The sequence below is a fragment of the Triturus cristatus genome, chromosome 4_1, assembly GCF_964204655.1.
Source record: "Triturus cristatus chromosome 4_1, aTriCri1.1, whole genome shotgun sequence".
NCBI lineage: Eukaryota > Metazoa > Chordata > Amphibia > Caudata > Salamandridae > Triturus > Triturus cristatus.
This window is the reverse complement of record NC_140585.1, coordinates 657,338,810-658,492,242: the sequence shown is the minus strand read 5'-3', so window position 1 is coordinate 658,492,242 and position 1,153,433 is coordinate 657,338,810. Positions and strand designations below refer to the sequence as shown.

General features: G+C 46.0%; 4 protein-coding genes across 13 annotated transcripts; 1 reads left to right on the top strand and 3 right to left on the bottom strand.

The window, feature by feature from the left end:
* Window positions 1-66,772: 66,772 nt before the first annotated feature.
* On the bottom strand, window positions 66,773-72,145 carry LOC146855349 (uncharacterized). Its single transcript, XM_085651122.1, has 3 exons — window positions 71,341-72,145; window positions 68,517-68,654; window positions 66,773-68,244 (listed from the first exon to the last, which is right to left on the bottom strand). The coding sequence occupies exons 1-3, from the start codon at window positions 72,143-72,145 to the stop codon at window positions 66,773-66,775; spliced, it is 2,415 nt and encodes an 804-aa protein (XP_085507248.1).
* A 1,245-nt stretch (window positions 72,146-73,390) lies between these two features.
* Window positions 73,391-76,114, bottom strand: LOC146855348 (uncharacterized). Its single transcript, XM_085651121.1, has 2 exons — window positions 76,013-76,114; window positions 73,391-75,896 (listed from the first exon to the last, which is right to left on the bottom strand). Exon 2 carries the CDS (start codon window positions 74,489-74,491, stop codon window positions 73,391-73,393), a length of 1,101 nt encoding a protein of 366 aa, XP_085507247.1. The 5' UTR covers window positions 74,492-75,896; window positions 76,013-76,114.
* Window positions 76,115-321,514: 245,400 nt separating this feature from the next.
* Window positions 321,515-533,307, bottom strand: ZCRB1 (zinc finger CCHC-type and RNA binding motif containing 1). 4 transcript variants are annotated; one of them, XM_085653066.1, is made up of 11 exons: window positions 532,957-533,095; window positions 493,587-493,696; window positions 493,019-493,060; window positions 491,757-491,847; window positions 443,523-443,613; window positions 442,507-442,535; window positions 424,322-424,433; window positions 424,126-424,233; window positions 400,686-400,795; window positions 326,019-326,094; window positions 321,515-322,322 (listed from the first exon to the last, which is right to left on the bottom strand). In XM_085653066.1, the coding sequence occupies exons 4-11, from the start codon at window positions 491,795-491,797 to the stop codon at window positions 322,191-322,193; spliced, it is 699 nt and encodes a 232-aa protein (XP_085509192.1). In that variant the 5' UTR covers window positions 491,798-491,847; window positions 493,019-493,060; window positions 493,587-493,696; window positions 532,957-533,095; the 3' UTR covers window positions 321,515-322,190. The 4 variants fall into 4 exon arrangements, with proteins under 4 accessions (XP_085509192.1, XP_085509194.1, XP_085509196.1 ...); XM_085653068.1 differs by lacking the exon at window positions 491,757-491,847 and having other exon boundaries at window positions 532,957-533,296; XM_085653070.1 differs by lacking the exon at window positions 491,757-491,847 and having other exon boundaries at window positions 493,033-493,060; window positions 532,957-533,277.
* A 56-nt stretch (window positions 533,308-533,363) lies between these two features.
* PPHLN1 (periphilin 1) lies at window positions 533,364-1,111,850 on the top strand. Of its 7 annotated transcripts, none has more exons than XM_085653060.1 (11): window positions 533,364-533,492; window positions 558,056-558,148; window positions 586,299-586,401; window positions 620,602-620,696; window positions 648,293-648,460; window positions 747,270-747,331; window positions 818,813-819,021; window positions 886,578-886,657; window positions 927,830-927,967; window positions 941,679-941,816; window positions 1,110,537-1,111,850. In XM_085653060.1, the coding sequence occupies exons 3-11, from the start codon at window positions 586,341-586,343 to the stop codon at window positions 1,110,729-1,110,731; spliced, it is 1,146 nt and encodes a 381-aa protein (XP_085509186.1). In that variant the 5' UTR covers window positions 533,364-533,492; window positions 558,056-558,148; window positions 586,299-586,340; the 3' UTR covers window positions 1,110,732-1,111,850. The 7 variants fall into 7 exon arrangements, with proteins under 7 accessions (XP_085509186.1, XP_085509185.1, XP_085509184.1 ...); XM_085653059.1 differs by having other exon boundaries at window positions 586,299-586,419; window positions 927,830-927,958; XM_085653058.1 differs by having other exon boundaries at window positions 586,299-586,419.
* Window positions 1,111,851-1,153,433: the final 41,583 nt, after the last annotated feature.

Sequence of the window (1,153,433 nt, the reverse complement as noted above, 5' to 3'; positions counted from 1 at the left end):
CGTACTTATGGGGGCTGAGGGGGGGTTCGGCACGTACTTACGGGGGCTGGGGGGGGTTCGGCGCGTACTTACGGGGGCTGGGGGGGGTACGGCGCGTATGCAGGCTCATGTCTCCATGGTTGCTATGGGAGTTCGGTCCGTACGGTGCTTTTTCCATACGGTTGTAACATCGGACGCACGGGACGGATCGTACTTGCGCGCTCAGACTTCACTTTTCACATTTGTACGTAAAATCGTCCGGGGATGTGTCGGACACTTTTTCCGACCCGAGGACGTGTGGGGAAATTTTCCCAATGCGATTCGTATGGACTTTTTCCCATACAAATCGTACTTGGCACTTTGTACGCTACTTGTACGATTTTTACGGTAAAAAGACCGGATACGAATCGTACGGGGAAAATGTTTCCAGGATCCGAATTGGCACCTGTATGTCTCTAACGGTGGTAGGTCTTGGCCATTCTTTAACAGCCAGTATTATTTGCTCTGATATTTCCTGGCCTGTGGGGGGCAATATAACTTCCAGGAACTCTACCTTATTCACGTGAAACTGACATTTACTGAGTTTACAGTACAGTCCGTTCAGATGAAGTGCCTCAAACACCTGGCAAACATGTGTGTAATGGTCCTTGACTGTGGAAGAGTAAATCAGGATATCGTCAATATATGCCACCACAAACCTGTCCAGAAACTCGCGCAGCACCTCGTTCACAAAATATTGAAATGCTGCGGGGGCGTTGCAAAGGCCGAAGGGCATTACTGTGTACTCGTACAGCCCGTACCTAGTACTGGAGGCGGTCTTCCAATCATCGCCCTCCCTTACGCGTGCCAAGTGGTAAGCCCCTTTTAGGTCTAATCTTGTGTAGATGGTGGCTGTTTTAACCTGTTCAAGAAGAACAGGTATTGGGGTAAAGGATATCTGTTCTTTATGGTGATGTTGTTTAATGCTCTAAAGTCTATGCAGGCTCTTTTCTCGCCATTTGCTTTTGGTGTAAAGAAAAGTGGAGAGGCCGCAGGTGACATCGTGGGGTGTATAATCCCGTACTCCAGATACTTACCGAGGTATCCTCTCAGATGAGTGTTTTCTGGTTCAGTCAAGGCATACAATTTCCCACAAGGAATTACTGCACCCAGTAATAGTTCAATCTGACAGTCATAATGCCTATGAGGGGGTAAGGTGTGTGCTTGCTTCTCACAGAATACATCTTGGTAGTCATTGTACCAAGCGGATAGTGTAATGTCTGTTGCCACAGCTGTTGCAATACTATGTATCGTAATCAGACTTGCCACTGGATTCACCGCTTTGGAAAAACAATGTTCCTTACACCATGAATTACTAAAGTCCACCGTTTTGTCTTCCCAATTGACAGCGGGGTTATGCAACACCAGCCAAGGAAGAACCAGAATGACACCATACTGTGGAGCCTGAATGATATTAAATCCCAACCATTCCGTATGTCCTTCCCCACAACACATTTCTAAACTATCTGTCTGGAATCTTAAAGGACCCGTACTCAATTCCATCCCATCAACTGTCAATACTTCTTCAGGGTTATCTTTGGCAGTTAAACCAAGACACAGTCTTTTAGCTACAAGACGGTCCATAATGAGCCCTGTGGCACCAGAATCGAGCATGGCGTCCATGCTCTGCCATCCTTTCTTGGTCATTAAACGGATTGGTAAAACATTTTTTTCAGAGGACAGACCTGCTTTTGGTTTAATAGAAGGGATGTTCACACCACCCAAAGATCTCCCTTCTGGTATCCTTGAGTTTGTTCTTTTTTCGTGATACTGTCTGTGCTAGCCACTTGCGGTTTCTTGAACCCTGTATTGGTTCGTGGTTTAGCTAAGCACTCCTTAACAAAACGATTCTTCTTTACCACAATACATGCAGAGGCCATTTCCTCTTCTTGTCTCTCTCTCTGCTTGGGTTAGTGGGGCTCGCACCGCACCATATGTTCGACAGGAGACCCAGATGACCCCCCTACACCTCTGTTTTTGTCAAACCGAGTGGGCGGTTATTCATCTCTCTTCCTATCCCTCCTTCGTTCCCCATACAGTAGTCCAACCGTAATTTGAAGTTGATAAGATTGATACAGGTAGACGGCTGGGGATCAATTTGGCCTAAGACATCCTTCATCTAACCTTTTAGTCCTTGATAAAACAAGGCGGCCCTTTTTTCTTCAGGCCACTGTGTTTCTGCCACTAATCGTTGGAATGCATTAATGTATACTACAAGATCCTTGTTACCCTGCTTGAGTTCCAACAATTCTCTATCAGCCAAGAAAGAAGCTGCTCTACAATCGAACACTGTCTCAAATTCCTTCCTGAACTCATCCCAGTCATACAACAGGGGGTCATCTCAGCGTACAAAGGGTACAGCCCACTGAGCCGCATCCCCAGTTAGGTATGAAATCATAAAGGCTACCCTAGCCTGGTTAGTGGGAAAGGCCTTGGGTCTACAGGACAAATGCAACAATATCTGGGTCATAAAGACCTGCACTTCGGAGGCTTCTCCATGGAAACGTTCAGGAGCAGCCAAGGGTATAGGTGTGGGTACTTCCACGGTAAGTGGTGGGTGGAATGAGGGACTCCCAAACTGCCATGGGCCCCCTTCTGTGCTTCGTCATGGCTGGGCATCAAATGGGTTTCTCTGAAGCCTGTCTACTGTGTCTTGTAAGGCAGCTGTCTCCGCCTTAGAGGCAGCGATTTCATAATAGGTCTGATAACGTCTCACACACAGCTTCCCTCTCTGCTCATTGTCTAATGCTATGGGACCATATCTCCCCTTAGATCTGTGTAATCTTTCCTCATCAGTCCAATCTACTGGACTATCTTCTGTATCTCGTGTTTCAGTTAGTTTTCTATATCTATCTTCCACCTGATCTATAAACTTCTTCTCTGTATCTGACAATAAACAGGTCAAATTATGCCGATGAGCATAAGCCGTATCCAGTTCCAAAGACAGTAGGAAATACTTCCGGAGTCTGTCTTCTGACTTATTAAAATCGTACTTATTCAAATGCTTGTAAGCTGGAACTTCAGGAAGTACTGCATCGTAATTGGAAAAGAAATACTCAAACTAAGCAACAAACTACAAGAAATTCCATACGTCAGTGGATGATGATGGTATCTGATACCCTCGTCCACTGAGGAAGGTAACTGCATGCACACGTAACAGTCCTTTGCATCCATCGCATCCACATATTCATATAGCAGCTTTGCATACGCATTAAGCTTAAAATCACTTCTAGACAAATCTATGTGAAATCTACGACTCTCTTCGATTAGTAAAGCTCCTTTAGCTCCTATAGTGACCTCCTTTTGGCTAGAAGTGGTAGGCGTAGGTGTTCCCTGTACCTTCTCTTTCTGCTCATGTGAAACGATATATGAGGCTGCAACTATTGTGATTATAGAACCCAACACCAACCCTTTAAGTGTACCTATTACTAATTTAGACCTACAATGAGTATTTCCAGCATCCATGATTCGGCAAAGTTCTCAAAGTTCTTGGTTTCAGCAGCAATAATTAAGAGTCTCTTTCTCCTCTGGGTGTCACTTGCTAACCAGTTCGAACGATACTTCAAGAGCTGAAAATCCCCTTGCAACTTTCAGTTCCTTATTTACACAGTCCACAAAAAGACTTCCCTAGCCCTCTTTCGTCGTCTTGACGGAAAACCCCTAAATTTCTTCTTCTTCCACTCGGGCCTAGGTTATCTTCTTCATAAACTTTTATATGCAACAAAGTTCACCTTCAGTCCAAAATAAGATCAGCTCCCAGAATCTCTAAAAAACGCTGCAAAAGTTCAAGACGAAGCAGCACTAATTCCTGATGCGGTGGTACATAACCAAAAGTTGGAAAAACCAGCGTCTCCAGAATTAGTTCACGGATTCTGCTTAGAAGTGGTGGATTCGGAATAGTGAGGGTCAGTATTCCTTCGATCTCCACTCCCGGAACCAACAGTAGCACATCCACTTTCAGGTTCGGAAAATCGGTGACCAGCGTCAAAGACTTCAGCCTCCCCGAGCTCACCACTCCTGGCATCAGTCACAGCGTATGTCCACTCTGGTGAGGCGTACCTTTGACACAGCGCTCTTGTTCTCCTGGATCTTCTCAGACCACCTCGAGCTTGCTCTTCATCACTCTGTTCAGATTCAGACATTTCAGACACTGGGGCAAGATCTCTTTCAGGTGCAAACCTCAGGTTCAGCCGTCTCTGGCTCACGGGCCAAACCTCTTCTGCTTCTGTGGCACTTCTGCTCTCCCTCCGAGTACCCTGTGCACTACTTCCTTCTTCGGCTGAATTTGACTCTACTCGACCCACAGCAATACTTTCTCCGTCCGAGTCAAATTCGGGGCTTTGATTGACACAACCCCTTTCAGCTCGATCCAGTGCACAACCAACTGCGTCAGCAACCCTCACAGCTTGGCTTGCCCTCTCAGATGGCCCTGCCACCTCAGCTGGATTTTCATTCACGAGAGGGGCTGTATCTTCCAAGGGTGCTGTAACTCTGCGGGTATGGGAGGCATGCACCCAGTTCGGCAACCCTCCACACTTCACTGCCGTGTTTCGTGACCAGTATTACCTGGTACGGGCCACGCCAACAAACAGCCAGGCAACTCTTCCTCACGTGTTTGCGAACAAGCACCCAATTTCCCGGGCACAGGTCATGGCACAGGTCACTTGCGGCTGGAACAGTTGCTGCTTGTACCTGCTGGGACACAGAACGGACTACGTCAGCCAGTCCCTTACAGTAGTCGAGAATGAAGTCATCAGTGATGCTAATCAGAGTGGTAGCAGGTATCGCTGGTAATTGCATTGCCCTCCCCATCAGGATCTCGTGAGGTGACACCCCGTTCTCCTATCGGGGACACTACGAAGGCTCATGAGGACCAAGGGCAGTGCATCAGGACATTTCAGGGATGTCGAAGAACACACTTCTGCCATCCGTGCTTTCAAAGTCCCATTAACTTGCTCCACAATCCCAGAAGCCTCTGGTCGGTAGCTGCAAAGTAATCTCTGATCCACATTCAAGGCGGCACAGAGCAATTTCATGATCTCACTGTGGAAGTGCGTCCCTCTGTCCGACTCCAAAGAGGTCAGAAAACCGAACCTAGGGATAAGTTTCCTCAACAACAACTTAGCTACAGTGAGTGTGTCACACCTACGTGTTGGGTAATCCTCTACCCACCTTCAAAAGACACACACCACAACTAGGATGTACCTCAACCCATTACACTTCGGCATTTCATTGAAATCCAACTGCATTCTATTGAAAGGCCCTCCTGACCTCCCAATGTGACTCAAAGTTACAGCAGTTTTCTTTCCTGCATTCATCCGTTGACATGTAACACACCTCCGACATACAGCTTCAGCAACCGCACAAAACTTTGGATTGAACCATGTCTGTCTGAACACTCGCACCATTGCCTCTCTGCCAAGATGTACTGCACCATGTATCAACCTTGCCATTGGGCTCAACAGACTCTCCGGTAGCACAGCTTGACCATCACTCGAAACCCACACATCCACGTCTCCATTCTCGCATCCTGATCTTATCCAGCCATCTCGTTCTTGATCAGTAACCTCATCCTGCAATCGTTTTAGTTCCTCCCAAGTATCGGCCATGGCTAACATCATGCTGAGCTCGGTTCTTTCTTGGCTTTCTCCAGTGTACCCTCTGTAAATATGCATCCTTGTTCTGCACAAAAACGGGCAACATCATCTGCATAATTATTTCCCAGTGAAACAAAGTCACTCCCTTTACTGTGAGCAGAACATTTGACAACCGCAATTTCCTTGGGACATTGTAGTGCTTCCAACAATTGTCTCACATATTCCCCATTTCTGATGGGCGAACCTGAAGATGTCATGAATCCTCTCTGTGACCATAACTGTCCGAAGTCATGAACCACACCAAACCCGTACTGACTGTCAGTGTAAATTGTTATCCGGATCTGATCAGCAGCCAAACAGGCACGGGTCAAAGTAATGATTTCAGCTACCTGTGCAGAGTGTACTCCCTCTAAACAAGCAGCTTCAACCACTCCTGTAATAGTACATACAGCAAATGCTGCTCTTAATCGACCAATATCGTCTCTTAAACATGAACCGTCCACAAAGAAAATTTCATCAGGGTCAGGGAGCGGTTCATCAACAATGTCTGGCAACAATGTCTGGTCTCGGTTTGGTGCATAGTTCAGTCACATCAAGACAATTGTGATCCTCACAATCTTCACCATCTGCATTTGGAATAGGCATCAATGTTGCGGGATTCAAAACAGAACACCTCTTCAAAGTCACATTTTCTGCAGCAAGTATAACTTGCTCATAGCGTGTTAATCTGTTGTTCGTGAGGTGCTGTGTTTTGGTCCTTGTCATCAACAGTTCAACAGAGTGTGGCACATAAACTGTAAGCGGCTGTCCCATTACAATACTCTCACACCTTTCAATGCTGACACCTGTTGCAGCAACGGATTTAAGACATCCGGGCAACGCAGAAGCTACTGGATCTAAAGTAGCTGAAAAGTAGGCAACTGGTCTATGGGCACCTCCATGATTCTGAGTCAGAACTGACAATACACAACCTTCTCTCTCGCAACAGAACAACGTGAAAGCTTTGTTGTAATCAGGCATTCCCAAAGCGGGAGCGCAACACATGGCTTCTTTCAGCCTTAAAAATGACATCAAACAGTCATTGTCCCATGGTACCGGATCACTCACATCTTTGTGCGTCAGCCGTTGTAAAGGCTTTGCTTCAAAGGAGAAGTTGGGAATCCATTGGCGGCAGTAGCCAACCATTCCCAAGAACATTCTGACTTCTCTCTGTGTGGTAGGCACAGGCATGTTCATAATGGCCTCAATGCGATCTGGTAACACCTTTCTCTTGCCCTTCTCAATTCTGTGACCCAAATACTGCACTTCACTCAGACAGTACTGCAATTTATTTGGGGAAACCTTGTGTCCATTCTCTGCCAAATGATTCAGTAAAGCAATGGTATCAATTCTGCAAGCGTCTTCTGTTTCTGAGGCAATGAGCAAGTCATCAATGTATTGCACCAGAACGGAGTTCAGTGGCAACACAAGACTCTCAAGATTCTTCTTTAAAATCTGATTAAAGATCGATGGACTCTCTGTGTACCCCTGGGGATGCGACACCACGTTAACACATGGTTTTCTAGCCGTAAAGCAAAAAGAAATTGGCTTTCCTCATGGAGTGGGATCGAGAAGAATGCCTGACACAGATCAATCACTGTAAACCACTCAGCTTCACATGGAATCTGAAACAGGATCACAGATGGATTCGGTACCACCGGACAGCATGGATCAACTATCATGTTGACCTTTCGCAGGTCCTGCACGATCCTGAATTTCCCACTCGGTTTCTGTAGTCCCATGATAGGTGAATTACATGGGCTACCCATGATCTCTTTCAGAATTCCCTGCTTGATCATAGATTCGATTACAGGTTTGATCTCTGCAATAGTCTCAGGTGACAAATTGTACTGGGGCATCCTAGGGAATTCTACGTTCGGCTTGACCTGAATCTTCACTGGCTCTACACCTTTGATCAACCCATTCTCCTCTCCAGTGAAGTCCAACACCTCGGGTGACACAGAATCCCTCAAGTCAAGTGGAAGTTCCTCCACGGTCAGTGCTGGGTACATTTCTATACACAAGTGCTGATTTGAAACCTTGAAGGTCGCATCATCATCCTTTGTCTGTACTTCAACTCCCTTCGGTGTACAATAGATGGTGCAATTCAGTTTGCACAACAGATCTCTTCCTAACAGGCAAACTGGACTCGAATCACACACCATGAACTGATGTCGATCCTGGAAAGTTCCTATTCTCACAGGAATTGGCTCTGTCAAGGGACTGGTCATTCTCTTTTTTGCTACACCAACAACCTGGATTGATTGTCCCAAGAGGGGAAGGTTAGGGACTACTGCTGATCTCACAGTAGACCGGGTAGCACCAGTATCAACCAAAAAGGTGGTAGGGTGACCATCAACATCTGCTTCTACAAATGGTCCCTTCTGGTCTACCTCCAAGACTTCCTCCCCTCTCAGGCACCGTCATGCCAACGGGTCTGGACTGGATTCCTCATACCCTTCGAACAAGGGCATCTGTTGATAAGTCCGAATTCCCTGCTGGACACATTGAATTCTAGGTAGCTGGGGAACTTGTACCTGTGGACTAAAAGTCCCCCCTTTCACCGACCTTGGTCTAGTCACTGTAGTAACTGCTTCAGGTACAGGTACCTGAGCTATCTCCACTTCTTGCTGCACTTGATTTATTGGGTTCAAGGGACACTCGCGTTTCCAATGCCCAATCTGGTGACAAAGATGACACGCAGTGGTCTTGTTCAATGTCGCCACATCCAGTCTTAGGATCAACTGGCTTTGGTCTTCCCTGACCTTGGACATTCTGATTTCCTCCTTGGTTATTTCCCTGCCTCCTTCCTAACATCCCTCCACTAGGCTGAGCTTGAGCCGTTTGCATATGAACAAGCATCAGTTTGTCCTTCAACTTCCTGTGCTTTGATTCTATCTCATCACTGCAGTATCTGGCATACCGCAAGATCTCATCCACCGGCTTATTCTGCCAGAAGATCAGATGTTGCTGTATCATGAGACTAACCTCTGGTCTCAACCACAACACAAACTTCGAAACAAACTGTTCCATGTCTTTTGTATCTAAGGCATCTAATCCGCTGTACTGCTTGAGGGCCTGCAAGAGGCGTTCATAGTACTCGTGCACTGTCTCTTTTGGTTCTTGGACTGTCCGATCTATCTTAACCCAATCAATATCCTGAGGTGAAATTTTCCATTTTAACCACGTAATCACTTGCTCAAACTTCTTCATAACTATGGGTGACGGACCATTCGAAATAGGATCTCTTTTGGGCTCTGAAGTCGGCCATTCAACAGCAATTTTACATGCAGACCATAAATCGCCTGGAACCACAATGTCAAACAACGTGTTCAAATCAATCCATAACACCTTTGAGATCTTAACAAAACGATCAACCTGCTTGTACCACTCGACTGGCTTCTCCCTCAAGCGAAGGAAATCGTTCGTGAATGCAGCCAAATCACCCCTACTCCAAGGCACATGCATGTACCCTCCATTTTGTACCTCTCGTAAAGGGAAATTTCCTACATCTACCATCCCTCCACCTGGAGGTGGCGTCTCTCCTACCATCTTTTTAGAACTCTTCTTCTTGGACCACCTTTCTTCCCATTTATCAAGCATGATCCATGCACGCAATGCTATAATCAAATCTTTGATATGGGTCCTCAATCCCATGACCCTTTTCTCTTCCAGTTCTTGGTCGCTATACTGCAATCTATGGTTTCCCTGTAGTGACTTCGTTTTGGACAGATCCACCTCATACTTTTTGGCCAACTCTGACAATTTCTCATGTGCAGTTCTTGCTTTGCGAGTCACATCCTTTGCTACAAAAAGTAACTAATCTTGTTCATACATGTATATCCTTTCGAGAGGCAAATTTCCACTTATTATTTCATCTACTTCTGCTTTCAACCTTCCTACATCTAACATCCTCCCTTTCAGGGCGCCCTTCAATATTTCTTGACAAGCTGCCCCATTCCGTTCGTCATACTCGTAGTACTGTTCTCGAGGTCTATTCTCTTCTGTCATATTCCTAGAGACTGGTTGGTTTCCTGAATTACCATGCTCCTTACTCTCTACGGTTCTCTCACACTGATTCCTTACAGGGGGTGCCCATATCCTCAAATCTGATTTTGACTCGGCCAAAGACCTTGGTCTTACTGATCTCGCATCCACCTGTCCCCTAGAGGAGTCTGCGGTGGTTGGCAATGGCGTACTCCATTCTATAGGTTTTGGGGTCTGCTCCATTCCACTCACGGATCCATTTCCCTCAACCACACTCCTTGATCCTGCAGCTGACTGTGCTAGACTACCAACTCTCTCTTGATCTGGATCGTAAACTGAAATATTGGGTCCAATGGTAACCGGTACCTTTAAAGCGTCCAGTAACCTCACACCTCTCCCAACCTCTGTACTCGCTACAGACTGATTTTGCATGTCCTCAGTTCCTGTCGAGATTTTTCCTACTACTCTCACCTCTGACCGAGTCTGTAATCCACTAGTCTCTTCTGCTTGAGCCGGCTTCCCTTCATAGGAATCTGGATTGAATGGGGGTGGTCTCTCGGACACAAACCTCTCTACTAGGCTGTCATCTGTATCACTGTCATCCTCATCTACACTCTTTGTTTAAGCACTGTCTGTTTTCTCTAGTAGTGGGTACAATCTATCTCCCTCTATCGTTTCTACTCTCCACCTCTTCTCTAACGCATCCCACCTCGCATCCTGGAATGCCCTAATTGACTTCTTCACCCTTTCTTGACTTCGATCTCTTTTCCTGTCAGACGCTGCTCTGACCCATGCATGCAATACCTCAAACTGAGTTGGTCTCGGCAGAGGTCGCAACGAAGACATTACAGATTTCAACTGATACAACACTTCCAACCTGAAAGTACCATATCGTGGAAAAGTCAGTTCTCCCTCGCCATGAGTCATTTTATGCCAATTTTCAAGCCAAATTATACTATGCAGTCCCACATTCCTTGCCATATAATGCACCGGAGTATCCTCAGGAGGAGCTTCTTCTCCCCCTCGAGTAACCACATGTTCATCACCTCTACATAATTCTCGGAAAATCTTAAAACATTTCATGATGAACAAGTTTTGATCGCGCACAAATGCTTTCGTTCACTTCCTGATGTCAATCCACCAATGGCAGCGCGACTCACACCAACCGACCTATCGCAGCGTGACACCTTCTGACGTCACACTTCCTCCACTCGCAGCAGTTCCCCTCCTTCACAATTCACGTCTCACCCTTGCATTCGTCCCATTCACACTCTGAAGTAATTATCTGTCACTTCTCTGACTGCTTCTGACAGTCTCTCGAAATTGTGGACCTCAACCCTGGCAACTGTCTGTCCGCGACACGACTGGACAATCGCCTCAGCTGATAGGCTTCAAACACTCAATGTTACACATAAAACAACCCACGACCAGCATCGCTTACTCACGCACTCACACATTCGCCTCCCCCTATCTCGGTCTGGGTAATCGATGACGTCTCACGATCCCCTTACAATGGTCAACAAAATCTACCTTGGGTGTCTTCTACACCACAACTTCTCAGACTACTCGTCGAGTCTAAGAATCCCCGGGCAGCGCGCGCTCACAGCCTGATCTCATAATCACTCAACTCTCATACTAACTGCGCAAGACATCACACAATCAAATCAACACCGCAATCTACAAAACATAACGCCCTATTCATACTCACTCCTCCACGAACTGCTGCTTTCCGCCGCACCGCTACTCTCCATCAATCTCCATCAATTGCCGTTGTCTGTCGCTCACCATCCGATGGGTCACCATTATTCGACTTCTATGGGCCTCTAGAATCTCTTATCTTGATCTAGATCTCCCCTCACTATCAGAGATAACCATCCTACTCTGCTACCAACTGATGCAGCCGGATTCTTGTCTACCTTACCATCACCAAGAATCCTCTCAGGTCGCCAGGATCTTTTTATCTGCTAAATAGTGTGGAGGGGAGGAAATTAAATTCTTATTACATAATCAACAGAATCAAATCTCAGTTCAAAAAGACCACTGACTCCGAATCTAAATTTTTTCAGGATTTTATTATAATCAAGAATAACTGCACATACAAACACCTCAATACAATGTGAAGGAAATAAATGGGCACCAATACAAAAGATAACCTACGCAGGAGTCTCATTCGACTCAGAATAAGAAGAATAATCAATTCCAATAACATCAGAAATGCGATAATTAGTCCAGTCTCTACATTAGAAGTCATTAGCCTAAAAGAAAAAGCAGTAAGTCTATCCCTACTCTACCTCTAAGGTGGCATCCCTACTTAGCATTTTCCTTCTCAGGCAAGAGAATAAAAAGGTGTCAGAAGTGAAGACTTCCTTAGAAGTACACTCACTTAGTCAAAGCTTGCTCTATGATGCTCCTTCTAGCTTCCCATCTAAACCTCAACTGCTCAACCCTCGGGGCACTGTCCCTAATACAAAATCCCAAAAACATAGAACATGCCCTTCAGCACACCTCTTCAGCCAGGTCTTCTTCCAGTACTTTTCCAGTGACACCATCTCTGCTGAAAGTATCATCCTTAAATTCCGGTGTACTCCCATATTGGGTTCTCGTAACATCCTAACTGCTAAAACAAAGACCTCGTCTCTCTAACAAGCTAAATGTCCTTGCACCGGCAACAGAAACATGAGAACGAGAAACTTTTCACTTCTCTAAGATTTTCCATCATCCTGAAACCCAAAGCCTTTACCAAGGGAAATCATTTTCGGCCTACAACAATTAGCTAACATAAGAAATGAACAGGCCTTTCTTTTTAAACATATATGCAAACAGGCCTTTACACTGTTAAACACACTACTAAAATCACACTAGAAGCATTAGTTTCATTACTCTTTATACGTGAGTAAGCAGACTACACGTGCAACTTTAATATGGTGCACGTTTAAACCTAATACATTGCATTACATGAACACCAAACGTTATGCATTAGCTAAAATACATTTGCAGTGAACTACGACATTACTCTTCATGGAAAGCATGGTTACATTTCTAATCACACTTATGTTAAACAAACTCTAGTGATACATTTCTAAGTCACACCTAAATACTACTTCGATTAATATGTGGGTGCGGACTAACAGTGAATATGATGCACCCCAACACATTTCAGAATAACGTGTCACTCTATCAACAGCACTAGACACAACAGGCCCTCCCTCCGCTGTCCGCATCACGCAAGCAAAACAATTGAGGTCTTGGTCCGAGTCATTGGGTCTCTGTGATGTGTGGCGCATGTGGCACCCATGGGCCACCCACTTTACTCACACCTCCACAGCCCACCACACGCAGGCACGCATAGACATGATCTTTCTCCCTGCCGCTGACTGCTCAACAGTTGTAGACACTCGTGTCCTAGCCAGGGGAATTTCAGACCACTCCCCGGTGCTCCTCAGTACAGGGACTCCTCCCCCCACAGCCCGCCAAACGTGGAAGATGAATGCATGGTTCCTCCAAGACAAATATTTCAAGAAGACGGTAGGGAAGGAGCTCAAACAATATTTCCTCACCAACGAGGGCTTCGTATCCTCCCCGGGGACCCTATGGGAGGCTGGGAAGGCAACCATTCGGGGCTTCGCGAAGGGGCAACTCAAGAAGCAAAGGCAAGAGCAACATCGAGAAATCACCACGAAAGAAGCGCAGGAGCTTCATTTGGAACAATCCCCTTCCCTGCTCGACGCCGGCGCCCAAAGCCGACAACTAGCCCTTATCTGGTCCGAAATTAGACAACTATCTCTAGATGCGGCCAAGCTCCTATGGAGGTCCTCGGTGACAGGAATTTATGGCTAGGGGGACAAAATGGCACGATTTTACACAGGCTGGCCACGTTTCCCAGAGCGAACCGTATAATCCCGGAAGTGGCGGACGACCAGGGAACGGTACGCAACGCCCTTTCAGCGATGGCACACGTGTTTGCTAGCTACTATCGGCACTTGTATGCTGCACAAACATCCGAATCATCGCTCCGTGGTCTCCTCGGAAGGGGTCGCGTCAGTCTCCCCCGGTTGGAGACGGCAGCCCAGAAAGACCTGGACCTCCCCATCTCTAGGAAAAAAATTGAGGTAGCCATTTCTCTTACGTCCCCGGGTAAGACTCCGGGACCATATGGTCTTCCCCAAGAATACTACGCGGCTTACCGCGACACACTATTGCCCCACTTGGCTGGCCTTTTTCAGGAGGCCCTTGATCAGGGCTCCTTCCCGCCGGAGACAGACATTGCCACTATTGTGGTCCTTCCGAAATCCCAATCCCCCTCAAATCATTGCGCAGATTACCGGCCCAAATCCCTCCTCAATACAGAGATCAAACTTTATGCCACCATCCTGGCTCAATGGCTAAAGCCGCACCTGCCCACGTTGATCCACCCGGACCAATGTGGCTTTATGCCTGCACGCGCGACCCGTCATTGCCTCTGGAGGGTGAAATTGGCTCTGGCCCACTGACACGTACTCACCCCCTTATTTGGCCCTCCTCCTTATAGATTTCGAAAAAGCTTTTGATTCGGTGGACTGGGCATATCTCCAAGACGTGTTGACGGAGATGGGATTCGGGCCCCAGTTCCGGGCTTTGGTCCGGGTGCTGTATGCGCAGCCACGGACACGTGTGCTAGTGAACGGCATCCTGTCCGAGGCCTTTCCCATTGCTAGGGGCACGCGGCAGGGTTATCCCATTTCACCCCTGTTGTTTGCTCTGGCAATGGAACCCCTGGGGGCCCTGGTGCGGGCTGACGTCCTTGTTAAAGGATGGGAGTGGCCAAACGCCGACACGGACAAGATCGCGCTTTATGCCGATGACGTCCTGCTCTTTCTGGCCGAGACGCTTCCTTGGGACCGCACTGTCTTCGGTTGTTGCAGGCTTTTGGGCAAGCGTCAGGTCTTAAGCTGAAACCCGGGAAATCAGTACTGGTCCCACTTCACCTGTCAAGGGACTGTTACGATTGGCAGTCCAATATTCTGATCCGACACAATTCCTTTAAATATCTGGGAATATGGATTACCCTGCTCCCGGTACTGGGCTGGTCCCTCAATGTGACCCCACTGGTCAAAAAGGCCAAAGAAGACCTTCAGAAATGGAAGACACTGCCCTTGAACCCTCTAGGCCGGGTCGCCTTGTTTAAAATGCTGATCCTCCCTAGGTTCCTCTACGTCCTCCAGATCACCCCGTTCTGTTTCCCCGGATCCTGGTTTAAGGAGTTGGACGACTTACTAATCTGATTTTTATGGGGCGGCGGGATGCCGCTTCTGGCTCTCTCCACATGCAGGATTCCTTCCTTTGACGGGGGCATGAGCATGACGCACCTGTACCTCTACTATATTGCCACACGTTTGCAGGTGGTCCATGATTGGTTCAACGGGGGATGGTCTGACCCGACCTACCGGCTGGAGTTGTGTGAACTGGGATTTTCTAAAGTACAAGCCATATTGTACGGGGGACCTGTCCCGATCCAGCAGCTAGACGTGACGCGGTTGGTATTCCTGGCTCGGCGGGCATCACTGCGCCATACCGTCATGACCGGCAAATTGACCCAATGCACCCCCTCCTGGCATGGGGCTTGGCTCCGGGAGGTGAGTGGTCTGCCCGGGTCCAGAACCTTGGACCTCATAGGCATAACACAGCTTGGGGATGTCTGGGCGGGGGGCCACATGCTTTCCTTTCAAGATATATGCAACCGTTATTCCCTACACCCATCCCAACTCTACAAATATTTACAGTTAAGACACGCCCTTCACACACACATCACATATGACACTCAGCTCCCGGAATACAGCCCCACGGAGGCCCAGACGTTATTGGGGGAATTGGGCAGGGGGGGCATTTCCCGTATATACCTCACCTTAATTAACAATACTCCCACCTCCTTGGACAAACTGAAGGACCAATGGACAGACTGGGTGGGGCCCCTGGACGAAGTGGACTGGCGCGATGTGCTCATGGCGCCCAAAACAATTACCGCCTCCGCCAAATTTAGACTAATCCAATTATACTATTTGCACACCGCTTACCTCACTCCGGTACGCCTTCACCGAGCGGGTCTACTCTCTGACACGTCTTGCGCTAGGTGCGGCCAGGCCTTAGCAGATTTTGTCCCCGGCTGGCAAATTTTTGGGGAGCCATTGAAGAGGAACTTACGGAGGTCTTGGGGTGGACAGTTACTCACAATCCATGGCACTCACTACTGGGGATAACAGATGGGCTAGACGGGTCTCGGAACGATAAGACCTTCTTTAACACAGCTATGATAGTTGCCAAGCACGACATAGCGGCAGCATGGATTTGTCCCGATCCACCAGCTCTGGGAAAGTGGTGCAAGGGAGTGGACTGGTGCGCGATACAAGAGAAAGCTCTATACGCGGCATGCGGATGCCCCATGAAATACCGGAGGGTGTGGGTTAAATGGATGGGCGCTGTCGAAGAAAGCGAATGATACTCTAACTCTATCTGTGGTTGTACGCCCCACGGGGTTCAGAACCGGGGTCATATGGACTTTGATGATGTAACTGAATATCTACTATCCGTGATTTTGCTGATTTGTGTGTGTGTGTTGAAATTCAATAAAAATTTGGATATAAAAAAAAATAGCCCAGTGATGGAGAAACCAAATGTCATTGCATTTTAGACAAAGAGCACATCCACTTTAGAACTGATCAGCAGTGGTAAAGTGCCCGGAGTCCTAAAACCAGTCAAAAACAGAGGGGGAGGGCAAAAAGTCGGGGGATTATCCTACAAAAAGGCCCATTTCCAACACAAAAGAAAAAGCACTGACTGTACAATCATTTATTGAGTGATAATATTGTGTGTCAGCGAATGGTGATTACTAGTGCACACCACCTCCTCTTTGTATGCTTTCGACTACTCTGCTTCGCTACCCTGAGAGAGTCAAGTGCTACAATTGGGTGCTTGGTTCCCAGTAAGGAGAATTGTGGACCTATTACTTGTGCAGGCCACACAACTAATAACGCAATTTCCTACAACTTTATTCTCTTGTGAGGTATTTGAGTGCCTGATCCCTCCAGAGAAATTTGGTGACAGTCAGAACTTTCAGCAGATGTACCAGTTTTTGACACTAACTTTCTTCTTTGTAATGATTTCATAGTAATGTCTAGATTATAATGTAGCTACATATAACATGGGATGGCCTTAAACCAGTAAGAGCAATCAACATGAACAAGATAAAGTGGTTCACCTGGTATATTTTAATGTATACATTTGTGAATCAGCAAGGTTGTACTGAAAGCACTCATTAAATGCAAAATACACTTCTCCCAACGTTTGGGATGGAATTTTACTGAGGGTATATTAAGTCCCTTAGAAAGAGTGACATAGTTATACAAAGACAAATAGAAAAAATTAACAACAAACATACAGGTTAACGTGCACAGTGTCCCAGTAAAGAGACATTACATCGAAGTAAAAAGCATCACTAAACGAGAACAATTTCAAATATGGAACTCCAAAACACACATTTAAATTAATTCTGAAGAAGCAATTCATCAATTCATTGCAATTCAATTAGTGTGTTTTGTTGTCCATGATGTTTTGGACTCTTTCTGAAATATATGTCCTCTTCAGGGCTGTACGATATACAGGACCTGCAAGAAGAATAGTAAAATATTTTCAATAGACACTCTGGGTATTCGAAGGGTAAAGTGTATAAGAAAGGATATAAAAGGGGTAGAAAGGGGGGAGGCCAGGAAAACAGGGTAGTTTATTCCTGAAAACTTTCTGATGGTAATTATCATATTAATTATTAATTGCGAGCACAGACAACAGGATCGTTTGTTCCTAAAAACTTTCTGATTGCTTTAATTATTAATTGTGAAATTATAAGTATTACATTTAATAAGAGAGAAATTTTAAAAAGACTGAAAAAAGACTCAGAAAAACTAGAAAATGGCACTTATTAGAATATGTAAAGGGCATTTTTCCAAGCAATGCACAAAATGAGTTACACGGTGACATACAGCCATTATGAGCGGTCTAAGGAAGAAGGGGCCAGAACTGGCAGGTACTCCTAAGGGAGCGGCAACAAAAAGAGGGGAATTTTGCCCTAGTGTTGAACTAACCATTAGTAACATAAGGTTGATTAATTTCTCCATTCTTCCATGGAGTTGAGTCCTAAAAGAATGGAGCTGCATCTGTCTATCCATTGGCACAGCAGTTGCTGGAGAATGTAGATTTTCATCAGCTTTGATGGACAGAAAATCTGGATTTTATTAAAGACACGGAGGCTAATATTACTGCAATCTTCCTTTATTGCGCCACCCACAGCAGCACCTTTAAAGAACATAGAACATAACAAGAGTTCTAAGAATGTAACAAAGGATCAGAATCTCCATCCATCTTCCTTCTTTTTTGTGCACTGCAACATAAGTCTTAATAACATCAGCTGATAATTAAGATGAAAAATATCCACTTTAGCAGGAATCCATCTTCCTGTCTCACTGTTGACCACGACCTGCAAAATAACGGACAACAATTATCAAACAAGGGAAGGGAAAAAAGGGTGGGATAATATTAGCCTCTGTGTCTTTAATAAAATCCAGATTTTCTGTCCATCAAAGCTGATGAAAATCTATCTTTTTTGACAAGACCGGAGGTTAAGATTATTGCAAGTTCAAAGCTTCTCTAACAAACAAGAAGATGCATTAATCACAGGTTTAAAATAAAACTTCCTAAAGACAGAGTAATTTGACCAATCTGCACATCTCAAAATATCAGACAGAGCACCACCCAACATAAATGCTTTCGAGGCTGAAGCACATCTCACAGACTGTGCACCAAACCTGCACCAGCATTCTTCATCACTTCTTTAACCCATCTTGCAAGAGTAGGGCTAGAAACGGCCTTGTGTGGTTTCTTAAAAGATATTAGAAGTTGGTTCTCATTTAAAGAACGAATACTAGATGTTCTTCTTTCATGCTCTTTCAAACAACGTACAACACATAAACATTCATGTTCATCAAAATAAGGATAAAAAATTGTTTCTGAATTCGTTTTAGTTCTTCTTCACAGGTAGAAACATACACCTTCTGGATTAAAAATCCTAGAACAGACATCCAATGCTTTCACGTCAGAAACTCTTCTAAAAGACAGTAGACATTACAACATTGTCAAATTTCCACTTAAGACTCTTAAATCCAAGTTACAGTTGTTACCTAAGTTCTCCAAATATGATAACACTTTTGACACATCCCAAACAGACGAATATCTGTCCACAGAGGGTTTAGAAACTCTCACACTTCTCATCAGTCTTTTCACCAAGACATTTTGTCCCACTGATAGTCCATTAAACAGTTCATGACCAGCAGCAATGGCTGATCTATGTAGATTGATAGTACGGTAAGCCAAACCAGAAGTAAACAAGGTTGTTAAATAATTGACTACACTGACTACATCCACTGAAATGGGATCAAAATCCCTCTCAACACACCAGCATAACCATTTCTTCCATGCCAGTCTATACATTTTCCTGGTTCCTGGAGCCCAGGATTCTCTAATAAGATTTGAAGCTTCCTGCGAAAGTCCATGGACTTCCCATACTCGCCTGAAATTCTCCATGCCATCAGTCTCAACTGATCCGATAACACCAGATGGTGACGTTCCCCCAGCGGACCTGACAAGATAACTTGTAACAATGGAAGTGAGATTGGAAAAGCTATCGACATTTCTAGGAGGAAAGGGTACCACACCTGAGACTTCCAAAGCAGAGTTATCAAGACTATCGTTTCCCTCCATTTCCGAACCAACAAGGTTACTCGCGTAATCATAACAAAAGGAGGGAAAGCATAGGGATGAAGGCCTCTCACCACTGACCTGTTGAGACTCCAATCGCTGGAGTCCTTGTAATTCCTTGAGCACCAATCTGCTTCCACATTCCTCAAACCTGGGATGTGTTCCGCTTGAACTAGGATGTCCTGACTCAAACAATAATCCCAAAAGACTCTTGCTAGATCTGCCAGATCCTTAGACCTCGGTCCCCCTAATTTTTTCACATATTTCACAGCAGTTACATTGTCCATTCTCAAGAGGACCGAACACTTTGCCCTGTCCTTTGAGAAGCTCATTATCGCAAAAGACCCCGCAAGTAATGCCAGGCAATTTATATGCATTTCCTTTTATTCCATAGTCCATATTCTCCCTTTTGAAATCGCACCACAGCGTGCTCCCCAGCCTGTTAAACTCGCATCTGATTCTATAATCAATTCCGGATTTACTCCGAAAATAGCTTTCCCATTCCATGCCTCCATATTTCTTAGCCACCAATGCAATTCTAACTTCGCATCCTCTGAAAGTGTAATTTCCTCTGAATACTTCAAACCACACCTTAAGTGACTGCTCTTCAATCTCTGAAGAGCACGATAATTCAAAGGCCCTGGAAAAATAGCTAGAATTCTCAAAGAGATCACATCCAACAACAAAATCCTTCCAATTTCCTTCCTTATCTTCTTTATTTTGTCCATAGGCAATCTCAATTGCCCCTGAATAGTGTTTATCAAGAACCCCAAGAACTGAGTCTCTTGACTTGGAATCAAGCAGGACTTTTCCCTGTTTACAACAAAACCAAGATTCTGCAAAAGATCTATTGCCAACCTCGTATGCTCTTCTACTCTTGATTTCTCTTGATCCATAATTAAAATATAGTCCAGACAAATGATTACACGGATTCCTCTTTCTCTCAAAAAGGCAACAACTGGACGGAGCATTTTGGTGAAACACCACGGGGCGGAGGATAACCCGAAAGGTAGACCGACAAACTTCTACAACCTCCCTCCCCATCTGAACCTTAGAAACCTCTGGTGTTCTTTGCAATTGGGATAGTTAAATAAGCATCTTTCGAGTCCAGACGAGTCATCCAGTCTCCTAACTGTAACACGTCTCTCAACATATGCATTCCCTCCATTTTGAAATGGTGGTATTCCACCCAATCGTTTAAATTCCTCAGATTTATGACAGGTCTCATACCTTTCTCTTCTTTTCTACCAGAAAGATATTGCTCACAAAACCCACAGTCTCGTCCAACTCTTCCACAATCACACCTTTGCCTAGAAGCTCTTTTACCTCGGTATCCACTAGTTTTGTTAACATTGAGTCAAATCTTATGAGAATCGGGTATTTTTCTTGAAACGGTTCCTCTATGAAATCTATACGATACCCCATAACTGTCTGAAGAACCCACGGGTCCTTTGAAATCGCACACCAATTACGACCACTTCTTAGTTGCTATCTCCTTCCAGCTCTCCGAGTCTATAACTAGAACCATCCTCAAGGCCACTCTTAGACGTTGCTGGCACAAACTTAATATAGAAGATCTGTTTCACACTCTGGCATCCTCTCCCCCTATCCTAGACACCGATCCTGAGCAAGCGTATAAATCATTCTGTGACTGGATATTACATGCCCTAGACACCTTGATTCCTGCCAAATGGTCTTAGGGTCGCTGTTCGAATTCAAATCCCTGGTACAACGACTCTTTGGCAGCCTTGTGTAGCATTTGTAAGAAGCTAGAACGGGCCTGGAGAAGGGTATACGACCTTGGGGCTAAAAAGCTGTACCAGGATGCGATTAAACGTTACCACAAGGCCATACATCTGGAGCGAACGGCCTACCTCACTAACGAGATTAAGTCCAGTAAAAATCCTGTAAAAAGCATTTTTAAAATAATCAACGACTTTAAAACCAGGAAAGATCCTACTACTCCGTGGATCACATCTGAGCAGCAATGTGAGGATCTGGCCACTTTCTTTGTTCAGAAAGCATTTTTAAAATAATCAACGACTTTAAAACCAGGAAAGATCCAACTACTCCGTGGATCACATCTGAGCAGCAATGTGAGGATCTGGCCACTTTCTTTGTTCAGAAAGTTGAAGCCATCTATAACTCCTTTTCTATCTGCCCTATGGACCCCAGGGCTCCATCAGATCCTCGGCCCACTAATACCCTGGCAGCCATTCCTCCTATCTCCCGGGATGACTTTCTTACTCCGAGCAAGAAGGTCAAATCAGGTTCCCCTACAGATCCCATGAGGCCTGCCCAATTCAGAGATGCCCTACCTGTTCTAATCACGCCTTTACGTCAGATCATCAATGCCTCCTTCACCATGGCGTTGGTGCCCCCGTCATGGAAACAAGCAAGGGTGGTGCCCTTGCTGAAAAAACCATCACTGGATCCTACTAAACCGGAAACTTTTCGACCCATATCTCTCCTGCCCTGGGTCGCTAAAATTGCAGAGGCCCACATCAATAACATTCTCCCGGGCTATCTGAACAACACCGGTGCCTTGGACCGCTCCCAGAATGGTTTCCATCCGGGTCATAGCACCGAGACCGCGCTCTTAGCAGTGAGTGAACATCTACGGATCATCCTGGATGAGGGACAAACTGCGGCCCTAATATTGCTCAACCTTAGCGCTGCATTTGACACGGTCCCCCATCAGATCCTTCTGCGTCGCCTAGAGGCGGCAGGGGTGATGCGTCCGGCCCTGGAGTGGTTTTGTTCCTTTCTATCTGACAGATCATTCCAGGTTTCGCCCCCCCCTTCCTCTCACATGCTCATGTCATCAAGCAGGGGGTTCCCCAGGCTCGGCATTAAGCCGTGTGCTGTTCAACCTCTATGTTCAACGCGTGGCGGCGGTGGCAAGGGATTATGGCTTGACCATGATCTCGTACGTCGATGATACGCAGCTGGTGGTGGCCCTCTCTGATGACCATATTCGGGGCGCCGCGCAATTTTGGGGCGGCTTAGCGGCGGTCGCGCACTGGATGACCACCAACTGCCTTCAACTTAATGCCAACAAGTCAGAAGTACTGTTGGTGGGGAGAGATAATGGGCTCTGGAGCAAGCATTGGTGGCCGGCGTCTTTGGGCAGTGCCCCCACCCCTAAGTCGGCAGTAAAAAATCTAGGGGTCTGGTTTGACTCTACTCTTGGGTTTCAGGAGTATACCAAGAAGATCGCTGGTACCTGCTTTGGTCTCCTCCGGGGCTTGAGGCCCTTGTTGGGCTTCTTCGATCCACCTACCCGTCAGTTGATAGTCCAGGCGACTATTCTGTCCAGACTAGACTATGCTAACTCACTTATGTTAGACACCAACAAGGTGGAAGTCACTCGCCTTTTGCGAGTCCAGAACGCAGCAGCCCGAGTCCTGTTGAGGCTCCCCAGAACTTGCTCTGCGACGGGTACCTTGCAGCGCCTACACTGGCTACCCATGCCTCAAAGGATCGAATTCAAAGCATTATGCCTGACCTTCAAAACCTTAAAGCTGTCTTCCCCCGAGATTCTGTCTAATCTGTTGGTCCCCTATGTACCCACACGCCAGTTACGCTCTGCTGAGCAATTCCTGTCAACGGTCCCCCGGGTGAAACGCCTCAGAGCGGGGGGCCGCTCGTTTCAGTACCTTGCCGCTAAACTATGGAACTCCCTTCCTGTCCAGATTTGTCGGCTAGATTGTCTGGTGGCCTTCCGTAAGGCTATCAAAACCTTTCTATCTCCTACGGTCTAGCTCTAGCTCTCTACTGACACTGCTGCAAGCGCCAGGACGCCTCTTCACTGAGGTAGCTGCGCGCTATACAAAATTACCTAACATAACATAACATCAAATTGAGCAAGTCAGTCGTCCAACTTTATACGGGTAACAGAAGGGTCTTGACTTACCTGTGCCTCTTGACCTCCTATTTCCTCTTGTGTTGCCCCTCTGTCTTTGAGGGTAGATATTTCCGGGTTGATAGCCACCCTGTGTCTGGTATTAATAGCCTCTAAACACTCTTGAAAAAGAGGCCCTTGTGATTCCTTGACCTCGGCCGGGGAAACAACCTCTATTTCGCCCGGCCCCACCAAAAACACGACAATCGAAGACCCTTTTAATTTCTCTCTGTGATTTCTGCAGCAAGCTAAAAGCCCCGACATATTTGGACATTTCCTTTATGCGTGTCTCACCAAACAGCATTCCATTGGCCTCCAAGCCACCTTCGTTATTGGGCAGTTCGGCCAACTTCGGATCAATCTTGAGAAGGATACTCTACCTTCGTTCTACCCAGAGGGCTGTGTTTGCATTGCCCAGAAAACAAATTCCTCTTTGTATCCACTCTCTCAGTTCTTCGACATCCAGATCCTTCTTTCCCAAATAGGCCTCCTCGGCCATGTCAAATAATTTTGTGAGTGGACTTGTGAGGTCCAACAGTCTATCCTGGCACATTCGTAAACCTTTATCTAAACCTTTTCTAGGATCTTTTCCTCCTTTCCCAATAAAAGCTATAATTTTAGCATCCAGGTCTGGTGTAATTCTAATCTTTTTTGCCAGGATAGATCGTGGACAGTCAGAGCGTAATCTTAATCTCACATCCTTTGGGATCTGTTTTCTCAACCACAGTTCCACGGACTGTGCCACATGTGGAGCCGGGCTCCATTCAGGTGAGAGAGGGTGTTTAAGCATCATAGGGTCAAACATGGATTGAACTAGAGGGTCCACAACACCACTAAGGCTATCCCCTTTGCTAGTAACCAAAGTGTCCCTATCCTTATCCTTTTCCACAATTTCCACATCTGAGTCAAAATCAGATGAACAGTTTAGCTCTATTTCTGCACTGCCAGATGACTCATCAGAGAGTACAGAAGAATGTCTTATTTTATTCCTATAATCTGTGCTTATCAGACCTCTCTCTAGGTCCCCATGTGTGTCCTCGACACTACCTTGTTTCGTATGTTTACGAAAAACCACATCTGCATGCGCAGCTTTAGATCTTTTATTTTTGAAACCAGTCTCATCTAAATTTTCCCTTTTCCTGCGCAGGAGCTTCACCTGCAGACCAAAAACGCTCCTCTTGTGATGTTGCCACCCCTGTTTTAACATCGTCACCTTGATGAGCTGCCATTTTATGTCATCCCCACTGTGATTGTGCTCCAAAAAAATTGTTATAAGGGAGGCGTTGGCAACTTTGCATTTCATTCTGCTCCTATGTTGATCAATGCGTTTCTTGACTTGTTGAGTGTTTGTTCTATGGAAATCAAATCACAGGGACACCATATACAGTACACAACATTAGATAAATTACAGTTTGAAAAGAATTTAAAGTCCCACTGTAATAGGCCTTGTACAAATTATTTGCATTTACTGTACATTTACACACAATGCAATTTGTGCCATGAAAGTGGCCCACTACTGCGATTAGGTCCCAAGTGGCCTCTAAAGTACCTTTTCCGTAGGAGTTGTTTTGTGCCTGTCTTGACTAGGTAGTAATTTAAGTTTTTGCCTCTTCAGAACAAGAGAAATGTTATTAGTTTACAGGACTGACCACTGTTTTTTGATAGTTTTAACCACCTGCTTTGCGTGGGCCGAAAAGGAAGCATCTCAGGCAATCTTATTCAGGTAATTTTTGTTTTTTTCTTGTAGGATTGGCTCCCTTGGGGAGAATCAGGCTTGTTTCATTGCTGTCTTAATAAGCCACCTCAGGTAACCCCTTTCAAGTAGCTTGGTCATTAGAATATTGGCTTAATGAAAATAGTCTATTTTCTTACTACAATCACGCCTGAGTCTTAGAAAATGTCCTTAGGATAGGCCAGCTCTGGGATGAAAGTTTTAGTATTTTAGGAAAGGATTTCTTTCTGTGGGTTTTCTATAAAACCCTTGTTAGAAATGGGGGTCTCTAGTTGGCAATGGTTTGCACCATTGTCCAAGTAGGGACCCTTCTTCCTAGTCAGGATAAGGGGGCAACACTTCTAAAAGAACCCCTGCTCACCCCCTTGCTAGCTTGGCACAATCAGACAGGCTTAGCTCAGAGTTTAAAGCATTTGTGCACACATACAGTAAGTAATACAGTGAAAACACTACAAATGGACACAACACCAGTTTAGAAAAATACATAATCTTTATCTAAACCAAACAAGAGCAAAATACGACAACAATCCACAAAACAGTCATCAAAATGAACTTCTTAGAAGGTAAAACAGTTATGTCCATAGCAAACTATAAATGCGACACTTTTAACACAAAGTACCTTGGATGCGTCGGTTTCTTCAGCGGCACAATGGCGATGCGTGGGAATTTTTCCTGCACTGCAATGATGCGTCTGAAACAGGTGCGGATGCGTCGTGCTTCTCGTAGTTGGTTCTCTTTTCCAGATCCCAACAGCAGGACCAACCCCCAGAGGCCTGGAACAGCAACAGAAACCTCTTGGCATGTCAGAACTCCCAGCAAGGAAGTTCAGGGGACCTGGGGGGAAGTCTTTGTGACCCTGAGACTTCAGAACAGGAGGCAAGCTCTACTTAAAGCCCTTGTAGATCTTCCTAAAGAGGGGGACACAGCACACAGCAAAGTCATTGTCCTTTCTTTGGCAGAAACAGCCACTGCAGGCCAACCCCAGACAGCACACAGCAAAGGGGCAGTACTTCTCCTTCAGTTTCTCCAGCTCTTCTCCTTGGCAAAGGTTCCTCTTGAATTCCAGAAATGATCTAAAAGTCTGGGGCCTCAGCTCAATTTTTTATAGCAGAAATTCCTTTGTTCTCTGGTGGCAGAGAAGCTCCTTGCCCAGCCAAAACCAGCTCTGTCCTTTCTGGTTCAGCTGTCCGGTAAGAGGTGGAGACAGCATTGTCCAAGGCAGACCAGACCAATTCAGGTGTGAAAGAAATCTCCCCCAACTCAGAATGCAGCCCAGGTCTATTCAGTCCAGCCATGACCCTGGATAGGCAGAACACACCTCACCCGCCCCCCCCAAGTGGCTGTCTGAACAGAATGCACGTCCCCAGCCCCTGTCACTCCAAAGCCAGACAGTCAATACACAAACCTCGCAGAGGCACTCCGGATGGCTAAACAAGAAAAAAAGAATACACTCTACAAAAGTGGTATTTTCAAACACAGAATGTAAAAATCGTCCTTACTAAAAGATGCATCTTTATTTTCTGAGTTCAGGCACACTAAACTTTACCTTCCTATCTTGTCCCCATGGGAAGTTATATTTATAAGATGTTATAAATAAACTCCCATTCTATCCTATGGGACATATATGCTTTCAGTAGTGAAACTCGAAATTCACTGTACTTCACTATCAGGACAAATATTACACACATCACAACATGTCCTATCTTTCCCAAACACTGCACCCTGTACACATGGGTACCTTGGGCCTACCTTAGGGGTCACTCACGTGTAAGAATAGGGAAGGTTAGGGCCAGGCAAGTGGGTGCACTTGCCAGGTCGACATGGTAGTAGAGACTGCGCACAGACACTGCAGTGGCAGGTCTGAGACCCCCCCTTTTTTCTTTCTTTTTAAAATTGGTTCTTGTGTGTTTTTTTTCTTTTCCTGCTCACACATACAAGGCTATTCACCCCAGTGAGGGCAAAAGGGAACCAAGTGATGGAAATCCTCCTTAGATAATGGGTGACATAGAAAAGGGAACTCATAAGGTGGGGGAGAAGTCTTGTAAGCCAAAGTAGGAGTGAGGGCATAGATGTGCATTGGTGATGGGATCACAAGTCGAGAGAAATTCACAGGTTGAGAGATAGGGATTATAACCCTGCTTCCAGAAATACTTGGTGTATTCATTTTCATAAACACTTACCTGGGCATTCTGCTGTTTTAAGAGTTGTGTCGGTGGCACAATCGAGCTGGATTTAAGAAGGAAGAGAAGAGAGTACTGAAGAGTATGTTACCAAACAAAAAGACCATATTCAGAGTGTGGGACCTTACCTGATGGAAAGCTTACTTTTTGTGATGGTTCTCAGTTTACCAGTCTTCTGATAACCAGGGCTGTCATATTTGACTCAGGCGTAATAGTTAAAAGCAATCAAACTGGAACCTCCTAAGCCTTATTTCCAACCATTCCTCCACAGGGTAAACCTCGTGTTAGGCTGGGCAGTATTTAGATACTCTATTAATTCCGTCATTGACACCTCAGTACCCTCCCAGATCCTAAGAAAATCATCAATATACCTCTTCCAACAATGTATATGTGGCTTCAAAGGATTGTTAGTATTAAGGACAAATTGCAGTTCAAAATGGTCCACAAAGAGGTTCACCAAGTTGGGAGCAAAAATAGCTCCTATTGAGGTGCCCTTGTACTGCTGCTAATACTACCCATTAAATGAGAAATCATTTTTACCAAGGCAATGTTTAGAAGTTGCATTATAGAGTATGTCGGACCTGTACAGGGTGTGGCCTAGTTTCCAAGACCTCGTCAAAAATTGTCATGCTCTCTCTCTCTTAAGAATTTTGCTGTATAAGGACTCTAAGTCTAGAATCACCAAGAAATCTTTAAGTGGATCTAACTCCAAACCCTCTATGAGGTTGACCATGTGGGTGCTGTCACAGACATAAGTGTGGATTAAAGGGACAACGTCCTTGATGAAATGGTTTATAAATTCTCCCAGGTATTAAAGGACATACCCACACCAGAAAGTATAGGTCTCCCAGGTGGAATCTGCATATCTTTATGAATTTCAGGGAATGTATAGAGAACCAGGGTCATGGGACATTTTTTGTTAAGGTACTCAAATTCTTGTGGTGTAAGAAAAACCCTCTTCCCTAGCTGCTGTAGTCAATTTAAGGGTGGATTCTGTGATATCAAGTAAGGGATTGTCTCCAAATGTGGTTTACTATTCCCGAATGTTCAGTTGCCTGTGGACTTCTTTGTCATAGTTATACCGGTCTTAGGTCACAATCCCACCACCCTTGTCTGCGGGTTTAATCACAATATCTGTATTGTTTTTCAGGGTATTCATGGCTTTTCTTTCTTCAAGTTTTACATTGTATTGGGTAGAGTACCTTCATCTCCTCATCAGGGATTGATCTTTCTAAACTCTAATCTCAAAAGTAATAAAGTCAGGTGGCATGGAATTGTTATGAGGAATAAAAGTAGAAGAAGGTGTAAGGTTCGTAGCAAGTGATGCTGATGGGTTTCATAAGTGGAAAAGAAAGCTTTGAGTCATAGTCTACAGAAGAGCTTTCGAATTTCTGTTTAAAGTTGAAAGAACTCTGTATTTTTAGTTATTACATAAGAGAGTCCCCTGTTGAGGATTTCTACCTCAGGTAAATCATATGTGGAAAGATTAAAGATAAGTATAGTTTTAGTGTTCATGGTCCTTCCTGGCCCCAGCTGTAATACTTCCTCCTGATTTGTCTGTCTACTGGGTGCTGGAACTGGGCCCTCTTCTTGCCTCTCTGTCCCCGGCTAATAAATGTTGTCCTGAGGGGTCTGTGCCTGCATTTGAGCCTTCCTGTGGGCGGAGTTGTCAGAACCCACATATGATTCTGAGATGGTCACTCTTTTGTTATTTTTAAACCTTCTCCAAGTCTGATATTGGAAATAGAAAGCTTCAGTGAAGTAAGGGTATGTTTTCTCTTTGCTATAGTTTTTAATATCACTCAAAATGTGTCAGCTGTCTTTTTGATTTCATATGTATTGAACTCATTAATGTTTTTATTTAGTTTTTCTATTCCTATTTTAACCTTAGAGTCTGGGTATGTTTCAAGTAATAGCTTCTCTAGTTCAGCTATTTCTTCCAACTCTTTCTTACTGTGCTCCAAGGCCGTCTCTATACCCTGCACCATCGAGTGATTGCAACCACTTGCCTAGAGCAAGTGGTTGCAATGTAGCTAATTCCACCTCCAATTTTTTTTTTCTCCTCTGAAAATACCTAGGACATTACGGACTTGTAGGCGAAGAGGATTACTTCCAGCGTTTAAATACTCTGTGAGCATTCATGCATGTATTTGAATTCTAACATGCTTTTTTTGCATTTCTGTAATTTCTCTAAAATCATCCGTTTAGAATCTTTGCTGGGCATCTTATGAGTGGGAAGAAGAGAGATGCTTTTGTTATAAATCCTTCTGTATAAGTCAGGGCCTCTCTGTCCAACATACTCAGAGCAGAAGACAAAATGTAGTGAGGGATATCAAATAAGAGAGGCCAGTAGTACAGATCATTGGAATACATAAAGTAATAACTCACTCTATAGGGTGACAGGGTATAGTACCCCTTAAAGTTCTTTACACCACACTTTATTAGATACATGTAACAAGGGCTGCACTTAAACGAGTAAGACCCTGGGCAATGAACATGATTCACCCTTTGACTATCCAGTGTCTAGTAAAAAAATGTTTACTATTCTTCTCCCAGGTTCCTTATTTTTATAGTCCCGAAGAGAACTCCATATTTCAAAAAGAGTTAGAAACATGGTCAACAACACAAAACACTAATTTATTTGCAAAGAATTGATTAATTACTACTACAGAATTAATTCAAATGTGTGTCGTAAATTACAAGGGTATAATATCATTCAATCAATCCAACCGTATTTGTAGAGCAAAAAACTGTCACCCTTAGGGGTATCTGGACGATGTGTCTCTGTCGAAGAGCCAGGTCTTGAGTCTCTTTCTGAAGTCTGCCAGCCAGGGGGTCTGTATGGTGCAGTAGGGTAAGGTAATTCCAGGTCTTGGCAGAGATGAAGGGGAAGGAGCGGCTGCCGCTGCGGCTGTGACAGTTATGGGAGTGTGCGCAAGGGTGAGTGAGAAGGAATGCAGGTGTCTGGTGGGTTGGCGGAAGTTCAGTCAATGGTTGAGGTAGTCAGGTCTTAGGTCATGGAGGGCTTTGTAGGCATGCGTGAGGATCTTGAACTGCCATCTTTTCTGGATGAGGAGCCACTGGATGTCTCTCAGCTGGAGGGTGGCTGGTGATGAGGGCCTAGGTGATGGTCTTTCTGGGGTTTGTTGGAATCCATCTGAAGATTCTGCGGAGCATGCAAAGTGTGTGGAAGCAGGAAGAGGCGACTGCATTAACTTGTTGTTTCATGGTCAGTTGGCTGTCGAGGATAATGCCGAGAATGCATGAGTGGTCGGTTGGTGTGGATCCGAGTTTGCAGGCCACCAGCTGTGGTCCCATGTAGAGGTGTTCTTCCCAAAGATCAGCACTTCGGTTTTGTTGGAGTTGAGTTGGAGGCAGTTGTCTCTCATTCATGTGGCTACGTTGGTCATACCGTTGCGGAAGTTGGTTTTGGCATTGGAGGGTTCCTGGGTGACCAAGAGGATCAGTTGAGTGTCACCTATGTAGTAGATTATGCTGAGTCTGTGGTATCTGACAACATCTGTGAGGGGGGTTATGTAGGCGTCGAACAGGGTAGGGCTGGGGATGATCCTTGTGGTATGCCACATATGATGTCTTTGGGTGCAGAGGTGAAGGGAGGCAGTTGGATGCTCTGTGTGCATCCTGTGAGAAAGGAGGCGATCCACTTGAGGGTGTTTTGCTGTATGCCTATGTTGTGGAGTGAGAGACTGTTGAATGCCGCAGAGAGGTCGAGGAGGATCAGGGCCACGATTTCTCCACGGTCGAGGAGTATTCTGATGTCATCAGTGGAAGCAATCAGCGCGGGCTTAGTGCTATGGTTCGCACAGAATCCTGATTTAGAGGCATCCAGTAGGTGGCTTTGTTCCAGGAATTCGGTGAGCTGCTGGTTGATGGCTTTCTCAAGATCTTTGGCCGGGTAGAGGATCAGGGAGATCAGGTGATAATTGTTGTGATCGTTGAGGTCAGCAGAGACTTTCTTTAGGAGGGGTCTGACATTTGCGTGTTTTCATCTGTCCAGGAAGGTTGCTGTGGAGATGGAGGTGTTGAGGATGCTGGTAAATGCATTTCGATAGGGTTCGGTGTGAGGTTGTAGAGTTGGTGGGCGCCCCGGATTGGATGAAGGACATGATGCCTCAGGTGATGAGGGCTGTGAGTGGGGACCAGGTGGTGAATGTTTGGCTGGTGTTCGCTGGCTGGTTGAGGTCGTCGGGGATGAGGGTGGTGGCTTGGATGTTAAAATTGTTGTAGATGTTAGTGATCTTGCTGTGGAAGTAGTTTGAGAGGGTGTCACAGATTTCTTTGGAGGGGTCGATGCTTTCTTGGCTTCTTTGATGTGCCAGTGATAGTTGCTGAAGGCTGTTTTGTGAGCTGCTCTGTCGGCGGGTTCTTGCTGGCGCGCCATTGTTTCTCCAGTTGGTGACAGTTGCGCTTGGAGGTTGTGAGTTCTGGGGTGTAACAGCTGGCATGTTTGGGGCTCTTGTTGGATTTTGTAGGTTTCAATGGGGTGACTCTGTTGGCGCTGTCGGTGATCCAGGTGGCAAAGTTCTAGCTGGCCTGGTTGAGGTCTGTTGAGGTTTCGGGTTGGGAGGTGGTGAGGGCCTGAGCCCTCTAATTGACTTGTTGTCTAATAGACAACATTCTGTTAAAATTAAATAATCGTTTTTTAGGTCACTGTGCAAGTTAGTATGGGTCATTATATTTTAGGACTCTTGACTAGAGGTTAAGCTAGCAAACATATTTTTCCTCTGTAACAATTAATTGCGTCACAGTGGTTCTCTAAAACAATTTCATTCATTCATTCATTTAATCTTTATTTCGGTCGACTTGACCATAAAAGAATACATTATACAACATTTTTAAAAAAGAACGAAGGATACAGTAATAGTTTCCAGGTGGTTGACCAGAATATAAAACAGTCATTTGGTTAGTAAAAACTTAATACATTTAGTACGACTGTGCCACATTGCCGTTAAAAATTTTGAGACTGCAAACACAGTTGGAGCAGAGAGGTCACTTTTTAAAATCCTGTATGCCGGAAGGTAAGTCCTGAAGCCCAGGTTTTTGAGGAGTGGGACCAGCCAGTACTGTCTTGCTCTTCTATATGCCGGGCAGAAAAATATTATATGCAAGTCACACTCCCTCGGATGCGCACAAGCTGGACATTGTGATGAGTTCTCAGAGTTTGACCAACAAGCGGTGTGCGCTTTAAGAGGAAGGGTGCTGTACCTCCATTGCATGAAGAGCTTCCTGGTAAGCGGGGGGCCTATATTATCATACACCAGCTCTTGGCAATATAGGACTTTGGACTCCAAGAATTTGCCTGTGAGGGAACACTCCTGTATATTTTTGAATTGAAGACATAAACGGTGTTCGTAATAGACTTTGGCTAAAGATTTCCTTGAGACTCTGGGACATGTGATTTCCGGGTGAGACCATAAGTTCTGCCTTCCTAGTGCCTCACAGGTTTGTTTAATGTGCCTGAGCCAGGGAAGTCGTGCAGGGTTACAGAGCTTGAGGATTTCCTGAAGTTCAGATCTATAATCGGTTAATTCCGGTGTAGACCATAGCCTTCGCCAATACAATAGGGGTTTGAGGCATAGTTCTTCTGAAATTGGTCTAAGGCCTAGATCAAGTCTCAAAGGTAGGAGGGGGGTGCTGAGGGGGAGAGCTGTTAGCTGTCTAAGGAAGTTATTCTCAGTTACCTGGATGGTCTGAGTGACAGTGTGTCCCCATATTTCAGCCCCATAGGTCACTGCCCCTTTTGCCTGTGATTTGTATATTTGTATGCGAGGGGAAAATGGTTGGTAAGTCAAACCTCGGGACATCCTTGCCAATCCTCCTATCATTTGAGATAATTTCAGGTTCGCCCTAGTGCGATGGGTGTCCCAGGACAAAGATTGATTTAATGTTATCCCCAGGTACTCGAATGTGCAGACCCTCTCTAGCCTGGAGGGCCCGAGCGTGGGATTGGGGCGAGTGGTTGATGGGGGGTTGAAGATCATGAACTTAGTTTTTGCCGCATTGATCTCCAACCCCCGAGATGCACAAAAGAGTACAAACCCATCAAGAATCCGCTGAATGCCCATGGGAGACTTGGAGAGCAATAGGGTATCATCCGCAAAGAGAATAGCGGGTACCCTCGTGCCTCCAAGCCTCGGAGCGTCAGTGTCTTTCAACGCATTCAAATGGCTAATCACCCCGTTGACAAAGAGGCAGAAAAGAGTCGGTGCGAGCACACAACCCTGTCTAACCCCCCTGTCAACGGGGAAGCGGGCCGTTAGGGCGCCCCCTCTCCCACACCTCACCCTTGCATAGTTTCCCCGGTGTAGTCTTCTCAGGATGACTAGGATGTCAGTTGGAATGCCCAGATCATCAAGAACAGTCCACAATTTTTCCCTAGGCACTAAGTCGAATGCGGCGCGTAAATCGACAAAGACCGTATATAGGGTGCCGCCCTCTAGTAATACGGTCTTCCAGTGAATAAGATTTAAACGAAAAATCTGGTCAATGGTCGAAACTTTCTTTCTGAAACCAGCCTGGTATGTGCTCATGATGTTGGAGTCCTCAATCCAGTCCTGCAAATGGTTAAGGATGAGTCTGCCGAAAAGTTTCTGGGAAACATCAATGAGACTAATCGGTCTATAGTTGGCTGGGAGCAGAGGAGAGCCCTTTTTAAAAATTGGGACAATCTCTGCGCCCAGCCAAGTATCTGGCAGTTCCATACCCTTCAGAATGGAATTAAATAAAAACATGAAGTAAGGTGCCCAGACTTCAGGTTCTTGCTTGAAAAGGTCGCCTGGCAATCCATCCAAACCTGGCGCCTTTCCTGTAGCAAGGGCCATAATAGCTACTCTAACTTCTTTTAGGGAAAAGGAAAAGCCCGGAGTAGTGGTGACTTCCGTGGAGACGGTGTCGGCCCCTGTCCCCACGGGGGACGTGTATAGAGACTGGAAGTGGTCTCGCCAAGTCTCAGCAGAAATGTTCGGTTCAATCGCAGAGACCAATTCTTCTGTGCCAGTGTTTACACAACGCCAAAAATTCCTGGAATCACCTACTGCCAGAAATTTCGATAATTTCTCCCATTTATCTTGTTCCCATTCCAGTTTTGCATTCTTAGTTAGTGATTTATAGGCTGCTCTTTTCTCCCTGATTCCTGTCCGGTCCTGGCCTGTCTTAAGTGCGGACAGAAGGTCACTCTTCGCCTTCCTGCAGGCTGAGTTATACCAGGAGGGAACTGGAGTAGGAAGGGCCCTTTTGGGTTTGCCAGTAAGAATTTCTGATGTAGAAATAATAAGATCTGCATGTAACTGCCAGAAGTTATTGAATAATCCCGGAGTACTTGAATGCAGAATCAGAGTTTGAACCTTCTCCAGGAACGGAACGAGTAGGGCGTATAAGTTTGGTATCATCCCTTCTTTAGCTACTAGATTCTCCCATTTTATTCTACGTCTGTTAGTAGAAAGGAGTAATCCCGGGTCGGATGAATCCCAATTGTTCTCCCTTGGTTCTAGGCCAGAATGATGTAACTCGAGCTGCAAAGCATTATGATCACTATCAGCTCTTTGGAGTACCCGAAAGTCACTTATTTGCGACCAAAGGGCTAATGGGACCAGAATGTAGTCCAGTCTCGATGTTTTACCCTCTCTATGGTAAGTGCAGTTTGAGGGAATGTCTGATGGTAGCCTTCCATTGCAGGCCCTCAACCCATGCTTGAGAGTAAGAGAAGTGATTTGTACCGCCAGGGGGGACCACGCTTTTGGTGCTGGAAGGTGGAACAATTTCTATCCATTTATGGAAGGGAGCTAAATGAGAAGCTCTTACTGCACCAACAGCAAAATCTTATGGGACGTCAGGTTTCTGTGGACAAGCATAGAATAAACAAGACTTATTGGGTACAAAGTTTGTCTGTAAACTATTACATTTGCACTACTCTAACCTCATGTAGGAAAACACAATTAGTATTTGGTTTAAAAGCACAAAGTCTGTGCTGAAATGCTTTTCGGCACATGTAATGTCTTTTACCAAACAGAGTTCAACTTACTGTAGGTCATTATTTATCGAGACATTTAGAAGTATAATAACAAATGTAATTCCTCAAATATTCCATAAAATTAAAATTAAAAGTGCACCTTAGGAGTGTGGAACTTTTGTGTGACAATTATGACTTTAGTTATATTTTTTTATTGCCTGGTCCTCATTTTCTGCAGAATGTAAAGGTAGCAAGTTTAGAGTGGGTCAGAACGTTCTATAAAAACCGCTTATGATATTTTATATTGCTTATTCTGCCTTTCTTGGTTTCACTGCATACCTATTCTGTAAATCGTCAGGGACGTCACACTTATAATAGCAAACATTGACAAAGCTAATAGGTCTCATCTACACAAGATGTTGGCTTTGTCCATGTTTTTAGTCATGCCGTGCTGTGCAGCATGGTTGAAAGTTTTCTTAAAGGTTCTATGATGCAGCTAGTGCTGGAGGTGTCAAAGAGTTTTTTTTTTTTTTATTGCTGGCGGGAGCCAACACTGAGGAACGGAAGGCATGTGGGGGTGGGGTCCAAGACGGACAATGGAGGGTGTGGCGAAAAAGTGCTATGATGCTTCCAGTGCTGCCTGTGTCATAGCGTGGCAACACAGACAACGAATGTAGGGCGGGTGGCAGAGGCCACAGAGACAACAGAGGGAGGATAGGTGGCAGGGGCAAGTCTGACAATGGAGGAGAGACAACTAGGTGGGGGGAGCGTGCAACACGGACAGTGGGGGGAAAGTTGGTCCAGGGGTCAATCCGGACAGCGGAAGAAGGGTAGGTGTGGGGGTAACATGCAGAATGGAGAAAGAGTGGGTGAGAGGAAATAGAGATAACAGAGGGACCGTAGGTGGAAGGTAATAATGGAGGGACAGCAGGTAGGGGCAACACGACAGACAGTGGAGAGTCGTGAACCGGAGGGAAATGGAGTGGAGAGAAGTGCACGACGGAGACAGCTGATAATGCATGCTAGTAGAGTACTAAAACACAAAAAAGTAGTTCTTGAAAAATGAGCAGTGGAAGGAATCAAGTAATGTGTCCATACTCCCGAGGAGGGACAAACACAAAAAGAGGAAGGAAGCCTATGGTTGTTAACCAATAACAACTACGCAAAGGAGAGAGACAACGAAGCCAAGTAATGGTAAGTAGTGGGCTGCCTCAAAGCCCACTGTTAGAAAACAACATGTCTTGCAAGAGGCAGCGTGTCTCTTACCAAATATTCACTCGACAAATATGTTCATTAAGAATCAATGAGATTCTCCACATTGCTTAGCTGTGGTGTTTTTATGTTTTTCTAAAATTGCCATTAATAGTTACATTATTTATCAAAATTCCACTGACTTACATGATGCATCATCGGGTAACCTTTATAGTTTGTGTAGCCAACACGTTTCATCCTTGGCTTATAGCTAGGGCCATTGGAATTTTGTGATTCTGCACCTGTGGAATTGTCCACATAATTATGGATCCGTTGCATTTGCCACGTAAACTGGTACAAATGAGGTGAAACCTTTTCCCAGACAGTGCTAATATGTGTAACAAGCGTTAGTAAATGCATTAGGTTTAGCCTATCTGATTAGTAATATATATATATGTTTTTAAATTTAGCTTAGTGAGCAGTTGTGCAATATAATTTAAAGGAACTTCGTAAAAAGTGTTATGACTTGTTTTTTGAGAAAGGCAAATAATCGAAGGTAGAACTGTGTGCATTTCTTTGCAGGGAAGAGCGCTGGTTATCAATGGTGCAGCATGAGCAGTTTCACCGGGGCCCATGAGCAAAAGGGACTTCTTATACCCCTTTAGTGGACAATGAAAGGAGAGGGTGGGTTACAGCATTTGCCACGTCAAGGAACAGTAATTCGGGGAATAATTAAATGATGGAAACTCAAACACAAAAAAGAGCGTTGACAGGAGATTACAGTTTATGAGGTGGTCAGATGCATCAATGAAGAAAGGGTTTGTGGAGGACAACGCATGTCAGAGCACTCGGGGACGTGCGTGAGTCATCTTGAAAATAATCACATGGAACAGGAGACAACTGTGCAGTAATTTGGGAGGAAAAAGATGTAAGTAATGCTCTTCAATAAATCATCGGCAGAGAGCGTACAAAGGTGTAAGTTACAAAGAAGAGAACACAAGCAGAAAAAATGGGAAACTGCTAAGTGGCTGCATGTCTTGTGTGACATAATGCATTTCTGGCAGGCTTCATTTTTCTTGATCGTTAAGAGTGCCCCATGGCGCTGGTGGCCCCGACTTGAATGCACTTTCTTGTCTTAAGTCACAAATGTACAAAGCAGTTAAGAGCCTGGAAGCCACTATGCAGCCCGGCAAACAGTTCACTCACACAGAGATTACACTGGCCAGCATGCTTGAGCTGCCTGCACACTGAAGGGCCTGCGGATGCTTGCCACATCTGCTGTCAAACAAAAACAAGCATTGAAAGTGCAATAGGTCTCGCCTTTTATTAAGTTAAAGCCATTTGCTTTGCTATACAATAGCATTAGCAAAGCAAATGGTTTTAACGTAATCAAAGGCGAGACCTTTTGTAAATTTGATACTTGTATAGCGCACTACTCACCCGCAAGGGTCTCAAGGCGCTTGTACGAATACCGCTGTGGAACCCATCCTGGCTTTCCCTGTGAGGCGTCCACTCCTGGGCACCCCCAAGGTGGAGGCCAGGCATCCTTAGCGTTGTGGGGGCCGTTGTGGAGATTAAGCAAGCTATTGCCCAGAGTTGCAGAGTGGGACTCCATGATTGGAATGGCACCGATGCGAGAATTATCAGGTCCGTGGAATTTTTGAGCCCAAGACCCGCCATGGCAGGGAATTGAACCCTGGTCCCGGGATAGACCTCTGCATCAGGGTCTGCCGCTCTAATCATTGAGCCACACTTCTCCATTTTCAATGCTTGTTTTATCTTATGCCATTGATTAAACGTGAAAATTGTTTTCACTAGTAGAAATTGATAATAACCAAATGGCATATACGATGAGATAGAAATTATTACTGGCACTTTTGGGGGTGTGGAACTGTTCTGGTCGGTTTTGTGGTTGGCAGGTGATCCCCTCACTGCATTACCACCGGGTTTTTGTCCATGGCTTTCATTTTGTACTCTGTAGTCGCCTGGTGCTCTGGTCCAAGTGAGTCGATGGAATTAAACTAAGACTAAAACTCCCAGAGTGCATTGTGTTAATTGAAAGCCCAGCACTGGAAAGGTGAGGCCTCTACCAGCATGCACTCATGATCTGATCACAGTAAGTGTTGAGAGTTATACCTTAGCGATAGGAGACGAGGGAGGCCCTGAAGGAATGAATGGATGGATGGTCCTGGAAGCACAAGAGATTAAAACGGGCCGATGAATTACAACCCTCTAAATCGCTGATAGACCTTGGCATGAGACAGCAGGCGGAGATTTATCAGCAGGATGCACCTTCTTGAATTATAGCTTCCTTCATCAGTCCTGCAGAGGGCAAAAGGTCAAATGGCTCTTGTTTCTCTCCCTTCCTGCGCTACTAAACAACTTTCTTCACGTTATGGTGGGTGGTTTCCACGTCTTTTTGTTTTTTTAATTACTCGCAATGTCATTGTTTTCTTCCTGGAATGCGTTTGTTTTACCAACTTGGGCTTCTGTTTTCTTCTCTGCTAAAAATTGTGCACACCTGCCCACAACCTAGCCTTGTGCTAACTGTGATATGCCCTGCATGTATTTATTTATGTGTTTTTGTGCAATTGTATATAGAGTGGACATTTCCCAAAGGTGCCAGAGCGCTTTACTATAAAACAATGATGGTTACATTGTTGAGTATCTGTTCACTTTGAACGAACCGCGCTTTGCATTCTGGGTTTTGTAGTTCTAGGTTTCTGTTGTTACCTCTAGCGGTGTGAGAAGTTGTGTTGAAGGGGTAAGCGGTCGAGGTAGGTGAAACGTCTCAGTGCTGAAGCCTGTTGTTAAACATTTTGGACCTGACAATCGTGTGGATGTGACTTAACAGCTAGAGCGGCCAACTTTGAAGTTGGCGAACTGGGTTCGAGATTGGTGTTGGCGCAAACATCCTGTGATTCTGGGCAAATCAATTAATCTCCCCGTGCCTAAACAAACGAATGTGTCCTGCAACTGGTGCTCATGTAAAGCGCCCTGATGCCTTTGGGTCGAGTTCACGCTATATAATAGGAAAATTGCAAAAAAATAAACTCGCAAACATTTTTCGGCGAGAAGTTGTCTTCCTTCAGAACTTGGCGTGGTTTACTCCGGGGTAGACTCTCTACAAAAGCGTTCATTTCACATAATGGAGACTCCGACGGCATTATATGCTTTGTAGCCCGATTCTGTATTCTGGGAAAGAGTGGGTTCCGTGCCTTACCATGTATTCCTGTGGAGCACTTTTTTTCCAATTAGAGGCAGTTACAAAAGGTACATGGTCTGGCATGAGTGGCACCTACCATCTCTAGTGAATATGGCTATTTTTTTTAAAGTAAGCGTCTTATGCCTTATCTTCTTTGGAAAAGCGTCGCACTTCAGATCCCTCCTTGACTCCAAAAATAGACCCAAAAAACTATTCGATCTCATCACGAACCCAAACTCCTCTCCCCCTACAAAGAAAGCAGCTGAATTCGCTATATTCTTTGACGAAAAAGTGAAATCACTTGTGGATCAGGTCATTCATCCTACCCCTACAGAAGAGCGCAAATCCTTAACCATTTGGCAGAACTTTGACCCCATCTCTGAAGATGCCCTCCTCAAATGCATCCTCGAAACAAAGCCCTCCAACCAATCTCTTAACTTCATCCCTAGTGCCATTGCCATTGACGTCTATACCCATTCTCTTTCCTATTGGACCACTCTGGTCAACCTCTCCCTCTGTCAAGGCTCCCTTCCTGTTTCCTTCAAAACTGGGCAAGTCACCCTTCTGCTTAAAAAACCAACCTCAACAACTTCCGCCCCATCACTAACCTACCTTTTCTTGTGAAAATCACAGAAAGATGTGTAGCGAAACAACTCTCTCGTCATATCAAGGACAATGATCTTCTTGACAATTTCCAGTCCGGCTTCATTCAAAACTGCAGCACTGAAACAGCCCTGCTGCAAGTGATTGATGACGCGCTGCGGATACTCGATTTGGGGGAGTCTTTTCTTCTAATTCTCCTTGACCTTTCTGCAGCCTTTGACACTGTCAATCACAACACTCTCCTTAACACTCTTCAACAGTGAATGGTCATGGAGGGCACTGTGCTTAAATGGTTTGCCTCTTTCTTCTCTGATAGATCCCAAATGATCAAAATAGCGAACAGTCTTTCATCTCCTTTGGCGGTCGGTCAAGGTGTTCCTCAAGGCTCTATACTTGCACCCACATTGTTCAATCTTTATTTAGAACCATTGGGAAATCTCCTTAGTAAATCGGGGATCCACTATCATCTCTATGCGGACGACACTCAAATCTACCTTAAGGTGGCCTCCACTCACGATCTCTCCATCCTAAGCTCTACTCTCGACTCCATTCAAAACTGGATGTTAACTCATCAACTGATTCTGAATCCCTCCAAAACTGAATTCCTCCTCCTCTCCTCCTCACTTTCTCCTCCCCCGGTTCAATCATGGATGGATCAGATGAATCTACTTAACAATAAACCCATCAATGTCGACAGCGCAAAATCCCTTGGTGTCATACTCAACAAAAAACTCAATCTACTCTCCCACATCAATTCCATTGCAAAGCCTGCTCGATACCAACTGTGCCTTCTTTGGGGGATTCGCCGCTTCTTCCCGGAGCAAGACCTTAAAACCCTGGTCCAATCGCTGGTTTTCTCCAGATTGGACTACTGCAATTCTTTTCTTACTGGCCTCCCCAAATCCCACCTGCCCCCCTTAAGTCTGTTCTCTATTCAGCAGCTCGTTTCATATATGGGGCCAAAAGAAGCTACCACATCACACCCATTTTACCCACCCTGCGTTGGGTTCCCATCGAGGCAAGATCTATCTACAAGACTGCCTGTATCACCCAAAAAGCCTTGCACTCCTCCTCCCCTCACTACCTGGTGAATAAACTGAAACTCTCTGGAGGCTCTAGACCATCACTTAATGCAGAAAATGTATTGCTTGAACCTCCCACTTTCAAGAAGGAAAGATCGATGGCCCAATCCTTTTCAGGCAATGCGGTGAGAATCTGGAACTCACTTTCGCCTCCGCTCCGGACCACCACCTCTTCCCAGGCCTTCAAAACTGACCTCAAAGTTCTCCTCCTTCAAAGACACTTTCAAATTTAATTCACGCCCTCTCTATTATCTGAAGGAAGTCCTTCGATTATAGGAAATTCTGTTCTCCATGCCTATAGAAGTGCCTTCCCAGTGTGTTCTTGTGGCTTGAGTATCTGCCATTTAGTGCAGTATTATACCTCTACTTGTACTTTGTATTCTTTTGTAACATGCACACATGTCACCTTTCCTTTTGTAACGTATCGTTTGCTACCTCTTATATTTTGTTTGCTTTCGATACATGCACAACTGCCACCATTGCCTCATGTAACGTAACGTTTGTTTTTGTGTTTTGAGTGTCTTCCATTTATTGCAGTATTATACCTCTACTTGTACTTTGTACGGTTTTGTAACATGCACACATGTCACTTTTTAGGTCGAGGACTACCGGTCTGCCGAAGGCAGAACCGGAAGTCGAGATTTAATGTTTCCTAGAGTGGCTCCTTAGCCCGCCTCTCTTTTTGCCTCTCATCCATTGGCTGGCTTCCTAAACGGAGGCCAGGCATTGGAGGAGAGAGCCGTCCCTCCAAATAGGCTCCGTCTTTTTCAGATTCGGGGGCGTGTTCTTGCTGTTCTTTCTACTTTTTAGCCACGCCCTTTCTCAGGCGTGTTTTTCTCTCCTCCAGCCAATGGCAAGAGGAGAGAAAAAGAAACACGCCCCCGAATCTGAAACGGCCGCTGCCTTTCTCCGAGGCATTTCTTCTTCGCTCGAGAAAGGCGGTGGTGTTCATGGCGTCCTCTCCCCCTAGCTAGGACAGTAGCACCTGCGTTTTACCGGTTTATTAAGTCCTCTCATGTTGAGCGTACAAAACTTTAAGTGGCTTGACCTGCTTTAGGAGTAACCAGGTAGGTGTTTGTTATGTGATGCAGCCTCATGTCGAGCCTGAAGTTATCGCTAAATTGTATGGAGCTCTCCTACAAATCCCTGCCTGTTTTCCGTTGTGTGGCAGGCGACATCTGCCTCCAGCGCGAGGCGCTTCAGCTTACAGCGAGCGAGTGATAAGGCGTAACATAACGTCAAGTCGGGCCCGCCTTGAAAAACGGGGGCTGTGATACGACACAGCACCACCATCCGAGTGTAGGTTGCCCAGCGTGGTTACATGCAGTTTGCACACTAAAATAAACTGTGCGCAGTGTCGAAATGGGATGCCTGTCAAATGAAAGGTCTTTGGGTCCGTGTATGAAAGTAGGTTCTCCAAAGAGTGCATGAACTTTCGGCCAGCGCCTCCCTTTCCGAGAGATTGTCCTGCGTACCCCGCCGCAGACCGCAGTGCGATGTTATTATCTGGGAACAGACCCGCCGGGCAGAGAACTGCGCCGTCCACGAACTCCGGCTTTGCTTGTGTCTGCGCTGTTCTTGGCTCGTCGTGTGTTTTCCTTCATGTTTCGGTGCTGCTGCTTTCACCGTTTCAGAAGTGATAGCTACGAACTCCAGTCCCCCTATAGAGTAATGTACCTAGCTGCAAGCGAGAGCAGGGGTGATGAGCAATAAAACAATGCTCGGACAATCGATATATATTCAGCGAAGGCTGCTGCAGAAATTCGGTAGTCATGAGAGCTATGCGTTCTTTCTTTTTACAAACTCCCTCCTCAGAGAAATTAGCAGCAGGGAAAAGTTGGATAGTACATTTTATTTCTTCTGGCTTACTTTAGTCACAGGCAGGCTCTGTTTTACACTAGGTTACGGGGTAAGGCACCAGTTGCAACGATCGGTGCGTATCCAGGACTTGTTGGGTGGAAGACGGTGACTGTGGTGTTAAATGCATTTGCAGGAGTGACCTGCGTGGGCTTTCATCTCATGTTTAGCTCTTACAATAACACAGCAGGTTAATGTTCCTGCTTCACAGCATCGCCTATAAATGTCGGTTACAGATGTGTTTTATGTAAGACAGCTGAGCTCAGTGGGTTAATGTCTTTGTTGCATAGATTCGTATGGTACGTGCAGGCAGTGCAGGAAGTGAGGGGGTCAAGCTAGATCAGGGAACCAGCAGCTGTTATGGAGCCTGCTCTGGTTCTGCTGGCCTGATGGAGTATGCTGAATTTGCCAACACCGGGATGCATTCTAGATGTGCTTGTAGCATGGTATGCTTTCCGTAGAGAGCAGCAGCCTGCCGGTGACGAGGCGTCTCTCCCACTTTCACTTACAACTGGGTCCAAACGCACAGGCCTCACTTAAAGAGCCACCAGTCTCACTTGTGTTCCAGTATCGTCCTGGCTGGAAGCGATCTTGATCGTAGCATCTAAATGCCAATGCAATGGAGGGAAACAAAGGCTCTTAGGTTATCACTTCATAAATTCTTAAAAGAAACTGTGATTTGGAGACATGTTTTTGACTTTGTGTGTAAGAGATATGCATTCACTGTAAGAATATCGGATATATCTGTCTGTATGAATACCAAAACAAATAACAAGTTAAATGCACTAATTTATGTTTAATTTAATTCTTTAATACCTCTCATCCCAATATGGGGCATCTGAGCACTTTAGAGCATACGCATACATTAGAAAGAGACAATAAATCATACAAGTGTGCAAATCAATGTTTTGTTAAAGCCCTGTTTTGCTCCAGACTGAAACACACGCCATGCCACCATCTGTGCGGCATTAGCTTTGCTGCTTCGCCCGCTGCCAGGGTGACTGGCTGCGCGCGCTGCCACGTAAATCTCCACAGAAGTGGGGCTGCCCCGCCCGTAATCCACAGCTGAAAGGACGCGAACGAGGCTCTGTGAAAAGGCCGTGCAACGAGTCTCTGTCAATCAGCCCGGGTCTATTTTCTGTCCCTGCCTGAATCTGACCCTGCAACATCGACGCCCTAATTGTTCGCGCCTCGGCAGGTTTGAGGCGCTATGTAAACGCACTTACAAAAGCCATGCAGCCCACCACCACCTTAGGCACGCCCCCGCCCACACGGGAGCACCCCCACTGTATCCCTAGCGACCCCTACCAATTTACCTCACAGTGAGCTGCTAATGACCGCCCACTGTCCCTACTGGGAAATAATCGGCGCCATCTGGATATAAACAAAGCCCGGACCCCCTGGAAAAGGGGCTTTGACATTCAAGAGATGCCCCATCCCGGAAGGGCATCTTCGCACATTCCAACACAATGCCCCGGTCTTGCTGAGTCCTCGCCGGGGTTATTCTGAAAACCGAGGCGTGTGTTGAATGAGTCTGTGCCAGTCTACCCAAAGTACTACAGAATGGGCACATTTTGCCAATACAACAAACATGCAAATCCTAGCGCTTCATTATGAACATGGGGCGTCTTTAAAATCGGTACTTGTGTACCACGAGTCCCACCGCGTGGGTAAAGTTAACAATATACCACTCTCATCACATTACACCGGAGCAGCGAGGTGCATGTATGCAGCCCACGTAAATACCACAAGTGCACACTTTCAAACAAAATGACAAATAAATACTCCATATGGCATTCAAATGGAAAATTAAGATTTGCGAAAGTAACTGTTACAGTTTACAAGAAATATTCATTATATCACAAAAACGACATTTTGACTAAAAATTGAGCTGTGGTCAGTTTGCGTCAGTCATACTAACAAGTGATGCGCCGTCGACACAGTTTATATCAGTGTTTAACAAGACTGAGCACTGAGGGTGTAGTGTCCCCGTGACCATTACAGAGGGGCTTTCCCTAATGGTTACAGTTTCCATAAACTCCTCTAGCGCGTGAAACCTAAGAACTGACGTGCACGTTGTGCAGTTATCAGAGTAGTTTAAGTGCGGACGAGCGGCGCGTCTATGTCCAGTGTGTGTGAACCAGCAGTCAATGCCCGCTTGAGTCGGTTTCAGGCAATACCTAATTTCTGATGTTGAATATGAATTTTGAGCTGAGTTCAGGCCCCGCATGCGTTACAGACAGTACTGAGAAAGCTACTAATCTCGTCGCCACAATGTCCCCCTGAGGACTGAGCTCTGTTGACACAACTGTCTATCTCCCTCCTCAAAGGGGCACGGAGTGCGCAGTTTCCTCAGTCGGACCGCGCCTTCGTGCCGGATGCGGATATCGAGGCTTGCCCCCTGACTGAGCGGGGTTCACAGTGTTGTTATTGTAGTCAGTGTGTCAGTGGTCCTAGTGCAAGGAAGGACATGCCTCCCCGGCTGCTGTTTGAAGTGTGAAATACAATAATATTCAAGGCTCAGTGTGTCCCTGGTGCCACTGCACCTGCTGCACCAATGGAAGCTTCACCCCTGGGGGTCCTTTGCAGGGACGCCTGAGTGAAGTCTGTGAGGTTACAGTAAATGGCGGCAGATAGGACTTGCTTGCTCGCACGAAGATCACGGCTTGGGAGGGAACTCTGCCTTCTTTGGCCTGCAAGGCAGACAGCCCTGGGCAAGTTTTTGGGGCACAAGCTCTTCTTGTCAGTGGTTATTGGTCAATGCTTCTTGTGAAATACAGGACTCGATTATTTGCAGTCAGCCTCGCATAATGCACGGGGGTAACTTCTTCAGGAAGATTGGGGGGGAGGGGTATATACGTCAGATTTCCCAACAATCACGCAGGTTAAAATACATTATATGCACTCTCTCTCTATCTCACTACCTCACTCTCTATCACTACATCACTATCTATTTCTATCTCACTCTCACTACCTCACTATATCACAACACACTCTCTCAAAACTTCACTACATCACTCTCTCACTACCTCGCAACTTCACTCTCTCTTTCTAACTCACTAATTCACTCTCTCTATCTCACTACCTCACTCTCTCTCTCAAATACACTAAGTCACTTACACTCACTCTTTCACTACCTCACTACATCACTATCTGTTTCTATCTTAATACCTCACAACATCCCTCACTACCTCACTCTCTCTTTCCTTACCTCAATCTTTCTCACAACATCACTCACTGTTTTTATCTCACTACATCAGAAAATACCTCACTCACTAACTCACTCTTTCACTACCTCACTCTCTACCTCACTCTCTCTCACTACCTCACTCTCTATTTCAATACCTCACTCTCTATCTGCCTACCTCACTCTCTCTCTGCTAATGCAATAGGTATCACATATGCAAAAAAAAAAAACTAATGCCAATAGAAATGACAATGCCATTTATTTAGGGATACAAAAATGATAAAAAAATAATGAGCAATACCAATAGCTCTACCTATAATATTGCCGAGACCATTGCATTGTAAATGCTTGTTTCCTTTTGTAACGTATCGTTTGCTACCTCTTGTATTTTGTTGGCTCTTGATACTTGCACAATTGTCACTATTGCCTCATGTAACGTAACGTTTGCTATTGTAACATGCTCACTTGTAAATTTTCTCCTCATGTATCTGTACTGTTCCTATTGTGAAGCGCTCTGACACCTTCGGGTAAACTCCGCGCTATATAAAAACGCATAAAATAAATAAATAAATAAATAAATGCCTCACCTCAGCTGTGGAAAGCGCTACATATATAGGAGCGCATTATTGAAGGCTTGGAGCGAGGCGAGATCGTGTGCTGCGAATGAACGCGCTCGCTTGGTGTCGTCCGTATGATGTCACCGCACCCCGTACAGGCCCTTTTGACAAGTGAGAGTTCTTTGTCCTGAGGGGTGGGGTCTGGGAGGTCTTGAGGCTTCCCTCTGGAGTCTCTGGGGTAGGGGAGGGAAGCTATTCCAGCTGCTGCTGCACACACTGTCCCTCCCTTTTGTCCTCAGGCCTTGAAAGGAGATAGCAGTCTTGACACTGCAACAGATGCTTGTGTAACCACTTGGCGCTCTGCATGAAAGGGTTCATGAATTCATGCAAGTATGAGGCCTCGGCTTCAGACAGAGGGGGCAAGGAAGGGAAGGGTGGGTGCAGGGGGTCCGCAATCTGCACTGTATGCATAATTGACTGTGGAATTGTGGAAACCTTCAGGCATAGTGAGACTACTGGGGCGATGTGTCACTTCTACATCACAACTGTCAGTAATCACGTCACGGGTCCCTCACGGCAGCGTTCATAGCCTGCAAAATGGATTAAATAAAAGCACGGCGCATGCTCAACTGAAACGGAAGGAAATCGATCAAACAAGTAAATGTGTGGGTGGTGGGAGGACGTAATGGGGAGATAAAGTGATTTCTGAAATATAATTAAAAATAAGTACCTCGGCATGCAGGGGAGGAGGACGGTGATTTGCCGAGAATCACACTATGTTGAGCTGGCAGAGACTCCAACTTTGTTCCCCAGCTTCCAAATCGGCTGCTTTAGCCGTACGCTACATCAAGTCACTGTGATGCATTGAGCAGCACACTGCAACAGATGCTTGTGTAACCACTTGGCGCTCTGCATGAAAGGGTTCATGAAGTCATGCAAGTATGAGGCCTCGGCTTCAGACAGAGGGAGCAAGGGAGGGAAGGGTAGGTGCAGGGGGTCCGCAATCAGCACTGTATGCATAATTGACTGTGGAATTGTGAAAACCTTCTGGCACAGTGAGACTACTGGGGCGTTGTGTCACTTCTACATCACAACTGTCAGTAATCTCGTCACAGGTCTCTCACGGCAGAGTTCTTAGACTGCAAAATGGATTAAATAAAAGCACGGCGCATGCTCAACTGAAACGGAAGGAAATCGATCAAACAAGTAAATGTGTGGGTGGTGGGAGGACGGAACGGGGAGATAAAGTGATTTCCGAAATATAATTAAAAACAAGCATTGGCGAAGCCGAAAGATCCTGCCTGTGCAAGATCTATTGGCTTTGCCTTTGTCAATGTTATTTCAGCCATGTTGTACAGCAGCGTGGATGCTGTGCAATCTGGCTGAAAGGGGACAAAAAAAGAAGTGCCATCATGCAGTGAGCATTGCCACGCTACACTGCATTCGTGCTACTGTACGACATGGCTTAAAATAAATAAATAAAATCAAAAAAAGAAACACAAACACTGAAAGTACACTCAACAAGAAATCACAATGCACGGAGAGCAGAGTGCGGGCGGGGGAGTGAAAATTTACGGAGTGCGGGTGGGGGGGATGCGTGCGACTCCGATAGAAAGAGACAAAACGTAAGAAACGGCCTCGCAAAATGAGGACATATCTTTTGTGACCCTTGTAAACATTAAATGAACAAGAGGTCGCTGCTGGCGCTCTCGGGCTAGTTACGTGTTGTAAGAAAACAAGTGGTACCAGGGTCTGCTCCACGAAGCGGGTCTTAATGTAAAGTAAGCGCGCCTCTTCGCACCATGTGCAATGGGACAATGTAAAGAAAAGAGTGCGTATTGTCTTTTAAAGGACAGTGTGTGCAGCCGCCAGTAAAAGATCAAATCCCGGTGGGGGAGCCAAAAGCAGACAGGGTGGCAACCCTCAGTGTAATGATTGCCTCCGGTGCAATCATTCCACTGTGTTTTGGATCATCCGTGACTCAGAACGACGCGCACCAATCAAAATTGGAGGCGGAGCCGCGACACGACTTCTGGAATCGTATCGATTCCAAGGAGTCCTCATATGACGAGAGCAGCGCATGCGCTGCTTTCGCCAGGCCGAGACCTAAAAAGCAAAGGGTTCAAACTCGAGTACGGGTAACCAATAAATGCTACAGAGGTTCGGTTAGGATGCACTATTCAGCAAATTAACTGCATCTCACTTTTGTCGCAATGACACGTGATGGTGTATGCTCCTTTGGAATAACAAGTGCTCCCCATTCCCTTTTGACACAAGTTCTTCAAAAAGCAGCAACAGAATCATTTGTCACGTAGCCTCCCCTTCAGTGTTGAATTTGATAGAGCGCCATGAGTTTCTGAAAATTGTAGGGGTGCATCATAATCACGCTTAGTCTGCACCCATATATACTCTTGTGTTGTATTCACAAATGATCATTAGAAATGTAAACGTAACAATGAACACTGTGAGAGTAATATAATTTGTGTTAGTCGGAAGAGTAAAATTACATTTAAATGTAATTGCCTATTGCAAAATGCCTAATGGATTAATTCATGTGTAATGTAATGCATTCGATTTAAACGTGCACAATATTAAAGTCTGCACGGGTAGGAATATTTACTTCTATATTGAATGTAAGGAAATATAGTGCTTACAGATGCAACGTTTGTTAATGTGTATAGTTCTTTATGTATAGAGGGCTAAACGAATGTCAATGTTTTGCTATGTAGGGCCTACTTGTATTGAATTGAAAAGGCATTTCTAGAGCGCATGGCTACCCGGAGGCATCCCAGCGCTACATGTGTTCCTTATGTTAGCTGAATTGTGCAGGCCGAAGTATACTTTCCTTGGGAAGGCTGTCATTTGGAGGTAGTCAGTGAATTTCATGAGCAGGGAAAGATTTTCTGTTCACATGCTTCTGTTGCAGGTGCAAGGACACCGTTCTCGTCAGCTAAGACTAACCCTTTGTTCTAGGAGTTAGGTATGGAGGAGAGTTGCTACAAGTGTCTCCAGGAATGCAGATAATGAGGAGCCAATACTTTCGGTGCTGAAGGAGCCTGGGACCCAAGGAAGTTTCAACTGTTGCTGGACGAGATACAGGTTTGAGTGGAAATTTACCTTCAGGAGGTGTCTAGCCAGAAGAGGTGTTACGGAGGCGTGTCCTCCATGTTGTACATTTTGTGTATTAAGGACAGTGCCCCGAGGGATGAGCAGCAGACAAGAGGCAGATAAGGGTAGATGGAGTAAAGAGCCGTTAGAGGGTAGAAGGAAAATATCGATACTGAGGAAGGAAACTAAGAGATGACCAGTAGCTTTGGCTTTTGACTTTTCCAACGTGAGTGTACGTCTTAGGAAGTCTTCACGCACAGACACCTTTTCTTGATTCATTGGAAGATGCTAAGTAGGGATGTCACCTTAGAGGTAGGGTAGGGACAGACTAATCAATTTCTTTGTAGGTATCCATGAAGACTGATTTAGATTTTGGAGCAGTTATCTTTTGTCTGATGTTTTTAGAGTTCCTTATTCTTTTTATGCTTCATTGAATTAGGTTGTTGCATAGATTACATTTTGTATTAGTGCCCATGTACTTTCTTACCTCATCATGAGGTGGTTGTATGTTCAGTTATTTTTGGCTTTGTAATAAATCTTCTAAACCTTAACTCAGAGTTAGTGATTCTTCAGCATAGGAATTGATTAGTTTATTGTTTTGATTTGAATGATTTGGTTTTCTCCCCTTTACACTTCACAGCAGATAAAAAGGTCCAGTCGACCGAGGATTCTTAAGAGTGGCAAGAGATGGTAAGATAAGATAAGAATCCGGCGTTATCAGTTGGTAGCAGAGGGTGGTTATCTCTGTAGTAAGGGGAGAAGTAGAGAAAGGTAGCTATTAACCCCATAGAGCCCAAATGATGGTGATCCAGTGGATCGTGAGCGGAGGACGATGCCATTGATGGAAGCCGGCGGAGAGTAACGGTGCAGCACAGGCAGCAGGTCGTGGGAGAGTGAGTATGAACAGGGTTGTGTGTCTGTTAGATTGCGGTGTTTTGTTGATTGTGTGATGTCTTGCGGAGTTGGTGTGAGAGTCGAGTGATTGTGGTTTCGGACTGTGAGCGCGTGCGGTCCATGAAACTTGATTTTGATATCCCGGGATAAGAGATTGTGGTGTAGAAGACGCCCAGAGTTGAAATTGTCCGACCAGTGATTGTGGGAGTCATGAGACGTTGTTAACTGACCCACCAGTGATAGGGAAATGTGTGTGTGAGTGCATGAGTAACGCTAGTCGTGGATTGCTGAATATGGAACATCAAGTGTTTGGATCCTATCGATTAAGTACATGACTGTCCTGCCATTCGTGGGCAGATAGTCTGAGGCAGTTGTCCGGTCGTTTCGTGGACAGACGATTGCCGGAGTTGAGTTCGACAATTGTATGAGACTGTCTGGTTGTTGGTGAACAGGCAGTCAGAGAAGTGACTGTTCGGTCGGTTGGTGGACAAACAGTTATTTCATTGTATGAAAGAGACGCGTGAGTGTGCGAGAGATGAATTGTAAAGGAGGGGAACTGCTGCATGCGGAGGTAGAGTGATGTCAGAGGGTGCCGCGCTGCGATAGGTCGGTTGGTGTAAAGCCACGCTGGTATTGGTGGATTGACATCAGGAAGTAGAACAAAACGCCATGTGTAAAAGAAGTTTATTTAAGTTGACTTCACCATGAAATGTTTTAAAGTTTTACGAGACATGTGTAGGGGAGATAGAAGTAGAGTAGTGGGAAAGATCTCAACAGGAACAGAAGGGATGAGAACACAGACACCAGCAAGTGCTGAGGCTAACGGAATTGCAAGGTTACCAGAGGCTCTTACAGTGCCGGTTACCATTGGACCCATAGTGTTAGTTTATGATCCGGAACAGGCGAGGAATGGAAGTTTGGTGCAGTCAGCAGTAGGAGAAGGGAATGGCATGGTGAGTTGAGTAGCTCACCTTCCGAGACCCATAGAATCGAGTATGCCATTGCCAGCCACTGCAGACTCCTCTAGAGGACAGGTGGATGTGAGACCGGTGAGACCAAAGTCCTTGGCCAAGTCAAGATCAGATATGAGAATGTGGGAGCCACCAGTAGAAACCAGTGTGATAAAATGGCAGGAGATTGGGATCGAGGGGATTCAGGAGGTCGACCAGTCCTTAGGGAAGTTGTAGAAAAGAACCGATACAGAGATCAGAGCAGTGAGAATGAAGAGTCGAGTAGCGCATCTAGTCGAGGGACCCTGAAGGTTGCTATAAGAGAAAAGTTGTTGGACGTGGTGAGATTGAAAGCTAAAGTAGATGAGATAGTTAGTGGGAACCTGCCTTTGGAAAGGGTGGAACTTTATGAGCCAGATGAGTTATTGTTTGTAGCGAAGGATGTGACTCGCAAGGCAAGGTTAGAAAATGAGAACCTGACTGGACTGGCAAAAAGGTATGAGGTGGATCTGTCCAAAACGAAAATATTACAGGGAAGCCACAGGTTGCAGTACAGTGATCAGGAATTGGAAGAGAAGAAGGTCATAGGGTTGAAAACTCACATTTGAGAATTGATTATAGGGATACGCGCATGGAGCATGCTTGATAAGTGGGAGGAAAGATGGTACAAAAAGACATCAGCTGAGACCGCACACGGACGTGGCGGCCAGTACCTGATCCCAGCACTACTCCGGCCCTTGGATTTATTCCGCGCACCAAGTTCATCTCCACCAGGGTATCTGGACCGGGACCCACACAGTGGATCGTGGTTCCGACCATGCTCCCCGCTTCTCCATTTCTCAACCGAAGCCCAACTGAATAGTGCTTCTTGCTCTGACTACGTGCTGACTGCGCCCATACTGCGCCCCTTTCGAGATTCAGGCGACTATACATGCTGGTTCCCTGACCTCACGGCGGGCTCACTTACCAGCCCTTGGCGAATTCTCCCCTCGACCTACAGCACCCCACAATCCGGAAACGCGGTCCTGAAGATGACCCTGAGTAAATAGCATTGAAACGACATTGACTGATCCATCAGCGCAACTCAAGGCGCACATTCCACTTTGGTTCATAAAAAGTTTAATATCTTGTGCGACCATTCTTATTGAACCATTTGTCCTTGTACATTTATATATAATTGTTCATCACTTTGAGACCTTGCGCCCTCCGCTGTTTTTGTCTCTTGTCACTTGCGCCGTCACTTATTATATCACAAGCACAACGTGCACCAAGTTCTCTTGGGTTGCCTTCGCAATTTATGCTTACAGTGCTGATATAACTGTCTTGTATAAACTGTTTTCAAATATATGATGCTATGAGCACTTTTGTAAAACGACCAAAAGTCTCCCTCCTTCTTCCTTCTTTGTGATGTTGTGTGCATACAAATGTATCTGTCTTTCTCATTGAATCCGGCTGCGACATTGTTGTTATTTTTTCGGTCGAAAAAGAAAAGCACTAAAAGAAGCGTAGGAGAGACGCCGCCTCCAGGAGGGGGAATGATAGGAGTGGAGAATTAGCCTTTACGAGAAGTACAGAACCGAGGGTATGTAGTGGAGACGGAGTTCCATGTACACACATTGCTATGTTAGCATAAGCGTCTTATTTGTAAAACGCCATCTTGCCACTTTTGCTGCTTTTGCACACGACACTGCAGGTAGCTGTTATTATAAGAAAAACTGCTTGCTTGTTTTTTCTTCACATGAGAACGGTCTGTTCACATCCCTAGGTCTTATGATTGAGACGCCTTAGTAGTGCCTATATTAGCCACAATACACTCACTCTTGTTTCCGGATAGCGGGAGTGACGGTTTTAGCCTACCTAAATAGTTAATATATAGGTTCTATCAAGCTTGACAATTAAAAAGGTTTTCATTTTATACCCTTTTTGTGCTACTGTTCATATAGATTGTTTTTCTTCTCTGTGTCCTTATGGCTGAAGTTGCTATTGCAGCGCACAGTCGCACACCTCTCCGGCGTCATTTGACGCAGTTCGGGGTGCCTGACGATGGGATGTCTATTATCTTTGTAGTGAGTGCCGATGCATCACATCCCTATGAGCTGTTTTACTCTTGGGTTACTTTGCCGGCGGTGAATGCGGACGATGGTACGTTTCACTCATACACTCCTAGGACGCAGGAAATTCCAATTTCCGCTTGGCAGCATCGTATTTGGTTCAATGGCGCCCTCCCCCACACGATTACACCGGTTTGTTTGGGTCCCTTGTCCATTCCAGGGGCCACTTGCCCAGTATTGGCCGGGTTTACACCACATCCACGTTATTTGCAAGCCACGGTGGATGAGTTACGTCAACTCCATACCGCCCTGATTACGGTACATCGGGCTTTAGTGCAATACGTTTCACGCAATGTCCAGGTAGGGGCACCTGTCGTTGCGGGGCAACCAGCTGGCCCGGCCGGGATTACTATTAGTCCCGTCATGGTTAATTCGGTAATGGGCAAGCGCCCTCAAAGTAAGGACGATATGCCTTATTGGCTTGCTGAGAAATTTGACCAGCTGGAAGCAGTTTTTCCGTATTCTACTCCTGTGGAAAAACACAGGATTCTCACCATTAGTTTGCAGAAAGGCTTAGTCCCAGAGGTAGCCGATTGTGATAACTGGGGTAAAGTATTTGCAGCAGTGGCATAAAAATGTTTGTTCTGGACCTTGATGGTCTAGACATGGCGGTGTCAGCCTCACCCTTTGACGTAGATGATCACTGTGCTGTATCAGAGAATCTACAAGAGACCAGAGACAGTCTTGCAAAGCAACACTTGCCCTCCACAACTGATGCTGCACTCCAGATTCCAGTAGTTGGCTGGGTACCTCAAGTTGGTGACCTGGTCCGTGAGAAGGTGGAGAACAAGAAGGAGTTCGGCCCCTCTCATCGTGCTCCAGTACCAGTGCTTGGCGTGCAGGGTACGAGAACAGTCATTTTACCTCCACTTCCTGGTCGCAAGGATAACAGGTACATCTCCATTGACAATGTCAAACTACAGCGAGTGGCCGATTCTTCTTAGTATGACTCCAGCGGTCTCTTGTCCAGCAATGCTGAGAAATTCTGTTTTGGCTCCGGCAACTACCACCAGGCCTGACATTGCCATCGAGAGGCATACAGTTACTAATCCTTTATTGCCACCACCGGCTGGTGGTCCACCTGAAGATACTGAGTATACTTGTCCCACAGATGTGTCATTGCCTGGTTTACAATCAACAGCAGTTGACCAGTCACGTTTTTCATTTGACACTAACTCTATGACTTCCGATGCCCCATCGAAAATTTCTATTTTTGCTGCTTGGTTTAAAAGACATTTTTTGATTCCCCCTTGGACTTACATTTGGCTGGTGCTCATGACTATTTTTTTGTTTATGTCCATTGGGTTTGTGTTCGTATTTTTTTGTCTAGTCAAAGGACACTATCTCACCGAGAAATCAACAATTAGATTAATTGATGGAACTTTGGTACCCCACTCCTCGTTCCACATCATGAAGAGGGACCAGACTTTTGTGAATATTACTGCCTGGTCTGTGTTGGATGGGATTGTATGGGATGCTGTTAAATTTCAAATTCATGGTCCCATGGAAGTGATTAATGTCCCTAATGTACTTTGTGTTTCTATGGGGGATGTTGTTAAACAAAACATCCGTTCTGACGATTGGGATGTCCAAGCCGTAGAGGCTCTTTTTTTTAATTTGAAATATTATGCTGCTTTTGATGCTGAAGATTTGTATTTAGACACTGCTAATTATGGGGAGTTGTTTTGCTACCAACACTATGGCAATCATTTCCTGCATATAGCGAATACATTTAGAAATGTTGTCAATTACACGCAATGGGAACATTGCCCAGCGCCCATTGAAGGAAGCTCCAAAACTTCAGTGAACAAATTTACTTATTTTACTGGTTTCAGTGTATCTGACCCTGAGGCCTTTTATTTTAAAATGACTGCTGAGTCAGCTTCCAAAGATAGGCTGACCCACACTAAATTATTATATTCCAAGTCCTTCATGAATGAATTCGCAATAGGGGGCTATGAGCTGTGGAAATATACCATTGATCTTAAATCTGTTTGGGGCTCTAAGGCGTGGCAGGTACAAGGTACAGAAGCTCTGCATCGTGCTTGCCTTATCCCAAACCACATTTTGTTTTTGAATTCTACCATTTTTCAAACCACCTACTTTGGATTGGCTACTTCTAAAAAGATTAACTCCTCCTCTATTCCTGATCTGGGCGCTTATCCAAAATGGGATCATCACACAGATCTGTACCTTGATGTGTTGCAGTCACATATCACTAATACATCCTTCAACATTCCCAAAATAGATCCTGAAGGATGGTTGATATGGCAGAAGAGCTCAGATTCCTGTCAACATCGTTTTCTGGGTCTCTACCCTGGCTACACACAGGTTAGAATGGACCCGCGATTTGAATCTTCCCATTCTGTTACGGCCTATTCTGTCGGAAAGTTACGTCAGAAATGGCTGCAATACTCCACCTTGGCAGCTGTTAAACTTCATTTATCAAAATTAAATGACAAAGTAGATTTGAATGATTTTGTTAAGGGTCCAGTGGGTGGCAGATCCAAAAGATTGGTGTATGCTATTTATAACGAAGTTGGGAAATTATCTCAAATTGAAGCTGCCTCCAGGTTAAGAGCTATTGATCAAGCAAATTTGGAAAAAGTGCTAGCTGTCATTGATAATAGCATTAACACCCTTTCTTCCAGAATTTATACATTAGATAATATTGTTTCATCTGTTGTGGATATTGTACAGGATGATATGTCTCTTTTATACCATGTTCAAAATCAATTGCGTTCTATTATGCAGTTTGCATGGACTTTGCAAACATTGAAAGCTGGGAAAGTTCCCTGGGACCACATGAATACATCATCTTTATTTCTACCTTTTAATCTGACTGTGAAGCAACAATTCATGTCCATGAAAGATGCAACATACTCATTACTGCATATTGAAAAGGTAGAACCTTTACCTTTCTCTGTTGCCGAATCAAACTCAGCTGTGTGGCTTATCCATGGTCTAATCACCTTGCCGTTTCCATTGTTTAAGTTCAGTTCACGTATGAAACATGATGCCCTAGGCAGATATGAACCATTGGGTACTGCTTTCCTGCATGAAGTTTGGTCACTCCCATTTACATACAGGTGCATGAGAGAGGGTAAAGAAGTTTATTTGAAAGGAGAAGAATGCACTTCCACGCCTGATCACTCAGTAGTCTGTAGGCACATACAATTGCATGGTGCCTGCAACGTTCAGGCACCAAATTTAGCTTGCATTCTGAAGGGAAATCCTGTGCCAGCAATTACAACCACTTTTACATTGTTAGCTAATGGTAGCTACGGGATGCTAGTGGGAATTCCGTACATTGTAACTGTCTCACAACGCGTAGTATGCTGTAAAAATGTCCTTTTCCCGCCCCCCCATTGGAAGACTGGATGTATCCATCTGGCCTTCCATCCCAACCTTGAAAGCAGAGTTCAACAAGATGAGTAGAATAAGGGCTCTATTGTCTCAAAAAGAAGTCGCACTGACTTCCTCCCGTGAAACATTTGTCCTTCACGTGGCAAACACCCGCACTGAGGTGCATGCGCTTTTAAATACTGATCTCCCCCTTCATTTCGTTGCTCTGATTCATACTATATTCAATTCCTCGTCAACAACTGGCTTAGCGCATTTTTTCAAAGTTGTGGGCTCCGGCCTAATGACCTCCTTCCAAACAATATTTGGTGTGATACCGGCATTTTTTCATTCTATTTTTTCCAGCGTCTTCGGCGGGCTTCCGTTAGTTCACGCCCTCACGGCTGGTGTGCTCCTGTTGGTCTGCTTACTGCGCAATGGCTGCATGATATGTGTCACATGACAGCCTGCCCCAGCTGCTTCAACTGCGTAACCGGATGCTTGAATACTATGGAACATTACCACTGGCCACTTTAAGCGTAGCCTATGGATTGTCCTTCCGGTTCTCCTACTTTACTTGCGTGCAACCTGTTTTCCATTGCCTAGATTGTCCATTCGAATGGGCTCTGGATTTGTGTCTGTCGAACTCGGCGTCTCCTGCCCCAGATTATGATCGACTAATGAGTCCCTTAGTGGCTCAAGAGTTGGACTGTTCTGGCATCGGGATTATGGCCTGTGGAGCGGCACATGGAGTCCTTGGGAATTGGGATATATATACGGCAGCATATGACTTCTTGGCGAGAAGTTATCTTGAAGAACACACAAGTTGTCCTCTGATTGTGCTAGAGGCTCCAGTTATCGAAGAACATGTATGTTCATTTACTTTGCTAGACTGGATGGCGGAATCTTTTACAGAACATTATAATGACTTCCTCTTGGAGTCTGTTGCTACTTATTGTGCTTACACGTTGATGGATTGACTTGGGAGTTGTCCTTCTTCCAATAGTCCAACCCCAAATTTTTAAATCTTTTCCATTTTTTACTCCACACTAGGCTCTGTCGCGCCTTTGCGAGATGTTATATATCTTTTTCCTTTTTCTAACGGGTTTTTCGAACTGTCACTACCAATTATATGGATGGGCAATGCATGAACTTGGTTCTGTCTCTGTCGAACTTGAACTCTGTATTCCTACTTTGCTTCCCTACTTGTTCGTGGTCCGATCAAGGGAGGGTTTAGTGGAGAGGGAGTTCCATGTACACACATTGCTATGTTAGCATAAGCGTCTTAGATGTAAAACACCATCTTGCCACTTTTGCTGCTTTTGCACACGACACTGCAGGTAGCTGTTATTATAAGAAAAACTGCTTGCTTGCTTTTTCTTCACATGAGAACGGTCTGTTGTTCACATCCCTAGACGTGCACCGCGCCCTTAGTCTGAACACTGTGTGCAGAAGCCATCAAGGTCAAATAACAATGTATACTTTTGAATTCATGTTGATCGGCCCACGCTCTAGCCATAACACGCACACAGCTGCAAATATCTGAAACTCGGGTGCCTTTAATATTGCATTTGCATGCATGATTCAGACACTTTTCTGAGAAGACCTTTTCCAGACACAGAGCAGAGCTGATCCTGTGATGTGATTCACCTAAGCTGAAATTTACGGTATGGGGTTCCCCATTCAAACCTAGAGACCTTCTATTAGTCTCATAAATCTAGCTTACTAGCGAAGGGAGGGTGGCTATTTTCCACTGTCATTTGTAATATGATTTCTCCCTTAATTTTCTATGGTATTGTAACAATGCTGATGGTTTTGTTTTTAATCATTTGCCTGCTTATGTTAGCCAAAGTACTGCTCCTTAGGGCACATAGTTAAAAATAAACATTTTAAACTTTACCGTGTCTCTGATTACTCTTGTTGTGGACTGATATGAGAATAATAACGAAAAGGTGTTTCTGATTCGCACCATTCCTGAGAGTACTCTAAGTCGCTTGTTCTTGGTTGTCTAATTATTGGTAGCTTCGAGATGATACGGAGAATGAATGAGACACTGATGCTAGTCGGATAGGGGTTCTGGGTACTGAGGTGACTTTTTGGTACACCGCAATCCACTGAGGTCCTGGTTTCCTGCGCATAGTTCTGTGCATGAGCAGAATCCCTGCAACAGGTATGTGCCTTGGAGTAGAGGTGAGTAGTATAGGTTGTATACTACTCGTCACCATGTATTTTTTGACAGGTGGCCACGCCCCTTTGACCACGCCCCTTTGGTCCGTGTGTCTATATTGGACGCGTTCCAAGTCTGATTTTAATCGGGGTTTTAATCGGTCCTTATAACGTATTGATAAGATTATAGCATTTTATTGTTTTATAGGTCGTTATTTTGTGAATCATGGCTTATAAAATGATACGGCGATGAAATAAAAAATAAAAATAAAAAAATAAAAAAAAAATAAAAAGCGTATAAAACGATAAGTTAGGATTTGTGAATCAAGGCTTATAAAATGATACGGCGATGAAATCATAAAGCGTGTAAAACAACCAGGCATGCCCGGGCATGTCTTGCTTTAGGCATGTTTATGGGGGACTCAGTACGTATAAATCGACCAGGCATGCCCGGGCATGTCTTGCTTTAGGCGTGTTTATGGGGGCTCAGTAATCGGATATATGGGGTGCAGCTACGAATTAAAATGATATTTTATACATTTCCCATCATCACATTATTGAAAAGAATAATAACGCGTTTTAGAACAAATTGCTTTTATTAAATGTAAAATGAAAGCTCGGAGAAGTTTTATTTTGGGTCAATATTTACAATTTAATTGAAACCATTTTTTACATAACAGAAAATCACATTTTATGTAATTACAGTTTCATTATATGGAATTACATATACTGACAGCATTTAGTGACAATAGAAAAAAAAAAAGAAAATCAAGCTTATAGTTGAATAATGAGGTAGAGGTAGTTATCAAATATAATATGCACCATTGCATATAAATCACAGTATCAACAGCACACATAAAATCTGCGGAAGTTACATTAAAAAAAGGAATCACAGCATATTTTTGGTACCCGGTAATAATCACAGATAGCTATAAAACATTTGTAAAGTATAGAAAACACATAGTCAAGCTTATAGTTGAATAGTGAGGTAGCGGTAGTTCTCAAATACATTATAAACCAAGACATATGAATCACAGTATCAACAGCAGACATCAAATATGCGGAAGTTACATAAATTTTTTAAAAGAGGAATCACAGCTTATCGTTGTTAACTTATAATAATCACGGATAGCGATAATACATATATAAATATAGAATTCACATATTTAAGCTTATAGTTGAATAATGAGGTAGCCGTAGTTAGCAAATACATTATGCACCTTGGCATATAAATCACAGTATCAACACTGAAAACAAAATGATGTACATAAAAATCAAGAAACCATAGCGTATTAACATCAACCAGTAATACGCAGTATGGCCACCGGGCATAAAATTATACAAAAACTATATGTTGTGATACAGATGAGGTATTTACATAAAAAAATATTTAGTTACCCAGTAAAAAGCATAGGTCTCTATTATAAGTCACGGGTGCTAAACAGACAACCATGGCAATCTCGCGAAGTGTTTTCTTTTTTTTGGCGGGAGTGCTCGGCCGTGTGTTGTTACGGGTTCGTGAGCATTGTCAGCGGTATCACGGAGGGCAAGCGTCGGTGCTCTTCGAGGGGTCAGTGAAAATGGTGATGCGGGGGGAGAAGGGATAACAAATGGTGCAACGGCGTTGTTCTTTAAATCTTCTAAGTGGATACGATGACCACCATTTCCTAGCACCGATGTCGGAATGTTCAGTTCTGCTAGGCTCTGCATGAAGGCATCCCAACCGACAGGCGCTTTATTATTTGCAAAAGAGTGTGTTTGGGTGGCGCCTCTGATCAAATCATGCAGGTTTGAACCACGTATAACATTACCTTTATAAAGAAGTTCCCCCTTATCATTCCAGAAAGCGATGTCTTTATTTTGATGAATTTTATTAAGAAGTAATTCTGCTTTCTTTTTGTGCCGGGGGTTAACGTTGTCAAGGATTTCATTAACTAGATTAAAGGCGTGTGATTCTGGCTCTCTGACCGGTGAAACGGGTGGCTCTTGACTTTCAGGCATGAATAAAGTCAGGCCCTCTTTTTCCATTTTACCATGATGGACAAAGTTCAGATACTTTTGAAGGATAGCGGTATAAAGCTTAGCTTTCTCGTGCACCGGTAAATCACTACGATGAAGAATTTCGCGCATCTCAGCGTCCAACAGATCCGTGGCTGATTTTCTAATGTCGGTATCGGCGCTTGGGGGACTCCGCATTCTGTCTAGCTGATGTTTAGGAACGAGATACATTTTTTCAATGTGAGCCATCACCGGCGGCGCAGCAGGCCCGAGAGAAGCGGGATAGCAATGCCTAGCAGCGATCCTATGAAGCCCCCAGACTGCTTGACAAGACTTTTTTTTGTTTTAATAGAGATCCTCTTATTGCTCAGTTTTTTAACAAGATTACTTTTCTTTTTAAGCACTCGGATCTGTTGAGGACTCAAAGGGACATTGCCCTTCAAGGTATTTAGGGCTATCTCCGATATCGCTGCTACTAAATCGTCAGACGCGGAGCATAGAAGAGCTTTCCTTTGTTGTGGGGATGATGAAACCAACAGTCTTAAAAGAGCTAGATTGCGCGCTATCCGGCTGGACATGGTCATGAGTGTGTTGGAGCTCTAAACTGGAGCGCTGCTTTTTATTTATCTTCTTTTTATAGCCGGGTAGGACTTTTTTAGAGTATAAGCAACAGGAAGATCCGGTGGGAAAAGCCCGGTCCTTAATCTGTAATCCTCCGGCGTGCCGGCGTTTAAATCTACAAAAAGATACCCATAGGGGCTCTGAGTGGCGTCCTCAAAGGCTTCTAGAAAGAAACTAGAGCGACCCGGGTACATCTGTCTGGCTAGAGTCGTTATTTGAAGCTTGTCTCGGGGGTTTTTGAAAAGCACCATGTACTTGGTGTTCAGAGCGATGGTTCGTGAGCTCTTACCTTGGCAGAAGACGTTTTGCACAATGTATAAAATGCTAAGATTACGATGGTGAACATACTGAGTAAAAGCTTTTTCAATTTCACCGCTGTCACAAGCAGAGGCCATTAGATCATCTACAATTAACATATTAACACTAGAGGGTGGAAATAAAATGTCATCATTTAAGGCGGCGGGGAGCCCCTCGACAAATTTGAGGTGTGGAAGCTTTAGCGCGAGTTCTTGATAGAGCCGCTGCCAACAGGAATAGGCCCACACTACGTTGGTGGGTGGCTGGGTCAGCATTTGATGCGCATTTTCCAAAAGTTTTTTTACAAAGTAACTTTTACCAGAATTGGAAGGACCTGCGAGGATGCATGAGAACGGATGTTGCAATCTAATATCCATACTTTAAACAACCTCTAATAAACTATACACACCAAAAGCGGAAAGTCCTTTTTCTCGCTAGCCCCGTGTTTACACAGAGGCTGCATAACTCTTAAAAGCCGTAGGGCAGGGTTTTATAGTCCTCTTTAAGAACGCGCTTATCATATACAACCCTCAACGTTTTGCGAAGCGGGCGTGTCTCAATATCCCAACGTTTTTTAATTCTCACAATGCAGGGGTGCTGCACTACTAAGCTTTCATCTTCTGGAACACATTCACCTCTTTCGGCGTGCTTGGCATATTGAGTGACCAGCTCTTTTAAGTTTTGAAAATTTACTTTTTCGCGGTTCTGAACATTGAGGGTGATCCCCTTCACCTTCAAGCAGATTTTACCGCCTGATAAGCGGTAACCGTAGGTTTTGGGGCCGGCTGAAACAAACTCTGTGATGTGTTCATCGGGAGGTGTTTCGCTAGTGAGTTCCCCCAGATAGTCACCCACCGGAGGGTTAACATCGCCCTTTTTGCTCACAAAAATCACAGAGTCTGTGTCGTGGTAAAGACAGCGGTCTTGAAGCAACTCCAGGAGCTTGTACAACTCCAATCTAGCATAAGCGGTGGTGAAACTGGCAATAAATATGTTAGCGTTGCATGAAGGCGGGTAATGTTCTTTGGTATACCGCCAACACACACAAGCGGTATCATCATCTATGAACTCGCAAGATGACACCTCGCAGTAGGAAGTAAAAAAGTACTGATCAAATTCATCCGGCTCTGTCACTAGAGTAGTTTCTGAGCGGTCTTCTCTCTGCCCCAGTTTTCCCCATAGAGAGTTGAGAAACAGTTTAGCAATCTGTCTTTTAGTGGGGTTCACATGGATTTTATTAGAGCGCAATCGAATACCCTCTTTCTGAAAATATTCCCTCCGGTACTTCTGTTTCTCGGCATTATCACTACACCACTGGGGGTAACCCGAAGCTTCTTGCTTGTCTCTAAGGTGCAAGTTGATGTAGTCGGTAAACAGATCACTAGAAACATTTTCAAAATGCCATATCTCATAAATGCGATCTATCACATAGCCTTTTTTCAGAGCTACATTCACTTCTACAGTGCACCAGGTGCCGGTCAGAGCACGTTCGTCATCAGAGTGATCACACCGGAAGGTCTGTCTGGCTTCTGTGCAGGAGCGGCACAGGGTAAATAATAGTTTTCCCTCGAATCTGTAAGGAAGCACCGGGAAAAAAAGTCCTCTAGGCGGACGAATTCTACATCTGATTAGACCGAAATACATTTGAGGGGCTCCAAAATCTTTATAAAGGATCTTAGGATGTCCCACAGGGTAGACTTTTGTCTTGTTAACAAAGGGGTATAAGCTGGTAAAATCATAGTAAAAAATCTTTTCATCACCAGAGGCCTTTCGATAAAGAGTAACGGCGTTGGTTCGTCCTCCGTAGAGAGAATCACGCGGTTTCAAGGGCTCGGGTAAGTCACGATCCTTGATAAAAGTCTGCAGATCTAGATTACATGTTAACTGCTCACGCCACGCGTGTTCCCAAATACTTCTGACGTTGAAGCCGCGTCTTTTTAAAAACTCCTGTTTAATAGTTGTGCGGTTAAGCAACTGACCATATGTACAACCGGTCATCTTATTAAAATCGTTTCCGGCGTAACAAATTGGACAGCCGTGAAAAAAGCAACCATTAAATTCAAAGGCAGTAGGGACCCCGTCAATATTGGCATAACCATCTAAAAAATAGGACCCAATTTTAAGCTCCCCGCCCCTCAAAGCGTGACGGATGGTGATTCTTTCACTGTATTCCAAATACATCAACCATTGAATAGCGGGTGTTGAGAATCTCTTTTGCTGTCTGTGATAATTATCACGAGGTAGCAACGCTAATGTGTAAGGTTTTAAAAAACAAAATCTGAACATCGCCAAGCAGACTGAAGCTAAAGTGATGTACTGAAAGGGGTCGATGAAGTCAACATAGGCATACTCATTGGCCTGACCCGGGTTCACCAAGATTTGCTTGCTAGACATGGCAATGACGCCTTCTCTAAAGCGGATACACGCCTCTCTTAAAATGTTCACATCTTGTTGGCAGTAATGAGACAGCTCCTTCTGGAAATCAAACTCCCGATCTTTGTTCGATTCATACCAGGACACAAATTCTGTTTTCTCAGAGGGTGACATATAGTTTACACCGTAAAATTCTGCTGAGGGCATAGCACCAACGTATTTTTGGTTCTGCAAAGTGTTAAAGTAATGCGGGAAATACCCTTTAGACTCTTGGAAACCCATTGCCTGTGGAAGTTTACTGAGTTTCATGGGCAAAAAGTTTATAGAGTCTATAAACCTGATATTGAGTACTTTGGTTGTAACGCACATGAGCTTTCCTCCCTGAGTGATCAGTGACATTGCCACCTTTTCAAGCACTAGAGCTTTCACTACAAAATAACAGTCATATCCTTTAGAGAAATGTGCGAGAAAACTATAGTTTTGAAATCGGGGTGTAATGAATGTGTTGATAAAATCATTGACGCATGTAGGACCTGAAAACTCCCAAGTAGGCTCACCATTAATATGTCTGGCAAAAATATAATTTGGCTCGTGAATGATATTTTCCTGACGGCACTCCATATCGTAGAATATATAATCATTTGTTTTGGTCGGCGGTTTGAGTCTGCTCATAAAGCAGAGATGTGAATCAAATGAAAACACCCGGGCTTTACAGACACCGCATTCAAGGCCTTCGCATTCATGACTTTCGGGGCCGTAGAGACCGCACGAATCACACAACTTTTTGCTGAGACAGCTCACCTCCCCCGCCACGGCTAAAGCACGATGACGCTCTAAACACTCCGAAGAACGACAAAACAGTCGACACCGCGGACACCTTTGGAGATCGTTGGCGATGTCATGGCAATCGTTCGTAACGCACGCTTTGCAGAAGTCTGCGCACGAGTGATTGTATTTGTGGGTATAGGCCGAATGGCAATATTCGCAGTAATACCTAGCGCCGAGGAATTTTTTTATATCTTTCACACCGTAAAAATGGCTTTCATGTAAAAGAACAAACAGAATTTTAGATTTGTTGGCGGTACCGCTGGTGAAATAACGCCAACCGCCTTCGTGATATAATACTTTAATCGTCACACCCAAGTAATTTTCAAATGCTTCTATGTCTTGCAAAGAGACGTCCGTATCTGGGGGGATGTTTAGGGCATCGTGCATTAACAGTGCCTGCTCTGTCAACGTTCTATCCGTAGATTGACCGTGAGCCAATAACCCTGCCAAACACCCCGCCAGGCACAAATTTCCAGCTGTGTTGTTCAAATCAATCAACCATCGACGTTTCTTTTGAATGATCTTAGTAAACAATACAGAATTTAGAGCCCGTCTGGCACCGCCGCCCCTACTTTTTATCACAGTCACAACAAGTGTTAAACTTTGTGACCCCAGAATCTCTGCATTGCTATTCATCATGTCAACAATTTTGTTTAAGAAATCTGAGGCATCTAGGTCGTGATGCGGTAGCCTGCGAGTGTAAAAAGAGTTAGCCAGACCACCGCCGCTCAGGCGAATTTGTACATAATCGTTGGGGCCTATGTCTGGGGCCATTTGGTCCAGCAGCAGTTGGATAGAGTTAATAACCGCTTCTAGGGCCAGTCTAATAGAATCTATGAGATGAAGATTGACAAAACGAAATTCTTCATAAAATTCTATAGCTCTAAATTTTTTGATAACTCTTTGATATTGTCGCACGCTTTCTAAAAACACCGGCGCAGGGTTGTTACTGATGCTAGAATTATCGCAAGCGACAGCCGTTCTCTGAGGTGTTTGCTCTAACTGCGTGGGGCTCGGTGGTAAATACCCATTGTTGCTTTGAATATTACGGCGTATATTTCTCAAATGGTTTTTGGCTCTTTTTAGGTTTTTGGCTAACCGATTTCTGACTACTTTAGCGGCTAACCATTTCTCTTTACGTTTGGCGACTGTAGTTTCAGACCTTCTCGGCGACCTATGCTCTTTGGGGGTCATTATCAGTTTCCCGAGTCGAGACTCAAGGAATCAAGGTTGGCTTGGGCATCTGCTAAAATAGATGCGAGCGAAGTCTGAGTATTTTGGATCACGTCCTCTACTGCTAGTTTGACATCTGTTATGCCGCCGATATGTCCGGAAGCTTCCTGTACACGTAGAACATTAAAAACGGATGAACTGACGGGTGCAGAGTTCAAGCCTAATCCTTCTAGGGTATTTATTAGGGGAAAAATGGCGTAAATTGCCTGAAGTACAGCCGCGTCGCTGGGGAGTGAAGCTTTAACAGCAGCAGCAGCAGCCCCACTGCGGGGGTCAAGTGGTGTCTTTATCTCAACGTTAAGTGATTTTTTGACACTTAGGACGTCATCTATGGCGCGTGAGGAGACGGAGGACTCTAGCTGATTTTGAGCAGTTACTAAAGCAGCTGAAAGTGATTTCTCTAAATTTTGCTGTATAAGTACGATGCCTGCTTTGATGCGTTCAATGGCTTGTATCTGAGCTACTGTATCACGATTACTTAAAGCAAAAATAATAGCTTCGCAGAGAGGTGCTGTGTTCAGAGTGCTTCCCCTAAGGTTTGTTATTAAAGGTAAAATATCGTGGAATGCTGATGTTGCTGCGGTAATGTTTAGGGGTGGTGTGGGGTTATGTCTAGGAGCTTGTAGCGCCGCGGCGGACGCCCCGTTTGCTGCAGCACTGTGGACAATTTCAGTCTTTAAATTATGGTGAATAGCACCTGGTGCGACCCTTACTGGGGGGATGGTGATGGCTGGTCCTCCTCCTATTGTAACATCTGTGTGACACCCCCCTTGTGAGCGTGGGTTCTTGGAGCATTCGCTGTGTACAGCTGGTCCTGCTTTTGATCTGTTTTGTTGAACGGGTACATTCGCGTTTTCCCCCCAACAGTCATCATCGTCAAGCAGCGAAATTATTTCTTGTTCATCGGGGGGAATAATGGCGTTTGCTGGTTGCGCATGCAAGTTCTTTGATGGTTGAGAGTGAGACTTGGGGGTAGGAGTAGGTGGGGGGTGCACTAATACCGGAGTATCGCTGCAAGGGTGCGTTGTGACACCTAGAATCTGTTCTGAATTTCGGCTGGGGAGAACGCAACCAGGGGTAGGCGTGTTTGAATTCGAAACCTGGAAGGTCTGTAGAGTAGCAGAATTGTTATCATTAGCATTCGCTTTCCTATTGCGCTTTTGATCACCCTTTTCTTTACAGCCAGAGTGTCTCTTTCTCAAACCGCCACCATTTACAGACACCGGTGGAAACTCATGCAATGCAGGCCCCCCAACAGTACTCCCCCCAAAACCACCCTGCAATGTTTGTGGTGGCCCTCGCCGCCTCGCTTCTTTACGCTTCTGACCTTTGCTTTTCAGATCGTCAGGCGGCAACCTTGAACTCCTTTGTACAACCGGTTGTTGTGTATTTGATTGCTGCACGTGTTGGATGGAGATTGCATCATCAGTTTTATCTAAGTAAGAGCAAAAAACACAATTTTAATTCAAGCAATGAACAGTCGGAAGAGTCCTCAATAGTCATCAGTGCTACAACTAGACTGAGAGTGGCAGCGCAAGCTCGCTGGTGGCAGCACACACACACAAACACACACACACACACACACACACACACAAGCACACACACACACACACACACACACACTCACACACACACGCACAAGCACGCGCACATCAGCATGGTCTATGATAGAACATACTACCAGTAGAAAAGAGAATTAATTCTTACCAGCATGCGCGCTGAAGCCGCAAATTTGACTGGCTGCGATAGGATTAGGGCCTTCAAGCGCAGTGTCGAATAAAAGTGCGTCTGCCGCCTCGGCCACTTCCTGCGAAGACAAAAATGCAAACAGCTGTAACACATTTCCTATATCGGTTTAAATTAAATTACTTGAAAGCACCGCTATACGTATTTACAAGCTCATGCAAACAAAAGCACACACACACACACACACACACACACACACACACACACACACACACACACACACACGACCGCAGAAATAGACCCAGACCTTAGTTGTCAAATTATTTGCTTTTCAAGCCGCAGCTCAACCCCGGCTCGCTGGCCCCAGGCTATATAGTGACATTATTTAAGACCTCGGGCGCTATTAAATCATGATCTGTAAAGCAAGGAGGCGGACTAGTCCTTGACTTAAAAACACGGATCAATGAGCAGATAGTCTTTGAGGTAAGAGCATGTGCAAAATCTAAACACGCCGAGTATCATGTCATATTTCCTATTGCTTAAAATGCCAGCTGTTGTAACATTACTAAAAACCTTTTGACAGAGGAGCGAAAGACTTAATTAGAACCACATGCTAGAACATTTCAGACGGGGTCCGGCAAAAAAACCAAACACACACACACACACACACACACACACACACACACACACACGCTTTTTTTTTTTATGCATCTTTCACGGTTCCTGACTAGCAGTTACAGTTAATTCAAAACACCCCGAGTTTCACCTAATTTTATCTATTGCTTAAAACCTTTTGACAGAGGAGCGCAAGACTTAATTAGAACCACATGTTAGAACATTGCCCGGGACTTCGGTCTAATACGTCTTAGTTTGACAGTCTGAGCCGGATAAAAGCTTACATCCCTGATAAAAAAGCATTTAACCTTTGAGAGATGACGCTAATAGAAGCGCAACTTCAAAAAGAGCTAGAGGATTATATAAAAAACATAAAACAATCTTCTTACCAACAATTCTTGCTCCTCAGACATGTTCATAAATGGAAACGGTGCTCAGTCATCAGGTGGTGAAATCTTTCAGGGGCTTCAGCTTTTCAAGCGACCGATGTGGTGGGAGAATGAAGGTGTCACCAGCGCCGTTGGTTGGAGCGTCGTAGCTTTCCTGAGAGCTCCAGCCTGAATGTTCTTGCAGACCTCACGTTTTATACCCAAAACCCGACAGTTTCCCGCCACAATTCACAACGGTACAATCCACTAAGCATTTCAGGTTGAATATAAACAGCTGCGCGTTAACGTGGCAGCTAGTTGCTGAAAAAAAGTCAGACTGCCAAGTAAAGTTAGGCCCCCCTTTTTTTTTTATTCATATTTTTTGCAAACCTCGACCGGACACTAGGCACCATATGCGTACAATAACCTGTCTAAGCATTTCAGGATGAATATAACAGCTGTGCATTAACGTGGCAGCTAGGTGCTGAAAAAAAGTCAGACCGCCACGTAAAGTTAGGCCCCCTTTTTTTTTTATTCATTCATTTTTTTTTGCAAACCTCGACCGGACACTAGGCACCATATGCGTACAATAGCCTGTCTAAGCATTTCAGGATGAATATAACAGCTGTGCATTAACGTGGCAGCTAGGTGCTGAAAAAAGTCAGACCGACACGTAAAGTTAAGGGCTTTTTTCATGCAATTTATTTAGATACATTTTATATCACAGAGTAAAAATGTTCGGTACAAATATGATTTTAAAAGTCCAATGAGAGCGTAAAATAGACCTTGTGGATGTCTGCTAGTTATCATAAACACTGTAAACATGCATATTATCAGTGAATGAAATACAATTTTGCATCGGTCTGTTATTTACACGGCCTCTTTTCAATCTGCGTAATTGCCTCAACACAAACCTTGTTACTAGAGCATCATTTGCCTTCAAATCAGCTGAATACATTTTTAAAATGCTTTCAAAGTCTACACCACGGCATCTATGAAATAAATAAAACAAACAATGTGCCCCGCAGGTAAATGATACATCATCCTGAATCTGGTTTTCATGAAATGTTATTAGGCCTGAAGTGTTTCTTTTTAAAAATTGCCATATGGTATTGGGGTACAGATAACTGTTTGGTGGCACGCCATAGGAGTCAAAAAACTCAGAGTCCTTTTCCGTTAGAAATATTGCTAACCAGTGTCGACCCCTTTGATCTTTACCGTCTGTATTAACTATTAAATGAAGCGGTCGCTGGCGATTACCCAGATACATTGGTAGAGTGTCAGCTGCGAATACACCTAAAAATGAATGTTTTGCCGTCTCGTCTTTGGCGAGAAAACGTTCCAGTTGCCACGTATTCATCACATATAGTCGATTAGCACCTCTCGCCTATGGTTAATCTGTATAACATTCTGAAAGACAGCGTAAATCAGAAGGTTTATAGTAGACGGTAGAGCGGCGCTAAAACGGAGCTCCAGACGTACATTGCCTGATTTTTGTATCGAAAAATGGCCGCCACCCACGTCGTTGTCAGGGCATAGATCGAAAGCCAGCATAGAATAGCCTTTCGAATACTCTACACGATCCACAAAGAAGGGTCGGTCTGATGCGTACTTCCCAGCAACTTGCAGCACACCCAAATATTCTCTAGCCACACCCCCAGTTCCAAATGACGGCGTGTATGGTTTTGCCGGTATAGCTTGGCCGTCTACGGAGAGGCTGCTGTGAGATATATTATAATGCTTGAAATTAAAGGGGTTTCTGCCATATTCACCGCTAAATGCTGCGTTATCGACCAGCGCTACTATTACAGTTCTTGGCAAAAATCCGAAAAAAATATTCTCAGTATTCGATAGTAGCGCACCGGCTGGGATGCTGAACACTTTGAGCTCCACTCTTTCGATGGGGTACTTGGCATTACTGGTTAACAGAGTCTCGGCGTGAGCTAAACGCACCACCGGGCTCACTTTGACACGTTTCACAAATAGTGACGCCGCTAAGATATGCACTTTGTAATTTTCTGCGTCGCCGCTCATTAAGCAAAAAGTGTCTTTATTTCGAATCAGTTTAATCTTCACATCTAGACCGTTAAGCATTAATTTGTCTTGGAAAAATAAATCGCAGTGTAATTGCCCAATCAGTTCCACTTTACGACTTCGGGCTGTAAAGCTAGCTCTGCTCTTAAATCCCGCGTTAGCACCGGTTAAAGTCGTGTCCTCGTGCTCTCCAGCGGTGTCTCTGTAGAAGAGACCTGCAGAAAGTTGGCGTTTTAAAGTGGGGTCCCCATAATTAAGTACCGTTTCGAGATAAGCCCTGTATGGATACGTGTTGTTTGACTGGCTGATGAGCCGGTCGCCGAGGCTCACATCCAGTTGGTTAAAAAGTGAGGCTATGGGGTATGGAGAAAACGCCACTCGGGCTGCGGCGTCCAAATCGGATCCGTCTGCGTTAGTAATTTTGCACGACAGATAAATCAGGGTAGCTGAAAGGTCCAGGTAGTCATCCGACCGAGCTATGAAGAACTCTAAGGGGGCTGTGTCTGACAGGGCTGAAAGTGGCGGTACTTCGACATATAGAGAACTTTCAATGCTGGTTTGCGTTGGTGGTACTTGGAATAGGTCCAACTCTGACTTTGTGCATTCCTGGGAACCGCAAGGGACGGAGGCCATGGTCCGATTTAAAATATGTTGCCCTTAGAGACTCGTTTTTTTCCGTGTCTTCTCCGGGTCTTAAGCGAACTCTTTTGAGCCGGTCGCCGGCGCTTCACAACGCTTTGAAGGAACGCGGGCGGCCCCCTTAGTGATACACCCCTTTTTCTCTTCCTTCCTCTTTCGAGATAGATTAAACCTGAGCCTTCTTGACCCGTTTTGGTAAACTTTTTCATCACCGCCCCCGAAACGTGCCCTGCGACGTCTCGGGCAATATTTGCTGCAGCGGTTTTCACGTGCGGTTTTACCAACTGGAACCCTCTTCTTAAAAGCGGTACTGCTTTTCTGAAAAGGCTTCTGAATATACCGCCAACACCCGCCCCGTACATAATAGGTGCCCCGTGGAACCCCGGGAGGCCTGAGCCGGCTTGTGCTCTATAGTAATCCCTATAGAGCGACGCGTCGCCGTAATTTTCAGGTAAAATCATTATTCTAGTACACTTCACCACGTCGCGGCCTGAAATGAAGCTTCGCTATGACTTTACCCACTTTAAATCTTATATTAGTGTTCAAATCGTCCTTCAGTTCCAAAGTTATTGTGTGAAAATGTTTTTTGCTGATCGGTACATAATCTCTTTTGGTGTAAATGATGTTTATCATGCTATTATTCTTGCCTGTGATTTCCACGCACCGGAGGAGAGGCACGTAGCTATCCCCCACTCTCTGATGCTCTATCACGTCGCAGTATACAAACATCATATAAAATCCGCCGTGTACATCCGTGTAGGCTTTCCCCGCTGATGAAGAGTGGTGAACGTTAGGCGTCAGCCCCAACACTCTCCCCAGTTTTTCACGCACCAAAATACCGTAGTCTTGAGCATTCCTCAACTGCACTTTTCGAAGTCGTGGTTCATACGTTAATCTAAGGTCAACAAGTTCCGATATGTTACCAATGGATTTATTCATTACTTCTACAATGTCTCGTATGTTGTCATAGTGCCCCGGCGGGAAAGAAAGTTCGTGGGCGCTTTCCTTCTTGCGTACCACCGTAAATCTAACATCCTCTGTTTCAAAAGTGTCCCACGTGTGCGGGTACTGAATTTCTGTTAGGGCCACCTCCCAATCTCCTTGTAGATGAATAGGTTTTGCTAGTTTCACCGTAAAATTTGAAATTTTGTTATTAGGGAAAGTGTCCAAAGACGCGTTACTCGGGAGCGTCAGATAAAAAGGTCCGACCTCCATGGCGCTTCCGCGGTACCTAAATGCCTATATCCGCTGTTGTAGACTTTGTATATCCTTTAATTCACTCTCAGAGACCCAACTATTAAATTTATCAGGCCACCCCCGCCATTTAACTAGGCACTGTCTTTGTGCCCCGTGCCCCTTCTTTGCCAAAACGTTCTCAATACGGTACACACGATCTTGATCCTGTTTTATTTTTTGCAGCTCTTCTTTGTAAAAACACCCTTCGACCTCCTCCCCAGCATAGTCTTTTAAGTTAAAAACTGTAACGCCTGAATGCTTGGAAATCTTGTCTATCACAAAGATCTCATCTGTAAAAGTCTGCTCATACCCCTTTTGAAATACCCCCTTGCATCTAGATACCCTAACATGATCACCTTTTTTGAGAGTGTTTTTTGAAACAGGGTTGTTGGTGAACACGGACCCGTACACAGTTCTCCAAATTTTCAACTCATTTTGCGGGGATACTTCTACAGGGGACGTCTTAATGGTTCTATGATAGCTATGATTGTAACTTTCAATAAAATCTTGTAAACGATCTATATAACGAAATGTGTTGTACGCTGTAAAATACCGCCAAATTCGTGCCTTGAGAGTTCTGTTGAATCTTTCTACAATCGCCGCCTTCACTTCGTTGTTTGTAACAAAATGTTTTACACCATACTTGTTCAGCAGAGCTTTTAGCGTCTTGTTTTCAAACTCTTTTCCTCTATCTGTTTGTAACTTTTTAGGAATTCTCCCGCTGCTGAAAATGTAATCAAAGGCTTTTGTGACCGAGCTCCCCGATTTTTCCTTCAGGCCAACGGCGAATGCATACTTTGACAGTACGTCTATCACCGTTAATATAAATTTTACACCATCATTAACCGCGGCATGTTCACGGACGTCTAGAAGGTCCGCTTGCCATTGATGATTTAAGCCGCTGACTATCACACGCCGTCTTTGAAAGCGCTTTCTCGACCCCTTATGTAGCGTGTAGGCATCTTCGCCCGATAACCAGTCGCGTACCTGTGTTCTTTTAACACCGTCGTTGTGGATTTTGCTCTCCTTGTACAAGGCTTCTACACCGCCAAAACTACCAACTTTCGAGGGGTTGTAATAAACTCTTTTGAAAAGCTTCTGCATCGTAGCGCTTCTTGAACTAAAATACCGCAACCCCTACTCCCGCCCCCCTATTCTATTAATTCACTTTTGTTTTATTATTTTTCTTTATCAAATAATCAGAACTAGAAGCCGGTTTATTTTACAATAGTAGATTATTTAATAACACACGAATTAAACAGTGTATGATTTAAACTGGTAATATAGGAATGTACAGCGCTATAAACGATAATAACGATAAAAACATAGATATTTAACACAATGCTCTCAAAAACTCGTGACGTAGAATCAATATTTGGATTTTGCTAGCTATGAACGGTACCAGTCTTCTTACATCCTCCCCACGCCCCTTCAAGAAGGCTCGACAAAACAAATCAGATATTGTATTCATGAAATTGAAAAACTGTTTCTTATTCAGAGTAGTTCCTAGGGTGCAAAATGTCCGCCTGATATAATTGTCGATGCAATCTTCGAGCACGTCGTCAGCGCCCAAGAAGATTTTGCTCTTTTCAATGTCGTAAAAGCCTCTAGGTTTCTGACCCAGTTCTTTTTCAAGCTCTTCGATGATTTCACATCGCTTGTTACGACATAGCGCGGTCGGGCGAAACACTGGTTTGGGGTACGCCATCTTTGCTCTGATCAGAAAATAAAAAGCGTCTTCCAGGCATCTAACGCTCGGTCGCACGCCGATCTCAACCATGTGTCGAAACACACTTTCCTGCAACGGAAAAACACACATACATAATAGTAGCAATCGCGAAGATCATCATGTTTTCATTTACTCTACATTAAGAAATGTCATGTTCCTCGGTTTTAAACTCCTGTAAAGATACTTGATCTTAAAATATCTACGGTAATTCTTCCTTCTCAAATGCTGTTTCATTATCAAGCGTATGTCTTCATCACCCGCTTCATACATACTTTTCACATGCTCTGATGGGGACTGTACTCTCTTAATATACTTTAAAACATTCGCAATCATCTTACTACAATCTTCGGGTACTGACATTTCTTTCAAGCCATAGACCGCCCCCAACGTCGCCATAATCTTATAGGGGTCCAGCTTGTAACATAGTTTCCGTATCAAACTGTCTTCATATTCATCACCCGTCGTGAGACAGTCGTGATGCAACTGACTCGGGTCGTCAATTTTACAACCTTCGCATTCGTCGTACCACCCCGCCTTTAAGCACAATTTTATGATCGCGGCTATCGCTGTCAAAAGTCCGCGATATCGATCCGTGCTCCAACTTTCACCACGACAAAATTGTACAATTGCGTCTAAGCGCTTACAGCTGCAGTTTTTATGCGTTACGGCAAGTTTTTTCTGTCTTGAGCAGCAGAGACATGAAAAACGTAGCGATGGCTGTGTGACTTCCATAGTCGTGCTAGCGGTTTTGTCGCCTGGGGCTCCTCCTCCTCTCTTTTGCTGATAAAAAGAAAAAAGGGGTTTTTCGACCTCAGCCTTCCTCACAACTACACGCCTCATCATCACACTCTTAAACACCCCAGAGGATTTGCCGAAAAATTGCGGTTCGTACTTACTTTTCGTTTTCCAACTTCGCACTTTTCTGTTTCGTTTACAGATTCTTCTCCGGAATCCATCTCTGTACAGTCGCTGGAGTCCTCGGGTTCAGGCTCTTGCAGGTCGATACCCTCGTCATCTTCACTTGGTTCCGCTCTTCCACCGCCGTCTGTAGCATCGGAGGTATTGCTCGCCATTTTAGCAACGCCACCAACCGCCTCTTCGCAGGCTCCGGTCTCGGGCTTTATATTCGGCATAGCCGATGCCTCGACGTCTGTCTCGGGCTTTTTATTCAGCATCGCCGACGACATCTCCGACGTAGTACCCGCAGGCGTTGTTGGCGCGCAATTTTCCTTATCACTATCGTCGAGTTCTGCAGCGTCGTCTGCAGCATTTGCCGCTTCCTTCAGCATCGCTGTTATAGTTTCTCCAAGGGGTCCCGCTTCCACGCTAGAGCAAGACATTCTCAAAGTTGTCTTAAAGCTCGAGCTTTTCTTTGTCGGAAAAAAGCGGGGGTTTCTTAACACACGGTCCTCGGAATGCTGGCTTATATCCTCTGTGAACATACTAGACACGCCCCGCGGTATGCTTGTAGACTCGTATTTCACACTACCCCCACTTCTTAGCAACCCTCCTGCATGCGTGGTCGATTCATACGTTTTTGATTTCATCGCAGTATCATTTTATAAGCCTTGATTCACAAATCCTAACTTATCGTTTTATACGCTTTTTGATTTCATCGCCGTATCATTTTATAAGCCTTGATTCACAAATCCTAACTTATCGTTTTATACGCTTTTTGATTTCATCGCCGTATCATTTTATAAGCCTTGATTCACAAATCCTAACTTATCGTTTTATACGCTTTTTATTTTTTTTTTATTTTTTTATTTTTATTTTTTATTTCATCGCCGTATCATTTTATAAGCCATGATTCACAAAATAACGACCTATAAAACAATAAAATGCTATAATCTTATCAATACGTTATAAGGACCGATTAAAACCCCGATTAAAATCAGACTTGGAACGCGTCCAATATAGACACACGGACCAAAGGGGCGTGGTCAAAGGGGCGTGGCCACCTGTCAAAAAATACATGGTGACGAGTAGTATACAACCTATACTACTGAGGTGATTTAGCAGCATTCACAAATGACTTCCCTCGGCTGAGGGAAAAGCCATTCGAATGGTACAAGCAGGTCGATTGGTTTGTCAAAATCTCAAAGGTGTTTATTATTTATTTATTTTGAAAATTTTATAGAGCGCGAACAAGTTCCTTGCGGATATCAGAGCGCTTTACAGTAAATAAAGTTCTTTATGCATTAATTAAAGGCAAGTTAAAGCACGTATACAAAACATCTTGTAAAAGCAAAGTGGTAAGGTACAGCACAAAAACTATCCCGTTACGTCAGGTAAAAAGGAAGATAGAATGTCTAGATTGTCTAGATGGTCCCTTGTCATAGTAAGGGTAGTAGCGAGGGTACATTTGGTCTCGAAATTTCTTTGGACGTTGCTCAGGTGAATTTGGCCATGAGAATCGATTTTACTTCCTTTTTGAAAGAAGCAGCGGAGGGGTTAAGTCTGGTTTCTGGGGGTAAAGCATTCTAGATTCTGATCGCCATCCCTGAGAAGGTTCGGTTATATGTTTTCTTCTTGTTGAATCTTTGCGGTAATAGGTTTTCCGCACTTCTTGAAGATCTGATTTCACCAGAGATCGTCAGTTTCTGTGCTAGATAGCTGGGTGCTTTGTGATGCATGGCTTTATGCGTCATACACACTATTTTCAAATGAATTCTGGCTTCCAGAGGTAGCCAATTCAAGGATTTTAGGTCCGGGGAGATGTGGGAATTTCTTTTAGAACCAGTGATGAGTCTCGCTACAGTACTGGTTGAAGCTCTGAACGGTGCAGTTGTAGCTTTGGGTAGGCCACAAAGAGAGACACTTCTGTACTCCACTCTAGGGATAACTAGCGCTTGTACTGCTTGCTTGAAGTCATTGATTGGCAGGAAGGGTTTCAGCTTCCTCAGTGTGTTTATCTGGAAATTTGCTCCCTTTGTAGCGTTGCTGCTGTGTTTTTGCATATTGAGGTTACTGTCAAGAGTTATTCCCAGTGATTTCGCTGAGTTCACGATGGTTGGTTGGTTGAACGTTGAGTGCCGTAAGATGTTTTATCCAGTCTTGCATTATGGGGACTTGGGCGGGTGGAGCTATTAGAAGGAATTCGGTTTTTAGGGCATTCACTTTGAGATGGTTTTCTGCCAGTCATATCTGGGTATTCCTAAGCATTGTGTTAAGCAGTTTGATGTCTTCTAAGGTGTGGATCTTAAGGTATAGTTGTGTGTCGTCAGCATACATGTGGTATTGCACGTTAGACGTGTGTAGGATTTCGGTGAGAGGTTCCATGAAAGGGTTAAACAATGTTGGGGATAGTGAGGATCCTTGTGGTACTCCCAACATTACTGGGATGGGTTTGGACAGGGAGTTGTTGACCTTGAATTGTTGTGTCCGATTTTGGAGAAATGAGGTAAACCAGTTTAGCACTGATCCTGATAATCCCATTCTTTGCTTCAGCAGATCTATCAGGTTCTCATGTTTGACCGTATCAAAGGCTGAGGAGAGGTCTAGCAGGATGAGTGGGCAGGATCCATTCTGTAGCGCATCGTCAATTATATGTGTCATGGCTGATTCAGTGCTGTAACCTGCTCGGAAGCCTGATTGGTGTTTGTTAGGAAGGTCAAAGTGGTCAATATGCCTTGTCAGCTGGAGGTGTACACATTTTTCCAAGTTTGGCCAAGGTAGGGATATTGGAAATAGGGCGATAGTTGTTTAGGTCCGTAGGGTCGGCCGTGGGTTTCTTTAGAATGGGTGAGACCTGTCGATCTTTGAGGGTGTCCGGGATGCAACCTTGTTGAAGTGAGCTGTTTATCATCTTAGTCCAGAGAGGCAGAAGCAGTGGAATTAAGTTTTTAACAGCGGGGAGAGGATCGGTGAAGTGATTGGCATGGTTCAGGGCACTAAGTATTTTGCATATGGCTTCTTCAGAGTATGTGAAAAAGGATGACCAATCTGCGTCGTTTTTTTAGGTTAAGCTTTGATGGAATATTGTATGGTGCAATTGGAATTGCTGGGGATGTTTTCTTGTGCGGTCCTGAGTGTAAGGTTAGATCATTGAGGAGGTCATTCTTGATATTGTCTGTCTTCAGAGTGAAGAAGGCAGAAAATTCTTCACAGTTGGGTTGCAGGCACGCTATTTGTTGTTGACGTTGAGGTGTATCCTTAGGTTGGGTTTTGATTAGTTCAAAGAGTTTTTTGGGACGATTTCTTGCTTGGTCTAGTTGGTGGCTGAAGAAGTCTGCTTTAGTGCGCTTGATCTTTCTTTAGTATGCGTTTCTCTTTTTCCTTAGAATCTTGAGGAGGTTAGCGGATGAAGCTGATCTCCAAGTGCGTTCAGAAGATCTGAGAGATCGTCTGTCTTTGTTGAGTATTCCATTGTACCAGGGCTTAGAGTCTTTTATGGAGGCTCTCTTTAGTTGAAGGGGGGCTACCTTATTTATTATTGTGGTCACGGAATTGAGGTAGTGATTGGTAAGATCATGGACTTCGGAAGACCCTGCAGGGGGCAGAAGTAGGTTGTAACTGGACGATGGCAAAATGTTAGGGTTGTTTTTTTTCAGGTCTTTTTCCATACTTTAGGTCTTGTGGATTGAACTGAGTTCAATTTCACTATTTCCTTGATAAAGAAGGCAATGATATGATGGTCTGACCAGTCACAGGGTTGGATCGACTCTAGCTGAACGGAATCCCCTTTAGAGATTATTAAATCCAGGATTGAACCTTTATCGTGTGTAGGGCTGTTGCAGATTTGGGTGAGGTCTAGGTCGTCTAGGAAATTTTTGAGACTATTGACCACTGCATCCTTGTGGTCATCCCAATGGAGATTGAAGACGCCAAGGAATATTTGGGTATTTTGGCGCCGGGTGTTCGTTGATACCATGTCCATGAAGTGTTCGGTGAAGGCGAGGTTGTCACCTGGCGGATGATATATGGTGTGTAAAGAGCATAATGGTTTGCCATTACTGGTGATGTTGAGGCATATGTATTCGAAAGAAGGGAATACAAGTGATATGGATCTGTTTACTGAGATATTGCTACGATGTATACAAGCGATGCCTCCCCCTGTCTTATCAGTGTTGTGGGTCAATCTGAATACATTGTTTGATATTGTTGTGCCGAGTGATCTGTGGGCAGCTTGTAAAATTGCGGTTCATTGGCCAACTTCTGAACCAGACAGGGATTCTGTTACAAATGGCCCTTCACCCATTGTTATGAAAAAGTTTAAACAAGTAATTACATGGTTGAAATCTAAAATCTTGCAACAAGATATTGATTGGGTTAAAATAGATCGAACCATTCAGGAACCGAAAGAATCCGTCCATGAATAAAACAAAAGGCTCCTACAAGCCTCTAAGCAGTATACTGGGCTGGACACGGTAGACCCCAAAGACATGGGACAATTTGTCTCCAAGTTCGTTTTGGGTCTGAGACCGTAAATTAGCTTCATGATCCACCAAATCTGATCTGCTGGCAGAACAAGTCAGTGGACGAAATACTGCGGTATGCCAGGTACTGCAGCGATGAGGTGGATACGAAACACAAGAAACTTAAGGATAAGCTGATGCTAATTCAGATGAAGACCGCTGACAGGGAACTCCAGACGCAGTCGAATGGAGGGACGCTAGGGAGAAGGCAGGGAAACAATCAAGGAGGGAATTAGAATGTGCAGGGTCAAGGGAAAGGGAAACCTATAGACCCCAAGACAGGGATGGATGTGGCAACACTGAAGAAGACCACTGCGTGTCACCTTCGTCACAAGATCGGGCATTGGAAGCGCGAGTGTAGGTTAAATCCAGCTAATCAGGTGCAACAAGAGGCGGAGATAGTGCAGGTACCTGAAGCTGTCAATACTGTAACGAGACCTAGATCTATGCAAGGGGGGACGATGGTCCCACAGGTTCAAGTCCCGCAACTTCCAAGAATTCCACAGGGAAATCGGACGTACCAGCAGATGCCCCTTTTTGATAACTTTGATGAGTTCATCGCAGACCTGTTGAAATGACGGTGCCTGAGGGAGGAAGAAGACTGCACTCTTGGGGCAGTCTTAGAGGTAGACTAGAGGGGACCTTTTGTCGAGGCGGATGTTGACGGTCATCCTACAACCTTTTTGGTTGATACTGGTGCTACCCGTTCTACTGTAAGATCTGCAGTAGTTCCCAACCTACCCGTCTCGGGACAATCAATCCAAGTTGTAGGAGTGGCAAATAAGAAAATGACTAACCCATTGACTGAGCCGATAACTGTGAGAATAGGAACCTTCCGAGATCGACACCAGTTTGTGGTGTCTGACTCAAGTCCAGTCTACTTGCTAGGATGAGATCTTTTGTGTAAGTTGAATTGCACCATTAATTGCACGCCCAAGGGAGCGAAAGTACAGATGATAGATGATGATGCCACTTTTAAGGTTGCGAACCAGCATTTGTGCATAGAGATGTATCCTGTGCTGACAGTGGAAGAGCTTCCACTTGCCTTGAGAGACTCTGTCTCATTGGATGTGTGGGATTTCACGGGAGAAGAGATTGGGTTAATCAAAGCTGTTGAGCCAGTTAAGATCCAGATTAAGCAGAATGCTAAATTTCCAAGAATGCCCCAGTATAATCTGTCACCAGAGACAATAGCAGGGATCAAACCTGTGATTGATTCCATGATTAAGCAGGGAATACTGAAGGAAATAATGGGCAGTTCATACAACTCACCCATTATGGGATTACAGAAACCAAGCAGGAAATTCAGAATCATGTAAGACCTGCGAAAGGTCAACACGATTGTTGTTCCCTGTTGTCCAGTGGTACCGAATCCATCAGTGATACTAATCTAGATTCCATCCCAAGCTGAGTGATTTACTGTGATTTACCTGTGCCGAGCATTCTTTTCGATACCTCTCCATGAGGAAAGCCAATTTTTGTTTGGTTTCCGGCTGGAAAACCATGCTTTAACGTGGTGTCGTATCCCTCAAGGGTATACTGAGAGTCCATCAAACTTTAATCGGATCGTGAAAAATAATCTTGAGAGCCTTGTGTTGCCCCAGAACTCTGTTCTTGTGCAATATATTGACGACCTCTTTATTGCGTCAGAAACTGAAAACGCTTGCAGGATTGACACGATTGCCCTACTGAATCATTTGGCAGAGAATGGACACAAGGTGTCCCCAAACAAGTTGCAGTACTGTGTGAGTGAAGTACAGTACTTGGGTCATCGAATTGAGAAAGGAAAGAGGAAGGTGTCACCAGATCGGATTGAGGCGATCATGAACATGGCTGTACCTACCACACAGAGGGAGGTCAGAATATTCTTGGGAATGGTCAGATATTGTCGCCAATGGATTCCCAATTTCTCGCTGAAGGCGAAGCCTTTACAGAGATTGACTCACAAGGATGTAAGTGATCCGGTACCATGGGACGATGATTGTCTGATTTAATTCTTGGAGTTGAGAGAGGGCATGTGTTGTGCTCCGACTCTGGGAATGCCTGATTACAACACATCCTTTTCATTGTTCTGTTGTGAGAGAGAAAGTTGTGCATTGTCAGTCCTGACTCAGAATCATGGAAGTGTCTGTAGACCAGTTGCCTACTTTTCAGCTGCTTTAGATCCAGTAGCTTCAGCATTGCCCGGATGTCTCAAATCCGTTGCTGCAACCGGTGTCAGCATTGAGAGATGTGAAAGCATCGTCATGGGTCACCGTTTGATTGTGTACGTTCCTCATTCTGTTGAACTATTGATGACGAGGACTAAAACACAGCTTCCAACAAACAATAGACTCACACGCTACGAGCAAGTTATACTTGCCGCGGAAAATGTGACTCTGAAAAGGTGTTATGTTTTAAATCCTGCTACACTTATGCCTTTGCCAAATGCAGATGATGAAGATTGTGAGGACCATGACTGTCTCGATGTGACTGAACTTTGCACCAAACCGAGACCTGACATTGTTGATGAACCTCTGCCGGACCCTGATGAAATTTTCTTTGTCGATGGTTCATGCTTAAGAGACAATGTTGGTCAGTTGAGAGCAGCGTTTGCTGTATGTACCATCACGGGAGTGGTCAATGCCGCCTGTCTAGAAGGAGTATACTCTGCACAAGCGGCCAAAATTATTGCTTTGACTCGCACCTGTTTGGCAGCCAATCAGATCCAAATCACCATCTACACTGATAGCCAGTATGGGTTTGGTGTGGTTCATGACTTTGGACAGCTATGGTCTCAGAGGTGTTACAAGACATCATCTGGTTCACCTATCAGGTTTGGGGGAAATGTGCGACAACTGTTGGAGGCTTTGCAATGTCCTAAGGAAATTGCCGTTGTGAAATGTGCAGTACATGGGAGGGGAACCGACTTAGTTTCTCTCGGCAATAGGTATGCCGTCGAAGTTGCACGTTGTATCTTTACTGGAGATTACACAGGAGAGAGCCAAGAAAGAACCAAGCTCAACATGATGTCAGCCATGGCAGACACTTGGGATGAACTGTAGCGCCTGCATGAAGAGGTTTCAGAGCAGCAAATGGAAGTATGGGTCAAATCAGGTTGTGAGAAGAGGGACATTGACATTTGGGTTTCAAGTGATGGTCGAACAGTGTTACCAGATGATTTATTGAGCCCGATGGCGAGGCTGATTCATTGTGCTGTGCATCTTGGGAGGAATGCGATGGTGCGAGTGTTCAGAAAGACGGGGTATAACCCAAGGTTACAGACGGTTGCTGAGGCACTGTGTCAGAGATGTGTTACTTGTCAACAGATGGATGCTGGAAAGATCACTGTAGTTACGCTGAGTCACATTGGGAGGTCGGGGGGGGCCTTTCAATAGAATGCAGTTAAACTTTTATTGAGATGCCTAAGTGCAAAGGATTGAGGTACATTCTAGTGGTGGTGTGTTTTTTCTCACGGTGGGTGGAAGCTTACCCAACACGAAGGTGTGACACCCCCACAGTGGCAAAGCTGCTACTGAGGAAGTTGATTCCTAGATTTGGTTTTCCAACCTCATTGGAGTCGGATAGGGGGACGCACTTCCACAGCGAGATCATGAAGTTGCTTTGTGCCGCCCTAAATGTTTATCAGAGACTCCATTGTAGCTATCGACCGGAGGCTTCTGGGATAGTGGAGCAGATAAATGGAACTTTAGAGGCACGGATGGCAAAAGTGTGTTCGTCTACATCTCTGAAATGGCCTGATGCATTGCCTTTGGTGTTGATGAGTATTCGCAGTGTCCCAGATAGAAGAACTGGCCTTTCCCCGCATGAGATTTTGATGGGGAGGGCAATGTGATTGCCAGCAGTACTGTCCACAGCTTTGATAAACATCACTGATGACTTAATCCTTGACTACTGCAAAGGACTAGCTGATGTGGTCCGTTCTGTGTCTCAGCAGCTGCAGGCTGCCGCTGTTCCAGCTTCAAGTGACCTATGCCACGACCTGTGCCCGGGAGATTGGGTACTTGTCCGTAAACGCGTGAGGAAGAGCTGCCTCGATGCCCGGTGGCGAGGCCCTTCTTAGGTGATACTGGTAACGAACACAGCAGTGATTGCCAAACTGGGTACATGCTTCCAACACTCGCAGAGTTTCAGCACCCTTGGAAGAAACAGCTCCTCTCACAAATGAAAATCCAGCTGTGGCAGAAGGGCCACGAGAGAGGACAAGTCAAGCTGTGAGAGTTGCTGGCGAAGCTGGTTGCTCACCAGACCAGGCTGAGGAGTGTCACGCTGTCCATAACCCAGATATCGACTTGGAGGAAGAAAGTGACATTGAGAGTGGCAAAGAGTGAGATTCAGCGGAAGGAAGTGGTACGCAGAGTGACCGAGAAGAAAGCAGAAAAGCCAGACATGCAGAAGAAGCCTGGTCTGGGAGACAGAGAAGGCTGAATTTGAGACTGGCTCCCGAGAGAAATCTTGCTCCTGTGTCTGAGGTCTCTGAATTAGAAGAGAGTGAAGAAGAACAAGCGCAAAGTCTGAGAAGATCAAATAGGAAGAGAGTGCCTTGCCAGAGATACGCTGCCCCGGAGTGGACTTACGCAGTAACTGATGCCGCGAGTAGTGAGTTCCGGGAGGTTGAGGTCCGTGAAAGTGATCAGCAGGAGTCCTCGAATGAAAATTGACGTGGAACTGCTAGTTCCAGGACTTGAGATCGAAGGTGTGTTGACCATCACGGTTCCAGAACCTCCAGTTTTGAGTAAAGTGCGAATCCCTATCTTGTACAGATTGGTCTTTCGATCGTTTGGATTTGAACTGCCACCACACCAAATGGTAGATGTTCGTCTTGAAATTTTGCATCATGTTTTAGCTGCAATTGGATCTGAACTTATCGGGGATTGTGAATGAACTGTGTTTTGTAAAAAAGTGCTTAGAAGAAGATAACCTAGGCCCGAGAGGAAGAAGAAGACATTTATGGACTTTCCGTAGAAGAAGAAAGAGGGTTAAGGAAGTCTTTTTTGGACTGTATAAATAAGGAACTAAAAGTACTGTAAAGGGAATTTCCAGCACTTCCGGAGCGGTTTTCGAACTGGTTTGAACAGAAATTTGTGGTGGAGAAAGAGACTCTAAGTGTTCGTTGCTGAACTCAAAACCTGACAACGAAAATGGAGGCTGGAAACCAGAATCGTATGTCCAAATGTATGATAGGTACACTCATAGGAGGAGTGATAGCTTCAATAGTTGTAGTTATTATAGTGTCAGTTGCTATTCCACATGAGGTAGGAGTCATAGAGGTGAAGTGAACACCTACTCCCAGTACTTCAACCAAGGGTATCATTGGAGCTGAAAAGGCTTTGCTAGATCAAGATAGTTGTAGATTGCATGTAGGTTTGTCTAGAGGTGGTTATAAGCTTAATGTGTATGCCAAGCTGCTATATGAGTATGTGGAGGGGATGGATGCGAACGATTGTTATGTGTGTATGCAGCTGCCAGACTCAGTGGACGAGGGGATTAAATATCACCATCTTCCACTGACGTATGGGATTTCATGTAGTTTGTTGCTTAGTATGTTCTATGGGAGAGGCCATTATGAGTATTTATTTTCGAATTGCGATGCAGTGCTTTCAGAGGTACCAGCTCACAAGCACCTGAACAAGTATGATTATTACAAGCAGGAAGATAGGATTGGGAAGTATTTCATACCGACATCAACGTTAGATACAGCGTATGCACATAGACACACCTTAACTTGTTCAATAACTGAGGTAGAGAAGAAATTTGTAGACCAAGTAGAAGATAGATATAGACAGCTAACACAAACATGTGATACTGGGGAAAGTCCAGTAGATTGGATTGAGGAGGAGAGATCTCACAGAGCAAAGGGGAGTTATGGCCCTATAGCATTGGACCTAGTACAGAAAGGGAAGCTGTGTGTGAAACGTGTACAGACCTACTATGATAAGGTCTATGTGGGACAAAGTACGTCTGATCATGTCTTCACTATGGAAGCATCCGCAAAGGACTTTCTGAAGGGTTCGGTGCAGGTGGTGCCAACAGTATATTATGTTTGTGGAAAGAATGCTTATGTGAGACTGCCTGCGTATTGGTATGGAACTTGTTATCTGGGAATTATTTTTCCCAAGATATATCACCAGAAGAATTAGAGCTTTTGGAAGATGGAAAGCCCTCTAGAATGAGAAGAGGTGTGAGTGCAGGAGCAGTGATTGGAGATATATTTGGAGCAGTGATACCAAGTCTGGGAGTGATTCTGAATGATGTGAAGATTAGGAGATTGGCGACTGTTGTTGATGAGTTGTCAATGAATACAGCTAAGTCGTTGATACTTGTGGATGGAGAGATGTTGTCGATAAGGACGGTGGTGATGCAGAACCGTCTTGCTTTAGATGTCTTATTAGCAGAAGAGGGCGGAGTCTGTAAAATGTTGAAGGTTCAAGAGTGCTTAGTTATATACCAGACAACAGCAAAGATCTGAAGAAGTATATAAGGAACACCACTGTGATCCATCATGAGATCCAGGATCTGACTGAAGAGGGTGCTTGGGAAGAAGTTGAAAAAGGATTTGGCAGTGTGGGAAATTGGTTTGCAAACTTGGGAAAAGGTATTCTTGGTTATAATCTGAAGACTATCATTATCATTGTATTTTGCGTGGTTTGCTTGTGGGGATTTGCTAGAGCTTATCAGTGGTACAAAGCGAATCAAGTTGAAAGATCCCTTATGGAGCAAGAGATAAGGATGGCTAGACTGCAGGACAGTCACTACCAGAATATCAAGAATCTAGAGAAGTTCCGACAGGAAAGAATGGCTACAAGCTCTGTTTAGGTCGGTTCTTTCTCCAAGGAATTGTGATATTGGTGATGACACTATTCATCAAAGGGGGGAACTGATAGAGCGCCATGAGTTTCTGAAAATTGTAGGGGTGCATTATAATCACACATAGTTCGCACCCATATATACTCTTGTGTTGTATTAACAAATGATCATTGGAAATGTAAACATAACAATGAACACTGTGAGAGTAATGTAATTTGTGTTAGTCGGAAGAGTAAAATGACCTTTAAATGTAATTGCCTATTGCAAAATGCCTAACAAAATAATTCATGTGTAATGTAGTGCATTAGATTTAAACGTGCTCGATATTAAAGTCTGCACCGGTAGGAATATTTACATCTATGTTGAATGTAGGGAAATATAGTGCTTATAGATGCAACGTTTATTAATGTGTGTAGTTCTTTATGTATAGAGGCCTAAACGAATATCCATGTTTTGCTATGAAAGGCCTACTTTTGTTCCTTATATTAGCTGAATTGTGCAGGCCGAAGTATACTTTCCTTTGGGAAGGCACTCGTTTGGAGGTATTTAGCGAATTTCATGAGCAGGGAAAGATTTTCGGTTATCATGCTTCTGTTGCAGGTGCAAGGACACCGTTCTTGTTAGCTAAGACTAACCCTTTGTTTTAAGGAGTTAGGTATGGAGGGTATGGAGGAGAGTTGCTACAAGTGTCTCCAGGAATGCAGATAATGAGGAGCCGATACTTTCGGTGCTAAAAGAGCCTGGGACCCAAGGACGTTTCAACTGTTGCTGGACGAGATACAGGTTTTAGTAGAAATTTACCTTTATGAGGTGTCCAGCCAGAAGAGGTGTTACGGAGGCGTGTCCTCCATGTTGTGCATTTTGTATTAGGGACAGTGCCCCGAGGGATGAGCAGCAGAGAAGAGGCAGATGAGGGTAGATGGAGTAGAGATCCGTTAGAGGGTAGAAGGAAAAGATCGATAATGAGGAAGGAAACTAAGAGATGAAGAAGTAGCTTTGGCTTTTGACTTTTCCATCATGAGTGTACTTCTTAGGAAGTCTTCACGCGCAGACACCTTTTCTTGATTCATTGGAAGTTGCTAAGTAGGGATGTCACCTTAGAGGTAGGGTAGGGACAGACTAATCAATTTCTTTGTAGGTATCCATGAAGACTGATTTAGATATTGGAGCAGTTATGTTTTGTCTGATGTTTTTAGAGTTCCTTATTCTTTTTATGCTTCATCGAATTAGGTTGCTGCGTAGATTAAATTTTGTATTAATGCCCATGTACTTTCTTAACCTCGTCATGAGGTGCTTTTATGTTCAGTTATTTTTGGCTTTGGAATAAATCCCCTAAACCTTAACTCAGAGTTAGTGATTCTTCAGCGTCGGAATTGATTCGTTTATTGGTTTGATTTGAATGATTTGGTTTTCTCCCCTTTACACTTTACAGCATATAAAAAGGTCCATTCGGCCGAGGATTCTTAAGAGTGGTAAGAGATGGTAAGATAAGATATGAATCCAGCGTTATCAATTTACTGTACGGCGAAATCTGCCTGTTTGTTATCATAGGCTATTGCATGGCTACAGGAGCCGGTATCTGGAACGTTCAGTACACTCCATCAACTCACATTCCAAAACACGTAGCTACCCCGCCTACTCACTACTCCTGCTGGAGCGGGGGCAGGGTTACAAATGAACAAGCGACTGATGCAAACATAGCAGCCATTTTCAAAGGGACAGATTACGATATAGCGGAACTTTTGAAGATTCTTAACTATAAACACCATAAATAGTTTTATTAAATGTTAATTTAACAAAGATAATGCATGAATTGTTCGTACTAAAGAAAGTAGGTTATTTCTTTACAGTTATAAAAATAAAACAAGGTGTTTGTAAGCTGAAATATTAATAGTGATGTAACACTTCATGCTGTGACGAAATCGTAGTTTCGCTTTTCAACTAATTAAGACTCCGAACAGAACTGCACACTAAATGCATGCAGTCCGGCAAAGTAAATGTTATGCAGCTTTAACCAAAAGAAAAAGAGTTCAAACCACCAACGCGAATGGGAATGAGTAGTTAGGCTGTGGGAAACTGATAAGAGAGACACAGAAGGGAGAACAGGCTACAACCAATAGAAACTCAGGAAAGCAAACTGGCAAGCATATGGACCATTAAGAAATGAAGGTGGGATGTAAGTCCCTTTTAAGATATATTAAAAACAATAGATTTCGCAAGCACAGCGCAAGTGGTGAGAGCTGGCAAACCCTAACAAGCATTTGCAATGCAATAGGTCTCGCATTTGCAAGAGTCTGAGCTATTGTCATTGTAAATGACAGTGCCTTTTATTTAGGTTTTGAAAACCTGCAAGCGGTGCCTATACACACACTTTGTACTTATAATCATTGCTTACGAGAAGTAAGGCTGGCAGTAGAAGAGGCGCAGTTACTGCCCGCCTTGCTTCTCGTAAGCAACAACTATAAGTACAAAGTGTTTAGGCACCGCTTGCAGGTTTTCAAAACATAAATAAAAGGCACTGTCATTTACAATGCCAATAGCTCAAACTCTCTCATATGCGAGACCTATTGCATTGCAAATACTTGTTTCATTACATGTTTCATGCTAAAGGAGAAGCCAGTGGGACATGCTTTAATGACATAAACTGCATTTTGGCCATGCAATGCAAGTAAACAACTTTTGCAAATGCCTGTGTATATTACTTATGTTGGAACATTAGAGCCAGATATTTTGGCTTTGCCCATGCTTATTTTTTGTTGCAAATGAAGCACGGAAGCCTGGGAGGGATTAGCCAAACTCGAAAGTATGTGCAGGTTGGGCCATAATGAAAATGCATCTCTGTGCAGGGTCTGTTGCAACTTTAAATGTTTAAACTTTTTAATAGATGCCTTAGCTTAGACATTGTTCATTTGTCAGTATCTGCGGAATTTCGTAATTAGATGCCACATGAATTCTGATTCTATAGATCTACCTTCCGATTAATTAACATTTTTAAGTTGCTAGTCACTCAATAATTAATCATATAATCATGGTTCATGTTTTTAAAACATTAAATAATATGTATAAATAAAAGTATTAATGTTTAGCATAGTAGGGTGGTGGGGGTGTCTCCCCGCTAATCTGAGAGGCCTGTCTTCGCTGCCGTAATTGTTTTGTGTTTATGGTGTCATGGTGGTTGGCACAAGCGTGCCTCTTCTCCTTGCAAAGTGTCATTGCTGCCAGTGTATTTCTGCTGTAGGTCTGGAGACGAGCCCGTCTCCGAGATCACTGTACGAACTTGCTACTCCAAGAAGTTTTGTGTCTGTTCATGGTGTGTGTCTGCTAGTTTATTTTGTGTCCGAGTATGATTTTGGGTGCGTGTTTGTGACGGTTTAGAGTTTTGAGTGTTTGATGGGTGTCTGTTTGATGTGTTTGATCTGTGTGTGTGTTTGTGATGTGTGTGTTTGTGATGTGTGTGATATGTGTATGTGTGTTTGGTGTGTGTGTGTGTGTGTTTGATCTGTGTGTGGGTTTGTGATGTGTGTGATATGTGTATGAGTGTGATGTGTGTGTGTGATGTGTTTTTGGTGTGTGTGTTTAATGAGGGGTGTCGGTGCTTGTGTGGAAGTGCCAGTGTTTGGGACAGCTGCTCTTTTGCTGGGGCGTTACAGGGGCAGAGTCGGGGCAGGAGTAGGCTTGACTGTCCTTCAGAGAATGGCGTTAAGCAAGGAACGCCGGGCTCAAGGAGTTGGTTTTACCCTAGTTTATTTATGTAAACATGAGAGGGGGAGGGGATGTGGTCCGTCGGCTGCGCTGCCGACTTTGGTGCAGGAAACCAGGATTCGAGCCTCAGGGTCGCGTCCACATCCTGTGATTCTGGGCAAATCACTTAATCTCCCTGTGCCTGAATATGTCTGTAAATACGGTGCTCGTGTACAGCGCTCCAATACCTTCGGGTCGAGTTCGCGCTATATCAAAGATGCAGAAAAAAAAAAAAACAAGTCAACAAACGGTCGGGAGAAAAGAGCGCTGTTTAAACAAAACGCGAACTGATGGAAAGTTCAACAAGCTGAGAACAGCTGTCTGCAGGGCTGCTTATCACTCTTTGGCAGTGCGAGGGACTCGCCTTTCAACAGCTGGTTGCGTTACATGATAGGAAACAGACAAAGAGATTGTACATGGATTACAGAGCAACCTCTGCTAAACAAGCGCACGCGCCTTGGACTGCAGCGGGAGAGAGAGGCGGTGGGGTGCACCCGTGAGTGGTGTGCACACGCTCCGATTAGGAGCCGGGCAGCAAGCAACACCATAAAACTATTCATACCAGTTATAAATTGTTTCTTCAAGAACTGTCTCTGCAAAAAGCTAGGTCTAAATCAAAACCAGTAAAAACATTTGATAAAACCCTGGACACATCACTGTTAAAGTGTATTTCAACATAAAAAATATTAAACTGCTTTGGGGCCACAATGAGGTTTGAGCTGCTGTGCCCTAGAATATCTAAATCTAATAGAGCGACAACACTCAGAATACGGTTTATTTGATTGTAGAGGTAAAATAAACAGCCATTGACGAAGCCAACACATCTGGCTTGCACTGTGTGACGAGATCAGCGCACTAACCAGAGGAGAACAGCTGAGAAAGGAGGACGCGTGTGACAGGAGGCAATAGACTGCAATAAAGTGAAAGCAAATTTGTGCGCGCGCTTGGCGGGGGAGCGCATTCCAAGCGGCGGAGCGGACCCTTTGAAGTACGATGCCAAACGGATTGCATGGCGGCACGATGCACGTGATTGTGCGTGTGCTCGCCATGCAATCCGCTTTTGGGAGCACTTTTGGGAGCCCCTTACTAGAGTCTCGCATTGCGATTGCTATCGCAATAGCTAGGCGAGACCTAAAAATGCCAAAATATCAAGTAATACTATCAAAATGTGTCTGCACTGTGTCACATAATTTGCCTTTTCTTTGTGAATAGGCTAGTAAACACTGCAGCTTAATTTTCCTAATTCACCTAATTTTGACTGCTACATAATTCCAATGGCCCTGCGTATTGCATTGGGGATGTGTTTCAAGGCTTTAATTTGATGACAGGTTAATGAGTCATTCTTACTCTGTCTGTATGGGCGCAAAAGTGTGTTCTCAAGGCGCTGCATACGTGAGCAGCATTTGTACACAAGTATAATGATCTTGTAGCTTTGCCTCAGAAGTATCTACTGACCAGTCAGTCATGACGCAAATATATTTGAAGTATCCCTTCGGGTAGAAAAATCTTCGAGTTACTGGCACAACACAAATTCAGAATTCTCACGAGAAAAACCTATCCAAGATTTCACTTGCATGGAAAATACAAAACGATAAGGAATGAAAAAAAAAAATCTTCTTTTATGCCTGCTTCCAGGAGGCACAAGATTTTTGCACAAATCTCTGTCTAAAAATGTTTGTACAAAGAGATTTGTTTCAAAACCCATGGGTGGGTGCATGGGAACGTCCATGTACCACCCATGGACCCCCCCCCACCCCCCCTTGATGCAAAGTAATGCAAAGCAGCGCATAGCCCAACTTTGTGTTTCTTTGGGGAGCTATCCAGTGAAAAGCTTGATTTGCGATGAACAGTAAATCCGAGCACAACAATTTGCAGCGGGTTGGCTGCGCAAAGCGTTAGTAAGTCTGGGGCGGGATCTCTCAGTAGTACTAATCACAATGAAAAGGATGTTGGCTGCAGCAAATAAATGAGATAATACACGTTAGTTTGGGAAATGCACTTCTACAAAAATGACCCAATGCAATGTTTAATTCATGGAACGTGTGTGACAATTAAATGCATGCGCTGTCGACACATTCCTTGTACACCTGACACGTTAATGTACTCATCGGTACAGCCTGAGTGTCTGACTGTCAATTCTTCAGACAGATCTTCGAACGTTTCACTGCACGTTATCTAAAGGATTGTGAAGTACACACAGTAAATAATCAGGCATTTCAACAGGGCCGGACTGGAAACTTAAAACGCCCTGGCAAAAATGTTTAAATTCAGCCCGCATAGGCAGACGTCCTAATGTGCGTTAGAATAAAAGCAACTCTTTCAAGTTGCGGCCGGGATCGGAAATGAGCACCACCATTCCTAGAGGCTGAACCCGGCCTCCAAGTGTCAATACCGGCCTCCTGGTGCTTCAGCCTCCCGGGGAATTGCCCGCTTGCCCGTCCGGCCTTGCATTTCAATTTCCTGAGAGAAAACTGTAGTCACACATTAAAGTGGTAAAAAAAAACTAAAGCCCCACAAAACACAGCTCTGAATAATAGAACTACCCGCCAGCACATCTATGTCCTCATTATGACGTCAGTGGAAGAGGGAGACTCATTTAGTGTGAATGCCTTAAATATATGACATGCGTGTGAATGAATGCAGGGTTGTTTTCAGGTGCGCCGTTTGCAGACATCACAACACCGAATGTCCGTAAAGCATCCGTTGCTTGCATGGCTTATCCAGTGAGGGAGTCGTTGGAAGATCGTATGTTAGACTGCCTCGTGTGTAAAATAAAAGCGTGCCTCGGCGTGCGGCGGGGGTCCATTGCTGTACACGCATAACAAAAACAGCATGGTGTTCTATGTCCATCTCTAAGCTCTCCCGGGCAAAGCAGAACTCGGGGCCAAACGTGCAAAGCCATTTAACGATCGCAAACTGCGATTTGTAAAATTACAGGGCATGCAACCTCTTTTCAAAGACTTTCTCCATTTTGCGAGTCATAAAAGTTGTTCCCGACACGCACAATGGGATTTGAGCTCCATACCACATCACAGTATGGAGGGGCCGCATATGGGGTGTTCCTCCTAATTGCAAGTCGGGATGGTATGTGGTTTGCAAGCGCACTTGTGGCCGCAACCCACTGATCATTTACTGACCCCTGAAAGGAGGTGGTAACTGATTCGCAGAGGGGATGGTAACCCATTAGGACACCTTTCCTTTTGTGAATTCTGTGAGACAGTTCCAAGGGGAAGGGAGCAGGAAGTGGTCCAGGGGGGTCATTGCCTCCTCCTCCTGGTGGATTTCCCAGATGGAAAACTTTAAAAAAAAATTAAAACGGAGCACCGGTTCCTTTAGGAATATAGGACATAAATGTTCCTAGTAAGTCACCACCCCTGTGTATGCAGCCAATCATGGGGTGGAGGGAGCATATTATGATCTGCTGGATGCATATTCATTAGGAAGATCTTTCTACAACCCCCTCTGACTGGGAATTTTGCGATGTGACCTATTAGAAAATAGGTCACATCGCAAAATCAGAGACAGGTCGCAAAAAGTCAGTGTGTAATTTGCAACCACTAGTGATCTGTCTCCTCGTATAGTAGGCCCTTGATTTAATATTAAGCGGTCACAGTATGTATGCTTTTGCAGAATCAGCAATTGTACCATTAAGAGCAAATCTAGCAACAACTGTGTTTCGTGCATGCTTTCCACATAGCTCATTCAAAATACACATTTTTTAATATTATTTTGCAGATTTTATAATTAAAAAACTGCTCAACATTACCCACAGATTATTGATGGATACCCTTTGTTTAGATGCGGTACAGCTTGTTGAGTACCCTTAGCATTTACATTTCTTCCCTCTCCAGCTGCAACCTTTTGGTTGTCAGAAATATTATTAGAACCCCTTTTATACTTCGGCTTCTGGGTCACCCCTTGCATCCCAGTCCTTCAAAAAGAGCATACATGTGCCCATATGGCTCTTGACCTTGCTGTCTGTGTGATACTAAAGAAATACATGTGTAATTTATCATTATTGGGTACTACACCAAACACAATTCTACTTGTTGTTAAGGCAGGATCAGCGAGGGGGCTGTGTATTTTTGAACCCCAGCTGGTATGTCTCTCGCATATCTCAAAGGTGCCAATAGGGAAGTGGGATGGGTTGTTTGATTGATCATTCGTGACATATCTTCAAAGACTGGCAAAACTTGGTGTCAGACACTACTTACGATTCCGCGGGCACGATATGCAAGCTGAGAGTTCCCAACTCCCCCCTAATCACTCACTGTACCCCACTGAGTCAATGCACCAGTAGTAAATCAGGGGAAAAGGGAAGGTCCCTTGCTCACTGAGCCACTGGATTCAAGCTAGCCTGGTTGATGAGGGGTAATACCCTGAAAACGGTCCCAGGATGTTTGTTTGCGGTCCAGGGAGGACCTAGCTTGGCAGTTCGGTCTGGACTGTTCCCTTGACGGGCAGGGCCAAGACTGATTCACATATGGCTGGGTCTAAACTGGGTTGGCATTGTGAGCAAAAGAACAATGGATTTAACCCAGATCTCTTGACTGGGGGTGATTGTTTGATTTGTTCAGCATTCCGTCCATCAGTTGTTTGCGCACCCTCACCCGCATACTTAGCCTGCCCGTGGCTTGGAAGTTTTGACAAATGTATGACTACAAGCACCCCTCCTGTGAAGAGATTATGGAGCACAAAATAAATATTAGTTATATCCTTTTCGAAGCAATATAACCATTAGGTATCGTATTCGCATGAAAAAATTCCACACTCAACATTTTGCACTTGATTACAAATACCTTGGATAAGACTAAATTGGCATTTTTGAAAAGATTGGTAAAGGGATCAATTATTTTTTGGTCCTGACGAAAAGCCTTAGGGGATAGGCTAGAAACATGTAGGCCAGGAGACATACACCCATTATATTGTATTTCTCCATCTCTCCCCCTTTTAACAATACCAGCCACAGGATTGAATAAAGGTTAGGTTCCACGTGGCCAGGTGTTATTTTAGATTCACATTGGTTTCTGACCCTTCCACTCTCACATCATTATATAGCCTCCCTCCCACCAAAGTGCTACCACATCTCCGTCAGTCGTAGCACGCCCTGTCCTGCAGCGGGCATGAAGAACCCGATGATGAAGCATGCCACCAAGGGACCTTTTGGTGGGTGAGTGCTATTTTGAGAAACCCAGTGTTTCCCTTAAATAAGTTTCCTGGAAGGATAGTGAGAACAAAAGTACAGGTGGACTTTCTTTGGTTATGTATATTCAGACAGGAGGTTGAGTCCACAGTAATATTGGGCTCTTCTTCCCCTCATTTGTTTGTTTTAGTGAATACAACTGGTTCATTGGTCCTAGTAAAATTGAGTTTGTCAACATACACTTATCTAGGTCTGACACTAGACAATAAATTAAGTTGGAAGGCCATTTAAACTACTTGCATGATAAAGTGGTAGTAACAACGGGTGCAATGAAGAGATTCTCTCCAAAATACGGAGGGGGAGTGGTGGCCCCACACATGGTGCTAATTCTTAAATAGTTCAGTTCTCATGTGTAGGTCTGTTTGTTGGACACCAGATATAACCAGTAAGGTTGAAACAATGTTTCTAAATTGCATCAGAAAACTGTTTAACCTATGAAACACAACTAAACAGAGCCAACTGAGACTGTAGTTTGGTTTTGTACCTCTCCTGCACCGGCAATAATCAATCATATTTACTATTTTATGGATTGCCATTTAATGAAGGACAAAACCCCAAAGAATTACATTAGGAAGGAGTTGTCCAAGTTTACTATGAGCTCACTGCTTGCAGAACACTCTATCAAGACTAATATGGCTAACCTCCATTTACGGGATTTAGCGGTCATGTGTAAAATGACCAAGACAGCTCGAAAGGCATTATTTAAAAAAGGAAATAAGACTATCTAGTTCCATTCAGGATATGGAGACTAATAGCAAATACAAGAACTCAAGGTATAGTCTGGCAACATAGTCTCCACATCAGCAGCCATACATTAATTTTAATATGGGTACTAAAGAAACAAAACTTTATCTATGCTTCAGACTCTTGTATGTACCCTTTTATGAATTTGGCGGTCAATGGAAAAGACAGCAAAGAGCTGACTGTGCCGGCTATGTCACAGAGGTCCAAAATCCTTCGAACATATTTTCTGTCTCAGTCCTAAACTTTTTGACCTTCGTTTGAGATACTTGAAACCTATTTTTAACAGTGAGGGAATCAGAACAATCAAAGATGCTATGTAATTTGGTTTTTGGGGCTCTATGCCAAAAGGTATTGGTCACATAACAACATTTCTGTCCCAAGCAATAAGAAGATGGGAAATGTAATGTTTTATACACCCGTTTTTGTGTAGTTTTAGAAGGAATGTATTTTGTCTTAAATTGCATATTTTGTATATATTGTATAATTGCGCATTTTATGGAAAATGACTATATATAGTACACACATTTTGTTTTTAAATCAAGACAATAAAGTATTTTATTACTGGCAAAATTACCAACGTTTATTAAACTTGAAAAAAAAATAGTATACATATTATCATGTTAAATATGAATATCAAATAAGTTCTATCTTTATTTTAAATGTAGAAAACAATATTAAAAAGTTAGAGTTAATCATTTAATTAGTATTGTGAATATATTACATTAAATTAATATTGTTTTTCTGAGGTTTTCATAAACAAAATCCAACCTAAAGTAAAAACGAAATATATATTATTATTATTATTATTATTATTATTATTATTATTATTATTATTATTATGTATTAATAATTATTAAAAGTGATGAACCTAATTAATTAAATTGTAATTTAATTATATTTTAGTAAAAATTAATGCTACATAAATTTTTTATTAAAAACGGTTTTGAAAATATTTTGAATTAGAATAATAAATGTGTTTTATTTTTTTATTTTTAGATACTTTTTAACATTGAATTACATGTATTTATATGTTTAATTAGTTTAAATAATGTAATTTGTCTTAACATTATTCCCTACGGGGTTCCATTTTATGCCGCTACCTCCCTTATTTTCTAAGGGAGGGTGTTGTAGTGCCAGTGGTTGGCCATGTGTGATGTTGGATTTATACCAGGTCTAAACAGGAGTGCATATGGGTTATGGGTCATTTTTGGCTATAGTAACTTTGGAAGTGTAGTTTGTAAATAGCAATGGCATTACTCTTTTATGAGTGGGTGTCTCTGTCCCTCCCTAAACTCCACCTTAGCCGTGCTTAATCCTCCCTAAACCTCTCTCGTTTATTAGTATGTATGCACCTTTTTCCAGCCACTCCTCCGATCCCTCCCACATTTACTTCTAAGAGGCCGATTACGATGTCTTAGGAACGGCCTCGTAATCAGCTTTTCGGATTCATTTTCGACTGACCCATTTGGATGGAGTCGGTCGGAAAGGAATCCGAACTGGATTTCTGAATTGCTTCTGATGGGCTCAGAGAGCCCGTCTGCCATTCGGAAAGCCTCCAGTAATCCCAAAGGAGGCTCTTTCCGCCTGGTGGATTACAATGTCGGATTCCGACAGCCTTTCTGTGTCGGCCTTTCCGACACAGAAAGGTTGTTATACGTCGACTTTGGAGGCCGAGGGGGCACCTATGGTGCCCCCCTGTTGATCCCTGCACCCCATGGCAGCCACCTTGAGGTGCCTGCCATGGGGTGCAGGTATGAACTGCACCTCTTCTCTCTACAATGAGAGCATGCATTCCCGTCTTAATGCATGCTCCCATTGTAAAGAATAGGAGTGCGACTGAACAGTGTTTGGTCGCATCCTAATTGCTGGGTTTGGACTGTCGACAGGAGGTTGGTCGGTCCCAGTACCGAATTGATGTTGGATAGACTTAGGTCCGTCCGACATCAAAATCGGGCCCTAAGTAGTAAACTTACATGTGTGAGGATCACCCAATACAAAATATGGGTGGAGATGTACATTTTTAGGTTTGTGAATAACATTTTGTAGAACTTTTGTAGCCCTACTAAACGTACTACAAAATGCTGCTTGTGAATTGTTTCCTCTGTAGTTAAGGATGTGTGCTATGATGGGGCAAGCAGGGCCCAAGAAGGAAGGCAATATGCAAGAAAACAATAAGCTGGTTCCATCATAATCAGGGGCAGCAGGAAGGTCTGTCAAAGAAATCTGTGAGCAGGGTTTTCACAAATTCCTCCATTTTCCCAGCAGCAGTTGATTCCGGAACACCAGGATTATGAAGGTTATTTTGTTGCAAGCATGATTCTAAGTGTTAATTTTTAGCCTTTATCACGTCAAGGACTTTTTCCATAAGAAAACATTTTTATTTTCTTCATTAGGCTTCATCTTTAACGTTAAAATGTTGGTTTTCTGTCATGTCAGAATGAGCTCCTTACGTATCCAGGGGCTTTTTCATCTGGTCAGGTCTTGTGAGGGAGTCGATTTAGCTATAAATAGTTGCAAGGCATTACTGTATACTTAAAAACAGAGACTTAACATTGACATCCTCTTCCCATGCCATTGTGACTGTCATTGACCCAGTAGCTTCCTGTGCCTCGTTGTCCTCCATTGTAGAGTCAGCTCGAAGGAGTGTTTCCCCATTATGAAGGCGAGGCCAGTTACCTCCACTTGCTTGCGTCCTGATGGGTCGTCTCATTAGGAATCAGCCTTCCTCCCAAAAAACTGTACCCAAAAATGACATGGCCTCCTTCCAGCCTCCACTCCCCACACCCAAAATGAAAAAAAAGAACCAGGCCTCTTGCCACCCACCTCCTCCCAGCCCAAAGCCGTGCTCCTCGCTCTCACACTGAGAGAGGAGAGTCAAGATTGCACTGAGAGTGGCTATGTGAGAGCCGCTTGTCAGGGCAGCCTCATTTCTGCTCTTAGTGCAGGTCTGTAAAGATCTGCGCTGATAGGGGGGAAGGTGGTTGGTGCTGACGGGATTTTTAGGGGTAGCCGACCACCAGTAAGTCTGTCCCCTGGGCAGATTGGGAGCGTGGTGCAGTCCAGAGACTGCCACTTTGTGTTGGGCTACATGCATAGGCCAAACATAGCTCAAGATATATTTAAGGAGATAATTTGGGCTCCCTGGCAGGGAGCAATCTGTGTCTCGTTTCTTTCTGTGGTGGCTTAGAGTTTCTTACCCTTTACTGTGCTTTGTAGTTTTAAGGGACTTGTCTTAAGTACAATATCCAGCGATGCTCGTATGACAGAGGTGATGCCATTTCTTCAGGAGACAGGAAGGCTTGACCTCGTGGTAGGAGAGGAGGCAGCGATGGCATCGGCCCGTCCAATTCGGCGGGCATCAGCAGGTGTGTGGGCCGCAATTGTGGCTTGTTCATTGCTGCGGAAGTGGCAGGCAGCGGTGTCCCATGGCAAAAGGGTACGAGAGAAAATTTTGGGTACAATGAACATGTTGGGGCAGACGCAGGGTGCCACCACACCTGTCTTGTCATCTTTCTTGCAGGTTCAGGAGTGGCGCGGAATTCCGGACTTGGTAGAGCATGGTGTGGCTCCTCAGCACCCAAAGGAGAGGAGAGTGCTGAGCCCAGTGTAGTTCACCTGACGTTGTCGGGGGATCCCAACATGCCTGACATAAGAAGGTTCAGGATAACCTTGCTGGTCCCAGCAGCTGATAGGTCTGGGATGGCCTCTGGCGCACGTGAGATGGCATATGGCTGGGTCCAAACTGGAATGGCATGGTGAGCAAAAAACGATGGATTTAGGCCCAGATCTCTGTACTGGGGTGAATGTATGACATTGTTCTGCATTCTGTCCCTCAATTGTTGTTTTAGCATTTGTCACCCCGAGTGGGACGGGTATGCCCAGACGTGGGTCCCGTTCTCTCCATGCCACTGGAGTCAAGCTATCCTGGCTGATGAGGGCTGAAAGCCCGAAAACGGTCCTAGGATGCTTGTTTTCAGTCCAGGGAGGACCTGGCCTGGCAGATCGGGCTGGACTGTTGCCATTGGGCGCAGGGTCATGACTGATTTGCATATGGCTGGGTCCAAACTGGAATGGCATGGTGAGCAAAAAACGATGGATTTAGGCCCAGATCTCTGTACTGGGGTGAATGTACGACATTGTTCGGCATTCTGTCCATCAATTGTTGTTTTTGTATTTGTCACTCCGAGTTGGACGGGTATGCCCAGACGTGGGTCCCGTGCTCTCCATGCCACTGGAGTCAAGCTATCCTGGCTGATGAGGGCTGAAAGCCCGAAAACGGTCCTAGGATGCTTGTTTTCAGTCCAGGGAGGACCTGGCCTGGCAGTTCGGGCTGGACTGTTGCCATTGGGTGCAGGGTCAAGACTGATTTACATATGGCTGGGTCCAAACTGGAATGGCATGGTGAGCAAAAGAACGATGGCTTTAGGCCCATATCTCTGTACTGGGGTGAATGACCGACATTGTTCTGCATTCTGTCCAATTGTTCTTTTTGCACGTGAGATGGTAGGCAGGCGAGTAGCATTGGCAGAGCCGCAGGGACAGGTAATTCAGTCTCCGCGGGCGCCGCACGTCGCACTACAGCTGTAAATTTTGGCTCGGGATATCGGGGCGGGCCCCAAGTTGTGGTGATCTGGAGGACCCACTAGGGCCCACTCTATTGGATTAAGAGGAGGATAGCCTGGAGGAAGGTGAAGTGAGGGATGAGGAGCCGGAGTATGTTGGGGGGTCCACAAATCAAGTGCCCAATGTGTTGCAGTTGTATACGGAGTGACCAAATAGGTTCTGGGAGGAGGAGAGGCCCCTAGAGAGGCAGACTGTAACATCACAGGCACCAAACTTGGCCCAGGTAAGGCCAAGGACACAGCAGGGGCACCAAAGATGATATCCACTGGGGTGGATGTGAGCGGCTTACTGGGAGGGTAGGGGGAAAGGCTGCATAAGGGAAAGTACTTGATGGATGTAGGCGTGGGCACTGAGGAGTGGGACAATGTGATATCATTAGGGAAGTGGCTTCAGTATCCTACTCTTTGGTAGACGTGGCCATGTCACTGGTGATTACGGAAAGCCTGGGGGCAATGATGGCCAATTGTGATGTGATGACAGCTTTTTGGCTGCTTCCAGTGCACCCTGTTGATTTTCTGCTTATGTGCATACAATTAGAAGGAAAGTGGTAGGTGGACAAAGCTTTAGCAATAGGATGCTCCATATCATGCGCTCTGTTTGAGTGCTTCAGCTCATTTTTGCAATGGTTGTTTACATGGCATACAGGCCATCATCTGGTAACTCACTACTTAGATGATATCTTTATCGTGGGGGCACCCGGTTCGGTGGACTGCCAGGCCCTCCTGGCAAGCTTCCAAGAGCTCAAGGGTGACCTAGGGGTGCTTTTAGGGCTGGAAAAACCAGTGGTTCCGCAAACAGAGTTATCCTTCTTGGGCACTGAGATCGATTTGAAACGAATGGAGGCTATGTTGCCCTAGGAGAAAAAAGAGAAGATGCTATCACTGTTAACTGGAGTGTTAGCAAGGGAGAAGATGAAAGTGAGGGAGATTCAGGTCCTGTTTGGTCACCTAAGCTTCGCGTGCAGGGTGATACGGACAGGGAGGACTTTCTGCATGTGACTTGTGCTGGCATTAGCCATTTTTTCACTGCCTCATCACCATGTCAGGCTTTCAGCAGGGGTCAAAGAGGACCATTGAATGTGGTGTTTTTTCTTGTATTCCTTCAGTGGTAGTCCATTGGCGAGGAGAGAGGAAGTGGACTGGGATGTTCAGATCTTTTGGGATGCAGCTGTGGGGCTGGGTTTTGGCCTCTATTGGCAGGGTAGCTTGTGTGCAGAGGCATGGTCAGCACAGTGAAGCAACGGGGCAGCAGCATAGCCTTCTTGAAATTGTTCCCTTTGGTGGTAGCAGTGACATTGTGGGGGACAGAGCTCGCACACAGAAAAGTGCTCTTCGGAGATAACAATATGTCAGTGGTGGAGGCGGTGAACCAACATTCCGCTATGGACATGCAGGTGCTGAAGCTGCGGGTCTTTGTGTTGGGCTGCTTGCACTATGACATTTCTTTCAGGGCACAACACGTGCCTGGTGTGGACAATGATATTGCAGATGCTTTGTCTCATTTACAGTGGGGGGAAATTCCGTTAGTTAACCAAGGACGCCTAACAGAGACCCGACTCCCATACCGGAGAAGTTCTGGTTCGTAGGCAAGGCTAGATGGTACAACTGGTGGTAGGGTCCCTCACAGAGTCGACGCGGATAGCATGTGTTCAGGCATTGAAAGAAAATTCTAGCGTCAGGGGTACAGCGCCGAGAGGAAGGCCATTGGCAGGCAGAAGATGTGATCCAATATATCTAGGACATAATAGATAGGGGTCTATTGTGGGTCACCATTGCTGGGAAGATGGCGGGACTCACTTTTATGGGAAAATTGTTATGGGATATCCTTCATTAGCGGGCGGGTTGGGTCACAGGATAATGGAAGAATGGACACGGGAGCAGGGCTGATGGTCGGGCTGGGAAGCCCTGTCTTGGAATTTACTTTGAAAAGTATTGCATCAGTTGCCGGTATGTGGGGGCGTGTCAGAGTCTTGCTCTTTTTCAACAGTTATGGTGTGGATGCACTTTGGGGCTTTCAGAGTGTTGAAATTGTTGGAGGGAGGGGTACGGGTGGAGTTAGATGGGAGGACATTTCTAAGAAGACAGGTAGATCGGAGATATGTTGTAACCACTACAAAACCGATCAAAGAGCACAGGGAAAGAGCGTTCTAGTACAAGCAGTGGGTTCATCAGACCCCTGTCCAGTGGCATTGGGCGAGCACTGGATAACTTGTTGTGAAGAAGACTGTAGTTTAATGTTTCGGCACAACACTGGAGGAAAGATAACGGCTTATTAGCTGCTAGAAATGCTGAGAAAGGCTTTGGTTCAGCTGGGAGTGAATGCTGTATATTACAGCACGCATTATTTTCCCATTGGCACACCCTTCGGAAGCAGGAAATAGAGTTTGGGGCCGCTGGTCGTTAGAGTGCTACAGGTGCTTCATGCGGGCTCTGGGGGACGAGGAACGTGCGTCTGATACAGCATAGTGAATTGCTTAATGCTTGTTTGATTCTTTCCACGTGAGGTGGTGGGCCCAGTGGCTGAGGAACTGACCATTTGGATCGTGGGCCATTCGTTTATTCAAGTGGGCAGCTATCTAGGCTCACCAGAGGGGTTTGGGGTTGGGGTTTCAATAACCGTCTTTTTCTTGTCATGTGGAAGCGAAAGGGGGGGAATGCTTTGGAGGGACTTATTACAAACATTGAATGGCATGATGAAAGAGGGGAGATGTCTGGATGTGTTGCTATTCACTTCGGGAAGGACGATTTTGTCAAGGAGAAAGGGGTAGTGTTGATGAGGAACATGAAAAAGGACTTGTTGTTGATTAAGGAGAATTGTGAAAGGTGTTATGTTTTTTTAACCGAGTTTGTGCCTCGGCGGACATGGAGAAGAGCATTCAAGCCGGCTGCTATTGATAGGGCTCGGAGGAAATTGAATAGGGAGATGTCACGTTTTTGTAGGGACATCTGTTTTGGTCAGAGTTGCCATTCAGACATTAAATTTAAGGCCACAGAGTTTTTCAGTTGGGATGTGGTGCATCTGTCTCAGGTGGGCATCGACTTATATTTGTTGGAGATCAGAGAAGTGTTGGCTAAGGCTTTGAATGTTAGGCGTTAGGTGCTTGGGTCAGCCACCACACGGGAGAGAGGCGGGCAGAAAAAGGGGGTGTCGGGCATGGAAAGTTTGGCAGGAGTTGGCAGAAGTTTGGTTGGAGTTGCCAGTTGGTGAACCATGTGCAAGGGGAGGGTCGGCAGGTAGTTCAAGGATCAGTTTGGGACATTTGGTTACTTACTGGTTCATAAATGTAGGAGGAATAGAAAGTGTCAGGGCTGACAAACAGTTAATGGAATCACCACTAACCTGTATCTTTACCCAGCAGGGACGATGTGAAGTTATGTTTCCTATTCCCCTTTGGGATACCTCTCAAGAGCATTCATAAAAGCTATCTCGAATAGGTACCTCTCTGGGGAAAAGGGGAATGGGATAAAATTAGAAAATACTGCTGACGCGAAACACATAGCTTCCTTCGCAGCTTCCTTCATAGCGTGGCTAACTCGCTCTGGAAAATGTCCCCCTTAGTGTGTAATATCTGTAGCAGGAAAGAAAAAACAAAAAAGCATTGAGATAGAACCCACAGTGGCACCTCTCTATAAACCAAACCTTTTTTTAAAGAAGCTACTCACTTCCCACACAGGTAGGAGACATTCAAATAATACATCAGACACTCTGCTTGCAATGTGTCTTGCACTGGTATCCTGACTAGTTTCTGAGCATAAAGTAATGAATTAGTTCTGTCAGTATCAGCAAGCCTAGCCTTCATTGTTTTGTTTAGAAATTATGAGGAAGCTTAATATTCCAAGGAAAGTCAAAACATGAATAACAAATCCAACAATAGCACATCTCAGCAAAATTCAACAAAATAAATGTTCAAAGAAAATAAAATAAAGAAAAGGATACTTGACTGCTAGATTTGAATAATAAATACTCCCACTCAAAGTCCTGAAGTCTGAAACAATCCGCTTTTCTCTCGAAGGAAGAGAATTAAGGATACCACAACCTCCCAATGAGAAATGCGAAGTATGCCAGGAGCACCTAAACGCCGGTGACGGTCACGACAATAATGACTCCAGCCCTGGTTGAGTGTTGCCTGCTTGAAAAGGGGGAATGAGAAATCAAGACTACGCAGGAACCCGCTGCAGCCGCTAACAGGTCCTCTGTCCCAAAAGCAATCCAGTCATGGCAATTCTGTGTAAATCCGAATGGCGGCTTCCTGCTGAGATAAATACTGCTACCATTGTCAAAGCGGAACAACGTAGCAGCGAATTCATGGAGAACGCAAATATGCATAGAGTCAAAGTTTGTGAAATAAGGTTTAAATACACGAGCTGGATGCTCGCTCCTGAAAGCACAATCCGATCAGAATCCGGGTGAAATTGTCAAGCACCCTTCTCTTCCGGGACCGATCTAATACAGTCTGTTCACTGATGTCTCATATTTTCTTCTGGCACCCGCCTTCTCAGGATGTCTGGGAATCATAGCTTTTATGTTTCCCCACATTCTTCTCCCATTCATACCATTAAAGAAGAGAGGGAGATTGAAAGGAGGATTGCTTGTTTTCATGCAGATAACCATGACAGAAAGTTGCAAATGTTGAAATGCAAAACAGTTAAATGAGTTAGCTGCAGGGTGGGTGTGTTGGGACGGCGTAGGGATGGGGGTGGGGCCAGGGACTAGTTCACTGGATGTATAGCAAGGTTTTCGTTTTGTAAGTCGGTTTGCCAGGAAACTTTACGATGTGCACCTGTTTCAATAAAGCGACCTTTTTCACACAGCAAGTGGTCAGTCTTCTGTGCTGCGTCCCTCTCTCCCAAGGAGGGTTTGGGGGGCCCAAAATATATCTGAGGGGATAATTTGGGCTCCCTGACACCATTTTTTGTTCAAGTGACTTAGTGGCAGGGAGCAATTTGTATCTCGTTTCCCCACTTTCCCGTCCCTTTAGCTAGGGTTTCCTGGGGTACAATTTTGGTGGTCTTTCTTATAGGAGCTCCATAGTTAAGATAGTTGTGAACGTTGTCTCTTGAAACAGCTGCTTGCAGTTGGATGCAAAGTTTGTCAGGAATTGGCAGAAGTTTGGTTGGCATTGCCAGTTGGTGAACCATGTGTAAGGGGAGGGTAGGCAGGTAGGTAGTTCAAGGTTTAGTTTAGGACATTTGGTTACTTACAGGTTCATACATACAGTCATAGGATGTAAGGGGAACAGAAATTTGCTAATATTAAAATGTAATACAGTTAAATGAGTTAGCTGCAGGGTGAGTATGTTGGGGGCGTAGGGGTAGGGCCAGGGGCTTATTTACTGGCTATATAGTGAGGTTTTACTTTTGTAAGATGGTTTGCCAGGAAAATTTGTGTTGTGCACTTGTTTCAATAAAGCGGCCTTTTTCCCACTCAAGTGGTCACTTTACTGTGCTACGCCCCTCTCTCCCAATCAGCACTGCTCTTGTTATCCTGTATGCCCCACGTCCGTGAAGACCTGTGAGAAGTGCAAAAAGTAATGTGTGGAATCGCCTTTCAACCACCCATGTTCGGGTCTCTGAACACCCACACAGAGCATCAGGCGGAAGGGGAAGGGGAAGCAAGTGCTTCCTCGAGTGAAGACACAACAGTGGTTAACCACTTTGGTTGACCACTGTTGTTTCATCACTCTAGTGTATAAACAGATTCTGATCCAGTTGTCCACGCGCAAGGCTTCCTATCCCAGCCACATCCAACAGTAAAGTTTATAATGCTGCATTGCTGTTTTCTCTTCCAAGGAAAAGCTAAACGCAGTTCTTGCCTTCTGTTGAGTGGGAAACCTGAGTTGAGACAAATTTGAGGCAACCTGTGGTGCGGCGCGGCTGAGCGCAGGAGCAGATGCCTCCTTCTGAAACAAACGCGAGCCAATTATTAAAATCAGTTTTTCCACACGCGGACCGGCCTCCATGCATTGGCTCTTTACATACCCATTGAGCACTTAATATGTAAAAAAGCAATATTCGTTTTGGAAGCCTGTTGCGTTTCTATTTCACAGGGTTTCAGCAGTTTTCGAAAAAGCTCTACATTTCATTTTACCGAGCAGCAGAGGGTCCAGAGTGCACGTGACAACTTATCGTCAAACGTGCAAAATGGAATTATAATTGGAGATGCGCCGCGAGCCGCCTGGTGTGTGATGGCCAAACTCGTCTTTCCCTGACATCAACAAGAGACGAGCAGAACGTCTGAGGATCCTCGTAGGTGTTCGGCCATCTGTCCTCGCTTGGAAAACAAGTGTGCTTAACAAATGTACCAGATGACAATTTCCCCAGTAAACTCGGCATTCGTTTTCTCCAGCACTGTTCAACTGAAAATGTGTATTTTAACGCTGTTTGTTCTTATTTACACATTCTGTTTGACTTGTGTTAAAACGGCAATCACATGAGCTAGCTTCGGCAAGTGGTGAGTGGGCCAAGAAACTGCATGTGTCACCTCCTGTGTACCAAACCAAGGGGCAAGGTGTGCCTACTTTTGTATTAAAAATAAAAAAATAGCTTATTCTTTACTTTAACATACTGCAGATAGAAAGCCAAAGTATTCACTGCCACTGTATTGCCAGACTTCTTGATGAGACCAGTTCAACCTTTAACCTCCATTCATCAATTTAGTAACCACCGAGCAGAGCACTCCGGTGAGCCAGCATTTGAGAGTGCGACCTTCACAGCATAGAAAGAAACAACACATTTAGATCTACTGAGTCTATCCTGGTGTAGGTATAGCCATATGACATTTGTCATCAAGTATTCAGGCTGTCACCCAGAAGCCAGTAGAAACATTTCCTCATGACCCTCACATCGTTTTTTTGCCCACCTGACCCTCTAGACCAGAGGTCTTCATACTTATGTAGGTTGAGCCCCCCCAGCGGAATTTTTTTTAGATGCTGGGCCCCCACACCACCTAACAGAAATTTCGGGAATCTAGTACGCTACACAATTGACCGCCACGCGCATATCATGGGCCATAGCCGGTAAATAATGTTCAACACAATAAGAGTGTTTAGTAAACTGCAGGTTTGTGAGTGGGTGTGGTGAAATGACAGAGGCTTATTACACATCTCAAAACACAATTTTCCAAGATAAAATGTGCGCCAATTGTTTTTATTAGGATGCTTTGTTTTACACATGACATAGATTAATAATAACACCACCAACATAAATGTGACAGGTGTGCCTGAGACGGTCAATCTGTGGATGGAGTTTTGCTACGGCCATCCTCAGGTTCTGCTCCACATCCAGTCTTGAACGGTACTTAATCTTTAATACCGCAAGTGCTGAGAACCCAATCTCACATAAATAGGACGAGCTGAAAGGCAAGAGAGTTTTGATAGCAATTTCTCTCAAAGCTGAATAGTCTGCATACATTTTCAGCCAAAACAGTGACTGTAAGGAAGACAGTGATACAGTGGCGTAGCTAGGGGGGGGGCGGTGGGGGCGGTCTGCCCCAGGCGGCACTATTTCGGGGGCGGACAAAGGCATTCAGATAAGACTCGGCTTGCTTTCGTGGACGGGCAGAGAAGGAATCGGACTCGGGCAATGTCCTCTTCTTTTCTGTGCTGGCAGCTGTCCCCCCATCTCCTCCTATTATTCCCTCGCTTTCTGTCTTCCTCCTCACTTACTGAAAACCGTAACTTGAAGAAACGGTTCACAAACTCTTTCCTTCTTTCATTTAGTTGCTTCCCTGTGAAATGGATCCAAAAAAGAAAAACCCTCGTGCGGGAAATGCCCTTTTTCTGACATTTTTCTATTCCAAAGTGCAGCGGGATGGAGAGAAATAGAAGGTTTTCAATATGAAAAATAAATACATAACTAAATAAAGCAAGACAGAGTGGTTGCAAAGTGGCCAGATTCGTTGTATTCACATCCAAACACATCAGCCTCACTTTACAGACTTTGCAGTGAAGCGCTACTTTTGTTTTGTCGTCTTTCTTTGAACAGCATTGTTGTCCCCAGGTGGGGAAGTGCACCATTCCCGTAGGGACTGCAATACCTGGTTGATGGGTAGATTGGAAAACAAAATGTGTACCATGGCTCTTCTTTATGGATGTGGTCTTTTTAAACCATACTGCTTACGTTTATTAAGGATATAAGCAATGGACATTGAAACGGTTCCCTTCAGGGCCCTGTAGTCATGTCCTTAACTTTTCAGGTAAAACCACTAGCTGATTTCTGAATAGTGAGTGAGAGATCGTTAAGGTAACCATGTTGTTTCTGCTTACATTTCACATGCTTTATTAACCTTGCATTCCCTATGAGTGTTTGCTTTTACTTTTTTTTTTTTTAGGCAGCATATTACTCTTATCAAGTGCATAATTTGAATTGAGCCACATCCAAGTGTTTATAGTGGGCACAATTAGGTTATAGCTGAAGGCAGTGCGAGTTTCTCTCAGTGGGGCAGTATGGTGTTCAGTGGGGGAGAGGATGTGGCACTATGGCCAGAGCTGTCGAATTTGAAACTGGGGAACTGGGTTCAGCCTTCATGACCAGTCCACCAGACCACTCTACTGAGGGAGCATATTCCCACGCTAGACCTTACAAGGCCCTACTAGACCTTAGAAGGCTTGGTGTCTTACCACAAGCAGGTGTACCCTAGTGGTGTCAATTGTGAGTTAACCTTGAAGGCCTGTCCACCACAATCCATACTGAAGTTCATCTCCAGTCTTGCGGGTAGGCCTACGAAGCAGCACACCCTAGAGCAACAGTGATCCAGTCACTGTGACTGTCACTGAGGTCACATGAACCTTGAGCAGGTTAGAGCGGTGCAAACGGTGTGACCGCACTGGGTACCTATTTCAGGTGGGTGCGTAGTGTTTGCAAGTATATTATGGTTTAAAAAAAACTTGCTGCCTCCTTCCTGGCCTCCAGCAATTTTCAGAAACAATAAAAATGTCATGATAACTTCGGTGATTAATGTACATCCTAGAGAGAGATCCGAGTTTTGTCTAGTGGAAGGGTTGACTCCTGGAAAGGTAGCACAGAGGGTTAATGTGCCTGCTGCAAAGAACATGTACCATGCAGATCACAAAGTGCACTGCTTTAATGGGGTGACCATGATGAATGGTCATTTAATGTCAGCTGTAGATGATGGATCCCTGAACAGTGTCATGTATGTGCACGTTTGCATTGTGCTGAGGGAATTACCAGGTAATTGTTCACGCAGCTCTTTGATGGATGTCACATGCGGTTTTTCTGAGTCCCCAGATAGATCATGCAGTCTGTGTGTTCTCTTTTATACTGCCAGTCACCGGTGTATTCAACTGTGTAGCCTTGGACCGTGTCATGTATGTGCATGTAGCTTGCATGATCGAGGTAACTATTAGCGGCGATACTACGCGTCTCTCAGTCCTCTTTCAAGTGCTTGCCGTCCTTTTTCCCCTGCAACCCCCTTCCCCCCCCCCAGGGGCGGCAATCTGAGGGATAGCCCCGGCGCCACAAGCTCTAGCTACGCCTCTGCAGTGATATCAGATTTTTTTAGCACTCCCTAGCTCAGAGCTGGTACACGAGAAACAATTCTTCTCTAGAAATCATTAACAAACGTTTTAGGCAGCATTATAATGGGATAATTGCCCACCAACCAGTTATGGATCCGAAGACAAAGGTGAAAGTCCACAGAGAGGGCGCTGAACGAACACCTAATTGAGAAATTCTTAGTGGTACGATAATAAGTTGCTTGCCTGAAGCAGTGGGGGATTAGGACACGTCGAGCTTATGTTTAAAAAAACAGTAGAAATGATAATAAATGATAATAAATTAATGATGTTGCCCATTTTACTTCAGAACAATGTTGTCTGACAGACTTTGTGGTTGCAGGGACATGTTAAGGATTTTGGGTGCCCTGGGACAAATCTATTTTGGGGCCCCTGTTCAGAACAGGTTTGAGATTATATGATTCACTTTCAGCTCTGCCATATCCTCTTTAGCCAGGCTACTAACGGTGCACAGGCACTTTGGTCGAAATTCTAAAAGTGTTTACATCTAATGTTCAGAGATAGTGATGTGTGTTTTCACTGTTGGATCTAAAATAAACTTCTGTAATAGTTGTTGCATGAAACAAACACATTTCTCTACAAATAGTAATAGACCCTCTCACATCAATCACATTAAAAAGAAATGAAACAAAACGGTATTTACAACAATCTGTTTAGGAATCATGTCAGGCCATCAGGGCAAAACAGAGCTGCCTCTATCAAGGGCCCCCCAAAAAGGCTGGATTGCAGTGCATGTAAATGTGTCCTTTTGTAATTTAGGACGAAAACCTTGATGGGGCATGACATACCCATACTTGTGTACAGGGACGTAACTAGACCCGAACTTCAGGTGGGGGCTAACAGTCCCAGCCAGGGCTGACCTAGCACTGATCCCACATAGTGCAACAGTCTGTTTTGGCGCCCTCTCCTCCATTTCCACTTTCTCCATGAATTCCCTCACTACCACTCACCAACAATGCACCTCATCTCTCTATAGCATCTTTCAGCCAGTGCTGGCACTAGCACTGGTCGCACACGGTGCAACAGTCTTTTTTGAGTGCCCCCACCCCCATTTCCTCCTTCTCCATGAATTCCCTCACTACCACTCACCGACACCGCACCTCATCTCTCTATAGCACCTTTCTGGCAAACATTACATTTTTTTATAGCACTACTCATTGTTTACTCACTCTCAGTTCTTTGATCTGCATGGTACACGTTCTTTGTAGCAGGCACATTAACCCTCTGCGCTGTGTGGGTGGCAGGTGTACCCATGTGAGTGCACGATGAGCCATGCAACAGTAGGGTAAGAGGAGTGACTGCAGGGTGAGTGAGGTGACCATATTAATTTGGGTGCGGATGTAAGTGCAGAGTGGGACGAATTAATGTATCGTTAGTGATGGGCTTATTTGAGTGAGATTCCAGATTGAGCAGTGAGGAGGACAAGTGAGTGAAGTGTCACATGAGTGCAGGTTGAGTAGTGTGCTCGTATGACTGCAGGGTGAGGTACAGGGTGAACAGCGCAAGTGAGTGCAGAGTGATCACTATGAGTGCAGAGTGATCGGTGTGCTCATGTGACCGCAGGGTAAGTGGAGGGAGATTGGTGTAAGTTCAGGGCGAGTGGCATAAGTGCAGCGTGGTCACTGTGAGTGCAGGGTAAGTGTTTGAATGGTGTGAGTGCATGTTGATCAGTGTAAGTGCATTGTGAACGCTGTAAGTGCAGGGTGAGCGTGAAAGTGAAGGGCAAGAATTGTCTGATTTCAGGGTGCATTCCCAGACACTTGAAGTAACTCAGCAGGTTATTGACGGCAGCGTAGGTTTTCAGATATGTTAAACTATTGATATTATGGCATTAACCAGGGATCAGGTTGGAGAAAATAAATGTGCTGATCTTGCAACAAACTTCCAGTCTTATGATTAGGGTTGCCAGCTCATTATTTTGATGTCCGAGGCGGTACAAAAATAAGCAGTCACCTAAAGCTGTATTGTCAGCACTTGTCTGTGCATACTTCGAACAGCACATATGAATAGAATGCCCTTTTAATTGTGTTCTAGGGCTGCCTGAATGATCCATGACTGATAATAAAAGGGAACAAAGACAGAAAAGTCACATTACAAAAGGAATACATGCTTCTTTATTTATAAGCATATTTAATGTCAAGACAAGTAATTTGCAGGCTGTTTAAACAACACATGGTGGGCTGGCATTTTTCTTTTGGCATCTTGAAGCCCTTTTTGCCCTGTGGGGCATTGTGCGCCAGCCTGTGTAATTTTAAAAGAAACTTTGTCTCCTTTCTGCTAAGAGCTAACCCTCCCAGGACGGGGTTAAATTCATAGAGCTGAAATGCTATAGCTGCAGTTGGAGGCAGGATGTCTCCTTGGCTATGAAATCGAATGTGAAGGAACAGGACTGTCTGGTTGTTTGCTTTCGATTTTAGCAGAGGAGATTTCTTGCCTTCCACTGTGGCTGAAGCATTTCAGCTCTACAAATTAACCCCCTCCTGGGACGATTACAAACAACTGTTAGCTCTTAACATGACAAAGCATGGGCCCCATTTAATTCCCCTCCCTCCCCCTCCAACCCTCTGTTGCTGGAGTTCTCCCAAGAAACATTTCCATTTGAAATGGGGGAAGACTTGCAAGGGACTCAGGACAGTAAAAAAACAACAAAGGTAAGATTTCATGGTGGAGTGCGCGCCCCCCCTGAGATGGTGTCGCACCCCCATGGGGGGGCGCGCCCCACAGATTGAAGAATTCTGCTCTAGACAGAGACCAGCCATAGACAAATCAGCCTTGGTCCTATGCAGGGCCAGACAGGCCTTTTGTTCTGCTCTGCATTCCCCCAGTGGATTGGAGTCCTTGGAGGAATAAGTGGTGCGGCTAGCGCCTTTGAAACCCAGGGCGATCCCAGAGTTTGCCACCCAGGGATGGCCGGTGGAGGTGAGAGCGGGGGTTGGGTTTAGCAACACATGACGACGAGCGGGGGGAGAGGACAGACGACCAGCAGGGGGAGGCGACAGATGAGGACAAGGGGGGGAGGCGACATACGCGACGAGGAAGAGAAAACGTACCTTGCGCTCGCCACCGCCCCAAACAAGTTGCCACCCAGTGTGGACCGGCACCCCTTAGCAACGCCACTGGTTTGAATGCTGGGGCCGCTCAGTCCGACTCTGTTCCTGGTGCCTCTGTCACTTTCTCCAGCAACCAGGAATTCATTACAGCAGGCACAGGTGCCTCAAAGGGAGAGAGGGCAAAGGTAGAGAGAAAGCCATCAGAGAGCGAGAAGAGATAAGGAGCAAGAGAGAATAAATAGATGGAAAGAGAGAGGCTGCATGAGAAGACCGAGGAAGTCAGGCTGGTTTGAGCATTTTTTCCAGGGCTGCTTTTGGTTCCAGAGTCCGGCGCTGGTCCTGTGTGTTAATCGTAAATGACTACACATAAGCAATAGCCAAAAAACAAACCATAAGCATAGGATTTCTACTATGGCGTAGCACGATCGTTATTTTACATAAATAGTAGGGTCTACTGTAGCATTTCCTCTTGTAGCATTCTCACATAAAAGAATAAAAAGAGGAAAGAACCCTCTGAGTTAGGGGAAACCTCAGAGCCAGTTATAAAAAAGTGATAAATGGAACTGTTGGAGTGGTATGAAATGAGTAGCAAGAGCATCAAGTCTTGGAATAGGCGAAGCTTTGAGTGGGTCATGCTATGCAGCCCTTTCCTTCAACAATGTTAATATGTAAAAACATCACACTCAGATGATCTGCATGTTTGCTTCATGCCATGCAGTGTTGGCATGTGTAGGAGTTACAAACAAATATATTTAACCATAACCAAGATACAAAGAGTTACATTTGTGCAGTAAGATGCAATCACACTGATTACGACCTGAAGATTGAAATCAAATTTGACCCAGTGCTGCTCAATGAACTGAACATTTCAGACTTTTCACCTTCTGTCTCACCTACTATCATTTCACTGGGCTTTACATTACATTCTTTCCAGCAGCAGTTCCTCAGCTGAGGCGGAGGAGCGTCACTCCACTGCTCTATGAGCAGTTGAAAGAGGAAAACTAAAATGATAGTAAAGCAGTGTTATGTTATGTTATAACAACTTATACAGCGCACAAATACCCATAGGTGTCTCTGCGCTAAGGGCTCCTGAAGGTATGGCCTAGAAGAAAAAATCTATTAATTGGAGAGCCATGTTTTTATTTGTTTCCTAAATGACAATACAGTAGCACTGGCTCTAATCTGAGAAGGAAGAGAGATCCACAGCTTAGCCGTGGCAACTACGAAATGTTTGTCGCCCCAATTGGTTCTGTAGGTTCTTGGGACGACAAGAAGATTAGCACCTGCCGAACGCAGGGATCTGAGTGTACATCTGGAGTGAATTCTTTAGAAATTCTGGCCTGATATTATGAATTGCCTTATAGGCAATGCAGAGTGCTTTGAATTTAGTTGTGCTTCTTATAGGCAGCCTGTGAAGTTGTATAACCACCTTGGAGATCGATTTAAATTTCGGAGCTTACTAAGAACCATTTCCTGTGCATTCATCAATAGACTGTTGCAGTAATCAACTTTGGACATAACCAAAGCAGATATTAACTTTCTCCTGGCATCAATAGGGATGAAAGGAAGCAGTTTCTTCTCCATTTTTAGGGCATAAAAGGATGAGGAAACTACTGCATTATCATGACATTTAAATACAGTTTGTCATCTAGAATGACACCCAGGTTCTTGGCTTTAGTGGCCAGGCTTGGGGGATCCCAATTTATCCGGCCAAAAGCCCGAAGACCACAAAGGAGAATCATTTCCAGAGACCATAACCTCTGTTTTGGACAAATTTAATTTGAGGCAGTGTCTTGACATCCAGGGGTGTGATGGCCAACATGTTATCATGGAAGTTAGCCAAAACGGTGTCCCCGTTCTTATGAACGGAGAGCACTAATTGGGATTCATCTGCATATGACGTGAGAGCTAATCTAAAAGATTTAATCAGTCGGCGATGTCAATGTTGAACAATGTCAGACTTATAGAAGATCCCTACGGTACTCTGCGTGGAAGTGAAAAAAACTGGAGAGTCAAAATTGCCCAGGCTGACTAGCTGGGTACGTTGCGATAAAAAAAGAGGTCAAAAGGGATTTTTCCTTGATCCCAATGCCTAGTGCAGAGACACAGTTGATCAGCAGGCCATGATTAACCGTGTTGGTAATGCTGATGAGTTCAGTAGCACAAGTACGGCCGCTCCTCCTTTGTTTAACACAGACGTAATCTAATCGGTAGCTTTCATGAGTGCGGTCTCTGTAGCCTTTCCTAAAGCTGAATTGTGTTTTATCCAACAGCTTATTTTCATAAATGTATTAGGCCAATTGATCATTCATAATTTTCTCAGCAAGTTTAGCAGGCAACGGGAGACGCGCAATTGGTCAATAATTGTTGGTATCCCCTGGGTCCAAGTTAGGTTTCTTTAGCAGTAGGAGAATAGAGGCCTTTTTCCATTGGGATTAATAGATGCCTGAGCTAAACATAGAGTTGAAAATATTAGCCAGGTTAGTACCTATGAGGTCTGGAATCAGTTTCAGAACAAGGATCAAATGGTGAGCCCGATTTAGCCCTGCTCACCAGATCAGTTATCTGTTCCGCAGTAAATGGCCCAAATTCCCTGAAGGCAAAGCTGTCTAATACATCGCTTTTGAAATCCAGCTGACTCGTAACCTCAACAGAGGCATTAAAATTCGAGTAGATTTGATCCACTTTAGCCTGGAAGCTGAGAGCTGAGGAGTCACAAAAAGCTTAGGATGCTACATTAGCATGGCTGTATTATGGCACTGCCAGTTTAAACACCACCTGAAACTGTTGTTTAGTGGAATCTTATGCTGTTTCTATTTTCCTTGTATAGTAACTATTGGCCAATGCTAGTTTATAAAGAGATTTCTCCTGGCTGACATACTCTAGGCACCAGCGCATCACTTGTTTCCTGCACCGTTGTTTCTCCAGCCTCAGAGCCTCAGAGAACCACTGGGCCGAGGCCGTACTCCTGTTTTTGGAAGCTGTTTTATACGGGACTAATTTAGCTAAAGCGTTTTGAAGCCAGTCCGTATGGTTTGTAGTGGCCAGCTCTGAATCTAGAATAGCTTCTGGCTGAGTATAAGATAAATACTGTTTAAGAAGAGCCTGGTCTATACCACTCCAAGAATTAAACTGTTTAGGGGGTTTGACCTAGTGTATGGGGAAGTGGAGTGCAGAGTACAGATATCGAATAGTTCTGCATAGTGATCAGACCAAGTTAGAGGAAGGACCTCCTTTATCGAGATCTGCTCATTATTTGTGACTAGGCCATCAAGCATGTGTCCGGCCAAATGAGTAGGGCCACGGACTTTTTGATAAAGTCCTATAGAATCTAACTCGGTGTTAAGGGATATAGAGTCCTTGTCATCAGTGGCTTCCAGATGAAAATTAAAATCCCTAAAATGATAAAACTTGATTCACCTGCGGCAGGTTCAAGTAGGTTTTCTACCAATGATAAAAAGTCTCCCCTAGGGCCCGGCAAGCGGTAAAGGAGGATCCCCTTAAAAGATCGATGATTGGAAAGCATTATGTTAAAACCAAGTGGGGACGTGATTTTCAGCTCAACCTACCGGGAACTGCACAGAGGGGTGCTGGTGGCCCCAGGCGCTTCAGTCCAGCTGCCGTGAGGGCAATGGCCAACATCTAAACTTCCCGGTCTTTCCAGCCGTGAGGGGAATGGCGCTTAGAGACAGGGACTACACGTCCCAGCAACCTTTGCCTGGCACCTCCTCCTCACGCTGCGCACCACACCGGGGGGCAGTACTTTAGCGCCCTCAGCCTCCCGCAGCGCGGGACGCGATTTTCCGCTCAAGCTACCGGGAACTGCACAGAGGGGTGCTGGTGGCCCCAAGCGCTTCAGTCCAGCTGCCGTGAGGGCAACGGCCAACATCTAAACTTCCCGGTCTTTCCAGCCGTGAGGGGAACGGCGCTTAGAGACAGGGACTACACGTCCCAGCAACCTTTGCCTGGCGCCTCCTCCTGACGCTGCGCACCACACCGGGAGGCAGTACTTTAGCGCCCTCAGCCTCCCGCAACGTGGAACGCGTGCGGGTGGCGCCTGGGCAAAGCCCAGGCCAAGGGCGGGCCCGTCCTTGCCCATCATCACCAGGAGGAGCCAGGGCAGGGCCACCCCCCTTGTCATCGAATAGCTGGATTGGGCTGTACTCCCCAACGAAACCGAAGGTACTGTGTTATATGTCCCCGATCCCTCTTGGGCAAACCTTATTCCCTCATTTTCTTGCAGCATTTTGGGACGTACTTTGGAAAAACTGGCTTAAAGGATCAATTGCTTTTTGCACTTTGCGGGTAGCATTGAAATATATTTCCCTCGTGTGTTGTACCATTACCAATTTGGCAATAGCATGGGCAAAAGGAAACTAATGGAGGGATCAGGGGTATGCAATGTCTCACAGGGGCGGCAGGGATGGGGAAAAAAGCCAAAAGGTCAAAGAAACGTGTAGTTAACAACTGCGTGATGGCTAGGATAGACACCCATATCCATGAATGTGAAGGTATCTTAGAGAGTAATGCACAACTGCCACCCCACAGTTCTAGCTCATCCTCCACACCCATTATTCCCTCAATGTTTAGTAAACATTTTACGAGTAAAACACCTAAGCTTATTGAAAAAACACCACAAGAACTTCCAAGGGCGCAGATGATAGATTCCTTGGCCAAAGATGCACTTTCCATTCCTACAAACTCGCCATCCAAAATTAGTCCATCAGATCCCTTAATTCATTGTGGAAACAGGTTGTCAGTTTTGGCAGACATCACTGATACCCCGACGCCCCAGATCACTACTCCGTTGCTCCAATCCCAAACTACGAGTAGTGAGGAGACGCATACAATTTCGCAAGGGCTATATCAGCTCGTCGCCTTGCTCAAACTCGATATAGGAGCCATGAGAGTCAAGATCGAAGAACTAGTGGACGTGGTTAAAACTTTGACCACTAGTAATATTCCCCATAAGCAGCCCCTATGCTCTGTGGTAGAAGAGCACCAGTGTTTTCAGCGACCCTTTCCTTCAGTTCTGGTCGACAGAAATCAAACAGACGGCCGACCACTCGCACATCTTTCCACAAAGAAGGACACAGCCTCTATTCCCCCTAACAGCGGACAGTTTAAGATCTTAAATCCCTGTCTCCAGAACTCAGTTCCAGTACAAACTACCGCACATCGCATTACATCTAGAAATGACTCAGCATTAATGCATCCAATGGCCACTAATACATCAAAGGGGATTTACCTCATGCAATTTCCCCATCTAGAAGGGAAAAAAGTTTATTTGGTCAATGTCCCCAAATTAGATACTGTGGCTGGTCATGAAAGCGAGGAGTCTCTAATTAACAAATCAATACACTGGATTCGTCATGTCAGGGGATGTCGCTCCATTATTCGGGAGGACATTGTCAGGGCTAGAAGATGCGTAGTTCGCACACACCCACAGGACCATATTGAGCTTACCCTGACTAGCACCAACTTGGCAGAAAATCTTATTTCACTCGAGTTTCGTACTTGTTCCCCTGACTCATCATTAATACAGAGTAGCCTTATCTTCAGATACATTAAGTGATAAGTATCAGACAAGGGTGACGAGATGCTCTTCATCTTTGTAAGCCAATGACTGAACACTAAATGAGATTTGGGTAGAGCAATTATCACAGGTTCCACCTACGTTCACCGATCAAACCCTGTTAAAAGATCCAAGCCCCCAACAGGCAATAACTACAGCCCCAACTCTAGACTTGTCCCCTTCTCGCCAGTTAAAAGTCATTTCGTGGAATGTTGCTGGTCTTGATAGCAAGCTGTCATTACCCCATTGGAATGACTGGTAGAGGGCCACAATATCTGTGTCTTTCAAGAAACATGGAGCGTGGTCCCTCTATAGAAATTGGGTTATAGCTGCTACCATACACCAGCCACCACCAAAGGGAGGGGTCGCCCTTCGGGAGGGCTGATTATATGGGTCAACATTGCCCTCAACTGTATAATTTCTAGCTGCCACACCTTGAGCCCAGACATCATGAACATCACTATAAAGGGACCAGGAGGGGGGTTAATGCTTGATCTGTTCAATGTCTATATAAGGGGGACAATTGGGGGCAAAACCTCTCCCGCTCTCATGTTGCTTCAACAAGGCTTATCAAATTGTTCACCCCACTCAAGAATAATAGTTGCTGGTGATTTTAACATTACCTTTGAGCCTCTTAGCATAGAAGACATAACAGGGATTGAGGAGGAGGACAACAAATGGGGTGTTCCCTCACTAACTATACCTCCGGTAAAACGATGGACGCCGGTGGCCACTCAACTAAACGCACTTACCTTAGAATACGAGTTAAGGGCTGTGAATGGTAGGACCAGTCTAGATGCCCAGGGAGCCTTTACTTACAACAGAGTAACTTGTCCATCTCGCATAGATTATATCTTAGTAGACATAAGATTTTGGGGGCATGTTCTAGACATGGAGGTGGGTAACACAACCGATAGCGACCACAATCCTCTTTGCTTGTCACTGAGGTTCCTATGGTCAGTCACCAACTTTATACTGTCTGACCGTAGGCACCTTGTGACCAAAGATATTATACCCTCAAACTCGAGAAGAGCTTTGAACTGGCAAAAGATTGCCTTAGAAGAAACAAAAATGGAGGCCATTAGACAAGTTCTTCATAAAAACACAATCGAGTTAAGGGAAGCAATCGCAGCGGGGACTAATCATGCACACAGCATACACGCACGTACCATCGAGCAAATTTCTATCCCCTTCCAAGCACCGAAAGGGCCCATCAAACCTGTCGCACTTACCAGAAGATGTCAAAAGTGGTACACAAAAGAATGTAGACTCAAGAGGAAGGCTTTGGTAACAGCGATCAAAGCCAAGAGTAACTTAGCCATTAAAGTTGCAAGACAGGAATACAGGGAGTCTCAGCATCAAGCAAAGTTGGACTGGGACGAAAACCGATGGCGCGATCTTAAAAATGCCAGCTTAGCAAGGGACACTAGGCTCTTTTGGTCATTGGTCAGACAGACAAACAAGGGAGAGGTAGACCAAATCCCCAATCACATCTTACCCCAGGTTTGGCAAGACCATTTCCATGACCTATATTCCGAGACTAACAACATAAATGTGGAGGGACAATGTGGCCTCCTCCCATTAGGTCTTGGGATAGGCAACGATGACCCATTCATTTTAAAAGAAGTTGAGTTAGCTATAAGTAGGTAGTGCCCGCTAAAGCCCCAGGACCTGATGGGCTCCCTTGTGATTTGTCCCTTGCTGATTGGAGCAATTGGGCTGAATATGTCCTTCTCCTAATTAATTCCATTTCAAGAGGATGCCCAATCCCTGATTCATGGAAGGGTGCGGAGGTAGTCCCAATTTACAAAAAGGGGGGCAGGGAGGACCCTTCCAACTATAGGCCAATCAGTCTCATAGATGCAATGCAGAAGATAGTTGGCAGGGTCATCTTGCAGAGAATCCAATCATGGATTGAGGAGGAGGACATCCTCTCCCAATATCAGGCGGGTTTTCAGGCCAATACAGGAACTGTCGACCAGGTCTTTAGACTTCTTCTGATCCAGCTGATGCCCCGGCCCTGGCAGGCAACAAGGTGCCAACTCTCCTGTTTGCTGATGACACACTGATGATCTCAAACACCCCTGTAGGCCTCCAAAATCTTCTGAACAAGTTCCAACTCTTTTGTAATACTTGGGGATTAATCATAAATACATCCAAAACAACATTCATGACTTTTAATCCCCATAAATCTTTTAGGAACAATATCACTTTAAACAGAACCCATCTCGAGAGAGTTGCTACTTTCGATTATCTTGGTCTATGCCTTTCAGAAAAAGTACAGTGGAAGTTTCATCTTGATAAAATGCTCCTGAACCACAAACGTGCAGTCGGGGCACTGAGAAAAGAACATCGATTATCATTCAGTAGACCTATTGCCCCAGCACTTACTCTGTACGAAGCTAAGGCAGTTAGCTCGGCCCTTTATGGAGCCGAGCTGTGGGGATTTGATAACCTCGAAGAGCTCACCAGATCAGAAAATAAGTTCTTTAGGGATATGATTATGCTACCGCATGGAACACCTTTAACCCCCCTGATATATGATGTGGGCAGGCGCCATACTAAAGATCTGGCCAAACTCCACCCCTTGCTGTATTGGGCAAGCCTCAGGCGTATTCCTGAACTTGCTAACTATGCCGAGGCCTTCACTGAAGTAATGGGGTTGGACATGGGCAAAAGGATAAAATGGATCTCTAACGTCAAGGCGTTGATGATAACCTTGGGTCTTGAGGAGTCATGGGATACTCAATCCCCGCCAAGTAAAACCGAGCTCAAACGCATCTATTGGGACTGGATAGATGCCAGGGACCTCAGTAACCCAAATTCACGAAGATTAACGAAAGAGTTCCTCCAACACAAACCATCTAGAGGTTTTGAACCCTACCTGGACGTAATACAGATCCCTAGGGATAGGGCATTATATACCCAATTTAGATTTTGCTCACTTTCAGTCCTCGAATTCACCGCAAAGTGGCGTCCTTCTAATCAGATTATTACACAATGCCCATCCTGCGGGTTCCCTAAAGAGAGTATCGCAGACTTTATGTTTGCTTGTGCCAATTCGTAAACAACTAGGGACCTTGGACCACCAAGCTGCTCTACATATATTGTAAGAACTGACCCGAGAATTTTATATGTCTGTGGAGTTGCCAAGTTTTTGGGCCGTGCCTGGCTAATTAGGCTTAGGGCTATACGGAGGGCGCCCCAAAATTGACACAGATTATCAAGGAATAGAAAAATTGGGTAGTTGAAACTTGTATTGTTACATTTCGCCCTTGATAATGTATACTAACTGCCATTTGTAGCTATTTTTATTGTCTCAAATTGCATTAATTAAAACGATTCTAAATTTAAATGCACAAAAAAGTTTTAGCTCCTAATAATTGGGAAAAATTATAATGTTATATTTTAGCTATTATGATGTGATGAATTACATTTTATCTCGAAATTGTTTTGTATTGTGACGCTTTTATGATTTTATATCGAAATAAAGCTATTGACTGACTGACTAAAACTAAGTGCCTCGCATACCGTTGAGGGGACCATATCTATTTCTTACCATTAAGGTGTTTCGGTATATGAGAGCCAAACCTCCCCCTCTTTTCTTAGGTCTTTCACATATGTGTACAAAGAATCCGGCAGGGGTGGCAATACAAATGTTTGGACCAGCCCACGTTTCCGTGATAAATAAGAGATCAAGATGATAATTATCCATATTTATGCGCTGGGTTTAAGGGTGCACAAACGTGCTGAAATGACTTAGCATGCTTATTAATGGCACACAGTTTCTTGCTGGTATAGCGAACTAAACATTGCCCCATACCTGGTAAGGGAGGAGCAGGGGTCCTGGCGTTATTATCATTTTATTTTTTCCTACTGCAGTGGCTCATTTGGGGCAGAGCTGGACTCTGTGATGCCAGAGCACTGCAGGGGGAGGAGGGGTGAGTGCACTCTGTAAATGTGCATGATGCTTTGGCCGGTCCTCTCCGGCAGGCCAAAGCGTCATGCACACTTTGCATGTTCTCCACACAGGCTGCATTACAGCCTGGGTGGAGAACATGCCCCGGCCCCAGGCCCTATCTGAGCTCTGAACCACAGCGCTCAGACCAATCATGGCTCATTGCAGCTTTTTGATTGGCTGTGGGGAGCCGGCTGCTTCCTGGTGCCGGACTAAAGGAAGATGAAAAGGACCGGGTAGAGGCGGCAGCTGGTCTGATTCCAAGTGTGTGTTTTTTTTTTCAATTGTTAATTTTTTTTCTTTCCCCCCTCCTTCCCGCCCCACCACTTCCGTCCAGTAGCACTGATTCTTTCCTTTTCATAATCTGCATAAAAAGATACTAAAGTGGCCACCTTCGATCTACAGACACTTCAACATAAACCCGCTCTTGCCACCACCTCACCTCTACACTGCAGCTCAAGCCCTGATGCTGTAAGACTAGCAAAACCTGTTATTGTGAAACTTTGGCAAGTGCAGGTTGTTTTATGCTGCTGGGCTCACACAAATACTCTAAAGGACTACATGCCAAGAGCAGGATTAGAGAAGCAGGAGCAGAGAAGCAGAGGCAGAGCCAAGAGGATTAGGCAAAACATCGGTTGAACTCCTAGGATCAAGCGATGATTTAAATAGTACAATGGTGAAGCACCGCAGAGTGATCCCAGCTTGCTTATAAAGTCCTGCAGTCAAATGATGTAGAAGAACCTGGAATGTTCTAGAACAGTGGTTCCCAAACTTTTGACTCCGCAGGACCCCCATTGTGTCACCACTGGAAGCAGGGGACCCCCAAGCAATTTGTATGATTTAAATTTCAAACATTAAAATAGTAATTTCCAACAAATAAACACACGTGCACACTTTTTGCGACGTCACCATGGCGATAAAGGCTTCACCTTATTTACAAGGCAGCATTAAGCCACATAACATGGCTTAATGCTGCCTTTTAAATAAGGACCCTGTCACGCAATGCTTAGCGTGAAAGGGGTGGGCAGTGGGTGTTGCAGCGGGATTTCCACCGCAACACCCATTGATTTTGACACTGCCCCCTATTTACAAGGGCAGCATAAATAGGAGGCAGCGCCAAAATTAAGACAAGGGAAAACCAGGTCTTAACTTGTCAAAACGAGGAGAAATGCTTTATTTCTCCTCGTTTTTGCTTTTTCCATGTGACTTGCCTTGTACAGCACACATGGAAAAAGCAAAACGCCTTGGATTGTTTATGTTCAGGAAGGTGACCCTTCCTGCATCTAAACAATCTTTTTTAAAAATGTCATTTTGTAACTTCCATGTGTGCTGCATTAAGCAGCACACATAGAAGTGACAAAACGGCATTTCAAGATTGTTTATGTGCAGGACGGGGGACCTGCCTGTACATAAAGAATCTTCACCTGCATGCACATACCCTTGCCATTGTGCAAGGGTGTCTGCATTGGTGCTACACTGCTAAGTGTAGCGCCAGCACTGGGGGAAACGCAGGGCTGCACCATATTTTTGTAAATATGGTGCAGCCCTGCGTTTCTAAAGTGGTGGAGCTTATCGCTAAGCCAAGGAGGCTAAAGACACGCTCTGCCACTTCTGTTGTAAATATCCCCCTTAGTATTTTATATTCAAAGAATTTACAAAAAACAAAACAACTTATTGGGAAGGTTGGTGCTGCAACTCTGTGACTAACTTTTAATTGGTTGGTTTTATTTCGCAGTACGAGGCTCCTGCTCCTGCCAGGGCCAGACTGGAAACCCAAAGCAGCCCTGGCAAATGTTTTCAAACCAGTCGCCATATGGTGCACACCAAGTGCAGTGAGTGAGCCTGACCACTACAAAGGAGACTTTGGGAGGCTCTCCCCCCAAGAAATTTAGGAAACAGTGGTGCATTCTACAACACATTTATCATTATATATTAAATTGTATTAGCTTTTAACGAATAGTAAATGAAGACATTACTATGCACTAGGATACGACAATCTTTGTTGGGGTTCTTCAATGATTCACTTATTATCACCCTTCAACAGTGCCTCTCATCTCTCCATAGCCTCTCCGTCACATGTATTTCATTTGTTTTATAGCATCTCTCATACCATTGTAGGATGTCAGAGCACTTTACATCACACACATATAGAGACAATGAATCACACGTGTAAATCAGTGTATAGAACATTTTACATAAGGCAAATGGTACTACATGGTGTAGGATTCACATGTCATTCATACTGGTAGGCATTTTTAAAGAGTGCTTGGTCTGGAGAAGCACAAACTTGGGATTCAGAACATCACCCAGTGGTTGGCATTGACTTTAACAATAAAAATGTATTTCTGCCCAAAGAAACCTTTTTAGCAGCATCAGGATAATGAAAGACAGGGAAAAAACATAAGTTACTAACTTGTACCATGCAGTTTGCTAGCAGCTCTTTGATGACAGTTTATAGGTCACTGTGCTAGATTTCGGCTGTCACTTATGAACTGTACAGTAACAAAAGAATATCTGTGACAAAAGCAGTAACACACTCACCTATGCACATAAAATACAGTTTTTTAAAATGCATGGTACACGTTCTTTGCAGTAGGTATATTAACCCTCTGTGGTACATTAGATAACTCAAAGCTGCCACTGGACAAAACTCTCATCTCTCCAGCAGGTGCATTAATCACTAGCTTTATTTTGACACTTTTATTGTTGCTGGAAAACAGCTAATTAGACCAGGAACTTTGCAGTGCTTTTAAAACTGCCTCCTGCGGACCCCCTGGGAATGTTTCATGACCCCCTGGGGGTCCGCGGACCACAGTTTGGGAAAGACTGTTCTAGAAGGAGCCAAGTAATCGGACAGGAAGTACTAATCAAATGACCGAGAAACATCTAGAAGGTTCTAGAAAGAAGGAAGTGATCTCACAGGAAGTAGTAGGTGGGAATCTTGGAGTGGAATGCAAGAGGACATAATTGTCCAGTTGAGTCCCAACTGGTAAAGAAAAAGCCAAAGAAAGATGGAAGTATCAGGTCCTAGACTAATTTCTAGCTGCAGCCCATAATACCAGTTTCTGCCACCTCAGTAATCCCAGATAAAAGATAGACCTTTGAAGCAGTGCAAGGGCAGGAGTATAGTGTGTTGCAGCATCCTAGAGCCTTCCTTCACAACTACTTCAAATCATGACAGACTGTCACGTTCTGGACGTATTCCACTCAAAAATATCCTTCATGCCACAGACTAACTTCTTTCATCTACAAGGTAATTTGACCTCATCACACCCTTAATCCTTGTCGGACACTGGCACTAAGTTGGGGCAAGAATAAAGTTCAGATAGGGTGTATCACATATAAGGCCCTGAATCTCAATACGTCATATCCCTCTAATTTTCTAAAGTTATGTGATGGTAACAAGGGCTCAGAATCAGGAACACGGAGACCAAGATTCAAGGTGGCACATGAAATATACAATACTCAACCCTTTACCAAATATTCACATCCTACATTAATTCACAGAAAATGTCTCACAGAGAAGCAGTTAATTTTTTATTTTTTTATTATCAAAAGGTAAAAATATTATCACTCTTTTCTTTAAATTTTCATTATAAATGTATTATACATCACATATAACGAATTCAACATATACAATATTCTTTGAAATTCATCTCATAGAAAGGAGCCCCAATTTAATGGGGAGAGAACCACATAACTTCGGTACATGTCTCCACAAAGAACATCAACAGACAAAAAAACACATGCACAGCATCAATCCTTAGCAGAGGCTGAACAGAGCAACGGACCAAGCAGGTCACACCTCACTTAGTTAGTTAGTTAGTTTAGTGTTTGAAGTTTGTGCACAATTCATCCGGCACGTGTCACTCTTTAGTGCCTCTGTAAACAGATTTCCAAATATGATCAAAGCAAGGAGGTGCACCAAGAAAGCGGATTCAGTCCATTGTAAGTGTTGACGAAAAAAAATGTCTTTATTCGAAAATGCATGCACATTCAATGAACATCCAGCCAACGCGTTTCGTTCCCAAGATATATTCATGGAACTTCATCAGTGCTCTATGTTACAAAGGACTAATAAGCCACGACAAAACGTCTTGAATCTGTTGTCGGTTTATGATAAAGGAAAAGTTCCAGGTCTAAGGTTTGACACAGTGTCTAAACTTCTCATCTGTCGTTTCGTGTTGATTGACAGCATCAATCCTTCGCAGGAGCTGCCACCCTTTAATGTAATTCACAGTTGCTGTACCAGGGGGTAAACTCGAATTGTTTTCCTTCTGGCAATATCTGAATGTGTTTTTAGACGTTACCCATCCCGGAAACACTAACTTTTCTTACACCACAAGTTTTTAGCTCCTGTTGTATGTCATTCAGAACATTTGGTATTTCAGTTTTATATACTCATTTCTCAGCTGTCGTCACCTATTGAGATCACTTTTCATTGATAGAAACAACTCCAGTCTATACCCTTTGCTAATAGTGAAATGCCGCAGTTTGCTATACAAAAAAGGTTTGTCTCTGTTTTTGTTAAATGAGATTAGTATGTATTTTGCTAACTGAGTTAAATACCAATATCTCCATCTTCATCTAATCCAGAAACACGCACTGCCACCTCTAATCTCACTTCGTATCCTGTCGTAGCCATCAGTTCCTTTTTCTCAGCTCAGATGTTTTTTAAATGTTCACACTTCAAGTTGACAGTTGTACACGTTGTTAACTGTGAAGCACCCACACACTTCTCTAGTACCAGATCACTTCACAAAACTGTTAAAGAAATTAATTTCAGAGTTCTTCTCATTTATAAAGTCATAATGACATGCATTCTCTGAGAGCACGACCTTCGTTTTCTGTTATCAGCTCGCTGTATTAGGGTAAGAACATGGAATTTGACCTCTGCATTGCAATAATAAATATGTGAATGTGTGTTTACTGACACACTTTTTTCCAAATGACTAAATAAGCCATACATTCTCATAGGAAACGAAACAAAAGCCTATGGTGTTTACAGGACAGTCAAAACGTAACGAAGAAATCACTTCCAGTAAGTGAAATCATAGGAACACAGAAGCAAGGTTACTGTAAATATGTTAAGGTATAGGAATATGGTATGTATGTGAGTAACATACTAATATTTTGTGTCAGTAAGTAACAGCATGTATGAGGAAAAAGAGGTGAATGCATGAGGAGAAAGAGGCAAATGTTTGAATGAATGGCATAAATAAAAACAGAAGTTGTTACAGATACATAACTGGAAGAAGAAAACCTGCATGAGTTGGATCTTGCATTGAAACATGAGTACATAATATATTTAAATTGGTCAAGAGAGATAGACATCTACACCAGAATTTGGCCACAGCAAAATATCTGTAGCACTTCATCACAAGTGGATTAAGACTGGACTCCGATTGAGCCCTTGGAACGATATGGAAAGTCACCACAATGCCAAAAGCCCAATGATGCCATACCAGTGGCAGAATGTGCACTTTGCAAATGATAATAAGATACAATAAGATAAAATAACTATAGTTCAAATGTGGTCAGAAAAGTAACTCTTAAGTAATTCACCAATATGGTTGAATTTAAAATTTGATGAAATACAATCAAATTATACAGTGGCATGAAGAAGATAATGTGTTAAACAGAAACCACTGAGTCTACAAAATGTCATATAGAAATAATGGGACCTCACACTTTCAGAAATTTACAAGTATGGTGGCCTGGTCCACAAGGACTTTTGTAATGCCATACACACTGTACAATATGATAAACGATTAGGTAAATTGGTGCAAACTAGCCTAGTCGTGGATTTCCTGGTACTGGTCAAGAATATCTGAAGTATGTGGGACAAATGGAATGCATATAGAGGCCATATCTGTACTCCTCCTGTTGTGGATCAAGGCTCAGACGATGAGGCATAAGGGGCATAGATGTATATCCTGAACGTTAATATGTATGTTGATATTGATGAGCTGTTGTCAAACTGACCCCTCCAATATAAGGAATGTACTGGCAGGTCTTCTGTTAAATGCAATAAAATGTTGTTTTTTTAAAAGAATATCTGAAGTAATAAACACTTTTATGTTTATTCAGTCCGATACACTGCTTCCACAGCAGCAAAGTAAAGAGAACAATTTTGAAATTTTTAAAAAACGACCTGAATTATCAGTAGAAATTAAATTAAAAAAATGTAACAACAGATATTTTCTGTATCGGATGAGTTCAGGTGATGTGAAGTTTCCTGAGATATACCTAAAGAATGTTTTATAACTATCATTCTCAAAAAGTTTCTTTGTGCAATTAGTACATTATATGTTATATAATGAGAACATTAGTCTTGTAATGGAATTGCACCCGTTTTTAAATATAAACAAAGTTGTGTACCTCTGGGTCCACATCAGCTTTTAGATAAAATGTCATTCTTTCCAGAAATGTTGTTTTGCAGATTGACAGTGAAGATCATCTCTTAGGGCAATTTTTTAATCTGATCTGTAATGTATCTCAGAGGAATCTGAGCAAGGGAGGCCTTTAACAACACCCCAAGATATTTTTTTTCTCACTTCTCTCCTGGAGGGATAGGGGAGGACGCAAACGGCGGAGAATGTCGCCTTAGGATGAAGAGAGGGTTTCCCAGGGGGTGGGAAGAAGGTGGGAGCACTGGGTGTAGGGAGCAGTGGGAGAAAAATAAAAAAATTGTCCTCATTCGCGCATCTTTTTTAGGGAATGTGTTAGTTGTATATATGCTTGTGGGTTCGAATCAAGATAATTGTGTAAGAATCTAAACTTATGGGATAGAGAATGGATAGATTTAAAATAGGTAACTTTCTGACCTGGAATGTGAATGGGCTAAGATCTAGGAGGAAATTATCTAGAGTTTTGTAAGTTCTTAAGGGAAGTACTGCCCAAATTATACTACTACAGGAAACTCATTTGGAAAACATTGAATGTAGACAATGTTTTCAAAAGTGTAGATGGGTTCAGGAGGTAGTATGCTCGGATCAGAGGGGGAGTACTCGAGGAGTCGCCATTATCATTAAAAGTAATAATGGAATAAGATTACTTAAATATGAAACTGACTGTTCAGGTAGATGGTTGGTGGCGACTCTGGTAATTCAAAATTGGCCTCTGGTATGTGCAGTTTACTATGGACCGAATAATGATGATCCGGAGGCCTTAATTAAGATGGAATCCTGTGTATTAGAGACAACAGTACCTATTGTGGTGGGAGGAGATTTTAATTTAGTTATGGATAAGGGACTAGATAGGACCTCTAAGGTAAACTATATGAATCCACCTAGATCATTTTCCAGGTTAAAGAGCATGATGAAGGATTTTAACTTAATTGATATCTGGCGTATTAAGAAGGGGGATGTTCGGGAGTTTACTTTTTATAGCAAAAAGTATAGACATCACTCTCGAATTGACTTTTTTTTGGTAGCCCAAGAGTTACTTGGGGATGTATTGGAAATTGTACATGTCCCCGCGATAATGTCGGACCATTCAGCTGTTGCCCTCGCATTGAAGATACAGCAAAAGGAAGGGCAAAGAAGATGGATAGTAGAGAGAACCCTTCTCTTAGATGAGGGGATTGTTAATGATTTAAGAGAAAAATCTGAGGTATATTTTCGTACGAATATAGGATCGGTTGGATATCAAATAGTTTGGGATGCCTATAAGGCTTATTTAAGGGGGGTCTTTAGATCTATAATGATATGGAAAAGAAGGAGGGAGAAACGAGATGAGGAATATAAAGTGGAGGAGATAAAGATTAAAGAAAGAGAACTACAGAAGGCTTCAATGGATGACTTAGATATTGTCCCTGCTTTAAGTAAAGAGTTAGAAGGGTTTCAGGCAATTTTTCAAGCATGCATAGATAAAAAAATATCCGATAAATGGAAAGCTAGCAAACTTCGCCACTTTGCATACGGAGAAAAATGTAGCTCCTTATTAGCTTGGAAAACTAAGGCAGATAGAGCTAGAAATACTATTCAAGCACTAATTAGCAAAGCCTCTGGTGAAATATTGTATACCAGTGGGGATATCTGTAAGGAGGCTTGTAGTTTTATGAATGATCTATATAGGGAGGATATTTACCCCGACCAAGAGGATATTACTAAGTGGTTAGAACAAACATCTCTCCCTCAGCCTACTGATGACCAACAGAAACTATTAGAAGGAGAGATTACAGAAGGTGAGATTAGAGTTCAATGTAAGAGAATGGTTAAGGGGAAAGCCGCAGGGCCTGATGGCCTTCCAGTAGAGGTGTTTTTATCTATTATTGACACAATAATCCCAGTTTTAAAAGTCTTGTTTAACCTAATTTACATTAGTGGTGAAAACGCTTCAGTGTCTTGGTCAGAGGCAATAGTGACTTTAATTTTAAAGCCAAATAAGGATCCGAGAACTGTTGACCGACCGATTTCTTTGTTGAACTCGGACTATAAGATTTTTTCCGGGGTTATAGCAGCTCGGGTAGCTAGGTTGATAAAACCGGTCATTCACCCAAATCAAAGAGGTTTTATCCCTGGAAGACAACTAAATGAATTAACTTTCCAGTTGGTAGGGGTAGTAGACATAGCTGAGATGCGGAGGGAGCCACTTACGATAGTAGCGGTTGACGCAGCTAAAGCTTTTGACCAGGTGCATTGGCCTTATATGTGGGATTCCCTATGTAGCTTTGGATTTCCGCGTAATATGGTTACGGCGGTGCAAAAATTGTATCGGGGTCCAAAGGCTAGGGTTTTGGTAAATGGGGTATTGTCTGATTGGTTCTCTATCTCTTGGGGGACAAGGCAAGGTTGTCCCCTGTCTCCGCTTCTTTTTAACTTATATATTGAACCTTTCGCAAATTTGATTAGAGCAGATACTTCCATTCTTCCGTTTAGATCTAAAAATTACGAGGTTAAATTAACCTTGTATGCGGACGACCTATTGTTGTATACAAGAAATCCGCAGTATGCCATTCCAAATTTAATGATGAAGGCAGAGGTATTTGGGCGGGTCTCAGGTTATAAAGTAAACACGGATAAAACGGAGATTATGCAGTGGAATCAGGTTTTACAAAGTGTTGGGGTGAAAACCCAAATACGATATCTAGGGATTTTAATTCCACAAAAGATTGAGGATATAACATTAATTGGAGGAAAACTAGCCAGGAAGTGGCAGGGTTGCTGTTAAAATGGGAAAACCTCCCCCTAAATATATATGGTCGTGTGAACTTAATAAAGATGATCATCCTTCCAAAGATCACATTTCTCTTGAACTCTATCACTTGGTTTTTTAAGAAAGAAGAAATAGCAAAACTTCAAGGTAAAATAGGTAGTTTTAGTTGGGCGTCTAAAGGCTCTAGGATTTCTTGGAAAAAGTTGATTGGAGGTCGGTGGGCTGGCACTTCCTGATTTGCTTGTTTATAGTTATGCTTTTCATTTTAAAAATGTGCGGATGCTGGCCAATAGGATAGACAAGTCACTTATAGGCTCACTCTTTTTTGCTATGTTGGAAGATATTCCGCAGGGCCAACGGTATTTTCTTTTCAAATTTGGAGATCCCAAGTTTTTTAAGAAGATAAGACTAAAGGTTTTGAAGGCCGCCTTGAACACTTGGATGTATGTTAGGAAGGTTTTTAAAGTCTCTTATTTTTCCAGTTATGCTCCAATATGGGATTCCCCCAGTACTCCAGAATGCTTGAGAGATCAGCTTAGTCAGCCTCTGAAATTAGGCGATATCCATTATTGGGCTGATTTCAAGCAGGGTTCAGATTTAATGAGTTGGGGAGATTTGAATTGTCTTTGTAAGGGGCAGCTAACAAGATTCAAGTACTATCAAATAAGTTCCTAGTGGGCTAAACAGGTTTGGGAGGAGGATGATAATGAAACAAAATTTAGTCAGGTGACGAGATTTGGCCAGTGGAAAAAAGAGGTGTCCTCTTGGTACTGGGCCTTTTTGGAAATGGACAAAGAATTAGATATCGAAATTGTGAAGCTTTGGGGTCAGGAATTTGGTGAAGAAGATGTAACTCAATTGTGGCGTATATCCTATGATTATTTACGAACTGTAGTTAAACCAGCATCACTTAAAAGAAATCATCTATTCACCACATATAGAGTATATTGGTCACCTGCAAAGCTAAGTAAGATTACTAGTAATGTATACAATTGCCCTAGATGTATGCTACCATTGGCAGATGATATTCACCTGTTTATGACATGTCCTAATATATCTTCTTATTGGAATTTAGTGTGTGATTTTATCAGGGAAACGATTGGGATACAGATTACAATCTGCCCTCGGTTAATTTTCTTTGGTTTATGTGTGGAGGAAAATGTGCAGATATCTTTGTGTAATGCGAAATTTTTGTTCTTTGTGATTCTTTTGGCCAGACGGGAGATATGTAGGTTATGGAAATCAGGAAATCCACCTTTGTTTAGTGATTGTCTCAGAAATATAATTTATATCAGTGAGTCTGACCTGGCATGTGACCCTATGAGTGAGTCGAGAATATGGGCACCGTTTATAAGATGGAGAAATAAAGAACTGTGAATCCTATGATTAAGCCAAAACCTGCTGACGGTAACATCCTCCTCTTAGTGGCGGTATCATCGGGTAGAGGAGAACTGAGGTGGACGCAGCAGAATGCTTGAGGGATATAACTCTTGATTGGCTCCTGGCTCACCAGTTGGTATCCCTATATAAGACCCTGTGCGATCAGAGTGAACCCTAACAAGAATGTTGGCGGTATGAGGGTCAGAAAAAAAAAAAAAAAAGATGTTTGCAATCTTGGGCTACCTCAAGCATAGCATTTGGGTCCAAGATTTAGGATTGCGCGTGTTTAGTTTTCAAAGTTACAAAAATGTCTACACAGTTCACTTTTGTATTATTAAGTAATTTATTTACTTGTACACAAGAGTCTAATGCAGTGAATTTTCATTGGAGGCCTACCGGAGATAAGTCTAGTAATACAATAACGCCATACCTCATGAATGAGAGATGATAAGAACCTAGCTTCGGAGGAATGCTATTAGTTTCTGATAGTACATGTGGCAAATCTGCTAGGTACATTCAGAAAAGTAGAGGCTTTAAAACCCAGCCCTTCTTGAGCCTTTTTTGATTTTTAATGCTGTGTATTACTTTGTTGGTGTTTCTTATTAAAACTTGTTCCCTGCTGAATGTTATCATGGATGCCAGCATGCTGTATTGCACAGTCTCTATTGCCCTGTGAGTGACAGTATTTTTCTGATCCGATTTCTTTTTTTCTCCTCATTTCATTTACAGTATATTTATAGGAAATATAGCGTTTGTCAAAAGGGGTTATCAACACAAAATTATTGCCTACGAAGGTAATCTGTGAGATTTCACCTAAGAAAACACGTTTGCAGGTTTAACATGGCACATTAAAAATCCATCCTTAAAGGCTTGTTGGCTTTAACCTATGACTTTCATAATAAATAAATGAGGGTTATTCTCTTTTTGGTAACTTTTAAAGATCAGATCAGAACTATGGAATCAGGCACAACTTTTCCTAATAAATCAATCAGGCTCTCAGCCTTTATCATTGGCTAAACACCATAACCAGCTGAGAACTACTGTGTTGAGTAGAAGCTTTTTCACAAGGTAACCATTAGGCACACAGTAATAACATTAAAATATGTATCAAATTGCAATTGTCAAAACCAAATACAGTCCTCTTTAAATGTCCTAATAAGGATTATTACATTGCAAATCCTCTATCTCTGTCACAGGGGGTAACCAACACTAAAACCCTTGCCTACTACAGTAAACTGTGAGATTCTGAATAACAAAATACCTCTGCAGATTGTAATAGAGTAATAACAATCGACTTTTAAATGACTATTGACTTTAACATATTCTTTTCACAATAAATAAGGCCCATTTACATCATGACAACTTTTCCTAAAAATCAGATCTAGTGTATAGCCTTGTTCTTTGGCTTGACCCCATAAACAACAAAGCCCTGTTCTATTGAGAATAAGCTTTCCCACAAGGCAGCCATATAAGAAAATCACCATTAATTGTCTAATTATCTAGAAGTTGTGTAATAGCACCACAGTGGCATTTGTTTGGGTGTCAATTACCAAATGACTGGGCTAGGAGAAGTGACATCACATACCCTTTGAGCTTAGTAACTTTACAGCGTGTGACAACATGTGACCCTTGTCCCTGATTTTTTCCAGGAAGGCATGTCTCACGACTCTAACATCACAATAATTGACATCGCCTAAGTTCCATTATAACTGCATGATTATAACAGCATAACACAGACATAAGTCTATTTTAGATACCACCTATATTATGGTGCTGACTTGAACTTTGAAAGTTCTGGGGCATATTACTTGCTGTGTGTCAAGAATTCCTGTCATACAAGGGAAACACGCCCTTATGTAAACAGGAGAGCTGTTACATAACTCAAGGAAAACACGCCCTTATGTAAACAGGAGAGCTGTTACATAACTCAAGGGAAACACGCCCTTATGTAAACAGGAGAGCTGTTACATAACTCAAGGGAAACACGCCCTTATGTAAACAGGAGAGCTGTTACATAACTCAAGGAAACACGCCCTTATGTAAACAGGAGAGCTGTTACATAACTCAAGGAAAACACGCCCTATAAAGGGAGGAACCGGGAGGTACAACGCTGTCGGATATTGTGTTCACACCGACGTACCTGCTTCGTGAAGAGCAGTGTTCCGGAGTGGTGCTCCAGTAAGGCAAGAACGGAGGTAGGTCGAGTCGTTACTCCCTGGGCCGTGTCTTGCCCCATCGTCACCTGTGAAGGACCCGGAAGCTCTACCGGTCAACCATTGAGCTTCGCTTTTTGACTCGGCTGAGTCCAAGCGCAGTGGCGCTTTTGCTGGTTGGAGTCGTAACTCCCAGCCCGACCAGAGACACAGGGACTGCCAGCTGTAACGCACACCAGGAGGTGTTTGCCGCGTTACAGACTCGGAAGTCCACAGGATCGATCGAGCGGCTGCTCTCGGTTCAGTCTTCTTGCTTGTGATTGGGGTATCGGTGACGCATCACCAGGAGGTGACTCCGCGTCCCGGTGCAGTCTGAGGAAGAGGTTGAGCGGCTGCTCCCTTCAGGTAGAGACCCCGGCTGGGTGTTTCCCTGACTCCTCGATTCTCCCCAACACTCTTCGTGCCCCTCACAGCCTACCGATTGGCATTGTCGGCCATTTCATTTCTGCCCTCTGTTGGCATACGCCGGGACCGGCGTATATGCAGAGGACGGTTAGGACCATCCGTGCTGTGGGCTGGTAACGTACTTAGCCTGGAGGATTCCAGTGACTATAACTTTTGTTTATTCTTTGTATTATATTTGCCTTCATTAAAACAACTAACCCTTCACTAGTGGTTGCGTCCTCATTGTCGTGTCTGTTAAACGATCCTGAGACGTTCAGGGCGTTACAAAATATCCGACCTTAATAACACTAACTGTCTCCCGGTCGATAACAGACATGGCAACACTTGATGATGTGCTGGCTGCTTTAGCGGCCATGCAAGTTGAAGTGGCTGCCTCTAGGCAAGAAACAGCCGATGTAAAAGCCAGACTGGATGCTATCCAATTGGACCCGCTCACGCCCAGCACCTCCCTCACGAATCAGACCCCTGCAGTAGTAGTGGAAATGCCGGTAGCCATCCCCTTGGCGACACCAGAGAGGTACAGTGGGGATCCTAACACAGTGCAGGTATTCCTCACACAAGTGGCGCTACATTTATCGTGCAAACCAAAGGCGTTCCCCACGAGTCAGGCTCGTGTGGCTTTCCTTATATCCTATTTGGCTGGAAACGCGGCACAATGGGCCGTACCTCTGGTGAGCAGGGACGACCCCATCTTATGTGATTGGGGTGCTTTTCGCGAGGAATTCCTGAAGGTATTCGACAGAAGGGCTGACTCGTACACGGCGGACCGTGAAATGCTTGAGTTGAGACAGGGATCCAACGACCTGGTGCAGTATCTCAACGCGTTCCGAAGGCTGGTTGCGGAAACCAAGTGGCCTGTTGCTAAACAGACGGTGCTCTTCCATCAAGGGCTGTGCGATGAGCTCAAGGACGCCGTGGCTCATATTGACCCTCAACCCAAGACATGTGAGGGCCTTATCAACCTGGTATTACGGCTGGAACATAGGCTAAGTGAAAGAAAGGGGGATCATGGGAGAAAAGGAAAATCCCTTCCATCCTATGTGACGGTGGGAAGTCCTGAAACTTCCACCGCATCCAAGGGAGAACCCATGGACATCGGCGCAATACGAGCGAGCCTCACAGCCACGGAGAAAGAGTCACGCCGTAAACAAGGATTGTGCCTATATTGTGGCAAAAAAGGCCACTACGTACGTGAATGCCCTGCCAAACCGAAGACGTCACGTTATCGGGCCAACCGGTCGGTAACAGCCGTGGTGGACATACCAGCGGAAAACTGGAGGACTCCAAGACCAGAGAAGGGGCATCTCGGAGTCACTCATCCATCCCTTCACTTTCCAACTCGGTCACTAAGGGACAACGACACCTGTTTATCACGGTGCACGTGGGAGTGCATGACCAGTGGATACCCGTTGTGGCCATGGTGGATTCAGGGGCCACTGGCATGTTTATGGACCACAACGAGGCATGCAGGCTAGGGCTAGTGCTTCTTCCCAAAGCTGTACCCGAAGACGTCTATGCTGTAGACGGAAGGCGATTGGTGACGGGGCCCATCGGGCAGCACACGGGGGTCCTTCCGATGAGATATGGGTGGAACCATTTGGAACAAATCGATTTTAACATCATCCGAGCGCCCCAATATGGCGTCATATTGGGATTGCCGTGGCTACAGAAACACAACCCCTTTGTGGATTGGCCAACACATCGCATCGAAATGACGTCACCGTATTGCATCCTGCATTGTGGAATAAGAACGGAATCCCTTGACGCAGATGAGAGCGGGAGTCAGACGGTGGCTACAGCGGCAGAAAAAGATGTGGCTCTCCCCCAGGCTTATCACAGTTTTGAGGATGTATTTGATGAGGTGAAGGCAGAAGTGCTACCACCACATAGACAGTTTGACTGCCAGATCGACCTGGTGCCAGGGGCCAGCGTTCCCAGCGGCAGGCTGTATGCCCTGACGGAGCCTGAAAACGTGCATCTCCGGGGGTACCTGGATAAACTCCTCAAGCTAGGATTCATCCGCCCGTCCAAGTCTCCGGCCGCCTCGCCACTCTTCTTCATCCCGAAGGCTAATGGGGAGCTGAGAGCCTGTGTGGACTTTAGGGCATTGAATGCGATAACCATAAAAAATCGGTACCCCTTGCCTCTCATCAGTGTACTTCTGGAACAGGTCAAGAAAGCTCGTATCTACACCAAGTTGGATTTGAAAGGGGCATACCATCTGGTGCGCATGAGGGACGGAGACGAGTGGAAGACCGCCTTTAAGACCAGGTTCGGCCTTTTTGAGTACCTCGTCATGCCGTTCGGTCTGTGCAACGCCCCGGCAGCCTTTCAGTACTTTTTGAATGAGGTATTCAGAGAGGAGTTGGATATCTACGTGGTCGTATATATCGACGACATCCTCATCTATTCGTCCAGTGTGGAGGAGCACGTACACCACGTCAAAGCTGTGCTCCAAAAGCTGAGGGAAAACATGCTGTTTTGTAAACTCAGCAAGTGTGACTTCCACGTCACATCCGTGGAATTCCTCGGAGTGATGCTGAGTCCAGAGGGACAGGAGATGGCAGAACGAAAGATCAAGGCGGTGAAAGAATGGCCTGTGCCCCAAAGCGTGAAGGACGTCCAAAGTTTCATTGGCTTCGCCAACTTTTACAGGCGGTTCATAGATGGATTTTCAGGAGTGGTGGCCCCAATCACACAGCTACTGAGGAAGTCCAAGGAGTTTGTCTGGTCCCCTGAAGCGAACAAAGCCTTTGAGGCCCTGAAAAGCGCCTTTGGTAAGGCGCCGGTGTTGGCTCACCCCGATCCGGATCTCCCCTACGTGGTGGAAGCGGACGCGTCGGATGTGGCGCTGGGGGCTATCTTGTCCCAACGCAACCACGACACAGGGGTGCTTCATCCCGTTGCGTACATGTCCCGCAAACTCAACGACGCCGAACGCAACTACCATATTGCGGAGAAGGAGCTTCTCGCAATCAAGGACGCCTTCACCGAATGGAGGCATTGGTTGATGGGGGCAAGACATGTGGTATCGGTGTACACGGACCATCGGAACCTACAGTTCATGACGGCCACTAGACACCTTTCTCCCAGGCAGCTGCGGTGGATGATCTTCTTTGCGGGGTTCAACTTCCGCATCACATATCGGCCGGGGACGGAAAACCGAAAGGCGGACGCCCTGTCCCGTCAATCTGCAGTTAAGGAACCATTGCCTGCGACCGAGCGTTCCATCATTTCCCCGAGGATGGTATTGGGGGTTATCCAACCGGATACTTTCCTGAGGGGAATAAAGAGAGGGATCAGGTCATTCGCATGGCGGAGGTGGCTCCTCAGTCACAGAGAATGGCAGCTGAAGGACGGGATACCCCTGAAGGGCAGGTACCTATTGATACCCACGCCTAGGCTAAGGAAACAAGCATTCATCTGGTGCCATGACTCTCCATGCGCAGGTCATTTGGGCTTTGAAAAAACGGTGGCTAGCATGGGACGGCATTTCTGGTGGCCAACCATGAGAGTGGATGTCAGGAGGTGGGGACAGGAGTGTCCTACGTGTGCTACCATGAAGGCCGACCATGGCCGAACCCAAGGGCTCTTACATCCACTTCCAACCCCGGATAGACCATGGGATAGCATATCACTGGACTTCGTGGTGGGCCTACCGGTAGACCAGGGGATGACGGCAATACTGGTGGTGGTGGATTACTTGACGAAAATGGGGCACTTCATCCCCTGCAAGAGAGTCCCTACGGCCGGGGAATTGGCGTCACTACTCCTAAAGAATGTGGTACGACTGCATGGATTACCTGGGGTGATCGTGTCGGACCGGGGGTCGCAGTTTACTGCGCAATTCTGGAAGACTTGGTGCACTGCGCTGCATGTTAAGACCGCCCTGTCCACCAGCTACCACCCTCAAACGGACGGCCAAACTGAGCGCCTGAACCAAACGCTCAAACAGTATCTGCGATGTTTTGTGGACCAGGGCAGGGAAGAATGGGTCGACTTGCTATGGGTTGCAGAGATAGCCTATAACAACGCCACTCACAGCTCCACACAGTCATCTCCGTTCTATAGCAACTATGGCCAACATCCCAGGTTCTTGCCATTTCTACATCCGTTCAGAGAGGACAGGATTCCCGCCACAGCGGACAGGGTGGCACACATAAAAGACACATTGATGCGCTCAAGGGCTGTCCTAATAGAGGCCAAGAGAAGATACAAGGCTGCGGCAGATAGGAAGAGAAGGCCCGGGCCACTGTACCGCACTGGAGACTACGTCTGGATATCCACAAGAAACATGAGGTTTCGAAAGAACAGTGTGTTCCATCCCAAGTACATGGGCCCCTATCGAATTACCAAGTGTATGGGTCCCGTGAACGTGAAGGTGTGCTTGCCCCAGTCATTGCGGATACACCCTGTCTTTCATGTATCATTGCTCAAACCAGCACCCTCCAAGCCGTCTGGGACACCTCGGCCGGTATGCGTGGAGTCGGAGGTGGAGTATGAAGTGTCGGGCATACGGGCGTCCAAATGGCGCAGGGGGAAGCTGTGGTACCTGGTTGCGTGGAAAGGCTATGGCCCGGAGGAGCATTCATGGGAACCGGCTGAAGGGGTTCATGCTCCGAGCTTGGTCTCCTTGTTCCATCGGCGTTTTCCTGCCAGCGCTGGACCCGTGGGGAGCCGCTGAGAGGGAGGATGTACTGTCAAGAATTCCTGTCATACAAGGGAAACACGCCCTTATGTAAACAGGAGAGCTGTTACATAACTCAAGGAAAACACGCCCTTATGTAAACAGGAGAGCTGTTACATAACTCAAGGGAAACACGCCCTTATGTAAACAGGAGAGCTGTTACATAACTCAAGGGAAACACGCCCTTATGTAAACAGGAGAGCTGTTACATAACTCAAGGAAACACGCCCTTATGTAAACAGGAGAGCTGTTACATAACTCAAGGAAAACACGCCCTATAAAGGGAGGAACCGGGAGGTACAACGCTGTCGGATATTGTGTTCACACCGACGTACCTGCTTCGTGAAGAGCAGTGTTCCGGAGTGGTGCTCCAGTAAGGCAAGAACGGAGGTAGGTCGAGTCGTTACTCCCTGGGCCGTGTCTTGCCCCATCGTCACCTGTGAAGGACCCGGAAGCTCTACCGGTCAACCATTGAGCTTCGCTTTTTGACTCGGCTGAGTCCAAGCGCAGTGGCGCTTTTGCTGGTTGGAGTCGTAACTCCCAGCCCGACCAGAGACACAGGGACTGCTAGCTGTAACGCACACCAGGAGGTGTTTGCCGCGTTACAGACTCGGAAGTCCACAGGATCGATCGAGCGGCTGCTCTCGGTTCAGTCTTCTTGCTTGTGATTGGGGTATCGGTGACGCATCACCAGGAGGTGACTCCGCGTCCCGGTGCTGTCTGAGGAAGAGGTTGAGCGGCTGCTCCCTTCAGGTAGAGACCCCGGCTGGGTGTTTCCCTGACTCCTCGATTCTCCCCAACACTCTTCGTGCCCCTCACAGCCTACCGATTGGCATTGTCGGCCATTTCATTTCTGCCCTCTGTTGGCATACGCCGGGACCGGCGTATATGCAGAGGACGGTTAGGACCATCCGTGCTGTGGGCTGGTAACGTACTTAGCCTGGAGGATTCCAGTGACTATAACTTTTGTTTATTCTTTGTATTATATTTGCCTTCATTAAAACAACTAACCCTTCACTAGTGGTTGCGTCCTCATTGTCGTGTCTGTTAAACGATCCTGAGACGTTCAGGGCGTTACACTGTGTAATTGTTATGAGCAGGCAAAGTGCATAAGCTAGACCTCTTCAAGTGATTTCTCCCGCACCAAGAAATGTTTTAAAGGAAGGGGGTGAAATAGTGCATCATTTTTTTATTTTTTAGGCGAGTCATTTTTATTGAAGATAAAGAATAGTAAGGCTTACAAAGATACAAGAAAAATGTACCTTATTAACAATATGTATCATTATTAGGAACAGCTGAACCAAGAAAAAATTCTTAACAACATTGGAATATTAGATCAAGGTAGAGAAATAAACATAATGAACAAGAAGAAGCGACATTATACATATTATAAAACATATTACTTTTTTCTTTTTACAGAAAGAAGAGAGAGAAGCACAAAAAAAGAAGAGGGAAAGAGAGAATAGAAATTAAAGAAAGAGGAGAAAGATAATGACTTATTAGGAGAGTAGAGAGTGTAAAGACAGGAAGGTAGTAAAGGTGAGCCAGAGTAGATCAGATTTGATTTTCTGAGATAAAGAAGAAGAAGAAACAGTGGATATTCTATGTTCATCACAAATAAGGTTCCACCAAGTCATGGTAGATAATGCAGAATTGTCTTTTCTACATAATAAAATAATTTTAAAGACAAGAGCAATAAGTAAATCAAATAAAACAGGTTTTGGAGATAAGCTATCAAAATCAGCAGATAAGTTACCAAGAAAAACATTCTGAATAGAAAATGTAATAGTACATGAGAAAATCAATAAGCATTTTGCCCAGATATATTTCCCAAAAAGATTAACTCTAAAACAATAAAAAAGAAGGTGACTCAAAGTACCATCAGATTTAAGACATGACCAACAGGAGGGAGAAACAGATGAGTCAATTTTATGTAAAAAGAAGGGGTAATTACAGCTCTACTCTATATAAAAAATAAAGTTTGAGTTATATTGGCAGCCTCAGATGTTTTAAATAATTTACTCCATAATAAGTGCCATTGATGGATAGACAATGAATGAGATAAATCACTTTCCCATAATAGTTCAGTGGGTGACTTATGTCTAATAGTAAGAGGGGAAGAGAGAGACTTATAAATAAAGGAGGCTTTAGATGTGGAATCAGTGGAAAGATCAAATAGAGGTGTCAAAGGAGTAAACGGAGAAATATCAGGTTTAAAATTATTGTTTAATAAATAGTTCAGAAGTATAGGGATTATTTGATTGTATTGTTGGAGAGAGGAATCAGAAAGGCCATATTTCTCCTGTAATTGTTGAACAGATAAAACAGAATTATGCGAAGTCAAGTGATGGACAAAAAACCAAACCTTTTCTTTCCAATGTTTGAAGTAGAATGATATGTGGCGAAATGTAATACATTTGTTGTAGCAAATAGAAGATGCAAGGAAGGATGTTGAGAATCAGATCCTTGGTTAAAAAGATTATATAGTAGATAGTAAGAGTATTTAAGAATAAGGGGGCAGATTTATGAGCCCCTTGCGCCACTTTTGCGTCACTTTTAACATGGGAAAAGTGACGCAAAAGTGGCGCAAGGGGCTCATAAATCTGCCCGATGGTGTTTTGATATGAAGGTACAATTAGACATAGAAATAACATTCCTAAAAGAAAATTCATTTAACAACGAACGTTCAAAAGCAATCCATTTAGGTATAGGAGCATCATAATAATCTTTAGAAATAGCAACAAATTGACTAATTAAAAAGGCAGTATAATACAACTTAAAATCAGGAAACCTTACACCCCCTTCAGTTTTCGGTCTAATTAGCTTTGATATGGCAATACGAGCATGCCTGTTAATCCAAAGGAAGGTAATACATATGGAATTAATTTGGGAAAAATAATAATTAGGAATTTTAAAGGGTAGCATAGAAAGTAAAAAGAGGATGTGAGTCATCATTTTGATAATATCTAATCTTCCCCACCAAGATTAAAAAAGAGGAGACCAGGAAGATAATAACTTTTGGATGCTGGATTTTAGGACAGTAAAATTATAAGCAAGTGTTTCAGGAATATTAGACGAAAACCACATTCCTAAATTTTTAATCCTTTGGGGACACCAAGTAAAATTTGTCTTATGAAACATATAATGATAACAAGAAGCATTTAGTGGTAGGATTTCAGTTTTGGAAAAATGTAATTTATATCCAGAAACCTTGGAGAAGTAAGTTATCTCTTTCAAAAAAGGGTCAATGGGCGTAGAGGGGTTAGACATATAAATTAAAACATCATCTGCATAAGCAGATAATTTTATTTCTTGGGATTTGACCTTAACTCCAGTTATATCAGTGTTGCATCTGATTCATTCCAGGAAAGGTTCCAAGCATAGGAGAAAAAGTAACGGGTATAAAGGGCAACATTGTCTCGTTCCTCTATGGAGCTTAAAAAAAGGGATGAAAATTACCATTAACAAACACACAGGCACGCCGGAGGCCTGGGGGCCCCATCCTTCGAATCATACTTCCTCGCGGCACAGCTCCAGTGGTTATCCCAGTGGACGGCGGAGCGACATATGGAGGAGACAGTCACGGACGCGGGTAGACTACCACAGCCCGCGATCCGACGTATGCTGTTGCCGGGCTCCAAGCCGATACGCACACATCCGCTTCAGGTCGTCGTAGCCCGCCGATGCATGATGCGGATACACCGCATGTCCAGGGGACGCTCGCTGTATTCCCCCCTGCTCCCTCTGGTGGGGTTCCCGCGACGGAACGGACACTACACCGCGAGGGCCCTCCAGGTGTGGACGGACCACGGCGTCACAGAGATGGAGGCGTTGTTTCAGGAGGGGCAGTTGAGGACATACGCACAGATGGTGGAGTGGTATGACCTCCCCCAGGGACAATTCCTGAGACACAGGCAGCTGCTGGAAAGTAGTTGCCGCTTCTGGAACCCACGCGATGGGGAACCCCCGACGCATCCGGTGTTGCATACAGTGCTGCGCATGGGAGCGGGCAGTCACCTGGTCACCTGGCATTATAAAGCGATTAGGGATTTGGCGGACGTTTCCCTGGACAAACTCCGGGAAACGTGGGAGGACGACGCAGGCTGCGTATTCAATGACGCGGAGTGGCGCAAAGCCCTGGAGTCCCCCAAAAAGGTGTCCAGGAACGCGCGATTTAAAAATATCCAATTCAACATTCTCCACCGGGCGTATCTTACTCCAGACAAACTCCACCGGTTTTACCCTGAAACGCGATTTGACTGTCCCAGATGTCACCTGACAGATGCCGATTTCAAGCATATGTTCTGGGCCTGCCCCTCCATACACCGTTTTTGGGAGGAGGTGTACCACACCGTCTGCGCTACAACTGAAATCCAGGCCGCCGCCACCTGGGAGGAGTGTGCACTGGGGTTGTCCCCGAAGAAGAAAACCGCGAAGGTACAGTGGAAGTTTATGTCCCTAGCCGTGCTCCTCGCGAAGAGAAACATCGCGATGCATTGGAGGGCCCCAGAAGGACCGTCCATACCGGCGTGGGCAGGCGCAGTGCTTAAATGGGGAGCAGCCGAGGAGGAACTGTTAAGGGAGGAGGAGGCGAAGGGCGCCCGTAAACACCCGATATCTATGGAATGGGCGCTCCTCATCCTTTTTAAGCAAAATTACGAGCCGAGGGACGCCCCGGACGTGCCACAGCTCACCCCTCACGCCTCTCCGACATCCCCTGGCCGCCCCAACCTGGCGGAGAGCGCAGACGACTCCGCAGGTAGACAGAGCACCTAGGTGCGAGAGCGAGCGCGGACCCGGCCCCCTGTGTCGCGACAAGCGATGACCGACAGACTCGACCCCCCCCCCCCTCTCCTAAGTAGATCTCAGGATGGATCGCTCGCACTAGCTATCAGTCCTCCCACAATCTGGCACGTGAACCTCGCCCCCGCCAGTCCCGCACTCCCACCCCCCCCCTTCCATTTTTCACCTCCTACTCCCTTCCTTCCCCACCCCTTCTTTTTCCAAGTTTATGGATCCCCCCCCTCCCTAGGGCCCGTTCCAAACCGCCCCGTAGGCGGTAGTTGCCCCGGTTGACGGCTTACACGCCGTGGTCCTAGATACATGACCTGACAGTGAACCTGGGAAAGAAGGGAACGTTGCATACACTACATTGGGGAGGTAGCGCTGACCCCGATAGAGACGGACGCTGGCGACATTACTGTGCAGACATACACGGGGACGGAGCAGAGCGCACTAGGGGGCGACCAGCCTTACCGCTTATAATAGATACCTTCGGCAACTAACGACCTACAGCACCCACTCACTATAGCTCACGCAATGGTTGATGATGATGTAATGTAATGATTGGAACATATATAAGCGCAAGTTTACTGTAATGAAATGCATGCAAAACCCTAATAAAAAAAATTGAAAGAAAAAAAACAAACACACAGGCACGTGGGTCGGTATATAGCAATTTGATTAGAGATATCAAAATAGGACCAAAACCAAACCAATGGAGGGTAGAAAACAAAAACTTCCAATTTATACGATCAAATGCTTTCTCAACATCAAGTGACAGAGCTGCTAATGTAGAGAGATATTTTCCCCCAGGGTAAGAATTTTGGAAAACATTCTGGAATTATCAGATGCAAGTCTACCCTTAATAAACCCCGATTAATCAGGTTTAATAAGAAGGGGGATAATATCATTCAGACGGGAACCTAAAATGTTTGCAAAAACCTTACTTAATTAGTGAAATGGGTCGGTAATTTTTACATAGGGTAGGATTTTTATCGGGTTTAGGAATAATAATAATGAGGACTTCTTAAAAAGATCCACTGGCCTGAGACTTGGACAAAAATTAGGTGTAAAGCTCAAGTAATTTAGGAGCAAAAACAGAGGCAAAGCACAATAAAAGAAAAGTTCAATAGTGAAGCCGTCTGGGCCAGGAGCTTTGTCCTTTTTTAGGGATTTGAGGGCCTCAGTAATTTCTCAAAGGGAGATGTCTTTTTCTAAGGAAGAAAAAGTATCGGGAATGGAAGGAGGGGAGGGGAGTGTTTGAAAAAATGATGCCATATCATCCTCAGTGAAGTCTGTATCCTCAGTATGTAGTTGCTCATAATAAGACGGAAAGGCTTTGGTGATGGTGGGATCTGAGAGCAGCATCTTATTACTATGTTCGCAACGAATGGGACCAATAGTTTTCCTTTCTGATTTAATTTTTAAATAATTGGCTAACAATTTACCAGCTTTATTTTGGCCGCTATGATACTTAGACTTGATTTTTAGGAGGATATTACAAGCATCTGTCGTGACAATTTTGTTCAAAGTAGATTTTGCCTTAGATGACTGTGGGGTCGCGTAAAATGTTTCTGGGATGCCCCAATTAGTTCCAGGACCGTAATTTTATTGTTTAGACCACCGAAGAGGACCCAACCACTAAAGTAAACGATGATCATTAGGATATTGCTATCTTGAAAATGGTTGGATTACATGGGAAAGTGACTGCTCAATCAGGAGATTGCTGTAATACCCGTTTCTCTAGTCGTGCTACTGACAATTGGAATGTACCGAGCCTGATGTATATTAACACCAGATATGCACTGTAATGATATATTCCTGAATGAATAATGTAGTGTCTACCACACTTTGTAATTGCTGTAACGTTGTATTGACAAAATGCCAATAAACAAAGTTTTAAAAAGAAAAAGTACACCATGATGTAGGGGAGGTCCTAAGGGACTGCAGACGATTCCCCCCCCCCATTATGGTATTAGGAAAGGGTACTAAGCAGATGGGGAGGTGGGTAGTTTTAAGTCCGACATGCAGGGAGGCAGGGAGGAGGGAGGGTAGGGGGGGATTGTTAATTGTTTTCTCTGTTTTGCTGTTTGCAGATTCATTAAGGGCAGCGGTTAAACACTTTCATTTATGTACTACACATCTGGCACAATACCGACACATTTCCATTATTATGCTTGCAGAATATGACAGAAACAGCAGTACGGGCTCAGCAGAGACCTGAACCACCACCACCTCCCCTGAAGCCAACTGCCCCCCTACCATTGCTTACATGGAACGTCCACGGGCTGGGCGATAAGCTCAAAAGAGGGCTGGTTTTACAATACTTGAAGCGATACGCACCTGCAGTGGCCCTACTTCAGGAAACACACTTGATGGGCTCATCCTGTAAAGCAGTGTCTCCCAAACTGTGGTCCGCGGACCCCCAGGGGTCCGTGACACATTCCCAGGGGGTCCGCAGGAGGCAGTTTTAAAAGCACTGCAAAGTTCCTGGTCTAATTAGCAGTTTTCGAGCAACAATAAAAGTGTCGAAATAAAGCTAGTGATTAATGCACCTGCTGGAGAGATGAGAGTTTTGTCCAGTGGCAGCTTTGAGTTATCTAATGTACCACAGAGGGTTAATATACCTACTGCAAAGAACGTGTACCATGCATTTTAAAAAAGGGTTTTTATGTGCATAGGTGAGTGTGTTACTGCTTTTGTCACAGATATTCTTTTGTTACTGTACAGTTCATAAGTGACAGCCGAAATCTAGCACAGTGACCTATAAACTGTCATCAAAGAGCTGCTAGCAAACTGCATGGTACAAGTTAGTAACTTATGTTTTTTCCCTGTCTTTCATTATCCTGATGCTGCTAAAAAGGTTTCTTTGGGCGGAAATACATTTTTATTGTTAAAGTCAATGCCAACCACTGGGTGATGTTCTGAATCCCAAGTTTGTGCTTCTCCAGACCAAGCACTCTTTAAAAATGCCTACCAGTATGAATGACATGTGAATCCTACACCTTGTAGTACCCTTTGCCTTATGTAAAATGTTCTATACACTGATTTACACGTGTGATTCATTGTCTCTATATGTGTGTGATGTAAAGTGCTCTGACATCCTACAATGGTATGAGAGATGCTATAAAACAAATGAAATACATGTGACGGAGAGGCTATGGAGAGATGAGAGGCACTATTGAAGGGTGATAATAAGTGAATCATTGAAGAACCCCAACAAAGATTGTCGTATCCTAGTGCATAGTAATGTCTTCATTTACTATTCGTTAAAAGCTAATACAATTTAATATATAATGATAAATGTGTTGTAGAATGCACCACTGTTTCCTAAATTTCTTGGGGGGAGAGCCTCCCAAAGTCTCCTTTGTAGTGGTCAGGCTCATTCACTGCACTTGGTGTGCACCATATGGCGACTGGTTTGAAAACATTTGCCAGGGCTGCTTTGGGTTTCCAGTCTGGCCCTGGCAGGAGCAGGAGCCTCGTACTGCGAAATAAAACCAACCAATTAAAAGTTAGTCACAGAGTTGCAGCACCAACCTTCCCAATAAATTGTTTTGTTTTTTGTAAATTCTTTGAATATAAAATACTAAGGGGGATATTTACAACAGAAGTGGCGGAAAGTGTCTTTAGCCTCCTTTGCTTAGCGATAAGCTCCACCACTTTAGAAACGCAGGGCTGCACCATATTTACAAGAATATGGTGCAGCCCTGCGTTTCCCCCAGTGCTGGCGCTACACTTAGCAGTGTAGCACCAATGCAGACACCCTTGCACAATGGCAAGGGTGTGTGCATGCAGGGGAAGATTCTTTATGTACAGGAAGGTCCCCCGTCCTGCACATAAACAATCTTGAAATGCCGTTTTGTCACTTCTATGTGTGCTGCTTAATCCAGCACACATGGAAGTTACAAAATGACATTTAAAAAAAAAGATTGTTTAGGTGCAGGAAGGGTCACCTTCCTGAACATAAACAATCCAAGGCGTTTTGCTTTTTCCATGTGTGCTGTACAAGGCAAGTCACATGGAAAAAGCAAAAACGAGGAGAAATAAAGCATTTCTCCTCGTTTTGCCAAGTTAAGACCTGGTTTTCCCTTGTCTTAATTTTGGCGCTGCCTCCTATTTATGCTGCCCTTGTAAATAGGGGGCAGTGTCAAAATCAATGGGTGTTGCGGTGGAAATCCCGCTGCAACACCCACTGCCCACCCCTTTCACGCTAAGCATTGCGTGACAGGATCCTTATTTAAAAGGCAGCATTAAGCCATGTTATGTGGCTTAACGCTGCCTTGTAAATAAGGTGAAGCCTTTATTGCCATGGTGACGTCGCAAAATGTGTGCACGTGTGTTTATGTGTTGGGAATTACTATTTTAATGTTTGAAATTTAAATCATACAAATTGCTTGGGGGTCCCCTGCTTCCAGTGGTGACTCCGGAGTCAAAAGTTTGGGAACCACTGCTGTAAAGCTATGGACCGATGGGGATTCCAAATGGTGGTACCCACCGAGTTCTCCTTGGGGTCACGGGGAGTAGGTATTTTAGTGCGGAAGCAATTCCCGCTGATAATTAAACAGACGTGGACGGATGACCAGGGCCGGTTCGTGGCTATCACGTGCCAGTGGGAAGGACGAGCCTTTAATATAGTGACTGTATTTATCCCTCGAGCACTTCACGCGGTATCCCTCCCAGCCCTTAGTGATTTCTTGCTCACCCTTCCAGATGGAGAACTCCTAATTGGGGGGCATTTTAATGCCACAATCTGCGGTATCCTAGACCGACATCCCCCCAAAGTTCAGAGTAATGGGACCTCCCGACTTACGGGATTTCTCGAAGCGCTCGGTCTAATGGATGCTTGGCGCTTCTGCCACCCCTCGACTCGGCAGTTCACCTTTCACTCAGGAGTACATAATAGCCTCTCACGGATAGACTACTTTTTAACGTCAGCGGATAGTTTATGCAATATAGTATTAATTAATACCTTGCCCAGGGGAATCTCGGATCACTCCCCAGTACTGCTAACATATACATACAAGCGTACGACTCGATGTCTCATTTACCCCATATATCCCGGATATCTACACAACCCCACAATTCTCAAAGACATCACTACCACAACACAACACTACTTTCAAGAAAATGTACAATCCGTTTCCTCCCCCAAAAACCCTCTGGGAGTCCTATAAAACAGTTATTTGCGGCCAAGCCATTGCCTCTATTGCAGGTCACAAACTTGAAAAGAAGAAGGAGATGGAGACTATAGAGCTAGAATTGCACCATGCGGAGGAACTCCACACCCAAAACTCGATGAAGGTGTCGGCCCAATCCCTGCGCCTTAAACAACAGGAATATAGGGAATACCTGAAAGAAACGGTTAGGACCAGGTTGCAAGGCACGCAGCATAAAATATATGAGATCGGGGATAAAGCGGGAAAACCTCTGGCCTGGCTCGATAAGAGAGAGCGTGCTACTCGGTGGATTGCGCAACTACGCGTAGAAGATAGCGAATCCATAACTGACCCTCAGATAATAGTAAATAAATTATCCAAACACTTCCAACAGGTATATACACCGACATCCACGACGACAGTTGAGGAAGCGCAGGCTTTCCTTAAAGATATTAACATGCCCAAACTAACACCCGAAGCGGTCCTAACACTCGAAGCTGACCTCACAACGGATGAACTACAATTACCTATAGGGGCCATACAGTCAGGAAAGGCGGTCGGGCCTAACGGCATACCCATCAAACTCAATAAAAAAACAGCTACTGCTATCACTCCATATCTTTTGAATATGTATCTCGCTAGTCTGGAAGCGAAGGAGCTCCCGCAGGATCAACGTATAGCCACCATAGTGACGATTCCTAAACCGGGTAAACCTCCAGAGGAATGTACCTCATACCGCCCAATATCGCTGATTAACGCTGAAGCTAAAATCCTCGCTAAGCTCCTAGCAACTAGATTAACCCCCATCTCACTGCCCTAATACACCCGGACCAATCGGGCTTTATGCCAGGTAGAAATACGGCCTTAATCTGAGACGCCTACATGGTGAGATGGCTTGTATACCCTTCATCCAAGAATCACCCGTCGTCCTCTCATTAGATGCCCGTATGGCGTTTGATATGGTGGAGTGGCCCTTTCTCTTCGTGGTCTTGAAACATTTTGGTTTCGGCCCCAAATTTTGTGCTTGGGTGCACTTATTGTACTTGAAGCCTTTGGCTCACGTAACAGCAAACGGCCACATATCAGAGGATTTCCGCGCTGGGGCGTGGAACATGTCAGGGGTGTCACCTCTCGCCATTACTGCTCGCCCTTGTTCTGGAGCCATTGGCTGCATGGATTAGATGGGAACCGACTATCCGAGGGCTCCATTGGGCGGCTGGCTGGGAGGACCGCATCTCCCTGTATGCCGATGAGGTGTTGTTATATATGGCATCTCCCAGAAGGTCCATCCTTGGGCTCTTAAATATCTGTGACCTGTATGGTCAGCTCTCTGGCTACACCATCAATTGGTCCAAATCGATTATATATGTGCTTCCTGGCCCACCACCGCAACTCCCAAAGGGATGTAATTTACAGATCACAGAAGGAAGTTTTAAATATTTGGGTATCAATGTCACACCAAGGTCGGAGGAATTTATTTAAAAAAATCTCATGCCCCCCCTGGAGCGTCTCAGACGTGATACGGTACATTGGCACTCCCTACCGTTGATATTGTTTGGGACAGCAGCACTTTCCAAAATGATGGCGCTTCCCCGGTTTCTCTATGCCCTGGAGAATACCCCGTTTCCTGTGCCACCAAGTTACTTTAAAACTATAGCGGCGGAAGTCTCTAGTTTACTCTGGCGGAACAAACCGGCACGCATCCCCATGGACAAATTTGTCCGAGGCTGGTATGATGGGGGCATAGTGCTCCCAAGCATACAACTATATTACTGGGCGTCACAGTTGAAAGTAATTATTCAATGGATACATGCCCCCACAAACAGACCCTGCGTTTAAAGCAGACAGATATGGGTTGGGGGGGGCATCATGAGAGCGTTATACACTCAAAAGCGAACTATTCGGACCTACGGCACATACAGTCCAGGTTTGGTACACTGCACTTACAAAACTAGGTTGGAATGGAGTTATCACCTAGCTCACTCCACTTTGGGACGCACAGCAACTGAGAAGACTTTGGAATAGTAAGGGTTTCCCCAGGTGGGATTCTATTGGCATCTCTACGGTGGGTAATTTATGGGTTAAAGGTGAGATGGTTATCTTTGCTTACCTCCAGGAACTCTATGAGCTGGCACCCTCTGAAATATTCAATTACATGCAGATCAAACACGCACTCATGGTGGCTATACCAACTGACACCACACTTTCGGAGGCCTCCCCTTGGAGGATAGGTTGCTGACTGAATACATGGATAAGAAGGCTACCTCTCTCACCTATCGCAAACTTGTTAATAATTTACCTGATCCAATGCAATCTGTACGCATAAAATGGTCTAACGAACTGGGGGACTTAGATGACACAGACTGGCAGGAGGCACTTTCGTCCCCGCGCGAAGTAGCAATACCCTCCTGACTGAGACTGGCACAACTAAAGATATTGCATCGCACATATTACACCAGGCTAACCTTACATAGAATAGGGGGTACCACAAATCCGTTTTGTCTAAGGGAGTGTGGGGAGGAAGGTACGTTCTACCACACCCTATGGCAATGTCCGCGGATAGTGCCTTATTGGGCAGCGGTACTGCAAACTATTTCTCAAGTAGGGGAAGTCTAAATTATACCAGAGCCCAAAAGATGTCTATTGAATATTTGGGAGCCCACTGATCTTAGCCACGCATCACAAGATTGGGCGACCCTTGGGATGATGTTCACCAAACGTAATATAGCCCGATTATGGGGATCACGGTTCTCATCAACGCTCAATGACTAGTGCAAAGACATGGATGGGGCCATGGCGGCAGAGAAGGCAACATATGTACACCGTGGCTGTCCCCAAAATGGGAGAGAATATGGGGAGCATGGAATAAATATAGAGGATCTATTTGTACTTAGCCTCTGACAGCATCCGATGGAGGTTCTAAGTGAGGGGGGTGATGGGGAAATCAGGTGGCATGTAACATTCCATTTTACATTCAATGTACTGACTGCATTACTGATATGCCTATGGCAATGGAAGCTGTGTCAAACGAGTAGCTGCAATTCCTCAATTTGTAACCGCTTTTTATCATGCCCTGTTATTAATAAACAGAATTTTTTAAAAAACTAGATTTAGCCTTAATCAAATCCTGTAAACATGAAGATTTAGTGGTATAATAAGTGTGTTCTAGATTTTTCATACGTTTAAGGGTAAAGAGGTATGGAGCATTCAATGTTTTTTTCTTTTTGGCCGAGTAAGCAATTGTATAAGCTCTAAAAGAAGCTTTAAAAGCATCCCAATTGTTAGGAATAGAGGTATTCTTCCGTTGATTAAATTGAAAGAATTTATTAATAAATGTGGTTGCTTCAGCAATAAAGGTTTAGTCTAATAACAAAGAATTATTGAAGGCCCTGTTTGGGGGAAATGAAGGACATATCCAAGGAAGATAGGACAGGAGCATGGTCAGAGAGAAAAATAGAACCAATCTCAGATGATTGAATGGAGGGAAGTAGGGGTTTGGGAACCACAATATAATCAATATGAGACATAGTATGATGTACATTTGAAAAAACTGTGAATTCACATAAATCAGGATTACAAGTTTTCCACACATCAAAGAATGGACGAGAGGAAATGGCAGCCTGAAATGCTCTGTGAGAATTATCAGGTTTGAATTTGCACTTGGATTTTCTATCAGTAGAGGGATCTAGCAATTCATTAAAATCACCAGAGACAATTATATTAGGGTTTGAAAGTGAAGAAAGTTTCACTTTAATACTATGCCAAAATTACGGGTCAGCCTTAACTGGTCCATAACGATTAAAAAAAGTTATTTGTTTTTGGAATATAATAGCATCAACCAGAACCCCTCGTCCATTCATATTCACAGTGGATAAAATCTGAGTATTCAGAGATTTATGGAACAAAATAGCAACACCACCTTTACGATTAACAGCAGGGGAAAAACAACTTGATTAACCCATTGACGTTTAAGTTTGAGAGATTCAATATCATTACAGTGCATTTCCTGTAAAAAGCAACATGGGAATTAAGTTTAGATAAATGGGAAAGTACCTTTTGATGTTTTACAGGGTGACCAAGACCACGGACATTCCACGAGACAACATTAAACATGTGGCGGTTTGAGGAAGGGAGTATGGAGGTAGGTAAAATGAGCTGTAGAAACAGTAAAGGAGACAAAAAGACACCATTTAACAACCAGTACCACAGAATATAAAGTAAGAATAATAAAATAGCTAAAAGAATGATTTAGAAACACACTCATGTGAGAACAAGAAAGAAAGAAAAAGAAAGAGAAAGTCCAATACAAGATAGGAGGAGAGAGAGGAGAGATAAAAGGAAAGAGAAAAAAAGTAGACAGATCAAGGAAAAAGATCCAGATCTGAAGAGAAACAAGCAACAGGTATGAGAGGAACATGTTAATACCGAGAACAAGATGGCGACAAGAGATAACTATGAGAAAAATAATAAATAGCCTCTTGAAAAAGTGGAGATGTAATGAATAATGAAAGAGAAATGTTGAATGACAAGTACTAAGGAACAAGAATAATTAGTGAACAATATATAAACGAAAAGAAGTAAAGGAACCTTAAAAGAGAAAAGAGAGAGGAAAAAAAGAAAAATATATCAATAGAGATAAAAATAGAACTATATTATATGTTAAACATCAACAAACTGAAAAATAATGTAATCGTTAATCTCCATGTTACGAGACGAAATGCTACTTAGAAAGAGTTTTAGTTTAGTTGGATCATCAAAAGAACGTGAGTTTCCTTCATGTGTAATCTTGAAGAGACAAGAATGAAGAATTCCATATTGAATGTTCAAGTGTCTCATATGGGGGAGAAGAGCTAGGAATTCTTTGTGACGGGCATTCGTTGCATTAGACACATCCTGTGAAATAAAAAGATTATGGCCAGACCAGATAAGACAACATTTAGTTTTAACAGCCTTTAGGACATGCATAAAATCAGTAAATTCCAAAAAGAGCATTATAATGCCATGTGGCTTATTTGAGTTAGGGTAAAGATGACACAACCGATGAGTCCGTTGTATGTTGAGAGACGGTGAGGATTGAAGATCAATGAGGTCCGGAGAAACTTCTTCAAGAAGGATAACATGTCAGAACGTTCAATATTCTCTGGAAGACCATAAATATGAAGATTATTCCTTCGGTTTCAATTTTCAAGGTCTTAGGTGTGGAGTTTGAGTTTATGAATCTCTTGTTCTAACAAAGGTATTTTTGTAGAGATGTCTTGAAGATCTCACACACGATGTTCTAACTCCGACACCTTCCCTTCCATGACAATCCAGCAATCTTATATTTGTTGTAGCTTCTCATTGGTAGCGGACATAAAAGGTTGAAGACCGCGTACCTCATCCAAGATAGAGTCTAAAACAGGATTCTGGGAGGATAAAAAAGGAGAAGGTGGGTCATTTTTCACTCTTTTTGGTTTCGTACCTGAAGACATTAGTTTAGAGGATGCGAGTGAGTCACTGGCCCTCGTGTTGTGTTGAGAAGAACGACAAGCAGGCAATAGAGAAGGACGAATCTGGCCCATACAACGATAAGGAAATAATCAAGTATAATACCGTCTTGATAACCTTGAAGTAATCAGAGAGGCAAAGGCGAAGTATGTTATCCAGTGGAGCATATATAGAATGTCATTAATTGGCAACTCAAATGTAGAAACAGATTATCACTATAGAGAGTCGACAGTTGCCTGCAAAAATGGAGACCAATTCACCAACAGGTCTTGAATAATAGCATAACACCTTTAATGCATGGCAATTGAATAGACGTCAGTCAAGGTTATGAGAATGCAACAAGAGGAAAAACTGTAGAAGTATTTGGTAGGCATTCCACATCTTAAGAAGGCTGAAGGTGATGACAGGATGAAGGAAAGTCACCACTACAGCTTCCAGGAACAAAAATGTGCCCTTAGCAACAAAAAGTAATTCAGGAAACACATGATCAAAGCATAGAGAGGTTAAAGGAGCACCAAACTATGCAAATGTAGCAGAAAAGTAGCAGCCGAAAATTCATAACGCGAGCGAAGTGACTCAAAATGTCCGTAACCGTACTTTAGAGGCAATGAAGCAGCAGGCGAACTCACCGCCGCTTCCCGATGATGAGAGCCGCAACCTGAGACCTCCGAGACCGCTCAGAAGAGGCAAATCATAACAAAATGCTCCACGTCCGCTCGGAGCTCACGTAAGGTCCGCTATGTTGTCCCGGCGCCTAAGCCACGCCCCCAAAATAGTGCATCTTAAAGCACACTTTTCATATAAATTTGCAAAATGCCATAGGTGCTGAAAGCGCACTCATTAAATATTCAAATCGTTTCATGATGTGTCAAGCCAATCAAACCTGACATTCTCATTTGTTTTAAGGAAAAAAAAGGTACTAGTGCCCCAATATTTAAAAAATTACCTCCTTGAATTAATATTTTCACTATACTAATTCACCACTAATCCTTTATGGGTTCTCGCCAAAAAAGGGCTTTGATGCCTCATCAGGGGTAGTAAGCCCTATATAAATGCAATTACAATACAATACAATATATATAATGACACAAAATAGGCTAATCTCAGGATTTTGCAATTTATGCCATCAAATTAGCATTTGTGACCCTTATGTCAAAAATGATATCAGTATGTCAGGGCCAATATTTGTCATGATTGTTACCCTCCCACATTCCAGTTTGTCCAACTTTATGCCAAGAATTACCTCCATTGTACTAGTGCCAGCATTTTGCCACAGGTGTCCACATGCCAAGAATTTCCTTAAGTATGCCAGTATTTGTCCACAGTTGCCCTATGTGTCCTGAATGACCTCCAGTATGCCAGTACTAGTATTTTACTATTGGTGACCTTTATGCCAATAACTAACCCAAGAGTGCAAATGCCAGTATTTTATCACAGTTGTCTGTCATGTTAAGAACTGCTGCAAGTATGCCAGCGCCAGTATTTTGCCTTGGGTGTCTCTATAAGAGCATAATTATCTTCAGCGCACCAGGGTCACCAACAAACCTGCAAGCATCACATCACATTCTTACTTACTCACATATTCTCTCAGCTGGATAAACAAATGATCACAGTTTATTGGAGAGTAAGCACTCTTTCTGTGGAAGCACATTGATTTTTACAAAGCAACAGCTCTACTCAGCTGGAGCCACATCTGTGCGGAACGACAGTCCCACTCTGTAGTACTCCTGAAAGTTCTTTCCTTGATGACATATGGTCTGGCAACAGCTGTGCTGTCAAGGCAGACCTAAAAAGGGAAGTGCATTCGACCTGATGAGAAAATTCCAATTTTCGTTCAACCTACAGATGCTCGACAGCTGTCTCATTTACACTAAAATATTAGTGCAGTGCCTTCCAGTGATTCATAAATTGTGTTGCTCTTGCCCTTCAAAATCACATCTCTTTTGGGAATGTTGGAAGGCTTATCCTAATTACAGTTGGGACGTATTTGTTTGGTGTTCCATGTTCTGATACGGTTGAGTATATATTGTAATGCTATACCCTAATCATTGTGCTTCCTTTTATAGGTCAAAGTCAAAGGTTTGCTAAAGACATCTTGGGGGCATTCTGAAAGCTCATCTAAGAATGCATTCCGCCTGTTGCTTACCATGGGCTTTGTGGTTTGTAACTCACATTTTCTGCCTTTATATTTGCTGGCTTTATTTACTTTAAGCTGTCCAGCTTAAGTTCGTCCCTCCCGTTGTCCAAATCTTGTTTACTGTATTCCTCTACAAACTGGCTTTCTGCAAATAGGCCATAAAATCTTGTTCTTATCTTGTCACATTTGCTGTGCATTCAAAAACAAAGATCACGGAGGAGCCTAGCGCTTGACCAAGATGGCCGCGTGAGCTCTGAGCTCCCGAGACCCTCGCGCCCTCCGTCGACTATCCTGTCTCTAATCCTGTCGGTATGCATGGCATTGTGTGGATGACCTGTCAGGGAGGCGATTGATGCTACCCGCGGTCGGATCGCCCACCGGGAACCGGACTTATGCCTGGCGGAAGATTGCGGCCTATCTCCGAGGGATGCCAGGGGCTAGAGTTGGCAGGATGCCCGACTTCTAGTTGAACAACAACGTCCAGGCGAGGTGTGAACTGTCGGACGGAGGTCCCCGTCCTTTCACTTTCGCTTTCTCTCCCTTTGTCAGCCCTGCCCCTGGAGAGCTCTTGGTGGCTTTATTACCCTATGGACGCTCTGCAGGCTACTCTGGTGGCCCACTGCAGAACTGATCACTCCTGATTCCTTTCAGTGAGAGGGACCCGTCTTATCTGAACCGACCTGCTTGGTATCAACCATGTCGGGCAAAGCAGAGGTGGATCGGCTGAAGGCTAAGTCTACCAGGCGGGGAGCCTATACCCAAGTTAATAGTATGGACCGCTATGCTCTGCAGAAGGGATCACCGAGTGGGTCGAGCCAGTCGCCGGATACCCAGAAGGCGGCCTCGCCTTTGGCCCCGGAGCTCTCACTACAGGATGTCATGGGCGCGCTCGAAGGGATGCAGACTTCGATTGGGAGACAGTTTGATGCCCTGGCGCATAAGGTGGATGCCATCTTGGTGGATGTTAACCTGATCCGTGCGGACTTGGGCAAAACGAATGAACGGGTTAGGACCCTGGACCTCAAGACCACGGGCCTCACCGATGATGTCACGGAACTGCAGATCGAGGTTCGTATGCTGAGGACCGAGAGTGATCTCGCCGCCCGCCGGCTGGAGGACTTTGAGAGCCGGGCCAGGCGCAACAACGTGCGCGTCATCGGGGTCCCGGAGTCCTCGGATGAGGCTTCGGTTGACCTGCTTGTCGAGGACTTGGTGCTTAATCATCTGCAGCCTAAGGGTCTTGGAAAGTTCTTTGCGGTTGAAAGGGCCCATAGAGTGCCGGCTGGGAGGCCCAAGGTGGGTGCCCCACCGAGGCCGATCGTCGCTCGGCTCTTTCATTTTCGAGATCGGGACGCTATCCTGCAAGCATCGAGGGTGACGGGCCCGGTCCCCTTCCAGAACGCGTCGGTGAATTTCTATCCGGACTTCACCCAGCAGGTGCAGAGGCAGAGACAGGGCTTTCTGGGGGTGAAGAGGCGGCTCCGGGAGAGGGATCTGAAATATGCCATGCTCTTCCCTGCCAGACTACGTGTGGTGCACGAAGATCGGACATTCTTCTTTAACTCTCCTGTTATGGCCGATGAATGGCTGGACGCTTTGCCCCGGCGACGGACGGGGGAGGACATTGCCGAGGATGGGGACAGTGGCCGGGATGGGCAGGGCTGATTTTTCGGAGCCGGTCTGACTCGATTTGGCTATATTTGAAGACTTGAATAGAGTGCAGTCAATGCGGAGGGCTGCGGGAGGACGAGGGGTGCTCTTTTCCTCCCTTAGGGTACTTTTTGTAGATTTTGGGTTTTGTAGGGCGACAGGCACACTGCAAGTTGGGGGGGCTTTGTAAGCTGCAGCAGGGGTGCAGGGTGGGGGGAGTTTCTGGGATTTTGGGTTTGTTGTTGGGGGGTTTATTTCTGCAAGGCATGGTGATTCTTTCCAGGACTGTTCCATGGTGGCTCTTCGGGTGTGGGGTGGGCCTCTTTACGTTTGAGGATGGGGGGTAGGGGTTTAAGTGTTATAAGCTGGAATGTTAATGGTTTGGGGGATCGCATTAAGCGTGGGATTGTTTTGCAATTCTTGAAACGGTCAATGCCGGATGTCGCCCTGCTGCAGGAGACGCATCTTATTGGTAATACGTGCTACGCTCTGAATAGGAAGGGTTATAAATTCATAGCACATTCGGGATTCTCCTCTGGGTCCAGGGGTGTGGGCATCCTAGTCAGAGCCTCGCTACCATTTGAGGTGGACTCCACCATTGTTGATGATAGGGGGAGGTTTGTGGCGGTGGCGGGGCGGTGGGAAGGAAGAACTTTGGTTTTAGTTTCGGTTTATGTCCCGCCGGCCCTGCAGGCCTCCACGTTCACAGATCTGGGTAGGCCCTGCTAGATCTCCCGGGGGGTATGCTTGTGGTGGGAGGTGATTTCAACGCTGTTGGCTCCGGCCTGCTGGATAGATACCCGCCCAGAGACACAGGGGGGGCTCAGAAGTGGCTTCCAGACTTCCTAGACACGCTTGGCCTGATAGACTGCTGGAGGCTCCGGCACCCCACACAGAGCCAATATACGTTTCACTCCGGGGCACATGGTAGTCTTTCCAGGATTGATTACCTACTCACTTTGGCTGCGCATGCCTCATTGGTCTCCGAGGCGAGGCACATGGCGCGTGGTATATCTGACCATTCACCAGTGTGGATCCGGCTGGATCTAGGTCGGGAGGGAGGAGGAAGGGTGGCCCCTATCAACCCGTGGTATTTCCGAGAACCCAAGATGCGCAGCGCGCTGGTAAAGAAAGTAGATAATTTTTTCAAGGACAATCAGGGATCCGTGGACTCGGCAGTGTCGCTGTGGGAAGCATTTAAGACCGTGCTCCGAGGGGAAGCCCTCTCCCTAGTAGTAGCTGCCAAGCGGCGGAGAGATGGCGAGGTTCTGCAGGTTGAGGAGGAGATTGCGGCTCTGGAGGGAGTGCTGGAGGAGGAGGTTACAGAGTCCTCACTGCATGAGCTTTGCTTGAAGCAAGCTGAATATAAGGACCTGGTGACGAACGCCGCTAAGACCCTCAGTAGGGAACAGCAGGGCCGTTTGTATGATGTTGGGGACAAGGCAGGGAAACTCCTGGCTTGGCTGGACAAAAAAGAACGGGTCAATAGAGTTGTGCCAGAGTTGACGGGAGAGAGGGGAGAGGCGATTGTGGAACCTGAGAGGATTGTAAAGTGCTTCTCGGACTATTTCTGTAGGGTTTATGCCTCAGTGTCGGATAGGCCGCCCGAGGACTCGTGTGACCTCCTCCGTGATATCGAGTTGCCCTGTCTCTCCGATATAGATAGGGACGATCTAGATGGTGACATAACGGTTGACGAGGTGGCGGGGGCTATCCGCGCGTTAAACTCGGGCAAGGCCTCGGGACCGAACGGTTTGCCGGTCGACCTGTACAAGCTATTATCGGATAGGGTCACCCCCCACCTGCGCGCCATGTTTGTGGAGGCGCGGGGGAGTGGGACCCTCCCGTTGGACCAGCGACTGGCGACGATCGTGGTTATACACAAAGAGGGCAAACCCTGAGATAAGTGCGCCTCATATAGGCCTATCTCACTTCTTAACGCAGAGCCGAAAATTCTGGCTAAAATCCTGGCGACCCGATTGATTAGGGTACTCGGTGACTTGGTCCACCCGGATCAATCCGGCTTCATCCCGCACCGAAACACAGCGTTAAATCTTCGGCGCCTTCATGGTGTAATCGCCAGGGCGGGCACGCTGCGTGAACCAGCTATTGTGGCGTCTCTTGACGCCACGATGGCCTTTGACACGGTGGAATGGTCATATTTGTGGGCCGTGCTGACCAAGTTCGGCTTTGGCCACGGTTTTGTGAGCTGGGTGAGGTTGCTGTATGAGGGGCCACTTGCGAGTTTGGTGGTGAATGGTCGGGCGTCGACTCCGTTTCAGCTTGGGAGGGGTACTCGGCAGGGTTGTCCCCTGTCGCCTTTGTTGTTCGCCCTCGCCCTTGAGCCGCTGGCTGCGTGGATACGTTGGCACCCGGATATACGGGGCCTTAGATGGTCGCCTGACCACGAGGACCGTATTTCGCTCTACGCCGATGATATCCTGCTGTATCTTGCCTCACCCAAGAAATCACTTATAGTGGTCTGCGACGTACTCACATCTTTTGGTAGGAACTCGGGTCTTGTTATCAACTGGAGTAAATCGTATTTGTATGTTCTTAGTGGCGAGGCTCCACCGATCCCTAGAACATGTTCGATACAGGTCGCTCAGCAGGGCTTCGTGTATTTGGGGATTTTTATCTCCATGGACTCTGCTGTGCGCTATGAGAAGAACCTGCTCCCCCCCCTGGCACGCCTGAGGCGGGATGTTGAAGGCTGGCGGAGGCTGCCGCTCTCCCTCGTTGGGCGTGCGGCCCTGTTTAAAATGATGTCTCTTCCCCGCTTCCTCTACGCACTGCAGAATACTTTGGACTGGGTTCCGGCCAAATACTTTCGGGAGGTCGAAGGCCTCCAACGAACGTTGCTTTGGGATGGACGGCCGCGAATAGCTATTGCAAAGTTGACGCTTCCATGGTACGACGGGGGCATTGCGCTCCCAGACATCCGACGGTACTATTGGGCCACCCAGCTGAGCGCGATTAATCATGGGTTTTATGGCCCTGCCCTCAGTCCTGTGTATGCCATGGACAGGTGGTTGCTGCGTGGAGGTAACTACTACAGGGCGTTGTACTCGCGGTCCCTAGACTCGTCCCTCACGGGGCCCACTGGTGTGGCTGTGCGTGTGTGGAAGATGGCAACTGACTCGCTGGGCTGGAAGGATAGGCTCACCCTCGCTACCCCGCTGTTTGAATCGGAGAGACTGGGAAGGCTTTGGCACACAAAAGGGTTTGATAAATGGGACCTGATCGGCATCTCCAGGGTGGGAGATGTGCTGAATAAGGGGAAGGTGAAGTCCTTTGAAGAGTTGCAGAAGGAGTATGAGCTGGGGCCATCCGAGTTTTTCCGCTATATTCAGGTGCGTCACGCCCTCCGATCAGTCCTCATAGAGGGTGAGAAGGTGCCTGAGTCCTCTCCTTTGGAGGACCGGGTCCTTGATGGCCATATGCCCGAGAGCACGATCTCGCTCATCTATAAGAAACTGATCAACGTCCGGGCGGACATGCTTCTGGGGCTGAGGGACCAGTGGACTAGGGATGGCCTTGAGTTGGACGATGAGGATTGGCAGTCGGCTGTTTCCTCTCCTAAGGAGGTCGCGATCCCGTCGCGTCTGAGGCTGGTGCAGCTTAAAATACTGCATCGAGTGTATGTGATGGGGCCAAGGCTGGTTCACATGGGATTCTCGGAGGACGGCCTATGCAGGAGGGGATGTGGTATGGTGGGTACTTTCCTGCATATCATCTGGGAATGTGGTGTCATTACGGAATTCTGGAGGAGAGTCCATGCAGTGATGTGGGAGGTGACGGGCATTGCTATACAGCCGGAAGCGCGGTGTTGCCTCCTGAATGTCTGGGGGCCCACTGACCACGATGAGGCACAGACCCAATGGGTGACTCTGGGTAACATGGTCACTAAGAGAGATATCGCGCGATTGTGGGGCTCCGCGGGGCCCCCCACATTGACCGCGTGGAAAGAAAATATGGACTGGAGTATGTTAAGGGAGAGGACGGTCTATTACGCTAGAGGCCGCCCCCGGAAGTGGCACGCCATCTGGGGGCGGTGGAATCAATACAGGGGGGGAAAATGTCTTGCCCCGGATCTGGATCCTCCCGAGGAACAGCTTTCCTCCTAACCTTCTTTCCAGCTCAGTATGGTTTATGGACTTTTTTGGCCTCTGCTGTCCCCCTTCTTCCTCTTTACACTGTACTGTAACTGGTAGATGAGTGGGGTCCGGCCTCCCCTGGGGGGCTTCACCATGAGCTTTCAGTGTTCTTGCCTTGCTGGGGTTTGTTGTGTGTTTTTGTGTTTACTTAAAATTGAACCTTTGCACTTCTCCTTTCACGGTACTGGGGACGCATCTCTGTTTCTATATATCGATGCTGCCGAACCTCCGGGTTGTCGGCTGAATAGCTGTGTCCTGACTTTTGAAAATAAAGGTTTTTATAAAAAAAAAAAAAAAAAAAAAAAAAACAAAGATCACATCTCAGGCTCTCTTTTCCAAGGGAGCTTGATGTTTACTTTTCTTTCTCTGACTTCAAAGTGAGAGAATTTATGTAACAATCCTGCTGAGTATCCATGTAAGGGCAGAGGGTGTAGGATGTTTTTTTTCTGCCACACAAAAAAATAACTTTGTTGATGTTTCAGAATATATCAGAATTAGCACAAGTGATGCATGTTTTTTTGTAATTCTGACCTGTGGTGGAAACAAATATTTGAATATGATCAAAACTCATAAGTGCATTGGGTGATGTAATTTGCACAGATTATTGTTTTTGTGCATTAAAACCATACTTCGTAGCAAATGGTTATTTCAATTGAAAATGGTTTGTCTGTAATGACAGTGCACTACCACATAATGCATACCCTACACTACTCCACTCCGCTCTATGCCCTTCCACTCTATGCCACGCCACTCCATTCTACGCCACTCCTCTACACTCCACTCTACGACATGCCACTCCACTCTACCCCTCTTCCCTCTAAGACACTCTATGACGCACCACTTGACTCCACGCCACTGTAATCTAATCTAATCCTGTCACTCTACAACACACCACTCCACTATATGCCCCTCCTCTCTACAACACTTACCCAACTCTACTCTGCCCACTCCAATCCACCTATTCCACTCCAATCTATCCACCTCTACTGCATCATTCCCCAGTCTACCCTACCCCACTCCACTTCACTACAATCTACCCCAATCTACTTCACTTAAATCTAGCCCACTGTAGTCCACCCAGTCTATAGCTAATCAATTGGTAGGGAGTAAGAAGGATACGTGATCCAATCACCTTCCAGTTAATAGTTTTTTATCAAAAAAGAGAGTGGATCACTTGAACCTGTTATCCAGGGTTTGGTGGTTATTCGGCCGTTCCTTAAAAAACCCTCATTCACGTTTTTAGGTGGATTGTATGGCAGTATATCTTGGTTCTCCGCCTTGATAACGTGACTGCATCATCATCGGGTTTAGTATTGTGCTACCTCCACCTGGAGGAAAACTACTGGATATTTCAGTAGTGATCAGAGATCAAAATTGGACAAGGTGCTCATGTGTCGTGAATCGGTGAAGATTAAAAAGGATATTTCCTCATGCTACCTAGACTGTAATCTTTATTGTTGCCTGGTGCATGGAAAAAGAATAAAAGTGGGGGAAGTTGTACAGAAAGGGCAGTTAATGTGTCCGCTGTACAATCAGTCCAATGGGTGGGTCGACATGTTTCAGCTCTTTATGTGCCCAGCAGGGTCAGGTGAGCTTTCATCAGGACCAGGGGGTGTTGTATGAAAGAGGGGTATTGCCCACTTTAAAAGTGAGGAGTTCGGAATATTCTTCACTGAACTCCTAGTGAGAGGTTAATACCTGTGGTGGGGAGAAGGGCGAATAACATATGGTCTGTTGGTAAACAATTAATTTCTTTTAAAACAAATTCTTTTTTTTAAATTACCCAAAGTACAGGACGAGAAAGAAGCAACATGGCAATTCTTTATATACAGTAAAGGTGCAAGTGGGATTCGAACAAGCCGCTGGCTACATAGCAAATATAAATGGCAGATCTTTGCAATGATACCTGTATGTGTGTCAAATGATAGGGCTGAGGACTTTTCAGAGGGGTTGCTCTAATTAATAAATTACGCTTTTATACCTAAAATTATGTGTCAGAAATTAATGTTACATCCTAAACGTAAAATTAGACTGCCCATGTTGTCCTTATGTTGAGGATCATTGTGGGACTTGTGAAGGGTGTATTGTTAACTGAAGACTACAAAATTGTGGACTGTGCAGGATACCGTATCACAGAAATTTACTCTGTTAATTAGGTTGGTTTCAATGAGGTAGTGGTGGCTATGATATGTGATGGGTACAGATGTTAATCTCTGGGAGGTCTAGAGCCCATGTATGTTGTAAACATAATAAACATCGATATTGCAACACTCGCATCAATTTTTAGGAATAAATGGCGGCACATTTGAGCTTATTCATTCTTACGTTCACTTAGATTAGTATATGGTATGTAAACACTAGTTTTTCACATAATATTTGTGGCATCCATTGCAGGGCTTTTTAAAAAACTAAACAGTGCCCCTGTTTTATCTGTAGCACGTAATTTATGGTGTCCAGTATGTAAGCTACAGCGTCGTTATCAAGCAGTAAATCGAGCTTCTGGGACTTTGTTAGACACACAGAGAGCAGCGTACAACACTCGCACGTTATAAACATTCATTGCCTGGATAGCCTTCGTACCTTAAGAGCTCCGTTTTAGGGCTTCCAAGGAAGAGTGGCAGCGTGGTCGGGCTGTAAGGGAGGGGTTGGGAGGTCGGAGGGAAGGGGGAACAATGTGAGGGTTAGAGTCAAACAAAAGAAAAGAAATCTCGAGGTAACGTTACGTGTCTCCGTCTTCAGGTTGCCTCCATACCGGGATTTCCGCTCTGCACGACTTGCGCTGACGCTGTGTTCCTGCTTGATGGAGACGGCCCGGACTCGACAGTTTTTATGCGGTATAAAGTGAAGAAAGACTATTGGTTAAGACAGCAGTATTCAGGGCTGTCGGTTTACACGGTCTTTATCAATATAGGCCTCCATAGTCACTATATCATTGGTCTGTAATTCAAAGTGTTGCCAAGATTAAGGATGGCATGTATTGACCATTTACAAATTGAAAATTAAAAATTATAAATTACCACTAAACCATTTTAATAAAAAGCGAGTTTTCAGATGTTGCGTGGACAATGGTAATGCTTCAGAAGGATTTAGTTGGTTTGAGTTAGAAGGTTTATTATTCCTTATAGTGCAAATAAAGATTATAATAGAGATCTTGATGATATGAAAACCTCTTAGGTGTCTTTGTACGGAGCATTATTTCTGGCCATGAAGTAAATAATGTATTTACGATACACTTAACCAGGGGATATCATCGTTCAGAACTGTTATGTTTGTTTTTAAACGGTGTACCCATCTTTGTTCTTGTGTAAAGAGACGTTTCTCAACATTCCGTGACCCTGCCACCATAGACTCTATGACTATCCATTTTAGGTCATCGAGCGTATGTGGGTGATTGATGAAGTGACTACTCATTTTGGTGGTGTGACGTTTACATCTGACGTTGCTTCTGTGTTCACAGATTCGCTGTTTTATCTTGCGACACGTCATACCGATGTATCTCAGATTGCATGGGCAGGTAATCATGTAGATAACATGGGTAGTGTTACAGTTGGTATGTTGTCTCATCTTCCACACCAAGTCAGGTGTCAGTTCAATGGATTTTGTTGTTTCTGTTAAGTGACAGACGGAGCAGTGTCCACACGGGAAATGGCCTACCACTGGTGGCAGGTTCCATAAAGTATTTGTGATTGCATGTGTCTTTTCTTCCAGAGGACGAGTGTGTACTAACATGTCCTTAAAATTCTTAGTTCTCCTGTTTGCGAAGCGTGGTTTAGGCCAATCTAGACTACCTGAGGTTAGGATGCGCCAGTTCTTATTGATTATTTTCTTGATTGTGTTACTGGCTGTGTTATATGTTGTAACACATGTTACTTGATCAGATGATTGTGTTTTGGGTATTACTTCTAACAGGCTCTCTCTGTATTGATTTATTGCTCTCTTTTGGCATTTACTTACAATTTTCGCAGGGTAGTCGCAATTGAGTAGTTTAGTGCGTAAGTCTTCTGCTTGTTCTTTATATTCACTCAGCCTACTGCAGTTCCTTTTCAGGCGCAGGAACTGGCTGTAGGGTAAGTTTTCTCTGAGTGAGCGTGGATGGAAACTGTTAAAAGAGAGAAGGCTGTTCTTGGTCGTTGGTTTGAAGAAAGTTTTTGTTTTGATGGTGTTATTAGTTACGTAGATGTAAAGGTCAAGAAAATCCAGATGGTCTTTGTTTGCATTGATGGTAAACTTTAGACATTGGTCTCGTGTGTTTAGCCAATTGTGAAAATTTCGTAAATCTTCTTCTGTTCCCTCCCAGAACATGATGATGTCGTCTATGTATGTCTTCCAGAAGACGATACTGGTATGGAATGGATTGTTGGTGTTCTGGATGTGTGTCTTTTCGAAATTGCTTACATATAGGCCTGCCACGCTCGGCGCGAAAGTGCTCCCCATGGAAGTACCATGGCACTGTTGGTAAAGGTTGTTGTTATATTCAAAATAATTTTCAGTCAGAGCCATTCTGCAGCATTCTAAGATGAAATGTCTGGGTGTGTGGTATTGCCAGTCGCGTGCAAACAGTAAGTCCTCAAGAGTGTTAAGGGTTTCTTGTTGAGGCAGGCTAGTATAGAGGCTTTCCACATCTAGTGAGACTAAGATCATGGTTTCACTTAGAAACGGTTGGTCTTGTAAGAGGTTAAGTAAATCTCGTGTGTCTTTTAAATAAGTTGGAGTCTGCTGTACCATAGGTCTAAGATACTGGTCTGCAAATTGGGAGAGAGGTTCTAGAAGAGAGCCTATTCCGGATACAATTGGACGCCCAGGTGGTGGGCGTTGATTTTTGTGTACCTTGGGTAGGGAATAGAAATAAGGTATGCGTGGAGAGTCAGTTCTTAAGAATGAAGCCTCATTCTTAGTGATCCAATTGTTTGTCTCTGCTTCCTCTACCATTAGGTTGATAGTTCTTTTTAACCTCGGAGTCGGGTCTTCACTGATAACTTTATAGAATTTTTCGTCAGATAGTAATTTAAGGCACTGGTCGTCGTAGTTGTCTTTGTCCAAGATCACTATGCCTCCACCTTTATCGGCTGGCTTTATGATGATGTCGTGATGTACTCTTAGTTCTTCCAGAGCTTTCTTTTCTTTATTGGAGATGTTTACAAAAGATTTAGTCGTCTTTTTGTCAATTTCATTTATCTCTCTCATGACTGCCTGTTCAAAGGTCTGGATTTCTATTGGCACCTGATGGTTCAAAGGGCAGAATGTGGATTTAGGTCTTAGGGCAGTGTCTCCAAAGTCGGGGTTATTCTCTGTACCTTGAAAAAATGCTTTTAGTTTCAGTGTCCTGCAGAATTGTGCAACTTCACACTGTGATTTGAAGAGGTCCAATGGTGGAGTTGGTACAAAGCCCAGTCCTTTGTTTAGGACGTCTTCCTGATCTTTTGAAAGAGTGATTTTCGACAGATTGAAAATTAGTGGGTCGTGCTGGTACTTGGTTTTTCTTTTGTGGCATTGGCCATACTTCTTGTCAGTATCTGTCTCTCCTGGTCTGTCCAGGTGACATTCCTTCGTCTCCCTCGTTGGTTTGTGCGGCCACTCCCTAAAAAAGTCGGTTGTTGTACAAATTGTCCTATGTAAGGGCCTAGTTGTGGCGGTGCTGTCTGGTATGGATTCATCCAACCTTGGTAGTTTGGAGTGAAGGGATGGAAGAGTGGGGGAGGTTGTTCACCGTAATTAGGGTTGCGCCATGTGTTAGGTCTTCGTCGTTGTTGGCGTCTATTTGGCCCTCTGAATTTTCGTCGTTGCATGTTGTCATCACCACTCCAATCTGAGTTGTTAGAGGAGTTGCCACTGGAGTCATTATCAGTTGGGAGATCTGGTATCTCATAATCATCCTTACTGTAGGGGTGCATTTTTTCCATGGAGAATTTTTTCAAATCCTTACTTAATTTCTGGATTTTACACTGTGTCAGATATTCTCTTGTCTCATTCATATCATGGTTGATTTCTTCCAGTTTTTTCTTGAAGACCGTGATAGATACCATGTTTTTTAGTTTTGCTTCACTCAATTGGATCTTAATTGTGAGTGCCTCTGTTAATCTGGTTGCAGTTTTTATTATCAGGACTAGGTAGTCTCTGGTACATTTCCAGGATATGGCTGACCAGTCTTTTCTGAATGCAAGGTCTTTCAAAAAAATTCTAGGTGCATTATGGACCCATAATCCTCTAGGTTCAGCGTTTCCACGTAAGTATTCAGTCATAATGATGCCATGGATGGCTGTTCTCACTTGTTCCTTTTTGTCCTCGGATAGTTGATCCCAGTCCTCGTTCTGAGCCAGGGTTTGTGTGATTTCACCATCTTGCAGAAGGGATGGAAGGGAAAGAATTGCGTTGATCTCGTCGGTAGAGTAACTTAGTCCTAAGTTCTCTGCCATTTTGCTGTACTGGGTCAAAAGGAGTAACGTTGGTGTTCAGTGTGTACTGTTCGAATTATCCTCAGCAAAATTTTCGGGGCGTCTTCGACAGGGATATGACTCCCACAGCTGCACGCAGCTATGTATATAGCTAATCAATTGGTAGGGAGTAAGAAGGATACGTGATCCAATCACCTTCCAGTTAATAGTTTTTTATCAAAAAAGAGAGTGGATCACTTGAACCTGTTATCCAGGGTTTGGTGGTTATTCGGCCGCCTTGATAACGTGACTGCATCATCATCGGGTTTAGTATTGTGCTACCTCCACCTGGAGGAAAACCACTGGATATTTCAGTAGTGATCAGAGATCAAAATTGGACAAGGTGCTCATGTGTCGTGAATCGGTGAAGATTAAAAAGGATATTTCCTCATGCTACCTAGACTGTAATCTTTATTGTTGCCTGGTGCATGGAAAAAGAATAAAAGTGGGGGAAGTTGTACAGAAAGGGCAGTTAATGTGTCCGCTGTACAATCAGTCCAATGGGTGGGTCGACATGTTTCAGCTCTTTATGTGCCCAGCAGGGTTAGGTGAGCTTTCATCAGGACCAGGGGGTGTTGTATTAAAGAGGGGTATTGCCCACTTTAAAAGTGAGGAGTTCGGAATATTCTTCACTAAACTCCTAGTGAGAGGTTAATACGTGTGGTGGGGAGAAGGGCGAATAACATATGGTCTGTTGGTAAACAATTAATTTCTTTTAAAACAAATTCTTTTTTTTAAATTACCCAAAGTACAGGACGAGAAAGAAGCAACATGGCAATTCTTTATATACAGTAAAGGTGCAAGTGGGATTCGAACAAGCCGCTGGCTACATAGCAAATATAAATGGCAGATCTTTGCAATGATACCTGTATGTGTGTCAAATGATAGGGCTGAGGACTTTTCAGAGGGGTTGCTCTAATTAATAAATTACGCTTTTATACCTAAAATTATGTGTCAGAAATTAATGTTACATCCTAAACGTAAAATTAGACTGCCCATGTTGTCCTTATGTTGAGGATCATTGTGGGACTTGTGAAGGGTGTATTGTTAACTGAAGACTACAAAATTGTGGACTGTGCAGGATACCGTATCACAGAAAATTACTCTGTTAATTAGGTTGGTTTCAATGAGGTAGTGGTAGCTATGATATGTGATGGGTACAGATGTTAATCTCTGGGAGGTCTAGAGCCCATGTATGTTGTAAACATAACAAACATCGATATTGCAACACTCGCGTCAATTTTTAGGAATAAATGGCGGCACATTTGAGCTTATTCATTCTTACGTTCACTTAGATTAGTATATGGTATGTAAACACTAGTTTTTCACATAATATTTGTGGCATCCATTGCAGGGCTTTTTAAAAAACTAAACAGTGCCCCTGTTTTATCTGTAGCACGTAATTTATGGTGTCCAGTATGTAAGCTACAGCGTCGTTATCAAGCAGTAAATCGAGCTTCTGGGACTTTGTTAGACACACAGAGAGCAGCGTACAACACTTGCACGTTATAAACATTCATTGCCTGGATAGCCTTCGTACCTTAAGAGCTCCGTTTTAGGGCTTCCAAGGAAGAGTGGCAGCGTTGTCGGGCTGTAAGGGAGGGGTTGGGAGGTCGGAGGGAAGGGGGAACAAAGTGAGGGTTAGAGTCAAACAAAAGAAAAGAAATCTCGAGGTAACGTTACGTGTCTCCGTCTTCAGGTTGCCTCCATACCGGGATTTCCGCTCTGCACGACTTGTGCTGACGCTGTCTTCCTGCTTGATGGAGACGGCCCGGACTCGAGAGTTTTTATGCGGTATAAAGTGAAGAAAGACTATTGGTTAAGACAGCAGTATTCAGGGCTGTCGGTTTACACGGTCTTTATCAATATAGGCCTCCATAGTCACTATATCATTGGTCTGTAATTCAAAGTGTTGCCAATATTAAGGATGGTATGTATTGACCATTTACAAATTGAAAATTAAAAATTATAAGTTACCACTAAACCATTTTAATAAAAAGCGAGTTTTCAGATGTTGCGTGGACAATGGTAATGCTTCAGAAGGATTTAGTTGGCTTGAGTTAGAAGGTTTATTATTCCTTATAGTGCAAATAAAGATTATAATAGAGATCTTGATGATATGAAAACCTCTTAGGTGTCTTTGTACGGAGCATTATTTCTGGCCATGAAGTAAATAATGTATTTACGATACACTTAACCAGGGGATATCATCGTTCAGACCTGTTATGTTTGTTTTTAAACGGTGTACCCATCTTTGTTCTTGTGTAAAGAGACGTTTCTCAACATTCCGTGACCCTGCCACCATAGACTCTATTACTATCCATTTTAGGTCATCGAGCGTATGTGGGTGATTGATGAAGTGACTACTCATTTTGGTGGTGTGACGTTTACATCTGACGTTGCTTCTGTGTTCACAGATTCGCTGTTTTATCTTGCGACACGTCATACCGATGTATCTCAGATTGCATGGGCAGGTAATCATGTAGATAACATGGGTAGTGTTACAGTTGGTATGTTGTCTCATCTTCCACACCAAGTCAGGTGTCAGTTCAATGGATTTTGTTGTTTCTGTTAAGTGACAGACGGAGCAGTGTCCACACGGGAAATGGCCCACCACTGGTGGCAGGTTCCATTTTTTGTCAAACCATTTTTATTGCAGGACCAAGTACAGCTTACAGCAACCAGGATGCATGTCAATAATGCAGGTTTCCCATCCTCCCCTTAATCATTAATCCGTGTAGTATACACAGCCGTACTGCCCACATCCCAGAGGCCGGGCGGCGTCATATAAAAACATGGCACATTAATCCGAAACTGTCAGGAGCATACTTCCGGTGAAGAACCCCGCTGCCCGCTTTTGATCGCTGTCCCTCTGCTCCCCTAACTACCTACAGAACTTACAACCTACTGTCAGCAAACCTTAAACTTGGAAACTCCCCCTCCACCCACCCCTCCCTAGTGCCCTCCCGATTGCGCCTGGTCAGGAACATATAGCATGTGTGGCGGGTAACAGGAAAAATGGAGTAATCCCTAATTCTGGTGGCAGGTTCCATAAAGTATTTGTGATTGCATGTGTCTTTTCTTCCAGAGGACGAGTGTGTACTAACATGTCCTTAAACTTCTTAGTTCTCCTGTTTGCGAAGCGTGGTTTAGGCCAATCTAGACTACCTGAGGTTAGGATGCGCCAGTTCTTATTGATTATTTTCTTGATTGTGTTACAATCTGTGTTATATGTTGTAACACATGTTACTTGATGAGATGATTGTGTTTAGGGTATTACTTTTAACAGGCTCTCTCTGTGTTGATTTCTTGCTCTCTTTTGGCATTTACTTACAATTTTCGCAGGGTAGTCGCGTTTGAGTAGTTTAGTGCGTAAGTCTTCTGCTTGTTCTTTATATTCACTCAGCTCACTGCAGTTCCTTTTCAGGCGCAGGAACTGGCTGTAGGGTAAGTTTTCTCTGAGAGAAGGCTGTTCTTGGTCGTTGGTTTGAAGAAAGTTTTTGTTTTGATGGTGTTATTAGTTACGTAGATGTAAAGGTCAAGAAAATCCAGATGGTCTTTGTTTGCATTGATGGTAAACTTTAGACATTGGTCTCGTGTGTTTAGCCAATTGTGAAAATTTCGTAAATCTTCTTCTGTTCCCTCCCAGAACATGATGATGTCGTCTATGTATCTCTTCCAGAAGACGATACTGGTATGGAATGGATTGTTGGTGTTCTGGATGTGTGTCTTTTCGAAATTGCTTACATATAGGCCTGCCACGCTCGGCACGAAAGTGCTCCCCATGGAAGTACCATGGCACTGTTGGTAAAGGGTGTTGTTATATTCAAAATAATTTTCAGTCAGAGCCATTCTGCAGCATTCTAAGATGAAATGTCTGGGTGTGTGATGTCGCGTGCAAACAGTAAGTCCTCAAGAGTGTTAAGGGTTTCTTGTTGAGGCAGGCTAGTATAGAGGCTTTCCACATCTAGTGAGACTAAGATCATGGTTTCACTTAGAAACGGTTGGTCTTGTAAGAGGTTAAGTAAATCTCGTGTGTCTTTTAAATAAGTTGGAGTCTGCTGTACCATAGGTCTAAGATACTGGTCTGCAAATTGGGAGAGAGGTTCTAGTAGAGAGCCTATTCCGGATACAATTGGACGCCCAGGTGGTGGGCGTTGATTTTTGTGTACCTTGGGTAGGGAATAGAAATAAGGTATGCGTGGAGAGTCAGTTCTTAAGAATGAAGCCTCATTCTTAGTGATCCAATTTTTTGTCTCTGCTTCCTCTACCATTAGGTTGATAGTTCTTTTTAACCTCGGAGTCGGGTCTTCACTGATAACTTTATAGAATTTTTCGTCAGATAGTAATTTAAGGCACTGGTCGTCGTAGTTGTCTTTGTCCAAGATCACTATGCCTCCACCTTTATCGGCTGGCTTTATGATGATGTCGTGATGTACTCTTAGTTCTTCCAGAGCTTTCTTTTCTTTATTGGAGATGTTTACAAAAGATTTAGTCGTCTTCTTGTCAATTTCATTTATCTCTCTCATGACTGCCTGTTCAAAGGTCTGGATTTCTATTGGCACCTGATGTTTCAAAGGGCAGAATGTGGATTTAGGTCTTAGGGCAGTGTCTCCAAGGTCGGGGTTATTCTCTGTACCTTGAAAAAATGCTTTTAGTTTCAGTGTCCTGCAGAATTGTGCAACTTCACCTGTGACCAGGTCCAATGGTGGAGTTGGTACAAAGCCCAGTCCTTTGTTTAGGACGTCTTCCTGATCTTTTGAAAGAGTGATTTTCGACAGATTGAAAATTAGTGGGTCGTGCTGGTACTTGGTTTTTCTTTTGTGGCATTGGCCATACTTCTTGTCAGTATCTGTCTCTCCTGGTCTGTCCAGGTGACATTCCTTCATCTCCCTCGTTGGTTTGTGCGGCCTCTCCCTAAAAAAGTCGGTTGTTGTACAAATTGTCCCATGTAAGGGCCTAGTTGTGGCGGTGCTGTCTGGTATGGATTCATCCAACCTTAGTAGTTTGGAGTGAAGGGATGGAAGGGTGGGGGAGGTTGTTCACCGTAATTAGGGTTGCGCCATGTGTTAGGTCTTCGTCGTTGTTGGCGTCTATTTGGCCCTCTGAATTTTCGTCGTTGCATGTTGTCATCACCACTCCAATCTGAGTTGTTAGAGGAGTTGCCACTGGAGTCATTATCAGTTGGGAGATCTGGTATCTCATAATCATTCTTACTGTAGGGGTGCATTTTTTCCATGGAGAATTTTTTCAAATCCTTACTTAATTTCTGGATTTTACACTGTGTCAGATATTCTCTTGTCTCATTCATATCATGGTTGATTTCTTCCAGTTTTTTCTTGAAGACCGTGATAGATACCATGTTTTTTAGTTTTGCTTCACTCAATTGGATCTTAATTGTGAGTGCCTCTGTTAATCTGGTTGCAGTTTTTATTATCAGGACTAGGTAGTCTCTGGTACATTTCCAGGATATGGCTGACCAGTCTTTTCTGAATGCAAGGTCTTTCAAAAAAATTCTAGGTGCATTATGGACCCATAGTCCTCTAGGTGCAGCGTTTCCACGTAAGTATTCAGTCATAATGATGCCATGGATGGCTGTTCTCACTTGTTCCTTTTTGTCCTCGGATAGTTGATCCCAGTCCTCGTTCTGAGCCAGGGTTTGTGTGATTTCACCATCTTGCAGAAGGGATGGAAGGGAAAGAATTGCGTTGATCTCGTCGGTAGAGTAACTTAGTCCTAAGTTCTCTGCCATTTTGCTGTACTGGGTCAAAAGGAGTAACGTTGGTGTTCAGTGTGTACTGTTCGAATTATCCTCAGCGAAATTTTCGGGGCGTCTTCGACAGGGATATGACTCCCACAGCTGCACGCTGCTATGTATATAGCTAATCAATTGGTAGGGAGTAAGAAGGATACGTGATCCAATCACCTTCCAGTTAATAGTTTTTTATCAAAAAAGAGAGTGGATCACTTGAACCTGTTATCCAGGGTTTGGTGGTTATTCGGCCGTTCCTTAAAAAACCCTCATTCACGTTTTTAGGTGGATTGTATGGCGGTATATCTTGGTTCTCCGCCTTGATAACGTGACTGCATCATCATCGGGTTTAGTATTGTGCTACCTCCACCTGGAGGAAAACCACTGGATATTTCAGTAGTGATCAGAGATCAAAATTGGACAAGGTGCTCATGTGTCGTGAATCGGTGAAGATTAAAAAGGATATTTCCTCATGCTACCTAGACTGTAATCTTTATTGTTGCCTGGTGCATGGAAAAAGAATAAAAGTGGGGGAAGTTGTACAGAAAGGGCAGTTAATGTGTCCGCTGTACAATCAGTCCAATGGGTGGGTCGACATGTTTCAGCTCTTTATGTGCCCAGCAGGGTTAGGTGAGCTTTCATCAGCACCAGGGGGTGTTGTATTAAAGAGGGGTATTGCCCACTTTAAAAGTGAGGAGTTCGGAATATTCTTCACTGAACTCCTAGTGAGAGGTTAATACCTGTGGTGGGGAGAAGGGCGAATAACATATGGTCTGTTGGTAAACAATTAATTTCTTTTAAAACAAATTCTTTTTTTTAAATTACCCAAAGTACAGGACGAGAAAGAAGCAACATGGCAATTCTTTATATACAGTAAAGGTGCAAGTGGGATTCGAACAAGCCGCTGGCTACATAGCAAATATAAATGGCAGATCTTTGCAATGATACCTGTATGTGTGTCAAATGATAGGGCTGAGGACTTTTCAGAGGGGTTGCTCTAATTAATAAATTACGCTTTTATACCTAAAATTATGTGTCAGAAATTAATGTTACATCCTAAACGTAAAATTAGACTGCCCATGTTGTCCTTATGTTGAGGATCATTGTGGGACTTGTGAAGGGTGTATTGTTAACTGAAGACTACAAAATTGTGGACTGTGCAGGATACCGCATCACAGAAAATTACTCTGTCCACCCAGTCTAGCCCACTCCACTCCAATCCAATCTACCCCACTCCATTCTATCCCACTCCACCCCATCTATTACACTCCAATCAAATCTACCCCACTCTGCTCCAATCTACCCAAGTCTACCCCACTCCACTACAATTTCCCCAATCCAATCTACCCCAATCCAATCCAACCCACTCCACTCCACTCCAAACTCCACTGCAATGTATCCATCTCCTCTCCACTCTAACCTATGCCATCCACTCCAATCTACCCAACTCCACCACATTTGACCCCATTCCAATCCACCACATTCTACCCCACTTCAATCCATCACAAACTACCCCGTTCCAATCTACGCCACTCCACTCTACCCAAATCTACTCCTCCTCTTTACTCCTATCAACTCCACTCAATTACCCTACTCCACTCAAATCTACCTCACCCTACTCTAATCTAACCAATCCCCCACTCTACCCCAATCTACTCTACTCCAGTCTACCCCACCAATCTTTCCCACTCCAATCACCCTTATCTACTTCACTCCAATCTACTCAACTCTAATCTAACCCACACTATTCCTATTTACGACACCAACCCCTCTCTACCCCAACCCACTGCAATCTACCCCGCGACCGTCTAACCCACTCCAATCTAACTCACTCCACTCCAACCTACCCCACTCCACTCCAATTTACTCCACTCCATTCTATCCCAACTCCACTCCAATCTACCCCACTCCAAACTACCTCACTCCAATAATTCCTCTTCAATTTACCCTACTCCAATCTACCCCACTCCATTACAATCTACTTACTCTAAGGCACCCATTCAACCCCACTCCACTCTAATCTACCCCACTACACTACATTCAATTCTACCCCACTCTACTCTTCCCCAATCTATCTCACTCCACTCTAATTTTGACTCTGCTCCAATCCACCCAACTCCACTCTACCCCACACCACTCCAATCCAATCTACCCCACTTCACTCAACCCAAATCTACCTCACTGCAATCCAATCTACCCACTCCAATCCACTCAATCTACCCTACTCCATTCTACCCCAATCTAATACACTCCATTCCACTATACACAATCTACCTAACTCCACTTCACTCCAGTCAAGTCAACCACATGGTACCCACATCTTCCCCACTCTAGTTCAATGTAGCCCACTCCAACCTAATTCAACCCACTCCATCCCACTACAATCTAACCTACTTCAATCTATCCCATTCAATCCGCACCACTCCAATCTACCTCACTTCAATCTACTCCACTACAATCTACCCCACTTTAACCCAATCTAGACCACTCCAATCTACCACCACCCCATCTCAATCTACCCCACAACACCCTATCCAACTCCACTCCAATTCATGCTATTCCAATCTACCCCACTCCACTCCAGTCTACCCAAATCTACCCCTCTCCAAATTTAACCCACTCCTATCTATCTCTCTCTCCAAACTACCACACTTTACTCCAATCTACCTGTAAGTTTGTAGGTCTCTCAGGACCCACACCTGCATTCTGACTACACGAGATAAGACTGAATAGACACTGAATAAAGTAGGTTGGTGGTTTATTGAGGTTATGGACAAGGTCTGGGTATAGTAACTTAGGAGTCCGTATAGGGAAGGGAGGAACAGAAAAACATTAACGATCCAGGACATTAGAGAAGCAACAAAACAGTTCCGGTAGCCACTTCCATAAGTCACTCTTGCGTGAAGGCTTCCAGGCGATTCCTTTATAGTTTGCTCGGTTTGGTTTGGCGTCCCCGGTATGTAAAGAAACAGAAAAGAACAACCTCCCGTCAGTATTTTGACCTTTAGACTCTTAGTGGGTGTGATTGACCCTTCACCATTTTGTCACCACGGTATGTGAGGGTAGGGAGTGTGAGGAGTGGGGTATTCTGACTAGTGCCCTGTTTTACTCGGTCTCCCAGCTTTCACCCTCCCAGTCAGCACTTTGAAATAATTCAGGAAAGACACTGACCTGGAGCCACAGTCCTCCAGGACCGTAGCGTTGGGAGTCTTGGCGTTCTCTCCCTCCGAGGGATGGCTGGACTCTGCAGGGATCTCGGTTGGGGCCTCGCCGCCCGTCGGGGCTTCTTCCCGGTTGTTCCCTTGGGGCTGCTCGGTGTCCGCTGCTGTCTTTGCCGCCGATTCGTACTCCTCCGCTTCTTCGCTCTCTGTCGTCTCCTCACTCGCTGTTCTCTCCTCCTCCGCTTCTTCCCCCTCCTCTCGTCCGCCCGTCTTATCGCGAGCCGAGCGATCCGCCCCCATCTGGAGGACTAGACCGCCACAGTCCCCTCCATGGAACTCGGCTGCCGCCATCTTGAAGGGCACGGAAGCGGCGGCTTCCGAACAGCCCGTATCACACTGCCTTTCTCCTCGGGATGGCCGATCGGGCCATTCAGATACGGGAAATCGGGAGAGATAGTCCGCGTTGCCTTGCAACCTTCCCGGAATGTGTATGGTCTGAAACGAAAAAGGTTGTAGCGCTAAGAACCATCTTAGTATTTTGGCGTTGGTGTCCTTATTCGTGGCTAGCCAGGTTAAGGGAGCATGGTCCGTTAGCAGAAAGAAATGTCTCCCTGATAGATAGTATTGCAGGGACTCTATGGCCCATTTAATGGCTAAACATTCTTTCTCCATGGTTGCATATCGGGTCTCCCTGGGGAACAGTTTCCGACTTAGGAATAACACAGGTTGTAGAAGCCCTTGGGTATTAGGTTGGGATAGTACAGCCCCCACCCCTCTATCCGAGGCGTCTGTTTGTAACACAAAGGGTTTATGGAAGTCTGGACAAGACAAAACAGGTGCGCTACATAGAGCGGTCTTTAGGGTATTGAAACTGTCTTCCTGCCTCTTCCCCCAGTCTATTTTGGCCTTTGGGGTTGTGCGTCTCAGTAGGTCTGTGAGGGGACTCGCCAGTTCGGAGAAATGTGGAATAAATCTTCGATAATAACCCACTAACCCCAAAAAGGCTTGAACGTCTTTCTTGGTGTAAGGGCGGGGAATCTTCTGTATAGCCTCTAGTTTGTTGTGTTGCGGTAGAATCGTACCGTCCCTGATTGTGTAACCCAAATATTCTATTTGGTGTGTCCCAAGTGTGGTTTTCTTGGGATTTAAAGTAAGCCCTGCATGCCTCAGGGTTTTGAAGATATTGTTGAGATGGGTTAAGTGTGTGTCCCAATCGGGACTATATACCACTATGTCATCTAAGTAGGCGACGGCATAGTCCCGATGTGCTTTTAACAGAACGTCCATCAGTCTTTGAAAAGTTGCAGGTGCTCCGTGGAGACCAAACGGCATCACCTTAAACTGATAGAGACCGGATGGAGTTGAAAACGCCGTTTTTTCTTTGGCTGACTTTGTCAAAGGGATCTGCCAATACCCTTTTGTTAAGTCGATGGTGGACATGACTCGTGCTTCGCCTAACCTCTCGACTAGTTCGTCAACCCGGGGCATTGGGTAGTTATCAAACTTGGAGTGTGCGTTCACCTGGCGAAAGTCTATACAGAAACTGAGACTTCCGTCAGGTTTAGGCACCAACACAATGGGTGAACGCCATGGGCTGTGTGAGGGTTCGATAATGTCGGCTTTGAGCATGGACTCTACCTCTGCCTCTACAGCTCCTCTCCTAGCCTGTGGTATCCTATATGGTTTGAGATTCACCACCATTCCTTCCTGAGTGATAATGTCGTGTGCTACTAGTGATGTACGGCCCGGGTTCCCAGAACTTAACCCGGGGTATTGATCCAATAACTCGTGTACTTGCACTCTCTGTTCAGGAGTTAGCCTAGATCCCAACTGGGGTATCTCGTCATTGAACCTCCCCTCGAGTTTCAGACATATATCCAAAGGTTTGTTTATGGTTACTTGGCATACTGACTGTATCCTCTTATCATCCCTGGTAGCGGCCTCCTTCTCCTCCCACTTCTTCAACAGATTTATGTGATATGTCTGTCCTGGGCTATTGGTGTGGGGTACCGCTATTCGATAAGAGACCGGAGTGACTCTCTGGGTCACTGTATACGGTCCTTGCCATGTTGCCAACAGTTTCTTTTCTGAAGAAGGCAACAGAATCAACACTTTATCTCCCACTTTCAACTCTCTCCTTTTGCTGGTGCGGTCATACTGCTCTTTTTGGTTAGCCTGTGCTTTCTCCATGTTTTGATGAACGGTGTCCCACAGATTCGCTAAGGTTTCCTTCAGGGTATTGAGGTACCCTAAAAGAGGTTCCCTTCATCCTCCTCCTCAGTCCACTGCTCTGCTGCCATTTCTAATAACGTGCGAGGAGTACGTCCAAACAGGAGTTCGAAAGGACTGAATCCTGTGGATTTTTGCGCATGTGTTCTGATGGCGAATAAGACCAGAGGCAATTTCCGATCCCAGTCTTTTCCTGTGTCTCCAATCAGCTTCTTCAGGATGGTCTTGATGGTTCGGTTATACCGTTCCACTAGACCATCCGTCTGGGGGTGATACACTGAGGTTCGGATTTGGCGCACCCCTAATAATTTGCAGATTTCTTTCATTAATTTGGCCATAAAAGGAGTTCCCTGGTCTGTTAACAGTTCCAACGGGAAACCTACTCGGGAAAAGAAAGAAATCATAGCCTGAGCTACTGCTATCGTGGTCATACTAGTGAGAGGAATGGCCTCGGGATAACGAGTAGCATAGTCCACCAGGACCAAAATATACTGGTGTCCCCTTGCTGACTTTATGAGTGGCCCTACCAAATCCATACCAACTCTCTGAAAAGGCACGTCAATGATGGGTAAAGGACACAAAGGTACCTTTTTATCTGTAGAAGGATTGATCATTTGGCACTTAGGACAAGTTGCACAGAATCTAGCGGTTTCTTGATATACTCCTGGCCAATAAAATCGTTCTAACAGGTGTTTTAGGGTGTGTTCTTGACCATAGTGACCCCCTCCTGTGTGACTATGAGCTAATTGCAGGGCTTGTTCCCTGAAAGCTATTGGTATCAGCAGCTGTTCATACCTCCGACCTGGACCACCAACGGCCCTATACAGCAGACCATTTTTTACAAAAAAATAAGGGCCTACCTTGTCGGGGTCAGGTTCCTGAACATGCTTCCAGGCTTGTACCAGGGTGCTGTCGTCTTTCTGAGCTGTTCGGAAGCTGCGGGCGGGGGTATTGCTGTCGTCTGGGGAAGAAAGCATACATGAGGATACACTAGAACAGGCTTGTGTGTATTGTTCTTTATTTCTTCTTTTTTCGCTACGGGATTTCTTTTCCCTGTCTTGGGGTCTCATTATGAATTCAGTACAGAACGGGGCCTCTTGTAACCAGTCTATCTCCTCTCCTGACTGCATAAGTCCGGTTAAATACTCATGAAAAAGAGGAAGGTCGGTGCCTAACAAAACTTTTTCTGGAAGTCCCGGTACCATCCCCACCTTTCGCACTTGTGGGTAACCATCTATCTCTAACATTACCTCCGCTAAGGGATAGGCCCTCACATCACCATGGACACAGGACACAAGCACTGTCTCCCCATCACACTCTTTTGCCCCCGGAAGTACTTCTTTGGCTATTACGGTGTGGTGACATCCGGTATCTAGTAAAGCGTCTATTGGTTTCCCATTTATCCTGACCGATTTCTTATACCTCTGTCTAATGCCTCCTGTCATTAACACCTTTCCGCGGGACCATCCCACCTCCATGGGCTCTGCGTGATCTGTGTTCAAGGGGCAATTCCGGGCTATGTGTCCCCACTCAGCACAAAGAAAACATTGGGGCCCCAGATGTGCGGGAGTTGCTTTTGGAGACGGTTTGGGAACTGGCTTTGTTACGGGCAAGGGTCGCCTATCTCCTTCACTGGAGGGTTTGGACAGGGGTTTAAGGGAGGTTAACGGGGCTCTGGCTGTTTGAGCTTTAAAGTCCGGAGACCTATGGTATGCACAAGCTAATTCGATGGCTGTCTGTGAAGTTAGAGCCGGATGCTGTTTCACCCAAGCTCTCGTGTTATAGGGTAGGGCATCCAAGTATTGTTCCAAGAACACTTTCTCCACCACCTCCTCTACAGAGCCAGTACTGGGTTGAAGCCAACGGGTTCCTAAATCTTTGATGCGATAGAACAAAGCTCTGGGATTGTCTCCGGTCGCCCATTTTTCCTTGCGAAATCGTGCTCTGTAATATTCGGTATCACATCCTAGTCGTTCCAAGATGGCTCTCTTAATGTCCTGGTAGGGGGTGACATCCGCGGTGTTGGCCGCCTGGTAGGCTGCCTGTAGTTCGCCTGACAAGAGCGGGGCGATGTACTGACCCCACCTTTCTGGAGGCCAGGCAGCAGTCGTTGCTACTCTTTCAAAGTTCGTAAAGAAATAGTCAGGGTCTTCACCCTCTTGGAACTTTTGTAAGACGCACCCAGGGACGTGGGGATGTACCCGGGTGTTGGCTATCACATCCGTTAGTCTCAGTATGGCGGTGTCTTGCACCTGTTGGTTGTTTGTTAACAGGGCGGCCTGTGCTGTCATAGCCGTCTGAAAAGACTCCCTTTCCTTCTGGGCGTTTTCATTTTGTTGCTCCAGGACTAATTGCAAATGTCTCTGTCCCTCAGCTAACTGGGTGATGATGTCCTGGAGGGTTACGGGTTGTGTCATCTTCAGGCCTCAGATGACGATCCCACTTCTGACACCACTGTAAGTTTGTAGGTCTCTCAGGACCCACACCTGCACTCTGACTACACGAGATAAGACTGAATAGACACTGAATAAAGTAGGTTGGTGGTTTATTGAGGTTATGGACAAGGTCTGGGTATAGTAACTTAGGAGTCCGTATAGGGAAGGGAGGAACAGAAAAACATTAACGATCCAGGACATTAGAGAAGCAACAAAACAGTTCCGGTAGCCACTTCCATAAGTCTCTCTTGCGTGAAGGCTTCCAGGCGATTCCTTTATAGTTTGCTCGGTTTGGTTTGGCGTCCCCGGTATGTAAAGAAACAGAAAAGAACAACCTCCCGTCAGTATTTTGACCTTTAGACTCTTAGTGGGTGTGATTGACCCTTCACCATTTTGTCACCACGGTATGTGAGGGTAGGGAGTGTGAGGAGTGGGGTATTCTGACTAGTGCCCTGTTTTACTCGGTCTCCCAGCTTTCACCCTCCCAGTCAGCACTTTGAAATAATTCAGGAAAGACACTGACCTGGAGCCACAGTCCTCCAGGACCGTAGCGTTGGGAGTCTTGGCATTCTCTCCCTCCGAGGGATGGCTGGACTCTGCAGGGATCTCGGTTGGGGCCTCGCCGCCCGTCGGGGCTTCTTCCCGGTTGTTCCCTTGGGGCTGCTCGGTGTCCGCTGCTGTCTTTGCCGCCGATTCGTACTCCTCCGCTTCTTCGCTCTCTGTCGTCTCCTCACTCGCTGTTCTCTCCTCCTCCGCTTCTTCCCCCTCTTCTCGTCCGCCCGTCTTATCGCGAGCCGAGCGATCCGCCCCCATCTGGAGGACTAGACCGCCACAGTCCCCTCCATGGAACTCGGCTGCCGCCATCTTGAAGGGCACGGAAGCGGCGGCTTCCGAACAGCCCGTATCACACTACCCTACCATAATCCATACAATCTAACCCAGTCCAATCTACCCCACTCCACTCCAATCTACTCTTCTCCACTCCTATCTACCCCACTCTGGCGAACGAATTATGATGCCCAGGAACAAATTCCACACAAAGCCCTTATTAGTGACTACAAATTAGCAATTGGAGGGGACAAATCTAACTTTTGCACCAATAAAATCAATTACACTAACTCAATTCAGAGAGTGAACCCAAAATGGTCGCACACTGCTGACCTACCTGCGTGTTACCCCAAAGAACTGTGGTCCCTGTAGTCAGCGTCAGCGGATACACCTATGCTTGTGTCGTGAGTGCAAGTGTGAATAGCGTGTGCCATCCCTGGACACGTGTTTCGAGGTTGTTGCCTCTCGTCAGCAGGGAGTAGGAAAGAGTGCAGGGTTGCTGTGTAGGCTGCTAAAATCATTATCAGGTATGTACCTCTCGTAGCAATGCAGGTGCGTAACCTAGAGTCGGCGGATACACCTATGCTCAAGAGTGCTGTTTTTAGCAGCTTACACAGCAACCCCACTCTCATTTTCCTACTCCCTGCTGACGAGAGGCAACTACCTCGAAACACGTGTCCAGGGATGGCACACGCCACGCATACTTGCACGCACTCTTGAGCATAGGTGTATCCGCCGACGCTGACCTTCAGGGACCATTTTCATTGGGGGAACACGACTGGTAGGTGTAGCAGTGTGCGACCAATCTGATGTAACTTTATATTCAGGCTCCCTTGAGCCGGTGGAGTCGACGGACTCATAGTTACGCACCTGCGCGCTAAGAGAGGTACTAGACCTGATTATGTTTTTAGCAGCTTACACAGCAACCCCACTCTCATTTTCCTACTCCCTGCTGACGAGAGGCAACTACCTCGAAACACGTGTCCAGGGATGGCACACGCCACGCATACTTGCACGCACTCTTGAGCATAGGTGTATCCGCCGACGCTGACCTTCAGGGACCATTTTCATTGGGGGAACACGACTGGTAGGTGTAGCAGTGTGCGACCAATCTGATGTAACTTTATATTCAGGCTCCCTTGAGCCGGTGGAGTCGACGGACTCATGGTTACGCACCTGCGCGCTAAGAGAGGTACTAGACCTGATTATGTTTTTAGCAGCTTACACAGCAACCCCACTCTCATTTTCCTACTCCCTGCTGACGAGAGGCAACTACCTCGAAACACGTGTCCAGGGATGGCACACGCCACGCATACTTGCACGCACTCTTGAGCATAGGTGTATCCGCCGACGCTGACCTTTAGGGACCATTTTCATTGGGGGAACACGACTGGTAGGTGTAGCAGTGTGCGACCAATCTGATGTAACTTTATATTCAGGCTCCCTTGAGCCGGTGGAGTCGACGGACTCATGGTTACGCACCTGCGCGCTAAGAGAGGTACTAGACCTGATTATGTTTTTAGCAGCTTACACAGCAACCCCACTCTCATTTTCCTACTCCCTGCTGACGAGAGGCAACTACCTCGAAACACGTGTCCAGGGATGGCACACGCCACGCATACTTGCACGCACTCTTGAGCATAGGTGTATCCGCCGACGCTGACCTTCAGGGACCATTTTCATTGGGGGAACACAACTGGTAGGTGTAGCAGTGTGCGACCAATCTGATGTAACTTTATATTCAGGCTCCCTTGAGCCGGTGGAGTCGACGGACTCATGGTTACGCACCTGCGCGCTAAGACAGGTACTAGACCTGATTATGTTTTTAGCAGCTTACACAGCAACCCCACTCTCATTTTCCTACTCCCTGCTGACGAGAGGCAACTACCTCGAAACACGTGTCCAGGGATGGCACACGCCACGCATACTTGCACGCACTCTTGAGCATAGGTGTATCCGCCGACGCTGACCTTCAGGGACCATTTTCATTGGGGGAACACGACTGGTAGGTGCAGCAGTGTGCGACCAATCTGATGTAACTTTATATTCAGGCTCCCTTGAGCCGGTGGAGTCGACGGACTCATGGTTACGCACCTGCGCGCTAAGAGAGGTACTAGACCTGATTATGTTTTTAGCAGCTTACACAGCAACCCCACTCTCATTTTCCTACTCCCTGCTAACGAGAGGCAACTACCTCGAAACACGTGTCCAGGGATGGCACACGCCACGCATACTTGCACGCACTCTTGAGCATAGGTGTATCCGCCGACGCTGACCTTCAGGGACCATTTTCATTGGGGGAACACGACTGGTAGGTGTAGCAGTGTGCGACCAATCTGATGTAACTTTATATTCAGGCTCCCTTGAGCCGGTGGAGTCGACGGACTCATGGTTACGCACCTGCGCGCTAAGAGAGGTACTAGACCTGATTATGTTTTTAGCAGCTTACACAGCAACCCCACTCTCATTCCTACTCCCTGCTGACGAGAGGCAACTACCTCGAAACACGTGTCCAGGGATGGCACACGCCACGCATACTTGCACGCACTCTTGAGCATAGGTGTATCCGCCGACGCTGACCTTCAGGGACCATTTTCATTGGGGGAACACGACTGGTAGGTGTAGCAGTGTGCGACCAATCTGATGTCAATTCAGAGAGTGATTCAAAGTGGTAAATCTCCTGTCCTCACTTGAAGACCCTACCAACTTGGAGGGATCCCAAGAATTCTGTAATAAGTGGGTGTATTTCTTTCAATCAGATTTTCTCACAGTTTATGCAGAATTTGATCAATCTATTTATGATATACAGAATCCCTCACACCTCGATTGACAGGGCAAGCTAAATCTTACAGAAAGCAGAGAGGGAACTACAGAGCACGAAGTATCTCTAGCATCCTTTATGTTAATAACAGAAGAACAAATAAAGTCTCATCTCTATTGGAAGCAGAGAGATGGGATGATAGTTTTGTAAGTTGCTGGGTTCTAGATTAATTTTTTTTGACAAAGGCCTAACTGCAGCTTCTTTCCAAGGATGCAGGTAGCAACCCCAACTAATTGCCTTTCTAATAATTGAAGTCATGGGGCAGCAATTGAGCTGGCAACTAGATGTATAATTTTGGGAGGGCACGGATCTAAAGGGGACCCAGACCCCTGTAATGACACAACATTAAAGATGGGCGCTTGGGATGCAGTCTCACTGACATTTGTAGGGAAAATATTACAGTATGCAAGGTTCTTTTGGCTACTTTTCGTTGCTACAGTTGTTCTATTTGAAAGAATAGTTAAAAAAAAGAAATTATTAAAAAAAGGAAGCATATGTCTTAAAGCATATTTAATGAAAAATCCACACCCCAACTTTAAATCCATTCGAAGAGAAGAGATTTAAAGTTGAGGTGTGGAAAGTTGCAAAATTGGCTGACTTACAGCTTTGTGCATTTTCTAAACATGTCAAGCTTTTTGCAACAATGGTGAAAATGTAAAGGTGCTTCAACTGTTGGATGGTTCAATTACATGTGATCAAAAGCACCATTGAAAACTGGCTAGACTTTAAATAGGCACAGATATTGACATCCAACCGTCATAGATACAGGGCGGTTTTGCTGAACAGCGAAAACCCCAATAACAATGACAATGGAGGTAGTAATTGATGATTCTGAATACATTCAGTTGACGCTTAGTGGAAAGTGTAGATGCCAAAGAGTGCAAATATGAACATTAATACAACTAGGTGAAAAAAGAAAACCCCTACTAAATAAGTAGGAAATAAATTAATAAAAAAACATTGAGAAACAAGGTAATTGGCGCACTCGTTTGTAGCGACGAAGTAACGCATCACAAATGTCGCAAACCCGGTGAAGACCAGCAGGGTTACACAGGTTAATGTCGGTCAATAGAAGACAGCCAAATTCCAGTTATTTTTCATTTGCCTACTGCCTGTTCCTTTTTGCAATTTTTGCCTGCATATTAACTGAAGCACCTACACAAGCAATGAAGGCAAGCTTGGTGTTGCTTCAATGCTGTAGCCTTTCCATAATTTCAGCTTTAATACTTACCTAAAGGGATTTTAATCACCACAGCCTTCTACTCCAGTTCCGATTAGTGAACCAAAAAGTTTTCACCTTCTTCATCACTCATGAATGAGACCACTTGTCAGCAGCTGCCTTTGTTACATTCAATTATCTAATCTATATTTGCCTGGCATACTATTTCTGGGGCAGTAGATGGTTCTTGCAGTCCTGTCAGGAGCTTTACAGAGAGGTGTCCACTTCATTGAACTTGTAACAGCATCATTGCTAAGGCCAACATGACCTAACATGCAAATAAACTGCCATATTTATTTCTCTCCTCATGCTGAAATATGTATCAATTCTTGTGAGTGACTAGTACCTTTACTAGTTGAGTCTATACTTGCCTCTTCACGCTACTCAACGTATTGTTAACACATGGAGGTTTATGGGGGAAACAAACACTTTCAAGCATATTTCTGCTCATTCACTCCCACACCCTGTGTCTCCTGCTTATTTAGATCCTAGTCCTTTTTCTGTATTACTGAACACTATGGATGACTCATAACTTGGGGGCTCATTACGACGGCGTAACGATCGCCACCGTCGGGTCGGCGGTGGCGATCGTTACGCCGTCGTAATGAGAAATTCCCCCGCCATATTGTGATGGCGGTGGGTATCGCGGCGGATGCAAAGTCCTTCTGCCGCTTTTCCGCCGGTGGCAATCGTTACGATTGCCTACCGGGCGGAGCTGGGCCTCTAATATGGTGGTGGTGCCTAGCAGGCACTGCCCGGCATATTAGGATGAGGGTGATTGATAGGCCTTTCCATGGCTGCAATGCTGCCATGGAAAGGCTGGTGGGGATTGGCTTTGGGAGGGGGTCGGGGTGCACTGTGGGGGTACCCATGGTACCCCCTTGAAGTTCCCTGCACCAAGTGGCAGGCACCGCGTGGTGCCTGCCACGTGGTGCAGGGAAATGCTCCGCATGACTTTTTACCATTGCGGACAGTGCTGCAACCAGCAGCACCGTCCGCAATGGTAAAAGGCCAGGATACGCCCGCCAGTATAGTAGGCACATCCTAATTGGGCCGGTGAGACAGCCGCATGTCTGGCGGGCGGTCCCATCACTGTTATGATGGCAGCGGACTGATGTCCGCCCACCATCATAATGATCCCCTAACTACCCAAGCTTTCTCTTCGTCAGTAAATGCATCAAATAGACTGATTTCTGTCACCAAACCTGCATCAAAAATGAGTGGTACCACTGTGCTTTCTTCAAACAAGATTGTTTAAAAAGATCCTCCCTCACCAATTAAGTCTCCTCCACCTATATGTATGGAACTACTCCTAGAGGATATAAGAGCCCCTAAACCATATGTGGAAGAAACAAATAGACGTATTCAAAACCTCGACGATAAATGGTCAACCATTGAAAATGAAGTCACAAAGATGGAGCAGAGAGTGGAATCAATTCAAGCTACTACTCAACATTTTACTCTTCTACATGCAGAGGTTTCTCATCTTAAATAGCACGTGGAAGACCTTGAAAACCAAAATAGATGGAATAACCTCTGTATTTATGGCTTGGTAGATGGTTTGAAAGACTCTGATTCTATTATTTTTTTTTGTCATTTCTTCTAAACGTTCTTGGACTCCCTGAGTCACCTATGCTGAATACCCAAAGAGCTCATTGACTGGGGCATAGTCCACAAGCTTCCTCTTCTTCTCATAAACCAAAAAGTATCATCCTGTATTTTTTGGAATATACTGATCCTGCAGGAGGCTACACTTAAAGGTCGAATAGCTTGGCATGGATATTCCTGTTCTTCTGTTAAGACTCTGCCAAGACTATAGCAGACAGGAGAAATACGTTTTTGGGTAGGCGGCCAGCTCTTTGGTGCCTCAATGCCAGATTTGGACCATTCTATCCTTGTCTTTTTAAAGTAACATAAAAACAAAACTACTATCTATGAAGGCCCTACTTTACTACCAAAATTCTTAGACAATTGCAGAGAAGAAGACATGGAAGTTACACGATTGCCTACTGCTTGACTGTCTTTTTCTTCTGGCTTTACTGAGAATTGTTTTTTAACATGATGCTATATAACTAATTTTTATGTTAATAATATGTTTATCTTGATAACTCTTTTTCTACTTTTTCATCTATGTTAGGTGCTGTTTCCCTGTCTCAACAACATTATCTTTAGTTCGTTTGGATGGTCTACTGTCCTCCCCGATTTGCCCTGGAGTTTAGTCTTGCTGTCTTCCCCATGTGGAGAAAAATGGGCAACCCAAAATATCCTTGAGGACTCGGGCAAAGTAAATGATAGGGTAAGTGTGCCTTCAAGGGGTTTATTTAAGAAACATCTTTTTGATTTATATGCAAATTTTCAATACCAAACAAATGATTTCCTTGTTAATTAATTTCTTTCAACAAATAATTTTTAGTATCTGAATATATTATTTCTTAAGTCTAAATCACAGAAATCATGTGAGATATAAATCATTTATGCAAAAGTGTATAAAAAACTGTATAAAAAAATAGAACAGAAGCGGGTGTATATTGACAAATGTTAATCAAAAGGTGAATTTCTACCCATCTATCTTCTTCACCTGAATTATGGGGCAGGAGATTCATATTGAAATCCTTATTGCAGAGAATAACAACCCCATTCCGTTTCCCTAACCCAGGGAAACAGAAAACTTTTTCCACCCATTGAGGTTTACGTTTCTGAACCTCTGAAGCCAGAACATGTGTTTCTTGTAAGAATACATCTGCTTTTAACCTGGTAAGAGGGTGAATATCTTTTGTCTCTTTATATCAATAATCATGAAATACAAACTACACTTTTGATGAGAAATAAAAAATAGTAAACAAAATGAAAAAACACTTTAAAAAAGGATGGATTCTAGTAAATAGAAATACATGACAGAAGGAGAATGTAAGAGGAAATGATGGAAAAGAAAGGATAGAGACAAAATCCCCCCCAAAAAATAGGACATGCTGAAGAAACAAACATGTATCAAGGGTGATGAAGCCACATGGGGAAGACGATAGGGTAAGTGTGCCTTCAAGGGGTTTATTTAAGAAAATTCTTTTTGATTTATATGCAAATTTTCAAGGCCAAACAAATGATTGCCTTGTTAATTAATTTCTTTCAACAAATAATTTTTAGTATCTGATTATATTATTTCTTAAATCTAAATCACAAAAATCATGTGAGATATAAATCATTTGTGCAACAGTGTATAAAAAAACTGTATAAAACACTAGAACAGAAGCGGGTGTATATTGAAAAAATGTTCACTTTTTATCTTTAAATTAGGGTACTTAAAATACAGACAATGTAACAAGAAGGAAACAGTATACAATTCAATGCCTTCACTGTAACAATTGACAACACTTTCTTCTTGACAGAGATTAAACGGATTACAGAAGATAAAGTGTAGATCGACGTTTCAGTCTCTATTTTTGCATTAATGAGACCATCATCAGGACTGATGTGTATTTTAATTGATGACCCCTATTGTAATGTAGAACAAAAATAATTACCATTTATTCTTACAAAAAATCATACATAAATAAATAAAAATGTTTACATTATATCACCCACATTTCTTGCACAAAAACAAACTTATTTAACTTTGAAAAAACTTTTGTTAATAATTTATAAGTTATTATAATTTTACACAATCACAACATGATCTATATCTGATCATAAGTTAAACAATCTAGACAACTGGTTCCTACAATTTTTCATATATCTGACTTATAGCAATTTCACCTCCTTGTTGTTATTATTGCTAGATCTGCAACTGTTTTTTGAATTAGAGAGGAAAATTATGTATTGTTTCTTGTTTTTTGGTACATAATAAAAGTCATGATTGGACTAAAGGAAGTTCATTTAAACCCTATGTGTCTGACTAGCTTAATCACAGATATCATTGGTGATTTTGTAAATAGTGGAGAATAACTTATCTACTATTGGTGTACCATACTTATTTCAAGTTTCAACATGCTGACATATTAATTCATTGAATGTTATGGCCATCAGCTAGGTTTACCTTTGAATTGATAAATTCCAGTCTATTGGTCTGAATTCTATTATATAAAAAGAAGTGGACAAGTCTATCTTATTGCCTTCTGAGGATTGCAATCATTATATGCTTTATCATTGTATAGAGCATTATTACCTCAATTTAGACGAGAGACACGATTGATGTGTGTCTATTATTTTCTTATATGGTAGACCCAGGATGGATGAGCCTCATGAAGATCAAACCAATTTCAGTACATCTATTATGACAACACCATTGGTCTGTAGAAGTCAGAGATCAAAGAATGGTTTTAACTCACGTACATTTTCCAGTCTTAATAGTGTATTAACTTCATTATCGTTATATTTAAATAAGGTGGAATAGCGCCAAAGGTGTCCCCAAAATTGTAATCACCTTTATATCACGGATCTATATGTAAATATATCTAAACACATATAAGTCCTCCTAATTCCTTTTTCAAACAACATCAATTATATTCTAAAACTCTGTAGAGTAGTTAGAAACATCCATTTAGAAAAATATGTGTTTAGCGAAAGAAGTTCAACTAACTTTACTAAGCACAAACTGCAATCAGTTATAAAAGCAAAAATAATTTACCTTTAATGATACCAAGGGTTAAATTCACTTAGTGGACTGGACTGATTCAGTTTCACAATATTATAAAGAACTTGTATTAACCAGTGCGTCAATCTGTTGAAACAAAAATCAGGCACAGTAGGTTTATGATAAAATAATTCTTGCAAATTATTGTGTAACACTTCTAAATCTAACAGACTTGCGATACCGCGCATTTAGGAGAGATTTAATTAACATATATTTAGTAGCAAGGATGTTAATAAATCTAAATTCAGTAAAGAATGTTATATAACGATAGTAGAGGACAATTTACCTTGTTTAATAAATAAACACTGTATTCCACAGTTAAAACTGGAGCAGTTCAATTCTTCTGCGTTATTTGTTAACTTCCAGTGACCAGCCAGTTGGGTATTACCAATCTATAAAAATAGACATCAAACGTGATGTATTAAAATCAAACGTGATGTATTTAAAACAAGCAATACTTGCTGGATACATTGACACACCTCTACGTGCATTACAGCAAACATCGAGCACGAAGTGTTGAAATAAACAATACGCGCGATGTATAAACAGATACATTGTAGCGTCTCTAAAGTTGTTACAAAAGACCTTTACCTCTGGTACTTCTCTGCGTGTATGGGCTCGAATGCGTTCAGATTGCAAAAGCGATGTAACTGCGCCTATCGGGTTTTTGAACATCGTTTGGAGCGCGAAAGAGGACTAGGTTTTCTCTCTTCGTATTAGTAAAAGAATATAACAACGGTCATCCATATATATAGAATTTAATGCCTGGTTATTTTATTTTGATAAAATCTCTCAATGTCAAACAAATGGATGTTATTTACTAACGAAAGAGTTGTTTTTTTGTATTTATATCGGCATTTGCACCAAGTGGCACAATATTTAACAAGTACACACTTTAACTAGTACTCTTCTATGTATTAAATATTATTGAAATTAACCTCTCTACTTCAAAAAAATAGTTACCACATCGCTCAATATATGCTAACCCAGAGCATTTTTGTCACTTACAAAAAACCATCAATGTAAATATTTTCAAACGAGCATATGTCTAAGTTGACAATCATTACATTTAAACTGAAAGTAATAGCATATAGTACATATGACTCATACTTCAGAACCCTTTTTATATTTTATCAAGATGTTCAAAAGCATAGCTATATAGCTCATTTGCAAATCCAACAGTTTGCAACTTTATTTAACACCAAATATTTAGGACATATTTATTCAACTTGAGAACTCCATAAACAGAAGAAGCAAAGGTCTAGAACTGTTACAATCAATAACTCTTGAATCAGGACAGACAAGCTAAAGCATGCTTAGCTTAGGTTAGCTTTCTGTATTGTTTCTTTTTTTTTGGTACATAATAAAAGTCATGATTGGACTTAAGGAAGTTCATTTAAACCCTATGTGTCTGACTTGCTTAATCACAGATATCATTGGTGATTTTGTAAATAGAGGAGAATAACTTATCTACTATTGGTGTCCCATACTTATTTCAAGTTTCAACATGCTGACATATTAATTAATTGAATGTCTATATACGACGCTCTACACAAAACCTACATCAAGGAATACTCTTTTAAACTATGAGAGTCACCATCCACAAGCCCTAAAAGATGGGTTACCATTTGGACAGTTCCTGCGTTTACGCAGGAATTGCACCTACAAAGATGACTATTTTGCAGAAGCGAGACAGCTTAAAGATAAGCTCAAGGCTCGGGCATACCCTTCTAAATTGCTTAAAAAATCTATGAAGCGTGCCTGGTACAACGATCGCGATGCACTATTATCTGTTAAAGACCATTTGAAAAAATCCAATTTAGTGTGTGTGTCCACATTTGGAACACACACTAATGCCATCAAAAAGATTATTTCCAAACAATGGAATCTTCTAAAGGCGCTCCCAGAATTCATTCAGAAACCAATGTTTTCTTATAAAAGAGGGACCAATCTCCAAGAGCGATTGGTACACGCCTATGAGGACAATATCTCGCAGAATATAGTTGACAATATGAGACAGTTAATGCCTCTAAATGGACATCATAAATGCAGCATGTGTCGGGAATGCAATACAACGTCAACTGTAAAAATGTGTACAATTAATGATGTTACTTTAACTATGAAGTCATTCTCTAATTGCAATACCTCAAATGTGGTATATTGCATACAATGCCCATGCCAATTACATTATATAGCTAAAACGATCTAACCTATAAAAAAAACGCATTCTTCAACACCAATCTCGTATCAGATGTCATAAAGAAAATGTCCCCCTGGTGGATCACTACCAACGCTTAGGCCACACTGAAAATGATATGTGTTGGTGGGTGATTGATGTAATCAAGCCCACAAAAAGACAAGACAATGTTGATAAAACCCTTATGATTAGGGAAGGTAAATTGATATGTCTTGCGGATACTGTAGAACGAGGGCTCAATTCTGCTACAGAATGGCATGCTTTAGCTTGTCTGTCCTGATTCAAGAGTTATTGATTGTAACAGTTCTAGACCTTTGCTTCTTCTTTTTATGGAATTCTCAAGTTGAATAAATATGTCCTAAATATTTGGTGTTAAATAAAGTTGCATACTGTTGGATTTGCAAATGAGCTATATAGCTATGCTTTTGAACATCTTGACAAAATATAAAAAGGTTTCTGAAGTATGAGTCATATGTACTCTATGCTATTTCTTTCAGTTTAAATGTAATGATTGTCAACTTCGAAATATGCTCGTTTGAAAATATTTACGTTGATGGTTTTTTGTAAGTCACAAAAATGCTCTGGGTTAGCATATATTGAGCGATGTGGTAACTATTTTTTTGAAGTAGAGAGGTTAATTTCAATAATATTTAATACATAGAAGAGTACTAGTTAAAGTGTGTACTTGTTAAATATTGTGCCACTTGGTTCAAATGCCGATATAAATACAAAAAAACAACTCTTTCGTTAGTAAATAACATCCATTTGTTTGACAATGAGAGATTTTATCAAAATAAAATAACCAGGCATTAAATTCTATATATATGGATGACCGTTGTTATATTCTTTTACTAATAAGAAATGGCCGCCACTAATACGAAGAGAGAAAACCTAGTCCTCTTTCGCGCTCCAAATGATATTCAAAAACCCGATAGGCGCGGTTACATCGCTTTTGCAATCTGAACGCATTCGAGCCCATACACGCAGAGAAGTACCAGAGGTAAAGGTCTTTTGTAACAACTTTAGAGACGCTACAATGTATCTGTTTATACATCGCGTGTATTGTTTATTTCAGCACTTCGCGCTTGATGTTTGCTGTAATGCACGTAGAGGTTCGTCAATGTATCCAGCAAGCATTGCTTGTTTTAAATACATCACGTTTGATTTTAATACATCACGTTTGATGTCTATTTTTATAGATTGGTAATACCCAACTGGCTGGTCACTAGAAGTTAACAAATAACGCAGAGGAATTGAACTGTTCCAGTTTTAATTGTGGAATACAGTGTTTATTTTTTAATCAAGGTAAATTGTCCTCTACTGTCGTTATATTACATTCTTTACTGAATTTAGATTGATTAACATCCTTGCGACTAAATATATGTTAATTAAATCTCTCCTAAATGTGCGGTATTGCAAGTCTGTTAGATTTAGAAGTGTTACACAATAATTTGCAACAATTATTTTTAATACAAGTTCTTTATAATATTGTGAAACTGAATCAGTCCAGTCCACTAAGTGAATTTAACCCTTGGTATCATTAAAGGTAAATTATTTTTGCTTTTATAATCTTTCTCTAAACACATATTTTTCTAAATTGATGTTTCTAACTACACTACAGAGTTTTAGAATATAATTGATGTTGTTTGAAAAAGAAATTAGGAGGACTTATATGTGTTTAGATATATTTACATAAAGATACGTGATATAAAGGTGATTACACTTTTGTGGACACCTTTGGTGCTATTCCACCTTATTTAAATATAACGATAATGAAGTTAATACACTACTAAGACTGGAAAATGTACGTAAGTTAAAACCATTCTTTGATCTCTGACTTCTACAGACCAATGGTGTTGTCATAACAGGTGTACTGAAATTGGTTTGATCTTCATGAGGCTCATCCATCCTGGGTCTACCATATAAGAAAATAATAGACACACATCAATCGTGTCTCTCGTCTAAATTGAGGTAATAATGCTCTATACAATGATAAAGCATATAATGATTGCAATCCTCAGGCCATAAGATAGACGTGTCCACTTCTTTTTATATAATAGAATTCAGACCAATAGACTGGAATTTATCAATTCAAAGGTAAACCTAGCTGATGGCCATATCATTCAATGAATTAATATGTCAGCATGTTGAAACTTGAAATAAGTATGGGACACCAATAGTAGGTAAGTTATTCTCCACTATTAAGCAAGTCAGACACATAGGGTTTAAATGAACTTCCTTTAGTCCAATCATGACTTTTATTACGTACCAAAAAACAAGAAACAATACATAATTTTCCTCTCTATTTCAAAAAAGAGTTGCAGATCTAGCAATAATAACAACAATGAGGTGAAATTGCTATAAGTCAGATATATGAAAAATTGTAGGAACCAGTTGTCTAGATTGTTTAACTTATGGTCAGATATAGATCATGTTGTGATTGTGTAAAATTATAATAACTTATAAATTATTAACAAAAGTTTTTTCAAAGTTAAATAAGTTTGTTTTTGTGCAAAAAATGTGGGTGATATAATGTAACATTTTGTATTTATTAATTTATGATTTTTGTAAGAATGAATGGTAATTATTTTTGTTCTACATTACAATAGGGGTCATCAATTAAAATACATATCCATCCTGACGATGGTCTCATTAATGCAAAAATAGAGACTGAAACGTCGATCTACACTTTATCTACTGTAATCCGTTTAATCTCTGTCAAGAAGAAAGTGTTGGCAATTGTTACAGTGAAGGCATTGAATTGTATACTGTTTCCTTCTTGTTACATTGTCTGTATTTTAAGTACCCTAATTTAAAGATAAAAAGTGAAAAAAATTCAATATACACCCGCTTCTGTTCTAGTTTTTTATACAGTTTTTTTATACACTTTTGCACAAATGATTTATATCTCACATGATTTTTGTGATTTAGATTTAAGAAATAATATAATCAGATACTAAAAATTATTTGTTGAAAGAAATTAATTAACAAGGCAATCATTTGTTTGGCCTTGAAAATTTGCATATAAATCAAAAATAATTTTCTTAAATAAACCCCTTGAAGGTACACTTACCCTATCGCCTTCCCCATGTGGCTTCATCACCCCTGATATATGTTTGTTTCTTCAGCATGTCCTATTTTTTGGGGGGGATTTTGTCTCCATCCTTTCTTTTCCATCATTTCCTCTTACATTCTCCTTCTGTTATTTATTTCTATTTACTAGAATTCATCCTTTTTTAAAGTGTTTTTTCATTTTGTATACTATTTTTTATTTCTCATCAAAAGTGTAGTTTGTATTTCATGATTATTGATATAAAGAGACAAAAGATATTCACCCTCTTACCAGGTTAAAAGCAGATGTAGTCTTACAAGAAACACATGTTCTGGCTTCAGAGGTTCAGAAACGTAAACCTCAATGGGTGGAAAATGTTTCAATATGAATCTCCTGTCCCATAATTCAGGAGAAGAAGATAGATGGGTAGAAATTCACCTTTTGATTAGCAAAATTTCTATTTCTTTGCTCAACATAGATGCACATACCAAACCTAATAACATGTTTTGGCCTACCATTTCTTCTAAATTGGTGTCTATTTCCACAGCTTATATAATATTTGGGAGGATTGTAATCTGGTTTCTGACCCATACATAGATTGTGTTTCTAAAGCCACTTTTGTCCCATCTATCATGCACCAACAATTCATTACAACCATTGAACAGCGGTCTCTTATTGATACATGGAAATTATGCAATCCATCATTATGTGAATGCACATTTTTCTCTCCCACCTATCTATCCCTACCTAAACTGGATTATTTGTTTGTATCTAATCACTTGCACAACACATTATACATGCACATATTGTTTTTATATTGATCTCCGACCATGCCCTGTTACATTAGATTGAGCTTTACTTCCTATCTACAATGGTACCATAAAATGGCATTTTAATGCATCCTTGTTGTTAGACGCTACTTTTACTTCGAAATTTGAATCATTCTTTACTGACTTCTTTACTCTCAACTCTTCCAACCTCTCTACTCATATTATCTGGGACAAACTCAAAGCTTTGGCCAGCAATTTTATTATCTCCTATGTTTCCAAGAAGAGGAAATTGAATTCTCAAAAAGCATATTAAACATCTGGAAACCCTTTACACCACTACTAATTCTAATATTCATTTGAATAAACAAATTATGGATAAATATCAACAAACAAACAAACTCTCTACAGAAATGCTTCTTCCTAACTTCTTAAAGGGAGCGCTAAATATTTTGGAGGCAAAACAAAGCAGGTAAATCATTGGCTTTGTACCTTAAAATTAAGAAAGAAAGACTTAAGTCGGCCGACATCGTTTCGGTACTGGGAACGACCTACCTCCTGGCGACAGTCCCGACCGACCAATTAGGATGCGACCGAACACTGTTCGGTCGCACTCCTATTCTTTACAAAGGGAGCATGCATTCCGATGGGAATGCATGCTCTCAGTGTATAACGGCGAGGTGCAGTTCATCAGTTTTTGTGCAAGAAGGCACACCTTCTTGCACATAAGCAATCCTCAGAGGCATTTCCCTCTTTCTGCAGCAGAGGAAAAAACGAGGAAAATAAAGATATCTTCCCTTGTTACACCTCACACCTGGGGGGGGGCGTAGCATTTTGACGCATTCCCAGGTCTACCACTAATGTGCCTAAATATGTAAAACTATGGTGTGATTGTTGCACAGCTGAGAAGTGTTTCTTTTTCATCACTTGGTACAGTGAATCCACATTTAAAATTTTATGGTTACTTGGATGTCCGAGAGATGTCTGTATGCGCGTAACACAGATTATTTACAAGCCTGTTATGTTCGATCAAGTATACATGTGTATATAATTGTTCATCATTTATTAAGTATTCAGCTGATCTTTCACAAAGGACCTCATTATAGAAATTTATGTTATAGACATAAAACAGATATTTATTTTCTAACAACAAAAAACTGAATTTCAAAAGAGAAAATAAATATAATTTAAAAAGTACAGTAAAGTGCTTTCATAGATTTAGGTTTATAGTGGATACAAATCACAAAACGTTAATCGGAGGTCTCTGGAGAGTGGATAAGTCAATTATAATACTATTTATTGCTTTTAGCCTCAGATGCCCTAGTGGCAGCTCCCACAATATTCAGTCTTGGTGTTGCCCCTCAAAGAGTTATCTAGATATTAAATTATTCTTATACGATGGTTAGCCCAGTACAGCAGCCCTATGGTGAAATGAAAGGGTAGGTTGGGTAACTTCACATTCATACCAGTGAAATTTAGGATATGTGGAGTCCTCTGCGATAAGGACAATAAAAAACAAACTATCATACCAGGATTGAGACCAGATTATACTTCCCATCAGTACAAAAGACTGTAGGCTGGAACAGTGTGAGTGAAATTTAAGGGAATGTCTCCAAAACTTAAAAAGGTTTATCCAAGGACTCTAGAGATTTCCTGACTAGACATTGCTTCGGAAAGGCTGGTACAGTTTGGGTAGAGACAGCCATTTATGAATCAGGAATGGAAAAGGTCATGCAAGTTGCTGGCTTAAGAACAACATGATTCAAACAGGGCTATTCACAAAGGTAGCTTACACTTGTGAGAAATGTACAAGTAGAATTTGCTCTTACACTTTTGAGTATCTTTACTACTTTTCCTATTCATAAAATTTGTGTGTAACGTTACTCAAAAGTGAAGACTTAAGACATCTCTAACCCCTGAAAAGGGTGGGTGGAGCCAAATTTACAAGTGTAAGTTATACTTCCAAAAAGAAACAGTAGTAAGTAAAGCGCCACACATCGCCAACCACTGATACTACCTAGGATAACAACCTCCTGTAGAAAATACTTGAAACATGGGCTTAAAATAAAACTTCATAGGGAACAATGTTAAATTAACGTATTTAAAATCAATAGTTTTAAATATAAATAGATATAAGTTAATGCTCAAAAAATATAAAAAATAAAGCATTTATATTATTTAATGATAAATATTTTAAGAACCTTTTTTGAATTAAGAAATTCTTTAAACATTACTTTTTATTAAAATATAATTAAACTAATGTTATAATTCATTTTATACATTACTTTTAATAAGTATTAATGCATAGTAAATGCTTACATTATTTTACTTAATGTGGACATTTATTTGTTAATTTAAGCTTCAGAAAAATAATTGTCATTTAATCTATTTAAATTGAAGATTTAATTCAAAATAAAGTTAATAGTGCAGTAGCACTTTTTCTTTTGTTCTACATTTAAAATAAATACATAATATTACTTCACAATACTATCTAACATAAGAATATGTTTACCAATTTATTATGAAGTTTAATACACTTTTTAAATATTCCCTATACTTCACCATAGGGAGAGCTCCACCTCCTACTGGGCATTTAAAAGGAAATATTCAAAAAATTTAGTAAAATGTTTTAACGTTAAGGTGCCGATTCCAATCCTGTAAAACCCGGGTATGATTCGTCGTATGGAGCGTATTCTCCGTACGACTCGTACCCGGGAAATCCACCGTACAATCCAGCAAGTACGATTCGTACAGAAATACCATTTCCGTACGAATCGTACAAAACACCGTACGGCTAAAAAAATACCTACGAGTCTGATCCTGGACAGCGCGTACGCGACGTCCGTACAGAGTCAGGCAGCGTTTTACGGACCAGCAAGTACGAATCGTCCCTACGTCACTCCGCACAGCTATTTTTTTACGGCAGCCAAAAAATGCCGGAAAACTGAGTCCGACGCGAAATCGGAGCCCCGGTACGCGACGGACTGCCATGGACCCCATCCTACGTGTCATCCCGGCCCTCTTAGCCTACGACCTGGTGCACCGAACCCGATGCACACGCCGCAGAAGGTGAGAACAACACCCAGGGGCCAAGGGGGGGGTGAGGGGCAGGAAACATACCCCCTACCGAAATTAAAACCTACAATATTGAGGACATACATTACCTCCAGGGTCTGGTCACTCCGGGGGGCGTGTCCACCAATCCCTGCATCCCGCAACAATGGAAGTGGACATGTATGCGTACCCCTACGGCAACACTACAATAGTGATACGCACCGTACTCACACATCCATAGCGTGGGTACGGTCCGTATCACTATTGTAGTGGGGCTGTAGGAGTACACGTGGTACGGACCGTACACACGCTCTCAGAGCGTGTGTACGTCCCGTATCACTATAGTAGTGGTGCCATAGTGGTACGCGTGGTACGGACCGTACACACACTCTCAGAGCGTGTGTACGGTCCGTATCACTATTGTAGTGGTGCCGTAGGGGTACGCGTGGTACGGACCGTACACACGCTCTCAGAGGGTGTGTACGGCCCGTATCACTATAGTAGGGGTACGCGTGGTACGGCCCGTACACACGCTCTCAGAGCGTGTGTATGGTCCGTATCACTATTGTAGTGGTGCCATAGGGGTACGCGTGGTACGGACCGTACACACGCTCTCAGAGCGTGGGTACGGGCCGTACCACGCGTACTCCTATGGCACCACTACAATAGTGATACGGACCGCACCCACACATACATAGTGTGGGTACGGGCCGTATCACTATTGGATTGGGGCCGTAGGGGTACGGACCGTACAAACCCTATGAATGCGGGTGTACGGTCCGTATCACACTTACCCCTACGGCACCAGTACATTTGGGATACAAGGCATACACACGCCACGAATGTTGGCTTACGGCCTGGTGCAGCATATTACCTTTATATTGGTGTGTGTGTAGGCCCAGGACAGCAGTGTACTGCACCAAGGGGGTGGGTGTGTGGGTGTGTGGCTGCATAGGATTCCCAGCAGTGGACAGACATGTGAGGGGTGGGTGCAGAGGACTCCCAGCAGTGGACAGACATATGTGGGTGGGTGCAGAGGACTCCCAGCAGTGGACAGAGACATGGGGGTGGGTGCATATCACTCCCAGCAGTGGACAGACATGTGAGGGGTGGGTGTAAATGACTACCAGCAGTGGCCTGCAATATGAGGGGTGGGTGCATATCACTCCCAGCAGTGGACAGACATGTGAGGGGTGGGTGCAGAGGACTCCCAGCAGTGGACAGAGACATGGGGGTGGGTGCATATCACTACCAGCAGTGGACAGAGACATGGGGGTGGGTGCATATCACTCCCAGCAGTGGACAGACATGTGAGGGGAGGGTGTCTATGACTCCCAGCAGTGGCCTGCAATATGAGGGGTGGGTGCAGAGGACTCCCAGCAGTGGGCAGAGACATGGGGGTGGGTGCAGAGGACTCCCAGCAGTGGACAGAGACATGGGGGTGGGTGCATATCACTACCAGCAGTGGACAGAGACATGGGGGTGGGTGCATATCACTCCCAGCAGTGGACAGACATGTGAGGGGTGGGTGTATATGACTCCCAGCAGTGGACAGACATATGTGTGTGGGTGCAGAGGACTCCCAGCAGTGGATAGAGACATGGGGGTGGGTGCATATCACTACCAGCAGTGGACAGAGACATGGGGGTGGGTGCATATCACTCCCAGCAGTGGACAGACATGTGAGGGGTGGGTGTATATGACTCCCAGCAGTGGCCTGCAATATGAGGGGTGGGTGCAGCGGACTCCCAGCAGTGGACAGAGACATGGGGGTGGGTGCATATCACTCCCAGCAGTGGACAGACATGTGAGGGATGGGTGTATATGACTCCCAGCAGTGGACAGACATATGTGTGTGGGTGCAGAGGGCTCCCAGCAGTGGACAGAGACATGGGGGTGGGTGCATATCACTACCAGCAGTGGACAGACATGTGAGGGGTGGGTGTATATGACTCCCAGCAGTGGCCTGCAATATGAGGGGTGGGTGCAGAGGACTCCCAGCAGTGGACAGAGACATGGGGGTGGGTGCATATCAACACCAGCAGTGGACAGACATGTGAGGGGTGGCTGCAGAGGACTCCCAGCAGTGGCCTGCAATATGAGGGGTGGGTGAAGAGGACTCCCAGCAGTGGACAGAGACATGGGGGTGGGTGCATATCAACACCAGCAGTGGACAGACATGTGAGCGGTGGCTGCAGAGGACTCCTAGCAGTGGACAGACATATGTGTGTGGGTGCAGAGGACTCCCAGCAGTGGACAGAGACATGGGGGTGGGTGTATATCACTACCAGCAGTGGACAGAGACATGGGGGTGGGTGCATATCACTCCCAGAAGTGGACAGACATGTGAGGGGTGGGTGTATATGACTCCCAGCAGTGGCCTGCAATATGAGGGGTGGGTGCAGAGGACTCCCAGCAGTGGACAGAGACATGGGGGTGGGTGCATATCACTCCCAGCAGTGGACAGACATGTGAGGGGTGGGTGTAAATGACTACCAGCAGTGGCCTGCAATATGAGGGGTGGGTGCATATCACTCCCAGCAGTGGACAGACATGTGAGGGGTGGGTGCAGAGGACTCCCAGCAGTGGACAGAGACATGGGGGTGGGTGCATATCAACACCAGCAGTGGACAGACATGTGAGGGGTGGCTGCAGAGGACTCCCAGCAGTGGACATACATATGTGTGTGGGTGCAGAGGACTCCCAGCAGTGGACAGAGACATGGGGGTGGGTGCATATCACTACCAGCAGTGGACAGAGACATGGGGGTTGGTGCTTATCACTCCCAGCAGTGGACAGACATGTGAGGGGTGGGTGTATATGACTCCCAGCAGTGGCCTGCAATATGAGGGGTACGTGCAGAGGACACCCAGCCGTGGACAGACATATATGGGTGGGTGCAGAGGACTCCCAGCAGTGGACAGAGACATGGGGAGGTGTACATCATTATCAGATGACCACAACTCCATGGGTGTATGTACGCATTCCTAACTTTGGACAATGATGATAGTGCCATAACAACACATCACTGACAGCAGTGTCCCACTCCCAGGAGGATGGATGTCTTTCCCCCACTGCATGACACACCACATGTGGGTGTGAGGACAAATAACACATGCATACCCACCCCTGGCAGATGCAGCACAATACACATACTGAGATCATGCCACAAGACTGTATACTCATGTCAATGCCCACTAAACTAAGAGAGCCAAAGGGAGCACACAATGTCACGCACATCCCAGGACTGATAGGAATGTACAGGTGCTGGGACACCCACCAAGATGTTGCCTCTCATGGAAGGAATAGGGTGGAGTTCCCACAGATACAATGCCCACAATTGTCAGTCAGGTGCCCAAATACCCTGCAGAACAAGTACCAATTGTGTGCTAGGCTGGGATAACACACATGCATAGTGCGGAAAATGGTGAATGTCGCCATTAATCATTACAACATACTCGTAGGTAGGGGCTTCTTCAGCAGGATCACATAGTGTAAGAGTCAAAGAGTGGACCGGTGGAAAAGGAAGATGGCGGACTCGACTCCGCCGCTGAAGGACGCTCCTTAGTGCCTCTCCTCTGGGGGGGTCCTTATCACTCCACACTCGTACTTGCACTTGAATCATGGCAGAAAAATTTGAGGAACCTGGCTGTCTCATACACTTATACCTATCTGAAGGATTGAAATGGACTTAGCTCTTGGGATTTCCTTTCGGCTAAGGGAGGCTTTGTACTTAATCACAGATGTGCCGCATCGTGCAAATCAGCGGTGCAGTCTACGGTAGCCGCTTTGCTAGCTGGAGCCTGGGTCTAAGCGCTGGCCTTGTGCGCTTACCTCTTACACTCGAGCGCCAACAGAACGCCGGCAGTACTAAGTGGCTGCGGAGAAAAGAGGACAAAGAGGACGAAGAACGGTGGAAGCCTGACTCGATAATGGCCCCGCCGTGAAACACTCGGCGCGGATGGGCTGGCCAAACTGAAGGACCCAAAATCACAACTGTCAACAGCGGCTCAGCGGAGGTAATGGACGGCGTGGGAGGTGCTCAACATCTGAGAGCGTGTGTACGGTCCGTACCACGCGTACTCCTACGGCACCACTACTATAGTGATACAGACCGTACACACGCTCTGAGAGCGTGTGTACGGTCTGTACCACGTGCACTCCTACGGCACCACTACTATAGTGATACGGGCCGTACACACGCTCTCAGAGCGTGTGTATGGGGCGTTTCACACACTTACACTGGTGATAGGAGGCGCACACGAAAGGAATGGAGGTCTCTGACTCGCACAAGGCTGTACATCAAGTCATTGTCATTGCAGACTTTCATGTGCAGGGCCTAGGTGTGTCAGGCTGTGATATTGCACATGTTTTCTCATGTAGTTGCACAATTGATGTGTGATGACCTGTGTACACATGTCATGTGTGATGGGGCACTATGTGGCACACTTCCCCTTCACACTTTGCACATGGGTGCCTGTAGTACAAACGTGTCAAGCACAGCATCACTGTCACCACCACCCGCAACTGTCCCCTGATGCCAGGGACAGGGACACTAACAACTGACATTTCACGATCAGCGTGCCCAGATGTGACTATGTCATGTGTGTGTCATGTGTTCCCATGAGCTTGCTGTTAGTGGTCCGTCAACTACATGTGCTGTTGCTGCATCCAACATGTGTCTGTGTGGAGATGGGCATGGCACACATCTACGCACACCATGCCACATGTGGATTCCCATGTAAGCAGGGTCTGTATGCATCGGACATGATATTTGCACATGAGGACATATCTGCGTCGTCTCAATGTCTGTTTTTCTGTTTTCACGTGTACGTGTGCAATGTGTTTGATCTGTACATTTGACATTCCATGTGACCTGTGCGTCTAGCTTGCCGTCAGCTGTCTGTATGAGATGACATCCTTTAAATGCAGCTATGTGGATGTATGTCACTCCTGTGATGTCTCTGGCTGTTCACTCAGACTGGCCCCCAGCTCGTTTCAGAGCATGTCATGGAGACTTGCCAATCAACGGGTGAATCTGGCTTTTCGTAGGAATATCACCAAGCTGGCATACGTGTCCTGGATGTATTGCACAGACCAGACTCTGTATTTAGCTGATGTGTAGTAGCAGTTTGTTATGTGCTCTGTTCATTGACATTGATGTTGTTATGCTCTCAATCTTCGTTATTCAATACAATTTTCTGCAGGGCACCGCCTGTCCCTCGAGCAATGCCAGACTTGGGTGCCATGAGGGAACGTGCCTGCATCCGACGTTACAGGTTCACTCAACAGTTGATTGAGGACTTGACTGACAAGCTAGCACCACACCTCCAACCTTGACACAGGTATCCTACTGCGCTGACCCCCAAGATGAAGGTGATGGCAGCCCTACATTTTTTTGCCACAGGTACGTTTCAATTCACCATAGCTGATGTTGGTGGCATGTCACAGACAATGTTCAGCCGTGTCCTGCGTGATGTTTTGGCAGCCATGTTGCAGCACCTTGATGAATTCATCCATTTTCCTACTCCTGAGGAGTTGACAGGTGTCAAGAGTGATTTCTATGCCCTGGGAGGGATGCCCCATGTCATTGGGTCCATTGATGGGACACATGTGGCTTTGGTACCACCACAGGCACAGGAGGTAGCCTATCGCAACCGTAAACATTACCACTCTCTAAATGCCCTTGTGGTGTGTCTTGCTAACATGCTGATTTCCCATGTCTGTGCACGTTTTCCAGGGTCAGCACACGATGCCTACATCATGAGGCATAGCAGGGTGCCACAAATGATGCTGCGGCTGCACAACGAACGAGCATGTCTTGTTGGTGGGTATACTCTGTTTGTCCTGTGTGTTGCGGTATCTTTGGCTCTTACGGCATCTCCTGACCCACTTAATTACATGATGTTTCCATGTAGGGGACTCTGGCTATCCCAACATGCCATGGCTGATGACACCTCTCCGCAACCCAAGATCAGCTGCAGATCACCGGTACAACAATGCACACGGGCAGACCAGGGGAGTGATTGAGAGGACGTTTGGCCTCCTGAAGAGCCGATTGCGGTGCCTTCACAAGACAGGCGGGTCCCTCCGATATGCACCGGCGAAGGTCTGCAAAATCTTCCTCGTGTGCTGCATGCTGCACAACATGGCAGTGGAGAAGGCAGTGCCACTCATCCTGGAGCAGGATGAGCAGGAACATCCACCTGTGGAGGATGAAGGGCTTGGTCACGAGGCAAGTGAGGAGGAGGAGGAGGAGGATATCCGGAGTCAGCTCATACGCAACTTCTTCTCATAATGGTGAGTCACTGGGTCTGAGTGTGCACGCTTGTAGCCTTGGGTTGCAATGTGTGTGTTCAGCTGACTGTATGCTAAGTGACTTAGATGTGTGTTCTGATGTGTCACTCGAGTGATGATGTCATTCCACACATTTTAGCAGACACTTTCTTTTAAATTACCATGGGGACAACATTGTTCATGTTTAGTAAATGACCATGTATGCGGAGAAAAATCTTTTAGCTGACTTCTTGTGTGTCTGTCATTCCCAGGTTCTTGCGCATGTTGTCTGCTCGTGTCATCGTTGTCCTCCTGCTATTCCTCAGGAGTATTGCAACGTGTGCTGAATCAGTGTTCCATGCACGGACATGGAGAAATGTCATTTTGGGTAAGGATTGCAGCAAGGCATTTTGGGGGTGGTACGTGTTTGGAATGTGTGGGGACAGCTTCTGTGCATGTTGTGTTACCATGCATACATGTCTACTCACCATGGGGCACATAACATGTAGCATGACTCCCATGAATTGATAGTCACCCTTCGTGACAGTCATCTGTAATGGATTTTGGATTCTGATGAAGGCATCAATGTGTGTAAAACTTCCCTCTGAAACATACGGGATGCTACGGGTGGACATAGTGTGGGACATCCCCATAACAGGCTCAATGGGGAATTGCAGCCTCTCCGTGTGCAGCAGGAGGTGTTTGGCTCATCCCCTTAACTTGTGTGCCAGTTCATTTGGATTTACAACATCCGTGTAGTGAAGGGGGTGTCCAGCGTAGGTCCCACATGTTCAGTCAAATGACCTGTGAGTCTGTTCATATTGATGCATTTCCCTTAGTGTGAGTTTGAGTAATAAAGGTGTTCCTCACCCTCAAAGCGCCTCCTCTCTGTCAATGCAGGTCTCTTGCCACTTTGCATGCGTCATCTCTGGCATACTTGTCAAAGATTGTGCATATGAGTGTATGTGTAGTTCGGCAACATGCATGCAGTTCTTCATGGCTAATAATCTCTATTGTGCATGAAATCCATGGTTGTGCATGTATTTTGGCAGGTTGCTCCCCCCCACGGGCCGTCAACGCCTGCTGAGGGTGTGTCTCCTGTGCGCAGCTCGGCCTTCTGTTTCCTGATCCTGTGTCAGTCATCTTTGGTGATTGTTCATCCATTTTCTCTGGGTGAGCCATGAGTAACCTGACACTCCTTCCTTTACGTACGCCTGTTGCAGTTGTCCTTTCTGACATCCTTGTCTTTGTGTGCTACTTTCGGCCTAGTTTCCAGTACATGCCGCCTGCTGCTGCGGCCCCTGCGGCAAGGGCCCACCAAGTTCCCGGATTCTGCAACCCACACGCCTCCAAGATGCTCCTCCCTTCCTCCCTCCACCCATTCATTAGGCTGTCATCAGCTTGTCTGTGCCACTGTTGCGGCCACGCCGTGCCAAAGGCAGGACCATCAGCGCATGCAACGTGCACATTGCACGACCCTCATGTCCTTGCATGACCCACATCACGCAACAGTCTCATGTTGCAGCCACCCTCCAAGCAATGTCCAACCGAAAATCTACCGCCTGCTCTCAGGCATACCCTAAGCGCACACACGACGCCTTCGCATGATGAGTGTGCAGCTCCAACTGCCTACACAGCGCTGCCCCGATTCCAGGCCCTGTCACACCAACCAGGTCATGTCCCTCCTACTCAACACCGGCTCCGTCCAACAGCACGCCATTGGACTCTGTTACCTCCTCAACACAACAGGCCCACACATCACCTTCATGACAGTGACCTGGATAAAAGCATCCTCAGCACACAACTTCTTCATTGCCATCTCAGACAGATACAAGAGCACCCGCAGGGACGGCACTAACAATCCCGGAGGATGAATTGATATCTATTCCCAAGTACGCACTCAGGGTGACAAATCCGGTTTGGCACAAACCCCCTGCAAACCCTCAGAGTAACACTCATCTACAGATCTCCAGGCCTACATCCACAATTACGCAAACCATAAACACGTCCATCTTCACGCACACCCTCACATCCACAGGATACATGTGGCTGTGGGCCAGGAACTTCTGGCTGGATGAGAACCACACCAGCATCCATCATTGGTCCATCCACATTAGCATCCGACAAGCAACACACTGCCACACACCCCGCTACCAATCCCCCAAAGATGCTTGATGTAAGTCAACACAGACGTGCTGTGTGGGACACTGGAACCAACACCACCGCCACACCCTGCAACCTCACACACTGGATCAGAAACTGATCCAACAATCTAGCCACGTTGACTGACTTTCCTGTGACGCACAACAACAATTAAGTCACCTGGGACAAGGCAGACCTACTGGACTCATACACGTCTAGCAGGACTCTTGTGCACAGCTTGCAACACAAATAACCATCAGTGGCCTTACAACCCTGGAAAACGGCACACACAGCCATCACCATATCATCAGCAAGGACAATTTGAGATCCTTCAGATGGGGCTGAGGCAAAAAAACGCACCCCATCAAGGAGCTCATCAGCATTGTGAGTGCACTGACATCAGCTCTCCATCCAAAAGACACCCCACCCTTGCAAGGCTGAGCCAATCCCTTGCAACTTTCTACCACTGCAAGCTCATGGACATACACGCAAGCCTTGGCACACAGAGGCAGAACGCACTATTATTATATGCGGGACCAACCCCCCTCAGGTTTTGGACTTCCATCATCAGGAGATAAGACACCCGGCTCATGTGCAACATCCCCTGGGGATCTCCATCAGGCCCCTTCCCACACAACATTTCAACCACATCATTCCCCATCCTTGTAGACCCCGTCCAGAACGTCATGTATGTATCATTGGAGTTAGCCACATTCCATGGTAGATAGAGGAATGCAGTGACCCAGGCCCTTCTTAGACAACGGACGGCAGGAACGCAGGCTCTCAAGGAACATCACCGTGCTTCCCTAGCCAGCAAATGTCATCAGGAAGACAGTCAACGAGCAACTGACAAACTTCCTCCACGCAAAGAGCTCCAGGCAACCTGCACAAGACCATCTTCCACAGTAATCACCCCACTGCAACCGTCATCATTGCCACCAACACCGACAACTTTGCCCTGCTCAACAATGGTGAGGCCACCCCCTTGACCTCTCCACAGCATTATACACAATGTGCTCACACACTGTCAGCTCACACATCTCCAACACTGGTATCCAGGGGATGGACCAGGATGAAATCACCAAGTAGCTCACCAGCAAGGCCATGGGAGTGGGACTCAACCCTTAAGCATGTAGTACAGTGGCGTCATCTGGCACATGGCCCAGGGCTCATCTCTCAGCGTGTCAATCTTCAATGTGTCCATGACCCCCCTCTCCACCATCACATGCGCACACAACCTCATCATCATCTCGTATGCCATTGACAGCCAGCTGCTCCTCACCCTCACCAAAGACACAGCCATTGCCAGTTCCAACCTTCAAGAAGGCATGAGGTTTGTTGATGAATGGCTGAACATCAGCCACCTGAGGCTGGACTTGGCCAGGACTGAGTTAATCATCTGAGGATTGTCCCCTTACAGCTGGGTCAACTCCTTGTGTCCCACCCGCCAGGGCACTGCACCAGCACCCAGCGGCCACGCACACAAGATGGTGTGCATCATGGACTCGTCGCTCACAATTGCCGTGCAACTCACCAGCATCTGTACCTCATGCTGCAACACCCTCCGCATGATGCACATGATCCACAGATAGATCCACTCCAAGGCAAGACAGACCGTCCCCCAGGTCCACGACACCAGCCGTGTCAACTACAGCCCCACCCTCTACGGAGCAAGAACAGCCAAACTCCCAGAAAACTTGTCCACATCCAGGGTGCATCTGCACACCTCAGCTTCAACATCCCGCGCCCCAGCCACATCACCGTCCACCTGAGATAGCTGCAATGGATCACTGTCTGCTGCAGGATGACCTTCACACTCCTCACCCACACTCAGGAGGCAGTCCACAACCCCAGACCCCAAACCAACCTTGGACGTCTGTCATCCAAGACCCCGTTGGGCCAACTCCGTGCATCCAACCTTGCCCTGGCCACCATTCTTCACATCCATGAACTCCGCATGCAGGAGATAGTTCTCCCACCTGGCCAAACATACATGGGACTCCCTCCCCGGGAACCTCCACATGAGCCATGACCTCTACTCCTTAATGATACTCTTCCAAATTGGTCTGTCCGCACAGTATTGCAAGCCCCCCCTCAGCAGCTTGAGGCCATCACGGGTGAGTATTATGCTCCATGTCTGTATTGGATGATACATTGTGACCCATGTGTGTCCTGTACCGGACTCAGATCCCAGGGTATGGATGGCTGGAGTTAGTTCAACACTCAGGCATAGTTTGACATTTCCCCACACGTATGTTGTGGACTCATGCAAAATGACTGCAATATCTAATTAAAGAAATGTAGTTTTATTCTCGGTGGGGCCGTGTTTTATGGGAAAAAATAGGTGCTATACAGTGTGCCTAGAATCCAAAGTTCACAGGGGGAGATGGGATCCTTGGCATTTGAAGTCATCAGAGTCCAGAACACAGTGTTTGTCATCATTGGTCAGACTGTGACCAGCAAGTCCATGTGGCAGAGAATATCAGTGAATGAGGTGATGCTGTTGCGCATGAAGGCCAGGTGCCAGGCCAGGTGACCTGGGAGATGTGGATGGTCCGCTGCCTCTCACGGTCTTTTCCGTGGACGACCCACCTTCCTTGCGGGACCCTCAGATGCAGGCCTTGACGATGTTTGGGACGCTCCGTCGGTGAATCCTCCTCCTCCTCCTCCCTCCCTGTGGCTGGAGGTGGTCTTCGCCTGGTGGCACAGGGAGCGTTGCCCAGGTTGTCGGCGATCCGACGGAGTGAGCGGCTTATGTCCGTTTGCACCGCCAGGAGCTCAGCCAGTCTTGCCTCCATCCGTCCTTGGTGTTCTTGTTGACTGGAGTGTTGCTCGGCCTGCTGGTTCCTAATCTCTGTGAGGGTCTCCACTACCTGGCTGATGGCCCTGGTGTCACGCCGGTATGCGTCCATGATGTTGCGTATGTGTGACATACCAGTCCCTTCAGCTGGCTGGTCAGGTTCTCGCCTCCACCTGCCTCCACTCCCACCACCCCTGCCCACACGAGCCTGGTCTGCCGTTGTGGGCACATCGGGTCTACGGGACCACTGAGGGATGGCAGTTGCGGGGTTGTCTGCCTCCTCCTGGGTGCCCGGCGAACCTTGTCCCTCCAGGTCCGACTGGCTCAGTTGTTCAGTGCGGGCAGGGCTCCTGGGTGTCTCCTGGGATGTGGCAGGAATGGGGGTGGTGGTTGGCACAGATGTTCCTGAAGCAGGTGCTGCAGGGTCTTGGACACCAGAGGGTCCAGGTGAGTTGGGGTCATTCGCGGAGTGTTGAGAGACGTCGCTGCCAGTGGGCTCAGTTTCCTCCCGAGCCTGGGACTGTGATTCTTCACCCCCATTGTTGGGGGGAGATCCATCAGGTTGCCCTGTGTGTGAGAGAGAGAGACAATGTTAATGCTGTTTCATGCGACATCCATGTTTCATACATATTCAAGTTAGCACAGTTCCTCCAGGTAGTTGTATGTGCCTAGCATTCTCCTCAATGTTCACTTGTGGATGGGTATGTTGCGGAGGACAGATTGATATGTTCTCCTGAGTGTATGACAGGTAGATTTTTGGCTTGGATGCTTCTTTGGCTATGGATTGATCTTGTTGTGTCACATGTCCATTGTGAGAGTGGGTAAATCCATTGCCTGCCCCGGGGGTGTGTGCTTGTGTAAGGGGTGTGTGTGACAGGGCCTGCTGGTGGGTGTAGTGTGATTTGGCAGTGGGTTTCCCAGGTGATGTATCTGTCCCCCCATGGGGCATGCTGCCATGACAGTGAGTGTGAGTTCCTGTCCTAGATATCTGAGCTTGTTGTGTTGGTGTTTGAGTTTGCAGTGGTCACAGGAGGGCCTTGTGCTGCCTACAGCAGGGCCAAGTGTCAGCTACCTTGTCAGTAGTTTGCCAGTCCCTGTGCATTGAGCATGGGTATGTACCTGGGCCATATGGGCTGAGGGCAATGGTGTCTGATTCAGAGTTGAACAATGTGTTTTGTGAGCCCCACCCTCCCAGCATCACGGACATCCAGTCTTGGGTTAGTGCTTCGTGTAGCCTGGGATATGGCATGGCCTTGCTTTGTGAATGGGGCACATGTTAGTGGCATGAGCGTTGTTTTTGAGTGTGGTTGTGTCCGGTGAGGGCTTGGGGGTAGTTGCGTGCATTTTGTGTAGTTGGGGTGTGGATGCCATTCTCCCCATGTTCCATGAGTTGTTTGTGTACTCACCAGGCTCTGGAAGTCCTTGGAGTCCGTGTACTCCCACCGGCGGAAGCAGGGCCATCACCTTCTCCTCCCAGGGACCTCCAGTGATGTTGCTCTGGGCATAGTCCTCGTTCATTTTCGTCTTTACTGCCCTCCGCAGATCGTACCACCTGGCTTGGCATTCATTCCTGGTCCTTCTGATGGGTGCAACAGCATTCACCCTATCGACAATCCTCTGCCACAGGCGTGATTTTCCGGCTATGCTGGTCTGTCTGACCAATGTTCCAAAGAGCTGTGGCTCGACTCTGATGACTTTGTTGACAAGGATGTCCAGCTCCTCCCTTGTGAACTTTGGATTCTTGTCTGTGGGCATGGTGTGGGGTGAGGGTGTGAATGGTTGTGGGTGTGTGGGTGTGAATGTGAAGGTGTGTGTGGGAATGTGAAGAGGGGGTATGTGTGAAGGAGTTTGTGTGAAGGTGTATATGTTAAGGTGTATGGGTGCAGTTGTTGGGGTGTGCTCTGTAGCTGCAGTGAGTCTGTTGCAAAGGCTCATCGTTTGTGTGTGTGGGCCCTTTTTATTGATCCATTTGTGGGTGTGCCTGAGTTTGAAATTTTGGTGGGTGTGTTATAAGAGGTGGTTGTGAGTTTGGGCCTCTGTTTGCCTGTTTGGATGTGCCAGGTCAGTCATTTTGATGTTTTTTCTACTGTAGACATGTTTTGTGGTGTTGTGCGAGTCGAATTGACCCTCCCTGTGCTGTTTTACAGTGTCCTGGTTCAGTACGAGTCGTTTTCGCGTATGTAAGGTGCGTACATACGCGATGTTGTTTACCGTGCTCACATACGCAATGCTGTTGTAAGGTCCGTACATACGCGATGCTGGGGGACAGGGCTGGGGTACGGTGCGTCCAAGTACGGGGCTGGGGTACGGTGCGTCCAAGTACGGGGCTGGGGTACGGTGCGTCCAAGTACGGGGCTGGGGTATGGTGCTGGGGTACGGTGCATACGAGTACGGGGCTGGGGTGCGGTGCGTCCAAGTACGGGGCTGGGGTACGGTGCTGGGGTACGGTGCGTACAAGTACGGGGCTGGGGTACGGTGCGTCCAAATACGGGGCTGGGGTACGGTGCGTCCAAGTACGGGGCTGGGGTACGGTGCTGGGGTACGGTGCGTACAAGTACGGGGCTGGGGTATGGTGCTGGGGTACGGTGCGTCCAAGTACGGGGCTGGGGTACGGTGCGTCCAAGTATGGGGCTGGGGTACGGTGCGTCCAAGTACGGGGCTGGGGTACGGTGCGGACATGGGGGGCGTACGGTGCTGACATATGGGGGTACGGTGCTGACATACGGGGGTAAGTGTGGACATACGCGGGGGGAGGGGGGGCTGTACGACTCGTATCTCGGGCATAAGTTTACCCGGGATACGAGTGGTACAGAGTTCGCTACGTACGGGCCGTTTTACATATGCTTGTGTATTCGTAAGGGCGGTACGGATCGTACTTGTGCGCTCGGACTTCAGTTTTACGATTTGCACGTAAAACTGTCCGGGTACATCTCGTAGACTTTTTCCCGATACGATTCGTATGTATTTTTCACGTACGAATCGTACTTCACCGGTGGGACGGGACTTGTACGATTCGTACGTAAAAATATACGGATACGAGTCGTACGGGAAATTTTTTTACCCGATCGGAATTGGCACCTAAATGTTTACATATTATACTAGCCCAGCTCAGAAATACTGGTATTTTCCCCCTAAAATATAAAGTTGCACTGCAGTTAGCTGTCCCTTCTTGCCATCAGTGTGATCATACAAGGAACGTAAAGCGGAGGGGAGTGAGGGTGCGAGAAGTAAATTATATAACTATAAATAGGAATTGGCGTTTTAGAGCTGGAATGTCCTGGAATATTTTGAACTGACAAGTTTTTGAATATTTGCAGACGTTTTTCCAATCTATTTCTATTCTGGATTTACCCCTAAAAGGGGGAGGAGAATGTTAATTTTGAATGTGGGAATGGGCTTGGAACACTCCCACAACTGGAGTAACCTGGGGGACGGGGTTTCTCTATCAGAAGGAATATGCTACTTACCAGTCTGCATCTGTTCTTGGCATGTAGAGCTGCAGATCTACACACTTTTGCATAAATCGCCATCTGGTGTTGGGCCCGGATGTTTGCAGTTTGTTTTTCCTCTTGGAAAGTCTTTGGAAGTCACGAGGTCGGTGACTCCTCCCTTGGTTCGTATTGCGCATGGCCTTCGGCTCCATCCTCAGATTGTTTTTCGCCAACAGGGAAAGATGGAGCGTAGTAATAACAGTGAAGAGACCCATGTGTGTTGTATCTAAATAAGATAGACTGGAACAGATACAGGTAGCCGGGGAGGCAGGTGGGCGTGTGTAGATCTGCAGCTCTACATGCCAAGAACAGATGCATACTGGTAAGTAGCATATTCCGTTCGAGGCATATGAGCTGCAGATTACACACTTTTGCATAGACTATATAGCAGTTCCCAACCTTAGCGGCGACCACCGGTATCTGTTGCAGTGGTTTGAAATAGTGTTTTTAGTACAGCCTGGCCCACACTAGCTTGTTGCTTGGCTTGCACATCTACACACTAATGTTTAGTGAAAGTGTGCGGTGTTGACCATGTAGCTGCCTTGCAGATATCATGTAATGGGATGTTTCCTAGAAAAGCCATAGAAGCCCCTATCTTTCTTGTAGAGTGGGCTTTAGGGGGAACAGATAGCGTGCGTTTTGCTCTGTGGTAGCAAATCTGTATGTATTTTACAATCCACCTAGCTATCCCTGATTTAGAGATGGGGTTGCCTTTATGAGGTGGAGAGAAAGAGACAAACAGTTGCTTTGTCTTTCTGAAAGGTTGTGTTCTCTGGATATAGTAAAGCAAGGCCCTTTTAACATCTGGTGTGTGTAGAGCCCTTTCTGCAACAGTTTGAGGTTGCGAGAAAAAAACCGGTAAATCTACCGATTGGTTTAGATGAAAGGGTGAGATGACTTTGGGTAGGAATTTTGGGTTGGTACGGAGGACCACCTTGTTCGGGTGCATTTGGAGGTTCTTGTATAGTAAGTGCTTGTATCTCACTGACCCTTCTAAGGGAGGTGATGGCTACAAGGAAAGCTGTTTTCCATGTGAGGAATTGCAGTTCGCATTTATGCAAAGGTTCGAAAGGCGGTCCCATTAGCCTTGGGAGAACTATATTTAAGTTCCACACAGGTGAGGGTGGCACTGTGGGGGGAATTAATCCTTTTAGGCCTTCCATGAAGGCTTTAATGGCAGGTACTCTGAAAAGTGATAGGTGCTGTCTGTTTTGTAGGAAAGCGGCAATTGCTGCGAGGTGTAGCTGAATGGATGTATATGCTAGGTTACACCTTTGTAGATGGAGCAAGTAGCATATGATGTGCTCTATAGATACGTCTAGAGGGTTGATTGTGTTGTTATGGCAATAAACAACAAATCTTTTCCACTTTGCAGCGTAGCAGGCTCTAGTGGTAGGGCGTCTAGCTTCTCTGATGACGTTCATACAGTCAGGGGGAAGGTTAAGGTATCCGAATTCTAGGATCTCAGGAGCCAGATCGCAAGGTTGAGCTGAGCTGGGTCCTGTCTGATCTCTCCATGGTTCTGGGTTAGGAGGCATGGTGAGAGGTGTAACTTTTGGTGTGGCACTACCGAGAGTTCCAGCAGCGTGGTGTACCACGGTTGTCTGGCCCATGTTGGAGCTACTAGAATCAGTGTGAGGGAGTGCTGTTGTAGCTTTCGCACCACTAATGGAATTAGTGGGAGAGGTGGAAAGGCGTACGCAAATTTGCCTGACCAGTTCATCCATATCGCATTGCCTATGGACAATGGGTGTGGGTATCTGGCGGCTAAGCTTGGGCATTTTTTTTGTTTTCGTGGGTGGCGAAGAGGTCTATCTGTGGATGCCCCCACACCTGAAAGAATGGGTGAAGAACCTGTTGTGAAGTTCCCACTCGTGGATCTGCTGCGTCTGTCTGCTGAGCAGATCTGCCATGGTGTTTTGGACTCCTGGGACATGTTGGGCTAGGAGAAAGATTTTGTGTGGAATTGCCCATCTCCATATGCTCTGTGCTAGTTGAGAGAGCTGTGGAGAGTGTGTGCGGCCTTGTTTTTTAATGTAGTACATGGCCGTCATGGTGTCTGTGCGTATAAGGACTGCCTTGCCTAAAATCTGTGTCTGAAAGGATTTTAGGGCTAGAAAGATTGCCAGTAACTCCAGATGGTTGATGTGGAGTAACTTTTGTTGCGGCGTCCATGTGCCTTGCACTGTGAGATGTAGCAGATGAGCTCCCCAGCCGGAGAGCGATGCGTCCGTTGTTAGGATTATTTGTGGAACCGGGTCCAGGAACGGTCGACCTCTGGAAAGATTTATGGTGTTCCACCACTGCAGAGAGCGATGGGTGCGATCGTCTACCAACACCAGATCTGTCAGTTGCCCCTGGGCCTGGTTCCATTGGCGCGCTAAGCACTCTTGGAGTGGACGCATCTGGAGTCTTGCATGAGGCACTATGAAAATGCAAGAGGCCATCATCCCTATCAGTTGCATAAACACTCTTGCTGGGAGGGAGTGTTGAAGTATGAATTTTTGACGCAAAGCCTGAATGCTTGCAATCCTGGCCGGATTGGGGTAGGCTAAGGCTTTTGAGGTGTCTATGGTGGCACCGAGGTATTGCTTTATGTGGGATGGTGTTAGCTGGGACTTTTGGTGGTTCACCGTGAAGCCTAGTTGGTGAAGTAGTTGGATTGTAGTGGCGGTGTGGTGTACACATTGGTCGTAGGACGCGGCTTTTATGAGCCAGTCGTCCAAATATGGGAAGACGTGGATGTGCTGTCTTCTGAGATGTGCCGCCACTACCGCTAGGCACTTGGTGAATAGCCTTGGTGTTGTTGTGACCCCGAATGGGAGCACCTTGAACTGGTAGTGTTGCCTGTCCACTACAAATCTGAGGTACTTTCTGTGGGCATGGTGTACCGGAATGTGAAAGTATGCGTCTTTCAAGTCCAGTGTGGTGAGAAAGTCGTTCTGGGAGAGGAGCGGAAGTACCTGCTGAAGTGTTACCATGTGAAAATGGTCCGAATGTATGTATGTGTTTAGAGGCCGGAGATCTAAGATAGGTCGTAGAGTCTTGTCTCTTTTTGGTATCAGAAAATATAGGGAGTAGACCCCTACATTTTGCTGATCGGGGGGGACCTGTTCTATTGCGTGTTTTTGTAGGAGGGAGATTACCTCCTGTTTAAGTAACATGGAATGTTCTTGTGACATTGGGCATTGCCTGGGTGGAATGTTGGGGGGGGTAGATGTGAGTTCTAGGCAGTACCCTGAACGAATAATTTGGGTCACCCATTTGTCTGATGTGATGGACTCCCAGACGTGAAGGAAATTTTGTAGTCTGCCCCCGACCGGAGTGGGATGGTCTGGAGGGAGCAGGGGAAAGTCATTGGGTAGGCGGTGTGGCAGAGCGGGCGGTATTTGTTTTGCCTCTGCCTTTATTGTTATTGCCTCTATAGCCGCCTCTTTGATAACCCCTTGTGAAGGTAGACTGAGGAGGGGATTTGTAGGACGTGGACGCGCTATCTGAGGAGTAGCCTCTGCCCGTGCCCCGAAAGAAAGAGCAGCGAAAGGAGCGCCTAGGAGGGTGTGACTGTAGGGCTCCCATAGATTTCGCCATATCTGTGTCTTTCTTCATCTTCTCGAGGGCGTCATCTACCTTTGGACCGAATAAATGTTCTTGGTCAAAAGGATGGTTTAATATGGAGGCTTGTACTTCAGGTTTAAAGCCTGAAACTCTCAGCCAAGCATGGTGACGGAGGAGGACACTAGTGTTAATGGCCCTGGAGGCTGTGTCTGCTGCGTCTAAGGCACAGCGTGTAGAGGTATTAGTTATGGTCTTACCCTCTTGAATTAATTCATTGGCCCTATTTTTGTATTTTTCTGGGAGATGGTGGATGATGGTTTCTAGTTCATCATAATGCGCTCTGTCGTATCTGGCCAATAGCGCTTGAGTGTTGGCGATACTCCATATATTGGCTGCCTGTGACGCAGTGCGTTTTCCTGACGCGTCCAGGAGTTTTGACTCTTTGTCAGGCGGTGGTGCTTCGCCTGACGCCTGGGAATTTGATCTCTTCCTTGCAGTGGATACCACTAGGGAATCCAGTGGCGCTGGCCCTTTTATGTATGCAGGATCTGTGGGGGCAGCTTTATACTTTTTCTCTATGCGTGGGTTTAGGACCCTAGCCCTGACTGGGTCTTTAAAAACCTCTGGCGCATGTTTTATTACCCCTTTGAGCATAGGTAGTATAGCAGTAGACCTATGTGCAGTATCAAAAGTGTCTAGGAGGAACTCTTCCTCTACTGGGTCGGTGTGTAGCTCTACCCCGTGATAATGTGCCGCCCTCTGAAGTAGGTGGTGAAAACCTAATGAGTCTTCTGGTGGAGATGGCCTGGATGGATAAACGTCATCTTGTGGGACATCTGGAATGTCTGGATTATTATAATCATCCCATGGGTCTGGAGATCCTGTAGGGGTAGGGTCTTGTGGCACATCTGCTGGGTCGTAGTATGGGTCCCCCTGATCATCATGGTCTGGAGACGGGGTCGGAGAGCGATGAGGCAGAGGTGGAGGGGTGGGGGTGGAGAGGGTGGAGGAGGTGGGGAAGGCACTCTGAAAGGGGAGGTAGCAAAGTCCTTCCTCTTTGGAGGTGGAGCTGGTGTGTCCAAATGTCTCTTTTTAGAAGACAGTGCCAAATGTCCAGTTTTTGGATCCTTGGTAAGTGTCTTTTGCAAAGGATCCAGTGTAAATAGTTCTTGCGACACTGGTTGTTCGGTCGGCGCCAAAGTTTTCGGGGCCGATGGCTTTTTAGGCTTGTCTGTGCCGTGCTTTTTGGAACCTCCGATTTCTTGGTTGGTGCCGAGACAGGCTTCGGACCGGGAGTGTCGGTGCGAGGGCCTTATGATGTTTGGTCGGTACCGAGAGGCTGGGTTTCGACACCGAGGGCTTTGGTGTGGAGCTCGGTGTCGAGGTAGAGGCCGATCTCTTCTTCGGTGCAGAAGGGTGTTTTTCGGCACCGCTGGCAGGCTGGCTCGAGCCCGAGCCGCCGGAAGGCTTATTAGGCTTCTTCACCGGGCCCAAAGGTGGGGTGTTCGAAGCAGCGTCTTTGGTCTTGCCTAGGCCCGGAGGCGAAGGCGTGACCGAAGCCTTTTTGGGTGTCGGCGCGGGTGTGGGAGGGGGTATTTTACTCACGACCCTCTGCGCCGGGGTGATGTCCTCCACATCCGAGTCGTCTGCTTCGGAAGCACTCTTGCTGGGAGGGAGTGTTGAAGTATGAATTTTTGACGCAAAGCCTGAATGCTTGCAATCCTGGCCGGATTGGGGTAGGCTAAGGCTTTTGAGGTGTCTATGGTGGCACCGAGGTATTGCTTTATGTGGGATGGTGTTAGCTGGGACTTTTGGTGGTTCACCGTGAAGCCTAGTTGGTGAAGTAGTTGGATTGTAGTGGCGGTGTGGTGTACACATTGGTCGTAGGACGCGGCTTTTATGAGCCAGTCGTCCAAATATGGGAAGACGTGGATGTGCTGTCTTCTGAGATGTGCCGCCACTACCGCTAGGCACTTGGTGAATAGCCTTGGTGTTGTTGTGACCCCGAATGGGAGCACCTTGAACTGGTAGTGTTGCCTGTCCACTACAAATCTGAGGTACTTTCTGTGGGCATGGTGTACCGGAATGTGGAAGTATGCGTCTTTCAAGTCCAGTGTGGTGAGAAAGTCATTCTGGGAGAGGAGCGGAAGTACCTGCTGAAGTGTTACCATGTGAAAATGGTCCGAATGTATGTATGTGTTTAGAGGCCGGAGATCTAAGATAGGTCGTAGAGTCTTGTCTCTTTTTGGTATCAGAAAATATAGGGAGTAGACCCCTACATTTTGCTGATCGGGGGGGACCTGTTCTATTGCGTGTTTTTGTAGGAGGGAGATTACCTCCTGTTTAAGTAACATGGAATGTTCTTGTGACATTGGGCATTGCCTGGGTGGAATGTTGGGGGGGGGTAGATGTGAGTTCTAGGCAGTACCCTGAACGAATAATTTGGGTCACCCATTTGTCTGATGTGATGGACTCCCAGACGTGAAGGAAATTTTGTAGTCTGCCCCCGACCGGAGTGGGATGGTCTGGAGGGAGCAGGGGAAAGTCATTGGGTAGGCGGTGTGGCAGAGCGGGCGGTATTTGTTTTGCCTCTGCCTTTATTGTTATTGCCTCTATAGCCGCCTCTTTGATAACCCCTTGTGAAGGTAGACTGAGGAGGGGATTTGTAGGACGTGGACGCGCTATCTGAGGAGTAGCCTCTGCCCGTGCCCCGAAAGAAAGAGCAGCGAAAGGAGCGCCTAGGAGGGTGTGACTGTAGGGCTCCCATAGATTTCGCCGTATCTGTGTCTTTCTTCATATTCTCGAGGGCGTCATCTACCTTTGGACCGAATAAATGTTCTTGGTCAAAAGGATGGTTTAATATGGAGGCTTGTACTTCAGGTTTAAAGCCTGAAACTCTCAGCCAAGCATGGTGACGGAGGAGGACACTAGTGTTAATGGCCCTGGAGGCTGTGTCTGCTGCGTCTAAGGCACAGCGTGTAGAGGTATTAGTTATGGTCTTACCCTCTTGAATTAATTCATTGGCCCTATTTTTGTATTTTTCTGGGAGATGGTGGATGATGGTTTCTAGTTCATCATAATGCGCTCTGTCGTATCTGGCCAATAGCGCTTGAGTGTTGGCGATACTCCATATATTGGCTGCCTGTGACGCAGTGCGTTTTCCTGACGCGTCCAGGAGTTTTGACTCTTTGTCAGGCGGTGGTGCTTCGCCTGACGCCTGGGAATTTGATCTCTTCCTTGCAGTGGATACCACTAGGGAATCCAGTGGCGCTGGCCCTTTTATGTATGCAGGATCTGTGGGGGCAGCTTTATACTTTTTCTCTATGCGTGGGTTTAGGACCCTAGCCCTGACTGGGTCTTTAAAAACCTCTGGCGCATGTTTTATTACCCCTTTGAGCATAGGTAGTATAGCAGTAGACCTATGTGCAGTATCAAAAGTGTCTAGGAGGAACTCTTCCTCTACTGGGTCGGTGTGTAGCTCTACCCCGTGATAATGTGCCGCCCTCTGAAGTAGGTGGTGAAAACCTAATGAGTCTTCTGGTGGAGATGGCCTGGATGGATAAAGGTCATCTTGTGGGACATCTGGAATGTCTGGATTATTATAATCATCCCATGGGTCTGGAGATCCTGTAGGGGTAGGGTCTTGTGGCACATCTGCTGGGTCATAGTATGGGTCCCCCTGATCATCATGGTCTGGAGACGGGGTCGGAGAGCGATGAGGCAGAGGTGGAGGGGTGGGGGTGGAGAGGGTGGAGGAGGTGGGGAAGGCACTCTGAAAGGGGAGGTAGCAAAGTCCTTCCTCTTTGGAGGTGGAGCTGGTGTGTCCAAATGTCTCTTTTTAGAAGACAGTGCCAAATGTCCAGTTTTTGGATCCTTGGTAAGTGTCTTTTGCAAAGGATCCAGTGTAAATAGTTCTTGCGACACTGGTTGTTCGGTCGGCGCCAAAGTTTTCGGGGCCGATGGCTTTTTAGGCTTGTCTGTGCCGTGCTTTTTGGAACCTCCGATTTCTTGGTTGGTGCCGAGACAGGCTTCGGACCGGGAGTGTCGGTGCGAGGGCCTTATGATGTTTGGTCGGTACCGAGAGGCTGGGTTTCGACACCGAGGGCTTTGGTGTGGAGCTCGGTGTCGAGGTAGAGGCCGATCTCTTCTTCGGTGCAGAAGGGTGTTTTTCGGCACCGCTGGCAGGCTGGCTCGAGCCCGAGCCGCCGGAAGGCTTATTAGGCTTCTTCACCGGGCCCAAAGGTGGGGTGTTCGAAGCAGCGTCTTTGGTCTTGCCTAGGCCCGGAGGCGAAGGCGTGACCGAAGCCTTTTTGGGTGTCGGCGCGGGTGTGGGAGGGGGTATTTTACTCACGACCCTCTGCGCCGGGGTGATGTCCTCCACATCCGAGTCGTCTGCTTCGGAAGCACTGACTAGGTCCTCTTCGGTGTGCTGCTGTCCCGGAGCATCGACGTCATCCCCGAAGATGTCGACTGGAATGGAAGTCGAGGAGTGCGCCATTTTACGTCTGGCCCTTCGATCTCGAATAGTCTTTTTGGATCTAAAAGACTTGCAGGCGGGACAGTCTCGAGCCTCGTGTTCAGGGGAGAGGCAGAGGTTGCACACCTCATGAAGATCGGTGTGGGGGAATTTGGACCCACATCGAGGGCACTTCTTAAATGGAGTTCTTTCCATCAGCCGGGACCGGAGCCTGGATAGGCCCGAAGGCCGCCGTCGATGACTGGAATCGAAGGTGTGTCGAAGAAGAAGGTGATTGAGGAGATCAGGATCTGAACAATACAGCGGAGAGCGAGGATTCCGCTTTGATCGTCGAACTGGAATGTTCGGAACCGGAGCGCGAAGTATTACATCCGAACCCGATGGCGGAAAAAAACAATCTGAGGATGGAGCCGAAGCCCATGCGCAATACTAACCAAGGGAGGAGTCACCGACCTCGTGACTTCCAAAGACTTTCCAAGAGGAAAAACAAACTGCAAACATCCGGGCCCAACACCAGATGGCGATCTATGCAAAAGTGTGTAATCTGCAGCTCATATGCCTCGAACATAAATTTTCGGAGTTAAGATGAAAGCAACACAAAAAAGGAAATTGCAAATAAAATGTGTTAATTATAAAAAAGAAGACTGGGTTTTCTGTCAATACTTTATTATTTTAATTATGCACCCTGAAAAGATAACAAATGCAGAATCATTGATAAAAGACAGTGGTTGTATGTTTTGTTGGTGTACACAATCATTCAAACATGAATGCAGCTTGTTTAAGCAAATATATTTTGTTAAGAAACTCTGCAGGTTGCCTGTGTTATTTGAGGGGGCCTAAATTTAGTACTGGTTGGCTAGGTCTTCAAATGCCCCCAATGGCTACGACCCGACCCCCAACACAGAGACTGAAGAGGTACATTGGCTCCAGTGAGTTCTTATCAACTTCCAAGGAATGTGGATCCAGGTTTCAGCAGCAGTTTATTAAGACGATTTAAATACTGTTACTAATTAGTTAAGAACATTGAATATACATGAGGTTTCCAAGCATTGTTAGGGCATTTAAGGGGCGGAGGGCAGCAGAGCTGGGGGCCCCTGGAGTTAACGGGTCATCAGAAGCACCACGAATTGCAAACAAGGACTGGGGCATTGTGGCTACATCAGGTGAGGACCTTCCTTTTTCTCTCCTTAACTACAATGTCCTAAATGACCTAGCCATCACATCATTCATGGCTGACACGAAGGCTCAGCGCTGTAAAAAACTTCAACAGATTAAGTCCCACACTTGAAACATAAGTCAGGCCCCATGGAGTGCAGAACACAAGGGGTCATAGATTGCAAGAGCCCTGCACACTTCTTGCAGGAGTCACCGAACACCCAGCATCTCCTGTGAATCAGCAGAGTTGTCCTGTAGGCCCCAGGAGATCTGTCTATAGTCCATGAGTTCTTCTTGCAACAATACAGTCTCCTGCAAGATCCCGGAAATCATATTAATTGGTGTTGGACTATGAAAGCTATGCCAATCTTACCTTTCTGCTTCCAATCACAGCTGTCAACAGCTGTCACCCTTTGAGAGCCCAGGTCTCACTAGCCCTGGTTTCCAGGGAACCAGCTGAAAAAGAGGAACAATAGAATACATCTTTGCTGTGGAGCTGCACACAGTCCACAACAGCAAGACTAGCAACCTACATCTTAACATACCCTTTGAATATGCGCACAGCATTAAGAGAGACTAGAACTTTTGACTTGGATGCATTGCTAAGTGTGCACAGACATTTCCGTGAGTAGAGGAGCAGCCCTAGAGAACATTCCGTGAGTTACCAGTATCTTGCATCAAGAATGCTCAAAAAGAGTCTAGAAAACAACTGTGATGGGGTGGACTTTCCTCCTGGACTCCTTATAAATAACTTGGAATATAAAGGGAAATGGTTAACAGGAAGAAAAACTTCTCCACAGAATTGTAGAAGGAGTAAAATCACTAACAATAGACAGTGACATAAAAAAGACGGCGGAGAAGCAACAAAACAACAAAGACAGCCTACAAGAATAGGAAGTGAAAGAGGACTCTGGTCACAACAGGAAGAAAGAATATAGAGTCAAGACTCCAGCATGGAGAAATGAGCTGGAGAGGCCTTCCGACCACAGCAGAAACAAGCAGGGAGTTTGACTGGAAGAAACCCACAGACGCAGATCAGGAAGGAACACCTCATTCAAGGATGTACAAAGCAAGACAAAGACATGAGAGAGGCGGTTGAAGGGACCTGTAATGGGGACTGATTGTGTCCCCATTCTCACACCAGCTGAAGTTCCACTATCCCACCACAACTCAAAGAATGTGGTCTGGCCTACACTGGCGAGTGAGGTCCTGGGGCAGGTGGAAACAGGTTGTGCCAATGACGGAAAAGACGTGAAGACCGGGAGGGAGGAAACCCTGCAAATGGCATTTAGGGAGTTTCAAAGCCATTACAATCCTCAAAAGCAGGGAGGATTGCACAAATCTTTTAGTAACCCAGTAAATGCCTTGTAAGGGTTGATAAATGTATAATTTAGAAAGAAAAGAAACATATATCGTTTAAGGAAGAAAAATGCTAAATATCCATTTAAATACAAATTAGTACCATTTGCAAGAGGACAGTAAATAAGGAAAACACCAGACATGGAGATTCATACGGACAGGAGGGAAAAGGAACTAGAAAGAAAGAGTAAAGCAAACAATAACAGAGAGAAAAAGCCATAGTCGAGGAGAAAGAATGTAGAAATGAAAGGATGCTTAAAAGCCAGAGAGACACCAACAAGATAGACAAATGAATGGAAAAGATCACCCTTTAGATTGTATATCGGTTTCTATTTTATAAAATCATGTGTGAAACATGTTTAAAAGTTTAAACACAGGAGGAGCCTAGCGCGCAACCAAGATGGCCGCGTAGGTGCGAGGCTCCCGAGGACCTCCGCAACCTCCCACGACTATCCTGAATTTATCCTGTCTCGGATGAGGGGAATGTGTTGGTGAGCCTGAGCTGAGGTGGCACCCGTTTCCCGTTGTCAAATCGGACCTCGGACACCGGAGTGAGCACCGATTGAAGTCTGCGGCCTTCTCCTCGCCAGACCCCGGATTTGCGCTGAGGGGTGACCCAGTGACAAAGTGAACAACAGCGGCGGGCCGGGCCTGGCGAGTCAGGCACCTCGCGCTTTCGCTTTCGCTTTCGCACCCCCTTGCAATCACTGCAGGGTTGGGTCGCGGGGCTCTTTGTGTTGGTGTGGTCTCGCTGGGAGACTTGGCCTGCCCGCCGGCTGTGACCCACCCCGCCGATCGGGGGTGGCCCCCCCCGGAGCTTGTGGCCCTGATTGCCTGCCCTTCACGACGTGACTGGTGCGACCGGGAGACTAGTGGCCATGGCCACCAAACAAGATGGAGACCGGGCAAAGACCAAGCCGACCCGGCGTGGCACCACCCATCAGGCCAACAGTATGGACCGCTATACCCTCCAGAAGGGATCTCCCGGCGGACCGCACAAATCCCCTGAGGACCCTCCTGATGCCCCGGACCTGCCCACGGATCTGACTCTGCGGGATGTCATGGGCGCCATTGCCGAGATGAAGGCCTCGGTAGGCCAGCGGTTCGACACACTGGCACAGAAGATCGACTCGGTCCTCGTGGATGTTGGCCTGGTGAGGGCCGATCTTTCCAAGAACAACGACCGAGTTGATTCTTTGGCCCACACCGCATCGGGCCTTACTACTGATGTGGCGGCGCTACAAACAGAGGTTCGCCGGCTTAGTCAGGCGAGCGCGCTTATGGATCGGCGCCTGGAGGACTCCGAGAGTCGGGCCCGGAGAAACAACATCCGCATCATCGGAGTACCCGAGGGACGGGAGGAAGCGGCGGCGGACCTATTTGTGGAGGACCTGATCGCTACCCATCTCCAGCCACGGGGGCTGAGTAAATTCTTCGCGGTGGAGCGGGCCCACAGGGTTCCCGGGGGAAGGCCGAAGGTCGGAGCCCCTCCGCGGCCCCTCATTGCCCGGATTTTCAACTTTCGGGACAGAGACGCTATCCTGCAAGCCTCCAGACTGTTGGGGCCGGTTAAGCTTGACAACATGGAGGTGAACTTTTATCCGGATTTCACCCCAGCGGTCCAGAAGCAGAGACTGAGCTTCCAAGGCGTCAAGCGCCGTCTTCGGGACTTGAACCTTAAATACGCAATGCTCTTCCCAGCCAAGCTGCGAGTGGAGGTAGAGGGTCGCACGCACTTTTTTGATCGCCCCGAAGCGGCCGGAGACTGGCTGGACACTCTGTCTGGGGATCGTGATCTGGGGGCGGCGGGGGGCGGCGGGGGGAGACGGCACACTGGATCGAGACTGAGGGGGTGATGTTGGGCTTCACTCTGGACAAAAATGTTGCCACTCTCGATTAAGCATCTGTCTGTATAATTTCCCCTCCTATGGAGGTTGTGTGGGGTCTCTTGGGGGTTCTCCCTCCTCCTCTAGGGGGCTCAGCTAGTTTTTATTATATATATGGGGCGATAGGCACACTGCACGTTGGGGGGGCTGTTCGGGCTCATGCAGGGGTGCAGGGAGGGGGGAGTTTTGTTGGGGTGGGTGGGTAGGGATGGGGGGGTGTTGTTCGTTTTCACCACAAGGCAAAAGTATCATTGTGCTAGCTCTATAGTGCTCTCGGGGGGACGAATGGTGGGTCTTGTCTATGATGGGGGGTAGGGAACTAACTCTTTTGTCCTGGAACGTGAATGGACTGGGGGACAGGATTAAACGTGGGGTGGTCCTGCAGTTCTTGAAGCGAATCTCGCCCGATGTAGTTTTTCTGCAGGAGACACACCTCATTGGCAACTCCTTCTGCGCCATGAATAGGCGTGGCTATCGCCTAGTGGCCCATTCGGGCTTTATGTCTGGCTCAAGGGGTGTGGGCATCATGGTTAAGAACTCGCTTCCGCTGGAGATTGATGAGGTGCTCCATGACGACAGGGGACGTTACGCGGTCTTGGTGGGAAGGATGGAGGGCAAAGTGGTGGTTTTTGTGTCAGTATACGTCCCACCGGGGCTGCAGTCGACTACCTTTGCGGACCTGGGGCGCCTCCTCCTTGGCCTTCCGGGGGGGATTCTGGTGGTGGGGGGGGATTTTAATGCGGTGGTTTCCGGGACTGTGGATCGTCACCCCCCTAGGAACCTCCCCCGGGCCCAAGCGTGGCTCTCTGGTCTATTGGACACTTTGGGATTGGTGGATTGCTGGCGTTTAAAACATCCCACGCAGTTACAGTATACCTTCCATTCGGGGGCCCATGGTAGTCTCTCACGACTAGATTATGTCCTGGTCCCGGCGGCCTATGTTGGGAGGGTGGGAGAGGTGCGCCATTTGGCACGGGGTATCTCGGACCATTCCCCGCTCCTGTTACACCTGGACCTTTTTCCGAGGGGTGAGGGTAGGGTGGTCCCGATCAATCCCTGGTACTTGCGCGACCCCACTATTCGCGCTGAATTGATTAAATCCCTCCAGCGCTACTTTGACGAGAATGTGGGGTCCGTGCCTTCGGCTGTCTCACTGTGGGAGGCATTCAAGACAGTACTACGAGGAGAGGCCCTGTCCCTCATTTCCCACACCCGGAGGCGCGAGCGGGAGGAGGTGACCCGGGTGGAAGCTGAGATAGCCGAGTTGGAGGGTAATCTAGAAAGTGGGGTGACGGATGCCGTATTGCATGTCCTCCAACTTAAGCAAGCGGCCTATAGGGCCCTCGTCACGGAGGCAGCCAGGGGCCTCAGTAGAGAGCAACAGGGGAGATTGTATGATGTGGGTGATAAGGCTGGTAAATTGATTGCGTGGCTGGACAAAAAGGAGAGAGCGAGTCGTGTAGTCCCGCTGATTGAGAAAACAGACGGTGTGTGTGTTACTGAGCCGGAAGAAATTGTCTCCTGCTTTGCGGACTATTTCCGTGGGGTGTATTCCCCGGTGTCTTCCTGCTCTGAAGAGGATTCCCGTACCCTGCTCAGGGATATCGCGCTGCCTTCCCTTTCGGAGGAGGACAGAGTGTCGTTGGACGCCGCTCCAACCTCCGACGAAATCTCCCTCGCCATACGTTCGGTCGCTTCCGGCAAGGCCATGGGTCCTAATGGTCTCCCCATCGAGTTGTACAAATTGAGACCGGATACGCTGGCACCACATCTCCGATCGATGTTCCTGGAGGCCCATTCGGTGGGCTCCCTCCCGCTGGACCAGCGTCTGGCTACAATCGTGGTTATCCACAAGGAGGGGAGACCTCGGGACCGGGTTACATCCTATCGGCCCATTTCGCTACTGAACGCGGAGCCTAAAATTCTCGCCAAGGTCCTGGCCAACCGGCTGGTCGGCGTGGTGGGCGAACTGGTTCACCAGGATCAGTCCGGCTTTATTCCCCATCGTAACACAGCTCTTAACTTGCGGCGTTTGCATGGGGTGCTTGCACGTGTTCAGTACATACGGGAGCCGGCCATTTTGGCATCCCTGGACGCCACCATGGCGTTTGATACGCTTGAATGGCCATACATCTGGGCGATGCTTGCGAAGTTTGGCTTTGGCGTAGGGTTCATCAGTTGGGTCAAATTGCTGTATTCGGGCCCATTGGCGCAGGTGGTGGTGAACGGTGGAGTATCGGCTCCGTTCGAGCTGGGCCGGGGCACGCGGCAGGGCTGCCCCTTATCGCCGCTCCTTTTTGCGCTTGCCTTGGAGCCCCTGGCAGAGTGGCTGCGGTGGGAGCCTTCCATCCGTGGTCTCCGTTGGACCCCCGAGCATGAGGACCGCGTATCCCTATACGCTGATGACATCCTCTTGTACCTAGCTTCCCCACGTAACTCACTTATAGTACTGGTTGATGTTTTGCATTCATTTGGTCATAACTCCGGCCTTGTCATCAACTGGGCTAAATCGTGCGTGTATGTTCTCTCTGGGGAGGCGCCCATTCTCTCGCGGGGCTGTCCGATCCAGATCGCCCCGCAGGGATTTCGGTACCTGGGTGTCTTCATTACTCTGGACCCGGAGGCCCGGTATGATCGGAACTTGCTTCCCCCCCTCCAGCGCCTGAAGGAAGATGTCACGCGCTGGCGGCGCTTGCCGCTCTCGCCGCTCGGCCGGGCGGCATTGTTTAAGATGATGTCTCTGCCGCGCTTCCTCTACGCTTTGCAGAATACTATGGACCCCGTCCCAGCGCGCTACTTCCGTGAGGTAGAGAGTTTGCAGCGCCGCCTGTTCTGGGACGGGAGGCCGCGTATTGCCCTGGCGAAGCTGACGCTCCCATGGTATGACGGCGGGATTGCCCTCCCGGATATCAAACGATACTATTGGGCCTCCCAGCTGGCTGCGATTAATCACGGCCTGTATGGGCCCGCTTTAAACCCGGCATTCGAAATGGATAAGATGCTACTCCCGGGTGGGGACTATAATCGAGCGCTCTACTCCAGCACGCCCGACGCTCGGCTGACCGGCCCCACGCGTGTCATGGTGCGAGTGTGGCACGCGGCTAATGTGGCGATGGGGTGGAAGGATCGTCTGACCCGGGCGTCACCACTATACGCGTCCGAGCAGTTGGGCTCCCTGTGGACCTCGAAGGGCTTCGAGAAGTGGGACATGATAGGCATTAGCAAGGTGGGGGATCTCTGGACGAGGGGAGGATTTAAAACGTTCGAGATGCTGCAGACGGAGTTCCACTTGCATGGCAGGGAGTACTTTCGGTATTTGCAGATCCGTCATGCACTGGGCTCCGTCTTCCCGGACGTTGCATCCATCCCGGAGTGTTCCCCCCTTGAGGATAGAGTGCTGGATGGACACGTTCCGGACAGCACGATCTCACTGATCTACAAAAAACTGATCAATGACCGCACGGGATTGCTGATTGCCCTTCGTGAGGCTTGGGTTGCCGATGGACTGGAGCTGGACGACGAGGACTGGACCCTTGCGGTGGCCTCCCCGAAAGAGGTGGCCATACCGGCCCGCCTTCGCTTCGTCCAGCTCAAGATACTCCACAGAGTCTACATGACGGGGCCGAGGCTTCTGCGTATGGGCTATGCTGTGGACGGGTTGTGTAAGCGTGGGTGTGGCGCTTTGGGGACCTTTCTGCATATATTGTGGGAATGCCCGGAGGTGGAGCGATTCTGGCGTGGTGTGCATGAGGTCCTGCGTGTGGTTACGCATGTGGTGCTGCTACCCGAAGCGAGGAGATGCCTGTTGAATGTGTGGGAACCTACCGACTACTCGGCGCCACAGACGTGGTGGGTGACTCGGGGATATATGGTGGCCAAGCGTGATATTGCTCAACTGTGGGGATCTCAGAGGTCCCCGACTGTCTCGGCCTGGAAAGAACATATGGATTGGTGCATGTTTCGGGAAAAGGTGGTGTATGTTGCGAGAGGTAAGCCTGGGACATGGGTGAAAGTCTGGGGCCCCTGGAACGCCTACCGCGGGGGAGTCTGTACTCCACCGTTATTGCCCGATCCGTCGCCTGCCCCATCCCCGTAGCCGACCCATCTTCCCTGTTCCGGGCATTGAGTTTTACCCAGCCCTAATCCTGATCTCTTCCCCTTCTTGATACTCCTATGGATTGGTAGGGTCCCCCTCTCAGGGGAGCACATGCTGCTATTTCTGATTGTAGATTGCCTTGTGGTTTTTGTTTTTTCTGGTTGTTATTTCAGTTTAAAATGAAACCGTACAGTGGGCTCCGGATGGTGTGGCTATCAACGCTGCTAACTCCTGTGCATCTTCCTTAGCCGCAACGCGCGCTCTACAATGTGTATCATATGCTCCTTTTGTTTACTAGCGGCCGGCCGGAAGGTTGTAGGCCCATCTTTGTATATTTTTTGAGTTTTGTAATAAACGGTTTAAAAAAAAAAAAAAAAAAAAAAAAGTTTAAACACAGTCCTATTATAACAGGAGAGGCAGCAGGAAGAAACCAAACTTCCAGTTATAAATGAAAAGTTAAATCCTTGACAAAACAAAGTCTAAAAAAAATCCTAGAAGAAAAGAAAGGTCTAACCTTGCCTTTGAGTTTAGCTTTCTCTAGAGTTCCTCACATACATCTTTCAGCAGATTAAGGAAGCAATTGAACAAAATCAAATGTTTTCAACTCTCAAAGACAAATAAACAGCACAAATTATAACCAGGGCTTCGGCAACTTGCATGTTTGTGAAGCAAGAAATGTTGGTCTCCAAGGTGCCTGAATGTTCCGAAGTTCCTGAAGTGAGGAACTATGCACAATATCTTCTTAGAAGATGACTTAATGGTTTCATTTTCAAAAAGCTCTCCTGATGCTGTGTGATGATTCACACTCTCCCTTTGTGTATTTGACTGAATGGAAATCAAGTTAAGGTGTGAAACTATATTGAAATTTCTAACCTGCCTTGTACCACAGCCTGTATGCTGGAGTGAACATGTTTTAGAGCTATAAAACTTACTTGTTTATGTTGCATTATATTATTCTGCTATTTCTTCCTGTGATTCTTTTTTTGACAAAAGACCATAATCTGGCAGTGGTGTTAATATGCCTATGATTGTGAAACATACATGGTGCACCACCCTATTCCATGCCCAACTGCGAGTATCTGGTATCCTGATTTGGGGATTTTTGGCCTGAGCATCATGCGATTCTAGCATGTGCATGAATGCCTAAGCCTGTCCCTTGATATAAGTGCAGCTGTGGGCATGTCCTGGGCGAGCACACCAAGTGCACTCTCTTTAGTGACATTCAGTAGTATAAATAGTATCAGTTATGATATAGTTGTGACCAGACTTTTTTTTCTGTGTCACAGCACTGGTGACCTACTGGTCCACTTCCACTGCTGACATCCCAGCGCATGTGTTGCTATATGTATATCTGTTGTCCGTGTGATATATACATCATGTTTGTCTGAGTGAACCAGAGTGAAGGAGGCCTGTGGGTAACATTTTGGAAACCCTTGGCCTACTCATATGGGCAAAATGGAGGGCAGCTTACATTCCCATATAGTAGAATTGTATTGCTGACATTCCTGAGACTGGACGGAGAAACCTGGACAATGAAAGGGTAAAGACGAGACAGGCTTACCCTTAGTTATTCAATAACATACTTTTGCTGCAAAGAGCTGCTGTTTGGTCTTCCGGGGTACAGTCATTTGGTGTAGGATGGGACAGCGGTGTCCAATGTTCAGAGTGTGAATGGTCCTTTGTCTCTCTTCCTGATTTACTGTAAGTGAGGCTGCTGATAGCCAGGTGCTGAATGCTCACACCTCTTTGTACCTGTGTTGTGGGTGTTCCACCGTGGGGATGACCCTACTTTGAGGAGTATCACTTTAGAGAAAAGCTGTGTCTGGAAGTTAGCCTGAGAAAAACACATGAGAAGAAAACCAACCCAAATTTGTTTTGAAAGCGCTGAATGAGAATACCCATTTCATGTACCTATGTAAAAAAGGGATCTGTTGACCCACTTTTTGTTCTAGTTCCGAGCTCTCTCTGATCAATGAAGGGCTGCATTCCCAGACTAATGCAAAGCAGAGCTGGTTGGTGTTTGTCTGACAGCCTGCTTCCCAAAGGTGAGGGAACATCACCTGGAGTCTGATCAGCAGGAAGAACTGTCCTGGAACGCCTGGTATTTATCTACCTGAGAGAAGAGTGAAGCAGTGAGTCACCCTGCAGAAGGAGCTCAACCCTGCAGGAGGATCATGGACAAAAGCAGTTGCTCCTGGAGATGAAGTTCCATCCACCAGGGACTCCCAAGAGCATAACTGGTGTGCTCCTGGTTTGTAGTCTCTCACCCTAGTTGAGAGGAAGTATTTGTGGTACTGCCCAAATGGATTGCACTGAGGAAGCCTGCCTGCTGCTGTTCCATGGCACTTGCCCAAAGTGTTCCTGAACGGAGCACTGTAGTCGCAGCCAATGGAATTTTCCGAATGTACCAAGCAGCCTGTGTTGCTGAAGAATCAACTGACTGTTGCCAAGCTCATGGCACTTGTTCAACGTATAAAGAAACACCTGGGTCTTAAAGAGGTAAGGAAAGATATACCAAGCTGAACGTCCTTTTATGGGACGGACTCCCTCACCCACCAGAGGTAGCATGCTTCATTATTGGGATTCTCCTTGCACCATTACAGCTGGTCACGGTCTGGGCTACAACTCCCTCTCTGAGAAGGAGGAGCTCTTCAGATATTTTAAGAGTTGGCAGAAAACCTGTGGTGAACTAAAGGGTGGTGAGTTATGCAGAGCATGCAAAAAGTGATAGTGATTAAAACTGACTCCAGGAGGAGGAGCCTAGCGCGCAACCAAGATGGCCGCGTAGGTGCGAGGCTCCCGAGGACCTCCGCGACCTCCTATCACTATCCTGAACATATCCTGTCCCAGATGAGGGGACTGTGTTGGTGAGCCCGAGCTGAGGTGGGGCCCGTTTTCCGCTTCCAAATCGGACCTCGGACACCGACTTTACCACCGATTGAGGTTTGCGGCCTTCTCCTAGCCGAACCCCGGATTTGCGTTGTGGGGCGATCCAGTGACGAAGTGAATAACAGCGGCGGGCAGGGCTTGGTGGCTCGCGGAACCCGCACTTTCACTTTCGCTTTCGTACCCTCCTTGCTGTCTAGGCGAGGTTGGGTCACGGGGCTTTGTGTGTTGGTGTGGCCTTTCTGGGGGACCCTGCCTGCCCGCCGGCTGTGATCCACCCCGCTGATCTGGGGTGGCACCCCCCCGGAGCCCGTGGCCCGGCTTGCCTGCCCTTCACGACGTGGCTGGTGCGATCGGGAGACTGGGACCATGGCCACGAAACAAGATGGCGATCGGGCAAAGGTAAAATCGACCCGGCGTGGCGCAGCCCAACAGTCCAACAGCATGGATCGCTATACCCTCCAGAAGGGATCTCCTGAGGTGCCCCGCAAGTCTCCTGAGGGCCCTACTGATGCCCCCGATCTGCCCACGGATCTGACTCTGCGGGATGTCATGGGCGCCATCGCCGAGATGAAGGCCTCTGTGGGCCAGCGTTTTGACACACTGGCGCAGAAGATCGACTCGGTCCTCGTAGATGTTGGCCTGCTAAGGGCCGATCTCTCCAAGACCAACGACCGAGTTGATTCTTTGGCCCACACCGCATCGGGCCTTACGACAGATGTGGCGGCCCTGCAAACGGAGGTGCGCCGGCTTGCTCGGGCGAGTGCGCTGATGGATCGTCGGCTGGAGGACTCCGAGAGTCGGGCCCGGCGTAACAACATCCGTATCATCGGGGTGCCTGAGGGACGTGAGGAAGCGGCGGCGGACCTTTTCGTGGAGGACCTGATTGTCAACCATCTCCAGCCACGGGGGCTGAGTAAATTCTTTGCTGTGGAGAGAGCCCACAGGGTTCCCGGGGGAAGGCCTAAGGTCGGAGCCGCTCCGAGACCTCTCATCGCCCGGATTTTTAATTTTCGGGACAGAGACGCTATCCTGCAATCCTCCAGACTACAGGGACCGATTAGACTTGATAATATGGATATTAATTTTTATCCTGACTTCACCCCTGCGGTCCAGAAGCAGAGACTGAGCTTCCTTGGTGTCAAGCGCCGTCTTCGGGACCTAAACATCAAGTACGCCATGCTCTTCCCAGCTAAGCTGCGAGTGGAGGTGGAAGGTCGCACGCACTTTTTTGATCGTCCCGAGGCGGCCGGGGACTGGCTGGATACTCTGTCTGGAGATCGGGATCGGGGTGGCGGAGGGGGAGCGGCCGGGGGAGAGGGCTCGCCGGATCAAGACTGAGGGACTAATATTAGGCCTCGCTCGGGACAAAAATGATGCCATTTTTGACTATACGTCGGATTGCTTAATTTCCCCTCCTATGGAGGTCGTGTGGGGTCTCTTGGGGGTTCTCCCTCCTCCTCTGGGGGTCTAGTTAGTTTAACTATCTATGGGGCGACAGGCACACTGCACATTGGGGGGGCTGTTTGGGCTCATGCAGGGGTGCAGGGAGGGGGGAGTTTTGTTGGGGTGGGTGGGCAGGGATGGGGCGTTGTTTGTTATTATCACAAGGCAACCCTTTTTTGTGTAGGCTCTACTGTGCTCTCGGGGGGACGAAGGATGGTCTTTGTGTATGATGGGGGGTAGGGAATTGACTTTGTTGTCTTGGAACGTTAATGGACTGGGGGACAGGATTAAACGAGGTGTGGTCCTGTAGTATCTGAAGCGACTCTCGCCTGATGTGGTCTTCCTGCAGGAGACACACCTTATCGGCAATTCCTTCTGCGCCATGAATCGGCGTGGCTACCGCCTTGTGGCCCACTCGGGCTTCACGTCAGGCTCGAGGGGTGTGGGTATCATGGTAAAGAACTCGCTCCCGTTAGAAATTGATGAGGTGCTTCATGATGACAGGGGACGTTACGCTGTCTTGGTGGGGAGAATGGAGGGCAAAGTGGTTGTCTTTGTGTCAGTGTACGTCCCACCGGGGTTGCAGTCGACCACCTTTGCAGATCTGGGGCGCCTCCTCCTTGGCCTTCCGGGGGGGCTTCTGGTGGTGGGGGGGGATTTCAACGCGGTGGTTTCTGGAACTGTGGATCGTCACCCCCCTAGGGACCTCCCCCGGGCACAGGCGTGGCTATCCGGCCTCTTGGATACACTGGGATTGGTGGACTGCTGGCGCTTAAAACATCCCACACAGTTGCAATACACTTTCCACTCGGGGGCCCATGGTAGTCTCTCACGGCTTGATTATGTCCTTGTCCCGGCGGCCCATGTCGGGAGGGTGGGGGAGGTGCGCCATTTGGCACGGGGTATCTCGGACCACTCCCCGCTACTGTTGCATGTTGATGTCTTTCCGAGGGCTGCGAGCAGGGTGGTCCCAATCAATTCCTGATACCTGCGCGACCCCACCATTCGCGCTGACTTGATTAAATCCCTCCAGCGCTATTTTGAGGAGAACGTGGGGTCAGTGCCTTCAGCTATCTCCCTGTGGGAGGCCTTCAAATCAGTACTTAGAGGGGAGGCCCTATCCCTTATTTCCCACGCCCGGAGGCGTGAGCGGGAGGAGGTGACCCGGGTGGAGGCTGAAATAGCGGAGCTGGAGGGTAATCTAGAAGATGGGGTGACGGACGCTGCACTACATGCCCTCCAGCTCAAGCAGGCGGCTTATAGGGCCCTAGTTACGGAGGCGGCCAGGGGCCTTAGTAGAGAGCAACAGGGGCGGCTGTATGATGTGGGTGATAAGGCTGGTAAACTGATAGCGTGGTTGGATAAAAAGGAAAGAGCGAATCGTGTGGTCCCGCTGATTGAGAAAACGAATGGTGTGTGTGTAACTGAACCAGAAGAAATTGTCTCCTCCTTCGCGGAATATTTCCGCGAGGTGTATTCCCCGGTCTCTTCTTTCTCGGAAGAGGACTCCCGTGCCCTGCTCAGAGATATCGCACTGCCTTCCCTGTCCGGGGAGGACAGGGTGTCGCTGGACGCCGCTTCCACCTCCGACGAAATCGCCCTCGCCATACGCTCGGTCGCTTCTGGCAAGGCCATGGGCCCGAATGGTATCCCTATCGAGCTGTATAAGCTGCGACCGGATACATTGGCGCCTCACCTCCGCGCAATGTTCCTTGCGGCCCACTCAATGGGCTCCCTCCCGCTTGACCAGCGTCTGGCTACAATCGTGGTGATCCACAAGGAAGGGAGACCTCGGGATCGGGTTACTTCTTATCGGCCTATCTCACTACTGAATGCGGAGCCCAAAATTCTTGCTAAGGTACTCGCCAATCGGCTGGTCGGCGTGGTGGGAGATCTGGTTCACCAGGACCAGTCTGGCTTCATTCCCCATCGCAATACAGCCCTTAATCTGCGGCGTTTGCATGGGGTGCTTGCGCGCGTCCCATTCATACGGGAACCGGCCATTTTGGCGTCCTTAGACGCCACCATGGCGTTTGATACGCTTGAGTGGCCATACATCTGGGCGATGCTTGCTAAGTTCCGGTTTGGCCCAGGATTCATCAGTTGGGTCAAATTGCTGTATGCGGGCCCATTGGCACAGGTGGTCGTGAACGGAAGAGTATCGGCCCCGTTCGAGCTGGGCCGGGGCACGCGGCAGGGCTGTCCCCTGTCGCCGCTTCTTTTTGTGCTTGCCTTGGAGCCCCTGGCGGAGTGGCTGCGGTGGGAGCCTTCCATCCGTGGGCTCCGTTGGACCCCCGAGTATGAGGATCGCGTATCCCTATACGCTGATGACATCCTTCTGTACCTAGCCTCCCCACGCAATCACTTATAGTCCTAGTTGATGTTTTACACTCGTTTGGTCGTAACTCCGGTCTCGTCATCAATTGGGCTAAATCGTGTGTGTATGTTCTCTCTGGGGAGGCTCCTATTCTCCCGCGGGGCTGTCCGATCCAGATCGCCCCGCAGGGATTTCGGTACCTGGGTGTCTTCATTACTCTGGACCTGGAGGCCCGGTATGAACGGAATCTGCTTCCCCCCCTCCAGCGTCTGCGGGTAGATGTCGCACGATGGCGGCGCCTGCCGCTTTCGCCGCTCGGCCGGGCGGCATTGTTCAAGATGATGTCTCTGCCGCGTTTTCTGTACGTTTTGCAGAACACTATGGACTTGGTCCCGGCGCGCTACTTCCGTGAGGTGGAGAGTCTGCAACGCCGCCTGTTCTGGGACGGGAGGCCGCGCATTGCTCTGGCTAAGCTGACGCTCCCATGGTTTGACGGGGGGATTGCCCTCCCGGATATTAAACGGTACTATTGGGCCTCCCAGCTCGCTGCCATTAACCATGGCCTCTACGGGCCCGCCTTAAACCCGGCTTTTGAAATGGACAAGATGCTCCTGCCAGGTGGCGACTACAATCGAGCGCTCTACTCTAGCGCGCCCGACGCTCGTCTGACGGGCCCCACGCGTGTCATGGTGCAAGTCTGGCACGCGGCCAATGCAGCTATGGGGTGGAAGGACCGTTTGACCCGGGCATCACCACTATACGCGTCTGAGCGGTTAGGTTCCCTGTGGACCTCTAAGGGCTTTGAGAAGTGGGACATGATAGGTATCAGTAAAGTGGGGGATCTTTGGATGAGGGGAGGATTTAAAACGTTCGATATGCTGCAGACGGAATTTCAGTTGCAGGGCAGTGAATACTTCCGGTATTTGCAGGTCCGTCATGCGCTGGGTTCCGTCTTCACGGATGTTGCCTCCATCCCGGAATATTCCCCCCTGGAAGATAGAGTGCTGGATGGGCATGTCCCGGACAGCACGATCTCACTTATATATAAAAAGCTGATAAACGACCGCTCGGGCCTGTTGACCGCCCTTCGTGCGGCTTGGGTTGCCGACGGGCTGGAGTTGGACGACGAGGACTGGACCTCCGCGGTGGCCTCCCCGAAGGAGGTGGCCATACCGGCTCGCCTTCGCTTCGTCCAGCTCAAGATACTCCACCGGGTCTACATGACGGGGCCAAAGCTTCTGCGTATGGGCTATGCCGGAGATGGGTTATGTAAGCGTGGGTGTGGTGCTTTGGGGACCTTTATGCATATTTTGTGGGAGTGCCCGGAGGTAGAGGGGTTCTGGCGTGGTGTACATGAGGTGCTGCGTCTGGTTACGCATGTGGCGCTGTTGCCTGAAGCGAGAAGATGCCTGTTGAATGTGTGGGAACCGACTGATTACTCAGCGCCGCAGACGTGGTGGGTGACTCTGGGATATATGGTAGCCAAGCGTGATATTGCTCAACTGTGGGGATCCCAGAGGCCCCCGACGGTCTCGGCCTGGAAAGAACACATGGACTGGTGCATGTTTCGCGAAAAAGTGGTGTATGTGGCGAGGGGGTAAGCCTGGGACATGGGTGAAAGTATGGGGCCCCTGGAACGCCTACCAAGGGGGTATCTGTGCGCCACCGCTGCTGCCTGATCCCTCGCCAGCCCCATCCCCTTAGCCGACTCATTCCCCCGCTGCCGGGCATTGGGTTCCCCCAGTCCTCGCTTTGCTCTCTTCCCCCTCTTCACACTTCTGTGTATAGTTGGGATCCCCCCTCTTGGGGAGCACGTGCTGCTATTTTTGATTGTGGGTTGCCTTGTGGGTGTGGTTTTAATTTTTGTTGTTCTTAATTTAAAATGAAACCACATAATGGGGCCTGGATGATGTGGTTTTCGACATTGTTATCTATTGAGAAATACTCCTCCTATTATACCACGTGTTCCATGTCTATATGTCGTGTGCTCCTACTATTGCTAGCGGCCGGCCGGAAGGTTGTGGGCCCATACTTGTATACTTTTAAGACCTGTAATAAACGGTTTCAAAAAAAAAAAAAAAAAAAAACTGACTCCAGGACAGACATCCAACATTATTCATGCATGCCTGGGTAAGGGTTAAAAGAGAATGGACACTGCAGTAGTCAATTAACCCTGCTTAGGTGCGTCGCTCAACATGTTTCTGCCATCTAAACTCTCAAAAGAGGTACATTGACATTTGTCAGGACCTGTGAATATCGCTTCTGCTCAACAACACAGCATGCACATTAGAGGAAAAATACAACACCATTCAGTGGTCCACTGAAAGTTTAAAAGTGGATCCACTGTCTATCAACCTGTAGGGGAATACAGAGAGAGTTATGTTACAATTACGTGGCACCTGTCACATCGTGCCACCAGCTACACAAATTATGGTGAATATTAAACTCCACGGTAAAGTGTGTGCCAAATAAAACAAATGTGCAGCCATTATTATTCACTAATCCCTATTCTCAACAGAACTGAGCGTTTCAGTACCTATGAGCCTTTCTGTCTACTCTCTCCTATATTCTCACTATAGGACAGACTCCGCCAGGGTCCCTTGAGTTGAGGCACAACACCAGACGATTGCGGGAAAGACTGTGGATCATGTATCAACACTGTGTTTGATTGATTGTCCACACATTGGATCTTGGGGTTAAATATTCTCCATATTTGGGGCGAATTCTGTATGAGCGCAACATTTATTTATTTGGCACACACTTTACCGTAGTGTTTAATGTTTACCATAATTTGGGTAGCTGGTGGAATGATGTGACAGGCGCCACTGATTTTCTAATTATAACCTAGCTGTCTTTGTATTACCCTACAGGTTGATTGACAGTGGATCCATTTTGAATCTTTCAGTGAACCACTGATTGGTTTTGTATCCTCTCTACTATGAGCACGCTTGTTGAGCAGAAGCGATATTTACAAGTCCTGAGGAATGCCAACAGACTTCTTTTGAGGGTTTGGATGGCACAAAAGTGAGGCACGCCTTTATAACGTTGTACACCCGTCCTGGAGTCAGTTTTAATCACTATATCACTTTTTGTACAGTCTACATAACTCACCACCCTTTAATTCACCACAGGGTTTTTACCAACTCTTTTAAAACATCTGAATAGCTCCTCCTTCTCAGCGAGTAACTTGTAGCCCGCACCGTGATTAGCTCTCACAGCACAAGGAGAATCCCAATGATGAAGCATGTCACCTCGGGTGGGTGAGGGAATTCGTCCTAAAAAAGGAATTTCCCAGTTCAGCTAGGTTTTTCTTTCTTTACCTCTCTGTAAAACACAGGTGTTTCTTTCTGTGTTAGATACCTAAACTGGGAGTAAAGACCTACAGGTCTATAAATCTCCCCTTGCCCTCCTTTTTGTGTTGACTTGTCCAACGTAAGCCAGATGGACACGCCCATTCCAGCCCGCAGGACTTGTTGAATCAGATCACCTACACCCACTGCTAGCCTACTCCTGTAGCACCTTGTCCATCAGATCACTAAAGTCCACCCCCCCCCCCCTGCTGAATCTCAGACTAGCACAGAGGTACTGTTAACACGTGCGGTCAATTCAACCATCCGAGTGTTCAAACTCACAATCTCTCACTTTTCCTTTGCTATTTTTGTTTGTTTATTCTTTATCTATAATTGTAGTAGTATTTTTACTTTTATTTGGATAATATTCACTGTCCGCAACTAATTAAATTGCTATGGTGAATTACTCTACATGTTCATCGTCAGGCATGCTACAACACCATTGGTGATGGAGTTGCAGCTGGCACGTCTCCCTCCACGCCCCTCCACAAGGACGCAACACAGAGGCCCGCCGTAGTCCTTATCTTCGGCACTTCTTAGAGGCAGCCGACAGCATCCTCATTCGTCAGGAGCATGCACGCTATGGGGCGTGATCTTAGCTCTCTCAGGTAAATTCCTTGATTGTGAACTGAACAATTCAGACTAGTTTAGTTGGTACAATACTTATGTTTGCTCCGATTCTCTTTTCATTTGACTTCTAGGGACTCTACAATTGATCTTAGCCCTTCTTCTTATTGAATTACTCGTTAGTCCACCAGTGAATCATGACAGTGTACTAAAGGTGAGCCTCTTAATTAACCTCATACTAATTCCATTTGAATTACCACATCTGCTCCCCCCTGACTCAAGCCTTCTCCTTGTAAGGACTGCCGCCCTCAAAGGAATTTCTTCCTACCAAGGATTTGTACAGAGAACTGACTGAGTTCATTATGTTCTCCAGTCCAGCCGGTAAGTATTTTAAATTGTCAACAGATTATTACATCACATTAGATTCCCATTGTTCCCTAACGTTGAGTCCATTGTTTCTCTAGAGCCCAGGCATCCCTAGTCCTGATGAAACCCTATTATCCTTAAAGGGTCGAAACACTGTTGACACGATTACAGAGACAGACAATGTTTCCGCCTTTTGCTGATAAAATAATTGAATTTATGTATCCATGAATGTTTTTAACTGAAACTGCTGCCTCATATTTGTATCAACCAACCACCTCTTTTTGCTGATACTTAATTTCACTTTGTCTTATTATTTCTTTGGTTCTGGTTTGTTTACACGCCTGGGTTCTTTTACTACTATATTCTCTCACTACACACTTCCAAAAATAATTGTTAAATTCTGTGATTGTTTTTTAATAAAACTCGGTTCGGCTGAACCGTGTTACATACTGGCTGAGTCATCATTTCTCCTTCCAAATGTTTTTGATTTAACATTGGTATTTTTTGGATTCAGTCCACACTGAAATATCTGTGATAGTCATAATTTGCTTCCGAATGAGTTTCAAGTGAACGTCTGTTTCACGGATTACTTGATACCCCTGTTCGAATGGACATAAGGGTTGCTTTTGTTGTTTTTGTTTAATAGAGTGGAATATACTGCTGTAGTTGAAGCTGCTGCTTCAAAACACTTGTCCACTCTGTGCCTGAATAAGTGACCGGCTGCCCAAGGTGCTAACCGGAAGTGTGCCCGATTGAAGTATGCTGCTGCAGCTGAATTATGAAGTGCCTATTTTCGACCCAATTGTAGGTAATTGGACCAAAGTCCAAAGTCAGACGGCGTCACTGCATTGCCCTTGAGCAGGTCTACCCAGCTGAGCTGTCAACTCACCAACCAGCCTGAGTAGAGGGGAACCCTCTAAAGACCCACATCCCCTTCTCCAGATGACTGACCACGTGCCTGGAAGAGTGTTGCGGTTCCGAAGACAGCCTTCCGAAGACAGCCACTATGCTTCATGCTGTCTTCAGACTTGCCATGAGGCATAGCATCTGTTCCATGATTCGAAGCAGCAGTCCGATGCACCTGGGGCTGGTATGTCTGCTTTGCACAGGGAGAAGGACATGAACTGAAGTACACCAAGGCCTGGCAAGGAATACAGCCACAGTCACATTGGGTGAGATACATTAGACTGAGTGCAAAGCTTTGCCTGAGAATTCTTGACCATTTGTAAAGCGCTCGGATACCCTCAAGAGTCATGTTTGCACTATATAAAACTTTACAAAGAAATAAATAAGGGAGCATTCCATACATCACTTTTTGTATACTTCAGTGCTTCATCATAAGTAATACAGGTATGCCTAGACGTGGGTCCCATGCACTCTGTGCCACTGGAACTAAGCTATACCAGACTGATGAGGTCTAATAAGGACACAACAAATCTTAGGTTACTTGTGTTCTGGTTCAAGGAAGACCTGGCCTGGCTGCTTGGTCTGGACTGTTCCTAATGGAGCAGGGTCAAGACTGATTTGCACATGGCTAGGTCCAAAATGAGGTGGCATGGTATGCAAAATAACAATGTTCTGGGACCCAGACGGGGGTAATTACCAGTGGTTGAGACATGGTCAAGCATTCCACCCATCACATTTATGTACACGTTTGAGAATCAGCAGCACTTGGGTGCTAGACCCACACTAGAGTTACCAAAATGCTGAGAAAGAGAGAGGAAGGTGAAGAGAAGCAGAGGACCCCGTATGACAGTGGCCTTGCACAAGAGACTTCAAGCACTTGAGTTTTTGAAGTGAGCAGTACTATGTTTTAAAGTGTATTAAAGTGATTTTCCATGATAAAGATAAGGACTGAGCTGGACCATCAAGTTATTATGCAGCCAGGTGTTTGTTAAGTGCTGATCCTGTTGTACCATGCTAACCTCACTGAGCAGCACCACTGAGACGCAGGTGATGAATGTGCTGTACTTGGCCCAGTTTGCAGAGCCCCAGGCGATCAGGCACAAACGACTCTAGCTCCCACAGCTGAAGCCCAGTAGCCCGCTTGCCCTATAGAATGGTGCAGAGGAGGAATTTGGGAAGAAAGCTAAAAGTGATAGTCTTACTGGTATGGGGATTGTGACTAACCTATGGCAGAAGAACAATTTAAGGCTGAAGGGAAACTCCCTAATGATACAAACAATAATGTATGCTTCCTCACTACAATGAGCCTGACCCTCAGTCTAAGTGAGGTCAGGGTCTGTTGTGAGATAATGTTCACAAAGAATTTGATCTTCCAATACATATCCTGTAGATCTACTGTGGCTGTAGGATTGAGAGATGGATACTGTAATAATTCTAAATTCAGTTCCCATGAGGGAATGGTCTGCGTATTCAGAGATTTATGAGAAGAAATTACTTTAGTAGAGAAAATTGAATGCCACACTTATTCAACCAAAGAAGTTAAGGTAATATCCTTTCCTGCTGGCCACTTCTTCTGTTCACCTGCAGATGCAGGACCTCTTCCACTCGAAGGCATAAGTGGATCTCATGAAAGATTTAGCTTCCTCCAGGATGGTCATGTGTTCAGTTGGGAAGTGTAGTGTCATTAGACTATCTGCACTCAGATCCTTGCGGTTCTGGGCGGACACAACAGAGGAATTACGTAACTTGCTGGGAGGTATTAAGGTGTGGTTATTAACAGTTATGATGTAATCAGAGTGCAGTGTGTGATGGTAAGTTGAGGTATAAAGACATCTGTTACAGAGCTCTGTGTGTGGCGCATATATTTGCATGCTTCCAGGCTGGGGAGAATACTACATCTGGTGACAAGTAGAGGATACGTGCCCTGAAGAAATGAGACTGCTCTACCTGAGAGTTTGCAACGAAAACAGCAAACTGCTCTCGCATTCCACATGCACTCAAATTGATAAGAAGCAGTTCGAAGTTGGCCTGCCTCCTATGCCATGCCTCAACCCGTCAAACACAAAGGTATACACTTGGGCTGCTTCTAAACCGTTGTAGGGTCATGGGTCATTCCCAGTGACAATGAGACATAAAGCAGTGTCAGTGCAAGAACCAATACAAGTTCTTCAAGGAACTTCATCCAGTGCATGCCTAATCCGTTTTCCCACTGCTGTGACATGGGACTGATATCTCACGAATACAACCTCCACACTCACTCGTAAATTGTGAATCAGTTCCCATCATTGTTTCATAACCTAGGAAGGCTCAAGACAATGAAAGTGAGACTTCATATTAATGAAGACATTCGCCCTTTTGCAGCACCACAGTCACTTTTCACCGGCAAGAAGGTGTCGAGAAATAACTAGAAATGTTGTTGAAGCATGACATCGAGCGCTCCACTGGTCCTACGCCATAGGTTTTTCCCATATTGGTGGTGCCAAAACAGGACAGTGGAAGCGCAGTGAGCATTTGTGTTGATGCCAGGCCAACAAAGTAATTGAGAGAGAAAGAAAAACATCCTGTTACACACATAGCAGACATGATCATGCAACTGAACAGTGCCAAAGTCTTCTCCCGTCTTGACCTAAACAATGGATACCATCAACTCGAGTTGGAAGAGAACTCTAGGTACATCACTACTTTTTCGACTCATATTGGTTTTGTTCACATACAAAAGGTTGAGTTTTGGAGTGTCATCTGCAGAAATATTTCAGGATGTTATACGTTGAATAATTCAACCTGTCGCGCATGCTTTTACTTAAAGTGATGAAATACTGGTATTTGGAGCAGCACAAAAGGAGAATGACAGGGCTCTTAAACAAGTGTGCCAGTTATTTGCTCATGCAGGTCTCATTCTGAATGCAGCAAAGACCAAACTTAAATTCTTTGGGTACATATTCTCTGATGGGAGAATGACTCCTGACTCAGATAAAGTGCAACCAATGTCAGCTACTTGCCTCCTCCAAGATGTCACCACACTTCGGTCCTTCTTAGGCATGGGCAGTTATTGCTCAAGGTATATTTGTGACTTTGCTACGGTGAGTGCCCCATTGAGAGACTTCACAAAATGAAATTTTCTTTTCCAGTGGTCAGCTGAATGTGATCAAAGCTTTAAAAGTATAAAATATGTGATTGAGAACACAACCAAGATGGCCTATTTTGACCCCAATTTACATAGTGAGATCACAGTAGATGCGAGCCCGGTGGGGCTGGGGGGAATCCTTGCTCAACATAATGGTCATTCGAATGCTCAGAGACACTTTGTGGCCTATGCCAGTCGAAGTCTGACTGACATGGAACGTAACAATTCTCAGCTGGAGAAAGTGTCTGGCTGTAGTGTGGGACTACGAACATTGTCATGTGTTTCTATATGGAAAATGTTTTACTATCACAAGTAATTACGTAACTTGCTGGGAGGTGTTAAGGTGTGGTTATTAAGAGTTATGATGTAATCAGAGTGCATTGTGTGATCGTATGCTAAGGGATAAAAGCGTTTGTTACACAGCTCCATGTGTTGCGTATTCATTTGCATGCTTCCGCGACGGGGAGGACGATACAGGAAGATTAGGTGCCTTTACTGTAGGTATCCAGACCTTAGGTAGTCAAACTCAGTGCTGGAAGGCCAGGTTGGAAAGGTTGATTGACATCCTGGAGCCAGCTGTATCTTCCAAAAGGGCATGGCCTGGTTATTTCCATTTCCAAGCCCTTTAAACCAGACTTTTAGAAATTTGATATTCTTCTGCATCGCCACAGATCAAAATATAAGTCTGAATCACTTTTCATCCTTCATATTCCCTCATCTGTTCGAAATATGAAGATGAGCAGGTCAAGTTTTTTTTTTTTGCAAAGCCTTTGGAACGCATGACGTGAGAAGCAGAAGAGGACACATCTGCTGCATTGTTAAGTGCACGTATTATAATGTCAGATGTAATCATTGCTTCCTGGAAGTAATTATTGCTTTCTGGATTATCTCCTGGAAGTCTTCTCTTTTGTAGCAGGGTAGGAAGTGTGCTTTTGATATCCATAAGGTGTAGTCATAATGCCTCGGAAGGCAAGGGGAACTAAGCTTTAATCATGATTGCAGAAGTCCTGCACACCTCTTGACCCATTTTCTACTTTAAGTTTCCAAATAAGATGCATTTACTAATTATTTGACTTATTATAAACACTTTTATCCAAAGTGCTGTCCAACAAATATTCAGTGGAAAAAACATTTTAAAAGGCTATGCAGAACCCTGGGCATTAAACTTTTCTCCTGTGTGGATGTGGTTTGCAGCTGATAAATTGAGATGCAGTCTGTGCTGGCTCCCTGTAAGGCTGCCCGAATCAGCAACAGAGGTCCCCATGCAACCCACCGACACAATAACAGCTGTGTTATTCTAGCGACTTTTGTGGCAGTAGCCAAGAGATGGAGGAAAGGCTTGACCTCTGAACAAAGTCGGATGAGGCCTGCATGCCAAATGGTGGCCAAGCTTTCCCCAAACAGATCAGACTTGCTGCAGCAGCAGCAGTAAAAATCTGCACAACAATAATTTATACAGACGAGCAGAGCCATAGACAGGAACAACTCAGCCCGGACTGAGGGGTGGTTGTCCACTTTGTCTGTGATTCCGCAAACAGGCAGATGCACCTCCCATAGAAAACCCTGTGCAATGGCACAGGGAAGTGCCATCAGAGGGCGGAGTGGGGCCCACTGCATGGAAACAAATGCAGGAGACAGACACAACCAGTGTGGCAGTGCTGGGTGGAAGCAGGCCCGGTTCGAAGAATTTTCATCTGGATGGGCCAAGAGTACGTTCGGATAGGCCAATATGGGCCCAATTTTTCTCAATTCTGGAGGTAGTCTACAAAAAGATTAGATCATATCTTCTTCCAAACAGTCATACCGTGCATCTAGAGAGTTATTTGAGAGTAAAAGCTGATGTCTATACTCAACAGCCCCAACTTTTTAAATTTCCAGCAGGGCAGGCTGCAACAGAAGCACCTGGACACCCATGTCTTGACATTTCACACTAGGAAGACTGGTTACTTACTCCTTACAATTTGCCCAAACACCTATTTCTTTGCATAGTGTGAACTTTATAACTGTTTTTCTTTTCAAGTCATTCTTTTATGGTGTACTTTCATTGATAAAAAAGGTTTAAAAAACAGCAAGACATTTGGAAAATAAGAAAGCAGTATTGTTGACAGTGAAGAGCAGTTTTTATGCCTGATGAATGTAAAACCATTAATTGCAGTCAAACAGGTATTCTTCTGCAGCCGTATTAAACAGAGTGCCCAGGTTACATAAGGGGCCACAAATACTTGTGCAGCCCCTTCTGTAATACTGATAACGCTGCCACACGAGCGTTATATTCAGAGGACGTTCCCTCATTTGCATGAGGCGTGACCTCACGCAAACAAGGGAATCCTTTTGCCTCTTAGCACATCCATGTTATGGATGTGAACACAGAGGCAAACAGACACATCATGAGAAACAAAAGCAATCACCCACACTTACAGAATACTCTAGCCATGGTTGGGTTTTGTACCAGTTTGAACTGAATGCTCCATAAAGTGCATTTGCTTCTCTTGGGTTATGTCATGTTGGTTTGTAAAGTGCACTCTCACCTAGGAGGGTATCCTGGAGCTGAGCAGGCATGAGATTAGCCAAGCCTAGGGCCTAATGTGGTTACTTTAAGAGCAGTGTAGGAGAAGGCTCAACCGCCAGATCTGGTTATCCATATGCGAGGGTTGTGAGCTAGTAGGAATCTTGCCTAGCTGAGGTGTCTGGAAGGTTTGTGAAAGCAGATGATATTGGTAAGGTGTGCTGGGCCAGAGTGCCTTAACAGATTGGGTGAGGAGTTTGAAATGTGCACGTTTGGGTATGGGTAGCCAGTTTTTCTCCTTGAGGTGAGATGTGTGAGTGTTGTGTGAAGTTGGGTGTGATTCTGGCTGCCGAGTTCTGGATGTTCTGCAGCCTCCCAAGGAGATGCTTATTTATCCCAGGGGAGAGGGTGTTCTTGTAATCTAAGCTGCTGGTGTCAAGAGTGTGGGTGATGATTTTCTGCATATTTACTGGGAGACATTCGAAAATCTTCCACAGCATCTTCAGAATGTGTAAGGATAAGGCACAGATGGCATTGACTTGGGCTGTGATGTTGAGTTTGCAGTCAAATGTGAGGCGAAGGTTCTTGGCTAGGGTTATTTACTTCCGAGGTAAGTCTAGATAACTAGCATTAATGCCACCATGTGTATATCATCCCACATTGCATAACCCGTGGTAGCCCTTTATTGAAATGAATTATGATCAGTCCAAGCGCGAGTAGATGTAGTTAGACTGAGTATCACCAGGCACACTGAATTCATGTGGTAGGAGAGCACCAAATTATGCAGCAAAGTTGATTAATTTATGCAGCAAGAAAAGGCAAATTATGTGGTGTAACGTGGTGACATTTTGTGATTGTATTACTTGATTTGTTAATTTTTTTACACTAGTTAACACTGCCTGGGCCTACGTTGCACCGCAATAATGCAAGTTTAACACGCAAGTATAGCAATAAGCAACTAAAAGGTGAATAGTCAAACTTTGCACAGGGTCTTCAATGTGCTACATCTATTGACACATGTTTTAGTAAACTGCAGATTATTTAGCAGATGATAGATTATGTGGCAAATGCATAATTTTTAAGAAAACCCCACAGCCATAAAATATTATAATTCCAGTGGGGTTGACTATAACCTGAGAATATATCATGCGCATGGAAAATGCAGCTGCTTTTTTTTACAGGGGGCCGATATTGCAAAACCGGTCTCCGGTAACAAAAGTTTCCCCACCAGGGGTCCAAAACCGGCCCCACCCTGGCGGTCCACCGGGGAAATGCCCGGTGCCAGCTACGGCCAGTCTGGCCCTGGATTGAAGGGCAGCAGGCCGTCCCCAGGCCTAGACCCTGGTGTCACTGTACCTGCTGCATCATTGGCAGGTAAACCTCTTCCTCACTCTCCCAACTAGAGATGGGGGACCCACTGAAAACTTGATCTGTGCTTGTACCTGAAGCCTGGCTCAGGCCCAAATTTAAGTGCTCTTGGAACTTCAAGCTCATAATGAGCCGAGCTTTCATGTACCTTCTGCCTGACACCCTTAATGTACCCAGGATGTGGCATTTCGGCGACAGCTTCCACTTTGGAACTGAACAAGATAGGTTCAAGTCTCGGCGTTGGCTCAACATCCTGGGTAAATGTGCATTGCCTAAAATAAATTAATGTAACCACGTGTAATGTAACCAGTGTTCATGTAAAGTGCTTCAATACCTCTAGATTGAGTTGGCACTACATAAGATCTGCAGAAAACTGCACAAGGAGGTCAAAACAAAGCATTAACATAAAAAGGACAGAAAAATAGATAGCCATTTAGTGGCTGATTTGTACAAAGAGAAAACATAAAACCTGGATAAATTGCAGCTTCCCCACTTGAATTGTGTGATTTTGGGCAAATATTTTATTTCAGCAAAACCCGTTTATCTTCATATTTGTGCAAAAATCACATTCAAATGCACTAATCAGAAAACCAAGTATACAAAAACCCATTGTGTTTGATTTAAATGACTAACATTGCTCTATAATAATCTCGGCCACATCCAGGGTCCAGGAGACAACTGTCCTGCCTGTTGGTTCACTAATGGCACTGTCTCCAGTGTGAGGTTGGGGCAGGAATGACTCTAAGCTCATGTTCAAAACTATCACTTTTAATAAGTAGTATTCAGTGCAGTGCTATATTGTGACATATTAATCTCAAAGCTTCCATGTTTGAAAGAAATACATTTTTTTGAATTTTGAAGAGCCTGTATCATATTTTATGTGATGTCTGTTGCATGTTTAAAATAGCAAACATTTTCATGGTTCGGCTCATGCATGGGCTGTAAGAGCCAAGCCAGAACCTTTACTCACCTCTGGGGCGCTCTCTGTTAATTTGTGAGCTTCCCCATCTCTACCCCCAAAACACTCCGCTCAATTTCAGTTTTAAAGACAGTGACATTTTTTAAAAATATTCTGAACTTATGATGGAGGAAACACCTAACTGGTGCCTTCTCCATGGCCTTTTCTACCGTGACTGGGTGCGCCAAAGGTCATGTTTGCGTGGCCCTGGCCCACCCAGTCCCTCTGCTAGAACCGGGCCTGGGTGGAATGCGAGAACACACAGAAGACACTCACCTCAATGTGAAATTAGGAGTCATATGGCGCAAGGTGGCCTAGAACAAACAAACTGTGTGAAGACTCATATGCATGAAAACAGACCGAGGTGACTGGCACAACCTACCCCAGAACATCAGAACAGACGCGTCATTTATGGATTTCAGCAAGAAACTGAAACCCTGGCTCTTCAACTGGCCCTACTTGCTGAACTCGCACCTACTCAGCACCTGGATACCCTCATGGGTGACAAGTTTCGTGCTCTGCAAGTCCACTTTACATCACATCAGACATGGCAGACGAAACCGAAGATGAGGCAATGGACAATCGTTCCCACCTGACACTGAAGTTGCATACTCTTGCATTGGGTACCCTAAACTCAGACACTCTCATTCCATACCAGGAGCCCCCCATGAGACCAGATATGTTAGACACACTTAAAATTCTGAATGCATTTGGGTGGAGTTCCAGCAGCAGTGAGATGGGGTAGCTGAAGAGAAATGCACAACACAGTGGAGGGGCTTCGGCTGAGACACTCGCCTCCCTAGTTATCATTACTTGATTTCAGCATACAGATATATTTTTCTACTGCCATCAGACAATGACACTCTGGTAATCCACATACTCCGAGAAGCTCTGAAACTCTAATGGGTGCAAGACAGTTGAGAGCCTACTAAAGTTACGGTTCACTACATCATCACAGGCTCAACAAACTTATCACCTGAGCAAAGCACACACAAGGTAAGAGGCAAACAACAACATGCACAGACACTAGTGTTGTGTCCGGTATCGGACTGAGAAGGACAGCGGGAGGTAGGCGGGCAGCATGCACTCCGGGATCTGGAGGAGATATGAAAACACACACCTACGCTTTGTATTGCGCTTCGGTGCACTGACCCGGATCATCCGGTCCAGCCCCCATTTATTTACTTAGGCCCTTCCGGGTCACAGACGGGACCACCCTCGCGTAAGCGTGGGGGTGTTCCCTTGAACATAACATTCCTCCTTTATCATGGCACAACAAAACAAAAACACAACACCGGTTGGAAGGGTGCTCCAGTTCAAAACGAGAGAGAGAGAGAGAGAGAGAGAGAGAGAGAGAGAGAGAGAGAGAGAGAGAGAAACAAAAAAGAACGGGAAAACACTGCATTTCTTTTCTCTAGTCCATTACAAAACCTCTCAGTCGAGACGACACCGTTGGATTGGCTCTGAGATGATATCTGTGTCCACCTCGACCTTCGCTCACATCTCTACGGCTTTCCGCTCCAGCCGCCCCTGGTGAATGTTCCACAACTGCCCCAGGCAGTGGGGGGACTGGCCCTGGTGAACCACTCTCCTCGTCAAAAACGTCGCCCGTCGGTTCGCCACCCTCAGGCTCTGGCACCATCTCACTTGGTTGTGCCGGGCACCGGTATTTTTTTAATTGGGAGATGTTCCTGGTGACTGTCTCATGGCCCCTCTGGGCAGTGACCATCGTGCCCTTAACTGTCTGAATCACCCAGGGCTCCGGTTCAAACGGAAGGGAGAACTTCCCTCGTGGATGTCGATTCTTCACCAGCACCCGTTCACCGGCCACCAACGCATTGCTCCTGGCATGGCGCCTCTGGGACATTCGGTCATTCTTGGCCCGCCTCTGTCGGAGGCGGTCGGATACTTGACGATACGCGGGCAAGGATGGTGTCACTTGGGGAAATACATCATTCAGCACCCGTTGATTGCACAGAAAACCAGGGCTGGCCATGGTGGTCGAGTGAGGCGTAAGTCTGTATTCCTTTATGAAATTGTACAGGGCACACTCCATGTTCTGCTCTCGAGACATTGCTATCCGGAGCACTTTGTTCAGGGTGCGCATGAAGCGCTCGGCCTCACCATTGGCCTGTGGCCACCGTGGTGTGATCTTTACATGACGGACACCTCTTGATCGGAGGTATTCAGAGAACTCGTGGCTGGCGAATGGCGGACCATTGTCTGTGCGTAGCTCCTTGATTAGCCCATGGCTGGCCATAATTTTCTCGAACCGAGGTATGGTATTGCTCGCCGTAATGGAGTCCAGTACCTCAACCTCGGGGTATTTTGAGAAATCGTCAATGACGACAAGCATGTGTCGGCCATCCGGTAGGCTCCCAAAGTCGGCACTCGCCCGGTGCCACGGGTGAGGAGGTATATCTTCCGTCACGATTGGGGCCGGCGGATCCGCTGGGCCTACCGCTTGGCAGAGCGCACAAGACCGGACAGTCCTCTCCACCACACTGTCCAGATCAGGGAACCACACCTTGCTCCTCAGACGGGATTTTGTCTTGACTACCCCTTGGTGCGCAATGTGAGCTAAGTCCACCACTCGCTGTTGTAATGACCTGGGGATAACCAGACGCGTGCCTCTCATCAGACATCCCTCGGGGGACACGGCCAATTCAGACCGGACGTTGTGAAGAGCCCTTAACGCCAGTTGTGCATCATCTGTGCGGTGTGTCAGGTTCTCCAACAGGGAGTGCCACCTTCCTGATCCAATCGCGGATATCACCAACTCCCAGCAGTCATCCTGTTTGGTCGCCTCCAGGATGTCCTCGAGCCTGATGGGCAGGGGTCGGGAGCGTTCCACCACCAGCCTGACATACTCCTCCGTCTCCTGTGCTTCAGACTCCTCTTCTCGGGTAACTGGCCGGGCATGTCTGGAGAGGAAGTCCGCGGGGTTTTGCGTCCCCGGGCGGTAGACCACTTTGAATTGATATTCCTGCAACTGCAGGATCCACTTTTCGATTCTTGGGGGTGGTTTCGACGACACGCCCATGAAGAGAGGAATCAGCGGTTTGTGATCAGTATGGACCGTGAATGGCTGCCCATATAGGTAGAGATGGAAGTGACGACACCCCCAATGTATCGCAATCGCCTCCTTTTCGATGTGCGAGTACCTTTGCTCAGTTTCTGTCAGAGCCCGGCTCGCGTAGGCAACCGGGGCCCATTCCCCGTCCAGTTGCTTCTGGGACAATACAGCACCCAAACCGATGGGACTGGCATCCACCGACAGTTCGGACTCCCGGGTGGGGTCAAAGTACGCCAGGGTGGTTTCGGCGGACAGAGCGTGTTTGGTGTCCTGAAAAGCCTTCTCTTGACTGGGGCCCCATTCCCAGGTTGCGGCGTTCTTCGTGAGGTCCCGTAGAGGTGCTGTTAGATTCGTGAGGTTCCGGATGAAGCGACCACAGTAGGTGACCATGCCCAGGAAGCTTCTCACTCCGGTGACTGTGGTCGGGGCCGGTGCCGTCTGGATGTCTCGAACTTTGGCAGGGTCGGGCGACACTCCTTGTTGCGAAAAGTGATATCCAAAGAACGCTATCTCCTTTTTTAGGAATTCGCACTTCTCGCGATGCAACGTGAGGCCACTGTCCTGGAGTCTCCGGAACACGCATCGTAGGCAGTTCATGTGTTCCTCCAGAGTCGGCGCATGTACAAGAATGTCATCACTGACATTTATGACTCCACTGAGGCCAGCCAACACCCCTCTGATGGTATCCTGAAACACTTCCGCCGCGCTGGACACCCCGAAGCTGAGGCGCTTGTAGCGGCGCAGGCCCACATGGGTGGAGAAGGTGGTTATGGCTCTTGACTCGGGATCCAGCAGGAGTTGATGGTAGCCCGCCCGAAGGTCCATCTTCGAGAACCAGCGCGATCCGCTGACCTCCGCAACAATGTCGTCGACAGTGGGCGTCAGATGGCGTTCCCGCTTGATGGCGTGGTTCGGCAGACGCATGTCCACGCATATCCGGACTTCACCTGGTTGTTTTGGTTTCCGGGCAATCACAATGGGGGAGACCCAAGGGGTTGGTCCGTCCACTCTCTCAATGATGTCAGCGGCCTCCAATTTTCTTAGTTCCTCTTCAACCTTGGGCCGCAGATGAAACGCTACTCTCCGATGCTTGAGAGCAACTGGTTGTACTGATTGGTCTATGTGCAGCCGTACCAGGTGGTCCTTCAGGCATCCAATGCCGTTGAACAGGTCTCGAAATTCTTCCACCAATGACTCGACATCCTCCAGGTGCACAGCAAACGCAAAAACCACCAGTTGCAGATGTTCCGCCGTACGACAGCCCAACAGCATCCCCGTACCCTCCTTGGTGACGTACACCTTGGTGCGGACGGAGTTGGCCTCGTGGGCAATGTCGGTGGTGAAGACGCCTACCACAGTGAGTGGTGTGCCGGAGCCATAAGCAAACACCTGTATGGACGTTGGCTTCAGGACGGGCTGAGTTGGGAAGGATTTCAGCATGGACTGGGCCATTATGTTAATGGACGCACCTGTGTCGATCAGCACCGGCGTTAGATGCCCTGCAATCTTGACGTGACACTTCGGTGCCCTACGTCTCGGACATCCATCAGGCTGTAAAGCGTGAATTACATGGACCGTGCCTTCGTCCTCATCGTCATCCATGTCGTCTTCCTCAGTTTCGGGTGGAGGGGCATCCACCGCATTGATCTGCCGACTTTGTTGCCGCTGACGTCCTGCCGATCGGCACACTTTGGCTAGATGGTTCAGACGACGACATGCCGAACACCTTTTTCCTTGCGCCGGGCATGGACCTTGGTGTGGGTACGGGCCTCCGCACATGTAGCAGGTACGAGACGACGGTGGTGGTGTTCCGTGTTCCGGCTTCTTTTTAGACGCTTTCTTCGGGGTAGTCGCCACCACCGCGTTAACTGGCTCTGTTTTCACTTGACGTTGGAGGGCCGTTTCCATATGTGCGGCGCGCACCTTGGACAATTCCTTGGACCGGCCCATGGTGAGAATATCCGCCATGGAGATTCCGGGCAGTTCGAGGACTCTTTCTCTCAACTTCACGGACGAACAGCCTTGGATAAATTGCGCCCGCAACTCGTCATCTGTGTCCGGTAGAGTACAGGTGCTTGCCAGTTCTTTCAGACGAGCATAGAAGGTGTCAACAGATTCCTCGGGTTGTTGCCTTGCTTGGCGTAGGAGAAAACGTTCGTAATCTGGATTCGCTAGGGGCTCAAAATGCGCGGTCAGGGCCGCCTTGAGTGTGGCATAGGTGTAGGGAGGACCGGTTTCCACCACGGACTTGGCCAAACGGTGAACTGCAGCACCACCCAGATGCAGGAGCATGGGCCGATGTCGTTCAGGCTTGAGGCCGACTGCGGCAAAATAATTCTCCAGGCGCTCCAGCCACTCTTTCCACTTGGCCACCTGGGCGGAAGGCGGGCCGTCCACAATGAACGCTTCCACCGGGGGAACCGTCGTCATCTCGGCGCTGACTGGGCGGGGGGACCAAACAGCTAGTGGATGCAGATTTTGAAACGACAGATGAGGCGCTTCAGGGGTTGACGCAGTCACAACAGCCAAAACTCAGCACTTCCGGCGCAGGCCGCGGCAAAATGCGGCCTCCAGGCACCCAGCATCCAGGCCACAGGGACCAGGCGTCGAGCGTCGACGAGCACACTCCACGTGGCACCAGGCGGCAGCAGGTAAGACCCCCTGGGCAGGAATCAGCAGACCCGGGCACCCCTCCGTCTCACAGCAGCCTCACCGCCACACCGATGCCGCCACCACAGCCAGCAACCCACAGCAGGGACACAGACAGCAACTGACCAGGAGGAGTAGGCTGTAGGGGTGCGTCCTCCAATGCAGCACACGATGGGGCAAGCCAGGCAGCAGGCCGGTCGATGAGAGCGCTCCCACGCGCTCTTGGTGCAGGACGGCAGCTTCGACGCGGGCCGGGGACCGGGAGAAAAGCAGGAAGGCGGCCGGGACAGGCCGCGTGTAGACGCACGCACGTGCGAAGAGCAGCGTTCCGTGTGGCGGCCGCCACCGGAGCGGGTCAGGCAGCGAGGATCCAGCCGTCGGGTAGCGAGAGTCCGGAAGAGACCCCCTCGTCGCCAGTTGTTGTGTCCGGTATCGGACTGAGAAGGACAGCGGGAGGTAGGCGGGCAGCATGCACTCCGGGATCTGGAGGAGATATGAAAACACACACCTACGCTTTGTATTGCGCTTCGGTGCACTGACCCGGATCATCCGGTCCAGCCCCCATTTATTTACTTAGGCCCTTCCGGGTCACAGACGGGACCACCCTCGCGTAAGCGTGGGGGTGTTCCCTTGAACATAACATTTAGGAGGCAATTTTGGGTCTGGGAGAATAGTAGGCAAGGAGCGAGCTGAGAATACCCCTCCCCCCCTTTCCATCGCCTAACAATCACAAAACGCATATGTCAAATACAGGAACTTACACATTTATGATACTGAATATGAGAGGACAGTTTGAAGGAGGAAAAGTACACCGTCGATGGATGGGGCGACTCGATTATACAACATCCCCAGTCTATTCAACTGGGGTTTTAATATGGCTCGGGGCAAAGGTTCCCCTTAGGACTGAAGGGCAGCAAGTAAACACAGGTCGCGGTGCATACATGGGGAACCGTTCTATAGGAAACACGCACATATTCGGAACTTTATGCCCCAAATAGCAAATAAATTAACCACCTAGGGAATATTTAATTGATAGCGAATTGTTCTCACGAGCCATTCATGCTGGGAGGCAATTTCAATTGCGTAATGGATGTGAATACTGACAGATCTCACCCCCAACCATATGCAGCATCCACAAAAAAGCTAACAGAGAAACTGGCCTAGTGAACAACAGGCTGGGGCTTGACCACCATGTGGAGAGCAGGATGCATACTGCGGTAGAATACTCATATTTCTCAATACTACACACATTACATGCCCACACACGATTTTCACTTCGCAACTCCGAGGGTTGGAAGCCAATTTGGGATACATAGCTAAGACACTCTCTGATCACAACCCACTAATAGTGAAATTGTAGTGGGGCATAACCAACTCGGCAACTACAGCCTTCACTTTAAGGGTATGCAGCATACAGCTGCACGGGTGTGGCGGAGAGAACTCACTTTTTTCGCATAAACCTAGGATCCACTGGAGACCGGCTGATAGAATGAGGGACCTTCAAAATTTACATGCAAAGAGTTTGCATTAAGAAATCTTCTGGGGTCCGAGAAATATCAAATGACCACCTACATAGGCTGCAAGTAGTCATGGAAATATTATAAAGACCGGCTATATATCCCATCCCTAAAAGACACAAACTAACATGTAAGAGGCAACAATAGACAGAACTGAAGAAAAAGCTAGGGTTCTTTGACTAGAGAGAATATGTGGTCTTACAACTCTCAGAAGGAGACAAGATGGGCCAACTACTGACAGGATTGGCACGTTCAAACAGCCCACACACAGTCGTCACCACAATCCATCATCCAGGTCACCTACAGTGCTTAATTTGAAAAAGAATAAGTACTGGTTCCCAACGTTTTGCTAGAAGCATACAGCCTCCGCTAGAATACTAATGCTGCAGAGTTTTTTTCCCACCTCAGGCCTCTTTCATCCATCACGAGACCCCCCTACTCATTTAACACACTATTTCAGGTTCTTTTTAATCTTTTTCATTATTTTTGTCACTGTTTTCCCATCTTTCTATCCCTCTTTTTTCTCGCCCTTTTGAGATTTTTTCCCCTCTTGCTCTCGGTCAAATTATGATAAGGAAAAATAAGTGCTGGTCCCTAAAAATGAGTGCTAGCCGGCCCCACCTGCAACTACCAACTCAAATTAAGCACCGGTCACCTAGTACACGCACATGCAAGTATAAATAAGGCATCTGCCTCATACAAAGAACAATTGGACTCGCTCCCAGAGGGTAGGAATACAATGTCTACTGGCACATGTACAAAATGCTGCCCAGAGAAGTCTAACTCCACAGCAAACTGCTCTTATTATAGGAAATTAACAAACCATTTTGCAACTAGACACACGCAAAACATTAGGAAGTGCTGAAGCGGGGATTTGGTTTAAATTAAACTATTTCGGTTTACCATTAACCCCACTTTCTCAGGTACAAATGGATCTTTGCTGTTGTTTTAGAGAAGATCAAGAGCTGTACAGCACATTAAATATTAATAACAATCACTAATCTATTTTCAGTCAATAATGAGAGTTTTTTATGAGTTTAATGATTTTATTAATCAAATCTTTTAGTAGGTCACCTTCATTAGCATATCACAAGTTAAATTCGTATTAATCTCAATTATGGACATGTGACAGAAATAGAAAATCAATATTGGTTAATCAAAATATAATACATGCATTAAGCGCATTCCTTAAAGGAAAAAGCCCTATTCTAGTCAGCCATATAAAATAAATCAGCAGAACTTCCTATACAGAGAGGTTCAAGAATTTCAGTAGAATCTCAAAGGAACGTGTTATAAAGGTCTGGGTCTAGGAAAATATCCAAACAAGTTTCTGGAAAATAGCATGAGGAAGAGTGGTAAGAGTTTTAACCTACTCTAGGAACATGCACTAATATAGACAACATATTCTAAAGCTTTGCAACATATTGCTCTTTCCGGCCACAGTCAGCCAATCAGTATTCAATGCTTTCATGGGAAAAGGATCACTTCTCCTTGTCTCACGGAAATACAACAGTCCACAGACTGCAACGTTAAATTTGCAACTACTTGTAACAGTTTTAAGTTCGAGCTTGTTATTCTCCCACTCAGATTCTCTTTCTCACGTTATACTACATTTCTAACCTTCTAATATATCAAGTTTCTAACAATGGTCAACAGGAGAGTCTCCAGTCTCCAATCCATCGATGGCAAGATAGACCATCTTAACCTCCGTATGGATCACATGTAATCCAAGCTGGACAAACATACGCAGCGTCTGGGGAGGCGGAGACACGCTTCTCAGATGCAGAAGATGGGCTACAGCAGGTTACTCAGAAGACGACTTCTATGGAAAAAGTCCTTGCTGTCATTCAGGCCCGTAATGAGCATTTGGAAGCTAGGTCGCGCCAAAATAATGTGCGCATTATGGGCCTGCGGGACGTATGGAGCCCTACATGGAGAAGCTCATTAGTGATATCTTTGGTCGGGAGCAGTTCTCGCAGGTCTTCATTGTGGAGCATGTACATCGCTCACTGGCTGCACGACCCCCGCCGGGTGCCCCACCTCGCCCATTATTGTCCGCCTATTAAATTATAGAGATCGGGATGTGATACTTCGCCTTGCCAGGGAGAGGGGTACCATCACCCATGACGGCAACACCCTTGCTTTTTATCCTGATTTTACAGTGGCAGTACAGGAGGCCCGCCGCGAGTATCAGCCTGCAAAGAAACTACTCCTGTCTGCGCAAATTCCGTACGCCATGCTGTACCCCGCCAGGTTATGTGTGGAAGACGGCGGGAAATACAGGATCTTCACGTGCCCTAAGGCAGCTCTAGACTTTGCAAAGACTGTGTCCCGACGCCATGGACCCCCCAAGACAACGGGAGATTCAGCTGTTGGGGACCCTGGAGATACGGCTGCAGCATATGGCGGACGCTGACACCACTAATTTGCAAAACTGCTCTGTCATTGTTCTCTCATCCCTGTTGTTGCCTTATGTACATGTTTGCTGGGACTGCTGGAGGGTGGTGCTGTCTCCGGAGTTGATGGCAGCAAATTTTTTTGGTGGCCAGCAGCCCGAAAGTTATATTGGGCTGAGATGACTATACTGCCTGTACTGTGCGGCTACCTATTTGATGCATCGTAGGCCGCTTGATCACGATAGCTTAGCCACCTCCTGCTTACACCGGGAGGGAGTTTGCGCTCGGCGCCCCCCTATATGGATATTCCCCGCCAATGGTTACTTCCTTGGTCCTCTGCGGAGGATGTGGTTGTGGGTGTTCAGGACGGCTTTGGCATGTTGGGGTTGCTAAAGTGGGAGGGGGGATGTGTGGGGGGAGGGCAGGGTGTTTGGGTAGTTCCTTTGGCCGGACAAATGGTCATTACATTGATGTTTGCTTGTATTTCTCTCTATGCAGCCAGGATGAATGGTAGATTCCGTCAATGATATGTAGGCTGTCCGGTTTTAGGTTTAAACCTATAAGAACTGATAAAACCCCACCAGAAGGGAAATAGCCCTCACCAGTGTAAACATATAAACACTGGAAAAAACCTGCATAACCACAAACTAAATGCCATTCAAAGAAAGGAAAAGGAAAGTGAAAGAGTAATTTGTATTTCTTCCTGAAGGGGCCAATACAATGTAACTTTGTTATGTAAGGTAGCAGTAAGAAAGACTGGGCTCACATTATTCTGCTTGAGTTTTGTTGTTAAGGGATGTCACTAAAATAGTGTTTCTTCTTCCTTTTTTCAGTTTTGTGGTCTTTGGCCTAAAGATTCAGGGGTTAGAAGCATTTTTAGGTGTTGTTTATTTGTTTTATAAACTGTAGAGAACCAGGAAATATCAAAATCATATTTGATTTTTTTGGCTACATTTGAGTCTTTCACGGATAGGAAAAATGTAGGTTTCATAAGAACCTTTCCCAATATGTACCATCACATTTACCCACAGAGAATGGGTAAAAACCCTTGATACATCAGCCCCCTTTTCTAGTGAATCAGTATTGATAGTAGATGAATTGCCAAACACCACAGGCTTTAAACATTCAATGCAAGGCATAGTGACCGGTATATGTGAAAAGCGTGCAGTCACAAAGCATCTGGGATACTGGTGAAAACATGACACCAGACTTTTGGAAAATATGGAACGCAGTGTCACTTGGAATGCTGGTGCAAAAAGTTCTTACCAAGTTCAACAAAGATTGGAGTGATTTTGTTTGTATTTGCAGTGATTCAGCTACATATATGTAAAAGTTGTGTGATGACCTCATAAAATCGACACCTGAGCTACAGTGCTTCCCTGTAAGAGTTCCTTTCCACTTGTTATATGGTATGCTGAAAGCATCTTTACAATTTTCAGAGTAAATGAAGAATGTTATTGACTTTTTAGTCCATTCTGGTGCACTGTTTTGTTATGCACGGAAACTAAAACGCAAATATTTCTCATTTTGTGCTTTGTGTGGCATCAGAGAAAGAGTCATCCCAACTGTGCCACTTAGCTGACGAAGGCAAGAAATTTGAGGATCTTTGTTCACATATTGATAGTAATTTGAAAAAAGTGCACTCTACTGCTTTCTTAGATTTTTACAGGAAAGCATGACTGCTGTAGTGGACATAATAAAAAAACTAGAGTCTGAAAACACCCTTGTCTACCAAGTGCTCAGCATAATTGGTGTAGATGTGAAACATCTCCTTGAGAGTAGGCCGGGGCAACACTTTTAGTGACTTTGACACTGCAACATATTCCATGTTAGAGTGCTTGCCAATTGGTAAGCAAAGAAATGTTGAGAAGCAAATCAGAAACTTTTATTTTGCAATGTATGAGAAATAGCCCATCACCAACCATGGCATTTGAAGTCAATAAAGCCTCACTGTGGTACTCTGCACAAGTTATAGATCCCTTCCGTAAAAGGAAATGTTCTCCAGAGTTTCAAAAGTGCTGCCTCATTTGTGACCGCTTCAATAACTCTGAGGGTATACGAGCCCAGTTTAACGCATATGTTGCAGAACCTGTCACAGAGAATCACAATCTTCAGGTGCACCAGTATTGGCATGGAAAGCTATGTCAGTGGCCAGAGTAAGCAAATTGTATACTCGCTATTTTGGCGTTGCCTGTTTAAAGTGCCAATGTTGAAAGGGCCTTTTCACAGATAAAAGTTTACATGGGAAGAAAAGAGTGAGCGTGCATGACCAAAGACTCACTGAAGAAGTATTGTATGCTGTACTACAATAAGTTTGATTTGTAAAAATGTATTTGGACCTCATTTACACTGTATGTACACTGTCTATATACAATGCACTATCAGTGCAGAAAGTAAGCAATAATAAAAGCAAAACGTTCCATAAACACTGAAAAAACACTGTTTGTGTTGTTTTTGATGGCGCGAAAATGTGTAAACACTGATAACCACTGTTTTTTTATGGTATTTTAACCACTTGAAAACACTGAAAAAACCCCACCAGAATTTACCAAAAATAGAAACTGAAAACAGGAAAGCCTAATTATATGCTTCATTTTTGTCATGCATGGTAGTGGGGTGACTGTTCGTTGTTTAACATGGAATGTGAGGGGGTTAAACTCACCGAGAAAGATTTGTCAAGTGCTAGCTCATTTAGATCGGCACCATATCAGCAGTGCTCTCCTACAAGAAACTCACTTGACGCGATACACGGATCAGCAAGTCGGGGCCCGCTGGTCTGGCTTTCGTCTTGCCTCCTCTTATTCCTCATATAGTCGAGGGGTTCTCACTCTAATTAGGAAAGGTCCCTCTTTTACAGCCCACCGCACAAACATTGACTCGGAGGGGCAATATGCTATTGTCCCTGCTACATTGGCAGGCAAACTGGTCACAATAGTCAACTGCTATGGTCCAAATGTGGATGACCCTGGGCTATACATGACCCTTTTAGCATTACTGTGCAGCTGGCCTGAAGCGGCGATTCTGGGGGGGGGGCCTCAACATGCACGTAGACCCCAGGAAAGATAAGTCTAGTGGCAGGGATGGGCAGCACAGGTGGTAAAGGCCGGATTGGAAGAATTCGGCTTGTTAGACATCTGGCGCCATAGGCATATGGACACAATTACTGGCACACATATGTCTTCTGTGCACGGCAGTTGGTCGCGCCTTGACTACTGGCTGGTGGGAGACGGGGTGGCGGGATGGGTGCTGGAGGTGGAAAATCTACCGCGCACGCTCTCTGATCACTGCCCTGTCCAACTTACGTTATGCGTTCCTACCGTACTCATGCGGCCCTTCACATGGCGATTCTGCTCTGAATCCCTGTTAGATCCTCTCTATTTGGAAACAATTCGCGAGGCCATCACACGCTATTTCGCAGAGAATACGGGGACGGTAGATAGTGCTGGAGTATTATGGGAGGGTTTTAAAACCACCATTCGGGGCACGTGCATCTGTACGACGGCTGGCATATTAAAGGATCTTTGGGGTCAGATAACCTAGGTAGAAACTACGCTCACTCGGCTTGAACGCGAATGCGCGCCCACTGAACCGACTCTGGCGTCTCTTAAAGAAGCCACACTTGAACATGTGAAGTTGGCGGAGGAAGAAATGAGATATATATCCAAGCGCTGGGTAGCTCGTTCGTATGGAGAAGGCAGACGCCCTGGGCATCATTTAGTCCAAAAAAATCAAACACCGTATGAACCGCGACATCATCACCAAGATTACAGATGAATCAGGGCAGGATCATTATAGCGTTCCTGCCATTGTGGAACAGTTTAGGCAGACCTACGAGGCACTGTACACATCTCAAGGCGAGACTGACCAGGTGGAATTAGATGCATATTTGGCACAGGTAGCTATTGCCTGGCTGTCAGATGGGCAGCGGGAATATTTGGGTCGTCCTATTGCAGTGGAGGATATGCGTGTGGTCATTGCTCCTCTCCCTAATAAAAAGGCCCCGGGCCCAGGCGGTTTTACCTCTGAATTTTATAAAGCTTACGCAGAAGAGCTTGCCCCTTTTTTATTAGAGATGTATGGGGAAGCATATGATTTGGGTATCCTCCCTCCGTCTCTTCGCGAGGTCTTAATTATCACGCTCTTGAAAAAAGATAAATAGGCCGCTCTCCCTAATGAATACAGATTTAAAAATTCTAGCAAAAATCCTGGCCACACGTCTGCAGCCACTAATGCAGAAACTGGTCCTTCCAGATCAGTCTGGATTTATACCTACACGTTCTACATCTTACAACCTCCGTACTTTATTTGCGCTGATTCACACTCTCTCACCTGACTTGCCTGCTGTAGCTGTTATGCTGGACGCCGCTAAGGCGTTTGATTCAATTGAATGGGGCTATCTATTCTTCATCATGCAACGCATGGGCTTCTCCCCTTTTTTTATCAATTGGGTCAAACTACTGTATATGCGGCCAACGGCCCGGGTCAGTGTGGGGGGTTATACCTCTAGCCCGATTACCATCACTAGGGGCACTCGGCAGGGGTGCCCCTTTTTGCCGCTGCTGTTTGCCCTGACGCTAGAGCCTCTGGCCTGTCTTATTCGACAAGCCGCTATAAATTTGCATCATCGGCCTCTTATCATTTTGCTTTATGCAGACGACATGCTTCTTTTTATCCGTGAACCACGCAATTATCTAGCACCGGTGCTACGCAAATATATTTGGTTTGTGCGTTTCTCGGGGCTCTCTATAAACTGGAACAAATTGGTGGTACTGCCTTTGACTGCCTGCACGGCGCCCCATGAATTAGACTTCCCTCTTTTGTGGGCGTTGGAGTCGGTCATGTAACTGGGAATCTGGGTGCACCACGATCCCGATATAGTCTTCCGGGAGAATTATGGAGCGGCTATTACGTGGTTGGATTGTCAGACAGACAAATGAATTCGTCTTCCACTCTCGCTCGCGGACCGACTTGCGCTTATAAAAATGGTGGTATTGTTAAAATAAAATGTTTATATTTATTTAATAACGTACCTATTCCTCTTACGCAACATTTTTCAAAAACATTGCGGTCGAAGTTGCTTCGCTTGGTCTGGGGTGGGAAGCAAGTGAGCTGGCAGACGCTACTTCTTGACTATAAACATGGGAGCTTTAATGCACCTGATTTCTATTTATACTACTTATGTGCGCAGATGCACTACGCACATTTTTGGTTCACGTATCACAACTTCATCCCTCATGTAGCAGTGGAGCACTGGGACGCACATCCCATTCCTTTGAACTCTCTCCTTACTCATAGTCGTCGCCTCACCCCCCGTAACGAAATAAATACTGACAACTCGACAATCGCGGCATGGCAGGCGCTGAGCCGGCTGGCTGGCAAGTTACCTTTATATTCGCCACTGCTCCCAGTTGCTAATCACGCGAACCTCATGGTCACACATGATGACAGCATTTTGGCACAGGCCGGTATTGAAAAGATGCAAGATCTATTTCCTGATGGCTCATTTTTTTACCTCAGCGGATACGGAATATATACAAAATAAAACGCTTTTACGTTGCATAGATTGAGAGGGGCAGCACGGGTCCATTTTCCCACATTCCCCATGGAACCTCCAGCATTAATGGCTTTACAGACATTGCTAATTAGCCCCACCAGGCACAAACTTGTCACTAAACTATCGGGCCGCCAGTGCGGATAGAACATTTTCTGAGAACATGAGTCTAAATAAGTGGAATGAGAACTTAGACCCACCACTCTCTAGCGAAGAATGGGAACATTGCTGTACTCTTACTGGGGCCCTCACATCTAGCAGGAACCTTCGTATTATACACTTCAAGTTTCTTCACCAACTTTATCACACACCACAGCGGCTTTTTAGATATGGACTGCGAGAATCAGATAGGTGCACCCGCTGCGGTACTTCCAGGGCGGATTTTTGGCATCTAGCCTGGTCATGTGACACAGTGCGGACATATTAGACTGCGGTTATCACCACATTATCTAGAATCATTGGTGTCGCCCTGGTCTGTTTACCCCAGGTATGCTTGTTGGGCCTACTCCCCTTTTTAAAAAGTGCTATAAGTAGACTAGCTAGAGTAGCATTGCTCATTGCGAAACAACGAGTGGCGATGGTATGGGATAGCAAACGTAAGCCCTCGGAGGCACAATGGCTTAAAGATTTGGCATATTGCAGGCAGAATCTGGTGTTGTATGCAGAAGAGCTGCCGGTGACTTCTCGACCAACTGATATTTGGGAACCCCTATTAATTTAGTTGTGCTCCATTGCTGTGCATGATGCCCCTGATACAGCAGCTATATAACTGCTAATGTTGTCTTTGAATATGTTATATTGGCATTGTATATATGTGACAACCAGTGGAATCTACCATGCTATGCGTACTTAATACGGCCTCTTTTCTTTTTCGTTGTTATGATGTTTGAGGATGTGAGCCCTTCTTGCTAGCCTTTCATTGTCTGCATCGCCATTATAGTACATTATTGTCGATGTGTATTGTGATGCATGGTGAAAATCATTAAAAAAAAAAAACATCTAAAAAAGTTTCTAACAATGGTGTATGTAGAAGTCAAAACATCACCATAAATAAAAGGTAAACATTTAGCGCAATAAATCAATTGTTTTCTTTAAGAGTGCTGTATACTCATATATGTACTCTCCACTACCCTATTGAAAGGCTAATTTCTAATCATTTGCTAACTGTGATCTTTGCATAAGTAGAGACATTCTGTGAAAATATTTGAAAGCATTAATGCAACTATTTATTATGAAAAAACATGTTAATGGAAAGGTCAATATTTAAATATTTTAAGCATAGTCAGTGTTTTAGTTAAGTGAGCAAGTTAATCAATATTGCTTTAGTCATTTGAGGCTTAGTATGGGTAAATGTGACTGCTTACTGCATATATTCATTTTAAACACATTATTTACATTAAAGCTGACACATTAATTCTGCACATTATTATAAACTGTTAATTTTTCGATATTACAAAAATGCTTTCCCTTCCCAGAAGCGTTATCATGTCCCTAGGGTTCTACAAGACATTGAAAAAACAACTGGCCAAATGACAGACATACATTTAGCTGTCCACGAGAAGGTTGTACTTCCCACAAAAACAATAGTTGTGCTGCTGAAACCCTACCGATAGCGCATCATATCCATGCTATCAATGCTTAACTTGAACTGTAAAATTCTGGGAAAATCATTGATAAATGGATTACTACGGGTTCTCCTGCATTTGGTGTACGAGGATCAAAATGGGTTCCTCACTGGGAGGAGCAACTCTCCTAATATTTGGTTCAACATGCACTAGACTGCATTTCATCTGGCCATATAAGTGCAGCAGTGGCACAGATAGACATTGAAAAACCATTCCTTGCTATAGATGGCGAGTTCTTATGCGAATTATGATTAAAAATGGTTCTGCACTAAAATAATGGATTCAATATTATATGTTCACAGCCCCAAGGAAAGTAACTCTAACAGGATAGCGATATCCACTGCTCCCCTTATTGTTTGGCATGGCCATATGTGACAGGGAGGCAAGTGAGCGGTAACAGAAATAAATCAGTATAAGCATATTGTATTATTAAATGGGGCCAAGCTATTACTGTACATGCATGATGTGAAATCAGGGTCGTCACTAAACCTAAGCTGACCGGGTCAACTCGGGAAGTCCCATGAAACTAGACTTTGAATCTCATTACATCAGTAGGTGGCAATTTGGTTAAACCCAACAGATAGGTCAGAAGTTGCATATGTTCAAAAAGAAGTGTGTTGCATACACTGCTAATTACCATATACAATGCAAACGCTGCGTATTTTATCACCAGACTTAATATGAACCCCACACCACATGCAGCCTTCAGCCGAGTGCAGGGTGGAGTTGCCCACAAGGCCTGGCCTGTTACCAGGTTCTGCTTCCAATCACTCGTGGGCAGCCAACCCCAAGCCGCGCACTGCCTTCAGAAATGGCAGTGTTGAGTTGGCTGCAGCACCCTGCACCCATTCCGCCGCTGGTGCCAAACTACGCCTGCACATGGCTGGGTTTATCATGTAACAATATAAAAGGTGTCAATTTAAGTAAGGCAGACTCAAAGGTAGCATACTCACATATATAAAGCAGAGGTATTGGCTTTGTTAAAAAGTCACCAATAAACATAATCAAATGTATATTTGATTACTTCACACACTGCATTGCTTAATAATAATGATTGTAACAAAATGATTTCAATAAAGCCCTTTAAAAAACATTAACATGGGTTAAAGTTTTTATTTTTTTCAGGCCACAAAGTGTAACCATAAACCCAACCACTAGAGGTCTCTGCACTCCAGCTAAAGAGTAATCAGCTCCAGCTCCGAGTTTAAAAAAAAAAACATATGGTAAGCTCTCCTGGAGTCCTGGATTCAAAAACCCAGGAGACTGTGTTTTTTTTCCTAATGTTTTTGGGGTGCTGTGGCACAACCTGGAGCACCCCACAACATACAAAAAATGTTGGTGGTGCCCCTGCCCCATCTAGGGACACCACTGGAAAGTAAAAAAAAGAAAAAGCACCCTAGGGCATTAACCCCATTGCTGCTAGGCCTTTCCCCTATGCTAAGTCTTTTTGGGGCTATTTGGGGTAGTTTGCGCTTAGGCCCCCGTAACGTTTTGTCCACATAAGGTATCCACACCAAATTGGTATTCTTTTCTTCCAACATCCCGGGGATTCTAATGGTACCCAGGATTTGTGGATTCACTAGGAGGAGACCGAGAAATTAACAAAAATACAGCACAATTTAGTTTTTGGGAGGAAAAAAGTGCTGCAGAAGAAAGCGTCTGTTTTGTTCCCTGCAAATGGAGTCAACAAAGGGTTTGTGATGCTAAAATCACCAACTTCCCAGCTTTCAGGAACAGGCAGACTTTTGTCAGAAAACCAACATTTTCTACACAGTTTTGGCATTTTAGTGGGACATAGCCTATTTTTCCTTTTTTTTGTGCTTTCAACCTCCATCCAGGTAGTGGCAGAAATGGATATGAAACCAATAATGGATCCTGGTAAGCTATACATTTCTGAAAAGTACACAATTCTGAATTCAGCAAGAGGTCATTTGTGTAGATCCTTCAGGGTTTTCCTATAGAAAATAACAGTTGAAATAAAAAAAATATTGAAAGTGAGTTTAAAAAAAACAGCCATTTGTGCCTACATTTTCACCTGTAACTTCTTCTAAGTATGGCAGATTTTGAAAGCAATATACCGTTACGTCTGCTCGACCCTTTTGGTGGCGGGGATAGATAGGACTTCTAGGTTCACCAAGAACCTGAGGTAACCTGAGTCAATAACTGAGCTGCGCCTAGTACACTGCAATTCATTTGGTACAATATTAAGAGTGAAAAATAGGTTTCAAGGAAACCTATGTATTTACAAAATGGAAACAACAAGTCAGCTATCAAAAAACTAAAAAAGATACTATTCAGACAGAATTAAAAAATGCTAAATGTGCAAATAAAGAATTCTATAAAATACTCAATAAATTTCACAAACCAAATTGCCAGAAGGAACTCCTCCTGTTACTCAAGATTTCACAGACAAACTGACAAATCATTACACAGACAAAGCAGACACATTGGACTCGTACTTAAAACAGAAACGAAGCACCAGCACTAACCCTTGTACAAAACAACAATCCAAGAATACTTTAACCCAGCCTCTCAATTCCTTCCAACTCATCACACATGATGAATTTATGGACCTGTTCAAAGCAAGCAGGCCTGCCGGCAGCCCTTCTGACCCCTGTCCACCACTAACTTTCAAGACGATTCTTTTAACAACCTCTGCTGCCACTCCATTAAGAAGAATCATCAACGATTCCTTAACTACCGGAATATTTCCAGAAGAACTCAAAAAGTCACACACATGCCCTTTACTGAAGAAAACAAACTTGGACCCACTGAACCGCTGACAACTACAGACCCATTACAAATGGACCTTTCCTGGGCAAACTGATAGAAAATCTGATAGAAAGAGCAGCGTTCGCCCAGATGTCACAATTCATTAAAGAGAATGACATACTTTCAGACTTCCAAACAGGATTCCGTCTGGGAAGAGGCACTGAATCTGCCCTTCTTGCTATCTGGGATGACCTGAAGAATACAGTAGACCACAACGGGGTTGCTATGCTACTCCTCTTGGACCTCTCGGCTGCCTTTGACACGGTTGACCATGACATTCTGAAACAAAGACTCTATGAAGCCGGCATAGAGGGAACTGCTCTAGACTGGATCGCGTCCTACCTTCGAAACAGAACTAATGTCATCCATACCCCACCTTTCTTGTCCAAACCATACTCCACAAAAGCAGGGGTCCCTCAAGGGTCTATCATCTTGCCCATGCTTTTCAAAATCTACATGAAGTCATTACCGATACTGATCAATCAATTTCACCTCATGTGCTATAACTATGCCGATGACATGCAAATACTCCTTCAACTTGAATGCCCCAAATACATTGGAAAATCCCCAATTTTCAGTTGTCTCAGAGCCGTGGATCAGTGGAGGACTTGGAGCCATCTCAAATTGAATGCTTCCAAAACGGAAATACTCACGTGTGGTGATTGGAAACATTATGACCCGCGTGCTGACTGGCCTGATGAACTGGGATCACCGCCTAAAGTATCGAAGGAAGTAAGAAACCTTGGAATGACCATGGACTCCAAGCTGTCGATGAATGTCCAAGTGGACAAACTAGCAGGATCAAGATTTGTCACTATAAAAATGCTGCAACGAATTTTCCCTCGTTTGGGATTTCCACACAAAGTCCAAGATACCATCTCCCTTGTTCTGTCCAAACTCGATAATGGCAATAGCACCTTAAACGACCATGAAAAGACTACAACGGATTCAGAACTCGGCTGCCAAACTACTCTTGCATATCAAACCACGAGACCACAACTGACCTTCCTTGAAAGCCCTGCATTGGTTACCGGTTGCCAGGAGATCCCCGTTCAAGCTACTTTGTATCACCCACAAAGCAATACAAGGAATGGGACCGCTCTTCATCAAGAATAAAATCACTGAACACATTCAACAAAGGAACCTCCGCTCTAAAGGGGCATCTCGCCTCAAAATCCCAAGATACAAGAAGAAAACCAGGGGTGACACTTCCTTCTCTGTTCAAGCAGCCAAACTATGGAACTCTTTACTCCACAACATAAGATCCACCGACAACCACCTTATCTTCAGAAAACTACTCAAGAATTGGCTCTTCCCCACATAAGCACCTTACGCAAACAGTAATTTGCAGCATATCACTCTGTATATAAGCATTTATTTTCACTATATATGTGTACCTATCTTTGTGTATTGCTTTGTATAAACATGTAGAATAATTATGTTTAAAAAAAATAATCATCTAACTTGCTTTCATTGTGCATCTATGTACCTTCATGTACTTGGATCAGTGTGTCTGTTACTTTTCTCCTGAAAAAGCATATCCAATGCACTACCCTATTTCTCACCCTGTACCTCTATCAATATCTTTAATCTACATATACTTACCTCCTTTATGCATCTATATACTTTCAATGTACTTATGGATCTATATATTTATCACTTTCTTCTAATTTAGCATTTCCAATGCACTACCCTATTTCTCAGCCTATACTTCTCTCAATACATCTTCTAGCCCAACTTTCTGAGTAATCAGAAACTTCTTTCTACTACTCTTTCCAATGATCTACCCTATCTCTCATCCTATAAATCGGTCAGTATATCCTCTACAACCACTCTCTCATTTATCCCAAACCCCATACCACTACTATGATCCCCAAAATAACCCTGTCTAGACGCTCTCCTACTCTACCCCTCCTTGCATCATCTGACACCTCTTTTACTATACCGAACCCCCCCAGAAACAAACTCTTCCCTCTGACTCTTTCCCTCCAAAAACCCTTTTTACTCATCCAAAAGCCTCCTCCTACTGCTACGACCTAAACAAATAAAAAAATGTTTTTTTAAACAAATCCTTCACTCTTCTCCCTCCACTATCCTTTTCAATAAAAATAACAGACTAACATGTTGACTTCCCAAATTCCATATTCCACTATACTAATTCACCACTAATCCTTTAAAGGTTCCAGAGTAGCGTGCTACTCGCCAAAAAAGCGTTTCAACACCCCATCAGGGTTAAAAGCAATATATAAATGCAAACCTTTTCCCCTTTTCTACCCCTCCCCAACCCTTCTCAATCCAAATAACTGACTAACATATCCACCACTCAAATTAATTTCAGGTTTCACCATACTAATTCAAGACTAATCCTTATGGGTTCCAGAGTAGCGTGCTACTCTCCTAAAAAAGGGCTTCAAAACTCCATCAGGGGTAGAAAGCGCTATAGAAATACAAACCTCTTTCCCTCTTCTATCCCGCCACCTACCCTTATCTATCCAAATAACAGATCCACCACTCAAATTACTTCATATTTCACTATACTAATTTTCACCACTAATCCTTTATGGGTTCCGGAGTAGCGTGCTACTCGTCAGAAATGCGCTTCAACACCCATCAGGCGTAACAGGTGCTATATGAATGCAAACCTTTCTTCCCCTTCTATCCGTCTGCTATCCTTCTCACTCCAAATAACGGACTAATATCCACCACTTAAATTACTTTCATAATTCACCATACTAATTAACCACTAATCCTTTATGGGTTTCCGGAGTAGAGTGCTTCAACACCCCATCAGGGGTAACAAGAGCTATATAAATACAAACCTTTTTTCCTCTTCTATCCTTCTGCTATCCTTCCGAATCCAAATAACTGACTATCCTATCCACCACTTAAAATTTACTTGCATGTTTCACTATACTAATTCAACACTAATCCTCTATGGGTCCCGGAGCAGTGTGCTACTCGCCGAAAAAGCGCTTCGACACCTCATTAGGGGTAGTAAGCACTATACAAATGCAATTACAATACAATACAATACAACATATGGAGTTTGAAAGCTTTGGTCATTTGCACATCTCTGAATTTGTGGGTAACCATACTTGCAGGCAAATTAGAGGGCATTTTTCAAAATGACTTAGATTTTACACACGGTCTTGCATTTGGAAGGCAAAAATGCATATAAAGTTAAATGGTAATACCACTTTTTCTACTATTCTGTGTTCCTCTAAGTCTCCCGATATAAATGGCACCTCACTTGTGTCGGTAGGCCTAGAGCCTGCAACAGAAAACATCCCAAAAAATAATGTGGACATATCACATTTTCCAGTGAAAACTGACCCTTTTCTTGCAAAGTGTCTAGCTGTGGATTTTGGACCCTAGCTCAGGCAGCACCTAGGGAAACATAGCAAGCCTGTACATGTTTGAAAACTAGACACCCAGGGAATCCAGGATGGGGTGACTTGTGTGTCTCTTGCCAGGTTCTGTTACCCAGAATCCCTTGAAAACCTCAAACTTGGTAAAAATAAAAAAAATTATTTTCCTCACATCTGTGTGATGCAAAGTTCTAGAATCTGCAGGGAGCCACAAACTTCCACCCACCCTGCATTCCACGACATCTTCTGATAAAAATAGTACTTCACTTGTGTGGGTACGCCTAGTGCCCGCAACAGAAAACAGCCCAAAATGCAAAGTGGACACATCACATTTTTCCAGTGAAATCTGACCCTTTCTTTGCAATGTGCCTAGCTGTGGATTTTGGACACTAGCACAGCTGGCACCTACAGAAACCTAGCAAACCTGTACATTTTTTTAAACTAGACACCCAGAGGAATCCAGGGTGGGGTGACTTATGTGGCTCTCAGCAGGTTCTGTTACCAGATTCCCTTGCAAACCTCAAACTTTGTCAAAAATTCACATTTTCCTCACATTTCTGTGATGGAAAGTTGTGGAATCTGTGGGGAGTCACAAACTTCCACCCAACCAGCATTTCCCCAAGACTTCCGATAAAAATGGTACCTCACTTGTGTGGGTGGGCCTAGTTCCCGCAGCAGGAAATGGGCAAAAACGTACTGTGAAGACTTCAAAATTATCTATCACAAAAAGACTTTATTTTGCAAAGGGAGTCACCTGCGTTTTTGGAATGTATGATGGAATTCCGCATGTGTTTTTCACGCATGCCTTAGGCACGGATTTGTTCTGCATGCAAGTAGTTTTAATGACTTGCCTTAGGTGGGCACTGGATATTTGAATAGTTTAATTTACTATTCCAACTCCAGTCTGTGCAACAGAAGTGTAGGTTTTGGACTTTAATTCCAACACCAATCCACCATTGCACCACCCTAAAGCAAGTCGTTGTAAGGATTTACATATAGAACATATGCGTGCTAAAGACGCATTTGTTCTGCTGCCGGCGCTGTGAAGGCACGGCGTGATTCAAGCTTCCTCCTAAAGGACGTTTCCCACGTTTTTTGTCCCAGGTTCAGCAGCCATCTAGGGAAACCTACCAAACCCAGACATTTCTGAAAACTAGACACCCGGTGGAATCCAAGGAGGTGTGGCCTCCATGGATCCCCCAACGTTTTCCTAACCAGAATTCCCTGCAAACCTCAAATTTAGCCCCAAAAAATCAAATCACATTTTTCTCACATTTTTGTGTGGGAAAGTTTTGGGATCATTGGGCCTACTCAAATTTCCTACCACCCAGCGTTCCACCTGGTCGCTCTCTAAAAATAGTACCTCACTGGTGTGAGTGGGTCAGGTTCCCGCCACAGGGAAGGGCCCAAAACGTATTATGGAGACATCAAAAATATCAATTACAAAACAACCTAGTTTTGCAAGGGGTCACCTGCGATTTTGGTCCCGAGCCTCTCATGAGTCTTTCTGAAACTGTTTTCTTAGCAATATCTTGAGTTTATTTCTATGGTCCTTTTTTCCCCAATCGATGGTTGGGTTATGTTCCGTAAGGCATAGTAGACCAAAAATCATATGGAACTGTGGGGCATCCATCAAATTGAACCGTATTTCTTCCCAATGACCGTTGAATCCAGAGAGTTCAATTGGTTCTGTCTCTTCTGTGATGGGGCCCGAGGATAGATTGGTACCATCTACCGCTCAAACAATCTCGAATACTTCTTTTTTAACAGAACAAATGTTCATTTCCTTGGCGTATTTGATATCACAGAAATTTCCAGTTGCCTCGGAATCGATCATAACTGACAATCCTTGGATTTTCTTTTGACGGTATCTTGCAGATAGGGATACTGTAAGATGCGGAGCTGCAGTTTGCCACTTGCTGCGGGTCTGGAGTTTTCTTTTATTCACCCCCATCAGAGCAACTCCATTTACTGACGGTATTTCTCTTTTAACGGCTGGTTAACATTTGGTCTCTTAGGACATTCTTTCATGAAATGCCCTGCATTTCCGCAATACATACATAGATTACCTAGCTTCTGTTTGAATTTTTCTTTTTCTTCTTTGGACAGTGGTCCTCGAATACTGTCAATTTGCATTGGTTCTTTGCCCAGATTTGGTAGCGGAAGTCTTTTCTCCTTTCAGACTTTCGTTCATTCAGTCTTTGGTGCATTTGCAGGACCAAGTCGATGAGTCCTAAAACTTCTATGGGTCGATTTGGTATTTTGGTGCTAAGGAGTATTTTAATTAAAAAAATAGCAGCTCTCTTAAATTCCGGTCAATTAGTTTCAACTATTAACTTGTTGAATTGTGGCAAGTAAGAGATAAGGTCTCTATTACCTTGTTTGTGATCCAATAATTCATTATCGAGGCTTATGTCACAGCTCTACTATCAATGATTCTGAGAAATTCTGTTTTAAACTTCTCAAAGCCGTAAAGAATGGGGTTATTCCAGGTAACCATAGGCATAGACCAGGCTGCTGCATCTCCGGTCAGACGAGACAAGACAAAGGCTACTCTAGATTGATTTTCCGCAAAAATAATGGGCCGACACAAAAAGTGCAAGGAACATTTTGTTAGGAAGATCTGTGCCTTGTGAGGATCCCCACTAAACCGCTCTGGTGGAGCTAAGGCAACTATTGGGGAATCCGCATGAATGATTTGAGTAGACAGCTCTGAGGTGGAAGGAAGTGGAACACTAGTTCTATTCTCTTTTGGAACAGTGGAGGGACCTGCCGATAACTCGGTAATTCTCTAGAGTAAGTGTTGAGACTCCTGATAGGACACCTCTATTTTCTCCCTTAAACTCTTACTCTCATCTAAGGTGGTGTTTAGCTGGCTCTGCATATTTTCTAAAATGACCGCTAAACCCTTTAGGTCCAACCCTCCAGCCATTCTGCTTGGGTGGAAATGTTCTTTGTGACACTTTAATCTGTCAGAACACTAACCTGGTGCCAAGGTTTCCACAGGAGCAGAAGGAAGTTCCCCAGCACCCTCAAATGAATACTATCAATTGACCTTCTAACACTTCTAATTTAAAAGTATCTACCCTGGGGTAGGGGATTTGGGAGAGAAAGAAGAGAGACTTCCTTGAAGTTTCTGGTAGTGTCCCACGATACTCCTTTCTGTCAGGTTGTGTGAGTTCTTTTGTAAGCAACAGGAATATAATTCAAAACTTGAGAGTACCTAAAGAGAAAAATTAAAAAGAATAAACTACGGTTCTTATATAGTCTTACACACAATTCATATACATGTTATTATTCAATTGATATGTAAGGTGTCTCAGGTAACACTATTCGATATACCTATTGAAGCTTCAAGTACTAGCCCCTCTCTTATTGGTAGTTGAAAAATAAAAGTCTGTTTATCTTTTCTTGGTAGTGTTTCCTTTTCTTTTATGTACAGAAGTATATATGTAAATGTATTTTTTCGTTCTGAAATGATGAGGGAGTTTTGAGGAAAAAGTTCTACTCCCTTCTAAGTTCTAATAGCTGATTCATAAAATACACACAGACTTCAAGGAATATAACCTTACTTGGTCATCACAATTGTTTCAGCACCATTCCGTTTCTTACTTGTTAGGTGAAAAAATTTGGCTTGGAAGCGAAGAAGGCTAGTCGCAAATAAATGTTCTTTAACTGAATAACTTGTGGTTCCCAAAGACAAACTGGATAAAAGGTTGAGAGGAAAAATACCCCTACAGTGTGCACACCAGCCTTTTTGAAGGCTTCTCTGAGGAAAAAAAAACAGGCGTGAAGCTGAGACGCTGCTCTCAGGCAACGAGTTCAGTTGAAGTTCAACGCGCGAGCTTCAGGCAGGGGTACTAGTACTTGAAAGTTATTTGAGGACTTGCAAGATGAATAGAACGCTGACCTGATTGAAATTTGTGGTGGCCATGTTGGTTTATTCGTGAGACATCGGGTACTCAAATTCTACAGGAGAAAATATAGAAGAAAACGGGAGAAGGGAGGCTGAAGTCTCCAACAAGGGTATTTTTTAATCGTGAACCTTTTTCCTTTTGACTAGAGATCGAGTTTATTTTCTTGACAAGATTTCACTAAAATGAAATGCACTATTAATAATTGAAAGGTCAAAAAACTGAACCAGTGACTCACAGCTTGTGAGCTGTAAAGTCGCGCCAAGGCCCCAAACGCTTTACAGGCCATTTACACACCTTTCGTACGCGATACGCACAAGACCATTCACACCGCCAGACCCGGAACCAACACATTAGTACATTCACAAAAAAGACAGTGTACACCCTGGCAGAGAAAGACAGAATAGTCAATTATTACTGCACAACTATCTATTCCTCAAGTACAGATGCAAAGCTAGGACAAGGACCCAACTGCTTTACAGGCCATTCACACACGATTCATACATGTCACACACGGTTCATACATAACACACACAAGACCATTCACGCCACCAGCAGCGGGCCCAGAGCACATTACAACACTCACATCAACAGACAGTGCCATTCAAGGACCCATAACTTTAAGATGCCCACATGTCTGACAAAGAAACCACATCAGCTGATAAGAGTGTGTGGACTGGCGTTTTGTGTGTAGTAACCAGCAGCAAGTCACTTCTCAAACACTGCCAGCCAAGCGTCAGTCCATGAACACCACCAGCCAAGAGCCAGTCCACGCACACTGCCAGCCAAGCACCATTCCTCGCACACTGCCAGCCATGCGCCAGTCCACGCACACTGCCAGTCATGCGCCAGTCCATGCATCAGCCAGCCAAGCGCCAGTCCATGCACACCGCCATGCCAAGCACTAGTCCACGCACACCACCATCACATTTTGTTTCTTACAAAAAAGAAGACACAAACCAACTGTAAGTAGATACAAAAATACAAACACAAAAGCTGTAACCAAATACATAGCACTTTTTATTTATTTATTTACTTGAGTTTCATATAGCGCTGGCTAGACCCGGAGGTATCAGAGGGCTTTACATAAGGATACAGCGAGTTACAAGTTACAAATGTTTCACAGTAGTTACATAATGGATAAATAAACAATACAGGAGTAAATTAGCGAAAACGAAAGTCAAGATAGGAAAGAACAGGGACAGCAGATAATCCACAGAAAGGAGACAGCAACGGGGAAGAAAACAAGACAAATGTCCGTGATCCGGCTGGGTAGGTGACGGCCATAGCGGTGTGCCAGGGCCAATCTCCGCTACAGCTGTCGGTGCAGCTCCACCGGGAAGCGGCCATGTATGCGTTTAGGGCTCCGCCAGAGAAGAGTGAGGATCAGGAGGGGATCAGAAGGCTAGAAACCAAAGATGGGTGGTAGGCACTGGCGAGGATGGCAAGGTAGGAGAAGGAGTGTGGTTTTGGCAGCCATCTTAGAGTCAGGCACGTCGAGTCTATTAGTCTCCATGGCTCAGTGGCTAGTTCTAGTTGCCACCAGTTCTAAAGTTGGTTAAAAAGCTCAGTGCCAAAAATCCTGGAAGAAACATCAGGACCCTGGTCTCAAAGAGACGGCTGGAGGGGAGCCAATGTAGCATTCTCAGGCAGCAGCGATGATCTGGGATTACAAGACGCCTCTGTGAGGCGCTGGGTGTGTGCTGTTCTTTGTTCTGCCGGTGAGAACCAGCAGCTCTGGAAACCCAACTCTGAGTCACCTTGGAGTGGGTGGATCGGCAGCCTCGTACCAGGCCGGAGGTGATAGCATGGGGAGCAGCAGCGTGTCTAGCAGCATTTGAGGGGGTGTTCGCCGTGCAGTGGAGCGGCGCACAGCCAGTGTCCGTGTACTTCCAGGCCGCGGGCACGGTCCCCACAATGGGTCCGGCCGCGAAGGAAACCGCAGGGCAATTTCGCAGGGCCCTCCCTAGCCGCACCCATACCTCTCAAATGGCGAAGGCAGGCAAGGTCTGCAAAGCGGAGTTTTTCTGCACTAATGCCAACCTTGAAACTGAATAAAAAACATAACACAATACAGACCAGGCAGTTCACTTTTACACTCACGGATGCTCCCAAAAACGCTTTTGCGTGTGGTACATTCTAAAACAAGCAGGCACACACAAAGCAGGTTTTGGACACTCTGGAAAAACATATTTATACCCAAAAGGGGTGATCCTTGCCCAAGGGACCACCCCAAAACATAATTAAAAACATCCAAGGTGTTAGTGAGTTTTCTACACCCCCTCCTCCATCGGGGGCAGATAGGCCTCCAAATAGGGCTGATCTGCCCCCCGGGAGGCAGAGAATGAGAAAAGTGATAAAACAAAATTATATCCCAATGAGGCTGATCCTTGCTCAAGGGACCACCCCTATGCATAATATAACATAATATAACATTATCCCTAGTGGGATTTCTGCCCCGGGCAGGAATGCCCTGCAAAAAGACATCGGGGGAAGAGGAAAAACTCTTCCATCTCCCCCGATGCCTCTATGCACGCTGCAAACCATGCCCCCCGGCAGGAAAAACCTACCTGCTCCTCTGAAGCACTGGAAGCCAAATGGCTTCCAGCGCGTCTGACAGCTCTTCAGGACACATCAGCTGCCATCCCTGTTTTGGGGGGCATTACATGGGTGGCCTATGAGGGGAGCGCCATCGCTTCTCCCATGGGCAGGTGCAAGGACGAAACGGTTCTGGCCTCAGCACACGCCCATTGCGGCAGAGGACGAAACCGTTCCAACCTGAGCATGCAAGGGGAGCTCCTAGCTGGAACAGTGAATAACAAATGTATTAGTCTTACTTCTTTTAACAACATTTTGGGTGTCCCAGTGCCTGCCTGGGACACCCACATCTTTAGTTGTCTTTGGAGGCCACAGGGTGAGCCCTAGGGCCCCCCGCAGCCCCCAGCCAGCACCTATTGTTGGTGCTGGCGGGAGCCGTCATTGGGTTGCCCAGTGCCCACCCTGGGTACCCATAGCTCCATTTTTGGGGATGGGGGGCGGCACAAGGGAACCCTAGGACCCTTGCAATCTCAGCCAGCTACCTTTGCGGGCAGGAGCAGAATTATTTTACTGCTTTCAATGGGAGTTCTATTTTTAACCCGGAAGAGTACGCGTAGGGTATGCCCGCACTCTCTCTGGGACAAAACAGCAGAGCCCTAGGGGATGGGGATCTTGGTACACTGCTACGGTCTGGCCCCAGGGTTCCTGGATCCGATCGGGGAGCTTGATATCCCCCCTCCTATTTTCAGATTTTCTGGCCTCTGGGGTCCACAGCCCTGTGGAAGCCTGGGGAGGGGGGCTGCACACTCCCCCCCCTTATTTATGTCTTGTCACTGGGGGATGGGGTCTCTGAAAGGCACAGGGAGGGAGGATGCACCCCCCCCATTTTATTATTTGCAGCCTCAGGGGATGAGGTCATTGGTGCCTCACAAAGCCTTGTGGAGGGGGTTGCATGCCCACTTCCTTGCACCCCCCCATAATTTATCATGAGGTGGCCCTGGGGGATGGGGTCACTGGGGTCTCAAAGAGGCACAGGGTGGAGGATCGCATGCCCCTTCCTAATTTTAGTATTTGTGGCCTCAGGGGATGAGGTCCCCAGGGCCTCACAAAGTCTTGTTGAGGGGGTCACATGTCCCCTCCCCTTAACATGTTAATACACAACCCCCAGGAAGTATTGTAATAAAATGTGGGACACTGGATTTTTAATGTTCCTTTTTTTATTTTATATTCGAGCTGTGGATCTACTGTGCAGATTTTTTAAAAAGCTAGTTTTGGCCCCTTTCCATCAGAGACCCACCAACCCCCTTTTACCGACCCCCCCAACAGGCCTGGGGGTAGGATATCCCTTACTTGCCTGTTATATCTTTTTCCACATTGTTTTCCAGGACAGGGGGCCCAGTCCCCGAGTTCTAACATGGCTGCCATCACATCTTTGTTCGTGTTGTAGCAGCCAATCAGATACCAATCTGTTGGCTCTGCGGATCCTCTACAGAGTGAAATATCTATTTTTTATTTGCTTTAATTTCTTGAAAATTACTGGACAGAATTAAACCAAATCACAAAAACCACACTTTCTGGTTTGAAATCTTGCTTTCTGCTAAATTTGGTGTTATTTAGTCGTTTGGGCTGTAGCTGCGTCTAATTTTCCTATGGTAAAAGGAATGGGGAAAATGTGTTTTGGGACCCGCCCATTTTTCCTCAGCTCCTGCTTCACAGATCACTCCAAAACTTTCCAGCAAGGAGCTGAGGGGATGAGACTATTTTGGGGGAGCTTCATGAAGATTTGTCAAACAGCACCAAAGTTATAAGCAATACAATGAATAATTTTTCTTTGGGAAAGTGGTCTTAACTATAACTAACCAGTGGTGACTGTCAATAGGATATATATATAATTGACAGATGAAGATTTTGTATATATTACTGAACAAAACAATCTACTTTTTGCAACGCATTTTCAAAAAAGAAACACCCAACCCAAAGCCAGTTCATTGAAATGAATAACATCAGAAACCTTTATTTGACAGAACAAAAAAAAGGGACAGAAAGTTAAGAAGATAGTCTAAAAATGGTTGTCCAAAGACCATAAGAAAAACAAATACTAACATTTAAAGAAAAAAACACCTCATGAAAAGGAAAATGCTACTTACCAGTATGCATCTGTTCTTGGCATGTAGAGCTGCAGATTTGTATACTTTTGCATAGATCACCATCTGGTGTTGGGCTCGGATGTTTGCACTTTGTTTTTGTCTTGTAAGAAGTCTTTGTAGTCACGAGGTAGGTGACTCCTCCCTAGGACGATAGTGCGCATGGGCATATAATCCATCCTTGGATTGTTTTTGCCACGCAGGGTTACAATGGAGTAGTAAGAAGTAGAAAGAGATGTTCATGTGTAATGTATCTAAGTAAGATAGTACTGGAACAGATAGAGGTATCCGGGGAGGCAGGTGGGCGTATACAAATCTGCAGCTCTACATGCCAAGAACAGATGCATACTGGTAAGTAGCATTTTCCGTTCGAGGCATACGAGCTGCAGATTGTATACTTTTGCATAGACTATACAGCAGTCACTTCCTTAGCGGTGGCTACCTGTATGTGTTGCAGTGGTTTGAAAAAGTGTTCTTAATGCAGCCTGGCCCACAATAGCTTGTTGTTTTGCCTGCACATCTACACAATAGTGTTTTGTGAAGGTGTGTGGTGTAGCCCAAGTTGCTGCTTTGCGGATGTCATCTAGGGGAATGTTCCCTAAGAATGCCATGGAAGCCCCTTGTTTGCTTGTGAAATGAGCTCTAGGGGAAATGGTTAGTGCTCATTTGGCTTTGATATAGCATATTTGGATACATTTAACAATCCACCTTGCAATTCCTGCCTTTGAGATGGGATTGCCTTTATGAGGTGGGGAGAAAGCCACAAAAGGTTGTTTGGTCTTTCTAAAGGATTTTGTCCTTTCAATGTCGTAGACTATTGCTCTTTTCACTTCTAACGTGTGAAGAGCTCGTTCTGCCACTGAGTCTGGTTGAGGGAAAAACACTGGGAGTTCAACAGACAGTTTGAGATGGAAGGCAGATACAACTTTCGGTAGAAATTTAGGGTTAGTCCTAAGAACCACTTTGTTTTGATGTGTTAGACCTGGTACCATTGGCGTGAGTCTGCCTTCCATTTTGTCTGATTGCCTCCTCTGGTTTTTATATGTTTTGCTGGTTTAGATACTTTCGGCACTGTGCCACTGCTAGTCAGTGCACCGTGCAAGTGCTCCCTATGTTAAATTGATGTATTGATTAGTGACTCCATGATTGGGTTATTTGATTTACTTGCCAAACCCTAGTACCCATGTGTGCCCAGGACTTGTAAATCAAATGCTGCTGGTGGGCTTGCAGCACTGGTTGTGGCACCCACAGAAGCAGCTTGTAAAGTGTGTCTCAGGTCTGCCATTGCAGAGCCCATGTGCAATCTGGTACGGACATGCTGACTGACCAGGTGCACCCACTTGCCAGTCCCTAAACCTTCCCTTATCTTCATATCAGACACCCCTATGGTATGCCCAAGGGCAGGGTGCATTGTAAGTATAAGGTAGGACATGCCCTGGTGTGTGTGGCATGTCCTCATAGTGAATTACAGCCATTTTCGTTTTTCACTATTGCAAGGCTATCTGTTCCCCATAGGCCAGAATGGGCAGTTAGATTATTACATTTTATAATCCTAACTGACTCAGGGAACATGGTAGATATTAGAATGTAGTATGCCTGAACTCAGAATGATAAAATACATCTTTTAGTGAAGTTGGATTGAACATTCTGTGTTTGAAAATACCACTTTTAGAAAGTAGGTATTTTCTTGCTTAACTGTCCAAGCCTGCCTCTGCTAGGTTGTGTAATGTGTGTCTGGTTCTGTGAGTGACAGGGGCCGGGGATTCCAGGGGAGAGGTTGAGTCAGCACAGGGCTGAATAAAAAGATCTGCATGTAGATGGGTGGGAGGAGTTGCACCTGGGACCTGAATAGGGCTGTGCCTTCCCTCCACAATGCTGGCTCCACCTCCTGTGGTGTGTCCGATGTCTCTGCCCTGCACTCTGAAAGGAAAGAAGGAGTCAGGTAAACAAAGTGCTCCAGGACTGACCAGAACTGGTTTGGACTAGGCAAAGGCCTCTCTGCCTTCAGAGAACAAAGAGAAAAGTAGTATAAATATGGGGACCCAACCCCCAAGACTTTAGATCACTTCTGGAACAACAACAAGAAACCTCTGTCAAGGAGAAGAACCAAAGGAAGCAGTAGGAGTTGGACTGCCCCCCTGCCAGTGTGCTGTGTTGTTGGGTTGGCCTGCAGTGGTGTCTTCATTGCCAAGGAGAGGAGAATGGACTTTTACAGAACTTTCATCATCTTACAGAATATTTCTCCAAGGGCTTGAACTTGTGCTTGCCTCCTGCTGAAGTCTCAGGGACAACAGACTTCACCACCAGCTCCCCTCTGAATTTCCTTGCTGGGAATTCTATCTGCAGAAGCCTGCGTGTCGCTGGGAGCTGGAAGCGCGACGCAACGAGAAGAACGCATCGCCGGAGAAGCGTGCCGCCTCCGCATCTCCCAGAAGCTTGCCTTCGTTGCACCTGTCTGCTGTTGCATCACCGGAGAAGCGCGTTGCAACCGTGAGGGTCGCTATCGCATCATCGGAGAAGCGTGTCGCAGGGCCTGACGTGGCTCCAAAGTACAGTCGCCACAAGGCTGCGAGGGCGTGCTGCATCGTCTCAACATCTTCGCATCAAGGGTGCCATCTTATCGCATCGGATTGTCGCATTGCGAGGCGCCATCTTGCCGCATTGCAACCGGGCTGCAGCACGAGAATCTACACATCACCTCCTCTCCGGTAAGGATCAAAACGCATCCCCTACTCTGCGCAAGCATTGAGACGCGACGCATCGTCTCCCCCGAAGCAAGGAACCAACGCTTCTCCAACACTGCGAGCCTTTTGTTTATTTTACGTTACGCATCCAGGTACTTTTGTGAGAACTGTGTCGCATTTACCATCAACTTGAACTAAGTTAATTCTACCATCTTTAAGTCAATTTTGAGTACAGTATTGTGGATTTTTGTCCTTGTGGTCTTGTGTTAAGTCTATATAAAGAATACTTAATTTTATAAAACCTGTGTGGTGTCCATCTGTAGTGTTTTCACTGTATTACTGTATGTGTTCACAAATGCTTAACACACTGCCTCTGAGATAAGCCTGTCTGCTCGTGCCACGCTACCAAGGGGGTGAGCAGGGGTTATCCAGTAGTGTAATCCCCTTTCCCTGACTTAGAAGCAAGGGTCCCTATTTGGTCAAAGATACCTACCTCTGCCAACTAGAGACCCCGGGTTGTAACATTGGTGGTCAGCGGTGAGGATTCGAACCTGCATTTGTGACTCATATACAGTGATTGGTGTACACTACTAGTGAGTGCAGACCAAAAGTGACCACATACTTTTTTGGTAGAATTTCTTATCCTTGGGCTGTTTTTTTTCCTGAGAACTGCCAATTCTTACTGCCATGAGCAGGCCAGCATCTGTTGCATCTATGGATCTAGATTTTGAAGAAGATAGATTGGAAACCTACATTTTGAAACAGCTCAAGCATGTCTGCAAGAAATTGAAAGTTGCTACACCAGGCATTTCTAAAAAGGATGACTACCAAAAGGCACGGAGGACCTGGGTAGAAGCAAGAAATGCCCGAGTCAGTGGTGGAGCCAGCTGGGACTGCAGATGGGCAACTGGATAGGCCAATATTTTCAGCCAGGGGAGGGGTGCCGTCCCCACCTGGCAGTAGTGTCTTTTCCAAAGACCTGTTCCCCAGAGAGTTGGAAGACAGGAAGAGAAATAGGGCACACAAGCTGGAGATGGCTAAGCTTAAGATGGAGTCAGAGGGAAATAGAGAATAACAATTTGTCCTTGGAGAGAGAGAGAATGAGAATGGAGCATGAGAGGATGTTGAGGGAGTTAGAGATCAAGGCAAAGGGCTTAGAGATCAAGCCCTCTGGTGGCAGCGCACCATCTGTGCCTTTAGAAAGCAGAGTGTATATTCCCAAGGATGTCATCAAAGATTTCCATAAGCATGAGGATATTGGGCAGTGGTTGCCAGCCTATGAGATAGCAATGTTGGCCCACCGGGTCCCTGAGAAGGATTGGGGAGCTGGGTTGTGGGGCCGCTTTGCGAGTGAGGGGAGGGATACTTTGTTAGACCTGCCCAGTGAACATAGGATGTCTTATGCCCACATGAAGGAAGCCCTGATGACAAGGTATGGTTTGACCCCAGAACTCTATAGACAGAGATTCAGAAATTGTAAGAAACTGGAGGGAACCACTTGGGTAGAATATGTGTCTTTCTTTTGCAGAGCTATGGATGGTTGGGTGAAGGGTAGCAAAGGGGATACTTTTGAAGCGCTCTATGATTTGTTTGCAAGGGAGCACTTGTCTGCTAACTGTTTTCCAGAACCATGCCAACACCTTATTGATAGCAAGTTAATGAACCCTAGGAAGCTTGCTGAGGAGGCGGACCGCTGGGTCAGTACCAAAGTCCACAAGAGTCATGTTAGAGATTCCGCCAAAGGTGGGCATGGTCAAGAGCAGAAGAGTGGGGGGGGAGGGCAAGGGTAAACAGAGGGCGTTCCAGAAAGGGCCCTAAAGTAATTCTCAATCGAACCAAGGGAAGGGTTCCCAGCCTCCCCCCGAGAAGAAGTCGGAGCCCCCGACAGGTAAACCTGTTCATAGGGGGCCAGTTACATGCTTTCAGTGTAAGCAAGTGGGACACCATTGGTATGATCCCCAGTGTCCCCAAAAGGGTCAGTATGTGCCACCCCGTGCACCTCCCGTCAGTGGCCAGTGTAGCCCAGGGGGTGTAGGAGAAGTGTGCCCAAGGTGGGTGGGGTCCCGCAGAAATGTCCCTTGTCTCATTAGGAGACTTTGAGATGGTCCCTCAAGCTCCGCTGCCTGATAACACTAAGAAACACAGGCAGTGGGTGACCATCAATGGCCATAGAGTGGAGGCTTTTAGAGACACCAGAGCCAGTGTGACAGCTGTCAAGTGTCACCTGGTGTCTCAAGAGCAGGTTGTCCCCAATGCCTTTTACCCAGTTGTTGCTGCTGACAACACAGAGAGCCACTGCAAGGTGGCTCAGGTTCCCTTTGAGTGGGGTGGGGTCTCTGGTACTCTTCAGGTAACTGTGAGGCCAGCCATGCCTGTAGATTGTCTGTTGGGCAATGATTTGGAGAGCTCCCCTTGGGGTAAGGTGGAGAAGAAGGGTCATTTGGAGATGTTGGGTCTGCCTGAGGGGGCGTGTTACCACTCAGTTAATGGCAGCCAGTAAGGGTGTTGAAGAGGTCTTGGAGCCTGAAAGTATGGCCCAGGGACCTGCCTTAAAGAGAAGAGGTAGGGGGCGCTGGAAATCAGCCCCCATTGTTTCCACAGTCCTGGAGGAGGCAGACCTTGAGGGGGATGCCCTGGAATCTACAGGGGAACAGGTTGCTGAACTGGGGGGCCTGCCTGAGCTGACCCTTGGCAGCAAGGAGGAGGAACCTCCAGGGAGGAATTTTGTGCAGTACAGAAGAAGTGCCCTTCTCTTGTGGGTTTGCGGCAACAGGCCACAAACCAGGCAGCAGGTGATCAGTCTGGATCACATTGGATCTACTGGGAGAACATCCTCCTGTATACAGTGCCTAAGGTTGCTGAGCCTGGGTCAGCCCGTGTGCTGGTGGTACCCCAGTGCTTCAGAGCCTTCCTACTGGGGTTGGCTCATGATGTACCTTTAGCTGGACATCTGGGCCCGTACAAGACCTTTGAAAGGCTTGTCACCCACTTTTATTGGACCCAGATGCGGAAGAGTTCAGATACTCATTGTAGGACCTGTCAAACTTGCCAGGCAAGTGGGAAAAGTGTAAGGAAGCAAAAGGCTCCTCTCCAACCTTTCCCTGTAGTCAGTACCCCCTTTGAACGGGTGGGAATTGACATTGTAGGGCCATTGGACCCCAAGACAGCCATGGGCAACAGGTTTATCCTGGTCTTGGTGGATCATGCAACCCGGTACCTGGAAGCCATCCTGCTCAGGACAGTGACGGCCCCAGTGGTGGGCCGTGCACTGATGGGGATTTTCTCCCGTGTGGGGTTCCCCAGAGAGGTGATCAGACCATGATACCAATTTCATATCCAGTTATATGAAATCTCTGTGGAAGGAGTGTGGTGTTACCTACAAGTTCACCACTCCTTACCACCCCCAAGGTAATGGGCTGGTTGAAAGATTCAACCGGACCCTTAAAGGCATGATCATGGGTCTTGAAGAACCAATGAGGAGTAAGTGGGACGTCCTCTTGCCATGCCTTCTGTTTGCTTACTGTGAGGTGCCACAAAAGTCTCTAGGGTTCAGTCCCTTTTAACCTTTGTATGGACCTTTGAGTCTGGTCAAAGAAGGCTGGGGGCAATCTCCCAGGAATCCTCCCCAGGATGTATACAGTTACATGCTGGCCTTCAGGAACCAGACTCTGCGATTCAGAGAGCTCGCTCAGGTGAATCTGGAAGCCAGCCAGGAAGAGATGAAGCGGTGGTACGATCAGAATGCCACTCTGATTGAGCTTCAGCCTGGACAGAAAGTTTGGGTCCTGGCCCCTGTAGAGCCTTGTGCGCTCCAGGACAGGTGGACCGGTCCATTTGAGGTGGTGGAGCGCAAGAGTGATGTCACCTATCTGGTGAACCTGCGGTCTCCAAGGAACCCTTTGCGGGTCCTACATGTTAACAGCCTGAAGCCCCACTTAGAAAGGTCCGAAGTGGGCATGCTCCTAGCAATGGATGATGGAATGGAGGAGGAGACGGAGCCTCTTCCTGACCTCCTGTCTGGAACAGAGCAAGATGGGTCAGTGGATGGTGTCAGCCTCTCTGCCACACTGACCCCTGATCAGCAGCAAGATTGTCGCCAACTGTAGGGACAATTCTCTGATTTGCTTTCCTTGGTTCCTGGTGTCACTGAGTGGTGCGTCCATGACACTAGGGACAGTCCTCCTGTGAAGCAGAAGGCTTACAGAGTGACTGAAAAGGTCAGGACTTACCTCAAGGAGGAAGTCTCCAAGATGTTTGCCTTAGGGGTGATTGATTCCTCCAACAGTCCTTGGGCCAGCCCAGTGGTCTTGGTCCCAAAGGCTGCCTCGCCTGCTGCCACACCCAAACTCAAGTTCTGTGTGGACTACCGAGGACTCAATTCAGTCACCAGGACTGACGTGCACCCCATCCCCAGAGCTGATGAGCTCATTGATCGGTTAGGGGCTGCACGGTACCTCAGCACGTTTGATTTGACGTCTGGGTACTGGCAGATCGCCTTGACTGATGGGGCCAAAGACAGGTCAGCATTCTCCACACCAGATGGGCACTACCAATTCCAGGTTATGCCCTTTGGGATGAACGCCCCTGCCACCTTTCAGAGGTTGGTCAACGAGGTGTTGGCTGGACTGGAAGATTTCAGTGCCGCCAACCTGGATGACATTGCAGTGTTCAGCGCCAGTTGGGAAGAACATTTGCGCCATCTCTGGGAAGTGTTGAAGGCACTGCGCAAGGCAGGCCTCACGATCAAGGCGAGTAAGTGCCAGATCGGGCAGGATTCCGTGGTGTACTTGGGGCACCAGGTAGGGAGCGGTCAGGTGGCGTCCCTGCAACCCAAGATTGATACCATCCTGGCATGGGAACCCCCAAAGACTCAGACACAGGTGAGAGCATTTTTAGGACTCACGGGGTACTACAGGTGGTTGTCAAGGGCACCCTTGACTGAGCTGACTTCCAGGAAGCAGCCCAAGAAAGTGAACTGGATTGACACCTGTCAGAAGGCTTTTGGTGCCCTGAAGACTGCCATATGCACAGCACCCGTGCTTCAGGCACCCAACTTCTCAAAAGAATTCATTGTTCAAACGGATGCTTCAGAGCATGGTGTGGGGGCTGTTCTATCACAGATTAATGAAGAGGGCCTAGACCAACCTGTAGCCTTCATCAGTAGGAGGTTACTTCCACGGGAACAGAGGTGGAGTGAAATTGAGCGTGAGGCATTTGCTGTGGTCTGGGCACTGAAGAAGTTGAGACCATACCTGTTTGGGACTCACTTCCGGGTTCAGACAGACCACAGGCCCCTCAGATGGTTGATGCAGATGAGTGGTAAGAACCCAAAGTTGTTGAGGTGGTCCATTTCCCTACAGGGGATGGACTTTACGGTGGAACACCGCCCTGGTACAGAACACGCCAATGCTGATGGTCCCAAGGGCAAGGGTAGTTCTCCCCACATTTCAGCTGGAGGGGACACGTGTTAGACCTGGTACCATTGGCGTGAGTCTCCCTTCCATTTTTTCCGATTGCCTCCTCTGTTTTTGATATGTTTTGCTGGTTTAGATGCTTTGGGCACTGTGCCACTGCTTTTCAGTCCACAGTGCAAGTGCTCCCTATGTAAAATTGATGTATTGATTAGTGACTCCATGATTGGGTTATTTGATTTACTTGTCAGACCCTAGTACAGTGCACCATGTGTGCCCAGGGCTTTTAATTCAAATGCTGCTGGTGGGCTTGCAGCACTGGTTGTGCCACCCACAGAAGCAGCTTGTAAAGTGTGTCTCAGGTCTGCCATTGCAGAGCCTATGTGCAGTCTGGTACTGCCATGCTGACTGACCAAGTGCACCCACTTGCCAGTCCCTAAACCTTCCCTTATCTTCATATCAGACACACCTATGGTAGGCCCAAGGGCAGGGTGCATTGTAAGTATAAGGTAGGACATGCCCTGGTGTGTGTGGCATGTTCTAATAGTGAATTACAGCCATTTTCGTTTTTCACTATTGCAAGGCTACCTGTTCCCCATAGGCCAGAATGGGCAGTTAGATTATTACATTTTATAATCCTAATTGACTCAGGGAACATGGTAGAAATTCGAATTTAGTATGCCTGAACTCAGAATGATAAAATACATCATTTAGTGAAGTTGGATTGAACATTCTGTGTTTGAAAATACCACTTTTAGAAAGTAGGTATTTTCTTGCTTAACTGTCCAAGCCTGCCTCTGCTAGGTTGTGTATTGTGTGTCTGGTTCTGTGAGTGACAGGGGCCGGGGATTCCAGGGGAGAGGGTGAATCAGCACAGGGCTGAATAGGAAGATCTGCATGTAGATGGGTGGGAGGAGTTGCACCTGGGACCTGAATAGGGCTGTGCCTTCCCTCCACAATGCTGGCTCCACCTCCTGTGGTGTGTCTGATGTCTCTGCCCTGCACTCTGAAAGGAAAGGAGGAGTCAGGTAAACAAAGTGCTCTAGGACTGACCAGAACTGGTTTGGACCAGGCAAAGGCCTCTCTGCCTTCAGAGAACAAAGAGAAAAGTAGTATAAATATGGGGACCCAAACCCCAAGACTTTAGATCACTTCTGGAACAACAAAAAGAACCCTCTGCCAAGGAGAAGAACCAAAGGAAGCTGTAGGAGTTGGACTGCCCCCCTGCCAGTGTGCTGTGTTGGCCTGCAGTGGTATCTTCATTGCCAAGGAGAGGAGAAGGAACTCTTACAGAACTTTCATCATCTTGCAGAATATTTCTCCAAGGGCTTGAACTTGTGCTTGCCTCCTGCTGAAGTCTCAGGGACAACAGACTTCACCACCAGCTCCCCTCTGATTTCCTTGCTGGGAATTCTATCTGCAGAAGCCTGCGTGTCGCTGGGAGCTGGAAGCGTGACGCAACGAGAAGAAGCGTGTCGCCGCCGCAGCTGTAGTCATCGCATCGCCTGAGAAGCGTGCCGCCTCCGCATGTCCCAGAAGCGTGCCTTCGTCGCTGCTGTCGCATCACCGGAGAAGCGTCCCACAACCGGGAGGTCACCATGGCATCATTGGAGAAGCATGTCGCAGGGCCTGTCGCGGCTCCAAAGTACAGAGTCGCCGCAAGGCTGCCAGGGCATGTCGCATTGTCTCAACATCATCGCATCAAGGGCACCATCTTATCGCATCGCACTGGATTGTCGCATCGCATTGAGGCGTCCTCTTCGCGCACCGCAACCGGGCTGCAGCACGAGAATCTACGCATCACTTCATCTCCGGTAAGGATCAAGACGCATCCCCTACTCTGCGCAAGCATTGAGGCGTGACGCATTGTCTCCCCCGAAGCAAGGAACCAACGCATCTCCAACGCTGCGAGCCTTTTGTTTATTTTCCGTTACGCATTCAGGTACTTTTGTGAGAACTGTGTCGCATTTACCATCAACTTGAACTAAGCTAATTCTACCATCATAAAGTCAATTTTGAGTACAGTATTGTGGATTTTTGTCGTTTGTGGTCTTGTGTTAAGTCTATATAAAGAATACTTATTTTTATAAAACCTGTGTGGTGTCCATCTGTGGTGTTTTCACTGTATTACTGTATGTGTTCACAAATGCTTAACACACTGCCTCTGAGATAAGCCCGTCTGCTCATGCCAAGCTACCAAGGGGGTGAGCAGGGGTTATCCAGTAGTGTAATCCCCTTTCCCTGACTTAGAAGCAAGGGTCCCTATTTGGTCAAAGGTACCTACCTCTGCCAACTATAGACCCCCAGTTCTAACATGATGGATTTGTAAAAATGGTTCTTGTATGGTTAATGCCTGGAGTTCACTAACTCTCCTGAGAGATGTGATAGCAACCAAGAAGGCTACCTTCCAAGTGAGGAACTGTAGTTCGCATTTGTGGAGAGGTTCAAAAGGGGGACCCATGAGTCTGGTAAGGAACACATTTAGGTTCCACACTGGAGAGGGCGGGACTCTGGGTGGGAATATTCTTTTAAGTCCTTCCGTAAATGCTTTGATAGCGGGCACTCGAAACAAAGACAAATCTTGTCTGTTTTGGAGATAGGCTGCTATGACAGCTAGATGTAGCCTAATAGATGTATATGCTAGGTTACATTGTTGTAGAAGCAAGAGGGAGCAGATAATGTTCTGAATAGAAGCATCTAGTGGATTGATTTGGTTGTTTGCGCAATAAATGGCAAACAGTTTCCATTTTGCTCTGGTGGTAGGGCGATGTCGCCTGGGCGCTATGCTCCCCTGTCTATAGGAAGGACCCCAAGAGACGACGTAGGAGTAGTAAGGTTTTTTTTATTTCGTTTGGTTGGGACAGTTTCTTGGCACTTCTTCTTTCTCCTCTGGTTGTTTTGGTCCCCCTCTTCTTCTCGGTCTGCGGAAGTCGGTGTCTGCCCGAAGTCTCCGTGGAATATGCAAAGAAGGGAAAACAATACCAAAATTTAGGGGACCTTTCTCGTCTTCTCGGGTTCTGAGGGGGAAAGGGGAGTGAGGAGTCACCGGGGTACCAGCACCAAAATAACACTCGTGTGATTAGAAGTCAGTAGGTGAGTGAGGGCTCTCTGGATACAACAAAAACGGCCACAGCCCAGGTGCCCTCCCAACAGTGAACAACCTCCCCTAGCGCCCTCCCCGTGTGTTTAAGAAGCCCAGGATATGACCCCGTACCTTTCCCAGCCACGCTCCTCCGGGCGCGTGGCGGGGCGAGACGTGGTGTAGTTGGCCTCCTGGCTCAGCAACTCCCTCCGCTCCTCTCCAGTCCTCCGACTCTCGTGCTCCTCTCTTCTCCGTCGCCTCTCGTGCTCCTCTCTTTTCCTCCGTCCTATTCGTTTCACTCTCCTCATCTCCTCCTCGGGCTTTCGCGCTGGTGTCCTGTCCGGCTTCCGTCTTCGCGTCGTCGCTGTTCTCCGATTGGCAGGATATCCGTGACGTCATCGGGAGCGGGTCCGTAGTTGCTCCCAGCCAGTCCACGTTAAAGGGACCGCCAGCATCCTGCATGAAAGGTTTAAAGGAGCCGTCAGCGAGGGAGTGAATGGAGGACGCCTCGGGTTCCGAGACTCGCTGACAGGCGTCTAGCTTCTTTAATGATATTCATACAGTCTGGCGGAAGATTTAGGTAGCCAAACTCTAAGACCTCAGGTGCCAGACCGCAAGGTTGAGTTGATTGGGATCTGAATGTCTCATCTTTCCATGGTTCTGAGTGAGAAGCTTGGGTGAGAGATGTAGTTTTTGATGAGGCACTACTCATCATTCCAATAAGGTTGTGAACCATGGTTGTCGGTCTCATGTTGGAGCAACTAGGATCATTGTGAGGGAATGTTGTTTGAGTTACCGAATCAATAACGAAATGAGTGGGAGAGGCGGAAAAGCGTAAGCAAATTTGCCAGACCAGTTCATCCATAGCGCATTGCCTTTGGACAATGGGTGCGGATACCTGGGAGCGAAGGTTGGGCATTTTGGGTTTTGGTGTGTGGCGAACAGATCTATTTCTGGGTGGCCCCACATGCGAGAGAATGGAAGAAGAACTTGAGGATGAAATTCCCATTTGTGGATCTGCTGTGTCTGACTGAGCAGATCTGCTATTCAATTGTGTACACCTGAGAGGTGTTCTGCAAGGATATATGTTTTGCGGAATGGCCCATCTCCATATGCTTTGAGCTAGGTGTGAAAGCTGAAGAGCGTGTGTTCCCCCTTGTTTCTGTATGTAGTACATTGCTGTCATGTTGTCTGTACGGACCAGGACAGCTTTGCCTAGGAGGTGGAGTTGAAAAGATTTTAACGCTAGGAAGATTGCTAACAATTCCAGGTAGTTTATGTGGAATTGTCTTTGTTGGGGGGTCCATATGCCCTGGATGGTATGAGTTTGCAGATGAGCTCCCCAGCTGGTGAGCGATGCATCTGCTGTTAGCACTGTCTGTGGAATCGGGTCGAGGAACGGCCGCCCTTTGGAAAGGTTTTGTTTGTTCCACCACTGCAGAGTGCAATGGGTAACACCAGATCCGTCAGTTGACCTTGAGCCTGGTTCCACTGACTTGCCAAACATTCCTGTAAGGGACAAATTTGGAGTCTTGCATAAGGGACGAGGAGAATGCAGGAGGCCATCATCCGAATTAACTGCATGAACACTCGCGCTGATAGTGAGTGTTGAGGCTGAAATTTTCAGATTAGAGCCTGTATGGCTCTAATCTAAAAGCTCTACCGTATCCCAATCCAGTCAGGTTATCCTGACTGGATTGGGATACGGTAGAGCTTTTGAAGTGCTTATTGTAGCCCCTAGGTATTGTTGTATGCTGGACGGATGAAGATGGGATTTGGCAAGATTTATTGTGAATCCCAAGCTGTAAAGCAGCTGAATTGTGTTGTGTGTATGTTGCACACAGCTGCTGTGTGATTTGGCTTTTATGAGCCAGTCGTCCAGATAAGGGAAGACATGAATATGCTGTCCTTAAGTGGGCTGCAACTACTGCAAGGCATTTGGTGAAGACTCTGGGGGCTGTAGTGATCCCGAATGGGAGGACCTTGAATTGGTACTGTGGACCATCTACCACAAACCTGAGATATTTTTTGTGAGCGGGGTGAATGGGAATATGGAAGTAGGCGTCCTTTAGATCCAGAATGGAGAGAAAGTTGCCCTGTTGAAGTAGTGGGAGGACCTGTTGGAGAGTGACCATGTGAAAGTGGTCTGACTGAATGTAGAGGTTTAGCGGTCTGAGGTCCAGTATGGGACTGAGGGAGCCGTCATTTTTTGGGATTAGGAAATACAGGGAGTAAACCCCTTGGCCTTGATGAGGCAAGGGGACTGGTTCTATTGCCTGTTTTTGTAATAGAGAGGACCTCTTGTTTGAAAAGTGTCAGATGTTCCGAGGACATGGGGCGCTGTTTTGGGAGGAATGTTTGGGGGGGTAGAAGTGAGTTACAGGCAATAACCATACTGGATAATTTGTCTTACCCACTAGTCTGTTGTGATGCAATTCCAGACAGGTAGGAACTGTAAGAGACGTCCCCCGACATGTGTGGAATGATCAGGGGGAAGTACAGGGAAGTCACTGTTTAGTGGTAGGGGGGTGTGGCTATTGTTGCCACGACCTCTTCCTTTATTATTGTTGCCTCTGTAGCCTCAGTGAAAGAATGCCTTTGGGGATGTTTGAGTGGGGCTCTTGTAGGAGGAGGAAAGGGATGTTCTGAATCCATGGTTTTGGAGCCGGCTCTATAGAAGGAGCGGCGAAAGAGCATCTAGGGGAAGGAAACTGTAAGGCCCCCATAGATTTAGCAGTTTCAGTATCCTTCTTCATCTTTTCTAGGGAAGTGTCAACTGCGGGGCCGAAAAGATATTCCTGATCAAATGGTTGATTGAAAATAGCAGTTTGAACCTCCTGCTTGAATCCGGATACCTGGAGCCAAGCGTGTCTACGTAATAAGATGCTAGTGTTAATTGCGCGAGATGCGCTATCGGCTGTATCGAGTGCACATTTTATTGAGGTGTTGGTAATCAGTTTGCCCTCCTGGATAGGGTCATTGGCTTTTTGTTTGTACTGGTCAGGAAGGTGTTCCATGAGCTTTTCAAGCTCGTCGTAGTGAGCCCTGTCGTACCTGGCCTATAAAGCTTGGGCATTGGCGATCCGCCAATGGTTTGCAGCCTGCGACGCAATACGTTTCCCGGATTTAGATTCCTTATAAGACGTGGTGAGGGTGTCGCCTGTAGTTTGTGAGTTTGCACGCTTGCGTGTGTTAGTTACCACAAGGGAATCTAAGGGAATCTGACCTTTAATGTAAATTGGGTCATTGGGAGATGCCTTGTATTTTTTATCCACCCTGGGATTGATAATCCTGGTTCTGACTGGGTCCTTAAAAACTTCTGGGGCATGCTTTAGCAGGCCTTTTAGCATTGGCAGGGCGCTTGTTGATTTTTGCGAGGGTGCAAAGGGGACCCCGTGGTATTGGGCAGCCCTGTTAAGTTGCACAAACCCAGTGTTGTCATCTGGTGGTGATGGCTTAGATGGATAGAGATCCGGATCATTATGTGGGTCAGGCTCTGTATTGTAGTCACCCCAAGTGTCTACGTCATGTGGGATGTTTTGCGAATGATCATCCCCATGTGGGTCTATATCTCTACCTGTGTAATCCTCACTATCTGATGGTTGAGGTGAGAATATAGGTTGTGGGGAGTGTGGTGGAAAAATCAATAGATGTGGATTAACTGGAGGGGGAGAAGGAGGTGGGGACGTGTTAGTGCCCATGTCCTGTCGTTTGAGAGGTATAGCAGGTTCTTCTGCAGTGTCCAGTTTCCTCTTTTTTGGAGGCTTGGCAACTATTTTACCCATGTTTGGGTCAATAAACAGTTTTTTGCTTTGGATCTGCCAAATCAGGTGCAGGATGCGTGGGCAAAATGTCTTTGCTCGGTGTCGAAGATTTTGGATCCTAACCTTCTTTGGAGGGAGTTTGAGAGGCTTTTTTGTGGGGTCTTAGACTCTTTAGGTTTTTGCGGCTCCGAAACTTTTTTCGGCTCCGACGGTTTTTTGGAGTCAGAAGCCTTTTTTGGCTCCGAAGATGTCCTTGGTATGCTTCGATACTGAGGGCTCTGGCGTCGAAGCTGTCTTCGGCATGGACAAGTGTTTGACTTGCTGCTTCGGTGTCGAGGAGGACTTTCCGGCATCGGAATGGGGTTGGATCGAGCCCGAATGCTTATGTTTAGGTTTCGTGGGTGGGGCGTCTGAAACATGTTGCCGGTGTCGACCGGAGCCAGAGGGCGAGGGTGTTACCGGAACCTTCGATTTATTTTTCTGGAGAGGGTTTTCGGTACTCACGGACCATTGAGGCGGGGTGACTGTCTCTTGTTCGGCATCGGAGTCGTCGGCCTCGGAGACTGAGACGTGTTCTTCTTTACCTGATTGTTCCAGCTGGATATCTGGGTCTGCTTCGAAGATGTCTGGAATTGAACTGCACCCGCAAGACATTTCGTGACATCGAGCCCGACGATCACGGATCACGGATGGTTTTCTTCGACCTGAACGATGCACAGGCCTTGCAGTTTTTATCTTCGAGCTCCGGGGAGAGGCAGAGATTGCACACCTGTGTGTGGGAACTTAGCACCACACCTGGGGCATTTTTTGAAAGGTGTGTTTTCCATTGACTGCAAGCGTGGTCAGCAGAGGCCCAATGGCCCGCGTCGAAGATCGAGGTCAAGGAGTTCATTTTAAGATGCGCGTTGAAAAGGGAAACGCGATCGAGACTATACCGTCGAGTGAAGAGGGATTGCGTGTCGAAGGGGGACTAGAAACCGATATCGATCCGGAGCACAGCAATTCTCATCTGAACCCGATGGCGGAAAAAAACAATCTAAGGAAGGAGTCTATGTCCATGCGCACTGTCGTCCTAGGGAGGAGTCACCTACCTCGTGCAAACATCCGAGCTCAACACCAGATGGTGATCTATGCAAAGTATACAATCTGTAGCTCATATGCCTCAAACATATCTTTACATAAATAACAAACAGTTTAATAATGTACAATGGATATGATATACATATAAGATTGTTCAACCAGGTGAAGAGCTACAAACAATAATCAGAGGGAAAACCACAGTGGGATAAAATAAGTGTAAATACTTGCCAAAAATTAGGAAAACAGAGAACAGGAACGTTCTAGTACAACCTGTGCAAATCGTATGTAAATGATTTAAGGTAAAGTAGATCATCATCCATATTTAGGAATTAAAATTGAAATCAGTGTTTCACAGTGTCTAACATATAAGGGTGCATCTATGCAAACTGATGCCCTGGGGACATTTTTATATGGGTATAAATTATGGATGAGCAAAGCCATTAGCGAATAAGCAACAACCCAAAATTACAATAGCAAGACATTTACTCAACAAAGTCAAGATATGAATAATCTTTGGTTCCAGATGCTAAATGCTGTAAATAATTTGTAATAGTGTTTACATTTAGTGGCTAAGCTCAAATACCAACTGGAGTGATACAGAAGACTTCAGACAAGACTTCAGACAAAGTGGTATAATGGCATAAACATAAGAATGTAAATGTAAATGTTGTAAGCTTGTAAAGCGCACAGCTGCCCACCAACGGGGGCATCCCGGCGCTGTGGACCGCTGGGGAACCCGTCCTGGCTATCCCTGTGAGATGGTCCCTTTCTGGGTATCTCCAAGGTGAAACCAGGCATCCCCGGCGTCTGTGGGGGGCCGTTGTAGAGATGAGGCAAGCTTAATGCCCAGAGTTGCCGAGTGTGTTCCTGGTTAGAGTAGGTACCGAGGCGAGAATTATCAAGTCCATTTTGACCCTGGTCCACGACCCTGCCGCGTCGGGAATTGAACCCTGGTCCATGGCCGATTCTCTGCTTACGGGTCTGCCGCCTCTACCTAGTGAGCCACACCTCTCCACAAGAAGAGAAGTCTACACCATTAACTGGTGGCACTAATTGGTAGAAAGAAGACAAATGCAAGATACAATTGCTAACTTCAACTTTAAACAGGTTTCAAATGCTTAAAATGCTTTATCAATCAGGGAATTGTGAAGTGCGCTACTCACCTGTGGGGATCTGGAGCTTGGGGGGGGCAGTGAGAGGGGGGGTACAGTTCCGAGCCATCCGAAGAGTCAGGTCTTGAGGCTCTTCCTGAAGGTGTGCAGAGTGGGGGAGAGTCTGATGTTGATCGGGAGCTCGTTCCAGGTCTTTGCCGTGATGTAGGAGAAGGCTATTCCAACTGCTCTGGCTCTGAGGATACACGGGGTTTCGGCGAGGTCGGCGGAGTGGAGGTTTTTCTTGGGTACGTGGAAGGAGACTCTTTCGTTAAGGTATTGGGGTCCGGTGTTGTGGAGTGATTTGTAGGCGTCAGTGAGTAGCTTGAAGGTTACTCTCTTGTTGACCGGGGGCCAGTGGAGGACTCGCAGGTGTTGAGTGATGTGCTCATGTCGTGGTATGCTGAGGAGGAGTCTGGCGGCAGTGTTTGGATGGTCTGGAGTTTGAGGAGCAGGGATTTATTGATTCCGGTGTAGAGGGTGTTTCCGTAGTCCAATCTGCTTGTTATGAGTGTGTGGGTGATGGTCTTTCTGGAATCGGGGGGGATCCATTTAAAGGTCTTGGAGGATGAGCTGCGTCGTCGGCGTAGGATACTATGCGGAGTCCATGTTGTCTGACGATGGCGGTGAGGGGGGCCATGTAGATGTTGAAGAGCGTGGGGCTGAGCGATGATCCTGTGGGATCGGAGAGGAAGGGCGGGAGTCTGATTCTTTGGGATCTGCAGGTGAGGAAGGAGCGGATCCAGTCAAAGGCGGTTCCCTGTATGCCAGCGTCGTGGAGTCTGGAGGTGAGGGTGTGGTGGGAGACGGTGTCGAAGGCTGCCGAGAGATCTAGTAGGATGAGGTCTGCAGTGTGGCCCTAGTCGAGGAGAGTGTGGATGTCATCTGTGGTGGCGAGGAGGGTGGTCTCTGTGCTGCGGTTGCTGTGAAATCTGGACTGGGAAGGATCGTGGATGGAGTTGTCTTCGATGAAGTTCGTTAGCTGGACATTGACGATCTTCTCAGTGACTTGCCACAAAGGGGAGGAGAGGGATGGATCTGTAGTTTTTAGGACCGTCGGGTCTACAGTGGGCTTCTTGAGGAGGGGTTTGACTCCTGCATGTCTCCAGTCATCGGGGAATGTGCCGGATTCGAAGGTGGCGTTGATGGTGCACCGTAGCTCGGGTGCTATGGCGGCGACGGCCCTATGGAAGATGTGCACCGGACAGGGGTTGGTGTGGGCTCCTGAGTGAATGCTTTTCATGGTCGTGGCAGTGTCTTCAGTGGTGACAAGGGTCCAGGCGGAGATGGTATGCTGGCTATCATTGCTGAAGGAAGTAGTGGTTTCGGTGTCTGGGATCTGTTCGATGAGGTTGTCGTAGACGGACTCGATTTTCAGATGAAAGTAGGAGCCGAGTTTGTTGCAGAGGTCCTGGGAAGGTGTGAGTTCCGTGGCTTCGCTGGGGGGTTTGGTGAATTCCTCAATGATGCTGAAAAGTTATTTTGAGTTGCGTGAGTTGGTGAGAATTTTGTTCTGGATGAAGGTCTTTTTGGTGGATCAGATGAGTTGGTGGCATTCCGTCATGGCGTTCTTATATGTGGTCCGATGTTCTGAGGTTTTTCTGTTTCTCCATAACCTCGAGACGTCTGCAGGTGCATCTGGATTCTCGGAGGTCAGTGGTGAGCCAGCTGACTTTCCTGTGGCACCCTCTGAGTTGCAGAGGGGGACAACTTGTCTGCGCAGTTAGTTATCCATCTGTGTAGTCTGTTGGCTGCAGAGTTTACGTTGGTCGAGGTGGGAGGGGGATCATGGTTGAGGGTGGAGTTGAGGTGCTCCTCGGTGACCTTCCTCCAGTTCCTTAGCGGAGGGCGTGGTGTAGGTTTGTGAGCGGTGGCTTTCTCGAAAGAGAAGTGTATGCAGTGGTGGTCCGTCCAGGGAGGTTGTGTGGTGTGGCTTAAGTGAATGTTGTTACCTCCTGCAAAGATGGGGCCGAAGGTGTGTCCTGCCTTGTGAGTGGGGGTGGTGACGAGCTGTTTCAGTCAGATGTTGGCGAGGTTGTCCAGGAGGGCGGAGGAGTTGGGGTCGCTGAAGTTGTGGTGGAAGTTGAGGTCTCCGAGCAGTATGTAGTCCATGAAGGTGATGGTGTGGGGTGCAATGAGGTCAGTGATGGTTGTGGTGATTGCGGTTCGTGGTCTGGGAGGTCTGTGGGCGAGAGTAACGTGTAGGGTCGTTCTGGGGCTGGTCTGGACCAAGAAATGGAAATATTCCGTGGGGGACGAGGAGTCTTTCCTGCTGTAGGTGGTGAGTTGGAGGGAGTTCTTGTGTGCGATGGCGAGTCCTCCTCCTGAGTGGTTTAAGCGGACCTTCCTCTGGATCCTGTATTCATCGGGGATGTCGGTAGCAATGTTGGGGCAGAGGTTGAGTTGGTCCAGCTTTCTGTGAAGAACGCAACATCTGGAGAGAGGACGGCGAGGAGGTCCCAGATTTCTAATGCGTGTTTGTGCCGGGAGTGCACGTTGAGGAGGATGCACCTCAGGGATTCGGGTGTGCTGGTGTCCGGCGGGAGTGTAGTGGCCATGGGGGTGCAGAGGTTGCTGAAGGTTTTTCGGCAGGAGAACTGGCCGTGGGTGGTGTTTGGTGTAGACAGCTGGCAGTTGTTGTTCCTTCCGGGGTTCAGTGTGTGGAGGGCAGCTGATTCATAGCGGCGGTGATCGGAGAACCAGGGACCCTGATGCTGGTCACTGACAGGCACAGACGGGCGGCGCGGCTGCCTGCAAATAGGCAACGGGGAGGGAAACACAGCTGGGAGGCGGGAGTGGGAACCAGCAGGGGGCAGCGTATGCAGCGGCAGGAAAAGGGCAGTGAAAACGGCACAGTAAAACGGAGGACACAACAAATAGCAAAAAATACAAACAGAAAAACAGGCACAATAACAGTAACAACACAAAAGACAGACGAAAGCCAGTCAACAGGCAGTTTCAGTAAAAACAGAAAAAGCAGACAAAATGACAGTCCAAACAGAGAAGGCTGCCCGAGTGGACCAGCAGAAGAGCAAGGCTCTCCCACTGGACCACCAGGGATGAGGCGCAGGCAGGAGCCTGCGGGTGGAGGAGGGTCTCGAACACCTACCTGCACAGAGAGGTGAAGGGGGCAGTGGCGCAATGACGGAGCTGCTGGTGCGGAGAGCAGAGTTCCGGGACCAGGAGGCCAGGGGCTTGCTTATCGTTTGTATTGAGATCCAGAATAAAAGGCTAAAATGAAGTACTTAATTTCACTGCTTGTCTGTTTCCAGAGTATATCAAAACGTAAAACTGTAAAGTCCCAGAATTGCAAGAAGGAACATTATTATCACTATCATAAGTGTTCTAGATGAATAATTATAAAATTGATTTTAATAGCAAAATTAAGATTTACTAATTATGAATTGTAGAAGAGAAATGAATGAACTGAAACTGACAAAGTTATTTTGAGTACAATGTTCATCAGAGTAGATTGTTACTCATCTAAAGTTACTTTAGTAAATAAAAGTACAAGGGCAGACATTTGCAATCAAGCGCACCAGAAAAATGATTAAGTACGTAAGAGGGAATGCAATTAACAAACAGGAAAAGGTTGTATGTGCAAAAATAACCGCATAAACCATTTTCATGGTATACCACACCAACTACCATGTATACATAAACAACTGCACATGGTCTTCTACCATGTATAGTGAGAGCCGGAAACCACAGGACACCCTTTTGTGATACCAAAGGTGATGATGGACCGAGCGTTTGAGCAAATCAAACACTCACCCCCAGTCAACTGATCTGGGTTTAATCCATCATCATTCTTTAGCTCACTCCACCACCCCAGTTCAGACATGGCCATATGCAAATCAGTCTGACCCTGTGCCTCATGGGAACAGCCCAGCCCGAACTGCCAAGCCATGTCTTCCCTGGACCAGAAACAAGCATCCTGGGACCGGTTTCGGGTTCATAACCCTCATCAGCCAGGCTATTTTGAATCCAGTGGCAAAGTGAGCAAGGGACCCACGTCTGGGCATACCCTGCCAACTTAGGGCGAACAATAAAAAGGGTGAGCAAAAAAACGATGGATTTAGGCCCAGATCTCTGTACTGGGGTGAATGTATGACATTGTTCTGCATTCTGTCCATCAACTTTTGTTTTTGCATTTGTCACCCCGAGTGGGAAGGGTATGCCCAGACGTGGGTCCCGTGCTCTCCATGCCACTGGAATCAAGCTATCCTGGCTGAAGAGGGGTGAAACCCCAAAACCGGTCCTAGGATGCTTGTTTCCAGTCCAGGGAGGACCTGGCTTGGCTGTTCGGGCTGGACTGTTCCCATGAGGCACAGGGTCAAGACTGATTTGCATATGGCTGGGTTCAAACTGGAACGGCATGGTGAGAAAAAAAACGATGGATTTAGGCCCAGATCTCTGTACTGGGGTGAATGTATGACATTGTTCTGCATTCTGTCCATCAACTGTTGTTTTTGCATTTTTCACCCTTTTGTGGGCACTGAATCTGTATTGTTTTGTCAAAATTGATTTCTTACTGTGCGAGCACTATTTTTTCAAACTAACCGACGCATACCTTTCTCTACAAACCTTTTCTAAGTTAAAATGATTTCATATCAATACAATCAATTTCAAATTTGACCTTCTCTTTTTTAAGTTATGATCTAGCCGATCAGACTATGAGGATCTGATTTTTACATTATTTAAATAAATATATGTAATTATACCACAGAGATTACTATAATGGAGAGCTACATTTCACACACTGTGAATAGTTTTATTTTATCCCCGTAGCAGCGACATGAAACTAAGCAGTATCTGGGGTGCATTCTGTTGTTATCTATATGTGCATTCATCAAATGGGTTATATTTCCAAACCCTAGTAAGGGCATTAATAGAGGAAATTCATCCTATTGATTAATTCAGAAAATGTATATGATCCCACTGACATTCAAATTCCATTGCATAAAGAATCCAAATTCAGTTTTTCAAAATAATAATTTTCAATAGGCTGTCAATGATCCAACTCGAAATGTTTCAGGTACATCAATATTTTATAACAATTTCATATTATGCATTATATCCTATGAAAACCTTACTTCCAATCTCCTATTCAAATCTCCACGGCGATCAGAATTCCTAGCAACCGCTTTTTATTCATCCGTTTCCTTCAAAACTCTAACCTTTAGGCATCAGTAGTAATTAACACACCACACGTTCAGCCGAATATTCTATAAAATTCATATACAGCAGATTTACTGGTAGTGATGCCAAATGTATTTCCAGTATGCACTGTTTTTCAACTAAACCGCTTTATGAATAAATTCATAGTCCACATCAGATTCTCTTTTGTGCATGGTAACTTATCACATTCAAAACAATTTAAACATGAACTTTATATTATCTTCATAAAAAGCTAAGATCAACCTTATCATTAATAACAAAGAGTTCCATATGTAAAAATTTAACCAATTTACATTTGGTTAAAAATTAAAAAAGCTTTGAGCCAACTTGTTTTTTAGCTTTGACAACAAAATCTCTGAAGTATCTTTTGCGCATGTATACAACTAATAGTTCTTGTTTCCCTATGTCATACAATTTATCATCATGATTCGTAATACTTTTCACTCTTTGTTTGGATTTCTACACAGTAACATTAAAGTTTCTTAAAAGTGTATTTATTCTCTTTTTAATCTCTTCGCTTTGTTTTTTAAAGAGTCATTACCGATTGTTTTTTCTTCATTTTGTAATTTCATTCATGTTTAACTTTTGTTTTTACATGATAATCTGTCTCGCTCTCAACATTTGAATATATGGCAAGACTTTTATTAGCTTTCTTGGATAGAAGCTTCTGGTCAGAAGTACACTGTTGTCAGTTGTTATTAGAAGATCTTGAATAGCCATGTTACCAGGTGGCGGACATGCCAAATGGTGTGGAATATATGGAGGAGCAGGTTAAGGAATATGCTACTTACCAGTATGCATCTGTTCTTGGCATGTAGAGCTGCAGAGTCACACACTGAGGATAAGATCGCCATCTGGTGTTGGGCTCGGATGATTGCAGGTTGTTGTTGTCTTCGGAGAAGCCTTTGGTCACGAGGTTGGTGACTCCTCCCCTGGACAACAGTGCGCATGGGCATCCACTCCATCGGCAGATTGTTTTTCGCCATGTTGGGAAAAGATGGAGTATATAGAAAAGAAAGAAAGGATGTCCATGTGTAATGTCTAAGTAAGACGGATGCTGGAACAGATACAGGTCCCGGGGAGGCGGGCGGGCGTGTGTGACTCTGCAGCTCTACATGCCAAGAACAGATGCATACTGGTAAGTAGCATATTCCGTTCGAGGCATATGAGCTGCAGATCACACACTGAGGATAGATTATACAGCAGTGCTCCCCTTAGCGGTGGTCGCCTGTATCCGTTGCAGCAGTTTGAAATAAAGTTTTTAGGACAGCCTGGCCCACGGAGGCCTGTTGTTTGGCCTGCACGTCAACACAATAGTGTTTAGTGAAGGTATGCGTGGTAGACCATGTGGCTGCCTTGCAAATGTCTTCTAAGGGAATATTGCCTAAGAAGGCCATAGAAGCCCCTATTTTACGCGTGGAGTGCGCGCTAGGGGGAACTGTGAGTGTACGTTTAGCCTTGAGGTAGCATATTTGGATGCATTTAACTATCCACCTGGCTATCCCTGATTTGGAGATTGGGTTGCCTTTGTGTGGTGGCGCGAAAGCAACAAAGAGTTGTTTTGTCTTTCGAAAAGGTTTTGTTCTGTGGATGTAATAAAGCAATGCTCTTTTAACATCTAAGGTATGTAGGGCCCTTTCAGCTACCGAGTCTGGATTTGGGAAAAAGACCGGTAATTCTACTGATTGGTTAAGGTGGAAAGGGGAAATCACTTTTGGAAGAAATTTAGGGTTTGTCCTAAGAACCACTTTGTTACGGTGTAGTTGTAAGAAAGGTTCTTCAAGTGTAAGGGCTTGTATTTCACTTACTCTGCGCAGGGAAGTGATTGCGATAAGGAAGGCTACCTTCCATGTTAGGAATTGCAATTCACATTTGTGCATAGGTTCAAATGGGGGGCCCATGAGTCTTGTTAGGACCACATTGAGATTCCACACTGGGGCAGGTGGCAATCTTGGGGGAAGAATCCTTTTGAGACCTTCCATAAACGCTTTGATGGCTGGTACCTTAAAAAGGGACAGGTGTTGCCTATTTTGCAAGTAGGCTGCCAAGGCTGCTAGGTGTAATCGTATAGAGGAATACGCTAGATTGCATCTTTGCAAGTGTAGTAGATAGCAAATGATGTTTTGGATGGAAGCATCCAATGGATGTATGTCATTATTAGCGCAGTAGATGGCAAATCGTTTCCATTTAGCGGCATAACACGCTCTAGTAGTAGGGCGTCTGGCTTCTTTTATGATATTCATACAGTCTGGAGGGAGATTGAGGTAACCGAACTCTAAGACCTCAGGAGCCAGATCGCTAGGTTCAGTGTTTGAGGATCTGGGTGTCTGATTTCTCCATGGTTCTGGGTTAACAGATCCGGGGAGAGGCGTAGCTTTTGATGTGGAACTAAAGATAGTTCCAGAAGTGTGGTGAACCACGGTTGACGTGCCCAAGTGGGAGCCACTAGTATTAGTGTTAGTGACTGTTGTTTCAGTTTGCGTACCACAAATGGAACTAGTGGGAGAGGCGGAAAGGCGTACGCAAATCTGCCTGACCAGTTCATCCATAGGGCATTGCCCTTCGACTGTGGGTGTGGAAACCTGGCGGCGAAGGTTGGGCATTTTGTGTTTTCGGGAGTGGCGAACAGGTCTATGTCTGGTTGTCCCCACTTCTGGAAGAAGGGGAGTAGAACCTTGGGGTGTAGTTCCCATTCGTGGATCTGTTGTGTGTGGCGACTTAGGAGGTCGGCCACTTGGTTGTGGATCCCTGGGAGATGTTCTGCTAACAGGTAGATGTTTTGGGGAATTGCCCATCTCCAGATTTGCTGTGCCAGTTGGGACAGTTGGAGAGAGTGTGTCCCTCCCTGTTTCTGTATATAATACATTGTCGTCATGTTGTCTGTGCGTATGAGGACAGTTTTGTTCTTTAGGTGAATTTGAAAGGATTTTAGTGCTAGGAACACTGCTAAGAGTTCCAGGTGGTTGATGTGGAGCAGTTTCTGTTGACTGGTCCATCTGCCCTGAGTGGTATGGTGAAGGAGGTGGGCTCCCCACCCCGTGAGAGATGCGTCTGTAGTTAGCACAACTTGTGGAAGAGGCTCTAAGAACGGTCTCCCTTTGGACAGGTTGATGGTGTTCCACCATTTCAGTGATCGAAGTGAGCGACTGTCCACCAACACCAGATCGGTAAGTTGTCCGTGAGCTTGGTTCCACTGTTGTGCTAAGCATTCTTGTAAGGGACGCATTTGAAGTCGTGCGTGTGGGACTATGGAGATGCAGGACGCCATCATGCCTAGGAGCTGCATGAACACTCTTGCTGGAAGAGATGGATGAGTTTGAAATTGAGAGATGAGATTTTGTATACTGGCTATCCTGGCTGTGCTGGGATAGGCAATGGCTTTGGATGTATCTATGGTTGCTCCTAGATACTGATGTAAGTGGGAAGGTTGTAGGTGGGATTTGGGGTAGTTGATAGTGAATCCCAAATCGTGGAGAGTTTGAATCGTGCGATGAGTGTGGAGAACGCATTTTTGGTATGTATTGGCTTTTATGAGCCAATCGTCCAGATAGGGGAAGACATGGATCTGTTGTCTTCTGAGATGCGCTGCCACGACTGCTAGGCACTTGGTGAACACTCTGGGTGCTGTTGTTACTCCGAATGGGAGAACTGTAAATTGATAGTGTTGCCCATCTACCACAAATCGTAGATATTTTCTGTGAGCGGGATGCATAGGGATGTGAAAGTATGCGTCCTTGAGGTCCAATGTGGCGAGGAAGTCTCCCTGTTGTAAAAGTGGGAGGACTTGTTGGAGAGTGGTCATGTGAAAATGATCCGAATGTATATACTGGTTTAGTAGTCTGAGATCCAGTATGGGCCTTAGTGTTTTGTCCTTTTTGGGAATGAGGAAGTATAGAGAATATACCCCTTTTCCCTGATGTTGAAGGGGAACTGGTTCTATCGCATGTTTTTGTAACAGGGATTGAACTTCTTGTTTGAGGAGAGAGAGATGATGCGAGGACATTGGACGTTGTTTGGGCGGTATGTTTGGGGGGGATTGTATGAGTTCGAGGCAGTAGCCAGACTGGATAATTTGTCTTACCCACCTGTCTGTGGTGATGGAAGTCCAGACAGGCAGGAATTGTTGGAGTCGTCCCCCGACCGGAGTGGAATGGTCTGGGGGGAGTGGTGGCAAGTCACTGTTTGGTGGCTGGTGAGGTGCGGGTGTTGTTGTTATTGCCGCGTCCTCGACCTTTGTTATTGTTTCCCCTATAACCTCCCCGGAAGTAACCTCTGTTAGGGGATGTTTGTCCAGAATTTTTAAAGGTGGACGTGGTCTCAGTTGATGTGTTTTTGGAGCCTCCTCTATAAAAGGAGCGACGAAAGGAACCCCGGTTCTGTTGAGACTGCAGTGCTCCCATAGACTTGGCAGTTTCATTATCCTTTTTCATTTTTTCTAATGCAGTATCCACTGCAGGGCCAAATAGCTGCTCTTGGTTGAAAGGTTGAGCAAGAATTGCGGTTTGAACCTCCGGTTTAAAACCGGAAATACGGAGCCAGGCATGTCGTCTGAGTAAGACGCCAGTATTGACCGCTCTAGAAGCAGTGTCTGCTGCATCTAAGGCGCATTTAATGGAGGCATTAGATATTAATTTGCCTTCTTGGATGAGGTCAGAGGCCTGGGACTTAAAAGGTTCAGGCAGATGCTGCATAAGGTCCTCAAGTTGGTCATAATGCGCTCTATCATACCTGGCTAACAGGGCCTGGGTATTGGCAATACGCCAATGGTTAGCCGCCTGCGCGGCGACTCGTTTGCCTGAGGCTTCTAAAAGCTTAGACTCCTTGTCTGGGGGAGGCGTTTCTCCAGTTGTCTGAGAGTTAGCGCGCTTCCTGGCATTTGATACGACTAGGGAGTCTAAAGGGAGCTGGGCCTTAATGTATGCAGGGTCTTGCGGGGCTGGTCGGTACTTTTTTTCGATGCGTGGGTTGAGCACCCTAGCTCGAACAGGGTCCTTAAAGACTTCAGTAGCATGCTTTATAACCCCTTTGATCATGGGCAGTATGTGGACAGTCTTTTGTGACTGCTCAAAGGTATCAAGGAGGAAGTCCTCTTCAATGGCGTCTGTGTGCATTGTAACGCCGTGGAATGTTGCTGCCCTATTTATAAGTTGGCCGTACCCTAGGTGGTCATCAGGAGGGGAGGGCTTGGAAGGGTAGGTAGTGGGGTCAGGCATGTCAGGTATAGGATAAGACCAGTCATCCATGGGTGCTGGGTCTGGGAACGTAAAAGGGTCGTTTGGGTCAGCAGGATCATCAAATAAATCAGGGTCCGCCCCTCCCCCTAAGTCATCATTATCATCCTGTGGAGGAGGTGAATGATAGGGAGATGGTAAAGGTAAAGGTAAAGGAGAAGCAGGAGGAGGAGGGGGGGACGGGTTAGGAGGTAAAACAGGAGAGGAAGGACGAAGTGGTGAAGTAGCACAGTCCTTTTTCCGTATGGGAGCTGGGGGAGGTGTAGTGTCCAGCTTCCGCTTTTTATATGGGATGGCAGTCACATGTCCCGTTTTAGGATTGATGTAGATCCGCTTCTGAGTAGGATCTGGTCGAAAAAGATCATCTGGCTCCGAAGGTGGTGTCTGTGACGTCCGCTTCGGGTCTTTATGAGCTTGTTTCGGCGGGGACGCAGTTTTCGGCTCCGATGATTTTTTCGGGTCCGATGGATTTTTCGGTGCCGACTGATTTTTCGGTGCCGACTGATTTTTCGGTGCCGACTGATTTTTCGGTGCCGACTGAGGTTTCGGTGCCGATTGATGTTTCGGTGCCGAATGAGTTTTCGGTGCCGATGGACTTTTAGGCATCGATGTTGAAGAACGTTTCGGTGCCGGTGGAGACTTCGGTGCCGAGGAACGTTTCTGTGCCGAAGGAGATTTCGGTCTTGGAGCCTGTTTCGGTGCCAACAATGAGTGTTTGGGTGCCGAGGGTGTTAAAGGCACAATTAGGTGAGGTTTGCTCGAGCCCGAGCCACCCACAGGCTTAGATGTCTTCGGAGCCGGGCCCGAGGGCGGGGCTTCTGAAGAGGATTTCCGGTCGCGACTGGGCCCAACTGGCGGAGTCTTGACCACTGCTTTTTTGGATGGGGCAGGGGCAGGGGGGGTGGTACTCACACGCTGCCCTGGAGTGATGAGGTCATCGGAATCGTCGGCTTCGGACACGATCTCGAGATCTTCGGTGTCGTCTTCGGGAACATCTTGAGCAAAGATGTCTTCCGGTTCTGGAGCTGGTTTGGCCATAATATGGCGTCGAGCTCTTCGGTCCCGGAGGGTCTTCTTCGAACGGAAAGCGGAACAAGCTGGACAGGTGGACTCGTTGTGTTCCGGCGACAGGCAGAGGTTGCAAACCTCGTGGTGGTCACTGTGGGGGAACTTCGCTCCACACTGGGGGCATTTTTTGAAGGGTGTCCTGTCCATCAGCCGCTTCCGGAACCGGTCCGAGTTGATGTCGACGTCGATGGAATACAAATCAAAGAGTTAAATCGATTGCTGGAAGTTTTCTGCTGGAGCGGAAAAAAGTTCATCCGAACCCAATGGCGGAAAAAAACAATCTGCCGATGGAGTGGATGCCCATGCGCACTGTTGTCCAGGGGAGGAGTCACCAACCTCGTGACCAAAGGCTTCTCCGAAGACAACAACAACCTGCAATCATCCGAGCCCAACACCAGATGGCGATCTTATCCTCAGTGTGTGATCTGCAGCTCATATGCCTCGAACTGTAAGGTTCTAGGTCTACGATATTTCAATGCTGTAGCAATGTGCATTTGATTGTGCTGTAGAGAAAGAAGGAGCCGCCATGAAACCCATACTGGGTCTGTAGTTTGTGAAAAGACATTAAAGTCTCATTGGAGAAAAAGTCACCTAGAATATCAATACCCACATTTCTCCAGGACTGTAGTTTTCTATGTATTCTGTCGTGTTGGGATGCCCATGAGTGGAGTGTAAGAGCAACGTCTTATGGCACACGGAAAGATGTATTTCAGGCAAATCTGGGCTGTTCGTAACAGTTGGGAGGCATGCTCTGGAGTATAGAAACCTCAGGAAACAAGGCTGTGTAGGCCGGAATGCCGATTTTGGGTTCCCTTTAATTCTGCATCACTCCAGTGGTATCCTGCTAGCCAATATTATATTCATTGGAGCTGTGCCAAGAAGTAGTAGTGGAAGAATTCGGGTGCTCCCCTACCTCTCTTCATCATCGTTTCTTTCAGCTTATGTAGTGACCCACTAAAATGATCTTAAGATCACAAAATGTCCCAGGGGAGATCAACATCAGGAGATACGCAAAATAGTATAGGAGGCGACATAATTAAATATGACACTAAATTCATATATTGTAATGTTTAGTTTCTAATACAAAGCTAAGCAAGGTTATGAAGGCATTGAATACAAATTTAAGCAGACAAAGTTAATTTGAACGGATAAAGGCATACAATCAAATCTAGGAAAGGACAAAGCTTTAAAATGTTTTGTCTATATTAGTGTGTGTTCCTAGAGTAGGTTAACACTCTTACCACTCTCCTCCTGCTATTTTTCAAACACTTGTTTGGATATTTAGAGATAAAATTTACAGGATCATATTTTGAAATGGGCACAGCATCATTCTCTTGGGAATAAGCTAAGATTTGTGACGTAACTAGAACAGAAAATTCACTTATGGCTTGGAAGAAGGTAGGTTATGAGTCTTACCAAAATAATTATACATAAAAAAACCTTCAAGACTACAATCCAAATTAATTGACATTGAACAGAAATGCCAAGATTCACCCCAATAAGGAATTCATACGGTCATTAGAAATATAGTTTAACCAATCAGAATAAATTACCTGCTACTCCATCATCCAATATAATTGAAGGAAGAGTTGCCCTCAGACTCTATGAACATTTTATTACAGTTTTATCCTCTATGAATTTGATCTACAAGCCCAAATGCAGCACCGATACAGCTATCCAAGATGTAGATGATACTATAAGTATCTGATCATGGCAATCTGTGCCTCGTTGTCCCATTTGATCTGCTGGCCACTTTGTATATGATTGAGCACAATACTACACCCGTTTTGTGGATAAAGAGAACAGTTCCAAACAAGCTATACGCTATTCTGTCAGCCATACAAAATGATTTCTGCAAATAGAAATTATAGATATCCACAATTCTAAGATATATGTTTTGGGCCCCTAAGGCTCAATTCAATCACCAATATTATTCAGCCGGCACATTGAACAATTTAGTACTTCACATCAAAACAATGGAATTGCAATCTATCTGTACATGGATAACACACAATTATACAGAAAGGAAACATCCTAAAGAACAAGTAATGTACCTTTAGTAACGTTCTTTCTGGTGGATACTCTATGTAACCGCAGATTCCTCACTTTGTGAATATTCTCCAGCAACTACCGAGGGGCAAACACAGGCATTTATAGTGTGTTGGTGTTTACCTCGGCGGTGAAATGTCTGCAATCTCCCCATGGATCAGACTGGATGCAGAAAACATCTAAAGTAATATTCTTTTGCCTTGGTAGGTGATGCATCAACTTTGTTCCACTTCAGAAATGGCAAGTGATTAGCATACAAGTACCACTCATGCGGGGTGACATTAAGTCTTTTGCAGGCTTGTCCGCTCCCTCAGAGGCAGTGACGATGAGCAAACTGATATGACCAGTGTGCAGATCTCTAGATTGGGACATTTTTAGATGGAAAAGGAATCCATTCACAAGAACGGGGGGTCATTAATGGTTAGTGAAGAATCTGTGGCGAGATAGAGCATCCACCAGAAAGAGAGCTACCAAAGGTAAGTAACTTTTCTTCTGATAGATACTTTCAACCGCTGATTCCTCACTCTGTGCATAGATACCAAAGCAGTACCTCCCAAGGTAGTGGGCTTGTAGAATGGTTTAGACCAAAACGTCCTGCAGGGCCGAACAGGCAAAATGCTCATCCCTACAGGCTTGACGTTCACGTCAGTCGTGCTTTGTGAATGTGTGCCTGGATGTCCATTTAGCACCCTAATAGATATCCAGGATGGACACCCTGCATGCAAATGCAGTTATAGCAGCTTTGGCTCGAGTGGAATGAGCCTATAACCTTCTTTGTTAGAGCATAGTAAATTTTAATGCAGAGGACAATCCACATTGAGATGGTTCTTTTCTGCATTGCCTTACCTTTCTTTGCTCCTGAGAAACCCACAATGAGTTGACAGTTCACCCAGTGGTCTTTGGTATGATCAATGTAAAAACTGAGGGCTCTTTAGGGATCAAAACAATTGCAATCTCTCCTCCTTTTTCAAGTGATAGTCCGGGCAAAGAATAAGTGGTAGTTTGCCAGACATGAAAAGGTGTTCCTACTTTCTGCAGATAAACATCATTAATTCTCAGCACCAGTTTGTCCGGAAAAAATGTTGAATAATGCAACTGGACTAAGAGTGCCTGCAGCTCACTAATGAAATGACGTGCAGTTATGACCAGAAAGACCGTTTTCAGGTCAATAAGCATAGTGGACAACTGTGTGTAGGCTCAAAAGGAGTGCACTTAAGAAAGTAAAATTACATTCAAGACCCACTTTGGCATCACAGTGGTCTCTAGCAGGAACATGTGTTTTAAACCTTCAAGAAATCTTATCACAACAGGTGATTAGAACAAAGAAGGCTGATTTAGTAAATGCAAAAAAGCTGTAAGAGCCAACAAGTAGCCTTTACAATGCCCAATGGAAGTCCTCGCTGGACTTAAGATAAAACGAACAACAAAACAGTTTGGCCTGTAATGGGCCCGCCTGGCAGTTGCCACACCAATACACAAACTTGTCCACTCAATTTGTGGAAGGGCATCTAGCTGCAAGATAACATCAACAACCTTGAGCGGGAGATCAAATGGAATCAACTGCTGTTGTTCAATCTCCATACACGGAGCTGCAGGTTGCGCAGGCTCGGATGAAAGAGCCTGCCCTGCAGCAGTGACAGAAGATCCTCTCAAAGAGGATGGTTGATCGGAGAACAGATTCTCATGCCTAGGACTTCCAGATACCACACTCTCCTGACTCAATCTGGAGCAATCAAGATATCTTGAGCACCTTTGTTTCTGATGTTCTTCAGAACATAAAACAGGGGCGGGAAGGCATACTAGAGTTTCGAGCTCCACGCTTCACAGAATGGGTCTCCCAGAGGGTATCTTCATGGTAACTCCAGCGCATATAAGTGTTAACATTACATGCTATTGCCGGTGGAGAACAGATCGAGCCAGTGGTCTTCTCTTTTGCTGGTAGACATCCTGCACCAACCCGGGAGTAACTGCCCGTAAGTCGTCCAGAACCGCCGGCAAGATCTGACCGACTATGTCCGGTAATGCATGAGTTGGCTACGAGCGCGGCGAGATGGGTTCAGCTAGGAGTCTGACACCACTATAGGTTGTGGATCCTCCTCTGGTGCTGGAGCATCAGTGCTGATTTCGATGCTGAAGGAACCGGTGAAGAGTGTGTCATTGGCATTGAAGTTGGTACAAAATCTGAGGCAGATTAGAGTGGCACAGACAGCAAAGAGGGCAAACTCGCCTGCAAGAGTCCAACAGGTGGCATCTGCAGCTCCTTGGGGCCTAAAGGCAAGCCAGAGAGAACCGGAAGAGTGCAAAAAATTTGCAACCTGGCCTCCCTACAGGCCTCGACTTGCTGTGGCGTCTGTTTTGTGACATAGAGCTTTGCTTCGTAATCATGAATAGCCTTCAGTTTCAGCTGTGTGCAGTTGTTGCAGATTCTGGAGTCTTGTTTTGATCGCAAGCACCAGAGAAATATCTAGAGGAGATCTGTTAGAGACATTGCTTTCAACCGTCCCTACAAGGTTTAAACCCTGTTCTTTTAGGGGGGGCCATTTCCCTTGCACACTGGTAACATTTGGAGAAAAATGGTAAGAAAAAGAAATCTTGTTACAGACAAAACGAGTAGAGCTTCAGATTAGTCTGAAGGTGTGAAAAGAAAGAAACTGACAGCGTGCATGGATGACACATATATGGCTCAGTTCTTCATTTTTTAACAAAATTGGTGCAGAGCTGCAGGCACCAACTACCTGCGCACAGTAGTACGGCTTTGCCACATCCAGTCTGATGCTTGCAGAATATTCACAAGGTGAGGAATCTGCACTAAGAATGATACATCAGAAGCAATATCTGCAATACCAAATCCTGCCAAGCTTTCACTTATGGACTGTCAAAAAACCTAATAGGATGGAATTATTCCAGGGCAGATCTTTTTTCAGTCACTGTACAAGGATCAGCGACTGACGTGTTGTGGATAAAGTACTGTGTCCGTGGATGTACGCTGTATTTTTGCCACACTGCTTCATTCACTGCATCAAAAATACTATCTTTTTTAGTTTATTGTAAGGAGAGACCTTGCAGTTAAGAATCTCAGAGGAGTGAAGCGAGAGCAGACGGAGTCTCCACTTAGTACCAAAAGCTCTAATGTCAGTTTTTGAATTATTCAATGGAAGAAAGATGTTATTTAGAGATCATCCGTACTGAACTCACAACAATTCTGAGGCCACAGTACACGGCTTTACACTGTCTTACATACAATGAGAAATGCTTCCTCTCAGACCACAGCAAATCTATCATGACCGCCTTGAAGGTGTACTCCACGTTGATGCTCGACTTAAAAATGTGAAAAGGAATAGCAGTCATCCCTTTAGCTGGACTGGGATCAACTTATATTAAACACCATTTGATTTTTGCATATTTCTCATAACCCAATATATAATCTACAGCACCAGAAAAATAGGGAACCATGTCTAGCTTCCTTGTGAGCTTATTATCTCTGGGAGGCACCTGTTCATTCATGACTTCATTAAAATCACTCACTTCACCCATTACCATCAAACTCTTAAACTCCCTTCCCCATCTCACTCATGAGTTGCTCCTTTCCTAAACAAGTGTCAAAACATGTTCTTCATGTATCCATTGTGCATACTAAAACCATTGCTTTGTGCTTGCCCCCACTCATGTATAACCTATAAACTGGTCGTAAAGCCTTATTCCTCAATTCATGGTGAACAATCTATAGCTGGCACTTAATATTGTGTGAAACATTTACTGTTTGAAACGTTTTCGTCATATGCGACACTTTCTGGAAGTCTATAAGTAAATGTTTATATTTGAAATGCACTCTTGCAAAACTGACTATAATGCACCAACTCTGCTTCTCAAAATCAGAATTGTATTTTACAAATACCCTAAATAAAATACATCTCTAAGGGAAAAAAACACAAACAGCAGGACCTAGCAATGGTCACTGTTAAGTATTTCACTGCAAAGTTGAGCCAATTCTTTAAGGTATTCAATTATATGAAGTAGCCGACTTCTCGTATTACTAATTGAGTGGTTATTAAAAATAAACAGGTTAATGGCCACCAATGTCTCTGCTCAATGTTGCCCAAAAAATGCTTTGGAAATTACAATAACAAGGTTGTTCTATTTTGGGACTGCAGTGCGGGCTCCGCTTCTGGGGCCTGGCTGGCATAATCTGCGCCAGGTGGTTAGAAGGAAAAAGAGAAATTGGAGATGCAGTAAACCCTGTCTCTCTGAGGCAGCCGCAGGGCTTCTAGACTTCATAATTGACATTTCATCCCAGGGCAGAATGTCACTTTGCAGTCAAGAGGGGCAGATAGACATGGCAAGGACACTAAACTGGGGGAGGAACTTGGAAAATAGTGAATAAGCTATAGAATATTTACCTTTTTTTAACCAACAAATCATTTAAAATATGCTTCAATATATTTTTGTTCTTTACATCTTAGTGTTCAATTCACACATTATTTAAACATATCTGCCAGGAGGCATCATACCCTTGTTGCCCGATTATCTGAATCTGATTTGACAAAATTTAGGGCAATAAAATGGCATTTATCAATGGAAATTTGATCATGGGAAGAAGTATTGTATCTTAAGAAGATTAAGCCATAGAAAATGTACTACACTATTTGAAACAAATTAATTTTAGAAGCAGAGAAACACTTGGTAACCAACTGATAATTTATTACTGAAAAACCCTCCTCCTGAGGACGAAAGCTCATAAAAAGGCTCCAAAGAAATTCCTGAAAAGGTAATAAATACATCAATATACACTGGTGACTTATGTTCCAAAACGGAGATCAAGAAGTGAACTAGAAATGCGGATTCCAAGTTCCATAATGTGCACTACAGCTGTCCAGTTGTATGGTCCTGTGATCTTGAAACTCTTGCTGCTGCTGAAATAGAGGATTGCAGCACAAAAACAGTTCACACTTCCCTTACTTAGTATTATGTTATCTTTTGCATGTATGAATACAAAACTGTTAAAAAGAAGAAAAAACATTAACTGGAAGGTCACCTGTCAAGCATGGCTCTTAGTTCATTATAAAAATTGTACACATTTGTAACGCATTTCAGTTTGTGGTTTACCAGGTTGCTTTGCCAATTTACGTTGGTGAGGTACAAAGCTTCTTCACTGGATGCAACAGGAACATGTTAAGGTTAAAATTACAAAATGGAGTAATAAGCACTTGTCTACGTTGCTTTTTTATCAGTATTCTTTGAAAAATCCATCTTCGAGGATATATGATAATTAAATACTGTATTACAAGTCTCATAAGCAACTCTGCCATCATGCCGTCTCAACTCGCCTGTAGATTGAAGATATAAACAATTTAATTCAGTCACTAAGCTCTTCTTCGTCGCTGAAGTATGCACTTTTCTTTATTCGTGGTCGCTTTGAATCATCAGAAGTTGAAGATTCCCCAGCCAATTGCTTTGCTCTTCGCCTCTCTTCGTCAATTCGAGCTTGCTTTAATGCGATATAATAAGAAGGGTGTTAATTGTGATACTTAATAGCAAACAATTTTAACTACAATTAAAAGATTCCTGGTTCTATGATTTCGGAGGATTCTGCCTTTGATGTTTATTCCAAATAGCAAAAGACCGCAAAATTATCCAACCCAAAACCATATGAACACAATTTGAATACTTGGGCTCATATGTGAGGCTGCAAATATTTTCAGTTATGATAATGTCCTAAAAAGATATCTATGTAGCTCTAGAAATTCCTCTTTGCACGAGTAATACAATAACTGCTATAGCAGCAATTACATGCCTGCTGTTACCAAGGAAATTATGTCATAACAGCAGCAATAAATTCGCATGAATTATCATCTAAATTGCAGGACAGGCTTTAAATATATTTTGGAACGTAGTTCTTTTGTGAGGAAATATCACTTGTTTTTAAAAAAAAAAAACAACTAACAATCTGCCCCTAAATACCAGGTTTTACTTTTAGTAAAAAAAAGAATCTCCCTAAACATCTTTTTTGTATTTGCTGAAAAAAACACAATTTAATTCTCAAATATCCGCTTCGAGTCAAATATTATCAAGACCATTTACTATCATCCCACACGGATGAGTACAACCTCACATTTCGATGTTATCACCATAGGAGACCCAGTAGAAAAGCATCCTCTATCTACAGGCACAGATTAGCAATATCATTTTACACAATTAAACAATCTGGGTTCAGATCACGCTGCAACAAGGAGACAGTAACTATTCAAGAAGTTGACAATGCCTCCTGCAGTGACAGAACTCTGCCTTTTGATCCTGCTCGACCTTTCTGCAGTCTTAAACATAGTCGACCATCAAACATTGCTCTAAAGTGTTTAACAAGCATAGGCTGCTCTGACACAATCATGCAATGGGTCACCTCCTAAGCTGCCAATATAGAAAAAGTGTAACTACATGTCCCCAAAAGTTTATCGCTGTTTGTAGAGTACCCCAGGATTTCCTCCTCTTCCCCATCACCTTCAATCTCTACATGAAACTCCGTACTCACTGACAACAATATATCAAAATACCTACAACACAACTCCATCTCAAAGTATCTAAACTAGGCAGGATTTGAGCGGCTGCATGTATATACTTACAGCGACTACGATCCTGCCTCTTACTCATCCAGAATTGGGTGTCAAGTACTTAACTAAAGCTCACCCAATGAAGACTTACTTCCTCAGGCCTGCCAACAGCTGCAAGCAACCACAGGTTCAAACCTTACTCTCTGACATTAACCTACACCAATTCACCCTGCAGCTTTCAGAAAACACAAAAGTAGTTAGATCCACCCTCCTGACAGACCTCATATTCAAAGAACACATTACTAGGAAAACCAAAATCGCATGATTAAAAGTTCACTCTCTTGCAAAAGGTGAAACCCTTTTTCCTACATTGATTACAGAGGAACAGTGCAGCCCATGTCCTCTCACACCTGGATGAAGGCAATGCTCTACATAATGGCATCTATACACGACTCTGGCATGACAAAGATTTCCTACACATTCCTAGGTGTGACAAGATTACTACAGTGATGAAAAGGCTACATTGGCTACTGTCTAGGCCTGTTATCCTTCAAGACCAGGTGAATCACCTGCCCATCAGATGCCCAGGTAGGAAATCAGCTGCCAGGAATGACACAAACATGGCAGAACGGCTGCAACACTTTGGGGTAGTCACAAACCAAGATGGGTCAGAAATACAATGCAAGGGTCCAATTGTCTCCTAGCCTTCCAAGAGGTGTGGGTGCCTTTATGTTAGACGATTATTCCCACGTGGCTGGTTTTGTGAAGTAATCAATAGTGAAGAGATTAATATTGAAGCCATTATGTCAGTTCAAATCAAAATAATACTTTTATTAGCGATATAATCTACAACTTCTGCTTGGGTCTGACTGACTTAATGTTTCTCTCATAGAAACGTTATCCTTCCCTATGCAGCTCCAAATCAGTTTCTTTCCAATCAGATTGCAGAAAGGATTAATAGCTTTTTGGAGATGGCGATCCTGCCAGCTACAGATTTAGTGCATTTGTTACTTAAAGTAAAGAGATGCGAAGCAGCTGTGTTCTATAGTGTAAGGTGCACACAGTGTATCCACTTTCGTTTTTCTGTGCATTCTGGTCCTTGTAGTACTGTATATCGCATTTTAAATCCAGGGATTCGAATGCACCGAATAAGGAAACATGTTGACTCTCCCCTAGGTGGCAGCAATGCTCCGAATTTGTACAATATGGACAGCCAGACAGCAAAATACCTCACAAAACACAAACCAGAGACCTGAAGGTTACATAACTCTGAAGCTGGTGTATTACCCAACGGAGGTATCTCACAACGACACGAAAACCAACTCATTTAAATCAGCATTCTTATCATCCCCATCTGCCTCCTTTGAGAGACGGCACATGTGCTTCTAGGAGGCACCTTTCAAACTTGGAGAAAAATGCACCTTTATCAAGAGATAGAAGATTTCATGGCCAGAGGACTGACTGTGCCTTCATCACGCTATTAACGCCAATCAAGTGATCACACAGGCTGGCAAATTATCAAAAATACAGCCGGATGTAAGACGTTGTATTAATAAAATAGTCATTTTTAGAAGGCATGTCTCACTGAAGCAGGGCCTTCTTGATTAGCCAGCAGCATTACAATTCTAATTTGAAGTAAAAATCTCACTGAACATAAAAACAAAAGATACTTTAAGGATTTTATGCAGCGACTTTTACCATTATCTGGCATGGCACTGGGAAAAACTTTGGTTGTCACAACCACCCTCTGTTAGAACAAGTGCAACCCCTCTCTACCGTCATGAAAACCACGACGAACCTGAACAATGCAAATCAGACAATAGTTGCTGAATGTAAGAATTCTATATTCAAGAACAGATTCCTGCTTACTACTGACCTCTCTCTGCCTCCTGAACAGTATTACAGTATTCATTGGAGTCTCACTCTTTAACCCTTCACTGACCGTAGGAATGTGAATGTAGTCTCAGCTTGCCCCTTCAGAGACTGCACAAACGAGAATGTAGTGTCACCCACAAACTGATGCCAGGGTGAGACTCAATTCAATCCTACTGAGCTGATGAGAGCACACAGAGTGCAGCACATGCAGGCTCCTTTTAAAACGGAAGCACCAAGGGCTCCCCCTCACACAAACTGGTTTCATGTTTCATGGGACAAAGTTAGAAGCACCAGTGCCTCGAAACATATTGGAGCGCTAGGAAAATGGAATTATGCTCTCTTTCACATCACTGCTGAAGCCATCTATTGCACACAGACCAAAGATAATTTGACGATTTTATAGCCTCAAAAATATTTTATAAGCTTGTTTTAATGCGCGTCTACTGTTCTCTTTTTGTATTTGGCTATTGTTATTAGCACAAAAAGAAATAAAATTTTGATAACATATCTATATTTAAGCACAACTTTGTAATTCAGTTCTTAATTACAACACTTAGGTTTAATTCTTAACTAGAAAAATAATCTACTTGAATGACGCGCGCTGTAGTCCCTTGAACTATCCTAGGCCCACAAGTGTGTAATGAAGTGTGTTATCAAGGTTACTGTCCAAACGTCCTGCAGTATGAAATGGGAATATATCTATTCCACGGAAAACATACAATTATGAAGTAGTAAAATTAATGAATATATCTTAAGTATGGCACCTGGAAAGCGATGGCTTGACTAAGGCTATCCAGAGCAGGGTCTTCGCCTTCATCTTCACTTTCTTCATCTTGGACGCTAAAACATTGAAAATGTCACAGTCAGCACCTTATTGATCATGTCTTTGGCTTACATAAATATTTCATCTCAAGTATTTAACACTTAATTTGTGAATCAGATCTAGATATAAGGCCCACAGTATTTCAGGGAGAACAGAAAGGAGCTGACAACACGTCACAAAATGTGGTTTAGGACGAGGAATATTGTTGTGTCTAACATGATGTGAAAGATCAGAATGTTAAAACGCCTCTAATGCAGCAGATCAAACAGCTCAGCAATGCAATATTCTTCCTGGCACATTTTTAGTCGAAGCTTAAAAGACAGCGCAGCTGTGCGGTTGCAAAAACATATTGGAAACATGCCAAGCGCTTACCAAGAATTGCATTCCGCCCACTGATTACCATTGGCTTTGCCTTTTGTCACTGACATTTGCTTACTTTCTATTTGCTGGATTTATTTGTTTTAGGCTGTATAGATTATGTTTGTCCCCTCTGTGGAGCAAAGTCCGTTTACGCAGGGACATCTTAAGGATTTTGGGGGCCCTGGGCCAAACGTATTTTGGGGGGCCCTGTTCGGAACACTTTTGAGTTTATGATCCAATTTCAGCTCTTTCTTTCATGCCCTCTTTGGCCAGGTCACCGACGGGCACACTACTTCAGATTCTAAATGTGTTCACATCAATATTCTGGGATAGTGATGTGTGTTTTCAATACTGTAACAGCAGAAACTCACTAATATTACTGAAAATAATCTCTGTGACACCCTCTCATTTCTAATATGTGAGGTCCGGTTTCGATCTAAAAGAACTTGTTTTATGGATGTTGCATGAAACATTAACACAACATTTCTCTGCACAATGTCTGTAATACTCACACATAACCCACATTATGTTTTTTTTTTTTAAGGAAAACGATATTTAAAACAATCGGTTTAAGAAATATTAAAGGTCATCCAGGCAAGACTCTCTGCAGAACAGAGCTGCCTCTATCAGGGGGCCCCTTAAAAGTCTGGGGCCCTGGGCCAGAGCCCACTTTACCCATGCATTATAACGTCTCTGCGTTTACGACCTCTCTTATTGGCTCCTTCTATTCCTCCATGAGTGCTCGCTTTCCAGGAACAACTTTTTTTCTTTTTCCATGAAGCACTCCACGAGAGTGCATGTGTTTTACAAATGGCATGCTTGCATGCTTCTCTTACCTCCCCGCACTCCGTTGCATCGTGGGCATCTGTCCTTGTGCCCTATCTCGCGCTCCATGTTGTTGTCTAACGGGTGTGTTTCTGTGCCCCCATCCTTACCCATATTGTTTTCTCTCGAACCTGTGGGTATCGCTTTCTGTCTACTCTAGGCTGTCTACACCACAGGTTTGCACCCGCCAGCAGCAGCTGTGCTAAGCCCGGAAGAAAGGTCCGTGGAGCTGTGCGGAGCAGGGCAGCATCCCAGCCGTACTTGCATCACTGGGGAAAGAGGAGTAACGTATTGACCATACTAAATTACTTAGCACATAATTGGGTACATATCGCTGGATGAGCACACTTTCAAGTGGCTTGCAATCCAATTTGCACAGAAGGAGATTAAGGCATGCACAGTTTTCTGTAGTTTTTGTAGTCTGCAAATGGAGGACTGCTTCATGTAAAAAATTGAAATACAGTCATGTGGTGCTTTATTAAGAAGGCTCATGTATGGTTGTCTCTGGAGGCATGCCTTGAACCGCTGTCAATTAACTTTTCCACTGATTTTCAGCACAGTATCCTACTGATGGTAAAAAGAATACCTCTTAAAGTATAAATAAAGTAACTGCGTCTATACATTACAGTTATACATTACAACAGCAGCAGGGAACGGATCTTCACCAACAACCAAGAGCCCACCGGCAGCACGGAGACCACCAAAGAACATCAACAAAGTGCAGCAGACCGTGGCCATGAACAAAACCATCCAGTGGCAGCATGCTCCTCGTGGACATCATTTACGGATCGCCAGTGGTCGCAGATGTGACACCTGGCTTGCCCCCTGTAAACCCTGGCACTGAACCTGTGATGTGACCCCTGGACTCAGGCGGCACCGGAGCAGAGTAACCAAGACATTTTGGTAGGAAAACAAAAGCGGCTTTGGGATTCCAACAGCAGTTGGGTCACCTTCTCAAGCTGGGGACAGCTGAAACCCTCTACCGTTTCAATTTTTTCCCATCAGCTAAAGTGTTGGCTAACAACACACCCTTCGAGCCCTCTTAGGCCCAAGGCTCCGCCATGCAGGAACATACTTCACCTGCAACCTCTGGATCGGACTGGGCAGCACTGAAAGAAGTTATCAGGACTCCAGTCAGTAGTGTGTGTGTGTCAGTCATCCGGTGCTGCTGGACACCAGCTGTTCATGTGGACCTGTGTAGAGTGCTGCCAACAGCCTTGCAGATTGTCATGGTAGGTGCTTTCATTTTTAGGTCTCGCCTGAGCCAGCGCATGCGTTGCTCTGGCGAGACTTTTAGTAAGTGGCCTCAGAAAATGCTACCATGGCCGGCCTAGAGCTTGCGTGCATGTGCGCGCGCTTACCAGCAGAGGCGCCATCTGGCCCTCATCTCGCTCTCCCGCACGCGCACCTCGCTCTGCCTCTCTGCTTTGCTCGCTTAAACTCCCACCCCTCCCTCACCACAGGCCGCACGCCGAGACATCAAGGATGAGCGTCGCACGCAACGCTATGTCATTCCACCTCGCAATTAAAACAGAACCTTCCCTTGTTTTTACTGCTGTTCTGGTCTTGTTTCTGTTTGTTTCTCTTCGTACGTTTTTCTTCTTCTGCATTCTGCCCCTTCTTTACCCCACTCCCTCTTCGCCACACTCGCCTACTGCTACCTGTGTTTTCTACTCCCGTAGCTACTGAAAGTTGTTCCTGGTTTCCTCTTTTTTTTTCTCCGCCCAGAAAATTTATGCCCGCCTCGCATGTACAGCCAAGCCCCGCGAGACACCCTGGGCGCTCCTGCTGCACACGTCAGGTGTGAATGGCTCACTAGCAGAGCGATCTCATGTCTGTGCAGGTCAGGGTAACTCGCCGCCGCCCTTGGGACAGGAAATATCCCTGTGCACCAAAATAACAGCGACCCCCATTAGTGACTCACATAGTAAGAGAAAGTGGCCCATATTTGCAAACAGGGCAGTTTTGAATTTGTAATGACAAGTTTTTATAGGTATATGGGGCACTACATGCATTTTTGCTTGTTATTTGTTTTCGGGAGTATCGTTTTTTGTTGACTAGATTAAGTATCTCGGATTACATTATAAAATGTTGTAATTCCAGGTTAGCCAAAATTGCGAACAGCATTAGCTGATTACTAATCATGTACACATCTTCAGAGACTTCCTTTTACTTTTGGGTGGTCTTGAATCGGCCCGATTAAAACATTTAGGCTTTTCACGTAGGCATAGACAGTCGCCATTTTTTTGTGGATTCATTTGCCAGCAGTTGTCTATCAGGTACGTTATGTCTTTGCTAGTGTTAAGGACGCTGCGCAGTACAAAGTGCATTTTCTCATTGTGATCTGCAATTGAAGCATTTATAGAAAGGATGCGTAAGTGATTAAAGTCTGTTTAATTTCTTTAGCTATTGCAGAGTTCAAAGCAAAGCACACTCAAAAACGGTCGCGTGAGGGGGTCTCCGGGCACACTCCCACCAGCGAGGGTGGTGTTCCGCAGAGTACGACGTGTACTCCTTACCATTACGGAGATGTAGACAGCTGCGGACTGGCACAGCTAATGGATACCTCTTCCCTCCTTCCGCAGAGTATCAGAAGTTACCCGGATGTAGACTGTCACATGGAGGGCGGGACGGAAAACTTCACCGACCAATCAGGAGCCATAGCGGAAGGTCACGATTGGCAGAAAAAGGAAGGAGACACGACATCAGGCGCGTCAGCAGGAGAGAACCCGGAAGAAGATTGCCGAGAGATCGACGAACAGCCGAGGAGCAACGCAGACGCCGAACTGGAGAGACCGAAGACGAGGGACCAGAGACATGGACCAAAGACTGGTGGATCCCGGAGGACGTACGAGCCGCCACAACTCAGGAGAGTCATGGCTCCTAGCGGTACGTGACGGCCAAAAAGGGACTTAAGGAGGGGGAGGGAAGGTATAAGGGCGGCGGGGAATGAGTCAGGGGAGAACGGGTAGCCTAAGCGGGTAGCCTGGGGATATCGCTACTCCCGTGTCCACTCTTCCTGTGCACTCCCGCCTTTTTAATCTTCCTGTACACTCCCGCCTTAAGCACCCACAAGCTTTGACCCTTCCCTAATACCCTCACGCCATCCTTGTGAAGTATCTCCAACATAAAAACCGCCCTCACTTTCCTCATTCTTTTCTTACTTGCCCCCACATGTTTCGGTGACGGTGCCCTGTATTTTATAGGACTCGGTTCTGACCGCTACTTTCTTTTGTTTTTCGAGCCTGCTTCGGGGTCCCAACAGACCGTCTGAGACCCATAATAGGTTTCTTGACTACACTGAAGACTGCAATACCATCAACGGCTACCAAGACCCTGAGGAAGTTTCCTACATCTTCTCCTGGAGCCACCCTTTGAGCCACCAGACCACCTTTTCAACCGCCTACTTTGTTTATCCAGACTATTCTTTTTACCCCAATTTGTGACCATTTCCTTAATAAAAATCTCACTATTGACTACATACGGCCTCCTTGCTTCTGCTTCTGACTGTCCCTCCGACATTTGGAGTCAGAAGTGGGATCGGAGGAAATGGAGGCCGTAGTCAAAAAGATGGCGGAAGGACAAGACCGTCTAGGGAAAATCATGGCCCGGTTTTTAGAAACCGCGGAATCCGAATGGGAAGCTCTACACAAGACCATTACTAGCCATATCAAGCCGCAAAACCCCTCGGAACCACTCCATACCTTGACATTAAGCGATGTGTCCTAGAAAGAATGGGTATAGACGAAGAGACCTACATAATGCGTCTCCGACACATTAAAGAAGGGCCTCAAGAAAACCCACGGACCCTTTGTTACCTCATAAAAGACGCTGCGGATCGATGGTTGAAGCAGTTAACCACCTTCAAAGAAGCCATCCTAGAGAAGATATACCTTGAACAGTTTCTTACTTCCCTACATCCCCCGATCCAAAGATGGGTTCGTCAACGCACCGATTTGACTCTAGATAAAGCAGTAGAGGTCGCAGCGGCCTATTTTAGGGCACACGAATTACAGAAAGGAAACGATGAGGGCTCTTGGAAGCAGCCTAGCCATCCGTCTGTTCGACCAGCCGGACCATCCTTATATCCTAAAAAACACAGAAACCGTATCCATGATACCAAACCCTTTACCAGCCACTCCTAGACCAGCTGCACCCCTAGGACCCCAATGCTTTCATTGTGGGGCTTTTGGGCATACTGCACGGGTATGCCCACAAAAGGAAGAACCTATGGAGGTCGGCTATACACGGGTTCTATACTGTGGTCTGGATAATGAACCACGGCCGTTCCACCGACAATTAGCTGTAAACGGAGAACCCAGAGAAGCCCTGGTGGATACAGGAAGCAGATAAACCCTCATGAGACTTCAAGTTGTCCCTGGAGGAGCACCCATCCCCACAGGAGTTGTGAACATACAAAGTATTCATGGTGATAGAAAGATATATCCCATGACTGATGTAGCTGTACAACACCGACCAACACAGAATCCCATAAAAATGAGAGTCAGTCTTCTTCCCCATCTACCTGAATCCATGATACTTGGAACTGATTATCCCCACATCAACAACCTCTTGGTAGGCCCAGAGACAGAAAGGAAAGACTGGAAAGAAGAAGCACTCTTCTTTTCAGAACCCCATCCCGATTGGGAACCTGGGAAAGACAGAAAAAGTAAACCACAAAGACGAAGAGAGAAAAAGAAAGGGAAGCCTGTCCTTCTGATAAACCCCGACACCGCTCTATGGGAACACGACAGAAACTTTCGCTCTGCTCAAAGGGAGGATAATACCTTGCAAGAAGCTTGGCGGCAAGCCCGCGAGCAGGAAGATCCGCTCCAAGTAGGTCCCCAGTTCTTCACTAACAAGGGGCTGTTATACCGAAAAGGCGGGAAAACGCTCCCCTCCCAACTTCTAGTCCCAGTGCCTTTCCGGGAGAAAGTCTTATACCTGGCCCATAGCCACCTACTAGGGGGTAATTTTGGGGGAGAAAACCGAGAACGCCATACTAGAGAGGTTTTATTGGCCAGGGATCTATCAACAAGTTAGGAAATACTGCAGAGTGTGTGTATTGTGCAAAAAAACCAGCCACTCTATTCCACCTCGTGTACCTCTAAGACCGCTACCAGTAATTGATGTTCCTTTCTCAAGGGTAGAAATGGATATTATAGGCCCCCTTCTACCCTCCCGTAGCGGGTGTCGCTACATGCTTGTACTAGTAGATTATGCTACAAGATTTCCAGTGGCCGTGGCCTTGAGACAACTCAATACTACTCGATCGCCAAAGCCATGATCAATATCTTTGCCCGGGTAGGTTTTCCAAAAGAAATATTGACCGATCAAGGCACTCCCTTTACCTCAAGACTCATGAGACAGGTATGTCAGCAGTTACACATTAAACAGATTCGTACTGCGGCCTACCACCCTCAAACTGATGGGTTGGTGGAACGTTATAACTCCATCCTAAAAACCACCCTAAGGAAGTTGTTGAATCTCGAAGCCTGCAAGTGGGAAGACATGCTTCCTCTAGCTCGTGTTGCTATCCGGTGTAGCCAACAGAAATGTTTAGGGTATTCCCCTTTTGAATTACTATATGGAAGACCTCCACGTACCCTTATAGATATGGCCAGGGAAGAGTGGAAGAGGAAACCGATAGGGTTTACCTTATTGGAATATGTGGTTGGTCTAAAATCACAGTTGAATCAGGTACGAGAGATCGTACGCACTAATCTAGAGGAGGCACAAAGAGCTCAGAAGAGACAGTTTGATAAGTCCACTAAGGAGAGGACTTTGGAAGTCGGGGATCAGGTCCTATTGTTACGTCCTACCTCTGAACATTAACTACTCAGTCAGTGGCAAGGCCCCTTTAAGGTATTAGAGAAGATTACTCCGGTTACCTATAAACTCGAAATGGATCCTCCAAGCAACGCCACTCAAATTTTTCATATAAATTTGTTAAAAAAATGGTAAGGACCTCTCCTTGTGTTGATGGCACATCCACAGAAACCCCTAACAGAACAAAGCATAAACCCTGACCTGTCTGAACAACTAAAGCAAGAATTAAGAGAAACCTTAGTCCCACTGCAAGAAGTATTCTCCCTGACTCCTGGCAAAACCACCTTAGTGGAACATGAGATCCACATACCACCTGGGAAAACCATACGGTTAAAACCCTACCGTATCCCTGAAGCCAGAAGAGAAGCCATTGACCACGAAATCCATCAAATGTTAGAGATGGGCATCATAGAACCCTCCAAAAGCAAATGGTGTTCGCCTGTGGTATTAGTACCCAAACCAGATGGGTCCATACGTTTTTGTATTGACTTTAGGGAGGTAAATAAAATATCACAATTTGAAGCTTATCCCCTACCTAGAGTCGACGAAATGGTAGAAAGACTCAGAAAAGCCCAGTACGTTAGCACCCTGGACCTATGTAAGGGTTACTGGCAAGTACCATTAAGGTGTCTGGATAAGGAAAAAAACGCTTTTTGCACTCCCAAAGGACTGTACCATTTTAAGGTTTTGCCCTTTGGATTACATGGCGCCCCCGCAACCTTCCAGCGGCTTATGAATAAAATCCTACAACCTCACCAAAATTACGCTGCCTCTTACTTAGATGACATCATCATCTACAGTAATTCCTGGTAAGAGCATCTTCATCACCTAACCCAGGTTATCCGATCCTTGAGGAACACAGGGTTGACCATCAACCCAGCCAAAAGTCACTTGGCCGCCAAATCGGTGAAATATCTAGGGTTCCTCCTGGGAGGAGGGTGCATGAGACCACAAGAAGAAAATGTCGCAGCAATAGCCCAATTTCCCTTTCCCAAAATCAAGAGAGACCTCAGGGCCTTTTTAAGCCTACTAGGTTATTACAAGCGGTTCATCCCTTGTTTTTCTGAGATTGCCACTCCATCAACAAACCTCTTAAAGAAGACCAGACAAACTGAGAGATGTTTAAGACACCCCTCCCCTGTAGAGTTAGCAGTGTTTCAACAATTAAAACACGTCATCACTTCCAAACCTTTTCTTATCAATCCCAATTATGAGAAACCGTTTCTACTACAAACAGACGCCTCTGACCATGGTATCGGTGCAGTGTTGTCCCAAGTAGATGAGGCAGGACGAGAACACCCCATTCTCTTTATTAGCAGAAAACTATGTCCAAGAGAAACCCGATATGCAGTTATTGAGAAAGAGACCTTAGCCATTAAGTGGGCTGTAGAGACCCTCCAATATTATCTAGATGGGAGAGAGTTCCTACTGTATACTGACCATGCTCCCCTTGAGTGGCTGTCTCGGAACAAAGGACAGAATCAAAGAATCCTGAGATGGTTCCTTGCCCTTCAACCTCTTAGATTCACTGTAGATCACCAAAAAGGGAAAGAGCATGCCAACGCAGATTTTTTGTCCAGATACCCCTCCGAGCTGTTCCTTGTAAACAAGAACGTTAGGGAAGGGGAATGTGGGGGGTCTCCGGGCGCATTCCCACCAGCGAGGGTGGATTTCCGCAGAGTACGACGTGGACTCCTTATCATTACGAAGATGAAGACAGCTCCGGACTGGCACAGCTAATGGATACCTCTTCCCTCCTTCCGCAGAGTATCGGAAGTTACCCGGATGTAGACTGTCACATGGAGGGCGGGACGGAAAACTTCACCGACCAATCAGGAGCCATAGCGGAAGGTCACGTTTGGCAGAAAAAGTCAGGAGATCCGACATCAGGCGCGTCAGCAGGAGAGAACCCGAAAGAAGATTGCCGAGAGATCGACGAACAGCCGAGGAGCAACGCGGATGTCGGAACGGGAGAGACCGAAGACGAGGGACCAGAGATGTGGACCGAAGACTGGTGGATCCCGGAGGATGAACGAGCCACCACAACTTAGGAGAGTTGTGGCTCCTAGCGGTACGTGACGGACAAAGGGACTTAGGGAGGGAAGGTATAAGGGTGGCGGGGAATGAGTCAGGGGAGAACGGGTAGCCTAGGGATATCGCTACTTCTGTGTCCACCTTTTTTAATCTTCCTGTGCACTTCCGCCTTTTTAATATTCCTGTACACTCCTGCCTTAAACGCCCACAAGCCTTGACCCTTCCCTAATACCCTCACACCATCCTTGTGAAGTATCTCCAACATAAAAACCGCCCTCACTTTCCTCATTCTTTTCTTACTTCCCCCCCACATGGTTCGGTGACGGTGCCCTGTATTTTATAGGACTCGGTTCTGACTGCTACTTTCTTTTGTTTTTCGAGCCTACTCTGGGGTCCCGACAGACCGTCTGAGACCCGTAATAGGTTTCTTGACTACACTGAAGACTGCAATACCATCAACGGCTACCAAAACCCTGAGGAAGTTTCCTACATGTTCTCCTGGAGCCACCCCTGGAGCCACTAGACCACCTTTTCCACTCCCTACTTTGTTTATCCAGACTATTCTTTTTACCCCAATATGTGACCATTTCCTTAATAGAAATCTCACTATTGACCCCATACGGCCTCCTCGCTTCTGCTTCCGACCGTCCCTCCGACAGGTCACCTTAAATACAGTTGTTGAACGGGACCTCGATTGTGTTCTGTTGTTGCACTGAAAAGAATATGCTACTTACCAGGATGCATCTGTTCTTGGCATGTAGAGCTGCAGATCCACACACTTGGATAGTAGATCGCCATCTAGTGTTGGGCTCGGATGCTTGCAGGTTGTTGTGGTCTTTGGAAGAAGTCTTCGTGGTCACGAGATAGGTGACTCCTCCCTTGGACTACAGTGCGCATGGGCATCAACTCCATCGTTAGATTGTTTTTCGCCATGATGGGAAATGGAGTTTGTAGAAGAGAGAGAGATGTCCATGTGTGATGTCTAAGTAAGACAATGCTGAAACAGATACAGGTCCCGGGGAGGTAGGTGGGCATGTGTGGATCTGCAGCTCTACATGCCAACAACAGATGCATACTGGTAAGTAGCATATTCCGTTCGAGGCATATGAGCTGCAGATCACACACTAGGATAGACGATATAGCAGTATCTCCCCTAGCGGTGGTCACCTGTATCGGTTGCAGCAGTTTGAAATAAAGTTTTAAGGACAGCTTGGCCCACAGAAGCTTGATGCTTTGCTTGCACGTCAACACAATAGTGTTTAGTGAGGGTGTTTGTTGTAGACCATGTGGCTGCCTTACAAATGTCTTCTAAGGGAATGTTTCCTAAGAATGCCATGGAAGCCCCTATTTTGCGTGTGGATTGCGCTCTAGGGGGAACTGTTAGTGTGCGTTTAGCTTTGTGGTAGCATATTTGGATACATTTAACTATCCATCTAGTTATCCCAGATTTGGAAATGGGGTTGCCCTTATGTGGTGGAGAGAAAGCTACAAACAATTTTTTTTCTCCAAAAACCTTTATTGACAAAAGGAAAAACAATCATACTGACAGCTGTTCTCCGCCTACAACCCCAACGGGGCCGGCAGCAATGTACTTTAGTCAGAAAGCAGCACATTAGAGATATTAACACAGCATGCCGCCTACAACCCCACCAGGGCCGGCCGCGTGAACAATAAAACAGATAGGAGCAAGAACATCAGGCAACACGGAGTGCAGTCCGACACAATCGATGGCATCACAGCATAACACCCAATTGGAATATCGGAAGATACCAAAGGGAGGGGCACGGCCAGTGCAGCCATACTGAAGCATGTCCTCCGCCAGCGCGCCCGCACCGAGGACTCCGCCAGGTAGGTAAGGTGTCGCAGCCACCCCTTCAGGACTCGGTGACCACAGTGTCTAATTTTGTCAGAGGGGTCTTAAGCAGGTACCCCCTCAGAGGGTCCCAAATATCACGGGGTTTGGAGGCAGTCGGCAAAAGGTCCGTATACAATGTTAATTGTTCCTGCCATCGTATCACATCTTCAAGCCAGCTCTTAAACTTCGGGGCCCGCCCTCTCCCCCACCTGCAGGCCACACTGCGCTTGGCAAGGAGAAAACAAAAGGAGCCGAATTTCCTATGGGAAGCCGGTATGCTCTCTGTACAACCCAAGATGCCCATCTGTGGGGTCGGAGGCAGGGGGCCAGCAATCATCTTCCCCACCGCATCAAACACCAGAGCCCAAAACGAATAAACAGAGGGGCATTCCCAGGCCAGATGCAGCATGTCCACTCCCTCGACCCCGCACCTGTCGCATCTAGTGTCCTCCCGCAGCCCAAACCGATGTAGCTTCACTGGGGTGTAGTAGTAACGCTGAATGAATTTATAGTGCGTAACGCGGAGCCGACTGTTAGCAGCAACCTGTTCCGTCTGCCTACAGCTGAACAACCAGTCACGGTCCGACAGCGGCTGTCCCAATTCCTCCTCCCATTTGCCACGCGCAGCGCACCGTGCATATTCCGTCTCCGAGTAAATTGAGCGGTATAGGGTCGACACCAAGTGAGAGGCAGTAGTAGCCCACAGCATCGCATGTAACTGCGGCGACGGCGCCGGTTCAGAGGGATAGTCAGGCATAACGGCCCAAACTCCAGCTCGGAGTCTGACGTACAAGAAGGTCTCCATGGCGCTAGGGGGAGGGTCCGAGCATAGCTGCTGCAGCGTGATGAATCTGCCATCCCTATATAGGTCCCCCCACGTGCGCAGCCCTCTGTGCTGCTTCAATTTATGGAAGACCCCCTCCTGCAACAAGGGCATACGGGGATGATATACGAGCGGGAGTAGCGGGGAATACAGCAAAGCCACGCCAGTACGCTTCATGATCCACCCCCAAGACCGGCCCGGGCACTCCACGGTATCAGGATAGCGGTCCCGTTGGGAGGTGCCACGCCACAATGCCCCATCCAACGGCACGGGGTCAGCCAGCCAGTGCTCTGTGGCCACGTGTGCCGTGTATCGTGGCCCCCCGTCCAATAGTGCGCATAATGGGCCTGGGCGCATTGATAGTATAACTCAAAATTTGGCAGATCCAAGCCACCCGCCGCAAACGGGCGGGCCACGACCTCCTACTTGATGCAGGCCTGCTTCCCTCCCCACACTAGCCGCAACAGTTCAGTGCGCAGAGTAGCGAAGAACACCCGTCCCGGATGGTAGGGAATGTTTGTGAAATAGTACAGCATTTTCGGAAGGACCACCATTTTAATAAGGGACATCCTGTCCGCCAGGGACAGAGGCAGGGCAATCCAGCGCGTAACCGTGTCCTTCAGCGCATCAATCGCCTGCCCATAGTTGTCTCTCATAAGTTCATCCCGGTTCGCAGACACCTGCACTCCGAGGTACCGCACGGTGGAGTCGCACCACTCCAACGGAAAGTCAGTATGAAAACGCGTGACAGCCGCCGTAAGTGGAAAGATCTGGGATTTAGCCCAGTTAATGTGGATCCCCGAAAGCCCCCCAAAGCGCACCAACTCCCGCAGCAGCGGATTTAGGTTATTCTGCGGGTCCTTCACATAGAGAGTCACATCATCCGCGTAGAGCGGGATGAGGATGGGACGCAAAGGGCAGCTGAGCGCCTTGTCCCGATGATACTGCCGCACCCGCGCCGCCAAGGGTTCCATCGCTACCGCGAACAGCAGAGGCGACAGCGGGCATCCTTGTCTCGTGCCCCGGGAGAGCAATATAGCTCGTGAGGTGTGACCATTGACCATGACCTTAGCCACTGGCGCGGTATACAGAAGCTGTATCAAAGCCGAAAATCCTACCGGGAACCCCATGTTGCGCAGGACCGCATGAAGATAGTCCCATTCAAGCGAGTCGAACGCCTTGGTGGCGTCCAAGAACACAGCGGCCAGAGGGAGGTGCGGAGCCACCTGATGCATAATCGAGAAGAGAGTGCGCAAATTATGGGACGTTGCTCTCCCAGGGATAAATCCTGCCTGATCAGGCAGCACCAGCTTATCCATGAGGAGATGCAATAGATTCGCCACCATTTTAGTTAAGATCTTGATATCCACGTTGATTAGCGATAGGGGCCGATAGGAATCACATTTGGCAGGGGATTTACCGGGTTTCAACAAAGATATAATGAAGGCCTCCCTCATAGAAGCAGGCAACACCTGCGCCTCCAGCGCCTCAGAATAGACCTCTAGCAGCACAGGCGCGAGATGATCCATATATAATTTATAGAAGTCAGCCGGCAGGCCGTCGGATCCCGGCGCCTTCCCCGCCGGCAACTGGGCAATAGCCTCTCGGATCTCCTCCATCGTAAATGGGGTAGCTAAAAACTCCCTCTGCCTCCCGCTAAGATACCCCAAGGTTATGTCCCCGAAGAATGCCGCAAAGTCCTGTGTATTCACCCCTTTAGACGAGTAAAGGGATTCGTAAAAGGTAGTGAAGGTATTCAGAATCTCCAAGCCATCCCTGTGCCTATCCCCCTGCGCATCCTCTATCTCCAGCACGTAATTGGTGTAACGCGGGCGCCTGATGTCCCGCGCCAGAGCACGCCCCGGCCTGCCACCTTCGCCATACCTCCTGGCAGTGGCATATTTCCCCCTAAACCGTGCCTCCCGCTCAACGGTGGAGGAGTAGTCGGTAATGGTGTCCCGCATTTTAGCCCTCCCCTCTCCCGAGTCCTCCCTCCAAAGGTCCCGTTCCAGTACTTTTAATTGCCCCTCGAGTAAGCGCAGCCGCCGCCGCAGGTCCCTCAACACGCCAAAGCTCTTGGCCATACAGGTGCCACGAATTGTGACCTTGAAGGCCTCCCAGAGCGTGCCCGCCTGCGCCACTGACCCCCTGTTGCGGCCGAAGAACCCCTCTATCTCTTCCCCCAGTTCAGTCTTAAAGACCTCATCCAAGAGCGCCTCAGGGACCAACCGCCAGCTTCTGGGAATGGCAACCAGGTTAGCTATCTCCAGTGTGAGGCACACCGGCGAATGGTCCGAAAAGGTGCGCGCTAGGTGGTTCACCGCACAGACCCAATGACAAAACCCCCTGGACCCCAGCCAGAAGTCCAGCCGCGACCAGGCCGCATGAACCGACGAGTAGTACGTACCCTCTCTCCCATCCGGGTGGGTGTATCGCCAGAGGTCGGTAAGTCCCTCATGTGTAAGAAGCGCAGCCAGCGCCGCCTGGCTCCGGGTGTAATGGTGCGGCAGTGCGCCAGATCGGTCCCACCGGGGGTCACTGACAGTATTAAAATCCCCAGCCCATAGCACATGTGTGGCCCCCACCCCCGAGATCTGACCCCAGAGTGAATTCAGAAAATCGGGATCATCAACGTTAGGGCCATAGCAATTCACCAGCACAACCGACTGCGTACCCAGCGTGCCCCACAACATGCAACTCCTCCCATCTCTACTCCGCCACTGTCCAGCACACACAAATGGCGAGCCACGTTTTATGAGGATAACCGTGCCCCTGGCATACGTGGAATAGGACGAGAACACTCGCTCCGAGGCCCATTTGCTCCCGAACGTAGGGTCAGCCCTAGGGTCCATGTGGGTTTCCTGGAGGAGCGCCACATTGACATGATGCCTGTCCAAATATGAGAGTATCTGACGCCGCTTGCGGGGGTCCCCCAGCCCTCTGACATTCCAGGTCAATAGCTTCAATTTGGTCAGTGCAGGGTGTGTGTGCGCGCTGCGTTTAAAAAAATGCCCAAGGGATTACTGCCTAGAGGACTAACTCCTAGTGCCATCCCCCCTCCTTCGGAGTGGGCACCCTGAACGCCGTGAGCAACCACCTCCTTAAGCGCCTGAACAATTGCTAATAACCCTCCACCCCCCCTCCTCCCCCCAAAGAAACACCCATCCCATAAATGCCGTCCCGTCCCACCCACATCAGCACCCCAACCATGCCGGCATCAGTACCACCCGCCCCACCCCAACCCCCTGGTGACCCCAACCATTGGGTCAACTTAGAAACAAAAAACTTGCCACACTGTAGGGGACTGCCCATGATGGGGGCGCCAGCGGTCCCAGATAGCCCTCCCTGAGCCCTCGCCCAGTATAGTGGCCGCCTACCCTACAAGAAGGCAGGAGCTTGGAGAGGGAGCGTTGGGAGGGGGCCTGGCTACACATCAAGGTACACACGTGTCCCCCTATCTCATTCCAATGCACAATAGGGGGGGGGAGTGCTAGGGGAATTACCAAAGCGTATAGGCAGACGGATCAGTCACCGATAACATCCCCCCACCCCCGTCTAAATCCCCGTAAGATTGGAAGTCCTGGGCTGTATAGCCACGAGTCCTCAATAACCACCCCTGAATCGTCAGCTCACCTTCGACATCAATGGATCAGTCAAACCTGCAGCTGAGGCAGCGCCAACATATGGGCCAGGAGATGCTCACTCCCCACCCCGCTCCTCGAGGGCAGGTGAGGGGGCACGAGCACCCTCCACAGCATCAGTCCGGCCAGGCGAGCGACACTGCAGATTCTTCAGAAAGTCCTCCGCCTGCTGGGGGGTCACGCACAGAGTCGGGCGGCCCTGGTGCCGGAGGCGCAGCTTAGCCGGATACAGCAGGGCGTACTCGATACCAGCCTTACGCAGTTTTTGTTTCACAGCCACAAACTTACGTTGCGCCTCCTGTACAGCCATGGTGAAGTCTGGGAAGATAGAGAATGCAGCACCCTCAAATTGCAAATTTTGCTGTTCCCTCGCCCGTTGCAAGGCCACGTCCCGATCCCTGTAGTTGAGTATACGGGCCACGATAGGCGGAGGCGTCCCACCAGGCGGAGGCCGAGGACCAAGCGATCTATGGGCCCGCTCAACAATCAAATGGGGCGAGAATGCCTCCGCTCCAAACGTCGTCAGGAGGAGCAGCTCCACATATTCCTCCATACGAAAAGTAATGGCACTCTCCGGAATCCCAGTAAGGCATATGTTGTTCCGGCGGCTGCGGGCCTCCAAATCCTCGTTCTTTGCCGCTATCACCTTAAGGAGGCGGTCCATCTGGGTTAGCTGCTTGTCCATGGTGCCAGTGCGATCCTCATTGTCCGAAATGCGCTGCTCCACTTCCTTCAGCTGCTCATCATGTTTGTCCACTTTTAAGACAAGGAAATCGAGCCTGGTGTTCATAGTGTCCATTTTTCCTGACAGACCGTTCACACTCTGCTGCAGCAGTGTGAGCATCTCCTTGACCTCGTTTTCCGGGCGCTCCGTAGGGCCGGGCGGCGACTCGCGCTCGCCCCCATGGGGGTCCCCTGCCACCGAGCGGGTGCCCACCTTCTTAGCCTCGAACTGAAGCCGCTGCTGCCGTCCATCCGATTTACCCATCTCCACGGGCGTGTCCAGTCTAGCCGGGGCCCAAGTATTAGTGGGGTGTCAGCGCTCCGCCGAGGGGGGGACCAGGTCAGCCCCTCGCTACAGGCCAGCGATCTCGGGGGCAACCAGCGCAGCTAGGCTCACCCCGGCCCCACGAACCGTCACAGGCGCCTCGACGACTCAGTGGCAGTCGCCTCACAGCATCCCCACGTCCAGATAGCAGGAGGCACACAGTAGGGTACAAGAAGGCCGCGGTAAAGGCTCCCCGCGTTTGGCAATGCGGCAAAGTTTACCTCCAGGCTCCAAAGTATACGAGGCCGCAAGACGGCCCCAGGCCAGTTGAGCGCGCAGCTCTCGCCACGGCGCCCCAGCGCGCCTCACAAGCAGCAAACGGCCCCTCTGTGCACAGGGGCGCCCACAGCCCCACCAATGACGAGGGGCCCCAGGGCCCGAATGCAGGCTGTCACGGCAATTATGGCCAGCGAGGCCCGGCTCCACCGCAGGCAGAGGAGGCCCCCCCACGGGCCAGCGAAGAACCGCCTCCACAGCAACTCTCCGTAATTGTCCGCCGTCGCGGGACCCACGGAGCCCTCACCGCGTCCCCCTCAGCGTCCTCGAGAGGCTTCCCGACCCTCAGGGAAGCGTAGCACACATGCAGCGCGCCCGCCGCCCTCCGGCGCCTCAGGTGCAGGAAGTCAAAGCCTCGTAGCTCCTCCTCAGGCCCCCGCAGCGCAGCCCCACGCCTCCAGGCTCACGGGCGCAGCGCCCGGTACTCCGACGTCAGGGGCCCAGGTGGCTTCGCGCTCCCAGATGCAGGTGCCCCGCAGATATCTCGGGGCCTTATCCCTCGTGGCCGCACCGGACTGGCGTGAGCACAGCGCCCGCCCCACAGCTCCAGGGCCGATCCCAGTCACTCTCCGTACAGATCTTCAGAGGCCACCGCGCCTCCGCTGCCTCCGCAATCGGGCCGACACTTGCACCGAGGGTGGCGGTGAGCACCCTCCGCCCAGGCTCTCCTTCACAGCGCACGGGGATCGTGCGAACAGCAAATAAATACCGGATCGTTGGGCCAAGCTGCCAGAGCCTCATGGCGGTGCGGCCATCTTGGTCTGGCGCCACCTAGCGCCCCCCAGCTACAAACAATTGTTATGTTTTGCGGAATGATTTGGTTCTGTCAATGCAGTAAAGAAGGGCTCTTTTAACATCTAAGGTATGAAGAGCTCTTTCAGCTACTGAGTCTGGGTTTGGGAAGAACACTGGTAACATTGGTTAAGATGGAAAGGAGATATGACTTTTGGAAGGAATTTCGGATTTGTCCTAAGAACCACTTTGTTACGGTGTAATTGTAAGAATGGTTCTTGTATGGTTAAAGCCTGGATTTCACTTACCCTTCTGAGGGATGTGATAGCGAGAAGGAAAGCTACTTTCCATGCGAGGAACTGTAGTTCGCATTTATGGAGAGGTTCAAATGGGGGTCCCATGAGCCTAGTAAGAACAATTTTTAGATTCCACACTGGAGAGGGTGGTAATCTGGGAGGAATAATTCTTTTAGGTCCTTCCAAGAAGGCTTTGATCGCAGGGACTCTAAAGAGTGACAAGTGCTGTCGATTTTGTAAGTAGGCTGCTAATGCTGCTAGGTGGAAACGTATGGATGGGTATGCTAAATTACATCTTTGCAAGTGTAGTAAGTAGCAAATGATGTTCTGGATGGATGCATCCAGTGGGTGTATATCATAGTTAGTGCAGTAAATGGCAAATCTTTTCCATTTTGCAGCATAGCAAGTTATAGTGGTAGGTCTTCTGGCTTCTTTTATAATGTTCATGCAGTCTGGTGGCAGGTTAAGGTAACCGAACTCTAGGACTTCAGAGCCAGATCGCCAGATTCAGTTGACCTGGATCTGGGTGTCTGATCTCTCCATGGTTCTGGGTTATTAAGGACGGGGAGAGATGCAGTTTTTAGTGTGGAACTAGAGAGAGTTCCAGTAGTGTTATGAACCACGGCTGGCGTGCCCATGTGGGAGCTACTAGGATCAGTTTGAGAGACTGTTGCCTGAGCTTGCGTACCACTAATGGAATGAGTGGGAGAGGCGAAAAAGCGTACGCAAATCTGCCTGACCAGTTCATCCATATCGCATTGCCCTTTGACTCCGGGTGTGGAAACCTGGCGGCGAAGGTCGGGTATTTTGCGTTTTCGTGTATGGCGAACAGATCTATGTCCGGTTTGCCCCATTGTTTGAAAAAGGGCAGTAGGACTTTGGGATGTAGTTCCCATTCGTGGATCTGTTGTGTTTGTCGACTTAACAGATCGGCAATTTGATTGTGAACCCCTGGAAGGTGTTCTGCAAGTAGGTATATGTTCTGAGGAATGGCCCATCTCCAAATGTTCTGTGCGAGCTGAGACAGCTGCATAGAATGTGTGCCTCCTTGTTTTTGTATGTAATACATGGCTGTCATGTTGTCCGTCCGGATGAGGACAGTTTTGTTCTGGACATGTAGTTGGAATGATTTTAGTGCTGGGAATACTGCTAGCAGTTCCAGGTAACTGATATGGAGCACTTTCTGTTGAGTGGTCCATTTGCCCTGAGTGGTGTGTCCGAGGAGATGAGCTCCCCATCCTGTGAGTGAAGCATCTGTTGTCAGCACTATCTGTGGAAGAGGCTCTAGGAACGGACACCCTTTGGACACGTTTGTTATGTTCCACCATTTTAGAGAGCGATGTGTGCGGCTGTCCACCAACACCAGATCTGTGAGTTGTCCGTGAGCCTGGTTCCACTGACGTGCTAGACATTCTTGCAAGGGACGCATTTGAAGTCTTGCACAAGGCACAATGAAGATGCATGACGCCATCATGCCTATGAGTTGCATGAACACTCTTGCTGGAAGAGAGTGTTGGATTTGAAATTTTGTGATAAGAGCTTGTATTTTGGCTATCCTGGCTGGGCTGGGATATGCCAGGGCTGTGGAGGTGTTTATGGTGGCTCCTAGATACTGATGTATATGAGAGGGTTGGAGATGAGACTTGGGATAGTTGATTGTGAACCCCAAGTTGTGTAAGATTTGGATGGTTTGGTGAGTGTGTAGAACACATTTGTTGAATGACTTGGCTTTTATTAGCCAGTCGTCTAGATACGGGAAGACATGAATTTGTTGTCTTCTGAGATGTGCTGCAACTACTGCCAGACATGTTGTGAATACTCTGGGCGCGGTTGTTACCCCAAATGGAAGGACTGTGAACTGGTAGTGTTGTCCGTCCACCACAAACCTTAGATACTTCCTGTGAGCATGATGTATGGGAATGTGGAAGTAGGCATCCTTGAGATCTAGTGTGGCAAGGAAATCGCCTTGTTGCAGCAGTGGGAGCACTTGTTGAAGAGTGATCATATGGAAATGATCTGAGTGTGGGGTGCATTTGACTGATATGTCCAGCTACTTAATGATGAGACGGCAGGACAGGGGGGCAGATACTGCCTATGATACTTTACAAACGCACGACAATCCCTGCGAAGTTAATATGCACTATGTCATAATTCTGTGATTGAAATAATTGGATTGATGTAACTGCGACATAATATCAAGGATGTTGTTATAAATGTAATATGTGCTGATCCTTAGTACCTATGTAACAGGAAAGATAAAAATGCAATAAAGATATTAAAAAAAAATAAAAAAAAATGGAAATGATCTGAGTGTATATATAGATTTAGGGGTCTGAGGTCGAGTATTGGTCTTAGAGTCCCGTCCTTTTTGGGGATTAGGAAGTAGAGTGAGTATACCCCTGTCCCTTGATGTTCTAAGGGATCTGGTTCTATTGCGTGTTTTTGGATCAATGAGAGAACCTCTTGTTTGAGGAGCGCAAGATTAGTGACATTGAACGCTGTTTGGGTGGTATATGTGGGGGGGGGTGGGTGGTAGTTGTGAGTTCCAGGCAGTAACCACACTGGATAATTTGTGTTACCCACTTGTCAGTTGTGATGGAGTTCCAGACAGGTAGGAACTGTGTTAGTCTGCCCCCGACTGGAGTGGAATGGTCTGGGGGGAGCGGAGGAAAGTCACTGTTTTGTGGCAGGGGAGGTGCGAGTGTTGTTATTACCTCGACCTCGTCCCTTGTTGTTGTTTCCTCTGTATCCGCCTCTAAAATATCCTCTACTGGGGGATGTTTGTGTAGTGGCTTTGAATGTAGATGAGGTGTCTGCGCCCATATTTTTGGAGACTCCTCTGTAGAAGGAGCGCCGAAAGGGGCCACGTGGTTGTGGAGACTGTAATGCTCCCATGGACTTAGCAGTCTCGGTGTCTTTTTTCATTTTTTCAAGTGCAGTGTCTACTGCTGGTCCAAATAGCTGTTCCTGGTTGAATGGCTGACTAAGTATGGAACCGAACAAATCGGCACCAAAACCTGTTCCTCGGGAACAGGTTTTGGTGCCGATTTGTTCGGTTCCGAGCGAGGTTTTGGCTGATCCGTGTAGGTTTTGGCCTTAGGAGGTGTATCAGAGTCCTTAGCCGTTTGTTTCGGTGCCGATGATGGTTTCGGAGCCGAAGCTGGATCTTTAGGCTTGGGAACCTTTGGTGCCGGTTTATCTATTGGCCTTGGCGTTTTCGGGGCCAAGTGGTCTTTTGGCTCCGGTGCCGAAGGTGCCGGTGGGACAATGACATGTGGTTTGCTCGGTCCCGAGCTACTGGAAGGCTTGTGTTTCTTCGTAGCCGAGACCGGAGGCGGGGCTTCTGAAGGATGTTTTCGGTCTCAACTGGGGCCAACATGCGAAGTCTTGACCAATGCCTTTGGTTTTGGAGGGGTTGGGGCCGGGGCAGTAGTACTCACACGTTGCCCAGGAGTGATGGGGTCGTCTGAGTCCTCTGCTTCGGAGATGATTTGGAGATCCTCGGAATTTTCTTCTGGGAAATCGGGGCCTTCATCAAAGATGTCCTCTGGTTCCGGAGCTGGTCTCTGTGCCATGATGTGTCTTCGAGCCCTTCGATCTTGAATGGTCTTTTTGGATCGAAAGGATGCGCGGGCTGGACAGCTGGACTCGTCGTGTTCAGGTGATAGGCACAGGTTGCAGACTTTGTGATGGTCACTGTGTGGAAATTTTGCTCCACACTGGGGGCATTTTTTGAAAGGCGTCCTTTCCATGAGCCGTAGGCCTTACGGCGTGGATAGGCCCAGCGGCCCGCGTCGACGTCCGGAATCGAGCCGATGAAATCGATGTCGAAGATGAAGGTGCTTCGATGGTTTTTGTGGAAATGTTACGCTTCGAGAAGATTGGAAATGATATTTCCAACCAGAGCGGAAAAGTTGCATCCGAACCCAATGGCGGAAAAAAACAATCTAACGATGGAGTTGATGCCCATGCGCACTGTCGTTCAAGGGAGGAGTCACCTATCTCGTGACCACGAAGACTTCTTCCAAAGACAACAACCTGCAAGCATCTGAGCCCAACACCAGATGGCGATCTACTATCCTAGTGTGTGATCTGCAGCTCATATGCCTCGAACAGACTGTTTTCTTTGCGACTTCTATTTCCCACGTCTTTACCTTCGCTGAGTCGTTTTGTGCTTTTGTTGTTTCCTTTACAGATGTTTCCGTAGACACATCGCCCTCAAGTCAAATTAAATTTTTAACACGTGTCTCCCCTTTTGCTGGCGCACGCCCTGTCAAGTGGCCTCATGTCCCAGACACCTAAAGCCATGCCTGACGTTTTAACCTCCAGCACTTTGCATTGTTTGAGTCCAGGCTTGCAAGTGTAAAAGCGAAACTGCAAGCCCCAAAATGCAGTTTGCAGTCGTCTTGAAATCGGGACAACTTGAGGGTACAGCAGATGTCTAGTGGACAGTTAGGCATGCTGAACCTAGTGTGCCCGCCTCCCATGGAGGCTGCTATTATTTCTTTCTCTGATGCTCTCGACTCCGTTCTGCCCTTTCCTCTGGGCCCTGACACTCTGCGCACCACCAGTCGCCGCCTTTTACTCTTCCAGGCAGTTGCAGCCGTTGTCCCAGAGCACTCCTGTTTTGAGTGGGTGGTCGGTAACGTGATGCCCAGTTGTATAGAAGGGACGTGTTAGTAGGCACTCACTCATTTCCTGGAGTTTTATTAACTAAAGCCGAGAGGAGCTCCACCCTGCTGTCGCCTCCTAGCTCCTTCTCTCTCTCCTCCAAATGGGGTTATTAGAGCCAGTCTCTCGCTTTCCTGCCTCGCTGTGAGTTGGCCTGGCAACAGGGCAGGGAGGAATGACAGGGCTTTTGTCGGAGTTGACACTTTGGCAGGCTGCAGCAGGGTAAGCGTTTCATTACTTAAACCTTATTCTTACTCCTTCATGAACAGGGTCGAATTGCGGGCAAAATATGAGCAGGGTCGGTTTACCTGGGCTGTGGGGGATGGGTGTGCATTATTTGCCAAGGCACCCCGGCGGTTTTAAATGAGGAATCACATCTTTATCAATAACACACCTTTTTCTTTCTGCACAAGCAGGTTATCTGTCGCTACGCCAAGCTATTTTTGTTTTTAATCCAAAATGCCTTATTTCCAGTGCGTAGCTTCTCAGACCGTGTTAAGTAAGGTGCGTATACTTTTCAGGGTCTCCGATTTGAAGCTATGATTGGAATACTCTGGTGCAAGTTTACTTTTTCCCTTCAAGATATGTAGGTCTGCACTCTGATGGAGCGCCTTGATGCGAGAGTCTGGAGAGGGACGTCATGTCTTGCTGCCACTACATTGTCTACACCGCTGAATGTGGCTCTGGGTTAGTTTGGGTGTAAATTGTTTGCTTGGGATGCAAGGCTTCGCCTGAGCGGTTTCTGTTTGGGTCACAGTACAAGCAGGTCGAGTTGGACTCGGATGTGAATGTCACAACTCTCAACATGCATTAGGAGTTGGGGATCGGGTACAGAGACCAGGTAGCCTTATTAAATGCGTTAAAGAGCAATAGGATGTCTGAATGAGTTCCGTGGCCTTTTCTACATCCTTTGTATCTATATCTACAGGTCATTGGAGAACCCCAATATGCAAGCCGCAGCACTGATGTGCACTGTACCTGCTCTCACTTACTGGTTGTGAAGTATTTTCTCAATTTTATGTGTTTTCGTGTGGTTCTAATGTGTTTTCGTCCTTTGGAGTGGCTGATAGCTGGCATACAGCTACTCTGTAAAAGCCAACCAGGTATGCATTCCAGTTTTTGCCGGCACACGTTCACGCTTTGGATGCCAAAACAGTTATTGCCTATGAATTTTATTGGAGTGCTGCTCTTATACACATTTTTAGAAGTCCTACCATTGAACACAGATGAGCGAATTCCATAATTGTGTGAGTCCCTATACAGTTAGAACCAACGTTTGCAGAAGACACAGATTCCATTGGTGTAATTTACATCCATTTTGGGACGACCTTTGCAAAATGTCCCTTTCTGTTTTTTGGCACTCATTAAGTCTTGCAAATATCGGCACCAATTTCAAAAGTGCAGTTGTGCCTGTTACCCTTCCTCATTGTTGGTAAACAGCTACTTTGATTGCCAGTCATGCCTCACTTCTTTTGTCCCTGTTCTGTTAAACAGAACAGAGAAATGTTTTGGTGTGGTCTTGAGTGAATGAAGTTTATATAGTGAACCAAAAAGTAAAAATACTCCTTGGCACTTCATAAAGCCAATTCTACCTGATAATATATTGGCAAAGTAGTTTGTTAAATGGAAAACAAATATCCATACAAGATGTTAGGATGTGGACTTGTTACGTTTATGGTTACGCTTGTAACTCTTGAACTACATGTCCCATAATGCACTATGAGGGTAGATGACTTGTGTACCTTCCCACATTGCACAGGGACTATCAGCTGACTTGAACAGCATATAAGCAAGCAGGAGCTGCTCCCAGGTGCTTGCCTTTGCTTCCTGGTAATTGGGCCACGCCTTATCCTGTGAACGTTCTCTTACTTTCTCCTGACAAGAGGACGCCGTGTGGAATCCCTGCTGTTGGTGCAAGTTAATGACTGCAGAGTCTGCTTTGAACTTTCCTCTTCGAGCGCGAGGACGCGCTGATTGTTCGTTCATGGTAACCCTATCCTTTTTTGCCGTAGCGCGAGGTAGCGCTGGGACGGCTAGTTGTTTGAACTCCTGATTATAGCGCGAGGAAGCACTGTGTATTCCTGCTTGGTAAACTCTCCCCTGGATGTTGGAACGAGCCGTAGCGTTAATGAAATCAGCTGTCTTGAATTCACGGCAATAGAGTGAGCACGCGTTAATCGGAGACAACGTTTTGCTTTGCTTCACGAGCGCGAGGAAGCGTTCGCAGTGCTACTGCTCCCAACGGAAACCGGGGAATTGCGGTAACTGGATGCCATTTATTTTTATTGATTTTATCGCCAGAGTACTGGGGCACGCTATGACGAAAATAGCAACACGTTAATAAAAAGCGCTAAGACGCGCTAAACTGTATCCTTTGTTGTTGGACGCTGCACTGTGGGAAACGAACTGTGACGCTCTATGTATACATACGGAGAGAAGAGACGCCCTGGTCTTTATTGCCTTTTTGCCTAACTGACCCCAAGTAAGTGCATTCTGGACATTATACTGTACAAGGAGTCTTACTATTAGAGTCAGAGACACAAACCAGTTTATCTCATTGAGAGTACGCCGGATATCAGTTATACCTTTTTCTTTCACTTAATGAACTGGGCACTTACTATCCTGATGAACCACGTATACTAACGCTCCTGGATTCCGTTCAAGACTATTACGGAGCTCATTTAGAACTTACTGGCATACATATCCTGTGTAAGTGTGAGAAAGTACACAAGGGTACCTGTTAAAATAAGAGTTTAAGCACACTTGATATAGAAGACACCTGTCCTAACCTATACCTTATTATTTGTCTTCCTTTGCTGCAGGTTCATGTCTCGTCTCCTCCTGTTACCCCACAGAACGAAATAGAAAACTCCAGGTGGCTCATTCCTGTCTCTTCGCTCCTCAGATATAGCTCCCTGTTCTTGCTAGTTTAATAGGCAAGGGGTGAGTTATCTCTGGGGAGAGGAAAGGCTCATTCTTCGCTCCCGTGGATATTGGCCTGCTCTATACTACGAAGCCTCAGGTCTTCACAGAAAAGCCAAGCCCACGTTTATATTATCCCCTGAGCGAAGATGGATGAGGCTATGTCTCATGCCAACCCTCAAACATCCATGAGCGAGTTAGTGGACCTAGTCGCTAATCTACAAGCAGAGCTCAGTATAATAAGAGGAGAAAATCAGCGCCTAGTTACAGAGCTAGGGGTGTTGAAGACTCATAGACAGTTAGACACAGTCAACCCTGACACTATACCAAAACAAAAGAGGAGTTACATCCAGCCCGCTCATTTCCAGGTTCCTACTTCAGCCTCTGTATCCGCAAGTGGGGCTTCCTCTTCTGCACCAGTCAATGTAACAGTAGTAGCCCCTCCCCAAACCCCATTAGCGATGCCAGAAAGATTCAGTGGGGATAGTAGCAAATATGGTGTATTTATGAACCAGTGCCATTTACAATTTTTGTGTAGAACAGCTTCTTTTCCAGACGATGCGGCAAAGATTGCCTTTATTATTTCCTACCTTAGTGGCAACGCTGCGTTGTGGGCAGTACATCTTGTAGAGAACGATGACCCCATATTATACGACCTCTCTAGATTTAAAGAACGAATGAGAAGTCTTTTTGATCGCCATTCTTACATGCAAGCAAGTGATAATGAGTTGTTAAATCTCAAACAAGGGTCTAAAGATCTTTTGACCTATATCACCACCTTCAACAGGTTAGTGACAGAAACGCAATGGCCTGAGGAAAAAAGAACCTCCTTGTTCTACAGGGGTCTCAAGGATGAGTTAAAGGATATCCTATCACAAATTGTAGACCCCCCTGAGGACTGTTCTTCTTTCATAGATCTGGTGGTGAAGCCTGACCATAGATTAGCAGAGAGAAAGGGAGAAAAGACCAAATGCGAACATAACCGTCTGTTTCTCTCTAAAAGTGAGAAGAAGGAAACCAAAGATATAGTGGAACCCATGCAGATAGGGGGCATTAGGGGCCCACTTTCTACAGAAGAACGAGAAAGGTGTAGAAAATTAAATCTTTGCTTGTATTGTGGCAAAGGAGGTCATTTCGCACGAGACTGTGTGGTTAAACCAAAGACTTCAGTTAAAACAATGGCCTCTCGATCCGGAGCTGTGGCACAGGTGGAAAACTACCAGACTTGAACGGTCTAGAGATCGCTTGTTCAAGTCCTGCACACGTTCAGGTCTCTCAATTTTTAGCCAATACGGTGGCGCTCGTTCCCAAACATTTCACTATTTCAGTGGTAATGTTATTACCTTCTCAGCTGAGAAAAACCTTGCCCATTTTGATTGATTGCGGAGCCACCGGTAACTTCCTTGACATCTCCTTGGCCAAATCTTTGGGCATAGACTTCGTTCCTAAGGATCAACCTGAAACGGTAAGAGCCGTGGATGGAACAGAACTATCCTCTGGGTTGATCACTTATCAGACTCCTAGGCTCATGATGACTTGTGATAACGGTCATACAGAAGACCTCTCCTTTGATTTAATTGTTGCCCCTAATTTTGGCGCAATATTGGGAGTCCCTTGGCTACAAGTACACAATCCGCTCATTGACTGGACCGCGAGGAAGGTCACGCTCCGTTCCTCGTATTGTCTACAACATTGTTACAGAGACGTTGCCCATTGGAATGCCCCGTTATGTTGTGCCTTGTCTCAGCCTGAAGTCTCGATTCTACCCCCTGACTATATGGAGTTTGCAGGAGTATTCGATGAGGAACAAGCTATAGCCTTACCTCCTCATCGATCGTATGATTGTAGAATTGATTTGATACCAGGGGCACAACTCCCTGTCAGTCGGGTGTATGCCCTTACAGAACCAGAAACTAAATATCTTTCAGAATACTTACAGGACATGTTACAAAAAGGGTTAATCCGCCATTCTACTTCCCCTGTCTCCTCTCCTATTTTTTTTATTCCCAAACGTGAAGGGGGTCTCAGAGCTTGCCTAGACTATAGAGCACTGAACAAAGTGACCATTAAAAATAAATACCCTCTTCCTCTTATCTCCTCTCTCTTGGATCAGGTGAGAAAAGCTAAGATCTTTACCAAATTAGACCTAAGAGGGGCTTATCATTTGATCCGAGTCAGAGAAGGAGATGAGTGGAAGACGGCCTTTCGTACCAAATTCGGGCTGTTTGAATATTGCGTGATGCCCTTCGGTCTATGCAATGCCCCTGCGGCATTTAAATTTGTTAACGATATTTTAAGGGAGTATTTAGATGTTTTTGTTATCGTCTACATTGATGATATTTTGATTTATTCTCAGAATACTCAAGAACATGTAAAGCATGTGAAGTTAATCTTGCAACGCCTACAGGACAACAACCTGTTTGCAAAATTGGATAAATGCTTTTTTCATGTTGAAAGAGTAGAATTCCTAGGGTTTGTTATCTCCCCAGAAGGCATACATATGGACCCAAAGAAAGTCACCGCTATAACGAATTGGAACAGCCCAAAGACTGTAAAGGAAGTACAGTCCTTTTTGGGCTTTGCTAATTTCTATCGGAGATTTATTAATCATTTCTCTGAAATTGTCACCCCGATAACCCGGTTGTTGAAAAAGGGAGTAGTGTTTGAGTGGACTGAGGCCGCTGAGAAAGCATTTTGATTATTGAAGACCAGCTTCACTTCAGCTCCCATCAAACAACATGCAGATGAAACTCAACCCTATTCAGTTCGCAGTTGGGGGGGTTCTTTCTCAACGTGACCCTCAATCGGGAGTTCTTCATCCCGTAGCCTATTTTTCAAAGACCCTTTCACAGGCAGAACAAAATTATGCTGTTGGGGAACGTGAACTCCTGGCCATTAAAATGGCCTTCCAAGAATGGCGTCATTACCTTTTGGGGTCACCTCATACCATCACCATCTACACCGACCATCGGAACCTTCAATTCTTTAGGTCGGCTAGAGCACTTACAACACGCCAGATGAGATGGGTCTCCTTTTTTTCTGAATACGATTTCTTAATTACCTTTCGCCCAGGTTCACAACAAGGCAAAGCAGACGCTCTGTCCCGCTTAGGGATAGAACATAAACACACGGAAGATACCTCCATGCCCATCATCCCGGCAAACAAAATTATGTCAGTTACCGACAAGGCCGGTTCTTTTGCTTCACAGGTAACTGGTGCCTTTGCTACCATTGATAAAGAAAACTGGTTAACCGATCCAGACAACTCAATTGTAAAAGGTATGTTTTATCATCAGAACCTTCTATTCATTCCTACAAGAGACACTCGTGACCGGATTATGAGGTGGTGTCATACATTGCCTATGGCAGGTCATCCTGGGGGAGAAAAAACCCTATTAACATTTAAGAGATGGTTTTGGTGGAAAGACATGGCTCATGATATTGAGGAATTTGTTAAGGCCTGTCCTACCTGTGCAAGACAAAAGTCATCCCATTGTGCTCCAGCTGGCCTGTTACAACCTTTGCCCATCCCCGATACACCGTGGTCCTCCATCAGCATGGACTTCATCACCGATCTTTCACCCATTCAAGGGTTCACCACTATATTAGTAATAGTGGATATGCTATCAAAAATGGCCCATTTCATTCCTCTTAAGAAAGTACCCACAGCCTTAGGTCTCACTGATGTATTCATCACCAATGTTGTCAGGTTACACGGTTTACCATCTGTCATCTTTTCGGACAGAGGCCCTCAGTTTGTGTCTAAATTTTGGCAGGGATTATGTAAGGTTCTTCAGATAGATCATCGCCTCTCTTCAGCATACCACCCACAAACAGATGGGCAAACAGAGAGAACCAATCAGACACTGGAACAGTATCTTCGGTGTCTAATAAGCACTACCTCCAATGACTGGCTCAGAGCGCTCCCTTTGGCGGAGTTTGCGTACAATAATGCCACGCACTCTGCGTCTAAGGTTTCCCCCTTCTTTTTTACCACCGGATTTCATCCTAAGTTCTTGCCTCTTTCCCTACCTCTCACAGACACACCCGCAGTAACAGATCATTATACTCACATCAAATCTATCTGGGAACAGGCCAAAAAACATTTGCTGGAAGCTAAACAGTCCATGAAAACACAAGCTGACAAACATAGACGCCCTGCACCTGAGTACATTGAAGGAGAAAAGGTTTGTCTATCCACACGGAATCTTAGATTGCCAGGTCCTCGTAAATTGCAACCTAGATACATTGGACCTTTCTCCATTTTACGGGTGATCAACCCTGTTACTTGTAAATTAGACCTCTCAACTGATTTACAAATCCATCCCGTCTTTCATACATCTCTGCTTAAGCCCTATATCCCTCCCTCCTTTCCTGAGCCTCCACCCCCTCCTATTTCTGTAGAAGGAGAATTGGAATACGAAGTGAAAGACATCCTAGATTCTCATAGAAGGGGTGACAAGTTACAATATCTCATTGATTGGGTTGGGTACACCCCCGAAGATAGAACATGGGAACCTGCAGAGAATATACATGCCCCTCACTTGATAAGACGTTTCCATGCTAGACACCCCTCCAAACCCAGACCTAGGAAGGGCTGTTAGGGGGGAGAACTGTTAGGATGTGGACTTGTTACGTTTATGGTTACGCTTGTAACTCTTGAACTACATGTCCCATAATGCACTATGAGGGTAGATGACTTGTGTACCTTCCCACATTGCACAGGGACTCTATCAGCTGACTTGAACAGCATATAAGCAAACAGGAGCTGCTCCCAGGTGCTTGGCTTTGCTTCCCGGTAATTGGGCCACGCCTTATCCTGTGAACGTTCTCTTACTTTCTCCTGACAAGAGGACGCCGTGTGGAATCCCTGCTGGTGGTGCAAGTTAATGACTGCAGAGTCTGCTTTGAACTTTCCTCTTCGAGTGCGAGGACGCGCTGATTGTTCGTTCATGGTAACCCTATCCTTTTTTGCCGTAGCGCGAGGTAGCGCTGGGACGGCTGCTTGTTTGAACTCCTGATTATAGCGCAAGGAAGCGCTGTGTATTCCTGCTTGGTAAACTCTCCCCTGGATGTTGGAACGCGCCGTAGCGTTAATGAAATCAGCTGTCTTGAATTCACGGCAATAGAGTGAGCACGCGTTAATCAGAGACAACGTTTTGCTTTGCTTCACGAGCGCGAGGAAGCGTTCGCAGTGCTACTGCTCCCAACGGAAACCGGGGAATTGCGGTAACTGGATGCCATTTATTTTTATTGATTTCATCGCCACAGTACTGGGGCACGCTATGACGAAAATAGCAACACGTTAATAAAAAGCGCTAAGACGCGCTAAACTGTATCCTTTGTTGTTGGACGCTGCACTGTGGGAAACGAACTGTGACGCTCTATGTATACATACGGAGAGAAGAGACGCCCTGGTCTTTATTGCCTTTTTGCCTAACTGACCCCAAGTAAGTGCATTCTGGACATTATACTGTACAAGGCGTCTTACTATTAGAGTCAGAGACACAAACCTGTTTATCTCATTGAGAGTACGCCGGATATCAGTTATACCTTTTTCTTTTACTTAATGAACTGGGCACTTACTATCCTGATGAACCACGTATACTAACGCTCCTGGATTCCGTTCAAGACGATTACGGAGCTCATTTAGAACTTACTGGCATACATATCCTGTGTAAGTGTGAGAAAGTACACAAGGGTACCTGTTAAAATAAGAGTTTAAGCACACTTGATATAGAAGACACCTGTCCTAACCTATACCTTATTATTTGTCTTCCTTTGCTGCAGGTTCATGTCTCGTCTCCTCCTGTTACCCCCACAGAACGAAATAGAAACCTCCAGGTGGCTCATTCCTGTCTCTTCGCTCCTCAGATATATCTCCCTGTTCTTGCTAGTTTAATAGGCAAGGGGTGAGTTGTCTCTGGGGAGAGGAAAGGCTCATTCTTCGTTCCCGTGGATATTGGCCTGCTCTATACTACGAAGCCTCAGGTCTTCACACAAGAAAAGGTTTAAGAATAAAGCAAACAAGAAAAGTATTATTTTAGATTCAGTCATAATTGGTTGGCCCCGTTACTATCAATGCTGATGCACTGCTTGTAAACCCCCCCTCCATTTTCTGGGGAGCCTACTTGATAGCGCTGTCTGTTGCAAGGCATATTGTGGCTTACCAAAACCTTAGAGGCACTTGGAAGCCAGCCTGTTGCTTACCATTGGTTGACTTTCCTGTCTCACTCATTTGCCTGCTTCTTATTTGTGTCCCAGTTTGCTACGCTTGTTTATCCCTCCAACTCTTATCGGTACCTAAAAAGAAAACAAGCATTGAAAATGCAGTAGGTCTCGCCTTTTATTAAGTTAACACCAACTGTTGCATGGCTAAACACTTATAAGGTCCCAAATGCGAGACCTATTGACTATGCCAATGCTTGTTTTCATTTACAATAGCGGCTAGGTTTTGGGATTGCTAATATGTGACATGTTCATTTTTCAGTGTGTTTAGGTGTGTCATTTAATTGCCTTTGTGGGACACTGTGAGTGCCATATTATTGAAAGGAAAACTACATTTATAAATTGGTAATGTGTTAAAATTAAAAAATGACACCTGCCTAGCCCCACCCTTTTATGCAATATGAAACAGCATGTTGCTTTCTGGGCCTTGTAGTTTTTCTTTGTAGGTTTAGAAACCCTGACCATGCTGAAAATGTATCACATCCAGCATAAATAGCGCAATGTTGCTGACTTATAAGGTCAAGGAATTGTGGTGGGATTCTTTCAGGGGGTAGTGGGCAGCGCTACATTATTATCTACAAACAAGCAAATTTAATAATTCATGTGATGCCACCACTTACAAACAATAACATGTTTGGTGGAGTTTCAGTGGGAGGAAAACATGACTAATTGACAAAATTACCTGGTTTGCGACTGCAAAATGGTCTTTTGTTTTGTAATAAACCCAGTTTGTGAGTCGATAAATGGTTATCAAATTGTAAAATGGGTTTAAAATACATAACAAATCACTTTTTGGATGGCCATGTTTGGGGAGTCTCTTCCAAATTGCAATTTGCAATGGAATGTGCTGTGTTTTGTGACTCAAATCTGGTCACAAAACATTAAAAAGTTACTGATTCTGTGGTGGGGTGCTAACACATTTGCAGAAGGGAACGGATCCCCTGAGAACCCATTCCCCTTTGTAAATTAAAAAAAATGTTTTAGGGCGTAGGCAGTGATGCAAACCACTGCCTACTCCCAAACAAACCTTTCAAAAAATACATAAAACCTTTTCTTATAAACGCAGCCCTGTTTCCTTTAAGGAAAACAGACTGCATTAAAAAAAAATATTTAAAAAGTGATTACAGTCATGGCAGTCTGCTGACCCCAGCAAGCCATTGTCCCTGTAATGGGCACCAATTGGAGTAAGTCGCAGTTTGCAACCTACTTCATGGATAGTAATGAGGTAGGTTGGATTGTGAGTCGCTCTGAATGAGAATACTGCGAACTGACGTAATAGTACACAAGTCTGTTCCCCAATTCTATTCCATTCACAAAAAGTTGGAGTGTAATTTGCAACCACTTTTAGAGAATGGAATTTTCGTGTATCTGGCCCACTGAGTGTTATTTTTTCAAAGGGAAAGTTCTTTAAACTTCAAAGTGCTTTAAAGTCGTGATAATGTTGTCTAATTCTTAGTTCACTGTAGATGTTGATTTTACTGATTAGTAGCCCAGGCTGCAGACGTTGATATGCTTAATAATTTATAAATGGGATCAAAGAAGCTATTTCCCTGGGATGGTAGATAAGTAGGTGACAAGAGTCTAGTGGTGCCACTTCACTGGTGCACTCAGATAGAATAGTAATCAGTGTCAGAGTTTTGTTGGCATGCCCTGCTGTCTTTGCTGGTTCACATTGCTTGATCAGGGTGGGTGGATAGACCAACAGCCACCTTGGGGCCAAAGGGGCCTACTTGCCAGATAGAAGAGGCAGGCATTGCATAACACCCTGTCAGTAATGTGAATCACCATCACCTGCAGTTCCGTCCGTTAGTACCAGCTGCTGCCAGGCTAGACTGCTTCATAAAGTCTGTGAATGGCCCGAACAGCAAATTACATGTGTTGGAGGGCAACACACCGCTAGTAGTGGGGTCAGGCCAATTGTGACAGTGGATATCAGTTGCTAGTCAATCAGAGGTCCGACCTGTCCACACAAAACCTTTTCTTACTCTGCAGGGTCTTTACTTATTTAAGGTGGACTCACAGTGCCATTTGTCAGCTCACACTACATGTGTTGGAGGGCAACACACCGCTAGTAGTGGGGTCAGGCCAATTGTGACGGTGGATATCAGTTGCTAGTCAATCAGAGGTCCGACCTGTCCACACAAAACCTTTTCTTACTCTGCAGGGTCTTTACTTATTTAAGGTGGACTGGCAGTGCCATTTGTCAGCTTACACTACTGGACGTACTTCTCAGTAAGTTGACACTCTTGGTAATAAGGCAGACGCTCCACTCTTCCACAGTTATTTCCTCTCATGACTGTCACGTCTATTAGTGGTTGCTGAACAGTACCACACTAGTGGGGATGGGTCATTTTGAAATGATAATCACTTAATTCAGTGCCATAAAGAGGAGCTAAGACTCCACAGTCACTATCCAGTTAGAGTTGTTCATCAGACTGAATGCACTGAATCCTGCCATAACCAGGACTTGATGGAAGGCTCGAGTCAATACACCTATGACACTTCACTTTGTTTATACAGCTGGAACTGCATGACACTCATCTGTGATGATGTGGACAAATTAATAAAAGATATTAGTCAAACCCAAGATGTGTGGCACTTGGCAGGGTGGCTTTACGACTAACACCATGGAACATAGAACAGGTTGCCCGTTTTCACTTCGATTGTGTGGCGTCTACATATTTCTATTGCACCTATGTGAAATGTTACAAAATCTAACATTTGACACTCTGAGTGACACTTTACCACTACAGGTGTAAAACGTATGGAGATGAGCACGACATTCATGTGGGGCAGTAGTTGGACAGTGGGGGCTCTAATTGAGCAGCATACCATGGGCCTCTGGCAAATAATGGCTGGACCTGGGTATGTCTTGGCTACATCCCTGACATGGTAGGAGCCCTGTGGGTATATGTTTAATAACTAACAAACTTGTACCTCCTCTAGCAACTTTTTTTATTTTAATAATCCTGTACATACTTAATTTTGCACTTGTACTTTTTATTTTGGTGATGTCACATCCTGAGATGTCAAGAGACACATCACTTCCTTTTATGCCGCTACCAGTGAAGGTATGTAATGTCACTTCCTTTGATGTAATCAGAGGTCAAAGGGCATGTAGTGTCACTTCCGCTTCTCCCCCGGAATGTTGGTGAATCAACGTCCATTGTGTCCATGATGTTCCTGTCCTCCCTGCATTAGCAATGGGAAGCCCCACAGCCCACATCAGTTTAAATGTAGAGCGTCTTATGGTACGCCCTATATGAACAAGTTATTTACCTTCGGTAATGCTTTTTCTGGTGGATACAGTATCTGCCTGTGGATTCCTCACCTTATGAATATCCCCTGCACCAGCATTCCATGTAATTTTTTTCATAGCTCTCCATGCCGACGAGGACGTCGGCTCCGCTCGCGACTACGCATGACGGCACCAGAGGCATAAGAGAGCCTCGTCGGCGTGATGTCGTCAGTTCCACCCATTTTGAGATTCAAAGTATACACAGTACACAACATTTGAACCAATATACATAGTACAAAGTCAAAAAGGAAAGCTAAAGAACATCAGCATCTCCTATAAATGCACCAGATAGAAAGAAGATACAATGTAAAACAACAAGGCATCCTTTTAGGTATACAAAGGTGGACCACGGGGAGAAGGGTGGGTCAGTGAGGAATCCACAGGCAGATACTGTATCCACCAGAAAAAGCGTTACCGAAGGTAAGTAACTTGTTCTTCTGATGGATACATCTGCCTGTGGATTCCTCACCTTATGAATAGATTCCCACAGCAGCCCCACTCCCGGAGGAGGGTGTCCACCTTTCCTATACCAAAAAGTCCTGCAAGACAGAGCACGCAAAATGGCCCTCCCTCCTCACTTCGGAAACCAAGAAGCAATGCTTCGCTAATGTGTGGAGGGAGGCCCAAGTGATGCACAAGATGATCCACCTGGATAAAGTGCTCTTGTGCACAGCTATGCCTTTTGAGTGTCCAATGTAGCCAACGAAGAGCTGATCGTCCAAACGTAAGTCCTTTGTTCTGTCCAAATAAAAGCTCACCGCTCTTTTAGGGTCCAGGCGGTAAAGTCTCTCCTCCTCCTTGGAAGGGTGAGGGGGAGGATAAAACACAGGGAGAGTTATGGACTGCCCCAGATGAAAAGGAGTAACTACCTTAGGCAGAAAAGCAGCCCTGGTCCTGAGGACCATCCTTTCAGCATGTATGGTCAAAAACGGGGGTTTTGGACTAAGAGCTTGAAGCTCACTCACCCTCCTTGCTGAGGTAATGGCTACCAGAAAGACTTTTTAAAAAGACAAAAGCCTCAAAGGACAGCTATAAAGGAGTTCAAAAGGGGAACTCATCAAAGAAGTTAAAACAAGATTAGGATCCCATTGGGGCATAACAAAGGGAGTAGGCGGAAACCTATTGGTAAGTCCCTTGATAAATCTCAAAACGATAGGAGACTTAAATAAAGATGGCTGATTAGGTAGACACAGAAAAGCCGATAAGGCTGACAAATAGCCCTTAACCGTGGCCACAACACAACCCTGCTGAGCCAAGGAAAGACCAAACTGAAGAACATTGGACAAGAGGGCCTTTAAAGGGTCAATGGATCTCTCTCCACACCACACCTGGCCGATAAAATAACATCAATCAATCAATCATAACGTTTATAGAGCGCGCTACATACCCGTGAGGGTCTCAAGGCGCTGGGGGAGGGGGAAGGGGTACTGCTGCTGCTACTGGTCGAAGAGCCAGGTCTTGAGAAGTCGTCCGAAGGCTAGCAGGTTCTGGGTCTGACGTAGGTTTGTAGGGACAGTGTTTCAGGTCTTGGCGGCGAGGTAGGAGAAGGATCTGCCGCCGGCGGTGATTTTTCGGATGCGTGGGACTGTGGCGAGGGCAAGGTCGGCAGAGCGGAGGTTGCGGGTGGGGGTGTAGAAGCTGAGACGGTCGTTGAGATATGCTGGTCCGGTGTTGTGTAGGGCTTTGTGTGCGTGGATGAGGAGTTTGAAGGTGATCCTCTTGCTGACGGGGAGCCAGTGCAGGCCTCTCAGGCGGGGGGTGATGTGGCTGCGTCGGGGGACGTTGAGGATCAGTCGTGCCGAGGCGTTCTGGATGCGTTGTAGCCGTCTCAGGAGCTTGGTTGTTGTTCCTGCGTAGAGGGCGTTCCCGTAGTCCAGTCTGCTGGTGACGAGGGCCTGGGTGACGGTTTTTCTTGTGTCGGAGAGGATCCATTTGAATATTCTGCGGAGCATCCGGAGGGTGTTGAAGCAGGACGCGGAGATGGCGTTGACTTGCTTGGTCATGGAGAGGGCGGGGTCGAGGATGACCCCCAGGTTGCGTGCGTGGTCGGTGGGTTCTGGGGCTGTTCCTAGCGAAGTGGGCCATCAGGAGTTGTCCCAGGCTGATGGGGTTGGGCTGAGGATGAGGACCTCCGTCTTGTCTGAGTTCAGCTTCAGCCTGCTGTCCTTCATCCATTCGGCGACGGCCTTCATTCCTTTGTGGAGGTTGGCTTTGGCGGTGTGGGGGTCTTCGGTGAGGGATATGATCAGCTGGGTGGCGTAGGAGATGATGTTGAGGCTGTGTTGTCGAGCGACGCGGGCGAGCGGTGCCATGTAGATGTTGAACAGCATCGGGCTTAGGGATGAACCCTGAGGGACGCCGCAGATGATCTCGGTGGTCTGGGATCGGAAGGGAGGGAGGCGGACGCTCTGGGTTCGGCCGGAGAGGAAGGATGTGGTCCAGGCCAGGGCCTTCTCCTGGATTTCGGCGTTGTGGAGGCGTGTTGCTAGGGTGCGGTGGCAGACTGTGTCAAAGGCTGCGGATAAGTCCAGGAGGATGAGGGCGGCTGTTTCTCCTTTGTCCATCAGGATCCTGATGTCGTCGGTGGCGGCGATGAGGGCGGTCTCGGTGCTGTGATTGCTCCGGAAGCCGGACTGGGATGAGTCCAGGATGTTGTTGTCTTCGAGGTAGCGGGTCAGCTGTCTGTTGACAATCTGCTCTGTGACTTTCGCCGGGAAGGAGAGCAGGGAGATGGGCAGGAAGCTTTTGAGGTCTTTGGGGTCCGCCTTGGGGTTCTTCAGAAGGGCGTTGATCTTGGCGTGCTTCCAGCTAGTCGGGAAGGATGCTGTCTCGAAGGAGATGTTGATTGTCTTCCGGAGGTGGGGTGCGATGGCTGTGCTGGCTGTGTTGAAGATGTGGTGAGGGCATGGGTCAGATGGGGATCCGGAGTGGATGGAGTTCATGGTCTTGATTGTTTCTTCGATGCTGACGTTGGACCAGGAGGTCAGGCGCCTGGTGCGTGTGGGGGCCTGCGGGCAGGTGGTCTCGACGGCTGATTTGGGGGTGTCGGAGTTGAAGCTGTCGTGGATGTCAGTGATCTTGCGGTGGAAGAAGGTGGCCAGAGAGTTGCAGAGGTCTTGTGACGGCAGAATGTCGTTTGTGTTGGAGCTGGGGTCGGAGAGCTCTTTCACGATGCTGAAGAGCTCTTTGGAGTTGTGTGCGTTGTCGTCGAGGCGGTCCTTGAAGGCGGTCCTCTTGGCGGTCCTGATGAGTTGGTGGTGTCTGCGGGTGGCGTTCTTGTGGGCGGTGTGGCTGTCTGGTGTCCAGTCTTGGAGCCAGTTTCTCCCCAGCTTCCGGCAGGTGCGCTTGGAGGTCCGGAGTCATCGGTGAACCATGCAACTTTCTTGTTGGTGTGATTGGCTGTGGAGGTCTTGATTGGGGCGAGGGTGTTGGTGGCGGTGTCAGGGTGTGTGGGGTCGGCGGGTGGTCCTAGGGCAAGTGTGGTGGTCAGTTGGTCCTTGGTGACCTTGCCCCAGCAGGGGTGTGGCAGCCGTTGGGTGCGGTGGTGTGTGGTGGGTTTCCTGAAGGTGAAGTGGACGCATCTGTGGTCGGTCCAGTGGGGTTCGGTGGTGTGGTTGAAGGGGTTTGCAGGGAAATGGGATCCAGTGTGTGTCCGGCGGCGTGGGTGGGAGTTGTCACGAGCTGTTTGAGTCCGAGGTTGTCGATCAGGGTGGTGGAGTTGGCGTCGTTGTTGTTCTCGAGGTGGAAGTTCAGGTCTCCGAGGAGGATGTAGTCTGTTGAGGCGAGGGCGTGGGTGCTGATGAGGTCGGCGAGGGTGTCGCTGATCTGCTGTCGGGGACCGGGTGGTCTGTAGACGAGTGTTCCTCTGAGGGTGGTGTTGGGGTCGGTGTGGATCTGGAAGTGCATGTGCTCAGCGGTGGCGAGGGTGTCGTCGGTGCTGGTTGATACTCTGAGGGTGTCCTTGTGGATGATGGCGATTCCTCCTCCCACTCCGTTGGTGCGGTCTCTGCGGGAGATCTTGTAACCCTCTGGGATGGCTATGGTGATGTCTGGCGCCGAGTTGGTGTTCAGCCAGGTCTCCGTCAGGAAGGCGATGTCGAGGGCTGTTGAGTCTAGGAGGTTCCAGAGTTCGATGGCGTGCTTGCGAGCGGAGCGAGTGTTGAGGAGGATGCAGCGGAGGTGGTTGGGTTCTCTGGTGGAGGGTTTGGCGTGCCGGATGCTGGTGAAGCTGCAGTTCCGACAGGTGAAGGGCCCTCGGGTGCACTTCGGGGTGGCCCGGTAGCAGGGGTGGTTCCGTCCGGGGTTGAGTGCGTGGAGGGTGCTGGAGTCGTGGAGCAGTCAGGTGTTGTGGCGGCCTAGGGTTCCAGGGATCCTGGTGCTGGGCGCGGTCCAGGCGCGGACGGGCGCAGACGGGGTTGCCTTTGGCGCGCCCGCTGCGCGCGTCCACTGCACTTCCGCGCGGTGTCCTCCATAAATGGCTAAGTGGGAGGGAGGAGCAGCTGGGAGGCGGGAGCGGGGTGGCCAATGGGCGGGAAACAGAAAGCAAAGGGGGCGGGGCCGCAGCGGGAAGCGGGGATCGGGGGGCACAGAAGCGGGGGGAGCCACCAATACAGGCGCAGGAGGAACACTAGGACTGAAAAAGGCACTAAAGATTATACACAAGAAAAGGCAGAACACAGATCAGGCAGCACATGGCTCACCAGCGGCGAACTCGCGGCAGCAGCGGTGAGGGGCAGAAGACACAGGCGCCACATCCACCACGTCAGGCGGTAGAGAGAGTTCAATCTCCAGTCATGAAGGTGCAGGCTCTGGAGGTGGGGGTGTAGAACCTGCCCCTGCGACTGCGAGAGGAGGCCTGCCCAGAGAGGGCGACGGAGCGGAGAGTGCGATGAGAGGTGAAGTAGATCGGTGTACCACACCCTTCTTGGCCAATCCGGGGCGATCAATATGACTTGGGCCCGGTATTGGCGAATCTTCCTCAGAACCTGAGGAATCAAGGGTATGGGAGGAAATGCATAAAGGAGTTGAGAGCTCCAACTCAACTGAAACGTGTCCCCCAACGTCCCCTGCATCGGAAACTGGAGACTGCAGAATGACGGGCAGTGCGTGTTCTCGAGAGTGGCAAACAGGTCCACCCGAGGAGTCCCCCACGTCCGGAAGACGTGTCGAACTACATCCGGATGAAGCCTCCACTCGTGGTCGGTGGAGAACTGCCGACTGAGACTGTCCGCACGCACGCACGCACGTTCAACACCTGGGCCAAATGATTCGCCATCAAGCAAATCCGATGGTCCTGAGCCCAGGACCAAAGCCGCAACGCCTCTCTGCAGAGACGGTACAACCCTACTCCTCCCTGCTTGTTGACATACCACATCGTGGTAGTGTTGTCCGTCAGGACTTGAACCGACTGACCGTGAAGGGAAGGGAGAAAGGCCTTGAGCGCCAAACGTATCGCCCGCAATTCCAGAAGATTGATATGAGACAATCTTTCCTCTGGAGACCAAAGACCCTTGATCTCCAGATCCCCCAGAGGAGCACCCCACCCTAGGGTAGAGGCATCCGTTATCACTGTGGCCACCGATGAAGGAGGATGAAAGGGCTTTCCTTGAGACAGATTGCCCTCCACGCTCCACCAAGACAGATCCGCCGCAGTTTCTCTGGAGATCCTGACTGACTCCCTGCGATCACCATTGTGCTGATACCACTGCCTGCGGAGACACCACTGGAGCGCCCTCATGTGCCAGCGTGCATGGTTGACCAACAGAATGCAGGAGGCGAACAGACCGAGCAGGCAAAAGACCTTCAGAACTGGAACAACCACTTCATTGTGGAATAAAGGGATCATCTCCTGAATGTCGAGATTCTTTGTGGAGGAGGAAATGCTCGACACACAGTAGTGTCCAGTACCGCCACTATGAACAGGTTGCGCTGAGTGGGCACCAGGTGAGATTTGGGCACATTGATTGAAAAACCCAAGTTGAACAACAGTTGAGAGGTTACCTGCCGATGATGAAGCACCATCTCTGGCGACTCCGCTTTGAGCAGCCAGTCGTCCAGATAGGGGAAAACATGAATCCCCGACCTTCTGAGATGAGCTGCCACCACTGCCATCACCTTTGTGAAGACTCGAGGTGCAGTAGTAAGACCAAATGGGAGGACCGCAAACTGGTAGTGTTGCGACCCAACCGTAAAACGGAGATACTTCCTGTGCGACTTCAGAATGGGGATGTGAAAATACGCATCCTGCAAGTCAATCGACACCATTCAGTCCTCTCGCTGCAGTGCCAGAAGAACCTGAGCAAGGGTAAGCATCTTGAATTTCTCCTGGTAAAAATTCAAGACCCTGAGGTCCAGGATCGGATGTAACCTGCCGTCCTTTTTGGAAATCATGAAATGCCGGGTGTAGCATCCCCGACACCTTTCCTGCTCTGGAACCACCTCTATCGCACCTTTTTGAAGTAATGCAAGAACCTCCTTCTGCAGAAGAAGCAAATGGTCCTCTGAGCAAAAACCTTAGCAAGGAGGAGGAAATTCCCGAAATGGTAGGGTGCACCCATTCTCCACAAGGTTTAAAACCCAAAGGTCTGTCGTGACAGATTTCCAACCTTGCAGAAAGAGAAACAGCCGACCCCCTACAGGACCCACATGATCCAGGATGGGGGATCTAGGGCTGCTTTCCTGCGGTACCAAGGGAGCGAGGGAGGCTGAAGAGGAGGAGGAGATACTGCGGGCAGAACCACGTTGGCGACCTTTGGCTATTCCTCTATAAGATTTATAGAGCGGATTTTGTTGCTGCTGCTGAGGTTGACGGAAGTTGCGAAAGGAAGACATTCCAAAACCTTGATATTTCTTGTAGCCGAAACCTCTCGACTGGGTCTGCAACCCCAAGGATTTCGCAGTGGCAGTTCTGTCTTTAAACCTTTGTAAGGGCGAATCTGCTTTTTCCCCAAAAAGCTTCGACCCGTCAAAGTGCAAATCCACAAGAGTGGCCTGGACATCAGGGGAAAATCCAGAAGAATGAAGCCAAGCCTGCGTTCTTGTAGCTATGGAGGAGCCCATAACTCTGGTTACGTAATCAGCCGTATCCAGGCCTGATTGAATAACCTGTCTAGCCGCAGCCTGAGCGTCTGACAGAACCTCCATAAAGTTTCTTCTCTCTTCATCAGGCAACCTGGGGGTCAATTGCTTTGCCGAGTCCATCAAAGCATGTATGTAACGGCCCAACAGACAAGTGGCATTGGTTGATTTCAGAGCCATGCTAGAAGAGGAGAAAACCTGTTAAGCTGACTGTTCCATCTTCTTTGAGTCCCCGTCAGCTGGCGCCTGTGGAAAAGCACCTGATAATTGCTTGGAGTAGGATGCTTGTACCACCAAACTCTCTGGAGATGGGTGAGAAGAGAGAAAATCAGGATCCCCTGGAGCAGTCCTATAACTCCTAACCACAGCCTTAGAAACAGCTGGCGAAGAAAGTGGCTTGTGCCAAACTTCGATGATAGGATCCAAAAGGGCTTTATTAAAAGGTAACAGAGGCTTAACTAAAGAGAAAGGTGAATGCAACACCTCCGTCAACAAATTCGGCTTATATTCAGCAGTAGGTAACTGCAAATCTAAAAGCTCCGCAGCTTTTCTTATTACCAAATAATAGGGAGCTACCTCTTGAGGAGGTGAAGCCCTTGTAGAAGAGAGCTCCCACTCAGGGGAGGTGTTCAATTCACTCGCCTCCTGAATTCCCTCGAATTCATCCAGGGACTCTTCCAACTCGCCCTCCTCTACTTCCTCTCTACGATACTGCTCCTCTTCTAAAAGCCTCTGAGCCTCTCTCCGTGAACGAATTCGTGGATGCTGTGTCGGCGGCGCCGTATGTGGCGCCGACTGCTCCGGAGCCGGCGTCGAGGGAGGCTCAGATGGAGGCACAAGATCCACACGAAGCCGAGAGGAAGGCTCCTCAGACGGCACCGAAGATCCTATCAACGGCGTCGAAGCTCTCGGCGCCGGAAACTGCCATGACAGCACCATCGGCATGAAGGGCGCCTGGGCATAGTGTTGTGGCACGCCCAAATTGAATGCCAGCGGACCCACGGGACCATGAGGTGCTCTGGATGGGAAAGCTGCCCTTTGAAAAACTCCGTACATAGCATTTAAAAAATGCGATGGATCCGCCCATGGAGCCGGGAATTGTGGATGTGGATTCGAACCAGTATCCAACCGGGGAGTGTCTGACGTTGGAACGATCGGATCCACTGCCGAATCCACAGGTTCTATCTCCGGCATAGGAGAAGATGGAACATCCTGAACCAGCTCGGCATCGGAAGCTGGTGAATCCCTCGGCGCCGGAGACTGCGCAGGGCTGCCTCTAGGCGAAGGAGACTTCTCCGGAGTCGCACGAGGAGAAGGAGAGGGCAAAGGAGAAACAAAGTCCTTACAGCGACGTCGAGGTGAAGGCGATCTCGAAGCCTTACCCTTTGTCGATCGGCGCCGAGATCCAGGTCTTCTCTTTTTCTTGTGTTTTCTCGACTTGGATAAAGATCCATGAATCTTTTTTCCTAGAACTCAGAGATATTTTTGTGAGGCAATGTAAACCAAATAAGAACAAGTATGATTCCTCCCCACGCTGGCATACTGCAGAGTGTAGAGAAGCTCGTTTGAACCTGGGTATTGCTCTTAAAAGTGGTGTAAGTTCCAGTGTTCACTCTGCAAGATACGCCTATAAGAAAATAATACTAAAATCTAAACGAGCATGGGACGATCAAAGATGGCAGGAACTCAGGGAAGCAGGTGCCCAACATGATTCTAGACGCTTTTGGTCAGTTCTTAAGTGGGGGAGTGGGGGTAATCCTGACAAACCCCAAAACTGGGTTTCGCAAGAAGCATATGTTGAGTATTTCGAGTCCCTTTATGCCATAGGAGAGGGTCTGAGCACTACCCCTGAGTTTCAACTTGTGTTCTATACGGATGAAGCTTTTACCTTGGGTGATGTCGATAATGCACTAAAACTTGTGGTTCCAGGTAGGGCGCCCGGTATGGATGGAGTTCCAGCCGATATCTTCCTGAGTAATAGTGAATCCTGGGGAAAGTATATACTAGTATTAGCTAATTTGATTGCTAGAGGCGCCCCGATACCCACCTCCTGGAAAGGTGCTGAAATTATTCAGGTGTTTAAGAAAGGGAATAAGTCCCTCCCCGGTAACTATCGACCAATTAGTTTGATTGACACCACACAAAAAATTCTAGGTAGGTTGATTTTGAACAAAGTGTTGGACTGGGCCTCTGAACATTTAATTCTTTCCCATTTGCAAGCAGGATTTAGAGCCCGAATAAGCACTATCGATCAGGTGTTGCATTTTGCTATGCTCCACTGGAAGACTGTACTTTTAGGAGGGGGCAGCCTATATGCTGCCTTTATTGATTTAAGGGCAGCGTTCGATCTTGTCCCTCGGGAATCTTTATGGGCTGTCCTAGACAAAATGGGTATGCCACCTTCATTACTTTCTTTAATTATCAGACTCCATGTGGACAACTTTGCACAGATCAGGTGGGGCTGTGTAGGACAAGTGACCACTCAGTTCCCTATACAGAAGGGGGTTAGACAAGGCTGTGTTCTTGCGCCAACTTTATTTTCTATGTATATTAATGATGTGGCTAAGTTATTAATTGATGCAAGCGTAGATGCCCCTATATTGGCAGGTGCTAAAATTCCTATTTTAATGTTTGCCGACGATTGCCTGATTATAGCTAAAACCCCGAGCGGCCTTCAGAAAGTATTTTTGAGGACTTTTATTCAGCTCGTGGGCTAGAAATAAATGTTTTAAAATCAAAATTTAGGTCTTTTAATCAGTCCAAATCTTTCAAGGGAAAAATATTTATGAATAATCTGCCACTTGACCAGGTTCAAGATTTTATTTATTTAGGTATTTGTATCCAACATGATTTGGGCTGGAAGAAGCAGGTAGATTTGGCAACCCTTAAACATTCTCAACTCTCTGGTGCGTTGAGAAAAGAACATACTAAATCTTTGACAAAACCAATCGACCCGGCCCTCCGTGTGTATGATGGAAAAGTGGTTGGTGCTGCGCTCTATGGAGTTGAGTTATGGGGATTTGAGAATCTACATAAAATGTCTACTTCAGAAAATAGATTCTTACGCAATCTTACTAAATACCACAGAGTACTCCTTTGTGCCCTTTGTTTTATGATCTAGGAATGAGACCAATAGCATTAATTGCCTCGTTTCGACCAGTTTTATACCGGCGACGATTATGGGTTACCCCGGAACTTGGGCTCTTTGCTCTTGGCCTTATGGATATAATCAAGATCGATATCTTCCACAAAGTTAAGTGGCTTTATAGGATATATGAGACGCTTAAAGAGTTGGGTCTAAAAGATCTGTGGGAGGACCCAGTAAATGCCAGGTTCCCGTCAAAGCAAGTATTAAAGGCCTTATATTGGGAAATGGTGGCTATTCGAGTTTATAGAAGCACAGCTCCACTCTCACTAACGGGTGTATTTCTTGATTTTAAGGACACGATTTCTCTGGCAACTTTCTGGGATGATATTACTAATTGTCTGGATAGGAAGCTTTACTTCCAATTTAGAGTTGGTAGTCTTCCAGTCAGAGAATTCACATCCAGATGGTCCTCGAGAAACATGCTCAATTGTCCGGGCTGTATGGCATCTATTGAATCAATTAACCATCTTTTGTTTCAATGCCCATCATATGTAATTCCGCGACGGGCCTGGATAAAACCAAAGTGTCGACAGTTGGGCACTAGGAATGCCAAGGTAGCAGTTAGAATTTTGCGTTCCAATGAAATTCCATGTATTTATATATCTGTTGCAAATTCCTTGGAAGGGCCTGGGTGATTAGGAGTAAATTGTTGGCTGGGCAGATTCTCTAAAACCTTGAATTATGAATCATGTTGTAATACTATTTACTTTTTTAAACTATTTTTAATATGTACTTTTCTTTTGTATTTATATATAATCTCTGTATGCTTTTATGACAATCGTCTAATAAAGCTAACTTGACTTGACTTGTTTTCTCGACTTCGACGTGTGTAAAGTCGACGACTTCGACTTTTCACGCTTGCGCCCTCTACCTTCTTTCTTCGCCTTGGCCAGAAATAACTTTGCTTCCTGTTCTTTAAGTGCTTTGGGATTCATCTTCCTGCAACAGGAACAGCCCTCAACGTCGTGATCCAATGATAAGCACCACAAACAGTCTTCATGGGGGTCAGTGATGGACATGTGACCCCCACATTCTCTACAGGGTTTAAAACCAGACTTCCTCGAAGAAGACATCACTTCTAGCAACAGTTAAAGCTGAAGAAATAAAGTAACTCCACAAATATGGAGAGTGCTAGAAAACAGTTACGCGTCGACGGCGCAGAAAAAAGGGAACTGACGTCATCAAGTCGACGCGGCTCTCTTATGGCTCCGGTGACATCATGCGGAGTCGCAAGCGGAGCCGACGTCCTCGTCGGCGTAGAGAGCTAGGAAAAAATTCCGCGGAATGCTAGAGCAGGGGATATTCATAAGGTGAGTAATCCACAGGCAGATGTATCTACAGAAGTCTTTATTTACATAGCTTTAACCCTTTCGGAGCTTATGACTGAGCAGTTCCGTCATGAGCAACGGTGGGCATGTGCTCATGACGGAACCGTTCCGTCATTGCACCCATCTATTTTCCAGTCGCTGGCGGGATCCTCCCTAGTCAGCCATTTTGCCCCCACAATGGGGGATGGCAGCGGAAGAGCTTACGCTGCCACCCCCGACCCCCGCGGCAATCCCATGACTTCAGCGTGCACAGGAGGGGGGGGAGAATTTGTTGTGTATTGAGGCATCGGGGGAGAGGAAAGAGTTTTTCCTCTCCCCTGATGTCTCAACGCAGGGCATTCCTGCTGCACGATCGCGCACAGCGTCGCGATCGTGCGGCAGGAATGCCCCCACTAGACACCAGGGATGTTTTTTTATTTATAGGAAGTGACCCCTTGGGCAAGGGTCGCCTCCTTAGGGGGCAAAATTATTTTAAGACTTTTCTGCCCCCCCCCCTTCCCGGGGACAGTTCGCCCACATTTTTTGGCGCTTCTGGCCCCGGAGGGGGAGGGCAGAAAAGCCCACTAGAGCCAGGGAGTTTAAAAAAAGTAAAATGGAAGCGACCCCTTGGGCAAGGGTCGCTTCCAGGGGACATAGACCGGCCTGTTTATTTGGCCTCAATGCCTGCCCCCCCCCCCCCCCCCCCTCCCCCCCGGGGCAGAACATCCCACTAGACACCAGGGAATGTGTTAAAACTTAAATGGAAGAGAATCCTTATTATTTTTAATATTTGTAAGACTTTTCTACCCCCCCAGGGGACAGATCGCCTGCATTGTTTGGTAGTACTGGCCCGCGGGGGGGGGGGCAGGGGGGGGGGTAACTGTGTTGGGGGGCAGAAAAGCCCACTAGAGCCACAGATTTAAAAATAAATAAAATGGAAGCGACCCCTTGGGCAACGGTCGCTTCCGGAGGACATATTTTTTTTTATTTGGGGCAGAACGGCTCGTTTATTTGGCTTTTCTGCCCCTCTCTCTGCCCCTGGGGGAGGCAGAAAACCCCACTAGACACAGAGGAGTTAATTAAAATTTAAATGGAAGCGACCCCTTGGGCAAGGGGGGAGGGGGATCTAAAACCCTCTAGGCACCAGGGATTTTGTTTTGTGTGTAATGGAAGTGACATGGTTGCTTCCTATGGGGTAAAATGTGGTTAATGTTTTTTCTGCCCCTCCTGGGAACAGATCTGCCCCAGCTTTTGACATTTCTGCCCTAGACGGGAGGGGGAGGCAGAAAACCCTACTAGGCACCAGGGATTTATTTCTTTTGCAAGGGGGGCACATTTCTGTCTGCTGTTTTCTGCCCCACCTGGGGGACAGATCGGCCTGGCAGACAACCTCACCCGCCATTTTCTCAGCCCTATTTGAAGGCCCATCTCGCAGATTGACCATTTGGGTAGTGACATAGCATGTTATAATGTAATTTTTTTTTATTTCTTGTGAATTGCAATTGCAATGCTTTATTTCTCCCTTTTTGTTCTAGTTCAAGGCTTTTGCTCTTTAGACTGTTCCAGGTTGTGGCTTTGTTACTGGTGGTTCTGCTGTTTGTGCAGTTGCATGTATTTGGCAAGAGACTTTGTTTTGTACAATGTAAATGAGTTTCATTTCACTGCATGAATGTGTTTTTTGCAAATGGTGTAATAATAGCAGTATGTTTGGCTTCTGTTTTATGAGTGTCAAAAACTTTTTGCATTTGTGTTCGATGTGTATTTTGTTGTCTTATGAGTATTTGCTTTTGTTTTTTTCTTTCTATTGGGATTTCATTGGTTTTTGCTGTCTCTCTGCAGAGTAGGTGCTGGTGAGTGTAGCTGTCTCTTGCAAGTGAATCGTATAGTTTGAGTATATAGATCTTTGTGATAAAGGCACACTTTTGTTTACTTACTTATTTTGCACAGTGTTGGTTGTTGTTGACTTTTTTGTGCAGTCTCCTTTCTTAGTAAGGATAATAGCTAGCCGCAGGATTACTGCTCAGTAGGTTGTTGGTATGCTTTTTGAGTCTTCCTCTGACCATGGTTCAGAGACTGACTCTGCATCTGAGGCAGAGGAGGGAGTGGAAGATTCAGGCAGTGAGCTTTCTCTCCAAATGGAACAATCGGATGATAAAGCTACTCTCAGTGCGAATGAAGCTACTCTTAGTGAGGATGAAGTGCCTGTTTTAGAGGAGGACATTGATGTGCCGATAGTGCAGCAAGAGGCATCTGGGCTGCAGCCTGGGGCTGCAAGGCTTCCCGTTGGAAGTGCTGACCTCTGGGTTGACCCAGGCATGGTGCAGCCGGCATTGCCAGACTTTACTGGTGTTCCAGGGTGTAGGGTGAATACTGAGAACTTTTTGCCGATAAATGTTTTTTAGTTGTTTATGGAAGATGTATTTTTGGCAGAGACTGTTGAGCAGACTAAATTGTATGCCAAACAGTTTTTGAGGGACAACAGTGCCAGCCTTAAGCCCCACTCTAGAGTTACCCGGTGGACTCCCACAAATCTGGAAGAGATGTAGAAGTTCTTGGGTTTAACTTTTTTGATGGGCTTGCTAAGGAAGCCATCAATGTCTTCATATTGGTCTACTAGTCACTTGATGGAAACGGCTATATTTCCTGCAGTCTTGAGTCGTGATAGGTATTTGCTTCTGCTTCGGATGCTGCATTTTGCCGATAATGGTTTAGCGTTGCCACGAGATCACCCTGATTGTGACGTTTTTTTAAGATTGGGAGGCTGGTCAGTACATCGGATGGGGGGGGCAAATTATCCCCCATTATACAGCAGAGGGCTTCCGAGATTGGTTAAGCAGGGCTCTAGATATAGTTGCCCCCCTCAAGAACTGTATTATCAAAAGAAGAAAACCCTCCGCCCCATGGTTCTCGGAGGAACTTATGGCTCTGAGACGAGAATGCCGCAGACAAGAGCATAGATGGTGCATTAATCCCTGCCCTCAGGAGAAAAATAAGCAGTGCTAATACTGTGGAATTACAAGGAGGCTATCTTCCAGGCTAAATCCTGCTATCTCTCTGTAAAGATAATGGCAGCTAATAATTAATCCAGCATGCTGTTCACAGTAATAAAGGAAATCTCTGCCCATGACCCCCTCACAAGATTTCTGTGATGGATAGCTTCCTATTTTCAAGAGAAAGTTCTGCAGATTCATCAGGAGTTAGCTCTCTTCCCTGACAGGACCTCCGCTTGTGAGGAAGTCAGGAATACTGAGGTCCAATTAAGTATGGGGGAGTGCTCTCAGATCACCAGGAAGGACGGCTTGGCTTTCTTTGCCCCTATCCCAAGCCAACTTATTAAAGATCACCTACTCCGCCTAAAATCAGGAGCACCTTCGGATCCTTGTGCACCTACTATTCTTAAAATGGCACCTAACTTAGCTGCTAACTTTTGGAGTAAGGTATACAATGGAATACTTACATCTGGCTGCTATCCAGCTATCTGGAAGGAAGTTGTCGTCCTTACGCTCCTGAAAAACCCCAAAACCGACCCCATGGAATTAAAGAACTTCCGTCCCATCTCCCTCTTTCCGGCTCCAGCAAAAATTCCAGAAAAATCAATTAATACTGAGCTGATTAAGTATTTGGAGGCACAAGAAATCTTGGATGGCTCCCAGAATGGGTTCCGTGCTGGCCACAGTACGGAATCTGCTCTCATTACAGCTTCCGACCACATTCGGATGCAGGTAGATCAGGGGGGATATCGGCGGTGTTGATTCTGCTTGACTTATCGGCAGCTTTCGACACCGTCTCCCCTGATAGAATGATCCTATGCCTGCGAGAAGTAGAGGTCTCAGGAAAAGCTTCTTCAGTCTTTTCTCACAGACAGAAGGTATACAGTTAGCTGTGGTGGCTTTAAATCCACAGCATTTGCTCTTCCGTGTGGGGTTCCTCAGGGCTCTTCGCTCAGACCCACTCTTTTTAATCTTTATGTCACCCCTCTAGCTGAACTGGTGAGATCTTACGGATTTCAGGTGTTGTCATATGCGGACGACACCCAAATTATTGTTTCTATCACCAACTGCATGTTGAACATTATTTGCTGGATGAAGAGCAACTCTTTAAAGATCAACACAGATAAGACTGAGGTACTGATTTTTGGACCTCAGAAGTCCATCTGGTCTAAGGCATGGTGACCTACAATACGTGGACGTCTTCCTGACCCTGTAAAAATGGCCAAAAATGTAGGGGTAATTTTTAACGAGAATCTGTCTTTTGGTGCCCAGGTCAATCGTACCGTGAGTACATGTTTTTATATTCTGAAAATCCTCAGAAAAACCCTTCCACTTATCCCACCAGAATTGCATCGTTCCACTATTATCGCCCTGATTACTTCACGGATAGATTATTGTAATGCCCTCTACCTTAATATCACTGTTGCATCTCTGAACAAACTTCAGCTGGTTCAGAATGCAGCTGCAAGACTGATCTTAAACATCCCTAATTATCAATCTGCTCGAAAAGGTATTTTGGTCTTTACATTGGCTTCCGATAAAGGAACGCATCTCATTCAAGACCCTTACTACAGGTTTTTTAAGGCCCTACATTGCAAGGGTCCTTCCCAACTTAAATCTTCGTTTCATCGATTTATTCCTGGGAGGACCTTGAGATCATCCACTCAGCTTAAAATCGTGGTACTTAGATTTAGAAGATCCAGATGGGGTGGCCGCTGCCAAGCTTTGGAATCTTCTCCCCTCTGCCATCGTCAATGCTAGATCCCTCTCTATCTATAAAAAAAAACTCCTGAAAACCTGGTTATTTTCCGTTTAACTGGTGGCCGTGTTCTTTCCTCCTTTCTGCATCTGCTTAGCGTCTTGACACCTAGAGCGCTCTATAAATACTATCTTATCTTATAAGAAGTTGGCTATCCATCTTTTCCACTTGGCAACCTTTAATGCCTTTGTTGTATTCAAGGATTCTTGTCCTGAGTCAAAGATGACTTTTGCTAGGTTTCACGAGTCTGTAATAGGCAGCCTTGTTGAAGTGGAACAGGCAAGTGTTCCTAGAGTTGGAGTGGTGAAGGATGTGGCCAGATTGAAAGATCGCCACTTTCCTGATCACATTCCTCCCACACCCTCAAAAGACTTTCCCAGTAAGAGATGTAGAGTCTGTTGGCAAAGAGTGGAAGGAGACTCGTATCTACTACCCCGAGTGTCCTTCTAACCCTGCGCTGTGTGTGCCTGCTTGATTTAGAATGTTCCACATGCAAAATAATTTTTGGGAGCATCCATGAGTGGTAACGTGAACTGCCTGGTCTCTATTGTTTTATATTTTTTGTTCAGTTTCAAGGTAGGCATTTGTGCAATGCATTTAGTTTCAGATTCTGTGTTAGTAGATTTGTATCTATTTGCAATTTGTTTGTGTTTTCTTTGTTGTATAAAAAAAAATCCTAAATGTGAGGGCGGTGTGTGAAGGCTGGCGCTTGGCTGGTGGTGTGCGTGGACTGGCACTTGGCTGGCGGTGTGTGTGGACTGGCGCTTGGCTGGCGGTGTGCCTGGACTGGAGCTTGGCTGGCGGTGTGCCTGGACTGGCGCTCTGCTGGCGTGGACTGGTGCTCGGCTGGCGGTGTGCGTGGACTGGTGCTCGGCTGGCGGTGTGCGTGGACTGGCGCTTGGCTTGCGGTGTGAGTAGCGACTTGCTGCTGGTCACCACTCACACTGCTCGCCAAACGCCACTCCACGCAATCTGTGAGCTGGTGTGGTTTCCGTGTCAGGAATGTGGGCTTGCGAAAGTAATGGGCCCTTGAATTGCGCTGTCTGCTGGTGTGAGTGTTGTAATGTGCTGGGCCCGCGGCTGGAGGTGTGAATGGTGTTGTATGTGTCACACGTATGAAATGTGTATGAATGGCCTGTAAAGAGGTTGGTGCCTTGTCGCTTGTGGCTTTACAGCTCACGAGCTGTGAGTCAATGGTTCAGTTTCTCATCAATTATTAATCGTGCATTTCATTTTTGTGAAATCTCTGGTTAATACAACTATATAAACCCAGGCCCAGGGCTCGGCGGTCATCTAGGGAAACCTACCAAACCCACACATTTCTGAAAACTAGACACCCGGGGGAGTCCAGCGAGGTATGGCTTGCGTGGGTCCCCCAACATTCTCCTACCCAGAATCCCCTGCATACCTCAAATGTAGCTGAACAAAATCACTTTTTTCTCAAGTTTGTGTGTGGGAAAGTTCTGCAATCTGCGTGGATCCACAAATTTCCTCCCATCCAAGGCCATAAACTCATGGGACCCACTTGCAAAACCAGGTTGGTTTGGAATAGGTAATTTTGATGTCTCCTCAAAAGGTTTTAGGCCCTTGCTTGTAACAGGTCCTTGACCCACCCACGTGAGTGAGGTACCATTTTTATTGGGAGACCTGGGGGAATACTGGATTGGAGGAAGTTTGTGGGATCCACGCAGATTCCAGAACTTTCCCACACAGAAATTTGAGAAAAAAGTGATTTTTTCAGCTAAATTTGAGGTTTGCAGGGGATTCTGGGTCGGAGAATGTTGGAGGACCCACGCAAGCCATACATTGCTGGTCTCCCCCGGGTTTCTAGTTTTCAGAAATGTGTGGGTTTGGTAGGTTTCCTTAGATGGCCGCCGAGCCCCGGGCCAAAAACAAATAGGATCCCCCTTGCAAAACCCGGTTGGTTTGCAATAGGTAATTTTGATGTTGCCTCAATAGGTTTTGGGCCCTTGCCTGTCGCGGGTACTTGACCCTCCCACATTTTTCTCGGAAGACTTTGGGAAACGCGGGGTGGGTGGAATTTTGTGGATTCACGCAGATTCCTGAAGTTTCCACCACAGAAATGTGATGAAAATGTGTTTTTTTGGGACACATTTTGAGGTTTGCAAGGGATTCTGGGTAACAGAACCTGGTGAGAGCCAGTCAAGTCGCCCCATCCTGGATTCCCATGGGTGTCTAGTTTTAAAAAATGTATAGGTTTGCTAGGTTTCCTTAGGTGCCGGCAGAGCTAGGTTTCAAAAACTACAGCTAGGCACTTTACAAAAAAAGGGTCAGTTTTCACTGTAAAAAGAAAGTGTGTCCACATTGCGTTTAGAGCCGTTTCCTGTCATGGGCACTAGGCCTAACCACACAAATGAGGTAACATTTTTATCGGGAGACTTAGGGTAATACAGAATTGTAAAGCAACTGTTATTACCTATTGACTTTCGATGCATTTCTGCCTTCCAAATTAAAGACAATGTGTAAAGAAGAAGTCATTTTGAAAAATGACCTATAATCATGCTAGTATTGGTACTCCCAATTTCGGAAATGTGCAAATATCTACTGTTTCTAAACTCTATATTTTGTTCCTATTTCAGAAATCCATAGGTGTCTTTCATACCGATTTTTCCATGTATACATTTTCCCAAAATAATTGCCATATACCCCGTGCATAATAAAAAACCATTGCAAGACGCTGCTCAGTTGTTGGCTCTGGGTTCGTCGGGTTCTTGGTGAACCGACAAGTCCTATATATCTCCACAACCAGAAAGGTCCAGCGGCTGTAACGGTATATTGCTTTCAAAGTGCTGTCATAATTAGAAGAATTTACAGGTGAAAACGTTGACACAAATGGCTGTTTTTTTCAACTAATTTTCAATTTTTCCTATATTTTACTGTTAGTTTCTATTAAGCAACCTTGAAGGATATACACAAATGACCCTTTGCTGAATTCAGAATTGTGTCTACTTTTCTAAAATGTATAGTTTCCAGGATTCATTATTGCTTTCATACTCATTTCTACCATTAACTGGAAGGAGGTTGAAAGGAGAAAAAATAGCAAAAATAGGCTATGTCCCAGAAAAATGCCAAAACTGTGTAAATGTTTTTGGTTTTCTGACAAAAGTCTGCTTGTTCCTGAAAGCTGGGAAGATGGTGATTTCAGCACCACAACCCCTTTGTTGATAGCATTTGCAGGGGAAAAAACAGACGCTTTCAACTGTAGCCCTTTTTTCCCCCCATTTAAAAAAGAAAAAAACCTAACATTTAGTTGTATATTGGCTAATTTCTGAGTCCCCTCCAGGGGAATTGACAAACCCTGGGTACCTTTAGAATCCCCATGATGTTGGGAGAAAAGGAAGCAAATTTGGCGTGGATATCTTATGTGGTCAAAAAGTTACAGGGGTCTAAGCGCGAACCAGCCCAAATAGTAAAAAAAAGGCTTAGCACAGGGGGTAAAAGGCCTAGTAGCGAAGGGGTTAACTTGGCATTTAAAGTCTCCCGCAACACTTTTTAGCACCGGTTTTCAGAAGGCTCATTAACATGCATGTAGAGTTTTCCCAAGAGTTTTGAACTTTTTTTCTCGTTCGTTTAAGGGCAAGATTTCCCTGGTTCCCAATTGTCATTGCATTAACATGGGATCTGATCCTTATGCTTTCTGTTGTCACAAAATTGCTCTTCAGCGATTATAAACTGGTAAACAATAACGTGAATGGGGTGGCGATTCCTGAAAACAGGCTGAACGGCATGCTTTGGCAATTAGTAAACCTTTTATTTGCATTATCAGGGGATTCTGCTCCAAGCATACACTGTTGTGTTAGATCAATGACTTCTAGAGCACAGTATGTTTCATATAAATATCCTTGGATTTATAACCTGGTTTAGAAATAAACTCCACTGGTTATCCTAGCATCTTCAACCATATCCTTGAGCTTCATAATATGAGCCAACATTACTAGTAACATGTCCTTGGTCGTGATCCAGGATCTGTTGATTGTTTTTTAAGGATCTCCTTAGTATTTATACATAAAAGTACAAAGGTGGGACATCAACTCCACAGTGACAATCATAGTAATTTTGCTAAGTTTGGAGTATTTTCCCCATATTCGACTGTGTGCCTTTATGCAAAAGTTCCCAAAGCTTGTGCATGTGTACATAAACCATCGTACAGAAAAGTAAACACAATAAGAGGAGCGAGGGTGCAGTATCTTCTTAGTGTGAAACATTTTCAACACCCACCTCTTTAGTATAACATTCTTTTGTAGAGAAGGGTGGAAAAAGAGGGTTGTCTAATAAATGCTCCTGTATTTTAACCCTTGAATGGAATCATCCCACAGAGACTCGCTGTCCAAATGAGATGAGTCACTAGTTGTGGAGCATCTTCACTTCTCAAGAAAGGGGCTCTGAGCTTGCCCAAAGAATGCTTTACCACTGTGAGAGTACCATGACCTGACATGGCAATCTGCTGGAGCAGGGATTGGAAAAGAGAGGAACATTTACTCTTACAGGAATACAGACTGGATTGTAAACCGCCCCTAATCTGCACACAATGTTTTTCCCAATTGGTTCCTCTGCAAAGCAACAAAAAGACTAGTTTGAGACTTGTGTTGCCACTTTCATATTGTTTATTAGGGTTTCTTTTTATGTTTCAGCAACCATATAACAAACAGATCATGGCATAATAAACACTTGTGAGTTACATACATTCCAAGTGTTGAGACTATAGGCAATTCAACGATACATCAAGCTATCAGGGGAACAACTGTGAATACATGGATCTATACATAATACAGAGTGATGGTGCTCCCAGCACCTTCCCCACAGTAGCGTAACTCCCAGTCCCACGGGCAATTAACTGCTACTACCACAATCACCACTGATTTAGAGCATACATGAGTGTCTCCTCTGCACCAAGGGACAAAACCACACACCAAAAAAAGCACACATCCCACCATCCAGTCGGCCCGTGCCGATAGATGCTAACCCACTGACAGTTTGTCTCCCCCGCAGCTGCAGTTTCGTCTTCAGACACTCGCGCAAGAAATGCCTGGTAGGGTCTCCAGATATCCTTCGGTCAGCTATGCACCGGCATCATGTCATGAAATGCATCAGACTGTGTGTTGCAATATGCCATGTTCGCATTCCATTCTTTTAGTGTCAGAATAAGCTCCTTGGCCCATCGCTATTCTGCACTATTTGCTGTCTTTTCTGAAACAACGCTACTGCTCTCCTTTTTTTTTTTTTAATTTACCAATCCCTTTTAGACCAGTCCACAGCATGTGTGTTTGAATATATGCACGTGCCTAGAAAATGATGTAGCGGCTGCATCATCACACTATTTTTTTGTAACAGCCATGCTGCACAGCAGCTTAAAAGCTGTACCACATGACTAAACAAGCATTGGCATAGCCAATAGGTCTAGACTTTGGGACCTTATAAGTATTTAGTTATGCAGCACAATATCCTTACTGCAACAACATCAACTGTTGCATGGATAAACACTTATAAGGTCCCAAAGGCGAGACCTATTGGCTATTTATTTAGGCTATCTGATAGATCTGCATGTATATAGGATATATAGATAGATAAGTTAGATAGATAGATAGATAGAGACTGCCGCAGGGCTTGTAATTACATAAACAATTTGATTATCCGTTTACTGATCTAATTTTTGCAAGGGCCTGCGTCGATAGCTCGGAAAAGGTAAATTGCCAACATTTAAAGATGCCGCATAGAGCCCTTGTAGCAGAAAAAAAGAGGGGTACATTTTCCACTATCTGTACTGTAGAAAGAGATATATAAAAAGCGCGCACCCCACATGTAGTGTCTACAGTTATTACAGCAGAAAAAAACACATTGCTGAGATGAACGACAAAATCAGCCACACATTACAAGAGCACTAAGTAAGAAGGTGTAACCGAACCAATCCATGTTTACGTTTTATGTTCTCTCAGCTCAACACAAAAACCTGAAGGGTTTTGGAGCTTTAACAACAAATGTTTTCCTCACACGCAGGTCTGACCTTGCACGCCAGGCTTTTATTGCATTTGCTGTGACTCGCTTTCCTATTTTTTCGTCATAAAATGGCAAATCCACAAACCCATAAATATAAATAGACGCTGCCTTGGAGACGAGAGGGTATTCTCGTGTTTCGCGGTACTGACCCCAGCGTGGTATTTTGGTTAGTGCGACGTGAAGTCGTTGCATGGAAATGCTGTTCGACTGCTCAGAAATATATCTGCGATTTGTTTTGATTCTGGCTGGCGGCGCCTCGGCCATAAATGAAAGATAAAGGGAGAGACTGCGGCATGGAGTGCGAGACAGAGGCGGGCATGTAGAGGGGAGAGAGTGCGCGAGGGGGTGAAGATAGTCAAAGAGAGAGAGAGAGAGACCGGCAGCAGACTCAGAGGAGAGAGAGCGCACGGGAGGGGTAGAGGAGAGAGAGAGAGAAGCTGAGACAGGCAGTCAAAGAGAGGGAGAGAGGCAGTCACAGAAAAACGCAAGCCAGGCAGTGGTTAGTGAGAGAGGCAGAGACAGGCAGTGGAGTGAGATAGAAGCATAAAGAGAGAGAGCGAGAGGAGCGAGGCCAAGTAGAAAAGACAGGCAGACAGAAAGTCAACGGAAGAGAAAGAGAGACAGGCAGTCAAAGAAAGAAAGCGAGAGACATTCAGCGGAAGAAATGAAACAGGCAGAGAGAGCAAGTCAAAAAGAGAGCGGGGCAGAGATAGACCGTGGAAGAGTGAGACCGGCAAGGTAGAAAAGAGTGACAGCGGAACAGAAAGAGAGACAGGCAGTCAGAGAGAATCTGGGACAGATAGTGGAAGAGAGAGGCAGAGACAGGCAGGGGAAGAGAGAAAGAGGGGCAGAGATAGAGACATTGAAAAAGAAAGGGAAGCAGCAGAAGCAGAGAGCGGAACAGAGAGGGAGGGAAATACAGGGAAACGATAGAGTGGCGGTGACAGATACAGTGCCATGCACAGAGACAGGGAGACTGATACACAGAGCAAGGCAGAGGTGGACTGTGGAAAGATAGACAAGGAGACAGACACAATGGAAAAGATAGAGACATTCAAGGGGGAAGACAGAAGCGGAAAATGACGGTGGGAAAGAGAGGGGTGCAGACTGAGGCACAGAAAGGCAGATAGCGACAGCTGAAAAAGAGAGAGGCAGAGACAGGCTCACTGGAAAAGATAGAGAAGCAGAGGCACAGAGAGAGACCGCGATAGACAGTGGAAAAGAGGGCACGAGAGAGAAAGATATATTAGAGGAGAAAGAGCGGCGAAAGAGAGAGAAAGAGGAGGAGAGACAGGAACAGTGGAAGATAGAGAGACAGAGACAGAGGGAGGACTAGAGAGGCGGATGGAGGGGCGGTGCAGGAGGATGAAAGCAGAGATAAGAAGCAGGCACTTTAAGAGAAACACAAAAGGGGGAGAAGGCAAGTAAGAGCCAGTGCTCAGAAATCTGCAGTGCGCATTGTAGGGTCACTGCCTGGAGACGCTCACACCACAAGTTAAATGAACAAGCATTGGCCGCGCGGCCGTAAAAGTAACGCCGCGCGGCCGTGAATGCGCAAGTCATCGCGATGACGCGCTCTGTGCTAAGCACGCGAGGGATGCGAGCGCAGCAGTGATTGGAGAGGCGGAGCGTGGCAATTTGCTAAAACGTTGAGGTTTGAGAACACTCTGACCCCCGTGAGCTAGCATACTGCGCAGTGGTCATTAAAGGTCTTCAGGCTAACACAGGCTGTCTTGTGCTCTAAGGGGCTGGAGCTGGTGGATCTTGCCCCTGGGTGCGCAACTGGGGACCAATATTGACTCAGGAGATGTGTCCTAAGGGGCATTTGGTGTCCATGAAATAGCAGATTGGCCAGTTACCAGTGGCGGCAGTGTATGGACCAGACCATGGCAGAGCTGTGTGTTGCTGTGTGGGCGTGAGCCCTGACTGACCAGCCGCAATTCCTCACTTCCTGACTCTAAGCGGCGGGCCGCTGCATCGTCTCCTAACCAGTACTACCTGGTCACTGCTGCACCACTCGAGGAGGTTAAAAATGGGCAAAACGGATAAAAGCCAGCCCCGTCTTACCTTCGGGTCCCGCAAGTCTGGCAAGCTGCAGCACAGGGCTACGTCGGACTCTGAATTAGATGCCTCTTCGGAGAGCCCTTCTACTCTTGAGGCTATGCTCCTTGTCATGCAGAGCAGTCTGCAGTCTATAGATGGAAAGATCGATGCGCTGAACCTCAGAACAGACCACATGTCTACAAAGTTAGATGAACAAGGTGCCAGACTGGGGCAAGCTGAAAAGCGGATATCGGACGTGGAAGATAGCCTACAAAATGTTGCTTCAAAAACCCTTGACATGGAGAAGGTCCTCGCGGTGATTCAAGCAAAGAACGAAGATTTGAAGGCCAGGTCCCGGCGCAATAATCTTCGAATAACTGGTCTGCCAGAGTCAACCAACACGGCAAAACTGGAAACCTATGTTGAGGAAATGATCTGGGAGATTTTCGGGCCCGAGAATCTATCTGCGATGCTCATTGTTGAGAGGGCACACCAGACCCTTACTGCCCCCCCCCCCCACCCCCCGGGCGCCCAGCCGAGGCCAATTGTAGACCGATAGCTAAATTATAGGGATCGTGACTCTGTGCTGCGGCTCTCCCGTGAGAAGGGAACCATGACCTTTCAAGGGAACAATTTGGCGTTGTACCCCGATTTCAATGCTTCGGTCCAGATGGCACTGAGGGGTTTCAACCTGTGAAAAAACTACTGATGGCCAAGAACATTCCATACGCCATGCTGTATCCGGCCCGGCTGCGCATCGGCACCGAGGGCAAGGCCAAAATTTGCACTACTCCTAAATCTACCATGGACTACGCAAATTTGATTCCACGAGCCAGACTGGAACACTCCAAATTCTCAGAAGAGGAGGAGGACTGATGGGTTGACAGCCTTCACGATATCCTTTGCCCGCTGGGCTCTATCTGGTATTTTAATATGGTAGGGACTGTCAGCCGAGATTTGCCTATGGGATTGAGGACATGCATAAACGGTTTGAATGTCACTAATTACGTCCGCCCTTGGAGAGAAAATGTACACAACTATGTGTATTTTGTACTCTATTGTTGATCTATAATATATGTACACTTGCGATCCTGTGCATAGATTTGTAATGATTAAGCGAAATCTCCTTGTAGTTTGGCCACCTCCCTTCAGATCTAGGAGGCTAATTGCACTCTAGCGCTCCTACATGGGTGTATCCCAAAGTTGTTTCTGGGACATGTTCCTCAAGTGGGATTTGTTTCTTAGTTCTAGGGATGGCTCTGGCAAGTTGCGGGTGCTGTAATGGGTGGGGAGGGGGAGGGGGAGGGGGGGGGGGGGGAGGGTTAATTGTTTCATTTCGAAGCAGGTGCAACTCAAGATGCATATATCTGTAGATTTAATGGTCGTCGTTGTTACAATCATATACAAACTCTACAAGAAATGGCTACGAATAGATGCACTTACACACCGGTGGTTCTATTAAATTGTTAACCCTGAATATGCGGGGTTTGAATAACCCTAGAAAGATCCGTAAGGTGTTCGCGTACTTGGATCGACATGATTTTCAGGTGGCTTTCTTATAGGAAACGCACCTTATCAAGCACAGAGAACAAAGTGTGGGGTCACGCTGGGCGGTGATTAGGGTTGCGTCCTCGTATTCTGTATATTCTAGAGGGGTGTTAATACTGATTAGACAGGAACTCCATTTCAGCTGACTTGCTCTGAAACAGACAACCAAGGGAGGGTACTTCTCTTACATGGCTGCCTTGGTGGCACAAGGCTCTTATTTGTAAATGTTTATGTCCCCAATGTGGATGACCCCTCATTTTGCAAGAGATCTGGAGGCGCATAGCGGCCGCTCACTCTGCGGCAGTAATTTGGGGCGGGGATCTAAATGTTTACTTGGACCCCCATTTGGATAGGTCTGCCAGCACCTCATGGCACGTTAAGCTGGCTGCAAAGATGATTAACGAGATAATGGAGGTGGAAGGCCTGGTTGATGCATGGCAATGCCGTATTCCTACGGGCACATCAGTATCCACTGTAAATGCTCCCGATCTAGATTAGATTACTGGTTAGTGTCAAAGGAGGCTAGTGCATGGATCACGATGGTCCGTCACCTTGCAAGGACACTATCTGACCATTCCCCTGTGCTGCTGGAGTTGACTGTGCCACTCTTCTCGAAGCCGGCCTTTCAGTGGCGTCTACAGCTGACTGAGTTATTGGATCAGGTGTGTGGTATTCGTGAGTCTCTAAAGGGGAAGGTCGATCCTAAGAATAAACACCCGCTGGTCAAAAGGTGCAGTTGTGTAGAATCTTTATTCTAACAAGCCTGGTGGGTATTTCAGGGGTATGTTCCGGTATGGTTTGGCTGAATAGGTAGTTTTAACAAACAGAAATGTACAGACACTGTCCCTGGATTCTTCCTTGCGCGGGCCGTCCGACACTTAGAGGGGTCTTGGCTTTCTGTATTCGGAATCCGCCACTTGACATGCTCGATAGGTGAGGGAAGGGAGGAAAAGAAACAAAAACAGGTCTGAGTCAGGGCTGCTATGTATGCGGTATATTTCGTGCTACCATCACCGAAGACATGTGTGGGGAGGGAAGTGTGGGAGTCCGGGAGGGTCCTCACCCTTATTCTAGTGCCCTACCTCCTTTCGCAACTTCCCCACCACCCCCCACCCAAAAGGTCCCCGTAGAGTCACTTGCCTTGAGCCACGGCCCGTTCCCCGGACCGCGGCGCTGGGACCCGGGGCATCTTCTCCTCCCTTCAGCCCACCGGGTTTGGTCGCCGTGTATACCACGTTCTCTCTCCTTGGTTCGCCGTCTCCCGTCTCTTCTTCCTCCTCCTGCGCTCCTCCCCTTCGCCGCTCTCCGTTGTCCTTCGTCTCTCCTTCTCCGCCGTAATCCTGCCTTCTCTCGCTCTTCTCTCCCTACTCGCGCGCCGTCAGCCCTGTTTCTCCTCTCTTTTGGCCTCTTGCGTCCTCTTCCGTCGGTGGATCCTCCGCGTCGGAGACTAGACCGCTTACTACTTCCGGAGCGAAGTTCAACGGCACAGTCCCGATCCGCTTCCGGTCTGCTCCGTCCTCCTCCTTACATATCTCTCCCTCTAGGAATGGACGTTGGGGCCATTCAGTGGAGGGATTCATGGACAGGTAGTCGGCACAGCCTTGTCTGGCTCCCGGTATGTGCAATGTCTGGAAAGAGAAAGGTTGTAGTGACATGAACCACCTGAGTATACGTTGATTGGAATCCTTGTGTTTCACGAGCCATGTTAAGGGGGCATGATTAGTAAGTATGGTGAAGCGGCGTCCTAGCAGATAGTATTGTAGTGCTTCAACTGCCCACTTTATAGCCAGGCACTCTTTCTCAATTGTGGAATAATGACATTCCCTAGGAAACAACTTTCTACTAATGTAGAGGATAGGTTTGAGATCACCCCCCGAGTCAGGTTGCTGTAGTACGGCACCCAGACCGAGACCGGAAGCATCGGTCTGGAGGACAAAGTGTTTACTGAAGTCCGGACAATGTAATACTGGAGCCGTGCATATGGCGGTTTTCAGCGCTTGGTAGCTGCGTTCGTGGTCTATTGTCCAAGAGCGTATCCGGGACGGATACGTCTTGCTTAGGAGATCTGTAAGGGGGCTAGCCAGGGAGGAGAAATTAGGGACGAATTTCCTATAGTACCCGATGAACCCAAGAAAAGATCGTATGTCGCGTTTGGTTTTGGGGTTAGGGAGGGATTTGATTGCCTCTACTTTGTTTAGTTGTGGTTTTATGAGACCCCCTTGTATCGTGTAACCGAGGTATTGTATGGTATCAGTAACCAGTAGGGACTTCCTTGGGTTCATCTTGAGACCTGCTTCCTGAATGGCTGAAAATACGGCTGCTAGGTGTTTCAGATGGTCTGCCCATGTTGGGCTAAAGACGACGATGTCGTCTAAATAAGCTGCTGCGTAACTGGTACGGGTCTTCAACAAGCGGTCCATGAGGTGTTGAAACGTTGCTGGCGCCCCATGGAGGCCGAAAGGGAGCACCCGGAATTGATAGAGCCCGGAGGGGGTTGCAAAGGCTGTTTTTTCTTTGGCTTGGGGTGTTAAGGGGATCTGCCAATATCCCTTAGTCAGATCAAGGGTTGTTAAATATCTGGCATTCCCCAATTTCTCAATGAGTTCATCAATGCGAGGCATTGGGTATGAGTCGAATTTTGTGACACTGTTTACTTGGCGAAAGTCCATACAGAAACGCAGACTTCCGTCGGGTTTCGGTACAATCACTATTGGTGAACACCAGTTGCTTGTGGAGGGTTCTATGATATGGGCCTGCAACATATCTGTGACTTCCTTTTCTACTGCTTCTCTTCTCGCTTCAGGGATACGATACGGCTTCAACTTTACAATACTGTTGTCTAGTGAAATAATATCATGGTGGGCTAGGGATGTCAGTCCTGGTGAGGAAGAGAAGAGACCAGGGAAGCGGTCAAGCATGGAGTTTAATTGTGTCTGCTGGTTAGAGGACAGAATGTTCCCAATAGGTGCTTCCTCACTTACGGCTTCCTGTGTGTTTGCTGTGGATATCTCTAGGGGCCTTTCTGTGTTTATTGTAAGAACCGAGCGCCCTGGCTTATCGGGTGTAGCGGGCTCCTCCCAGTTTTTTTAAAAGGTTTACGTGGTAGATTTGTTTACCCCCGGACCTGAGAGGTTGGAGAATGCTGTATGTTACTGGGGTGACTTTTCTTTCGATAATGTAGGGGCCTTGCCATTTGGATAGAAGTTTGTTCTCTGTCGTTGGGAGCAAGAGAAGAACCCGGTCTCTGGGAGCGAACTCTTAATCTGCTGTTTCGGTCGTAATACATCTTTTGCTTGCGTTGGGCTTTTTCCATGTTATCGTGTACCAAACCCCAGACCTTGGCAACAGCGGTTTTTAAATCGGCTGCGTATTTGGGTATGGGTTGTCCCTCCTCGTCCTTTGCTTCCCATTGCTCTGCTGCCATGTCCAATAGGGTTCGGGGTTTTCTCCCAAATAATAGCTCATACGGAGAGAAACCTGTAGATTTCTGCTCATGTGTTCGGATCGCAAACAGGACAAGGGGTAGTTGTTGGTCCCAGTCCCTCCCTGTTTCTGAGACAGCCTTGCGGAGCATGCCTTTAATGGTTTTATTGTAGCGTTCCACAAGACCGTCTGTTTGGGGGTGATAAACCGATGTTCGGATTTGGTGGATACCTAAGATCTTACACACTTGGGACATTATAGGGGTTCCTTGGTCCGTCAGTATTTCGGATGGAAAACCCACCCGGGAAAAGAAAGAAATCAAGGCTCTAGCCACAGCAGGGGAGGTCATTGTTGTCAAATGAAAAGCCTCGGGATATTTGCTGGCATAGTCTATGATGACTAGGATGTATCTATGTCCTCTAGCAGAGGGAGTAAGCGGGCCTACCAGGTCCATGCCCACACGCTTAAAGGGGACATCGATTATTGGTAAGGGACATAGAGGGGCTTTTTTGATCCCTTCGGGATTGGAGTATTGACACCTCACACAGGATGCACAATGTTTCGCCACGTCCTTATAGACTCCCGGCCAGTAAAACCTGCCCAAGAGATACTTCAATGTATTCTCTTTCCCATAGTGTCCACCCCCTGTGTGATTGTGGGCCAACTGCAATACATGTGTGCGAAATGAAAGAGGCACTAAGAGCTGTGTTTTGACCCTTTCCCCCTCTTTGACAGCGCGATACAGCAAACCTTTCTTAATTATAAAATATGGTCCTACCTTGTTTGTATCTGGCTCCTGTACCTGTTCCCAGGCGTGGATAAGGGTCTGATCATCCCTCTGGGCTGAGCGGAAGCTAATCGGAACTGCCTCAACGGGGTCTGTAAGGGAGATAGGAAAAGCGTGATGTGATGTATGTGTCTCTATGTACAGTTGTTTTGCTTTCCTTCTTTCAGTCTTGCTTTTCCGGTCTTTGCCGGTTCCATTCTCTAGGACACTTTTGCTAAAGGGTGCCTCATGTAACCATGTTAGTGCTTCTTGTTTTGTCTCATTCAAGTACTGCTCGAACTTTGGGTGGTCTGTACCGATAATGATTGCCTCAGGTAAGGACAGTATGACCCCTACTCTCCGTATTTGCGGATCGTTAGATATATCGAGGAGGACCTCTGCGACGGGGTAGGACTTTGTATCCCCATGTACACAGGTGACTTGTACTCTTTCCGTTTCTCGTAGTTGCGGTTGGGGAACTAGGGACCTATCCACTACAGACACGTGACACCCTGTGTCAAATAATGCCTTTTGTTTTTTTTCCATTAAGCAGTATCTGCTTTTTGTATCGAGGGGACTCCTGACCGCACAATAATATCCGACCCCTAGAATACCCTACTTCCATGGGTTCTACTGTCGGGGTTTTGTGAGGGCATTGTCAGGCTATGTGTCCCTACTCGGAGCAATGACAGCATTGGGGGCCTTGACTACCCGGGCTTGTGATGGGAGGTACTGGTCTAGGCTGTATACGAGGTTTTAGTTCAGGTCTGGGAGTATGTCTCAGTGGAAAAGAGGGGGTCCGGGCTGCTCCTACTTTAAACTCAGGGGATCTATGGTAAGCACAAGCCAAGTCGACCGCTGTTGCGGTTGTGAGGTTAGGGTGTTGTTTTACCCATGTACGGGTTGTTGTGGGTAGGGCGTCAAGGAACTGTTCTAGATACACTCTTTCTGTCACTTCCTCTACCGTGGATGCATGGGGTGTTAGCCAGCGGTTTCCCAGGTCTCTGATCCGGTAATATAGGGCCCGTGGATTGTCTCTAGTGTTCCACCTCTCTTTCCTGAATCTGGTCCTGTAGTATTCTTGGTCACAGCCTAGCCGTTCTAAGATGGCTTTTTTTACGTCCTCGTATGCGGTCATTCCAGCGGGGTTGGCGGCCTGATAGGCGGCTTGTAACTCCCTAGCCAGGAGAGGAGCTATATATTGACTCCACCGTTCCTGGGGCCACACAGCGATAGTTGCTACCCTCTCAAAGTTAACAAAAAAGAAATCGGGGTCATCCCCTTCTTAAAATTTCTGTAGGACCGACCCGGGAACATTAGGACGGACTCTTGTACTGACGATAGCGTCGGTCAGTCTCAGTATCGCCGTATCTTGAACTTGTTGGTTGGAGGTGAGTATGACGGCTTGATCCCTTAAGGCGCTATGCAACACCTCCCTGTCTTTTCGGGCTGTCTGGGCCTGTTCTTCGAGTGCCAACTGGAGGTGTCTCTGTCCCTCTGCCAGCTGGTTAATTATGCTCTCTATAGTAACAGGCATGGGCTGTGTCATTGTCGACACCTGGCTTTATCCCACTTCTGACACCAAGATGTGGTATTCGTGAGTCTCTAAAGGGGAAGGTCGATCCTAAGAATAAACACCCGCTGGTCAAAAGGTGCAGTTGTGTAGAATCTTTATTCGAACAAGCCTGGTGGGTATTTCAGGGGTATGTTCCGGTATGGTTTGGCTGAATAGGTAGTTTTAACAAACAGAAATGTACAGACACTGTCCCTGGATTCTTCCTTGCGTGGGCCGTCCGACACTTGGAGGGGTCTTGGCTTTCTGTATTCGGAATCCGCCACTTGACATGCTCGATAGGTGAGGGAAGGGAGGAAAAGAAAGAAAAACAGGTCTGAGTCAGCGCTGCTATGTATGCGGTATATTTCGTGCTACCATCACCGAAGACATGTGTGGGGAGGGAAGTGTGGGAGTCCGGGAGGGTCCTCACCCTTATTCTAGTGCCCTACCTCCCTTCGCAACTTCCCCACCACCCCTACCCAAAAGGTCCCCGTAGAGTCACTTGCCTTGAGCCACGGCCAGTAACCCGGACCGCGGCGCTGGGACCCGGGGCGTCTTCTCCTCCCTTCAGCCCACCGGGTTTGGTCGCCGTGTATACCACGTTCTCTCTCCTTGGTTCGTCGTCTCCCGTCTCTTCTCCCTCCTCCTGCGCTCCTCCCCTTCGCCGCTCTCCGTCGTCCTTCGTTTCTCCTTCTCCGCCGTAATCCTGCCTTCTCTCGCTCTTCTCTCCCGACTCGCGCGCCGTCAGCCCTGTTTCTCCTCTCTTTTGGCCTCTTGTGTCCTCTTCCGTCGGTGGCTCCTCCCCCTCGGCCGCGTCGGAGACTAGACCGCTTCCTACTTCCAGAGCGAAGTTCAACGGCACAGTCCCGATCCGCTTCCGGTCCGCTCCGTCCTCCTCCTTACAAGGTGTTTTGTGTTAAGATTGGGGAGGCTATTGCCTATTTTTGGGGGGAGGATGAGGGCACAGTTTAGAGTCCAGGGACACTCTGGGAGGCCTTTAAAGTTACGATTCGTGGTGAATGTTTTGGGGACTAGGCAGGGGTCTTAAAGTCATTACGGTCCAGGTTTGCGCACATTAGAAGACAAGATTAGGGAGCTGGAATGCAAATAAGCACGCATGTTGGATTCTACATTGCAGGCCCACGCTAGGGATCACATTTCTGAATATGACGAAGCTGCTACACAAGAGTCGCAGCATAGATCCAGAAGGAGGGTGGCGAGGCGGTATGGTGAAGCAGGCAGGCCTAGTCGCTCCCTAGCTGAGAAACTCCGATCGCAGGCGAACTCCGATCATATTGTAGAAATACTTGATAGAAATTCAGAGTCGCAATATACCACCATGGATATTTGCCATGTGTTTATGAGGTTTTACTCTGAACTATATGGGCTGTACCACCGGTGGAGAAATCTGATATTACACGATATTTAGACGATATTGTGTTGGGTTGGTTATAACCTGGACAACGTGAGTATCTTACGCAATCTGTGATGGTCGAGGATGTCAAGGAGGCTATAATGTCGCTGCCCAATGGTAAAGCTGCTGGACTTGACGGCTTACCAAGTGAATTTTATAAAGTGTATGTGGACCAGTTGGCCCACCGGCTTTTGGCAGTATATGTTGAAGCCTATGAGGCAGGTATTCTCAAAGGAGCTCTCTTCACTCTCCGCCACCTGAAGAAAATCAAACCCTTCATCCCACTGGAAGACTTTAAATGGGTCATCCAATCCCTGGTACTCTCAAACATCGATTATGGTAACCCTTTCCTCACAGGAACCCCCAAAGTCCACCTAGACCCATTCAGATCTGTGCTCCACCTAGCAGCCAGGCTTATCACTGACTATAAACGTTTTGACCACATCTCCCCAGCCCTGAAGGCTCTCAACTGGCTTCCCGTTGAAGGCAGATCCTCCTACAAGACAGCATGCATCACACATAAAGCCCGACACCAGAATGCCCCGCTGTACCTCACAAATAAACTCAAAAAAGCGGGCGGCTCCAGAATGATGAGAAGCACTAAGACTTTCCTCCTCATCTCCCCTTACTCAAAAAGAAAACCACTCAATCTCGCTCATTCTCTGGAAACGCGCCAATCGTCTGGAATGCCCTCCCAAAGGAATTGCGTTGCAACCCATCCTACACTGCTTTCAAAAAAGACCTTAAACTGCACCTCCTCAGCAAATACTGGGGTCCTTAACCGGACTTCTGACCCAACACTCTGTCTCCTGTGTCCTTATCCCCCTCTATTTCACTCCCTCCTCTCACGTCTCCCCTCTTCTCTCTCTCTCCCTGTACTCTGCCCCCCTTCTTTCCCCCCTCCTACTCCCACTTGCCTTTCCTCCTTCCTCTTAAAATCCCTGCCGGCTGAGCATCCCCCCACCTCTCCCCCAACCTAGTTTCCCCTCGCCTTTCCTTTTCTTATTTCTGCTTCACCCACACCTCAGTCCAGAACCCTTCCCCCCGCCACTCTATATGTAAATTTATCTGCTTTGACAGTGTCTCTGTTTATTATACCTCAATGAAGTGTTTGATTTGACTTACTGTTATACTGTGCTCTTGAACAATTCCTGTAATCTTGTCTTTGCACATTTAAAGAGCTTTGATACCCCCGGGTCTAGCCAGCGCTATATAAAACCTTTCAGATAAATAAACAAATATTCTCTCTCCCTCTCCTCGAGAAGCTTTAATAGTCACATTGCTAAAACCAGATAAAGCAGCTAACAGGTGTGAGTCATATCGGCTTCTCTAAATAAAAAATATACACACCAAAATCATTGCTAACAGACTGCAACCTATGCTTCCCAATCTGGTACTACCAGATCAATCTGGGTTTATACCCAAGAGATCCACAACACATAACCTAAGCACGTTATTTGCAGTGCTTAATTATCTGGACCCTGAGTTCCCGGACGCGGCTGTACTGCTAGACGCGGCCAAGGTCTTTGACTCCTTGCGCTAGGATTTTATGTTTGTGGTGCTGAATCGCATGGGGATGCCACTGTTCTTTTTAAAATGGGTGTATCTACTGTAGAATAGCCCAGCTGCCAGGATACGCCTTAATGGAGTGGTCTCCGACCCAATAAATATCCACAGAGGCACCAGGCAGGGATGCTCTTTATCCCGATGCTGTTCTCTTTGGCTTTGGAGCCCTTGGCTTGCAAGATGCATCAAAAGCATGGCGACGCGGCGCTGCGTTTTAGGCAGCGTCCGCTAGTAATTTCATTATATGCAGATGACATGTTGTTGTATGTCAGGGAACCTGCGCTGCATCTGGCATCTTTACTAAGGGAATATGTGTGCTTTGGGAGAATTTATGGGCTGGGCATAAATTGGAGTAAATCCATGGTATTCCCCCTCATGGATGGAACCAGGCAGGTGGAGCTGGAATTTCCGCTAAGCTGGTCTCATGAACCTGTGCGCTACCTGGGCAGGTGGGTGCACAAGAATCCAGACACCGTGATCAGCATGAACTATGGGCGCGCAATCGCTAAACTGAGTGACAAGGTCACCAGATGGACCCGACTCCCCCAATCATTATTCGACAGAATAGCTATCACCAAGATGACGGTTCTTTCCAAATTGCTATATTTATTTGTGAATATTCCTTTACTGCTCAACAACGCTACCTTTTAGGCTATACTATCTTGTGTATTAGAGTTGGTACAGGCAGGAAAGAAACCTAGATGCAGCTGGGAGACACTAGTGCTGCCATTTGAATGCGGGGTTTTACCTTTGCGCACAAGCCCAATTTGTGCATTATTGTTACTTCCCCCAGCACTATCTTCCACATCTTGCAATTGAAGCAGATAACGCTTACCCGACCCCAACTAACAGCCATGGTGCTACATCATAAAACATTGAGGCACGAGAATGAGTTTGACACAGTTGCATGCCCTGTTAAGGCGTGGAAAGCTCTGGGAACTCGTGCTGGAGTTGAGAACTTATATGCGCCAGCCATGCCGATTGTTGCACACCCAGCCATCTCGGTGACGTGCGAAAAGGGGGCATTAAGTATACTGGCTGAAGCGGGTATTATAAAAATGGGGGCTATGTACCCTGATGGTAAATTTCTACCATTAAACGCCTTCAGGACAGAAACTCCGTGTGCAGCTATGCAGGGTTTTATCTACACTAGGCTGCGCATGGATGTGAGAGCGCTTGAATCAGGACTCCCAGACGAGCCACACATGTTGAAAGCCTTACAAATAGCGATATCTGATTCCACTGGCCTTATCACTCGGCTGTACAATGCATCTCAAAGGGAAAGAGAGGCACAGAACTCCATCTCTTCTGCTAATTGGAATAGTAGGTTAGACAGGCCATTAACCTGGGTGGAGTGTTACGCGCTGACTGGTCGCCTCACGGCAAAATGCAATCTTCGTATAATCAATTTCAAGTTTTTGCACCAAATGTATTACACGCCGATGAGATTGAAGAGATTTGGGTTGCGTGAGAATGCTAAGTGTGCAAGATGTGGGGTGGATGAGGCAAACTTCGTGCACCTTGCCTGGACCTGTGGCCCCATCAACAATTTTTGGACGAATGTTACTTGTACCCTAACGAAGATGGTGGGTGAAACCGTGGTATGCTCCCATGAGATTTGTCTGTTGGGATTAGTGAAAAATTGAAGCCCTGCAGTAGGCGGATGGTCGCTGTCACTATGCTCTTGGCAAAATGTCTAGTTGCTAAACACTGGGGTGGGAAAATGGCATCAAAAACGAAACAATCTTTGAAAGACCTTGTTTACTGTAAAGAGCAATTAGCCACCTATGCCAAAGAACTACCTGAGACCTCTAGGCCGAAAGATTTTTGGGACCCGCTTACATGCTATCTGCTGGCAAATCCATATGTGCCATAGAGTCCTAGTTTTTATCTGAATGATGCTGGAGTGTATAAAGTGTATCCTGATTGCGATTTTACATTTCTGATGATAACCTTGTACTTGATGTATAATGCTGCACCGCATTGGTTGCGCACTGCTTCTTGTTTCATCTTTGTTGTTTTTTTATTTCTCTTTTTGTTATTCATTAAAGTTATGACTCACGTTCGCACTTATGAATAGTTTCCTCGCTATGTCTCAGTTACAATAAGTGATTCAAAATTGGAAAATGCTGTAACCATAGAGCAAATGGTATATTAATGTCATATATCGCTGTAATTGGATTGTAAATTGTATCTCCTATTTAAAAAAAATAAAAAATAAATAGATGTATAAACATGGAAACCATAAAAGAGGTGACCTCAAATATTGACAGAAAAGCCTCGCTTTATTGAAGACAGAACTTTTTTTTTTTAACAGACTCAAAAAAACAGGACTTCTGTCCTCCATATAGTGAGGCTTTTTTGTCAGTATTTGAGGTTACATTCCCTAGTCCCTGTTTTCCTATGGTGAGGCACAAAATACTTAGTGGGTAGGTCTTGACAGCAATTGAGAATATGGGAAGCTGAAATAGGCATTGGAATAAAGTCATATTTAGAAAGTTAAGTTGAGAAAAAGGACCGATCAATAAATGCGTGCATATATATATATGTATACATGCATTGGCACTTTTACAACACTAAGGAGGAGGAAGGAGCACTGTACTGCAATAGTTAAGGAGACAATACAAAATTGAGGACAATTTCTAGAAAGGGAGACAAAGGAGAATATTTTCGGAGTGGGCTCCAAGTACTGGAACTGAGATACATAGCGACAGACATTGGAACCTGAACACAAGAAAATGTAAATCATCAATGTAAAGGTAATGGTTATATTACAGATCTATATTTTCCTGATGTGTGCTTCTACATTACAGGGCAAATGGAGGGGGGGTCGTTGATAGCTTCGGGGTAGTACTTAACAAATTTTGGTCATCTAGCTGAGAAAAACAAGTGGAATTTATTCCCTCTGCAAAGTGAACACACAAATTAAACTAAATGAAAGTCAGAGATGTGTGAATTTCACATTAATGGACTGCAGTTAAATTCCAAAAGTACATCCTGTCAGTTTTAACCAAATGCCAAAACAAGACGTTGTGGCTTACAAGTATAATGCAGCCCCACCTTCATTAGTAACTGCTTTGGTAATGATGCTTAAATCTTCCAAAACATACTCCATGCTTGTAGTGCCAGAGGCACTCTTGTGGTCTGACACCCTGTGATGACCTTTGACTACCATTATTTTAACTGACTTTAGTGTGTTATTTTATCCTAGCCTGGATGTACGATGTCCCTCATATGCCTCGCTTCTCTTACAAGTTTCTTTCTTGTAATCTTGCTGTCTTTCAGTGGGAGCTGTCACGGAGTAGGACAGCCTTGCCAAGAACAGAGCGTGTGGGAAGTGCATTTGAAAGTGTGAGAGGGAGAGAGAGTTGTGGAATGTACTTTTTGGTCTTGAAGTGCAGTGTTGTGGGCAGTGATGCCTCACATGTGCTCGGTGTTGTACATTGAGAGATGAAGTATGTAATGCTATAGGACATTGAGAGATGAACTATGTGAATCTATAAGCAGTTGTGCCCAACTGTGCATTGTGTTGTACATTGATGAGAATTGTAAAGTTCTTACTATTGGCTTTGACATGGCCTCATGTCATCCTTTTTCCTAACTTTGCCTTGCTTCAGCTTTTCTGCGTGCACAGCAGCGCTTGCAAGTTGCTTGGGTTATTCATGTTCAAGGTCTTTTTGTTTTAGAGATAGATTGTTTATGTGCCCGGAAGGCTTTGTGAGCTTCGTCAAGATAAAGGCTGGAACATGTGAGATTTGGAGAAGGGGACGTGAGAACTCCTTCCTGCCATGGGAATGCTTGCTTGAAACCTGGCCATTTCTGGTAAGATTCCTCTGGCCCGGGGGGAGGTCTTTCCCGAACCTTCTAGTGTGCTTTGGAATCATAAAACTGAGGGTTGCTGACTCAGAAACCGGGAGTTTGGATTGTAAATTGTATCTCCTATTTAAAAAAAAAAAATAAAAAAAAATAGATGTATAAACATGGAAACCATAAAAGAGGTGACCTCAAATATTGACAGAAAAGCCTCGAAGGAGCCCGTGATCAAGGCGCAAGTCGCGCTGAAACGCGTAGGGCAGAAAATGTATCTAAAGCACAGTGATGTCCGGATGGAACTAATTATTCCTGTTTGATATGTGCGTTCTCACAGGGGGACACCCACTTGTTTGCATATTTTTCGGCCAGTCCTGGCCGAGAGAACTGCACTCCCGCCGAAGGAAATGGCGGGCCGGCTCCCACAGACTGGTCTAAGGTGAGCCCTCGGGTCAAACAGGCCCCTCTAATAGAACCGGAATTCTGTGCCTGGAGCTCACTGGAGAGTAAAAAGCATGATACTTTGGGAAGCGGAATCCACTGGAGGAAAAAAAGCAATGAAGCAGGGAAACTACGAGTCCCAGAATTCTGTATGGAAACCACCCACCAGAGGGCGTAACTCACCTGAGAGACTTACAAAAGTGACTCGCTTCCTGTGTCCATGCCGCCGAACAAATATCGAAGGAGCCCGTGATCAAGGCGCAAGTCGCGCTGAAACGCGTAGGGCAGAAAATGTATCTAAAGCACAGTGATGTCCGGATGGAACTAATTATTCCTGTTTGATATGTGCGTTCTCACAGGGGGACACCCACTTGTTTGTATGTATGTATATATATATATATATATCTTTCTGATCTCTGGCAGGACGTCCAGTATATTTGCTCGAGTCTTATCTCATATCATTTGCTGCTTGTTTATTAATCAGTATTATTCATACATTTAGATTATTACTTGCATATAAACATATATATTTCTTTGTGGATTTGAATCTTGTGCATTTGGCATCTGGGAAAGCCTTTCTGTTAGAGAGCATTGTGTGAAATAAAACCCCAAGCCTATTCAAACAGATAGAGAGTCCTTGCATTGTGTAAAATAAAACCCTTTTCTAAAGGTGTTGTTTGTTTTGTGTTAAAGTCTTTTTCTTTGCCGGGCGTTTAGCCATCGTGTGGGAGCTTTAGTATCTGATTGGCACAAGCAAGACCATGCTTTAAATAGAAAGAGCACTTGTTCTCTTAATTTCTAATTGTGCAGATAAAGAACTACCCTAGCACTCAAGAGTATTTTCTTTACTTTTCTGCAAACAAAATACATTAGGAATTTGCAAAATGTATACAATGAGAAATACTTACATTTCCTCTTCAGGTTCAATCATTTTCTTTTTCTTTTTTTCTTTCTTTTTTGGAGGTTCACGCTCTCCTAGCATATTTTTGGGGCAGGCATAACTCAAGTGCCCATTATCCTTTAGAGGGCAAAAAGGTGAAACAAAACTGGTTGAGAGCCACCAAAATCTATATGCACAATACCCTGCTTTTAATTATAGAACAATTTTGTTTATTTACATTTGCAGCTTGGGATATTTTGCGTGTCAAGTGTACAGTGAGCATTTGAGGCACAATGAATTGTGTTAATTTCTTGCAAATCCAGTACCAAGTACCTGATTTAGAGTATGGGAGACAGGTGCTTCATCACAAATGGAATGGCAATCCCGTTCACCTTCTTACAAGTAGGTTATATTCTACGGAACTTGTAATATGTTCAACGGGATATCTGTGAGGTTTGTGATAGAGTAACCAGTCCGCTAAACACTAAATGACACCCAAAAATGGTATTGATTCTCATCGACAATTTGGGTAACTTGCACAACCCCTGCAGTTTTCTAGCAGATACTAATGAAATAGAAGAACAAATATGAAAACGGAATAACCACAACCTGTAATATTTGAACACACAATCATGCTAGAGACAACACTGGCGGTGTTCTATTCTTCACATAAACGGCAGAGATATTAACTCCCAATGTTGACTGTCAATAATCTGGACTGGCAACTTCAACTAAATACTAAATTGAACAATAGACCGTTCCAAGGTGATGGGTAGGCCTCTGGGCAGAACAATCACCTTCTTTTTCAAAGCTACAATGAAACTCAACCTGGATGAACTTTGCCGTACCACCCATGGAAATGCCAAGAATTATTCATTTTGTTCTTCCCCCCCTCCCCACCCCAGAAGTCATACTCTTGTATTAACTTTGCTCTAATACAAACTGAAACAGTTGACAGATTTCAGGAACCTGAATAATTAGATAGATAAAGATCAGATCACATGCATTTGAGATTGAGATGGCTCCCGCATTGAGAGGACCCTCAGGTCCCGCTTGGAGGTTAGGTTACACTAGAGCATTATTGGACCGACCACTCAAATACATCAGAGTAGAAAGGAGGCTCTTGTTGATGCCTTCTCGACTAATGAAGACTCAGTCTCTTCAAAGAGAATCATTTGTAAAGCAATTACAGTAACTTTTTGGGGTAGATGTAAGAGTACCGTATTTGGAGGCCAACGAGGTCTGTCTGCAACAGTGCACTGAGTTTGAACTTTACATGCTTTAATCTCCCGGCCTTTCGCACATCAGTCATTACAATGAACACATGCAATAACAGTTGAATCAGAAGAATGAGTTAATAAAATAATGACATACTCCTGTGTAAATAAAGTGCATCATAGCAGAGTCTTTCACTTCATGGATTGGGTATGTGTCTAATACGATTCTTAATAGGGTGGGGAAGGGATATTCACGTCTTGTTTCCTCGCTACATTCCATGCTGCCTGCAAAAAGTTGCTCCTTTGTTTGCAAGCTCTCAGCCAAATATCAGGCTACAAAATTATTGCAATAGAAAAGGATACTTTGCACTGCCTTAAGTGCCTGTTTCTTGAAGGACCACCTTGTTATGTGGTATATTGGACAAAATATGATGAAGTATGGTGGGTTGTCTTTCTGCTTGCAAATGTAGGTTCTGATCTTATTAGTTTTCTCTTTTTGAGCAAAATTACAATTGATAGTTATCCACTTCTGGCCTGAGTAAATTGGTTCTTTCTGGTGGATTTGTGCATTTCATCAGATAGGACTGAGTGTATTTGGAGGTGCCAAACATACCAATCTGGTTTTGTCTGAAGTGTTTTTTTAGGGCTTGCTATTTCATGTCATTGTGCCAGGCCACAAATGTTTTTTTAACTGCAGCATATATACTTATCCATGGTACTATGCTTGGGCCTATCTCTAAGGTACTAAAATTTAATCCCAACTGTTCAGCTTCTATTTTCCGTAGATGAATGGACTTAGAATGAGAACTCATTCCCCTGTGTTCTTCCCAAGCCCTGTCCACTAGTATGTGTATGATCACTGACGTCTCAGTCCATATTTTATTTCAGCCAATCTGCATTGTTCAAGTATGGAATTGTAACTGACATTCGTCCTTTGGCAAAGGGAGTAGCCTTTTCTAGCAATCTGTCATGCAGGGTGTTTTTTTTTGTATTTTTGTCCACGTCCTAGAGTTTGACACTATGTGTGATCTGACTTCCCACTTTGGCATTTACAATTCTGGTGATATGAGAGAAGAGCCTACGGTCATGGGATAGGATTTCATGAAGCTTCATATTTCTGTATTGCTTTGTTGATTTGCTCTTCTTTGCTCAAGTTACTGGCCAAAGTTAAGCCAAGGTTAGGGAAACAATGCACTTCCTCCATCTTAGCACTCACTGTAAAGCTCCCAGTGGGCTTCCGTTGTTGCCTATAGATCATAGTCTTTAATTTGTATGTGTCGATATTCAGACGGCTTATAGTGCATTAGTTTTCCACTAAGCATACCTGTGCCTGAAATCGTTTTGAGGTTCTAGCAATCACTTTTCCTTTAAGGTTGGATCTTACTTGCACAGTGTATCCTATTAAAAGGCATTCTAACAATAGACATTAGTGCTGCATGATTTCTCAGATTTTGTCTCAGTTTATTTTTTGTTACTTAGCCAAATACTGAGATAAAGTCTAGAAATGTTAAATATGGTGACATTTGTTTGGATGTGATATATTCGTGTGCAATGTGTGGAAAAACAAGGACTTGGTCAATAGTTGATAGTCTTTTTATAATGCCACTTTCGATTGGATTCAGTAGGTCTTGGTCTTCACCCATTCTTCCATTGTTTTCAGAATCGGCCTGGCATATCATTTTCAGCTTATATCCATAAGGCTTATTGATCTGTAACATTTCTGACAATTTCTAGAGATTTTTTGGTAGAGGGGTACTATTATGCTGTTTCCCCCCCCAAGCCTGCACAACCAAGCCCCACTTAAGGCATTGTGCCCATTTAAGACCAAGTAGGGATCTATTTGCATCCCTTTTATTGGGTGCTTTGGCTTGGAAATTCATTTTCTCTCCTTGTATTTCCCCTCTCTGTCTTTGCCAGGTCTGCCGGGCGCCCCTTGGGTAAAAGAAAGGTTGCAGGGGGGGGGGGGGGTGACAGAGGCCAGTGGAGTATACAAAGCAGTCAAGAAATCTAAGAGACACGGAGCCCTGTAAAGGGGAGATGTGTCCTCAATCGCATTGATGATTTACTGTCCGAGTGTGAGAGACTATTGGTTCCAACTGCTGCTGACACTGTGCCTAGATCCAAGACCGACGCAGCATACGGAATGTCTGTTGAAGAGGGTCGTATACCCAGCATGTTCAGAAAGGCAATCAATGGTAATGGTACCCAGCCCTGGCAAGCCCCTGTAATGCCCCTGGATGGTTCACTGACTACAACCACTGACTTACTAACATCTACAAGTGAGATTCCATGTAGCAATAGATTTTCACCAGAGTTAGATCTGCCAGAAACTAGCGTTGGTGCTGAGGTCCTAGACGAAAAGGTGAAAGCTAAAAAAGGAAGTACCTCCTTGCCCAGTGATGCAGTCCTATTTAATCCTGAAGCTACTAGCTCTATACCTGATTTATATAAGGAGGGTTGTGCACTGAAACCACAATTGGGACACTAACTGGGCATATTCATAAGTTGATAGTTAGGGTTGGGGAATCAAGTAGTCAAGGCATAGAACCCGGCCTCGAGCACATGAGGGATGCTGCCAGTAGGAAACAGTTGTTACATACAGTTGCACATGACACTTCCCTGGTATCGACTACAAATATTGGTCTGAGTAGACGCACAGCAGGAATGGCTGGAGAAGTAATGGGGGGGGGGGGGGGGGGGGGGGGTAAGCCAGGTCAAAGAGTATACGAGGCGACACGTAGACATTCACAATTTCCACCTATAGAAATAGTGAGGCGTGATATGCCACACCACAGGGAAGGACCTTCTATCCCCCTCGCCACCCAGTGTAAAAAAAATCTAATTGATTAATGTTCCTAAATGTAGCTATTCCACAAGACATGAGAACAAGGAATCCCTAAAAAATAAGTCTATCGATTGGATCAGGCATGTTAGAGGGTGCAGATCCATGATCAGGGAAGACATAGTAAGCGCAAAGAGATGTGTCCTAGCTAATACCACAACAGATGCCATAGAGCTGATTCTAGCTGATGAGAGTTTAATGCATAATCTTATTGCCCTGGAAGTTAGGACTCTTCCCCCTGCCAAGTCAAATATCCAATTCAAGAGGCAGTTGACAACCTTTACCCCTTTGTGTAACTCCAATTTACAGCCTAATAGGACTTTGCCATCGTCCCCATTAGCAGATATTGACTGACTACAGCCCAGTTGTTCACTTAAGATTACAGAAACTAGTGCCCTTGCTTTGTTTCGAATGCAAACCTTCCAACAATCAAAGCGTTATTGAGACCAGTAAATTGTTGAGCTGGTCTAAAGTCCCTTGGGGAACTCATCTGGGAGATGTAACTCATTGCCAGGATATCATCAATATCAATCCTAATGTAGCACCTGTTCATGAGGAAAGGGGTCTGGAGATCTTTCCCCACTCTCCACTTGAGCTTCCTACAAGCCATCACCTGTTCAAATTAATTTCATGGAACATTTCCGGAATTAGAAGTAAATTGAGCCTACCTCATTGGGTACAGCTGGTCCAATCCTACGATATATGTATTTTTCAGTTAACATGGAGCTTAACTCCAACGTTTATGCCAGGCTATGTGTCATTCAATCTGTCCGCAACAGCATCTATTAAGGGTTGCCTGTCATGCGGAATGCTGATATGGATTAGTATTGCACTGAACTGTAGAACTGAGGAGCTAACCACAAATAGTCCTGACATTCAAGCTGTCAGATCGAAAGGTAAATCTGGCTACATTGTAGATATCTACACTGTGTATGAGCTCCTAGGCAATAGGCAGCCTCAACATCCCCTGATTGTTGCAGCGAATTTAATGTAACTTTTGAGCCTCTGGATGAGGATGACACTCGAAGTAAATGAGAAGGATAAACTCTGGCATGTCCCTTTGCTTAACCTGCCCCAGACTAAGAAATGGTCCCAACCAGCTTTGAAACTAAATGCACTGACTATTGAACATAGATTAAGGGCCACCAATGGCAGGACTGTATCAGATAGAGAAGGTGAACTGACCTTCATTGGTCCAACAGGAGCTAGCCGTATTGACTAGTTTCTAGTAGATCTTAGGTTGTGTCCCACACTAGTTGATATGACTATAATTAAGAACATTGATAGTGACCACAACACACTTAGTCTGGAGCTAGTCTCTGCTTGGGAGGGGAACGATAGTGCTCCTAGGAGCAATCAGATCACAAAGGAAGTAGTACCCACTAATGATAAACGTCACCTTAAATGGACCATGGTCCCAGGGGATGAAATTAAACGTAACAAAATTAAGCAATATTTACTTGCTCGGTTGGTAGAGATTCAATTCTAAGCAGAGCCACGAGAAACGTAGAAGACGCTAGTGGGCTGAATGCAAAGTTCTTTGACAAATGTACTGCATACTTTATTGTCAACTCCAAACGTACAAATCACACGGATGGGGACCTAACTAAGTTGAACTAATGGTTCTCAAGTGAGTGTAGATCCCTAAAGAACCAACTGGTTAGAGCTATCAAAACTAAGAATTTACCCCTAGTGCAAGATCTACAGAGGTTGTTTAAACTAGCCATAAAGAAGGCCAAACGGAATTGGGATGAGGAAAAGTGAAGCAAATTGGGGAGGCGTACTCCCAGAAAGACTGCAGTAAATTTTCTTGTAGGGAGGGGTGATTTTGGAAATCAACCTGTACTAGCCAATAATATTACAGCAGGAGACTGGCAGGATCACTTTGGTACCCTCTACTCTACGATCACTAACTATACTGAAGGGATGCCTCACTTGGATTTACCCCCAAATCCTCCAAGGGTTGTTTTTTACCAAGGAGGACATAGAAACCTCAAATGAATCCATTGTACCCGCCAAAGCTCCCGGACCGGATGGAATTCCTGGAGATTTGTTTCGGCAAGACAAAAGTAACTGGTTGAATTACATGCTGTCACTTTTTAATGCAATTGCAGGGGGTGCTTGAACTCCAGATTCATGGAAGGGAGCTGAGGTTATACCAGTTTTTAAAAAAGGGGACCAAAACAATCCAACTAACTACAGGCCTATTAGTTTGATAGACTGCATACATAAGGTATTTAGCAGTACCCTTCTAGTGAGAATCCAGGACTGGATAGTAGAGAAAAACATACAGTCACCATTCCAAGCCGGATTCCTACAGAAAATGGGAACAATTGACCAGGGTTTTAGATTTATTCTGCTTTACTGGAAGGTGGTGGTATTGGGTAAGGGGAGCCTATATGTTGCTTTTGTAGACCTGAAGTCAGTATTCGACCTTGTGCCCTGTGGAAAGCTTTAGGTGGTTTTGAGAGACATGGGGATGCCTCTGGAGAACCTTGCATTGGTTATTCCCCTTCATGATGATAACTTTGCCACGGTGCAATAGGGCAATCAAGGCCAAGTCACCAACCCCATTATTGTCAATAGGGGAGTCCGGCAAGGCTGTGTCCTGGCCCCCATATTATTTTCCCTTCATATCAACCAAGTTGTGGACTTCTTAGCTAGGATCCCAGCTGATGCTCCTTCGCTAGAGAATATGAAGATCGCCACACTTCTCTTTGCGGATGATACACTCCGTGTTTCTAAAACTCCCAAGGGGCTTCAGATGCTATTAAACCAATTCAAGCCTTTCTGCGACGAAAGGGGACTCGAAATAAACACCACTAAAACAAAACGTGTGATGCTAAACCCACATAAATCCTTTAAAGGATGCTTAACTTTAAACAACACTTGTTTAGAGAGGGTTTGTAGCTTCTAATATTTGGGCATAACATTGGCAGAAGGTATGACCTGGAAGCAACATATGACTAAAACTAATTTAAAATGTAAACAGATAGTTGGAGCTCTGAAAAAGGAACACTCTTGCTCATATACCAAACCGGTTGCCCCAGCCCTAGACATCTATAAAAGCAAAGCAGTAAGCAGTGCCCTTTATGAGGCGGAGCTGTGGGGCTTCGAGAAAGTGGATGACCTCATAGCAAGAGAGCATAGGCACCATAGGAATTTAGTTTCCCTCCCACCTAGTACTCCACTACTCCCTCTTAAACTAGATATGGGGGTTAAATCACTAAACGATTTAGCCAAATTACGTCCTCTTCTTTTTTGGCAGGGATTGATTTCGGCCACCGAATTGTCCCCGTATGCCACAGCGCTAGAAGAAGTTTGCACTCTTGATACATCTAAGAAAATAGGCTCGATAAGGAACAACAATATTCTACTTAAGAACATTGGGATAAAAGGAGACTGTACCTATCGTTTGGACCTCCCCACAAAAAAACAACTAAAATCTATGTATTGGGATTGGGTATTTGAGATTGAGTCAAGGAATAGCAAATTAGGATGATTAACAGGGAAATTCCTAGATTTTAAACTGTTGCGATTCCTGGATCTCATTCGGGTGCCGGCAGATAGAAAGCTATACATCAAATTTAGACATGGCACAATTCCTTTGAATGCGTTTACTAGTTCATGGCTCTGCAATGCTGCAAGTAACAAGGGTTGTCCCTGCTGTTGTGCCCCAACAGAAACTATAGGCAATGCTTTCTTTGGCTGTCCAGCATACTCAGTCCCTAGAAGCAGATGGCTTACTCCTATTTGCAAATCGCTGGAAACTAGAAAGCATAGTGTGGCACTGTGCATTTTAAAATCCGATGCAAGACCTTGGTTTGCTTGTGCAATTGCTAAATTCCTAGGCCATATGTAGGGAATCAGAACGAAGGTACAATCTGAATCTCCTATTTTGTCGATTTGATATAATGTGATTCCCCTTATTCTATCCAGTAAACATCAAACCAAATTGCCTTTCAAAGTAGACAATGTATAGCTTTTTAATAGTGGAAGTATTTTAATCTGTTTTATTCAAATGATGAATCTAAATTGGTATAGTTCTTATTTATTGTAATTGATTCGTAAAATGTGAATATGTTTTAATACATTGTTTAATGAAATCAATTAATTTTGTATACATAAACTTTATAAATCCATGTATAAGCACTTTGCACTTTCAAGGTTTGCCGACCGAAATAATGTTTATTGATGAAGATGATGATGAGTATGCTGTTCAACCAGGACGGAGGCCATTCACTGGATGTTGAAATTTCATAAATAAGATTGACAGTAAGGGTGCTCATGGACTGGATAACTGTTTGAAAACCTTAGAGAGTATCATATTGGGACCTTACTCTTGGTGAGTTCCTCCAGCACTCTACAACAGTACAAACAAGCATTTGCAATGCAATAGGTCTCGCATTTACAAGAGTTTGAGCTATTGGCATTGTAAATGACAATGCCTTTTATTTACGTGTAGTTTTTAAAACAGATGAATAAAAAGCTTTGTCATTTACAATGCAAACCGCTCCAACTCTCAAATGCGAGGCCTATTGCATTTCAAATGTATTTGGCACCTGTGCTATAAAAATAAACAAAAAGGGTTAGGAGACCGTGCTGGTCACAGTATAATTTACATTGTTGTCATTGTAATCCACCACTTCCACTAAGACACAGTTCCATGCATTTGCCACTTTTTCTCTGAAAACATAACTTCTACTATAACCCTATAGTCTCTGGCCTCTAGGTCTAATTGGATTCCCAGAGTAGTTTAAAAAAAATTAATGACAGGTGAGTAACTGGTCCTTTCACCAGCTCCTACCCACCCTAGCTCGGCTCTCAGACTATGTATCTGAGAAGCATTACACAAGGGGAGGTTTTACAGCAGCACACCCAACATGATAAATTGTTCTAGTGTTTTTAAAGACTGCCAGCTGAGCTGCATCACATATAATGAATACATAAATAATGCTACAGCGGGGAGAGTAGGAAAGGTCAGTGAAATGATGGATGAGCTTGGACCCCGTGGCATCACACCCAGTGGACTGTGGACATGCAGGGACCCCAGGTCATGAGAAGGCTCTGGTGACCTAGCACGGTCCTCGCTGCAAAGGCACATAACACGTGTGTCAGAAGCAGGGGCAGATGCGCAGCAGTCATTTGTTCGAGCTCTCCAAAGGCCTGCGTGTCCTCTTAACAACACAAGCATTTGCAATGCAATAGGTCTTGCATTACTGAAAGAATGAGCTATTGGCTTTGCAAATAATAATGCAACACCAATAACTCAAACTTTTAGTAATGCAAGACCTATTGCATTGCAAATGCTTGTTTAAACAAGCATACACAAAACAGACAATACAACGTTAAACAGGCACAAACATATACTACGCGGTGACTGGTGACACAGCTGTGGTAGCTGGCGCACAGTAGATGGAACCTCTGCACAACACGCATAAAGACACACACTAACACACACACACTTACACACTAACACACACACACACTTAGAGTAACCGAACATCTTTCCAACTCCTCCATGGCACATTTACAGAGATCTCTCTCACACGACAAGTCTGTCATTAAATGCAGCCAACAGATAGAATAAAGATATCACTGCTGAAATTAAAGAATGAACTGCAAAACCCAGTCTGTTTCCTGCAGATCGCATGCTCTACCTAAAAAATTGCCACGTGTCCTACCATTGTCGCTCTCAAACTCACTCCGAGTCTGAGACTACGAAACGGCCGCCTCACATTTTGTGCCAGGTAGGGTAGTTCATTCCAACCACCGCCACCCGTCTCGATCTTAACGTGCCCAACTGCTTACCACAGCCTCCTATCCAAATCACAAGATTGGCCACCAGCTTCTTCTGCCAGCCCTGGTCCAAGCATGACACATTGAATTGTGCCTGGCAGTAGTCCACCACTGCATTCCACACCAATGTGTCCACTAATGCCACCCCAACAATAATGCATCCACAACCGTTAACTTCTAATGTCACCACAAACCCCACTATAAGAAGGCGCTACCCAGAACCGTAGAACTACCTTTGACTACCTCTCTCAATCTGCCAAAGCCAATTTATACTTATCACTCGCACATCCACAGTATGCCCATCGCCTAACCCCCCCCCCCCCAATCCTTAAAGTGGGAACATCGCTGATAAGCAAAACCCCAGTTTTTGCTCACCCCTGACTTCCCACGAACGCACCTACCTCTCACAGGGTTAAAGTGCTCATTAGACTGTGCCTCCCAAGCCTCTTACCTTGATCATCAGCCTGTCGATGTTGTTTTCTTGAGACATCCTCCGCTCTCCCTCCTGAAGCGCCTGGTAAGACCCGGGGAGCGTTGTATCGCAGAAGGTACTTACGGGGGGCGCAGGCGAGTCTGGCGTCCCTCCAGGGCAGGCCCTGCACCACCCCGGGCCAGTAGATGGGCGTTCTTCCCGGCAGCTCAGCCAGGGGCTTGGGATAGCAGCCCACAGCGCCAATGGGACTGAAGTAGAGGCCGGAGTGCGGCGGCGGGGGGCTGAGGCTGGCGAAGCGGGGCAGGACAGCCAGCAGCCTCCCGGGGCCGGCGCCCCCGGGCTCAGGGCGGACAGACAGGAGAGCGCGGGGCAGCTCGAATGTCGTTTAAAGTGCGGCGTGTCTGCCGGTTGCTGCAGTGGGTGGTGCGGGGACCCATGCTTGAGGGGCCCCGGTGTGGCGAGGGGCAGGTGGTACTGGAGGCAGGCGACAAGGAGGAGGGCGACGGACTGCCAAGGCAGCGGGTAGAGCGGAGTCTTCATCTCGGCAAGGCTGTGCAGGGCGGCCAGGGGAGGGCTGCCCAGGAGGAAGGCGCTCTGATCGTATCGAACATTGCCTGCGTGACCCTCATATTAAAGCAGACTTCGATGACGTATTTGCTCGGCTTCTGCCAAAAGGTTTCTTGTCTTTATGAGGCCATGTGTTTGGCCCCATAAAGATAAGAAACCTTTTGCAACAAACGTAATTCAGGCGAGTCCGTTCAAGTGGGACGGCTCAAAAAGCCAAGCAAATACGGCATGCACAGCTCTGTTCCAATGGCTGGCCACCGTTTACCATAAACGTTGACGCCAGCCAATGGAACAGAGGGGCGGGGCTTAAAGCCCCTTACAGAAATCACCCATTAACACTAAATCTCGCCAGCGAGACTGCGCATGCGCGCAGCCTACGCCAGGCGAGACCTAAAAATGGACAAAGGCACAGGGGACCTAGAGTGCAGATTGTCTCCGGGAATAGACAAATAAGAAAATGTAAAATAAATTACATTGGAATTATTAGAGGCTACAAAAAACTAAGTAAACATGTTATAGGCAATTATATACAACACAACAATATTAGGGCAGAGGCCAAACTTGTAAACTTCTTGACTGGATAGTAAACTGGAGTAACAAAGATCACAACCATCAGTGGCAAACAGGGAAACACAGACTGAACAAACAAGAAAGTCACAGAATACTACAGAAAACCTATACAAGTGGGTCCACCAGTAGGGCAGGAAACAAAGCTCGTTTAGAGAAGTGGAACACAAAATGTTAAATAAACCCATAGATGAGGACTATAAAAGATGGGCAGTTAAAAAGGTGATATTAGGAGACGATGGACTACCTATTGAATTTAACAAATGTGAAATATACCTATTGGCAGCGCCATTACAGGTATGGTTTAATGAGGCATATGTAACTGAGCACTAACAGGTTCCAAGAGACCAGCCATAACTGCGGTACTCCCTAAGGAGGGAAAGTATGTGTTAGAATATAGTTCAATGGGCCCTGAAGGCTGTTTTTAATTCATGTGGCATAGAACTGCCCTGAAGTTCAAAGCTTAAGAAGAAAAAATACTTCTATAATATCAAAGATTGTGGCCCATAATGTTGTGTGCTCCCCATTGGTGTTTCTGCTAGGGTACATAGCAGATGCTCCCAGATAGGTGAGGAAGAGAGCAGCGGTATTGTTACAGCTAGCAAAGTGTCAAGTAGCGGTGGGGTGGATGAAGGGTACAACTCCACAAATTAAGAGATGGCTGTTTTACCATAGCATGATACACTGTGAACCCTGAAATGTTTCCTACTCTCCAGGCCTAGAGATACAAGGGCCCCGCTCAAGAGATCCATACAAGACAGAGAGAACAGGTTGCTTTATACATGCACATATCAGTGCTTGGCGGAAGGATATTGAAGGGGATTTTTTCATTGAAGGGTGGTAGATAGCAGTGTCAGGTAATGTGTTTAGAAAAGGAATGTTTCAACACTGCTTTTCTTGCAGAAAGCAAAAGACGTCTGCCAGTGTAGATGTATGTGTATTAAATGGTTGTTGTTATTAAGTGATGCATCATAATAAGATTGCCCCGATTATAAATTTTCTTTTTTTGTTTTTAACCTTTAATTTTCTTTTTTTTTTACAAACAGTAAAATTAATATAGGCAGAGCTTGTCAGGAAAAAGTTTATGGTAGTGTAAGATCCACAACAAAGTGCAAAGTTATAAGAAACAGTACATGGTCACTATCGACGTTACCAGTAATCCGACAACACTGAGCTTGACATGCGAACATAAGAATATCAACAAGCGTCCTCTTCAGCTGAACATCCACTAGTATCTGAGTCATGCTGATCACTCAAGTACATCTCAGGGTTTAAAAACACATGACATAGCTCCCTTCAAGCTCCAAGATCCTCTTCTAGCTTCTCATCCCTCCTACTAGTTTTCATATGAGCCTCCTCCGTCAGGGACCACTCACGCACATCCCTCATCCAATCATCCAGAGAGGGGGAATGCTTCCCCATCCAGGTTATCGCCACCCTGCACTTAGCTAGGACTAGGAGGAGTTGTAATCATTTATACTCCAATTTCCATTTCTTGGGCTGTGTAACATGTCCACGCAAACAATGCCGCGGGGTTGTCTGTACCCTAAACCTGTACCCCTTCTCACTGACTCCACCACATGGGTCCAGAAGCAGTGTACCTCAGGGCAGCCCCATGCCAGGTGCATAAAATCTGCCCCGTAGCACCGCACCTTGGGCACGCATCCGAGCGTGCATGGTTGATGCGGCTCAGGCCCATCGGGGTCATAAATGTGCAATGTAAGTAGTTGAAATATATCAACTTGAAGCGCGCATTGCAAGACACTGTGCGCGTGAGTGTGCTTATTGCTTTCCACTTTGAGTCAGGCAGGGGGGCCATCAGGTCTCCGTCCCATGCCGAGCTGGTCCTAGGTGGAGGGCCTGCAGTGTCTGATCTTATAGCATTATACAGGTGGGAAACAAGTGGACGACCAGAGCCACGGGTAAGCATTATGTCCAGCGTTTGCGTTGTTGGCGGGACATTTGGATATGAGTCACGTTGCTTTGGCCAGGTCTGACAGTCCGGCATCCTGGAGGAACTGGCCCGACCCAGCCCAAAACAGTTACAAGCCTGCTCATAGGAGATGAACGTTTTGTTTGGTACAGATCCACCAACACCTGACAACCCCCTCCTTCCATGCTTGAAATGACATCCCATCCATCATTTTCCACACAGGTGAAAGTATCCATATGGGGAGCTCCCTATGGGATGGCACATGTTTTAGTATGAGTTCTACAAAAGATTGCCATGTTTTAGCAGTCTGACCACATAGGGCAGGTCACCGGAGACACCAGCACCCTCCATCAGAGCTGTTTGGAGTCTATCCGGCTGTACTCGTCCCCTCAGAAGTCTTTTTTCCCCAGTTGTCCCTCTTGTCCGGCCACCAGGCTGCATGTTGCAACTGAGCTGCATAGTAGTATAAATCCATCTTGGGGGCTTCGAGTCATCCCCCTTCTCATACTGCCGTGTCAATGTATGCATGGCTACTCTACTAAGACATCCTGCCCAGAATAGAGAGAGCAGCACTGAGTTCAGTTGCTAAAATACATGCATGGGAATGTTACACAACGAGTTCTGGAGCGTGTTTAGGCAACGCGAAAGTACCACTATCTTAGAGACCGCCAGCCTACCCAGAAGGCAGAGCAGTAGGGAGTTCCAAAAAGCCACTGATCCCTAGAGCACTTCCACCACCCTGGACACACTGAGGTGCAGAGACTGCGAGTTGTCGTGCGTCACCTGTACTCCCAGGTGTCTGAAATGCCCCGTTTCCCATCTTAGTCCAAGGCTCAGAAGCTGCTTCAGCAGCAACGGTGACATTTCAGCCAGAGGAAAGAGCAGAGACTTGTGCTTATTTAGCCGCATACCGGAGTACACTCCGAGGTCTTCCAGGAGCTGTAATAGTATAGGTATCGAGTCACAAGGGGAGGAGATATAGAACAGGGCATCATCCACGTATAGTGAGATTACCTGTGGGCTCCCTCCAAAATGTATGCCCCACCCATCGAGGTCTCTATGTGCCCAAAATGCGAGGGACTCAATGGCCAGCGCAAAGAGCAGCAGTGATAGCAGGCAGCCCTGGCACTCTCCCCGCCCCAGTGTCCACATCTCCGACCGGCATGGGCCCACCCGCTCCCGAGCACTCGGGTCAGTGTAAAGAAGTTTGACCCATTTGCAAAACCACGAGCCGAAACCAGAGGACCTCAATACTTCCTGTAAATAGCCCCAGTCAACAGTGTCCGACGATTTCTCGAGGACCACGGCCACTAGTGCCAGTTCCTCGTTCAAGCCCTGAACTTCGTGCATAATGTGTTAAACGCCTTATGTTCATGCCCGTGTTGCGTCGGGTACGATCAAGAGGGGCATATATGGAGACAGACGCCTAGACAATACTTTACACACTATTTTGACATCGGAATTGATCATGGTTTATGGATCCTATGCTGCTGGGCCCCGATCGCCACCCCCCCCTTTACAAGAGCATACAAATCTCCCCCTCCCGCATGGATGGAGGTAAACCTCAAAGGCCTCCTCATACACCTGTAACAGAGGTTGGAACAGCAATTCCGAGTAGGTTTGATAAAATGCCAGTGGAAACTCATCCCCCTGCGGCTTGGATCTGGGGTGCTCCCGCATCGCCTCGAGAACCTCATCTAGGGTCAGCCCTGCGTTGCCCCGATTATAATTTGCACGCAATTACAATTGTGAATAAATTCACTAAAAGAAATCATATTGCTCTCTATATCAATGAGTAATGTTAACAACAAAGTCCTAGGGAACCATTCTGGCAGGAGATTGTCTAAAATTTTGATTAAAATAAACTTGCAGGATTTACTGAAGGTAGACAGAAGGGTCTTCCTTATTCTGGAGCAAATGAAGAAAAATCTGATCCCCATGCACTGGCCAGCGTAGACACACATACAGCTTTAGAGCTTTTGACACCAGGAGCTTGAAAAATGATCTATGTCCGTTTGGGGCTCATTTATATGATGGTCTCTATTGCTAAATAATGGTGCTGAAACAGCACAATTTTGGTACATTGGGAGATGCAGAGAAATACCAGACCGTAGTGCTTACTGTCCCCTCTGACATTTGATCTTGCCCGGAAACCTCTATGGAGAAGACTAAAATATAGACATGGTAGTAAAGTGGGTTTCTGTTGCAGATCCCCCAACCCCACTTTTTGGTTGGCTTTTGATGCAACATTGACTGTAGAGTACTGGGTACCTGCAAGTCAGGTTCCCAGTACAAGTATTCCTTCTCTAAACTGTACCACGATTGGCACAACTTGAGACACCCAGTAAGTCCCTAATAAATGGCTCCTTTGTACCTAGGGCATTGGGACTGAAGAGGGTCCCCAAGGGACCCTCACCAAGGCCATGCCACTACCACTGCCGCTTGCATGCCTTGGTGCTCTGAGAAACTACAAAGTCGACATGGCACACTGCCTGTGTGCCATGTCCAGCAGTACTGCCTAAGGTATAGGTAAGTCACCCCTCTAGCAGGCCATTCAAACTATAAGGCAGGGTGCACTATATCTCAAGTGTAGGCAATAGTTAAGTAGATTACTTAATATTGTAAGTGCCATAGAGAGTACATGGGCTGGAAACTCGACAACCCAAGTACCCCAGCACCAGGATGGCTTCACTGAACCCAGTAGTGTTTGGTACAAAACAACTCCTCTTAATAAACCCGCACTGATGCCAGTGTTGGATTTATTAAAACCTTCACTGAGGGCACCTCAGAGGTGCCCCCTGAAAACCTACCAACCCTGATGTGGTCTCTGACTGGTTTTAGGCAGCCTGCCACCATCCAGACATGTTTCTGGACCCCTGGGTCAAGAGCCCCTGCTCGAGGCCAGAAACAAATCCCATCCTGGGTGGAGGTGCGACACCTCCTCCCCCAGGATGAGCACAGTGCTTGAGGGGGGAAGCTTTAAAGGCCTGCGGCCTTTGTAATGCGACCCAAGCCTTAGCTGCTAGCAGCAGATGGCTGCCCACGGTTCAAACCCCAACTTTAGGTGGGAGAATTGGCAGGAAAATCAAGATAGAGTAGGAGGTATGCCCTCTTTCTCCAACTCCACCCCTCAGGTGCTGGAGGTGAAGTTAAGCACATTTGTCAGTGCCCACCATCTTACAAATGGTAGGACTTATCTAATCAGGGCTAGAGCTATACTCCACCCCCCACAGCAGGATGGCATAATAGTGCGTGTAGACACCCCAGGTTAGAAGCACATTGGCCCCTACCTTTACTTCCCTGTAACGCCCCTAAATCTAGTATTTAGGTGGCTCCCCCTGACCCTGAAATCGATTTCGATGACCTATGAAGAAGAGCTGTGCAGCAGCAAAGACTGAAGACACCAACTGACTTGGCCCCAGTCCTACCAGCCTGTCTGCAGCCCTCAAAGACCCTGCTGAAGAAGAGCAACCCACCCCGCAGACTAGCGACCGCCAGAGCGTTGGAAGAACTTCCTGTCTTCAACAAATACTCCAAATCTCCAGTGGACAGCAGACCTGTTGAGAAGAAACCAACTCCAAAGACAAAGAACTCTGTCCTGAGGAACAGCGAAACCGCCTTCGGACACACCTCTGCATCCAATGCCCACGGTTCGAGTCCAAGTGGCTCACCGGTCCTGCGAAGGATTCCCAGCGCTTTTGAGCCAGAGTCCACCATGGGTTGACCCCTGCTGAACTCCACCTTGACAACTGTAGCCTCAACTTGAAGACTGCCCCCTACCCGCAACCTGCCCGGAAAGCTGTTTCCCGACGCCAAAGGACACCCCTGCGCCCGAAGCCCCTGGGCCTTGGGGAGCGGGACCAACGGTGCCCTATATCCCCTAGCACATCTACTTACCTGGGCAGCTGTGGGTTTCCTTTTACAGCACAAAATAACATTGGGTCTGAGTATGCACAAAAACAAGCTGAAAGTTGTCAGGCTTATGTCTCATCAGATCTCCTCGGGGGAGAGATCCCTTTCAGGACGAATATCCTCACACACCTATGGAGGCATGCTTCATCATATGGGTTTCTTCTCACAGTGGGAACACCTAGTCCCACTGAGAGCTACAACTTCCTCAATGTGAAGCAGGAGCTCTGGGATGTTTTAAGGGTAGCGCAACACTACTAAGGATGCTAAAATCCCATATGTATGAGGTCTGGTCGGATGAGGACGCAGCACAATAGAGTAGAGACGTGAGTAAAGATAGTGAGTTAAAACTACCTAGTGTGAACAAAATCAAACCTTTATGCACTTACTCGCACTGGTAGGAATAAAAAGCAGTGCAGCAAGCAGTATAAATTATAAACTGCTAGGTATAAAAAACGGTCGACATGTTTCAGCCAAAGTGATCTGTGTAAGTATCTAGGCTTTCTTCAGGACCACTAAACAAATAATGCTGCTGCTAATAAAGGGAAAGAAAAGAATATACAGAACCAGTAATCCTATGTTTCGTTTGTTAGGGTATTACTGGAACTATCTGCAAATGTGAGACAAAAAGGGTTGAGGAAAACAAATACGACAAGTCAATCAAACATGAATATCAGTGCGTGTCCATTTACAAGGATTAAATATATATCCTTCCAAAAGCGTATGGTTGCTCATAGATGTTTATGTTAAGAAGGATTTTCTTTATTTCATACTAATATCACTTACCCAAGGGTATAGGATAGATAGCCACACAAAGCTCAGGGAAGGTGGCCCGCTCTGTAAAATATAGAAATAAGACCTTGCGTCGCGCATCGTGGGAACTCAATGTGGACACTGATCTGTGAACCTGTGTATTCGTGAGTCCAACACGAGTGGACTTGGTTCAGTGTATGGGAACTTTAAAAAAGACATTCATCAGTATACCAACAGGGTGGTTTTAATTCCTATTGTCTCAGTGTTCAAAACAGTTCTTGTTACAATACGTTCTAATTAAAAGTGGATCTTACTCAAGGTTGTTAAGGTAAGGAGCGCTTACACACGACCTAGTCACAAAGATGTGCACCGAGTAAAAATGCACAAATTGTCTGCTAGAATTAGTCTAAAGGCCAATGTGAAGCTATGCAGGCTGACTCACACACAGTTGTGTTCGCTGTTGAATGTCAGATTTTGGTGGATTGGTACACTAGCGTCAGCCAATAGGGCTAACTGCTAGCGTGTGTCTCAAGGCTAGTTTTAAAAAACACAAACAGGTAAGAAGCTAAGCAGTTGACCCTGAGCGTAGCGTTACTGAAACTCATTAGGTTCTTTAAACAACTAGTGTGGGGGCAAATTGGATCCCTTCCAGCAAACCACTCACCTCTCCGTCGGTACCCCATCGTGGTACAGGAGCTGTAGCCGGAGGTAACCGACGGCGAGGCATGGAGGGTTTTAAATAGTATTGATTCGGCGTTGTAGGTCCTTCGCGCGAGGACCTCTAGGTCGCTGTCAGGGAGGCCTGTCTGATTATTGCACAAGCACAACGCGCATGCGCGCTGGAGTCTAGAGGACGCATATTGCGCATGTGTGCTAGCAGTCCACTTGTTCTGTGCAACTTTTTATGTCAAAAAGTATAACTTTATTAAGCACCCAAAACTGGCGCTAATGAAGGATTCAGCTGACCATTAGACACGCAAAAAGAAAACCTTTCATATTTTACATAGTGCGTGTGTTGAACGAGACTCTGGAGCTTTGTCTGGAATTGGTCATTGGTCTAGGAGTGAATCACTTCATCACTATATAGTGTAGCCTGATCGCAACATGGTAGTCTTGCCAGGCAATTTGCACAGGCCCAACGTGCATGCGCCCTGGAGTATAGAGGACGCGTATTGCGCATGTGCGCTAGCAGTCCACTTGTTCTGTGCAACTTCTTATGTCAAAAAGTATAACTTTATTAGACACCCAGATTTGGCGCAAATGCAGGATTAAGCTGACCATTAGTCACGCAAAAAGAGAACCTTTCATATTTTACATAGTGCGTGTGTTGAACCAGACTCTGGAGCTTTGCCTGGAATTGGTGTTTGGTCTAACAGTGAATCGCTTCATCACTATATAGCCTGATCGCAACATGGTAAAGCTGCCAGGCAAGCTGCTATTGTCAGTTAGGAACGTGAAAGCATGTTATAGACAACGTTCTTCATAGAGTAATTCTCACTATTATATATGATGTATGTAAATGAGTTCCTCATTATGAATGACCAACTGATCTAGTGTGACATTCTATGAAAATAAGCCAATTATAATTCAACAACTGATCTGATGTTATGGTAGTGTATGTTTGAAGGCTAGTAGTAGGTATGTCCAGATATGATCGCCACGATATAGGTGTCTTGTACACCCAGTGTGTGCATGAATCTCACAGAGCAAGCCAAGGAATCTCATCATTAAGTCCAGTGGTGTCACTCTTGAGCCTGTATACCCAGCTTTGTTCCCTGGCCTGAGCCAGCAGCCTTTCTAGAAAGTCGATCTCCCCCATTGGTTTGCATTGGGCGTCCGACGCTGAATTGGCACTTTGCACTCGGCCGTCCCTGTGCCGTTGAGGGTGTAAGTTTGGTGCCACCTTGTGCCCCCCCATACTTACCTTAGCTCCAGGAGCTCAGCCTTGCGTACCGCTTTACTCACCTGTGAACAGCGCGACTTAGAGTACTCCTAGTCTCCATTGATTAACATTAGGCGTACGACCTCGAATATGACCTCTGCACCCGGCCGCCCCTGTGCCACTGGTGGTGCACTCTTGGTACTTATTTGACCCTGCCTGGTGTTGACTGAAGACCACGAAGACTGAAATTGTAACTCGAGTGCTTATCTGCAAAAACAGCATTCTAGTTTTCCCTCAATAGGGTAACATTGCAAAGCCTGAAAATTGCACTAAGTGCCCACTTTTTAAAGTGTAAAGTATTTTTTCCTGGAAAACGTTCTTACCTTTTTGGCGAACTCGTGCCACCGCCATGCACAGTTTTCTCATCAACAATTTTACAGCAGATGTTGCACTGATATTATCGATGAGCTCATGAGTGATGTAATATATGGGGTCATTAGCAGTGTATGGTAGGGCGCGAGTTATAGTTACCATAGGGCACGAGTTTGTTTTCTGACATAACTAACTATGACTTATGAATTTCTGTGGTTTTGGGTCTGTAAATTCTGAGCTTCACTATAATGTCCCTATAACCTTTTTCTTGTGAATTTCCAAGGTTTCTTCAATTCTATTTCCTAACTATAATGTCACTGTAACCTATGGATTTTTCAGTGAACTTCTCCGCTTTTTTGTTTTGTTTTTTTAACGCAGCAGAGGGTTGGCCACAGGGCCTGCGCCCCACCTCCCACAAGCAGCCAATCCTGCTGCGCGCAAGGCCACGTTGGAAACAGGGCCTGCAGGCAAGCCCCGTGCATGCAGTGAACCCCATGCTGCAGATGGCACGCCCCCACTCCCTGGGCTGATATCAGCCCCGGGGACTCCATCGCCCAGGGCCCAGCCAGTAACGGGATGATGCCCTGGAGCCCACCCAGGGCACCCACTTCCTTTTTGTTGGAAGCCACGAGGGAGCCCCAATGCCTCTGCCGGCCCCAGCCGGCTCCCCACCTCCAGCAGGGGGCAAGAAAAAGGGTGGGGTCCCAAAACGCTGATTTCCCATGTTTAATCCCATAGGAATTTTCAGGCAATGATACAGAAGAAACAGACCAAATGAATTACACCAAATATGTCAGAATGTTAGAACTTCAGTCAGAAAGCATGCTTTTCGTTATCTGGTGTAACTCTATTCAGCTGTTTTTGAGAAATTTGCATTTAAAGAGGTTCTCAGGGTGGCCATGGAGTGGGTAAAAAGATAGTGCTACATGACGGTTGGTTTACAGCATTCCTGCTGAAACTTCAGTTTAATAAATGGGGTCCACGGATTGGCCCAGGGAGCATTTTTTCCCCTGGGCCATTTTGGTACTCGGTGCCTAAAGGTTTGATTGACTGGTCACAACTAGAAACAAAATGCTTCGCCTGCCACACTGAGAACAGGGGAATGGCCGCAGGGGCAGCAACAAAGGGCAGTCGCAGCACAACAGACCATAGAGTGAGGAGGCAGGGTAATGCACAATGAGAAGCAGTCCACGCTGTGTTGACAGTGGAGGGCAGTGGCAGCTCAATGGACCGCAGAGGGAGAGGGCGGGTACATGCACACGCAGAACAAGGAGGAGGACAGGCGCTGCAACAGGGGGCAGTGGCAGCACAGGGCAGTGGCAGCAAAAGACCAGGGAGGGATGCATTAAGGGCACGCACATAGAGAACTGGGGCAAGGGGGAGTGGGAGGGTCAGCCACGGAGGGCAGTGCAATACAATGGACCAAAGAAAGAAGGGGCAGGGGCACACTCAATGAGGGCAGGTGAATGAAGAGCAAGGTGTGCAACGGAGGGCATTAGCAGCACAATGGACCTAGGAGGGCAGGGGCATTAACACGGAGAACGGAGGGTAGGGTCAGCAAGCAGACTAGGAAGGACAGGTGGGAGAGGCAGTTCCAGCACCCAAAAAATACAGAGGGCAGGGGCACACACAGATTACAGAGGGGGCAGGGTCAGAAAGCTGCCCACAGGGGGCAGGAGGGAGTTAACGATAAATTGTACCACTTACCATGCACTGCTTATGATCTCACCTATTACTTCACTCATGACATATTAAATTACACCGCTGATAATATCATCCAAGTTACTGCTTCTCAAAATAATCTATAATCCCCTAGAGTATTTTAGAAAACATAGGACGTAAGGGGCCCATAGAGTATTTTAGAAAACATAGGACGTAAGGGGCCCACAAACATATGCAGCATAGATTGACTGTATAGTATAAAGGAACCCTGGCTCTAATTCCATCTCAATATGCATTCATTTGAAACATGGATAACTGCAAGCAACACTGTAGGTGAAGGTCTCATATAACCAAAGGGACTTAGTCCGATACAGTACAACCCTTATCCAAGCTCATCTGGTGCCATCATAATAAGACTACGAAAACGTGAAAGGAGCAGCTCAAATCGGCAAATGCAGGACATTCGTAGACCAGATTATGTATATTGGCAGGAAATAACTAAAGAAAATATATAATGCTTCAAGAAAGAAAAGGAATATGTATAGTAAGAATAGGCAATCGGTATTTAAAATAAAGATTGGCAGTTATTCGTGATGCAAGATCACACATCTAAAACAGGCTCTGCATGAACGATATGCCATTGTACCAAATGACATATGTGAAGAAGATTAACATCAGATGTATAACCAAAGTCTTGAATGCTACAAGGCTCAGAAAGCTTGGCTTATGTAATAGTCCTTGCTTCTTCAACTTAGGTTATTATTGACATCTAAAAAAATGTTTTGCTGTGCATGCCAACTTATTTTCACAGCACACTTTACATAAAACAGCAGTTTCTTAAGAGGTCAGTCAGAACTCCGTACCATTGAATATGTTCAACACAAACTAATCTACTCTGAGAGGTGGGAATAATAATATAAAAACAGTGGCACTGAGTTTTCATGCCAGGAAAAGGCTACAGCACCACTTTGCACAAAAGTGATGAATCAGAATATTTCTCTTTCTGAGGTAACGGTTGGCTTTTCTAAAGCATTGCGATCCCCTTCGTATCAATACTGAAAGTATGTTAAAATAACATAATTACATGAAAAATCTAGTGGCTACAGTATAGTCCCGTTTATATAAATTCTCTAATGTTTGCAGAGTACTAATTTGGTTGGACAGAAGATTTTCAAAGGCTGCACAAATTAAAAATTGGGCACAAAATATTCTAATTGAGCAACTGAAAAACACCACAAAGATCTTATTTGTATAGTATGAAGAGATTACATTAAAGCCACTCAAGACAACAGTAAATTATTCCATGGTATCAAAGCAGCAGAATCAGCTAAATCGATCACACGTGAAAGGGATGAGGGTCATTTTGCAAGCCAGACTTGATGTTCTATGAAATACTACACAAATTCACAATTAAAAAATTGTAAAATCAAAAAGGCAGACGAGACACAAATGTCTTTAAGGTCAATAATGAAACAAAATCGTACTCATGAATCAGGTATAGTAAGAGCCAACTAGTTAGAAAATGTGCTCACCCCGCATTCATAACATTTCGTCTTGTCGTAATAGTCGCGCCTCCGGATAAACTCTGCCGCTCTTCCATTATCCACAGCAATGCTTGCTTTTAAAACTCTGCCAAATAACTGCAACAACACGCCAAATTGATCATCCATACTGTAATGCAGGTCAGGAAGGATATATCTGAAGGTGGTACATTACACAGTAACTTACCTCCTTGTTATTGAGTGCTCGAACACAGTTCTGTGCAGATTCTTTATCCAAAAATAAGACAAAGGCGACACCCTTACTTTTCCTAGTTTCTCTGTCCTTCAATACAGTAACTCTAAGAAACAAAAAAAAAATAGGTATGTAAAGCTAATCAAAGAGGTAATACTGCACAGCTACAGATGGAGGGGTTTCCTCTCAGTTCTCTTTGTGGAATGGAAGCCGGATGTGTTACAATACTTTTGTAAAAAATACTCAAATAAATGTACATAACTAATCTAGTGTGTGTCAAAAGCACCATAATAAATGATACATGAGCAGGTGCATATCATTATGGTAAAATCAAACAATAAGCAATGCAACTGCAATTAGGTTAAAGTTAAGCCAATGCATTAAGACCACTTTAAAAGAAAGGGACCAGAACGAAAGTGGACTCTTGCACCCAGCTGTTTTTTCTTCTGATTTCGAATGAATACAAAAGCTCTACTCAGGTACACAAAAACAAAATAATAAGTGAAAAGTTCCCGGATTATACTACAAAGATTTTTTTATGCAGACAGCAAGATCCTTGCCAAAATGCTATCCATTAGTGTGTAATGGGTACTTAAAAACAGAATTGCAGGCAGATAAGGGGTCAGACATTTTGCAGATTAGACTTTCAAACCCATGGAAATCAAAGCCATAATTAAGGAATTACACAGTTTCAGTTTGGGATTGAAACAGCATTTAAATAAATGAAGGGTTTGGCTTTTATAAACCAAATGTTAGAATGTATGTGTTAATTTCAATTGGGAGCTTGCAATATTTGCTCTGGTCGATGTTGGTGGTGACACTAAGGTCAGCGAAGATTTTAAGGGAAATGTAAATGACAGATTGCCACGTCTATAATAAGGAGGAGAGAAAACATACACATTTGCAAATATGAGCAATGCCATATTGTTTTAGACATTGCTTCCTTGCTGGACTGTGTTAAATCACAGTTGTAAATAAAGGTTTCTTCGCTTCGGACATATGTAGCCTTACTTTCATACTTGGCTACACTAAATAATGATTTTTAATTGGCTAGCTCTGTGTCTGGAACTCACTTTCCTTGTATTTTTTTCTCAGTCTTTCGCACTCTTTACCCGAGAAAGCTATGCACCAGCAACCATATCAGAATTTCAGTTTCAGACGTGTATATTCAATTCGCTGCTAGAACATAGAAGTTTATTAAAAAACACACTTGAGAAAATAGAGCCGTTTAGCAATGGATGCTTATAGTTATGAAGAAAACACTCAAAACTTTGGACTGAGATATCACACGTTGCTTATCTTTGCTTAATAAACATGCTCAGACTTCAAGAAAGTGTGTGAGCAGTTCCTTCTTCCTCAGAAGAATCACACATAGCAATGCTATCGCCATGATTATGGGTAAAAGTTAGTGTTTTCCTTTGTAGCCATTTTTAAGGTAATGGGGGGGGGCGCTACAAACGTCAATAAATGCATACTATGCTAGAGATAAAAAGTAAAAGTCTGTCAGTGCAAGAGAGATTGTGAGTGTTCCTAGAATTCTGTAATTTCCAATTAATGCAATTAGGGGTGATGGGGAAGGCATTCAGATAAATCACAAAGAAATGTCAGAGGAGTAGGAAATAGCATGGGGAGCTGGTTGAATGAATCTTTTGAGTTTGTCTAATCAACATTATTTACTCCTAGAAGATGAACTGCAATCAATTGAATCTACATTCAGCTTGTAAATCAGAAAAAATGTCAAACATTTCGGGATAGCGTTTGTGTGCACAAATCGCACTTTCGGATTAGGAAACTCATCATAAAAGTTAAATATTTCCAGACCAAACAGATGTCATGGCACCCGGTTTGGGTTTATATTCTGGGTTAAATGAAATGAAATGGGGAGGAGCCAAGATGGCGACCGGGACGGCAGCGTAGGCTCCCGGCTCCGTGAACCTCCACATCCCGCACAGATATCCTGCATGTGATCCTCAGCCTGCGCTACATGCCCGTGTTGGTGATTGAGAGCGGCAACCGATCGTGTGATCCTGAAGTTTCTGGCGGCGGTACCACCTGAGAAATGTTCATTTGAAGTTTGCGGCCTGTGCAGCCCTGGAGCCGGGACCTCGGGTGGACAACATGGCCGGGCGGCAGTTCAACAACAGCGGCCATTGGTGACCGGGTGGAGTCGGAATACCGAAGCGGAGCGAATATTGGCCTGAATCTCGCTGTGGTCGCTCCTACCATCGAGCGTGGCGTAGCGGGTGCATACCCGGGGTGACGATTCCAGGGTCTTTCGGCGATTGCCTGGGCCCTCGCCAGTGAACTGATCTGACGCGGCCTGTGGCTCGTCCCGATTTGCGCGGGCTGCTCCCGGTTTTCGCGGGCACTGGCCCAGGAGGAGAACGACTGTTACCTGTGACCACACACTGGATGCATATTTTGCCTGCCTCCGGAACCCTGTTTGCAGTGCCATGGAACTTGATGCGCTTGTGCCTGAGTCCCGGTTCCCATCTGGGGTGGCCCTGCCCTGCGGCCATCTTGATGGGATGGACTCTATCATCCTGTACATTGGGTCACAGCAAGATTGGGAGTGTGTGGCGCAGAGGAGCGTAGCGGAGCGAGCGCAGGGGGCTGTGCTGGGGTACGGTGACCTTCTCGACGCTCTCGGAGCCCTTCATTTCACCCTGGTTCACGGCGCCCGGGTATTGGGGAGGAAGCTGGATGGTATTGCGTCAGCGTCGGAACAGTTGCGGTCTGCCTGTCCCCAGGTACACAAGGATCTGCTTCACCCTACACAGGAGGAAAGTAACGTGACCGCCTCTGTGAATAAGGGACAGCTGGAAATTTCGGACACTGTGGCAGCGGGTGGTCGGCTGGCTGTGGGGTCGGCCTGGTCCGGAGATTTTGGACTTGAGCAGAAGGTGGTGACTTTGTCCCATGCGCGGCCTCCGGCGACCCGGGCGATCTTCCCGCAGCGGTCGCTTGCTCTGGCTGATTCCTCCTTCCTGGACCTTGTGTGCGGCGCAGGCCCTGGGGCAGTACTGGGAAAGGTGATCTTCCATGACGATGACTGTGTTGGTGTTCAGAGACATTCTCCCTACATGTGTGTGTCCCTTCCTGGTCTTCTTTGGACGCTCCTCTTCCTTGTAACTTTGGACATGATAATGGGTCGCTGGGTATGCATTGGTGGATTTGCAAAGCGTGGCCAAGGATAAGGCTGATCCTTCAGAGGTTGTCATTTAATAGGCGGGCGGGCTTGGGGGTTGTGTGCTCTCACGGCATAACTAATAGTGTAGTCTGTGAATAATGCTCCCCATTTCTCTTAGACATGGTCGAATTTTGGTTGTTTATTGTTTGTTTTGGGGAGGAATATATTGTGCGGGAGGGAGAAGCCAGGGGCATGATTGAAGGCCCTCCTCCAGTTTATTACTACTCTCTCCCCTTCTCTGTTAGGGGGGGTTTCCTCTCTTTCCCCTTTTTCTCTGTTTCTTCTATATTTCGGGTCTGGTTCTGGGGCGACAGGCACACTGCGGGGGGGGGGGGGGGCCGTAGTCATCTGCAGAGGTGCAGGGTGGGGGGTTGGGGGAGGGGCTTCTTTAGTCCTTTACTTTGTTCCTATGGCCTCCTTTTTCTTTTCTTATTCTTCTTTGTCTTTCTTTTCTGGGGTCAGTACGGTAGGTTTCCTTCGTTGCCAATCATTGTTTTTATTTGTGCATCAATTTCCGTGATGTCTTCTGGGTCCTAGGGCAGGGGACTGCAGGCGCAAACGGCTCGTGACATTCCTCCACATCCTGAACCTCCTGTTTCAGCGCCAGTGACTTGATAGCTTGCTGTTCATTGTTGACGTTCACTACTCTGCCTGCCATTTTTCGCTGCTGAGAACTTGATTGGCACCTGATCCTTCTATCCCTTATTGTAAAATGAAAACCTTTTATATCCTGGTTTCCCCTTTGGGCTGTTCACTGGACTAGAGTATACTAGCATGGAGAATCTGCTTCCCGAGGTGCTGCGTGTGATTAAAATTTGCTTGCTGTTACTTTAACTGCTTAGCGGCCGGCCCCGAGGGTTGTAGGCCCATACTTGTCTTTGGTTGCAATGTCAATAAAGGTTTTTCAAAAAAACAAAACAAAAAAAAAAAAATGAAATGAAATGAAAATGGGTGTTTATAAAGCGCACGGCTACTCACATGGAGTGTCCCAGCGCTAAACCATAACATAAAAAGCTCCACCCAACCAACCAAAGTGCTATTGCTGAAACAACCATGTTTTTAGTTGTCTCCTAAAAAACAGCAAGTCTTGAGCCTGTCTCCTGTCTGAGATGCAAAGGCAGATTGTTCCACAGGCGTGCTGCTAAAACCTGAAAGGAACGTCCCCCTATCCGAGAGCGGGCAAACTTGGGGATAAGCATGAGGGACTGTCCTGAGGACCTTAAGACCAGTTGAGACCGATAACGTTGGATCCTCCTTCTCAGATAAACGGCACTGTACCATGGAATGCTCGATAGGCCAACACTAAAGCCTTAAACTGGATCCTCTTTCTAACCGGGAGCCAGTGCAATGCCTTCAGGTGGGGCGACATGTGCATTCTGGGATTTACCATAAGAATAGCTCTGGCTGCGGCGTTCTGGACAAACTGCAGCCGATTGGGCAGATATTCTAGTAACCCCAGATACAAGATATTTACATAGTCCAACCTGGATGTGATTAGGGCTTGCACTACGGTCTTTCGGTATTCAACCGGTAGTAGAGGAAGGACATTATTTACCATTCTTATCAATCCAAAACATGTGCCAGCAACGGTTTGGATTTGGGTCTTCATTCCTAAACTCGCGTCCAGCTTAACTCCTAAATTCTTTACCGTGCTGACTGGGACAGAGGGAGGGGACATGTCACGGGGCCACCATAGACTCCAGTCCTCCCATGGAGGGCAGCCAAAAAAAGATTATTTCGGGTTTTTCCGGTTTGCACTTAAGTTGGTTGAGTTGCATCCAAGAAAAGACCTCCGTTAGACATCTGTTAATCTCCATCCCTCTGAAGTTCGCCCCTTTGTCACACGTGAACAGCAGTTGTGTATCATCGGCGTAAGAAATAATCTTCGCTCCATGTGACTCTGCTAGGCGTGCAAGTGGGGCGATATAAATATTAAAGAGCGTTTGACTCAGAATGGCACCCTGCGGGATACCCACCAGCTTTGGAGGAATTGCGGCTGATAAGGCAGGGGACCAAATTTCCTGCGGCCGCTCATTCTGAAAGGAGGCGAACCATTTGTACACCGTGCCCCCAATACCACACTCCGCCAACCTATGCAGGAGCCGGTCATGGGGCACGGTGTCAAAGGCTGCGGACAGATCCAACAATATCACCACAGCACTGCCCCCTTTATCCATCGGAGTTTTAATAGTTTCAGAAACCTCCAGTAACACTGTTTCAGCGCTAAGGGAGGCTCTAAAGCCTGACTGACTGTCGTCGAGCACATGGTTTCCTTCCACATAGTCCGTTAGCACTGAATTGACGTACTTCTCGAGGACCTTTGAGAAGAAAGGCAACAGGGATATGGGCCTATAATTGGATGCAACTGCAGGGTCAGCTGTGGGTTTCTTTAGGAGAGGGAGGATTTTTGCCTTTTTCCGACAGCTGGGTACCGTTCCCTTTTTGAGTGAGATATTCAGAACTAAATTAACAGCAGGATTTATGGTCTCCGCAATGTTCTTCTATAATTTTGCGAGACACAGGTCAGAGGAAGATCCCGACTTCAGTGTTACCATGATGTCCAGTGATTTTTCTAAAGAAATGGGGGGAAATTGGGTAAGCGAATGACCAACCCCAGAAGGTGGGGGGCCCGCACCCCACGTCTCATCTGTTTCAGATGTGTCCATAGAGACAAATGATTGTTGTATGAAGCTGATGTTATCATGGAAGAAACTAGCCATCTGGTGGACACAACTGGAAGTGGGGATAAATGGCTTGCTCACTGCACTGGGTGATGAGAAATCTTTAACAATTTAAAAAATGTCTTTGATCTTATTAGCCGCACCCTTTATTTTGGAAGTAAATAATTTTTTATTTTCAGTGCGCGCATCATTAAAATAAGTTTTCAGAGCTTGCTTATAGATGGCTTTGTCCTTGGAATCAAACTTGGTTTGCCACACTCTCTCCAATCGTTTGCAGGCAGTCCTGCTTTTCCTTAGGGTTTCTGTAAACCATGGTGCGGAGGGGCGACCAGTTTTACCTTTACGAGTCGTGAGGGGTGCCAACTCGAAGGCCCGTTCTTCGAGCCACTTCTCCAAGCTAGGAGCGTCGATCTCAGGGTCGCCGCTAAAGGGAATCGGGTGCTGGCCTAGAGGTGTTCTCAGACTATCAGGAGTGACCTGGCTAAACGGTCTAAAAGTACAAGGGCAGGGTCTATCCCTAGATTGAGAATGGGGTAGAGTCCTAGAGATTTTAAAACTCAGAAGAAAATGATCCGACCACACCAATGGTCGTGGGGTATCTGTTTCCACACTAACGTTGGAAAATGTATGATCTAAAATATGACCCTTTTTCATGGGTAGAGAAATTAATGTAGGGGGACAACCCAAAAATCTCTAAAGTTCCAGCAGCCGTAAAGCCTACGAGTCAGAGGAATCATCCATATAAATAATAAAATCTCCTAGCAATAGGCAATGCCTATATTTGGTGGAAATTGAAGATGGCTTGACTAAGTGACTCAGCGAACTTGCCCCCCTGACTAGGTGGCCTATAGATAAGGATGCCAGCAATAGATTGATGGTCAGAAACAGTAAGCAGAAAACTCAGGCTTTCAGCACCCTCAATATCGTGCGCAGGTAGAATAGAGCATGAAAAATAATTTTTAAAGATTATGCCAATTCCGCCCCCTCTTTTTTTTTTTTTCTTTTTTTTTGTTCAAATCTGTTTTATTGAGTTTTTAACAGAGACATACAGAATAAAAAAAAAACGTACTTTCCCAGTGTTCACGCATGTTGCCTCATGTCAATCAGCTAATCGTGTTTTCATTACACGTCAGCTGAGCCCTTCAACATTCATGGCTCATTCGTCGCTCTGAATCGATTACATACACAACTTACAACTTACAGCTCCTTACATTAGTGCGATGTTTCATAGGTCGGTGCGCGGTTAGGCGCGAGAGTCCCCTAGGTACAGTCTTTCAGTTATTTCAACGTGGGTTGCAATACAAACAGTTTGGAATCATGACAATTATAAACAGCTAACCAACTCAACATAGACCGGTGTGAGCACCCTATTTACCCCCTTCCCCCCGCCCCTTCCCCCACCTCCCTTACCATGCATCACAGTATTTCAAATTGACTGTTATTAACTGGCAATAGCGACCACAGTTGTCTTCACAGATAGCTACACAAATCAACTCTCACGTGCTAACATCACGGGTGCACACGTTGAGAGGTTCTTGTATCTTCCCTCTGTCTCCGTCTTCCCCTTCAATCTAACCCCCTGATCACTCTTCCCCTGCGCTCTGCAGTGCCCGGATCAAGACCTCCCACTGGGCAGCTATGGGTTCTTTACGCAACCCCAACGTCTCCTCCCTCCCGATGGCCGCTCCCTCTGCTCTAGCCCACGCGAGCAGTGAATTTCTCCATGCCAGCGCGTGAGGCGGGTCCTGCGCCTTCCATCTCTTGGTGAGCAGTCTCTTAGCTACTATCATACCCAGGTCTATAAACCGGGACACTACCTTCGTGGCCGGAGTTCTGCGGAACAGGTGTAACAGATATACGGTCCACTCAAACGGTAGGGCACTGCCAGTGCACGCATGTAGTAACCTGCTGATTGTATGCCAGTACGTATGAAGTCGGCTACAGCTCCATAACATATGAACTATACCCACCCCCAACTCGGCGCATCTGGGACACCCCGCATCCGTACGGTGGAAATACATGTTGACTGCCTCTGGTGTGAGGTACGCCCTATGTATAATGAACAGCTGGATCTGCCTGAACCTCATATTTCTGGGTATGCGCACTGGGCTCCCCAACACTCACTCCCATTCCTTATCCTCCAGTGGCCTACCTATGTCAGCTTCCCACTTGTGTCTGAGAGATTCCAGCGCTATCGCTGCATGGGTGCGCAGCGACGCAGCGAACCAGCGGATCAGATGCCTACCACGTCCCAGAACGTGTAGGTATTGTATGGTGAGGTGCTGAGGAGGCTCCGTGGACACGTCCCCCCATTTCGTTGTCAGGGATGCAACAAGTGAGCGATGCAGAAGGAACTGTCCTGGGGGCAATCCCTCCTCCTCCATCAACTGATCATATGACCGAAGGGCACCATCACGGTACAGATCTCCCAGGGTGCATACATCAGCATCCCGCCAGTCCGTGAGCATGCGGGTGGTGAGTGTCCCCACCCCGCTTGGGGATCCCTCCAGCGGTAACGCCGGCGCATATGGGGTTAGAGCTCTGGTAAGAAATAGGCTTCTGCGGTAACATCTATACGCCACGCTCAGAAGAAGCGGCTCTGGCGTCGCTCGCCTGGCCGTCGGGTGAAAAAGCCCCAGGAGTCGCTCCAGTGAGTAAGGGGGTAGTGTTGAGGCCGTGTCCTCTCGGCCTCTATCCGCAAACCAGCGAGCAACCCATTGTAACTGAGCGGCTAGGTAGTAGTGCTCGAAGCAGGGTGCCGCAAGTCCCCCCTGGTCAGTCGGAAGGTACAATTTTGCTAGTGACAGCCTATGCCGGCTATTCCCCCAGATGAAGTCCCGAAGCGTTCTGGAGAACATGGCAAAAAATGCCGCAGGGACATACAATGGCAGGTTAGAAAAATAATACAGGAGTCTGGGCAGAACCACCATTTTAGATAATGCCACCCTGCCCGTGACCGTAAGTGGCAATGTGCCCCAGAACCGCATCTGCGACTTAATGGCTGTGAGAGCCCTGCCCAGATTTCCATCAAGAAGGTCAGACGGTTGGCGATATATCTGTACCCCCAGGTATCGAAAAGTGTCCCCTTTCCACATCACCCTTTCCCCATTGAGAGTGTAGCCCGGGTCCTGCCGTCCCTCCCCGAACGCATAAAGACAGGACTTGTTGGCATTTACCCGCAACCCTGACACAGCAGCGAAGTCCTGGAATATGTGGTCCAGCTGTGCTGGGATATTTTCGACATCCCTCACATATACTAGCAGATCATCTGCATACAATGACACTTGATGAACTGCGTCTCCCAATTGGATGCCGCCTCCCATCAATGTGCGCAGTGCCACCGCCAGGGTCTCAATCGCCAGCGCGAACAGGAGGGCGATAGCGGGCACCCCTGTCTAGTGAACCTGCAGACAGGCACGGTCTCCGACACGTACGGACCCAGGCGTACCCGAACCGAGGGATTCTTGTACAACAGGCCAACCATCTGCAAAAAGTCCAACCCCAGATTATATCGCTGCAACAATGTTGACAAGTACCCCCATTCCAAACTATCAAAGGCCTTTTCCAGGTCCAACATTAAGCAACCTGCCCTAGGCCGCTCATGGATGCTGTCCGTCGCCACCCTGAAAAATCTCCGCAGGTTCAATGACGTGGATCTCTTGGGAACAAACCCATTTTGATCCCTGTGGACCAGCGTTGCGACCACTGGCGCCAAACGGTCCGCTAGAGTTTTAGCCAGTATTTTATAATCTGCGTTGAGGAGTGCCAGCGGTCGGTAAGATCCCAAGGCCATTGGGTCTCGGCCAGGCTTCAACAGGGATACCAGATACGCCTCACGCATCGAGGGGGGTAGCGTATTTTCTTCCATCGCTACAGCGAAGAGAGCGTGCAATTGAGGCACTAGGGTCTCCCGGTAAGCTTTGTAAAATTCGGCCGGCAGGCCATCCGGTCCCGGCGTCTTCCCTGACGCCATGGACGCAATTGCCTCCCCTATCTCCTCCAGAGTGAGGGGCCGGTTAAGTTCCTCCTTTTGGGCAGCTGAGGTTGTGGGCAGCTGGAGCCGTTCAAGAAATGCCGCTATCTCGAGGTTCGCACCACTAATCCCGGACAGGTAAAGCCCTGCATAATGCTCTACCATGACCCTATGAATCTCCCGTTGTGTGCACACCATTTCTCCCTCGCGTGTATGCATGGCAGCAATCGGGGCTCGGGAATCGTCTTGTCTTAGCAACCAAGCAAGTAGGCGGCCCGCCCTGTCTGCTGTGGCATGTGTGTGGGCTGCGTAATTATGGCAACGTAAACGCTCCAGGAGCGCCACATGCCGCGTCCGTAGCTCCTCCAGGTAACCGGAGTGGCTGCCCCCACCCTCGCCCTCGCGTTCATGCTGCAACAGCTGGGATTCAAGGCAGGCAAGGTCCTTCGTTAACTGCCTCCGTATATTCCATGTGGCCCCCAAGCAATGTCCTCTGAGCATTGTTTTGAGGGCGTCCCATTCCACCAGTGCATTACTCGCAGTGCCCTCATTAAGCTCAAAGTATGCCAGTATGGCTGTTCCCAATGAGGAGCGGAATTCGGGATCCTCCAGCGCAGCTGGTTGGAGGCGCCATGTAGGGATAGGGGGGCGTTCCGCGTCCCATCGGAGCTGTATCCGCAGGGGGTTATGATCGGAGTGTGTTCGTCCCAAGTATTCCGAACACTCCACCAACGGCAGGAGGGAACGAGATCCCAACACCCTGTCCAGTCGAACATGCAGGTCGTGTGTTGTGGAGTAGTAAGAGTAAATACGGTCCTCTGGATTTAGGACCCGCCACATATCCGATAATGCCCAGTACGAGAGCCAGTCCACAAGCGCCTGCGCATTGGACATCACCGATTTGGCACGAAGGGGGGGAAAGGATCTATCTTTATGTACATCCAGTACTGAGTTGAAATCGCCACCCAGCAGCCAGGGAGCCAATTCCGCCCCCTCTTCCCACTGGCCCATCCTTTCTTATAATCCGATAGTCAGGTGGGATTGTGGGATTCGAGCCCTCATTAAACCAAGTTTCAGTTACAAACATAACGTCGGGGTCGGACTCAAGTAGTAAGTCATACAATTGAGCTTCATGTTTTTTAATGGAGAGGGTGTTCAAGAGTAGGTCCTTCGAAAGGCCGTTATCGCGTGAGTCCCGGTCCAAAATTAAACCATTACTCTTCTCAATTGCACTTTTGCCCCTATGTTTGCTGTTATGCGGATCAGGTACCCAGTTACAAGAACTGCATGGGAGTATGGTCTCAGTCATCCTAATACGTTTAGGAGCACAGTGTCTCACCCGTTTCCCAATTTCTAGGAGATCTGACTTGCTGTAGAACGTAGAGTTCCTATGTAAAAGTGAATGAATGGCAGCATTTCCGGGACGTTGACGGGTGTAGATGGGCTAGCCTTAGGCGTGCCAGCGGTGCGTCCGCTGCGCGCTCGCACAGCGTTCCATTTTGTAGTCGCCAGTTCTGACGACTAGACCGCACTGTGAACCAAAATGGCGGAGTCGGTCTGAGGGACTTTCTTAACTGAAGATTCAATTCCCACCCACAACCAATGCATTAGTAAGTTTCAATTTAAATTCAATTCCCACAACAGTACAAATAATGCTTAAAATCAGCTTTCCATTAAAACAGATACAAATATTCAGTCAATCGGTAGTGCAAACAAATAGCAGCAGAGCGAAGTTAAGGTGTTGTCAGTTACAAGGCTTACGGGGGAATTGACATGCTTTTTATATGTTAAAGTGCCGAGGAAGAGCCTGACTTTTAGTCTCAAAGAGTGGCACTACCCTGCTATTCAAGCAGTCGTAGTTTCTAGACTCGACAATGCAAATGCTCTCTATCTGGGTATCCCTGCTTATACCACCGGCAACTCCAAGCTGTATGCGGAATGAGGAAGCCTGCTTGGTCACTCTGCTGCATCAGCTACCTCACGATCCTCTTTCGAGGACACCTTTCAGCTTTACATTAGCTTTCAATCAATATGTGTATGTATTCTTTCTAAAAAAATCTTTACATTGTTTTAAAGTTTTACACAACGTTGACCATCATTAATTCAGGGTATGTTCCTCAAGCCAGGCAACTTCTCAGAATCTCCATGGCCCTTCTGTTACAAATACCCAAGATCAGGAACTCCCATCAGAGGCAGTGCCATTTCTTATCTGGTTCCGAAAGCCGGGAACATACTTCCTCTGGCGCTAAAACGCCTTTCCACCTATTTTGGTTTTAGGAGGAAACTGAATACTTGGCTCTTCAAAACATTAACTGTTTAAACCTGTAGTATGCATTAAAAAAAAACAAGCCAAGGGAGGTCAGCATAGTTGATTATTTGCTGAATGCTTCAGATAGGGCAAGGAAAATGAGAACAGGTGAAAATGGATTATGGTAGACAGAGGTAAGGAAGTTATGTGCAGGAAGGCAGTTTCTGTAGAGTTAATAACGCCATGTTGTTGTGATTGAGTAGGTTAAATAAAGGGGGACAAGTATATTCAATGCAGAGATTAATGAACTGGTGCTAAAGTGTTTTGAAAAAAAAAAAAGTTGTGACCCTGGGTAGTAGGTAGGTGGATGGAGAAAAATTAGCAAATGAAGGACTGCCACAGATTTATAGAATTCTATGTACAAGTTTAATTTAAGCGAGCAGTTGAAAAGAGGCAAGGCTAGTCTGGGTTCTAGATACAAGGGCCAATATCTTCCGGAAATTGGTGGTGGATTATGGCTAGTTGAGGTTAACAGGCACTAGGCCTATCAGAGATGGAAATGGGAAGGGACAAAGGGCAGCCCGCAAATTAAGTAGGGGGAAGGAGATCAGGCAACTTCAGTGTTAGGTGATGATCCTCAATCATCGGTTGGTGTACTCGCCAAGGTTGATAGATTATCACAGACTTCCCCTTTATCTAGTTATTCACACCACCACAGCTTCTGTTAATACAGTTGACTCTTTCGACCGAGATTATTAACGGCTTTTACATCTCTGAAGAAAATCAAAGAGCAATACAAGGAGCATTCGAAAGCCTGGAGAAAAAAATCTAGACTCACTGCTGCTAAGGACCCAGGGCCTAGAGGAAATGGTGTCAGAGCTAAAAGCTTTAACTGCACTTGACAGAGAGGAGATCAGTGCACTGAAACGAAGAGGCTGAGCAAGGTGGCGGGAGATCTAATACATGAGCATGAAAAAAGTTTCATGAGGGAAAGATATTAACATTAGTTGACACATAGGTGGCCAGCTCAGTTGAGGAAGAGCACTCTGTTCTCCAGTCTATTATAAGGTTTGTGAACAGTGGACCTTTTTTCCCATTTCTCCTCCTTTGGAAATCTATAGGAGGCAAGCTTGTGGGGCGGCCCTTTATAGAGCAGACATCTGGGACCACTGCAATTTGGAGACGCTGGAAAGTTCAGAGAACCGTTTCCTCAAATCGCTGCTAGAAATTCCCCATAGGAACCCCACACTTCCCACCCGTATTGATCTAAATTTGAGATCTATTTCTGATATTGCAGTCCTGTAACATAATACTATTGAGAAGTTCAAAGTGGCCTATTGGGACAATGTGCTGGGAGAAAATAATTCTAGGACCGTTTCGGGTAGCTTCACTGATGTTTTTCCTTTCATTTAAATGTGGTTTTGGGTTCGACATGTATGTAGATATGGTTACCAAACCCAATACACAGGCAAATGTTATCAAGTTTAATGGGCACATTACCGTTAGCTTCCTTCACCTGTTTTTAGTAGAAGGGGCCAGGCATATCAAAGATGTGTCCAATGGGATGTGGGGTTCCAGAGTCCATTGAACACGTTTTATTATTTTGCACAGCATATACAAAGCAACGTACATGCTAGATCAGGCCATTTGCAAACTGATGGTCTTAAATGATCGTATAACAGCAGTGAGAATATGCAGAACCAACACAAGTGGTCCGGTTGTCTTTTCAATTAGGACATTTTTAACAGCTATATGGTATATGAGTTCCACGAAAATCCTTGCCTAAGAAAGAACTTCAAGGTTATTTTAAATTACCTACATCTCTGCCAAGAGGGCTGTAACCTGTTTTTAGCATTTTTATTAATGTATAGTGTTTTTATATGCACATATGTATTTGGTATTATTTGTTTTATTCACATATGATTTTATATTGTTGCCATTTATGTTTTTTTACTAACTGAAATAAAGGAAAATGAATGACTGACTAACAGGTTAATTGGTTCAATAGGTCTGGCCACCACTTCAAAGGTTCCACTTGATATCCTGATGTTGGATGCTACTACAGGCTTCGACGGAGTGAACAGGTCCTGCATAAACTTAAAACATTATAACTTAGGGGCTAAATTCTGTAGGATAGTTCAGTTGATGTGTAAGAACTCTTCAGCCAGAATTCTTTTAAAAGCCAGATTAACAACAGAGTTTAAAATAACAAGGGGCACAAGGCAGGGCTGTCTGCTATTCCCACTACTATTTAACTTATATATAACTTAAATATTGAACCTCTGGCATGTAAGCTTAGAAAGGAGAGTGCAGTAAGTCCTTTTAGATATGACATTTGGGGAAAACGTCTCTCTTGAGTCTCTCTCTATGCTGACGACTTGCTGATCTATACAACAGATTTATAAACAGCCCTCTCAGCCACTAAGCAGTTGATAGCAGATTTTGGTGATGTGTAGGGTTATTTAATGAATCCCTCAAAAACTGAAATAACAGTGTGGAATGTAGAGGGGGAGAATTCGCAAAAAAAGAGACATGAAACACCTTGGAATTAAAGTCACACAAGATCTAGATAAGATTGCAGAACCAAATTTTAAAAAGGTGTTTGCAGAGACAAGTAAACTGATAATGAGCTGGTCCCAACTACCACTAACAAGCTTTGGTAGAACTAATGGGTAAAAATTACCATCTTTCCAAACTGCACTTTTCTTTTCAATACGATGCCCCTGCATTTTAAGAAAGAGTGGTTGGAAAAACTGCAAGGGAAAGTCAATACTTTTATTTGAGCATCAAAGGGAGCAAGGATCTCTTGGTACAAGCGTTGTAGAAGAGATACGGGAGGGGTCTCTTTGCCGGACTTTGAGCTTTATACATGGGCTTTTCAGCAAAAAAACTGTAGGAGTTTACTCAACAACCCAGATGGCCCCAGCTTAGGCTGCCTGTTTAAGGCAATGTTGAAAGAGGGGGTGAAACTCATATCTTGTATAAGTATGGGGACGTGACCTTTTACAAAAAGGTGAGTTTAAGTCTTGCAGGCAGTGTCTTTCTATGCTATAAAATAAGACAGGCCACAAAGCTCCCATATTATAGTAGGTTTGCGCATGTCTGGGAATCTCTGGGTACGCCACACTGTTTGGGGGATAAGTTAGCAACTACAATTGAGGAGACAGGCATACAAAGTGGGGGCCAGTTACTACAGGATGGCAAGCTTCTCCCCTGGGATAACTTATTGAGGTGGGCCTGGGGTAACATCTCCAGCTTTACATTGCTCCAATTAAAAAGATGGCCGGAGACTTGACTGCTAACGAGCTGGAAGAACAATTGCTAAAAGTGAACTCAAGGAAGAAAGAGGTCTCGCTGTGGTACTGGCTGATACTGGATATTATGGCTGGGCACTTTGAACTGCCCGAGGAGTTATTGAGAAGAAACTTGTCAAGGCTACAGATCAAAGATTTATGGCAAGTATCAATGCGTACACTTTATAGCACGGTAAAACTTGCCTATTTAAGAAGGAACCATCTTTTCTCCCTTCAAGAGTGTTTTGAACACCTAAAAAGATTAAGAAGCTGGGGAAAAAAGATTCTGTACACTATATGAAGTGCAGTTTAGAGAAGGCTGACGATATTCATAAGTTTATGGAGAGCACCAAGATACAGCAATATTGGGAAAATGTGGGTAAGGCAATAATCAATATCCTCCAAGTAGTAATTAAGGTAAGCCTTGGATTAATTATTTTTAGGAGCATGGATAAAACTGTGAAGATGAGCAATGCCAATAGTAACTTATTGATCTATCTGGTACTGTTGACAAGGAGAGAAATTTGTAGAAAATGGTTATCTAAGGCACCTCCACAAAATCGGAGTGGCTCGATTCTACGATGCACAGTTTAAAGATGGACACACATGCTACTTTTGCAAAAAGATTTAAGGTATGGCAGCCTTTGATCGGGGTAGCATACCAGGAGAGGAGTGAATTAGGACAAGCCAAAGAGCCACGGAGGAACGATGGCCTAAATGTCCAACAATTACACAAGACCTGGACATTGGAAACCTGGGTTGGAAGGAGTTAAGATCTGAAGGATCGCTATAATCTTCCTAGGCTCAGTATACCTATGGTTCTCCTGATAGGATAAGAGGGCTGAACAAAGGGGCCTGGGGTTGGCACCTGGTGGTGAAAGAGGAAAAATAAAAATAAAACACTTATGGGGGAGTGGAAACATCATACTATCGATTAGGGAGGTTTACTGGCTGTGAGGACAACTGACACCAGAGAAGATTAGATGAATATCAAACGGAAATGAGTTTGCCACCAGTGTGACATGGAAATGTGCTCTTTTTTTAAAGATATCTTTCAGAGGTCAACTTGTAACTGAATATCCAAGACTGAACTCTTAATATTTGGAAAAAAAGGAGCATGATAGTACTGTCTTTAATCCAACCTTTAATTATCTTACCCTTTATCATCAATTGATAGTTTCAGCTGTCTGAAAGGGTATAGAATCTAGGCTATACATTTGCTGTTCATATAGAGCTCTGGTGGTGTGAGCAAATGTTAATAGCAAAACTGACTACGGTAACTCGCTCTTTATGGACATGCTCCAAGCAGCCAAATATGTTGTTGATCTAATTGCTGGTTTAGACCGAAGAAACCCATTATTCAGCCCTGTTGAGCCCTCCACTGCTTTCTGATCAGAAACTGCATTCTATTCAAATTAGGTAATCTTCTCTTCAAAATCATACATGCTTTTAGCCCCACTCTAGATAACTCAAAGACCTTCGATCTACCTGCCTTGATGGCAACTGCGGAATAAAAATATACTCTTCCTTAAAACCTTTCAGATAAATCTCAAAAAACGGCAGCAGGGGCTTCTCATATGCAGGTCAGTACTTCTGTTCACTTCTCACAAACATTCTAGTGATCCACTCTCTTGAATAACACAAAAAATGCATCTCTATGTAGCCTAAAATGCATACCAAAGTAATGTAGGACCCAGGCGCAAATCTGGCTCCACACAGGGGTATTCATATGACAGTGACTCACAAGGTGTCACAGGCTCTGAGGCCAACTAGAAGAATGGACAAGAGCAAAGGAAGGTGACCAAACTAAGAATGGATGTGGAAGGCACTGTAACAAGCAACAAACAAGAAAGAGCAGCTACGACATACGTAAAAAACACAGTGGCTAAAACATGCACAATGAAACTTTACTGTAAAGGGATTTAAATGTTCTAGAACTGGAAAGTGGAGTCCAATTGACAAAAAAAACGATTTCATCTGCACCCATACATTTATTTCAATGTACAGGTTTACTGCTTTGTGAAATTCACAAACATTCCTCGAAGTACTCCTGGAACACTGCTCCAGGCACAGGTTTCTGGAAATAACTCTGGGAATGTCAGGGATCTATTCCCAAGTGCTCTAGCTTGCACAGCTTTCTCCATAGTGGAGAAGTCTGCAGAAGTGGAATGGAGTGAAAACATTCTTCCTTGTGGAGAAAGCCTAATCTCTACACTACTGCCAAAGTTGGAGGTGATCCATTCCCCTTCCTTTCCTGTGAGGGGAGTTACTCCAGACCTTCGCTGGAGTAAATCTCTCACCAATTCTATGGTGGCAAGTGGATAGAAAGGTGCATATTTGTAGGCACTCCCAAACGTCCAAGACAAGCCACGCATTCGAATGCCACTTCCTACTCTGTACCTGGGATTAACGAATGAGGATTTCTTTGCACTCTTGGCAGAAAAATCTGGACTTGTAAAAACATATAAAAGTCTGCCAAGGATCCATGTGTGGATTCCTGGAAGGAGCAGAAAAGATAAATGAATTCATAAAGTCAAATTTACAACCTAATTTACCTTTGTGTATCGCCCAATAATGTTAAATGCGTTTACCTCTTATTGTACAAAATGTGTATATCTGATATTAGAATCCAAATAACGAGTATGTTCAAGCACAAAAAAAGATTAATAAACATCAGGACAAATAAAATGTCTGTGCACATCAGAAACAATTGATTAGTTGAGGAAAGATGAATGAAGGGGAATGTCTATTACAGGGAGTATTACACAGAAGAGAGAATGGCATGCTTACTTACTTGACAACTTTTCCATACTTGGAAAAAATCTGAAATAAATGACACATAAAACGTCTATTTAAAAATAGGATATTGCAGTCATCAAGAAGTAAAATAGCATTTACAGGACACACGTATGCTAAGAAATTTCCAGAGTTAATTTTGCAAATCGTGCACTAAACAATATATGTGATGTGATCCCAGGGTCAGAATACAATTATAGGTCATTCTGTTTACAAGAGACCAGGCGTCCACTTGGTAAGATCTGGGTCAAGACTGATTTGCATATGGCTGGGTTCAATCTGAGGTGTCATGGTGGGCAAAAGAACAATGGGTTGGAATTCTGCCAGTGCAGTCGCATGTGGTTAGGAGTGTTGCAAGAATCCTTCCATCACATTTTGTGTGTTTGATGTGCCGGCTTAAGTGGTCTAAGGCATGCCCAGACATGAGTCCCTTGCTCACTGTGCCACTGGAACCAAGCAAGGTACAACAAATTAAGAGCTCTAATCAAAGTAAAACCGGTCTTGGGTTGCTTGTGTTCTGGTTCAGAAAGGATCTGGCTTGGAGGGTTGGGCTGGACAGTTCCTATAGGAGCAGTGTCAAGACTGGTCTGCATATGGCTGGGTCTAATCTGAGATAGCACGTTGGGCAAAAGAACGATGGATTGAAATGCTGCCTCGAGCGATTGCCAGTGGTTAGACTTATTGAAACATCCTTCCATCACCTTTTGTGTGTTTGATAGCAGAATAACAAGCAGCAAACACCGGCTACTTGAACTGTATCAGAGAAGGGACAAGCAAAAAAGATTCACCCAAGGATTTAGACACACAATTACATAGGGACATATGATCAACAAAGTGTAGTTATGGAACACCACCATCCCTCTCCTCCCCACTGCCAACTATCTCAAACAAGCTACAAATCTTTGGGTATTGAACAGGGGTAAGTCCATAATGTGCTTGGGCCTCGTCATAAGAAATAAAAACAGGCAAGTGGGATATTGTCCCAAAAGTTAATACATAAATATCTGTACTTACCCGGTGTAAATCATTGTTGGTCAGAGAGAAGGGCAGGTTGGATACATAGGCCGTACTCTTACTAGGTGCTAAGCCCCCACTCATTTTGCAGCTGTGGAATGAATTATCAATCATATGTTAAAGATTGCAAAACATGCATTGGAATATCAAACACAATAGTGCTCACAATCGCCTCCATAAATGAAAGTGACAAATCTTAGTAAGCCAATTTATTCAGAATAGAATTTCAAGAGTGGGAGTTAATACTGAGTTCAAGGATAGAGAACATTTCATTAATACACAATGTTAGACCAAATCAGAAGAGGACACTGCCCAAACATACCGAAGCATCTGTACAATAGATATAAATATTGGATATTTGTGTCATTTCTCACTTTGAAGAAGTCCCCTAAAGGTAAGGAAGAACGTTAGGCATGCTGATCTGAATGAGGCTTACAATTTACACATTACTATTCAGATAACTAGTCCTTCTCGTATATCATGTCTCCTGGCTTCCTACATCCAGAGAAAGAGATCCACACAGAAAAAGCAAGGCAGGTGCAACTGTAGGAGCAAAAATGTATTCTAGGAGAGGTAGTTTTGAGAATAGACTTAAGAGTTTATACATTTTAGAAATGTCACCCTTTAATGGCAAGCAAAATGGTACTGCAAGAAAATACTTGATATAATCTGAATCACTAATAATTACTTTGGACTCTTTCCGTGCCATTATTGGCTCGCTTGCCTTAGCCATTAGAGAAGGTGACCAACGATATGCAAATCCGCCTCTGGCTGCTCCAATTGGAACAGTCCAGTTTGAACTCCTGCGCCACCTACACTCCAAACAGGAACACAAGTGTCCTCAGACTGGTGTTTATTTATGTATTTAAGAGTTTTATATCGAGCAAGCTAGACCTGAGGGTATCAGAGCGCTTTACAAGACATAGCATTGACAAAAGGATTCACAGGTGACATAGTTTAACACGAAGGGATAAAAACAGCAACATAAAATACGTATCTCATGAAACCTAGGGTCCCCCTTGCAGTTTGTGGAACCCAGAAACCACCTCCATATTTACAAACTTTTTACTACAAATTGTATTGTTTCTTTTGAGCCTGATTAAAGGTGTGAAGCTATAGTCCCATGGCAGGTGAGAAAGTGAATACTTGCAATAATTAGGGTTAATAACAGAAAACTGGATGGATGGAACTGAATTAATCGGAGTGACTGGAACCTATTCACTATCATCATTTTAGCTGGTCTGTGACATAACTAAAGGAGACTTACTATTTGCAAATAAACATTTATCCCACAATATTCAAACCGGCAAGCCCAAACTGCTGGGTAAACCCAAACAGTTAATACTATGTTGCGTTAAATTTTAATCTAGTAGACCTGAAATGTGACCTTAAAGGAAAGATAAAACTGCCTATTTATGAGGGCCTATGTATAATGGACTTGCTCATTAAGACGTTTTGGTGTGTTCATTGCTCATAAACCTGGATTTGAAACAACTTAATTAAAGACGGTTTGTGATTAAAAACAGTCAATAAATTAGAATGCTGGTCATTGAAGATCATACTACACATTTACTGGTATGTGGACGAAAACCTGGCCATAGATTTTCTTTGTATCCCTTAGTAATCAGGGTGAGTGTATTGCCATTAAGCTATGTAAAATAATGTTTTATGTTTGGCTAACCTCTTCACACAATACCCAACAACAAGGTTACAAGAAGATAGTATTGCTAAACTTGTGTAAGCTCTTAATTAGGAATAATTTACTGTTCTGCAATACTCCGCTAAAGGAATGAAATATGCACTTTCGGTTCTAACTCCGTAAAAAAAAAACATTGCAAATTCCAAACATCCATATACGACAACTCTTTTGTAGTCCTCGACTTCTCCAAGGATTTTCAAACTCTGAATAAGTCGTACTCTCAAATGTTATGCACAGTACATATCAAGAGCAGGTATTCTTGGTGCTTAGAGATTGGTTACTATCTCCAGACACAAACCCAGACACCAGAATGAAGCCGGGAGTATAGAATGGATCCAGGAAATAACTTCCATCAGGAAGGAAAGACTGGAGACCAGAAAAAAACGTCCAACTCTCCAGGCTAAGCACAAAGGCGAAGAGAAAGGAGAACACTATGTAGGAACTGGAGAAGGCATAGATTCCATGAATCCAGTGAGCTAGTAATCAAACAAGCATAACTGAGACACAACCCGGCTCAATTGGACTTTCCCTGTTAGAGTGCTTCACAGGATGTGAAGTAATTCAAAAAGTGGTTTGGCCATCTTGCACTGAGAAATGGATATAGTAAATAATGAAATTATACCCCCCCCCCACACACACATAAATATATCTACTGGAAAAAACAATTGTTAACACTTTTGCTCCTAGGCCTCCCCCAGTGCTAAGCCTTTTTTTTTTTTGCTATTTGGGGTAGTTCGCATTTAAGCCCCTGTAACCTTTTGTTCACATAAGGTATCCATGCCAAATTTGCGTCCTTTCTTCCAAAATCTTGAGGATTCTAAAGGTACGCAGGATTTGTGGATTCCCCGGGAGGGTACCGAGAAAGTGACCAAAATACAGCAATTTTTTGTTTTTTTAAGGAAAAATGGGAAGAAAGTGCTGCAGAAGAAAGGGTCTGTTTTTTCTCTGCAAAAGCTATCAACAAAGGGTGTGTGGTGCTAAAATCACCATCTTCCCAGCTTTCAGGAACAGGCAGACCTTTGTCAGAAACCAAAATTTTCTACACAGTTTTGGCATTTTACTGGGACATAACCTATATTTCCTATTTTTTGTGCTTTCAACCTCCTTCCAGTTAGTGGCAATATACCGTTATGTCCGCTGGACCCTTCTGGTTGCAGGGGTATAGAGGACTTTTAGGTTCGCCAAGAACCCGAGGTACCCAGAGCCAATAACTGAACAGCGTCTTGCAATGGTTTTTCATTGTGTACCGGCTATATAGCAATTCATTTGGTAAAATATAAAGAGTGAAAAATAAGTATCAAGGACACCTATATAGTTCTGAAATGAGAACGAAATATAGAGTTTTGAAGCAGTGGTTATTGGCACATCTTCGAAATTGTGGGTACGCATACGAGCATGTGTATTAGAGGACATTTTTCAAAATAACTTTTGTTACACGTTGTCTTACATTTCGAAGGCCGAAATGCAAATAAAGTCAATTGATAATACAACTTGTTCTACTATCCTGGGATCCCCCAAGTCTCCCGATACAAATGGTACCTCACTTGTGTGGGTAGGCCTAGTGCCTGTGACAGGAAACAGCCCAACACGCAACGTGGACCCATCACATTTTTCTAGCAAACCTATTACTTTTGAAAACTAGACATCCATCGGAATCCTGGATGGGGTGACTTGTGTGGCTCTCACCAGGTTCTGTTACCCAGAATACCTTGCAAACCTCAAACTTTGTAAAAAAAAACAAATCTGCGTGGAGCCACAAACTTCTAAACACCCAGCATTTCCCCAAGTCTCCCAATAAAACTCTTATCTTACTTGTGTGGGTAGGCCTAGTGCCCGTGACAGGAAAAGGCCTGAAGCGTACTATGGAGACATCAAAATTACCGATTTCAAAAAGACCTTGTTTTGGGAGGGAGTCCCTGGGCCTTTGGTTTTTTTAACACATTTTTGTATTGAGGTTTTTTTTGTTCTAAGTACAAAGTACATATGTCTCAGCAAGAAACATGTATTTTACATTTTGGAGCCATTATTATAACTTTCGTGCAATATCATTTATCAAGTTAAACTGCGCGGTTTTATGAGGAGTGGTGACTCATTGCATCTCATGGCTGATGTGCATTTGTGACGGCCCACCCTCTCAGACTTTGCTTTTTTGGATTCATGTCAGTGCTGTGACAGTCCTATTCTGCAGTTTATGTCGTGGGACGACGGGTGATAACAACTTGGGACAAGTCACCTGGGTTTTTGATCCATGGCTCGGTGGCCATCTAGGGAAACCTACCAAACCCAGAAATTTCTGAAAACTAGACACCTGGGGGGAGTCCAAGGAGGTGAGAATTGCGTGGATACCCCTTTTTCTACCCCGAATCTCTTGCTAACCTCAAATTTAGCTGAAAATAAAATCACATTTTTCTCACATTTCTGTGTGGGAAAGCTTTGGGATCACCGGGCTGACACAAATTTCCTACCACCCAGCGTTCCCCTGGGTGGGCCAAATACCTGCGAGAGGGAAGGGCCCAAAAGGAATTGTGGAGACATCAAAATAATCTATCACAATACAACCTGGTTTTGCAGGGGGGCACCTATGTTCTTGGTCCCGGCCTTGACAGACCCTGCCTGTGCTCTCAGCAATTCCTCTCCCTGGCACCAGTAATCTTGATAAAATAAAACACGATCACCAGCAGCAGAACCGATTACGCTGCCTCGTAACCGACAGTGCAGTTATTGGGGGGGGGGTCCACCCCATACACCCCTGTAAAGCTTTGACCCTGGCTACATGCTCCCCCCCACCGGGCGGGCGGTACGGGGTTAGAGGTTTGAAAAACAAGTGCAGGCTTTTTCCCTTAAATTTTGGATTCCTAAGATGGCTACCACCGCTTCCAGGGTTAGGATGAGGCAGCCAAACAGACTCATAGCATTAATTCCTCAAAAAGTACTGACAGATTTACAACAAATAACAAAAAAAAAAACTTTCTGGACCTAGATCTAGCTTTCTTCCATATTTAGTGTGAATCCTTTCAGCAGTTAAGGCTGTAGCGATGTCTAAAGTTCTTATGGAAAATGAATGGGGAAAGCATGTTTTGGGAACCCCCTTTTTCTCGGCCCCCACTTGATGCACCACCCCGAAACTTTCCATGCTCAAACTAGTCAAAAAGTAGCACTTTAAGAAAACAGTTGTGTGGAGATTTGTCTGATGGCACCAACGTTATTAGGAACACAAAAAGGAATACGATACTTACCAGTATGCATCTGTTCTTGGCATGTAGAGCTGCAGATCTACACACTTTTGCATAGATCGCCATCTGGTGTTGGGCCCGGATGTTTGCAGTTTGTTTTTCCTCTTGGAAAGTCTTTGGAAGTCACGAGGTCGGTGACTCCTCCTTTGGTTCGTATTGCGCATGGGCTTCGGCTCCATCCTCAGATTGTTTTTCGCCAACAGGGAAAGATGGAGCGTAGTAATAACAGTGAAGAAACCCATGTGTGTTATATCTAAATAAGATAGACTGGAACAGATACAGGTAGCCGGGGAGGCGGGTGGTCGTGTGTAGATCTGCAGCTCTACATGCCAAGAACAGATGCATACTGGTAAGTAACATATTCCGTTCGAGGCATACGAGCTGCAGATTACACACTTTTGCATAGACTATATAGCAGTTCCCAACCTTAGCGGCGACCACCGGTATCTGTTGCAGTGGTTTGAAATAGTGTTTTTAGTACAGCCTGGCCCACACTAGCATGTTGCTTGGTTTGCACATCTACACAAGTAATGTTTAGTGAAAGTGTGCGGTGTTGACCATGTAGCTGCCTAGCAGATATCATCTAATGGGATGTTCCCTGGAAAAGCCATTGAAGCCCCTATCTTTCTTGTAGAGTGGGCTTTAGGGGGAACAGATAGCGTGCGTTTTGCTTTGTGTTAGCAAATCTGTATGCATTTTACAATCCACCTAGCTATCCCTGATTTAGAGATGGGGTTGCCTTTATGAGGTGGAGAGAAAGAGACAAACAGTTGCTTTGTCTTCCTGAAAGGTTGTGTTCTCTGGATATAGTAAAGCAAGGCCCTTTTAACATCCAGTGTGTGTAGAGCCCTTTTTGCAACCGTTTGAGGTTGCGAGAAAAAAACGGTAAATCTACCGATTGGTTTAGATGAAAGGGTGAGATGACTTTGGGTAGGAATTTTGGGTTGGTACGTAGGACAACCTTGTTCGGGTGGATTTGGAGAAAAGGTTCTTGTATAGTAAGTGCTTGTATTTCACTGACCCTTCTAAGGGAGGTGATAGCTACAAGGAAAGCTGTTTTCCATGTGAGGAATTGCAGTTCGCTTTTATGCAAGGGTTCAAAAGGCGGACCCATTAGCCTTGTGAGCACTATATTTAAGTTCCACACAGGTGAGGGTGGCACTCTGGGGGGAATTATTCGTTTTAGGCCTTCCATGAAGGCTTTAATGGCAGACACTCTGAAAAGTGATAGGTGCTGTCTGTTTTGTAGGTAAGCGGCAATTGCTGCGAGGTGTAGCCGAATGGATATATATGCTAGGTTACATCTTTGTAGATGTAGTAAGTAGCATATGATGTGCTGTATGGATGCGTCTAGAGGGTTGATTGTGTTGTTGTGGCAGTAAACCACAAATCTTTTCCACTTGGCAGCGTAGCAGGCTCTAGTGGTAGGACGTCTAGCTTCTCTGATAACATTCATACAGTCGGGGGGAAGGTTAAGGTATCCGAATTCTATGATCTCAGGAGCCAGATCGCAAGGTTGAGCTGATCTCTCCATGGTTCTGGGTTAGGAGGCATGGTGAGAGGTGTAATTTTTGGTGTGGCACTGCTGAGAGTTCCGGCAGCGTGGTGTACCATGGTTGTCTGGCCCATGTTGGAGCTACTAGAATGAGTGTGAGGGAGTGCTGTTGTAGCTTTCACACCACTAATGGAATTAGTGTGAGAGGTGGAAAGGCGTATGCAAATTTGCCTGACCAGTTCATCCATATCGCATTGCCTTTGGACAATGGGTGTGGGCATCTGGCAGCGAAGCTTGGGCATTTTTTATTTCGTGGGTGGCGAATAGGTCTATCTGTGGATGCCCCCACATCTGAAAGAACGGGTGAAGAACCTGCGGGTGAAGTTCCCACTCGTGGATCTGTTGCGTCTGTCTGCTGAGCAGATCTGTCATGGTGTTTTGGACTCCTGGGACGTGCTGGGCCAGGAGAAAGATTTTGTGTGGGATTGCCCATCTCCATATGCTCTGTGCTAGTTGAGAGAGCTGTGGAGAGTGTGTGCCGCCTTGTTTCTGGATGTAGTACATGGCAGTCATGTTGTCTGTGCGGATAAGGACTGCTTTGCCTAAAATCTGTCTGTGAAAGGATTTTAGGGCTAGAAAGATTGCCAGTAACTCCAGATGATTGATGTGGAGTAACTTTTGTTGCGGCGTCCATGTGCCCTGCACTGTGAGATGTAGTAGATGAGCTCCCCAGCCGGAGAGCGATGCGTCTGTTGTCAGGATTATTTGTGGAACCAGGTCCAGGAACGGTCGACCTCTGGAAAGATTTGTGGTGTTCCACCACTGCAGAGAGTGATGGGTGCGACCGTCTACAAACACCAGATCTGTCAGTTGCCCCTGGGCCTGGTTCCATTGGTGCAATAAAAACACTCTTGGAGTGGACGCATCTGGAGTCTTGCATGAGGCACTATGAAAATGCAAGAGGCCATCATCCCTATCAGTTGCATAAGCACTCTTGCTGGGAGGGAGTGTTGAAGTATGAATTTTTTACGCAAAGCCTGAATGCTTGCGATCCTTGCCGGATTGGGGTAGGCAATGGCTTTTGCGATGTCTAGGGTGGCACCGAGGTATTGCTTTATGTGGGATGGTGTTAGCTGGGACTTTTGGTGGTTCACCATGAAGCCTAGTTGGTGAAGTAGCTGGATTGTAGTGGCGGTGTGGTGTACACATTGGTTGTAGGACGCGGCTTTTATCAGCCAGTCGTCCAGATACAGGAAGACGTGAATGTGCGGTCTTCTGAGGTGTGCCGCCACTACCGCTAGGCACTTGGTAAATACCCGTGGTGCTGTTGTGACCCCGACTGGGAGCACCTTTAACTGGTAGTGTTGCCCGTCCACTACGAATCTGAGGTACTTTCTGTGGGCATGGTGTACCGGAATGTGAAAGTACGCGTCTTTCAAGTCCAGTGTGGTGAGAAAGTCGTTCTGGGAGAGGAGCGGAAGTACCTGCTGAAGTGTTACCATATGAAAATGGTCGGAATGTATGTATGTGTTTATAGGCCGGAGATCTAAGATAGGTCATAGAGTCTCGTCTCTTTTTGGTATCAGAAAATATAGGGAGTAGAACCCTACATTTTTCTGATCGTGGGGGACCTTTTCTATTGCGTGTTTTTGTAGGAGGGAGATTACCTCCTGTTTTAGTAACGTGGAATATTCTTGTGACATTGGGCGTTGCCTGGGTGGAATGTTGGGGGGGAGGGGGGGGGTAGATGTGAGTTCTAGGCAATACCCTGAACGAATAATTTGGGTCACCCATTTGTCTGATGTGATGGACTCCCAGACGTGAAGGAAATTTTGTAGTCTGCCCCCGACCGGAGTGGGATGGTCTGGGGGGGAGCAGGGGAAAGTCATTGGGTAGGCGGTGTGGCAGAGCGGGCGGTATTTGTTTTGCCTCTGCCTTTATTGTTTATTCCTCTAAAGCCGCCTCTTTGATAACCTTTTGTGAATGTGGACTGAGGAGGGGATTTGTAGGACGTGGACTCGCTGTCTGAGGAGTAGCCTCTGCCTGTGCCCCGAAAGGAAGAGCAGCGAAAGGAGCGTCTAGGAGGGTGTGACTGTAGAGCTCCCATAGATTTCGCCGTAACTGTATCTTTTTTCATCTTCTCGAGGGCCTCATCTATCTTTGGACCGAATAAATGTTCCTGATCGAAAGGATGGTTTAATATGGAGGCTTGTACCTCGGGTTTAAAGCCTGAAACTCTCAGCCAAGCGTGTCGACGGAGTAGGACACTGGTGTTAATGGCCCTGGAGGCTGTGTCTGCGGCACAGCGTATAGAGGTATTAGTTATGGTCTTACCCTCTTGGATTAATTCATTGGCCCTATTTTTATATTTTTCTGGGAGATGGTGCATGATGGTTTCTAGTTCATCATAATGCGCTCTGTCGTATCTGGCCAATAGCGCTTGAGTGTTGGCGATACGCCTTATATTAGCTGCCTGTGACGCAGTGCGTTTTCCTGACGCGTCCAGGAGCTTTGATTCTTTGTCAGGTGGTGGTGCTTCTCCTGACGCCTGAGAATTTGATCTCTTTCTTGCGGTGGATACCACTAGGGAATCCAGTGGCGCTGGCCCTTTGATGTAGGCAGGATCTGTAGGGGCAGTTTTATACTTTTTTTTTCTATGCGGGGGTTTAGGACCCTAGCCCTGACTGGGTCTTTAAAAACCTCTGGCGCATGTTTTATTACCCCTATGAGCATAGGTAGTATAGCAGTAGACCTATGCGCAGTATCAAAGGTGTCTAGGAGGAAATCTTCCTCTACTGGGTCAGTGTGAAGCTCTACCCCGTGATAATGTGCCGCCCTCTGAAGTAGGTGGTGAAAACCTAGTGAGTCTTTTGGTGGAGATGGCCTGGATGGATAGAGGTCATCTTGTGGGACATCTGGAATGTATGGATTATTATAGTCATCCCAGGGGTCTGGGGATCCTGTAGGGGTGGGGTCTTGTGGCACATCTGCTGGGTCGTAGTATGGGTCCCCCTGATCATCATGGTCTGGAGACGGGGTGGGAGAGTGATGAGGCAGGGGTGGAGAAGGTGGAGGGGGTGGAGGTGGAGAAGGTGGAGGGGGTGGAGGTGGAGAGGGTGGAGGAGGGGGGGAAGGCACTCTGAAAGGGGAGGTAGCACAGTCCTTCCTCTTTGGAGGTGGAGCTGGTTTGTCTAAATGTCTCTTTTTAGAAGACAGTGCCAAATGTCCAGTTTTTGTTTCCTTGGTAAGTGTCTTTTGCAAAGGATCCGGTGTAAAAAGTTCTTGCGACACTGGTTGTTCGGTCAGCGCCGACGTTTTCGGGGCCGACGGCTTCTTAGGCTTGTCTGTGCTGTGCTTTTTGGGAACCTCCGATATTTAGTTCGGTGCCGAGACAGGCTTCGGCGCGGGAGTGTCGGTGCCGAGGGCCTTATGATGTTTGGTTGGCACCGAGAGGCTGGGTTTGGACACCGAGGGTTTTGGTGTGGAGCTCGGTGTGGAGGTAGAGGCCGATCTTTTCTTCGGTGCCGAAGGGTGTTTGTCGGCACAGCTGGCAGGCTGCCTCGAGCCCGAGCCGCCGGAAGGCTTACTTGGCTTCGTCACCGGGCCCGAAGGTGGGGTGTTCGAAGCAGTGTCTTTGGTCTTGCCTAGGCCCGAAGGCGAAGGCGTGACCGAAGCCTTTTTGGGTGTCGGCGCGGGTGTGGGAGGGGGTATTTTACTCACGACCCTCTGCGCCTGGGTGATGTCCTCCACATCCGAGTCGTCGGCTTCGGAAGCACTGACGAGGTCCTCTTCGGTGTGCTGGTGTCCCGGAGCTTCGACGTCGTCCCCAAAGATGTCGACTGGAACGGAGGTCGAGGAGTGCGCCATTTTTCGTCTGGCCCTTCGATCTCGAATAGTCTTTTTAGATCTAAAAGACTTGCAGTTGGGACAGTCTCGAGCCTCGTGTTCAGGGGAGAGGCAGAGGTTGCACACCTCATGAAGATCGGTGAGGGGGAATTTGGACCCACATCGAGGGCACTTCTTGAATGGAGTTCTTTCCATCAGCCGGGACCGGAGCCTGGATAGGCCCTAAGGCCGCCGTCGATGACTGGAATCGAAGGTGCGTCGAAGAAGAAGGTGATTGAGGAGATCAGTATCTAAACAATACCGCGGAGAGTGAGGATTCCGCTTCGATCGTCGAACTGGAATGTTCGGAACTGGAGCGCAAAGTATTACATCCGAGCCCGATGGCGGAAAGAAACAATCTGAGGATGGAGCCGAAGCCCATGCGCAATAAGAACCAAAGGAGGAGTCATCGACCTCGTGACTTCCAAAGACTTTCCAAGAGGAAAAACAAACTGCAAACATCCGGGCCCAATCTATGCAAAAGTGTGTAATCTGCAGCTCATAAGCCTCGAACATGTATTTACTATGGAAACACGATCCTACCTAGAACTAGTGGAGAATATATATATATATATATATATATATATATATATATATATATATATATATTAAAACGAATCCTCCCAACGGAAGAAGTAGGTCGCACTCCAACAGCTTTTCAATTGCTTTTCTTTATTTCAAAAGTTCCATAGTTTAGCAAAACCAATAGATTGACCAACGCGTTTCGGTATACTCCGATACCTTGCTCACGGTCGTCGTTTTTACAAATGTTAACCAAAACTGTTTTGAATAAAGATAATTGAAGGAAGTCCCATGACAACAATTTCCTGTTACCGCCCTTGTGATATCCCACAGGTTTATGGGTCTTGTAGTTCACATTAGAACATTCAACTGAGATACATTTTAACATTTAATTTTTTTGTTTGTTATTGTCCTTCCGTTTCTTTTACCAATTCAGAATATTCTTCGTTGTTACCCCAGGTTTGATTTTGCCCTGTGGTGGGCAATCCGGTAATTCTTTTACATGCTTTTCGTGCTCAATTTACTTTTTAATGTCAAAAGTACTCAGTTGCTGTTTTCATCTTTTCAGTTAAGCCCTCCAGTGGGCTGACGTGTATTAATCTGACCAATTCTGTGGGATAGTGTATTTCATAGGTGTATATACAGTTCTTCTGATTGATTTAATCCATATGGGGTCATGGACCGCAAATTTAAAATATGACACGATTCTTTCTGACGTAATGTTTTTTCCCTGTTTCCACCACGAGAGCTCATCGGTACTGCTTCAATGCCATAAAATCTCAAAAGTTTCCAATTGGCATTATGATGTATTTCCATATGTTTAGCTATGGCATTGTTCCGGTCTTTGTTTTTGGTCGCTCGTACATGCTCCAATATGCGTTTTTTTAATTCACAAATGGTGGATCCAACATATCTTAAAGGGCAAGGACATTCTACCACATAAACTATATATTGGCTCTTGCAAGTTATCAAAGTCGTAATTTGCCAATTTTTGTTGTTCGCCATCTTCACATCCCTTATTGGCTTAGCAATTTCGCAGACTTTGCAATTGTAGCATTTTGTGAAACCTGTTGTTCGTAACCAGGATTCTTTAGATTGTTTAGCTATGAAGTGGCTGTGTGTTAGGCGGTCCTTCAAACTTCTTGCCCTTCTGAATGTTATCACTGGGTGGCCTCCCATTTTTTCACCCATCATGCTGTCCATTGTAAGAATTTTCCAATTCTTCTTCAGAATGTAGGTGATATCTTTCGCTTCGTGGCTGTAATCTGTAATCAATCTTATAGGCTCTTCCGTATTGTCAGATTCTTGCTGTTTAGGGATTAAGCATTCTGCCCTAGTTTTTTGATTAGCTCTGTTCCAACTTGTGATTAGGCTTTTTTTAGGATATTTTCTCTGGATGAATCTTAGTACCGTGTTGCCACTGTGTTTTAACCAATCTTCCTCTTCACTGCAGATTCTCCGCAATCGAAGAAATTCTCCATATGGTATGCTAGAAATTGTTGTTGGCTGGTGGAAACTGGTTGCTTCCAAATTTGTGTTGGTCGCAGTGCTTTTACGATGTAACGTCGTTGCCAGACGATTCTCTTTTACATAAATTTCCATATCAAGAAAGACAACTCGTTCTTTGCTGAGATTGTGTGTGAATCTCAAATTGGGTGTACTATTATTTAAAATTGTATAGTACTCCTCAAACTTTTCCTCCTTGCCATTCCATACAATTAAAAGGTCGTCTATAAACCGAACCCATGTAACAATGTGTTTGGTATATCGATGGTGTTTCATGTTCCAGGCAATTTCTTGTTCCCACCACCCCATTACCAAACAGGCATAACTGGGGCTGAAGGAAAAACCCATTGCTGCTCCGTTGCGTTGGCGGTACAGGTTATCACCAAACGTGAACACATTGTTTTGTAGGCAACATTCCATCATATCCAATAACATTTTGTTATGTTCTTTGTAGTGAATATTTCTGTTTTTTAAAAACCATTCACAAGCATTCAAACCTTGAGTGTTATCAATAGTGGTGTATAAGGCTACCACATCCATGGTAATGAGACAATAAGTATTAGACCACGTGATATCTTGTAGAATTCTCAGACAGTCTGAAGTGTCTTTAATGTATGATTTGAGGTTTTTTACATATGGCATGATGAAGTGATCAATGAAGTTGGCCACTGGTTCCATGAGCGAACCCTTGGCCGACAAGATAGGTCTCCCCGGTGGTTTTTTGGGATCCTTATGTATTTTGGGAAGGAAATACATGGTTGCAATAACGGGAAAGTCCACCGTGAGGTACTTGTATTCATCTTCATCAAGCAAATTCTTTGCTACCCATGTTCTGAGTTTTTTGTCAGAATCCCTTTTGATGGCTGTGGTTGGGTTGGTCTGCAGTTTTTCATAGAAGTCTGAGTTATTCAATTGTGATAGAGCTTCCTCGATATACATTTTGGTGTCCCACAAAACAATATTTCCTCCTTTGTCTGCCATTTTTATTACAAAGTCTTCTGACTTAGACAGATTGGTCAGTGCGTCCCTTTCTGTTTTGCTAAGGTTGTCTTTAAATTTTTTATGTTGTAGTTTGTACAGGTCTTGGATGACAGACTCATGAAAAAGATCAATTTTATTCCCTGGAGCCAATTGGGGGTAGAATTTTGATCGTGGTTTTTTGTGGCTTAGGCCTGCGCCTAATTGTGGGCATGCTGTTTCAAGTGAGATTTCTTTGCCTGCTTCTGCATTCAAATTCAATAGGGTCAAAAAATCTTCAGAGTCTTTAGCCAGGAGAGTTGAAGTAGGAATTCCTGATTGTTTTATGTGTTTAGGTTTGTCTTGATTTTCCATGAAATATTTAGCCAATTTAATTTTCCTGATATACAAATATAAATCAATCCGTGTCTGCGCCAGGTTCATTCTTTGCGTGGGACAGTAGTTAAGGCCACGTTTCAGTAGAGAGATTTCTTCCTGAGATAAAACCTTCGTGGATAAATTTATGACCTGAAGTTCATCTTTCATTGCTCCTTCTTCAGTCTCATACTCCGTGTTTTTATCCCACTCCTTTCTGTTGTGGAACTTGCTCCTTCGTCCCCTTCTTTTTGTTCGTCGTGTTTTCTTTGTCGCCAGGGTTTCCCCCTGCCTCTTCCTCTTGGTTGGCGTTGTGTTTGTTGGTTCTGTTCCCACTGACGTTGTTGGAGGACCAGGCGCATGTCTCCTAAAAAAACCCTCCTTGAGCTTTCTAGGGTTGCCCCATTTTCCCCGTCACTTGGGTCAGTTGAAGCCAGCGAAGAGAAGCTGCTGGAAGTGGTTGAGTATTGAGTAGAGTCCGTTTGTTGTTTGAAGGGGTCATATTTTCGTGCAAACGTGAAGATCCTCCCTTCCGCATAATCCACAGTGTCTCGCACGAATTTACTGTGTTTACGTTGCCTGACGATGTCTTCATGTTTATCAATTTGTTTCTCTAGGTCGTCCTTAAATTTGGACATTTCTTGATTTAATTTCAGGGATTCCAATTCTTTCTCGCACTCTTGCAATTGTTCCTTGATTTTATTCAATGAAATTTCAATATGTTTAACTAATATTTTAATCAAGCCTAATGAAGAGTTCAAGGTGTGTTCTCCCCATTCCTGTAATAAATCATTGGATGCATCTTGTTGGCTAGGCATGAGCATGATTCTTAGGCCACGAGGGACTCTCTGAACTTCCAAATACTTCTGCAGAGTAATTAACTCCCAAGATTTATTAATTTCCTTTTTACTCAGTTTTTCCCAAAGTCTTATTTTACTTTTGATGTCCATTTTCCCACTTGGATTGTCTTTGTCAGGTTCTTTTGATAAAGCGCCTTTATCAAACATTGTTGTCAGTTGATCCCTTCTTTTAGCCTCTCGTTTTTCCATTCTTCGATTTAATGATATATGCTTTCAGGTTTTGCTGTTAATATGTGCCTTGGGTGAAGCGATAATTTAGCTGTCGGGATTTTGAATATACAACGAGCCGTTAGTTGCTCCTGCCTTCTACAGTGCTGTGTCTCCGTTGACAAAGTCTTGCACTAAATAAACAAATGGGCATATGCTGGTGTATATTGTTCACCCCGTTCAAATCCAGGATGGCGATCTATGCAAAAGTGTGTAATCTGCAGCTCATATGCCTCGAATATGTATTTACTATGGAAACACGATCCTACCTAGAACTAGTGGAGAAATATATATATATATATATATATATATATATATATATATCCTGCTCCACTGCACCTAGGAAGCGCGGCACACTAAAGGCGGGTGCTTTGAATGCGGAGGTGCCCCGCAATTTCTATCGACGCTCCATGACTCCTTCAAGTTCCCAGGAAAGAATCAAGCACTCACGGGTAAGCAGTACGGCAGCCTCGTTTATTTCAAAGGAGTAAACAACAGACGCGTTTCGGAGCTAGTCCTTCCTCAGTGTTGTTGCTAAATTCATTGTGAGCTACATCTTATATACATCACTCAAAATTAGACATAGAGGAGGTCAGAGGGAACAGCGGTCCGAAATATTTGGGCGCCATCTTTAAAGGGTCAAAAGATAATAGTTCAGATACAAACATAAATGAATATATAATCGTCGATTTAGGCTGTGAAATTTTAAACAATGAATGTTTTTCGAAGTATATTAAAACATTTCATCAATGCAAATGCAAAAAATAAATTTATCACATTGGATATGTTTCACAGTACAATCTTTTAGTTATAGAGCCGTGGATCGGCAATCCGCCTGTATCAGGCGATTTATGACCCCATGATAAGTGCCGGACAAAACTGTTCATTGGACCATAATTATGCAATATTTAGTATTTTGCCGTGTATCGGCATTGCTGGTCAAATGATAAAAAACCAATTTCAAGAAAGGAGGAATGGTGCAAGGAAAGAGAAAAAGAAAAGAAAAAGGTGAGGGAAAAACAAGAACAGAAGAAAGAAAATGTGACACATATTTTATGAGTCAATGCTAGACAGCATATTCAACTAACACACATTGGGTCATATTCAAGATTACAATTGATGATTAATAGGTCAAGTGTTTCTGAGTAGCAGTAGCTCCTGGAGTGTCTATTATCTAGGTCCCTAGATGTACAATCAGTTCTTCTCCTGAATTCAACCCATATGGGGTCTTCGTTTGGAGATCAATTATATATCTTGACTCCAGTCGCCTCAATCTTGCTACTCTGTCCCCTCCTCTGACATGTGCCAAGACACAATCAATCGCAAAAAACTGCAACAGATCCCTGTTACTATTATGTTTTATGGCGAAGTGTCTTGCTACGGGATAAGTGAAATCTTTTTTCGCTATTGCCCGCATGTGTTCCAAAATTCTGAATTTAACATTATTCACAGTACTTCCCACATACATAAGTCCGCATGGGCATTTCAAGCAGTATACCACGTATGGTGTTTGGCAAGTCAAAAATTTTTTTGAAAATTTTGAGATGACTCTTTCTTTAGGCAAGCCTTTAACATTGTAGTGAAATACTCTTTTGCTAAAGGCGCAGGCTTTACACTTCCCACAGGGAAAAAAGCCCTTCATTTCTTTTAAAGTGCCCAATTTGCGGGAAATAGAATCTAGATGGCTGTGCACCAAATTATCTTTCAACGATCGGGCTTTTCTGTATGTAATTTGGGGAGTCATTGGAACATCCGACCCAATAATAGGGTCAGTTTTTAATACATGCCAGTGTTTTCTGAGGATAGACCTCAACCTCAATGTGTCACTAGAATAGGTTGTAATAAGCCGAAATTGGCCTTCCATATCTTTCTCAGTTTGTTTCGTTTGTAAAGTTTGTTCTCTAGGTATTTTTCTAACTCGTTCAAGAGTGTTCTCTAAGAGATTTGTATTGTAACCTCTCATCTCAAAACGTTTGAGGCTGCTCTCTGCTGCTTTTTCAAAATCACAATTTCTTGAGCAGTTTCGTTTTAATCTAAGGCGCTCGCCGTATGGAATGCTATTCTTCAGTTTTTCAGGATGTGCGCTAGAGGCATGAAGGGTACTGTTCCCTGCTGTGGGTTTGCGATAAAGGTCAGTTGTTAATTTCCCTGATTTTACTTCTACCTTCAAATCTAGATAGTTTACTGCCACTAAACTAATCTCCCCTGAGAAGTGTAGATTCACAGTATTTTCATTGAGATGTTGAATAAAATCATTTGCTTTGTCCATGGAACCTCTCCAGATTATAAAAAGGTCATCGATATATCGATGCCAAGATACAATCTCCTTTGTCCAATCTGAATTTTCAACGCTCCAGACCACCTGCTCCTCCCACCAGCCCACGAACAGATTCGCGTAGCTGGGGGCGAAGCAGGTGCCCATCGCGGTTCCGGAGATCTGTCTAAAGTATTCTCCTTGAAAGAGAAAAATGTTATTGTAAAGACAGAATTCAATAAGTTCCAATAACATTTTATTATGGGTTGCAAACTTTAGCGCTCTCTTCCTGAGAAAATGTTCAATGGCTTTTAGTCCTTGATTATGATTGATGCATGTATAAAGACTGGTAATGTCTAATACAATCATGCAAAATGATGAGTCCCATTCAATTTTTTCAAGTTGGTGGATGAAATCAGTTGTGTCTTTTATATAAGACGGCAGTCTCAATACAAATTCGAAGAGAAAGTGATCTAAAAACCTAGATAGGTTTTCCGTTAAGCTTCCCATGGATGAGACGATTGGTCTCCCTGGTGGTAGTGTTGCATTTTTATGAATTTTGGGTAAATGATAAAAAGTGGGCGTTACAGGGTTTGTTGTTCGCAAAAACAGATACTCTTCCAAGTCCAACATTGTTACGTCGTGCCATTTCTTGATAATAGAGTGCAGTTTTTTAATACTCTCTAGGTAATTTTCTTTTGTGGTTAATTCATAGCAATCAGCATCTTGTAATTGTCTTAGAGCTTCATTCACATACTGGTCACGAGGTATTAAAACGATGTTGCCCCCTTTATCCGAGGGTTTGATAATCATGGTGGTATCCTCTTGTAGATTTTTTACAGCTTCTTTCTGTGCAAGAGTCAGATTCTGTTCAGTTTTGCAATTTCCTGCTTTCGCTCTTAATTTGATTAGGTCTTTGATTACCCCTTCAGAGAAAACGTCAATGGCGTCCATCGGCATTTGAGGTAGGAATTGGGAAGGTTGTTTAAGGCCACTCGTTGGTGCTTCTTGTATCACATCGCTTGCTTCAATCCTTTGCGTTGAAGTCATATGTGTCGGTATTTCTTCTAAGGTTCCCTCTTTCCTTAGATTTTCTAGCACTTCCAAGGTAGTTAGGTCGTTTACCGTCAATAAATCAGTGTCTTTATGCTGAGTTTTTAGGAGTCTGGCTTCCTGTTTTGTCGGTTTTAGTTTAAAAAATTTGTGTAATTTCAACTTGCGCACTAGTTTGAAAATATCAATCCTTGTTTGCGTATATTCCAAACGGGTTCGTGGACAGAAAGACAGTCCCAGTTTCAGAACTGTTTCTTCTGTTGAAGTCAGAATTCTAGGAGTTAAGTTGATGATAGTTAATTGGTCAGTTTCTTCTACCATCGCCCTCCTCTTTTGGCTAAATATTGCATAATTATGGTCCAATGAACAGTTTTGTCCGGCACTTATCATGGGGTCATAAATCGCCTGATACAGGCGGATTGCCGATCCACGGCTCTATAACTAAAATATTGTACTGTGAAACATATCCAATGTGATAAATTTATTTTTTGCATTTGCATTGATGAAATGTTTTAATATACTTCGAAAAACATTCATTGTTTAAAATTTCACAGCCTAAATCGACGATTATATATTCATTTATGTTTGTATCTGAACTATTATCTTTTGACCCTTTAAAGATGGCGCCCAAATATTTCGGACCGCTGTTCCCTCTGACCTCCTCTATGTCTAATTTTGAGTGATGTATATAAGATGTAGCTCACAATGAATTTAGCAACAACACTGAGGAAGGACTAGCTCCGAAACGCGTCTGTTGTTTACTCCTTTGAAATAAACGAGGCTGCCGTACTGCTTACCCGTGAGTGCTTGATTCTTTCCTGGGAACTTGAAGGAGTCATGGAGCGTCGATATATATATATATATATATATATATATATATATATATATATATATATATATATATATAAATCTACTGGCAGTCGCCAGTAGATAGTTATAGTTAGGACCGTGTTTCCATAGGAAATCTCAAAATTCTATTCCCAATAAGTCTGGCGCCGGTTGACGAATCCTCGCAAAATTTTCAAAACTAATGGGGCGCTCCGCTCAGCTCCTACCCTGAAAGTCTCGGGGTGATTCGTTAAGCGGGGGCCGAGAAAAAGGGGGGGGTCCCCAAAACGCGTTTTCCCCATGCATTTTTCCATAGGACCTTTAGACACAGCTACAACCTGAACGGCTGAACAGAATTACTTGAAATTTGGCAGAGAGGTATCCATAAGGTCATGGAAGTGCCTTTTGCAGGTCTGGTGTAAATCTGTTCAGTATTTCCTGAGAAAATAGCATTTAAAAGCATATCAATATCTATACACGCGCACCGTGCGCGCACTGTGCGCGAGCGCAATTCTGATTGGTTGTTAGATGTCGGTAAACATTCGAATCGGTCGAAACCAGGAAGTGTCGGTCGCCATTTTGTCTCTCGCAGTCTGAGGGGGTGAAAAAAAAAGGTGGAGAACGTGAAAAGGGTCAGAGTGGACAGTTCCTGACCCCCTAGCCTTGGTCAGGGGGTCACAGAAGGACCCCCAAGGGAGAAAAAAAAGATTTCATTTTTTTTAAATCGCGAGGTGTGCGCACCCTGCGCGCACGGCACGCACCTCGCGATTTTTAAAAAAATAAATAAATTTCACAGTGCGCGCACGGTGAAAAACCTGAAAAAATAAATAATTAATAAATACATAACTTAGCATTTAAAAAACCGTACAAATTCACTGAAAAAACCATAGGTTTCACACACGTTATAGTTACGAATTAGCATTTAAAAAACCTTGCAAATTCACTTAAAAAACCATAGGTTTCACACATGTTATAAAAAACCAATGAAACTCCCCCGTTATAGTTACTGCAGGCAACTATAACTCACGCGACCGCAATCCTCTGCTGATGACGTCAGATATTACATCACTGATGACATATGTGTCTTTATGAAAAATAAATATTTGTAATATATGTATAGCTAAAGATTAATGGAAGAAGACATGGGTAAATAAGTGTCTAAATACAGTGATGTAATATCTGACGTCATCAATGGTTTTTTAAGTGAATATATATATATATATATATATATATATATATATATATATATATATATATATAGATAGACAAAGGCTAGGGGGTCAGGAACTCTCTACCCTGCCCCCTTTTCACGTTCTCCATCTTTCTTTTTCACTGTCACACACAAAATGGCGGCCGACACTTCCTGATTTCGACCGATTCGAATGTTTACTGACATATAACCACCAATCAGAATTACGCTTGCGCACGTTATGGTGCGCGCACGGTGCGCGCCTATAGATATTTATGTACTTTTAACTGCAATTTTCTCAGGAACTACTGAACAGATTGACACCATATCTGCAAAAGGCACATGCCTGACCTGAGGACTACCTCTTTGCCAAATTTCAAGTAATTCTGTTCAGCCGTTCGGGCTGTACCTTCGACTAAAGGTCCTATGGGAAAATGCATGGGGAAAACGCGTTTTGGGACCCCCCTTTTTTCTCAGCCCCCGCTTGACGAATCACCCCGAGACTTTCAGGGTAGGAGCGGAGCGCCCCATTAGTTTTGAAAATTTCGCGAGGATTCGTCAACCGGCGCCAAAGTTATTCAAAATAGAATGGTCAGATTTCCTATGGGAACTCGGTCCTAACTATAACTATCTACTGGCGACCACCAGTAGATAATATATAGTCGTGTTAGAGATCCCAATAAAATCTGGGATACTACGTTCCTGTGAGTGCTGATATTTCATTGTACCGTGAGCCTTGGATTTTGAATCCGCGCAGTGTCCGTCACCGCGCTACAAAGCACCCGGCCGTGAGTGAAGGGAAAAGCAAGATGGAAATCTGAGAGTGATATATATTTTCACTGAAAAAAACATAGGTTTCAGGGACGTTATAGTTAGTTGGATATTTCTTTCGTACAAAACCATAGAAATTCCCTGTTATAGTTAGTTCAGCTAACTATAACTTGTGCCCCCGCAATGCATTGCTGATGATGTCACATATTACATCATTCATGACATGGTCAGTGACATCACTGATGATATTTCAAATGACATCACTGATGACATCATACCAGCGACTGTGTTTTTCTTTAAAGTTTAAATATGTATTATATATATGCCAAGGTGTATTCAAGAATGAGTGGATGTATAGGTGTCTGAATGGAGGATTTAGTAGGTGCGTGACTAAACTTTGTGAATGTCTGTATTAGTCTGTCTGTTGTTGTATATGCTGCTGCATGGGTTGGTCAGTAGCTACATGAGTGTCTATATGGGTTATCAATTGTTTGCCTGAGTATTTGTATGGGTGTCTGGGTGTGTGTGTGTGGGTGGGAGGTGTGTGACTGTGCATAGATGTTTGAGTGGTTGATTCACTGTGTGTATGGGTTCAAGAGTGCATATGAAAACAGCTGTATGGGTGGGTGAGTGTGTGTGTATGGGTGTGTTGGTGAGTGAATGGATGTCTCAATGGTACATGTCCAAGTAACTACATATGTAAAAGGCAGTGTTTGTGAGAGTTGAAGTATAAAAATGACTATACGTGAGAGTCAATGATTTTGAGAGTGGCTGTATGGATGAGTGTGTACTTGTATCAGTGATTGTATAAGAGAGTAAGTATGCATTTGTTTCTGTTTGAATAAGTGATGTGGTGTGTGTATAACTGTATAGGTCAGTAAATGGAAGTGTGAATAATTATTTGCATGACTGACTAGGTGTTTGAGTAACTGGATGAGTGGTGGTGTGTGAGTGTCTATATAGGTATATGAGTGCTTATGATAGTATTGTATTGATGAGTGACTGCATGTATGAGTGAGTGAGTGGATCTGTGTATAGACCTAGAAATGAGTGAGTGCGTATGTAGTAACTGGTATTGGTGTGTCGATGGTTTCGAAAATGGTAGTCTGTATTTTACAGTGGGTGTATCAAAGGTTATATTAGAGTGTGAGGAGGTGGATCAGATTTTCACGTGGATGATGTCATCAGTGATGTCACTGACCATGTCATGAACTATGTAATATGCAACGTCATCAGCAGTGCACTGCGGGGCGCGAGTTATAGTTAGCTGAACTAACTATAACGGGGGAATTTCTATGGTTTTGTACGAGAGAAATGTCCAACTAACTATAATGTCCCTGAAACCTATGGTTTTTCAGTGAATTTCAAAAGGTTTTTTAAATGCTAATTTCGAATTATAATATTCATTAAACTTATGGTTTTTTCAGTCATTTTGAAAAAAAAAACTAAATTGAGATATTTTGTAACTTTAATATCCTAAAAATAGTTTTAGTAATTTTTTTTGTTAGTTATTAAAATAATATAAGGTCTTCTGTTTCTGTTTCCTTAAATGTGAATATATATATATTTTCTTCTTTGAGAAAAAAATGGAGCCGTGTACCTATCTCGGTGGGTGAGCGGAATCAAACCGCCATATTGGTCGTCGTGAAGGATGCACGTTTCAGCCAGCCCATGTGGTACTGAAAATTCTGGCCCCGTGTTATAAACATCGTCGTATCATGACGATTTTGGTATCAGCAGACCGAGAATGATTAGAATACTATGCACAAGCATTTTCGCCATATTCGGGTGACGAAATCACCCTGAAATCAGAGTTTCCATCCTGAACCCTCGGTTTTCATTTGAACGGCAGCCATTTTGTGATTGCCCTCACATAGGCCAATGACTAAGGCCAAAAACGAGTCTGAAGGACACATGCACCTTTGCCGACTCCTCTGTGACCTGGGCAAGCTGACTCCACTGACCTGAAGCCAAACCTGTTCGGCCAGTTCCTTTCCCAGTGGCCGAATGAGATTAGTATCAAGGCACAACATAGCAGAAAAACCTTTCATCACACACAAACCATGCCTAATCTTACACACACCTGCCCCTGTTTCTTACTTTAGGACTTGCTTTACGAGGAGGAGGTGCCCGTTTTTATTGGGGGTCCGTCGATATCTGATGAAAGTACTGAGCCTTGCCGGGTAATTGATTGAGGGCTGGACAAACTGAAATATGGGCTTGTCATCATGACTCTGCTTTTTCTTTGTAGTGAAAATATGTGAATGGTCAACTGTAAAACAAGGAATGTTTGCCTAAAGCATAATATTTTGTATAAAAGGAGAAGGCTGGCTTTGTAAGGGTGAGCAGTCTCCTGAGAATATACACCGTGTTGTACTTCTAGGATACCTGTTACTGGTTGCAGCCAATAAATACGATCTTTGACTTCACCAAGAAGACTCTGTTTCTGTAGTCTGAAACAGGAAGGACTCGAAGTCTTAGGGTGTGTTCCCTGGCACCGCTGGGTTCTGAAAAACCCAGTACTTCAGTTGGCGCCCAACTTGGGGCGATTTCAGCGGTACCGGTCCAAGCCAGAGGTTCGTGAGGAGCTTCGTGTGAAAATTCTGGATGAAGTCCGCCACTTCATCGACTATCGTATTCGATAATCCTTTGAAGTTTGAAGCTAGACTAGAGAGCGAAGATGCCTGGTCTTAGCAGACTTGGAAATTCGTTTTGTCTTGGTTGTAATAGGGATTCCGATTGGAGGACTCGTGTCCGGTTCCTCCGATTGGAACTCCAACCTATGAACTATATGTGAAACATGGCGTAGGCCCCATCACATATAATGAAGTATGGATCCGATACACCAGGAAAGATGGTGCTTTAAAATGGCCCCAATATGGTAGTTTTGACACACAGATTCTGGATAATCTGGGAGGTTAAACTTTTTAAGAAGAAAGCCCGGCCGGCGATGTTTGACTCTTTCCGCCTATGGCGTAAGGAAGCCAAACAGAAGGAAATTAAATTAGCAAAGAGAAATAAGAGAGAAAAGGGTATCTCGATAATGCAAGCTGCTATGCAGTTTAAAGATAATGAAGAAGAACAGATGAGTGAGCAGTTGCACAGGCAATGTAAAATGGTGATCGATAAATGTTATCCAGTTTTGCCGCTTCTTCAGCAAGATGCAGCAAAAGAACTTGAGAAAGATCCTTTAATGTCGCACTTGTTGAGTTCGCCACCCCCTTATGCGCAGAGTGCTACAGCACCACCGCAACCTTTAGTTGTGCAACCTCCAAATATTGTGCCTCAGGTTCTTCCACAGCCGCCAGCTCCTCTTCAGTTGGCTCCTACTCCTATGGCGCATTTCCTCAAGGGCCGCCAACTACGCTACCTGCTCCATCTGTACTTTCTACGACTTTGTCTACTACATCGACTGCCTCTTCTGGTGTTTTTCCTGATACTGCCTCTGCGTCTGCATCTGCGTCTGCCTTGCCTCCCTCTGTTTTTCCTCCTGTTCTTTTGTCAACTTCTCCTTCTGTCCAACAGAGAATGACTAGCACTGTTGCTAGCCTTATATTTCCTCTCTTTGGGTCATCTGGTATGACCCCTGATTCGGAGCGTAAGCAGTCGCGTAGTCAACTGCCTGATTCTTCTTCTCGAGAGAGAAGTGTTTGACCATATGGCGCGTAAATGGGTTACTTTCCCTTTTAAATATGATGTGGAGTCTGTTATGGATGTCTTCCGTCAATGGGAAGCACCAAAACAAAGATACGTTTTTGAGAAAATGTGTGCTTTCCTTTGTGAGGAATTGGAGGATAATGATTTAGAAACAAATCCGCCTGATTTGTGCCGTGTACGGTTTGAGTTTTCATAGGGCACGATTGTGGGTTCCGATGTTGAGAAAGCAGTTGCGACGTTGTTGTCCTTTAGGAATAAGGATCCTTCTCAGTCACTGTTTGAACATGACTCCTCAGTTAGGAAAAAAGTGCGACAGTACCCAATGAGAGAAGTCCCTCCAGTATGGAAGGACGCCGTTGCGGCTGATGCCGCTAATCAAATTGCTGCTGCTCCAGCTCATTTTCAGCGTGTTTGGGTACATGTTCCTTGGAAGCGAGCTGAAGTTTTAGCCCTTAAGCAGACCTTGCCTGACCCTCGTAAAAACCCTGCAGGGTATTATAAGGAATTATCACAGACTGCAGACTCATGCATTATGAATTTAGCCGACATAGACATGTTATTTGGGAATGTTGTTCCACAGCCTTTGTGGGGATTGATTCGCCATACAGATCATGCGCAAGAGTTAGGTGACTCATGGGCTAATATTAGTACTGCAAATTATAGACAAGTTGGTGGTGCCAAGCCTAAGCCTTTGGTAGCAGAACTTCCTGCTAGGATCATTGCTTACATGAAGACTTTAATGCCTGCGATGCGTGTGAATTGGGATAAATTGTCTGCGTGTAAGCAGAAGAAAGATGAAGCAGTGTCTGATTTCTTCACCAGGTTTGAAGAAACGTTTATCGACCACAGTGGTCAAGATATGAGTACAGAAGGTGGTCAACGGTTGTTCGCTGACAAGTTTGTGCACAATTTGCTTCCCGAGCTGTGTAAGAAATTGAAAGATTCAGAGAGTTCTTGGGCCGTTTCCTCTTCAGCACAAATATTGGCTACTGCACAGTACTACGAAAATAGGGATAAAGATGAGAAGAATAGAGCAGACAAGAAAACTAAAGAATTAAAGACGAAGGTTCTTTTACAACAGGCGTATCCGCCGCGTGGTGGTCAGAGTAACTATCAGCAACCTCAACAGTTTCAGAGAAACTCGCAAAGGTTCGAGTTTTCTCAATTACGTGTTCCTGAAGGACCCAATCAGTGTTCATATTGTAAAGAAGAGGGTCATTTCAAGTATAGTTGTCCTATTTTGTTACAGCGTACGAATGGTGCTTCTGGCGCAAGAGGTCGAGTTGTTCAACAAGCTCCTAGAGGTAGAGGACATGGAAGTGTCCCCCAGAACGCGCGTTCCTTGCCCTCTCAGAATTCAATGAATAGTTTTGACCAGCAAAATAACGCGTCTGGTAGGACGGCTCAGTACTATGCTAACGACTACTATGCAGAAGATGAGAATGTGGAAGGTAATGATTGCTAGGACAGCCATAGACAAAGAGAGGGAGTTGTTTCAGTTCCAGTAGATCACAGTGGACCATATGTTAAGGTGATTACATCAGGTGTGTCAGAGCCTTTTCTGTTGGATACTGGTGCTACAAAGAGCTCTATTATGCACTCAAAGCTCCCTGGCGCACCTTTGTCTGGCGAGATGAATGTTTCAGTAGGTTTTTCTGGCGCCCCGGTTAGGAATCTGATTTCTAGTCCTATGTCCCTTTCTGTTGGACCTTGTGAATTGGATGCACCCCTTATTCTGACGACAGGTTGTGGTGAAAACTTGTTAGGATTGGATTTGTTGAAAAGATTGTATGCAACATTATATTGTTCTCCTTCGGGAGTACAACTTACACTGGGTAGGAAAGTGATCTCTCCAATGTATTTGTCGAAGGATAAACTTACGACAGAATTGTTGTTTCTTCCTGATATTCTTTGGGCTACTGGTCCTAATGATGTGGGTCTTTTGGAAATACCGCCATATGTTGTGACATTGAAAGCCAATGTTAAATTGCCACGCATTCCCCAATACAAGATCTCTAGTAAAGGTGAAAAGGCATTGCTAGCGATCATTTATGATTTGATTGAAAAAGATGTAATTGAAGAGACAAGAGGCAACGTTTGTAATAGTCCTGTTCTGCCTGTTTTGAAACGTACTAACCCTTCTCAGCCACCTGTTTACAGGTTCGTGATTGATCTTAGAGAGGTCAATAAAATAGTTGTGCCACAGTTTCCAGTTGTTCCTGATATCACTGCCCTATTGACTATGATTCCAGCTTCCGCCACCTGGTTCTCGGTGATTGACTTGAAGAATGCTTTCTTCAGCATCCCGATTGCCGAGGAGAGCAGCGATATTTTTGGCTTCAGTTTAGGAGGCCGAAGCTTCCGCTTCAAACACACTCCTCAAGGCTACTGTGAAAGTCCATCAATATATAGTCAGGCTTTAAAAACACAGCTTGATGCAATTGTTTTACCGGATGGCGCTACCCTTATTCAATACGTCGATGATTTGCTAATCGCTGCAGATACTGAGATATGTAAAGAAGCTACCTTGTCGTTGTTGCGTCATTTGTCTGATTTACATCACAAAGTGTCTCTTTCAAAACTGAAATATTGTCGACAAGAAGTGACCTACTTAGGTCATCTCTTATCGAAGGAGGGAAGGAAACTGACCCCAGAAAGAATTCAGGCAATTGCAAAATTAAGTGTGCCAAGGACACAGAGAGAAGTACGTGCTTTCTTGGGCATTACATCATACTGCAGACAGTGGATACCGAATTTTTCTTTGCTGGCCAAACCTTTGGTAGCTTTGACCTGTAAAGATACACCGAATACCGTTCCATGGTCTGAAGATTGTCAGAAAAGTTTTTCCGAATTGCGTAATGCACTGTGTTCGGCTCCTGTGTTGGGTACCCCCGACTACAGTAAGCCCTTTACACTGTATGTCCATGAGAAAGAGGGTTGTGCATTGTCAGTGCTGACACAGTCTTTTGGAGACAAGCAGCGTCCATGCGCGTATTTTGTCGACTTTGGATCCGGTAGCTAAAGCATTGCCGAGTTGCTTGAGAGCCACAGCGGCAGCAGCTGTTTCTATTCGACAGTCTGCTGGATTAGTGATGAATAATATGTTGATTGTGATGGTTCCACATGCAGTGGACACGTTGTTAAACAGGACCAAGACACAGCACTTAACTAGTGCTCGATTGTCAGGTTACGAGTTGACACTGTTAGCGAGTCATGTGCACATAAAGAGGTGCAATACGTTGAATCCAGCTACGTTATTGCCGATTTCAGTAGAGACAGATGGTGTTGAACAGCATGATTGTTTTCTCAGGACAGAAGAAGAAACGAAAGGGAGAGTAGATCTTAAAGATACTCCTCTTGTAAAGTGTGATGGTACCTTATGGGTGGATGGTTCACGCTTCAAGCTTCCGAATGGGGATACGACTGCAGCATATGCTATCACGACTTTGCATACGATTGTTGAAGCTGCACGTATACCACATAATTCAGCTCAAGCAGCAGAGTTGATTGCACTTACGAGAGCGTGTGTGTTATCGAAAGGAATGGAAGTGACCATATATACCGACAGCCAGTATGCGTTTGGTGTGGCTCATAGTTTTGGACGATTGTGGAAAGAACGTGGGTTCCTGACTTCGCATGGAGCTAAGATTCAGCATGGTCAGTTGGTGAATGAGCTTCTTGAGTCACTGACCTTGCCGTTACAAGTTGCGATTGTGAAATGCAGTGCACACAAGAACGTTACTGATGATGTTGGTCGTGGCAACGCATTTGCTGACGAAATCGCAAAAGAAACAGCAAAAGATGTGATGAATCGAATGTATGTTGCAGGCCCTGCAAGATGGGTTGGTGACGTTGGAATGTGTGAAGCTACGATAGAGAGTGTGAAGTCTCTTCAAGCTGAAGCTTCAGAGAAAGAGTGGAGTGTGTGGAGAGAAAGTACGGGTAAATTGGATGAAAATGGTTGTTGGGTTGACTTGTCAGAACATCAGCGATGGTTGTTACCCGATGCGTATGTGCTTGCAGTGGTGACAATGGCTCATGGAATGGCTCATATCAGTGTGAAAGGGATTTGTAAGTTGTTGGCTCCAGTATGGCAAAATGCTGGAATTCCTAAATGTGCAGAGAATGTGGTCAAGAATTGCATGGTGTGTCTGAAATACAATCCTGGTAGGGGAACCCCAACTCCAGCTGGTCATTTTGCGCCTCCAACGTATCCGTTCGAGGTTTTGCAGCTAGATTTCATCCACATGGAAAGGTGCAACAATTTGAAATACGTACTCGTTGTTGTTTGTGCCTTTTCAAGATGGGTAGAAGCATATCCCTTAAAAGACAACACTGCCTTATCCACAGCTAAAGCCCTTGCCAAAGAATTCTTCCCTAGGTTTGGAATGCCGAGAATGGTCTGGAGTGATAATGGGAGTGAATTTGTGGGCCGAGTGATGAAGAAAGTATGTGAGGGGCTAGGTATCCAGCAAAAAAAATTTCACGCTGCAAATCACCCCCAATCAGCTGGACTAGTAGAGTGCTATAATGGCACGTTAAAATTGAAGTTGGCAAAGATACAAACGAGCTCTGGTCTTAAATGGCCTGACGCTCTGCCTTTAGCACTCCTATCAACAAGAATGACTGCATTCGCGAGTGGGACTTAGTCCCTATGAAATTGTGTTCGGCCGCCCGGCCAACATATGGGGAGTGCCAAGGCCGACAAAATTCAGTGAGATCGAACACCCTGTACTGCTTGATTATTTGTATGAATTGACGGCTAAATTGTGTGTTTTACACCAACAGGTTCACGATACTCTGCCTCAGGTCTCTGAAGCTCCAGGACATCTTATCGATCCTGGATCATGGGTGCTGGTCAAAAACTTCCAGAGGACAAACAATGACCAGCCCCGTTGGGCCAGCCCCCATCTCGTCCTTCTCTCAACAGGATCAGCTGTTCGAGTGGAAGGGAAAAAGAACTGGATCCACAGCGTACACTGCAAGAGGGTCCCTTTGCCTCTACCGTATGACCGGTGGGTCCAGGAGGGGATCGCTGACTCTGAGACTGAGACCGTGCCTCGTTTTCTGCCTTTTAGCGATGCACGTGTAAAAGGAACACTTTCTGAACAGGAAAGTGACAATATTTTACAAGAAGCTGTGCCACCGTCAATTCAATTGAACACTACAGAGCCTGAACTCTTGTTCCAGAACCAGACAGTACCTGGAAAAAGCCGTTTAATTTGAGGCCGAGAACTATGGACAAATAAAAAATTATTTTTCTTTGCTATTTTTGAAAGTGCAGCTCTCTCATCTGAGAAACTTTCTTATTTTTGTTTTTCGAACCGCCATCCGGGTTCAGCTGTAGGGTTGTGGTTGCCCAAGTCTTTGGAGTGCAGCTGAAGACGTTAGGTCGACAGTTCTGGTCGGTCTAAGGGAGTTGCCCTGGACTGACAGAAGCATTCCTTAGCATAGAACACCCTACCACCACGAGCAGCAATTAGAGAGGATGGAGTTTTTCGAGAATGAGAGACCTGCCAAACAGATGGACTTTAAAGCCAGAATGTGTACAATGATGACAAAGAAACGATTTTTGGATATTATGTATTTTCATGTTGCTTAGTGTAATGACGTTTTTAATAGGATATGTTTTATTCTCTTTTCAAGTGACATTTGCACCCACTACACAGCCCATACCTCCTTCTACTGTTTCCTCACATTCCTTTCACCCTCTGCCTGAACACGAGTCTGCTAGAAGATTAGAATTTGTCAATAATTCATTCATTCAGCTTCTACACCAACACCAATTAGTAGTTAACACAACTAACTGTTGGGTGTGTGGTCTTATGCCTCATACTACTGATAAAGGGATCCCTTATCTGGTCCTGCCTTTCAGCCATAATGGTTCTGTGTGGGCATATAGAACGGTGTTCATATACGCTCATGAAGCCAACCCCCTACGTTCTGTGAAGGATAATCCTAAGAATAGTGCTCTAGTTAAGGGTATAGTAGATATGATTAGGGAAGATATTTCCTATGAGACTATCCCGAGAGATGAGACACTAGCATATATTGGATGGAACATAACAGGATATGGAGTTACTCTGAGTGAGAACCAGCGAGCAAAGAGATCCTCCCCGATCTGGATTGTACCCCATCAGGGTCACCTATGTCTGCAAGGTAATGGCAAGAATCCCAGAGCTCAGCTAGGGAAAAGTATCTGCACTGAAACATATGTTTTTGCGTCTCAGACTTCCCCTTCGTTCTTAGCAGCTAAGGGTACCTATTTCATCTGCCATAATAGAGCCTAAACATGGTTGCCCCCTGACTTGTCAGGCACATGTTTTGTTTCGTTCTTGTTGCCTCCCACCTACACGGCCGCGGCAGATTACCATAAGACAAGGATAGTTAGAGGTGTCATCAGTAAAGAAGACACTACAGGACAAGAACTTGGAGATTTCGTAAAGGTTTTTCTGCCGTTTTGGGGGCCTATGGTGAACAGCAGGAACATAAGGCAATTGACAAGGGTGGTTGAATCCACGGTAGATAAAACCGCCGGTGCCCTTAGTAATTTGACGGCTGAGCTCCAGTCGGATCGCCTTATGACTCTTCAGAACAGGGTCGCATTAGACGTCATACTTGCAGACCGAGGTGGGGTATGTAAAGTGATCCAATCAAGTTGCTGTGTTTTCATTCCAGATAACGCTCCGACAGTTTACCAGGCCATTTCCAAACTGCATAAGATCTCCGAATCTATTCACGTGGATAAAGGAGATTGGTCATTGATGGGGTGGTTCTGGGAACTGATATCCGCCTGGGGATGGAAGATCCTGATAGTCATTGGGATGATCTTCGCCATTCTTTTCCTGTTCTGTCTGTGTGTACAGTGTGCTCCTGCAATATGTGGCCTCTGTGCTACATCGTGTATAAGGAAACCTGTATCAAGAGACGAGCTAAGTAATAGAATGATGCTACAGCAACATCTCAACGACTTTATGAATATAGACCTAGACTCAGACCTATACTCAGATTAACGTGAGTATAGGTTATTGCCTATGTAAGGGCAAAAGGAGAGTCTGTGGTACTGAAAATTCTGGACCCGTGTTATAAACATCGTCGTATCATGACGATTTTGGTATCAGCAGACCGAGAATGATTAGAATACTATGCACAAGCACTTTCGCCATATTCGGGTGACGAAATAACCCTGAAATCAGAGTTTCCGTCCTGAACCCTCGGTTTTCATTTGACCGGCAGCCATTTTGTGATTGCCCTCACATAGGCCAATGACTAAGGCCAAAAACGAGTCTGAAGGACACATGCACCTTTGCTGACTCCTCTGTGACCTGGGCAAGCCGACTCCACTGACCTGAAGCCAAACCTGTTCGGCCAGTTCCTTTCCCAGTGGCCGAATGAGATTAGTATCAAGGCACAACATATCATAAAACCTTTCATCACACACAAACCATGCCTAATCTTACACACACCTGCCCCTGTTTCTTACTTTATGACTTGCTTTACGAGGAGGAGGTGCCCGTTTTTATTGGGGGTCCGTCGATATCTGATGAAAGTACTGAGCCTTGCCGGGTAATTGATTGAGGGCTGGACAAACTGAAATATGGGCTTCTCATCAGGACTCTGCTTTTTCTTTGTATTGAAAATATGTGAATGGTCAACTGTAAAACAAGGAATGTTTGCCTAAAGCATAATATTTTGTATAAAAGGAGAAGGCTGGCTTTGTAAGGGTGAGCAGTCTCCTGAGAATATACACCGTGTTGTACTTCTAGGATACCTGTTACTGGTTGCAGCGAATAAATACGATCTTTGACTTCACCAAGAAGACTGTGTTTTTGTAGTCTGAAACAGGAAGGACTCGAACTCTTAGGGTGTGTTCCCTGGCACCGCTGGGTTCTGAAAAACCCAGTACTTCACCCACTCCGCTTACGCTTACAGGGAGGGAGCTACAGCGCTACATGTCCCAGGTCTTCCCTGTAGTGATCTGCTGATCACAAGTCTAGTTATCAGCATGCCACAGCCACTCCCTCATGGCTGATTTACACCCACACAACACCCATGCAGCACAGGCATCACAGGACATGTGACCCTGCCGATAAAAAGTGCCGGGTGCACATGCTCGATTCCATTTCCACTCTCTATCTGGGTGTATCCGTGTGCTTATTATGTTGGTGGCAGCCGAGGCATTTTGGCCGACACGGGCCTCCTGCCACGGGGCGATGACTTGAGCTGCACTGAGTTAGTGCCACCAGAGCTGAGCTGGTGTGCAGTCTGCGATGATGCGTAGGCCTCCACACATCATCCTGGCAATCAAGACCCGATTTGAATTGCGAGCTCGGCTGGACCGCGTGTACGCCAAAGGCAGCAGGCTGTACAGACATGAATCCTCGGCGCAATGCAGCAGGATGCACTGGGGGCCTGTGCAGCGGAATCTAGCGACGGCTGAGGAGGTTGCTCCGGCACGTGGTGGGCCCTCTTGGAGACATGCCGGTGGCGGCAGGTGAGCATCGAGGTCTGGGTGCGCAATGTCGGGCAGTCATCGCTGGGCGGCGGACTGGTCTGGGGGCCATGGCTGGGATGCGTGCGAAAGATATAGGAATCATGCACACTGCCTGATAAGTTTGCGACGACATTAGTGTACAGGCCCCAGTGGTCCAATTTTGCCTGAACATTGTTGGAATGCATGTGGTTTCTGTTGCGGTGATAGTGTGCAGTGTCTGCAGGGGGCACAAGTAGTACATGTGTGTAGTCAGTTGCCCCCCAACACGTGCAGGAAGCCTGCTATGGCGTGGCCATCTTGCTTGGTCTCCAGCTGTTCCTGTGCAGTGTGGGTGAAGTGAGCATGCAGGTGTATCAAGCTGAAATGAACCGTAATGCTTACAGGTGTGATAAATCCTGCATAATGAGACCGTAACAGAAGTTAGTGTGGTTGTAACGTTCCTGTTCTTTCCTACAAAGGTTACGACCACACGAACTTCTGTTACAGTCATTTTGTGCAGGATTGATCATACCTGTAAGCATTCCGGTTTGTCCAAGTGCAATACATTGTACCATATTACGTTTGTGACCATACTAACGCTTGACCATTATCTTCATTTATCCAACAGGTTTCTGAATACGGTGTTTTGGGATTTCCAGGAAGATCTACAGCTATTTCAAGCCACAAGTTGATGTTCCCCGTTGGCAATGTCACTTGTTGAATGATGTTTTTGTGTTGTTAATTAATGTTTTTCTAATAAAGTACTGTTTTTCCACTACTGTTGACTACTAGACTTCATGACCTGGCGCACCCCCATTTCAGTGACTACAATCTTGGATCTGGAGCACAGAGGCGTCAAGCAACGGCTGGGTTTGGTTGTGCAGGAATACTATTGTTGGACCCAACGTCCTAAAGGTAGCTTTGCTCAGGCCAACAGGCTTTTACCCCCTCATAGCGCCTTGTGTTTGCATCACACCCAGCTCACAATTTAACGCCACACCACTCAAAAAGGACACCACACCGATTAACTTTTAAGGTTATTTGAACTCTTTATCTGGTCTTCTTACACCGGGATGCTCAATGTCCCCTTTAAGGACAAAATGTCTCCTCACAGTTCAACAATTCATTACCTCACAAGATAAATATTCCAACTCATTTCAGGATACACATTTCATCTCAAGTTAAACATTTCATGTTAGGATAAACATTTCATTTCAGGATAAACATTTCATTTCAAGATAAACATTTCATTTCAGGATGAACATTCCATTTCAGGATAACCCTTTCATTTGCCAGTACAGTTCTGTTGATATGACTCTAGCACCGCAACCATTTATTTACAGTATACAGTTTTTCTCTAATCTAGGCGATATTCCCCTGATAACTGGAGTCGCTTTCCGCTATTCTCTTGGACTGGCAGACGGCCTCTGGTAGATTCTCATTACTCCTACAGACTGGTGGATCAAGGACCGTGCTGCTGGAAATTACCGAATGACATCCCGGCAGTTTATTCATAGGCTCTTTAGTATCAACACCAATGCCCTCTGACACGACCTCACTCCTCAACCCTGGTTGATATCAAAACCTAGTCCGCTGCCCTCAGCACCATGCAGGCAATTACCACCCTCTTGACCTCTGTCTCGTGTGCAATCGGGACCGTGTACAGTTTTCCACAACTTGGTCTTGGGTTCACTCTTGGTTTAATGGTCCCCCTCTGCATGAATGCGGCTCTCGGGTGTTTTGTCTCCCCCCCTCCTCCTCCCGCTGTTTACACCCCGCTTACTGTCTCTGTGGCGACCTTCTTACGCTGTTCCTCCGGACCAGGAGTCATGTGCACTCCCCCCTGGGCACACGGAGTCCACAGTGCTGACAGGACGATCTTTCCGCCGGGGGGGGGGGGAACGGGTCACAGGCCACACCCCCGGATCACCTCCCCGAGGGCTACCTGTCTAGTGGGGCTCCTCCGCTTCCACAGGGGACTCTACCGGTCAAGCGTCAACCGATCTCCTCCGCGTCTTCTGGGAGGCGCGCCCGCAGCCGCCCTACGTAGCGCGGCTTGCGGGGGCGCGGCCTCGCTTCTTCCGTCGACAACCGGGCGGCGCCTCAGCCCCACACACGTGATGCTAGGGAGGCCGTCTCTCAGCCTGACACGTCTCCGGCTTCCGGACTACGCTCTCCCCTCAGCTGTGAGAAACGCAGTGGCTGCCCTCAGATTCACACCACGGGGTCCCGACACTTCCCCGCTGCAGCCTCTCCTCAACTGGGTGATGCGGCGGTCACTCACAGGCCCACACCACGGAGTCCCCAGGCAGTCCCTCCACCCTGGGGCCGCGGCGGTGAGTACTCCGGGCCAGGATTTCTGCTGGGGGGCTGAGAATAAGGGGCAGAGATCGTACCAGACTTGATGGGAAAGCCAGCCAAACCCTCCACAATAGACCCCGGGTCTCTCTTTCTTTTAGACAGAAACAGGGGACAGTCAATAGGCCAATTTTACTAGATAAATCCAGGCCACAACAGGGGTGAGAGCAGGATATGTCCAGATGGCGCTTTTCCCCTGGGCCCAGACCCTCAGAGATTCTGACTTCTCGGAGGCTTTTGAAAATGATGACCCCCAAAGTCTCTAAAGGTGTTCAGGGACCAGTCAGATGGTAGGGGGTGGTATCGGCTGACTCTGGAAGACGCGCAGACGCAAAGGCCTGTCACTCCCCTATCTAGTGCAGCCACCTCCCCACACAGGTGCCTTACTCCTGACTACCTCGCAGCTCGCCCCCAATCCTAAAATGGACACCCTCCTGCACCTCTATTTATCACCTGGGGCCTGACTGGCCAGAGGGGCCCAGAAGGTTCCGGAACCTCTCATGGCAGTCATGGCCCAGATGCTAAGGTGACAGTTGGAACCACCATTTTAGGAATCTAACCTCCCTCTTCCTTTTTCTTCAGCGAAGCACCTTGCGCCTCTTCCTCAATTAGTGAGGATGAGGCGCCCAGAACCTCTACATCAACATCCCAAAAAATAGTTAGGTGGACAGAGAAAAAAAATGAGAAGGGGAAGGGACAAAAGAGAGAAAAAAAATTAAAATGAGGAGGGAACTGCCAAAGGGCTGAAAGGTCTAACAACTATGAATTGGGACGAGCGGGTGGTGCGGATACAGGGGCCATACGTTGCTTTTGTAGACATGCATCCAAGACGTGTGAAGAAGTTTAATAGGGCTGGCTGTGAGAATCCTCGGACTCTCGCAGTTGTTAGTTGGAAGGTACCAGAGGCCAACAGGTGCAGTACAGCCAGCAGCTTTGTCTGCGTAAGGATGTTGATTGTCTGCTGTGTTGGTACAGTCAGCCTGTGGGCAATGTGGCAGAGTGCACCAACTTGAGAATGGGGCGATAATTCTTTTGCCACGTTTGCTGCGCTAAAGTGCCGATAACTCGGCGATAAGTCCCAACTGTTGGGTTATAGGGTGACTCTAAAACAAGCCCTTGTGTTTATTACAACTTTGATGTAGCTACAGGCGAATCACAAATAAAAAAGATGAAAAAACAAGGAAAAGTGGGCAGGGTACACACACCATGACCCCCTAGGCCTGCTCAGGGGATCCCACAAAAAGCCCCAGGGCCAAAAAATTATAAAAAAATTTTTTTTTAAAAAAGCAGCCTGGTGCACGAATCTGGACGAAAAAAATTAAAAAAAACATGATGGGGCGTATTCTCAAGAACTTATTGCTGAGTTATCGGCACTTTAGCGCAGCAAAAGAATGATCATCCCATTCTCAACATGGTGAAAACTGCAGATATCGCCAGTTTTCCAGCTATAGATTCCGCAAAAAACATCGCCACTAATGAGAGCGACAACTAACGCTAATCATATGCAGAATAGATGTTCCCGCGCAAAAAAAAAACCACGAAAACACAACTTCCTGATATTTTCAACGACCAGCCAAATCTGTGATGCGATCCAAAACCAGGCGATAAGCCGCGTTAGCGGTAAGAATTTAACAACTGCCTTTCACTGGTGTAAAGCAGGACAACTACCTACAGTATGAAAGGGAGCGCAGCCCAGAGCCACATCTGAAGACCGATACATGTCATAGAGCTACTGATCATGCAGCCCCGACACCCAAGAAGGCCACAACACCCACCGCCACCACCCCAGGACCCCCCCCCCACTAACACCGAGGCAGCGCAGAACAGAACAGCAGACCTTCCCAAAACGGCATGGCTCCTCACCACACAATAGCTGAATCTCGGGAGACGTGGGAACCAAGTATGTGTGAAGGAGGCAAGTCAGCCATCAATAACAATGCACAAAATGCCAAGTGTAATGGTGAGGTGCTGGACAGACCTCACTATGCAGAGCACAGACATCTCCATGTGTACATATACTGCTGGTGCTTGTACTGTTGTGGACAGTGAACACAACCATGTTACCTGAGGCAGTGGGGAAGATCTCCGTCATGTAGCTGTGTCGTCCACTCCTGTAAGCGAAGCGGAGTGGGCTGGTCCAACATACGCCACTCCAGCGTAGGAGTGTGAATAAAAAGGCCGGGGCTCTGGGCATGGTTCACTTCTGGGAAGGCCAACACGTCTGCCAGAGCAGCGGCTCTCACCCTGCCACGAGGCCGCCGGCCTCCTCGACACAGGCCCACTGCGAACCCAGCGGCACAGCACCGCAGAGTTATGTCTGTACAGACTACTGCCTTCGATGTACACTGCGGACAGCAGGGCTCACAATTCAGATCAAGTCGCAATTGCAGATGACGCAGTCCAGTAGGCAACAGGCATTGCTCCCAGTGCGGCCCGCCCGGACCACGCATCATCGCAGGCTGCACACACGCGGAGTGCTTCAGGTGCCACTAACTCAGTGCACCACAAGAAATCACCACGTACCATTATAAAGGCAGAATTCATTAGGCAAAAGACATTGCTACCAGTGCGGTCCGGACCACGCATCATCGTAGGCTGCGCAGACGCTGAATGCTTCTTGTGCCACTAACTGTGCAGCTGAACTCAACGCCACGTAGCCATGAGCCTTTGCTGACCGCTGCCTCCAGCCTACACTGCCGACAGCAGGGCTTACAACTCACATCGAGTCGTGATTAGAGATGACGCAGTCTAGTAGGCAACAGACATTGCTCCCAGTGCAGACTTTCCGGACCACGCTTCATCGCTGGCTGCGGACATGCTGAGTGCTTCAGGTACCACTAACTCTGTGTAGCTCAAGTCAACGCCACGTGGCTGTGGGCCCTTGAGACCGCTGCCTCCGGCCTACACTGCGGTCAGCAGGGCTCACAATTCAAGATTAGTGCTGATGCAAATTGTGTAAGAGAGTATAATCGGTTAAGAAGACCAAATGTTCCCAATCTGTGTAGCTCAAGTCAACCCCACGTGGCTGTGGGCCCTTGCTGACTGCTCCCTCCAGCCTACACTGCGGTAAGCAGGGCTCACAATTCAAATTCAGTCTTGATTCATTAATTGCACAGTCCAGTAGACAACAGATATTACATCCAGTGCGGCCTGCTCGGTCCACGCATCATTGCTGGCTGCGCACACGCTGAGTGCTTCAGATGCCACTAACTCTGTGCAGCTCAAGTCAACGTCACGTGGCTGTGCGCCCTTGCTGACTGCTGCCTCCGGCCTACACTGCGGTCATCAGGGCTTACAATTAAAACTGAGTCTTGATTCATTAATTGCAGAGTCCAGTAGGCAACAGACATTACTCCCACTGCGGCCCGGCCGGACAACGCATCATCGCTAGCTGTGCACATGCTGAATGCTTGAGGTGCCACTAACTGTGCAGCTCAACTCAATGCCACGTGCCTGTGGGTCCTTGCTGACCGCTGTTAAAGTGTAATCCTCAATGTAGAAGTTTGTCAAATGAGTTTAATTGTCAACATAGTAACAAGGACATTTAATGCAGACAAAGGAAGATCTTGGAATGAAGAGTAATGGTGGAATTTGCCACACAAATATAATTTCTGGACAAAATATGCAAGAAGAATCACACAAACATCTTTTTGAAGCTTTATTTATTGTTATATAATTAAGTATTATAACAATGTATCAAAAGGAAAACACATTGATGTTGGCAGCAGTGTTAAAGAAAGCATGTTGACCGCAGGCAAATCTATAGAGTAGGTAGGAAGAAGTGGAACATTAACAGTGGATACTTCACGTTCACCCCAGCAACCAACCAGGAATAAAAGATGTCCAAAAACCGAAGCATGTATCACATTTAACTAATAAATGTTAACCACATGGACCTTTGTTTCCAATCAACAATGCTGCAATACAGCTTGACCAGCCTCCACCACCTAGTTCCGTCCAATATGAACCAAATAGGTTTTAAAGCTCCCTAACTGTCCCTGGGACGGGATGCAATAGGATGAAGCATATATTTCTACATTTTTCATTTCAAATTGCAATATACTGGACCCAGTCTTCTACCTTGGGAGTTGATCCCTGTAACCAGGACACATCTACTCGCCTTTTGAATATAAGCAATGGAAGAGCAGACACTAGCCTAACTTGTCAGGTTATTTTGAACACAGCCCAGAAGGGCCAAAATCAGAGCAATCTGATGCAAAAAGCACAGCTCTAATTAGCATCCACAGTTAGGCAAGCCATAGCCTGGTTCATACAATCTGTAGTTGGATCCCTGTATAGATGTCATATTGGGTGGAGGTAAGGCCTAGGGGCTCCAGCGGCTGTGTATGGAGCCTTGAGACCCAGGTTCGAGTCCCAGCCCTGGCGCTGTTATGAGACGTCAACATCATGCGATTCTGGGCAAATCACTTAATTTCCCTGTGCTTAAATGTGTGTGAAATTTTTTGTGTGATCTCTATTTTCTGTACACTATTTATTGTCTCCCGAACCCTCATGTAATCTACAGGTACATACAAACAAGTTATTCACCTTCAGTAATGCATTATCTGGGAGATACCCCTTGCGCGAACCATCGGGTGGCGCCATTCGGCTCTGAGCGACGTCGTTGGCAGCTTCGGTTAGAACGTTGTGGTACCTATATAGACGCCACCAAGACGTGCGGACGTCAGTACTGTTTTTTCCATGCCAGAAGCGCAGAGCCACAAAGTAACTGCCGGAGTAGTGTGCAAAACTAGGTCCTTCTGTCCAGCGAATCTGTCATATCAAGGCCACACCTTATAGTGAATATTGCTGAATCTCTCCCGTCCTTAACTGCTTGAGAGAGCACAGCCTGGCCTCCGGGACTTGTGGCAGCACTTAAGCAGTCGTCTCCGAAAGGGAGTGGGAGAAACAGCCCAATAAGCATGCGGTTTTCACTGACTGCAATGCCAGGCTAGAGGAAGAAAATATGTTCTTACCAAATGAATCCAGCCTCTTGGATTCCCTATCCGGAGGGGCGGAAGGGAATGCGCCCTAGGATGTGGGGGCCTGCACTACCAAACTTTCTGAGGTGAGATGTTGGCTGCAGAACTTTGGGTCGCTCGGAGTTGGGCAATGGTGGCGTGCAATTGTCCTATTCACAGGCGACCCTGTGCTAGGCTTGAACCACATGCCTAGAAGGACATCAGTTAGTGCTTTATTAAAGGGCGAAAGGGGTTTGTAGGTGGAAGCCCCAGGTTGAAGCACTTCAGTCAGGAGGTTATTCCTGACCTACACGAAAGGCAGCTCTAATCCAAGAACCTTGGCTGCCCTTTTAACCACAATGGTACAAGATGCCCCCTCCTCCGTATCCACAGTTGGCGGAGAGAGCATGCCAGTATCTGGAGAAGTGTCCAGTCCACTGGCTTCCCCAAGTTCCCTATACCAGTGCAACTGCTCTGCAGAGTCATCCTAGTGTTCCATAGACCCCTCCCATTTCTCTCCTGAGCCTTACACATCCTCAAAGTGTTCAGGCGACAACATATAACCCCAGGGTTCAATCGGTGCTGGAATCTGCATCGAGCAACGTTGTTCCAACTCCATGTCATCAAGTATAAAGATGGGGCTGGTGCCGCCGATGGGCACCGCTGGCACCGGCTTCAGGGTCGATGCCGGAGGAGGTCACGATGGCACGACCGGCGCCGACCAGGATCGGATCCCCGAGGCCCAACTGGTGCCTTGGCCTGAGCCAATGGCGTGGAATCCAATGGGGCCCCTTCCGACCCCGCGGGGTTCGAGGGCTCACCAGAGGTGTCGGCCCACTCAAATACGCGGTGCATGGTCACGTAAAACTCTTTAATGTTAGCCGGGGTCACTCCGGTTCTCGGAAATGGAGGGAGGCACAAAGTCGACCCTGGCTCCGGCTCCGCAGAACCATGCCTAGAGTGCCGGTGCCCCTCACCTCTTTCGTCGACGGATGACAGTTGAGGCGAAGATGAAGTCCACTCGGACTTCTTGTACCTCTTCCCTAAGTGTCCTGAGGCCCTCGAGTGGGACGAAGAGGACTTTGGGCTCTGAGAGCGGTCCCTAAATCTCCTCTTCTTCGATCGGGGCCAGGACCTCAGAGGAGTCTCACTGGAAGGTGTCGACTGCTGTGCTGCAAGAAGCTTCATAGCCCTCTCCCGCAAGGCCTTCGGAACCATAGCCTGACAGTCCGAGCATGACTTCAAATCATGGCCGTGCTCGAGACACCAGATACAGGCGAGGTGGGGGTCGGTAACCAACATCATGCGGTGGCATGCACCGCGCGGCTTGAATCTGGTCTTCCTCAAAGATATCATCGCACAAGAAGTTGGAAGCCGAGTACCCCAAAAAATTTAAAAAATAGAGAAAAGGGGGTAGGATAGGAACTCTGACCCCAGAGATATGTTAGGTGGGGGCCCACAAACCCGGGAACCACCACCTCCCCGGGACTCAAATAATATAATGGAGGGGGTCCGTTGCGGACCCCTGGGGACCACCATCTCCCCGGGTCTAAAGTAAAGATTGGAGGGGGCAGCGCGGACCCCCTCCTGGAGCCAAAGATGGCCCTGGGGAATGCCACTACCCAGGGACGACTCCTGCTATGGTCCAGGGTGCCTACTCCCGGGACATAGCTGTTTGCTTTGCAGCTCCTGCCAAGTCATAGCTAACTGTGCTTGCTTTCAGCAAGTGACAGCACAAAAATGCTCTCGCTTGCTGAAAGCAAGCACAATTGCTTTGACAGAGAGCATCTCCCTCTGTGTCAAAGCAATGCTGGCTCCCGCAGGAGGCAGGGAGCCGTCAAGGATCTTGAGACACCCCACATGGTTCACAACATTGCTAAGTGGGGACCAGGGCACCCACACAAGGGGCCAGGCCTTAGGGGACAGGGTCCCTGGGGCCAAAATCGGCCCGGGATAGATGCTGCGCATCCCCCCTCCCCAATTTAAACAAGCATAGAAAATGAAATAGGTCTCACCTTTGATTAAGTTAAAGCCATTTGATTCGCTAATGGTATTGTATAGAAAAGCAAATGGCTTTAACTTAATAAAAGGCGAGACCTATTGCATTTTTAATGATTGTTTCTTCTCCAGGAACCAATCACAAATCTAGCATTCCATGCCAGACTACTAACTATTAAATCATCTAAAAGATTGACTCATGAACCATTAAAGCCAACCCTAAAATAAAGTAAAACACAGCAGGCGAAGTCCAAGGCTGAGAATAGAAAAACAGGACCCCTTGCACAAATGTTGTTTCAGGTAATTTGCCCTACTAGGGGCATATCATTGTGCGACAAAATGTGCAGCATTGCCCTATGTGAATATGGAATACGACATTACTCTTAAAGTGCATCAAAAAGAGGGCATTCTCCTATCTGCATGGTATTGAGCCCCCACACTAGTTACCCAAAAGCCTGTGTTCATGCTAGGACAGTGGAAGCACAGGCAAAGAGGGCCTAGGGGGAGAGGCTGAACCAGCACCACCAGGGAGGTGACACACAGTGAACCCCTGTCCTTCAGGGCATCCACTGCGTGCAGCGATGGTCACCGAGAATGCCCTGGATCCCTAACAGTGGTTAGAGTCAAAGGCCTGTTAAAATGTAAAAGAATAAAAATCCATGCACAGACACTCAAAGTGTGGCAGGAGCCATGATGTTAGTATATGCTAATGGGTAACCTGCCCCCAGGCCATCCCTGAAGCCACCCCTCCCCCCACAATGATGGGAGGAGTTTGAGACCTACCCTCAATTAAGGACGCTTAATGGAACCACGCAAGCATCATCGGGGATCATGTGCACAAAGACAGGGAGCATGAGATTCTCCCTGTGGATCTCGGAGAGCCGCGTGAGGCCAAGGTGGCTCTAAGCTTGTCGTGTTCAGCGCCTGGAGCCCCTCATGGGTTAATGTCCGCACTTTATAAATGTTTGATTGATTGATTGTCGTGGTGGCCTTGCACATGTACCCAAGGATGCCTTGAAACCAGCACAGCTTGCCCCAGTCCCCGTCACTAAAAGATCTCTTCAGCACTTTAAACATCAAGGAAATTAGGTATAAAATCAGTGCGACAAATGCAAAGCGCACTTTGTACTTTCAAATCAATCTGCAGGCGCAAAATTAGATTTTCGGCAAATAAAACCTTGTCATGAATAATGTGTTTGAAGAAATAGACCTGATTTTAACAGTTTTTGGAGACCTAAACTATAAAAGATATTAACTCATTGTGTCAGAAGCTTAGACTCTTATTTCACGTTTGAAAAGGGCGCGGAATCCATGCGTTCCTGCGTTACAACAGAAACAGCAAAACCAGCGAGCATCCCTAGTGCACTTGCTGTCTACCCTGCTCGGTGAGGAAAATCAGCAACATTCGATGCAAAGGCATCTCCCAGGGTTTTGCACAAGTACAGATTTTCTCTACCATGGTCCCTGGTGAATGAATCATGAGTTAGGGGGTCACAGATTCCAATCCCACTAAGATGGCCCAGTGGGCTCCGGCACTCTGTACATCTTCCAGTTCGCAGGTTGTGACACGAGTAAGATAGTGGCCCGTGAGTTAATGCAACTGCTGCAGAGGTTTCTATGTACTCTGCAGGTGACAAAGGTTAATTCTAGTGTGGTAGCTTTGGGGGTAATGAATCTGCGGACAGAGTAAAGAAAGTGCGTGCACGCATGAGACCCACAGTTTTCAGTCCCAGTAGGAGAGCATGGTATGTTAATGCACGTGCCGCAGAGATGTGTCTGTAAATGAGAGCAGATGGCTTGGACGTTGCGTCACCGCCTCAGCCTTTCATTCTTTATTTTCTGGAGTTTGAAAATAGTGCTTTGTATTATGGGTATCCATTTAAGCCGTATGGAATGTGTTTCTAATTTATAATGTCCTAGGAAGACATCTGACGAAATGTGTATGTTGACGGCCTACGCTTTAACTTCCTCTGCAATGCTTTCTTTTTAATGCATAGTAAGTGAGGTCTGCGCCATATCAAAGTATGTTACACCCATCATTTACTGACACTCTGAGGTTTTGTTTACCGCGCGCTGGGCTTCTTTTAGAGATGCTCGTACGCCTCAATAAATACAAATGCAGCGCTTCGATGCTGCGAGGCGAATGTAAGCGCTACACATAAAACATTAATTACACCTCAAAGACAGATAGAAATAGGACGGGTCAGTGGCATAGGTCTCTGGTCTCTAAATGAAAGCGCCGGAGGGCGCATCGCTGGAGAGGCGCTGAAGCAATCAGAGCAAGCGCAGAGCTTTTATTTACGTTTAATGTGTATGAACAGATTCATTTCTATGCCTGGCCGCGCGCACAGACTCGCGGGTTATGGATAGCTCCGCGGCGCGCCATTGCGCATCAATGCGCTAGAGCTGCGGGCTATAATGAGATCATCTCGGACGCTAATGCCGGCGCGTCTCTATTAGCGCCTTAATTAATTCCATGATCACAGCCGTGGACGCACGTGGCGGATGAGAGTTCATCATGCGCGCCTGGCTGCCTCTGCAAGCGCCTACTTCTGAGTCAAGGCACCTGGAAGTGGGGTCTGGGGCCAAGCAGATGAGCTGCACAGTGCCATTGAAAAATGCCGGAAGATGTTAGTATTTTATAAAAGCGACACCTTGGTGGGTTTATGCACATTCTGCAGAAATGTGTGTAACCTGCACGCCACACGCCTTTCATCCGAACCCACATATCGCGATTGCCGACCAGAGAGTCGTAGGAGCAGGAAAGAAAAAGCAGGTGGAAGTTTATATGTCTGTTCTATTTGGTTCTCCGATGAGGAGAAAACGACACTCTGTGAAACAAAAATGTCCTCTGCACTGCGCTTCCTCCCCGAAAGACGGCGGTTACCTGCTACAGAGAACGAGGCAAACGGAGAACGAAGATGTCGACAAACAGGGCAATTGTGTAAAACATGTTTTTAAAAAGAAACAGACTGCCGTGCTCGTAGGAAAGCCAATATCTGAATTCGGCTACGTCGCCGAAGGCGCCAACAAGTGTAATAATCAGTTTCAACGCCACAAAGTGCCATTAAAAACAAGCGCAGCCTGTCATGGGACGGCCAGAAGATGTGCACGCGGGGACTGCCTTTACTGGTGGCGAAATCTAGTGCGTCCATCTCACGCCGCGAGTAAAGGGGCCAATCCCCGCGTGCAAATCTTCTGTCTCGTTTGTCTCCCCGCGTGCACGCTGGAATCGTATCGATTCCAAAAGGCCTCTGCATGGCAGAGCAGCACATGTGCTGCTTTCGCCAGGCCGAGACCTAAAAACGCTTAGTCCCAGGGGATAGGATAAACAGGGCCTAGGGAAGGGGGGTCACGCTGCCCCCTGACCTACAAAATAAAACAAAGGTGTTTTTTAAAAACGACTAGCAAGTCGCCAAAGGCCACGCCCCCTTTATTCACCAATCCGCCAATGCGCCTCCTGGCGCACTGCTGGTTAGGGGATGAAGTCCCCTTGGATGTGGAGGGTCCTTGGGGGCCCAGAAGCACTCCTGTTACCCCCAGTATGTCCAACACAGCAGGATTCCTGAGAGTTGCTCGGAGGCCCCACCCCTTTTCTCCACCACTCTGCAAACATGACTACTAGTTAAAAAACCATTAAAATTCACTTAAAAAACAAAAGGTTACAGGGAGGTTATAGTTTTGAAATAGTATTTGAAAAACCTTAGAAATTCACTTTAAAAAAAACAAAAGGTGACAGGATCGTTAGAATAAAAAAAGACTTTGAAATTCACAGTAAAAATTTCAAAGATTATAGGGACGTTATAGTTAGATTTCACTTGTACAAAAACACAGAAATTCAGCAGTTATACTTCTAGCTATACTTAAGTTAAGAAACTATACCTAAAGTTACTTAAGGGCATGAGTTATCGTTTTTTCTTATAAGTATAACTATTAGTATAACTATAACTGCTGAATGTCTATAGTATTGTATAGGTAAAGTGAAAACCTAACTATAACGTACCTGTAATCTTAGTTTTTTTTCCAGTGAATTTCAGTTGTTTTAAAAAATGTACAGTAATATCTAATTACCATACATTAATACAACCCAGCTTTCAGTGATGCACGGCAGGGGTTGGGCCCAGGCCAGGTTGTGGGGGCCTGGCCTCCCCTGCATGCAGCCGACCCCACACTGTGCAGAGCATTTGGTCGCGCGCACCGAATTTTGGTGTGTGATTGGATTCGCGAATCCTTTGCGAGCTTACACAGGGAGCCGTGCTAAGTGCTGCGGTGGATCCACGGATCGGCTGAAACAAAAAAAAATAAGGCAATTTTTGTATATGAGGGGGTCCCCTCCATCTCTTCTATGGGGTTAGGATACTTGTGTACTGACCTCCTTTGTCACTTCTTCATTGTATTTTCCTCCACCTGGCTTGATGCGAGAAAGAAAATGGGGGCCTGAACTTTCCTCTCAGTCAGAGCCTTGATTCTCCACCAGATCTGTGGATCCTTTGCAAGGGATCCGCAAAGGATCCACGTCCCTAGCTATCTATATTTCTTTTTCCTTTAATAACTCAAAACTACTGAAGGGTCTCACACCAAAGAACAAAAAGAACCTTCTGGACCAAGATCAAGCTTGATGCAAAATTTGTGCAATTCTGTTCAGCCGTTCGGGCTGTAGTCATGTTAAAAACATGCAAAATTCCCATAGACATTGCATGGGGAAAAAGTGTTTTTGCCCCCCCTTTTCACGTCCCCTACTTGAAGAATCACCACAAAACTTTCCAGACAGCAGCTAAAGTAAGTGGCAAACTACTTTTCAAATTTTCGTAAAACAGCACCAAAGTTATTAGGAAAACAAATAAGACCTCGTATATGAGAAAATAAATATAATCACATGCTGGCTACCGGGGGGGGGGAGGGGGGAGGAGGAGGTGTGTGCGTCTGCGTAAATTCACTGAAAAAAAGGTTAACAAAACCCTATAGTTAGGCTCAGATTTCCCTCTTACAAAACTAGCAAAATTCAGTAGTTACAGTTACCTGAGCTAAATATAACTTGCGCCCTCGCAATGCACTGCTTATGACTTCACTTATTACATGACATGGTCAGTGACATCACTGATGACATCATCCAGCAAGTGTAAGTATGTTCTAAGACTTTATGATTGATAAACATATATACTATCCTACTACAAAAGTTAAATTACTATACCAGTTGCACTGCTACTGAGGGATACTGCTTCTAACATATGAAAGTGGCTGTGTGACTGTATGTATCCTTTGTGTATGGGTATGTTAGAGACTTAATGCGTGTATAAGTGGGTGTATGAGTAGCTGTGTTGGCAAGTAAGAGGTTATGCGAGTGGCTGAATTGGTGAGTGAGTGGGTGTGTCAGTGGCTTTATGGGTGAGTGAGTGGCTCTATGGGTGGGTCAGTGTATGTGTAGTGACTGTATGGCTGAGTGGGTGTCTGAATGGCTGTATGAGTGAGTGACTGGGTGTGTAAGTGGTTGTATTGGTGAGTGTGTGGCTGTTTCAGGGGGTGTTTAGTTAAGTGAGTTGGTGTGTGAGTGGCTGTATTTGAGAGTGGGTGTTGGTGTGGGTAAGCATGCAGTCCAGGGATCGTTTTGCTCCCGCCCCAGGTGCTCACCTCACGGGCTATGTTCTTTGCCAGGGTCAGGCGGCCCCCATCTTGCCGGAAGTCAAGATGGGGGCTGTGCGGTCACCTTGCAGGCAGGCGTTGGACCCACACCTACTCTTACTTATACGGTGAGTGAGTGGCTGTTTCAGTGGGTGTTTGGTTAAGTGAGCTGGTGTGTGAGTGGCTGTATTGGAATGTGGGTGCCTGTGTGGTCAAGCATGCAGTCCAGGGATCGTTTTGCTCCCGCCACAGGTCCTCACCTCACGGGCCACATTCTTTGCCAGGGTCAGGCAGCCCCCTTGCCGGCAGGGATAGGACCCACAGCGGCACTTACTTGTGCGGTAGGACATCCACCCCCACAGTAGCATAGGGCATCTTCGGTGTCAATATCTTAGGCTGTAGCCGGGATCGACAGCAGGATGTATCTGTATGGCAGAGAAGGTCCGGGTGAGTTCTCAGAATGTGTCCGCCATCTTGACGTCATTGGCCACACCCCCTCACATTGGTGTAGAATTATTGCTTGATAATGTATTCATCAACTTAACTTTTCAAAGGGGTGATGTTGTTATAAATGGGGATTTTTGGGCTAGAGGGGGCAAGAATAATATTGCAATTTCGAGAGGCTGGCTTTTTGGGCACACAGGCTTTATGGACTAATGCCTGGTTAATAAATAGTAATTATGTTGTCATTGCTTAAGGTGATGTGAGGTTCGTCTAACTAATCTACTTGTGGTGGTATTTAAAAGTCAAGTTGACCTGGTCAGGGGTGAGCAGAAGGCATTGCAGGTTCTAATGCAGTTAGACCACTTTTAAAAATGGTCTCAAAACTAGAGTGATGCTGTGTATAGATAACAGGATAAAGAGGTGTAGGAGGTGGTCTATGGATAGTTTAGATAACCAACATGTCCAATTAGGAGTTTGGAACATCTAAAAAACAAAGGGATTGCTTGGACTGCTGAGTGTGGGCTGAACGGTAGGGTAAAGTCTCATTAATTTAGGAGTCAGCTAGGTCAATGGCAAAATGAGAGGCCTTGGTAGTGAACACAGTGGCAGATGTCTCTTCAAGCAAGACCTATTTAGAAAACAATAATGGACGGAAAGGAATTGGCAGAGAGGGCAGGGAGGATGAGCTGATCAGGGCCTCTGGAACACAACAAGGTGGGTTGAATGGATCAAATTATAGTTAGGAAGATATGTTCAGTCCGCAGGTTTATCGCAATTTAAGATCGGTTAGTACTCTGAAGGCACATACTCCTATATACCAAACGAGTACTCGGGCATGTTGACTTGATTTCTAAAATCCTTTCTGTCTGCAAGTCTTATGCCAGCTTAATAGGCCTGCTTGGTAAAGCTGCAGCTCATGGGACCTATGTGCCAAATACTTTTCACGCTCCTGGTATGTTTCCTGGAATAGTGTTGCTTCCCTGTATGCCACCAGCATGGCACCCATCTAATATTACTTGTAGGCCACCAGATAGAGGTACAGACATGAGCAATATAATGGGGACAGGAAACCCCTGCATCTCGCTAAGACACTTAGGGCGGTAGTGACTAAATCAAGCTTAGGTAAAAGGTGGCAGCAATGTAAAGGCTTACTGAAAGAGACTGGCCTTGGTGTGTAGATTCCTGTGGATGTACCTGAGCAAGAAGTGAGAAATAGAGAGTGTCATAGGAAGCAATTCTAGGATGATAAAAAATATTCAAAGATGGATAAATTCCAAATGAATCTGGGTGCCACTCCATACATACTTTTCAAGTTATCAAATGGTATATTAGCTAACTGGGCATAATCTCTCTTGTAAAATTGTATTAGCTACAGAAATTAAAACTTGTAACCAAAACACTAAAGAGAGAAGTGAATATTAGCTAATGCTACATGTATTACACATACACACTAAGTTTCTTGGCTTATCTTATTACATTTCCTGATAAAACCATAATTGGAGGAATATACATATAAGAGACAGAAGTATTCACAATAAAGTAACTAATTACTGTTCTGTGAAATATACATGCGGTGTAATACTTTAGTACATTCTAAATGTAATGCTTCTTTTCTGCGGGACAGCTATTGTTTCTGATCCCCGTGTCATCACAAAATATCTGTGCCGCTAGTGAGGTTGGGCTTTCTTCTTTTGCCAAGTAATCAAGCCTTTTGAGATACCTCAATAATGGTGAGATTTTAGCTCCAGCTGCAACTTTCAGAAGATGTTCTGTATTTCTCTGCTACCGTCTGGTTGAGAGCATGCACGCATTCTTGTTGTTCACATGGTGCTGTTGATAGGATTGGAAAATTAATTATTAGTAGCAGGAACCCAAAATTAAGACTAGTTTTTAAACATTTCAACACCGCTTTCATGTGTACATTATCACTTTTAATTACATCGCAGCACAGCTGCTGAATGTTCAGTGCTTCTATTTTGGACAATGGGAAAAGTCGCTATTACAGTGATGGAGCATGATTTATTGAAAAGAAAAATGCTCGTATTGAGTACTCCTGTAACATGTACTAACTGTAAGTAGTGAATTTAACTGTAAGTAGTGAATTTTACTAACGTGCAGCCTCACATCACACATGGGAAATTGGCTTTGCAATATGCATGAATTTAACCCGTTCTGTGCTGACGACGGCTGGGAGCCGTCATGGCACACAGTGGGCGTGTGCTCATGACGGCTCCCAGCCGTCGTGACACCCACCCACGGGGGAAGCGCTGGCGCTCCCCCCGTGGGACACCGATCTTGCTGCCTCCCCCCGCCCCCCCTCCACGTCATCAATGACGTCAGCGCGTGAGGCGCGCTGACGTCATTGGAGGTTTCCCTTAGTTTCCCAACGCGCTGGAAGCCATTTGCTTCCAGCGCGTTGGGAAAGTAAGAGGTAAGTTTTGCCTCGTGGAGGGTGGGGGGTGTATTTTCAAAGGCATCGGAGGAAAGGAAAGGGTTTTCCTTTCCTCCGATGTCTTTTGAAAAATGCATTCCTGCTGCTTGATCGCGCCTGGGGCGCGATCGTGCAGCAGGAATGCATTTTTTGTGTGTTTGGGGCCCAATTTGTCTCGGGGAGCGGCCCCTTGGGAAAGGGTCGCTCCCCTTTGGGGGTAAAATTTTAAGTTGGATCTGCCCCCTTGGAGGAGGGCAGATCCGGTTGAATAAATGTAAAAAAAAAAAAAAAAGTTGTGTGGCCCAACTGGGCCTGGCCCAACTGGGCATCCCCCCCCCCCCCTCTGTTTTGGGGAGCGGCCCCTTGGGCAAGGGTCGCTCCCCTTTGGGGGTAAAATGAAAAGTTGGATCTGCCCCGATTGAATAAATAAAAAAATAAAAAAGATGTGTGTGGCCAAACTGGGCCTTTTTTTATTTAAAAAATTGGCCAATCTGTTTTGGGGAGCGGCCCCATGGGTAAGGGTCGCTCCCCTTCATGGTTAGTTTGTGGACTAGTGCATTTTTTGTATATGTGATTGTAATGTTTTATTTCTCCTTTTTATTCTAGTGTAAAGCTTTGGATTCCTGTTTGCGGTTTCGGCAGTGGTTGTTTTGCAGTTTTGCGTAGTTGACTTTTTTTGGTAAGAAAAACATTTTGTTGTATTTACTCCAAATGAGTATTATTGTCATGCATGAATGAATGTTTTTGTAAGTGGTTTCGTAATGGCAGCATATTTTGTTAGGGTTTTGAGCATGTAATTCTTTGCGATGTGTTTTGTAATGTGTTATGTGTAATTTTCTTTTCTTTTTTAGTGGGATATTGTTGATCCTTACTGTGTCTGTGCAGAGTAGATGGTGGTGAGTCTAGCTGCTTCTGGCAAGTGAGTGGTATCGTTTTGGAGTATATAGGTCTTTGTGATAAAGAGGCATTTTGTTTATAACTTATTTTTCAAAGTGTTTGTTGTTGACTTGTTTGACAAGTTACCTTTATTAGTAAGGATTATGGCTAGCCGTAGAATGACTGCTCAGCAGGTTGTTGGTATGCTGCTTGAATCTTCCTCTGAGCAGGATTATGAGACTGACAGTGCGTCTGAGGGAGAGGAGGGAGGGGAAGATTCAGGCAGTGAGTTTTCTCTCCACATGGAATCATCGGATGATGAAGATACTCTCAGTGCGGATGAAGGTACCCCCAGTGTGGAAGAAGTGCCTGTTTTAGAGGGGGATACTGATGTGCCGATGGTGCAGCAAGAGACATCGGTATTGCACCCTGAGGCTGCAAGGCTTCCTACTGGAAGTGCTGGACTCTGGGTTGATCCAAACATGGTGCAGCCGGTGTTGCCTGCCTTTAGTGTGGATGCAGGGTGTAGAGTGGATGGTGAATTTTTTTTGCCCATACAGTTCTTTCAGTTGTTTATGGATGATGTATTTTTGGCTGAGCTTGTTGAGCAGACTAATTTGTATGCTGAACAGTTTTTGAGGGACCACAGTGCCACACTTAAGCCCCACTCTAGAGCTACCCGGTGGACTCCCACAAATCTAGATGAGATGAAGTTTCTGGGTTTGCCTTTTTTGATGGGCTTGATAAGGAAACCGTCCATGGCTTCATATTGTTCTACCAGTCCCTTGATCGGTATTTACTTTTGCTTCGGATGCTGCATTTTGTTGATAATACTTTGGCATTGCCACGAGATCACCCTGACTGTGACCGTCTTTTTAAGATTCGGCCTGTACTTGATCACTTTGTAGATCGATTTTCAGAGATCTATACTCCTGGGAAAGAAATATCTATTGATGAGTCTTTGGTCCTGTTCAAGGGCCGTTTGGTTTTTAGGCAGTACATCCCTAGCAAGAGGGCACGGTATGGAATTAAGCTGTATATGTTGTCTGAGAGTAGGACAGGATATGTTTTTAATTTCCGTGTGTACACTGGGAGAGATTCCACTATTGACCCCCCTGGTTGTCCGTCTACTTTTGGAGTTTCAGAGAAAATTGTGTGGGATCTTGCTATAAGACTGTTTAACAGAGGCCACCATTTGTACCTTGATAACTTCTACACTGCTGTGCAATTGTTTAAGGAATTGTTCAAAGTTGACACTTTTGCTTGTGGCACAATCCGCTCTAACAGTAAAGGTTATCCAAAAGAGCTTGTTTCCCAAAAACTTCAGAGGGGCAGTGCTGTTCCTTGCGTAGTGATGAACGACTTGCTGTGAAATTTGTGGACTGGAGGGATGTGTACATGCTGACTACCATCCATGATGAGAGTAGATCAGAGGTTGGAACCTTACACTGCTATTCGTAAGGCGTACATTTGGTACAAAAAGTTGGCCATCCATCTCTTCAATTTAGCAACTTTCAATGCTTTTGTTGTGTAAAAGGAGTGTTCACCTGAGTCAAAGTTGACTTTTGTTCAGTTTCAGCAGTCTGTGATAGGAAGCCTTGTTGTTGCGGAACAGGCAAGTGTTCCTAGAGTTGGAGTGGTGGAGGATGTGGCTAGATTGAAAGATCGCTATTTTCCTGATTTAATTCTTCCCACGCCCAAAAAAACCAATCCCTGTAAGAGATGTAGCGTCTGCTTGCGAAGAGGTGGGCGGAAGGAGACTTGTATGCAATGTGCCGATTGTCCTTCTAATCCTGGGTTGTGTATGCCCTCATGTTTCAGATTTTATCACACTAAAAAGAGTTTTTGGGAGTAACCGTGAGTCTAATAGAGTACTGCCTTGTCTGTATGGTTTGATATAGTTGTTCAGTTTCACATTTGGCAATAGAATGATGTCTTTCGTTTCTGCTGTTGTTTTTGTAGTTATAGTTTGGTATCTAGTTCCAATTGGTTTGTGTTTTCTTCATGACGGTGTGTGTGGACTGGCGCTTGGCTGGCAGTGTGCGAGGACTGGCGCTTGGCTGGCAGTGACTGGCGCTTTGCTGGCAGTGTGCGTGGACTGGTTCTTTGCTGGCGGTGTACATGGACTTGCGCTTGGCTGGCAGTGTGCGTGGACTGGTGTTTGGCTGGCGGTGAGTGGGCTGGCGCTTGGCTGGCGGTGTGCAAGTAGTGACTAGCTGCTGGTCACTACACACACTGCTAGCCAAACGCCACTCCACGCAATCCGTGAGCTGGTGTGGTTGGTGTGTCAGGAATGTGAGCGTGTGAAAGTGATGGGCCCTTGAATGGCGCTGTCTGCTGGTGTGAGTGTTGTAATGTGCTTGGCCCGCGGCTGGCGGTGTGAATGGTTTTGTATGTGTCGCACGTATGAAAGGTGTATGAATGGCCTGTAAAGAGGTTGGTGCCTTGTCGTGGCTTTACAGCTCACGATCTGTGAGTCAATGGTTCAGTTTCTCGTACTTTCAATTATTAACAGTGCATTTCTTTTTTGTGAAATCTCTGGTTAATACAAGTATATATACTGAACCATCGCTCACCCTCGTGCCAAATCCAACCAGTATGTATGTGTGCTTCAGGAATAGATGGTTGTGTAGATAAAAATTACTATTCTGTTTTCATCAAGCAGGGTGTACCTTTTCCCTTTTTGTGAATGTTGTAATGTGTTGGTTTTGTTCCTGGTGGTGTGAACGTTCTTGTGTGTCTCATGTATGAAAGGTGTATGAATGGCCTGTAAAGAGGTTGGTGCCTTGCCGTGGCTTTACAGCTCACGAGCTGCGAGTCATTGGTTCAGTTTTTTGTCCTTTCAATTATTGACAGTGCATTTCATTTTTGTGAAATCTCTGGTTAATAAAATGTTATATACTGAACCATCACTCGCCCTCGTGCCAAATCCAACCAGTATATGTGTGTGCTTGAGGAATAGATGGCTGTGCAGTAATCTTTGTCTGTTTTGTCTCTCTGCCAAGCTGTACATTTCATTTAAGAATAACCTATCAACTGTAGTTTTTGTCGTAAACCAAACACCCATGGGAGTGCGTGGTGAGGTATCTCTTGTGGATCCCAACAAGTTATCTTACCCACAATGTCCTGCAAACCTCAAAATGTGACTGTGACATTTTCCTTGCATTATTTTGCCTACATTTTCACGCGGCGGAAAGTAACAACAAATTTCCAACCCCCCTGCATTTCTCCAAGTATCCCAATAGAAATGGTACCTCACTTTTATGGGTGGGGCAAGTACCCAAGGCAGGGAAGGGCCCAAAACCTATTGATGTGACATCAAAATTACCTATCACAAACCAACCTGGTTTTGCAAGGGGGGTCCCATGAGTTTTTGGTCATGGGCTCGGCGGCCATCTAGGGAAACCTACCAAACCCACACATTTCTGAAAACTAGACACCCAGGGGCTTCCAGGGAGGTATGGCTTGCGTGGATCCCCCAACGTTTCCTTACCCAGAATCCCCTGCAAACCTCATTTTTAGCCCAAAACATTTTTTCATAGGCAATGTTGATGTTGCCTCACTATGTTTTGGGCCCTTGCCTGTCGCGGGTACTTGGGCCTCCCACACAAGTGAGGCACCATTTTTATCGGGAGACCTGGTGGAACGCTGGGTGGTGGGAAATTTGTGTGAGCCTGGTGATGCCACAACTTTCCCACACAGAAATGTGTGAAAAAGTAGTTTTTTCAGCTAAAATTGAGGTTTGCAGGGGATTCTGGGTAAGGAAACGTTGGGGGATCCACGCAAGCCATACCTCCCTGGAAGCAGCCGGGTGTCTAGTTTTCAGAAATGTGTGGGTTTGGTAGATTTCCCTAGATGGCCGCCGAGTACGGGGCCAAAAACCCAGGTGACCCCCCTTGCAAAACCAGGTGGTTTTGAGATAGGCAATTTTGATGTTGCCTCACTACGTTTTGGGCCCTTGACTGTCGCGGGTACTTGGGCCTCCCACACAAGTGAGGCACCATTTTTATCGGGAGACCTGGTGGAACGCTGGGTGGTTGTAAATTTGTGTGAGCCCGGTGATGCCACAACTTTCCCCACACAGAAATGTGTGAAAAGTGATTTTTTCAGCCAAAATTGAGGTTTGCAGGGGATTCTGGATAAGGAAACGTTGGGGGATCCACGCAAGCCATACCTCCCTGGAAGCCGCCGGGTGTCTGATTTTCCGAAATGTGTGGGTTTGGTAGGTTTCCCTATGTGCCGGCAAAACTAGGGTTCAAAAACTACAGCTAGGCACTTTGCAAAAAAAAAAAAGGTCATTTTTCACTGCAAAATTGAGGTGTGACCACGTTGCGTTTTGCGCCGTTTCCTTTCGCGGGCACTGGGCCGACCCGCACAAGTGAGGTACCATTTTTCTCGTAAGACTTTGGGGAATGTGGGGGTGGGTGGAAATTTGTGGATCCATGCAGATTCCAGAACTTTCCATCACAGAAATGTGGGGAAAATGTGTTTTTTTTGACAATTGCTTAGGTTTGCAAGGGATTCTGGGTAACATACCCTGGTGGGAGGCACTCAAGTCATCCCATCCTGGATTCCCCTGGGTGTCTATTTTTCAAAAATATATAAGTTTGCTAGGTTTCCCTAGGTGCCGGCAGAGCTAGGGTTCAAAAACTACAGCTAGTCACTTTGCCAAAAAAGGGTAATTTTTCACTGCAAAATTGAGGTGTGACCATGTTGCGTTTTGCGCCATTTCCTGTCGCGGGCACTAGGCCGACCCGCACAAGTGAGGTACCATTTTTCTCGTAGGACTTTGGGGGACGCGGGGTGGGTGGAAATTTGTGGATCCACGCAGATTCCAGAACTTTCCATCACAGAAATGTGGGGAAAATGTGTTTTTTTTGTCAATTTTTTAGGTTTGCAAGGGATTCTGGGTAACGGATCATGGTAGGAGGCAGTCAATTCACCCCATCCTGGATTCCCCTGGGTGTCTAGTTTTCAAAAATGTATAGGTTTGCTAGGTTTCCCTAGGTGCCGGCAGAGCAAGGGTTCAAAAACTACAGCTAGACTCTTCGCAAGAAATGTGTAAATTTTAATTGTGAAAATGTGGTGTGTTCACGTTAGGTTTTGAGCCATTTCCAGTCGTGGGCACTATGCCTACCCACACAAGTGAGGTACCATTTTTATCGGGAGACTTAGGGTAGTTCAGATTTGTAAAGCAACTGTTATTACCTATTGATTTTTGATGCATTTCTCCCTTCCAAATGAAAGACATTGTGTAAAAAAAAAAGTCATTTTGAAAAATGACCAATAATTCTCATGCTAGTATGAGTATTCCCAATTTCGAAAATGTGCAAATATGCACTGTTTCTAAACTCTGTAATTTGTTCCCATTTCAGAAATACATAGGTGTCTTTCATACCGATTTTTCCATGTATACATTTTCCCACAATAATTGCTATATACCCTGAACATAATAAAAAAACATTACAAAATGCTGCTCAGTCTTTTACTCTGGGTTCGTTGGGCTCTTGGTGAACCTACAAGTCCTATATATCCCCACAGGTCCAGCGGATGTAACGGTACATTGCTTTCAAAGAGATGTCATAATTAGAAGAAGTTACAAGTGAAAACGTTGACACAAAAGGCTGCTTTTTTCAACTAATTTTTAATTTTTCCTATATTTAACTGGTAGTTTCTATAAAGAAACCTTGATAGATCTACACAAATGCCCCCTTGCTGAATTCAGAATTTTGTCTACTTTTCAAAAATGTATAGCTTTCCAGGATCCATTATTGCTTTTGTACCCATTTCTATCATTAACTGGAAGGAGGTTGAAAGCACAAAAACTAGCAAAAATAGGGCATGTCCCAAATAAATGCCAAAACGGTGTAAAAAATGTTGGTATTCTGACAAAATTCTGTCATTCCCTAAAAGCTGGAGAAATCGTGATTTCAGCCCCACAAACCCTTTTTTGATACCATTTGCAGAGAAACACCCAGACGCTTTCATTTGCAGCCCGTTTTTCCATTTTTCACAAAAAAAAACCAAAAATGTTGCTGTATTTTGACTAATTTCTGGGAACCATCTAGGAGAATCCACATTCCCTGGGTACCTTTAGAATCCACATGATGTTGGAAGAGAAGGACGCAAATTTGGCGTGGATACCTAATGTGGTCAAAAAGTTACAGGAGCCTAAGCGCGCACTACCCCAAATAGCCCAAAAAAGGCTTAGCACAGGAGGGGGAAAGGCCTAGCAGCGAAGGGGTTAATCCTTGCATAAATAACCAGAAATGTGATAAAATTGTGTATAGAATGAGATACAAAGGCTTGCATGGCAAGGCCGCATGTATATAGAGTAAAAAGCATGATGTGTGTTGCTTTATTCAAATAATTAATGCCGCTTTTCTGCTTATGCTATGCTAGGTTAACTATTAATATGGGGTAGAGATAAGGTGGGTGGTTAACAGAGAAGATTACATTATCACATAATTAATAAAGGTCTGTTTTCCAGTAATGAACGAGTGCCTCGTTTCCCCATTTTGTATTAACTTGACACGACTGTGGAGGGAGGACTGGGAAGCACGCATAAAGCACGTGACCAAGTGGCTGAACAAGCTGAAAAAGCGTGATTCGGTGAAGGACAATATGCTTGACATACGGCCAACACCAGTGTCTTCATGAGAAAATTCTGTAGTTGTTGAATGTATTAATTTTTGTTCCTTGATTGTTATACATCTACTGATGAGAGAGAAGGGATGGAAAAGAATGAATATGTGGGAACGGAAGTTTCACAATGGGGAAGTCAAAGAATTGTGATCTAATGGTAGGGTGACCATCCGCCCCTAGATTTCAGCCAATCCTGTCGCTGGGACAGGCGTTTTAGCAACTTTAGTGGGACGGACATGTGAATTAAAGGTATAAAGAATAAGTGATTTAGGGGTGGGGTCTGGTGCGGGTTGCGGAAGGAACGGAGGAGAGAGAGGGATGCGCAGTTGATCGTTTAAAATAACCATGTCTCCGTCGGACAGTTGGAATGGAGCGCTAATTTATAGGCCTCCTGGCCCAAGAGCAAACTTTCCTAATTACCTGACTGAGCAAATAACCATGCAAGTCTTAGCTTCTAGCAATTTCATTCTGCTGGGGGATTTTAACTTCCATGGCGAAGATCTTGCTAATCCAGAAGTGAACACGCTTATAACTATTTAATTGGACTCTCCCAAAGGGTATCGGCTCAACACACCAGGCTGGCCAGGCCTTAGATTTAAGCTTTACCAATTTTGAGCATCTGACCTGCCATCCTCCCTATCCCCTAACATGGATTGACCAATCTATGGTGTTATTCTCCACTTCATCTCAGTCTACTATGACACCAACAAGAAATGCGGGTCAGAAGGGGGAGCCACGTAGGCCCGGGCATAAACTATCTCTTGAAAATGAGGTATTCCACTCCCCCCCCCCCCCCCCCCCCCCATCATCATCAGAGAGTGTCTTGGACGACTCCGATGCTTCTGGTATGTTGGAAGTATTCAACTCAGCCTTAAGGGTGGCACTGGACTTCGTAATTCCTCAAAGTAAACATAGCTTAGTCCAGCGACGGCAATCAGCCCCCTGGTATACGGCAGAGCTAAAAGCTGACAAATCTAAGTGCAAGGCATTGGAGAGATGATGGAGACTAAGTAAAGAGCGCTGGACAGACAGGTGTATAAACTAGCTCTGTCCAGCTATCATCAGAATACAAAAAGGGCCAGGCGCACCTTTATCATGAATAAAATTGATCAGTCCTGTAATTAATCCAAAGCACTATTTAATATAGTTAAGGACTTTGTAACACCTCAAGCTTGCAGACAATCTCCTGTTGAATCTCAGGAACTAGGAGATTCTTTAGCAGTCTACTTCCAGGATAAAATTGCGCTTATTTATTCCATTCCGACCACCAAGCCAGAAACTTTAATAGGCTTAGGAGAACTTAAGACACTGATAGCCACCACTCTCGATCAGTTTGAACCAACTACGCTTGAGTAAATCATTAATGCATTATCCTTTGCTAAATCTGGCTCGCCCTGTGACCTCTGCCCTCCCAAAATTATGGCCCTGTTATCCACCAGTTGTGCTCCGGTAATCTACAAAATGTTTAATTGTTCAATTCAATCAGGTATTATTCCCACCCCTTGGAAAGAAGCATACGTACGACCCATATTGAAAAAACCAACAGCCGACCCGCAGGTTCTCAGTAAAACTCTAGACCCTTCACAGTCAGGTTTCCGTCCAGGCTTCAGTACTGAAACTGCTATCCTGGCAGGGACGGATTCACTAAGGCAAGTAATGGATGCAGGAGGATCAGCAGTCCTGATCCTCCTAGATCTCTCCGCAGCATTTGATACCATCTCACATTCCCTGCTCGTCGAGAGAATACATTCAAGTGGTATCCGAGGCACAGCCTTGAAATGGCTACAGAATTTTTTGTCAGACAGATGGCAAACGATAATGCTTGGACCCTACTTCTCTCAGAAATCTCGTCTCGATAAGGGCGTTCCCCAGGGCTCCTGTTTAAGTCCAACATTATTTAATGTATATATGGCCCCTTTGGCAAAAATCGGAGAACCATTAGGTTTCGAAATAATCTCTTATGCTGACGATACTCGGCTGATATTCCCAATTGGCCCCAATATAGAAGCTGAGCAAATCCGATTCTCGGAGGGTATGCTCACCATCTCAAATTGGATGACGGAAAACTGCCTCCAGTTGAATCCCAGCAAAACTGAGGTTATGCTAATGTGAAAAGCCTCAACCATCTGGACTAAGGATTGGTGGCCGTGTCAGCTGGGAGTTGCCCCTACTCCTACTCAATCCGTGAAAAACCTTGGTCTAAAATTGGACCAGACACTGTCTATGAAAGATCACATCTCTGCCACCACCAGCTCCTCTTATTACAGCTTACTCCTTTAACGGACGATTTTGCCCTATCTGCCTATCAAACATCGCAGAACCCTGGTCCAGGCGATTGTGATCAGCCGCTTGGACTATGGGAATGCATTGTTGGCTGAAGTTGGTGAGACGTTGCTTGCTAAACTGCAGGTGATTCAAAACAACGCAGCAAGAATGATTTTAAATCATCCTCCAGGCTCTCCCTCAGGCCCCTTGTTGAGAGAGCTACACTGGTTACCTGTGAAGAAGCGATCCAATTTTAAAATCTGCTGCCTCACATTTAATGCATTAAATGGCAAAGGTCCCTTCTACCTTGAAAAGAAACTTACCAAACAGGTATCTGGTCGAAACCTCAGATCTAATTCCTTAGCTCTCTTAAAAGTCCCTCGAATAAGTCTCAGTCGCACGGGAGGTACGGCCTTCTCGTACCTTGACCCACGGTACTTAAACCAATTGCCCATTGCATTGCGCGAATGCTCCTCACTTACTGTTTTTAGGAAAAAATTAAAAACGTTTCTGTTTTGAATTTTTACAGCTCCGGTTTGACCCCCCTCTTTTTCACTAGGTAAGCGCTGAGATGCCCTGGGTAAGTCGTTGCGCTATAAAAGTTGACTTAACATAACATATAACATCGTCAGGTTGCAGAGAGGCCTAACTGTTCCTTTCCTATCCCTGACCTGATACTCGAGTCTTTGATCCCTGACTCTGTCCGGGGGTCCCAGACTACTGCCTAGGCCTGGGTGGTGGTTTCCTACTTTGAAATTATTTGGGTTGGTATTCTGATAACTCAAATTTCTTTGAACCCTTTGTCTCTTCATCTATCCCTCCGAATTGATGAATTTTGATTAATGCATATGTCTGACGTCTCTTTATCTATCCACTCTGTGCAACGTATTTTTTTTGAGAAATCGTTTATCTGCTGGATGTTTTGATTAGATTGTACTCTCTCATGAGTTTCTTTTTTCAAGATTAACGCATTTGAGTTTAGATTAAAATGTATAATTTGCAAACCGAGAGTCTGTGGTTTATGATTAGAACTTCGTATAGAATTGCCATTGCCTTCAATTCTTCAACTAATTGGTTCATCGACCAAGTAGATGAGAAATTGAATAACATGTTTATTATGTAAATTGTGGACTGTCTAAATATTTATCAACAGAGTAAAGATTTTGAAAGAAATTTTCAAACTTGACACCAGCGCAAGAGGGATTTGGGTGTATCTGTACGGGCTAAAGTACGTGATTTTATTGAATGTTCATCCCTGATCAAATTACTGGGTTTGCGCTGGATCAGTTTCTTGGTAGCAGAGGATGGTTTAATTATTGATTAATTAGGTAATGGTATTTGAGTATTCATTATATGTTTTAACCTGAGGAGTTAGTCTCTTGTTTATATGTTGTCTAGATGTAAAGGTACAAGAGTTGCCTGAGGAGTCCGGGGAAGGAATTAGCCTGAGGTAGCCAGAAGAATCACACTGCAGAAGTACTTAGTTTGTTGTGATAATACTGAAAAGGTAGGTAGGGCTGTCGGTAGTATATTTAGGGACATTTTCGTGTGAAAGAGGAGAGTCTGTAATAGCGAAGGGTTACCTTTTTTTTCTTTTTTTTTGAAAAACCTTTATTGACATTTCAATCAATAACAAGTATGGGCCTACAACCCCCCGGGGCCGGCCGCTAAGCAGTCAGAACAACAGAGATCAAATGTTAACACAGGCAGCACCTCGGGGAGCAGAATCTTCATGCTAATATAGTCTGGCCAGTGAAGAGCGCAGGTAGGACACCAGGATAAAAAGGGTTTTCATTTTATAATGGAAAAAAACAGAAGGATCAGGTGCCGAACAATTTCCCAACAGCGATAAGAGGCAGGCAGAATGATAAACGTAAGCAATAAACAGCAATCTATTGAATCAATGGCGCAGACACAGGAAATTCAGGATAGGGAAGAATATCATGCCCAGCTGCGCCTACAGTCCCCTGCCCTAAAGCCCAGAGAACACCCCGGAAATTGTGGCACACATGAAAAGGCAACGATTCACAACAAAGGAGATGTACCACGCTGATCCCAGAAAAGAGAAAACAAGAAGAATCAGAGAAGAAAAAGGAGGCCATGGAAAAAAGAGATTAAAGACTAAAAGAATCCCCTCCCCCAACCCCCCACCCTGCACCTCTGCAGATGAGTACGGCCCCCCCCCCCCCAGCAGTGTGCCTGTCGCCCTGGAACCAGACCCGAAATATAGAAGAAACAGGGAAAAAGGAGTAAGAAAAGAACCCCACCAGAAGGGGGGGTAGAGAGAGTATTAATAAACTGGAGGAGGGCCTTCAAAACATGCCCCCGGCGTCTCCCTCCCGCACATTATGTTTCCCCCAAAGCAAACAGTAAACAACACAAAATAGACCATGTCAAGGAAAGATGGGGAGCATTTCGCACCTACTATACCGACAGTTATACCATGAGAGCACGCAACCCCGAGCCCGCCCGCCTATTAGCCGACCACCACTGAAAGAGCATTCTTATCCTTGGCCACTCTTGGCAAATCCGCCCATGCATACCCCTCGACCCGGCGCCATGTCCAATGCTACACGGTAAAGGAGCGTCCAAAAACGACCAGGAAGCGACGCACCCCGGTGGGGTGGAAGTCTCTGAGTACCAACCCAGTCAGCATTATGGAGGAACGTCTTTCCCAGTGCTGCCCCAGGATCTGCACTGCACACAAGGTCCAGGAAGGCGGAATCAGCCAGAGTAGACAACCGTTGCTTGAGTTTTCCCAGGGTCGCCGGAGGCCGCACACCGGACAAGGCCACCCCCCCCCACTCAGGTCCAATACCTCCGGGACAGATCAGATCCACAGCCAGCCGATCACACCATAGTAGACTGTCCGGAGTTTCCAGCTGGTCACTAGGCACAGGGGTGGCCCCGACGTTGTCGTCCTGAGTGCAGTGCAGGAAGTCCCTGTGTATCGGAGGACAGGCAGGCCGCAACTGTCCCAACGCTGATGCCACACCATCAAGCCTACTCCCCAATACCCAAACGCCATGAAGCAAGGTGGAATGAAGGGCACCGAGAGCCTCGAGAAGGTCCCGGTACCCCAGCACAACTCTCTGCGATCGCTCCGCTACGCTCCCCGGAGTCGAACACTCCCGATCCTGCTGTGACCTGGTGGACAGGATGGTAGACTTCATCGTGACAAGATGGCCGCCGGGTAGGTCCAACCCGTATTGGGACCGGGACCCAGGGGCAAGCGCATCAAGGTCCATGTCGCTGGCAAACAGGGTTCCGGAGGCAGACCAAAAATGTATCCGTTATGTAGTCACGGGCAACAGTCGTCCCCACCACGGACCAGCGCCCGCGAAAATCCGGGAGCAGCCCGCAGGAATCAGGGCGAGTTACGGGCGGCGTTCGGGCAGCTCACCGTCGAAGGCGGAGGCAATCACCGGAGAGTCGTGGAACTGCCACCCCGGGCATGCACTTGTTCCGCTCCGCTTAATGGTAGGAAGCGACCACGGCGAAATGTAGGCCGATAGTCGCACCGATCCGGCAGTCCGACTCCACCCAGTCACCAAAGGCCGCTGTTGTGAAACTGCCACCTGGCCAAGATGTCCACTCAAGGTCCCGGCTCCAGGGCCGCACAGGCCGCAAATTGCAAATACCCGTTTCTCCGGCGGTACAGCCGCCAGAAACTTCGGAGTCACTCGATCGGTTGCCGCTCTCATTCACAAACACGGGCGCATAGCGCAGGCTGAGGATCTAATGCAGGATATCCGTGCGGGATACGGAGGTTCACGGAGCCGGGAGTCTACGCTGCCGTCCCGGTCGCCATCTTGGCTCCTCCCCCGAAGGGTTACCTTTTGAAACTCTGGCAGTATCTCCGGGAGGAGTAACCGGACACCCTTTTATTACGTCAAAAGACAGGGATGTGGAATTCCTATAGCCCGACGCCCAGGACATATTGTTTGGGGTCAAGGGCAACAAGTTTTAATGTGCATTTTGTCCTTGGGACAAGCAGGCCCAACCCCCTGCAGTACAAACCCTCTGGCTGCCAGTTTGCAGTACCCCATTAAGGATCAGGGAAGGGCACTGCCTGCAGTTAAGTTAATATTTGTGTGCATATGTTAATGCTGTTCAAACTTGTATTAATTGTTCATTAATTGAAAGCCTTTATTATTAGGGTGAGCGCTCTCAGTAAATAGAAGTTCTGACTGCACTACTGACAGTGGTTCCAGCATAAAAATGTGTACTAACGGTTTCAAAGTTTAGCAATAAGAGGCTATGCATAATGCTCCCAGAATGCTCTCTGATTGGATGTAAATTTTTGCAGAAGCTTGAAAGCAAGATTAGTGATTTTTTGCTTTTAATATAAAATGTTACTAAAAAATGAAAGTAGGAACCTTTTTTTTGCTAAACTACTGTAAAAGTTCAGGTACCATTTCTTTGCAGCATCATTTAGTAAAATGTGTTGATGCATGCTAGTATTTCCCCAAAATATTCACATTAGAAAATCAGTGTAACCAGTTTCAATAACATTTTGGGGAACATAAAAATAAACAAGCATTGGCAAAGCCAATAGGTCTGAAATGGTGGTCAGCTTTTTAGTTTTGGCAATGCGTGACTTGTTTTTGCATGGTTTTTGTAAAACCTTATTGATGTGAGAGCTGCCGGACCCTTACCATTATAACAAACATTGGCTAAAGCAAAAATTGTTTTTGGTGTCAAAAAGCACACACGGCCACATTAGTTACTGGCACTGAAAAAAACTAATTTGTGTGCCGATATGCTCCTTGTGAAAGAGCAGAATGCTGTCACTCACCGTGAAGCCAGCCTATACAGAGAGAGAGAGAGAGAGAGAGAGAGAGAGAGAGAATTTTAATAAACACAAAAGGTGATGGTTAACGCAAGACAAAATTAGGGGCCCAATTATTAAAGAAAGTCTCAAAAGTGCACCCTTGGTATATGTCCTTGCTTTAAGGGCAGCAATATGGCTTTCATGAATTCACAAGAATTTACAGCAGTAGTGCAAGAGATAGTACTCCTAGAAAATATTTGTGAACTGCATTTTATCAGGAGCATATATGCATGTGTAGATTTGCTCATTCGAAAACCTGAGTGTTTGCAAGTTTATTTCCCCTTCAACCACTTTTTTCCCCAACTCTGGAAGAAGTTTTACTTCTGCCATTGTCAGGAGTAAATTTAAAACATTTCTCAGTATTGGAAACGATTAGAGAAGAGTTGTTGAAAACCCTTAAAACATGCAAGTTAGTAGGTTTGCAGACTCAAAAGGACATTCCAACCCTGGAACTATTGATTACCACTACCTTCAGTCCCAGTATGTAGATCTGCGGAAACGTAGCACCATAAAGGGATTGCTAGTATTCAAACACTACTATGGTATGAGCCCTGGCATAATCAGAGAGGCTATACAAGAGCTCTTATATAATGAAATTGCTGCCATTATCTGTCACAGCACAACATGGCACCAAAGGGACAAGTGGATTTTGTTACAGGACAAGTAGATTTATGAAGCAACCTGCCCGATGGACAAGTAGATATTTTAATAAATTCCACACCCCTGAAAAGATCCTCTTGTGAATCCTCTGTTTTATCCCTAGAGGAGTAATAGGTCACTTCGGAGCTTGCTAGAACAGTGAAATAATGCTGGTGGTTATTATTGCTTGCAGTGTAAGAAAATCTCTTTGAAAGGTGAAGACTATCTTTATTCAGCAGAGCAGACAAAGTAGTATCGTCTTTATATGTTGTTACTAACCAATTTTGATTAAAATTCAGAAAAATATTGTCGTAAGATTTTGTATTGGAGGGGGCAGTAGCAGGAGTGTTACTGATGTCACAAAGGAGCTGCGCTGGTATTGGAGGATACAGCGGGAGTGTATCGAAGAGCAGATTGTAAAGGGAGGGTCAGTAGCAGGAGTAAACTGACGTCACAAAGAACCGTGCTGGCATTGGTCAGACAGCGGTGGCGAACAAAGTGGTGATTGGTTGACTAGTGTGAGACGCGCTGATATTGAATAAGGCTGAAATTACGTAGTTTATTGTGATTTGTTGGTTAGTGTGAGATGCGCTGGAATAGGATAGAAAAGAGGAATAAGCCAAAGAGTGTGAATGTGAGTAAATTAAAGGTAGATCTATAAGAAATGATTATTGGGATAGTAAGTCCAGATAGATTGGGGACCTATATGGACAAAGAGATGTTGTTTTTGTGTAAAAGTATTACTTGGAGAGTGAAGAATTTCCATGAAAAATTATTGGAAGTGGCTAGTGAATTTGGTGTAGATATAGAAAAATCAAAGTTGTTACAGAAGTCGTACCGAATGGCTTTCACTGACAAAGATTTAGAGAGCTTGAATACGTCAGGGAGGAGACTGCAGTTAAAGGAATTATTGAATATCTTGAAGAAATGGGGAACTATAGAAATATCGAGGAGTAAATGGGTGAAAAAGAAGGAAGAAACGACTGGAAAGGGAACTTCCATGTTTCCATTAAAAGAAACTGAGCAGGTAGAAAGAGTCTGCCATGAGAGAAGTTCCAGGTGGAGGATATGTTTATGTACCTTGGCCTAGACAGGATATATTTTCATTTACAAATGATTTCCCCAGATTACGAGAGAAACCTGTTGAGTGGTATAAGCAAGTAGACAGATTTGTAAAAGTTTCAAAGGTATTGTTGAAAGATTTAGATGGTCTTTTTGAGATAGTGGTTGTGGCTGATTTGTGGACAGAATGTAAGATTACTGTTGATTGGCCAAAAGATGAGTATCATAGAGATGCAAAAACAGGGGCACCGTCTGAAGAGGTGATAAAAAAGTATCATCAAGTCGTTACCTTCTTGAAAGGGAAAATCTCTTCACAGGAAACAGATTGTGTTAAGATTGACAGAACGACCCAAGAACCTAAAGAGTCAAATCATGCTTATTATGAGCTATTGTGGCATGTGTTTAAGCTGTACAGTGGATTTGAGAATAACGGACATAAGGATATGGGATATTTTGTGTATCGGTTCGTACATGAATTAAGAACACAAATGAGTGCAATGATACAGCAGCATTTGCTATGTTGGCAGAGTAAGTCAATTGACAAGATTCTGAGATATATAAAGTATTTTAGTGATGATATTGATTTGCAGCTTAAAATGCTAAAAGAGAAAATTATGTAGGCACAAGTGAAATTGGCAGAACAATAACAGGAAGTTAGTAATGTACAACAAGGTCAGTGTCAGGTAGGACAGGCAAACAGTGGAAATCGAGGAAAGTTTAAAATGAGTAAGGAAGATGCTAAAAAGTAATACCCTTGTCATGCTTGCGGAAAGTTGGGACATTGGAAGAACGAGTGTTGATCTGGACAAAAGGGTAATGAAGTAAATCAAAATTTAAATCCACAGATGCAGAGTGAGGTGATTGGGAATCAACAACAGCAGGTAGTTACTCCCCAGTTACAGGTGCCACAACTACCTATACCTCACAATGTGAATGCTCACATGCAGATGTACAGTGCATGTTTGGGATTTCGAGGAGAAGAGCAGTTTGGTAAGAACCCATTAGTTTCACAGTATTTGGTGCGTTGCAGTGAGAGTGATTCAGATTTGTCTCAATGACGGTGCCTGCAGGGGGAGGAAGAGTGCGTACTTGGCGCATCTTTAGGGGGAGATCAGTCAGGTCCATTTATTGATGGAAAGGTAGAAGGTCAAGATATCACCTTCTTGTTGGACACTGGTGCTACCCGTTCCACTGTGAGAGCAGCGGAAATCCTAAACCTACCCCTCTCTGGAGAAACTATCCAAGTTGTAGGTGTTGCAAACAAACACATTAGAACTTCTGTCACAGCCACAATAGAAGTTTATATTGGAAGCTTTAAATACATGCATCGGTTTGTGGTGTGTGATACCAGTCCTGTTAATCTCTCGGGCAGAGATTTGTTGTGCAAAATGAATTGCACCATCTATTGCACACCAGATGGTGTTGCATTTATGACACCGGAGGAGGATGTTGAATTCAAAATATTGATGGCCTGAGAGCCAGAAGTAAGTGAATTATATTCACTACTGACTGAGAAAGATTTGCCAGAAGAGTTAAAAAGTACAGTGAGATCGGATGTGTTGGATTTTATAGGAAGAGAGATTGGATTAATGACAAATGTAGACCAAATTCAAGCAATAGTGAAGGATGGAGCAGTGTATCCCAATACCCCCAGTACAAGATGAGTCAAGAGGTAATTGCTGGAGTCACGCCTGTGATTGATCAGATGACTGAAATACTGAGCAGTCCCTATAATTCACCCATTATTGGTATTAAAAAGCCTAATGGAAAATATAGAATATCTCAGGATTTGAGAAAAGTGAATACAATTGTAGTGCCATGTTGTCCAGTGGTACCAAATCCTGCAGTGATTCTTTACCTGTGATGCTGAATGGTACACTGTTATTGATTTGTGTCCGGCATTCTTTTCCAACCCTTTGCATCAGGAGAGCCAATATTTATTTGCCTTCCGGTTCGGAAACCGTGTTTAGGCATGGTGTCAAGTCCCTCAAGGGTACACTGAGAGTCCATCAATCTTTAATCAGATCTTGAAAAAGTGTTTGGAAACATTAAAGTTACCTGGAAATTCTGTCTTGGTTCAATATATTGATGACCTAATTATGACATCAAAAACACGAGAAGCATGTGTAACAGACACCATTGCTTTGCTGAACCATCTAGCTGAAGGATGACATAAGGTTTCACCATCAAAATTGCAATATTGTAGACAAGAAGTTCAATACTTAGGTCACAAGATTGAAAAGGGACTGTGACACCTGAGAGAATCAGTGTAATCAAGAAAATGAATTCACCCCGAAATCAGAAGGAAGTGCGGATGTTTTTGGTAATGGTTGAATACTGTAGACAATGGATTTGTGGTTTCTCGTTGATTGCAAAACTTCTACAGTGGTTAACACGAAAAGATGTGAAGGATCCGATTGTGCTGGATCCGATTGTGCTGGATGAAGAGAGTTTGGAATCTTTCTCTCGATTGCAAAACAGTCTTTGTCAAGAGCCTGCTTTGGGAATGCCAGATTATTTTAAAGAATTGGCATTATACTGTTGTGAAAGAGATGGATGTGCACTTGCAGTCTGAGCTCAGAAACACGGAATGGCAAGACATCCAGTAGCATATTTTTCTGCTACTCTGGATTCAGTGGCTGCAGCATTGCCAGGCTGCTTAAAAGCAGAAGCCGCCACTTATGTAAGTTTGGACCAGAGCAAATCAATTGTAATGGGATAGCCAGTGAAGGTCTATGTACCTCACTCTGTTGAGATTCTTTTAACTGGCACTCGGACTCAACATATGACAAATGGTCGGCTGACTAAATATGAGATAGTAATTCTAGGTGCTGAAAATATGACAGTGGTAAGATGCACTACTGTGAACCCTGCCACATTGTTACCAAATTCAAGATGTGAAGAAGTGAGAAAGGAAACAGAACATGATTGTCTGGAAGTGACGGAACTTTGTACTAAGCCCAGTCCTGATATTAAAGATGAACCATTGGAAGATCTAGATTGTGAAATGTTTGTGGATGGATCATGTTTGAGAAACGAAAAGGGTGAATTATGTGCTGGTTATGCGGTCTGTTCTCGATCAGGGGCACTAGAAGCGTCCTGTTTGAAGGGCATAAATTCTGCACAGATTGCAGAGCTGATTGCTCTGACCAGAGCCTGCAAATTTGCAAAAAGTCTAAAAGTAACAATTTACACTGACAGTCAGTATGGATTCGGTTTCATACATGACTTTGGTCAGATATGGATGCAGACAGGAATTTCTGACTTCCTCAGGTTCCCCAATTCGCATTGGAAAAACTGTAAAGGAATTATTGGAAGCTTTGCAGTTACCAAAAAGAATTACAGTTGTAAAATGTGCTGCACATCAATTAGGCGAGGATAATTTAACAAAGGGAAACAGATATGCTGATCAATTACCGTGTTACTGTACTCAAAATACAATGGTCATAAACAGATCAATTGAAGAAGGGAATACCGAATGCCACCTTATGTTCACCACAACATTTGAGACTTGGGATGTGGTGAGACAAATGAAGGAAGAAGTCAGTGACAAAGAAAAAGAAGAATGGAAAAGAATAGGTTGTAGGAAGAATGAAGAAGAGGAAATATGCATTTATTATGATGGAAGACCAGTATTACCAGATTCTTTACTTTCTCACATGGCCAGAATGTACTATGGACATGTACATATTGGACGAGATGCGATGGCAAGAATGTTCAAGCAGTCCTGGTAAAATCCAAAGTTCAGGGTCATCGCAGAGAGTTTGTGCCAAAGGTGTACCATATGCCAAAAACAAAACCCAGGAAGGAAAACAGTTGTCAGCTGGGGTGTAATTGGGAAAGCAGGAGGACCTTTCACTAGACTCCAGCTTGATTTTATCAAGCTGCCCCGTGTAACGGACTAAAATATGTCCTTGTCATCGTTTGTGTTCCTGCTGGGTGGAAGCATACCCAAAGAGAAGGAATGACAGTCTCAATGTGGCTAATTTGTTATCGAGAGAATTGATACCTAGATTTGGTTTTCCAGTCACTTTGGAATCAGATAGAGGATTACATTTTAATAATGAAATAATTTGAATGATCTGTGCAGCTTTACAAATTGAACAGAAACTGCATTGTGCCTATCGACCAGAAGCCTCTGGTGTTGAAGAACAGATGAATGGTACCATAAAGTCTAGACTAGGTAAGGTGTGTGCATCCACAACACTAAAACGGCCTGACACTTTACCCCTTGTGTTGATGAGTCTTAGAAGAATTCCTGACAAAAAGACTGAATTAAGTCCCGATGAGGTACTAAATGAGAAGAGCATTGAGACAAGCATACATACTTGCAAACAAACTGATGAGTATGTCTGATGATCGTGTACTGGATTATTGTAAAGGACTGGCTGACGTGGTGAGTTCTGTGTCTCACTAGGTTGGAGGAGATGCCACACAGACACAGCGAAACCAAGCACATCATTTGAATCCTGGAGAGTGGGTCCTAGTGAAGAAGCACGTAAGGAAAACGTGTCTAGAACCCCGCTGAAGCGGACCTTACCAGATCATATTGGTGACGACCACAGCAGTAAAGTGTTTTGGTTTGCCAAATTGGATACATGCAAGCCATACCCGTCTAGTCCCAAGTCCAATTGAAAAACCTGAAGAGCAGCAACTGGAACACAAAAATCCAGAACCAGTAGCTTAAGTGTGCGAAGCTGAAGAGTCTGAAGTGACAGATTCTGACGAACATTTTGACAATAAACAGCCAAACACAAGTCGAGTAGAGTGGGCACCAGATACTGGGACAGAAAAGACTGCTGTTGAGTTGAAAGAAGGTGAGGCTGCTATCGAACCAGGAACAGCTGATGAGACAGATGAAGAAACAGCTGAAGTTCCAAGAATCATTACAGAAGAAAACCAACTCACAAAAGAAGTAGAAGAGGGAGAATTAACTAGTGAGTCAGACTCAAACACTGAACCTAAAGAGACTGAAAGACAAGAAAAAGAGATAGAAAGAAGAGTGAATAAAAGAAACGGTGAACAGAACTCAGAAGGTGATAAGGTAGTTAAGAAAAAGAGACCTAAAAAGGGAGACAATTGGCAAAATGGAGCAAGAAGACTGAAATATAAAATAGTAAGAAGAAAATTAAGAAGAAGACCAGAGCAAAGTAACAAAATTTCTAGTCAGACAGAACAGGCAAATGTAGGGAGAAAAACAACTCGAAAATCAAAAAGGACAAGAATTCCCTGTAGAAAGTACAAGACTCCTGAATGGACTTGTGTTATCCTAGAAGAATTTGAAAGTTTAGGCTTAAGCGAAGAACATGAAAGTAGTGATACTGAAAACGAGGATGAGAACAAACTAAGACCACCTTAACAAGAATTGTAACGAGATTAAGGTGAAAAATTGTCAGATGGAATCAAAACAAAGACTCAAAATGGACCAGAAAGAGTGAAAATTAAAAGAAAGGGGTGAAGAAGAATGTCATTAGGTGTAGGAATACACAAAATCATTTTTTTTTTATATAGGGGTACATCTAGATTTCTTAGGCCTTAGACTAAGAGAAATTGTTAGATTTTACATTTTTGTAGAACATCAAAATGGCAGAAACTGAAGTGACTGGACAACCAAAATATAGCCTAAAAGGTAGATGTGTTAAATTTTGCTTATGTAGTGTTTTTCTACTAACATTTATGTGGATTCTATTAATTATTGTCATACCAATATTCAATGTACATAACACCGGAAACAATACTAATGACTTGTCTGTTGAAGGAATGAAAGATGTTTCCAAACAAACAATGAACACTACTGAAGAACCATTAGATGGACGCATTTTCCATCATGACAAATCAATTAGTGATTTCTCGTTAAATGTGTTTACTAAATTGTTGTATGAGTACACTAACACCATGAATGTGAGTGATTGTTATGTTTGCATGAAATTACCATCATCTGTCTCTGAAGGTATAACCTACCACTATCTTTCTTTAACATATGCTGTTTCATGTAGTGTTCTTAGTAGTCTATTTTACATGGAAGGCAAACTGGAGTGTCAATATATAGTTATAGATTTAATATTTTCAGAAGTACCAATTGTAAGGGAACTAAACAAAGTAGAAAGCGGTAAAAACACACATTATATGGGTGAATTTTACCATGTTTGGATTGGTCACAGAAAGGGAAGTTATGTTTGTTAAGATCAAAGACTAACTACAACAAATAATTTTATTGGCACCAGCGAATGTGAGCACACTTTCCAAATTACTGGAGGCTGGGGATTAACGGGTGGAACTGATCCGGTCATCCCAGGGATATACTATGTATGTGGTAGGAAAGCCTATTACAGGTTACCTGCCCATTGGTATGGGAGCTGTTATTTTGGAATTGTTTTTCCAAAAGGCTATCACGTAGACCGAAAAGATCATAGTGTCAATGAAACAAAGCAAGGATTAACACGTAGTAAGAGAGCACGTTTTTCTGAAATAGTAGGTGATATTTTCAGTGCACTGATACCCTCAGTTGGAGTGGTTTTAAATTCATACAAAATTCGAAAATTGTCTACAGTGGTTGATTGTTTATCAACAGATACTGCTGGTGGATTCTTGATGATTGATACCGAAATGGTGGCAATCAGATCAATGGTTACACCAAATCGACTTGCCCTTGATAATATCTTGGCAAAGGAGGGTGGAGTCTGTGGTATGTTGAAAATTCAACACTGCTGTACCTATATCCCAGATAAAAGTAAAGGAATTGAAGGATATATTAGACATATTCCAAAGATACATAAGGACCTAACCCAACTGGAGGTTGATGGTGTTTGGGAGAAAATTGGTAAGAGTATCTCCGCTATGAGTAAATGTTTTTCAATGTTTGGAGAAAGTCTGTTAGGAAAAATAATAATTGCAGTACTTTCAGTAGCAATAATAATTTTAGTAATATTAACAGTGTATAAGTGTTGTAAGTGCATTAAGGGGAGAAAAGATATATCAGATAAAAGGAATAGAAAGAAAGGATTAAAAAGAAAAAGAGACAAAATAGAGTTGGAGGAAATAAATGAAGAATATTATGACATGATGAAGAAGCTAGATGAGAGCGCCATAAAAGAAGCGAGGGATACTAAGCTTTAAGTAAAAATAAAAGGTGGCACTCGGTATGGTGAGTATTTATGAAAAGCCATCAGAGAGGGGAATTGATGGAGCAGGATTTCGCGAAAAGAAAACTGCTCGTATTGAGTACCCCTGTAACATGTACTAACTGTAAGTAGTGCATATTTACTAACGTGCATCACACACGGGAAATTGGGTTTGCAATATGCATGAATTTAATCCTTACATATATGTAAATAACCGGAAATGTGATAATATTGTGTATAGAATGAGATACAAAGGCTTGCATGGCAAGGCCACATGAATATAGAGTAAAAAGCATGACATGTGTTGCTTTATTCAAATAATTAAAGCCACTTTTCTGCTGATGCTATGCTAGGTTAACTATTAATACGGGGTAAAGGTAAGGTGGGTGGTTAACAGAGAAGATTACATTATCACATAATTAATAAATGTCTGTTTTCTCATTTTCCAGTAATGAACGAGTGCCCCATTTTGTATTAACTTGACACGACTGTGTAGGGAGGACTGGGAAGCAGGCATAAAGCACTTGACCAAGTGGCTGAACTGCTGAACAAGCTGAAAGAGCACGACTCGATGAAGGACAGTATGCTTGACATGCGGCCAACACCAGTGTCTTCATGAGAAAATTCTGTAATTGTTGAATGCATTAATTTTTGTTCCTGGAGTGTTACACATCTACTCATGTGAGAGAAGGGAAGGAAAAAATGATTATGTGGGAACGGAAGTTTAACAATGAGGTAGTCAAAGAATTGTGATCTAAAGGTAGGGTGACCATCCGCCCCTAGATTTTAGCCATTCCTGTAGCTGGGACAGGCGATTTTAGCAACTTTAGTGGAACGGACATGTGAATTAAAGGAATAAAGAATAGGTGATTTAGGGCTGGGGTCTGGTGCGAGTTTCTGAAGGAACGGGAGGAGAGAGAGAGGGATGCGCCGTTGATCGTCGGGTTGCAGAGAGGCCTAACTGTTTCTGTCCTATCCCTGTCCTGATACTTGAGTCTTTGATCCCTGACTCTCAGTCCGGGGGTCCCCAACTACTACCTAGGCCTGGGTGGTGGTTTCCTACTTTGAAACTATTTGGGTTGGTATTCGGATAACTCGAATAGATAAGTCTCTTCATCTATCCCTCCAAATTGATAAATTTTGACTAATGCATAGGTCTGATGTCTCTTTATCTATCCACTCTATGCAACATATGTTTTTTTTAGAGATCGTTTATTTGCTGGATGTTTTGATTAGATTGTACTCTCTCGCATGAGTTTTTTTTCAAGATTAACGCATTTGAGTTAAGATAAAAATTAATAATTTGCAAACCAAGAGTCTGTGGTTATTTTAGTCAGGTTTATGATTAGAACTTTGTTTAGAATTGCCATTGCCTTAAATTCTTCAACTAATTGGTCCATCGACCAAGTAGATGAGAGATTAAATAACCTGTTTATTGTGTAATTTGTGGACTGTCTAAATATTTATCAACAGAGTAAAGATTTTAAAAGAAATTTGCAAACTTGACACCAGCGCAAGAAGGGATTTGGGTGTATGGGCCAAAGTACCTGATTTTATTGAATGTTCATCCCTGATCAAATTACTGGGTTTGCGCTGGATAAACAGCATACATTTTCAAATCAATTTTGTGGCTGTGTAGGCCTGTAGCAGATGATATTTTATTAGATTACCCAGCAGCAGATTCCATAGCAGCCAGTATTCTCAATGCAAGGGGAGGGGGTATGTGGCACTTCCCTGATTAACTTCTTGATCAACCACCAATTAGATTAATTCTAAAAACTAGAAGGTTTTTTCTTCAGGGGGATGGGTAGACTTGGGCTTGCTAAGGAAAGGCTAAATACAAGAGTGCATAGATGAGTAACTGTGAGTAGAGGTATGGATCAGCAGATTACTCTGGGTGTGTGTGGGGGTGTATAGATGAGTGCATGGATAATGTTACCTAGTGGTGGGTGTGTGCTCCTACAGTTGAGAAAATGCACCAAGCTGAACACTTAAAAAAGTGGTTTACTGAATTAGTTAATGGTGCTTATGGTATCGTTTTCTCGGTGTCCAAGTGAAGTCGGTGGAGGACTTTGGACAAACCAGAAGGTGGTATTACGGGACAAGGGGATCTGGAAGTTTGGTCCTGATGGGCACTCTCTTTTTCTTCTGCCAACTCCTGTCCCAAAGGTTCCATGGAATATGATTAGTGCTTAATTTGTAAAAAAAAATAAGTGCCAGGGCCCGCGTCTGGAGGCCACTGCAGCTTGATCCACCCAATGCTGTGTAATTGGATTACTCTCCATTTTATTACAGGTTCATATCCTTTTTTCCTACTCGAGGGAAGAGAAGGGAGAAATTACCTTACATCTGGGTGGGAAGAAAGTGTTTATGATGATCATCACTTTGATATGTTGAAGAATCATTTGAGTTTGGATGAGTGTGGGAGAGATCGTGTTCACAAAAAGTATGAGTAAAATGGCCAAAATGTTGATGATTTAATGAAAGGGGGAAAAAGACTATAGTATTGTTGATTGGGTTTCAATCAAAAAACCTCCTCGAGTTGGCAAAACGGAATCTAATTTTTCAACACCTATGCAAGTTGTACATGTATTTCGCACTGCTGTATTATTAAAAGATATGGGGTAGTGGAACAAGGGAACACATGTTAATATTCAAACTTATCAAAAGAACTTGATAGAGAACTGACAGAATGAGTGCAAAGGTAATGATTCTATGTGAGTTTTGTGTTCTGATGAATATAATCACCTTTACTAGCAGCTAGTGTACCTGCACCGATTCAGCAGAAAAGTGTGAATCCTGGGGGTAATGGAGAAGAAAGTCGGAACTATTGTAACTTTTGCTATTGCGTGGGGTGGTGTTGTAAACAATATTGTTTCTAAAAGTAAGTCTGTTATGGTGAAGTTCAACTAATTATTGTATTTACCTTTTTTTCCCCTTTGTTTTTGTAAGAAGGGATACGTGGATGGCGAGGATAGGTTTCCTTAAACCATTAGTTTTAATATATCACTGTGTGCTTCGTGCCTAAGGATTCCACTGTTGTCCGGGGAGTCACTCTCGCTTGGAGTTCCTCGCTGAGCAACAGTTGACCTCTCAGCTCTTCGTTGCTATTTCACGTGGGTTTTGTAGTGAGCCACCCGGCTCCTACCGGACAACGTATCCACCGCAACTCCCCGGACCGAGCACAGACCGGGGAGTATAAAATAAAAGGGACAGCAGCTCTCGTGGTGGACGACACGGACCCTGTAACTGAATGGTCGTGTTTTCCCTCCGAGTGCCCCTATAGTGTAAGCCCCCCACACACCAGCCTCTAAGTAAGCCCCTCATAGAGCCCCAAAGTTACACTGGCGACGAGGCGGACGAGGTACTCACGGCGTGCCTGTAGAACGTGAAATCGACGATGACAGCCTATGTGTGAGCAGAGGCCGGGAACCCAACAGAGGGCGCGCCGAGGCTGCAAGGAGACTGAGAAGGTCGTGTAAGGGGCAGCAGAGAAGACGGTGAGGCGCAGGCTTCAAAGAACGGTGTGAGCAACGCCGTGTGTGCGCATAACCACAATCACATCCTTAGAGGAGTGAAAGTGCGCACATCAGCCCAAGCGGGTACCTGAAGGGCTGGAGAAATTGAGCAGCAGCAAGTGAGTCAGCCCACATGTGCGCACACAGAGGGAGCAGCGGGATTAGAGTCCCTAGGGGAAATCGGCTGCAGAGCACGCTTGTGGGAATAAAGAAGCAATGTGGCAGGGGTGTACAGTGCCCCCACCCCAGGAAAAAAATTGTTAAACAAGCAGCAGCAGAGCAAGTGCAGTGCCCCTCTACCCCAGAACAGAAATTAAAGCAAAGCAAGGCGGCAGAGGGGGCTAAATATACAAAATAAAATGAATAAGGAAGGAAAGTGGTGAAGGGACAAGGGGCCAGGTCAGCATAAACAAGAACAAGCATTAAAATCAGAGACAAGCACAGATAAGAAGTAGTCGGGAGGAGACAGGAGAATGTCGGTCCCAGCTGAGGGGGGTGATCAAAGGTCAAGTGACACCTGCTCACGCAAGCCCCTAACTGTACTATCACCATTCAGCCAGCTAGCTGACCCAGCGACAGCAGCGCCACGTTGGAAAAAAGGGATTGTGCAATTAGAGAATTATTTCAATGCTGCACGAGAGAGCGACGGCGCAGTAAAGCGATCCACCATGCTGCATATGGGTGGGGATGAGTTATACGAGTTATTCCAGGATTTGCCAGACACCGGAAACAGCAACGACTACAGAAAAGCAGTAAGAGCTCTCAATCGCTATTTCGACCCCCAGGTCAACCCCGATTAAGAACACTTCAAATTGAAACAGGCCAAGCAAAAGGATGAAGAATCAGTAGATATGTTCTTCGCACGCTTGCGGAAATTGGCAAGTTTATGCGTGGGTGTTGATAAGCAGTTTGAGATCTGTGTGCAACTCATACAAGGATGCAAGCCGTCGAACTGCGCAAACTGATTCTGCGCCAACCTGGAATATCTCTTGATGACATCCTTGTGTTAGGGAGATCGCATGAGTTGGCAGATGCCAGAGATGGAATCCGCACTGGCGAGACGAACAGCAGGGCAGCAGCCGGGGCACCCAAGCAATGTCAAAGAGTAGCGAGTGGATGTCATCCATAAGAGTGCGGGTTGTGGTCGAGGGAGCACGAACGGGCGATCAGGCAACAAAGCATGTGGCAACGGTGGCCTAGAGAGACATCCACCGAGGGGATGCCCAGCACAGGGTAAGCAGTGTCTAAAATGCAATAAGTATGGCCACTTTGCCAAGGTTTGCATGGGAGCAACCAGATGGTCAGCCAGAGGAAGCAGACAGAAAAGACCGGGGCCCAGCAAACATGTGGTACATGCGGCGGATGGAGTGGAGGAGGCCGAAAGCATGTGTCGCAGAATGAATGTAACAGAAGACAATGAGGAGGATGAGGTATTCGTAATATCATACACGGGGAGACCAAATGCAAGAAAGAGGCCGCCCCCAATGTGCCAAATCTGGATAGGGGAGAATAACATTAGGGAACTGATAGACACCGGAGCCTCCGTCAACATCTTGGATGCTGTACAATATGCCCGGCTCATGCCAAAACCGCCACTCCTCAAAACAAATGCACAAATTTTCACCTATGGAGGAGATGTGCCCATCCCACTCCAAGGGCTGAAAGGAGTAGAGGTCACCCATGGAGACGCAGTGGCAGCCACAAGATTTCACGTAACCAGAGATAATGCCGGATCACTGATTGGTTGTCACTCAGCAGAAGATCTCGGGTTGGTGGTGTTTGCGAAACAAATTCACCAGTCACACGCAGAAAGTGTAATGGAGGAGTTTCCTGAGCTGATTCGGGGTCTAGGCTGCCTAAAAGGAGTTGAAGTATAATTACACATAGATGAAAAAGGTAAACCAGTGGCGCTAAGACACCGCCGAGTACCCTTCCATTTGAGACCACTGGTAGAAGCCGAACTGGACCTTCTGGAACAAGCAGGAGCAATTGAGAGGGGCTCTGGTCCCACCCCATGGGTGTCCCCGCTCGTGTTTGCCCCAAAACCCAAACAACCAGGGGCCATTCGACTATGTGTGGATATGAGGTTGCCCAATAAAGCGATCAAACTTGAGCGCCATATAACACCCACCATTGATGAGATTGTAGCCGACATAAACAGGGCCAAGTGGTTTTCGAAGGTAGATTTGAATTCTGGCTATCACCAACTGGTCCTGGAGGAAAAATGCCGCTAGATAACCACTTTTTTGACCCATGTGGGGCTGAGGAGGTTCAAGCGCCTTCGTTGTGGGGTGTCGTCGGCCGCGAAGGTCTTTCAAGACGCAATCAGGGAGGGGGGCGTGGCCGAGCCGAGCCGCAAGATGGCCGCCGTTTAACGGGGCTCTGCCGGCCGAACACATTATCCGTCGGCCCATCCGAGTTTGCCTCATTGCCCGGGCAGCCAGAGAGGTTGGAAAGTGGTGTCGACGACCCGGTGACCTGAGGGCAGTTTCCGCGGAGGAAATCGGTGCAGTATTGCAGACGCGCTGGCCCTGCGCTGTGCTGCCGGATAACCCGCGAGCCGCGGGTCGGCTATCACTGCAACGCGAGTCCCCGGCTGGGGCCCTCGCTCAGACACGTGGGGCGGCCCGGCGGAGAGGACCTGCGGCGCTGCTGAGATCGGGGCCCGTGGGGCCGGTGTGCTACATCGTGAACCTGTGGCGATAACGTGCGGACCACTCCTGGAAGTATTTCGCGACCCGAGGATACCACGGAGACTCCGGTGAGGCCTGAGCGCTGCGGAGCCGCCTGATAGTGCTGCCGCGGCTGGTGCTGCTGCCGCGGTGTGGACCGCGATCGGGGGAGCCTGAGAGGTCGGCGCTGGCCTGGCTGCTGGGGCGGTCGCCTGCCCTTCGCTCTCCCGGCCCTGAGTGAGATTGGGGCTGTTGCCTACTGCTGCCGGAGGGACTATCGTGACAGGCCTGGTGGCGCCGCAGCCGGAGATCAGTGCACCACCAAGGGCGGCAATTCTTTGCTCCTCACGCCCAATTGGAACTTGCGGACGCTACTGGGCAGGGAGCCTTGTCTATTCGGCTGAAAACGCTGGGTGAGGGTGATGGGCCGCTCCCTCCATCTCATGCCTTGAGTCGCCACATCTGCCTGTCCGCGCAGCGGCCTGGAGCCGCGCTATCCGAGTGGTGAGGCTGACCTAGTCCTTCTCTGTCAGCGCGGTGTGCCGGTCGTCGCGGCCGCTGTGCTGGGAATTGAGTGGGGAGACCTGTGGCCCGTGGGACCTCCCGAGGGAGCGGTGCCTGACTGCGCGGAGCGTTTGCCTGTGATCGCCCCCCACCTCGACCTCGATCCCGCTGGCTGCTCTCCCCTGCAGGATCATGGGCAAGCCGGACAATAAACAGCCGCGGCTCCAGTTCGAGCGGAAATCCGCCCGTAATGTGGAAGTGGGGCCGGCTTCGCAGACGGTGGTCCCTGAGACGCAGATGGAGCCCTCACAAGACGAAGACATAAAGGGTATGTTTCGTGAACTAAAGGGCTGCTTGAGGGAGATTGACTCCAAGCTTGACACAATGGCACAGCGAATGGAGGGCCTGTCGCGCACAGTAGATCAACATGGGGAAAGGCTAGCGGCGGCTGAGGCGCGTATTGCGGACTGCGAGGAAGGCCTGGGGGACACCCGGGAACGTTTGCTGCGCATGGACAAAGTCTTGGATGTAATACGAGGGCGCAATGAGGATTTGGAAGCCCGCTCTCGCAGAAACAACGTGCGCATTCTCGGAATTGCGGAGTCCACAAATATCGGCAACATGGAGCAATTTGTGGAAGGCATGTTCCGCGATTTATTTGGGACAGAACTGTCGGCAATGTTCTTGATCGAGCGTGCACATCGAACGCTTGGACCTCGCCCGGTGCCTGGGGCACCACCGAGACCGATCCTGGCTCGCGTTCTCAATTACCGTGACCGAGACACCATACTACGGTTATCCCGGGAAAAGGGAGACCTCACTTTCCAGAACATGGCCATTTCCCTATATCCAGATTTCACACAGGCGGTGCAAGCAGCGAGGCGCGAATTCATACCTGCCAAAAAAATCTTTCAAAAAGTGGGGACCAGGTATGCCATGTTGTACCCTGCCAAGTTAAAAATTCACCACAAAGGGAAGCAGCTGATATTCACGGAGGCGAAGGAGGCGCTGAAATTTGCCAGGAAAGCAGAGCGCACGAATGGGGAGCAGCGCGCAAGCCGTGCGGCCTCCCCGGTGGACAAGCTGAGTGATGTGGAATGATCTGTCGGACGTTTCTGTGACCCCTGTTATACTTCTGTGCAGCATGGCGTCATGTCACTCTGCGGATGAGTACCCATAACTTTCTTGAATGTTTATGTCTTGCTGCCTGTGGTGGGTGGGAGATGTAGAACAGGCTCACTGCATCTGGGATCCCACGGACTCCTGTTTGTACATGGTCTCTACGGGTGACACCGTTAATACTGAGGGTGATGCATAAGTCGTTGCCTGTTGTGTATGGTCTGCTTGGGGCTTTGGTAGGTAGAATGTTCGGCCACCCTATTGTTCACCGATGGGGGAGTGTGCAGGTAACCCCACGCCCTCGAAGGGATGATTCCCGTGAAACTGACTTCTTTTTGGGTTAAATTTGGGAGGGGTACAGCATCTCAACCTAATTGGGGGGTTGGAGTGGGAGGTTGGGAGGGGGGGGACTGTTTTGTTTGTTGTTATTAACCTGCAGAAATGTCATACACTTTTGAAGGACGACACGGTATTGCCTCTACACATTCACGCTTTCATGCTGGGTGCCGGGACTGGTACACTGGATATCTTGCTGCTCGCCCTGCCCCTAACCCCGCGAATTGGCACACTGCTGCGTAGGGAATATTACCCACTGCTTCATTGACCGAGTTACGCTGTCTGACTTGGAACATACGAGGTCTTAATGACCATCGCAAGATTCGGTTGACACACGCGCACTTGGCCAGACACCACATCGACATATGTCTTCTACAGGAGACACACCTGTTACAGAAAGCGGGAGACCGATTGCGTCATGCTAGGTGGGGTGAGGTACACACGTCTGGATGCTCCAGCTACTCTCGTGGGGTGGCCATCTTAATACGCAAAGGATTACCTTGGCAAACATTTAAAGTAAATGCCGACTCGGAGGGCAGATATTTAATCATACTGGGGAAACTGTTCCATAAACAGATAATCCTAATTAACACTTACGGTCCCAACACAGATGACCCGGGTTTTTTCCGGACAGTCTGGCTAAAGGCACAATCCCTTGGCGCGGGGGAGTACATATGGGGAGGGGATTTCAATGCTGTACTCTCGCTGGAAAACGACAGGGAGGGTGCGGCGCGCACGCATCATCCGCACACAGCGAACCTTCTTCGAGGTCTAATGGAAGAATATAACCTGTTGGACTCGTGGAGAATCCTGCACCCCGGCGAGCGAGAGGGCACATGCTTCACCCCACACAGAAAGGCGTGGTCTAGATTGGATTTTTGGCTAATAACCCCACATATTCAAGCCTGGACGTCTGACGTGCAGCACAGAGCGCGCACTCTATCGGACCACTGTCCGGTTGAACTGGTGCTAAGGGTCCCCAAACCATACATCGCCCCATTCACGTTGCAGCTGCCTGCGCAGGCCCTGCTGGATCCGGTGTTCCGCGAGGAGGTACACCAACATATACTCGATTACTTTGAACTCAACACAAACTCAGTGGCGTCGGTGGGCACCCTCTGGGATGCATTCAAGGTGGTCATCCGGGGCCATTGCATTGCGGGACAGGCTAGAGTGCTGAAGAACATTAGAAATACACTCCAGAGACTGGAGGACCGCTTACATAATCTAGAAGTACAATATAGCTCAGACCCCTCAACGACCGCTCTAGCGGAAACACGCGCCGCCCTAACGGAATACCAAGCAGAGGCGGACAGGGAGCTTAAATTTTTACATAAACACGCAACGGCGCGCAGATATGGCGAGGGGGATCGCCCGGGCAGAACACTGGCCCGGCTGCTGCGCTCACAAAGGGGCTCCTCTTACATTCCTTCTATAGAAACGACGCAGGGCGACACCGTGTACTCCCCTCCAGAGATACTGGATACGTTTAGGTCCTTCTATAAAAAGCTATACCGCTCCCGGGGTGGGCCTGACGCGGCAGACGTTTCTGATTACCTAGACACGGTTCAGTTGATCTGGTTTAATGCGCACCAAAAAGGTTATTTCGATCGCCCCTTTGAAATTGACGATGTGAAGGAGGCGTTGGGGTCCTTGGCCCCTGGCAAGGCGCCTGGGCCGGACGGTCTTCCGGCACAGTTCTACAAGGTATACGCTGACATCCTCGCCCCCCGGCATCTGTCTGTATACGCTGAGGCGGTTGAATCTGGGGTACTCCCCGCGTCGATGAGAGAGGCCCTCATTATTGCCCTCTTAAAACCTGAGAAGGCTGCCCAGAGCTGTGACTCGTATCGACCGTTGTCCCTTATAAATACAGACGCAAAGATATTTGCGAAAATGCTCGCTTTGCGATTACAACCGGTGTTGCCACTAATGATCCGCCCAGATCAATCGGGGTTCGTGCCGGGCCGTTCCACGACCCACAACTTACGGACCCTGTTTGGAGTGCTACACTACTTGGCCCCTCATGTCAAGGCCGCAGTGGTGCTATTGGACGCCACGAAAGCGTTCGATTCCCTGGAATGGGCTTTTCTGTTCTCCCTGCTGCAGCGAATGGGAGTAAGCGAAGCGTTTATCCGATACATTCGCCTGCTCTATACCAACATCACTGCCCGCGTGCGGGTGAACGGGCTTGTCTCCGAGCCCTTTGCCATCGGTAGAGGCACGAGACAAGGTTGCCCTCTGTCACCCCTACTATTCGCGATTGCAACCGAGCCCTTGGCAGCCCGGATCAGGCAACATCATGCGAACAGGGGCATTGGATTTTCATCCCGTGCGTTGACCATTTCACTGTACGCGGATGATATTACCCTTTATGTGACTGACCCACAAGATAACCTCTCCCCTATGATGAGTGAACTGATGCGGTATGGTCTGCTTTCAGGAGTGACTATTAATTGGGAGAAGTCGGTCCTCCTGCCCTTAACTGAGGCGACACCCCGCTTCACGCCTGATTGCCCGCTGAAGTGGGCGGCCGGGCCGGTGCGTTACCTGGGGGTATGGGTTAGCACAGACATGCAGGAATTGTGGACGGAGAATTACGGGAGGGCCGTGCAGTGGATAGAGGAAAGAGTAGGCCGGTGGAAACACCTGCCCCTGTCCCTGGCGGGTAAGATAGCTGTGATCAAAATGGTCATACTGCCCAAGCTCCTCTACCTCTTTGTTAATATCCCCCTCCCCTTGCCTAAACACTTCTTGAATAAGATACGATCGCTCATGATCGAACTGGCGTGGGGGGGTAGACAGCCGAGGGTAGCCTGGGAGACGCTCACCCTCCCACAAAGACAGGGAGGTATGGCGGCGCCAGACTTCGCACTGTATGCGTATTGTGCGCAGGCGCAGTTCCTGCACTACTGGGTACACCCCACGCCTTATCAGCCGCATGTGGCGATAGAGGCGGACATGGTTGGCCCGCTACCGCTCCGCACTGCCCTATATGCGCCACACAAGAGCAGGCGGAATGAAATCGATACGGTGCGTGCGCTTCAGTGGGCCTGGGACGGACTGCGCCGCCGGGCCAAGTTAGATCTTCTTTATACGTCGGCAATCCCTCTGCGCGGGAACCCCATGTGGCCCCCGATACAGAGCATGAAAACGGGAGAACGCGCAGCGTCCCGGGGTCTCCATACGGCGGGAGACATCTTTCCTGATGGTGTCTTCATCACGTTGCCACAGATGTGCGCTGCGGAGGCCCCGACGGCGCTTGACGCCCTGCTTCATCACCAGCTTCGCCACACATGTCGGGCACTGTTCCCTACATTCCCGGAGCCGCCGCCAAGTCTGATGGCTCTGGAGAATGTCCTGAAGGTGGAATCGGGGCGCAAGCTAATTTCCCGTCTATATAGCCGCATGCAAAGCGATCATCCAGTGGTGACCCCGGTGGCGCGCGATCTGTGGAGCGCTGCATTGGGAATTGACATTCTCGATGCCCACTGGGACCTATGCTGCAGAATGCTTGAGACACTATCCCCTAACTACAGACTCCGGCTTATCCATTTCAAGTACATACATATGATATATCGCACCCCACGCAGACTTCATCGTATAGGCTTACGAGACATGGACAATTGTTGGAAATGCACTGCGCGTGGCGCTGACTTCTTGCATATGGCGTGGGAGTGTCCCATGATCGCCTCCTTTTGGGAAGAGGTGCTGCGTCTAGTGTGCCTCATTACGGAGCTTCCGATCCCATGTACCCCTCAGACGGCACTGCTGGGGATCCTACATATGGTCAAGCCTAAACATCGCCGACTGCCGGCCATGCTCCTCCTACTTGCTAAGCGCCAGGTTGCGATACACTGGGGGGCTACCACAACGCCTACTATTAGGGAATGGCTTAAGAGTGTCGTATACTGCCAGACGCAGCTCACCCTATTCTGGGAGCTCCTGCCACCACGCACGCGCCCGCGGGACATATGGGGCCCTTTCTCACAGTGGTTAACTCACACACCGCTCAATCCGTTGTAGTACGCTGACCCTCGCGCCGGATGGTTGGGGGGAGACAGATGTCGAGATTGATGGTGGGTTGCAGTGGCTGACACTGAAGATGTGGGAGATGTTGGGGGTGTATTGGGGGCTGGGACGAGGGGAGATTCTGCTCTTGATTCTTGCTCTGGCACTATTGTATGGATACCTATCGGCAATATGGACATCGCTGTATATGGAGGTAACTGTCTCGTCTATACTGGATTCTACACATTCTGCAGTGTATTGTGTTTGTACTGTTGTTGAAATGCAAAAAAAAAGTAATTTAAAAAAAAAGACGCAATCAGGGAAGCACTGTCCGGGCTGGTAGGCGTAATCAATGTGAGCGAGGACGTACTCATATTTTCGAGCTCGCTGGAGGAACACCATGCACAACTGAGGACAACGTTGCAGAGGCTCGTGGAGCGAGGCTTAACTCTACACAAAAAAAATTGCACTTTTTACACCAACGAGGTAGAGTTTTTTGGGTGCAGGTTTTTGCTGCATGGCCTACAAGTGGACCCGGCAAAAGTGGAAGCAATCCGGACCGCAGCAACGCCACAGAGTCAAACCGAAGTGAGAAGCTTCTTAAGGCTGGCAAACTATTGTGGCAGATTCATCCCGCACCCGGCTACTCTCTCAAAACCCCCGAGAGCACTAACGAAAGAGGGAGCAAGGTGGCGATGGTTCCGGGCAGATGCGCAGGCATCCAGGATATCAAGGGCGCACTCCTGCAAGGGGTGACGGTAGCGTACTTCAAGCCCGGAAAGCCCACGGAACTGGTTGTCGACGCCAGCTCTGTCGGCTTGGGGGCAGTACTGTTGCAGCAAGATCAGATGGAAGAATGGGTACCTATCGCATATGCAAGAGAGGCATTGGGGATCCGATGGGCCTGTCAACATTTCGATATCTACTGGTGCGGCCACAAGTTCAAAGTGATCACAGACCACAAACCACTTGTGCCTTTGTTCAGAGGCACGGCAAGAAGTGGGCCGCCAAGGATCGAATGGTGGGCGGTGCAGATTCAACAATACGACTTTGAGGTCGTGTATCGGCAGGGGGTGAACAGCCCAGCAGATTATTTGTCGAGGCATCCCCTGCCCAGCGGCACAGACGTTCCCCAGGAAGTAGACAGGGGGAATCGAGTCATTCATTAAACAGCTTGTGGAGGCTGCCTAAGAGCCCTGACTGTGGCAGAAATCGCAGCTGCGACCAGCGAGGGTGCATGCCTTTCGGCAGTAAAAGAGACACTGCACAGCCATCAGTGGAAAACGTTCCTGATGGGGGTTGGAGGGATGACTGATGAGGAGCGTGATGCCCGACAGGGAGTCTGGAAGTGCCGAGAGGAATTGAGCGAAAGCTGGGAAAGAGAGATCTTACAAGGCACCAGAATAGTGATACCGTCCAAACTGTGGCAGAGAACGGTGGACATCCCCACCAAGGACACCAGGGAATAGAGAAGACCAAAGCACGCCTCAGATCAAAAGTGTGATTTCCGGGAATTGATCGAATGGTCGAGGAGAAAGTAGAAAGTTGCCATGCCTGCCTGATTACTGGAGCGGTCCTGCCAGTTTTACCGGTGCTCACAGAAGAACCCAGCACCACACCCTGGACTCGTTTGAGTATGGACTTTGGGAGTTTTCCGGACGGGAGACACACAGTAGTCCTGGTGGAGGTAGTGGGCTCAACTTCTTTCGATACTCAAACCTGTTCTGGAAAAGACCTTCGTCATGTTAGGAGTGGCTGAGGAAGTACATACCGATAATGGACCCCCATTTCAGAGCCAAGACTTTCGGGAGTACATGGTCCAATACAGCATACGTCAGCCGAAAATATCACCTCAATGGCCCCAAGGCAACGGTGACGTGGAAAGATTCATGAGGACCATCAATAAAGCCCTCAGAATCGAAGTCGACCAGAAGAAAAGACCTGGAGGAGTGCCTACACAGGTTCTTGAGAGCCTATCATCAGACCCCTCACAGTACAACGAGTTGTGGTCCAAGTGAACTGTTGATGCAGAGAGCAGTCCGAGACGTGGTACCGGCGAGCCAGAAGTGGACGCCCAAAGTGCTGGATAACGCGAGATCAAGGAAAATGACAGAGTAACAATGACCAGGCTAGCAAAAGTAGAGAGCCAATGACAATGCCATCAGAAGAGGGGATCTCGTCGTAGTAAAAGAAAGACACCTGGGGTGGAAGTTTCGGACACCTTCTGAAAAGGAACCATGTGAGGTAGTCCAGGTACAGGGATCTATGGTCACAGCAAGAAAAGGAGGGCGCCACATTGCAAGGAACCTGTTGTGGTTCAAGAGAGTGAGGTCACCCATAAGCGAACATGCTGTAGCCGAGGAACCGCAAAATATCTTAGACACGCCCCGGATGGAACAGGATGCGGGGGTGTGTGAGGGGGGGGGGGGGGGACGACCGAGAGGAGGACAGCGACATAGCTTCGCGTTGAGTTGGAAGCCCCCAAGTCGAAGAAATCATCATCCACAAGAGAGGGGGACCGTACCACTTGAGACAATCCCAGGCCCAGTCAGAGACTGAAGGACTTTGCATGTTAAAAAGCCCGAGTGGACTTCAGTGACATTCCAGTCCAGTGAGAACATTTATTATGTTAGTTTGTTTTGTTGACTTTATAGTTTCAAGTTTGTTGTTTGAACAAATGTTGGTGGGATGGGATGTAGTGAGCCACTCGGCTCCTACCCAACAATGTATCCACCGCAAAATAAAAGGTGATGTCAGAGCTCGTGGCTAACTACACGGACCCTGTAACTGAATGGTGGTGTTTTCCCCCAGAGTGCCCCTATAGTGTAAGCCCCCCACACACCAGCGTCTAGGTTATCCCCTCATAGACCCCTAAAGTTACAGGCTTTTTGTGCATATCCTCTGAAAGCGGAATAAAGTGATTGCGACAGCCATACCTTTGAATCAGGACACGCCCAGAGCAGATGAAAAGAACAGAACAAAATCCACAAAATTTGATCTTTTTCTGTCTCTCGCTGTTAAGCTCACTCAACTTTCGTTTTTCACGGGTCGCGTTACCTGTTTTCCAGCTCCTAGATGTGCACGTTTTCCTGTGAGTAGTGTCCGGCGTTTGCAGTCTCTTGTTATTTTACAAATGCTAATCTTGAACACGAAGAGCACTACGATGTTTCCTACTACAACCAGCCGAAAAAGGGTCAGGCAAACTTCTCAATTAATATGACCCGGAAACACTCTAGAAAAAAGCGCTTGTTGGTCGATAATACGATTGTCCGATCTCGTGATGTAATTCGTACTTCTACGCATGCTCGTTCTTTCCTTTTCTATATGTTAAATTTTAGCACAAATTGTCTCCGTGATCCAGAATGCCTTCCTCAACGTGACACAGAATGTGTTCTCTATAACGCATGTGCAGAAAAGGGACACTAGTCGCCATAGGGACTGTTTGTTTCAAGTCATAATAACGCGCTGCTTCTGTATTGGATGCGGGGCGGGGTCAGAATAAACACTTCCGGATCTAATCCTGTATGTGGCTTCCGCAGGTTTAGCTGGATCTGTAGAATGTCCAGCTTCCTTAATTTGCCCTCCAAGACAAGGTAAGACTGTATTTTATAGCTGGATTCAGCGGTCTCATATCGGAAAGACAACCGACAGCACCGTAGGCAGATCTACTGCCCTCTCTTCCTCAAGATTAGGGTTGCGCCCTGAGAAGGCTGCTGTTATCCATTCCAAACTCTATCACACTGTACACTGTGCTGTTCCCAACTTAGTTTCCAAAAATACCTCGCAGATCCCCCGTGCTGGTGCGTAGCCTAATAATTAAATACACACTTAACTACTTATTCTAGCTCTAAAATGTCCTTTACGTGAGTACAGAAACATCACATCTCCTTGAAACAAAATGAACTAACTGGTGACACCTCTTCTGACAACTATTAACTACAACATAAGGTTAATTATTCTGATGGTATCTAGACGACTCCGTCATGCTAATTAAGAGGATTCCGTTACCCCACAGCTGCTGCTGTATTTTTTTGTGGGTAAGGTTGAGATTGTATTATAAGTGTCATCAGGATGTATCTTTTTTGTTGCCAAATAAGCTTTCACAACCTGAATTTTCCCCCCGTCTTCATTTCTTCCAATATTTCACACACATCTTCCATAACTTCTTTCTCATTCTCAAGATTCAGACGTTCTTGCTTTTACACCTTTTTCCTGGTTCACATTCTCCGCTTCACACTGGCAAATAGACAACTAGCTCATGTCCCAGTAGAGAGTGGTATTTATAGGTTATTTGATGTGTACCTTTTAAATGGTGAAAAGAATGTAGGGTTTTCTGTAATCTAGAATGTTTATGGTGCTTCTTTTCATTCTGTACCTGCTTCTCAACTTGATCAGTCATGGGTTTCTCGTATGGAAATAAAGCTTTCTACCTTCAACCATATTACTTGAAGTGTCGACTTAATCTTTCTACAAAAGGACTTCTTACATTTATTGGCGACGATTTTACTGAAGACCACCGACCTATTGGATTTTATGGCATTTGTCGCGATCTTTCAAGCGATCTACTAAGGATTAATTTCCGCACTTTGAATGTTACTTTGTTCTTTGTCTCAAGATACCATTCCTTCAAGGCGTTCCGATCGTCTTTTTTATTAATTTCAAATCAGTTGGATTTGCTGCAAATAACTTCATCTGCCAATTTTATCTGTTGCACATGATACTGAAAATATTCTCCAAACCTATGAGGATTCTGCTTTAGCTAACTTATTCTCCAAATACTCTAGTGTGTTTTCTGACGAAGTAGGTTTGGTTAAAGGTTTCCAACACACAATTAAACTTAAAAATAATGCTATCCCAATGGTTCAAAAATGTAGAACCGTCCCTTTGTCTGCCAGAGAGGATTTGAGGAAAATGCTTAATGATTTATGTTTACAAGACATTTTAACATCTGTAGAGTCCTCTGAATGGGTTGCCGTGGTCGCTCGCAAAAGTTCTGGTGAGATTCGTTTATGTGCGGATTTAAGAGTTCTTAACCGCAATATTGTGGTGGACTGCCATCTCCTACCCAGAATTCAAGAAATGTTAGCTAATCTTGGTGGTAGCAGGTATTTCACCAAAATTGACTTAAGATGAGCGTATCATCAGATTTCCCACTATAAAGAGTCTCCGGCGTTAACCACATTTGTTACTCCTTTCGGAGTCTATATGTACAAACGCATGCCTTTCGGATTAGCATCCGCTGCTAGTGTTTTTCAACGATTAATGGAAATTTGTTTACACATAAAAATGGGATCCAAGCTTTCCAGGACGATATCTTAATTCATTCAGCTACGTTAGAATCACATTATACCCTACTGGATAAAGTTTTACAAAAACTAGAGGCTGTCGGTATGACTGTTAATAAGAACAAATGCAAGTTTGCTACTCGGGATTTTGACTATTTAGGGTACAATATTTCTGTTAATGGCATAAAACCTAAGTTATCGTTAGTTATTGCTATCAAGGATGCTCCCAGACCTCAGGATAAAGATTCTTTAAGAGCATTTTTAGGGCTTCGCGAATACTATGCTCGTTTTGTACAGAGTTATGCTATTATTGTGCAACCTCTCAGAGATTTGTTAAAAAAAATGGCAAATACATTTGGTGTGAGGAAACTCAACAGTCATTTGATTCCGTTAAAAAATAAATTTTGGAAGCACCCGCTATTAGAGCTTTGACTCATGGTCAAACCAGTATCGTGACCATAGATGCCAGCTCTAAAGAATTAGGTGCTGTATTAAGTCAGATAATTGATGGTAAAGAGTATACTGTAGCATTCGCCTCCAGAACATTAAGTAGCGCAGAAGCTAATTATAGCACAATAGAGAGGGAGGCTTTGGCGTGCTCTTGGGCCGTGGAAAAATGTAAGATGTATATTTGGGGTTCAAGATTCCAACTTTTTACGGATCACAAACCTTTAATGTACATGCTTGGTGACAGTAGCTCTAATAAAGCTTCCTCTAGATTGATCAGACTGCTGGCTGGACTACAAGAATTTAACTTTGAGATTAAATACATTCCTGGGGGTAAAAACGTCAGGGCAGACTGTTTGTCACTTATTCCTTTGGAAAGTGGAGAAATGGATGATCCAATTAAGGACAGTGATTGTGATGTTGTCTTCACCATTAATGATTTGACACAAATTTGTAAGTTATCTGAGGACGAATGGATTAAATGTGATAGAAAAGATCTTTGTCTTGAAAGGGTGAAGAGATTTTTAGTCCATGGTTGGCCTTGTGATAGAAGCTTGTCTATGCAAGACAAATGTTTTTCGCAAATTTCTGCAGAATTATCTATTGTAAATTATGTTTTAGTTCGGGAAGACAAAGTTGTACCACCTGAGGGTCTGAGAAGTAAAATCATTTCTCTTGTCCATGAAGGTCATATAGGGATTTCTAGTACAGTTCGCAAAATTAAGGAGGCGTACTGGTGGCCAGGTATTGATGGTCAAATTAAGTCTTTCGTGGATAAATGTCCTGAATGTTTATGTTCTGATAAACATTGGCGCACATCTACCACTCCTTTGTGTCCAGTTGAATGCCCAAAAGGTCCTTGGCAGAAATTAGGATTGGATTTTTCTGGACCATTTAACCTGCTTGGAAGTGATAGTAAGTTTTTGATTGAAATCATTGATTACTTTTCAAAGTGGCTGTATTTTTCTTTTGTGAGAAATTCCGATTAGAAATCAGTCACCTCGTTTTTACAACGTCTATTTTTGATAGAAGGTCTCCCTGCTGAAATTGTGACTGATAATGGCACTCGTTTTAGATCTAATGAATTTAAAAGTTTCATGGGTGACGTTTCTGTTAAGCATATTTTAGTACCTTTGTATAGTCCTGCTTCAAATGGTCTTGTGGAGAGAGCAAACAAGATGTTGAAAGAAGGGGTGCAAACCGCTATGGCGAACAGTCTGGATGTGTTCAAGTATGTAAGTGAAAAAGTTTGGAGTTACAACACAACACCCCATTCGACCACTGATGTTTCTCCTTATGTGTTATTGAGGGGTAGGAAACCCATTTCTCTACTTAGTCCATCGTGGTTGAAGGATAAATTAGGAAATACTAACTCTCACAAATTTGATTTGCATAATGTCAGAGAACATGTGAAAGAAAAGCAAAGATTGTATAAAGAGAATTATGACACTAGAAAGCATGTTAAAGTAACTTCTTTGGCGCCAGGTGATTGGGTTCTTATCAAGAATCCCATTAAGGTTTGCAAAGGACAATCTAGATTTTCAGAACCTGCCAGAATTGTGAAAAGTTCAAAAATGGCTGTTATGTTTCAGAATCGTGGATGGTGGAATCGTAATGCTGTAATAAAACTTGCAGTGGAACAAGCAAAGATTATCTGTAAAAGAGTCAAATCTCAAACTGATTCCTATTGGTTTGATCTTGGTGATCTCACTCATAAGCATAACAATCCTGATGATATAACTCGTTCTTCTCATTCTTCAGAGAATAGGGGGGAAGGTGATGCTGATAATACTTCTGTTCCCAGATGTGGGGATGAAAATGATATTCCAGATAATCGTAGGTACCCCTGACTAATCACAACGCTGTAATGCAGCGTTGTGATTGGTTTTGAGCATCCTGGTTGGACGCTCTACCAGGGAATAGGAGCCTGGGCATGTTCTCCATACAGGCTGTAATGCAGCCTGCATGGAGAACAGGGAAAGTGCGCATGACTGGTTTGGGCAGCCCAGAGGGCTGACCAAACAGTCATTGCTCACTTAGGAGTGGGCAAACCACTCCTCCCCTGCTCCCAGAGCAGCTCTGCCCACACACCTGCCTGCAAAGCAGCACAAACATAAAATGATAATAACTGAAATTTATTATCATTTTATATTTTCACTTCTCACACTGCTTGAGATCAATGGGGCCACGCTCCTCCGCCATAGCGGAGGGAATGGGGGCCTGGGCATGTTCTCCATACAGGCTGTAATGCAGCCTGCATGGAGAACTGGGAAAGTGCGCATGACTGGTTTGGGCACCCCAGAAGGCCGACCAAACAATCATTGCACACTTAGGAGTGGGGAAACCACTCCTCCCCTGCCCTGCTCCAAGAGCAAGCAGCCCCACCTGCAAAGCAGCACAAACATAACATGATAACTGAAAGTTATTATCATTTTATGTTTACTCTTCTCGCACTGCTTGAAAGCAGTAGGGCGATGCTTCTCTGCCATAGCGGAGGAGCAACCAATGTATTTTGTCACAGAATTAATAGCCTACGAAGAGCAAGCGGGAGCCATAGATCTTACTGCCAACCAGTGAGTCAGTCCGAGGCTGCCAACCAGTGAGTCAGTCCGGTGAGGAATGCCTCACAGAACACATCAAGCACTATAGTAGTAGCACACCGTGGTGCTCAATTAGAAGTATACAACAGATAAGTAACATTATTAACATCATTTAAATTCTTGTAAGACATCCATGTTACATTTAACAGAATAAATGCCCATTAGTGTAAAAGCACACAATACAACACAGGGGAATGCGACATTCTGCACTTGGGACTGAACATGTAACACTTCACCTTTGGAAATGGAATAAACGTGTACCTCACAATTTATGCCTGGAGTCTCTTTCTTGGTGGATTTCCGTGTACACAGTGCTCCACTTTACACTGGCGACAAGCGGGTAATTGTGGATGCTTTACGCCCACTGTGTGCATTGCTGTCCGGCTGTCTTACGTTACCGAGGATCAGAAGAGAAAGTTCACGGCTTCTTGTTTATCAGATTTTGTCTGGGGATTGGCTCCCATAATGAGGGCATCATTTGGCACGCCCTCTTCTTGGCTATCAGATTTCGTCTGGAGATTGGCTCTCATAACGAGGACACCTATTGGCACACTCTGCGCACATCGGCTGAATTGCATATTGGTCGTTTTTGATTCACGCTTACGCTATTGGCCCTGCAATGCTTTGGGCATTTCCTCAGTCACACGTACATTGTAAGTTGCTTGTTGTGCTATTGGTCCAGCAGTTCTTGGTGGAAATTGATCTCTTTGGTGGCGCACACATTGGCAACGGGTGTGGAATGTGCTTGAAGGTGCATTGGTTGAGTGGTTTTCGTCTACTACTTTGTTAGCGGTAACATAGTAAATTCCGGCATATCCTCACATGCGTTCATTTTATGCTGACTGCTGTACTTAGCCTGTTATTTGAAGAGTGCTGAAATATTTATTTATTTGTTGCATTGTGCATTATTGTCCTTGTATGTTTTTTATCATCACTTCTGCTGTGTTATGGCATGAATTGTACCTCTGCCTTCCTTTCTTGCTGTGTGAGGAGAACCACCTATAGATTGGGAAACATGGGAGGATATGTTTCTAGCGTACGTTTAAGTATTGGAAGGAGATGATTGTGGGACAGAAAGGAAGCTTGCTCTGTTAAAACATTGTTTGGGGGTGTATGGCCTTAACCCCTTCACTCCTAGGCCTCCCCCCCCCCCCCTGTGCTAAGCCTTTTTTTTTTTTGTTCATATGTTTATTGGCATTTTGTAAAACAGACACATTGAGGGTCACAACAATTATAGCAGTAATTTCATAGAGTGGAACACAGAGTATCAACCTGTAGCCAAGTGGAGGGCGCGGATATGAGTCCTGCTGTACCCATCTGCTGAAGTGGAATCTATAGTGAGCCGTACAGTTTCATTAAAAAAAGTCTCGGGTATCGCCTGGCAAAGTCCCCAACTTAGCTGTCCAAGAACCAATGAGTTGTGACCGGTTTGCAGTCGGGCCGTCCAACCGGGAAGGTCCGGTTAAGAGGAATCGTAATGTAACCTGTTGAACCTAAAACTAAAGAAAATCCCACTTCAAATCCCAACCCTCCCTCTAAGAAAACAAGTGGACGGTGGTGACGTTGCGGTAGAACAGTGTATGTTCGGCGGGGCATAAGTGGAGTATCGCAAAAAATGGAATAGGTGCATGTCTCTGATCGATGGGGGGCAGACCGCTAAAGGCAGGCCCTTCGTAAGAAAGGCTACTAGGGGACCCCATTTATATTCGAAGGTTTTGTAATCGTCGCGGAATATGTCCGCCATCCTTTCCAAGGAAAGGAGTTTCCATAGCCGTGAATGCCATAAAGAGAGGGAAGGAGCTGTGTTCTTCTTCCAGGCTACTGAGATTATCTTCGCCGCACCTATGCAGGTCCACATTATGGCTTTATCCGCCTTCGTCTGGTGTTCTAGGGCGGAATCTCGGAGGCCTAGGAGGATTCCCTCCATAGTGGTCGGTATAGGGTACCCCAAGATAGTTTTAATTTGGGCCAGAATTTCCTCCCAAAAGGGGCGAATGGTGGGGCAATCCCACCATATATGTTGAAAACCCCCAGTGCCCACACCCCCTCCAACAGCGGTCAGTCATTTTTGGGAAGATGCGTTTAAGTTTGGAGGGCACTAAATACCAATCCATGAGGGTTTTTAAGTGTGCTTCCCTAAGTTCCAGGGAGTGATTGAACTTTGAGATATTGGACCAAAGTGCTGTCCGTTCTCTCTCCTGGATATAACGTTGCAGTGTCCCCTCCCACATAGACAAGTAGCGGGGTCGGACTGAATGTGTGGTGGAGAGCAAATGGTTATAGAGAAAAGAGATCACCCCCCTCATAGAGCCCACCATCCTAACATACTTCTTAAAGCCCGTTTTCTCCCTTGTGGCCTGTTCGTGTACATGTGGAGTGAGTGCCCAGTGTCTCAACTGAAGGTAGTGAAAGTTTTCCTCTGGTGGTAGGTGGAAGTCTCCACGGCAATTCTCAAAGCTGAGGATGTCATGGTTGTGGAACAGGTGGTCAAGCATGAGACAACCCCCCCCTCTCCAGGCGTCGAAGGGGCCCCCATGGAGAGCTGGCGGAAAGGCTGGGTTAAAGTGGATCAGGGTGTAAGGGGAAGGGAACATGGTCCATCCCTCGCCCCCAGAAACAGAATCCCAAACTTTCAAAATGGTGCGAGTGGGGGTGCTGATGTAGGCATTTGCGTGTTGGTTAGACTTGGACTTCCAAATCAAATCCCAGATTGTCCTCCCTGCCACCCCCCTATCCATATGTAGCCAATGTTTTCCTGACTTCTTTTTAAACCATTCTGTCACAAAACGCAGTTGACCGGCTTTGTAGTAAAACCCAATATCTGGTAGTCCCACTCTTCTTTGAGCTCTTGGGCGTCGCAGGATGGTAAAGGATGAGCGGACCCGCCTACGTTGCCAGATGCAACTGTGTAAATAATGATTTAATTTTAGGGAGAAATGAGGCGTCAAGAGCGATAGGTAGGGCTTGAAATAATAATCTAGGCAGTAGTGTCATTTTAATAGCATGGATGCGGCCGAGCCAGGAAATGAAGAGGGGCTTCCATCGTTGGAGGTCTTTCTCAATTTGACGGAGGGACGGTGGGAAGTTGGCTTTATACAGCCCCTCAACCCGCAGTGTCAACTGGATTCCCAGATATTGGTGAGAGCGGCTAGTCCACTTCAGGGGGGACTGAGACTGGAGTGTCTATGCTTCATCGTTCGACAGAGTTAGATTAAGGACATATGATTTGTCTAAATTAGCTTTAAAGCCAGAAACCACCTCGAATCTGGCAACTTCAAGTTCCAAGGCTGGGAGGTATCGAGACGGCTCCGCGAGAGTGAGACGAACATCGTCCGCAAAAAGTGACATTTTATGGGCTCCTCCTCCAAAGGGGATCCCTTGTATCTCCAAATTGTTTCTAATGGACATTGCAAAGAGCTCAGTGCTGAGCGCAAAGAGCAGAGGTGACAGGGGGCACCCCTGCCGTGTGCCCCTCGTAAGAGAGAAGGGGGCTGATGTCACTCCATTAACCTGCACTCTGTAGCAAGGTTTCGCATAGTTGGCCTGAATCATGCGAATGAATTTATCGGCAAAGCCGAAAGCTTTCAGGGTGCGAAAAAGAAATGCCCAGTCCACTCGATCAAATGCCTTCTCAGCATCGAGACCCACCAGGACCGCCGGTATTTCCCGTTTGGTGGCTTTTCCAATGAGATTGATTGTGCGCCTGATGTTGTCATGTATTTGTCGGCCTTGTATAAAGCCGGATTGATCGGGGTGGATCAGATCAGGCATTAGGTCTTGTATCCGGTTCGCAAGGATAGTAGAGTAGAGTTTAGCATCTAGGTTCAGAAGTGCCATAGGGCGGTAAGAGGAACATAGTTGTGTGTTCTTCCAAGGCTTAGGAATCACCGTAATGACCGCCTCGGTCATCGATGGGGTCACCTCGCCCAACTCTGCCACCTGGTTAAATAGGCGTGTGAGATGGAGAATGAGGTCAGGGGCAAAGGTTTTGTAAAAGTGGGCAGTGAGTCCGTCGGGTCCTGGGGCTTTATGGAGCTTAAGGGCTGTAATCGAGTCTCCTACTTCTTCTATGGTTATCTGGGCCGTGAGTTGGTCATTCATGGTTTGGGATATACGTGGGAACCGCAGAGCCCGAAGGTAGTTATCTTGTAGAAGTGAATCTTTGGGGTTCGCGGTATACAATGATTCATAGAAGGAGCGGAAGAGGTTAGCATTGTCCCAGTGGATTTACTCACCATTCCCGTCACGGAGGCCTCCAATGTATTCCCTCTCGCGCTTCTCCCGAAGTTGACGTGCGATATGTCGGCCAATTTTATTCCCCTGCGTAAAGGCGGTATGGCGGAGTTTTAAAAGGGTATATTCCACCCTATTGTTATAAATTGCTTTTAATATGCAGCAGAGAGCCGTTAGGGGCCGCAGAGTAACCCTAGAGGGATTGTTTTCTGCCTGTTCTAACTCCATATCCAGTCTTTCCCGTTCCTGCGCCCGTTGTTTATTTAGGGTGGAGTTGAGCTCAATACATTTCCCCCTTATGACCGCTTTGAAGGCATCCCAATTGTTGCTAGGGGGAGGTGTGTTCAAGCCTATTGGTGTAAAAAAAATCTGTGATCGCGTCCCGTAACTCAGTTCGGAGTATTCTGTCACGCGTTAGAAAAACTGGGAAGTACCATTTAGGGTTTGTATTGGAAGCTGAGCACCAGTTTAGACAGATCGCTATCGGGCAGTGGTTGGAAAGGGAGAGGGGAAAGATCTTAGCTGCCTGTAGCGTGCCCAGAAGCCTTTGACTCACAAATATATAGTCAAGACGGTAGTACGTGTGGTGCACATGAGAGTAGAACGTGTAATCTCTAGTCTGTGGGTGCTGGTTTCTCCATGTGTCGTAAAGGCCTAAGTCAAGCATTCTTTGCTTTAGATCGGCGGGGAAGGAGCTAGTGTCAGCCCTATGTGGGTGAGTGCTATCTAGATCGGGTTGCCACGTGAGGTTGAAGTTTCCCATCTAGATTATAGGACCTTCCGCAAAATGATCTATTTTATCCAGTAGGAGATGGAAAAAATGTGTTTGGGTTGTGTTAGGTGCATATGTAGCTACAAAAGTACACAGTGTGCCCTGTAGGGTTCCCTTAACCAAGAGCATTCTACCCTCTTTATCGGATTGAAGGTCAAGAGGTTGAAATTTCGTGGATGAGCGAAGGAGAAGTGCTACCCCTCGGTGTTTGGTGAAAGAGGACGACCTATAAATAAGGGGATTTATGTTTATGATGTTTGAGCCTTATTTTGTCAGCCCTCTGAAGATGTGTCTCTTGGAGTGCCACTATATCTAAATGATGGTCCGTGATATATTTCCATACTTTCTGCCTTTTCTGCGGGGAATTAAGGACCCTGACGTTCCATGATGCTATTTTGATAACCATCTTGTCAAAAGGAATTCACTTCCTCCGCCCTTACCCGCCCATCCGTACCCCCCTCCCTTGTATATTGAATCTATAACATTCCCACTGTAGGCCAATGTAGACTTGCAACTGCCCCAGCCGTCTCTCAAGCAATAAATGTGCCACGTCACCACCTGTATCCCCTCCACCCCAAAAAAAAAAGACCAAAATAAACAGTCTCCAATAATACCAACTGGAACTCATGGTGTGAAGAAAATGATGTCCCACTGTGGGTGAGGACACCCACATCGTGTGGTTGGCGGATGGCATGACCCGTAGTCCCATCCGCGCACTTCTCGGGGCGCTGTCCTGCAGAACAGAACATTAACAGTGCTTAAAGTACAGCTCGGAAGGAGATCAAGCGATTCAGCAGGGAGATTTCTGAGGTTCCAACGGTGGAATAAGTTCCTGGAAGCAATCAGAGGAGTCTCTCAGATAAATGACTAAGTCCTATAGGTCCCATCCATGCAAAGGAACGGGAGAGTGGGTACTAGCCTCATTTGTGATTCCCTCGAGAGGTTGTGGCCCACCCCGCCAAAGAGGAAGCTCCAAGTCTGGTGCCCCATGAACTGTCCGCCGTAGGGTCCGGTTCAGAGGCGGGGAGGCCCAGAAGGTGCAGGCCATCTTTCAGCTCGGTGATGTGGCGCTGCTTGTTTTGCCATTCGAAGCTAAGGCTGAAGGGATGAGTCCATCGATATCGAACATTGTCGTCTCTGAGTTTAGATGTAAGGGGTCGGAACTGCTGCTTCCGCAGTAACGTCGCAGGCGCCACATCTTGAAAAATGCTGCATTCTTGCCCCTGGAAGGAGATGGAGACCTTTTTCCTGGTGGCTGCAAGGGCTGCTTCTTTAACCTTGTAAGAATGGAATTTCGCCAAAATATCCCTCGTGCGCTTTCGATCTCCCGTCTGTGGGCCACCCACCCTGTGAGCTCTTTCAAGTTTGACTTGTAGGACCCGTGGGCTAACGTCTTCTACAAAGAGGCCTAAGAGAAAGGCTTCTAGGCCGGGCTCTTCTGCCCCCTCGTCCAGATAGCAAATTCGTAGGTTGTCCCTACGTGCCCTGTTTTCAAGGTCCTCTGTTTTCATTTGGTGGAGGTGTAGTTGTTCCTGGAGAGCGTGGATCGTATCCTGCATTTTATCAGCGCAGCGTGCCGATATCTTTAGTCTGTTCCTCCAGCTCCACAACCCTAACTCCCACAGAGTCCACATCGCGCTGGAGGGAAGCCATGCGGTCATTTAGGTCCTGTTTCAGTTGGTCAATAGAGCCTTGAATGGCCTGGCTCAGTTCCTTTCGGAGCTCCGCTTTAAAGTCTCTTAGTGAGGCCAGAAGGTCTTCTCTAGTAAGGGACATGGTGGCGGTGTTGTCTTCACTGCCTGTGGGTGGGGACTTGTCTGCAGGAGTGAAGAAACGGGTGACCCCAGTCGCTGCTCTATTGACGGGTTTCTTGGGCGGCATAGAGGCAGACCTTCCGGGCTCTCCACCCACCCACATCCCAGCTCCTCGTTGGCGGCACGCTGTAAGTCTCCACCAACTAATTTAGAGCCAACGCAGCCTGTCCCAGTGTGTACGCCTTTCCAGTAGTTCCTTCGGGTCGCCAGGGATCACAGCTTTAGGACCTCTTGCTGAGGTGTGATCTGCAGTGGTCCACAATACCCCGTCCAAGGCCTCGAGCACTGCACGTGTGTGTCATGTGGTACTATTTCACATACCACTGTGCATCTCTCACACCTGGTCCTCTTTAGACAGTCAGCACATCAATTCCCAGTCGGGTGTCCATCTTTGGCCTGGTGTTGTGCGGGGAACTCCCGGGGGGGGCCACCCTGACTGGGGATTTGTGAAGGCCTTTGTTGTGACCTCGAAGAGGGAGCTCTGTAGTCTCCGAAGTGAGCGGGGGGCCAACGACTGGCAACACAGTGCAGCAGGTGGGGCCGGTAAGTAGTACCCCCCCACGTGATTTTCAAGGGTTACTCAAAAGGGGGTCTGTCTGGGCAAACGGCTGCCATCTTATTGTCGGGCATCGGCGCTCTCGCGTTCTCCCGCCGGGGCCGATTTCTGTGCCTCAGAGCTGCAAGAGAGAGAAGAGTCTTCTTTGGTGCACGCGCATTGCATAACGTTAGCAGCGCTTGGCCCCTGCACCGTCCTCCTCACTGTGTCAGGTCCGTAGCGGACGACGAGAGGCACCAGGCCCCGTGAGAGGATTTAAAATGACGGCTAGCACGAAGCCTCCAGGAGCGCCGCTGTGATGTGTCAAAGCGGACTCTTTACAATTGTCGGAGCCTCACAGCAGGATTCCTCAGGCGCCCAGGGTGTTGCGGACGCCTCTCGTGTTGGTTGTATGGACTGCAGGTACTTGAAGCGGCTAAAGGTGCCCCGAGATATTGGCGCGTACCTGGAGCCGACACTGATCATGTCCGTTCGTCCATCTAGCCTGGCCACGCCTCCCCCCATGCTAAGCCTTTATTGGGCTATTTGGGGTAGTTCACGCTTAGGCCCCTGTAACTGTTTGACCACATAAGGTATCCACACCAAATTTGCGTCCTTTTCTTTCAACATCATGGGGATTTTAAAGGTACCCAGGGTTTGTTGATTTCCCTGGAGGGGACACAGAAATTAGCCATAATACAGCAACATTTCTTTTTTTTTAAATGGGAAAAAGGGCTACAGATGAAAGCGTCTGTTTTTTTCCCTGCAAATGGTATCAACAAAGGGGGTGCTGGAATCACCATCTTCCCAGCTTTCAGGGACAAGCAGACTTTTGTCAGAAAACCAACATTTTTTACCCAGTTTTGGCATTTTACTGGGACATAGCCTATTTTTGCTATTTTTTGTGCTTTCAACCTCCTTCCAGTTAATGGTAAAAATGGATATGAAAGCAATGATGGATCCTGGAAAGCTATACATTTCTGAAAAGTAGACAACATTTAGAATTAAGCAAGGGGTCATTCGTGTAGATCCTTCAAGGTTTTCTTATAGAAACTAACAGTTGAAAGTAGGAAAAATTGAAAATGAGTTAAAAAAAAAAAAACAGCCATTTGTGCCAACGTTTTCACCTATAACTTCTACTTAGTAGGGCAGATGTTTGAAAGCAATATACCATTACATCCGCTGGACCCTTCTGTTGGTGGGCATATATAGGACTTGTAGGTTCACCAAGAACCCGAGAAACCCAGAGCCAATAACTGAGCAGCGACTTGCAATGGTTTTTTATTGTGTGTAGCAATTCTATTGGGAAAATATAAACTGGAAAAAATCGGTATGAAAGACACCTATGTAGTTCTGAAATGGGAACAAAATATAGAGTTTAAAAACAGTAGCTATTTGCACATCTACGAAATTGTGGGTGCCCATACTAGCACGTGAATTATAGGTCATTTTTTCAAAGGGACTTCTTTTTTACACATTGTCTTACATTTGGAAGGCAGAAATTCATTGAAAGTAATAACAGTTGCTGTACAATTCTGTGTTCCCCTAAGTGTCCCAATAAAAATGGTACCTCACTTGTGTTTGTAGGTGTAGAGCCCGCAACAGGAAACGGCCCAAAACGCAACGTGGACACACCACATTTTTACAGTCAAAACTGACTCTTTATTTGCAAAGTGCCTAGCTGTAGATTTTGAACCCTAGCTCTGCCGGCACCTAGCAAACCTATACATTTTTTTAAAAACTAGGCACCCTGGGGGAACAAAACCACATTTTCTTACATTTCTGTGGTGGAAAGTTCTGGAATCTGCCTGGATCCACAAAATTCTACCCACCCCACATTCCCCAAATTCTTCCGAGAACAGTGGCACCTCACTTGTGTGGGTAGGGCTAGTGCCCGCGACAGGAAACGGCTCAAAACGCAACGTGGACAAACCACATTTTCACAGTGAAAACTGACCCTTTTTTGCAAAGTGACTAGCTGTAGATTTTGAACCCTAGCTCTACCGGTACCTAGGGAAACCTAGCAAACCTATACATGTTTGAAAACTAGATACCCAGGGGAATCCAGGATGTGGTGACTTGTCTGGCTCTCATCAGATTCTGTTACCCAGAATCCCTTGCAAACCTCAAACTATGTTGAAAAAAAAGAAAATCCGCACATTTCTGTGATGGAATGTCTGGAATCTGCATGGATCCACAAATTTCCTACCACTCAGCGTTCCCCCAGGACTTCTGATTATAATGGCACCTCACTCGCGTGGGTGGGTCAAGTACCCGTGACAGGCAAGGGCCCAAAACGTATTGAGGAGACATCAAAATTACCCATCACAAAACAACCTGGTTTTGCAAGGGGGGGTCACCTGGGTTTTTGTCCCTGGGCTCGGCCACCATCTTGGGAAACCTACCAAACCCACACATGTCTGAAAACTAGACACCTGGGGGAGTCCAGCGAGATATGGCTTGCGTGGATCCCCCAATGTTTTCCTACCCAGAACCCCCACCTGCAAACCTCCTATTTAGCTGAAAAAAATCACATTTTTCTCACATTTCTATGTGGGAAAGTTCTGGAATCTGCATGGATCCACAAATTTCCTACCTCCCAGCGTTCTCCCAGGTCTCCCGATTAAAAATGGTACCTCACTCGCGTGGGTTGGTCAATTGCCCAAAACGTATTGAGGAGACATCAAAATTACCTATCACAAAACAACCTGGTGTTGAAAGGGGCTCACCTGGGTTTTTGGCCCCGGGCTCGGCGGCCATCTTGGGAAACTACTAAACCCACACATTTCTGAAAACTAAACACCCGGGGGAGTCCAGCGAGGTATGGGTTGCGTGGATCCCCCAACGTGTTCCTACCCAGAATACCTGCAAACGTCAAATTTAGCTGAAAAAAAACAATTATTCCACATATTTTTGTGTGGAATCACAGTGCCGGCACAAATGTCCTACCCCACAGCGTTCCACTCAGTTTTTCGAGTAAAATAATACCTCACTTGTGTGGGTGTCCAATGCAGAATTGGCTAAAAACTTATTTTAATAAAAATGTAGTGCTTAGAATTCTTGGTGCTATACCCTTAATGCCTATGTTTTTGGCTGTTCTCAGTCACCGGCCCTTGCCCCACCCACACAAGTGAGGTATCATTTTCTCCTTGTGTTTGCTTTGTTTGTCCTAAGTTGGCAGGGTATGCCCAGACGTGGGTCCCTTGCTCACTTTGTCACTGTATTCAAACTAGCCTCGCTGATGAGGGCTGTTAGCCCGAAACCAGTCCCAGGATGCTTGTTTCCGGTCCAGGGAAGACATGGCTTGGCAGTTCGGGCTGGACTGTTCCCATGAAGCACAGGGTCAAGACTGATTTGCATATAGCTGTGTCGGAACTGGGGTGGCGAAGTGAGCTAAAGAACGATGATGGATTCAACACTATGATCTAGGGGTGAGTGTATGAAAAGTTTCAGCTCTCCGTCCATCATCTCCTTGTGTTTTCTAGGTTTCCTTGGGTGCCAGCTGCGCTAGGACCCAAAATCCACAGGTAGGCACAGTCCGAAAAAAAAGTCTGTGCCTAGTGGGCTTCTGCCGCCATAGGGAGAGGGGAAATCAGGGGCTATTGCCCCAATATGCCCCCAAGGGGGGCAGAAAGACTGTGACTATTTTTTGGGTGGGTGAGGACATTTGGTGCCCATTCTGGGCAGCCCCCACCCCAACGTAAATAAAAAAAGCCAATATAATCGCTGGCGCCTAGTGGGCTCTCTGCCCCCACCAGGGGGCAGATCAAGGGATACTGCCCCCATCTGCCTCCTGGGGGGCGGAGCAGAAAGACTGAGGATATTTTTGGGGGGGGCATTGGCATACCCATTCTGGGTAGCCCTCCCCTGAATTAAATTTATTTTTACCCCTGGTGCCTAGTGGGCTTTCTGCCCCTCTGCAATGGTTTGGGCTCTAGACTGTGTAAGGCTTTAAAAACAATACAGAGAGATTTAAACTGGATCCTCTGTAACACTGGAAGCCAATGAAGCTCACTGAGGGCCGTGGAGGCTGAGGATCGGCCCGGTTTCATAAGTGCCAGTTTGGCTGCAATTGTCTGACTTCTCTGAAGTCTTTCATTCAGTAGAAGGGCATTGCAATAATCCAGCCGGCTCAGGACAACGCTTCTCACTATCTTTGCCCTAGTTGAAATTGGCAGAATTAGGAGGATCTTCCTTAGAAAACCCTTATGAGGGAAAAGCTGATCCCCACTATTTTATTTACCTGAATTTCTAAGCTCAACCTCTCATCAATTAATACTCCCAGATTTCGTACAGCTTCAGAAGGTACCAATGGCTTATCCACTGGGATTGGCCAAAACTTTGCCGGGAGTTTAAGTGGGATTTGCTAGGCTACACAGCATAAGATCTCTGTCTTATCACTGTTAAATTGTAAAGAATTATTTTTAAGCCAACGTGCAGTCTCCTGCATACATGGCTGGAAGTTTTCCAATGACAGTGATTTGTCCCCTTACAGTGACAAGATTAGCGGAGTGTCATCCGTATAGTTCACCAGGCTGACATTATGGGAGTTGATGACCGAAATCAAAGGGCTCATGTAGATATTAAACAATACCGGACTAATCGCCGATCCCTGAGGTACACCATGCTGAATGTTAATTAAGTCTGATTGATATGGGGGTAGTGCTACTGCCTGTTGTCTATTTGACAGATAAGATTGAAACCATTTTAAGGCCAATCCCGTTACCCCAACTTCATTAAGCCTAGCCAGGAGAATTTTATGGTGCACCGTATCGAATGCGGCGGACAGGTCTAATAGAATCAGTATGCCTGACTGACCCTTGTTTGCTCGCATTCGAAGTTCATCTAAGACTGTCACCAGGGCAGTCTCTGTTCCATGTCCCGGCCAGAAGCCAAATTGTACCTCCTCTAGCTTGTTGTTTTCCCCCCCCCCCTCCCTTCCCCCCCCCCCCCAAAAAAAGCGTTTTGCTGACCAGACGTGCTAAGATCTTCATGGGATAGGATAAAAGGGAGATAGGTCTGTAGTTTTTAGGGCACAGGGGGTCCAGAGTAACGTTTTTCAAAAGTGGAGTTACCATCTCTTGTTTCCAACATGTCGGTAGTACCGTGCTGCTCAGTGATTGTCCACAAATCTGTTGGAGCAGCAGGAAAGGCTCTGTACCTAATTCTTTCCAGATCCTGTGTGGTAGGGGATCTATTGGGGAGCCTGAGTAAACACTTAAAGCTAGTCTGTTAAACTCCTCCTCTGAAGGTGTCTCAAAGAAGTCAAGAGTTGCCAATTTACCCCTACCTACCCGTTCCTCCTTCTGAGTTAGTGGTAGTGACCCTACGCTTATCTGCTAAGGTCCTCCCCTTTGTCTGAATCAGCAGCTTTTAGGCCATCAACAATTTTACTAATCTTTTCCTCGAAGATCGCTAGGCCATCGCAGAGGTCGTGTGTAGCGTTAATCCTATTTTTTGTACAATCAGGATTAGCGAGATCCTTCACTATTTTAAATACACGTCTAGTACTGTTACTTTTAGAATAATATCTGCATAGTATTCTGCTTTTACCAAGGAGATTTCTTTCTTGTAGTTACTTCTTGCTTTCTTCAGGGCGATTTTGTCCTCAACTACATATTTGTTTCTCCATTTGCGTTCTGCCTGCTTGCAACCTGTTTTAAATTTTATTCGCTTTTCATCGTACCACGGGGCAGCCAGTCTACATAGTTTCTTGTAGTCTTCCATATGAGCAATCTGGTCTAATGTGTTACCTATATATTCACAGTCGCATGTAGTTTAATCCACCTGTTTACTTCTATCCAAAGGGCTTTGTGCACAAAAGATCGGAGATATCTTTGCTTTTTTCAAAAGTCCTTTTCAATCCCTGCCTTCACGATTATTGTCCTTGGTGGTGGCGATATCATTAATTCTAGGGATGAATACCACAAACTTAATCAAATAATGATCAGACCAGTCTGGTATGGGTAGAATATCCTCCATTCCAATAGCATTTTCCACAGAGCAGATTAAGTCCAATGTGTGACCTTCCCTATGCGTTAGTTTTGTTACCCACTGTTGCAAATTCAGGTTCTCACAGGATTGGAGAAGATTTTTAAAAGTGGAGTCTAAATTCCCGTTAGGCCATAGATTAAAATTCCCTAAAATAAGTAATCTGGTATGGGTAAGTGCCATATTGCTAAAATTATCAATGAATGCCTGTTGCTGGAGGTAAAGAGACAAACAGCTGGCGTGCACTCAAGTTAAACAATGAAACCAAATGAGTAACGTTTTCCAAAGACTTATATTAGGCTTGGTGTGCTGACCCTGAGGTGATTCCACCCGCCACCTTAATTCAAAATAGCGTGAGAGACTGGAGCAAAATGCTCTAGACAGGGACTGCACTACCCTTAACACTCAAAAAATGAGTAGGAAACAAATTTAAACGAAATTCATCTGTTTAGCATAACAATTGACTGTAATCATCATCAAACCATCACAAAACATTGATGTATATGAAAGACGAATCATAGCTTCTTCTTGTTGAAGTGTTATTTATTCACACTTCTACCATGATGAAAAAAGTTCATGTTGCGAAGTTCTATAACATATGAAATATAGCTTGATCTTCCCAATGCATTTCGGGCGTAGTATTCGCCCTTCTTCAGGGGATATGAAATATAGCTTGATCTTCCCAATGCATTTCGGGCGTAGTATTCGCCCTTCTTCAGGGGATATCTAAGAGTGAAACATCAAACAATTACATTCGATAGTTTTTGAACTAATAACAGAAAAAGAATTGGAAGGCTATTCTGGCGTCACACGGACATTCTGACAAGATAAAAGATTAAGGCCACTGAATCACGTCACCAAGAAGTCATAGAAGAATCTGTGGAGCATATGCGGAGGAGAGGGGTGGTCCAAAGCAAGAGAGCAAAAAAATAATGAAAGCGAGAGAAGGAGAAAGACACCGTGTGCAGATGAAAGTTATTGTGTGTGAAGAATTAGACCCAGAACCTGTCCAGATGAAAAAAACTGAACTACCTGGAAAAGCTAATGTAGCTGGATTCTATTCAAGAATAAGACCAATAAGATGAAGTTATCTGTAAAAGATAAGGAAAAGGTACCTGTCCCGTAAAATGTTAAGAATAGGTATATGAAACAAATTGAGTGTTCCGACACTGGTCGAACATAATGGAAGAACTCACCGAGCGTTCTAGGAACCAGAACGGTCACTTGACTGGAAACAACCGTTGACTGTGTATCGTACAGACACGAAGGAAAAGCAATGTGGTGAGGAGAAAAAAGCCTGCAGGGAGTTAAACAAGGTTTAGTGCGTGCGAAAAAATCAGTAAATTAGAGGATGTAGAACAGGGTACCTGAGAGAATTTTCTCGGTCTCCGCACTATGGGGCCGTAGGTTGTCTGAGCTGCAGAGTCCCGCCCGTGAATACCGGTGAAGTCCGGGTCGTGTTCACGTGAGGAAGTCAGCGATGTGAGAAAATAAAATAGGACTAATGACGAGTGTAATGAATAACCAGAAGTGGCCATCTTGTATTGGGAAGTGTACTCGATCTGATAGAGAGCAAATCAGAAAGTGAAAAAGGACAATTTCAAGAAAGCGTGAGAGGACAAGATAATGAAGTGTAGACACCAAAGAGATACTCAGAGAGTACAACACACCTGTGATCGAAATTGTCAAGATAAAAAACTGATTGCAAAAACTTTATGTAAAATGAACAATGTTCTGCCTATTTACATTCTAAATAAATGATAATAATCACCAAGTGATATCCTGCCTATTTACAATGTTTGTCGGATGGAAGTTCTAACAATATGTCTAACGGTGAGAACATCACACATATGCAACATACTTCTGTTGTAAATACATGAATGGATGAAAACATCATTATTATCAGTTAACAGAGATAATGTTGGCGAAACTCCTACTGGGACATAATATATTGCGACTTAATTAATGTGAGTGTTAAAATGAATTGAGTTGAGAAGTGTAGTGTGCTATGTGTAACATGAGACCCAAAGCTGTTAGAAATAGAATAAAATAATCAAACAATAGTGGAGAACAATAGTGAAATATGCCAAAATCATGCTTAAAGCAGAGTTAGAATTAAAATAAAGCTCTGATGCAAATAAGGACAACCATGTCCCCCCTTTTTTTTATGAAGGAAGAAAGTGGTGCTCACAGGAAACATGCGAATTCAATTTTGTCGTTAAGACCCTTGGGACTTAAGGTATTGTGGTACCGAATCCAAAAGGATTCCCTTTGAACAATGAATTTGCTCATGTCACGATCATTATGGGATTTGATAACTTCAATCACACTAAATTTAAGTTGAGCAATCGTATGGTGTGAATCACACCAATGACTAGCAAGTGATGAAGATGTAGATCTAGTGCGAATGCGACTTTTATGTTCCGTGATACGAGTACGTAAAGTTCTCTCAGTTTTGCCTACATAATATAGGCCACAAGGGCATCGGATGATGTATATGACATTTGAAGTGTTACAATTGGCAGTAAAGTGAAATTTGACCGGCTTACCCGACCAGGGGTGAGCCAAAGAAACACCTGTAATAACATTATTACAGTGAGAGCAATTGTAGCATTTAGCCATACCTTTGGGTGCCAGATCAGTAATGGGTTCTCATCTCTTGAGAAGTTCCTTCAAGTTGTTCGAGCGTTTGTATGCAAAAAGCGGTGGATTTTTAAACCGATTCCCAAAATCTGGTTCAGTCTGTAGTATGTCCCATCTATTAAGGATGGTTTTTTTGATGGCAGGAGAGAGGGTCGAGAACTTAGATACATACACTTCCCTTGTTTGAGTTGGTTTAATGTGTTTATCAAGATGTGATGACCTAGATACCTGATTCAGACGTTCAACTGAAGATTCAATTAGTTTTTTAGGGTAACCACGTGCCAAGAACTGAGTTTTAGTGTCTTCAAGGGTGGTATGCAGTTGTGTGGTGTCAGAAGTGATGCGCTTAATTCTCAAGAATTGAGAATAAGGCAGATGTCTTTTCAAGGATTGTGGATGGAAACTGTCATAAAGAAGCGTGTTGTTGCGATCTGTAGGTTTTTTGAACAAAGAAGTGACCATATGGTTGGACGATAATTCAATGTGTACATCAAGGTACGAGATCGAATGTTTGTCCAATGTGTATGTGAACTGAATTCTAGGATTGAAATCATTGAGGGCTAAGAGTTTTGATTCCAAAACCTGTCTGTTACCTTGCCACATAATGAAAATATCGTCGATATATCTACGATATATGATGAGGTTGTCTGTCCATTCCCTGTCATTAAGGATGTTCTCCTGTTCAAATTTCATCATATAGATGTTTGCGTAGCTAGGAGCTCCCGCAAAACCCATAGATGTTCCATGAGTTTGTAGTAAAAATCTGTCTTTCCATTTGAAGTAACTATGGAATAAACAAAAGTGCAAAAGTTCCAAAAGAAACATTTTGTTGGCATGGATGGTGTCCATTTGAAGAAATGCCCACTCGATTGCTTCAATACCTTCAGAGTGTGGGATTGAGGTGTATAAGGCAACAACATCAACTGTCAGTAACCATATGTCGTCGTAACTCTGAAGATTAAGGTTATTGAGCATTTTCAGAAAATGTGTGGTGTCTTGTACGTATGTTGAACCTGCCTGAACAAACGGTTGCAAAAAGTAGTCTAGATATTGACCAATAGGGTCATGAATGGAATCACACCCTGATACTATTGGTCGAAATGGTGGATTGGAAAGGCGTTTGTGTATCTTAGGTAATGCGTAAATGACTGGTCTACGTGGATGTTTATTATACAGAAAATCGTATGTTTTAGAATTAATCCACTCCATGTCTTTAGCATGTTTAAGAATGGTGATCAAAATGTCTTGAAACTCTGCTGTTGGATCCTGTTGCAATGGTACATAAGTGGACTCATCAGACAGCATTTCACTGATTGCGGATTCGTAAAAACTTGTGTCCATAATAACCAATGCACCACCTTTGTCAGCTGAATGAAATGTGAGGGAGGAGTTAGTCCTCAAACTTTTCAATGCTGTTTTGTCCTGAGGTGTCAGATTCTGGTGTTTTTTCGAAGGTGTGCTGAGATGTAATAGATCATGTTTCACCAATGACTCAAAAGTGTCTAGCACTTTATGTGACACAGGGGATACGAAAGTGCTTTTAGGTTTGAACTCCTTGTATTCCATCTCACTGACCGTTGGAGCGGAACAAATTTGAGTGGAAAAAAAGTATCGCAGTCTTAGTTTCCTCATGAATTTATAAAATTCAACTATCGAATGTAATTGTTTGATGTTTCACTCTTAGATATCCCCTGAAGAAGGGCGAATACTACGCCCGAAATGCATTGGGAAGATCAAGCTATATTTCATATGTTATAGAACTTCGCAACATGAACTTTTTTCATCATGGTAGAAGTGTGAATAAATAACACTTCAACAAGAAGAAGCTATGATTCGTCTTTCATATACATCAATGTTTTGTGATGGTTTGATGATGATTACAGTCAATTGTTATGCTAAACAGATGAATTTCGTTTAAATTTGTTGCTGGAGGTAGGCAGAGACAGGTGGTCTGTAGCAAACTATTCCAGTCAATAAATGACCTTCAAGGTCCTCCACATCATCAATTTCCATTGCGGCAAAATTCCAATTCTCTTTAAAAATGATCCATACCCCACCCCCTCTGCCACTCTTACGTGGCTTGTGAAAGGCTTTATATCCCGGTGGGCATGCTAATCCTAATTCAAGGTCTGAATCAGGGCACATCCAAGATTCTGTCAGAAATAGTGCATCCAAATCATGAGTTTCTAACATTAGTTGCATCTCCATGTGGTGTTGCACCACGGATCTAGCGTTAATTAAGCTACTTTTAAGCACATTCCCTCTGGTGACTTTTAAGGCTATATTCTCACCCCCTTCATACTTGTGAGTGCTGGCGTTGCCCCTTTGCTCAGCTATAGCTCGGAGCTGATTACTTGAGTAGCAAATACGTCTGTCCCCGTTGAATATTCCTTCTAACTGGCAGCATGGCTGGCGCTGAGCACTGACTGGCGGGATTGCTTTTGGCGCGCCAGCGCGCACCCGCTGCGCGCCGCCGTGCTTATGAAGCCCCTGGAAGTCAGTATCTATAGCGCCAACCGGCTTTCCCACCGTAGAGTATTTCTGGTACTCCCGGAAATAATGCAAGCTCATCACGCCCCTAACAAAGTGCGAGTGCAAAAGTTGCTAACCAGCCGGTAAGCAAGTTTAAAAATTGTTTGTTTAGTTTCAGATTCAAAACTGTGCAATATAGATTTTTTAAAAAGGTACCTAAAAACTACTTTTTAAAAGATGTCTAGGAACGGCAATTAGTTAGCAACCAAAATACCGCAAGTCCACAGCATTCAATCTAAAACAAATAAGTAACAAGTTAAAACAATTTTAGCAGGGTAGATCAAAACGTGCAAATATGACCTATGATAAGAGTATCTATCACTGGGCTCGCGCTGAGGCCGTGCTTATGAAGCCTCTGGAAGTCAGCATCTAGAGCGCTGACCGACTTTCTCACCCTAGAGTATTTCCGGTACTCCCGGAAATAATGCGAGCTCATCACGCCCTTAATAAAGTGTGAGTGCAAAAGTTGCTATCCAATCTTACTGCTTAGTGCTCTGTTCAAATATATATAATTTCCTGGAATTCTGTACCTGATGTAGCCTCTCTTACGATAGAAAGACTCGAAAAATATGAATACAATATATCTTGTGAGAACAGCTTTATAATTAAATGGCTTATTGGTCGTATCTTGCATGTACAATTGTTCTTTCGTCTAAACCCCTCTTGGCTTAAAATGGCCCAGCCCCATTGATATTATCCACACAATCTTCACTCACTCAAATATCGGAACAAAGAACCAGATTTAGCAGAACCAGAGCTCTCCTACATTGGTGCAAAATTGGTAAATTGTCCAAAAGTTATGAATGATCCAAAAGTGCATTTTATGTGAACTTGTCAACTCAACCTTAACTCCAGAGGAGATACTGCTCCTTTTTATTGAGGATAAGCCTCAAGGCACACACAAGTGAATCCAAAATGTAATGGTATAATCAATCCAGACGTCCATGTATTCTTCAGGTTCTTTCTTTATTTGTTCAATACCCTCAGCCAGCCAACACGTGTTTCGTCACTGGGAAAATTCGCACCGCAACTTTCTAAGGGCTGGAAAAAACAATAGTGTAACATACAAATCCAAAGTTGCATACACATTGTGAGATTGTCGCCCTGTGTTAAATTGGATGTTCTTTGTTCTCCAGATCTTCTGAGTGACGCATTCAAAGACCATTCGTTTTGTTGCACTCAAAGACTGGTCAACCTTTGTGTATACCTAAATTGACAGTTAAAGAATTAGTCTAGAGAGTGATTTGTTATCCTTGGTCTCAGTGTGTATTTTTATTTAATGGATTCATACTTCTACTTCACAGGTGCTGGGCTCGTCACTAACCATCATTGAAACTATTGTGCTGAAGAGCAGTATCCATTGTACCACTTCTTGTCATCAGCAAATTCTTAAACCAGTAGGTATTTGGGAGTGTATAGCTTTTAGCTTATTACATTCTGTTTTACAGTCTGTCTTTCTAGTTCTAGACATTTTCAAAATTGTAAGGTAATCTTCTTGCTAATAAATGATGATGGATGATTAGAAATACATTTGTGAGGTCCCACTTTGAGCTTTGTATTTTTGAGTATGTGCTCTACTATCTGATAAATTTGATTTGCCAGCTGACCTGCTACAAATCTTGGTGTCCTTCATAGCTGCCATTGATACATAACTTGGTAATATCAATAATAATGTTGAATGTGCCAGAGGCAAAGTAAAGGCCAATATAAATATCTATAGTTGCAGTTCTGTATTAGATAAACTAAGCACTTTTCCTGAAACTTTGTGATTAGTAATCGAGGACCTAAACAAGGAATCTACACCCTGTAGATGGTGTTCTGCTTGGGTTTTCGGAACCCGCTCAGCAGAGCCTCTCTAACCCAAACCAGAACTTTACCCCCTCCCTAGGGCCTATTTACACCTAAATAACCACATATATGTACCACCTAAGGACAGGGAATTCCTACTATATATATACCAAGACCTACAAGTCACAGCCTCGCGGTCCCAAATGGACCCAGGACTTCCTGCCCAGACGGCAGCCACAGACTTCCTGCCCAGACGGCAGTCACAGCCTCGCGGTCCCAAATGGACCCAGGACTTCCTGCCCAGACGGCAGCCACAGCCTCGCGGTCCCAAATGGACCCAGGACTTCCTGCCCAGACGGCAGCCACAGCCTCGCGGTCCCAAACGGACCCAGGACTTCCCGCCCAGACGGCAGCCACAGCCTCGCGGTCCCAAACGGACCCAGGACTTCCTGCCCAGACGGCAGCCACAGCCTCGCGGTCCCAAACGGACCCAGGACTTCCTGCCCAGACGGCAGCTTTAGACAAGTCACAGCCTCGCGGTCCCAAACGGACCCAGGACTTCCTGCCCAGACGGCAGCCACAGACTTCCTGCCCAGACGGCAGTCACAGCCTCGCGGTCCCAAATGGACCCAGGACTTCCTGCCCAGACGGCAGCCTTAGCACGAGTTCATCCTATAATTACCACGACATCAGTGTTACTATATATCAGATCACACAAAGACAGCTAGTTGAGCACAACTTGTTCCCCAGTTCGAAGGGCTCCTTTCTCCCTTATTCAGTTACCACCTACCTGATCAGGATTAACATCTGTTCATGTTAAGTCACAGCTGACTAGAAGAATAGGTTACCCTCTTACACAAGAACACGTAGCACATATTGCTTTACTACAAACTGAATACTTTATTTAGTTATTACATGCACACTCACGGAACATAACCTGCAAAGAAAAGTGAAAGATTAAGTTGTACACTCTAATAGTAAGGGGTTGACATCACCTTGGTCGTATGTAGCCTGCACTCAATGGTCATCTAGGTTCCCTTCTCGTCTGCGCCTCGGCTTCGCCTGGAAGTCACACCTCCGCAATCACGGGTTTACTCCCGTCTCCCTCTCCGAGTCACTGGGACCTCTTCCTCATCGGCTACTCTCTTCTCTTTGGAATATCTATCTCTCGGTTTTTCTCCACCTCCAAGTTTGTCATCTGTCTTCCCTGGAATAAGTAGCAGCTTTACTACTAACGGCCAGGTGCCGCCCATGGACAAGAAGCAAGTGCCAGTATCTGCCTCAAACTTTTACTAATATAGACGTGCATTTCCTCATGGAAAATTCCAGCCCGTAACCTGCCGCCCACCAAATTCTTGTACCTCCCCGTGCCAAGGACACGTTCCCAGCCGGCCGGCCTGATGTAGTGTCTTCGGCATGAAGAAAAATACAATCCTTCGATAAGGGCCGGCCTGAACCGGTTCTCTCCAAGCAAATAACACCTCCTAACTAAAACACTGCCTATGACCTAGAAACATCCCGAGCTGCCAGAGCAGGAGGAAAGATGAAGTCTCTCCCGTTTAAGGCCTACCAGGCCTGAATTCAGCACGGCTCCATGAAATACCCTCACTACAGAACAGATTACCCCTAATGCTAACGAATCTATCCCCTAGGATATATATATGCAAACCCTGATCTATGGGGAAGAACACAGGATCATGTCGAAGTGCCTAATAAATAGGCTCTATACACTACTCTAACCCTTAGACTTGAATGGAAAGAGACTGAAGTCACCTAAATCACCCTTCAACACAATAAGACCGGAAAGATCGAGCAGTACATTTCACCCTTGACTTCAGTCTATTATACATTCATTAAATGGAGCTAACATCTGTGGAAGAATAATATGAAACAAAGCTAACTGATCTATGTCTAGTACCAAGTGTGCAGAATTGAAATAATGAAGGAATACACTGAATAAAGCAACAGATAGAAATCAAAACAGCAACAGCAATCAAAATACCACCTAATATTTGGCGTAGCGCGTGTATATCAGGTAACCAATTAAAGAGCCAGTCAAACCAGCCCTGGTCAATGTGTTTTCTAACTTCTTCTGTGAAGTCACGCAACTTGTCGATGTGAGCACGAATGGATTGTGTATGGTCAGACAAGTTAAAACAACAGAGACCTTCGAAGTCCGAGCAATCATGTCCATGTTTAAGCAAAAGATAATCAATGGCTGCTCTATTTTGCAAAATGGCCCTACGTTCACCCTGGGCGTCTAATAGTATGTCAGACAAAATTGTAGAAGTATGATTAATAGATTTCACCATCCAGCAGGCCATTTTCCCAATAGATTTGGCATTATAAACCGCCAAAGCAGGAACACCAATAATTGAAACAGCTAAGCTAAGGTATTCAGACTTGGAATATAAATGCAAAGATGGGTCACAATCCTCCTGTAACATTACAGTATCTCGAAGCACACGAGAGTTGGCATTCGGGTGCGATGCAAACATCAACAAACTGAGTCTCGTAATGGCACAAGGGCCTCCGGAAATGTTTGCAGGGACAAATGGCCAGGAAGTATTACCACATGAGAAAAGCCATCCGGCAGGTAGTAACATCGTGCGATAGTGACTGGGGGTAACTACCAAACTATTACAAGTCATATTGTTCTGAACTGAAACACATGTGGTCGGTGTCCTTTGAAAGCACAAAGTCCGTTCGTGAGCGGTAAATGAAGTGGCGCCTTTTAGTTTGAGGCGTAGACATTCAGAGATCGCACTAGGATTACACGTAAGAAAGAAGCACAAATCACCTTGTGTGATATTATAAGTAAGTATTTGGGACTGGATGGGGGTTTGCTCGTTCGGCAATTCAATACATAGGGGGCAATATACATGGGTAGCAAAATCACCCAGGAGAATATTGGGACGGGCCTTCGAGACATTAAAAATATGAGTTAAAGTGTCCAATGAGGCGGGTACAGCAACCAGGCAGGTCACCAGAATGTCATGGACAGATCTCATCGGTGTCAAACAGAAGTGAGGGGCGTCAGTCACCCTTTTGGCAAGTGCGGTCCAAAAGTTCGATGATGAATCCCATGCAGCGAAGGAACGCAACACTCGGGTTCCCAGTTCATCCCGGGTTGATAGGATCCCTCCTTTCTCGTCGTACCAGTCCGAGAACAGTCCGGCTCCGACACATCCTGCAGCAACAATCCAAAGAATGATCTGAAAGAGAACCAAATACAGGCATTAATCATTCTCGTAAATAACATTTATCAGCCGGGACCGCTTCCCAGCTATCTTTCCCTGGTCTCATAACCAAAATGGTATTATCCTGACCGGTGGCAATGACCTCTGCTTGTTCAGGGGGATTCTTAGGCGACTGCACCCAAACTCTGGCCCCAGGATTATCCGTGGAGCCAAAACCTTTCTGGCCACGTACAGTTAGCAACGTTGGAGCAGTGCCTTTCATTAATACACCACTGAAAACAGGCATTATGAGTAATTGAGCCACTCGGTCAGTGCGATGTATCAGTAAGTCAATCTCACTGCTATTCAGCAGGAGCACCTTAATCTCTCCCTGATAATCACTGTCGATAATTCCTCCAAGCACCTGAATGCCTTTTACAGCCAGCCCCGATCTAGGGGCGATCAATCCGAAATTTCCAGGTGGTATCTGAACACCAACACCTGTCTCTATGATGACTCGATCTCTACTTTTTATAACAATGTCATCCATAGCATGCAAGTCTAAACCTGCCGACCCTGGGGTCGCTCTACATGGAGCCAAAGCTCCGGGAGTAATTTCCCAATACATCACGGTTTCTCTGATTTCATTAGGCATAGCCTCCGCATTCGGGGGAAACAAACGCATGAGTGGAGATTCAGCATTTAAAAAAGGACGATTGTTCAAAATCAATAGTGCTTGGGGCAAAAAGTCTCGCCAATTTTTATACTTGGCATCCGTTAACTTACGCAGCTGGTCCTTTAGCAGGCCATTCAATCTCTCCACCAGGCCCGAGGCCTGTGGGTAGTAGGGGATATGGAATATCCATTCAATATTGTTTTCCGCACAGAACTCCTGTACCAATCTTCCACGAAAATGGGATGCATTATCAGATTGAATTTGGAATGGCACACCATAGTACATCATAATTAATTCTAATGTTTTAATGGTATTCAATTGGGTAGCTTGCTTACAGGGAAGGGCTACCAGCAGGCCACTGTATGTATCAACAATAGTGCAAACATATTGACAATTCCTACTCATGGGAAGTGGACCAATGTAATCGATCTGCCAAATTTGAGCGGGCAATTTGCCGCGATGTAAATGACCTTTAACAATTTGGGGCACCTTACGCCGTCTGATATGCTGACAAACGGGGCAGTGTAAAATAACATTTTTGATTAAATCTAAGGGAATATAAATTCCTCGATCAGCAGCCCACCTGCTAGTGGCCTTCTCTCCAAAATGTCCTGCCTTCTGGTGTGCCCATTTCGCCAATCCCGCAATATCAGAATCTTGCCTGTCCACCACTGCCTCAGCAATTTTAGACTTCTCATCTGCAATGTTATGAAAAAATTTGTCAAGAGAATCTATCGGGGTGTGAGCGTCCACATGGATGATTGTAACAGTACTCTGTGGGAGCATCTCCCAAATTTCTTGCCATAACTCTTTTCCCCATAATTCTTTGGAATGTAACTTCCAATTATGGGAATGCCAAGTTGGCAACCAAACAGCCAGTCCATTGGCAGTAGACCAAGAATCAGTGAAAATATGACATGTACCAGGTAACTCTTGTTTCAAAACTTGGTAAACAGCGTAAAGCTCAGCAAATTGGCTGCTTTTACCTTCACCAGTTGTGCTCAACAATTTCTGTGTGATCGGATTATAGGACACCGCCTTCCAGTGCCGTGTCATCCCTATAAACCTCGCTGAACCATCAGTGAACCAAACATGGTTTCTTTCCGCTGCGGACAAATCATCAAAAGGCTTACCCCACTTGACAGGAGACTCCTGTGCTAAAGGTACGGAACATTCACTCTCAGTCTCAGTCGATGGCGCTCGCGCCACCTGCTCATGTAAAGAAGCAATTCCTTTCGGGCCCACACGTGCCCTGTCTTGTATGTACCATTTCCATTTAATCACACTCGCCTCTTGAGCGTGTCCAATTCGGTGAGTTTTCGGCGAACTCAGGACCCACTGCATGATAGGAATTTCCGGACGCAGAACTATATCATGTTCCAAAGTCAATTGCTCGGTATCCACCAGAGCCCAATAACAAGCAAGTAACTGTTTCTCAAAGGGTGTGTAACGCTCACCAGCATCAGGTAACATTTTGGTCCAAAAACCTAACGGTACTTTACTCCTGCCTTGTTTCTGCCACAAACTCCAATTTGCATAAAGGCCCTGTACAGACACATTCAAATCCACGTCACCATCACGTACAGGCCATAAATCCAGAGCATGTTGAATTGCCTCTTTTGCCAGACTAAACGCATCTTGCTGCGGTTTATCCCATTCAAATGCATTCTTTTTACGCGTGACCCGGTACAAGGGGGCCAATATTTGACTCAAATGAGGAATATGCTGGCGCCAAAAGCCAAACAGACCAATGAAGCTCTGGGCTTCTTTCCTATTTCTAGGAACTGCAAAATCAAGAATCTTCTGTTTAACCTGAGGGATCACTTCACGGTGCCCTTCATGCCAATTAATACCCAAAAATTTTACAGCCTGGGACGGACCTTGCAATTTATCTGGGTTGATTTCCCAACCTTTCTCACGCAGGCACTCAATGACTCCGTCTAATTGGGTCTGAACTTCCTCTTGTGTTTCGCCTTGGATCAAAACATCATCAATATAATGACATATCTGAATTTGGGGATGAACCGGTACCTCAGCCAAATGCTCTGCCACCAGCCGGTGACATATCGTAGGACTATGCACATAGCCCTGGGGAAGACTTCTAAACGTCATCTGACGCCCGTTCCACGTAAAACTGAATTGTTCCTGACACTCTGGGGCAATCGGAATTGAGAAGAAAGCATTGGCAATATCAATGGACGCGTACCATGTACCTGGATGCTTTTGGATTCTCTCAATAAGTGTAATAACATCCGGTACTGCAACAGTCAAAGAGGGTGTGTGCTTGTTCAATTCTCGATAATCAACGGTCATGCGCCAAGAGTTATCACTCTTACGCACCGGCCAAACAGGATTATTCCAAGCAGAAGTAACTGGGGTTATGACTCCTGCATCCACTAACTCCTGAATAGTGGTACTAATCTCCTCATGACCACCTGGAATACGATACTGCTTCTGACAAACCACTTTTGTCGCATGGGGAACTTGTATGGGGGGCATTCTTAAACGACCAACCCGTATAGGTCTGGACGATATATAATGCGTTGTTCCAAATTGGTAACATCCGTCATCTAGATGCAAAGTCATTCCTCTCAAAATATCAATCCCAATTATGAATTCTAGAAGTGGCACTACTAGTACAGAATACTCTTTTCTAGGAATTCTACCTATTCTCATTTCAAGCAAAGTTTGAACTGCAGGGGTTTCTTTTCCACCTAATCCGGTAATAGTAAAAGGCTGACCTGTAAACTTCTTTGATTTTCCATGAATAAGAGTGGCCTCCGCTCCTGTATCTACCAATGCTCGGGCCCTTTGGATATTACGATGTCTCCAATAAATATCAATATCTACATAGGGTCTATTATCTCTGTGAGCCCATCTGTGTACCGGAGCTTGACCTATTTCCTAGTCATTCTTACTGCATTCTGTGTACCAGGATAGATCAGGATAAAGACTCTCACGTTTCTTAGGTATCGGTACCTCCTGTTCATATCCATTCCCAGTACGGAACGGATTCGTATCTTCTGCATTGTACTGCGGGTTACGATCGACCAAACTGTGACGATCCTCTCTCCTCCTCAACTCAGGGGATTGATCCCTATCATCTCTACGTCTGCTGTAAGCATAGTCAGTTCTCCCCCTTTCTCTTTCCCCCTCTCTCTCCCTGTCTCTCTCTCGACGGGGGGACACATCACGTGCAGAACGTCGATCATCACGACGAACAGAGCGCCCACGGCGGTCGTCATCACCGCTACCGTCAGAACCACCACGATCACACTCAGTGGTCCGAACACGCCGGGCACCCTCCTTTCGATCCAAGCCACGTTTGCGAAACAACTCCCACAAACGAGCGGTAGTCTCACCATCAATATCCTCCCTCCGCACACCATCAGCCAGAAGACCAGAAAAAATATCACGTCTAGTAAGTTTATTTTCACCAGGAGTACGAGTGTCAGGCCGGGACTGCCGTTCAGGTTTAAACCACTCACCCAACTCACCGAGTTGGCGCACCGATTCCAAAACCGTAGATAATACGTTACCAGTCTGATTAATCAATAAAGTCATCATGACCTGCTTATAAGCAACAGGGGAAGATCGAATGATACGGTTCCGCACAGAAGATGTCAATGAACCATCAAGCAACCTGTCAGCAGTACCCAGAAAAATTGCCGTTTTCATCACCTCCTCTTTGAGACGTTGAGCAGCATCACGCAAAGTATACCACGGCTTGTCATTCACAGGCCAGTCAGATTCAGTAGGATATTTTAGATTACAACCCTCAGTCGCCAATTGGAGTAAAGAAATCTGACCAACACCATTATAGTTACGAAAATGATCCTGCACAGTAGAATCCAAACTCAAGGAACAGAACTTTAAACAATCGCCAGTATCCAACATAATACCAGCAGCGCCCAGTTCATAAAGGCGCACCATCCATGTGAGCAAGGACTCACCAGCTCGCTGCCGAAATCGCTGCAAAATATCACTAATTTCCTGCTGAGTAAAGTCTTCTAAACAGTCCAAAGAAATACCCTGCGGAGCATTGGGAGACTGCTGCAACTTCCGACGGAAAACTGGATGCGCAGAAACCGCGGGACGAGCATCACAAGGAGCCCGATCAGTACTCGTAGAGGGACAATCAGTGTAAGAAGCATTGATCCCACTCGAAGAACGAGCGTAATCACGGGGTGCACCATCAAAGGTGCGAGAAGCAGACTTACAATCATGGCGGGAGCGAGAAGACTCGCGCTTGGCAGACTCCTCACCCGAGGAACAAGAATCCGTCGAGTTCCAGATATTACCATCCCATTCATCAGGATTCCAATCCAGCCCAGCTGTCGCCACGACCAGACGCACCTTTCGCGTCGAAACCCGACCGCGCCTGTTCTTGTATTTATAACGAGCAATTCGCACAGCCGCCCGTTCGGCAATAGTTTGGTAAGTCTCAAGTTTATCAGCAAGCAACTTATTTTGACACCGCAACAAAGTATGAGAATTCTGAATCTCAACAAAGTGCGCTTCCACATCTTTAAGAGATATCTGTAACTTCAACAATCTCTCATGCAGAATCCTGTATGCAGACAAAAGAATCCAACCTCTGCGCCCCAAAATAGGAATCTCCTCACCCTTCGATACTGGTGCCTTCTGCAAACAAGCAATCACATCAGCCGGCTCTGCCAGCTCCAAAGAAGAATTCCAATTCTCACTCAAACCAGTGGTATCAGCCCACTCACGGGCCAAGGCTTCATAAGGCGTTGAATCCCATCCGGGAATATCAACGGGCAACTTAAAAGTAGATTTAGACCTTCTAGAAAACATCGTGAAAAAGGAAAAAGAAGAAAAGAAGAGAAAGAAAAGAAGGAAGAAAAATAAAAACTATACACACAAATATACAAAAATAAAATGCAAACAAAACCACGCACGCGCCGAAAGCAAACACAAGACAACCACAACGCACACAGGTTTCGTAAACGGTTCGTGACGCCAAATGTTCTGCTTGGGTTTTCGGAACCCGCTCAGCAGAGCCTCTCTAACCCAAACCAGAACTTTACCCCCTCCCTAGGGCCTATTTACACCTAAATAACCACATATATGTACCACCTAAGGACAGGGAATTCCTACTATATATATACCAAGACCTACAAGTCACAGCCTCGCGGTCCCAAATGGACCCAGGACTTCCTGCCCAGACGGCAGCCACAGACTTCCTGCCCAGACGGCAGTCACAGCCTCGCGGTCCCAAATGGACCCAGGACTTCCTGCCCAGACGGCAGCCACAGCCTCGCGGTCCCAAAGGGACCCAGGACTTCCTGCCCAGACGGCAGCCACAGCCTCGCGGTCCCAAACGGACCCAGGACTTCCTGCCCAGACGGCAGCCACAGCCTCGCGGTCCCAAACGGACCCAGGACTTCCTGCCCAGACGGCAGCTTTAGACAAGTCACAGCCTCGCGGTCCCAAACGGACCCAGGACTTCCTGCCCAGACGGCAGCCACAGACTTCCTGCCCAGACGGCAGTCACAGCCTCGCGGTCCCAAATGGACCCAGGACTTCCTGCCCAGACGGCAGCCTTAGCACGAGTTCATCCTATAATTACCACGACATCAGTGTTACTATATATCAGATCACACAAAGACAGCTAGTTGAGCACAACTTGTTCCCCAGTTCGAAGGGCTCCTTTCTCCCTTATTCAGTTACCACCTACCTGATCAGGATTAACATCTGTTCATGTTAAGTCACAGCTGACTAGAAGAATAGGTTACCCTCTTACACAAGAACACGTAGCACATATTGCTTTACTACAAACTGAATACTTTATTTAGTTATTACATGCACACTCACGGAACATAACCTGCAAAGAAAAGTGAAAGATTAAGTTGTACACTCTAATAGTAAGGGGTTGACATCACCTTGGTCGTATGTAGCCTGCACTCAATGGTCATCTAGGTTCCCTTCTCGTCTGCGCCTCGGCTTCGCCTGGAAGTCACACCTCCGCAATCACGGGTTTACTCCCGTCTCCCTCTCCGAGTCACTGGGACCTCTTCCTCATCGGCTACTCTCTTCTCTTTGGAATATCTATCTCTCGGTTTTTCTCCACCTCCAAGTTTGTCATCTGTCTTCCCTGGAATAAGTAGCAGCTTTACTACTAACGGCCAGGTGCCGCCCATGGACAAGAAGCAAGTGCCAGTATCTGCCTCAAACTTTTACTAATATAGACGTGCATTTCCTCATGGAAAATTCCAGCCCGTAACCTGCCGCCCACCAAATTCTTGTACCTCCCCGTGCCAAGGACACGTTCCCAGCCGGCCGGCCTGATGTAGTGTCTTCGGCATGAAGAAAAATACAATCCTTCGATAAGGGCCGGCCTGAACCGGTTCTCTCCAAGCAAATAACACCTCCTAACTAAAACACTGCCTATGACCTAGAAACATCCCGAGCTGCCAGAGCAGGAGGAAAGATGGAGTCTCTCCCGTTTAAGGCCTACCAGGCCTGAATTCAGCACGGCTCCATGAAATACCCTCACTACAGAACAGATTACCCCTAATGCTAACGAATCTATCCCCTAGGATATATATATGCAAACCCTGATCTATGGGGAAGAACACAGGATCATGTCGAAGTGCCTAATAAATAGGCTCTATACACTACTCTAACCCTTAGACTTGAATGGAAAGAGACTGAAGTCACCTAAATCACCCTTCAACACAATAAGACCGGAAAGATCGAGCAGTACATTTCACCCTTGACTTCAGTCTATTATACATTCATTAAATGGAGCTAACATCTGTGGAAGAATAATATGAAACAAAGCTAACTGATCTATGTCTAGTACCAAGTGTGCAGAATTGAAATAATGAAGGAATACACTGAATAAAGCAACAGATAGAAATCAAAACAGCAACAGCAATCAAAATACCACCTAATATTTGGCGTAGCGCGTGTATATCAGGTAACCAATTAAAGAGCCAGTCAAACCAGCCCTGGTCAATGTGTTTTCTAACTTCTTCTGTGAAGTCACGCAACTTGTCGATGTGAGCACGAATGGATTGTGTATGGTCAGACAAGTTAAAACAACAGAGACCTTCGAAGTCCGAGCAATCATGTCCATGTTTAAGCAAAAGATAATCAATGGCTGCTCTATTTTGCAAAATGGCCCTACGTTCACCCTGGGCGTCTAATAGTATGTCAGACAAAATTGTAGAAGTATGATTAATAGATTTCACCATCCAGCAGGCCATTTTCCCAATAGATTTGGCATTATAAACCGCCAAAGCAGGAACACCAATAATTGAAACAGCTAAGCTAAGGTATTCAGACTTGGAATATAAATGCAAAGATGGGTCACAATCCTCCTGTAACATTACAGTATCTCGAAGCACACGAGAGTTGGCATTCGGGTGCGATGCAAACATCAACAAACTGAGTCTCGTAATGGCACAAGGGCCTCCGGAAATGTTTGCAGGGACAAATGGCCAGGAAGTATTACCACATGAGAAAAGCCATCCGGCAGGTAGTAACATCGTGCGATAGTGACTGGGTGTAACTACCAAACTATTACAAGTCATATTGTTCTGAACTGAAACACATGTGGTCGGTGTCCTTTGAAAGCACAAAGTCCGTTCGTGAGCGGTAAATGAAGTGGCGCCTTTTAGTTTGAGGCGTAGACATTCAGAGATCGCACTAGGATTACACGTAAGAAAGAAGCACAAATCACCTTGTGTGATATTATAAGTAAGTATTTGGGACTGGATGGGGGTTTGCTCGTTCGGCAATTCAATACATAGGGGGCAATATACATGGGTAGCAAAATCACCCAGGAGAATATTGGGACGGGCCTTCGAGACATTAAAAATATGAGTTAAAGTGTCCAATGAGGCGGGGACAGCAACCAGGCAGGTCGCCAGAATGTCATGGACAGATCTCATCGGTGTCAAACAGAAGTGAGGGGCGTCAGTCACCCTTTTGGCAAGTGCGGTCCAAAAGTTCGATGATGAATCCCATGCAGCGAAGGAACGCAACACTCGGGTTCCCAGTTCATCCCGGGTTGATAGGATCCCTCCTTTCTCGTCGTACCAGTCCGAAAACAGTCCGGCTCCGACACATCCTGCAGCAACAATCCAAAGAATGATCTGAAAGAGAACCAAATACAGGCATTAATCATTCTCGTAAATAACATTTATCAGCCGGGACCGCTTCCCAGCTATCTTTCCCTGGTCTCATAACCAAAATGGTATTATCCTGACCGGTGGCAATGACCTCTGCTTGTTCAGGGGGATTCTTAGGCGACTGCACCCAAACTCTGGCCCCAGGATTATCCGTGGAGCCAAAACCTTTCTGGCCACGTACAGTTAGCAACGTTGGAGCAGTGCCTTTCATTAATACACCACTGAAAACAGGCATTATGAGTAATTGAGCCACTCGGTCAGTGCGATGTATCAGTAAGTCAATCTCACTGCTATTCAGCAGGAGCACCTTAATCTCTCCCTGATAATCACTGTCGATAATTCCTCCAAGCACCTGAATGCCTTTTACAGCCAGCCCCGATCTAGGGGCGATCAATCCGAAATTTCCAGGTGGTATCTGAACACCAACACCTGTCTCTATGATGACTCGATCTCTACTTTTTATAACAATGTCATCCATAGCATGCAAGTCTAAACCTGCCGACCCTGGGGTCGCTCTACATGGAGCCAAAGCTCCGGGAGTAATTTCCCAATACATCACGGTTTCTCTGATTTCATTAGGCATAGCCTCAGCATTCGGGGGAAACAAACGCATGAGTGGAGATTCAGCATTTAAAAAAGGACGATTGTTCAAAATCAATAGTGCTTGGGGCAAAAAGTCTCGCCAATTTTTATACTTGTCATCCGTTAACTTACGCAGCTGGTCCTTTAGCAGGCCATTCAATCTCTCCACCAGGCCCGAGGCCTGTGGGTAGTAGGGGATATGGAATATCCATTCAATATTGTTTTCCGCACAGAACTCCTGTACCAATCTTCCACGAAAATGGGATGCATTATCAGATTGAATTTGGAATGGCACACCATAGTACATCATAATTAATTCTAATGTTTTAATGGTATTCAATTGGGTAGCTTGCTTACAGGGAAGGGCTACCAGCAGGCCACTGTATGTATCAACAATAGTGCAAACATATTGACAATTCCTACTCATGGGAAGTGGACCAATGTAATCGATCTGCCAAATTTGAGCGGGCAATTTGCCGCGATGTAAATGACCTTTAACAATTTGGGGCACCTTACGCCGTCTGATATGCTGACAAACGGGGCAGTGTAAAATAACATTTTTGATTAAATCTAAGGGAATATAAATTCCTCGATCAGCAGCCCACCTGCTAGTGGCCTTCTCTCCAAAATGTCCTGCCTTCTGGTGTGCCCATTTCGCCAATCCCGCAATATCAGAATCTTGCCTGTCCACCACTGCCTCAGCAATTTTAGACTTCTCATCTGCAATGTTATGAAAAAATTTGTCAAGAGAATCTATCGGGGTGTGAGCGTCCACATGGATGATTGTAACAGTACTCTGTGGGAGCATCTCCCAAATTTCTTGCCATAACTCTTTTCCCCATAATTCTTTGGAATGTAACTTCCAATTATGGGAATGCCAAGTTGGCAACCAAACAGCCAGTCCATTGGCAGTAGACCAAGAATCAGTGAAAATATGACATGTACCAGGTAACTCTTGTTTCAAAACTTGGTAAACAGCGTAAAGCTCAGCAAATTGGCTGCTTTTACCTTCACCAGTTGTGCTCAACAATTTCTGTGTGATCGGATTATAGGACACCGCCTTCCAGTGCCGTGTCATCCCTATAAACCTCGCTGAACCATCAGTGAACCAAACATGGTTTCTTTCCGCTGCGGACAAATCATCAAAAGGCTTACCCCACTTGACAGGAGACTCCTGTGCTAAAGGTACGGAACATTCACTCTCAGTCTCAGTCGATGGCGCTCGCGCCACCTGCTCATGTAAAGAAGCAATTCCTTTCGGGCCCACACGTGCCCTGTCTTGTATGTACCATTTCCATTTAATCACACTCGCCTCTTGAGCGTGTCCAATTCGGTGAGTTTTCGGCGAACTCAGGACCCACTGCATGATAGGAATTTCCGGACGCAGAACTATATCATGTTCCAAAGTCAATTGCTCGGTATCCACCAGAGCCCAATAACAAGCAAGTAACTGTTTCTCAAAGGGTGTGTAACGCTCACCAGCATCAGGTAACTTTTTGGTCCAAAAACCTAACGGTACTTTACTCCTGCCTTGTTTCTGCCACAAACTCCAATTTGCATAAAGGCCCTGTACAGACACATTCAAATCCACGTCACCATCACGTACAGGCCATAAATCCAGAGCATGTTGAATTGCCTCTTTTGCCAGACTAAACGCATCTTGCTGCGGTTTATCCCATTCAAATGCATTCTTTTTACGCGTGACCCGGTACAAGGGGGCCAATATTTGACTCAAATGAGGAATATGCTGGCGCCAAAAGCCAAACAGACCAATGAAGCTCTGGGCTTCTTTCCTATTTCTAGGAACTGCAAAATCAAGAATCTTCTGTTTAACCTGAGGGATCACTTCACTGTGCCCTTCATGCCAATTAATACCCAAAAATTTTACAGCCTGGGACGGACCTTGCAATTTATCTGGGTTGATTTCCCAACCTTTCTCACGCAGGCACTCAATGACTCTGTCTAATTGGGTCTGAACTTCCTCTTGTGTTTCGCCTTGGATCAAAACATCATCAATATAATGACATATCTGAATTTGGGGATGAACCGGTACCTCAGCCAAATGCTCTGCCACCAGCCGGTGACATATCGTAGGACTATGCACATAGCCCTGGGGAAGACTTCTAAACGTCATCTGACGCCCGTTCCACGTAAAACTGAATTGTTCCTGACACTCTGGGGCAATCGGAATTGAGAAGAAAGCATTAGCAATATCAATGGACGCGTACCATGTACCTGGATGCTTTTGGATTCTCTCAATAAGTGTAATAACATCCGGTACTGCAACAGTCAAAGAGGGTGTGTGCTTGTTCAATTCTCGATAATCAACGGTCATGCGCCAAGAGTTATCACTCTTACGCACCGGCCAAACAGGATTATTCCAAGCAGAAGTAACTGGGGTTATGACTCCTGCATCCACTAACTCCTGAATAGTGGTACTAATCTCCTCATGACCACCTGGAATACGATACTGCTTCTTACAAACCACTTTTGTCGCATGGGGAACTTGTATGGGGGGCATTCTTAAACGACCAACCCGTATAGGTCTGGACGATATATAATGCGTTGTTCCAAATTGGTAACATCCGTCATCTAGATGCAAAGTCATTCCTCTCAAAATATCAATCCCAATTATGAATTCTAGAAGTGGCACTACTAGTACAGAATACTCTTTTCTAGGAATTCTACCTATTCTCATTTCAAGCAAAGTTTGAACTGCAGGGGTTTCTTTTCCACCTAATCCGGTAATAGTAAAAGGCTGACCTGTAAACTTCTTTGATTTTCCATGAATAAGAGTGGCCTCCGCTCCTGTATCTACCAATGCTCGGGCCCTTTGGATATTACGATGTCTCCAATAAATATCAATATCTACATAGGGTCTATTATCTCTGTGAGCCCATCTGTGTACCGGAGCTTGACCTATTTCCTAGTCATTCTTACTGCATTCTGTGTACCAGGATAGATCAGGATAAAGACTCTCACGTTTCTTAGGTATCGGTACCTCCTGTTCATATCCATTCCCAGTACGGAACGGATTCGTATCTTCTGCATTGTACTGCGGGTTACGATCGACCAAACTGTGACGATCCTCTCTCCTCCTCAACTCAGGGGATTGATCCCTATCATCTCTACGTCTGCTGTAAACATAGTCAGTTCTCCCCCTTTCTCTTTCCCCCTCTCTCTCCCTGTCTCTCTCTCGACGGGGGGACACATCACGTGCAGAACGTCGATCATCACGACGAACAGAGCGCCCACGGCGGTCGTCATCACCGCTACCGTCAGAACCACCACGATCACACTCAGTGGTCCGAACACGCCGGGCACCCTCCTTTCGATCCAAGCCACGTTTGCGAAACAACTCCCACAAACGAGCGGTAGTCTCACCATCAATATCCTCCCTCCGCACACCATCAGCCAGAAGACCAGAAAAAATATCACGTCTAGTAAGTTTATTTTCACCAGGAGTACGAGTGTCAGGCCGGGACTGCCGTTCAGGTTTAAACCACTCACCCAACTCACCGAGTTGGCGCACCGATTCCAAAACCGTAGATAATACGTTACCAGTCTGATTAATCAATAAAGTCATCATGACCTGCTTATAAGCAACAGGGGAAGATCGAATGATACGGTTCCGCACAGAAGATGTCAATGAACCATCAAGCAACCTGTCAGCAGTACCCAGAAAAATTGCCGTTTTCATCACCTCCTCTTTGAGACGTTGAGCAGCATCACGCAAAGTATACCACGGCTTGTCATTCACAGGCCAGTCAGATTCAGTAGGATATTTTAGATTACAACCCTCAGTCGCCAATTGGAGTAAAGAAATCTGACCAACACCATTATAGTTACGAAAATGATCCTGCACAGTAGAATCCAAACTCAAGGAACAGAACTTTAAACAATCGCCAGTATCCAACATAATACCAGCAGCGCCCAGTTCATAAAGGCGCACCATCCATGTGAGCAAGGACTCACCAGCTCGCTGCCGAAATCGCTGCAAAATATCACTAATTTCCTGCTGAGTAAAGTCTTCTAAACAGTCCAAAGAAATACCCTGCGGAGCATTGGGAGACTGCTGCAACTTCCGACGGAAAACTGGATGCGCAGAAACCGCGGGACGAGCATCACAAGGAGCCCGATCAGTACTCGTAGAGGGACAATCAGTGTAAGAAGCATTAATCCCACTCGAAGAACGAGCGTAATCACGGGGTGCACCATCAAAGGTGCGAGAAGCAGACTTACAATCATGGCGGGAGCGATAAGACTCGCGCTTGGCAGACTCCTCACCCGAGGAACAAGAATCCGTCGAGTTCCAGATATTACCATCCCATTCATCAGGATTCCAATCCAGCCCAGCTGTCGCCACGACCAGACGCACCTTTCGCGTCGAAACCCGACCGCGCCTGTTCTTGTATTTATAACGAGCAATTCGCACAGCCGCCCGTTCGGCAATAGTTTGGTAAGTCTCAAGTTTATCAGCAAGCAACTTATTTTGACACCGCAACAAAGTATGAGAATTCTGAATCTCAACAAAGTGCGCTTCCACATCTTTAAGAGATATCTGTAACTTCAACAATCTCTCATGCAGAATCCTGTATGCAGACAAAAGAATCCAACCTCTGCGCCCCAAAATGGGAATCTCCTCACCCTTCGATACTGGTGCCTTCTGCAAACAAGCAATCACATCAGCCGGCTCTGCCAGCTCCAAAGAAGAATTCCAATTCTCACTCAAACCAGTGGTATCAGCCCACTCACGGGCCAAGGCTTCATAAGGCGTTGAATCCCATCCGGGAATATCAACGGGCAACTTAAAAGTAGATTTAGACCTTCTAGAAAACATCGTGAAAAAGGAAAAAGAAGAAAAGAAGAGAAAGAAAAGAAGGAAGAAAAATAAAAACTATACACACAAATATACAAAAATAAAATGCAAACAAAACCACGCACGCGCCGAAAGCAAACACAAGACAACCACAACGCACACAGGTTTCGTAAACGGTTCGTGACGCCAAATGTTCTGCTTGGGTTTTCGGAACCCGCTCAGCAGAGCCTCTCTAACCCAAACCAGAACTTTACCCCCTCCCTAGGGCCTATTTACACCTAAATAACCACATATATGTACCACCTAAGGACAGGGAATTCCTACTATATATATACCAAGACCTACAAGTCACAGCCTCGCGGTCCCAAATGGACCCAGGACTTCCTGCCCAGACGGCAGCCACAGACTTCCTGCCCAGACGGCAGTCACAGCCTCGCGGTCCCAAATGGACCCAGGACTTCCTGCCCAGACGGCAGCCACAGCCTCGCGGTCCCAAATGGACCCAGGACTTCCTGCCCAGACGGCAGCCACAGCCTCGCGGTCCCAAAGGGACCCAGGACTTCCTGCCCAGACGGCAGCCACAGCCTCGCGGTCCCAAACGGACCCAGGACTTCCTGCCCAGACGGCAGCCACAGCCTCGCGGTCCCAAACGGACCCAGGACTTCCTGCCCAGACGGCAGCTTTAGACAAGTCACAGCCTCGCGGTTCCAAACGGACCCAGGACTTCCTGCCCAGACGGCAGCCACAGACTTCCTGCCCAGACGGCAGTCACAGCCTCGCGGTCCCAAATGGACCCAGGACTTCCTGCCCAGACGGCAGCCTTAGCACGAGTTCATCCTATAATTACCACGACATCAGTGTTACTATATATCAGATCACACAAAGACAGCTAGTTGAGCACAACTTGTTCCCCAGTTCGAAGGGCTCCTTTCTCCCTTATTCAGTTACCACCTACCTGATCAGGATTAACATCTGTTCATGTTAAGTCACAGCTGACTAGAAGAATAGGTTACCCTCTTACACAAGAACACGTAGCACATATTGCTTTACTACAAACTGAATACTTTATTTAGTTATTACATGCACACTCACGGAACATAACCTGCAAAGAAAAGTGAAAGATTAAGTTGTACACTCTAATAGTAAGGGGTTGACATCACCTTGGTCGTATGTAGCCTGCACTCAATGGTCATCTAGGTTCCCTTCTCGTCTGCGCCTCGGCTTCGCCTGGAAGTCACACCTCCGCAATCACGGGTTTACTCCCGTCTCCCTCTCCGAGTCACTGGGACCTCTTCCTCATCGGCTACTCTCTTCTCTTTGGAATATCTATCTCTCGGTTTTTCTCCACCTCCAAGTTTGTCATCTGTCTTCCCTGGAATAAGTAGCAGCTTTACTACTAACGGCCAGGTGCCGCCCATGGACAAGAAGCAAGTGCCAGTATCTGCCTCAAACTTTTACTAATATAGACGTGCATTTCCTCATGGAAAATTCCAGCCCGTAACCTGCCGCCCACCAAATTCTTGTACCTCCCCGTGCCAAGGACACGTTCCCAGCCGGCCGGCCTGATGTAGTGTCTTCGGCATGAAGAAAAATACAATCCTTCGATAAGGGCCGGCCTGAACCGGTTCTCTCCAAGCGAATAACACCTCCTAACTAAAACACTGCCTATGACCTAGAAACATCCCGAGCTGCCAGAGCAGGAGGAAAGATGGAGTCTCTCCCGTTTAAGGCCTACCAGGCCTGAATTCAGCACGGCTCCATGAAATACCCTCACTACAGAACAGATTACCCCTAATGCTAACGAATCTATCCCCTAGGATATATATATGCAAACCCTGATCTATGGGGAAGAACACAGGATCATGTCGAAGTGCCTAATAAATAGGCTCTATACACTACTCTAACCCTTAGACTTGAATGGAAAGAGACTGAAGTCACCTAAATCACCCTTCAACACAATAAGACCGGAAAGATCGAGCAGTACAGATGGTCACGTTATTATATGTCCGCTTGCTTAAGGTACCAGAAGTCCACCTTGCCCAAGTTAATCTGTGTGGAAATTAAGAACTTTGGGGCTAGATTTTCAATTTTTAAAAAGTAGCAGCAAATTGTGCTAATTTTCCTAATGGAATCTGATTTTGCGATCCAACGTATTTACTAGTAGGTTGGTTCACAAAATACTGAGCCAGTGTGTGTTAAAGGCAACCTGCCTAATGAAAGTTAATTATTCAGTTTGAATTTTGTGGTCCATTGCGATTGGCTATAATCACAGGGATGGTGGCCTGCATAGAACAGCAGACCACCATTTCTGTGAATGCTTATCAAAACGTTTTTTTTATAAAACAGCCATTTAAAAAAAAATAGCATTTTGAAAAATTTATATTTCAGTGTGAGTTGTCAGTGGTCCTCTGAACCACTGCCTACTCCTTCCTGAAGCCACCGCCCCAATTGGCAAAGGGGAAGAGGCTCAAAGGGTACCCCTTCCCTTTTGCGAATGAGTTGCTATCCCAGCTTCCAGCGTGCGAAATCATATCAGTGTTTTGCGACAAGTAGTAAACCATTGATACATAGGGTCCAGAAATACAAATTGGGAGGGGCCCCCTCAATAAGCCCCTTCCAAAATGCTATTCTGTATCCATTTAAAAAAATGTTTAGTACATCTGGCCATCTGTTTAATTGTAATTCACTTGAAGATACTTGGGGACCTTTCAGTGCTATCGTATCTAAAAAAAAAAAAAGAGACCAAGTTGAACAATATAGAGAAAGTAGCAGATTATGTCCATTGTGTCCAAGCACAGGGGTAAAATGCAGGCACATGATTTACTTATTTCCTTTGTTTTAAAGCAATCCCCTAATTCTCGCACAAGCTTGCTTTTCCTTGGTGAGTGATACCTGTTGCTTTTCCAACTGGAAAGGAGATTCGGCTAGATGCTTTGTGGGTCTCGGATTACTCTGATTGAAGAACTGGTAAACCTTTCTCTCACATCTCATTTGCTAGCAGTATTGTGCAGCCTCTGACCTGGGCTTTTAACTGGGAGAACTTGTGAGCCCAAAAAACGTAAAAGAATAGAGAGTGACTTGTGAGCCAAAAAAAGATAAAATAATGGTGAGTTCAAATATGTATCAAGAGAACTGTGTAGTGCGATTTCCTTAAAATTATTCCTACAGAAATGTCAAGAAAACCGGCCAGAATTCATCAAGTAATGGTGGAAGTAACACACCCTAGAAATGCTCTCCCCAAATGGGAGGTTGGCTTTGGTATGATTTGAGCCATGTATCATCCAATATTAAAGCACCTATTATGGTGAGAAATATGACACAGAACAGCATCTGCCATATACAGACTTAACTACTGATCCTGCTATCCCGACCAGTGAAGTCTCTTTAAACAAAATAATACTTTTTAGGCACAGAAGTCCTGGGCAGGAGTAATGTTTGGTTGCTAGGTACAGATGCACGACTGAATTATCTGGGAGTCTCAGGAAATTGGATGCATCGACTTCAAGCAACAAAATCCTTGTGAAAATAATGAAGAAGCAATCTAGACATGACATAGTATTCCAATTCTAACTTACAATTTTGATAAAAGGGCAATGTTTGCATCTTGAGGATGGTAGAACATGACTTGAGCTTGAAGCGGCTTCTTTTGCTTCTTTATTAGTTCACTGACCAATCACCAGGCCTGTCACCTAGTCCCCACTAGTTTTCTTGGGAGACAGGGGTTCTGGAACGTGGCAGGTCTTGAAAAAATGTTGCTTTATGTAGCTGACATGGATTTTAATTTGGGTCATGATATTCTGTGCTTTCAGAAAAGTGAGCGATTGTATGCAGTTCCTCTCAAAGAAGTAAATAGGTTCGCTTCTGAAATATGTAGTGAACGGAGCCTGTGCCATTGTACTGACTTTGCTCACACTGTTAAATGCTTTGCATGAATATTAACTTTTGTACTATATTGCAATGGTTTTGGATAATTGTGCAGTTAATTATTCTATTAAAAAAACAACAAAATTCTCTTCCTCTGTGGGTCACAATCTGTTTCTTCACAGCTGTATGCTACTTCATTGCGATGGCACTCTCCTGGCATACTGGGGATTGCACACATTTGCACATGAGGCGACATCCCCTTCATGTCACAGCACTGCATAGATCAATGACCCTCAATCTTAACTTCTATGCGCAACTGACATAAAGGAGTGGTAACAGCAGAATAAATTGACTGTCTGTGCTGCATGGTATGCGGGCCGTCTCTCATCACAGTGCGGCACCGGGACTATGAGGCTTACTCGTCACTGCAGCCCCTACCTGTCACCGGGGGGTCGCAGACTGTGCACACGGGTGGATATCACATCCTATCTTCTTCTTGGTGGCCACAGCATACAAGGGTAGCTAATCCAATTGGTGCGGTGATTATGGCGGACAAGAATCTCACATTCTGGTTCCCGGGATCCTCTCGGATGAATCCTCACTGGACTTCGCTCCCTCCAGATGATCTCCTTCTCCCTACAGAGCCTCTGGTCTTGGGTCTGGCAGAAGGTGGTGTTGCAGCCTCCACGGCAAGTGATCTTGAGTCTGCTGGATGTTGTCTCCTCACCCAGCAGGGAGACAGGCAAACCTTGATTCCTGCCAAAACAAGCAGAAGACTTGCTGAGCTTCTCCACGGTGATGAGCAGCTCCAGTTGAAAGGCTCAAGCTCCCCTTTATATAATCTGTTTCGAGAGATGTAATTTAGTGTCTGAGTCTTAGTTTTTGTTATGAGGGCTGTCCACTTTGAAGTGACCACTCCTTGTTCTTATCCTTCCTCCAGAAAGCAGTCTGCCCTAGCAGGAGTTTCTCCAAACACAGGCCATAGGAATGACTAGAGGATCACACCTGAATGGCAGCCTCCTTGATATATGTTTATCAAAAGGTTAGAAAGACCCCATGCCCTACTCTTTATGATTCTTTTATCATCCCCATCTCCTTCCCGAGATGTGTTCAGGCCCCTTGGACCAGTGACTTCTTTCAGAATCAAAGAGTCCAGTTGAGGTTTACTGTAGAACCTGCCTCTTTCTTCCTCCAGTGTGTCTCCCACACAGCTCTCAGGACTGTAGTAATCCACAAATCTGTCTTGTGGCTCCTCCACATGCTTCTCCAAAAGGCCCTTGGCCTCCCAAAATGAAACCCAGAGTTTTTAATGTACTGCACCACTTCACAGGCTCACTCAGACGCGTGTTGTCTTCAATGTTTGCAGGTACACATCCATCCCAGTATTTTACCCAGACACATGGTGTCTTTCATGTATTGTGCCTCGCACAGGTATCTATACATCCCAGCGCACACACCTGGACTCAGGCACACTGTGTTGCGCTACATTCATCGTAATGTAAGCCAAGGGTGTGTTTAGCACTCTGCAGCGGAACACAAGTGGGCCCCACACTTGTGACACAGGTAAAAATACCAATTCATTCTACTGATCATAATTACTTGAAACATTTTAAGTTGCCACCACTGTTTTCGTGCTTCTTAACTCCAGGTGAAGGCAGTAGTCTCCAATCACTCGAGGGTAACACTTTAGGTGCTGCTTCTGGTCGAAGCAAGACTGCAATCCGTGAGACAGGGTTTTTATCATGATGTACACGCATGGTCCATGCTTGCCCATGACCAAAAACCATTATCTGATATCCAGCTGGTGCACTCAGACACCGGTGCGCAAAGTGTACATGACCACTATCCTTTGCACATAAAAATACTTAGCTTTCCTTCATACTCATTTTTCATTCTGAAAATGTTACCTTCTGAATTGATGCGTGGTCAGTACACATTGAAAAATTATAAGCTCTGTGTATTTTTTTGACAACTAACATACACTATGGGCCTGATTTAGATCTTGACGGGACTCCCTTCGTCTCTCCGTGGCGGTGTTTACAAATACTGTCTTGTTATATTCCCGAGTTAGGCCCTAGTAGCGAAGCAGTTTATTTCTTACATTGTCCTCACAAATAACATTTTCAGCAGTTACCTTTTGCACATATTTGCGTGCATGATCGTATTGGATTAGTTTCCTTGAAACTAAACTTGTTCACACATCTAACTTCGCACAACATTATTACAAACACCCTGAACATGATGTACAAGGGCTCATTTCGCACTATGTACAAATGTCATCTCTATCGACGGGGCGACAGGGCTATCTACATATCCATATCATTGCTAATCTATACGCACATCGCAAGGCTGCTTTCTATCATAAAAGATGAGCATCCCGATAGATTGGCAGGGGAGGCACTTCCACTGACTCCGAGGGTCACTGCATGCTGAGACTTCACCAGGCAGCAGTCTGACATCTCGTGAGGGTTGTCGAGTTTGTGACCAAGACGGGGTCATTCATTCTATCCCATCGGGTAATGGGGTTGTTTCGCCCCTTGGGGGTATTCTTGACTTTACACCTACACACACTCCAGGTACACTTAGAGTAGGGTTCGCATTGTAGGAGTATGCTCGATTACTGCCTTGTTTTATATGCCTGCATATATACGTTGCTTTAGCACCGTGGTAGAACTATATCAACTATTTACGCTTTTGGTGCTTCTAATCAAGTTTATCTGCTTCTGTCTATTAATCATTGCAGCACACATATTTTATGCAAGAATAATGTTGGTTCAATAAATTTATTGAGAACTTCCCACTGTGTATTCTCTGCATATTTCTCTGAGAATAAGTGAGCACGAGTGAGTGAGCGAAAGGATCTGTACTGTTTCCACAATCCCTGAAGGGTCAGGGTTGTCTTGTTCAGTGGTTGCCAGAAACCATTCGCTCCCTGATAGATTAGGGGGCCTTATGTGGCACTGTGAGCTAGCTGATCTATAGGCCATCATTTCCTACAGGGGGTGGCTGAAATCAGTCTTGGCACCAAGCCCCTAGTTTATGTTGTCCAAAGGATGCGCAGATCCGAAGGATCCTAAGGATTAGTAGGAACTACACAACAGTTGAGCTGATGGATTCAGGCCTGCCTTACATAGATGTGGGTTGGCTGATCCTCCGGGATGCGTTCAACATTGTACTGTTCCTGTGGCTTTTGGATGGATGCTAGCATCACACACCTGATGTGTGTTGGGTAATTGTTTTCACCTGCATAACACACCCCATTTCAGACAATGATCTTTTGCCAATACACTGCAGCAGAACATTGTTCCTGAGCACTTTGTCAGTTAAGTCAGGTTTTTTTTGCTTTCTCTATTTTTTGTTAATTTTATCTTTTTTTTATGTATTATCTTGTGGGTTACTAAATTCATTTAAGTTTATTATTTCATATTGGCAGGGAGGAAAAATCCCCGATTTACTGAGGGAGAATGTCGATTGTCAGAGGTTGCACTGCATAGATAATCGTGATTTTATTAAAGACAAGGAGGCTAGCATTATGTTATAACCTTTTTATTGTCACTTCCAAGCTGCAAACCTTTAAAGAATTCTAAAAAGAACTCTACAACCAAACAATGAAATAGTCCAACAAATGCCTCCTGCCGGCCATCGTATTCTTCTTTTGTTCTGACGACTTCTAAAATCCACCTGTATCCTTTAATCCATACTTCAAACTAAATTTTCTGAAAGAAAAATAAATGTAAAAAACACAAAAATGTGTCCCTTCTATTAAATTAACCATTACTAAATGGAATACAGATTAAAATATTATAACTCCCCACACCCTGGAAGAAAAAAAGGTAAGTTTCTACCTTGCATCCCTTTGAAACCGCCAACTCAGATGTGGAAGATTACCTGCACCAGTGACGTCGACGGAAAGGCACATCGTGATTGGCCGAGTGGAAATATTGGCTGTATTCCCTCCGACAGCCAGTTTTGCCTATGGCCCGGTCGACACAGGAGGAAGATTCTGCTAGAGACGGCGGCACTCGGATGAAATATGACCATTGAGCCGCCAGCATCTAAATTTGAGCAGGTGGCAGCCTAATAGGCAGACAGAGATACCGACGGAAAAGTGGCAGCGGAACCAGATCAGCCAAGATCTAAATCAGGCCCTATTATCCTGCTATCAGAAGGATCAGACTGATGTAATGGTATGTTTTTTGGTAAACTCATCAGGGAATTCACCAGTGTACAGTGTTCTGGGTTTACTCCTGAGTTTCACACCTCTTTCACCCACAAACTGCAAGGACGTTGATACTGCAAAAATAGTAAATATTGACTACCACTTAGAAAACTACAAAATAACTTTTTTTTTTTTTTTTTTTTTTTTTTTTTTACAGCAATGGTTCTTCCTGCAAGTTGGGAAGAGGGCAAACTTAGCAGAGGAACCCTTTTTGTTGATTTAAAAATTGAACAATAATTTAGCAAAACTGCCTGTAACCAGTGTCCATTATTTTGCAAATATAATTTTCAGCACATTTTATTTTGAAAGCAAGCAGTGTGCATGGTGGCTTAGCAACAACACTGTTAACTCCCCTGCCATTTGTTTGCAATTTTTATGGATAATTGGTATCAAAATAAAATAACCACTTTTGTTTCCATCGTCTGCATGTATCTTCATTTAAGCCATTGCCGGTATTTCCTTAGAGCGTGCATCCTAACAGTAAATACTTGGCATTTTTTTAACCATGTATTTAGTTTAGAATAAGTTACATGGATAAATATCTTGCATTAGCAGCGACAGTCCTCTTACACACACATTACTGTGTCACTTTAAACGAGTGGTCTAAGGCTTATACTGCCAGGGCTGGAGTCTAATGTACAGGAGTTAAAATAAACCTTAAGACTTTTCATTGCCCCCAAACGATATGTCCTGGGTGTGGGGTGATATGAATTCCATCCGTGTGCTGCCAGTCATTTGTTTTGGCTAACTCCTCTATGAAAAGCCTGGGAATGGCTTAGGCTTTACTGAGCAACTAATTAATTAGGCTAAAGCAATACTGATGAACTGTGTTCATTGGTGTAGCAGTCATCATTCAGTTTATTGTTAGCATTTGCTCTTCACAACATGACTACCACAGCTATACATGCAGTATGCAGAGCCCATGTGTACACTCCTCTTTCTTAATGAGTAATGTGCAATTGCTTGGAAATAAGGGTGCTTGGAAACTGAAGTTCTCCGCAAAACCATATGTTCAAAATTGTTATGCAGCACAGACATGTAAGGGTTCAAAACAACAGTCTGGTGGCAGGGTTGACTCTAGGGAGAGGGGACTGAAAAAAATTAACATTTTGCAGATATTTCAAAATGAGGTTTATTTTGTGAACTAAATTGTAAGGTCCTGTACTTTAAAAAAATGTCTGTGTAGTGCACCTGCTTTAAACAATACTGAAAGATGCACACCACATATTTATTTGTGTTGCTCCTTGTTTGGTTTTAATATAAATCCTCAGGGTGGGACAAAGAACGTTTGCATTGTACCACTTGCAGAGCTACTGGAATTATGTGCTATGAGAGGACCAAATTATGCATCAGAGTTGGCTTAAGTAAGAAGCAGTATCAAAAGGCAAATTATTTGGTGTAATATGGCACATTTGAAAACCATACTAGTTCACTAGTTTATCTTTTTCACACATGCTAATACTATGGACAAAGGTTTCACCTCATTAATCAGTCTAACATCTAAATACAGCAATCATTAACCTAGAAGGCGACTCGCCTCTGTGCTGCAAAAGGCCTGCCATTACACTACAAAATGTGTGGCACCTTATTTATCAACTTTTGGTGCGTTTGAGCTAGAAGCAAACTTTCTTTTGTTGAAATCCTCAAATTATGCTGAAAATGATGGATTATTTGGCAAGTGTGACAAATCCATAATTAAGTGGAAAATGCCATGGGCACAGAATTAAATTCTTGTGCCCATGGCCATTGGGTACCACTATTTCAATTTCCCTCCGTTAATTGGTTTTCCATATTTGTTGTATTTGCTGTCAGCAAGTGTGACCTCTCCCAAAATACACCTAGCTCATAAAAATTAAATAATTTCTTCCACCATGAGTGTGAGGGAGAGAGCTGTTGTTGGTAAAGCTTAATTTTAATGCTAGACCTATCTAGATCAGTGGTTCTCAGACAGTGGGTCCAACCCATGAGAATAAGAAAAGATTTGAGTTGTCAGTAAAAGTGAGGATATAATTGAAAACAAATAAAGCTAATTCCGTTGTTGCAAAAAGAGTGCCCAGAGAAAAATGAGAAACTTGCTGAAGCAAATCAGTTAGCCTACATTTGCATATTAAGAATGCAAGAAATGCACTCCTTTGTGTTTTTGCGACAGGCCCAATATACTTGAGAACCACTGTGCTGGATCAGTTTATCTATTCTTGTTAAAATTAGCTCATTGAGTAAGATTACGTAATTTCATCTTCCAAATGTGTAACTCTCAGGAGTGCAGGGATCAAGAAGAAAAAGCTGAAGGAAAAGAGCAAATGGAGTTGGAGAGCGAGTTGTTTGAGGAAGGGAACGACTATGCTATGCAGCTCTTACAAGGTTTGCAGCAATTACCAGGTTTGAATTATTTACTTGCTGTACAGATTAGACTTTAGGTATCACACAACCATTTAAGGTAATTAAATTTTTCATTTTAGCTAAAGAAACCGGGTCACTGATTACACCTAAATTTGTTTCTCTATCTTATTAATCAATTATTTGTTGATACCATCTTAACCTCTTAAACGTGGCAGTGACATTAAAGTACTTGGTGTGAATAACTATTAAAAATTGTGTTTGATTACTGTTGTACCACTCTTAACTGTACTGTGATTTGATGGACAAACCAGGAATTCATATCATGCTAATTGTAAACCGAATTAAGGCTTAGATTCAAATTTTTAAGTGTTTCAAAGAACTTGTATGATTGTTGACATGTTCGAAATGAGGGATGGGTGTACCATTAGTAGACCACTCGTTTTGTTAGATAGGTTTATTGTGCTGTCAGCATACCGATTCTCAACTTGCTTATGGTTCATATTGTCATGCACTGGAACGCAAATTTGCCAATTTGAGGAAAACATAATACATTGTTTTGATTCCTGATTACATCCATGTATTTTTCCATTCATCACCATCTATGCATGTTGATATATCTTCTTGTTCTTTATCCATTTCATAATTGAATATGTATTTATAGTCTTAGCTGTGTTATATACGCCACTTTTAAATGCTTCAGAAATAATAGTTGATCGAAGTAAATTAAACAAAGGCATCCAACTCATGGCAGGACTGGACTATGGCTTTACATTCTCCACGATTAAAAGAATGTTCAAATCAAATTCAGTACAACCTGGTAACTCTTGAGTGTTGTGCCAGCAGAAAAAAAGATCAGACTTGAGTATATGACCAGTCTGTGACAGTATTAGGTGCTTGTATTGCAGGACAGACTAGTTGTCACTTGGATGTTAGTGTACTAAGGGCCCATAGGATATGTTGAAGAGGTCAGCACAAGTTCTTTTGCAGTGTCTCAGAAAGTTAGTTTCTCATCTTAAGTGCTGTGGCAGTAAATCCAGTGGACATGTAGCTCTCTTGGGCCAATATGGCTTTAATCTGGTTGTGTTAATGGAGGGAGTTCTGTTTAAGGGGGAGGAGAAACATTGTTTCAGTAAGATTTCAAGAGATCTATGTATTAAGAAATCTTTTTTTTTTTTGGTTTGCTTTTATAACATCCTGTTTTAGAATACGGATCATTCTCACATATTAGACAAGAACATTGCTATAAGTCTATAGATTCAACAATCTGGGCTAATGCTCCCCAAGTCAAATACATTTAGTTAAGATGATCCCCCTATACAACTTATGATATTTTCGATGGCAACCACATGTTTTATAGAGTTTTTCTCAGCTGCTGCACACGTTTCCGTACACCAACTCCAGTCTTCAATCTTTTTTGGGTGGGGGTGGGATGGTGCATGCGATGCAGTGCCGGACAAAATCCAGTTTTGCTACGAGCAATACATTGGCCATCAATTGACGGGTGTCCACTGAGTCAGTATTTATCTCTGCAATACCCAGAATGATATGTTTGGGATTCAGCGTCAAGTTATAGGCCACTATATTTTGGTCCGGAATGTGCAATGCCAGGGCAATGCCATATCGTATGAAAGAAACCAGCTTCATCTGTATGGCATCTTGGACAGCAATTATCTTTTTTTCCTACCCATATTCCATAGCTTATTTGGATCATAATAAACCTGATAAAAGAATTTGAATTAAATCCATCTAAGCTTATCTGATATGGCCAGACATCTGGCTAGCATTTTAGCCTAATGCCACTCCCCATCCTCCAGTGAACCAACATCTTGCTGCCAGTTGTCATGTAGATGTGTAAAGGGATCTGGGGCGTTTATTACGAGAGACTAACATACAGGAAATCCCCATTTCACCCAAATTTCCCATCGTCACTTTGGGCTCAGGTACGTTCTTCAGAAGGATGTCACCGTATTGTGTCAGTGTATTGTGGAGCTGTAAATAGCAGAAGAATTTAGATTTATGCAACTCAAACTCCTCAGCGATCATTTTAAAGGGCTTAATATGATTGCTTGACCTACTTTTGAGATCTCGATTGAGTCTGAGGCTTTTAAACCTTCTAGTTTTGACGCCTGGGGAAGCAAGGAGCCCTGCCATTGAGTAGTTTCATTATTGATGGACTTTTACCATTTAATGTGCTTAAGGGCATTATTTCAGCAAACCAAGGGTGCCCTGGTCTGTTCCAGTGCTTCATGGGAGCTGATAAGCTGTACAACGTTGCCACTAGACCCTAGGTCCTCAGGTTATCCTGTGCTAGTCAGTGATTGGGTCCTCCCTGTCTCCAGATATCCAGTCATTGATTACAAGTTGTGATCCTTAGTAACACAGTAGAGTATCCAGGATTCACAGGCCTCCATCATGTGATGCCTGTATGCATTTGGTGATGAAAACCCGAAGCTGTGCACCTGCCCCATGAAATTTTGGGGAAGTGATAGGGGGATATGGCATAGGACATTTTTGGAGAATGTGTGGAAAACACGGCAAGACCACCCTCTTGAAGGGGACCCACCAACCCATAATTGAGAGGTAGCATTTATCCCAGGTCTCCACTTCCCTGTGCACAGTTATCAATGAGAGGGTGATGTTAAGGTTTCATCAGTGTAAGGGACCAGCAGGCAGGGATGGCCAAATGAGGGCCAGCTATTGGGACAAATATGGATTTAGCACAATGCACTTGCAAACCAGAGGCTTCCCCATAAGTACGTAGTATATCCAACAGTTTGGGGATAGATAGCTCTGGCCTCACTAAATAGACCAAAAGGTCATCCGCATGCAGTCATAGTGGCTAGATTCTGCCTCATACAACTAAAGTACCTCCACAGGGTATATCAATCAAAAGAACTTTATTTTGGCCGCTCGAGCCATAAAAGTACATAAAATAAAAAACCACAAGTATTTAAACAGACTGATCAATATTTGCAACCCTTACATTCATATAGGAGCTGACATCTATCTACACAAGAATTTAAAATGTATAAAAGCAAACTTTAAAACACATATGCCAAGTTTTAGAAAAGTTGTTAAACTTAATTTAAAAACACACAGAGAGTTACTTATAGTGATTTTGGTCATGTACTCCTCCCCTGTAATTACTTTAAAAACCCTCTCCTTATGTGCCACATGGCATTTGAAAAACGCGAAACGGCAAATACAATTGGAGGATCAGTATCATATTCAAGCACTCTGTGGGTCTCTTGACAACGAACAAACCCAAGGTTTTTGCATATTTGGATAATCCAGCATTTACGGGGCAAAACATATGCAGGGCAGAAAAACAGAACATGGGTTTCAGTCTAGGTCGTTGATTTACATACAGGACACACACTCGAGTTCTCAGGGGCACATAGGCTGGAGTGCACTGCCAATGGTAAATTTCCAAATCTAAACTGTAAATACAGTTTCCTAGCCAGAGGAGGGTAGATTAAAAAGGATTCTTTTTTGTATACCTCTTTGATTTTTAAAAACTCCATTGTCAACCTGCCCTCTTTGGCACTTTCTTGTAGGGACAAAAGGTTGGATTGCCTGCATTGATTTACGATATACAGCCTAGATGTCAAGGCACAAGAGAGCTCTGGAGATAACCATAGCTCTGGCCTACCAAGCCTAGCAGAAAGATTCCTAATGTGGGCCAGCCACAGCAATTTACTGGGATTTAATCTTGGCAAAAGCTCCTTTAGCTCTGCTCTAAAGGAGGACAACTCTGGGGTTACCCATACCCGGTGCCCAAAAATCAGAGGCCTAAGGGCAATCTCTTCGTCAATTGGCCTGAAGCCCAAATCCAGACGAAGGGAAACTAGTGGAGTGATGCGTGGAAGGCCTATAAGCTGTCTCATGAAATTGTTTTCCAGCTTGACGAGATCAGAAGTAGAACAGTGCCCCCAGAGCTCTGCCCCATATAGTGTAGCCCCCCTAGCTTGGGCCTTGTATATCTCAACCACAGGTTCTGCCGGCTTGTATACAGATGTTCTGAATAGTTTCATGATCCCGCCCACTGTTTGATTTAACCTGAGTCTGGCCTTGGCCATCTGGGGGCCCCACCCAAATTGCTCAGATAGTGTGATACCCAGGTAGTCGAATATCCTCACTTTTTCGAGGAGGGTGCCATTGAGAGAGGGATTTGGACACTTACTCTTCGGGGGGATTGAAGACCATAAATTTGGTCTTGGTCTTGGCTAAGTTAATCTCCAAGCCTATCTTGATGCAAAACTGTGCAAACCCGTCCAAAATACGTTGGATGCCTAGGGGTGACTTGGACAATAGCAAAGTATCGTCCGCAAACATCAATGCGGGTATCTTCCCAGTGGCTAACTTTGGGGCGTCGATGTCTTTTATATTGCTGAGAAAGTCGATGAGCCCATTAATGTAGAGGCGAAATAAGGTGGGGACTAGAACACATCCCTGTCTCACCCCCTTTCTGACAGGGAAGCGTGTAGAAAGTTCCCCTTGTTTTCCGCATCTCACCTGTGCATAGTTGCCAGTATGTAGCCTCACTAGCACATTGAGTAGATAGGGGGGGATCCGGAGATCACTAAGCACTTCCCAGAGCTTCTTCCTGGGAATGAGATCAAAGGCTGACTTCAGATCAACAAATATAAGATAGAGGCTGCCACCCTCCATCTTCACCGTTTTCCAGAATAATAGCTGTAATCTGAAAATCTGGTCCACGGTTGACATGTTTGATCTGAAGCCGGCCTGATATGGACTCAGAATCTCCTCTTCCTCAATCCACCCCTGTATCCGGGCCAGAAGGACCCTGCCCATCAGTTTTTGAGAGATGTTGATTAAGCTGATGGGCTTGTAGTTGGAGGGTAACAGAGGGCAGCCTTTTTTAAATATTGGTACGATCTCAGCGCCATTCCAGGTATCGGGGGGGGGGTTCGTGCCCTTCAGGATAGCGTTAAATAGAGCCCACAGATAAGGGACCCATATACTGAAAAAGGTCCCCCGGTAGTCTATCCAGACCTGGGGCCTTATTGGGGTGCAGATTGTTAATGGCATTTCCAACTTCCAGCATGGTTATATCCCAACCCCTCTCCTGGCAAAGCTCCGGAGTTAAACTCTTGCTATCTGGGCCAAAGGAACCATCATCCTCACAGTCCTACAGAGACTCAAAATGAGACTCCCACCCTTCGGGCGCTATGTTGGGTTCTATTGCTAAACGTCCTTCCCCCATCTCCAGTGCTCACGATCCCCCCAAAACAGTTTCAAGTCATTGTCCCTTAAGGCAGACCTAAGAACTTCCCACCTCTCTGTTTCCCATCCTTTCTTTTCCTGCAGAATAGTCCTCCTGTACCTGAGTCTGGCTAGTTTTATGTTGGGCCTATCTTTAGCCTTCACAGCGTGCACTAGCTCCCGTTTTGCTATGCGGCACTTGTTGTTAAACCATAAAAGTTTCGATCGATTAGTTACACTCTTTGAAGTCACCGGGTAGAAGATATCTGTCAGTTTTGTAATTAGCTCCTCGTGAATTTTCTGATTCTTATCTCTATCCTCTACCGCTGCCTCCACCTGTCCAACTTCTCACATTCTGGCTATCATAGGTGTTACTATCTGGTAGACTTTAGCCAGTTTACGGGGAGAGTGTTGGATGTGGCTCCATCTAACTTTCCTTCTATTATTGGTGATCTTTAAAGCGCTAGGCGCGATCAATGAGAGGGGACAGAGGATGGACCCACCAAGTTTCACCAGCTCCAGCATTGCAATCAGGGCATTGTGGTCACTATCCTGCCTCGGTTGAACGTGGAAATCCAGGACTTTTTCCCAGGTTCTGGTTTCCACCAAGATGTAATCTATTAGCGAGGCCTGGCCTGCTCTATTGAACGTAAATTGGGCAGGAGTGTCGGACTTGGTCCTCCCATTGCAATCCCTTAGAGATTGAAGCAGCATGAGTGAATGGACTTGCATAGCCAGGGGGGACCAATGTTTGATTGGGGTAATCTGCGGAGCAGGAATTGACCAATATAGATCTTCTGAGGGGACCTCTTGAGTTAGATGGGTAAGTGGCTAGAATTGGCAGTTGAAGTCACCTCCTAAAATTAACAGGGACGCTGGGTCCAGGGTTGGGATGAAGTGCCCTAGGTGATCTATGGTGGCAGACTCTTGTCTGTTGGTCACAGGTCTTGAGTAGACATTTATGAGGGCTAATTTCATCTTGGCAGGAAAAGACAGCAGAACACATTGAATGTCGTTGGTGGGAGTTGCCAGCTGCTCAGCTCTGCACCCAAGATGAGTGTCTACCCAGATCATGAGTCCACCAGACGGGCGCCCCCTCTCCCCTTTAGTAGCCAAAATATTAAATGTCGCAAAGCCGACCCTATGGTATTCTTCCCAGGCCCAGGCCTCTTGGAATAGGCAAATGTCCTGGTTGTCCACAAAAGCCCCCCAGTCTGGGCAAACTAGTTTTCTTTTTAATCCTGCTATATTCCATGATAGAATTTGTAGATTTTTACTCTTGGATCCCGACCTTCTAGATGTCTTCATGGGAATAGTACGGGGGGGGGGTTAAGCATCCTGATGTGCCCTCGTTGGTCTTGCGGAGACTCCACTGGGTTCTCCCACAGGATTACAGCCCTGATGTACAACACTGGAAGTGGCGGCATTCACTTTGCTCAAAAGGCAGTCTACTGATTGGATACTGGACCTATGGTCAAGGACCGCGCCACAGCCTGACTTTCACCCCTCCCACCACACAGTTCCTCGTTCTTTTGGACAGGGCACTGCTTGACACAATTGACGCCAGTGGAGGATCCCACCCCCTGTCAATCAACCTCCTCCAAACTTTCAAATCTGTTGCTCACTGCAATGTTTAGCAGAGGGCGCCTGCTATGGGGTCCCCACCTACCTTCCATAAGAGGACCGGGGCCTATGGGCTGGATTAAAACAGGTGCATTGCCTCTTAGATTAGTGTGATATTGTGGATAAAAGAAGTCCAGCGGGCGGAGACTTATTCCTGTGGGTGCATAACGGCAAGAAATAGATGAATTCAACAAGCTACTAACAGTATTGGGATTTTTGAAATTGATAACAAAACATTCCCCCCACTTCAGTTTTTCGACCATTGCCCAACCATCCCACTCTGCGGACCATGATTATCTCCCCAGCTCTGGCATACTCAAAATGCTTGTATCTTGCGAGCCAAAATAGGCATTTGTTTCTAAGATCAAGCTGGGATTCCTTAGCATTGTGGGCAGTTGGGGGAATACCTGTCATAATGGCAACATAGGGGGCACAAGCTGGGGGGAGATTTATGCTAGGCAGAGGGGACACATTATTCTCATTGTTGGAGTCCTGAGCTGTTAATGAGCTTTGTTTCCTATGGTCCTCCCGGGTTAGGGGATTGGCTTTAACGAATCCCTTTGCTGCGGGGCTGCTCCTCATAAAACTGGGCTCTTGACTGTCATTCCGATTACTGGGCTCCACGATGGTACTTGTTTCCCTGGGTTTGCCAATGGGTGGGGGGACCTCATTTGGGCAACCCCCATCCCATGGGTATAACTTGGACCTGCAATAGCCTCCTGGCAGCCTTTGCCGATCTTATCTCCACATAAAAGGCATTACAATAGTCTAATCTAGACAACACAAGGGCCACAACTGCCCCAGATTGTGCCAGTAATGAAGGATTTAATGTGACCATGTTAAATAGAAGTACGTAAACACTTCTTCATGGAGACCGTCAAAATGATGCTCATCCCTCAGCCGCTAGGTATTGATTTGGCATCCATTTAGGACGGTCACCCTGTTCTCCCCAAGATGAATTTCACATTGGGGAGCGGTCTAATAAACTGCATTGGAGGATTTTCACGTCCCGTACACTGGGCAATTTGCAGCTGGCATGAAAGAATGATCTAATTGGAAATACAAGGAGTGGGAGTGAGTAAAGAAAGTAAACTGTCAGGTTTTTGTCTGCCTCTTCTTCCAAGCATCACATATCCCCAGTGAGTCAACCGATGCCGCAAGCAGGGTCGTCCTAGCAGTTGCTCTAGCGCTAGGGGTGTCCAGTTCAGAGTTCATCACTGCTTTAAAGACACCTCCCAGTATAAAGGTTCCAGTGGGCAGTTGTGCTGTTAAGAGCTGCCAGTGTTGACTCAGTCACCGCTGGGGTTATGTAGGTACAAATAATAGACCATTTCCACCTTTCCAGAGTTCCACTAAGAGTTATAAAACGGCCTAGAGCAGGGGTACTCATAGTACGGGCCGCCAGCGGCCCGGCAAGCCTTTCTTGGCGGCCCACGGACCTTGCAGACATCGTACCGGTGTTTTTTTTTTTTTTTTTTTTTTTTTAACAGTGTCAGCAAACAGACTCTGCTCTGTGGGGGCCGGGCGATTCAAACGATAGTCCGAGTGGAGCTGCTGGTACGCTAAGAGGTGAAATAAAACAAAGCCGCGTTATCATGCAAATGGTCTCTTAAAGACCTGTGAAGTACTCGGGTGGGGCTGTGTGTGTGCCCTGGAAGGGAAGCTGCCTCAGCTGCCACACAAGCGGAGGGGGGGGAGAGGTGACAAAGAATGACAAGAGAACAGCAGGGTATGAGAGTCGGGTAAGGGGACAGAGGGTGACAGAGGGCAGTAGGGAGAGACAGAAACAGACAGAGACAGATAGAGATAGAGACTAACCGAGACAGGGACAGACAGGGACAGACAGAGACAGATAGGCAGAGACAGGGGCAGACAGATAGAGGCAGAGACAGACAGAGAGGCAAAGAGACCGACGGAGATGGAGAGGGAGATGGAGAGGGAGACGGAGAGGGAGGGCGACAGAGAGAGAGGGAGACGGAGAGAGAGAGGGAGGGAGACGGAGGAGGGAGGGAGACGGAGGAGGGAGGGAGGGAGGGAGATAGAGAGAGGGAGAGAGAGATATGTGTATGCCGGGTCCGGTGGCTCAGTGGACGAAGGCGTCAGCTGCAGGGACCGGTGTTCCACCTCATGGTCACAGTTTTTTTTGTTGCTCTAGCCCCGCCCCCTCCCCCAATAACCCCGCCCCCAAGGTGCCGCCCTCGGCCACAAACCACACTGTAAATTTGGCCCCCAAGAGAAAGTTTGTGAGTACCCCTGGCCTAGAGGGTCATGGAAGATCACGGATGGAACCAGAAGGAAGGATTGCATAGAGGTATATAGAATCTCCCTTGCTTGCAGGAGAAGGACATCTGAGCCCAGTTTCTTTACATAACTAAGGACTGTGTCTCTTTTATATTTATTGATAAGCCCATTAATGCTCCATGCAATGATACAGTGAGACCTATCCATCGGTGACTGTGTAAGAATAAGAAGCCATGTGATGAAACTGGACGGAGTGTGTGTCCGTGTGTCTTGTGAGGAGAGTTAAACTTGAACACACCTTTAACAGAGGGGATACCTTTCCGAAGCAACCAACCCCATGCCCTTCCCTCCAAAGCCAATCTTTCAAGCCCTGTTCCCATTCACCCTCCACTTCTCCCCATGAAGTATCAGTTTCTCAAACTTTAAACTCCATATCAAAGATACCCCACCAAAACATAGATACACAAAATAACCAACAACAAATAAGGGTTAGACTAGTGCATGAAGAAGCAGACTCACAGTTGTACAACCTAAGAGAGCACAATAGCAAGTTCATGTCTCATCAGTCTGTGTTTGCTGCTTATTACCCCCTGAGAAAGGAAGGTGGTGGCCTTGGGCTAAAAGGCACGGAGTCCCCAAAGCAGTGCATTCTACTTCTAGGGCGCTGTAGTAGTTTCCAATCTCCAGTACCCCAGTCTCCTCGTGGGGAATCTGAAGGGCTGCCTTTGTGCATCCAAAGCCCAGACATTCCTCTACCCAAATCGAGGCACTTTTAGATGTATCGAAGAACAGAGCTTTGTCCTTGTATATAACCATAAGCTGTGCTGGGTAGAGCAGCCTATATTGTTTATTCATAGCCTGAAGTTTTCAGTTTACCTCCAAGAAAGATCGGCGCTGCTGCCATGACAGTAGACAGGAGCCGAGCCACAGTGCAGCTAGCCGTGATTACCGGATGCTTGCAGGATGACATCGTGGTCTGTAAAATTAAGAAGCCCACAGTTGGCGGTCTTGGAGGGGCACCAGGCGGCGCACGTCCCCTTAACTATCCGTGTGTGTGTTCGATTATGAAACAGGATGACGCCTGCTCCTTTGGGATCCATGTTTTCAGTCTGTCTGCAAAGAATTGCGTTGGATGGGATCCCTCCGCTCCTCTGGGATTACAGCTATTTGGATATTGTCTCTCTTGGAACGACCCTTTGCATCTTTGTCCCAGCTCTCCAGCTGGTGTACATTTTTTATAGGTCTGAAATCGCGGTGGGGAATTTTTGACAAATTAGTCCCTCTGCAACCCTGTCGACGCTTTCATGTGGTCTTTACAAAGTAAAGAGAGGTCCATAATCGCATACCCTATTTTGTCGCAGAGTTCTAGATGGCCTGCAAAACTGAGGCTGTGGATGCTAAAGGCCCTCCGAACTCTGTGTCTTATGGGTTCCCTTGTGCGATGGAGGAAGAACGCAGTGTGTATTTATCGATCTTTGCCTATGGGGGTTGAGCGGGTTGCTAATCCTTACCCATTTCTGCACCTGTCAGATGAAGAGACGAGGGCGAGGAAACCCGTGGGAGGGGACAGGCTCACCCACCCCAATCTCCGTTGCCAGAGTCAGGACTAAATGTTTTGCTGCTCTTATCAGGGCAGCTGAAATGTTTCACATAGTGCTGGCCTGCTTGGCACAAGTTAGATTTATTATGACGACGACGGCAATCCTGCGAGGTCGCCCGAGACTACTCAAGCCTGCCCCTAACCTAGTCTTAGAGATCTAACAGCCTTTGGTGAAAATGGGCCTGTTGAGTAACGTGACCCTTCAAGTGGCGAATCTAGATGTGGCAGTCGTTCAAGCAAGGCCATCTGTGTCATGCACAGTACATGACTGAAATCCAGGGGGCACCCTATGTTCACAGGTCATGTCCATGAACCGACTGAGGCGGGGTGGCACGGTACCCTCCGCTATTTGGGAGTTCCAGTGCTCAAAAGGTGGAATATGGAGGCAGGGAGGGTATGCAGATAGCAAAAATCATCCTGCTACTCTCGCTGAGACTTTCACTGTATACCGGAAATCATTACATCAGAGATTAAGATTCTTCATTTAAGACCCTTCAGAATCTGGTCCGCATTCGCCTTTACAAGTGTCTGTGTGTAAAATACATCTGGCTGGTCTGTTTGCTGTACAGCACTAGGTCACAAACCATCACTGCTAGGATTTTGTAACAGCAGGGTGTATAGGTGAATTAGTAGAGCAGGGTCTGGTGACCATGTCAGAGTTCATCGGGCACAGACAGATGCTTTCTTGCAGATACTCCGTGCGCCTAGTTTACTGTAGACGAGAAATTCTTAAGTATCAACAATATAGATCTATACTCCCTAACCTGTCAAAACCTGAAAATGTTGCTTCACGTGACAAGCTCAGCTGGATAAACAACTAGTAATGTGCCAACAAGAGTTAGACGAGGACCAGAAAGTAGCAGACCTGGCTAAGCTGTCAACCTCAACAATGCAAAATTGTATTTTATTTGTATTATAGACCCGCTATGATAGCCAAATAGTTAAGTTTGCAAGAGGTGCCTTGCTCTAAATACTCTTTACCAAATACTAATATTTTCATACATTTTCTGATTGCTATGCTTTTACTATATTCTTGCAGGAAATATTTGTTTTCTTGAGAATGTAGCAGGAACTGAATTTATGAGCCTTCAAATGACAATAACGATTGGTATTCATAGGAACGTCATGTCACTGATACAAACAATAATACCTTGTACATGTCTCTATGACTAATCGCCATAAATACCATTGCAAGGGGATGAAAAGAATCCATTCAACCAGTGCCGACCAGTGGAAGAGTGCAGTGCTGTGCTAATACAGTGAAGGCTGTTAGCTTTCTAAGTCTGGCAATGCATCTGTAAAATTTCAAATAGTTTAGGGGAACCTTTCAAACTACCTTGCAAAAGTTTAAGGCCAGCTATTCACCACTAACAACTCATCTTTTAGTGGCTCACCATCTAAAGCATGTTTCATTTTATGTGGCCATGTCCTATGTTTGGGAAGGCAGATCTTATGCATCCTTTGTATCCTCTTCTGCTTCTGCGTTTGTTGGCCCTATTTTAATTTTTAGTTCATTTTTATTGTGAACCGTTTTTCGACCAGCATAAGCAGCCTCTTACCCACACAACTAAAGACAGATAATTTCGGCAGATATTTAAGACGTTATTTGTTGTAGCTCCAAGAAATTCGAATTATTAAATAAGTCAGACAGTACACTTCTTCTGGACAAACTCCGGGCAAAGTAAGAAGCTGAAGTAACTGGGAAGAGAAGGGCGGAACAGAAGTGCATTGCTCGGTAAAAGGGACGATCCAGCTAAAAATATATTGAAACAATGCTACTAGTCGTGAGTAAGCATTAGGCATGTGCTAGAAAGAATTCAAGGGTGCCAGCAATAGAATCGAGGAGCTTTAATGTTCAAGACATCTTCAATGTTATCACAACTCTGATTGCTAGATAAATAAATGTGGTTATAAAGTGCGAGATTTTGTTAGTTATAAGAATGTTTAGGCCATTGAATTATCTGTGCATCAGTCATAAAATAGCAGATGCACTATACTGTCAATAGCACAGTTCCTCCACCCCGTTTAGAGGTGATGGAACCACTGAGTTTTAGATGGTGAAGCCTTACTTGACTCTACCAGTGGAATTCCTTGACCCATTGGTTCAACCACCACAGGACCACTGGGTCATAGTAGTGATTTCCCCACACTATGTATGGCAGCATGACTATCGCTCATGTTCCTGTCCTGGAACCATCCTGTGAAATATGGCATTACCGGGTAAGGAAATGCACAATGACCACCACTGCTAGGAAACAAAATTCCCAGTACGTCAGAGCCATAGTTTTTTTGTTGTGCAATAACAAAATTCCTTTTTGGGAGTATGTTCTTCCAGTGCACAATAATTTGACAAGTGAGTGCATCAAACATGATGGCCGCTTGACAAAAGATCATTACCTTCAGTAGAGCTTCCAAAGTGGGAGCTTCACTGAATTCACAGGGATCTTTACCAGGCAAACGGGGAACTCTACACCAGGAGAGTGAGGCAATAGCTTCTGCTGACCGTGCAGGAAAGTGGGCTGCCCACCAGTTTTTAAATGTAGCCTATAGGGATTTATGAGGGCCCATTGTAATTCATTTATCCCATTTCTTCTGGCCATTATTTTCTGTTGTTTTCCTGACTCGTCCGTGGGTATCTAGTCAGTGTTTTGAAGCAGATATTTCCATTCCACTAAACCCAGTAAACATCTGGTGGACTATGTGTCCTATAGACCCTTCTCCATATTGCATACAGATCAACACCAAAGTTTTGACTAGGCGAATCACTTATCTCTTACCGCATTTGATTTATCATGTGGGGTTCATACTGAGGAGGCAAGTTGAAGATAACATAAAAAAAATCCTTCACATCGTAAATAATGCTAACTAAGGGAAAGGCAAAATGATGCCCATATTCACAATTGATTTGTGCCTAGAGGAGGTGTTAATTTGTGTGCATATTCGTGACCTGACTTAACAGGCGTGCTGCAGTTTCATTGGGGGACGGAAAATGCCTGAAGTATTTTTTAGTCTGACCATACTGTCCTTAAGAGAGTAGGGAATGGGGATACAAAAGTTTACATCTTACTGTCGGGCTTTCTAACTGCATTATTTATTGGAATGGTCCAAAGAGCTCTTTTGATAATATCTTAGCCGGAGTCCTACTGTTGCAGGTGCCCTGGATCAATAGATCAATAGATCATAAAGGGTGAGGCCGTTGTACACTTCCCATTTTCATACTGCTGATCTGTGAGTAGATAATGCTGTGGAAGCAAATAGAGGGCTCACTAGCTTCCATTACCACTCACTGTGTGGGTGCAGGCACTTTTTAGCTCAAATAAAACCGAATGACTTTTCAGAATTTAAATAGAGCTGGTGTCTATGGGTGGGGAACTTGGTCTGCAAAGCACCAAACCAAATATTTGATCTAATGAAATAGGAATATGGATTGGTGGAGGAAGTGAGGTTTTGGTTTCCTAAGGTAGGTGAGTGAGGGGCAGCCAAGGCCCTGAGTGCATTAAAAAGCTATGACTTGGAAGAACTTATGATTCCTCTTGCTTATTTATAAAAACTTGTTTGGGTCGCTTAAAAAGGAGAGGTGGCATTTCTGGGAGATGGACCTGGGCCTCGAACCTGAGGTCAGTTAATGAAGAGAGGTGCTGAGAAGGTCTTGGTTCATTAGTCTCGTTCAAGGATAAGCATTACTACAGAAAATATTGTATTGATGGTTCCTTACCCTGACCAGGCTCCAAGATTTGAATAGTAATAGAGCTTTGTTCTAAGTGTTCCGATGAGAGGAGCATAATATCCCACTTCTTTGGTACCACCCATAGGTATACAGCATCTGATATGAGGTACTGGTGGATATTGCACAACCATCCAGGATCAGGGTGCTCTGAGCCAAAGGCAATCATGGTTGGCTGTATGCTGGGGGTGAAGTGGTTGAGGCAAGGGGGAGAAGGCCCAGAAACTTGTGGAGCCTCTTTTTGACGCTGAGTAGGTAAGTGATTCTAAGCAAATAGGGCACATCCAGAACCCTGGGACACATTGCTTTTGATCACTGAATGCTGTCTGACCCCTTGTATGTCTTTTTTACTTCATTTCCACAACACCTGAAAATTTTCACAGTAAACTTTAATGGCCGCCATTTAGTTTCTAACATTCCAAGAGTCAGCCATTCATAGTGCTTGCTGTCACAAGACTTGTGAGAGCCTGTCGCAAGACTTGTGGAAGCCTCTTGCTAGAGCATGAAGGCTCACGGGAAAACAGGCCTATCCACCAATCCCAGGCCTCCATTTTTGATTTAGCACTCTTGGGAGCCCAACTGCCAAAATATGCAATTATGTTTGAGCCTTATTATTTCACAATTTACTCAACTGATTTACACCAAATCAGAAAAAGCACAATCTGCGGACCAAGATTTAGCTTCCTGCTGAATTTGGTGTAGTTCAGCTCAGCAGTTTTTGCTAAAACCGGTCTTAAAGAATTCTGTGGAAAATGCATAGAGAGTTTTAAGACCCTCCTTTTTAGGTATAGGCTAGCGAAGGCTGCGCTTGCGCAGTCTCGCTTGGCGATATTTAATGTTTTTTAGTAGTGGGGCTTGAACCCGCCCTCTTCCCCATTGGCTGGCTTCCTAAACGGAGTCCAGCCATTGGAGGAGAGGGGCGTCTGTCCATTTTAGCCCCGTCTTTTTCGGATTTGGGGGCGTGTTTTTTAGTTTCTTTCTCTCCTTTGGAATGTAATCATTCCAGCCAATAGGAAGAGGAGAGAAAGAAAAACACGCCCCCGAATCCGAAAATGACGCTGCGTTTCTCCGAGGCATTTCTGCTTGACCTCGGAGAAAGATGGTGGTGTTCATGGAACGTAAACCGGTAATTCCAATTGAAGTTTAATCTAAAGGTTTTCATTCTAATAAACACAGCATGTCAGTAACGTTAGATTGTATCGCAGGAACTACTCCATATAATTCCGTACTACTGGTACAGCATGTGTTGCAAATCGTAATTTTTTCTTAATGGAGTGTCTTGTTTCGTTCTCTCCCTTGAACGCGCCTGCCTATTTCTTGTGGGTGGAGGGACTCTAGCGAACAGGGAATCCCCATACTTCTTGGTGATTGTTAACGCAGGCCCATTGCCCTCACGTGCTCTGCACGTTGTAATGTTGTATGGGAAGCTGCACTGGTGGCCTTGTCCGGTTACAGAATCTGCATTTGAGGCGAGAATATGTGCTCCTTTCACCGGCTAAAATGCGGACTCGTTCTTCCAGAACCCTGTGGCTGGGATCCTATTCCGGGGACAAGCGGCCATCGGTGAAAACGTCCCCGGGGAAGGTGAGGGATGGGACTCTCGCTGCTCCGGGCATCCGGAGATTTCAGGGGCGAGGATAACAATTGTTTAAGTCCCCACCGAGGCGCTGTCCGCCCTAAACCACAAGTCTGTGCCACCGCCATCGTGGAACTGAGCTTCCTTTTTAGGTCTCGGCTAGTGAATGTGTATGTGTCTAGATCTATGTGTGTGTGTGTGTGTGTGTGGTTCTGTATGTGTGTGAGGCTCTGTGTATGTATGTGTGAGATTGCGTGGGCTGTGCCGTCTTTTACTGCTTCTTGGCCGTGGCGGGCGGGGAGGGGTGGCGTGTGCTATATGGGACGTGTATGGATTCTTATTGGTTCTTTTGTATGAGTATTTTGCTATTCTCTAGCCTTGTGTTTTATTTTTTTTGCAATCTTGCCTTGTTTTTTGCAAACGTAAACCGGTAATTCCAATTAAAGTTTAATCTAAAGGTTTTCATTCTAATAAACACAGCATGTCAGTAACGTTAGATTGTATTGCAGGAACTACTCCATATAATTCCGTACTACAGGTACAGCATGTGTTGCAAATCGTAATTTTTTCTTAATGGAGTGTCTTGTTTTGTTCTCTCCCTTGAACGCGCCCGCCTATTTCTTGTGGGTGGAGGGACTCTAGCGAACAGGGAATCCCCATACTTCTTGGTGATCGCTGACGCAGGCCCATTGCCCTCACATGCTCTGCACGTTGTAATGTTGTATGGGAAGCTGCACCGGTGGCCTTGTCCGGTTACAGAATCTGCATTTGAGGCGAGAATATGTGCTCCTTTCACCGGCTAAAATGCGGACTCGTTCTGGCTGGGATCCTATTCCGGGGACAAGTGGCCATCGGTGAAAACGTCCCCGGGGAAGGTAAGGGACGGGACTCTCGCTGCTCCGGGCATCCGGAGATTTCAGGGGCGAGGATAACAATTGTTTAAGTCCCCACCGAGGCGCCGTCCACCCTAAACCACAAGTCTGTGCCACCGCCATCGTGCAACTGAGCTTCCTTTTTAGGTCTCGGCTAGCGAATGTGTATGTGTCTAGATCTATGTGTGTGTGTGTGTGGTTCTGTATGTGTGTGTGTGTGTGTGTGTGGCTGTGTGTGTATGTGGCTCTGTGTGTGTGGCTCTGTGTGTGTGGCCCTGTGTAAGTGTGGGTGGCTGTGTGTGTGTGTGGGAGGCTCTATGTGTGTGTGTGCCTCTATGTGTGTGGCTCTGTGTGGGTGGCTTTTTTTGTAGGTGACTATGCGTGGGTGGCTCTGTCTGTGTGTGGGTAACTCTGTGTGTGTGTGTGTGTGTGTAGGTGTCTCTGTGTGGGTGGCTCTAATTGTGTGTGGGTTGCTCTACGTGAATAGCTCTGTGTAGGTGGCTATGTGTGGGTGGCTCTGTGTGTGTGGGTGGCTTTGTGTGGGTGCAAATGCAATAGGTCTCGCATTTGAGAGAGATTAAGCAATTGACATTGTAAATAACATTTCCGTTTCTTTAAATGTTTTAAAAACATAAACAAAAATAATGTCATGAGCAATGCCAATAGCTCTAACCTTAACAATGCAGAGACCATTGCATTGTAAATGCTTGTTCTCTTCGGTCTCAGCTGGACGGATCACCCTGAAATTTTCCAGGAGGGAGCTGAGGTGGATGAATCTTTTTTTGGGGGGAACGTTTTGTGAAGATTCCTCAAACGGGCCAAAGTTATTAGCAAATAAAGAATCTATCTATCTATCTATCTATCTATCTATCTATCTATCTATCTATCTATCTATCTATCTATCTATCTATCTATCTATCTATCTATCTATCTATCTATCTATCTATCTATCTATCTATCTATCTATCTATCTATCTATCTATCTATCTATCTATCTATCTATCTATCTATCTATCTATCTATCTATCTATCTATCTATCTATCTATCTATCTATCTATCTATCTATCTATCTATCTATCCTCAACAAAACCAAAGGTTACAGGGACGTTAAAGTTAGGGTTAGATTTTTCTCATACAAAACCAGAGAAATTCAGACTAAATAGCTGAGTTAACTATAACTCGCTCCCCCACAATGCATTGCTTATGACCTCCCATATTACATCACTGATGACATCTCAAATGACATCACTGATGGCATCATCCAGTGACAGGGGTGTTTTCAAAAAGCTCAAGTGTTAAATATATATACCAAGGTGTATTAATGAATCAGTGGCTGTATGAGTGACTGTATGGATGAGTGATTAGGTATCTCAGTGAATGTATGGATTAGTGACTGGTTGTGTGAATGTATGTATCTGTCTGTCAGCTGATGTCTAAGTGGGTGTATGAGTATGTTACTGGGTATGTGAATGGCTATATGGGTGATTGATTGGTTGTCTGACTACCTCTAGGGTTGTCTGGGTGTCTGTGTTTGTGGGTGGGAAGTGTGACTGCCTGTATGGATGAGTGAGTGGGTGAGTCAGTGGCTGTATGGGGTACTGTTGCATGTGTGAAGTTGTATGGGTGAGTCAGAGTCTGTATGGCTGTGTCAGTGATTCGGTGCATTTGTCAGTATGGGTGAGTAACTGAGTATGTGAAAGGCGGCATACGCGAGTGACGCGGTATATGAGTGTACTGTATGCATAAGTGAATGTGAGAGTGGCTGTATGGATGAGTGCATGCTTACGTCAATGACTGTGTGAGTATGTGTTACTATTTGTATGAGTAAGTGGGTGGGTGTGTAACTGTTCGGGTGAGTAAGTGGCTGTGTGATTGACTGTAAGGGTGAGTGTCTAGGTGTGTGAGTAGTTCTATGGGTGACTCACTCAGTGTGAGTGCCTGTATGGGTGTATGAGTAGATCTGTCAATGACTGTATAAGTGAGCGAGAGGGTCTATGAATGGCAGTATGGGTGAGCGAGTGGGTGTGTGTGTAGATCAATGAATCAGTGAGTGAGTGGGTGTGTAAGTACTGGTATGGCTCTGTGAATGGGTTTGTGAATGGTTGTGTGGGAGTGGCAGTGGGTGTATAAAAGATTCTATAGGGGGCGTGAGCAGGTGTGTCAGATATGCTGTGGATGATGTCATCACTGATGTCATTCGAGATGTCATCAGCGATGTCACTGACCATGTCATGACTGATGTAATATGTGAGGTCATAAGCAGTGCATTGTGGGGGCGTGAGTTATAGTTACCTTAGCTAACTATAACAGCTGAATTTCTCTGCTTTTGTATGAGTAAAATCTGACCCTAACTATAACATCCCTGTAACTTTTTTTTTTTGGGTGAATTTCTAAGGTTCTTTTAAAGAGCATTCACATTTGCAGAGTGGTGGAGAAAGGGGGCTGGGCTTCCGACCAGCTCTCAGAAATTTCGTTGCGTAGTACTTACAGGAGGTACCAGGAGGGCTTCTTGGCCCCCAAGATTCCTCAGAGGTAAAGTGGACTACATCCCCCCAACCAGTAGTGCGCCAGTCGGCACGTTTGCAAAGTGGTGAAGAAAGGGGGGCATGGCCTCTGAAGACCTCTTAGCAGTCCCAATGTTTAGGACTTACTGAGGGTAACAGGAGGGGTAGTTGGTCCCCAAGGATGTCTTCGGGGGCCAACTACCCCTCCTATTACCTCCAGTAAGTCCCACACAGCAGGATTGCTGAGTTCTGGTATCCGGCCATGCCCCCTTTCTCCACCACTCTGCAAACGAGCCTCCTGGCACACTACTATTTGGGGGATGAAGTCCCCTGCCTCTTGAGGGTCCCTGGCGGCTAACTATCCCTCCTGTTACCTCCAGTAAGCCCCACACAGATGGATTGCTGAGAGACGGTCAGACGCCCCTTTCTTCACCACTTTGCAAACGCACCTCCTGGTGCGCTGCTGCTTGTTGGATAAAGTGCACTTTATTCCTGAGGCCCTCAGGATACCAGGGGACCTCATCACCCCACCAGCCATGCCCCCCTTCACCAGGCCATTTTCAGCCCTGAGAACCCCATCCCCCGTGGCTTGGACACTGCGGTCCCTGCCGGCTACCTCCGCCCAAAAGCAATTCTGCTCCACTTCATAGAAGCAAGAGCATTTTTCATGCTCTCGCTTCCCCCACATTATTATTTCAATAGCCCCCGGACTTGGCCCACCTGGGGGCCTAAAGGAAACTAAGTGCGGGAGCCCACGCTTCGTTCTTTAAAAAATGTCATCCGGATTTGCGGATCTACCGCGAATCTTGCCAACTTTGTTTTAAAAAAAAAAATGCTTTTTTGGACCTGCTGGTCCCTGTGGGACCCCCCTGAACAGGCTTAGGGGATCAGGATGGTTCTACTCTGCCCCCTTTTCTTGTTTTTTAACCTTTTTTCTTGTGACTCGGTTCAACCGAATCACAAGATGGCTGCCAACACTTCCTAGTTTGAAGTGTTGGCAGCTAATCAGATCTCAGGCACGAGATCAACAGAGTTTGTGGATCCACTGCAGCCACAGGTGTATCTCTTTGAATCTTTAAATTTCTCCTGAACTACTGAACGGATTTACAACAAAAAGGGCTGATTCTGAACCAAGAGCCACCCTTTTGCCAAATTTGGTGTGATTCTGTTCAGCAATTCAGGCTGTAGCCGTGTCTAAAGTTTCCTATGAAAATTAACATGGAGAAAAAGGGTTTTGGGACCCCCTTTTTCTCAGCCCCCGCTAAACGTATCACTCTGAAATTTTCAAGACAGCAGCTGACGTGCCCACCCTATTAGTTTTTATATGTTCGCGAAGGTTCGTCAAACTGCACCAGTTATTGGCAAATCAAAAAACGCTTTTTCTATGGAGAGTAGGTCCTATCTATAACTACCTACTGGCGACTGCCAGTAGGTGGTTATAGTTCGGACCTAGTTTCCATAGGAAATGTATTTTTTGCTTTCCTAATAACTTTGGCGCCAGTTGACGAATCTTCGCAAAATTTTTAAAACTAGCGGGGCGCTCCGGTCAGCTCCTGTGTTGAAAGTTTCGGGGTGATTCGTCAAGCGGGGGCCGAGAAAAGGGGGGGTCCCAAAACGGGTTTTCCCCATGTTCATTTCTAACTTTAGACAAAGCTACAGACCGAACTGCTGAACGGAATTACACCAAATTTGGCAAAATGGTAGCCCTTGGTTCAGAATGAGCCCTTTTTGTTAAATGGTGTAAATTCGTTCAGTAGTTTCTGAGGATTTAGAAAAAGTTTTGATATCTATGGCCGCGGTGGGTTCGCGAACCATCCCGGGCACGAGCTTCACTCTGATTGGCTGCCAACACTCAAAAACAGGAAGTGTTGGCAGCCCTCTTGTGACTGTAGAACCGAGTCACAACAGAAAACAGTGAAATAAAGGTTACAAAAAACAAGAAAAGGGGGCAGGGTAGAAACACCCTGACGTCCTAGGCCTGCTCAGGGCCCAAACATTTTTTTTTTCTTTTAAACGGCAGAATTCGTGCTGGGTGCACGAATCCTGCCGATTAAAATTTAAAAAAACGAAGCGCGGACTCCCGCATGCGTAAATTTAATAGCTGTGGCCTGAGGGGGCCCCCGCAATCCCGGGGACTGCCTCCTCCCCGGGGCTTTATTTATATTATGCAGGGGGCACGCAGCCCCCAAGCCTCGCGGACCACCACCTCCCCAGGGCTTTGCACTGGTAGGGAGGGGAGCCGCGCGGCCCCCCTCCTGGTGCCCTTGATGGCCCTGGGGACCACCACCACCCCCCAGGGCCGGCTCCTGCAGTGTCCCCGGGTGCCCACCCCCGGTACACTGCTGTTTGCTATGGCAGGACGGGAGCCGTGCGGCTCCTGCCCTGCTATAGCAAACTCTGCTTTGCTTCATTGAAGCGAAAGCAGGAAAACCTGCTCTCGCTTTAATGAAGCAAAGCAGAATTGCTTTGGGCAAGGGGAGCTGCATGTTAGGAGCTCCCCTTGCTCAAAAGCAATGCTGGCTCCTGCAGGAGGTGGGGAGCCGCCGGGACCATGGGGGCATTGGGGCTCCCCCACACGGTCCCCAACGGAGAGGCCAGGCCCCGGGAGATGGGGTCCCCGAGGCCATAATTGGCCTGAGGTGGGGGGCCACGTGGCCCCCCTCCCAACAATAAAATAAGTAAATAAAGAGGGTGGCCAGGCCCCGGGAGATGGGGGTCCCCGGGACCATAATTGGCCTCTGGAGGGGGGCCACACGGCCCCACTCCCGATTTTTTGTTTCTTTTTTAAAAAGGGGTCAGGCCCTGGAGGATGGGGTTCCCAGGGCCCAAAAAATTGTAAAAAAAGGGGGACCACCCAGCTTACCTTCCAAATTGTTTTTTTAAACAAACGGCATCGCACCGGAGGCCCCGCCCCCACCCTGCAAACGTGCCCGTGGCATGTTTTAAGTTGGGGAATTAATTCCCCTTGAATACTGAGGGTCCCTGGGGGCCAACTAGCCCACCAGGTACCTCCAGTAAGCGTCACAGGGCTGTGTTGCAGAGAGGTGGTCCGAGGCTACGCCCCTTTTTACACCTCTGCAACGCAGCTCTGTGGCGCTTACTGGAAGTACCTGGTGGGCTAGTTGGACCCCAGGAAGCCTCAGGATTCAAGGGGACTTAATCACGCAACTTAAAACGAGCCACAGGCGCATTTGTACAGTGGTGAAGGGTGGGGGCGGGGCCTGATGTGACATGTGTGCAAACACGCCCTGTGGCGTGTTTTAATTTGGGGGATTAAGTCCCCTTGAATCCTGAGAGTCCCTGGGGCCAACTAGCCCACCAGGTACCTCCAGTGAGCGCCACAGAGTTGCGTTGCAGAGGTGTAAAAAGGGGCGTGGCCTCGGACCACCCCTCTGCAACGCAACCCTGTGGCGCTTACTGGAGGTACCTGGTGGGCTAGTTGGCCCCCAGGCACCCTCCGGATTCAAGGGGACTTAATCCTCCAACTTAAAACACGCCACCGGGAGCGATTACGCACTTGTCACATCAGGCCCGCCCCATCCCTGCATCAGTGTGCAAACGCACCCCGTGGCGAGTTTTAAATTGGGTGATTAATTCCCCTTAAATCCTGAGGGTCCCTGTGGGCCAGCTAGCCCACCAAGTACCTCCAGTAAGCGCCACAGAGCTGCATTGCAGAGAGGTGTATAAAGGGATGTGGCCTTGGACAACCTCTCTGCAAAGCAGCTCTGTGGTGCTTACTGGAGGTACCTGGTGGGCTAGTTGGCCACCAGGGACCCTCGGGATTCAAGAGGACTTAATCCTCCAACTTACAACATGCTAGGGGGCGCGTTTGCACAGTGCTGCAGGGAGTGGGCAGAGCCTGTTATAAGAAGTTAGCAATCCTGCTGTGTGGGACTTACTGGTGGTAATAAAAGGGGTAGTTGGCCCCCAAGGTTGATGTTGGGGGCTAACTACTCCTACTGTTACCTCCAGTAAATTGCACACAGTGGAAATGCTAAGAGGTGTTTCGGAGGCCATGCTCACTTTTCTCCACCACTCTGGAAACGCGATTGGTATGTTATAGTTAGAAATTAGCATTTAAAAAACCTTTGAAATTCACTGAAAAAAACATAGGTTTCACGGACGTTATCACGGACGTTGGACATTTCACTCGTACGAAACCAGAGAAATTCCGCCGTTATAGTTAGTTCAGCTAACTATAACTCGCGGCCCTGCAATGCACTGCTCATGAAGTCACATATTACATCATTCATGATATGGTCAGTGACATCACTGATGACATCTCAAATGACTTCACTGAAGACATCAGCAGGAAACTGAGGATTTTAAGCAGTTTGTGGGAAGGGTAATGGTGTGACCATGTATTATAAGGAATAAAATAGCCTCTGCTGTGCCTTAAAAGGGTATTGCATTGCACCACAGAGTGTCATGACCTTATAACCTAACTCTGCCTTCTGTTCCGTTCCTCTAAGTCTAACGGTTATGGAACTCCTCAGTGAATTGTAACATCCTTTTAATATATGACAGGAGGTACTTTATCACATATATCGCTGTACAGCAGAACGGTGTGTATATAGCGTGCATAACTGCTCAGCATGGTACTGACTGTAATGAAAAATGTCCTAGCTATTGTAGCGGAAAGGACTTTGAGGCGAGAATAAGGTTATTCTTTCCTTATTTATTTGCATAGCAGCCACATTCACAAATGACCACAACAACAAGGACTTTATTTCCCATGACCCCTGGGCAACAATGAAGTACAAACAAACAAGTTAATGTCCAATTAGGTGCCTCCAGCCCATGTAAATGGTGGTGTCCCTCATCTATCTTCCTCTTTCTTTCTGCAACAAAGCCGACCATGGAAGATGTTTGCTTCTTTTTTTAGAAGTACTCTACTCCTGCAAGTTAGAGAACACCGATTAACCAAGGGTAGAACCACTTCCGGAAACAATTACAGCCTAAGGCCAAACAATGCAACCTTGACATTGGTAGGAAAGGGAAACAAGCATTGGTAAATGCATTTGGTTTCACCTATGTGATTATTAATATATATTTTAATTTTAGCTTTATTAGCAGTTGTGCAATATTGTTTAAAGGAAATCGGTAAAAGTGTTATGACTTGTTTATTGAGAAAGGCACTATATTGTGCATTAACAGGTGATGATGCACTAGTGTGCATTTCACTGAGAAAAACACAGCCTTTCCACATCCCCCACTGTGGACTTACCACCTCTACTTAACACTCAAGTTAAATGTAATATTACATGATGTACCAGCAAACTAATCACACAAGATGAAGTATGGTACATCCAGTTAGAGTGGAGCACCAGTACCATTATCATAAGATCAGCAAAAATATTGGCACAGTGCTATACCTCATGAAGATTGCAACCATGGTAGCAGGCCAATGAACAGCACTAAATGAACCCACATCACGAGAAAGAACAGGAAAGCAGTATGTGGACTTGGAGCAGAAGGGAGCATAGGAACTAGGAGAAGACTGCTGCAGCATTTGAAAAGCCTCACTCACTAGCACAAGGCTGTGGAAGAAGCAAGAGCAAGACCAGTAGCATGTGGAGAAATAAAGAGCAGCAATGTGAAAAGGACTCGAGGAGAATTGTGCAGACTAGAAGCAGTGCCGAGAAACACTGCAATAAAGTTAATTAGGATGGAGGACAGGCAGATGCAGCATGACAAGGAGAATGAACATCACAGGAAAGGTCTGCAGCAGGAGGAAGCGAAACCTTCCACATAATACATAACCGGTTATGATTAGAGGATAGGACATCGGAAATAAAATAAAAAAATGACCAGGAAGAACAGAAGTCTGGGAAAAGTGGCAAACTGAAAGTAATATGCTAAAAGACATTGGGAAGATCAAAATGGAAATAGAATGGCACAAACTAATGAACTTAAAAGTTTAAAATGAGTGGCCTGTCCATGGTAGTAGAAAAATACAACTTGCAATAACCCTTAACAGCAAGCGGTGCAATTCACAGCCCATGTGGTTGGAGGGTCTGCGAGAGTCAAAGATCCAAAGGCCCCTGGGAAAAACTCAACCTTAAAACTTCATATGGGGTACCGTAGCATTTTACTTTTAAGAAACCGTTTGCGTTTCAAGCTCACATTTGCAGTGAGGCAGACAAGATGTTCTAGCCTAAGATATAATTCTAGCTCGAACTCTGCCTAGTTAAATCTCTTTGCCAGTGAAGCACTGTAGTACACATTATGCTCTATCTGAGGTGTCTGTCCTACTAAAAGTTGGAGACACCACGCTGGTTGTCGCAGAAGAGCTTGAACTGATAGGAGGAGGCTTCAGCAGGTTCGGGGTGTAATGCTCAAGGTGTCAGTATAATTAATGCTGTTAGAATGTGTTATGGACCAGAATCATGTGAACCATCTGTCACAATACTACATTTCCTTATTTATTTTTGTAGGGCCTGGCTACAGACAGTTTTAGCTGGGTGGCAAGTTCCTGATGTCGCCACTACACACAGCATACAACTGCAAACAACAATAAAAGAGACACTACCCAACATACAGTACATCATACAATATACAGAAAGGGAATCTGGTGGATTTTTGCTCTTCTCAAATAGTTCCTGTTTTGCTTGTGCATTCTTTTTTTTCTGTTTTCCTAAGAACCTTTGTGCATTAAAGGACATTGATAAGCATACTTTAAGGTGGTATGCTTTGTATACTAAAAGAGGAAACCTGTTGCTGAAGTATGGATATCAGGATGTTAAATGGTAGCGGCAGTCGTAGTCGATAACCTTTCAAGTATTGCCCGGCGGTAATCGCCTCTTATACCATTCGATGCTAAACCAACAAAGAGGCAGGCGCCGGAGACTGGAAGGCAGGAAACAAGGTTTTATTCTCTCCGGAGGAGAACACATCAGGTCAGACAGCAAGGTATCGTCATGAGGTGCTCTAACTGCATCTCTGAGGCCTGGCCTCTTATACACAGGTTTATGACTTTATTGCAGGTTTATCATACATGGCACATTTTTGAGATCGCTTTGATACATGAAAGAACATCCTCAGAATCCCCACTTCAAGCTCGTTCCCACACATATCTACAGTGGAAGTCCCCACCCCACCCACAGTGGGAGATGGCTATCACACAACTGGACATTCCGCCAATTCCCGGGGGTGTGTGCGACCGGTCGGGTCTCAGGGGGTGGGGGGGCCTTGATCTGCTGTAATCCCCTTGATGTGGGGTGTTTCCTTTACAGTAGGGGCAATAAACTGCATCCGCAGGTTTGGGTGATGGCCTGGGATCGGTTCGGACAATCGGGCGCGGAGGAAGGGGGTTATCAGAAAGGATGTATGACCATGTATGGGATGAAAAGGAAGTGTTGGTCAGGCACGGGGTGCGATTCCATGGCAGGTTTGCGCAGAAGGAGAGGTTTTACAGCCCATGTACGAGAGAGCGGGGGTGGCCAGCGCGCGGGGGATGTTCGCAGCGCCTGAGGGGCGCGCTGGTGATCGGTAATGAGCGGGGAGAGAGAGTGGGGTGCCTAAAATGGCTGTCGTACGTTTCCGGTGCGTGGCGCTGGGGAGAGGCAAAATGGCGCAGATAATGTTCAGTTGTAAACTAAATTTCCACAAGGAGGTCTGGAGGACCTTTACTGCCTTTCTCATTGATTTTTCATGGACGGATTTATTAAACATGCCATCTGCCTCCATCTGCTGGCTATCCTGTGTACACATTGGCTTTCTGTTGTCACTGCCAGGTTAAGGTGAACCCTTCTCAGGTGGTGATATAAAAGTAGTTAAACACTAACGGTTTCAAAAAAGAGGCTGCATCCTCACACAGAATTTACAAGGCCAGCTGCTCCGCAACAGGTCAAGCAAGAGGAGGGCGGGGGTGAAGGAGAGGGAAAAACATGCAGCCGACAACCAGCAGGCTCGCATAAAAAAGGTTCCACACACAAGCGGATGAACTCAGTACTTCGGTGCCGTAAACTGATAAGAGACCCGTTTAAGATATATTAAGTATAAAAGATTTCACAAGTACAGTGCAAGCAATGTGCAGGTGAAGCATAAGAACCTTCCTTACACCAATAAGCAAATCCAGTAAGCGGGACATGATTTATCATTGGGTGGGCTAATCGTCAACTCCTTACGATAGCTGGGACATTTTTCATTCTATGTTAGGACCTGGAGGCGAGGATTATGCTAGTTTAAAGCTTATCCACCAACAGAGCTGCAATGGCAGAGACTGGTTTGAAAGCACTTTAACCTCTTGAAGGTTGAATCCGAAGGCTAGTCCGCTGCAAACAAAATATCCTCCATGCGACCTCCCAAAGCAAAGGCTTTCGAGGCCATTGCACCTCGATGTGGAGTATGCACCAAACATTTGGGTGTTCCCGCCTGCTTTCTGCTTAATCCACCGCACCCATCACGCGATGGTTGGGGATGAGACAGCTCAAAAAGGTTTCCTCAAAGCAATCGGCAGCTGCTTTTCCCCGTTAGGCCGAAGCTCTGCTGTCATGATCTCATAGGCCTTTATACACCTGGTGACGCGCAACTTGGGTGTATCTGGAAACAACGGATAGGAAAGCACTCTGGAATGACACTTAGTGTGACGTGCCACATGGTAGGTGACTTCATCCGTAGTGAAGGAGCCTCCTGTGATGTCCCGGGCTCTGACATCCAACACTCTCCTACAGGAGATCCGACACAGAAGAATAGACCATTTAGCCGAAAGCTGTTTCTGGGAAAGGTACCTGTTACTAGACCTTGAAGACAAGAGGTTTAAAACTTTATTAACTCCCCAAAGTGCTGAATATCTGGGTTCTGGAGGAAGGGGCTGCTGTATACTGCTGAGCAACTTCTCAACCAGGGGATGTTCTCCGACTGGAAGACCCACGATTACATCATGACCTGCTGAGATTGCTTACCTAAAGGTATTGACTGAAAAATAAGCCTCCTCCCCCCATGAAGCTAGTGAAGAAATTGAGGCTGTGGATGGCATCCACCCCCACGGGATCCAAACTTTGTTGCAGACACCAACCCATCCATCAAGCCCAGGCCGAGCGATACCTCTTGACCATACCATCCGCCGAGGCTCGAGAGCAGAGATCTGCTGCGTCTGTTGATAGGCCAGGGCCTCGCAATGGAGACCTGTAATCCTCCACGCCATAAGCAGAAGGTTGCCGCGCAGCATCAGGGGGTGAGGGATCCCAGATGGATCACTCAGGAGAGGAGCATAATGGTATAGACGGATTGGAGAACCCCAGGAAAGTTCCATCAGAACTGGAAGCCATGCGTGCGACTACCACACTGGAGTGATCACTACCAAATCTGCCTTCTTCTGGTGCAACTGAGTCATCAGCCTCATGGATCATGGCAAACTGGGGGAAGGCATTACCCTGTTCCTCTGACCAATCCTGGAGAAAGGCATCGATCGATACCGCTCCCAGATCTGGTCCCCAATTGAAGCACCGAGGGAAGCTGATGATCGAGGCGGGACACAAACAAGTCGATTGTGAATGGGCCTCACAAGAAGAGAAGGGCTTGGAACATTGCTGGACCACAGCCACATTGTCCATCTTCAAAAAGACACAAGACTGCACCCAGTCTCTGGTCCAACACTTGACCGCAAAATAACCCACCATCAACTCCAGGCAGTTGATATGGAGAGACTGCTTTACGGCGGACCATCCTCTGCCAGTGGTGAACCTCCCACAACGAGGGCCCCAGCCCGAACCGCTGGCATCATACTCAATCACGAGATCTAGTTTTGATCCGAAAATGGCGTGACCATTCCATGCATCTATATGGGAGAATCACCAATTGAGCTCCTCCTTAGCCTCGTCTGACATGGTAACATACTGGGAGTATGTGAGACCACGGTGAATGTGAGTGGCCTTGAGCCGTTGTAGAGCCCGAAAGTGAAGGGGTCCCAGAAAGATGACCTGGATAGAGGAAGATAACAGGACTACCACCCTGGATATCTGGCGCAGAGAGGTCCGTGGCCTCGCCAGCATCCTCTTCACTTAATGCTGAATTTTTGCTATCTTCCTGGAAGGAAGGCTCAGCATAAACTCCATAGAGTCAATTACGAAACCCAAAAAGATGATTGAACGGGATGGGAAGAGACTGGACTTTGCTCAGTTGATAACAAGCCAGGCAACTGAATTAGATCCACCGCCGTCCAGAGGTGACAAGTCTGCGCCTATGGGCAGTTGTCCATGAACAACATTTTGTCCAGGTACTCAATCACTCGCACTCCATATGCTCACAGGCGTTCTTCTACTGGCCTCAGAACCTTGGTTAAACACTAAGGGGCTGACAACAGGCCAAAAAGCAGAGAGGTGAAGTCGAAAGTTTGCCCCTGCCATTGGAACTGGAGATAGCGGCGATGTGGCAGAAGAAGGTCGTGGAGGAGGTAGATGCCCTCCATCTTGAAGAGGTGGTACACGAGCCACTCGTTGAGTTCCTGGAGGTTGATCATTGGACACTGACCCCATCCGGCTTATGCATTAAAAACAGATTACTTAGAAACCCAGAGGGGTGTGGATTGGCAGGACAAATTACCCTGTTGGTTAAGAGTACCTGGACCTCCAGTTGAATAAGTGGGGCCTCCAGGCCGCAGAAGAAGAGGGGGTCGAAGGTTGAAAAGGGGACCCTTAGTACTCCTCATGGAACCCTTGCACCGTTTGAAGCACCTAGGCATGAGCCATATGAACCCGTCAATTGTCTATAAACTGTGCTAGTTGACCCCCCAAGTGAGTGCATAAAACAATTGAAAAGCTCAATGTTGGAGTTGGAGGTGGCTCCTCTGCCACGGGGTCTGTTGCACTGGCGTGACCGACCTCTGGTAGGGTGCAATTGGTTGACTCCTGCTGGAGACAGAGTGATAGGAACCGACAGCCAAGCACCCCCTACGACGGCTGGCCCCATAGAAAACATGTGCATTAAAAATGCGCTTGACAGTTGACTGGGCCTTGTCCAGGGAATTAAAAGAAGATACGAATTTGCCAAGCTCCTTGACGAACAGATCGGGTAAGAGCCCGCCCTGGGCCACCTGACCTGCCTCTGACATGGGCAATTCCCCTAGCTTGGGGTACATTTTTATGAGCAGTGATCTTCACCTTTCTATAGAGATTGTGCAATTTGGGTTGCCGAGGAAGATAATTGCCCGTTGGACCCAACTGGACAACACGCCTGGGAAAATCAAGGCTCCGGTCGCCTTAGCCTCCTCCGTCATGTCAAATTTTTACCAAGAGGCCTGTAATGTCCAGGAGCTTATCCTGGCAGGACCGCCAGGAGTGTTCAATGCACGTCTTAGGATTCTTGATGTTCTTGGCCAAGAAGGTAGCCATACGTGAATCTGTCTCAGGCATGACCACCACCTTACCCTCCAAAGAAGGCCGGGTATTCCACCCGAAGATGGGTTCTGACTTCTTGGTCAGGTGGCTTGCGCAGCCTACTGAACCACATATTTGGCTACCTTATCACAAGGAGCCCACTCCGAGGAGTGGGAGTGCCTGAGTTCCTTGAGTTCTGGGAGATCAGACTGGGAATCCACAGGTGCGTCCATGGCAGGCCGTGACTAGGTGGGAAGGGTGGAAAAAGGTTTACAGGATCGGCCATAGTCAGAATCACCATCCGAGCTCGTAGGAGAACCATCTAAAAGTGAGGGGGGAAAGGCCGGGTCCAGACATGGCTGGAGGTAAATGATCAGCCAGGGCTTCTGGTGGCAGAAGGGTATTGGCCTCCCAAAAATGCCTTTTTTTAAGCCTGGCGTAGGCATCTAGGTCTATCCCCCCTGAGGGTTGCAGGTGTTTGCGAGTTTTCTCAAGGGGGAGTAGCGGCCGGCTCTGCAGGTTTTGGTGCTGAAGGCCCAGGAAAGTCTTCCCTAGGTGCGAGGGGTTGAAGGCATCATCGTATCATATCTATAGGTCTCTTCTCCAGAGGGGCCATTGCGTCTGAGGCCGCCTTGAGTATGGAGGCGTCCAACACGGCACAGAAATCATCTGTGACCGGGAAATATGATACGTCCTCCTCTCCCTCATAATAGTCCCCAAAATCCTCCATGAGGTAAGTATAATTGTGCCGTAACCTGGCTGTACAGCTAAATAGGGTCGGTGGCCACCCACCAGGGAAGAGGGAGTAACTTGTATGGGGAGGGCCCCAGGAATATGTAAAAACCTTGTAAGGTCTCCAACATTAAGGGTAACAACAACCCTTGTAAGGTTTCTAACAATAAGGGGAACAACAGCCCTTGTAAGGTTTCTAGCAATAAGGAACAACCTTAGCTGGCTAAGGGCCGTGTATGGCCTGAAGGGGAATATGTATATTTAAATGCGGCCCAAAGGAAGGTTATTAGGGCCCAGGCAGACAAGTTGCCCTGAAACTGTCAGTCAACAGGCACCGACCAGGAAAACTGCAGCCTGGGCAGCGTCTGCCCATACACAATTGTCAGTGCTCCTAATTGCCTTACCCCCCAGGGTATCAAAGCTCCAGGCTGCAAGGGGCACATAACTCGGTAAACTGCCGCAGGCGCTCAGCGAAGGCTGTAACTGATGTGCACTCTTCTCCCAGACTGTCTCTGTCTGAAATTGAAGTGGGAGGCACGTGCCCTCTAGTTGCGGTGGACTGTTGCGCTGCTTGCGCACCTTGTTACCGCCTCCCTTTGTCAGGGAAACTGACCAATATTAGCGGCAGCAGAGGAGCTACACAGCGTTCCAGCGGCATCCTGAAGCAAGCATCTAAACAAATACCTGCAAGAGAACAGGTCTCAATGTGCAAAACTGTTGGAATTTATATGAAAGGGGACCGGAGTCCGTACTCATCTGACACGGCTGCTTGCAGTGAAGAAAGATAGAATTGTGCCACACTTAGTCTAGTTCACATTGTGTCTTGCACCTCAGCCCCTCTCTATATCTGGGCACCAACATGAAGGCTAAACAAGTGTGAGGGTAAGGCATGTCAGGCCCCAAGTAGGCAGTAGGGGCCAGATGTATGAAGGAAGTTAGCATTTGCAAAAGTTCGGATTCCCAAAATCGGGCCGTTTGCGACTGCAAAAATGCCTTTTGATATGTAACAAACACAAATTGCAATTCTGTCGTACTTAATCAGTATTTGGAAGGGACGTGCTTAGGGCATCCCATCCAAATATTGATTTGGTAAGGGTGCAATATAATGTTTTGGAACCGAAATCATTTTCACAAAACATTAACATTTTACTGACTACACAAATGTTATGGTAATCCATTCCCAAACAAGAGGTTCCCAAGTGGCTCCTAACCCTTTGTGAATGTTGACAAAACATTTTTTAAGAGCAGGCAGTGGTCCCATGGGCACTACCTTCCCTTGAAAAAATGTTACATAAACTTTTGTCCCATTTTCTATTGAGCAAAACGGGCTGCATTAAAACAATATAATTGCTTTATTTAAAAGTAATCACAGACCTGGTGGTCTGCTGACCCCAGAAGGCCACCATCCCTCTGATGGCTATGAATCATAGTGGGTTGCACTTTGTGACCTACTTCATTAATATTAATGAGTCAAATTGCAACCCACACCTAATTTACCCAACTGCTGGTATCCCTAAATCCTATCTTTGGCCAGCAGTAACGAGATCCAGAGGATGATAGGCCCACCTCTTTTACTCTCCCCATACAATGATCCTGACACCTTTCTTCTGGTCTTGAGGTGTTGCTGTTAATGAAAGTACATGCAGGATATCCGAAATAGAAAATGTGCTCCTCTTGAAGACTTACTGTCAATGAAGGGCTGAACCTTGCCCCATTGCAGGCTTTCAGTGATCACCCTGCCCTTCGAATGCTGAGACACTTCTCTAATTTGCTCTGGACCATATCTTGTGTTTTATGAGTCACTATAAAGAGTCGGTTGACCTGATTAAACCCCCTGCTTTTCTCCTTTTTAAACGGTGACGTAAATTTATTTTGAGCATCAGAGAGCGTGTTTTGAAACGCAACGCCAAAGTGCACAATAAATTACAGTCTCAGTGATGTAGCCATCCTCGCTCAATTTGCAGTGTGATTGAACACATTTGTGATATGGCTTGAGGCATTTATAGTTATCATTGTGTTCTTAACCTTTTGGCTTCCTTTGGACCCTCTTTTTTATCATTCCATCATTACTTGAACTAGTCACTGGAAGCCGGGGACATCGCCCTAAGCATATTCCATGATGAGATCCGATTTTATTTATTTACCAACAAATTATTTTAAAAAAACTAAATGATGTAAATTTTAATGCTGAGTTTGGAGCTTTTCTAAATCCAATTGAAACCTCTCATCGTCCATACTACATTTTGTTTGGTGCACTTGCACTTCGTCCATGAATCGTTATGAGGTTACTAACTTACATTTTTTCTTTACATAAACTTTGTAACTCTGTTATTAAAATGTAATTTTGTAAGCCGTCATAGACCGTCCCCCACTCCTATCCGGGTTGGCTTAACAGGTCCCCAGGTTAAGAACCAGTGTTCTAGAACAATGCACAGGAGTTGCTGTCCTGCTTTTTGTGTGTTCTTTTATCTTGGCTGGAGCGCTTCTTTATTCTACAAATGGAGTTGAGTCCCAATTTCTAACTATTTCCTGATAAAATACTGAGCCCAACAACGCAGTATCTTTATTTTATAAAAAAATCATTGTTTAATGAAAATCTCTTATTGTTTTGCAGTCGAAGCTTAGAGTGAAGCCCTGTCAATGTGTATTGCTGTTTCTTTAACCAAAGCACCAGATGAGTTTAACAGAAACCTTAAAATGAAAAGAAGTCCTCTATACTTTGCGTTCAGCATGGTGACTGGATTTGTGGTCCTTAATGGTTCAGCTGCTGACTTAACTGCCCCTTTGCTGGAATTTTCTTTCAGTGTCCTTTAGGAGGGATGAAATGTGGCCCGAGGACCGGCATGACTACGAACACATTCCTCGACAACGTATGCCACCCCGAGGGATGCATTCTGATGTAAGTATTTCTCCCAGTTTTCGCCCTGTGGTAAACGCCTTTGCATTTAAGCATACAGAGTATTTGATTACATGCGAGAACCTTATTTACCGAATTTTGTTGTTGGGTCATCCTGTGTTTTCTGCTTATCCCATATATTTGAGCTTTCCCTGTTTTTTTTGTGAATGCACATTGACCCGTGACAGGCAGTAAAAAAATTGTATGTTGTCCCAGGACGTTTTACGTATTTTCTACAGCCTTTAGGAGAGAATATTCATGGACCTCGAAAACAAAAGCTTCCCGGCTAGATGCAGATGAGAAAGTGTTTGAAAGTAACAGCCTTCAAGCCACTGAAGAGTGCTGACGAAATAGAACATGCACAAATAAGGGAATAAGCATGCCACAAAATGTAAAACCTTGCAAAGGCTCATCCTCTTCTGCCTTCGCTATACAACGGCTTTGTTTGATTTGTCCAGGTGTTTGTGTATGATAAAAGCAATGCCAGAGTAAAAAAGTTACTAACTTGTAACTTTGGTTTTGCAGCATTTATTTTCGAAGAGTACTACAGCATCAACTGTGCTTCTCTGCTCTATGATTTCCTGGTCTCATTTTAAATTATTCTGAAGCCTAAACCTGGCTAAAAACACCTGAGCTTTGAACATTCAAAACCATATGAATACACCATTTACATTCCATAAATCAAAGCAGATTCCTCCTGGTCATGAATTGTACACTAAAATCGAACACAAAGGATTTAAATAGAATATCTTCCATAGATAGGGAGCTCTGAGGGACCAGAAGCTGTCTGTCACCTGAAAGTTGGGAAGAAAAAAAACAGCTCAATTTTTCCACCGCACTCTATTGAGACATGTCTGTCTTCACTCCCCCCCTTTCTTTGGCTGAGAGGAAGTCAAGAAAAGTTAAACTGCGTTTTTTTTCTATTTTTCTTTGACCTGTTAGGCTTCCCTTTCAGCAAAAACAGGAGCCCAGATAGCTGTGTCTCAGGCGGCTGCTTCAGCCCACAAAGGGCCTATTCTGTTTGGCTGGTCTGCTTCCAATGTTGTATCCAAGGTGCTAATCACAATTAGATATATTGCTATTTTATAAGATTCGGCTCCTCAGCAGTTTTTCAGGGTTTTGGGAACAAGGTCTACTTTACCAAAACACATAGTTTACATTCTACTATAGTAGTGTGGCACCCTAGATTTTATTTTTTTATCTATTTAGGTTCTTGATGGAGAGCGACAAGACCCAAGATATTGGGATGCAGAGCGCTTTACAGAGACGAGGCATAGAGCAACAGTCAGACAAGCACAGAACATAAAATAAAAGCAGGAAATGTAGATCTTCAAAAAGAGGGTGTTCTCTCTGTTGTGCAGAAGTTGAGAAGACCAAATTACAATGTATAGATTGCCTAAGTAAGGACTTTTAGGAAATGCTGTTTGAAGTCCCTTTAAAAATCTGATATTGCGGTGGCCTTTCAGATATGTGTTGAAGTAAAATTCTACATCCTTCAAACATTTCCATGGTACGCTTGTTTCAAGGTGGAGATCTTTTTCAATCTGGGTGTGTCAAGCTTGAGCAGAGCATGAATTCTTAAAGTTCTGTCTTTACCAGAGAACTGAAGCATTTGAAATAAGTGTTCAGGTTTCTTCAAATTAACCACTTTGCATATGACGAATGCAGTCTTAAATGCAGAGCAACAGCTCATGGGATGCCAACCTAGGGAGAAAGCACTGCGGTTGTGCTCATAGATCATATTGTATTGGAATCCACATGGGCTCCTGAGTGCAGGACGGGTTTGAGGAGAGCTGGTTGATAATTAGGCACTCTGGTAAGCAGCACATTCCGTAGTTTATAAATGAGATGACAAAGTCTTCGACAGCCAGCTTAAAGTCTTATTTTGGCAGGAAAGGTTTGTCACTACTGAGATGTTCTGATGGATAGCTCTAACTGCAGATTCCTTACCTTGTGAATACTCTCCCAGGTGTTTGACTGGATCTGAAAAAATCAAAAGCAGTGCTCCTGCTCGCTAGTATGTGGTGTGCGACTCTACACCAACATTGTTCCACTCCGAAAGTGATGAGCAGGGCTTCATATAAACACCACCCAGACGCGCTGAATTCGGTTCCTTTCTTTCTTCTCCTTCAGACACAGACCCAGAGTGCTTCTCCTCATCTCAGAAGTTATTTTTTCCCCCCAAAATTGTTTTATGCCAGGGTGCTAGAAAAGTATGTCAATTCCAAAAATGACAGGGTTTACACCTTGTAAGGACTGTCGCCCAAAAATAAAAAGTTTGTGAAAGGTGCCTACAAGGTAATCTTATGGTGCTTGGGCTCAGAACAATCTCAGGGTCCTGTGAAGACTGCACCCAGATGAACCTGAAGTCCATATGGGACTGTGAGGCGAAACTCTACATCGCCAAACATCTGAAAACTCTGCACAGGGCCAGATCAAAGTCGGAAGGAATATTTCTCACTATATGTTATTAGATGACATTGGCCCTCTGTGCTGCTACCGCCTACCTAAAGTCAGAAACCCTACTAACTAGTATTTTAATCCAAACAATGTACCATCGTGGAGAGCAATATTTAAACGTTAATACAGTTCTCACAATGATAACATTTCGCATATGTTCCTTTATTCTTTTATTAGACAATGTGCACAATCTTTGTTACTTTCATTTCGCTACATAATACATGGGTCAATAAAAATGTCTTTGTACATTTGATGATGAGGAGCCCATGAGTCTAAATACGTGCAAAACCCATCATATGTCATGATAAAAATCTTGTTTCATCCAATCTACTGTTCATGTAATAAATATTCTCCCCTATTTCCTAATTTAGAAATCCCCCCTGACCTGTACAACCACAGCCAATAAGTGTTTCGTAGAGGTAATCTGATTCTTCGGGCTGTAACAGAAACGCACACAAGGTAGAAGATGAAAAATCCAGTACTAAAAACAGTCCTTTATATACTACTAATATACACTATTATCAAAATATTTTAGAACTTCACTGAAATGTGCATGCATATTTTTTGATTCTTAAAACTAGGATGCACATTACATTACTGATTTTTATTTCAAACGGTAAGAGATTCTTAAACAATTATTTCATTGGGATAAATTCCTTCCCAATGTTCCAAATTTCAATCAAGGGAGGAATTAAGATGATGTTGTTGATGTGTTACATTTAGAAAGTTCCTAAAGGGGATACGAGTACTTGAATACAGTTCAGAATTATACATAGAAAAAATGTCAATATACACACTACGTGGTTTTGCCGTATTTACAAAGTGTGATCGTTCATTCTTTTGAGAATACAGTGAATAGATGGCAACTATTTCTCACGTAATTTGATTAAAATTATGCACCTTCCACTGTTTATGCCATTAATTTTTATTTAGAATCCTGTCACAAATTTTTCTTTTCCCACGTGTCCTCGAATACTAATTAGCTAGTGACAAAGTAGTTATATCTCACCTAGGACATGGTATCGGTACTTCCTTCCAAGGTATTCAAAAAGGTGCCTTTAAGTTTTTTCATTTTGCAATTTACATTGTGATGCTTTCTCTTTAGATCTCTTTATCAGAGTTGGTAGATGTAATTGAAGTTTTGCATTATCCTAAAAAAGTTAGAGCACAACAGGTATCAATCTGGATCTTTTATTTTTTGAGTTGGATCCTAAAGTTTTTAAACGTAAGAAACCCTCATATCATAGCTTACAGTTCTCAAATGATTAAAACAAATCATCCAAAATGTTTGTTATCCATTATGAACTGGAGGATTTGTTGATCAAGTGTGCGGCACAGCAGTGGGTGCCAGGTTTGATCCCTCTCACACCAACCACTTTATGGGTTGGTATGGGTATGTGTGAGAGGGAGCATGCCTAGAATGAGGTTCTGTATGATGGTTATAATGAGGTTGAATTATTGAGGACATATTGAAAATTGTCTGAGTGGATCAGAAGAACTACCATAGATTTCTTATCCGGAATTACAAAAATGTAGAGTTAACATTGGAATATCAATCAATCAAATCAGCTTTATTCAGTGTAAAATGTACAACCATAAAAGCATACTAAACAGGGGGTACAATACATATGTTCTTTAAAATATGACAGTATTCATATTCAGAAATTTTTTGAATCCATGTAAATTAAAACACCAATATTTCATATCACTTGATGCATCGTAGTAAAATATGCTATTTTGCAGAGCTTTTAGGTACAAAATAATCTATATTATAAAGTGCAAAATGTTATCATATATCAAGAAAAGGGTAAATACCACGTAAAGTGCAGTATATTTACATAGGGAATAAAGTGCATAATAGACTATATCATGAAAATACTTATGATCAAGATACTAACTTGTATCTAGATAAAGTAAACGACACAACTAAGGACAGTCATCAGATTTTTCATATGATAATGCATCCAAGTGTGACAAATCCTTTCTTCTCCTGATTGCCATTTGTATATAAAAGATAACAGAATTCATAATTTTTATATCGTCCAGTCTACATACAAAGTTAAAAGCATGTTTATAATAAAAAAGCATATTGGTTAAAAACAGTGATTTTAAAACGGATTATTGAATGTCATTGTACCTCAATAACCCTTTTTGATATAGAATTGTCTGTGAAAGACAATAAATTTATGACCAAACCATAAACAATGGAATCTGCCAGCAGTAGCGTTCTCCATTATAATCCTGGACATCCCTATAATCAAAAGAAAATATTCTTCATGGTGAACTAATAAGACCTAAGAGGAGTTACAATCAAGGGAAAGATTATTAGAAGGCAGCATCTGAGACTATCAATAGATTAAAAGATCAGGGCTATCCTGCCAAAATACGGGTAAGGTCGGTGAAAAAATGCAGGATGTGAAGAGACTGACATTATTAATGGATAAAGATAAAAAGATCATTACCACAAACAGACAACATTCAAAAAGTAGATAAGGATCTAAGTAAACTCATCACAGACAAAACGCTAGTGACATATAGAAAGATGTAAACATTGATAAACATTCTTAGCCCCAGTGACACTTCTTAGTATGCTACAATGAACTCAGCGGGTTGGCTTATTGATAAACCTGAGGAATGTTGTTGTAATAACTATGGGCCTGATTACGAGTTTCAGTGCGCCCCCGCACCGCCGAGACTCGCCACCGCCCCCTTTTTTTGCTTTTATATTATCCTCTGCATATGGGAGACAATATCTGGGATTCATCATTCGCCCCTTCAAAAAACATAAAGAGCATATTAGTGCTGTCAAAATTAAAGATAGGAAATCTCATATCAGTCAACAGTTCCAAGAAAAACATGAACATAAGAATATGATAAATATCTCTGTAATTGGTATTGATCACATAGCAGTCTATCACACATGGTGTGACAGAATGCATAGATTGCAATTGAAAGAGAGAGATGGTGGATTAAAACAACTGTGGCCTAAATGGAGAAAGAGAATTTCATACTATATTATAAATATTGATGTATCAAGATGAAATGCTGGATTGCTGTAGAATAGAGTAAGATTAGCTAGAGAAATAATGATGTGTTAAATGTAATGAATGAGGAGTTATTTTCTGGAAGGGCTATGATTTTGTTGATTTTAAGATATGAATTGCAACATGGTAATATTAGAACTTGTTACTATCAATCAGTACTAGAGTGAGTGGCACTGTAATAATCTTAAAGTGATGGCTAGTGCCATTAATCCTAATAGTTCACTGTTGATTTGAAGATGTGAGTTATAACCACAATAGGTAAACATTTGACCTTAGGTTATTGGATTTGCTGAATATCATTTATAAGATCCCATTTCGGGGTACAGTTAACCTGTGTTATTCTGAGTCCCGCGGGCCACCAGAGCCTTTTATATCCTCTGGATGTATTGGGATTAAGAGGCAATCTAAGTGCGTGTAAACAAACGAAGTATAATGGTGTAACGTGTTAGAGCGGATTGTGTTGCTACTCATCTCAGGGCCGAATGGGTGTTCAATTTTCCTATTAGAAAAATGTATTTACAAGAATACAAATTTAAATGTTAACTGAAGAGATTGTAAGAAATATTCTTTCAAATATTGGACATGTGTTTTAAGAGAATATATGCGGACTAGAACATGTTACTGGAAAAATAATTTGACTACATATGATGAATAGTTCTGAGCTAATGTGAATCTTCTTAAGCCAAAAACTGGTCTCCTGAGAAGTTTCCATCTTTTTGAATTCAAGCAACATATTAAGCGATATGTGCCTAATTTTGCCCTATTCGCTTGTTTTGGCACTAAATGTATTCAGGAAATTGTGCAAGATGCAGAGGTAGCTTAATTGTGTATAAAACAGTGACCGTTCTGCACTGTAATTGTTTGACCGATTGTAGATTGTTATCCTGCATGTGACATTTTTCTTGGTGATTGCTTTGATGGCAACGGTCTCGAAGTGGGAACGAGAAGTGGGTAGAAAGGATAGTGGTTTGTAAACTCCATAGGGAAGAACATTGGATGATTTGTTTAATCGTTTCAGAATTGTAAGGTGAGATATGAGGGGTTCTTACCTCCACAGACCCACTGCAAAAGATCAAGATCCTGATACAGATTGATGCCTGTTTTTTTTTTTTTTTTTAAGATTTTTTTAATTTGTTCTGGATAATGCTAAACTTGAATGAGGTCTACCAAAGTTGATAAATATATCTAAGGAGAAGGCATCAGAAAGTAAATTGCCAAATGAAACTACGTACAAGTAACTTTTTGTATACCTTGGAGGAGGTACTGATACCATGTCCTAGGTGAGGTATTCATCATTAGCATATTAGTGTTCAAGGCCACTTGGGAAGAGAATGATTTGTGACAGGTTTATTCATTAAAAATTGTGACAAAATCAGTACAAAGTGCATAATTTGTATCAAATTATTTGAGAAATGGTTGCCGTCTTTAAATTGGTGTACTAGAAAAGTTATATACTGCAAAACAGTGTACTCTGTATATTTTAATGTCTTCTATATTTAATTCTGAGCTTTGTTCAAGAACTGATATTTCCTTTAATTCCTTTCTAAATGTAACACCTCAAGAACATCTTAGCCTCCTCTCTTGATTGAAATGGGAACATTGGGAAGACATTTGTCAACTGTGATAATTTTTAAAGAATATCTTTCTGTTTGAAATAATAATCTTTGCATAGTGGTTTGAAGAATCATAAAATATGCATGCATAAATCTTTGAAGTTCTATAGATTGTATAAAGTGTATATTTGGAGTATGTTAAGATGTTTTGTAACTATAGGACTTTCTCAAGTATTGGTTTGTTTGTATGTTTCTGTTACAGCCCTGAAGAAGCGGCTAAGTACTGCAAATCACTTAATGGGTGTGGCTCCACCAGTCAGAAGGAGGAAATATGGGATAATAGCTATTACAGGAACAGTAGATTGGATGATATACAGACTCTGGCATATTGCCTTTCACCACATGGAAGAGCTCATACTTTCCACCAGCTCTTTGGCTTTATTACCAACAACTATGACAAAGGGGACCAATTTGTCTCACAATATGATGAGGGATATTGATATGCAGAATGCCAGTACTTGTCACCTCCCCAGGCACTGAAATTGTGTCTTCCCCCTGGCATGGCCACAAAGGAAAGTGCTTCTTTTCCCATGGTTATGGGATGGGCTGTGGAGATCCTTGACCTGCTGCTCCCTACTATGAACGTAAAAACCAGCGCCCTCATGGAGCTTTGCCTGCTTGGTCAGGCACCTACGGAACCTCTGCTACCATTAAACATGGCCTTTATGTGTTCCCTCTTGGACCCTTGAGCAAAACCATTTTTTGGACGACACTCAAACTGCAGGTTCCTTGTTGCCACAGAAATAGCCAGATGATCCTGCCTTCTTGACTTAACACCCAACACCAGGGAGTCTGTTAGTACAGCAGCCCACCAGCAGAGAAAACATTATCAGCTTTCCCATGACCCCACCTGGCCACGAATCCAAAAACATGTAGACCCTTGGCAAGTGCATGCTCTCTTCTGCCAGCCTTGCCTTATGACTTGTCAATGCCAGCTGTTTCAAGGGTTGCTACAGCCATGCTTTGTGGGATGTGATAGTCAAATCATACTGTCAGTTCTGGAGGGCCTATGGGCATCTTTGGCCCAAACCGTACAGGACAGCTTGGGTATGACAACATGTGTTATTCGGTCTGGCCTGGGCACACTCATTTGCTTGGGTCAGGTAATGGGCACATAAGTAGTGCACCAGTGCCATGCCTGGGTGAGGTCTACAGGCTTCTCATGGGATGTCCAGGCATCCTTAACAGAAATGCCATTCAGTGGCTTTTGTCTCTTCAGTGAGAAAATGGACTCAGCCCTGGAACGATTTAAAGAAAGTTATCCCACCATGCATTCTATGGGGATTCCTTCCCAAATAAGATTCTTTCCCCAACTGTTTTGCCCCTTTTGCGTATTTACCAGAGGTTTTCAGTATTGCAAGTGTCAGACCTCAATGCTGGTTTAACAACCTTTTCAGCAATTTCATGTCTGAGGGTGCAGCTCTTCGAGACAATGTTCAGGGCATCAAGTACAATGTGCTGCTCAGTTTCCTACCCCTTTGACAATCACAGCTGCAAACCACTTTAGTGGGTCCTTTTCTAAATGAATCCACCCTGGGGGCCGTAGGATCAGACATTTACTCATGTTCCTGTCCTTCAGACCCACAGGGGTTACCTGCAGCTGAGGGTGGACCACAAGCATTTTTAGTTTGCTGTGCTACCTTTTGGCCTCATCGGTGCCCCTCCAGTGTTCACAAAGGTGATAACAGCAGTTGCAGTATATTTTCGGAAGTTGGGAGTATCAGTCTTCCCCCTACCTCATCGACTGGCTGCTGAAGGCGTTCTCGTCACAGTCAGTTGTAGACCACTTCCAGACAACGGTGAACTTATTATTGAATTTGGGATTCATGATAAATATGTAAAATACATACATGACTGCTTCGCAAAGGCTATTTTTCATCTGAGCCCGTCTGGGTATGGAACTTTTCAAGTTTTTCCTCTGGAACTGTGAATCCAGAATGTTTAAGTAATGTTCCCAATGTGTCAGCCACAGTGGTGGGTCTCCGTAAGGATGGCTCTGAGTTTTTTAGGACTATTGGCTTGCTTCATCTTGCTAGTCAATCACGCCAGGTGGCATATGCGGGCTGTACAGTGGGATCTGAACCCTCAGTTGGCCCTGCACTGAGGGAACCTTTATGATTCTAAACGGGTGTTAGAGGAGTCTGCAAAAGATCTGCAGTGGTGTCTACTTGACTAAAATTGGGCCAGAGGTAAGCCCCTCTCACTACCACACCTAGAGCTGATGATGCTCACAGATGCATCCTGACTAGGTTTGGGAGGTCATCTGCAAGAGGTGGAGATCAAAGGACTGCTGTCTCCGGTGGAGGAATGTATTCACATCAACATGCTGATGTTCCGGGCCAGTCGCTTGGCATTGAAAGCCTTCCTGCCCTCCAACAAGGGGAGATTGGTTCAGTTCGTCTTGGATAACACCACTGACATGGTACTGCATCAAGCAGGGCGGAGTGAGGTCCTGGACTCTGTGCCAAAATCTCTGCACCTCTGAACTTGCCAAGCGGATCACGAATGGCTACTGCATCTAGAGGTGTTGCGGCATGTCTTCAACCATAGTGCGAGCCCTAGCTCGATCTCTTTGCCACAGCGGAAAACATGCAGTGTTAACTCTTTCCCGCATTGGAATTCCCAAGAAGGTGCTCCCCGGTAGAAGTATTCCACTTAGTGTGACGCTTGGGACTCGTGTGTGACTTCCCGCCGCTCCCTCTCCTTCCCTGAGTTCTCTGAAAAAGATTGCAAACAACCAGGTCCAAGTTATCTTGTTGACTCCGGATTGGACCAGGAGATTGTGGTATCCAGAACTTCTGGGCATGAACATCTGTCTTCCAATCAGGCTTCTGCTGGAAATTCTGTTGCAGCAGCAGGGCAGGATCTTGAACCCAAGCCTGTGCAATCTACACATCTGTGTGTGGATATTGACTGATGCCAGTTGAACACGTTTGGTCTACCTCCTTAAGTAGTGGCTGTCATCCTGGCTGCCAGGCATCCTTCTCCAAATTCATTTATGCAGGATGCTGGGACAAGTTTGAGGCTTGGTGTAGCACCCTTTATATGGACCCATTTCAAGCGAAACTGCTGGATGTGTTACTGTTTGTTCTTTCTTTTGTCTAGCAAGGACTTGCAGTGGGTACTTTTAAAGGTTATTTGTTGGCCTTTCTGCATTTGCCGGACCAAGATTCCATGTTGAAATCAACTTTTATGATGCGTTTTCTCAAAGGACTGGTCCACGCTTTCATCCTCCTAAACCTTTGGTGATGTCACAGTGGAAACTTACCATGGTCCATATTTGTCTGAAATGTACTCCCTTTGAACACGGCTATCCCCCTACATCTGCTGACCCTGGAGATGGTTTTCCTTGTTACGACAACATCAGATCACTGCGTGAGTGAGCTTCAAGCTCTGTCAATTCAGCCTCCTTACATCATCTTTTTTCCGGACAAGCTGTTGCTGAGGACCAAAGCTGGTTTTCTCCCGAAGTCTGACCTCTTTTCATGTCGGGCAAGCTATCAGTCTTCCAACATTATTTGCCTAATTTCACCCCTCCAAAGACGAGGAGAGACTCCTTCGGCTAAAACCAACAAGCATTTACAATGCAATGGTCTCGGCATTCTTAAAGTTAGAGCTATTGGCATTGCTCATGACATTTTTTTTTGTTTGTTTTTGTTTTTAAAACATTTAAAGAAACGGCATTGTTATTTACAATGTCAATAGCTTAATCACTCTCAAATGCTAGACCTATTGCATTTGCACCCACACACAGAGCCACACACACAAAGCCACCCACACACAGAGCCACCCACATAGAGCAACCCACACACAAATAGAGCCACCCACAGAGCCACCTACACACACACACTGTTACCCACACACACAGAGCCACACACACAGAGCCACACACACACACACAGCCACACACACACACACACACAGCCACACACAAACATAGCCACACACACAGACCTAAAAAGGAGGGGTGACTTCAAGGGCCAAGGCAGATGTGAGGAGCGGAGCAAAGTCAGGCTGGAGCGGGGCATGTAGGGCCAAAGAATAGGGAAGGGCTGGAAGCCAAGGCGAGAACTTGGGACAAGAGGCGAGAACTTGGGACAAGAGACGAGAGTAGGGGGGCGAAGGACAGAAAGGCAGGGAGATATTAGGGGAAAGGGAGAAGAGCGGAACTCAGCCTATGATTAGCGCATGGCCCAAACAAAGGCAGCAGTCCAGGGCTCAAAGAGAGGAAAGCGTGCGGCTGTAATACGAAGAGAAGAGGCGAGGGCGAAAAAGGGGAGAGGGCAGCATTGCGTTAATGTTTACCGTGGCATTTTAGCAACCCCCCACTACAATGGCTACAACCCCATCGCAAAATAAAGTATGTTTTGGCAATTGTGAATGGTTGCTGGAATGATTGCTCTCCCTGTTTGGTAAACGCAATTCACTGTGTTTTGTGTACCTAAGAAGCACATGAAACAGGGGCTCCTGAACCAGCAGAAACCGCCGCCTATGGACGGAAGGCTACACGTGCCCAAGGTCAGAACGATGTTTGTTTTCAGTAAGTCGGGGCTTCTTAAGTGACAACAACATTGGCCCGTCTCGGCTTCAAACCGAAAATTCGTTCTTTCTTTTTTTTCTTTTCCATGCTTCCATCCGGAGGCTCGTTGACTGTTTCCACGGTAACAGCATGCATATGTCTACGATATTCCCTGCCGACAGCGTCGCGCGGATATGACAGCACGTGTTTACCCTAACAACCATGCCGGACACCGAGACGGAAAGCGTAAAGACCGAGTCCCTGCTGGTGGACGATCCAGGGCTGCAGCTGTCGGAGCTGAGCTTCCTAGATTTAGGGGACCTGCGCACAGAGGCACAAAATCTCAGGTAATTGAGGAGGAAGGACCGGGCGTCTGTATCCCCGGTGCTCCTTTCGGCCCATAATTGTAGTTGCTGCCGCATAGCACTATGGGTCATGTAGTGTATTTTCCCATGCCTTCAACTCAGTGGATTGGGTTGTGTTCTTAGCAGTGTCTTCACTATGCATTTTATTTTGCCTCCATGCGTGAGAGGTAGGAGTGGAAAAAACACTCTCACTTGAATTATTAATACAATTTCCTACATCCACCGTACGGTCACAGCCTCTTCATTCTATGCTAGTATTTGATATATTCGATGATCGCTCGGGAGTTCGTGCGAGCCGTATGTGCGCGCGTGAACGTTTGAGAGTGAGAGTGAGTGTGGGTGCGCGAGCGAGCGCTGGAAGGCCGGCTTCGCACAGCCTTGGCTCTGCCTCCACCAGACGTCAGCGCTTCCCCAGCAGCTCCGTGAGAGAGGGTTGGGTGAGTGACAGACCAGCCTTCTTTTTAATAGCTTTGTCATGTGCCTAGGAACAGTAGTAAGACAAGTGCCTTCCACCACCGCCTTTCTCCGAGGTCAAGCAGAAATGCCTCGGAGAAACGCAGCGGCATTTTCGGATTCGGGGGCGTGTTTTTCTTTCTCTCCTCTTGCCATTGGCTGGAATGTTTACATTCCAGAGGAGAGAAAGAAAGTGAAAAAACACGCCCCCGAATCCGAAAAAGACGGGGCTTAAATGGACAGACGCCCCTCTCCTCCAATGGCTGGCCTCCGTTTAGGAAGCCAGCCAATGGAGAAGAGTAGCGGGTTCAAGCCCCATACCTAAAAACGTTAAATCTCGCGAGCGAAACTGCGCAAGCGCAGCCTTCGCTAGCCGAGACCTAAAAAGGATGCTCCGTTTTTATAGTGATTGCACCAAAAAAACATTGGCTTGACCACCAGTTCTTTGTGGTGTTCTCTTGGGAAAAGAAAGGCGAAGTGGTGAAGATTAGGACTCTGTCCAAATGGAAAGTCCTCTGTATTAAAATCTGCTATGTGATGACAAAGAAGCAGCCTCCGAAAGGTTGAAGGCCCATTCCACCAGGGCCAAGGCTACCACCACCTCATTAGCACTTGTAGTGCCTTTCCTGGATATCTGGCAGGCTGCAACGTGGACATCATTGCACACGTTAACAAAACACTACTATCAAGTTGTCCAGGTCCAACAAAAAGGGCATTTTAGCTCTGGGGTCCTACAGAACTTTTGGGTTTTAGTCATTCTACAGGCCCACCACCTCGGGAGTTACTGTATCTATACAAAAGTTGAGGAATCGGTAGTTAGAAGTATCCATCAGAAGAACAAGTTACTTAGCTTCAATAAGACTCTTCCTAGTGGATCTAACCCCACATTCTTCACCACCCTCCCATCTCAGTGATCTGTGGAATGGACTCTTTTTTTCCATATGAGAAGGTACCCGTTTAGAGATCTGCACATTTACTGTTGGGCTCCCCGCAGGGCCGGACTGGCTGTAGCGGGCACCGGGCATTTCCCCGGTTGGCCGCCATAGTGGGGGCCGATTTTTGTTTTTGTTAGCGGGGCTGGCAATATGGGCCCCCTGTAACAAAATCAGCCCAAACCGGCTTTAGCAAACAGCTCGGCCGCACCACCCTGCCCCACCAGGGGGGGCCGGCCGATCACTTTCCAGGACCGGTTTCGGTTCCCAGTCCGGCCCTGGCTCCCCGTGTGAGGACATGGACGATGTCCAGAAATAAACTGACATCAGCGCGCCTGGTTGTTGCTTGTATACAGCACCAAACTTTACTTGCGGAGCAGAGTCGACGCAGAGCCACACAAAGCCATCTACATAGGGGCTATGTTGAAAAAACTTCAGATCCATTCTGGTGCCTGGGATAGCTAAAGGTGAGGAATCTGCAGTTAGATACAGTATCCAATGGAAAGAGGTTTCATGAAAGTAAGTAACTTGCTCTGTACAACTGAGGAGAGACTATGCACAAAAACGTTCGTCTGTATCAAGTGTCACAATCTCGGACTATGAAGAAGGTGGCAAAGTTACTTGGGATGATGTCTGTCATTCCTCCAGTGTTTATTGCTAAATCACATATGAGACCACTACAGTTGTGATTACATAGAGAAAGGTAGTATATTTTAAAGAAAGTATTTCATACTGCTCTTATCCTAAACATGCCTCTGGCATGAATGCTACTTGCTTCGTTGTACAAGGCACATGAATCTGTAAAACTAGTGCTGCAAATGAAAATAAATACTCACACATGCCTGCAATTTTGAAGCTTGATGGCATTATAATCTCACATCTGACCCACTCTAAGGATCCTTGAGATGAAGTATTACCAATAATTTAAATTGAGGGTATGCCAGATGACACAGTTTCCTGACGTTTTGTAGGACACTGACAGTTTCTTATATTTGATCTTGTGGAACACATGCTGCCGGTTCCATGGCACCATGGCAGTAGCAAGTTACTGGCCCAAGATGTGTTAACTTAGGACTGTCACCTGTGGTAGTCCAGGAATCTCCCTACCTCAAACCCTCATCCTGGAGACCAAATGTCACTTTTAGCACTTGACTCTCAGGCTAGCGGGGCATGGCAGCCAAGGTTTTACTTGGAGATGCTGTGCGCTAGCAACTCGGAGCTCAGCAATGCACAAAATAATCTGTCATTCTCTAGTCTCTGCTTTATTTTGTCTAAAATGAAAAGTACTTTAATTATACACAACTAAGGGGAATGATTGGGCATGCACCTGCTGAAAATATGCAAATGTTTGACCTCCCAAGATTTTACGGAGCGCGGCACTTCCTTTCAATTGACTTGAAGGACTTTTTTGCTTGCTTTGATGTGGCACGGCCGAATGGCTGTCATAACACGGGTGCTCCTGGCCACTTTCACACCTTCTGCCGTGGACCATATGTTGGTCCAAGAGCTGCATTGTCATGCCTCGTTCCTCGATGCCTAGGACAATAGCTGTTGGGAACTGCAGAGAAGATTGCTTTCTCCTGCTTCCCCTGCACTCCATTGTCTTCCACATGGGCAGTAGGAAGAGAGCATGGTCCATGCTCTAATGCTCTGGGACCAACTCCTGATTGAAACAAGGGATGATTCAGTTGTTGTCTCGTACTTCTAAAGGAGGGTGATTTTTCAACTGCTAGGGTTGGCACGTCTGTCCCCAGAAAGTGGGGACCGGTTTGGTAGGGGGGAGCAACTCAAAACAGATTCTTGAGGGAGAGTCCATAGATTGTGCTTAGAGGTCACCCTTTGTAGAGCCTAGGAACTGCTAGCCCAGCTACTCTGTTTAACAAGCTTTTTTGGCTGTGGTGCTCATGATGGTGTACTCAAGTTATAAGAGGCTGTCTTCTGGGCATCCTGAACCCCATACCTCCTGCTTTTCACAGCCTCTACCTCTGCCACGTTTGCTTTCTTAGCAGAAAGTAAGCTGTAGGTGCTGTACTCTTCAGTCATGGTGGTCTTCTGGGTTGGGACATTCCTGGCAGCAGTCAGAGTCCAGTTACCACTAACCTTTAGATCCGAATGTTATTGCAGGAACAGTGTGGAACCCACCAGTCTTGTTCCTCATGGACAGTGCTGAACATGTCCAAGACTGTGCTTGATACTGATGGTGACAATGGAGGGAAGATGAATAAGGCTCTGAGAAAAGACGCACAAACGATGTCCTTGGGCTGTAGTCTCACAGCCCACGTAGTCAGATAGATGCTCCCTCAGGGGTCCTGCAGTCCCTCCAGAGTGACTGCTCTTTTGTACTAATAAGGACATAAGACTACTCTTACTCATTGCTTTCACATCTATTTCAATTGCATGTTTTTTCTTTTACATTGACTTTGCGTTGATGTTAACATGCTATAGAAACTGAAAAAAATGCCAAAGATGAACTCTAGCAGCAAATGCTTTATAGTAAACACTCAGCAGATCAGTGGCACAGTACCTTTAATTTGCTAGATCCACAGGAATCATTGTGGGACTGATCCTGTTCTGTTGTTAAAGTGCCCCAACTTAAGGCACCGAACAGAAACAAAGGATCACTCAGGATAACTCTGCAAAAGCGCAGGAGACCGTTGTTGCAGTACCATTTAGAAGGTGAACCAGAGTTCCAATATGCAGGGGCAATAGAATTTCAGGATTCCCACTGTAGTTTCACAGTTCTAACAAAGGAATCTAAATCTTGCTAGCTGGTCAATAACCTGAAACTTCTGAAGACAATGCTCTAAGAGGTCAAATAGTTCCAAGGAAATTCTTTAAAAAATTGCATGGTTTGAGGAAATTCTTTGACGTGACACTACAGAAGAAGTTCCAAGATGTGCCACAAGCAAAAAAAAATTCTGACTTGAAGATTGTCTCAGCTGCAGACACATGATCACAAGTAAAGAGTAGAGCCCAAGCAGAGACACTTCCTCTCATCAACAGTGAGGAGAGGCAAGTACTTAGCTACACCTTGGATTTTAGTTTTATACAGTGGTAGATCCGCAATCTGCACTGAATCAGCCACTCAGATGAAGCCTACTGTCTCAGCTTTTGATTTGCCCACATGGTGACAGGATTGGCTGTGCTGGTAACGGGGTTGGGGGCATCACAACTCGGCAGGCACACTCCTGGCAGCATAACTCCTGTTACACCCGTGTGGAAGACATCCTGGGTTGCAATACCATGAGCAATGGCTAGAAGGGGCAGACAATAATACCCAGGAACAGTGGTGTATGTGAGTAGGGCAAGCGCCCTAGGCAAGCCCATGACGGCAGCAGCCACCGAAAGTCCTCCACAGTAGATTACTCTCCTTGCCTGACCTCCCCATCCACACATGCCTTCCACCGACAACCGAACCAACTCAAAGAAGTCATGGGGGTCCTCTCTATAAGGGTTTCTAGCAAATCCACCCTCTACAGGGCCTGTGAGGGAGTCGGGGATTTATTGCAGCCAACCACAAACATCCACAGTACAAATCGGGGATCTTTTGAGAGGGGGGCCGCAGCCCAGGCTGGTTCTTCTCCTGGTTTGAGGGGCTCTTTATCAGCTCTCTGAGACTGTGCCATGATTAAAAACTGAAGGTAAAGTTTTCTTTTGATTGATGAGGCACCCTTTCAACCTGATGTTGCCACATCTCCTCTCCATACCTTAGTCACTCACAGGTACCAGTCCAGAGCCTGTCGCACCCTGTACTGCAGTCTGAGAAGGTTTTAAGATTACATTTCAGACTCTGCCCATTATGGCCTGGTTTCTTTCTTCAAGACTTTAAATAAACCTCATATGGTAACTAGAGCAAGGGTTCTGCTTGTCCGTCCTTTCTCACATGAGGGAACATACTTCAAGCAATTTACTGAGAGCGACAGCTAACCGCTGTTGAGATTTCAGACTCTCTCCATTGCTCTAGTAGGAGGTTCCTTCATCTCCCTGGAATGGGCCTATATTGCTCAGGGGCCTTTAATCTGCGGGCTATTATTAATGCTGGCTTTGAGAAATATTACAAATTATGAAATGTGTTTTGAAGGAATTCAGATATGTCCAAATAGATCTCATATCTGGATTCCTGTTCCAGTACTTTATATACAAGACAGTTGCTCTGACTTTTGTATCGTAAACGATTCAGTAAAATAGTTTACACATACACTACACGTGCCACACTGTGCCCAGAATGGGATTGTGCATTCCGATTTGGTCTCAAAATGACTCCTATTAATTTGTGTCTGTGACCTATCTGCCACCATGCCACCATGCTACCTGTGCGCAGATGCCAAGCTGAGTCAGACAAGTCTTCCTCGCTCACCCAACGTATGCGCACATGTTAATGTACAAGCTACCCAGAGCCTCTTCCCTTTTTAGGTCTCGCCTTAGCCAGCGCATGCGCTGCACTGTGAGACATTTAGTTAGGGCTTTTAAAAGTGCTGCCACACGGCTTAGCGCTTGCGTTCACGTGCGCGTGCACGCACGCAGCCGCCAGCTTTCAGCGCCCCGGATCGCTCACCACTCGCCAGCCTACTTTTGCCGTCGCGCGCTAGCGCGCGCACCACTCGCACAGCATGTGCGCGTGCGCTTGTTACCTTTCTGACGTGTCCAATCAATGTTTCTAGACTTTAAAACCCTCAGTGGGAAGTGAACACATTCAACTTGTCAGAGCCTTTTAGTACTTTCCTCAAGCTGATCGATCATGTTTCGCTTCACATGCGATGCAGAACACCCCTGAACTTTTTCTCTTGTCATTCGCTTCAACAGTCCCACAAAAGTGTCTCTAAAGATCAGTCGGCTCACCGCATCCTCCCCTGATCATTTCTGTCCCAGTCCTTACTGTGCCGCAATATATCATTCCCTTCAACATCTGTGCACATCTGTTCCTTCAACTGCAGAATGTTGGCTTCCCGCACTTTCAATCCATCAAATCACTCTGTTTTCTGATTATGAATGTGCTCATTGTCTGCATATCTTCACCATTTCTACATGCTTATAAGAGCCCAACATTTTCAAATCTTTGGCTCAGAATTGCTACTCGCCTGGTGCTTTCCACATTTGCATGTGTCAAGGGCTTAAACATTTTATAAAGTCTTTTGTTTTCATGTTTTTATGTTTGTTCGTATATCTTAAAGTGAAACTCCAGTAATCGAAAAGCCCTGTGATAGTATTGCTAGCTTAAATGTTTACTTTGTTTCTACAAGATTCTGGCAGTCTATTCCTTTGTTATCACCCCCGTATACTGTAACCATCAAATCGATCATTGTTAAATAAACCCTTTACTGTCCTATAAATTGAGAAGCTAAGGTATTTGGAGACCATTAACTCGGTCACGTTTTTAATCCTAATAATTCTGTTGTGTCAAGATATTGGAAATAGATTATTTAGAAAGGTGAGTGCCTGGTAGTTCTGTTGCTAACTATGTTTGGATGTTTTCAGTGAAAATTGTGCATCAGTTGCATTTCTCCCACCACATGCTGCAAGTGTGTTTTATTATTGTGTTCACTTTCAGTGCTACAGGAATCGACCCAGAGATGCTGGGATTCGATCTGCTACCTCCTTTTACAACTTCAGTTCTGCCATCTCTTAAGTCCCCTTTGTTCAATCACCAGCGAAGTGTTCTAGTATTGTCTATGGGCACTTACCAAAACATATTGGTTTAGGATATAACTGTGATCCTTCTTTAAAGGGTATATTCGACATTCAGTGACTTTTTGTAACTACTTAATGAAAGCGTGTTGGGTACGGTAGCCTGCACGTAAATAAAAAATCACAGTTTTAAAGAGGTTTGCAAACTAAAAAATACTTCCTAGGGAAAATATAGCCTGCGAGTCTCCAGCCGAGCCACCCCTTTAAACAGTTTTTGATAAACAAGTTTTTATTGTTTTAAGTGACACAACAGAAAAACATTGAGCCTGTCGAACCACCAGCTTACAACCGCACAGCACGGGACCACTCCAACCCCCCCCAGTGGAGAGTCCGTTCCTGTGTCGCACACCAGTCCACTCCAGTACTCCATTTGGCCAAGCTAGGCGGCTGTGGGTGCTTCCAGGCCGCTGCAATGTCTCGTTTCGCCACTATTAACGCCGTCATAAGTAATAGCTTCTCTGCGCGTGTGCCATCTAGGCCGTCAGTGATACCCAGTAGGGTGTGTCTAGGGTTATGTGGCACCACCCACCCCAAGACCTCCGTGAGGTCGGCTTCTATGCCCCTCCAGTACCCCCCCAAGTCCGGACAAGACCACACCATGTGGATGAAGTCGGCCGGATCAAAACCGCAGCGGGGGCAAGCTGCGTCAACGGAGAGGCCCGCACGGTGCAGACGAGCCGGTGTGAGATAGGCAGTGTGAAGGTAATAAATTTGATAAGCCTCAGTTTGGCGGAGGCCGTCACCAGCCTGGGGGCCATAAGGGCATCCCGCCAGTCGACCTCGTCCAGGGGACCCACCCACACCTCCCATCGTTCCTTCAGGCCTTCCTGGGGCATGGGGGTATTGTTGATAAGAGAACGATGTATCCTGGATGTACCCCCCCTCCCCAGGTTGCCCAGCAGGACCTGAGCCTCCGGGGGGCTGTGGTCCGGCAGCCTAATGTCCAGTGGGGTGTAGGTGCGTATGGCGTGTCGCAGTTGGAGGTATCTATGAAATTGAGATGAGTGGAGGGAGAAGCGCGCCTGCAGTTCCGAGAATGAGCACATGCATCCCCCCCCGCCAGACATCTCCCAGCTGGGAGATGCCGAGTAGGTCCCAAGATTTAAAGCCCTCCAGTTCCGCAACATCCCGCAGCCATGTCCCATGCCAGAGGGGGGTGGCGCGAGTCAGCCTCCCGGTCCACCGGGTGTGGCGGACCGCCGCTCGCCAAGCCAGGAAGATCGCTTTGGTGATGTCGGGGCAGGAGGCGGGGATGGGGGCGCCATACAGGCGGTCCTGTATACGGGGGAAACCCAGGTCCTCTAATTCCACCCTGTAGGCCGGGTCAGACCATCCCCCCCCAAACCAGTCATGGATGACCAGGAGGCGGGTGGCCAGGTAGTAGAGGTAAAGATTGGTCATGCCTAGCCCTCCATCAAAGGTGGGCAGGCGACATACTGACAGGGCCAACCGCGGTCTCCCACCACCCCAGAGAAATCTGGTTGCCAACCCATCCAGCTCGCGAAACCAAGGCCGTGGGAAGGACACAGGGCTATTTTGCAATACATAAAGGAACCGGGGGAGAATCATCATTTTGTATAGCGCCACCCTCCCCAGCGGATTGAGCGGGAGCGATTGCCATCGCACCACATCTACCTTGGCTTTCTTGACCAGGGGGTCACATTAAGAGCCCAGCTCAATTCCGGGAGAAGAGAGACCCAGATGCCCAGGTACCTGAAGGACAACCGGCGGAGGGGAATAGTGTCCTGCCAGTCAAAACACTCCCGGGAGGGGTGCAGAGGCACAAGGACCGATTTTCGCGGGTTTAAGTAGAGGCCAGACGCGCGGCCAAAGCGGCCCAAGATATGGAGTGTGCGCGGTCCCGAGCGCGCCGAATCGCTAAGGTACAACAGGACGTCATCCGCGTAGAGGGCTATTCTGTCCGGCTCGAGGCCCGGCCTTTCCCAGCCCCGAAGGAGAGTATCCCTTCGGATCAGGGCAGCAAGGGGCTCCATTGCAAGCGCAAAGAGGAGGGGCGATAGCGGACACCCCTGCCGCGTTCCCCGGCCGATCCGAAACGGTCTCGACAGTGCCCCATTAACCAACACTCTGGCGCGGGGGTGCGCATAAAGGACCCGTACCATTCCAACAAACTTGGGGCCGAAACCCATGTGGGTCAGGACATCAAACAAGTAGGGCCACCCAACCGAGTTGAAAGCTTTCTCGAAATCGGCAAGCAGGAGGGTGAGATAAGGAGATATGCGATGGCGGTGAGCCAAGGCCACGTGAAGGTGACGAAGGCAGTGGCGAGTGCCCCGATCCGGCATGAAGCCGCATTGGTCCGGATGCACCAAGGACGACAAAAAGGGCCGGAGCCTCTGGGCCAGGACCTCTGCGTAAAGCTTGATTTCAGTGTTGATAAGAGAGATCGGCCGGTAGGCCGACCTATCACAAGGAGGCGGCGTAGACTTGGGCAGAACCACAATCGTGGCTATGTCGGCTTCCGGAGGGAAGGAGCCTTTGGTGACCGCTTCAGCATAGAGGGCACCCAACCGCGGGACCAGGTGCTCCCTATAGGTGGCATAAAACTCCTGGGGGAAGCCGTCCGGTCCCGGGGTCTTCCCCGCAGACGTGCGCCCTATCGCGTCCCCAATCTCCTCAGGAGAAATGGGCACCTCCAGACTCTCCCAGTCGTCCGACCGAAGTTGGGGAAGCCGCAGGTTACTAGTGGCGAGCAGAGAAGCCAGGGAAAGGTCCGACGCCCGGGCCCGATAGAGCTGCGAATAATACTGAGCGAAAGCTTCCGCTATTGCCACGGAGGAAGATTGGAGCACGCCGCCAGAGTCGGCTACCACCGGGATGATGCGCGATGCCCTGGGGTAAGTAGCCAGCCGATGCAGCAGCGCACCATTCTTATCGCCCCACCCGTATACCCTCGCCAGCGAGGATTGCCAGAGGAGCTTAGCCGCATCAAGCGACAGTTGCCGAATCTCCTCACGCAGAAGTCGCAGTTGCCGGGTCCCGGCCGGATCACCGGACTCAGAGAGAGATTGCTCCAGTCGCAGTGCGCGGGCTTCACAGGCAGTGAGCCGCTGGAGTTGCTTCTGACGATGCCGTACCACATGTGTTTTGACAGCCCCCCTAATGGTGGCCTTACAGGCCTCCCAAAGGGTGCCCGCCGAGGAAACCGACCCGTCGTTGTCACCGAAATAATGCGCCAATGCGGACCCCACCTCCCCACGGAGCGTCTTATCCTGGAGGAACCAGGCGTTGAAGCGCCACATCTGGCGGGCCACACGGGGCGGGAGCCCAGACCCAGGAGGACCGGAGAGTGATCAGATATCCCCCTGGGGAGGATGCGGATGTCTTGGATGCCTACACAATCGGCGGGGGGGACAAAGATCGCATCAATGCGTGCATGGGTGTGGTGGACGGCCGAAGTATGAGTGTACTGCCGTGCGTGCGGGTGCCAGGTCCGCCATGCATCGCACAAGCCCTGAGCCTCCGCCCAGCCCGACAGCTGCTTCGCCCATGCGGCGCGGGGCGCCGATACCGGACCCGAGGAGTCGAGTTGCGGGGCCGAGACGGCATTGAAATCTCCCCCAAGAACAATAGTGCCCGGCGGGAGAGTTGCCAGCAAAGATGCGGCCTGAGATAAAGCCTGAGACAGCCCGGAAGGCGGCGCGTAGAGTGATATGAGACTGAGCGGCCGACCCTCAAGCGTGCCGCAAACGGCAATCCCCATGCCAAGGGGGTCGTGGATCACCCGGGTAAACACAAAAGGGAGGGAACGGCGCAGCAGGACGGCGACCCCCCGCGAGAACCCGGAGTGCCACACCCGGTCATACCCATAACGCACCAGAAAGGGACATTTCTCGCCAAGCAGGTGGGTTTCCTGAAGCATGAGCACATCTGCCTCCGCGCGCTGGGCATATTTAAGGACGGCGGTGCGCTTGAGCCGGTCCAGTAAGCCGTTCACGTTCCAGGACAGGATGCGCACCTGTGCCTTGGAAGCTATGTCATCCATGGTAGAGACGGGAACGGAGCGCGCCGGGAGGGAAGCGGCCAGGGGACGTCGGGACTACGGGTCCCACGCTAGGGGAGGCCAGCGGACGGCGCAGGAAAGCGAGCGGCGGCGGAGCGCATCTGAGCAGCTGCATGGGATAGTGTGGTGACACGCGAGGCGTGGTGCTGCATAAGAGGCTCGGTGCTGCATAAGAGGCTCAATGGAGAACAAACCCAAACCAAACAAAACATTCCCCCAAGGAGGAACAACCAACGAGTACCCATTAAACAGTTTTTGAAGTGCACGTAAAGGCAGAGGGCGGTTAAGATGCCATGTGCGTTTCAAACCTATGCCAGAAGCCAATTAAGTTAGTTTACATACACTTGCTTTGTAAATTCACAGGGACTCTCGGCCTAGCCTTCAGGTTCTATTGCATATACATGCTTTGCAAGAATTTGTTCGACTCACTGTAGTGATAGTAGAGAGTAGTAGAGCGGATAAAGATTGGAGGAATTGACGTTCTGTTTTCTTCAAGATGAGAACTTTAAAAGGCAAATGTTACTGTGATCCAGTTTAATGGGATTCAGTAACGTGGTGGCATCTTCTTCCTAATGATGTTGAAAGAGACAAGTAAGGTGGGAGATGCCACTTAGGGAAGAAAATTACAACTTACATTTTTCTTTACAATAGCCATTTTGTGCTGATGTAAAATTTCTGCCACAATTGAGTCATTAAACTTAGTAGCTCAGTGTGCACTTCCGGTATGATGTGTCCAAGCGTCCAAGTCAGTGTTTTCCAAACGGAGTTGCGACTCGCCTTTTTGGTAGGTAGTGAAAGTCAAAGAAAGAAATAAAGATGCCTTTAAACTCTGTGTTTAATTCGTCACATTTGCTGCACTTCAAAGACAGGCCAGATGTCAGGATACGTCTTCTGACAAATTGCTACTTGTGTTTTTAACACACTGATGTTTATAAACTCTAACTTTGCAATCTGAGAAAGTAAAGTAATGCAAATGATGTGACAATCTTGCTGAAGTACAGAGTATGTGAACGGAAAGGCTGTATGATGTAATTGTTTGTAGTGCAACAAAATTTAAATACCTGTAAATTAACTGTTCGCCTTCAGAATCAAGCACGTTTTTTTCTAATTCTGCAGTGTGATGGATAATAATAAAAAATTCACTGAAACGCAATTTCCACACATTAGCATGTGTGTGCAGTATAGTTTCATCAGTAAAACTATGTATACAAATTTAGTGGCTATTTCAATAGAAAATGTGCGGTCTAAAAATGATGTTGTGCTGCCACACTATGTTTAGTTACATTAAAATGTTTTCCTCATGGCCATTAAAGATAGGTGGGTCACAAAAGTTGGTTGTTCTAAAAAGTGGGCTGTGGTTCTAAAGTTTGTAAGGCACTGGTATGAGCGCATCCTCACAATCGGATTCGGCTAGTGACTTCGTTGTTAGGCTTTCATTATTGTTTGGTTTGGGAAACTTGAAAATGGTATTAAAAATAAATATGGATCAAGAAAACATGTAATCTGAGGGCTCTATACTAAGAAATGTATTAATTACATTAAGTTGCAAGGTTAAATTCCATGTTGTTACCACAGTACAGTATAACTTGAGAAATCACTATTTATTACCTTTTTAAATTCCATGCTCTGTTACTTTTCTGCAGAGAATAGTGGCCCTCACTTAAAGTATTTTGTACATCACAGGTTTCACCCTTTGTGTATTTTTGTTTCTCTAAAGCGCTCCAGCCACGGTGCTGTTTCCCAGCGTAGGTGCTTGGAGGAGTTAGAAGTGGGAGACAAGTGGTTGCCTCAGATAAGCCATAGAGGTAGGAGCATCCATTGAAAGTGATCAGTAATTTCAACAGGGCAGTGTCTTGGAGTGCCTACAATAGGGAGGTGTAAGGCTTCAAGGTTAAGATCTGTGCATTATAATAGGCAAGTCTTTGGTCTCTTGCTAACAATTTAAGTGAATACAGATGAATATGAAGTGTGACTGAATTCTGTGGAGTCCCGTGCTGGGGTTATGATTTCAGAAACACTATTTAGTTTATAGCTTCTACACAGGAACAACAGCATAGCATGAATCAAATAGATAGCTCTGGCCAGAGAAAGCTATTTTTTACCATTGTTGAGGTAGGAAGGGGGCTTATGGCCGCGCACAATATGCCTCTTGTGCAGTGCTTTCCATATTTTTTAGAACCATAGCCCAGTTTTAGAACAACAAACTTGTGATCCACCTACCTTAATGGACTTGAGGCAGGTGTTTTTTTAATGTAACTAGAGCATCATGTGGTAGCACATTGTCATTTAGAGACCGCACATTTTCTACTGAAATGGCCACTAAATTTGCACAGACCTACAGTTTACTTATAAAACTGAATAGCACACCAATGATAATGTGTGGTAATCGGGTTTCTGTGAATATTTATCATTTTTGCATCACCAAGTGTCTTGATTTGTTTTGATGCCATTAAAATCTCAGTTTCCAGCACTCTTCAGAATTACAAACCAGCATTTGCAATGCAATAGGTCTCGCATTTACTTGAGTTTGAGCTATTGCCATTGTAAAAGACAATACCTTTTATTATTGTTTCCGTTTTTAAAACATAAATAAAAGGCATTGTTATTTACAATGCCACTGGCTTAAACTCACGTAAATGCGAGACATATTTCATTGCAAATGCTTGTTTTGAAAGGTAGGAACTAGAGAAAGCATCTCAAAATCGTTTTACCAAGAGTATCGGAGTGGGTGAGCCTGCAAACCAGGGATCCACGAGCTAGAGATGGAATTCAAAAAGACTGGAGGTTTTCACAGGTTAGCTCCCAATACCTTACATCGACGGTTCTGGACACTCATAGTGAGAATGCACTTTTCTGACTGACCAATGGATAGCATAATTCTGTAATAATTATATGTGAATGTATACCATCTTCAAGCTGCTGAACTGTGTTTACAGGTAAGTAACTTATTTTGCCTGGCGAGTTCCTGAATCTAGCTGAAGTGGTGCTCGATCTGGGAGAAGGTTTAAGTAGTGGAACATAGCTGAGTATTGCATCATGGCTGGATTGTAAGGTTATTTGAAGTTTTTATTTAAGTTTTGTGTAGTTTCCCAAATGTATCTTAAATTGCGTCTTCATAGTGAGCACTTTTTTCTTTGCGGAATAAAGATTCTGATGACACAATAGTGAAATCTCCTAGTCTGCGGTCGGGGATCAAAACCGTATGTCTGAAACTGAAATGTGTGGGTCCTGTTCTATAAAAGGACGACGGCTCTCACTTGCCCAAGGGTGTGATGTTTCTTCCTAGAGCCCCTCCTCATAACCACTCTGTATGTGGTGCTGGTGTGGGCTAGGGCTCTATTGATCATGTAGTGCGGAAAAGGTCGGGAGGAGATCCTTTCTGGGGGTTGGTGCGGGTATATAAAGGGATGATATTTGCAGAGGGGAAACAACGAGCTGTTAAACCTACCTCCTGGTGATCTCTAGATTTTAACCTTGTCCCCAGAGGATAGCGTATAAAAAGAAAACTCGGGGATTAATAATTCTTGGTCTCCTGAGGTCAACATGTTTCTGCCTGGGAAGGACCCTTGCACGAGAGGTTTTAAGGCATGATTTTGCTTATCAACTCGTAAGGTGGTAGTAAATAAAAAAGTAAAGAAATGTGCAAACCCAGTGGTGGAAATATCTTCACTGGCATTTACCCGTTCAGAAACCACATAAGATTTGGGGTTTTACCTCCACTCATCCTTCTGACGGGGCATGAACAACCTGGATGCTTGAGGAAGGGGAGACCGAGGATTCTGATCTTCTAGGCATATTGAGCTCACACAGATCAGTTTTGGGTGAGGAGTTTGAAATCTCATATTAAACACGGTAAGTCTTATGAATAGTCTAAGTTGCTGACGTTTGTATAAGGGCTCTTTATGTGAATCTAGGGGGGTGCACCGTGCATGGTGTATAATTCTAAAGTATCCTGCCTGGCTACAGGAGAGTCAGACCGGATACTGGCCGCTGATATGTCGTGCTCATTGTGACACAAGTGGGTGGGATTAGTTCATTTTTTATATGGTGTTGTCTTTGTCATTTAAATTAACATTCACTGCTGGCGCTTCAGAGAACAGTCTCAGGTGGTGTCTTGATTACCATCTTTTTTAACTCAGTAAAGATATCACAGACTTTTGATAGCAGTGTCTTTTAATAGCCTTCAGTGTCATTTCATTTACACAAGTGCCCAAATATTTGTTTGCATTGCAGCATGCACTTCAATACTCACTTTACACTGCATCATTGTGAGCTGAGTTGGGCAATGCAGAGCAAATTAGATTTCTGATGAATTCATATAGAAAAAAATTGCCATTCCGCCCCACTCCTAGGGCACCCCAAAAGGTTAAAGGGTTTATCACTTTCTCAAGTGTGCTTGAATTTCAAAAGCTTGTTTTGCTGTGAGTGATGACAATGCGTAGATGTGTTTTATTTTTCATTTAAGTTGTGCGTTAATGTGTGTTGCATGTTATTATTTGTTTAGGATGATTGTCGCAGAGTAGTTAACATTGTGCGCAGGAAGAGCCCGATAGACAGATGCGATGAAGGAAATGACCGTAGATATGATGACTTTGGCAACTCAGACTACAGAGATTATGATGAGGGGCACAGATTTGGGCATGAGCGAAGAAGTGGCCCATCATATAGAGGGGTATGTAATTTTCACCATTTTATTTTCTAAATCTGTCGTGTAGCTCTAACATAGATGCTCATTAAACCAGTACGGTGTTATTTCGAAATATTTGGATCTGCAGCAACATATTAGTCGGGGGTGGGGAAGGGGAAATTAAGCTTCTAACCAAAGCTATACGCAACCTTTACCGTTTTAATGCATGAGAGCCTACTGCCACACCCTGTCTCAAAGATGCCAGCTTGGCAGACCACGGATAGACACAACAGAGTTACTCATACAGTGTCAGTATGCAGCAAATTACTTGCATCATTTTCATTGTTCGTGAACTTCACTAGAAAGAGATACATAGACACATAGAACCACACATACCCTGCCACCATTACAAATCCACTCATACATACACACCACCACCACAGTAGAACATATGGAACTTTATTTTGCACAAAACAGCTTTTAACCATTGTTTGTGTTTGCAAACACTTTATGGGAAAGATGCACACTAAATACAACATACACCTAGAATCATTGTAACTTGTTTGCCAGCAATTGATAAAGAACGCACACAAACATACAGAAAGTCAGAATGGCTGAACATCGTGCCATAGTCAATAACGAATATATGCACAATGCAGATGTTGTTTCCACCCAAGCTCGAGGAAACATATTTTTTATTTGTGAACATGTCACTAAACACACACACGTATTTTTCTTCATAACAAGTTTTATTGAATTTCTACCATCCTGTTGTCCAGTGGACTACATCTTTGTTTACGGGTATATGTACTTTGTGTTTTCCATACAATAATATCATTACAACTTTACAACAATTCAACCCCAATGCATTAGCACCATATCAGTGGTATAGGATATGTTTAGATAGAGACCATTGTCTAATGATTGTGTCTCACAAAGTGTGTCATATCTGTGCATCATATGTCCGAATTTCAGAGTCAATTGTATCTGATAACGTTGTCTGTCGTAGTATGGTGAGACCACGATAGTCCGCCCATCTCTGCCATATTTTAGGGTGTTTCTGTGGGCAACTGTGTACCTGAAAAACTGGTATCTCTAACCCCATGCAGAAGTCCAATCCGATTTTCCATTTCCTGACAGTGGGGGATATTTCGGATTTCCACAGCCTAGCTATGTCCCGTTTAAGAAGGGTGAGACCGAGCCATAAGGGATGACGTTTGTATCTGTTGCCGCCAATCTCATCCCTTATATGGAGTATTGTAAGTCTAGGGGATTTGGGAAGCTGCCACCTGATGACCTCCGTTAGGATTGCCAGAACGCCGGACCAGAACCTATCCAAGGCTATGCATGACCAAACTGTGTGCACGAAAGTACCCTAGTTGTTCTGGCATCGTAAGCATATTGGTGAGTCAATCAGCCTAACTCCCCATAATCAATGGCGTGTATAATACGCCCTGAGGAGCTACTTTTATTGGATGAGTCGTATGCTTGAGGAGATGGCGGCTCCACAGGGAGACTCTAAAGCCTCAGCCCAATTATACGTTTCTTGGGGGCCTATGTCTGTTAGCCAATTATCTTCAAGGGTCCTCAAGTGTTGTAGTGTTGTTTGTGAGGAGGGATTAGTACATTTTGGATATCTTGTGTTCACCTAAGTCTCCTAAGAGTTTGCCCTCCAGCGGATTGAATTCTGGAAGTGACTCCAACTGGTTTATGTGAAGTGTGATAGCATGTCGGAACTGCGAGTACTTATAGAGGAACTAGATGTATGCTATGAACTGTGAACCGAAGTCATTGCGTGGTAGAAGGGCGAATAAGTAGGTCCATCTAATGGAATCGAAAACTTTATCCATATATGCCAACAGGGTTGCCGGTGTATCTAGGCGATCTACTGCTGCTATCGCGTTGTGGGCTCTTCTGATATTATGGCGGGTGGAGCGGTGAGGCATAAAACCAGCTTGATCTAGGTGTACTATGTCTGACAAGTGTGGTATTAGTCAGAATTTTGGCGAGTATTTTCGCTTCAGTATTTAGAAGAGATATCAAGCGGTAAGAGGTATGGTGTTCAGGTGCCCTACCAGGTTTAGGAAACACTACTATTTCAGCGTGTCGTCAATCTAGTGGCAGCCGCACCATTTCAGTCATCTCCTGAATTGTGTTTAGAAGATTGGGACCTAATTGGGCTATGACCGCCTTGTAGAATTCGCTGGGATGATCATTGGGGCCGGGGGCCCGGCCTGTTTGCAACTCGGATACAGCTATTGTTAATTATTCTAATGTAATGGGCGAGTTTAAGGAATCCCCGGGCGTCCTCCGAAATGGTATGTGGCGGTATGTCATCTAGAAAGCTCTTGATTAATGAGATGGGTATGACATCTTGTGGTCTGTAGCGTTCCCCTTAAAAGAGTGTCAAGCTATGTGCAATTTCTGTCGGGCCTGTAAGGGTTGTCCCTTGTGCATTGCGAATAGAGGGAAGGTGGGTTGATGCCACGGCCTGTCTAAATAGGCGATATAGTAGCTTGCCAGATTTATCTCCCCACTGATAGATTCTACTCTGAGATGTCACCCATGTCTGTTTGACCTCATCCATTAGTTTGTTTTTTATACTGTTGTTGAGTGAGCCGTAAGTTCCTACGAGTTATGTGTGTCGCCGTCTTGACCCCGTCCTTCTAACATTGTTATACGTGTTTCGAAATGTATGAGTTTGATGCTCGCGCTCAACCCCACCGGGCTGGCAACTCCGCGAATCTCTTCTCCACTCTGAGGAAGTCACCAATCGGATTCGAGATACAATAGTACACTACCTCTCTGAGAACGACCAGGAGGGCACACCCCTCGCGGCAATGTGGGAGACTTTGAAGCTGGTGGTGCGGGGTGAATTTATCGCGGTCGTGGCATTCTTTGCGCGACAACGCAGAGAGAAGCGCGCGGAATTGGAAAAGGAGGTGGGAGAACTGGAGGCAGTTCACAAGCGGACCGGGGCGCCGAGAGTTTGGAGGGAGTTGGAAACGCGGCGACGCATGCTGAAGCACCTGGATCTAGATAGGGCTGAGCATGCTCTTCTGAGACTGCACCAATACCAACACTGGAGGTAGGCCAACGGCAGTAAAGCTAGGCCTCTATATAATAAAAAACAACATAACCGCTAGTACTGCAACTAATCTTAAACCTCAAATTCACTTGTGAGGGCACATCTTGAAGAACAACAAAATGCGCTTTAGACCTTTGTTTTCGTCGAATTAATCAATTAATTTATTTATTTTTATTTTCATTTTTTTGCCTTCCATTTTTCAGAAGAAATCAAAGATTCGACCATCTCTGAATGAGTCATACTTTGAACGAAATTCATCACACCATTCATTTATTCACTCCATACATTCTGATCATTCATACCATTCACTATTCACATTCAACCATCCTAAAACATACATGAACTAAATTATCTGGATTTTAGTTTAGGGAAAATGTAAGATTCTTTTTATCTAGACCACAGAAAAAATGCTTTACAAAGTAATCTCTATATTCAATTCTTTTTGGTGCATTTGTAATTCTTATGGCCACATAACTAGGTCTCCGCGTTTCGATACCCCTTCATTCCTGGGCTTCTCATCAGGACCTGTAGGTTAAAACAACAAGAACCTTTTCAGTAAACTGGACGCCCAACACCTCATCGAAACAACTAAATGTCTCAATTACAACTTAATTTACCTCGGTAGAATGAAGGATAGATCAGCCGATCTAGCGAAGGTAGAATCTAAAGTTGAAAAATAAATAAATAATACGAAAATTCTCACATTCTATCTCATCCACTCATTTACTTACATTGTTTTAGTGAATTGTTTGCAACTTGGAGAGCCGTAGCTCCAATATATCAGAGGAAGGATTCGCCAGCTGTAAAAAGTGAGGACACTCCTTTAAGTATTTTTATTGCGATTTTGTCAAGCATACTTTAAAAGAAAATTATTCTAAGGCGAGTTACCTTAGTTGTATGGACGACAATTTATTCTTTAGACGGTGTCCGGTTAATGGACCGGTCTTCGGATTCTTTGTTGTAAACTGTAAAAAGTTTAAAGTAGCATTGTAGTTCAATCTTTCGCTATTACTTATGAGTATTATTTTGTTGAAGAATCCTAAAGCAGGAGCATACCTGAGTCTTTCCCTCGTCGGTAGGTGTAGTTTCCGTTACTTCCGGTAGTTAGTTCTTGCCGTCACTAGTCACGTGTCGGTACGCGGCGTAGCTGTTCGTATTTACATTGAGAAACATAGAAGACAGACTTTTAATGAAATAATCTTCATGTAAATGAGTATCTGTGCCGGTCTAAGTGGCAAGACCGTTTTATTATAAAAAAAAAAGGAGATAAATGCGGAAACAATTTTTGATTCTGCATAAATGAAAGATTGCGATGACGTTCTGGGGTATTTTATACTTGATCTTGGATAAGTAAAGCGTGCAGAATATTATTGAATAATACAAGTGAATTTGAGGTTTAAGATTAGTTGCAGTACTAGCGGTTATGTTGTTTTTTATTACTTCTGAGACTGCGGCACAAATTCTACCTCAGTGGGGATAAGTGTGGGAGGATGCTAGCACATAGGCTACGAGCGCAAGCGCAGATGTCTGCAATCCATTCCATACGGGACCAGAAAGGGGTGGAACATACCACAGATGCCCTTATTGTCGATGCCTTTCGTCAGTTTTATCAGTGCCTTTATGCGAAGGGAGATGCCCCCTTGCATGACCCAAGGGATTACTTGAATTCCTGCAATATTGCTCCCCTACTCAAGTCTTCGGCTGATAATTTGGACTCAGCCATTCGCATAGAAGAGATCATTTCGGCGATAGCGCTGCTAAAGGTAGCTAAGTCACCGGGCCCGGATGGCTTCCCGGCTCCGTTCTATTAAACATTTTGCGTAGTGCTGGCCCCCCTATTAACGCGGCTTTTTAACTCCTTCCTAGACACCGGGGAAGTGACGCCTACAATGTCTGAGACGGCAATTTCTGTAATCCTTAAACCTGGAATTAACCCAAAGATTGTGGGTCATACCGGCCAATCTCGCTCCTTAATATTGACGTGAAGTTGTTTGCGGGGGTTATAGCCTCTCGCCTTAGCCCCCTTATGGACGATATTGTAGACCCGGACCAGTCCGGTTTTATACCGACGCGGCAAAGGAGGGGATAATACTAAACGACTACTGCACCTCCTTGACCCTATACACCGATCGCGCACTCAGACCTTCTTACTCTCAATTGACGCGGAGAAGGCCTTTGACCGCATTGATTGGGAGTTCTTGTTCGCTGTACTGCGCGCATTTGGTTTAGGGGATAACTTTATCCGATGGGTTAATTGCTTATATGCCTCCCTGTCACGAGTCCGATAACGAACTACGGACACTACTGCCTTTTGACACGGACAGTGCATTTACGGACGTCATATCCCCCTCTGTGCAGGCAGGTCTGGAGCCCTTTAAGAAACATCAAGAAAAAACTGTGGGGGCGTGGCCCGTGACGTCACGCAACACCGACCTATCGGAGGAGCAGATGGGCAACACAAGAGGGCCGAACCTCCGAAGGAGCACGGAAGCGGAAAATCCCAGAAAAGAAGAGTTTGTGGCGTGGACTGCCAGAGAAGACGGAAGCGGGATACCAGAGGAGACCGTAGGAGTTCCCGTGGAGAAGGATGCCAAATCCAGAGTCGTTGCTGTTCACGAGGAGCTCCCGCCAGGAGGCCAACAGGACCGCGCTTCGCCCAGCCACTCTCTAGGAAGAGGGTGGCTTGCTAAGGTATGGGCGACATTTCAAGGGTTCACGGGGCACGGGAGAGGGAGGGCTACGTAAAGAGGGAGGTCACGACGGGGTCCACTGGGTGACGGACTAGCGGTGAATACTTCCCTCACTCCTGTTCCCTGAATAAGGAAGTACTGATTTCCTAAATCACTGACCCGATGTTTTTTTTTTTTGTGTTTTCTTTATTCGCATCTGGGCTGCTCCCTAAACCGAGACCAAATCCCAGGAAGAAGGTGAAAACAAGAACGAACTCCCCAAACTCGGAAAGATTCTTGGTGACTACGTAAAAACAGCCCAATAAGGATACCTCCTATATTGTCACTGTCACGTATGCATAAATCAATAAAACGTGTGGAACTCTATCATTAGTTGTTTTCTTTTTGCCTTCCATACGGGTAACAACCCCTGTACCCGACATTCCCCCACGGAGGCGGTGCAGGTTAATGGTTGCAAATCGACCCTTTTCCCCATTGCCCGGGGCACTCGTCAGGGCAGTCCTCTAGCACCACTTTTATTTGCGCTCTATTTGGAGCCTTTCGCCCAACGCATTCGGTCGAACCCTGACATTGTGGGCCTTAAATTTGGAGCTGACACACATACAATTAGTATGTATGCCGATGATGTCATCCTCTCACTCACTCAGCCGCGGTCGACTCTGCGGTACCTGACTAGGGAGCTTACTTCTTTTGGGAGCATTGCAGGGTTCAAGGTCAGCTTTACAAAGTCGTAGATTCTTAATATCTCTATCCCGGAGACTGAGGTACAGGATCTACAGCAAGACTTTGCATTCCAATGGGTGCCTACAGACATCACATACCTGGGCATTCGTCTGACCTCGTCCATCGCGAGGACGGTCGCTCTCAACTACGCCTTATTGATGGAGCAAACGACCAAGGAGTTGGCTGCCTGGTCACGTCTCAAGTTGGCGTGGTACGGGAGGGTAGCAACAGTGAAGATGACGGTGCTTCCACGCATCCTGTACATCTTCCAAATGCTCTATTTGAGCCCAACGCCGGGCACACTTCGGAAATTGCAAGGACTTCTTAATAAGTTCTTATGGGACAACAAGAAGCCGCGTCTCACGGTTGCACATGTGACCTCCTCGAAGACACAGGGAGGGCTAGGCTTCCCGCTGGTGGATACTTACTACCAGGCGACATGCCTCCGCTACATCACCGAATGGAACAGGCCCCTATCCAGCAAACATTGGAATTTTATTGACCAATCAGTGGCCGGGTGAAACATATGGCGCGAACGTTGGCTCCCGCGCAGGCATAGAGCGTGGGGACTGTATTCCTTCCCAGTTACCTCCCCGACCCTCGAGGTGTGGGACCGATTAGCAGGCCCGAAAGGTTGGACCACATTTCCTTCTCCTATGTCCCCCATCGCGGACAATCCCGACTTTCAGCCAGGATGTGCGTCCCCGATCTTCCATTGCTGCAGGGTTGCAAGAGAGTAGGTTCCCTTTTTGATGTTAAGGGCTTCATCCCCTTTCCTCAGTTGCGTAAAGATTTTGATCTACCAGCGTCAGATGCCTTCCACTACTCGCAGGTCGCATACTGGGTTACACGGTCTGAGAACTTCGCACTCCTGTCTCACTCCCTGACAAACTTCGAAAAATGGCTGGTGTGTAAAAAAGATGATCGTAAACTCATATCTGAACTTTACTCCATGATCACTACACATCCGAAGAGACACCGCACAAAGGCGCAAATCAGATAGGAGACTGAACTAGGGAGAACCTTATCGCACAAGGAGTGGGAACACATTTTTTACCGAGTGCATCACACTGCTTCCAATACGGCAGGTGCGGAATCGGCATATAAAGTGGTTACTTACTGGTATTATACGCCAGTCAGACCTCTGCTGGCGGGGGTGTGGACTTACTGGTACCCTTGTGCATTTGCTCTGGCACTGTCCGAAACTGGTGCGCTATTGGACAGCAATCATTGATGACGTTAATGCAGCATTTCAGATTACACTGCCACGTGCTCCTGAATATACACTGCTGGGGCTTCCCCATCCTAAGTTTTTTCCGCTGAAATCATTGAGAGGTAAGCAGATCGCCATGGCATTGCTTGCAGCGCGACAGGTGCTCTTAGCGCATTGGGGGTCCTTGACAGTTCCAGACCCTCGAGATTGGATCCATCGACTCTGGCAACTTTTAGCAATGGAGCGCCATATTGTAGATGGAAAAGGCAAAGAATTCGCAAAACTGTGGGCCCCTTTCTTGCAGATTCTTACCAAAAGATATGAGAGAAGTAACGTGCCCGAAATATCTGAAGATCCTCCAGCTCATACCATTGGAACCACCTGGTGCATCCACTGATTGAATGGCTAGATGATTGACCATTGCTGTAGTGGCTGTGGTGCAACGGCTTAGGCGGGCTCAAACTGATGCGGAGGGAGGGTAAAGAGTGGGTTGGGGGAGGTGGGGTTGTTTCTTTGTTTTATTGTTTTCTTCTAAAAGTGGTATCTTTGCTGGCTGCATTAATGTTTAAGGCTTGAATTCATCGCGAGGTCGTCCTCTGGGATGTAGACCTGAACACTGTGTATTCCTAATCAGTTTTCGCTCTGCCGGCAACCCGATGTAGGCAGCTAAGCTGTGTATTTACTACCATGCTACCATGCAATAAAAACGTTTGATTCTAAAATGTATGAGTTTACGCATGCGGAGTTTGCGTTCCGCTGTGGTGTAGCAGATATCTATTCCAGGTTATCATCCCACGTATAGTGGGTTTCATGGTCTCCTATAGTGTTTCCGGTGCGGAGACTGACTCAGAGTTGAGAGTGAAATATTCCGCTATGGCTTTATGAATATGGGACTTATACTTCTGGTTCTGCATGTGCCAGGGGGAGAGCCGCCACAGGAATGGACGTCGACTTGGGCCTATTGAGAGTGTGGGCCTATTGAGAGTTGTATCTCAATAGGGGAATGATCGGATAGCCCCCGGGGTAGAATGGTGGCTTCTACTATTCTGTGAAGATGATTCTCTGGAATAAATCTATAATCGAACCTGGATAGGGTATTGTGTACTGAGGAGTAGTATGTATGACCTGTGTCGTATGGGTGGAGCATGCTCCAGGTATCAACCCAGCCGACCATGTTTGTGAGGGGAAAAAAGCTTCGACTCCTTTGGCCTCTCTATGTCCCTTGGGGGTCTTCCACGATCGACAGATGTGTGCATCACGTCGTTCCAGTCCCCACCCATAATTACAAGACATTCCGGGAGTTGTCCCCATACATCTATCAGGCACTCAGTGAATGTCTGAGAAAGTGGGGGTGGAGCATTGATGCTGCCAATTACAATTTGTTCTCCATAGATAGTGTATCTCCTGTGTGGACCAACCCAGTGACATGACAATATGAGTGGGATCCGGCAGTGTATCAAAATGGCCACTCCCTGAAGCCCCATGTAAATCCAGCATGAAATATGTGGTCATAGCCATATCGGGGTAGGCAGGGTGTCCTGGTGCCCAGCAGATGCGTCTCCTGCAACAAGAGTATGTCGGCTTTAGATCGTTTTGGAATATAGCCCCCCGTTTAATTCTATCTAGCAGACCCCTTACGTTCCAACTCATGATTCGCAGTTGACCTTGTAAAGTATCATCTGTGATGACAGTGACCTGTAGTAAGTGGCTATATGTGTATGGTTGTATGCTGGAGCACCTCTCTAACATTTCAACCTCTATACATTGGGTTAAAACAATAAATAAACCACCCCACAAACTATACTCCCCACTACCCAATACCTCAAAACGGTTAAAGCATCTGTCGCGGATGAGACATCATATCGACCCCAACGGAGTGTGACAGCCTATCTGTCCAATGGAACCCCAAACACCCTTGACCCATAGTGGCAACTTAAAAGGAAAAAGAAAAGAGTTCTGGTATTCCGGCCCGCTACTGAATGATAGCTGGCTGCACTGAGTCATTGTGTTAGCATTTCAGGTTAGTGACTTTGGTCCACTTCTGGATTAATTTGTGCTGCGTAAAAACCTCTGCTGCTGACACGTTTCCTTGTTTGTTTCCTCGGATCTTAGAACGCCACGTAGACCTGGATCGGTGTCGCTGCTTGCCCTTCTGCTGTGTTCGCAATCACTGAGATTCTCCGGATGATGAATCGGAGTGGAGGCTAGGCGGGTGTGCGACTTAGTTTGTATCTGTTTGTCGGTCCTGTGAAAAACGTCTTCTGGTGTGTCAAAAAACAAGGTGCGAGTATTGTATACGACTCGTAAGCGGCAGGGAATTGAAGTTAGTATCTGATTTTAAGGTCCCATAGGCGTGCCTTAGCTGCTTGGAAAGATTGCCGCTGCTGCAGGACCATTCTTGTACAGTTCGGGAATATCATGATTCTATGTGAGTCATAGTAGAGGTCCCCTTTCAACCTTGCGTGTTTGAGGATAAGATCTCGATCGTGGTAATTTAAAATGCTCGCAATTAAGGGACGCGGCCGTGCTACCGGTGGTGGGCGCTGCAAAAGGGCCCTGTGTGCGCTTTCCACAATGAAGGGGGGAGAGGGCCTCTGCCAGCATCCAGGATGCTAGCCATTCCAATATGAACTTTTCGGTGTCCTCGCCTTCGCAGTGATCGGGGAAGCCCACCAAACGAAGGTTGTTTCTGCGTGCCTGTCCTTCCGCGTCTTCAACCCATGTTGCTAGGCCTTTGGTGAGTTTCTCTAGGGAGGAGACTTTGGTCTGCAGCACGGAGACGACATCTTCCACTCCTGGGACTCTGGTCCCTGCCTCTGAGGTGCTCGCCCACTCCCAGGAGGTTTTGGCGCAGCAGCGACACCCCTGTGGCAACTGCGCCAATCTGGGTCTCTAATGCCACTCTTGTTTGGGTTATCGCTGCTAATAATGCAGCATTTTTCTGGTGGAGCATTGGAGCCCCCCTCGGCGTCTGCAGCTTCGCCCCTAGCCCCGCTATAGCGGTCGATAGTACTTTGCTTGGTGGCTCCCCCCGAAGGCTTATTTTTAGTCATGTTTGATCTTTATATTGAGATATCCCCGGTGTGTTGTAGGTATGTCGGCATCTCTGTTCTGTAGTTGTTGGGCAGTGGAATCCACCCTTTTCTGGCGGAGAATACTACAGTAGTTGGCCGGCGGGTGCCCCCCCCCCCCCCCCCCCCCCCCCCTATGCCTCAAGCCGCACCCAACACTAGTCTGGCCGCTTCCGTGAGCGCAGGGCGGCACCCCACCCCTATTGTGCACCCCCTCCGCAGCACCCCAGTCCCGATGGACGATACCCCGATGGGGGTACGCTTAATACATGCCAGCCTCCTGGTGGGCCCTGGGGAAGCCCCACCATATGCTGTTACGTTGTCCACCGCCGCGGGGGCGCGTGTCCGGCTGAACCCACCATGGGAGGTCCCACGCCACAGGATGCTTCAAGGAGTGCAGATAGGTTTCCTGTGCACAGCCCAAGGGAGGGGTGTCTTTGGCAGCGAGGGATCGATGTTAGTCTGGAGGCTGCTTGCCTGGCTCTGCTTCTTGCCCCTGCTTTATGCTTCTGACACTGGAGATTATTCAGTGGCATGCGTGGAGGCAACGTGCACCCTGGAGGTCTTTCAGTGGCTCCAGATAGCTTCCTGATCGCATGTGGTGGCGTCTGTTAAAATGGACCCTGTGTCTCCTGGGGTAGCAAGTTCAGCCCGGGACTCCAAGCAAGCCCTGCCTGATGTGAATGCGCCTCATTTTGGGTCTGTATCTACGGCGGCCGGTCCTGCCCGCGGCCTAGGCCCAGTCATGGGCGGACGTCCCAGCCTATCTGAGGCCTTCACGCGCTGCCGCTATGGGTCCCTCTCACCTCCAGTCTGCGTCTGTAGTAATATTCGGGTTTTGGGTCTTGGGTCTTTGGTCTCCCGGCCCGACAGTCTCCTGGCCTGCCAGCAGCTCACAGCCGCACTCCGGCCCCCAATCGTAGGCACCTGCTCATTGCCCACATGGGCTCTGCGATCATTCCCGGGCCGCCGATCACGGGCACTGCCTCCGCCACAGTATTAGTCTCCAGGGGACCTCTGCAGCGCCGGACAAAGCACCGAAAGGCGCATCTTCGTTGCTGCGGCCTTTGCAGGAACAATTAGGTGGGTTTTGGTAGCTGCTGACTCTGTTTCAGCCGGATTTTGTATTTGGCTGTCAGAGCTGGTCTAAAGTGTGTCCGCCATGTTGGACCACTTGGCCACACCCCGTTCTTTTAAACATTTTTGCGAACATTGAACTAATGTTACACACAACAAACACATAGCTGTGCACATTACACTGTCAATGCTGTGATTACGCGTGTTGCAGTAGAATATGTCGCTTTTTCCTCGCATACCATTACCCCGCATGTTGTTACAACACGGTCGTTACAACGACCGTGTTGTAACAACGCATTCCATTACTCCGCAAGTCGTAGGGGGGGCGCTTGGTGTTGAAATAGTAAAATATACTATTCCAACTCCAGTCTGTGCAGACTGTAGGGAAAGTTTTGGATTTTAAATCCAACACCTTCTCCCCCCTTCGCAAGTCGTTGTAACGACTTGCGAGGTAATGGTATGCATTGTAACAGCATGCGGGGTTACGGATGCGGGGTGGGTGACGGTTGATTATTGTTGCAGTATAATTGCCATGCCTAAATGGTATTTATACACGTCACAGAACTTGAACACATCATCTGATACCATGCAAGCAACATTTTCCACCAATCAACATTTAACAAATATCCCGGGTAAACCTGACAACGGGGCCGTCCTGGGCTGCGTGCGGAAGTGGTGCGGGCTAGCCAGCAGAAGTGGGGTGAACCGCGCCGGAGGGATCGTACGCAGCCGTTGGAGTGACACTCACAGAGGCCGGCCATTTCGGCCTCCTACAAATATGAGGCCTAAACACAGCTCCGCAGTGCAGTCCAACAAACTGGACAAATACGCGCTCCCGAAGTCCTCCCAGACGTCCGAAGAGGGACACGATCGCCTTCAAGAGGAATCGGAACCGTCATTACAGTCCATCACGAATTTAGGGACTACCCTCGAAACAAAAATGGATAAGATGTCGATTGAAATGAACCTCATGAGGGCTGATATGCAGAAAACCACTGACCGGGTCAAAGAAACAGAATCCAATGTCACGGAACTTCAGACATCTACCAAACGACTGGAAGAGAGAATAAACGTTTTGACCCACCAACACCGCCAAATGGCGGCGAAGCTCGAGGACCAAGAAGGGAGGGCCCGACGCAGCAACATTAGAGTGGTGGGGGTCCCAGAGGGACTGGAGGGGCCGAGCGTGGACCTCTTCCTGGAGGACCTCATCTTAAATCACCTAAAACCACAGAGACTCTCTTCTCTCTTCAAAGTGGAGCGGGCACACAGAGCGCTGCTCCCGAGGCCGAAACCAGGGGCGGCTCCCGGAACGATCATTGCAAAGATTCTGAACTATAGAGACCGGGATGCTATCCTGCAGGACGCAAGGGTCAAGGGAGACGTTCAATACGATAATGCTACTATTAGGTTCTTCCCGGACTTCACGCTAAAGGTACAGCAAGAGAGGAGGTCCTTTGAAGGGGTGAAAGCCGCCCTGCGGCAACGCAGGATCAAATACATGATGTTCTTCCCGGCAAAGCTGAAGATTCTTGTGGACGGAAAATCACTCTTCTTCACAAGCCCCCAGGAAGTGCAGGACTGGCTGGACGGGAAGGCGGATCTCCGTAAACGCACCAGCAACGCCGGGAGAGAGACGTCATCGGCAAGTCGAGGGGCATCCTCAAGGGGAGCCGACGATGCGCAGGGACAGCATGCAAAACGCACATGGAGGTCGCGGTCCAGCAGCCCGGCTCGGGAGCCATTGAACCAAAACGCGGACCCGTAACCCAGCAGAGCGCTGCCTTGAAGAAGACTACAAACCGTAATGTACATTGTTAGGGATGCTTCCGAGGGGACATTGGTGGGTGGGTCCTTGCTTCCCGGGGAGCACGATCCAACCTTTTCCTGTTAAGATACGTTCCCCAAAAGGCAGACACTTGGCCCGAACCAGAGACACATGGTAACGACAGGGACACTCTGCCTACTGCGGTGCAGGCCGCTATGGGGGTGCTTAGTAATAATCCGTGATCACCCACATGGCAACAGCTCAGTTCACCACGGGGAAAGGGCTTTAGCTGCCGGGATCGGCTGCGGTCCGCTCTCCCAAGACACAGTAGTTCACACGTTGGGGCGATAGGCACTCTGCTAGTTGGGGATGTGGGTAGTTTGGAACCTGCGTGGCAGGGTAGCAGGGAGGGGGGCGGGGATGATGGGGTTGAAACTGTTGGGTTTTTGTATTTGTTTTGGTGTGGAACGAGGAGGAGAAGGGGGGCACGGGGTGTTTGTTGGTCAAAAGAATATACAGCATCAGACATACAGTCAGCGTACGAGATTATTGAGGGGTGCCTTACAATTTGATTTCTCTGACTCCCATGCAGTGGGATAAAAGTCTCAAACTTATAAGCTGGAACGTTAACGGGTTGGGGGACAAAATAAAAAGAAGCATTGTGCTGCAATACCTTAGAAGACACTCCCCGGACGTTGCATTATTGCAGGAGACACACTTAATGGGAAACAACTGTAGGGCGCTCAGCAGAGGGGGCTTCAAAATGGTAGTACATGCGGGGTTCACGTCGGGATCCAGGGGGACTGGGATCCTCGTGCGCCACTCCTTCCCCTTCGCGGTTCAGCGCACATGAACGGACCCGTTGGGGCGTTATGTTGCAGCAGCAGGGCAATGGGAGGGCAGAATCCTCATATTAGTTGCGGTGTATATCCCGCCGGGTCTGCAAGCGCAAACTTATAAGGATCTGGGGGCCTTTCTATTAGGTTTACCCATGGGACACCTTGTGATTGGAGGTGACTTTAACTCCGTGGTCTCAGGGAAATGGGATAGGCACCCCCCGCGAGAGATTGGAGTGGGGCAACAGTGGCTCCCCCAATTCATTGATGCATTTGGCTTTGTGGACGTCTGGCGGAAATACCACCCCACAGGCAGGGGATATACCTTCTTATCCGGGGCGCATCGCACACTGTCTCGACTCGACTACGTACTCACCACGGTACAATTTGACATGACTACGACGGACATTACGCATCTGCCACGGGGCATCTCGGATCACTCACCCCTATGGGTCCACTTCCCAATGGGGGATAAAAGAATCGGAGGCTCAGTGCCGATAAACCCATGGTACCTTAAAGGCCCGGAGATTAGAGCAAAGCTGGTAAAAGCAATTGACCAATACTTCATAGATAATGAAGGCACGGTGGACTCACCAGCCACGCTGTGGGAGGCGTTCAAGACAGTCCTGAGGGGGCAGGCCCTCTCACTCATAGCGGGTAGGCGTAAAGAAAAAGAAAAACAATTGACCGAGATAGAGCACGCAATTAAACAACTTGAGGAGAGAATAGGCCGGGACCCGGATGAGGATAGTTCACACCGATTGCAAATCAGGGCCACAGAATATAAGGACATCGCCACGGAGGCGGCGAAAACTCTTGCACGCGATAGGGATGGGCGCATATACGATCAAGGCGACAAGGCGGGCAAACTTATAGCTTGGCTGGACAGGAAAGAAAGGGAACAGCGGGTGGTGCCTGAACTCATGAGCACTTCGGGGAGGCTCCTGACTGAGCCGGGCGACATAGTGAATGAACTCGCCCTGCACTTTGAACAGGTGTATAGGAGGCAGTCGGACCTCACGGAGGACGACTCTACTGCCTTCCTGACTGACATTCAGTGGCCTACCCTGACGGATCAGGAACGAGACCAAATGGAAGACGATCTTACTACAGAAGAGCTCACCAAAGCGATGGGGGACCTCAAAGGGGGTAAGGCATTGGGGCCCAACGGCCTCCCTATTGAGCTCTACAAGCTTAAACCAGATAGGATAGCGCCATACCTGAAGGCAATGTTTAACGATAGTCAAAAACAGGGGATCCTGCCTCGGGACCAGCGCAGAGCCACTCTTGTGGCAATTCCCAAACCAGGGAAGCCGAAAACGGAGTGCTCCTCGTACAGACCCATTTCGCTCCTCAACGCGGAGCCCAAAATACTGGCTAAAGTCTTGTCTAACAGGCTACGTACAGTTATCACCAAGCTAGTGCACCCGGACCAGTCTGGTTTCATGCCTCATCGCAACACCGCACTCAACCTCAGGCGACTTCATGGAGTCCTGGGGCGCTGCCCTGGAATCCAGGAGGATGCTATGGTGGTGTCTTTGGATGCAACCATGGCGTTTGACACACTCGAGTGGGCATACCTTTTTGCGGTGCTCAAGAAATTAGGGTTCGGACCCAAGTTTCTGGGGTGGGTGCGTCTATTGTACTCCGAACCACTTGCGACCGTTTCGGTAAACAACAAGACTTCTGAGGTCTTTCCGCTCAGCAGAGGTACGAGGCAGGGCTGCCCTTTGTCCCCGTTGCTATTCGCCCTATCGCTGGAGCCGCTCACGGCGTGGATACGTAAAACTGTGACCATCCGCGGCCTCAAGTGGACTGAGGGGTGGGAAGACAGGATATCGTTATATGCATACGATATACTGCTTTATCTGGCCTCACCTGCCCGTTCCCTCAGAGTGATTCTAGACATTTTCGCCAGTTTCGGAAGAAACTCAGGGTTCCGTATTAACTGGAGCAAATCAGTGATCTACATGCTCCACGGAGCGGCCCCCTCCCTCCCGAGAGACTGCACAATTCAGATTGCGGAAGATGGTTTCCGCTACTTGGGGATATTCATAACCACTGACGTTAGGAAGTGATACGACCAAAACCTGTTTCCCCCTTTGCAAAGGCTCAGGAGAGACGTGGAGGTCTGGAAGAAATTGCCCATATCCTTACTCGGGAGAGTGGCACTCTTCAAAATGATGGCTCTGCCTAGATTCTTGTATGCTCTTCAAAACTACCCAGATGCGGTGCCGCCAACGTTCTTTAGGGAGGTTGAGTCCCTACAGAGAGACTTGTTGTGGGACGGTAGACCCAGAATTGCGCTAGGCAAGCTCACACTCGGCTGGTACGACGGAGGTATAGCCCTCCCTGACATTAGGAAGTATTATTGGGCAGCACACCTGGCAGCAATAAACCAATGCCAGTATAGCAATGGAGACGACCCGGCATACGGAATGGATAGGTGGTTGCTTCCGGGGGCGACTTCACGAGATCCTTGTATTCTAGACCAAACAAGTTCCCACTCACAGGCCCCACTAAACACGCGGTACAGGTCTGGCATGTGGCAACTAAATCCCTGGGATGGGCCAATAAACTTACACTAGCAACCCCGCTGTGGGATACGGAGCGGCTAGGCACACTGGGACGTACGAAAGGGTTTGCAAAATGGGACCTGATCGGCATCTCACACATCAGGGACCTGTGGGGGAGGGAGGGTGTGGTGCCATTTGACACACTGCAACAGACGTATGAAATGGCGGCGTCAGAACACTTTCGTTATATGCAAATCAGGCATGCCCTACAGACCTCCATATGCGCCGGTACGACGCTCCATGAGGCATCCCCACTCGAAGATAGGTTGTTAGACGGGCACCTGCCCGAAAAATGTATATCTCTCACGTACAAAAAGATAATCCACCACACCCCGGATCCCCTTGCAGCACTCAGGGAGAAGTGGGTAAGAGACGGTTTGGAGGTGGATGACGAGGAATGGCAGGAGGCACTCGCTTCCCCCAGAGAGGTGGCTATTTCTGCAAAGTTGAAATTAATACAGCTGAAGATTTTGCACAGAGTCTACATATCAGGGACCCAATTGATTCACATGGGGAGTAGTACAGATGGGCTTTGCAGAAGGGGTTGTGGAATGCAGGGCGCATTCCTACATGTGCTCTGGGAGTGCCCAGTCATTCATAGTTTCTGGAGGGGTGTGTTGAAAGTAATGAGTGTGGTGTGGGGGGTGCCCTTGTTACCTGAAGCAAAGAGATGCCTTTTGAATGTGTGGGAGCCCACAGATTTGCCTATACATGGGAGGTTGTGGGTCGCACTGGGGCAGACAGTGGCCAAGCGCAACATAGCGCAGCTGTGGGGGGCCGCTACACCTCCCACCTTAAAGAAATGGAAAGATGATATGGACTGGTGCATGGTTCGGGAAAAAACTGTATATGTTGCACGAGGAAGCCCCAAAAAATGGTTATTGATTTGGACAAAGTGGAATGTTTACCGGGGGGGAATTTGCGAACCACCAGTTGTTTCTTCCCCAGAAGACCACTGTTCACTGTGAACCAGATTGTATGTTAAGTAACATCGCCTGCTATTTTGAACATTATGTACCGACGTATGTTCACACTGATGCAAGTATACCTTGTGAGGTAACCAATCGGACCTGTATAACATGACCAATTTCCTTTTATGTTGAATAAACAGATTGATAAAAAAAAATAATAATTGCTGTAAATATTATTTTAGACAGTATTCTGGTAACATAACCTGTAAATCACCACTTAATTAGGTCGAGAATGGCAGTGCATGCGCTGCTGCAAGACCTGCTGTAATCCGTCAATCAATCAGGGGTTTATAAGGCGCGCTACTCACCCGTGAGGGTCTCAAGGCGCTGGCAGGGGTAGGGGGTGGTGCAGCTCCGGATCAGTCGAAGAGCCAGGTCTTGAGGCTCTTCCTGAAGGTGTGCAGAGGTAATCAATATATCCACTCTATTCCCACCCCTGCTTACCATTGGTCTTCTCCAGCGTCACTCTATTTTGCAGCATCCTGTCTTGTCCCACTGCCGATGCCTCACTTCCTTTCAAGTCGCAGGAGCACCGGTAAAGTACAGTCTCCTTGCCCTTAACATCTTTATTTTCCTGTTTGGAAGAGCTTTTTATTTATTTTTATTATTTTTAATGAGCCGACATGCGCGGCAGATGTGGGTTATATGTTTGCTTTTAATTAGCGCGGCCACAGCACTGCTTCATCTTTAAGCAAGGCGGGTGCTTTTGCATACACCTGCTTGTTTATAATTGTCAGTGCGCGAGGGAATAGGCCTTGACATATTAAAGTAACAAATAATAAATAAATACACCAATGAAAGCGGTTACGGGGACCCTCTTTTGGGCCTTTGTGAAAAAGCACTGTTCTTTTTCACACGTGCCTTAGCACCTGGAATCCAGTTGGCCCTTTATCCGCCATTTCGAAGTATTATCATTTTCTAAGTGGTGGCACGTCCTGCATTTACAGTGGTAGTGGTGCATTTTTAATTTTATTTTTACCTAATTAAAATAAAAAAAAACTCAAAGGATCCCTGGAGGTAGCGTGTGGCTGTCTTCAATTGGAATTCCTGTTTCCTAAACCGGTTTTACCCAGACAGCTGCCTGGTTATCGGCAAACCAAAAGAAACGAGAGATCCCGCTGGGCTGCACAGTGTCACCGTGCGAGTGTCCGGGCAGGGTGCTTTGCCATCCACCGCCTCGCAGCAAAGACGCGCCGAAGATCACACTGAGAGCGGCAGAGCGCTGACTACGGCCTTTACCACCTCAGAAATGTACTCATGAACGCAAAACTCAAAGAGTACCCATCCTAAAGGACAGCAACTGGAGACGTAAGGGGTTCGCAGAGGAGTGGCCATGGCGGACAGACTGCGCTTTGGGGAGAGAGGGGACAAGTGCTCTCCTGCTGAAATGTTTGAGTGGAAACATTGGCGAAGGAAAGGACGGATCAGTGCTGTCAGGTATAAATCTGTGACCATGAGGTTGCAAACACACCTCCAGAACCGAGGCAGAAGCCCACTGGACTGTCTATCCTGCAGGTAGGCCACTTTTGAGAATTTATTTGGACAATGTTTTATTTTATGACAATACAATCTGAATAGGTCATCTCCCCAACCCACATGCTTCTCACGAAGAAATAAGAATAACAAGCATTTCAAATGCAAAAGGTCTCGCATTTACGCGAGCTTGAGCTATTGGCATTGTAAATGACGATGCCTTTTATTTACGTTTTGATTTTAAAAACCTAAATAAAAGGCATTGTCATTTACAATGCTGATAGCTCAAACTCTCGCCAATGCGAGACCTATTGCATTGCAAATGCTTGATTGTTTACAGGAGTCACTTGAATTGTGGGCGCCGTAATTGGTACGCCTTTACCTGGGTTGAACTGACAACAAATCATGCAAGTACGGACTTTCTGTTTGGCTGCAGCTCGTAAGTGTTTATTAAACCAAATGTTTTGAATACTGTCTAACATAGCTTTCTCTCCTAGATGTGCTGGACTATGTATTGTGTTAATGATAACTTGAACCATTGAGTCAGGGAGCAACCATATAGATTTTCCCTTCGTCATCCATCCCTGATCTGTTTGGATCCCTCCTAGTTCAGTCCATTTCTTGATTTCCTCTGGCGTAGCATGTGTCTGTATGTCAATTACATCAAGGGCGGGATCCTTAACTGTCATGCAGTGTGTCGGTGTCGGAACTATTGTCTTTGTCAAGTCAGTTGCATGAGTCCTATTCTGTGCTGTTTGCTTAGCTGTTCGGTCTGCTAGGTCGTTACCCTGGGAAATGATATCGGTGACTTTTGTATGGGCCTTGCATTTCATGATAGATATCGAAGTAGGCAGATGTATTGCATCTAACAGAGCTTGAATGAGGGGACCGTGTTGAATGTTGGCACCGTGAGAAGTCAAATAACCTCTCTCTCGCCAAAGGACTCCGAAGTCGTGTACAACTCCGAATGCATAACGTGAATCTGTATATATGTTGACTCTTTTATTTTTGGCTTGAATACAGGCTTGTGTCAGAGCGATGAGCTCTGCTGCTTGAGCTGACAATGTGTCAATACAATTTGTTTCAATAACTTCGGTGTCTGTCGTGACTGCGTAAGCGGCCACTAATTCTCCTGTACTTGTTCTCATGCATGAACCATCCACATAAAGTGTCAGGTCTGGATCTGATAATGGAACATCTGTCAAGTCTTGTCTGGGTTTCGTCGTAATAGTAATGACTTCAATGCAATCATGTGCCAATGGGTCTGTTCCACTTAATGGCAAAAGTGTGGCAGGATTTAATGTACTACAGCGTCTGATTTCTATGTGTGGCTGAAACAATGTTAATTCGTAACCTGTCAGTCGTGCTATAGTCAAGTGCTGAGTCTGAGTTCTGTTTAAAAGAACTTCCACGGAGTGTGGAACTTGCACTGTCAATTGATGTCCTAATACTATGGAATCGCTTTGTCTGATCGCTAAAGCTGTCGCTGCGACTGATTTTAGGCACGTAGGCAGAGCCTGAGCTACTGGATCTAATGTGCTAGAAAAATAAGCACACGGCTTGTGTGAACCTGCTTGTTCCTGAGTGAGTACTGATAAGGCAGTACCTTCACGTTCTGTAACGAAGAGTGTAAAAGGCTTACTGTAACATGGTGTCGCTAAAACAGGTGCTTGACATAAGGCTTTCTTTAAGTCTTCAAAAGCTTGTGTATGTGCCTGAGTCCAAGGGAGGACAGTCGAAGTCGCTGCCTCCTGGGTTGTCAACTGAATGAGTGGTTTTACTAAAAATGCATATTGGGGAATCCATTGTCTACAGTACGAAGTGAGACCTATGAAGGCCTGCACCTCCTTTTGTGTCTTGGGTGGTGGCATGTTTACAATTAACTGGATGCGGTCAGGTGTGAGCTGTCTTCCCCCCTTGGACAGCAAGTGCCCAAGGTACACAACTTGCTGAACACAGAATTGCAGCTTCGAAGGGGACACCTTGTGCCCCTTGTCGGCCAGAAAATGTAAAACCGTCAGTGATGCTTTTTCACATTCGGGTTCGCTTCGGGCGGTGATCAGCAGATCATCGACATACTGAAGCAGTGCAGTGTTAACAGGCATGTGGATACTGTCAAGTTGTCTTTTCAGTGCTTGGCTATAGATGCTGGGGCTTTCTGTGAATCCTTGAGGTGCGCGTGCAAATTTAATGCTTCGTCCATTTAAACTAAATCCGAACAAATATTGGCTTTCCGGATCGATTGGAACGCTAAAGAAGGCGTTCTTGAGGTCAATTACAGTAAAGAACGTTGCTTCTGAATCAATAGCTGTCAATAATGAAGAGATATCTGGAACCACGGGATATTGTGGTACAATGCATTTATTCAATTCGCGCAGATCAATAATTAATCGATAAACTGGGGGTGCTTTTGGATCAGTTCGTTTAAGAACCGGAATTATAGGAGAATTACACACATTGGAGTCGGTTTCCACAACCACTCCTTGTGCAATGAGCTCGTCAATGATTTGCAGCAAAGCCACCACAGCATCTGGGGGTAACTTGTATTGTCGAATTCGTGGTAATACCACTCCTGCTTTGAGTGTGACTCGATATGGTGTAATGTGCATACAACCTACATCAGTAGGGCCTTGTGCCCATAAATGTGCAGGGACATTCTGTAACCGGTGATCCATGTCTCTAAATACATAGTGACCTTTAAAGTCGCGCAAAAATAGTCGTACCCCCTCCGGGGAACAACATATTACAGCTCCTAGAGCTTTCAGTGTCTTTATACCTAACAAGTTTTCTGGGCATGATTTTGTAAGCAATAGATCTGTAGTCCGTGTCAATGGACCAACTGCAAGAGGCAGAGGTTGCGATACTTCATTAACAATAGGTTGTCCTGAAAATCCAAGGGAAACATTTTGTGAGCCTGAGAGGGGTGCCCCTGGAACCTCGTCGTGACTTATAGTTGTTCTGCTTGCCCCTGTATCAATTAAAAACTTTCTGTCTTTCCCTAATACTTGACTATGTACATAAGGACCCTCTTGATCTACGGGTACCTCAATAAGGGGTAAGCCAACTTCCCTCTCTAGGCTGTTTCATGTGTATCGCTGATAATCTGGATAGTCATTTTGTGCATACTGGTACATCTGTTGTGTCGTGTTCTGTGTTGCGGCAATAGGCTGTGACTGTGGTACCGCTACGGTCTGTTGTGCAGCTTGCATAGGCTGTACATTCTGAGGTACTTGTTGTTGGATCTGATCCTGTCTGGGCGGACGTGGTCTCTCCTTGGTTTTACCCGTAGAGATATTATGTTTCAGAACTGCACAATCGCTTATATAATGACCTGGCTGTTTACAATAGTTGCATGTCCCTTTGACAGGAACCGCTGAATTGTTGGACTGTGTCGCACCCTTTTTATGACTGTCAGCTGGAACTGACTGGGCGACGAGCATTTTCATTTTCGTGTCTTTCATACGTCTCTGTTCGTGTTCTTGTTCTTCTCTAATTCTATTCTGGTGGTACTGTAACATTTGTAACATTTGTGACGGGGTATTAGCTTGCCACGAGCTCTCTACTTTCAATACTCTGTTCTTAACCTGCTGCAGGGAATTTTCAACTAATTTTGTTACAAAAAGATGTGGATATGAATCGCTACTTGCTTTCAGGCCGCTATTAATACCAAAACATTTTTCAAATTGTGAATAAAAATCACTAGTGTCTTCATCGGGTTTCTGTTTGCAAGCTGAGATTGCTCCCCAGTCTTCCTTTTTCATAGTTAATAAACGTGGCAATACTTGTACTAATAATCCTGGTAATGCTTTAGTTTTGTCTCCAAGCCCTACGCCTGCAGTTCGGGCATTTTCTTCGTTTTCTAATGCTGTCCAATCAATTTTTTGTTCTCCCACCTCCCACTCTTTTTCTTTGAGTTTCTCGTAAATACCGGCAGGCAATAATACTTTCAATATTTCCATAATGTCAGGATAGGTATAATCACCCATGAGTAACATGTCTTTTATTTCACGGTGAAAACCTGCTGGATCTCTGTCATGGCTGGGCACTAATTTTTTCATTTCCAATAGTTCTATTTTAGTTATAGGCGTGTACACAAACACGCGTCTAAAAGTATTATCATCATTTCTAACTGGATGTACTTCGCGTAAGGGATTCTGTCTGTCTATGTAATACGTCTTTCTTTCCATGGAGGGAGCTGGATCATGTTCTGGACACAAAAAGGCACTATATCTGTGTCGATATTCTAGAATTACTTTAATTAGATCGGTACCTAGACCTCTCCATTTATTCATGAGTAGTTCTATCAGTATATCAGGTAGGGGACCAGGATCGGAGTGTTGGCCTTTATATAATATAAGGAGATGTTGTATCATGTATATACCAGCTAAACGCTGTTCGTCTGGTGAAAGATTCAGAAACGTATGTACTAGCGCGTCATCACTATATTTATCAGAACTGTCAGCCCATTGTACTGCTGACCTGGCTAATTCTTGTTCATCCATAGAATCGAGTACATGGTACCCCATTCGTTCTTGGAGTATTTTATCAGTAGCCTGAAACAAATGTTCAGGGGTCCTTGGGTTTGACATAGCTGCTTGAAAAATTCTCTTACTTTCTGGACGTATCGGACGTATTGGATTATTGGAGGATCTTCCTTTTCCTACATAAGCTATCGTTTCTCTAGCTGGTAATTGTAATTGTCCTGTTGTCATTTCTAGCTGTTCCTCATCGCCTGAGGACTCAGTTTTATCTGCATCTGTTTCTCTTTCAGGCTGTTCTTTTTCACATATTTGTTCTACTTTTTTCCTGATCCTTCGGTACATACTTTCTATACTATTCTGTTTATCATGTTTTCCGTCTGCTATATTCTGGCCCCCTTTGTTAAGGGCTCTCATTTCTTCCGCGTCTACACCTGGCCTATCTCTGTGTCTTATCAGGCAGTTTATAAAGAAGCGTAACAACAGTTTCTGCGTGTCCACTTTCTGGTAGGCCATGGCTTCGCCAATACTTTCAGGACCTTGCCCTGTTTGGACAAAGTGATATATTTTGTCTAGATGTTCAATCATTCCTGGTAGTATCATTAAATAGTTCGCAACTCGTCGTAGACGTACTGATGATAGCATCATTCTGTCGTCTTTACCTGGTACTGGATCATATCTACAATCTGTAAGAGGCTCTTTAAGTATGTCATAATTCGCTGTTTGAGGCGTACGTTGGTGTGCTAGATCCCTATAAGTCAATCGACGCACTGATGGCGGCGTATGAAAACTTCCTGTCGCACCTCCTGAGGTGCTAGGTCCAAAAGGATTCGTTGGGTGTAAGGTAGGAAGAATAGATGCAGGAAGAAGTGAAGGAACGGGCGGAAGGTTTTGAACGGACGGAGGAGTATGTTGCTGCGGAAGTGGGGACAGATTATCTCGGGGTCGAGCGCCATTTGCAGGTGGTGTACGTGGCGGCGGAGTATTAACATATTCGGGGGCTACATCGTCTAGATAGGAAGAAAGGAAAATGTCCTTTGCAGTCTTGGGGTGCACTTTAGTCGGAAGCAATGGAGGTGGCAGATCTTTCGGTACTTCCAGGGTGGCCTTAGGTAAACCCTCGGCCAGAAGAGGATACATACCATTCATAAGAGTGTTTCGTTGTCTGTCTACTTGTTCTGCTTTTGCTCGGATACCTTCCTCAATTAATACATTTTCTCGGGCTTTTCCTGAATCCTCCCTACTTTTCTCTTCTTTTCTGAGCGCTTTCTCTGTGCGTCTATGCGATTCTTTACGCCATAATTCAATGGCATCTTTCTGTGACTGTCTGGCTTTCTTTTTCCACAATGCTTCTTCTACTCTCATGATGCAATCTGCATCCCATGTCCCAGTAGTGGGCCATCTCTGATTCTCTGCTAAATCCTTGGTGTAGTCTACCCACAATTCGAGATATAATACGGCATCTAGGCCATGCTTATGGTACATAAAGTACCCTGGAGTGTCCCTAGGTGGAATGGGAACAGCTTCCTCGAGTATCCCTTTTCTAGTTTTTATCTGTCTTAATTTTGAAAATAACGGCATCTTGAACCTTGCTACTTGGTTCTTACTCGGACTTGAACACACTTAATACAATAAACACAGTAATGAAGATCGAACAATCACTCATACCACGACATTTAAAACATATCAAAACATTTTAGAACGAACAATAATAATCAGAATAAAACTAGTTAACTGCATAATACTAGATGTACTGCTAAACAGCACAGATACACTGCTGAAACAGTGCAGACCAGGTCTGTGTACCCAAACCCGTCTTGACCGGCACAAACCAATGTGCACGTCTAGATGCGTCCCCAGCAACGGTACTCACCGGGAAGCACGGAACGGAACAGAAGGCCTCGGAAGTCTGGACTGGACTAGACCAAACTGGACTGGACTCGACTCGTGACTTAGATACTTCGGAACTTCGGAATCTGGTGGGCCTCTGTATACCTCGGATCTTGCTCTCTCAGCTAGGCTCTGGTCGGGATTCTCCGCACTCCTCACCGCCTCGTCTGGGTGTTGATCGCAGCCTCAGTCACCCCCGTTGGCCTGAGGGAGATACAGGAAATCCTGCGGGTACGCGTAGTTGTCCGTCCGGCTGTGGCAGGAGACCGGGTCTGCAACGCACCTCCGGCGCGTGGGGTGTGAGAGGTGTCCCTGTTCGGGCGCCAATTATGTGGTAAATTTAATTACCTAGACTTAATTTATGCGGTAAAATTCAATAAGAATAACTCAGTAAAAATAAGAGGCAGAATCCGTGGTATTTGAGGTTTTAAAATGGGTTTATTCCTTACAAAGGAATTGGTTCGAACCAGGCAATCGGGTTCCGTCACCACTAAGGTTCGGGAAGGGATAGAGGCAATACTTTATTGACAGGTTGTCATATATATAGTAAATGCATTACAGTGAAGACATATGCAGAAGGCGTGACAGCTGAGAAGAGAGATAAGAATACACATACGTAATGAAAAGGCGTTACAATAGGCGTGCATGAAGGCGTGTACTAGAAACGTCATTATGATGATGACACAAGTGGGTGGATCCATAAGAGAATCCTGCAAAATCAGCAGAAATACTTGGCAGAGATGCGCGCACAGTAGCATGACGTGTGATTGACGTGTAACTGGAGGGTGAAGGGGACTTGACTTTTAGCCCTACATGAGGAGACAGAAGTCTGGGATGTCAGAACAACCTAATCCCAAATCGTATCTAATATCTTGTGTTTAAGGAACTGTATTATCTGGAAGGAAAGGTCTCTCAGGCAGAGGCTATCCTATACTGACTTCTAGTGCGTGTATAAGCGTCTATGTGTCTACATGAGATGCGAGGGGGCATGGGCCTACCATGGCAACAGAAGCCATGAATTACTTGCACGGAGACAGTAAGGCCGGGCCCTTTGCTCTGTAGCTGGAAGGATGTTTACCTAAACTACTAGACAGGAATGCATTTCTCGAGGAGCGGAGCAGATAACTTGAAGGCTGAATACAGTCTTTGGCAGGCAACAGGCCGGGCCAGGCACCGTTAGCCGCGCAGGAAGTAAGACAAAGGTCATGGATACAGATACAGGTCCAGGCTGGAGCATTCAGAGGCAGAAGCTGGAAAAGCTCGATGGCAGAATTCAGGGCCTACCTTGCCAGAGCTGAAAAACGTGAAAAGTATACCATATAAAGACGGTGGCAAGGCATACTTAGGAACGGAATATTCGACCCATTCATGGCGGATCTGAAAGAGGACATGTTGACGTTGGACGCATATGTATTTGCGTCTTCATAGCTTGAAGTGGAGGGAACATACATGTACTTGTAGCATGTACATGGAGCCGTTGGGGTCTAAGATAGGGGACACAATCGATCATAAAAATTCATATTTCCTCAGTTCAGGCAAGAAATAGACCAAACTATGAGATAAAATGCAGACTAGAAAAAACATTAAGCACAGATTGGTTAAAAGCTGTTATGTCACCATTAAGTCATATCAAATGACTGAACATGTCACTTGTTTACCAAGTAAAGTATTTGTTACTGGCCAATTTTAATCAGGTGCTTAGTGACATTAAAAAGATTACGAGCACTTGAACGAGAAATAGATGATCTAGAAAAGAACCAAGGGCAAGATCCTTCTGATGCTGCTGCACATAAGCTGCTCCTCAAAAACCAAGAATATAAAGACCACCTCTGGGAGGAAACTAGGGCACGTCTTTCCGCAACACAGCACACAATATATGAAATAGGCGACAAAGCAGGCAAACTGCTGGCCTGGCTCGATAAACGTGAAAAAGCAGATAGATGGGTGGCAGAACTTCAATTGCCTACGGGAGATACCACACAGAACCCACAGGAAGTGGTGGACCTCTTGGCACACCATTACGAACAAGTTAACGCCTCCGCACACGTGAGAACGCAGGAGGGTTGGAGGACTTCCTCCGAGACATCTGTCTCTCTAAACTTACGGAGGATGAGTCCCAGCTTCTGGAAGCAAAGCTCTCAGCAGACGAGCAGGCCCTGGCAATTTACAAAATTCAGTCTGGGAAGGCCCTTGGCCCTAACTGCATCCCCATAGAAAGGTTTAAACGTAATGCTACGATTCTAGCGCCCTACTTTATAGCAATGTTTGAGGCCAGTCTAGAGGAGGGAGAATTACAGCGGGACCAGCGAATGGCAACCATAGTGGCCATCCGCAAACCTGGGAAACCACAGATGGAATGCACCTAGGCCCATATCGCTGATAAATGCGGAAACTAAAATCTTGGCCAAAACCTTGACAAACCGACTCACACCGTACCTAGCCAAGTTAATACACCCAGACCAATCGGGCTTCATGTCGGGGAGAAATACGGCCCTAAACCTAAGGCAACTCCATAGTGTCATAGGGCGCAGACATATTATACAGGAAGACGCCATCGTGCTCTCATTAGATGCGAGAATGGCCTTCGATACAGTTGAGTGGCCCTTCCTGTTTGCTGTTCTCAAAAAATTGGGCTTTATGCCTACGTTCTGCTCCTGGATACAACTCCTCTACACTAATCCCTTGGCGCTTGTAGTACAAATGGGCGCACCTCCAGGGAATTCCCACTACATCGAGGCACAAAACAAGGCTGCCAGTATCTCCAATGCTCTTCGACCTAATATTGGAACCCCTGGCAGCATGGGTGCGACAAGACCCGGTCATTCGTGGGCTCCGCTGGACTGCCGACTATGAGGATCGTATATCTCTGTACGCAGACGATATTCTCTTATACCTGGCCTCTCCTAGAAGGTCTGTCGTGTCTCTTAGATGTTTGTGAATCCTATGGGAGATTCTCAGGTTACACAATAAATTGGGCGAAATCCGTGATATATGTCCTGCATGCCCCCCGCCGCGACTGCCGGCTGGATGCAACGTTACAATAGTGACAGATCACTTTAAATACTTGGGGATTCACATCACTCACGGCCCAGAGGTTTTCACAACCCTAAATCTACAAGCCCCCCTACAACGGCTCCAAAGAGACACTGACAGTCACTACCACTGACACTCTTGGGAAGGGCGGCACTTCAAAATGATGGCGCTACCACGCTTTCTCTACGCCTTTCAAAATTTGCCTTTCCAGATTCCTCAGTCCTACTTTCGAGCCATAGAGGCAGAGGTCATCAAGCTCCTCTGGGATAATAAACCAGCTCGTATAGCGATGGTTAAGCTGTGCTGAACATGGTATGATGGCGGAATAGCTCTGCCAAACATCCAGACATATTTTTGGGCATCCCAACTAACGGTAATCAACCACTGGCTGCATGTCCCTCACACAGACCTGGCTTACGGGCTAGATAGGGTGGGACTGGGAGACGAAGGCCCGTACCGTGCACTGTACAACAAACCGCGGATCCTGCTGGGCCCGACGAACCACATGCTCCAGATATGGCATACAGTGCATAAAAAACTGGGATGGCACAACACAATCGACACCGCTTTGGGTCACGGACAGATTGGGCAGGCTGGGCAAGAGTAAAGGATTTCAACAATGGGATGCTATAGGCATCTCCGAAGTCGGGGATCCCTGGGTACGAGGGAAAATGCTTACCTTTGAACAACTCCAATCCAAATATGAGATGGCATCGACAGAACGATTCCGGTATTACCAAATAAAACACGCCTTAGAGGCAGCAATCCCACCTGCCACTAGTCTGCCTGAGGCCTCATCACTAGAGGACAGACTACTCACGGAATATATGGATAAAAAAGCAATTTCCATGACGTACCGGAAAATTATTAATAATGCCCCTGACCCAATGCAAAAGCTCTGTGGCAAATGGGCAGAGGAGTTGGGAGAATTAGACGGACTGGCAGGACGCACTAGCTTCACCTAGGAAGGTGGCAATCCCATCCAGACTCCGCCTGATAAAACTTAAGATCCTGCATAGAGCTTACTACACAGGACCAGCACTTTACAAAATAGGGAAAACTGATAACCAACTTTGTTTGAAGGGTTGTGGGCCAATCGACACATTTTTCAACACTATTTGGGACTGCCCAGCGATAACATTATACTGGAGATCAGTAATGGACAAGATCACCCGATTCAGTGGCAGTCCAGTCCCGCCTGAGCCCAAACGCTGCCTACTAAACATATGGGAACCCACAGACCTTAACACCACAAGGCAAACATGGGCAACCTTAGGAATGATGTTAGCTAAAAAGAACATCGCCAGACACTGGGGAGCTTTTGCCGCCCTCACACTCGTGGAGTGGTGTAAAGATATGGATGTAGCTACGGTGGCAGAAAAGACTGTGTATGTACGAAGGGGTAGCCCGAAAAAGTGGATACGACTATGAGAAGGGTGGGATACTTATAGGGGAGGGCTGTGCACCTTACCAATAACACCCCAGGATCCATAAGTATTGTAATGAAGGTGTTAATAATGTTGTAATGTGATGATAACACGCACTGTATTAACGTATACTTTCGACTGTGCAATGGAAGGTAGACCTCCTTAACTGTAGCTCTACCAAACCCACTAAATGTAATGATGAGTACTTGTACTTCTATTTACTTTTTATATGTGCCATTTTTCATTTCAGAAAAATAAACATATAAAAAAAAAAAAAAAAAGATTACGAGCAATAGCCATCAAAAATCTTCTGTAACTTGAAATATGCATCTTTTCAGGAACATAAGCACACAGGAAAAATATTACAGTAAATCTCTAAAAACACAACAATAAAAATGAAATACAGTCGGTGAATAGACTACATATGCTAAGGTATGAACCTTACAAGGAGTAAAAAAAGAAACTTCCAAAATAATTCAGACCAATTTTACGTTCTAATATACTTAAACATTTTTCACCCCAAGAAACATTATGAAATGAAGCATAGATGTTAATAAAATAATTTTAAAAAGAAGTACTTTTATAAAGAAACTAAAATTGAGAAGGGTTTAAGGTTGATGAAGAAGTTTTTCATAGTAGCGTTACCATAAAAGAACACGATTAGAAATTTCCAAGTTAAGGTTATCCCGTCGCATTGTGTCCAAAGCTCACCATTCCAGGTCAGCCTTAACTCCAACCCCTGTTATCACTTGAAGCTTGTGTTCGTAAGTTTGTGAAAAGTTCTATGATTAATCATTTTTGGGAGATTATACTGTTGGGTAATGTAAAATGGTGGCTATGTGGATGCACGATGGTTGGCCTCTATGTACTGGTAGTGGTGATATATGTTGATGGATGTGTGTTTGTGCAGTAGTGTGTGTTTGTTTATATGTTTTGTTTGTGCATAATTGTGGCTCTGTAAGACTATCTTGGTGGCTGTGCCACCTCTGGTATTGCTTGATTAAGACTTCAGTGTGATGTATTTGAGCACATTGTTATTATGCTTGTAAATTTGGAAAAGGATGTATGATTGCATGAGTACATTATTGCTGTGAAATTGTATAGCATTGGTAAGTACTGACTGTGTATGACTGTGTGTGTTGTGCATTATGGTGATTCTTAGTATCTCATTGATGTGTGTTTGAATGTATGAAGGTAGGTGTGTTGGTGTATAATGGTGTCTCTGTGGGTATAGGCTGGTGACTGTGGTGGTTTTATATTGGTTATATAAACGTGTTGCTGGGTGTGGGCATTTGAACCTAACTTGTGTGCACATATTATAGAGTTCCTACAGTAATATACAATGGGTTGATGGTTGTAAGATTGTGGTTGTGCTTTGATTTGATGTTTGGCAGATGCAGGTATGAAGGATAGTTATGTTAATTGTGTGAAGCATTGTGGCGTTTATGATGCACTCAGTAATGCTTTACATTGAGGGTTGTGTTGTTTTTTGTGTTGTGTACCGAGAAGTTTGCTGAGGATAGGAGTTACCATACAGCTCCCTGCTAATGTTGTGGCTAGGTTGTAGGTTGCTGCTGTGTAGCTGACCATTGTGGGATTGGGGCACGGTGGTGATTGTAGAACTTTAAGGTGGGTATATATATATATACATATATGTGTGTGTGTGTGTGTGTGTGTGTGTATATATGTATATATATATGTGTGTGTATATATGTATATATATGTGTGTGTGTATATATGTATATATATGTGTGTGTGTGTGTGTGTGTGTGTGCGTGTGTGTGTGTGTGTGTGTGTATATATATATATATATATTCACTTAAAAAACCATAGGTTTCACACATGTTATAGTTAGCTGGACATTTCCCTCGTAAAAAACCAATGAAATTCCCCCGTTATAGTTAGTGCAGGCAACTATAACTCACACGACCGCAATCCTCTGCTGATGACGTCCGATATTACATCACTGTATTTAGACACCTATTTACCCATGTCTTCTTCCATTAATCTTTAGCTATACATATATTACAAATATTTATTTTTCAGAAAGACACATATGTAATCAGTGATGTAATATCTGACGTCATCAGCAGAGGATTGCGGTTGCGTGAGTTATAGTTGCCTGCACTAACTATAACGGGGGAATTTCATTGGTTTTTTACGAGGGAAATGTCCAGCTAACTATAACATGTGTGAAACCTATGGTTTTTTAAGTGAATTTGTATGGTTTTTTAAATGCTTAGTTATGTATTTATTAATATATTTTTTTTTTCAGGTTTTTCACCGTGCGCGCACCGTGCGCTTCGCGCTCCGTGCGCGCGCTGTGGGCACTCGGTGCGCTTCGCGCACCGAGCGCCCACGAAGCGTTGTGCGTGCCGTGCGCGCACAGTGCGCGCTCCGTGCACCACCCCGTGCATTTTCGACAAAAAAATAAATGTTTTTTTCACCCTTGGGGGTCCTTCAGTGACCCCCTGACAAAGGCTAGGGGGTCAGGAACTGTCCACTCTGCCCCCTTTTCACGTTCTCCACCTTTGTTTTTCACTGCCTCAGGCTGCGAGAGACAAAATGGCGGCCGCCACTTCCTGATTTCGACCGATTCGAATGTTTACTGACATCTAACAACCAATCAGAATTGCGCTCGCGCACGGCAGGGTGCGCGCACAGTGCGCGCGTATAGATATTGATATGGTTTTAAATGCTATTTTCCCTGGAAATACTGAACAGATTTACACGAGACCTTCAAAACGCACTTCCTTGACCTTATGGCTACCTCTCTGCCAAATTTCACGTAATTCTGTTCAGCCATTCGGGCTGTACCTTCGACTAAAGGTCCTATGGAAAAATGCATGGGGAAAACGTGTTTTGGGACCCCCCTTTTTTCTCGGCCCCCGCTTGACTAATCACCCCGAGACTTTCAGGGTAGGAGCGGAGCGGAGCGCCCCACCTATTTTGAAAAATTCGCGAGGATTCGTCAACCGGCGCCAAAGTTATTCAAAATAGAATTTTCAGATTTCCTATGGAAACACGGTCCTAACTATAACTATCTACTGGCGACCGCCAGTAGATAATATATATATATATATATATATATATATATATATATATATATATATTATATATATATTATATATATGTGTGTGTATTATATATGTTTATATGTCTAAATCTGGTTTCTATAAATGTTCATCATGTCGAGCCTGCAAATTTGGTGCTAACCTAACTGAATATATGACAGCTTTCAGTACCATCCCGGTCCCTATTAAAGAGCGCTATACATGTCGGACCAAATATGCTGTATATATGTTAGAATGCACTTGCCATCTTAAATATATTGGCAGCACCAAACTTGCATTACACACTAGAATTTTGCAGCACCATTATTAATTCTGATCCCAATTATCCAGTGGACCCTCATTTCAAGGCAGTGCATCAGAACAAAATTGACCTGAAATATTCAGTTATTGGGGCAGTCCCTATTTCTATGGGGCCACAGAGAGAGGAAGCTGCGACATCTTGAATCTTTCTTTATTATGACTCTCGACACGAAGATGCCCAATGGGCTCAACACAAGTGAGGACCTACACAACTTCTTGTAGTACTGTCAGTTTTGATAGGTCTCTCTTCTCATCTCTCTAGTACTCCGTGTTGTAGCTCAGGCTCCTTTTAGATCTAGTGTCTCTTCCTCCTGACTGCAGCGGGTTGTGTGTCTAATTTTTTGGGTTATTTCTGCGACTAATTGATATTCAACATATTACTTTTTACTATAGCAAGTTTATTCATGATGAAATGCTTTATGGTTCTCAGTATTTGTTGCACAGGCACTTAATCAACTTACAGCACTTGCACTTTTATTACAACCTGTTGGTTGTGTTTTTTTGCCAACATGCGCCTTTGCACAGCTTCTTTTACGTTTTATATATTTTTGTACATTTGCAGGTTTTGCGGCTTGTTTTTGCACTTGTACTTTTTGCACACAATTTGGATTCAAATTGCAATCTAATTGGCCCATCGGTTTTATTACTTATTGAGTGTATAGCTACTAAACTTCAAGAACAGTATGCTTGTATTTTGCCCATTTAGCATGATATGTAGAATGGTACTCCTAGATGGAGAGAGTTTCTGTGATTAGGATACAACAACCTGTACTTGCAGCACTTGCACTTTATCAAGCAGCGGTAGATATCACTGTGTAAATATTGTACATTTGGTTTTATAGTCACAATTTTTAAATATGAAATATATGATTTCATACCTCTCTGCTACAATCTATTTTATTGTAGATAATTTACATGTTTTAATTGTGGGCTAGTTTTCTTTATATCTACTGTTCTTATTTATTTTTATTACACTATTTTTGGACTCTTTCTTGACTTGGACCATTTACTGTGAATGCGTTTTCTAAATTGTAATCTGTTATTTATATCCCTACATTGTCACCTGACCAATCTGATGTTTTGATTGGTCACACAAAGTATATCAACTGTGATTCATCACCAGAGCGTCTTGTTGAAACACGTCTGGTTGGACCCAGGTCCATTACACTCTGTGGTGTTTATGATGAAATAAAGAATCTTGCGAAGAACTTATTGGAGTGCCTTTGTGGTCCGTACCTGTGCTGTGGATTCCCTTTGTGGCATTAAGGGAAACAGGACTGTTCCTTTGGAGATATATGTATATGTTACATGCTCTCTGTGAGTGTAAACTTCTCGGACTGCAATGCACTGTGGGGACTACATCTACCAGCAACCTTAGCGCATGCTGCACACAGAGGTGGAAACATCGTGCCTCTGATTGGATTATTCACGCTCCAATGGGAACACATCTAGCAGTATGTCAATGCCCCGTGCAAACAACAAAGACTAAACACAAAGCTGGCAATAATTAAGGCATTCGCCGAAACGCGTCTGCCAGGTGTTTTTCTTCCGGATGGTGGCAAATAAATTTCCCCTGAAGAGGTTCCAAGCATGTGTCGGACCCGTTTTTTAAGGAAAGACGGGATTAGTGTTTGATGTTATTGCAGCAGTCGGCGCTGCATTCCGATGCGCCTCTTGTTCTGGAGCTCCGCTGATGGCCAACATCTCTCCTGGTGTGATGTGCTGAATGCACACAGCGGCGCCCCCCCCCACCCAAGACAACGTTCATGGTATCTGGGAGAGAGCAGCAGATTCCTGCTGATTGGGACACCTTCGGGAGACGATTGCCGCCATATGTTCACGCAACAGAGAGTGGATGGGCTCGCAAGCTGACACTGTCAGGGCATTACTTGATGCACAAACCGGTCACTGAACCTGAGCTCGTGACGTGGGACTGCCTACATGCTCTCTGTGAGTGTAAACTTCTCGGACCGCAATGCACTGTGGGGACTACTTCTACCAGCAACCTTAACGCATGCTGCACACAGAGGTGGAAACATCGCGCCTCTGATTGGATTATTCACACTCCAATGGGAACACATCTAGCAGTATGTTAATGCCCCGTGCAAACAACAAAGACTAAACACAAAGCTGGCAATGATTAAGGCATTCGCCGAAACGCGTCTGCCAGGTGTTTTTCTTCCGGATGGTGGCAAATAAATTTCCCCTGAAGAGGTTCCAAGCATGTGTCGGACCCGTTTTTTAAGGAAAGGCGGGATTGGTGTTTGATGTATATGTATGTGTATATATGTGTATGTGTGTATGTGTATATGTATGTGTATATATGTGTATAGATGTGTGTGTATATTTTTTTTTTGTTGAAACATTTTTTTATTATTTTTCCAACACATCAATACAGCAATCAATTCTCACCCCCCACCCATTCAGGAAATACCCACATTTACCAGCATTTCCACTCAACCGTCCCACCCAATCCCTTCCCCCCCCCCCCACCCTCTGTCAGTGTGCCCCCATCTACTACCCCTTTCCCACTCTCGATGCATTCCCTCCCCCTGGTCAAGACAATACAGGGGCCTCACCTCTCCCTAAATCAACAGGACCTTCCCACTAGCCCAGTCCAAAGTATAGGCGGTCAGGGCCCGCCATCCCACCTCAACTACTCCCCACTCCCCACTACCACCTCCCCATCAGACCCATTCCCTCCCTCCCCCGACTCAGACATCAACCCCTGGAGTTCTACCACCAACGCCTCCCATGCCCGGGCTGTCGCTAGCGCTTTCTCGTCCTCTCGCCGGAGAGCCAGTTGCACCCTGAGCGTGCCCTCAGCCCCCGCCCAACGCGCCAGGGCTGCCCTCCAACGCAGGAAGCTGGGTCCCCCCCGGGATTTCCAGTGCAGAGTCAATTCCCTCTTGGCCAGTATCAGCCCTAGATCATAAAATTTGCTCGTGACCTTCGTGCGACGAGTGTGGGGGAACCACAGCAGCAAGCAGGTCCCCATCTCCGGATCAATGGAGCGATCCGTGACCTGGTTCAAGCAATCTACCACCGCTTCCCAATAGTCGCCCAATTGCCGACAGGCCCAAAACATGTGTCGAAAGTCCCACTGTCCACCCCGCACCGCGGGCACTGAGAGTGCGCTCCCCCGAAATATTGTAGGATCTTGGCCGGTGTCAGGTACGCTCTGTGTAGTGTAAAAAACTGGACTAACTGGAACCTGGCATTCCTCGTCCCCTTCCATGCCCTCCGCACCAGCGTGGACCATGTAGACTCCGGGATCTCTTTCCCCAGGTCCGCCTCCCATTTTTCCCTCAAGGTGCCCAAGGGGAGGAGGCTCTCCGTCGACAGCCGGCGATAAAGGCATGTGATGGCCTTAGCCGTCCCCGCCGCCATCACCACGTATTGGCAACCCGCGGCAGTCGGGGGCTCCGACAACCCCACGTTCCAATGCCTCTGGAGGCTCGCCACCAAGGCCGCATGAAGCAGGAAGTCTCCCCGCGGAAGCCCATAAGAGTCCTGCAAGTCTTGAAAAGGCAGCAGTACTCCCTCTCGAAATAAGTCCCCCACCATCTGCACCCCCAGCTCCTCCCAGACCGCTAATCCCGACCAATCGCCTCCATGTGGGAACGCCGTACACATCCCCAGGGGGATCTCCGGGGCATAGGGGTGAACTATGGCGGCCTTTCTCTGGCATCTGTTCCAGCATAACCGGAGGGTACGTTCCTCCATGGTGAGTTGGGCTAGGTCCAGCCTCTGGTGAAGGACTATAAAGGCCAGCACGTGGCGCGGGATTAGTCTGCCCTGAGGGCCTTCCGGGCCCCTGTACTCCCTGGCCACCGCCTGCGTGAGCCACTGGAGCTGGGCCGCCAGATAGTACCATTCGAAATCCGGGGCCGCCAAGCCCCCCTCCGCCCGCGGCCGCCGCAAGGTGGTCAGCGCCACTCGACGTCTTCCCGAACCCCAAATGAAGCTCGTGGTGAGTACCCGCAGCCTCGCAAAAAACGAAGCTGGGATCCATATTGGAAGGGTGCGAAAATAATAAAGAAGCCGCGGCAGCGCCACCATTTTCAGCAGCGCCACCCTCCCAGCACACGAGAGCGGTAGCGTTTTCCAAAATCCCATACTGCTCCTTAGGCCTCGAAGAGCTCTACCCACATTCCCTTCCAGCAAATCAGCCTGGGCATGGTAGATGTTAACCCCCAGATAACGGAGGCAGCTGCCTTCCCAGCGGATAGGGCCCAGCGCCTGCGGGGGCTGTCCCCCTCGCGACAGCGGGAACAAACACGTTTTACGCCAGTTGACCTTAAGCCCAGACAGCCGACCAAACACCACCAAAAGGGCAACCGCTCCCTCCAGTGCACCCGCCGCGTCCTCCAAGAACATCAGTAGATCGTCCGCGTAGAGGGAGATATAATGCGTATCCTCCCGCAAGGTGACCCCTACATACGCACCCCCCCGTCGGGCATGAGCCGCCAATGGTTCAATGGCCAGCGCGAACAATAGGGGGGAGAGGGAACACCCCTGTCTCGTCCCCCTCCGGACCTGGTAGGAGTCCGATATAGTGACCCCGGTCTTCACCCGGGCCGTGGCCTCGCTATAAAGCAACGCGGTCCAGCGCACAAAGTCCTCCCCCAAGCCGAACTCCCGCAACACCCGATACAAATACGGCCATTCCACACTATCGAAGGCCTTTTCTATGTCGACCGACAGCGTGCAGGCCTCCGGGAAGACCTCCCGGTCCAGCTCCATCACTCGCAGTAACCTTCTCACGGAAGTGGCGGTGCTGCGTCGAGGAATAAAGCCCGCCTGATCCGGGTGGACTAAGGCGGCCATATGGCCCAAGAGGCGCGACGCCAGTATCCTACTCAATATCTTATAGTCCACCGTCAACATGGAGAGCGGCCGATACGCCGTGCGCACATCGGCCTTCCCTCCAGGCTTTAATAAGGGTATCACAATCGTCTCCCGAGCAGTGGCGGGCAAGCACCCACGTCGCCAGGCTTCGCTGTAGAGGGCCTGCAGCTGCGGGGCCAAGAGATCCGGAAACGTCGCATAGAACTCGACAGGCAACCCGTCTGCCCCCGGGGTTTTCCGGCGTGCCATGTGTCTAATCGCCGCCCGAATTTCTCCCAGCGATATGGCCCCGCCAAGTTCTTTCCCAACCTCCGGGTCCAGGCGAGGTAAGCGGGCCTCCAGCAAGAAGTCCGCTAGGCCCTCAGGCTCCCCCTCCATGGTGCTATCGTATAGCCCAGCGTAGTATCCGGCGAACTGCTGATTTATCCCCTTCTGGGAATAAACCGGGGTACCCCCCTCGTCAGCCAGGGCAAGTATCGGTTCCCCCCGGGCCGCCGGGTTCGCCAACCAAGCCAAAAGGGATCCCACCTTATCACGCTCCGCGTGCGCGCGCATTAAGTAGCTTTTATGGTCAAAGCAGCGGAGCCTCTCCACCTGCGCCGCCACACCCTCACGTGCCTCAGCAACCGCAGCCAACTCGCCGCTTCCCGATTGATGTGCCCTTTCCACCGTCCGCAGCAGTGCCTCCGCCTCATCCACCTCCTTCAATAGCGACTTCCTCACTCCGGCTGTGGACGAGATACAAACCCCCCGAACAACCGCCTTGAGCGCGTCCCATTCCGTCGCCCGGCTTGCCGTCGTGCCTGCGTTTCGCTCGAAATATTGCGTTAAGCAGTCACTAACCTCAGCCCGGAAGACCGGGTCCTCCAGGAGCAGAGGGTTAAGACGCCACGTAGGAATAACCTGCCGCTGCCTGGACCACTGCAACACCCCCATACCGGGGTTATGGTCCGAGAGAGTTTTCGCTAGATATTCACTATGGCGCATCATCGAGTGGACGTCCGGAGAACACAGTATGCCATCCAATCTGACATACAGCTCATGGGGGGCAGAATAAAATGAGTAATCCCTGTCCAGCGGGTGATGAGTACGCCAGGTGTCTACCAGACCCCAGGTGTCCTGCCAGCTACGTCGAATATTGGCCACCCGACGCACCGCCGACTGTGCCAGGGGGGGGTGGGACCTATCCAACTCCACATCCGTCACTGAATTAAAGTCCCCTCCCAGTACCACCGGCCCCGTCAAATACGCCGCCAACTGCCCCGATAGCTTGGAGAAAAACGCCGCTTGGTCCATATTAGGAGCATATACGCTACACATGCTCAAGTCCCTCCCATCCAGCCGCCCCTGCACTGCTACAAACCTGCCCTCTGGGTCTACCAATGTCATCAGGGGTTGGAAAGGGACACCCGCTCTCACCCAGATCAGAGCCCCCCGGGTAAACCTCGAAAAGGTGGTGTAGTATAATTGACCCCGCCAGCGCCGCTGCAATGCCTTCCCCTCCTCTCTATCTAAGTGGGTCTCCTGAAGGAAGGCTACCTGAACCCCCCTCCGCACTAAGTATGCATGGATTTTATGTCTCTTCACCATAGAGGTGAGCCCTCTCACATTCCATGTCACAATTCTCAATTCAGGGGGGGTCCCCATCCCATCGTCGAACCAACCATCCCTTCCTATCCCTCCGAGGCACACTGACAACCCCCTGAAACCCTAAAACATCCCAACTCCCCAATTCCCCACCCCTCCCCAGAACAGGCTCTAAACCGCAGTCACCCATCCAAATATTCCCCCAAACCGAAACCAAATACTCTGGTAGCCACCAGAGTCTCACTATGTCCGTGAGGTTGAGGTGGTGACTCTACGCCTGACGGGTTTGACGGTGATCCTTCCCAAAGCATCCATGCCCAGTTCCGTCAATGTCCTTCCCCCCCAGCGGTCCACCCCCGCAAGCTCCCCCACCCCCTCCCCCGGGGTCCCCATGAGTCTCCAGACCTTCCACCCATGTGCATCACCTGGTATCCGGCCCTCCTGAAGCCCCAGCAGACCCGAATCAGCGTCCCTCTCCACATGTACCCAGACCTCCCTGCCCAAGTCCCTTAGTTCAGAGCCCGAGCACTCCCCAAACCTTCAAGCGTCCAACATTCCATCCGCCGTCCCCGGGGTAACGTCTGGCAGCACCTCCTCTTCGTTGTTAGCGCCATCCGAATGGGAGTCCTCCATGCCCTTCTTAGAGCCCGAATCCTCGCTGGGCTGGGAGGCCGTGGCTCCGGAAATCACCGAGACCGCCCGCAGCGCAGCTCTCCTCTCCAGTGCCGTCTGGGACGCACCCGGAGATCGGGCCCCCGCCGACCTCACCCTGTTGCGTCTGTTGCGACGTGCCTTCGTCGGGGTACCCCGCGGCCCCTCTCCAGCAGCATGTGCCTCCGCTCGGGGTCTAGCCGACTCCAGCCAACTCCAGGCTGCCGCAGGGTCAGTGAAGAAGAAAGCCGCCCCATCCATCACCACTCGGAGACGGGCCGGGAACAACAAAGAGTATTGCAGCCCCTCGTCCCGCAGAGCCCTCTTCACCGCCAGGAATGAGGTGCGTCTGCGCTGAACCTCCATAGGGTAATCCGGGTAAATAGAGACCCGAGCATTCTCCACCTGGTAGGGTCCTGAAGTTCTGGCCCTCTGAAGGATAATATCCCGGTCCTTGTAGTGCAACAGACGGGCCACCACCGGCCGTGGCGGCCTGCCCGGGTCCGGGGGGCGGGCCGGAACCCTATGCGCTCTCTCCAGAGTAAAGAACCGCGTAAGTCCCTCGGGCGCCACCACCTCTTGCAGCCAGGTCTCCAGGTAGTTCAGCATATCTTCCCCTTCGATCTTTTCCGGCAGCCCAACTACGCGAATGTTGTTACGGCGGTTGCGCCCTTCAGCATCCTCGGCCCTTTTTTCCAGAGTCACCACCCGCCGTAGGAGATCCGCTGTCTGATCCTCCAATACCTTCTGCGCTGGCTCCACCAGGTCCATCCTGTCCTCCGTGGTCTTGACCCTGTCTACCAACTTCCTGTGATCCGCCCGGAGCAGCTCCAGGTCCGAGGATACCTGGGCGATATCAGTCTGTAGCGCCGTTTTTGTGTCCGCAATGGCCTGTAAGATCTGGTCGAGCTGTCGCTGCTGTAGGCCCGCCGCAGAGTCGGCGCCAGTGCCACTCTTGCCGCCATCGATAGGGTCCCCCGCCGACTCCACCGCATGCCCTCCCTGCTTGAGTCGCGGCTTGCCCATTCTCCCGGCCAGGCGGTGCGTCCGAGAGGTCCTCCACAAGCGGCCTCCAGGCCCACTCACCAGCCCCGTGAGCAGTGCAGCCCCTCGTCAGCCTCAGGGGCCCGCTCCGCCGTACCTTCGGTTCCCCAGGGAACCAGCGCTCTCCTGCCTCTCACCGGGCTCCTTGACGGGGGGGGGCCCACCAGCCGTCGCTAGATCTGCCGTGTCCGGGGCTTTGTCCGGCCCTCTCCACTGTCCTCCGAGGACCGGCGGGACTGCCGCGCCACCCAGAAGCCAGGACCGCCCGTCCGCTGCCGGTGGCCAGTCAAGCCACCACCTCCAAGGGGTCGCTGCACCCACCACGTTGTCCCACCAAACACATGGCGTCTCACGGCGGGTGCTCCAGTTCCAGGCCCTCCTTTGCCAGCACAATCCTAGTGCCGTCCGCCGTGTCGCCACTGCCCTGCAGCTCTGCCAACGCTGCTAGGTCACTCTATGGCTGGCATCCCAGCCCCGGGCTCCGTTCTGAGGGCAATCCCCGCAGTCACTCTCCGACCAACCGGGTCAGGCCAGCACTTCCGGCGCCCACGGCCGATGCAGCCTCCCTTCCGGCCCGCTTGTCCAGCACTGTGGGCCGCTGCTTCCCGTCCTCTCAAAGGCCGCCCAAGATGGCCGGCGGCCGCCCGCCTCCGCCGCTTCTCCGGTGCCGCGTTCGCCCACTGCACTGTGTTCCACCTCGTCGGACTGCTCCAGGGGTCCCGAGGTGGCAGGGGGAGCCCTCCGGGAGCGTCCAACCGCCGGGGGGGCACTCAATTCAGGATCAGTTGCTGAGCTGGATGCGGAGCTCGTCGCTCACGCGTCCATGCCCGTCGGCTGCCAAGCCACGCCCCCCTAGATGTGTGTGTATATATGTATGTGTGTATATGTATATATATGTATGTGTGTATGTGTATATGTATATATGTTTGTGTATATATATGTATGTATGTATATGTATATATATATATTTTATGAAAAAACCATAGGTTTTACAGACGTTATAGTTACTTGGACATTTGACTCCTATAAAACCAGAGAAATTCTCCCGTTATAGTTAGTGAGCTAACTATAACTCGCCCCCCCGCAATGCACTGCTGATGACGTCACATATTACATCACTCATGACATGGTCAGTGACATCACTGATGACATCTCAAAAGACATCACGTGATCAAAACATAAGGGGGCATGAGGAGTATTTGATTTGCAGATCCCAACTTGGTTCTACAAATGTGTTGGTAGAGCACCAAACCTTTTGGAAATATTCAGTTGCGTGTATTTTTCTTTTCAAATCCTTAAAAGAAAAAAGTTTCAATTATCAGAAACGCAATGCCAATATGCATGGCAAATACCATGCACAGTGAAAACTGTGGGCACTGGGATCAAAGGCCATGGGCAGCAGGGGCTATGTTGATCACCCACTGTGGATTGGGTGCAGACTTGTCCATATTCTGCTTAGAACACCCTAATATGTGTTCTAAAATCCCAAGAAGTTCCCTTAAAATAACACTGTTATAGTGAAGTTATAAACTAAAACCAAAAAAATCCTGAAATTGGTAAGTTGTGTGTTCAGTAGGCAACCACAACTTGAGCCCCCACAACTTGCCCATGTGGTATTATTTTGCTCATTTACATAAACCCTGCCTTGCACATGTTGCTGTGTGGTGTGCTAGGTTTTCTTGGATTAAGGCTACTTTTTTGGTGTACAGGCACACAACACTCTACTGAGTGTGTCTGGGTTGGAATAATGTAGCTGCCTATATGTGTTAGCCTGCTCCTTCCCCCACCTAGACCACTTTTAACATAGACCATCCAGGTAGACTACTGCTTTTTTCAATTGCCTCTGGCGTAATAAAATCATGAGACAATACACCGGGCCGGCAGAGTTAAGTATAACTGCCAGCTATTAACTATCCTATTGTACGTGACTTTATCTCACACATCCTTCTCTATCACACATGTAGGCACAATGCCCCAATAGCAGCACTCTGAGCACTCATGAACAACTCTTGGCTAACCACTCACTCCCCATTATAGTGTGCTGCCCCTATGAATGCACTGTGTATGACCTCACAATATTTATAGCAATAAATACCAGTAATTAATATCCTAAGATCATTAAATAACAACACATTCAAAAAAAGGAAATTATTCTGTATCTATAGTGAGTTCATCCATTATGTCAATCGTAATGTGCTATGCAATGTAACCAGTGATGACATAAATGTAATTTGTTATTGTATCTGCCGCATCGTGTATAATGTTTTTTTTGGCGGGAGTACGAGTTTGTGAAGTGAACCATATATTATGAAATTCATTAGTTTTTCATTTTTAAGTCATAACAATAGCTTCAATTTAAATGTGTTTTTAAGGGATAAATATTTGTATGTCCTCCTGGAAAATAAATGTGGCCCAATTATACAGTTTGCACCTATTCACACACTTATTACTTCATCGCAAAAGTCAAACTCCAGTGTTATACAACAGAACAGTTTGTGATATGAGAAAACACAGTTTGCTCTCTCATAGGATGCATGTTATAATGATTTGACAGCTGAACGCAACCCAAGTATTAGCCACAAGGCCTATACAGTGTGATTTTTTTCTCAGTGCATGCATTTAACCCCTTGTATTCTAGTTCTAGTTAAATACCTTTGTTGATAACTTGAAAAGTGAACAAACCAGCATTACATAAACCCTATATTAAGATTCTGAGAGAGTAGTATATTATTCTCCTGGTTATGTCTAAACCACTGATTCCTCACCTTTTGAATTCCCCAGGTACCAGACTGAGTCGGGAAACGTTTCTGCAATAGCTCCTGTCTCATGATCCACACACTGTCTACCTTTTGTGTTTAGGTTTCCAGCATGATTGATTCCTGCAACAAGTGCTCCCTGATACACCTGATAGTCATCAGGGGGCACAAAGTAAAGCTGTACGCTGCTAAACACAAGAAGTGAGGATGTTCACGTTTAAAGTCCTAGGCCTGCTCCCCATCCAAATCCTGGTCCCAATCTGGATTGCTGCCCTGAGGTAAATCCAATACAAAATTGAAAGGCAAGTCTACGTGCATCATCTGTGGCATCTAGTCAGACGTTCGGTGGTGGGGCCCAGCCCAGCGCCCGTTGACTCCATTAGGCCATTGCCAAGCTCCCAGCCAGTGCCAAGCTATTTCTCTACACCTTCACAGAAGGCTACAGGGGTTTGGCGCCGGTCTAAGCTCCACGGGTTCCGGATCTTACAGTGAAACCAGTTTTGGATGCGTAGCAGAGTGTGGCTAGATCTGGGCTGATGTCATTTCATGAAATTACCATGGCCCAGCTCATAGTTTGGGAAGACTCCCCTAAAATGCCTTTGTATCTGTATTAAAGACAGCAGAAAGCTATTTTTGGATCGGGGTCATGCTCTACAGGAACTTCAGCATGTTCCTTAAGGCACAGATGATAAAGAGGAGACCGATAATTTGCTTCCCACTCCTTTTACTGATGCTAGCCTGCAGTTGGACCTATGTAATGCTAGTGATTTTACACTTTTTCTGAGACTGAATTGGACTCACCATTTGCCCCTCTTGGTGGAAGAAGTCTTTTTGCCCCTGCAGAATGTCCAAGACATCCTGGATTTTATTCTGATGTTTCAAGCTTGTTCCTGTGGTCTGGCCAAGACATTTCCGAGGCTTCTGGTGTCCTAGCCTCATCTACCCTGCAGATGCTTGATGCCTATTGGCTAGTGCAAGCTGCACTGTTAAACCTTTGCCTTCAATGGGCAAAGGTCTCTTGGACAACATCTATATTTCAGTGGAAATAACCGGACACCTGCAAAGTTCGATGAAGGATGCCGACCTGGCGTGTGGCAGAACATTTTTTTGCTCCCCATTCAGAGCTCGTGGTAGCAAGAGTGACATCTTCTTTGGGGGAACCCTTGTACAAGATGGAGTTCGAAGGCCTCTGGTCAACTTTCTGAAACCGCGTGCCAACCGGCTCTTTGGTAGGCGTGTTCCAACTTCCTTTAAGCATTTCCGCCTCGGTCAATGCTTCCCCAAGTTCTGAAGAAGATCAGTAAGAACCAAACTCACCTGATTCTGATAGCTGGGGAGTGGGCCCAGAAGATCTGGTACATTGAACTGCTAAGTCTGTGCATCTGCCTTTCACTTGTCCCAGCAACAGGGTAGGTTCTTCATGTGAACATACACAACCAACACCCCCATGTGTGAGATTGAGCAGAACCATATGAAGTGTTTTGACCTCCCCGTGAAAGTGGTAGATTCGACGCGTGTAGGCTGTCCACCAGGTTGATCTATTCTGAAGGCTAAGCAAAGTGTGTTATCTGTTGCAAGGCCATCATGTTGCTCCACATCAAGCTAAGTTTTGTTATGTACTATTTGTTCTGTGCTTGGCCCGCAAGGCTTTGCTGTGGGCACCGTTTTAGTTTACCTGTTGGCCCTTTCAATCATTTTGAACTTGAAAGATTAGTCAATCTTTTTGTAAGTCACTTTTTGTGATGCATTTTTTGAAAGGTCTCAGTGAAACCTTAATTTGGTTCTTATGTTCTTGATGTACATGCCCTTTAATCCTTGCACAGTTGTTCTTTCAGGCTGCTGATACTTGACTGCTTTTCTCATTGCAATCACTTCTGCATGCCACATCACTGAGTTACAGATGCACTCTGTGCAACAGCCATATACCACCTTCTTTCCTGACAAGTTTGTACTTCGGATTAGGGCATCCTTTCTGCCGAAAGTGGTATCACCCTTCCAGTAGGGTATTCCGTCATGCTCCCTGCTTTTTTCTCTCTGCCAGGAGGAGAGGCATCTTCTGTTTGGATCTGAACATAGGCTTTAGTGCAAAACCAACCATTCGTTGGAATCGTCGTTGCAAAGAAGGGAAGGGCAGTTTAAAAACAGGCCCTATTGAGAAAGATCATCCTCTGTATCAATATATGCTAGGGCTTGGCCAAGAAGGAGCGTCATGGGGGGCCTTTGAACTCATTCCACCATTTTGATAGGTTGTAACGTCCAGTTTTAGCTTCACCACTGTTAGAAATGGGATTTCTAGTTGGCTAGGGCATGCGCCTAAGCCAGGCAGAAACCACCACTCTAGTCAGGGCAAGGGAGTTACATGCCGAAGATAACCCCTGCTCACCCGCTTGGTAGCTTGGCACGAACAGTCAGGCTTATCCCAGAGGCAATGTGTAAAGCTTTTGCGCAACACACTCACACAGCAGCGACGAACTAGGCACACCACAAAAGAAACTCCACACAAGGTTATATAAAAAATAGCCTTTGTATTACTCATAAAACACATTAGAGCATAATCACATATGTACACTGTGCCACTAGGCACTAGGTATCACTTTACAGGGGATTATATACATTACAGGGCAAATTGGGCCGCTGTCATCAGAACAGGTAAGTAATAAAACAACCAGTAACTACTGGTAAAGGCACCTAGCATAAACACATTATGCATTAATCACATTAGGCATAAACCATATTATGCATCCATCACCTTAGGCATAAACCTCCTAAATCAGTAGTGCACCATAGTAACACTAACAAGGTGCACACATCACCTTCGGGCCTTGCGCCCCATCAGAACAGAAAGTGATTCCAGGCCAACTGCCCTTTCTCGGGGGGGGGCCGTCTTGGGCTTCCTCGCAGTGCCCTCTGTCCACAAAAGTCAGGGCCATATGAGCAAGTGTTTCCACCGGCCCGTACTCTAATGGGGGCTAGGGTGCAACTCACCCTTGTTTCTCTCATGCCAAAAAAGAAATGCTCCGTCATTGCAGCTGCCCGCAATATGGCGGTTCAGCTGGGAAAATCGGCACCAACAGTGCTTTGGGAGCTCTCCCCTCCCGGGGCTCCTCTTTCAGAAGTGCCACCAACAGTGTGCCTTCCCAGCCCCACTCACCGGGGCTATCCTTGTGGCTGATGCGAGCAGTGGAATGGATGCGGCCACCTAGGGAGCCCGCGAGGCTCCCTCTCTGAATGCCGGCACATGGGGCTCTCCTCCTCAGCACAGAGAGCCCCACTCTCTTCCAGGCACGTGTTTGCCTGACTTTCTGCCTTCTCCTCTTGGGTAACCGGCCACCAAGGGGGACTTCAGCGGAGAGCCTGCGAGGTCCCGCTTCTTCTGGGCACCACACGTTGGGGTCGCCTCAGCATGGAGCGAAGTCTCAGTCGACCCTGTCTCCTTCTGGGCACCACATGCGGGGATCTCACCAGCACACGGGAGCCCCACCCTCATCCAAGCCTTGCCCGCTCCAATTGGTTTCCCGTGCATGGCGTGGCTCTGCCCACAACCAGGCAGCCCGCCTGGCTTCCTGGACCCCGCGATTTCACGGAAAAAACTCTCCGATTTCGCCGTTTTCGGGCCACGGCGCCCGCCGCACTGCAGCAGATGGGGCCCACTCCAGGGGCTCAAACACCTGGCCCCCTCTACCCTGCCCTGGGTAGGCCACCAGCGCTGCCTCACACAGGAGCGCTCCTCACACGCAAGGTTGGAGCCCCTCTCCCTGGGCTCAGACAAATGGGTAGCGCTCACAATGCTAAGTCCCAAATTAAGAGGGGCAGAGCTGGGCACAGGCAGGCCAGCACGTAGGGATCCCCAGGAAGCAGCAGCTGGGTCCCACGGTGGTTCCTCCTTGCCCAGCAATCCTTCAACTTCACAGCTCCAAGTAAGCACAACAGCACACATGGGGTTACAGCCCAAATATTTAGACCACGCTTAGTCTTTGTTCTGCCCTGACACAGGGCATTGGACCTAGTCCAAAGCAGTTCTGGGAGGCACTTAACAAGTGCACAACACTCCCCATTGTCGGTGTAGGCTCTGGCCCCAGACACACCACAGGGGGGCGGAGCCAGCATTGTGTAGTGCAGGCACAGTCCTATTCAGACCCAGGTGCTACTCCTCCCACCACTCCAAATGCAGATCAGCCTATTCCGTCTAGCGCTGACTCACCCAGCCCCTCTGGAGCCACTGCACCTCCCCAGCCCCTTCACTCCAGAGCCAGACATGCAATACACATCAGGCAGGCACAAAGACACACAGCACACAGAAATGCCCACTTCTAAAAGTGGCATTTCTAAAATACAGATAATAAATCTGCGCACATCATTACGCAGTATTTATTACCACTATCCCAAACATACCATACTTGATGCCGCTACTCCTCTCAAATCAGGAATTACCACTGAAACATTTATCAGGGAATCCCCAATGCATTCCTATGAGAGGGCAGCCTCACAGCAGTGAGAAACCAAAATGGCTGTTTGTCACGACCAAGACATGCCACACAGTTCATGCACATGTCCTACCTTTTACCTTCAATGCACCCTGCCCATAGGGCTAGCAATGGCCTACCTTAGGGGTGACTGATGCGTAGTAAAAGGGGAGTCACAGACGTGGCACCCACTGTATGTGCTACGTCACAGCGGCAGTAAACTGCGCGCGCAGGCCCTGCAATGGCAGAGGCCTGAGACAGGTTTGAAAGGCTACTTTGTTGGGTGGCGCAAGCAGCGCTGCAAGCCCACCAGTAGCATTTAATTTACTGGCCCTGGGTATATGAAATAACATTTTACAAGGGACTGATAGGTTAATTGAATACGCCAAACAGGTGTAGACCAATCTCACCACATTTATCATAGAAAGCACATGCACTTTACACTGGACAGCAGTGATAAAGTGCCCAGAGTCCTAAAACCAACAACACCATGTCAGAAAAAAAGACTAGGAGGAAGGCACAACGTTCAGGGATGACCCTGCAAAAAAGGCCATGTAAGACAACCACTTTGTCTGATTACCGATTTATCTGTTGCTCTGCTTCGGTGGGGGTGGAAGTTACCTTTCAAAACTGATGTCAGCACGCAGAGGTAGCACTTCTATAAGACTCCATGTTGTCATTTCACAATGAGCAGCAAAGCTCCATCAGAGTCTGCTGGCACAATATACCGGTGCACAGGAGCTATTGCAGAATAGCTTCCATATCCAGTCTGGGGCTTGGGGACCTGGAGGAATTCACAAGGTGAACAATCCGCGGTTAGATAGAATTCCCACCAGAAATAGTTACTGAAGGTTAGTAACTTGTTCTTTATAACTTTCATTGTGCAAGGGGATTATAACCCATTCAAGCCTTTGCTGCTTATGAGTCATGGCCCCTCCCCACTCTCAACAGTGGTAATAAATACCATATTAAACTCTCCGCATCTGCCTATATGCTGAATATACCCAAAGTGGGTGCCAAATTGCAAAATACAATGTGATGTAGTCACATTACATGGCATAGTATGGCAGCTGTCATGCGAATGTGGAAAGTACAGAAGATAGTGTGTTCTATACTTTCCAGATGGCCGCTATGCGGTGTCATTAGTTTGCATAACGCAAAGTGACAGCCATCTTAAAAGTCTACAGAACAAATGTTTTCTTTACTTTCAGCAGGCTGGTTGCCGCTGTGGAATTTGCTAATGGTGACGCATTATAAAAGCATTCGGTACTGCCAAAAGCCACTAACATAGGCCAGCATCGATCACGAAGAGGGTATGCGGGTCTGGGGGGGAGTGGTGAAAAGGGAGTGGAGAGGTGGGAAACCAATGAAAGAGCTGTTAGGGAGTGAATAATAAAACAGACTGCCTCCTATGAAGGGTAGGGGAACAATAGGGTTATTAAAATTAAAATAAAAATACTTTATGGGTGGGTGAACAGATGAGCTGGGGGATGGAAGCAGTATAGAGAGAGCAAGAAAACAAATGCATTCCCATGGAGTGCTACAATGAAAAGAAAAAAGTAGTACCATAAATGTAAGCAGTAGAAGGATGCAAGTCATCCAGTCAAAATGAATTTAACAAAGCTATGCTTCAGTGGACGGATAAACCCAAGAAAATGAAAGAAAGCCTTCAAATAAGAAGCAAGCGAATGAGATTGACAAGAAACCTAACTAGCGATATGCAGTGGGCTGTCCCAAAGCCCAAGGCCTTACATCATAAAACCCCATACTACCTAGCTCAGAAACTGGTTCTATCCTCTGGTATTAGAGCCTCCAGAAGCTCCAGGAATCTTCTACTGAGACCACAACGATTTGCCAAAAAGAAAACTTACAACCGGTCCTTCTCTGGAATGGCTCCCAGGATCTGGAATGCTCTGCCCTCTGAAACAAGACTTAACCCTTCCACAGCCTCATTTAAAAAAGAAGTGAAAGCGATTCTCATGGCCAAATTCACTTGATTTATTTACTTACTACTGTAATATAATTACTAGTCTGTATTATTGGGCTTATTGTATTGGAATCACCTGTATTTAGATTTTTTTTATGCTTGTACCTGTTTCCGTCATGTGCCATGTAAAGCGCTCTGATACCCGCAAGGGTCTTGTTCGCGCTATAGAAAACCTTCAAATAAATAAATTATTGGTATTGTCCACAATAGGTCTTTTGACGAGACAGCTAAAATCTGTCTGTATGCAAGACCTATACATTTTACCACAAACAAAGCTCAGATTGTACAGTAGTCTGGGAAATGCGGCCAGGTTTGACTCAGAAGCTACTGCTACCTGCTGCCCAACAGACATTTTGATCTGGTCTCATGGCATAGCTGGATGACATGCCATGAGATTACTACCCACTGGTCACTGCCCAAGCCTGTATCTAGTAATCCTTTGGTTCAGAAAACTTTCCCTTGGATAGGCTCTTTAATAACTTGAGAGAGTTGTTCTACTGCACATACTAAAAGGACCTGACGTGTAGTCAAAATTAGCCAGTTCCCTTGTTAGGAGGAGATAAGAATTCTCTTATTAATTAGGTGGAACATTCCCGCACATGGGAAGAGATATTCATGGTTTGTGATTTTAATCTTCATACTTGTGAATTGGTGATACAGGCACAGTACCTCCGTGTTCGTAGCATGTGTGGCTGTAGATGCATATGCGCTGCAGATTCCTGCTGTCTAGTGTTGGACTCTAACGTTACAAATTGTTTTTCTTCTAAGAAGGCCTTTTGAGTTACAAGGTATGCTGTGACTCTGCCCTTAGTAGCGAATGCACATAGGCGCCAAGTTGTTTTCCATGGTATTTCGGACGTAATCTGAGGCCCCCGGATTCAACGGTTTGTTGTTCCTTCTTTGGGATCCTGCAGTAGGAAATTCAATCCCCATCGCCTAGAGAAGGTTTTCATAGCCAATGCTTTACGATTTGTCAGAATGCCATTATGACATCAAACTTCAATCCCCCCCAACCCTTGGGGTGCCATCGCCCCATCGGGGCTCAGTCTTTGTGCTTCCCAGCGACTCCAAAGAATGAGAGCTACAAAGGGTGATGGAACGGATGCCCTTTAAAAAGTGCCCCCTGTGTCAATCCAATTACCTCTGGGCCAAAGCCCACAAGCAACTTGCGCCTATTCCCATGTCACAGGGACACAGAGTGTGCCTTCTGTCTGACCTTTTGCTGCAAAAACACCCTCAGACTACAAAGGGATCGGCGCCTAGCACACCTCACTGTGTAGCGACAATCCGTCAACACCACGCCTAACATCTTCAGGGAAATGCACCCCCTCGGAACTGAGGAGGAGGAGCAAGAAGACGTTCAGTTGCAGGACCTGCCAGAGCATCCGTCCAGCCCTCAGGCAATTTCATCTGATGGATCAAAACCTGTGGAATTCTAGGACGAAGAGGCCCCTTCCACTTCCTCCACAGGATCGTAGATAAAATCTGCGCCAAGGGTAGTGAGTATCGATCAGCCCTCACACAAGACCAAAGAGTCACACACGTGGCAGAGTACCACCCTTCTGAGGTGCAGGCATTTAGGCCCTCGCACAAGACTTTGCCACCTTCATGGTGTCTAAATCACATGTGCTCTGGCCGGCCCTAGGAAAAGTCTCCGAACTCGAAGAGGGACTCGATTCTTATCTGTCTTCTGGCTCCAACCAGTCCAAGCAGCCATTGAGGCTGAAAGACCCTTTTGTGCCGACACCCAGTTTGCAGCAGAAAAAAGCCTCAAGTTTGAATCCCTTATCAAAGCCTACTTCCAGAATGCTGTCGGCCCCCAAAACTCATTTGGCCCGGAAAACACACTTTAGCTAGCCACTGGCTCTGAGGACATCCCAAGGCTGATCTTTAAGAGACTGTTGGAAGAGGTTGTTGAGAGCATCCACATTAATCCACAGACAGACAAAATCTCTTCTAAGGACCCAAGAAGAGGATGTTTTTAATTTTAAGAAGGAGCCTCTGATGGACATTCCTTCGAACACTACTTCACAATCTAAGCGTTTCAAAGATGCCGCCATTATCCCTCCTCTACTTGTAGGTCCTTCTCCACCTCCGCAGGAAGAGACTGCCACATCCTCTTCTTTTCACTCTTTACTAGGGTTTCCACATTCCTATTCCGACACACTAAACCCCAGTCCCTACATCTTGCCTGATGACAACGGGGCACCGTTCTGCGCTCATCCTGGAGATGACCCTTAGGAGGATCATAATGTGGAACCCCCAGGGAATACAGACTTGGATCCTGTTCTACTCAGGGACTCTCCACATGATGACACAGTTGCCTATACCTGGGTGCTTCAGAGGGCTGCACTCTACCATATGCATACCGTTGCAGAGGAAGAGGACTCATTGATCCAATTACGGCCCTGATGTTTGCCCCTTGAGTAGAAAAAAAACACAAGCCTTCTCCCTTTGACCCTATATACATTAGAGGTTGTGTCTCTCCAGATTCTCTTGTGGTGCACACTGCTTGTAAACAGACCGCTAAGCAAGCCACAGGATATGCTCCTTCACCCCATAAGGGGAGCACAAGAATAGATTCTGACTGAAAAAATGGTAGTAGGAGCCGCCACTCATTGGAAAATTACCAACTCTGTAGGCCTCCTCTATAGGTGTGTTTAGGGTACAGTGGGAGGAGATGGAGTGTCTCTTCAAACCTCTTCCTGAACAGTTCAGAACAAGGGGGGGAGGAAATTGTCTCCGAAGGTAAAAGTATTTCCATTGCCAACATGAGGTACTCCGATGCCGCAGATAGAGGAGCCAAGGAGGTTAACACCTCTGTCAATCTACGTAGACTTTTCTGGCTTTGAAACTCCAGTTTCAAACAGAAGTGCAACAACACTTCGGAGGTCTGCCTTTTGATGGGGATCACTTTGGTAGTCCACAAGTAAACCAATTAATTATTATTATTATTATTATTTTTTTTTAAGGATACAGAGTTCGCCAAGCATCTTCATCCAGTGACTACTTTTGGAGGCAACAATACAGGGGTACAGCAGAAGTTGCTTCCCCCGAACACCTCCAGTCTTACCAGTGCCAGCAGCAGCCTTACCAACCGAAAGCAGGCAGGGGGTACTTGCCTAGGTCATTTGTGGGCAATTCTATCGGAGGTAAAGGAGCTTCTGCCACAAAACACGGACTTGCCTCACATTCACCCCGATCACACTACACCTCGGGGAAAGATTTCATGGGTTTCTTCATCATTGGAAAGAGATCACGTCAGACCACTGGGTTTTAACTATATAATACAGCTCGGCTACTGTTTAGAGCTCCTTTCAATCCGACCAAACATTTCACCCCATTCATGCATCCTAAGCGCGGAACACCTCCATTTTCTCCAGGAAAATCCAGTACCTTAACAACTCCAAGGGTATGTACTCCCTGTTCTTTTTGATTCCTAAAAAGGACAGCTGTCCAAGGCCAGACCTCGATCTCAGGCCCTTCAACAGATGCATCCTGTCGATATGACCACTTTACAGTATTTTATCCCACTTCTACAGCAAGGTGACTTCATGACCACCCTTCATGTAAAGGACGCCTACTTCCACATACTCATTCATCTAGCTTATTAGTGCTACCTTTGCTTTGTGGGAAGTAAACAATGCTACCAGTTTAAGATTCTACTCTTTGAGGTTACTACAGCTCCATGGGTGTTCATAAAAACTTTAGCGTTAGTTGCTGCCAACCTCAGGAGGCAAGGCGCATGTGTTCCCCTACCTAGACAATTGGCTGATTAAGAACGTGGACAGATAGCAATGCTTGGTGTACACTCAAGTAGCCATCTTCCTCTTTCACAAATTCGGATTCACAATACATGCCACTAACTCCCACCTCCAACCTTTGTAAATCCAGCCTTTTTTGGGGTCGATTCTAAATGTTGTCACTGGCAAGGCGTACCCAAATCCCTAAAGAAGGCTAGCTTTCCAGCAGCTATTTTTTCCAACTGAATCATCATCTCCTAGTCAGAAACGTCATGCGTCGTCTTCCAATATTCGCTTCCTGCATAGTTGTAGTTCCCCATGCCAGATTAGACGTGTCCTCTCAGCAGTATCTGTCGACACAGTGGTCACAGAAGGAAGGTCATCTACAGGATCTAGCCTTCATAAAGGTCAGTACTTCTCCCTGTCTGCAGTGGCGGAAGAGCAACAATCTACTTCATAACAGGCCTTTTACAGTTGCCATTTCGCATGTGACTATTAACACAGATTCCTCTCTCTCAGGCTGGGTGCGCATCTCCTTGTAATGTCAGTTTAGGGTCTCTGGTCACCCCGGCAACAGATGTTTAACATCAGTTGCCTCGACTACTTGGAGCTCTGTGCTATCCTTCTATCCCTCAAAACGTTCTGTTTGAGGCATGTGAGCTGTAGATCACATGCTTTACATAGCCTGCCATCTAGTGTTGGGTCTGGATGTTTGCACTTTGTTTTTCTTTGAAGAAGTCTTTTCCAGTCACAAGGTAGGTGACTCCTTTCGGTGATAGTGCGCATGGTCATCGACTCCATTGTTAGATTGTTTTATTTCACCATCGGGTTTGGATGTGAATTGCTGCGCTCTGGTTCGGCAAAGTTTCTTGGGTTTCTGTCGACAGGCAATCCACTACCCTCAATGGTATTGTTTCTCGATCGCGTTTCCCATTCTCCGCATATCGTTTCGACTCAAAGACCTTTGATCGGAAAACTCGTGGAGGGCCGTTGGGCCTACACGCGCCGGGTTCACTAGCAGTCAATGGAACGGACTCCATTCAAGCTCTGTGTGCAACCTAATCCTATCCCCAGAAATACGACGAAAAGGACTGCGGGTTCGACGTCACGAAATGCAACATCAGAGCAGCTCCTCACCTTACATCTTAGGCAAAAATTACGACAGAGAAGAATTCTACGCTGAAGGAGCCGAAGAAGAAGCAGAGGATATCTCTGTTGCCGAGGCCGACTCCGACATGGAAGAAGAGGAGCAAGTTACACCGGGTCAGCGAGCGTACCGTGAGTACAGAAACCCACTTGCCCCAGCAACACAAGACCAAAAAGGCTCCGGTCCTTCCTCTGCCTTCGGGCCAAGTTCAGCACTGAGAAAAAGTTTTGGGTGCCCCGCCCTCGGGTCCGGCGCTGAAGCAGCGAACACCAGCGTACTGCTACGCAGGCATGCTTGGTTGAGAATTTCAGGATTCGAACCTGAAGTGCAAGCCTCTATTCTCAACCAACCATTTGACAAGGAACACCTCTTTGGTCCAGCAGTTGACACTTCGCTGGAAAAAATGAAAAAAGATACTGAAGTTGCCAAGTCCATGGGGGCTTTGCAGTTACCTTCAAATAGGGGATCCTTTTGTCGCTCCTTTTACAGGGTTGGCTCCAGGAATATATCCACAGAGAATCCCTCCTCCTCTTACAAGGGCAACAACCAATCGCCCTCAGCAAGAGGCTTTTTTAGAGGTGGGTTTAGAGGAAACAACGGTAAGGGAAGATGCAGAGGCAACTCAACATGCACTTCTCCCGAAATAACAAGCAGTGACTTCCTTCCGCTACCCCCGATCATTCCACTACTGTCGGGGGAGGTCTCTCCCAATTTCTACCTGTCTGTAATACAATCGCCTCAGACAAATGGGTTCTACAAATTATCCAATATACTGCCTAAACCTCACAGACACTCCCCCAAACATTCTTCCAAGATCACACGCAATGTCACAAGAACATCTCGCCCTTCTTAAGCAAAAGATTCTCTCTCTGTTAGAGAAAGGAGCTATAGAACCAGTCCCATTACAATATCAAGGGGCCGGTTTATACTCCCTGTACTTCCTAATTCCCAAGAAGGACGGCTCTCTCAGGTCTATACTAGACCTCAGAGAACTAAATCTCTACATTCAGTCGGACCACTTTCATATGGTAACACTCAAACAAGTGCTCCCGCTCCTTCAGCAAGGCGACTTTCTCTCCACTCTAGACTTAAAGGACGCCTATTTCCATATCCCAATACACCCTGCTCACTGCAAATACCTCCGGTTCGTGGTAGCAGGCCAGCATTATCAATTCAAGGTGCTCTCATTCGGAGTAACTACCGCGCCCAGGGTTTCACCAAATGCCTGGTAGTAGTCACAGCTCATCTATGAAGACAACACATTCATGTCTTACCATACTTAGACGACTGGCTCATAAAAGCCAGTTTGCAACAAAGCTGTCTGTCACACTCACAAAACAGTGCAGTTGCTCCACGAACTTGGATTCACAGTAAATCTGTCCAAATCCCATCTCCAACCATCCAACACACAAGCATGTTTGGGAGCTACTATAAATACACAAAATGCTCTGGCCTACCCCAATCCGGCCAGAGTCCGCAATATGCAGACTCTACTCTCTCAGTTTCAGCCTCAACACTCCTTACCAGCTCGAGTGTTCATGCAGTTAGTAGGAATGATGTTGTCTTGCATCCTAATAGTCCCTTACGCAAGACTTCAAATGTGTCCCCTGCAGGAATGCTTAGCACGTTAGTGGTGGAACCAGGCTCAAGGTCTGTTATCAGATCTAGTGTTGGTGGACGGCTGCACCCATCGCTCTTTGCCGTGGTGGAATACACAAAACTTTTTAAAAGGGGGGCCCTTCATCGACCCGGTTCCACAAATAGTGCTAACAGCAGACGCATCGCTCACTGGTTGGGGAGCTCATCTCCAAATGCACACATTTCCAGGCATGTGGAGTTTGCAGCAAAAGCAGCTTCATATAAATCATCTAGAGCTGCTAGAGATTTTCTAGCGCTCCAAAACATTTCAAGTTCATCTAGTAGTCAAAGCTGTCCTGATTCGTACAGACAACATGACAGCAATGTACTACATACAAAAACAGGGACACACACACTCTCTCCAGCTGTCACGGGGACACACACACTCTCTCCAGCTGTCACAGCTAGCACAGACCATGTGGAAATTAGCCATATGTCACAAAATGTAACTCCTCGCAGAACACCTTCCAGGAGTAAACAATCAAATTGCAGAACTGCTCAGTCGTCAAACACAACAGATCCTCGAATGGGACCTACACCTTCAAGTTCTCCTCCCATTCTTTCAGATGTGGGGCTTTCCAGTCATAGATCTGTTCGCCACACACCTAATCGCAAAATGCCCAAGCTTCTCATCCAGGTATCCACACCCATTTTCCAGAGGCAATGCACTATGGATGAATTGGTCAGGGATATTTGCCTACGCTTTTCCACCTCTCCCGCTCATTCCATTAGTGGTTCGGAAACAACACAAGCATCCCTGACACTAATCCTAGTTGCTCCCACATGGGCCAGTCAACCCTGGTTCACAACCCTGTTGGAGCTCTCAGTAGTTCCTCACCACAAACTACAACTCACACTGAATCTCCTCACGCAGAGCCGTGGAGAGATAAGACATCGAGACCCCAGTCATCTCAACCTTGCGATCTGGAACCTGAAATCTTAGAGTTTGGCTACCTTTATCTCCCGCCAGACTGCATGAATATCACCAGAGAGGCTAGACGTCCTACCACAAGAACCTGCTATGCAGCAAATTGGAAGCGGTTTGATATATAATGTAATTAAAATCAAATCAACCCGCTTGATGCTTCAGTTCAAAACATTATATGTTATTTGTTACATCTGCAGTGTTCAAATTTTGCGTACACATCCATACGCTTACATCTTGCTGCAATAGCTGCATACCTTCAGAATAGACAGCATCTGTCTCTCTTCAAAGTGCCTGTCATTAAAGCATTTATGGAGAGACTTAAAATAATCATTCCCCAAGACTTCCACCTGCTCCAGTGTGGAATCTCAACATTGTCCTCACCAGACTGATGGGTCCACCTTTTGAGCCATTGCACAGATGTGAGCTGCAATTACTCACTTGGAAGGTAGCTTTCCTCATAGCGATCACATCACTGAGGAGAGTAGGTGAACTTCAGGCACTAACCATAGAAGAACCAGTTCGAGGCATATGAGCTGCAGATTATACACTGTGCATAGATCGCCATCTGGTGTTGGGCCCGGATGTTTGCAGTTTGTTTTTCCTCTTGGAAAGTCTTTGGGAGTCACGAGGTTGGTGACTCCTCCTCTGGTTAGTATTGCGCATGGGCTTCGGCTCCATTCTCAGACTGTTTTTTTTCGCCATCGGGCTCGGATGTAATACTTCGCGCTCCGGTTCCGAACTTCCCAGTTCACTGATCGACGCACAAATCCTCGCTCATCGAGCTTCTTCAAAGATATAAATCATCTTACTCATCTTCTCTTCGGCACTTCTTCGATTCCGGTGGTCGACGGCGGCCTTCGGGCCTATTCCGGCTCCGGTCTCGGCTGATGGAAAGAACTCCCTTCAAGAAGTGCCTTCGATGTGGGTCCAAGTTTCCCCACACCGATCTCCATGAGGTGTGTAACCTCTGCCTCTCCCCAGAACACGAGGCCCGAGACTGTCCCGCCTGCAAGTCTTTTCGCTCAAAAAAGACCATTCGAGATCGACGGGCTAGACGCAACATGGCGCACTCCTCGACCTCCGCTCCAGTCGACATCTTCGGGGACGACGTCGAAGCTCCGGGACAGCAGGACATAGAACAGGAGGACGACGACCTCGTCAGCGCTTCCGAGGCCGACGACTCAGATGTGGAGGACATCACTCCGGCGCAGCGGGTCGTGAGTACAATTCCCCCTCCCACGCCTACGCCGATACCGAAAAAGGCTTCGGTCACACCTTCGCCTCCGGGCCTAGGCAAGACCAAGGACACTGCTTCTCACACCCCACCTTCGGGCCCGGTAAAGAAGCCTATTAAGCCTTCCGGCAGCTCGGGCTCGAGCCAGCCGGCCACCGGTGCCGACAAACACCCTTCGGCACAGAAGAAAAAATCGGCCTCCACCTCCACACTGAACCCGGCACCGAACTCTTCGGTGCCGAAACCTGCTCCTCCGGCGCCGACCAAACATCACAAGACCCTCGGTACCGACACTCCCGTGCCGAGATCTTCTTCGGCACCGACCAAAAAGACTGAGGTTCCCAGGAAGCACGGCTTCGACAAACCTAAAAAACTGTCGGCCCCGAAACCTTTGGCGCCGACCGAACAACCAGTGTCACAGGAGCTTTTCACACCGGATCCTTTGCAAAAAACCCTCACCAAGGATCCAAAGACTGGACACTTGACATTGTCTTAAAAAAAGAGACACTTGGACAAGCCGGCTCCACCTCCTCCTCCAAAGAGAAAGGACCTTGCTACCTCTCCTTTCAGGGTGCCTTCCCCACCTCCTCCGCCCTCTCCACCTCCACCCCCTCCACCTCATCATTCCCCCACCTTGTATCCTGTCCCAGACGATTTGGGGGACCCTTACTATGATCCAGCAGATGTGCCACAAGATCCCACCCCTACTGGATCTCCAGACCCATGGGATGATTATAACAATCCGGACATCCCAGATGTCCCACAGGATGACCTCTATCCATCTAGGCCATCCCCTCCTGAAGATTCCTTGGGTTCTCACCATTTGTTACAACGGGCGGCACACTACCACGGGGTGGAGCTACATACCGACCCAGTGGAGGAGGATTTCCTCCTAGACACCTTTGACGATACACATAGGTCCACTGCCATTCTACCTATGTTAAAGGGCGTAATTAAACATGCCCCTGAGGTTTTTAAAGACCCAGTCAGGGCCAGGGTCCTAAACCCTCGGATAGAGAAGAATACAAAGCCGCCCCTACAGACCCTTCTTACATTAAAGGCCCTGCACCATTAGATTCCCTAGTGGTATCTACAGCCAGGAAGCACTCAAATTCTCAGGCATCAGGCGATGCGCCCCCACCTGACAAAGAGTCCAAGCTCCTAGATGCGTCAGGGAAGCGCACTGCATCACAAGCGGCCAACATATGGCGTATTGCTAATACGCAAGCACTGTTGGCCCGATACGACAGGGCGCATTATGATGAGCTAGAGACCATCATGCACCATCTCCCTGAAAAGTACAAGACTAGGGCTAATGAACTTATTCAAGAGGGAAAAACAATAACCAATTCCTCGATACGATGTGCCCTAGATGCAGCAGATACAGCCTCCAGGGCCATAAACACCAGTGTTCTTCTCCGTCGCCATGCCTGGCTCAGGGTTTCAGGGTTTAAACCAGAGGTTCAAGCGTCTATATTAAATCACCCATTCGACCAAGATCATCTATTTGGCCCTAAAGTAGATGAAGCCCTGGAAAAAATGAAAAAAGATACAGACACGGCGAAATCTATGGGAGCCCTACAAACACAGACTCCCAGTCGCTCCTTTCGCCGTTCTTCCTTTCGGGGCACGGGCAGAGGCTACTCCTCGGACAGTGCATCCACGTCCTATAAATCCCCTCCTCAGTCTACCTTCACGAAGGGTTATCAAAGAGGCGGATACAGAGGCAATAATAATAAGGGCAGAGGCAAAACAAATACCGCCCGCTCTGCCACACCTCCTACCCAATGACTTTCCCCCGCTCCCTCCAGACCATTCCTCTCCGGTCGGAGGCAGACTACAACATTTCCTTCACGTCTGGGAGACAATCACCTCAGACAGATGGGTGACACAAATTATTCAGTCAGGGTATTGCCTAGAATTAACATCTACACCCCCCAACATTCCACCCAGGCACCGCCCTATGTCGCAAGAACATACTGCGCTACTAACACAAGAGGTGATCTCCCTCCTGCAAAAAGGAGCAATAGAACAGGTCCCCATAAATCAACAAAATTTAGGGGTCTACTCCCTGTACTTTCTAATTCCAAAGACGGACGAGACCCTACCACCTATCTTAGATCTCAGACCTCTAAACACCTACATTCATTCAGACCATTTTCACATGGTAACCCTCCAACAGGTTCTTCCACTTCTTTCCCAGAACGATTTTCTCACCACTCTGGACTTGAAAGACTCGTACTTTCACATCCCAGTACATCAGTCTCACAGAAAGGACCTCAGGTTTGTGGTAGACGGACAACACTACCAGTTTAAGGTGCTCCCGTTCGGGGTAACAACAGCACCAAGGGTTTTCACCAAGTGCCTGGCAGTAGTGGCTGCACACCTCAGAAGACAGCACATTCACGTCTTTCCCTATCTGGACGATTGGCTGATAAAGGCCACGTCCTACCAACAATGTGTGCAACATACCGCCGCTACGGTCCAACTACTTCACCCGCTAGGTTTCACTGTGAACCATCAAAAATCCCACCTGGTACCATCACACACAAAACAATATCTCTGTGCCACCATAGACACCTCAAAAGCCAGAGTCTATCCCAATCCTGCCAGGATTGCAAAAATACAGGCGCTGCGTCAAAAATTCCTATCTCAACACTCTCTCCTAGCAAAAGTGTTTATGCAGCTCATAGGGATGATGGCCTCTTGCATCTTTATAGTGCCCCATGCAAGACTCCAAATGTGTCCACTCCAAGAGTGCTTGGCGCGCCAGTGGAACCAGGCCCAGGGACAACTGACAGATCTGGTGTTGGTAGATGGTCGCACCCATCGCTCTCTGCAGTGGTGGAACACCACAAACCTTTCCAGAGGTCGACCGTTCCTGGACCCGGTCCCACAAATAATTTTAACAGCAGATACATCGCTCTCTGGCTGGGGAGCTCATCTGTTACATCTCACAGCACAGGGCACATGGACGCCGCAACAGAAGTTACTCCACATCAACCATCTGGAGTTACTGGCGATCTTCCTCGCCCTAAAATCCTTCCAGGCGCAGATTTCAGGCAAGGCAGTCCTCATTCGCATAGACAACATGACTGCCATGTACTACATTCAAAAACAGGGGGGCACACACTCTCCACAGCTCTCTCAGTTAGCACAGAGCATATGGAGATGGGCAATTCCACAAAAGATTTTTCTCTTAGCCCAACATGTCCCAGGAGTACAAAACACTGTGGCAGATCTGCTGAGCAGACAGACACAGCAGATCCACGAGTGGGAACTTCACCCACAGGTTCTTCACCCGTTCTTTCAGAAGTGGGGGCATCCACACATAGACCTATTCGCCACCCACGAAAACAAAAAATGCCCAAGCTTCGCCGCCAGATATCCACACCCATTGTCCAAAGGCAATGCGATATGGATGAACTGGTCAAACAAATTTGCATACGCTTTTCCACCTCTCCCACTAATTCCATTAGTGGTGCGAAAGCTACAACAACATTCCCTAACTCTAATCCTAGTAGCTCCAACATGGGCCAGACAACCGTGGTACACCGCACTGCTGGAACTCTCAGTAGTACCACACCAAAAGCTACGCCTCTCGCCATGCCTCCTAACCCAGAACCATGGAGAGATCAGGCACCCGGACCCAGCTCAGCTCAACCTTGCGATCTGGCTCCTGAGGTCCTAAAATTTGGATACCTTAACCTTCCCCCTGATTGCATGAACATTATCAGGGAAGCTAGGCGCCCTACTACTAGGGCGTGCTATGCAGCAAAATGGAAAGGATTTGTTGTTTACTGCCACAACAACACAATAAATCCTTTAAATATGTCCATACAGCACATTATCTGTTATTTACTCCATTTACAAAGGTGCAACCTAGCATATACCTCCATTCAGTTACACCTCGCTGCAATTGCTGCCTATTTACAAAATAGGCAGCACCTCTCACTTTTCAAAGTACCTGCCATCAAAGCCTTTATGGAAGGCCTCAAAAGAGTAATTCCACCCAGAGTGCCACCCTCACCTGTTTGGAACTTGAATATAGTCCTCACACGGTTAATGGGACCTCCTTTCGAACCATTACATAAGTGCGAGCTGCAATTCCTCACATGGAAAACAGCTTTTCTAGTGGCCATCACTTCCCTCAGAAGTGTTAGTGAAATACAAGCACTCACTATACAGGAACCTTTTCTTCAGATGCATCACAACAAGGTTGTACTCCGCACCAATCCCAAATTTCTACCCAAAGTCATTTCTCCATTCCATCTTAACCAGTCGGTAGAATTACCAGTCTTTTTCTCGCAACCCCAAACAGTTGCCGAAAGAGCCTTACACACACTGGATGTTAAAAGGGCTTTACTTTACTACATCCAGAGAACACAACTTTTCAGGAAAACCAAACAGCTATTTGTTTCCTTCTCCCCACCTTACAAAGGCAACCCTATTTCCAAATCAGGGATAGCTAGGTGGATTGTAAAATGCATACAGATTTGCTACCACAAAGCAAAACGAACGCTATCGGTTCCCCCTAAAGCCCACTCTACAAGGAAGATAGGGGCTTCTATGGCTTTCCTAGGGAACATACCACTAGATGACATCTGCAAAGCAGCGACATGGTCAACACCGCACCCCTTCACAAAACATTACTGTGTAGATGTGCAAACCAAGCAACAAGCTAGTGTGGGCCAAGCTGTACTAAAAACACTGTTTCAAACTACTGCAACGGATGCCGGTGGTCGCCGCTAGGGTTGGGTACTGCTATATAATCTATGCACAGTGTATAATCTGCAGCTCATATGCCTCAAACGGAATATGCTACTTACCAGTATGCATCTGTTCTTGGCATGTAGAGCTGCAGATCTATACACGCCCACCCGCCTCCCCGGCTACCTGTATCCGTTCCAGTCTTATCTTATTTAGATACAATACACATGGGTTTCTTTACTGTTACTACTACGCTCCATCTTTCCCTGCTGGCGAAAAACAATCTGAGGATGGAGCCGAAGCTCATGCGCAATACTAACCAGAGGAGGAGCCACCGACCTCGTGACTCACAAAGACTTTCCAAGAGGAAAAACAAACTGCAAACATCCGGGCCCAACACCAGATGGCGATCTATGCACAGTGTATAGATCTGCAGCTCTACATGCCAAGAACAGATGCATACTGGTAAGTAGCATATTCCTTTTTATAAGTACACCAAAACAAAGTGGTTCTTTGGACCAACCCTAAATTCCCACCCAAGGTAATTTCTGCCTTTCAGTCAATCTGTTGCGTTGCCTGGGTTCTTCCCTCAACCAGATTCTGTGGCAGAACGTGCTTTACACACCTTAGATGTGAAAAGAGCATTACTCTACTACGTAGAAAGGACTAAACCTTTCCATAAGACAAAACAACTATTTGTGGCTTTTGCTACACCGCATAAAGGCAATCTCATATCAAAATCAGGTATTGCATGGTGGATTGTCACGTGCATTCAAACATTCTATGCAAAAGCAAAACTAACATTGACAATTCCCCCTAGAGCGCACTCCACACGCAAAGTAGGGGCTTCTATGGCATTCTTAGGAAATATACAAATAGATGACATGCAAAGCTGCAACATCGTCTACACCTCACACATTCACAAAGCACTATAGTGTAGATGTTATAGCAAGACAGCAAGCTAGTGTGGGCCAAGCTGTTTTACGTACACTATTTCAGACGACTGCAACAGCTACAGGTTAGCCACCGCTTTGGGAGATAACTACTATATAGTCTATGCAAAGCATGTGATCTACAGCTCACATGCCTCGAACGGAAATTGCCGCTTGCCCAGTATTCATCTGTTCTTGACATGTAGAGCTGTATATTCACTTGCGCCCACCCTCCTCCTCGGGTATCTATGCCTGTTGCAGTGACATCTTACTTAGATACATATATTCATGGACATCTCTTTCTACTACTCTCACTAACTCCATTATCACCCTCTGCGGGAAGGAGAAAGGAGGAGTCACCTACCTCGTAACTGGAAAAGACTTCTTTGAAAAAAAACAAAGTGCAAACACCCAGACCCAACACTAGATGGCAGGCTATGCAGCGCATGTGAATCTACAGCCAATCTACAGCCAAGAACAGATGCATACTGGGTAAGTAGCATGTTCCTTCAGAATATTCAGGGCAGGTTAGTATTGCTGAAGACTGACAACATGACTGCCATGTATTATCTCCAGAAACAGGGGGTTGGGGGGCGCTAACCCATCACAGCACTGTCGCAGAAGATTTGGCTTTGGGTGAATCACCTTCAGATATACCTTTTAGCTGAATAACTCCTAGGTATGGACAAGGACTTCGCAGACTTGCTCAGCAGGACACATACATAAGTATACGAGTGGGAGCTCCACCCATATGACCTACTCCCTTACTTTCAGAGGTGGGGATTTCCGCAAATGGGCCTATTCGCCATGCACAAAAATGCAACATGCCAAAACCTTTCCTCCAGATTTTCACACCCAGAGTCCACGCGCAATAAATGCCCTATGGATGAACTGGTATGGGATTTTTCCTACCCTTTTCCTCTTCTCCCACTCCTGCCATACGTGGTCAGGGTGTTACGCCAAATGTCTCTCACCCACATCCTGGCAACCCCCACGTGGGTTAGACAGTCCTGATTCTCCAGATGTCTGGTATTCAGCAGAAAACGTTCCCCAGTAGACCGCGGACCAGTCCTTCTCACTCAGGAACTAGGCAAAATCAGACCCCAGCAGCTCAATCTAGCAATCTGGCACCTGACATCTTTGAGTTTGGTTATTTAAATCTTCCATAATAACATATGTATGCTCCGCCGTACTGAGAACCCAGCCCTGGCAAGTGAGTCGAATGGGCCCTGGGGTGGGGCGGCGGGGGAGGGGGGGTGCTGGTGAGAAACACTGATGCTGCTTTTGTTACAGCGGGCTGATATTGAAACACTGCCGTTAAACCAGCCCCCAGTAACACTACTGGCCCTCACCAGTCCAAAACTGGCCCCCACCCTTCCGGCGCACCAGGAAAACACCCAGTGCCTGATACGGCCGGTCTGGCCCTGTATGTATGTTTTAAAGGAAGCAAGCAGGTCTGCTACTAGGACTTGTTATGCAGCAAAGTGGAAATCGTTTGTCCACTATTGTTGCTCCAGGAGTTTAGACCCTCTAAAACATGCGGACGAAGACATTATTTACTAGACGCCCAAAAATCAGGGTTAGCATACAATTCCATGTGCATACATCTTGCTGCCATTGCTGCATATATGCAAAATAGAGAATACTTTTCTCTTTTCAAACTTCTCATCATTAAGGCTTTTATGGAAGGTCTTATAAGGACCATTCCACCTATAGTGCCACCTGTCTCTCTATGGAACCTTAATATATTACTCACTAGGGTCATGGGTCCTCCAATCGAGCCATTGCATTCCTGTCATTTTCAGTTCCTTTCCTGAAAAGCAGCTTTCCTTACAGCCATCACTTCAAGGTGCATCCAGACACTGTAGCCGAGAGGGCTCGTCATACCCTAGATGTCAAAAGAGCCTTAATATACTACAATAACAGAACTAAGTCTTTTTGCAGCACTCAGCAGCTTTTTGTCGCCTTTTCTATACCTCGTAAAGGACACCCAACATCAAAAGCTGACATAGCTAGATGGTTTGTTACATTTATCCTGACATGTTACCTTGGTTCCCTCCACACTCCCATACCATATTTTACTAGGAAGATATGGTGAACTATGACATTTCTAGGGAATATTCCCATAGCTGAGGTCTCCAAAGCATCTACATTGTCAAATCCACATATATTTTACCAAAGATTGCTGTGTATATATTTGTGTCTCAATAGACTAGAGCTGGCCAAAAAGTATTAAGAACCCTGCTTCAGACATCTGCATCATCCACTGACTAGCCACTGCTTAGGGGAGTACTGCTTTACAGCCTATGCACAGCAAGTGTATCTGCAGCCACACATTCTCCAAACAGATTGTTACATACACTGCAAGGATCTGTTCGTATCTTGTAGTGCGTAAATTCTCATGTACTCACCCTCGTTAGCATGGTAAGTGTAGAGCCTTCTTGGTGGTTGCATCCAAGCTGTGGAATTACTTCCTCATTCAGTTTCCAGTCTCCAATCTCGCGTTCAATTTCTCAAGACACTGAAAACTTGGCGTTTTACTCTTTAAAGGGCAGGCAGGGAAATAATATTGTTGTTCCTTCCTCCCCCTCCCAAGACTAACTGCTAATAGCGCACACACACCTTTGAGCAACTGCTGCACTCAATAAGTCTTTTTCATTCATTCATTCAACTGCTGGCAACAACACTTTGGAAGAGTCGACAATAAATGTTTTTTAGACAGTTACTGCTATCCAGAAATGTAAGTTGGATTTGGTCACTTTTTTCGGCTTACAGCCCTTCTGGTGTACGATTAATGGTAGTTTTGCCTCTACCTCTAGGTATAAATTTGATGCAATGAAGACTAAAATTATGACCAGGCAAGTGCCCAGCGAGGATTACTTATGCACCTTTAACACGATTGAAAGGAAGAAATATTTGAAAGTGGCTGTTACTAAAGATAGACCTTTTTCAATACAATTACAACGATAATGGGGCTGAGATCAAATATTTGCTTCATCGAAATCAAAACCTCACCATTTTTTCACTTGGTTGTTAAAATAACTAATTTAGTGAAACTTTGTGTTCGAGGCATATGAGCTGCAGATTGTACACTTAGCATAGATCACCATCTGGTGTTGGGCCCGGATGTTTGCAGTTTGTTTTTGTTCTTTGGACAGTCTTTGGAAGTCACGAGTTCGGTGACTCCTCCTTCGGTCCGTACTGCGCATGGGCTTCGGCTCCATCCTCAGATTGTTTTTTTCCGCCATCGGGCTCGGATGTGATACTTCGTGCTCCGGCTTCGAACTTCTACGGTTCCAGCCTCGACGGAAAATCCTCGTTCTTCGAGTTTCTTCATCTAATCTTCATCTCTCGAAGCGGCACTTTTCTCCATCCCGTACATCGGCACCGGCCTTCGGGCCCTCCTCGACTCCGGTCCCGGCCGATGGAAAGGACTCCGTTCAAAAAGTGCCCAAAATGTGGGTCTAAATTTCCCCACACCGACCTCCATCAGGTGTGTAACCTTTGCCTCTCTCCAGAACACGAGGCTAGAGACTGCCCCGCCTGTAAGTCTTTTCGATCAAAAAAGACCATCCGGGATCGAAGAGCTCGACGCACCATGGCGCACTCATCGACCGCAGCTCCACCGGACATCTTCGGAGACGACGCCGGAGCTTCGGGGCAACTACACGCCAAGCAGGAGGACGACGTCGTCAGCGCTTCCGAGGCCGACGACTCCGACGTGGAGGACATCACACCGGCGCAGCGGGTCGTGAGTACTGTACCCCCTCCCACCCCCGCGCCCAAAACCAAAGAGACTCAGGTTACACCCTCGCCTGCAGGCCTGGGTAAAACCAAGCACACAGCTTCTATCACCCCACCTTCGGGCCCGGTGTCGAAGCCTCAGAAGTCTCACGGCAGCTCGGGCTCGAGCCAGCCGACGCCTGGTGCCGATAAGCCCCATCCGGCACCGAAGAAAGTGATACCCAGCTCGACTCCGAAGCCACCGGTGCCGAAGCCTGGACTCTCGGTGCCGACAAAACACAAACACAAATCTGTCGGCACCGACGCTCCGACGCCGAAAACTCCTTCGACGCCGAAAAAACCGGAGGTTCCAAAAAAGCATGGCGCACAGAAACCATCGAAACCCTCGGCTCCGAAAACATCGGCGCCAGCGGACGATTCGGTGCCACTGGACCTCTTTACACCAGACCCTTTGCAAAAGACTCTATTTAAAGATCCAAAGACTGGGCTATTGACTTTAGTTGTCAAGAAAAGACGTCTTGACACACCGGCTCCTCCTCCACCGCCCAAGCGGAAGGACTCTGCTACTTCTCCTCTCAGAGTGCCCTCCCCACTACCTCCTCCTCTGCCTCCTCCACCTCCTCCACCCCCTCCCAGGTCTCCGCCACCCTTACCTCATCGCTCCCCGACCCCGTCCCCAGATCCGGATTACGGGGATCCAGATTATGACCCGGCGGACGCCCCAATGGAGGACCCCACTCCACCGGGGACCCCAGACCCATGGGAAGACTACCAAAACCCTGACATAGTCCCCTCCTCAAAATACCTTTTCAAAGGGCTACCAAAGGGGTGGTTACAGAGGCAACAACAATAAGGGCAGGGGCAAAACTAACACCACCCGTTCTGCAACCCCGCCCGCACAATGACTTCCCTTCACTCCCCCCAGACCATCCCACTCCGGTAGGGGGCAGACTACAAAACTTTATCCACTCATGGGAATCCATAACATCGGACAAATGGGTGAACCAAATTATTCGGTCAGGGTACTGTCTCGAGCTAACATCTACCTCACCCAATATCCCACCAAGGCACCGTCCAATGTCTCAAGAACATTCCACACTGCTCAAACAGGAGGTGCTCTCCCTCCTTCAAAAACACGCTATAGAGCAGGTCCCCGTCAATCAGCAAAATCTAGGGGTCTACTCCCTGTATTTCCTTATACCAAAGAAAGACGGGACCCTGAGGCCCATTCTGGACCTCCGGCCTCTAAATGCGTACATACATTCAGACCATTTCCACATGGTCACCCTACAGCAAGTCCTCCCACTCCTCTGTCAGGGAGACTTTCTCACTACCTTGGATCTAAAGGACGCATACTTTCACATTCCAATACACCCTTCTCACAGGAAGTACCTCAGGTTCGTGGTGGACGGTCAGCATTACCAATTCACGGTTCTCCCCTTCGGGGTCACCACCGCACCACGGGTGTTTACCAAATGCCTAGCAGTTGTAGCAGCTCACCTCAGGCGTCAACATATTCACGTCTTCCCTTACCTAGATGACTGGCTCATAAAAGCCACGTCCTACAACCAATGTGTGCAACACACCAACAGCACCATTCAACTACTCCACCGGCTAGGCTTCACGGTGAACTACCAAAAGTCCCACCTCCTACCATCTCACACAAAGCAATATCTCGGGGCAACTATAGACACCTCCAAAGGTATTGCCTATCCAAACTCAGCCAGGATCGCAAGCATACAAGCCTTGCGCAAAACATTCCTTCCTCAACACTCTCTTCCAGCAAGAGTGTTTATGAAGCTCATAGGAATGATGGCGTCTTGCATTTTCATAGTGCCCCATGCAAGACTCCACATGCGTCCACTTCAAGAGTGCCTAGCACGACAGTGGAACCAGGCCCAGGGTCAGCTGACGGATCTGGTGTTGGTGGACGGCCGCACCCATCACTCTCTGCAGTGGTGGAACACCACAAACCTTTCCAAAGGGCGGCCGTTCCTGGACCCGGTTCCTCAGGTGATTCTAACAGCGGACGCATCGCTCTCCGGCTGGGGAGCGCACCTCTTACACCTCACAATGCAAGGTCTATGGACGCCACAGCAAAAATCGCTCCACATCAACCATCTGGAGCTCTTGGCGATCTTTCTAGCCCTAAAATCTTTTCAAAAACAGATTTCAGGCAAAGCAGTCCTCATTCGCACAGACAACATGACTGCAATGTATTATATCCAAAAACAGGGGGGGGACACACTCTCCCCAGCTCTCCCGCTTAGCCCAGAGCATATGGAGATGGGCAATTCCCCAAAACATCTTTCTCCTGGCACAGCACGTTCCAGGCGTACAAAACACCATGGCAGATCTGCTCAGCAGACAAACGCAACATCTACACGAATGGGAACTGCACCCACAAGTTCTTCACCCATTCTCCCAACAGTGGGGGCATCCTCAGATAGACCTCTTCGCCACCCACGAAAACAAAAAATGCCCAAGCTTCGCCGCCAGATACCCACACCCATTGTCCAAGGGCAATGCGATATGGATGAACTGGTCAGGCAGATTTGCATACGCCTTTCCACCTCTCCCACTAATTCCGTTAGTGGTAAGGAAGCTACAGCAGCACTCCCTCGCACTCATTCTGGTAGCCCCAACATGGGCCAGGCAGCCGTGGTACACCACACTACTACAGCTATCGGTGGTACCACATCAAACACTGCAACTGTCCCCATGCCTCCTAACCCAGAACCATGGAGAAATCAGGCACCCGGACCTAGCTCAGCTCAACCTTGCGATCTGGCTCCTGAAATCTTAGAATTTGGATACCTTAACCTTCCCCCTGATTGCATGAACATTATCATGGAAGCCAGACGTCCTACAACTAGAGCATGCTATGCCGCAAAGTGGAAAAGATTTGTAATTTACTGCTGTAACAATACAATCAACCCTTTAGATGCATCCATACAGCACATCATATGCTATCTGCTCCATCTTCACAGGTGTAACCTGGCATATTCATCCATACGCCTACACCTAGCAGCGATTGCTGCTTATCTGCAAAAACAGACAGCATTTATCACTCTTCAGAGTGCCCGCTATTAAAGCCTTTATGCAAGGCCTTAAACGAGTAATTCCTCCCAGGGCACCACCTTCCCCTGTATGGAATCTAAATGTAGTTCTTACACGGCTAATGGGTCCACCCTTCGAACCAATGCATAAATGTGAGCTACAGTTCCTCACCTGGAAAACAGCTTTCCTCGTAGCTATCACTTCCCTTAGAAGGGTTGGTGAAATACAAGCGTTCACTATACAGGAACCCTTCCTACAAATACATCACAGCAAGGTCATACTTCGTACAAATCCGAAGTTTCTGCCCAAGGTCATTTCCCCCTTCCATCTCAATCAATCGGTGGAATTACCTGTCTTTTTCTCGCAACCTCAATCTGTTGCAGAAAGGGCCTTACACACACTTGATGTTAAGAGGGCTTTGCTGTACTACATACAAAGAACGCAACCTTTCAGGAAGACTAAACAATTGTTCGTTTCCTTCTCTCCACCACATAAAGGCAACCCCATCTCTAAATCAGGGATAGCTAGGTGGATTGTAAAGTGCATACAAATTTGCTATCAAAAGGCAAAAAGAACATTATCTGTTCCACCTAAAGCCCACTCTACTAGAAAGTTAGGGGCTTCGATGGCTTTTCTAGGGAACATACCCTTAGATGACATCTGCAAAGCAGCCACATGGTCAACACCACACACCTTCACAAAACATTACTGTGTAGATGTGCATTCCAAGCAGCAAGCTAGTGTGGGCCAGGCTGTACTGAAGACACTTTTTCAAACCGCTGCAACGGATACCGGTGGTCGCCGCTAAGGTTGGGTACTGCTATATAATCTATGCTAAGTGTACAATCTGCAGCTCATATGCCTCGAACGGAATATGCTACTTACCAGTATGCATCTGTTCTTGGCATGTAGAGCTGCAGAGTTGTACACGCCCACCCGCCTCCCCGGCTACCTGTATCCGTTCCAGTCCATCTTATTTAGATACAACACACATGGGTTTCTCACTGTTATTACTACGCTCCATCATTTCCCTGTTGGCGAAAAACAATCTGAGGATGGAGCCGAAGCCCATGCGCAGTACGGATCGAAGGAGGAGTCACCGAACTCGTGACTTCCAAAGACTGTCCAAAGAACAAAAACAAACTGCAAACATCCGGGCCCAACACCAGATGGCGATCTATGCTAAGTGTACAACTCTGCAGCTCTACATGCCAAGAACAGATGCATACTGGTAAGTAGCATATTCCTTTTTGGTTTAAAAACGCTCCCCACTTACATCCTAAATAATTTATTGGAATTAAGCATTCCCTACTTCATCGGGAACAATACATTTTCATACTATAGGAAGCCACCCTTTCAAGTCTCACTTTATAAAGTATTGGACCATAAGAAGTCATGTCATCCAGACCTTGCTTGCTTCTAATCACTGCCCGTTTTATAATTACAGTGATTTAGACTTTTTATTTCACCCAATTCCCCCCTTTACTGTTTGTACTAAAATGATCAATTCTTATGGACATTGAAAAGGTGTTTGACGCTGTCCACTGCCCATCTCTGGAACAGACATTGCAGGAATTCGGTTTTGGCCATCAGTTCAGGAAATGGGTGGGGGTTCTATACAGTAATGCTGTCGCTGCTGTCAGGGTAAATGGGCAGATGTCCGCCGAATTCCAGTTAGGCGGGGATACCAGATAGGGATGTCCCCGCTTCTGTTTGCCCTCAAATTGGAATCTTTCCGGGGGCAACATTCCGGAATACGAGGGTTCCAGATATCCGAAGAAGATGAATAAGAGGAAAAAATATGACTCTAAGTGGATGGTATACTCCTCTATATAACAGACTCTGCAAACACTATCCAGGCGCTCTTTCAAATTCTACGGATCTACGCAGCCCATTCTGGGCATAGAACGCCACATACTTAGTGCTTCACGACGCCACGAATGAGTTCAAACATTTGGTGATTTTTGTAACGGCACAGAAGGAGTTCTGCTCCATTCGTAATGTTGGCAGGGTACTGTCAAACTTACAGACTGACGTTTGGAGATGGAGGGGGGTCTTTCACTTTTCTTGATGGGACGGGCAGCCCTTTTCAAAATGGTTACGCCCCTCAAACTACTTTATATGCTTCAGAGCGCACATTACCTGGTGTCCCCAACCATGTTCACTAAAATTAATGGGAAATTGAGGACCCTGCTGTGGGACAGCAGACACTCTAGAGTGTAGCTCAGAACACTGCAGCATAATCCTTACAATGGGGGGCTTGCACTACCGGATGTTGAAGGTTACTACTGGGCGGCGCACTTGATAATCATTAATGCTCCACAGGATCATCCAACTTTTCGTCTTGAGCACACAATACTGGGGCGGCGTTCCCACCTGCAGGTAGCTCTGACAGCCTGGGATTGGGCCACTAGGACACTTGGGTGGGAACACAAGTTTACTAGAGAAACACCTCTCTGAAAAGGGACATGTCCCAAAGAGGTGGCGAAACTGCGGGGCTTGGGGCCTGGGACACTAAACTCATCACGACAGTGGGAGATATCCTTGAGAACGGGGATATCAGACCCTTCTCTTCGGTGCAGAGGGAATATAATCTACATCCGTCCCAGTTTTTTAAATACACACAACTATACCTTGCGTGGCAGGCAGAGGGGCTGGAGGGGTCAGAGATCCCAGACTATGCCTCACTAGAGGAACGGGTACTGATGGAGGAGTTAGGAAAAGGTGTTATCTCCGCAACATACAGGATGATCAACAGCAACATGCCAGACACGCTGGGCAAGTTAAGGGAAAAATAAGGACGTGACATGGGTGACCTCGAAGACATAGATTGGGAGCCGGCACTAATGCACCCTTGCAAAGTGACTATTAAATTGCGATTGCAGTTGAATCAATTTAAGATACTCCACTGGCCAATCTATGACTGCCAGAGACTACACAACCTGGGTAGAGCCTCCATACCGTTGTTTGCAGTGTGATGAGGTGGTTGGAACCTTTTTACACACAGAATTTGGGAATGCCCACGTATACAGGCTTACTAGCAGACAATTTATTCAGAAACTTTTAGACATATTGGAGGTGTCGCTCCCGTTACACCTGAGGTTTGTGTTGTTGGGGATCCAAATGATGTGGATGTCCTGCGCTTCAAGCTTCTCTTTAGTGTACTGGGACTGGTGGTGGCAAAAGGGGATGTGGCTAAATACTGTGGTGCGTCGGAGGTGCCTGCTGTGCATGAATTGCGGAAGGGGATGGAACGCTACATGGCAGCAGAAAAGGTGATATAGCCCAGTAGGGGATGTCTCCGTAAGTTCTACAAGATATGCAGATGGTGGAGAACCTATTATGGACTGGGTTTTGTAGTGGGCAGTCCCGGTCCGACTCCTGGCTTGACTGCTAGCTAGACCCAAATCACTGTAGGTATAAAAGCATGTGCCCTAATTATGCTCTCCTACATAGACTGTGTGTTTGGTTTCTCTAAGATCCACTCCGCAATACCATGGCACAGGTTGCACATGATTGTATTGCTTTCCTTTATTTTTTTCTAATTATCAACCCAAAATATTAAGAAAAATAAGCTACAGATCAAACAAGCCACAGACCTTTTTTGATAGTATATGCCAACATTTCTGAACCGTAATAATTCTATAGTTTTTACCACCGTTTGAGAAAATTGCTAATTTCCCTTTCTACAGGCTTCCATTCGTTCACACCTTTTCAATTTCATCTCACAACTTTTTAAGATCATAGCAGCATGGTGTTTTTAAAAAGTATCATACCATAATGCAGATCTCCTTTTTGCAATGTTAGCAATTCAAACAAGCTGTAAATCAGAATCCTGCTTGAGCTTCTCTCATCCAACCTAATAATTATTTTGTAAAAGCAGTTTATGCATAAGAGTGTTTTTTGGTAATTGTATCTCAGTACTATTTGAATTGTTAACTGGCAAGTCCAAATGGAACTCTCCTTTCACTGTTTGATGGAAAACAGAAAATGTGGGGCTGTGGATGAATATGGCCTACACTGGCATCAAATAAATAAATGTTTGCTAACCCTCGCTATCGGGTTGCAGTGCCCGGATGACAAATTTGATTCTCATTGATGCCCAAGCTGGTTTTTGTAAAGGGGTATGTACACTCAAGGCTACATATGATTAGTGTTAAATACACCAACATGCTGAAAAGTGCTCCTGTACCTGTCTTTTATCGACTTGAAATCTGCAGTTGACCTATTTAACAGACCTAAATTGTGGCAAGACCTTCAAAATGTAGGAATCACATTGCACAGACAATTGAAGGTCTGCACATGGAAATTAATGCATGTGTTCGATACGGGGCATCTGGGTAATGTAGTAAAACATTTTTTGTCCCACAGGTTTGTGCTACAGCTGTGTTCTAGCACCACTTTTATTTAGTCTTATCTTAATGACGATGGTACACACCTAAACAAAGATAACACTGATGCATCGAAATTGTGCAATGCAAAGGTGACAATCCTTTTTGCTGATGATGCAGTGGTGATCTCTCTGACACAAAACGATATGCACAGGTTGCTGTCTGATTTTGAGGAATATGGTAAGGGTAAAGATCTACAGATTCATTCTACTAATGAAGCTGTCGCCTTCCCTGAGGAAGTAACTCATAGTTAATGGACAAGATCTTGAGAGCGTATCAACATTAGATTACTTGGGTATACACTTCAATCACAAACTAGATTGGCTTGATCATATAAAAAAAGGCTGCGAACATTTAATGCTGTACTGCACCTCAAACATAAAATTGGTAGTTGGTCCCGAGCATAATAATGCAAGTGTATAGGCAGAAAGCACAGCAGTTCACTGAGCCAAACTATAAGATTATACTAAGGCAAGGTAATTGCAGATAATAGAAATTACATTTTTCAAGGTCTTTAATAAAGCTGGGCCCTTGTACACCACTAGTTCCCTTGTATTTGGAAATGGGTATTTGACCCATTTCTGACATTATTGCACCTGGGATGTCAGGGGTGTGGAAATTTTTCCAAAATCTACTTGGCCAAGGGACAAAATGTTTCACCGATCTACTTGTCCTGGGAAGGTAACTGCTTGCCCCGCCTATTCCATAAATTACTATGGGAGGTCTTCACGAAGAGAACCTGCACTGCAATCAGTGCAACATACTTTGCAATATATATTTCAAGTGCAAGTCCAATTATGCAATGCATTGTCATGCACTCTTAAATGCAACTGTTGTAGGGTGGCTGTACAGCATGCGTGCAGATGTGTCAGTGTGCATTGCACCCAATTATCAACTAATTTGCATGTAAAACATTTTCATATTAAGAGAAATAGTACCTAAAGGCAGAGTGCAGACTTATAATTTACTACATTTCTGGAAGTGTTTTTGGCACAGACAAGACTGTCGAAATATGAACCTGTAGGATAGAAGGGTGTTCATCATAGGGCGAACTCATAGCTGTCCAGCTTCAAAAATACTCAGCTGTGATGCTCTGATAAACTTGTGAATGGGAATAGCTGCACTTCTTGGCAGAGCTTACGAACGGTTCATGGGGCAGCAAAATCAAGTAGCAGATGTGCTGCGGCTCACTGAGGCAGGATACTTAAGTACAAATACACAAGAGGCAGTAATAGGCAGTTAAATAAATCTCTCCTTTTACACTTCTGGTCAGGTATGGTGTGTTTATATTATTGTGCACTCACCGCTACATCTTTACATTCTTCTCCCACACAAAGAGCATATGCAGCACTGGCAGTAGCAGTACAGGGTTCTCTCTTGCATATAGTAATGGCAGCAGCTGAGTAAGCTACCCTAACATGAAAAAGTGCAGCTCACCAATTGATGTTCAAGTTTGTCTCTCAGATCTGTAGGACATGTAGCAGCAGTGATATCTTTATACTCACAAAGCTGGAAAGCAAGCGTTAGTTTCAGAGAAGGGAAGGAGTGTTAGTTTGAAAAGACAGTAAATCTAGAAGTGCAGAGCTGAGCATCATTGAGACGGGGGCTAGTGAGTAACTGCAACCACTCAGCATTCCATGTCACACCTAGCAAGGATGCCCAGGCACAGTCACAGTAGAGTTGGAAACTTTGTCCTGACCTCTTGGATAGTCAAATGGTATCTGGTGAATGAAGTTTGTTTATTCTAAAGCGGATTTAGATCCAATAATAGCTGAACAAACATCCAAAGCGCCACTACTTTATTTTACTTTCCTCTCATGACATATCAGGGCTGGTGGCTTAGTGGACTAATGCGTCCACTGTAGGGCTCTGTGTTTAACCTCATGGTCACAGGTTCAAATCCTGCTGGGTCCACTCAGCCTTTCATCCTTCTGAGGTCGATAAAATTAGTAACATTGAGTTGGGTAACAATAAACAAATGTTATTCAGTGTGAAGATACTCTTCTGGGTGAACATGTGCTTTAAAAATGCACGTTAGGTTATCAAGCCAGGACACAGGCGTAAACACTGAGGCACTTTCCCTGCACCTCTTGCACTGCATATGGTATAAAGTCCGAGTTCAGGATTCTTTCCTTTCACCTTTAAAACTGGGTAAGCTTCAGAATCTGCTTCATCTGTGAAAGGAAAGCACCATGCTTGTCGTGTGGGCATTTATTTTTTGCAAAGGTATTGGTGTGCTTTTCATGAGCACCAGTTACATTACACAAGGTCATGAGCATTTGTTTTTAGGACAGAGCAGATTAAGTGATCTGCCCAGAATCTCAGGATGTTTAGCAATGGTGAGACTTGAACCTGGTCCCCAAGGTTCAAAGTCGGCAGCTCTGGCTGTAACTGTGGGGTTGGGAGCTGGGTGGGTATGTGTGTGTGAAGGGCATAGGGATGGTGGTTGGTAAAATGGTGGGGCAGTCCCACTCTCTCTTTAAAAAAAGGGGACTCTTTGCTCCCTTCTTTCAGTCTGGAGTCTATGACAGGAGGCCCTCCGCCTACCACTTCTCCTGCCCTGCTCTCCAAACCCCATGGCAGCAAGTCCTGAATACTGTATTCAGAGGGCAGTGTGAGTGCAGCAGTGGTATCAGGCACAACCTGCGAGCTGTCTACTCAGTGGTTGAAGTGCATTAAAAAAAAGTATGGGAACTGTGATGCTGCATGAAAAGGGGGAGGCAGGGTTAGAGAGCCTGTGGGGGGGGGGGGGGGGGGGATCAAAGTAGTGGCTTAAAAAACAAATATTCTCTAAATTTTTGTGGTGTTTCACCTTCAGGTAACTACATGTATAATAATGGACAGCTTTAGTTGAAATGAAAGTTACGTTAATCAGTGGGATATTATGAAACCTCTATTAGTTCATGCACTGACCAACCCATTAACATTTAGCACAACAGGCAGGAATCTCTCTGACAGACCGTCCTAGGCACTGGCACCCACATGTGCAGACTGCACATGCATCTCTATGGAACGGTGACTGTGCAGGTTTTGCTGCAGAGTTCTGATACTAAGCAAAAACCAAAGGAAATGATGGACGGAGTGTTAAACATTGCAAGCACTCACCCCCAGTCAACTGATCTGGGTTTAATCCATCACCGTTCTTTAGCCCACTCTGCCACCCCAGTTCAGACATGGCCATATGCAAATCAGTCTGACCCTGTGCCTCATGGGAACAGTCCAGCCTGAACTGCCAAGCCATGTCTTCCCTGGACCAGTATCAAGCTTCCTAGGACCGGTTTCTGGCATTTCAGCCGCCTTCAGCCAGGCTTGCTTGAATCCAGTGGCAAAGTGAGCAAGGGACTCACGTCTGAGCATACCCTGCCAACTTATGGCGAACAAAGCAAAAACCAAAGGAAATGATGGACGGAGTGTTGAACATTGCAAGCACTCACCCCCAGTCAACTGATCTGGGTTTAATCCATCACCGTTCTTTAGCCCACTCTGCCACCCCAGTTCAGACATGGCCATATGCAAATCAGTCTGACCCTGTGCCTCATGGGAACAGTCCAGCCTGAACTGCCAAGCCATGTCTTCCCTGGACCAGTATCAAGCTTCCTAGGACCGGTTTCTGGCATTTCAGCCGTCTTCAGCCAGGCTTGCTTGAATCCAGTGGCAAAGTGAGCAAGGGACTCACGTCTGAGCATACCCTGCCAACTTATGGCGAACAAAGCAAAAACCAAAGGAAATGATGGACGGAGTGTTGAACATTGCAAGCACTCACCCCCAGTCAACTGATCTGGGTTTAATCCATCACCGTTCTTTAGCCCACTCTGCCACCCCAGTTCAGACATGGCCATATGCAAATTAGTCTGACCCTGTGCCTCATGGGAACAGTCCAGCCTGAACTGCCAAGCCATGTCTTCCCTGGACCAGTATCAAGCTTCCTAGGACCGGTTTCTGGCATTTCAGCCGTCTTCAGCCAGGCTTGCTTGAATCCAGTGGCAAAGTGAGCAAGGGACTCACGTCTGAGCATACCCTGCCAACTTATGGCGAACAAAGCAAAAACCAAAGGAAATGATGGACGGAGTGTTGAACATTGCAAGCACTCACCCCCAGTCAACTGATCTGGGTTTAATCCATCACCGTTCTTTAGCCCACTCTGCCACCCCAGTTCAGACATGGCCATATGCAAATCAGTCTGACCCTGTGCCTCATGGGAACAGTCCAGCCTGAACTGCCAAGCCATGTCTTCCCTGGACCAGTATCAAGCTTCCTAGGACCGGTTTCTGGCATTTCAGCCGTCTTCAGCCAGGCTTGCTTGAATCCAGTGGCAAAGTGAGCAAGGGACTCACGTCTGAGCATACCCTGCCAACTTATGGCGAACAAAGCAAAAACCAAAGGAAATGATGGACGGAGTGTTGAACATTGCAAGCACTCACCCCCAGTCAACTGATCTGGGTTTAATCCATCACCGTTCTTTAGCCCACTCTGCCACCCCAGTTCAGACATGGCCATATGTAAATCAGTCTGACCCTGTGCCTCATGGGAACAGTCCAGCCTGAACTGCCAAGCCATGTCTTCCCTGGACCAGTATCAAGCTTCCTAGGACCGGTTTCTGGCATTTCAGCCGTCTTCAGCCAGGCTTGCTTGAATCCAGTGGCAAAGTGAGCAAGGGACTCACGTCTGAGCATACCCTGCCAACTTATGGCGAACAAAGCAAAAACCAAAGGAAATGATGGACGGAGTGTTGAACATTGCAAGCACTCACCCCCAGTCAACTGATCTGGGTTTAATCCATCACCGTTCTTTAGCCCACTCTGCCACCCCAGTTCAGACATGGCCATATGCAAATCAGTCTGACCCTGTGCCTCATGGGAACAGTCCAGCCTGAACTGCCAAGCCATGTCTTCCCTGGACCAGTATCAAGCTTCCTAGGACCGGTTTCTGGCATTTCAGCCGTCTTCAGCCAGGCTTGCTTGAATCCAGTGGCAAAGTGAGCAAGGGACTCACGTCTGAGCATACCCTGCCAACTTATGGCGAACAAAGCAAAAACCAAAGGAAATGATGGACGGAGTGTTGAACATTGCAAGCACTCACCCCCAGTCAACTGATCTGGGTTTAATCCATCACCGTTCTTTAGCCCACTCTGCCACCCCAGTTCAGACATGGCCATATGCAAATCAGTCTGACCCTGTGCCTCATGGGAACAGTCCAGCCTGAACTGCCAAGCCATGTCTTCCCTGGACCAGTATCAAGCTTCCTAGGACCGGTTTCTGGCATTTCAGCCGTCTTCAGCCAGGCTTGCTTGAATCCAGTGGCAAAGTGAGCAAGGGACTCACGTCTGAGCATACCCTGCCAACTTATGGCGAACAAAGCAAAAACCAAAGGAAATGATGGACGGAGTGTTGAACATTGCAAGCACTCACTCCCAGTCAACTGATCTGGGTTTAATCCATCACCGTTCTTTAGCCCACTCTGCCACCCCAGTTCAGACATGGCCATATGCAAATCAGTCTGACCCTGTGCCTCATGGGAACAGCCCAGCCTGATACTAGCCACAAGCATCCATCTTGCAGGACACTCATCTCCACCAACTGTCAAAAGAGCCGGGCCAGCCCTGGATTACTTGGGGTAGAGGTGGAGGCTGTGAGATGCCTGTACACAGGGTCTCTGCTGAAGGAGGTTCTGGTCACCGCAGGTGAAGGGGGCAATGATTCAGCTCTTTATCTGCAGGGGCTTGTCCTGGAGGCTTTGATTCCACCTAGTAGTGACACTGAACCAGTGACAATGTGGGCTTATGACCCTGAGATCCCCTGAAAATCATTTCTGTAGTCAGAATGAAAAATAATGTGGATGGGCGAGTGCAGGCATCGAGAGGGATTTTGGGCTGGGAATGAGGTTGAGGGGCAGCAATAGGGGGGAGAACAACAGTCTAAACATTCTTAATGTACCTCTAACGTACCCAAGCATTGAGCCCACTTTGTCTAAATAGAGCTTGAGAAAATCTGATCACATCACAGGCAAACTGACACTTTCAGATTACAGCCTCCATTCCCTATAAGAAGACAGCTAAGGAGGTCGAGAGTATGCTGCAGTGATTGGTTTGTAACCTAAGTGCCATAGATATGAGTATGGTAGTTTGGTAGGCTTTTGCACCTGCTACCACATACAAGGTAAAAAGACACCTGCAGTTCCCCTGCTCCGACCCCAGTGGGTTAGATCATAGGAGGGGGATTTGGGGAGGAAGAGACAGGGCCGATGCGCTTGCAGCACATGGCTGCAGGTAGCACTCACGATCCTCACGAGCCAAGCAGTTTTTCAAAAGGTAGTTAAACAGACACATGTTACAAAAAATAGCAGGAAAGAGAGCATGAAACATGGGCCCGTGAGAGAAAAATAAGGCGAGGGAGAGTGAATGAGACGGATAGTGTTAACTCATGTCACAGTGTGTGCAATGTGAGGCACACACACTCTATTAGGCCACCAATGAATGAGTGTCTGAGACATGAGACTGATTCGGGACCCTGGAATTTCAACATCTTTTCGTCTTTACATATATTATGTAACAGCACACAGCGGCTCACTGTTCACCACCTTAAATCTCATACGGGCAAGAAGTAGACAAATTTGATCAGGCACTTTGCAGGTAACAGATAGCAGCTTCTGTCCCTAAAGGAAATTAATATAAATCACCCATCCGCCCCATCAATTTTTTTTTTTTTTTAAAGTTCTTGGTAGTTTAATATTTACTTGCTGACAGCTCCTTATTCCTCAAATTATTTATCTTTATGGTGCACACAGCCAGGTCTTCTGTGAGTTGTGCCTGGCTTTTTCTCCTCAAGTTTAGGGTTATTCCTCTCCTCAGTTGGAAGTCCAGCAGCTCTTCCTTTAGGGCAGGAAACAACGATAGTATTTTGAGTGTCCGAGGCTATGTCTGAGCCTTGAATCACCCGTTCGGAGGTGGGATCCAGTGCTTCTTCCAAATCCACAGTGAGTACGACAACTGGCTCCGGGAGACCAATCTATCCAGTTCTAGGGGGCATTGGAGGGAAGCTGTCTTCATCTGTTTGCAGCTCTTGCCCCAATCGCCATCCAGTTCTGGTGTGTAATGGAGCCGGCCTGTTTTTCTTCGCCCTGCAATCATTGTTTTCATTATACGGCTGCAGAATGAGGCATCCGAGGCCGAACTGTTTGTGGATTACCGTGGGGCAAGGAGGGCGAGGAGGCGACCCGCGAGGAGGCGCAGCACTCTGGCTGGGGCGGTACGGGAAGGAAGTGAATGCGAGGGAGGGAGAGGGAAGATGGAGAGAGAAGAGGAAGAGAGAGCAGACAGGGACAGCAGATAAAGAGAGAGCTAGTGAAAAGGAGGAGAGAGGGGCAAAGCAGAGAGAGGGGCAAAGCAGAGAGAGGGGCAAAGCAGAGAGAGGGGCAAAGCAGAGAGAGGGGCAAAGCAGGGAGAGGGGCAAAGCAGGGAGAGGGGCTAACGCGAAGAGGAAGAGAGACAGACAGGGGGAGCAGATTAAGAGAGTGAGTAAAAAGCAGAAGAGAGAGTAAGAAAGCCGTCCCATCACTCCACCAGCTGTAATGGGCAATACAGGGTAAAACAAACATATTGCTCATTTGCTATAATGCTACCGTGTGGTGTAGCTGAGACACTGATCACCGGAATTTGAAATGTTTTCAACCCGATACAATTCTTTAACGCCACATTTAGTATAATATGAGCCGTTGCATAGCAGAGCTCCACTTACACAACAGACCACTCCAAACCCCAAGTTAGCGCGCTCGGTTTTCTTTCCTGGATTCTGAACTGAGCACTAGCATAATACCGTTATTGTCACTGCAATCCGTTGAGCTCTCGGCAGGATCTTTGCATTTTTTTTCCTTCGCGAGCAGAGAGAATAAAGTTAACTGTACTCCTACACCCCGCCCCCTGGTGCCGCAAGCTCACTCGGCATTAACCGGGTAACATTAATGCCACCCTTTCTCCTCACCTCTATCTCGGGTCACGCCACCAGCACCGAAATATTTCTGCTACCCTCATGTTAAAATTGAGACAGCTTCCTCGTGGTTCTGCATGTCCACCCCATTAAGCTTGAGAAAGCGAGACTACCGCTTATTGAGACTGACGTTTCAGTCCCCCAGCCAATCACTGGCGAGAGCCCAGTCCTGGGCTGCTAACCAATCACAGGCCTCAAAAGTGTCTCCGGCTCTCTGGCAGCCTTTCTGATTGGCTGCGAGTCCCGAACTGCCCCACCTGTATTATGCATGCGGTTTAATGTCTACTTGTCCATCGGACAATATAGACATTAAATCTTCTTGCCCGTGGTAAAAATCAACATGGCTCGGGCGTCGGGCGATATGATTTCCCCACCCCTGGATGTACTTGCTATATTTTAATAGAAACCACCATGGGGATATGTGCCTAATAAGCAATAACATAAGTTTTTTCCCCAGGGCAAGGTCTACAATAATCTATAACCAGAACATTTAAAAATAAAAATAATGCATTTAGGGTTTGATCACTTTTGGAACAATCTTGTTACTATTGGCTCTGATGCTGCTAAATAAGCCAAAGAAGCATATTATATGTATGAGAATGGTTGAGTCCTCAGAAAAATCATCACTGACCGCTACTTATCTTTTCAGTGAGGTTTGTAATAGTGAGCATGGGGGGTTGTGACACAATAATGCACTTTAAACTTTTCTGCACAAAGTCTAGGGTTACACGCTGTGAGTGGCTAATTCCTATATTGAAGTCATTCTCGTGAGTGGCTAATTCCTATATTTAAGACATTCTTTATAACATTGTGTACTGATACACTGGCACTCTCATACACAACAGATAATTCAGTAATTTTCACGTCTATACCAAGTTATATTTTGGCAGGACAACTCACCTTGAGACAGCAGTATTGTGATTGAAGTCTGGGTTGTTGAGGTGCTGTAACTATTTATGTGGTTATGACTTATGTTGAAACAATAAAGACATTATCTCTTGCTATCGTCGTCTGGCACTGTTTACTACTTCTCTTGGACCTCTCAGCTGCCTTTGACACAGTTGCCCAGGACACTCTGATACAAAGACTCTACGAAGACGGCATAGAGGGAACTGCTCTCAACTGGATCACATCCTACCTTCACAACAGAACTAATGTCACCCATACCCATCTTTCTCTTCCAAACCATACTTCACAAAAGCAAGGCTCTATCATCTCACCCATGCTTTTTAACATCTACATGAAGTCATTACTGGCACTGATCACTCAATTTCACCTCACGTGTTATAACTGTGCAGATGGCACACAAATACTCCTTCAACTGGAATGCCCCAAAAACAGTGGAAACTCACCAATTTTTGCAGTTGTCTCAGAGCCGTGTATCAGTGGATGACAAGGAACCATCTCAAATTCAATTCTTCCAAAACAGAAATACATGTGGCGATTGGAAAAATTATGACTCACTCGCCCTATGCTCTGATGATCTGGGAGCACCGCATAAAGTATCGAAGCAAGTAAGAAAACCTCAGAATGACCATGGATTCCAAGCTATCAATGAATGCCCAAGTGGACAAACTAGCAAGATCAAGCTTTGTTACTATAAAAACTCTGCCACGCATCTTCCCCTACCTGGGATTCCCACACAAGGTCCAAGCTACCATCTCTCTTATTCTGTCCAAACTCAATTACGCCAATAGCCTCTATCACGGATTACCTTTATCAACTATGAAATGACTACAACGGATTCAAAACTCGGCTGCCAGACTACTTACATATAATACCGCAGGCCCACATCTCATCTGCCTTGAGAGCCCTACATTGGTTACCATTTGCCTGAAAATCCACATTCAAGCTGCTTTGTATCACCCACAAAGCGATACATGGAACAGGACTGCTCTTCATCAGCAATAAAATCACAAAACACATTCAACAAAGGAACCTCCGCTCTAGAGTGGCACCTTGCCTCAAATTCACAGTACCAGAAAAAAAACATGGGTGGCACATCCTTCTTTGTTCAAGCAGCCAAGCCTTGGGACCCTTTACCCCCAAACATAAGATCCACTGATAACCACATTATCTTCAGAAGACTACTCAAGAATTGACTCTTCTCCACATAACCACCATACTCAAACATAAATATACAGCATATCCCTCTGAATATAAGCATTTAATTGGACTGTAGATGTCTACCTACATGTGTATTGCTTTATATAAGCATGCAGCATAATTATGTTTTTAAAGATATAGATATTTGTTAGTACTGCTTAACAGATGTACATACTACTTCTAGTTACATTCTATGTTTAACATGTATATAATTGATTTCATAAATAAGTCTTATCATAACTATTTATCTAGAATTGCTTAACTATTGAATTACAAAAAAAACCACAGAAAAATAAATTAATTCAAAGTACAGCAAAACACTTGAAAGTCTTGAGTTTATTAAATGCAACTTTAATCTACATATATTACCTTCTACTTATATATATATATATATATATATATATATATATATAGAGAGAGAGAGAGAGAGAGAGAGAGAGAGAGAGAGAGACATTCCATGTACTTATGTATGTTATTGTTTTGCTTCTAATTCAGCATATCCAATGCACTACCTTATATCTCACCCTATATCTCTCGCAATAAATCCTCTACTTCCACTCTCCCATTCATTCCAAACCTTTCTAGACTCTTCCCTCTTTGCATCATCTCATACCTCTTTTACTATTTAGATCTCCCAAACAAGCCTTTCTAAACCCTTTTTCTCTGACTTTTCCCCCTCCACCTGCCCTTTACTCATCCCAAACCCCCACCATTTGCCATGAACTCCGAAAAAAAAACAGACTAACATGTCAACCGCTCAAATCAAATTAATTTAATATTTTCCTACACTAATTCACCACTAAGACTTTTTGGGTTCCAGAGTAGCCTGCTACTCGCCAAATAGTGCTACAACACCTCATCAGGGGAGCAAGCGCTATATAAATGCAAACCCTTCCCTCTTCTATCTTCCACTATCCTTTTCAATCCAAATAACAGACTAACTTGCCCACCACTCAAATTTAATTTCATATTTCCCTATACTAATCCTTTTCTGGTTTCTGGTTCTGGAGTAGTGTGCTACTCACCGAAAAGCGCTTCAACACCTCATCAGGGGTAGTAAGCGTTCTATAAATGCAAACCTTTTACTCTTCTATCCCTCCACTATCCTTCTCAATCCAACGGACATATCCACCCATTATGAAATTATTTTCATAATTTACTATACTAATTCACCAGTAATCCTTTTAGGGCTCCGGAGTATTCGTGCTTCTCGTCAAAGTGCTTTGATGCCTCGTTGGAGGTAATAAGCAGTATATAAATGCAATTACAATACAGTACAATACAGCAGCATAAGCAAGACTTGTATCCTTGTGTGGAGGCAGCACTCCAACCCATTGTTTGCACCTTTTTGCATCTTTTTGCATATGGCTACGCCCAAAGCAAGGTGGCATGGTGAGCAAAAGAAAAATAGGTTGGAGTGCTACCCAAACCTATTGCCAGTGGTTCGCCTTATTGCAAGCAGCCTCCCATCACCTTTTTTTTCACACTTTTTTTTTAAATTGATTTTCAAGCAAAATTAAGCAACATCCCTACCATGCAAGGCAGCTTATGTATAAAACCAACCAAAAAAAAGAAAAATGTTTGATTGATCAACACAGGGGGGCAGAAGCATTACATATCAGTTCAGTGACCCCAGTGTGCACCTTGAATGGTAAAACGTTCCCATACATGAGATTAATCTGCTCCAGATTGAGAGTCAGCCATGGCTTGTTGCTGCAGGAATTGACGCAAAGGCTCCCAAATGTCTTTGGGCTTGGACAACATCTGGAGTTCCTCTGTATATAATTCCATATTGTCTTTGCAGTATATCAAGTCTTTAAGCCAGTGTTCAGCCTTTGGTGCTTGTACGCCTTCCCACTTTATAGTAACTCAGCGTTTGGCCATCAGCAGCACAATGCGTATGAATTTTCCCATGAGGAACATAACACAGTAGACATACCAGTGGTATACATTGCAGTTCTGACCCAGACATTGCCTGTATTTGTTGCACCACCTGCCTCCAAAACCGCGCCACCCTCTCACAATCCCAAGTGAGATGCATACAATCAGCTTCCAATTGGCCACATCGCTTACAGCTACTAGAATCTCGTAAACCATATCTGTGTAAATATCGTAAACCATATCTGTAAATCTCGTAAACCATATCTGTGTAAACGAAGGGGCTTGTGATATGCCTGATGTAAATATTTAAAATGTATGATTCAGAGGTTTCCATTCGGTGTAAGCTTGCTGGTAAGGTTGCAGACATGTTCCCATTCCGCAAGTGTCAAAGGTGGGGTAAGCCGGTCATTCCAACTAGCAAGGCTCTTATCTGGCCCAATGGTTTTCTCGGCTCTTATTGCCCTGTATAGTTTTGTGATTAACTTTCTCCTTGTAGGAGTAGTCAATAGCAACTGCAGATATTGTAGAACAGGAGGCTCTACCGCGTATGTATTATAATGCGATTTCATTGCTAGTCTATGGATAGTGAACCGGAAAAGTAATCTAGGGTTAGTAATATACTGAAGAGCTTCGACGGTGAGGAAGGTGCCACCCGGATAAAGGTCCTGCATAGTAGTTATTCCTGCCTCTTTGAGTAATCGCATGGGGCCCGCCTCCTGTGTCACCGATATCGCAGCGTGATGCTTGTCCACTAGGGCCAATGGCAATGCTATCCATTTGTCGATTTGCTGGTCCAGTGTGACCTAGTTCTCCCGTATAACGACGTCGGGTCGCGATTAATCCAAACCTCCAGGTATTTGACCGGGTCTGCTGTCCAAACCAGTGGATATTCCATAGGTGGTGGAGGGGTGTTCGCAGTCAGAGGCACAATAACTGACTTGTCCCAGTTAATATTAAGGCCCAATATCAGTCCAAATCTAATGTATTCTCTTAACACCTGTGCCAAATACCGAGAAGGTTCTCTGATGAAGAGCACCATCTCATCGACATAAAGGAATATACCGACTGTTCTATGATTAAAATTTAGAGCCGTTTCCCAGTGCCTGTGGCGTATCACACATGCCAGGGGTTCAAGTGCAATAGCGAACAGTAACGGTGATAGTGGGCACCCTTGACGAGTGCCACGTTTGATAGAGAAAGGCTCGGATTTTAGACCTTCCACCCGGACCCGCGCAGATGGGTTAGCATAAAGTATTCTCACCCAGCCCAGGAAAATTGGTGGAAACCCCATTCGCTGTAGGATGCAGAACATATAGCTCCACTCAACGGATTCGAACGCTTTAGCCGCGTCAAGCATCACAGCCGCAGCATGTAGATTTGGGTTGAGGACATGCAGAATCGCGAAGATGGTCCGCAGATTATGAAATGTGGATCGTTCCGGGATGAAGCCAGATTGGTCCGCAGGACCAAACAAGGCATCCATGGCTGAAGCTTAGTGGCCAGAATTTTTGCTAGTATTTTAGTGTCCGTGTTGATCAGCGAGAGAGGACGATATGAGTCGCATGCGTCAGGAGGCTTGTCATTTTTCAGAAGGGTGATAATTAAAGCCTGACGAAGGTAGAACCCTGGTCTCGTGCGCCTCAGCATATACCTCAAGTGGGTAAGGTGTGATGAGATCTGTGTATGCTTTGTAAAATTCTATGGTGAAACCATCTGGCCCAGGCACCTTTGCGTTTGGTAGGGCACTAATCGCTGCTTTTATGTCTGCCTCATCTATTGGTTGATTTAGATAATCCTGATGGCCATCAGCTAACCACACAGGCAATGTCCTCCAAATTTTCTTCCACCGCAGAGTCTGGCCCTGTCCCCTGTGAGGTATACATTGTAGCATAGTAGCCTCGGAACTGTTCTACTATGTCCAAAGATTGTAATATTCCACACCCTGGGAGTCGATTATTTTATCTATGTGAGGATGTTCTGCACCCGTTTTGATTTTCTCAGCTAGATTGCGGCCCGGTCTCCGATCCTCTCCATATTTCCTGGCGACATGTCGGTGTGAAATGTAATGAATTTCCGATTCCGCTAGCGTGTCATATTCTAGGACCAGCTCATGTATTCGTGCCAGTGTGTCTGGGGATGGGCATAGTATAGTCACTCTCTAACTCCTGTAGGGCAGTCTCTATCTTAGTGAGTTGGGCTCTAAGATCTTTTAGGATGCCGGCTGTAGTGCTGATGCAGACTCCACGGATCGTTACTTTAAATGCCTCTCATAATGTTGCAGCACTGCCCACCGTGTCTTTATTGACCTCAAAGTATTGTTCTATTGCTTTGCGAATCGTGTCATTGTAAGTAGGATCCAATAAGGCCGACAATACAAATCGCCAGGTGAAATGCCGGTGAATCATGGTAGGAATATTAAGAACTAGTTGCACCGGGTTGTGATGGGAGAGAGTGCGCAGAAGTATAGTGACACCAGTTACCCATTCAGTTGCATCCTCCCTCAGGAGCCAGTAATCTAACCTAGACCAGCTGTTATGTGCAGGGGTGGCGTGCGTTCCTTCTCTCGTTGTGCCATTGCGAAGCCTCCAGACATCCACCAACCCAAATTCTGACATAGCATTGTTAACACTTTGGGCCACTTTAGGCGTGCGGATGCCTTGCGGGCTGGATTTGTCTAGTTTGGGGTCCAAATAGGTATTAAGATTTCCACCCCCCCATACAATGGCGGTCTCCGGCCATTCTCTCAGTGTGCCATACATTCGCTTGAATACTTCTGGCTCATCTGCTATAGGACCATACATATTTATGAGAGTGATCAAGGAGATCCCAAGTTTACCCTGAACTATAGCGCAGCGGCCCCCGTCATCTATGTGAGTTTTATGTGGTGTAAATGGGATACCCTTTTTAATCAAAATAAGAACTCCCCTAGCATACGAGGATTATGAGGAGGCTAGTTTAAACCCAGCCAATTTGTGTGCAGTCTTCGCCTATGTAGCCTTAGTCAAGTGGGATTCTTATAAAAAGGCAATCTGAGTGCCATGCCTGTTCAGATATGCAAAGATTTGGCAGATTGTTTTGGGAGAATTCAGCCCTCTAATGTTCCACGTCATGAATCTGTAACCATCACCCATGGTCCCCTGCAGCGCTGTTTATCACAGATGGAGCAGTCAACTGGTAATCATAGTACACCATGCTAAAAATGCACTCCCCATTCCTAGTGTCAATACAATCACAATAAACAAATCTCTTATTTACAACATCGAGACATCTATTGTGTTCGAATGCAGTTAACCCCTTTATCCACCCCCCTCCCACTACAATCTCCCAATTAGGTCGAGAATGTAAACCTCTCACCCTCCCTAGTCGTACCCCGAGCCCAATTTTAGAATTCGAACAAATAGGGGATCTCCGTGGGGGTAAGGAATGACGGCCAACACCTACCATGTGGCCGGGTGGCCAGGCTATTATAACATTAAACCCACACCAGCTCTTCAAAAGTTAAAGTGAGTGTACCAACAGCTTAACATTGACATAGATATAGTATACCATCAAGATATTTCCCTTATCACACACGTGTAACAAGTCCGTGGTCTCATGTTTATCCCAACCATCTATTGTGAGCACATAGGCATTGTGTGTGGATAAGTGACATCAAAGTGTAACATGGCAGATAATCATTAGTTATTTTCGCTCAGATTTGACGATCTCGTGGAGCTTTTGGAGGTGACCTGAGGAGCTTTGCAAGGGCAAATGTGCTTTGTGAATTTCAAAGCCAACTTGTGATCTGTAAGAAAAAAAAAATGCGCCTGACCGTCATGAGTGATTTTCAATTTGGCAGGGTATAGCACGGCGTATGGAATACAGGAAGACTGCAGAAGCCTTTTTACTGGTACAAATTTCCTGCGAGCAGCTTGCATAGCTGGGGTGTAATCTGGAAAGAAGGACAAGTTGTTACCTAGATGAGTGATGGGGCTCTTGGTCCTCGCCTCTCTAAGGATAGCGTCCCTATCCGCTATCCGCATAGTTGAGGAGGCGTGCAATGATCGGGCGCGGTGGTGTACCGGCACCGGTCGGAGTCCAAGCGAGCGGTGCGCCCTCTCCAAGATCAAGACCTGGGAAAGCACCGAACCAAACAGCTCACACAAGAGGGTTTCAATGAAGAGCTCAATTTTCGAGATAGCTGTCGATTCCGGAAGGCCAAGAATTATAAGGCTGTTCCGTTGGGAACGCGCTTCTAAGTCTTCATTTTTCGTCTTGATTACCTCCAGCACCTTTTCCATGCTCCATATCTGCGTTCTAGGTCCGGCCTGCGAGTCTTGTGTATCAGATAGCCTGTTTTCCAGAACATCAAGGCGGGTTTCATGAATGTCCACTATTTTCTTGACAGCATAAAGGCTGGAAGTAAGCGCGTCAATTTTACTATCAATGGTTTTGAGACTGGAGCGCACCTCCAGTAAAATAGACCGCATGTCGTCTTCAGAGTTCTCTACAGCGTCAACCGTGCTTTGAGCAGCGCCCAACTCTGTCGATGAGTCCATAGTGCGTGTCTGGCGCTTACTCTCGAACGGAATCTTGTGTTGTTTGGGGTCTGCCTTGCCCATGATCATGAAGTAGTAATGACTTAAATTGTAGTGCCCACTCGTTTACTATGTCCCACCACACCAATCCGTGTCGACGTACACCAGCTCAGGTCGGCTGCCCCCGGACTGTAAATCAAGTACACAGGTGCTCCGAAGTGTGTAGAACACCACACCCACTCTCCACAGAAGCAAGGGGCACAGTAGTGAGATCAGTACAGGTGTAGATGTCCCCAGCATACTCCCACTGTGCCATGTGGGGCAATCGGGATATTAGGACGGCGGGTTCAGGGCGCCACAACCAGAAGCAATGATGGCGCTGCACCCCTAGTTCCACTCAGTCAGCAGCCACCGACGACAGTAGAGGACACGAGGACACACAGTGTTGTATTCGCATCTGCGATCGACCGCTATTAAGGTCTGCCCCCACTTCTGTCAGAGAAGTTTCCGGTGTAGATATGCCTCATGAAGGTCCAGTGCAGTCTCAGCCTGTCCAGGGCGATGGAACTGGGGACCCCAACCGAGCTGCGAAACGAGTGACTCGGTAGGACCGCACACTGCCAGTGCCACCCCCGCCGCAGTTGCAAGGGTAAAGCCAGGTGCTGCCTGCTGCCCACCTCCGATCACCCCACACACCGATCGGCACAGCAAAGATCACCCTGGGTGGAGGGAGCAGGAGAGGCCCAGAAGTCCAGCAGAGGTCAGCCAACGCTCGTCGCCGTACCCAAGCCACGCAAGGCACAAGTACCAGAGGAGGCCTAGGCCGCGTCACGTAGGTCGGCACAGCCCCAACTCAGAAAGCAGGCCTCGCCGCACTCACCTAGTCTCCGTTAGGCATCGGTCCTCTTGGGCAGCACCTGCAACCACCGCCGTCCCCTCGTCACCGCTGCAGGGCAATCCACACGGTAGGCAACTGTTTTAGGGCTCCAGAGACGGATCTCGAGCACTTCCAGCAGTCCGCACGTATAGAGCTGCGCAATACAATGTGCCGCTCCACCTTCTACCATCTCGCAGCGCGTGGAGACGGAATTTGCCCCTGCAGTTAGCAGCAGATTCTTGTGGCAGCACTCACGGCCCTGGCAGTATAGCGGCGGCCGCCACCTTGCGCGTCATGCACGGTTCACCTAGATGCAGCCCACAGCATGTCGGCCATTTTCGCCTCGATCCTCGCTACGCCTCTTCTCCTCCGATTATGCCAGGGATTCTGCTGGGTTCCCGCACCCCGATTACTGCCGTGCGCTCCCCGCAGATGCGGCTGTCGGCACCTCAAGTTTCAGGGAGCTAGGTTAAGTTAGAACGATGGTATTTTCAGGATTACGGAGCCCGGCCTGCGGAGCTCCTTCAGCAGGCAGCCATTCCGCAGCGCACCGTAACCACGCCACCAGCCTCCCATCGCCTTAAGTATGTTTCCCAAAACTTGAGGTTCCATAGTAGGATGTATCATAAAACCTTTTGCTTGGATTTATACGAGTTTTGATTGAAATTGTCAAGTATTGAAATTGAAGAGCATTGCATAGCTCTTTCATCTCAAACTTGCATTTTCTATCAATATTTGTTCGAGGGTGGGTCTAATAGCAAGTTTCCGATTTCCTTGCTAGACTTTGCGTCATAATACTTTGACAATATTATTTTTATATAGACCTAACAACACTTACCATTTCCTCTGGCTGACAAGGCCATGTCTCTTCCAATTTGTGCCTGTAAGTGTCTTTTCTCCTTTCCGTAGGTTCAGAACAAAATCTTAGGACTAGTATTTCCTTGGAAACCTTATCAAACTTAAAATTATGACACTGAGTGCTTTCTCAACATTTCACTGGTAGGCACGCCTTCCTAAAGGGAAAGTGATGATGCTTAATTATGGCATGTTTGTGAGTTTTATCAACAATGCACTCAAACCCTTAGGCAGATCAGTCACTCACTTGTTTTATTTCTCTCTTGGTCAAATCAAAACAACTTTTTTAGCATCTTACTGTAAATGTCGCTGGAGTCCTAAGTCTTTTTCTACAGCTGTTTAAAAGCATAGAACGTTCTGGTTTTCTCATTGGAAACCCTTATTTTGTTTTTCCAAGTCCCCCACGGGGATCCAACGAGTGCTGGACGGTTTTACAGACTTTTGCCGATGCCGCGGACTGGAAATCAATGCTGATAAGACCAAATTTATGATTTTCAGCCCCCCGGCATCGACCCGCCCAACACCGATCCTGGGTTCGGTTAGACTGGAGAGGGTACAGACTTTACAATATTTAGGGGTAACGATCAATGAAAATCTTTCCTGGGGCCCCCAACAGGCGAAATAACAACTTAAACTCTCCCAATTAGTGGGCGGCATCCTCAAAATGTCTAATACATCTACAATCAAGCCAGTGAGCCCCGCACCGGAGATTTACAAAGTGAAGGCGAGGGTATCGGCTCTTTATGGTGGGGAACTCTGGGGGGGGTACACCTGTAGGCCCGAAATTCCTAACGTGGAGAACAAGTTTATGAGGCAGCTACTTGCACTCCCCCAAAGCACACCCCTCCTTCCGCTGAGATTGGACTTAGGACTGAGTTTTATCCAGGATGAGCTAGCTCTGAAACCTCTTAGGTTTTGGCACAGGCTATGGATAACTCCAGAACTGTCCAATTATAGGCTTGAATTAAAGGATATGCTGAACCATGGTAGTGCAGCGAAAATCCCCTGGCTTGCATTTGTGAAAAAGGAACTGGGGAAAATGGGACTATCGTACCTTTGGTATGAGCCTGAACAGGCATGCAGGGGGGTTTCATGCAAAATGCTTACGAAGTCCTTTTTGGACTACAAACAAAATATATGGATGCATGACTCCAAAGCTGGCCCTCTGACAACAACCTTTTTAACACTTAAACATTCATATGTTTTTGAGGAGTTTTTGAATTTTATTTACCCAGTTGGAGCTAGGAAGTTATATATCCAATGGAGATTCGCAACACTACCACTAAGGGCCTTTACCAGTAAGTGGTCTACACCAACGAACAATTCTTGCCCTGGATGCGGTGCGATTAAGGAAGATGAACTACATATGCTCTTTTTTTGCCCTGCTTACAGTAAAGCCAGAAAGCCTCCTGTTAGCTATGTGGTCCAAGAGATGTTCTCTCATTACAGCGGCATCCAGGGGTGATTGTATATCATGGTTGCATACCCTGCTTGATAATCTGATTTTATGAAATGTTTATTTATCTCCTGTGGTTTTATATATGTTTTAACTGTTTTAACTGTAATCTTTTATGACTGAAAAAATGTCGAAATAAAGATCAAATGAATGAATGAATGTTTTACCTTACACGGTGTCATTAATACTTAGGAAATCCACGTATGTTCTTGGTTGTATTCAGTTTGTGCTGTATGCATGCTCTGAAAGCTGTCATTTTTTTCTGTTCATTACTTCAATCAGGGTTACGGGATTTTTCTTCTCTTAAGCTACAGAGCCTTTCTTTGAGTGTTGGGGGTATCTGAAACCTATTAGTTTGGCTTTTTATCTGTCTTGAAACCTAGCTTTGAGCGATTTGTTTTCCCATTTTGAATAGAGACCCCATTTCCTCAGAAGTACGTTCAAGTTTATATTTTCAATGGAATGAAAACAGTTAAAGTAGCATTTCTAAATTTTGGAGCTGGATTGCATAGATTCCACGCCTAGTTTCCCAATGCCCTTGAGAATGGTTTTGTGGTATAGACACATGTTTCTACACTAAGATTTGAACCAATAGTGATGTGTGAATTACTTGTATGTTACACTTCTACTGTTCGTGTGCAAACCTACATCTGTTTAGAATTGGTTCAACATAAAAGTCGGTTTTTGTGAGCTAGAGTAAAGAGTCGAACAAGAAAGAGTATCTTATTGTTAACCTTAACTGGTTTGGTTATAGGGATGTTCCTAGTCACTAGGCCTAATAGATTCTGTCTGGTTTCAATTTAGAAAATTGGAAGCAATCGTGTGTTCATTGTATGGAGGCAGTGCCTCTTATGGTAGAAATCTTCCAGAGGAGAACACATTAATCTAAACCTTGTTATCATCCAGGGAGCCCTAAGCCAAACAGGAGATTAAACGGCGGATCTGAAAATGTTAAAGGGTGGGCACACTGCAGGAGTAGAAATTTAGCCTACTCTGGAGGATACCATCTAGACATGCATAGATTAGCAAGGTAAAATATGAACTACTCCTGAAATGAACAGCTGATACTTGTGTTTATGGTCAAGATGGAAGTTATTTCTGTATTGTACAACATGTTGAAGCCTGCCAAAGTACTGGGAAGCAAATGCAGGAATACAACGCCTTGTTCCCGCATCGTAAGCATGCATGGTCTCATCTACCATATGGAGCACTGGATTAACATTAAACTAGCTGATCTGATTTGTTGTCCACCATTTAACAAGCTTGCCCGGAAACATAACTGTTATGGCCAAAAGTATCTTGCTCACCAGTTTAAGCTTTTTAAATAAGTAAAACATTTGGTACACTTCTTAAGAATTTGGAAGAATACTCTTAGGAACAACAGCAATCACTAGGAACCAACAAGAAGCAATTGGTTCCAGCATGCTTTTAATCAAAGTGTTTGGGATTGGGTTGTCAACCTGATGTTGCCTTCATGAAGGATTAAATTAACACACTGCTCCTGGGAGATGAGAGCATCTTTGTAACATCAATGCGAGGATTCTTGCTTGTAAAATGGGTAGGACTGATCAAATTGGGGATATCTCTAGAAAATCCATGCAAATGTTCTGCAATATAGTATCCATGGAGTAGCGGTTAATTAACCAGCATATTGTACTCCAGATTCTTAAACATCAAATAACTCCTGCGGTCATATGGGAATCCAGACCCATTATGCACCAGAATAGCTAAACAAAAATATGTTTTTAACTTGTTCTTAGTCAAAGAAGGCAGGAAAAGTATTGAATTGTCCCAAATGCAGCTGTTTGCACCAAATCCGGTTTTTAGGTCTCGCCTGACCCAGCGCATGCGCTGGTCTGGAGAGACTTATTGAGAGGGCTCCAAAAAGTGCTACCAGGCCAGCCTAGAGCTACAGTGCATGTGCGCTGGCGCGCGCGCCGCGCTTTACCGCGATTACTTTCACTTTCACGGCCACTTGGCATAGCCAATAGGTCTCGCTTTTGGGACCTTATAAGTATTTAGTTGCAACTGTTGCATTGCTAAACACTTATAAGGTCCCAAAGGCGAGACCTATTGACTATGCCAATGCTTGTTTCTTTTACCCTTGACCCTTTCAAGAAGATTTTTGCCAATGTATGGCTATCTGTCAGGTTCCTTTACCCTATCGGATTTTTTAAGGTAATTGATATTCCTCTATGGCAGTGTAGTTAGGCGGAAAGGATGCAGCAGTTAGTCAAAAATGCTCAACATAGAGAATTTTGTTATTGCAATTCTAAAGCTCCAGTTTGTGCCGATAACCAACCATCATCCCCTCTGCTAGTGCCCCAGAGGCATGGACTGAGAGTAAAGGTTTGACCGATGGGAAGCCTCAGCACCCACATGAGTTGTAAAGTGTGAGCAAAATCTTCCTTTGAAAAGCAGAATATTTTGTTGTGAATGATATCTCTGCTTATCTTTCCAGGAATTGGACATCTTAAGTTTAGTAGAAGAAGAGTACATGAGTGTCAGTGGTCATTATGTTCGACTTCCTCTCTTAATATTTCCATTGTCTTTCGTAAGCTTAATGCAGTATTTCTATAAACAAATGAAATGTTATATTATCTAAAAATTATTTACCATGTTTTAGGAAGATCCAGGGTACAGATGGCATAGGGATGAACATCATGTAAGCCGACAACCTGAATACAGGTAAAAACAAGACTTTAATTAATTTTTTTCAGTGATTACGCACGTCCCTTTCAAAGTTTCTGTACCATTCTGTTGTGACATCTTGGCCATCAGACTGGTTGTGTCATTTGTTCATACATTCAAAATAAAACATTTGAGATGTCATCAGTGATGTCACTGACCATGTCATTAGTGATGTAATATGTGACGTCATCAGCAGTGCATTGCGGGGGCGTGAGTTATAGTTAGCTGAACTAACTATAACGGGGGAATTTCTATGGTTTTGTACGAGTGAAATGTCCAACTAACTATAACCTTCCCTAAAACCTATGGTTTTTTCAGTGAATTTCTAAGGTTTTTTTAAATGCTAATTTCTAACTATAACGTGCCTAAAACCTATGTGTTTTTTTTGTGGATTTCAAAGATTTTTAAATGCTAGTTTCTAACTATGCCTACAGAGGTAGGACATGTGAAGAAAGAAGAAAAAACGCACAGAAAGAATCAAAAGAAATGCAGAAAGAAGCAACAGAAGTCCACAAAGACGAAGAAAAGTGCAGGAAGAAGCAAGACATGTGCAGAAAGAACCAACAGAGGAGCAGAAAGAGGCCTTGTTGCAAAATCATCCTGTGCTCACAACTTTTTCAGACGGGTACTGGTGGTAACTGACTCTGACTAACCAGGCCTAGAGCCAGTGCTATGCTAAAAGATACTTAGAATACAGGGAAAACACCTGCATACACTATGGAACACTATGCGTTGGGGTACCCCTGTGATTAGCATGACCATCTCTGTAAGTCCCTAGTACATAATAGGGCAGGGGGATTAAAACTACCTCTTAAAACGCACTACGGGGCGCGTTTGCACAGTGGTGAAGGGAGGTGGGGGCTGAGGTGACAAGTGTGCAAACACGCCCTGTGGTGCGTTTCAAGTTGGGGAATTAATTCCTCTTCAATCCCGAGGGTCCCTGGGGTCTAACTAGCCAACCAGGTACCTCCAGTAAGCGCCACAGAGCTGCATTGCAGAGAGGTGTAAAAAGGGTTGTGGCCTGGCTCACCTCTCTGCAACACAGCGCAGTGGCGCTTACTGGAGGTATCTGGTGGGGTTGTTGGCCCCCAGGGACCCTGAGGATTGAAGAGGAATTAATTCCCCAACTTAAAACGCACCACAGGGCGTTTGCACACATGTCGTCTCAGGCCCCGCCCCCTCCCTTTACCACTGTGCAAAGGCGCCTTGTGGCGCATTTCAAGTTGGGGGATTAAGTCCCCTTGAATCCTGAGGGTCCCTGGGGTCCAACTAGCCCACCAGGTACCTCCAGTAAGCACCACAGATCTGCGTTGCAGAGAGGTTTAAAAAGGGTCATGGCATGGCCGGCCTTTATTCATATAATTATTATTTATTTTTTTGGGAGGGAGGCCGCGTGGCCCCCCTCCCGGGCTACTTCTAGCCCTGGGGTCCCATCCCCCGGGGCTGGCCCTCTCCGTTGGGGACCGTGGGGGGAGCCCCAATGCCCCCACGGTCCCGCCAGCTCCCTGCGTCCTGCAGGAGCCGGCATTGCTTTTCCACATGGGCTTCTTTTGTACACATTACTCTATAAACGGGTATTGCATTTGAGCTCTGAAAATAGCTCAGAAGAATATGAGGCATCATTATTGCTAGCACAGAAACAACTTCTGTAGATGTAGAAACACGGGGTGTGTGCTACATTGACCCTATACCATACACTTCACGGGTAGCGTTGTTCTCTTTAACAATCAACCTCAGTTATATGGGAAACCCTCATTGCTTAAGGTGTTCAATCTGTAAACAACTGAGAAAGTTCCTACAAATATTGAATGTCTGTTCCAAAACGAATTCCCTACTACGGGCAGCCTTTTATCTGTATCAAACTCCCGTCACCAAACCTACATTGAGAAATTAAGTTGATATGAGTAGAGAAGTGGCTACTGTAAACTGTATTCGCTCTTTGGAGACAGTTAACCCTGTACCTCACTGCTTGCAGACAATGAGACTCTCATGCTTAGTTCTCTACAAAGTGTTAAAAAGTATCTACTAAGAACAGTGTACACATTGCAACACTTGGCAAAAATACACTATTTGCTTCAAATAAGCTAAGTCTGCAGGTGCTAAAGATTATACTACCTGCAGCCTTCATACTGTGGTTAAAACTTTACAGATAGCCCATCTTCTAAAGCAAAACAAGCACATGTACATAGCTTAATACCTGGGGCATACAATCTTCGATGTTAAGTAGAAATTGTCATGCTGAGACGATTCTGTCGAATAGCTCCAGGGTGCTTGCAATACTTACTATGTTGTGTGTAGAATCTGTTGCAGACTTTTTCTGCAGAGCCAAGACTCTTGTGTGGTACATGCTGAACACAAGTGGTCAGCTGTCACCTGCACACAAGGTAACATGTATAACATTTTCAATAACACTACACACCTATGATGCATTCGGAGCATATGCATTTTTTAAACACACCCATCATCTGGTCAAAATTAGGTAGAAGAATAATATGATAGCTACCCGTCACTATGTAAACTGTAAAACAAACTAGCACACTCATTGGATGATCTCTTTAGTGATGTCATTTGAGATATTATTAGTGATGTCATAAATGATGTTATAGAATGTCAGGAGTGATGTAATATTTGAGGTCGTAAGCAGTGAATGGCTGGGGCACAAGTTAAAGTTAGCCATGCTAACTATAACTGGTGAATTTCACTGTTTTTTTAGTTCAAAACGTCAATTTTGTCACTGACTAATTCACCTAATTATAATGTTATATTAACCTTTGTTTTTTCTAGTGAGTTTCTAAGTTTATGTATTTATTTATTTAAAACAGTTATTTTTATCACACCTAGCTATAATAACCCCCCCCCCCTTCCCTCCTGAACCTAATTAGGCCCTGGGGATACCAGGGCCTTCCCTTTTGGTAAAGGGGAGAGGTGGCCATGTAGCCCCCCTCCCAAGCCTTATTAGGCCCTGGGGACCAGAGGGCCATTTTGTTTTTCCCCCCGTGAGCACCTACTCAGACACCCATACAACCACTCTCACAGCTACCCTTACACCCAGAAAACTACTCACAAACCTATTCACAGACCCATATAGTCACCCACATACCAACTGACAGACCTTTACAGCCACTCACACACCCAGTGACAGATCCATACAGGCACTCACACACCCATACAGCCACTCACACACCCACTCACACACAGATACAGTCACACAGCCACTCAGATGAAATATGTTAAAAACAGTATCACTCATTAGTAGTACAGAATGAATAGTAATTTAACTTATAACTTATGTAGTAGCTTAGTATCTATCTTTAAGACTCGGATGCATTTACGAAACGCACTCACTGGATGATATCAGTGATGTCATTTGAGATATCATCAGTGATGTCTCTAACCTTGTCATCAGTGATGTAATGTGTGAGGTCATAAGTAGTGCATTACAGGGACGGAAGTTATAGTTGGCTCAGGTAACTAGAACTTCTTAATTTCTATGGTTTTGTGCGTGTGAAATTTGTGCCTAACTATAACGTCCATGTAACCTTTAGCTTTTCCAATGTGTGTATATATGTGTTTATATATTTCAACTTTTACCATTCGCTTAGCCCAAGCCACTTGTTACGGTGAGCCTGTGGCGGGGGTAGCGAACCCCATATATCCACAAATGCCTGTAAGCTTCGCCCAGATAGAAATCCACTCGTCACGACAAACCACAGTACTGCGGCTCCAGTGTTACAGCGTGTTTAATAGCACAACACGAGCAACAACGCAACGCATTTCGGAGCCTTCCGCTCCTTGATCACAAATGGTTTGTCATGACTGGTGTGGTTTTTTATCCTGTCGAAGCTTACAGGCATTTGTGGATCTATCTATCTGTCTATCTGTCTTTCTGCCTTTATGTCTGTCTATCTATCTATTTATCTATCTGTCTATCTATCTATCCTACTGGCAGTCGCCAGTTGGTAGTTCTAGTAGGACCAAGTTTCCATAGGAAGAACATTTTTTGTTTTGCTTATAACTTTGGCGTTGTTTGATGAATCGTCATGAAACTTTCCAAACTAATTCTTTGTTCATATCAGCTCCTATGTTGAAAGTTTGGGGGTGATTCATCATGGGGGGGCCGAGACAAAAGGGGGGTCCCAAAACGTGTTTTCTCCATGTTAAATTCCATAGGAAACTTTAGACAAGGCTACAGGTCGAACGGGTGAACGGAATTACCCCAAATTTGTAAGGGAGAAGGGTCTTGGTCTAGAAAGCACACTTTTGTGTATTTGGTGTAAATCCGTTCAGTAGTTTTTGAGAAATATCGAAATTTACAGATATCGATATTTGGGAATTCTGCCATCTGATTGGCTGGGACGTTACAAGCACGAGCTTGCTGCTTATTGGTTGGGAAACCAAAGGGGATGATGGATGGATCATCATTCTTTAGCTCACTCCACCACCCCAGTTCAGACATGGCCATATGCAAATCAGTCTGACCCTGTGCCTCATGGGAACAGTCCAGCCCGAACTGCCAAGCCATCTCTTCCCTGGACCGGAAACAAGCATCCTGGGACCGGTTTCGGGTTCATAACCCTCGTCAGCCAGGCTATCTTGAATCCAGTAGCTGTGCGGAGAATAAATTATGGTGAGGGTGCGGGAGTTGCCGTTACCTGGCCCTAAAATAGCAGGCCCAAGTTGTCAGTTATAAGGCGGCTCTAAAAAGAGCCCTTGTGTTTTTTAATTGACGCTACTTATAAGTGCGGATGCACAGCTTCAGGTTATTCAGAAAAACTCGATTTCCCTGATCTGTGAAGTGTACTCCATCACTTCTGTAGATATCAGCCATATCAAAACGTATGTTGTTGTTGTAAATCAACCCCATTCTATGGTCTCTGAGGTATGCAGACACAGCTTTGTTGACATTCTTCCTAGATTTTTCAATCTGAGGACAAAATTGGTTTGACCATTTCCACTTCTGTCTTGGGCATATATTGGAATAAACAAAAACAGTTTGAGGCAAAAGCAACATCAATTGTCGAAAGTTGTCCTTCATTAGCATTTCCAAACCTACCCCAGTCAATGTGCCTAGGTCGTTTCCACCACAATGCACAATCATGAGGTCAGGGTGTTGGCGATGCAAACAGGTTTTAACCAAAGGGAACAATTGGTGCCACTTCAATCCTTTCTGTGCAAACCATTTAATGTCCACATTTTGTAAACCTAGGTCTAAGTCAATACAACTCTGTTCTGCATACCTCTTGCACCAGAAAACATAGCTATGTCCTACGATCCACACTAGCATTTTGAAGGTATGGCCGGGAAGGTATGGAAAGATTTCTGTAGCTCACGCAGTTCCTTCGTAGAGTAAGAGATATGTTTAAAGATGGGGGAAAAAAAGAATTTCCACAGAAAACGATAATTGATTGGAAGATAAGAAGTATTGGGTATGAAAAACTAGGGTGCATATTAGTTGCGTGAAAAAGCATGTATGTCATTGGTTAATAAAGAGCAGTCTAAACGTGGAGTCCATACGACAGGATGAAATGTGCTCAGCTCAACCAGATGTGCTACTTGCATTTGGAAGGTACATTTGGAACTTAAAACAATGGTGAACTTTTAACCCGCAGGCGCTGTTAAATGTTCGAGAATTTGCTGAAAAAAACAAACCGTTACGTTTAACAAAATCATGAACTTTTAACCTGCAATGTGTTGTCGAATGTTCCAGAAAGTATGGTGATAAAATAGGTTGAACTTCTGACCTGTATGTGGCACGGAATATTAATTAGCTTTTCAGATGAAAACTTCAAAAATAACCAATGGAGATACGTTTTGGAATGTCGATGAAGGAATGAAGTATTCTGATATTTCTTTACATGTATTTATAAGTGGAGCGACAGATAAATTGTGACATTACTGGTTCCATTCTTGATTAAAGCGGTGCATTACATGTACTGTGTGACAAAGAAAGAATTGGATGCGTATGTGACATTTGAAATCTGCATGCCAACTACTAAGGTGAGGTAGAAATGAACAAGGTGTGTTATGTGTTCTGTAGTAGTGATTAAGTATTTGAGGTGATTTTTTTAAGTTTGAAAGTATTTTTTATTTCAAAATAATATACTGTTAGTAAAGTGTGGTGTTTCATATTGGTTATAAAATATGCATAAAGTTTGACCTGTTGTTAAATAAGTACTTTATATATGTTTAGGAATTTTTCACAAAGAAGAAATGTAGTTTGTCATCTTTAAAGGACTGTATGGTTTTGAAAACGAGGTACAGCGTTAATTTGGGTTTGCTAATGTATTCAGGCGAGATAAACAAAATATCCCACGTTTGCAAATTATACTTTTTGTGGAAGTAGTGGGGAAGGAGGGGGGGGGGGGTAGGTGATGTATGCGTTATTAAGTTAAAAGCGATTAAACCAAACCCAGAAATGTTATGTGGACAGGTTGTGGTCTCATTTTTGACAGTGAGAGTTAGATTTGAATAGAAGTCTAGGTAGGTTGTTGTACTGTGAGGCCGCCTACAGTGTTTGGAGATTACATGGAGAAGAGATGAGGATAGTAAAAGTGATACGTTCCTTTTATATGTACGCATAGTTTGAATCATTTGATCATAGGTTGAGATATAGGATGAACATGGTTTTCTGGTTTGCATTTTGGTATAGTTAATAGTTTTAGTAGTTTGTGACTAGTGAATAATAAAAAGGTAGATATACTAAAATATATAGTAGTAAACATTTTAATGATTGTCTGTTCTTATGAAATAGAAGTGGTTGGGGAGTGTTTCTTTAGAAGAGATGTTTTATAAATGTGTGAGAGATAAAAAAAGAAATGAAAATGTTCGGTATATTTTCTGTATGACTTTCTTGACATTAGTAAACTACATGTGATTATAAGTGATACTAATTGTCAGGCGGTCCCCCTGTGCTGAATATACATAGGTGTTTTAGTGGTCCAGGTTTTACCGGTGCTCAGCTTCACTATCCCTTTTGAGACACTCGTCAATTTTTTCATTCCATTTAATGTCCTTAATATACATACAGTCAGTGCCGGACTGGCCGTAGCGGGCACCAGGTAATCCGCCGGTGCGCCGCACAGGTGGGTGGCGGTTTTGGGCCCCTGGGGGCCGTTTTTGTTCCAAGGCCGTTTTTGCAGCATAGCTGCAAAATCGGCCCTGTAACAAAATCAGCCGACAACCGGCCCTGGCAAAGAGCTCGGCCACACCCCGGAGGGGGCGGCCGAGCACTTTGTCAGGGCCGGTTTTGGATCCCAGTCCGGCCCTGCATACAGTAAAGGGACGATATATCAAAAGTCTGGGAATTACACCTTTGTTTACTCTCCCCATCCTCTGCTATACACTCTACAGAGTGTTTAAAGGACTTTATTAACATACCGATGTCTAGCTAGTAAAGGTGTTGTAGTGCCACTGGGCCCATTTATAAACTGTGCTATGGGACTGTTTATGTTTTATCCGCCAATTTGCATGTAGAATACTTTTTGCTGATGAGCGTTCCGGAAGACACCTGTTAAAATTAAGACTGTATGGGTATAGTGGCGTTACTAGGAATGGTTGGGTTTCTGTTTGATTTCGTACGGTTAAGCAAGGGCGGGGGTGGGGGTGGCGGAGGTGGGTATGTTGGTGATTAAAACACAGACTTTAGTAACGTGCAGATGTCTAGCTACTAAAGGTGATGTAGTACCACTGGGACCATTTATAAAGCGCACTATGGCATGGTATATGTTTTACCCGCAAATTTGCATATTTTAATACGTTTTGCTGATGAGTGTTTCGGGAGACGTCTGTTGAAATTAAGCCTCTGTATGGCTATAGTGGCGCCTCCAGGTTTGCTGGGGCTCTTTGTTTTAGTGCGTAAAGTTAAGCAAGAGCGGATGTGGAGGTGGTGTAGTGGTACTGGGAGTATTTATAAACCGCCTTATGGTATGGTGTATGTTATACTTGCAAAATTTCAGGTTTCAATACCTTTTGTTGATGAGCGTTCCGGCAGACACCTATTGAAATTAAGTGTATGTATGGCTATAGTGGCGCTAACGAGAGTGCTGGGGCTCGTTGTTTGATTTTGTAAGGTTAAGCAAGGGCTTGGATGGGGGTGGGAGAGGTGGGTATGTTGCTGATTATTACACGGATATTTGTAACGTGCACATGTGTAGCTAGTAAAGGTGATGTAGTGCCACTGGGTCCATTTATAAAGCGCTCTATGGCATGGTATATGTTTTATCCGGAAATTTGCATGTTTTAATACCTTTTGTTGCTGAGCGTTCCGGCAGACACTTGTTGAAATTAAGTCCCTGTATTGGTATAGAGGCTCTACCAGGTTTGCTGGGGCTCTTTCTTTGATTTCGTAAGGTTAAGCAAGAATGGGGATGAGGGTGGTGTAGTGGCACTGGGCCCATTCATGAACCGCTTTATGGTATGTTATATGTTTTACTCTCACATTTGCATGTTTTAATACCTTTTGGTGATGAGTGTTCCAGCAGACAGCTACGCCAATCACACAACATTTCTGTGGATAACAAATCTTCGTGCTGATAGACACTCTTGCACTGTGCTAGAAGGCTGCCAGCGTTGATGGCAAATTATGAAAGTTGGTGGCATATTTAAATGGAGGCTTGGACCATTTCTTTGTTACTATGGTGCAGTCAGGGCTTTAAGTGGGAAAAAAACTAGGGGTGCTCTAAAAGGGGCGGGGCAAACCTGTTAAAGGGGTGTGGGCTATCCAAGTAGGGTCATGGTCTACATCAAGATAACTAGCATTGTGTGCTTAACAATTATCCTATGTTCGGAAAACACGCTCTTTAAAGGATTTCCCTTTCTACTACAATGTGGATCAGCTAACATGATGTCTCCACTTCTCAGTAGTGAGCAAAATGAGCATGCGCACATCGATGTGCATGCTCTCACTGCAGTCCAATAAAAAAAAAAAAGAAAACTGACTACCTTTGCGAGGGCCGAAAATAGAGCCAGATAGAGACCCGTTTCGAGGCCTCGAGAAAAATAACTGCCGGTGCTCAGACCCGGCCCACTTAAAGCCCTGCATCTATCTATCCATCCATCCTAAGCACTGCGCCATCCAACCATCTTTCAATTCATCCATACATTCCTACATACATACATACATACATACATACATACATACCTCTGTCCCTGTACTTATCCTAAGCATCTATCAGCCCACTCGCCTATGGTAAGCACTGTGCCATCCATCCATTCATACGCCCATATATCCATACATACATCTGTCCCAGAACCAATCCTACGTATCTATCAGCCCACCCGTCTATCCTAAGTACTGGTCCATGCATCCATTCATTCTTCCATCCATTCCTACATCCATCCATCTAGCTATCCATTCATCCATCTGGCCATCCATCCACTAGCACTTTATTCAACTATCCGTCCTTATTTTCGTGCACCCTCTGCCCCCGATCCAAAATACCACGTATTATATTCTTCCAGCCAGCCTCTTAAGGGGCCGAACAGGCTGGCGATAATTATTGGCATGCAGATGTTTCTGATAATGAATAAGAAAGCTTTGACTTGCTCTTTGTGGACCATAGTTAACCACCCTTCTCTGGTGGTGTTTTAAACAAAGGTTGATCCAGCGAAAAAAATGTAAAGCAGCTTTTCAGTGTAAGACGTTAATTTAGAAACATAACGGGGCATATTATCAAGAACGGCTAAAGCGGGGATAATGGACTTGATAATATGCCCTTGTGAATTGCCATAGCAGCCCAGGTTCTGGTGTGAAGCTGGGCTTCTATGGGAATTCACAAGGGCATATTATCAAGCTCATTATCGCCGATAAAGCGGCCATAATTTTAATGCCGTTCTTGATAATATGCCCCTAAGTGAGCCAGGCAAAGCGTGTGTTTTAGTAGCACTAAAACAAGACACTGAAAGGTGAGAGCAGGGTTGTGCTGGAGTTGGCTGCATGTGGTCGTCTCCAAAGGCGCAACCAGAGCGAAATTTCGTGGGAGGCTAATTCTTTCAGCAATAGGCAGAATGGGGATGTTGGGGCTCTACAAAGGGGTGAAAAAGAACAGAGCCTCATTTACAAGCAAATGTTCGTTTGAAGACCTATGAAGTACTCGGGTGCGGCTCTGTGTGTACGATTGGGAAGCTGTCTCGGGGAGTCCGGGGACAATGGGCGTTGCGCGCCTGGTGGTCTCTCTTCTAATCACGCCACGATGATGTTGCTCCTGCGCTGCAAAAAGAGAAGGGAAATCGTGAGAGAAAATGGCTCTCTTTAAAGGATTTCTTTACTCCTACAACTCGACTCACCTGGCATGATGTCTCCACTTCTCAGTAGTGAGCAATGTGCATGCTCTCACTGTCTCACTACAGTCCAATAAAAAAAAAAAAAAACAACGGACTGCTTTTGCGAGGCCCGAAAATAGAGCCCCATAGAGATCCGTTTAGAGGCCCCCAAAAATAAACTGCCGGTGCTCAGACTCCCCAGACCCCCCCACCACCCCCCCCCCACACTTAAAGCTTTGGGTGCAGTTTACGTTTGCGAAGTTGTAGATACAATTGTTAGGCTTATAATGATAATTTTTCTGTGTGCCGTTTGGTTGATACCATCCTATATATTATCTATAAAGTTGTCTACGGTGGGTTGCAGAGGAAGTGCTGTGGGGTGGTGGGGTGCGGTGGAGAGGTGAAAAGTACGAGGTAGTGCAGTTATATGTAAATTGTAAAGGTGTATGTAAATAATTAAATAAATACTTGTTGTATGTTCTTTGGCACTACCCGTCATCCTACTGCTCCCTTGCCCTGCTCCATCACATTGCAGCACTGCATCTGGAAGCCGTCAGTAGAACGTATGTAATTGTATGTTCTTATTTTAATATATTGAACGGAGGTAAAAAATAATTGAATCTATTTTTTTTTTCTTTCAGAAAATTATTTCGTTTGGATTAGAATTTGAAAATGCCTAGAAGAACTGAAAAAAAAGACAAGAGAAAAAAATATATATTTGAAGAAAAGGAAACATTTTCAATTAGAAGAAAATGAGAGTACTACACAAACAGTTTTTTTCTGGTAAAAACACTAGACAATTTCTGAAAAAAATATTCCGAGCATTTAATGAAAATAACATCACGCAAAGGAAAAAGAAGAATTTTTCAAGTAAGGAGAAGGAGACTTCAGTTTCAAATACCAGGATAAGAAAACATGATAAAAAAACAGTATCTGTTACCCGGAGACAAAAACAATTTCAAGAAATTTGTCAGAGACTTTTTCGAACTAGAGTGATTCAGAATTTAATGAAACATGCTGCAAACATAAAAAGAAAGTGCTGCAATTCAAACAGAAGCAGCGTATTGAAAGTATAGTGGATACTGCTTTCACTTTAAAACAGAAGTTATTGATTGTGATTTTGAAGAGGATCAAAGTGTTGGATAAAGTAATCAAAGTGTTGAAAGAGAAAAGTAGAAGAAAAAGACTTGTGAACAGAACCAACTTTTGCAAAATCTTTAGTGGACATTGGAAACCTACTTCTACTAGTGAGCCTTTTTTAAATGAGGAAAGTTACTTCCAGGAAAATAGTTTACCATTTGCAGTTGATACTGGAGGTCGTTGCTACGAAGTTTAGGATGGTTGTCCCCTTCCAAAAGAGGAATTGGTTGGTTAAAGTGCAGAAGAGTTAATAGCTGAAGAAGTGCAAGGGAAACATACACAAGCTCCTGTGTATAAGTGGGGTTGTAGCACTATTTATAGTATTCGACAGGAATCTATTGACATAATGCGAAATTTGCTACGAGAATATACACAGAAAAGTATTAAACAGAAGATTAAGTTGTTGCAAGGACCAGATCCATGTAGAGCCACTGGACCCTGATGAATACCAGCCTCTAAATGTCCCCTATGACACATGATGTAAGGATCTGACCGATGCCAGTGGTTTGAATACCTCCTCAGACACTGGCTTGGTTTCACCTCCTACCGTGGCTTTGGAGGAAGGAGCCCCATTCGCTGTGGTGGTGAAAAGGGCGGCTGAGGTCCTACACCTTAAGATACCCACTGTGGCTGTCAAGACGAATGTCTTGACTGAGGTGCTTCAGCTGGGAGTCACCACATTTGAACTGCATCTCCCGTTTAATGAAGCCCTCACAGAAGTCTTACTCGTGGCTTCGTTCCAGCCCTGACCAGGCTGTGAATAGGCCGATTGCCCTCTGTCATTGCCTCGTCCCAGGGACCCCAGTTACTTCGCACTCCATCCTACTTCGGAGAGCCTGGTGTCTCAAGCCTCCACTTCCAAAGTAACTGTTGGCACATTCCATACAACTCCCCACGACAGGGTATCCGAGAGGGTGGATAGCTTGGGGCAGAATACGCCATCACCTGCACCACTGGAAGTCGCTAACATCTGACCGCTGGGTTTACCAGATTATCAAAAGGGGCTATTCCCTCCCTTCCATGACTACCCCTCCACCCATGCCACCTACTTGATGGAGGACCACATTTCCTTCCCTCGCCAGGATGTTCAGGCTCTGTTGGCCACAGGAACTATAGAGAGTGGCCCGGCATCAGAAGTAGGTTGTAGTTGTTATTCCGGCAACTTTCTGGTGCGCTAAAAGGATGGAGGTCTTCGTCCTAATCTAGACTTGCACCCTCTCAATTTCTTCCTGAAAAAGGAGAATTTAAAAATGCTTACTCAAGTCTTGCCTACCTTGGACCCAGGAGACTGCATGGTAGCTTTGGACCTGCACAACGTATACTTCCAAATTCCCATTCTGCCTGCTCACAGACGTTACCAGTGGTTATTGGTGGGCCACAAGCACTTTCAGTTTGCGGTGGTTGCAGCTCAACTGCAGAGATCAGTGGTTTCAGTCTTCCCCTATCTCGGTGACTGGCTATGGAAGGCGGACTTGCCCCAAGCAGTCGTCTCCCACATCCAGACTATGGCAAACCTCCTACACTCACCGAGGTTCACTAGCAACTTGCCGAAGTCACACCTGATCCCTTCTCAAGTGCCCCCTTTCATCCAAGCTGTTCTGGACACTGTGCAGTTTTGGTCTTATCATCCCGGGCGGCATGTCCAGGATATTCAGGCTTTTGATACTGATGTTTTAGCCTGTGTCCTGGATTTTGGTGAGACTGACTCTGAGACTGCTCAAGCTTATGGCCTCCTACATTCTGCTTGTGATGCATGTCCTTTTGCATATGCAAGCTCTTCAGTGGGAACTGTAGTTACGGTGGGCACAGCATCGGGTTAATCTCTCTGACATGGTCCAGATCTCAGAGGGCACTGCAAAAAAACCTGGACTGGTGGCTGATGAATCATGATTGGGTCACCGGCACACCCCTCACCGTTCCCCAACCAGATTTGACAGTAGTGACCGACGTGTCACTCCTGGGCTGGGGCAGCCATCTTGGAGAGATGGAGATCAGAGGACTCTGGTCTCCGGTGGAATCTGGACTCCACATCAACGTATTGGAGCTCCAAGCAATCCGGTTGGCATTGAAAGCCTTTCTACCATCCATCAAGGGAAGGCTAGCAGGTAATCATGGACAACACCACCGCTATGTGGTACTGCAGCAAACTGGGTGAGGTGGGGTCGTGGACCTTCTGTCAAGAGCCCCTGCACCTCAGGACATTTCCCTGGTGGTTAAACACCTGGCGAGTTCTCTGAACGCCAAAGCGGACAAATTCAGTGGAAGGTGCCTAGAGAATCACGAGTGGCGTTTCCAGCTGGAGGTGGTGCAAGGTCTGTTTCAGCAGTGGGAGCCTTGGTTAGACCTGTTTGCCACCACCGAGAACACACAATGCAAGTAGTTTTGCATGCTGAAGTTTCCAAAGTGCCTCTTGCTCGGAGACGCTTTTTCTTCTCCTGTGGAGCCCTGGCCTCATGTACGCCATTCCGCCAATACCACTCCTGCTCAGATCTCACGAAGACCAGGAACTATCGTGTTCATGTCATTATTGTGGGCCCGGACTGGGCTCAGAGAGTCTAGTATCCCAAGCTTTTGAGCATGTCCATCGGTCCTCCGATCTGGCTAACCCGTCGAGAGGATCTTCTGTCGCAGCAGCAGGGACGAGTTCTCCACTCGAACCTGCCAATGCTCTGTGCATGCAGATTGAGTGGCCACAGTTGACAGCTTTAGACTTCCACCTGAAGTATGTAATGTAATTCTAGCTATTTGTGTCCCTCCACCAAAACGGTATACGCTGGCCATTGCAGCAAGTTTGCGGCATGGTGTACAGACAAACAGGTTGACCCTTTATCTGCACCCCTTTCCCAAGTTCTTCTGTTTATTCTTACCCTGGCCTAGCAGGACTCTCCATTGGTAACCCTGAAGGGTTATTTGTCTGCTATCTCCGCCTTTCTGCGGCTGCCAGATCAGCCTTCCCTTTTAAAGTCCCCTACTGTAAATAGGTTTCTTAAAGGTGTTCAGCGCGTTTCCTCCAGCTCGCTTTGTTATGCCTGAATGAGACCTCAATTTGATTCTTACTTTTCAGATGTGCTCTCCCTTTGAGCTGCTTCATAAGTGCTCTCTTAGGCTCTTCACAATCAAGATGACCTATCTGGTGACCATTAAATCTGCCTGGGTGGGGTCATTGAATTGCAGGCGCTGTCATCTCAGCCTCCATATATTTCTTTTCACCCAGACAAACGGGTCCTTTTGACTTGAGCATCCTTGTTGCCGAAGGTAGCCACCCTGTTCCATGTAGGCCAGTCCATTACCGTGCCTATCTTTTACACTCTGCCTTATCCCCTTATCTGCCTTATCTGGCCCATCTCCCTGCTCACTTATCTGGCCAAAGTACTGGAAGCCCACGTGGCAAAGTGCCTGTCCAACTTCATGGAACTTTCTGACTACTTGGATCCACACCGAGCAGGATTCCATCCCGCCCATTCCATGGAGACAGTAATTTTGGCAGTCCTGGATGCTTTACGAGATAAAGCTGACAGAGGAATTCCACAGGCCCTGGTGCTATTAGATCTATCTGCCGCCTTCGACACAGTCAATCATGGCATTCTGAGGGACCGTGTCAGGCAGGCGGGCGGGCATCCAGGGCTCAGCCTTCAGCTGGATTAGCTCCTTCCTCGAAGGCCGCACCCAAGCAGTACGCTTAACCCCATTCACAGCCACTAAGCTAACATCCACATTTGGAGTCCCACAGGGATCCTCATTATCCCCCATCTGTTTAATCTTTACCTCTTACCTTTGATTCAGTCCCTGAAGGAAAGGAATGTGACTACCTTCAATTATGCCGATGATCTACAGCTAACGCTCACCATGGATAACTCACCTAACTCAGTCCTTGAATTCCAGGCCACCATGCTTCACATCTGCCACTGGATGGATCTAAACCATCTAAAACTCAATCCAGGCAAGACTGAACTAGTTCTGACAGGGAACAGTCAGATCTTCTGGGGCCCACACTACTGGCCTTCGGAACTTGGATCACCCCGAACCCTCTACCTCTGTCAAAAGCCTTGGAGTCACCATCAATAACGACCTATCCGTAAGATCTCAAGTCGGGCGGTGGTCTCGTCCTGTTTCTTTCAGCTTCGAAAGATCAGAAAAATCAGCCGTGTGCTCACTGATACAGGTCGTGATAGCCTTGGTGCTATCACACTTAGACTATGCCTAATCAATCTACCTAGGTATGCCACTCTTCTTAATGAAGCGGCTACAGATGGTTCAGACCCAAGCAGCGAGACTGATTCACCAGCAACCCAGATGGCAATCAGCCAGACCTCTCTTGGAAAAACGACACTGGCTCCCTATCCCTCAACGCACTGCCTTTAAGACGGGATGTCTAATTTTTAAGTCTCTTCACGGTCGGAACCCTAAATTTATTAACAACCTCCTATCTAGGTACACTCCCTCTCGCAACCTCCGCTCAGCACATCTCCAGTTACTGACCACCCCTGCCTTCAAGCTAAAACGACAGGGAGGATACAGGTTTGCATCCCTGGCCCCTCGACTGTGGAATTCCTTCCCTCCGGAGATTCGGTCATGTACTGACCTTCTGAGTTTCAGGAAAATGCTTAAAACTTGCCTGTTCGTGCAGGCCCACGATTAACACTCTCCATTGGCCTCTGCAAGTTCTAGAGTTAGTTCCATGAAACCTCTGGGTGCACGTGCGCTGTATAATTTTTTAATAACATAAGATCCCTCTAAAGAAGAGGAAAGACTCTTCTGGCTGGACCAAAAAAGAGTGTTGTTCTACCTTGACTGCACACAACTGTTCCAAGCAGATGATCAACTCGTGAGATATGTCGGAGCCAAGAAAAGGAAGGCCTTGCAGAAACGAGCCATCTACTGATGGCTCGCACCCTGCATTAAGATCTGATACGCATTGCCCAAGAAGCAACCCCCAAAGGGCTTGCATGCAGATTCCACCAGAGCAAAGGCTGCGCCCACTGTGTTAGCACGTGGAGTTCTGGTCTTGGTTATGCTGTAAAGTGGGTTTTATTACACACGTTAACCAAACACTCCTGCCTGGCAGTCTGTTGCATCAGGATAGACACTTTGCCCGTTTGGTCCTTTATGACTTTTTAGTCTAATCCATATTGCAGCCCCACCTCTGGGGAGGGATTGCTTGGGTATCTATTACAAGGGAAGGATTCTGCGGCTAGAAGTCTCCATCAGATGAACAAGTTACTTACCTTTGGTAGCGTCTTATCTGGTAGAAACTCCATCTAGCTGCAGATTCCTTACCGACCCACCCATCCTCCCGCGCTCTGTGAATCGATTTTTAGATACAGGGCTGTTACCTATTCAGGTCCCTAGTTTGACCCACCAGTAGTCAGTGTTCTATGTGGCTCCTTGCTCCTGGCATTGAAAGTCACGAAAAGGAAATGACATCAGGGTGCTGAGGTGGCTCCTATATAGGAACCACGCACGTTACTTTTGGCCTGGCAGACGACGCCGCACAGTGCCAAACGACGCCAGCTACCGGCGTGCAGGGGTGCTGCTCACAAAAAAAGTCCATATCCAGTCTGACACCCGGGGAAAATTCTAAGGTTTCTGCGGGTAGATAGTCTCGACCAGATAAGTAATTATCGAAGGTAAGTAACTTGTTCTTTGAAACAAATCACCAGTTAACTATAGTTCACAAAACTAATACTGCAAGGTTAATGGTGAGTGATTATGCATAGAACCTCATGATAAATAATAAGTGATATGTAATGTTTTATCATTGTAAAGAAATACACATTATTCATTGAAAATATCTTTGTGATTACGAGTGAATGAATTTTAACTTTGCCTCTCACCTCTACAAGTTAGTTCACCATTTCTATTGGGGTGTATCTAGGACAATGCCTGTTTCTACCTCGCTTTGTTGTCTCATTCACTTGTCCGACTAAGGTCCAGTTTAGGAATGGAACATGTTACATAGTAGCTGCAAAGCTGTCAAGCTCATGTACTGACAATCAAACAACATAAGAATTGTTGAGTGCCGATGTTTGGTTCTTTTACCCTCTGACTGGGAAATCTGGTTGAGAAATATAAATATATATAAAATTAGCCTAATAGTTATTGTATTGACTGACCAGTTTGTAATATCCATAGCTGTGTAGTGCCAACCGTCATACTTATCCCCACATACCTTAAAAACTGTTGGACCTGCTGTCTGATAATAGCCCTCTGGCATCTCCTCTAAAGTAATCATTCTCCTTGTCTGCCTCTCCCACATTTCTGGGCTGCCCAATGATTCTCTGTGAAGGGAGGGGGAGTTGCTCTGCCGTCTTTTGTATTTCACTGTAAGGAAAGGCCAATGTCACAATCGGAGACTCATTCAAGAGGCACAAATGTATCTAACTCTGCTTCCTTTATCTTTTCAAATTTTTTCTGTGAGGTCGGACGGCCTTGCACTCACTTACAAGTAGCTTTCTGGAGAACAGACTAGAAGATTCCACTTGTGAGAAATTTACTTTTTGATTGAGGGGGTGAAAACACTTCTCAAGCTTTCACCACAATACTTGTCAGGGTAAAACACAAAAGTCACTAAATTAGCCTGCGCTTAACCCTCTGGTAGCTTGGCACTAAAGCAGGCTTCACTTGGATTCACTATGTTAAGGATGTATGCAGCGCCCAAACAGTAATAAAGGGAAAACACTGCATAAAAAAAAATAATCCCAAAACCGATTTAGAAAAACATTATTTTAACCCTTTCGCTGCTAGGCCTTCCTCCCGCCCTCTTTTCTAAGCCTGTTCTTTTGGCTATTTGGGGTAGTTTGCGCTTGGGCCCCTGGAACTTTTTGTCCACATAAGGTATGCAAGCCAAATTTGCGTCCTTTTCTACCAACATCATAGGGTTTGTGGATTCCCCTCTAGGGAACCTGGAAATTAGCCAAAATACAGTTACATATTTTTTTTTGTGGTGGGGGGATAGGGGAAAAAGTGCTGCCAAAGAAAGCATCTGTTTTCTTCCCTGCACATGGTATCAGTGAAGGGTTTGAGGTGCTGAAGTCACCATCTTCCCAGCTTTCAGGGACAGGCAGACTTTTGTCAGAAAGCAAAAACAGAATTACTCACTTTTGGTATTTTACTGGGACATAGCCTATTTTTGCTACTTCTTGTGCTTTCAACCTCCTTCCAGTTAGTGGTAGAAATTGGTGTGAAAGCAATAATGGACCCTGGAAGGCTATACATTTATGAAAAGGAGAAAACATTCTGAATTCAGAAAGGGGTCATTTGTGTAGAGCCTTCAAGGTTTTTTAATAGAAACTTAACAGTTGAAAATAAGGAAAGTTGAATAAACTGCCCTTTGTGCCAACATTTTCACCTGTAACTTCTTCGAAGTATGACAGATTTTTTTAAGCAATTACCGTTACATTTGCTGGACCCTTCTGGTTGTGGGGATATATAGGATTTGTAGGTTCACCAAGAACCCAAGGAACCCAGAGCCAATAACTGAGCTGCGTCTTGCATTGGCTTTTCATTGTGTACCGGGTATATATATCAATCAATTGGGGATTTATAGAGCGCATTACTCTTTCGTTGAGGTATTGGGGTCCGGTGTTATGGAGGGCTTTGAAGGAGTGAGTGAGAAGTGTGATGGTTATTCTGTTGTCAACGGGGAGCCAGTGGAGGTTTGCGGAGGTGTTGGGTGATGTGGTCATGTTGTGGGATGCCGAGGACGAGTCTGGCTAGGGCGTTCTGGACGATCTGGAGTTTGCGAAGGAGTGTTTTGTTGATTCCGGCGTAGAGTGCGTTTTCGTAGTCCAGCCTGCGGGTGATGAGTGTGTGGGTGACGGTCTTCCTTGAGTCCTGCACAGTATGCAGAGGGTGTTGAAGCATGTGGAGGACAGAGCGTTCTGGCGGTTCATGGTGAGTGAGGAGTCTAGTATTTCGAGTATGATGTATAATAGCAATTTATTTGGTAAAATATAAAGCGTGAAAAATAGATATTAAGGGCACCTATGTATTTCTGAAATGGGAACAAAATATAGAGTTTAGAAGCAGTAGCTATTTGCACATCTCCAAAATTGTGGGTACCCATACCAGCATGTGAATTATAGGCCATTTTACAGTGACTTCTTTTTTACACATTGTCTTACATTTGGAAGGCAGAAATGCATAGAAAGTCAATAGGTAATAACAGTTGCTCTACAATTCTGGGTTCCCCTAAGTCTCCCGATAAAAATGGTACCTCACTTGTGTGGGTAGGCCTAGTGCCGACGACAGGAAATGGGCCGAAACTCATCGTGGACACACCACATTTTTACTGTGTGAACTGACCTTTTTTTTATTTTTTTTGCAAAGTGCCTAGCTGTAGATTTTAAACCCTAGCTCTGCCAGCACCTAGGGAAACCTAGCAAACGTATACATCTTTAAAAACTAGACACCCTGGGGAATCCAGGATGGGGTGACTTGTGTGGCTCTCACCAGGTTCTGTTACCCAGAACCCCTTGCAAACCTCAAACTTTATTTTAAAAAACACATTTCCCCCACATTTCTGTGATTGAAAGTTCTGGCATCTGTGTGGGCCCACAAACTTCCACCCACCCTGCATTCTCCCGATAAAAATGGTACCTCACTCGTGTGGGTGGGCCAAGTACCAGTGACAGGCAAGGGCCCAATACGTATTGCAGAGACATCAAAGTTACCTATCCGAAAACGACCTCGTTTTGCAAAGGGGCCTACCTGGGTTCTTGGCCCCGTACTCGGTGGCCATCTTGGAAAATCTACCAAACCCTCACATTTCTGAAAACTAGACTCCTGGGGAATCCAGGGAGGTATGGCTTGCGTTGCCCAGCCCCCCCCCCCCTGTTTTCCTTCCTAGAATCCCCTGCAAACCTCAAATTTAGCTGAACAAATCAAATTTTTCCTCGCATTTCTGTGTAGGAGACTTGTGGGATCACTGGGCGCACACAATTTCCCTACCACCCGATATTCCCCCAGGTCTCCCGATAAAAATGGTACCTCAATCGCATGGGTGGGCCAAGCACCTGTGACAGTCAAGGGCCTAAAACATATTGTGGAGACATCAAATTTATCTATCAGAAAACCACCTGGTTTGGTAAGGGGAGCACATCCGTTTTTGGTCCTGGGTTTGGCGGCCAACTAGGAAAACCTACCAAACCCCGACATTTCTGAAAACTAGACAGGAGTTCCGGGAGGTATGGCATGCATGGATACCCCAATATTTTCCTACCCTATCCCCTGCAAACCTCAACTTTAGGTTAAAATAAATCCCATTTTCCTCACATTTCTGGCTGGATTCACCACGCCGGCACAAATGTCCTACCACTCAGCGTTACCCTCAGTCTCCCGAGTAAAATGATACCTCACTTGTGTGGGTGGGCTAAGAGCCTGTGACTGGGAAGGACCAAAAACATGGAGTTTGAGGGTATAGCACAGCAAACTCTAAGCGCTCTAGATTTTTTTTTATGTGTTTTTAGGCGATTCTGCATTGGCCACCCACACAAGTGAGGTATCATTTTTATCAGTAGACCAAGGCGAACGCTGGGTGGTACGACATTTTTGTTGGCTCGGTGATCCCACACAAAAATGTAAGGAAATTATGATATTTTTTTTTTTTTAGCTACATTTGAGGTTTGGGGGGGATTCTGGGTAGGAAAACATTGGAGGGGTCTACGCAAGCCCCACAAACCTGGACTCCCCCGGGTATCTAGTTTTCAGAGATGTCTGGGCTTGGTAGGTTTCCCTAAATGGTCGCCGAGCGTGGGACAAAAAACGCATGTGACCCCATTGCAAAACCAGGTCGTTTCGTGATAGATCATTTTGATGTCTCCTCAATACACTTTAGGCCCTAGCCTGTTGAAGGTACTTGGCGCACCCACACAAGTGAGGGACCATTTTTATCTGGAGTCCTGGGGTAATGCTGGTGGAGAAGTGTGGCTCAATGGTTAGAGTGGCAGACCTCGATGCAGAGCACTGGTCCGGGACCAGGGTTCGATTCCCGACGCGGCAGGGTCTCGGGCTATAAATTCCTCGGACCTGATATTCTCGCATCAGTGCCTATTCTAATCATGGGTCCCACGCTGCAACTCTGGGCAATAGCTTGCTTAGTCTCCACAATGCCCTTAACAGCGCTGGGATGCCTGGCTTCACCATGGGGGTGCCCAGGAGTGGACACTTCACACGGATAGCCAGGAAGGGTTCCTACAGCGGTATGAGTACAGCGCGGAGATACCCCCAGGGGTGATTCGGCGCTATATAAGCACATACACATTTAATGCAGGTGGTAGAATATTTGTGTCAGTTCGCTGATCCCATCACTTTCCCACCCAGAAATGTGAGAAAAATTTAGTTTTAGCAGCTAAATTTGAGGTTTGCAGGGGATTCTGTGTAGGAAAACGTTGGGGAAGCCATGGACTATCCTGGGTGTCTGGTTTTCATAAATGTCTAGGATTGGTAGGTTTCCCTAGATGGCTGCCGAACATGAGATCAGAAACGCAGGTGACTCCCTCGCAAAACAAAGTCTTTTTGTAATCTATAATTTAGAAGTCTACTGTACATTTTGGGCCATTTCCTGTCAGGGGCACTAGGCCTACCTACACAACTGAGGTACCATTTTTATTGGGAGACTTTGAGAAATGCTTGGTTCGTGGAAGTATGTTGCTCCCCTTAGATTCCAGAACTTTCCATCACAGAAATGTGAGAAAAATGTGTTTTTATTCTCAAAGTTTGAGGTTTGCAAGGGATCCTGGGTAACAGAACCTGGTGAGAGCTACACTAGTCACTCCATACTGGATTCCCCTGGGTGTCTAGTTTTTGAAAATGTACAGGTTTGCTACGTTTCCCTTGGCGCCGGCTGCGTTAGGACCCAAAATCCACAGCTAGGCACATTGCGAAAAAAAGGTCAGTTCCTAGTGGGCTTTCTGCCGCTCTGGGGGGTGGGGGCGCAGATCAGTTGCTATTGCCCTGATATGCCCCCAAGGGAGTGTGGGGCATTAGTATGCCCATTCTGGGCAGCCCCCAACCCTATGTATAAAAAAGCAGGTGTAATCCCTGGTGCCTAGTGCAAATCAGGGGCTTACGCCCCCATCTGCCTCCTGGGGGGGGCAGAAAGGCTTTGGTAATTTTTTTTTTTGGGGGGGTGAGGTATTGGCATGCCCATTCTGGGCCGACCCCACCCCTGAACATTGAAAAAAAAAAATAATCCCTGGTGCCTAGTGGGCTTGTGCTTTCCCCCCCGGGAGGGGCAGATAAGGGGCTATTGCCCCCATCTGCCTCCCGGGGTGCCAGAAAGACGGTGGCAATTTATTTTTGTAGTGGGGGCACTGGCAGGCCCATTCTGGGCAGCCCCCACCCCTGACCTAAGAAAAAGAATCCCTGGCGTCTAGGGGGCCAGATTGCTGGCTACTGCCCCATCTGCCCGTGGGGAGGGTGGAGGGGGGCAGAAAGACTGATCATGCCAGTTTTTGTAGGGGGACCAAAGGCCCTTGCCCAAGGGGCCTCTCCCCCTCCCTGGTGGCTAGTGGGTGGATCCCTGCTTGGGGATCGCCTTCCTGGGGCAATCCCCAAGCATGGATCCACTAGGAAAGGATGTCATTGGAAAGGGGAGATTCTCCCCTTTCCAATGATACCTCTCCCATATAATTTGGTGCTCGGGGGCTGAGATAGCCCCACAAGCACCAAAACAATTACACTAAGTTTCAGTTTAATTTTCCATGTAATGACGTCAGCGCACCATGCGTGCGATTGTCATCACATTGAAACAAAAAAAAAAGCCTCGGGAGGTTGGGGAAGCTCTTGTTTTAAAAAAGGAAATCCTTCTGCTGTCTCCAGCAGAGGGATTTTGTGCGCCTGTGCACATGACTGAATGGTTCCGTTATGGGCACCGGCGTTCATGATGGAACCATTCCGTCATGAGCACCGAAGGGGGTTAAAGGCTTAAGTAAAAATAGCATGAGGAAACAGAAAGAGCTAACTGTGGGTATCTAGTTGCGCTAGACCAGGGCGAAGTCACAAGTTCAGGAATCCGCGATAAAGTGTGGGCCAAATACAGGGACCAGGTTAGCCCCGCTGAAAAAATTACCTTCTCAAAGTCCGGTGCACAGAGTTCAAACTTCAGGATTTCACAGGAGGCGTTCAACTGATGCCAGTCAAGAGTCCAGGTTCTGGGGAGGCACTCATGGGGATGAGGAAATCTCTCCAGCAGAGGCCATCAGGGCTCAGGTATGTTCAGTTGTAGGTCCGGTTCCAGGTCCAGGCAGGTCTGGTTCCAGGTCCAGGCAGGTCTGGTTCCAGGTCCAGGCAGGTCTGGTACCAGGTCCAGGCAGGTCTGGTTCCAGGTCCAGGCAGGTCTGGTTCCAGGTCCAGGTCGAGGCAGGTCTGGTTCCAGGTCCAGGTCCAGGCAGGTCTGGTTCCAGGTCCAGGCAGGTCTGGTTCCAGGTCCAGGCAGGTCTGGTACCAGGTCCAGGCAGGTCTGGTTCCAGGTCCAGGCAGGTCTGGTTCCAGGTCCAGGTCGAGGCAGGTCTGGTTCCAGGTCCAGGTCCAGGCAGGTCTGGTTCCAGGTCCAGGCAGGTCTGGTTCCAGGTCCAGGCAGGTCCGGTTCCAGGTCCAGGCAGGTCCGGTTCCAGGTCCAGGCAGGCAGTTCCGGTTGCAGGTCCAGGCAGGCAGTTCCGGTTGCAGGTCCAGGCAGGCAGTTCCGGTTGCAGGTCCAGGCAGGCAGTTCCGGTTGCAGGTCCAGGCAGGCAGTTCCAGTTGCAGGTCCAGGCAGGCAGTTCCGGTTGTAGGTCCAGGCAGGTCTGGTTGCAGGTCCAGGCAGTGCTAGTTGCAGCGGATCAGCTACAGGGAGACATCTGAAGCTTGTTGTGTCACTGTACTTCAGAGCAGGGTGTCATTTGACTGACCTCCTGCTCTGAAGTCACTCTGGTAATCCTGGGTTCTAGGAGTTGGTCCTCTCTCCCTCAAGCAACAAGGCAGGCCTCAGGCAGCAGGGCAGTCTTCTGAAGTACAAAGCCAGTTCTCGAGCAGCAGGACAGTCCACTCAGAAACAAGGCAGGCCTCAAGCAGCAGGCCAGTCCTCTAGAGAATAAAGTGGAAGACTACAGAAATACTGCATATCCAGGAGTGTACCGAAGAGTGGATTTGAGTGTCCACTCTTTATACCTGGTGCAAGCTCTGAAGTTGGAAAACTTGTGAGGTTTTCTCGCCACAGATGGTTCTGGAACTTCCTTCCTCCTTGCCCAGATCCAGATGTCTAGGGTGACAAACACCCCCCCCCCCTTCTTTCCCAGGGACTTCAATCTGTCGGGTGGAGACTTCTTGAGATTGGCAGTGGAAGATCTTAGCTTCCTCTAGGTCCTATAGTGGTAGAACTGGGTAGTAAGGTATTGGATATGGTGGACTTGAATGCTCTGAAGACTAACAGCAGAACCTTAAATAGGATCCTCTTGTGGATGGTTAGCCAATGGAGTTTTTTCAGGGATACTGAAGCCGAGTTCTGTTTAGAGGGTTGCAGCACCAATCTTGCAGTGGCACATTGTACTGTCAGGAGCTTATGGATCAGCTGTTTGGAGCAGCCTGCATAAAGACTATAGCAGTAGTCAAGTCTTGACATAATAAAGGCGAAGGCACCGGTCTTTCTGGCGGCTAACAGGAGGAAATTAAATAATTTTTTTTAGGGATTTAATTAGGTTAAAACACATGCCTGCCAGGCTTGTGGGTGAAAGAAGAAGGCACTGTCACATTTGACCCCTATATTTTTTGCTGCTTCCATGATGGTAGTAGGTGGGAGTAAGGGGTTTGGCCACCATATGATAGGGTAGAATAGATTTGCCGAAAAGTAAAAATTTTATTTTGTGTGTGTTGCATTTGAGATGATTCTTTTGCATCCAGAGGGTGACATTGGAGAAGCAGTTTTGAAAGTTGAGTTTGGCGCTCAAAGAACTTTTGTCTAAGGAAAGGAACAGCAGTGTATCGTCAGCGTAGGATTTCGTAGCGATTCCATATGATGCTATCAGGGAACTGAGGGGGGCCATATAAATATTAAATAGGGCGCGCTAAGGGATGAGCCGTGTGGCACTCCCATTATGACTGATCTTTCGGCTGAAGAAAATTGTCTTAAAACAACTGCTTGTCTCCTGTTAGTCTGGAAGGATTTAATCTAGGATGGAGCCTTGTAGGAGAACACAGTTTCTTGGATCTCCTGAAGGAGTATGGAGTGGGAGATGGTATTGAATGGTGTGGATAAATTAAGCAATACCAACACTGCATTATTGGCAGCATCCGGAGTAATTTTGATGTCTTCAGATGCATCAAGTAGGGCTAACTCGGTTGAATGTTTGAGTTCGAAATTGGATTGACAGATGTGTACTCAGTTGGAATTTTCTAGGAAGAAGATGAGTTGGCCGTTTACATCTTTTTCCAGTATTTTGGTAAATACAGGAAGTAGGGAAATGGGTGTAAGGTTCGAGGGGGTAGTGGGATTTGCTAAGGGTTTTTTTGTAGGGGTTTTACAACTGCCAGTGTCCAGGATGAGGGGACTTCCGCTGAGGCTAAGGATGTGTTGAGAATCTTATTGATTAGTGGGTTGACAGTATCAATGGCCGCATGTGCATGGTTCATAGGGAGAGCCAGACTTGCAGGAAAGGATGGCTTGACGCAATTGGGGTAGAGAAATCTCCTGTAAGCCCGCCACCTCTGCCTTCTGCTCTGTCCCGTCGCAGGATTGTGTATCCAGGGCGAAGGGGTGAGTCTGTGTCTGGGTGGCACTAAGGTTTGGGCCATGTTTCTGTGATAAATAGAAAGTCCAACTTGTGGTCAGTGGTTAGATCGTTGACTTCCTGTGTGTGTATGCTCAGAAACCGTGTGTTAATAAGCCCCCCCCAAAGAGGGATGTTTGGACAGGTGTGGTGGTGTGCATGGCAGCAGGGGCCAGCTCATAGAGAAGACCAACTTCGCCCCTGCAGCCATTGCAGGATACTGGGCCCTTTAGGTGTGTTGGATCCCATGTGTGGCAATCATGGGAGTCTTTATTCATAAAGCTTCTTAAGAATGCAGAGGAGAGCGGCTTACCTGCTCAGAAATGGGCAAGGTGGCTGGCGCTGGCGGGTAGTGGCACACAAGTGGCTCTGCGAGGCTGCACTTGAGATAGATTTGGCCAGGCCTCGCCTCCTGAGCTCCTCCTGAGTGCAGCGACTAGTGCAGCAACCTTGTGGGAAGATAACTGCTTCCCTAGGTAGTAAGGGAGGAGGAGAGAAACCCAAATGTCAAGTGAAAAGTTCACTAATGTCCCCAAAGGAATTTCCAATAAAAAGTGTCTCGCAGTATTGTAAAACCTTGTCAACACAACACACATCAATAACAATTAAAAAGTGGCAGCAAAATTTCTAAAAAGGCAGAATCATTAGATTTTTTAGCTGCAGTTGGATTTTAGCAGCAATTAAAAAAAAAATTAGCAGCAGTTCGTGATTAACAGCAATTGCTGAATGCAGCGTGCCTCGCATGGAGCGCATACAGTCAGATGGAGTAATAACGTGTAGTGCCCAGGGGTCGCGTCTGCGAAGCGGTCCTACACATAAGGAGAGATTCGGCCATGCCCTGCCTCCAGAGCTCCTCTTGAGCACAGCGACTATTGGGGCAACATCAAGGAAGATGGCTGCTTCCTGAGGTAGCGAGGGGGGAGGAGAGCAACCCAAATATCAAGTGAAAAGTTCACTAAAGTCCCCAAGCGGTCCTGAGTGAATTCCCCAATAAAAAGTGTCTCACAGTAGTCTAAAATGTAATCAACACAGCACACATCAACAACAATTAAAAAGTGGCAACAACATTTCTAAAAAAAGGTAAACTCATTCATTTTTCAGCTGCAATTAGATTTTTAGGCACGATTCAAAAAATGTTACCAGCAGTCGATGATTAGCAGCAATTACTGAATGTAGTGTGTCTCACACGGAGCACGTGCACTATGGGGAAGTTAGAATGTGTAGTGCCCAGGGCACATGTATGACCACTGTACTAGGGACTTGAAAGTACGTTAAATGTACCAATTGGATGTAAGCAAATGCTATCATGTTTTAAGGAGTGAGCACAAGACCTTTAGCACCAGTTAGCAGTCGTAAACTGCGCAAAGTCCTAAAAGCCATCAAAAACAGGTTCAGAAAACAGGAGGGGTAAAGGTAAAAAGTTTGGGGGTGACCCTGCTGAGAGGGGCAAGTCCAACACCTCTCTGCTGTGTTTCTGTTATTTTTGTTGTGCAACTAATATCAGTCCTCTGCTAATAATAAGTGGTTTCTACAGCACACGGCTACCTCCAACGGAGGTGTCCCGGCGCTGGGTTGCAGATTCACTGTGAGGACAAAACAAGAGGATGGAACTACGGAAGGTTAAAAAGCCACGTTTTTAGTGCTCTTCTGAAGGCCGGTTCTGTCTCCGTCATGCGGAGATGGAGGGCCATAGCATTCTAGAGTTTCGCAGCTCTCACTGCCAATGCTCTGCCACCTATCCTGGCCTTAAGGAAGCGAGGAACCCTGAGCAGTTTCAGATGGTTTGATCTCAGGACCCGGCCTTGATGGTAACTTTGCAATCTCTGCCTCAGATAGCCCGGAAGCCAATCTCTGGTGGCTCTGTAGGCCAGAGTGAACGCCTTGAACTCAGTCCTCCTGTTGACGGGCAGCCAATGAAGGTTCCGCAAATGCGGGGAGTTGTGATGGCGGACCGGCACATTCCCAATTAATCTGACCGCAGGTTTTGTATTATCTTTCGGACCAGATAGGCTGACATCCCTAGAGATTTTTCGAATAGTCTAGCCGTGACATGACCAATGCATGGACCACTGTCTTCTTGCAATCCACCGGAAGGAAGTGAAGGAATTTTCTTAAAGCTCTCAACTTCCAGAAGCATGAAGATGAGGTATGGCGAACCTGGGTCTTACATGAGAGGTCATTATCGAATGTATGCCCCAGATATCTGGCTGAATCCACCGGGTTCAGAGAGGGGTCAGCTCTGAGGGCCACCAAAGCTTAGATGGTGGACGTACTAGCTGTTTGAAGAAAATACCTCTATTTTCTCTGTGTTAAGCTTTAAGCAAATCTCAGTCATCCAGGCCGAGATGTTGTTCAGGCATTGCTGACTGACTGACTGAAACATTTATAAAGCGCACTTATGCCGTGGCGTCTTGGCGCTGGGGGAATTAAAACAGACAACAAGAGATCCTAGGGTCTTGGAAAAAGCCAGGTCTTTATCTTTTTCTTGAAAAGAGCCCTGTTGGGTTCATTGCTTAAAGTTGGCAAAGGCAGCCTCCGAGTGTTCTTTGAAAGAGAACACCAGCTGAGTGTCATCAGCGTAGGAGACCACTCTCACTCCCCATGTCTCAACCAGAGTCGCAAGAAGAGCTAGGTATAGATTAAACAGGCTCAGTGCTGAAGCCTGGGGTACCCCGCAAACAAGGGGTTTCTGAAGGGAGACGTAAAGGCATGGAAATCCTTGCTGTGAGCGGTTCTCCTAGAACGATTCGAGCCAGGACAGAGTAGTTCCTCTCCCTCACATCTGTCTTAGTCTCTCCAAGAGAATTGGGTGGGCCACAGTGTCAAATGCTGCACCTACATTGCTGAGCTGCCCTGGTCCTCAGTTTCAGCAACTTCCAAAAGTGCTGTCTCAGTACTGTATCCCGATCTAAAACCAGATTGTGAATCAAGAAAACTATTGTTTGATTCAAGAAATTAGGCCAGTTGTTTCTGAACTTCCTTCTCCAGAATTTTCGCTGGAGCAGGCAGTAGGGAAATGGACCTAAAATTCTTGTGTTCTGCTGCATCAGCATCTGGTTTTCTCCAGTATAGGCAGCAGGAAGGTCTGTTTCCAGGCATCTGGGTAGATACTAGTTGTCAGGGAAGAGTTCCAGATCTGGTTCAGGGGCAAATTGAGACAAGGGGCAAGCAGTTTAAAAAGCTGAACCGTGCAGGGGTCTCCCGGAGATCCTGATTTATATTTGTACAACTCCCTGAGAGATGCATAGGGTTGCAGTGGGCGGAATTCATACCAGGTGCCATAAAGTCCCAAGGTTGGAGTTTGCACAAGGGAGGACGTTGAAAGAGGAAAGGCGAAGTAGATCATTTGGATCTTTTCCTGAAAAAAGTCCGATAGGTCAGCACAGAGGGTAATGGAGGGCGTAACTGTGCTGTCTAGAGCAGTGGGATTAGTAAAGCATTGGACAATTTTAAATCATTCTTTGACCGAGTTGTCCGATTGTTTAATTTGGTTAGAGAAGTAATCCCTCATAGTGCTACTCTTACGGAAGTCTTTCAAGGCCTCTCTGTAGGATCATAGGATTTTCTCCAGTAACGTTCAAGTTTCTTGCATGGACTTTTCTCCGCTCGTAATTCCGTGGAGAACCAAAGGGCAGAGGGTTTTTTCCTAGAAGATTTCACTGGCCTGAGTAGGGCCACTGTGTCTAAGGCGGAGGTGATCCAGTGATTGAAGCTGGATACAACACTGCTTGGATCACCAGTCAGCGGTTGGAGAGCAACTTGAAGTGCCGGTCCCAAATTTTCTCGGGTGACCTTCCTCCAGTTTCTACTTTTGTCAGAGATTGCTAAAGTAATTTAGCAATCTCAAACGCTTAGTGATCATTACCATTGAAAACTTTAGGTTTCTAGGCCGTGCACATACACACTCTAAAGAATTAGTGCGACTCATGTTTGTCATTCAGTTAGGCTTGATTTGTATTGCCTTGCATGTATTATCAGGAAAACCTTGACACATCAGCGATTAAGTTTTGCTCCAGACGAAAGACAAACGCAGTAAGAGGAAGGTAACCCACCACATAAGAAGCAAAACAATTGACAAGAAAACCAACAAATGACGAGCAATGGGTCTCCCAAAGTTCATTGTATGTACTGGTATTGAACACTCTAGATAACAGCCAGCTCTGTTGGTAGGTGAGACGTTAAAGGAGCAATTGGTCTTTGACCACAGACAGCTAAAGCTTCCGATACCAAATATAATGAGGGTGCGGGAGAGGTAAATTAGAAATCTTTAGTAGAGATGCATAGAAAGCAGTTCTAGTAAAGGTACCCTTTTAAGGCTATGTATGGGGCTTGGGATTTCCTGTGTGTATTTATAGAATCCTCACCCACTTATTCAAGTGGAGATCTTCATCATCACATAACTTTTGTATTATAACTTCGTTCCCGGGTTGCCCTACTACTAAAGGGGGTTTATTCATGATCAGTTGTTGAAGTCGGGCGTAGCTTGCAGGGGCGTCTCATCCGTTAAGGCAGAGGAGCGTCGCCCCACAAAAAAATTGCTGTTAGATGGAAAAATAAAATGGTAATAAAGGTTAATTTATTACCATTTTATTCTCAAAACCCCGTCCCGAGCGTTGGGTGGAGGGGGGGGGGAGGCTTTCTGATTTCTGCTGCTGCCAGTCGGGCAGCAGCAGAAAGCAGTGATAGACAGGGTACGTGTCTTTTTGTCTGGCTGTCTTGGTCTGGCCAACCAGACATGCGCATTTTTAACTTCTCTAACCCAGCTGTCTTAGACAACTTGGTTAGAGACAGCATAATTGGGGAGTGGCGAGAGAGGCCGCTCCGTCCAATCCTGACTCTGCTCTCATACAGCATGAGAGCCGCGCCAGGATTGGTTACTGCAATTTCCTGGAGCTGCTCTCGTACAGCATGAGAGCAGCGCCAGGATTGGCTACTGCAATTTTCCGGAGCCTGCCTGCATTTAGAAGATTCCCCCCAACCCCCCCCCCCCCACACACACACACACACACCTTCCTTACATGCTTGCCGTCAACTGTAGCTTGGTCGTTAAGATTGCTGGGGTGGGGGTGAGCTTTGGATTTCCGAAAAATCACACTGGGACATATTAAAATACATTATACGACAAGCAGGGCGCGAAAGGGAGAGGAATGCGGATTAGTTGTGGTACTAAATGACAGAAAGCACATTATTTTGTGAAATAACCAAAAAATGTTAACTCTTTCAAACGGAGAGAGATGAGAGTGTGTGTGTGTGCTTTTTAGGTCTCACCTGGCGTTAGCAGCGCGCATGCGCTGCCCTCGCCATGCGAGGGCCTTTTGTAATCAATACAGCGGCCAGAAGATGTGCACGCGTACGTGCGGACAGAAGATGTGCACGCGTACGGGTGGACAGAAAATGTGCACGCATACAGGGCACAACACACGCGCATGGCACGCTTTCGCTTTCCCTCCTTCCCCCCGTCGGGCCCCTCCTTCTTCCATTCAGTTTTTTTGTGTAAAGGGTCATGTATTTAAAGCGTAAATTTCATAGTGTACCTTATGCAAGTCGAAATGTTTCATAAGGTTTTTTTTTAGTATCACTGAATGTGTGCTACGAGCATGAACGCACTTGCAATAATTTGTTACGTTTTTAAAAGGCAACTCGTTAATGGTTTCACTTTTCATGTATATTCCTTGTGGCACATCTGCACTATTTAAGCTCGGCTTACACTCTTTCCCCCAAATCAGCTAAATGCAGTGTTCAGGGGTGCATGTCATATTGTATTTACAAGTTGAATGGGAGGAACTTGCTGAAGGCGTGCAAAATACATCCTGACTTGACGTGCATGAATTTTACCATACCAGTAGATTGGACAATGCTTAGCGTCACACGTGTGTAATTTAAGCTTACTCGTTTTATGTCCAGGAAGACCCGTGATGCCTTTACCTGAACAGCCAAATTCAACATTTTCCTTAGCAGTGTACATTTTTTCACTTTTGCCGCCTTGGTCTAAGAATTTAGGTGTGTAATTTAGCGAGGAACCTATTTTTCCCTGTCCTGTTTGTTGTATCACTCATAATAACCACGCCGAGTTTTCATTTATAGTCATTGGACCCCTTATGGTGACACTGCCTTCACTTGTGCCTTAATATATATTTTGACATTAGTGGCATGATCGAACAAAACATGAGTTTCAAACTTTCGCTAACACACAGAAACTATGAAATACATGGAGAATCCATCAGACTGTTGTACAACTTGCTGAGAAAAGCAGCAATGGATATTTCATTTTATAGTGGTACGCCACATGCCTTGGATTTTTTTCTAATTGTAGAAGTAACAGGTGTGAGCTTCTGCATGACAGCTGCGCAGGACACAGTATGCTTCGTAAGAGTTTTTTTAAGTAGCATTTCCTCGCTCTTCCGCCAAATCTTTTAGTATCATGCAAACTATCAGCCACACCTGTTACTTTCAGTTTTGATCCTAATATAGCTATTTTGTTGCTCTCAAACAAACCATCAATGGTCTTCTGGGGGAATGTGGGCTTCCGGGCTTACAGAAACATATTTTTTCAAAAAGCATTTTGAGCTTTTTCTGATGTCCCTTTTCGTACGATTACCCTAATAATCAAAAATCTTAACTGGCAAGTTGTACATCCAGGCAGCACGTGCCCCTCTGTAGCAAGTTTACAAAGAGCTTCGTATTCAATGCACTCCTCATCCAGCAGGCACATAGCGCTTATTTTAGACTAGATGTCTGTGTATTATTAAAACCAAAGTATGGCAGCCGCCAAGATGTCAGTTGAACAAGAATGGATAAATAAACAAGCATAAAAAATGCAATAGGCCTCGCCTTTCATTAAGTTAAAGCCATTTGCTTTGCTATACAATACCATTAGCAAAGCAAATGACTTTAACTTAATCAAAGGCGAGACCTATTGCATTTTCAATGCTTTTTTTTGGTTTGTGTGTGTAAAAAAAATCCTGGTGGAATCGAACAGACACCTCACCATATCCGACTGAAAGCAACTGCACCCAACTATTTATCACAAAATACATTGATTAGGGGATGTAACACCCCAAACACCCCCCTGAAGCTACGCCCCTGGTTGAAGTGTTGATTTAAATTATCTAAGGGACTTCGGATTCTTTTTTCAAGCTGGCTATAGTCAAGGTCCAAAAAGATTAGTAGATTAGGTGACTAGTTGTCTTTTTGGTGGAGTTAGAGCGCCACCATGTGGTCTGATAGGATTGTGCACAAGAAGTACAGCACGGATTACATTTCTTTTTGTCTGCCTTTTTACTTGGATTTCGTTTCCTGATCCAGCATTGAAACTTAACACACATCGAAGCTGTTTATATCATTGACATGCCTCAATTTTTAAATATGTATACTCCTGTATAAACTAGAAAAAAGGGGGGGGGGGGGGAATTATTTTTATTGGATCCTAGACATTGTGTGAAGACTGACCCGTCAACATGCAGAGCATTGAAGAAAGTGTGCCCCTTGCTACGACTTAATGGCTATGTTCCCCCTATGTTGATAATCCTAAAAGTGTATATACATAGAAGCAATGGTTGTTATATCAGAAGGTGGAAACAGGACAACAGATTTGACGCTTGGTGTACTGCCTCTAAGTGGGCGGGATCGGAGGGGCAGGACGTGCCCATACCTTTTTTAATTACAGGATAACAGTTCCCCTATTTTCTTTGAAAAGACAACTGTCCCAGGACGGTTAATTCCGAGAGCTGAAATGCTTCAGCTGCAGTGTAAGGCAGGGAGTCTCCTGTGAAACCGGAGGCGAGCAGACAGCTAAACAATCCTTGCCAGGGAGCCTGCTTACTGGAAAGAAATGTTAGATGTACGCAACGAGTCAATGTGCAAATGTAAAGGGAGCTCGCAAGGCGGTATTGGCTTTAATTAATGGAATCACTTGACGCTTCCTGATGACAAAGATGTATTCTTTTTGAGTGGTACTGGAAAGGAGTTACCAGGTGCGCTGTGAAGTGTGTGCTTTTTAAAGGGACGTAACACAGACCCTTGTGCCGAAGGGACTTCAGAGGCCTTTGTCACGCTCCTAACTATTCTTCACTGCTCCAATCAGGATTCAGTTCCATTTGCTCTCTGGTTACAGACACAGACCTCTGCTGTGCATTAACTTAATAGGAGTTTAATAAAGTATGATAGTGCATTTCACACTTATTAACTTAAATTGCTTTTATTTTACATTTAAGCTGTGTGGTATTTTATATGTACAAACCTGAAGATAAAGGACCGAAGAAAATTACAGAATATACATTTTTTTTGTTGCTACGCCTTTGAAACTGCCTCAAAGCTTACTAGCTTTCCTCCCCTCAACCCCTGTGCACAGCATCACAGTTCCCTTACTTTTTTTATGCACTTCAACTGTTGCTCTAAACACATTTATAGTGAAATGGCATAAGATTTGTGATTTCTGAAACTTTTTTTTATCCAAAGCTCGTTTGTTATCTGTGCTTTGCTTTCAGCCTTTTTTCTGTTACTGTAGTTATTGGGAAGAAAATTTCTCTCATGTTATATAGCAATAAGCTATAACCCCGCCTTCATTTCTGGTTGGGAACTGCCTCATGGCCGCTTTAAAGCTATAGCAGCAACCCTCCGCAGCAGTGCTGAGTATGTGGGAGAAGGGACCAAAAGGTCCCTTGTACCCCCCTGCCTTCCGGAAAATATCCAGGGAAAGGGCCATCACTGGGGATGGGAACATGTGATAATGGATGAGCCAGTGGGGAAAAAGAACTGTAGCAGAATAGCACTGCACAATAAAGCAAAATGTCTCTACCAAATACTTCACACCGCAATTTTTTTTAAATTATTTTAGGTTTATGCAGGCTCTTACGCTCACAGTGCTACAAAACTATAGTAGCAAGCGCTATGTAAAATATGTTGCATTATTATGTGCCAGGCAAATCAGACATAATCTGTATTTCCAATAATTCATCCAAATTCAAGAAAGAATTAGACACAATCCCATCCCTAGTGATTTTAGACCGTGTCTCCGAATTCTTAAATGGCACCGAAGCAAACACAAGCATATTCACCCTTTCCACCGGCATTAGCACCTACACGTAAAGTACTTTGCATTGCAAGCTCAACGTACAGAGCTAAATGCATTCTCAGAGTTGTAATCTTGTCGCACTTCAATTAAACCAATGGACTGAAGCATCACATTCTTATAAATATAAGATGCACTTTGTCCTAGTTCTCTGGTGAAACATATATTTTCTTTTTGAAGGTTAGAAAGGTTTTTATACCCTCCTGTATAATGTGTTTACATTTGGTGAATGAGCAGTAGAGTTTTACAGCAGCAGATTAGAGCCCTGTTTTCTTTTGTGCTGTTCTCATTGCTCTTGGCTAATGACTAGGGCTACCATATAACTCCATATCATGAAGACAGCTCATTTCCAGTCCTACACTTTCATTTATCACATATGGACACTCTAGGAGTCGGTAGTCTTGGTTAGTTCAGTCAAATCCATTGAACTGTTACGCCTAAATAAATGACATGGAAAATGTAAGTTCAGGATGGGAAATGAGGTGTCCTCGTTGCCTGGACTTATATGGGAACACCAGCAGTGAAGCAAACTTAATTTGCTACTTGTCTTTAAATTGTGTGTGCTCCTCTTAAGTAGTCTGTACTGTCCTAATCAAACTGGCAAGTGAACTGTGGAGGAAGTGCTTAATACTAAAATGACACTCGCAATACCCCAAGGTAATTATTAGGAAGGGAGGTGGTGTAGTGGTGCAACCTGCCCGGCAGAACCATTTGAAGGACCATATCTGATAGTGACTTCTAGCCGCAGATTCCTTACCTTAGAATTATCCCCAGGCTTCAGAAAGGATCTGGTAATGTTTCTTGAGCAGTACCCCTGTGTGCCGGTAGGTGCTATAATCTGTCTCAATGTGGTGGTCCATGCCGCACATGACATGCATGGTACCTATACAGGCGCCACCCTAGAGTCCCTTGCCAGTCGGAGCAGACCTGGGAAGAGCTACCCTTTTTCATTTTTTGACTAACTTTTTTTGATGTTTTATCAAAGTGTTTTGATATTTTTTCCTCCTTGTGTGGCAGGTATGCTATCCAAAAAGGCCGACTTGAAGCCTGTGGTGCCCGTCACCACTTGATGTCGGTGAAGGACCCCCTGCCTTTTATGCCTCTGGTGCTTCAATGATCACAACCCAAAGGCCTGTTCCAATTGCCACGCCATGCACCCGAAGGCCTTGAGGGAGTGATCCTTCAAGCTCCTGGCGAATCGACGTGCGACGGTCCAGATCCCGGTCCAGAGGAAGGTCCCAGGAGCGGTTGTGGAGTCCGAGAAGCTCGTTGCACTCTAAGTCAGCAGGCTATTCGGGTAAATCCCACCACAAGAAGAAGTTGTTGAAGGGTGCTTCGAGTTTATTTCGTCCGTCGGCTGACGAGGGAGTGTCACTGGAGGCATGGCTCTGTGGTTGAGCCAGCACCTGGGCCAACTCTGCGTCTTCCCGAGTTTCCGGGAGCCGGAGCGACCCCTGCTGAATTGAGAGAATTTTATGAGGCTATGCACCTCATATTTGGCTACCCCGTTTGTTCTGGTGCGCGTTCGGGCCTTGCGGGTTTGGAAAGGGCCTCTACTGGGACCACGCCGGCGGCTCCAGTGCCATTCAGGCCTAGGGATCCACAGATGGATCCAGATCAGTTCCAGTCATGCCATATCAACTTTCCCGGTGCCAGTGCTTAGGCATGCGCCCACTGGCGGTACCTTCCCAATTTACATCCCGGACTCCAACATGGACCCGGAGGGGTGTCGCCCAATACTGATGCTGACTGGAAGCATGCTTTCCAGACTGTCCTGCATCTCAGCTTCTTACTGGAAAGTTTTGGGTGATCCATAAAACTGGGCCAAGAAAGAGGGGAGGGGGTCCCAAAACTCATTTGTCCCATGCAATGTCCCAGGGGAATGGCAATACATCAAAAACAGCAGAATGGAATTACACCAGCTTTTCCATGAAGCTAGAACTTGATCCAGAAAGTGTGCTTTACATAATTTGGTGTAAATCCACAGCCGTTTTTGTTAAAATAAGGTTTAGAATGTATGCATATATAGGGACGCGGAGATTCTCTGAATCCCACAGATAAAAACATACGTTCCGATTGGCTGCCACAACATCAACAAAGATGATGTGACAGCCCTTGAATACTCAGTCCCCTGTCCTGAAAAAAGCATTTTTCAAAACATATTGGGGGTGAGGGGGGAGGAATACCCCGACCCCTAGACCTGGTGGGGAAGGTCCCAGAGGGGATCCCCCTCCCCCCCCCCCCCCCCCCCCCCCCCCCGCCAAAATGAATTTGTTTTCTATTAACAGTACCAATAACAGCTATCAGTTTACCAAACAGGGAGTGTGTAATTCAGTTGAATTAAAAATATAGCAACACTTTTGTAATTGCTTCGAAATTCCTGGGTATATGCACAGGAAACAACTATAGAAAACTGGATTTCTATAATATAAAGTACTAAAGTCAGAATAGAGTTCGTGGTCCTAGACCCAGAGCTACCTTTATTAATATTTACATCAACTTAAAATATTGAAATATGTTACAACTATGAGTATCTGCTTCCTCCCGTACTATATCATTCCGTTGCATCCCATTATGGTTGTATTACTGACTATATCACGCAGTTTCATAGACTTTTGTGATGCACTTGCTTCAAAGAACGAATAAGTAAAAACTATGCACGGTGTTTTTCATTGCTTCTGCTCTACGACTTTTCAGCAGAAAAAAATCTTTCAGAAAGCGTTTGTATTTAAAAGAATGCATATAACACCGTGCAAAGGTAAACTTACTTTTTAGAAATGTATGTTATGTTAAGATTAAGTTTAGGAAGAGGCCACTTGCTGCCTCTTGAATTTTACACAGCCAGCCATATTTGCACCAAAAAAATACTTCAAAATCTTATAGGGTCGAATTTGAATAAGAAATATCTAATATTCTCTGTCTATGTACTTCGGATAAATATAGTGCCACCTTTGTGCAGGGCCAGAACAACAGAGTGGTCATGGTACAAATGTGTTGTGGAATGTTCTATATTGCCATTGCATTGCATGTATGCCGCCTTTAATTGACCACCGAGAAGGGGGGTGCAGGAGAAATTGAAGGGGGCGATAAATTGAATAAGGAGTAAATGTGTATTGTTGTTGGAGTGGTGGGCCACAAATCGATAGTATGTCACTGAAAATGGCATTTAGCGTGTTAGTCACAGATAGAGGCTTAGGAGTAGAAGAGGTGGGGAGCATGAGTGGGCAGCAGGGAATAGGGTTTTAGCCGAATGCAGTTTGGGACATCTTGTCGGCTACTGATCTGATAAGTGTGCCTAGCGCCACCTAGCGAATCACAGGAGGACAAAAAAACCTACAGCCATGGCTGCAAGTATACGCCTGGAAAATGGAGTGTCACAGTCTCTTTGCTTCTACACATATTACCTAGTATCTTCGAAGAAATTGAAACATTGAGTGGTTTGCCGTGTTCCAGTCGTAGTTAAAGTTTATTGAGCTATCAGTTCAAATTTGAAAATACTTTAATACGTTAAAATAAACGGCGTCGGTGTAAACAATGTCCCAGACTTTTTTTCATAATTTGTGATAACCCCTTCATCGAAAAACATGTGTCATACACAGCATTGAGAAGCTGTTAACCAATTAAGGTGTTTTCCTGCGTAAGCACACTCTTGAGCACCCTGTTGCAGACAACCAGGCTTTATCACAAAAAAGAGCCTTTCTACGGTTGTTCATTTATAAGAGCCGTGTTTATTAGTGTCCCACAAGGTGAACCTCTAGTGCGAGGTTGTCCTACAGTGAGTGGCCTGCAGATTTCTTCCAGCACTCAGCGTGTTTCCTCCAATATGGGCTCTCTTGGAATGTTAAGAAGTGTGTTTGCAGCCTCCTAGGGACAATACCTTGATGGGATTTCCTCGGGACTGGGTAGAGTCTTTTTTTAGGATTTAATGAGGGTGTCGAAATCTGTGGTATGTTGCTAGCTTAGTCTTTTTTGCGCCCATATCAACCAGCAAACCTAGCAACACCATATATTAAAAAAATTAAATATCCTGGGCAAAGCCAGCAGCAGTTACTCGCATCAGCACAATTTCACCTAGTGCTTTAAGTGGGCCCCGTGCTCAGTTCTAAAAAGCAGGTGCTCAGACTTGTCCCTAAAGGGCTCTCCATTTTTGCCCTCACCTTTGATGGAAAAAAATGTTAACTCTGCAGTAGAGCACCCTTGACTGCCTTTAATGTAACTTCAAAGAGACTTCTTATAATTCTTTCACAGTCTGATCATTTCAGGATGGATGCATTTAATATACAACGAAGCCGTAGTTGTTCATTATTTGTCTTATGCCACTAACAACCATTGATAAAGCCAATAGTCCTCTTTTGTTGTGGGTGCACTGCAGGCGCGCAACGCCCATTGGGCTGAAAGAGCTATAGCCCCCCCAATCCCATCGTGTGTCTCAGCCCGGGCTGCTGTGTGCTCGGCTGGGCAGTGTCTGGAGTCTTATCTCAGGCACGCCCGAGTTTTTCACAGGTCTTTAAAGACCATTTGCATATTTATAAATAAACTTTGTAAACTGGTTACCGAGGCTTAGTTTTTTTCTGGTTCCAGTACCCGCTGGGCCGCCACTCTGCCTATTCCTTACATTTGTATTTCACATTTACTGCCATAGTGTGAGAATGCATTTTATGAAAAGTAATACATAGTGGTTCCCAAAAGTAATATGCCAGCCATGTGTTGTTTAAAGAGCCTGCAAAAACCTTGTCTTGACACTAAATAGGGTTATAAATAAAAAAGTATGTATTGATTTGTAATGTGACTTCTCTGTCTTTGTTCCCTTTAATTATTAGTTGTGGATCATTCAGGCAGCTCTAGAACACAATTAAAAGTGCTTTCTATTTACATTTGCTGTTCGAAGTATGCACAGATAAGTGCTGAAAATACGGCTTTTGTTGACTGCTTATTTTTGTACCGTCTGGGACATCAAAATAATAAGCTGGCAACCCTAATCAGATGACTAGAAGGTTGTTGCAGGATCAGCACATTTATTTCCTCACCCTCGATCCATGATTAATGCCATAAAAGCAGGGCGTTAAGTGGGCCGGGTCCTGCCGGTGCTCAGCACCAGCAGTTCGTAAAAGCAGGCACCTAAAAGGGTCCCTATCTGGCTCTCCATTTTCACACGCACACTCAGACTGGTAAAACAAATCTTAAACCTGAAGCATTTCACTGTTTTGATGCAACTTTTATTTTTTTTCAGTTCTGTATTGCTAAACTTGAAGTGCTGTACATGAGCACTAACAAGGACATCTTCATTTATTTTTTGGTGGGCACGGATGATTAAGTGATTTGCCCAGAAACACAGGATGTTGAGTCAACACCGAGACTCGAACCTGGTTCCTCAGCTCCAAAGTTGGCAGCTCTAGCCATTACGCCACAACCTCTCGAGCAAGAACTAAAGCATTTTCAATATTATATACAACGAAGCCATAGTTGTATGTATACATGTAGTATATTTAACTTATGCAACTAACAACCTTTGACAACGTCAATAGTCCTGGCTTGTTGTAGGTGTAATGTTACCTATGTGGAGGCAATAAAAGAAGCAGCGAAATGCCAGTCGGGCAGCACATAATGCTGAGCACAGATTTTTAGAATAAATGTTTTAAGCTACGTCCTTAATTATATCGCCCCTTAGAGAGACCTCCTGTAGGAAGCTGGCTCTGTATGTACTATATGAAAATGAGGATTAGTGTGCACAGAATCCAGTGGAACCCCAAAGGTAGGCAGAGGTAAAAGTAGATAGCACCTTACTCTCTATTTGTGGTAGTGTGGACGAGCAGTAAGGCTTTGTCAGAGGTTAGTGTTATGCTTTAATTGTACAAACTCAGGCAATAAATGGTGTCACACACTTAAAGACTGAACTCAGACCAATTTGCTTGTATAAAATTACTATTTAGGTATTTTATTTCTAAAACTAAGCCAGGCCTGGTGCAGGTAAGTTAAATAATACTTTGCAAAATTGTATGCAGTGAGTTACAGTTCAATGCAGGTTTAAATGCAGTTGGTTCATTTACAGGTACGTCAACAGTTGGAAATTACTTTTCAGTTACTTTACAGATTACTGTGCACATTACTTTTTAGATTACTTTTTAAGTCACTTTTGCTAATCAGTTTTATATGCTTAGCTATCACACTGAGACATTTCCTAGACAAAAGGTAAGTAATTCAGTTTTTACACATCTGCAGTTTTTCAATGTTTCATACAAACCAACTCCACACTTCTCAAGGAAAAGCAATCCTATGGGAGGAAATTAAGTTATCGGTTTGTAGGTAATTACTGTTTTGTGGGAGTTGGTATTCCGGGGTTAGAACGAGTGTTCCCCCAGGGTTGAGGATACAACTCTCAGAACACCCTCAGCTGCACTAGGGTAGCCAGATGCAGAGTGCTGAGGCCCAGTGTTATCCGATGGTGGATAGGAGGTCTCTGGTTGGTGGCTGCTCACAAGCAGGCCACAAGGTTGTGGGAGCATTCCTCCTGGTGTTAGGCTCAGGGCAAAGGAGGGTCCGAGTTAGCACACAAGGTGCACCCACAGCGGCACAGGTGCGGCCGGGTGTAGGGTGCTGTTTTGGTGTCGGGGGGGGGGCCCTGTTGCCAGTTTTGGTTTTTAGCTGCAGGCTTGGACCAGGAAGACTTCCGGGAGGATCTGACAGCTTGGCAGGTAAGTTGGAGGGCTCAGGGACGTAGGTGCACCTTGAATTATCTTCTCTGGGTTGCACGGCAGCTGGATGCAGGGGAGTCTTTTGAGGTCAGATTTCACCTTACCGGGCCACTCGCGGTTGGGCGGGTCTCCGTGCAGAGGCTGCAGGCGACGTCGGGGGCCCTGGAGGGGTGAACCCACAGTGGAGTTGGACTCTGGAGCGCTGGGAGACCTCGCTGGGACCGGTTGGCCACCGAGATTCAGGCCGTAGGCGCCGAGTGCAGCGGTGGTTCAAGGCGTAGGGTTTCTTTGTCCTCAGCAGGCTTAGAGACTGTCTTGGGAATTTCTTTTGAACAGAGCTGCTGTTCACAGGAGATCCGGTCTTTGTTGAAGGCAGTCAGTCCTCCTAAGGGTTCTGGAGGTCGCTGGGTGCAGGACAAGGCGACTTTTGGCTCAGGATCTCTGGAAACTGCAGATGGGACAGTACGGCTGGGGCCTCCAGTTCTTCTCTGCAGTCGGCTCTGCTGGGCGTCTTCTTTCGTCCTCCTTCTTTCGTCCTTCTTCTTAGGTTGCAGGAATCTGTCTTCTTGGTTCAGGGCTGCCCCCTAAATACTGAATTTAGGGAACGTTTTAGGAGTCTCTAGGTCAGTAGCCAGTGGTCTACTGACCTTAGGGTGACTACATCCATGGTGTGTTCACCCCACGTGGGGGAGTGGGCACAATCCCTAATCCTGATTGGAGAGTGTCTGTCATCTGCAAGATGGCGGGCACTGAAGAGTGGGCTTTATTTACCTTGCCCCCCCCCCACTTGAATGGTGGGATTGGCAGAGGTGGGCACACCTTCTGGGCTGTGCTAATTGTTCCCGCTTGTCTTCCCACCGAAAAGGAGGGGAGACAGGAATGGGGGCCTGCTCCTGATAGCAAAAGAGCCTGGGGTCGTGTTACAAAGGCAACAAGGCGTTTGAAGCTTCCCTGCCGCAGATGGCTGTTCCTGGTCTGGGGGAGGTGTGACCACCTCCGCCCAGGAAAGGCCTTGTTTCTGGGCTCAGGGAGCAAACGCTCCCACCCCAGGGGTCCAGAAACATGTCTTGTGGTGGTAGGCTGGTGTTTACCAGTCAGAGAACCCAAAAGAGGCTGGTCATTTTTCAGGGGACATCTCTAAGATGCCCTGTGAGTGCATTGTATACTAAATCCCACATCAGTGTGGGTTTATTATGTTGAGAAGTTTGCTACCAAACTTCCCAGAATTCAGTAATGCCATTATGGTGCTGTGGAGTTTGTAATGACAAACTCCCAGACCATATACTCTTCATGGCTTTACTGCACTTACAATTTATAAAAATGGACTTAGACACTGTAGAAGTACAGTGCTCATGCAACTGTACCCTCACCAGTGGTATTGTGCACCCAGCCAAAGGGGGTCTTACTTATACCATGGGCAACGGGTTGCAGGCATGGCACACATAATGTCGACTTCACTTTTCTCTGCACCAAAACACGTAGTTTGCAATGGCAGCGTGTGTGTGTGTTAAGGTACAGGACCTCTAAGGGTGACACAATATGTGCTGCAGCCCTTAGAGGTATTCCCTGGTCACAGTGCCCTTGGTAACCATGGTACTGTTTACAAGGGACTTAAATATGGCCAGATAGGTGGCAATTGGGGGTACAAAAGGTTACGTTTTGGGAAAGAACACAGGCCCTGGGAACCTGATTGGCAAGGCCTCAGAGCATATCAAGTCAAAGTGCATCAGAAATTTTGCAAAAAGTGGGGTGGGGGTTACTGCAACAGAAACCCAGCTTCCTACACTCCCCAGTTTTTTTCATCCCACTTAAAGTCCGTCATATTAGCAATAGTTTAACTTGTATCTGAAACTCTGCCGCCGTCAATAGCATGCCGTGCCTGGGAATGCACCCTGCATTCAGACAACTCACTCATTCTCGCCCTTCACTTTCACTCTCACCCTGCGCTCACAGCGATCCCAATGCACTCACATTGATCACCATGCACTCAAACCATTCACCTGCTCACCCTGCACTCACAGCGATCACTCTGCACTCACAATGCACTTGCGCTGTTCACCCTGTACCTCATCCTGCAGTCACACAAACACACTAGTTGCCCACAATCATGTGACACTTCACCCACCTTTCCCCCTCACTGCTCAATCTACAATCTCACTCAAACAAGCCCATCACTACCCATGCATTCATTCATCCCACTCTGCACTTACTTCCGCACCATATGGTCACCTCACTAACCGTGCAGTCACTCCTCTTACCCTACTCTCACACTGTTGCATCGCTCACCGTACACTCACATGGACACCCCTGCCACCCACAAAGTGCAGAGGATTAATGTGCCTGCTAAAAAGAATGTGTACCATGCAGATCACATAAATAAGTGTGAGTGTTCTACGAGTAGCGCTGTAAAAAAAAATGAAATGTATGTCAGAAAGGTGCTATAGAGAGATGAGGTGCATTGTTGGTGAATTGTACTGAGGGAATTAATGGAGGAAATGGGGGAGGGGGCGCCAAAAAAAAGGTTGCTCGGTGTGCGACCAGTGCAAGGGCCAGCTCTGGCTGGGAGTGTTAACCTCCCCTCCCCCCCCCTTTAAATGTCAGGTCTAGTTGTGCCCCTGGTGCAATGTTACTTGCTGTATTATACGGAAGCAGCAACATATACAGTCGAGCGGCACACTATGCTAAGCACAGATTTTTAGGTTGTGTTTTTAAACCACACCCCCGCGATCCCCCAGTTTTTTCATCCCAGTAAAGCCCTGATTTCACCCATATGCAACATGTCAAGATGTCTGCCACTTCGCCGTTGATCTGTTAGACACATACGTATAATGCCGGGTACCGGATGGGAATGCTTAGGTAGGATCAGCTCTTGTAGCTATCCAGCTGGGCGGCAGCTGCTCCTGCGCCTGACTCCAGCACCTGACTCTAGGTATAGAGAGAGCTCCAATGAAATGATCCTAGCAGCAGCGGTGGCTGGATAGAGGGATGGAGCGCAGTTCCGCGTTCATCTTGGGTTGCGCCACAACTCGTGACTGGGTTCAGGAATGACGGAAGCTACGTGGCTGCGCCCGGATTGCGGTGTTGGGGCTGTTTTGGGCGTCCCTGCAGGGATTTGGTGCTTTTTTTTTAGGTAACTGATTTTATGGCGTTTGAGGTAAAAAACAGCACACATTAGCAAGCGACCCTCTATCACGTGCCATCCGCCAGGATTTTGTGTGCTGTGTGTTTACGTCGAAAAGCAACTGGCGAAATTGAATAATCAAGATACAACGTGAGATAACTCAAAAGCCTGGACTGATTGAAAGCGCCTCACATATCGTACACTCTCCCTTTCTAGCTTGTCAATTTTAAAGAAAAGTAATTTTAACAATTGGTCACGCTTGTTTGAAGCTGCTGCTGAGGTGACCTGGCTTATGTTGACAACAGTACTCTGGTTTAACAAGTACCAAAATAAAGTAAATCCGCTCCCTCCCGAATTCTGTCGATCTTCCCTTATATTTTCCAGACTTATCGAAGCACTTATTCTTTTCCACAGGAGTAGTAAGCGCTATATGAATGCAATTGCAATACGCTACTTTTAAGTAATGCATTCAGTTTTGTGGATTTTGACAGGAAATGGTCGTCGTACTGGTTCGCTGGTGGAATTGCTCTTTAGTTTTCTTAGATCAGTCTCCAATTCATCGTTAACCCGGCATATTTTTCCTCCCTAAAAACTATTTGTATGATTTGCCCTAAAAATAATAATATACGGAATGGCTTTTTCAGTAGGAAGGGAAAGGTTGGTTGGTCGTCCGTTTTGTGACATATTGCCTGGTTGTTCTGAACTAATGGTTTCCACCACAGGGTGTCGCTGTGTACCTTCGCAATTGATCAATGTTTAGCAAGTAATTCGTCGGACCGATGTTCTTTTATGTAATTTTTTTCTCCCCTAAAAATAAAATCATTAGAATGACTTGTTTTGTAATCTCTTTCCAAAATACAATCTTATTGGTTGTGGCAGATCTTCTTTTTACATGGCTGATCTCAGAGGCTCCGTAGTACTTAAGAGCAGGGATCTATGGCTTTAGCTTCCTTATGACCGTGCTGACTGCAGCACCTCTCTGGTTTGGAACACTATAAACCGCCTCGAAGCCATAAAACTTTGTGAGGGCCAATTGACATCCGAAGCCCACCTTTTGTTTGATGTTTGTCGGAGTTCAAATGAAGGTCACTTCGACCAGGTGCATGGTATGAATGGCTTCTCTAGTATGATGGCATTTAGCCTGAAGGTGACAAGAAATCCATAAAATAATTTAAAAAAAAGTGGGTTAGTGGGAACACTGCAGCCGAAATAACTTTGCTACAAATGCTTGGGAGGGAACGAGTTGGCGTGTGCCCGTGGGGGAGGGGGTTTAGCAATCGTCTGACCTTTGTAAATGTTTGCGTGGTGCCCCCTCAGCTTTGAATGTAGGAGACCATTTAAAAATAAATGAAATGTGATAGGGTTCTACTGGACTCTCTATACAGCCATCGCAGGCAGTCTTAGTACCACAGTGTCATTCTACTGCTTCGGCTTTACTCCCATGGAAAGGCTTTTTGTTCATAGATGTGATTTGTAGGAGTCCTGCTTTAAACCATAGGCATGGAAGCAGTGGCGGCTCCTCCGCTATGGCGGAGGAGTGTCGCCTCACTACTTTTAAGCAGTTCGAGGACGAAGAAACATAAAATGATAATAACTTAGAGTTATTATCATTTTATGCTTTGCGGGCGGGTGGGCTGGGCGAGCAGAGCAGGGGAGGAGTGGTTTGCCCACTCCTAAGTGCAAAATGACTGTTTGGTCGTCCCTCTTGAGCTGCCCATACCAGTAATGTGCACTTTCCCCGTTCTCCATGCAGGCTGTTTTACAGCCTGCGTGGAGAACAAATCCAGGCCTCAATTCCCTGGTTGAGCGTCGAGCCAGGACGCTCAAGTTGTGATTGGTCAGGGGTACCTGGGTGCTTACAAATCACAACATTGTGATTGGTCAGTGGGGCCTGCTTCCAGGAGCAGAGACGCGGGACCTGGCAGCAAGGTAAGTTTTATTTTATATATTTTTATATTGTGTGACCCCCCTCCCCCTAAGGTGTGCCCCCCGCCCCCACAAGTGGCCCGCTTTTGGTCCTATTACTTTCTAATTGTATTTGCTATTGCTTTCCTTGATCTTTCTCTTTTCATTCCATAGTCCCTTTGCTGTTCCCTTTCTCTCCTTGCCTGCTTTTGGCTCTTATTTCATTTACTTTTATTTATTTTCTTCTCCCTTCTTCGTGCTCCATTCTTCAATGCAGCCCATCGTCGTTGGCATCTTTACCTCATCCCCGCCTTGCTCCTCTCCTGCTTTTTCCGCCCGTGCCCTCAGGCACTGCTTTTTCCCTTGCTGTGCCGTTCCTCTTTCTCCGATGCCAACTGGTCTGTGCCGGTTCGCTGTCCCCACAGATCCCGACTCTACCCTCCCATCTACGGGACTGGCCCTCCCAACTCCCAGGGCTACTTAATGGAAGCCGCAGCATGGCCGCTCAGCGGACGTGCGCCACTGGCACGTCATGGGCAAGCCTGTCTCTGCCCGTCCGCATGTAGCGCCAGGAACCCTGGTTCCACCGCCCGCCACTGGTACACCTCTGACAGGCTCCGAGCCCTCGACCCCAAAAGCCTGGACATCAGCTCCAGCATCGCTTCACGGAAGGACCCTTCACCTGCCACTACAGCCACTTTACATGCAATGCAGGAACCCCCGCAACCACTTCCCAGCCGACACCTGACCAGAGACCGCAGTTCCACTGCACGCTGCTTAACGCCCGATCCCTCTGCAAGCACACCACAGAAATCTGGGAAACCATAACTACCCTCACCTGATGTGATGTTCATAACAGAAGCCTGGCTCACCCCCTCATCGGTTTTCTACGCCAGAACTACCAAACAGCTCCTGAACCGCCTCTAGACCATTCAGAACTCAGCAGCAAGACTCATCCTCGACCTCCCCAGAAGAACCAGCAGCTTCCCTCACCTCAGGGCTCACTACTGGCTCCTCCTCCAGGAAAGAAGGGTCTTCAAACTCCTCACTCCCACCTACAAAGCCCTTCACAATTCCAGACTCGCCCACATCAACAACCACCTGATGTTCCACCAATCGACCAGGGAGCTCCGCTCCTCCACCCTCGCCCTGGCCCACACCCCCCCCCCACATCCATCGAAGCCGCTGCAGAGATTGTTTCTTCTCCAAACTCGTCGGCAAGTCCTGGAACCACCTCCCCTTCCACCTACGCACCTCCTCTTCACTGGAAGACTTCAGGAAGAAGCTGAAGACATGGCTCTTCTACCGTCACGGCCATTCAACAGAGGCTTGCAGAACCCCAGCACCTGGTGACCCCCGTGGTATGACAAGCTCCGCTGTGCAAGAACTAATGATTGATTGATTACCTCGAGATTACCTGTGGAAAGTGACTGCTTGAGCAGACGATTATTTTCGCAAAAGGCGACCTTTAAGATACAATGAAAGAGCCCGATGAGAGCAAACGCAGAGTTGGGTGAGCAGAAGTTCTGCACACTTGTGTTTGCAAAGAACGATGAACGAACGAGACCCGTTTCTGACATTGCTTGCCGGTGCCTCCTGTAAACAGACTGCGCACCCTCCGCTCTGCGTGCTCGAGACTAGGATGACCACGTGCAAGACAGAAACAGAGCTCTATTGATGCTGGAAATATGCTTCATTAACAACGTGATCTTCGCCAAACATTCTCTCCAAAATGTGACACGGAAAATGCTGTTACAGAGGCAATATAACCCCGGAAGGGGTCAAGGAGAAGGCAGGAAATCCGCCACCCGCTCCATTGTCCGGCCTGACCTCTGCGAACGGTCAAGTGCTGGCTGTTAGATGGGATTCCAAGCTGTGCTCGTCGCTTTTATGGCGCTCTTCAGAAAGCGTCTCTGGTGTCGGTGGGTTGTTGCATGGACTGTCTTGACATCTCTAGAGTGTGCCATAAATTTCGCTGTTTAGTTTCGGTGAGATGCAGCCTCGTGCAGCGAGCACATCGCTGCCCATTGGCGCCTTCACTTTATTTTCGAATTGCAAGATCAGAGGATTGAAAAACACTTGAAACTAGCTGAATGTTCTGTAAAACCTGCCGAACCCGTGTAGTTATGCTGCGTTTGGTTACTTTTTTGTTAGTTAACTGAAAGTGCCCACCAAAGGCAGGGATTCTCAAGATACAACTCTTATTGCTGTCACTTGAAGTTCTAATACTCCGTTTATACGGGTATCTGTTGCCATGGAAATAAATATTACATTGCAAACACAGGGTTGCAGCTTCAAGTGTGCCAGAGTAAGGTTACTAGTCCAGCATCCTTAGATGAAGCAAAGTCCCATCAAAGAGCACCACTAGGAATTACCTCCTAGTTTACTGAACTAAAAAAATAGTTCTCAGTTATACATTTCTGTAACTGTAGCAAACTTCATGGCACTTTGTTTCCGAGCACATTCCTGTGCTACAGCACGTTGTGGGAGTAGCAATCCACAGCTCGAGTTGGATGCAAGTCCGTTGTCTTCATAGTAGTAACACACGTCTTCGGAGAACAGTTAAACCTTCGGTAGAAACAGCACTTCACTCCTTCAGCGGGCAAGAACAGATAGGACTGTAGCAGAGCAAGTTTTAACCATCACAGGACACGTACAAATTGAACATCAGTAGTGCAAGCTTGGCTTGGCTTCCTCGCAGAACAGGCACATCATGGTAGAAGCAAAGGAGGATTCCTTCTCACAGGAGGGTGCAAATGCGATCCTCCATCCTCTGTTGGACAGATTCAGCAGGCAGACTAGTACATGCTTTCATCGCTCACGGAACGTGCTCAGTTAAGGCCTGAGTGACGTCTAAGTCACAGACAGATGTCTAGACTGAGATGAATGCAGGTGGAGCACCTCATGCATATCTGTGATTCACCCCGCCTTGAACAGGTCCAGCACATGTTGCGGGTGCTGCCCTGTGAGGGCCTCCAGTGAGTGGGTATACCCAACATAGGAAAAGGGGGTAAACAGGCCTTCCCTTTGCTCAGTTCGCTGACTCCAATTTATGGGAGAACTCCCTCTCCACATGCATTCACATTGCATGTTCATGGCATGTTTTAAGGTGTCATCTTTTATTTGGGATTTAATTCCTTTTTTTTGGTCGAGCCTGGGCAGCTTGTGCGCTGCACTGCGAGGTACGCGGAATTCAAGTATGGCCTTGAAGCTCCGCCCACTCTCGGCCCATATTTTTCAGTGGCTTGCGTAGGAAGGTGGATATCTGACTATGGTTACCCCCAACTTTTTGCCTAGTGTCTAGCTGGTTTTTCGACTTAGTTGGCCAGAGATCCTGCCATTCAGGGTATCAGGCTATCTGCTCTCTCTTTAAAATGGACTCCATGTACCCTAGGTACATACACAATTGGTAAAGATCACCTTATTGGACCCTGTACAGTGTACCCTAGGTACCCAGGGCATAGGTGTACCCTAGGCCTCCCAGGGGCTGCAGCATGTATTATGCCACCCCTGGTCTGGCCTTCCAATCAGACACAACTGGCTGATCACTCAGCTGGGGCAAGGTTGTGTAATCACCCCTTGCTTACATATAGTATGCCTATATCTACCCTTAAAATAGACACATGTGTACCTATCAGCCACTCCTATGGCAGGCCTTAACAATCCTGGAGGCAGAGTGCTTGGTAACATGTGAGATGGTGCTCTAGCATGAGCTGAGCCTGTCTGCAGCTTTCGGAACCATGTCCTTATAGCTGTTCTATGATATAGCCTATCATATACTCTTAAAGTGCCTTATAATCTTAAACGGTTATGGTAACTATGGTTTGGCTTTATCAAAACATGTCGTGTAAGGTGTCTAACACTTTGGAATAATACCCCCATACCATTTCTGCTGATGAGGATATTATTCCCCCCTTCTAGAGGGAGAGACATGTTAAAATCCTACTTTGCTGTTTAACTCTAACCAAAGCCTCAGCATCACAAAATGAATGCTACTGCCACAGACACAAGTCTGACCTCCTGCTGCTGGGAGTGATCCCGGCAAGGGAGGCTTGGACAATAGGTTTCCTGCTTGGGGAGGTGCTAGCACCTCCCCATACAGACTTTAGTGTATTGGGGCAGGGAGGGCTGAAAGGAATGAGACATGCCTGGGGCACACAAGGTGTCCCATGCATAGTCCAGTTCAAACCGGTGCTGGGGCACTCCAGCCCCAGTCCTGGCGCGAAACTGGACAAAGGGAAGGGGGTGTAACCACCCCCTCCCAGGTCCCACCCATAAGGCGTGACCTAGCAGGCAACCCAGCCCCCCAAATTAGTATAAGAGTGGTAGCTGGGCCCCTGGAGACTAGATTATCCTGAACCTGCAACTTGAACAGAAACTCTGGACCTTCGACATTCGACGAAAGAAGAAGACTGAAGAATCTCCCTTGTGGCCAAGGAGTGGCTACCCTGTGCAAACAGGCACCATCAAGAGACTTACCCTTTGCTTTGCTGAAGTTCTACGAGAGACCGACCAGAGCCTTGACTTCCAGACTTCTCCGACCCTCATCCACATCCACAGCCGAGCTGAGATCCGTGGAGGCGACGAGAGACGTGGGACCGGCTACCTGGGAAAAGTGGCGAGTATCTTCCAGCGCAGCTTCTGAGGTACCCTCGAAGTTGTGCACCGGGGATTGAGAAGCCCCAACCCCAAGCACCATCTGCACCGAAGATCTGCCCCCCACACTCCACGAGTCCTGCGTGGGGCCCTTCTGCATTTTCCTGCTTGCCGCGTCTGTCCGGTTGCTTGCCCGTTGGCTAGTGGCCTTTGCGACGACACACCTTTAAATCTTCACTGCAGGTTTGACTCCTCCAGACTGGCTCCCGCTCCTCTGCAAAAGAGAAGCACCCCAGACCTTCCTGGTCTGCACCAGAAGCAAGTCCTCCATTCTTCGTGGGTTCCGCTTGCCAAGGCTTGGTGAGTCCTAGTTCAACTTCGACGCCGCCGACAGCAAGAGCCTTCGTGGGACAGCTCGCCTCCTGGTCCTGGTCGTCCTCGACGTCTCCTGGTACCCGTGGCTGCTGCGACAAGCTTCACCCTTCGCCTGCAATCTTCACAACATCGCCTGGTTCCTTCCTGGTTCCACGTGGTCACTGGCTAGTGACCTTGACTCTGTCCCTTCTGCTTGCAGGTACCCTTCCTTCTTGATCCCGGCCTTGGGATCCACCGGACACTCTGCACTGACTGCCTGTCAGCAACTTTCCTTCAGGCATCCATAGAAGTCCACGACGAAACCCGACGCAAGTTCACACCTATGCACCCGCAGCCTGTGGGCTAGGTAACTTGGGTACTTCGCTGCTCACAAGGGTAGTGACTATCCTAGGGTCTAGTTTCCGAGTCTCGACTTTCTAGCTACTCCAGAAGTGTCCTAAAACTGCTTATTTCAGAACTGTACTATTTCTATCGATTATACGCATTACGCGTGAGTGTTTCCACTCTGCACCTGAATCCCGTGGGCCTCCCACTTCCTAACTGTTGGTAGTGTAGTGTAGCCCCAGCGATTCCCTAGGCCTAGGCCTATTCTATTTCCGTGACAGTGGTCCTTATACCACTTCTTTAGTATATGGTTTGCGTGGCCCCTAGGGCCTAACTGTATTACTTACCTGTGTGACGTACTGTATGCTTAAATAAGACTGTGTTGTACTTACCTCGAATCTCCTTGCTCGAGCCCCAAAGAAACCAGCCCCACTCACTTACGGCTGGTTCGACAAGGATTGTTCTAAAGCCCTGCGACTTCTGAAATTAGCTTTGAAGTCTAACCCTAGAAACCGCTTAGAGGTCCAGCAAGCCAGGCAAAATTACCGTGTCAAGCGCAAAGCAAGGAAAACCCAGCTGAAGTTGCTGGCATGGTCAGCCCTGGTGGAAGCCTCTGAGAAGCGGGATAATACTGCCTTTTGGAGGGCAGTTAATGCCCCCTTCTTTCGATCTTCCCAGCCCCCGATTTTGGATTCAGCTATCACCCCTGAAACATGGGTCAAACATTTCAGTACCTTGTACAACCTCACTGATATGGACAATCGCCCACTGGAGCGGGAAGTAGATTCCAACTCCTCTACTGACCAACCTATTTCTACTTCTTTTCCCCTAAACATCTGTTTTGACCACACTGAAGTACTGATGGCCTTAAAAGACAGCCCCTCTGGGAAGGCCTCAGGCCCAGATTGTGTCCCAATAGACGTTTTTAAGTCCCAGCTTGACCTATGGGCCCCACTGCTAACCAATGTGTTGAATTCTTTGAACACTACCGGCTTTATCTCCACCTGGCCAGAGGCAATTGTCGTCCCGATTTTTAAAAAAGGCGCAAGAGATAATCCCGCCAATTATCGCCCAATTTCACTATTAGATTCCCTTATGAAGGTAGCCGGGCGAATTATTTTAAACAGAATACATGATTGGCTAAGCACTCAGGATATTGTTTCTGACATGCAATACGGCTTCAGAAAAGGCAAGGGTACTATTGAACAGGGCCTTAATTTGACTTTAATATTAGCCAAATACACCCAGGCAAAAAAAGGTAACCTCTTTATAACCTTTGTAGACCTTAGCTCCGCATTTGACTGCGTTGATCACTTGCAGTTATGGGAATCTCTTACAGAGATTGGCTTAGATCCTTTTATTTTATCATTTATCAAAGAGCTATACAGGGATGCATCGGCCCGCGTGAGATACGGCAAAAATGGAGAATGTTCTGACAGGTTTTTTATCAGACGAGGTGTCAGACAGGGTTGCATTTTAGCTCCTTTACTTTTTACTCTGTATATCAACTCTGTCAGCCACCATCTGACTAGAACTTTCCACGACTACCCTACGATCAATGGTAAGCCTATTCCCATTTTGCTCTACGCAGACGATGCGGCAATTATGTCCCAGACTCGCATTGGCCTACAAAGGGCAGTAACTGAATTTACTGACTTCATGTCAAAGAGAGGCTTAAAAGTTAATACCTCTAAAACATACACTATGTCCTGTGGCCTCGGGATTGGAAAAAAACCATGTACCATTTTCCTGAATGGCAAAAAACTAATCAATATTGATAGTTTTCCTTATTTGGGCATTACTTTTAACAAGAGAGGCACTTGGCGAACAGCCGCTCAAGCTAGAGGCCTAGCACTGTCCAAAGCTATAGGTGCACTGACCAACTTCTCTAAAAAATTAGGGGGTCGCCCAATAGGCCCATTAGTTCAGATCTATCGGGCGAAGTGCATTTCAACTGGTACCTATGGATCTGGGATCTGGGGGATTGACCCCGTAGAACAAATCCAGCGACTTGAGAACGCTTTCTTACGCTACCTTTTGGCGGTCCCTCCAGGTACTTCTACCTACATGGTGCACACTGAACTGGCTCTCACTTACATTGCGGACACGATTAATTCCTCCCCTCTTCTTTTATGGCATAAAGTCTGGACCAACGAAGAAACTCCATTTAATAGGGAAATTATTAGAGACTGTCTAAAACTGAAAGAGGTCAGGAACATTAAATGGTTGAATTACATAAAAAAATTGTCCACTGAAATGGGGCACCCTGAATTTTTTGCTGACCCCTCAACCCTAATTAACACACCTAAACCCGAGTTAAAGCGACTTGTGTTAAATCACCTGTGCTCTAAACGATGGTCCTTAGAAAAACAGAAGAGCACAATTGTAGATTACCAAAATACGATTACGGCAGGTAGCATACAGCAATACTTACTTTTGGAACCATCACCGTTTACTCGTATGCTCCTGACCCGCTTTCGTACTAACACTTTTTTTAGACTCCTAACTTTTCCCGATCCAAACTGTTGGTCCATTGGCCTACAGAAATGCCCTTGCGATGGCCTGTCGATTCAATCCAACATCCACTGCATTTTATTTTGTAGATTTTATCACCTGCCAAGGACCCTCTTTTTGAAACCTTTGCTTAAATCATGGGGATTACGTTCTTGTAAATTGGCTTATCAAAAATTTAAATCCCTGGAAACTCCCTTAGCCCTGGCAGCAATTTCAACCTATCTGAAGCTGATGTTGAGGTTTAGGACTTCTATGCAGACCTAAATGTCCTAACCCCCTGACTCTTGATTGTATTTGCCTTTCTGTTTTCTGTGATTTTAAACCATGTTACAAAAATGAATGTAATTTTTACTGTTTTTATTGGATTTTTATATGTATGTACTTTTCTGATATTGTTTTTATACATATCGAATAAAGTTCAATATCTATCTATCTATAAAGAGTGCTGAGGGTTTGACTAGAATAAATACACTTTATTTTATATATATATATATATCTGTTGTGGTGTCCTTTCATTTGGTTTTCAAGGGATTATATATGGTATCAAAGCTGGCTTCACATGCCATTCAGAGTTTAGCCTAAGACTGCTCTTGTCCATGCTACCACTAGGATAGCTGGTCTATAAGGTTGACTTTACAGCCAATCACCATAAGGGTTGTTTGGACTGATATAAGGTGTACACTAGAACTAGTGACATCATACATCAGGCCAACTTCTCACAGCTTGTGTCATTGCCCTTCAGAAATGCTGGCTTCTGGTTCGTTAATAGGCCCCTCCTTCTTAGAACCGGTTTGTCTTAATTTCTAGCCTCCCATGAGGACTGGCCCTTTTACTTCTGTTGTTACACGGTGTGTCTTATTTAGTCTGTAAGCACTATTTTCTTTTACGAGTTTCTCCTACTGCAGGCACAACATGCTTTCATGTAACACTCAGGCGCTATGTGCGCTTTCACTTTCCAAGCAGCTCGGGACAATGGCGGCCGCTTCTTTGCAATGCAATAGGTTTCGCATTTATAAGAGTTTGAGCTATTGGCGTTGTAAATGCCAATGCCTTTTATTTATGTGTTAATTATCAAAACATAAATAAAAGGCATTGGCATTTAAAATGCCAATAGCTCAAACTCTCACAAATACGAGACCTATTGCATTGCAAATGCTTGTTATAGGTTGTCCTTAACATAACAAACTCTGCCTAAACTGCAATTTTAGGGTTATCTTGAAAAGATACCCATACACCGCCAAACACACCGTTTGCCACTTTAAATTCTTCTGCAACAATTGTTTTAAAACCTCATGGTATTGCAGGACTAAAAGAAAAGGAATTTCGAACTCTGCATCATATGACATAAGATAGCTTTATAGGCACAAAGTAAAGGGAAGATGACTAAGTTGTTGATAACATTTCACATGTCTGCATACCAAAACATGCATTGACAATGCCAGTTTTTTTTTTCTTTCATTGAGAACCTTTTTCTCAATTTCATGGTGATTCAGAACAGTTATATAGTTGGCATCAGTGCAAGTTTCCCTTAGGCATATAAGAGTTTCAGCACAGAGAGCAGTAGCCCAGGCTTTATTCACACAGAACAGACATAACAATTTTATTAGTGGTGCGTGAATTATTTACACACAGGTACACACAGAACAAATAGCAAATTAAAAAGCAGTGCATGCTCACTCCCCACACTGAAATAGGCTTAAATTGTTCTGTAGCAGTGCAAGCGTTCCTTGAAAAGGTGGAAGTACTTCTATTGTATTACTTCGAAGTGGAGAAACAATATGACAAAGACATGGGATTTGCAACAGGATCATGGTGGTGCAATAGGGGATAAAAAGAAAATAGAGGTTGGGTTGAGGTAACACTGTACAGTGGGCAACTAACCAATTTGGCTTCATTTGCAGTATTGTGTTTGGTCTGAAGGCCACATCTGGATTCTTGTATCACGTTTTAGACCGTCTGGCCTAATACGTCCATTGATGCATGCATGATGGCTATGTGAGTTACACACCCTCGGCAGAGGATTTTATCATAGGCAATGGTATAAGTACTTGTGTTTTCCATGGATGGTTTCCATCTTGGTTTAACTGTATCCACTTTGAGTTCATTGGAGTCTCTCGGTGACAACCTGTTGCACGTTGGTGGCCTGGCTGCATAAGCATATGTTTCTTGGCTTGAGCAAAAGACTTCCACGCCCCAAATGATATCATGGTTTCTTTTCCTTCGGCACTGCATGACAGAAGGCTGGTGTGTGTCTGATTTTCCTCTTATTTGGCTCTACAGGCCCTTGGAAGATGCAGGCGGGTCACAGCTTAGTCTTCAGTTTGTTGATGTGTGCTCAAAGTACAGCCTCCTCATGACAAATGTTTGATGGCTCCACACAAAAGCCAGGAGGGGTTTTCCTGTGTACCATGCTTCCCATTTAACTTTGGCCACTTCCATACTGCCATGATATGAGCTTCCCCGTCCAAAATGGCCACCGTATTTCCTATAACACTTTCCGGTTCCGCTGTTGCATTGTGGTAAGAAATTAGGTTACTGGGGGGGGGGGGGGGGGGGGAGGGGAGGGGAGGGGAACCCTACTCAAGCAGCAACTACAATCCTTGTTAGAGTGAAGTCAGAAGCAAACCCTAAATTAACCTGTGCTCAACCCTCTGGTGGCTTGGGACAGAGCTGTAAAGCCTAACTTAGAAGCAGTGTGTAAAGTATTTATGCAGCACTTCAAACACAAAGTGAAAACACAATAATAATCCCACACCAATTGGAAACACTGAGTAGAATTCAATGAATTAATTTACCACTAAAACAAAAATCCAATTAGTAGAACCAGAGATTTGCAGTTTTAAAGGTTAAGTGAAAATAGCGCCAAAAAGCGCAAAGCTGGTTGTGCGAGACCGGGTGAAAGTATCAAGTTCAAGCTGACCGCAGTAGAGCACAGGGACCAGGTTAGTTCAGCTGAAAGAGTTACCTTCAAAGACCAGCTCAACCTGTTCCGCTTGCATTGGAATGGGCCGTGAGTAGCAGAGAGGGCATCATGGATGGTCATCTATGTAGAGCAGAGAGCAGTCTGAACGTCACGGACAGTCGTTGTAGCTCAAAGTCCCTGTCAGGGTCATGGACAGTCCTTGCCAGAGCTTCGTGTTGGTGGTCACTGCAAGCTGTCAATGCTGTGGCTCGAAGAGTTTCCAGCCATTTTTGGCAGTTGCTGTAGCTAGAAGAGTCTAGTTCACCGGCACTTTGTGTAGGCAGCTGGGCAGGCTGCAAGAACTTGGTGCATATGGGCCCATTTGTGAAAAGCCCAAATACTCCAGGGGGGCTGAACTGAGGCCACACAAGGGGTCCAGGAATTGAGTGGCATCACTTGAGGGTCAGGAACTCACTCCAGCAGAGACCAGCTAGACTCAGGCTTGTCCAGGCAGCAGGTCATCTGGACAGTTGCAGGGATACTCTGGAGCTTATGTCATGTTCCTGTAGGTCAATAGCTGAGCCTTGAAATCACTTCAGCCTGGTATGAAGGGTGGAAGTCCAATCTTCCTTCTCAGCAAGTAGAGTAACAGGGCAGTGGTGTGACAGTCCTTCTGGCAGCAAAACAGCACAGCAGTCTTTCTGTAGTATCTACAGGTCCAAGAGTGTCCTGAAGAAATGGTGTCTGCGGTCCAATATTTATACCTAGTGCATTCTTTGAATTGGGAGAAACTTCCAGAGGATTCCCTCTGAAGTGCCAGGGTTTCCTGCCTCCCCAGCTCCAGACTAACTACAGAGGGCATGCAGTCATTTTTGTGAAGGCAGGACACAGCCTATTCAGGTGTAAGTGGGGTTGTGCCTAACTCAGCCCTCCTATCCTGCCAGTGAAGTCCCATCCAGGCAAACCTGAGCTCTCTATTGTGTGGCTTTCTAGGAGGAATACACAAAGAACTGCCAACTACACCCAGTCATGTGACCCAGAGACAAGCTGCAGAAGCAAAATGACCAAGGCAGGAAAATGCCAAATTTCTAAAAGTAGCATTTTTAAAATTGTAATAAAAAATCTGACCACCATAAAATAGGATTTTTCATTACAATTCCAAAGACGCCAAACAAGAACTGTTTACCTGTTCCCATTTGCAAGTTACAGGTTATTAAATGTAATAAGGTAACTTCAATGTTATCCTGTGGGAGAATTAGATCTTGCAATAGTGAAAAACAAAAGGAAGATTTTTTCACTATGAGGACATGTACAACATAAAAGTATATATCCTGCTTGTTAAATACACTGCACCCTTCCCTCTGGGCTGTTCAGGGCCTACCCTATGGGTGACGGATTGGTATTAGAAAGGAAGGTTTGTGCCTGGCAAAAGGGCTGTTTTGCCAGGTTGAAATGGCATTTGAAAAGCTGTACACACAGTCTGCAATGGCCAGCCTGAGACCTGTTTAAAGGCCTACATAAGTGGGTAGCACAACAGGTGATTCAGGCCCACTAGTATCATTTAATTTACAGGCCCTAGGTGTATATATAGTACTGCTTTACTAGGGACTTATAAGTAATTTTAATTATGCCAGTAATTTAATTATGCCTATTGGGAACAGGCCAGTGTTACCATCTTTTAAAGAGTGAGCACACACACGTTAGCACTGCTTAGCAGTGGTAAATTGCATAGAGCCCTAGGACCATCCAGAACAAGATCCGAAAAATATGGAGGAGTAAAGCAAAACGTTTTGAGGTAGACCATCCTCCGGCACACAGGTCAAACATGTTTCTTTCCCCCCACCCCTCCCCCCCCAGCTGAAAGTAAGGAGAACTATCCATTCTTTTGGGAGTTCTCATCACTAAGGCAGAAGAACCTAGAAAGCCCATCAGTATTGGGGTGGTCTGACCCCGGACCGTAAAGTCTATTCCCTATAAGGAGATGGACCACCTCAACAGTTTGAGATTTTCACCCCTTATTTGCCTGAGCCATCTGAGGGGACTGTGGTCTTTCTGAACCTGGAAGTGACTCACAAACAGGTATGGTCTCCGCTTCTTTAGTGCCCAGACCACAGCAAATACCTCCATTTCAATCACACTCCAACTCTGTTCCTAGGGGAGCAACCTCCTGCTATTGAAGGTTACTGGTTGGTCTAGGCCCTCATTATTTAACTGTACCAAGGCAGGCCCTATGCCATGCTTTGAAGCGTCTGTCTGCACAATAAACTCCTTAGAGAAGCCAGAAGTCTGGAGTACAGGGGCTATACACATGGCCTGCTTGAGGGCATCAAAGACTTTCTGGACTGCTTCTTAGAAGTCAGGTCTGTCAAGGGGGCAACAATGGGGCCATATCCCTTAAAAATCCTCCTAAAGTATTCTCTGAGGCTCAGATAGGCCCTCACTTCGGTCTGTGTTTTAGGGGGTTGCTAGACCATGATACTCTCCATCTTGGCCTGGAAGGACTGCACCTTGCCCTGCCCACCATATGGCCCAGATACACTTTGGAACCCTGCCCTACTTTGCACTTACTAGCCTTGATGCAGATTAGGAAGCACCTTCTGGTGGTGCTACTATTGTTCCTCCCAGATAGAGCTAAAGACAGCTATGTAATTTAAGTAGGTGGCACAGAAGGCCTCCTTCCCAGCTAGGACCCTGTTGACCAACCTTCGAAAGGTGGCAGGGGCGTTCTTTGAGCCAAAGGGCATCACCCTAAACTGAAAGTGGCCCTCTGGGGTTGAGAATGCAGACCTCTCTTTTTCTCCCTCAGTGTGCAATCTTCGAGTACTCTGATGTGAGATCGGAAGTACTGAGAAACTTGGCAGCGCACTGCCTGTCTATGAGCTCATTAGCTCCGGCATGGGCTGTGCATCAGTCTTAGTGACACAATTGAGTCCTCTGTAGTCCACACAGAACCTGAGTTATGAAGTGGTGCCTGTGTGGCTGGACCAGGGACTGTTGGAGGGCTCAATTACCCCTAACGCCTGCATTTTGGAGACATCCTCCTCCATACCGATCCTCACCTTATCAGACTGATTGTACATTTTATTTTCGACAGGCGGGCTGTCTCCAGTATGTGTAGTGGGTACAGAAATGTGGTGAGGAAGAAGGAGTGTAAAACTGATCCAACAACTTTCGATAGTCACTCTGCTGCTTTGGAGCCAGAGCAGGGGAGAGGTTAATGCTCTCTGCTGACCCATCAAGCTCTTGGGCAGACCAGAGCTCAGAGAGAGGTTCACTCTCTTCTTCTACCCTTTCGTTTGTCACCAGGGGCATATTGACTTCAGGATTCTCAAATTATGGTTTGGAGCAACCTTATGTGGTTTTTAGGGGTCTTGAGTAGGTGGACTCCCTCTTCTGCTCCTTCACCTTGTATGAACCTAACCAGCGATCTTGTAGAGCCCTGGCCTCCACAGGCTCCATAACCCGCACCTTCATGCCAGGTTGAAACTCTATCAGAGTGGCCTTCGGGTCATACCAGAGTTTGATTACTTCCGAACTGGCCTCAATGTTGTCCTTCGCTCTTTTCCTGAAGAGTTGCATCTGGTTGTGGAGTCCCAGCATGTAGTTGACCACACACTGAGGGGATTGCTTGGGAGCTTGCTCCCATCCCTCTCTTACAAAGCTGAGAGGTCCCCTAACATGGTGTCCATAGAGGAGCCCCACTGGGCTAAACCTAACCCCCTTCTGTGGCACCTCCCTGTAGGCAAATAGTAGGCATGTCATAGGACGTCCCTCTTGCGCCTCATGGGCTCAGGTAGGGCCCATTAGCATACCTTTAAGGGTCTTGTTGAAAGTCTTCACAAAGCAGTTTGTTGGGCTGGAAGGGTGTGGAGAACTAGTAAGTCACCATACTCACCCCACATGGACTTTCGTGTGTGCTGACAGGAAGTTAGTCTTTCTTCTGGTGAGACCCTTGACCACCCTTTTGCTAGTCCTTCGCACCCTAGCCCTTACAGATTTCCTTTTTGGACTCTCTGGTGCTGGCCCTGATGTTCAACTTTTCAGCAAACTCTCTGGCGTCAGCCAGCTTGCTGACCACTAGGTGCTGGTGCAGATAACAAGTATTGAGCATGTGCTCTCTGAGAATCAAGTTGTACAGCCGTTGTACTCATTAACCTTGCTGCCACTCACTCAGCCATTCAGTGCCTTGCCGGAGTAGTCCAAGAAATCCACCCAAGACAGGGGGGTTGTGGCTGTTCTTGCACATCTGGCGGTACGTGTTAGGGGTTGGTACAGTTTAACTGCTCTAGCCTACTCAACCTCCTGGGTAACTTACATAATTGCCCACCGTGATTCTCTTTAGAAAGGTAAGATAATATTTTGTACCATTTGCTGAAATAAAACCCAGCACTTCTTTATTGGCAACTACCAGCACAAATTATGGGGCATAAACGACTTAGTCACCTCTTCCCTTAGGGGTTCAGTATTTGTTGTCTTCATCCATTCATGTTGAGCACTCTAGCTGCATCTGACCTGTGTTTGCGCAAAGCGTGTATGGGTTGGATAAGGTCATTACTTATACCACCTGGGAAAACGGTCATGTGTTCCATTCTGCATGGTAAAGAGTGATGCCACTTTTGTGTAAAGAAGGCCCAGATACAATCCCTAGTAGCCATTACCAGCCCAACAGCATTGTTCAACCCCAGTCATATATAATTTTACTTAATTCCGTCCAGTTCCATTGCCATATCTCTTTGAACCAGTTTACACCTTGTTTTAAACTTGTTTCTGTTTCACCTGTGGCCTCTAATACTGGGACGTGGTGCAACATTAAATCATGGATTTTGTCCTCTTCCCTGAACAGGAATGTTATTCTACTACTTTTCTATGCCCTTCACATTTAGTGGTGTTCTAATAAATCTTTGATATCCTGATCTGTGGGCTTACATCTGGTATAGCATCAGAACACACTTACAGCATTAATTGCAGATCAGATTTGTTATATATAGTTGGGTACTGACAAATTGTAGATGATTTGCTGGCTAACGCATCAGTTACTCAAAACATTTTACACATCTGCCAGTAGGGCTAAACGTTTCTCAGTCAAAAGTGGGATAACATTTTTCATTTTTTTCTATATCTTTTTTAATGCCCCAAAACTGAGTTTATCATGACCCCAATCCATTGAATCATGTAATCTGTGCCTGGAAATTGTCAGCATCCAGTCAATTAATAATTTGTTATAGATACAAGTTTCTTCCTGCTCTGACCAAGTCTTACTGGGGCTTGTATTTGTTTGCAAGAAAGTTTGATTGCGACTTCCTGAAGTGCAGTAATAAGAACTGACATACCAATAAAAGGTGATGTGTGAGATGAAGCACCAGAAAGAATCATTAGCCACATACTGGGACTCTAAACGGACTCTTTTCCACAAATGCTTCATGCTGCAATCTTCCTAGTGGTCCTGTTCCTGGACTACACAAACAGACTCTACAGATGAGCCGTTCTGCCTCCTCCAAAGACATTTAAAAAATCCACAATTCAGCCAGACTGCTATTACACCCAGAGACATTTTAAAGCATTGTTAAGGTGTACAATTGCCCAGTGACCCACCTTCCAAAGACCATCCCTGGGACAGTGAGTTTTTTTTCTCTCTCCCTCTTTTCCCTCTCCCTCTCTCTATTTCAATCAATCTTTTTCCCCTGTCTGTCTGTGCCCAATGCCATTTAAATGATTGTTGTGCCCCTGACAAGGCATATTTTAGGTGCTTTTGATTGGCCACATTTCTGAAGAGTTGTGTGTCATCATGCAGATTTAAACGATCAGGAAATTGGCAATAAAATTTAAAGTTGTTCCAAACAGGGGCCCCTAAAATATGTTTCGCTCGGGGCCACAAAAATCCTTAAGATTATATTGACTACACCTAAGCACATGGCCATATCACCTAGCCCTTCAAGTACTTCAACAGCTCTCTATGGCCATATGCTCCTCCTTCAAGTCATCGCATTGAACACAGGGCCAATCACAGCACTGGGCCAACCTTCTTTGAAGATGTACATCTGGTATTAACAGAAGAGAGCCCTCCTTTCAACAATGTCCTCAATAGACCTTTGACCCAGAGCAACACAAGAGAAATACTCGAAAGGGGGAAAGAAGGAGGAAGAGAAACACTGAATAACAGTTGCATATGGCGAAACAGAAAGTGAGAGGCAACAGCTAAGCTCACCTCTCTACGCACCAAGCTATAGCAGTCTGGTTTTGATCTTGCCCTGACACAGGAAGCACACCATACTCTGGAACACATGACCCCACTTTCCTTCCTGCTGAGCCCAATCTTGGAGGAAGAGGAGTTCACCCTGTTCTCTCCGGTGCAATTACAGACCTCTTGTGTCTGTTGGTACTAGCATTCCGTCTTCTCAAGGTCAAATTGCCTCTCAATTCTTCCCTGTCTGACTCATTTCCTCAGCAAAGTATGATTTATGGTGTACAGTTGAATCTAATCGGAGCTATCGGACGTGTAATAGCAAGACGAGGACTGCCCAAATTCCTCTCTGATCACCTCGGATACAGATGCATGCTTTGCTTTGTTAGTTTCCTTGACCGAGTTCTGGAATTCCTTCCTGTGTGCTCTGAGTTCAACACTGATGGCTAGGACATCTGCTCTTTTTCTTCCGCTCCCTGCAAATCCCATTGTAGCTTCCCAACACCAGTGCAGCTCTCTTTTCTCCTGGTGTAGCTCCAGAAACTGCTTCCAACTACAGCAGGTGGCCCTCAGGGATGGGCGATTCTTCCTTAGATTCATCCTTTCAGATCTCCTTCACACTAAAGGTTATGATTCGGGGATATGGACACTAATCTGCCACTGTGTGCTACAAATCACTAAGATCTGCACCCCGTTACGCAACTGCCAGTAATATCTAAGGCTAATAAAGCGTTTTCCTTTGCAGACCTCTTCAGAGATTGAGGACATTTGTGCTTTGGTTATGGAAAGTGCTACACCACTCAAGCCTGCTGTGGACATTAATGCCAGGGATCTGAAAGTCAGGAGATCTGCAAGAATCGATCGTCTCATCCAGCAATCTCAAAGTTATTGCACAAAAAGTTCAGGCTTATAAAAGAAAGTCAAGCTTTTTCTTCAGAGTCACCTACCCCAGTCTTAAGTTGTAATGACCACAAAGCAGGCGTGGCTCCTCCATAATGGCGGAGGTGCGTTGCCCCACCCTTCTTAGTCACAAAAAAATAAAATGATAATGAAACAATAGCCTTTTATTTTCTGTGACTGGCTCTGGCATGTGTGTAGGGCGGGCCTGGCCATGACAGGCAGTTGTGTGGGCACTTAGAAGTTTGCATGTAAGTTTGGCCGGCCGTCATAGGCTAGCCAAACAGACATGCACAATTCTTTTTCTCCAACCCAGCTATGTTCACAGCAGGGTCTCGAGAAAAGCCACAGGCTACAAGGCAGTGTCTGCGTGGCAGAGCAGCCTGCTCAGACCAATCCTGGTGCTGCTCTCCTAGCATCAGATCAGCGTCTGGATTGGCTAGGCAGTCTTCCTCTTCCCAGAGACTGCTGAGAGATCACCGAGGCGGCAGCAGCAAAAGGTACATTTAAAAAAATATATCATTTTCCTGTCTGTTCCCTGTCGCTTCCCTAGTTCTGCCCCTGCCCTCTACCTTTGTGTTGTGGCGGCCGCCACTGCTGCAAAGTATAAAGCATCCTCCCTAAACATAGACCAGGAAGCTTAGTGTCGAAAGATTTAAAGAAATAATATATAATCGTCAGGTTGTCCAGTGATAACAGGGCCAGTAATATGCATAATGTGTGGCTTGTTTGATATGTACACCTTAATGTTGTGGAAAATTTAAAATGACTACTTAAAATGAGCAAGGAGTCTACAGAATAGACTGCTGATTTTTCTTGCTCTCACTGAAACTGCAGCCAGAACCATGAACAGGTCTGTCTACGCTTCGGCAACATGAAGTTAATCTTTCAGTGTTAAGTGAGACAACCAGGAAAAAGTAATTGTAGCATCTTCTCCAGCCTGGTAGCATGTAACAGATCACGCCACACATGGTGCTCTGGTTTGCATGTCTTTATTCTTCATCATGAAGCCATTAACTGAATGCACTGTCACAAACTTTATTAACCACACCCAGCCAAACCCAATAGACTATGTAATGCTAATAAGGAGTCTGCCGAGGACCACTAGGGCTCTCGTACATATAAACGCAGGACACAACATTCCACGCTTGTTAATTAAAAAGTACAAGCACATATATACACATATGCACATTATACCTCCTCGAATAGTCGTCAAGGTGCTCGCACCAGTCTTCCAGATCTAGTAGTACGAGGTAGAGGAGGGGCGCCTTCATCTGGCATCTCTAGAGAGGAATTGGATGCTTGATTGATGCTTGATCAAGACAAATGCTTAAAGTGTGACGAGTCTCTGGTTATGGATATACTAGGTTGTTGGGCAGTTATCATATGCCACAACTCTTAGCGGTTCAGCATCAAATGAAGCGTCAGTCTTGCTTGTCCGATTTTGCTGGATGAGAAATTGGTTTCCTTTCTCAAAGATTGTTTCAAGTGCATTGGCGGTTATCGGCATTGGCATTCATTTTGCATTTCCGAGAGGATTCAGTGACACGAATCCCATCAGGGTCTACTGACCGACTGGTGGTCCATTGTGGTATCTTTGTTCCCAGAGCTTCCCTGAACAGCAAGGTGGCAGGACTTTTCCTGTTGTGGAATGAGGAGTGGAACAGTGACCATAGAGGGCTGGGCGAAAAACTGACTTGAGGTCGATTCCCTCTAGTGCAGCATGCTAAACCATCCTTTTCAAAGTAGTCATAAATCGTTAAACAATGCCATTTGCCTGTGACAAGAGAATTTTGCTTTTGTTATGTTTGATGTTCAGTCGATTAAGAAAGTCTTTGAACTTTCTGCTGTTGAAGGGTGAACCATTTTCAGATTTGAGAATGGAAAGAACACCCCATGCTGTGAAAATGTCTTCCAACTTCTCAATGACTTTGTCATGTGTGGTTATTGATAAGTCTTCCACTAGAGGAACGTGAGTAATCATCTACAACTACCATATTATGATGTCCTTTTCCTGAGGGGTCTGAAGAAGTCAACCGCAATCCTCTCCCAGGCCTGCTTAGGAAAGTCAGACCTGTTCAGCGGGTGCTGAGGCAATTTAGGAGACAGTTGTACAGATGACAAGCTTTCAGTTCTCTTTTAACTTGTTCATCAATGCACGGGAACCAAACTTGATACCGGAGTGCTGTTTTAGTTGCAGCAATGCCGCAATGTCCTTCATTACCAGTTCGATTACTTGTTGCCTCAGGCTTTCATGCATAACTATTCTTGCCCCTCTTAGTATGACACCATCATGTGTAACCGAAAGTTAAATCTTGAATTTCTGGTACTCAACATCATCTGTAAGAGTTTGGGTATGTCTCCACTATGATTGCTATGCAATGATTTCTTAAGCATGTCTTTGTCAGTAATAAAATATGTTGTAAAAAAGCATGTCTTTGTCAGTGCTGGTAGCTGGCAGAATCTGTTCAATAGAAAGTGCTACAGGTGCCCTTGACTTTGCTATGAAATTGATGTAGGCCTCAGCTGCTTTGAACGTTGTACTACGATGCTGTAACGGCACTTGTGAAAAGTAGTCTGCAGGGTTTTGAATCTTCCCCTGTTTGTACACAATATTGTAATCACACTCTTGCAACCCCCACCTCTCAATGCTAGGATGCATCTTGGCTGTCGGGTTTCTGAAATGGTGAGCAATGCCTGATGATCCGTGACGAGGGTGAAATGCTTTCCGTACAGAAACTCATGGAAGTGTTTGCACACCCATACTACAGCTTAGCTGTCTTTCTCAGATTGAGAGGAAGCAAGTTCAGTCTGAGATAGACTCCGGCTAGAATAAGCCACAATGTGTCTCTGAGCATCGGGCTGTATAATGTGTTGAGCAAGGATTGCGCCCAACCCCACTGGGCTTGTATCTACTACAATCTCTGCATGCATTTACGAATCAAAGTAAGCCATTTCAGTTGCATTTTCAATTCGGTGTTTTATTTTCTTGAAACTTCGATCACATTTAGATGACCATTCAAACGGAACATCTTGCTTTGTTGGTTTTCTTAGAGGGGAACTTACAGTGACAAATGTCCCTGGAGCAGTAGCTGTCCATGCCTAAGAAGGATCACAGCATGGTCACATTTGGGGGTGCAAGTAGACAATGCTTGTACCTTTTCAGGGTCAGGAGTCATTCTCTTTTCCGAGACAATATATGCCCAAAGAACTTAAGTCTGTTTTTTTAAAAATCTTCTGCATTGAGTCTGAGACCTGCATCAGCAAGCAGAATGCATCCTTGTGTGAGTGCTTTGTCATGTTCCATTCTTGTAGCCTAAAACATCATCAAATCTTCACAGTACTTAAAAGCATGTCTGACAGGCTGATTTATTTGGCAAATGACATCTTGAAAGATTTCTGCAGTTGACGACACACCAAAAACTGAGTCTCTTATATCTGAACAAACCAACATAAGTTGAAAAAGTAGTAATAAACCTACAGTTTTCTTCCAGTTTAAGTTGATGGTAGCGTTTGTTCAAATCAAGGTGGGAGAAAACTTTGGTGCCATTCAGCTGCATGATCATGTCCGCAATTTGTGGACCTGGATGTTTTTCTCTTTTGATTGCTTTATTGGCCTGTCACATTTCAACACAAATGCACACTGAACCTCCACTGTCCTGTTTTGGCATGACCACAATGGGTGAAACCCACGGCGTCGTACCAGTAGAGCGCTCGATGAGGTCGTGCTCTAACAGTGTTTTTAGTTCTTTCTCAGTGGCTTCCTATTGGTGAAAAGTAATTCAGCAGTGTTGCTGTGGAACAGGGCAAATGTCTTCATTAATGTGAAGTTGCACCTTGATCATTTTAAGATTCCCAAGTCCATGAAACAATGTCAGGAATTGACCCACTATTTCAGAATGGGCATTTTATGTTGTAATTAATAGAGACCAGTCTCATGTCAACGGCAGTATTGAAACTTAATAAGTATGCACTCGATGACGTACCTTGGAGGACAAGAATTGATTCTTGCACAGTCATTTTCTTGTGCCTCATGATTGCTACAAAGGATCCTTGACTCTACAGAGGAGTAGAAGCTGCCCAGGTGTACACCTTTGTTCTTAATGGTGTGAGGTGGTATCGGAGACAGTTCTTTGTACTTTTCTGCCAACATGATGTTTAGCGACACACCACTGTCTACAATAAAAGTTGTAGGGCAACCATTCACCTTGAGCGTGATTTTAGGACAATGTCCAAACAAACTTTGTTACTTAATTTGGCAATTCTTTTTCGATTTGCGTTCTTCTTTACAAGCAGACAATCCTACTTGCGCATGTCGGTCTGTGATTGACATCACAATCGCACATCCATCTTCCTCACTGTCACACGATGAAGACGTTAACAAACCTTTGGAAGATGAATTTGAAAACGATCAACTTTGTTTCAGTTCCACTTGCCTTAGTCGATGGTGCCGTTCAACCTTGTAGGAGTGGCTAGAGTGCTCTGAAACTTTCTAGCGTCCATCTTCTCATCTCTCCATGGCGCACATAATTTCTCTTTCTCCTTGAAAACTGTTATGAAATGTTTTTCTTTCCTGCAGCCATTGCATATCTGTCTGATGGTGGGACATTTACCTTCATGTAGAAAGCAGAACCTACAGCGGAAACACAATTTCTTTTTCTTCGCAGACATCACTGTGTGGGCTTCTTCCTTGTATTTCTGTTTTCTTGTCATACTCAATGCAGATTCATTTTGGGTTGTCCGAGCTTCCATATCAACAGCCTGTCGATCAGCACATTCCTCTGCTCTTGCAGCCATGAGCAATTTCTCCAAACTGAGTATTTCTCGCAGCACGCATCCCCAGAATTTATTGGAGAGGCTACAGTCAATAACTCTAAGATGCTCTTCATTATTGAATTCACTGAACATTCAGTTCAGTGCTTTTCGAGCATATCAAGTCTATCAGTAAACTCATCTATTTTTTCATCAGGTTGCTGTCTAGCATGGTTGAAAGTGTACCTTTCATAATCGACGTTCGGCATTGGATTGAAGTTGGCTTCCAACATCATCTTGATTTGATGGTATGATACTTCATCAACTTGTGATATCTTCATCGCTTCTTTTACTTCATCACTGTCAAGGTTCTTTAAGTATTTGATGATATATTTTGTCATCTGCTTCTTCTATAGCATCTATGAAGTCATCAAACTTTTCAATCTAGGCACTCCATCTGATGCCAATATTCTGCTTTTTGGCGAGATTGAATGGAGGCAGTGGTTTCAAGAACACAACTGTGCTGTATTGGGCCTTTTCCTATCCCCCATCTGTTCTAGCATGTGCTGTTCAGACAACGTTTGTCTTCCAGTGTCCATTGGCCCAGTGGCACCTCTGCAAGCATCAGCCTGCTCACTAGTACTCTAGTCGTCATGCCCAAGATGAGGTCGGCGGGCACCATCTTCCTTTTTCACTGTGAGTAATGATTTTGCCTCTTGCGTGTGCTCTTCACCGCTCTCGACTGTATGCATTATGCCTGACTGTCACTGCCTTTAGTGTTTCTCTGTGCCTGGTCGTCTCTGCCTTTAGTGCTTTCCTGCACCTGCCTATCGTTGCCTTTAGCACTTCTTCGTACCTGGTTGTCACTGTCTTTAGTGTTTCTGCTTTGTATAAATGCTGGCTCTGTGTTATGCTGTGGCACAGTATCTCTTCATGTGACCTTACCAGTAGATTTTTGGCAGGCTTACTGACTGTGCTCCGCTGTAGAGCCTTCGCCTTCTTCGAGGTTCTCTCAAAAGCTGGAGTTGCGCTTTGACTACACATATACCAACTGTAGACCGTTTCTTTGGACGGACATGGCACGCGAGAGCAGTTTCCCGGACCACTGCAAACCATCAGAGCCGCCTTGTATAATTGGGGGCACGTATCCCCTATCTCATCACCAGTTGCAGTACCTTCCCCACACTGGGAGCATGTAATGGAGAACGCCACAAACTGATCGTTGGTTTGCACGTCTTTATTTTTCTGCATGCATCATTTAACTGAATGTACTACATGACAAACACCACCCAACATATTACATAATACATGTAAGGAGTCCGCCGAGGACCACTAGGGGCCTCGCACACACAAACACAGGATACAACAGTAATGACAGTATATTATACTGTGAAGATCCCATTTGATCTTTCGTCTAATACGACTGCGAGGCCAAATCCGAACCGTGCTGCAGAGACTGCCTTTTTTTCCCCAGTTACTAACAGTTTAGTAAGTCTTTTTACACTTTTGTTGCTGGCAAAATATATTTGGTGTGGAATTCCTTACCTTGCAGCTCTATTTACAATCAGCATATGTACAGTTTGAGCAACACCCCATTGTTTCATAAGTAACTTTACAACCGTTCCCGTTTGGAGTCCAGGGTAATGTTGTGAGACACGGACTAATTGAACGTTCACTCAATTTGGTTCAATGTTACAAAGCTACCAGCTAACAGGGCATCAAAAAGTTGTGCCAATATATATACATATCAGATTGCTTAGAAGAAGGCTCGTTGAATAGATCTTCAATTTTGTTTAATATGCAGACGTGGCTCGCTTTGGAAGGTAGATCCTGACATACCTATTTTTAAGTGGGGTGAGAGATGGGAGTGTTAATCTTTGGCATTCCATGTCGTAGCAACTGCTGACATGTACGTGTCGCAACTAAAATGAATGTGTTTTTGTGACGTGTTCTGGCTCCTTATATTTATTTACATCCAAATTTAGTAATCTCTTTGTGTTTATTCAAGGGAGAGCAGAGAAGGTTTCAGGCGAAAGCCTTTCTATCCACCACCGTATATGAGAGAGCGGTCCCCAAATAAGAGAGACTCTCCTTTCTTCAGAGAATCACCAGGAAATCGGAGGGAGTCTCCACACAGCCGGTCGGGCTCCAGCATGAGTAGCAGGAGTTACTCCCCAGAGCGAAGCAAATCCTATTCCTCTCATCAGCACTCTCGAAGTATGTCTCTTCTTTTCAAAATTCTAACAAGAGGTAGCTTTATGTCAAAAATGAAAATAGATTTCTGAAAAGTTGACTGTTAAAGAGTACGCCCTCTCTGCCCATTTCTCGCCTTTAAAACGCATGTTCTACCTTTATACCATTCCTTTGCTTATTACAGTTAATCCAATGATATGCAGTGATATAGCTCATACTGAGGGGGTGTATTAAGTGCATACTGTGATTTAAGTAACCACGTTGTTTCTGTGACTATTGAACAAGGGAGGCAGTCAAATGTGGCATGCTAGAAGACAAACCTATTCATTGTGAACCTATGATGCCTATCAAAGACATTGAAATCCATAGAAAGTGTGTCAGCCTACAAGAAGACCAAAATAATTCTACCGACATGTAGAACCTGGGCTCCTGTAGGAAACTGTTTCTATATCTCATTTGCATAGCTGTTTCCTTTGAATATATTTTTTTTAAGGTCTTTGTTTTTTACATACAGCTTTGCTGCTGGTAGCCAGTTTGTGTCTGTAATGAAGTGGGATGTAAAGAATTGGTTTCTTGTGATACCTAGTGTCATGACAACCATTTGGATCTCGGGTTCCTGGAATTTCCTAACATAGACAATGAAGAAAATTTCTGATGGGGACAGACAAGACCGTCTAATGTGCCCCAGCCTCTACCTTGTCACTGTTGCTTAGGGGATCTGTTGCATCCATATTTAAAGTACATTTTCTGTTTCTTACTCTTCTGCTGGAAAATTCTTCTATACGTTAACCACATCTCCTGGTGAAAAACATATTCTAATTTTGCATCAGAGTCTTGACTTAGGTTTAAGAGTAGCCTTGCTCTCAGTTAATTTGTGATACTTTTGGGCCTGTCATCATAAGATGTGTTGTTTAAAACTGATCACTTTTGGAGGCCGTCTCCAAACGGTTTTTGAAGCCTTGTATCCTACCTAACTTGACAAAATACACCAGATGTGTGCAGTGATAACACATGCCTTTTTGGCATGGTTGTATTTTTTTATGATGAAACCCCTCACATCCTGGCCCTCTGCACCCTCTTCATTCCCTAGGATCCTTAAAAATCCTCTAACTTCCATTGGACATCTACCAATTGAGACTCATTGGCCTGCTGCTGTTCTCTGAGGGAAGTGAGGTCAGTCTCTAGTTCAGCGGTCCGTCCCTCTACTGATAACATTTCTGGTGCTATTTCTGAACAAGTTTTGGATATCTTCCGTATTGCACCCTGAGTCTTTCTTGAGGCAGCCCGGCCCCTCTGGCTCTCAGCTCACATCTCTTCCTGGTGGGCCACTATACCTTCATATAAGGTCTCCAGAGTAGGGGAGAATCACCCTCTTCTTGTAATCCCTGCCCAGCCCCATCACAAGTGCATGGACAATTTGCAGTAAGGTGTTGTGGCACTAAGTAATTCTGCTTTAGTACGCCCCTGACCGCTTCCTCTGTCTTGACTTTAAGGGTCCGTTTTGTACTGCTGATCCAGAAAGAACGGTCTGGTTTCTCCCTCAGAAATCACTAGCCTCTGTAGAAAACTACTTCATGACTCCTCATGGTGTCCATCCAATTCCTCAGCTGATACATCGGAAGGAGAGAAAAATGGTGCTGCCCGAGTTTACCGCCTTATTAAGTGCCTGACTGGACCACTTGCCAGTAATAGGTATTAAATCTGCAGAGAAACCCGGGCTTGCTGAGGAGCAAGCTTTAGCCCTTCTGTGCCTCCTAGGGTGACCAACCGTCAGTAATTTTCACAGCCTGCCCGTAATTTGGGCCTCTTGTCCGTTGTCCGTAAATAATTATTTCACGGACACCTTTTGTCCGTAATATCGGACTTAAGAGCGAGCTGCCCTCTGTAAGCAGCCTCAGAGTCCTGTAACTCTCACTGCTGGGGCCAGCTCGCGCTTCTGCTGTGATCAGTGGCCTGCAGCAGCCCCTCCCCGACCTGGCACAGGCTGCTATCAGCCCATTATCATTCTGTATTTCGGCCTAATTATCACATACATAATGACAATGGGACAGTGACGGCATTTGCTGGGCCTCCTCCTGCCAGAGCCCAGGGTATGGCAAACTGATTTTGTTTATGGGCTCCTGTCACCTTACAGGGGCCAAGCTCTGGGGTGGGTGGAGGTTTCATTTTGGCGCATGTTACCCAGGTGCATCTAATATGCAAATATAGGTATTTAAGTTTCACTCGGGCACACAGCAGCACACAGCACACAGCAGATGCAGTGCAAGGTTCTCCCAACCTAAAATAAACTTATTTTTACTTGTGCTTGTGTTGGCTGTCTATTTACTTATGTAATATTGCGCGACCTCCTCTGATGTGTCTTTAAAATGTACCTTTTGTCCCAAATTTTACACTCACTGTCCGGAATTTGCACCCATGCCAGTTGGTCACCCTAGTGCCTTCCCCTGGTCCAAACGAAAACTGTGGCATGATGCTGGGCCAGAACCCTTCTTATTCAGAGGAGGACTAGGCCTCCTAATGTTCTTGATATATCGTCCTCACCAACCACAGGCCCTTTCGCAGTATATGGATTAATTCCTGTATCGCCCCAATATTGGTGCAAACATAGATCTCACTAATCTGTAGTTCAGTGACTGGGTCAGCCAACACCGGCTCATGGTGCAACACTCTCTGTTGTACTTATAAGATGTCACTGGGGGATCCATTTTCCCAGCTACAAGCTGTCTCTCCATCCAACAATGTTCATGTGTGGGTCCTTGCCAGGCTGACAGTAATACAGGCTCAGGGCTGGGAATAGTGCTGGCTACCATAATCCGCAGCTTCTCATGACCAGCACACTGGCCCACCGGACAGTGTTTGTTTAGCACATCCATTGTAGTGCACTGGGTTCCACCAGCATTAGGGCCTTGCAGAGGGGCAACAGATAGGGGCTAGTGTGTTCTCGGACACCAACCCTGGCATTTGCCCAGTGATAGACTCAGTTTTCCACGATTTCTTGCAGCTCATTACGCTGTCCATGTCGGAGTATCCATTGCCCCGGTGTGTTTCCCGGTCTAGTTTAAAAGCTGCCAGTGGTGTGGACTGTGCCCTTTCCAGCTGCTCCCCTGTCTCCAGAATCTTTTAGGCCCTTTGGGGTTTTCTTTCTTCCCTCCTGCGGGAGCTGACCCTGGCTCCCCAACTGCACTTACAACTCTTGCGGCTTTAACTGCTCCTGCCGCCCGCTCACTGCTCTAGGGGTGGCTCCGCGAGCCCGTGAAACTTTAACTTGCTTCAGTGTCATCCCTCCACCTATGTTGAGACCCCAGCTAAGACCAGCTAGAAAGTGCCTCCATCAGCAAACCTCCCAAAATAAAAGAATCCGTCCAGGAATACTTTTCAGCGCCTCATACCAGAGCCACTCCAGGTACCTTCCTTCACCAACAAACACCATCACGGTGGCTCTGTTTGATTTCTCAGCCACCTCAGTCATCTCAGGGGGTCATCTTAGCTCTCTCTCTTGTCTCGTGGTTTCACAATCACATAGGCCACGAGGGTGCAGTGCACGGCTGATTCAAACTGTGGCATCTTGTCTCTCGTAATGCTAACTAGGAATCCGGCGCACTCTCCTTAATTTCTGTCTGTTATCATTACCAGGGATGTTGAGGGATCTGATCTAAAGTTTCCTCTTACCAGGATATAGGTGATGGGGAATTTGAACGTGATACTTGGCAACACTCTCTCCTTTGATATACATGGCAATGACCATCGTGTCTTAGTACATTTATAGTCTAAGATCTGTGCTAGATTATAGTCTAAGATTTGTGGTCACCTGCGTAATGATTGCCAAGCAGTTGTTCAATTTACAGTGCGCCATTGCATGACAGTTTATGTTGCTCTTTCTGCAAAATTAGTGTTAAAATTTCAAGCAACCCAAAAAAAGTAGGCAGTTTGAAGTGGTTACTGGTTGATGACCAAGTCAAAATAATAATTCTGTTCCGCTTGGAAGCCAGTTCTTAACCAACCACGAGTATATCTTTCAGACCTTGTTGATATTTCGCGATCTTTTACACCTTTTTGATGTTGCACAGTTAGCATCATGGTCTGTTGCAAATCCAAGGAAAGGTGTGGTACGAAAATGTTTAAAGTGTAAGCACAAAATGGAGGCAGGACCTACATTTGAGAGTTTGCTGTGAGAAATAATACAATGAAAATAAGATTTCTGTTTTATTCTGTTATGGGTTAATGACGCAGGTTTTCGGAATTGTCTGCTTCTTGTCAAATGCATTCACTTGATGTTAATTATGTTTATAGAGACTATGATGTGATATTTGACAATTTATCAAATAAATAAAATTCCTTTAACCGGTGACTTTTTAGTGCTGCATTAAAAGGATTGATTGTTAAAGGGCCATCTTAGTCCTCCATACTCGAGCTCAATAAGAAGGCACTGTCAAGCTTGATAATCGTACCTATTGTTTCAAAGTTTAAGTACTAATACATTTTATTGTTCTCATTTCTCAGTTCCCTTTATTTCTGTAATATTCTTTGAATGTAATGAAAATATGCCTAACAATGTGAAGGTAAGTTCAGTTCTATTTAGGACAGGGTGGTGAGAATTATGCTTTATCTTCCTTCTCTTTAATTCAATATTGTCAAACAGCAGCCGTTTTTAAACTTTTCCAAAACTACGTTTTCCATGAACATAAGGGAAACAAAGAACAGTTCGTAAGTCCTTCTTTCATGTTCACAACACAGAACCCAGCATAGTCCTTACTCTCTGCATGGACTCTCTATTTCGGCGTGCAAATCTCGCCAAAGGTTGCATCTCACAAATCCTGTGGTGATCCGTTGTTTCCTGCAAAGATACATAATGTCAGTAATTGCTTCTGACCCTCATTTGTGTCGACAGGTCACATTGCAAGCCTATGATTCATACAACCGCAGAAAACGGCACTTCGTTAACAACCATCACAGTAAACTGTAACATTTCAAATGGCTAGCTTACTTCCTACCATATGGGGAGGGTCCGTATCTTATGTGATTGCCAGGTGGGATAATCCTTGCCTCCGTGTCCTTAATAGAATTGAAACGTACCTACACATTGTTAGGCAAAGTTTCATTCTATGTCAGGAGCTGAGGCATGGAATATGCTAGTTCAAAGCTTACTTGCCACCAACAGGCCACTTCCACCTCTGGCTTAAAGTAAAATTGCTTGAAGGTCGAGGACGAGTCTGCTGCTCCCATTAGGTGCTCCGAACGTGCTCCGAGGCAAAATGCTTTGATGGCCATTGCTCCCTTTGCAGAGTGTGCCCCAAACACTTTGGTACCTATGCCTACTTCTTGCATTATTCACCGGGCCCATGGGGCTATTGTAAAGGAGGATACGGACTTATATGGTTTTCTCAGTGCTATGAGAAGCTGCCTTTTGCCCAGAGGGCGGACCTCTTGCATCATATCTTCATACGCTGCTAAGACAGGAAATGGTTCAGGACTAAATTCACCTCCCATAACACGGAATAATGTGGTTCTGAATGGAAGGCAAGGCGAATGCCTCGAAGCAGTCGGCAAACAATGGTATGTTTCCCTACCGGAGCCCCATCTATGGGGCGTGCCTTGCTGGTATGGCAGATCTAAATGCGTTCACCGAGTGGTACGCTAGCCCATCAATAGGAAATTCAAGACCTGTACCACTTTGGCGACCACGATATCCAGACCCCATCAGAGACACCAACGTACCATCTCGTCTAGGGTGAACGGTTTAGTTTGGTGGTACTGTCCACCCATGCCTAGAACAGGAAGAACTCAGCATGGCACGAAAGATCTGAGAGAGTCCTGTGTTGCCTGTAATATGCCACACCTTCAACTGAATGGAACCCTCTTCTACCAGCCAATGAGGCAAGTGATCCGGATCCCGGAGAATGTGTGGAAAAGGGGAGAGTCTAATTGGAGAATCTCAGGAAATTTCAAGAAGAACTTGAAACCACACTTATGACCTCCACTTGCCGGCAGATCTGAGCCGGTGACCTGGTGATCATTGAGAAGGAGGGAAAAGCATAGCCCAATTTCTGACTCCAATCCTGGAGAAACTTCGTTGTTGCTGCTGAAGAACCATGGTAGCTGGTGATCAAGATGGGACTCAAAAAGATTGATCGAGAAGGGGCCCCAGGCGCTGGCAATCAACTGGTAATCCTGAGGGTCCAGTTTCCATAGGCTGGTGTCGTGCAGATGCCTGGAATACCAATCCGCTACTTGTTTGGCCCGACCAGGAAGGTACTCTGCAGTGATGGAGATGAGATGTTCCAAACACAAATTCCAGAAATCCTTCGCCATGTCTTCTAGAACCCGGGACATGGTTCTCCCCAGGTGATTGATATATCTCGGTGCTGAGACATTGTCCTCAACAGGACACAGGACTGCATTCGATCCTTGGTCCAACTCTAGACAATTGATGTGTAAGCCATCTTTTTCTGATGACTAACCTCTTGTGATGAAGACCCCACAGCGGGCGCCCCGGCTGTACCTGCTGGCATCCGATTAGATGACCAAATCAGGAGTGGACCCGAAGATCGCTCTCCCGTTCCATGCCTCCATATGAGAAGTCACTATCAGATCTCCTCTCTGGCTTCGTCCGTCAGCGGCACCCATTGGGCATACGCCAGTCCTCTCTGCAAGTGGTGCACCTTCAGATGTTGTAGGGCCCGATAGAGAAGAGGTCACAGAAAGATTGCCTGTACAAATGAAGAGAAGAGGCCCACCAGGCGGACAATTTGCCTGAGGGAGGTGTCAGACTTGGCTAACGTCTGGCAGAGTTTGTGTCTTATTTTTTGCCGTCATCCAGGAGGGAAGACCTAGAGACGCGGATGTGGAATCGACCATGAAACCTAAGAAGTTCGCTCTGTGGGTGGGGCATAGAAGAGATATCTCCTCGTTGATTACAAACCCCGAGCCCTGCAAAAGGGCATTGCATCATGAGCAACTTATTGTCTAGGTAAAAGATTAACCAGATGCCTTCCGCCCTGAGGAACTCCACCGCTGGCCGAACGGGAACTCAAAAATCTTGGCCCCCACTGAAATTGCAGGAATCTGCAATTGGGGGTGGACAGATGGGCATCCTTCAGGTCTAGACACAGCATCCATTCTGAGGAAAGCAACACATCCCTGAAGAGATGAATTCCCCACATCTTGAAGTTGCCAGCCGGGGCCCACACGGCTGATCTCCGTTGGATGATGATGTCTGGATCTAACATATCTTAATTGCTTCTGGGGGAAGTTAGGGGGGGGGTGCATTATTGTAGGTCGAGGTACAGATGTAATCTTCAGAGTCCCCAGGTGATTCCACGTCTTGGTGGTTGGGGCTATCAGGGCGTGGAATCTTGGGGGAAGAGGGGGCAGGTTTAAGTGAGGCCTCTTGGGGCTTGGGGGGCTGAATTGAACAGGCTTTAGGTGCACAACGCGTCCCTATCAACCCCTTCCACACACTACTTTTTTTGGGGGGTGAGGCAGCCTCTTGGGGTGGCGGTTTCTCGGGAGCTGTGGACTGGGTCTTAGCCAATTTGGCACATTTCTGAGCAATCCTATCAGAGAGGTGCTGCTCAACAGCACCCACCAGATCATTGACCGCTCTATAGATTGAGGTGTTAACCGCCTCCTACAAGTCTTCATCCTGTGGTAAATAAAATAAATATTACCGGACTGAATTTCATACGGAATCTTAAAATAAAGTAAATAGCTCAAAATAACAAGAGGCAGAATCCGTGGTATAAGAGGTTTTCTAATGGGCTTTATTCCATTCAAAATGGCCGACTCGAGTCGCGGCCTTCAGGTTCCGTCACCACGAGGGTTCAGGAAGTGAAGTACAATAATTTATTAACAGACATGTATTTTTATAATAAGTACATTACAATGAAACGAATGTAGAAGGCGTAACATTTGATAAGAAAAGTGACAAAACAGTGACATAATCGAAACTAGGCGTAATAAGGAATAAAAGAAACATGATTGGTTAGAATTATCAGACATAGGTGGATCTATAAGATAATACTTGGCATAGATGCGCGCGCGGCAGCATGACGTGTAATTGACGTGCAACTAGGGGGTGAAGGGGACTTGACATTTAGCTCTACATGTGGAGACGAGAAGTCTGGGGTCAAGTCAACCTAATCCCAAATCATATCTAACATCCTATGTTTAAAGAACTATGTTATCCACAAGGAAGAGACTCTCGGACAGAATCTATTCTATACTGACTGTGTACGTGTACAAGCGTCTAAATGTCTATATGAGATGCGAGGGGCAGAAAACTTTCCATGGCAACAGGGCTATGAATCACTTGCAGGAGGACGGAAAGGCTGAGTCCTTTGCTTGTGAGCTAAAGGAAATGTTTACCTAAATCACTGGACAGGAATGCATCGGCTGGAAAGCAAAATAGATAATTCGAAGGTGAAATACAACTTCTTGGCAGACAGGCGAAAACTGGCCGAGGCAGGCACCGTTAGCTGCACAGGGAGTAGGACAAAGTTCATGGATACAGATGCGAGCTCAAGCTGAAGCTGTCAGAGACAGAAAGCAGGGAAAAGGCTTGAGGACAGAATCGGGCCTACTTGCCTGAACTGTAAAAATGAAGTAACTTAGCCATATAAAGTCGGTGGCCTTTCATACTTAGGAATCGAATATCCAGCCCTGTGATGGCGGATCTGACAGAGAACATGTTGACGGTAGACACACATATGTTTGCGTCTTAGAAACTGGAACTGGAGGGAACATACATGTACTTGTAACATGCATATAGAACCGTTGGGGTCCAAGATAGGGGACATAACTGATCAGGAAAATCCACATTTCCACATTCCCTCCTTGTCCCCTTCTTGCCCTTCAAGAGATATCAATCTTCATCATTCCATCGATTTGCTCATGGAGCATCATTTCTTCTTCCTTCTTCTTCCGGTATTTTGAACGAGAACTGTGATGTGGAATGCATGATGTGGCACACAGACCACAAATCGCTGGTCCACCTTGCAGGCATAAACAACAACTGAAGAGCATAAGAAGGCCAATACCTAGGAAGGATAGAACTTTCCATCCCCAGGCTGATATCACACTCCAAAACCACCCGGACCACGTCCAAGTGCCTGGATTCTCGTGTATCTGGCTTACAATCTTATGAAGGCGTGTTATAGCTTTATATACAGATGGCGAATTTTCTGGTATGAATATGCAGCAGCTGGATCCGATGACCCTGCAAGCTCCGCCCCTATCGGCCAGGATGACGTCAAGGACAAGACGATTCTGGAGAACAACAATTCTCATCACTGATTGTTCCTCTGTCAGATTGCCTAGGGCGGCTATAGTCTCGTTTACTACAGCTTCAAGAGTCTTGGTGAGTCTGCGTATCAGCTTACTATTTGATATTGTACCTATATAGGGAAAGATACCTTTATTGAAATCTACATACTTGTCCCATGCTGTTTCAGTATAATCGACAACTGGGAGATCTCTTCGCTCTCTATTGTGTACTAAATGAACATTTCGATAATAATCAGGGGGAGCTAGGAAAACAGGTGGCAAAAGGAATGCTATGTAACAGGTACCATCCCAATCTAGAGGCAGACGCATATATGCCGTCTGACCACATATAAAGTAAGAATGGCGAGAAGCTCTAAATGAAGATTTACCTTGATCACTATATTCTATTGTAGTAACGCATTGGCTATGGCCCATATGTATGGAACCAACTTTTCTTACACATAATTCACCCTTAACTGGAAATACTGACATAGTGGGCAGAATTAGTTCAACTTCGGATTTGACATTCAAAATCATAAGATTAGGCGTAAAATTACCTAATTTATACACTTCATTTTCTAAATCAGTTCCTGTTCTACTGGGGTGACCCTCCTTATTAGGGTGACAGACTTTGAATAAAACTAGATTCAGATTTCCCCATATCCAATGTTGTTGATAAACTGCTGTGTCTGGGTCTATGGAATTTAATAAACTAAACCATGCTCCACAGGAGCCATTGTGTGTGAATGGATGTGGAAAGAAAGGCAGAACTCCTTTGTTATTCTGATAGGGAGGAAGTCGGCCACACACCCAACAATTGGTCGCATTACTAGTCTGATGGGAATGATGTAACATACTAATGAAGGTGTTATTGCGCAGCGCAAGTCTATAAGATAATTCATGTGGCGGTAGGTCACTAAAAGAATGTTCTGCAGCAACATTATAAACATGTCTAGAGATAGGATGATATATGTGCAAAATCACACTCGTAATAATTACTAAAATACTCGATAAAAACAAAATTAATAATGTCCTCATACAGTAGCTACGCAGTGATTTACAATACGCCTGTCGTTTCAACATTTCTCGGGTATTGTCTCTACTCAGGTCCAAGGGATACATGTCGGAGACAATTCAACCGCTTCACCTTGGAGAGGACTTAAACAATCAAATTGCTCGACTGTTTGGGCCTGAGCTTTAATTTATAGCACTGAGAGTCATTCTGTTCAACAAAAGGAAGTTTTGAATCAGTCTGTGAGGGAGTGCAGGGCACAGTGTCTATATCTGACGGTAGTCCATGAAATTTTTTGACGTGACTTGAATGAATCCACCCTTTTCGTCCCTCGATCTTCACGGCTGTTCTTGTGGTCAACAGGACCAACTTGGGTGCTTTCCACCTGGGCTCCAATTGACTTTTCCTGTCGAAGTTTCTCACAAAGACAAGATTACCCGGAACAACGTCATGGGGTTTCGCCTCAGTGTTGTCGGGAAAAGCTGCAGCTACCTGTGAACGAGAAGATTGTAGTGCAGACATCAAGGAAGCCAAGTAATCTGTCAGCATATTACAGTCAACATCAGTTATTTTACGTGGTATAGGCGTCCCCCACATATTCGGCGGTCTACCGAAGATCACCTCATACGGGGATAGCCCTGTTCTAGAGTGTGCTACCATTCTCATGTAAAAGAGTGCAACTGGTAATGCTACTATCCAGTCGACACCTTTCTCTCTACATATTTTGGACAGTCTGATTTTCAGTGTCTGGTTATGTCTTTCTACGAGACCTGCTGCCTCGGGGTGTCGGACACAGTGGAATTTCCACTGATATCCCAACAAGAGTGAGACATGTTTCATTAATTCGGATGAGAAAGGCTGGCCGTTATCTGAATATACAACACGTGGTAAACCGTACCGTGGGAAGAATTCTCGAACTAGCTGCTTGGCAGTAGTCGGGGCAGTGTAATCTGATACGGGATACGCCTCTGTCCAACGGGAGAGAGCGCAGACAACTACGAGGACATATTTGAATCCTCGACAACGTTCCATCTGAATATAATCCATCTGGAGGACTTCAAAAGGATGGTCAGGAGGTTGAAATCCACCCTGCTCTACGGGAACACTCTTTCCTGGATTAAACTGACAACATATCATACAGGTACGAACTTTTTGTTTAGCTGCTGCTCGTAAATGTTTGTTGAACCAAATGTGCTGAATGCTGTCTAGCATAGCCTTCTCTCCTAAATGTGCTGGACTGTGAACTGTAGCTATAATGGCTTGAACCATGGAATCAGGGAGAAACCATACAGATTTCTCCTTTGTCATCCATCCTTGATCTGTCTGGATCCCTCCTAGTTCAGTCCACTTCTTTATTTCTTCTGCTGTGGCATGTGTCTGTATGTCAATTACGTCAAGTGCGGGATCCTTAATTGTCATACACTGTGTTGGTGTCTGAACTATTGGCTTTGTCATGTCTAATGTGCGATTCTGAGCAGTCTGTTTAGCTGTTCTGTCAGCTAAATCATTGCCTTGAGAAATGGTATCAGTAACCTTCGTGTGTGCTTTACATTTCATAATCGATATAGCAGTGGGTAGATGTATTGCGTCTAACAAAGCATGAATGAGGGGCCCGTGCTGAATGTGGGCACCATGGGACGTTAGATAACCTCTCTCTCGCCACAGCACGCCGAAGTCGTGTACAACTCCGAATGCATAACGTGAGTCAGTGTATACATTAACTTTCTTATTTGTGGCTTGAATACAGGCTTGCGTTAGAGCAATAAGTTCTGCTGCTTGGGCTGACAGAATATCTATACAATGTGTCTCAATAACTTCAGTGTCTGTTGTGACTGCATACGCGGCCACTAAATCTCCTGTACTTGCTCTCATGCATGATCCGTCTACATACAACGTCAGGTCTGGATCTAACAATGGAACGTCTGTCAAGTCTTGTCTAGGTTTCGTCTTTATTTCAATGATTTCAACACAATCATGAGCTAGTGGGTCTGTTCCAATTACAGGTAATAGTGTAGCAGGATTCAATGTATTACACCGTCGGATCTCTATGTGTGGTTGAAACAATGTCAGTTCATAACCGGTAAGTCTTGCTATGGTCAAGTGTTGTGTTTGTGTTCGGTTCACAAGAACCTCTACTGCATGTGGTACTTGAACTGTCAATGGGTGTCCTAATACTATGGCATCGCTTTGTCTGATTGCTAAAGCTGTCGCTGCCACTGATTTCAGGCATGCAGGCAAAGCCTGAGCTACGGGATCTAATGTACTGGAAAAATAAGCACATGGCTTGCATGATCCTGCTTGATCCTGAGTGAGTACTGACAAGGCAGTACCTTCGCGTTCTGTAACAAAGAGTGTAAAAGGTTTGCTATAACATGGTGTTGCTAAAACAGGTGCTTGACATAAAGCTTCCTTTAGGCTTTCAAAAGCTTGTGTATGTTCCTGAGTCCAAGGGAGAACAGTCGATGTGGCTGCCTCCTGTGTGGTTAACTGAATGAGTGGTTTTGCTAGAAATGCGTACTGAGGGATCCACTGCCTACAATATGAAGTGAGGCCTATGAAAGCCCGCACCTCCTTTTGTGTCTGGGGTATTGACATGTTAGCAATTAACTGGATGCGATCTGGTGTAAGCTGCCTTCCCTCCTTGGACAGCGAGTGACCAAGATAAATAACTCGCTGAACACAGAATTGCAGCTTAGAAGGGGACACCTTGTGCCCCTTGTCGGCTAGGAAATGTAAAACTGTCAGAGAAGCTTTTTCACATTCTGGCTCGCTTCTCGCGGTGATCAGCAGATCATCGACATATTGAAGCAGTGCAGTATTGACTGGCATGTGGATACTGTCAAGTTCTCGTTTCAGTGCTTGGCTGTAGATGCTGGGGCTTTCTGTAAATCCTTGAGGAGCGCGTGAGAATTTAAAGCTGCGCCCATTTAAACTGAATCCGAACAAGTATTGGCTTTCCGGATCTATTGGGACGCTGAAAAAGGCATTCTTGAGATCAATTACAGTAAAGAATGTTGCTTCGGAATCAATTGCTGTCAACAATGATGATATATCAGGGACCACAGGGAATTGTGGTACAATACACTTGTTTAGTTCACGCAAATCAATAACCAATCGGTACACTGGTGGAGCAGTAGGATCAGTTCGTTTAAGAATCGGAATTATCGGTGAATTACATACATTGGAGTCTGTTTCTACAACTACTCCCTGGGCAATTAGCTCATCAATGATTTTCAACAAAGCCACTACAGCATCATGCGGTAACTTGTATTGTCGCATTCGTGGTAGTACCACTCCTGCTTTCAATGTAACTCGATAGGGTGTAATGTTCATGCAGCCAACATCCGTAGGGCCTTGTGCCCATAGATGTACTGGTAAAGTCTGTAGTCGGGGATCCATGTCTCTAGACACATAGTGACCTTTAAAATCACGCAAAAACAACCTTACTCCTTCCGGAGAACAACATATTATGGCTCCTAGTGCTTTCAGAGTCTTAATTCCTAACAGATTTTCTGGGCATGATTTAGTAAGCAATAAATCTGTAGTTCGTGTCAAAGGTCCTATCGTAAGTGGTAGAGGCTGTGATACTTCATTAACAATAGGTTTTCCTGAAAAACCAAGGGAAACATTTTGAGAGCCTGAGAGGGGTGCCCCTGGAACTTCACTACGTTTTATGGTTGTTCGACTTGCCCCTGTATCGAGTAAGAATTTTCTATCTTGACCTAATAATTCACTATGTACATAAGGTCCTTCTTGATCTACCGGAATCTCGATAAGCGGTAAGTCAACTTCCCTCTCTAGGCTGGTTCATGCGTAACGCTGATACTCAGGGTATTCATACTGTGCAGTCTGATACATTTGTCGTGTTGTGGTTTGTGTGGCAGTAGCAGGCAACGGTGGTGCAGCTGGCACAAACTGTATGGGTTGCTGTGAGGCTGGCATGGACTGTTGCTGAACTGGCATGGACTGTCCATGCTGCATAGCTCCTTGTTCATTCTGATCTTGTCTAACTAATCGTGGTCTCTCTTTTGCAATACCTGTAGCTATATTACGTTTCAGGACTTGACAATCATGTACATAATGGCCTAGTTGTTTACAGTAATTGCAGGTTCCTTTTACAGGAACTGCAGAATCACCAGAATGTGTCACACCCTTTTTGTGACCATCTGCTGGTACTGTCTGAGAAACTAGCATTTTCATTTTTGTATCCTTCATGCGTCTATGCTCGTGTTCTTGTTCATCCCTAATTCTATTGTGATGATACTGTAACATTTGTAGCATTTGCGACGGAGTGTTACTTTGCCAGGTACTCTCGAATTTCAATATTCTATTCTTCACTGGAGGCAATGCATTTTCCACTAATTTTGTCACAAATAAATGTGGATATGAGTCACTACTTGCTTTTATACCACTATTTATACCAAAACATTTTTCAAATCGAGCATAATAATCGCTTGTGTCTTCATCTTGCTTTTGTTTACAGGCTGTGATTGCACCCCAATCTTCCTTCTTTGTAGTTAATAAACGTGGCAGTACCTGTACTAGTAAACCTGGTAATAGTTTAACTTTATCCCCGAGCCCTGAACCTGCAGCTCGGCCCCTTTCTTCCTCTGCTAATGCCGTCCAGTCTATCTTTTGGTCTCCCACTTCCCACTCTTTTTCTTTCAGTTTTTCATATATGCCAGCAGGCAAAAGCACCTTTAATATCGTCATAATATCAGGAAAGGTGTACTCTCCCATCAGTAACATGTCTTTAATTTCTCGGTGGAAACCCGCTGGGTCTTTGTCATGACTAGGTACTACTTTTTTCATTTCTAATAATTCCATTTTTGATATGGGTGTGTAAACAAATACACGGTGAAACTCATTGTCTTCGCCTTTTATTGGGTGCACTTCTCGTAGGGGATTTTGTCTATCCATATAGTACGGCACTCTTTCTCTGTGGGGCAGCGAGAGAGAATCCGGACTTACAAAAAGGACATACTGCTTACGTGACACTAATATCTCTTTAATTAGCTTGTTACTAGAACCTCTCCATCTGTTCGTGAGTAGTTCCGTTAATATATCAGGTAAAGGACCAGGGTCAGTATGTTGGCTCTTATATAATATGAGGAGTTGCTGAATCATATAGATTCCAGCTAAACGTTGTTCATCTGTACTGAGGTTGAGAAACGTGTGTGCTACGGTCTCATCACCGTATTTTTCAGGACTAACAATCCAGTGAACGGCTGATCTGGCTAATTCTTGCTCATCCATGGAATCGAGGAGGTGATAACCCCTTCGTTCTCGTAGTATTTTATCTGCGGCTTGAAACGAATGTTCAGGAGATTTCAGATTTATTACAGGCGTCGGATACGTTCTGTTATTATTTGGACATACAGAGTGTATGGGATCAGAAAAACATCTAGTATTTTCACAAGATCTTCCTCTGCCTACATAGGCTATGGTCTCTGACTGTCTTGCGGAATTCCCTGATTCGGACACTTCATCTTGCTCAAACTCGTCTGTTCCCAATCTCTCTTCATGAATACGCTCTATTTCTTTACGTATTTTTCGGCACATGGCTATTATACAATTTTGCTTATCGTGTCTCCCTTCTGATATATTCTGACTCCATCTTGTAAGAATAAGCATTGTATTCGGGTCTACCCCCGGACGATCTTGATTTCTGATTACACAGTTTATGAGGAAACGTAACAGTTCCCCCTGTATTTCTACTTTCTGGAATTCCATAGCTCTGTTAATACATCCTGGATCTCGTCCTGTTTGAACAAAATGATATATGTTATCTAGATGCGTAGTCATCCCTGGTAACCTTGCTAAATACTCTGCGGCTCGCCTGATACGTAATGATGCCAGGACCATTTCGTCCTCTTTACCAACCACTGGGTCATATCTACAATTTACAAGGAGTTCCTTAAGCGTACGTTCATTTACGAATTTAGGTGTACGTGAATGCGCTGACTCTTGAAAAACAAGTTTATTTATTCTAGGTGGTGTAAAAGTACTGCTAGCACTTCCCGTGGCCCCATCTGGGGCGTCGGGTGTGAATGGATTCGTTGAACGTGACACAGCAACTATGGGTGTTGATACCCCTGTAGAGTCGACTGCGGAGACAGATGCGGAAACAGATGTGCTTGCCGAAGCTTGTATCGGGACTTGCTGTTGCACGGGGACAGATACCTGATCCTGACGTTGAACCCCTCCGCCAGACGGTCTATGTGGTGTGGCGTTAGCATACTCGGGAGCTGCATCGTCTAGATATGAGGAAAGAAAAACATCTTCTGCGGTTCTGGGATGCCCCTTTGGATGTACCTTAATTGGAAATAATGGGGGTGGCAAGTCTTTTGGTATCTCTGGAGCAGCCTTAGGTAGTCCTTCGGCTAGAAGGGGATACATACCATTCATAAGAGCATTTCTTTGTCTATTCACTTGTTCTGATTTCACTCGGATACCTTCCTCAATTAATAGATTTTCTTGAACTTTATTTGAACTTTCTTTACTCCTCTCTTCTTGTCTACGTGCTTTTTCTGTTCGTCTATGAGATTCTTTACGCCATAACTCAACAGCGTCTTTCTGTGACTGTCTGACCTTTCTTTTCCATAACTCTTCCTCCACTTTCATGATGCACTCTGCATCCCAGGTTCCCGCTATGGGCCACCTTTGACTTTCCGGTAATCCTTTGGTATAATCTACCCATAGATCAAGAAACAATATGGCATCTAAGCCATGTTTATGGTACATGAAATGTCCTGGAGTGTCTCTAGGAGGAATAGGAACTGCTTCTTCAAGCACCCCTTTTCTGGTAGTAATCTGTCTTAACTTCGAGAAGAGCGGCATATTGACAACTGATCTGATACTTACTCTTGAATTTTCTTAATACGAAAAACACCATAAATGAACAGTGAACAATGAACAGTCATTCATACCACAATATGCAAGACATTTCTGAATACTTTAAACATTAAACATTAAACATTATAACAATGATCGACAATGATGACAGTCTGCCTAACTAATCACCACGCTGAATTCTTGACAATAACTGAATACTTCGGAATACTTGATATACTGCTAAACAGTACATATACACTGCTAAACAGTGCAGACCGGATTTGTGTACCCAAATCCGTCTTGACCGGCACAACCTATGTGCGCGTCAACACGCCTCCCCGGCGATGGTACTCACCGAGTAGCTCCTTGAAACGGAAGGCCTCAGAGAATGGACAGGACTCGATAACTGCGGACATCGGACCCTCTGGACGTCGGGATTTCGGAAAACCTGGTGGGCCTCTGTATACCTCGGATCTTGCTCTCTTGGCTAGGCTCTGGTCGGGATACTTCGCACTTCTCACCGCCTCGTCTGGGTTGATCGCAGCCTCAGTCGCCCCCGCTTGACCGGAGGGAGCTTACAGGAAATCCTGCTGGTACGCGTTTATGGTCCGTCCAGCTGTGGCAGGAGACCGGGCCTGCAACGCACCGCCGGCGCGTGAGATGAGAAAGTGTCCCTATTCGGGCGCCATTATGTGGTAAATAAAATAAATATTACCGGACTGAATTTCATACGGAATCTTAAAATAAAGTAAATAGCTCAAAATAACAAGAGGCAGAATCCGTGGTATAAGAGGTTTTCTAATGGGCTTTATTCCATTCAAAATGGCCGACTCGAGTCGCGGCCTTCAGGTTCCGTCACCACGAGGGTTCAGGAAGTGAAGTACAATAATTTATTAACAGACATGTATTTTTATAATAAGTACATTACAATGAAACGAATGTAGAAGGCGTAACATTTGATAAGAAAAGTGACAAAACAGTGACATAATCGAAACTAGGCGTAATAAGGAATAAAAGAAACATGATTGGTTAGAATTATCAGACATAGGTGGATCTATAAGATAATACTTGGCATAGATGCGCGCGCGGCAGCATGACGTGTAATTGACGTGCAACTAGGGGGTGAAGGGGACTTGACATTTAGCTCTACATGTGGAGACGAGAAGTCTGGGGTCAAGTCAACCTAATCCCAAATCATATCTAACATCCTATGTTTAAAGAACTATGTTATCCACAAGGAAGAGACTCTCGGACAGAATCTATTCTATACTGACTGTGTACGTGTACAAGCGTCTAAATGTCTATATGAGATGCGAGGGGCAGAAAACTTTCCATGGCAACAGGGCTATGAATCACTTGCAGGAGGACGGAAAGGCTGAGTCCTTTGCTTGTGAGCTAAAGGAAATGTTTACCTAAATCACTGGACAGGAATGCATCGGCTGGAAAGCAAAATAGATAATTCGAAGGTGAAATACAACTTCTTGGCAGACAGGCGAAAACTGGCCGAGGCAGGCACCGTTAGCTGCACAGGGAGTAGGACAAAGTTCATGGATACAGATGCGAGCTCAAGCTGAAGCTGTCAGAGACAGAAAGCAGGGAAAAGGCTTGAGGACAGAATCGGGCCTACTTGCCTGAACTGTAAAAATGAAGTAACTTAGCCATATAAAGTCGGTGGCCTTTCATACTTAGGAATCGAATATCCAGCCCTGTGATGGCGGATCTGACAGAGAACATGTTGACGGTAGACACACATATGTTTGCGTCTTAGAAACTGGAACTGGAGGGAACATACATGTACTTGTAACATGCATATAGAACCGTTGGGGTCCAAGATAGGGGACATAACTGATCAGGAAAATCCACATTTCCACAATCCCACTGTAAATAGGCTAGGGAATCCTCCTCCTCATAAGTAGCCTGGGCTTCCTCCAAACCTGAATTAATTAATTCCCCTGAAAGTATGATTCTCTTTGTATACCAGCAAACTGGGAAGCAGCAAGAAGGAACTGTGTTCAAATTACCAGGCATGCACCCGTGCAATGTGGAATGCTGGGATGTCCCCAGGCAGATGTGGGTGGCTAAAGGCTCACTATCGGGGCACCAGCACTGGAAACAAACAAACTCACTCACTCACCCACTCACCCACTCACCCACCCACTCACTCACCCACCCACTCACTCACTCACCCACCCACTCACTCACCCACCCACCCACCCACCCACCCACCCACCCACCCACCCACTCACCCACCCACCCACCCACTCACCCACCCACTCACCCACCCACCCACTCACTCACTCACTCACCCACTCACCCACTCACTCACTCACTCACCCACCCACCCACCCACCCACTCACTCACCCACCCACCCACTCACCCACCCACTCACCCACCCACCCACCCACCCACCCACCCACCCACTCACTCACTCACTCACTCACTCACTCACTCACTCACCCACCCACCCACTCACCCACCCACTCACTCACTCACTAACTCACCTCAAGTGGAAACACAGCCCCGGAGTGCAAGTCACAGTACAGACCCCCGCAGGAGCGTAAGCGCAAACAAAGGCAGAAATACAGACCCGGTATGAGCGGGCGTCACCCTGAACAGCGGGGAAGAAGGCTCGGCAGTTCGTGGACTCTGGCAACGCGTTCTCACCACTGCTGAATGGCGAACGAGACACGCCGCAGTAGTGCCCTTTAGCGGGTGAGCGCCAAACCACACCAGCACAAAAATGGGGCGCAGTCCTGTAATCCGGTCAGGAATCTGCAAGGGAAAGTACAAATACACCGCCAAATGGCGGTGAACCATATATCTGAAAGAAATATTAGTTAGTTATAGATCCCTTACCTTAGAATTACCCCAGTCGTCAGACTGGATGTTATGTTATGTTATTAAAGCTTGTAGAGCGCACGGTTACCCTGGGGTGTCCTGGCGCTAAGCACTGAATACCTGCGGGGGAAGTGATCTAAAACTGGGAGAAGAACCATGTCTTAAGGTGTCTCCTGAAAGAGGTGAGGTCGGAAATGCTTCTCAGAGTGAAGGGCAGTTCATTCCAGGCTTTTGAGGCACCATAAACAAAGCTTGTACCCCCCCAATTTGTCCTCTTAAAAGAGGGAGTTTTCACCTGTTTAGAGCCTGTAGACCTTAGATTTCTGCCTGGAATATACCATGAGAACTTAGTTTTAAGAAACTCAGGACCCATTCCATTCACCGCCTTGAACACAATACACAACGCCTTGAAGCGAGATCTCAGATGTATTGGAAGCCAATATAATTCTTTAAATTTTTTCTTAACAGAGATAAATCTGGGTGTTCCCGTCAACAGTCTACCTGCTGCATTCTGGGCAACCTGCAGCCTATTCAGATGTTGTTTTTGAATATTGAGAAATAGACTGTTACAGTAGTCAAGACGCGACATAATAAGTGCTGTCACTACCGTTCGCAAACTCGCTTCAGTCAAAAAGAACCTAATTTTCCTGATAATTCTGAGCACCATGAAGCATGCGGAGGTCACCGTGCTTGCATGGTCCCCCATGGTAAGTTTATTATCTACCACTATGCCGAGGTTTTTAGCTTTTCTAGATGGTGTGGGACAGATACCCAAATTCTCAGGCCACCAATCTGGTGTCCACATTAAAGGATTGTTACCAAAACTCAGAACTTCAGTTTTGGCTGAATTGAGTTTTAGACAATTGGCTGACATCCATGTTGAGATGGATCCCATGCAATCATTTAAACGTGCACCTGCTTTCTTCTCTGCTTGCTCCATTACCGAGAGCACAATTTGTGTGTCGTCGGCGTAGGAGATAAGCTGGAACCCATATGATCTGATAATGCCTGCCAGGGGTGCCACATAGATATTAAAAAGTGTAGGGTTAAGGGCTGAGCCCTGTGGCACCCCACAAGGCAGGGAAAATGGTTTAGATACATTACCATCCAGATCCACTGTTTGCGATCTGTCAGCCAAAAATAAGTTCAACAGCTGCCAGGCCGAACCACATATCCCTACTTCTGATAGTCGGTTCAGTAGAACCTTGTGGTGGACCGTATCAAAGGCCGCGGAGAGGTCAAGGAGGATCAACATTGCATTCCCTCCCCTGTCCATGGCCTCTCTGATTTCCTCAGTTGATTTTAGTAATGCCAGCTCAGTGCTATGTAGGGCTCTAAACCCATATTGTGAAGGGTCGAAAGAGTTATTAAGATGGAGAAAGTCACTGAGTTGACTATTCATTGCTTTTTCCAGCATCTTGGCTGGCAGAGGGAGTCTAGAGATAGGTCGATAGTTGTTTGGGTCGGTCGGATCCAGAGACTGTTTTTTCAAAAGAGGCAAAACCGAGGCTATTTTCCAAAGTTTTGGAAAAATCCCAGATAAGAGAACATCATTAAGCAGAGGAGTTAGTGCCGTACAAATAGTGTCAGCAATCTGTTTAATGATCCGCGCTGGACAAGGATCATTCGGTGCGCCAGATTTAATGCCATTCAGCAGTTTGAGTATCACATTTCTCCAAAGGAGTGAAATGATCCAGGGTTATATCTGAGGGACAAAAGCTTTCCAATTTATTTGCATTCAGAACAGTCTGATTTTTATTGACTAGTCCCGAAAGAGAAAAAAATATTGTCTCTATTTTAGATTTAAAGAATTCAGCAATTTTATTGCAGAAATCAAGGTCAGTGTGATTTTTAGGCGTATTAGGCTTAGATAACTTAATAACCGTTTTAAAAAGTTCATTAGAGTTAGATTGAGTTTTGGTTATTTGTGACGAAAATATTCTTTTTTAGCTGCCATTAGAGCTTGTTTGTAATTGGAAATGGTAGTTTTAAACTCCTTTTTGTCGGGCTCTGCATAGTTTTTGCGCCATCTTCTTTCAGCACATTTGCAAATCAATTTCTTAGCCTTAAGTTCGCCTGAATACCAAGGTGCAGTAGGAGTGGTCCGTTTAGGGGTCCATTTTTTAGGGGGCACTAACTGTTCGCAAGCATTGGGAAGCCATCTATTGTAAAGAGTCGTTGCTTCTTCAATGTCCTGCGAAGGAATATACTTAGACTTAGTAAGTGACCTTTCCAAACTATTAATGTCCAATTTACCCCAGGCTCTAGTGATAACTTCCTTAATCTGCTTGGAGCCTGAACAGAGGGCGGACGAGCTCTTTAGCTCAAACTTGATCACAGAGTGATCTGACCACGTGATTGGAAGAACTGTAATATTAACAAGATCTTTATTATTAGAGTATATGCCATCTAAAGTATGGCCCTTCACGTGTGGGGGACGGGTTACCAGTTGTTCCAGGCCTCATATGGCCATAATTTGTTCTAGCCTTGAGGTATCCACGTCACTGAGTTTTTCCAAGTGGAAATTAAAATCTCCCAGCATTGTGAAGGACTGTAAACACAGTCCTTCTTCTAGCACCAAACTCAATGAATCTAAGAAACTGCTTTTCGAGCCCGGAGGGCGGTAAAGTAGAATGCCTTTGAAAGGATTATGCGAAGCAGAATATATATTAAAGGTAAGAGCTTCGCACGTCTGATTATTGGCGGGAGCAAAGTTTGTAGTAAGTGACTCATGATAAATCACCGCAAGCCCCCCCCCCCCCCCCCTTTTTCTGTTCTCGGTCAAGCGCATAACAATGAAAGCCAGGTGGAACAGCTTTGACCAGATCCGGGCCTGATGAGCTATCTAGCCATGTCTCCGTAATCAATGCCATTTTAACATTGTGTTCTTCTAATAGAAGAGCACATTCCATAGAGTGTTTCACCAGAGATCTGGCATTAAATAGTATACAATTCAGCGAGTCTTCATTTCTGCCACCTATTTTATTGCCCAAAGTACTTCTCAGGCCATCAATAGGTCGGTTTAACAGTGTCGGAAGAGCCAAATGACAGCTGGTACACTGGGGACTCAATCTAATGTCATGATAATTATCCGGAGACATTCTAGGACATTGTACAGACTTGTCAGCCTGATCAATCATATGTAATTCCTTGCTATTGTACTGAATTCTTTTGATAATGTAACGAGCAGGGGAACGGGCCCTGCGCCCGCCCGGAGTGTGGACTGGCGCAGACGGGCTTGCCTTGGGTGCGCCTTCGGCGCGCCAGCGGCCAGTCAGCATGTTCAATAAATAGCTTTGGGAAAACACTAGACCGCTAACCTAGCGGAAGTGGTGCCCTCCCCCCCCCCCCCCTGGCTTCAGATAAAGTGCAGAGTGCTTATCAGTGCCACAAATCGCCACACTTCAGACGTTAAAATATATCAGTATTAAAATACAGTTTTGTCCAGGTTTAAAAGATCGCCATCAAACAATTGTACCTCCCACAGTATTACCGGCGAGCATTGAACGCAGCTTTGCACGGTGATTCAGCGCTGCGCGGGCGCGTCAGCATGTTGAATAAATAGCTTTGGGAAAACACTAGACCGCTAACCTAGCGAAAGTGGTGTCCCCCCCGGGCTTCAGATAAAGTGCAGAGTGCTTATCAGTGCCACAAATCGCCACACATCAGAAGTTAAAATATATCAGTATCAAAATACAGTTTTGTCCAAGTTTAAAAGTGTCAAACAATTGTACCTCCCACAGTATTACCGGCGAGCATTGAACGCAGCTTCGCATGGTGATTCATCACTGAGCGGGCGCGTCAACATGTTGAATAAATAGCTTTGGATGTGGAAAGTTTTTCATCAGCAGTACCCCTGCGTGTCGGTCGACTCCGTGTTCGTCGTCGGGATGACGTCGCAGTTGCTACATAGATGCCGCCCTTGCGCGCTGTCAGTTCTTTGTTTTTCCGTGCAGCAAGAGCAGATCCGGAGAGAGCAGTACCCCCAGTAATTTTTTGACTGAGCTTTTTCTTGACTTTTGTCGACTTTGTTGTTTTTTGAGTCTTCGACTCCTGGTGCACGAGCGAAGCCCGGCTTGAAGGCTTGTTGTTCCTGTACCTGACTGATGTCGGTGATGGATCCGCAAGTCGTGCTCCGATTGTCAGACCATGGCCCCGAAATCTTTGCGGTAGCGGTCCCGAAAGCAGTCGGCTCCGCGCTGTTTGAGGTCCTATTCTCGTAGGAGGTCGAGGGACCGGTGGCGGAGCCAACACCATTCTTCCTCTAAGTCTTCGCACTCGGGTCAGGTAAGTCGAAGCACAAAAAGAAGTCAAAGAAGCATCGTCGCTCTTCGACTTTTCCCCGTCCATCAGCCGACGCGACGAGGGATGCGGGTGGTGCCCCTCCAGCGGCTCTGCATGCGGAGCCCTTAGGGTCGGCTCCGGGTTTCCCCTCCTTCGCGGGACCGACGCCTGCCCAGATTCGTCAGTTTTACGAAGCAATGCACTCCATCTTTGGGCAGCCCGACTCTGCTGGCGTGCCTTCGGGCCCCGCGGACGCAGCTGGGGGCCCTGGGCCTTCGGCATCGACCACGGCGCTGCAGGGTCCCCTTGGATCCGGCACCACGTCCTCCACTGGCGTCGGCTGTGTCCCCGGCCGACGTCGGCCCCGGCCTCCACCTCGAGGTAGACCCGGAGTCGGACTAGCGTCGACTGACGCCAGATCCGACGCCGACAGGTACTTTTGTGACCCTGTTCTACCTGGTTCTATGAGACCAGATTGGCAGCCAGAAGAGGGTGAGGCGGACTCGGAGGGGTTTGGGGACCCTTTAACCGACCAGTTGGTGTACGAACTGGACTGGAGAGAGGAACTGGGGGAAGCCAGTGGTCTGGATACCTCACCAGACCATGGCATGTTGTCTCCTCCTACCGTGGCTATGGAGGAGGGAGCGTCATACGCAGTGGTGTTGCATAGGGCAGCTGAGGCTCTCCACCTCGAGCTACCTATGGTGGCAGTCAGAACTAACCTCCTGACAGAGGTCCTTCAAAAGGCAGTGAGCTCTTAGGTGCCCCTGCTGCCGTTTAATGAAGCCCTCACGAACATCTTTTTGGGCACATGGTCCAGGCCCAACACAGGGGCTCCTGTGGACAGGATAATTGCCCGACACCACCGCCTGGCTCTGGGCGACGCCACTTTCCTCTCCCAACACCCGACCCTGACAGCTTGGTGGTCCAAGCCTCCACTTCTAAAGGCGCATTTCCTAACGCACCACCAGATAGGGAATCCAAGAAGCTGGATCACCTTGGGAAGAAAATGTTTTCTTCAGCCAGCCGGGGACTGCGGTCGATAGACACTGTATGTCTGTTGGGCCGTTACACCCACTCTGTGGGATACGGTAGCGCAGGTGCTGCCCCAGTGCCCGGAGGAGGCCCGGGCCGTGCTCTCCCGTGCAGTTGCCAAGGGAAGAGACACAGTGAAGTTTACCATCCGCTGTGGGCTGGATACCGCCGACACAATTGGACGGACAATTTCCATGTCAGTAGCCCTTTGACGCTACACCTGGTTGCGTTTGACTGGTTTTTCCGGGGATGTCCAATCCACTCTTATGGACATTCCCTTTGATGGCCGTAGCCTTTTCGGCGACAAGGCAAGCAACACGTTAGAGCGCTTTAAGGACTCTCGGGTTACGGCCAGGTCCTTGGGCCTCTCCACCACCCGCACTGCGCAGGCTGCCTTCCACCCTTTTCGTGGCTACGGAAGGGGTGCCCCGCAACGTCCCGCCCAGAGCCACAAGCCGGCACAAGCTGTTCAGCCCCAGCACGGCCGGGGACGTGGGAATCACCGCCGTGGTTCTGGGGGCCAGCAGTCGAGCCAGTCCACCACAGTCCCCTCTGCAGCAGCCTCCAAACCCTCCTAGTCTGACCTTTCAGGGCCACTAAACACCATTGGGCGGCAGAATCCGCCATCACCTCCCCCACTGGCGCACTATCACGTCGGACAGGTGGGTTTTGAAAATAGTCTAGGCTACTTCCTCCCATCCAAGACTACCCCTCCATCCATGCCACCTCAGTACCATCGCATGTTGGAGGATCACCTGGCCCTTCTCCAATAGGTTTCAGGACTTTTGGCCAAGGGTGCCTTCGAGCTCGTTTCTGCCCCAGAAGTGGGTAATGGTTGCTATTTCCACTACTTTCTGGTGCCCAAGAAGGACAATGGCCTCTGTCCTATCTTGGATCTTAGTAACGTCAACCGCTTCCTCCGGTAGGAGAAGTTCAAGATGTTGACGCTCGCTCAGATCTTGTCTGCCCTCGACCCTGGAGACTGGATTGTAGCGTTGGACTTACAGGATGCTTATTTTCACATTCCCGTCCTGCCGGCCCACCGGCGTTACCTGCGGTTCACGGTAGGCTACAAGCACTTTCAGTACACCATGCTCCCCTTTGGCATTACCAACGCCCCTCGGGTGTTCACGAAAGTGATGGCGGTGGTCGCAGCTCATCTGCGCAGATCAGGGGTTCCAGTCTTCCCCCTATCTCGACGACTGGCTGTTGAAAGCGGGCTCGCCTCAGGTTGTCGTCTCCCACCTCCAGACTACTGCCGACCTCCTCCATTCGCTGGGGTTCTTCATCAATGTGCTGAAGTCACACTTGACCCCCTCTCAGAAGCTCCTCTTCATCGGAGCGGTTCTGGACACATTGCAGTTTCGGGTTTATTCTCCCGAACAGCGAGTCCGGGATATTCGGGATATGATTCCAATCTTTCTTCCTCTATCCCAGATTTCGGTCAGGATGACCCTCAGGCTGCTGGGTCTGATGGCCTCCTGCATCCTGCTGGTGGATCATGGCAGATGGCACATGCAGGCTCTGCAGTGGGACCTGAAGTTCCAGTGGGCACAACATCAGGGAAATCTGTCCGGTTGCGTACAGATCTCGGAGGGCACTGCACACCTATTGCAGTGGTAGCTTACAAGCCAGGATTGGGTCGAAGGCAGATCCCTCTCCCTTCCTCAACCAGAGTTCACAGTTGTGAGCTATGCATCACTTCTGGGATGGGGCGGCCACATGGGAAGGCGGAGATCGGAGGCCTCTGGTCTCCGGCGGAGTCCGGTCTCCACATCAACCTTCTGGAGCTTCGGGCAATTTGTCTTCCACTCAAGGCATTCCTTCCCTCTGTCCGGGGAAGAGTAGTGCAGGTGTTCACGGACAACGCCACCGCCATGTGGTACTGCAACAAACAAGGCGGTGTGGGGTCGTGGACCCTATGTCAGGAGGCCCTCTGCCTCTCGACATGGCTGCAACATCAGGGCATATCTCTGGTGGTTCAACAGCTGGCAGGTTCTCTGAACGCCAGTTTGGACGAACTCAGCTACAGGTGCGTGATAGATCACGAATGACGTCTTCACTCGGAGGTGGTGCAAGGTCTCTTACAGCAGTGGGGAGAGCCATGGTTAGATCTATTAACCACCGAAGAGAAAGCTCAATGTCAGCAGTTCTGCGCATTGGAATTTCCAAGGTGGCACTCGCTAGGCAACGCTTTTTGTCACGAGTGGAATTGCGGTCTTCTATACGCCTTTCTGCCTATACTACTTCTGCCCAGAGTGCTGAAGAAGATCAAGCGTGACCGGGCCCAAGTCATTCTTGTGGCTCCGGATTGGGCGAGAAGAGTCTGGTATCCCGAACATGGCCATCGATCCTCCGATTCGACTGCCTCTTTGGGAGGGTCTTCTGTCGCAGCAGCAGGGGACGGTCCTCCACCCGAACCTGTCCAGCTTCCCCTCCTTTTGTGGAGATTGAGCGGTGGCAGTTGACTTCTTTTGACCTGCCTCCCGAAGTCTGCAATGTTATCTTGGCAGCCAGGCGTCCCTCCACTAAGACGGTATACGCCTGCCGATGGAATACATTTGTGGCATGGTGCACAGGAAAGGCTGTGGATCCCCTTTCCGCCCCTCTTTCTGAGGTTCTCTTGTTCCTTCTTTCTTTGGCCCAGCAGGGCCCTGCTCTGGGCACTCTAAAGGGCTACCTCTTGGCCATTTCAGCCTTCCTTAGGCTTCCTGATCAGCCTTCTCTTTTCAAGTCCCCTGTTGTAAATAGATTCCTTAAGGGCATTACTCATCTTTTTCCTCCTGTTCCCTTCGTAATGTCCCATTGGGACTTGAACTTGGTTCTTACCTTTTGTATGTGCGCTCCCTTTGAGCTACTATACAACTGCCCTCTCAGGCTTCTCTTTAAAAACTGCCTTTCTGGTGGCCATCACCTCTGCACGCATGGTGAGTGAGCTACAAGCTCTTTCCTCCAAGCCTCCCTTTCTGGCTGTCCATCCGGACAAGGTCGTCCTACGAACTAGACCTTCCTTTCTTCCAAAGGTGGTTACTTTTTTCCACATTGGGCAAACCATCACGTTGCCCACCTTCTTTCCGCCTCCGCATCCTTCAAAAGAGGAAGAGAGGCTCCACCGTCTGGATCTAAAACATGCGCTTTCCTTCTACTTGGATCGCACCAAACAATTCCGGGTGGACGACCAGCTGTTTATTTGGTTACGTGGGCGCTAAGAAAGGTCGGGCCGTGCACAAACGGACCATCTCCAGGTGGGTCTTTCTGTGCATCAAAGCCTGCTATTGTTTGGCAAAGAAGGAGCCACCAGTGGGACTGCGTGTCCATTTCACCAGGGCGACGGCAGCTACCACTGCTTTGGGACGAAGAGTCTCCCTACATGACATCTGTCAGGCAGCTACGTGGGCATCGCTGCACATGTTCACCAAACACTACTGCCTGGACAGCCAATTCCGGAGAGACGGCTTCTTTGGCCGTTCTGTTCTCCAGGATTTTCTGGTGTAATTGTAAATCAGATTTATAAAGCACAGCTACTGCCCGAAGGCATCTTGGCGCTATAACGACTGAGGACAGAAGGGACATTAGTGCTGGGGACAGGCAAAGGCAAAGATTATTTAGTTCATGCAGTCTGTGCCGCATTTTGTACGATCTGGAGCCTGTTGACCTGAGTAGAGGGTAAGATAAAGACTTTTGCAATAGTCTACATGTGAGAGGACCATGGCCAGGGTCACTGTTTTCAGGAGTTCCCCTAGTATGTATTTCTTAATTATATTGATTAGTCTTAAGGCACAAAAGAAAACAGATGTGATTTTGCTAATTTGTGCTGTGAATTTGAGTTCATTGTCTATGATGATGCCCAAGTCGTTTGTTTTAGGAGAGGGTGTGGGCAGCGCATCCAGTACTGGTGGCCACCAGTCAGGTGTTCAGAGGGAGGATTTGTTGCCAAAGATGATAACCTCTGCTTTTGATGCATTCAACTTCAGACAGTTTCCATCCATCCAATCACTCACATTCTTCATACATGCACTAAAAGCCTCTCCTGGGTCCTTTTCTCCATTTGTTAGGGACACCACAATTAGTGTGTCGTTGGCATAGGAAGCTAGGGAGAAACCTGCCTCCTTTATAATCGGTAGAGAAAAAATGGTTCTGTCGGGAAGTTCAACTGGTTTGTACAAGGTATTAAATACATAAAAGAGATATGTCCTGATCATATCACCATGTAACACACCAAGAACACCTTTTTTATGCAAAAAATGTATTTCTTTACTTTTGGATTATATATGTACAGATAAATGAAATTTGCTGTCTGTGACATTGGACACATACGGCGAGAGAACACAGATGGCTACGGTGTACACTTAGTGACTTATAGTGATTATGTGGCAAAGTGCTGTACAAAAGTGACAAAAATTGACATATCCGACATAAACACAACACAGGGAGATATACATCTTTCACGTCCAAGAATCAAAGCATAAATCCCAACAATTGATATGATTTCCAATTCAAGTGGGAGAAATTGCACTGACTGATGGAGATAATAACGTCAACGTTTCAACCCTTAATAGATGTGCAGCTTATTAGGCATCAGAGGCGGGTCTTCATCAGGACTAGGAGGAAGGGGTGACACCCGAAGATTGTGGATCTTAATGCATGGGGATGCAACTGGAAACAATGTCCGGCGAGGTGTCAGTCGACACCTAAGACACACATCCGTGGATTGTGGTCTGATTATAGACTTGGGGCCTATCTTCACTAGCCGGTGGAAATAATTAAAGAAGCCGCCGAGGCGATCAGGATAATTCAGTTACACGTACTAATCAGTCCGTGTCAGTTTCGTTATTAAGGGTCGAAACGTCAACGTTATTACCTCTTATCAGTCCACGCAATTTCCCCCACTTGAATTGGAAATCATATCCATTGTTGGGATTTATGCTTTGATTCTTGGACGTGCAAGATAAATATTTCCCTGTGTTAAGTTTGTCATATATGCCAATATTTGTCACTTTTGCCACATAATCACTCAGTCACTAAGTGTACACCGTAGCCATCTGTGTTCTTTCGCCGTATGTGTCCAGTGTCACAGACAGCCATTTCATTTATCTGTATATATATAATCCAAAAGTAAAGACATTTATTTTTTGCATAAACAAGGTGTTGTTCTTGGTGTATTACATGGTGATATGATCAGGACATATCTCTTTTATGTATTTAATACCTTGTACAAACCAGTTGAACTTCCCGACAGAACCATTTTTTCTCTAGTGTACTTACCCAGGTTCTGAGGGTTACTGGGTTACCCCATTATCATTAATGGTCTTTTATAATCAGGGCTAGTGGCGCTACCTATAGGTTAAAAAGTGTGGGGCTCAGGGCTGAACCCTGAGGGACTCCACATGGTAGGGAGAACTGCTTGGAGATTGCTGATCCCATTGCTACCTTTTGCTGTCGATCTGTTAAAAATGATTTTAAAAGCTCAAATGCTGTGCCTTTTACTCCTGCCTCCTCGAGACAGTCAGTCAAGATCTCATGGCTGACCGTGTCAGAGGCCGCCGAGAGGTCAAGCAGCACCATGGCAGCCGATCCACCTCCATCAAGAATTACACATATATCCTCAGTTGCTATGATAAGAGCAGATTCAGTACTATGATACTTCCTGAAACCATGTTGTGTTTCATCTAGCAATGAGTTTGTATCAATGTGTTATGTGATTTGTTTGTTCATTCATTTTTCTATACATTTGGCGGCAAAAGGGAGTCTTGCAATGGGGCGGTAATTGCAGGGTTCAGTGCTGTCCAGGTTGCCTTTTTTAAAAGTGGAAGAATTGAGGTACGTTTCCACTGGGCGGGAAAAATTCAGCTAGAAAATACTTTATTAATAATTTGCCCCAAATGCACTGCCAGTTGGGTGGGTATCAAATGCATTATGCTAGGTGGGCAGGGGTCGTATGAGGAGCCAAACTTAATTGACAGGATAAGGTCTTTCAATTGGTCCTCCGAGGGGTACCTAAACGCAGATAGGCTGTTTATGTTTTTTCTAGTATCAGATGCATGCTTAGTCTGAGTGTTGTTATCCGCAAATTTGTCATAGATATTGACCACCTTTTCTTGAAAAAAATTGGCCAATAGATCGCAAAAGTTTCGATTTGATTCCGTATGACTAGCCTTATTAATTTTGACCAACTTATTGATAACCGAGAACAGGGTTTTATTAGTATCGCACACATTTTTTATGTGCTTAGTGAAGTATTCTGTTTTTGCTACTATGATATCTTTTTTATGCCTTGCAAGTTTAGCTTTATATGTGATTTTCTCCTCTACCTCATAGTTTTTTCTCCATCTTTGTTCCTGACTACGACATTCCTGTGTTGATAGACTCAGATTCTCATTATACCAGGGTTGGGCCACCTTTCTTTTTACTGTTTTGTTAATGATGGGTGTTATCTTATCCAACGCCGTATTAAGCCAGCGAGAGAGATTCTCAACATTATGATCTACATTGTTCACCAGTTGATATGGGGTAGCAGTGGTCTCCTCTTCAAGTTCATCTGGGCGGACTTTATTGCAAGCTCTACCGGTGGTTTGTTGTATGGTTGGTCTATGCCAGGGGACTGTTTTAGTCATCATAAGCCAGTTGACCGCCCAGTGGTCTGACCAGGTTATTGGGAGGGATGGTGATACCACAATGTCCTCCCAGTTGGAGAATATACCATCCAACATTTCACAGGCCTTGTGTGTTGGACCCTTGATAACTAGAGGCAGTCCAAATGAGTCCATTACATCGATAAATCTTAGTGAGTTTGGGTCCTCTGTGTTTTCCAAATGGAAATTAAAATCTCCCAACACCGTGAAGTTTTAATTGATTATTAGAGTTTCCATCACAGTACAGAGTTTACCAGTGAAACTGTTCCTGTCTCCTGGAGGGCGATAAACTAGAATTCCTTTTAAAACTGATGAGTCTGGCGGCTCAATCGAGAAAGTCATTGCTTCGAAGCCCACTGTGACTAGTAGTTCGAATCTGGTCCTATAGTTGTCTTGATAAAGCATTGCCAGTTACCCTCCTCTTTTATATTGCCGATCTAATCTGAATGTGGCATACCCAGGTGGTGTAGCTGCAACAATATCAGGACCGGAGCTATCATCTGCCCACGTTTCTGTTATGAATGCTACATCTATATTTAGCGTTAGAACAAGATCGTGGAACTCTAACTGATGTTTCACCAGAGATCTAGTATTTAGAAGTAGGCAATGGATGCTACTTTTGTTTGTTGGGGGGGATCTAGTTGATTCTGTATGCTCAGGTGGTTCGGTATGTTCTGGTGTAATACTATCAGGGGACCATCTAACTTGGTCAGTAGTGTTACCCTGATAGGGAAGATAGGGGGTATTATTGGAGTTACATTGTCTTAGCGCTAATAGTTTCTCACAGGAATACCTGATAGCATTGGTGGGTTTTGATGCCACAGAACCAGGGGTTCTGGTGCTGGGCGCGGTCAAGGCGCAGACGGGCTTGAACTTAGTTTGCAGACCCACCTCCGGGGTTGGTATTGCTGGGGTATCTATTCTAAGGTAAGGAATCTATAATTAACTGTTTCTTTCAGATAAACAAGTTACTTACCTTCGGTAACTATATATCTGTAGGAAAGATAGGTTAGTTATAGATTCCTTACCGCCCTACCCATCCTCCGCATTTTGCAAACTGACTTCTAGGGTAAAGGACTTCCTTTCAGGGCCCTAATTTTGTGCAACAGTGGTCATTGTCTTGCATGGCTCTGTGCTTCAGGCGTGGAAAGTCGTGTACAGAACTGACGTCAGTGCTCAAGGGCGGCCTCTATGTAGCTACCGCGACGTCATCCCGGCCATCACGACGGCGGCAAAGAACGCGGAGTTGACCAACTCCACCCTCCGACAAAAAACTTTCCGGATCCAGTCTGACGCCTAGGGGTAATTCTAAGGTAAGGAATCTATAACTAACCTATGTTTCTTACAGATATATCATTACCTAAGGTAAGTAACGTGTTCAATAGCCATAAACGTACTCTTTTAGCAAATATCGCAATGCACACACAATCTGAGGAGAAAAAGCCCCAAAGAAATGGAAACAGGGAGCCCTAGTATAGAGGAAGGACTATCTTGGGTTATTTGTTGTGAACATGAAAGAAGGACTGACTAACTGTTCTTTGTTTCCCTTATGTCCATGGGAAATGTAGTTTTGCAAAAGTTTGAATAAGTCTGCTGTTTAATAAAGCATAATCCTCGCATCCGGGCATGATATAGAATCTGCTTCCTCCTAGTGTACTGAGGCATTTTCTACCACATCGAAGATAATCACCTCTTTATATGTATGCTGGTGTATTTTCATTAGGAAAGTTTCCTTTTTTTCAAAACATTTTTATTGATAAGAAAACAAGCAAATACAAGACAGAGATGTTAGTCCGCAGAGAAGGGCAGTAAAACAGAAGGAAAGCAGACCCTGTACATTAGCCAAAGAGCTGAGGACCAGTTGCTTACCTTGTTTCCAATATTTTTTCAAACAGTGTATTATTTGTGGAGACCGGGGTGGGGTACCAGTTCAAGGTGGCAGTGTAACTTTTGTAGTGCGGGAACAAAAGTGGATTTGAATGCCCTTGCCATAACCCTAAGGACCTGATTTAGAGTTTGGCAGACTGGATACTCTGTCAGAAATGCAACTGAGTGCCCTGTCCGCTAAACTCTTGGTCTTCTGTGCCTCATTTAGAGACTAGCAGCCCTTAAGCTTTCTGGTGACTGCGCCCCGTTGGAGTAACCGCATTACACGATCTGTTCTATTTAGGGTGGAGAGTGTGATGTTCTTTTTTTTTTCTGTCTGTCATAGTCAAGAAACTAAGAGATAGAAAAATATAATTCTCCCCACATTCTGTAAGATTCCTTCCAGGTTGTGGGGTCATTCGTTTTTTATATTTTTCAATAGCAAACTCGAACTGTGGATCAAGGAAAATAAAATTATACCACCATCTTTTTGTACCTTGAACAGAACTGATGTGATGATGGTTCCTTTCAATGTACAGAGATAACCTCTGGGCTGGCAGCCATCTCTAAATTTGGTGGACTGTACCTTGTCAGGATGGTGGAGGTAATGTTCTCTGCCACACTAGCAGACTGTTCTCTGTCCACCAGAGCCTACATCAGGCCTTAAGTGTTCATCCAGTTTCCCACCATTTTTAGTGTGAATAATACACCTACCTTAAGCTTCATTCCACTTGGTGACGCAACTGGATCGAAGGCCCAGTTGAACATAGACTTTGCGTAGCTGTCCTACTTTTGGCCAATACTAACCAAAGTGCACAAATGTGTAATCTATTTTACCTTTATGAAGGATAGTGTGTAGGCCCAATTGATAGTATTTAATGGTACACTAAACAGTTGGCCCCATTACTATAGGGAGCATAGGTACCACTGTGTTACAGAACCACCTTAACCGGACCACCTCTTGAATAAGTTTCAAGTCTTCTTCATTCCACATCTTGGGCATGAGTCTGTGTGATTGGTTAAATCTTGGGTAGCACTTTTTGCGTAAGATGGACCCTTCTGAGCACTTTAAATTGTGCCAGATTAAACCCTGTATTACTAGACACATTTTCACAAACAGTTTTTACGCTATCAATTTTCTGATAATTTTACTCCTCAATCTACCTCTCTTAAACTTTCAACAGTAAGGCTTATGGCCTATATATTTGTTTTACTAATGTACAAAGGCTAAAAAGTGCACTGTTCAGGCTGAGCTAGGAAACTCTGCCACATTAGTTAGGTTGCTCTGAAAAGTTTAGAAAATCCTAAAAACTGTCCAGTCTGCACTCCAAGACGCCCCCTTGCCAATTCAAAAGTGATAAATACCTGTTCTCAAACACATGACCCATCTCCGTATGGGCATATTTCCTTTGTTAATGATATTTTGTCTGATTTACCCTCACAGGGGCTATGCCCACAAATTAAGCATTTGGCATTGAGTTGCACCCTACCCCCATATAATGATCATGCTGAATTCCTTAAGGAATAATATATAGTAGTTGCAGAATAAGGGATTCATACCTCAGCAGACACTGACCTCTAGCAATAGGGGCAGAAAATAGTTACAGTATTTACATTCACTGTTTCAGAAATTTCTGTTGACCATTTATGGGGCACATTGGTGGCTCCACTTGAGTATCGGGCACTGCTGAAAGAATCTAGGCACTACGTTGGATAACCATTTACCTCTCTCTAAATGCCACATCTGGTCCTTCATTACAAAGGAGTGGTGCATTCTTTTAAATGCTGTAATTGCCCCAGGCTTGTTATGGGCCTGCCGTTTCTGGGTTCTGCGAACAGCAGCTTAATAGTTTTTTAGGCAGTGTGGTTTTGCTTTTTCATAGTTCCTGCAGCTCTTTGGCTCTGCCTGTTCCTTATGCCAATGGTATTTACCCTAAATCCTGCTGCTCTCTTGTTATCGGAGAAAGCACAAAATAGGTGAACTAAGCCCAAATTTCCATGTTACAAACAAAGGAAGAATATTACTTTAACGTCTTTTACTTTTCTCTCGCTTTTTCATAGGATTTGCTCCACCACAGTTGCCAAATCTTCAATTTTCTGTCCATCCACTAGTTTAGAAACCCAGGGCCATGCAAGATCCAGAGCACCTGTGCTCAGAATGAGAAAAGGATCAGATGCACAAAACTGAATGACATTTCTTTTCTCATGAAGGCCATTTAAGGCAGTGATTTCTTTTTCCCTTTAGACCTGCCTCCCTAAATTAAGGATCTTGCTAGTGCATGTAGTCAAATGGTATTCTGGAAGAAACACAGGCAGGTTTGGCTGCAGCTTACTCTTAACTCAGTTTGACCATCCTTGATGGCCTATGAACAGAAGTAGACGGGGCAGCGTCCAACAGTAATTTCATTAGATATTTTTGGGCTGCCTTCGACACTCTCAATCAGGAGATGCTAATATCAATGTTTAGAGATGTGGGATTAGGTGAACTGCCTGAAGTGGATGATCACGCTCCTCAAGCACCATTCCCAAATGAACTTCATTCCCTCTTTCCAGTGGTTCTCCACATCTGTTATTTATAAAGTTCAGACCTATTGCAACTGTTGGCTATAGTTGTGTATGCCATTGGAATATTCTCACACCTTTGGCACTTTCTTTTAGTTACACCAACAACAAACAGCATTTCACTGGGTCACATATGGGTGAATTTCAGAAAATACTTGTTGAATATGAACTGCTGGATGGCAATCAAACTTATAAAGTGGGATGCAGGAAAAACTTAGATCGTGATTGTTGACATCACCAGAATCATTTTGACAAAAGGCAATGTTACCCACTAAATTAGGTGGCCCAACTTTCTATACCACATATAGCATTCATGACAATCTTTCTCTCTAAAGCCCAGATCCAGAATATGGTTTAATGAGGCTTTTATCATCTGTGAGTTATTTAGCCGCTTAAGCCCCAGTCAAAATTATCACTGGTTCTCTCAAGATTGATTTACGTAGATAGGGCTTATTTTGGCAACCCTGATTATCTAACTTGTCATTTTGAGTGCTTGTCAAATGCAGCAGTTTGTACTTTGCTGAGACTTAAGAACTGGTGCAACTGACTTGGCTTCTGATGAAGAAGGAAATATGGTTTAAGGCACTTCCCTTTACTGAGTTTCCTGAGCACGAAGTTTGCGCGTTACACAAATTCTCTGTTCTAGTCAAGAGAGTTTACTTGTTGTGTATATAGTTGAACCACCATGAACAGGGGGCTATTTAGAGCCTTCACAGTGCAAGCTGCTCGGATTCAAAACTGGAAAAGATAGTATGTCAGCCTCCATGAAGGATATGATGACTTTGTTATTTAGACAAATACAACTATTCTTGCTCATTGGGAGAAAATGAAGCAATGTTTCAGAGTTCTTACTAGTGCTAAGAAGTTCTGGAGAACATTGTGTGTTTTAAAAAAGATATTGGCATAATGTATAGGCTACAGATTTAGAATGGTCCTTTCCAACCCCTTCATGTTTTCTTTTGGACTTTAAGCACAGAACACCCAAACCAAAGCACAGAATCTGCCTGGGCAGACTGATCGTGGTAGCAGTCACAGTTGAAAGCATCCAAACTCCTTCCAAGTCTTTGATAGAGATGCCAGGCCTGGGATAGCCAGGGTAAGAAAATCTAGTATGTTGGAGATCTTCCCCTCCTCCAGGATATTGTTAGAACGGTGATGGGCAGAGACAAGTTGTCTTTTTGGTATGCAAGGGACATGTGCACTCACTTTCTCTCATTGGCGAGTCAGGATAATACAGATTCAGCCAATGTGAAGGTCAGAATTCTGAAGGGCATGTTGAGTTATGACTATCCCTTCAGCGAGCATAGTTAGTGGAGTTTTCTTGTTTGCTGGATAAAAACTCCTACACTGTTCACTGATAGCTTTGCAGCACTGTAAATTGAAGCAATCACTGCTAACTTGCTTAGCACCTGATCTGTTCTTCATTCTTTGCTTCAAGAATCTTTCCAATCTTCCTTAGGCTGCAAGATGTTCAGGCTGATTCACGGCAAGGACATGGTTCCCCCAGAAATTTCTCCTGGTCTCTGGATCTATGGAGTAGCCTATGTGCCTGCAATTTCTCCTGGTCTCTGGATCTATGGAGTAGCCTATGTGCCTGCACAGCTGGCAAGACAGAAATGGGTCTCAGGGGCCTGCTAGTGGGCCTGATCAAAGGGAAGGGCCGTCCGAAGACTGTTGGACATGCCACAGAGCCTAGTAGGGTTATTTTAAATTATGAACTCACAAATTTCTTTTTAACTGCACATACATGAGATTATTTTAAGTCCAGGGCTGAGCAGACCTATCAGGGGCTGAGTAGACCAGTCTATATAGAAGACAGTGCTGTATGAAAGTAAGACCATGATATCTGGAAAACAGGAAGTTGCTCCTTTTCTGTCTTTGAATACCTCACCTACAAAGAAAATAGCATTAGGAAATCTAATTTTGATTTTCTGACATTAATATTAGTTATTGTGTTGCTTACCTGGTAAAGATGCCCTTCTCTGTCATCATTTGTAATATATATGCTGGCAACGTATGATTCTGCTTTTGTGTCTACTTCCAGGAGTTAGGTAAGCATCCTTTAGATCTAGCCTTGTCAGTCAGTTGTCCTTTCTCAGCATCTCTCTCAAAAGATGGATGCCTTCCATCTTGAAATGATGATACATAACCCATTCGTTCAACGCTTTTAAATGTTACTACTGGGCGCATTCCTTTGTTTTTCTATCAAGAAACTATTGCTTGGGTACCCTGGTGAACCGTCTTTTACGTCTGTCATTGCTCCTTTTGTAGCTAAATCTTCTACTTTTTTGTTAACGAAAATCTTCTCCTCCTCATAGAAAGATCTCCTGAGGTATTCTCTTCAAAAGGAAATTGATGTAGATTTTCATCTGCTTTGATGGACAGAAAATCTGGATTTTATTAAAGACACGGAGGCTAATAATATTGCAATCTCCTTTTATTGCACCACCCACAGCAGCTCCTTTCAAGAACATAGAACATTAACCAAGTTCCAAGAATCCAACAAAGGGCCTGAACCTCCAGCCATCTTCCTTCTTATTTGTGCACTGCAAACATAACCAAAACATAAATCTTTAACATGTACATCAACTTGTTAATTCCCAAATGAAAACATTATCCACTCTGCTCATGAATCCTTCTTCCCATTTTATTGTTGACCACGAACTATAAAAGAAAAAACGACAATTACTAAACAAGGGTCAGGATAATATTAGCCTCCGTGTCTTTAATAAAATCCAGATTTTCTGTCCATCAAACCTCTCACTGAATGTGCACCAAACCTGCTCACATCAACACCAGCATTCCTCATCACTGCCTTCACTCGCCTAGCTAGAGTCGGGCTTGACACAGCCTTGTGAGGTTTCCTTTAAGAGATTAAAAGCTGCTCATCATTTGAAGAACGAATACCAGTAGTTCCCTTCACATACTCCTTTAAACATCGTACCACGCATAAACACTCATGCTCATCAAAATAAGGATAAAGATTGGTTTCTGAATTTGTTTTCGTTCTTCTGCAAAGATAGAAACAAACTCCTTCTGCGTTAAAAATCCTTGCACAAACATCCAGACCTTTCACATCTGAAACCCTTCTAAAAGCAAACAGACACAACAACATCGTCAATTTCCCACTTAAAATTCTCAAATCCAATCCTCTGTTATTTCCTAAATTTTCCAAACACCTTAGATACATCGCAAACAGAAGTATATCTGTCCACAGGAGGCTTAGAAACTCTCACGCTTCTCATTAACCTTTTCACCAGTACATTCTGTCCCACAGATACGCCATTAACCAGCTCATGTCCAGCAGCAATGGCTGATCTATGCACATTGATAGTTCTGTAAGCCAAACCAGCCCCAAACAAACTAGTTAGATAGTTGACAAATTCGACTACTCACACTGAAACGGGATCAAAATTCCTCTCCACACACCAGTATAACCATTTGCCTATGCCAATCTATACATCTTTCTTGTTCCTGGAGCCCAGGATTCTCTAGTAAGGTTAGAAGCCTCCTCCAAAAGTCCAGGCACTTCCCAGACACGCCTGACATTTTCCCTGTCATCAGCCTCAACTGATCTGACATCAACAACTCGTGATGCTCTCCCAACAGACCCAACAAAACGTCTTGAAACATTGGTAGTAAAATGAGAAAATGTATTGACATTTCTAGGAGGATTGGGTACCAGACTTGTGACTTCCAGAGGGGAGTTAACAAAATCACTGCTTCTCTCTACTTGCGTACCTATAAGGTTAACCGTGTGATCATAACAAATGGAGGGAAAGCATAAGGACGAAGTCCCCTCCAATCCTGCCGGAGGGCATCTATCCCTGCAGATTCTGGATCCGGGCGCCAACTGAAAAATCTTGTCAACTGGGTATTCCTCCTGTTCGCGAACAGATCCACATAACAAGGTCCCCAAACTTCCATCAACCTCATGAACACTGATCTGTGGAGACTCCAGTCGCTGGAGTCCCTGTAATTCCTCGAACACCAATCTGCCTCCACATTATTCAGTCCCAGAATATGTTCTGCCTGAACTAGGATATTCTGACTCGAACAGTAATCCCAAAAAACTCTGGCCAGATCTGTCAGATCCTTTGATCGCGTACCTCCTAATTTGTTCACATATCTCACTGCCGAGACATTGTCCATCCTCAACAGAACTGAACACCGAGCCTGGTCCCTTGTAAAGCTCTTTATCGCAAAAGACCATGCTAGCAATTCTAGAAAATTTATATGCAATTTCCTTTCTTCCACAGTCCACATCCCTTCAGTCGATGTCACAGCACATCGAGCTCCCCAACCAGTCAAACTTGCATCTGATTCTATAATCAATTCCATATTTACTCCGAAAATTGCTTTCCCATTCCAAGCCTCCTTATTTTTTAACCACCATTGAAGCTCTAACTTCGTTTCCACTGAAAGGACAAATTCCTCTGAATATTTCATGCCACGTCCCTTTAACCTTTGAAGAGTACGATAATTCAAAGGTCCTGGAAAAATGGCTTGAATTGTTGAAGACAACAGACCAACAATTCTTGCCAACGTTCTCAACGATATTTTTTCCATCAACAAAACTCTTTAAACCTCCTTTCTTAATCCTCTTTATTTTTTTAATCTGCAATCTCAGCTGACCCTGAATTGTGTTTATCATAACCCCCCAAAATTGTGTCTTTTGACTTGGAGCTAGACATGATTTTTCTATTTACCACGAAACCCAAGCTTCTCCATAAATTTATCGCCACCCTTGTGTGACCCTCTACTCTCAGGTTGTCCTGATCCATAATTAAAATGTCTAAATAAATAATCAGACAAATTCCTATCTCCCGAAAGAAGGCTACCACAGGACAAAGCATCTTTGTGAAACACTATGGCACCGAGGATAACCTGAAGGGACGATAAACTTCCATAACCTTCCTTCCCACCTGAATCCTAGAAATCTCTGATGCTCTTTCCAAATTGGGATAGTCACATAAGCATCTTTTAAGTCTAGACGTGTCATCCAGTCCTCAGCATATGCATTCCTTCCATCTTGAAATGATGGTACTCCACCCAGTCGTTTAATTGTTTCAAGTTTATGACTGGTCTCATACCTTTTCCACAAGAAATATATTGCTCACAAACCCCGCACAGCAGTCCATTTCCTCTACAATGGCACCTTTCCTCTCCAATTCTCTCACTTCCGTATCCACTAATTCTGTTAACTTTGAATCGAACCTTATCATATCCGGACACCGATACTGAACCAGTTCCTCTACGAAATCTATATTGTACCCCATGACCGTCTGAAGAACCCACGGGTCCTTTGTTATCGCATTCCAATTTTGATAAAATTGAGCAAGTCTGCTGCCCAACTTTACATGGATAACAAAAGGACCTTGACTTACCTGATCCTCTATCCTCTGGTATTGACTCTGTCTTTGTGGATAAAAGTTCCCGGGTTGGTAACCACTCTGAGCCTGGTACTGATAGGGTCTGAACCCTCTAGAAAAGGAGGTCTTTGTGATCCCTTGTCCACGGCCGGGAAATTTACCACTAATTCCCCCTGCCCCACCAAAAATACGACGATCAAAAACCTCTTTGATCTCTCTCTGCGACGTTTGCAGAGAGCTGAATGCTCCAACATACTTAGACATTTCCTTAATAAATGCCTCTTCAAATAACATCCCATTGACCTACAAGCCACCTTCATTATTATCTAACTCAGCTAATTTGGGATCTATTTTGAGAAGGATACCTTTCCTTCTCTCCACCGAAATAGCAGTGTTTGCATTACCCAGCAAACAAACTGCCCTCTTAATCCACTCTCTCAGTTCCTCTACATCCAAAATCTTCTTTCCCTCATAGACCTCTTTGGCCATGTCGAAGATTTTTGTGAGTGGACCAGTCAAATCCAACAATCTATCTTGGCACATTCTTAGTCCTTTATCCAGTCCTTTACTGGGATCACGACCACCTTTCCCAATGAACACTATAATTTTAGCATCAAGATCAGGGGGTCATGACTATTTTCTTAGCCAAATTAGGACGTGGACATTCAGAGGGTAGCCTCATCCTCATATCTTTTGGAATCTGCTTCCTTAGCCACAATTCCACATATTCTGCCACATGCAGAGCCGGACTCCATTCTGGAGAAAGAGGATGCTTCAACAACATTGGGTGAAACATTGATTCCCCAAGGGGATCAGTCACCACACCAAGGCCATCCACCTTCTCACCAATTTTTCTGTCAAAAGACTTATCCTTTTCAACTTCAGAATCAAATTCAGAACAGCAACTCAGCTCAAGTTCTGCCCTCCCTGAAGATTCACCACAAAGGATAGTAGTATGCCTTCTACTACTTTTAGTTCTTGATTCTGATATCAAAGGACCTCCAACGGTCCCCTTGTGTGTCCTCGACACCACCATGTTTCGTACGGATATGAAGACCACCATCTGCATATACAGTTTTTGTTTTCTTATTTAAAATCCATCAACATCCACATTTTTACGCTTTTTCCTCAGTCATTTTTAACTGAGTAGGAAGTTTCTTAAAACCACAATTTTTCACTTAAAATCGATAAATGTCACTCAAAGTATCACCCTATATCTTCTGACACGACAATTTGCCGCTTAAAATGTCATCTAATAACTTGTGACACGACAATCAGATCTTCCCAAATAAAATGTTCACCAAAAGACTTGAAATCAACAATATCCCACTTTAAATGACATCCGATACCTTTTCCCTACGTAAAATGACCTTTTAACCTTTCAGAATTTGTTCTACATTAACTTCTTCTTTCCTGTCAGTTTCCCTAACGGTAACTGACACCAAAGTTCGTGCACACGTAAAACTCAAAGTGTCGCTGCAATTGTATCAGGTAATATAGGTCTAGGGCATCCAGATCTTAGTCTAGACCTCAGGTATTTCTCTTCTTAACCAATGCACTATATACTGTGCTATATGAGGAAGAGGAGACCATTCCAGAGGTAGTTGGTACTTAATCTTAAATGGATCAAGCATTTCATTACCAAATTGATCAATTAATAACTGTTTCCCATTTAAGGCCTTGTGTGCCTCATCAGAAGTTCCTTCATTTTTTATTTCGATAACATTGTCATGTGAGTCAAAATGAGAGGAGTATGATGAATCGGTTTCTGTATCCTCTGCATTATTTCCTAACTTGCTAGTAGTAGGATTGTTTTTCAGGCCTTTAGTTTGCACATCCAGTGTCTGCTGCACTGTACATTTTGCATTCAAATTGTTTTCTTAGTAATAATTCACAATTTCTTAGGTAAGTGAACTACAATCTTCTGACTCTCTTTTTCTCTGAACCTTGTCTACCCATCCACTACAGTTTGCCCCTTTATTTACTCTTACCTCAGATGAGATACTAGCTAGCTTCTACTACCCTTTGCCTTACATTGGGCCATACATTTTCCAGGTTTTTATGTATGGAGTCAGAAATCGACCCCATTAGCTTTCCGAAAGGTTTGTTAAGGTAAATTTCGATCTTTTCCCCTATATCTGACTCTTGTTCAATATCCAGCATTTCATTTATGAAGCAAATACCTGAGTGGAGGCTTAACTCCTGAAAAAGATTTTTACTTGTTCTGTCACAAGAGGGAAGGGTATATGTTGTCAGTTTTAACCCAAAAACATGGTGAAATTAAGAAGCCGCCGCACATCTCTCCCAGATTTTATAAAAGACTTCAGAGGGTAACCCTAGGGGTTACACAGTTTTTGTGTTAGTCCCTCATTTAGTTGAGATTTTGCTGACTCTTACTCAAAGTCAGCATTTCACTAACGGCTCTGTAACCAAGGATGAGCAAATAATTCTAAGAGCTGATTGCATTTCAATCAGAGGATACAATACCTCGAATCCTGTTACGCTTTTGCCAGTTACAAACTGAGGAAGTGACAATGAAGACTGTGATCACGAGTGCATTCATGTGACGAATTGTGCATCAAATCAAGACCAGACATACTAAATGTTGGACTAGAACAGGCTCATCAAATTTATTTATTGGGTGGTTCTTGTCTGAGAGACCATCATTGTACATTAAAAGCAGCATATCCAGTTTGCACAGTATCATATATTGTGAAAGAATCATACTTGTGAGACATAACTTCAAGACAAGTAGCAGAATTAATTGCTTTTATAAGGGCATGCTTTTTAGCTGATGAATTGCGTGTTACAATTTACCATGACGGCCAGCCTGCCCCACAATTTCAAACAGTTGTGTTCACAAAGGGTTTTATGAAATCTTCTGGTGCCCCAATCTGGAATGGAAGATACATTTTTTAACTTATTAGATGTATTAGAGCAACCTAAAGAAATTTCTGTAGTGAAATCTGCTGCTCATAAAACTGAAATGGATATAGTTATGTTGGGGAATTGAAATGCAGATTAAGTAGCAAAATATTGTGCTTGAATATTGATATAATACACGCTGTAGAAATGTAGCTGAAAGTGTTTGTGAAATGAAATGAAAATGAAATGAAATGAAAAGACCATTTATTGAGCGCGATAGCTACCCTGAGGCGTCCTAGCGGTACGGACCAGGAATGTAGGTAATAGGTTTAGGGATTTATTCTGATCTATTGAAAAGCAGGGTTTTTAGTTGCTTACGGAACTGCAGAAGGTTGGGCTCAGAACGAAGAGAAAGGGGAAGGAAGTTCCATAGTATGGCCGCGTTATAGGAGAAGGAGCGACCTCCACACCTGGTCCTCTTAATCCTGGGTACCGTAGCGAGGAAGGAGGAGACTGACCTAAGCTGTCTGGTGGGTTTGTAGGAGGTGATCAGTGGGTGGTTGATGACCGCCCTGGTTTTCCAGAAGGCTCGATGAGCGATGCATAGGGCCTTGAAATCGATCCTTTCCCTGTCCGGGAGCCAGTGGAGGTTCCTTAGGCCGGGTTTGACGGAGAGTCTACGAGGTATCATAAGCAAATTTCGGGCGGCGCAATTTTGAAGAGTCTGAAGCTTGCGCAGGGTGGATTGAGGTGCCCCAAGATAGAGAGCGTTCCCAAAATCTAGCCGGGACAGAATGAGACCCTGAACCATTATCTGTCATGATTGCGGCGGTAATAAGGGAAGAATCTTCCACAGGAGCCGGAGTAGGCCAAACCAGGTGGCTGACAGTTTAACTGCTTGGTGATTGAAATTGAGGGACTTGTCCAGCCAGATGCCCAGGCTCTTTATTATGTCCTTAAGGGTGGGGGGAAGGCCAAGAGTGGTCGGCCATGATGGGTTAATGGGGAGCGTGGAGGGGTTGCCTAAGAGCATCAACTCAGTTTTGTCCCCGTTGAGTTTGAGGCATGATGAGGTCATCCATTTGGCCACCTCCTCGAGGCAGTCCCTCATGCTGTTGCAAGGGGTGGAGGATTGATTAAGAGCCACCACTAGCTGAGTATCGTCAGCGTAGGTGATGATTTTTATTCCAAAAGGGCGGACGATCTCAGGCTAGGGGGCTCATGTATATATTAAACAGGGTAGGACTTAAGGAGGAGCCCTGTGGCACTCCGCAGCCGAGGGACTTATCAGGGGAGGTGAAATCTCCCTTGAAGACCTGGAAGTAGCGGTCGGAAAGAAAGGATTTAAGCCAATCCAATGCGATCCCAGAGACTCCTACGTTGGTGAGTCGGTGTAGAAGGATATTATGGTTAACAGTGTCGAAGGCGGCACTTAGGTCGAGAAGGATGATTGCAGCGTATCCTCCCTGGTCCAAGATCTTTCTGGCTTCCTCCGTTACTGCGACCAGCGCGGTTTTGGTCCCTGTCTGGGAGGGGTCGAGTAGGTGATTGGTTTCAAGGAATTTGGCCACAATGGTGTTGGCATATTTTTCCAGAATTTTGCTCAGCCTTGGCAGCAGAGATATCGGGCGATAGTTGCTGGGGTTGTCTGGGTCTAGATAAGGTTTTTTAAGGAGGGCCTTGACCATAGCACGCTTCCAGGGAAGCGGAACGCTGCCAGTAGATAGAGACCCATTAAGTAGGTTAAGTATGGTGGGGAGGATGTTGCTAGTAGTGGTCAGCAAGGTGCGTGGAGGTGCTGGGTCATTGGGGGGAGCCGGATTTTACCTGTCGCAAAAAGGGTTCTAGCGTGATGGGGTTAAGAGGGGGGAAGGAGTCAAAGGTGGGCCGGGACTGGACTCCTAGCCCGGAGGGTATAGGTAGGGTTGGGCAGATCAGGGTGGGGGGAAAAGAAGTATAGATAGTTAGAATTTTTTGGTGGAAGAACTCAGCCAAGTCGTTACAACGAATTTGTGTTTTAGAAGGTTTGTCCGGGAGTTTGAGGAGGGTTTTTGCAATGCGATAGATTTCTTTTGGTCGGGAGGCTGCTGCGTTAATTTTTTCTTCAAAGAAGGTAGATTGGGTATTTTTTATCTCCTTTTTATAGGTTCTGATCGCTTATCTGTAGGCGGTTTTCCTGGATGGAGAATAGTCCAGCCGCCATTGCCTTTCTAGTTTTTTGCGTTGGCGTTTCAGGTCCCGCAGTTTGGAGGAGTACCAAGGAGCATTTTTTGTACAGCGCTTTATTTTGGTGCATTTCATGGGGAGCGCAGAGTCTAGTGTCAACGTTGTATTGACTGATAAAAGGGGAATGTGGGGTAGAGAATGCTAGTGTCTGTAAGTCACACAGGAAAAACAGAGGGTATTTTAATGAGCGTTCAGGTTGATGTTTTTGAAATTCCAGATCACAAAAACCTTAGGTACGTTCTGGTGATTTTGTGTATTTTCTCCAGGTGAGTGGAACTGGAAACCTAACCAACTAGGTGAGCTGATAGCATGACAGCTGCTAAATTGTTAATGAGGGAATTGATTCCTAAATTAAGTTTGCCAACTTCTTTAGAATTAGATAAAGGTACACACTTCAAGAGCGAAGTTGTGCACAGCCTTACAAATTGAGCAGAGGTTCAATTGGAGTTACAGACCTGAAGCATCAGGAGTCATAGAGGATGTTAATGGCACTCTGAAATCCAAGTTGGTGAAAGTATGTGCTTCAATGTCACTGAAACGGCCAGATGCACTTCCACGTATGTTTATGAGTATTAGGAACACTGCAGATAAAAAGACAGGACTCTCTCCTCATTAAGTGTTTATGGGGACTGCCATGAAGATTCCTTGCATCAAGTCAGCTACACTTGTGTCTATAAGCGATGAGATTGTACTGGATTACTGGAAATGATTGGCTGATGTTTATCGCTGTATCTCACATCCGGTCAGCTTATCAATATCTTTACCAAAAGAGAAACAGTGCCACACCCTGCAGCCTTGGGATTGGGTGCTTTTGAAGAAGGAAGCTCATAAGTCTTGGCCCTTACCAGGTGGTCTTTGTGACAAACACTGCTGTGGAATGTGAAGGCTTGTCACAGTGGATCCACACATCTCACATAAAGAGAGTGAACACTGGAGTTGAAGAAGTTGTGACAACAACCACTGAATCACAGTGCCAAGCTCAAATTCACTGTGTGGATCCAGAGAGGGTGAAAATAAAGATCAGAATCAATAAGAAAAACAAGAATGGACAGAAGATCAAACATCAAGAAAATCAGATTCAAAGGTGTGAATCTGAATATTCGAGCCCCTAGGGGGTTTGGTTTGCTGTGCCGCGGAATGGACGCTCCTTGAGCGAGCTCCGCCGGCCGAGACATAATCCTGAATTCATCCGGGCATATACAGGAGACGAACTTTTGTATTCATAGCTTCCTTGAAAGCGTAAACTCTGTGGCTACGAATGGTGCGATTCCCTGCAGCTGACGCAGCCTAATTGGCGAGATATGAGCCCCGGAGCAGTGTAAGCGGATGAGGGAAGGTGGCGGGGGAAGCGAGACGCGGCGGCCTCATCTACTTTAGCCCGAGGCTTGCGGTGGGCCTGTGAAGTATCGTGTGCCATCCCCGGAGCGCTGCAGAGACGGACTGGCGGAGGAGTGGGAGCGGACCCGTAGGCGCTGCGGTGAACTAGTGAAGGTGTACTGAAGCCACCGGCCGCAATCTGGAGTGCGGGACGTGACTCATCCTGACAGGAGACGCCATTTTGTCGGGGACAGCTGGGAGCTCCTCCGACCTGTTGCAGAGGAGACGGATGCAGGTCTGGCATGGGCAGCGGTGCCACTGTGGCGGGCACGAATTGATGTGCATATTGTGAAGTGTGCAGCAACTCGGGGATCATTTGTGGTATTTGGACGGTGAGTGAGGCATCATCGGTTGGTGCTGCCTTATTTACTTTGACTGCGCAATTATATCGGGAGGCCGGCCGGCATATCGTGCCCCATAGCAGACCCCGGGGCTATGCTGTGCGTGACACTCTGCTTTGTGGTGACTGGCTGGTTCACTCCCAGCTTCCTACCTGTGCACGTGGAGTGCAGGATCTCTGGACACACCAGCACTGGCTGTGGACAGGTGGTTGCCGGACCGTGAACTGAAGCGGGCTGTGGAGGCAATTCCTACTGGGACTAAGGTGCTGCCTTATTAACCATATCCTGTACTGGGCTGGAGGGGCTGATTCCTCATCCCCCGCCTAAACACAAGTCAAATAAGATTATGAGGGTGCTGTAGATATATAGGAGGCTGCCATTTACAAGTCGCCTGAGGTCGCGTGGTCAGAGGCTGAGAGCAGTGTGTGGGGGCGAAGTGCAATTTGGTGGGAAGATACCATCGGTCCCCCGGGTCGCCGTTGAGATGCACGCATTGTGGGTTAAACATGGGCAAGCAAGATGCCAAACAACCCAAGATCAGCTTTCAGCAGCGCCGCTCTACAAGGCAGACGGAATCAGACTCGGAGTCAGCCACTGGAGGGCCTTCTGACGGGCCATTGGGCGCTCAAGTGAAGACATTCGTATGCTCATGCTTGAAATGCAGTCCAGTCTTCATACCATCGATGCTAAATTGGACACATTAACGGCCCAAATGAAATCTGTGAAGACCCAGGTCGGAGTACATGAACAAAGGCTAGATGTGCTTGAAAATAAACAGACCAACTTTCACGAGTTTCAGGTGGTGACGAAGGATCAAATATCGCAAATGGATAAGCTCTTGGGTGTGATCCGCGCCACGAATGAGGATTTGGAGGCGAGATCACGCCGCAACAATCTACGCATCACGGGAGTTCCGGAGATGACGGCGTTTGCTAAAATGGAGGTATATGTGGCGGATTTGCTGCGGGACCTGTTTGCTACACACCTTTCACCGGTGTTCGCGGTGGAACATCGGGTTTTAGGCCATAGACCCCCGGTTGGCGCTCCTCCACGGCCCATATTGGTGAGACAGTTGAACTATCAGGACCGCGATATGGTATTGCGCCAGGCACGTTGTAAAGTAAATACCTAGGCAATTTCAAAGCAACACAATCGCATATTCAATGGAGAAAGCAATGATGGTATAGAAGGAGACACAACATACAGAATATTATCAAAAATAGATGTGGACTTTATTCTATTCGAATATAAATATAGAAATGATATAGAAACTGGCACGTACACTGGGGAAAATAACACACCAAGGGAATCAGATCGCTTTTTATCCAGAATTTACCCCGGCTGTACAGGCGGCCAGGCGTGAATTCCTGCCGGCAAAGCGGATCCTGCTACAGGCGCAGATTCCATATTCATTGCTTTATCCTGCTAAACTTAAAGTGTCGCATGACTGCTCTGCCCACTTCTTTACAGATGCCAAATCTGCTCTAAAGTTTGCGAAACATGTGGGCGGTCGGAGGACAAAGACCAGTCCTAGAACAGACGATGCCACCGAACACCAGCTAAATGATAATGACTGAACAGCAAGACATTGTATCTTGTAGGTCTCCTTTTGCGTCAGGCAGTTGTATTTTTTTTTGTATACCAGTTTGGGGGTGTGTGGGAGACATTGTTTGCGGTGCTGTGAATACTCATTATTTTCTCCCTTGGGATGGACAAATTTTGATGATAATTGGGGTGGGATTGGAACCTGTGGTACTCCTTACATATTAATATGTACTAGCGTTAGACGGGGACGCTGTTTTTGCATTGGAGGCCTACTGCTTAATTTCTCCTAAATGGTTGTTCGGGTTGCTGTAGTTGTGGGGAGGGGTGTATGATCGCCACGAGACTAGAGTAAACTGTTTGACATGGAACATAAGAGGGCTGAATGACAGTAGAAAATCCCGCTTAGTACACACATACCTAACGAGACATAATATTGATTTATGCCTGCTACAAGAAACTCACTTGCATGCCCAAACATCTTCGAAATTGAAAAATAAGCGGTGGGGCTCCATATACACTTCGGTAAATTCCAATTACTCCCTTGGAGTGGCGGTATTGGTTAAGCGAGGCCTTGACTGGAGAAAGAGGGCAATACACTTAGATCCTGACGGTCGGTTTATTATTTTGCTGGGTACACTGAGAGGTAACCTGCTGACCCTGGTTGCGCTGTATGGACCTAATACAGACTCCCCTAGGTTTTTTCAGGATGTATGGGCCAAAGTTAAGGCAACTGGGTTCACCACAATTCTATGGGGAGGGGATTTTAATGCCAAATTAAACAATGACCTGGATAGACAGGGCGCGGCGAGGTCGCACCACCCTGCAGCCAGTAAGGTACTAAAGGCTTTATTGGAGGATGGGGACATGGTGGACATTTGGCGCCTATGCAACCCGTTGACTAGGGAAGGTACTTGTTTTTCCGAACATCGTAGAGCCTGGTCTTGGCTGGACTATTGGCTGACGAGAGACGTGGCCAATTGGGTGGTGGAGGCGAAGCACCTTCCGAGAACACTATCTGATCACTCCCCATGCCTCTTGACGATTTCGCTTCCTAACACCAAACAGTGGGCGTTTTCCTGGAGGCTCCCCCCACATGCGCTCTTAGATGAGGCATTTAAGGAGGAAATACGCACTGATATAACTGACTATTTTGCGCAAAATACGGGATCGGTCAACACTGTGGCTTCGTTATGGGAGGCGTTTAAAGTAGTTATTAGGGGACAGTGTATATCCTGGCAAGCAGGGGTCCTTAAGGCCATTAGATGCACTAGCTGTAATATCGAGGCTCAAATTAAAGACCTATAGACGAGAATATATTCAGAAGGCGATCCTGCTATAGTGGCTGAACTGAAAACCAAATTACTAGAATATGATGATGAGGAGGCGGAGCGGGAGGTAAAATTTCTTGGTAAATATACGGAAGCACGCAGGTACGGGGAGGGTGACAGACCGGGAAGGACGCTTTCAGGCATGTTAAGAGCCCCACAGTCAACTGCCTATGTCCCCGAACTAATTAACAAGGAGGGCGATGCAGTCAGAGGTCCGCTGGCTATACTTGATGAGTTCTCGGCTTTTTATGCCCACTTGTATACAGCTACTCAGTCGGAATGTCCGGAGGGCATGCAGGAGTTTCTAGATTCCGTGGCATTGGTCTGGTTTAACGACCGGCATAGGGAGTACATGTACCTACCATTCACTGTGGAAGACGTTGCTCAGGTTATTAAAAGCTCGCCATTAAATAAGGCTCCTGGGTTGGATGACAGCCTTTTATAAGACATTTGTGGAGGAACTAGCGCCCATATTATTGGAGGTTTATGCAGAGGCCCATGACACCGGCATACTGCCACAGGCCATGCGGGAAGCGATTATTATCACCTTGTTAAAACCTGGGAAATTGGAAACTGACTTGGACTCATATCGACCGTTATCTCTCATAAATGTCGATGTGAAAATATTGGCGAAATTAATAGCAAATAGGTTGCAGCCCATGCTCCCACTTATAGCCCTACCAGATCAATCAGGCTTCATACCCGGTAGATCTACGTCTCATTACCTCAGGACAGTTTTTTCGGTCCTACATTATTTACATCCAGATGTACAGGTGGCAGTGGTGTTTTTAGACGCGACAAAGGCCTTTGATTCGCTTGAATGGCCTGTTCAGGAGTTTGGAATGGATGGGGTTTGGCCCCCTTTTTACTAGATGGATCAGATTGTTATATACTGAGCCTTTGGCTAGGGTGCGCGTGAATGGCCTTGTATCTGACCCGTTCGCAATTACCCGGGGCACCAGACAGGGGTGCCCGTTGTACCCCCTGTTTGCTATTGCAATGGAGCCGTTGGCTGCACGCATTAGACAACATCACACGGACAAGGGTATAGGTTTTAGCGCTCGAAGTCTTTTGATATCACTCTATGCGGATGATGTCACTTTGTATATTTTAAACCCAGCGCAAAATCTGGATATTGTGTTACGGGAATTTATTACATTTGGTGGCCTTTTAGGCATATCTATCAATTGGGCCAAATCGGTGGTGTTCCCCCTCACCGATGACACTACAGCGGTGGTTTCGGAATTTCCGTTACAATGGGAAGATGAGAAAGTGAAGTACTTGGGAATTTGGATTAGCCGGAATATGCAAGAAATGTGGAACCTAAATTACGGCAAAGCCACTGATTGGCTGGAGGATAAGGTAGCTCTGTGGGCTAAACTCCCGCTTTCTCTAGCAGGAAGAGTCGCGTTAGTGAAGATGATTGCCTTGCCTACATTTTTATATCTGTTTGTAAATCTGCCACTCATACTCACTCAATCATTTTTTAGTAAATTGCAATCACTGTTAATATCCTTGGCATGGGCGGGGGGGCCAGGCCCGGAGTATCGTGGGAACTGCTATCCCTGCCGCTTAAGCAGGGAGGATTGGGCGCACCCGATATGAAGTTGTATGTACTATTTGCACAGGCACAATGCCTGCACTATTGGGTACGCCCAGCCCCCTTCCAACCACACGTGGCTGTGGATGCAGTGGCACCTATCCCTACTCGAGTGGCTGTGTACCAGACCTACAAACGCCCTACGGATGGAATTGACACCTGCGAAACTTTAAGATGGGCTTGGCATGGGTTGCGTAGGCAGGCGGGAGCAAAGATACTATATGCACCTTCCATCCCCCTAGCACAGAACCCTATTTTACCAAACATTAGAGATCAGATAAATATAAAGGTGGCGCAGAGGATGTCACTTCATACCTTTGCAGATCTCTACCCGGGGGGACATTTAGAGGACCTCCGACCGCGGAGGTGGGACTGATGGTGCCCTTTGGAGAGAAATTCCTATATCACAAGATTCGGGCTGCCTGCCACAAATTACATGCTGAATTTCCATCCCAACCATCCCCTTTAAATGCTTTGGAAAACCTATTAAGTACACCATCACCGCGTAGGCTTATTACCAGACTTTACACACATATGCAAGCTGATGCCCCAGCGTCGGTCTCCGATGCTAGACGTCGGTGGGACATGGAGTTATCTACCCCCTATCCTACGATGAGTGGACGTACTGTTGCGCTCAGATGACTGAGATGTCTCCTAATAATAGGCTGCGTCTGATCCACTTTAAATTTTTACACAGATATTATAGAACACCCATTAGCTTATGTTGCATGGGACTTCGAGACGATGACTGTTGCTGGCGCTGCGGAGCGGCTTCCGCCTCCTTTCTCCACATGGCATGGGAGTGTCCGGACATTGCTGACTACTGGTCCCACATTTTCATGTCCATCAATCAGATTCTGGGTCTAGCGCTGTCCCCGTCCCCTTTATTGGGACTGTTGGGGTATGTCAGAGAAACGCAGGTGAACAAACGTAAATTGCATGCGCTACTGCTGCTTTTCGCAAAACGACAAATAGCAATACACTGGGGGAAAAAGAGGACGCCCAGGATTCTGGAATGGGTTAAGGCTGTTACATATGGTCAAATTCAGCTGGCCACGTTCTGGGAACTGATGCCACCCGCCTCCAGACCACGGGAGATATGGGCGCCATTTATTTCCTCTGTTCAGGAGAGGTCAAATGGATCCGATGATGAGGGGGTAAATGCAATTAGCACTTAGGATGTGTGCCTTGTTAATTGTGGTGTTTTGATGTGCATCTCAATTAGATATTATGGGAGAAATTATGTGTATTTCTGGTGGGTATCCTGCGGGGTCATTATCTACTACTGTCCAATTAGTAATTTCAGATTTAAAGGTTTACTCTTATCTACACCTGGATTTTGTGTTTGCAGGAACATCTCTGTGCCCTATGCATAAAGATATGGAAGGTTGTTATGATTTTTTATGTAATGTCGTACATTTGGCAACTATACACCAAGTTGGTTTGTTGTATGTGGTACATGCTGTAATGATTTTGCAAAATCAATAAATACAAATAAAAAAAAAAGAATATTCTAGCTCCTAGAACCCCAGGAGGAAAACAGTCTGCTGTGGAAAACGAAAATCAAACTGTTTCAGACAGAACTGTGAGCAAGTGAAGATGAAGATACAGTGGTTGTCATAAGTGAACATGAAAGTCAAACCCTGCATCAATGAGATAAGTAGACCTTGCCCTATGAAAAGCAGAAACAGAGTGTACTAGAAAGTCCAGGGACAATCGGAGAAGAAAAAGAATAAGAGGACCAAGGCTCTGATTAAAGTGAAAGTGAACAGCCAGCAGTTAAGATAGCAACAAGAGTAAGGGTACCTAATAGAAAGCATACAGGTCTTGAATAGTCTTATTCAGTAAACAGAGAATCTGAATATGATGATGTGAAAGTTTATGATCTGACAAACTGTCAATTTACTTTTGAAGAAGAACCACCATGATCTAATTAAAAAAAAAAAAGAAGAAAGATTTTTCTTTGGATTAAATGACAAATTTGTGTACACAATACTTCTTAGTTAGAGTCTATAAACTGAACTCTTTAAAAAAAAAAAAATGCATTTTAAATTACGATTTTTTACCTTTAAAAATTAGTGGTTGGATGGGCTCAAGACTTAACTACTACATATATTACCTTAACAGGCACAAAGATAACACACAGATAACACACAGAGATAGGTTTGTAGGTAACTGTGAGGAAAAAGCCTATTCAAATTTATTATCCAAATACACAAGTATTATGAAGGTTAGCAGTTGTTATGTTTGCATATTTCTTCCAACTTATGAGTCAGAAGAGGTGGCTTACCAGTTCCTTTCTTTGATATGTTTTTTATCTTGCAAGGTCTTTGTTAATGTTTTCCTGACTCAAGAATTTCTAGCACCTTATATTACAAACTACAACTTCTCTTTGGAGATTCTTCCTGAAACTGAGGTTTTGAAATCTATTTCTAATCACTTGAGATCAATTATGCATTCTAATAGGAAATCTGATAAGATTAATAACAAGCTTGTGATGTGGAGCAAGGATCTTTAAAAGAGTAAAATAAGCGAAAGGTGAAAATGAGCAGAAAGTGGGAAGAAATAAGAGAAATCGAATTGGAAGAAGAGACTGAAGACAAATCCAGGTACTCAAAGGTGCATCCTAGGCTCAGAATGTAGCAGGAAAAGAAAGAAGTATTGTGTATGGTGCATGAAAACTCTCAGTGCTGAGTCCGGTGAATTTGTTGATAAAAGTGAGTATCATGTGAGATATGTAGTTTAGGATAAGTTTCAAATTGGCAAAGAACCAATTCTGAGGGATATTCCTTATGTTTGTGGTAGCATTTATGTTATGTGTTGAGGGTGCAGCAGTGTTGTATTCTAGATAATAGTCAGCTTATTAATGACTACTTTGGCAGTTGGAGTGTGGTTTAGTGAGATTGGCAAGAGTTTTATAAAGGTTTGTGAATGGCTTGATAGTATTTGTGGGGGTGTATTTCTTAAATTGTTAACTCAGTTAAATATCTTTTTCTTGTATATAATTGGTCTACTTCTTTTCCTAAAATTCCTTGAGATACTTGGCTTTAAAATTGGTTTAAATTGAAGGTACTAACAAAGCAAACATGTGATGGCCAGATGGAGGTGATGAAGGCTTGTGTTTGTGATGAGATGAAGGCCTTAGAAGAATTGAGATGCAAGAAGCTGAAGATGATGGAGACTATGTTATAAATAAAGAATTTGGGACTTAAGATGATTGAATAATCCCACAGAGGAGGGAGGCACTCATGCCGGGTCTTCGCCGGCGAGTTCATCCTCTGCACCGGCAGAGTGCGTCGACTCCGACCCCGAAGTTGATACGTCGACAGGACACAGCCTGGAGGGGCATCCCAGTCGTCAGTCTCGGCCGCCCAGTCAACGCATAGCCCTGTGCGTCGTCCTGCGCTGACGTCGGCTGCGGCACCAAGCCCTGTTGATCTTCTTCCTCCCCCCCGGTGGAGGTCGAGTCGCCGTCCATCCGTGCCCAGATTGCCTCCCCCTAGAGGTTCTCGACATCCAGCTGGCGTTGGTCGACGACGGTGCCGGCGGCTTCTCTATTGATGGAGGATGTGCCCCCATTGGGCTCACAAAGCCCTGGATCATTTCACAGCCTCTTGGTGCAGGTGCCTAGTGTTCCTTGGCCTTTGGATCAACCCCAGGATGCTCCGCCTTTATTTTCTAGCGGTAGGGTTAGCCTTCAACCGTCCCCGACCAACGGTTTGTTGTCGCCTCCCCGGCTTCCGAGAGAGGCTAGTGCGGCCTTCGCAAGAGCTATTCGCAGGGCTGCGGATATTCTCCGCTAGCAGCCCCCTGGGGTTTCCCTACCCACTGATCCTTTACATGATCGCCTACACATGGAGCCTGTGGACGTGGAGCCTTTACTGCCCCTTGGCGGGTCCTTGTTTGATATCATGCTTGGTACCTGGGCGCGGCCCTCCTCTGGTGACCCTGTGGATAGAGCAATTGCTCGCCGGCATCGCCCGGCCCCAGACGATCCGGTTTGCTTGTCCCTTTACCCTAGGTCTAGGGTCTAGTTATCCAGGCGACTTTCGCCTTGCAGCCTTCTTTCGCTCTGCCATTGCTCCCTCCCACTAGGGAGTGTTGGTGGCTAGATACATGTGGGCGCAATATTTTTGCCTCCGCCGGTGCGGGCATCCGTGCCTTAATCACGTCTTGCGTGTTCGCACGTGCTTCCTTTGCCCTTTGGGACTTGGTTGAGCTACTTCTTCCTTCTCTCCCAGAAGGGCCCCGAGCTGACTTGAATCGTCTTCTTCTTGATGGCCGCGGATTGGCACAATATAATATTCGGTCTGCCCTGGATGCTACCTACTCTGTTAGTAGAGCAATGGCCCGGTCGGTTGCTTTGCGCCGCCATGCTTGGCTGCGCGATAGTAGTTTTCCCGAGAACCTTCGTAACGCTCTGCGGGACCTGCCATTCAATGGTGTGGACCTTTTTGATTGTCATGCTGATTCAGCGGTCTCCCACATCATATCTGGTCTCCCGTGATTTGCTGGCCCTTACGGCCAGGCTTTCTCGACCTTATGGCCCGTCTTTGTCACACGGTGTGTGACTTTCTGTTGTTTTTCTTGGTAGGTGGCGTTGCCTTCTTTGTTTTGGACCCTGGGTTCATGACGGAATACCTAGATGGTCTGGGCAGATACTCCGCCATGTTTGCCTTGGTTGGTACGGCTGGTCAGCTGGTTCTGTCTTCTTTGAAATCCTCTGTCTATGAGCTTGGCTGCAGAGGAGACCCCCTCGCCGGGGTTCCGATTTACCCTATGTGGAGTATTTAATAGCTGTTGTGTAGCTGCCTTCCTACAAGGAAGGCTTGGTACGCACCTGTGGAGTATTCCTAACAGAAGATCTTCTGTGGATCACTCTGTCTTCTCTTTCTGCTGTATGCGACCCACAGGTTGGCGTCGCTCTATTGCATTTTCAATTAAGGTTGTGGTCTCCGGTTGTCCGTACTACTTCGAACCATCAGTATAGGTTTCTTACCGTGAGGCTTCTGCCTCGCCGGCCTTTCACAGGGATGTTTTTCAGCTTCAGTGTGTTCCTCTTTGTTGACAGCTCCTCTTTTCGCCAGCCACTGTCCCTTGGGGCCCTTGTCCTGGTCCTTTCAGGCACAGTTCTACCACGGCTGATGCCCTGTCATCGTTTAGCGCCAGGGCGGAGTGGCTGTGCAGCACACTTCTTTAGTGTTTGCACGTACTGGGAGTGCACCCTGGTATGATTCGCTCTCATAGGGTGTTTACGTTCTTTCTTTCCCTTCTGCGGTACTGGTTCTACCCTCCCCTCTTCGGGATGGGTGATAGTTTCTCGAGCTTCAGCCATGTCTGGACTTGTTCTTGAAGGTGGCTTCTTCGCCATGTACGTCTATGCTGTACATGGCCTTGCGCCCTCCATTTCTGGGCACTTCCCCAACAGAAGTTTTTTCTCTTTCCCTGCTGCTTTCCGCACAGGTGTTTTCCACACTTCTGCTTTGGGTTCCTGCTGTAACACTCTCAAGGAGAGTGTTCTCTTCAGGATACTCGCTTCTTGGGTCCCTGGGCCATTAGCTTGGTCCTGACTGTTTCCACTATCGTGTTTGGCTCCATCTCCTCATCTGTCTAGCAGGGGACCGTGGCTCCTCCCGGGCGTGTGGCTGATGTCGCTTACGGTTCCGGACATTGTCCTGTCCAACTTTGCTTCCTCATGAGTGTTGGTACTTTTTGCATACCATAGTCTTGTATTATGTAACACTTCTTTTTATGCGCTATCTACTCAATCTATATCTGCTCTGTGCTCTTCACATGGCAGAGTCGCGCAGGCAACGTTCCTTCCGACGGTGTCCGTGGTCTTCGCCCCGGTCAGCTCATTCTACGAGCTCTTGTGTGGGTGTCCAGCTTGCCATATACCCCTTTTTACCGATGGCCTGCTTGCTAATGCTTCCATCACATTGGGCTGCTCCAGCTACCCTACGTTTTTTTTTTCCTATGCTTCGTGTGGTTCTAGCGCCCACACAGTATGCTTATGTGTGTTACTGTCTTCCACATACCCATAATTTTTACTGTAGTCCTGTTTTGGGTGCTTCTGCTTTATGTCGTCAGCCCTCTCACATGTCTTGTGACAGGGCGTCTGTGTACTCGAGTGGCTTGTGTTTCTGGTACCACCGACACCTGCTTGCCATGGGTCGGCATCCTGCCGCTGCTACCCCACGTATTTTGCCGGGTGCGGGTTCGACAGTGCTATTTTCCACTGCTGTGCATACTGGACCGATATGCGCTGACCCTGTCATACCAGTTGTTATCACTTGGCACTTTTTCAAAGTCGCGGCCCTCTTGGCCAAGGGGGCCATCGAGCGCGTTCCTGCGCCAGAAGTAGGACGTGGTTGTTATTCCCGCTACTTTCTGGTGCCCAAGAAAGACAAGGGCCTTTATCCTATCGTGCACCTCACGAAACGTCAATCGCTTCCTCTGGAAGGAGATGTTCAAGATGTTAACTCTGGCTCAGGTCTTGCCTGCCCTCGACCCTGGAGACTGGATGGTAGCGTTGGACCTGCAGGACAGACATTTCCACATTCCCGTCCTGCCGGCCCACAGGCATTACCTGAGGTTCACGGTAGGTCACGAGCACTTTCAGTTTACCGTGCTCCCCTTTGGCCTTACCAGCACCCCTCGGGTGTTCACGAAAGTGATGGCGGTGGTCGCAGCTCATCTGCGCAGATCAGGGGTTCCAGTCTTCCCCCTATCTCGACGACTGTTGAAGGCGGGCTCGCCACAGACAGTTGTCTCCCACCTCCAGTCTACGGCCGATCTCCTGCATTTGCAGGGGTTCTCCATCAATGTGCCAAAGTCGCACCTGATTCCCTCTCAGAAGCTTCTTTTCATCAAAGCGGTTCTAGATACGACGCACTTTCGGGCCTACCCTCCCCAACGGCGAGTCCAGGATATTCAGGCTATGATTCTGAACTTTTAGCCTCTGTCCTGGGTTTCGGTCAGGATGACCCTGAGGCTGCTGGGCCTCATGGCCTCCTGCATCCTGCTGGTCACTCATGCCAGATGGCATATGCTGGCTCTACAGTGGGACCTGAAGTTCCAGTAGGCGCAGCATCAGGGGAACCTGTCCGATTACGTCCTGATCTCGGAGGGCACTGCACAACAGCTGCAGTGGTGGCTCACGAACTGGCATTGGGTCAATGGCAGATCCCTCTCCCTTCCTCAACCGGAGCACACAGTGGTGACGGATGCGTCCCTCCTGGGATGGGGGGGTCACATGGGAGAGGCAGAGATCAGAGGCCTCTGGTCTCCGGTGGAGTCCAGGCTCCATATCAACCTTCTAGAGCTTCGGGCGATCCGACTTGCACTGAAGGCATTCCTTCCTTCTGTCAAGGGGAGAGTATCGCAGGTGTTCACTGACAACACCACCGCCATGTGGTACTGCAACAAACAGGGCAGGGTGGGGTCGTGAACCATATCTGAGGAGGCTCTGTGCCTCTGGACATGGCTGGAAAATCAGGTAATTTCCCTGGTGGTTTAACACCTGGCAGGTTCATTGAACGCCAGGGCGGATGAACTTAGCCGCAGGTGCATGATGGATCACGAATGGCGTCTTCACTCAGACGTGGTGCAAGGTCTCTTTCGACAGTGGGGAGAGCCTTGGTTAGATCTATTCGTCACCGAAGAGAACGCGCAATGTCAGCAGTTCTGTGCGTTGGAATTTCCAAGGCAGCACTCGCTAGGCGACGCTTTTCGTCGCAAGTGGAGTTGCAGTCTGTGGTACGCCTTTCCGCCTATACCACTTCTGCCCAAAGTGCTGAAGAAGATCAGGCGCGGCCCGGCCCAAGTCATTCCTGTGGCTCCGGACTGGGCTCAAAGAGTTTGGTATCCCAAGCAACTCAGTATGACCATCGATCCTCTGATCCGACTGCCTCTTCGGGAGGATATTCTGTCGCAGCAGCAGGGGTAGGTCCTCCACCCAAACCTGTCCAGTCTCCACCTCTTTGTGTGGAGATTGAGCGGCGGCAGTTGATTCCTTTTGACTTGCCTCCTGAAGTCTGTGATGTCATTCTGGCATCCAGGCGTCCCTCCACTAAGTTGGTATACGCCTGCAGGTTGAGCAAGTTTGTGGCGTGGTGCACAGCAAAGGCTGTGGATCCCCTCTCTTCCCCTCTTTCTGAAGACCTACTGTTCCTTCTTTCTTTGGCCCAGCAGGGCTCTGCTCTGGGCACTATCAAGGGCTACCTTTCAGCTATTTAGCCTTTCTTAGGCTTCCTGATCAGCCCTCTCTTTTCAAGTCCCCTGCTGTAAATAGATTCCTCCAAGGCATTATTCATCTTTTCCCTCCTATTCCCTTCGTAATGCCACAGTGGGACTAGAACCTGGTTCTCACATACTTAATGTGCACTCCCTTTCAGCCTCTTCACAACTGTCCTCTTCGTCTGTTATCTCTGAAGACTGCTTTTCTGGTTGCCATCACCTCTGCTAGGAGAGTGAGTGAGCTCCAGGCTCTTTCTTGCAAGCCTCCTTTTCTATCTGTCCATCCGGACAAGGTTGTGCTCAGGACACGTTCATCCTTTTTGCCAAAGGTTGTCACTGCCTTTCACATCGGGCAGACCATCACTTTGTCCACTTTCTTTCCGCCTCCGCATCCTTCCAGAAAGGAAGAGAGGCTCCATCGTCTGGACCCAAAACGTGCACTCTCATTTTACCTGAATCGCACACAACAATTCCGGGTGGATGACCAGCTCTTTGTTGGCTATGTTGGCGCCAAGAACGGTCGGGCTGTACACAAGCGGACTATCTCCAGATGGGTCGTATTAAAGCCTGTTATTCTCTGGCTAAAAAGGAGCCTGCGGTGGGGGGGGGCTGCACGCCCATTCCACCAAGGCGACGGCTGTCACTATGGCATTGGGACGTGGTGTCCCCTTACAAGACATCTCTCAGGCAGCTACGTGGGCCTCGCTGCACACTTTTACTAAGCACTATTGCCTGGACAGCCAAGTCCAGAGAGACGGCTTCTTTGTCCGTTCTGTTCTCTGGGACTTCCTTTTGTGATCTTGGTTTGCAGACCCATCACCAGTGTTGGTATTGCTGGGGTAACTATTCTAAGGTAAGGAATCTATCACTAACGTGTTTCTTTCAGATGCACAAGTTACTTACCTTCGGTAAGAAACATTAGTTATTGATATGATCCTTACTGCCTCACCCATCCTCCCCGAACTGATTTCTAGGGTTAAGGTCATCCCTTTCAGGGCCCTAGTTTCAATGCACCAGTGGTCAGTATCTTGCATGGCTCTGCGTTCCTGGAGCGGAAAGTCGTGTACAGAACTGACGTCAGCATGCGAGGGCGGTGTCTAAGTAGCTGCCGCGACGTCCTTTCGGCGACCACGACGCCAACGACGGACGCGGAGCCGTACAACGCCACCTTCCGACGCACAGGGGTACAGCTGACGAAAACTTTCCGGATCCAGTCTGACGCCTGGGGGTAATTCTAAGGTAAGGAATCTATCACTAACTAATTTTTCTTACAGATATATCATTACCGAAGGTAAGTAACTTGTGCCTTATTTCAATGTACTTACCTTGTGAGCAGCAGAAACAAAAGAAAGAAGGGAGTGCTACTTTTGTGTTTTTAAAAATGGATTTGGAGGTAAGTGGGTATAATCCATTTGTTGTTAGGAGTGCCAGGGGGCTTACATTATTAAGAATGGCCCACTCAATCTCTACCCATGCCGGGGTGTAGCCGGCAGGTGGAGTTATCCAGTATGAGCCTTGTTTAGCCAGGAAAGTCAACTGATATAGCCTGAAATCCGCTCAGTTCACCCCTCCTAGTGTTTTATCTAGCCTTAGTTTTTTTATACTGATCCTTGATTTTTTCCAGCACCAGAGGAAGTTAGATATGAGGTTATCTATTTTGCGTTGGAAGTAGTCTGTAAGGAGGAGTGGGAGCATACTGATGAGGTAGTTAACCATCGGGCTGATCATCATTTTGATTGTCTCTATTCTGCCCCACCATGTAATCCATTTTGGGAACCATGCTTCCAGAAGCTTCTTTATTTTCCCTAATAGTGTTTTCTCATTCTGGTGTATGGTCTCTATCATTTTGTAAACAAATTCAATGCCCAAGTATTTGATGTATCCGGTTTGCCATGTTAGCCCCGACTCTCCCAGGATATCTCTCATGCAGTAAATGTTTAGTGGCTTATGTTCTGATTTCTCTCTGTTGAGTTTGTACCCCGAGAGGCTGGAGTATCTAGTTATTGTGTCCATCAGGGCATCAATTGATGTCCTCGTTGTTCTGTTACAATTAGTATGTAGTCTGCGTAGGCGGCAAGTTTTATTTGGACGCCATTGATATCCACCCCTTAATGTTAGTGTCTGCTTTGATGTCCCTGATAAGGGGTTCTTATGCTAGCAATAATAAGGATGGGGATAGTGGGCACCCCTGCCTAGTACCTTGTTGTAGCGTGAAAGGCTCAGAGAGCGACCCATTAATGACAATACGGGCAGATGGATTTCTATAGAGGGCCATAACCATGCGAATATAGTCCTCTCCTGGGTTGAAGGCTTGCATGCAGCGTCCTAGGAAAGCCCAGGAAACCCTATCGAAGGCCTTCTCAGCATCTAAGGTGATTGCTACTACCGGTTCAGCCTTAACGGCGGCATGCTCAATTTAGTGGCACAATAGGCGGTGTTATCGTTATACATGCGAGTACGGAGGAAGCCTACTTGAGAGTTGCTTATTAGTTTTGGGAGAACCTGGCGGCTACACCCCGGCATGGCTAGAGGTTGAGAGGGCCATTCTTAATAATCTAAACCCCCTGGCACTCCTAACAACAAATGGATTATACCCACTTGCCTCCAAATCCATTTTTAAAAACACAAAAGTAGCACTACTTAAGGTCGATAAAAAGCTGGAGCATAGTATTAAAGGGTCTAAACTGGAATCACTCTGGGCCAATAGCAAGATAGGGTACAAAGGCAAAAGCCTAACCCTAGATACATGGATTAAGAAAGGAAAACAACACATACCCAATTACATTCTCAGCCCTCCAGGCGAGGTATGGTCTGGCGGACTTGGAGTTGTAAAACTTCTTAAAAATTAGATCGGCACTCACAAAAGCCAAACTATCTATCGCCCAACCGTCAATCTCCTTATTTGTGACAAATATTAACAAACTGAGCCACCAAGTCTTGCAAATATACAAACGCCTCCGACCAAAATCCTCTAGACTTAATAGTAAGGTTACAGCCTTCTGGGGGCAACTGCACCCAGATCCACCAAAAGAACAGGACTGGCCCGCAATATGAAATCCGTCTCACGTAACAAGATCTTCCCGGTTCTCTCCCAAACCAAATTCTGGCTACTACACAAGGCATTTTGGACCCCAGCCAGGCTATTTACACAAGGGCTGAGAAAGGATGCAATACAATTCCAGCATAATCGAGAGACAGGGGACCTAGCCCACCTTATCTTTCCGTGTACAGTACTTAAATTGTTTTGGGACAAAGTCTTTGCCCTCATAAGTGGTGTTTTTGAGTGTACTATGGTCAGAGACTCCTTCAACTTACCCACGGCATGCATAAACACAAACTTCAGAAATGATTCTGACAAAGACCTACTTGACCTGTTAATAACCTCGTCGGTGAAAATGATTCTTGCCAATTGGAAGGACACGAGTAAGACTACATACAAGAGCTGGTTAAAATCGATCATCCATCCCAGAGGGGCGGACAACATAGTACTGCAAAACTCCCCCTGGAAGCCATCTTCCAGGTCGCTGTGAAACTCATTGGACACGTTTCTAGATTCTTATGAACCCCCATGAACAAAGCCCTCACCACAGAAACATAATCAGTGACCTCAAAGCCGTTGCACCTGTACTATTGTATTTAAGCGAAATATTCTTTATTATGCGTACCAGTACTTCAAAGTATGTAAAGTTGTCAATGTTGTTCCTGTGTGCCAAAATATGTATCATCTAACCGTGACCCCCTCTCTCCTCTACTCCTTTCTCTTACTTTCCCTCTTCCTTAGCCTGTCCCTTTCTCTTCTACCACTGGACGCCTGATTGGGCTCATGGGGTCCATAAAGGTGCATTACCCTCATGTTTTATACGCACATGTAAATTTGGACACCCTCGCTTAACTGAGTATATGCTTTCTGTATACCCTGTGAAAACCAATAAAGTATTTTGAAAAGAAAAAAAAAAGAAAGAAAGGAGCTGTGTGTTCCTGGCTTTTATAGCTTATCAGAATGTTATCTATAATTGCTGCTGTGAGTGAGATAATAAAAGGTTATTGCTTAATATTAGCCTCTGTGGCTAGACATAAAATTTAAGTGGAAGCTAATGAATGGGTGTCCTGCGCTATGGATATCCTGTACAACTTCACAGTCGGTATTCAATGTGGAAAGACAGGTCTCTATCAATGGTTCTTTGTGTGCACTTTCATCTCCTAACGAAAGCCGAGGAATCATATCTGGAAGTGAACTAAAACATGCTCTCGAGACAATTCTCAACCTTCATTATTCTGCACCACGTATCCCTGGACCGGAAACAAGCATCCTAGGACCGGTTTCAGGGTTTCACCCCTCTTCAGCCAGGATAGCTTGACTCCAGTGGCACAGTGAGCCCAGGACCAACGTCTGGGCATACCTGGCGCACTTAGGGCAAGAAAGCAAAAGAGACACAATTGATGGACGGAATTCAGGGAAGACATGGCTTGGCAGTTCGGGCTGGACTGTTCCCATGAGGCACAGGGTCAGACTGATTTGCATATGGCCATGTCTGAACTGGGGTGGTGGAGTGAGCTAAAGAATGATGTTGGATTAAACCCAGATCAGTTGACTGGGGGTAAGTGTTTGATTTGTTCAAATGCTCCGTCCATCATCCCCTTTGGTATCACTTAATGGACAATGTGTCAATATTGTCTTAGAAAATTTTCTGCCTTCTATTTATGTGGTATGTCAGTAGGGCACACTTAGCCAGAAGGCAGAGGAGCACTGTACATGGTCTAAAAAAGAAATTGCTTTAGTTCTATGTTACAAGCCGCTCAACCTCCACAAGCTTCTGCCATGTTCCTCTTCAAGGTACTTGCTAGGAAAACTGCCCTGAGTTTGTCTCTTTTTTGTTTTCTACTTTGTTTTTCCCTTGTACTTGTTTTTCAGCTGCTCAGAAGACTTGCCCACCCTCACTCCATGCTTTGTTTTCAATTCCGGGTGTTGTAGTAGCAGTGAGGTCTCAGTGAATACTTATATGCTAGAATATCGATATTTGTGAAGTATTATCCCACATCTAAGCTCTTAGTTGTTGTATAGCCCTTGTCTTACATATGATGACAGCATGGGAGCTCAGTTTGCCATCTTGTGCGGTGCATCCTATCTTGCAGATGGGTAGGATTCTCTGTTCAGTGTCCCATGAAAGTGGGTCTCCCAAAAGCAGCCTGCATCGTGAAGTTGCATGTTACAGTTGTGCATCATTATCAGGACCTGCAGTCAGCAGGAAAATACATAATTGTCAGAAGATCACAGTTCAGGGCCAATACCCTAAGTGCTCTTTGCTATATAAGGGAAGAACTGTTCTCTAAAGTCAAAGCCATACTCCTAAGAGCACCATAACCCAGAAAGGAAAAGTAGATGAGAGACTGGGAAGCAGCAAATTCAACAGTATCTTGCGAAGATACTGGCCATCTTGGTTGCACTGCCTGGTTTGTTATTAGCAGATTAAGCAGTGCCAAGTGCCTAAAGCAATGTAGTATATATAACAATGACAATGGTTCACTGTGACAGTATTTCAAATCAGTGTTCCTGACATTCAACAATAATCAATCAATGTAGGGGTAATTGCATCCCCTTTAAGCAATCAATGCAATATTCATTCTGATGTATGAGGCTATACAGCTTCAATTAATTCAATGCAACACGTTTTAATATAAAGTGCTTCCCAGATGAAATGCGTGTTAAGTGCTCATTGTGATCGCACAGTGAAAAGGGTAGAGCACAATGTGATGTGCATGTGTATATAGTAATGCTACAAAAGACCATTCACTATAGTAGTTGGAGGAGTTTACTCAATCGGTCTAATCTAGACATGTGATAGCTGACCTTAGTTTGTCAAACGTTTTAACGGCATGTCAAACGTTTAGTCACTAGAAGGTAATAACCATGACAGTGAGAAAAACTATAGCACAGAAAGAAGTAAATCACTGTTGATATAACGATAAGGGAAGATGATTAGGGCACTTATTAGTTGCATGCAAACATGCAGAGAAGCTGCAGTGGGAGGAGACTTAACAATTGTTTAAGGGATCTGATATTCAGTTATTTTAGCAAATGGCTAGAGAACATAGCTCATAAATCAGGGTAGAAGACAGTATTCATAATCGGATGAATAGGTGGTGAACGTTTCAAGGTATATTCTGGTATTCAGACTAATGCTAATCACACATACAACTAAGACAGGAAGGATTCACTAATTCACAATTCTGAGGGATTGAATGGATATACATTGGTAAGTGCCTGTTAATGCCAATGTGAGTTTGGTTGGAGAGAGGTAATGCTTAGCAGTAACTGATTTATCATAGTGACAACTTTCATCCAATGTCTCCATTTTTTTGCAGCCAAGGAAAGGTCAAGCATCCAAGCTCTAAAATCAAGAGACGCATCCCCTACAAGTTCAACATCATTACCCCCTTTAAAGGTAAACCCTGATTTAATGACAAAATCAATTACGTTTATCTTTTTTTTTCTTATGTTGACCCTATCCGATTATATGCAAATCTTAGAATTTTTCCATAAATGAGAACATTGATGACATTGTCTTTTTGAGCTCCAGCAGCAATATTTGAAAATTTTATTTTTTTAATGTTTATGAGGAAAATACATACCCGTTAAAAAAAAAATACATACATACCAGCAAAAATAAAAACAATACCTTACAGCAAAAAAGCAATACAAGCTACCAATAGTTAGAAACCACCTTAGCTAGCATTTGAAAAGAAAAGTAATGTTTTTATGAGTAGGAGAAGTAACAAAGAAGCATATTATATGGAAAGTGTATTTTTGTTGCAGGTTACATTTTTTGATTTGTTTTTAATAACTTTGGATATGATTGTTCTTTTAATTAGAAAAACGTTAGTCTAAACAGGCATTTTGTTCCAGAGCTTAGGAAAAAATCAAAGGAGGCAATTGCCACTCCTCTAACCTTTTTAAACGTGATCAGAGTTATTTGGATCTGACTTTAAATAGGCTGGGGACTTGCGGTGAATCACTATCTTGACTTTATCAGTTTGCCCCCTGTTAATTAAGGAACATCAACACAGTCGGGTATTTCTTTTCAAATTGAAATATTCAGTCTGGAAGGTTTTTAACAGATAATTGAGTACAATTGGTGAGAATCAATGATAATCTTTACATTAGAATGCACATTCTCAGAATAATGGGCAGATTGAAAGAATAATGTGTATGGTAAAAGAAGCTATACAAATGACAATAGTGAACAGAATCACTGTTATTTTAGCAGTGCAGCAGATTCTTCTTGAAGATAGATGCACAGAAAATGATTTACTAAATGTTCTCCATTGAGTTAATGTAGTGTTGTCAGGCAAACCAAAATTTTATCTTGGTGATTATGGAGAAGTATTTTAGACCGTGTTGGAGTGTGCAATGGGAAAATGTCAGAAGAAAAACACTGAGTAATAGAACAACAGAAAAGGAGTTTAAAAACTAGCATCAGTGAGGAGAACAGATGAAAATTAAACTTCAAACTGGATAAAATAAATATCAAGTACCATAAAAAGTGATATTTTTTGATTTGTGGTTAATTTTAGAAGATGGTTAAAATGGGATATACTTATTGTGCCTGTGTACCATAAAAAAAAGTACGCGAGAAGGAAAACAATTGGCACGTGGTCTCAAAAGGATAATCGTGGTAGTTGGGAATAGTGTGTTTAGGATTAAGCAAGGCCAAAAGGTTGTTTCACAAATTATGAAACAGAAGGATCTTCCAGTATTGGTAGTAATCCTGAAATACCATTTCAATATGTAAAGGATTCAGATTGGTATACCTCCAGAAGAAATCACAAACATCTTGAGTTCTGTGACGTTATTGCTTTATAGTTTTGTTGAAGAATCACATTGATTTTCTTTATTTTTATATGAAGTCTGGCCTTTTATTCTGGGTCGTGGGGTCAGTCAGTGGTTAAGGGCCACTATACATATGTGGGTTCTGTTGATTATCGCTGGAGTCTCTAAGCCACCAATTCTACTGCACTAAACTGATGTGATCAATTTGTTGAACTCTTCGTGTGAGTGAAGTCAAGAGGTCAAAACATACTGAATGACGTGGGAGGAATTGGAAGCTATGATACGTCATAACACTGTAACACAATAACCTCACTGTTCAGTTAGAGATATAACGACAAAGAAGAATAGACTTTTATTAACAGTTAAGTGTAAAGAATGATTAAAATGATGGTGCGCACACAAAACACAAAGCCTTTTGTGCGTTCTGAGACTAAGATACAACCTGAAACTAAGTCATAGCATTAACCTGCTTTGCACTAGATTTTTAACGTTTTTACCGTAACATGATAGCTATTCACCCTCTCATTGCATTGTCTCTGACTAGAAACTGGGTTAGTCACTGAGTTAGAGACACTTCTGCTGCATTTCCATTAAAAATGTTTAAAAGTGCCACTGTCTCCAAACGTCCCTCACCCACAAAAAAGGGATCCCACCCAAATCAACAGTGGAGTCTTTTGGTTGCCAAAGTCAATTCACCTCTCTCTAATGTGGCTCTCCGAACTCCAGTAGTCCATGTTTGTTTCAGACGCAATTACAGATGAGCCAGGTCAAGGACAACAAGCCTTTTACATTTTCTGTCAGTGACAACGGATGTAATAGTAGGTTATCCACCCCTTTCTAGGATGTTCCAGTTGTCTTCCAAAACATAGGGTCTACATCTCAGAATGGGCCATACTGGTTCAAAGGTTCTGGTGGTGGTGGCTCCCACAGGACTTGGGGCACTATCTGAAAACAAAGGCTTGATTAGTCCTGTTGGACTTGGCCGTTTTTGGCTAAAGTTCCCTAAACTTTTTGCCTTCCCCCTAGACCTTTTTGCTGACATGGTATTGCCAACTTAGATACTTTGGGCACTTTGCCACTGCTGATCAGTGTCAAAGTGCAAGTGCTCCCTGTATAAAGTGTAATTGGTTCTCTTTTGATTGCCTTGGGCTCGGATTTCTCGGACCCCTGGTCCCTCCCAGCAGAAGTGAAGGAGGGGTTGACGCGGGCACACTGGCAGGGGGGGGGGGGGGTGGGGGTAGAGAGGGTGGAGGGTTGGGGCCTTAGGGAGGAAACGTGGGTAGTACGGATTTCTTCTGGCATGTACATTGAGGGATGAGTCTTTTATATGTTGTTGGTTTTGATGTGCTGACGGACAAATTTAATAAAAATATTTAAAAAAATAAAAATAAAGTGTAATTGGTTGTCCATAATTGGTATGTTTGCCTTACTAGTAAAGTCTCTAGTAAAGTGCATTATGTGTGCCAGGGCTGGTAATGCAAATGCTACTAGTGGGCCTGCAGCACTAATTGTGCCACCCACACAAGTAGCCCAAAGGAGAGAACTCAGACCTGCCACTGCAGTGCCTGCGCGCAGTTTGCTAACTGCCATGTTGTGCCTGACAAGGTCACCCACTTGCCAGACCTTACCCTTCCCTTTCCATGCACATCAGACACCCCTAGTATAGGTCCAGGGTTCCCCCTCTGGGCAGGGTGCAGTGTATGTGAAAGGTAGGACATGTACTAAGGTGTGTACCATGTTCTGACAGTGAAAAACTGCAAAATTTGTTTTTCACTGCTGCAAGGCCATCTTGCCCATAGGACAGAATGGGGAAGGCTGTGTAATATGTTTCCAGCCTATCTTTCCATAGGTTTAAGATGGAGAGGTGAAGTTTAGTGTGCCTGAACTCACAATTTAATAACACATCTTTTTGTGAAGGTGGTTTTTGAATTGTGTGTTTAGAAACCACGCTATTAGAAGTAGCTGGATTTTTTGTTCTAACAATTCTGTGTGTCTCTACCTGGTTGTGGATTGACTGTTTGGATTTGCATGTGATAGGATCTGGGAAAAGTCTTGACCCAGGGGAGGAGTAGGTCAGACAGCCATGGTTGACCTGCAACTGGAGTGTAGGGGAGAGGAGTAGCCCCTGGAGGTGAAGAGGCCTGGGCTGCTGCCATAAAACAATGGCTCCATCTCCTGCTGAGTGATTGAGGATCCAGACCCCCACTATCAAAGGAAGAAGGTGTCACTGGCAGGGAGACACCCAGAACTGGTTTGGACAGGGGTCAGTGCCCCCTGAACACAAAGACATTTAGGGGTATTGTTGGACCTGGCCCTTTTTGTGGGGTCATCCCTAAACTTTTTGCCTTCCTCCTGTATTTTTCCTGACCTGTTGTTGGCTGATTTATGTCTCTGTGCACCTTACCACTGCTGATCAGTGCTAAGGTGCATATGCTCTCCCTATGGTAAAATGTATACATTGATTGGTGTCCATGATTGGTTCATTTGGTTTACTGTCAGCCCCTAGTAAAGTGCACCAGGAGTGCCAGGGCTTGTAAAGACAAATACCGCTGGTGGGCTTGCAGCACTGGTTGTGCCACCCACAGATGCGGCCTAGTAAAATGTGTCTAGGATCTGCCACTGCAGAACCTGCGCGCAGTCTGGTACTGTCGCGCTGACTGCGCAAGTGCACCCACTTGCCAGTCCCTAAACCTTCCCTTAACTACATATTAGTCACCCCTCTGGTAGGCCCAAGGGCAGGGTGCATTGTAGGCATAAGGTAGGACATGCCCTGATGTGTGCGGCATGTCTTAATAGTGAATTACAGCCATTTTCGTTTTTCACTATTGAAGGCTACCTGCTCTCCATAGGCCAGAATGGGCTGCTGGAATTACTACACCCTGTAATCCCAGTGGACTCATAGAGCATGGTAGGAAGTCATGTTTAATATGCCTGAACTCAGAATAATAAAATACTTCTTTTAGTAAAGTTTATTTTAATATCCTGCGTTTGTAAATACTACTTTTAGAAAGTTAGTATTTACTGATCTGGCCTTTCAGTCCGCCTCTGCGCTGTGTGTGTGTGTTCTGCCTAGCAACAGTGAGGAGCAGGGCTGGGGAATTCCAGGAGACAGGCTGGCTGCCAGGTGGTGGGTAGAGAGATTACACCAGGTTGGGTGTGAGGAGTACACCTTTACTTTTGAATAGACCTGTGCTCTGCCAGCACAAAGCCGGCTCCGCCCCCTGTGGAGCGGCTGATGTCTCTGGCCTGCTGCTGAAAGGAAAGAGCAGAGTCACCACAACAAAGTGCTCCAAAACTGGACTGAGCCAGGCCCAGGCCCCCTGGCGACAAAGAACAAAAGAAGAAGCCTGGCTCCTAAGAAATCAGATCCTGTTTGCACTACGACGAACCTCTGCCTGAAGGAGAAGGACCTGGAGAAGCTGAAGGAGGAGTACTGTCTCTCTGCCTGAGAGACTGGCCTGCAGTGGGTGCATGTCTGCTGGAAGGAGAGGAAAGAACTTAAAGAAAGAACTTTGTTTCACTTTGTGCTGAACTATCTCCAAGGGCTTGCTAGAGAACTTGCCTCCTGTACTGTGCCCAGGAACATTGGGCGCTACCCCCCTTTAAGGAGAAGAGACTGCCGTGGGTGAATCTACACCGCTAACTCTGGAGAACCTTGTGCTTTAATCTCCCTAAACAACGCGACCATCTGCCGCTGGAAGTGACTGCAAACATCGTGAGGGCCCACCAGCCTAAACAAAGTGAGCAACTACCCCCGTGAGCCGTCGCTCGCAAAGTGAGGAGGAGATCCCGTTCTGAAACATCGAGCTCTGCGACCCCCGGGCCGCAGAAATCACCGTGAGGACTTGGGCACTGTTCGCCCCAACCGGACGAAGCCGACAGCGCGCTGCGCTGTGATCTTGCCCCCAGGCTGCCCCCCTCGGCTCCTGCCCTCGTGGTGTGTGTGGAAACTAAGGAGTGGCCCCACGAAGCATCGCTGTCCACGGAGGAGCTGGGACCCAGACGCGACGTGGGACACTCGTGTTCAGCCTCTGCCGCCCGCCACAAACCTTCCCGGTAAAGAAGTAAAGTAGTTGTGCCCCTTCGCGCTCAACGTACGGCCCGTACTGCTCTTTGTACGAGCCGTACCTACACCGAAGTACCTGGGACTGTGGTTGCTTTGTCCGGCCCGTACGTGCTTCGTACGAGCCGTGATCACCTTCAGAGTGTGGAGCTTTGCTTCGTACCGGCTGTTTAACTGCTGGTGCCTGGGGCGCTAGTACGGCTCGTACTCAAGTGCATGCGGACCGCACTGACCTCTAAATTGCTGTGAGGACCTTGCTGTGCCTTTGCCTCGTATTTCCTTCGTTCGCGCCGTACTGGTGCTGCCGCCTGTGTACGGCGCGTCCTCCTCACTGTACGGACGGTACAGTAACCAAAGCAGTGTCAGCGCTCACGCGAGAAGCGTGGGACTTGGCCTGCGCACGTTCGACGCGTCTTTGCTCAAGTAAGGCCCGTGTGGTTCAAGGCCGGTAGTCGCGTACCTCACGCGAGAAGCGTGGGAAACGGCACGGCGGCTGGAAATAGCGGTACGAAGCGGATTTGAAGCGCTACGAAGCGCACAACCCCCCAAAAGAACTTATTTTAACAATAACTGTGCCATTTAAAGACCTGTGGATTGCCCTTAAGCCTTTGCAAGTAACTGGAACTGTGAGTAACCAAGACAACTGTATTTGAGCAACCTGCCTGCAAGAAATCCTTTATATAAAGTTATATTTTTACAGAAATACAGCCTTGTGTCTTTGTGTGGTGGGGAGGTAGTTATTGTGTGGGACAACTTGAACGCTTAACCTACATGCCCTCTGGAAATTTAGCCTGACTGCTCGCGCCACGTTACCTAGAGGGTGAGCAGGGGTTATTTTTAAAGAGGTGATCCTTTGCCCTGACTTAGATGAAAAGGGTCCCTGCTTGTCGCAAGTGCATACCTGCGCCAACCAGAGACCCCGGATTCTAACAGGTATAACTATGAGATCTGAAACCCCTGGACTTTGGACTGATCAAGACTGAAAAGGATTGAAACTACTCCGTGGTCAAGAGGAACCTCTGCCAAGGAAGAAACAGCTGAAGAGGCTGAAGGAAAGGACTGACCCTTGCTGTGTGTTCTGGGGCTGGCCTGCAGATTGCTGATTTAACCCAGGAGAGGCTAAGGGACTTTGCTGTGTGCTTTGTCCCCCTGCTTGAAAGGACTTTGCTGTGTCCTGAAGTAACGTGTCCCCAAGGGGCCAAGGTGAGCTGGCTCCCTTTTGTGGAAACTCAGTAACTTAAAAGGTTCCACGTGTGTCTCAGCGACGCTGTGTGCGTGTGTTTCGTGCAGCCTGAGACCTTTGTGAGGATTGCCCTGTGATAGTGTGCACCCAGAGTCCAAGTGAGTCTCAGCGTTGCTGTGTGCGTGTGCTTTTTGCAGCCTGACACCTTCGTACGAACTGCCCCGTGATCGTGTGCACCCGTAGTCCAAGTGAGTCTCAGCGACGATGTGTGCTTGTGCTTCGTGCAGCCTGAGACCTTCGTGAGGATTGCCCTGTGATCATGTGCACCCGGAGTCAAAGTGAGTCTAAGCTACGCTGTGTGTGTGTGCTTTGTGCAACCTGAGACCTTCGTGAGGATTGCCCTGTGATTGTCTGCACCCGGAGTCCAAGTGAGTCTCAGCGACGCTGTGTGCGTGTGCTTCGTGCAACCTGAGACCTTTGTGAAGATTGCCCTGTGATCGTGTGCACCCGGAGCTCAAGTGAGTCTCAGCAAAGCTGTGTGAGTGTGCCCTGTGGCAGCCTGAGACCTTCGTGAGAAATTGCTCCGTGACTGTCCCGGAGCAGTCGTCTTCTCTGCTTCGATCAACAGCGTGACCAGAAGTGCTGCAATCGTCATTGCCATCGGCCCGGACCGATATCCTCAGAGGAGCTGTGAGAATTCACCGCCGCTGGCCCGAGCCTGCCTTTGCTAAGGAGAGACCTCGAACCATCAACGTCGGGAGTCAGTGTTTCACTGCCCAAGATCAACAAAGTCGCATCAGAGGCCCAAGCCGCGAGGAGAGGAGAAAGAGATCGTACCTCCCAGGTAACGCTCAGCGAGCGTGCGTGCGTGTGTCGTCGCCTGGGGTAGGGTGCTTGCTACGAGAAAAACGCTCTCGGCCTTTCCCATCTTTGTAGCGCGAGCCTCCGCTCAAGTCTGTATCGCGGCCCGTACTTGCCGAGGAGTGGCAGTATTGGGGCCGGAGTGTAGAGCTGCACTTTGTTTTCAATCATAACAGTGTTGGGGCATATTTTGGCGGTAGCTGACCGCGAGTCAGTAAGAGTGTCTTAGAAACCGTCCAGAGGACCGTGATCGGTGCCGGAGTACATAATTTGTGCATTACGAACTGCCTGATTGTTGCATCACGAATTGCATTATTTGTGCATTACGAACTGCCTGATTGTTGCATTACGAATTGTCTGATTGTTGCATTACGAATTGTCTTATTTTTGCATTACGAACTGCCGGATTGTTGCATTACGAATTGCATTATTTTTGCATTACGAACTGCCTGATTGGTGCATTACGAACTGCATTATTGTTACATCACGAAGTGCCTGATTCTTGCATTACGAACTGCACAGCATTGCATTAGGACAGCATTGGATCATCGAGAATTGCTCATTAATACTGCAAGAACCTACAAGGGCTTGCTGGCCTAATAACCGGCAAGGTGATATATTACAAATACGCATATGTTGGATTTTTGTCGTGTGGTCTCATCGTATATCTTTTTTTTTTAAACATACAATTGTTTTTTTATGAAACTCGTGTGGAGTCCATTTGTGGTGTTATCCCTGGGTTACTGAGAGCGTGGTTACAAATACTTTACACATTTGCCTTGGAGATAAGCCTGGCTGCTCGTGCCAAGTTACCGAGGGGGTGAGCAGGAGCTACCTGAGAAGGTGTTCTTCCTTTCCCTGCCTTAGAAGCAAGTGTCTCTAATTGGACTAAGGTACTTACCTCAGCCAACTAGAGACCCCCAGTTCTAACAAGTCCCAAATGGAAAATGGAACTTGGGGTTAAATATAACTTTTAAATTGTACGTTACCGGAGCCAAATGAGCTAAAAACAATTAATCAAATGGTTCCAGAAACCAGATGTTGGCTGCTGCCTGCATGACACATCCCCCAATAATGGAGCATAATGGGAAAGTAGTTCTGGACCCTCTGGGACTTTAGGGTGACATAGAGGCACATTAAGTGTACTGGGCTGCTTAATGATGGTACATGCTTATCATAGATGTTGGTAGGAAATCCTCTTTGATGCCTCACGGCCCTGGTCAAGCTGAGTTGCAAGGGTCCTATGTTTCTGGGCGCCTAGGTTTATTCTACAGCTTTTCAGTCATTTGGGCTTTTTTTTAGGCTTTCCTGGTAGTCTGGGTTAATCTCCTCACCAGAACACTTTGGCTTCCATTTCTCGGGTCTCTTCCAGCTGCCTACATTTAGTTAAATAATTGGGCTTAATACAGGCCTTAGAGGAAAATGGTGACCAACAAAGGTATTGCCCTTGTCAAAATTTGTTCCCAGAACTTGTGTGATTTACTTCCTCAAATCCTGACTAAGCACAGGCTAATGGCTTGAGGGTTCCAGTATTTATTCCATTTCAAGGGAATAATCAAAAAGCATAAGCCAGGCGAGGTTGTGCTTTTAGAGTTTGATTTCTTTCTCCAATCCCTGATGAAGTTCATCCTGGCCTTATCCTCCGGCCTTTTCCAGACAGTCACTTACAGGTGAGCTCAATCTGAACTGCTCAAGGATCATTTTGTCTATTTGAGTCATACTGGTCCACTCGCATAGCTTCCTAGGCAACAGTCTGTGATAGAGGAAAGGTGGGGAGCATCATTTAGCTCTCAGGAAATCTATAGCTGTGATCTAAAGAATGTGGATACCTTCCAATATTCACAAAGTAACTCAAGTATCGTAGTGGGAAGCCCGTCTAAAGGTATAGGCAAGCTTTCTCATTCATCATCGGCACAGGACAGCCTGAAGAGGAAACCTCTATCTTGTGAAGCCATGAACGCAATGCCCTAATTGGACACTTGCCATTCTTGTAAATTCTCTAGGCTGAACACAAGTGAAGTACATACATATCCAACTTATAGGGAAGGGCAAGGACCCCTTTAAAGCGGCCATGACTGATCTTTCTAGGAGAACGCCATTGGGTGTATACAAAAATATTTGTAGTCTGGCATTGTAAGCTGTTGCTAACACTGCTACTAGCTTTATTGCTTCGTAGAAGATAATTGCTACCCACGCTATGCTTGGTGGTACGCTTTGTATTACTCTCCTTTTTTGTTGACTACTTGTTAATGGGTGAAGCATGTCAGGTGACACCCTGATTCAGAAGTGCACTAGAGGAAAACCTTACCGCAGGCTGGGAAAATATGCACAGTATACTGTGACACCTCCTTAAAAATCCACGCAAATGACATCTTTCTCAGTTTATGGTGCACTGCCTGTCTGGGGCTGCTGCATATAGCTTTGCAGGGTTTGGTCTGTGCCATTTAGCAACTAACTTTAAGGCCAGACGGTTGACAGTCAGTGATGATATTATACGTTATGTTCTAACTATTAGTAGAGCACATCTCACCTGGAAGGATATCCAGTCACTAGATAAGAAGAGACTTGAGCTGGGTGAGGTCTAGGTAAAGAGCCAAGTCTTCAGTTTCTTGTGGAATTCGAGGACTGAGGAGGCAGCTCTGGTCTGCAGGCGAAGGTCATTCCAGGCCTTGTGTGCGAGCTACTAGAAGGCGCAACTGCTCTCCGGCTCTGCAGATGCGGGAGATGTGAGCAGCAGGAGATCGTTCAATTGTCGGTTGCTGGTCGGGGTTTGGAAGTTGATTCGGCTGTTGAGGTAAGCAGAACCTAGGTTGTGCACATCTTTGTATGTATGGGTGAGGGAGTTGAAGAGTGCGTTTGTGGATGGGGATCCATTGGAAGTCTTTGTGGTACGGAGTGATGTGTGTGCTTGTGGGAGGCAGAGAGTGAGTCTGGCAGCTGCTTTCTGTATGACTTGCAGTCTCCTGGTCAGTAGGGCAGTGATGCCGGCATAAAGTGCATTGCTGTAATCCAGTTTGTTGCTTGGGAGGTCGAAGACATTTCTGAGGATGTTTAGTGGGTGTAAAAGCACAAGGAGGCGAACCAATTGACATGACTGGTCATCGAGAGTTGGTTGCCCACCCCTAATCCCATGATCATGGCTTGATTGGTCAGGCAGGGAGTTGATCCGAAGTCTGCTGACAACCAGCTAGAGTTCTATAGGGCAGTGATCTTGCTGAAGAGTACCTCTTCTGTTTTGTCTGTGCTGAGTTTCAGACAGCTAAATCTTCAGGGAAAAAAAAGATTTGGATTGGACTAAGGAGCCTTTTTTCTTGCCTTCCCTTTTATATCTAGTTCCAAAGTTGGTACAGCTTATCTAGTTGATCGGATTGGCTTGTAGTGACCATGGACACAATCTACTTGTTCTGAGTAAAGAACTAAAAGACCATATAAAGAGGCCAGATAGGCACACCGTGATCCACAGGCCATAGTTGAGGACCTTCAAAGGGCCCTATGGAGTAAATATACTAACAAAATGAGCTGCGGGCAGTACCTTTTTGGGATATGCGGATCCTTGACAACTAAAATTTCAGCTGGAGTCTGTGGTAATGAGACATTTTAGGTGTTAAGGGGCCAACAGATCTTGAATATGTAATGCAAATCTAGAGCAAGTTTCATGCACACCTAGGGTACGGTACCACGACCCGTGCACCAGCGTGCACCAGCTGTCAACAATTCATGGATATGGATTCCGATCCAAGAACCTCCAAAAGGGGCAGCAGAATTCGAAGAAGCTTGCCCTGGGTTTGCGTAACCAAGTCAGGAAACTTGCCCTGGATTTGCAATTCCAAACTAGGATCAGCAAATCTAAAAATAATTTTTAAAAAATGCAAGGCAAATGCCAAGGTATGTGGACCAATCCATCTGGACAGCAGGGTATTTCCACCTGCAGCGAGTTGTGCTCTGTTCCCAGCTGAAGGCCATGCCCAGCACATGATGGCATCCTGCTGTCTGTTAGGCACCCGTGCAACCAACTTGGGGGTTGGCCCCCTGCAGTTGGTAGGATGAAGTCAAAGCCCTGCAGCCAAACCCTGCTGTGCATGCCCAAAGGCTGTGTGCAGTAGAGGTTGATGCCCACGTCTGGTTAGGCGCAAAGCCCGGCCTTGTGGCCAGGTCCCGATTCAACAGTGCACAGCAAGTTTGAAATTAAGGGCATCATTAAAAAATTAATGTTGAAGTTCACTTAAAAAGTCAATGCTAAAAACAAATTTGTGTGTCTGGCTCAAACACTCAAAACGCCTGAAATGTACCTTCATTGCACAGTGTTGTCATCAATGATGTCACTTCAGATGTCATCAGCTGTTATCAGTGATGTCATAAAACATTTCATACGTGATTTAATATGTAAGGTCTTAATTAGTGCATGGCGAGAGTGCAAGTTATAGTTTCTTCTGTTAACTATGGCTGGTGAATTTCACAGTTGAATTTTTTTTTTCAATGTAAAGTTTTCACCTAACTATAACATCACTTTAACCTTTTTTCTCCAGTGAATTTCTACGTATTTAAAAAAAAAAGAAAATAAAGTAAGATTTTATTACTATTCGTAACTATGCCATCCCCCCACCTTCGGCCTTTGGCCATGCAAGACATGGGGCTGGCCAACCCCTCCCCCCATATGGCACGCAGTCTTGGACCATCCGTGCACCCAACTCTGCCATGCATGTCCATGTTTAAAAAAAAAAAAAAAAAAGGAGTTCTCGTTCCTGAAGGACTCTTTAAGACTCACTCAGGAGTACAACATTTTCTTTTTACATTTGACCCCTTGGGTGCGTCCCTCATGGATCTCTCTTACAGGGTGTAGGGGTCAGGGTATCCCTACCGTACCATCCTAATTAATTTTAATTTTCAGTACATGGAGACCGTGACCCTGGGTCCTGTAACGACGGCTGCAACATTTCTGTTTGTGTTGCGGCCAGCCAAGCAGAGCGAGCGCTCTCTAGGGGGCCTCTCACTCCTGCGAAATGCCTGACGTGGAAAAAAGGCCCTTGCACACAATTACACCGTTCCATTATTTGAAGATGCGTAGTTGCGGGAAGCTCTCAAGACTCTTGCATACTTGACCATCCAGATACCTATACATTTTGAATATTAATTTCTCAAAAACCACTGAAGAGATTTGAACCAGATCCGAAATGCATATTTTCTGGGTAAAGATCTAGCTTTCTGGCACAGTGTAATTTCACCTAGCCCTTTTGGCTGTAGTGCTGTCTAAAAAATTTCATATGTAAATTGCATTGAGAAATTGCGTTTTGGGCCACCCTACCCAACCTGCGTGGTGGATCACCCAAAAATTCCAGGAAGGCACTGTTTTTGGGAAAGATTTTTTTAAGATTCGTCAAATGGCGTGAAAGTTATAAGCAGAACAAGTTGCTGCTTGTCAATCAAATTGCTTGGCCACACCCAAATATCTGCACATTTTGAACCTTAATATCTCAAAAACTACTGAACGATGTACACCATATCGCAAAAAGCACACTTACTGAGTAAAGATCTAGCTTTCTGCCAAAATTGGTGCAATTCCTGTGAGCCATTTTTCTGCATCCTAGAGATGACTGCATGGGGAAAATGCAATTTGAATCCCCCCAGCCCTTTTTTTCACCCTGAAACTTTCCAGTTAGGAGAAGATCGAGGTGAATGAGACTTTTTTTTTTTTTTTTTTTATAGTCTCTTGAAGGTTTGTCAAACGGCGCCAAAGTTATTAGCAAGCTAAAAAATATACATTTATATTGCCCAGTGGTGGTCGCCACTGGGTAGTGGTCGCCACTGGGTAGTTATAGTTAGGATCGTGTTTGCATAGGTAATTGATTTTTTGTTTTGCTAATAACTTTGACCATTATAAAAAATGGGGTTACCCAATATTGGTCGTGGACCTGGGTTCAGTGTGATACAAAAAATAAGGTCCTAGACCTATACTTTAGAAATGATATACATCAGATACATACTACTGGTTTCGAAAACAATTTCTTGAGCATGAACAGTATCTAGCTCGCAGTAATTAATAAAGTAATTTAGACTAAAAACGTACAACGACCAGAATGTACTTCACCAAGCATTTATTTCATAACATGAGGTGATCTGTAGATTATTTACTATATCAATTGAGGAAGATAGGGAGGTTAGTTTGCTCCTAAAGGAACGTACGGAAAGGGGGTGCTCTAGTGTAGAAGGGCCTTGCGGGTCTTCTTAAGGACTGTGTGGAGCAACCTAGGTGGGTATGATGGCCGTGTCACCCACCCGCAGGTTCTCGCGGGGTGTGGAATCCTCACTCCGTATTTCATATGAGTTTCCAGCAAACTTGTGCGGAATACGGATGCCGGCTTGCCGAATTTCCAGCAAACTCGTGCGGAATATGGACGCCAGCTTGCCGAATTCAAGTTCTCGCATTCACTGCTCTGGAACTGGACCATTGATCTACCTTCTATCACGGCTTAACACGCGCAGCATGGCTACAAAATAAGTGAGGATCCGCGCCCCGCAAGACCCTGCGGTTCACCACTATTAATTAGTGCTTCTTCCTACAGCTGAACACGTACAGTATGGCTAAACAATAATTGAGGATTTCACACCCCGCGAGAACCTGCGGGTGTGTGACACGGCCATCATACCTACCTAGGTTGCTCCACACAGTCCTGAAGAAGACCCGCAAGGCCGAGGCTCCGAATTACCCTCGCTGCCCTAAGTCGGGTCGAAACGTCGACACCCCATAAAGTAGCCTGGATCACGAATCCTTCCTTAACATGCCATTAAAAGACACATCGTTATGTATTTAGAAATTGTATAAAAAGAATTAGAACATTGGAACGTTGGAAGCTCCATTGAAGACAATGGAGCGCTCCGGGCTAATACTGGCCGGTATAAGCCCGGAGCACCATCATTCCAATGTGTCTTTGTTCACAGCTCTGGCTGTGAACAAAGATTTCAGGGAGCCTGAGGGGATTTCAATCCCCTCGCGCTCCCTGAAGGGCTTTGTTTTGGTAGAACATTCTGCCCTCTAGTGGCAGAATGTTCTAATAGCCTTATAGCCCTTCGTAGCAGGGCTATACCGCTGTTAATGGCCCGCTGCTGTTGTTAAAGTCCCTCGCCTTCGGCTCGGGCCTTTAACGCTGCAGCGGGCCATTAACAGCCGGTATAGCCCGCTACGGCGGGCTGTAAGGCTATATTATTGACTGTTTCTACGTGGCCAGGCTTGAGAAGACTGATATTCACAATCAGTCGAGTATTTGAATGTTTTTATTTATCCTCTATGTCACCACTCTGAAACTCTGTTTCACTCCTTCTACACTAGAGCACCCCCTTTCCGCACGTTCCTTTAGGAGCAACCTAACCTCCCTATCTTCTTCAATTGATATAGTAAATAATCTACTGATCACCTCATGTTATGAAATAAATGCTTGGTGAAGTACATTCTGGTTGTTGTACGTTTTTAGTCTAAATTACTTTATTAATTACTGTGAGCTAGATACTGTTCATGCTCAAGAAATTGTTTTTTAAACCAGTAGTATGTATCTGATGTATATCATGTCTAAAGTATAGGTCTAGGACCTTGCTAATAACTTTGGCACCGTTTGACAAATCTCCATAAAACTTTTTTAAAAAAAGTGCTACTTTTTGACTAATTTGCATATGGAAATTTACGGGTGATTTATCATGCGGGGGCAGAGAAACTGGGGAGTCCCAAATTTTCCCCATTCATTTTTTCATAGGTGCCCCAACCCCCCCAAGCCTAGAAAGGCTCCGGGAACTCCATCCTCTGGGGCTTCGTAATTATATGAAGGGTGGGGGGTGTCCAGCCATCGCTTCCTTGAGTCTAATTAGACACCATCCTCAGGGTCCGAAATGTAACAAATGGGGTGGGGGGCGCGTAGGCACCCTCCCCGAGTCCTAGAAAAACCCCGGGACCCCATCCCTGGGTCTGTGATTCAAATTACATGTGGAAGGGGTGGGGCCCCTTTATGAGCCTTTAAAGACCACCCCCTCCCCTGGGAGCGGCTCACTAGTGCAGGCAGGGAAATGTGTTCGCTCCTATCCGGTGGGATCCTTTTTAAATCTCCCACCAAATAGGGAGCAAATACTGAGCCTACTCCCAGTCTGCTTCAGATTTAAAAATGCTCCTGCCAGCTGGGAGCAGAATTGTTTTATGTTTCATTGCCAGCACTGATGCAAGCACGCAAACCTAACACAAATTGCTCTCTAGGTGGGAGCTTGCAAAAAGCAACTGCTTCCTCTGGGCGGGAGCAATGCCGGCTCCCTCACCATGCAGGGAGCCTACTGGAACTGTTGGGGCCCTGGGGCTCCGCCTGCACGGATGAATGTGTTGGACGGTGGATGCCCCTGGGTGACAACGGGGCAACCACTTATAATCGATGCGAGACCCCGGGAATGGGGTCCCCGGGGCTAAAATAGGATCAGTCCCAGAGGATGGGGGTCCCCGGGGTCTAAAAACCCTCGAGGAGGGGTATTCACAGACCCTTTTCTGTACATTTTGGCACCAGGGGATGGGGTCCCTGGGCACAGGAAGGCTCGGTGAGGGGGCTGCATGCCAGCTCCTCTTTTTAATTGGCTTTAGGCCTGGGAGACGGGTCCCCAGGGCCTGATAAGGTTTAGAAGGAGGGCCACATGCACCTCCCCTTAGAATGCCGCCCTGAGGATGGGATCCCCGGGTCCTATCAAGACTTGTACTTACTTATCCCCTGGGGCTTAGTAAGGCTTGGGGACGGGGGGCTACATGCCCTTTTCCCCTTAATATATATATATGTTCTGGCCTCAGGGGATTGGGGACCCAAAAGCCAACCCTGTGCCATGTTGCCAAAGGCTGTGCGCAGCATGGGGTTGGCTTCCTCCCTAGGGGGGTGTTGAGGGGCAGCGGCCAAACGCCCTGTTCACTGTAGGGTTGGCTGCTTTTGGGAGTTGGCTGTGGCCAACCTGCAGCCACGCACGGCCAAAGACCATGCGCAGCATGAGATCGGCTGCCTTCGAGTGTTTGGCCGCAGGCTCTATGGACAGCCCCCTAACAGGGTTGGCTTTACTTATAATAAGAAAATGTTACTTTACATTCAAAACATTCCTTAAATTTAACTGGAAAGAAAAAAGAAATTGACAAGATATAGTTATAGTTGCTCGTGCCCTAAGGTAACTATAACCCAGGCCCTCGCCATGCACTGCTAATTACCCCACTTTGGGTTATTCATGAAAAGTTCTGCACAGATCCCTCAAATGGGAGCCTAAGAGTAGGCGGGTCCTCAAAGTAACATTTGCCATTTTAACTTTCTTACAATTCTTTGTTCCTCGAAACAGAAAATGAACGAAATTACACCAAATGTGGCATAAAAGTAGAAGTTTACCCAAGGAAATATTTTTGCTTAGTTGGCCTTCTCATCAAGGCATGAAGAGACTACCTTATAACAACAGATTCTTCACCTTGTGAATTTCCTCAGGTGCCAGACTGGATCTGTAAACTTTAGAGCAATTTCCTTGCTCGCTGGTAGGAAGCGTTGTGTGGCTCAAAGTCAGCTCAGTCCCACCTCAGATGTGATGTTGAGGGCCCTATGTGTACACCACCACTGCGTGCTGATGTCAGTTTTGTTCTTTCCACCCCTTCTGAAGTGGTTTTGGAGCTTGCAGTGCTGTCTCCAACATTTCATGTACATCCAGAAAAACGTAACATTTTTCTTCAATTAAAGCCAAGTTGTGACTGTCACGGTCAGATGTCAGTGATGGACCCACCAACATCTGCCTCTCGTGCCTCGACACCCCATCAACATGAAGTTGTGCTCTTTTTGCATGAAAATTAACTAAAAGGTGATTCATGACTGTAAAGCTAAGCTGGCCATCACCAAACTCCAGAAGAAGTTGCTGAAGCATTCTCTGACATACTCAAGATTGAGGACGCAGACACACTCTCACTACAGGGGCAGGTATTGGGGCCGCTCCACATAGAGATCCGCTAGTTCATGTAAGTCACTTAAATCACACAAGAAGCACAAGAATTCAAAACACAGCTTGACCCCATGAAAAGACATGTGGCAGTGGCCTGCAGTCAAGGGACCCAGGTTTCATACTCCAGCACCCTACTGCCGAGAGTCTGGGTGTTCAGGCATCATCCAGCCTTGTTAATCAGAACTCATTCTCTTCCACTCCAACTGACAGGGAAGCCAAAGGGATGGAAAATTTCTCAACTTTTTTTTTCAGTGCCAGCCTTACATTGCTGTGAGAAATTGGTTTGTTGGTTGACTGAGGTGTGAACCCTGGTCAAGCAGCAAAAACTACAATTCTGGTCCGGGTGACGCACAAGCCAACCCTAAATTAACCTGTGCTCAACCCTCTGCTATCTTGGCTCAGAGCAGTCAGGCTTAACTTAGAGGCAAAGTGGAAAGTATTTGTTCAACACTTCAAACACTAATAAAGTGAAAAACACAAAAATAATTCCACACTAAGTTAGAAAAATATAGTTATTTTTAATAAATAAAGCAAGACTAAAACGTCAAAGATCCTATCAGTAGAACAGAAGATATGCAAGCTTTTAGTAAAAATAGCGCTTAAAAGCACAAAGCGACAACTGTGGTCATCTGGTCGCACTGGACCGAGACAGACATAAGTTCAGGCTGACCGCGATGTAGAGCAGGCTGGCTAAATGGGCCCACTAAAACACAGTATCTTAAATCCTGGTGCACTGTCTGTGCAGTGCAAAGAAAAGGAAACCGTGAGGGCTAAAAAAGGTTGTGTAGAGAGAATAAACCTTAATATTCTAAGTACTCTGCACACCTTGATTAAAAGAGTGTAACAAAGTTATAGCAGTGCTTCCAAGTGGCTGCTATATGAAGGTCAACATGTTTCAGCCATCCGGGTATACTACCCACGGCTTTCTTCAGGACCTATGTTTCTCTAAAGCATGCTACTGAAAACAATTAATACACTTCCAAACGTGAAATGTGCCCACACATATCCAACATACGTGGAATTAAACAAGGTTGAAATAAATACGACCTTAATCAATCCTAATCCTCTAGATCGTAGGGTACAATCATCACCCCACGTGATCTGGGATTTTACCTCACCTACCCTGGAACCTGGCTCGGGTGTAGGAGGCCCCGCTCTGTCCGTCGTTGCCCCAGAAATAACCGAGCAGGTCGTATTTATTTCAACCTTGTTTAATTCCACATATGTTGGATATGTGTGGGCACATTTCACGTTTGGAAGTGTATTAATTGTTTGCAGTAGCAGTAGCGTGCTGGGGAAGCACCACTTGGAAGGGCAGGGCTCACAGATGGCAGAGTCCAGGTGGTAGGTTCAAGGTTGTTGTAAGCCTGCTGTGTCTCCGAGGCTTCTGATCAGTAGGCCAGTCAACTAGCCCTTGGAGTCACTCTGGGGTTCTGTTTTTAGAGTTTCAGGTTCAGTCCTCACACAGACAAGAGGGCAGCAGACAGCAGATCAGCACAGCAGGACAACAGTCCTTCAGAGCAGCAGCCCAGCAGAATTGCAGTCCTTTCAACAGCTCAGCAGTCCTTCCTGGGAGAGTTTTCAAAGTTCCAAAATGTATTGAAGGGTTGATGTTTGAGGTCCAATAATTTATACCAGGGGCCCTTCCTCTAGAAAGTGGGAGAAGTTTCTAGAATTTCCTTTGAAGTTCCCAGGCATCATGCCTTCCTTGTCCTGACTCCATACTAACTACAGGGATATGCAGTCCTTTGTGTGTAGGCAGGACACAATCTGTTCAAGTGTAGGTAAGACTGTTCCCAGCTCCTCGCTCCCATCCTGCAAGTGAGGACCCATCTTGGCACACCTAAGCTCTCCTTTGTGTGACTGTCTAAGAGGAATACTCAAAGCCCAATTGCCGAATACACCCAGTCATGTGACCCAGAGACAGGCTGCAGGCCCTAAATGGCTAAGGCAGGAAAATACCAACTTTCGAAAAGTGACATTTACAAAATTGTTAAAATCCGGCTTTACCATAAGTTAGGATTTTTCATTACAATTCCAAAGAGACCAAACGTGAACTGCTTACCTGCTACCATTTGGAAACAGCTTATTAAATGTTGTCTTATGGGCAAGGTAGGCCTTGCAGTAGTAAAACACAAACTTAACAGTTTTTCACTGCCAGTACATGTAAAACTTGAAAGAACATGTCCTGCTTTTTTAAATATATTGCACCCTGGACTGTGTGGCCTACATATATTAATAAGGAAGGTTAGGGGATTGGCAAAAGGTTTATTTTGCCTGGTCGAAATGACAGTTTTAAAACTGCGCACACAGGCTGCAATGGAAGGCCTGAGACCTGTTTAAAGTTCTGCTTGAGTGGGTGCTGCAGGCCCACTAGTATGACTTAACTTATAGGCCCTTGAGCACAGGTAGTGCCACTTTAATAGAGACGTAAAAGTAAATGAAATATGCCAATTGGGTAGAAGCCAATTTTACCATGTTTAGAGGAAACAGCACAAGCACTTTAGCACTGGTTAGGAGTAGTAAAGCATACAGGGTCCTACGGCCAACAAAAACGATTTCAGTTAAAAATAGGAGGAAGGCAAAACTTCTGGGGAGGACCCTGCAGAAAGGGGCAAGTCCAACAATTGCGATCTCCTAATACCTACTGGTGTGGTTTTAGCAGTGGGAGGGTCAGATCAACCCTCAAAAACCTAATCCTCAATGGCCAAGATGCTCCAAAATATACCATCTATTCTGACCTGGACAGAAGTGACTGTTTGGGTAGGGCATTTGAAACTAGAGTGGTGCTGAGGCTCCATGCTTGGATTTGCACAACAGGCTTTTCCTTGAATGTCCAGCAATCCCTAATGGACATGCTGTTCAGTGGCTCAAACCTTTTCGGTGCAAAGGCTGACATTGGCCTAGAAAAAGTAAAAAAGAGTAAACGCTACAATCTTGCGGTCAAGCGCAGCCTGTTTGGTAACTCCCACAACAACAACCACTTTCGAGATTTCGGTACGGGATACCTGCAGAGGTAACATTAATACGGGCCTTAGCAGCAACATGCCTCCCAGCCCCTTCGAGGGGGTGGCCTGGGAGTTGACTGACAGTGTTCAGGTCCCCAAAGGAAATAGACTACCTCAACCCTTCCCCTACGGCCATTGCAAAACTGCTTTAGATTGTCCTTAGTGGCACATAATCACCCGGTAAAAGGTTGTGTCACCTTTCACCGCCCCAGATGGCAGAGCATCACATCAGACCAATGGGTGCTCCTTATTGTGGAACACAGACACTCCCCGCCCTTAATATCCTATCCCCCAGACATACTGCCCGTACCGCAACAACTACTGGGGGACTGTTTGTTCATGTTTAGTGCAGAAGTTTAGACTCTTTTAGCCAACGGAGCCATAGAGAGGGTGCCGGCGTCAGAGAACTAGACTGCTTGCTTCTCCCATTATTTTCTGGTGCAGAAAAAGGACAGATGCCTTTGCCCCATCCTAGACTTTCAAAATATACAACCCCTTAATGCATAGTAAGTGGATGTTCTCCTGTTCTGTTTGGCATTGGCCTAGCAAGGCCTTGCTGTGGCAACAATTATACGTTACTTCTTGGCCCTTTTAGCCTACTTATGGGCCTACTTAAGTTTGCCTGACCTGCCATCTATCTTCAAATCACTTGTTTTTTCAAGGGACTGGTCCATATGTTCCCCCCCAACTCCTTTTGTCATACTGCAGTAGGGCCTTAATTTGGTACTCACATACTTATCTCAGACTCCATTTGAACTCAAAAACAACTTTTTTCTTTGTCGACATACCATCATGACAGCATTTATCATTGTACCAGCGCCAAGGAGTGGGCACATTTAGGTGGCAAGGCACAATGTACCTTTTGGAATATTTGTAACTATAAATACATTGTCTGCCTTTTTGACTAGGAAGCCGGTATTCCCTAAAATATAGGGTTAATAGATCTATTTCTCACCTCAGGTAGGACTCACCTGGTGATTTCCTGTGTTTTTAGTATCACATAATGAATAATGTGTCAGCACATCTGCACAGTAGGCGCACTAAAGGCATGCTTAAGGCAAACCCATATACGCCCGGACAGCACCTGACGCCACAGCCCCTGCCCGTTTTCCATCAGGATACCGTCTTTCGTGAAATACTCGAAGGAGAAATTAATGGCCTGTAACACAGTATGTAAGAATACTAATGGTGCTATCTTTAAGCCGCACTGTGGCCCCACGCATTGTGCCCTCTGTAAGCTCTATCTCACATATGACACCATCCAAGCCAGATATTCTGTAAATCCCCAAGGAGTTTCACAGACAGCCCCACCTAAATCATTTAGCTGCACGCTGCTCAAAGCTCTTTCCTTAGTGATTCATAAATTGGACTTTGCAGAGCTGGCATTCGCACACAATCTGGATATTATATTTATCACCGAGACCTGGGCAGACCAAATATTTGAGTGTGATCTGGCTCAAGCGATTCTGTCTGGTTACTCATTCTTAGGGGAAATAGGATAGGCAGACTTTGGGGTGGGCGTTGGGGTTGGCTGTTTTTAGGGACAATGTGTCAGTATCAGGCTACTCAGCTGGCAGTAGTCCGGACTGCAATCGCTTTCCTTTCGAATTGAACTCAGAAAAATATATACTTTCAGAGGTCCACTGATTTTTCGACCTCTTTTGTCAAAAATATAAGTCCTTCACTTGAATCTAGTATTGACTCATCAGACCTTTTGGTACTGAGAGATTTTAACTTCTGTTTGGAAAAATCAGATTGTGATACAGCTTTTTTAGCTGACACTGTGGCCAATTTTGATTTGAAGCAGCTTGTAGAGCATCCCCCCATACAGGAGGCCACATATTGGATGGAATCTTTAAGTAATTCCTCTCTGAAGGTCACCGATGGGGTGCCGATATTGTTGTCAGACCACAAAGCTTAATGTTCCTGATCAGTATTCCAAATCCTCAATCTAGATACAACAACACTTCCTCGTTTACCATAGGCCTGGCAAAATACCGATCCCCTTGAATTTCAGTCATTGCTATCCAACTCTAAGCTAAATGTTAAATCAGATGTAAGCTCAGTAGCCCTTATCTACTCTTCGTGGATCAGTGCAGCAGTGGAGTCGCTAGCTCCTGAAAAATCCTACCCCAATCAGCGAACAACTCCTACCGAGCCATGGTTCACCAAAAAGCTTCGAACGCAAAAACTGTTTTGCAGAAGGAAAGAACGAAAGTGAAGATCCAACTATGATCTACGGGATAGGAAGAACTACTCAAAATCTGACAGATTACAAAAACTTAATTATGGAAGAGCTAAGTGAATACTTCTCCAAAATAATCCTACAGTTCAAGAACTCTTCCAAAGAACTATTATCATTGGTTAAAAGCCTAGATAAGGTACCGGAACCCATTATTAACAACTGTAGTCAGGAGCTTTGTAATTCTTTAGCAAAATTATTTCCAGGCCAAGTGGAGGAAGTCTTCAACACCTTCACCGTTTATAAACAAAACATTACAGAAGCCCAAACAGATACCGAAATACCTCCTTCCAAAGTACTGGAGAAATTTTTTCCTTTGAATGTAGAGCACGTCCTACAACTTGTGAAGACCATCAAATCAGGCTCACCCTTAGACCCTTGTCCTCCTAGGATAGTCCACCTTCAGCCAGAAATTGTAAGTTACCAACTAAGTAACATATTCAATGAAATCATTAAAACAGGATACTTTCCGGTCAAATGGAAAATAGCCTCTATTCTCCCTTTAATAAAAAATTCTAACCTGGACCCATCAGAGCCCAGCAACTATAGGCCCGTCTCCAGACGGCCATTTCCATCGAAAGTATTAGAAAAGGCGCTTAATATAGAACTACATCTTTTATAAATTCCACTAATCTTCTGAATCCAATCCAATTTTGCTTTCGAAATGCACATAGACCACCCTGGTTACGACTTCTGAAGACTTGAGATCTATCGTGGACAAAGGTGGGAAGGCCGCCATGGATCTCTCGGTGGATTTTGACACTGTCAATCACAACATTCTAGAAGACCGGCTCTCTGAGCTGAGAATAAAAGGTACTACTCTCAAAGTACTCCATCTTTCCTGTCAGATGGTGAACAACATGTGGTGATGGGAGCATACACCTCAGATCAATTAAGGCTACAATGTGGGCTATCACAGGGCTCCTCGCTGAGCCCAACTTTTTTCAATCTATTTGTTACCTCCGGCAGGCAGGGGCATGGCGCAAGAGAGGGTAAAAAAGTGAAAAAAGAAGGCAAAAAGGGTGAAAAAGAGAAAAAAAGGTAAGAGTGCAAAGAAGACAGAGGGGAAAAATAGGCAGAAAGCACAAGGACAGAAAGCAGATTAGCAGCAGAGCAAAGATGCTCCCCACTAGCCCACCAGGGATGAGGCGCAGGCGGGAGTCTGCGGGTGGAGGAGGGCCTCGAACACCAGCCAGCAAGGGTCAGTGGACCTACAAGGGGCAGCTGCTACCAGGCGGAGCTACCTAGAGGGAAAGCAGTTCAATGACAAGATCTGAGACGATTAACTGTGGATCGTCAGCGTAGGAGACTACTGAGAAGCTGAATGATCTGATGAGGCTGGCCAGCGAGGTAACCTATACATTGAAAAGAGTTGGGCTCAGCGAGGAGCTCTGCGGATCCCCACATTGCAGCCTTAATTGATCTGTGGTGTATGAACCCATCGCCACATGTTGTATCCTATTTGACAGGAAAGATTGGAGTACTTTAAGAGCAATGCCTTTTATGCTAAGCTCAGAGAGCTGGTCGACTATAATGTTGTGATTGATCGTGTTGAAGTCCGCCGAGAGATCCAAAGGGATCAAGCTGGCCTTCCCATCTTTGTCCATGATAGATCTCAAGTCTTCAGTAGCAGCAACCAGGGTGGTCTCTCTGCGTCTCAAAAGCCAAATTGGATTGGATTCCGAAGCTTAGTGGAATTTATAAAAGACGTTAGTTCTATATGAAGCACCTTTTCTAATACTTTCGATGGAAATGGCAGTCTGGAGATGGACCTGTAGTTTCTGGGCTCTGATGGGTCCTTTGTTAGGTTTTTTTATTAAAGGAAGAATGGAGGCCATTTTCCATTAGTCTGGAAAGTATCCTTTTTTTGATGATATCATTGAATATGTTACTTAGTTGGTCACTTACAATTTCTGGCTCAAGGTGGACTATCCTAGGAGGACAAGGATCTAAGGGTGAGCCTAATTGCTTTGTCTTCACTAGTTTTACGACGTGCTCTACATTCAAAGGAGAAACCATCTCCAGTACTTTGGAAGAAGGAAGTATGCAGTAAGTGTTTGGGCTCCTGTAATGTTTTGTTTATAAATGGTGAAGGTGTTGAAGTCTTCCTCTTTGCCCGGAAATAATTTTGCTAAAGAATTACAAAGCTCCTGACTACAGTTATTAATCGGTTCTGGTAACCATAGATAATAGTTCTTTTGTAGAGTTCTTGGACTGTAGGATTATTTTGGAGAAGTATTTACTTTTGTCTTCCATAATTACGTTTTTTTTAGTCTGTTATAGATTGGGAGTAGTTCTTCCTATCCCATAGATCATAGTTGGATCTTCACTTACGTGCTTTCCTTCTGCAAAGCTGTTTTTGCGCTCTAAACCTTTTGGTGAACCGTGGCTCGGAAGGAGTTTTTCGCCGATTGGGAAAGGATTGTTCATCATACATCTGCTTTAATTGAAAGCTGCCCTCTTAGCTCTCAAAGCTTTCCTCCATCTAATACACAAATAAGACAGTATAATCACCATGTGTTATTTAAGCAAGAAGGGATATGTAAGCGCATAGGCAATATGCAGAGGCAATACTGTGCACCCGTGACTCTTACAGAAAGAGTAATTGAGGTTTCACTAGTTTATCAGTTCATACAGTGGAATCCTTGGATGACAAATGATAACAAATTGTATCTTCCTGAAGTGGAGATTCCCAATCATTGTTCTAGTTGCAAAGCAAGGAAATTTAATCTCTTCTGCTCTGGAGGAGTACAAAGCAACCTAAGCATTTGGAGGTGCTTTCTGCATCTACTTTTCCTTCAGCTGCCCCCAAGTCTCCCTTTTACTCCTGGGATTCTGTGGATAATACAAAAGATCAGGCGAAAAATGCCATTGTTGTAATACATTTTGGTGAATTAGACTGAGCAATAAGTCTGGATGCCTGTACCTGAACACTTCACTGAATCCCTATGTCTCTACTGCAGTGCTACCATAGCCAAAACCATAAGTCATCATGACATTGTACATGAAAAACCACCCCGGTGTTAAATTAAATTATAAAAACAGAAAACCTCTGAAACTGGCTACTTGTCGTTGTGTTCATGACGGGACATAAAATATTCTTCAGCCAAACTCTAATGGACAGAATCATGAATTTTTCAAGCATCTGGGTGAAGGTGGGAAACATACGTGGTTTCAGTAGTTTTCTATTTTCCATAATGTAATTTATACCTAATATTTAATAATGCAAGGTTTTTGAGTGAATCTATTACAGTTGATGGTAACAAATACATAACTTCCTAGATATTGTAAAGGAAAGTTTTCAATTCTACTAAGTATACAGAGGAGAGGATTACGCTGTTCCTTCTTCGCTTTTTGTCAACAGCCAAATGGAACATTAACATATCAACAGACTTCTTTTCCCATGAACACCCGGGGAGGTAGAGATAAAAAACATCCATATAACATCCAATTATTATTTAGTTCATCACAATAAAGTCCCATGAGATGTTTATTCTCCCTTTTTCTTTGTCAGTTGATCCATGTATCCTCTGAATCTCCTACTCTTGTTTAGAGAAATCGGTATTTGCGGAGACAAATAGTGTGTAAATGGGAGTACAACCCAATGTTGACATCGCACACTTTCTTAGGAAACACATCTACGCTTATTGAACGACCATGCTACTTTTACAACAATGGAAACAGAATCATTACTCACCCTGAATAAAGTATCACGTCCCTGAATTAGCCAAAGCTGTGGGTGGCAAAACGTGGCCTCCCATCAGTGGGAGGGAATAATTGTCACCTCTGTGTCCTTAATAGAATTGAAAACTCTCCTTTACAATAGCTAGGACGTTTTGTATTCTGTTAGGACCAGAGGTGAGGATTATGCTAGTTTAAAGCATATTCCTCCAGTCAGTAGCGTTTATAATATTCTCCAAACGGACACCGAGCCCAAATGCTTTATAATCCATTGCACCTCTTGCAGAATTTGCCCCAAAAAGGCGGGTATCAAAGCCCTCTTCCCGCATTACCCACCTGACCCAATGGGCTATAATTGGAGAAGAAACTGCCTTGAACAGCTTATTGAGCGAGGTAAGGAGTTGTCTCTCTCTCTGGGGCTTGCAACTTGATTGTCATTGCTTCATAGGCCTTATTGCATCTCACGACACAAAGGTTTTGGAGTATCAGGAAAGGATAATAAATTATCCTGGTGTGTTTCTAGTTTAGTTTATGAAAATGTAACATTCCTCTGGAGTAAACTCTCTACCTGTAATGTCCAGAGCCCAGACATCAGAAACTCTGTGACAGGAAAACAAGCAAAGTTGATTAGCCAACTTACCAGAAATCTCTTTCCTTGAGAGATACTTATTACTCAGCCATGAGAAGAAAAGATTAAGCACTCATAACATCCCATAAGGAGAAATATCTAGGTTCAGGGGGACAGATAATTGAATACCTGTCAACCACTTTCACACTTGAGGATGTTCCCCAACAGGGAGACCTTCATTAGGGTCATGACCAACTGAGATCGCTGAAAGAAATTAATTTATTGACCTGTAAGCCATTCCTTTACCTTCATGACCGATAAGAAATTCAACACTGGGAAGAGACCGGAGCCCACAGAATCTAGATCCCGTTGCATACACCAACCGGGCCATCTACAGCAGACAGATTTGTCTCAGTGTACCATGCAGGACGTCCATGCCTTTGTGAGGAGAGCTTGAGCTTGTTACGGAAGGCTCAAAACTTGCCATCCTCTCCGGTAAGCTGCCACACCATGAGGCGGAGAGACTGATTCACCACTAGGTTGTGAATATTCCCGGAGGGATCTCTCAAGAGACCGTTTATATCAGGTAGAGTGATTGGAGACTCCCAAGAAAGTTCCTTCAGAACTGGATATTGTGCTTCAAATTTCCAAAGGGGCGTCACCAAAACCATTTTCACTGGTTGCCTCCGGACTTGCGCTGATAATCGAGTTGCCATTGAGAATGTGGAAAATGCTTACCCCTGCTCCAGTCCCCAGTATGCAGGAATGCATCCACCACTGCCAGCAGCGGATCCGGCCTCCAGCTGAAGAACTGATGCAACTGATGGCCCAGGCAAAATGCAAATAAATCCACTTTGAAAGGACCCCATCTGCAGATCAGAAATTGTAAGATCTTGGGATCGAGTTTCTACATGCTCGAGTCTTGAAATTACTCAGCGTTCCAGTCCGCCACCGTATTGGAAGAACCCGGAAGATCTTCCGCCGTCACTGAAACCTTGTGCGCAAGGCAATATTCTCGAAAAATCGCTTGCGAGATCCAACACAGCTTTGTATTTCGTCCCTCATGAACCGTTGATGTAACAGACCGCAGACACGTTGTCCATTTACAGAATGACGCAACATTGAATCTCGTCTTTCGTCCAACAAAGGACCACAAGAGAGCCTGCCATCAGCTCTAGGAAGTTGATGTGGAGGGTTCTTTCTTGAGAAGACCAACTTCCGCCTGGGGATAACTCTCCACAGCAGATGCCCCAGTCCGTCAGGCTGGCGTCCGACTCAATGATCAGGTCTAGACTGGAGCCGAGTATGGCTCTGCCGTTCCACTAGTCCATGTGGGAGTGCCAGCACTGCATCTCCTTCTCGGCCTCTAGAGTGAGGGCCATCAGTTCCGCGTAAGACAGCTCTTGTCTGAGACGGAAAGCCTTCAGGTGTTGTAAGCCGCAATAGTGCAGGGGCCCTGAAAAAATTACCTCTAAGGAGAAAGAAAGGAAGCCCACTATCCTCGCCATTTGGCTCAGGGACGTTTTCGGTTTGACCCTAGTTTTTCATAGCATCTGCCTGATCTTCGCCAACTTCCTGGAATAAAGACTGAGAAAACTTGACCGAAGTCATGACAAAACCTAGGAAGGTTAGGGACTGTGTCAAAATAAGGTGGGATTTCTCTGCATTCATGATGAAATCTACGGATTCGAGACAGGACACCGCCATTTGCAGCTGTACGGAGAGGCATAGCAGACATTGGTCCGTCAAGAGGATATCGTCCAAGTATATGATCAGGTGACTCCCTGAGCCTGCTAGTGCTCCATTACGGGGTTGAGTACCTTGATGAAGCACTGGTGAGCTGAAGACAGTTTGAAAGGGACATTGGTAAATTCGAACCCCTGAACCCTCCATTGGAACTGTAGGAACCTGCTGTAAGGAGGAAAGACTGGAAGGGAGAGGTATGCATCCTTGAGATCGACACACACCATCCAGTTGACAGGATGTAACAAATTCCTTAGAAGGTGTATTACTCCATCTTGATAGATCAACCATACGTTGAACTGTTTGAGATCGATAATTGGATGTTGACCCCCATCGCGCTTCTTCACCAGAAAAGGCTGCTCAGAAAACCACAGGAATTATGGTAGCTGGGAATGAAGGCTTATTTCTCCAGCATCTGTGTGACCTCCAGGTCTATGATTGTGGCGTCTTGTTGGGTAAAAAACAAGGGAGCGTGGTCAATGAGTTTGAAAAGAGAAGCCATAAAACTCTATTTGAAATCCTTGGATGATCTTTAGCACCCACATAATTCACGGACGTAATTCACTGCCACTTGTCTACAAATTGGGCCAACCTGCCCCCACCGCCACATGAGAGGGAAAACTTGGACTCACCATTAGAACGTCCTTGGGCAGACTGCCCTCTGGAGCCACGGAGGTGGAGTCCAACCCTGGAGGGTAGAAGCTGCCAAATTGATTGTAGTCTTGCTACTGTGTCCGTCTGTTTTGGCCTCTGAAAGAGGACTATGTTGTGGAGCTGTTGGCCTGAAGACTCGATTGATGGAGGCTTGTACCTTATCTATGGTATTAAAGGTGGGCACGAATTTCCCTAGCTCTTTAATGAAGGGATCTCCGAGCAGACCCCTTGGGGCTACCGCTCTCGCCTCCAAGGACGTTTGGTCACCCAGCTTATGATTGATCTTAATCAATAGGACCTACGGCGCTCTGTAGAGTGGACAATGTTGGCATTGACAAGTAAGATAATAGCTCGGTGGGCCCAGCCTGATAATACCTTCATGGAAATAAGGGACCCTGATACCTTTGCATCTTCTGCCATGTCTAACATTTTGGTGAGTGTTGCTGTCGCATCTAGAAGTTTCTCCTGGCAAGCCCGTCAAGACTGATCAATAACCTTCTTGGCGGTCTTATATGTTTTTCGCAATTTTAGAATCAAGTTTTGGGGGTGAGCGCAACTTTGCCTATTGAAGGATGGAGGCATTACGCCCAAAGGCAGTTCGGGACCTCTTTACTTTCTGAGTTAGGCCGCCACGTAGGAAGCCACTTTGAGAGCTGAGAGCCCGATGGTGCATCAAATTATCACGGTCCAACGTGACACTATCAGGTATAATAGAGGTGTTACAGGCCGGAGGAGAACCCTCAGAAGAGGAGAGCCACGGTCTGCACTGTTCGCCGTGTACGTCAGACCCTGCCTGGGAGTCATCTGCATCTGTTTCGAAGTAGGAAGGAGGGATATACGTTTCATGGCTCCCTGAAGGAGGCAAGAGTGTGGGAGTACCAGTATACGGGGCATACGTGGCTAGAAGGCCTTCTTGAGCCTGTCAAAGGCATCTGTATGCACAGTATTTTTGTGGTTAGCCTTGACCTTGCCAGGTGGAGAGATTGGAGGCCCACAAGGTTGTGCGGCCAGGGGGGCGCCAAAGCCGTCCCTCTCAAAGAGAGGTAGAGGACAGGCTGCAGCCAGCCATTGTAGTTTCCTCTGGAAGGGCTTCAAGTCGTATGACACTGCTTTCTGGATGGATTAGTCCATCGCATCACAAAGTCATAGTCCAGTGGCAAGTATTGGACTTGCTCTTATTCCATAATGGAGGTCTCTTCGTCCTGCATGGCAGGGTTTTTTGGCACTGGGGTCAAGCGCTGTCACAGCGGTGTTGACAACAACTAATGGGGTCTCCCCGAGATACCTACTCACCCTTAAGATACTTGCGCAGGGCCTGAGTGTGTGTGTGTGTCGCTAGCAAGTGTGCAGTTGTGCTGAGCAATAAAATAATTTTATTGACCAGCGAAAAATGTGGGCATCTCTAGCGCTGTGCAAGAAGCACTGCAGCACATTACAGACTCTGTCACAACATGGTGTCTCAATCCAGGCCCATATTGAGGAGGTTTCAACACAAAAAGTACTGGCACACTGTAGCAAACATTTATTATTATTCTGGAATGAGTGGAGGAAGTGTGCTTTATCACAAACCACCAATGCTCATTATATTATATAGAATCACCCCATCCAGAATGCTACAAAATTAAAAATTGTATAAGTCAGTGAAGTCAGAATGAAAGAAATGTGAAGTCAGTCCACAGATAGAAAAACTCTACACAGACCCTCGATGATGAAGAGGTGAAAAATGTGTAAAGAGAGAGAGAGTACCTCACGTGCGCACCACCAGAGGAGCTACTGGTTGGTTCTCACCAGCTTGCCCACGTCAATTTCATCATTGGTGACTCTCTCTCATGAAAAAAGTGTGCAGTGTCCAGTGAAAAAACACATAACACAAGACGGTGTAGTGTGAAAACGGAAAGACACATAAACTGTGCGAACAAGGACAGGAAAAAATGGGGAGGGGTATTAGACTCTCAAATAATTTTTTATTCTGGTTAGGAGTCTATCCCACTATTTAAAAACACAGCATGTTGCATACCTTAATAATGACGGCCAACATGTTTCATTGCCAGTTGATTTGTGGCAAATTCATCAGGGCAAGAAGGGGTCAAAGATCACCTTCTCTGGACACACACCTTTAAAAACGGACTAGTTGGGGCTATGGGCCCACATACCAGCCACCAACCAGTCGTAGGGGCGTTCTAACCTCTTTACTTTCGCCTTCCTGCTCTGCAAAGCATGACCGTAGTTAGTGCCTGCACCCTGTAACTTTACTGCCAGGCGGAAACTCAGCACTGGAACCATATTGAGGAGGCTCTGCGATCTGGTGTCAGTAACGCGCTGTCCGTTTCGTATGCACGCACTGATCGTGGAGCCCACGGTAAGCTCCGTGGTCCACATCTACAGCTCACGAAGGGGCCATGAGCGTTCCCTCGAGATATAGGGTAAACTACCTCAAAATTGAAGGAAAAGAGCATCCAAACCTTTTAATGTGGGCTGGCGAGCACAAAGATCCTGGGGCCCTAGAGGCAGGCAGTGTGACCTTTCGCGGCAAACTGGAGCGCTGCGCACCGCAGCTCAGGATGTTGGATGAGCTGAAGAGCAAAACCCTCCCGCAGGCGGGGGGAAGCACTGATTAGTATATCTGAAAGAAATAGTTAGTTATAGATTCCTTACCTTAAAATTACCCCCAGGCATCAGACTGGATCCAGAAAGTTTTTCGTCAGCAGTACCTCTGCGCGTCGGAAGGTGGCGTTGGTAGGCTCCGCGGCCGTCGTTGGCGTCGTGTTCGCCGGGATGACGTCGCGGTAGCTACTTAGATGTCAGTTCTTTCTTTTTCCCCGCCAGCCAGAACAGATCCAGAGAGAGCGGTACCTTCAGTCACTTTTTGACTGACCTTTTTGAGCGACTTTTGACGAGATCTTCCAACTCCTGGTGCACGCAGGGATGCCCGGTTTCAAGGCTTGCCATTCCTGTTTCCGAATGATGTCGGTGACAGATCTGCACCGCATGTCCTCTTTTGCCTGGCAAGCGACCACAAACCCAAGTCGTGCTCCGACTGCCGGACCATGGCTCCGAAGTCTTTGCAGGAGCGGTCCCGAGAGCTTCTTGAGCGCAGGCAGACGATGTCCCGGTCTCGAGGGATGTCGAGGGACCGGTCGCGGGACCATCACCACTCGTCTTCCAAGTCTTCGCACTCTGGGTTAGGTAAGTCGAAGCAAAAAAAGAAGTTGAAGAAGCATCATCGCTCTTCAACTTCTCCCCGTCGGTCAGCTGACACGACGAGAGATGCGTGTGGTGCCACTCCCGCAGCTCCGCGTGCGGAGCCTGAAGGGTCCGACTCCGGGTTTCCCTCCTTTTCCGGAACCCAGAGCGACCCCTGCCTAGCTTCGTCAGTTTTACGAAGCCATGCATGCCATCTTTGGGCAGCCCATCTCCAGCGGCACGCTGTTGGGCCCCGTGGACTCGGTTGGGGGCCCGAGGCCTTCCCTGCCGGCGGCTCCAGCCCTGGCACTGCAGGGCCCCCTTGGATCCAGGCCTGGATACGGATCGGCGCCGGTTGACCTAGTGACACCTCCACCAGCCTTCCAACCCGACGTGGACACGGAGCCGGACCGGCGACGGCCTACGCCAGATCAGGCACCGATGGGTACTTTTGCTCATGTGTTCCATCCTGGCCATTTTCAGCCAACCTGGCAGCCAGAGGAGGGTGGGGAAGACTGGGAGGGGTCTGGGGACCCTTTGTCAGACCAGCTGGAGTACGTACAGGACTGGAGAGAGTACCTGGGGGATGCCAGTGGTCTGGGTACCTCCCCAGACCTTGGCATGTTGTCTCCTCCTGCCGTGGCTATGGAGGAGGGAGCATCTTACTCAGTGGTGTCGCGTAGGGAGGCCGAGGCTCTCAACCTCGAACTTCCTACGGTGGCAGTCGGGACTAACCTCCTGACAGAGGTGCTTCAGCCTGCTGCCGTTCAATGAAGCCCACGGGGGCTCCTGTGGACAGGATGGTTTCCCGACACCACCACCCTGCCCCGGGCGACGTCACTTTCCAACCCGGAGAGCTTAGTGGTCCAAGCTCCTACTTCCAAGAGCGCATTCCCAAACGCACCACCAGATAGGGAATCCAAGAAGCTGTAGCATCTTGGGAAGAAGGTTTTCTCTTCCGCCTGCTTGGGACTGCGGTCGATAAACACTGCATGTCTATTGGGCCATTATACCCACTCTGTGTGGGATACGGTTGCGCTAGTGCTGCCACAGTGTCTAGTGCTGCCACAGTGTCCAGAGGAGGCCCGGGCCGTACTCTCTCAGGCCGTTGCCGCAGGGAGAGATACAGCAAAGTTTATCAACCGCTGTGGGCTGGATACCTCCGCCTCTGTAGGCAGGATGATTTCCACGTAGGTAGCCCTTCGTCGCAACGCCTGGATGAGATCGATTGGCTTTTCTGGGGTTGTTCAGAGCGCTCTTCTGCACATGTCCTTTGATGGCCATCGCCTTTTTGGCGACAAAGCAGACCACGCTCTAGAGCGTTTCAAGGACTCGCATGCTACGGCCAAGTCCTTGGGCCTCTGCACGCGCCCTGCGCAGTCTGCTTTTTGCCTCTTTCGTGGCTAAGGAATGGGTGCCCACTACGTCCTGCCCAGAGTCACAGGCCAGCGCAAGCTGCACAACCTTCGCGCGGCCGGGGACGTGGGAACCACCACCGTGGTTCTGGGAGGCCAGCGAGCGGGCCAGTCCACCAACCCCCCTCTGCTTCCGTCTCCAAACCTTCCTAGTCCGACCTTTCAGGCCCATCAATCGCCAGTGGGCGCCATCACCTCCCCCACTGGCGCACCATCACGTCGGACAGGTGGGTTTTGCAGATAGTCCGAAGGGTCTACTCCCTCTCCTTCAAGATTACCCTTCCAGCCATGCCACTTCTGTACCATCGCATGTCGGGGGATCACTTGGGCCTTCTCCAACAGGAAGTTTCGGCTCTCTTGGCCAAGGGAGCCATTGAGCGCGTTCCAGTCCCAGAAGTAGGTCGTGGATGCTATTCCCACTACTTTCTGGTACCCAAGAAGGACAAGGGCCTGCGTCCTATCTTGGACCTCAGGAGCGTCAATCACTTCCTCCGGAAGGAGAAGTTCAGGATGTTGACGTTAGCTCAGGTCTTGTCTGCCCTTGACCCTGGGGACTGGATGGTAGCGTTGGACTTGCAGGACGCCTATTTTCACACCCCCGTCCTGCCGGCCCACCGGCGCTACTTGCGGTTCATGATAGGCCACGGACATTTTCAGTTTACCGTGCTCCCCTTCGGCCTTACTAGCGCCCCTCGGGTGTTAACGAAGGTGATGGCGGGGTCGCAGCTCATCTGCGCAGATCAGGGGTCCCAGTCTTCCCCTATCTCGACGATTGGTTGTTGAAGGCGGGCTCGCCCCAGGCAGTCGTCTCCCACCTCCAGACTACGGCTGACCTCTGCATTCGCTGGGGTTCTCCATCAATGTGCCGGAGTCACACCTGATTCCCTTTCGGAAGCTCCTTGTCATTGGAGCGGTTCTGGACACGACGCGGTTTCAGGTCTATCCTCCCGAGCAGCGAGTCCAGGATATTCGGGCTAGGATTCCGATCTTTCAGCCCTTATCCTGGGTTTCGGTGAGAATGACCCTCCGGCTGCTGGGGCTGAGGGCCTCCTGCATCCTGCTTGTGGATCATGCCAGGTGGCATATGCGGGCTCTGTAGTGGGACCTGAAGTTCCAGTGGACGCACCATCAGGGGGATCTGTCCAATTGCTTCCAGATCTCAGAGGGCACTGCACACCCTTTGCAGTGGTGGCTTACGGACCAGCATTAGGTCAACGGCTGATGCCTCTCCCTTCCTCAACCACAGTTCACAGTGGTGACCGATGCATCACTACTGTGGTTGGGGGGGCCACATGGGAGAGGCGGAGATCAGAGGCCTCTGGTCTCCGGCGGAGTCCGGTCTCCACATCAACTTTCTGGAGTTGCGGGCAATCCGGCTTGCACTGAAAGCATTCCTTCCCTCTGTCCGGGGAAGAGTAGTGCAGGTGTTCACGGACAACACCACTGCCATGTGGTACTGCAACAAACAGGGTGGGGTGGGGTCATGGATCCTATGTCAAGAGGCCTTCCGCCTCTAGACATGGCTGGAACATCAGTGCATATCCCTGGTGGTTCAACACCTGGCAGTTTCTTTGAATGCCAGGGCGGACAAACTCAGCCGCAGGTGCATGATGGATCACGAATGGCGTCTTCACTCGGAGGTGGTGCAAGGTCTCTTTCAACAGTGGGGAGAGCCTTGGTTAAATATTTTCGCCACCAAAGAGAACGCGCGGAAAGTCAGCAATTCTGCGCGTTGGAATTTCCAAGGCGGCACTCATTAGGTGACTCTTTTCGGCGCAAGTGGGGTTGCGGTCTGTTGTACGCCTTTCTGCCTATACAACTTCTGCCCAGAGTGCTGAAGAAGATCAAGCACAACCTTGCCCAAGTTATTCTGGTGGCTCCGTATTGGGCACGAAGAGTCTGGTATCCCGAGCTACTTAACATGGCCATCGATCCTCCGATTCAACTGCCTCTTCGGGAGGATCTTCTGTTGCAGCAGCAGGGGACTGTCCTCCACCCGAACCTGTCCAGCCTCCACCTCCTTAGGTGGGGCTTGAGCGGCAGCAGTTGACGTCGTTTGACTTGCCTCCCGAAGTCTGGAATGTAATCTTGGCAGGCAGGCGTGCCTCCACTAAGACGGTATACGCCTGCCGATGGAACAAATTTGTGGCATGGTGCGCAGCAAAGGCTGTGGATCCCCTTTCTGCCCCTCTTTCTGAGGTCCTCTTGTTCCTCCTTTCTTTGGCCCAGCAGGGCTCTGCTCTGGGCACTATCAAGGGCTATCTCTTGGCAATTTCTGCCTTTCTAAGGCTTCCTAATCAGCCTTCTACCTTCAAGTCCCCGGTTGTAAATAGTTTCTTAAAAGGCATTAGTCATCTTTTTCCAACTATCCCCTTCGTAATTCCTCAGTGGGACTTGAATTTGGTCGTGACCTATCTGATGTGCTCTCCCTTTGAGCCTGTTCACAACTGTCCTTTACGACTTTTAACTCTTAACACTGCATTCCTGGTAGCCATCACATCTACCAGAAGAGTGAGTGAGCTCCAGGCTCTTTCATACAAGCCTCCTTTTATATCTGTACATCCGGACAAGGTTGTCCTAAGAACTCGTTCATCCTTTCTTCCCAAGGTGGTCACCTCCTTTCACATCGGGCAAACCATCACTTTACCCACCTTTTTTCCGCCTCTGCATCCTTCTAAAGAGGAAGAGAGGCTCCACCGTCTGGACCCAAAACATGCGCTTTCCTTCTGTCTGGATCGCACTAAACAGTTCCGGGTGGATGACCAACTCTTTGTCGGCTACGTGGGTGCCAAGATAGGTCGGGCCGTACACAAGCAGACCATCTATAGATAGGTTGTTTCGTGTTTTAAAGCCTGCTATTGTTTGGCGAAAAAGGAGACTCCAGTGGGGCTACACGCCCATTCCACCAGGGCGAAGGCAGCCACTACTGCTTTGGGACGAGGAGTCCCTTTACAAGACATTTGTCAGGCATCTACGTGAGCATTGCTGCACACGTTTACGAAACACTACTGCCTGGACAGCCAAGTCCAGAGAGACGGCTCCTTTGGCCGTTCTGTTCTCCAAGACGTTCTGGTGTGATATTGGTTCGCAGACCCGCCTACGGGGTTGATGTTGCTGGGGTATATATTCGAAGGTAAGGAATCTATAACTAACTGTTTCTTTCCGATGAACAACTTACTTACCTTCGGTAACGCTATATCTGTAAGAAACATAGGTTAGTTATAGATTCCTTACCGCCCCACCCATCCTCCCCGTTCTGCGAACTGATTTCTAGGATTAAGGACATCCTTTCAGGGCTCTAGTTGTGTGCACCAGTGGTCAGTGTCTTGCATGGCTCTGCGTTTCTGGCGCGGAAAGTCGAGTACAGAGCTGATGTCAGCGCGCAAGGGTGGCGTCCAAATCGCTACTGCGACCTCATCCCAGTGATCACGACGCCAACCACTGACTCGGAGCCGACCAACGCCACCTTCCGACGCGCAGAGGTACTGATGACGAAAAACTTTCCGGATCCAGTCTGACGCCTGGGGTTAATTCTAAGGTAAGGAATCTGTAACTAACCTATGTTTCTTACAGATATATCGTTACCGAAGGTAAGTAACTTGTTCTGTACAGTTATCTCGAAGTGCAGAGGCATGACAAGCACATAAAAGAACATAAGCAAAGCATAAATAAATGATCGTGGCCAGGGTAAAGACTTGACCTGATGGCTGCAGAGCAATGAAGAGAGCGAATAAACATTGACATGGGACTTTAGTTTGATGAACTAAATGATGATTGGATGTTAAATGGATTTTTTTTATTCCTACAGCCCCTGGTGTTCATGGGAAAGGCAGTTTGTTGATATGTTGATGTTCCTTGTAGATACTGTTAATAAAAAAGCGAAGAAGGAACAGCATAACCCTTGCCTCCGGGCCTGACATAGAATTTATAATTACGGTTCGACTTGCTAGACGAGAGGAAAGGCATTGTTATCCTGAATATCTTTGTCTCCTTTTAATCTATGTACATAGAGCCTCTTGGGTGTACAACTCCCTTCAGTTAGCTGTTTCCCTATTTGTTTTGGACAATTGTTACGTTTTTAAATATAGAGAAGAACTGCTTACTGGCAAATTTGTTATGGGGCTGAATACATTTTACAGTAGTCTCAGATTTTCTTTCAAGAAAGAGGTACTGCTAGTTAAAGGATGTGCATAAGTACAAAATCTTTTATTTTTGAATCCATGTTTAAAAATCAGGTAAAAAAACATGGGTGATACATCCCACCTCTCAAACAAAAAAAGGGATAGAGGGCTTATAAATAATAATCTTTATTATTATTCATATAGGTCCAGCATACGTGCCCAACAAGCAGTGAAAACAAAGAGGTATGCAGTTCCTAGAAGTGACGCAGGGTGTAGTAGTATAACTCAAAGGTGTCAAAGTGACAATATGAGGGTGCTGATGGACGCAGGAGAGAAGATCACTCCTTCTGGAAAAGAAGACCTTCACACACCCAACAAGCGGGTGTCTTGCTTCATCATCAGGTCCTGCTCCTTATCGGGCCGGCGGTGCAATGCCCGATCAAGCACCCAAATGGGGCCTTCCTACCGGAGATCTTTATTTCCAATGCCGATGAATGAGGTGTGTAAGGGGTTACTTCTACTAACTGGTGTAGGTGCATGTGAATTGTGAAGTGAGTGAACTAAAACAGGGATAGGTGATCCACTTCAACCTATTTTAATAAAGCATGGTCACCATCTTGATTAAAACCAAAGTGAAACGCACATATCTCACTATTAGGTATGTGAGTCAATGTGCTAAAAGGGTCCACATGTTTCTTGCCTGGTAATTTATTAATTGGCAATTCTTCAGGACCAAAGGTAAAGCTACCTACACTTTTTTGGTGGTGGTCACAACCTCTAAGAGGTACCAATGGTGGCCACACGTACAGCACCCTAAAAATGTGTGGTACCAGAAGTTAAATAACACAACCTGCGAAAAAAGAAAAAGATTAAAAGTTTTGCAATCAAAGGTAGCATTACAATAATGACAATACGAGATATCAGGGTTGCTGAAGACAAGTGGTAATGTCAATGTAACCGTGAAATGCTTCGATAGTGAGCAAACGTGTGCAGGACATACTTAAAAGAGAGCAGCAGTAAAATTTGCAGATCATTGCACTGGACATCCCCAAAATTAGCTGAGTACAATGGCCAGGAGTAATGTCAAAACACTCACCCTCATCAGCTGTGTTGAAAGCAAGACCAGGGTGGGAGAGCACTACATTTATAGTGTCCTATGATATAGAAAGCAAATAAACACAAAAGAAAAGGGTAAATAGGACTACATAACAGACAAATCAAAGATCTGCGTAGCAGGGATCCACTGGGTATAATAAAGCACTCGTTGCTAAAACGGAAATTGTATGCAGCTGAGGGTGTACATCGTTGGGACCAGGTAGCGTGATAAATAACACATTTAAGGCCAGAGGTCATGTACACACCACTGTGATAACCGCTAATTCCCCCTCAAGGATCTGTGGAAGCTGTATTGTATCGAGGATATGTGTACATGACCTCTGGCCTTAAATGTGTTATTTATCACGCTACCTGGTCCCAACGATGTACACCCTCAGCTGCATACAATTTCCGTTTTTAGCAACAAGTGCTTTATTATACCTAGTGGATCCCTGCTACGCAGATCTTTGATTTGTCTGTTATGTAGTCCTATTTACCCTTTTCTTTTGTGTTTATTTGCTTTCTATATCATAGGACACTATAAATTTAGTGCTCTCCCACCCTGGTCTTGCTTTCAACACAGCTGATGAGGGTGAGTGTTTTGACATTACTCCTGGCCATTGTACTCAGCTAATTTTGGGGATGTCCAGTGCAATGATCTGCAAATTTTACTGCTGCTCTTTTTTAAGTATGTCCTGCACACGTTTGCTCACTATCGATGCATGTCACGGTTACATTGACATTACCACTTGTCTTCAGCAACCCTGATATCTCGTATTGTCATTATTGTAATGCTACCTTTGATTGCATAACTTTTAATCTTTTTCTTTTTTCGCAGGTTGTGTTATTTAACTTCTGGTACCACACATTTTTAGGGTGCTGTACTTGAGGCCACCATTGGTACCTCTTAGAGGTTGTGACCACCACCAAAAAAGTGTAGGTAGCCTTACCTTTGGTCATGAAGAATTGCCAATTAATAAATTACCAGGCAAAAAACATGTTGACCCTTTTAGCACATTGACTCACAAACCTAATGGTGAGATATGTGCGTATCACTTTGGTTTTAATCAGGATGGTGACCATGCTTTATTAAAATAGGCTGAAGTGGATCACCTATCCCTGTTTTAGTTCACTCACTTCACAATTCACATGTACCTACACCAGTTAGTAGAAGTAACCCCTTACACACCTCATTCATCGGCATTGGAAATAAAGATCTCCGGTAGGAAGGCCCTATTTGGGTGCCTGATCGGGCATTGCACCGCCGGCCCGATAAGGAGCAGGACCTGATGATGAAGCAAGACACCCGCTTGTTGGGTGTGTGAAGGTCTTCTTTTCCAGAAGGAGTGATCTTCTCTCCTGCGTCCATCAGCACCCTCACATTGTCACTTTGGCACCTTTGAGTTATACTACAACACCCTGCGTCACTTCTAGGAACTGCATACCTCTTTGTTTTCACATCTTTGATACATCCCACCACCACAAGCAACACCAATGTTTCACGCTTCGCCGCAGGCTTTCTCAAATAGTTTTTTGTGTGTTTCTTAACTAGTTCTGGAAACAACTATTGCAGTTAGAGAACTGGCCGTGCTGTAAGGAAATGTTTGAAATCCACTTATTGAACTGAATGTCACAGATTGGAGGGTGTGTGATTGCCACATAGCTTCTAGCACAATGTTGTGTTTTTCTCTCTGCTGTCGATATATTTTTTTGTGTCTGCCCCTATTTCAGCTTTCACATTTAAAAATTAATGTGTACCGGGCCATTTTTACCCGAATGTAGAGTGACAAAATCCTTTTTTATGCCATGCAGTCGCTTCAGAAAAAATTATGAAAATAAATTACAACAAAAGGGGAAGACGGAGTGAGTAGGAAGCATATAAAGACGGAAGTATATTTGAGTTTAGTTATATTATTGAATCTATTGCTCTATTGAGAGCACCTGGATTATGCATTTTTTTGTTCTTCTTTAATTCATTTTATTTTTTCAATTTAGGTTACCAACCTTGAAAAGGGATCTAGGCCAAGTGATGATGAACTCATAGAGGCTGCAAGCAAATGGGCTTCTGAAAAGCTGGAGAAAGTAGTTGAGGACAACAAATTACCAGAAAATGAAGAAAAATACGTAAGAATGGTTCGTTTAAAAAAAAAAAAGATCTGTCTGTTTCCTAAATTGGAGCTTGGTTGGGCTGTCCCAATGGATACAGGAATGTTGTTCCAGATCCCCGGTTCATAAATGGAGAAGGCCTCTTGCTTTGTTTTACATTGTTTGTTCGTCTTCATTTCCATTCTGATGGTGTCCTGATTAAGTATCTGCTTCGAAGCCTCCAGTCTACTTAAAAATCACAAACACATAGAATGTTGATAACTTGCCTAGCTTAATTGCCTCAGAAAAGATTACCACAATGATGGACTATCAGACTAACATTTATTAAGCCAGTGGGTCAAGTCTTACTATTAGAAATGGGTGGCAGAGAGAACAGTCACACAAGTGAAAGGAGGTTGACTCACAATAGAGTTCATGGAGTCTAAGATGGTTGGTGTGTACGAGCCCTAAATTGACTTTATCACTGTCCCGCAAGAGAGGAAGTTATTTATCCAATTTAGATTTGGATGTCTCCCCTTAAATTCCTTTACTGTATCATGGAATAGGGGCTCCCAAGCGAAACCAACCAACTGCCCATGTTGCCTTGAGACAGAGGAGACAATTACGCATATTCTCTTTGCATGCCCTTTATACAAAAATCCAAGAACTATATGGCTAGCCCCTGTTTTCAAACAACTAGGAACCCATAGTCACCTAGAGGCACTACGTATCCTCAGGATAGATACAAGGCCACAAATAGCATGTGCAATGGCCAAATTCCTGGGGAGGTTTTGGTTCATTAGGAGGCAGAAGCTAAAATGAATTGAGCATATCATTAGATTAAGTATTATTTTTCACAAAGCATCCAGTTCTTACTTGATGTCTTATGATCATGGCATTTTATGACTCGTATAAATTACAGAGAACTGAGATAAACTGTATTTCTGCCAATTATGCACTAGCACTTTGTGTATTTTTTATGTGTTTTTAGCTTGTATGGTTTTAATACATTGGAAGCCAGTTCTTGTAACTTGTTTTTTAATTCTTAATGGCTCGGGTTTTAATATTTTTTTGCTGTATAAATAATATCATCTACTTTGGCTTACAATTTTTATCATGTAAATCTTGTTTTAGTTACCATACTTTTGTACGCCTATGCACTTTGATGGTCTTAACGACCGAATAAAGTTAACGATGATGATGACATTTATTAAGCCAAAATACCTTTAAGGTAAATCCATCGCCAGCGTTCTTATAAATAATTCACTGAGATGGACAAATAATGAGAAACTACAAGATGGGGTGCAGTTGTGATTAGAATATGTCCAAAAAACTTACAAAAAGGGATGATGCATACTTTTCTGAAAGTCCTTGATCTGGACCATTCACTGGTTTCAGACTAGCCCAAAATGAAGACTTTGTGCATACATGGTGAAGTGGTTTATCTGTATACCGATAATAAAAAATGTAACCAGTCAGAACTTTTGATAATGTCCTGCCATGGATACCCTGAAACCATCGGATTTTAAGAGAAGTCACTTAATAAAATATCTTTTTCTGTAGTTGCCATCTTGAGCCCTTTGAAACAGGCGCAAAAATGTGCCCTATAAATAGTGTCGGTTAGCTAAGAAGTTAGTTGATGCAAAGCCTTGACCTGATCACAACCACTACTTTGTGTGTCTGGATTACTACAAACACACCAGGTTTGGATTAGTTCATACACACCTGGTTAATTTGATACAGGAAGCCACCTTTCAGTTGAAAACTTTAAATCAATGGTTGTTAACCTGTGGTCCAATGACCCTTGGGAGTCCGTGACTGTTTTACAAATTTAAATAATATTTTCATGACTTAAAATGTATTCAATTTAAGGAGCAAAATTGAAAATGTGAAAACTTTTTTTATATTTGATTGTGAATTAAACAAATATTTCAATAATTGCACATTTGTTTGTATATTTGTTTTTTTTATTCTTTGTTTAAATCTGTTATATTGTTTTCTTAAAAACTGCACACATACATAATACATGCAGTGCAAATATCAACCATACGGACAGATAACACTCTGGCAGATCCAGGATTTACGCTTCTGGCGAGGCAAGGAAGCCCATGGGGCCCTGGCCCAACACCACATACATATGTATTTGAGATATGTCACAGGATACTATGTCTGCTATGGGTAGCACACCCAGTAACAGTGAATGATTCTCCACACAAGTATATGTCTGCCAGTGTCCACGAAAACATATAAACGTTTTTTTATTTTTGTGTGTGCTGTTTTGAGGTTTAAATCATAGAAATTGCTTAGGCCCCCAACTCGCAGTAATTACTTGGTCGGGGTCTCTATATTTAAGTTAATGATTCGATGGGAGTAGTGGTTGAATGTACATTACTTCTAAACAGAGCAGCTGGGGATCTTCTTCAAATGGTCTACCCTGATTAACTTACATATTCAAAGACTGATTATCCGGGTGTTGCAGAGATAAAGTCTGAAAAAAATCTTAAAGAGTTGAGGAAGAGTTTATATATTATTCAGTGGTATATCCTCATTTAACTTAACTTTAACTGTGAAAAAGTTCTCATGTATTGCGTAGCGTACCATTAAGCACCTTACCAGTAGACCGCCGATATCAAAGCAACACCCTCTGTATCCCATGCCAACACCGGATCATGCTCTCATTAGTGGTAGATCCAGGAAGTAGAAGGTGCAGAACAGAATAGATGTGTCAAGTAAATCGTTTTATGGTATGTTCTGTGAGCTGTGTAGTACTAACATCAAGTAGCAAGGAGAAGACGAGGAGGGTAGTGGGATAAAAGTGTGAAGGAGACGCAAGATGATAAATTATTCTTAAAACTACATCTAGGTATACATCTTTCCCAAAGTTTTAGTAAAGAATGTTCTCAATGTTTCAAAAAAAATTCAAAGGAGTCCAAAAGAAAAGCTGTATTAGAAATTGATAGGCATTTAAAGAAACTTTTTCAGAGAAAGTACGAATATGGGAAATATAATAGGTGATTGATTTTGAGCAGTCTTGTTACAGGACCGGACAGTGTTTCCTCATAGGAGAAGACACTCTCATCACAGTAGAGGACAAGCTGTCGTATTAGGGCAGGGCAGGACTTCACTTAACTAAGGAAACAAAACACAAGGAGGAAAACAAATTCAACTCGTGTTGTCTAAAAGTCTACAGTGAGGTGAAATTAACAGTAGAAAAGTTAATGCACCAAATTCAGGAAAGAACTCAAGATTTGGCTGTTCAAATGAACACATTTGCCACGAAGCAGTTATCTAGTCCAGCACCTCGAAAACAGGGTCAAAAAGTGGAAATCCGGGGGAGGAGCCTAGCGCGCAACCAAGATGGCCGCGTAGGCTTACGGCTCTCGAGGGCCTCCGCAACCTCCCACGTCTATCCTGACTTAATCCTGGTTTACTCGACGGGCTTTTGCAGATGAACTAGCGCTGAGGTGCCACCCGTTTTCCAAATTCAGATCGGTCACCGGGACCCGGAATGGCTGTACTCCGAAGTTTGCGGCCTGCTCTTGCCTTGGTCCCGATCTCGAGCTGGTGAAGTGCCCGGGTACGAAGTGAACAACAGCGGCTGGCAGGGCTTGACCTGCCACGGACCCCGCACTTTCTCTTTCGCTTTCAAGATTGCTCTCTGATATCGGCCGAGAGGCTCTGGTGTTTCAGAGGGGCGCAGACGGCGAAGTGTCTGGCCTGACTCTCGGATTATACGTGGGCCGACTGTCGGCGACGGCTGTGCTCAATTGGATTAGCCACTTGTCCCCCTTTTTCCTGGTGCGGGCGGGTGCCGGCCTTGGTGGCCTCCGGACGATGACGGGGAGACTAGATGGAGACAAGTCGAAACCCAAGTCAACCCGGAGGGGTGCCTATACTCAGGTCAATTACATGGATCGATATGCGCAGGCAAAGGGATCCCCTGGTGGCTCGCATAAATCGCCTGAGAGGTCTAAGGAGGTCTCCGGCCCATCGTCGGAATTGACCCTGCTGGACGTCATGGGCGCCATTGAGGAGATGAAGACCGCTGTGGGTCAGCAGTTTGATACCCTGGCTCAAAAACTGGACGCGGTCCTGATTGATGTGAACTTGGTCAGGGCAGACCTGTCCAAAACTAACGAGCGGGTCGACTCTTTGAGTCAAGCGGCGTCGAGTCTAACTGTGGACGTGGCCGCCCTGCAGACGGAGGTCCGTAGGTTGCGGTTAGCCAGTGATCTGACGGACCGTCGGCTTGAGGACTCTGAAAGCAGGGCTAGACGGAACAATGTCCGTATCATCGGAGTGCCGGAAAGATCGGAGGAATCTGCCGCGGATCTGTTTGTTGAGGATCTGGTGACCAATCATCTCGCGCCCAAGGGACTGAGTAAGTTCTTTGCGGTGGAGCGAGCCCACAGGATTCCGGGTGGTGCGCCCAAGGTGGGTGCTCCCCCGCGGCCTTTAATCGCCTGACTCTTTAACTTTCGGGATAGGGATGCTATCCTTCAGGCGTCGAGGGTTGCCGGGCCGCTGAAGTTTGAGAACTCCAATGTCAGCTTTTACCCGGACTTCACGCAAGCGGTCCAGAAACAACGGATGGGATTTTTGGGTGTCAAACGGCGCTTGAGGGACATGGAGCTGAAATATGCGATGTTGTTCCCGGCGAGGCTGCGGGTTGAGTTCCAGGGTCGTTCCCACTTCTTCGACCGGCCGGAGGCGGCTGGCGACTGGTTGGATGCCCTGCTTCGGGGACAGGATCGAGACAGTCGGATGGAGAAGAGCGGACGGGATTTGTTGAAGCAGGACTAGAACTTGGTTCCTGGTGATGGACTGAACTGGTGACGTTTTGTACCTTGGCGCAATTGAACCCTAGATTTGCACAATATGCCCTTCAAATGCCCGGGGGTTGTGGGGAGCTTATTGGGGTCCTTTCCTCCTTCTGGGGTTCTTTTTGTGGTATACGTTAGGGCGACAGGCACACTGCGAGTTGGGGGGGCTGTTCGGGCTCAAGCAGGGGTGCAGGGCAGGGGGAGTTGTTGTTTTGGGATTGTGGGGGAGGGGGGTTGTTGGGGATTGTTTGTTTGTTTCGCAAGGCAATGTGAAGTTCTTTGCTGACTTATCCGGGTTGTGCTTTCCGGAATGTGGGTATCATGCAGGGGAGTGGGATGGGGGGTAGGGGATTGAGAATCCTTTCGTGGAATGTGAATGGACTTGGGGACAGGATCAAGCGCGGGGTGGTGCTGCAGTTTTTGAAGCGGATTTCGCCTGACATTGTTTTTCTGCAGGAGACACACGTGATTGGGAACTCCTTCCATGCCCTAAATAGGAGGGGCTATCGCCTTGCCGCTCACTCTGGTTTCACTTCTGGCTCTAGGGGAGTGGGCATTTTGGTTAGGGCCTCTCTCCCATTGGAAGTTGATGAGGTGCTTCACGATGATAGGGGGCGCTATGTGGCACTGGTGGGGAGATGGGAGGGTAGGACTATCTCGCTCGTCGCTGTGTATGTACCACCGGGGTTACAGACGGCTACATTTGCTGATTTGGGGCGTTTGGTCCTGGGACTCCCTGGGGGGGTTCTGGTGTTGGGGGGTGACTTTAATGCCGTTGTCTCCGGGTTGGAGGACCGTCACCCCCCCAGGGATCTCCCTAGGGCTCAGGCCTGGCTGGGTGGCTTCTTGGACACTTTGGGACTTGTAGATTGCTGGAGATTGATGCACCCGGGTCAGGCGCAATATACCTTTCACTCAGGGGCCCATGGGAGTCTCTCGAGACTTGATTACATGCTTATGCCGGCGATCCAAGCCGGGATGATTGGGGAGGTGCGTCATTTAGCCCGAGGTATTTCTGATCATTCCCCTATATGGTTGCAACTGAAGGTTGTCCCTGAGGCGGAGGGGAGAGTGGCACCCATTAGCCCCTGGTATCTACGTAACCCTAAGATCCGCGCGGAACTGGTCAAGTCAACTGATCACTACTTCAATGATAATGTGGGGTCGGTGCCGTCGGCCGTCTCCCTATGGGAGGCTTATAAGGTGGTGGTCAGGGGGCAGGCCTTTTCCCTTATCTCCCATGCTAAGAGGTGCGAGAGAGCAGAGGTGGTTCGCCTGGAAACTGAAATAGCTGAAATTGAGGAGGACTTGGAGCGGGGAGTTACTGATGAGAAAGTGCATGTTCTCAGCCTCAAACAATCAGATTATAGAGCGCTGGTCACGGAAGCCGCTAGAGGGATGAGTAGAGAGCAGCAAGGACGACTGTATGATGTGGGGGATAAGGCCGGAAAGCTGATTGCTTGGTTGGATAAGAAGGAGAGAGCGAGCGGGGTGGTGCCCGTTGTGGAGAGACTGGATGGAGTGTGTGTGACTGACCCGGTCGAAATCGTTGACTGCTTCGCGGCTCATTTCCGTGGGATATACTCTCCGGTTTCTGTGCGTTCGGAGGAGGATTCTCATCTGTTGCTTAGAGACATAGCATTGCCAACCCTGTCGGAGGCGGATGCAGTATTGATGGAAGAGAAGTTGTCGTCGGATGAGATTGCTCTGGCCATTCGCTCGATCGCATCGGGTAAAGCTGTGGGTCCTAATGGTCTTCCCATAGAGCTCTATAAGTTGCGTCCCGATAAGATAGCGCCGCATCTTCGGGACATGTTTTTCGCGGCACGTGCGGCGGGCTTCCTCCCCCCCGACCAGCGCCTCGCCACCATAGTTGTGATACACAAAGAGGGGAAACCGCGAGATCGCTGCGCCTCCTATAGGCCCATTTCGCTGTTGAACGCAGAACCCAAAATTCTGGCCAAGGTATTGGCTAATTGACTGGTTCGGGTCGTGGGCGACTTGATTCATCAGGATCAGTCCGGTTTCATACCTCATCGGAATACCGCTCTAAATCTGAGGCGGTTGCACGGCGTGCTTGCTAGAGCGGAATTTATACGTGAGCCGGCCATCTTGGCATCATTAGATGCTACTATGGCGTTCGACACTTTGGAGTGGCCATATATTTGGGCCGTGTTGGCGAAATTTGGGTTCGGCCCTGAGTTTATTGGTTGGGTAAAATTATTATATGCGGACCCTCTGGCTCAGGTGGTGGTGAATGGGAGGGTATCGGCTCCCTTCGCACTGGGGAGAGGTACGCGGCAGGGATGTCCATTATCAACCCTTCTCTTTGCACTTTCTTTGGAGCCTCTCGCCGCCTGGTTGCGTTGGGAGCCGTCGTTGCGAGGCATTAGATGGACGCCGGAGTTTGAAGATCGTGTCTCTCTCTACGCGGACGACATCCTCCTGTATCTCACCTCTCCTCGACAGTCGCTAATTGTATTGGTGGACGTGCTGAATTCTTTTGGTCGCAACTCTGGCCTGGTCATCAACTGGGCCAAGTCATGTGTTTACGTCCTCTCGGGCGAGGCCCCCCTCCTGCCACGGGATTGCCCTATCCAGATTGCTACCCTGGGGTTTAAATATTTGGGAATCTTTATTTCACTGAATCCCGCGGTCCGCTATGAACGAAACCTCCTCCCTCCTCTCCAGCGATTGAAGGCCGACGTCGCAAGGTGGCGACGACTCCCGCTCTCGCCACTCGGACGTGCGGCATTTTTTAAAATGATGTCGCTACCTCGCTTCTTGTGCGCTTTGCAAAACACGCTAGATGTCGTGCCAGCCCGTTATTTCCGGGAGGTGGAGGGTCTTCAGCGCCAATTGTTTTGGGACGGGCGGCCGCGGATTGCTCTCGCCAAGTTGACGCTCCCTTGGTACGATGGGGGGGTCGCCCTCCCCGATATTAAACGATACTATTGGGCGTCCCAGTTGGCGTCGGTAAACCACGGAATATACGGTCCTGCTTTGAATCCGGCCTTCGAGATGGATACATTTTTGCTCCCGGGTGGGGACTATAATAGAGCGCTGTACTCGGTGACCCCGGACTCACGGTTGACAGGACCCACGCAGGTTGCGATGCGTGTGTGGCATGCGGCGAACGCTGCGATGGGGTGGAGGGATCGTTTGACTCGGGCGACGCCGTTGTATGCCTCTGCGCGGTTGGGCTGTTTGTGGAGATCGAAAGGCTTTGAGAAATGGGATATGATTGGTATATGTAAGGTGGGTGATCTTTGGGCGAAGGGGTCTTTCAAAACGTTTGAAATGCTTAAAACGGAATATAAATTAAACGATAGAGAGTACTTCCGGTATGCTCAAGTCTACCATGCACTGAGTTCGGCTTTTCCGGACGTCGCTGCTATCCCCGAATACTCCCCACTGGAGGATAGAGTGTTGGATGGCTACGTGCCCGACAGCACTATTTCTCTGATTTATAAGAAACTCATTAATGATCGCGCGGACTTGCTGCTCCGTCTGCGGGAGGCATGGACGGGCGATGGCTTGGAACTGGACGATGAGGACTGGGTATCGGCGGTGGCCTCCCCGAAAGAGGTGGCGATCCCGGCCCGCTTACGATTCGTACAGCTGAAAATCCTTCATAGAGTGTATGTCACGGGGCCCGGTTTCCTGTGCATGGGTTACTCGATGGATGGATTGTGTAAGCGTGGATGTGGACTGTCGGGTACCTTTCTCCATATCTTATGGGAGTGTTCGGAGGTTTTGCGATTTTGGAACGGTATCCATACCGTAATGGAGGAGGTCACGCACGTTGCTCTGTTGCCAGAGGCTAGGAGGTGTTTGTTGAATGTCTGGGAACCGAATGATTGCAATGCGGCACAGACGCAGTGGGTGACCTTGGGGTACATGGTGGCTAAGCGTAACATTGCACAGCTGTGGGGCTCCCCGAGGCCGCCCACGATCGAGGTATGGAAGGAGAATATGGACTGGTGTATGTTCAGGGAAAAGACGGTGTATGTGGCGAGAGGCAAACCAGGGAAGTGGACTACGGTATGGGGTCCATGGAATTTATATCGAGGACGTATCTGCACCCCACCTCTGCCCTTAGAGATCGATATTGCTTTGTCCCCCTGACCGCGAATTCTGCGGGATGGTGTGAAGTGTGTTCCATGCTTTGTTCTCCCGTTGCCCCCCTGTACCGCTTCCAGACACAAACTGCTTTTGACACTGTACGTGGTCCCCCGTCCTGGGAAGAGCACGCTGTTATTTCGGACTCTCATTGCCTTGAGTGTGTTTTATATTTGATAAAAAATGAAACTGTTTATTCTGCTTGCTATTGGCCTATGGCCACGGCCTGTTGCATGGGCTCACGAACTGCCGGGAGCTTAGCTTCTGGTCCATTTGAAGATGTGGCGTTGCACTGCGGGCCCTCGGGCTCTATAGCGGCCGGCCCTGGTGGTTGTAGGCCCTTGTCTGTATTTTACTGTGTACCAACGGTTTCGAATAAAAATAAAAATAAAAAAATAAAAAAGTGGAAATCCATATAATATCCATTGACAGATCATGTTACTTATTAGAACCAATCCAGTGTGACCCCAAACGTCTAGAATGATTTGAAGAGTCCGTTTCAATTTGGTTGCCATGCTAGGAGCATGCACTTGTTGCCTTTGAAAGCATCTTGTCATGTTCTCGATTCTCCATGCCCCACCTCTCAAGCAGTGCTCCGTGCCATTTGAGAGAGGTGAGTTGGTTGCTTTCAATGCGGCATGTCACAGTAGCCAACAGCGCAGATAATGGGAGAACATTACCCCGCCATGCTTCCACTGGTACATTGCTGAGTAGTCACAGTCCCTGTGTTTGAGCCCGGTGATGGTGGATGCTCTTTACACATGGGTCAGGGCCTTTACCCAGTGAGCATGACATGGTTAGACAACCATTCCTACCCTCTAATGAGGCCCCAAAGTGCTTTTTGGACAGTAATGTAAGTTGTTGCATTTTAGGATGAGTGCTGGTTGGATTGTGATCAATGAGTAGTATTTTTAATGTGTGTGAGACTGAGTAGGGCTCCAAACTGCAGCATCATGTGGCGGCTTCTGGCTTAAGAATTAGTTTGGAAAAAAGTGACAGAGAAAGTTTGCATGTTTCCCATTCAATCAAGAATGAGTTGTGGCTTGGCTGTCAATTAAATGGCGATTTTGGGAACAACCAACTGTAACTGAGATTACTCCTCTTGCGGCAAAGATAGATTTGAGAGTGTGGCTGCAGACTATGTAAGCCCTTTAACTAGTTGATAGAATACAAGTGCTTCAAGGTAACGAAAAGGGATAAAGGTTGGAGTAGTTATGGTGTTGAACCATGTGGTAACCTCTCCTAAATAACGGAGGTTTGGGTGGTCGGATGCAGTGTTCAATATAGAGTCTACAAGAGCATCTGAGCAGACATGGGCTTTTCTGGGGTTGGTTCTTAGATAAAAAGCAAAAAGATGAAATATATGAAGGCAGAAAATAAGCAAGATAGCATTCCAAACCTTACTATAATGCAGGTTTAAAAAAATACACTGGTCATCTTTTTTGGGCAGCTTCTGAACCAAGTTAGGTACCCTTGAGGGATAACCTCCTTGTGACGTGGTGAAGAGTGTTCGCTTGCTCATTTTTCGATGATGGAGGATGTCCAGATGGAGCTCAGCTGAAAAGTCATAAGCGTATTCTGTTTTTGCTGAGACATTTGTTGTTAATTAGTATGCAAGGTTCTGGGGTCTTCTGGTAAGAGCTAAATGTTTGTTACATTATTTTAAATATTGCTTTTTCAGTAGTTGATGTATGGGAGGTGTTGAGAATGTCTTAAGATCTAGTTGCTTCATATACCCTGATATGTTTGGGAATAAAAACTCATGCCAGATATTTCATAATGGAGTGGTTTTGACTGTGTCTTGGGTTCTAGTGATCCTCCCACTGATAACTCTGGTCAGTATGGGAGCAGAGATGGGATTGTTTGTTCTCCTGACTGGTAGTCTGATGTCTGGTAGCCATAAGTAAAATTATGTTATTGGGTTGTTCCAAGATTTATTGCAGAGGTTGCCAGTTTAGTAGACATCTCTAGTGTTTGCTCTTATGATTGTTCTGGCTGGCCCGGCAGTTGAGGTGATATTGAGGATTGTTATGCCTCCGATGTTGATTGTGTGAGTGGATGATTGCTTTGGCCTGTCTGACCGCAGAGGTCGAAGAAATTACTGTTTTTGCCAGAGAGATAGTAGGGAAGGAAATGATAGTGATGAAGATAAAGTTCTACATTAGTTGAGCACAGTTCAGTTGGTCACTCTGGTGACTGATCTAGCTATTGCCCCTACTGTAGCTCTTGTGATTGCTCTTGTGCCTACTAACATGATTGCTCTTACCAGTGTGGCAATAGTATTTGAAAGCTTGGAATGGTTGGCTAGTCCATTGTTCCAAGAGGCCGAGTAGTAACATAATTGGGTTAGTCTGGGATGGGGAGACTAAGTTCAGGCAAGAATTGTAAAGAATTAAGAAGGACTGACATTAAGTGGTAAGGTTGGTGTAAACAGTTAATTGTATGATGTTAGTGAAACTAGTGAGGAAGGGAAAGGCATGGTGTGTGTGACGGCTAAGATAGGATGCAGTGGGAGACAATGAGATTGAAGAACAAACAGGTATGTAAGTGAGCTCAGTCTGCACCGTAGTTTACTTAAGTTGTGGTTAGGGGTATACGTCAAGAGGGCTGGAGAATAGTCAAACTAGGATTTTATTTTTTGATAATTATAAAGGGAGCTTTGTGCATGGTATTTGTCACAAGAGGTTAGATTTATCTACTATTATGACTTGATGAGCTCATTAATTGTTGGATATGTGCCATAATTTGTAAAAATATGGAATCTTAAGAGGGGGTGCTTTCTCATATAATTGTACATTGTTTTCTGCATAGAATAATATCACTGAAATAGGTCTTTTTTCCTGAAATTGGTATCATTATATGAATATAGAAGTTTGAATATAAGAAATGTCAAGGTCAACTGGAGATATGAACACCGAGACCTGCGTTTGGAGGAAAGGGTCTGAGCCGCCGACTCATTCATGCAGATGGAAGAAAGACACTGGCGGAGAACCCAAATGGCTCATTATTGGAGATCCAGTTCCAATATGGTGCATTTGTTAGCACTTGAAAATGAAGTAGCTGACACTTTATTGTGCGGAGGACATTGTGCTTAAGTGATGGGAAGGCTGTTCCCAATTTTTGAAGATGAGACTCAGAATTGGTGTTACCTGCCTCTGTCTTGTCAAGGAAGATATAGTGCTGCTCGGGGAGGTACATTGCTGGTATTATGGTTGTAGGGTTTGAGATAGGAAGATAAAAATGTAGTCTAGAGGCTTCTGCGAAGCCGTTGGGCTGTTCAGGAATGGAATTAGACCTCTTTTTCCTCCCTATGGGGGTCTATATCATCATTTACACCAAGTGAATATATCCATTGTAACTTTGGTTTCACCCATTGCCGAGAGAAATAATTCCACACTGGCAGGTACTTGCTTACCTGCGGAGCTCCGCTCCCGCCAGCCTCATACCTTTATGTTTGCTGATAGTCCTCCTTACCCTTGCTCTGGCAGTGATGTAGCTACCCGATATGAGTCAATTGATGCTGACTGAGCTTTATGTCGCCCCCTCCCCCCAGCAAGCTCCAATCTTTTTATAAGTTACCATCCTTTCCCGTGACCTCTTGCTGTTCTGAAAGTCCCTGCAGCTCTTTCAGTACCTTCTGCATAAACAACTTCAATTTGAAAACTGCATAGTGTCTTACATGGTGTTTCTGTCCATCTACTAACACTTGAAACACACCTTGCTGTCAAAACACATATGTGGCTGCGGTGATTAACTTGCTGAACGTTGCAGCATCACAATTCCACTAGATCTCGTGTCGTCATGGGCTTACTGTCTTCTGTCGCCATGAGGTTTGTTGTTGCTGTGCCTCTGGTGTGGCAATATTGCTTTTTCAGTAGTTGATGTATGGGAGGTGTTGAGAATGTCTTAAGATCTAGTTGCTTCATATACCCTGATATGTTTGGGAATAAAAACTCATGCCAGATATTTCATAATGGAGTGGTTTTGACTGTGTCTTGGGTTCTAGTGATCCTCCCACTGATTTCTCTGGTCAGTATGGGAGCAGAGATGGGATTGTTTGTTCTCCTGACTGGTAGTCTGATGTCTGGTAGCCATAAGTAAAATTATGTTATTGGGTTGTTCCAAGATTTATTGCAGAGGTTGCCAGTTTAGTAGACATCTCTAGTGTTTGCTCTTGTGATTGGGCTTGCTGCCACCCTCCAGTTGTGGCGTCGTTTGACTTCCTTTTGCTTGCTTGCTTGCTTGCTTGCTTGCTTGCTTGCTTAAGATATGGGAAAGTGTCTCAGGAAATATTACTCTTAGAGGAATTTAAACTCTTTCAGAAGTTCATAAACTAACCCTTGTCCTCTTTGACCTCTTTGAAAGTTATGATTTTCTTTGAAAATCCTATTTTCTGCAAGTGGTATTGGCACTAGAAAAGCTGTGGAAAATCAGATTTTTTATTTTTAATGAAAACCATCAGTTTCTCTTTTTTTGAATTCTGTTTCGTAGATTTCACTCGTTAAGTAAGAGCTCCGATGCCTAGCAGTAATTTATTATTTAGTGAAGGTCTTCAAACTCCATGTTCTACAGTTTTTCTTTTTTCAGTCCTATTTATAGACGTTTGTTGTAATAATGTGCACATTGGCTCTAAAAAGCATTGGCAGCTTTTTTAGTGTTTAATGAGATAGGCAGTCCAGTTAAAGTCTGGTTATGTTTACGTTTTCCCAGAATTAAATTAAAATTGGTTCGTAAAAAGAGGTGAGAACAGGTACAATCGAAATGTCTGTGCTGCCATTTTTTATGCGATGTAAAACTGCATTTTCTTTTCAAAGGCTAGTTCTGGTGCCATGTCATATGAAGACCAAATGCAAGAACGTGAATTAAACGCGAGGAGCGGGGCGGAGTTATATGAAAAAAACCTAAACAGACGCACAAAAGCAATAGCTGCCAAAACGAAACGCATTGAAGAGGTGAGAAAGAAAAATGAAAAACATTAGTTTTGATAAGGTGCGACAGTACTTATTCATTTGTGCTTGCTTGTTTTACGTGCTGTGATCAGATTTCCGTTTATTATGAAGTTCAAATTTATATTTAAGCATTAATTGTTAAAACTGTCAGCATTTTAAAATTCAACAGTAAATTACTTAAGCTCTTGCCAAAGCCATTATTGGCCTTGAGAATAAATCCCAAAAGTAAGATGACTAACTAGGCTAACCATTTTTTCTGGATGTTGAATTTACGCCATTGTCTCACTGCACTAGTAAATCGACTCACACTATTGATAGAGGTGTGATCGCATCATTCTGCGAGCTAGTAGTCCAGTACGGAAAACATATTCAACATTTCGCTGTGTGTTTCGTATTGTGGATTATTTGCACTTTGCAGTTACCTCATAGGAAAAAGTAAAACGTTAGAAGCCAAATGTGATGTATTTTCATTATCAGTATAGCTCTACAAGATTGGGTAACTTAATTGATGGGATGGGCAGCCAGCGACAGTTGACTAGCGTGATGGGCCCCTGACTCTTACTCTTCAAAGGACTAAAGGCCCTCCAGGGAATGATTTCACAGTAGGTCTCGAAACCCAAGGAGACATTACCTAGAAAAGGGGCAGTCTAGAATTTCTGGTGTTGCAGACTGATGGAGAAATAGGACTGAGTAAAAAGATCGGTTTCTTTCTCTGCTCTCGATCAGCTATTTAATCTGCTTTGCGGACATTTTGATCTTTATGCTTACATTATAAGAGTGCTTCTAAAGACTTTCTACCACTGGGGAAACACTATACCTGATTATATATTTGTGGCTTTTGGAGTTGGATGCATCTTTGGACGGCACAGCACCCAAAAACTAATCAATGAAATGTGAATTCATTATTGACTGAGGGGAATACAGAACATAGGGACCTTAGGAAATACGTTCTAAATTGGCAACATAACCACCTGAATTGTAATGGGAAGTTTAGCCAAGAAGAGCGGGGGAATATGCCATGTCACTATTATTGATGCAGAAACTGTATTCGGTCGGAATGCTACTCTGGTAGTTTTGACATATTTAGTCTTGCTAGTATAATCTTACATCATATGTTGAACACTCTAATACATCTGCTTGCCTGACCCTTAGTTATCTCTGGTTATTACGTATAAACAGTTTTGAAGCCCAGCTGAAGCAACGATGTGATCATTGGCATTTTTAGGCTGGATTGGTGGAAAGTGGGTTTAGATGTGGTCTCTGGTGAATGTTTTAACTCTTTGCCCTTTCAGAGTCTGAACATTTCCATATCTCCTCCCTGTGGCTTGCAGCTTCTCCGTGCTAGCAACTTCACTGTGTGGCTCCTCTTCATGAGTCTCCTCCTCACACAACCCCATATCTCCTTACCAGTTGTGCCCACCATGTCTTCCTGTCCTGCGGTCTCCCTGTCCAAAAGAGGGTCTAGAAGGTGAGGGGTTGCATGAGAAGAGAAGAGGGAGAAGTAAGGATGTAGCAACATATGGAAATAGCGGGAAAAGGGGGTAAGTCGGTGTGGAACTCAATAGAAATAGAGAGAGAGATCTGACAGCATGAAGGAGAGCTGTGCAGAGGAGAAGGGCAGGAGGTTAAAGTCAGAAAGAAGAGAGCAGGAAGGAGGTGAGAGAGAGGGAATTAGAAAAAGGGGAAACAGTAATATCAAGATGAAGCTACAGTCAAGATGGGGGGCTGCTTCATAGTATGGATGAGAAAGCTCTAGGTGGGTGAAGGATTGTCTTGGGGTCTTGGATGGAGCCGTTAGGAGGAAGGACATCAGGTTAGACTGATTGTGCCGAAACCTGTTATGCCAGAGGACATATCGATAGAGGAAGACAGCTTCCAATATGGTTCCCAAATGTTTTTACTTAGGATTGGAAGATTCAGAACCTCCTAATTTTCAATGCATTGTACTTTCACAATATGCCATTTGGCTTTTGCAGCTGTTTTCCAAAGCGTGATGCAGATATTGTTTCAAGCGTGCTAAAATTGCCGTTCATTCAGGTTGACATCCAGATAAAGAGTGTGAGAACTATGCGCATTTTGCTTCTGCATATTTACTCGAAGTTTCAGCAAAATTGCACGTAATTACGTGAAATGCGAATCTGTCATTTTGCGCTATATTTTAGCACAAAATGTATCCTCACATTAATTTTTGGGGCGAGGATGCATTTACAAAAGAACACTTGGAACAACCGCCGTTGTTCCTGTGCTGTAAATTTGACCACAAATTACCGCAAATTGGACCACTTGCAGTATATTTTCACAGTGAATGCCACAAAATTTTGCAAAATGGCGTAATTTCGAGAATTTCATTTAACAATAGTAATGCAATATTCCCAAAATTATGATGGCATAATTCAAATTTTGCCTATGTCTTCTCCTGATCCAGAAGTATACAAAACAGTGATGGATGGAATGCTTGAATTAATCTCAGTCACTGGTAATTTTTCCGGCCGCATCCCAATCCACCGTTATTTTACACACCAGGTTATTTTGGACCCAACTATATTCAAATCATTCTTGACCCTGCTCCAATAGGCACAGTCCAGCCTGAAATGCAAAGCCTGGTCCCTCCTGAACAGGACACAAGCAATCCAGCACCGGTTTCGCCAGGTACAGCTTTTGCCAGGGGTTAGACTTATTGCAAGCAGCCTCCTATAACCTTTTGTGTGTTTCATGCACCTCCCCAAATGACATGGGTATGCCCAGACGTGGGTCCCATGCTAACTGTGACCCAAGCTGTACCTGGTTGATGAGCCGATAACTAGGGAGAAACTGGTCCTGGATTGCTTGTGTTTGGGCTGGACTGTTCCCATGAAAAGCAGGGTCAAGACTGGTTTGCATATGGCTGGGCCCAAACTGAGGTGGCATGGTGAGCAAAAGAACAATGGGTTGGAGTGCTACCTCAAATGATTCCCAGTGAATGAAACTTATTCCAAGCAGCCTCCCATCACCTTCTGTGTTTCATAATTCAGATCCATGGCAGTGACGTTTATGTTGAAGAGCAAATAGATGCTGATTTAAATATCAAAGCAAGTGGAAACTCCCCCATGAGTTTTCGATTTAGGGGGCAGATTCACATTGTATCTATTTTTGTGGGATATTTCATGGGAGTTGTAATTGAGTAAAGAAATTGCTTTGCAACTTTAGCAAAGGTACAGTCATAAGTTACTACCGATTTTGCTAAAAGAATTAAAACGTTTCATATCCCTATTTCTTTGTTGAAAATATACATATTATAAACAAAAATGTTAAAACTCATTGCTACAAGTGAGAAAAAAGGAGTTGAACAATATTTGACAGGGCTGTTCGTGACTATTTGCTACAAAAATGCTTTTTTCAATCTATTGTGTATAGGAGATAAATCATTAAAGAGATGAAGAGGTGTTAAATAGGTATTTATGTGTGTTTTGTAGCGTATGATCAAGGATGTGCTAGTGTAGTAAATCATTGATCACATTACAGGTATTTTTTTTTTTTTACATCTTGATTGCTGTATTTATAGAGAGAAACGCTTTCAAAGTTCAGGATATTATTTTATTAATATTTCTTTTTAATGTCTGCATAAACAGAGGGGGCAGAAGGATCAATGGAAATAGACTTTTAACTTCTGTGTTCAGCTGCTTGTGGTGTTTTTGGATGAGTGCCACTCTGTAAATTAAGCCTTTACGGTTAATTGTCACTCTAAAAGCATGTCTTTGTACAAACTAATTCATATATCTTAAGCTGCAGTTTTAATTTTCTTAGACAACGAAATTGAAACTGTGTTAAAGACATTTAGAGTGCCTAGGATCAGGTGTAACTGGATCCACATAGAGACGAGGAAATAAAGATCTGGGAAGGGCACTAATCTGATTAATTTTTTGATTAAGATCATAACAAGGCCTCACAGTATCCAGTTTCTGTTTTCATGCATGTTTAATTTGGGTTCGCTTTATTTGGAGGCAAAACACTTTTATGTATCCTTTACCACTTCGCTAACCTGAGCTAGGAGACTAGTAAATCCAGGGTGCAGACATTGTTCACTTTTGTGTAGTGGAATTTAGACACACATCTGCCACTTTCTGGAATACAGAATTAATTTCCAGATGCCTCTTTTTATGTTTTATATGCAAAGAGCACTTCAGTAGTATTCTTTCAATTGGTATCTCCATCTCTTCAGTTACAGTGAGATGAACGTTGCCACTCCAACAAATGAACAGATATTCAGCCTAATCCATACTAATCGTGGGCATATATTTTTATTTGATATCTAGTTTCCTTTTTGACATTTTTATTTCAACACTAAAAAGGTATCATAAATAACTGTGTGCTGTTTATGGGTAGCTGGTCTTTCAGTGCAAACCCTTATTGTAAGCAGCACTGTAGATTGCATACATCATGCTTAGGTTTTATGTGATGCAGTCTTACCAGATTCTGGGTGGGCATTCATGACTCGGAGACAAGTCTCTGTCGTTGAGCTTGTCATAAAGATGCTTGGTGTTGTGCTCCAAAACCCAATCTTGTTTTAGATGTTTAACACTTCTGCTTTGTGAGTATAATGTATTGTAATGTTTCAAATATGTTTGACTTTTAACCAAAAATATAATCCTTTTTCTATTTTAATTTAGAAAACAAGCATGTAACGGTTTGTGCAAGTCTATAAATCACAATTGCATCTTTTTCCTTTCATGAGAAATGTCTTGAATAGTGCAGAAATTAAATTGGCAGAACCAATAGTTACATGTTTGTTGTCATTCATTTAGCCACTCATTTGCCGCTGCACTGGAGAGCAATATTACTCTCGGTCACTACAATGGTGAATGTTCTGATAAAGTGAGATTGTGAATTCAGTGATGAATCAGACCTAAGTCTATACTCTCTTTATATTTTGGTACAAGCCTAGAGATAGCAGGACTTAGATGTGGACATAGACAAAAAATGTAGATATCGGAACTGAAATGCAGTTTAGGAGACCTGCAAAGGTCTTCCCTTACACAGACTCAGAACCTTGGAGGGACCTGTTCTTGTTGGTTGCTTATTCATCACACTGAGCCTGATTGTAGCCTGTTTTGGCTGTTTTAGCAATTAGGACCTGATGTCACCCACTCTTGAAACTACTACCAAAAGGATATAGGGTCTTATATACTATTTGTTTACTCCCATCTCTTCTGCCCCTTGACAGAAATAACCTGCTTATTTTTGTCTGTCCATCCACCTGGTTTTAACAAAGTTTTGAAATGTTTCTAAGCCCCACTTCTATGTGCATTGCATGATTCTTCGCTAAATATGCACTAATGAAAATGGTATTGGATGGTCAAGACTCCATCAAGCAAAGAGCAGCTCTTTCCAAGGGGAAAAGAAACCTCACAGTATACTTAAGCTGTAAGGGACATGAGTTACCTTTAATAATTTCAAGCCAGGCCCTTTATGGACCCCCTAATTCTGTTAGAAATAAATGTTTTTTAAGAATTCTAAAGTTCCTGACAAAGGGGTACTTGAACCAGTCTAAGGGCCTGATTACGATGATGGTCGGGTAAGAGTCCGTCCGTCATCGCCGTGGGCAGGGACCGCCTGACAAGAGGTCGGCTGTTCCACCCGCCCTATTACGGTACGACTGCCATGTAGGCAGTCGTAAAATGCCTTTTACTGTGGCTTCTGATTTGGCCCAGAAAAGACCTGCAGCACAGGCGACAGTAGTAAAAGACACTTCTCAAACATCCATGCACCGTGTGCCAGGCACCATCTAGTGCCCAGCACACGGTGCATGGATGTTTGTTTGGCACAGCATGTGCACCCCGGCTACTTAGCAGTGGCCCACGGGGGATGGGAGCCCTGCTTGGGACCCCCAAAGTCCTTTTCCAACAGCATTTTCATGGCGGTAGGACTGCCATGAAAAGGCTGTCGGAAAAAGACATCCTAAGCCTGATGGCAGTGTCTGTGTAGGTTCTACCTCCATTCAGGATCACGGTTCCGACTGCCGCCCTGTCGTTATCAATATATTCTGTCTGAGGCGGTGGATAGTCCCCCGACAGTCAAGGGTCTGACCGTCTGCATCGTAATGTGCCGTCGGCCCGATGGGCTGTCTGTCAGTGGGACGCGGTCCCACCGGCATTGTAATACTGCCCTAAGTATCTATTCATGTTGGATTATAGCCTTGGGGTTCATTTGAAGAAACATATTAATCATGGAAAACATTCAGGATATTAGTGATGGTGGTGCGTTACTACTTGCTTTGTCAATCTTTTCCCTAGGTTGCCAAGCAAGTGTCCGCCTTTTCTTCTTTCTTGTAGTACTGTTGGTTAGTGTATAATATTTTGCAAGCATTTTCACCCACAGGTGTCAGTACTGTTTCACATCTAGATTTTTGCAACTCCCTAAGCGTCGCCTTCATTCTGCTTATCTGATATTGGTGCGTCTCTGAGAATTTTACATAAAATTGTAATTTGCTCTCTATTGCCACAATTCTGGCACATTGCAATATTAATGCTCTGCTGATTACTGCTTTTGCACTGTCCTACGTGATGTCCTAGGTGGTATTGTCTGTGCTATTTAAGAAACAGCTCTAACTTGCTTTTTATCATAGGTCTTTAGGCAATTTATTGGATTTATAGCCTTGTAGGATACTCTTGGTAGATCTATATCATTTGCCAATGTGACACAAGTATAGTATGGTAGACTGTGGGACAAACTTAGCAAGATGGCGGATGTCCTCATGGACCTGTTTAATAATAGGTAACCTATCTTTGAGTATGATTTGTGAACTCCTGACTAGAACGTGTTGTCTTTCTCTCCATCATGCATTCTCTCCATCATGTAATACGTTCCGTAGGTCAAGTAAATCTAACTTGTTCATTCCTTCTGTCACTGATTGGGGGTGTTGGAGTTACTGTGAGAGAAGTCCAGGCCAGGATCTGATACCTTGTTTAAGTCTCCTCATATAATCACCTTCCCCCCAGTAAAGTCTGCAATGATGAGGCAACAAGTAAGAGTAAAACTTTTCTCTCCCATCATTTAGACCACAAATAGAGAAGAGTGTAAGCTATTTATTCCCCAGCATGCCTCTGATCACGAGAATTCTATATTTTTTGTTATGAAGTTTTTCTTTTCCAGGTCAACCCCCCTGCCTCCCCAAAAATGTTTTTTCTAATAGAATAGCTACCCCTTTTCACATGTTGGGCCATTAGAGTGGGACTGTGTTGGGTACCAGTAGGATCAAATTCTTGATACATCATAACTAAGGGTGGGCGTAGTTCGCGAAGTAGCACTTCGCGAAGCTACGCAAAGTGAAGTTCGCACTACGCGAGCTACGCGTAGCACTTCGCGAACTGCGAAGTAACATGTTCGCACTGTGCAAGATGTTGTTTTCAATGATTGCACAGTGCGGACAAGCAACCGGCACTGTGCAATCATTGAAAATGGCATCTTGCACAGTGCGAACTGTAGTTTTCTGCTGCTCGAGTAGATTTTTCCTCGAGCTGCAGCTTTCTCAACGCGAACTGGTAGTTTCTCATCGCGAGCGGTCGCGAGCATACGCGACCCCTCGCAATGAGAAACCTGACCTTCTCGCGTTGGGAATCTCGCCGGGAGGTTTATTTTCCATGCTCGCGATCGCGAACAAGGAAAAAGTCTCGCCAGGATGTCATTTTGCTTGCTCGCGGTCGCCAACTTGACGTTGAGGACCGCGAGCAAGCAAAAAATGACCGCAGCACTACGCAACACTACGCTACGCGTGTTCGCACTGTGCTACGTGCAGTTCGCGTAGTGCGAAGTAGCGCGAACTTCGCAAACTACGCGAGCGTAGCGTAGTGCTTCGCCCAGGCCTAATCATAACTCACTGTGTTGGTCTCCTGTTTTTTAACATCTGTGTTACTCTTGTACCGCCACATAAGGAACACCCTCCACTTAACAGCATAGTTAAGGCCCTGGACATATTAATTTGACGATTCAAATTAGGCTCATCTAAGTACAGATTAGGGTTGCGATATGTGTTTATTCTAGAAATAATGGTGTGGTAAATAATTTAATTACCGGGACTTAATTTGATACAGAAACATAATAAAAATAGCTCATAAAATAAGAGGCAGAATCCGTGGTATTAGAGGTTCGGAATGGGCTTTATTCCAATGGACGATTCGAATCGGTGACTCCAAGTTCCATCACAACGGAGGTTCAGGAAGTGAAGTACATACTTTATTGATAGGTAATCACTTTTATACAATAGGAATTACAGTAAAGCAAATGCAAGAGGCATAACAATTGATAGTGTAGATAAAACATACATACGTAGCAAAAGTGGGCGTAACTGGGCGTAACTAAAGAACGTCATCAGGTGTGATGTCATAATAGGGTGGTTCCATGAAAGGATTTCGCAATGTCAGCAGAAATACTTGGCAGAAATGCGCGCACAACAGCATGACGTGTGATTGACGTGCAACTAGGGGGTGAAGGGGACTTGACATTTAGCTCTACATGTGGCGACAGAAGTCTGGAGGGTCAAGTCAACCTAATCCCAAATCATATCTAACATCCTATGTTTAAAGAACTACGTTATCCAAAAGAGAGGTCTCTTAGAGTAGAATCTTATTCTATACTGACTATACTGACTGTTAGTGCGTGTACAGGCGTCTAAGTGTCTACACTAGATGCGAGGGCAGAAGTCTTCCATAATAATAGGGCTATGAATTACTTGCATAAAGACAGAGAAGCCGGGCCTTTGCTCGGTAGCTGGAAGAATGTTTACTTAAACTACTAGACAGGAATGCATTGGGCAGGGAGCGGAGCAGATAATTTCGAAGGTGAAATACAGTTTTTGGCAGGCAACAGGCTGATGTCAGGCATCGTGAGCCGCGCAGGGAATGAGACAAAGTTCATGGTCACAGATGCAGGCTCAGACTGGAGCTTTCAGAGGCAGAAGGCAAGAAAAGAAAAGCTTAATGACAGAATCAGGGCCTACTTGCCTGGACTGTAAAATGACATAAGTGAACCATATAAAGCCGGTGGCCTTTCATAATTAGGAATGGAATATCCGGCCTATTCGTGGCGGATCTGAAAGAGGACATGTTGACGGTGGACGCACATGTGTTTGCGTCTTCATAACTGGAACTGGAGGGAACATACATGTATTTGTGACTCATACATGAAACCGTTGGGGTCCAAGATAGGGGACATAACTGATCAGAAAAATCCATATTTCCACATTCCCTCCTTGTCCCCTACTTGCCCGTTAAGAGATATCAATCTTCATCAATCCGTTGATCTGTTCATATAACATCATTTGTTCTTCTTTTTTCTTCTGGGATAAATGAAATCTTGGTGGTGGAATACACGATGTGGCACACAGACCACAGATCGCTGGTCCACATTGTAGACATAGACAGCAACTGAATAGTATGAGAAGGCCAATACCTAGGAAGGATAGGACCTTCCATCCAAAGGTAGATAATACACTCCAAAACCAACCGGACCAAGTCCAGGTGCCTGGATTCTGGTGTATCTGGCTTACAATCTTATGAAGGCGAGTTATGGCTTTATATACAGATGGCGAATTTTCTGGTATGAAAATGCAACAACTTGATCCGATGACCCTACAAGCTCCGCCCCTATCGGCCAAAATGACGTCAAGGACAAGACGATTTTGAAGCACAACAATCCGCATAGCAGACTGCTCTTCTGTTAAATTGCCTAAGGCGGAAATAGTTTCGTTCACTACTGCTTCAAGGGTTCTAGTTAATCTACGTATCAGCTTACTATTAGTAACGGTACCTATATAGGGAAAAAGACCTTTATTGAAATCTGTGTATTTTTCCCATGCTGTTTCAGTGTAATCGACTATTGGGAGATCTCTCCTTTCTCTATTGTGTACTAAATGAGTATTTCTGTGATAATCAGGAGGAGCTAGGAAAACAGGTGGCAAAAGGAATCCAATGTAGCAGGTACCATCCCAATCTAGAGGCAAACGTACATATGCCGTCTGACCACATATGAAATAGGAATGGCGGGAAGCTCTAAATGTGGACTTGCCTTGATCACTAAATTCTATTATAGTGGTGCATCTACTATGGCCCATATGTATGGAACCATTCTTTCTTACACATAATTCACCTTTTACTGGAAATGTTGACATAGCGGGTAAAATTGGAGTAGCTTCGGATTCGACATTTAGGATCATAAGATTAAGTGTAAAATTACCTAATCCATATACTTCATTTTCTAGATCAGTTCCTGTTCTTTTGGGAAGTCCCTCCTTGTTAGGGTAGCAGGCTTTAAGTAAAACTAAGTTCAAATTTCCCCATACCCAGTTGTCTTGATAAACTGCAGAATTCGAATCTAGGGAATTAATTAAACTAAACCATGCTCCACAGGAGCCGTTGTGTGTGAACGGGTATGGAAAAAGAGGTAGAATTCCTTTATAATTCTGATAGGGAGGGAGTCGGCCACATATCCAGCAATTTGTAGCATTGCTAACCTGATGGGAATGATGTAACATACTAATAAACGTGTTATTGCGCAGCGCAAATCTATAAGACAACTCATGCGGAGGTAATTCACTAAAAGAATGTTCAGCAGTAACATTATAAACATGTCTAGAAATAGGATAATATATGTGCAACAATATACTTGTAGTAATTATTAAAAGACTTAAGAAAAACAAAATTAATAACGTCACTGTGCAATGACTACGCAGTGATTTACAGTACGCATGTCGTTTCAACACTTGTCGGGCTTTTTCTCTATTCAGGTCTAAGGGATACATGTCAGAGACAAATTCAACCGCTTCACCTTGGAGAGGACTTAAACAATCAAATTGCCTGACTGGTTAGACCTGAGTTTTAGTTTATATAGTTCGGGATTACTCAGTTCAACCAAAGGAAGTTTTGAGTCAATGGGTGAAGACACACGAGGTGTGGTATTTACATCCGATGGTAGTCCATGAAATTTCTTGATATGACTTGAATGTACCCAGCCTTTCCTGCCTTCGATCTTCACGGCTGTCCTTGTGGTAAGCAATACGAGCTGAGGCGACCTCCACCTAGGATCCAGCTGAGACTTCCGATCAAAGTTCCTCACTAAGACCAGGTCCCCCGGAACTACGTCATGGGGTTTCACCTCAGTGTTGTCAGGAAAAGCTGCAGATACCTGTGAACGACAAGATTGTAGTGCAGACATCAAGGAAGCCAGGTAATCTGTCAGCATATTACAGTCAATATCAGTTATTTTGCGTGGTATAGGCGTCCCCCACATATTTGGTGGTCTGCCAAAGATCACCTCATACGGGGATAGCCCTGTTCGAGAGTGTGCTACCATTCTCATGTAAAAGAGTGCAACTGGTAACGCTACTACCCAGTCGACACCTTTCTCCCTGCATATTTTGGACAATCTAATTTTCAGAGTCTGATTATGTCTTTCCACGAGACCTGCTGCCTCGGGGTGTCGGACACAGTGGAATTTCCACTGATAACCTAACAAAAGTGAAACGTGTTTCATTAGTTCGGATGAAAACGGCTGGCCGTTATCTGAGTAGACAACACGTGGTAAACCGTATCGTGGGAAGAATTCTCGAACCAACTGTTTGGCGGTAGTCGGGGCAGTGTAATCTGAAACCGGGTATGCCTCTGTCCAACGGGAAAGAGCACAAACAACTACAAGAACATATTTGAATCCTCGACATCGTTCCATCTGGATATAATCCATCTGGAGGACTTCAAAAGAGTGATCAGGAGGCTGAAATCCACCCTGTTCTACGGGAATGCTTTTTCCTGGGTTGAACTGACAACAGATCATACAGGTACGAACTTTTTGTTTGGCTGCTGCTCGTAAATGTTTGTTGAACCAAATGTGTTGAATGCTGTCTAGCATAGCTTTTTCTCCTAGATGCGCTGGACTATGTATAGTGGTAATAATGACTTGGACCATTGAATCAGGAAGGAACCACACAGATTTTTCCTTCGTCATCCATCCTTGATCCGTTTGGATCCCTCCTAATTCAGTCCATTTCCCTATTTCGTCTGGTGTAGCATGTGTCTGTATGTCAATTACGTCAAGAGCGGGATCTTTAACATTCATACACTGTGTTGGCGTCCGGACTATTGTCTTTGTCATGTCGGGTGTTTGAGTTTGAGCAGTCTGTTTAGCTATTCTGTCAGCTAGATCATTGCCTTGAGAAATGATATCAGTAACTTTCGTATGAGCTTTACATTTCATAATTGATATTGCAGTGGGTAGATGTATTGCATCTAATAAGGCATGAATGAGGGGTCCGTGCTGAATGTGGGCACCGTGAGAAGTTAAATAACCTCTCTCTCGCCACAGCACGCCGAAGTCATGTACAACTCCGAATGCATAACGTGAATCAGTATATATGTTGACTTTTTTATTTGTGGCTTGAATACAGGCTTGTGTCAGAGCGATGAGCTCTGCGGCTTGAGCTGACAAGGTATTTATGCAATTTGTTTCAATGATTTCAGTGTCTGTTGTGACTGCGTAAGCGGCCACTAACTCTCCTGTACTTGTTCTCATACATGAACCATCTACATACAACGTCAGGTCTGGGTCTAACAATGGGACATCTGTCAAGTCTTGTCTGGGTTTCGTCGTGATTGTAATAACATTAATACAATCATGAGCTAGTGGGTCTGTTCCGATTACAGGTAAAAGTGTGGCAGGATTCAATGTGTTACAACGTCTAATTTCTATATGTGGCTGAAACAATGTTAATTCATACCCTGTAAGTCGCGCTATAGTCAAATGTTGTGTTTGCGTTCGATTCACAAGAACCTCTACTGTATGTGGTACTTGAACTGTCAATGGATGTCCTAACACTATGGCATCGCTTTGTCTGATTGCTAAAGCTGTTGCTGCCACTGATTTTAGGCATGCAGGCAAAGCCTGAGCTACGGGATCTAATGTACTAGAAAAATAAGCACATGGTTTGTGTGATCCTGCTTGTTCCTGTGTGAGTACTGACAAGGCAGTACCTTCGCGTTCTGTAACAAAGAGTGTAAACTGTTTATTGTAACATGGTGTTGCTAAAACAGGTGCTTGGCATAAGGCTTTCTTTAGGCTTTCAAAAGCTTGTGCATGTTCCTGAGTCCAAGGGAGAACAGTCAATGTGGCTGCCTCCTGTGTTGTCAATTGAATGAGTGGTTTTGCTAGAAATGCATACTGAGGGATCCACTGCCTACAATATGAAGTGAGGCCTATGAAAGCCCGCACCTCCTTTTGTGTCTTGGGTATTGGCATGTTAGCTATTAACTGAATGCGGTCGGGTGTAAGCTGCCTTCCCTCCTTGGACAGCGAGTGTCCAAGATAAACAACTCGCTGGACACAGAATTGCAGCTTAGAAGGGGACACCTTGTGCCCCTTTTCGGCTAGAAATTGTAAAACTGTCAGTGATGCTTTCTCACATTCAGGTTCGCTTCTAGCGGTGATCAGCAGATCATCGACATATTGAAGCAGGGCAGTGTTTACTGGCATGTGGATACTGTCGAGTTCTCGTTTCAGTGCTTGGCTATAGATGCTGGGGCTTTCTGTAAATCCTTGAGGTGCGCGTGTGAATTTAAAGCTACGTCCATTTAAACTAAATCCGAACAAGTATTGGCTTTCCGGATCTATTGGGACGCTAAAAAAGGCATTTTTGAGATCAATTACAGTAAAGAATGTTGCTTCGGAATCAATGGCTGTCAGTAATGACGAGATATCTGGGACCACAGGGAATTGTGGCACAATGCACTTGTTCAATTCGCGCAGATCAATAACCAATCGATATACTGGCGGGGCCTTTGGATCTGTTCGTTTAAGAATCGGGATTATCGGAGAATTACATACATTGGAGTCTGTTTCCATAACCACTCCTTGGGCAATGAGCTCGTCAATGATTTGCAGTAAAGCCACTACAGCATCTGGTGGTAACTTGTATTGTCGCATTCGTGGTAGTACCACTCCTGCCTTTAGTGTAACTCGGTATGGTGTAATATTCATGCAACCAACATCGGTAGGGCCTTGTGCCCATAAATGTGTAGGTAAAGTCTGCAATCGGGGATCCATGTCTCGAGACACATAGTGACCTTTAAAATCACGTAAAAACAATCTTACTCCTTCCGGAGAACAACATATTATAGCTCCTAGAGCTTTCAGTGTTTTTATACCTAACAAGTTTTCTGGACATGATTTAGTAAGCAATAAATCTGTAGTTCGGGTCAAAGGTCCTATCGTAAGTGGAAGAGGCTGTGATACTTCATTAACAATAGGTTTTCCTGAAAAACCAAGGGAAATATTCTGTGAGCCTGAGAGGGGTGCCCCTGGAACTTCACTACGTTTTATAGTCGTTCGACTTGCCCCTGTATCAAGTAAAAATTTTCTATCTTGACCTAATAATTCACTATGTACATAAGGTCCTTCTTGGTCTACAGGGACCTCGATAAGGGGTAAGTCAACTTCCCTCTCCAGGCTGGTTCATGCGTATCGTTGATAATCAGGATAGTCGTACTGTGCGGTCTGGTACAGCTGTCGTGTCGTGGTTTGTGTGGCAGCAACAGGCAGCGCTGGTGCAGCTGGCACAAACTGTATAGACTGTTGTGGAGCTGGCATGGACTGTGCATGCTGCGGGGCTCCTTGTTCATTCTGATCCTGTCTAGGTGGCCGTGGTCTTTCTTGTGTTTTACCTGTGGCAATATTGCGCTTCAGGACTGGGCAATCGTGTATGTAATGTCCTGGCTGTTTACAATAGTTGCATGTCCCTTTTACAGGTCCTGCTGAATCACCGGAATGTGTCATACCCTTTTTATGTCCTTCAGCTGGAACTGTCTGAGAGACTAGCATTTTCATTTTCGTGTCTTTCATGCGCCTTTGCTCATGCTCTTGTTCCTCTCTAATTCTATTGTGATGATACTGTAACATTTGTAACATTTGTGATGGGGTGTTACCTTGCCAGGTACTCTCGAATTTTAATACTCTATTCTTCACTTGGGGTAAGGAATTTTCAACTAATTTTGTCACAAACAGATGTGGGTACGATTCGCTACTTGCTTTTATGCCACTATTTATACCAAAACATTTTTCAAATCGGGCATAAAAATCACTAGTGTCTTCATCTTGCTTTTGTTTACAGGCTGAGATTGCACCCCAGTCTTCCTTTTTCGTAGTTAATAAACGTGGCAGTACCTGCACTAGTAGACCTGGTAGTGCTTTAGTTTTATCCCCAAGCCCTGCTCCTGCAGTTCGGGCCTTTTCTTCTGCTTCTAATGCTGTCCAATCTATCTTTTGGTCTCCCACCTCCCATTCTTTTTCCTTGAGTTTTTCATAAATGCCAGCAGGCATTAATACCTTTAATATTGTCATAATGTCGGGATAGGTATACTCTCCCATGAGTAACATGTCTTTAATTTCACGGTGAAAACCCGCTGGGTCTTTGTCATGACTGGGTACCACTTTCTTCATTTCTAACAATTCTATTTTCGATATGGGCGTATATACAAATACACGTTTAAACTGATTGTCCTCGCCCTTTATTGGGTGTACTTCTCGTAAGGGATTCTGTCTGTCCATGTAATACGTCGTTCTTTCCTTAATGGGCAGTGAGACATGTTCTGGGCATACAAAAAGAATGTACTGCTTTCTTGATTCTAGTATTTCTCTAATTAACTTAGTACCTGAACCTCTCCATCTATTCGTGAGTAGTTCAGTCAATATATCAGGTAATGGACCAGGATCTGAATGTTGGCTTTTATATAGTATAAGGAGTTGTTGAATCATATAAATCCCAGCTAAACGCTGTTCATCTGGGGTGAGGTTCAAAAATGTGTGTGCTACTGTATCATCACCATATTTTCCGGGACTGTTAACCCAATGAACGGCTGACCTGGCTAATTCTTGTTCATCCATGGAATCGAGTAGATGATAACCCCTTCGTTCTCGGAGTAATTTGTCAGCGGCTTGGAACGAATGCTCGGGGGACCTTATATTTATTATCGGCGTTTGGAAATTCCTGTTATTATCTGGACATATCGGACGTATCGGGTCAGTAAAACATCTAGTACTATTACAAGATCTTCCTCTACCTACATAGGCTATGGTTTCTGACTGTCCTGTGGGCAGTCCTGATCCTTCCTCCTCGCTTTGTTCGAACTGGTCTACCGCTAATCTTTCTTCGTGTAGGCGTTCTATTTCTCTACGGATCTTTCGGCACATGGCTATTATACATTTTTGCTTATCATGTCTCCCTTCTGATATATTCTGGCTCCATCTGGTAAGAGTTTGCATTGCTTCCGGATCTACCCCCGGTCGGTCTTGATTTCTGATCACACAATTTATGAGGAAACGTAACAGTTCCCCCTGTATCTCTACTTTCTGGTATTCCATAGCTCTGTTAATACATTCAGAATCTCGCCCTGTTTGGACAAAATGGTATATATTATCTAGGTGCACAGTCATTCCTGGTAACTTCCCTAAATACACCGCGGCTCGTCTGATACGTAATGATGCCATGATCATTTCGTCCTCTTTGCCGGGCACAGGGTCATATCTACAATCTACTAGAAGTTCCTTAAGCGTGCGGGCATTTATGAGTTTGGGGGTACGTGGATGGGCTGATTCTTGAAAAGTAAGTTTATTTATTCTGGGTGGCGTAGAAAAAATGTTGGTAGCACCTCCGGTAGCCCCATCTAGGGTATCGGGCGTGAAAGGATTCGTTGAACGTGATACAGCAACTATAGGTGTGGACACAGCTGTAGAAGTAGCTGTAGGAACAGACGTGGAAACAGATGTGTTTGCCGGAACTTGTGTCAGGATTTGTTGCTGTAGAGATACAGATACAGGATCTTGGCGTTGAACCTCCCCGGCAGGCGGTCTATGTGGGGCGGGGTTAGCATACTCGGGAGCTGTGTCATCTAAATATGAGGAAAGAAAAACATCTTCTGCTGTTCTAGGATGCCCCTTAGGATGTACTTTTATTGGAAATAATGGGGGTGGCAAATCTTTTGGTATCTCCGGAGTAGCCTTAGGCAATCCTTCGGCCAGGAGGGGATACATACCATTCATAAGGGCATTTCTTTGTCTGTCTACTTGTTCTGATTTCACTCGTGTACCTTCTTCAATTAATAGACTTTCTCGGACTTTATTTGAACTCTCCTTATTTTTCTCCTCCTGTCGGAGTGCTTTTTCTATACGTCTATGAGATTCTTTACGCCATAACTCAACGGCGTCTTTCTGTGACTGTCTGGCTTTCCTTTTCCATAACTCTTCCTCTACTTTCATGATGCACTCTGCATCCCAGGTCCCCGCTGCGGGCCACCTCTGACTTTCTGGTAGTTCCTTGGTGTAGTCTACCCACAAATCAAGAAATAATATAGCGTCTAAGCCATGTTTATGATACATGAAGTACCCTGGAGTGTCCCTAGGAGGAATAGGAACAGCTTCTTCGAGTACCCCTTTTCTAGTTGTGAACTGTCTTAATTTCGAAAAGAGCGGCATATTGAGAACTGATCTGATACCTGATTTTGAACAAACTTAATACAATAAACACAATAATGAACAGTCATTCACACCACAATATGCAGAACGTATTTAAAACATTTAACATTTAACATTTAAATGAGCAACAATGATGATGACGATCTATGGAAACTTAATCACTAAACATAATACTCGGCATTAACTGAATTATTCTGAATTTATATACTTGATATACTAGATATACTGCTAAACAGTACAGATACACTGCTAAAACAGTGCAGACCGGATTTGTGTACCCAAACCCGTCTTGACCGGCACAACCTATGTGCACGTCAGAACGCCTCCCCAGTAATGGTACTCACCGGGTAGCTCGGAACGGAAGGCCTCGGAACGGAACTGAACTGGACCGGACTGGACTCGACTACTTCGGACACTTCGGAACATCGGAAACCTCAGAACTTCGGAGCTTCGGAACTTGGTGGGCCTCTGTATACCTCGGATCTTGCTCTCTCAGCTAGGCTCTGGTCGGGATACTTCGCACTTCTCACCGCCTCGTCTGGGTGTTGATCGCAGCCTCAGTCGCCCCCGCTTGACCGGAGGGAGATACAGGAAATCCTGCTGGTACGCGTTGTTGTCCGTCCAGCTGTGGCAGGAGACCGGGCCTGCAACGCACCGCCGGCGCGTGAGATGAGAAAGTGTCCCTATTCGGGCGCCATTCATGTGGTAAATAATTTAATTACCGGGACTTAATTTGATACAGAAACATAATAAAAATAGCTCATAAAATAAGAGGCAGAATCCGTGGTATTAGAGGTTCGGAATGGGCTTTATTCCAATGGACGATTCGAATCGGTGACTCCAAGTTCCATCACCACGGAGGTTCAGGAAGTGAAGTACATACTTTATTGATAGGTAATCACTTTTATACAATAGGAATTACAGTAAAGCAAATGCAAGAGGCATAACAATTGATAGTGTAGATAAAACATACATACGTAGCAAAAGTGGGCGTAACTGGGCGTAACTAAAGAACGTCATCAGGTGTGATGTCATAATAGGGTGGTTCCATGAAAGGATTTCGCAATGTCAGCAGAAATACTTGGCAGAAATGCGCGCACAACAGCATGACGTGTGATTGACGTGCAACTAGGGGGTGAAGGGGACTTGACATTTAGCTCTACATGTGGCGACAGAAGTCTGGAGGGTCAAGTCAACCTAATCCCAAATCATATCTAACATCCTATGTTTAAAGAACTACGTTATCCAAAAGAGAGGTCTCTTAGAGTAGAATCTTATTCTATACTGACTATACTGACTGTTAGTGCGTGTACAGGCGTCTAAGTGTCTACACTAGATGCGAGGGCAGAAGTCTTCCATAATAATAGGGCTATGAATTACTTGCATAAAGACAGAGAAGCCGGGCCTTTGCTCGGTAGCTGGAAGAATGTTTACTTAAACTACTAGACAGGAATGCATTGGGCAGGGAGCGGAGCAGATAATTTCGAAGGTGAAATACAGTTTTTGGCAGGCAACAGGCTGATGTCAGGCATCGTGAGCCGCGCAGGGAATGAGACAAAGTTCATGGTCACAGATGCAGGCTCAGACTGGAGCTTTCAGAGGCAGAAGGCAAGAAAAGAAAAGCTTAATGACAGAATCAGGGCCTACTTGCCTGGACTGTAAAATGACATAAGTGAACCATATAAAGCCGGTGGCCTTTCATAATTAGGAATGGAATATCCGGCCTATTCGTGGCGGATCTGAAAGAGGACATGTTGACGGTGGACGCACATGTGTTTGCGTCTTCATAACTGGAACTGGAGGGAACATACATGTATTTGTGACTCATACATGAAACCGTTGGGGTCCAAGATAGGGGACATAACTGATCAGAAAAATCCATATTTCCACAATGGGAGCATTAATAGTTACATTATGAGGCCTGATCTGACATGGAAGCCCAGGGCCAGTGGATGTCATAGCGTATCATTTAGGTTTCAGGGTGTGGGGTAGGTCATCTAACCATATCATCATACTGCGTATGCCACACACTATATTCGTTTTTCACGCATATGAAAACAGGTGAGAGCACAATATTTAACTATAACAAAATAAATGTAAAGCAGCATAAACTTCTGAATTAACATTGATGTTGTACAACAGTGCTTCTGAAAGCTTTTAGACCCACCAATTTTTAGAAGAACACATTTTCACAACCCACCTAGACTTATTGGACAGGAGTTAGGCGCTTTTTTTAATGTAACAAAAATGTATTGACTGCACACTTTTTCTTTTGAAAATGCCACTAGATTTGCACAGAGGATACCATTTTACTCATAAAACTATATTCTATATTGCCTTCAAAAAAGAATTCTTGGAAATCTGGCTTCTGTGAATATTTATCTTTTGCGCATCACCAACTAAAGTGTCTTTGATTTGCTTTGATCCTATTATTTGTGCACTGGTGGTTTGTGGAACAGTACCACAGTGGGTTCTAGGTACTGACAAACAATCCAGCGCATGAACCTCCTCTGACCAATGGTAGGCCTTCACCTGGTGGCATGGAAGTGATGTACACTTGTGGGTGACAGTTTGGTCCTCTTACCCTGATGAAATTGCCACCATTTTTATTTGGCAATGAAACATGTCGGCCATATTTTACTGTGTGATCTGAGCATATTTAAGTGTTTTTAATCATGCATTGAAAGCCCATCTAATTAAAAAAAATAATTGGGTAGTTCCGACACATTTGTAAGAGTATTGTTGGTCATTGGTGATCCAGAGAGTAACAATCAAACTCTCATTTCAATTGAGGAACATTTTGGATTCAGGAACTAATGCATTAGTGGTTCTTTTGAATATGCATCCTAGTGCTCCCCCCTGCAAGTGGTTTTGGAGGACTTGCCTCATTTTTCCCTGTCACTGCAGAAAATTGCCAATGATGAGATACTAGCCAGTTGGGAGTACTCTTCAACAGGCTTGTCGTGGTGATCTACATGAGGCACTTCATATATATTTTTATTAACGTTTCACACTTTTTCTTTATTTGTTACATTGTTTTGACTGCCACTGCCGAATGCCATAGCTGTTTGGAACTTTTAAATGTAGTCTCACCCCAGTTCTTAAGGATCTCTCTGTTAGGTCTATAAAGAAGGGACCCAGTGTACATGGAAAATTTCGGTGTAGTGTTAGGAAAGTAGTGTTATTGTTGTTTTTCCTAGTTCAGTGAAGGGCTTTCTTTCCTCCTTTTCCCTCTTTAGCCCCTTTCTTTTTTTGATTGATGCTATTGAAATCTTTTCCATCAACACTTGAGAATAACAAAACCAATTTGCTTCATTTTTGCTTTCCTAACTGCTGAATATCTACAGTTCATTTACAGGTATTTACAGGTTGTCCTGTTGTACAAAATATGACATTCAACAGCCTTTCCTTTCACACTCCCTGTACCCCAGCAAGATTGTCACAAATTCACTGTAATGTTCTTTCGCTCACCGCAAAGTGAGATGAGTTTGTAAACACCATTTCCTATCCTTAGAAATAAGCCGCAATTTGTCAGAATACATAGAATACATAACATTTGACCTGTTTCTTTGAAGCGCAGCCAATGTGACAAGATAAATACAGAATTTAAAGGCATTTTTATTTATTTATTGGACTTTCGCAACCTCCAAAAATCAGCTTGCGACCCACCAACGGGCCGCGACCCACAGTCTGAGAAACACTGGTCTACAGTGATCTTGTGGCATATCATGGGGCAGCTGCCTTTGAAGATTTTGGGCCCAGCTCATTCCAGTGTCGCTTAGTCAACACCTTATTATACTAAGCTGAAACAAGGCAATGCTCTATCATTCTACTGTTGTCTACATGCCTCCTATCTTGCAGTACGCAACATACAATTTATTTTCTCCCCCTCCCATTTCTGCTTCGCTGAATTCCCATTGTCTTCATCGGCCCAATGTGAAGCTTTCTTTCCTTTCTAATGTGACATGCTGCTTTTCATGCTCTATTTGAGTGATGTTTTCTCCATTTGTCTGAATTTTGGCTTCTATCAACCCTTTCATTGTGTCTGTCTCTGCACTCTGGGTTTTTTAGACTAAGGAGCTGTTTTGCTTAAGCGAATGCTGTTCTTGCTTTGGGCTTATTGCTATAGGTAAAACAAAGTTGAAATGTAAACCTCAATCTGTGTGGTTTGTTTTTCCTCAAGTGCTCAGTGATTTCTTTAAGTCACTCCTCTTCATAGGGTGGAAGCAGATATGTCTAACAATAGAAACAAGTGCTCTTTAAAATGGGGATCGTCTCACAGCTTTCCTTACAGGCTACTTGACCTGGGAAAACAATGTAACCTGTGAGAAGAACCCGCCCAAGTGTTTTTTGTGAAGTTGATCCAGAAGGAAGACTCTGTTTGTACGGTCCAGCACAAAGTCCTTCTCATTGGGAGCTTTCATCCTATTAGGATCTGGATCGGGTCTTCTAAGTCTGTGCCAGATAACTTTACCCTGATTCTCCTTATTCTTGTGTTATTTCTGCACTAGGGATTTTCTCCATCATCTACTTTATCCAGTATACGTTTTTCTTGGTGTTATATGTTGTCTGCTGGTTTCGCCAGTTTTTCCTCTTCCAGCGTGGTCAATATGAGCCTCTGCTTTCTGCAGTGAATTGGTCAAGATCAGTCATTGATTTAATAAGTGCTGACTTTTTTTTTTGGGGGGGGGGGGGGGGGAACCTGCATTAGAATTTAAAAAGTCTCCTAGTTTAGATCGGCTTGCAATTCGTCCTTGGGTAGTGTAGCCTTTGAAGTAATTTGTTTAATTTTGTAGGTGTCCATTTCTTTACACGTGTCTGTATTGTAGTTAGCAGGTAAGTGTTTATTAGAAGGCATTTTGGAGTGTTATTCTTTCTCTCTTTCCCGCCACTAGGTAATTTAGTAATTTTCAGTTAATACTTCTATGGGATTCATAAAATGGTGATCTGAAACCCCAGCTGGAACCTTTTTCTTTGCTTAATTACTGGAACTTAAGCTGGTGGGTGCAAGTGAAAAGACCAGCTGCCCAGTTGCTTTTTTAATTTTATTATTTTTTATTTGTATTCTCCCTCCTTGTGTTAGGTGTCTATAAGACTTCTCACATACCCATCAAGTTCTTATATCTGCTAAATGGTAGGCCCTCTCTGCAGCCTGCTTATTCTCACTCTGATGCCTGTGCCTGACTCTGCAGCTGCTTCCTCATGCTGCTTATCACTCTGGCAGTGTCCACCTGCCTCTTTTCTCGCTCACCTTCACCGTTATTCTTTGTTGACTTACCCAGCAGATATGGGGGCCTAAATGTGGGTCTTGTTCGACTGCCTTCGTTGGGCTCTCATTGTAGTCATGGACCTTTCCGTCCAAGTGTCTAGCTGTTTCAGCAGCAAGCCTCTAAATCACAGCTGCTTTGATAAGCCACGTTGGCCTTTTTGAAGTTTAATATTATTTCCAGCACAGGAGGGGAATCTTTCTCAGTTTGAGTTTTTTCTAATGAAGTTGCATTAAGAAGTAGAAATACTTGCAGATTCTTTTTCTGCATCGCTTTCTGAATGTAGGACCCTGGTTGCAGGAAATATATTTGATTGTTATGAGGGCAGTTTGCGCCACATGAAGCCCAGTTTATGGAGCTTAGCAGGGACACACAGTCATTTTCTGCCCAGGCCACGCCCCCAATGCAAATATATATATTTTTTTTAATCGTTTTTATTGGCATTTCATTGTATAATATAGTACATATGTATCAGATATGATAGGTAATAAACATCATGCTAATTACCGATCATGGTGTCAGTTATAGCCATGTCATAGTGCATATCCCATCTGTCAGTCCAGTAAGTAGCACCGCTGAAGTGAAGAGGTACATGGGAATAAAGCATGTGTCCATGAGAGATGGTCTGTGGTCTGTACTGAAGACTGGATGTGAATTCTCAACGCCAGCCCTGTTGGTGAATTGTTGTTATATTAACAGATAACGAACAGAACTCTTCAAACTGGGGATTAGAACAGGGGTACACTGTGTCCAGAATGGTATCATATAATCAGGGCCAGCGGGTGAACACTTCTGGGTTGAGCTGCTGATTGCACAGTGCTGTGAAAGGGAGCAAGGACCTCAGATCGGGAGTGGTATAGGAATCGTATGCCGCAGGCCACTGTCCCCGGCTCATTAAGTGCCTATTCTACGGGAGCCCAATGCAAATATATTTTTTAAGACATCTTGGTCATATTACACATTGCCTTATGACCAAGCATCAAGAGCATATTGTTTGCATTATGTTTGTGGGATGACACACGTAGATGCAATGCATCTCTGATGGGCTCATCTCTGGAGGAAGCCATATCTGCCACCCTGATTTTAGAGGAATTTACACAGAAATTTGATGAAATGGATATCTCCTGAAGATAAAGCAATGGGAGAGGTAATCTGTCTATTAAACTACCATTTGAAGTATTTGATGTGGACATGTCAACGTCTGTACCACAGTGGGTGACACAAATCTGATGTCAAGAAAACCGATCTCTTGCTCAGTCCTTGTAGTGTGCCTGGTATCACCTTCCAAGCCAATGAAGTTGAAAAACTGAATCAGTTGTCCGGGGTAGTAAGCGCTATTTGAATACAGTAAATCTACTCTTTCAGGTAAGATTCACCCAGCACCTTGGGGATTAGTGTTGTATCTCTTGTATCACCTTTTGGATTGTGCAGATGGGCATAGGTTGAGGAGTGGAATGGAGAGCATCGCAACAAGTGATGGCAATACCTTTTTCCACAATAAAAAGCAATTTTGTATCACAGGCGGTCATTCTTGTGACAGAGAACAGTGTTTAAATTCCATCTGATTTGTGACATCCGGAGAGGAAGAAGCTCATACAACAAGACAGGTGACATTTGATAGTCTCATTAGAAGAGGGAAAGACTCCCAAGCTATCCTTTTTAGGCCTCACTTGCCACCAAATTATTTCTGCTAAGCTCAGTTTCAGGGTCGGTTCTGCAGTCTACCTGGAAAATAGCATGATGTTGATGCCCGCGGAGCAAGGAATTGTGTTGATGCTCCGCGGCAAGACGCTCTAAAAAAAATATATAAGCACATACTCTTACTGTAACTGTTTCACCATAGAGAAATGTAATTCTGTTGACTTGTGCCTTTGGGGCTTTTCGAGGTCCTGCCCCATGGCTCATTTTTAATTTTTCTTTTTGTACTGGAATCAAGTAAGAATTGTGCATTAGCTTTATGTTTATAATGTGCCTATATAGGAACCCTCTGTTCCCCTAACCAGTTTTATTGGTGTTATGCTATGCTAATTCGTACTCTTATCTAGCAGGTTTTTTGGTAACTTTAAGCAGCTGTCAGTGTTTTGTGAATCATATATTGTGTTACTGTTTTCCATCTTTTCAGCCCTTATCCCAATAAATAAACGAGAATTTTTGTGACTACTTCAGCGAGTGTGTGATTTGGGGCCTGATTACGAGTTTGGCGGTGCGTGAGTGACTCGCTAGGCTGACAGCCCAGACCGCCAAACCCATGTTCACACCATACACCAGATTGCGAGTTTCCTCGTGTCTGGCGGGCTGTTTTTGGCAGTCTCACTTCAGTGCCTCTGAAAATGGACACTGCAGTGGGAACACCAAGAACAATTTCTGCACTGCCTGGACAGTAAAGTCCATGCTGTGCAGGAACTGGGGCTCATGCGCATAAGGGGGCACATGTTGTGCCCCCCTGCATGCATCCCATGCACATGGGCAACAGGGGGCCCTGTAGGGCCTCCTTTGTTACAGGACTGCCAGCCTTTTCATGGAGTAAAGTCCTCCATGACAACGCTGGCGGTCCTGAAACTCGTAATATGAATGTCGGTGCTGCAGCGGCTCCACCAGCATATTACTGAGGCTGACCGCTACATCGCGGTACAACCTTGTAATGGGGCGGTCGGACCGCCGGTGTGGTGGTGGCTGCACCGCCATGCCCCCACGTGTTTGGCGCTCCTCGGTCCGCCAGTCTCATAATGAGGCCCTTAGTGTTTGCGAACTGTGACTTTGGTTCTAGGTAACGGATTCTCAGCCAAGCCTTGCATTTCCTTGTTATATCTGCGAACCCTCATTTTACGTTTTCAGAAATGCTTGGAAACCCTCTACATAGGCTGGAATGGAAGAGAGAAGTTAGGATGCAGGTAAAATTAAATTGCTAAAACTCTTCTACTTGTAACACTACAGCCCCTTCTTCCAGATTCCCCCCCCACTAATGTCTTCATTCTCGCTGCATAGTTCTACATGTACAAAGGAGGATCCGTAAAATACCTTAATCTCGGGAAGCCCAATGCCTTGTGCATCTACACAGATTTAAAAATAAAGTGTAGTAATAGCCTTTTTAGTAGTTTGGTTGTGTTTGGTGAGATGGCTAATGAGGCGCGTTAAGCAGAGGCAATTCACCTGACATTTTTAGATCGAGCTTTGCGCAGCGCGCATGTGCTACTCTATAGGAGGCTTCTTGTGAGCACTCCAAACTTCCTTGTAACTTCTCCGTGTGGGTCTGGCAACTCGCACATATTCGATTGGCCTTTGCGTGTGTCTTTCAATAATAAAAGCACGCAAATGGCCAAAGGTGGGTGCATGTCCCACCTCTTCTCTAAAGGTTCACTCCCACGGCGTTTTGCTCTCGGGTGCGAGCAGCTGCGCACAGGTTGGCAGCTTGGCAGCTGCATTCCTCGTCGGTCCGTGGATCAGGTTACTATTTAAACACAGTGCGGTCGCTTTCACTTTAGCGGACGCACTTGTTTATTTATTTAATTAACATTGTCTTCAAATCTTCTGTAGCCAGTTGATGTTGTAGTACGGCACACTTTACAGCACTTATTCATGCTGTTGTTGTTTTGATTCTATAGAAAATGTCTTCAGTGCAGAAAAATTTGCTTTATTTATTGAAGGCTTTCGAACATTAGTGGCCTGCAAAGTGCTGATTTGGTGCACGGGAAAACTTAAGGGCTCCAACAACAATGGCTATCAGTTCGGCTGGCCAGCCCGCAGCCAAGCACAGGCTTTGAGCGCGCTTTGTTAACTCCGTTTGCAGTGGTTGCATTTTCCACTGACTTGGCTTTAAGGAAGAAAAACAACTCTATGTAACTGTTCCTTACCTTCAATACGTGACGAGCCAGCACGGTCTGTGCAGGGTGCTATGCGTGGTGTTTATCACAGTTCACCGCCCCTGGTAAGAGTACACCGAGAACAATTACTGTCACCCGCCTCCAAGCCGCTTAGAGAAGCTCATTATACCGCGGCATAGCACCCGCCCCCATCCGGTGCTCCGAATGGGAAACTCATGCAGCCCTTTTGTGGAAATGTGCCTTTTGATTAGCACACCGGTGCAGGGGTCACCCTTCTCTGTCCATGGGTCTGTAGACCAACAAAATAGAGATTGGCACTGAAGCTGGACTTCAAATAACAAGTTTATTAATCACTCATGAGTGGGACCACGTCCATACAACACCCTCAAGTGTTGTAGGAGGTAGTACATTCAGTACACAGACCATGGGGCTTTTATACACACTTTGTTGCAGAGTAAGCATGTAGATACAAATAGAAGGTACAGACCTACACAGAAATAGTTACTGACAAACATGGGCAGATGGGTGATCACTTAGTCAGCAAAGTGGGAGGGGGGAACAGAACTGTTTACAACAGCAGAAAATAGTTGAGTTACATCTTTAACCAGGTGCATTTTTGCAGCTACATGCCTTTTCTCAGCAAGTACATTGCTTTGGCACAGCACAGAAGGAGTTAACTAAAGCTTATGACACAAGCAGAATAGAAGAGCAAGCAACAGTGAAGACAGAAGAATTACTTAGCTAACAAAATGAATGCCACAACCAAGATGGCTTCATCTTATGCCAACGGAAAGTATTTCAGATTTCCACACTTTTATACCACAGCTTGGTCTTTCTGCGTGGTTTGTGTGTATATGTGTTGGGTATCATAGATTTGCAGGAATACTCGCAATTTCTTCTATTTTTTTTTTAAAGAAAATTGTTATTGAGCAGAGGTGTATTATGATGTTTGTCGCCATTGCGTTTAAAAGGACTGTCTCTTGAGACGCTTTTTCTGCATCCCTCCAAGTACTGTGATTTGGTCCAGTGCCAGCAACAGGCAAGTTCTGGCTGAACCACTGTTGCTGTTTCGCTATACACAACTTCAGCTGTCTGCGCAGACTGCATTGGAAACAATTCTGGGCAGAATGGGCTTTGAGACACCCCCTTGCTTATGATTGGATGGCCTCGTTGTTCAATCTAGCCCCTGCTTCTTTTGATTCTTATGCCTTTTCCTCCTCAGTGATATGACCACTGAAGGGCCTGATTTTATATTAAAAACAGAGCTTTGGACTATACCATTGCCCGCTGAAAGGCAATATTTCTCTCCATGTGTTCCCATACCTGGCGTATCACGCAGTTTGGTGCTTACTTTCCCTCCATGTTAAAGAACAGTAGATGTTTTAGCACCCAGGCTAATGTGCTGCATAGCTAAATACATATAAGGTCCTTAAGGCGAGACCGATTGCATTGCAAATGCTTGTTGGTTTTGGGTTTCTATGCTGTAAGATTCTCTATTTGTCACAGGGAGTGGACGCTTTTCCATTTTGTGATTCCATTGGTTTTAAAATGTAAACAATTCACAGTTTTTGTACAATTGCAAAATAAACATTTTTTAGGGAATTCCTCTCTATCAACCTCACATGCTTGTGTGCGCTCTCTCTCTCGCGCGCGCACTCTATTTATCAAGTTAGCTGCTAAAATGAAGATTGGATTAAAGATAAAAGAACTATGAGACCTGCTAGAAGACCAACATGTGATAAGGTTTGTGCTGCTTTGTGTGATGTTACCGTAATCTCTGTGGATGTCAGGATGATGGAAATATTAGTGTTACACCATCAGATTGTTTCAGTTCTATTTGAATTATTGTGCGAGTGAGCAGATGTTGACTAAATGAGCGTCTTGGGTAGCCTTGCAGATAGTGGTGAATTTAATAAATTTAAACCCAGTGTTGAGATGCTATTTTGAGTCGAAGTTTTGTTTGTTTGTAAACAGTATTGTATTGTTTTTCTGCATTCATATAGCGTCTACTACCTCCTTTATGAGGCACTGAAGCGATTGCCTACATGGGCCGCAAGATAGGGCATGTAGGGCTTTGTTACTACCATCCCATATTTGAGCGCTATTGTGAGATGTTAAGAAGCAATCATAATGTATAGCTATTTAGGACCTGAAGTGGACTAAACTAGAGGCCTCTGACTCGCCAGAAGTATGTGACGGATCTCCTCAGTTTTTCAGTGGCTGTTCTGTTTTTGATGGCTGGTTTATTGGCTGGTATAATGCTGAATGATGAGCTAGACCTGCGGCATATATGTTTTATGTGACTGTAAGAGTATTAATCTATAGTTGACTGCTGAGTGTTATGGTATTAGTATTCGTGTGGGACAGAAGGGTTACATATAAATTGATTTTAGTACATAAAGCTCAAGTAAATTGATAGATAAGTCCTTTATGTCTTAACCTGGATAAAGCAAGTAGTGTGCAGGTTGAGTGGGCTGTAAGCTGTAGATTGAAGTTGAAGATGCAATGTTCTTTCCAGGTTCTGTAGTAATCTCGGATATAGCCATGTTTTCAGCTATCTTCTGAAGTGTATATGCTCCTGGATGCTTCAAATCCTGGTGTGTAGCGAGTTTCCAAGCTTGGCTTCGTTTACTGAAAAAGCAGAGCCTTCCCTGCATTTGTTAATGGATGTTGGTGCATCATTGCTTCCACTTAGTTTGACATTATACCAATACAAACATACGTTTTCATGTGTCTTTTGTGAAAATGTCTTCAGAACAGAAATGATGGTAGGTACCTTTGACAAGCAACGCCTTTTAAACTGTTGTCCGCTCCCCTGGAGGTCGTATCCTGCATTAATATGAACCTTCCGTTTATTTGGTGTCCTCGTGTATTCACAATGCACATTTTGTATGAGTTGTTTTTTAAAGTAACCACAAGGACATAAAGTGACTAGGTCACCTAGATATCATGGATCCTCTTCGGCGGAGGTGAGGTTTTGGGTTTCAGTGTGTGATGTGTGGGTGCTTTTCTTTGCGATGACACTTAGCCCTTTAGAGCTGTACCATACGAGCTAAACAACTGGTGCTCCGGAATTATGTAGGCTTTGCTTATTCTGTCGAGGCGCACAAAGTGTATTTAAAAAGTTGATAGTCTACCTTTATCTTGTCTAGACATCAAGTCTGCATCACAACTGTCCATTCCGTTCTTGTACGCCAGTTGCTGAACTTGGAAGTGTGCAGGGCTAATAACGTAGCTGCTACCAAACTTTGAATTCCGTCGCTCTCTTCTGAAAACAGATGGGAAGTAGCGAACCGACTGCCTCGGTTTACTTTGGCAAACTTACAGACCTGAATATTCTGAGCATGTCTTGCCCACCAGCAGGGCCCTGACCACAGAAATCTGTTTTCATTTGCCTGCAGCTCGCATCGAAACATTGAAGCGGAGCTTGAATTCAAACTAAATTCCTTCTTAAAAGTGGTACGAGCCAGTGTTGCTGACAGGACGCTTTCAACCACCTATATTAAAATAAACGAACCTATATCTTAGTTGCTCAGAATAACATGCATTTGTTAATAGTCAGTCAGCTTTCTTATTTCTACAGATACCGTTTAATTGATACTGTTAAAATGATGTTTTTAATGCTCAATTTTAATTTTGGTTGAGGTCATATTATGGAATGTGTGCTAGGTTGTACTCATTGTAAACTTGAAATATGAATTTTGCAACTCTATGTAAAATATTCCGCAATGTTTCTGCTGTGTTAGTGAAAAACATATTATGAATCCCCAATTCACTTAAATCCGCCCTCTACAATTTAACTTTCGTTTTGACAGGTGCTTCATTTGAAATTGAGGTACCATTGAAATCACTGTATATAGGTGCAGCTGGTCTTCAAGTCAGTGGGAATGTTTGAAACCTCATGGACAGGCGCAGCTCCTCCATTAGGGCAGAGGAGTGTCGTCTCACTGCTTTCTCTCAGTGCGAGAAGCAGAAACATAAAATGGGAAAACTACCATTTTATGTTTCCGGCACTGCGAGAAAGCAGAAGGGTTTGGCTGGGGGCTCTGCTCGAGGGCAGAGGAGGAGAGGCTTGCCCAATGCTGCGGCCCTGACTGTGTGGTTGGCCCACTGGGCCGACCAAACCAGTCATGCGCACTCTCCCTTTTCTCCATGTAGGCTGCATAAAGTCCTGAGGTGGCAGTTCCTCAAGCTCCTTGCCACCCGACAAAAGAATCCACGATGCTTTATATCACGGTCGCAAGGAAAGTCCCGAGGTCGTTCTCGAAGACGTACCTGGCGATCGGCGTCCCATTCCAAGTCATTGGGGAACTCTGGTAAGTACCACAAGGAAAAGAAGCAGTCAAAGAAGACTTCAACTTTGCAAGTCTTAGGGTGAGTTGAGGGGGCCATCAGCGCTCGAGACCTAGCTCTGTTGTGGAGCCTGGGCCGTCACTGTGCCTTCCTAAGTTTCCAGGAGCCGGAACGACGCCCGCCCAACTGAAAGAATTTTATGAGGCCATGCACCTCATTGTCAGGCAGCCCGACATCTCTGGAGGGCCCTTGGGCGCTTCTGGTCCTGGATGTTCCTCTTCTTCCGTTGGCAAGATCCCCTCTGCAGATAAATTGTCCTTCACCTTGGAATCAGATCAAAATAATCGCTAGCGATAAAGTAACATTCACTTCTGGAGTCATTCACATACATTAAAATGACATTCACCAATGGAGTAAAACTCATACATTCATGTCCATAAATACCCTTACAAAAGTAGACTCCTATGACACCAACATTGAAATATGATCTCATAGGCTATAATTAAAAAATATTATATTATAAAAGAGTTGATACTCCTAATTCTCTAAACAATTCAATAAACATAAAACAATGCATGTAAAGTGCAATATCCAAACCCCTACCCTAGATATATAAAAACAACAAGACTCTTTAGAATAGCATGATCAAACCCACACATCATAACAGGGAGACCCTCTTGCACAGTCATTGAAGTGCTGTTGCATAGTCTGGTCCAGTATTAAACATCGAGTTTATGTCCTGGTGAGTACAAAAATCAGTTCATCTCAGTGACTCCTCGTGGTTGGATCCAGTTCAAACCAGGTGTCGATGTGTTTCGGTGGATGTCACTAAATGAATCCCACCTTCTTCAGGACAATATTGTTTAGGGTATTATTGTCCCGCACCAATATAATATTAATTTTGTAGACCATCTAGAAAAAAGGGGGATGTATAGATACATACTAGGAGTTATACATATTCCAAACTAATATAAAAACTATTCTTCACTCAAGAGTCCCTCTCCTTCAACCAGTTGTTTATAAAAAAAAAAATCATTGACTGTATCCCCAGCCCAGATGTCGCATCTCTTTTGGTGGCAAAAAAAACCCCTTCAGTCGAACCAGGGATAATCCCATTAAAAACAGGGGCTGCCCCATCTAAGTGTAACATATTCATGCATACTATATTCAGAGACACCCTCTGTGGCAGTCGGGCCTCAGGGATCCATTGACAGATCCGAAGCGGCTCGGGTCGAGTCACCTCAGCCTGCCCCAGAACACGCTCCAGTGCTAGCGGCGCTTCCCTTTATCATCATTCCTGACTCCATACGAAGCAGGATGAGCGTTGTCCAATACCCGCTCCGGCGCCAACCAGCGGCAGACTCCCCATATCGGAGCCAGCAACTTATTACTGTGACAGACCTGGATTGGGCGATGAGTGGGATGGGTCTGCGGCTATCAAACAGAAGATGCTGAGGACACCTGGTATGAGAGTCTGGCCTGGACACCTCCCCAGACACTATCCTGGTCTCTCCTCCTACCGTGGCTATGGGGTGGGGTGCCTTATTTTTTATGGTGGTGTGGAGGGCGCTGGATCCTGGACCTGATGCTGCCCTCAGGTACTTCAGCCGGGAGTAGCCCCAACAGAATCATTGCACCCATTTAATGGATTTCTTACAGACATCCTTCTCGGGTCTGGTACAAGCTCTGCACAGGGGCTCTTGTGCAAAGGAAGATTGCCCGCTGCCATCACCCCGCCCTAGGGAGCCACAGTTTCCTCGCACTGAATCCAAGAGAGCCTCCACATTCAAAGTTAACCATGTCGCATCCCCTACTACCTCACCGGGTCGAGGAACCAAAAGGCTGTATATCCTTGGGGAGAGGATTTCCTCTTCTGCCAGCTTGGCACTGCGGTAGGTGAACACCGCATGCCTCTTGGGCCGATACTTCCTTACTACCTGGGACTCTGCTGTGCAGTTGCTGCCCCTGGTCTCAGAGAAGGCCTAAGCCATACTCTCTCAAGCAATTGCTTATGGGAGAGATGCAGCCAAGTTCACCATAAAATGTGTACTGGATATGACAAACTGGCTGGGCAGCACAATTTCATCATCAGTGTCCTTTAGGCGCCACACCTGGCTAAGAACCAGCCACCACGGCGAGCACGTTTCTCAAACCTTATGTGTGACACAATTCCCACAGACCACGTGGGACAGGCAGCTAGAAGTCGGACCAGTCCACCACCCACTAGCAGCCGCAGCCTCCAAAGCACTTTAGTTTGTCCTCCAACCATTATGGGAATCCATGGGAGTGGGGGGGGTCAGAATACGCCATCATCTGCACCACTGGAGGTCAATAACATCTGACCGTTGAGTTTTGCAGCTCGTCTGAAGGGGCGACTCCCTCCCCTTTGTGAAACTTGCGACAAGCTAACAGAGGACCACCTCTCCTTGCTCCATCAGGAAGTATTAGCTCTCTTGGCCAAGGGAACTTTAGAGAGGGTGCCGGCATCAGGTGGGTTGTGCTTGTCATTCCTGCTCTTTGTAGATTTATATAGCGCTGCTTGTCACCTGTGAGAGTATCCAGGTGCTGTCCATGGGCACGGGGGCATTGTGTGATTTGCCCAGAATCACAGTATGTTACGCTGAGACACGTATCTGGATGCTCCACTCCCAAGTTGGCAGCTCTGGCCACTGCACCACATCCTCTCCCACAGAAGGATGGAGGTCTTCATCTATACTAGACCTGCTTCTTGAAAAAGACAAAATTCAAGATGCTCACGCTCGCACAATTACTGTCTGCCCTAGACCCAGGAGACTGGATGGTAGCATTGAACTTCAGGATGCCTATTTCTACATCCCCGTCCTGCCTACCCACAGACTTTACTTGTGGTTCATGGTGGCACAAGAGCACTTTCAGTTTGCTGTACTCTCCTTTGGCCTTACCAGCGCCTCTCGGTGTTCAGAAAAAGTGATGACTGTGGTTGCAGCTCTACTGCAGAGGTCAAGGTTTCCAGTCTTTCGCTACCTCGACGATTGGCTGTTGAAGGCGGGCTCGCCACAGGCAGTCGTTTCCCATCTCCAGACTACAGTGAACCTTCTGTACTCGCTGGAATTCACTATCAATGTGCCAAAGTCACACCTGACTCCCCTAAAATGCTCCCTTTTCATCAGATGTCTTCTGGACACAGTACAGTTTCAGATTTATCCTCCTGCGCGGCAAGTCCAAGATATTCAGGCTATGATACCGATATTTCAGCCTCTATCCTGGATTTCAGTGACAATGACCCTGAGGTTGTTGGGCCTCATGGCTTCCTGAATCCTGCTTGTAAAACATTCCGGCTGACATATGTGGGCACTGCAGTGGGAGTTGGCTTAGCATCTTGGAAATCTCGCCTACATGGTCCAGATCTCGGCAAGAACCGCAAAGGATCTACAGTGGTATCTAACGAATTGCGATTGGGTCAACGGCAGACCCCTCTCCCTTCTCCAACCAGAGCTGACTTTAGTGACAGATGCATCACTCCTGGGATGGAGTGGCCATTTGGGAACGGTGAAGATCAGAGGACTCTGGTCTCCGGTGGAATCCAGACTCCACATCAACCTGTTGGAGATATGAGCTATCCGATTGACATTTAAAGCCTTTCTACCCTCCATCAAGAGAAGGCTAGTGCATGTGTTCATGGACAATGCCACCACCATGTGGTACTGCAACAAACAGGGCAGGGTGGGGGGCGTGGACTCATTGTCATGAGGCTCAACGTCTCTGGGCATGGCAAAAACGTCAGGGCATTTTCCTCGTGTTCATCATCTGGCAGGCTCTCTGAACACCAGAGCGGACAAACTTAGTCAAGGATGCCTAGCGGATCATGAATGGCGTCTCTTTCAGCAGTAGGGAGAACAGAGCCTTAGTTAGATCTGTTCACCACCGCTGAGAATGCTCAATGTCAGCGGTTTAGCGCACTAGAGTTTCCAAGATGGCTCTTTCTGACGCTTTTCATCTTGAGTGGAGCTCAGGCTTCCTATATGTCTTTCTGCCCATACCATTCCTTCCCAGAGTTTTCAACAACATCAGGAACGACCGGGGCCATGTCATCCTTGTTGTTCCAGCCTGGACATGGAGAGTTTGGTATCCCGAGCTGTTGAGCATGGTCATCAATCCTCTGACCAGGCTGCCCCTTCGAGAAAATCTTCTGTCGCAACAGCAAGGGAACCATTCTCTACCCGAACCAGTCATCTCTTCCCCGTCTTTCATGGAGATTGAACAGCGACGATTTACAGCTTTCAACCTTCCTCCTGAAGTCTGTAACATTCTAGAAGCCAGGCGTCCATCCACCAAGATGCCTGCCATTGGAGAAAATGTCTGGCATGGTGTACAGAAAAACAGATCCATCCCCTTTCTGACCCCCTTTCTCAGGTTCTCCTTTTCATCCTTTCTCTTGCCCAGCAGGGCTCTGCTCTGGGCACGCTAAAGGGATATCTATCTGCTATTTCTGCTTTTTTTGCAGTGTATCATTAGCCATCCATCTTCAAATACCCTATTATAAATAGGTTCTTGAAAGGTTTGCAACATTTGTTTCCTCCTTCTCCTTTCATTATGCCCCAGTGGGCCATCAAGCTCGTCCTCACTTTTCTTATTTACGCCCCTTTTGACCTTTTGCACATTTGTCCAATCATTCTCCTTACCATCAAAATGCCTTTCTCTTGGCTATAACATCTGCCCACGGGTCAGTGAGCTTCAGGCTTTATCTACCAAGCCTCCCTACTTCAACATCTACCCAGACAGACTGGTCCTGAGCTAGAAACCTTCCTTTGTATCTAAAGTGGTCACACCTTTTCACGTAGGCCAATCCATCACTCTGCCTACTTTTTATGCTGTGCCGCATCCCTCCAAAAAATAGGAACGACTTCACCCGCTAGACCCAATAAGATTGTTGTTGTTCTACCTTTACTACACAAGAGTTTCGAGTGGACGACCAACTCTTCGTCTGGTATAAGAAAGGACAGGCTGTGCAAAAGCAGACCATCTCCAGATGGATCGTGCTCTATATCAAGATCTCAGTAGGAGTTATTGAATTATTTGTAGTTGTATGTACAAGACATTACAAACACACAGAGAGAAAAAAGAGGCTGCAAAATTTTTTGATTAATGCGCCCGTAGGCGTCATGTATTAAGGGAAGATTAACAAATTATAACAGCACTATACGGTCCAATTACCAAAACAACCCTAAGGGAAAAAGTGTACAATGTGCTCGTGACATAAGTGTGACGGCGCAAGTGACAACGTGTATAAAACCATAGCAAGGGGCGCAACACAGTAAATACAAAATATATACAAATTCAAGGTTCCAAGCAACAATTTCAATTATTCATTTGAAAGTTCTCAAGGAGTAATTTTCGGGAACCAAAAAGATCAAAGGGCGCCAAAAGGATTTGGAGCTGATGGGAACAGGTCGACGACGTTTCGATCCTTAGTAATTCCGGATCATCCTCAGGACCAGGGTCGTTAATTTCAGGGAGTGCTGTGGCCCAGGTTAGGGGGACTTGGTTAGGGAGGGTTCCGGGTAAGTTGATTCAAGGTCACGGTGTGTCCAGGAGAGACATCAAAGGACTCGGGGTTAGTTCAAGCGTCTCGCGGGCAGGAGCGGAGCAGCGGAACCGGAGGGGCGCAGAAAGGCGCTTCAGTGTTTTTAGAAGGCAGGTCAGGGGAGTTGTGGTCCAAAATTTCACAAAGGTACATCAAGCCGCCACGGACGTGTGCGGAGCTCTACCGAAGCCTGTGGCGGCTTGATGTACCTTTGTGAAATTTTGGACCACGACTCCCCTGACCCGCCTTCTAAAAACACTGAAGCGCCTTTCTGCGCCCCTCCGGTTCCGCTGCTCCGCTCCTGCCCGCGAGACGCTTGAACTAACCCCGAGTCCTTTGATGTCTCTCCTGGACACACCGTGACCTTGAATCAACTTACCCGGAACCCTCCCTAACCAAGTCCCCCTAACCTGGGCCACAGCACTCCCTGAAATTAACGACCCTGGTCCTGAGGATGATCCGGAATTATTAAGGATCGAAACGTCGTCGACCTGTTCCCATCAGCTCCAAATCCTTTTGGCGCCCTTTGATCTTTTTGGTTCCCGAAAATTACTCCTTGAGAACTTTCAAATGAATAATTGAAATTGTTGCTTGGAACCTTGAATTTGTATATATTTTGTATTTACTGTGTTGCGCCCCTTGCTATGGTTTTATACACGTTGTCACTTGCGCCGTCACACTTATGTCACGAGCACATTGTACACTTTTTCCCTTAGGGTTGTTTTGGTAATTGGGCCGTATAGTGCTGTTATAATTTGTTAATCTTCCCTTAATACATGACGCCTACGGGCGCATTAATCAAAAAATTTTGCAGCCTCTTTTTTCTCTCTGTGTGTTTGTAATGTCTTGTACATACGACTACAAATAATTCAATAACTCCTACTGAGATACTGTTGCAATTACATTGTTATCACCCTGATCTCAGTTGGGTCTACGGGTTTCACTCCTGTGGTTTTGTCTATATCAAGATCTGCTATGCTTTGACTAAGAAGTAACCCCCCTGAGGGCTTGCACGCTCACTCCACCAGACCAAAAGCCACGACCACGGCGATAGCATGCAGAGTGCCGGTCCTGGACATCTGCCAGGCAGCTACATGGGCCTCCTTCCACACGTTCACGAAGCACTACTACCTGGACAGCCAGGTCAGTCGAGATGGTCACTTTGCCTGTTCGATCTTGCAGGACTTCAATATATGAAATTGGTCTGTAGACCCACCAACAGGATGGTATTGCTTGGTTATCTATTCTAAGGTAAGGAATCTGCAGCTAGGCATCTGTCAGATTAACAAATTACTTACCTTCCATAACTCCTTATCTGGTAGAGACTCTATCTAGCTGCCGATTCCTTAAAACCTAACCATTCTCCCTGCTCTGCAAACTGATTTCTAGGGACAGGGCTGTTACCCTTTCAGGGCCCTAGTTTTCCACACCAGTGTTCTTCATGGCTCTACCCATCTAGTTTGGAAAGTCGTGAAAAGAAACTTACTACTGAGTGTTGGGGTGACGCCTATATAGACACTGCAAACCTCACTTCAGGAGGAGAATGCTCCCGAAAAAAATTCCGGATCCCCTCTGATACCTAGTGAAAATTCTAAGATAAGGAACCTGCTGCTAGTTAGACTCTATCCTATAAGACATTACCAATGGTCAGTAACTTGTTCGTCAAGCGGTACCATGCCTCTCAACCTCTCTGGAACACTAGGGCATTTCCCTAGTGATTCAACACTGGCGCCAGAGTGAATCAGGAATGGCAGCACCACCCAGAGGTGACGCACTGTCTCTTTCAAAAGTGAGAAGAACCTTGATTAGATTTGTTCACCTTAACCGAGAACGCACAATGTCATCAGTTTTGTGCTCTAGTGTTTTCAAGGCTGCTCTCGCTCTGAGACACTTTTTGTCTCAAGTGGGTCTCCTGTACTCCTAGCTGCCAATACCACTCCTGCCCAGACTTCTCAAGAAGATCAAGACTGACCAGACCCTAGTCATTCTTGTGGCTTCGGATTGGGAACGGAGAGTCTGGTATCCAGAGCTGTTGAGCATGAGCCTTGGTCCTCCAAGGCTGCCTCTTTGAAGGGATCTTCTGTCGCAGCAACAATGGTTGGGTCCTAATGCGTGTAGATAGAGCAGCAACAGTTGACAGCTTTTGACTTTCAAACCGAAGTCTGCAATGTTATCCTGGCAGCGAGGCATCCTTCCACCAAGACGGTATACGCCTGCCGTTGCAGTAAGTTCATGGCATGGTGTGCAGATAGGCATGTTGACCCTCTATCTGCGCCCCTTTCTGAGGTTCTCGTGTTTCTTTTTCCTTGTTTCCACGGGGCTCTGCTCTGGGCACACTAAAAGGTTACCTTTCTGCCATTTCTCAGCCATCCCTCTTCAGATCCCCTATTGTTCATAGGTTCCTAAAGGTCTTCAACACATTTCCACCATGCCTCAGTGGGGCCTAAATCTGGTTCTTACCTTTCTGCTGTGCATTCCTTTTGAGCCACTCCACAACTGCCCGCTTAGACTACTCACCATCAAAACGGCCCTCCTATTGGCGATAATACCTGCCCGGAGGGTCAGTGAGCTGCACATCCTCCATACTTTAACTTTTACCCTGGCAAACTGGTTCTTCGAACTAGGGCATCTGTCTTACCGAAAGCGGTTACCCCTGTCCATGTAGGCCAATCCATCACTCTGCCTACCTTTTATGCTCTGCCTCACCCCTCTAAAGAAGGGTAGACTCTCCACCGACTGGACCCAAAAAGAGCTTTGACGTTCTACCTTGAACACACTCATGAGTTCTGGATGGACGATCAACTCTTTGCAGGGAATGTCAGAGCCAAGTAAGTTAAGGCGGTGCAGAAGTGCACCATCTTTTGATGGATAGTTCTCTGCATTACAATCTGCTACGAACTGTCCAAGAACCAACCCCCAGAGAGTTTGCATGCTCATTCTACCAGAGCCAAAGCTGCAACCACTGCGTTAGCTCCCCGAGTTCCTGTCCTGGATGTCTGGCTGGCAGCAACATGGGCTTCTTTACACATGGTTACAGAGCACTACTGCCTAGACAATCAAATCCAGTGAGACGGTTATTTTGCCTTTTCGGTCCTACTGGACTTCCTAGTGTGCTCATATTGGAGCCCGGCCTCCGGGGAGTTATTGCTGGGTATCTATTCTAAAGTAAGTAATCTGTGGCTGGAAGTCTCTATCAGTTGAACAAGTTACTTACCTTTGGTAACACCTTATCATGTAGAGACTCTGTTTAGCCACAAATTTCTACTGAGCCCCCTCATCCTCCCCTCTCTGTGACCAAATTATAAAGTTATGGATTATCCCTTTAAGGGGCATAGATTTAACGACACCAGTGTTCAATGTTCCTCGTGGCTCCATGCATCTGGCATGGAAAGTCGTGAAGAAATTGATGTTGACGCGCTGGGGTGGTGTGTGTGTATATAGGCACCGTGCATGTCACTTCTGGTGTGAACGACACCGACAAAGCCAAGCAGAGCCAAACATGCCACCTACTGGCGTGCAGGGGTACTGCTCTCCAAATGTTTACAGATCTAGTCTGACGCCTGGGGAATATTCGAAGGTGAGGAATCTGCTTTCCGATGGACACCCTACCAGATAAGGCATTACCAAAGGTAGGCAACTTGTTCATTGTGTGTGTAGGAGGCGTACCAGAATCAGTCTGTAACTTCAGTGACCATGATGGCCTTGTTGAATGTCATTGATTGTTTGGTATTAAGCAAAGAGATTTATGTACAGCTTCAATGATGTCTCTTTCTATTCTGCAACAGGGTCAGACACCTGATTGATAGTCATGTAAGAGGTTATAGGTGTCTGTTGTTATGTAGCTGAATAGAGATTGCTTTTCCAAGGATCTTCCTCCAAGAGGCCAAGATGGCTGATTTTTGGTGGGATGTTTTGCGTCAAGTTTAGGCTTTCAAGGAGAGGGATAATGTGGCTGTGGTAAAGAAAATTGTGAAAGTTCCATTAGTGCGGAATGTATTGAATCTGCAGAAGATGATGTTCTCTCCAGGTGTGGAATGGTAGTAGGTCACCAATAAGGTCTGTCGTTTAGTGCTTCAAAAGGGATTAGAATGTAGTTCATTTTAATATATGTTGAGAGATTATGGGGCATCTGTTAAACTTGATATGATGATTTGGTTTTATTTTCAACTTAAACGAATTCGTTTTAGCACAACAAGTGATTGGGTACGGGAGAGAATACACACATTACTTGATGGTGTGGTATAGGCTTCTGATCTTCATCACTTTTGTAGTTGTGGTGGCTTGCGATAAGGTGGCTTTGGATGAGGAGATCAATTTTTGGTGGCCGTTACAAAGGGCCTTGAGTGCTGTATGGTCTAAATCAGTTTTGGATTTGTACCAAAGTGTTTCTTCTTTGTGGACGGTCCTTTTGCTTTGTTTCATTTTTTACATATACTAAGGCGTGATAGTCTATATTTTGATGCTTCCCATTTTTAGCAGTGTATGTTTTCCTGTGTTTCTTTGTAATGTGTGCTTAGGGTTCGGCTGTAGATGTTCACATTGAAAAGGACATATGTGTAGCATATTTGGTTGCAAAATCTTGTTAATTACCTGTAACTGGAAAACCTTTATCGAGTATGAAAAAGTTCTTGAAGGAGCTTTGATAATTGATAGATTATTGTTTTGTTCCCTTTGAATTTATACAATATCAATTATTTCTGAAAACAAAACCACATGTATGTAACCACATAAAGGTCTTTACAGTGAGTTACTGCAAAGCCTTGGAAATCTCCCTCAGATTATTCATCCTTACCATTTCCTTTACCACTGATGCAAATTAATTAGTAGAGCATTATAACAAAACAGTAATGGAAATTGATGACAAACTGGCTTCCATGAAACTGAGAAAACATTACTGATTTTTCAAATATGTTGTTCTCACAGGACCTAGTTGGGAGGATCAGTGTAATGTTAAGAGAATTTGTAAAGTATGCTGATACCTAGAAGGTGTTGTCACGATTTGAGTTTTTATATAAAATTGTTCCTAACATATCAGCCAGGTTTTTAAGGATGTCAGAAAAGGCCACAGCTGATTTATAGCTCAAAGATGGGTGGGTAAATAGTTCCAAGTTTTGGCTGCGATGACTGAGAAGGCACTCTCACCCACTCATGATTGGCAGACCATGGGGACCACTGGAAGATGGGCCTCAGAGAACCTAAGTGTTTTGCCTTGGGCAGTAATGCTGAAACCTTTGCTGACTGTATATAGAATCAGAACAATGGTAAATTCAAAATACCATGCACAAAGATTTGAATTTAGCAACTGGTAGCCAGTGTTACGAATTCAGGGAGGAAGATGTAGAAGAGCGTCCCAGAAGCGGAACTACAAGGCAAGCTGCTGGATTTTGGATACACTGAAGATGTTGTAGAATGAAGGCTGGAGCGCTTGAAGAGTGAGTTACAGTAGTCGAGGTAACTGAGAACGGTAACTTGAACCACTAAAGGACAGGTATGAGCAGGAAGAATTTTTACAAACTTTAAACAAGCAAAAGCAAGTAGAGGAAATGTTATTAACCTGAGCAGAGGGAGAAAGATCCTGATCGAGGTTATTCCCAATAGTCAGAACTCATTAAACCGGTACTGGGGCAGCACCTGGCTGAATAAGTGATAGACCATCAGATAGTGTGCTGGGTAAATTGTGGCTCTAGACTTGCAGGTCCTCAGTCTTGCCGGTGTTTAATCTGAGTGAGTTGCTGCTCATACACTTAATCACTGCAATCATGCAGTTTTGAAAGTTGTAGGTGAACCTGACGTTTTACTGCTATTAGACCATCTCGATGCATTGGGATTCAAACAGGTAGTTTCAGGTCGCATACATATACACAGTCATACTCCTGACTTAGTGCTGACCTCTGTGAAAATAAGACTATGAAAACCATCTTGGTATTATGGTCTGAACACTCCTTTGCTTCCTTCTCTGAACCCTTAAAATCTTATATGTCTATCTGGAACGATGCTTCTGTGCATTTTTAGGAAGGGATTGGAAGAGATTTCAGGGCTCTCATGTTCATTTTTCACTCTCAGCTCATCTAAAATTAGTTCCTGAAAGAAATGCCAGTGTGCTTACTGCTTTCTATAACAATTCCATACATTACCTGGTTAACTCATTGGCCCAATGAAAGAACGTTTAGCTAAAGAAAAAGCAAGGGAATTATAAATATGGTATTCATTTTATCTCCCAATATCAAACACTTGAGAGCTTTCACAGTTAGTGGCAAAAAAAATGCTTGATCATTAAAAAGGTGCAGCGAGTGAGATAAGAGCGTAACACACTGGTTGTAGAGACTGTTAAGAGAAAGTATAAGGCCAATAGAACATGAGAAGCAAGTAACTGTATGATGGAACCACGATGGAACCATTCAGTAGCCTCAGAAAGATCAGTTAAGTAAATTGAAGTCGAGAACCTACTAAGATCACTTACTTATACTGCGAAAAGCAAAGTTAGAAAAACTATAGCAGGAGCGAGAAGTGCCAAGATTTAAGGTGTTTCCTAAAAATAATCAAATTTGGCTGACATCTGAGATGCCAGGGCAGCTGGCTTCAAAGCTAACAAGTGGAGTAGACAAAGCTTCTCCTATACCTTGTAAATGTTGGGTACAATCGCTGTTTTGGAAGCTGCAGATCACAAAACTCTTCTTGGAGTATACAATGAAAATGTTGTCTTTAGATACTTCGGACCTGTACGTTGGGGAGCTTTGTGCACAGTGTTTGAAGACCTCTTACTGGGAGTCAGTGAAGCTCAATTAGTGCATCAGAAACTGATTAGAACTTTGAAATGTTCTTGAGGAGACATGCCTCTGCAGAATGCCAAGATAAAGAGTATTACAATAGTCTAATCTCGACAGGACAAGGGAAATAATGACTGTTTTCTGTAGGTCGAAGGAAATGAAAGGCAACATTTTCTTCAAGGTTTTTAACAGGAAAAATAAGGTGAGGTGTGCATGTTATTCTGGTCAGTAAAGAAGAGTTTGGAATCAAAAAGTACCTCAAGATTCCTTACTTTGGGTACTGGTGTGGGAAAAGGGCCCACAGTCTGTGGCCACCAGGATTGGTTCCAGTACAAGGTGTCCTTACCAAAGAGGAGCACAGTTTTTTCTGAGTTTAGCTTGAGGCAGTGAGTGCTCATCCAGGTGACAGCTGATCACATACAGTTGTTAAAGCGATACGCCACCTCCTCAATGCTGGTAGCAACCAACACTACAATTTGAATGTCATCAGTATATGAAATGGTTGAGAAAAACCGAATTATCTAATCAGCTTAGCTAAGGGGGGGGGGGGGGGGGCCATAAATATAAAGAGTGTAGGGCTCAGTGATGCCCCTTGTGGGACACCACAGGAGAAATGTTTGGAGGTAAATTCTCCGATATCCACCGATTGCTCTCTGCCAGTAAGAAATGAGCAGAGGAGATCATAAGCTGGACCGCCAGTCCCTATCTCCACTAAATGCTCCTTCAGGACAGAATGACTCATGGTATCGAAGGCTGCGGATAGGTCCAAAAGGACCACCGCAACCTGACCTCCATTGTCCACGATGTAACGTATCTCTTCAGTATCCACTTACAATGCTGACTCTGTACTATGGGTTCTTCTAAAGCCAAAGTCTGCTTCATCCAGAATCTCATTTTGATCTAAATACTCTGCAAGAGAGATATGCAGATTGCTTCTCTAAACTTTTTGCTGCCATGGGGAGGCGTGAGATAGGGCGGTAGTTCTTACCTCATTTGGCTTGAGGGAAGATTTTTTGGAGCAAAGGGAGGATGGAGGCATTTTCCCAATATATATGGAAATACCCACATTAATGATGCTATTCAATAAGAGTGGTAAGAGGGATAGCTACTGTTTCTGCTACATCCTGAAGAACATTAAGCAGGCAAGGGTCATAAGAGGCTCTTGACTTAGTATGCTCATAGAATTTGACTAGGAATTAAAGTACTAACAGTGGATGGACAAGAAAGCGCTTAAACTGCTTTAAAAAGCTCTCTAGAGGAATTTTTCGCTAACTTATTTCTTTTTAGTAAAATAGTTGTTTTTCTCCCCTTTGATCATATTTTTGTAGTTCTGAATGATTTGTTTATACCACCTTGTTTGAAATGGGGTTTCTGGTTTGCTAGGGTATGCACCTTAGCCAAGGAGAACCCACCACTCAAGTCAGGGTAAGAGAGTTACACATACAAGATAACCCCTGCCACCTCCTTGGTAGCATGGCAAGAAAGTCAGGCTTATCCCAGAGGCAGTGTGTAAAGTGTTTGTGCAACACCACACCACAACAGCCACACACGGCACGCCACAAAAAGAGACTCCACACAAGGTTATATAAAAGTATCCTTTGTATTCTACATAAAACACATTAGACCATAATCACATAATTCACTGTGCCACTAGACACTTGTCATGACGTCATAAAATCACTTTGCCAACCAGTCAATTGTCATAACAGCATAGGTAGTGCAATAAGTTAAATATTTTGCACATATTAGGAAACAGTTGGCATAACATAATAGTTAAAGCACTAAAGGCAAGATTGATATGGCGCATACTTCCTCAACCCCCCCACCATCTCTATGCATACCATGCGCACTCTGAAATGGTGCTCGTTATCCTGCTATTTCTAAGGTATAAACCGACATACATCATAACATCACGGCATAAAATGCAGTTAGGTTAGAGCCAGTCCACATAAATAACCAGGTAACATCACACACATGCAGCATGTAGGAAATAAAGCGCCTTATCCCCAAATATGATCCTAAACACCTGAAGCCTGTGGTGAACAGTTGGTAAATGTTATCTGTGTAAAATGTGTCCATTGACAAATACATAGACCCTAGTATTTGAAGTGCTTATGTTCCACCCTAAGCTGCATGAGAAGGTTCCTACCCACATTCCAGCCTCACAGAGGGACCAACAGGGATTTGTCCCATGACTGGAAAATTTGTTATACCTGTCACAAAGGAATTCTAGCCCGATGAGAGATTCCTTGGGTCAGATATATATAATTATAGGTCTTATGCATCAATCAAAATTCATTGTTTCCTAATGGATGTCTACCACCAACACCCCATTGGAGAATCCACTCACATTATTTCTGCCAGTGGTTCAACTGTGTGTTCATATAGCATTAGTAGCATGGAACATCCCTGTCTTGTGCTCCATTGTATGTGGAAGGACCTACACTCTTTAGTCTCACAGTGGCTGTTGTACAGCAACTGACCCTATGATGAAATGTCCATTTGGCTCAAAGTACGAAATAGAAAGTTTTATCCCATGGCATCATAACACCTTATTAGCGTTCGGGCACTTGGGATGTTGGCACGGAAACCTTCTCTACTGAGACTAAAGTCTGTACAGATTCAGTCTGGTAGACTGATGTGCCATGAAAACAGATTGATCCTGTTTGCCCAGATCCAGGATCACTAATGTCAGTCTGTTAGCTAGTTCGTATCCTTTCCAGCACTTTCACCTCAATGTTAAGCAAGAATATTGGGTGGTGCGATCTGCGGCTCTCACTTAGTTTACCATTTTTGTAGATTAGTACAATAATGTGACTCTTAAGTCCTTTCGAATTATAAACATTTTTCACAATTTCATAAACCTATTAAACATTGGTATCATTATGACTTCCATCTGTGTTTTGCATGACAGTTGATCAGTAGCCCATTCCAGCCTGGTATCTTCCCAGATTGCAGCTGGATCATAGCAGTCCTCACCTCCATTATTGCAAGTATCTCTTCTAATTGCTGTGCTTGCTTCATGGTCAAACTGCAGGTTGGACTGTCACATACAAACTCATCTAGCTCTGAATCTTCACAGTCCACCCTGGATGTACAGAAGAATTCAAATTTCTCTGTGGTACCGAAGTTGTCCTTTATAGCCAGATAACTAGCCATATAACCAGCTTCCTTGGAGTCACACTGTATATGTCACGTGCCTTTTTCTCACTTACTCAGCCAGGTCAAACATTCCCTGTCTTCGCCCCTTGTCTCATGATGTCACCTCTGTTGCTCCAGGTAGTAGTTTTATGTCTTATTAGTTAGCAGTTGTTTCAATTTCTCTCTCCTGGTCTGCAATTCCCTTGCCAATTAGGTATCTAAATGTTACATATGCTCCCTCTCAAGGTCAGTTATGCACTGCTCAAGGTTCTGACTCTGCTTTGCCCTCTCTTGTTGTTTAACTACAAACCCAGAGTTCAGGCATCACATGAGCTTTATTTTATATGCCTCCACTAAAACCATAAACATGGTTTCCTTGAAATAACAATCTGATGCCATCAGCAGCTCATCCCCAGTGGTCAGTAGGTACCATGAGTCCAAACACCACCTAAGTTTGGGTTTCCCATGGTTCCCACCCAGAGACATTATAAAAATACCTCTACATCTAAACAATGGGCGTTCCTAAGGTGGTTGGGCTGAAAAAGCAGTCTATTCTGGCAAAAGTATTCTGTGCTCCCGAATAGCAGTAGCAGCATCTGTCCGTGCTATTGAGTATGAAGCTGGTCTAGCTAGCACACTGTGACATTCTGTGTAATTATCTATCTCTTCATTTACCACCAAATTAAAATCACCACCTAATAAGAGAAATGCACTTCGGAGACCTCCGACAAGTGTCCCTGTGGCACGTTAGATATCCACCTTCAAGCTTTCATTTTAATACTTCCCTGGTCCACCACAGCAATTAGTGCTGACTGAGTGGAGGGAAGCTGCTGTTCTCAAAAAAAAAAAAGTAATACTGCTTACCGGCATTTCAAATTGCTTTCTCACTTGTCACTTCGCCCCCGGAAGCGCTCGCAGAATTCACTCCGATCCGGTGGGAGGTCCGTTCGGTAGGGGTGACCTGCACTCAACTTCTGCCGGGCCAGCCATGCACAGACACCTTTGAAGTGAGACGCTCTAGCCTCTCACAAGTGACATGGGCTCTTTACCCATAAAGGGTGAACATGGCGCTGACATGCAGCGGACGCCTGAAGACACGTCAAAGGCAAGCCCGTCTGCGCCCAGCGCCTGGACCGCGCCCAGCGCCAGACCCCCTAGTCCTTTTGGCCTAAAAACAAAGGGGGTTATCAGCTACTCACACAATGCCCTGTTATCCTTAAGGCCATCAGATGACAGCACTGCGGACACAGTGCACCGCACCGCACCCCCGCCCAGTCCCCCCTGCCTAATTCTGGCCCTTCAAATACTGGATTACCCGGGCCAAACAGGCAGAACATTTCAGGGGCTAAGGGGTTAGCTGGTTAGGCCATCCGAAAGGGTAGGGATTCCAAACATTCAAACATTACTTGTATGCTAGTGAACACCAGGTCACTAATGAAGCATCATCAGGAATTCTCAGACTTGATCACAGTCCAGTGTGCGGACGTGACATTCGTAACAGAAACTTGGGCAGACCTTAGCTCAGGTCCTGAAATGGTCACAGCCGCTCCCCCAGAATACTCCATCTACATGCTTGATAGACAATTTAAAAAAGGGGGTGGGTTGGCAATTCTCTACAGGGATCACTTCAAAACGACCTTTGAACCACTCAAAACAGTTGGTTTCGAGGCTTTAACCTTTTCAGTGCAGCCGCAAAGGCTCACAGGCCATCAAAGGCCTGCTGATATACCGGCCGCCAGGACCAAGGGCTTGCTTTACAGACAAGCTTAGCCTGCTAATGGAATCCACCATCACCAATTCTAACTACCTGGTACTGGGAGAATTTAACATTCATGTGGAAATTGAATCAGACCCATACTCCCTAAAACTTTTCGAATCTATGAACACCTTCGGGCTATCCCTAATCACGAAAGGTTCAACACACAGAGCAGGACATATGCTTGATGGAATTTTCAGCAACGACACTGCTACTATCCTACTCCCTTCTCTCCCCCTCACCTGCTCCGACCACTGGGCAGTTAATTGGCAGATTCAGACAGAGAATTGCAAGTTGCACAGAAACACAATCCAAAATCCTGTAAGTAGACCCTGGCACAACATTCGGGAGGCAGAATTGAGGGACGCCCTCCCCCCGGGGGCCTGGAAACTTACAGAGGACCTGGAACAAAGAGTGGAACATTTTTTAACCTGGCTAAACTCAGCCCTAGACATAGTAGCACCACTGAGCTATAACACAGCAGCCAAAAAAGAATCCCAACCATGGTACAATGAAAATATTAGGCGATCAAGTCAGGACTGCTGAAGGCAAGAACAAAGATGGAGGAAAAAGTATGACGTAGAAGAGAAAATCATATATAAAAACAAACTAGCAGAACATAAAAGAGTTTATCATAGCAGCAAAAAATCTTATTACTCTGAACAGATCAAAGCAGCCTGCGACGCAAATAAAACCCTCTTTCTAGTCATAAAGAAACTGACTACACCTACTAGTCCAAACCACACAGTAATGAATCAAAATTTCTGCAATGTCTTAGCAACCTTCTTTCAGGAAAAGGTTGCAAACATCTTCTCCAGCCTCTCAGCTAAAAGACTAGCGGATGAATAAGGTGAGCATGCCCCCAATGACATTAGCCATTTCTCTATTTTTAAAGCTGTCTCTGAGGAGCAACTGGTAAAACTGATTCCACTAATTAAATATGGGGCACCGCAAGACCCCTGTCCCCCCCCCCCCCAAGATAATGCACATGATCCCTGCACAAGTGGCCCGATACCTTGGCCATATACTGAATTCCATGCTGGCGGGAAGAACTTTCCCACAACACTAGAAACATACTTCCATTCTGCCTCTGCTAAAAAGGACAACCTGAATGCATTAAATCCTAATAACTACTGCACGATTTCGAGGCTCCCTTCTGCTGCCAAGTTGGCAGAGAAACTTATGAATTAGCAACTTTCTGAGTACTTAGAGGAAAATCTGCTTCTGGACGATACTCAGCACGGTTTCAGAATAAACCGAAGCACAGAGTCGGCTTGGATAACCGCTACTGAGGAGATTCGGGAAGTGCTGGACAGGAGAGGGACCACGGCTCTTATCCTGTAGGATCTTTCTGCGGCTTTTGACATGGTTAGCCACGATATTCTAGTGGACCATATGCGCAGCCTAGGGATTGAGGATGCAGCATTAGATCTCCTCAAATCCTTTCTGGTTAACAGACAGCTTACTGTGTCAATGGTCAACTTTACATCTAAGCCTTTCTCCTTGCCCTGCGGAGTCCCTCAGGGATCAGCACTGAGCCTAACGCTTTTTAACCTTTATGTGGCACCACTTGCGACAATCATCAAAAGTGCAGGCTTTCACCTCACATCCTACGCCAATGACACCCCAATCTTGGTGTCACTGGTAAAGTCCAAAAACAACTCCGGTATGGCACTCAGAACTTGCATGACCAACGTAAGTAAGTGGATGGATTACAACTATCTCAAACTAAATGCCACTAAAACTGAGGTCATCCTGTTTGGCAACAACGCCTTACTCTGGACACCAGAATGGTGGCCACCTGAACTGAACTCACTCCCCAAACCCGTAAACAAAGTAAAGAATCTTGGCGTGCTGATAGATAAAGATCTGAAGTTCAGGGACCAAGTTAATAAAATCACATCAGCCTCTTTCTTTTCACTAAGGCTCATTAAAAAGATTGAAAGATTCCTGCTCCCCGAACTCCTGAGAAAGGCTGTCAGCGCATTGGTTCTCACGAAGATAGATTATTGCAACTATCTCACTCTCGCAGTGGGTCTTGAAAAGAGGCTCCAGACCCTGCAAAACGCTGCTGCCCTATTCCTCCTCAAAACTCCCAAACATGAATCGGCAAGAAGAGCAGTCAGGAAACTGCACGGGCTGCCGTTTAAACAATGCTGCAGGTTTAAGGCTTTGTGCCTGGCCTATAAGGCACTGCATGGACTGGGACCAGACCATTTCAGAGAGAAGCTCAAATGGTACATGCCAGCTAGAACACTACACTCAGGCTCCGCAATGAACCGGATTGTTCCTTCTTTTAGGAGAACCAACTGGGGTGGAAAGAGCTTCTTCAGGGCCACAGCAGTGCTCTGGGACAGTCTCCCAATGACACTGAAAGTTGCTCCCTCCCTACTCACTTTCAGAAAAGCCTTAAAGACCTGGTTGTTTCGTTTAACACAGTTGGGGAGGGGGGGGAGGGTTTGCGGGGACACTGGGGCTGTTACTCTTTCTTCCTTCTTCTCTTCTTTACCCTTCTCTTTTCTGTACCGGGCTCGTAGGGTGGGGATTGGGTGGTTCGGGGTGCCTCTTGGTCTCTACGGGATTGTATGTCTTTAGCGGGCGCTCCTTGCTGGGTGGGTATGCCTTCCACAACGCTTAAGGTTCTCACGCTGAATGTCCGGGGCTTGAACAATCCTATCAAACGTAGATCCATTCTCTCCCTTCTTGCGCAGTCAGGGGCTGAGCTATGCCTGCTCCAGGAAACACACCTTCTTTTGAAAGACACGCACCGGCTGCAGTCCTGGTCATTCCCCATACAATTCTTTTCTTGTGACTCCTCTAAGCGGGCGGGGGTGGCGATCCTTCTCGCACCACGGTTCAGGAGGCTGACGATGCACAGAGTGGCGGAGATCAGGGGCCGGTTGCTTGTCTACCAATTCCACATGGGGGACTACACATTCACGGTGGGCTTGATTTATGCACCTAATGACAAACCGGAGCGTTTTCTACAGGCGGCGCTGACGGAGCTGTCGGCTTCCCCGGACTGGAGGTTGCTGCTGGGGGGGGACCTGAATTTAGTCTTCGATAACGACATGGATCGGTCGGCACAGCGTACGGGGCAGGTGGGCGCTCTCTCGCAGAAGGGTTACGCGTCGCTTCAGGAGTTAGATATGGTGGACCTCTGGCGGGTGTACAATCCCTCGGCCCGGGAATACACACACACCTCATGCGCGCACGGCACTTATGCGCGCCTAGACTACTTCCTGGCCACCCGAGCAATCTGTCAGGAAACCTCTGGGGTGGAGATACTTGCGGCGTCTCTATCGGACCACGCGGCGGTGGTCACGACGCTGTGGCTCCCGCCTGTGGGTGGAAGGCGCCGCCAGTGGCGCCTGCGTGACACGCTCCTGCTCCGCCCCGTGGTGGTTAAAAAGCTGCAAGGTGTCATCGAGGAGTATTTGCGCTTCAACGATAACGGAGATACGGCCGTGCACACGTGCTGGCTTGCTCTGAAGGCGGTGGTTCGCTGAGCCATTATTTCCCCCTCCGCGTTCGAGAACAGGGAACGTCAGGCGAAGCGAGCGGAGTTGTCGCAGAAGGTCAGGGAGTTGGAGCGCATGCATAGCCGTACGGAAGCCCCGAAGGTTTTGGCGGCTGTTGAAGGCACAGAGGGCGCAGTTGGAGGCGCTGGACCGCGACAGGGCGGAATACGCGGCATTGCGCCTCCGGCACAGCTACTACGTGGGCGGGGATAAATGCGGGAGCCAATTGGCCCGTTGCCTGCGGGAACGCCGTTCGAGGGAGGGGGTCAAGGCGATAGAGGACTCGAGCGCGGTTCCTGCACACGGACGACGGGGAGATTGCCGCGACGTTCCGGGACTTTTATGCCCGGCTCTACGACGCGCAGTCCCTTGAGGACAGCGGGCTGGACGCGTACCTGGACCGTGCGCATATCGCGGGCCTTTCAACGCCTCAGGCGGAGACGCTGGAATCGCCAATCCGCCCGGAGGAGGTGATCTCGGCCATCTCGCGACTTAAGGTTGGTAAGTCCCCAGGCCCGGACGGCTTTACGGCTTCGTTCTATAAGCAGTTCTGTCCTTTGGTCGCCCCCATTCTTACACGACTCTTCAATTCGTTCGACACGTTCGGAAATTTGCCCTCCGCACTACTCGACGCGGCGATAGTGGTGATCCCCAAACCCGGGAAGGATTGCACACAGTGTGGCTCTTACCGGCCGATCTCCCTTCTAAACGTGGATCTCAAGTTGTATACGGGGATCCTGGCGGCCCGCCTCACGCCGCACTTGCCCGACCTTATTGATCCGGATCAGGCGGGCTTTATTCCGGGCCGCCAAACGAGCGACCACATGAAACGGGTCCTGCACCTTATTGAGAAGGCCTCACGCTTCCCGGCCGATTATGCCCTCCTGGCGGTGGATGCCGAGAAGGCGTTCGACAGGGTGCATTGGCCCTATCTGGAGGCAGTTCTGCAACGGTTCGGACTAGGGGACAAGATGCGAGCGCGCATCCTAAACTGCTACCGGGATCCGCACGCCTCAGTCCGGGTTAATGGCCATACCTCGGAGCCCTTTCGGATCTCCCGGGGCACTAGGCAGGAAGGTCCCCTCTCCCCGCTGCGCTTTGCCATGTATATGGAGCCCCTTGCTCAGCACATACGCCACAACGACCGGATCGCTGGGATTCGGTTTGGAGGGGATGTCCATACGATCTGCCTTTACGCCGACGATGTCCTCCTGACCTTCCGAGAGCTGCTGACGTCCCTGGGAGCGATCCTGGAGGAACTTACAGCGTTTGGGGAGGTATCCGGCTTCAAGGTCAACGTTGCCAAATCAATGGCGCTCTCCCTCTCTCTAACGCCGGGAGCGATCGCAGACCTCCGAGCAAAGTATCCGGTCCCCTGGTCATCGGGACCAGTCCCCTATCTCGGGGTGCAGCTGACCCCTACGATTCCGGGCATCCGGACCCTGAACTACGATCGTCTCCGCGCCACCGTCAAAACGGATCTCCTTCGCTAGCGACGTTTGCCGCTCTCGTGGCTTGTGCGGGTGGCGGCCATCAAAATGTCGCTACTGCCCAAGATACTGTACGTGTTCCATACTCTCCCCATATATCCGCCGAAGGGCTGGATTAAAAAGGTCCAATCTGACTTAGCTCAGTTCATATGGCAGGGCAGGAAGCCGCGCCTCAAGCGCCAGATTAGCTCTCTTCCGCCGGACCTCGGTGGGGTCGGCGTTCCCGATCTCACGCTTTACTTTCAAGCCGCCCAGCTCCGCTACCTGGCGGAATGGATGAGGCCCGACTCCGCCAAGCACTGGCTGTTCCAGGACCGGGCAGTGGCGGGGACGTCTCTGGCCGCCATCCCGTTCCTTCGCCGGGAACAACGGCCCCCCAATCTCTATGCCTCGTGGGTGACTCAGGCGGTGGTGCGGATCTGGGACCAGACCGGGGAGCGACAGGAACTAACGACCTTTCCCTCACCACTGTTCGGGAACTCCGACTTCCCGCCGGGGCGGCCGGAGTCATCTTTCCCGGGTTGGCGCTACACCGGCTGCAAGGCTCTGGGGGTGTTTTACGAGGCGGGTGGACTTATCCCCCTGGCCCAGCTGGCCACCGATTATGGGGTCCCGGCCAGGGACCTGCTCGGCTACCTGCAGATTAAACACTGGGCCACGCAGCCGCGGGAGAAAAGCGCAGCGCAACGCCGGCTCACGATGTTTGAACCCTGGCTTATCACGCGGACGTCGGAAAAAAAGTTGACCTCGGACCTCTATAAGATGCTCCTTTCATCGCACACTCACTCGTACCACGCAGGTAGGGCACGCTGGGAGAGGGGCCTGGGGAGGGATCTGCTCTCAAAGGAATGGGAGGGTTGCTGCTATAGGGCCCGGCACACGGCTACACATACAGGGCTTACCGAAACGTTCACTAAATTGGTGCAATATTGGTATTATACACCGGAACGCCTACACCGTATGGACAGCTCATGCACCGTGGGGTGCGGTCAATCTGGCACTCTGACGCATATCCTCTGGGACTGCCCCCTGATATCCCTGTATTGGCGGCAGATCCTGGATGAGGTGGATAGATACTTTGACACGGAGCTGCCCCGACTACCTGCATACATCATCTTGGGGGTCTCCAACACCATTACCTACCCCCTGAAGTCCCGTAGGGGGAAACAGATTGCTCTAGCACTGGGGGCGGCCACGCAATGTCTACTAGCCTGCTGGAACACGCCTCGTGTGCCTATACACTTGGAGTGGCTGCACCGCCTCTGGCACATCCTGGGTATGGAGCGTATTTCCTTAACACTGGCCGGTAAGGGTGCCTCATTTTCTGAACTGTGGCAGCCGTTCCGGTCCCTCCTGACCCAGGACTTCAGGGAGCTGACTTGTCCCAGGTACCTACGCCTCCTACGGCTTAGCGCGGACCCGGAGGAGAAGGACACTGCTCAGACAACATGATTGGGCTACAGCCCAGGGGCGGCCATCTGCGCTCGGCCCTCAGGTCCCTGTGTCCCCGAGTTCGGTTCTTCATGTCTTGCTTTTTTCTTCTCTCTTCTCTTTTCTGTTTCTTTCTCCACGGGGAAGGGAGGGGTGGGGGGGGTTTTGGGGGGTTTTGGGGGGTTTGGGGGCGGGGGGTTATCAGGGTGGCGGGCGATAGGCCTCGCGGGCAGGCTTTCGCCGCTCCGAGAGTACAGTGGCGGGGGCAGCGAGCCCAGTTTATCCCGTTCCCGCAGGAGTGGGGGAAAGTGTAATTGCTTGTTGCCATTTCGCCCTCTGTTGAAAACTTTAATAAAAAGATTTAAACCTAAAGACCTGGTTGTTCCCCCAAGAGACTTGAAGGCACCTGACCCTAGCTAAACCTTGATGAGGTCATCTAACCCAGCAACTTTTATCAGTTCCTACAGCGCCAAGATGCCTATCGGCATTAGTTGCGCTTTACAAATTATATAAATAAATTAATCAATCAATCTAAGAGGCCTCCCATTATCCACATGCCTTTGCATATCACCCAAAGTCATCCATCCAAGTATGCTCTAGATGAAAAGTTATCAACGTCCTCAGTAATAGTATTTCATTTTTCGATCCAGTAGTGTATCCTGAGTCACAATAACCTATATATCCCTCACCCAGTGAACTGACATTCATTATGCAGTGGACGAGTCGCTTGGACTATGTTGGCCCTCTGACTGAAAAATACTTTCCGCACCACTCCTCTCTCGTTTTATTTTTTTTGTTTTTGTTTGCCTAGTCAGTTGACATTCATGTCATACAACTAAATACCTCATTCATAAGTCAAACGTCAAGTTTCTGCCTCTCATATTTCCTGCAAAACTACATGAGTCTTCATACAGCAAGCCATTTTCTACTCTTACTAATTATTAGTAAACTACCTGAACTTACCTCCTCGTCACATCGCAACATGAAATCCAAACTTTTCACGGCCCCAATTTACAATGTGCCCTTCGCCCCAAGATTGTGTTAGTTAAACCTTTCTAAAAATGTGAATCACTGCTTTATACTTAAACTTAAGTAAGACTGATCAGAATTGGTAGCCGGGAATGAGCATGTGGTTCATTTTCACCCCTCTCCCTCTGTGATTTTTATATGTGGCTACTATGCATATTCTGTCCACACTGCTGTAAGACTGCAATGAACCAAAATGTCTGGCATTGCACCTTAGTTGTCTGTCCGCTTTCATTTCAAATGTGATGATGTATTTTTATGGTTGAGGGTTGGATGTATACACAATATCCCTGTGACAATCACCATGCGTCGTAGCTCCTGCAAGTAGGTAAGAGGTGTCACATCTCCTCAGGCATCGGAGTATTGTTTGATAAACAGATTTTATTGGTTTTCAGACGAGAAATGCCAATCATACAAAGCAGAGAGGAACAAAAGCAATAAGAAAGATGCTTTAAGGCCACATTACCTCCCCACCGACCCTCCCCACACAAGAGTCAGTTGATAGGTTTTGTTAGAAATTCTCACATGGAAGACAAGCCATAATAGTCCCACCATTTGCCCCAAAGTTTTGAGAATTTGGCAGGGAGCCTCTGGCTTTGTAAACAGGTTCCTCTAGTTTAGCACATCAATCCATATTAGTGCGCCATTGTTTCAGGGTTGGTGGGGATGAATGCTTCCAGGTGTGAGCAATGTCCCTTCTTTCCACCAGGGTCGCTAAGCCAATCAACGTTCAATTCCCACAGGATCCCTCCAGCCCATCCAGTATCCTTAGTAAAGCTACTTTCGGCGAGAGTCGCATGGGGATATCCAAAACCTTTGAGCGGGTGGAAACCACACAGGACCAATGTAGAGTGATCTAGGGGCATTTGAAAGAGGTCGGCCTCCTGAAAGTGACACTGAGTGCAGTTGGTGTCTGGGAGGAGCCGTGCGCAACCCAGCCTCTGGGGGGGTCATATAGGTGTGGTGGAAGTAATAGAATTGAATGAGCCTAAGCCCGGAGGATATTGCCTGCTCCCAAGGAAACATCCACACGCCATTCATTTTTATCCAACTTTCTGACCCAACTCTCCCACCCCAGCCACTCGGGTGCATTACCCGTCAGGGTGTGATACTGTTGAGAGATCCCACCTTTGCCTAGATTCCCTAGGAGCAGTCTGGCTTCAAGGGTATTCAGTTCTGGGAGAACGTGCAGATCTTCATTATAAGGGGCGAGGGCATGTTTTATATGTAGGAAGCAGTGGAAATGGGTGTTGGTAAGGAAGAGTCGTGTTTGGAGGTCAGCAAAAGCGCATAATATTGAGCTGTGCTGGACGTCAGCCAGTGTGTTAAGGCCGGTCAGATCCCAATGGGAAAATCTGGAAAGGCATGTTAGATGAGTTAACCAATGGCCTCTCCACAAGAGGGTCAGTCCTGTCAAGCGCCTGCTCTGGCCCTTGAAGAGGAGTGTCGCCCTCCAAATTAAGAAGGCCACCCTGGTGACCTCAGGGGAGTGTTGGGGGAATCGGACATCGATGCATAAAATCCATGACACCGTTGAAGCCTGTGTCATTGAGCTTCATTCGGTAGGCTGGATTGTTCCAGCCGCCCAATAGCCAGTTGTTTATGTTTTGGAGTTAGGAGGCCCCAATTACACCCTCATAAATCGATCAAAGGCATGTGTCGTGGGCTACACGAGGGGATGCCCGCGCTAGAGGAAGGAGATTCAGCGGGAGGAACCGCCACTAATTCAGACTGGTCTGTGAGGTGCTCACGAGGGGTGTCGAGAACGAGTAAGATCCGGCACAGTCTCCACGTGTATGCCCAGGTATTTGAAGCTAAGTCGGCGTATGGGAATGTCTTCTCTCCAAGCAGTAGAGGCAGCATCACCCCTCAGAGGAACAAGGAAGGATTTCACCCTGTTGAGGCGTAATGGAGATGCCCCCTCAAAAAGCGGAGCTCCAGAATGTGAGGGCCTGAGACAGACAGCTTGCCAGAGTAAAGCAGAACATCATCCACTTACGGTGCTATTTTGCCTTCAATGTGGGACGTCCAACTCCAGCCTTCAACCTGCGCATCACATCTAATCAACCTTGCAAAGGGCTCAATGGCCAGGGCGAAGACCAGTGGGGAGAGGGCCCTCTTTCGATATGGAACGCGTCGGGGAGCATGCCATTGACCTGGACGCGGGCTGTAGGGGAAGTATAGAGCACAGATATCATTGCACGGAAGCGGGGTCCAAAACCCATACATAGTAGGATCACTGTCCAGACAGCGGTGTTAAAAGCTTTTCAGACTCGACGAGGAATAGTGCTAGGTCATCAGTTAGTCCCCCACCACAAGCTAAGGTGCAGTGGAGGCGATGGGCGTAAGTCCGAATACTACGGTTCGGCATAAAGCCGCATTGGCCCAGGTGAATGAGGGGGGTGAGAACTAGGAGAAGCCGATAGGATGCACGGTCAAGTGAGGGTGGGTTGGGGTAGTTTTGGGAATAACAACGATGGTCACCAGGCCCACATCACTGGGAAATTACACTGGCTTGACAGCCTATGTGGAAAACCCTAGGAGATGTGCGACCAGATTGTCACAGAATTTGGAATAGTATTCCAGAGGAAAGCCGTCACTTTAGGTCTCCAATGGCAGTGTGTATTTCATCGTCTGTGATTGACTCCTCTAGAGCTCCACATTGGGTCGGGGTCTCGACGGGAACGGTAATATTATTGAGAAGAGGTTGAGTGTCCGCCACGGGGAGTCGTTGGTTACGAGTGTACAATCTCATGTGATACATTGCGAAAGATGTTGCGATCGCAGGTACCATATTGATGACAGTTCCCGAGTTGTCCGCAACCTCAGGGATAAACCATGAGTCAATGTCACGGGTTATTAGGTGATATAAGAGCGCCCCATTTTTATCCCCGTGTTCATAGACCCGTTGGGTGGTCGCCCTCCAACAAGAACGTGCTACACATAAAAGCAGTTGTCATAACGCAGTCCTGTCTATGTTTAGCTGTCAGGGGAGCATCTTTACAGGTTCACAAATCAACCTCTACTTGTTAAGTATGTGGGTTTCCAGGTCAGCAATGTCTTGTTGCCTGCCTTTCTCCCGTCATTTAAGATAGCTCCTCACACATCCCTGAATCACGGATTTACTGGCTACCTAGAGCATTCCTGAGCTCTGTACGGACCCGTGTTGGTATCGAAGTAGGAAGTGATCTCACCATCAAGATAGTCTATCAGTTTCTCATCCACCAAGAAACACACGCTAAGAGGCCACATCAGGCAAACGCAAAGGATTTGAGGAGAGTGGTCAGAGATCCCACAGGGGAGTGTCAAGATTCCCATCTTGGTGGGGATGTCCACCGTTGGTTAAAAGATAAAGTCGATGTGGGAGAGCGACTTGGTGTAAGCCAATAAATGAGAATACGCCTTTTCATGTAGATTCCATATCCTCCACGCATTGCAGAGGCCCACCAATGTCAACCAGTCATTGAAAGCATGGGGGCAGGTCTGTCGATCACAAGATAACAGGCTAGATATATCAAGGCTCGGATCAGATACCGTGTTGAAGTCACCGCCGATAATTAAAAAGCCACCCGTCCGGTCAGCCACAATCTGAGTCAAGTCCGGGAAGACACTGAAAATTTTGGTGTTTTCCTTCTTTTCCCTTCTGACTCTCCCTACACTCTCACGCCTAAGGGATCATGATATACCTGGGTGACCACACTGGGTTTGAGTATGAAGATCACTGTGCCCCTTGAGCCCCTGGTAAAAGCCAGCATGGAAGACTCAAATGTAGCAGAATCTGTGAAAGGAGAGGTATTTTGTGCCTAAAAGATGGGTCTCCTGTAGGCCACACCCAGGCGGTGGTGATATAGGAATTTAAGGACCGGCGTCCATTTGATGCGGTCTAGTAGACCATTAAAGTCCCAGGCGAAGAGACTATGGCTCGCCATTCAAACAACTAAGACTTGTCCTATATGTGTTGTGGAGAAAAAGCAGGCAGGGTGCATGTAAAGAGGGATCAAATGGCCAGAAGCAAAAAACAAAGGAGAAAGAAAAGAAAGAAATATTGAACAAACTGGGCTGCGAAGTCATAGCCCTCAACCTCAACATAACCCCCAACTCCACCCATTCCCACACCTCCACCCGGAAGCATCTATCCCCCAAAAATATCCCCAAACAGTAACAAAATGTTTAACAGGGTCTTCGAGAAGGGCCTCTTCTATTTGAAGGATAAGCGTGTAGGATGCGACTTTAAACAGACACCCTTGGTCAAGGGTAAATACGTGGCAATGTAAGGAGACCATAGAGTTTTGGTGGAACTGCCAGAGAGGACGGACCGTCAGACAACGTCACTTCATTTAGTGTGGGGAAATCCCAAAAGGGCAGCCAGTCACCTAGTCTCCGGGATGAAGTTGCGACAAAGGTTGTTCAGAGTCCAAAAAGGCGAGGAATCGAACATGAACCCCTCACCTACCCCTCAATTTGCAACGTGGATTAGAGCCATAGGAGCCACCAGCATCTTTCGAAGGCTGCGAGGTGTTGCGTCCGGTGGTTCCCGACGATTCATGGCTGCAGAGGGATCTCTGTTCCGTGGCCCACACCCATGCCGCCTCAAAAGTGTCAAAGAAGTGTGTGCAGAAGGCATGCACAACCCGTAGTCGTTGAGGGAGGAGCAACACATAGGGGAAGACATGGCTCTGAGTTTCTGATTCACCCCGTCAAAGGATTTCTGTTGCAGTTGGGTCGCCCTCGTGTAGTCAGGGAATATCAGTATACATGTGGACTGACATTCGAGGTTACCTGAGTCCGCGCCTCCTGTAGGACTGTGTTTCAGTAGTTGAGTATGCATATGATCAGTGGGTGTGGAGGATCCCCAGGAGGGTTTTTTGTGTACATGAACAGTGGGCCTGCTCAACCACAAACCAGTGAGAGAGGGTGCCTTCCGGCATCCAGAATTTGAGCCATCCCTGAACGAAGTCCATCTCTTGGGATTTCTCGACTTCTTCAGGAAAACCCACCAGGCGAAGGTTATTTAGACGGGACCTGTTTTCTGCGTCTTCTGTGGCCGGCAGGGTCAGTATTTTGATTTTCATGTCCGAGGAGTCCGCTTCGAGGGTGGAGATGCGAATCTCATCCTCAGTCCCCTGGCCCGCCACCTTCCGGAGCTCCTGCCTTACAAGTGCTACGTCAATGCCAGTCTCCCCTATTTTGGATTCAAGAGTTTCTTTGGAGGCTTGGATAGCTTGGAGGATGTATTGCACATCAGTGGAAACAACGCTGGTTGGTGAAGAGTCATCCCCCGTGTGTTTCCTTTGGAGGTCAGGGGCCGAGGTAAGGAATTTGTCTATTTTGGTTTGGGAGCCTGAGGCCGGAGACTAGTCCTTCCCCATACTCGTCCCCTCTGAGGTATAGAGAGTGCAGAGGGAGATGTAAGTCCACCAATAGGCAGTAGAGTGGGGAGGCCCACGGTCCAGTTCCTTGCACAAGTAGCTTTGGGGGTGAAGTCTGATTCACTCCCAACGCGCTTGCCCCACCTTCTGGCCAGCACGAGCAATTGGGGTGGAGGGGTGCAAGTAGCAGAGGGTGCCTCCCCCACTTTGAGTGAAAAACGTCTTGTAAGGGCCCATGGGATATCAAAGTGGTTTAAAGCAGGGATAAGAGGCCCAGTGAAGTGTTGAATGCAGGTTTAAATGAGGGGTCAGCATCGGAGGTAAAGGGGATCATCCGTTGCGGATCCGCAGGGACAACAGGGAGGGAATGGGTGGCATCAGGACCCAGTCAGATAGGAAATAAATGGGCCTAAAGGCCCTGGCCACAAGTAGCAGGTGGGCTCAGTCCCAAGGGGCCGGAAGCCAGTGGAAGCGGTCATGCCCAGGCTATATCCCCTCACTACCCCAAGCTTACCTCCTCAGCAGGGGGTCCAGATCAGCTGGCAGGATGGGGACTCGCGATGGGGGGGCCAGTTGGACTCCTTCCCCAAGCAGTTGCACAGGTCCGAGTCTCACCCACTCCTCGGCAGTGTGAAGAGAAGGATCTGGTGGGCCAGGTGTCCCAGGCATAAGGTCCATGCCACAGGCAGCAATAGTACGTCTCACTCGGTCCTTGCCGCACCGAGTTATCAGGGCACAGTCAAATGGGAAATCAAGGGCTTGGGGGACCTCAGCCTCGGGTAGTAGGCAATCCCAGTCTCAAAGGGCCGGTAGCCGGTGCAAGCGGCCATACCCAGTCAACTTCCACCCACGGCCCCAAGCTCACCTCCTTGGTGGCAAGGTTAAGATCAGCAGGCGGCACGGGGTCTCATGGCAGAACATCCATGAGCAATAGTGCGCCGGCTGCATGTCTCACCCAGGCAGACTCACAGGTCAAAGTCCCATCCACTCCACGGTTGCGTGTAGAGGAGGATCTGGTGTTTCTGGGGTCACTGAGTGAGGGCTACGCCACAAACAGACATTTCGTCCCTCTTGGCACCAAGGCGGCACGCCGGAGTACAGAACAGGTCAGGCCATGCTCGTCCATGTAGCCCCGGGCATCAGAACCATAAGACCGGATTGCGGTCAGCTGGGTCTCGCAGGCGATCCGCCCTCTGGGAGTATTCTGCAGGTATCACCGCCGTGATAGATCCGGGCAGGAGAGCAGAGGTGGCCATCGGTGGGGCACACCCGATCAGTTAGAGCCCCCTAGGGACGGACGGTGGCTCACTGGGAAAGGGCATCCGTCATCTTTGTAAAGGCGGGTTTGGTCCATGTGCAGTAATGCCCAGACCCGACTGCTCTTGGGGGACGTGAAAAGTTTGCTGTAGCCAGCAGGGGGTATGGGAAGGCGATGTCTGGCCGTTGAGGGGCCTAGGGTGTCAGGATGTGATGGGATGGAGGAAGAGACTGCGGTTCTGTATTAAAACGTGTCTTCTGTCTTGGCTGCGTAAGCCAACCCCCCCTCATGAATACTTTACACATTGCCTCTAAATTAAGCCTAACAGATTACTAGAGGATTAAGCACAGATTAATTTGGGGTTTGCTTGTGTTTCACCCTGACCAAGATTGCGGTTTTTGCTTGAGTATTTTGAAAGCTGTATTAAGGTTATATAATATGTGGGTACTTGTGTGTGATGATGTGATCTTTGGAGCTGGAATGTGGATTAGGTTATCATGGAATGTAGGGGTACTATTGGGCTGAGAAAGGGCTGTACAGCGGTTGGAATGGATGTATGGGATCTTCTTGCATGAGAATAAACAACTACTTTGGTAGCTCAGCGTCCCCTTGCTTCTCTACCGCTGCACCTTGTTTCACTGGAGATGAGGGTGGGATACTAATGGAAGGTCTCAACACCGCCAGCTGTCATATGAAGGATTGCATTTCCGCTCCTGCATTTGCTGTTTCGGTAGGATCTCCCATACTGGGTTATATACATGTTTTATTTCTACTGTTTTTATTTTTAAGGAGGCCAACTGTGTCTAATAGGATAAGCCTTTAGCTTTGTTTGTGTACTATTCTGATCTTTAATGCAACTGGAGAAAGTGCCCTCTCTAAGTTTGGCAGTTGGTTTCCGAGAGACTTGTAAAAGAAGCTCTGCCAGTGCCACTGTATTTTTCAGGTGTGGTTGCACTTAGATACTGAGAATAGAAGCTGTGCTAATTTCGCTGGTGCTGCGAACCATTATTTATTGTTGGTGAATTTACGTTGATGCCTTTTGGCAAGCACAAGCGTGTGAGGATCTGTATCTCATGCTTTTGAAAGCAGGCCCGGGTGCAGTGCCTGAGAGGCTTGTATCTGCCCGATGAATAAGACTACGTGTGCCTTGTGCTCTTGCTGCCTCGCTCAAGGGACAGAACAGAGTGTTTAACACTAGGGGGTAGCTGTTCCTAAGGTTGAAGTACGACAGCCAGCCGTGGGACATTTACTCTATCTTTTCTCCTAGCTATCACCTCAGGAACAGCTACCCCCTAGTGTTGAATACGTTGTTCTTTGGGAGCACGAGTACTGGGCCTACTCCTCTTAATAGCTCCCCGTCCCCCCCCTCTACAATGTGTCAAGACAGAACAGAGTGTCCCACGTTCTTACTCTGTCATCAGTGAAATAGAGGCTTACTGTGAGTGACTGCATTCTGCAATTGCTTCCCCGATGCAAGCGGATGTCAGAGATTACAGTTTTTTCCCTTCTAGTGGTGCTGTAGTCACACACATCCCTGTGGAGCCTATTTCCAGAGAACTCGTTAAGGAACTTCCTGGTGGGAATGTCTAAGAGAGAGTTGTGTCACGTTTGTTGGCTGTGTTTTTTTATTCTCTTCTAAGGGAAGATAGAGGAACCTGTGTAGTTAACAACTGACAACAGATTCAAGTTGGAAAGTACTTCTCATTGGACAGCAGACTTGAGTTGGAAGTTATAAGTAGTTTCTTAACCTTATTTCACCTTCTTTTACCTTAGTTCCTTTTCGGACATGCCCTTTGAGTGCCAGTGGTTATGTATTTTTTTCCATTTCTCTTTATTTTATTTTTCTCAGTACCTATTGGCAAGTTTCAATATGCTACTGCTCTTCCATTTTCTTTTAGTAGCACCAGGGTTTTCACTCATTAAATGGCAAAAGTGGAAGAAAGTGTTTGAAAGATATGCAAACGTTTGTGGTACATCATTAAGCTCGGAAAGGAAACCAGCCTTACTTTTTACATTAGGCCCTGAAGGTCAAGAACTATTTGATCATTTTCCAGTGGTTACAGGTGATAATGCGTTGAATCTTAATGAGTTTGAAGTCTGTATAACAAAATTGGTGTTGGAAATTGGGTTACTGGTTGACTGGGTGGAACCCTACTCATGCAGGAACCGCAGTCTTTGTCAGGGTGAAACACAAGCAAACCCCAAATTAATCTGTGCTTAACCTGCTGGTAGCTTGTTAGGCTTAACTTAAAGGTGTTATGTTTCATGCAGGTGCCCGATATAGGATCAGGTAGTAACCAGACCTTTCACCTATATTTCCCGTAACATTACACTGCATAACGGTTCTTCGTATTGGCCTTTTGCCTAGTTATGGTACTGCTTAAGTGACATGGGTTTTTTTCCGAAAATTAGCCTCATTCATTACGCATGAGGATTCTTGGAATCTCAGCAGGACTATCATCTCCTGCATAATAACTATGTATAAGGTCATTCCTTCCGTCATCCTAAGTGCGACATGACACAGCAAGGTAGATCCCCTGAGGGTACCACTTTGGGTATATAAACACCATATCTTTGGTGAGGCAGGGAGAGGAGAAAAAGGACTTCCATGCTGACACACTGACACAAGACGCTGAGGTTCCTGCACGCAGGCACTCCAGCTCGCAGTGGTCTGACATCCCTCGCGGGGTGTCCATCTTGAGACCAAGACAGGGTCCTACAGTCTCTCACTTCAGGTGATGGGGTTGCATTTATCCTAGAGGGATTCTTGGCTCTACAGCTACATACATGCTAGGTACACTTAGGTGCATCTAGTTAGGGTCGCATCGGAGGAGTACGCATTTATTATTGTCATGTATTTTATATACTTATCTGTATTCATTGCTTTAGTACGATGGTAGGGATCTACCATCCTTTTGCTCTGTTGGTGCTTCTAATCATGTATATCTGTTTCTGTCTTATGGTTGTTTCAGCACACCTAATTTACACTAGAATGGCGCTGGTTCAATTAATGCTTATTGAAAACGTCCCCACTGTTTATTCTGTGTTTCTCTCTGAGACAAAGTGAGCACGAGTGACTGAGCAAAAAGTACTGTACTGCGTCCACGATCCCTGATGGGACAGAGTTGTCATGTTAGATAGTTCCCAATAACTATTCTCTCCTTGGTACGAGGAGTTTGCAGTGGCACTGTGAGCTAGCTAGTATACAGGCTAACATACCTGGTGGGGGTGTCTGTAATCAGCCTGGACACCAATCCCACAGTGTATGTTGTCTAAACGTGCAGATCCTATATAGGTTTATAGGAACTACACGACAGAGGCAATGTGTAAAGTATTTATGCAGCATTTCAAACAGTAATAAAGTGAGAACATAACACAAGACAAATCCCACTTTAGAAAAATAGAGTAAAATGTAATAAATTATTTGACACTAAAACAACAAAAATCCAATCGGTCGAAATGAGGTACTGCAATTTCAAAGTTTTAGGTAGAAATAGTGCCTAGAAGCACAAAGTGGTTATCTGGTCGCACCAGATCGGGACAAAGTCACAAGTTCAGGCCACTGCGATGGAGCGTGGGCCGGATACAGGGACCATGTTAGGCCCGCTGAACAAAAATACCTTTAATCCTGGTTTGAGGAGTGTTGTGAGATCGTGCATCGAGGATGTGTCGCCCAGCAGCAGTTCCGAAGAGCTGCAGAGTTGCGGAGTCCTGCATTGTCATTGAGGATGCCGCTGACAACGGGCTTGCGATGTGAAGTCCTGCGTCGAAGATGTGTCGCGCACCGGGGGTTCTGAAGAGCTGTGGGGCTGCGATGTTGAGTCCTATATCAACGATCAACTTTTGATGAAAAGGCCTTTGTGGAAGATGTATTTCGCCGGTTCCGAGGAGATACAGAGTTGTAAAGCAAGATCTGGTATTGGGGATGCGTTGCGCTGCAGCAGTTTCTGGTGTGGTTGCAAGGAGATGTGTTGCGCTGTGTCGGTTTTGCTTTACAAGACAACAGCTGGGCGGGCAGAGCACTTTCTGTCCCACTTCCAAAGGTCCAGGACTAGGGTGGCACCACTTGGGGGAGGAGGGACTGGGGGGTAGGAATGACAGCAGGCAGAGTCCAGGGGCTGGGTTAAAGGTTTGAGCCCAGCTCTCAAAGCAGCATGCTCTTTTTGTTAGAAGAAAGGACTCTTTGCAGTGTATCCAAGACAAAGAAATCTAGAGACCATGAATAGGAGGTGGAAAATGAGGTTTGTGAGAGTGGGGGCAGATTGTATTGCAGGTTTGTTGTGGTGAACGAATCAATCCAGTGGATGATATGAGTTGATGGTGACAGTACAACGGTTTTGTTTTACTCTTGAGCTAAAATCCCTTTTGTCTCAAATTCTATAACAGGCTCAAAGGTAAAGTCAAGTTACTAAAAACAGACTTCAGACTGTGTGCATATGGTGATGGGGCGATAAAACAATTTGGATTCTTTATGGGTCTGATAGAATATAAGCAGCGGCATGCTAGTGAAAACGTTTGTTTCACAAAAAGGGTACAGTATTTTAAGCTTGTTCCTTCAAAGGGATTCTGGGATGATGCTTGATCCTAATAGCAATCCTTCTCTTTTGTTGAAAAAGAATTATGTTGTTCATGAAGTAAACATACATGAGGTTTACAATGATACATTTTTACAGGAAATAAGACAAGAGTTCCCACTGGTTTTTCAGAATAAACTTGGATTTATGAAAGGCTATGCTGATAAAATACGCCTGATTGGTGTTGCTGAGCCTGTCTGTAGGAAAGATTTGAGTGTTTGAAACCAAAAGAGGAACCTAGAGCTTTTTATACGAGGTCCTGCACAATGCTTCAAGGAACATGAGAGACAACAAAGTGTGCAGTTCCTCAAAAGGGGGTGAGGGGGAGAAGAGAAACAAGTCTCTTATTGAATGCCCTCACACACCTAGCAAGGTGTCATGCTTCATCATAGGGCTGTGCTCCTCCATGGGCCGGCGCTGCAATGCCCGACGGGCTCCCGTGGAGGGGCTCTTTGCCGGAGTTCTTTTAAGAGGCAGCCGCTTGGGGCATGAGGGTGAGTGAACTGTGTAGTGAGTGAGTGTGAAGGGTAATTAAAATAGGTGTAGCACTGCCCTGAGGGTATTAATTTTATTCACGGGGTGTGCTGCCCTAATTAAAATGTGTGGGCCCTGTTTGGATATACAATGATCCACAGGGTCTAGTACGTGTGCGTGGTCGACATGTTTCTTGCCTGTTGCCCCAAGCGGGTCACTCGGCATTTCTTCAGGACCTATTTTTAAAGAGTAAGTGCTCCAAAACTCTTACACTACTACAAGGCCGGTGCCGCAAAAAATATTATATATCACCAGCTTTGTAAATTCAAGATCCAAGGAATGTGAAGGACCTAGAAGGAAGAGACCTGCAATTAAATAAAACAAAACAAGGAAATCACAACTCATTGAAGCAATTCATCTCGCATGGTACAAACGACAACAATAACCTTCATGGTGTCATGGTGCTCATACGAGGTCAAAAGTTCCACGTTGTGCAAAGACCGTGGACAGAGTGGTGCAAGGGGCGTATTAAAAACAATAGAGCCTCAGACAGGGTATTGTGGTAGGTGACGAAAGAAACCATGAAGGCTATATTGCCGTAATGGTGAGAATAGTAAACATGCACATCGGTAAACATTGTGCCTGGTGAATGCGCTGTGAGCTCGGTAAGGAGCTACGATTGAGATGCAGAGTCCCTGCATTGGGGGGGAGCTAGTGCTTGTGATTTCGCATGCGGGCTCTAAATACTTTTTTTTCGGCTAAGTTAGCATGCGAAGAGTCTACTCACCCCCAGTTGTGGGGTCGTGGGTAGACGGGGTTGCCTTGTGAGCGCTTTGTTGCTCACCTTGGAATAAAAACAAACAATTACCCAAATTCGCTCGTTCAACGTAGAGCCGTTGGTATGCAGTCTTACCGGTAGTAGATAACTGAGTCGTTGAGGTCCAGGTACTCACGTAGAGGGGGGCGCGCAACTAGCGGTGCTCCTACCCTGGCTCTGGCTCCCATGGAAGGCAATCCCGCCGGGAAAACTAAATAGCGTAAGACAGTGACGAGGTAAATGACTAGACCGGTGCGATAGTCGGTCATCTTGGGTGTATAACAACCCTCAATAGTCATTTTAATGGCTACTAGGAGCATGCAGGCGGACAAGTCCGCGGGAGCAAAGGTATCTATGTAGCCTGGTAAAGTAATGATTATTAGTGATACTGGAAGTGCACTCGATTTTAAAAAGGCAATGTGTAGCTGCAAGAAAAAGTGCGTTTTAATATGTGCGTTTTAATTACCGCTATGAGTTTGTGACTGATTAGAAGTTAAAACAGACAAACAGCCCGCAAAATCGAAGGCTTAGAATGCGCTATTTTACAATGCGCTATTTTACAAAGTGAAACACCTCAAGTATATTGTAATGGTGTATTAGTTTTGACAAAGGGCAGTGTTAAACTGGGTATGTTAGGGGTCCATTATGTGTTATTCAAGACCCCACCCATGGGATGTCATCGTTCAGACCGTTGGTATTGCTGGAAATTTTAAAGATCCATTTTTGTTCCCTTCTAAAAAGGGCTTCGTTGCTGATCGTGGGGTATGATTCAAGAATGGACCAGCTGATATCATTGGCAGTGTGATTGGTTTCTAAGAAATGAGTACACATCTTTGTGTTATCCCTCCTGCACCTAATGTTACTGCGGTGCTCGGAGATTCTGATCTTCACGGGGCGAGTTGTCATGCCCACATACATGAGTTGACATGGACATTTTATCAGATGAACACAATTTCGAGTGTTACAATTGGTGTGTGTCTTTTGTACCCAGGTTAGGTCATCTGACAGAGTGATTGATTTACTGGCTTTTGTGAGCGGGCACACTATACATTGCCCACAAGGGTAATGGCCCATGACCGGTGGTAGGTTCCAGTGTCGGTTAGTGGAAGGGGATTCTTTCCTTGTTCTGGTTCTGATTAAGAGATTCTTTAGATTGTTTGTTCTCTTGAATGCGAATCTGGGTGGTGGTGCCGGAGCGTCGCCTATATCCAACAGTTTCCAATGTTTTTTTATGATCTTTTTGATCATATTTGATTCAGGGGTGTAGGTGGTCACACAGGTTATTTGATCGGTGGTTGTTTTTTCAATGGTTTTAAGGAGTATCTCCCTGTTGGTGTTTCGTGCCCTTTTGCAAGCAGTTTTTACAGACCCGATAGGGTATTTCCGTCTATTTTGATGGGTTAAGAGTTCAACGGCCTGTGTGTTGATGTCCTCCAATTTGCTGCAATTCCGTCTGAGTCTTGGGTATTGTCCATAGGGCAGATTGTTCCGTAATACTTTGGGATGAAAGCTACTGAAGAGAAGAGGACTATGGCTGTCAGTAGGCTTTTTGTAGGTTTTTGTAGTCAGCCTTATGGAAGACCGGCTAATGAGTAGGTCCAGGAACGGTAATTCTTTTTCTGATGTATTGGCAGTAAAGCGTAGGAATGGATTGAGGCTGTTGACCCATGACACAAATAGGGGTATGGTGTCGAGGTCCCCTTTGCAAAAGACCAGAACGTCATCTATATAGCGACGCCATAGAACAACGTTGTCTTTGTAAATGTTGGTGTTAGCGAGGATGTGCTTAGCTTCAAAGTGTGCCATGTAGAGACATGCCAAGCTGGGGGCAAAAGTGCTCCCCATCGAAGTGCCCTGTATTTGGTGATAGATTTGGTCTTCAAATTGGAAGTAGTTTTCGGTGAGGGCGATGTGCGCACATTCCATGACAAATGATATGGGTGTCAGGGAGTTCCATTTGTGAGAGCGGAGTGTTTCTTCTACAACCTCTAGTGTATCCACTTGGGGAATGTTAGTGTAGAGGGCCTCCACATCTACGGTGATCAAGGCGTCCAGAATGGGACCCTCGTTGTTTTGAAGTTCTATGATGTTGAGCACATCCCTCGTGTCTTGTAGAAATGTTGGGGTCTTTTGTACCATTGGTCGGAAAAAGTGGTCGCAAAATCGCAAGAAGGGTTCCAGGACAGACCCAATCCCCCGACACGATGGGTCTCCCTGGCGGTGGTAGGGTACCCTTATGAATTTTGGGTAACCTGTAGAAGTATGGTACGCGAGGATTCTCATTTATGAGAAATTCTCATTTGTTTTTGGATATCCATCCCTGCGTCAAGGCACTCGTTACAAGAGACCTCACTGTGGTGATAAGTCTCTTAGTTGGATCTTCTCTCATGGGGACGTAGTACCTGGAGTTATTCAGTTGCCGTAGGCACTCCGATCTGTAGTACGTGGTGGACATGATGACGATTGCTCCCCCTTTGTCTGCTTCTTTTATAGTAATGGATTTGTCATTAGCCAAATTCCTAATGGCTTCATTTTCCAAGCGTGATGTGTTGTAGAAGGCTCCTTTGGTCTTTATAGAATTGATATCCTTGAGGACAGCTTTTTCAAAAGTCAGCTCTTCAGGTGGTACCATAGCTGTAGTAGGAGTGAAAGTTGATGGTCTTCGTAGACCAGTGTCATTACAGGTGGGCTCGGCTCGGTCCTTAAAGAAACTCCGGAGTCGCACTTTTCTGAAGAGGTCGTGGACTTCACAATGGGTTCTGAAGTTGTCCGTTGTGGGTGTAGGCACAAACCCCAAACCCCTCCGAAGGACTCGTTCTTCGGTCTGGTCCAGTGTACGATTGGAGATGTTGAAAATTTATTTTTCTTGCCTCTGTGGCTCCTGAGTTCCATCTGCCCTAGGTCCGCTTGGTCCTGCCATTGCACCTGCTTCTGAGGATTGTTGCCTCCTCTACTTTTTCCTCTGCCCCTGCCCTAGCCTCTGCCTAAAAAAGGTTGTTGGTGTAAGGGCATAATGTTTACCGATGTGCATGTTTACTATTCTCACCGTTGCGGCAATATAGCCTTCATGCTTTCTTTCGTCACCTACCACAATACGCTGTCTGAGGCTCTATTGTTTTTAATACTCCCCTTGCACCACTCTGTCCACGGTCTTTGCACGACGTGGAACTTTTGAACTCGCATGAGCACCATGACACCATGAAGGTTATTGTTGTCCTTCGTACCATGCGAGATTAATTGCTTCAATAAGTTGTGATTTCCTCGTTTTGTTTTATTTCATTGCAGGTCTCTTCCTTCTAGGCCCTTCACATTCCTTGGATCTTGAATTTACAAAGCTGGTGATATATAATATTTTTTGCGGCACCGGCCTTGTAGTAGTGTAAGAGTTTTGGAGCACTTACTCTTTAAAAATCGGTCCTGAAGAACTGCCGAGTGACCCTCTAGGGACAACCGGCAAGAAACATGTCGACCACGCACACGTACTAGACCCTGTGGATCATTGTATATCCAAACAGGGCCCACACATTTTAATTAGGGTAGCACACCCCGTGAATAAAATTAATTCCCTCAGGGTAGTGCTAAACCTATTTTAACCACCCTTCACACTCACTCACTACACAGTTCACTCACCCTCATGCACCAAACGACTGTCTCTTAAAAGATCTCCGGCAAAGAGCCCCTCCGCGGGAGCCCGTCAGGCATTGCGGTGCTGGCCTGACGAGGAGCACAGCCCTATGCGGAAGCATGACACCTTGCTAGGTGTGTGAGGGCATTCAATAAGAGACTTGTTTCCCTTCTCCCCCTAACCTCATTTTGAAGAACTGCACAATTTGAGTGTGTCAATAGTTGTAAAAGAAGCAATGAGTTTAGAATTGTAGAAGCTCAAACGTCTCCATTTGAGGAAGTTGAAGGGCCAAAACGGTTGGCACTTGTGGTGGCATCTGGAAAGGCCAATGGAAGCTTAAGTCTGTGTGTTGACTTTAAAGAGCGCAACAGGAGTGTGGTAGTGGACAGGTACCCATTGTTCAACTTCTGATATTGTTAGATGCGAATATCTTCTACACCATTGATTTAAAGACAGTATATCGTCAGATTAGTCTTGATGAAAACTCCAGAGACTTTACTGCTTTCATCACTCCTTTTGGGATGTTCAGATATGCGAGATTGCCCTTTGAAAAGGTCTTGATGGAATAAGAATTTATCAAGATGATATTTTGATTTTTGGAAAAGATATAGTTGAACATAATGTGAGAGTGAAACAAGTGTTATGGAGAATTGGTGAATTTAATCTTACTGTAAGAGTTGTGAAATGTAAGTTTCAAAGGATTCCATTGACCATCTGGCTCACGCTATCATAGGGGAAAGAAGTGTTCCCAAAGATTATTTGATCAACTCAATACTTAATTTAAATTCACCATCTTATAAAGAAGAACTGATACAGTTCTTGGGAATAGCAGAGTACTGCAGCAAGTTTGTGAAAGGCTTTGCTTGAAGTATGTGCAAGAATGAGGAGACCTCTCAGGAGGGTGCAGAGTTTGTATGGGATGGTGTCTGTGAATCCAAAGAAGTGAAAGAGAAATTGAGTTTGGCTCCCATGTTGAGAAATGTAACCCTTTTGGAAAATCGGTCCTTACCACCAATGCTAGCATGAAAGGTTGGGTGCTTTTTGCAGCAGGTGATCAGAATTTGGAGAGTGCTATTTTGTTATTGTCGCGTGGGGCGATGTTAGAAGGTCTCGTAAGGAGGTGAGAGTTCCTCTTTATTTGTAACATTATGTAAGATAAAAGTAGGTGTACTTTTCTTTCATTTTGTTTTTTGCATATACCATTCAGTGCAATGTAACTGATTCTGTTTTTTAAAAAACATCTTATTTAACTGCTTTTCCCCTGCAGAAAACCTGTTTTCATGTTTGAAATTATTTTCTTTTTAAAGAGAATGTTTAAGTTGGTGTGAAAAGGTATGTGTGTAGTATGTGGGTATTTGTGCTGTGTGATGTCATGATTTTGCGCTTTGGAATGTGAGGTAGGTCATCATGGATTTTAGGTGTACTGTTGGGCTGGGCAAGGACTGGACAGTGGTTGGAACGGGTAGCTGGAATCATCTTGTAAGTGAATAAACTACTTCTGTGGTAACTCAGCATCTTCTTGCTTCTCTACGGCGGCACCTTGTTTCAGGTTAGTCCAATCTCAGGTCATGGAGTATCCCGGAGTATCAGGATAGAAATGCAACACAGGTTTTATTTTTTAAAATATTTTTTATTGGTTTCATCAAACACAGATGGGAATGTAACAACCACTGCATATACAATATACAGCTCTAGTTAACTGTTGCATTGTCTTGAGAGACATCCGTTAACCTGCACTTCCATATTTGTGTTTGACATACCCCCAATGCTTAACACATTATTCCCCATCTATGTCTGACCACTATATTGTTGCCTCTACAAAATTCCTCGGTACGATTTCTATTGTGTTTTTACATTGTTGTGGGAATCCTATACCTTCATTAACATATTTTTCAACCAACTTACACCAACCCATATCTTTTTTTTTTTTTTCATTTCTAAATCCGGTTACGCTGTTACCCCCCATTCTCTGGCCACTTTCCGTCTTGCATCCATAAGTCGTAAACTATCAAAAGTATTGAGTGTTTCTGTAAAGGCACATCTCCCCAAATATCCAATATGTTCATTTTAGTACTTCTGGTTGGAGCAAGGCCAGTGAGGTCAGAGAGACATTTCACCACTGCTCACCAAAAGGGCATCAGCTGTGGACATTTCCAGATGGTGTGCGGGAAATTAATTGCCCCAATCCCTTGAGCACTCTCCCAGCCCCCCCCCCCTCTCCCCGATTTGAGCCAGCTCTCCCTGGTGAAGTATCTCTGCAAAGAGCCAGCCGCTCCCTGGTGAAGTAGCTCTGCAAAGGATTTTCAGTTCAACTTGTCTAAATCCTTTTCTGATGAAGACAGTCAGCACTACCGCCCATTATCCTTCCTGAAATGGACCTGTATCTCTTTCCCAGCTCAGCTTTGTTCTGACTACCATATTTGGTGAGTTATTTATTCTCTTTTTTAAATGACTGATATGGCTTCTTCGGGCAAATGTTCTGTCAGAAATCTATGTTTGAGTGGAGAGGAGTTTTTCCTCAGTACCTCTAAGTGAATAGATTACTAGGGCATCTTGAAGCTGAATATATTCGTTCACAGCGACAGCTCCTCCTCTAAACGTGAAATATAAAACGATAATAAAACGGGTTTAAAACCAGTGACTTTGACTTGTGCCAAATGTTGGGGGCGGGCCAGGGGGATGACCATACTGGATTGGTGATCACTGTTACCAGTGCGCATGACGGTTTGGCCGGCCCACTCGGGACGGCCAAACCGCCATGTGCACTGAAGCTCTCTCCAACCCGAGCTGCGTTGCCGGGTTGGAGACAGCAGGCAGAGGCTCACAGTCTATCTGTGAGTGCAAATTCATGGCGCTCACACCAACCCTGAAGCTTCTCTCATGCATGAGAGCAGCTCCAGGATTGGCCGCAGGGCAGTCTAGGAGCCCGTGCCTGCAGTGGAGAGGTGCAGAAGAGCGCGATGGTGGAGAGTGGCAGGTACAGTTTTTTTTTTCTCAGTCGTCCACTGACTCTACGCCTCTTTTCCCTACCATGTGCCGCTCCTGTTTGTATTCTTTACTAAGCTCTTCTAGTGTAACAATCTCTTCTTTCCCCCAAATGTCTCTGTTTGCTATTTCCAATCAAGTCCAATTTGTGGAACCATTTACCATGTACAATTTCTGGAACCCTTGCAGCACCCCACTTCCTTCAGTATATCGCTATCCCATAGGGTAGTTTCAAAGACAGAGGTTTGATACAGAATTGGCTCTCCCTTTTCTGTTCCAAGTTGTTATTCGCTCAGGATGGGTAGTGGAAAGCTGTCCCCTTTTTCAGGGCTTTTTTGCTGTATTGCAGGATTCCTTCTGGTCTCCCATGCTGATTCATTTGTTCCTTGTGCCGCTGCCTTGGATACTTAACAGGTGTCTATGTAATATGATCCAATATCTCCATCGAGGAGTTCTGGTAAATTCAACATAAACAATGAGGTCGAAGGCAAGGAAGGTTTGTGAATATCACAAGACCCTCTACATGGCAGTATAGGAACATGATACGAATGACACATTTTTAATTTTTTTTTGTCCTCATATCACCATGGCAATCTGCAAGTCTTGTACCGTTTTTCTGGCACCCTTGTTTACCTTGTGGTTCATTGCGTTCCCTCGCCTGAGCCTCTTAAAAGACTCTTATCGCTTCCAGGGGGAAATTAACCTCCCAAGCTACCATAATCTGGTGTAATCCTAGGACTATGGAAAGATTTATTTTATTTCACCACGGCCCTGTTTTATATCTTAGTACTAACTTGACCACTTTATAAAGTCCTCCCAAATGTCTCTCGTCCTTAGTAAGTTACAATCAGTGTCCATTTTGCTAGTCCGCTTAACCACTTTTAACCAACCTGTAGGATGTGGAGGCACAGGATATGTCCAATGTTTACATCTCACGTCTGGCCAACAGCAACAGATAGAATATCAAACCCCTTTGTTTACTATCTAACGTAGTTTGTGAATCACGATTTACCCCTAAAAGTACTAAGGTCGCTGTCAGGATAATGGGTTCCACCAGGATGTCTCTTATGATAGTTTCTACAGCCTTCCAATAATCCTTTATTACAGGGCATGTGAAAAAGATATGTACATCATTGGCTTTTGGCAAATTGCATCTGTTACATCTGGGAACAAGCAGTGACATGAACGTAGCAATTTTTGAGGGGTCCAATACAACCTATTTATTATAAAGAAATACTGTCTTTTAAAATTTGCAGGCGTAACTGTTGAATATAATAATTTCAATGAGTCCATCCATAACAAGTGTAAATTCTCTTCCTGAAATACATCCTGCCAAATAGCATATGTAGTCTCCAATTTCCTTTCCTCTGCTTCCAAGAATTGCCTATATCACTTTGAGACTTCTTTGTTTTTTACCCGTACATCCTGAATAGCGGTCTCAAAGTCCCATAGCCCGCCTGTCTCTTGTGAGATTGTTAAAGACCATGACATGAGCTGAACATATTTGCATCTGGATAATCTGTTACCAGTTTTCGCACTCAACACTTCCCAGGGCAGCAAATCACCTGCTGATATCAGGTCCCCCCACTTAGACAGCCCAGCTTGCTTCAAAGGAAAAGTCAATCCATCTGTCAGGCCTTTCGGAGTCCCTGGGGAGTCCCAGATTGGTGCAAAATCCGAGTAGTATCCTATGTTTAGCATCTTCCTCACTGCACACCAAAGAATTAATGCTGCATTTAGGACTTTCAACCTTACGTTTTTTGAAAAACGTTTGATCACCAAATTTATATAGAAAGGCTGTTGTCCAAAACTCATTAATCATTTCCCCTAATAGGACTCCCTAGGTGGATGGGTGGGGCTCCCCAATAAGCATTCGAACGTTTTTTAATTGAAATGCCATACAGTAAAGGTTAAGGTCTGGGAGGGCCAATCCACCCTTCTCAAGACGGCGCCTTGGCTTTTTCCAGGCGAGCCGTATTCCGTGGGAAGCCCAGATAAAAATGGTTATTTTTCCTTGTATTTTGTTAATTGTATCCTCGGGGAATTTCAAAAGAATACAATTATACAGGTATGTCAGTTTGGCAAGAGGGAAATTTTTACTAAATTAACCTTCCCATAGATAGTTAATGGAAAGCTATTCCACCTGGACAAAGACCTATCAACCTCCTTAGCCACCCTGTTTAAATTCCGCAATTGAATTTCATCAATTTGATTAACTATGATAACCCCTAAATATTTTATCTCTTCACACACTCTACCTCCCCAACCCTCCAGGTTCCAACTCATCACCTATGTTTTAGCAATATTCACTAAATATCCGGAAACTTCCCCAAATTCTTTCGTTAACTGCTCCACCCTTGATAATGTTCAGGACGGATCTGAGGTGTAAATGATCAAGTCATCCGCATATGGGGAGGAGCCAAGATGGCGACCGGGACGGCAGCGTAGGCTCCCGGCTCCGTGAACCTCCACACCCCGCACAGATATCCTGCACGAGATCCTTAGCCTGCGCTATCTACCCGTGTTGGTGAACGCGAGCGGCAACCGGCCGTGTGACCCCGAAGTTTCTGGCAGCGGTACCGCCGGAGAAATGTCCGTCTGAAGTTTGCGGCCTGTGCAGCCCCGGAGCCAGGATCTCGAGTGAACGCCGTGGCCGGGCGGCAGTGCAACAACAACGGCCTTTGGTGACTGGGTGGGGTCGGACTGCCGGAGTGGTGCGAATGTCGGACTGCGCTTCGCCGTGGTCGATCCTACCACTAAGCGTAGCTGAACGAGTGCGTGCCTGAGGTGGCAACTACAGGACTCTCCGGTGTTTGCTTCAGCCTTCGCCGGTGAGCTGCCCGGACGCCGCCCGTAACTTGTCCCGATTCCTGCGGGCTGCTCCCGGACTTTCGCGGGCGCTGGTCCGTGGTGGGGACGACTGTGGCCCGTGACCACACACCGGACACATTGCTTGCCTGCCCTCGGAACCCAGTTACCAGTGCCATGGAACCCGAGGCGCTTGTGTCTGAGCCCCGGTCCCGATCTGGGATGGACCTACCCAGCGGCCATTTTGGTATGCCAGAGTCCACCATCCTGTACACTGGGTTGCAGCAGGATTGGGAGGGTGTGACTCTGAGGAGCGTAGCGGAGCGAGCGCCGGGAGCTGTACTGGGGTACGGCGACCTTCTCGAGGCTCTCGGTGCCCTTCACTCCACCCTGATTCACGGAGCCTGGGTGTTGGGGAGCAAGCTCGATGGAGTGACATCAGCGTCGGAACAGTTGCCGCCTGCCTATCCCCAGGTACACTGGGACTTCTCACACCGCGCACGGGGGGACAGTCTCGTGGCCGCCCCTGTGAATAGTGCACACCTGGACTCTCCGGACAGTATATTAACGTGCGATCAGCTGGCTGTGGATTTGGTCTGTTCCGGAGGTTTCGGACCTGAGCGGGGGGGGGGTGGCCTTGTCCCGTGCGCGGTCTCCGACGACCCAGGCAACGTCCAAGCAACGGTCGCCCGCCCTGGCTGATTCCGCCTTCCTGGGCCTGGTGTGCAGTGTAAATCCTGGCTCGGCATCGGGAAAGATGATCCTCCCTAGAGCTGACTGTGTCGATCTTCAGAGCCCTTTACCCTACCTGTGTGTGTCGCTTCCTGAGTTTTATTGGACACTTCTCTTCCTGGTAACATTGGACATGGCACTGGGACGAGGGGAATGCATGGGTGGGTTTGCAAAGAGTGGCCAAGGATGATGCTGACCCTTCCGAGGCGGTCACCTACTCGGCGGGCGGGCTCGGGAGTTGTGTGCTCTCATGGCATAATTGTTAGTGTACCAAGTGCGTAATGCTCCTTACTCCTCTTTGACAGGGTCGATTTTGTGTTCTTTATTGTATGCTTTATGGGAAACCGTGTGGTGCGGGAGGGAGAAACCGGGGGCGTGTTTTGCAGGCCCTCCTCCAGTTTATTAATACTCTCTCTACCCCCCCCCGTCTGGTGGGGGCTCTTTTCCCACTTCTTTTCTCTGTTCTTCTATATTTCGGGTCTGGTTCCGGGGTGACAGGCACACTGCTGGGGGGGGGGGCCGTACTCATCTGCAGAGGTGCAGGGTGGGGGGTTGGGGGGGGGATCCTTTAGTCTTTCACCTCCTTTTTCTATGGCCTCCTTTTCTTCTCTTACTCTTCTTTGTCTTTTTCTGGGATCAGTATGGTAGTACTCCTTTGTTGTTAATCACTGCTGTTTCCGGAGTGCCATAATTTCCGTGGAGTTTCCTGGGTCTTGGGGCAGGGGGTTGCAGGCGCAAATGGCCGTGTCATTCCTCCACATCCTGAACTTACTGTTTCAGCGCCATTGCTTAGATAGACTGCTGTGTATTGTTTACGTTCATCGTTCTGCCTGCCATTTTTCGCTGCTGGGAAACTGTTTGGCACCTGATCCTTCCATCCTTTTCTATTATAAAATGTAAACCTTTATTATCCTGGTCTCCTATCTGGGCTGTTCAGAGACTGGGAGTATGCTAGTGTCGAGATTTTGCTCCCCGAGGTACTGACTGTGATAGACCCGCTTTCTGTTATTCTGATTGTTTAGCGGCCGGCCCCGGGGGTTGTAGGCCCATATGTGTAATTGCTTGAAATGTCAATAAAGGTTTTCAAAAAAAAAAAAAAAAAAAAAGTAATCCGCATATAGTGCTTTTTTACTGCAAGAAGGGAGTGAGTGGATAGGGATTATCTGATCGTCTTTCCTCAGAAGATGCGCCAGAGGCTCGATACAAATATAAAAAAAGAGGGGGGACAACGGGCAACCCTGCCTCGTATCTCTTAAGATCTTAAAACTCTTTGTCAGGGAGCCATTCACTAGGATCTTAGCTGTGGGGCATTCATATAATTTTTTTAGTGTCACAATATAGCCTGTACCAAAGCCCATTGATTCCAGAACTTCCCAGAGGAAACCCCAACTAACACGATCAAATGCCGTGGCAGCATCGATGGTCATTACTGCCAAGGGGATCAAGCGTGCAATTGCTAGATCTATAGTCCCGATCAAAGATAGTGTTAATTCTTCAATTTGTCTTTTCGGGATGAACCCCTTCTGGTCTATATGTATCAATTGAGGGGCTACCTTTGCCATTCTCCCTGCCAAAATGCCAGTATAGATTTTATAATCTACATTTAACAGGGAGATAGGCCGGTATGAATCTGCACTCCTCTGAGCCTTTGCGGGTTTTAGAATCAAAGTTATTGTAGCTTCCCTCCATGAACTTGGAATCTGCTCTTCCCCCTTATAAATTGAATTAAACAATAATTTATTTTCTGGAACTATTTAGTCAGTGATTAATTTGTTATATGAAATGGGCTTGGTTGATACATGGAGATATCTAAGGGGGCAAAAATGCGGATACACCTTTCATAGCAAAAAATATAATCACTTCTCCAGGCTGAATTACTTATTAGTGGATAGAGTCTGGGCTGGGAGATTAAAAGAGGTCAATATAATGCCAGGGCATATTTTGGATCACGCTTCGGTTTGTGTAACATTAACCGGGGTAAGAGCAAGACATAACGTGAGATGGACTTTAAAAAGGTCCATTCTATTAAAAATAGATGTGTCTACCGTCTTGAGAAAAAGAATAAAGGAGTTATTTTTTAGAAAATGCCCACTCAGCCCCTATAGGAATAATCTGGGATTCCTTCAAGGCATATACACAGCATATACAAAGCTCGATAAGAACAAGCTCGGTAGAGCAGAATTAAAAAGTTTGGAGGAAAACGTGGGGATGTTAGAGGTTAAATTACAGCAAGCGACAGGGCCCACCCAAGATGTAGAGAACATAGCAAAACAACTGGCAGAGGCAAGACTAAATTTTAAGATTAAGTTAGAAGCAAAGTGCCGTGAGAGGTGGGCAGCGGGACGCATGCAACAATTTGAGTATGGAGAGAAGGCAGGAGCATTGTTATCTTGGAAGTCAAGGGCTGAGAGGCCATGTAATTATATTGGGGGATTAATTATCAATACCCAGGGAGAGATTTCAAATAAGGAAGAGGAGATACAGGCTTGCTTGGTCTCACCTTCTCTGAATTATACACGGAGGAAGTACGATCAGAAGGGGGGTACCCTAAAGCGTTGATTAGATAAGTTAGGACTTCCTATGTTTACAACGGAAGGTAGGAAGATAATGGATGCTCCAATCACTGAGGGAGAAATAAGAGAGCAACTTTTGCATCTAAATAAGGGGAAGGCAGCAGGCCTAGATTCACTGCCGGTTGAGCTGTATAAATTAATCACTGACTCATTGCACATTATGTTTTTTTTTTATATTACATGTTTATTTTTTTCAAAGTACAGCTAACAATGGCTATGATTCGACTGCTTAGGTTTTGTTTACCCTTCATGATAATTTGTTGATAAAACAATTGTCTCTCCGCAGGCGACCAACACCTACAGCTGTGTTCAGCAGTAGTTTCTTGCAAGGTCCTGCCCCCAACTCTCCGCAGGCAGCCAACCCCTGCGCACAGTCTTTGCTCGTATACAGCTAGGTTGACCGCAATGCTTTGCTTCCAGCGAGCCCCTGCACCCAGCTGTCTGCAGGCAGCCAAGTCCCGCTGTGCATTGCCTTTGAGCGTGTGCAGCAGTGGGTTGACTGTGGGCAGACCCTGCCCCCAACTCTCCATTGGTGGCCAACCCCCATTATACATGCCTTTTGCCTGTGTGCTGCGAGGTCAGGCCAAGGCCTAACCTCTGATGAGGCCCTGCACCCAACCTTCCCCTGGCATCTTACTCCACTGCATATGACCTTCAGCCATGCACTGCTGCAGGGAGGGGAGGTTGGCCATAGGGCTTGATTTTCATCCAGGCACTGCTCCCACCTCACCACGTGCAGCCAACGCCCATTTGTAGACACTGGACAGGAACAGCATTAGTAATGTAAATACTTTATTTTCTTTTCTATTATTATTGCAGAATTCACGGATCCTGTGCTGCTAATGCAGGGGTTTTCAAACTGAGGGGTGGGTTCCCCCTAATGATCTCAGGGGTGTGCCAGGCTCTGGCCAAAAGAAGCATTATGCTGATAACATTGCTTTTTTTTAAGCATAAAAACATAAGCAGCAGTAAGCTGCTCTATAATGGGCCATCATTAACCTCTTGTGTCATTTATATCCTAGTTGGCAGTATCTGTCAAAAGGGAAGGATCTCCAAATATTCTCTAAAACCCCCACCCCCATTTCTAATAATTATTCTGTGGATACTTTTACATGTTAGTAAGTCTCACCTGACCAGAATAGCATGTGTGCCTCTCATGTATTTGATTGCATTTTAAAAACGGTAACCGAAATTAACTGTACTGTTTAAACGAGTCTAAACATATTTAAAAATTGTCAATTTAATAGAATAATTGTGAAAAATTCTGGGGGGACCCGATAATTATTTTTCCCGAGGGGGTGAGGGTGTGTGTGGTAATAAAAAGTTTGAAAACCACTCTGCTAATGTAATATTTATATAAAAGCAGCGATAGTCAATGGTTAGTTGTGATTAGGTCAGAGTTTCCATAGAAAGGCATTTTTTCCTTTTGTTAAAAACGTTGGTGCTGTTTCATGAATCTGCACGTAAAAATGTACATCCACTTTGATTCTTCATGGCAAGTTTTGTTCAGACGTGCAACAGAGGCCAAGAAAATAGGGGATTGTCCCAAAAGTGCCATTTCCATTTTTAATTCTCATAGAAATCTTTGCTGTCCGACACAGAAAAATACGCTGAATTGAATTACACTAAATATGGCATGGAGGTAAAACTTTACTAAAGGAAGTGGCTTTGGTTTTGTGGTAAACTCATTCAGTGGTTTTTGAGAATTTAGTATTTAAAAAGGTGCCTAGGTTGGGCAGAGCAATCTGGGCCATTAATTTGCAGATCCTCCATGGATCCAGGTACGCAGACCTACACTGGTCCAAAATGTTAAAAAAATAAAAAATACTTGGGTCTGACTGGCCGAGGAAGCTTTTTCTCCCATCGGCCATTTTGGTACCTTGGATCAGAAGACTGAATCGGATTACTTGGACAATCTGAATGCCACATCGGGAAAAAATGTTGCTGCCACCATAATATGAAGCACCTACACAATCCCTGTATCCTGAAATGTTAAAAGAGTAAAAGCCCATAAATAGGCAGGGCGAGCACGCCCAGACCTCCAGGCCATGTGAGGACATCCCATAGGAACCCACTCAAAGGTAAAAAAAAAAAAATGTTGATATTTTTTTTGTTTTTTTTCCCTTTTTTGCAGGAGTATTTGGGAAAGAAGCTGCGTAAAACTTTTTACTTCTCAGCCAGTGCTGCCTTGTTAGGAAGATATGACAGGCCCTTGTGGGAAGAAGTGGAACACTAAACTGATTATATTCTCAAGGTCTAGAGACAAGATCTGAAGGAGATGTTTTCTGAGTGATGTTTGGTTTGCAACCAATTGCCATGTGCAATCAGTGATGAAGCTGACTTTTCTGCTTATGGATGTTATGGGGTGACTCATCAAAGATCCTCGCTGCTTCATCTTTAAGACCTGAAATTTAATGTGCAACTAAAAATTCTAGATTTGCTTCTTGGAGGCTCTTTAATCTTTGGATTCCGTACTAATGAAATGCTTGGCAATCATTTCTGCAATAGGTGCGTATGTGTATCTAACCCTTGGTTTGTCTACGCTTGTCTTTCGTCGTTATGTTCCATGATGGTTTGCCAAAGTCTGTTATACCTCTAAACTGTGGCATTGTCTTGTCTAACTGCTGATTAGTATAACCTTCCACACATTTCATGTTCTTTTGAAGGCTCTACATACAAACTGATTGCTTTGTTTAGTGTTTCCCAATATGGATGAGGAATTTTTTTGAACGTTTGTAATGGATTGTCCTTAGGGCTGATTTAGTACAATAATTCCCATGTTCATGTGGTGAACATGTGTTATTAGTTGTTTATGTTGTGTATTGTTATGGAAATATGGCTCACCTCCACACACCTCTGCTGTGATGTAATAATGCAGCACGTGCAGAATAACACAGATATTACAGTTGAGTCATGGTTGCCTTCCAAAGACAGCCGACGTTTGAAGTCGAAGCGAGTTGTGTAATGTGAAAGTACTGTAGTTGGGTGAGCAGCAGGACTATGTTGTTGGGAATGTTTGCAACTAAGACCCCCGTTACCGCAAGTGCTTGGTTATCTTAGAATCAGGTAATAATAACCCTGATGTTAGGTTTTGTTAAACAAATGTATATGGTATGTATGTATGTGGTACTTCTGTAGTCGAAACTAGCCACAAGACAGCGGAGCGCTGTACATGGTCAAAGACAAACATAAAATCAAGGAGAGAAAACCGGGTTGTGGACAGTTAATGCATTGTGATGTAGTGTTCTTTAGAGAGGCATGACCTCAACTCTTTCCTATATTGTAGCAGTGTTGGATGGTCCTGATGGAAACAGGAAAGATGTTCTAGGTCCTGGGTGCATAGATAGAAAAGGCCTACTGTCTTTTTCCCCCCTTTTTTGCGCTTGTTAGTCTACAGTCTGGTAGTATCCCGGTCGCAGGTGTTTTGAGAACCACCAGACATGGCTTTGTAATGATGGCGTTGGTTTTGAAGATGGTGTGGGCCGGCACGGGGAATCAGTGGCGTTCTGTCATCGAGCATTCACGGTGGCGTGTTTTGCATCCCTGTATGGACAGTCTTACTTCGGAGTGTAAGTGGCGCTTGTGCATATCTTTTTTCTAGTAGTTTGGGGGAAGTGGCACCTAATAAAGGCTGTTGTATCTTTTCAGGATATGTTTATAGGATTCTGTGCTACCTTTATCAGCTACCTTGCTTTGAAATGATTGAACTTCAAAAGCCAATATTATCAAACTATGTAATTTGTTAAACGTCTTTCAGTACAGAAGTGTTATGCTCTGCCCACTGCACTGTTTATCAGGACCCATGCATCGCCCCTTACTCCGTGGTGTTCCCTTGAAATAAAATGTATGTATGTTGTGCAAAGAAACGGACATATAACAGGGGTTTTGCTGTGAGTCATGGCCTGCACTGTTATTTTTTAACTGTTGACAGTAAATAAATACATTAGCCGTCAGTCCAAATCTAAAGTCTCTAACACACACAAGCAATGCGCTGCTGCACGCAATTGAAATCTGCTGATAAAGGCCTTTGTATCTCCGTCTTTTACTACCGAAGTGAGTAGTTCTGTTAGGGTTTCTTCCTCAGTGCAGGCATGCACGTTGGTTGCGGCAACAGAGCTGGGTATCCTTTCTCCTATTTTATTTTATTATTAATTGATGCTGGTGGAGGGCTGGAGGTTGTCTTGTGACCCCTTCATGCTGCTTGTTTACCCAATAGGCAAGATGGAGTCCTGGCGTTCATTGATTAACCTGATGAATGGGTAATCCGTTGGTGTGCGTATCATTGGCACTCCAAGGGGAGAGTGAGCAGAAGACGGTCCCTTGCTTTTATTTGCATAATCTGTGTCACACTTTTCACTAAAATTGTTAAAAGAATGGTTTGTGTTTTTTAACTTTTAATAATTGGCGTGACAATCAATATTTTTTTGGTGTCATTGTTGTTAAAAGAGTGCCCTAGCGGTGCAAACGTCATCACTTAACTACAGCTCATCATAGTGTTGTATAGCCAGGTCTTAATTGAAGCTGTAGATCTTCGTCATTACACAAATATTCACGTTCCTTTGTTTGTGTGGGATAAAACTGCAAAAATAAACACATTCCAAACTTTGCAAACTCCTTTCCAGGTGTGTCACCCTCTTCCCAGTGATACAACATTCTTCCTGTCACGCCAGCTTCTTTGCAACTGTATGACTTTCTTCCGCCCTCATTCTTTTCATACCATTCTTGATCCCTGTTGCGTCCGGTGGTACTCAGATAAAGTGAGGAAACAGCCTGGTGCGGCCCTGAGGTCCAGCTGCGAGGGTTTCCTTTAATCATGAGTAAGTGGGAAAAGATTAGATTTGGGTTTTGTAGAGCGCGGCTTCTGCCCGTGGGCTTCTTGGCGCTGCCATCTACTTGAAGGTAAGAGAGCTGCCTAAAGTCTGCCAATAGTCTAACCTACAAGGGAAGAGTTTTATGAAAATACGAAAGTTGGGCTGATTTCTCAGATGCCATAGAATTTGATTCCAGAGACGGGAGCATGGAGAAACGTCTGCCACCCCAAGAGGCTTTGTGAATTAACTGAACAGACACTTTCCTAGGGTGTCTGATCTAAGCGATATATCAGATAGAGACGTCTAGCCGCAGATTCCTTAACTTAGAATATCCCCGCCCAGGCTCAAATGGTCCATCCTAACCCAACCTTATGCTCGCGGAGGATTCGAAATTCCAGATTTCGAAATATATTATCTTAGTGCGCAAGCGCACTATGCGTATTACTGGATTCGTCCTCCTCCGTACATGCCACAGGTGGCCGCGGAACACTGGTTGGCAGACCCTATCCCATTGGATGGAATGATATTGGCCCCAAGGCGCACCCGAGACATCCCTCCCACCACTGTAACGTGCACAGTAGACTCGTGGCATGACGTAGTCGGACTCTGTGGTTCCCCATTCTTGTACTCCCCGAAGCTTCCGCTCTCCTATCATCCCTGTATGCCGCTATTGCAGGAACGGGTCTTCCATCAAATGTGCGCACGGGTGCAGATTGTCACTTGGGGAGATCTCTTTCGGAGCGGCAGGTTTTACTCGCTTGCACAAATATTTGGCGAGACCTCTCCTTCGGCCTTAGATACATTTCTATATATCCGGCTGCGGCAGGGCCTTCATTCTATCCTTCCAGGGTTTCCGCAGGAGCCCAAGTTCTTTGCACCACTGCACCAGATGCTGGGATCGGCTGATGGTAGACACCTAGTATCCCGACTTTATCATAATATACGCACACATTATTCGGGACCCCACTGCACGGCGAGGACCCAATGGAGTGAGGAGCTGGGAAGGGAAGTGACTGAAGAGCAATGGGAATATTGCTGCCTTCAAACTGCAAGGGTTTCTGCTAGCAGCAGAGTGCGAGTTATCCACTATAGGTTCTTACAGCGCCTCTACTACACGCCTGCTAAAAAGTTTCGATTTGCACTGGCGGATAATGATAGGTTTGAGAGGTGTCACCGATCAGGAGCAGGTTTTTTACACTTAGCATGGGAATGCCCAAGAATACAGGATTTCTGGACACAGGTTTTCCAGGCTCTTGGGAAGATGGTGGGTGCATCAGTGGAGAGGGACCCCGTATTGGCGCTACTAGGTTACACTGCACACCTCACTCAGGTGCATCGCAAATTCACTGGTATGGTTTTGCTCTTGGCCAGGCGCAGGGTGGCTTGTAGGTGGGGTAGGGGAAGGGCTCCTAAATACCAAAAGTGGATAGATGACCTGACCTATTGCCAGGGACAGTTGGCAATATACGCCGAGACTCTTCCGACAATGTCCAGACCGAAGGATATTTGGGGACCCCTTCAGAACTATCTTTTATCGACTGCTGCGGAGGTGGCGGACTCCCCCGCTTAGGAACAGGAGGCAGGGGTCTAGGGGGGAGGCTTGCTTCCTCTGGGGTTCCTGTCGACACACAAACTGTTCAATATGGATGGTGTTTGGGGTCCGTTCCCATGTGGTGCAGACTCTTCTCGGTGGGGGTCTGTGCCACCACCGGAGGTAGCCTTTGGCACCGGTACATAACTAGAGGGGGATCGGAGCTGCCTCTCAGAGATGGAGAGATAGAGTGTGAAGTCTACATGATAAATGCTTTCTTTGTGCTGTACAATAATATCAAGTTGAACTGGAGGAGTGCGAAACTCCCCGATGGGAATGCGTGGCAAGATGGTGTTGTGCTCTGTGTTTACTTGCTAGATGTATTCGTCACTTGATTTACTCATGCTGTGTCGTGGAAAGGTTGTAATGTGCAAAAACGTTAAAAGAAAAAAAAATAATTAAAAATAAAAAAAAGAAAAAACTTAGAATATCCCCAGGCGTCAGACTGGCCCAGAAAATGTTGCACAGCAGCACCTCTGCGCGCCGGGGGCGGCGCCGTACTGCCCGCCCTGACGTCGTCCATGGACGTGACGTCAGCGGAGCCATATATGCCCCGCCCCGGCGCACCAACATCAGTTTTCTTCTTTTCCGCGTCGCGACGCGGACCCTGGAATCCAGCAGTTTCTGGCCTTCTAGGACCCGTTGGTGTCGTACCGGAACAGTGTGCAATGCCCTCCGGGTTCAAATCCTGTGAGGCCTGTGCACGTCAGATGTCAGGCACCACGATTCCAAACAATGCGGTGACTGTCAACAGATGAAGCCGAAGTCCCTACGGGAACGCCGTATGAAGTTTTTGGCCGCACGGCTGTCTGGCCCAGCTGATTCTCGTCGCCACTCTCCCTCTCCAGAGGGGGCTCATTACCGAGGCCGCTCCCGTGACCGGCGTCCTAAAAAAGGTAAGCGGAGCCACAAGCGTCCACTGAGGTCCACCTCTTGAAGGCGTGCCACTGGCGCCCATTCCTCTTCAGGGGTCGGAGTGGCGCGTGCCCAAATGGAGGCCTACTCCTGGGCTTTTCAGGCCTACTTTGAGTCCCCCTCTCTCCCTGGCGCGTCTTCGGGCCCCACAGAGGCGGAGGGTACTCCAGCTGGGCCCTCATCGGCCGATCCTTCCCCGACCAGGGTTGTGTGCACCGACTCCGGAGCCGAGGCGACGACGTTGCGCCGTGGCCCAGACCGTCCTGGTCGCTCTAGCACACTCCGCCAGTCAGCGCATAGCCCTGGGTGTCTTCCTGCGTATACGGCGGGAGCAGCGTCAGAGACGCAGGGCTCGATGCCAGGCTCACACCGCCAGTCAACGCATAGCCCTGTGCGGCTTCCTGCGAGGATGGCAGAAGCGGCGTTGGCGACGCCGGGCTCAGAACCGGACACCACGTTGGATCCAATGACGGGCTCGACGTCCAAACCCACACCAAGCTCTAAGCCTGGTCCCACGTCTGGGGCAACGCATCATCCGATGTCGGTCGAGGTAGCGTCCATCGTGGAGGCCATCGATGTCCAGTCGACTCGAACACGGCGCCCGCCGACGCCGCTGTCGACGCATCCCTCGCTGCTGGTGTCCATCCGTTCATGGACACCGGCGTCCATGCTTGGGGTTGAGCTCCCTCCGGATTCCTCGTTTCTGTCCCCTCAGCGGTCAGCGGGGTCGGGAGACTCCGGTATCCGCCATGGCCTTTTCAGAGGCTGCTGCTGCTTCCCCTGGTCGGGGGCAACTGGTGCAGGTCCCTAGCGTGGCATGGCCTTCGGGTCGTTCCCCAGCCCGCTCTTTATGGCAACTTGGAGAATAAGCCTCCAACCGTCTCCTACAGACGGCCTCTTGTCCCCTCTTAGGGTGATTACTGAGCTAGGGGCGCCTATGCGTGGACTATAAACCGGGAAGCTGCTATCCTCGGCTTTCTGCCCCCTGTGGTACCCCTCATCCCCGATCCCTTAATGGATCTGCTCCATCTCGGGCCCATTACCGTGGAGCCCTTGCTACCCCTTGGAGGTGCTTTATTAGAAGCCCTGCGTGGCTCGTGGGCACGGCCCTCTTCCTACGCCCCGGCTGATCGGGCCATTGCTGGTAGGCACTGTCCCGCCCCGGGGGATCCACTTTGCCTGTCTCTCCACCCTGCCGCTCAGAGCCCGGTAATTCAGGTGGCCTTTGGATTACAGGACTCCTCCACTTTACCCTTGTTTCCTCCCACCCGGGAATCCAGGTGGCTGGATGCATGTGGAACACAGCTTTTTGCTTCTTCTAGCGCGGCCATTCGTGCTTTAAACACTACATGCGTGTTTGCACGTGTGTCCTCTGTGCTATGGGACTCCGTGGCTAACCTTCTCCCTTCCCTTCCGGAGGAATTGCGCCCTGAGTTACTCCGTCTTGTCCTTCACGGCAAGGAAATTGCTAATTTTGCAATACTCTCTTCCCTGGATACCACAGACTCTGTGGCCCGTGCTCTTGCACGGTCGGTGGCTTTGCGCCGTCATGCCTGGATGCTTGACAGTCGCTTCCCTGTTAATATTCGGGAGAGCCTCCAAGACATGCCGTTTAATGGAATAGAGCTTTTTAGGTCCCACGCTGAATCTGCGATCTCCAGGCTTCTGTCAGGGCTTTCTGTGTAACTGCGGGTACTTTTGAGCATACCCTAGTGCCTGGGCTTCAGCATCTTCTTGAGGCTGTTTCTGCGGCATGTTCTTCCTCATGACGCGTTTGGCCCGTTGCCTTCTTGCTATTGGGCGCATCTCAGCTGTTCCTGCTGTCTTGCTTCCCGGTGTTCCTCCTGGCCGTGTATGAGCGTCTTTCGGTCTGTGTAGGGGCATCCTTTTAATGCTCTCCATGTGTCTGACTGGCAAGGGTTTCCGCAGTACTCTTCCTTTGTGGCCCTCTGGGGCCCTACGCGTTCTCTCTTCCATACCACTTAACCAGTCCTTTGAGTTGACTTGTCGACTTCCGCATCCTGCGGTTCTTTCGCGACATACGGTTCAGTTCTTCGTCCTGCGAGGTGCTAAACTATCTTTTCACGCCAGTTTCTTTTCTGGGTGTGTTTTTCTTTCATGTCGGCCCGTGCTGGGCGTAGGTCAGTGTCCTGCTGCCTTCGTATCTTTACGGGAGCAGGTTTAACAGTGTTTCACGCTGTTCAAGTTATTAAGCTGGGGCTAGCTCTGGCTTCTTGTTGACACCTTGGATACTATGGATCCTTCATGCCTCTTGGTCTTCTTTAGAAGTTTGGCATTTTTTCAATCGGGCACAAGCATTCTGGCTTGGTGTTTTCCTTCTCTCATCCCCTCTACATGTGGGGAGGTTCATGTTATTCTGGATGGGCTGTGGTGCCCTAGCCTCCCCTTGATTCCCTGCTCTCTTCAGGGCTTAGGGGTCTGGTGGTTGGCTGCGCTGTCACTTCTGTCCCCACTGTGTTTCGCCCTGTGGTTGACAACACTCTTTGGTCATGTTCTTGACGTCTAGGTTCTCTCTGGACCTTAGTGGGCTTCAGTCAGAGTCCCGCCTCCTTTAGGGGCATGGCTTTGGTATCTATTCTAAGTTAAGGAATCTGCGGCTAGACATCTCTATCAGATGAACAGGTTACCTTTGGTAACGATGTGTCTGGTAGAGACATAGTCTAGCCGCAGATTCCTTAACACGCGCCTGTCCTTCCCGTCCTGCGACAACCTTTTCAGGATGGGCTTCTTACCTTCGCCTCCCTTTCGGTGGCTTTATTCCTCTGCGGGGTGACGTCTTCTCTTCACTCCGACTGACGAAGCTACATTCTGTTTCGTGGCTTTGCTCTGCCCATTCTTGTGATTGGACAGTATGCTCATGTGCCATGTGTCCTTTACTACCCCTACCCTGGGTTGTCCGATGTGAGTCTAATTCTTCCCTTCTATCTTCTTCAACCGCTTGAGGTCTCTTGCCTCCCCTTCAATCTAGCGGTTGCAGTCTCTGACAATGCTGCATTCGGCGGTCCATTTTTTCGGATGTGACGTTTCCTTTTGGGTGACGCTTGATGGTACTTTGTCTTTGCTCCTGGGTTCTGGACTGGTTGTCCTTCATTGTCCTATATTGTGGTTGCAGCCTTTCTGCCGGCTGCTGTGATGGTTCACCACAGAGCTATGGCTCAGTGGGTGGTCTTGTACCTCTGGTGGCACAGGCTCACACAGGCCAAGGGTTCAATCCTGCCTATGCTCTGCATCTTCTTCTGCCTCCAGTGGGGGTTTTGGACTTAACGTTTGTTCTTTTCCCTCCCTCAGTTTACAATATACGGTGCCTGGCACTGTCTTTCTATGGTGATGTTTGTTTCACCATGCCTTGTTTTTTCTTTTCTTTTTCTGCACACTGTTCCCATATTTTCACCGTTTTTGGTGGTGGCCTCGCGTCCTGACGCGGAAAAGTCTTCTGGCAAAAACTGATGTCGGCGTGCCGGGGCGGGGCGGGGCATATATGGCTCCGCTGATGTCACGTCCATGGGCGACGTCAGGGCGGACGCCTGGGGATATTCTAAGTTAAAGAATCTGCGGCTAGAATATGTCTCTACCAGATAATCGTTACCAAAGGTAAGTAACTTGTTCATTAGCGGTGTACCGGAATACTTTGTTCTTAAGAAAAGCAGGGTCAGAGTTATTAAGCGTTTTGTGTGCTATGCAGAGCGCTTTGAAAGCTACTCTTTCTCTTTATTTATGTGAATCCAGTGTAGTTCTTCCATGGCTTTAGAGACTGGTTCATATGTCGTAATATTTTTAACAACTATGACTGCGGCATTGTACAGTCTCTGAAGTTTTTTTAAGATGCCCTGCTGAGCACCAACATATAGTCCAACTTTAATGATGCAAGATAAGTGACCACTGTTTTCTGCAGGTCAAAAGGCAAAAAGGGAAGAATTCTCCTTAAGGTTTTTAAAAGAAGGAAATGTGTGGAAGTGAGTTGACTGGCCTGATCTCTAAAAGAGAGATTGGAATCAATGATGAATCCCAGGTTTCTTGTTTTTGGTACTGGGTTGGGGGAGAGCCGAGGTACTGCGCCTACTAAGCATCATTCCAAAGGGAGGTATTCCGTCCAAAGAGGAACACCTCCGTCTTTTCAGAATTTCATTTAGGAGAGTGGGAGCTCATTCAGTTGAATATTACACTCATGCACTTATTGTTGTTCGTAGATACCACAATTAGGGTTTTGTCAGCTTAGGATACATTGGAGAAGCAATACGATTTTATAAATTTCAGAAGGGGAGCCACATATATATTAAATAATGTGGGACTTAATGATGACCCAGGAGGGACGCCACAGGATAAGGTGAAAGGCTTGGAGCTGAACTCTCACATATTAACTATTTGCTGCCTTTCATCAAGAAAGGTGCATGGTAGCTTAAAAGCTGCACTATGAATACCATTCTCGATCAGCCAATGCTTCAAAAACCCGTGACTCACTGTGTCAGTGGCTGAGGATAGGTCCAAAAGGATCACCACAGCCTTGCTACCCATGTCCATTATGTCTCTAATCTCCTCCGTAACTGCTACAGTTTCAGTGCTGTGAGCTTTCCTAAACCCGAACTGGACTCTATTCAGGATGCCATTCTGGTCTAAAAATTCAGAGAGAGAGATGTTTAAATGTCTTTCTAGAACTTTAGCAAACGTAGGAGCCAGGAAAGTATCCGGTAGTTCTTTTCCTTTAAGGGATTTAGGATTGGCTTTTTTTAGTAAAGGTAGAATGGAGGCCTTTTTCCATTCTGTGAGAAAACATCTGGGTTTCAATCTATTATTAAGCAATAAAGCCAGTGGGGGTGCAATGAATTAAGCTATCTCTTGCAACATCCTTGCAGGGCAGGGGTCTGTTGGGGCTCCCGACTTAGTTAAATTTATCAACTCAATCATACGTTCTGTCATGATAATGGGGAAACTTGCAGAGAGCTGGAGGGTTGGGGTCTAACGGAAAGGTCGTTTGATTTAATGATTCGGTACGAAGCTGCCACTTTAGTGTCATCAGTAAAGTTGGGTTGAGAAACCACTAGGTTCAATACTAGATCCCTTTTATTGACTTTATTCCAGGAACTAACCAATGTTGCCTGACTTGTTTGGTTAGATATTAATATAATAAGATTGAAATTAATGCTAAATCTCACTGCCATGTGGTCTGATCACGTAAGCGGAAGGATGTCTACCAAATGCAGCTCAGGGTGATTCATAAAAATACAGTTGAGAATGTTCCTTGCTCAATGTGTTGGTGCATTCATCAGCTGTTTAAGTTTGAAACCCGAAAGATTGTCAGTGAGTGTTTTGAATCGTTGTTATCAGAGTCATCTAAATGGAAATTAAAGTCCCCTAACACTGTGAGATTACCGAAATGCACACTCCCTTTAAGGAAGTACCTAAGGGCTTCTAAGAAATTAGTTCTAGGACCTGGGGTCTATAGAGCAAAAGTCCATGAAACATAGCATTGTAGTTTATTTTGCAGCTAAAAGAATGGCCGTATCAAACATCCAGACATGTAGGGCAGTGTGAAGGAGAGGTACAAGAGAGCAAGTAAGTGCCTGGTTTAACAAGTACCTGGTGGGGAGGATGTTCCACAGGTAAGAAGGAAGGGTGCGATAGGAACAGAAACATTAAAATTAACAACATCCACCAATCCCATCCACAGCCCCAGACATACACACAAACTCTCAACAAATGTACACTAATCATTCACAACAAACAAACTCAATCCACATTTGACTCCTCAAACAGAACACAATTCTACAAAACAAATGTATACACCTTTCTAACCTTACCTCCACACACTGGCACCTTCACTCCCACACAAACCTCTACTCTGCCCTGAACTACTATCAACCCCACAAATCACCAATACACTGCCAGCCCACATTGCACATACCCATAATGCCCTCAAACACAATCTACATTTGCATACAAAAAAGCAACTAACCTCTTCTTACTCCTAACAGAGCCTATTCCTGCTCTGTCACAACCCCCTCTCATATCATCCTACCACAATACCCCCTCCTCCTTTTGCCCAAAACACACAACCAAACACTCCACTCCACCACATGTAGTATTTTTTCCTTCTACCAAATGTACTACCAACACTCATATTCCCTATTCATCCCCTCTCGTACACCACATGCACTCTCCTCCAACACACATCACCGCCCCCTTTCTTCTTCAACATCCACTCCCCACCAATACCTTAGATTTTAATCCTACACATGAACTCACTACAATATCCTACACATATCACTATTTCACAAAAAACAACCCTGAACCCATTCACCTTCCACCCTCAACATACGCAAATGACTTAAACAACACACCACTCTTCACAACTTCGCATCTGTTTATCTATGACGCAACAAAAGTACACAGCAAAAACAACTGCACAGCCCACGACCTCACTGTCATCCACTACCTCCACCACCTGCACACTTGGTTCCAACAAAATGCCTTCTAACCCTTTTGGGTGAGAATAACTATATAGACAAACGCTATTGTGTCCTAATAGAGTAAACACCATCAGTAAAAACACACCTACTACAAGTTGAAAGGACACTGCTCAATATTCCGGGGAAAAAATTCACACCCCCCCCAAAACACAATCTTTAAACTGCCTATCAATAAATGCTCGATTCCTTTCTAAGAACGAGTACAACATCTACAACCTATTGACAGACACAAAACCTGACTCGTGGTTGGGGATGTCAGAGCGCCAGTATTGCATGAAGCTGTTCCTCCAGGCTATCAAACTGTACACAAAATCTCTGAGACAAAAGAGGAGGCAGACTAGCTGTTATATTTGAGGAAACAACAAATCTCGCCAAAGCTGAGGATGTTTCCATGGGCTGCGAGTCCTTCATTGCAAGATGCAAACCTACACCAACTTTCTCCGGTAACTTCCTAGCATGGAACATTCCCACACACATTTCTAGACACAGTTTCAAACCTTCTTTCACTATATTCAAACCTATGCATCTTTGGTGACCTAAACATATGGTTTGACAGATCAAATAATACGCTCTGTTCCAGAACTATCATTATTGGCCTAGACACATAAACTACACCAGATCGTCCCCAAACCCACACACATCGTTGGACACATCCTATGTGTCATTTTGCAACTCCAGAACTAGTTACCTTCCAAAGGAATACTCCAGTCACCTGGTCAGACTACTACCTGATAGCTGTCCAAAACAAGACACCACAGCTCACCACACCTAAGCCTATCTTACATACAACTACATATCAACCTTGAAACAAACAGAACTTTGGGGACCTGAAGCCCACCTAACATCCAACAAAGATCCGGACACAAAAATTCAGTAAAAACTTCTGAGTGGGCCCAGGAAGCTTTTAATATCTTAATACCACTAAAAAGAAGGAAACAAGACCCTTGGTTGAATGCAGAACTAAAAAAAGATAACACAACAATAACAAAGCTTCAACACACCTGGCTCAAAGCAAAACCTAACAGCACAGAAGGAACCAATCCCATTTCTCAAGAAATTTCTGACAAACTTGAAAATCATTGCACAAACCAAAGCAGAAATGTTGGATTCCTAATTAAACCAAAAGAAAACCATCAGCACTAACCCGTTTCCAACAATCTCCTCCACGGGTAGATTAACACAACCTCTGCATTCCTTCAAACAACTATCAGAAACTCAATTTATGGATCTTGTCAAAATAAGCAGGTCAGCCGACTGCACCTCTGACCCTTGTCCACCACAGATCTTCAAAAAAATCCTTTTAACAACCTCTGCCGCCACCCCAGTCAGAACACTCATCAATAAATCCCTAACAACAGACGTTTTTCCAGAAGGCTTAAAAAAGGTATATATACTCCCACTATCAAAGAAACCGAACCTGAAGCTTCAAACTGTTTCAAACGGAGCATTCCTGGGCAAACTGAAACAAAGCACCCTCATCTTCTAGATTTCACAATTCAGTGAAGATAATATGTTCTGACTTCCAAACAGGATTCCGTCCAGGAAGAGGCACCTAATCTGCCCTAATCGTCTTCTGCGAAAACCTTAAAAACACATTAGACCACAACGGGGTCGCTGCACTACTTCTGTTGGACCTTTCAGCAGCCTTTTACACAGTTGTTTATGACACTGTAATCCAGAGACTCCACAAAACCGGTTTTGGATCACATCCTACCTTCAAAATAGAACCCATGTCATCCATACTCCTCCTTTCTTAACCAAAACCAACATTATAAAAGCTGGAGTCCCTTAAGGCTCTATCATTTCACCCATGGTTTTTAACATCTACATGAAGTCATTACTGGCAATGATCAATGAATTTCATTTAATCACCTATAACTATGCAGTTTACATGCAACGACTTCCTAAACTGAAAAGCCCAAAAGACATTGGAAATTCAAACATTTTCAATTGCCTCTGAGTCGTTGATCAGAGGATGAGATGGAGCCTTTTAAATTGAATGAGTCCAAAACTGAAATTCTCCTCTATGGCTAGTGGAAAAATTATTTATGAACTACTCTTTGTCTGGCGTGACGACCTGGGACCACCTATTAAAGTATCCAAGGAGTTAAGAAGCTTCAGAATTATAATGGCCTCCAAGGTATCAGTGAATGCTCAAGCGGATAACTTGGTAAGATCAAGCTTTATTATTATGAAAACTCTGCTACGCATCTTCCCCCACCTAGGATTTCCACACAAGGTCCAAGTCACTATCTCTTGTGTACTGCCTAAACTTGTTTATGCCAATAGCTTCTACTACAATTAACCTCTAACAACTAACAAAAGACTACAACAAATTTAGAAATCTGTTGCCAGACTACTCCTATATGTAATGCCACAAGCCCACATCTGCCCTGCCTTGAGGGCCCTACATTGGTTGCTGGTTGCCAGAAGATCCACCTTCAGGCTACTTTGTATCACCCAGAAAACAATAAATAAAAAAGACCACTTTTCATCAGAAAGAAAATCACCAAATACATACAACAAAGGGACCTCTGCTCCAGACTGGCTCCCCACCTCAAAATCCCAGCATGCAAGAAAAAAAAACACGAGGGAACATCTTTCTCTCTTCAAGCAGTCAAACTATGGAAGTCATTACCCCTAAACATAAGAGCCAAAGATAACCATCTCACCTTCTGAAGATTACTCAAGAGTTGGCTCTTCCCTACATGACCGCCATACTCAAAACACAAACGTACAGCAATAGTATGCATAAGACGCCAGTAGTCCATATATGTGTGTGTGCGTAAACAACCAGAATTATATATTTATATATGTGCATTACTTTGTACAAATGTATATATTACGGAAAAAGAAATATATGTTTCTTATTCTATTTGTTTAACCTGTTAATAGGTCTTTGCATAAATAACATAAGTATTTGACTATATCCTTATGGCGTTCTGCGTTATTATGATAACACATTTAACAATGTATAAACATGATTATACAGAAGGTATGTGTAAATATTAAACTATTCACTACACTTATTACTATGAAAAAATATCCTTCGTAAATAAATCATAAACAAATAATAACACAAATAAATGAATACATTTTTAAAAAAGAATAATGATTGTATGTGCTTGTGTATGTTTATGCAAAAACAACAGTTGATGGACAGAATGCAGAACAATGTCATACATTCACCCCAGTTCAGAGATCTGGGCCTAAATCTATCTTTTTTTTGCTCACCATGCCATTCCAGTTTGAACCCAGCCATATGCAAATCAGTCTTGACCCTGTGCCTCATGGGAACAGTCCAGCCCGAACTGCCAAGCCAGGTCCTCTCTGGACTGGAAACAAGCATCCTAAGACCGGTTTCGGGGTTTCACCCCTCTTCAGCCAGGATAGCTTGATTCCAGTGGCATGGAGAGCACGGGACTCAAGTCTGGGCTTACCCGTCCCACTCGAGGTGACAAATGCAAAAACAATAGTTGATGGACAGAATGCAGAACAATGTCATACATTCACCCCAGTCATATGTCGCCCTAAGTGGGAAGGGTATGCCCAGATGTGGGTCCCGTGCTCACTAAACCACTGGATTCATGCTAGCCTGGCTGAAGAAGGGTGATGCCCTGAAACCGGTCCCAGGATGCTTGTTTCCGGTCCAGGGAGGACCTGGCTTGGCAGTTCAGGTTGGACTGTTCCCACAAGGAACAGGGTCAAGACTGATTTGCTTATGGCTGGGTCCAAACTGGGGTGGTGTGGTGAGCAAAAGAATGATGGATTTAACCCAGATCCTTGTGACTGGGGGTGGATGTTTGCATTGTCCAGAAATCCGTCCATCAATTGTTTCTTTTGCATATGTTGCCCTAAGTGGGAAGGGTATGCCCAGACGTGGGTAAGTAAGTAAGTAAATTGATACTTGTATAGCGCACTACTCACCCACAAGGGTCTCAAGGCGCTTGTACGAATACCGCTGTGGAACCCATCCTGGTTTTCCATGTGAGGCGTCCATTCCTGGGCACCCCCAAGGTGGAGGCCAGGCATCCTTAGCGTTGTGGGGGCCGTTGTGGAGATTAAGCAAGCTATTGCCCAGAGTTGCAGAGTGGGACTCAATGATTGGAATAGGCACCGAGGTGAGAATTATCAGGTCCGTGGAATTTTTGAGCCCAAGACCCGCCATGGCAGGGAATTGAACCCTGGTCCCGGGCTAGACCTCTGCATCAGGGTCTGCCGCTCTAATCATTGAGCCACACTTCTCCACTAAACTTGTCCCGTGCTCACTAAACCACTGGATTCATGCTAGCCTGGCTGAAGAAGGGTGATGCTTGTTTCCGGTCCTGGGAGGACCTGGCTTGGCAGTTTGGGCTGGACTGTTCCCACAAGGAACAGGGTCAAGACTGATTTGCTTATGGCTGGGTCCAAACTGGGGTGGTGTGGTGAGCAAAAGAATGATGGATTTAACCCAGATCCTGGTGACTGGTTGTGAATGTTTGCATTGTCCAGCATTCCGTCCATCAATTGTTTCTTTTGCGTATGTCGCCCTAAGTGGGAAGAGTATGCCCAGACGTGGGTCCCGTGCTCACTAAACCACTGGATTCATGCTAGCCTGGCTGAAGGAGGGTGATGTCCTGAAACCGGTCCCAGGATGCTTGTTTCCGGTCCAGGGAGGACCTGGCTTGGCAGTTCGGGCTGGACTGTTCCCACAAGGAACAGGGTCAAGACTGATTTGCATATGGCTAGGTGCAAACTGGGGTGGTGCGGTGAGCAAAAGAATGATGGATTTAACCCAGATCCTTGTGACTGGGGGTGGATGTTTGCATTGTCCAGAAATCCGTCAATCAATTGTTTCTTTTGCATGTGTATGTTTATGTGCATTTAGTATGTGTGAATATATGTATATCTCGCTTTATTTATTTATTTATATAGTACAATTGTATACTCTGTCCTTCCTCATTCTATTGCTCCAATTAACAGGTGCACATGATCACCACTCCCAATAATAATTTATATTTTCCCTATACTAGTCCACCACCAATCCACGTTGGGTTCCGGAGTAGCGTGCTACTCGTCGAAAAGCGCTTCAATGCCTCGTCAGTAGTTGTAAGCTCTATATAAATACAATTTACATTTACAATGCAGTCCAAGTCAGCATGCGGTAGAGGCGCTTTACAGAGGCTCCTATAAACGTAAGCATGGAAATGACCAGCATCAAAGATAAGGGTGCCACGAAGCCTAACCCAACTTCAAGCACACTGGAGCCAAGGTGAACGCGCTGATTAAACCTTGCAGTGCCCTGAGAAGGTGTTGCAAATACAGTTAAAAAGTGACATTTGTATACATTCATGCACAATTAAATGTGTGTGCTTTTGATTTTTTCATTTATTCAGTGCTTGAAATGTCGTTGGTTTTGTTTATGAAGAGCTAAGAATAATGATGCTATGGGCCTAGAAAATCTATTAGGACCCTTGAAAGGCAGAGATGTGTTAGCTGTATCACACGAGACAAAACTTTACAGTTTGTAACATTCCACACACTCTTTATTGCAACCATCTCGCCCTCAGCAGATACCTTTTTCCCCTTTGTGCTGTTGCGTTTAATACATTTTGCTGAATCACGTCTATCTTACCCAAGGTGTATATACTTGTACACCGGTAGGTCTAGCATCCAGGATAGCTTTGTGGCCAACCCTCTTTTTTTCTGCATCAAGGGTATGGTTTCTATTCTTACAAGAAAGATTTCGTCTTAATGGTACGAGAGATACAACTTGTCAGAAATGTTTTTCTGCTCAGCCTCACCATCGATAAATATTTAATTAAAATGTCAATCTGCAGCGCAGAGGATTACATCTTGGACAAAACTCGGTTTCTATTTACACACTTTCCATTGTTGTAGTCTGTGTGCCCAACTACATTGCTCTGTCAGATACTCGTCTTACAGTGCTAGCTGTCAATAGAAATGCTTTGGTCTTGCCTCGCCTTCTGAGCACTCTCCTTGGCGCCAAAATGTTTTCAGTGCAACCGAAACCAGGCATGCCGTTTAATACTGATAGTAATGTATTATGTCAGAAAGACCACATCTGTGACTAGAGCCCGTCTTCAGACGTCCTCTGTCGGCTAGTGGCGATGAGGCATTCTGTTTCTTGGAGCGCCCGCTTTTAGTGACAGAGCTCTTGTGTGACATGCATCACCAGTGGAAGAATGTCCATACGCTCCCAGCAGCAAGGGCATCGGAGTTAAACTGCGCACTTCCTGTTTTGAATCGCCAATGATTTTGGCGGAACAAACTCCGGAAATGGCTTTGTTTTCTATAAATAACATTTCAAAGGGCGAGGCTCTTCCTTTAGCCATAAATTATTGTTGTATGTCCCTAAAATCCCGAAAGTATATTTAGTTTTTATTATACACACAAACATCCCTGTACCACACCCTACACTTTTTTTGACAATTGTTCTAACCTTTATTTAATAAGCATAAGTGCAGCATTTCTATCTCGGATAACTTATGAGAGCCACAAATGAGGCAAAATGTTGAGTGTGAAAAACTTGTATGTCTTGCACAATGAGAAAATACAGATGCTCCACAGCTTGATGGGAAGAAAATCATGATTTTATTAAACACAGGGCTAATATTATGCATGTCCTTCTTCTTCGCCACCCATGCTTCAGCACAAGAAAGAAATTTAGAACATTCAAATATTACAAAGACGATATAGGTAATAAGTGTAGCTTTTAGATACTATATTTATGATATTTATTTATTCTTTCTATGGTTGCAAAATGTATTTTCGACGCATTAAACACCAGTACATTTACCATCTCCCTCTCCATCTTATTAATGATCCCTACCAAAATTATATAAATATGTAAAAGCTATGTCTTAGTTATTATTAACATGTTTTCATCTTATGATGATTTTTTGTATCGTCATGTGATTTATTTGTATGCATTTATCTAAATATGTTGACAGGTTTTCTGTCTTTATTAGTTAGTTGAATGTTAAAATTTATTTTTGGAAAGCTCTTCAATAAAGCTTATCTAAGATAAAAATATCCCACGAGCCTTGTAAAAAGAAAGAGCCTGAGCTATTTTCTTAACCTGCTGCGAACAAAAAGAAAAAAGTTCAACCATGAAAGATAATTTCTAACAATCAATGTTGAATTTTTTCTCTAAAACTAAAGATGACGACTGCGAAAACATACCTTCAGAATCTTCCGTTCTCACGCCTTTTTATTTTCTCTAAATACAATCCAAACAGAGCCATTAAAGAGAGTGAATTTGAAGGGAAGATTGACATTAGTATCTGTGTCTCTAATAGAATTATGATTTACTTCCCAGTCAGTTTTGAAAAATAAGCTTTTTGTGACAATGCACAGAGTCTTAACATTATGTGAGTCCAGAGCCTTGCAGTTACCTATTCCACTATGCGGTTGACTGAACAGGCGTGCCTTGAAGTAGATTTTTCACTAGATCATTTGGTCAATCATCATATCCTAAAATGTCCTGAATACCTTCACACTAAGAACGCCTTGGATACCGAAGCCATCTAACTAAATGAGTCCTAAAAATAAAAATGTCAATCACATCCTCCTTCATCTCTTCCCTTAAGCACTGGTACAAGGTAGGTGAGGATATAGGTTTATGAGGCATCTTAAATTAACAACTGTGACCCCCCCCACCCCACTGCTTTCAAATCAGTTGTCCCTTGCATATGCCATCACACATCGCACAGTCCATAGCTTCTTATTCCCCTGAAAGATAGGTTTAAATATACTTGCTTATATCATTTTAGTCTTTCTTGTAAGATGCGAATATACACATTCAGACTGGAAAACCACACTAGAAACATGGACAAAAACTCTTTTGGCATTCCTCAAAAAAGTATGGGTGTGATGTAATAAAGCCTTTGATTAACAAATCCACAGGGTTCATGGCCCCAAAATTATATTGTACAATTTACTGAGCCCCTTCAGAGATTCATAAAAGCCTTTCTAAATCATAATAGGTGCTTTGCAACTCATTCCGAATCACCATTTGGACTGGAGGAGGTGTGAAAGGGGCGTTCCTGCCTAATTGCGAATCGCAATGACATGTATCATTTGCTGTTGCAGCCCATTGAAATGTTACTGACTCCCCAGAGGAGATGATAAAAGATTTGCAAAGGAGAAGCTGTCCCCATGTGACAGCTTCCCATTTAGGAATTGTGCTGGGTGGCCTTGAAGGAAGAGAGGCACATTTAGTCGCTCCACGGGCCTTACCCTGTACCACCAGAGGTCTCTTCCAAACGGGAAGCATTCGTTTTAATTATGCAGCACTGGTTCATTTGAAGAAACATAGGCTGCATAAAAAAAAAACACAATACAAATAGTTTCCTTTTTGGGAAGGCACCATTACTGTGGATGTTTGTAATGAATGACAGAGGGTCACAAATAGTAACCTGACTAATTAATATTCCTTTGTCTGGTCATTCTGTGACCCCATAAAACGCATTTAAGATGCAGTGCAAAATTAGAGAGGGGCAGTTTGCACCCACTGTGTGCATCCTCTTTGTGTACTGGGGCCTTAATTTCACAGACTGAAGATTAGCCGGTCTGATGCATTTTTTTAAAAAACACATTTGAAAGAATTTTAGTAGTGCAAGCGGCCAGACCGCTAACATTGACTCAAATTATACCTTTTTTACAGCAAGGTACTGATAAGGTGTGCATAAAAAAAAAAAAGAGAAAAAATATATTCCTGCAAAAGAAATACACAAACAAAACTAGAACTGTAGCACAGGTAGTCCTTTACGGTCTGATGCTTTTTTCAAAAGTGTAAAACCAAAAACATCCTGCCTTACAGATATTCATTCCATTTACTCAGTGCTTAATTTGTAAAGAAAAATATACATGCCAGAACTATTGTCAGGAGGCCACTGCAGCTTGCGCCACACATTTCCCCTGTCATGCTGCCAATGACAGTAACAACACAACTAATAACCATCACATTCCTTAAAAACGTGACAATTCGAACTATTTCAGGCCCACAAAGCTTCAAGAATTGCTTGGACAGCAGGTAATAGTAATTTTTAATGTATATTGAATAGTAGTTAACTGTTGTTGTGGTCATCTCTAAATTAGGTACAGTGACACCTTATGGCAAACTGTCACAAGCGCTGGTGTTAACAATGAAGTGCCGGACCAAGGCACCAGAAACCACTGGTCCAAAATAAGCACTGCATTTACTAAATCATTGATTGCAGGAATTACTGTTGTTTACTGTACCATAATACTATGAATGTTTTGTATAACTCCTTTTGGAAAATCAAAACTATATGCATTTCCTGGAACTCACAGTTCTTTAAATGGATATTTATACTTTGAAACATGACCAGCACTGTCCAGACTCTCATGAAGTCCCCCAAACCATCACAATGAGTTGACTCTGAATCACCATGTTTGTCCCTCCAGCCTCTCTGCGAACCAGGATAACAATATTGTGTACTCGCTGTCATCTTTATCACCACAGGTAACCATGCTTGCAATCACCTCAATGGAGTCCATAGCAGCAGGGGCGGCTCCTCCACTAGGGCAGAGGAGCGTCGCCCCACTGCTTTCTCGCAGTGCGATAAGTAGAAACATAAAATGGTAATAACTTTCAGTTACTACCTTTTCATGTTTGGTTGCAGGCGGGCGGGGCTTAGATGCGAGCAGGCAGGGAGGAGTGGTGTGCCTGCCCACTTCTGAGTGCGCAAAGACTGTTTGGGGCCGCCCAAACCAGTCATGCGCATTCTGCCCTTCTCCATGCAGACTGCATTGCAACCTGCATGGAGAAGGTGACCTCCCCATAAGCCGCTGGTTAGGCGGCTTAGGGAGGAAGCCTGACTGCCTTCTTCTGCTTCCTGTTCCTGTGAGCAGGAGCAGAGAAGACGCGGGACCCGGCCGGCGGAAAGGTAAGTTTAATTATTAGTTTTTTACATTAAATTAACCCAAAACCCACCCTACCCACGAGCCATGCCAGCCGCTACTGCCCAGTGGATATTTTCTCATATCCTTAGAATCCACAACAATATCTTAGTAAATGCCTAAGAGCATTAATGTCTCTCACCATCTACTTATATTTTGATCAGGACACAACTGAAAAATCTTGGGACTTACGCAGTGAGCCTGCTTGCAAACAGATTCACTTCTGACAGTCCCTATTTCAAACCTAACAACTTGTTCAACCTCAATTATTTGAATTCTGTAAGTTCTTCAAATACCAATCTACCACACCATAGGGCCACCCTAAGAGGAGATCCATCTTCACCATAATCTTGCTGTTTACAAAAAAAAAAGTCAGAAATCTCTTCAATTCCACTAGTTCCTTGATGCCCGCGCTCATCTTGTTAATAAAGCTAACTGCCAACATTGTCCATCCTTAACATTACACAGCATGGACCCTTTTCTGTGCAAAATTCTTAATCGAAAGGGCCAGGTAACAGTTGCAAACAATCTGCATTAACATTTCGATCTCTGACTACTGACCCCCACCTGATCACTTGCTCGCACCTTGCCCCCTAATCATCTAAGTCCACATCTGATTCTAACTTAATTTTCAGTTACACCACAGAAGATAACTTGATCATTCCAAGTGACTGCATCTTCCAGCCACCAGCACACCTTCTCACGTGCTTTCGGACCCAACTTCATCACATCGAAGTACATTGAATCCCATCTCACAATGTGTGTTAAGTTCAGCCTCTGCAATACACAACAGTGCAGCTGACCTGGAAACAATACATTACTTGTAAAATATTCTGACTCGGTTATCCTTAACATCATTCTCCAGTACACCTACTCCAAAGTTAAAATTCTCTCCAGTTCTTCTGCAAATCTTTTTTTTTTTTTTTTTTAATTTTCCACCAATGACATCAATATACATCCCATTGTCTCAATTCGAATTCCCTAAATCTGGCTCCAGACATGGCTTTTCCTGGTTGACCAGAAAACCTAAAAACTCTAGAGGCCTTGCTTCCTTTCTGGTGAGTTGTACCAAACCCAGCTTGTCCTGGACCATGCAAGAAATGTACATTTCTCACACCATTTCCTTGCAGCCAAGCGACAACCTACTGCCACATTTTGTAAAGCAACAGTGGGATGACCAAACTCCGAAGGAAGGACTGGAAAACCTCTACATCTTCCCTGTCCATTGTATAATTATAACAAACTGTACAGTTGTTTAAGTCCTACAAACGTATGATTTGGCTCATCCTTTGTCTTTTGGTTCAATCAGAAATGGTTGCTTATAAACCCCCGGCACATCCAAAGTAATTTTCACATTTATGCCTCTGAGAAGATCATCCCCCAGCAGTCTTTCCTGAAATCAGAAGCCTCCTCCTATGGAACTCTTTCTTGCTCTGGCTGATCTACTATCTGCAGCATGAACTGCCTACGCTGTTCTTGGGTAAATGTCCTCCTTCTGCTTTAAAACTGGGTAAACCTGCACCTTGTCGTTAACTGGGTACATAAACATTATTAATTTTAACATACCTGAAGCAGCCAGTGCACAGTGTTCTGCTTCCTGTTGTTTTTTGCCATTGAGGAACACAATCCTATAGAATACTGCTACCTCTCAACAGAGCATCCATAACTTTATGCAAATTGTGCATGGTAATTCCTTTACTTCAGCCAAGGAACCTGTCCATTGTTCTCCCAACCTCATCAAACAATGTTTCACTTAACTGTTTTGTACATTCTGTGCCAAATTAAAGGAAGCAACATACTTTGAAATCTCTCAGCAAAATCATGACCTGAGCTGCTGAACCATTCTCGTTACTAGCCAATTCAGTGAGCAACACACCTAGGATAAAATACTTCATTAACAATTCTAAGTTTGCTCTGTTCAATATACAAATGTTGTGCTCTACACATCGATAAAACTCTTTTGCATCTACCTTTTTGTTCTGAAAGGAAATATCGTCCGCTAAGTGAAATACTTTGGTCTAATGATTGTGGCAGGTGTGAGCTTACTGCAGTTGAGGAGGATATGTCACTGGGTGAGGAGGGCGAAGAGGATTTCTAAGCCGATCCTTTGCTGGCCACTGGAACAAGTTTGTTCAATGGTGTGAGCCAAAAGTCAGTCTATTCCACTCTTACCTTTCTGATTTTCACAGTCTCTTGCCAAGGAAGTCCTAGCTGCTGGTATGCGTTATTTAGATGCCCTATCGACCATAACGTGTCTTCCTGACTAGCATTTGTTGTCTGAATTGTCGGCAATGGAGCTTTTTTCTGACAGGTTTACTATATTTTTTTGCTCCCGTTCAATAGGGTTTGCTCTGTTGCCCGGTTTGACTTATTCCGAAGTCTGTCTTCCTGGGGGTGATAATTCAGCAAATAGAGTTGGTAAACTACAACTGTTTCATTCAACTACCATTTACACTAGTCCAGCCAAATTGTTTTCTTCCTGTGTGCTCATATTCTCTACCAAATGCGGTATCTGTTTTTCATATGGACGTGTCCATCACTATGTAGTAAATACGCAGGAACAGGGTAGATTTCAGTGAGTTTATTCCTGTAAGGCTACATGGTTGACAGTACTTCACAGATAGCCACCCATCCAGCTCCAACAGCCCACAGTGCCTTTGAAAGTATAAAATCCCAACAGAAAGGCTACTAAGCAACTATAGAACCTCTGGGAGGGAATGGCATAGGAGAGCAGAACACTCTGCTTACAGCATCTCCCTGCACTAATCATAGATACAACATAGATACTACACACTCTTTCATCCCTTGGCCTTATCCAAGAGGTGGAACGTCTGCATAGATCGGACCCCAGATACGTTGTATCGTATTACTTTGATGTGCTTAGCCGTACGTGGTGAATTATCAGCTGTTTGTGGGGTTCACCGGAGCCGAGAAGTGCAAGGTAGTGAACAAATACACCATTTCTCATTTGGATATTCTCTCTAATAGAGATCTGCTATGCCTTGGCCAAGTAGGAACCTCCAAAGGGTGTTCATGTCCACTCCAGTATCACCTGACATTTGCAGGGCAGCAGCATGATCTTCCTTGCATACTTGGGCGAAGCTTCACTGTCTCACATCACAAGCTCCTAGTTGCAGATACTTTGCCAGGGCTGTGCATGATTTCCTTGGTTACTCAACACTATTCAGGCTTCCGAAGTGTATTGCTTTAGGGAACTCACTCATAACATGCAGGTTTTACAGTAAGATGTATCCGTCCAAATAATAAGTTGCTTACATTCAGTAATAATATTTCCCGGTGGATGCATAATCTTACCGCATATTCCTCAGCACCCTTCCCGATGAGTTAGTTAATAAGATCCCAAGGTGGGCTAACTTATGATTTGGAGTATTATAGCTGTAGTTAATGCTCTTGGTTCCTCCTAACACGTTTGTGTGAGGTGTGGAGACAATACCAGGAGCTGACACCAGTGTTCTGGTTGGTGCCTTTTATAGTCTTGTAGTATCATATCTGGAAAGTGTGTAGTTGTGGCTGAGGCGTCTGTTGACTGGCGTCTCATGGTGACACTGGAGATATATTTCCACATTCAGTCTGTTTCCTTGGAGTTATTCCTAAAGTGTGAAATCTGCGGGAGGATTATGTAATTACCTGTTATATGCTATATGACTGTGGAATGTGACGAGATGGCCTGCTTTTCTGATTTCTTTCACATTTTTAATTATGTTTATCTTCCTATCCACTTGCATTTGTTTGTCTTCACCCTTGTGTGTGCCCTACGACCACTGTCAAATTGTTTATCAGTGGTACATAAGACAACAAGGAAGCACTCTGGAAACAGTAGTTGCATTGTGCTTTTCAGTGCTTTGATAAAAGCCATAAGAAGCTATCTTTGCAGACAATTGATTTATTCATGCTTTCAGTTTTCTTTGGAATAATGCCATTTGCATGTAAATGGGAATGCACACACAGACATGCATGCACTCCTTTTTGCTTAAGTGTTTGTACAAGAATGGACTGTAAACAATTTTCTTCGATTATGAAGATAGCAAGGTGGGGAGTGGCAGTGCACTACCAGTATTGGGTGCAGTGTGGATTAAGAAGTGTGGCAGTGGTGAGTACCACCCTGGAACAAAGGCTTACCAAATAAGGACTTCCAGTCACAGGTGCCAGAAGTTCATGGAGGCGCGAACTTTCAAAACTCGGTGGAGAGTGCTGTTCCTGTGATTTCTTTCCTTTATTTTTTCCCTTGTCAATTGTTCTTTTTTCCTCCCACCACCAATCTTTCTGTATTTAGTGTAAATGGACATTTGGTCTGGTGCAGGTATTTTGGTGCTTGTCATTTAGTTGCAAATTTGTTATGGAATTGTTGGTGTTCACAGGAATATCAATTGTGCAATCAAGGTATTGCCAATAATTTTATGGACGTTTTCCCCAGTTTAGATGTAATGGGTTGTGGGGCAGAGTAAACTTTTAGGTTTTGACTCTCAAGCATTGATGTCCGGCTTTGCGGTTCAGGGTGCCCATTGCCCTAGACCGTCTCCCAATAGGTGCTAAGGACTGCACAAGTTTATGGAGAATTCTTGTACATTTTAGCCAGGGATTTTGATATGATGCCATAATTTCAAATGTTAAGTGTAATAACTCCTTAATTTTTCACATAACTGCTTATTCTAAATATTACTATTTTATATGTGTATGTGAAATAATAGCACATTTTATTCCAAATATTACTCACTTAGGGAAAAAAGGGAGTGGACACTTCTGCTTCTGCGCTGCTTATTAAGAAGTAGCAATAGGGTGGTGGGTGAAAGAAAATGATAAGTGGACCGGTTGTGGAGACAAGACCTGAACACTTGTGCTGTATGAAAACTATAGATTCCTGTGCTTTGGTTCCTTTTATTACCCTGGTTTAGGTACAGATTCTTAAAAGAAGTTTCAAAGAGATAATGGAAGGAACCACATGCTATATATGGAGGCATGCCAGAGGTGTATGGTGCAGTTTCAGACAAGTGTGGCTACCAAAAACAGAGCGGAGTCTTGGGATTTGCAACCTAAATATTACGGAATTGCCTGAATTTGACATGTACTTTACGATTTTTCACCTAACTAAAAGAAATCGGTTCTTTTACGGAGAGTCGTTCTCATTGGTTTATTTTTTACCAAGATGCATCAGTAATGCTCCTATAAAGGTTTACCAATATTTAGCCTAATCTATCCCTGTTACAGCACTGTAGAACTCTGCATTGAATAAAAAACGTGCCCTATTTTATTTTATTTTTAATCTGTTGCAGAATCATATTTTTTTCTTATTGCACATACCTTGCCAGTCACGCCACCACCCTCATGCCAGATGTCTAGAAAAATTGCAATCCCATGCAGTCATGCTTAGATAGATTGCGTTTCTTGGCCTTCTAGCTCTACGGTACTTTGTTTGCTTTCCTGTAGGCACAATATGTAAAGTGAATTAGAAAAAGTTAGTAGACCTATGTTTTGTAAGAGTGAAGGTTAAGATCTGTCATCCCCTTACTTTCATCAGTTAGACGTTTGATGCTGTGAGACAAAGGCCTCACAGAGATTGGTCTCCAGGGGTTTGAGCTGTACTTGGTATTCGACTTCCCTTACTGTGCAAGTTCATTAGTTTAGCAAGAAACTGCCTCTTGTAAAACAGTGAAATATAATAGATGTGAATTTCTATCATAGAAACCACTCTTACCCCCAGTGAGATGTTTGTCACAGTGGTTGAATTGTCCTTTTAACCAGTTTTGAACTATATCCAATGTTTTCTGTAATGGAGATTCTTTTTTTTAATTAAACTTGCTTTTGAAGTAGCACTTGCGAGCATCTCCGAAAGGCAAGTGATGAAAGTCAATTGTTAAGCTGCAAGCCAGACACAACACCATGATTGAACAGGATGGTTTACCACTACCTTGGAAATCAATCTGACCAATAACTACCACATAATAGACAAAATGCAATATATGCATAGCCCTGATGAAATCTGCTACTCCAAATTGTTTTGCTTAATCTGCATTCTGTTTCAGATAATTTGCATTAAGGTCTTAATAAAAAATGACATTGTTGAGTGACAAATATTTTTAGCTCACAGAGCAATTTTTGTGCCCGCATTCTCTCTAAATAAAGAGAAACATTTTGCATTCTTGCTGACACAGAAGGTAAAATGACCTAGAACCAAAACTGAACTAGGAGAAGGTGAGCACTGCACTTCTATAATGAAATGCAACTTTGATCTTTTAGTTTTGCCATAGTGGCATTTTATGGTGCTTTTTAGGTTGAGCTTGGCAGCGCGCATGCGCTGTGTGCAAGACCTGCTGTAATCAATAAAATGACTATTCCCGCTGCTTGCTTATGATTGGTTCACTCCGGCGTTGCTCTTCTTTCCTGTCTCGTTCTTGCAGCCGATAGCTCACTTCCTTTCTATGCTGAGGAGCACATGTAAAGTACAGTGTACTTATGCTTGCCTTCTTTGGCTCCTGTTTCAGAGAACTTTTTTCTTTATTGATGCTTTTGGCCCATCGCTGCTTTTTTAAAAATTATTCTGGCATAATCACCATACTGACCATAGACTCTACGAAATTGTTTGGAAAGTCATAATCCAGATTTAAAAAAGCGCCATCATGGCATGCTCACAGCAGATTGCGTGCGGTGCAAGTGCAAATTAACAATAGCAATAAAACACACTGCTCTCTGCACCGTTCACATCCACTCTGTCCAGCAGCGGTCCGTGGAGGGATTTCCGTGGGGCGGAAAGGCGGGGCGGGGGAGGGGCAGGGTGGGGGGTACTAAACACCGGAACATGGATAATTGGAGGTAAGTAAACAATTAAATAAATAAAACGAATTTCGTAGCGCGCCCTGCATCACAAAATGCGGTGCAGCGCACGCTACGAAATTCGTTTTATTTATTTGTTTACTTACCTCCAATTATCCATATCCCAGTGTTTAGTACCCCCCACCCTGCCCCTCCCCCGCCCCGCTTTTCCGCCCTACGGAACTCCCTCCACGGACCGCTGCTGACTCTGTCCCAAGAGCTGTAATAGCACCATTACATTAGTAGTTCTATAAGCGAAGAACAACTGCATATTCAGTAAACGTTGCCCACTCTCTTTGAATCGATTAAACTGGGTAAAAGTAACAATACCTTATATAAACACATCTTGGAACCAGCAGAAATATACTACGAAGCCCTATATATTGAAACGTATTATTAATTCGAGCATTACTAGAGTTTGGGTTTAACCTGACAGCTGCTTCCAGAAGTGCTTCATTAACCAGAACTTTCGCTCAAATGTAAATAATAAATTAATTTTTTATTACTGGTAACTTTAATGCTTGATTAATTTAAACAAGTTCAAAAATTATACTAAAAGTTTGCCACACATTAAAAACGATCTACACATAAAAACAGTATCTGGCATTAAATATAAACATTATATGCCATCAGTTAAATAATGCAAGAGACTCAAAAAAAAAACAGCTTTGTGGTTAAACATTAACAACCGCAATCATGTCACTGCAGGTATGTCAGCACTTTGTCCGGGAGTTTTCGTAAAACGCATTACCAGTTTAGGATCGCTGCTCTTTAGACGCGCTTAAACTGCTTTTTTACATCTCCAGGTACTCAAACGTCTAAAATAGAGGGTTTATGATAGTTCGGCATATGTAATCCACAACTGGGCAAGTACAAAAAATGTGCATTGAAATTCTGCTTCACAGGAAAAAATGCGACACATTAGTAAATAATGAAAGCATAAACTGAGTTTTTTTCTTTCTCCCTGCACGTAGTTTTAACTATCAACCAGCGACTATATGGTCCTCAATAGTGCAGAACTTGTGTCTCTTTCAATATGCCTACACACCCCTGCTTCTCTTGCCTCTCTGCCTCTAATGCACACACAGTCTTTACAAACTGGGCTGTACTTGGTGAGACAGCTAGTGGTTAAAAGACATTGTTCTTTACAAAGCTATTAGCTCTAACTTCATTGCATGCTAGACCTATTGCATTTTCAAGGCTTGTTTGTTTCGTTAGTGGTGCAGGAAACTTCTTGAAACGTCTCATTTCCTGCCTCTGCAAAAACAGTGTTCATGTTGTTGTGTATCATGTCACCATGCATGTTACTGTTAACCTGGTGCTCCAATACCGTTTTATGCAAAAAGATGCTTCTCTGTATTGCAACAGAAGTCACATGTTCTCTGCAGTAGAAGCTATTCCTTTGTTGTCTTAAATAACTCAATACACTAGCGTCCCTAGTTTCTGCCTACAATGCAATATATGGAATTATACACATTGGTGGGTTTTAGTGAACACTTATTGTGTGTATTATTTACCAGTAATATTCATTACTCTGATTCTTCCTTCCTCTTCCCAGTACTTGCTTTACTAATGATTTACTTTCTTCCATCAGAACAGTCACCACTTTCCATTCTGTATTAGGTTTCTCTGATGAGACTCTCTCCAAAGGTCCAAAAAAAGGGTATTATGTAAAATGAAAACCCAATTTTAGATTTACAGAATGGGTATAAAACTAGATTTTTCTCACAATCATACAAAATCTTTGGAGACCTTAGGTGTTAGTGTAGATCATTAAAGTCTTGAGGTGGCTACTGACTAAATCCTCCAAAAACCGTGGAATGCAATCCAATCAACCATTAACAGTAAAAATTCTTCTCTCCACCCTGCCTGTCGAAAGAAGAGCCTGTTTTAAGACACCTGAACCCCAAATTCCAGACCAACAGCCTTTAGTCGCACATCTTTTAAATGGCTAGAGGAAAGTAGATAGATCAAGGTAGGAGAGGACAGAAGCAAATAAGGAGATTGAACCACTTCTCTCTTCTCCTCCTCCGGTGAAGAAACACTGATATCCCTTACTCAATGCTACTCCACGCAATTGTACTCCAGTCTTCGCAACACAATGCCACTCCACACCATGCCAACTAATACTACTCGATGCCATACAATGCAACTCCACTCCACCCCATGCCACTGCATGCCACAGAGTGGACTCCACGCCAAGCAATGCAGTTCTTCTCACCACACAATACCACTCCACAAAATACCACTCCATACAGTGCAACTTAACGCCACACAGTGCCACTCTACTCCACTCCACCCAATACCACTCACGTCATACAATGCCACTCACCTCTCACAATGCCACTCACGTCACACAATGCCACTCACGTCACACAATGCCACTCACGTCACACAATGCCACTCACGTCACACAATGCCACTCACGTCACACAATGCCACTCACGTCACACAATGCCACTCACGTCACACAATGCCACTCCTTTCCACTCAATGCCACTCCACTTTAATCCTTGCCACAGAATGCCACTCAACTCCAATTCACTTAATGCCACTCCACTCCATACACAGCCACTTCACTCCGAGCAATGCCACTCTGCACCACACAATGCCACTTAACTTCATACAACACAATGCCACATCACTCCAATCCACACAACACAATGCCACTCCACTCTATACAATGCCATTCTATGCCACACAAAGCCACTCCACTTCACACAGCACAAAGACACTTCACACCATACAGTGCCAATCCAATCAGTGCATTCCACTCAATGCAACTTTACTTCACTCGAATCCACACAATGCCACTTGACCCAATGCCTCTCCACTCTACTCAGTGGCACTTAACTCCACTCGAATCCACACAATGCCACACATTGCCGCTCCACGCCTCTCCACTCCAACAAAGCCAATAGATCTCACGTGGGAGAGTCCTATCGGCTTTGCCAATGCTTGTTATTTTTGTTTAGTTGATGCCAACTGTAATGCATCCAGGGATCGATGTCACCAAAGCAGTGTTTCAGCTTTTATTTGAGTTGAGTTGCAGTCAACTGTATAGACATGGAGTTGAGAATGCCTCCATGCTGGTAGAGAGAGGGTACTTGTATAAAAGAGATCAGGGGCAGTGGAGAGCCCAATGGGGCTCTGCATCCAACACCCAACTGGTTAAAGTGGAGACAGACTAATTTCATTATAGCCAGTACCTTGAAAACTACTCTTGCCTATGAGTGAAGCCTGGCTTGAAGAACCTGCATGATCCACAGTATTGAATTCCGCAGACAGGTCTAAAATTGCGAGTCATTCCTAGTACCCTGCATCTACAAATCGCAAATACCGGCCACCATATTCCCTCCCTGCTCCAGCGCAAATATAAGAGGAATCTTACTCCTGGAGGCATGCAGGGAACATGATTTAATTCTCCTTAATGGGAGATCACAGAGTGATATTCCAGCTCATTCCACTCATGCTACAGCAATATCATCTACGATAATTGATAATGTTATTAGTTTGTACATGCTTTTCCCTATTTATCAGATCTAAAGGTGATAAATAATATTTGAAGTGACCACGATATTCTCCTTTTTAGCATCAATGGGAAAACTGATGATGTACATTCATGGCAGATTCCCGATAGTGATGACGTGTTGTTTAGTACTGTGAATGGGAAGATATGTTGAACTAAGAAAGATAAGCCGTCCCTATCAGTAGAATTAAGGAATATTACTTAAGTTCTTCCCCCATTAGGTTGGCTATCTGTAGACATATTTGAGGAGCATATGGAAAAATGTGTGAGGGTAACCCAGAATTTGGAAGGTTGCCTATGTAAAAAAAAATCCATTGGGGAATCTAATACATTTTAATAAATTGTTTTTAACAAGCTTATCAAATCAATTGCAAAGAAGCCAATTTACCTTTTACTCTAAGGAACATAGTAAGCGGATCTTTCATCTGAAGAGAAGACGAACTAGGTGGGTAAGAATCCAAAAAATACTTCTTTCTGGTAACATCTGGGTAAAAATATCAGAAGCTTTGAAATATAAAAATCAAAATGCCTTTTGGAAAATTATAGGGGAGAATAGCGGCTCTTTTTCTAAACCCGAGATAAATAATATTACTAGCATGAAATGACAAGAATACATAACTTCTCTCCATGCTTTGAATATACAGATGGACAGCAACAGTGTTACGGAGTGTATAGGTGAGGCATCACTCAGGAGATTTTCTCCACTTCCCCTCCTTCTAGATAGGAGATGTTGCATTATCTTTATACTGCTAGGAATACCGGTGCAAGAGGTCCTGACCAATTACCTATCGCTATCATAAACTTGGATCTATGGCCCTCATACTTAGTGGTGCTTTTCCGCTACTGTTATTATACTAAGGAGGTCCCTAGTTCATGGAGAGGTAGTGTTATCTTGCCGTTAAATAAAAAGGAACTTGAGGCCCATGGGAATGCCAGGGGGTCTTCTAAAGCTCCTCATTGCTCTTCACACAGCTACCTGGTGTCATGTTAGGAGGTAAGTGGGTTATGAAAATCTCTACCAGAAATGACTTGCAACAGGGATGTTTGTTGGTACCCCTCCTTTTTTCACTATATAAGGCAAATCTGCCTGATGTGTTGAATATGATATCTGGTGATGCCCTAAATAAGGCTCTTATTCTTTTGGTACACTCCAGCTAGACCTGACTTCTAAAGGTATTCAGAGACGTCTTGATACCTTGTCATCTTATTCAGATGCTCAGTTCCTGAAGGTAAATATCAATGAAACTAAGGTCATGAGGTTTCGTCCAAAGGGGTGTCCGATTAATATAAAGTATAAGTGATCTTATGATAATTCTACCATAGAAGTGTCAAATCTTACACTTATCATGGAAGATTAATGTCGGCAAACTTGGCTGACTGCGAACATATTGCACATATATCAAATAAGGCATCTGCCCATGGAAATGCACTAAAGGCACTTTACGGAGCAACAGGTGACACAGGCACTTTAAACTTATCTTAACAGTATATAAAATGAAGATGCGCTATATAGAGACAATAAATATTAATCAATGGTGTCACAAACTTTTCTCAATAAAAACAAATTAAAAAAAATATATTAATCAATGGCACATTATGCAGAAGGTGGAGTGGAAGATTCTTCACATTATTTCCACTTTAAATTTTATGGTCTCAGTAGAAGACCTGTGGATGGAATTAGGAGTTGTGAGCACTTTTATAAGAGGACTAGCTGTTATTTTACGATGGTACCATTGTATACTAAATGCTAAACCAAAGTCTTTAAGGAGTCTTATGGCTTCGGATTCTTTCGTTCCTACTATAGAGACTGGATACATTTTAAATAATATTTTAACCACACTTCAGCACTTTTCTTTGACTAGATTAGATATCCGGAGCATGAGCTATATTTAGCTTAAAAATCAATTTAAATATACCATGAAAAATTGCTCCATGGTAAATGTTATAGAGATATATAGAGCAAAATCTTATTTCCATTGTAATATTCAATCATGTCAGGCAACAGTCCCTCAAGTGTATTTGAATTGGATCCTGGAACATAGGGTACGAAGATACATAATGCTATGTAGGCTGAAATGTTTACTGTTAAAAACTGTTACTGATGCATGGCAGAATGTAGTTTAGAAGGAGAGAATATGCACCTTATGTTATAATGATATAAAGACCATGGGACATGTTAAATTTGTTTGTCCCATTAAAAGAAATTATCAACAGAGATTTTTAAAACCAAAAGCTGCAATGGAAATGATAAATCGCCCAGTTAATGAATTAATGTGTTTACATTTTTTAGTTTATTTTTTAAAGTTGTATTAATCGGTGCTAAATCGTTTGTAAAAACCTTGACCTCAGCTCCTTTGCATTTCCTGGAGCCTTTTGCCAGGAATCCTGGACTGCTGGTGGTCATATTGTACCTGTTCTTGGTGTGTTGGTAATGTAGAGAAAACATTTTCACATAAAAGTGTAAGGAAACTACAACTGATTATGCCTACATTGTGCCTTTTCTGTATGTGATGTACAGCCCTGCCAAGTATCACACATCAGGCAGTGTGGTGGTCCGCAACACCGCATTGAAATGCAAAGTCACGCATATTGGGGCCTTCGGTTCTCAGCTGTCAAAGTGCTGCGGCCGAGCGCTGGCCTTTATAATTACTAATGGAGTGGGAATCAGCCTGCAGCGCGCGGTGTGCGGAACTCAGCAGATTTAGAGGCTGGCCTAGGTAAGGTTGCTAGTGGGTACAAATCATGCAACGGTGCTTGATTGTTAAAACAATCATTGCGCAGCCGCGCGGCATGCCGCACTTTCACTTACGTCACAGTCACTGCTGCCAATGGTTGGTCAGCGGGAGGCAGTTCCATTTTGCACTGTGAGCGCTCTCTTAAATGCGTCCTGTGGTTCCAAGCACAAGTCCAACTCCCGAGGAACCCACGGTGGCCACCGTGGTCTGGGCGCTGCCCGAGCAAGTCAGCTCGGACCCCTGACTGCAACTCAGCTGACACTGAGCCGGCACGAGCTCGCTCGGGCTGCTGGTCACCAGACAAGCGGAGTCCGCGGACGGCCGACATGGAAATGCAGCTGCTCTCTGACCGACGCTGCCTAATGTAAGTGTGTGCAAGGCAAACCTAGGACGCATATAATAATTCGTTCGAAGTAGCTCATTCATTTAAAGTTCCAAATATTATGCTTGTCATAATTTGGAGCCTCTGCCTGCCAGCAGTGGCTATTATTTAGGCCATGAATTATTGAAGATTAAGGATTAGGAACCCTGGTGTGAGGGAGCAGTGAGTAACGAACAAAACCAGCGTATTCACTGTATCTGCAAAGCCACGTGCGGCTTTTATTACTCAAAATGATAACGCGCAATGACAACCCGTCCCACTTCTCTTTTTAGGTCTCGCCTGACCCAACGCATGCGCTGGTCTGGCGAGACTTATTGAGAGGGCTCCAAAAAGTGCTACTTGGCCAGCCTAGACCTACAGTGCATGTGCGCGGGCGCGCACGCCGCGCTTTACCGCGATTTCTTTCACTTTCGCGGCCGCTTTGCATAGCCAATAGGTCTTGCTTTTGGGACCTTATAAGTATTTACTTGTGCAACTGTTTCATGGCTAAACACTTATAAGGTCCCAACGGCAAGACCTATTGGCTATGCCAATGCTTGTTATTTAATTTTGTTTCGATCTAACTATACATGTAGGGTGCTTCAACCTCCCTGTCTTGAGACATGCCCAATGCCAGTCTGCAGGGACTCTGGCGACTTGAGTCAGCTGAGGCTTGTTGATTTATTCATTTATTAGGCAGCTGACGAGATGGGGCCTCTCACATTCTAGGAGACTCGGCCCGGGTGCACGTGGGACAGAGAAGCCCTGGAGTAGATTGGTGCTACTTGATTGGTTGCCAGGGAGGGGGAAGAAGGCCCAGACGTTTACACTATGTGCCCTAATACTTACCTAGGATATCCAGACGTGCACACTGCGACCTTTACTTCACTATTCGTGCCCTGGGCTGAGTGCAGACACACCCAGCCTCATACACCGCACACTTTTTAGCTTTGTTGAGTGCATGCATGAGGCAGAGACACAAACTCTAAACGTAAGGCTATTTTCATGTTGTGCACAGTAGAAGCTAACGCACAAGGAGAGGTTATTGTATGGAAATGAGCTCCACAGCGGGATTGTATACAGTGAGTGCTGTTGCTTCCTCTACATTTCCTCTAGCCTTTTGGCGGGAAGCCTGAACTGCTTCTGCTCATACTGTACTTGTTCTTTGTGTGTTGTTAACGTAGGGAAAATATTTTCATTAACTTAGTTAAGACTATTGATTTGATGAATGTTGTTAAGTATGCAGTAGAGAAAATAAAACAGTAATATGTCCATATCAATGCACATCATTACACTGAAACATTTTAGGATATGTGAGATAAGATGTCTTGAAAGAATAAGTGGGAAGATAAAGAGACATTGTGTTTCGTCCACAATTTACAATACTATGGTTCAGGCTTGTGGGTAGTGCGAATGTTCGTTATGAGTGGCCCCTGCTCCTTTCAGAACATCATATTGGTCGAAGGGAAAGTACTGAGAGATTTGATGGCACATTTGATGGCACTCACTTGCCCTTGAATATATAAGTATATTTAAGCTGTGCTGCTTCATGGTAACTACAGAAAATTGCCTAAAGAAAGGGCAGCTAGGTCCAATGTTTCGATTAAGTTCTACAAGATATTAATTTTATTAGAGGGCCGAGTTGATAATTGGGATAGGCTGTGACCATTTTTGCTACTGTCTGTAAATGAAGGGAAAGCGCTGCTGAATATCCCTTTCAGTCAGTTTGTTGTAGGGTGTTCCTTCCTGGACATTCTTTTCTGCCTGTTCCTCTTTGAAGTATGAATGATGCCCAACACTTGTTAAAAACGCTTTGCTCTCTTAACTCCCATGTGCTGGCAGTCTGACCAATCCATATCGAGGGCGCAGTCATTGAGGATAGTGCATTACGTTTATAACTGAACCTGTGGGTTTTGCGCATGCAAGTGTCTGTCTATAATTTGCAAAATATGTCTTGTAATCTTGAACCACACCGGAAGGGATCCTGAAGTGGTTCACTTTCAGAAGAATTCCTTCCAGACAGACACTCCCAAAAATACACCCCACACTCATTTTCATTGATTTTCTTATCTGATAGAGACTACTAGCCGCAGATTCCTTAACGTAGAATTATCCCCAGGCGTGAGACTGGACCCGGAAAACTCTCTTGCCCAGCATCTCTGCGCACCGGGGGGCGGTACCACATGACTCCGCCCCAACGTCTTCCGCGGGCGTGACGTCAGCGAGGTCACATAAGCCCCACCCCGGCACGCTGACGTCAGTTTTCTTCTTTTCCGCGTGCAACGCAGACCCGGATCGTGTTCCTGGCCTGTTTCAAGCCTTCTTTTTCCGCTTTAAGCATGTTTTCTTGAGAACAGTGTGCAAATACCTTCGGGCTTCAAGACGTGCTCGTCTTGTGCGCGCCAGATGTCGGCGACAGATCCTCACCCCATCTGCATGTGGTGTTTGGGGGAGCACCACGACTCCATGGACAGCGAGGCTTGTCAGCAAATGAAGCCGAAGTCCCGGCGGGAGCGCCGGATGAAACTCCTTTCTGCACGCATGTCCAGGTCGGCGTCATCGCCACACCCGTCCCCTGCGGAAGGCTTCAAGATCCGCTGCTACCGCCTCCGACATCGTCCCTCTCCCAGGCCGCGAGGGCATCACTCATCTGTTGGTAAGCCCGCGCATCGCCACCCTATCCGCTGTTCCCCGGCACGGGGGCGACCAGAGCCCAGATGGAGGCCTATGCATCGGCCTTGCAGGTCTCTTTGGCTCTTCTCCTTCTCTACCTGGGACGTCTGCGGATCCCTTGCCGCGTGCGGGGACTTCTGCGGCGTCGCCGGCGACTCCGACGCCGACAGGTTCGGCTCCAGGTTCTGAAGATGTGGTGCCGTCGCTGTGCGGCCCTTGGTGGTTCCCTCCTTCGGACCACGGCGCCACTGCCTCGCCGCAAACCCCCTCGGGGGTCCCTGTGGTGTCGCAGGAGGTTGCCGGGGTTCGGGCGTGGCCTCGAGTCCCCCTCGGTCCTCTGGGCAGGCGGCGGCCTTGTCCGAGGCAGAGTTGACGCCGCTCAGGCACCGGCGGCAGGCGGCGCTGCAGGGGCCAGCTAGGGGTCAGATGTGTCTCTGGGCCCCCCTAGTTCCTCCACACAGGCGGCTGCCTCGTTGGAGGTCGAGTCGACATCTTTTCGGCGCCGTTCCTTAGCTCCCCCGGCTCCGACCCAGCCCCTGTCTCCCGCACCGCGCATTGTGGCGGAGGTCGTTCTGGCGTCCCCTTCGGCACCGACTGACGTTGACCTGACGCCGGTGGCGGACTCTACAGCGCCATGCCGGCGTCGGGTCATTGATTCGTCTTCGGACGCCCCCTCTATTCCAGAGGTTCGGCGGTTGTTGGTTTCATGTTCTCCGGAGACGGGTCGCCGCGTCGTGGCTTTTCCCCGGCGTCCTCTAAGGACGGCTCTTTGCTGTCACCACGCCCGCAGTCTTCGCCCGAGGCACCTCAGGTTCCCCATTCATCGGTCCCCCCTCCCCCTTTCTGAGCTTGGCCTTTCCTTCCTCCGGTTGGTCTGGGGGATGGCCGCCTTAGCTTGCAGCCGTCATCCACGGAGGAGCTGCTTTCCCTGCCGCGGGGCCCTTCGGAGGAGAGTGCTGCCTTCGCTCAGGCTGTTTCCGCGGCTGCGGGAATCTTGCGCATGGGCGATCCAGCTGCCCATATCCCCACGGATCATCTGTTGGAGGTCCTCCATCAGGGCTCTGGTGGTTGGGAGCTGCTTCTTCCCTTCGAGGCTTCGCTCCACACTTCTCTTTTGGTGGCTTGGGGGCGTCCTGCCACGGGGGACCCGGTGCCCCAGCCTCTTCTGCACCGCCACCGTCCTGCCCCGCATGATCCTGTCTGTCTTTCCCTCCACCCCTCTATCAGGGGCCCTCTTTTACAGACTGCCTTTCCCTCCCTGCCATCGGTGTTGTCTCCCCCGTCACGGGAGGCCCGCTGGTTAGATTTCTGGGGGCGCAATATCTTCGCCTCCTCCAGTGCGGGCTTTGCGGGCCCTTAACACTCTTTGTGTATTGGCTAGGGCCTCTTCTTGCTTATGGGATTCGGCGGAGTCCCTTATGTCTTCCGCTTCTCAGGAGGGGGCCTGTGTTGATCTGCTGCACCATGTGTTGGATGGCCGGGAGCTGGCGGCGTTTATTCTTCGCTCGGCTCTGGACATTTTGGAGGTGCTTGGTCGTACCATGGCTTCTTCGGTGGCCCATGCCTGGCTACGGGATAGTGTATTCCCTGAGAACGTTAGAGAATGGCTGGTTGACCTTCCTTTGATGACACTCTTTTGTTCCATGCCCCTGCGGATTCTGCCATTCAGAGGTTTCTTGCGGGGCTTCGTCCTCCTCCTCCCCCCCTCCTTCCCCCCCCCTATCAGTGACCTGTATGTCGGTCTGTGTTTTGGGAGGTGTTCTTCCGTTGTTTTCCTGGGGTCTTGTAACGAGTAGCCCCGGTTGCGTGTTCTGTGTGGTTGATGTGCCTTAGGGTCCCCTTTTTTCTGGGACCTTGGTGCTGTTGGCTACTGGTCCGGCCCTTTTTTGACTTGTGGTTTTGGCTGTTGGTGAGTCCGTGTAGGCCCTGAGATTAGGCCTTCTGTGTATTCTTTATTGGCCGATTGGCAAGCCGTCTGTGGTTTTCTCCGCAGGTCTTTCTGTTTGTCCTCTGCTGCGGAAACCTTTTCCTAAGAGGTGTTCCCATGTTCTTGGGACGTAACATACCCTATGTGGGGTAATAGTAGCTATTACATAGCTCTTTTATGTGCTGGGGAGGTGTGGTCACACTTTAGGCTTCTGCTTTCCGTGGCGATGCGGTATGTTGCAGGTGCGATCTTCTTGCGGATTGTTATGAAGCAGCTTGCGCTGCGCCCCGGTCCGTCCTTCTCCTGGGTTGCTATGTCGCCAGCTCAGTCTGCTGCTGTCTGCGGCATTGTGTTGTAGCAGTTCCGCACTTCTGTCCGGTTTTCAGCTTGGTCCTCAGTCTGGTGTTCTGGGGGACTGCCTTTCCTTGGTTTTTGTGTTCTGGTGGACGGGTCGGTCCGTCCTCCGTCTCACTCTCTTTCTTGTCTGCCTTGTTCCACTTCTTTCGTGGGTCAGTGTGTGTGTTTCTGGACCGGCCCTTCCCTTGGGGTGTGTCCTGGCCCTTTCTGGCCTCTGCCTTTGGCTGGCGTCTGGCTTGTCCTGGGTGCACCATTCCGTGGTGTTGCCGGCTGCTGGCTGCGTATGCCTGTGCGGGCCTGCTTGTTCTAACCCACCGTTGTGGCCTTTGATGTATTCCCTTGTGCCCTGCCTCTGGTTCCGCTGGGCTTTGCGCGACTGTACCTTTTCTTTTCCGTCTGCGCTTTGGTGGTGGGGCTGTTCCTGCCTGGTCCGCTGCTTGTGGCTGAGGTGTGTTCTACCTCTTCTTACTGGAGGTTGAGGTGGTCCTTGTGTTCCTTGGGGCTTTTGGGCGCTGTCCTTCCCTGCAGGGTGTTGGGCAGTTCTCCCTGGTTGGGCTTAGGATATCCTGGCCTTTCCCTTCTTGTCTCTGTGACCTGTCCCCTGCTGGGGCCCTGTGTCTCTCCTGGTGGGGAGGCTCTCTCGCAGGCCCTCCTCCTCCCTTCTGGCTATGGCTAGGGTATCTATTCTCTGTTAAGGAATCTGCGGCTAGTAGTCTCTATCAGATGTACAAGTTACTTACCTTTGGTAACGATGTATCTGGTAGAGACGATTCTAGCCGCAGATTCTTTCACGACCAGCCCTTCTTCCCCGTTCTGCGAGGACCCTCTGCTTCGGTTCTTGCAGTCGCCTCCCTCTGGGTGGCTTGTCTTCTGTGGGTGTCCACTTCGTTTTCTTCTGGTCAGGCATCCCTCAAGCTGGTTTCCTTCCAGCGTAGAGGCCTACTTCTGCTCCTTTCCTCTGTTGTTAGACTTTCTGACCCCCACCGGTCTTCTTCGTTGGGGATTCTTTTACCTGTCCTTTGACCTCCTACTCCTTTCAGGGGTTATGGCCCTCCTTGGCAGTGTGGTCTGCGGATCGCTTGCCTGCCCTTTGTCCTCCTACTCCTCTCAGGAGGTAGAGCCATCCTTGGCGGTGTAGTATGGTGATGGGTTGCTGTTGCTCATCTGTTCCGGCCTTGTGGTCCTTCTCCCTGTGGTTGTGCTTTCTCTCTCTCTCTCTCTCCCTCTCCCTCTCCCTCTCCCTCTCCCTCTCCCTCTCCCTCTCCCTCTCCCTCTCCCTCTCCCTCTCCCTCTCCCTCTCCCTCTCCCTCTCCCTCAGCCTCTCCCTCTCCCTCTCCCTCTCCCTCTCCCTCAGCCTCAGCCTCACCCTCTCCCTCTCCCTCTCCCTCTCATATGCTTGTGCCTCCAGCATGGCTCTCGCCTTGGTTTGCGAGGTGGTTCCAAGGAGTGGTGCTCTGTTCTTTTCCTGCTCTGGCCTGCTGTTGTCGCCTTTTAGTGCCTTAGTGCCTCCTGGTGATGTTTCTTACCTTTTGTTTCTCTCTATTTTTGTTTCTCTGGGTTTTTTCGCACACTGTTCCCATGCTCTCCTCAGTTCTGTTGTGATGGCTCCACGTTGCGGAAGACGTCGGGGCGGAGTCGAGTGGTACCGCCCCCCGGCACGCAGAGATGCTGGGCCAGAGAGTTTTCTGGGTCCAGTCTCACGCCTGGGGATAATTCTACGTTAAGGAATCTGCGGCTAGAATCGTCTCTACCAGATACATTGTTACCGAAGGTAACTAACTTGTACTTCAAGTCTCCTCACAAGGTCCCGCTCTACACCTTTCAAATGTCCCTGAAGCTGGTAGAGAGGCCTCACCCACATACATGGTATAATTACAAAATGAAGAGTGAAAAAATCAAGCACATGTAAGTTCAAAAGGTCATTAAAATATAGAGAATGGTCCAGTGTTGCAGTTGATAAATTATGGGATGCCTTCTAAAGACCTACTTGAGTATTGGAGTGACAGTGTACCGTACTGAGCCTTTGTAGCACTTGAAGCACACATCAGAATAAGCTAACAGCACCCACGCAGCTAAGTAATAGGAGTTTTTGGGCTATTTGCTTCTGAAGGCAACAGTTTATCTGGTATAACTTAGTTCATGCATTTACTAATTAGCAGTTGTACTCGAAACACTCAATGAATGCAAAAACTAAAAACACTTCGTCCAACATTTGGTGTGTGAATTTTTACTGGGAATATATGAGATCCATAAACAAATAACGATATATGAATATATAAGATGTTCTAAGACAAATTTACACAGCAAAAATACATTAAAGCTGCACAGTGTCCCAGTGAGGAGAAATTACATTGATTTGAAAGGATTACACCAATAATTGACAACCAACTTTCTGGCGTGTATCTCTAAAACACACATTTGAGTTATTTTTGTAACAGCAACTCAAGAAATCGTTGTAATTCACTTTCCGGCCCCTGCAGTGCATTTCTCTCGCTCTGGTACATCCCGTACCAAGTGTGTAGTGTATGTTATTTTCTCACCTTGTGCGGTCATTTACATAACGGGTTGAGTATCGCTCTGTTCCTGCTGTGGGTTACCATTAGCTACCTTTCACACTAATCACTTTACTCCTATTGGACCTTTTTGTCTCTGTAGTTCAGGTCCTAACTATCATACATTCCTAAAGAGAACTCCATACCTCCTAAAAGAGTTCAAAACGTCCTTGACAGTCTAACACACAAATTGAATTGGAACGATTTATTGAGTTGCTGTTACAATATTTATTCGAATGTGTGTTTTGGAGATACACACCTGCGGGTTATTTTTCAATTATTTCAATGTAATGTCTTCTCACTGGGACACTGTTCACATTTAATATATTTTTGTTGTGTAATGTTGTCTTACACCATCTTTTATATTTGTATTGTGTTATTTATTCATGGATTTCATATATTCCCAGTATAAAATTCTCACACTAAATGTTGGGTGAAGTGTTTTTTTTTTCATTCATTGAGACCCCAAGTGCAGCTTTGCTAATTCTTAAATGAATTAGCTAAATTATACCAGGTAAACTGTTATGTTTTGTCAACATTGATTGTCTAGGGTTTCTCTAGTTTTAGGGCTGCCCTTGTTTGTTGAACATATTTGCTTTTGAAAATACATGAATTGTTGGATAAGCAGTACATATGACTTCTGGGTGTACCTTGTGTAAAAAGAAATATGGAGCTATAAAATCGCCGGTGGTCTAGACTTTATTAGACTATTTGCACTGCTGTTAGCAGTTATCCATTGTGGTCAGAAATATAGATTTTAAATTCCATTTTAATATTTCAATATGTTTTGGGGAGTGGAGGGATTAATTTTGGTTTATTTCCTTTATACTCAATCTTACTGTGTTTAGTAAATTCCAAATCTTGGAAAAATCACACAGGTTCTGTTTATTAGTGGACTGAAATGCATTGTCATCATTTTATACTTGAGCAACGCATAGTTAATTTGCTCACTTTAAAGTTGCAAATCCTGGAAACCTGACTGATTTGGGGGTGCCGACGATCTGAGTTGTGCACCCTGTTCTAGGGAGAACATTTTGTCTTTTCATTTGAAAGGACAACCCCGGGGCACCTTGTCCTTCAGGGTGCTCAGACGACAGCCCACCTGCTTTTTGCTTTGTCAAACTATGAGTTCGAAGGTGTGCAGTCTTGCATCTGCAGCTCACTCCAGACCTCAGAGATGGGAAGACAACCTGTGCATGTTTGATGGGCTATCTTTCCATGCTATTCCCATCAGACGTTGACCGAGCATGGAGACGGCCCATCAAGCGTGATCTTAATCTGCCTAGAACAACACAAACAAGGTCACTCCAAAGGCCTTAGATCCACAACAACAGCTAAGCTCCCCTTCCACATGTACATTCTAAAGAAATACATATGTATGCTCTGAGAATTCTATAGAAGATAGAATATTCATAAACTTAACGCACCTCTCTACGTTCTCCATAAACAACATCCAGTGTGTTTAATAAATAGTTTTAAATATTATAAACTGTACTACATACAATTCGAAGATAAAAAGAGAAGAAATGCAACTTCAAATTATCAGGATAACAAACATTGAAACAACATTGAAACAATTAGCAAAAAGGATGCAGAATAACACACATAATGCACTACAGTACACTGCCTTTATGATGCAATGTTAAAAATGTAAGTTATTGAATTACGAATCATTCAATGCAAAGTCACCTCAATTAGCCTTGCTTCTTCCTGTCTCTTCCAGTGGGTCCACCAATTTCTCCGGTTTCAACTGTTATGGTCCATCTTCCCAATTTGCCCTTCCACTTTCATGTGCATCCAAGTCTTGTAACACCTTCTTTACCAATCAAAAATATTCGATACCTCTCACAAATGCAGTTCCTCCACATTCTTTTTCATCCTTCATATTTTGAAAGGTTGGGAATAATTTAAATGCCATTTGTTCACTGACCCGGACTTCTTCGCATATACCATATTCTTTACTTTCCCCAATCTGTCTCAGGTTCTTTTATAACTGTCACATCATCCTGTGTGCTTTTCTTGATATTCCAGTTATAGTTCCCTGCAGCTTTCCCTCTCAATCAATTTTCTTTCACTATTGAACCTTAAAGGATTTAATTTGGAGCTTGCACCCTTGCCTTTCAAATACGTAAAAGACAAAATACCAGTCACTCGGTTGGGGGACTTGGTGTGTCAAAGTGGTTTCCCTCGGCACTTACTTGTCTAAGCCATTAGCCTGCGGCAAATATAAACCTGTTCTATTGTGTTCAATAACTAAATTCTTAAGAATGTTTTTTATTTTAGCTGACGCAAATTGAATACCACTATCACTGACAACAATCTTACGCACCCCTTCACATGCAAATTCATCGCTGAGAAATGTTAGCACAGTCCTAGTGTTTACCACATTTGCAAACTAAGGGCCACATACAGCAACCTTTTTTTTCCAGTCACCGTCTGTAAACTTTTACCAACTCCTAAAATGAAATTATATATGTATATTACCCAGCCCCAGCCCCAGACCCTTCCCATCCTGGGGCCGAAATGAATCAATAGGAGGGGCACATCCCCGATCCTTGAGCCTCTAAAAACCCTCAAACCCCATTCCTTGGGTCCTATTAAACTATTTAGAAGGGAGGGGGCCACACAGTCCCCCTCCCAGAGCGATTAATGGCCCCAGGGACCCCATCCACCGAGGGATTTGGTCCCCAGAGCCTAATAAGGCTCAGTGAAGGGGGCCACTTGCCCTCCTCCCCTTCAAAAAAAAAAAAGAAAGCCTGTAGGGGATGGGGTCCCCATGGCCTAATTCGGCAAAGGGAAGTGGGCCAGTTGGTCCCCCATTTCCTTGAAAATACATAGGGCTCTGGCAGATGGGGTCCCCAGTGCCTAATATGGCTCGGGGAGGGGGGCCACAGACAATCCTTTCCTTTAAAAGAGAGATGTCTCTGGGGGATGGGGTCCCTAGTGCCTTTAGGTGGCTCGGCAAGGCGGCCGCATGGCCCTCCTCCCCTTAAAAAAAAGAAATAACACAGCCCTGGTACATAGGGTCCCAGGATCTAATAAGTCTCGGAATGGGGGCACTTGTTCCCCCTTTAAAAAACATAAGGCCCTGGATGGAGTTCCCAGGGCCAAATGAGGATGGGGGGGGGGGGGGCAATGTGACCCCCCCTCCCATTCAAAACAAAAAAGGCCCAGGTGGATGCCGTCTCCGGGGCCTAAGAAGGCTCGGTGTGAGGGGCCACACCCCCCCCCTTCCCTATAAAGAGATATGGCCCTGAGTCATGGGGTCCCAATGGCCTTTTAAAGACTCAGGAGGGGGGGAGGGCGCACAGACACCCCTCCTTTAAATTTTTTTTTAAAAAACAGGCGCACAGAGAATGGGTTCCCAAGGGCCTAATAAGGCTCGGGATGGGGGACACTTGGTCCCCTGCCCCTTTAAAAAAACATATGGCCCTGGGAGTTAAGAGTCCCCGGGACCTAATGAGGCTCGAGGGGGGAGGGCATGTGGCCACTTCCCCTTTAAAACAAAAAAGGTCCTGGGGAATCGGATAGGATCCCCAGGGCCTAATAAGGCTTGAGGACAGGAGCTAGCTAGCCCCTCGTCCCTTTAAAATAACATAAGGTCCTGTGGCCCACCCCCCGCAGAACATGCGTGGCAGGGGCTTGGCTTTACGTATGGTAATAAATATTACTTTACTGTAAAAAAAAAAATTGAATACGTTCAAAACGTTAATGTTGTCACTGACATATTCAACTTACTTTAACCTTTGTTTTTTTTAGTAGGTAGGCCAAAACATAGCTCTCTGATGGTTTGAAGCTACTGTACCAGGCATACAAAATCTGCTCAAGGCTCCTTTGAAACCTCAGTTGAAGTAAGCAAAGTCCTCTTGTCTCCTTAGGTTTGTTACGTACTACCCGCACAGTGCACTTGACCTCTCATCACCTCTTCCTCCAGTTTGTGGTGAAAAGGGGTGGAACATTACAAGTGGTGTGAGTGCGGCAAGTGCATAGCATCTCACAATTACATCGTCACCTAAGGCCACGCCAAAAGAAGAACTACATAGTGAGAAAATACTTGCCACATGGCTGACCTGTCTAAGCCTATTGTTACATTATTCAGGACAAAAGAGGTTTGCCTGCCTAGGACAGGAATTATAGTTTATGTAACATGCTAGTTCTAGCTAGAGGTCACATAACAGGATAAACAAGTAAACCAAATTAATAATCTAGGGGAAAAACTCAACAAAATGGTAATACAACAATGTAACATAATTAAAAATAGTAATCTAAAATAACACAAGACATTTATTTTTGCTTTATAAATATCTTCCACCAATGATAAATTCAAACTTGCAAAAATGAATTAATGGGTCCGCAGTCAGTGTGATCTTCTCGGACCAGCCTTTAATATTTATTTAATATTTATTTAATCTTGCATTTCCAAAACAAAATGATTCACCTCCCATGTACCATGACTGGAGCACATTTCTACTCCATGTCTACGAACTGGGCTAAACCTATCCTGCACAACTTCCTCTTCTAACTGGAGAGCATGTCAGACTCTTTTCTATATGGAGTCTTTTCTATACAGACAAGCAACGCTTCTGTTTAGTTTGATATGGCTGTCATGGTAAGTACTATGTCTGCCAATTTGCGTGAATTCCACCTTGTCCAGATCAGACTGTTCGCATCCTATGTCCAGTGACTTAGTATTTTTGCCACTTCCTTCTACTGTATTGTCACAACCAGATGCAGCTATCAACTATGTCTCTCTTGCAGCCAGCAGCTTCCTTTGTATGTGCACCAGCAGAATTTCCTGTGCTGCTTTACACCATTCACACCACTTTAAGACTATAATAGTGCACTATTTTTCGATGGAAACAGTTTTTCACCAAACCGCTGCTAACGTAGAGAAACTGGGTGGGAGTGATGCTGCCAATTAAGGCATCAAGGGAGGATGGTGGTGAAAGCTGTTCAGGTACATAGCCACGTGTAAAGATGACTTGTACTCTTGGTAGAAGAAACATTAGTTATATCAATCTAGAATAACACAACCAAGATCCTTCCAGTAGTCTGGCAGAGCACCAACTGCCAAACCCCCTTCAAGAAATTCAATTCTAAGTGACTTTCATTCATTCAAAGAATTCTATGGAAGAAGATGGAACTAACATAACCACAGTTTCAACTCTGGATTACCATTAGAATGCCCTGTGTCATTTGCAGCAAAAGACTTCTAATCAGGACTTGACTTATTATACTCATTATATACATTTATCAGAGGACCTGCAGTGTGATAGAACAGGCGTCAAAAGTGGAAGATCTTGAGGGACAGTCTTAGTCGTATGCATACAGCCGTATCGGGTTTTGGAAGATAAGTATTTTAAAATAGGCTCGAATCCTGCTGCTGTGCTTGCATTCATGGCTGTGTTGTATGTGTGCATTTAGCTGTATGAAGGCATTTTTGCCTTCGCTCATGATTTAATGCTGACTGGCGTAATGGTGGTATTTTAATTATTTGCATATTGTGAACATTCAAGGCATTTGGCACCACCCCATGATAACTATTCACATAATTGTGATAATTATTGACCTATTGTGTGTGTCCATGGCAAGATGTTTTCCATCCCTGGTTTAACTGTGAACCTCGCAAAATAGCTGTCATTTTCGTCATATTGTAGATATGCATGGCATGCTAGTGTCAATCTGGTTAAATGTCTTAATGGTGGTATTTCTGGTCTAGAAATAAGGTGCCAATCCTCTGTGCTACCCCCTGTTGTATTCCCGGGTGATGTGAACAGCAGCTCTGCGGCTCACTTATGGGCAATGACGCCTCCCTCAGCAGATGCTGTGGGAATTGGATGGAATTACCTTTGCTCCATAAACCTGCTTTGAGCTGCGCCTCTGGGAACATCATCTGCAGTTGTGGGCAACAGCAATGTTGCATCTACCACTCCGAACACATAAACAATTGGCTTTTCCGTGTGGGAAGATTTTGGCCTGCTGAAAACAGTGTTTGCTTTCTTTTTCTAGGCACCCTGGCTTTCTGAGTGCTTGGTATTTCAAATAGTATAATAACTTTTTTAAGTTTTTAATGAAATATATTTAAGTGAAGCTTGCTTTTAGATTATTTTACATCAGTTTTAAGGCTTTTTAGCTTTTATATTATCATAGCCTGCTGGCTTTTTAGAATGGTTCTAGGTAGCTTTTCGTTTATCGACCCTTAGTATGAGGAGTGGGTGTTCTATTCCTGGGTTAGGTCCATATAGCGAAGCAGCTTATATCTTACATTGTCCTATTTTTCAGCAGTGACCCTTTGCACACATTAGCGTATGCGACAATATTGTATTAGTTTCCCTGAAATAAACCTATTTACACATCTAGGTTCGCACAACATTGTCACAATACCCTGAACATCATGTACAAGGTCTCTTTTTGTACTATGTACAAATGGCATCTCTATCTTCATATCCATAACATTGCTAATCTATAAACACATCGCAAGGCTGCTTTCTATTATAAAAGATGAGCATCCTGATAGATTATTGGAGGAGGCACTTCAGCTGAAACCGGTGGTCCCTGCATGCTGAGGCTTCACCACACAGCGGTCTGACTTCTCCTGAGGGGTGTCCAGTTCATTACCAAGACAAGGTCCTTCATTCTCTTCCATTAGGTGGGGGGGGGAGGGATTCTTGGCTCTACATCTACACGCACTCTAAGTACACTTGGAGAAGGGTTTGTATAGTAGGAATTCGCTTGATTACTGCCTTGTTTTATATGCCTGAATATATACACTGTTGTAGCTCAGTGGTAGAACTATATCTACTAGTTACACTTTTGGTGCTTGTTATCACTTTTATCTGCTTCTGTCTATTAATCATGGCCACACACGTATTTTATACAAGAATAATGTTGGTTCAATAAATATATTGAAAACGTCCCACTGCATATTCCCTGTGTATCTCTCTGATAATAAGTGAGCACGAGTGATTTATTGAAAGGTTCTGTACTGTTTCCACGATCCCTGAGGGGGTCAGGGTTGTCATGTTCAGTGGTTGCCAGAAACCATTTGCTCCCTGGTAAGGTTAGGGTCTTACGGTGGCACTGTGAGCTAGCTGGTCTCTAGACCAACATATCCTGCGGGGGTGTCCGGAATCAGTCTAGCCACCAATCCCCTAGTTTATGTTGTCCAACAAACGCGCAGATCCTACGGATAATTTGCTCCAGTTTTTGTGCCATAAACATAAACATGCTTGACAAAGGCTGTGGGCACATGGAAGATGATTATTCTGAGACCAGCAATCTGCGTCCTCCTTCTTAATCTGATGCTGGCCTTGATATTGGCTGGCACAAAATGCCAGTGGTCTAGATACCTCTCCAGAAGGGGACATACCTTACCCCTCTAGTCCGCAACAGAGGAAGTATTCTCCTTCACCAGATTAGTGAGTAAAGTTTCAGATACTCTGTAACTGACTTTGCCGCCCGACAAACAATAGTCTAACATTTTTATGGCAGTCTTGCAAACTACTCTTTATTTGCAGAGCCCTTGCTCTCATTTAACAAGGCACTAATTAAACCTGTTGTTGCTGCCCGGGAAAAGCCCTTCTTTGACTTCACAGTCCACAGGGAAAGAGGATGCCATAGGAATGTGCCAGATAACCCAAAATCTGTGTCCTCTTATCTGTCACCTAAGAGCTTGGCAGCTCAGGCTTGATATTCCAAGCAAAAACAACCTTTACATCGCAGTCATTATATCGCACTACCTTTACAATGCAGTCATTACAACGTAACATCCTTTACGCCACATACCATTACAGTGCAGCCATTTCATCGCATGTCACTACAACACGTCATTACAACACATGTCACTGCTATGCATGCCATATCTGAAAGAAACACGTTAGTTAGATTCCTCACCTTAGAATATCCCCAGGCGTCAGACTGGATCCGGAAGGTTTTTTGTAGCAATACCCCATGCGCGTCGCTAGGCGTCGTCTGCGGCTCCGCGTCCATCGTTGGCGTCGTGCGCCGGAATGACGTCGTCGGAGTACTTAGACGCCCCCCTCGTGCGCTGACGTCAGACTGGATCCGGAAGTTCTTCTTTTTTCCGCGCCAGTAAGCGCCGATCCGGGAAGAGCTTACCCCTAGTCAATTTTTGACTACCCTTTTTGACGCTTTTTGGTCTATCGATTCGACTCTGGTGCCGGTAGGATGCCTGGTTTTAAGGCCTGTGACGCCTGTCATCGCCTGATGTCGGTGACGGATCACCACCGCCGGTGCCTTTACTGCCTGGGGGCCGACCACGACGCGGAGTCGTGCCCCGACTGTCAGGCCTTGACATCGAAAGCTAGGCGGGAGCGGTCCCGTAAGCTTCTCGAGCTTCGGCACTCGGCTCCGCGCCGCTCTCGGTCCAGGTCCAGGAGGAGGTCCAAGGACCGATCGCGGAGCCACAGCCATCATCATCGCTCGTCGGGGTCTTCGGGTAAATCGAAGCACTCCAAGAAGTCCAAGAGACGACATCACTCTTCGGACTCCCCTCGCCGGTCGCGCGACTCGGCCGAGGGTCAGGGTGGTCCCACCCCCGCGGCTCCGTCAGAGCCGCAGGAGCCGTGTCTGTCCTCATACCCGCCGGTCCCTGGGACTGACGCGACTCCGGCGGAGATCAGTGTCTTCCTCTCGGCCATGAGGGGCCTGGCTCCGCCGTCGACGCCTGCCGGCGCGCCTTCAGGCCCCGTGGACTCGACTGGGCGACCTCGCGTGCCGGCGGCGCCGTCGGTAGCTCCGGCCCCGACGCCGCAGGTCCCCGAGGGATCCAGGCCTGGATCTCTGCCGGCGCCGGTCGACCTCATGACGCCTCCTCCGCCGGCGCCGACACCGGTTCCACCTCCGACGCCGTCCCCGGGCGACGTCGTTCCCCGGTTTAGCCCCGGTCCGGGCACGGCGCCGCCCGGCGCCGATGCCGGCGCCGACTGGTGAACCTTTCATCTACTGCCCGGCTCCGATCATTCCTCCTGATTATCGGGAATCGGATGACGAGGGCGACTTGGAGGGGTATGATGACCCTATGGCCGCTCAGGCTCAACTTTCTCAGGACTGGGCAGAGGAATTGGGGGATGCCAGCGGTCTGGATACCTCCCCGGATGCTGGTTTCATCTCTCCTCCGACTGTGGCCTCGGAGGAGGGTGCAGCCTTCTCAGTGGTGCTGCGCAAGGCGGCCGAAGCCCCCGGGCTGGAGTTGCCTGCTGTGGCCGTGAAGACTAACGTCCTCACTGAGGTCCTTCACCCGACAGCAAGCTCCACTGAGCCTCTGCTGCAGTTTAATGAGGCCCTCATAGACGTTCTGCAGGGCACTTGGTCCAAGCCCTCCACAGTTCCTCCTGTGGACCGGAACGTTGCCCGGCGCCACCGCCCTGCTCCGGGCGACCCCAGTTTCCTCTCCCACCACCCCCGAGAGTCTGGTTATCCAGGCCTCAACCTCCCAATCCTCCTTCCCGTCCGCTCCTCCGGATCGGGAATGCAAGAGGTTGGAGCAGTTTGGCAAGAAACTGTTCTCGTCCCTGAGTTTGGGACTGCGGTCTTTAAATACCGCTTGCCTGTTGGACCGTTATTCCCACTCTCTGTGGGATGCGGTGGAGGACGTGCTGCCCTTGTGTCCGGTGGAGGCCCGGCATGCCATACGGTGTGGACTTGACACCACGGACTCGCTGGGTCGGGCGATTTCCACCACGGTGGCGCTTCGGCGTCACGCCTGGCTGAGGTCCACGTCATTTTCGGGGGATGTCCAGAGTTCCCTCATGGACATGCCTTTTGATGGCACTCGCCTTTTTGGTGAGAAGACGGACAGTGCGCTGGCTCGGTTCAAGGACTCCCGGGCCACGGCCAAGTCCTTGGGTCTTTCGGCCCGAGGCCGCAAACTTCCGCCTTTCGTCCCTTTCGTGGCCAAGGAAGGGGCGCCTCCTCACGTCCGCCCAGCCACCGGCCGCAGAACCAACCTGCACGCGGACGTGGATTCCGCCGAGGCGGTACTGGAGGTCAACGTGCCGGTCAGTCCACATCCACCCCGGCAGCATCCGCCTCAAAGCCCTCCTAGTCCGAGCTTTCAGGCCCATTCCACGCAGTGGGCGGCAGAGTTCGCCATCACCTGCTCCACTGGCGCTCCATCACGTCGGACAGGTGGGTGCTGCAAATCGTCCGAAGGGGCTACTCCCTCCCCTTCGAGACGACCCCTACAGCCATGCCACCGCAGAACCACCGTATGTCGGGGGATCATTTGCATCTTCTACAAGAGGAAGTTTCGGCCCTCTTGGCCAAAGAGGCCGTTGAGCGCGTTCCTGGTCCAGAAGTAGGTCGTGGTTGTTATTCCCACTACTTTCTGGTTCCCAAGAAGGGCAAAGGGGGCCTACGCCTGATCTTGGACCTCAGGAGCGTCAACACCTTCCTCCGGAAGGATCGGTTCAAGATGCTCACTTTAGCTCAGGTTCTGGCTGCCCTAGACCCTGGAGACTGGATGGTAGCGTTGGACTTGCAGAACTTGCAGGACGCTTATTTCCACATCCCCGTCCTGCCGGCCCACCGGCGTTACCTGCGGTTCACGGTGGGTCAGGAGCACTTTTAGTTCACCGTGTTCCCCTTCGGCCTCACCAGTGCCCCTCGGGTGTTCACGAAAGTGATGGCGGTGGTCGCAGCTCATCTGCGCCGATCAGGGGTTCCAGTCTTCCCCTAACTCGATGACTGGCTGTTGAAGGCGGGCTCGCCCCAGCAAGTCGTCTCCCACCTCCAGACTACGGCCGACCTCCTGCACTCGCTGGGGTTCTCCATCAATGTGCCGAAGTCGCACCTGAGTCCCTCCCAGAAGCTCCTTTTCATCGGAGCGGTTCTCGATTCGGCGCAGTTACGGGTCTATCCGCCGGAACAGCGGGTCCGGGACATTCAGGCCCTGATTTCCATCTTCCGGCCTTTGTCCTGGGTTTCGGTCAGGTTGGTGCTGCGGCTACTGGGGCTGATGGCCTCCTGCATCCTGTTGGTACCTCACGCCAGGTGGCGGATGCGGGCTCTGCAGTGGGACCTGAAGTTTCAGTGGGCCCAGCATCGCGGCAACCTGTCCGACCATGTCCTGATCTCGGAGGGCACTGCGACCCAGCTGCAGTGGTGGCTCACGAATCGCGATTGGGTCAGCGGCAGATCCCTCTCCCTACCCCAACCGGAGCATGTCGTAGTGACAGATGCGTCCCTCCTGGGATGGGGGGGCCATATGGGAGAGGCGGAGATCAGAGGACTCTGGTCTCCGGCGGAGGCTCGGCTCCATATCAACCTATTGGAGCTGAGGGCGATTCGACTTGCACTGAAAGCCTTCCTTCCCTCTGTCCGGGGAAGTGTTGTGCAGGTGTTCACAGACAACACCACCGCCATGTGGTATTGCAACAAACAAGGCGGGGTGGGGTCGTGGACCCTTTGTCAGGAGGCTCTGCACCTCTGGACATGGCTGGAACATCAGGGCATCACCCTGGTGGTTCAACATCTGGCGGGCTCTGAACGCCAGAGCAGACGAACTCAGCCGCCGGTGCATGATGGATCACGAGTGGCGTCTGAACTCGGACATGGCGCAAGGTCTCTTTCTGCAGTGGGGAGAGCCTTGGTTAGATCTATTCGCCACCGAAGAGAACGCGCAATGTCAGCAGTTCTGCGTGTTGGAATTTCCAAGGCGGCACTCGCTCGGAGACGCTTTTCGTCGCGAGTGGAGTTGCGGTCTGTTGTATGCCTTTCCGCATATACCTCTTCTGCCCAGAGTGCTGAAGAAGATCAGGCATGACCGGGCCCAAGTCATCTTGGTGGCTCCGGATTGGGCACGAAGGTACTGGTATCCCGAGCTACTCAGTATGTCCATCGATCCCCCGATACGACTGCCTCTTCAGGAGGACCTTCTGTCGCAGCAGCAGGGGACGGTCCTCCACCCGAACCTGTCCAGCCTCCACCTCCATGCGTGGAGATTGAGCTGCGGGGGTTGATGCCATTTGACTTGCCTCCTGAAGTCTGTGATGTCATTCTGGCAGCCAGGCATCCCTCCACAAAGACGGTATACGCCTGACGGTGGAACAAATTTGTGGCATGGTGCACAGCAAAGGCTGTGGATCCCCTTTCCGCCCCTCTTTCTGAGGTTCTACTCTTTCTTCTTTCTTTGGCCCAGCAGGGCTCTGCTCTGGGCACCTTGAAGGGTTATCTTGCTGCAATCTCTGCCTTCTTAAGGCTTCCTGATCAGCCTTCTCTTTTCAAGTCCCCTGTTGTCTCACGTTTTCTCAAGGGCATTACTCATATGTTCCCTCCTGTTCCATTCGTAATGCCTCAGTGGGACTTGAACCTTGTTCTTACTTTCCTGATGTGCGCTCCCTTTGAGCCCCTTCACAACTGTCAACTTCGTCTACTGACTCTGAAAACAGCCTTCCTGGTAGCTATCACCTCCGCTAGGCGGGTGAGTGAGCTCCAGGCTCTGTCAGCTAAGCCTCCCTTCCTTTCGGTTCATCCGGATAAGGTTGTCCTCCGGACCCGTCCTTCTTTCCTTCCTAAAGTCGTGACTCCCTTTCACATCGGGCAATCGGTCACGCTGCCCACCTTCTTTCCGCCTCCGCATCCTTTAAAAGATGAAGAGAGGCTCCACCGTCTGGACCCAAAACGTGCGCTGTCATTTTATTTGGACCGCACAAAACAGTTCCGGGTGGACTACCAACTTTTTGTTGGATATGTAGGTGCGAAGAAGGGTAAAGCTGTACATAAGCGGACCATCTCGCGATGGGTCGTGTTGTGTATTAAACTCTGCTATTCTTTGGTGAAAAAGGTCCCTCCTGTTGGGCTGCGAGCCCATTCCACCTGGGCCACAGCGGCGACAACTGCCCTGGGTCGGGGAGTCCCCTTGCAGGACATCTGTCAGGCGGCGACGTGGGCTTCACTGCACACGTTCGCCAGGCACTATTGCCTAGACAGCCAAGTCCGGAGAGATGGCCACTTTGGCCGTTCTGTTCTCCAGGACTTTCTGGTGTGATCTTGGTTCGCAGACCCACCACCGGGGTTGGTATTGCTGGGGTATCTATTCTAAGGTGAGGAATCTAACCAACTTGTTTCTTTCAGATGAACAAGTTACTTACCTTCGGTAACGATGTATCTGTAAGAAACATTAGTTAGTTAGATTCCTCACCGACCCACCCAGCCTCCCCGTTCTGCGAACCGACATCTAGGGTTAAGGTTCTCCCTTTCAGGGCCCTAGATTTTTTGGCACCAGTGTCGGTCTCTTGCATGGCTCAGCGTCCCTGGCGCGGAAAGCTATGTACAAGAACTGACGTCAGCTCGCGAGGGCGGCGTCTAAGTACTCCAACGTCATTCCGGCGCACGACGCCAACGACGGACGCGGAGCCGCAGACGACGCCTAGCGACACGCAAGGGGTATTGCTACAAAAAACTTTCCGGATCCAGTCTGACGCCTGGGGATATTCTAAGGTGAGGAATCTAACTAACTAATGTTTCTTACAGATACATCGTTACCGAAGGTAAGTAACTTGTTCTACAATGCAATATAAGGTAAGTAATGGGGAATAGTAATTTTTACCCCTACACTGTCCAACACTTACCCTGCTGTTGCTCACACTGGAGTGGGAATAGTAATTTTTACCCCTACACTATCCAACACTTACCCTACTGTTGCCCTAAAAGTAATATGCGTTGTAATGGTATGCGTTGAAATGGAATGCGTTGTAAATGTAGTTTCTAAAAATGCGCTGTGATGGCATGCGATGTAAAAGAATGCGTTGTAATGGATGTTGCGATGTAAAAACTGCGTTGTAAAGGCATGCGTTGTCAATGTTTGCATTGTAACGTCATAGATTCATTCCAAGCCTTCCCTACAACCGCTTTTAAAATAGACTAAAAGACTAGACCTAAGGTTCTTGTGTCAGGCTGCCTCACTCTTCATACAGCAATTGCCAATTGCTTTCTAGGTCACAGTGCCCATGTGTCATGGGAATTTGCCAAATTGACTTTTGTAAGTCTACCCGAACACAACAAGGAGACGTTTTTCGATTTTGTCAGCAATGGTTTGGATTCTTCAAAGCAGATGTGGCTTGGATTCTACCGATACCGTGGCCTGAAACATGGGCCCTGTCGTCACCCTACAGCATCATGCCTGGATGCGCTCAGCTAGCTTTTCAAGAGCTGTCCAGGCCACTATGATGAATAAGCCCTTCAATGGCGAGAGGATTTTCAGAGAGGAGGCCAACTCCTTCATGGAATGCTTCAAGAATAGCAGGACTATGGCTTTCATGCTAGACCTGGCCTCTTCAGCGAGGCAGTTGGTCAGCAATACAGAAAATTCCAGAGCTATCCCAGAGCTCAGGAGTCATGACAGAGGCAACTGGGCCAGACACTTCAACAAACATATTGCTCCTTTTTGTGTAAAGAGTTTATTTGAGGGTCGCTAGCTGCAGCAGTTGATCTGCTCACCTAGTTGCTCTGACGCCTCAAAACATCTTTGACTTCTGCCCTATACACCACCTTCTGGGAAAAGACTCACACTTTTCAGCCAATTGGGAGACTATCACAACAGACCACTGAGTCATCCAGAAAATCCTCACTGGCCTTGCACTACTCTTCCTATACTTTCCTCTGGATAACCATCCTGCAAGCTTCCATTCTGGAGGAAGAGACCATTACCCTGCTTCACGAAGGAGCCATAGAGATGGTATTGCTGACAGAAAGGGTACACAACTCTAATCTCTCTTCTTCTTAGTCCCTTTGATGGAAGAAGGTTTGGGACCCATCCTGTGCCTCCATGTTCTCAACTTCGTCATTTGGCAGGACAAGTTAAAGAAGCTATCTCTGAGCTTAGGTCCAATAGGCTTGAACACTGTAGTTTTGTTGGCAACGCTGGATCTCCAAGATTTGTACTTCCATCTTCCAATTCTCCCTGCTCAATTCTTTCTGCTTAAAGGTATTAACTGAGGTTCACTGTGGGTTCCCAGCGGGTTCCCAGCACTATCAGTTCATGGTCTTGCAGTTAGATCTGAGAACTGCAGCTTTTGTGTCTTTCAGAAAGTGCTGGTAATTGAAGCAGCTTCACTAAAAACAGTCCGGGGTCATGCCTTTCCGGACAACACCTCCTCTGTAAATTATATCAAAAGGCAGGGTGATGGGAAGTCCTGGTCTTTATGTTGGTAGGTGATTCACCTGTGAAAGTTGACGTTCTGATGGGGACTTTTCCCGTTAGCAGTCCATCTGGCAGATTCGACCAAAGTGAGAGCAGACACACCCCAAAGTAATGGAGGTGTTTTTCTCCAGATTGTGTTTTCCTTTGATGGACTTCTTCACCACAGCCCAGAACCGTAATATTCCTCGATTTTGTGCGATACACTTCCCCAGTGGATTTTTTTAGGCCCTGTGGGGGGATGTTATAGGCCGATCTGTTGCCTCTCAGCATTTAACCACCTCTTTCTCTCCCTTGCAGGGAGAACCTTCTATTGCCACAGGATGGTCAGTTTCTCTTCAATTCCTAAAGGCGTCACCTGCATACATGGGGATTAAACGGTGCCAGATAGTTCTTTTGTTTCTCGGACGAAGCTGCATGTATGATTTAGCTGCCAGAAAACTCTATACTAAATCCCTTTAAGTGGGTGGCCGGAAACATTTGATGTTTCACACTGTCTCGTGTCCAACAGGAGCTTGCAGAGGACCTGTCAAAGCTTACTTGATTGCCCTGTCAGCTTTCATGTATTTCCCCGATGATCCGTTGTTTAAGTTGCCCATAGTGACACGTTGTCAGAAAGGTTTGCTTAACCTGTTTCCTCCCAGTGTTTTTAGTGTTCTGTGTTCCCAAATGGGATCAGAATATTGTGTTACTTTTCTTAATGGCATCACCTGCCAATCCAATGCGCAGTTTTGCTATTTAACCTAGAAGTTGGTATATGTAGAGCGCAAACATAGCTCGAGGGCAACAGAGAGCTGAATAAGGGGCATGGCCCCTGGGGAGATGCAATCATTAGGGGAAGAGTACGTGGAGACTGTCAGATCATGGGTAGTTCTCCTTCAGGGGATGTGGCTTCAGCTCAACTGTGGGAAAGTCTGTGCCAATTTGATGTTGATTGTGATTCAGTTCCTGACCCTGTGAGCATGAACAGAGAAGGTTTGCCTTCTGTTTTTGTTTCTTCATACCTTGAAGGCAGTGTCATTGATGGCGATCTCTTTGGCTTGTAGAGTCGGCGAACTCCAGACCCTTTCAGTTCCTCCCTCTTTCTTTGTTTTCTACCCGGACAGTTAGCACCGGCCAGGTGGTTTCAGCCTGTCATATTGCCCAAACTAATACCCTTCCATCTTTCTTCCCTCATCCTCATCCCACCAGAAACATGAAAGGCAAGCCAGTGAGCAAACACAATTTTGCATTGCCTATGTACTAATATCCACTATGCCTTGGCAGAGGAAAGACCCATGGAGGATATTAGTGCCCACAAAGCTAGGGCCACAGCTGCTTTCGCGGCTCTCATCAGAGGCATTCCAGTGCGTGATGTCAGCCACATGGTCCTTTCTGCATATGTTTGCTAAACATTTCTGCCTCACAGAGCAATCTCACCTTGATGAATGCTTTGCCAGAACTGTGCTGCAAGACTTCCTTGGTTAATCTGTATTACTCATGTCCACATACCAGAGTGTATATATATATTACCCCTTTCTCTCCTTGTTAGAACGCATAACATCTTTGAGTAACTGACATCAGATGCAGGTTGGCACCTATTACATGCCAATGTCATCCTGTCTCGTTTTCTGGATCAGTCCAACACATTGGGGCATGTTCTCAAGGTGAGGAATCGGCAGGAAGATTATGTATCCACTAACAATATTTTTGCTAAAGGTAAGTAAGTTTTACTTCAGGACAAAAAGTTTTTCATGAAAAGCTTTTTTGGGAGCACCTGGGTTTATTTTTCCAAAATGAAAAGCTATTTTTAAAATGTGGATATTGTAATAAAATGACAATCTGATGTTTGAGGACAAAGTAATTGCCTTTTCAAATGTATATATTTGAATCTGATATTTGTTACTGTTGTCTGAGATCATAGACTGTAAGAGTGGTATTACTTGTCTGAAGTCTTGTAAGTTCTTGAAACCTCACCTTGCGTGCCACTGTACCAAATTATAAAATCTGTCTAGCTCAACTGTGTGCTGCCTGAGACTGTGAGAATTGGATAACTTTTTAGTTTTCCACCCTGCCCCTTCCAAGGATATTGTCAGTTGCAACATATAAATACAAATCAAATTAGAATATTGTATGATGAGAAATGAAAGGGAGTGAAATGTAGAAGTGTAGATAGATGATATAAAAAAAAGATAGGCCAAGGGAAATTGAACTGTTGGTTTCATCTACCACATTTTAGACATTTTTAGTTCCCACCTACCAGCCATCTTATATGGATCATCTCTATTTATAGGTTTAACAGGAAGAGAATAACAGATATACCTACTTACATCCTGAGCCATCGGGGAACAACAATGAGCAAAACTCAACCTCCGAACTCCTGCTACTCACTGCCTCTAACTCAGGAGAGATTGAAATAATTCACACATTTCAATAAACGGCATGTAATCCTATTACACTGTCCACTTTTGAGGAGGTAGATCTCTGGCATCTCACCTCCAGATCATCCAGCACAGCTCTACTGAGTCCTCCAACCTACTCTAAGCCATAATGCACAGAAGCCTGAGATATTTGGGGAATGTAAACTCTTTAAATTTGGTAGAGAAAAGTGACAAAAGGAGTCCACACCTCTAGGAAAACCTCATCATTATGTTCCAGAGTCATTGGCTCTACATGCCAAAAAGATCCCAAACTCAATACAATCAGTTTTTATGTATAGGAATGTTATCAGTGCACCAGATGGAGGTGATCATCTGGTTTGCCACACATATTGCCAGAACTCTCTGCCTGTCCTTTAGTGAATGCAATTTAAATGTTTGTCTATAGAGAAACCTAACAGTGTGTATGTTCATAATTAGGGAACTTGTGCATTGAAATATCATCAATTTTTAGTACGCTGTTCCAATATCAAGTGAGCTTGGGAAAGTTCCAAAGAAGATGGAGCACGGTGTCCATGTTACTGCAGCCTATTCAACATGTCTCCAATCTCTAGAGGGTACCATTTGTGTAGTCTGGCTAGAGGAAGGTACCAATAAGTGACTATCCTAGTCGTGGTCACTGACTGCAGTGCTTTTCGCCATACAGAGTGCTCTCCTGATCAATGAGGGTCCGTCCCAACTCCCCCTCCCACCGGTTCTGGTCAGCTGACTTTTCTTTCAGCGTTGAATGTGTCAATAGTCTATATATCCCCAATATTACATGTCTGCCATTATCCTTTGAGGGAAGACATTTCTCAAATGTTGTTGGGGGCCTACTAACATGGGTTTTCATTGCTCTGCTGGCCAGCCAGTGTCTGATCTGTGCATATTGCTTAAGTTTCGATTCAGGTTGTCCATATTATTTCTTCGGCTGGTCAAATGGAATAATTCCAGATAGATCGAATAAGCTGCCACTCTTTTACCAGCTGTGTCTTGCCAATAACAGAAATGATCACCAGTAAGATTGGGACTGAAGTCAGGATTAGACATTGTGAGAGTGAGCAGCAATGGGAATATTGCTAGCTCTTCTGCAACCCTGTCCCACACAGGTGGCATGGCTTTAGTGACCGGGGAAGGGTATAGCCCCAGGTCCTGTGTCTCTTCTGAAAGCAATGACCATGTGCATTACTGCCGCCAGCATATCTATGAAGAACCAGCTCTCTACCTCACTCCACCATACAACTCAAGTAGGTAGCTTGGCAGTATTGAATCATGTTGGGAATGCCCAGCTCGCCCTCTTTTGGGTGTCTTTAGGCCTTTTTATGATGTATGTGTGACTTTTTGTCCACCTCCCCCATCAACTCGGTTAACCTCTCTATCATTTTCTCAGCATAGTTGTGGGTGGGTAGAGGAGGAGGGATTGGAACACAAACAAAACTTTAGGAAGTGCACCCACATGTTCATTTCCTACCAAAGAGCATGAAGGAGGTTATAGTAGTTGAAAGTGTCAGTTGGTGATATGGTGTTAGTTATGTGTAATGTATTGATTTGCCCATTCATTCGAGAATGGAGTGCAGAGCATGTCTTGTTGCTCCTAAGGGACAGAGAGGTGGAGGATTTATGACGTTTTGCAGGTTCAATATGAATCCCGAATCTACACCAAAGTTCACTAGGCTGCGTAGGGAATGGACAAGGTTTGTGAGCATGATGACTGCATCATCTGGACATAGGATTAGTGTGTGTGTTTCCTGTCCAGTTATAATCCCTAAAATATTAGCATTAGCCCTCACCCTTTGAGTTTGGACTGCATATAAAGGGCACGTAGTAGAGCTGATAGAGGGCAACCTTGACCTGTCCCTATCTGAATTAAGTAGGGGCTAGAAAGAACACTTTGTTCGAGGCATATGAGCTGTAGATCACACACTTATGCACTTATGCATAGATCGCCATCTGGTGTTGGGCCCGGATGTTTGCACTTTGTTGTTGTCCTGGAAATTCTTTTGAAGTCACGGGATAGGTGGCTCCTCCTTTGGACAATAGTGCACATGGGCATCGACTCCATCGTCAGATTGGTTTTTTTCGCCATCGGGCTCGGATGTGTTCATCGCGCTCCAGTTCGGTGTCGTTAACGATCATCTTTTCGACGCGAAATCCTCACCCATACTTCGGTATTGTTTCTATCGCGTTCCCCTTCGCCGCGCATCTCTACCAGACCTTCAACTCTTCGATTCCGGTCGTCGGCTCAGGCCTTCGGGCCTACCTGCGCCATTGGGCCTTCGGCTCATGGAAAGGACTCCCTTTAAAAAGTGCGCTAAATGTGGATCCAAGTTTCCGCACGCAGATCTTCATGAGGTGTGTAACCTCTGCCTTTCACCCGAGCACGAGGCCAAAGATTGTCCAGCTTGTGCCTCCTTCCGCTCCAAGAAGACGATCCGGGACCGTTGAGCTCGAAGAACAATGGCTTGATCATCGACATCCATTCCTGACGACATCTTCCAGGAAGGCATCAATGTGCCGGAGCAGATCCAACACAGCACCGTCAGCTCCTCCGAAGCCGACGACTCTGACGTCGAAGACATCACTCTGGGGCAGCGGGTCGTAAGTACTGACGTCGACCCCTCCCCACCCCACCCTTCCCAAAAAGGCTTTGGTCACTCCTTCGCCCTCGGGCCTAGGTGCACACCGGGACAAAACTTCTCACGCCCCGCATTTGGGCTCAGTACAAAAGCCTTCAGGCCACTGGAAATCGAGCCAGCCTGCAGTCGGTGCCGAAACTGCATCCCCGGCACCGAAAAAGAAACTGATGCCTTCCTCCACGCCGAAGCCTACCTCCGCATCGACGCCTTCGGCGCCAAAACCCACTGGCACGGACGCCCCGGCTCCGAAAAAATCCTCGGAACCGAGCAAACACCCGGCTCCAAAAACCTCGGGCTCTCAGCCTTCGGAGCACAGGCCTAGGGATCCGAAAAAACCACCGTAACCGAAAAAATTCGGTACCGAAACCACTATCGGGATTGAAGAAAATTCCCGATTCCAGGCCTAAAGAATACAAAAAGCCTCCAACTACACAACCGGCACCCAAAAAGTCGGCGCCGAAAGAACACGCGTCAGAGGAGGAATTTTTTCGACCGTATCCTACTCAAAAAACACTTCAAAGAGACCCTAAAACAGGTCAACTCATACTTAGCCCTTTAAAAAAACAGAAAATGGACAAACCTATACCAGCTCCACTTCCCTTGAAAAAGAGAGACATTACTACTTCTCCATTAAGGATTCCTTCTCCTCCTCCCCCTCCACCACACTCTCCTATCCCATATTCGCCTCCCCCACCATCTTCTCCTCCTCCAGATGATGATGACACCTCTGATGACATGGGGGATGATCACCCTTTAGGGGAACCTAGTCCTCCTGGTCCCCCAAAGGATCCATGGGAAGATTACGACACACCAGATGTCCCAGACACACCTCAGGACGACATCCATCTAGGCCATCCCCTCCTAAGGACAGTATAGGGTTCACTCAACTTATACACAGGGCAGCAGAATACCACGGGGTAAACCTACATACAGACCCTATAGAGGAAGATTTCCTCATGGACACTTTTGAACACTCACAAAGGTCCAGTGCCATTCACCCATGTTAAAAGGGGTAATCAGACACACTCCCGAGGTGTTCAAGGATCCTGTAAGGGCCAGAGTCATTAACCCCAGGGTAGAAAAGAAATATAAAGCTGCCCCATCTGACCCTGTTTATATTAAAGGGCAAATACCCTTAGATTCTTTAGTGGTCCCCAACGCCAGGAAAAGGGCAAATTCACAAACCACAGGAGATGCCACACCTCCTGATAAAGAATCAAAACTGTTGGACGCGTCCGGAAAGAGAACAGCGTCCCAAGCAGCTAACATGTGGAGGATTGCCAACACACAGGCTTTGCTCGTAAGGTATGATAGGGCACATTACGATGAGCTAGAGACCCTACTACAACACCTTCCAGATCAATACAAGGCACAAGCTAATGATCTCATCCAGGAAGGCAAGGTCATAACTAACTAATACCTCCATTCGTGGTGCCCTCGATCCTGCAGACACAGCCTGCCGGGCTAATAATACCAGCGCCCTTTTACGCAGACATGCATGGCTACGCATTTCTGGCTTCAAGCCGAAGGTCCAAACCACTATATTAAATCAGCCATTTGATCAGGAACACCTTTTTGGACCCAACGTAGACTCATCTTTAGAAAAGATGAAAAAGGACACCGACACTGCCAAATCAATGGGAGCCTTGCAATTGCAAGCTCCCAGAAGTTCTTTTCGTCGCTCCTCTTACAGAGGCGCCTATAGAGGTTTTTCCACAGAAAACCCCTCCACTTCGTACAAAAGTCCAACACAAACCTCATCTACGAGAGGCTATCACAGAGGAGGTTACAGGGGCAATAACAATAAGGGTAGAGGCAAAACTACCAACACTCGTACCTCCTCCACCCCTAAACAATGACTTCCCTCCACTCCCCCGGACCACTCTACTCCGGTCGGGGAAAGATTGCTACAGTTCCTACCTGTCTGGACCACCATTACTACAGACAGGTGGGTGAGACAAATCATCCAATCCGGTTATTACCTGGAGCTCACTTCCACTCCCCCGCACATTCCACCCAGACAGCGTCCAATGTCCGCAGAACACTTGACGCTTCTAAAACAGGAGATACTTTCCCTCCTACAAAAAAATGCCATAGAACCAGTTCCGTTCATCACCAGAACACAGGGGTTTACTCCCTGTATTTTCTCATTCCAAAGAAGGACGGAACCCTGAGACCCATCTTGGATCTCAGACCATTAATCCTCTACAGACAATCAGACCATTTCCATATGGTCACTCTTCAACAGGTCCTCCCGTTACTCAAACAAGGCGACTTCCTTGCCACATTAGATCTCAAGGACGCCTACTTCCACATTCCCATTCACCCTGCTCACAGGAAATACCTTCGGTTTGTGGTAGACGGCCAAGATTACCAGTTCAAGGTCCTCCCGTTCGGAGTCACCACGGCACCCAGGGTCTTCACAAAATGTCTGGCAGTGGTAGCAGCCCACCTAGGAGGACAACAGATTCATGTCTTCCCATATTTAGACGACTGGCTCATAAAAGCAAAGTCACATATCCAGTGTGTAAATCACACACACTCCACAATACAACTACTTCACGACTTGGGGTTTACCATAAACCTCCCAGTCTCACCCCCAACCATCCCACATCCAACAATATCTGGGTGCAACAATAGATACCTCAAAAAGCCTTGCATATCCCAGTCCAGCCAGGATAGCAAGCATGCAAGCTCTTATAGTAAGATTCCAACCGCAACATTCACTTCCAGCTCGAGTGTTCATGCAACTCATAGGGATGATGGCCTCCTGCATATTCATAGTACCTCATGCAAGACTCCAGATGTGCCCTTTACAGGAATACTTAGCACGTCAGTGGAAACAAGCTCAAGGTTAGCTGACAGATCTGGTGTTGGTAGACGGACGCACACATCGCTCTCTGCAGTGGTGGAACACCCAAAACCTTTCCAAAGGGCGACTCTTCATAGAGCCGGTTCCACAGATCGTGCTAACAGCAGACGCATCGCTCACCGGATGGGGAGCTGATCTACTTCATCACACCATACAGGGCACATGGACACCTCAGCAAAGTCTACTCCACATCAATCATTTGGAGTTACTAGCAATCTTTCTGGCATAAAAGTCATTCCAGAAACAGATATCAGGCAAAGCTGTCTTAGGCCGCACAGACAATATGACAGCAATGTACTATTTACAAAAACAGGGGGTGACGCACTCTCTCCAGCTCTCTTAACTAGCACAGAGCATATGGAGATGGGCCATTCCTCAAAACATTTTCCTATTAGCACAACATCTCCCACGAACTCAAAATCACATGGCAGATCGGTTAAGTCGACAGACACAACAGATTCACGAGTGGGAACTTCACCCACAAGTTCACCAACCGTTCTTTCAAATGTGGGGGCAGCCAGAGATAGATCTCTTCGCCACACATTACAACACAAAATGCCCAAGCTTCGCCGCCAGATATCCACACCCATTGTCCAAAGGCAATGCGATATGGTTGAATTGGTCAGGCAGATTTGCGTACGCTTTTCTGCCTCTCCCGCTCATTCCATTAATGGTACGCAAGCTGCAACAACAGTCGCTCAGACTGATCCTAGTTGCTCCAACGTGGGCCAGACAACCCTGGTACACAACATTGCTGGAACTATCAGTAGTCCCGCACCAAAAACTACGCCTCTCCCCACAACTCTTAACACAGAACCGTGGAGAGACCAGACACCCAGATCCAGCAAAGCTCAACCTAGCGATCTGGCTCCTGAAGTCCTAGAGTTTGGTTACCTCAATCTTCCCCCTGATTGCATGAACGTTATCAAAGAGGCTAGACGCCCCACCACTAGAGCCTGCTATGCAGCCAAGTGGAAAAGATTTGTTATAGACTGTAACAATAACAACATCAACCCTCTAGATGCCTTCACTCAGCAAATCATATGTTATCTTCTGCATCTTCAATGATGTAATCTAGCATACACATCAATTAGATTACATCTCGCTGCCATTGCAGCTTACTTACAAAATAGACAGCACCTATCACTGTTCAGGGTGCCCACCATTTAGGCATTTATGGAAGGCCACAAAAGAATAATTCCCCCCAGGGTACCTCCTTCCCCAGTGTGGAACCTAAACATCGTCCTCACAAGATTAATGGGTCCTCCATTTGAACCTCTGCACAAATGCAAACTACATATCCTCACATGGAAAGTCGCTTTCCTTGTGGCCATTACATCTCTTAGGAGAATCAGTGAGCTACAGGCACTAACCATTCAAGAACCATTTTTACAACTCCATCATAACAAAGTGGTTCTCAGACCAAATCCCAAATTCCTTCCTAAAGTTATCTCTCCCTTCCATCTGAACCAGTCTGTTGAGTTGCCAGTGTTCTTTGCGCAACCACAAGCAGTAGCAGAAAGGGCTCTTCATACACTGGACGTAAATAGAGCACTCCTTTACTATATAGACAGAACAAAACCTTTTCGTAAAACAAAACAACTTTTTGTATCCTTCTCACCGCCTCATAAAGGCAATCCCATATCAAAATCTGGCATTGCAAGGTGGATTGTCAAATGTATACAAATTTGCTACCACAAGGCAAAATGCACGCTATCTATTCCCCCTAAAGCCCACTATACCCGAAAGATAGGGGCTTCAATGGCATTTTTGAGGAACATTCCCCTAGATGACATCTGCAAAGCAGCTACATGGTCTACACCGCACACATTCACAAAACACTATTGTGTAGATGTGCAGGCAAAACAACAAGCTAGTGTGGGCCAAGCTGTACTGAAAACACTATTTCAAACTACTGCAACAGACACTGGTGGTCGCCGCTAAGGAGGAGTACTGCTATGCAATCTATGCATAAGTGTGTGATCTACAGCTCATATTCCTCGAACGGAAAATGCTACTTACCAGTATGGATCTGTTCTTGGCATGTAGAGCTGTAGATACACACATGGCCACCCACCTCCCTGGCTACCTTTATCTGTTCCAGTATTATCTTATTTAGATACAACATACATGGACATCTCTTTCTGTTTCTTACAAAAATCCATCATTTCCCTTCTTGGTGAAAAAACTATATGACGATGAAGTTGATGTCCATGCGCACTATTGTCCAAAGGAGGAGCCACCTATCCCGTGACTTCCAAAGACTTTCCAGGACAACAACAAAGTGCAAACATCCAGGCCCAACACCAGATGGCGATCTACGAATAAGTGCATAAGTGTGTGGATCTACAGCTCTACATGCCAAGAACAGATGCATACTGGTAAGTAGCATTTTCCTTTCTGTAACCCTAACTGTGTGAGGTAGTGTATCCACAGAGGACCCATCTGTGAAATGTTTCTCTAGAGCAATTGTGAGTTTCTACTAAGTACAGCCAGTTTATCCTATCAAATGCTTTCTCAGCGTCGATAGCTAGTAATAGTGCCTTCTTTGTGGGCCTATTCACATTGTTAAAAATATGTCGATTTCTATTGTCTCCACGTCGTCTTTTGGGAATGAAGCCCGCCTGATCGGGATCAATCACCCCAGGCATATAGACATTTAGCTTTGTGAGCAAAATACCAGCAACAAATTGTCATCTATGTGAGATAGGGTTTCTATGAACCACTTAGTGGTAGATTCTTGTCAGTCTTGGGAATAACTGTTATAGTGGCTTCTACATAGTTGTGGGGATTTTGCTAGCTTAAGGAAATGTGTTAAAGAGTCTAGTTAATATAGGCAGCAAAGTCTGGCAGAAGGTTTTGTATAACTATGGTGTGCATACATCTGGGCATCGAGATTTTTTAGGTTTTAGTTTGGCAATGGCTGAGATGACCTCTTCTGCAGAGCTGGATCTCTCCAGGATATTGGTTTGTGAGTTAATTTGTGTGTCTTTTCCTGGTCAAGGTAGGACCTAATGGCGGCAGTGGTAGGTTCTTGTGCTGTGTGAAGTGTCTTCTAGAATTATATGAATTCCTTAGCTATTTTTCGTCCCCTGTTACCACTTCACTCATAAGGTTTAATACATCTCTTACCCTATGTTTTGTTTTTCCATGCAGTCTATGAGGCAACATTTTCCCACTCTTATTACCTCTGATGTAAAATGAGTGTTTAATTCGTAGATGGTCATATTCGGCTCTGTCTACATCTAGTTTCTTAAGTTGTGCATTTGTGGCGTTTAAGCTGTGCCACACTCTGGGGCCACTGTTCTCTTGTGTATCGCTTGCAGCTCTTGCACTGCCTTCATCATGTCTTCTCTTTTCTTTACTATCTTTGGTCTTGCTGGCCAATATAACTATAAACTCTCCCATGATGACTCATCTTAGGGCATCTTGGAGGCTGCCCAGAGGCACATCTCCTTTTATATAAATATTGACAAAGCCAAATAGCTCTTGCAGAGCTGTTTGGCTTAGTTAATGCTTTTTAAAATTGTTGCACAGCAGCGCGGGCTGGAGTACAGCATGGCTGAAAGTACACACAAAAAGCGCTGTAACATGGTCAGCGCTGGCCGCAGCATAGTGCTTTGTTTTTAATCACTGAAAGCCATGTTGCACAGCAGCCTGTGCTGCTGGGCAACATCTTTAAAACACACTAACAAACCCAAATAGCTCTTGCACAGGCAAAACCTATTAGCTTTGTCAATGCTTGTTTTTTTATGAACGGTATTCCCAGGTACAGCCTTGCATACTTTTAGTGTGAGGCTGAGAAGTATTTTCAAACCAGCATAGAAGAATGATATTTCCTTCAAATGTCCCCTAGGCCAGCATCTTGAAGCAATGGCCTTCCCTTTTTAGCGAAGGGTCCAGTTTGCCCAAATTTTTGGCTGGATCGATCTTTTCCATTTTTCAGGTTAAAGTCACTTCCTATCAGGACTACTTTGTTGGGCGTTTACAAGATGTCAGAAATTGTTTGTTTCAGGAATGGTTTCTGCCCCTTATTATAAGCCTCAAACCCGACCCTCACTGGAAAGGCTAGCACCCTGCTCCTCACCTTGGCCACCTAACCACCTAACTCCCCAAGACAACAATTTGAAAGTAGTATGGCCACCACTTCTATTTTGGCTGGTCCTGATAACTGGTATTGGCTAGAAAAACAGCCTGGCTTTAGCCGATGCCACTCACAAGTGAGTCTCTTGAGTGAGACAGACATTGCTTGTGGCACTGCATAGCATTAGGAGCACCGCTAAACATTTTGTCTGGCTATTCAGGCCTCTGGTGTTAAAGTTAATGACTTTTTCTGTGAATGTTGCGGTGGTCAATAGGCAATATGCTTGTACTCTCTCTTGTACATTATCTCGTAAGGGCTAAGCCTGCGAGAATAGCATGCACATTCACAGGTTTTGGCTATGCTGTGTAAAGAAGCAGATCAGATTGTTGAAATTACGTGTCCTGTGAGTGTGTAAACAAACATTAACCGGAAACAACAAAACATTTCTCTTTACAAATCCAGCCTTTGCAGGATCAATGGTGGCCTTTTCATTAGAGAAGCTAAGGCCTATCTTTCTTGTCTCATTTGTGGCCTATCCATCCCTCATCCTTCCCCAGCCCTCTCATGCATAGCTGATGGCCAGGACACCTGGAGGCCCACCAAAGTTGCTGACATACTCTGTCCTGAAGGATCAGCTATTCCTCTTGTGGGCTTTCTTGATCAGTCCATATTATCAAGTACTGTCTGTTTCTCCTGTGCGATGACACTGGGCCCGGTCTCAAATTTTTCTTAGGTCTGGACACTTTCTGCCACATGTAGTGTTCGTGAGAAGATATCAGGCTGGTACCATGCATTGTTCATCCGCATCCGAGAGGCATAGCATGCGATGTGCCTCAGAAGCTAACTGCTATTACTGAAAGAGTTGGTCTTTCTATCGAAAGATGAGGTGGAATGCATGGCCCACCCTTATTTGATGTCTTTATCAGGAAGTCGGTTACCAGTTTGAATTCCCTCTGCTTTAACCCCTTCAGTGCCCGCCCCTTTCCCCGCCCAGTGCCGGCCGTTGCATTAGCGGGCGGGGTCTATGACGAGCTGGACTCGTCATGGGCACAGCGCCACCGCGGCCCATGACGAGTCCAGCTCGTCATGGGCACTGAAGGGGTTAATAGCGTGATCACTGAGAAACGTTTTGGCCTTAAAAGCTGATAGGTCCTTTAGCTCAGGCCGCTTGGAGGATATCTACTTTCAATCTGAAGTTATGAACATATGTGAGAATGTCTGGAGTCTTAGCTGTTGTAATGCTGGTGTGCCTAGTTCTATGCACTCAATGCAGTTTAATGGTGGTGTCTTCAGTCACAGAGCGTCCTTGTTGAAGGAGGCTCTGGAAATATCGCTCGGTATCAGACCTCTCTGCATTTGAGGGAACACTGCAAATTCTTATTTTGTTTCTGTGGGAGCAATTCTACATTTCTCCTCACATGTGCTTGTAGATCCAGGTATTGGTCCTACAGTGTCAGAATTATTTGTTTTAGCATTTACACCTCTTCGGTGCATGCACTGCTGCTGTCTTCAAGAACAGACACTGTTGCCAACGTCATTAAGGTCTTGTTTAATATCCAAGTTCTTTGGCTAGTTGCATTTCACAGTGATTAAGTCTGCCCAAAAAGAAACAGGATGAAGGCTGTTATTAGCAGAGCATTCTCCTCCATGCTGCACTCCCTCTCAGGCTGTGGGGGCAGCCATTCTTTGGGATGGTCCGTTTTAGGCATCGCCAAGCTTGTGAGCCTATCTCTGAGGCTAGACATTTTTGCTTTTCCCTGGGGCCATTATAGAAGCCATGAAGCTGAGCTTCCTCTGGTTCTCTTTGCTATGCCCTGGGGACCGACACCCTGCTGTCGCTCCTAAGGCCAGGGCTCCCCAGGCCCCTCACATCAGACCTCCTCCGGTTGCTGAGACATGGGCACTCAAACCTTGAATTGATGTCTGGCATCTAGGTTTCTTGTGTTCCGGTTCAGGACCTGGCTTGGCAGTTCGGGCTGGACTGTTCCGATTGGAGCAGGGTCAACACTGATTTGCATATAGTTGGGTCCAAACTGAGGTGACCTGGTGTGCAAAATAATGATAGATTGGGAAGCGGCCCGAGTAATTACCTGTGGCTGGATTAATTCAAGCATTCATCCATCTTTTTTTTTTTTGTATACTTTACTTTCTCTCCATCAGTCAGCATCGGGCGCGATCCTTTTTGGCAGTAGTTCACCATCACCTCCTCGACCCCACAGAGGCCCCCAGGTGCTCCCGGACCAGCAAGCCACTATTTCTGCGTTCTTGTGCTGGCCCCAGGCACAGTACAAGAGGGTACTTCCGCCATGTTGGTACCCCCCACAGCTTTGAACTGGGTGTGAAAGACCTTTTGTGGTCAGCACCAAGAACTTACAGTGGGCTTAGAGCCCACCAACTGCTTCTAATATTTGATTTTATAGTCAGTCTTAATTTCTTTCTACTTATTCTATGATTTTTCTTATTCTTCCTTTCTCTTATGTTTGTCCCTCTCATGGAGCACAGAGTCTTTGCCATACTTTGAGAGTGCACGTGTTGTACAGCTCTCTTCCTTGTGTGCTTCTCCGGTCTCCCTGCTCCAAATTCTCATAATTTCATAAGCGCATGAATGCGTCATCATGCAAGCAGCCTCTGCGTAATTGTGCCATTTCTTTTTTTTGGGGGTCCAATGCTGCAGAGCATCTTAAAAAGATTATTCTTGCCGATACTGCACAATATCGGCAAGCTGCAGTGTAGAAGCCAGTAGGTCGAAAAGAAGAGACCTGTTGGCTTTGCCAGTGCCAAAATGCACGATGTTCTCAAGCTGCTCTTGGTGTGGGCGAACTGCAACACTCATGGGTCGAAGGGGGAGCCCTACTAGGCACGCCATGAAAGATGGGAAATATTTCATGAGTTAGCAAACGTCTGTGAAAATGCCGATGTCAAATATACAATATAGCTTCATTTTGTTTTTCAAAATGTTCTTGGCAATAGGATTCACCAAAACACCCGCCACCGCACTGCAATAAGCCATGTCTTACTCTGGCATCTCACCCTGTGTAGGGGCCTCCTATTTTTCCACTCCCACAAAAAACCCACAAGCAGAAGTAGGTCTCATTTACTGGGTCCCGGTATTTATACCACACCTCATTCCAATATAACTAGCCTCCCTGGTCTGGCCTTGGGGCACACCAACCCCGAGGCAGGTCTGCAGCAGCCACACAGCAAGCGAACAGCTGTGTTCTAGCTGTGCAGTTAAAGTTTGAAAAGGAAACTATAATGTACTGGATACATAGTTGGTAGGATTTATAGACCCCCGTTGTCTAAAAGTAAATATGCAACTTTCAAATCGTAGGTGGTCTTGAATTTATTAAACTAAGCTGCCGTACAAGATTATCAATTATTGCTAATTCCCAAAGCACTGCTCAATAGACAGCGGCTGGTGCTATGAAATGTCCCGCGCCGAATACTAAGGCTGCATAGTCCTGAATTCTCCCAAGCCTCTTTAATCCCCTGCCAGACACTCCCTGCCCCTTTATCTCACTCTGGCAGCTTCTGCTTCCTCTCTTGTTGACGGGCTGAATCCTATGCTGGGTTGTGTGCCCACTAGGTGTTGTAAGAAACAGGACACTGCTGGTAACACAGAGCTGTGTGTGCATATTGTGCACTTTCTATGTAGAAGCTGTGTTTCAAGCTGGCAGCAGGCCAGGCCGAAGGAGCTGCTGTGCGTGTTAAATCTGCAGCACTGACATGCTAGGCCGTTCCAGCTGCCACGCCCCAATAGCTGGATGTGATGTATTAGGCAAAGTGGAGATAGTGAGTTCAAAGACGAACAATACATAATGTGAGCAATTGTGCTTTCTATACCAATAGACCATGTATGAAGTGTAGGAAGCTGGCTCTATAAATACTATACCAAAGTAAGGTATAGTGTACACAGAGTCCAGTGGAACCTCAAAAGTAGGCAGAGGTGAAAGTAGATAATACCTTACTCTGTTTGTGGTAGTGTGGGCGAGCAGTAAGGCTTTATCAGAGCATAGTGCTAAGCATTTATTGTACACACTCAGGCAAGAAATAATGTGTCACACTCGAAGACTGAACTCAGACCAATTTGTTCGTATAAAAATATTAATAGTTATATTTTTTTCTAGAACCAAGCAAGCCTGGCACAGGTAAATGTAAATGGTACTTTTCAAGGCAGGTTGAACAATACAAGCAAGCTGAATGAAAATGACTTTTTTGCAGGCTTGTAAATACTTTGAATGCATTTGAAATTACTGTTAGATTACATTTGCTCACTTTACAGATTACTTTATGGACTACTTTTTCTACTCAGTGTGATATGCCTAGATATCACACTGGGACATTTCCTAGAGAAAAGGTACGTTTTTGTATATTTGCAGTTTCTTAGAGTTCCATTCAAACAAACTCCACACTTAAAACAATTTTCAAGAACAGTAGTCAATGCAATCCTATGGGAGGAAATGTAGTTATTGGTTTACAGGTAAGTACTTGGTTGTGGGAGTTGGGTTAGAACCAGGGTTCCCCCAGGGTCGAGAATGCACTCTCAAAGCACCCCCACGCACTAGGGTGGCCGGGTGCAGAGTGCTGAGGCCCACTTTTATCCAATGGGGCTAAGGGGCCACCGGTTGGTGGCTGCACATCAGCAGGTCACAAGGTTGTGGGAGCAAAGCTCCTGGTATTAAGTTCAGGGCAAAGGGGGATCTGAGTTAGCACACAAAGAGCACCTGCAGTGGCACAGTGGCGGCTGGGTGCAGGGTGCTGTTTTGGCGTTGGGTGCCCTGTTGATTTCAATGGGGATTCTCCGGTTGCAACAAAGACTGCAGGCTCGGGGACAAAGATCTTCTGGAGGTGCCCACTGGTTGGAGAGGTAAGGTGGGATGCCTGGGGATGCTGGGACACCCTTGGTTGGGCCACCCAAGGCCATGGGACGTCGGGTGCAGGGGTGTCTTTAGGCATCTGGTTTTTATTTCCCACTCCGGTCGGGGGGTGGATCCTCCAGAAAGGAGCTGCAGGCGTCGATTGGCGATTCGAGGCAGGTCAGAGATCACCAGATCTCAGGTCTGGATCGCCAGGGAGACCTCCTCGTGGCATTGGGTCATACAAATTCGGGCCGTGGGCGTCGGATGCAGAGTGGTGCAGACTTGCGGATTTGGTCGGAGCCAGAATCTGTGGGTAAGCAAATCTGGTGCTCACGGGAGACAAAATCTTGGTTTTGGAACGCAAGGCAGGTCCTCCGGGTTCTTGAAGGCTGCTGGCTGCAGGACACGCTAGGATTTCGCTGCACCAGGTTCTAGGTGGGGACAGGCCAGTAGGGCTGGGGCCAAGTCAGTGGGTGTCATCCTCTTTTTAGTTCAGCATGGCTTATTCTGTCCTTCTTCTTCTCTCTTCTTGTCTGAGGAGGCAAGGTTCAGGGTTGCCCCTAAATACAAAATTTAGGGTCATTACAGGTAGATACATGTCGGACAAATGGGTCCCTTTCTTGGGGTTGATGCACCCCCTATTTTGCCACCCTCCAGTGGTAGGAGGGGCATATGCCTTCCTCTGATTGGCTGGGTCTCCCCGTCTACAAGATGGCAGGGACTGAGAGTTGTGCTTTGCTTCACCTCGCCTCCCCCACCTGAAGGGTGGGGCTGGCAAAGGTGGCCACACCTCCCTTCCTCACTTGGTTTTCCCGCTGATTCTCCCACCCAAAGTATGGGTCAGACCCGGTGGGGGCCTGTTGCTAGAAGCAGCAAATAGATGGGGTAGCTCACAAAGGCAGCAAGCCTTTGAAGCTTCCGCTCCATGGACCCTACCCATCCTGGGGGAGGAGGATTGGCACCTCGTCCCAGGATGTGCATTGTTTTAGACCCCCGAGAGCAGCAGGCTCTCGACCCAGGGGTCCAGAAACATGTCTCGTGGTGGCAGCTGGCGAGGAGACACTCAGCCAGGACACTAGAGTTAGGTCGTTTTTCAGGGGGCATCTCTAAGGTGCCCTCTGAGTGCATTTTTCATTAAATCCCACACGGGCATCAATGTGGGTTTAATGTGCTGAGAAGTTTGATACCAAACTTCCCAGTTTTCAGTTAAGCCATTATGGTGCTGTAGATTTCATAATGACAAACTCCCAGCACCATACACTCTTAATGGCAGTACTGCACTTACAATGTCTAAGAATTGGTTTAGACACTGTAGGGGTACAGGGCTCATGTACCTGTTCACCTCACCAATGGTTTAGTGCACCTAGCTAGAGGGGTGGCTTTCCAATGCCAGGGCAGTGAGTTGTAGGCATGGCACACAGGGATGTGTGCCATGTTGACTCTTCTCTTTGTTCTGGAGAGAGAGAGCGAGAGAGAGAGAGCGAGAGGGAGAGAGAGAGAGATACATATACATACATAAATACACACAGGGCCTTTAAGGGTGGCACAATAAGTACTGCAAACCTTAGAGGTCTTCCCTGGCCAGAGTGCCATTGGTACCTTAGAAGCTCTAACCTCACTCATCTCTAGTGACCAAGATCTTCATCCTCACTGCATCCTCTTGCATCGTTGGCTTGCATCTTCGGTGAGCTGCTCGAAGTCCTCTTGCGACTCCAGTGCCTCTGGCCTGTGGGTCCTCTTGAGGGTCATCTTCGTATTCTTTGGGCTCCCCTGATTGCTCTGGGCCTGCCCTGACTCCCCTTCTTGTGGTGAGTCTACATGACCTTTCTGGTCCCGACACTGCACTTTTCTCCATTTCCACATTGGTTACAGTTGCCAAGGCTTGCTGGTGTTCCTGCCAGACACTGACCCCCTCAACTCTCGACATCCGATGTGGGATAGCTCATTTACAGCTTGGTCTTCCACAGCTTCCCCTGATCGACACAGCTGCAGTACTAAGGTCACAGTCAGCTTCCCTGCAACACCCGACAGCGGTGGGCATTCGTCTTCCGTGCCTCCTGGTCACTCCTGAGTGGCATAGGCTCTGTCCCCAACTGCTTGCAGGTTCTTCACTTCTTGAATCCACCTTTGGGTTCCACCGGACACTTTCACCGTCTCCAGCAGAGGCATCTTTCTGAAGTCCTCCATTGGGTTTAGGCCGTTTCCAACGCCACTTCACACCTATGCACCTGGCTTCCCTGGGGCAGGTATCCTGGTTCCTAAGGTATCCATGGGTGGGATGGCTCTCCAACCTTCTGTCTTCCACTGGGTTTCTTCAGGGTTCACTGGGAAGGGTCCTTCTTCTTTAAAATTGCATCACACGCAGTTGTGTTCCCACTTAGCACACAACCTCTATGGGGCTCCTAGTTACTTACCTCGGGTGGTTCCTTGGATCCCCGACACTTCTACGTCTTCTGGGTACAGTCTTAACTCAAGTCGTGATTCGCATACCAATTATTTAGTATATGGTTTGGTCCCCCCCTGTGAGAAGTTGGCCTGGCATATGCTGTCCACTAGTTATAGTGGGCACCTTGTACCAGTCCAAACAGCCCTTATTGATGATTAGGTTTAAGACAACCTTTATTGAAAGCTATCCTAGTGGTAGCTATGGAGAGCAGCCTTCAGGTTAAGTCTTGAAGGAATGTAAAGCAGCTTGGTTTACCAGATTATAACCTCTTGAATAACTATATGAAAGGAGAACCACAATATATATATATTTCTAAACACTCTCTACTAACCGCTTTATGAAGTTAGAGAGCAAGGCACACAATAATACTGTTCTAAAACGACAGTAAATAGCACAATATACAATGGTCCCCAGGCGGAGACCAAACCATATATTAAGAAAGTGGTATAAGAACCACAACTTGACTAGACACAGTGCCTAGAGCACGTAGAATCGCTGGGACCCCAAGGAACCACTCAAGGTAGTGACACAGGGGACCCACGGGGGACGCGTGCTGTGTGAGAACACAGCCGCGAGCTACTTACAATCCTATGGGAACGTCGCGGTTGGAATTTTAGAGTTTAAGGACACTTAGGAGAGGACTTGGAGCAAACCCTTTCAGACTTAGAAGGTTCTAAGGCCAGCACCCACGTGAGCACCGGAGTACTCGTGTTTCCTAACCCAGGGAAGCCGGGTGCATAGGTGTCAAATGGTGTCGGAAATCTTCGATGTCTTCAATGGAGAGTTGCTGCAAAGTGCTGCTGCCGTGGAAAGGAAAAGTGTCTGGTGTGATCCAAGCCTGGATCGAAGATGTGAAGAACCTGAAAGCAGAGGGGACAGAGTCTGGGTCACTTGCCAGTGACCAGGGGCACAATAGACGAATGCCCACCGATGTCGGGTGTTTCAGGTGCGATGAGGTGAAGCTTGATTCCACTGCCACGGAGACCAGGAAGCGTCGATGACTACCACAGTCTGCAGGCGAGCTGTCCCACGAAGGATGTAGAGTACTGGGGGGGTCGGTGTCCGGATTGGAGACCAACAAGACTTGGCAATGCCAACCCACGGGGTGAGAGTAAAACTGCTTCGGTGTGGACCAGCAAGGTCCTGTGGACTCCGCAAGCGATGGAGAGTTAGGGCATGTCTGGAGCAACCAGGTAAGCCCGTTGAAAGTCAAAGTACCCTTCTCAAGGACCCACAAGTCGAAGGACAAGGGATCGCGAAGGGACCTCGAGAGGAATCACTAGATACCAGCCCACGGGTCACTAGAGGAGTGTAGGCCAGCAATCTTCAGTGGAATCACTGCTCGGGGTCTGGACTACAAGTAGCCCAAAGCACAGCCTCAGGGATCGCCAAGAAGAATATGCTGCTGCAAATAGTCGCGGTGTCCAGGGGTTTGAGTTGCACGGTCCCCACGAGGGCTTTGGATCTCAGGTTTGCTGAGAGCACGGATCGGCCTCGGGAAAGCTTGGAAACCCACCTCCTGTGTTGCAAAATCGGAGTCCTTCAGGAGCAGCGTTGATGCAAACCGGACAGATGCGTCTTTGGTGCCTGCCTTGCAGGGGAGTAACTCCTTTACTCCAAGGGAGATTCTTCGGTCATCCAACGTCGTGTAGATAGTAGAAGTTCTGGGATTCTGTACCAGAGTTTCGTCCAGGTAAATCTAAAGTCCTGTAGTCAGGGGTTCCTACTTTATACCCAAGGAAGGGGTGGGACACACTCTGGGGACCCACCTATGGGAGGGTCAGGACAGAGGGGTGGCTACACCAATGTCCTTTTTAGGTCGAGGACCGTCCGGTCTGCCGAAGGCAGAACCGGAAGTCGGAGATTTAATGTTTCTGAGAGTGGCTCTTTAGCCCGCCTCTCTTTTTGGCTCTCCTCCATTGGCTGGCTTCCTAAACGGAGGCCAGCCATTGGAGGAGAGAGCCGTCCCTCCAAATAGGCTCCGTCTTTTTCAGATTCGGGGGCGTGTTCCGTGCTCTTCTTTCCACTTTTTAGCCACGCCCCCGAATCTGAAACCACCGCTGCGTTTCTCCGAGGCATTGCTTCGCCTCGGAGAAAGGCAGTGGTGTAAGTAACACCTGCAGGGCCGTATATCTTTGCAGGCGGGAAGCTGCTACCAATTAGGGTCCTGCAAGACCAGCAGTGACTTCCCGACCTGCCCCCAAGAGTGTGCTGACCTGCCCTGGGGTTTCTGTGACCCAATCGTGGGTCAGATTATTTACTCGGTGCTGTGGTGGGCGCGTGACGCATCAGGTACAGTACTGCTCCGCCCCATACCTTTGCCCTTTATCTTTGGGATCCCCCACCCCACTTCCTCCTTTTCCACTTCCGAGCTGAGCCTGCGACTACGAGGGAGAGTGACCTGTATCACTGACCGACCATCTTGATTACGACGGCGAGGCCTCTGCGGGTGCTGGCTTCATGGCGGCGCCGTGTTTGCAAGTTTATTAAACTTTTGAAGCACCTGCTGCAGCGTTTCTTTCCGCCGGCATTTACCAGGCCTCACATAAATGTCGAGAAAACTCGTGTGATTAATTATCTTCCGGGAGAGCTAGCAGCATTTTGTATAGTTGAGGTTTTGACTCATATGAAGTTAGTGCAGAGGGTTAATAGAACGTGTACTAAGTAGATTACAGGGTGCATATGATGTAAACAGATTACTGCTTTCAAAAGAGACATCCTTCTGTTACTTACCATTTATAACTTAAAGTCCTAATATAGAATGGTGAGCTATTAACTTTCATCCCAGAACTGCATACACACTGCAAAGTATACATTATTAGAACATTGATTAATGTTGCAAAAAGGGTTAATTTGGCTAGAAATCAATTCGTATTATTAAAGAGAACTCCCAACTATGCTGTTTCTTTTTCGACTCTCTATCTACCTCACTCTCTATCTCACTACCTCACTCACTCTCTATCTACCTCACTCTCTCTCACTACCTCACTCTCTATTTCAATACCTCACTCTCTCTATCTCACTACCTCACTCTCTCTCTGCTAATGCAATAGGTATCACATATGCAACAAAAAAAAAGCTAATGCCAATAGAAATGACAATGCAATTTATTTAGGGATACAATAATGAGCAATACCAATAGCTCTACCTATAATATTGCCGAGACCATTGCATTGTAAATGCTTGTTTCAGTTTGGCACCAGATATGGGGCTGAGTGCCCCGGCAACCGGTTTGAGCTTGACTATGCACAGGGACACCAAATGTGCCCCCAGTGCAGACATCAAAGCACTCTTGGAGTGCACCCACCCAGCCCCAATACACTAAAGCCTGTCTGGAAGGTGGTTACACCTCCCTGTGACAGGAAACCTATTGTCCAGGCCTCCCCTGCCGGAGTTTCGTCCAGCAGCAGGAGGGCAGACTCGTGTCTGTGGCTGGCAGCATCCATTTTGTGATGATAGGGTCTGTGAAGCTGGTACCGGGTGTACTGGTGCTGTCATGTTTCTCCCTCAAGTAGGGTGGAATCATACCTCCCACACCAGTTGCTGGTGTGGAGGTATGATTCCAAGGTGTTTGACACCAAACACAACATGTTTCCGTGTAGCCATTCAAAAGTTAGCATTTACAGCGAGGTTATAATGCACTTAAGAGTATATGGTTTGGCTGCATCACAAACAACCCCAGAATAAAGGTTCTGAAGGCTGCAGAGGGGCTCTGCTCGTGCATGAGCACTCTCTCACATTAAACCCAGCACCCTGCCTTCAGGATTGATAATGCCTGCTTATAGGGGTGACGGATAGGTTTATATGTGCAGTGATATGGATAGATATAGGGAACCTGCTAGCAGACCTGTTGTGTCATTTAGAATGGCTTCCCAGGGTGGCATAATACATGCTGCAGCCCCTGGTAGGCCTCTGAGGTACCTATGCCGTGGGTACATAGTATACCATATGCTAGGGACTTATAAGGGTACCCCAGAATCCAATCTGAAGTGTACCTAAACTACATGTAATCCATTTAGAGAGGAAGCAGCTAGGCTGAGGCCCTGAATAGCAGGGTCCCAGCCAGACTAAAGTCGAAAAACAGTGAAACATCAGCAAAATGTGGGGGTAACCATAAGAAGCAGATCCTACTCTCCTACACCCCGCTTGTAACTGCTGTGCATTAAGTGCTACTTACCTGTTTTTATTGTAAAGTAGTGTGTGCATTGTGTATATCTCTGGATAGGAGATATCTGTACATGTTAGTGAGTGTCTTATAATAAATACATATTTTTATAAATATACTGTGTGGTTCTTTTTCACTTCATCTATACTTATAGGATTATGTTCTGGTAAAACAAGCTCCTTCTGGACTAAGCCTGGACTTAGAGAGCTTTCAAAGGTTGTCCAAGACCACTAAATTCACTATAAGGGTTGTCTGGATTGGTGCAAGGTGCCCACTTGCATAAGTGAGCATCATATACCAAGCTAGCTTCTCACACAGTGCTATCCTATGGGAGTGATAGGCCTTGTAGTAGTGAAAAACAAATGTTTGTGTTTTTCACTAGCAGGACATGTAAAACGTAAACATATATGTCCTACTTTTAAATACATGGCACCCTGCCCTATGCGCTGTCCAGGGCCTACCCAAGGGGTGACGTATATGTATTAAAAAGTAAGGTTTTGGCCTGGCAAAAGGTTCATTTTGTCAGGGTCAAATGGCAGTTTAAACTGCACACACAGGCTCAGCAATGGCATACCTGAGGCATATTTAAAGGGCTACTTTAGTGGGTTGTACAAACAGTGCTGCAGGCCCACTGGTAGCATTTAATTTACAGGCCCTGGATGCATATAGTACCACTTTACTAGGGACTTATACGTAAATTAAATATGCCAATTGGGTATGGGCCAGTACTACTATGTTTAGAGGAGGGATCACCTTCACTTTAGGACTGATTAGCAGTGGTAAATTGTTCAGAGTTCTAAGGCCAGCAAAAACGAGGTCAGAAAAATTGAGAAGGAATGAAAAAAAGTTGGGGGAAGACCACCCTAAGGCTGGTAGGTCTAAGACGGTGGTTGTAGGATGCCTTCAGATGCTTGGGGTATCAGTCTTTCCCAACCTTGATGACTGGCTGTTGAAAGCCGGCTCACCAGAGTCAGTTGTGGCCATCTCCAAATGATAGCGCACCTCCTTACATGGTTGGGATTCACAATCAGTGTGACAAAGCCTCACCTGAGTCATTTGCGAGGCTCCCTTTCATTGGAGCCATCATAGATGCTGTGCACTTTTGTACCTTCCCTCCAAAACAACTACTTCAAGACATTCGGACTATGATCCTGATGTTTCAGTCTCAGTCCTGGGACTCAGTGAGGATGAATCTGAGGCTTCTTGGCCTACTGCATCCCGCTTATTGATTATGCCGGGTGGCATAGGCTGGTTTTGCAGTGGGATCCGAAGTCTCAGTAGGCCCAGCACCAAGGGAACTTGTTGGACTCTATCCAGGGTTCGGAGAAGACTACAAAAGATGAGCATCAGCGGCTAATCAATGCAATTGGACCAGCGGCAAACCCCACGGACTATCCCACCCATAGCTGATGGTGGTGACAGATGTGCACTGCTGGATTGGGGAGATCATCTGGGAGTGGGGGATTAGGGGGCCCCTGATCCCCGGCGCAGACCCGCCTACACATCGACCAGCTAAAGTTGTAGTCCATTAACTTAGCTTTGAACGTCTTTTTGCCGTCCATCAAGGGTAGGCCACTTCGGGTCCTCATAGACAACACCACCGCCATGTGGTATTACAACTCGCAGGGTGGAGTAGAGTCCTGCACTCTGTGCCAAGAAACCATACTCCTCTGGACTTGACCGAATCATCAGGTCATCTCCCTGATCATACACCACTGAGCAGGATCTTTAAATGCCAATGCGGACGAACTCAGCCAGTGACACCTAATGAATCATGAATGGCAACTACTTCCCGAAGTGGCGCAGGGCATCTTCCAGCAATGAGGAGAGCCCTGGCTTGATCACTTAGCCACCACTGAGAACACATAGTGTCAATGCTTTCGTAGGTCGGAGTTCCCAAGAAGGCTGTCCCTTGGAGATGAATTCTGACTACAGTGGAGCACAAGACTTCAATATGCATTCCCGCTGGTACACCTCCTGCCCAGAATTCTTAAGAAGATCAAGAACGACCACGCCCAACTCATCCTAGTGTCTCCAGGTTGTGCCATGAGAGTGTGGTACCTGGAACTACTGGACATGAGCATCTGTCCTCAGTGAGGCTGCTACTTTGGGAGGATCATTGCTGCTGCAACAGGACAGGTTCTTGCACCCACGCTTGTGCAATATACACCTCTATGTGTGGAGATAGAACAGTGGCAGTTGACTCTATTCGATTTACCTCCCGAAATAGGGGATGTCATCCTAGCAGGCAGGCGTCCTCTTACAGAATCATATATTTGTGGCTTGGTGTGGCATCTGTAACAGAAACCTGTTACGAGCTAAACTGGCAGATATGTTACTGTTTGGTATGTTTGGCCCAGCGAGGACTTACAGTGACCACTGTTAAAGATAATGTGTTGCCCCTTTCAGCCTTATTGCATACACTTGACCAACTGTCCCTGTCCAAATCACCTGTTGTGATGTGTTTTCTCAAAGTTGTAGTCCACATGTTTCCTCCTAAACCTTTTGTGATGTCCTAGTGGGATTTTAATTGAGTCCTTACTTACCTTATGTATACTACTTTTGAACCTTTGCACAGCTGTTCTCTACATCTCCTGACCCTGAAGAAAGTCTTTCTCATCGCAATAACCTCTGTTTGACATGTGAGTGTGCTTCCAGCTTTGGCAGTTCAGCAGCCCTACACCACCTTGTGTCCAGACAAATTGGTGCTGAGGACTATAGCGGCCTTTCCCTCCAAGGTTGTTACTTTTTTTTACTTCTGACAATCCTTTACTCTTCTAACATTCTTTGCCCCGCCTCACCCCTCAAAAGAGGCAGAGAGACTGTATCATTTAGACTTCAAAGGAACACTCAACTTTTACATACTAAAGGCCATCAGTTGGACAATTAGCAACTTTGTGGGCTTCTAGGGGGCAAAGAAACACAAAGGGGTGCCGAAACCGGCATTGTCCCGATGGATAGTGCTCTTATTTAAAATTTGCTACGCGATGGTCAAAAAGCAGACTCCAGAAGGATTAATGGTGTATTCCACCTGGGCTAATTCTGCCACCACTGCATTAGTATGCAGACTACCTCTCCTCGATATTTTTCAGGCTGCAGCGTGGGCATCAGTCCTCATGTTAACGAAGCACTGCTGCCTTGACATCCTGGTCCGATGGGAAGGGCATTTTGGGAGTCCTATCCTGGAGGACTTTTTTGGTCTGAGTCATTCCACAGACCATCACTGGGGACATGCTTTTGTATCAAGTCTAAAGGTGAGTAATCTGTGCTTTGAAGTATCCATCAGAAAAACAAGTTAATTACCTTCTGTAATGCTCTTTTCGTGGATAGGTTATCTAGCTGCAGATTCCTCTCCGCTTTCCCACCTCTCCTTTCTGTGGAATGGACTCTTTTCAATCTAAGAAGGTCCAAATTTAGAGATCTGCATACTGGCACGAACAATCAGTTTTTGGGCTCCGCGTCCGAGGGCGTGGACGATGTCCATAAAGAAACTGACTGGTGCCTATATGCAACTCCAGTGATCGGTTCCAGGATGGAGCAGAGCCAACATGGAGCCACACAACGCTACCAGATGGTTCTCAGGTGCTATGGTGAAAAACGTCTGGATCTAGCCTGGTACCTAGTGATATTTTAAAGGTGCAGTTAGAGTATCCACCAGAAGTACTATCAGGGAAGGTAAGTTACTTGTTCTTCTTGCACATCATATTTTCAGTAGGAATGTATTTTTGTCTCTCTGGCAACCTTACTATGTCTAAGGTTCATGAAAATCTATGGTAGTCTATGAATGCCCGTTTGTTAATTTTATCTATTAGCTTTCATGCAAACATCCTAGTGATTTTGATATTTCCTGCCTTTAGTGTTCTGACATTAATACACGCCTCTTTCCTATCCTGCTTTTTTGTGCACATCATTGCCTTCATGACTTCGCCACAGGTGCATTTGGATACATACTGCAGCAGATGGCCTGTGGGGAAATTAGGAGAGTGCACATGTGGGTTAATTCTCACAGGCCGGCTTGGCTGGGATAGGGTCAATTACATATCACAGTATGGTTTCAGTGGAATCCCCACAGTGAAAACTCATAGAATGAGACAACTGTTAGGTAACAAGAAAAGTTCATACACTACCGTAGAACATGGTTTGTGTTCTTTCTTGTTAAAAATTGTATTTGAGATTGTTGTCTGACAGCCACAAACAGTTTAGGAAGATAAAAAATCTGTTACTGGCAGAACTGACGATTTGCCACATTAAAACACCCTCATGGCATAATGTGCTTAGATAGTACCCTAATATTTGAATCTTTTGTGCTGAGAAATGTTGAGTTATCTTTAAATCACAGCTTTGCTGAGCTTCAAGACACTGAATGTGCAAGGTTAAAGGCGAAAGTAAATGAAACACAATTACACAGCAGTTGTGCACAGCCATTGAATACAAAACAAAATTGGGAAATTGCCTGATAATATTTACAGTTCATTTAATTCTATTCGTATAGACGATAAGTGCACGAGAACATAAATCAAGTAACAGTTTTTTGCAGTGTTATAAAAAGAACATTCTATAAAGACTCCTCATGATCCCTATCATCATACAGCCAATTCTGTTAGCCTAACACTGATTTATTTCTTTGATTCCATTGCAGGTGTATCGTCAGGATTGTGAAACGTTTGGAATGGTGGTGAAGATGTTGATCGAAAAAGACCCCTCGCTTGAAAGGTCTGTTCAGTTCGCCCTGAAGGAAAATTTGAGCGAGATTGGCGAGAGATGCATTGATGAACTCAAAAATTTCATAGCGGAGTACGATGCTGCCAGCCAAGATTTTACAGATATCTTTTAGAAGGATTTTCAAACCAAGTGTTAGGAGTGTGATTTTAGTTATCCAGGGCACAGGACCAAACGTAAACCATTAAAAAAAAGGATAACATCTTTTTGTGGAAGAAATGAAAAAATTGCTGAAGTCATCCCAACTTTCTACAGATTTTCCTAAAAAAAACCCAGAAAGGACTCTTCTACCATCTGTTCTTTAGGTCACTTTATTGTATTTTGCAGGCATTGTTGATCTGCTAACATATTTGTTTCAGCATAAAATAATGTAGGAATGAATACTAACAATTCGAAGGATTGTACAGATTATCATTGAGGATTATCTCACCAGATTAGAATTTCTTTGCATTTTGAGTGTTTGCTATAATGGTTTGTGTTTTTATTGCACGTGGACGAAACGGCTAATAATCCCCTCCTACATTCAAAATGTGGGTGCTGGCAGTTTTATAGATTAAAAGGAAAACTTTTGAGGTCATTTAAGATTTTTTAAAAGAAGTAGTTAAGTTAATTTTTTAGTTGCTTTACCCAGGGTTTCTTTTGTAGAAATCTATGAGATTGAAATGTTACCCTACTTTTTATGAGGGTCCTTATATGTGTAAAAGTGTCAGTTGCAGTTGGGCGATATTTGAATTTCTTCCTCAAAATGTTATGCAAAGTACAAATAAAGTTGACACTCAAGTTTTCTTAAAAAAATAAAAGAAAATGTGAATCCTTCTTTATACAGATACATTTTTTTCTTGGCCTGGCATAATATACACAGGTAGTGTCTGAAACATCATGCAGTCCTTTAATTGGTATCATTTAGGGTCAAGTTACGACATTTAAATACTTTGTACTCAGGAAATAATTATTAGAATGGAGATTTTCACGTCTCCTTAGTCCCTGTATGCTCCTCTAGGCCCCTGGCTGCAGCTATTTGGTTCTGACTCAAATCTGAGCTGTTTGTGTTTCCTAGAAATCTAGGATACAATGTTAATCCACAGCTTTTTGTTTTCTCCTCAAGTATTTGTCAGTAACACATGTGCTTTACTGGGTGTGTCTTACCTACTTATTGTTAGTTCGCTTTTTTGTTGCCGGTGGGGTAATTTTGTCATGGTTATGTCAAACTTGATTAAAAAAAAGAGGTATGGAATTGGGTGTAGTGTGTGTCTTTGAGGTATACAAAAAGTTATGGCTAGAACGCTTTAATTAATTTCAGCCACTGGTAATTACTCGGGCTGCATCCCAGTCCATCGTTATTTTGCACAGCATGTCACCTCAGCTTAGACACAGCTGTATGCAAATCAGTCTTGGCCCTTCTCCAGTAGGGAAAGTCCAGCCTGAACTGCCAGACTATCTTCTCCATGAACCGAAACACAAGCAACCCAAGATTGGTGTCACCCATATTAGGGCTCATTAGTTTGGTATAGCTTCATTCCAGTGAAACCGTTTTAATTGAACCCACGTCTGGGCATACATGTCCCACCTACAGCGTTGCAGTGAAGTAAACAAAAAAGCGATGGATGGAATACTTGAATAAATCTTGGCCACTGGTAAATATTTTGGGCCGCATTTTAGTCCATCATTATTTTGCACACCATGCCACTCATTTTGGACCCAGCCATGTGAAAATCATTCCTAACCCTGCTCCAGTAGGACCAGTGCAGCTCGAACTGTCAGGCCAGGACCTCCCTGAACCGGAACACAAGCATTCCAAAACCAGTTTTGCCCTTGTTTGGGCTCATCAGAGTGCAGATTGATTCCAGTGAAACAGTGTGCACAGGGCCCACGTTTAACACAGATCTCTAGTGTATTAAATTGTATTAAAAATTGTGTTCTACAAACAGAGCACTTTTTTGTCAATGCCATGCTACAGTGGGACATTTGGTGAATGTTTGCAAGTGTGAGCACTGTGTGTAGAGTCTAAGGTTATATACAAGGACCACAAGTTATGCATTTGTATCAAGCTAGAGATTCTCTGTCACTTTATCATTGCCATCAAATCTAAAACATAGAAAGATGGATGAAAAAAATGAACTTGGATGTAGAGCTGTTTCAGGATTGGTTTTGTGTCAAGAGTAGTAATGTCTACACACGTGATCTGAAGCAGTGGGTCATATAAATCCAGAAGTGGAAGCCAGACCATAGGTCATGCAGACACCCTTAACCTGTGCATCATATCTGAAAGAAACAGTTAGTTATAGATTCCTTACCTTAGAAATACCCCCAGGCATCAGATTGGATCCGGAAAGTTTTTCGTGAGCAGTACCCCTGCGCTTCGAAAGGTGGAGTCGGTTGGCTTCGTGTTCGTCGTTGGCGTCGTGGTCGCCGGGATGATGTCACGGTAGCTACATAGACACCGCCCTCGCGCGCTGACGTCAGTTTCTTTTTTTGCGCCGGCCAGCCCAGATCCGGAGAGAGCGGTACCTCCAGTCACTTTTTGACTGGCTTTTCCCCTACTTTTGTCGACACTGTTTTAGAGTCTTCGACTCCTGGTGCACGTCAGGGATGCCCAGCTTCAAGGCTTGCGGTTCCTGTAGCCGACTGATGTCGGTGACGGATATACACCGTGTGTGCCTGTTTTGCTTGGAGCACGACCACGACCCCAAGTTGTGCTCCTAATGCCAGATCATGAATCCGAAGTCCTTGCAGGAGCGGTCTCGAAAGCTTCTCGAGGCCCGACAGTTGGCTCTGTGCCGTTCGAGGTCCTGGTCGCGTGGGAGGTCAAGGGACCGGTCGCGGAGTCATCATCATCATCACTCTTCTTCTAAGTCTTTGCTCTCGGGTCAGGTAAGTTGAAGCACAAGAAGAAGTCGAAGAAGCATCGTTGCTCTTCCACTTCTCCCCGTCCGTCGGCAGATGCGACTAGGGATGCAGGTGGCGCCCCTCCCACGGCTCCGCGTGCAGAGCCTGAAGTGTCAACTCCGGGTTTCCCTCTTACCGGGACCCGGAGCGACCCCCTACCCAGCTTCGTCAATTTTATGAAGCGCTGCATGCCATCTTTGGGCAGCCTGACTCCGCCGGTGCGCCTTCAGGCCCCACGCACTCGGCTGGGGGTTCTGGGCCTTCGACTCCGGCGGCACCGGCCCCGGCACCGCAGGGTCCCCTTGGACCAAGTCCTGGATCCAGATCGGCACCGGTCGACCTCATTGTACCTCCCCCGGCAAAGATTCTACCTGCACCACGTCCGCAGCCAACGCTGGTTGTGTCCCCATCCCGATGTAGACACGGAGCCGGACCAGCGTAGACCGATGCCGGATCCGGGGCGGACGGGTACTTTTGTGCCCTTGTTCTACCCTTGCTCTTTTAGACCAGAATGGCTGCTGGAGGAGGGTGAGGAGTTCTGGGAGGGGTCTGGAGACCCTTTAACTGACCAGTTGGGCAATGAACCGGACTTGAGAGAGGAACTGGGGGAAGCCAGTGGTTTGGATACGTCACCGGACCTTGGCATGTTGTCTCCTCCTACTGTCTCCTCCTACGTGTTGTGTTTAGCGACCAAGGCTCTCAACCTCGAGCTACCTACGGTGCCAGTCAGGACTAACCTCCTGACAGAGGTGCTTCAACCGGCAGAGAGCTCTTCGGAGCCCTTGCTGCCATTTAATGAAGCCCTCACCGACATCCTTTCGGGCACCTAGTCCAGGCCCAACATTGGGGCTCCTGTGGATAGGATGATTGCCCGACACCACCGCCTGGCGACCCCACTTTCCTCTTTCAACACCCCACCCCTGATAGCTTGGTGGTCCAAGCCTCCACCTCCAAAGGCACATTCCCTAACGACCCACTGATAGGGAATCCAAATAGCTGGACCATCTTGGGAAGAAGATGTTTTCTTCCCCTAGCTTGGAACTGCGGTCGATAAACACCCCATGTCTGTTGGGCTGTTACACCCACTCCGTGTGGGATAGGGTAGCGCAAGTGCTGCCCCAGTGCCCGGAGGAGGCCCGGGACGTTCTCTCCCATGCAGTTTCTGAAGGGAGAGACGCAGCAAAGTTTACTATCCGCTGTGGGCTGGATACCGCTGACTCACTAGGCAGGCCGATTTCCACGTCAGTAGCCCTTCAACACTACGCCTGGTTGAGGTCGACTGGTTTTTCAGGGGATGTCCAATCCACTCTTATGGACATGCCCTTAGACCGCTGACCTCCCGGTCAGAGACCTGCTCTCTCCCCCAGCAGCTCCGCGGTTGCACTGCTGCTGCTGCCCCAGTGCAGGTAGGTATTCGAGGCCCTCCTCCACCCGCAGGCTCCTGCCTGCGCCTCATCCCAGGTGGTCCAGTGGGAGAGCCTTGCTCTTCTGCTGGCTGCTGTTGTCAGTCTCTGTATTTGTGCCATTTTTCTGTCTTTCTGTGCCCATTTTCTGTCTTCCTTATAGCCTCTTCACTGGCCTATTACTGTGCCTGTCCTGTTATTGTACCTGTGCCTGTGTACTATTTTTGCAGTTTTTCTCCCCGTGCCTGTTGCTCTCCGTGCCCTTTTCCTGCCGCTGCTGCCCCTCCCCCCTGCCAGTTCCTTCTCCCGCCTCCCAGCTGCACTTCCCCTTCCCCTACTTAATGGCGGGCCGCTGCTGCGCCAAAGGCAAGCCCGTCTGCGACCCGACCGGGGCCATCGCCAGGAACCCTGAATCTGCAACCTCCCACCACTACAACTCCCACTGCCCTCCTAGCACTCAACCCCGGAGGAACAACTGCCAGCGGTTGACGGCAAACAACACCCACAGCCAGTTCTCCTGCCGTCACAGCTGCAAATCCTTCACCTCTGACCACAGCCCCGCACCGAACTCCGACAACACCGAAGACCTGAAGTGCATCCTCCTCAACTTGACCTCCCTGCACAGACACTCTGTAGAGATCTAGGACCTCCTCGACACCCTCTCGCCAGACGTTGCCTTCTTTACAGAAACCTGGATCAATGCCTCCTCCGCCCCCGACATCGCCACCGCCATACCTGACGGATACAAGATCCAGAGGGAGGACCGCCCCAACCACCCAGGAAGAGGACTCACCATCGTACACAAGAGCTCCCTCCGACTCTCCACCTCCACCTTGAAGGACTACTTCCCCACCACCAAACACCTTCACTTCCAGATCCAGACCAGGCCCAGAACCACACTCCGCGACACCCTCGCCTACAGATCCCCGGACTCCGCGCTTCATTTGCCACCACGGTCGCCAACCTCATCTCACCCCACGGCATCGCCTCCATGGACTACATACTCATCGGAGACCTGAACTTCCACCTTGACAACCCCCAGCAACCCCAACCCTACCACCCTCCTGGACAACCTCGCTAACATCGGACTGAAACAGCACGTCACCACGCCCACCCACAATGCAGGACACACCCTCGACCCCATCTTTGCAGGAGGTAACAACATCCACTTCAGCGCCACACCCCCCACAAAGGAACTGGAGCAAAGTCACTGAGGAACAACTCAACCGCGACTCCAACCTCTCAGCCAAACGACTCCACAGATGGATCTCCAGCTGCGAAGACAAGCTTGCACCACTACGCAACCCCGACAGACAATGCCCCAGGAAAGCTACCTCGTTCACTGCCGACCTCCAAGAATCCAGATGCACCTGTAGACGCATCTGTAGATGTCTTGAGAAGAACTGAAGAAACCGCAAAATGCCAGAAGATTGAACCACCTTCAAAAACATCATGACGGAATACCACCAACTCATCAAATCCGCCAAAAGGACCTTCATCCAAAACCAGATCGCCGGAAACTCCAAGCAACTCTTCAGCGTCATCCAGGAATTCACAAAGCCCTCCAGCGAAACCACAGTCATCACCCCTTCCCAGGACCTCTGCGACAAGCTCGGATCCTACTTCCATCTAAAAATCAAGGCACTATACGACAACTTCAACGACCAGACACCCAACTCTGAAACCACTTCCTGCTCCAGCAATGCCATCCAGCCCACCATCTCCTTCTGGACCCCAGTCACCACCGAAGACACCACCTCGACCATGAAAGGCATCCATTCAGGGCCCCCACGGACCCATGCCCACCGCACATTTTCCACAGAGCCACCATCGCTCCCGAACTCATACCCCTGCTCAAGAAGCCCTCAGTAGACCCCACCGGCCAAAGTCACCAAAAAGACCGTCAAAGTACAAGTAATCAAATTCATCGAAGAATACTCCATCCTCGAGCCCTCCCAATCTGGATTCCGCAGTAACCACAGCACCGAAACCGCTCTACTCGCCACCACAGACATCCGCACCCTCCTCGACCAAGGACACACCGCGGCCCTGATCCTACTTGACCTCTCTGCAGTGTTCGCCACCGTCTCCCACAGCACACTCACCGCCAGACTCAACTACGCCGGCATACAAGGAACCGCCCTCGACTGGATCCGCTGGTTCCTCACCATCAGAACCCAAAGAATCAGACAAACACCTTTCCTCTCCGAACCCACGAAAATCTACTGCGGAGTGCCCCAGGGATCATCGCACAGCCCCACGCTCTTCAACATAGACATGGCCCCCTTCGCCGCCATTGGCAGACAGCACGGACTCAGCATAGTTTCTTACGGGAAAGACACCCAGCTCATCCTCTCTCTCACCAAGGACCCAATCACCACCAGACTCAACGTTCAAGAAGGAATGAAGGACGTTGCTGAAGCTTAACTCGGAGAAGACCGAAGTCCTCGTCCTCGGACCATCCCCCTTGGCATGGGACAACACCTGATGGCCTCCCACCCTCGGCAGCCCCCCCCTCCCCCACGCCCACCCACCACGTCCGAAACCTCGGCATTGTACTAGACTCCTCAATGCCGGGTCAATGCCGTCGCCTCTAGCTGTTTCAACACCCTCTGAATACTCAGAAAGACCTTCAAGTGGATCCCCCCCCCCCCCCCCCGATTCAAGGAAGGCCGTCACCCACGCACTCGTACCCAGCAGACTGGACTACGGAGACGCCCTCTACGCCGGGATCAACAAGTCTCTACTCCACAAGCTCTAGACCATACAGGACACCCTAGCCAGACTCGTCCTCGGCATTCCTTGACACCAACGCACCTCCCAACACCTACGAAACCTCCACTGGCTCCCCGTTGAGAAGAGTCACTTTCAAGAGACTCACCCACACCTACAAATGCCTCCACAACACCGTACCCCAATACCTCAACGAGGGAATCTCCTTCCAGTTACCCAAGAGAAACCTCTGATCCGCTGACCTCGCCTTGCCGAAACCCAGCGCAACCGCAGAGCCAGAAGAGGTGCAAGAACCTTTTCCTACATCGCAGCTAAGACCTGGAACAAGCTCCCGCTCAACATCAGACGTGCCCCCTCCCTGAACATCGTCAGGAAGATGCTCAAGACTTGGCTTTTCGACTGAACAGACTGACTGTTGAAGGTGGGCTTGCCCCATGGTGTCGTCTCCCACCTCCAGACTACGGCAGGCCTACTGCATTCGCTGGGGTTCTCCGTCAATGTGTCGAAGTCACACCTGACTCCCTCGCAGAAGCTCCTCTTCATCGGAGCGGTTCTGGACAGCCTCTATCCCGGGTTTCGGTCAGAATGACCCTCAGGCTACTGGGCCTGATGTCCTCCTGCATCCTGCTGGTTGACCATGCCAGATGGCATATGCAGGCTCTGCGGTGGGACCTGAAGTTCCAGTGCGTACAACATCAGGGGAACCTGTCCGATTGCATCCAGGTCTCGGAGGGCACTGCACATCAATTGCAGTGGTGGCTGACGAAACAGGATTGGGTTGACAGCAGATCCCTCTCCCTTCCCCAACCAGAGTTCACAGTGGTGACCGATGCATCACTTCTGGGATGGGGCAGCCACATGGGGGAGGCGGAGATCAGAGGCCTCTGGTCTCCGGCAGAGTCTGGGCTCCACATCAACCTTCTGGAGCTTCAGTCAATTCATCTTGCATTCAAAGCCTTCCTTCCCTCTGTCCAGGGAAGAGTAGTGCAGGTGTTCACAGACAACACCACCGCCATGTGGTTCTGCAACAAACAAGGCGGGGTGGGGTTGTGGACCCTATGTCAAGAGGCCCTCCGCCTCTGGACATGGCTGGAACATCAGGGCATATCCCTGGTGGTTCAACACCTGGCAGGTTCCCTGAAGGCCAGGACGGAGGAACTCAGCATGATGAATCACGAATGGCGTCTTCACTCGGAGGTGGTGCAAGGTCTCTTTCGACAGCGGGGAGAGCCTTGGTTAGATCTATTCGCCACTAAAGAGAACGCGCAATGTCAGCAATTCTGAGCATTGGAATTTCCAAGACGGCACTCGCTCAGCAACGCTTTTAGTCCCGAGTGGAGTTGCCATCTTCTATACGCCTTTCTGCCTATACCACTTCTGCCCAGAGTGCTGAAGAAGATCAAGCACGACCAGGCCCAAAACATTCTTGTGGCTCCGGATTGGGCATGAAGAGTCTGGTATCCCGAACTGACTGCCTCTTCGGGAGGATCTTCTATCGCAGCAGCAGGGGACAGTCCTCCACCCGAACCTGTCCAGCCTCCACCTCCTTGCGTGGATATAGAGCAGCTGCAGTTGACGTTGTTTGATCTGCCTCCCGAAGTCTGTGAAGTTATCTTGGCAGCCAGGCGTCCCTCCACTAAGATGGTATACACCTGCAGATGGAACAAATTTGTGGCATGGTGCACAGCAAAGGCTGTGGATCCCCTTTCTGCCCCTCTTTCTGAGGTTCTCTTGTTCCTCCTTTCTTTGGCCCAGCAGGGTTCTGCTCTGGGCACTCTAAACGGCTACCTCTCAGCAACCTCTCAGCAGCCTTCCTTAGACTTCCTGATCAGCCTTCTCTTTTCAAGTCCCCTGTTGTAAAACGCTTCCAGTGGGGTTGCGCGCCCATTCAGCAGGGCGACGGCGGCTACCACTGCTTTGCGACGTGGAGTCCCCCTTAATGACATCTGTCAGGTGGCTACGTGGGCATCACTGCTCACGTTTACAAGACACTACTGCCTGGACAGCCAAGTCCGGAGAGACAGCTTCTTTGGCCGTTATGTTCTCCAGGACTTCCTGGTGTGAACTTAGTTTGCAGACCCACCTCTGGGGTTAGTATTGCTGGGGTATCTATTCTAAGGTAAGGAATCTATAACTGTTTCTTTCAGATGAACAAGTTACTTACCTTCGGTAACGATATATCTGTAAGGAACATAGGTTAGTTATTGATTCCTTACCGCCCCACCCATCGTCCCCGTTCTGCGAACTGACTTCTAGGGTTAAGGTCGTCCTTTCAGGGCCTTAGTTTTGTGCACCAGTGGTCAGTGTGTTGCATGGCTCTGTGCTTCTGGCGTGGAAAGTAGCGTACAGAACTGACGTCAGCGCGCGAGGGCGGCGTCTATGTAGCTACCGTCACGCCATCCCGGCAACCACGACACCAATGAATTACGCGGAGCCGACCTACGCCACCTTTCGATGTGCAGGGGTACTACTGACGGAAAACTTCCCGGATCCAGTCTGACGCCTGGGGGTAATTCTAAGTAAGGAGTCTATAACTAACCTATGTTTCTTACAGATATATTGTTACCGAAGGTAAGTAACTTGATTGCTTTTTAAATTAGGCATTTTTTTAAATTGAAATGCAGTCCGTTTTCCTTGAAGGAAAACAGGATGCATTTCAAAAATAAAAATGAAAACCTACCTTTTCAATTTTAGGTCGAGCATGGGCAGGGCATACGCTGCTCTGCAAGGCATGCTGTATTCAGTGTATGGGTTATATGGGACTTTGGACACGCCTACCGCTTTTGGTTGGTTAGTTGGGCTGCTTTTTAGGTCTTGGCTAGCGAAGGCTGCGCTTGCGCAGTCTCGCTCGCGAGATTTAATGTTTTTCAGAAGTGGGGCTTGAACCCGCCCCTCTTCTCCCCTCTTCTCCATTGGCTGGCCTCTTAAATGCTGGTCAGCCATTGGAGAAGAGCTTTGTCTCTCCAAACAAGCCCCGTCTTTTTCGGATTCGGGGGCGTGTTTTTTCGCTTCTTTCTCATTTTTTACTCCCTGCCCCTTTTACGCGTGGTGGGCGTGTGTTTTTTTTTTTTTTTTACCGTCGGAAGGTTCGGCCATTTTGTGCACGGTCGGAACGGAGCGGGACGTGGGGTGCCTCTTCCTTGCTCCAAGGCTGGTCTCGGCGTTTCCTGGCGCTATAGGACGCGCGGCAGATAAGTAACCGGACTATGTCTTTTCCTACTTACTTAGAGAAGAAAAATACAGTGTCCACTTCTGCTATTCCGCTTCAGCTGCCCCCCCACTCTTTCCCCTCATGCTCACCCCTCTCCAGCAGGGTTTTGTACAGTGCCTTCGATGCACACAGGGCCGGCTTTAGTGCCTGTGGCGCCCTGTGCGACAATGCTTCAGCTGCCCCCCTCCCTCTCTTTCTGTCTAGCAGTTCTTCTCTTACTGAAAACCTTGACTTCAAGATGGGGTTCTCACTCTCTTTCCTCTACTTTCTTTTATTTGCTCCCCTGTGAAATTGATCCAAAAAAGAAAATAATTTTAGCTGGAAATGTCGTATTGGGTGGCGTAAGGCTGGGTGGCGCCCTACGAAGCCTGCTAACGTGATCCGCGGTTCGCTGGTAAGGGGCATTGTTCCATCGGTAAACATAGGTAGGTTTTACGCATGCACAGAGCGCCAGCGATTGTGGCTCCAGGTTCTTCCGAATACGTCCTTCTCGACGCCCAGCACGGGCGGAGATACTGTCATGACGTAGGGTCATGCCGCGTGGCTCGCGCCAGTCCAAGTTCACATCCTGCTCCAGTCCAATCCACAGTAGAGTCCCGGGTCTCCAAGGGGCGGAGGCTGCTCATTGTCAGGAAACGGCTGGGGCAGCAGTGGATACCGCACCAGCCGGCAGGTGAGTGCGGGGCTTCTGTCAGGAAGGAGCCTGATGGGTGCCAGTGTGTCTAGGGTGCACTTGTGTCCTCTGTGGGCTCCCCACGGAGGGTCCCGCAGAGGTAGCCTGAAACCCCGGATACCTCTCGGCTCATCCCCAGCCTAGTGAACTTCTTTACCTGGGCTGAGGGCCCCTGCCTTGATCACCTGGGGGAGGCACCGGCTCAAGAAGGCTGGGATTTGTTTGGACTGACCCCGGGAATAGACTGATCCCAGGGGGCTAGCAAAGACAACAGGCCGGCTGCTTATCCACGACCCTGCCCTTTCAGTGACTTCAGAGAGGGACTTCACCCAGCTGGCCTTTCTTATCAAGTGACTCTCAGAGATGGGCCATGAACTACACCTGCCTGGCCCTCCCAAGTAAGTGACTCTCACAGAGGGACTTCACCCTGCTGGGCCTCCTTATCAAGTGTCTCCCAAAGACGTACTTCACCTAGCTGGGCCTCCCAAGTAAGTGACTCGCACAGAGGGGCTTCACCTACCTGGGCTTTTGTTTTCTTGGCTTTGTTTTGCCTGGGCTTGCAACTAGTGCACCAATCCTGGAGGTACTGCAAAGTGTGGATTGGAAAACAAAATGTGTACTGCGGCACTGCGTCCAGGGATGTGGTCTTTTTACCATACTGCTAACGTTTTGTAAGGATATCAGCAATGGACATTGAAATGGGACCATTCAAGGCCCCTTTCAGGCAAAAGCACTCACTGATTTCTGAATAGTGAGTGTAAAAGCGTTAAGGTAACAATGTTGTTCCTGCTTGCAATTCACATGGTTTGCTACATTTTGCATTCCCCTATGAGTGTTTGCTTTTTCCAGGATGATGTTACTTTTTTCTGTAGGCCGCATATTGCTCGTCTATTGCGTCATTTCAATTGAGCCTCATCCAGGTGTTTATAGCTGGCAGCAATTGGGTTGTAGTTGAAGGCAGTGTGAGTTTTTCTCAGTGCGACAGTATGGTGTTCAGTGGGGGAGACGATGTGGCACTATGGACAGAGCTGCTGAATTTGGAACTGGGGAAGCAGGTTCAGCCTTAATAACCAGTCCACCAGACGACTCTCCTGAGAGAGCACAATCCCATGCTAGACCTTAGAAGGCTGCGCAAGACCTTAGAAGCGCTGGTGTCTTAGCACCAGCAGGTGGACCCTAGCACTGGCATGTCTGGGTTAACCTTCAAGGTTTGTCCACCACAATCCATACTGAAGTTCACCTCCAGTCTTGCTAGCAGGCCTATGAAGTAGCACAGCCAAGAACAACAGTGACTCTGTCACTGAGGTCACAGGACGCTTGAGCAGGGCCAGCTCTAGGGCAGTGCAACCGGTGTGACCGGGCGCTGACTTTGGGTGGAGACATTATGTTTGCAAGTAAATTAATGTTTTAAAAGCGCTTGCAGCCTCCTTCCTGGCTTCCAGCAATTTTCGGCAACAATAAAAATGTCATGATGACTCTGGTGTTTAATGTTCTTCCTAGAGAGAGATTGGAGTTTTGTCTAGTGGAAGTTTTGACTCCTGGAAAGGTAGCACATAGGGTTAATGTGCCTGCAGCAAAGAACATGTACCATGCAGATCACAAAGTGCACATAATGTAAATAGGTCAGTGGGCTACTGCGTGTGTGTGTGTAGGTGGCTCTGTGAGTGGCTATTTGTGTGTGGGTTGCTCTATGTGAGTGGCTCTGTGGGTGGCTCTGTGTGTGTGTGTGGGTGGCTTTGTGTGTAAGGCTCTATGTGTGGGTGCAAATGCAATAGGTCTCGCATTTGAGAGTGATTAAGCTATTGACATTGTAAATAACAATGCCGTTTCTTTAAATGTTTTTAAAAACAAAAAAATAAACAAAAATAATGTCATGAGCAATGCCAATAGCTCAAACTTTAACAAGGCCGGGACCATTGCAGTGTAAATGTTTGTTAATATTCCTCTTCTCTAGTTGGTTAATATTGTGCATCTAACCGAAAAGGTGCTTGGTTTCCTCCCAGCGGACAGCACCAATTAATTCTTTTGGTTGGTCGTCTCTTAACTCCTTGCTCGCACACCCTCCCACTCCCGTAACACGCAAATGCAACATCCATCCATATTGTTATCTGGAGGGGGATTTCTTAGGCCCTTTTCTGCAGGCCACTGGCCTGCTGAAGAACATCATGGGATCCCGGAGTAAGATCAAGATTAAACGAGCATTTGCTGTGCAATAGGTCTCACATTGCTGAAAGTTTGACCTTTTCAGTAATGTGAGACCTATTGCATTGCATAAGCTTGTTTAAGAGTAGGCAGTGGTCCGTGGGACCACTGCCTGCTCTTAAAACATTTTGGCGCCCACATACACAATGGGGAAGGGGTCCCATAGGGACCCCTTACCATTTGCGAATGAGTTACAACCTCTTTCACGGAGTCATTAAAATATGTAAATTTGGCCACCGCATTCTGGTCGCAAAACATTCATACATGTCCCTGCGACTCGCTATTAGGAAGGTGTGCCCTTGGAACGTCCCTTCCAAATACTGACTCGCAAACCTTATTTTACGAGTCGGTAATAGGTTACTGACTCGCAAAATAGGGTTGGTACATGCCAAAAGGCTCTTTAGCGGTTGCAAATGGCCCAATTCGACGTTTGCGACAACCAAAACTGTTCGTACATGTGGGCTTGGAAGGTTAGGGCTTTGTTGCCAAATACTGTGCCATTATATAACTTGTCCAGGTGTCCTAAGCTTCATTACTCTTTCTGTGTTGTGTGGATGTACTAGACTTCCAATGGCCCAAATCTGAAGAGGAGCAGTGTGGTGTAGAACTGTATGGTAAAAGCAAAAATAGCTTATCCCCTACAGCCAGTCACCTAGAGTTCTGTCCATAGTGCTGCATCTGCCTACTCTCCCTTATAGAGATGAATGCTGAAGTTGGTGGTCACTGCAATAATGCAATGTATGTGCTTGGTGGTGGTGCAGATTCCATTGAATATAGTATGAATCACCTGCCATCAGTGAAAGCCATCCTCCATACTGGAGTGGTATCTAATTGTGTTCCCAGTTACTGTTCAAACGTCGTTTGTGACAACCTCTATCCCATTGCTGGCTTTATGCCAGGCTGCACTAGTGATTATGGCAACAAGTCCAAGAGATCCTCGAAATTCTCGAAGGGAGAATGAGTAAGCATACATGGACTTATGACATTTCAGTGTTCTGCTCTTCTCCACTTGGGAGTCTCCTGGAAGATATAGGAGTTCCCACTTCATATTGCAAGTCTGCAGTAGTGGTTGGTTGATCATCCTGTGGCATTGTGGAAGATTTGTCTGCAGGTTAGGAACATGGGTTCAGGACTGGTTGGTTGTGCCCCAACAGCATGCATGCAAAAGCCCTGCCATAGAAGCACTTAAATAGAAGGGAGAACTCACATTTGTGCACAAGAAAACCCACTGATGCACAGAATAGCCTGTGGGATTGCTCTGCATGCCCAGCATCCTGGTGCACAACTCTAACATATGATGTGTCCAATTGTGGTGTCACCAGGAGCTGATCTCCATACCTCCAGCCAAAGACTTTGGTTGAGCGCGCAGCAACAGGCAAGTGTTTGTGCCAGACATTTCCACAAATAACATGTCTGAGAAGGAGACCAGCACGACCTAGGCCCTCCGGTTTCCTTTGGGGGGGGGCGACAAAACACTAAGGAGCTGCATGTGGCCGCTCTGGAAAACGTTCCCCAGGTATGCAGGTGACCTGCACGTGTGAGTTGAGAGAAAGCCAGTCAGACAGACCTTCATGTTCAGATTGTGTGCTGAGCAGTGTGCTATAGCACGCCTTCTCGGGTGGTTCACGCAATAGGTCATGATGACTGCACTCGCTACTGCCCTCTGCTGGTGTACATTTCAGAAATTTGAATTCGGCAAGTCCAACTCAGCCGTACGAATGATGTAGGTAACTGGAGCATCATTACCAGAGGCGTAACGCAAGCCTCGGCAGTCCCTGTGGTGCAGGGGGCTCCAACCTTTCAGGGGCCCCCAGTCATCCCAGGGCCAGTGAATCTCTGTGAGATATGGGCGATTCCGGGGTCCCTCCTCACATTCTGCAAGCGCCCCAAATCCTTTAGCTCTACACCCCTGTATCGGATATTATTAGTAACATCTGTTATTTAGAGCACTGCGATACTGCAAAGACTGTGCATGACATGCAGTGTAACACATTAATATATCACATGCTCTATTATCTGATTGTAATGTCCATACACTTATTAAACATCACCACTAAGTAGTTCAGTTCTCCTTATTAAACTAGCAGATTTATTTTACTTGGAATAATTATATTAATGGCATTAAAACATATAAACTCAATCCTTCAAATAACAGCCTTCCTATTGCAAGTCATTAGCAATACCAGTAAAATAATCACAAAAATCGAAAAGCAAATCCATTGCATTTGACAGATCCATTCATTATACAATTCAACATACCCCGTGTGTCCACGTCAGAACAATCCGATGATAACGGATCTATGCACTCTAAATGTAAGCCATGCAAATATATACAGAAGAATATCATGTGTTCAAAGAGTTCGACAGATTTATAACGTTCTTGACATAATCTATCATGCAAAATCAAAACGAAATCTGTAGTGTCCAGTAACAGCAGATGACGTAAACTTCATGATAAGTCTTTTCACTTTATGGCGTTGTTTACTATTTCATAGTTAATAAAGGTTTATTCGTGGATGGAGCAGCGTTGCCTAGCAAGAAAGATTGATGCATCTTCCTAGGTTCCCACTAGGCTCTATCTAAATCCATCTGTAATGCTATTGCATCCTCCTCCTGAAAGCTTTCCCAGCAGTGGGGTGCCTTTGGAGCTGTGGTTGCTCTTTAGAAGTTTCAGGCAGTAGTGGCACGGTACCGTTCAGTAGACTTGCTCTGCCTGTGACTTCCTCGGCACAATGTTCCTCTGACTCACTGGTGAGAGACCTATGACCCTATCCTTGGATCTGCATGGCCAGGCCTGGTTGGTCGAGGTGGGTGGAGCGGGCATCGTTGCACTCCTTGCTCTCTGGGTTCCCTAGGAAGAAATTACAAGTTGGTGGCCTGGGACAAGAACTCTACCACCCCAGGCTGGGTGAATGTGCACCATGGATTGGAAGTGCTGCATGTGATCACTGAGAGCGAAAGGGTCCCCTTTCAGTCCCCTATATTGCGGAGCACAAGCCACTGAATAGATTGCATTCGTAGCTGTTATTACCAGTGCTGTCCAGCAGGGACATACCATCCAAGGGAAACCTGGCAGATTTGCTAAATCTGTAACCTGTTCTGCTTCTGCATCTCAGGAGGGGTCACTGCAGAGCAGGCGTGCATGGCCCATTGGGCTAAAAGGGCTTCAGCCCACTCCACTCCCCAAGACCTAGCACTGTTCCCAAAGTGTGATCAAGTTATGCAACCAACAGACTCGCAGTCTGCATAAGTCTTGTGTTAAGAGTATCCCCCATCTGCTTCTGTTCTATTAAAGTCTGGGAGTTTTGTGTTATTCTTCCCATTCTGGCTGCTGGCACACAATTAACGGTCTCGCCTTCAAAACCGCACCTTACTCTGTACCCAGTATCACGTTCTCCCAGATCACATTGTAGACAGCCTAGTTCTCACCATTCTAGATACTTTAGAAGATGTTGTTTGTTCATACGTTCTTCAACGTTTCTTGAAGATGTTCTGCAAATTCATATTGTTTATTTTCCTTACCTTCATCAAGATCAAGGACCAGACGATATTCTCCAACTTTGGCAGATTCATCATCACCTACAATTTCCCCTGCTGGTTAAATCTTTCAAGAGGACTTGATTAGAGGCGCTAATAAACATAATATTCCTCTTACATTTACTTCTACCATAAATTTGGTGATTTTTGAAGCCATCCACGAATGTTCTTCAAGACCTATTCTTCCACAGGTTTCAGGTCTCCTTTAACCTGCAATGGAACATTTTCTATTTCCACCTTCTGCGACGGCAGCACCATCTAGGCTGAAGAAAAATACAAACCTCCAGAGCGGGATCCGTTGTTCCACACGCTAGACCTATTCTAATTCAGTCATTGTCTCAAAGGCAAATAACAAATTATGTAGCTGCGCCTTCGCCATTGTTCTCCAAGCAAGAAGAGAAAACACTTGGACACAGTTTGCTGAAGCCTTGCCACAAGAGACACATGAAGATTTCATGGAGATTCTTAATTGAGGGCATGATGGTCTACAAACAGATCATTAATACTCAGGTAGACACAACCGGTCCAGCCAAAAATGACTGTCATCATCTAGCACTAGGACTTTCACCATGGTTCAAAGTTCTCAAAGCGGAAGCTAAACAAAGGATTCTGAATCTGCCCTTCTCATGTACTTTTGGGTTACATGGGCATGAAGAAATGGTTCATATAAAATCTGATATGGACAACATAATGCCAGTAGGCCTAGAAAAACGAAAGTGACAAAGGAAACATTTATACAAGACCTATGAATGCGGCTAATTCCATCAGGACGTTCAAGCACATCAGTGACATCAAATGCATATTAGCAACTTAGACAGCCTTAGCAGCAGCAAAAATGTCATTTTAGAGGAAAAAGGGGGCCATCAAGCATCTGCAACAAAGACTAAACCATCGGTCAGAGGCAAGCAGTGACTCCTTTCCTCCCCTCCTTCTGTTACCTACCCCAGTTGGGGGGAACATTTTAAAGTGCCTGGAGGAGTTCAAGAAACACAAATGGGTTCTGAATATTGTCAAAATTACCCCCAAAAGAGTCACACCAACACCATCTGAATAAACTTCAGCAGAAGGTCAAAATCCTTTTTCCAGAAGCAGGCCAGGAAGGTGGTTGCACCACCGCAGAAAGGATTGGGAATGATTTATTACTACTTTATGGTGTAGAAGAAGAAGCCCAAAATGCCTTTAGACCCATTCTAGACCTCAATCTAGCAAACAGATGGGTTTGGAAAGAGGCGCCAAATCACAAAAGGTATTCTACATCCCTTTTTAACCGAGAGGTAGTTCATCTTGGCCCAAGTCCTTCTAGATGGAGAGATCCATAATGTTAATAGGAACCCTTACACACCCTATTGGTGTCATGATTCGTCACCAGGTCTCACCCTGGTCTCTATATATCAGGGTGGGCTCAAATGATACAGAGAGTACATTGAATATTACTTACGATATGCTCCTGTATTATAAATAAACATACCTAAAGGACCTATATTATTGGGTGCCTTTGGTATAGTTAAACATATGCTACTTGGGTGTTATGAGGGGGAGGGGAGGTGCTTTCCTTGCACCCTAGTTCTTTGTTGGTATGTCTCAGACCTTTCCAACTGCCCCGGGCTTTCATCAGGATCTTGAAGTGTGACTTGAATATATTGAGCATATTCTTTGTCAGACTTAAGAAAGTCGAGCTCCAGAATCCTTCAACATTGCAATGGTGATACAGTTGAGGAGCGTGGTGTCAGACGGATAATCACATTTAACACCGGAAACGCAACTGACATTATTAATTATTTGACATACTACATCAGTTTCTTCTGAACTAACTTGAAACACTTTTCTTTTCTACATTGGATCTGCAACCGTTTGAGAAGTGACCCTCTTTTCACCACATATTTTAACAAGCATTTGCAATGCAATAGGTCTCGCATTTACGGGAGTTTGAGCTATTGGCATTGTAAATGACAATGCCTTTAATTTATGTTTTGGTTTTTAAAACATAAAATAAAAGGCATTGTCATTTACAATGCCAACAGCTTCCTCGCGTAAATGCGAGACCTGTTGCATTTTCAATGCTTGTTAGATGAGCTTCAAAGACTTTTGAATGGAAGCATTAAAAGAAAACCTCTCATAACTGTACTAACAAATAAGTCCTTTTTCTCACCAGGCACATGGCATGCATGATTAGAAGCTGTGTAGAAATAGCGCTTCGCGGTACTGTGGTAAACACTAATGTACTGGAATCTTTATTTGAATCCCTTTCGGAGCAGTCAGTAAAAGTGGCAAATATAATTGAAAAATTGAGCAGTTAACATGCACCTTTTGGTTTCACTTTTCCCAAATTATCCTACATAAAATCCTACTGAGCAATGTGCTGGGGGTTACTCACTTGGTGCACATGGGGTCTAAGTTTATACTTTTTGACAGGGCTGTTTGAAATTACCAGTCCGGCCCTGGACGTGTTCCAGAGTCGAGTCAATGACAAAGAAGTGGTCCAAATGCTACGTTCAGAAGGGGGAGGGTGTGGCTTAACGGCCAGTGCAGTCGACTTGGGCGTTGAGAGATCCAGGTTTAAGTCTCGTCGTGTGCTCAACATCCTGTGATTCTGGGCAAATCACTTCCCCCCTGCATACGGACAGCGCCTACAGAACCTCACGGTTATTAGCGGCGCTATACAGATCCAAGTATTATATTATAATTATTAAGAAGAGAAAGAGGCAGCCAAAAGACGAGGATCAAATGTCCAAGCAAAATGGAAAAAGTGGCCTAGAAGGAGACTATATAAGAGGGGGGTGAAGGAGTGGCCCGAACGCTACTCTTAAAAGCTGATGAAACACAACCAGTAGCAATGGACAAAGTAGTGAGGAACTATATGCAGCCGTTCCAGGCATTCTGAATTTCCGGTACCGACGGGAATCTCTGTACTCAATTACGAGTTTGCAGACCAAGAATTACTTGGCATAATTCTGCATGTTTAAAGCTACATGTTTAAAGCTACAGATCACATTTTTAATGAAACTGCACTACAGCAACAGCACCGGCCCTGATATAATATTAATGGCCGCCGAGCAGCACGGTAGTAGCAGAAAGCCTTTTAGGCTCTTACGCAACACGTAGCTGAATTAATTATTTGCAGGGAAAGGATCCCATACCCCTGGCAGCCTCCGAGGGATCAGTGAGAGCCGGACTGCGGAGGCGCTCATTAGCGACCCTCAAATGTCAGACACCGGGAGGAAAGAAGAGGCCTGACAGGGAAGGAGACACAGCGACACAGAGATCTGGAAGGGAGGGGGCGCGAGAAAGACAGGGACAGCGAGGTACAATGATGGAAGAGGTGGCGACGGAGCGGGCACAAAGAGGGGAGAGGGCGCGAGGTAGACGGGGACTGCAGGTTAGACAGGGACAGCGAGGTACAATGATGGAAGAGGTGGCGACGCGAGAAAGGGAGCGGGCACAAAGAGGGCAGAGGGCGCGAGGTAGAAGGGGACCACAGGTTAGAGATAGGTAATGATGGAAGGCTCGTGAGAGAGAGCAGGATAGAATGGGGAGAGCAGGAGAGACAAAGAGCAGTAAATTCAGACATAAGCGAAGAGAGAGAGAGAGAGCAGTAAATACAGACATAAGCGAAGAGAGAGAGCAGTAAATACAGACATAAGCGAAAGGGAATGGGGTCGTAAGAGAGACAGCGGCCTAGGAAAAGGAGGGGAGCCAGGTAGAGAACAAATGCGTATTTCGAAGAAAACAAGACAAGCCCGGCTTCTAAAGTGGTCCGGACGCGAGCGAGCGCCCGCCGCGCGAAACTGAAAGCAAATTTGTCACGGCGAGACGCGGCGGAGCTTGGCGCGCGCGCTTGGCGTGGGAGCGCATTCCAGGCGGAGGAGCGGACTCTTTGAAGTATGATGCCGAGGGCGCCAGTGGGCTGATGCGCTTCCCCAAACGGATTGCATGGCGGCACGATGCATGTGATTGTGCGCGTGCTCGCCATGCAATCCACTTTTGGGAGCACTTTGAAATGCCCCTCTTACTAGAGTCTCGCATAGCGATTGCGTAAACGCAATAGCTAGGCGAGACCTAAAGATGGCTTTTGAAGCTGAACAATTCTTAAAGTTACTTAAGTGGTTTGGATTCCCACTTGTAAAACAAGAACCTTTATTTTTCATAGGATTTGGAGGTTGTTTCTTTGGTTTAGAAGCAATAGATTGCACTGAAGAGAACAATGCCTTTGTCTTTGCACAACTCTTGTATGCATAACAGAGTGTTTTATTTGCTTAACTATAACTAGTACCTCATTAAGTTTAGGGTTATTTTTTGCCCCAAGCTCTTCTCTAATTTTGTCACACGTACATTCTAATATGAATTTGTACCATATCCTTTTTTCCGTATTATACCTAAAGTTACACATAGAGGCTAATTTGCGCAAAGCGGTGACTAAGTCTTCAACAGATTCTTCATCGCCTTGTTTCCTTTTACCAAATTAATAACGTTGGGGGATAATAGAGACCTTAGTCAGAAATTGGTTATTTAATTTTCTGATGACCACTTCAAATTAATTTGAAGATTGTGTTGAATCAGTCCCACCATCTCTGTTAATGTCAGGTAAATTCTCAAAAATGTCTGAACCAGTGAATTAACATGGAAGATGTTTTTCTGAAGACATATTTGACACACAAACTTTTAAATAATTTCTGAATACTTTTTTCCATTTGAGCAATGGGTTAACAGGTTCAAAAAGGAGGAGGAGAAATATTTTGCAGGTATACGTAGTGCTTAGAAAAGAGAATGGAAGTAAAAAGAAAAAAACATATAAAAAAGCATGCCTCGGTACTGAGCAAAGTGCCTGAATTCCTTATGGAGAAAAAAACACTTTAAGAGGAAGACTTATTGATTAAGAAGTGCAATACACCATTAAATAACGGAGAGGAAGATTTACTAACATTTTGTGCTGGGTTAGCACAAAATGTTTTTTTCCTAATTTACTTTCCAGTGGAAAACTTGTTTTGCGCTGGAAAGTACCCTGAAAGTAATGTAAAGCAGCACAAAGCACTGCTTTGTGTTACTTAGCGCCAAGGGGGCATTACATGGGCGTTCCTATGCTACCACCCATGCCTTTTTATGCAAAACCCGATCTACAAACAGTAGTAGTAGACAGGGTTTAGCGCCAAAAGTTAACACCATTTTAAAGGAGGAGTTAAGATGAGAAGTGTTTTTATTTCTCCTTTCTTTTTCGACTGCAATGTGCAGCACACATGCAAAGAAGGAAAAGGTTCAAAGTGTGTCTACGTATTTTGTACTGGAACTTTGGTAGACTCAGGCACACACCATAGCACTATGGAGCTAAGGTGTGTGTATGTGTATGTATGTGTCCGGTATTTGTAAAGCGCAAACTAATCACCCCTAGGGGTCTCAAGGCGCTGGGGGGTCGTCAAGTAGATTAAGTGAGCTATTGTCCAGAATCACAGGGTGCTGTGCTGCCGCTGACAATCGAACTATGAGCCCCGTGCTCCGGTGTCAGCCGCTCTGGCCGCTGCGCCACACTTCAGCAGGTGTGTGCCTGGCACACAGCAGCTGAAATCAGGAGGAGGAGAGAGCCATATCTCTGTAGGTATCAGGGATGCAACTAGACCCAGAATATGGGGGAGAGTGGAGAGGGAGGGCTTACACTCCCATCCACGGCTGGCCCAGCACTAGTCGCAAAAGGTGCAACAGTCTCTTTTGGTTGCCCTCCCCCATTTCCTACTTATCCATGAATTCCCTCAGTACCACTCGGCAACAATGCACCTCATCTCTCTATAGCACCTTTCTGACAAACATTTCGTTTTTTATAGCGCTACTCATAGTTTACTCACACTCAGTTCTGTGATCTGCATGGTACACGCTCTTTGTTGCAGGCACATTAACCCTCTCCACTGTGTAGCTGACAGGAGTGCCCATGTGAGTGCACTGTGAGCGATGTGACGGTGTAAAAGTAGGGTAAGAGGAGTGACTGCAGGGTGAGTGATGTGACCATATGAATTTGGGTGTGGATGTAAGTGCAGAGTGGGACAAATTAATGCATGGTTAGTGATGGGCTTGTTTGAGTGAGGTTGCAGATTGAGCAGTGAGGCGGACAGGTGAGTGAAGTGTCACATGAGTGCAGGGTGAGTGGTGTGCTCGTGTGACTGCAGGGTGAACAGCGCAAGTGCATTGTGAGTGCAGAGTGATCACTGAGTGCAGGGTGAGCGGGTGATCAGTGTGAGAGCATGGTGATCAGTGTGAGTGCATGGTGATCGCTGTGAGTGCAAGGTGAGCATGAAACTGAAGGTCGAGAATGAGGAGGGTGTTGTCTGAATGCAGGGTGCATTCCCAGACACTTGAAGTCACTCAGCATGTTATTGACTGTGGCATAGGGTTTCAGACACAGGTTAAACAATTGCTATTATGCAGGGTTTTAAGTGGGATGAAAAAAATGGGGAGTCTCTCAAAGGGGCGTGGCCAATATAATTAACAGCGTGGCTTAAACCATTTATGCTTAAAATCTGTGCCCAGCATAATGTGCAGCCCGACTGGTATTTCGATGATTATGTTATTGCCTCCACATGAGTAACATTACACCGACAACAAGCCAGGACTATTGTCTTTGTCAAAGGTTGTTAGTTGCAAATAATAGTTGATAAATATACTACATGCATGCATACAACTGTGGCTTCTTTGTATATAATATTGAAAATGCTTTAGTTCTTGCACAAGACGTTGTGGCATAATGGCTAGTGCTGATAAATTTGGAGCTGAGGAAGCAGGTTTGAGTCCCAGCATCTGCTCAACATCCTGTGTTTCTGGACAAATCACTTAATCGTCAGTGCCTACCAAAAATAAATTGTAGATGTCCTTGTTGGTACTCATGTAACACACTTCAAGTTTAGCAATACATATCTTTAGAAAAAAAAAAAGTTACATCAAAACAGTGAACTGATGCAGAGTTAAGATTTTTTTTCCCATTCTGAGTGTGAGGGCGAAAATGGAGAGCCCGATAGGGACCTGTCTCGGCGCCTGAGTTTAATAACTGCCGGTGCTGAGCACCGGCAGGACTCGGCCCACTTAAAGCCCTACTATTATGGCATTAATCAGGGATCGAAGGTAGAGGAAATAAATAATGTGCTGATCCTATAACAAACTTCCAGTCTTATGATTAGGGTTGCCGTCTCATTATTTTGATGTCCCAGACAGTACAAAAATTAGCAGTCACCTAAAGCTCTATTTGTAGCACTTATCTGTGCATACTTCGAACAGCAAATATGAATAGAAAGCACTTTTAATTGTGTTCTAGGGCTGCCTGAATGATCCATGAATAATAATTAAAGGGAACAAAGACAGAGAAGTCACATTAAAAATGAATACATACTTTTTATTTATAACCTGATTTGGTGCCTTTGCAGTCTCTTTAAACAACACTTTGCTGGCATTTTTCTTTTGGCAACCCTACTTTAAATTCCCTTTCATGAAATGCATTCTCACACTACGGCAGTAAATGTAAAATACAAATGTAAGGAATAGGCAGAGTGGGGGCTCAGGGGGTACTGGAACCAGAAAAAAAACAAAGCCTTGGTAACCAGTTTACAAAGGTATGTAAATTATGCAATTGGTCTTTAAAGACCTGTGAAACTCGGGCGTTCCGGAGATAAGACTCCAGACACTGCCCATCCGAGGCCCACAGCAGCTCGAGCTGCAGCAGCCCGGGCTGAGGCACGACGGGGAGGGCTGAAGCCATTTTAGCCCTATGGACATTGCGCGCTTGGTAGATATGGCGCTCTCCTTCTTGCTCCCTGCCATGCAATGCTGCACAGCATTTTTGCTGCTCCGCTGCATTCCATGACTTTTTTTGTAAATCTGAGCTGAAGTTTTATGATGTGAGAAGGAGTTTTTGTTCTGTGTCAGTAGTTTTGGCCTGCAAACAGGCAGGCCCAGAAGTAGAACTGCTTTTCCTGTAGTTTCCTTTCAGATTGGTTGGCCGTGGAGAGCACTGAGCACAACCAGGCAGCAGTAGAAAAGGAATGAGGATTGCGGTGGAGAACGCTGAGCGTTGCGAACAATTCTGTGGTGACTGTGAAAAACGGTGATCAAAAGACTGACTGGAAGATAGGTTGCTTGAGTCTCTCCTCGATAATGACACTTGTAGTAGTTGAGACATGTGAGGTGATCTCCTTGTGCAAGATGCTCCCAGGAGCTTGACTAGCAGGTGGCCAGTAATGGTCACAAGAATCCTTCTTCGAGGTAACCCCAAAGCGCGAGCCTATCCTCGAGCCCTTTCCCAGGTAAACGGTCTGCAAAACTGCATAAGGAGCAAAAGAAATCCAATTATCGAAATAAAGTCACTCAGTGATAAGCACCACCATTTAACACACACAAGCAGATATCAATAGTTATAGTGTCTCATTGTGGCCACAGTGCAAACGGAGCAGGATTAAAATGGGGCTAGGCAGGAGTGATGTCGTTTCTCCACCAGGCAGGTGGGTAGAGTCAGTCATCACCAATGTGAAACTGAAGTTCACAGCCGGAAAATATTGCCCAAAACATAGATAACCTTTATATTGAAGAAAGGAGAAACTCCTGCAACCACAAAGTACTTCTTGATCCACCCAGAACTGCCATCATAGCTCCCCATGTGACCATAAGTATTTTAACCATTCCACATGAAACATACTACCACCCAGAACATGTGAGAACTATAAAGAGGAACCAAACTAAGGAAGAAAAATCCTAACAATACCACAACTCAAATGATTGTGGTTGATGCCTCTCTGATGGGTTAGGGTGCTCATATGGACGATCGATCTTCAGAGTCATGGGACAAGGCCTTCCAAAGAAATGTCCTACACTTCAGTCTCCTGGAACTAAGAGCTGTCCACCTAGCCCTGAAGATATTTCATCTGCACTGCAAGACAAACTCACTTGGTCAAACAGACAAAGCAACAACTATGCATTGCTTGAACCAGCAAGGGGGTATCCCATCCAGAGTGCTGTCACAGGAAGCACAGTTGGTCTGTAAGTGGCTAATAACCAGAAAACTGAGGACCACTGCAGTTCTCCTATAGGCACTCAGAATGCTCATGCGGATTCAGTAAGCAGAATATTCTCAGAAAACCAATAGTGGGTTCTAAACAACACCGCTCTACACAACATCATCAGTGACTAGAGTTTTTCTCAGTTGGACCACTTTGCAAGCACAGACAGCAAAAAATGCCGGTACTTCACCTCCAGGTACTACTGTTAGAGATTTTTGTGTGTTTGTTTTTGTGCAAGATTGACAACGTGCAAAATGTGGTTTTACACATGCACACATTGATATAGTACTGTTGTCTTCAAAATAATTTCCTATGATGTATGGCAGTGTGTTTTACTGATCCTTGTTAACTAGGCCTCAATGTAGGCCTAGCAGCCATATTGTTCAAACTTTCCTCCCCTGCACATTGTATTGTTTTCTTCCGCAGCATACAGTCAAACAGGATCATGTTGATTTCTATTGTCATTGTTCATGTTGTTCTTGAATAATATTTCCCCACCCAGCCCAGTCATAGAGATAAAACATGACTTCAAAGCCCTTCTGTTAGCTCACTGTACTCTATTCAAGTACAATAGCTTGTTGTTGTTTATAGATCTAGTTTGCTCCACCATCTCCTGATGGCATTCACATAAAGTGGGTAGAATCAGAATTCATGTAATGAAGTAGTTTTTAGGTGCTAAAGCAATATGAAACTGAATAAGAACTGTGCTCTGTTGTGCTGTGAATGTAACCTATTTTCCCATACCACTTGAAATCTGCAGTTTGGGTAATTTCATATGCAAAATAATGTATAAAAAGCCGCAATTTTGGGGGTGAGCCATAGATCTTTCCTATGCTACTAGGGATGCTGCCATCATTTCCAGAAGGTTCTCTGGTTACAATACTCACACTGACTCATCGGACTCTAGCTCTGACAGCTGATTCCAGTTCAGGCAACAGTGGAGACTACCAAGGGAAGAGGGCAATAGAAAGGGGACATGGTTTGGATATGGGCACGGTAGAGGATGGGGCCAATATTATGGTCCACCCATGCAACCAATGCCATACTATTATGGTCCACCAGCACCCCATATGATGCACCCACCCCCTTTTGAACAATGGCATCCACCAGGGGATGCTTACCAATCATTCCAACAGAATCAGCAACGTCCGTTTTTATGGGCATGCCAAGGCTGCACACCAGCAGAATGAAAAGAAGGAATCGGGCCCAAGAGGTCCCATACAAGAATAGATAGGGATGGAGGAGGAGCCTAGCGCGCAACCAAGATGGCCGCGTAGGTGCGAGGCTCCCGAGGACCTCCGCGACCTCCTGAATTAATCCTGGCGATATCCTGTCCTTGTTGAGGGGACTGTGTTGGGGAACCGGAGCTGAGGCGCCACCCGTTTTTTGGGCTCGAATCGGACCCCGGACGCCGGTGGGAGCATCGATCGAAGGTTGTGGCCTTCTCCTCGCCGGCCCCCCGGATTGGAGTAGTGGGGCGATCCGGGGACAAAGTGAATAACAGCGGCGAACGGGGCTGGGCTACTGGCGTACCCCGCACTTTCACTTTCGCTTTTGCGCCCTCCTAGCTCTCAAGCGGGGTCGGACTGCGGAGCGGGGTGTGGTGGTGTGGCCTTGTCCAGGAGCCCGGCTGACCCGCCGGCGGTGGGTTGACCCGCGGTTCGGTGGTCGCCCCTGCCCCCCCCCCTGGCACCCGTGCCCTGGTATAGCGGCCCGTTTGGGGTGCTTGGCACGACGGTGGAAGAGCCAGCATGTCCACCAAACAAGATGGCGACCGGGCGAAGGTGAAGACGACCCGCCGTGGCACGGCGCACCAGGCCAACAGTATGGACCGCTACACGCTCCAGAAGGGTTCTCCGGAGACATCGCGTGCATCCCCGGTGGGCCCGACGGAGGCATCCGCTCATCCGGTGGATCTGACCCTCCGGGACGTCATGGGCGCCATCGCAGAGATGAAGGCCTCGGTGGACCAGCGTTTCGACACCTTAGCGCAAAAAATAGACTCGGTCCTGGTGGATGTGAGCCTTGTGAGGGCAGACTTGTCCAAAACAAACGACCGAGTCGACTCCCTGGCCCACACCACAACGAGCCTCACGACAGACGTGGTGGCCCTCCAGAAGGAGGTGCGCCGGCTTGGCCAGGCGAGCGCCCTGATGGACCGGCGACTGGAGGACTCCGAGGGTCGGGCCCGGAGGAATAATGTCCGTATTGTGGGGGTGCCGGAGGGACGAGAGGCGGAGGCGGCGGATCTTTTCGTGGAAGAGTTGATCCTGACCCATCTCCAGCCCCGGGGGCTGAGTAAGCTTTTTGCGGTGGAGCGTGCTCACCGGGTCCCCGGGGGCAGACCTAAGACTGGTGCCCCGCCGCGGCCTCTCATTGCCCGGATTTTTAATTTCCGGGACAGAGATGCTATCCTCCAGACCTCCAGACAACAGGGACCGGTCAAGCTTGACAACATGGAGGTACATTTCTACCCGGACTTTACCCCGGCGGTCCAGAAGCAGCGGCAGAGCTTTCTTGGTGTTAAACGTCGCCTAAGGGACCTGAACCTCAAGTACTCAATGCTCTTTCCAGCTAAGCTGAGGGTAGAGGTGGATGGTCGCACGCACTTCTTCGATCGGCCCGAGGCGGCTGGGGACTGGCTGGACACTCTGCCTGGAGATCGGGGCCGGGGGGGCGGGGGGGGGCGCGGCTGGCGAGGAGGGCCCGCCGGAGCAGAATTGAGGGGTGACTGCGTAGGCCTTGCTCTGGACGTTGTTCCTTCACCATTTATTGATTGCGTATTTTCCCCTCCTATGGAGGTCGTGCGGGGTCTGTTGGGGGCTTCCCTCCTCCTCTGGGGGACTAGTTAGTATTTTAGCTATGGGGCGACAGGCACACTGCACTTTGGGGGGGCTGTCTGGGCTCATGCAGGGGTGCAGGGAGGGGGGAGTTTTGTTGGGACCGGGGGGTGGGGGGGGTGTGTTGTTTGTTAGCACCGCAGGGCAAACCCGCTACTATGTTGTTGTTTTTAGGATGCTCGATGGGGGACGACCGATTGTTTCGACGTATGATGGGGGGTAGGGATTTGGCTGTGTTGTCATGGAATGTTAACGGCCTGGGGGATAGGATTAAGCGTGGTGTGGTCCTGCAGTACTTAAAACGTATTTCACCAGATGTTGTCTTCCTGCAGGAGACGCACCTTATAGGTAACTCCTTTCATGCAATGAACCGGCGGGGATATCGTTTGGCGGCCCATTCTGGCTTCACCTCGGGCTCGCGGGGGGTGGGTATTATGATCAAGAACTCGCTCCCGTTGGAGATTGATGAGGTGCGCCATGATGAGAGGGGACGCTACACGGTTCTGGTGGGAAGAATGGAGGGCAGAGTGTTTATCTTTATATCAGTGTACGTCCCGCCTGGGTTACAAGCCACCACATTTGCGGACCTGGGGCGCCTCCTTCTGGACCTTCCGAGTGGCCTGCTGGTGGTTGGAGGGGATTTTAATGCGGTAGCCTCTGGGTCTATGGATCGCCATCCCCCTAGGGACCTCCCCCGGGCACAGGCGTGGCTGCCCGGCCTTCTGGATACGCTGGGCCTGGTGGATTGCTGGCGATTAAAGCATCCTGTATTGCGACAGTACACCTTCCACTCGGGTGCCCATGGTAGCCTCTCGCGGCTTGATTACATCCTTGTCCCGGCGGCCCACGCAGGGAGGGTGGGGGAGGTGCGCCATCTGGCGCGGGGTATCTCAGATCACTCCCCATTGTTGTTGCATCTCGATGTCTTCCCGAGGGGGGATGGCAGGGTGGCCCCAATCAATGCATGGTATTTGCGCGACCCCACCATTCGTGCTGATTTGATCAAATCCCTACAGCGATATTTCGATGAGAATGTGGGGTCGGTCTCTTCGGCCATCTCCCTGTGGGAGGCTTTCAAGGTAGTCCTTAGAGGGGAGGCCCTCTCCTTTATCTCCCATGCCCGGCGGCGCGAGCGGGAGGAGGTGACCCGGATAGAGGCCGAGATTGCAGAACTGGAGGGTGACCTGGGAAGCGGGGTAACAGACGACAAGTTGCATGTTCTACACCTAAAGCAGGCGGCCTATCGGGCCCTCGTCACGGAGGCGGCCAGGGGCCTCAGTAGAGAGCAGCAGGGGCGATTGTATGATGTGGGTGATAAGGCTGGCAAATTGATTGCGTGGTTGGATAAGAGGGAGAGAGCGAGCCGTGTGGTGCCTTTGATTGAGAGTGTTGATGGTGCGTGTGTCACTGAGCCGGAAGCCATTGTCTCCTGCTTCGCGGATTATTTCCGCGAAGTCTACTCCCCGGTTTCCCCCTGCTCGGAGGCAGACTCCCATGCCCTGCTTCGGGACATCGCACTGCCCTCCCTAACGGTGGAGGACAGGGATTCGCTGGACGCCCCTCCCACCTCGGACGAAATTGCCTTGGCTATTCGCTCGGTTGCATCCGGCAAGGCCATGGGCCCCAATGGTATTCCCATCGAGCTCTACAAGCTACGCCCGGATGTGTTGGCGCCCCACCTGCGCGGGATGTTCCTGGCGGCCCACTCGCGGGGTTCCCTCCCGCCGGACCAGCGTCTAGCCACAATTGTGGTGATCCACAAGGAGGGGAGGCCCCGTGAACGGGTCACATCCTATAGGCCGATTTCGCTTTTGAACGCGGAGCCCAAAATCCTCGCCAAGGTGTTGGCCAACAGGTTGGTTGGCGTGGTGGGCGATTTGGTCCACCAAGACCAATCTGGCTTTATACCGCACCGCAACACGGCGCTCAATCTGCGGCGCTTGCACGGGGTGCTCGCGCGTGTCCCATTTGTGCGGGAGCCGGCCATCTTGGCGTCCTTGGACGCCACCATGGCGTTTGATACGCTTGAATGGCCATACATCTGGGCGATGCTGGCAAAATTCGGGTTTGGCCCGGGTTTCATTAGCTGGGTCAAATTGCTATATTCGGGCCCATTGGCGCAGGTGGTAGTGAATGGGCGAGTCTCGGCCCCATTCGCGCTGGGGAGGGGTACGCGACAGGGCTGCCCCCTGTCGCCTCTCCTGTTTGCCCTGGCCCTGGAGCCCCTGGCGGAGTGGCTGCGGTGGCACCCTTCTATCCGTGGTCTCCGCTGGACCCCCGAGCATGAGGACCGTGTGTCCCTCTATGCTGACGATATCCTTCTGTATCTCGCCTCCCCGCGTAAATCACTGATCGTCCTGGTTGATGTTTTGCGTTCATTCGGTCGCAACTCAGGCCTGGTCATCAACTGGGCGAAATCCTGTGTATATGTGCTTTCCGGGGAGGCTCCGGCCTTACCACGGGACTGTCCGATCCAGATTGCCTCCCAAGGTTTTCGGTACCTGGGTATCTATATCACTCTTGACCCGGAGGCCCGCTATGAGCGGAATTTGTTACCCCCCCTCCGGCGTTTGAGGGAGGACGTGGTGCGCTGGCGGCGTCTGCCGCTCTCGCCGCTCGGCCGAGCGGCCTTGTTTAAAATGATGTCCCTGCCACGCTTCCTCTACGCCCTCCAGAATACTATGGACTTGGTCCCGGCACGCTATTTCCGTGAGGTGGAGGGCCTCCAGCGGCGCCTGTTCTGGGACGGGAGGCCGCGCATTGCTCTGGCTAAATTGACGCTCCCGTGGTACGATGGGGGGGTCGCCCTCCCTGACATTAAACGGTATTACTGGGCCTCCCAACTAGCTGCAATTAATCATGGCCTTTACGGGCCCGCCTTGAACCCGGCATTTGAGATGGATAAGATGCTCCTGCCCGGTGGCGATTACAATCGAGCGCTCTACGCGGGCACGCCCGACTCCCGTTTGACGGGACCGACGCGTGTCATGGTGCGTGTCTGGCACGCGGCTAATGCAGCTATGGGGTGGAAGGACCGTTTGACCCGGGCGTCACCGCTGTATGCGTCTGAGAGGTTGGGCTCCCTGTGGACGTCGAAGGGCTTCGAGAAGTGGGACACGATCGGAATCAGCACGGTGGGAGATCTCTGGACGAGGGGGGGATTCAAAACTTTTGAGACGCTGCAGGCGGAGTTCCAGCTGCAGGGCAGTGAGTACTTTCGGTACCTACAGGTCCGCCATGCGCTGGGCTCCGTCTTCCCGGATGTCGCATCCATTCCGGAGTCTTCCCCCCTGGAGGACAGAGTCCTAGATGGCCATGTCCCGGACAGCACGATCTCCCTCATATACAAAAAACTGATCAACGATAGATCGTGCCTGCTGACTAATCTCCGCGAGGCTTGGGTTGCCGACAGGCTGGAGCTGGACGATGAGGATTGGATTTCCGCGGTGGCCTCTCCGAAAGAGGTGGCCATCCCGGCTCGCCTTCGTTTCGTCCAGCTCAAGATCCTTCACCGGGTTTACGTGACGGGGCCAAGGCTTCTGCGTATGGGTTTTGCTGGTGACGGAATGTGTAAGCGTGGCTGTGGTGCGTTGGCGACTTTCATGCATATACTGTGGGAGTGCCCGAAGGTGGAGCGATTCTGGCGTGGTGTGCATGAGGTCCTGCGGGTGGTGACGCGTGTTGCGCTGCTGCCTGAAGCGAGGAGATGCTTGCTGAATGTATGGGAACCGAATGACTATTCGGTCCCGCAGACGCGGTGGGTGACTCTGGGATACATGATAGCCAAGCGCGACATTGCTCAATTGTGGGGATCCCAGAGGCCCCCTGCGGTGTCGGCCTGGAAAGAGCATATGGATTGGTGTATGTTTCGTGAAAAGGTGGTGTATGTGGCGAGAGGTAAGCCTGGGGCGTGGGTGAAACTCTGGGGCCCCTGGAACGCCTACCGCGGGGGTATTTGTGAGCCACCACTGCTACCGGCTGCCTCGCCTGCTCCGTCTCCCTAGACGGCCCCCCTCCCTCAGCCGCGGGCGCGCGGTCCCCCAGTCCCTGATCTATTCCCATTCCCCTCTCCAGAGTTCTGCTGCTGGTTTGGATCCCCCACTTATGGAGCACGTGCTGTTATTTTGGATCGCGGGTTGCCTTGCGGGTGTGGTTTTTTGGTGTTGTTTTGTTTCAAGAAAAGGAAACCGTACTGTGGGCTTGGAGCTGTGTGGCCTGCACCATTGATTACTCCTGTTTCACTGCTCTGCACTGCCTAGAGACTTTTACTGTATGTGTGCAATATGTTTTTGTCATTCTAGCGGCCGGCCGGATGGTTGTAGGCCCATACCTGTAACTTTTACGAACTGCAATAAACGGTTTCAAAAAAAAAAAAAAAAAAAAAAAAAGAATAGATAGGGATGACAATCGGTAGAATGACGAAGGAGGCACAACCAGGCCCGAGCCACCAATCAGCCTAGTTGTTAACCTCACTGATAAACTACGGTCTGACCCACAGATGAGGATTTTCGAAAAAGGACTAGGTTTTGTACCAACTGTGACCCTTGATAAATTCAAACTTCATTGTGAAGTCAACTAATTCATCAGAAGAATCCAACTCATATTTTTTTTTTTTTTACAGGCAACCCCAAGACAAAGACTCATGGTGACACGGGTCTCATATTTAAGTCTACTTTTACACCACCTTCTACAGCAGACCTTGTAGAAATACTCAAGTTTGAAAAAGCAGTCTTGATGGACATAGAAGAAATAAATCCCAATTTTCTGGGGACCTTTTATAACACTACCAGAGAAGAGAAATCAGCGACCAAGGAGTTGGCTAAGGACAAAAGCATGGTAATAAAACCAGGGAACAAGGGGGGAGCCATTGTCCTCTAGTCTACTGAGGCATTTCGCAAAGAATGTCTCCGATTCCTCAGGGATTGAAGAAACTATGAACGGGAACTAACTGACCCCACTGATTTCCTTAGAGAGAAATTTGCCGGTATGACTGAACAAGCTTTGACAAATGAATAGATATCAACAAAAGATGGAGATTTCCTAATAAACAAAACACCCACTTCCCTTCTGGATTTAGACATTGAGTCTCTTTGCACGAGCCTCCCCCACACTGAGACCCTTGACATAATAGAAGTACTTTTTGAGGTGGATTGGGAATACCCAGGAATGTAGTTATGAAGTGCTGCAAGTAGCCTTTGACCATTACGTCATTAGAGGACCATGACGTCATTAGAGAATTCCCAGCGCGCTGGAAGTCATTTGCTTCCAGCGTGTCGGGAAGAGAGGAGGTAAGTTTCTCCTCGGGGGAGGGGGGTATTTAAATAAAAGAGGCATCAGGGTAAAGGAAAGGGTTTTTCTTTCCCCTGATGCCTCTTTTGAGCATTCCTGCTGCACGATCGTGCGATTGTGCAGCAGGAATGCCCACTAGAGACCAGGGAATTTTTTGTTATTTTTAGATTAAAAATGTGCTCAAATGTTTGCGGGGAGCGGCCCCTTAGGCATGGGTCGCTCCCCTTTTAGGGGCAATATGTTTTGGCTGTGTCTGCCCCTCTAGGGGGCAGATCTCGCCATTTTTTTTAAAGTGGCCCACTAGACCACCAGGGATTAATTTGTGGGGAGTGGCCCCATGGGCAAGGGTCGCTCCCCTTTGGGGGCAATGTTTTTGGCTGTCTGCCCGTCCAGGGGAGTAGATCTTGCCATTTATGTTTTTTAGTGGACCACTAGGGATTAATTTGTGGGGAGTGGCCCCTTGGGCAATGGTCGCTCCCCTTTGGGAGCAATTGTTTTAGCTATCTGACCCCCTGGGGGTGGCAGATTTCGTCATTTTTATTTAGTGGCCCACTGGACCACGGGGATTAATTTGTGGGGAGTGACCCCTTGGGCAAGGGTCGCTTCCCTTTGAGGGCAATGTTTTTGGCTGACTGCCCCCCTGGGGGGGCAGATCTCGTCATTTTTATTTTTTAAAGTGGCCCACTAGACCACCAGGGATTAATTTATGGGGATTGGCACCTTGGGCAAGGGTCGCTCCCCTTTCAGGGCAATGTCAGATCTCGCCATTTATTTTTTAGTGGCCCACTAGACCCTTGGGGATTCATTTGTGGGGAGTGGCCCCTTGGGCATGGGTCGCTCCCCTTTGGGGGCAATGTTTTTGGCTGTCTGCCCCCCTGGGGGGCCGATCTCGCCATTTTTTTTGTGGACCACTAGGGATTGATTTGTGGGGAGTGGCCCCTTGGGCAAGGGTCACTCCCCTTTGGGGGCAATGTTTTTGGCAGTGTCTGCTCCCTAGGGGGGCAGATCTCCTCATTTTAGAAAAATAATCGGGCCCACTAGACCACCAGGGATTTATTTGTAGGGAGTGGCCCCTTGGGTAAGGGTCGCTCTGGGGGCAGATCAGCTGTTTTTTTATTTTTTTTATATGGCCACTAGGCCATCAGGGATTTTTTATTTATGTTGGGGAGCGGCCCCTTGGACAAGGGTCACTCCTCTTTATGGGAGGATGATTGTGGACATTTCTGCCCTCTTTCGGTGGCAGATCAGCAGTATGTTTTTAGGCCGAAGCCACTAGACACCAGGGATTTTTTAATTTTGGTGTTGTGGAGTGGCCTCTTGGGCAAGGGTTGCTCCCCTTTTACGGGGCTGAATATTTTATTTATACTCTTAGGCCCACCTACCCCTTACCTTGGCTGGTGGATTTTGTGTGGACTTGTGCATTATTTGCATATGTGACTGTAATGTTTTTTTCTCCATTTTATTCTAGTGTAAAGCTTTTGTTTCATGTTTTCGGTTTCGGCAGTGGTTGTTCTGCAGTTGCATTTATCTGGTAAGAAAATGTGTTGTTGTGTTTACTTCAAATGAGTATTATTGTCATGCATGAATGATTTTTTTTGTAAGTGGTGTCATAATGGCAGCATATTTAGTTAGTGTTTTGGGCATGAAATTCTTTGCGATGTGCTTTGCATTGTCATATGTGTAATTTTCTTTTTTCTTTTACTTTTTCTTTTTTAGTGGGATATTGTTGATCCTTACTTTGTCTCTGCAGATTAGGTGGTGGTGAGTCTAGCTGCTTCTGGCATGTGAGTGGTATAGTTTTGGAGTATAGCGGTCTTTGTGATAAAGACACATTTTGTTTATTGCTTATTTTACAAAGAGTTTGTTGTTGTTGACTTGTTTCAAAAGTTACCTTTATTAGTAAGGATTATGGCTAGCCGTAGAATTACTGCTCAGCAGGTGGTTGGGGTATGCTTTTGAATCTTCCTCTGAGCAGGATTATGAGACTGACAGTGCGTCTGATGGAGAAGAGGGAGTGCAAGATTCTGGCAGTGTGTTTTCTGTCCACGAGGAATCATCTGATGATGAAGCTACTCTCAGTGCAGATAAAGCTATTATCAGTGTGGATGAAGTGCCTGTTTTAGAGGAGGACACTGATGTGTCAGTGGTGCAGCAAGAGACATCAGGATTGCAGCCTGAGGCTGCAGGGCTTCCTACTGGAAGTGCTGGACTCTGGGTGGATCCAAACATGGTGCAGCCGGTGTTACCTGCCTTTAGCGGTGATGTAGGGTGTCGAGTGGATTGTTAATTTTTTTTGCCTGTACAGTTTTTCAGATGTTCATGGATGATGTATTTTTGGCTGAGATTGTTGAGCAGACTAATTTGTATGCTAAACAGTTTTTGAGGGACAACAGTGCCAGCCTTAGGTTACTCTCTAGAGCAGTGGTCTTCAAACTTTTTGATGTTGAGACCCCCTTGTCAAACCTTTTTAGGCGTAAGGACCCCTTCTGACAACATTTTCCAGAACCTCGTTCTCCTCATCATTGACATCTATCGACAACCATAAATGCCCGTTAGATCTGGCATGTTTCCCCTGTTTTTTCCTTTCTGGCCTCCTATTTTTGACTCTGTTTTGCTGGTTCAGTGTCTCTGCTCACCTCCTCACTGCTGTTCAGTGTTAAAGTGCAAGTGCTCCTATTGTAAATTGTATTATGGATTGGTGTTTCCGTGATTGGCATGTTTGACTTACTTGTAAGTCCCTAGTTAAGTGCACTGATGGTGCCAGGGCCTGTAAATCAAATGCTGCTGAATTGCCTGCAGTACTGATTGTGCCACTCACCCATGCAGCCCTGAAAAGGGTTATCAGACCTGCTACTGCAGTGTCTGCGGGGTTTGTGACTGCCATGTCGACCTGGCAAGTGCACCCACTTGCCAGGACCTAATCTTCACTTTTCTTACATGTAAGTCACCCCTAAGGTAAGCCCAAGGTACCCCTGTGGGCAGGGTGCCGTGTATATTAAAGGTAGGACATGTACTAGTGTGTGTGACATGTCCTGGTAGTTAATTACAGTGTGTTTAATTTTTTACTATGGAAAGGCTATCTGTCCCATAGGATAGAATGGGAGTTTACTTAACACATTTTAAAAGCATATCTTCCCAGTGGGACAAGATAGAGAAATGGGGCTTAGTATGCCTGAACTCAGAATATAAAAATGCATCTTTTGTCACGGGGCTGATGTGGGGGAACAAACCGGCACGCATCGCACAACGCAAGCTCAACAAAGGGTGTTTTGATGGGGGCATTGCGCTACCGGACATCCAGCTATATTATTGGGCGGCGCATTTGAAAGTCATTAATCAATGAGTGCATGCTCCAGAGGCGAATCCCGCCTATAAGGCAGATAGATGTGGGATTGGGGCTGAAGGCATGATGTCCGCACTTTATAACAGAAAGCGTACACCGCTACTACTCGGACCCACTAGGCAGACGATTGACATCTGGCATGAAGTACACGGAAAAATGGGATGGGCAGGAAAACTAACACAGCTCACCCCTCTGTGGGTGACACAGCGGCTGGGCGGCTTGGGGCACTGCAAGGGCTTTGACAAATGGGATGCAATTGGAATATCAACAGTGGGTGATATGTGGCATAAGGGAGGGATAGCCACGTTCGAGCATCTCAGGGCGTAATATGACCTGGCGCCCACTGAGCGCTTTAGATACCTTCAAATTAGACATGCGCTGCAGGCGGCCATACCACCCGGCACGGAGGTCCCTGAGGCCACCCCCTTGGAGGATAGACTTTTGACATATTGTATGTATAAACAAGCCATTTCTTTCACATATAGAAAGTTAGTGAACAACCTCCCGGACCATCACGGGGCGCTCAGGGGAAAATGGTCACGAGATGTGGCCGATTTCGACGACTTTGAATGGCGAGAGGCGCTAGCCTCACCGCGGGAGGTGGGGATACCGTCCAGACTAAAACTTGTGCAACTAAAAATCCTACATAGAACTTACTACACTAGACGTATCCTATACACAATAGGGTCGGCATCACATCCGTACTGCCTGAGACGCTGTGGGGAGGAGGGCACTTTCCTCCATACCTTGTGGAAATGTCCCAAGATAGTGGAATACTGGGTAAAAGTGATGAGGACCATATCGCAAGTGGTGGAAATATCGCTGGCGCCCGAGCCTAGAAGATGCATTTTAAATGTATGGGAACCAAATGACCTCACACGCCCAGCACAGGAATTGGTAACAATGGGGCTAATGGTGGCAAAGCGCAACATCGCACAAAAGTGGGGAGCGAAAGAGACACCGTCACTTGCCGCCTGGTGTGGAGATCTCGATTTGGCCATGGTGGCAGAGAAAGCAGTGTTTGTAAATCGGGGCTGTCCGGGGAAATGGAACAAGATATGGGGGGCATGGAATAAATACAGGGGATACATTTGTGAATCCCCCGACCTCGAAGCAGAGGAGGACTCAGATAATGAAAACGGAGGAGAGTTAGAAATGTAATTTGAAGACAGTTACCAGTCTAAGGAAATGTTTACGATTTTATAAAACCAAGTGTCACAATTTTCATTAATGCAAAGGTAATGATTATATGTATATGCTTCAATATGTCAGAAATATCTATGCCTTGAACATGAAAATAATAAAAACAGTTTTAAAAAAAAATTACAAATTTTTTAAAAATGCATCTTTTAGTAAGGATGATTTATATGTTCTGTGTTTGAAAATACCGCTTTTAGAAAGTAGGTATTTACTTGCTTAGCCATCCTGTGTGCCTCTGCTGGGTTTGTGGATTGACTGTCTTGCTTTGGAGTGACAGGAACTGGGGATGTGCATTCTCATCAGACAGCCACTGGGGGATCAAGGTGTGTCCTGCATTTCCTGGATGAGTCAGGACTGGGCTGTATTTATAGTAGTGGGAGGAGATTTCCTTGCACCTGAATGGGACTGGTCTGGCTTGGACAATGCTGTCTCCACCTCCTGCCAGGAAGCTGTGCCAGAAAGGATGGAATTGGTTTGGGCTGGGCACAGGCACTCTCTGCCCAAAAGCACAAAGATAAACTGAGTATAAATATTGGGGTCCAGACCCCAGAACTTTAGAACTTGCTGGAATCAAGGAACCTGCCAAGAAGAAGAGCTGGAAGAACTGCCAAGAGGAGTACTGCTGTGTTGTTGCTTTGTTGGTTTGGCCTGCAGTTGCTGCTTCTTCCTTGGGCAGTGAAAGGACTGGACTGCACTTTCTTTACTTGTTGCTGAGTATCTCCAAGGACTTGAAGTAGAGCTTGCCTCCTGTTGTTCTGAAGTCTCAGGGACTGCCTCGACCCTCACTGACATCTGGGTACCGCCTCTGGAACCATGGTTTCAGTTGCCACAGAGGGGGCAAAGCAACCGACTCCGTCACTGACTCTGCCGTTGGCTCCGTGTCCTGAAGGCACTGCAGAGTGCACCGCTGCATTTCGCACCGCAAGCCTGGTCTCACTGACGATGGCCGCCGAGCTGCTGCTTGCACCGTGACCTGTAGGCACCGCACTCCGCACCGTCTCACTGCCGCCATCGCTGACTTGGACGACCGTGACCCCACCATGGCTTGGGGGCACTGCTCATAAGTCTTGCGACACACTGCCCCATCCCACACTGCAGTTCGGACCGACTGATGCCAGCTCCCTACAAAGTGCATATTTTTAAGTACTGTATGTTGGATTTTTATCGTTTTGGTCTTGTTTTGAATATATAAAGTATTGGATATTTTTCTAAACTGGTGTGGTAGTATCCTATTGTAGTGTTTTTACTGTATTGCTGTTGGTTATGTGCAAATCCTTTACACAAGCCTGACTGCTCGTGCCAAGCTACCGAGGGGGTGAGCAGGGGTTATTTCAGTAGTGTATACCTCTTACCCTGACTAGAAGGAAGGGTCCCTACTTGGACAAAGGTGCAAACCATTGCCAACTAGTGACCCCCATTTCTAACAGCCCCAATTACTACAGCAAATAATTTTTACAGTGGGGAAATGATATTAAACAGTGTTTAGCAAACCAAAGGTCATTGAGCATAGGGGTGTAGCCAAAGGTGTAGCTAAAAACAAAGGGCCTCATTTATGTGGAATTGGCATAGGGCAGCACTGCAAGTCTTCTTGCGGAGCTGCCCTATGCCAATGTTAAAGGGCAGGAATGAACCGTATTTATGAAATACGGTGCATTCCAGTCCTTTACCCCTCACAAATTGCTGCCTAGCACCAACATAGGCAGGATTGTTTTTGTACAGGAAGAGGCACCTTCCTTCACCAAAACAATCCTGAGGGGCGTTTTCCTATTTCTATGTTATCTGCATAATGCAGCACACATGGAAAGAGGAAAAAACGAGGCAAAATGAAAAGATTTCTCCTAGTTACGCCTCCACTGGAGAGTTGTCAGTTTTTGGAGCTGCCCCAGCTTAACGTGATTTTGTAAATATGAGCCAGCATCAAAATCCATGTGCTTTGCATGGGAACCCCACGCAACGCCCATGGAACACTTCCTTGACGCAGAGTAAGGCAATGCAGTGACTTGCGCTGCTATGTCTTACTCCATATCTATGAGGCAATGCAAAGCCATGCAGGGTGACTTTGCTCTGCCTCATAGGTATGGTTGAGATGCTTGCGCTACCGGAGCATCAAAAAAAGTGATGCTCTGGCGACGCAAGCCTCTCATAAATAAGCCCAAAATATTCTATACGTTTTTTAGGTCTTTCACCTTCAGGTATCTATGTATAGAATAACGGGCAGCATAAATGAAAAATTAATTTAAAAAAGTTATTTCTCAGTGGGAAATGCACTGTAGTACGTTATGAAACCTAGATTAGTTAATGCACTGCAGAGGTCTGTGTGTAACCAGAGAACCACATAATTAAATCTTGATGTGTATTTTTAGTGCTAGAAGTCACAGCCTGTGACGGAAAGCACTGTGAATATGTAAGTCAATTTTTTATATTTGCTTTACACACAGGGTAAGATAGAATGCTGCAAAACATGCGAATAGTTTTACAATAAAATGGTGTTTTCAAAATGTAGGTTTTAGTAATACCAGAGCGTAGTTTTACATAACTGTCCCACCAACACCTCTTTAGGGGCACTAAGGGCTGTTTAAATGCAGTTAAAATTAAAAGCAAGACCTTCCCAGACCACTTGTTAACTCTTTACATTCCCACTCAAAAAAACACATCTTTGTCTTCACAATGAGCCAGGACTGCTCCTAAGCATCCTTTACACTTGCAGATTAATAGATAAGGCACGTTTGCCTTTCATTCAGGAAAGCATCTGATAACGATCTCAATTAGCTGTCCCAGGACGGCTGTCTTTTTGCAGGTACAAGTGAAGCTGGGTAATCTGCGACCCCCTTCCTAGGACTCCACGACCCCCCTGGGGGTCGCCCCCCACAGTTTGAAGAACTCTGCTCTAGAGCTACCCGATGGACTCCCACAAATCTGGATGAGATGAAGAAGTTTGGGGGTTTTACTTTTTTGATGGGCTTGATAAGGAAGCCGTCCATGGCTTCATATTGGTCATCAGTCCCTTGATGGCAACGGCCATATTTCCTGCAATTATGAGTCGTGATCGGTATTTACTTTTGCTTCGGATGCTGAATTTTGTTGATAATGCTTTGGTGTTGCCACAAGATCACCCTGACTGTGACTGTCTTTTTAAGATTCGGCCTGTTCTTTATCACTTTGTAGATTGATTTTCAGAGATCTATACTCCAGGGAAAGAAATAGCTGTTGATGAGTCTTTGGTCCTGTTCAAGGGCAGTTTGGTTTTTAGGCAGTACATTTCTAGCAAGAGGGCACGTTATGGAATAAAGATGTATATGTTGTCTGAGAGTAGGACAGGATATGTCTATAATTTCCGGGTTTACACTGGTAGGGATTCCACTATTGACCCCCCTGGTTGTCCGTCCACTTTTGGAGTTTCAGAGAAAATTGTGTGGGATCTTGCTAGAGGACTGTTTAACAGAGGTCACCATTTGTACCTTGATAACTTCTACACTGCTGTGCAATTGTTTAAGGAATTGTTCAAAGTGGACACTTTTGCTTGTGGCACAATCCACTCTAATTGTGAAGGTTACCCAAAAGAGCTTGTTTGCAAAAAGCTTCAGAGGGGACAGTGTAGTGCCCTGCATAGTGAGGAACTGCTAGCTGTGGAATTTGTGGACAGGAGGGATGTGTACATGCTGAATACCATCCATGATGAGAGTACTTCACCTGTGACTGTTTGGGGTCAGGTTGCTGAAGTGCGCAAACCTGTGTGCATTGTGGACTACAATAAGCACATGGGTGGTGGCGATAGAGTAGATCATGGGTTGGAACCTCACACTGCTGTTCGTAAGGCTTAGATTTGGTATGAGAAGTTGGCCATCCATCTCTTCAATTTAGCAACTTGTAATGCTTTTGTTGTGTTCAAGGAGTGTTCTCCTGCTTCAAAGATGACTTTTGTTCAGTTTCAGGAGTCCGTTATAGGCAGCCTTGTTGTAGTTGAACAGGCAAGTGTTCCTAGAGTTGGAGTGGTGGAGGAGGTGGCGAGATTGAAAGATCGCCACTTTCCTGATTTAATTCCTCCCAAGCCCCAAAAAAACAATCCCTGTATGAGATGTAGAGTCTGCTGTGAAGAGGTATGCGGAAGGAGACTCGTATGCACTGTGCCGATTGTCCTTCTAATCCTGGGCTGTGTGTGCCCACATGTTTCAGATTGAATCACACTCAAAAGAGTTTTTTGGAGCAACCGGGAGTCTAATAGTCTACTGCATGTTCTGTATGGTTTTATATAGTTGTTGTTCAGTTTCACGTTTGGCAATAGAATGATGTCTTTAGTTACTGCTGTTGTTTTTGTAGTTATTGTTTTGTATCTAGTTGCAATTGGTTTGTGTTTTCTTTCTTGTTAAAAAAAATTTAATGGCGGTGTGCGTGGACTGGCGCTTGGCTGCCTGTGTGCATGGGCTGGTGCTTGGCTGGCAATGTGCGTCGACTGGTGCTTGGCTGGCGGTGTGCGTGG

Bases quoted from the DNA above. Each gene is read 5' to 3' on its own strand.
- LOC146855349 (XM_085651122.1), bottom strand. From the start codon at position 72,145: ATGGCCTCCGTCCCTTGCGGTTCCCAGGAATGCACAAAGTCAGAGTTG. The intron at 68,655-71,340 runs GTGCGCTACTAT...AAACCGATATAG, and splicing joins AGTGTTCAGCATCCCAGCCG to GAAATGTGTTACAGCTGTTT. The intron at 68,245-68,516 runs GTAAGAATTAAT...GCTCTTACTTAG, and splicing joins CGGCTTCAGCGCGCATGCTG to ATAAAACTGATGATGCAATC.
- LOC146855348 (XM_085651121.1), bottom strand. From the start codon at position 74,491: ATGCAGAAGCTTTTCAAAAGAGTTTATTACAACCCCTCGAAAGTTGGT.
- ZCRB1 (XM_085653066.1), bottom strand. From the start codon at position 491,797: ATGCCCTATGCTACTGTGGGGGTGGATGTCCTACCGCACAA. The intron at 424,234-424,321 runs GTAAGTTACTGT...GTGTTGTTGCAG, and splicing joins GAGCACTCAATAACAAGGAG to TTATTTGGCAGAGTTTTAAA. The intron at 322,323-326,018 runs GTGCCATACTTA...ATCGCATTAAAG, and splicing joins GTCAAGCCATCGCTTTCCAG to CAAGCTCGAATTGACGAAGA.
- PPHLN1 (XM_085653058.1), top strand. From the start codon at position 586,341: ATGGAGTTGGAGAGCGAGTTGTTTGAGGAAGGGAACGACTATGCTATG. The intron at 620,697-648,292 runs GTAAGTATTTCT...TTATTTGTTTAG, and splicing joins CCCGAGGGATGCATTCTGAT to GATGATTGTCGCAGAGTAGT. The intron at 819,022-886,577 runs GTATGTCTCTTC...ATTTTTTTGCAG, and splicing joins CTCTCATCAGCACTCTCGAA to CCAAGGAAAGGTCAAGCATC.